At 39.7% G+C, this 1153433-nt stretch overlaps 6 protein-coding genes, 5 long non-coding RNA genes, 2 other non-coding genes and 2 pseudogenes across 22 annotated transcripts; 9 read left to right on the forward strand and 6 right to left on the reverse strand.

The window, feature by feature from the left end:
- Positions 1–9963: 9963 nt before the first annotated feature.
- LOC112580495 lies at positions 9964–10092 on the reverse strand. The gene has a single exon (XR_003104893.1). It is a non-coding gene; the product is annotated as a small nucleolar RNA SNORA11 (small nucleolar RNA).
- A 10483-nt stretch (positions 10093–20575) lies between these two features.
- LOC102394579 lies at positions 20576–24371 on the forward strand (annotated as a pseudogene).
- Positions 24372–42038: 17667 nt separating this feature from the next.
- On the reverse strand, positions 42039–49740 carry LOC123465137. Its single transcript, XR_006640245.1, has 2 exons — positions 49251–49740; positions 42039–45136 (listed from the first exon to the last, which is right to left on the reverse strand). It is a non-coding gene; the product is annotated as an uncharacterized LOC123465137 (long non-coding RNA).
- A 38509-nt stretch (positions 49741–88249) lies between these two features.
- On the forward strand, positions 88250–89610 carry LOC123330240. Its single transcript, XR_006545990.2, has 2 exons — positions 88250–89010; positions 89154–89610. It is a non-coding gene; the product is annotated as an uncharacterized LOC123330240 (long non-coding RNA).
- A 3074-nt stretch (positions 89611–92684) lies between these two features.
- On the forward strand, positions 92685–127424 carry GPT2 (glutamic--pyruvic transaminase 2). Its single transcript, XM_006062759.4, has 12 exons — positions 92685–92852; positions 93086–93349; positions 100457–100546; positions 102645–102753; positions 106830–106963; positions 109095–109338; positions 114010–114089; positions 115754–115890; positions 120923–121097; positions 122583–122738; positions 123739–123851; positions 125011–127424. The coding sequence occupies exons 2-12, from the start codon at positions 93107–93109 to the stop codon at positions 125099–125101; spliced, it is 1572 nt and encodes a 523-aa protein (XP_006062821.1). The 5' UTR covers positions 92685–92852; positions 93086–93106; the 3' UTR covers positions 125102–127424.
- Positions 127425–151856: 24432 nt separating this feature from the next.
- Positions 151857–164496, reverse strand: DNAJA2 (DnaJ heat shock protein family (Hsp40) member A2). The gene is made up of 9 exons (XM_006062758.4): positions 164306–164496; positions 162831–162890; positions 162313–162536; positions 159964–160044; positions 159586–159719; positions 157839–158035; positions 153279–153423; positions 153016–153143; positions 151857–152480 (listed from the first exon to the last, which is right to left on the reverse strand). Exons 1-9 carry the CDS (start codon positions 164381–164383, stop codon positions 152289–152291), a joined length of 1239 nt encoding a protein of 412 aa, XP_006062820.1. The 5' UTR covers positions 164384–164496; the 3' UTR covers positions 151857–152288.
- Positions 164497–213476: 48980 nt separating this feature from the next.
- On the forward strand, positions 213477–215646 carry LOC123330248. Its single transcript, XR_006546003.2, has 2 exons — positions 213477–214146; positions 215096–215646. It is a non-coding gene; the product is annotated as an uncharacterized LOC123330248 (long non-coding RNA).
- A 45732-nt stretch (positions 215647–261378) lies between these two features.
- On the reverse strand, positions 261379–328038 carry NETO2 (neuropilin and tolloid like 2). 3 transcript variants are annotated; one of them, XM_044931210.2, is made up of 9 exons: positions 327872–328038; positions 316425–316481; positions 313380–313520; positions 312482–312730; positions 307408–307452; positions 307193–307320; positions 286205–286433; positions 264707–264820; positions 261379–263426 (listed from the first exon to the last, which is right to left on the reverse strand). In XM_044931210.2, the coding sequence occupies exons 3-9, from the start codon at positions 313501–313503 to the stop codon at positions 262846–262848; spliced, it is 1470 nt and encodes a 489-aa protein (XP_044787145.1). In that variant the 5' UTR covers positions 313504–313520; positions 316425–316481; positions 327872–328038; the 3' UTR covers positions 261379–262845. The 3 variants fall into 3 exon arrangements, with proteins under 3 accessions (XP_044787145.1, XP_006062818.1, XP_006062819.1); XM_006062756.4 differs by lacking the exon at positions 327872–328038 and adding an exon at positions 326826–327226 and having other exon boundaries at positions 307429–307452; XM_006062757.4 differs by lacking the exon at positions 327872–328038 and adding an exon at positions 326826–327226.
- Positions 327353–407756, forward strand: LOC112580379. Its single transcript, XR_003104765.2, has 3 exons — positions 327353–327782; positions 373669–373821; positions 407524–407756. It is a non-coding gene; the product is annotated as an uncharacterized LOC112580379 (long non-coding RNA).
- ITFG1 (integrin alpha FG-GAP repeat containing 1) lies at positions 343408–656905 on the reverse strand. Its single transcript, XM_006062755.3, has 18 exons — positions 656542–656905; positions 654455–654527; positions 649680–649825; positions 648203–648260; positions 646933–647007; positions 626640–626734; positions 581158–581219; positions 568948–569029; positions 488600–488694; positions 484587–484759; positions 421380–421530; positions 418688–418796; positions 400645–400688; positions 393628–393706; positions 352681–352805; positions 352040–352122; positions 347230–347347; positions 343408–343802 (listed from the first exon to the last, which is right to left on the reverse strand). Exons 1-18 carry the CDS (start codon positions 656747–656749, stop codon positions 343743–343745), a joined length of 1836 nt encoding a protein of 611 aa, XP_006062817.3. The 5' UTR covers positions 656750–656905; the 3' UTR covers positions 343408–343742.
- Positions 564027–564133, forward strand: LOC112580511. Its single transcript, XR_003104906.2, has one exon. It is a non-coding gene; the product is annotated as a U6 spliceosomal RNA (small nuclear RNA).
- Positions 656906–656985: 80 nt separating the features above from the next.
- On the forward strand, positions 656986–893552 carry PHKB (phosphorylase kinase regulatory subunit beta). Of its 8 annotated transcripts, XM_025269798.3 has the most exons (34): positions 657010–657125; positions 658557–658623; positions 659310–659422; positions 679921–679989; positions 691235–691321; positions 697259–697397; positions 705422–705521; positions 713278–713385; positions 716222–716302; positions 737922–738037; positions 759434–759497; positions 774364–774459; positions 775608–775805; positions 777622–777679; positions 778480–778557; positions 780485–780643; positions 799289–799383; positions 834427–834482; positions 835007–835100; positions 840471–840554; positions 841019–841123; positions 842282–842364; positions 842567–842657; positions 847143–847204; positions 847290–847452; positions 848581–848662; positions 850624–850681; positions 852856–852946; positions 855787–855989; positions 880107–880241; positions 886277–886406; positions 889840–889947; positions 891912–892052; positions 892679–893552. In XM_025269798.3, exons 3-34 carry the CDS (start codon positions 659368–659370, stop codon positions 892814–892816), a joined length of 3327 nt encoding a protein of 1108 aa, XP_025125583.3. In that variant the 5' UTR covers positions 657010–657125; positions 658557–658623; positions 659310–659367; the 3' UTR covers positions 892817–893552. The 8 variants fall into 8 exon arrangements, with proteins under 8 accessions (XP_025125586.3, XP_025125585.3, XP_025125584.3 ...); XM_025269799.3 differs by lacking the exons at positions 658557–658623; positions 852856–852946 and adding an exon at positions 851821–851911 and having other exon boundaries at positions 657000–657125; XM_025269797.3 differs by lacking the exon at positions 658557–658623 and having other exon boundaries at positions 657000–657125.
- Positions 743732–744620, reverse strand: LOC123330242 (annotated as a pseudogene).
- Positions 893553–1016059: 122507 nt separating the features above from the next.
- On the forward strand, positions 1016060–1017141 carry LOC102400817 (non-POU domain-containing octamer-binding protein-like). Its single transcript, XM_044931120.2, has one exon. It carries the CDS (start codon positions 1016341–1016343, stop codon positions 1016605–1016607), a length of 267 nt encoding a protein of 88 aa, XP_044787055.2. The 5' UTR covers positions 1016060–1016340; the 3' UTR covers positions 1016608–1017141.
- Positions 1017142–1082465: 65324 nt separating this feature from the next.
- LOC123330263 lies at positions 1082466–1083254 on the forward strand. Its single transcript, XR_006546050.1, has 2 exons — positions 1082466–1082601; positions 1083045–1083254. It is a non-coding gene; the product is annotated as an uncharacterized LOC123330263 (long non-coding RNA).
- Positions 1083255–1153433: the final 70179 nt, after the last annotated feature.

Genomic DNA, 1153433 nt, shown 5'->3' on the forward strand with positions numbered 1-1153433 from the left:
TCTCAGCTGGTGTTTGGCATGCACTTCTGTGTCTGAAGGTGTATTCCTGATGTATCTGTGGAGAGAGATGTACTCCACGTCCACCTACTCTTCCGCCATCTTGTTCTCTCTGAAGACTTGATCTTCTTCCAGGAAAGAGTTTACAGTTCAAGATGAGAGTGCTGAACGATGAAGGAGGCAGTCCTGGGAGTCAGGCGAGCTCCCAGCTGCTCCACAGTCTTCCTGCCAGCCTCGATTTTTACACATTTTTTAAGTGAAAAAAAAAAAAAAAAAACAACAAACCAACCTATCACTTTAACAACTTCACTAAGGTATAACAAACATACAATAAAATACATACATTTAAAATGTACAGTTTGATATGTTTTGACATGTGTATATGTCCATGAAGCCATCACAATCAAGACAATGAATATATCTATCATCCCCAAAAGTTTCCTTGTGTCCCTTTGTAACCTCCCCTCTTGCCCTTCCCTTTTTTTAAAGTTTTTAAAATAACATTTCTTAAAAGTAACATGTGCATAATAGGAAATCAAAAAACATGAGAAACAAAAAACAAAGTCATTCATAATCACAAGCAGTTTACCATTTGACGTGTCCTTCCGGGTCTCATTGTGTATTTTCACAACTAAGCATCCATTTTTATGTAATTAAGATCCTATAGTTATGTATCATGCTGTTTCACACATCATGAATATTTATCATTTCAAAGTCCCAAAGCTATGAGTATTTCGATAACCAAGATTACACTACACCAAGTCAACCTGGAAGGAAAAAAATTGTAATCCTGCATTTCCTGCCTTCTGGTGACAAAAATTTCAGAAAAGACAAAAATGACAACAGGCCTCTAGATAAAGATATCGGCAGAATTGTTATTAATATACTGCATTCCCTGAACGTTCAGTTAAAAATGATACATAAAGCAACAGAGTACATAAACTAAATGCTTCTAAGATGCTTCATTATCCAATCTAAATTATTCAAGTATTAGCAAACAGGTGTTTCCACCGAATTACTTAAAAGTGCATTCCTACAGTACAGCCAAGAAATGCGCACACATTTCATTAAAATGAAAATTTTAATTTTCATTAAAATATAAACATGAACACATCCACATACATCTCTCCCTTTATACTTCCTTCTGCCCCTCTGCTGCCAAACTAAATGAACAAGTCCTGACATACATTTCTCAGACATGGTTTAACAATTCCATGTCCAAGATGCTGTTTTTTCAAATCAGTTATAACAAAGATATTTATAAATTGGTTAATTCACTAGCTCTACTTTTTATCATACATTGTCACCTCAGGACATCCCCAGGTAACTACTGACCAGCTTTCTGTCACTACATATTAGTTTGAATTTTCTAAAGTTATATTTAAGTGGAATCATAAGTATAGGCTCTTTTTTTTGTTTAGCCTCTTTCACTCAGCATAACTATTTTGAGATTTGTCCATACTGTTCCATGTAATAAGTTCATTGGTAAATACTATTCCATGTAAGGATATATCATCATTTGTTTATCCATCAACTTGCTGATGTACATATAGACTATTTCCAGTTTTTAGCTATTACAAATAAAGCTGCTATGAATACAGCAAATACATGTCCTTGTACAGACATACTTTCTTTCCTCTTGAATAAATGCCTAGTGGTTGGATTATATGTGTGCTCAGTCACTCAGTCGTGTCCAACTCTTTGCGACACCAGGGCTGTAGCCTGCCAGGCTCCTCTGTCCATGGAATTTTCCAGGCAAGGATACTGGAGCACACCTCCTCTGTCCATGGAATTTTCCAGTCAAGAATACTGGAATGGGTTGCCATTTCCTACTCCCGGATTATATAGTAGGTAAATATTTAACTTTCTAATAAAACTGCAGAACTACTTTCTAAAGTGTACCACTTTACATCACCACCAGCAGTGTATGAGAGTTCCAGTTCCTCAGCATCCTCAGCAACACTTGGTAGGTTCAGTTTTTAATTTCAGCTATTCTAGTAGGGTAGTGGGGTTTCATTATGGTAATATGCATATCCCACATGACTAATTATGTTGAACATTTTTTTCATGTGCTTATTGCCATCTATATGTCTACTTTGGTATAACATCTATTTAAACTTTTGCCCATGTTTTAATTAGATGTTCTTATTGAGCTTTGAGAGTCCTTTATTTTGGATACAAGTCCTCTATCAGTGTCTTTCAAAAAGCAGGAGTTTTAATTTTGATGAAGTCAAATTTATCATTTTATCAATTTTTCTTTTATGGATCATGCTTTTGGTGTGTAATTAACAAACGTTTGCCTAACTTATGTTCATAAACATTATTCTAGAAGCTTCATAGTTTAAAATTTAACTTAAAATGTACAGTTTTAATTAAAATGGTTAAGATGATAAATTTTATGTCATATGTATCTCACCACAACAAAAACAAGTGGGGAAAAATGTTTTTTTTTTTTTTTTTAGTTTTTGCTTGTTCTATCCACTACACCACCAGTTGTTGAAAAAAATCCTCTCTCTAGCACTGTGCTCACCCTACAGAGATGAAAGGACCTATTATCCAAAATTTGGTGCAGATGTTAACCCTGATGATACTGTCCAGTACCTGGAAGGTATGTAAAGGGTTTCATAATGTATCTTTTTGGGGAGAGCAGGGAAGTCTCCTAAGGAGGTCTAAAATGGTTTGAGAGAGCAAGGCAAAGAAATTGGTCCTGTTTTTACTGTAGTTAGGGAAAGGGACTGGGGTGAGGGTTTCTGTATGTGAGCAGCTGTGGCTTACATGGCTTGAACTTTCTGTTCATTAAAGAAGAAAGTATCTGAGCTTTCTCATCAACTTCCCTAGATATATGACAGAAATGGATAGAAGTGCTAGGGCTTCAAATGTGTTAGCGATCAAGTATCAAAACCAGAGTCAGGTGTTTTATTACAATTCACTCCTCATACTTAACTGGTGACATTTCACTTAATTGAATGTGAACTTCTTTAATTAAGCCATTTTGGCACTATAGGAGGTTGGCAGCTTGAGAGTAATAAAGATGAGAGTTTCACTGAATGCCACGTTCAGCAGCTCAGCATTGTATATTTTGAGAAGTGAAATGAGTGCCTTGGTCACTATGGATAATATCTGGAACTCCAAAAGAGATAAAGAATGTCTTGATGAGGCCTCTGTGGCTTTAGCATATGCACAGAATTGTTTGGTTAATACTGGGTGTCTTGTAAGGCAAGAGGTTCCCAGAATTCTTTTTACCTAAAGGATTAACCTTGGGTAAGGAGTTGTTGCTGTCACTGGCAGGACCAGACAACCAACTATTGGCCATGGCTCAAGAGTCAGAAAAAATGTGAAAGAGAATCGACTGTTGAGTAGAGCATATAGTGCTAAGATAACTGTGTGGAGTTTGGTCAGGAGTGCCAACCCTCGGATCCTGCCCTTGATCAGGAAACATCCTGCTTAAGGAATTAACAGCAACAGCTTTCCCATGGGCTCCATCAACTGTGATGCCATCCAAAACTGTACAAACTCCTTTTAACGTTCACTCAGTTGATCCTTGGGGCTCCCCAAGTATCTAAAAGGTCCAATAGAAGGGTGACATCCTCCAGCACTATGGCATCTAGCAAAAGACTGAGGACGAGGGAGATCAATCCCTCCTGTAGGTGGAATATGCCAGAGGCTCAGGTTTAACTATACTGTACTGCTTTTGTTTTGGGAAGGAGGCCTTGATGACATACTGAGTACTTCCATGACCTAAGGCATAATAGGCAGCTGAGGAGGAAGGGTCATGGTCTTAGGACCTATTAGATTTTCCAGGAAAATCAGTATGTAGCCAGCAATTACTACTAATGGTGTATAGCATGGGATCAAGGAGGGCAACTTCTTGCATCAAAAGTTTCCAGACAATTTATGGCCATAATGGGTAGCTGAGAGACTTTAGACAGCAAAGGAAGAAGTTGCTAAAGCCTCTACAGTGAAGAGGTCTTTGGGGGAACTAAGGTGTGGGGAAAGTATCTAGACAACATGGCATCAGTCAGGCTCTCCTGCCCCACTCCCTCACGCCCTCTTACCTGTGTTCTGTAAACAATATTGCTGACCTTGCATGGTTATGTAGCAGCTGGAGCACTGTGCCTGCGCACCCACTTGACCATGGGCTACTTTTGTTCTTAGTATATCAGTGCTATTTGAGGTCTCCTGGCTGCTGTTGCCCAGAGAGAATAAACATGTGTGCAGTCCCCACAGCTCCTTGAGTCTTCTTCCAGCTTCCCCAGTCACACCTTATCTACCTTGGGTTCAGTGACATGCAAGCACCAAGACATAAGGGGACTGCATGTTTTTTTCAACCTGGACAAAATTTCAGAGCATTTTGTTATAAGGTCTCCATTCAAGGTATCTGTAAGTAATAGCATAAATAGGCTTAAGTAAAATTTATAAATGAGAAATGTGTTGTCTTCAAAAGCTCAAAGAGCCAAAACGATATTATGCTTATTTGAACACTGCCAAGAGGGTCAATCCCCTTCATGGATTGCAGCCTTATCACGGCAAAGGGACTTGCATAATTCAATGAAGCTATGAGCCATGCTGTGCAGGGGACCCAAAATGGATGGGTCATAGTGAAGAGTTCTGACAAAACATGGTCCACTCAAGAAGGAAATTGCAATCCACTCCAGTATTCTTGCCTGGAGAACCCCAGAGACAGTATGAAAAGGCAAAAGGTATGACACTGGAAGATGAGCCCCACAGGTTGGAAGGTATCCAACAAGCTACTGAGGAAGAGCAGAGGGCAATTACTAACAGCTCAGAAAGAATGAAGTGGCTGGGCAAAAGCAGAAAAGACACTTAGCTATGGATGTGTCTGGTGGTGAAAGTAAATCTGATGCTGTAAAGAACAATATTGCATAGGAACCTGAAATGTTAGATCCATGAATCAAGGAAAATTGGATGTGATCAAGCAGGAGATGGCAAGATTGAACATTAACATCTTAGGACCTATCAGTGAACTAAAATGGATGGGAATGGGTGAATTTAGTTCAGATGACCATTATATCTACTACTGTGGGCAAGAATCCTATATAAGAAATGCAGTAGCCCTCATAAGCAACAAAAAAGAGTCCGGAATGTAGTACTTGGGTGCAGTCTCAAAAACAACAGAATGATCTGTTTGTTTCCAAGGCAAACCATTCAACATCACAGTAATTCAAGTCTATGCCCCAACCACTGATGCTGAAGAAGCTGAAGTTGACCAGTTCTGTGAAGACCTACAAGACCTTCTAGAACTAACACCAAAAAAAGATCTACTTTACACTATAGGATATTGGAGTGCAAAAGTAGGAAATCAAGAGACCTGGAGTAACAGCCAAGTTTGGCCTTGGAGTACAAAATGAAGCAGGGAAAAGGCTAACAGAGTTTTGCCAAGAGAACACACTAGTCATAGCAAACACCCTCTTCCAACAACCCAAGAGACAACTTTACACATGGAGCAAGTGTTTTTTACTTTCGTGGCTGCAGTCACCATCCACAGTGATTTTAGACCCCAAGAACATGGTCTCTGTCACTGTTTCCATTTTTCCCCCATCTATTTGCCATGAAGTGATGGGACTGGATACCATGATCTTAGTTTTTTGAATGTTGAGTTTTAAGCCAGCTTTTTCACTCTCCTCTTTCACCCTCAAGAGGCTCTTTAGTTCTTCCCTTTCTGCCATTAGAGTAGTATCACCTAAATATGAGGCTGTTCATATTTCTCCCTGTAATCGTGATTCCAGCTTGTGATTCATCCAGCTCAGCATTTTGCATGGTGTACTCTGCATGTAAGTTAAATAAAGCAGGGTGATAATATACAGCCTCATTGTATTCCTTTCCTAATTTTGAACCAGTCAGTTGTTCCATGTCCAGTTGCTTCTTGACCCACATACAGTTTCTCAGGACACAGGTTAGGTGATCTGGTACTCCCATCTCTAAGAATTTTCCACAGTTTGTTGAGATTCACATGGTCAAAGTTTTTAGCATAGTCAATGAAGCATAAGTAGATGTTTTTTTGGAACTCCCTTGCTTTCTCCATGACCTAACAAATGTTGGCAATTTGATCTCTGGTTTCTCTGCCTCTTTGAAGCCCAGCTTGTACATTTGGAAGTTCTCAGTTCATGTACTGCTGAAACCTAACTGGAAGGATTTTGAGCATAAGCTTGCTAGCATGTGAAATGAACACAATTGTATGGTAGTTTGAACATTTTTGGTATTGCCCTTCTTTGGGACTGGAATGAAAACTGATCTCTTCCAGTCCTGTGGCCACTGCTGAGTTTTCCAAATTTGCTGACATACTGAGTGAAGCGCTTTAACAGCATCATTTTTTAGATTTTAAATAGCTTAGCTGGAATTTTGTCTCGCTTTTTTCATAGTAATGTTTCCTAAGACTCCAGTACACATCTATTAGAATAGCCAGAATCGGGAACACTGACAACACCAAAGGCTGACAAGGACGTAAAGCAATGGGAACACTTATTCATTGTTGGTGTGAATGCAAAATGCTACAACCACGTTAGAAGACAGTTCGGCAATTTCTTACACATCTAAACACACTCTTATCTTACAGTCCAGAAATTATGCTTCCTGGTATTCAACTGAAACAGTTAAAAACTTATATCCAAAAAAAAAAAAAACAAACTTATATCCACACAGAAACCTGAACACAATGTTTAAAACAGCTTAATTCATAGTTGCCAAAACTTGGACACAATCAAGATGTCCCTCAGTAGGCAAATGGATAAACTGTGTAACTTCCAGAAAATGGAATATTAGTCTTTAAAAAAAAAAAAAAAAGAGCTATCCAGCCCTGAAAAGACATGGAGGAAGCTTAAAGAGATATTACTAAGTGAAAGAAGCCAATCTGAAAAGGTTACACCCAGTATGATTCCAACTATCTGACATTCTGGAAAAGGCAGAACTAAGGAGATGGTAAACACGTCAGTGGTTCCCAGGGATCACGGGGAAGGAGGGATGAACAGGCAAAGCACAGAGGATTTTTAGGACAGTGAAAATATTCAGTGATATTGTAATGCTTTTTCAGTTCAGTTCAGTTCAGTCGCTCAGTCGTGTCCGACTCTTTGCGACCCCATGAATCACAGCACGCCAGGCCTCCCTGTCCATCACCAACTCCTGGAGTCTACCCAAACCCATGTCCATCGAGTCGGTGATGCCATCCAGCCATCTCATCCTCTGTCGTCCCCTTCTCCTCCTGCCCCCAATCCCTCCCAGCATCAGAGTCTTTTCCAATGAGTCAACTCTTCGCATCAGGTGGCCAAAGGACTGGAGTTTCAGCTTCAGCATCAGTCCTTCCAATGAACACCCAGGACTGATCTCCTTTAGGATGGACTGGCTGGATCTCCTTGCAGTCCAAGGGACTCTCAAGAGTCTTCTCCAACACCACAGTTCAAAAGCATTAATTCTTCAGCGCTCAGCTTTCTTCACAGTCCAACTCTCACGTCCATACATTACCACTGGAAAAACCATAGCCTTGACTAGACGGACCTTTGTTGGCAAAGTAATGTCTCTGCTTTTTAATATGCTATTTAGGTTGGCCATAACTCTCCTTCCAAGGAGTAAGTGTCTTAATTTCATGGCTGCAATCACCATCTGCAGTGATTTTGGAGCCCAGAAAAAGTAAAGTCTGACACTGTTTCCACTGTTTCCCCATCTATTTCCCATGAAGTGATGGGACCGGATGCCATGATCTTCAGTTTTCTGAATGTTGAGCTTTAAGCCAACTTTTTCACTCTCCACTTTCACTTTCATCAAGAGGCTTTTTAGTTCCTCTTCACTTTCTGCCATAAGGGTGGTATCATCTGCATATCTGAGGTTATTGATATTTCTCCTGGAAATCTTGATTCCAGCTTGTGCTTCTTCCAGCCCAGCGTTTCTCATGATGTACTCTGCATATAAGTTAAATAATCAGGGTGACAATATACAGCCTTGACGTACTGCTTTTCCTATTTGAAACCAGTCTGTTGTTCCATGTCCAGTTCTGTTGCTTCCTGACCTGCATATAGGTTTCTCAAGAGGCAAATCAGGTGGTCTTGTATTCCCATCTCTTTCAGAATTTTCCACAGTAATGGTGGTACATGTCATTATATATTTATTCACACACAGAATGTACAACACCAAGAGTGAACCATAATGTAAACTATGGACTTCAGGTGGCAATGATGTGTCAATGTAGAGTCATCAATTTTAACAAATTTACCATCTAGTGGAAGATGTGATCATGAAGGAGGCTATGCATGTGGGAGGGCAAAGGATATATAAGAAATCTCTATACCGTCTTCTCAACTTGGTTGAACCTAACTGCTATAAATAAAGTCTTACTGTGTGTTCATTTAAAAATATATACAAATATCAAATCATTATATTATACACCTGAAACTAACCCAGTGCTATTACTAATACACATAACTAATATAACATTACATCAATTTAAAAAATATTTATTATAGTTGATTCATAATGTTAATTTCTGCTGTACAGCAAAGTAATTCAGTTAAACATATATATTATTTTTCATATTCTTTTCTATTATGGTTTATCAAAGGAAATTGAATATAGCTCCCTGTGCTACACAGGAAGACCTTGTTGTTTATCCATTATATATACACCAGTTTGCACCTGCTAATTCCAGACTCCCAGTCCTCCCGTACAATCCCTGTTGGCAACTATAAGTCTGTTCTCCATGTCTGTGAATCTGTTTCTGTTTCATAGATATGTTCATCTGTGTTGTATTTCAGATTCCACAAACAGTTGATATCATATGGTATTTGTATTTCTCTGACTTACTTCGCTTAGTATGATAATCCCTAGATCCATCCATGTTGCAGCAAATGTCATTATTTCATACTTTTTTAGAATGAGTACTATTCCATGGTATAGATACACCACATCTTCTTTAGCCATTCATCTGTTGATGGATACTTAGGTTGCTTCCATGTTTATAGTGCTACTATAAACATAGGGGTTCAGGTATCTTCTCAAATTATAGTTTTATCTGGCTATATGCCCAAGAGTGGGATTGCTGAATCATATGGTAATTCCGTTTTTAGTTTTTGAGGAACCTCTACACTGTTGTGCACAGTAGCTGCACCACTTTACATTCCAAACCATAGTGTTCCCTTTTCTCCACACCCTCTCTTACATTTATTACTCGTAGACTTTTTTTTTAGGTTAATTTGTGCTTTTATTTGCCAGTATAATTTAACTACAGTGGCCTAGAAATTTTTTGATGTTTAAAAAAAATAACAATCCAACAAACACATACACACATATAATATGCATATATTTATAAAAGTGAAACAAAAGTTTTGCCAAAAACTTCTATCCTGAATGTTAATTTTTTTGAGACTTTTTAAAAGAAGTTTTAGGTTTACAACAAAACTGACAGGAAGGTAAATTGCCCATATCACCCCTCTCCTCACATGCACAACCAATATCAACAGAGTAGTACCTTTAAAAAAAAAAAAAACAGGGATGAACTACATTGACACATAGCACCAAAGTCAAAGTCCACAATTCGCCTTTAGGTTTCCTTTTAATGAAACGAATAGTGTTCCACATTCTATGGATTTGGACAAAAGTTTGATGACATATAACCATCATTATAATGTCATTCAAAGTATTTTCACTGCTCATAGAAACTTCTGTATCTATGTATTCGTCTCCCCTTCACTCCCCTCAAACTCCTGGCACTGATCTTTTTATTGTCTCCATAGTTTTGTCTTTTCCAGAATAGCATATAGAACCTATTTTTTTTTCTTTCTTTTTCCTTAAACAGAGAGGTTCAAAGCTTTTATGTCTGTAAGATCGCTCATGGCATACCCATGTATGGACCAAATAGACTCTAGGTGGCAAACTCACCTACTAAATATTGTAGCTTTCCTTCAAATATTGAGCCCTGTCCCACTGGTCCTGCCCAGCAGCCACGTGGAGGTGCAGGGGGACATGTGTTGGATACTCATTCATAGAAGGCCACAAATTTTTTGCCTCTTGTTACAATGAACCCAGATTCCTGTTGGGTGTGTTGTGAACAAAGGAGCCATTTCTTTAGGTCCCCTACTCTGAGCACACCCCAGACTTTTAAATGATGGCCATTCTGACCAAAGTGAGGTGGTACCTATTTATAGTTTTGATTTGCATCTCTCTAATAATTAGTGATTATGAGCATCTTTTCATGTGCCTATTGGCCATCTGTATGTCTTTCTAGGGAAAATATCTACTTAGGTCTTCTCCCTATTTTTCATTGGGTTGCTTCTTTTTTTGTTCTTGAGTTGGATAAGCTGTTTATATATTCTGGAAATTAAGCCTTTGTCAGTCATATCATTTGCAATTATTTTCTCCAAAATTATATATTAAATTTATAATTATGTTTGTAATATATATGACTTCCTGGTGACTCAGTGGTAAAGAATCCGCCTGCCAATGCAGGAGACAGGGGTTTAATCCCTGAGTCAAGAAGATCACCTAGAGAAGGAAATGGCTACCCACTCCAATCTTTTTGCCTTGGAAATCCCATGAACAGAGGAGCCTGGCGGGGCTACAGTCCATAGGGTCACAAAAGAGTTGGACATGACCTAGCAACTAAACAACATGTAATCATAACTATGTATATTATACACTATTACACCTTAATTTCTAAAACTGAATTATAGTTGATGTACAATGTTATATGCTACATGTATATAATAAAATAGTGATACAAAATTTTTAAAAGTTATACTCCATTTACAGTAGTTATAAAATACTGTCTATATTCCATTATACAATATATCCTTTTACCTTATTTATACATGACAGCTTGTAGTTCTTAATCTCCTACAGCTATATTGCCCATCTCCCCTTAATTACACCTCAATTTTTAAAAAGTCTTTAAAAATTAATTCTAGACAAAGGAGACAAGAATATACAATGGAGAAAAGACAGTCTCTTCAGCAAGTAGGGTTGGGAAAGCGAGACAGTCACACGTAAATCAATGAAGTTAGAACACTCCCTCACAAACACAAACTCAAAATGGCTTAAAGACTTAAATATAAGACATGACACCATAAAATTCCTAGAAGAAAACATACACAAAATATTCTCTGACATTTCTTAGATCAGTCTTCCAAGGCAATAGAAATAAAAGCAAAAGTAAACAAATGGGACCTAATCAAATATACAAGCTTTTGCACAGAAAACTGTAAACAAAATGAAAAGAAAACCTATGGAACGGGAGAAAATATTTGCAAATAATGTGACTGACAAGGGCTTAATTTCCAGAATACATAAAAAGCTCCTACAGCTCAATATCAAAAAAACAAACAACTCAATTAATAAATGGGCTGCTGCTGCTAAGTCGCTTCAGTCGTGTCCAACTCTGTGCGACCCCATAGACGGCAGCCCACCAGGCTTCCCCATCCCTGGGATTCTCCAGGCAAGAACACTGGAGTGGGTTGCCATGTCCTTCTCCTATGCATGAAAGTGAAAAGTGAAAGTGAAGTCACTCAGTCATGTCCAACTCTTAGTGACCCCATGGACTGCAGCCTACCAGGCTCCTCCGTCCATGGGATTTTCCAGGCAAGAGTACTGGAGTGGGGTGCCATCACCTTCTCTGAATAAATGGGCAGAAGATCTAAATAGATATTTCTCCAAAGAAGATATACAGATGGCCAATACAGGCACCTGAAAAGATGCTCAGCATTGCTAAGTGTTAAGAGAAATGCAAATCAAAACTACAGTGAGGTAACACCTCACAGCAGTTAGAATGGCCATCATCAAAAAATCTACAAACAATAAATGCTGGAGAAGATGTGGATAAAAGTGAACCCTCTTAACAGTTTCAGTGGGAATGTAAACATAATGGAAAACAATGTGGAGGTTCCTCAAAATCTAGAGTTACCATATGATCCAGCAATCCCATTCCTGGGCATACATACCCAAACAACACTCTAATTCGAAAAGATACTTGTACCCCTATGTTAATAGCTGTGCTATTTACAATAGTGAATACATGGAAGCAACCTAAGCGTCCATTAATTGATGAATGGATAAAGATGTGGTAATACTCCTTCTAAAATAGAATTATCAGCAACATGGATAGACCTAAAAATTATCATATGAAGTAGAGTAAATCAGAGAAAGACAAATACTATATGATGCCACTTATACGTGGAATCTTAAAAAAATGATACAAAATGAACTTATTTACAAAACAGAAACAAACTCACAGGCGTAGAAAATAAACTGAAAGATACCAAAAAGGGAAGGGGGAAAAATTAGAAGTTTGTGATTAACAGATACACATAACTATATATAAAATAAAAAAAAAAGGACCTACTGTATAGCACAAGGACTATATTCAATATTTTGCAATAACCTATAATGGAAAAATCTGAAAAAAGATATATAAATATACACACACATACACCTGAATCACTTTGCTGTATACCTGAAACTAACACAACATTGAAAATCAAGTATATTTCAATTTTTTTAAACAGTCTTTAAAAGAATCCTGTGTATCAGTAAGAAAAGAAAAACTAACGAGTGTAATGCTGGCAATAAGAGCAGACATATAGATCAATGGAATAGAATTGAGAGTCCAGAAATAAACCCATTAATCTGTCAACTGACTTTCAACAATGGTGCCAAGGCCACACAATGAGGAAAAACTAGTCTCAACTAAAGGTGCTAGAACAGTGAAATGTGCACATATAACAGAATGAAGCTGAACTCTTACCTCACACCATATACAAAAATCAACTCAGAATGAATCAAGGACATATATATAACAACAAAAACTATAAAACTCTTAGATGAGAGAAAGGGTAAATCTTTATAACGTTGGGTCAGACAATAGTTTCTTAGTTCCGGCACCAAAAAGCACAAGCAATGAAAGAAAAAACAGACATATTGGACTACATCAAAATGAAAAACTTTTGTGCATCAAAGGGTACCATCAAGAGAGTAAAAAGACAACCCACATAATGGGTTTTTGCAAATATTTGTAAATCATATGTCTGATAAGGCACTCATTTCACACGCTGGCAAAGTAATGCTCAAAATTCTCCAAGTCAGGTTTCAACAGTACATGAACCAAGAACTTCCAGATGTTCAAGCTGAATTTAGAAAAGGCAGAGGAACCAGAGATCAAATTGCCAACACCAGTTGGATCATAGAAAAAGCAAGAGAATTCAGAAAAACATCTACTTCTACACTAAAGACTTTGACTGTGTGGATCACAACAAACTGTGGAAAATTCTTAAAGAGATGGAATACCAGATCACCTTACCTGCTTCCTGAGAAATCTTTATGCAGGTCAAGAAGCAACAGTTAGAACCAGACATGGAAAAGACTGGTTCCAAATTATGAAAGGAGTACGGTAAGGCTCTTTATTGGCACTCTGCTTATTTAGCTTATATGCAGAGTACATTATACAAAATGCTGGGCTGGATGAAGCACAGGCTGGAATCAAGATTGCTGGGAGAAATATCAATAACCTCAGATATGCAGATGACACCACCTTTATGGCAGAAAGCGAAGAAGAACTAAAGAGCCTCTTGATGAAAGTGAGAGAGGAGAGTAAAAAAGTTGGCTTAAAACTCAACAATCAAAAACTGAAGATCATGGCATCGGGTCCTATCATGGCAAATAGATGTGGAAACAATGGAAACAGTGACAGACTTTATTTTCTTGGGCTCTAAATTCACAGCAGATGGTGACTGCAACCATGAAATTCAAAGACACTTTTTCCTTGAAAGAAAAGCTATGACCAACCTAGACAGCATATTAAAAAGCAGAGACATTACTTTGCTGACAAAGATCTGTCTAGTTAAAGCTATGGTTTTTCTAGTAGTCATGTATGGATGTGAGAGTTGGACCATAAAGAAAGCTGAGCGCCAAAGAACTAATGCTTTTGAACTGTGCTGTTGGAGAAGACTCTTGAGAGTCCCTTGGACTGCAAGGAGATCCAACCAGTCCATCCTAAAGGAAATCAGTCCTGAGTGTTCATTGGAGGACTGGTCTTCAAGCTGAAACTCCAATACTTTGGCCACCTGATGCGAAGAACTGACTCTTTGGAAAAGACCCTGATCCTGAGAAAGATAGAAGGCGGGAGGAGAAGGGGACAACAGAGGATGAGATGGTTGGATGGCATCATTGACTCGATGGATGTGAGTTTGAGCAAGCTCCAGGAGTTGGTGGTGGACAGGGAAGCCTGACGTACTACAGTCCATGGGGTTGCAAAGAGTCAGACATGACTGAGCAACTGAACTGAACTGAGCTGAAGGATCTAGTATCCAAGATATACAAAACCACTTAGAACTCAAATAAAACAACCCAAATGACAAGTCAATTAAAAATTGGCAATGAAGGCTTCCCTGGTGGCTCAGTGGTAAAGAATCTGCCTGCCAATGCAGGAGACACAAGTTGGACCCCTGATCCAGAAAGATCCCACATGCTGCAAAGCAACTAAGCCTGTGTGCCACTACTATTGAGCCTGTGCTCCAGAGCCTGGGAATCACGACTACTGAACCCACATACTACAACTACTGAAGCCCACACACCCTAGAGCCTGTGCCCCACAAGAAGCCACCTCAAGAGAAACCTGAGCACCACTACTGAAGAGTAGTCCCTGTTTGCTGCAACTAGAAAAAAGCCTGTGCAGCCAAAAATAAATAATTTTTTTAAATGGGCAATGAACCTGAATTTCTCCAAGGAACAAATATAAATGACCAAGAAACACATGAAAAGATGTTCAATGTCTTTAATTATTAGGGAAATGCAAATCAAAACCACAATGACATCCCAGTTCACATGTACTAGGATGACTATTCTAATCCCACCTCCCCAAGGAGAAAGGACTATTTGTCTCTTTTATTCACTGTTTTATTTCCTGAACTAGAACAGTCTCTGACACAAAGCAAGTATGTAATAAATATTTGTTAAATTAATAACAAGCTCTAGGAAATTACATTTCAGAGGAACCTCCAGAACTAGAAAAATATCATAGTATCCATTTTTCTCCATTGTTGGATTTGGTTATGGTTGTAAAGAGCCAACACTGCAGCTTAAAGCTTTTTGAACATGACAATTTTCTCTCTCTTTTTTTTTTTTTTTTGGTGTCAAACTACACTAATTCTTTTAAAAAATGAAAAATAACGAATATGAGTGAGGATGTGGGAAAATTAGAACTTTCATATGATGTTGGTAGGAATATAAAATGCAACAACTCCTGTGAATGACAGTTCCTCAATAAGTTAAATGCAGAATTACAGTATGATCATGCTGCTTCATTCATGGGAATATAATAAATGAAATCAGATGTTAAAACAAAACTTGTGGGAGTTCCCTGGTAGTCTACTGGTTAGGATTCAGCACTTTCACTGCCATGGTCCAGGTTCAATCCCTGTTGGGAAATTGAGATCCTATAAGCTGGTTGGTTTCATTCTTTATCTTCCCTGGTGGCTCAGAGGTTAAAGCGTCTGCCTCCAATGAGGGAGACCCGGGTTCAGTCCCTGGGTTGGGAAGATCCCCTGGAGAAGGAAATGGTAACCCACTCCAGTATTCTTGCCTGGAGAATCCCATGGACAGAGAAGCCTGGTAGGCTACAGTCCACGGGATCGTAAGGAGTCGGACACGACTGAGTGACTTCACTCAAGCAACGTGGTGCAGCCAAAATACAAAAATTCAATAGTAATGTCCTAAAAAGAATATATTCAACACACACACAATTGGACATGAATATTAACAGCAGCATTAATCACATTTAGCAAAAGGTGGAAACCACCAAAATGTCCATCAACTGTCAAATGGATTAACAAAATGTGATATATCCATATAATGGAATGTCATTTGGCCATAAAAAAGAACAAAGTACTGATATATAGAACAATATGGATAAACTAAGTGAAAGAAGTCAGATATCAAAGGACACATTGCATGACTCCATTTATATGAAATATCAATAATAGGCTAATCTACAGAAACAGAAAGCAAATTCGTAGTTACTAGGGACTAGAAGGAGCATGAGTCAGGAAGTGAGTGCTTAATTGAAAACAGGGTCTCATTTTGAAGTGATGAAAATATTCTAGAACTAGATGGTGGTGATGGTTATACCATATTGTGACTATATTATGCCACTGAAGTATACTTTAAAATGGTTTATATGGTGAATTTTATATTTTTCAATAAAAAATAAATTTTATTTCTATTATAATTAATGAACATTGATAAAATGAAAATTTTAAAACAATTCCACTTATAGTAGCATCCAAAAAATTAAATTCACAACGATAAACAACAAATAGGTACAAAATCTATACATTGAAAACAATTAAGCACTGCTAAGAGAAAGTAGAAGCAGTAAATTTCTCTTGCTCAGAGAGAAAGTAAAAAAAGAATTAATTAATTTTAAAAGAAACATATATTAAGGTCTGCATTTTGGCATAAAAGATGTCTTACAAATGGTTTTAATTGAGAGAGCTTGAAATGAATTACTTTTTCTAGTTAAGAATAATCAAATTTTATACATATAAGAGTCAGTAAAAAATTTTTTTTCCATTAGGTTATGTATGACACATTAGTCAGGGGTAAACAAAACTGATCATGAGAAAAAATACCTTTGGTTACCTTTCTATCACTCTAACCCTGTCAATCCAATAAAGATGGAATGGCAGCAGTGTTACTAAGCAATCTGCTTAAAGTAAAACAGACCCTTTGTTGGCATCTGGACTGGAAGGCTCCTGGTGAGAAGCCACAGCTTTGGGCTTCCTCTTCAAAACCATCAATTCTTCGGCGCTCAGCCTTTTTCACTCTCACATCCATACATGACCACTGGAAAAACCATAGCCTTGACTAGACGGACCTTTGTTGGCAAAGTAATGTCTCTGCTTTTGAATACGCTATCTAGGTTGGACATAACTTTCCTTCCAAGGAGTAAGCGTCTTTTAATTTCACGGCTGCAGTCACCATCTGCAGTGATTTTGGAGCCCAAAAAAATAAAGTCTGACAGTGTTTCCACTGTTTCCCCATCTATTTCCCATGAAGTGATGGGACCGGATGCCATGATCTTCGTTTTCTGAATGTTGAGCTTTAAGCCAACTTTTTCACTCTCCACTTTCACTTTCATCAAGAGGCTTTTGAGTTCCTCTTCACTTTCTGCCATAAGGGTGGTGTCATCTGCATATCTGAGGTTATTGATATTTCTCCCGGCAATCTTGATTCCAGCTTGTGCTTCCTCCAGCCTAGCGTTTCTCATGATGTACTCTGCAGATAAGTTAAATGAGCAGGGTGACAATATACAGCCTTGACGTACTTCTTTTCCTATTTGGAACCATCCTGTTGTTCCATGTCCAGTTCTAACTGTTGCTTCCTGACCTGCATACAAATTTCTCAAGAGGCAGGTCAGGTGGTCTGGTATTCCCATCTCTTTCAGAATTTCCCACAGTTTATTGTGATCCACACAGTCAAAGGCTTTGGCATAGTCAAGAAAGCAGAAATAGATGTTTTTCCGGAACTCTCTTGCTTTTTCCATGATCCAGCGGATGTTGGCAATTTGATCTCTGGTTCCTCTGCCTTTTCTAAAACCAGCTTGAACATCAGGAAGTTCACGATTCACATATTGCTGAAGCCTGGCTTGGAGAATTTTGAGCATGACTTTACTAGCGTGTGAGATGAGTGCAATTGTGCGGTAGTTCAAGCATTCTTTGGCATTGCCTTTCTTTAGGATCGGAATGAAAACTGACCTTTTCCAGTCCTATGGCCACTGCTGAGTTTTCCAAATTTGCTGAGAGTCCCTGGGACTGCAAGGAGATCCAACCAGTCCATTCTGAAGGAGATCAGCCCTGGGATTTCTTTGGAAGGAATGATGCTAAAGCTGAAACTCCAGTACTTTGGCCACCTCATGCGAAGAGTTGACTCATTGGAAGAGACTCTGATGCTGGGAAGGATTGGGGGCAGGAGGAGAAGGGGACGACAAAGGATGAGATGGCTGGATTGCATCACTGACTCAATGGACGTTGAGTCTGAGTGAACTCCGGGAGTTGGTGATGGACAGGGAGGCCTGGCGTGCTGTGATTCATGGGGTCGCAAAGAGTCGGACACGACAGAGACTGAACTGAACTGAAATGCAGTATAATCATTCCATTCTCTGGAAAACCTTGGAAGTTAAGGCCTTGCTCATGGGCTGCTGCTGCTGCTGCTAAGTCACTTCAGTCATGTCCGACTCTGTGCAACCCCATAGACGGCAGCCCACCAGGCTCCCCCGTCCCTGAGATTCTCCAGGCAAGAACACTGGAGTGGGTTGCCATTTTCTTCTCCAATGCAGGAAAGTGAAAAGTGAAAGTGAAGTCACTCAGTCGTGTCAGACCCTCAGCGACCCGATGGACTGCAGCCTACCATGCTCCACCGTCCATGGGATTTTCCAGGCAAGAGTACTGGAGTGGGGTGCCATTGCCTTCTCCATGCTCATGGGCTAAGAAACATGAAAATTACCAAGCCATGATAACTTGCAACCACTGGCATGAGCTTTTTTTTTCTTCTTTTTTACACCTGGACTGTCATTTAGGGAAGCAGAGAAAGCCTCAGGAATGGTGTGAGGATCCTTACTGACCACGATTCTGATCCTGTTCTCACCACATGCAGTGTTTACTGTCATAGCTGAGAGCTTTTAAGTTTAAATGTCAATCTGAACCCCAGATCAACAGCAGTCATAAAGCCACTGCATGACCTAATAAATTTAGTTTAGAAAGCAGATATTGAAAGTTCAAGAAACCACATAAGGCAAATTCACCTCTTAAAAAGTTATTAGAATATGCAACATTATAAGAGGAGAGAATTCAGAAAAATAGGACTTTAATGGGGACTTACTATTTTATTCTACTAAAAACTAGACCAAATTAATGACTATTGTTATTATGCAAATTATTTAAAAGCATATAGATCACCAATTACTTAAGTCTAAGAGGAAAGCATCATTACACTGCAGGCCTTATTGTCACATTTAAGCATCGGCCCAGGTGGCGGGGGAGGGGGGGGGTGGGCAGTTTGGGCGGTCCACCGTACACATCTGAAATGGGAACAAAGCAACCCTGAGTGGCAGGAGGGGGATTTGGGAGCCAGGAGCCCTGACTTGGGAGTTTGTACATCAGGCACTCTCGTCCGGGCAGGAGGGGGCTGAGGGACCGTTCTCGTCCACTTGGGCCGCTGCCCCACACTCCTGCCGCTGTCACCGGAGCCGGCTAGGCGACTCGAGGAGGCTCCGGACAGGTCGCCCTGTCTGCTCAGGATAAACTCACACCCCCTCTCACGCAGCCCAGTCACAGGGCACGACACTCGCCCCGTCTGACCGCCGCCAGGTAGGCACCGGCCGGGCCGCGGCTCCGGGCGCTTCCCCGGCAACCCCTCGGCTCGGCCGGGCCGGTTCGGGGCTTCCGTGGCCACAGAGCCCGAGGGCCGGCCCACTCGCTCGGCCGCCGGGACCCCGGGGAGGCGGCCTCTCCACAGCCAACGGCCACAGGCAGCAGCCGCCTGCCTGCGCGCACCCGCTCCGCTGGCCCACGTGCCCGGCCCCCGACCCACTTGTTGGTCGCACTCGGGGCATAATTTGGTGGCGACCTTCACTTTCTTGGCTCGAGTTTCAGACAAGCTTTTCTCTTAAGAGGCTCGGGCTCCGCCCCTCGTACCTCAAGCGGCCCAGCCTCAGCCCGCCAGGTCCAGGCTAGCCGGACCCAGGCTTTGACGGGTGAGAGCAGGAGCGTCCTCAAGCTCACTAAGAGCTTGCGGGCCGAATGGGCGAGGCGCGACGTGCGCCGGCTCTGAGGGTCTGCGGAACAGCTCCTATTCACCGGGATCGGCTTCTCACAAGACTATTTGGCCTGGATCTTCCTGGCGGAACAATGGGCACCCCACCTCTAGGCCGGCATAGAGGCGTGGCTTGGCCGCGACTCCGCAGTGAAGGGCGTCGGGCTCGACCAACGAATGGGTTATGGTATTGAGCACAACAGATAGCGACTTCACTTTCACTTTTCACTTTCATGCATCGGAGAAGGAAATGGCAACCTACTCCAGTGTTCTTGCCTGGAGAATCCCAGGGATGGGGGAGCCTGGTGGGCTGCCATCTATGGGGTCGCACAGAGTCGGACACGACTGAAGAGACTTAGCAGCAGGAGCTGCAGGATCATGGTGCTGTGCACGTCCCGTCTCTGAGAGGAAGAAGAGAGAGTGAAAAGCAGGTAGAGAGTGAGGTGCTTGGCACAGATCCTGATGTTTGATAAACTTCAGTTTCTCAAGTCTAATCATTGAGGAATTGGAGTAGAGATGTCATTAACGCCCTGGACCCAGGGTTGGAGATTAAAAATTCATTCGTTTAACGAATAATTGCCTAAGGCCCACTATGGGGCAAATTTTAATAATATGCAATTTGTCTGCCCTCAAACACCATCTAGCTGTTTAGATCTGTTACTACTTAAGAGCCCACAATGAAAGACCAATTTGTTTTAAATTCCTCATGTATTTTTAGGAAAAAAAAAAATTACTTGTAAAATGAAGTGAAAAAAATATATAAAAAATACAAGTTCATTTTTTAAATGTGGAATTCGACAGCCATAAAATTACACTTAAAAAATTACATTTCAACAATTGGAGCAAACATAACAAAGAAAATAATTTAAGAAAGTAAACTTCATTCTGACAAAATTTGCCAATGAGCTTTTATTACAATGGGTATTGCACTGATATCTGTTCTACAATTTTAAGGAAAGCAAAGGCATTAGTGAAATTCCTATTCTACATGTTAATGCCTGTAAGCACACTTTGAACGAAGACAATGTATATAAATATTTAAAGTTTTCAGTGTGACAAATAAGGTTGTTTCTTGTTTACTCATTTACCTAAATGAGTTTGGATTGATAAAAGCACCACTTTAGAGAAAAATTTACGTCGAAACTGTCTCTGGGTTCTCGTGGCAGGAAAACTATCTTAAGCCATTAAACTATGTTAATGGTGATGCAAGAATAGATTTTAAAGCAATTTTAGTACATTCATGATTCATTCTTACCCCTTCTCCAAAATGAACTGATGATGTAGTTTCATAATTCTTATTCGAAGGAGGAGGGGCCCCCTCAGAAAGGAGCACGAGGCTTTAGAGGGGATGAAGGGAGAGAGATTTGGACCCCAAATTTTCTCTCTGTTCTTTGGCTTCTGTGTGGTCCCAGACGATATGCCTCATCCAGCTTCAAGGCTGCTGACAGGCAGCTGGAAATGACACAGGAGCTTCAAAAGAAGCCTGACCCCAGCCAGCCCCTGCTGTTCGGGAAGGTGTTCACCGATCACATGCTGATAGTGGGACGGAACAGGGAGAAGGGCTGGGTTCAGCCCCAAATCCAGCCCTTCCAAAACCTCACTCTGCTCTCGGCCCGCTAGGCTCTCCATTACTCCCTGCAGCTCTTCGAAGACCTGAAGGCGTTCAAAGGCGGGGGACCAGCGCTTGCGCCTCTTTCGACCTTGGCTCAACATGGAACTCATGCTGTGTTCAGCTCTGTGCCTCTGCCTGCAGTTTTGACAAAGCTGAGTTGTTGGAGTGCATCCGCCGGCTGGTGAAAGAAGACAAGGACTGGGTTCCTGAGGGCGTAGGCTCCAGCCTCTATGTGCGGCCAGTGGTAATCCGGAAGGAGCCCTCACTACGTGTCTGCAATCTTCCCCTGGATATGCCTTGAGCCCTGGCTCCCTCCTGGAGGATCCATCCTTCATTTGAGCCTGGGTAGGTGGCGTCGGCGACTGCAAGATGAGGGAAAATTAAGCGCCCACTGTATTCGTGCAGCAGGAAGCACAAAAGAAGGGCTGAGAACAGGTCCTCTGGCTATACGGGCCTGACCTCCAATTCATCGAAGTGGGCACCATGAACATCTTGGTCTTCTGGATCCACGACTATGGGGCGCTGGAACTGGTGATCCCACCACTGGACCGTGTCATCCTGCCTTGATTAGTCCGACAGAGTCTGCTGGACCTGGCTTGGACCTGGGGTGAGTTCCGGACTGTGGAGTTTAAGATCACCATGAATGTGTTCCTGTAGGCGCTGGAGGACTGTCAGGTTTGAGGAGTCTGTGGTTCAGGAACTGCTTGTCAGGTCTGCCATGTGCATCGAATCCTGTACCAAGGCAAGCATTTCCACATTCCCACTAAGGAAAATGGGCTGAGCTTATCCTCCACTTCCACAAGGAGCTGAAGGCGATCCAGTACGGATCAAAAGCCCACAAAAGGATGTTCCCGGTGCAATGCTGCAGGCTATGCCGAACCACTCACTCCAGGGACCACCGACCTGTAGCATCCAGCCCAGTTGGACCTTTACCTCCATACCAATGACTCACCTGAAGTGATATGAAATAAAAGATGGAGGAACCTGGGACTCTGGTGCCCCCACATTACACTCCCAAACTCATAAGGGCCTGACTCAGGCATCTTGGCCTCTATCCCTGCCACTCAGGCCTTGGGGACCTGTACTGCTCTCCGCTCTGTATTGTGTGGTCAAGGATTGTGGAGTCAAGATGTTTAGGAAACACCTTGACCCCAAATCTGCATCTCTGTTTTCAGGCTGGATCTCCCCAGGGCTGCCATTGATTTTTTTCCTTTAGCTGCAATTTCGGAAAAAAAAAAAAAAAAAAAAAGCCAAGGAACAAGAAAAGAAATTCATAGTCAATCCTAATGAGTAGCTAGATCTGATAATTTATCCAAGAGAGTAATGGTTAGAATTTAAAATGTTTTTCAGTAAAATAAATTGATTTCAGATCCATGATTTTCCTGTATGGGGATCTTCTTTTGAGGTAAAGTGCAATTCAAACTGTTCTATAACATTTGTATAATATTTAATTATAATTTTTCACATATGTGCAATGTCAAGTTCATAGTCTCTTTCACTGATAATTATTGTTAGAATATGAAATAACAATACATGTTCTTCCAACTTTCTAACTTAAATTTTTGTTCTTCAGTCTTAACTGCTGTACTTGCATTCCTCCCTTCCACTGATACATTAAAATCCAAAAAGCTTCCCTGGTGGCTCAGATAGTTAAGAATCTGAGACCTGGGTTTGATCCCTGGGTCAGGTAGATCCCCTGGAGAAGGGAATGACTACCCACTCCAGTACTCTTGCCTGGAGGATTCCATGGACGAGGAGCCTGGTGGGTTACAGTCCATGGGGTCACAAAGAGCTGGACACAACTAAGCTACTAACACTTGTACTTCACTCCTTTCATCCTTCACAAAATAGTAGCAAACCAAATTTAGCAACATATTGAAAGGTTTATATGTCATGACCCAAATGAGATTTATTCTCAGAATTCAGGGAAATTCAATATACAAAAAACATTCAATGAAATAAACCACAGGGATAACAGCAACAAAATGGTGGAAGAGGAGTTTTCTACTATCCTCCCTTCAAAGAACACTAGTTTTAACAACACGCACAAGTGAGAGTATCTTTGTGGAAGTCCAGGAGTCCAGTGAAGAAGTTCTAGCACATCCTTGGAGCAAAAAGCAAATCCAAGACTGGACCCAGTAAAGACCAAAAAAGCAGTTTTACATTATTTGTGCCATTCCCCCCTCAGTGTAGCACGTCTCAGAGGCAAAAGAGACCTCCTAGGGCTGGAATTTCTTTCACAGCAGCAAGTGAGAGCATGTGAGTGAGTGCCCAGTTTCTCCCCCAGCTGTGCAGGACACTCCCAAAGAGGCCCACTTCTTTCTGGCCCTATCCAGAGTATGAGGTAAGTTACACAGCTAAGAGTGGGGAGAGGCTGGGAACACAGTAGGCAGTGCTTGGAATGCATCAAAGAGATGTGAATTCTTCTGTTTTGTAGACTCCGTTAGAGGATCACCCACAAACCTCTGAAGAGGCCTTACCAGCAGATCCCCCCAACTGGCCCAAAGGCATTCCCAACACTCTCCACACCTCACCCACACAGTCTTCTGCCTTGCAACCAGCATCCTGTGTGTGCCCCTGCGGTGGCAAGTACAAGCATTGGCATAAAGCTTGTGAGTACATGCAGAAAGCTGGCCCACCTCTGCAGGACTGTGAGAAAGCAAACAAACTTCAACATTCCCCGATAGCTTAGCTGGTAAAGAATCCACCTGCAATGCAGGAGATGCTGGTTCGATTCCTGGGTTGGGAAGATCCCCTGGAGAATGGAAAGGCTACACACTCCAGTATTCTGGCCTAGAGAATTCCATGGACTGTATAGTCCATGGGGTCGCAAACAGTCATGAGCAACTGAGTGACTTTCACTTTCTTAGGAAAAGTAAAATTGATTCTGTCAGTTCAAGGTCTAGACTGAATCATGAAGAAATTAAACATTTGAACAAACCAGTAACAAGCACGAAGGTTGAATTAGTATTTTTAAAACTTCTCAAATAGAAAAACTTACGATGAGATGGTTTCATTAGTGAATTCTACCAAACATTTAAAGAATTAATTCCAGTCATTCTCAAATTCTTGCAAAAAATTGAAGGCAAAGGAATACTTCTGAACTTATTTTAGAAGGCCAACATTACCCTGACATCAAAACAAGAAAGGAAAACTAGAAAATAACAGTACAATATCCCTGAAAAACATAGATGTAAAAATCCTCAGCAAAATATTAGGAATATGAATTCAACAGCATAGTAAAAGGATTATATGGTGATGAGCAAGTGGAATTTAACCCTGAGATTCAACATATACAAATCAATAATGCTGATACACCACCTTAACAGATTCAAGAAGGAAAATCATATGATCATCTCAGATGCAGAAAAGGCATTTGCCAAAACTCATCATCCTTTCATGATAAACTCTCAACAAATTAGGTATAATAATAATAAGGCCACATATGATAAGCCCATAGCTAATAACTTTGTTGCTGTTATTGTTCAACCACTCAGTTGTGTCTCTTTGTGACCCCATAGACCGCAGCACCCCAGGCTTCCCTGTCCTTCCTTAGCTCCCGAAGTTTACTCAAGCTCATGTCCATTAAGTCAATGATGCCATCCAACCATCACATCCTCTGTTGTCCCCTTCTCCTGCCTTCGATCTTTCCCAGCATCAGGATCTTTTCCAGTGAGTCAGCTTTTCGTATCAGATGGCCAAAGTATTGGAGTTTCAGCTATAGCATCCGTCTTTCCAATGAATATTCAGGGTTGATTTCCTTTAAGGATTGACTGGTTTGATCTCCTTGTTGTCCAAGGGACTCTCAAGAGTCTTCTCCAGCACCACAGCTTGAAAGCATCTATTTTTCTGTGCTCAGCCATCTTTATGGTCCAGCTCTCACATTCATACATGACTACTGGAAAAATTATAGCTTAACTGTATGGACTTTTGTCATTCCTCTTTCCCCTGGGTCCTGGTGCACACAAGGTTTTGTTTGTATCCTCCAAAAGTCTCTGTTTTCCCCAATCCTGTGGAAGTTCTGTAACCAAATCCCACTGACCTTCAAAACGGGATTCCCAGTCCCTTTGCCCTAGTTTGGGAAGTCTAAGGTGGGGCCTAGAACCTTCACAACCATGTGAGAACTTCTTGGGTATAATTGTTCTCTCAGTGACTCTATGGTAAAGCTAATGATGACCTCTTCCAAGAGGACTTATGCCACCACTTCACGCATCCCAAGACTACTGCTGCCAGTGCCCATCCCTGCAGCAGGCCACTGCTGACCCATGCCTCTGTGGGAAACCCTCAAACATTCACAGGCAGGTCTGGTTCAGTCTCTTATGGGGGTCACTGATGAGCATACTTGGGTTGACATACTAGGTACTGGTGAGCCTTGACATACTCCTGGGTACTGGTGAGTACCCTGGGTACTGGTGAGCACAAGTTTTTATCTGTCCCCTCCGAGAGTCTCTGGCAGGTATGGGGTTTGATTTTAATGTAATTGAAGCCCTCCTACCATCTTGTTGTGGCTTCTCCTTTGTCCTTAGACATGTATCTTTTTTTGGTTGGTTCCAACACAATCCTCTCCATGCTTGTTCACCAGCTAGTTGCAATTTTGTTGTTTTCACAGGAGAAGATGAGAGCACATTCTTCTAATCTGCCATCTGCATCAAAACTAGCTAATATCATACTCAACAGTGAAAAGCTAAAAGCTTTTCCCATAAGACCAGGCCAAGACAAGGGTGCCCACTCTTACCACTTCTATTCAACATGGTACTGGAAGTCCTAACCAGAGCAATTAAGTGAGAAAAAGATATATAGCCTATATAAATAGAAATTATTTTTGGAAAATTCTTAAAGAGATGGGAATAACAGACCACCTAACCTGCCTCCTGAGAAACCTGTAGGCAGGTCAAAAACAGCAGCTGGAACTGGACAAAGAACAACAGACTGGTTCAAAATTGAGAAAGGTGTACGTCAAGGCTCTATATTGCATCCTGCTTATTTAACTTATATGAGGAGTTATATAAGTTAACATATATAATATAAACTTAAATAAGTTATGTAACATCATGTGAAATGCCAGGCTGAATGAAGCACAAACTGGAATCATGATTGCCAGGAGAAATGTCAACAACCTCCGATATGCAGATGACACTACCCTAATGGCAGAAAGCAAAGAGGAACTAAAGAGCCTCTTGATGAAGGTGAAAGAGGAGAGTGAAAAGGCTGGCTGAAAATGCAACATTCAAAAAATGAAGATCATGGCATCAGGTCCCATCACTTCATGGCAAATAGATGGGGAAACAATGAAAACAGTGACAGACTTTATTTTCTTGGGCTCTAAAATCACTTCGAACAGTGACTTCAGCCATGAAATTAAAAGACACTTGTTTCTTGAAAGAAAAGCTATGACAAACCTAGACAGCTCATTAAAAAGCAGAGGCATCACTTTGCCAACAAATGTCCATATAGTCAAAGCTGTGGTTTTTCCAGTAGTCATGTAAGGACGTGAGAGTTGGACCACAAAGAAAGCTGAGCACCAAAGAATTGATGCTTTTGAACTGTGGTGTTGGAGAAGACTCTTAAGAGTCCCTTGGACTGCAAGGAGATCAGTCTGTCCTAAAGGAAATCAACCCTGAATATTCATTGGGAAGACTGGTGCTGAAGCTGAAACTCCAATACTTAGGCCACCTGATGCAAAGAACTGACTCATTGGAAAAGACCCTGATGCTAGGAAAGGTTGAAGGCAGGAGGAGAAGGGGATGACAGAGGATAAGATGGTTGGATAGCATCACCAATTCAATGGACATGAGTTTGAGCTAACTCCAGGAGACAGTGAAGGACAGGGAAGCCTGACGTGCTACAGTCCATGGGGTCACAAAGAGTTGGACACAACTGAGAGACTGAACAACAAAAATAAATAGTAAAGGAAGAAGAAAATCTGTCTCTGTTTGCAGATGACATGATCTTTTGTAGCTAAAACTACAACAACAAAAGCCATTAGAATTAGTAAATTAATTCAATAAAGTTGCAGGACGAAAAATTCAATAAATAAAAAATCAATTGCAGGGGACTTCCCTGGTCATCCAGTGGCTCTGTGCTCCCAATGCAGGGGCCCCAGTTTCTATCTCTAACCAGGAAACTAAATCCAACATGCTACCACAAATATTGAAGATCCCACGTACTGCAACTAAGACCCTGCATAACCAAATTAATTAATTAAATAAATATTTTAAAAAATCAGTTGTATTTTTAAACACAAACAATGAACTGCAAGAAAGATAAGTTAAGAAAGCAGCCCCATTGATAATAGCATCAAAAGTAATAAAATATTTAGGAATAATTTTACCCAAGGAGGTGAAATATCTCTACATTAAAAATTATAAGTGAAAGTGTTAGTTGCTTAGTTGTGTCTGACTCTTTGTGACACCGCAGAGTGTAGCCCACCAGACTCCTCTGTCCATGGAATTCTCCAGGTAAGAATAGGATGGGTAGCCATTCTCTTCTCCAGGGGATCTTCCCAACCCAAGGATCAAACCCAGGTCTCCTGTATTGCAAGCAGATATTTTACCACTTGATATAAAAATTATAGGACTTCCCTGGTGGTACAGTGGATAAGAATCTGCTTGCCAAAAATTCACATGCAATCACAAAAGATGTTGAATGGCCAGATGAACCCTGAAAAAGAACAAAGCTGGTGACACTGGGGAAAGAGGAGAGGCAGATGAAGATGAGAGACGGCATTGGTGGGTGACTCTGTTGACCCCTTTCCCAGGGAGGGAATGCAGGGCCAGGAGATGGTGGTGGTATGTGCATACCACCATATTAATCCGTGCCTGGTCCTCTACCATCACTGGTGCAAGTGTGGCCCAGAGGGCCTGGTCAGTCATTGGCCCTTGCTCTCTTCCTTTCCACAGTGCAGGGAAACCAGCAGTCCTGGCAGGCTTGGGCTGAATGTCCCAGCAGACTGGCTAAATGGTTACAAAACAAGACACATATATATGCTATCTATAAGAGACCCACATCAGATCTAGAGACACATACAGTCTGAAATCAAGGTAATGGAAAAGAAGTATTCCATGCATATGGAAATCAAAAGAAAGCTAGAGTAGCAGTACTCATTTAAGACAAAATAGACTTTTTCAAATAAAGACTATTACAAGAGACAAAGAAGGACATTACACAATCAATAATCAAGGGATCAATCCAAGAAGAATATATAACAATTGTAAATACATATGTATTCAACATAGGAGAACCTCAATATATAAGTCAAATACTAAGAGCTTAAAGGGAGAAATGGACAGTAACACAATAATAGTGGAGAACTTTAGCACCCTACTTCATGAATGAACAGATCATCCAGACATAAAACCAATAAGTAAACAAAGGCAAGAAATGACAAATTAAATCAGGTGGGCTTAATGGATATTTACAGAGCATTCCATCCAAAAGCAGCAGAATACATATTCTTCTCAAGTACACATGGAACATTCTCCAGAATTGACCATATCCTGGGCTAAAAAGTGAGCCTCAGTGAACCTAAGAAAACTGAAATCAAATCAAGTATCTTTTCTAACCACAACTCTTATGAGATTAGAAATCAACTATAAGGACTTCCCTGATGATGCATTGGATAAGAGTCTGCCTGCCAATGCAAGGGACATGGGTTCAATCCCTGGTCTGGGAAGATTTCACATGCTGCAGAGCAACTAACCCTGTGCATCACAACTATTGAGCCTGAACTCCAGTCTGTGAGTTGCAACTACTGAGTCTTCCTAAGGCCCACTTGACTTTGCATTCTAAAATATCTGGGTCTAGGCTGGTGATCACACCCTTGTGATTATCTGGGTCATGAAGATCTTTTTTGTATAGTTCTCCTGTGTATTCTTGCCACCTCTTCTTAATATCTTCTGCTTCTGTTAGGTTCCTTCAATTTCTGTCCTTTATTGTGCCCATATTTGCATTAAATGTTCCCTTGGTATCTCTAACTTTCTTGACGAGATCTCTAGACTTTCCCATTCTATTGTTTTTCTCTATACACAGAAGAACTGTAGAAACTATACAAAAAAGATCTTCATGACCCAGATAATCATGAGGGTGTGATCACCAACCTAGAGACAGACATTTTAGAATGCAAAGTCAAGTGGGCCTTAGGAAGCATCACTACGAACAAAGCTAGTGGAGGTGATGGAATTTCAATTGAGCTATTTCAAATCCTAAAAGATAATGCTGTGAAAGTGCTGCACTCAATATGCCAGAAAATTTGGAAAACTCAGCAGTGGCCACAGGACTGGAAAAGGTCAGTTTTCATTTCCAATCCCAAAGAAAGGCAATGCCGAAGAATGCTCCATCTACTGCACAATAGCACGATCTCACACTCTAGTAATGTTCAAAATTCTCCAAGCCAGGCTTTAATCATACACGAACCATGAATTTCCAGATGTTCAAGCTGGATTTAGAAAAGGCAGAGGAACCAGAGACCAAATTGCCAACATCTGCTGGATCACTGAAAAAGCAAGAGAGTTCCAGAAAAACATCTACTTCTGCTTTATTGACTATACCAAAGCCTTTGACTGTGTGGACCACAACAAACTCTGGAAAATTCTTAAAGAGATGGGAGTACCAGACCACCTGACCTGCCTGTTGAGAAATTTGTATGCAGGTCAGGAAGCAACAGTTAGCACTGGACATGGAACAACAGACTAGTTCCAAATAGGGAAAGGAGTACATCAAGGCTATATATTATCATCCTGCTTATTTAACTTATATGCAGAGTACATCATGAGAAACGTTGGGCTGGATGAAGAACAAGCTGGAACCAAGATTGCCAGGAGAAATATCAATAACCTCAGCTATGCAGATGACACCACACTTATGGCAGAAAGCGAAGAAGAACCAAGGAGCCTCTTGATGAAAGTGAAAGAGGAGAGTGAAAAAGTTGGCTTAAAGCTCAACATTCAGAAAACTAAGATCATGGCATCTGGTCCCATCACTTCATGGGAAATAGATGGGGAAACAGTGGAAACAGTGACAGACTTTATTTTATTGGGCTCCAAGATCACTGCAGATGATGACTGCAGCCATGAAATTAAAAGATGCTTGCTCCTTGGAAGAAGAGCTATGACCAACCTAGACAGCATACTAAAAAGTAGAGACATTACTTTGCCAACAAAGGTGTGTCTAGTCAAAGCTATGGTTTTTCGAGTAGTCGTGTATGGATGTGAGAATTGGGCTATAAATAAAGCTGAGTGCAGAAGAGTTGATGCTTTTGAACTGTGGTATTGGAGAAGACTCTTGAGAGTCCCTTGGACTGCAAAGAGATCCAACCAGTCCATCCTAAAGGAAATCAGTCCTGAATATTTATTGGAAGGACTGATGCTGAAGCTGAAACTCCAATACTTTGGCCACGTGATGCGAAGAACTGACTCATTGGAAAAGACCCTGATGCTGGGAAAGATAGAAGGCGGGAGGAGAAGGGGACGACAGAAGATGAAATGGTTGGATGGCATCACCAACTCAATGGACATGGGGTCACAAAGAGTCGGACATGACTGAAGGACTGAACTGAACTGAACTGAACACCATGATCAAGTGGGATTTATCCCAGGGATGCAAGGACTTTTCAGTATCTACAAATCAATCAATGTGATACATCACATCAACAAATTGAAGAATAAAAACCATATGATCATCTTAATATAGAAAAGGCTTTTGATAAAATTCAGTACCCATTTATAATAAAACTTCTCCAGAAAGTGGGTATAAAGGGAACCTATCTCAACATAATAAAGGCTATATATGACAAACCCACAGCAAACATTGTTCTCAATGGTGAAAAACTGAAAACATTTCCTCTAAGACCAGGAACAAGGCAAGGATGTCCTCTCTCACCACTATTATTCAACATAGTTTTGGAAGTCCTAGCCAAAGCAATCAGAGAAGAGAAAGAAAGAAATGGAATCTAAATTGGAGAAACAGTAGTAAAACTGTAACTGTTTGCAGATGGCATGATACTATACACAGAAAATCACTAGAGCTCATCAATGAATTTGGTAAAGTGGCAGGATACAAAATTAATACACAGAAGTCTGTTGCATGTCTATGCGCTAACAATGAAAGATCAGAAAGAGAAATGAAACAGTCCCCTTTACAACTACATCAAAAGCAACAAAAACCCTAGGAATATACCTACCTAAGGATGCAAAAGACCTATACTTGGAAAAATTTGAGATACTGATGAAAGAAATCAAAGATGACATGGACAGATGGAGAGATAGTCTATGTTCTTGAACTGGAAGAATCAATATTGTGAAAATGGCTAAACTACCAAAGGTTATCTATAGATTCAGTACAATTTGAGTTAAATTACCAATGCCATTTCTCACAGAACTAGAACAAAAAAAATTTTTTTTAATTTGTATGGAGACATGAAAGACCCCGAATAGCCAAAGCAATCTTGAGAAAGAAAAACAGAGCTGGAGGAATCAGGCTCCCTGACTTCAGACTACACTACAAAGCTACAGTCATCAAAGCAGTATGGTACTATCACAAAAACAGATATATAGATCAAGGTAACAGAATAAAAAAGCCAGAAATAAATCCATGCACCTATAGCCAATTAATCTCTGACAATGGAGGCAAGACTATGAAATGGAGGAAAGGCAGTCTCTTCAATAAATAGATCTGGGGAAACTGGACAGCTACATGTAAAAAAAAATGAAATTAGAACATTCTTTTACACAATACACAAAAACAAACTCAAAGTGGATTAAACACCTACACGTAAGACCGGATTCTATAAAACTCTTAGAGGAAAGCAAAGACAGAACATTGTTTGACATAATGTTGACACTATATTTTTGATCTTTCTCACAGAGTAATGGAAATAAGAACAAAAATAAACAAGTGGGACCTAATTAAATTCAAAAGCTTTTGCACAGCAAAGGAAACCATAAACAAAATGAAAGGACAACCCACAAAATGGGAGAAAACATTTGCAATCAATGTGACCAATAAAGGATGAGTCTCCAAAATTTACAAACAGCTCATGTAGCTCAATATCAAAAAATAAATTTTTAAAAAAGTTCAAAAATTGGCAAAAAACCTAAAGAGACATTTCTCCAAAGAAGGCATACAGATGGACAAGACACACATAAAATGATGCTCAACTTTTAGAGAGCATTGCTAGTTTTTAGAGAAATGCAAATCAAAACTACAATGAGATATCACCTCACACCAGACGGAAAGGCCATCATCAAAAAAGCTGCAAATAGTAAATGCTAGAAAGGATGTGGCAAATAGGGAACCCTCCTACACTGTTGGTGGGAATGTAAATTGGTACAGCTACTATGGAGAACAGTATGGAGATTCCTTAAAAGACTAAAAACAGGTCTACAATATCATCCTGAAATCTCACAATTGAGCATATATCTAGAGAAAAACATGGCTTGAAAGGATACATTTACCACAATGCTTATTGCAGCACTGATTACAATGGCCAAGACATGGAAGCAACCTAAATGTGTATCAGCTGCTGAGTGGATAAAGAAGATGTGATGCATGTATATGATGGAATATTACTCAGCCATTAAAAAGAATGAAATCATGCCATTTGCAGCCACATGGATGGACCTAGGGAGAGTCATACTGTGTGAAGTAAGTCAGACAGAGAAGGAGAAATATCATATAACATCCCTTATATATGAAATCTAAAAAAAAAAAATGATACAAATGAACTTATTTACAGAACAGAAAGAGACTCACAGACTTAGAAAGCGAGCTTATGGTTGCCAGGGGGAAGGGATAGTTAGGGAGCAGGGGATGGGTATGTACACACTGCTATATTCAAAATGGATAACCAACAAGGACCTATCGTACAGTACATGGAACTCTACACAATGTTATGTGACATTCTGGATGGAGTGAGGTTTCGAGGAGAATGGATACATGTATATGTACGGATGAGTCTCTTCACTATTCACCTAAAACTACCACAGCACTGTTAATTGGATATACCCCAATAAAAATTTTTAAAAATTAAAGTTTAAAAATAATAATGAAATAATGCCATTTGCAGAAACATGAATAGACCTGGAGATTATCTTACTAAGGGAAGTAAGTCAGACAAAGAAGTATCATGTGATATCACTTATATGTGGAATCTTTTTAAAAATGATACAAATGGACTTATTTACAGAACAGAAAGAGACTCACAGACTTAGAGAATGAACTTATAGTTACCAAGGGGAAGGGTGGACAGACTGGAGTTTGAGATTGATGTGTGCAATCTGTGATATTTAAAATAAAATGCCTTTCCCATGACAAAATTTTTAATAAACTGTATTATAAGGATACAGTAATCAAAACAACGTGGTTCAGGAGTTCCCTGGTCACCTAGTGGTTTTCCAAGCTTTCACTACTGTGGCCCAGGTTCAGTTCCTGGTTGGGGAACTGAGATCCTACAAGCCATGCGCATGGCCAAAAATAAAACAAAACAAACAAACAAAAACAGTATGGTATAGCCATAAAATTAGGCACATAGATCAATGGAACAAAACAGAGTGCCCAGGACTTTCCTGGTGGTACAGTGGATAAAAATCTGCCTACCAATGCAGGGGACATGGGTTCAATCCTTGGTCCAAGAAGATTCCACATGTCCATGTCACAGAGCAATGAAGCCACAACTTACACAACAACCACAACTACTGAAACCTGAACACTCGAGGGCCCACGAGCCACAACTACTGAGCTTGTGTGCTGCAGCTGAAACCTCTGCACCAAAGCCCGTTCTCCGTGACAAGAGAGGCCACTGCAGAGACACGCCTGTGCACCACAACTTGAGAGTGGCCGCCTCTCTCCCCAACTAGAGAAAGGCTGCACACAGCAATGAAGACCCAGTGCAACCACAAATAAAATAAATAAATTATTTTTAAAAAAATAGAGTGCCCCCAAATAAAGCAACATATATACAGTCATCCGATATTTGACAAGGGCACCGTGGAACACACAACTGAGAAAGGATCATCTCCTCAGTAAATGGTGTTGGGAAACTGGATATTAACATGCAAAAGAATGAAACTAGACCCCCAAACTATGCCAAACATCTTGATTTTAAACTATACTACAAAATTATCTTGAGATGGATTAAACACTTAAGTGTAAGACCTGAGACTGTAAAACTCCTAGAAGAAAACATAGAGGGAGTTCTCCTTGACATTGATGTTGGCAGTGATGTTTGGGGCATCACACCAAAAGCAAAGCAACAAAATAAAAAATAAATGAAAATACATCAAATTTTAAAACATCTGCTGCACAACAAAGGAAACAGTCAACAAAACAAAAAGGCAACTGCAAAATGGGGGAAAAAAAATTTGCAAGCTATATATCTGTTCAGTTCAGTTCAGTCGCTCAGTCGTGTCCAACTCTTTGCGACCCCATGGACTGCAGCACACCAGGCCTCCCTGTCCATCACCAACTTCCAGAGCTTGCTCAAACTCATGTCCATCAATTCAGTGATGCCATCCAACCATCTCATCCTCTCGACCGGTTCTCCTCCTGCCTTCAATCTTTCCCAGCATCAGGGTCTTTTCTAATGAGTCAGTTCTTCACATCAGGTGACCAAAGTATTGGAGTTTCAGCTTCAGCATCAGTCCTTCCAATGAATATTCAGGACTGATTTCCTTTAGGATGGACTGGTTGAATCGCCTTGCTGTCCAAGAGACTCTCAAGAGTCTTCTCCAACACCACAGTTCAAAAGCATCAATTCTTCGGTGCTCAGCTTTCTTTATGGTCCAACTCTCACATCCATATATGACTACTAGAAAAACCATAGCTTTGACTAAACAGACTTTTGTTGGTATATCTGTTAAGGGTTTAATATCCAAAATATTTAAAGAATTTACACAACTCAAGAGCAATAAAAAATAATAATCCAGTTTAAAAATGAGCAAAGACACAGATGAGGAAAATAAACTTTATAGTTACCAGAGTGAAAGGGGGAAGGATAAATTGGTATATTGGGAGTGATATGGACACAACTACTGTATGTAAAATAGATAACTAAGGACCTACTATATAGCACAAGGAACTCTTCTCAATACTCTATATTGCCCTATATGGGAACAGAATCTAAAAAAGAGTGGATGTTTGTATATGCATACCTAATTCACTTTGCTGTACAGCAGAAACTAACACAACATTTTAAATCAACTACACTCCAATAAAAAAAAATTTAGAGAAAATATACATATTCCTAGGGTTCTGTATAGAAAAACCATAGCTTTGACTAGCTATGGTTTGCATAGCTTTGCCTTTGTTGGCAAAGTAATGTCTCTGCTTTTTAATATGCTGTCTAGGTTGGTCTTATATAACTTTTCTTCCAATGAGCAAGCGTCTTTTAATTTTGTGGCTACAGTCACCATCTGCAGTGATTTTGGAGTCCAAAAAAATAAAGTCTGCCACTGTTTCCATTGCTCACCCATGTATCTGCCACGAAGTGACGGGACCAGATGCTATAAGCTTAGTTGTTTGAATGTTGAGTTTTAAGCCAACTTTTTCACTCTCCTCTTTCATCCTCATCAAGAGGTTTTTTAGTTCCTCTTCACTTTCTGCCATAAGGGTGGTGTCATCTGCATATCTGAGGTTATTGATATTTCTCCCAGGAATCTTGATTCCAGCTTGAGCTTCATTCAGCCTGGCATTTTACATGATGTACTCTGCATATAAGTTTAATAAGCAGGATGACAATATACAGCCTTGTTGTACTCCTTTCCCAATTTTGAACCAGTCTGTTCTTCCATACCCAGTTCTAGCTGTTGCTTCTTGACTTGAATACACGTTTCTCAGGAGGCAGGTAAAGTGGTCTGGTAGTCCCATCTTTTAAGAAGTTTCCAATCATGGAGTACTAAAGTCCCCTATTATTATTTAAGGGGATTCCCCTCAATTATTATTATATCACTGTATATTTCTTCTTTTAGTTTTGTTAGTATTTGCTTTACATATTTAGGTTCTCTAATATTGGGTACATAAAAAATTAAAATTTTGATATCTTATTGATGGATTGATTCCTTTGTTGTTATTGAAAAATTCAGTCTTAAATTGAAAAAAAAAAATAGGGAAAACTACTAGGCCATTTAGGTATGACCTAAGTCAAGTCCCTTAAGATTATACAGTGGAGGTGATGAAAAGATCCAAGGGATTAGATCTAGTAGATAGAGTGCCTAAAGAACTATGGACAGAGGTTAATAATAGTAGGTAGTGACCAAAGCCATCTCCAATAAAAAGAAATGCAAGAAGGAAAAATGGTTGTCTGAGGAAGCTTTACAAATAGCTGAGGAAAGAAGAGATGCTAAAAGCAAGGGAGAAAGGGAAAGATATACTCAACTGAATGCAGAGTTTCAGAGAATAGCAAGGAGAGACAAGAAGGCCTTCTCAATGAACAGTGCAAAGAAGTAGAGGAAAACAATAGAATAGGAAAGACTAGAGATTTCTTCAAGAAAATTGGAGAAATCAAGGGAACATTTCATGCAAGGACGGGTGCAGTAAAAGACCTAACAGAGGCAGGAGAGATGAAGAAGAGATGGCAAAAATACACAGAAGAACTATACAAAAAAGGTCTTAATGACCAGAATAACCATGAAGGTGTGTGTGGTCACTCACCTAGAGCCAGACACCCTGAAGTGTGAAGTCAAGTGGGCCTTAGGAAGCATTGCTACAAGCAAAACCAGTGGAGGTGATGGAATTCCATCTGAGCTAATTAAAATCCTAAAAGATGATGCTGTTAAAGTTCTTCACTTAACATGGCAGCAAATTTGGAAAACTCAGCAGTGGCCACAGGACTGGAAAAGATAACTTTTCATTCTAATTCCAAAGAAGGGCAGTGTCAAAGAATGTTCAAACTACTGTACAATTGCACTCATTTCACATGCTAGTAAGGTTATGCTCAAAATCCTTCAAGTTAGGCTCCAGCAGTATGAACTTCAAGATGTACAAGCTGGGTTTAGAAATGACAGAGTAACCAGGGATCAAATTGCCAACATTCTTTGGATTGTAGAGAAAGCAAAGGAATTTCAGAAAAACATCTTATGCTTCATTGACTATGTGAAAGCGTTTGTGTGGATCACAACAAATTGTCAAAAATTCTTAAAGAGATGGGAATACCAGACCACATTATCTGCCTCCTGAAAAATCTGTATGCAGGTCAGGAAGCAGCAGTTAGCACTTTACATGGACTAACTGACTGGTTCAAAATTGGGAAAGGAGTACGACAGGCTGTATATGGTCACCCTGCTTATTTAACTTACATGCAGAGTACATCATGTGAAATGCTGGGCTGGATGAAGCACAAGCTGGAATCAAGATTCCTGGGAGAAATATCAATAACCTCAGATATGCAGATGATACCATGCTAATGGCAGAAAACAAAGAAGAAGTAAAGAGCCTCCTGATGAGGATGAAAGAGGAGAGTGAAAAAGTTGGCTTAAAACTCAACATTCAAAAAACTTAGATCATAGCATCTAGTTCCTTCACTTCATGGCAAGTAGAAGGGTGAAAAGTAGAAGCAGTGACAGATTTTATTTTCTTCCGTTCCAAAATCACCGTGGATGGTGACTGCAGCCATGAAATTAGAAGATACTTTCTCCTTGGAAGGAAAGGTATGGCAAACATAGAGAGTGTACTAAAAAGTAGAGACATCACTTTGCTGACAAAGGTCTGTATAGTCAAAGCTATGGTTTTTCCAGTAGTCATGTACGGATATCAGATAGGGACCATGAAGAATTCTAAGCACCAAAGAATTGATGCTTTCAAAGTGTAGTGATAGAGAAGACTGCTGACATTTCCTAGAACAGCAAGGAGAACAAACCAATCAATCCTAAAGGAAATCAACCCTGAATATTCATTGCAAGGACTGATGCTGAAGCTGAAGCTCCATGATGAGCTGACTCATTGGAAAACACCTGGATGTTGGAAAAGACTGAGGGCAAAAGAAGAGACCACCAGAGGATGACACAGTTAGATAGCATCGTCGACTCAATGGACATGAATTTGAGCAAACTCCGGGAGCTAGTGAAAGACAGGGAAGCCTGGCATGCTGCAATCCTTGGGATCGCAAGGAATTGGACATGACATAGCAACCAAAAATGACCTTTTGTATCTTTAGATCATTTTTAGCGTAAAGTCTGTTTTGTCTCATAAGAACAGCTACCAAATGGAAGGCTAATGGGAACCTGCAGTATAGCACAGGAAATGCAGCTTGGTGTTCTGTGGTGCCCTATACGCGTGAGATGGAGGGGGATGAGAGGGAGGTCCAAAAGGAAAGGATATACGTATACATATAGCTGATTCACTTCATTGTATACCAGAAACTAACACAACATTGTAAAGCAACTATACTCCAATTAAAAGATAAAAATAAAAAAGAGGCCTCTCCTTTGGGGTAGGCCCGTCCTCACACCTCGAGGGTATACTATTCTTTGTTTGCCAAATAAAACGCTGAGCTGTAACCAAGCTGTAACATAGGTAGTGAAGTCACTCAGTCATGTCCCACTCTTTGCGACCCCGTGGACTGTAGCCTACCAGGCTGCTCCGTCCATGGGATTCTCCAGGCAAGAATACTGGAGTGGGTTGCCATTTCCTTCTCCAGGGGATCTTCCCGACCCAGGGATTGAACCCGGGTCTCCCGCATTGCTGGCAGACATTTTAACCTCTGAGCCACCAGGGAGCTGTAACATAGTCTGCTGTAAAAAATAAGTAAATAAACAAAAATAAAAAAGAACAGTTACCCCTGATTCCTTTTGGTTACTGTTTGCTTGAAATATTTTTTTCTATCTCTTCATTCTCAGTCTATCTACATGTATCTTTAAAAACTAAACTAGATGTGTTATAGACAATATTTCATTGGGTCATCTTTGGATTGGATAATTTAATCCATTTATGTTTCAAACAATGATTGGTAGGTAAGGATTTCAGTTCAGTTCAGTCGCGCTCAGTCCTGTCTGACTCTTTGCAACCCCATGGACTGCAGCATGCCAGGCTTCCCTGTCCATCTCCAACTCCTGGAGCTTGCTCAAACTCATGTCCATCAAGTTGGTAATGCCATCCAACCATCTTATCCTCTGTTGTCCCATTCTCTTCCTGCTTTCAATCTTGCCCAGCATCAGGGTCTTTTCCAGTGAGTCCATTCTTTGCTTCAGGTGACCAAAGTATTGGAATTTCAGCATCAGTCCTTCCAATGAATACTCAGAAATAATTTCCTTTAGGATTGACTGATTGGATCTCCTTGCAGTCCAAGGGATTCTCAAGAGTCCTCCAACACCACAGTTCAAAAGCATCAATTCTTCGGCACTCAGCTTTCCTTATAGTCCAACTAGCACATCCATACACGACCACTGGAAAAACGATAGCTTTGACTAGACAGACCTTTGCCAGCAAAGTAATGTCTCTGTTTTTTAATATGCTGTCTAGGTTTGTCAAAGATTTTCTTCCAAGGAGCAAGCATCTTTTAATTTCACGGCTGCAGTCACCATCTGTCATGATTTTGGAGCCCCCAAAAATAAAGTCTGCCACTGTCTCCATTGTTTCCCCATCTATTTGCATCTATTTGGCACCAGATGCCACGATCTTCATTTTCTGAATGTTAAGTTTTAAGCCAACTTTTTCACGCTCCTCTTTCACTTTTATCAAGAGGCTCTTTAGTTCTTCACTTTCTGCCATAAGAGTGGTGTCATCTGCATATCTGAGGTTATTGATATTTCTCCTGGAAATCTTGATTCCAGCTTGGGCTTCATCCAGCCTGGCATTTCACATGATGTAGTCTGCATATAAGTTTAATAAGTAGGGTGACAATATACAGCCTTGACATACTCCTTTAATAATTTGGAATCATTCTGTTGTTCCATATCCAGTTCTAACTGTTGCTTCTTGACCTGCATACAGATTTCTCAGGAGGCAGATAAGGTGGCCTGGTATTCCCATAATATTGCCATTTTGTTAATTGTTTACTGCTTTTTGGATCCATTATTCCTTGATTCTTATCTTGCTGTCTTTTATGATCTGATATTTTTATGTAGCAGTATGCTTTGACTCTGTTACCATAATCTTCTTGTTATTATGATAGTTTCCTTTGTGGTTACCATGCTGCTGCTAAGTCGCTTAGTCGTGTCCGACTCTTAGCGACCCCATGGACTGCAGCCTACTAGGCTCCTCCGTCCATGGGATTTTCCAGGCAAGAGTACTGGGGTAGGGTGCCATTGCCTTCTCCGGTGGTTACCATGAGGCTTATATAAAATATCTTACATTTATAACATTCTATTTTAAACTGAAGACAGCCTAACTTTGATAGCATTCCCAAACTTGACATTTTTACTTTACACATGGGCTTCCCTGGGAGCTCAGCTGGTAAAGAATCTGCCTGCAATGCAGGAGACTCTGGTTCAATTCCTGGGTCAGGAAGATCCCCTAGAGAAGGGCTAGGCTACCCACTCCAGTATTTTTGGGCTTCCCTGGTTGTTCAGCTGGTAAAGAATCCAGGGCCCCTGGGTTTGATCCCTGGGTTGGGAACATCCCCTGGCGAAGGGATCAGTTACCCACTCCAGTATTCTGGCCTGGAGATTTCCATGGACTGTATAGTTCATGGGGTCTCAAAGAGTCGGACATGACTGAGCGACTTTCACTTTCATCTAAAATTTTAGGTTTTTGATTTTACAGTTTACATTTTTATAGTGTGTATTCAAAAGCAAATTATTTTAGTTATGGTTATTTTTAATATGTTTGTTTTTAACTTTTTTTCACACCATGCTGTGCAGCATGTGGGATCTTGGTTCCTTGACCAGGGCTCGAAACTTTGCCCCCTGCATTGGGAGTATGGAGTCTTAATCACTGGACTACCAGGGAAGTTGCTGTTTTTTAAGTTTTAAACTAGAGTTGTAAGTGAATTACACACCACCGTCACAATATTAGAAAATCTGACTTTGACCTCATATTTACTGTTCACAATGAGTTTTACACAACTGCCTTCATATATTTTTATGTTAGTGTCCTTTTATTTCCACTTGAAAAACTTTCTTGAGCATTTCTTGTAAGGAAGGAGTAATGGCGAGGAACTCCCTCAGCTCTTGCTTACTTTAGAAAGTCTTTTATCACTACTTCATTTCTTACAGGCAGCTTTTCCAGGTGTAGTATTCTTGGCTGATGTGTTTTTTTTTTTTTTTTTTCTTTCAATATTTTGAATATACCATCCCATTCTTTCTTGGCTTAAAATGCTTTTGTAGAGAAATCTTCCAACAGTTCTATGGGATTCCCTTATATGTTTGTGACTTGTCGCTTTTCCCTTGTTGCTTTCAAAATTCTCTCTCTTTTTTTTTTAAGGTAAGAAGTAGATTTATTTAGAGAGAACACACTCCACAGAAAAGAGTGCAGGCCATTGCTGAGGGTGGGTACAGCCCCAAATTCTCTGACTTCAAATAATTTAAATCTAGTGAGTCTCTGTGTGGTCCTTTTCCATTCAGTTTTGGGGTATTCTTTGGGCCTCTTTTGGATGTCAATTTCTCTTCCCATGTTAAAGAAGCTCTGAGCCATTACTGACTTAAATATATTTTTGGTCTCTTTGGCCTCTCCTAAGATTCCCATAATGTGAATGTAGTTTGTCTTGATAGTGTCTTTGATAAGTCCCATAGGCTTTCTTCTTTTTTTTTCATGTTAACCCGATTCTTCAAGATCCTTGACTCCTTTTAGTTGGTATAAGCCCATTTGTATAAACTGTCTCCTCTTTCAGACTTCACAGATTCATTTTGGCAGAGTCAGTTCTTCACCAGTCAGCTTAGCTTGGGGTTCCAGATGGGTTAGTGTCCAAACACCAGACTTGGTATTGTCCTTGAGCAGATTGGGCATGCAAAGCTTTTATGGGCTCAGAAAGTAATGGGGAAATTACTTCCACAGTATTCTGCTGGTAACACAGGGCTGGGCCATACTCACTATGAAAGGAAACTACACAAGGACATATCATCAGTTGTCATTATTTGTAGTATTTAAATTCTCCAAGTTTTCTAAATTAACTTAATTAACTAAAAATAAATTTAAATAAATAGATGAATTCAACAAAGTCACCATGAACACTGAATTAGTGAATACTGAACCATTGCTTCTAGAGGAAATATAAGGTTGGGTTCCTGCAAGCCTCTGGTCACAACACTTTGGCCAACTGATTAATCCGTAACTTATTTTTATGCTTGTTTCCTTTTTAAAGACACCTTATTTACTATATATTGTTGATCCTTCTGCATTAATCTAATAGCCAATGGCACTCTAACTCATACCAGAACAAAGCTTTTCTAATACACTTATTTCCTCCATAAGACAACCGCAGACTTCTTGAGCTCCAGCACTCAAACACCAGACAGCACTTCAACACTCTTCTTGAGGACTACCAGACTAATAAAGGCCATCACTAATCTCCTTTTAGTCTCTATGAACTTAGACCTTTTCTGATGACTTTGTATAAATGAAATCATATAGCCTGTAGTGTTTTCCAACACCCCTTCTGGCACCAAGTATGAGGGGAGTTTTTCCCCCACATTAACCAATTCCCTTGCTCACTAGACACTAACTGCGTGTCCTATAATTATACATTTATTCTTTTTGGCCACTCTGCACAGCTTGCAGGGTCTTAGTTCCCCAACCAGGGTTTGAACCCAGGCCCTTGGCAGTTAAAGTGCAGATTCCTAACCACTGGACTACCAGGGAAGTGGATAGGACAATACATTTCTAACACTAATATTTCTGATGCTAACTGGAGTTAGCACAGAACCCACATTTTAAGAATTTAGTCCCGTAAGACTAACCCAGCTTTAGATACCAGTTGCAAGTTCCTGTGCTTCTGACCAATCCACTATAAATCCAGAGTCCCCATGATCCCCTCCAGAGTTTTATTTTCTAGAAAAGCTCACAGGACTCAGAAAAACATACCACTTACTATTACCAGTTTGTTAGAAGAGGATACACCTCAGTAACAGTTAAATGTAAGAGATACATAGGACAAGGTATGGGGCTATGGGCACAGGGCTTCCATTCCCTCTCTGGGCACACCACCCTCCTGGCACCTCAATGGGAAAGCTTTCCAAACCTTATCATTTAGCGGATTTATAGTGGTTCCATTACATAAGCAGACTGATTAATTCATTGGCCATTGGTGATTGAACTCAGTGTTCAACCCTCTTCCTTCCCAAGAGGTCCAGAGATGAACTGAAAGTTCCAACCCTCTGATTCATATGCTAGGTTGCATTAGCAACCAGTCTCCATTCTGAAGCTCTCTAGAGCGTCACCAAGAGATATCTTACTAGCATAAAGCTTGATATAGTCAAAAGGGGCTTATGAATAACAAAAGCTGCTCCTGTCGCCCTTATCACTCAGGAAATTCCAAGGGTTTTTGAAGCTCTGTAACAGGAACTGGGGAGAAGATCTTATTGTATCACATAGAGCGTGTTGTCTTTTATGACTAGCTTCTTTTATGTAACATAATGTTTTCAAAGTTTTTCTCTATTGTAGAAAGTACCCCTGTTTTGTTTCTTTTTATAGCTGTATTACATTCCCTTGTATGGGTATTCCACATTTTGTTTATCCATTCACAGTTGATGGACATCTTTTGTGATGAAAGGGTTGTTTCCACTTTTTAGTTATTATAAACAATGTTGCTATAAACATTCAAAAGCTCTTATGTAGACATGTTTTCTTTTCTCATAAGTATATACCTAGGTTTGGAATTACAAGATAATATAGTAACTTTATCTGGAGGAGGGCATGGCAACCCACTCCAGCGTTTTTGCCTGGCGAATCCCCATGGACAGAGGAGCCTGGCAGGCAGAGTCCATGGGGTCACAAAGAGTCAGACAAGACTGAGGGACCAAGCATACACGGTAACTTTACATTTAACTTTTTTGAGGAACTGCCAACCTGTTTTTCAAAGCAGTTCAGCTATTTTTCTGTTGCCTCCTTAATTCAGTAATCTTTCTTTTGAAAGGTTATTTTGACAAGAAAGGAAGATTTTGTAACTATGTATGGTATTGGATGTTAACTAGACTTATTGTGGTGATCATAAGCTATCTAGAGCCTCACCTAGTATCTAATAATTTAATGATTTGATATTTAGTAGTATTTACAAAATATCAAATCATTGTGTTGTATACCTGAAACAATTTGTTAATTGTACTTCAATTTAGAAAAGATTATTTTTAATTTATTTATTTGTGTTTTGTTTGTATATGCTATTTAAGTTTTGACAGTTTCATTGTTTCATTGGTCAGTATACTTCCACAAATAATACACCGCAGTCTTAGCTCTTAACTGTTAAGTTTGGCATGTATATTGACAAAAATAACCCAGAAATAATAAAGTTTGTTTTGACACATTAGGAGTGAAAATAAATAAATTTTCCTTCTCTAATTTAGCCAATGGTATCAATATTAAATTAGATATATAGTTTTAAGACTTAATTAAAAACTTAAATTATTATAAACTTGGGAGCAGCTTAACCACGTGGTTCTGGCACAGAATCTCTCATAAGGAGGTGGCAATCAAGCTGTCAACAAGGCTACAGCCATCTGACTTGACTAGAGCTGGAGGATATGCTTCCAAGGTGACTCACATGTGGCTGTTGGCAGGAGGCCCCGGTTCCTCACCTCGTGGTCTTATCCAAAGGGATATTTGAGTATCCTCATGACATGTCAGCAGATTCCCTCCAGATCAAGTGATCTAAAAGAGAGCTGGGGTAAAGTTGCCATTTCGCTCATGACCAAGTCTCAGAAGTCACAAACCATCCTGTCTTCTATATTCTATTTATTAGAAGCGAGTTGGGACTTCCTTGGTGGTCCAGTGGTTAAGACTCTGTGCTTCCACTGATGGGAGCAGAGTTTCAATTCCTGGTCGGGAAACTTAAGATCCCTCATGCCGCAAGGCACGGCCAAAATAAGAGTTGTAATTCTTACCTTCATTAAACTACTGTGGTGAATAAAAATTCCATTCCCATTAGTTCAGGATACCAAAAAAAAAAAAAGCTCAAAATGAGCAAAGATAGTATGACAATGTAAATAATTATTTTAAAAAGAAGTGAGTTAACAAGTCCAGTCCATACTCAAGAAGGGAATTAAGCTCTACCTCTTAAGAGAGATGTATAAAAGAAATGGTGGACATCTCTTAAAACCACCACACTGGCTAATGGCAAGAAGCCTCAGTTCTTGAAAAGCCATGTGGACTTCTCCATTGGGTGCTTGAGTGTCCTTATGACATGGCAGCTGGTCTTTCAGTGTGGACGAAGGTGGAAGAACAATAAGGAATCCACAGTACCTTTTATGGCCTAACTTCAGAAGCTACACTCTGTCATTTCTGCAGTTTCCTATTGGTTATACAGGTCAGCTTTATCCAACGAGGCAAGAAAGTAAATGAGGGCGTGTATCCCAGGAACATGACTGAGAGCCATCCTGGGTGCTGGCAACCACAGGTATCCAGGAAGTAATAACTAATTCTGCCAGGGCATTCTGGGGTGGGCTTCATAAAGAAATGATATACAGGTGGGCTTTTGGGGTCTCCAGATACTGAGAAAAATGAGAAGGGTCGGTAAAATGTTATTTGGTTTATCCCTGACTTCAAGACAGAAAGTAAGAAAGAACCAGGACAGATAGCAGAGAAGTCCACTTTCCACTGGCTTTTGATGCTATTTCTAACTTTGTTCAAGATCTTTCACGTGTGCTGCTAAAATACCTGTAGTTGCTCTAGTCTCACAATATGCAATTAGACCAGTCAGAAGCTTCTTTAATAATAGGTATTAAGTACTTGGTGAACCAAAATGGCTATGCAAAGCCACTTTTTGTTCACTCCTGTAATTAGGACATGCGCTTCCTTGGGGAGATTGGGAGAATTTAGATGTAACAGCACCTTCCCTCCCCAACTCCTGTCATTGTTTTAACATTCAGAACACAAAATCTCTACTGGGGAGTCAAAGTTGTTATAATTTTGGCAGGAGAGGAGAAGAAGAACAGTGGGAAGCTCAGCAGATCTTTAAAATATAAAGTTTCTTATTCCTCTTGGAAAACTAAAAATAACTCCTGAGTTATAAATTATAGGTCTTTGCTCTTTCTTGGTTTTTCCCCCTAAAGTGTTGACATCATCACAACACTGCAAAGGTAGTCATTTCATATTTATTCTTTTAATTTTGCTATAAACTTCACATATTTCCACAAAGGAATAGTCTACAAACAATAATAGTAACAAAAATAAATACAGAGAAGTGTCCATATAAAGAAAAAGAGAGTGAGAAGACTCTCTCATCTTGTCCTGAAAGAGAGCTTTTCTTTTCTTCCTATAAGGCCAGTAACACACTGGATTAGGGAGCATTCGCTGCAGGAAAGTCACAGGCTCAAAGCAACTTAAGAGGCCAGCCCTGTTTTATAGCTGAGTATCTCTGGAAAGTTCAAGACAGGTACCAGCCTTTGCTGAGCACCGAACTCAGCCCACTGGCCGGCCCTGGACACAGAGGGCCCTCCAGAGGTGTCCCTTGCCTTGCTTTGCCTCCTTTTCCTTTTTCTCTGATAGTATTAAATACTATCTGGGGACATCTACTCTGCGCCTGTGCTTTATATTAGTTGTCCTTCTTCCTTCTCAAACCCCAAGTCACATTTCACAGTTAAGGAAAGTAAAGCTCAGAGAGCGTATTAATCAGGAAGATTACTTTTGCTGAAAAAGAAAACCCAATTGGGTTTTCGAGAAAACTCGAATTGGCTTACGCAGAAAGACTGTTGACTGGTTCACATAGCCAAAAAAGCCAAGCATGCGACTGGGCTTCAGGTGTAGCTGCATCTATGTACTCAAGTGAGCCACCAAGACAACACTTCTCTCTGGGCCTATTGTTTCTTGTCTTTTAATATTTATTTATTTCATCTATGTGGCTGCACTGGGTCTTAGTTGCAGGGCATGGGATCTTTTTTGTGATGTTTGGGCTTTGGTTGCAGCATGTAGACTCAGTCTTAATTCCCTAACCAGGGGTCGAACCCACATCGTTTGCCTTGGAAGGCAGATTCTTAACCGGTGGACCACCAGGGAGGTCCCTCAGCCTTTCGTTTCTCTACTCCGTGCAGGAAGCTCTTCTTTCCTGGTGTTGGGGAGGTGGCTGAGACAACAGAAACACTGCATTTGATTAAGTGTGGCAGCTGAGGGAGTGCTCCATTTGGACCTCCCTTGTAAAAGAACTTTCCATTCAGCCACAAGGAGCACCTTTAGCCAAGAGCCTCCAGCTGTACCATCTTCAGGATCTGTGCCCTTCCTGGTCTGCTACCAATCAATTCCTGGGCATGCAAGGGGTACGAGGGCCTGGTCACTTCTGCCCACTGCATAACTCCTCTAATGGACAATCTTTGTTTTAGAGTTTCTGTGGGACTGGCTGAGAATGTCAGCTCAGATTGTGTTGAGGCCCCCCTGTATCAGACATTACCCTCTCCCCTAAATAAACCTCTGGTACTCCAAATCCATCTCAGTGTCTTCCTCCTTCAGGAATTAACTGAACCATCATGTCTCACTGGCTTAATCCCCAGTAGAAACAGATGCTCTTGCTTCACACAGATCCCTTTGGATGACTTTGTAGTGATTTTCAGTGTGTTCTTCTAACACCCAGAACCTTCAGCTGTGCCCAGGTAATGCTCGCAGAGCGCCAGAGTTAGATCTTCACCCTAACTGAATATTTAGAATGTCCAGGTCCTGGGTAATCCCCTGCTTCCTCTCATCCATATCCACCTGACCAATGACTGGCAAGTTAAGAGTCTCAGTGCCAAGCCTCTTTGCCTCCAGGTAGACCTTCTGAGAAACAACCTACCTCTCAAAGTTCCTCTGAGGGGTCAGGCTAACACTGCCTTCCACAGAACTCTGCCTGAGATAACATCTTGCTGATCTCTCCTCCTCTGCCCTGCTTCTGCACCCCCACCCCTTTGCATCTGTCCAAGGATTCCTTATTACACTGCTTTCACATGAATCCTCCTCTAAGGGTGTGCTTCCCAACCAAGAACCACAGCTGAGGCCACAGCATCTGCCAAGTGGCTCTCTCCTGTGGAACGGTCCTTCTGGATCCTCTTCTGCTTTTTGCTCCATCTGGCCTGTGAGTGCTAGCTGCTTCCGACTGTCACTAACTCTACAGTGCTTTCCTGGTCTTGATTGTTTCCCTGAGTCCCTTCCCATCCTTTCTGAGTAGCCCTTTCATTAAACTCTCCCCAGCCACACCTTTGAAGCATGCTACCCGTTTCCTACAAGACTCCTGAATCATAAATGTGACCATTCCAGGATTTCTTTATAAAAAAGATGATCTAGCATCTACGAAATTCATAGTAACCTAGAGGTTTGAAATGAGACACAAATTTTATATTGTGGAATGATTGCCCTTTTATTCCATCCAATCAGTTTGATTCTGGACTGTATCTATAATAAGATAAATTAGAGATAATATCAAAAGCCTGATTTTATCATCTTCCTGATGATAGAGGTAATGACCTCCTACTTCCATTTGGCTCCCCAAATGCCCTTCAGCTGGAAACACCAAGTAAACAACTTGCAGGAGGTGGCATCTGGCACTAGATGGCAGCCATACCCACCAGTGCTGCTGCTCACAGAAGCCTGCAGGTTCGAGTCACACAGTCCAGCAAAAGCCAATTCACCTGCCAGGTTTCCACTCTTAAATCAGGGTTATTCCACATTCCTCTAACATAGAAGCAGCTTGTGGTTTTTCAGAACCTTGGGCCAGGGCCTGGGAAGATTCCTATTTGTATCTCCTTCTATCGGCCCTCCCTCAATACATCTATTGCTAGACGCTTGTCTTGTTGTATCTCACCGTTCGCTGAACCCACGGTAGTCAAGGCGAGAGCGGAGAAGCTGGAAGAAAACTCAAGGAGCTGTAGGAACGGCAAACGTGTTTATTTTCTCCTGACTAACACAGCAGCTGTAGCAGCAGACACGCCGTATTCTCTCACAGTTGACCCAGCAGACCCAGACACAATGCAGTCACAAGGGCTTTTCAGGTGGAGCTTATGTAGGCAAACAGAACAAAAGCGGCCTGTGGCCAAGTGAGTACATTGTGACGCGCATATGCAGTGCTATAAGTGATCTCAACTGTTACATAACCATGTATTTACAAAACGTGGGGCGAGAGGCTGTGGGGTGAGAAAGCCTGACCACCACCGCTATCTTGGCTAATTGGCTGTTTGCTTAAAACACTCAGGGGCTTCCCTGGTGGCTCAGCTGGTAAAGAATCCACCTGCAGTGCAGGAGACCTGGGTTTGATCCTTGGGTTGGGAAGATCCCCTGGAGCAGGGAAAGGCTGCCCACTCCAGTATTCTGGCCTGGAGAATTCCACGGACTGTACAGTCAATGTCGACGTTCACTCTTGCCATCTTCTGTTTGACCACTTCCAATTTGCCTTGATTCATGGACCTAACATTTCAGGTTCCTATGCAAAATTGCTCTTTACAGCATCGGACCCTGCTTCTATCACCAGTCACATCCATAGCTAGGTATTGTTTTTGCTTTGGCTCCATCCCTTCATTCTTTCTGGAGTTATTTCTCCACTGATCTCCAGTAGCATATTGGGCACCTACTGACCTGGGGAGTTCATCTTTCAGTGTCCTATCTTTTTGCCTTTTCATACTGTTCATGGGGTTCTCAAGGCAAGAATACTGAAGTGGTTTACCATTCCCTTCTCCAATGGACCACATTCTATCAAACCTCTCCACCATGACCCGTCCATCTTGGGTGACCCCACGGGCATGGCTTAGTTTCATTGAGTTAGACAAGGTTGTGATCCATGTGATAAGATTGGCCAGTTGTCTCTGATTGTGGTTTCAGTGTGTCTGCCCTCTGATGCCATCTCGCAACAGGTACCATCTTACTTGGGTTTCTCTTACCTTGGACGTGGGGTATCTCTTCATGGCTGCTCCAGAAAAGCGCAGCCACACCTCCTTACCTTGGACAGTGGTATCTGACAAGATGGCAAGAGTGAACGTTGACATTCTAGGAATCAGTGAACTAAAATGGACTGGAATGGGGGAATTTAACTCAGATGACCATTATATCTACTACTGTGGGCAGGAATCCCTTAGAAGAAATGGAGTAGCCATCATAGTCAATGAAAGAGTCCAAAATGCAGTACTTGGATGCAATCTCAAAAACGACAGAATGATCTCTGCTCATTTCCAAGGCAAACCATTCAACAGCATGGTAATCCAAGTCTATGCCCCAACCAATAATGCTGAAGAAGCTGAAGTTGAACAGTTCTGTGAAGACCTACAAGACCTTTTAGAACTAACACCCCAAAAAGATGCCCTTTTCATTATAAGGGACTGGAATGCAAAAGTAGGAAGTCAAGAAACATCTGGGGTAACAGGCAAATTTGGCCTTGGAATACAGAATGAAGCAGGGCAAAGGCTAATAGAGTTTTGCCAAGAGAACTCACTGGTCATAGCAAATACCCTCTTCCAACAACACAAGAGAAGACTCTACACATGGACATCACCAGATGGTCAACAATGAAATCAGATTGATTATATTATTTGCAGCCAAAGATGGAGAAGCTCTATACAGTCAGCAAAAACAAGACTGGGAGCTGACTGTGGCTCAGATAATGAACTCCTCAATGCCAAATTCAGACTTAAATTGAAGAAAGAGGGGAAAACCACTAGACCATTCAAATATGACCTAAATCAAATCCCTTATGATTATACAGTGGAAGTGAGAAATAGATTTAAGGGACTAGATCTGATAGACAGAGTGCCTGATGACAGAGGTTCATGACATTGTACAGGAGACAGGGATCAAGATCATCTCCAAGAAAAAGAAATGCAAAATAGCAAAATGGCTGTCTGAGGAGGCCTTACAAATACCTGTGAAAAGAAGGGAAGTGAAAAGCAAAGGAGAAAAGGAAAGATATAAGCATCTGAATGCAGAGTTCCAAAGAATAGCAAAGAGAGATAAGAAAGCCTTCCTCAGTGATCAATGCAAGGAAACAGAGGAAAACAATAGAATGGGAAAGACTAGAGATCTCTTCAAGAAAATTAGAGATACAAAGGGAACATTTCATGCAAAGATGGGTTCAATAAAGGACAGAAATGGACCTAACAGAAGCAGAAGATATTAAGAAGAGGTGGCAAGAATACACAGAAGAACTGTACCCAAAAAATCTTCACAACCCAGATAATCATAATGGTGTGCTCACTCACCTAGAGTCAGACATCCTGGAATGTGAAGTCAAGTGGGCCTTTGGAAGCATCACTAAGAACAAAGCTAGTGGAGGTGTTGGAATTCCAGTTGAGCTATTTCAAACCCTAAAAGATGATGCTGTGAAAGTGCTGCACTCAGTATGCCAGCAAATTTGGAAAACTCAGCAGTGGCCACAGGACTGGAAAAGGTCAGTTTTCATTCCAGTTCCAAGAAAGGCAATGCCAAAGGATGCTCAAACTACCACACAATTGCACTCATCTCACATGCTAGTAAAGGAATGCTCAAAATTCTCCAAGCCAGGCTTCAGCAATACGTGAACCATGAACTTCCAGATGTTCAAGCTGGTTTTAAAAAAGGCAGAGGAACCAGATCAAATTGCCAACATCTTCTGGATCAAGGAAAAAGCAAGAGAGTTCCAGAAAAACACCGATTTCTGCTTTATTGAGTATGCCAAAGCCTTTGACTGTGTGGATCACAAAAACCTGTGGAGAATTCTGAAAGAGATGGGAATACCAGACCACCTGACCTGCCTCTTGAGAAACCTATATGCAGATCAGGAAGCAACAGTTAGAACTGGACATGGAACAACAGACTGGTTCCAAATAGGAAAAGGAGTACGTCAAGGCTGTATACTGTCACCCTGCTTATTTAACTTCTATGCAGAGTACATCATGATAAACGCTGGGCTGGAAGAAGCACAAGCTGGAATCAAGATTGCCAGGAGAAATACCAATAACCTCAGCTATGCAGATGACACCACCCTTATGGCAGAAAGTGAAGAGGAACTAAAAAACCTCTTGATGAAAGTGAAAGAGGAGAGCAGAAATGTTGGCTTAAAGCTCAACATTCAGAAAACTAAGATCATGGCATCCAGTCCCATCACTTCATGGCAAATAGATGGGGAAACGGTTGAAACAGTGGTTGACTTTATTTTGGGGGGCTCCAAAATCACTGCAGATGGTGACTGCAGCCATGAAATTAAAAGACGCTTCCTTGTAGCTCAGCTGGTAAAGAATCTGCCTGCAATGCGGGAGACCCGGTTCAATCCCTGAGTTGCGAAGATCCCTGGAGAAGGGAAAGGCTACTCACTCCAGTATTCTGGCCTGGAGAATTTCGTGGACTAGTCCACGGGTCACAAAGAGTTGGACCCAACTGAGTGACTTTCACTATTTTACTCCTTGGAAGGAAAGTTATGACCAAACTAGACAGCATATTAAAAAGCAGGGACATTACTTTGTCCACAAAGGTCCATCTAGTCAAGGCTATGGTTTTTCCAGTAGTAATGTATGGATGTGAGAGTTGGACTATAAAGAAAGCTGAGCATCGAAGAATTGATGCTTTTGAACTGTGGTGTTGGAGAAGAGAGTCCCTTGGACTGCAAGGAGATCCAACCAATCCATCCTAAAGGAGATCTGTCCTGGGTGTTCATTGGAAGGACTGATGCTGAAGCTGAAACTCCAGTACTTTGGCCATCTGATGTGAAGAGCTGACTCATTGGAAAAGACCCTGATGCTAGGAAAGATTGAGGGCAGGAGGAGAAGGGGACGATAGAGGATGAGATGGTTGGATGGCATCTCCAACTGACTCAATGGACATGGGTTTGGGTGGACTCTGGGAGTTGGTGATGGACAGGGAGGCCTGACGTGCTGTGGTTCATGGGGTCACGAAGAGTTGGACACAACTGATTGGCTTTCACATCTATAACACCCAAACACTGATGCAGACCCAAGGGTCTGGGTCTATGGGAAAGAGACTCTAGAACATAGAACCTGAGGAGGAATCCCTCCTGGTGTAGGAAATATTGGTGTGTTTGGGTTATGCTCTTCCTGGCTCAATGACCTCCTCAATTGCTTTAGCAGGCCTCCCCTACTACCTTTGGATATAGCAGACAAGTGATATTAGTTAAAATCATTGTATTAAAAGAGACACTTTAGGAAATTCCCTGACAGTTCAGTAGTTAGGACTCTGCACTTTCACTGCTGAGGGCCCGGGGTTCAATACCTGGTCAGGGAACTAAGATCTCTGCGAGGTATGTGGTATAGCCAAAATAAAAAAAAAAAACGAGAGGCACTTTAAGTTGCCAGTAACTGAAGCCCTATGAAAATGAGCTTAAGCCAAATAGAATTGTTTAGTCAATAGACTTAAGAGCCATACATTTGTGAATTTAGTCACAGCTGTATCTACATGAAGAGTTGCAGGCATGTCTAGATTCAGGTGCTAAAGAAAAGAATTATCAGTAATCTGTTTGTCTCGATCCATTTTTTCTCTTCTCTCTTGAGCACAAACTCCCAAGTGCTCAAAGAAAGAAATGTATTTCTCCATAGTTCTGGCAAGATCCTTAGAGTAATCACATGGGAGAGGGTCTGAGAGATGACATAGCCAATTTGTTTAGGTCAAGCACCCATTGCTAGAAAGAGGCATAGGTCAGGATGAAAATGAAAGAGGCTTGGATTTCCAAGAAAAAAATTGAAGTACTCTCACCTGAGCAAGGTACATAGGACAAGCCAAGTCAGCAGAAGCCCATGATGACCAGGCAGCTATGAAGTTCCCTTTCCTCTTCACTCCCTCACTTATCTATGGACTCATCCAGTACACCTGCTAACTTTCCCTCTCCATTCTTGCCAAGCTGAAAGTCCTGAGTATTCAAGGACTCCTACCACACAGTCTTCTAACATCATGTTCTTTTCCTTCAAAGCACTGATCAGTTCAAGATTATGTAGTGACATGTATGATTATTAATCTAGTATGTATCTTTCCTTTAGATTTTGGTACCCCTAGATCCTTGCACAGTGACTGACACATAATAGGTACTCAGTAAACATGTGCTCATTCATTGATTTTATATTTCCTATTGCTGCTGCTGCTAAGTTGCTTCAGTCGTGTCTGACTCTGTGCAACCCCATAGACGGCAGCCCACCAGGCTCCCCCGTCCCTGGGATTCTCCAGGCAAGAGTGGGTTGCCATTTCCTTCTCCAATGCATGAAAATGAAAAATGAAAATGAAGTCGCTCAGTCGTGTCCAATTCTTCGCGACCCCATGGACTGCAGCCTACCAGGCTCCTCCATCCATGGGATTTTCCAGGCAAGAGTACTGGAGTGGGGTGCCATTGCCTTTCCTATTAGGGGATAGCAAGTCCAACCAGACATGGCCCCCACCTGGCTTCTATCCTAATGATGGAGTCAGACAAGTAAAGCAGTATTCACAGGTCAACTGCGATGATTTCTGCAAGAGTGGTGGACTCAAGGGAGCCTGGGAGAGAAATGTCTACATCAGAGTAGTCCAGGAAATTTCCCTGAAGAGTCATCGTGTTGCGTGAACTTTGGAAAAATAAGAAGGCATATGCAGCAAGATGAAGATGCCCTCAGAAGCACGTTGGAAGACGAGAAAGTGTGACACAGTCTGATGTAGTCTCAGTCTCAGAGCACTGACCCTTCAGGACAGGGGGTAACCGTATCAGAATTATCTCTTTTAGCTAAACCAACCCCTTTTTAAAAAGAAAGAAAATAAAAGGGGATGGCATCAAAAGCAGAATTTTTTGGACAAAAAACTAGCTTAAAAGAATATGGAGAAGCCCTCTGATTATAATAGCACCTGGCAGGGCAACTGCCAGTAGTAGGCCCTTGATAAATATGTGACTACCTGGATGAAAGTCCTTGGAATTGGTATATTTCACTTGAAACAGAAAACAAAACCAACCTAGGATATGGCCTGTTAAGAATCCAAGAAAACTGCTGAATGAAACAAATGAAATAAAAGGCAAAAATAAATACTGTAAAACGAGATTTATATAACCCTATCTGAGGAATAAAAATGTGCCCAGTTTCACATGCCGTTCGTTTGCTGCCAGGATCGGAGATTGTTGCTGAGAAAGGGGTGGGAGGAGGCTGTTGGGGGAAATCACATGCCAGGCCAAGAAACAGGGACAGAGAATTCAACGTTTAAGGGTTTGAAGAGAAGGCTTGGAACACAAGCCTCTTTTGTTCCTCAGGCTTCTCTTAATTGCCATGTTTGAGATCTGGGATTTATGATGGAAGAGCTATTCAAAGTGACACTTTTCACTCATTATAAAGAAAGTTCAGTCACAGTCCCCAGACTTGCCTCAAGTTGTGTTAGCCTAAAACCAGTGGGTGTCCAGCCAAAAGACACAACAAAGCCAAAGACTGGGAGAAGGAAGGATTTATTATTGCTTGCAGCAAGTAGGGAGAACTCCAGGGCTCTTTCCCAAAGCAGTGTCTCCCTTAACAGCAAAATTGGGGAAGTTTTAAGCTAAGCATACATGCATATTCATGAAGGGGCTTGGGAAATAAGCAGAGTCCAAGTTTCAGTTGAATGAAGTCACAAGGGTTAGAAAAGGTCAACATCATCATCCCTCAGGTTCCAGTTTGGTGGTTGAGCACTTCAGGCTAATCTTTACTATTGAAACAGAATTGGGATTCTTTGCGACTGATATCTTTGCTATTGCCAAAATTCTCTTGCCAGACAACAGTTGTTTGTTTCTGCATTCTTTTGTTCCTTTAAGATCATTAATTAGAGATCTGTTCAAGGACAAGCATTGTGGCCAGAATTAGATCACAAAATGTGTGTGTGTGTGTGTGTGTGTTCAATCACGTCCTACTCTTTGCAAGCCTGTGGACTGTAGCCCACCAGGATCCTCTGTCCATGGGGTTTTCCAGGCAAGAATACTGGAGTGGGTAGAATGGATTGCTGTTTCCTGCTCCAGGGCATCTTTCTGACCTAGGGATCGAACCCGTGTCTCTTACATCTCCTGCATTGGCGGTTGGATTCTTTACCACTGCGCCACATGGGAAGCGCATAACAAAACGACTTAGGCCAAAAATGGTTTCCCTTGTGTCAAAAAAGCCATGCCTGATTCTCTTTCTCCAGGGAACCCCCCATCAGCTTATAGTTGCAACCTGAATCATTTGTGGAATGGCTGTGTTAAGAGGAAAGGAGAATTATAAATAAAATCAGTTTGTTTTGTCACAAACTGAAGCAGTTGCTGCTCCCCAGGCTGGCAGCAAAATCATGAATCAGTCTACTCATTGTGAATCTTACAATGAATCGTTCCCCCTGGCATTCAGCAGTGAGGCCCTTACCTCCAGATCTCTGAGAACCACCCCCAAGTATCCAAATTCACTGAACCTGGAAGCTCGTCATTCCAAACTAAGCTTTTGAAAGGGACCTCTTCCAGTTACTGCATCACAGCCTTAGGCCAAGGAACCCTACCCTCTTTGTTCAGTACTTGCTATACAGAGAATTTTCCTTACTCTCCCTCCAGATCATTAAATCTCTCTCAGAAAGAGCAAAGGCTTCTCTGGATCTTATCCCAAGCCAGTCACTCTTCTAAGTGTTGCTGTTGTTTTGTTTTAAGTTAGTTGCTCAGTCGTGCCCAACTCTTTGCAGGGATCAAACCCAGGTGTCCTGCATTGCAGGCAGGTTCTTTACCATCTGAGCTACCAGGGAAGCCTCTAAGTGCTGTATGCATAGTTAATTAATTTGATGTCACAACAATCTTGTGGGAGATGTGCTATCATCCCCTACTTTTCAGATGAGAAAGCTGAGGCCAGAGGTTTGTTAACTTGCCCAAGGTCATACAGCCCTTAAATGGCAAAGCCAATATTAGAACCAAAGTCATCTGGCTCCATAGCCCACATTCTCAACCACTATGATGCCTCATAAGAAGGGGTGCAAAATAAGCAGAGCTGAGCTAGCCTTGTTATAACCCACTCTGTTAACCACGCCTGATTCCCTCCTCCTTTCCTCTTCATTCAAGGGGTTCTGCACAAGATGCTGACCTTGACCAGGCAGAGCCAATCACCCACCTTCCTGCCTCAGTGACTGGCTCAGGGCTGGTCCTGTGACCGGATCAGTCAGTGAGTCTTGACCAGACTTTCCTGAGGCCTGGAAGGGAGGCCTTTAAGGGGGAGTCAACAAACAGAGAAAACAGAACAAAGAGAGGGACCCAAAGCACAGGACTCCAGGGGCACTGCCAAAAGTACACAGTGTTGGACTCATGCCACACAATATAATGAGGCCCTCCAGAGTTGGCAAAGCATATTGCCAAGACCTGATTTGAGCCCTGAATCCAGTGACTCCTGAAGTGCCAAGTATCTCTACAATTTCTAGTTCCATGAGTCAATATATCCCTTTTTTAAAAAGCCAATGTAACGGACTTTCCTCATGGAAAGTGAAAGTCGCTCAGTCTTGTCCAACTTTTTGCGACACCATGGACTGTATAGTCCATGGAATTCCCCAGGCCAGAATACTGGAGTGGGTAGCCTTTCCCTTCTCCAGGGAACAAACCCAGGTCTCCCTCATTGCAGGCGGATTCTTTACCAGCTGAGCCACAAGGGAAGCCCAGGAATACTGGAGTGGGTAGCCTATCCCTTCTCCAGAGGATCTTCCCAACTCAGGAATCGAACTAGGGTCTCCTGCATTGCAGGCAGACTCTTTACCAACTGAGTTATCAGGGAAGCCCTTCCTGGTGGTCCAGTGGTTAAGAATCTGCTTTCCAATGCAAAGGACATGGGTTTGATCCCTGGTCTGGGAACATAGCACAAGTCACTGGGCTACTAAGCCCATGTGCCACTACTACTGAGACCGCACGTTAGAGCCCGAGGGCCACAACTCCTGAAGTCTGTGCACCCTAGAGCTGACGCTTTGCCCCAGTGAGAAGCCCCAGCACTTCAATGAAGAGTAGCCCCGCCCCACTCGCCACAACTAGAGAAAGCCTGCTTGCAGCAACAAAGACTCAGGGAAACAAAAAATAATAAATAAATAATAGACACACGAATTTTTTTAATTAAAAAAATAAAAGTCAATGTGGGACTTCCCTGGTGATCCAGTGGTTAAGAATCTGCCTGCCAATGCTTGGAACATGGGTTCAATTCCTGGCCGGGGAAGATTCCATATGCCACGGGGCATCTAAGCCCATGGGCCACAACTACTGAGCCTATGCACCACAACAAAAGAAGCCACCACAATGAAAAACCTGAGCACTGCAACTAGAGTAGACCCCACTCACAGCTAAAGAAAGCCTGCACACAGCAACAAAGGTCTAGCATAGCCATAAATAAATAAACATTTTTTAAATAAAGAAAAAGTCAATGTGAGCACGATTTTCTGCAACTTGAATCAGAATGCACCCTAATTAAAACAATCTCAATAAACCTTGTGATGGCTAGGTCAAAACGTCCATTAGTTACCAATGCTATGATGAAACAGTAGTCTTGCTGATCAGAGATGAATCATGCCTCAAGGTGCCCACCCCGCTAGACAACAGAGAAAAGGCTAAATTCCTAACATTCCCAACCGGTCTCAAGTTTTACATTTTTGTACAAATGGAGGACAAGAGCAGCTCAAATAATTCTCCAAAATAGTTGTTAATGGATTCACTTTTCTAACTACATTGAACTCTGGTTAATGTTAAAATGACTTCAGCAAGGCAGAGAGTCATGGATCAGAAGTCTGTTGAAGAAGGGGCAAAGTCAACCAGGCATCAAGAAGAAAAAGCCAGGAGACTTGTGTTGGTGAGGAGTGTCCAAACAGGACTTTAACCTTATGTATGTGTGGATCTCTTGTAAAGGAATGCATTTGTAAATTATTTGTTCATAAATAAAAATTAACTTTAAAACAGGTAGGGCTAGGGACTTCCCTGACAGCTCAGTAGTTAAGATTCCACACTTCCACTGCAGGGGGCACAGGTTTGTTCTCTGGTTGAGGAAAGAAGATCCTGCATGCTGTGTGCTGTGTGGCCAAAAAAATTTTTTTCATTAAAAATTAAAAAAAACAATAAATAGGTTTAAAGGACAAGTCATGTAATTGCATGATCTTAGATGAGTCCATTCTGAAGGAGATCAGCCCTGGGTGTTCTTTGGAAGGAATGATGCTAAAGCTGAAACTCCAGTACTTTGGCTACCTCATGCAAAGAGTTAACTCATTGGAAAAGACTCTGATGCTGGGAGGGATTGGGGGCAGGAGGAGAAGGGGACGACAGAGGATGAGATGGCTGGATGGCATCACTGACTCAATGGACGTGAGTCTGAGTGAACTCCAGGAGTTGGTGATGGACAGGGAAGCCTGGTGTGCTGTGATTCATGGGGTGGCAAAGAGTCGGATACGATTGAGCGACTGAACTAAACTGAACTGAACTGAGTGTTTAGGTTCGTTTTTTTTTTAAATAATGGAAGTCATCAAATGAAATATTACATGGAACACTGTAGTGAGCATCTGTTGGGTTTCTCTTTCTTTGGTATAGAATTTTAAAAACGTGGTAGCTTCCTTCTGGGAAACACCTTCTCCTCTTCACACCTAAATGTGAGTCAGGTACTTGGTACTTGGTCCTGGTCTGGCCATGGAAGCAAATATAATATTTTCTTCCTGAACTCTCCTGGCTTTTTTCCTCCCTAACAATACTGGAAAGACAAAGCAGCAGTGTTGCAGGAAGGGGGATCCCTTCCAGGGCCCAAAAATGGGCTCTTGTCTAACACTGGAAATGAGGTGTCTGAGGAGACACATCTGCTGACAAAGCAACAGACTTTATTGGGAAGGCATGCCCATGCTGAGAGCAGTAGGATGAGGGAACCCAGAAGAACTGTTTTGCCATATGGTTCACAGTCTTGGGCTTTATGGTGGTGGGATTAGTTTCCAGGTTGTCTTTGGCCAATCATTCTGACTTAGGGTCCTTCCTGGTGGTGCACATATTGCTCAGCCAAGATGAACACCGGCAAGGATCCTGGGAGGTGGTAGGACATGTGGCCTCTCCTTTTGACCTTTCCTGAATTCTTCCGGTAGGTGGTCGCTTATTATTTCCATGGCTTTTTAACGGAGATCACACACCTGGCCTCAGGACTTAAAGAAGCTCAGGTGCTTGACGTCTCATTTCAGAAAGTAAGAGACAAACTGATAGGTAAGAGGTGGACTTATTTAGAGAGAAACACATTCCACAGAGTGCGGGCCATCTCCCAAGGTGAGAGAGTGCCAAAATATGGCATGATTAGTTTTGCACGGGCTGGGTAATCTCATAGGCTAACGAGTGGGGGTATTATACCAACAGTTTGGGGGAAGGAGGCAGAGAGATTTCCAGAAATTGGGCCACCACACACTTTTTGGTCTTTTATGGTTATCCTTGGAACTGTCATGGCACTGGTGGGTGTGTTGTTTAGCATAGGCTAATGTTTTACAGCGAGCTTACAATGAGGATCAACAAGGTCCATGGAAGTCCAATCTTCCACCATCTTGGACCTAGTTGGTTCTAATCAGGTTTTGTCATGTCCTATGTCTATGTCATTCTTTTAAAAGTTATGACCTATCCCTTTCCCTCCTGTTTCGCCAGCACTACAAGATCTGTGGGATATTTACATTTATGCAGAAGAAAGCACAGGGAAGAAACAGGGCATCTGATGGGCCAGCAAAAGGGTATTCATATGAAGGCAGAATGGGCTGATTTGAGCAAAGCAGTTGAAGAAACAGGCCTTTTGCCGGCTCCAATATTGAATGAGTCCAAAGGTCTTGATTCAAAAGATACAAGATATCAAAAGTTAACATAAGAACTAGACAATTATAGCAGTTAAGCAATAAATCTCAGGAAAAATTAAGAATAAAAGTTGTCTCAGGAATGAAACTGCATAAAAAATAAAAAAGAGTGAATACATATCATAGATATTGCCTTATGAGAAGTAGAAAGTGAAAAAAGTTTTTAAATTAAAAGACTAAAGGAAGAAAAAGGATTCAAGAGAAATTGACAAATAGTGAAGCCATGTAAATGAGATCCAACATATTATAACAGGGCTTCCCTGGTGGCTCAGTTGGTAAAGAATCCTCCTGCAATGTGGGAGACCTGGATTCGATCCCTGAATTGGGAAGATGCCCTGGAGGAGGGCATGGCAACCCACTCCACTATTCTTGCCTGGAGGACCCCCATGGACAGAGGAGCCTGGAGGGCTACAGTCTATGGGGTAGCAAAAAGTCAGACACGACTGTGTGACTAAGCACAACTCTGAAAGAAGTGAAATAAGGGAACAATATGACAAGTACTAAAAACTGTAATTCAAGAAAATTGTCTTGAAATAAGATTTGAAACTACATATTGAAGAGGCACACCTTTGACCCAGAATAACCAACACCAAGAAATATTCTAGACCTTAAAGGAAAAGAATTGCGCGCCCCCCCTTTTTTTTTGCACCAAGGCAAGAGGGCCAAGTGAACTTTGATGAAAAGAAAAGTAGATTTTCATTAAACTTTCAACAATAGTGCTTTATGCCAAAAGAAAATGATAAGTCATATATATAAGATAATCAAGGAAAGAAAACATAAGTCAAAGGCTTTGTATCCGACTGAACTGAGTATCCAACTGGGTAAAGGGGCAAAAAAAAAAATGAACAACATGTTATTAACATGCAAAAACTCAGGGAATCTTGCTTAGATTTCTGGTCTCTTTGAAGAAGTGGTGTCTGTGATTGAGATGAGTCATACAGATGGAGGCCAGCAAAGATTCATCTCTTTTCCTGAGTGGTGGCTATAAGAGTATTCACTTTACAATAATCACTAATGAAGGACTGATGCTGAGGCTGAAACTCCAATACTTTGGCCAGCTCATGCGAAGAGTTGACTCATTGGAAAAGACCCTGATGCTGGGAGGGATTGGGGGAAGGAGCCTAGGGGGACAACAGAGGATGAGATGGCTGGATGGCATCACCGACTCAATGCACATGAGTTTGGGTAAACTCCAGGAGTTGGTGATGGACAGGGAGGCCTGGCGTGCTGCAATTCATGGGGTTGCAAGGAGTCGGACATGACTGAGTGACTGAACTGAACTGAACTGATATGTATGTTTGGTATAGCTTTCCGTAAATGTGTTTTAGTTGCTCAGTTTTGTCCTACTCTTTGCAACACTACGGACTATAGCTCACCAGCTCCTCAGTTCAAGTAATTCTCCAGGCAAGAATAATGGAGTGGGTTGACATTCCCTTCTCCAGGGGATCTTCCCAGCCCAGGGGTCCAACCTGAGTCTCCTGCATTGCAGGCAGATTCTTTACTGTCTGAGATACCAGGAAAGCCCATACTTTTCACTTTTCAAATGTGTTTTATTTTATAAAAAGTTTAAAAGCAAAGAAAATAAAATAATTACTGTTCGAGAGATTTGAATATGGGCTAAGGAGAAGGCAATGGCAACCCATTCCAGTGTTCTTGCCTGGAGAATCCCAGGGACGGGGTAGCCTGGTGGGCTGCTGTCTATGGGGTCGCACAGAGTTGGACACAACTGAAGCGACTTAGCAGCAGCAGCAGCAGCAAGGAACTATTGTTAAATTTTAGGTATGCTACAATAGTACTGTAGTTATGTAGTAGAATGTTCTTATTTTTTGGAGATGCATGCTAAAAAATTTACTGTAATGTTCTAGTAAAACAAAACTGATTATATGCAATTTATAACTTTAATTTTTAATTGAGGTATAAAATATATTATATATTACATAAAGACCTTAAGTGTTACAGTTACATGAGTTTTGACAAATGCCATTACTCTATCAAAATACAGAATATTTTCCCCAGGAAATTTTCTCCTGGCTCTTCCCAATGAATCCCCTCTCCTGCCCCCATTGAGGGAACCACTGTTCTGATGATCTCTTTCACCATAGATTAGTTTTACTTGATCTAGACCATCAGATAATGGAATCATGCAATACATACTCTTTAGACACACTTTTTTTTTTACATTTTTAATATCCTGAAATTGGAATGTATCTTAGAAATTGGTAGTGTTTTAACAATTAAATGGCAGTGTTTTCTTCTTTTTTTTTTAAATAAAATAATAGAGTGTCTTATAGTCAATGTCACCTTTAATTTGATGAAGTGTATTATATACAGAGGATTACGTCAAGGCTGTATATTGTCACCCTGCTTATTTAACTTCTATGCAGAGTACATCATGAGAAACGCTGGGCTGGAAGAAGCACAAGCTGGAATCAAGATTGCCAGGAGAAATATCAATAACCTCAGATATGCAGATGACACCACCCTTATGGCAAAAAGTGAAGAGGAACTAAAAAGCCTCTTGATGAAAGTGAACGTGGAGAGTGAAAAAGTTGGCTTAAAGCTCAACATTCAGAAAACGTAGATCATGGCATCCGGTCCCATCACTTCATGAGAAATAGATGGGGAAACAGTGGAAACAGTGTCAGACTTTATTTTTCTGGGCTCCAAAATCACTGCAGATGATGACTGCAGCCATGAAATTAAAAGACACTTACTCCTTGGAAGAAAAGTTATGACCAACCTAGATAGCATATTCAAAAGCAGAGACATTACTTTGCCAACAAAGGTCCGTCTAGTCAAGGCTATGGTTCTTCCAGTGGTCATGTATGCATGTGAGAGTTGGACTGTGAAGAAAGCTGAGCGCCGAAGAGTTGATGCTTTTGAACTGTGGTGTTGGAGAAGACTCTTGAGAGTCCCTTGGACTGCAAGGAGATCCAACCAGTCCATTCTGAAGATCAGCCCTGGGATTTCTTTGGAAGGAATGATGCTAAAGCTGAAACTCCAGTACTTTGGCCACCTCATGCGAAGAGTTGACTCATTGGAAAAGACCCTGATGCTGGGAGGGATTGGAGGCAGGAGGAGAAGGGGATGACAGAGGATGAGATGGTTGAATGGCATCACCGACTCGATGGACGTGAGTTTGAGTGAACTCTGGGAGATGGTGATGGACAGGGAGGCCTGGCGTGCTGCAATTTACGGGGTTGCAAAGAATTGGACACAACTGAACGACTGAACTGAACTGAACTGAACTGAAGCAAATATGGCAAAAATATTAACAGTTGTTGAAGCTTGTTGGTGGTATATATGGGTGTCTTTTTCTGTGAGTCTGAAAATTTTTATATAAAAGAGTTTACTGAATATATAAGCAAATGATACCACAATTGTGATATCTTGTTTTGACCTTTTTTCCCCCTTAGGTAAAGTGACCCTTAGCTAATGGAATTGGCTGGAGTCTTCCTTCTCCTCTGCAAGGCCCTGATTATAGCAGGGACCTGGACACTCAAGATAAAGTAACAGGTGATTATCAGGTCTTTGTAAGATTTGCCTTTTTCTCACATGTATTATTTTTCTTCCCTCTATTTTCCCAAACTTTTCAAAAGCCCAGAGTTTCTATCCTCTGTGTCCTAAGGCAGTGAGAAAGTGAAGCTCTGTACTTGTTACCAGAGGGTCTAATCAAGCATTTAACCCGGCAAGTGGAATGCCTGAGCCTGTGGCAAGAGAAGAAAGTTGGGGGCCCAGAATCAGAGCCTTGAAGCTGGAAGGCCCAGGTGCTGGTCTTCTAAGTAAAAAAACACTTTCAGTTGCTCCTTGTGAGTGGTACCTCTGGCTTGAGAGCTGACACTTTTCTTTGCACTTACTGGGACAAAGCCTGTGACCATCAGACCCTGCCCTCATCACGTAGGACTTGCATCCCTGCTGTATCATCCATCAGAAATGACCCTGAAGATCAGAACTCCTTTCTTGTCCTGGAATCTGGCTTTCCCAGTTCTGTCTCCTTTAGGAAGAAGCCACAGGCTCTTTGTCCATGGAGGAAGAGAAGGTGACTCCACACTGCATATATCACTTTAGCCACTGGCAGAATTACAGCTATGGTCACATATTATTAAAATATCTTTAGAGTTGAAACCATTTGGTGTCATTTCAGGGCTCTGAAGAGCCCCAGTACCATAGTCCTTTATGTCTCAGTACAGAAAAGAATTCAGCAAGGGGAAACCTACAGAAATAGGTTTTCAAAGGGAAGTTCTGACTCTGTCATTAGATAAACTATGTGGCCCAGAAGAAATCTGCAGCTCTTCCACTCCCAGTTGCCTTATCTGTACGACAGGTTAATAGCACCCATCTCTCAGGGTGGTTGAATATTGAGCAAGAAAACAAAAGGGAAAGTGTTTAGCAGACTGTAAAATTACTTTCAATGTGAGCAGTTAACTTTTTCCTGAGAAGGGAGAGAAAAACACTTGTTGACTGAAAAATAAAAACACAGTCTAGAAGTTAAGAATAATGTTTTATTTGGCAGACAAGACTGAGGACTTAAGCCTGGAAAACAGCCTCTCAGATAGCTCTGAGGGACTGCTCTGAAGAGGTAAGGGAGGAACCAGGATATATAGGAGTTTCTGCAATAAAAAGCAGGTAGTTGGAACTGTCCATGGGATTTTCCAGGCAAGAATACTGGAGTGGGTAGCCATTTCCTTCTCCAGGGGATCTTCCGAACACAGGGATTGAACCCAGGTACCCTGCACTGAAGGAGAATTTTTTACCGTCTGCGCCACCAGGGAAGCCCATTAAAAGATTCAGTTCAGTTCAGTCGCTCAGTCGTGTCCAACTCTTTGTGACCCCATGAATCGCAGCACGCCAGGCCTCCCTGTCCATCACCGACTCCCGGAGTTTACCCAAACTCATGTCCATCGAGTTGGTGATGCCATCCAGCCATCTCATCCTCTGTCATCCCCTTCTCCTGCCCCCAATCCCTCCCAGCATCAGAGTCTTTTCCAATGAGTCAACTCTTCACATGAGGTGGCCAAAGTATTAGAGTTTCAGCTTCAGCATCAGTCCTTCCAATGAACACCCAGGACTGATCTCCTTTAGGATGGACTGGTTGGATCTCCTTGCAGTCCAAGAGACTCTCAAGAGTCTTCTCCAACACCACAGTCAAAGCATCAATTCTTCGGTGCTCAGCTTTCTTCACAGTCCAACTCTCTCATCCATACATGACCACTGGAAAAACCATAGCCTTGACTAGAAGATAACTGTTAACTAAAGAAAACAAGACATCTCAAGTTAGTGAATTTAGCGGTTTTCTATGTTTAGGAGGATGCAAGAATCTGGGCTCATTGAAATCCTTCCTTTCACGTGCATCTTAGCTATCCAGTGCCAGTGTCCTGCTTTCTCCGTTCTGAATTCCCTCAGGGCACACAGTGGGAGGTGGCTGCAATGGTTACTAGTTTGATGGATGAAGCATGCTTTGCTTACTGATCTGGCAGATGACATTTTTCATTCACACACTTCATCTCAGATCTCAATTGGTTCAGGGTATGGGGGGGCAGTGATAACCCTCATTGGCCCCTATCTTCATGGGGGTGAGGACTGGATAACCGCAGGCCCTTTTGGTTCTGACATTCTGGCCTTCTCTCAGTATGGAGGAAATATAGACACCAGCTTCGCCGTGTTTTTACCAGAGCCCTGGTTTGTCCCACTTCACCTGTTATCTACCTGGTGATGACCACAGGGAATTTGCTATGGTCACATAATACTAAAAGACCTTTTGAGTTGAAACCATTTGGTGTCATTTCACGGCTCCACAGAGCTCCAGTACCATAGTCCTTTATGTCTCAGCACAGAAAATAATTCAGCAAGAGGCAAAGTGATAGATAATATTTGATTTATTAGAATAGGATGCTTGTGAGGCTAACAAGCAGGAGGGCAAGAGGATGCTGTGCCCAGGAACTCACTGTGCTACAGTTTTATGATCAAAGGAAAAGTTGGGGGCAGAAAAATCTTTGTCTCTCTTGAGTAGACATCATGCTTCCACCATCAGCTCCTCCTCCTGGTTGGGCAGAGGAGTTTTCTTGTCCCTACATGGTCAAGCTAGGTCCACAAATTATTGTTTTTTATATGTGCAAAGAGCATGCCCTAGGGATCATTAACTTACTGAGCTCACTGGGCAGGATGTGGGTCTCATGCCACCATTGTTTTGTTTGGGAGCATGTTTCATGCTTCTGTTGCATGGTTTTATACCTAAGCAAGCCTGCTTGGTTTCATGGTTAAGCAAACCTGTTGTCTTTAGTAATCATTAACTTACAGGGGTGTCCCATATTTTTTTTACTTACAATCCTCTAGTGGGATTAACTATTTAATTACCTGTTTTTATCCATTTACTCTTTCTGTCAGACTGACATCAGCAAGACGGTGGATTAGTAGGCTCTAGGCCCTCATTTCCCCCATGTAAACATCAAATCAACAATCAGAGATTAGGTAAACTAGCTTAATAAGAGCTCTACAAATCAGTCAAAAAAGCCACATGCAAAGTAGAAGATGTTTTATGGTGTTTTTACTTGTCCCTGCCCCACCCTTTCCTCATCATGGCAGATAGTGGTTTAGGGGAGTAGATACCCACTCCCCAGTTTTCTTCTATGAACTAGAGAAGGAAGAGTAAACCTAATTTTCAACATTTTAACCAGTGTGGGAGCTGTCTGCTTGGTCCCTGTGTTGCCTAACTTGGAGCTCAGATGGCCAAATATGGCACAGCTCAGATCTCAGGTTGGGAAAAGCTGTGGGAAGTAGTGGACGTAGCTCATGAAAGCCACAGGGGGACTACAGACCCATATACTCCTGGAGCAGAAGATTACTGATTGAGAAATTCAAGAGACCACGTAGATCCCCTTAGGGCTTCCCTCACAGCTCAGAGGCTAAAGAATCTGCCTGCAGTGCAGGAAACCAGGGTTCAGTTCCTAGGTCAGAAAGATCCCCTGGCAAAGGGAATGGCAACCCACTCCAGTATTCTTGCCTGGAGAATTCCATGGACAGAGGATCATGGCAGGCTACGCTCCATGGGGACACAAGGGCTGGACACAACTGAGTAACTAACATTCACTCAGTTCAGTTCAGTTCAGTTCAGTCTCTCAGTCATGTCCGACTCTTTGTGACCCCATGAATTGCAGCACGCCAGGTCTCCCTGTCCATCACCAACTCCCGGAGTTCACCCAGAGCCACGTCCATCGAGTCAGTGATGCCATCCAGCCATCTCATCCTCTGTTGTCCCCTTCTCCTCCTGCCCCCAATCCCTCCCAGCATCAGAGTCTTTTCCAATGAGTCAACTCTTCGCATGAGGCGGCCAAAGTACTGGAGTTTCAGCTTTAGCATCATTCCTTCCAAAGAAATCCCAGGGCTGATCTCCTTCAGAATGAACTGGTTAGATCTTGCAGTCCAAGGGACTCTCAAGAGTCTTCTCCAACACCACAGTTCAAAAGCATCAATTCTTTGGCGCTCAGCCTTCTTCACAGTCCAACTCTCACATGCATACATGACTACTGGGAAAACCATAGCCTTGACTAGACGGACCTTTGTTGGCAAAGTAATGTCTCTGCTTTTGAATATGCTATCTAGGTTGGTCATAACTTTCCTTCCAAGGAGTAAGAGTCTTTTGATTTCATGGCTGCAGTCACCATCTGCGGTGATTTTGGAGCCCAAAAAAATAAAGTCTGACACTGTTTCCACTGTTTCCCCATCTATTTCCCATGAAGTGATGGGACCGGATGCCATGATCTTCGTTTTCTGAATGTTGAGCTTTAAGCCAACTTTACACTCACTAGAACCCTTAAAAAGCAGAGTGAGACACTTGGGGAAATTAAAACATTTTAAAGCTACCGTATATACGGGAGAATTGGGAATCAGCATTTTCTGGTGAGAAGGTGGCTCAACATGAGCCATTAGATAGTTTCAAGAGAGGAGCTAGCCAGCCACACACTTGATTAGAAATTTCAGCCCCACCTCCCAAACTTCAGAGAGATGAGTGAGTCTAGAGATTGAGTTCAATCACCAGTGGTCAATGATGTAATTAATCGTGCCTACATTACATTGACTGATGTAATCAACAATCAAAAGTTCAAAACTTTTGAACAAGGAGCCTTGGGGAACTTATGAGTTGGTGAACATGAAACCAAGTCCCCCCATTACTGAGTTTATGATTAATCTGTCTATCCAAAACTTTTTCTTTTCTTATCCCCTCTGACCTCAATTCTGTGCTAATGGAACACTAATCAAACAGCCAGATGACTAAAATTGCTGTTGTCAATAATATCATTAAGCTGTGCTGTGCTCAGTTGTGTCTGACTCTTTGCAACCTCATGGACTGTAGCCTGCCAGGCTACTGGAGTGGGTTGCCATTTCCTCCTCCAAGGGATCGTCTCAACTCAGGGATCGAAACTGAGTGTCCGGCATCTCTTGCATTTCAAGCAGATTCCTCACTGCTGAGCCAACGTGGTGGCCCCCAACATCATTAAGATAACATCGTCAGTGTAGTAACATCGCTATTACAGGTATAATCATTAATGTACAAATTCAGATTGTTTCTCCAGGGTAAGATGAGCCCTCCTATCTGTTGGATCTCCTGGCCAGAGAATTGTAAACCAGAGACATCCCCACCCCCCAAACTCTGATTACAAAATGTCACAGAAATGTCAGAAGATGATGATTAATCCCAGCCTCTTCATTCTTCCTCTTTAAAAAAAAAAGAAAAAAACCCCAGAGACTTACCTGGCAGTCCAGAGGTTAAGACTGTGCTTCCAATGCAGGGGCCACTGATTTGATCCCTGGTCAGAGAACTAAGATTCCCACATGCAGCATGGCATGGACAAAAAAACAAAAATAAAATAACAATAATACAAAATCAGAAAAGAATATTTGTGTATAAGTTAAAATAATTTTTTTTTTAAACCCAAACTTCAAAGATCAAGTTGGAATGGTTCTGTGGCTTTTCCCTCCACTCCTTGGCTTTGGTGCCCTATAATAAATGCTACACTTTCCTCCACCACAACCTGGTATCCGTAGATTGGCTTTGCTGTGTATCCGCAGGTGGATCCTGATTAGTTAGCAAACACACCCATTTGCTAGCAGGATGGTGTGCCCTCTTCTACGTCTCGTGCTGCTCCTCCCCTCCCCACACCCACCCTATGCATCTCTCCCATTTGGCTGCTGCTGAGATATATCCTTTATAATAAAATTATAATAAGTATAGAACCTTCCTGAGTTCCGTGAGTCATCTGAGAGAATTACTGAATCTGAGTGAAGAGTTGCAACAGGTATCTAAAGTGGGGGCAGTCTTGTGGGACTGAGCCTTTAACCTTTGAGATCTGAAGTTCAGGTCTTAGCTCTGCCACTTATTAGCTATGTGATCTTGAAAAGTAGCCCAATCTCTCTGAATATCAATTTTCCTATCTGTGTAATAGGGATCATAGTAGTAAATATGTCATAAGGTTGTTCTGAGGGTTGTTTGATATGATGCAGTAAAGTGCTTAGCACAGTATCTGACACATTAAAAATGCTTAATAAAAATGTTAGCTATAATTGAAACCATTTGGTGTCATTTTGGAGGCTCTGAAGAGCTCTGGTGTCATAGTCCTTTATGTCTCAGCACAGAAAGAATTCAGCAAGAGGCAAAGTGATAGATAAGAAATAACTTACTAGAACAGGATACTTGTGAGGCTTACAAGTGAGCAGGTGAGAGGATGCCATGCCCGAGAACTTGTGGGCCAGTTTTATAATCAAAATAAAAGTGGAGGCAGAAAAATCTCTGTCTTTCTTGAGTAGACATCATGCTTCCACCATCAGCTCCTCCTCCAGGTTGGGCAGAGGAGTTTTCTTGTCCTGGCATGGTCAAGCTAGGTCTACAAATTATTATTTTTATGTGTGCAAAGAGCATGCCCTAGGGATCATTAACTTATTGAGCTCACTGGGCAGGATGTGGGTCTCATGCCACCGTTATTATATTGTTTTGGAGCATTTCTCACACTTCTGTTGTAAGATTTTGTTTCTAAACAACCTGTTTTGTGGTTAAGCAAACCTACTTTTTTGAGTAATCATTGACTTACAGGGATATCCTGTATTTTTTATACTTACAATCCCCTAGTAGAATTTAATCACCCACTTTGTCCCTTTACTCTGTCCCTATCATAGTAATATTATTGCTAATGAAGACAGCTTTTTCCCAGGTCACTCTGCTGCTAAACCCAAATCACAGATAATTTATGCTTGTTTCTCCAGGCATAAAATAGGAAACAGATTCCCTTTCTTGTTTTTTTTTTATTGTTTTGTTGGCGTATAATTGCTTTACAATGTTGTGTTAGTTTCTGCTATACAACAAAATGAATCAGCTATAAGTGTACATATTTCCCCTCCCTCTTGAGCCTCCTTCCCACTTCCCCCAGCCCACCTCTCTAGGTCCAGATTCCCTAGTGCAGGGTTTTAGAACACTAGTCACCCACCCTCCTTGTACTGGTGCCTTTACAGTAAATGCTGCATTTTCCTTCACCGAACATACACATGCAGAATTAGAATCCAAACCCCCCAGAACTAAAGGAGTAAATGAGAACAACAAATGACAACAGCTTATGATATTGCATAAATATTTTTTCTCCTAACTTCTGAGATCGCAAAACTATTTTGCAAGCTTCTCTAGGTGAAAGATTCTGTGGCTTCATGAAGAAAATATCTGGGATACTGAATGAGTAAACCAGTTGAAAGTATTGATTTGAGCCATTGCTTACTTAATATTGTGCCTATTTGGGGGCACTGAATAGCTGAAGTCATTGAGCTTCCTGCTAAGAATTCTCTTTATATTAATCCCTAGGGCTATTTCTGAAATTTTTCCCAAATGCCCTCCATGGAAAAAGTAAAATCCAGGGAGCAGGAAATCAAAGGATGTGGAACAATAAATACCCCCTGATTGACAGGGGTTATGTTTGCTCCTGAATGTTATACAATTACTCTCTTCCACTCCTCTACCCTGCCCTACCCCTGTTCTCTGATACCTGGTTTTGTTGCGTCAGCTGCTAAGACCACAACACGTCTGCCTCCGTTTTGAAATGTTATCAGTGCAATACTGAACTGCAAATATGGCTTTTGTGAAATGTCTCTATTCAGTCCCAATCTCCACGAATTCCACTGTGTCAAATGTACCAGTTGCCTGTGTCCAGCTTGGCTGCGTATCACAAGTTTATCTTTAACCTACTTTGCACGTCATTTTGAAAGCTTACTAGTACATGTGTCCTGGCTATCAGCTCACCTCAACTAATATTTACTTGTTAGAGAGGAAATTAGTTGTTCCAAAGACACTCAGAGCAAGTGGGATCTCAAAGAAACCCTCCCCCTAAATTTCCACTAAAAACTGAAGCTCGACTTTTCAAAAATAAGGTTCTTATTTAGAAAGGAAAGTACAAGGACCAAGGATGGGAGCTGACTGGTATGTGGCAGAAAGAAAGAGGGGGTGGGGAGGAAAAGGGAGAAACGTACACAAATGCCTCCAGAAGCAGCTCCATAGCCGTGTCTGAAACCATCAGCATTTATATTGTTTCCTTCTTTAAATGTTCTTGCATGGCATAGGAAATCCTTGTTCATTAGTTTTTGTGGTAAAATATACATAACATAAAATTTACCATTCCAAACATTTGTAAGTGTCCAGTTTAAGTACATTTCCATTGTTGTACAACCATAACCACCATCCGTCTCTAGCACTTTCTCATCCTCCCAAGCGGAGACTGGGCCCCTCTTAAAAAGTAACTCCCCATTCCACTTTCCATCCAGCCCTTGCTAATCTATTCTAATTTTTGTCTCTATAATCTGCTTATTATAGTTGCTTCTTTTAAACACAAAGTAATACAATAATTGTCCTTTTGTGTCTGTATAATGTGCCTATATTCTTTTCACTTAACATAATGTCTTTAAATTTCATCTATGTAATAGGGTATGTCAAAATTTCCTTCCTTTTAAGGGTTGAGTAATATTCCATTTTATTTTTATTATCCACATTTTGTATATCCATTCATCTGAGCTTTGGGTTGTTTCCACCTTTTGACTATTGTGAATAATGCTGTTTTGAACACTGGTGCACAAATATCTGTTCAAGTCCCTGCTTGCCTTTGACTCTTTTGTGTATATACCCAGAAGAGGAATTGCTGGATTATATGGTAATTCCATGTTTATATTTTTTAATTTAGTTTTATTTTTAACATTCCTTTTTAAATTTATCATTTATTAAAATATTGATAACACATTAAGCAAAAAGAAAGCTTAATCACCAATAATCCCACCACTCAAAGATAAGCATCTTTAACAATAGAGTGTATATCCTTTCAGACTTTCTAATCTACCCAAATATCCACAAGGAAAATAAATTTTTAAAATGTCATTTTAATCCTCTCAGTAATTCTCTGAGGCAGATAACGTTGTCACCTCGCTGACAGGTAAGGAAACCAAAGTGAACAGAGGCTGCAGCTGTGATTGGGGGAGTCAGTTGCAATGGAGGGGGAAGCCTGACTGTCTTTAAGCTCTCAGAAGAGCCAGTAACTTAGAAATCACATACAAATGCAAGTAGTTCTGCAGATGAAGAGTTTAAGGCTCAAGAAGAGATAGTATTGGTTCAAGGTCATACATCTGATTAGTGACAAATTTGGAACCAGAATCCAGACTTTCCTGATCTGGACTTTTCCCACCATGATAGTGCCCTGCCTTGCCCTGCACCCGTGGTTCTCAAGTTTTAGTGCACATCAGAATCCTGATTAAAGGAAAATCTCTGGGTAAAACTATCCCTGGAGTTTCAGAACCAGCAAGTCTGTACGAAGGCTCTGGAATTTACATTCTAAGCCAAAACTCTGGGAACCACTTTAGAATCACTGGCCTAGACTATTGTTGCTCAGTTGCTAAGTCATGTCTGGCTGTTTGCAACCCCTCCATAGATTACAACATGCCAGGCTCCTCTGTCTTTCACTATCTCTCCGAGTTTGCTCTGATTTATGCCCACTGAGTTGGTGATGCTATCTAACCATCTCATCCTCTGCTTCCCCCTTCTCCTTTTGTCTTCAGTCTTTCCCAGAATCAGGGTCTTTTCCAGTGAGTCAGCTCTTCACATCAGGTGGCCAAAGTGTTGGAGCTTCAGCTTCAGCATCAGTCCTGCCAGTGAATAGTCAGGGTTTATTTCCTTTAGGTATGACTGGTTTGATCTTGCAGTCCAAGGGACTCAAAAGAGTCTTCTCCAACACCACAATTCAAAAGCATCAATTCTTTGATGCTCAGCCTTCTTTATGGTCCACTTCTCACAACTATATGACTACAGTGAGAAACCAAAGCTTTGACTATCTGGAACTTTGTTGGCAAAGTGACGTCTCTGCATTTTAATACACTGTCTAGGTTTATCATAGCCTTCCTTCCAAGGGGCAAGTCAAGGTATTTGATTGTTGAGAGTGCTAACTTCTACAAGCTTCCTAAGAGTCCTTGGGAGCAAAGGACTCAGAGCTACCCTTCAGTTACCTAAGCACTCAGCCCAAGCATGATCTGACATTCTTCTGAGAGGTCATCTACCTCTCCCTACAACACTACAGTGCCCATCTGCTCTTCTGGGAAGAACCTCTCACCTTCTGTTCTGTTCTGTGGTTACTTATGAATGTCTCTCATCATCCTCACTGAGTGGAATGGCCCTCATTTACTCCAAGAACTGGCTGTACCACACTCTTAGGAGCTGCCTTTTCCATACTTACCATGAACTGCCCAACTCCTACTGGACTGCAAGTACTTTGAGAGCCTTGTAGAATCAACTTCCACATTCATTTAATGAAAATTTATTGAAAACCTCTATGTGCCAGGTATTATACCAGGTCCTCAGGATGCCCGTCCATTTCCCATCACCCACACTCTAGTCCAGGCCAACCCTGGACCTTATTGTGCCATAGGTAATCCTCCTGCACCCTCCGTTGCCCTCCTCCAATTCATCTTCCAATCACCAGAATTTTAAATATAAATATGATCATGTAATTCTCTTATTATTTTAAGTCTTCCAGGGGCTTCTAATAGTTCTTAAAATGAAACTAAAATTATTACAATTAGAACCTGGCCTACCTGGCCTACCACAGCTCATTTCTGACCCTTGTCTTCCAGTCCTGCCCCTCCCTCACATCTGAACTGCAATCACCCTAGACTTCCTGAAGCTCTTCAGACATCTCAGCCTCCAGCAATCCCTGGCTTGTGATGCTGTCTACGTCCCAACAATGCTAAGATGGAATGTGAGGTGCAAGATGAACATTAAGAATCCACTGCTGTAAGATGAAGTAGGAGGAAGCATGATCAGGCAGAGAAAGAAAACCCATAAGGCAGGCCTGCCAAAGCTTCAGCCAACATCCTGGGGAAGCCCTGGAACAAATACTGCTCCAGCACCTCCCATGGGCTTCTGCAGTTAGGGTGTGGCAGTGACCTCAGGCAAGGCAGTTCTGTGCAAATGCTATGCAAGGCTGTCTGCTGACTGCACCCCTTGGTTGAAGGCAAGTTCTCTCTTGACAGGTTAGGGCACATCTCTGTGTCTACCTCACCTGCCAGGACTGCTATCCCTCATCATCTGCCAGGCAGCTCCAGCTGGCAGGTCACTTCCTTTGGGAAACCTTTGCTCAGACCTTTGGGCTATAAGTGCTCATCAGTTCAGTTCAGTTCAGTCGCTCAATCGTGTCCGACTCTTTGCGACCCAATGAATCACAGCACGCCAGGCCTCCCTGTCCATCACCAAATCCCAGAGTTCACTCAGACTCACATCCATCGAGTCAGTGATGCCATCCAGCCATCTCATCCTTTGTCATCCCCTTCTCCTCCTGGCCCCAATCCCTCCCAGCATCAGTCTTTTCCAATGAGTCAACTCTTCGCATGAGGTGGCCAAAGTACTGGAGTTTCAGCTTTAGCATCATTCCTTCCAAAGAAATCCCAGGGCTGATCTCCTTCAGAATGGACTGGTTGGATCTCCTTGCAGTCCAAGGGACTCTCAAGAGTCTTCTCCAACACCACAGTTCAAAAGCATCAATTCTTCGGCGTTCAGCTTTCTTCACAGTCCAACTCTCACATGCATACATGACCACTGGAAAAACCATAGCCTTGACTAGACGGACCTTTGTTGGCAAAGTAATGTCTCTGCTTTTCAATATGCTGTCTAGGTTGGTCATAACTTTTCTTCCAAGGAGTAAGTGTCTTTTAATTTCATGGCTTCAGTCACCATCTGCAGTGATTTGGCAGCCCAGAAAAATAAAGTCTGACACTGTTTCCACTGTTTCCCCATCTATTTCCCATGAAGTGATGCGACCAGATGCCATGACCTTCGTTTTCTGAATGTTGAGTTTTAAGTCAACGTTTTCACTCTCCTCTTTCACCTTCATCAAGAGGCTTTTTAGTTTCTCTTCACTTTCTGCCATAAGGGTGGTGTCATCTGTATATCTGAGGTTATTGATATTTCTTCTGGCAATCTTGATTCCAGCTTGTGCTTCTTCCAGCCCAGTGTTTCTCATGATGTACTCTGCATATAAGTTAAATAAGCAGGGTGATAATATACAGCCTTGACGAACTCCTTTTCCTATTTGGAACCAGTCTGTTGTTCCATGTCCAGTTCTAACTGTTGTTTCCTGACCTGCATACAAATTTCTCAAGAGGCAGGTCAGGTGGTCTGGTATTCCCATCTCTTTCAGAATTTCCCACAGTTTATTGTGATCCACACAGTCAAAGGCTTTGGCATAGTCAATAAAGCAGAAATAGATGTTCTTCTGGAACTCTGTTGCTTTTTCCATGATCCAGTGGATGTTGGCAATTTGGTCTCTGGTTCCTCTGCCTTTTCTAAATCCAGCTTGAACATCTGGAAGTTCATGGTTCACATATTGTTGAAGCCTGGCTTGGAGAATTTTGAGCATTACTTTACTAGTGTGTGAGATGAGTGCAATTGTGCGGTAGTTTGAGCATTCTTTGGCATTGCCTTTCTTTGGGATTGGAATGAAAACTGACCTTTTCCAGTCCTGTGGCCACTGCTGAGTTTTCCAAATTTGCTGGCATATTGAGTGCAGCACTTTCACAGCATCATCTTTCAGGATTTGAAATAGCTCAACTGGAATTCCTCCACTAGCTTTGTTCGTAGTGATGCTTTCTAAGGCCCACTTGACTTCACATTCCAGGATGTCTGGCTCTAGGTGAGTGATCACACCATCGTGATTATCTGGGTCGTGAAGATCTTTTTTGTACAGTTCTTCTGTGTATTCTTGCCACCTCTGCTTAATATCTTCTGCTTCTGTTAGGTCCGTACCATTTCTGTCCTTTATCAAGCCCATTTTTGCATGAAATGTTCCCTTGGTATCTCTAATTTTCTTGAAGAGGTCTCTAGTCTTTCCCATTCTGTTGTTTTCCTCTATTTCTTTGCACTGATCGCTGAGGAAGGCTTTCTTATCTCTTCTTGCTATTCTTTGGAACTCTGCATTCAGATGCTTATATCTTTCCTTTTCTCCTTTGCTTTTCGCTTTCCTTCTTTTCACAGCTATTTGTAAGGCCTCCCCAGAAAGCCATTTTGCTTTTTTGCATTTCTTTTCCATGGATTGGTCTTGATCCCTGTCTCCTGTACAATGTCACGAACCTCAGTCCATAGTTCATCAGGCACTCTGTCTATCAGATCTAGTCCCTTAAATCTATTTCTCACTTCCACTGTATAATCATAAGGGATTTGATTTATGTCATACCTGAATGGTCTAGTGGTTTTCCCTACTTTCTTCAATTTAAGTCTGAATTTCGCAATAAGGAATTCATGATCTGAGCCACAGTCAGCTCCTGGTCTTGTTTTCATTGACTGTATAGAGCTTCTCCATCTTTGGCTGCAAAGAATATAATCAATCTGATTTTGGTGTTGACCATCTGGTGATGTCCATGTGTAGAGTCTTCTCTTGTGTTGTTGGAAGAGGGTGTTTGCTATGACCAGTGCATTTTCTTGGCAAAACTCTATTAGCCTTTGCCCTGCTTCATTCCGTATTCCAAGGCCAAATTTGCCTGTTACTCCAGGTGTTTCTTGACTTCCTACTTTTGCATTCCAGTCCCCTATAATGAAAAGGACATCTTTTTTGGGTGTTAGTTCTAAAAGGTCTTGTAGGTCATTATAGAACCGTTCAACTTCAGCTTCTTCAGCGTTACTGGTTGAGGCATAGACTTGGATTACTATGATATTGAATGGTTTGCCTGGAAACAAACAGAGATCATTCTGTTGTTTTTGAGATTGCATCCAAGTACTGCATTTCAAACTCTTTTGTTGACCATGATGGCTACTCCATTTCTTCTGAGGGATTCCTGCCCACAGTAGTAGATATAATGGTCATCTGAGTTAAATTCACCCATTCCAGTCCATTTTAGTTCACTGATTCCTAGCATGTCGATGTTCACTCTTGCCATCTCTTGTTTGACCACTTCCAATTTGCCTTGATTCATGGACCTGACATTTCAGGTTCCTATGCAATATTGCTCTTTACAGCATCGGACCTTGCTTCTATCACCAGTCACATCCACAACTGGGTATTGTTTTTGCTTTGGCTCTATCCCTTCATTCTTTCTGGAGCTATTTCTCCACTGATCTCCAGTAGCATATTGGGCACCAGTACTGACCTGGGGAGTTCCTCTTTCAGTATCCTATCATTTTGCCTTTTCATACTGTTCATGGTGTTCTCAAGGCAAGAATACTGAAGTGGTTTACCATTCCCTTCTCCAGTGGACCACATTCTGTCAGACCTCTCCACCATGACCTGCCTGTCCTGGGTGGCCCCACGGGCATGGCTTAGTTTCATTGAGTTAGACAAGGCTGTGTTCCTAGTGTGATTAGATTGACTAGTTTTCTGTGATTATGGTTTCAGTGTGTCTGCCCTCTGATGCCCTCTTGCAACACCTACCATCTTACTTGGGTTTCTCTTACCTTAGACATGGGTTATCTCTTCATGGCTGCTCCAGCAAAGCGCAGCTGCTTCTCCTTACCTTGGACGAGGGGTATCTCCTCACTGCCGCCCCTTCTGATCTTGAACGTGGAATAGCTCCTCTAGGCCCTCCTGCGCCCACGAAGCCACCGCTCCTTGGAGGTGGGGTTGCTCCTCCCGGCTGCAGCCCCTGGCCTCGGGCGTGAGGTAGCTCCTCTTGGCCGCTGCCCCTGACCTCGAACGTGGTGCTCTGAGGTCACCATGGAGATTTATAAGTGCTCATAAATTTTAGCAGTTATCACAGTTTGTAATCATGGTTGTGTGTACAATTATCTAATCAACATCTGCTTCCCCTAAGAAACTATACGTTCTGTATAGGCAGGGATGGTCTGTGAGACTACAGACCCAGAGTTCAGCCAGTACCTGGCACCTTGTAGGTGCCCAGTAGAAACCTGTCCAGGAAAGGATTAAAGACTGGTTCCATGTCTTGCACAGTATGATTCTCTTAACTGTGTGTCATCAAGAGCTCGCTGTGTATTTGGAGCTCTCCGCTCACAGGGAGGGCATTTATGACCATTTCAATCGGGTTTTATTTTTAATATCTAGGAGCCTGTCTCCTGTTCCACCCTGACCTGGTCTAGAAGGCAAAATAAAGGCAGAATTCACACTATTACCACCACCATCATCACAACTATCACCCAAAAGATTTAAGGGCTCAGTGCATTGCAATGGATAACTCAAATTTCCAAACCCAGAGACCTACGTAAGCCCGGTTCCCGCATGAATAGGCTGTAGCACTGTGTTAGGAATCCCACTTCCTGCTGCACTCTTAACTGTGCCACCTGAAGTCACTTAATCTCTCGGAACCTCATCTGTAAAATGGGGATAATGCTTGTCGTTTTTCTTTCATTGAGGTCAGGTTAAAATGCAGTGATAGACAAGAAAGTGCTTTGCAAATTATAGTGTTGTTTACAGGAATGCAAGGGAACTTTCTTCTCATGCCATCTTGGCAGGTTGGCAAAAGGCATTTTTGGAACACTATTTTGTTTTCTACAGTGATGACATGGGAGCCCACGTAGATGGACTGTGCCCTGGAAGTTTGCTTTTCTCAGTTGCACAAATGGATTTATGTTCACCTAAACTCACCCTGCCTCCCAGCCCACTGTCCTTCTGATTAGGGTGAAGACAGCAGGAAGGGACTGTGTTTACAGTCTATGCAGGTCAAGGTTAAGTGTGTTTTGGAGATGGAGAGGAATGCATGGGTGTGCTATCTCCCCAACTGAGCAGAGCAGGTAAGAATATGACATTGAAGGCAGTGGCATCCTTAGAGAAGCAAAGTTCCCTGGGGGAGAATCTTCTACCTGGAGACTGAACACCTATCCATTGAGACAGAGGCTGGGAAGGAGCTAGCGTAGACACAGGTGCTGAGGGTGGAACCAGTGATGAAAAGCCCTCCACGGCCAACTCAGTTTGCTAATACTCAGCGCCACCTTTGGTTTCTATTGCTCTCCCCATCCTCCTTTCCCCTCCACTGGTAATCAATTTATTTAATCAAAGTATATGGCATTCTCTTGACAAAGAGGAATAAGAGTGATCCACAGCACCAGGTTCCAAACTCTTGACTTTTAGTTAACTCACTGAACTTTCCCAAAGTCCCATGAGATAGGTGTGTTATCTCATTTCACAGATGGGGAAACTAGGCTTACAAAGGCTAAGTAACATGCTCAGTCAGCCAAGTGATAAGTGGCTATATGTACCTATATTCAAACACATAGTTTCTAGTACCTTCTCCCCGGTACTGCTGTGTTTAAGTGCCCCTGCCCCCCACCCTTCACAAAGCTAATGTGAGTGGGTGTTTGTTGGGGTGAGGGAGCTCTGGACTGTTCATCTGCCTGAAAACACCTACAACACAACTTCCAAGCCCCTGAGGGACCGTAGAAGTCAGTTAATCCAACTTTTTTTTGTAGATAGAGACTCTGAGGCCCTGAGAGGGAAGTGACTTCTCCCACATCCTTTCTGTCGACGTTGGCGTCTCAGCACACGTGTCTTCCATTCCTGCTCTTGCCATGCACTTACTGGGAAGCCAGGATGCCTTTGCCTGCAGTGTCAACTACAAGTTGGCACTTACCAAGAGCATTGCCAGTGACTGAACAACCAGGCATTTGCCATCTGCCTCTACGGAGATTGAACCCCATGCTGCTCTAGCTGTTGACCTTCAACAACCCCTGAGGGAGTTCAGGGTGGAGCGAGACACTCTGTGCTCCAGGGAGTCTGGTGGGACAGGTCTTCGGATAGTTGGATGTTTTAGGAACAGATTTTAAGATCTCAATCCTTGCATCTCCTCATATCTAGAGAAACACTAAATCCCTTCATGGTGACATCAGACCCTCATGACTAACAAAAAACCCTTTGTAAATTGAATGCTTCATGGTATTGAACGTCCCCTTCACCAAAACCTTATATATTGACTTTCCCCCACTGCCACTTTGGAGCGGTCTCTCAGAGCCATCTGAGAGGCTGCCTCCCAGGCTACAGTCCTCCTTTTGGACCAAATAAAACTTAGAGCTCTCAAGTTGTACATCTTTTTTTAGTTGACACTTATGGTGACCACGAAGGGACCCAAAGTGGACTTCCTTCCTTCGACTGGACTCCAAGAGGAACCAGAGCTTTGGTACCAGCAGCGGCCCCATGCGTCTGTCTCCTCGGGGAGTGCAGAAAAATTTGGGGTCTCTTTTGGTTCTTGAATCTCCCGTATTGGTTGAGATTCTGAGATTTATTTGGCGGCGGAGCAGGTTACCTGCCCCCTCCTAGTAGGAAAGATACTGGGGGGCTCTGGTGAAACATCCGGGGCATATCCACTCATGGTCTAGACACTGAGTGGGGCTCGGTTGAAAGATCCTGAGAAATTCCCACCTAGTCAAAAGATCCTTGGTGGGGGGCTGGCTGAAAGATGCCAGGAGAATTGCCCACCCAGTGGAAAGGTACTGGGTAGGGAGGGCTCAACTGGAAAAAATCGAGGAATACCCGGGGCTCAGCTGAAAGATGCTGAGGTCACTCCATTGTAGGGGACTGAATGGTCTTGGCTGAGTGGTTAAGTAAGAGGCTGATCTGACACTTTTTTTCAATTTAACTGCCATTATAGAATTTTTCAGGATAAAAGTGAGGGAAATACATGAAAGCTTTGCTCTGAAGAAAAGGGACAAGACTCCTCTTGGCCAGTTTCGGTTTTCTCAGGTGACTGAGAAATTTACAGGAGTGATGGAGGCCTAGTCCTCATATCGTGCGGTGGTCCCATAGGGAAACCCACTCATTAATTAAAATACTTGCTCGTCCAGGGGTCACACTGGCCATTCAGCTACCTGAGCAGCCACGGTGGTCTTAGATTGCCGGACGCAGACTCCAAGACATGTAAGATGAGCTGAAATAACTCTAGGGTGACTCCTGCTGCTGCTGCTGCTGCATCGCTTCAGTCGTGTCCAACTCTGTGCGACCCCATAGACGGCAGCCAACCCGGCATCCCGTTCCTGGGATTCTCCAGGCAAGAACACTGGAGTGGGTTGCCATTTCCTTCTCCAATGCATGAAAGTGAAAAGTGAAAGTGAAGTTGCTCAGTCGTGTCTGACTCTTAGCGACCCCATGGACTGCAGCCTACCAGGCTCCTCCGTCCATGGGATTTTCTAGGCAAAAGTACTGGAGTGGGGAGCCATTGCCTTCTCCGAGGGTGACTCCTAGGGGAGTTAAACTCACAAGCAGCACATGGGCCCACTACACAAGTTCACTAGTGACTTTTATCCCTGACAAATTCAGCTTAAAATGGGAAACAATCTCTCAACAGAAACAAAGGGGTGTCAGAAAGCCAGCCTCTGACTAACACTCGAGCCAGATTCATGTACAATACATACAGAGCTCACACTTGCAAGTACTTAGTTAATTGGAGAAATTATACTGAAAGAGATCTCAATCTAAAATGGCCAGATTTGGGTTCTTTTGATATTCTAAAATTGATATTTTTTGCATGCACAATTAGACAAGGCCAGCCATGCTTTGACTGGTATCTAGAAGCTTCTAAAACAGGAAATGATACTGTTGTAGCCGCGCGTTCCAGGAAACAAACTCACTCAGGACAATGCAGATAGTGGAGTGCAGTTTATTACACCGGCGGGCCCAAGGCAGAGTCTCCTCTTAGCCAAGGACCCCGACCAGTTTTTGTGAAAACCTTATATACCCTAAGGGTACTTGTTCAAACGCACCTCCCCAAATTCCTTGAAACTAGTCTGGACTAGGTAAAAGAGAGATACAATCAAAGTTAACCCATGATTCATGTGTCACAAGACTAGATAAACAGTGGATATTTATCAAGAGGCCTGTGGTCATATCCCAATAAACATAATGGAATTTACCACTTTGTTCTGTTACAGAGATAATTAGCACATTCTTTTAGGCAACAGAGAGTCCAAGTACAAGTCCTGAGGCTCTTTCATCCGGGGGTCTGGTTTTCCATTGGTATGCCATTTCAATAGACACCGGGCCCAAAGTTCAGAGTCCACTGGGAGGGTGACCATGCGTGTAGCCTAATGTTCGCAAGCTGGCCTAAGATGGAGTCCAGCTCTGTCTGTTTCTCCCTTCAATAGATTAACGTCACAGAAAATCGGCAAGGAATTGCTTGAAACTATATCAAAACTGAAAAAAGGCTGCTAGCACTAACTTTGCCAGGTCGTAGTTCTAACTGAACTGGGAAGTCATGTTTGGCATTTATGCGATTTGGCTTTTGATTTTAGGGCATCACTTTACTGCCGGGGTCCAGCCCCAGCTGATCCAGGGTATTCGAAGGGGAGACGGCATAGGCGACCTATTTATTTATTTATTTATTCAGAGATATAAAGAGTAATAGAATGAGGATAGCTCAGTAGGAAAATTCAGTGGAGAAAAGAAGCTGAGTAGCTTGGTTTACGCAGAAAATCAATATAACCCGTGACACCAGGTTAGCTGTGACCACGGAGGCCGCAGGCACCCTCTCGAATAGCGGAAGTTGTCCCACCTTAGACACCTTCTTGAGTGGGTCTTAGAAGCCCAGGCAAATAAATGGTCGCAGAGGATATCCGCGCTCCAGATGGACACTCAGCTGAAAATTGAGGAGAAAAATGACATGGGGAGACCAAGCTTTGGTGAGCAAGGCCCGTAGCTTTATTTTTAACAGGGGCTTATATATCCTAAGTTACACATATAGGATAATAGGGGATGCAAAGTCAGCAGTCTTTGATGCTTATCAAAAACCAGGGTTTCTTTCCTGCAAATTTATCGTATACAAATGATTTAGGTGATTTACATCATCTTCTGGCCAGAAGGCCTATTAACATTTTATGACTCCTGATAAGGACTTATCAACAAAGACTTATTTTCTCTAAGGGTAATTATTTTAAGGTTTGGCGCCATCTTCCGAAGATAAAATTACATTCCTATAGGGCGGATGTGTAATGGGTTTACAACAAAAGAAAGAATTTATTACCTTAAGGGTCTAAAGTTACTAACACCAAGGCCACTACTTTTTTTCTACGTACCAACTATTAATTAATACACATTCAAGGATACAATTCAGGGGATGTGGAAACTTGGCAGCAAACATTGGCTAATTAATGAAATCTTTTACTAGTTTTATTCTGACAGTTTCTAACTTTCTGAGAGGCTCTAAGCTATTTGAATATCTTAAGCTTCCCGTGCCTCTCGAGGCTGGGAGACTGTAAACAATCGTATGCATAGCTGTAGGTGTCCGGGTAAACTTGTCAGGCGAGTTAGAGAGCCATCTGAGGGGTTTGGATTTAAACACTCCTAATTGCCCAGGAACTTTATTAATTGGAGCTGTAAGTTAACTCTTTGACAGAGAGAGTGAGATGGTGGTGGGGGACAGCCCCCAGTAAAGTCAGAGGTGAGAGCACAAAGCAATAAAGTAGGCAGACTCTGGTTTTTGGGGTAGATGCTCGAGAATATCCGGGGGGACTCCCGAGGCTCGATCCCGCCTTTGCGTATGCCGAGCCTCCTTCCTCATGACCTTTGTCACGAGTGGAATGTCTCTCGCCGGCTCCCGGCACTTTACCATCTTTATGGGGCACCCTTGCTACTTGGCTTTTGATTTGGGGGCATCTCTTTGCCTTTTGTTTCATTTGGAGTGTGACTCCTGGCTGGTGAAGTTCTGATTCAGTTTGGTTTGTTGGTTTGGTTTGAGTGCACAGACATCTGGTACAAACTGTTCGAGCTAATATGTGAATTGCTCACTCTAAGTTTCCACACCCCCCGCCCCCGGGAACCCCTTGGGAAAAATTTTTAAACGGTCATCTATTGCTATTATCCAATGACAAGAAAAATGGCCTACAAATATTAGATCTTTATTAACATAGGATAGGAAAATCAACTTAAGTTCCCTTATATCCAGGACTTCCTCCTGTAATCAACAGCCTGGGGCTGATCAAACTAAGACCCCCTACTTCCCCAGAGGGACAATCCCTGCTGGGACCAATCTGCCCTTGTTATCAGGGCCAAGTTGAGCACTATCTGGTCTAAATTTTGGCTATAAAACACTATGGTCACACGCACACACAAAAAACCAAACACAATTTTTTACAATGTGGTCACAATATTCTTTAGACTCCAGAGGAAGCTTGAAGAAAAAAATTACCTCTTTAAGGATTCTTGCCCTGAGCAAACAACTCTTCCTATACCTTTAGACCAGAGCTCTCTGGATCACTTATCTAGACCATATCTAATTCCTGAAATCAAAAGGAACAAAAAAACCAAAAGGGGAACAAACCCTTTTAAAATCTTACTCCAACCATTTTTTATTCATAACTAAGTTTGGAAAACAAAGCTATAGGATCTCTTGTGTCTATTTGGATGTATGTATGTCTCAGGGTGTGTCTTTTGTTTTTTGGATAATATTGCTGATTGCTGAGATCAGTTTGTAAATAAGCTCTAATCTAATTGGCCTTAAAAAAAAAGTGCTTACAAATCAAATAATTCTAAATACAAGAGAAATTAACCTAAATGAATTTCAGTTCATGTAAACTGGGAAATATTCAGTGTTAAATACCTAATATTAATATTTATTTGTTGATCTAAATAATGTAGACATGTCTAAGAGTAATTAACATTAAGCAGAATATTTTCCTTGTACCTAAGTTAAATATTACTATATCTGTTACAAGTTGGTCAGCAAGGAAATTATCTTGCTGAGTGAAGAAACTTCTAAAAAAATGTAAATGAGATATGAGCCTTTAGATAAACTCTATTAAGAATAATTATGCTTTAGGAATGTCTGTCTAAAATAGTCTATCCAGATTGGGGTAACTAGAACTTCTAAGGGTTGTGCTAAGCTAAGTGTTGGAAGTCTATTGAATAGCTAAGTCATTTCCAAATAAAGTAAGATTTTGAAACATTTACTGCTGCTAATGCCAAGTCACTTCAGTCGGGTCCGACTCTGTGCGACCCCATAGATGGCAGCCCACCAGGCTTCCCCGTCCCTGGGATTCTCCAGGCAAGAACACTGGAGTGGGTTGCCATTTCCTTCTCCAATGCAGAAAAGTGAAAGTGAAGTCTCTCAGTCGTGTCCGACTCTTAGCGACCCCATGGACTGCAGCCCACCAGGCTCCTCCATCCATGGGATTTTCCAGGCAAGAGTACTGGAGTGGGATGCCATTGCCTTCTCCAGAAACATTTACTACTAAACACTAATTACCTCTTACAGAGAAACTAAAGAGATTTGGGATTGAAAAGAAATGATGTTTGGTGCCATCCTAAAATGTTCTAAGAAAACAAAGGTTTTAGAAATTATCACTGATATTTATGCTCATCAATCTATAAAATGCTAATATAAAAGTCAGTTCTTGGTTGCTTAAGGGAGGTAGGAAATGTGTTTTCAGTAAAGAAGGTGTGAGGAATGGAATTGCATTTTGTGAAGGGAAAAGGAAGTAAGCCTGCCTTACAGGTGGCTTTTTAGGGTGGAAGAACACAGTAATGGGTACAGAAAGTGATAAGGTTTGTGAAAAGTGAACCACGAGGAAAGAGTTTTGTATATGGTTAGGACAAAGTTTAAAATAAAGTTAATTAAGTTTACCTTTTAAGTAAAGTACTGACTGGTGGTTCAGATGGTAAAGCGTCTGTCTACAATGCAAGAGACCTGGGTTCAATCCCTGGGTTGCGAAAATCCCCTGGAGAAGGAAATGTCAATCCATTCCAGTACTATTGCTTGGAAAATCCCATGGACAGAGGAGCCTGGTAGGCTACAGTCCATAGGGTCGCAAAGAATTGGACACGACTGAGCGACTTCACTTTCTTTCTAAGCTGGTGCAAAAACTTGAATTTAGCTTTTCTCTCTGTTAAGAGGACACCTTTTCTTCAGATATTGAACTGCCTTTGATAATAGATTTAAGTTTCTTTATCTCTTAAATGATCTGCTCTGAAATCCCTTGCTGTTACTTTGGCTAAATGAATAGGTATTGTTTCACAATGACCTAAGATCCTATCTGACTGAGTGTTCTAAACCTTTTTGATATTTGTTAACAAAGCTTCCTAAATCATTCTATCTTATTCACATAAGATTTCTAGCTAACTTTGGGATGCTTCAGAGGGCCCCTGAAACATGCCAAGGAGAGATATTACACTGTTGCTGCTGCTGCTGCTAAGTCGCTTCCGTCGTGTCCGACTTTGTGCGACCCCATAGACGGCAGCCCACCGGGCTCCCCCGTCCCTGGGATTCTCCAGGCAAGAACGCTGGAGTGGGTATTACACTAATTAGGTTCATTTTGTATGCAGAATTACATGAGGGGTATTGCCAAGTGAGTAATAATCTTGGGTTATACTGTATAGTAAATGTCACTAATATAGATATCCTAGAAACTGTATGGAGTTCCTAGAATTTTGATATGTTTGGGTAAAATATTACCAGGCATAATTCTAGTTACTATCTCGATATTGTCATAGCACTAACCAAGTTTCACCTCTTCAAGTAGATTTATAAAAAGGACTTTTGGATAAATACCAGTTTCTGAACTGAGTGAGGATTCTAATAGAAAACCTGATGATTTCACAAAGGTTAACAAAAGGACTGAATGAACTGGTGAATATGCTTATAACTTTTATGGTTTCTATATGAAAATTACTGTTTTGAATCTATGTTTTCCAGGTGTAAGGAAAAAAAAACCTTCCTCTCAAACTAATTATGACAGTAATTTGGTAAAATTACATTTTATAAACAAGCTGAAACATTTATCTTTTCTCTCTATCTGAACCTTCCAGAGATTGGAAGCTTAGTTTCCAGTAATTTTATCAGATAAGTTAGGAAGGTTACTCAGTAACAGGTATAGAAATCTAAAGGAATTTTGGAAACCTTGAGAAGGAATGAATTTACTTAGATCTGTTAGGCAAAATCTGTGATAAGCCTTTGGCATGACTTTCCCAGCCCCAAAAGGTTTTATTTTAAAAGTTCAGTCTGAGCAAAGCAAGTCTCAGCAAAGCAAAAAAGTCTATGATCAATTATGATTAATGTAAATCATCAGGCCAAGTTTCTTGAGACCAGACCTATATTACAAACAGGTCTTAATTAGGTTAAATTTGGTAAAGATGATGGTGATTTTAGAAAGAGATGTTTCGATGAATGTTAAATCCTAGTTTGTTAATGGAGGTCTGTATCTACTAAGACTTATTTCCAGGATAGTTCTTTGCTGTTAGGTATATTAATGTAAAATTTAATTGAATTATTAAAGGACACTCTAAGGTTGCTTCTGAAGCTTATCGCAGAAATCTCTCTTTGGATGAAGATCAGATGCCTCACACATGATCTTCAATCAAGACTGGAAGAAGACATAATTTAAGGAACTGTCTCCAACCTGGATGGAAGGACCTTTCTATCAGGTACTCTTAACTAGCTCATGCCCAGTGAAATTGAAGGGAAATTGACTCTTCAGTTAACTCCCACTTCCAAAGGCCCCTAAGCTGGACTGGTCCATAGAGAGGCCTGCTTACCTCAAACTCACCTTAAAACGATGCTCAAACAGGAAACTACACTACACTAGGAGGAGAAGATGATGACATCAGAAGCAGACAGCTTGCCCAAGATGCTGATCCGACTTGTATGATCATTTATAATGTTTTCTTGATTCCTTGGACCTATGCCTATCAATCCCATGTTTTCTATCATGGACATGATTCTATGCTAGTTTAAAACTCAATCCAATTGTTGGGTTGTGGCCAATTACCTGTGCCTATTCTGGGTTACCTTGGTGCATTTCTGTTCTTTAGGGCTCTGATTGGATACCCCCTGGGAAATTTGTTTTATATGAGTGTTCAGTCCTGTTCTGTCTATTCATAATAGTTCTAGATGGGATCCGCTCACCTGGCCAATTAAAAATACCTGCTCTGAGGCTGGCCATAGATTTAAGTTTTCTCTTAGGGTCATTTAAACTCAATCGGAGTGCTGAGCTAAGTCTCAATAAAAAATTAACTTCTCACCTATTAAAAGGAAAACTCCTACAATTGGGGAGGATCTACATGGTTAACACAGGCTATGGTCATTTAAGTTTAAAGGCTCCTCTAGGTTGGGAATGGTTAAATCATACTAAAAATGATCAACCTGGTAATTATGAGACAAGGCTGGGTGCTTTATGAACTATGCCTGTTATTACCCTTAGAGAGAGTGATTGGTATGGAACTCAGTGGATTTGTGGCACTAATTTATGGCCTTGATATCTACACGGATGATAGGAAGGTGTAGCCTGGGATTCCCATGAATTTAAGGTCATACATGTTAACAAATTACAGGTAACCCCAACCAATCTACCATTGGTATGATCTCAATGGGTCAAAGATCTGTATTCTACTGGTATGACCATTTAGCAGCTTGTGTGTGTGTGTGTGTGTGTGTGTGTGTGTGTGTGTCTTCAATGGGGTTGGAGGATGTAATTGACCATATCTAAGCCTCGACAACTTTCATAAACTTTAAATGATAGTAACTGGGCTATTAGCCTATTGAATTCTGAGATCTCTATGATGAGAAAGGCAGTGTTACACTACTGCAAGACCCTTGACACCTTACAGCATCTCTGGGAGATATCCGTGCTATAATTCAAACTGAATGCTGTATTTTTGTACCTGATAAATCCTTTAATGTAACACATTTGAACCACATGAAAAATCAGATTTCTGCTCTAAGTGACCCATTCCCTAGTCTTAACAATCTTTAAAAAAAACTGGTATGGGAGGCTCATGGCTAAAATATTTACTTTTAATTCCACTAATATTATTAACTATACCATTTGTATTTTGCTTGTTTCACAAGATTATTATTTCTTGCATTACCAAGTATATGACTGAGCCTTCAACGGAAATGAAGACTAGACTTGAAGCAGTTGATCAAATGTATAGTTCGATATATGATCAATGATTGTAATAGTGTAACTCTAGAAGGCAATGGCAACCCACTCCAGTACTCTTGCCTGGAAAAATCCCATGGATGGAGGAACCTGGTAGGCTGCAGTCCATGGGATCCCGAAGAGTTGGACACGACTGAGCGACTTCATTTTCACTTTCACGCATTGGAGAAGGAAATGACAACCCACTCCAGTGTTCTTGCCTGGAGAATCCCAGGGACAGGTGAGCCTCATGGGCTTCCATCTATGGGGTCGCACATAGTCAGTCGGACATGACTGAAGCGACTTAGCAGCAGCAGGTATGAAAAGATGCAATGAGAGGGAATACTTTCCTGGACCATAACTAGAAGACAGGTGTCCAGAGATCTTTGACTATTAAGACCTAGTCCAGTAATAGCACATTGAGTGTCTTATCAACAAAAACCTTCTTCAGGGAACCTTCTTCAGGGATGATGCTGGGGATGAGCCTTCCCAGCAACGCGGGACAAAGTGGTTATGAAAAGACCCCAAAGTATGGTAAGATTTATGACCATGAGGGGGCCGTGTCAACTACAAATTGGCACTTACCAAGAGCATTGCCAGTGACTGAGCAAGGCATTTGCCATCTGCCTCTACAGAGACTGAACCCCATGCTGCCATAGCTGTTGATCTTCAGCAACCCCTGAGGGAGTTCAGGGTGGAGTGAGGCACTCTGTGCTCCAGGGAATCTGGTGGGACAGGTCTTCAGATACTAGGATGTTTTTAGGAACAGATTTTATGATCTCAACCCTTCAGTTCAGTTCAGTCACTCAGTTGTGTCCAACTTTTTGCGACCCCATGAATCGCACGCAGCATGCCAGGCCTCCCTGTCCATCACCATCTCCAGGAGTTCACTCAGACTCACTTCCATCGAGTCGATGATGCCATCCAGCCATCTCATCCTCTGCCGTCCCCTTCTCCTCCTGCCCCCAATCCCTCCCAGCATCAGAGTCTTTTCCAATGAGTCAACTCTTTGCATGAGGTGGCCAAAGTACTGGAGTTTCAGCTTTAGCATCATTCCTTCCAAAGAACACCCAGGGCTGATCTCTCAACCCTTGCATCTCCTCACATCTAGAGAAGCACTAAATCCCTTCATGGTGACATCAGACCCTCATGACTAACAAAAAACCTTTTGTAAAATGAGCGCTTCATGGTATTGAACTCCCCCTTCACCAAAACCTTATATGTTGACTTTCCCCCACTGCCGCTTTGGAGCAGTCTCTCAGAGCTATCTGAGATGCTGCCTCCCGGGCTGCAGTCCTCATTTTGCCTCAAATAAAACTTAACTCACAACTCTCAAGTTGTACATCTTTTTTTAGTCAACAGCAGGTACCTTTACCAAAAAAAAAAAAAAAAAAAGCTACAAAGAGCTGAGCATCCATTCTCAACAAACGTTTACTGAGTTCTTACTATGTGCTGCTAACACTCAGACGTTGTGTAAATACGTTGTGAATACAATGAACAAGAAAAACGCTGCTCCTGTCTTCTGGAGCTTACATGGTTAATGGGGGAACCAGTAAAAAGTATCTAAATTTCTGATGCTAGAAAAGAAATTAAAAGAGGTAGTGGAGGTGGGGTAGCGTTTCAAATGGAGCTGTCAGAAAGCCTGACCACCTGGTATATACCAGCTGTTGGTCCTTTAATTTTCACGACAATCCTTAAAGGCTGAGAGCTGATCTCCCTTTTGACAAGGAAACTGACGTTGAGAAGGGTAAAAGTGGCAGTCAAGTCGCAAACTCCTAACCCCCACCCCACCCCTGCTTCCTACCAGCCCCTGTTGAGCGGCCACTGAACACTGGATGATGAAACTTGGGGCGAAGACTGCACCATCTCTCCGCCAGTGTCCTTGCAGATGTTGGGGAAAGGGTTGTGTGGGGGAATGCGCGACGCGCCTCCAGGGAGAAGCACCAAATAGCTCTAAATTCGCAGAAAGCCACGAGGAGAGCCCCCGCCAGACCCCCTCCGGAATCCCAGACTCTTCAGCCAGACAAAGAGCCCGCCCAGCCCAAGGCAGAGCCAGACCCTCGCTCCCGCCTCCAGCCCGGCCCCCAGATCAGGCCAGCGCGGGGCACTATGGGACTTGTAGTTAAACCAGCTCGCCACACCTGTTCTGAAAAACGACAAGGGAACTACAAGACCCAGGAGCCAGCGGGCAGGCCCGGGCGGACTCGCGGGCTGTGGGTGTGTGAGCGCTGGGGGCCCGGTGCTGCGTGCGGGAGCTGGGATGCGGCTGCCGGCGCCTGAGCCGAGGAGCTGCTCTAGGCGAGCTTTCTAGCCGGACTCGACGAAGGGGTGACCAGGCGGCGACAGGCACGTTGCATGCATGCATTGGGCTCAGCCTTTGCAAAACCCGGTTGTGCAGCGCCTTGGTTCTGCAGCGGCGAGGTGCAGGGTCCGAGTCGCCGGGGGATGGGCACCCGTCCCCGAAGCCAGGCTGGCACCTCTCGCTGAAGGAGCCCTTGGCTGAGCTTGGGGGCGGGTGCCCGCGTGCTTGCCTTGGGCTGTGCGCGACGTGTTTGTTCTCTTTCCCTATTTGTCCCAAGGTTTCTCTCGGCGGCCGCGCGATGCAGCGGGCGGCGGCGCTGGTCCGGCGGGGCTGCTGCCCCCGGACCCTCGGCCCCTGGGGCCGTAGTCAGAGCAGCGCGGCCGCCGAGGCCTCGGCGGTGCTCAAAGTGCGGCCCGAGCGGAGCCGGCGCGAGCGCATCCTTACGCTCGAGTCCATGAACCCGCAGGTGAAGGCGGTGGAGTACGCGGTGCGGGGACCTATCGTGCTCAAGGCCGGTGAGATCGAGCTCGAGCTGCAGCGGGTGAGCGCGGGCGCCCGGGCCCGCGTGGGGCGGGAGGGCCCCGGGAGGCCAGGAGGCACGGGTGGGGGCGAGGGGGGAGGAGTAGCAGCTGTCGCCTCCTGGGGTCCAACTGCTGTACTTCCTCCAGCCGCGTGGCCAAGCTCCTTCATTCGGCCAGTCTTGACTGAAATGAAAGAATGCCCTCCCCCCAACCCTTCCCTCACTAGTCCCCGGCACCTGGCACAAAGTAAGGCCCTCAGATATGGTTCACTTGTTGAACTGAATTCATCAATTATAATCGAGTGGCCTTTAGTGCCAGGCACTGCCTGCTATGTGGCTGTCCTACTTGAGTGGAACCAAGATCCACTGGGGCGTGAGGGTGAGGACAACGACAGGCAGGAAAGACATAAAGGAGAATTTCAGACATCACCTTAGGTACCAGAGGTGCCATGAAGGCTCTGAAGAGACCTGGGTGTTCTCCCGAAGCTTTTTCTCTCTCTGAGACCTTCTGTGTCATTCTTCCAGTAATGATTCCCTGACAAAAGTGGTCCGGCACAATTCCTTCCCCTAGATCCCCTTTGGAACCTTGACTGACAGCCCTATTTTGTTCTCTGAGGATACAGTCGCCCACAGTGGGTAGCAGAGGCTTGGGCCTTTGGGGCCTTGGCAGGGTGGCCCTGGGACTTTCTTCCCCCTGGCCGCCGGCAGACTGGAATCTTGAGTTCACAGCTGTGTGTAAAGTGACCACACACCAGGTAGTGATTCCTGTCCCCCTACAACGAGGTGGCTCGGGTGGGTGAAAGAAATACCTCTGTAGTTTACCAGAGTTCTAACACTGGTGGAATTCAGGAGGCAGGGTCCAGAAGGGTAATGTAAAAAATGTATATATTCCTAAGATTTATACGAGCAGATGAAGTAGTCACCCAGCTGCTTGCTCAAGGTAGTCCTAACCCAGAAGGGGGGAGGGTTCTTTGATCTTACTCTCATAGGCACCAGAACTGAACGTCCTGGGGGTGAGTTGGTCACTTAATGGTCCTTAAATGCTTGGGAAGAAGCCATGATGGGACCATGACTGTAACATGGGCACTTTGGGGCATTTGATGAGCTCACGGCTTGCTGAGACTTCATTGGGACACCCAGTTCTGCTGACTCAAAACAGTGAGTTGAGTAAGTCAAGTCCAGTGTCTCCCTCTGACTCCTTGCAAGGCTAAGTTTAAAGCTTGGTCCTCGAAAGGCTGGCTTGGTTTCTGTGCCTCCCTGTCCCAAAAGTGGACCACAGGCAGAAAAAAGGTTTCTGCTCCTTGTTGATATCTGGCAGACTGGAGCTGGCCCTCCTTGAGACAACAGTCTCCCTGTTAAACCTGAGATTAAATTGTTCCCGGTTTAGCACTTTACAACTGATTTCTCTGGTTCCAGAGCTGGTAGGGGTTCTAGGGATTATCTCTACCTTTTGTTAAGTAGCATGGACTCCATGAAGTATGAGGATGGTTAGAATAGAAGGGAGACACTGTCTTTGCCTTCACGGAACTGATTGCCATGTTGTTCTCTGGGCCTGAACTTCTCTTCCTCCAGTTCTTTAAGGATTGGTGGTTATTATTATTATTATTATTTTTAGCAGGTAGAGAAAATGTGAGAGCATTCTAGGTGGAAGGAGGGCTGGGAGCAAAAACAAGATTGCGAAGTTCTGGGCAAATAGGGGAGGGGATTGGTGCTGGTTGGAGAGCACTGTCTGGCAAGGGATATGCTAAATGAATGAGATGGAAATGAGGGACTGGAGTCCGGTGTGCTGGGCTTTGTATTTGTATAATGCAAAGTTTGGTGTGCAGTGGGCAACTAAGAAGATGTTCCAACAGGGTATGGCTCCATCATTGAACTAGAGAAATTTCTTGGTCATTTGGGCTGGAAACATGCTGTGATTTCTAGGACAGATGGCTCCACTGCCATGTCCTACCCCTGAATAACTTGAGACATTCTTTCTGTCCATCTACATTCTCCAGTACTTTCATTCAAATTCATCCCTTCTTGTTCTCTCCTCACTTTGTCGAGTCTCAGTTGCCTGACTCTTGGTGCTGGAGATAATAGCCCTAGCCAAGCCAGCATAGCCTCGCTTAAAATCTTTCATTCTTGAAAGACAGCCTCTCCATTTTGCTAGCTTAAGCAGGTCCTCTTCTGAGAGAGCCATGTTTTCTCAGGGTTTCTCAGTCTTTTTTTTTTTTTGGCTTAGCTTTGCACAGCTTCAGGTTTTGACTTCTGTTTTGAACTCTAATGATCGAAACTAGACTGATGTTATTTTAAAGGGTTTGACTTGGTTAGAGATGGGCTATGTAGGGAGGTGAGTGACTTGGGGGTAAATCTCTTGTCCTCTCTGGGCTTTGGTTTCCCTAGTCTGTAAAAGAAGAGTAGTGGTCTGGGGGGCCCAGGGTTTCCCCAGGCCCTGACTTCTGTGCCTCTTTCTCCATTTGAAGGCCTTGTACTGCGTTATGGAATCACTTCACCAGGTGCTATGCTAACGGTACTGGCTGTTTGGCTAGACACGTGGCTCTGGATTTTGCCTGAGGAGTGGCATGCCAGACAAGTCCCGTCCATCTTGCTTTGTGGTAGGAGTGGGGGAAAATGCTCAGGAGAGTCCGAGGAGGAGGGGCACTTGGCTAAGAGCGTGTGAAAGGGGCCATTCTCCTCCAGCCTGGTCTGTGTGCTCTGAGGGAGGCCCTGTTTCTCCCTGACAGCAGCTCCAAGGGGGAGTACCTATCAGCTTTTCAGATCCTGGTGTTCCCTGGGAGCAGCACTTAAAAATAAACTGCCATTAGTAGGAGTTTTGAAAAGATCTGTCAGTTCCTCCTCAACCTACTTCCTTTTCCCTCGTTTTATTGGAGGAGGAAAGGAGGTTGACATAAGTGGAGACAGGAATGGCTTTTGTTTGTAAAAAGTACACAGAGTCAGGGCAAAACATTCATGAAGGGAAACACTGAATATGTTAAAATCACTGAGTGCTGCACCGAGAAACAGATGAAAATGGAGAATGCTGGAGCACCTGCTAAGAGCTAAGAGTGGAAACTCTGGAAGTGTGAGGCACAAGCAAATTTCATAGGCTATATTCTTTAGAGCTTAGACGCTATTTTAAAATAAAAGAAATTTGTAACATAGGCTTCCGTTTGGATGAACCCTCCATCCATCCGCCCTGCCCAAGTCACCAGGGACCTGCATCCTGGGCTTTGCCTTTATGTGCTGCGGGCCTCGCATCGTTCAGAATACCTTGGCCTCAATTATTCTTCTGTAAAATAGGGCCAATTTATTTCCACTGAAGACAAGTTGGTGATGGTTAGTGATGATGGTTTGAATAGCTAGAACCCTATCAGGATTCTGGCTTTCTGGGGAGAGATAACTGCACCAGAGACTTTTCCTGTTTTAGGTCAAAAGGTTATGTGAGTTTATATTAATATAAGCAGTTTTTCTAAAAAAAAAAACTTTATGAGAAAGCAAAGGCTAGTTTTGCTCTCGTTTTGTTTTTTTTTTTTTTTGGCTTTTTTTTTTGGCCTGTGCTGCGTGGTTTGCAGGATCTTAGTTCCCAATCAGGGACTGAACTCATGCCCTCAGCAGTGAATGTGTGGAGTCCCAGCCACTGCACCACCAGGGAATTTCCCAATCAGGACTCTTGAGGGTCTTGTTTTCAAGCTAACGAGAGTTGCCTGGAGGAGAGGTGCGGAGGGTCCCTCTTTCCTTGCCTTCCTTCTGAGTCTCTGGGTCGAGGAATGCGCTCTGTGGGGTGGCTCCCTCCTGCCTGCAGCTTAGGCTTGCTGCCTTGAATTATCCTGTTTGGAGCTCATTCACCTTTCATCCCTGCTCTGCCCTGCAAATCTCTGCTTCTACGGTTGACCCTCTCACAGACTCCCACAGTTCAGGAGCCTTTCGTCCAGCCTTCCCCGCTTCCGTCGTTAGAAAATTCAGCCCTTGGAGTTCCCACCTTCTCTTAATCTCAGGCCTGTGTAGGTTTGGCTCAGTTTCTTCCAGTTTTGTTTGTCACGATGGTTGGGGCCAGACCCTGTGCTGAGTCTCGTTTCTTCTGCTATGCAGCGCAGCTGTTTTCAAGGACCCTGGAGGCTAGTCGGGTTTGTCTCTGAGACTTCCTTCTGGAGCCCTCTGGGAGACTTCATGTCTGCCCCAGTGCTGCTCACTGGTCCTGAGGTCTTTTCACATGGCCTTTCTGGCCTGGGGCCAGCTGTGCCCTCTCTCCCTTCTCTGAGCCTGCTTCTTCATCAGCCAGCGCTCTGAAGGTGGTGGCCTCTCCGGTGTTGCCCACTCCTGTCACAGAGCATGATTCATAAGTGTTCATGAATGCAAGGGAGGTTCTCTGGGGAGTAACCATCCTACCAAGCCTCCCCACTAGCATGTCACATGAAATGACAGGAGCCACCCCTACCTTGAGGAAAATGCCTGTGCCTGTTGGGATTGTCCATTGTTCGAATGCTGCACCTATGAACTGGGAAGGACAGTCATAACAATGATAAAGGAGTTATCATTGTCCTTCCTTTTTCCTTCCCAATAACACCTTCTGAAATATGCCATCTCCAGAGCCTGGGGGCCTGCTCCCTGAGCCTTCCTTGACCTGAATGGTGGGAAGGGAGCCCCCCTGCGATGGATCTCATCTCAGTGCCCCCCGGTGAGGCAGCTCTGGGCAGGATGTGTGTGGGTGAGTTAGACATGTGGGCTCTAGGATGCTAGGAATTGGAACTAAGAAGCTACGTGCTGACCTGGCTGGCTCCTGGGGGCAGGGCTGAGGTGAGGTCTCCATTGGGTGTGCTTGCCAGACTTGGATGAGTCACTGTGGGCAGAAGTCTGCCCCTGGCTCCTTGGTATTTCCCAACCCACGTAGAACTCAAGTACATAGATACAGGAGTCTCCTTTGTATGGTGGCCCTTGACTGGGCAGCCCGGTCCCCAGTCCATTCAGAGAAGGCAGTTTCCCACCCACTAGCTCATCCATCATAGCAAAGTATCTGGAGCCTGTGGGTACCCAGACCCAAGAAAGGAGATGCTCCATACTCCCAGGCTGCTTGAGTTGATTGAGCAGTGCAGGGTGGAGGGGACACAGGAAAGGAACATCCAGGGATCTGATTATTTTCTCCCTCCATGGGGCTGGCCCAGGGCCCACAGCTGTGTGGCATATGTCCTGCCCTCGACCGTGACAGATTTACTCCCAACCAAAGAGTGGACTGTACCCACACCGTGGAAATCACCTGAGTTCAGCTGGCCAGGCCTAGGGGCCCATGGCGATGGAGTCAGACTAACAGAGGGTCCCATGCCAGGAGCTCAGGCCAGTGTGGGTGGGGGAGTCCTACCCTTTGCACACAGTGGCCTGGGTTGCTCAGCCTGTGGGATGAGCCCTGGGGCCACACGCCCTGCGGCCTGTCTCCAGGGTGTCTGACTTCACCCCTGGCCCAGTCCTGGGCAGTAGGCAGTGTTACCCCCTTCCTTGCCACCCGCCACCCCCTACCCCGAGATGTCTTTCCATATTTGCCAGCCCTGAAGAACTTGGTAAAAAGGGCAGAAGGGAATTCTACCCCCTTCAACCCAAACAGAGCTTTTTGACTCATTAGGCCTGGTTTATGGAAGTCCAGGGCTGCCTCCAGGCTTCCCTGGTGGCTCAGATGGTAAAGAATCTGCCTGCAGTGCAGGAGATGTGGGTTCAGTCCCTGGATTGGGAAGATCCCCTGGAGGGAGGCATGGCAACCCACTTCAGTATTCTTGCCTCAAGAATCCGCATGAACATAGGAGCCTGGCGGGCTACAGTCCAGAGGGTTGCAAAGGGTTGGACGTGACTGAGCACAGCACAGGGCTGTTTCTGGGGTGCCCTCCTCATCCCCTGTGCCTCCTGGCTCCTAAAGCAGCTGGAGAATTCCATATGGGAGGGCTTAGGGGTGGCAAATGAGAGTCAGGAAAGCTCGTTTGGCAGCTGCGTTCATTCCTTAAGCCCACTGGTCGTTACTTCAGGTGTGTATTACTGAGTTAAAAAGGGGAAAGTTTTCTAAAGTTGCTTTTATTCACACGTGTGAAACGGAGAAGACAAGTATCAGAATCATAGAATTGTACCCTTAAAATCTGTATTTAGAATGCCTTTGGGAACAGAGCAGCTGGAGATGGGAAGGTGGCCATTCCGCACAGGCCACCCCTTGCCGCACCGCCTTCTTCCCCCACGGTGACCCTTGCAGTCTTGCTCCTGGTCCAGCTTTGTAACATGATATTTGTACTCTGCCAAGTGCTTTCATACTGTTTGTCTCAGATAATCCTTTCAGCTGCTCTGGGAGGTTCTTGAACCTGCTGTTGATTCTCTTATAGTGGCTAATTCTGGATTTATCAGGGAACTGTGTGGAGCTCCCATATTTCCAGATCCCCACAGTTCTCCATCCGAACCACATTTTCTCCTTTGCAGCAGCCAGGGTGTCCCGTAGTCACTTCCCAGCGATGTTGTTGCTACGGTTTCCGAGTTCCTTCTCTCTCTGCCATCTCTGCTCTGTGTAAACACATTGCTCAGGCAGTGGCCTCACTTTTGCTCTTCAACCAGACATCTTTATCCCTGATGCTTTTTTTTTCTTTTCAGTATGAAGCTCAGTCCACATTCTTCATTTTGCAAAGACAGGATTGCAAGAGAACGACCCCCGAGAGGTCCCTGCAGATCAGTGTCTTCTGGCAGGAAGGCTGGCTGCAGAGTCCCATCAATCACTTAGGGGTGGAGGTGGAGCTGGCAGCTGTGGGACCCTCTCCTGATGCTTTCTGCTGCTGACCCCCCTCCCTCCTTCCCACCACATTTGCCCCAGGGTCAGCATGGACCTACAGCTGCCTCAGGGTTCTCTGGCAGCCCAGGGAAGTTCTTCTAGCCTTCTCAGAAAGTGGATAACCTTTTGAAGCCTTAATTTCCCAAACTATAAAATGGGATTAACACAAGCCCTTCCTCATAGGCGTGGTTGTGAAGGTTAAATGGGACCAAGCATATCAAGCGCTTGGCACTATGCCCAACACCTGGCAAGACTCAGAATAGGGCTGCTTACTAATGTCCTGTTGACCATTGCTCGGCTTCTGAAATCTAGGGTCTGAGAATCCCTAAGTAACCACCTATTGCATTCTCTCTACTCAGGGTATCAAAAAACCGTTCACTGAGGTCATCCGTGCCAACATCGGGGACGCCCAGGCCATGGGCCAGCAGCCAATCACCTTCCTGCGACAGGTGAGCTGGCCCTCAGGAACCGAGGCCCCTGGGGTAGCATAGCAGGGAGGCAACCTGACAGCCAAACCTATTAAATTGTCTCTTCCTCCTTGCCTGTCCAGCCCCTCAAGACCCAGCAGGCGCTGGAATCCCACAGGGAGATGCCACTGAAGCAGCAACCCCCTCCAGCGCCTGACGGCTCCTCTGGTTCTCTCCAGCAGGCTCCTCCCCTTCCTTCCAAGGCTGTCTAAAATCCCTAAGCCCATTCTGAGGTCACTGTAGTGTACAAGACTCCCAGGTGAATGGTCCTGGGTGCTGAGTTCAGACCTGGGTTTCTGAGGGCATCAGAGAGTAGATGAAGGCTGGGAGGTGGTGCGTGGGGGTCTAGATATGGTTTCCGAAGTGAGAATCCCCAGGTTTGAGTGTTGGCTCTGTTGCTCATCAGCTGGGTGGCTTTGGGCAAGAGGAACTCACCAGAGCACGGCCACAGAGGACTTCTGGGGGCCTCCATGAGATGATGAACATGACGGCCTTCAAGAGGCACACTTCCATGTTTCAGTTTGAGTGCCAACTGCAAGGATGCTGCATGGGCCCAACTTGTGAGATTGGTGGGCTTGGGGGAAGAGAAGAGGTGGGAGAGCGCCACAGCATCTGGTAGATAGAGGCTGGAGACCAGCTGTGGGGAAGGCGTTTTCCTAGAGAGGAAATGGGGCCAATACTGGAGCAAAATTTGGTCTTTGTGTGGTTAAGGTTCGTAGGCTGAGGCCAGCAGGAAAGCTGAGTGCTGAACACCCCTGGTCTTCCTTTCCTGCCGGTATTTCCTGCTGCAGGGGCTGGCACACAGGAGCGGCAAACTTTGCCCTGCTCTCTGGATGGCAGGTGTTGGGGGCCCCAGGGCCTCAGCCTGCAGCTCCTCAGGGAATTCACACAGGGTATGGGGAGAAGAACTGAGGCTGGTGATGACCTCAGGAACGTCCACTGAATGGACTCCCGTGGCATTGCTGCTGACTCAGGAGTGTGCCAGCTGCCTGTGAGTGTCAGAGGCCTCAAGCTGGGCCCATGATGAGGAAGTGGATCAGACCAGACAGAGTGGCTCTGCCCGGGAGGTGGAGGTGGGAGGAGATTAAAGCATCCTGCTTGTTCTGAAAGCTTGTCCTGGAAGCACGTAGCTTAGGAGAGGAGAGGTCCAAAGTGGCCTCGCTCTGCAGAGGTTTCCCACACGTGCCTGGGGCTCTGGGTGTGAACAGGCTCCTGTTGCCTCAGCCTTTTTTGACTGGCTGGCACACTCCCAGATCCAGCCCTGCTGCTGGCCACAGCGGACCCAGCCTCTGCCACCTGGTGCTGGCTTCCTCCAGCCTTCATAAGTGCCCCAGAGCGGGAGGGCAAGCCAGGTCACCGCCCGTTGCACAAATTTATTTGAGGCAAAGCTGGGCTCCAAGAAGCCTGAGCCTGCCTGAAGCCCCCAGCTGGTGTCAGAGCCATGAGCCCCACCTCATCTCGTTGCTCCTGGCACTGCTCCTAAGCTTCCAGCTTAGACTTGCCTGCTGAGCGGGGGTTTACTGACACTTTTGCAAACATTTCCTTGCGTAATCCTCTTAATTTGTGAGGTTAGGGTGATTTTCTCTGTTACAGAGGTGAAAAAGCTGACTCGGTTTTCACTTCTGGCCAGGAAAGGGGGTGATGGTGAGGAGGGGTGGGGGCGGGGCATGGGGGTTGCTCAGGCTGTAAGGAGGGGGTCTCTGCAGTCTTGTCAGCTGGGGTGTACCTGCCTGCTCAGTCCCAGCTCCCTGCTCTGGAACCCCTGGTTCTATGGCCTTGGCTATGTGAGCCACTGGCCTTTATGGAGGAGCTGGGCCGAGTAGCAGCCTCATTTTGTTCCCTGGCTCCTCTGGTGGCCCACCCTTGGCCCGAGCCCAGGTCATCAGGGACCCTGCCCCTCACCATCTCCCTTCCGCTGCAGAGCATCCACTGTCCTCCTCCCCACCCGTCCCCAGACCCTCCCCGTGGGCGGGGGCCCTCGTGGAGAGTCCTGCGGTGACACTGTCCCTCAGAGACATCCTTTGTGCCCCTCTGGGGTGGGAGGTTGTGGAGAGCCCAGCCCATGCCTCTGTTCCCCCAGGTGATGGCATTGTGCACCTACCCGAACCTGTTGGACAGCCCCAGCTTCCCAGAAGATGCTAAGAAACGAGCCCGGCGCATCCTACAGGCTTGCGGCGGGAACAGCCTGGGTGAGGCCCCGACTTGCCAGGTCCCAGCGGGCGTGAAAAGAACGTGTGTTCCCAGCATGGGCCTGGCCCGGGCCCCTCACGGCGGGTTATGCGTCGAGCGAGTGTGTGAATGTGTGTGGGGTGGCCGACAGGCCGAGTCAGGGAAAAATACCCTCCTTGTCCGTGCTCTGTGAGCCTCCTGTTTGCCGAGCTGATGGGGTCAGTGCTGTCTCTTGGTGGACTGGGGGCACTTCAGGCTCGAGAGTCTGCATTTGGCAGGATTTGGGGTTTCCAGGGGGAGCTGGCTGTGACGCTGAGCCCACCGCACCCTCAGGGCAGAAGGTTGAGCTTGAGCCGGGAGGCCAGAAGGAGGTACATTGCCCAGCTGGTCCGGCTTCTCACTCTGCTGTGGCCCCCTTTGGTGGCTTCCTCGCTGTGAAGGTGCCCCCCCCTTACCCACCACGTGTGTGTTGTGTTCCTGACACCGGCCTGTGCCCCTTTGTGCCCGGAGCCCACGCCCGGCCCCAGGGGTCTCTGAGTGGGGAGGCCCTGTGGATGTGAAGGCATCTTCTCTCTCTTCCCTGCTGAGGTGGATTTCCAGCCCCTGGACCACTGGCTCTTTGTTCTCATCTCATGTTCTCTTTCTTGTTTATTTTTGCCTCATTCCTTTGCCCAGTGGAATACATAGGGAATCCGGCTCCCCTTGTCCTGAGGAGAAGTCGTTGTCCATAGGGCTTTTTAGGAAGCTTGCCTGAATGTTCCAAAACCTGGGACAGGGATTCTTGTGGCTCGTTCAGCAGGGTATCAGCTGCCCTCGGCCTCTTGGTCACCTCCCTGCCTTTCCCCTCCCCTTTCTGCTCTGTCCCTTTATGGACATCACTAGGCTTAGCCTTCCTGGCTGTGATCACCCCACCAGCCCTCTGTCCAAGCCTGTGTCCTTCGTGTGTCCCTCTCAGGAAGGGGCCCGCCGCCCTTTGCCTCCCTGCCAGCCAGCCTGGGTGGGGTGTGGGCCAGCACCTTGTGGGGCAAGGCCTAAACCACAAGCTGGCAGAGGGCAGCGCCACAGCTCAGAGGCCCGGCCTCCAGGCTCTTTCCCTCTGCACCCTCTGCCCAGCCCAGAGGACAAAGGCGCTTCTCAGAGATCCGTGGCCTTCGGCCTGAGGCTCCAGGAAGCGCAACCCAGAGGTGGGGGGAGGGGGGTTGCTGTCTGCGCGAATGTCTGGGGAACTGGGAAGGGATCTTGTTCCAGGGAAAAGCCTCATCAATAAGTTTTTTCTGTGTCAGCCAGGCAGGGCTGGGGGAATGATGTTGGGAGGCCATGTCCATGTGAGTCAGGCCTGTCTGCGTTCTGTGTGAGGAGCTCAGCAGGATGGGTGAGGGAAGTGCTCTGAGCCTCTTTCCTCATCCTTGAACTAGGAGATACTTTGTACCCACCTCCTGGACTTGCAGGCAAGTTGCTGTTTGTGCTGCTTGTCACGTGTGGAGAAGCCCCACCCTGGAGGTCACTACGTGTTTCTGCCCATTGTGGGAGGAAGGGCAATGTTCTGGCAGAGAGTGGAACAATGAGGGTGGCGCTCTGTCAACGAAGGCTTGGGTAACCTGAGCACTGCCCACAAAAATGAAGGAAATGGAAGCTACGCCCAGGGCCACCCTGACCCAAGGAAGGATTATAAAGGGGCTCACCTGGATGTGTTTTTATCATGCCCTTTAAGGTTATTTTTTATTGGGGCTTCATTTATTTTTTGTTTGAGTAATCCAGTTCTCAGGTTGCATCCTGAATCTTAAGTGGGGTTGAGGTGAAACCTAGACACATCTGGGGGTGGCGGGAGATGGGAGAGAACGCCCTCCTCCAGCCCCTCTTGGAGCCCGGGCTGTGGACCAGGCGCTGCTCTAGGCCCTGAGGGACACTTGGGAAGGCAGGTGGAGTTTCTGTGCTCATGACTCGCTGTCATATTTGGGAGAAACAAACATGGAAAAGAATTAAGACAAAAACATAATTCCCAGTTTTCATGAGTTCCTGGTGAACGAGCAGACAGTTGTGGGGTTTGAACGAGGGATTCTAATGGAGAAGGAGGGTTTAAGGAGAAAGTGTTTCAAGTCCATGTAGAGGATGAGTAAGAGTATCTGCTAATGAATCCCAGACAGAGAAAATGGTGTGTGCGAAGGCCCTGAGGCTTAGGAGCTGAGTGTGACTGAGTGAAGGGGTTTGGATGCGATGATGCTGGGTGATTTGGCAGGTGTCGCCGGTCTGTGGACTGTGGGGGGCAGGTTGCCATCAGGTTCAGGGCAGAGTGTCCTACACAGGAGTGTGGTGGGGCGGGCCTAGCTGGGGGTAGGTGCTGCAGAGATGCACAGAAGAAATAGGTGATGGTTCCTGCCCGCAAGTCAACATGGGGAGGCAAGGATTCATCTGTGCAAGGTAACCGGAGAAATCAGAAAGGCTGGGGTGAGGCCATTTCTCAGACTTCTTGAGAAAGTCTAGATCTGAGCTCTGAAGAATCAGGGTACTTCAGAACAAAACAGAAGATGGAAAGCCTGTGGCCGGCAGGAACAGAGAGCTTGCTAGTGGGGAAAGGCCTGGGAATGCAGGGAAGCAGATGAACTAGAGGCAGGAAGAAGAGGAGGCTTAGCTGGCGTGGAAGTGGCCAGGCCCCATGGAGTGGAGCAGAGGGCAGTGAAAGAAGGCAGAGGGAAATAGCACGGGAAGCTTTCTGGGCACGGGAGCCCAGGAAATATCAAGACACCCAGTGGAAGGAGGATTCTCTAACAGTGGCGTCTGCAGATGCCCTCGAGTACCCCCAAAGAACGTGACAGGACTCTACTCTCCACCCAGATTTGGTGCGTGTTAATGTTTGCCACCTGAACTTTTAGAGGAGTGGTGCCGCTTCCCCCGCCCTAGTTTACGATTATCCAAGGGGATAGGCCAGCCCAGTGCGACACAGGCCCTTAACCCGGGCGCCTCCTGGTGGTGGTGCTGCAGTCCTTAGGAGGGAATTGGCTGGTTTTCTTTAAATGTGGTATAAAACTCAAATGGGATAAAAGAATATAGAGCGCAGGATCTGCCTCCCACTTCTGAGCCCAAGCCTCCTGGTCCACGTCCCCAGAGAATGCGCCTCGCCAGTTTGAATCTCCTGGAAAGATGGTGTGCATGTGCAGGCACCTGTTTTCAGTTACTTTTCAAAAATGTAAGTAGTGGCCTGACATCCTGAAAACATTTGTATGCCTACAGTAAATGCACAGATATTAATGTACAGCACCTGTGTGTGCACACCTGTGTAACCCGTGCCCAGATCATGACAACGAACGCTCTCAGCGCCACAAAAGGCCCCTGTGTGCCCCTTTGCAGAAAATACTCCCAAGCCCAAAGTGGTCACCGCTGTTTTTGAACTTCACTTTAACTGGTGGTTTGGATTTGGCTCCTAACCGGCAGCCTGAGCACGCTGTTGCCATAGGGCGAGGGTAGGTGTGTCATGCCCAGCAGCCCCAAAGAACCTGTGGTTAGTGCCTATCAGGGCTCTAGATTCCTGGGATGGCAGGTGGTGCCATTTTGGGGTGACCGTTCTCTCAAGTTCTTTGGAACCATGTGTAGGCAGCAGTGATAAAACCATAGCAGTCCCAGCTGTAATGGTTCGTGCTGTCGCGGAAGGCGTGTAAAGCCCAGCAGGGTGGGTAGAGCAGGTATGAGCACCATTTAACTGGTTAGAAGTCAGGGCCTGGAATAATGCTTGAAGTATAAGTAGGTTCTCAGTAAATACTGGATGGATGAGTGGGTGGGTGGGTAGATGAACAGTCGGGCAGATGGGTGGGTGGGCAGGTGAGTGGATGTGTGGATGAATGGATGGGTAGCAGATGAGCGAATGGTTGGATGAGTGGGCAGATGCTTGGGTAGGTGGAGGGATGACAGGATGGGTGGATGAAGCCCAGACAGGTGGTTAAGCAGCTTGCCACAATTCCAGAACCTAGAGTGGTGGGAATAGGGCACCACTGAGACTCCTTGACCTCCCCCAGCCGCCCACCCCCAGTTAATTATATGGATATCTCAGACTGCATGGAGCCAGATCTTTCCTCTAGTCATTGTCTTGCTTGCTGTCTTACAGGCTCTTACAGTGCTAGCCAGGGCGTCAACTGTATCCGTGAAGATGTAGCTGCCTACATCACCAGGAGAGATGGCGGTGTACCTGCAGACCCGGATAACATTTACCTGACCACTGGAGCTAGTGACGGCATTTCTGTACGTGTCAGAGCGGCTCATTGTTGCTCACCGTTCACGCACATGAACAGCCTTGCGCGTTAGGGCTGATGCGTGAGCCTGTGGGCTGTTAAAGGGGGGACAGGCCTGGGCAGAGAGGTTGGCCACCCTCTGCTCCCTGCTATCTGCCCCACCTGAACTTTTAGAGAAGTGGTGCAGCTTTTAGAGAAGTGGTAGCCTGCTGTCCTTACTGTGTTCAGTCTTTGTGAACCTGGACACTCCTGCAGCCTCGGTTTCCCTCCTCCAGCTGGGAGGAGTCACGGGGCACTTGAGAGTGATCTTCCTGGCATCAGCCTCTCTCTTACTCAGCATATATGCTGTCTCTCCTCTGCCAGGCACTGTGCCAGGTGCGGGGAAGTCGTGGGGAACCAAACACATTTGGTCTCTGCTTAGACATCAGTACCGGATCCGACTAACACTAAGAGCACATAAATACATGTCCGATCGCAAGCTTTCAGTTTCTCTTCTGGATGAGGACAAAGTGTTAACAGAAGGGAGCAGCAGGAACTCTGACCTGGGGCTGGTGAGGGCAGGAAGGTTTCTCCAAGGAAGGCTGAGGAGATAGAGATCTGGAGACTGCGTAGAGGTGAACTCAGGAAGGCAGGGAGGGACAGATTCAGGGCAGAAGGTCAACATATGCCGAGGCCTTGGGCTGGAAGGAGGCTGCATGTTTGGAAATGGAGCATTGTGGGGCAAGCACACGTGGGGAGGGGCAGTTACCAGCAACGTGCTGGGAGGCAGGTGGAGCCTGAGTCTTAAGGTATTGTTGTCCTAAGAGCCGTGGGAGCCACTGAAGGATCTGAAGCAGAGAGGGTCATAATTAGATTTAGGTTCTTAAGCTTCAACTGTGGCAGGAGGGAGCATAGTAGATGTGAGAGTGTTTAGGAGACAAGAGAAGAGGTGGCTTGGGCTGGGCATCAGCCGTGGATGAGGTGAAGAGGGGCTGGTATCAAGGGGTCCATAGGAGAAGGGGCTGAACCTGTGGTCTGAGGTTCACCTGCAGCCTGTTCCCTTCCAGCACCCTCCCCCCACGCCCAGTCAGTGCTGGGGGCCATCCGCTCAGTTGTCCTCCCTTCTTTTAATAAGTTATGTTTGTCTGTGTCTCTTGACCTCCAAGGCTCTTGTTTCGGATGTTTATTAAATGATTTCATCCTTTGCTGAAGCCTCTCAAGTGCATTAAACTCTTCCTTGAGCCCGGGAGGAAACTGAGGCCCAGAAACCTTAGGTGGTCTGCCTGCTGTTAAGAGCCTCTCGAGGCATTGGAGATTCTAATGTTGGACTCAGGCCCCCAGCCACGGCATCTTCCACTCTGTGCTGCCATCACGGCGCCTCTCTATTCCCAGAGAAGCCCAGGTATGGTAGAGGTTCCAGAGGCAGGCGTGAGGAAGAGTCTTCAAGATTTAGTGAAAAGAATCAAGCCGTTACACTGGCATTGTAGCAAGGAACTGAGCTTGAGAAAGGCGCTAAGTCTTCATGTAAGACTTAGAAAAGGAAAACTCACCCAGAAGAGTTTGGGCTTATTAATTCAGTGAATTATTGCCACCTCCACTAACGCCCCACAGGACTCCCCAGGCCTGATTTCTCAGGAATCCTATAAACCTAGGGCTCATTCCATTTTGGAAACAGCCAGGTTGAAGCGCCACCTGGTGGCAGAAGCTAGGTATTTTATCCCATTTTCACACTCCTTTGTTCACTGGTCTTTCCAAGTCTTGGGCTCTGATAAGTTAGTGATCAGACAGATTCCGGGCTGCACCCCAGACATATATAATGAGTTTCAGGGGTGAGGTCAGAATAATTCTGAGCAGGTCTAGTTTTTGGGCTACTTCTTTAAAAGATTTCTTTTAAAAATACTAACAGGTATTAAGTCTTTAGGTACCATGCATTGTGCTAAAAGCTTTAAAACATTTTGCTTAGTCCTCGTAGCAGACCTCATTTTACAGAGGAGGAGAGGTAGACTCAGGGGAGTTCAGAAACCTACATGCGGCTGTGCTGGAGGCAGGCACTGGGTGACTGGTGAAAGGCAGGGTTTGGGGTCTTCTGGCTTCTGCCGCTGTTCAGCCCATGGGAGTGGAAAGTGGCAGTGGCCCTGTACGACATGACTTCTCTGTTGCAGACAATCCTGAAGATCCTGGTCTCCGGGGGTGGCAAGTCACGGACAGGCGTGATGATCCCCATCCCGCAGTACCCACTCTACTCAGCGGTCATCTCCGAACTCGATGCCATCCAGGTGAACTATTACCTGGATGAGGACAACTGCTGGGCCCTGAATGTGAACGAGCTCCGGCGGGCCGTGCAGCAGGCCAAAGAGCACTGTAACCCCAAGGTGCTGTGCATCATCAACCCCGGGAACCCCACAGGTCTGTGCTTTACTTCCTCGCCAGTTTCTTGGGGAGTAGGGTGGCTGGTGTATTGGATGTCTGGACACTAAAGAGCTAAGAAATAATGAAGTCTTATTTGCTCCCAGGTTCCCAATCCAACTCCAGATTTGCTAACATAAGATCATAAAGTTGGCTGCCAGCCATCTTAGGAGGTGAACAAATACAGGCCTTTTCCTGGGCAGGGTTGTATTGTAATTAAGACCAGTTCTTTTTCCTGTTCGTCCATGTACAAAGAACCTACTCTTTGAGGTCACACACAAATCATCACCGTTAATTATAGGCCTAATTTTACCCTTACTCCTACTTGTTTTTCTAAACCAGTTTTTAGATTTGCTGGTGTGTGCGTTTTTGTTTTTCTTTGACACAGCATTACTGTGTACTTTGAGGCCTGAAAAGGAAATGCCATATTAAAAACAAAAGCAAACAAACCAAAAAAACCTGTTTCCAGAAGTTGGAAAGTTCTCCTAATTTTGCATATTTTTCTTCACAAAAAAAAATGCACAGTTCTGGCTGTTTTGATCTTTCCAGGCTGCTGGCTTCATGTGCCCCAGATGCTATTTGGATGCCGAGAACAAGGGCTCCTCTCTCCTCCTTTGTTGAGATAAACTGGGTCAGGGCCAAAGCGTGGTGGAGTTGATTGTGGAATCTGCTCCTTGGGAACATCAAATGATGCTTCAATCAGCTGAAAGCTCCACTGGAATTCCTGGGTGCAGAAAATGGGTGCAGCTGCTCGCCTGGTTTATTTACACCGACTGCTTGGGGGAAGGGATGAGGGACCTAACCAGGGTACTGTAGGAAAATGACAGAGCTGAGTTCTCAATCCTGGCTGCACATTAGAATCAAAAGGGGAGCTTTTAAAAATGCCAGAGGCCAGGCCACACCCCAGAATCTCTGGAGAAGGGGCTCAGGCATCGATATTCTGTGTAACTGAGGATGAGAAACACTGCCCTTGGATGATGCTTCTAAAACTTCAGCTTGTTAAAAACAAAACTGCTGGGCCCTACATCTAGATATTCTGATATAATCAGGCTGGAGTGGGACTTGACAATTTGCATTTCTAACAAGCTCCTGGGTGATGCTGATGCTACTGGCCCCAAACTTGGAGTAGTAGATCCTGTATCTTAGGAAATACTCTGTATACCTAGTTTATATCGTAGGCTTCGTAACTTCTTGACCAGAAGCTTACATATATCTTCTTCTGGCTCTCTGGGGAGAAGTAACTGCACCAGAGACTTTCCTATTTGGGGTCAAAGTGGGGGTCATGTGAGTGTGATATTAATATAAGCAGTTTTTCAGTAGTCATGTTCGAATGTGAGAGCCGGACCATAAAGAAGGTTGAGCACTGAAGAATTGGTGTTTTTGAACTGTGGTGCTGGAGAAGACTCTTGAGAGTCCCTTGGACTGTAAGGAGATCAAATAAGTCAATGCTAAAGGAAATCAACCCTGAATATTCATTGGAAGCTGGTGCTGAACCTCCAGTACTCTGGCCACCTGATGTGAAGAGCTGACTCATTGGAAAAGACCCTGATGCTGGGAAAGATTGAAGGCGGGAGGAGAAGGGGGCAACAGAGAATGAGAGAATGAGATGGTTGGATGGCATCACTGAATCAATGGGCATGAGTTTGAGCAAACTCTGGGAGGTAGTGAAGAACAGGGAAGCGTGGTATGTTGCAGTCCATGGGGTTGCAGGAGTCGGACAAGACTAGTGACTGAACTACAACAAGAAGCAGTTTTTCTAAAAAATAAGTTACAAGCAGGCTCAGGCTAGTTTTGCTCTCTGAGGTTTTTTTTTTAAGTTTCTGGTTGTGATACGCAGCTGTAGGATCTTAGTTCTCTGACCACGGATTGAACTTGGACCCCAGCAGTGAAAGCATCAAGTCTTAACCATTGGACCACCAGGCAGTTCCCCTCTGGGGTCTTAATGTGTGAAAAGCAGCTATTGGAAGATGGAGGATGGAAAATGGAGACCTACCTGTGATGACCATGTATCTCGTCTGGACCACACACGGTGACCGCTTTGTCTGAAAGGTGTCGACATGGAGTGGAATATTAGTGGCTAACAGGGCTCTTTGGGATTCGAGACAGAAACTCACCTTGAGGCTTGAAGGGAGTGGACCTGTGAAGTCCAGGGTAAAGCAGCACGCTTGAATCAACGTCGTCGTCATGGGAACCTCAGGCCATGACCCAGCTCTGCTCTGGGCTGGAATCCTCAGGAAGCACCTGTCCTGGAAGTGGCCTTCCGCAGGTCCAGTCAGTGCCCAGCAGCTGAGCGTCCTCCACAGGGAGCCTCACCCCTGGTTTCAACTGAAGCCCCAGGCCAGACTCTGTTGGCCCACACTGGGACACCTGCCCGTGCCTGACCTAGTTAAATCACTGAGGCCAATTGGCTGGGTCTCTGTACCTGGTGGAGTTTAAAGAGAGGGAGTTCCCCTAGGACAGCTGCGTGCTGTTGCTCAGAGAAGGGCAGGACTCTAGGCTGGTGCAAGCAACAGGTATCCCCATTAGTGTGTGGGACATTCCCTTGGCTTGCCCTCTGACAAGGGGCACTTGGAAGACCCCTCCACAGCCTTTGGGGCCTTTAGCAAGGCTGCATCTTCTCTGTGGTGTGCGCATGTCTCCCCCTGCTGGGCACAGGCACGCCCTGCCCTCTGGAGATTATGCAGCTCCTCCTGCTCCACAGGCCTGTTCTGAGTGACTGCTTCGTCCCAGGCACTGGAGAGAAATAAGCTCTGTCCTTGTCCCACAGTTTGCATTGATCACATGGGGGATTATTTGTGCACAGCAGGTCTCGTTTCCTCTCCTGGGCTGCGGGCTTCCTGAGGCCCGGCCCTTGCACTCCCCCTGGCATATGGAGAAGACTCTTGAGAGTTCCATGGACTGCAAGGAGATCAAACCAGTTGATCCTAAAGGAAATCAGTCCTGAATATTCATTGGAAGGACTGATGCTGAAGCTGAAACTCCAATACTTTGGCCACCTGATGCGAAGAGCATCTCTTTGGAAGAGAAGACTCTTTGGAAAAGACCCTAATGCTGGGAAAAATTGAAGGCGGGAGGAGAAGGGGATGACAGAGGATGAGATGGTTGGATGGCATCACCGACTTGATGGACATGAGTTTGAGCAAGCTCTGGGAGTTGGTGATAGACAGGGAGGCCTGGTGTGCTGCAGGCTGTGGAGTTGCAACGAGTCGGACACAACTGAGTGACTGAACTGAACTGACATTATGTACCCCGCTCACACCTTGATACTCTGGGTGCTCACACCTTTGCTTGCATTCTAACAGGGTACACTTTGTGGCATTGCAGCCCTGGGAGAGAAGACCAGGAGCATGTGGTAGGCAGGACAGGCTGCCAGGATGGACAGCCCCTGTCTGTCTATGGGAACAGCAGCTGGTTACTTGTAGCATCCAGGGGTGCTGCCCTTCCTAATTCCCAGAGCGTGAGCTTGCTTCATAGGAAGCCTGCTTGGCCTTTGTTTGGTAGAGACAGGTTGGTCCCTTAGTAAAGGAACCGGTTTGTGGCTTAGATTAAGTCTGAAATCCTGGCTGAATCATACCATGCTCTTATAAGATACATCAATATATTATTCTAAGACTTAGTCTTGTTATTCTTACATGGACAAGAATATGGTTATTTTTATTTTTAACAAAAAGGTAATATACTCTCCATACTGCTTTGCATGAAGATGTAGATACATGTCAATAATACATGTGCACATACATACATACATAGATAATATACATACATGTAACACATGTATGCACATTTATGTCCTTTGTGAGCATCAGCAGGCCTGCCTAGTACTTTTCCAGAAGCTGTGTGAGCAAGTCCACCACCCCAGGGCCACATCATCATGGGCCCCGGGAAGTCTGGGAAAGGGTTCCTTTCTACCTTGAGGCATTTGTTCCTTTCCCCACTGAAACCCGCAGTGTTTCCTGTGAGCTGACGGGTGAATATTTTGCTGCCGGCACTCATTTCTCTAAGGTGGATGGAGTGATGAGTCCAGCCCTGAAGGGAGACCCTGGCAGGGACACCGTGGGTGCCTGTCAGCGTCCTCAGCAGGCACGGCTCCCACATGGTCACTGGAGAAGCCAGAGCTGGTAGGCAGGCTCATTCATTCATTTAGAACTTCTTCCCCTGTGCTTACCAGGGAGGGCCCTGCTGGGTGCCGGCTTTGAGGGTCGGTGCTGGGCCAGAGACACTGTCCCTGCCTCACGGAGCTTGTGTGGGGAGAAGGTGTGGCCAGTGCCCTTTTCATGGTGTGGCTGCTGTGGAGTAAGGAGGGGAGCAGGGCTGAATGATTTAACTCCTTCAGTTTTATTTTCCTGCTGTTTATGGTATGTCCATGTTTTCTTGTCCTCTAGCACAGAATAATACACATATATCCTCCTTCCCCCTCCATACACATACCTCTGAGAAGAATAACAAAGTTGGGTGTGAAACACCACTCCCTACACATACCTGGCTTAAGTGAGTCAGAGGGACAGAGCTGACCCTAGGGGCTCCCTGGAGGCTCACAACAGCTAGGGAGGGTGGTCCTGTAAGATCATGAGGGAACACAGACATCTGAGTGATTCTGGTTGGAATTCTCACCTAGGGACAAATGAAACACCCTGACAACCTACCTTCTGCTTTTTGTTTGGGACTTTTTAGGTCAGGTGCAGAGCAGAAAGTGCATAGAAGATGTGATTCACTTTGCCTGGGAGGAGAAGCTCTTTCTCCTGGCTGATGAGGTAAGAGCAGCCTGGGCTCTCAGAGGTGAGGGTGTGCTTTCTCTTCTGGGGGAGGCAGCCAGGTCTGTTGTTCTATAGAACTTTCTAGATATCAGAGGAGAGATTCTAACAAGGTTGAGGATGTTCAGTGTTAAACAACCTGTGAGACTGTGACCGAAATCATCCCATATTGGTTTGGAATCTTGGTTATAAGTTTCAAAAATCTAGCCCAAACTACTTTAAACTTAACGCGGTGGTGGGGTCTCAGGAGTGGGGCTGGATCCAGAGACTTGAATCGTATCTTCCAGCTCCTCTTGTTCCATCCTGCTGCCTTGGCCTCAAACACGGGCCTGCTTTCTTCCCAGCCTAGAAACAGAGCTTATCTTCCTGGTTATTTCAACGAAGCTCAGAACTGAGCTTCACTCGTGCAGTTTAGGTCAAACACCCATCACTGAACTGATTATTCTGGCCCAGTGGTTGCAATATGCAGACTGACCAGGCCCTAGGCAAGGGTTGGGGGCTCTCCGCTATGCCCCCAAACCTGCAGATAGAGAGCTGGGGAGGATGTTCCTTGAAGCAAATCAAGGGCCCCTTTCTTAAGAAGGGAGAGTGGGTGCTGGGTGGGCTGAATGCCGTGTCCTATGAGGAGGGGAATCTTATCAACCCCAGAATTGCTGCTTCCTGAACCCTAGATCTGGAGACAAACCTGCCCATTCTTTTCCTGCTTTGCAAGAAGAAATTAAAGACCTGTCAAATCCTATTTTCACTTCTTCATTTCTGCGTGATTTCTGGTTAGTCATAGCTTCTAGCACGTGAGCTTCATTTCTGTGCTCCTTAGCAGCCCCCCACCACAGAGGTTATCCACCAAATCACTCCTGTGATCAATAGCAGATAGACTTAAATCTTCATTTCTAAAGGAAAGAAGGAGCAGTAGAGTGACCTGGTGCACGAACCTCTTCCCTCAGGGTCTGGGAAGTGAGGGGGGTAAATGGGGAAGGGAGAGGCCATGGAGGAGCTGGGGAGGGGAGGGAGCTCTGCCTGGCTTGTTGAAGGTTGAGCTGGCCTGACCCTCCTGCTGACCCACAGTGCCTCAGACAGCCTCGGTTTCCCTGATCTCCAAACTGGGCATGGGAAGTTCATCTCCAGGGGCAGATGGAGCGCGTGCCTGCTAGACTGTATAGACGGGGAGGGACAAGAGGTGTAGGTGCTGCTCAGTCCAGGGAGGAGAGAATGACGGTGATGGTGGATGGAAAGCTGGGTGAGTGCCGTGAAGCACTGAGGAGCACGGTTAGCTCTTCGGATGGGGAGGTCAGAGGACGGGTCCATGAACTGCTTTCAGCACTCATCTTATTGACAGGGTGAGCGTCACGCTCTGGGAGGAAAGCCTGCTCGGGCCAGCCGGGTGTCACTGGCACATGAGGCATAAAGAGATCAGGAGACTGCGTGGGGCTAATGTGGGAGAATCCAGAGGGCATCCAGCCCATGCCCTCCCCCCAGCCCTTGCTTGTTCTGGAAGGTTCCCTTGGGCACATCTGGCTTAGATGTGACATCTAAGGCCAGCTTCACAGCAGGCAGCCCTGGCTGCAGGTTGTCCCAGAGCCCCTGTGCCCTCGCTCGGCCACAGCCCGGGTGGCTCAGCTTCTGGGGCACGTGGCTGACTGTCCCTGTCCTGTCCCCTCCTGCAGGTGTACCAGGACAACGTGTACTCCCCGGACTGCAAATTCCACTCCTTTAAGAAGGTGCTTTATGAGATGGGGCCTGAGTACTCCAGCAACGTGGAGCTCGCTTCCTTCCATTCCACCTCCAAGGGCTACATGGGCGAGTATGTGGGCCCCCGCTTCCCTCCCGCTGTTCCTGGGCCTGCCTGGTCCCACTGCTTCTCCACCCTGCCCCGCCTCAACCTACTGGACAGAGGTGGCTACTCTCGTCTACAGCCACTGCCGATCTAAGAAGCAGGAGGAGGCAGGCCATGTCTCCCAGGGCGGGGTGCACTGGTGTGAGGGCATCCCCTGTACAAGGGCTCGTGTAAAATAAGGCTGTGACGAAAATGAATACAGGACCTACAGCGGCTTCCAACCCTAGTGTTTTCTGCCAGCTTTGTTACCATTGCTCTGACATGTGACTGAACTCTGAGGGGCAGGGATGGCAGGTTGAATGAACAAATGCTGTCAGGCCAGTGGCCAAGCTGTGTATGCAAGAGATCTGTATGCACCCTGCCTGAGCACCCTGTGACCTGTGGGGCCAGAGTGTTAGCTTCAACCCTTTCTTCATTCAGCCAGTATTTACTGAGCATCTGCTATGAGTTCAGAAGTTCAGCAGTGAGGTTACACCAGTGAGCAAACCACACCCATTCTGCCCTCAGAGTCATGCTCTAGTGAGGTCAGAGGCAATAGACAAATGAACACGAAGTGTCAAGGACAGAAAGAATCAGAGAAGAGGTAGGAATGCAGAGAGGCGGCGTCTGGTCACTAAAGAGTTGGACCCAGGGAGGGGAGGTGGGGAGCTATGCAGACGTCTAAGGAAACCGCTTCTGCAAAGGCCCTGAGTGGAAGGAGCAGCTGTTCGAGGAGCAGCAAGGAGACTAGAAAAGGGTGAGAGGGAAAGTGGCAGCAGTTGAGACCAAAAAGTCACAGGAGGCCAGATCACCTGGGCTACTTAGCTTATCTTTTACTCAGAATGAGATGGGAGCCCTTAGAGGGTTTGCACAGAGGTGTGACTTCTCCTGGTTGCTGCGTGATGAGGGCAGGAAAGAAGCGAGCACTCAAGTCAGGAGGCTGTTAGAGTCCAGGGGAGATACTGGGGGCCAGGGTAAACGTGGGGAGATGTTGGATCCTGGGTGTGTTTGAAGGTGAAGTTGACGGGTGTTGCTTGATGAAAAGGAGGGTGTGAGAGACAGAAGTCAAGGATGACTCCCAAGTTTTTTGTTCAAACAGCATGAAGCATAGAGTTGCCCTCAATAGATGAGGATGTCTGTGGGTGAAGCAGGTTTGGGGGTGGAATTTGGAAGTTGGTTTTAGATGTGTAAAATTTGCAGATGCCTGTTGGATGTCCAGATGGAGGTGGATATGTGAGTCTGTAGCTCAGGGCTGATAACCAGCTGGAGATTCAAGTTTACGAGATGTCAGTGTTTGAGTTGTTAGTTAGATCTCTGAGCCTAGACATCACATTGGGAGGAGTATAGATAGAGAAGAGGTCCAGGGACTGGGCCCGGCCGTCACTGCTCAAGAAGTTAGGGGCGGAGAGGAGGAACCTGCAAAATAGACTGAGATGGACAGGCCCGTGCATTTACAGCCAAGGACATTCATTCCCCAGCGTGTGGGAGTTCTTGTGCCAGGTGTCAGGGTGTCAGGGGAGGGGAGAGGGTCTGGAGGCCAGTGTAACTATGAAGCTCCAAGAAATATATTGACCAGGTCAAGGGCGCTTCCCAGGTAGCGCTAGTGGTAAAGAACCCACCTGCCAACGCAGGAGACATAAGAGACACGGGTTCGATCCCTGGGTCAGGAAGATCCCCAGGAGGAGGAAATGGGAACCCACTCCAGTATTCTTGCCTGAAGAATCCCATGGACGGAGGAGCCTGCTGGGCTACAGTCCATAGGGTTGCAAAGAGTCGGACATGACTGAAGTGACTTAGCACGCGCACACACACACACACACACACACACACGCAAGGGAGCTGTCCCCTGGGATGCTTGCCCAGCTGTTCTTGGCTGTATTTGTTGTGTGCAGGAGTTGGTTTATGCTGTTCTCTCTGGTTTACCCTGGTAGCTGTGGTGCCTCCTTGCTAAACTTTCAGGTGCTGTATATTGCTTTTCTTAAACAAATATGTTCTCTATTAACTCATTTTTCAAACTCAAGTGTGTTTATTACATACCTACCCATCTCTTCATCTGTGTTATTGATTACTCTGGATATTGGTAACCCGAGTTGGTATCCTGTTGCCTTTAGATCCTGATTTCCTAGGATTAGACTGATTTACCCAATTTGATTTTCTGCTTATCAGCAGAGGGTAAAGCAGAAAGATTCTTCTTTCAACTTTTGTTACGAAAAACCCTTTCAAGAGGCCAGAATTTATCTTCCTGCCTTGGAAAGGCCAGGTGATGGATCAGATGGGGATCAGTCTTTGCCAGTTCTTTCTACAGCCTGATCCCAAAAGTGTTTTGCTGAGTTCTCATCATATCAGGTGGTCTGAGGTTGGGTGGGTGTGGTGCATATACAGAAGAAGGTAGCTGATACCATTATTTCTGTGGTCATTAGTCTGAATGTTATCAGTCACAGTCCAGAGAAGGAAGCATGGCTAATGGAGCTGATTTGGTTCTGAAAGTTGTTTTTTTTTTGTTGTTTTTTAAAAATGATTTCAGCTTATTTTCATGAGATTTGACTCTGTATCAGTCAGGATCCTTTTGGCAATAAGTAACAGAAGCTCAACATGAAAGAGGGTTTAAAAAAAACACATATAAAGTGAAGTCGGTCAGAAAGAGAAAAACAGATATTATTACTCACACGTGTATATGAAATCTAGAAAGATGGTACTGATGAACCTTTTTGCAGAGCAGCAACAGAGACACAGACATTGAGAACAGACTTACGGACACAGCTCAGGGTCGGGGGGAGAAAGAAGAGGTGGGATGTATGGAGAGAGTAACATGGAAACACACATTACCGTATGTAAAGTAGATAACCAATGGGAATTTGCTGTATGACTCAAGGAACTCAAGCTGGGGCTCGGTGACAACCTAGAGGGGTGGGATGGGGGTGGAGGTGGGAGAGATGCTCCAGTGGAAGGGGACATGGGTAGACCTATGGCTGATTCATGTTGATGTTTGGTAGAAACCAACACAATACTATAAAGCAATTATCCTTCAATTAAAAATAAATGAATTTTTAAAAAATCTTTATCAGTAAAAAGTCAAGGAGTATAGTTGAATCAGGGGGCTTAAAAATGTCAGTGGGTCTCTCTCTCTAGTCCTGGCTTTGTCCTGTTTTCTTTCTCAGCTCTGCTTTCCTACCCCCTCTCCCTTTTTTTCCTCTTTTTTCTTTTTCCCTTTTTTTGACCACACCATGCAGCCTATGGGATCTTGTTCCCTGTCCAAGAATTGAATGTGAGCCCTTGGCAGTCAAAGCACAGAGTCCTAACCACTGAACTGCCAGGGAATTCCCTGCTCTGCTTTCCTTTGGATTGGCTTTGTCAGGCATCAGAAAGTTGAAGCAAAATTCTCAGGTTGCTGCTCACATGCCCACTTCTTGAACCTGTGCAAGGGGTGCCTGGCCTGAATCATATGCCCCTTTCGAGCAGAGCTAGTATAATACTAGTTAGCAGTCAGGCTAAGCTGCTATAACCAAAAGGCCCCAAAGTACAGTGGCTCACGATAGAAGACTTATAGACCCTAAGTATAATGACATCACTTTGCCAACAAAGGTCCGTCTAGTCAAGGTGATGGTTTTTCCAGTGGTCATGTATGCATGTGAGAGTTGGACTATGAAGAAAGCTGAGTGCTTAAGAACTGATGCTTTTGAACTGTGGTGTTGGAGAAGACTCTTGAGAGTCTCTTGGACTGCAAGGAGATCCAACCAGTCCATTCTGAAGATCAGCCCTGGGTATTCATTGGAAGGACTGATGCTAAAGCTGAAACTCCAGTACTTTGGCCACCTCATGCGGAGAGTTGACTCATTGGAAAAGACCGATGCTGAGAGGGATTGGGGGCAGGAGGAGAAGGGGACGACAGAAGATGAGATGGCTGGATGGCATCACTGACTCGATGGACGTGAGTCTGAGTGAACTCCGGGAGTTGGTGATGGACAGGGAGGCCTGGCGTGCTGCGATTCATGGGGTCGCAAAGAGTCGGACACAGCTGAGTGACTGAACTGAACTGATAATGGCTTATTACAAAAAACTAGGAATAAAACCACCGTATGACCCAGCAATCCCACTCCTAGGCATATACCCTGAGGAAACCAAAATTGAAAAAGACACATGTACCCCAGTGTTCATTGCAGCACTATTTACAATAGCTAGAGCATGGAAGCAGCCTAGATGTCCATCAACCGATGAATGGATAAAGAAGCTGTGGTACATACATACAATATTAGTGAGCCATAAAAAGGGATGCATTTGAGTCAGTTTAATGAGGTGAGCAAACCTAGAGCCTATTATGCAGAGCAAAGTAAGTCAGAAAGAGAAATGTGAATATTGCATACTGACGCGTGTATATGGAACCCAGAAAGATGGTACTGATGAGTTTATTTTCAGTGTGGCTATGGAGAAACGGACACAGAGAACAGACCTATGGACACGGAGGGGAGGGGAGGAAGGAGAGGGTGAGAGAGAGTATGGAGAGAGTAACATGGAAACTTACATTATCATATGTAAAATAGATAGCCAGTGGGAATTTGTTGTATGACTCAAGCAGGGGCTCTGTGACAATCTAGAAGGGTGGAAGAAAATGACAGGAAAAAAAAAACCTACAGTGGCTCAAACAAGGTGGAAGTGTGTCTCTGTGATAACAGTTCAGAGGGAGGGGGAGTCCGGGACTGGCTTTGCCCCACGAAGTCATTCAAAGATAGGCTGCTGGGCTGGCTCTGTCTTCTCAACACGTGGCATCATCTCTAGCACTGAGGCTTCTTGCTCTGGTGTCTGCCTTTCTTAGGAAGTGGGAGAAAGGAACGAGAGAGCATGCTTTTAAGGAAGTGATGTGGGATTGGCACATGTCACTTCTATTCACTTTCCATTGGCAAGAACTTGGCCATACCTCAGTGTTGGGCATGGGGCTGGTTACCGGAGATTCTGGCTGGCTGGGTGCACTTAGTAGAGGTCTCTCTGTGACTGGTGGGTCCTCTCTCCCGCTTCAACATTCTAGGTGTGGCTACAGAGGAGGCTACATGGAGGTGATCAACCTGCACCCTGAAATCAAGGGCCAGCTGGTGAAGCTGCTCTCGGTGCGTCTGTGCCCGCCAGTGTCTGGGCAGGCTGCCATGGATATCGTTGTGAACCCCCCGGTGCCAGGAGAGGAATCCTTTGAGCAGTTCAGCAGGGTGAGTCAGCTGCGTCCCATGGCCTGTCCGTATCACTGCTGTGGCTGGCATTCACCATGTATAGTCTCCGTGGCCAGCCTCTCACCAGATGACCTCCAGGGCACGCTTATGGTTCCACATGGTGCCTGACCCACCCCAGTAAGGTTAAGTCTCAGGGTGTAGCTGGGCTGTATTTGAAGTGGGAGGACTGTGCGCAGTGTGGGTGTGGGCACCTCTTCCCCCTCCTCACCTGTGAGCACCACAGAGGGGCAGGCGCTCAGAGGGAATGGCCTCGTGTCCTGAGAACACGGGGGGCAGGGAAGGGGGTGATGATTCTGTTACTAAAGTAAAAGGGGGAATGGATGAGCATGCCATTGATTCTAGACCACAGACCTGCCTGTGGCTTAACCAGATGTCCTTGCAGCTTGAAGTGATGCAGACAGACCCTTTCAACTGCAGGTGACAAAAACCCAACTCGAACGAGTTTAAACAAAAATGGAACTTGTTGAAGAAGTCAGGTCCTAGCTGTTTTAGATTCACAATCTTTCTTTTTAAATTGTGGTAAATTACACAGAACATAAAATTTGTCACTCGATCTTTTTCAACTGAACAGTTTAGTGAATAAAGTACATTCACATTGCGCAACCATTACCAGCATCCATCTCCAGAACCCTTTCCCAAACTGAAACTGTACCCATTAAACAAGAATTCCTCATTTCCCCCTTCCCCAGCCCCTGGTAACCTCTAATCTACTTTCTGTCTCTGAGGATATGACTGCTTTAGGTAGCTCGTGTATAGCATTTATCTTGTGGCTGGTTTATTTCAATCGGCACTGTGTCTTCAAGGTTTGTCCCTGCCATGGCGTGTGTCCGAATGTGCTTCCTTTTGAAGGCAGGGCAACGTTCCACTGCGTGTACGTGCTGTGTTCTGTGATTCGTTCATCCACAGGGCACACCGCTTCACCCCCCCAGTCCAGCAGTGTTTGCACAAGTGTTGGGCTGCCCGCTCCAGCTTTGGCCACGTGCCAGGCTCCCAGCCTGTCCCCGATGTGCTTTGCCTGCACTATGGGCCCTAGCATGTCACATGGATTGGGGGAAGGGTAGCTCCCCAGAATTAGATGGTGGGGCTGTCTCCTGGAAGCATGTTCTAGGATGTTCCATCCAGGTCCAAGTTCGTTCAGGCTGATGGGGAGGGACTGGTTTTTCTTGTTTTGGGGAATGACGTCTTGGTACGAGAGTAGAACCCATGACACAAGCTACCTAGGACCTACTTGTGACTCATGTGCCCCTGCCCAGGGCCCATGGCCACCCCGTGGGCTGAGTGTCTGTGGAGGACATTCTGCAGAGGGACACGTGTCTCGCCCGCCTCCCTGGTTTGCTGCTCAAGCACACATCAGCTTGCCTTTCACCAGTCTGCCCGGACGCCCTAGTTTGAAGGGATGGTTTTCAGTGTCTGGAGCCATGGTGTCTGGAGATGCTGACTCCTGTGCTTTCCCTGTCTCCTTAGGAGAAAGAGTCCGTCTTGGGTAATCTGGCCAAAAAAGCTAAACTGACAGAAGACATGTTTAACCAAGTCCCAGGAATTCACTGCAACCCCTTGATGGGGGCCATGTATGCCTTTCCTCGAATCTTCATCCCTGCGAAAGCCATGGAGGCAGCTCAGGTCAGAGGTGCCGGGTCGGGCTGGCTCTCTCAGCAGGTTCACTTGGAACTCTTTTTTGCCTTGAGGAGCACAAGTGCCGGCCCTTGAGGCTCTGAACTTGGTGTATCCATTGGTCAGATGGTACTTAACGTGTAAGGATGAAGGGCTCCCGGAGACCCAGCCCTGCAGCCGCTGTGGTGATGGGGTGGGCGTGAGGTCAGACCCAGGTGTGATGTGATGCATTTAAAACTGAATAGAAACTGGAGAAGCATCAAGAGCTGTCTCCTCTGCCTGGCCACCGTACCCTACAGTAGCGCTTCTCAAACTCGAAAGTGTTCACGGATCACCCGAGGCCCTGTGAAAAATGGCAGTTCTGGTTCAGGAAGTCTGTGGAGGGGCCCAAGGTTCTGCATTTCCAATAAGTTCTCAGGTGGTGCCACTGACCCTGGTTTGAGGATCAAGGGCCAGAGCCGTATCTCTGAAAGTGTCCTCACACCCCCTAACCTACCTTGTTAAACATTCAAAATTGGGCCCCATCCCTCAGCCTGTTGAATCAGAATCCCTGGTGTTGGAGCCCGAGAATCTATTTAAGAGGTGGCCTGGTTGTGCAAACTGAAGTGTGAGAAGCACCATCAGCAGGGCCCCGAGAGGCTTTTTCCTTAAGGTTCCCCTGGGCACAGACCGCAGGGCCCTGGCTTGGTGTGTAGGAGGCCAAGGCCAATGCTTGAGGAGCTACTCTGTGGGGGTGCAGCACACAGGACTCAGGCTGGCACTCCCTAGGGGACAGCAGGAGCCCCACAGCCCACAGCTGTCCCAAAGCGGCCTTTGGGCTCTTTGCTCCCGGCCCCAGCTGCCTGCGTACCCAGGGTCCTGCCTTGTTTCTCGCAGGAAGAGAGGGCGGAGGGGCCCTGCCCTGGGAAAGAACCCGCCATGTCAAGCATATTGGGCTTTGAGATTGTAATGGTGTGTCTGTGCAGTGCGAAATCGGGAATGACTCCTAAGTTCTGCCCCGTCCCCGCAGGCCCATAAGATGGCCCCTGACATGTTCTACTGCATGAAGCTCCTGGAGGAGACGGGCATCTGTGTCGTGCCTGGCAGCGGCTTCGGGCAGAGGGAAGGCACCTACCACTTCAGGTACCACTGCCTCTGCGCCGGTGGGTGGGTCCTGGTTTGTCTTGGGAAACTTGGGCTTCTTAACAGCAAGGCAACTTCAGAGACTGAGATGTGTGAAGCCCCTGTGCGCTCATCCCACTCCCATTCTGTCCTGCTGTAGAGATAGCCGAGACCCTGCACAGGGATTAAGGAAGACTATGGGTGGACTCCACGGTCATCTCCTTGACCGCTGTCTCCCCCTCCACTGCCTCCATCTATCACATGCTTTCTGCAGTGTTCCCAGTGCTGTGTTTTCTTTTCTTCCCTTGTCCCTTTTCAACTCCATGATGTATCAGTCTGCATCCAGGAGCTCAGTAGCTTGTCCACTGAGCCAAAAACCTGCTGAGATGTTGCCTCTGAGATACGGTGAAATTGCTGTGCCGCCTTTCACAGGCACGGGACTCTACCAGGCCAGCTGAACAGCTCAGCCAGGGCTTCCCACCAAGGCCAGGTCTGTTTCTGAAAAGCCTCTCCAATGTTTCCTGCAGCAGATGTCAAAAAAAAGAAATGTCTTGGGCTTAGCACCTGGGGCCGAGTTTTGAGTCAGTGAAGGGGCAGTGCCCTTCAATGGACAAATGTGTGTGGATAGCCTTTCCACCCTAGTTGGATTCATCTTGGCAATTTGTGGCTCACTCCAGAAGTGGTTACTTCTTGAGAGCTGCCCTTAGGGTTGGAAAGCAGGTTTACAGCATTGGAGGGAGGAGTTAGTTACCATGGCAACTTGGGGACTCGTTTGGAGGGAAGTTGTGACTGAAGGTTCTCACTATGAGACTTGATAGTGGAGATGGGAAAGGCTTGTCTAGCTGGAGTAGGGGCGGCTCCAGAGAAAAGTTCTGTGCACCTGTCAGAGTGTTGGGTGGGCCTCCTGTGATTATGGGTGGATGGGTTAAGTAAGCTGAGATGCCGCCACCAGCTTACTGCATTTGTTCACATGTATGAGTTAGCTAAAAAAATATGTGAATGATGAAGGAAAGTGGTTCAACAAGTGCCAGGTGCTGTCCAGGGCCTGTCCCTCCCCAGGAAGCTTGCCTGCACTGTGTGGTTTACACATCTGCAGGTAGAGGAGGGACCTGCCAGATTCACCCCTGTCCCCTTCTCCAGAGCAATTCGTGTCCGACTATGCTGTTCTCCTTCCTGACAGAATGACCATTCTTCCTCCGGTGGAGAAACTAAAGACGGTTCTACAGAAGGTGAAGGACTTTCACATAAAGTTCCTGGAGGAGTATGCGTGAGGACTCCTCGGGCCCCAGAGGGAGACCGGGCCCTTGGCCTGCCTCCTGATATGCCCGCCCAGCCCAGCCCAGACTCGCCTCCCGCAGCGACTCCGCCTCAGGCCTTACGAAGGTCACTGGTCGCTTTCATCGTCATTTTGCCCCAGGACACTTCTTTCTTTGTGCCTTGATGTTGGGAGCACCTCTCTTCTGAGCAAATGTGAATCGGGGATGCCTCAGAAGCCCTGTTTTTTTGATGCAGCCAAAGTAGAGGGGACTCACTCAGCATATGTGAGTCTGTTGTTGTTGCTTGTGGAAAATTCATTTGGGGTTTAAAACAGCCTGGGTGTGTTGGGTGAGCTGCTTCAGGTTTGCAGAAACAAGGCATCAGGAAATGTATAACTTAACCACGATGAAGACTGGAAATCCCAAACTCACCGCTGTGATCTGTGAAATAAAACCCTTAGCGGTGTGAAAATCTATTCCTTCAAACAGGAGAGCCTGGAGTCCACTGGAGGCCCAGAGAGGGCCATCCTTCTGACCTGGAGGCAGGCATCCTGCTCTCAGACAAGAATGGTGAGGGTAGCAGCACAAGATGCCAGGCTAGGGGGTGGTGGGTGTGGGGATTATGGCCAAGGCCAGAAGGTCCTGCAGGGGAGGCATGGGTGTGAGCCAGGCTCCAAGTTGAACCAGGCCTCCATCCGGGAGCACACAGCAGGTAGTGAGGACTCTGCCCACAGGGGAGCTGCAGGTGAAGGGTTCTCTTGAGCTTTCTTAGGCTGGGACACCCATCTTGAGGTCTCCCTGAGCTCCAGGAGCACGGGGTTCATCAGCCCAGCAATATCTCAGTCGGGGATTCTGCCTGATGGTGTGTGGATCTATCCCACTGTTACCCAACAGCCAGCCTCACCCAAGGGCTTCAGGGAGCTTTTAGGCAATAGTAGAACAAGGAAACTCTGAAAATGTCCTAGTGAAGGAGGGTACCCTTAGAGACATGAAGACAGTTAAGCCACATGCCCTTCCTGTAGTGTTTATTCTTTGGACCAAGCAGAATTTTGTCCCTATCCTAGCTCTTAATTGGTCCAAGTGCCTGGTAGCATGGCTGCTCTGAACATGTGATCCCATTCAAAGTTTATAAAAGTGTTCTATAAGTAAAGTGTTTTGCCTCCACATCTGTTGCTGGCTCCCCTCCCAGGCTCTGTAGACTGTCCCTTAGCATCAGTCATCTTTTGGGGGTAGGGGTGGGGGATCATCCCCCAAGCCTGCAGCTTCCCTGCCATGAGCAAACCTGGGTGGGGAGCCTGACCCACACTCCCCAGAAGTAGGCACCTCAGGCCGCAGCAGGCTTATGCCCTCTTCTCTGGGCCGTCCCTGGTGGGCTTCCCTGAGAAGCCAAGCCCAGCTCAGGAGTCAGGGGATCCAGCAAGTCCTAAAGTGGAATTGAAGGGACCGAAGAGAGAAATCTGAAGAGGCTAAAGGAGTGAACTTTGAAAGCAGCCTCCTGTCCTGTAATCTCCACACCAGGTCCACGCACAGGATGCAATAGGAAACTTCAGACTGCCCCTGTCCACTAGCATGAAGAAAGTAGCCACAATCTCAAATAACAAAGGGAATGTTTTAGAACTTTTTCTTCCTTAAAACTTCGAGAAAGTTGCACTTGTGCTTGTTGATGGTATATAAGCCAGGATGTATCCCAGAGTTTGAGATTTCTGGTGAAAAGGTTAAATAGTAGAAGCTAGTATATTTTCTATATTTTTGTAACAATTGCTTTTTTCATGGGGGGGAGTTGGGGTTAGTATTTGTAGTTTTAACAAGTCCAGTAGTTTTTTTAAATGAATCTCTTCAGATTATAAGTAACCCCTAAAAACTTTGCAACGTTTACATGATTTTTTAAAAAAGATGCCATATACATTTGGTTTGCTTTTAAAAACAAGTAAATACTTAATAAGGTCAGCTAGCTGGTTTAGGAGATTACCTTGATTCAGGTAGGAACTCTGATCATGATAGATTTGATTTTCTGCAGATGGTGGTGTCTCGTTTGGGCACCACCAGAGTAAGTTGTTTGTCGTTTGAAGTTGCACTTTAAATCTATACCTGTAAAGTTTTCTGCCATTCATCTAGGTCTGCACGGGAGTTGGGGGGATGCTGGGCTATACTGTGGTGGTCCATGACCTTGCACCTTGTGGCCAGACCGGTTGTCCCCGTGTTTGTGAATTTGCAGGAAGAGCTGACAGGCCTACATGTCCGTTTTCCAGTCTGGATTCTCATAGGCATCTCCTGACAAAGGTACTTCATGATAGCTCTGATGGAAATTTCTAAACAATAAAATATATGTCCAAAATGGTGACTGTGTTTAACTTTCTTTGTATTTTGAATACCAAACGGATGTCACTGATTGTACACCTTCAGTCTTATGTTGCTAAGTCACAGCCCTTCGGTTTCCATTTCTTCTTAGGCATCAACCCTAAGGACCCTGGGCTGCTTTCTATTGCTTATGTATTCTTTTAAAATAGAATGCTGTTCAAATGAAAACAGACCTTGATTTTCTCATGGGAGTGAAACGAACTAGAATTAGCAGCAGCTTCGCAGGGGAGCCCAGGCAGGCAGGGGGAGCTGGAGAAACAGCCCTGAGGCCGGGAGGTAAGGAGCAGCTGCCCAGACAAGGGGTTTCATTCATTGCCCCAGGCTTTCCCAGACCCATATCAATTTTAATGTGTGGTTCTGGAATTCAAAACTTTATTTTTCACTTAAAACTGAAACTTCTTTTTTAAAGACAGTCTGGAAATATATATAATTTTAAAAAGTAAGATTCTTTTGGGTGGAAGGCTTGGAAACTTACTGAAAGTAGCTTAAGCAGAAGAGAATTTATTGGGTCATGTAAAAGGAATTTATTGAAATCCTGGAGGGATGCTGACTTTAGTTTTGATGTACATTGTTAAGTGCAAAGCCTGCCTGCCTGTCTGGCTATATTGAAAAATCTCATAGAAGGGCTCTGCCTTGGTCCACATGCCCTTCCCTGAACAGTAACTGTGGCCTTTGAGAATAGAGTGTTTTGGCTGGCCCTGTGTATGAGCAGAGGTAGAGAAGGGCCTAGAATTGCCAGCCCCATGAGGGCCTTGGAGGAGAAGCTGCTCCCCATAGGATGAGGGGTGGAGGTGATGCTGCACCCACAAACCTCATTTACCACAGGTGGCTCTTTAGAGGGAAGCTGGGGGAGGTGTGTTCAAGGCAGGTTGAAAGTCATTACTAGTTGATAACACAGGGGACTGAGATGCTCTGCACACACACACTGTACTTGCGCACATACCCCAGGAAGTGTACATCTTGTCTGGTGAGGAAACTGTGTAGTGCATTATGCAAAGGGTTTATTAAATAGACAAAGATTGGGAGATACAGTTATTCTAGATCAGTAGTTCCCTTGTCACTAGGGACTGGTTTTGTGAAAGACACTTTTTCCACGGATGTGTGGTAGGGGAGGGAAAGTTCTAGCGGTAATGCAAGAGATGGTGGGGATGGATGGTTCCGGTGATAATACAAGCTGTGGGGAGTGGCAGATGAAACTTCCATCCCTCACCCACCACTCACCTGCTGTGTGACCGAGTTCCTAACAGGTCGGGGGGCTGGGGACCCCTGCTCTAAATTATTTTGGTATAGTGTTTGCTCTAACCACATCTAGAAAGCTTTTGAATGTTTGATAAGGACCTAGCATAAGCCCACAGACTGCTAGGGAATGGGGAATCAGAAGCTAATAAGAGGTGGTCACTGTCCTTAAAAAACCTATGGATGGAATGACCACTGAATGGTTCATTGCTCAAATCCCATCCACCTAGTGGTGCTGGGCTTAATAGAAGCATATGGGTGATGCATAGGAGGGAGAGGCTGATTCTGTCCTCTCCCGAGTTGGGGTGCCTCTACCCACCTCTACTTTTTCCACAGTGCCTTCTGAGGTCTTGCTTTTAGCCTTCATCCTGCCACCGAGCCAGGAGACTCTTCAAGGAAATGGAAAAGATGAAACTTACTGCTAGTTACCCATCCAGTTCTTTTCCTTAAGAGGAACAGGTCAGCCAGAGTTGCCTATTGAGATTTCATTCTCTTACTGAAAAAAAATAAGAGACACCCACATACCTATGGTCAATTAATCTCTGACAAAAGGGCAAGAATGTACAGTGAAGAAAAGATGGTTACTTCAATAAGTGATGCAGGAGAAAATGTAAAACAGCAAGATTAGAACATTTCCTCCCCACCATATTCAAAAATGAACTCAAATGAATTAAAAACCTAAATGGAAAACCGAAGCCATAAAACTCCTAGAAGACAACGTAGGCAGTACATTCTTTGACATAAATTATAGCAATTTTTTTTGGATCTGTCTCCCAAAGGAAAAGAAATAGGCCTTAATTAATAAACTTCAAAGATTTTGCACAGCAAAGGAAGCCTTTGACAAAATGAAAAGACAACCTACTGAATGGGAGAAAATATTTGCAAATCACTTGACCAACATGGGGTTAATATCCAAAATCTATAAACAGCTCATGCAGTTCAATGTAAAAAAAAAAATTCAAAAATAGGCAAAAACCCTGAATAGACATTTTTCCAAAGAAGATATACAGATGGCCAACAGGTACATGAAAAGATGCTCTCTATGTTGCTGAAAGCAAGCAAGCAAAAAAAAAAAAATCTCACGCTGGTCAGAATGGCTATCATCAAAAAGTCTACAAATGCCAAATGCTAGCGAGGATGTGGAGAAAAGAGAGCACTTGCGCATTGTTGGTGGGAATGGAGATGGTGCAGCCACAATGGCAAACAGTGCCAGGGGTCCTCAAAGCTGAAAGTGGGAATTCCCTGGTGACCTAGTGGTTGGGACTCCGTGCTTTCACTGCTATAGGTCCAATCTTGCAAGACGTGTGGCGTAGCCAAAAGAAAAACTAAACTGAAAATAGAACTTCCGTATGATCCAACAATCCCACTCCTAGATATATTTGTAAAAAAAGGAAAACATTCAAAAATATCCATGCACCCCAATGTTCATTACAGCACTGTTCACAATAGCCAAGACGTGGAAACAGCCCAAATGCCCATAATAAGATGATTGATTTAAGAAGATATGGTATATATACATATAAATGTGTGAATGTGTATAGCAAAATAGAAAACAAATGACTGGTTACCAGCTGGGAGAGGGTGGGGGAAAGGACTTGATAGGAGTTTGGGATTAAGAGATACAAACTACAACATAGAAAATAGATAAGCAACAAGGATATACTGTACTTCAGAGAGAACTATAGCCATTATTTTGTAATAATTTTTAATGGAGTATAATCTATAAAAATACTGAACCTCTATGCTATACACCTGAAACTAATATTGTAAGTTAACTACAATTTTTAAAAATCGATCAGTAAAAAGATTAGAAGATATAGAGTCATCCCTTGGTATCCAAGGGGGGATTGGTTGCAGAATCTCCTGCTGCTGCTGCTAAGTCACTTCAGTCGTGTCCGACTCTGTGCGACCCCATAGATGGCAGCCCACCGGGCTCCCCCATCCCTGGGATTTTCCTAGGATACCAAAATCTGGGGATGCTCAAGTCTCTTATATAAAATGGTACAGTATTTGAATATAACTTACATGTATTCTCCCATATACTTTAAAGCATTTCTACATTACTCATAATACTTAATATAATGTAAATGCTATGTGAATAATTGTAAATACAGTGTAAATAGTTGCTGGTGTGTGGCAAATTCAACTTTTGCTTTTTGGAATTTTCTAGAAAAAAAAATATTTTTATCTGGGGTTGGTTCAATTTGTAAATATGATGGGTTGGCTCTCATGATTTCTTTTGTCTCGTCCCCAGTTTTGTCTGTCTTTGCTCTGAGTGCATAACCTTGAAGTCCTTTGGACGATATTCAATTTCAAAACTGTAAAAACATCCAGAATCCTAGTGATGCTTAGGTCAGTGCACAGAAGTATACATTAAATAAGTCTAAAACAAAAAATATTCTGATTATCAAAGTAAAGATATTCATGTGGAAAAACTAGAAAATAAAATCATGGAAGAAATTTTTTAAAACCCCTATAATCCTCCAGAATTAATCAAGCCTGACATTCATTTTTGTTGGCTGTGCTGCATGGCTTTTGGGATCCTAGTTCTGGGACCAGGATCAAACCTGGGCCTTCAGCAATGATAGAGTGGAGTCCCAACCACTGGACTGCCAGGGAATTCCCCTAACATTCCTTACTGTCCTCTTCCTGAAAGTATTTTTATATGGCTGTGTGTTTGGATCCTAATTTTTCCCCTTCAACATTAGAACATGATTAAAGTGCCTGATGCGCAGTTTGGATGGCTACTTCATCAGTTCTATGGATAAACAGCCGTATTAACTACTGGTTAGCTACACACTTAAACATTTAGATTACATACAGTTCTTGGTTTTTAAAAATAATGCCACATAATACATCTGTGCATAGAGAGGGTATTGCCCTCCCTGGCTCTTGTGTCATGGCTTATTGTGGAACATGCTCAGGAGTAGGTGTTTTCCATGAACCTCCAGGGACTTTGTCCCTGAGGCAGAGTTCAGAGCTCAGCAGATCATGGTACACACCTTGACCTTGGCTCTAGCACTTACCAGCTGTGAGATCACTCATCCTCAATGTTGCCGTCTGCAAAAGAGGGCTCACAGTACCCATAGTACCCATTTGTGGAGTAACGGGATGACTGTGAGCACCGAACAGGAAACTGTGGGTGTTTTGCATGTGTGTGTGTGTGTGTGTGTGTGTGTAACTTAGTGTAGCTCAAGGCAAGTAGTTTATTTATTGATTACTTTCTATGATAGTCTGATTAATTTTTAGAGCAGTGCTGATATGATACATGTTCAATACATGTTTAAATCAAGGGGAAAAATTACACTCTTGGCATGCTAGATACAGTATGAAAATGACATGTAGAGGAAGTGAGGACTCTTTCCCAGCACTGCTGAACATATTCTGCTAGAAAAGGTACACAGGTTAGTTATTTGGTTACTTTTTTGGCCAGTGGTAACCTTTTTATTTTTTCAGTCACACATTTTCTGAAATAAAAATGTACTGGGTCCAGTTACACTGGATTCTTCATGAGGTTCAGTTCAGTTCAGTTTAGTCGCTCAGTTGTGTCTGACTCCTTGCGACCCCATGACCTGTAGCACGTCAGGCCTCCCTGTCCAACACCAACTCCTGGAGTCTACTCAAGCTCATGTCCATCGAGTCGGTGATGCCATCCAGCCATCTCATCCTCTGTCATCCCCTTCTCCTCCTGCACCAATCCCTCCCAGCATCAGAGTCTTTTCCAATGAGTCAACTCTTTGCATGAGGTGGCCAAAGTACTGGAGTTTCAGCTTTAGCATCAGTCCTTCCAATGAATACCCAGGACTGATCTCCTTTAGAATGGACTGGTTGGATCTCCTTGAAATCCAAAGGGACTGTCAAGAGTCTTCTCCAACACCACAGTTCAAAAGCATCAATTCTTCGGCGCTCAGCTTTCTTCACAGTCCAACTCTCACATCCATACATGACCACTGGAAAAAACATAGCCTTGACTAGATGGACCTTTGTTGGCAAAGTAATGTCTCTGCTTTTGAATATGCTATCTAGGTTGGTCATAACTTTCCTTCCAAGGAGTAAGTGTCTTTTAATTTCATGGCTGCAATCACCTTCTGCAGTGATTTTGGAGCCCAAAAGAATAAAGTCTGACACTGCTTCCACTGTTTCCCCATCAACTTCTCATGAAGTGATGGGACCAGATGCCATGATCTTAGTTTTCTGAATGTAGAGCTTTAAGCCAACCTTTTCACTCTCCTCTTTCACTTTCATCAAGAGGCTCTTTAGCTCCTCTTCACTTTCTGCCATAAGGGTGGTGTCATCTGCATATCTGAGGTTATTGATATTTCTCCCGGCAATCTTGATTCCAGCTTGTGCTTCTTCCAGCCCAGCGTTTCTCATGATGTACTCTGCATATAAGTTAAATAAGCAGGGTGACAATATACAGCCTTGATGAACTCCTTTTCCTATTCGGAACCAGTCTGTTGTTCCATGTCCAGTTCTAACTATTGCTTCCTGACCTGCATATAGGTTTCTCAAGAGGCAGGTCAGGTGGTCTGGTATTCCCATCTCTTTCAGAATTTTCTACAGTTTATTGTGATCCACACAGTCGAAGGCTTTGGCATAGTCAATAAAGCAGAAATAGATGTTTTTCTGGAACTCTCTTGCTTTTTGCATGATCCAGCGGATGTTGGCAATTTGATCTCTGGTTCCTCTGCCTTTTTTAAAACCAGCTTGAACATCTGGAAGTTCACAGTTCATGTATTGCTGAACCCTGGCTTGGAGAATTTTGAACATTACTTTACTAGCGTGTGAGATGAGTGCAATTGTGCAGTAGTTTGAGCATTCTTTGGCATTGCCTTTCTTTGGGATTGAAATGAAAACTGACCTTTTCCAGTCCCATGGCCACTGTTGAGTTTTCCAAATTTGCTGGCATATTGAGTACACCACTTTCACAGCATCAGCTTTCAGGATTTGAAATAGCTCAACTGGAATTCCATCACCTCCACTAGCTTTGTTAGTAGTGATGCTTTCTAAGGCCCACTTGACTTCACATTCCAGGATGTCTGGCTCTAGGTGAGTGATCACATCATCGTGATTATCATGGTCGTGAAGATCTTTTTTGTACAGTTCTTCTGTGTATTCTTGCCACCTCTTGTTAATATCTTCTGCTTCTGTTAGGTCCATACCATTTCTGTCCTTTATTGAGCCCATTTTTGTATGAAATATTCCCTTGGTATCTCTAATTTTCTTGAAGAGATCTTTAGTCTTTCCCATTCTGTTGTTTTCCTCTATTTCTTTGCATTGATTGCTGAGGAAGGCTTTCTTATCTCTTCTTGCTATTCTTTGGAACTCTGCATTCAGATGCTTATATCTTTCCTTTTCTCCTTTGCTTTTCGCTTCTCTTCTTTTCACAGCTATTTGTAAGGCCTCCCCAGACAGCCATTTTGCTTTTTTGCATTTCTTTTCCATGGGGATGGTCTTGATCCCTGTCTCCTGTACAATGTCATGAACCTCATTCCATAGTTCATCAGGCACTCTATCTATAAGATCTAGTCCCTTAAATCTATTTCTCACTTCCACTGTATAATCATAAGGGATTTGATTTAGGTCATACCTGAATGGTCTAGTGGTTTTCCCTACTTTCTTCAATTTAAGTCTGAATTTGGCAATAAGGAGTTCATGATCTGAGCCACAGTCAGCTCCTGGTCTTGTTTTTGCTGACTGTATAGAGCTCCCCCATCTTTGGCTGCAAAGAATATAATCAATCTGATTTCGGTGTTGACCATCTGGTGATGTCCATGTGTAGAGTCTTCTCTTGTGTTGTTGGAAGAGGGTGTTTGCTATGACCAGTGCGTTCTCTTGGCAAAATACTATTCGCTTTTGCCCTGCTTCATTCTGTACTCCAAGGCCAAATTTGCCTGTTACTCCAGTTGTTTCTTGACTTCCTACTTTTGCATTCCAGTCCCCTATAATGAAAAGGACATCTTTTTTGGGTGTTAGTTCTAAAAGGTCTTGTAGGTCTTCATAGAGCTGTTCAACTTCAGCTTCTTCAGCATTACTGGTCGGGGCATAGACTTGGATTACTGTGATATTGAATGGTTTGCCTTGGAAGCGAACCGAGATTATCCTGTCGTTTTTGGGATTGCATCCAAGTGCTGCATTTCGAACTCTTTTGTTGACCATGATGGCTGCTCCATTTCTTCTAAGAGATTCCTGCCCACAGTAGTAGATATAATGGTCATCTGAGTTAAATTACCCGTTGCAGTCCATTTTAGTTCGCTGATTCCTAGAATGTCGACGTTCACTCTTGCCATCTCTTGTTTGACCACTTCCAATTTGCCTTGATTCATGGACCTAACATTCCAAGTTCCTATGCAATATTGCTCTTTACAGCATCAGATCTTGCTTCTATCAGCAGTCACATCCACAACTAGGTATTGTTTTTGCTTTGGCTCCATCCCTTCATTCTTTCTGGAGTTATTTCTCAACTGATTTCCTGTTGCATATTGGGCACCTACTGACCCGGGGAGTTCCTCTTTCAGTATCCTATCATTTTGCCTTTTCACACTGTTCATTGGGTTCTCAAGGCAAGAATACTGAAGTGGGTTGCTGTTCCCTTCTCCAGTGGACCACATTCTGTCTGACCTGTCCACCATGACCCGCCCGTCTTGGGTGGCCCCAGACAGCATGGCTTAGTTTCATTGAGTGAGACAAGGGTGTGGTCTGTGTGATCAGATTGACTAGTTTTCTGTGATTATGGTTTCAGTGTGTCTGCCCTCTGATGTCCTCTCGCAATAGGTACCATCTTACTTGGGTTTCTCTTACCTTGGACAAGGGGTATCTCCTCACGGCCGCCCCTCCTGACCTTGAACATGGAGTAGCTCCTCTCGGCATTCCTGTGCCCGCACAGCCGCCGCTCCTTGGACGTGGGGTTGCTCCTCTAGACTGCCGTACCTGACCTCGGGCATGTGATAGCTCCTCTTGGCTGCTGCCCCTGACCTCGGACGTGGGGTTGTTCCTCCAGGTTCTGAGTAAATCTAGTGCCTGTTAATCCATCATAGCCTGGAGAAAAGTTTCCTGTTTCCTGTCTCTACAGGGCTGTGGGTTACATTTGTCCAAGCTTATACAGCTGTCCACTTACAATCTGTGTATTTCACTGCAAATAAATTATAACTCAACAAAAACTTATTAGCGAGAAATACATGCATCCCTTGATCCAGAAATCTCACCTCTAGGAATTTATCCTTGGACATTTTCCCACATGTGAAAGATGTGTATATATATATGAAGTAAAATTTCTATTTTAAGGCAGGACAAGAAAAATTAAACACAATTCTCTCTGTGTTTTTTGGACCTCCTCCTCCCTCCCTGATGTGCAGTGCGTATCTCACTGAACATTAACTAGAGCTCCTCAAAGATGGGAGAGCAGGCTCAACTGGAAAGATCTTTTCTCTCCCCTGCCTTCTGACACTAGCGGTGTAACTTCTTAAAAGGATCATGTTCTTTTCCAGCTCTGCAGGGGGTCAGTAAGGGGTCACCATGACTTGCTGCTCACTTTGTATAAGGGCTCTGTATCCTTGGTGAACTTTATGTAAAATAACATGTCATTTTCAAAGTTCCCAGGTACATCCTCACAGTTCTTTTGTATCAAAAATGTATATAACTGCACCTTCAACTTCTAGCAGGTACACAGTTTCTCAGAGCTTTCTGAGAATCTGCTTTCCAAGTTATAATCCTCAGTTTGGCTTGAATAAAATTCCCTCTTTTTTCTTCTTAACTTGACTTTTCTATGACTGTGTTCAAGAATGTTCATGCCAGCATTGTTAGCAGAGCAAAAGAGGGGAGAAACTTACACACTCACTAATGAAGGATATGTGTATCCCTCCAAGAGAATGTCATGCAACTGTTAATCCAGATTAGTACATCTGTAGCTGCTGCTAAGTCACTTCAGTCATGTCTGACTCTGTGGGACCTCATAGACGGCAGCCCACCAGGCTCCCCCGTCCCTGGGATTCTCCAGGCAACAACACTGGAGTGGGTTGCCATTTCCTTCTCCAATGCATGAAAGTGAAAAGTTAAAGTGAAGTCGCTCAGTCGTGTCCTGACTCTTAGCGACCCCACGGAGTGCAGCCCACCAGGCTCCTCCATCCATGGGATTTTCCAGGCAAGAGTACTGGAGTGGGGTACCATTGCCTTCTCCAACTACTGCCCTGAAAAGTCCTCTAAGATCCACTTTTAAATTGAAGTAGAATTGCAATCGTCATACAGAGGGCAGTAGTGGACATCTTGGTATTGTCTGATCAGACTCACCCTGTCCTGGGAATACTATCCCCCCACATCAGAGGATTCCCTCACTCTAAAGTGAGTCTGCACCTTCTAAGGTGATTCCGCAACCCCTAGACTGCAGGTGGGTAAATCCATTCACAGGATTGTCCAATTTGAAACCCAGAGTCTAATTCTTGAAAGGCTAAATTATTTTTATAAAAGAAAACTCAAGCCCCAAAGGTAAACATGGATCTTGTCTCATAGAGGAAAGTGCTCATTAACGAGACAACAAAACTGACATTCAGAGAGAATCAGGGATGAGAATTCACAGTCCAAAGGCCTTCATGGGTTTTGCCCTTTTGCTTCAGTTGCTTTCATTGTCCCCAGCTACATCCCCACTGCTCCCATGGCTTGGTTATCTAATTTATTGGATCCTGCTGCTGCTGAGTCGCTTCAGTTGTGTCCGACTCTGCGTGACCCCATAGATGGCAGCCCACCAGGCTCCCCCGTCCCTGGGATTCTCTAGGCAAGAACAATGGAGTGGGTTGCCATTTCCTTCTCCAGTGCATGAAAGTGAAAAGTGAAAGTGAAGTTGCTCAGTCATGTCCGACTCAGCGACCCCATGGACTGCAGCCTACCAGGCTCCTCTGTCCATGGGATTTTCCAGGCAAGAGTACTGGAGTGGATCGCCATGCTATTGGATCCTAAGAGCCAATAAAGTCTCCCTTTTGGCCAAGTTAGCTGGAGTTAAGTTCCTATTGCTGCAGGCAAAGCATATATTAGTGTACACATAAGGAAAGACTAGGGGGAAAGAGTTTCATGTGTATATATACACATGTATGGGCTACAGATGCTCACTCAGCTTACTTTTTAGTAAAGGGAACTTGGAGGAGGAAATGGTGCAACCACAGCTATCCACAACTGCTGCCTGTTTCATCAGAGCAGTACGTGAGGCTGGGGCTAGTTTTGCTTAAAGGTAGGAATGTGATTTTTGAGTGAGGAGTAGGAGTCTCCTGGCTAACCTTGAGATAGTGATGTACCTGACTAGTATTTGATTATGGAAATCAATCTCTCTCATTTGCTCTGTGTCTGATTTTCAGTCTCCATGTCTCTGTCTCTCTCTTAAAGATGAAGGATTTTCCATCATAATGTTTTTCTGCCCTAAAATACTTAAGCTGGCAAATTCTTAAGAAGAATTCTTAAGAAATCATCAAGCTGCCAAGAAGTTGCAAACCCTTATTTGTCTTTAGAGCTTTGCTGGATTCATCAGAGTTCACATTTAGTCGCTGAATGCAATCTATGTTCCTGAGAAAAAGTGTGTAAATCAAAGGATTTCTAATTTTTTTAATGGTTGCTTTTTAATAAGCGTTGTTACATTGATTTGTAAAAAAAATTAGAAAACACAGGTAAGAAAAAGGAAAAGAAAATCACTCATGGAAATGAGAACATAATACAAATAATACAAAAATTGAAGGGTTTATTGTTAATTTGTTAGATGTGATAACAGCATTGCAAACACATAAGAAATGTCCCCCTCTCCCTTTTTTCGTCTGTGCGCAGGCTTCGTCTTATGGGCTTCTCTAGTTGTGGAGCACAGGCTCTAGAGCGTGCTGGCTCAGTTTTGGCGGTGCACAGGCTCTGTAGTTATGACCTGGGAGCTTAGTTGCCTCGGGGCATGTGGGATCTTAGTTCCCCATCCAGTGATCAAACCCACATCCGCTGCATTGGAAAACAGATTCTTAACCTCTGGACCACCAGGAAAGTCCCAGAAATGTCAAGATGCATGTTGAAGTATATAGGGATAACATTCAGTGGTGTCTGACATTTGCTTTAAAATACTTTAGAAAAGAGAGGCCAGTGAAAAAAAACAGGTGTGAAAATATTACTATTCAACAAAGTAGTATAAGTTTTAAGACTAAATGTATTTCTTTATTGGAAAAAAAAAGTGCAGCAAGTGTGGCCAAATATTGATGATAATTAATGATTTGGATTAATGATAATTAATAGTAGATGTAGAGACGTTCATTTTATTATTTGACTTTTCTGTATATTTTCATAATAAATTTTTTTAAACACCTGCAACCTTCAAATGCAGAGAAAAATAATTATTTTCAGTTTCGTGTACATCCTATCAGAACAGTTATGCAGGCATATATTTTAAAAACATCTTAGTGAATGCATTTTCTATTATATAATTAACATAGCCATAAAACATTCTTTACAACATTGTTTTTTAGCAACTACATGCTATGCATTGAATGGATGCATCAAAATTTAATGGAGGAACGTTCAGGTTATTTTCAATTCCTTACAATCATAATCTTTCAATGAATATTCTTATATTGACTCTTGCACAGTCATAATTTTCCCAAGATAGAGGCCCAGAAAGGGATTTCCGGATGCAAAAATGTTTAAGCACCAGGGGGAGCTGGTCACCTATCCACTACCCAGAGCCTCTGTGTGTGTGTGTGTGTGTGTGTGTGTGTGTGTTGGAAAGCAACCCTCGTCCTTGAACTTAGCAGCTGAGCCCATCTCTTGTTTCATATTTCAGCTTTCTGCGATGAAAGTACAAAACAGCTGGGCACACAGCCCCATTATTTAATGCCTGACACCCAGGAACACTTAACTGAGCCTGTAATCTTTGAAACCCTCTTACCAAGACAGACCACGATGGATTAAATAGAAGTTATAGACGTGTGCCAGTGATAACTGTGTCAATCTAGAGGTTCTGTGCAGTGGGAGGGTGGGCTGGGTGCTGGGCAGAGGGATGGGCATGCACACCAGACTCTAGTCAGGGGAAAACTTGTTTCCTTATGACTCACTGGCAGGTTTTAGCCTACAGGTGATTCTTTCTGCTACATTGTTATTTTGTAGGCTGTCTTGTAGTTATTTTGACCCTTTGACTAGTTTTGAAAGCTGGATCAGATTCTCACCAGATTGCAGGGAAGGAGACCAAGACATTTAACCATTGACTTGCCTCGGAGGTTGTCAAGATCCTAATGCGGGTGCTGCCCCACAGGCTGTATCCCTGACAGACACACATCTCTTTGCCAGGAAGGGTCCTCTAGGGTTGACCTCCCAGCATTTCAGCTGGTCACAGATGACAACGGACAGAAGCACAATAACCAGAAGTGGAGGCAGCACACTCCCTCCCGGCCTCTCCCTGCCCTTCCCCCCAAAATGTGGACAATTGATGTTTCTCAATCACACAAACACTATCACCTTCCAGTCCTGAACCCTTCAGTGTGAAAATATGCCACTGCCACAGGCCAGGTTATGTCATTTAGGTAAGAATGGTCCCACCTCAGGCTCACAGATGAGCATGGGACCCAGGTTGGTGCCCCTAACCCCAGTGATTGGTTCAAGGATGGCACATGACTAACACCAGCTCAGTGGGTGCCCCACCCAGGACTTACAGTCGGGGGTGGAGAGGGAGCTGCTGCTTTTACAGGCTTGCTGACTTGGTTGTAGAGCATCATATTGAAGAACCTGGGTGTTGGAGTTTGGACTTGAATTGGAATCCTATCTTCATTATTGGCCATGTGACCTTTCTGAAATTTCTTAATATCTCTAAGAATTGGCTTCCTTGGGGCTTCCCTGTCGCTCAGATGGTAAAGAATCTGCCTGCAATGCAGGAGACCCAGGTTCAATCCCTGGGTCGGGAAGATTCCCTGGCAAAGGGAATGGCAACCCACGACAGTATTCTTGCCTGGAGAATCCCAAGGACAGAGGAACCTGGCGGGCTACAGTTCATAGGGTCGCAAAGAATAAGACATGACTGAGTGCTCATTGGTTGGTTGGTTCACTCGTAAACTGGGGCAATAATAATTTCCACCTTACAGAGTTATTGTAGGGTTCTTGTGATGTAACACATGCAAAACACGAAGCCCTAAGCCTGGCACATATCAGTCATTCCAAGCTCTTGGTTGGCAGTTAGGATATCATCCATACCCTGAGATGTAGAGAGAGACAGCAAGCTTCCATCCTGCTAAGCCTGTTCATCCACAGCACTATCTCCCTCTCATCAAACATATACACACATATATGGAATATATAGAACTGTCAACATGTATATAAAATGAGGCATCATCAGATGATGACCATGCATCTGGGATTTTCTGGGAACTCCCAATTTCAAATATATGACCCTGTTGACAGAAAACGAATTGCAGCTTCTGGTCAGAAGAACATACTTCCTGTTCTTCTCTGAAGGGGATGAACTAGAGCCGTTGCTCTGGGTGTGTGATCTAGGCCATTCCAGGAGCAGAGTGATTCTAGAACTGGGCCACCTTTGTGTCAGGTAGGACTCAGTTGGTTTGCCAAGTGAAAAAAAAAAAACTCACCTTTAGCTCTAATTCACAAGAACTGAGGGTGAAGAAGGTACTGGCCCCTTGGAGTAGAAGTAAGGAAATTTTACATATAAAGGGGAAGATAGTATATACTTTAGGATTTACAGACCACATGGTCTCTGTTGTAACCGCTCAACCCTGCTATTGTAGCACAAAAGCAATATGGAAAATATGGAAAAGAAGAGCATGGCTGTGTTCCAATAAAATTTTATTTACAAAAACAGGTGGTCGATGACTTGACCCATGGGCTATAGTTTGCTGACCCTTGGCTTTAGAGGAAAACCAGTGTATAAATACCCAGAGAGAGAAGATTGAAAGAAGGTAGCCAAACTACCTAAAAATCCTTTTATAAGTCCCTAACACTCCTGATCGGAGGAAGCAATGGTAACCCACTCCAGTACTCTTGCCTGGAAAATCCCATGGATGGAGGAGCCTGGTAGGCTGCAGTCCATGGGGTCACTACGAGCCAGACACGACTGAGCGACTTCACTTTCACTTTTCACTTTCACGCATTGGAGAAGGAAATGGCAACCCACTCCAGTGTTCTTGCCTGGAGAATCCCAGGGATGGGGAAGCCTGGTGGGCTGCTGTCTATGGGGTCGCACAGAGTTGGACATGACTGAAGTGACTTAGCAGCAGCAGGAACAGCAGCCTGGAATCCAGTCTACATGGACAGAACAGGAAAAATTCTTTCTCTACTATATCAAGAGTTCAAATTCAAGAGCTTAAAAAAGTATAAAGATCACACTGGGAAGCTTGTGTGCTGAAGTTTTTCTTCTTTATAAGCATTGATTTCTTTGTGTCAACTCTTAACAGGCAGACCCCTGGACCCATGATTGTTCACAGATCAAGACTCTTGGACCTTCAACAATACAATATATTATATATTATGGACTCTCCCTCCTTCAGATGTTCCTCACTGCTTCTTACAATTGTATTTTTTTGTTCATTGCAACCACAAGGTGTCTTAGATGCAAATGTGTACTAATCAGTGTAAGCAGAAAGTTAATCAACTTGTTCTGAAATGTCTTGGTCAGACAAAAATGTATACCATTGGCAAAGGCATTCTAAAGATTATACATGGACCAAACGTTAAATAATTTAAGGACTCTTGTGTTGAAAAAGTGTAGTCAATAGTCCTCTGTGAATAAATACAAAGAAGAACAAGGAAGCTCTGTGAACAAACTTTTTGAGGCCAAAGCCATTCTCAAAATGAGGAGTCAGAGGGCTTCTAAAGGAGTGATGGCCAGTGGAGCGCTGCTTCTTCATACTTGATCCTCGAACTTTCCCCATAGCAATCAGCTAAGACAAGCGCCTAACTAATAGTTGAATCTTTTTTTTTTTTTATAACAAGAAATGAAGTATTCAAAGCAGGTCATTATAGTGGATATCTCTAGACTGTTGGGATATACAGGGACTATCCAACACTGCCTGTCTTTCCTAGGATGACCATTCTGGGTACTTAGCCACGGACTGATGTCTAGGATCAAGTGAGAGAGGACTTAGAACCTAAGGAGCTTTACATAAGACATTCCTGGATTGATAGGGTGAGAAGGTGAATGGACCGGGGTGTCACCATGTTGCCCTGTTCAGCCACAGCCATCCGTATTGATAGGCTTGTCTGCAGAGCCTGGTCATTAAGAGCACTGAGGACAGAGATCAGCTTTTGAGGACAAGAGATGTGCCTTTGAAGAAATAGCTCAACCCTCTTGGTGAGCTCTGTAGAATCCACCTTTCAGATGCCTGAGCAAGGCCAGAACCTTAGAGACTTGAATCCAGCTGAAACCAGTTACCCACATGGGAAGTCCAGTTCCCAACGGCACTGGGATTAGTACCTGAGGCTAAAGACATACTGGACGGTCTTTAGTGGAATGTTTCCTTGAAGGAGTACCTGTCGTGCCTCAGCAGGTGGTCTATGAAGGCTCTCTCCTTAACTATATCTTGTGTCCTCTCAAGTAGACATTTTTAAATATGTATTCATATTTTATAGATTTGGTTTTACTGTGAGTTACATTATAACCTTCAAGATGGAAAATTGCACCTTAATAAAGTAAAAATGTAGGTCATCATGACTAATTTGGCAAGCAAAATAGTATTTCAGCATAAGGTCCTTGGTGGTGAAGCATTTGAGAAATTGATAGTGTGTAACACTGTACGACTAACACACACACACACACACACACACACAGAGAAGTCGCTCAGTCGTGTCCGACTCTTTGAGACCCCATGGATTGTAGCCCACCAGGCCCACCAGGCTCCCCAGTCCATGGGATTTTCCAGGCATGAATACTTGAGTGGATTGCCGTTTCCTTCTCCAGGGGATCTTCCTGACCCAGGGATCGAACCCGGGTCTCCCACATTGTAGGTAGATGCTTTACCGTCTGAGCTACTAGGGAAGCCCATCAAAAACACAGAAGAGTAGTAGTAAGTTTCAAAAGGATGTCAGTTGAGATATTTTATAGATGAAATCTACTTCCTACAAGGATATATTATTTTTTGGAGTTCCTATTCAGGGATTTAGGTCATTATTTTAGATCCTTCAGATCTTATGGTTCAGAAGATCCAGAGGCACACCTCTCATTCAGTAAGTATTTATTTAGGTTCTACTGTGTGCCAGTGTTCTTTGCATTAGAAGCTTAACTTTATAATCTGTGCATTGTGTACAAATGCACAAAGTCATATTTATGAAGATCCTATGCATATCATTGTAATAAATAATTGGAAACAATCTCATTATCTATCAGTAGGAAAATGAATAAAGGTTCAAACAATAGAACTTTCAGATCATTAAAAAGAAAACATAAATCTTTATGTATTACATGCAAATGTAGCAAAGGAGGAATAAGACCAAAGGAAAGTTGTAAAATAAGTTATATCCGATTTCTATATAAACACATGAGAAAATGGTAAAAAGTGGTTGCATCTGGGAGGAGGATTAAAGATGGGAGATTTGGTTCTATGAAAAAAGTGAAAGTGGAAGTTGCTCAGTCGTGTCCAACCCTTTGCAACCCCATGGACTGTATAGCCCACGGAATTCTTCAGTCCAGAATACTGGAGTAGTGGGTTGCTGTTCCCTTCTCCAGGGGATCTTCCCACCTCAGGGATCAGAACCCAGGTCTTCCGCATTGAAGGTGGATTCTCTACCAGCTGAGCTACCAGGGAATTACAATTGGTTCTATATGCATTTTTAAAAATCTTGAAGAATAAAGACAACTCCATTTGTATTCGTAGTCTCATGAACACGGGATTGGATGGAAGCACTGCATTACTTATTTTCCTAAGTCACATAGTTTTGTAAGGTCTGATTTTTTTAATGGTTATGTACTGCATTCCTAACAGAAAAGACAATAATCTGTGGATCACAAGAAGGAATTAGCTGTTCACACACAGACTAAAGTACATCATTGATGGAAGGTTAACCTACCCTGGCTAAAGAGCTTTCTCAGGCACTTTCCTTCCTATAGCTGAGAAGTCAAGTCTTCTAGCATCTTTAGCTTGACCTAATTGTCCCACTTTGATAGAGATTTAACTGAACTTTCAGAAATTATAGACAAGAATTATGCTAATAATATTCTCTAAAAGCCTGCATCAGATTATGTGGGCTTCAGAATTTATTAAAATCCCTTTGCAACTGGAGATGAATTAATCACAAGACTTCAGGAGTTTTTACTGTTATTATTATTTTGGCCGAGTTGCTCAGCTTATGGGATCTTAGTTCCCTGACCAGGGATCGAACCCAGACCCTGGCAGTGAAGGTGCCTAGTGCTAGCCACTAGCTCATCGGGGAATTCCAGGAAGTGTTTATTATTAGAAAACATGCATCTTTTTGTAATCAAACTCCAGCTATTTATATTAATATAAACTCTGTTTACTTAACAATAAAAGACTGTAAAAACTTCTGAGCTAGTAAGCCAAAAAAGGAAGATTAGGTTTATGGATAACTTACTATGTGTGGCATAAGTAAAGAAAAGCAGAAAAATGAATAAGTTTACTAGCCACTGTGGAAAACAGTATGAAGAGTTCTTAAAAAAATAAACATACAACTACCATATGCATGATCCAGCAATTAATTTTCCCAAAGAAAACAAAAACACTAAATTGAAAAGATATATGTACCCCTATGTTAATTTAACATTTTAAAAATAATAGCTAAGCTATGGAAGCAACCCAAGTGCCTATCTATTGATGAATAGATAAAGATGTGGTATATATATATTCATATTCTATAGAATATATATTAATGAATAAAGATATGGTATATATATAATATATATGTATATAGGTATTAAAATATACAAATATTACTCAGCCACAAAAAGGGATGAAATCTTGCCATTTGCAACAACATGGATGGACCTAGAGAGCATTATGCTAAGGGAAATAAGCCAGACAGAAAAAGACATAATGTATGATTCCATGTGGAATCATACACTATGTGCAAAGATTGAAGGCGGGAGGAGAAGGGGACGACAGAGGATGAGATGGTTGGATGGCATCACTGACTCAGTGCACGAGTCTGAGCAAGCTCCAGGAGATGGTGGAGGACAAGGAAGCCTGGTGAGCTGCCGTTCATGGGGTCGCAAAGAGTCGGACACAACTGAGCAACTGAACAACAGCAACCACTTGTATGTGAAATCTAAGAAACAAATGAACAAACATAACTAAACAGATACAGAATCATAGATACAGAGAACAAACAGCTGGTTGCCAAGGGGAAGGGGTTGGGAGATGAAAGAGATACATGAAGGAGATGAAGGTAATGAACTTTCAGTTACAAAATAAATGAATACAGATGTGAAATGTACAGTGAAGGGAATACACTATGTGGGGAATAGACGGTAATGTGGTAACACCTTTGTATGGTGACACATGACAACTAGATTTACCATGGTGATCATTTTGAAATGTATGGAAACATCTTACTATGTTGTATACCAGGGACTAACATAGTGTTACAAGTCAATTATACTTCAAAACCAAACAAACTCATAGACAAAGATATCAGATTTGTGGTTGCCAGACGCAGAGGTGTGGGCAGAAAGGATTGGATGAAGACAGTCAGAAGGTACACACTTCCAGTTATAAGTAGTAGGGTTGTAATGTACTAGGGATGTAATGTCATTAGCACAGCTACACATTACATAAAAGTTTAGAGAGTAAATTCTAAGAGTTCTCATCACAAGAAAAAATTATTTTGTCCATTTCTTTACTGTTTTTATTTATATGAGATGATGGGTGGTCACTAAAATTATTGTAATAATCATTCCATAACATATGAAAGTCAAATCATTATGTTGTCATACCTTATATTTATACAGTACTGTATGTCAATTATATTTCAATAAAACTAGAAGAAAAACAAAGAAAATGAGTGGGTATAATCAGTACTTGGGGCAAAATACTCAAGACCTAATTGATGTAACTGTTGAACAGTACCTTCATGTGGATTCCCAAATAAATTATCAATTACCAAATAAGATCTACAATGTCTTACATACACCCAGCCAGAGCCAGATGACTGCTGTATGTAAAAAAGAAGCTACTGTTTCACAACGAAGATGACCTTTGGTAAGGTCATCTCCAGTGTTAAACACAGTTTTAACACACTTTGGTTGAAAATTTTATGTAAGTAACAAAAGAAAAAATTAACTGGAGTTAATGAAAAATTTAAAACTTTGTGTTAAATTCAAAAGACACTATCAAGAAAGTGAAGACAACCACGGAATGGGAAAAATATTTGCAAATCATATATCTGATAATGAATAAATAAACTGATACATCCATACAATCCATACAATGAAACCTTTTTCAGCAATAGTAAGAATAAAACAAACTGAGAAAGTAGCATTGACATATATACACCATTATGTGTAAAACAGACAACTAGCAGGAAGCTGCTGTGTAACAGGGAGCCCAGCCTGGCACCCTGTGACGACCTAAAGGGTGGATTAGGGGAGAGGAGGAAGGCTCATGAGGGACGGGAGATACATGTATATATATGTAATTATCACTGATTCGTATTGATGTAGGCAGAGACCACCACAATATTGCAAAGCAATCATCCTCCAACAAAAAAATAATATGAGCTATCAGGTCACAAAAAGATATGAACACATGTTAAGAGCATATTGTTAAGTGAAAGACTGAAAAGCTTACATACTATATGACTAATTTTATAAAATTTTGGCAAAGGCAAAGCAGTAGGTGTTTGTCATGGGTTCAGGAGTGGGGAGAGTCGAATAGGTGAAGTCCAGAGGATTTTTTAATTCAGTATAGCGTAACAGTAAATCCATGACACTATGTATTTGTCAAAACATACTGAACTGCACAGCACAAAGAGTGACCTTTAATGTATGCAGGTTTTAACACTTTTTGACTTTGTTGGGTCTTTGCTGCACTACGTGGGCTCTCCGTTGCAGGGCACAGGCTTTCTATAGTTGCAGCACACGCGCTTTTGTTGTGGCACATGCGCTCTAGAGGCTTAGTGGTGGCATACAAGCTCTCTAGTTGCAGCATGTGGAACCATAGTTCCCTGACCAGGGATCAAACCCATGTCCCCCACTTTGGAAGGTGGATTCTAAACCACTGCACCACCAGGGAAGAACCCAGAATTTATTTATTTTTGACTATGCAATGCAGCTTGCAGGATCCTAGTTCCCCAACTAAGAAATGAACTCATGTCTTCAGTGTGAAAGTGAAGTCCTAAAAACCACTGGACAACCAGGGTATCCCTGTATGGAGGTTTTTAAAAATCATTTAGGAGGTGGTGGTGGGGTGGCACCTAGGATAGAATGTAGAATGTTCGTGGAAGGCAAGCACATAATTTAACGGTATCACAAACATACGAAACAGTTCTCAAAGGTGTTGGCCTAAATAACTTTGAAAATAGAGTCTGTAAAATTAAAGGCAAAAGAAACGATGCTTAGCACTCTACTCTAGTTGATATAGTTTTTTTCCCATGTGGGTATGGGTTAACAATGGATATTACCATTCATTTATACTAGAATCGAACAACTCAGCAGAAAGTTGGCAGATGATAGAAGCAAGGTTTCTACCAAAGTAATACCACACGGATTCATTCATGCACAACTATTAGAAATAACTTTTACACATGTGCCTTGATAGAGTTTATAATACGCAGCTTTTGTGTTTCACAAAATAACACTGTGATATTGTGATAGAATAAGAAAAATGTATTTGGTTTTCATCCCTGGTTCCTGGCAGAGCTCCCTAAACCCTTGTTTTCCAATAGGAGTTAGTGGAGCATCTTTTTATTACAAGCCTTTTTCAATCACTCCTGAGTTTATGTTAATGATGGGGTTGCTTACCAGAGGGAACCAACAATATGGTAAGAAGTTTGGACCTTTCCATCTCGCCCCTAGACCTCTGGGAAAGGGAGAAGGGCTGAGACAGTTCAGTTGTCAATGGACAGATTATGTCCTGTTCCATTGGGCTGTTCCTGAGTTGTTATCACTTGTAATAAGCCGCTAATCTGGTAGGTGCTCCTGAGTTCTATGAGCCATTCTAGCAAATTATTGAACTGAGGAGAGGGTTCTGGGTACCCTTGATTTATAACCGCTTGGTCAGTACAAATGACAACCTGGAACTGTGATTAGTGTCTGAAGACCAGGCAGTCTTGTGGGACCTGAGCCCTTAACCTGTGGAGTCTAACTCCAGGTACTGTCAGAGTGTTTTGAGTATAAGAAACAGGTTTTTCTTTTAGGCATTCCACTGATTCATTCCTGCAACTCGTACTGTTAGAATCAACTTTTACATATGTAATACTAATATTACATTGTTCATTCTATAAAATACTCGATTCCTCAAGATTTTCTAAGTCATCAATCAAAAATAAAGAAACTCTGAGAACTGTTACAGCCAAGCAGAGCCTATGCAGATATGACTAAATGTAATATGGGGTCCTGGAACAGAAAAATGTTAGAAAATAAGAAAACATATTGAATAAAGTATGGGAAAAGGATTTGAATAGACATTTCTCCCAAAACACAAATGGTCCGTAAGCACATGAAATGATGTTTAAAATATAACATCATGAGGCAAATGCAAATCATACCCACTAGGACAGCTATACTAAAATATAGCAAATGTTGGTCATTACATGGAAAAACTGAAGTCTTCAAATATTGTTGTATTGTAAACTGGTGCATACTTTTTGGAAGTTTGACAGATCTTCAAAAGATTAAACCATGTGAACCACTAATTACACTCCTAGATTTATGCAAAAGAACTTAAAAACATGCCCCCACAAAAATCTGTATGTTAATGTTCATAGAAGCATTATTCCAAATGGAAAAAATTCAAACATTCACCAACTGATGGATGGGTAAACAAACATGGTATTTTATACAATGGAGTATTATTTTGCTATAAAAATGAAATATGGATACATGCTATGAAGGTGATCAACTGGTAACATGCTAAATGAACATGTTACAAATGGCTGCATACTACTTATTCCCTTTTGGAGACAATGTCTGAAACAGGCAAATACTTAGAAACTAGAGATTGCACCAAAGGGACAGGGAATGGAACGAGGAGCAAATACTAACAGACTTAAGATTTCTTTCCTGGGGTAATGAAAATGGTCTGGAATCAGTGGTGATGGTTGCAAATCTCTGTGAATACACTAAAAACCACTGAATTGCACACCTTTTATTTGGCCATGTGGCTTGAGGGATCTGTTTCCAGTCCACGTATTGAAGCCAAGACCCCAACACTCGAAGTATGGAGTCCTAACCACTGAACAGCCAGGGAATTCCCTGCACTTTTTTTAAAAAAGTAGATTTAAAGGTGTATGAATTGTATTTCAATAAAGCTGTTGTAAAAGGTTCTTTGTACTGATGATACATGCTTATTCTTTAGACAGATGCTCTATAACAGAGCCAGTAGCTTCAGCGAAATAACCTTAACAAGATTTTATTCCCCTTCTACATGGTTCACTTCTCTCGTAGCTCAGCTGGTAAAGAATCCACATGTGATACAGGAAACCCTGGTTCGATTGCTAGGTCAGGAAGATTCGCTGGAGAAGGGACAGGATACCCCCTTGAGTATTCTCGGGCTTCCCTAGTGGCTCAGCTGGTAAAAAATCTACCTGCAATGCGGGAGACCTGGGTCCTGTCCCTGGGTTGGGAAGATCCCCTGGTGAAGGCAACTACCCATTGCAGTCTTCTGGCCTGGAGAATTCTGTGGACTGTATAGTCCATGGGGTCACAAAAGAGTAGGACACAACTGTAGCGGCTTTCACATAGTTCACTACTGCAATTCAAAAATCTGGGTAGAACTGAAAGAAAGACTACACTGTACAACTGTTTTACAAACCTTTATTGGAAAGGCTACAAACTTTGTATTGCCACTGCATTTCTTTTGCTTAAAGTGTTGCGGGGGGAAGTAACCTTGGATACAAAACTACTACGCTGTTGCATCTTGCCCAGGCTGGTTGTGAAAGTTTTTGTACAATGGAGGTAGAGTGGATAGGGCAATAATTTAAACCTCACAGGCCTTGATTAATGTAAGGACCTTTTTTTTTCCCCAGGTTCTAGAAGACCTACAAATAGACTACAAGTACTACAAATAGGCTCAGGGATGGCATAATATATTTAAAATTTTTAATTTTCAGTTTTCTCCCATTTGTCTTTTACAAACGTATCTACAACTGATCTATTTTTTCCCTAAAATAAGTGTGTTCTAAAAATATCTACTCTGGGAATGAAAAGAAGATAACAGAAAATGAAAAAGCAGTATATCCTTTTCATAGCAGTTTTACCTGATTTTTCTCATACCAGCCTAAGAGTCTTACCTTTCTGTAAAAGAATAGTAGTAATCAATGCTTCCCCCAGTCTCAAATATTCAACTTAATGGAGACAAGAGAATCTTTAACTTAACATTTAATGAAAACAGAGCATTTTAACAGGTTCTATGCAGACATGGTTCTAAATACTGATTTGCTGTTACCTTATTTTTTTAAACAGAGTTGGGTGTGGAAATACAGAGGCCAGGTTAACTTGGCCCCAGTACTCAGGATCATGAGTTACATAACTTAGATGTCCTTGACTCTACAAAGCATTAATTGAAGCCAATAAAGCCCGTTTCTACCAATATATCAAACTTTCTCTTGTCTTTTGAAACTATAAAATGGGCATGAGCCTGAGGCTTAAGCTTCAGGCCAATGGGTTTTTAAATACTGTTTAAGAACCAGAACTAGGATACATTCTCCAGTTTAAGGATAGATTTTACAGTTCAAATTATGTCCTTAAGGAAAGATTTTACAGTTCAAAATATGTTCTTCTTTCTAAAAATGTGAGACAAAGAGTAATTTACACCAACTGCTTTTTATTATTCAGTTCCAGAAACCTTTCACAAGATGGTAAAAAAAAAAAAACAAAAAACCCAAAAAAAAAAAAACAGGTGGGGGCAGGGGAGAAAGAAAGAAAGAAAAAGAAACACCCCCTGACCCCACCCAAAACTTTACAACCACAGCTCAGCTAATGATATTTTTTCCATTGTTCCCAGTCAGCTCCAAACCCATTGTGTGCAAAGCCCATTTTCCCATGCATCTAAGTGATAGACACAGGCTATGAGATTCTTTATTCTATTTGTAGCAGCTTATGCAGGTGCAGCCAAACACAAAGCTTCAGGACAAACTGTACACAAACTTTACAATGTGGGAATTGAATTTAAAATATGAAACATAAAATCTACACAAAACTGATAAAAATCAAGCACAGATATCAGGACTGAAACTTATAACCCATGTGTGAAAGGGAGTCTTGTTTCCTTTCAAGTGCTTTATTCTGCTATAGAACAGTCGAAATGAAGATGTAAAGCTTTGTGGTTAGTTTAAATTATACACTCTGTAGATACTATACCAATTTTAAAAGTTACACATAGACCAACAGATGTCCATCAGTTCATCTGGGCTGACCAGACCCTCCAGCTGGATTGCAGAAAACAAACCAGGCCAATGTGGAAAGAAAAGCCACCTGTGCAATCTGTGCAGTTTACTGATGGGCACACTGCACTCCTGGTCCATGATGGCTGCTGCTTTCTTCATCAGAGCTATCATTATAGGCTTCACGCCTCTGGCCGCCTCCTGAGCCCCGAGTGCTATCAAATTCTTGAAGCTCTACCTCCTCAGTGTCTCCAATAATATTTGGAACTTCTGGTCTAGATGGCAGAAGATCTTCTAATTCCTTCATTAAAATGAACAAAAATAAGATTAGCTTGAAGATTATTATCTACTATCAATTTCCCTTTTGATACAATCCAAGGTGTATGTTTGACAGTTAAAATCTTTGCCCTTCAAGCCAGAGATCACAAATGGATGACCCACAGACCAAATCTAGACATCTTTTGTGCAACCCATCTATTGATTAGAAAACAATAAACAGATTTAATCGCTAACATTTAAACACTGGAAAACTTCACATTAGACATGTCTTCCTGCATGAACGACCAGGAGATGCTAAGCTGGGGTAAGAGACCTGCTCTCCAGAGTCCCATTCCTCCTACCCCCACCTCATACCGGCTGCTTATGCCTTCACTATTCCCGACTTGGCCCCATAAACTTTCACATCAGCTATTTCCACTTTAAAAAGCAATGAGGCCAGACCATCAATCACTCAAATTAATAAACTATGTGATCTAATCTTAGCACCCAAAACAAATGGTAAGTGACAAAGAAACAACTATCATTAAACTTTAAGTCATCTGTTGCCTAATACTTACAGAAAGTTTATCCGGGTTGATCCAGTTGTTTTCAGGAAACTGCACATCAAACTTTATGTAAAGATCACCTTTTTCAAAGGGATTACGATATTGTGGCATTCCTTCACCTCGAACTACACGAACACATCCTATTATTTGAGTAAATAAAGGGGAAGATATTAAGAATTTTACCCAAGAAAGTGCTCAATAATAAATGTTTTTTGAGAGTCACCCACTGTAGAAGATTACAGAGAATCTTAGATCAGACAAAAATCAAGATTTACCTGGCTCAATTACTTTGCCAGGGGGGTATTTCACCACAATCTGACGTCCATCAAGGTGCTTAAATGTGAACTGAAACCCACAAAGAGCTTCAACAAGTCCTATCTTATATGTCATGTGCAAATCATTCCCATCTCTCTGGAACACCTACAAATGAAGCAAACAAGAAATAGCGGAACTATGGAGGCGTGCTCTGTTGTGCTGTGTTACTTGAATCAATTCAAAACCTTAATTCTACCATTTACTGCAAAAGTCAAATTGCCACCATCCCTAAGTTCCCTAAATGTATCAATATATATAAGGAAATCTAGCTATTCAGAAGTAATATGCTAGAAACTTCGATCACGAAAGAATTAGAATTGGGAATACAATGGCTCATAAGGCACAGCTGAAGCTTAAAAAACAGAACCAAGTATATTTTACAATTATGGCCCATTTCTGAACCATGAGGGAAAAGGTGTACAAGGCCCAGTGGGATTCTGTAGAACAGGTTCACCTGGAATTTCCTCCAGACATGATTCTAAGAGGGGAAGGGGAAGGCCCAAGCTCAACTAAAACAGCTCAACCAGTAAAAGGGCTCAAATCCCACACTTCATTTAAGTATGAACAAGTTTTACCTAACCTAAGATACAAAACTTGCTTAGGTGAATGCAAACCAAATGCTAACGGAAGTTGGCTTATTTAATGCACTATAAGCCTATGGACTATGTAATGCAAAGATTATTCAACAAGCATTTTAAAAAATGTTTCTGAGCATTCAACATGCAGGAAAAAATACATCCAATTTCACACATGCCCAACTTACAACTTCTGCTTCTTAGAATTTTCAAATTTCTATACTAACTTTTGAAATTTAACTTGAAATAAAATTAACTGCAGTGAACAGTCACCTAGATTTTTTTCAATAGCCTCTCTTCCAAAGAATAAAGCTGGCTGGTTAATTCAGAGGAAAGGAAATCTGAAAGATAGACTCTTTCCCTAAATTATCCTCCTAAACTTACCTACGAGTAAAGTTAATCTCAAACCATTATCTTGACAATTGGTCCTGGACCAGGAGCTTCAGCAGCACCAGGAAACTGGTTAGGAATGAACATTCTTGGGCACCATCCAATACCCACTGCATCAGAAACTATGAAGGTGAGGCCCAGCAATCTGTCATTTTAATAAGCCCTCCAGGGGATTAGAGCATATACTAAAACTTAAGAACCACTGAATTTATATTACCTACATTGAGTTTACTGAGGTCTTTCTTACAATCATAGGAAAAGTTAATTTAAGTAAGGTTTCTTTAATGCAGGACTTTTTAATGCTTTTGCAAATTTGTAAAATGAAAGTGTTTCTGAACATCTCATTATATTATTGTTCCAAGAACCATCCTTAACCAAGTATCATTTTGTTGAAGCAATATTAGAAGGAGCAAGAAGACATATTATGTTCTTGGATAGAGGAACTCAAACTAATTTAAAAAAATGGTATTAGGGTTGATTCTTGTGAGGTAGGGGGCCAGCAGCAAGGGTGGTTAGATTAGACAATTAGATGCTAAAATTCAAACAGAAAATAAACGGGCAAGCATGGCCAGGAAATTTTTGAAAAACAAGACTAATGAGATTACCAAGAACCAGACAATAAAACACTTAAAAGCTGAAATAATTTCTGAAAAATAGAGAGACTAGTTATCACCCAATGTTACCCACCACTGTGGTTCTTTGCTGTACAACTTCATTATGACAGCAAAATCACTGAAAACAAACACACACCTATACTGAAAGATGATACACATGCATACACATTACTCTCAAAATTGCACTATTTTTTTATCAGAAGATTTACATTCTGTTTCAAGCTACAGAACCCACCCTGATCTCATGGCCTCACAATTCCTACAAGTGTTGAGAATTTTTAAACAAAAAGCCCCAAGCAAAATACAAGCTTGTTCATGAACTAGTTCAAACTAGTCAATTGTTCTTAAGAGGGTTAAGAATATTCTCAGTGGTATAAATTAAACAAGATGCTTAAATCTCATTTTGGGCTCAAATTTACGTTACCAGTCAGTCAATAAAACCCAGAAGGAAAAATCTTTGACCTCTTACTAGATGAACTTCCATTCTAGCCTTTATCATCGTCTATTTTCTACTTTAGACAACCAGTAGCATCTGCTATCACCCCACTCCAGTACTCTTGCCTGGAAAATCCCATGGACGGAGGAGCCTGGTGGGCTGCAGTCCATGGGGTCGCAAAGAGTCGGACACGACTGAGCGACTTCACTTTCACTTTTCACTTTCATGCACTGGAGAAGAAAATGGCAACCCACTCCAATATTCTTGCCTGGAGAATCCCAGGGACGGGGGAGCCTGGTGGGCTGCCGTCTATGGGGTCGCACAGAGTCGGACACGACTGAAGCGACTTAGCAGCAGCATCTGCTATTTGTTAGAAATTCCATGCAATTCCACTGTAGCCAATAATTTTAGAGGTTGATTTAGTTCCAAATGCCTCCTCACAGTTCCCAGAAAGAAGAGCAGGTTATTCTTTATCTCATTTGATTCTACACTATCTTTCTGAGGGATGAGTTTTGTTTTTAAGTATGCAAAGCCAAGTCCAGGGAAACCAAAACTAGTAGTACATGGGAGCCAGAACTTAAGTCTCTTGTCTCTAAGAACAGTGATTTCTATTTTGTAAAACCCAATATACTTACAGAATATTTCAACCCATAAGATGGAATTCTAGAAATTATTCCTTAAAAAAAACCCAAAGCAATCTAGGGACCCTTGTCATTGGTAGGTTTGGCAATACTCACAAAAGGACAAGATATATTGCAATTTATAGATTTTCACTTTCACAGATTTGCTGAGGCAATAAATTTGACTACCATTCCTTGAGAAAGGCTAGTGCACTAGTAAGCCAGTCTAGTGAAGGAATGAATCGAATCAAATTCCCAGAATCTGCATCTCAATACGGCTTTATTCTCTATTGGATTCTTAGTAATTTTAAAAATTTATTTGTAGAAATCACCATTATATGGGAGAAAATTTTATTGTGAACTAAAAAAGGTGGCTGACTTGTGATCTAGACTTCCAAAGGAACTCAAAATAGCAATGCAATCAAATACAAAGCCAGGATTCTGTCAAATGCTTCTATATTGAAGAACTAAGTGAAGTAAAGTGAAGTTGCTCAGTTGTGTCTGACTCTTTGTGACCCCATGGACTGTAGCCTGCCAGGCTCCTCCGTCCATGGGATTTTCCAGGCAAGAGTGCTGGAGTGGACTGCCATTTCCTTCTCCAGGGGATCTTCCTGACCCAGGAATCGAACCCGGGTCTCCCACATTGCAGGCAGACGCTTTACCGTCTGAGCCATCGGGGAAGCCATTCAAGAATTAAGTGGGCACCAAAGCTCCACGCATGTTCTTCATGAATGAAAAGGTCTATAATATACTCCACTGCACATGTAAAACATACAGATGCAATGGTATAATCAAAATAACATACTCCAGGCCACAGTGTTAGCTCAGTTCATTTTCCCATGTACATTAACACAGCAGTCCCCAAACTTCTGGGCACCAGTTTTGTGAGTTCTTCCTGGACTGTGGGGTGGAGGTGGTCTAACAATGTTCAGGCAGTAATGCAAGCATGGGGAATGAGAGGGAGCAGCATATAAAGCTCCACTCAAGGTCCAGGGGTTGAAGACCCTTCATTAACAGATACAATACTGAGTCAGTCAGAAATTTAAAAACAGGGAGTTCCCTGGCAGTCATGTGGTTAGGATTCAGCACTTCCACTGCTGTGGGCACAGGTTCAACTCCTGGTCAAGGAACTAAGCTCCCACAAGCCACAAGACGCCCCTGCCCTCCCCTACCCCCAAAAAGAGAACGAGAAATTTAAAATGCAATGTTTTTAAAACTGAAGAACTTTTTTTTCAAGAAAAGCTCACATGGATACCCAGTATGTAAAACAAATCAACAAAGCAGTACTGAAGACTGACACCATCACCAACTCACCAACCATCGAAGGAGCTCACAGGGAAAACTAAGCTGCCTACATTATCTGGTCCAATGCCTTATCTTCATAAACAAGGAAACGGGGGAACAGACACAGCAGGATTACTTAAGGTTACAGTGCCAGTCAACGGCAGAGCTGGGACCAAGGTCAGCTCCTACCATGCTTCTGACAGCACCTGTCTTGCTGGTCTACTAAACAAGTCAGTTCTTATGAACTCAGCCAAACCATGTAACAACTTCATCTATATTCAATCCTTCTTCAGGGAACTCAAACTGATCTAACCTGTATCTTGGGCTTCCTTCATAGCTCAGTAGGTAAAGAATCTGCCCGCAATGCAGGTGATCCGGGTTGGATTCCTGGGTTGGGAAGATCCCCTGGGGAAGAAAATGGCAATCCACTCCAGTATTCTTGCCTGGAGAATCCCATGGACAGAAAGGCCTGGGGGGCTACAGTCCACATGGTCGCAAGAGTCGGACATGATTTAGCAACAAAACCATCACCAACCTGTATCATGCATACAAGACCCATATCTGATCTTCTGAGGCAAAAAGAAAACAAAAAGGAAATTACCTCATGTTCTTTTTCTTGTAGCAAAAGAACAATGTCTCCTGGTTCCACTCCTGGGGCCTGGTCTGCTTCCCCAGTAAATGTAATTCTCTGTCCATGTTTCATGCCTTTGTCTACATGGACTTCAAGAATCTTGACTTCTTTAATCACTTTCTTCCCTTCACATTTTTTACAGCGGTCCTTTTCATTAATTACCTCTCCTGGAAAAAGAGGTCATTCAAACTTTCAGCAAGGGTACTATATTGCACTCTTAAGTAAGACAGGTCCTGATAACACCTTTATTCGCTAAATAAATTTCCTGTACTTCTTTAACTGCTACCTGAAGTTTTCATGAACATTCTTAGGAACAAAACTCACATCTTACTGCAGATTACCTAAAGGACCCAGCTACTCTATTCCAGAGTATAAAATATCTTAAATAACATTATCTTACCTCCTGATATTACTTCCTAAAGTTAAAACAAAGCCTGAGGATCAAGCAAACAAAATGGGTGGTCAGACACTAGAACTTCTACAAATGCTTCATTTTTTGTTTTAGTTTCATTTAAATTTAACAATGGAGCGACAACCCAAATAAAAATTTAAACATCCTTTATGACTCCAACAGTTTTTTCTTCCATGTATTCTGAAATATTTGATCAGTGGTATAAGAAAATAAAACTGAAGTCATACAATAGTATTATCATGAAAAAAATACCATCAATTTCTAATGTCTGATTATTGGCACACTTAAATGCTTAGGTGACATATAAATGACTTTAGGAACACTGCTTCTGCAAGGTATGTTCTGCAAAGCACCAGTTCCTTAAAATGGTAATGGCACATGGGAAAAGATTTTAGTCAACTCCAATTTCTTGACTGGGAAATGTCAGCAACTTTAATAGGGTAAAATGCACTAAGACTCTTCAGGAGGGAACTATGATATGTGGCTTCTCAAAATTATCTTGTCACTTTCAGAAGCAATTTGGAAAAGGGTGTTCTAGAACTGTCCAATATAGCAGCCATTAGCCACCTGAGGTTATTTAAGTTTAAAATAATTAAAAGCTCAGCTCCTCAGCCACACCCTGGTGGCTAGTGGCGACTACAGTAGCCATTACACACACAGAACCTTCCAGCACAGAGAAATCCTTTTGGACAGCACCGCTCTAGAACAGGGCTGGCAAACTAAGGCTCACAGGCCAAACTGGGCACGCCTCTGTTTGTGTAAATACTGTTTATCCAGAAGACAGTCATGCCCACTTATTTACATATTATCTGTGGCTATAAAAGTGCTAAAAGGGTAGAAGAGTAGTAGTTTCAAAAACCATTAACCTACAAAACCCTAAAATATTTACTTCTGTAAAATAAGCTTCAATTATAACGATCTATCCTCAAAAGCTAACTAAAGTTTACAGTAAAATCCTCTACTTATCAGAATGAGAACTAAACAATTTGCTATCTCCCTTTTACCTTTTAATACATAAAGGATAAGTAAACAACAACAAAAAAATACAAAAGGACAAAAAACTTTGCCCATCTTTTTGGAAAAAGACTAACATTCCACTCAACATAATATAAATTTACTGTTTATCAGTGTTCACTGGGCCTATGCAAAAGGAAATAATATTTTTGCATTTTTAAAAATAACTCTCTACCTTTTACAATACTATGAATATAAAAACACGTTGAAAAAGAAAATCTGTAAGCCTCTCCAATTTCTGCATCCCCAATCCATTCCAACAGAAAGGCAGAGAAGCACCGGCATGCGTACCTTCTCCATTACAGTCGGAACACACAGACTGCATCTGCTGCACCATCCCTGGAGCCAGCTGTCTGATCATGATGCGGACACCTCGACCCCGACAAGCACTACACTTCTGAACAGCTCCAGACTTCCCACCTTGGCTAAAGCAAGCAAAAGTATAAATTAGACTTTTCCCCCGCTAGGTCATGAAAAATGGGAATTGTGCTTTTTACCTCCATCTTCAACCCCCAAAGACTGGAATTTTAACCAACTTTCAGAGGTATCAGAAACTGTTCTGGGTTGGGTAGTCAGTTTGAAATCATGAATAATTTTTATTTGATATAGACTCAACACATGACTCAAACAACAGATGAAATTTATTTCATAACCAGGAAACACACTCACCCACTGCATGCACTACAGAGTACATTCTTGCTAAGCTGTAGTTTGGTTGTCTTGCCATTATACAGGTCTTCTAAAGATACTCTGTGAAGAAAAGAATTAGATCCAAATTTTGCCAAGTTGTCTTAAATACAAGAAAGGATTAGCTGCTACAGCTAATTTCACTGTAACCTTTTAAACAAAGAATTCAAGAACATCTTACATTAAGTCAACTGAGTGAGATTTTATTTTGTAGCTCAAATTGTTTATGGCTATAAATACTTAAAGCCAGAATGTAAAGGATCAAGCCAATAATTGATTGTGCTGTATTTTCTGATAAAGCTGATAACTACATAAATTCAAAACATCACACCTTCTTCTAGCCTTAGACAAAACCTTCACCTAATCCAACCCTTTGAATGAAGCAAAATTATTATCCTCATTTTAGAGGACAAAACTGAGGCACAGAGAGGTTAGGTAACTTGGCCCCAGATCACACAGGCAGTCTAGCTCCGGAGTCCATGCTGTACTGTAAGCCTCTGTCTCCTTCAAGGACAATTCAGAAAGGCTACAAAGTTATATTACAATTTCTGGGAGACGCTCAGATTGGGTATCTCTTAAAAAAAAAAAAAAAAAAATTGGCTTTATTATACTGTAATAGAGAATAGGTTTCCAAATAGAAAGCCTATAAGCTTTCAATGTCTGAAAAACCCAGAGAATTATAAGCAAAATTTGAGCAACTTTTACAAAAATTCCAAAGGGGTCCATGACCCCCAAATGGTCCAGATAAAAAGCCTATTACAAATCCCAACTGATAAACCCCAACTTGCTTTTATTTACACAACATATTTGAACTGCAGGACCATTCATTTTCAAATAAACCTCAAAAAAAAAAAAATCTATTTATATCAAAGTCTCAAAAATATTCATTTATAACTTGGAAACAGCTTGCATTTAACTTGGTTTTACCCTTCTCATAGTGTTTTAAAATCTTCTTTAGTAGTAAAGTGAAAGTGAAGTCGCTCAATTTACTTTAAAACAAAGGAACAAAAATATTTTTTAAAAAATTAAATAAAGGAACAAAAAAGTTAAAACTACCTGGCAAAGCACCTACATTATTTTGCAGCATTCGAAGCTAAAATTTTTGTACATTCTAAATAGTGTAAGAATAAAGCACTTAAGGTCAAAACATTACCAACACTTCTAAACTACAGCATATCTAGACCTTAGACCAAAGTACTTGGTTCCATCAGCCTTTTATCTTCCTCCTCCTAAGAACCTTTAACCATTTACATGATAGGCAGGTCTTCTTTGCCTTACATATTAAATCACAGTTAGTATGCAACACTACTACATAAGAGGTCAGCAAGAAAAATCGTTATTTCAATAAACATGGCAAAGAAAGGAAAATGCGGGTAATGGTCTAGTGAAGCTGGCACTCTCCACCAGTGGGGCTAAACTGACACATCCTCTAAAGACAATATAGTTGTATTATTTATCAGCCTCAAAACACTGACACCTCAGGAATCCCCACCAATGAGAGACAAAGCTGTATATAAAGATACAGCAGCACTATTCATTACAGGGAAAAAACTGGTTAACATCCTATAGAAAGGGAATGAATAAATAAATCACAGAATGCAATATTATAAAGACATCCAAAATGAAACACTGTAATGAAAAATTTAACAAATCATGCTTTACGGTCCCCTTATCTACTCAAATGTATAAACTAGATAATATGAAACATTTTAAATACACACTTGAACTTCAGTGTCATGCATTTGTTAGTAAAACCATTACTGGTTCATGAAAAATTAACAGATAAAAAGATTTCACAGAATGTGCAAAGTAAAATAGCTATTTTTATCTTGGATTCACAGTCTAAGGTAAGATACCATTCATATGTTGGCAGGTTAATGTCAGGCTTGAAGCCAGCAAGCTCCATGAAAATCAATTCAGGAGAGCTCACACTGAGGATCAAGTAATACGTGACTGTAACATGTCAACCAACCAGTCGGATGGTCACTCCCTTTGTAAGTTTTTAAATTAAAACTAACTCAGAAGGTTTAAATACTTCAGAGAAAAGAATCTTAATTGAAATTTTAAAAACAAGAAGCCTCAGAAGCATATACCAAAACCACCTTCCCACTCTGTAAAAACACCAACCATCCTTTAAGATCTGTCACCAAATACCAACACCCAGGTTATTAAATTCAACTTAGTCAGCCTATGAGGACAGTATGGCAAATGGAAGATTTTTTTTTCTGATTAAAGACAAAATATTTTTTGATACTTTTCCTCTCCTGTACTGAATACTTCTACTTGGAAAGAAAGTGCTTAGTATTTTTAAAGAAAAAAAGAGATATTCACTTGAGTGGATGCATCATGTCTTCTCCTCTTCTTCTGCCATTTCGACTTCTGCTCTGATTACCCATGAAGCTAAATAATCCTCCACCAAAGATGTGAGAGAAAATATCATCCATGCCACCACCTCCACCGCTACCTTCCCGAAGACCTTGTTCTCCATATCTGTCATATAGTTCGCGCTTCTCAGGATTTGATAGTACTTCATATGCAAAACTTATTTCTTTGAACTATGAACAAAAAGGAAAAAAGGAAAACAGTTGGATTTTCAAATAAAGGACTAGGGAAAGGCTACAGGAATCTAGAATTCATTTAATTCTAAGAAAAGTTACAGGTGGTCCTATTTACCAACTACCACTACCCAGAATGTTAGTATCCCTATTATAAAGTCCAAAATATTAACATAAAAATGTGGCTCTATGGGCATAAGTGGACTTTCCTTACAACATTCCCTTTTTGTCCAAAAAGGGCAATTTAAGTTTAAAACAAAAATCTCAGGGGGAAAAAAGTCTCAAATAACTTACTTTGTCACCAGCATTTGGATTCTTATCAGGATGGTATTCTTTGGCTAACTTTCTGTATGCCTTCAATAAAAGATTAAAAAAAATAAGGTTACATATAAAGACCAGTTTAAAGACCTGCTGAGTACTAACTTTAACATCCAAATTTATGAGAAGCAATACTTCCATTGGCACCATTTACTCAATAATAACAAAGTAAACAGTAGTTACATTAGAAAATACATTATACTGAAGACAGACGCAAACAATAAAACAAAACCACAGAGAAAAACAAAACACTGAAACACCCCATATTTTTACTATTGTCAAACGTCTTTGATGGCCAGTAACCACACCAAGAAGACTCCAACAAACTCTAAAAAATTAAGCTAAGGTAAGAATCCAGGCTCATGATGGCTCCTCTAATTGTAGTATCAGGAAAAAGTCAAGACAATCTCCTATGTCATGTTTATTTTCATACGCTGAAATGACTGTGGTCTCAATTGGAGTGACTTCAGTCTTCGCGAAGCTGCATACATTTGGGTGACTGAGCTATAAACCATTTAAGCGTTCATTCACAGATAGATGAATTATGTAATAGAGAACAGCATTTCCGGTAAGGTAACAGGAAGTCCTTTTACTCTGAACTGTATCCGTCCCACTGCCTAAGAAGCATTCTCATTTTTCTAAGCTTACAAATCCGGATACTCTTAAGCCCCGTGAAGATGCTATGGGACTTAAATGTCTCAAATGCTTTGAAATCCTACGAGGAAAGAGTCGCAGCACAGCAAAGAGCGATAATGAGGCCTTCTATTTATTTTTAGTCAGTGTACACTCAGGTGTTTGGCTGGGACCCATGGCTTCTTCCTGAAGCGGGTAGAGAACATCTGGGTTACCTGCCTACAGAACAATGCACCCAAACACAGACCCACGCCACCTCCGGGTCGACAGGCGAGGGAGGAAGCCGGGAGAAGCTCCCCAGCCGCGGCTCCCAGGAAACATCCCTAAGCTTCCCCAAGCAGCCAGCGGGGGCGGCCTCGACCCCTCCACCAGGCCCCAAATCAGTCCCGATGCAGCTCGGGCGCCGACGTCCGCGGCGTGGTCAACTCCTCTCCTGGGGCTAGGATGCGCTGGGCGCCTTGGTCCAACCTGTTTTTCCAGGGTGGTGACCTCCGCATGAGCAAGGCCAGGCAGGCAGCTGCCTCCCGGGAGCGCCCGGCCTCCAGCGCTCGCCGGGGGAGGGAGGAAGGAAGCGTTTTCGTAGTGTTTGCGCAGAGGTGGGTTTTATTTGCTGCATCTGCGGGCGGGCGGGCGGGGACGGCGGCCCAAGGTCAGCCGAGGCCGGAGTGCGCGGCACGACGCGGGCCGATCTCGCCGCCGGCCCCCAGCCTGGGCCGGCCGCCGCCGGCTCGCGGGCTGCTCCGCAGCGCGGCCTGGCCGTCCCAGTCGCGCAGGCCCGCGCCCCTCACACCTTGCCCAGCCGGCCCGCGCCCCAATACCTTCTTCAGCTCGTTCTCGCTGGCGCCAGGCGGGACGCCCAGGATGTCGTACAGTTTCGTGTCGGCCACGTTCGCCATGGCGGCCGGCCGGGCAGCGCTCAGGAAAGAAGGCGGAGAAGGAGGAGGAGCGGAGCCGGGCCCCAAGCAGAGGCAGAGGTGGCGGCAGCGCAGGCGGAGACAGTAAGGAAGCGGAGGTGGGGCTAAACTTTGACCTGACGCACGGCGCTCCGTGACGTCGCTGCGCAGAGCCCGCCGCGAGCGCAGGGGACCGTTGGGGTCGTGGGTGGTGAGGAAGCATGCTGGGTACTCTTCTAGATTGAGGCTATGGGCTGCCAGATGAGGTCCAGAGTAGAAACCCGGAGAACTAACTCTTCATGGGGCTCTCAGGGACATTAACTCTCTCCAGAGGCATTTATTGGGGGGTACTGAAAGGATGAAGAAGCCGATGCGGCCCACGCCCGCCCCTTCGGTCCACTTCCAGCCCCGCCGTAGAGAAAGTCTGTTACGGGCTCGCGGAGGTCGTCCTCAGAGTTAAAAGATGCCGCCCGCGGACCCTGTGGGTCTGGTTCCCTCCGGGCTTAAGATGAAAAACATGTTGTAGGACTTGAATGGTGTTTTCTATTAGGGCATTTTCAAGCATTCACCAAAAGTAGTGTATTAAACTGTTCAACGGTTAGCTGCATTTTGCCGATTTTGTTTAATGTATTCCCCCATACTCCCTACTTACAGTGTCTTAAGGGAAATCATTCGTTTATAAATACTGTGTGTGTGTATACCTATAATTTTTTAAGGCATGGTCACATCCCCACATGTAATGAAATGAATTCATCTAATTCCTAATCTGCATTTGAGCCTAGTGGCTCAGTCATGTCGGACTCGGCGACCCTAGGGACTGGAGCCTGCCAGGCTCCTCTGTCTATGGGATTCTCCAGGCAAGAATACTGGAATGGGCAGCCATTCCCTTTTCCTTGGGATCTTCCCTACCCAGGGATGGAACCTGGGTTTACTGCATTGCAGGCAAATTTTTTAGGGACTGTTTAGACTTTCACCATTGTCCCATGTCCTTTCACATTTGGTTCGTAGCATCGAGATGCACAAGTTCCACCCCTTGCATCTGGATCAAGTGCCTAAGTCTCTAACTTGGTATATAATAACTTTAAAATTAGTCAGAGATCTAGATGGTATCAGCAGCCTGGTTGGGCGCATAGTCATCTGATGATTGTTGCCCATGATTTAGGTTCAGAAAATGTTTGCCATGCATCTAGCCACGGACTACCTTGTGGCTCAGCTGGTAAAGAATCCGCCCGCAATGCAGGAGACCAGGGTTCGATCCCTGAGTTGGGAAGATCTCCTGAAGAAGAAGGAAAGGCTACCCACTCCAGTATTCTGGCCTGTAGAATTCCATGGACTGTATAGTCCATGGGGTCGCAAAGAGTCGGACACGACTGAGCGACTTTCAGTGTTTACCACGTGCTAAGATGTATGGTCTCCTGTTCTGGTGGAGGGGAGTGTTACAGAATAATAAGTCATAATGCCTAGCTTTTAAACTCACTAATGATTTATGAAGATAGAAAAAACAACATCTTTCGATCCTTTGGAACCTGATCTAGTATGGTAATAAAGACTCCAGCATAGGCATCTCATTTAGGATAACCATTTCTCCCTGGCATTCCTCCAGACCTAGTTTGGAGGGCTTTGAGTGCCAAGCCAACGAGTTGAAATTTATCCTGAAAACCCTGGGGAGTAATTGAAGTCATGATTCTCTTTTCACCTAACTCGTCTGTTTTTCTCAAATCCTGACCAAAATGCTGCTCTTTGAGTGAAGTCCTTCTTGACTCCATAACCAGTTGAACATTGCTTTCTTATTTGAATTCCCACTACCCTTGGCTTGTGGAACTTGAATGGTATTTTGCTGTGAGTCTGAGCTCCATTAGTAGGTTCCTTAGGGGAAATGCACTCTTCTGTTTTTGAATGCAGATGGTCTAGTTTTGAATGCAGTAAAGGCCCCGATAATTTCAATTCCTCCACTTCCTTTTCACATTTTGAGTGGTTCATAAGAGGCAATATAAAGTTGTGGCGGAGTTAAAACGCGTAGGCTGGTAGCCTGGCTCTGCCATTTATTAACAACATGACCTTGAGCAAGTTACTTAACTTTTCTGAGGCTGTTGCCTCACATGTAAAATGGGGTTTAATAGTTTTTATATCATATCAATAGTTTTATATCATATATATATCATATATATTAATAGTTTTATATAATCTGATGATTAAAAGAGTTGATATACAGTACTGAAAACAGGAGCTAAAACCAAGTGAGTATTAGCAACTTTTTTTGCCCATTTGCCTATAAACTGTCACCACATCTCTATTCATTGTCTTTATCTAAATTCTTGGCTTTCCAAGTGGGATTTCCCAACTTCATTGCCTATGTGGAATAGTCCTCAGTCCTTCTTGGTGATCTCAGCTATCCCGTTCTCCCTGCTTGCTGATTACCGGATTCTCTCCTTCCTCCATCCATTCCTGTTCCACATGAGATTATGAACTAAAAACTTTGTCTGAATTGCAGCTTTGTATAGTTGAACTATTGTATAGTTCATTATTTTATTTTCATCTTATTTTCTTTCTGTCCATAAAGAGTCAAACTTCTATTTGTTCCAGTTTTACTTAATTTTTTTTTTTTTGCAAAGATTTTCCCTTGGTTAGATTTTAGTTTCTGTTTTCTAGTGAAGAATAGCTGGGTAAGTCCCACCACCACCACCACTCCCACCCAGGTCAGATTTACTTTACTACCTGACTGAAATCAGTTGTCACAGCTCATATTTTTATTTTCATTTACTTACAATAATTCCTCCATTTCTGAGCATTAATTGTAGTCAGCATTGTTATTTGCTAATGTTTTAGGTCAACAAGTTATTTCAGAAGAGTTCTGTGTGCTTCAGCTGACACATGCTCTCCTCCCTGTCATCACATACTGAGTCAAACCTGGGTCAGGGTGAGCACTGTAACATTTTCAGCCACTGACTTTGTATTTTTAAGATAGCTCATTTATTTTAGCTCCATATTTAGCTAGTGCCGTGAAGGGAACAAGATCTTTATCTCATTTCATGTTTCAGGCATCATAAAATGCTGAGTCACAGTGCATCTGAGGGCTGCTCTCACTAGGCAAGTGATTTAAAGTTTGAAGTTGGAGTGATTTCAGATTTCTGCCAGGTTTATATTGTTGTTCAATTTCTTTTTCTTTTTTAAATTGACTGTGCTTGTGTAATGTTGTGGGATTGGGAGTAGGGTGGAGGTGGATAAGGACTAGGGAGAGACTGTATGAACCAGAAAGGCCCTTCATATTGTTCACAGCTAACTGAATACAGTACCATGAGGTCCATGCTTTTAAATAGTCTTAAATATACTGAAGCGACTTAGCAGCAGAAGCAGCAGCAACAGCAGTAAATATGTAGTTCAGGCAGTTCAGACAGTAGTTTTGCTTTCTGCCTTTTATCTAACTAGTGTGTGTGTGTGTGTGTGTGTATGCATGTGTGTGTGCACTTGAATGTTTATTCTGCTATTGTGTGGAATGTTCTGTAAATCTAACTAGTTTTGAATGTACAGAGCAGATGATGCCAGTTGAAATATTTGTCAGGGTATACAGAAGACATACCCTTGTCATGAGGATGTTAGTACAATTAGAATTGATGATTGTTGGTACTCTGAGAAAAAAAATTGTGGAGTTTGGATCGGCTGGATAATCTGCATTCCTTGCAGTTCCTAAACTAGATTGTTTAGTAATAGTACAGCGTGGTTATATAGGATATATATGTATATGTGTGTGTATATATTGTACATACACAATACAGTGTTTCTATGAACTGCCTTTTAGTGTCATTTTGTGCATGTTCTTAGTTGCTTCCATAGGATACATTTCTAGGATACTGTTAATATTTTCATTTTGTCAATTTGCATGTGAAGAGCACATGCTTTTGTTCTGGCATATAATCTTAAAATATTCTGAAGTTGTGGGTTTGCTTAATAAAATTTCCATACCTTAAGTGTTAGAACAATTGTTAATAAACAATTGACAATATAGATTAGGAAAATCGTCCAAAATCTATACTGACATTTAAGTATCAAATATATCTATATATAAATATGTATGTGTGTGTATGTACACATATACACACACATATATACATTTATATACATATGGTGTACATCATTGTATAGCTCCCCAGCTAACCTGTTAAACCCTGTCACATCAAACCTTTCTTGTCAATTAGCACATTTAACTTTTCAGTTTGCTTATATCATTGCAATGGTATAGTAAGCAGACAAACTGGAAAGTTAAACCATTTGTTTAGGGACAAATAATGGGGAAAATATGTCTATATATTTATCCACTCATTCAACAAATATGTATTATGGACCCATTATGTGCTGGGCATTTTTTAGGGTAAGGGATACAATGATAAACAAAACAAAATCCTTTCCTTTACAGAACTTACATTCTAGTGGTGAAGACAGGAGGTAAACTAACAAGTAAATACATGGTATAACAGATGAAAAAGAAGAAAGATAAGGAAGTATTGGGGTTGGACAGTATTTTTATTTTCAATATTTGGGGAAGACTTCATTGATAAGGTGACATTTGAACTTTAAAGAAAGTGATGGAGTTAGCCACAGGAATATTTGAGAAAACTTTCCAGGCAGTGGGCAAGCAAAGGCCCTAAGGCAGGACATGCCTGCTATAAAGCATGTTCTTTATAGAGGATGGAGGCCAGTATGGCTGGGTGACAGCAAGTGAAGGAGATAGTACAAGGAGCTAAAGTCAGAGATGTTGTCAAAGACCCAGTTAGGTCCATTGTAAAGACTTTGGCTTTTACTCTGAGTGTGATGGGAAGCCTTTAACAAGATTGACCAGAAGAGAAACAGAAACTAAGTGACATTTTAAATGGGGTGTGGGACCTCCCTGGCAGTCCAGTGGCTAAGACTGTGAGCTTTCAATGCAGGGGGCCTGGCTTCTGGTCAAGAAACTAGATCCCACATGCTGAAAGAAAGATCAAAAGTCCTGCGTGTTGCAGCTAAGACCCAGTGCAGCCAAATAAATAAATATTAAACAAATAAATGCATCCAGTAACTGTGTTGAGAATCTATTGTAATAAAACCCAAGGGAGGAATGACTTGGGCCCAGGTTGAAGAGGTGGAAGTTGCTGAGGAATGGTCAGATTCTGGATATATTTTTAATTTGGAACCGATAGAGTTAAATCTGGGGTGGAAATGGTAAAAATAAGCATTCATGTTAAATTAGAGATGCTTATTATACATTCAAGGAGCAATATTGAGTAAGCAGTGGGTTTATAAGAATGGAGTTGGAAGGGCTGCAGTTTAGATGTAAATTGAGGACTCCCTCAACACATTGATGGTATATAACTTAAGACTTGCTAATCTCACCTATGATAGTTTACTCAGGAACTACACATTAGAACCCCTGGAGGAACTTTTTAAAGATTCCAATGTCCTCCCAGAGGTCCTGACTGAACTGATCAGAAATAGAGTAAGGCATTACATTTTTTAAAATAGTCTATTTTTGAATACTTAGATTGTTATAGTTTTTTTTCAACATAGTAAATGTTTTTTTACATTACAATTTTTTTTAACATTGTAAACAATGCTTCTATGAACTGCCTTATAGTCTAATTTTTGTGCATATTCTTAGTTGCTTTCATAGGATACATTTCTAGAATATTGTTAATATTTTCATTTTGTCAATTTACTCCTGAAGAACACATGCTTTTGTTCTGGCATATAATCTTAAAATATTCTGGGCTTCCCTTGTGGCTCAGCTGGTAAAGAATCTGCCGGCAATGCGGGAGAGCAGGGTTCGATCCCTGGGTTGGGAAGATCCCCTGGAGAAAGGAAAGGCTACCCACTCCAGTATTCTGACCTGGAGAATTACATGGGCTGTATAGTCCATGGAGTTGCAGAGTCAGACATGACTGAGCAACTTTCACTTTCACTTCACTGCTGAGATGGGAAAAGGACATGGAATGATTGGCTAATATTCAGCAGGAGGGCAGAAAAATTGTCAAAGGGCTTGGCAATAGCCTTTAAAATATTCTATAAGTGTGGGTTTTTTAAAAAAATTTCCATACCTTAGTTCATTTAGTTTAGTTCAGTCACTCAGTAGTGTCCGACTCTTTGCGACCCCATGAATCGCAGCATGCCAGGCCTCCCTGTCCATCACAAACTCCTGGAATTCACTCAGACTCACGTCCATCAAGTCAGTGATGCCATCCAGCCACCTCATCCTCTGTCATCCCCTTCTCCTCCTGCCCCCAATCCCTCCCATCATCAGAGTCTTTTCCAATGAGTCAACTCTTCGCATGAGGTGGCCAAAGTACTGGACTTTCAGCTTTAGCATCATTCCTTCCAAAGAAATTCCAGGGCTGATCTCCTTCAGAATGGAGTGGTTGGATCTCCTTGCAGTCCAAGGGACTCTCAAGAGTCTTCTCCAACACCACAGTTCAAAAGCATCAATTTGTTATTAAACAGTTGATAATATAAATTAGGAAAATCACCCAAAATCTATAGTGACATTGAAGTGTCAAATCTTTTTCCTAGACATAGTGCTTAAAGGTCTTAACATTGTTTAATCAGAAGAAATTGTTGCTAAGAATTTCTTCTGATTAAACAATGTAAATGAACAGAATCCAGAAAGTTCATTCAATTCTGACTTAGTCATTAAGGTAGTCACAATCTGGAAGTCAGCTTAATTTTCTTATCAGATACCTTTTTTCTCAGTACATTTCATCAGGTTAAAACAAATCACAGTATCAAAGACACACAGTATAAAATGTCAGTACACAAGGATCAGGGCTACCCTGTTAGGTATGGAATTAGGAAGCTCAATTGCAGGAATTCAGGCAGCATGGACCAGGATGGCAACAGTAAAAATGGAGAGGCGTGAATGAATTTGGTATCAGTTCAGTCGCTCAGTCGTGTCCGACTCTTTGCGACCCCATGGACTGCAGCATGCCAGGCCTCCCTGTCCATCACCAACTCCCAGAGTTTACTCAAATTCATTTCCATTGAGTCAGTGATGCCATCCAACCATCTCATCCTCTGTCATCCCCTTCTCCTCCCGCCTTCAATCTTTCCCAGATAATATGGATGAATCTCATTGCTATTTCCAGGTATTTCTCCCTCCCATATCCTGAAAACATAAAGCCTTTAGTTTTTAGTCACCAGATAACATCATTTACTACCTGATTGTCAGTTTATTGACCCTTATTATTCCTCTTATTTCTCTTGTAGCTCTTGGTTTGTTTACTCTCCAGCTTCACTTCTGTCTTAATTTTTAGCTTGAAACATGTATAAATGATCCTTCTAACACCCTGGCCTCTCACTTACTTGAACTCACATTCAATGGTCTTGTCCTCCATTGCCATGGAGCTACTTACTCTGGTGGTTTTATAACTTTGTCATTGCCAAACTCTCATTAATCTCATTCACTGATTACCACTTATCTTTCCACTCCCTCTAATACTCCGAACCCAACAATCTTTCAACCACACCAGGACTGGATTTAGCAAAGTGGAGACCATTATGAGAATGGAACAAGGACTTTTAAAGTGTATAGTGGAGAGATGATAATGTTTGATGGTGGATGTCAGAATGTAGTACTATCAATGGGTTATAGGGTCCTGGTCCTATAGGGGGATGGATTTGATATAGTAATAGATGTTTGAAAGATGAGAAAAATTGAAATGATTTCATATTTTTATTTGAGGCACTAAAGTGGTGGTAAAATCATTTACAGAGATGAAAAAGGCTAAGAAAGGAGCAGATTTGGTGGTTATATGAATCAAGACTATTAAATATTTTGGCAGAGTTAAATTTGAAATTCCAGTATCTAACTAGAAATGTAGACTAAGGAATCAAATCTAGTTAATCACTTAGAGCTCAAGGAAGAGGTCAAGGCTGGGATAGAAATTTTGCAACAGTTATCCTAGGTGGCTTTCAAAGTCTGGGGAGTGGTTGAAGTCACCTTCTAGGCCCAGGGGAAAGGAGGAAAAACAGTCACAGTTTAAGAGGGCTGCACTTTCAATCTGAATAAGAAGGCAAAGTTCATAGGAGTTGAGGCTATGGGAATTTTGATGGGCAGTGAATTCCAGAGGGCAGAGAGGAAGAATTTCAGACTTAATTATTTTAGACCCAATCGACAGGAATTTAAATTTTTACTTCAAATTTTTTCCAATTCAAATCTGGTGTGATCTGGCTATGAAAACTCTTGAATGGTTTATTGTTGTTGTTCAGTCACTCGGTCATGTCTGACTCTGCAGTCCCATGGACTGCAGCACACCAGGCTTCCCTGTCCTTCACCATCTCCCGGAGTTTGTTCAAACTCATGTCCATCAAGTTGGTGATGCCATTCAACCACCTCATCCTCTGTTATCCCCTTCCCCTCCTGCCTTCAATCTTTCCCAGCATCAGGGTCTTTTCCAATGAGTCAGCTCTTCACACCAGGTGGCCAAAGTATTGGGAGTTTCAGCTTCAGCATCTGTCCTTTCAATGAATATTCAGGACTAATTTCCTTTAGAATAGACTGGTTGGATCTCCTTGCAGTCCAAGGGACTCTCAAGAGTCTTCTCCAACACCACAATTCAAAAACATCAATTCTTTAGCACTCAATCTTCTTTATGGTTCAGCTCTCACATCCATACATGACTACTGGAAAAAACCATAGCTCTGGTTTTTCCAGAATGGAAAATGGTTTTCTAGGATGGTTTATTGCAGAACTTTAATTAAATCAAAAGATGTTGGCTATTTTTCCAATTCTAGCGTAATCAAGAGTCCTAACACTTTCTCTCAAAATATCTGGGTCTGAAGGATTTATCAGTTTCTTAAAGGAAAAAGAAAGAAAGAAAAAGAACTTGATTCAGCCTACCTTAGAGTAGGCTGAATGAGTAGACTTAAATGATTATAATCATTTAATCATTTCATTAAATGATTTTCAAATCACCTATTCTTCAGTTTCATCTATCTCAACTTGAATGTTTCTTATACCTATGAATTTATGAATGTAGACATCTTGGTGACAATAAAGTTATTTTAAAATTTATTTTAATTAATATATTTATGTCATTCAAAATTATACAAAGAGAAATCTTGCTTCCATCCCTGTCCTCTTCACCCCTGTTTACCTCATACCAATTGCCTGTATTTCTTTTCTTTCCATCATTTTTTTATACAAGTCAAGCAATTTAAATTTATATTCTTATCTCCACTTCTTTTTAATATAAAAGTATAATGCTATAAATATATGCTCTGCTCTGCACTGTATTTGAACTAAAATCCTCAAAATCCTTCCACATCAGTACATAGAGATTTTCCTCATTCTTTTTTTCTCATAATAGTAAAAGATGTTTATCAGTTTTCACAATCAATAACTAGACAAAAAATAAAAGATAATTACAATTGCAAGCCATAATGGGAACATGATTAACTTAACAATATAAAATAATTACATACTATTTGGCAGGGGGTGTCAAGCAGAGTGATGTGGTAAGTGGAAGTGCATACATGCGCTTCATTCACCCAGCCAGTCTATATCTTTTTCGGTTGTTGCATTTAATCCATTTACATTTAAGGTAGTTATCAATATGTATGGGCTTCCCTCATAGCTCAGTCGGTAAAGAATCTGCCTGCAATGCAGGAGACCTGGGTTCGATTCCTGAGTTGGGAAGATTCCCCTGGAGAAGGTAATGGACATCCACCGCAGTATTCTTGCCTGGAAAATCCCATGGACAGAGCAGCCTGGCGGGGTACAGTCCATGGGTTCGCAAGAGTTGGACACGACTTAGCGACTAAACCACCAAACCACCATCAATATGTATGATCCTATTACTGTTTTCTTAATTGTTTTGGGTTTATTTTCTGTAGGGCTTTTCCTTTCCTTGTGTTTCCTTCCTAGTGAAGTTCCTTTAGCAATTTGTTGTAAAGCTGGTTTGGTGGTGCTGAATTCTTTTAACTTTTGCTTGTCTGGAAATATTTTGATTTCTCCAACAAATCTGAAGGAGAGTCTTGCTGGGTAGAGTATTCTTGGTTGTAAGTTCTTCCCTTTCATCACTTTAAATATATCATGCCATTCCCTTCTGGCTTGTAGAGTTTCTATTGAGAAATCAGCTGGTAGCCTAATGGGAGTTCCCTTGTATGTTATTTTTCATTTTTCCCTTGTTGCTTTTAATATTTTATCTCTGTCTTTAATTTTTGTCAGTTTGATTACTATATGTCTCAGTGTGTTCCTCCTTGGGTTTATCCTTCCTGGGACTCTGTGCTTCCTGGACTTCGTTGACTATTTCCTGTCCCATATTCAGGAAGTTTTCAGCAATTATCTCTTCAAATATTTTCCTAGAAAACAAAAATATTTCTCAGAACCTTTCTCTTTCTCTTCTCCTTCTGGGACCCCTCTAATGAGAATGTTTGTGCATTTGATGTTGTCCCAGAGGTCTCTTAGGCTGTCTTCATTTCTTTTCATTCTTTTTTCTATATTCTGTTCTCTGGCAGTGATTTCCACCATTCTGATGGGAGGGACTGGTGGTAGGAAAAACTGGGTCTTGCTCTGGTAGGCAGGGCCTTGCTCAGTAAAGCTTTAACCCAATGATAGATGGGGTTGCACTCCCTCTCTGGTAGTTGTTTGGCCTGAGGTGACCCAGCGCTGGGGCCTAGGGCTGTGTGGTAGGGTTAATGGTGAACTCCAAGGCGATTTATGCCAAGAGGGACCTGCCAGTGCCCCCATCCCTATGGTGAGCCCCTGCCAACCCAGGCCCTGCAACACTAGCAGGGAGTTTTGGTTTAGTCTCCTGTGATCACTGCTCCTCTCCTCTGGGTTTAGGAGCATGCAAAATTTTGTTTGTGCCCTCTAAGACTGAGCTCTCTGTTTCCCTCAGTCCTCTGGAAGGCCTATAATCAAATCCCACTGGCCCTGCAGACCAGATTCCCTGGGATTCCCAGTCCCTTTGTCGGATCCCCAGGCTGGGAAGTCTGACAGGGGGTTCAGAACTTTCACAATAGTGCGAGAACTTCTTTGTTATTATTATTCTCCAGTCTGTGGTTCACCCACCTGGCAGGTATGGGATTTGATTTTATCAATATTGTGCTCCTCCTACCTTCTCACTGCAGCTTCTTCTTTGACTTTGGATGTGGGGTATCTTTTTTTGGTGGGTTCCAGTGTCCCCCTGCTGATGGTTGTTCAATAGCTAGTTGCAATTTTGGAGCTCTCGCAGGCGGAGATGAGCACACATCCTTCTACTCAACCATCTTGAACTGGACTCTTCATTCTTTTTTGTAGCAACATACATTGTGAGAACGTACCATGATTTATTTAATTAGCTCTTTTTGATGGACAATTGGCCTGTTATCTAGTAACTAAGATATGTATCTATCCCAGAGATGAAAATACCTTAGAAGTTATTCTTTATTTACCAATTTCAGGAAATAGGATCAAATTCTTCAGCGATATTCTACAAGGGTGAAAAAAGTCTTGAGTTTATTTTTGATAGCTTAATTTTTAAAGGAAATTGCTTTAATCAAAAGAAAAATTCCAATTTTCTTAAGAACAGAAGGTATTGTTTTCAGATATCCTAGAATTCTAGGTCAACATAATGGAGACATTTCTTTAGCTGTGGTTTAGCTGTGAACTTGGCTAGCAGATTTATTCTTCTAAAGAAACAAACTACTCAGGTCCAACTGGAAAAATACACAGAAGAAATCCAGAAGATTCTTGGCCTTGACGATGGAAGCCCTCTTTTTGCTCTCAAAGAAATCACAATAGAATACTCTTTAGGGGGATCTCCATGAGCAGTAAAACTCACTGAAATGATTATTGTTCAAGTCTGTGTCTCCTTGGAAAGAAGATTCCATTCTGAAATTTTCTTTCAGCAAATCTAACTATTTAATTTTTTTTCCCAGCCAGATTAGGGGGCTTGCAGACTAATAAGGTTTATGAATGAATAGCTCTTGTTATCTAAAAAGCCAATGGTGACTTGAAGTGAAGTGCCTCACCTCAACTCCTGCAAGAATTTCTTGTAAGAGTTCTTTTATCTCTTTTCTTAGCAGGATTAATTAAGTTTTAAAAGTTAGTTGTTAGTCATCTAAAAATTGCTCCACAACTTCGAAAAGTCCACAAGTTGTGGCTGTTCTCCTTTGCTGAAGTGGTCCTCAGTAACAGCAACTAACATTCTAACATTTATTGAGTGCTCACTCCTACCAGGTACCATAGAATGGGCATGGCCTCTTTCCTCAAAGAAACCATCATGAAGATAGCTTCAACACTGCTGTGTTTTCCAGCAGTTGGATTCCACAACTGGAGGAACATTGAGATGTGAATGTGGTTTATCACTAATAAAAAGATTTCAATTGCTCTTTGGAGATGGGAGATGCATACTATAACTATAATTGTATAGATACTGTAATTGTAGGTTCCAGGATGCTCTATTAGGCTAAAGGAAATGCCCATCTGTAGACTGTGCAAAGACCAAAGTCATGGTTCTCATGTCCTGTTGTGCAGTAGGTTTTCTGAGGGTGAAAGTAATTTAAAGATCACTTCCTACTTTTCTGTAAGTTTCATGGGAGCAGAAATTATATCTCTCTTGCTTGTTTTATTTCCTCTACTTTAAAAAGTGCTTTGTACATAGTGGTAAAGTATTAAAATGACAGTTAGCCACAGTTAGGAAAACCTTATGGGGGGAAGGGATGGGAGAGCAATGTAGTAATTGGTATTGTACCACTGGGTGGAATTTGCAGTGAGAGAGAAAGATGGGACATAGCAACTCTTAACATAGCATGGACAGGTGAGAATTTATAGTCAAGGAGCAAAGTGGGGATCAGTGGGTAGAAAATTACTAGGAAACAACATCAGAGGTAACGGGAGATTCTGCTAAACTGACCTAACAGGCTTCTTGGTAAAGGCAGCCTAGGGTGATCAGACATCATCTGAGAGACCATAGTGGTTGAGGAAGCTGTTAAGATATAGAGGGTGATGAGGTGTGCAGGATGGAAGATTCTGGCTAAACTGATTTATCAGGATTCTTGTTTAAATTGGACAATGCAGTAGATGAACACAGAAGTCTGGAAGTCAGGTTGAGTTGAAAAAAAGTTCAGGGGAATGTGAATAAAGTTTGGTCAATGAGAGAATATTTTTCAAAAGAAAGCAGTCAATTATCTGTGGAATGGATAATGAATAACAATAAATTCCTTGTATAAAATATTCATGTATTCACCCATTTGTTCCTTTCACAAATACCTAAGTGAAATATTTATATAGACACTGTTCTAGGCACTTGGGAAAAAAAAGTCAGTGAACAACACCCAGATTCAATTTCTATCCTCATGGAACTTATATTCTAGTTGTAAACAAGATAAGTAAGTAAAATATATATTAAGTTTGATAGAGACCAGTGCTTCAGAGAAGAAGAAGCAGAGAAAGAGAATAAGAAATGTTGGGAGAAGGATATAGTATTGAAATTGTAGATATGATGTCCGGAGAAGACCTCCCTAGATGGTGACATTTAGGTAAAGCCAAGATATAAATGAAGAAGGAAGGATCTGCCAGATATCTGGGGAAAGAACATTCCAGTTCAAGCAGAAGGAACAGCACGTGTACAAATCCTGTGACAGGAGTGTGCCAAGGAGTGTGCCAAAGTTAGAAAGGTAAAGCAAGACAGGACATACAGAGCCTATGTTCCTTGGGTAGACTTTGGCCTTTACATAGCATTAGATGGGAAGACATTGAAAGATTTTGAGCAGGGAAGCAAGGTGCTGGGATGGACATTTTCAAAGGGTACTTTCAGTTCAGTTCAGTCGCTCAGTCATGTCCAACTCTTTGCGACCCCATGAATCGCAGCACGCCAGGCCTCCCTGTCCATCACCAAATCCCGGAGTTCACTCAAACTCATGTCCATCGAGTCAATGATGCCATCCAGCCATCTCATCCTCTGTCGTCCCCTTCTCCTCCTGCCCCCAATCCCTCCCAGCATCAGAGTCTTTTCCAATGAGTCAACTCTTTGCATGAGGTGGCCAAAGTACTGGAGTTTCAGCTTTAGCATCATTCCTTCCAAAGAAATCCCAGGGCTGATCTCCTTTAGAATGGACTGGTTGAATCTCCTTGCAGTCCAAGGGACTCTCAAGAGTCTTCTCCAACACCACAGTTCAAAAACATCAATTTTTGCATTGCAAATGGATTGAAGAGCAATAAGGGCAGAAGTTAAGAGGTTATTACAACAATCCAGGCAAGATAAGAAAGGTTTCCTCAGTGATCATTGCAAAGAAATAGAGGACAACAATAGAATGGGAAAGACTGGAGATCTCTTCAAGAAAATTAGAGATACCAAGGGAATTTTTCATGCAAAGATGGGCTCGATAAAGGCCAGAAATGGTATGGACCTAACAAAAGCAGAACATATTAAGAAGAGGTGGCAAGAATACACAGAAGAACTAAAAAAACAACAACAACAACAACAAAAAAACAACCATCTTCATGACCCAGCTAACCATGATGGTGTGATCACCTACCTAGAGCCAAACATCCTGGAATGTGAAGTCAAGATGGCCTTAGGAAGCATCACTACCAACAGAGCTAGTGGAGGTGATGGAATTCCAGTTGAGCTATTTCAAATCCTAAAAGATGATGCTGTGAAAGTGCTGTACTCAATATGCTAGCAAATCTGGAAAACTCAGCAGTGGCCACAGGACTGGAAAAGGTCAGTTTTCATTCCAATTCCAAAGAAAGGCAATGCCAAAGAATGTTCCAACTCCACACAATTGCACTCATCTCATACACTAGCAAAGTAATGCTCATATTCTCCAAGTAAGGCTTCAACAGTTCATGAACCATGAACTTCCAGATGTTCAAGCTGGATTTAGAAAAGGAAAAGGAACCACAGATCAAATTGCCATCATCTGTTGGATCATGGAAAGAGCAACAGAGTTCTAGAAAAACATCTATTCCTGCTTTATTGACTATGCCAAAGCCTTTGACTGTGTGGATCACAACAAACTGTGGAAAATTCTTCAAGAGATGGGAATACCAGACCACCTTACCTGCCTCCTGAGAAATCTGTATGCAGGTCAAGAAGCAACAGTTAGAACCGGACATGAAACAAAAGACTGGTTCCAAATTGGGAAAGGAGTATGTCAGGCTGTATATTGTCACCCTGCTTATTTAACTTCTATGCAGAGTACATCATGTGAAATTCTGGGCTGGATGAAGCCCAAGCTGGAATTAATACTGCTGGGAGAAATATCAGTTACCTCAGATATGCAGATGACACCACCCTTATGACAGAAAGTGAAGAGGATAAAGAGCCTCTTGATGAAAGTGAAAGAGGAGACTGAAAAAGTTGGCTTAAAACTCAGCAATCAAAAAAATGAAGATCATGGCATCCAGTTCCATCACTTCATGGCAAATAGATGGAGAAACAATGGAAACAGTGAGAGAGTTTATTTTCGGAGGGTCCAAAGTCACTGCAGATGGTGACTGCAGCCATGAAATTAAAAGATGCTTGCTTCTTGGAAGAAAAGCTATGACCAACCTAGACAGAATATTAAAAAGCAGAGACATTACTTTGCCAACAAAGGTCCGTCTAGTCAAAGCTATGGTTTTTCTAGTAGTCATGTATGGATGGAGAAGGCAATGGCAACCCACTCCAGAATTCTTGCCTGGATAATCCCATGGATGGAGGAGGCTGGTGGGCTGCCATCTATGGGGTCGCACAGAGTCAGACACAACTGATGCAACTTAGCAGCAGCAGCATGTATGGATGTGAGAGTTGGACTATAAGGAAAGCTGAGCACTGAAGAATTGATACTTTTGAACTGTGTTGTTGGAGAAGACTCTTGAGAGTCCCTTGGACTGCAAGGAGATCAAACCAGTCCATCCTAAAGGAAATCAGTCCTGAATATTCACTGGAAGGACTGATGCTTAAGATGAAACTCCAATACTTTGGCCACCTGATGCAAAGAACTGACTCCTTGGAAAAGACCCCGATGCTGGGAAAGACTGAAGACAGAAGGAGAAGGGGACGACAGTGGATGAGGTGGTTGGGGATGGCATCACCGACTTGATGGACATGAGTCTGAGCAAGCTCTGGGAGTTGATATTGGACAGGGAAGCCTGGCATGCTGCAGTCCATGGGATTGCAAAGAGTCGGACATGACTGAACGACTGAGCTGAACTGAGGCAAGAGATGTCCAGGGTGTTATTGGTGCCAGATATTTATCAGTGGCTGAATTCTAGATTGACTTTTGAAGACAACAAAGAAAGTAATAGCTTACAGATCTGTTGTGAGGTGTGAAAAAAAGGGAAGGGTGAGAACCATGGGCAAATGCTTACAGTTGGTGCTGAGTTGTGTCTTTGATCACAGTATATTACACTGAAACATTATTCACATGTGTAAAGCAAAAATATAATGCTCCATAAAAACAGGTAGTGGAAAATAGCATGCCCCACCAATTTCTTGACTTGTGCATCTGCTTAGCATTTACCACACTAGAGTATGTTTAACTTGAATGTTAAACCCCATAGAGTTTAGGCTCTTAATGGGTAAGGTTTGTGACTTATGTTTTTATTTCTCTATTTCCTAGCAAAGTACCTGGCATAGTGTAGACACTAAATATACATTTAGTAAGTGAATAGATTTCACATTTAGTAAGTGAATAGATTTCTAAATATGTTATATTCCCATATTAATTAATTTTAAACTCTTTGGGGGGACTTCCCTGGTGATCCAGTGGTGAAGAATCTGTCTGCCAATGCAGGGAACATGGGTTCAGTCTCCTCGTCCAGGAATATCCCATATGCTGCAGAGCAATTAAGCCCATGTGCCATAAATACTAAGCCCACATGTCTCAACTAGAGAAAGCCCACATGCCACATTGAAGACCCAGCACAACCAAAAAAATAAAAGAAGGGAAAAAGGTTACTTTAAAATTAAATTAAAATGATATATTCATGAATAAAATATTAATTTTCCTTCGCTCCAGACTCTCGGAGCCTTTCCTTAGAAGGCTATTTCTGTTAATAACACTCTCTTATGCATAATCTCAGACATTTTCTATGTACATGTAACCATATATACATTTTATTCACAAATAATTGCATAGAATGCAGTTTTCTTTTTCTACCAAATTTTAATAAAAATGGTGCCTAGGAACAGATTGGTTTACTAATTTACCTTCTCTGGTCAAAGCAATTCATGTTAGAAAAAAATTCAATAAAACAGTTTCTACTTTTTCTGTAGTCTTTTTCATTCATTAGTTATTCACTGCTTTTTAATTTTCCATACCAGATCACCCCTTCGGGGGCGTATTAAGGGATTTAAAATTTGGATCATAAAATAAATCACTCATTCCCAATAAGCAATGCAACACCACACATTATTCAGTTCAGCTACATCGACCATGGTTGTGTGTTGCTACAAATGTTTTATGATTTCAGCTTCACAGTGCTATCATTTTTGGCCAAGACCAGAGCAGTTTACATTTTGCAGTGGGCAAGAAACAGAGCTTTTTCTATTGCTCTATAACTCAATCTCTAAGACCTCTGTTTGACCAAGGTTGTGGAAACAGGCAGCTCCTCCTTTTCCTGTGGTTACGTCTAAGCTCTAGGGGCTTTTGTCGTACCATAAAGTTGGGGTGCCCTCTTTGTTGCCTACTAGGTGTCCATGAAACCATGCTTCCCCCATCTGCTGGTCCCTTCAGGTCATGTACCCAAGTTCAGCCTGTAGAGAATGGCAGCATTGCTGCTGCGTTCATTGTTGTGCTTGGGCTTTGGGCAGGAATTGTGCCTCTCTGAAGCCACATACGCCCAGACTCCTTTGCACTCATTTCCTCTCTGGGGCTTTGCAACTTTCTCCACATAAGGGGATGCAAGTGGATTTGTTCTCAGACTCTGAGGTTTTAGCATGTTTCTTTCTGCATTGTTCATCGGACAGCATTCAGCCCTGTTCCCTCGGTTTTCACTGTGTCTAAACCTTCATCGGTTTCTCTCCATTTCTCTTGTCTCCCCAACAAGCTACCAGTCTTCAATCAGGGTGTCTTTTGTTTTAGTCTGGAATAGATGTAGATGGGGAGGGGATAAAGAGCCAAGAGGTAAAAGGGGTCATTATTCTGCGATGGTAAAATCTCTTAGCATTTCCTTTAGGTTTTTGTTCTGGGACATTACTCAGCTGGCCCTCCCTCCATCTACATCTGGCCCCCTCCCTTCCAGCCCCAGCATATCAGTCTCCTCCTATTACATCATATAAAGGAAAATCCATTAGAAGTGCTCTACCTGGTCAGCATTTAACTTTCCAGAGGATTCTATTTATTAAAATTAGGTCTTCCTTTTTGTATCTGAATTCATAGGGTTAAAAGGGGCAGAGTATTTGGCAAACCTGAACCAGAGGACAGTAAAATCTGTTCTTTGTCTGCTCCTGGAGGGTAATGCCCTAAGCGAACATCTGAGAAGGCCCAGAGAGTGAGCTGGATCAAGTCTTGGTCCCAGGAGATGAACAATTTTGGGTATGGGCAGCGCAACCACCTATCCCAGCTCATTATTGGTCCTATCTACCTTTGGGACAACTAGGCTTTGTGGTTTCCTTCTTTCAAGCCTTTCCAGATACATCTCTACCAACTCCTGCTTTAGAGAGAAGTCCAATACATAGTATGTATGACTCTTGATTCAGGGCTCCAAGATGTGGCAGAATTATTTAGAAATGCTTAAGACAAAATTAATTTCATTGCACTAAACAAGAAACAGTATATACATTCTATTGGGCTGAAAAATTCAGTTTCTTTCCTTTTTCCATTTGTGGAAAAGGAGTACGTCAAGGCTGTATATTGTCACCCTGTTTATTTAACTTATATGCAGAGTACATCTTGAGAAATGCTGGACTGGAAGAAACACAAGCTGGAATCAAGATTGCTGGAAGAAATATCAATAACCTCAGATACGCAGATGACCCCACCCTTATGGCAGAAAGTGAAGAGGAACTAAAAGGCCTCTTGGTGAAGGTGAAAGTGGAGAGTGAAAAAGTTGGCTTAAAGCTCAACATTCAGAAAACGAAGATCATGGCATCCGGTCCCATCACTTCATGGGAGATAGATGGGGAAACAGTGGAAACAGTGTCAGACTTTATTTTTTTGGGCTCCAAAATCACTGCGGATAGTGACTGCAGCCATGAAATTAAAAGACTCTTACTCCTTGGAAGGAAAGTTATGACCAACCTAGACAGCATATTAAAAAGCAGAGACATTACTTTGTCAACAAAGGTCTGTCTAGTCAAGGCTATGGTTTTTCCAGTGGTCATGTATGGATGTGAGAGTTGGACTGTGAAGAAGGCTGAGTGCCGAAGAATTGATGCTTTTGAACTGTGGTGTTGGAGAAGACTCTTGAGAGTCCCTTGGATTGCAAGGAGATCCAACCAGTCCATTCTAAAGGAGATCAGCCCTGGGATTTCTTTGGAAGGAATGATGCTAAAGCTGAAACTCCAGTACTTTGGCCACCTCATGCGAAGAGTTGACTCATTGGACAAGACTGATGCTGGGAGGGATTGGGGGCAGGAGGAGAAGGGGACGACCGAGGATGAGATGGCTGGATAGCATCACTGACTCGATGGACATGAGTCTGAGTGAACTCTGGGAGTTGGTGATGGACAGGGAGGCCTGGCGTGCTGCGATTCATGGTGTCGCAAAGAGTCGGACACAACTGAGCGACTGATCTGATCTGATCTGATGTAGTATTATCACGTATGTGTGTGCGCGTGTGTGTGCTCAGTCGTGTCTGACTCTTTGTGACCTTTTGAACTGTAGTCCACCAGGCTCCTCTGTCCACAGGATTTTTTAGGCAAGAATACTGGAGTGGGTTGCCCTTTCCTTCTCCAGGGATCAAACCCATGTCACCTGTGTCTCCTACACTGCAGGTGGATTCTTTACTGCAGATCCATTGGGGAAGCCCATAATATCAGCAAAGATTACGCCTTTAGGAAAGAAGTGAAAATGTGTAAAGTTTTGTTCGTGACATAGACATTAAAAAGCCAGTGTTCAACATGGTCTGAGACACTGGGTTGGCAGCACGCATCTCGGCCTTGTTTGTGCTGCTCCGCCCGAGCAGGCTTTGTCTCTAAGTGTGCTGTCACTGTGGTGAAGGCTGCGGAAAATTCATTCATCTCTTTCCCTCTTTCAACACCACTGACCTTACTTCATCATCAGTGAACTGATGTTTTCCAGTCACAATTATACTTCAAATTTAGAAAAACACTCAGCATGTAATTTAAAGTCTTAGGACTGCGTTGAATCCCACAGCAAGTGCAAAGGTGGATCCTGGGAACTGACTTTGTTTCTTGCCCCAAACTTTGGTTGGCAGCTTCAATAGTACTATCCCTAAATTAGTACATTTATAATAAGTTGCTAATTTCTTTATTACTTTATTCTACAAATGTGTAAACTGATTATTTTAACCTGGTTTTATAGGGTTTGCACAGGGTTCATTTTGCTTCATATGTTTAACTAAATATTTTCTCTTTCTCTTTATGATACTTCAAAGAAAATCATTTAGACAAGAAGACATTTGGTATTCTAGGTCAGGACTTGGTAATTTAATCAGCTGCAGAGAGGCGCAAATGGGGTAAACTCTTCAGTTCAGTTCAGCTGTTCAGTTGTGTCCGACACTTTGCGACCCCATGGACTGCAGCACGCCAGGCTTCCCTGTCCATCACCAACTCCCGAAGTTTGCTCAAACTCATGTCCATGAAGTCAGTGATGCCATACAACCATCTCATTCTCTGGCATCCCCTTCTCCTGCCTTCAGTCTTTCCCAACATCAGGGCCTTTTCCAGTGAGTCAGTTCTTTGCATCAGGTGGCCAAAGTGTTGGAGTTTCAGCTTCAGCATCAGTCCTTCCAATGAATATCAGGACTTTCTTTAGGATGGACTGGTTGGATCTCCATGCAGTCCAAGGGACTCTCAGGAGTCTTCTCCAACACCACAGTTCAAAAGCATCAATTCTTCTGTGCCTAGATTTCTTTGTAGTACAAGTCTCACGTCCATACATGACTACTGGAAAAACCACAGCTTTGGCTAGACTGATCTTTGTTGGCAAAGTAATGTCTCTGCTTTTTAATATGCTGTCTAGTTTGGTCATAGCTTTTCTTCCAAGGAGGGTCCTACAATTTGGATAGATGAGGATTGTGGCATTCTGAAGGACTTGAAAAGTGAAAGTGAAAGTTAGTCACTCAGTCGTGTCTGACTCTTTGTGACTCCATGGACTGTAGCCCACCAGGCTCCTCCATGGAATTCTCCAGGCAAGAATTCTGGAATGGGAAGGACTTAAATATCAACAAAATGAAGAAGCCCTTTTTCAGGTCCAGCTAGCTGTAACCAGATAGAAATGAGAGTCCTGGGACTTCCTTGGTGGTCCAATGGTTAAGATGCCACACTTCCACCATAGGGGACATGAGTTCAATCCCTGGTTGGGCAACTAAGATCACACATGTCACATGGCCAAAAACAAAAAAAAAGAAAAATATGAGTCTTATGTTGACAGAATTACTATTTCAAGACAATGTGAAATTCCAAATTTTCATGAGAAATTAATTTTTTTTAAAATTACGTGGGACCTACCAAAACAAACCTTCATGCCAGATTTGGCTTATGGGTCACTTGGTTGAAACGTCTATTCTCAACATTATGGTTTATAATACTTCTGTTATTAAAATTAAACTATGAGACTCCATAAGGAAGATCTTGGCTGATTTTTGCCAAATCAATACAGACATTAGAGAACATATTTTTAATCCAGGAAAGAGAGTGAGAAATTAAAACTCCCTCCAAATAGTGGCAATTTTGACACCTTTCTTCAGAGAATAAGAATAGAGCAAAAAAAATTTCACTAAAAGAATTTGAACATGGGGGAAAATGTCTTTTAGAAAAGGATGTGACAGGCATCACCAAATGGCAGAGTAGAAAGGGCCTGTACTCACCTCCTCCCACAGGCACACCAAAATTACAACTATTTATGGAGACTTCCTCTATGAGAACTACCTGAAGACTAGAAGAAAAGATTTCCAAACTAAAAATATGAAGAAGGAAATGTGAGACAGGTAGAAGGAACAGAGACGCACCATAGTCAAGACACAAGCCCCCAGGTAGGGGACCCACAAATAAGATAATCACAAATGCAAAGGTGTCCCCAAGGAGTAAGGGGCCCAAGTCTCATATTGGGCTCCCCTGCCCAGGGATCTTGCACCAGGAAGACAAGCCCCCAGGACTTCTATCATTGTAGGCCAGCAGGAGAGTGTGGGAGAGCAGGAGGGCTGCAGGAAACACACTGCGCTGAAAGGACACTCCCCAAAGCTCACACCCTCTGAGTGCTGGCAGAGGCAGTGCTTTGGAAGAGGCCTGGGTCAGACCTACTTGCTCATCTTGGAGAGGCTCCTGCAGAGATAGGAGGTTACTGGGATTCACGCTGGGGACACAGATGCTGGCAGCAACCATTCTGGGGGGATTTGTTCTCCCATGACAGCACTGTGCTAACAAGTGCCATTTTGGAGTCTTCCCTCTAGCCTATTATCTCTAGGGCCTTACATACCTTCCAGTGGGTCTTCATGAGCCCAGGACCCAGTCCTTCTGCCAATGGGCCAGCAGCAGTCCTGGGACCCAACCTCATTCACGAGTGGACCCCATAAGCAGTTACCCCAAGACCGAGCCCCCCCACTCCAACTAGTGAGTTAGTACCATCCCTGGACCCCAGGTGCCACAGCCAGCCATCCTGACACCTGGCCCTGCCCACTAATGGGATGGCACTAGCACCAAGATTCCCTTGGCCCCTACAGCCAGTTGCTCCATAGCCCTGCCTATCAGTGAACTGGCACCAGCCCTGGGACCTCATGGGTTGCTTAGTCATCTAGCTTGAAACCTGGCCTCACCTGCCGGTAGGCCAGCATCAGGCCCAAGACACTGAGTTATATAGTCAGCTGTGGTGGAACCTGGTCTTTCCCATTCATGGGTCAGAAGCCATCACAAAAGGCAGGGCCTGGCAGCCAACCAGGTCAGTGGCCAGTCCTGTCTACCAGGACACTTACGGCAGGCAGCCCCATCATAACAGAAGAAGGGCCCACCCAGACCACACAGAGGGCCCTCCTGGGGCATATAGCTCTGCTGACTAGAGGGAAGAGTGCTCTAGGGCCCCATAGGGTGTCTGCTACTAAGGCTACTTCTCCAAGGTCAGGAAATGGAACTGAACTACCTAATTCATGGAAGGAAGCATAGAGAACCAGGCCAGATGAGGCAACAGAGGAATATTTTTCAAATGAAGGAACAAGACAAAATCCTGGAAGAACTAAATGAAGTGGAGATTAAAAATCTACCTTATAAAGAGTTCAAGGTAGTGACCATAAAAATGATTAATGAACTAAGAGACACATAGATGAACACAGTGAGAAGTTAAAGATTTAGAAAATATAAAGAATAACTAAACAGAGATAAAGAGTACAATAGCTGAAGTAAAAATACACTAGAAAGACTAGGTAATACAGAGGAACAGATGAGCTAACTGAAAGAGTAGTGGAAACTACCCAAGCTGAACAGAAAAAAAAAGAATTAAAAAATATGAAGATAGTTTATGAGACCTCTGAGACAATGTCAGAATACTAACATTCACATTATAAGGGTCCCAGAAGAAGAAAAAAGAAAGAAAGGGGCAGATAACTTATTTGAAGAAATTACAGCTGAAAACTTCCTATCCAGGAAAGTAAACAGATATCTACTCCAGGAAGTACAGAGAGTCCCAAACAAAATGAACTCAAAGAGGTCAACACCAAGACATATTAAAATTAAAGTGGAAAAAATTAAAGATAATGAATCTTTAAAGCAGGAGAGAAAAGCAACTAGTTATTTAAAAGAGAACTCCCAAATACTCTCTGTTGACTTTTCCATAGAAATTTTATAGAACAGAAGGAAGTGGCATGATATATTCAAAGTGATGAAAGGAGAAAGCCTAAAACTGAGAATACTCTACCCAGAAAAGCTGTCATTCAGGTTTGAAGGAGAGACAAACAGTTTTACAGACAAGAAAAAGCTGAAAGATTTCAGCACCATTAAGTTGGTTTTACAAGAAATACTAAAGGGATTTCTCTAAGCAGTAAAGACCAACAACAGAAATATGAAAATTAAGAAAAGATAATTGGATGCAATCTCAAAAACAACAGAATGATCTCTGTTAGTTTTCAAGGCAAACCATTCAGTATCACAGTAATCCAAGTCTGTGGCCTGACCAAAAAGGCTAAAGAAGCTGAAGTTGAACAGTTCTATGAAGACTTACAAGACCTTCTAGAACTAACACCCAAAAAAAGGTGTCCTTTTCATTATAGGGGACTGGAATGCAAAAGTAGGAAGTCAAGCAATACCTGGAGTAACAGGCAAATTTGGCCTTGGAGTACAGAATGAAGCAGGGCAATGGCTAACAGAGTTTTGCTAAGAGAACACACTGGTCATAGCAAACACCCTCTTCCAACAACACAAGAGAAGACTCTACACATGGACATCACCAGATGGTCAACACCAAAATCAGATCGATTATATTATTTGCGGCCAAAGGTGAAGAAGCTCTATATGGTCAGCAAAAACAAGATTGGGAGCTGACTGTGGCTCAAATCATGAACTCCTTATTGCAAAATTCAGACTTAAATTGAAGAAAGCAGGGAAAACTACTAGACCATTCAGGTATGACCTAAATCAAATCTCTTATGACTATACAGTGGAAGTGAGAAATAGATTCAAGGGATTAGATCTGATAGACAGAATGCATGATGAACTATGGACGGAGGTTTGTGACATTGTACAGGAGGCAGGGATCAAGACCACCCCCAAGAAAAAGAAATGCAAAAAGGCAAAATGGTTGCCTGAGGAGGCTTTACAAAAAGCAGAGAAAAGAAGGGAAGCAAAAGGCAAAGGATAAAAAGAAAGATATACCCATTTGAATGCAGAGTTCCAAAGAATAGCAAGGAGTGATAAGAAAGACTTCCTCAGTGATCAATGCAAAGAAATGGAGGAAAGCAATAGAATGGGAAAGACTAGAGATGTCTTCAAGAAAATTAGAGATACCAAGGGAACATTTCGTGCAAAGATGGGCACAATAAAGGACAGAAATATATGGACCTAACAGAAGCAGAAGATATTAAGAACAGGTGGCAAGAATACATAGAAGAACTATATGAAAACATCTTCATGACCCAGATAATCATGATGGTGTAATCACCCACCTAGAGCCAGACAGCCTGGAGTGTGAAGTCAAGTGGGCCTTAGGAAGCATCACTACCAACAAAACTAGTGGAAGGGATGGAATTCCTGTTGAGCTATTTCAAATCCTAAAAGATGATGCTGTGAAAGTGCTGCATTCAATATACCAGCAAATTTGGAAAACTCAGCAGTGGCCATAGGACTGGAAAAGGTCAGTTTTCATTCCAATCCCAAAGAAAGGCAATGCCAAAGAATGTTCCAACTACCGCACAATTGTACTCATCTCACACGCTAGCAAAGTAATGCTCAAAATTCTCCAAGCCAGGCTTCAACAGTACGTGAACTAAGAACTTCCAGATGTTCAAGCTGGATTTAGAAAAGGCAGAGGAACCACAGATCAAATTGCCAGCATCTGATCATCAAAAAAGCAAGAGAGTTCCAGAAAAACATCTATTCTCCTTTATTGGCTATGCAAAAGCCTTTGTGTGGATCACAACAAACTGTGGAAAATTCTTCAAGAGATGGGAATACCAGACCACCTTACCTGCCTCCTGAGAAATCTGTATGCAGGTCAAGAAGCAACAGTTAGAACCGGACAAGGAACAAAAGACTGGTTCCAAATTGGGAAAGGAGTATGTCAAGGCTGTATATTGTCACCCCGCTTATTTGACTTATATGTAGAGTACATCATGTAAAATGCCAGGATGGATGAAGCACAAGCTGGAATCAAGATTGCCAGGAGAAATATCAGTTACCACAGATACACAGATGACACCACTCTTATGGCAGAAAGGGAAGAAGTAAAGAGCCTCTTGATGAAAGAGAAAGAGGAGAGTGAAAAAGCAGGCTTAAAAGTCAACTTTCAAAAAGCTGAGATCACGGCATCCCATTCAATCACTTCTTGGCAAATAAATGAGGAAACAATGTAAACAGTGAGAGACTTTATTTTGGGGGCTTCAAAGTCACTGCAGAAGGTGACTGCAGCTGTGAAATTAGAAGACATTTGCTCCTTGGAAGAAAAGCTATGAAAATCTTAGACAGCATATTAAAAAGCAGAGACATTACTTTTCCAACAAAGGTCCATCTAGTCAAGGCTATGTTTTTTCCAGTAGTCATGTATGGATGTGAGAGTTGGACTATAAAGAAAGGTAAGTATCAAAGAATAGATGCTTTTGAACTGTGGTGTTGGAGAAGACTTTTGAGAGTCCCTTGGACTTCAAGGAGTTCAAACCAGTCAATCCTAAAGAAATCAGTCCTGAATGTTCATTGGAAGGACCGATGCTGAAGCTGAGGCTGAAGCTCCAATACTTTGGCCACCTGATGGGAAGAGATGACTCATTTGAAAAGACCCTGACACTGGGAAGGATTGAAGGTGAGAGGAGAAGGGGACGACAGAGGATGAGATGGTTGGATGGCATCACACACTCAGTGAACATGAGTTTGAGTAAGCTCCAGGAGTTGGTGACGGACAGACAAGCCTGGCGTGCTGTAGTCCATGGGGTTGCAAAGAGTCAGACACTGCTGAGCGACTGAACTGAATTGAACTGGAAAATGACTTAAAGGGCAAAAATGTTGAGAAATAAGGATACTCAGGGTTGATCTACCCATACATCCAAAAAGGAGCAGACTCTGCCTAGTCTCTAACTGATCAGAGATCCAGAAGAAAGCATATATTGGCCATCCTTTTTAGAGGGGAAGATGGGCTTCATAAACTAAGAAGAGTTTTAGATTTACGGAACAGTTACAGAGATACTACAGAGGGTTCCCACAAACCCATCACCTCATCTCTCCTATTCTTAGTATCCTACATTGCCGTGGTAAATCTATCACAACCCTAAGATCTAACTTGGTAGAACTACAAGGTATAGTTGATTTATAATGTTGCATTAGCTTCAAATATACAACATAATGACTCAATATTATTATCAGTTATACTGCATTTAATGTTATTAGAATATATTGGTCATATTCCCTGTGCTGTACATTACATCCTGTGTCTTATTTATTTTATACCTAGTGGTTTGTTCCTTAAGATCCTTTTTCTCTGTGTTGTCTCTTTTCAGAAACCTTCTCAACACTGGTAACCACTAATTTATTCTAAGAGTCTGCTTCTGCTCTATTATATTTATATTTTAATTTTTCATATGTTAAAAATATGTGAACATATACAGCATTTGTCTCTCCTTGACTGAGCATAATCTCTTGTAGGTCCATACATTGTTTTTTCTGGCCGTATTGTGTGGCATGTGGGATGGTGGATCTTAGTTCCCCAACCAGGGTTTGAACCTGCATCCCCTGCATTTCAAGGCTGATTCTTGACCATTAGACCACCAGCGAAGTCCCAAGATTTCATTCCTTTTTGTGGCTGAGTTATTGTATGTATATATGTATGAACATTGAGGCGCATATATCTTTTCAAATTAGTGGGGTTTTTTTGGATATATACCCAGGGTTGGAATTGCTGGATCATCTTGTAGTCTATTTTTAGTTTTTTGAGGAAGCTGTATACTATTTTCCATTATGTGGCACCAATTTACATTCCCATCAATAGTGAACCAGGGTTCTCTTTTCTTCACATCCTCACCAATATTTGTTATTTGTAGACTTTTTGATGATAGTCATTCTGAGGGGTGAAGTAATACGTCATTGTTATTTCAATTTGCATTTCTTTAATAATTAGTGATGTTGGGCATTTCTTCATATGTCTGTTAGCCATCTGTATATCTTCTTTGGAGAAAATGTCTATTCAGATCAACTGCCCATTTTCTGATTGGGTTGTTTGGTTTTTTTGTGAAAAATACCATTGATATTTTATTAGAGGTTGCATTGACTCTGTAGATTGCCATGGGTAGTATGGTCATTTAAAAATATTAACTAATCCAATTAATGAATACCGTATACCTTTCCATCTGTTCATGTCATCTTCATTTTATTTCATCAGTGTCTTAATGTTTTCTCAGTACAGGTCTTTTATCTCCTCAGGTAGACTTATTCCTAGATACTTTATTCTCTTTGATACCTTGTAAATGGGATTGTTTCCTTAATTTCTCTTTCAGATAGTTTGTTATTAATGTTTAGAAATGCAGCAGATTTCTGTATATTAATTTAGTATTCTACAACTTTTCTGGCTTTATTGATGAGCACTAGTGGGGTTTTTTTGTGACATATTTAGGATTTTCTATGTAGAGTATCATGCATGTGTGCATGCCAAGACACTTCAGTAGCTTCTGATTCTTTTCAACCCTATTGACTGTAGCCCTCCAGGTTCCTCTGTCCATGGGATTCTCCAGGGAAGAGTACTGGAGTGCCCCCCTCCCGGGGATCTTCCCAAGCCAGGGATTGAACCTGTCTCCTGAGACTCCTGCATTGCAGATGGATTCTTTACTACTGAGCCACTGGGGATGGCCTCATATAGTATCATATCATCTGCAAATAGTGGCAGTTTTACTTCTTCCATTACAATGTGGAGATCTTCTATTTCTTTTCCTTTTCTGATTGCTATGGCTAGAGCTTCCAATACTTTGTTCCTCCCCCCCCAAAAAAAACTTTGTTGAATAAAAGTGGCAATAGTGGACACCCTTGTTTTATTCATTATCTTAGAGGAAAAACTTTGAGCTTTTCACCACTGAGTTTGATGTTAACTATAGGCTTGTCTTTTACATAGCTTTTATCATGTGGAGGTATATTTTCTCTATACCTACTTGTTCAGAGATTTTATCATAAATGAATGCTAGATTTTCTCAAAAGATTTTCCTGTATCTATTGAAATGATTGTATAATTTTAATCCTTCATTTTGATAATGTGGTGTATAACAACGATTTACAAATGTTAAACCGTCTTTGCATTTCACAAACAAATCTCGTGTGATTATGGTATCAGTTCAGTTCAGTCTCTCAGTTGTGTCCGACTCTTTGCAACCCCACGAACAGCAGCATGCCAGGCCTCCCTGTCCATCACCAACTCCCGGAGTCCACCCAAATTCATGTTCATTGAGTCGGTGATGCCATCCAACCATCTCATCCTCTGTCATCCCCTTCTCCTCCTGCCCTCAATCTTTCCCAGCATCAGGGTCTTTTCAAATGAATCAGCTCTTCACATCAGGTGGCCAAAGTATTGGAGTTTCAGCTTCAACATCAGTCCTTCCAATGAACACCCAGGACTAATCTGCTTTAGGATGGACTGGTTGGATTTCCTTGCAGTCCAAGGGACTCTCAAGAATCTTCTCCAACACCACAGTTCAAAAGCATCAATTCTTCAGTGCTCAGCTTTCTTCACAGTCCAACTCTCACATCCATACATGACCACTGGAAAAACCATAGCCTTGACTAGACAGACCTTTGTTGACAAAGTAATGTCTCTGCTTTTTAATATGCTGTCTAGGTTGGTCATAACTTTCCTTCCAAGGAGTAAGCGTCTTTTAATTTCATGGCTGCAATCACCATCCTCAGTGATTTTGGAGCCCCCCAAAATAAAGTCAGCCACTGTTTCCACTGTTTCCCCATCTATTTCCCACTAAGTGATGGGACCGGGTGCCATGATCTTAGTTTTCTGAATGTTGAGCTTTAAGCCAGCTTTTTCACTCTCCTCTTTCACTTTCATCAAGAGGCTCTATAGTTCTTCCTTGCTTCCTGCCAGAAGGATGGTGTCATCTGCATATCTGAGGTTATTGATATTTCTCCCGGCAATCTTGATTCCAGCTTGTGCTTCCTCCAGCCCAGCATTTCTCATGATGTACACTGCATATAAGGTTAATAAGCAGGGTGACAATATACAGCCTTGACGTACTCCTTTTCCTCTTTGGAACCAGTCTGTTGTTCCATGTCCAGTTCTAACTATTGCTTCCTGATGTGCATATAGGTTTCTCAAGAGGCAGGTCAGGTGGTCTGGTATTCCCATCTCTTTCAGAATTTTCCACAGTTTATTGTGATCCACACAGTCAAAGGATTTGGCATAGTCAGTAAAGCAGAAATAGTTGTTTTTCTGGAACTCTCTTGCTTTTTTGATGATCCAGCAGACGTTGGCAATTTGATCTCTGGTTCCTCTGTTTTTTCTAAAAACCAGCTTGAACATCTGGAAGTTCACGGTTCATATATTGCTGAATCCTGGCTTGGAGAATTTTAAGCATTACTTTGCTAGTGTGTGCTGCTGCTACTGCTGCTAAGTTGCTTCAGTTGTGTCCGACTCTGTGTGACCCCATAGACGGTAGCCCACCAGGCTCCCCTGTTCCTGGGATTCTCCAGGCAAGAACACTGGAGTGGGTTGCCATTTCCTTCTCCAATGCATAAAAGTAAGAAGTGAAAGTGAAGTTGCTCAGTCATGTCCGACTCTTAGCGACCCCATGGACTGCAGCCTACCAGGCTCCTCCATCCAAGGGATTTTCCAGGCAAGAGGACTGGAGTGGGGTGCCATTGCTAGCGTGTGAGATGAGTGCAATTGTGCGGTAGTTTGAGCTTTCTTTGGCATTGCCTTTCTTTGGGACTGGAATGAAAACTGACCTTTTCCAGTCCCATGGCCACTGCTGAGTTTTCCAAGTTTGCTGACATATTGAGTGCAGTGCTTTCACAGCACCATCTTTTAGGATTTGAAATAGCTCAACTGGAATTCCATCACCTCCACTAGTGTTCACAGTGATGCTTCCTAAGGCCCACTTGACTTTACATTTCATGATGTCTGGCTCTAGGTGAGTGTGAGTGATCACACCATCATGATTATCTGGGTTGTGAAGATCGTTTTTGTACAGTTCTTCTGTGTATTGTTACCACCTCTTCTCAATATCTTCTGCTTCTGTCATATGATCCTTTTAACGTATTGTTGAATTCAGTTTGATAATATTTTGCTAAAGATTTTTGGATCTATGTTCATGAAGGATATTGGACTTTAATTTTTTTCTTGTGATGTACTGGTTTTGAGATCAGAGTAATGGTGGCCTTGAGAAATGAGTTTGGAAGTACTCCCTCCTCTTCCATTTTTTGGAAGAATTTGAGAGGGATTGGTATTAATTCTTTCAGTGTTTGGTAGAATTCATCAGTGAAGCTGTCTGGCCCTCTGTAATTGTTTGTTGAACTATTTTACCTTTAACATATTAATTCTAGTTTGGATTTCAGTATATAGTATGATGAACTAATGTGGAGTCCCCCCTCTTGCTTTAACTTGTGCCTAACTCTTTGTGACCCCATGGACTATACAGTCCATGGAATTCTCCAGGCCAGAATAGTGGAGTGGGTAGACTTTCCCTTCTCCAGGGGATCTTCCCAACCCAGGGATCGAACCCAGGTCTCCTGCATTGCAGGCGAATTCTTTCCCAGCTGAGCCACAAGGGAAGCCCACTTTAAATAGTAAGGTAAAATATTTTTTGAAAAGTTCAAATTCAAGGGCAAGCACAAAATAAACAGATTTACCTGGGTGCCAGCAATGAAGAGGAGTTCACACGAGATTGCTGCTCATGAAAGTCAGTGCCATGATGGCCCAGGGACAGTGGACCTTGATGCTGACTGAAACAGTTCATTGGTCACAGTCAGACAGGGACATGGCCTTCAACCACAAGTGGTGGGGACCTGGAATTGACACCTGTGTAAACTTGGGTTTGAAATGGCAGCATCTCTGTGATTAGGGAACCTGCTATGGTTTTTCCTGTGGTCATGTATGGATGTGAGAGTTGGACTGTGAAGAAGGCTGAGTGCCGAAGAATTGATGCTTTTGAACTGTGGTGTTGGAGAAGACTCTTGGGAGTCCCTTGGACTGCAAGGACATCCAACCAGTCCATTCTGAAGGAGATCAGCCCTGGGATTTCTTTGGAAGGAATGATGCTAAAGCTGAAACTCCAGTACTTTGGCCACCTCATGCAAAGAGTTGACTCATTGGAAAAGACCCTGATGCTGGGAGGGATTGGGGGCAGGAGGAGAAGGGGATGACAGAGGATGAGATGGCTGGATGACATCACTGACTTGATGAACATGAGTCTCAGTGAACTCCGGGAGTTGGTGATGGACAGGGAGGCCTGGCGTACTGCGATTCATGGGGTCGCAAAAAGTCGGACACGACTGAGCGACTGATCTGATCTGATCTGAAACATTACACACATGCCCTGGCATGGGAGTTTATCTTGTCAAGACTCTGGATGGGAAAAAGGGAGCTTCTTGAGAAATTGAAACCCCAAACCTTCTCCATGCAAGGATGTGGAATCCAAATTTACTCTTCCTGCTTGTTTTAGCAATATAGAGCCAATAAATTGAGAGAAACTAACCACAGACAGGTGAATACTTGGGTGTCCAGCAAAGAAGAACTTAGACTTGCTCTGTTTGGCCATTTTCACATAGCACAGTCCATAGAACATGTGTGAGGGCATACACACAGACGTTTGCAAAGAGTCAGACATGACTGAGCATGCACATGAGGGTATAACACATGAGAAAATGCGTGTGTGTGTGTACGTGCACGTGCGTGTGTGTGCGCACGTGCGTGCACGTGCACACACACACACGTAACTCCCCCAGGAAAGATGAGCTCACATGTGAAATTCATAGACCATTAGAGAATATCAGCAGACACAATCACAAAAAAATTAGTACCCCTGAGAATCTGAGATAGCTAAGCAACAAGAGAAATGACCCTACAGAAAAAGAATAGTCAGACTTGATGAAATACAAGAATCTCAGATTGAAGAAGCAGCCTGAATGTAGAGTCAAACATATGTGCCTTTGAGGTATTTGTTTTGTCAGTTCAGGTTTTCATAAATTGAGTGTTCTTAAAATGGAGCCCATCACACACCAGGAGTACCATTTGGAAATGGTTTTGGAGCCTTGACTAAAGAGATCACCACTTTTCAGATGCCTGGACCAAGACTCAGCCCAGAGTCCTAAGACCTTGGTGGCCCACTGGATGTCTTTTCTCCCGAGTCTGCACAGGACACTGGTTGTAGGTAGACTTAAGAAAGATTCGAGTAGCTGAAAATGAGTACTGGGCGGGGGGACACAGTCAAGCTGACAAGAGAGCTGCCTGCATGGTCCTGCCCTGCCTGTGGGCTGATTGTGCTAATGGACAATCAGAAGGAGAACGGGAGGGAAGTGCTCCCTGTCACCACAGCCACGGACGTGCTGCCCGAGCCGGCCCACTGGGTGAGCAAAGGGAATCACGGAGACTGAGGATTAGAAAGTTGAGGATGTGTGCCAGCAGAAATCTCCTGCCAGTAACATTGTCCTTCAGAGGAGAGGACTTTCGCAAGGAGAGAGAATTCATCTGCACTGGCTTTGCAGCGTGAAATTGTTGCGCTGGCTGTGCCGCAGTTGGCTGGCTATTCAGTCTCCGAGATGTGATCAGCCAGTTGGTCTAGTCATCCTTCAAGGTGTGGCTGCAAAGTCCCCTCTCGGTGAAACGCCTCCACCTCTCCCCATCCTTAGCTCAGTCATGTCCCTTCCTCAATGTGCCTTTGGTTTATGTCCATATAGTGGCAGTCTAGTGACCCTAGTGAAAAGGTCACAGTGGCTAAAACCTGGGGCTAGTACTTAGCGTGTTGCTGGTCCCCAAGTCCGAGTGATATGATGTCCAGACAAGCAAGGCCAACCACACTCCACACATTATTCGTCTCCACCATACATGCAGTTGTACTTGTTTAGTTGCTAAGTCATGTCTGACTCTTTTGTGACCCCATGGACTGTAGCCCACCATGCTCCTTGAGATTTCCTAAGCAAGAATACTGGAGTATTCCCAGTACCATTTCTTTTTCCAGGGGGTCTTACTGACCCAGGGATTGAACCTGTATCTCCTGTATTGGCAGGCAGGTTCTTTACCACTGAGCCACCAGGAACATCCCCATACATGCAGGAACTAAGTTAACTTGCACTGACGGAGGTGGTAAACATACAGTCTTGATTAGGCAAACCGAATTAGCTTAGTAAGAAGCAACACAAATCACTGGGAAAAGATCAAACACATTTCCTGGCATAGAACAGACAGGAGTTAATTGACTAAGTTTTGCTCTTCATTAAAAAGTTTTATCATCATTTATACTGTCAGAATCATGTGTCTGCCTTTCCTAGTGAGTTTTTTTTAACTCTGTGGGGGCATTTTAAACATATTTTCTGGCCAACTCTGAAGGAAAGAGACTCATCAGGAGAGCCAATAATTCATTTTTAAAGTTTAAGTTTAGCAACATTATTATTTTTAATACAGAAAATTTAAACATTTATTTTAGCTATTAAGTTAGTGATTGCTCCTTGAGGCTTTCTGTAGATGGTAGTGGAACAAGAGGGTTATAGTGTTTGAATAGAGAGGAATACAGTCTGCATGAAATATGTCATTCTTTAGATAAATTCCTTGACTTATTAAAAGTGGTTCTTATTGTAAACATAATTTTTGAATTGGGAAAGGCATTAGAAGCATAATCTAGCACGCTCCAGTCCTGAAATCAGAGGTGGGACAAGAAGTTCATTTAAAAAATCCATTTATAAACTCAGCAAGTCCCTATTCATAAGCAGCAACTTCTCTCCTGAATTGGTTCATACTCGCAACTCTGACTGCAGACATGGTTCTGTTCTAGAAAGCTCCTACATGATTCCAGTCTATTAATGCCTTTGAGGGCATAAAACTGTATCTTTAAAGCTGCTCTTGCTCTAACTTCCATGCCAGAAAGGAGCCTATAGAACTCCAGGAACTAATCTTGGAGGATGACAAGGCAGACATCTCTTCCTATCAAGCCATGTGTCCTGGGCTGAGGCATGTATTATGTGTCTTTCTGTACAGATGAGATGAAAGATGCTCAATTTCTGTTTCTCGGCAGCTACAGCTGAGAGAGGGCACAGCACCAGAGGGGTCTGCAGTGCATGTAGGCACAGAACAAATGCTGTCTTATGACAGAGATTTGGTCAATAAATAAAGGGCTTTTTCTGTTTAGATGTCACAAGACTTGATTTGAAATAAGACAGGCATGATGTAAAATAAAATACAATGGCTAACTAATTGTTTACGGTGAATGATGAACTTGGGCCCAGCTCACGAACAGCCTCATGGGGCCATTTTGTTTGGATTTGGGGGAATACAGTGGCCCCCACAAATGGTCCTCAAACTTAGATGATCTTCAGAGTCACACAGGGGACTTTAAAAATACAAATTCCCAAGCCTGGGAATTTATACAAATTCCTAATTTACTGAATTAGCAGTGGGCGTAGGGAGCCTAGGAATATTGAGTTTGAGAATTGCTGAACCCTGGAGAAAGAATTTAGGCTTAGGGCCAGATAGATCTGGTTTTGAATCTTGCTAGTGGGACCTGGAGCAAGTTTCCAGACTCTTCTGAACCTTAGAACCCCTAAGAATAGTAACTTTGGGATGATCAGTAAGGTATCTCAAAAAGTTTGTACAGAAACTAGACATTATTAGGCACTTGGTAATTGTCTCAGTCCATTCAGGCTGCTCGCTATAACAATACACTAGCTGGCTTAGACAATAAACATTTATTTCACACCTTTTTGAAGGCTGAGAAGATCAAGATGAAAGTAAATTTGGTGTCTGGTGAGGATTTGCTTCTTTGGTTCATAGACAGCTGTCCTGTAACTGCACATGGCCAAACAGACAAGGGAGTTCTCTGGGGTCTTTTTAATAAGGGTATCAATCTCATTCAGGGCTTCCCTCATAGCTCAGTTGGTAAAGAATCTGCCTGCAATGCAGGAGACACCAGTTCGATGCCTGGGTTGGGAAGATCTTCTGGAGAAGGGATAGGCTACCCACTCCAATATTCTTGGGCTTCTCTTGTGGCTCAGCTGGTAAAGAATCTGCCCACAATGCAGGAGACCTGGGTTCAGTCCCTGGGTTGGGAAGATCCCCTGGAGAAAGGAAAGGCTACCCACTCCAGTATTCTTGCCTGGAGAATTCCATGGACTGTATAGTCCATGGGATCACAAAGAGTCGGACACGACTGAGTGACTTTCACTTCACTTCACTTCAATCTCATTCATGAGGTCTCCATCCTAATGACCTAATCACCTCCCAAATACCCTCATGTTGGGAGTTTGGATGTTAACATATGAATTTTGTTTGGACACAAACATTCAGTCTGCTGCAGGCACCATGGGCTGCTCTCTCCTTCCTAACTCCAGCACCTCATGCCCTTTGGGATTCCTATGGGTGTGATGATACTCAATTTAACCATAATCAGAGAGCCACGTAGAAGGTCAAGAAGCTGGCTGAATCAGACAGGAAGTGTTTGACATCTGGTTAATTCTGATAACCTCAGGTTGAACTTGATTGGGAGTGTGGCTGCCCTATCAAAGGCCAACAGCAGCTAGAAGAAACCAGTTAAGCAGGCTGGCAGAACCTTGGGGCTTCTGATTCACTGAGTGATATAACTCCTCTTGGGTCCCTCAAGCATGCTATGATCATGCCTCATGCATGTAGGCCCTCGATATCTCTAAAGTTAACTTGATTCTCACCGTAATGAGTGGGAGGCAGACAGCAGCTGGCAGGCCTAGGATCTTCTTGAGGTGTAGACACTGAGGGAACTCAGAATAAACATGACCAGGCTTCCTGGATCATCAGTGTTACTCAGATCCCGGAGGAAGCAGCAGCATTTTTACAGTATTACTAGCTGGTGGTTTTTTGTTTTGTTTTTTGAGTGTTTTCTTTGTTCCAGGCACTTTTATCCTAATAATACTCCTATGAGAAAATCCTGTGCTGTAAAAACTAGTATCATTCTTGTTTTACATATGAGGAAAATCTGAGAAATAGAGAGGCCGGGTAAGTGTTGGGAGTACAGATTATGAGAGAAGGCCTTCCTGGCAGAGGCCTTGGGGCCGAAAAGAACACAGTACATGTGAGGGGAAAGGCCAGGACAGCTATTGTACAGACTGCAAAAAAACAAGGGCCGTCAGCCCATCAGGCCTCATAGGGCACAGTGATTTTGTCTATTCTCATAATAGCATTGAGAAGTGATTGAGACTTTATTTTTCATTTAACTTTTATTATAGAGTTTTAAAAATATATGCAGAAGTAGAAAGAAAAAGATCACAGATTCCTATATATTAAGGTTGGTGCAAAAGTAATTGTTGTTTTTGAACTTTGCCATTTGATATTTGAATACATTCTTAAAGATATGTGGTTATGTTATTCATCATTTTGATGTACATTTCTTGCTTTATGTTTTTTTACTAATGAAATATTACTTGCTGTTTATGTATTTTAGACTATGGAAATGATAGTAGACAAAAAGGAAATCGGAACGGTTTTCTTATTTGAGTTCAAAATGGATCACAAAGCAGCAGAGACAACTTGCAACATCAACAACACATTTGGCCCAGGAACTGCTAGTGAATGTACAGGGCAGCAGTGGCTTGAGAAGTTTTGCAAAGGAGATGAGAGTCTGGGAGGTGAGGAGCATAGTGGCTGGTCATTGGAAGTTGACAGTGACCAATTGAGAGCCATTATCAAAGCTGATCCTCTTACAACTACATGAGAAGTTGCCCGAGAACTCAATGCCGACCATTCTGTGGTTGTTTGGGATTTGAAGCTAATTGGAAAGGTGAAAAAGCTCAATAAGTGGAAGCCTCATGAGCTGACCACAAATTTAAAAAAAAATCCTTTTCCAGAGTCGTCTTCTCATATTCTATGCAACAACAATAAACCATTCCACACGATGAAAAGTAGATTTTATATGACAGCTGTTGATGACCAGCTCAGTGGACCAAAAGAAGCTCCAAACCACATCTCAAAGCCAAACTTGTACCAAAACAAAGGTCATGGTTTGGTGGTCTGCTACCTGTCTGACCCTCTACAGCTTTCTGAATCCCAGAGAAACCATTACATCTGAGAAGTATGCTCAGCAAATCGATGCACTGATAAATGTAACAACGGCAGCTGGTATTGGTCAACAGAAAGTGCCCAGTTCTTCTCCAAGACCACACCCGACCGCACGATGCACAACCAACGCTTTGAAAGTTGAATGAATTGGGCTATGAAGTTTTGCCTCATCTGCCATAGTCACCTGACCTCTCACCAACTGACTACCACTTCTTCAAGCGTCTGGACAACTTTTTGCAGGGAAAATGCTTCCACAGCCAGCAGGAGGCAGAAAATGCTTTCTAAGAGTTCATCAAATCCTGAAACAGATTTTTATGCTACAGAAATAAACTTATCTCTCATTGGCAAAAATGTGATGGTTGTAATGGTTCCTATTTTGATTAATTAAATGTGTTGAGCCTAGTTATAATGATTTAAATTCAGGGTATGAAACCTTCATTACTTTCATGGTACCTAATACCATCACCCAGCTTCAGCAATTAACCCTTAAAATGTTTCAAGCAGGAAAGTGATATGATTAACTTTATATTCAAACCCACCAACCACCAGGCCCTCTGGCTACTGTGAAGGAGTTGGAGGGAATGAAGTGGACATGGAGAGACCAGTTGGGAGGCCACTGCCGTAGTCCAGGAGGGACAGTGCCATGGTGAGGTGAGGATAAACCAGGGGCAGTGGACAGATTCTGGAGAAATGAATATGTCAGTGTCAGCTTCCCCCCAGAAGCAGACCCTGAGACAAGGACTTCATGTCAAGTAGTTTATTTGGGCTCAGGAAATACAAACAGGTGAATGGGGAAGAGAGACATGGAAGGAAGGAAGGAAGGCAGCCAGTGTCTTCTCAAGCCAGCTGCCTTTTTAGCAGGACCAGTTGTGCAATTTGCAGGGCTGGTGCAAATGAAAATGTGAGGCCTTGTAATCATAAATTATTGAGAAATTCAGAATGAAAGCAGCAGAGTGTTGAGCCAAACGCAGGGCCCTTTAAACAATGGAGTCCCATGCACATTGAAAGTCGGTGAAGCCCATCCTGCCTTTGGGCAACTGGAGCTTAATCCTGCAGGAAGCTCGGTGAAATGAGATAAAACACACAGCTCCGAAGAATCAGAGTGCCATCAGTCAATGGCCAAAGGCTGCTCCTGGAGTGTTCTTCCTGGCGTTTCCATCCTGCCCTGCCTAGAAGAATGGATTCCCCTGGTTTCTCCATGTAGATCCTGGAGGTTGGAAGTATGCCAGCGTCATTACAACATGATCTGTTCTTAGGGACACAGGTTGGACAAGGATAATTTCAAAAGGACACAGGTGACTTTCAGGTTTCTGGGACTTTCAGTTCCCCGGGACAGGGAGCACTGGAATGGGAGTAGGTGGGGGAAGCACTGGAGTTTGGTTTGCACGTGTTGAGCTTGACTCATCCACGTGGAGATGTCAAGAAGGCAGTAGGAATTTTGGCTCTTAGGCTCAGAGGAAATGTCTGGCTGTGGGTGGAGATGGAAGTACCAGGGAGAGAGAGCAGCGGGCTCTAGGAAGCCAGGCATCCACTGTCCACAGCTGGGGTGAGGACAGTGGTCAGCACTGAGGGTGTGCAGTTAACTAAAGCCTTGGTCCCTGCTCCTCGGACCCTGGCTTCCGGACCAGGGCACTCAGGTGGACACCTGCCTGCAGGTTTGTGCCATCTCTCTGGAGGGAGGCTGAAGCCATCACCCTCCCCAGGCTCAGGTAAATGGCTTCCCGTCCCAGCCTTGGAAGAAACAGGGAGCAGATGACCTGAAACCATCAATATCTGCTGGCCCCAGAAGCACTCCCCCAGCCCAGGCAGAGGCAGAAAGAGAGGGAAATGCTACAGTTACCCACGCAAACACTAAAGTAGTTTTCCCATCCTTATCTCCAGTTTCTGTTTCATAGGTTTTCTCTGTGAAATGAAACCTTAAGTTTACTGTGAATATTAAAACAATGAATTTCACCCAGCAAATGGAGACAGCGAAATGGCTGAAGTTGTACAGAATCCAATTACCGAGAGCAGTTAAAGTGTCCAAAACTCGGTCCGGGGGTGTTCATATGACATAGATACTCTTGCATATTTCAATGTCTATTTAAAGAAAGGGTGCCCAGGCTCCATTAGTGTGGAGAGAGGCTGCTGGAAGCCACTTTATTTCTCATCATTAAAGTCAGTCTGAGTTTTCCAACAAAAAGGAGGATAAATGAATCGGACCTGCCAGGCCCAGGCAGCTAGCTCCTCAGCCCCGTAATCGCTCCCTTATTGTTCTTTCCCATTAAAATGATGGTAAAACAAACCATATGGCACTTGCTGTTCTTGCTTTTAGAAAGAGACATTTCCCCATGGGGCCCTGGAGAGAGCGGAGAGGCCCTTGCGCCCTTCCAGGGGCAGTCACAATAACGGCAGTGGCTGTGGGTCAGTCTTGCACTTTCATGGCCTTACTTCAATTCTTCCTGGGCAGAATCTACTTTTTTCCTGTGTTTATAAAAATGTACACATATGAAACCATCTCTTAGGTGTTGGTGTGGGCAGGTTGCAGTGATCTGAAAAAAAGCCCGAGTATATTTACACAGAAACATCTAGATGAAATACATTCTATTTGTCATTGTGGAATATTAAACATCTGGCCTGTTGATTAATTTTTTCCTTTTCAAACCAGCATTTTTGGCATGGTATAGTCACAGCTTGAGAGATTCTTCACAGCCAGTTCCATGGCCATTCTGCTTGAGTGATATTCAAATACTGAGCATCAGGTTTGGCATGAGTGCCAGCCCCAAATAGCTGGCATTGATGTGTACCAACCGGTGGCAGTCCTGGCTACCCTTTCACTCTGTGAGTGGAGGGAAGAGGAGCGGACACTGAAGTGAGACTTTAGATGGCATTTCCATCTATCCTAGGGCCTTGCTGCTCACGGGAGGTGGAATGATGCTGGTGAAAATGCCGAGTGTTAGGTGACCCAGCATCCCCTGGGAACTCAGCTCCCAGGGCTGGTGCTGGCCTGTCTGCTCACTCCCGGGCCAGGCCTGCAGCCGCTGGCTGTCCTCCCGATACCAGAGCAGGAGAGCACAGGTACCAAGGACTTGGAATCCGAAGATGGATAATTTGCAATATCAAAAATGACACTCTCAATTGGTTCCAAATACAAGGATGTTTCGTGATGGTGCTGGCGCTGATTCTCTCACACAGCTTCACGCTTCAAATGTTTTTCAGCCAAATAAAGAGGCCTAATGGCCATCAAACTCCTGTCCAATGTAATTACTGTAAATCATTATAAATGAGCTCTAATACTGCTAGAAACATAGATGCACAGCCATGGTCACGGGGAAATGAGGCCAGGAGATTGTTTCTCTGAGGGAATGTGAGATCACACTGTGTTCTCAAGACTCACCTTGTTCAGAAAGCAAAGGAAATCTCCCCAAAAATGTCATGTGAAAGGGTGCCATCAAAGGTGGGAAAACAGTGGAATGCAATATCATTCCAGGAGAAAAATCAGTGGCTATGCCCCTAAGGAATCAGTGTTTTAACAGCTGTCATGGAAGAAAGCGCTGAGGTTTACAAAGCACTGACTGGGTTGCCAGGTATCATTCTAGGGACTTGACACCAATTACCTACCTTACAAGGTAGGCCTGGAGGTAGCCCTCCCAGGTGACAACTTTTCCTCTTGACATCCATTCGTTTCACACCAATTATTGATGATACCCTCTAGGTGCTTTTGGTTGTGGTATGTGCTGGTGTGCCCTGCAGACACAAGTTTGAAGATGTTGAAGGGAGGGCCACTGGTGGGAGGGGACAGGAACGAGGGGAAACTTCAGGAAGAGAGAGGAATGGTAAAAGTAGTGAAGGAATGGTAGGGCTGGACAGGGAGGGCTGGCGTGCTGTGATTCATGGGTTCACAAAGAGTCTGACACAACTGAGGGACTGAACTGAACTGATGCTTTTACATTGCATAACTTTTTTTCAGTCCTCAAGTTCCACATGGGTCAAGTCTATCTGTATTTGGCTGGTAACAATGTTGCCAATGGATGTGTGATTACAGTCCCAGGGAAGCAGGGCAGTTGCAAAGGTCAGCATTTGAGCAGAACCTTGAGAACAGACAAGGCTCTCCTTGTTTTCACCCACACCTCACCACCATGATGTGGGTATAAATTCCATGTAAAAATATGAAGTTTGCATTACTGTTCTCTTTGGTCCCAAGCAGGATTTGGACTCAGACCACTGTCTCCCCGCACCCCACACCTGACCTGCCCCAGGCTCCTCTGGGGACCTGCCTGCCCAGCCTCCCTCCAGTTCACCCCCACCTTGTCCAGATGGGCTCCATATGGCCATTACACTCAGTAGGGTCGCCAGATTTAGCAAATAAATTACAGGACATCACTTAAATTCAAATTTCAAACGAACAACAAAAACATTTTTTAGCTTAAGTATGTGTGCACCCTACAGTATTTGGGACTTAAACCAAAGGGGGAAAAATGTTTTTTTATTTATGTTTATCTGAAATTAAAATTTAACTGGGATGTCCTGTGTTTTATCTGACAACCTAATACCCAGCCTCTGAGAGACTTCCCTCAGCTCCAGCAAGCCCTGGCCCAGGTCCTCCCAGTGATGCCTGGTTCCTGGTTTATCTGGAATTCATTGATCTGGGCTTCAGAAATGGCCCAAGCATCCCCCATCCCCGACCCCTAGCCCAACCGCTGTGAACAGAGCCCCGTGCCAGACTCTCTGGGGGGTGAGACGACCTGGCAGGGTCTGCCTGGGTGAACCCCTGGTTCCAGTTCCGTGGGAGCGCAACACTGTTACAACGTGGGAAGCTCCAAGTACGAGTGCCGCCTTTGACTCCCGAATTGAGGTGGGCTGGGGCGGAAGGCTCCAGGAGGAGGTGGCACCTAGGGACCAGGAGAGCGGGGGCGCGGAGCGAGGGCGAAGCGATGCCGCGGGAAGCCCAGCCTCCTGAGCTCGTCGGGGTAACGCAACCACGGCCGGGCCCCGACTCTGGCCACCAGAGGGCGCGCTGGCTTGTGAAATGATTCTCCGCCACCGGGAGGAAAACGCCCTGCGTCTCATTCAGGTTAGATGTTCTCTTTTTTTGCTCTGAAACTAAACGAGGAGAGAAAACCGAGGGTACATCCCCTCCTCTGTGGCAGCGAGGGGTCTTCCTGAAAGCCCCATGAGAGCAAGGGGCTCAGAGGTGCACTTAGGCGGTGGGCAGGGAGTACGGGACTGGATGGAGGGATGGAGGGAGGGATGGAGAAAGGAAAGAGAGAAGAAAGGAGGGAGGAAGGAAAGAAGAAGGAAAGGCAAGGCGGAAGGGAAGAAGGGTAAAGGAGAGAGGACAGGCCGCTGTTCTCGCTGCGTCAGGACCCACGTGGTGATCTCAGCGGTCCAGCCCAGGGCTTGACACACGAAAGACGCTTGATGAAACACGGGTTGAAAGAGAACGAATGGCCCCCCAGGAAGGGAAGCACTGAGAACCAAGCATTCGGGGTGCCGATGGTGGTCTAGAGGGAAGCCTGGGAAGGAGAAGGGGTAGGAGGGCACAGGAGGGAAGGGGAACGTTTCAGAAAGAGAGAGGCATAGTGAAAGTGGTGTAGGAATCATACCATGGCTTTCACACTTAGACAGTATAACTTCTTTTTCAGACCTCAATTTCCACATCATGGATGTACTTGGCACTTGTCGCCTGTTAACAGTGTTGCTCATGGATGCATCCTTCCTCTCCTACTGAGGTTCTCCAGGGCTGACCCTGCCAGGTCATCTCACCCCAGAGTCTGGCACAGGGCTCTCTTCACAGCCATTGGGCAGGTGGGGGATGCTTGGGCCATTTCTGAAGCCTGGGTCAATGTCAGTTCAGTTGCTCAATCGTGTCCGACTCTTTGCGACCTCATGGACTGCAGCACATCAGGCTTCCCTGTTCATCACCAACTCCCAGAGCTTGCTCAAGCTCATGTCCATCAAGTCAGTGAGGCCATCCAACCATCTCATCCTCAGTCGTCCCCTTCTACTCCTGCCTTCAATCTTTCCCAGCATCAGAGTCTTTTCTAATGAGTCTGTTCTTCGCATCAGGTGGCCAAAGTATTGGAGTTTTAGCTTCAGCATCAGTCCTTCCAATGAATATTCAGGGTCAATGAACTCCAGATGAACCAGAAAGGGGCGTTTATCTCACTGGGAAGCCCTGGGTCGGGCCTGTGGGAGCTGAGGGGAGGTCTCCTAGAGGCTGGGTGTTGGGTTGTCAGACAAAACACTGGATGGCCTAGTTAAATTTGAATCTCAGTGGTCAAAAGAGAAAGCATATGACCATGTGACAGTGCTTTGTAAACCACAAAATGTGTGCAATAATGAGGAGCTGTCGGCTAGTGTCATTGTTAATCTCTTCTTCCCCTAAAAGTCAGGACAGTGTGTTGAATAAAAGGAGGAAAGGAGGGAGGGAAGGAGGAAAGAGTGAAGGGAGAGGAGAGAAGGCAGGAGACACACTCTAGGTGTGATCAACATTTCCTCTTCCCTCCTGTCCGTTTGCTAAATATTCTAGGGACCCAGGGCTTTAATTTTCTTATTTCAGGTGAGCAGGTTTCTTCGTTATGCAGCTAGCGTTTACTGAGTCCATGTTTCTATCCTCACAAGAGGGAACCTTCTAGTGGGGCATGGCCTGTACCCCACACAATTCCCCCCTAGGTCCACAAGACCTCAGTTTACAGAGCACTTCTATAGGAAGTTTCTTCTGTCATCTAGGCAGCTGAGGGATGGGATTGATTTCTCCATTTCTGCATTTTAGAGACAGGAGGCAAGGTTCAGGGACCCCAAGTGCTGCCCGAGGTGACCACAGAGAGTGGTCAGACTAACAGCCTTTTTCAGACTAACACTCCAAATGGAGTGATCTGATAAGTGCATCAGGAGGAAAGTGATCTTGTTTGTGGAATAAATGAGAACACTGTGGAAAACTGGAAACAAGCGGAGTGAAGAGGCTGCATGCCTCCAGCCGCTCCTCCCCTCGCTTGTCTGTTTCTGGGGTAACTGTCATGGTTCCCACAGTCGTGCACCCTTTGTGTTCTGCCAAGCCTCCCACACAGAGGATCACTTAATCCCCACAGCACCACGGGCAGGCCCTCAGGTTGAGTGACCTCTCCAGGGCCGCACAGCTGGAAGGTAGGGACTGTGAGCATAGGCCTCTCTGAGTCTTGCTCAGGCTGTGAACAGTGCCCAGGACACGCAGATGTGGAAAGACTGATAGTTCTTACCTGCCAGATCTTGACGGGGTTCTCTCTCTGAGCAGCCCTCTCGACTGCGAAGTAGCTCTGTGTGTGCTGACCTGGCAAAATGCCTCCGAAGCTTTGATGAGTGAGTGAAAGGGAAGTTGTGGAACTCTGCAGGCCAGTGCACTGGGAACAAAATGTCCGTGGGCTCATATTTTTGTTTCTGTGAGGGATAACTCTGAGAGTGTATTAACCGCTGTCTCTGGTGGTCACCTTCACGGGGAGTGGAATTGAAGAAGGGGAGGGTAGGGAGAACGTCCAACATTCTGTGATACTGCTGTTGTCTGAGTTTCTTGTGACAATCCTTATCCTTCAGGAACGTTGGAAATGGAATGTTTGTAACAGGGAAAATGTAGAGACACAAAGGCCCCAGGCCAACCCTGGAGGTCTCCCTGGTCTGTCTAGTCAGGCTGCCCTTCCAGCCCAGCCTGCGATTGGGTTGAAAGTGAGACACATCTAAGGGTGGGAATCAGTCCAGAGTTGAGTCAAAGAAAAGAGAATTGTGCGGCCGTGGCAGGGACCCCAGTGGCTGCTGTGTGAGCATGTGCACACACGCACCAGACCTGTTACCTTCCTGCCCCCAACACACGCCTCTGATCTGGCCTCTGCTCGGGGTTGAGGGCTCACATGTGGTTCTCTGCCCCAGGCCAGTCCTGGGACCCCCCCACTGCCACTTTGCCCCTGGCCTCACCCTGCTGACAGGAATGGGCTGGGAGAGGGGGCTTAGGATTGTCTGGGCCCTGGAAGTTCAACGCTCTGGGCAGCCTGCAGTGGTCCTGGATTCCTTCTCATTCTTTTTCTCAAGGGGAAGAAAGTCTTCCTTCAGCTCCTTCCATAAGCTTCCCCTTCTCTGGAGTAGCCAGGAAGTGTGAGCTCTGTCTACTTAGGGTCCCAATTTGGTAGGAAGTGTGTTGATAGGTGCGGACATGTGTGTGTATAAAACTCTGGAGTTGGTGTTCACGGTGGTTATCTCTGGGTGGGGGATTGTGGGTGAGCCTCACTTGCTTGCTTCCTCACATTTGTGGTTCCTGTTTGTTTAATTTGTTTTTTAAAGTTTGTCCTTTAAAGTCTCACAGTCCCTGAGATAAAATCATCCAGAGAGAAAGCACGAGAAGGAAAGTAAGAGAGATACATGAAAGGCAAGAAGGAGGGAAGGAGAAGCAGCAATGAAAAGATGGTAAAGTACAGGGAGAAAGAGAGGGTCAGGGGAGCAGAGATGAAGGAGGGGGAGGCAAAGGGCAGAGGAGAGACGGGGAGAGCCCTGCAGGGCCTGGGCTGAGGCCTTGGTGTGCCCCCCGCCCCCAAGCGTGGCAGCAGCTGGTGTCCTTCAGATGGCACTGCAACCCCTCCAGGCCAGCTCCCAGGCATTCCAGCTGTGTTACACCCCAAGCACCTCTGCTGGGGATGGAGGCAGCAGATGCTGCAGGTGGCCAGAGCCCAGCCTCCAGGCCGAGGAGCTGGGTGTTAGAGATAATCCTCTAGGGTCTCTTGCACTTTGCACATTTCGTGAGCACAGGCACTGATTGCGTTCTTTCCAGATGGTCATTTCTAGGATGCTTGAATAGCAAACAACCTTAGAAGAGAGTGGTAGTGTTTCCTTTTGGAGTGAAGAGCAGACATGCCCACTGCACGTTATAGAATGTTTTGTTCCCCTAAGTTCTGGATTCCTCTTTTGGAGGTTTACATTGCAATCTACACACAGCTTTCTGTCGTATACTAGAGTCTTTGTTCTCAGAAACATGGGAGGGCAGTGTGGCCTATTGGTTAGGAGGTCAGCCTCTGAGCATAGACTCCAATCCCAGCACTGCTGTTTAGGGTATGACCTGCAGAATGTGGTCTGAGAGCAGATGCTCAGAAAAGAAGGTGGGAAGAAAAATACTTGGCAACTTTTATTTAAAATGAACACAAGGGTACCAGTGAGTCAACAGTTTTACTTCTAGGTATATACCCAACAGAAATACGTCCATATGTGTGCTGAAAAACAACTAGAATGTCCAAAGCAGTGGGAACTACCCCAGTGTTCATCAGCAGTAGACACTGCGCAGGAGAGAGTTCTGTGCAGCAACGGGGACCTGCAGGAATATTCGTGAATCTCACAGACATGTAGGGAAGGAGCCAGACGCAGTATCGTGTACAAGGTAAGACTCCGTGCACGTAAAGGTCAGAAGCAGGCAGAGCTGAGGGAGCTGGTAGCAGTCAGGATGGCTGGCGGGCTCCCTTTGGGGTCAGATGGAAGGAAACACAGGGACGCTTCTGGGACTGGGTCATTGTCTGTGTCTTGAGCGCAGGGCTGGTGGTGCAGGTGTGAAAGTTGATGACATGACTTTCTCTATGTAAATTATTTTCCAGTAAGAAGTTTAAAAATTGGGAAGGGGTGGTTAGAGATAGATTTGTTTAGTTTCAGGGGACTGAGTTCCTTTTGAGCCCGAAAAGGATTCTTTCAGAAAAATCCTTACCATCTTACTCATGACCAACAATGGGAAGAGATGGATGTCAGTAACATGAGCCAAGAGAAACTTAGGTACCTCCGAGGAAGCTTTGCCCACAAAATGGGTACTTGTAGAAACAGGTAAATGACCCTTCATCTGTGGGCTGTGCTTTGGGGTTTTCAAAGCGTTTTCACATTTATACACTCTTCATGCATTGAATATGAAACAATTATTTTGATGACTGGCACTGCAAAAGGAGGAGACCAACTTTAGGAAAGCCCTTGATGAAACAGTTCAGAGGTGGAAGGTGATATCCTGGTTTAGAAGGTGACAGTGAAGCAAAGAGGCATCCTACCGCTCTACGTAAGAAATGCAAGGAGACTTCAGGTGGGACTGGGACAGAGGAGAGGAAAGGAGGTGGGGTGGGCAGTGCCAGGCAAGAAGGCAGGAGGCTGATTCTTCACAAGAGTCTGTAACCCTTATACGACTTACTGTGTCCTGGGCGCATCATAAGTGGTGCACGTGCATGCACACACACACACACACACACACACACACACATCATGAAGTTTCTAATCCTCACTCTGTAGGGAAGTGATATGAGGTCACTTGTTCCAGGCCACATGCCCAGTAAGTGGCAATGCTTGGATCTGAGCCTCCACGGGCCCCCTCCCAGTGCCTGAGCTATTAACCACTAGGCTACATTGCCTCTCTGTGTCTTTGAAAACAGTCTAATATGCTATATGTGGTTGTTTGTGATTGACAGAGTAAACCTCCTCTTCCCCGGCCCCCATTTTCAGTAAAGTCTCACACGTAAATGTCTCCTGGGAGCCTTTAGGGAGGTGCTGAGTTGCACGTGGGGATCAGCGCTGAGCAGACTCCACAACAGCCACGGGAGTGAGATACGAATGAGCAGGAGAGGCCAGCAGGGGCAGGAGGTGGCCCTGAGTGCAGCCATCCCAGGGAGTCACAGAAATCTTGGGGGAAAATATTGGATTTCCTGTTCACAAGGGATTGAAGTCCTAGCCAATTTAATTTAAATTTCAAAGAACAGTGTCTAACTGCAGCTGGCATCTGGGTTATACACACAGCAACTGTGAGAGATAGGGAGAAAGGCTCTGTGAGCCCCATTTCACAGAATAAATTAGCCCCAGACAGATTCAGAAACCCAGCCAAGGTCACACACAGGGTTGGCACTGAGGGATTTGAACCACTTCAGCTAAGAACAACTGGGGAGTATCTCAGTTCAGTTTAGTTCAGTCACTCAGTCGTGTCTGACTCTTTGCGACCCCATGGACTGCAGCACGCTAGGCCTCCCTGTCCATCACCAACTCCCAGAATTTACTCAAACATATGTCCATTGAGTCGGTGATGCTATCCAATCATCTCATCCTCTGTTGTCCCCTTGTCCTCCTGCCTTCGATCTTTCCCAGCATCAGGGTCTTTTCCAGTGAGTCAGTTCTTCGCATGAGGCAGCCAAAGTATTGGAGTTTCAGCTTCGGCATCAGTCCTTCCAATGAATATTCAGGACTGATTTCCTTTAGGATGGACTGGTTGGATTTCCTTGGGGAAGAACTGCGCCTTGAAAACACAATTCCTGTCACCTGGGTCCCCAGGCTGCCCCGCTCCTGCCCTTTCCAAGGCTGGGAAAGGCCATCAGGCTTTTCTCTTCATCTGTGAACTGCCTGCATCCTTCTGATAAACTACCTTCTTTGGCCCAAGTAAGCCAAGCGTTTTTCCTTAGCTTGCCATGACTTACCAGGTGGATATGAGGCCTGTGCCTGCCTTACCTGGCCCTGGGCATGCAGCCCCACCCCTCTCCTGGAGGAGCTCCTTGTCAGGAGGGGAGCCTCAGCTGAGCCCCTCAATGACCATCATCCTCACAAGCTGGGATGGGAGCAGTGGAGGCTGAGGGAGAATGAAAAGGTCCTTCATTTGCAGTGATGGGACTCAGATCTATAAATAGTCATCAGAAATAAAGCAGAGAAAGAGAGAAGTCATTTGTGGGCTCGCATTTAATTCAAAGGTGTTCTTTTTCTTCCTCTGAAATAAGCTATGTGATTCTTTTCAAACGGAAGAAACCGAAAACCATCTTGAATTACCAAAGAAGCTCTTCAGCCCCCTCGAGGCCTCTCGGGTAGGGAGTCACATCTTAAGAGGCCCTCATCCAGGGGGCGTGTGCAGGCTGCCTGGGTGTGGAAGAGGGAGCTGAGCACTGGGCCCCTTCCCTGCCTCTCCCTCCAACAAGGCACCCCAAATTAATCAGCACTGGCAGCCAGAGGGGAGAAATTCATTAGCAGATCTGGTTTTGCATAATTTAGTGGCTGGCATTAGCAAATTAAGTCTGCTTGGCTTCCCTCGTTGTAATGGCCTTTAGAGGAAACGTGGGGAAAATACCCGCTCATAATCCCAGCAGTTTTCTGGAGCTGATAATTAATAACCACAATAAAGTGTTAGTAACACGTTGCAGTTTCCCCTTCGCAGGTTTTCATGCTTGCTGCTCGCAACTGTAGCAAAGGAAAACAAGTCTGGATTGTTGTCCGTTTGATGACCAAGACACTGAGATGGGGGTGGGGTGGGGTTCAGCTGGGGAGGGAGCCCTCCTCTCTGCTGCCTGGGGCGTGTTAACGGGCCACTGAGTGACGTCAAGAGTACTGGGGTTCAGGCAGGACCGACAGCTGAGGCCCTGCTCCACCCACAACCTTCTCAGTGGGAACCTTATTCCTCACTTAGCTACCGCAAATCCTATTAACATCAACAATAATAAAGCCAACATTTGTGGATTACTTCTAGGCACCAAACTATTTACTTCACTACCTTATCATTAAACCACAACCACCCATGAAGTGGTCACTGACATCAGCATCAATTCACTGGTGAGGAAATGAAATCTCACAGAGGTGTAACTGATACAAACAACTGAATTGACTTCCTGGCCCTCAGTGAGTCTCCTTCTCCAGTTTCCTTCTCTAGCCAATGGCTTTGCCCATGTCATGTTGTCCTGCCCTCTCGGCAACCTGATTGGGCTAGGAATGGGCTACTGACACGAGCTTGGCCAATCAAAGCCCCTTTCTTGGATTTGACAGGCTGGAAGTAAGGCAAGAGAGCAGTCCCCCTCTGGTGATGGCTGGAGCTGTGGCAGCCTTGTATTTCCTGAGGCTGGAGGTTGTTGGGCCTCCTCCTCACCCCAGAGGAGCAATTGGAGATTTGTTCCCTATGGATTAATACTTCGAGATGAGAATAGCAGAAAAATCGGGAGAGGAGTCTGGGCCCTGCTCTGATAGAAGATAAGAGACCACGTACTTCTCATTCTCAAAGTCAGAAGACCTCCCTGACTACACATGTGGAGAAATGAATGTTCCCTGATGGTCAAAAGGCAAGTGATGATGACTACCCATAGGCCTCTTCAGAAGAATCCATGTTGCCTAAGAGATGCACGTACACACACGGGAAGATCCTGAGATATTCCAAATATGGACTCTGAACCAGGCAAATCAAAATAATTGGCCAAAGGAAACCCCAAAGAAAGTGATTTAAACCTCCATGAGGGCCCAGCTCTCTCTGAGTCTGCCTGTATGTCTATCCAGAGGTGCTGTACTCTTTTTTATCCTAATAAATACTTTGTTTCACTCCTTTTTGTCTTTGTGGGAATTCTTTTCCTCAAAGTCAAAGAGCCAAGGCCTGATCACTGACCACTGGTCTAGAACCAGCATATAATGCTCTCACCACTGTGGCCTGGACTCAGCCTCTGGCCAGGAATCGAAACCCTGCTTCAGGCCGCTGCTGGCGTAGGCCATCTGAGGTCACTCCCGTGTGGAGGAAGTCGGGAAGACAGATGTAGCAACAGGGCAGGGCCGGGTGGGCCGCACCCTGTAGTATTTGAGTCTTTTATTCTAGTTGTCCCTGAGGCGCATGAGTGGTGAGAAGCCCCAGTAGCTTCCAATAAACCCCCTTCATCTGGAGCTTGTTGGATCCAGGTTTCTCTCTCTTGAAACCACAGTCCTCAGCGTGGTTTCCCCAGGAAGTGTGTATGTGACAGGGACTGGAGTCTCTTTCCATCTGCACCAGTGTCCAGGGCCTCCTGGGTCTCTCCCTTCGAGACATGTCTGGGGGGAATGGGGACAGCCCTGATGGGCCACTAGTTCTTGCTGTCACCCCCCCTCCTTGGCAGCAGGGCCCGTAGGTCCCCCTGCCTGCAAAAGAGCCCCAGGGAAGGACAAGTGAGCGGAGGCTGAGTCCTCAGCTGAAGCCCAAGACCACTGCACTACCGGGAAATGCTCAGGTGACTGGTGGGGCTGGCCCTGTTGAAACTGTTCACCTCAGATTAGGACTTGGATCTCGCCAAAACCTAAGCCAAAGCCTCAGTCTTCCAAATGAGATCACATAGCTGGTTTCAGGACCTAATGATGCTCAGGTTTTTGATATCTTGTTGTAGAAAGAATTCAATGAGAGACAAAGTGATAGGTAAGAAGTGGATTTATTTAGAGAGAAACACTCCACAGACAGAGTGTGGGCCACCTTTTAAGGTGAAAGGCCCTTAGTTTTCATGGGCTGAGTAATTTCATAGGCTAATGAGTGGAAGGGTTATTCCAACTATTTTGAGGAAGAGACAGAGATGTCCAGGAATTGGGGCACTGTCCACTTTTGGGTTTTGATGGTTGGCCTTGGAACTGTCATGTCATCTGTGGGTGTGTCACTTAGCTTGCTGTTGTGTCACGGTGAGAGTATACTGAGGCTTAAGGTCTAGTGGAAGTCAACTCATCTACCATCTTGGATGTATTTAAAGATTGTACCCTGCCCCATTCCCTCCTGTTTCACTTTGGGGCTTTGAGATTTTGAGAGGAAGGAGGCCACAGCCATCTTGGGGTGAGGGGTGGGGGAGGTGAAGATGTCTATGAACCAGCCTCTGGCCATTGCTCCAGGCCCAAGGCTGTGTTGTCTGTGAAAGCCCCTGGGGGCTCTCACTCCACAGCTTGAAGGGTCCCCAGCCTTCCTTGTCTACTCCTGGGCCTCCCTGAATGGTATGAAGCTGGCAAGTGCTTTCCAGGCTTGCTCTCTCTCCTCATCCCCCAAGTCCCTTGTGAAAAGAGGACCTGGGGCTCCTGCTGGACTGAAGAATTCCCCTTTTGGCCTCCTGAGTCGGCAAGCCAGAACACGGGGGTTGTGCTTAGATTGCTCAAACCGTAGCTCTGCCACCCACTGGTCTTGTGCCCTATAGGGATGCCCTTTGACCTCTCCATGCCTCAGGTTGTAAAATTTATAACAACATGGAGGACAAGGACAAAGTGAGTACCTGCCTTAAGGAATGAGTATTAGGACTCAAAGATACTATAAATAAAGTGTTGTTTAGCCCCTAAGTCATGTCCAACTCTTTTGAGACCCCATAAACTGTAGCCTGCCAGGCTTCTCTGTCCATGGAATTCTCTAGGCAAGAATATTGAATGGAATGGGTTGCCATTTCCTTCTCCAGGGGATCTTCTCAATCCAGGAATCAAACCCGGGTGTCCTGCATTTCAGGAAGAGTCTATACCTCTGAGCCACTGATGGGGGTTTAGTTGCTAAGTTGTGTCTGACTCTCTTGCAACCCCATGGACTGTAGTCCACTGAGTTCCTTTGTCCATGGGATTTCCCAGGCAAGAATACTGGAGTGGGTTGCCATTTTCTTCGCTAGGGGATCTTCCTGATCCAACCCATGTCTCCTGCATCACAGGAAGATTCTTTACTGATTGAGCCACTGGGAAGTTCCCAAATAAACTGTATTTACAAGTAAAACAGTGAATTCAATCAATGTTGATTAGTAAAGATGGGGAAACTGAGGTAAAGAAAGGGAAAGCATTTCTCTTTTTTTTTTCTAAGTAAATTTATTTATTTATTTTACTTTCACTTTTCTTCTTTCTTTTTTTTTGTTATAAATTTTTATTTATTTTTTTATTTTATTTTTTAACTTTACAATATTGTATTGGTTTTACCATATATCAAAATGAATCCACCACAGGAATACATGTGTTCCCCATCCTGAACCCTCCTCCCTCCTCCCTCCCTATACCATCCCTCTGGGTCGTCCCAGTGCACCAGCCCTAAGCATCCAGTATCGTTCATTGAACCTGGACTGGCAACTCGTTTCATATATGATATTATACATGTTTCAATGCCATTCTCCCAGGGAAAGCATTTCATTCAAGGTTTCATTGCAGCCAGGACAGACTGGGACCAGAATCAGGCACATCTGGCCAGTGGTTATATCCTAGAAAGACCTAGAGAGAGTACACTCACCCTTCATGCCCACTCCCATGGCCAGAGGTCTGCAGATGTGATGCCTCTGAGAAATGGAATATTTCCTGACATATCAGTAAACAAAGGATGTCACAGTCATCAGCAACTTCAGCCACCACCAACAGTGAGCTGGTAGGTCAAAGGGAACTTAGGAAGGAAGCAAATACCTGACATCTAGCAGCCACCAGGCTGTAGCCACTCCCTATGGTGATCTCTGAGGAAATTCGGGATGTGAAGTCATAGGATACTGGACCCAGATAGCTGAGGTGCATAGCAAAGGAATGATTTCAGTAAGCCCAGATTTTGCATCTTTCCATATGTAGAAAATTGTTAAATTCCTTGAGATACCTAGTTTTCTTAAATTAACTTTAATTAGATATCTCAGTTCAGTTCAGTCACTCAGTCGTGTCGGACTCTTTGCAACCCCATGAATCACAGCACGCCAGGCCTCCCTGTCCATCACCAACTCCCGGAGTTCACTCAGACTCACGTCCATCGAGTCAGTGATGCCATCTAGCCATCTCATCCTCTGTCGTCCCCTTCTCCTCTTGCCCCCAATCCCTCCCAGCATCAGTCTTTTCCAATGAGTCAACTCTTCACATGAGGTGGCCAAAGTACTGGAGTTTCAGCTTCAGCATCATTCCTTCCAAAGAGATCCCAGGGCTGATCTCCTTCAGAATGGACTGGTTGGATCTCCTTGCAGTCCAAGGGACTCTCAAGAGTCTTCTCCAACACCACAGTTCAAAAGCATCAATTCTTTGGCACTCAGCTTTCTTCACAATCCAACTCTCACATCCATACATGACCACTGGAAAAACCATAGCCTTGACTAGACGGACCTTTGTTGGCAAAGTAATGTCTCTGCTTTTGAATATGCTATCTAGGTTGGTCATAACTTTCCTTTCAAGGAGTAAGCGTCTTTTAATTTCATGGCTGCAGTCACCATCTGCAGTGATTTTGGAGCCCAAAAAAATAAAGTCTGACACTGTTTCCACTGTTTCCCCATCTATTTCCCATGAAGTGATGGGACCAGATGCCATGATCTTTGTTTTCTGAATGTTGAGCTTTAAGCCACCTTTTCACTCTCCACTTTCACCTTCATCAAGGGGCTTTTTAGTTCCTCTTCACTTTCTGCCATAAGGGTGGTGTCATCTGCATATCTGAGGTTATTGATATTTCTCCCAGCAATCTTGATTCCAACTTGTGCTTCTTCCAATCCAGCGTTTCTCATGATGTACTCTGCATATAAGTTAAATAAGCAGGGTGACAATATACAGCCTTGATGTACTCCTTTTCCTATTTGGAACCAGTCTGTTGTTCCATGTCCAGTTCTAACTGTTGCTTCCTGACCTGCAGAATTTCTCAAGAGGCAGGTCAGGTGGTCTGGTATTCCCATCTTTTTCAGAATTTTCCACAGTTGATTGTGATCCACACAGTCAAAGGCTTTGGCGTAGTCAATAAAGCAGAAATAGATGTTTTTCTGGAACTCTCTTGCTTTTTCAATGACCCAGTGGATGTTGGAAATTTGATCTCTGGTTCCTCTGCCTTTTCTAAAACCAGCTTGAACATCAGGTAGTTCACGGTTCACGTATTGCTGAATCCTGGCTTGGAGAATTTTGAGCATTACTAGCGTGTGAGATGAGTGCAAATGTGCGATAGTTTGAGCATTATTTGGCATTGCCTTTCTTTGGGATTGGAATGAAAACTGACCTTTTCCAGTCCTGTGGCCACTGCTGAGTTTTCCAAATTTGCTGGCATATTGAGTGCAGAACTTTCACAGCATCATCTTTCAGGATTTTAAATAGCTCCACTGGAATTCCATCACCTCCACTAGCTTTGTTCCTAGTGATGCTTTCCAAGGCCCACTTGACTTCACATTCCAGGATGTCTGGCTCTAGGTGAGTGATCACAGCATCATGATTATCTGGGTCGTGAAGATCTTTTTTGTACAGTTCTTCTGGGTATTCTTGCCACCTCTTAATATCTTCTGTTTCTGTTAAGTCCGTACCATTTTTGTCCTTTATCGAGCCCATCTTTGTGTGAAATGTTCCCTTGGTATCTCTAATTTTCTTGAAGAGATCTCTAGTCTTTCCCATTCTGTTGTTTTCCTCTATTTCTTTGCATTGATCGTTGAGGAAGGCTTTCTTATCTGTTCTTGCTATTTTTTGGAACTAGTTAGCTTTAATTAATTAATCTTTTGTTTCTACTACTTGCCTTTTGTTGCAAAACTTCTTTATAACCTGGCTGCACAACTAGCCTTCTCAGAGCAGTTCTCTCAGGGTTTCTTGAGATCCTGCTTCCTGGGCTTGAAGTCCTAGAAACTTCCACTGAATAAAATATAACTCTCAACTTTTAGGTTGTGCATATATTTTTATAATTGACACCACCAACCAGAGGTCTTATGTTTGTCAACTGCCATGGGAAGATAAAGACACTGGATAGCGGGTGATGAGCTTCTGAGGATTAGAGTTTATAAAGTGACGGAATCTATCCTAGTGAACCAGGCAGAGACTGGTGATTTATTGGCATTTCAGAAAAAGCTGTCAACCACCCCAGTCAGCAACTCCCTTGCAGGCACAGTGCCAGGAGCCCCCTCTCCTACTTCCCCTGCAGTGCTGGGGTATGGGCAGCAGCACCAGGCACCCAGCAGATGCTGGTCACCTTGCTGCCCAGAGATGAGCATGGGGGCTCAGACTTCTGTGCTGAGGCGCTAGTGGTGTATATGCCTTCCATCCCCACAAACATCTGGTGAGGTTGCCTGTGCAAGCCAATTTCCCTGAGTAGGGCAGGGTGGGGCCCTTGCAAGCAGACTGTCTTATGCCCTGGGCTGTATGGAGAGAACAAGGAGTTAGCTGGGATGCTAAGCTACTGATACAGGGGAGGCTTGAGAAGCTTGAAAAAGGAAAACCTCTCCTTTTTATCTTCTATCTCAGACAGCTGTTTGCATTATTTTTTTGGAAAAGGTCAGTTTTCATTCCAATCCCAAAGAAAGGCAATGCCAAAGAATGCTCAAACTACCGCACAATTGCACTCATCTCACACGCTAGTAAAGTAATGCTCAAAATTCTCCAAGCCAGGATTCAGCAATACGTGAACCGTGAACTACCTGATGTTCAAGCTGGTTTTAGAAAAGGCAGAGGAACCAGAGATCAAATTGCCAACATCTGCTGGGTCATTGAAAAAGCAAGAGAGTTCCAGAAAAACATCTATTTCTGCTTTATTGACTACGCCAAAGTCTTTGACTGTGTGGATCACAATCAACTGTGGAAATTCTTCAAGAGATGGAAATACCAGACCACCTGACCTGCCTCTTGAGAAATCTGTATGCAGGTCAGGAAGCAACAGTTAGAACTGGACATGGAACAACAGACTGGTTCCAAATAGGAAAAGGAGTACAAGGCTGTATATTGTCACCCTGCTTATTTAACTTATATGCAGAGTACATCATGAGCAACACTGGGCTGGAAGAAGCACAAGCTGGAATCAAGATTGCTGGGAGAAATATCAATAACCTCAGATATGCAGATGACACCACCCTTATGGCAGAAAGTGAAGAGGAACTAAAAAGCCTCTTGAGGAAGGTGAAAGAAGAGAGTGAAAACGTTGGCTTATAGCTCAACATTCAGAAAACAAAGATCATGGCATCTGGTCCCATCACTTCACGGGAAATAGATGGGGAAACAGTGGAAACAGTGTCAGACTTCATTTTTTGGGGCTCCAAAATCACTGCAGATGGTGACTGCAGCCATGAAATTAAAAGATGCTTACTCCTTGGAAGAAAACTTATGACCAACCTAGATAGCATATTCAAAAGCAGAGATATTACTTTGCCAACAAAGGTCCGTCTAGTCAAGGCTATGGTTTTTCCAGTGGTCATGTATGGCTATGAGAGTTGGACTGTGAAGAAAGCTGAGCACCGAAGAACTGATGCTTTTGAACTGTGGTGTTGAAGACTCTTGAGAGTCCCTTGGACTGCAAGGAGATCCAACCAGTCCATTCTGAAGGAGATCAACCCTGGGATTTCTTTGGAAGGAATGATGCTAAAGCTGAAACTCCAGTACTTTGGCCACCTCATGCAAAGAGTTGACTCATTGGAAAAGACTCTGAGTTGGGAGGGACTGGGGGCAGGAGGAGAAGGGGACGACAGAGGATGAGATGGCTGGATGGCATCACTGACTTGATGGACGTGAGTCTGAGTGAACTCCGGGAGTTGGTGATGGACAGGGAGGCCTGGCGTGCTGCGATTCATGGGGTCGCAAGGAGTTGAACACGACTGAGTGACTGAACTGAACTGAACTGAACTGAAGCTATTGATACAGGGAGGGGCTTGAGAAGCTTGGAAAAGGAAAACCTCTCCTTTTCATCTTCTATCTCAGAGAGCTGTTTGCATTTTTTTTTTAACCAGGACATTTGATTACTTTTATAATAATTAAGAAAATAAGAATCAATTAAGAAAATGTAACAGTAAACTGAGAAGATGTCTTGAAGGAGAAAAAAAAGGATAGGGGTGTGAGCAGATACAACAGGGGCAGGGTCCCAGAGCCCTGACAGGTCCCCGGAGGGGAGCTGGACCAGGGTCCAGGCACACTAGGAGGCCAGGGTGGGGTCATAGGATAGCGCTGGAGGAGGGCCTGCCCAAGTGGGCCAGCATCCTCATGATTCACAAAACACTGAGGTCCCACGTGTCACTGACCTACACCTGCCAAGTGGGCAGAACAAGTATTGTTGCAGGGAAGAGCCAATTCTGACTCCATCTTGGAACTGTTTCTTGCTTTTGAAAATATATTTATACATAATGGCCTGCCTCAGAGAACCCGCATGACTGTTAACAAAAGTTAACAGTCACTCACCTTTCTTCAGCTCCCAGGGAGATAATATGACCCCGTCCATTAGTGCTGCAGGAAAGGAGTTTGTAAACTTGGGATCAAGGAAAAGGAAGCTGAGAAAGTTGTTCCTTGATCTCTCAGCAAGTCAGGATCCTGAAGAAGAGAATCCCCTTCCAACAACACAAGAGAAGACTCTACATATGGACATCACCATAGTCAATATTGAAGTCAGATTGATTATATCTGCAGCCAAAGATGGAGAAGCTCTATACAGTCAGCCAAAACAAGATCAGGAGCTGACTGTAGCTCAGATCATTAAATTGAATAAAGTAGGGAAAACCGCTAGACCATTCAGGTATGACCTAAATCAAATCCCTTATGACTATACAGTGGAAACGACAAATAGATTCAAGGGATTAGGTCTGATAGAGTGCCTGAAGAACTATGGACAGAGGTTCATGATATTGTACAGGAGGCAGTGATCAAGACCATCCCCAAGAAATGCAAAAAGGCAAAATTGTTGTCGGAGGAGAGCTTACAAATAGCTGTGAAAAGAAGAGAAGAGAAAGGCAAAGGAGAAAAGGAAAGATATACCCATTTGAATGCAGAGTTCCAAAGAATAGCAAGGAGAGATGAGAAAGCCTTTCTCAGTGATCACTGCAAAGAAATAGAGGAAAACAATAGAATGGGAAAGACTAGAGATCTCTTCAAGAAAATTAGAGATACCAAGGGAAGTTTTCATGCAAAGAAGGGCACAATAAAGGACTGAAATGGTATGGACCTAACAGAAGCAGAAGATATTAAGAAGAGGTGGTAACAATACACAGAAGAACTATACAAAAAAGATCTTCATGACTTAGATAATCACAATGATGTGATCACTCACCTAGAGCCAGACATCCTGGAATGTGAAGTCAAATGAGTCTTAGGAAGCACCACTACGAACAAAGCTAGTTGAGGTGATGGAATTCCACTTGAGCTATTTCAAATCCTGAAAGCTGATGCTGTGAAAGTGCTGCAACCAATATGCCAGCACATTTGGAAAACTCAGCAGTGGCCACAGGACTGGAAAAGGTCAGTTTTCATTCCAATCCCAAAGAAAGGCAATGCCAAAGAATGTTCAAACTACTGCACAATTGCCCTCATCTCACATGCTAGCAAAGTATAGCTCAAAGTTTTCCAAGCCAGGCTTCAACAGTATCTGAACTGTGAACTTCCAGATGTTCAAGCTAGATGTAGACAAGGCAGAGGAACCAGAGATCAAATTGCCAACATCTGCTGGATCATGGAAAAAGCAAGAGAGTTCCAGAAAAACATCTATTTCTGCTTTATTGACTATGCCAAAGCCTTTGACTGTGTGGATCACAATCAACTGTGGAAATTCTTCAAGAGATGGGAATACCAGACCACCCGACCTGCCTCCTGAGAAATCTGTATGCAGGTCAAGAAGCAACAGTTAGAACTGGACGTGGAACAACAGACCAGTTCCAAATTGGTAAAGGAATATGTCAAGGCTGTATTTAACTTATATACAAAGTTCAGTTCAGTCAGTTCAGTTCAGTCGCTCAGTCGTGTCCAACTCTTTGCAACCCCATAAACCACAGCACGCTAGGCTTCCCTGTCCATCATCAACTCCTGGAGTCCACCCAAACTCATGTCCATTGAGTCTGTGATGCCATCTAACCATCTCATCCTCTGTTGTCCCCTTCTCCTCCTGCCTTCAATCTTTCCCAACATCAGGGTCTTTTCAAATGAGTCAGCTCTTTGCATCAGGTGACCAAAATATTGGAGTTTCAGCTTTAGCATCAGTCCTTCCAATGAACACCCAGGACTGATCTCCTTTACAATGGACTGGTTCAATCTCCTTGCAGTCCAAGGGACTCTCAAGAGTCTTCTCCAACACCACAGTTCAAAAGCATCAATTCTTTGGTGCTCAGCTTTCTTTATAGTCCAACTCTCACATCCATACATGACCACTGGAAAAACCACAGCCTTGACTATATGTACCTTTGTTAACAAAGTAATGTCTCTGCTTTTTAATATGCTGTCTAGGTTGGTCATAACTTTCCTTCCAAGGAGTAAGCGTCTTTTAATTTCATGGCTGCACTCACCATGTGCAGTGATTTTGGAGCCCCCAAAAATAAAGTCAGCCACTGTTTCCCCATCTATTTGCCATGAAGTGATGGGACTGGATGCCATGATCTTTGTTTTCTGAATGTTGAGCTTTAAGCCAACTTTTTCACTCTCCTCTTTCACTTTCATCAAGAGGTTCTTTAGTTCCTCTTCACTTTCTGCCATAAGGGTGGTGTCATCTGCATATCTGAGGTTATTGATATTTCTTCCGGTAATCTTGATTCCAGCTTGTGCTTCCTTCAGCTCAGCGTTTCTCATGATGTACTCTGCATATAAGTTAAATAAACAGGGTGACAGTATACAGCCTTGACGGACTCCTTTACCTATTTGGAAACAGTCTGTTGTTCCATGTCCAGTTCTAACTGTTGCTTCCTGACCTGCATACAGATTTCTCAAGAGGCAGGTCAGGTGGTCTGGTATTCCCATCTCTTGAAGAATTTTCCACAGTTAATTGTGATCCACACAGTCAAAGGCTTTGGCATAGTCAATAAAGCAGAAACAGATGTTTTTCTGGAACTCTCTTGCTTTTTCCATGATCCAGCAAATGTTCGTAATTTGATCTCTGGTTCCTCTGCCTTTTCTAAAACCAGCTTGAACATCTGGAAGTTCATGGTTCACGTATTGCTGAAGCCTGCCTTGGAGAATTTTGAGCATTACTTTACTAGCATGTGAGATGAGTGCAAATGTGCGGTAGTTTGAGCATTCTTTGGCATTGCCTTTCTTTGGGGTTGGAATGAAAACTGACCTTTTCCAGTCCTGTGGCCACTGCTGAGTTTTCCAAATTTGCTGGCATATTGAGTGCAGCATTTTCATAGCATCATCTTTTAGGATTTGAAATAGCTCAAGTGGAATTCCATCACCTCAACTAGCTTTGTTCGTAGTGATGCTTTCTAAGGCCCACTTGACTTCACATTCCAGGATGTCTGGCTCTAGGTGAGTGATCACACCATCATAATTATCTGGGTCATGAAGATCTTTTTTGTATAGTTCTTCTGTGTATTGTTACCACCTCTTCTTAATCTCTTCTGCTTCTGTTAGGTCCATATCATTTCTGTCCTTTATCGAGCCCATCTTTGCATGAAATGTTCCCTTGGTATCTCCGATTTTCTTGAAGAGATCTCTAATCTTTCCCATTCTATTGTTTTCCTCTATTTCTTTGCATTGATCACTGAGGAAGGCTTTCTTATCTCTTCTTACTATTCTTTGGAACTCTGCATTCAAATGGGTATATTTTTCCTTTTCTCTTTTGCTTTCTGCTTCTCTTCTTTTCACAGGTATTTGTAAGGCCTCCTCAGACAGCCATTTTGCTTTTCTGCATTTCTTTATATAGAGTACATCATGTGAAATTCTGGGCTGGATGGAGCACAAGATGGAATCAAGATTGCCAGGAGAAATATCTATTACCTCAGATACACAGATGACACCACCCTTATAGCAGAAAGAAAACAGGAACTAAACAGCCTCTTGATGAAAGTGAAAGAGAAGAGTGAAAAAGCTGGCTTAAAACTCAACATTCAAAAAACTAAGATCATGGCATCTGGTCCCATCACTTCATGGCAAATAGATGGGGAAACAGTGGAAACAGTGTCAGACTTTATTTTGGGGGGCTCCAAAATCACTGCAGAAGGTGACTGCAGCCATGAAATTAAAAGACACTTACTCCTTGAAAGAAAAGCTATGACCAACCTAGGCATCATATTAAAAAGCAGAGGCATTACTCTGCCGACAAAAGTCCATATAGTCAAAGCTATGTTTTTTCTGGTAGTCATGTGAGAGTTGGACTATAACGAAAGATGAGCACTGAAGAATTCATGCTTTTTAACTGTGGTGTTGGAGAAGACTCTTGAGAGTTCCTTGGACTGCAAGGAGATCCAACCAGTCCATTCTGAAGGAGATCAGCCCTGAATATTCATTGGAAGGACTGATGCTAAAGCTGAAACTCCAATACTTTGGCCCCCTGATGCAAAGAACTGACTCATTGGAAAAGACCCTGATACTGGGAAAGATTGAAGGCAGGAGGAGAAGGGGACGACAGAGGATGAGATGGTTGGATGGCATCACTGACTCGACGGACATGAGTTTGAGCAAGCTACAGGAGTTGGTGATGGACAGGGAATCCTGGCGTTCTGTGGTCCACAGGGTTGCAAAGAGTCAGACACGACTGAGTGACTGAACTGAACTGAACAAGAAAGAAGAGATTAACACATTCCTTCCATGGACTGGCCATTCCTGGAAGTGGTTTTCAAGATTGATAGCCCTTTCTAACTTACTTCCTCACCACCTCTTCCTCTAGTCTGCCCTTTTATTTCCCAACTTCCCTTCGTCTCTCTTCTGTGAAAGAATCTGGCATCCAGACCCTGATAATATGGTTATTTTGAGACATTAGTCTGCCATCTTCTTGGTCTGCTGGCTTTCCCAATAAAGTCATACTCCTTGCCTTAACACTTTGTCTCTAGGATTTATTGACCTGTTGTGCAGCAAGCAAAGTGAATTTGGAGTTGGTCAGGGTATCAACATTACCCCCAATTTACAGGTGAGAAAGCTAAGACCTGGAGAAGATGCCATGGCTTTCCTAAACCCTCACAGCTGAGTAATGGGAGGGCCTTGACCCCTACCAGCCCATATGGCACTGAAGCTGAATCCACTTCTATGCCCTAAGCCCAAATTAATTCTCAGAGACAGAGTTTTGGTTGAGGCAGAAAAGAATAGCTTTATTGTTTTGCCAGGCAAAGGGAGGTATAGCAGCTCATACCTTCAGAACCCTGTGTCCTAACCTGGAGTGTGTAGTGAGAGGTTTTATATCAATAGTAATGGTTCAAAGAGGGCATGCTCAGCTTGAGGACATTCTTCTGATTGGATGGTGGTGAGGTAAGTGGGAAGAAAGTACCCAGAACTGGTCTTGTGGGCAGCATTTTGTTAATTTCTCCCATCTGGTGGAGATGGGAATACCAGACCACCTGATCTGCTTCTTGAGAAACCTATATGCAGGTCAGGAAGCAGCAGTTAGAACTGGACATGGAACAACAGACTAGTTCCAAATAGGAAAAGGAGTACATCAAGGCTGTATATTGTCACCCTGCTTATTTAACTTATATGCAGAGTACATCATAAGAAATGCTGGGCTGGAATTGCCAGGAGAAATATCAATAATCTCAGATATGCAGATGACACCACCCTTATGGCAGAAAGTGAAGAGGAACTAAAAAGCCTCTTGATGAAGGTGAAAGAATAGAGTGAAAAAGTTGGCTTAAAACTCAACATTCAGAAAACAAAGATCATGGCATCCGGTCCCATCACTTCATGGCAAATAGATGGGGAAACAGTGGAAACAGTGTCAGACTTTATTTTTTTGGGGCTCCAAAATCACTGCAGATGGTGACTGCAGCCATGAAATTAAAAGACACTTACTTCTTGGAAGAAAACTTATGACCAACCTAGATAGCGTATTGAAAAGCAGAGACATTACTTTGCCAACAAAGGTCCATCTAGTCAAGGCTATGGTTTTTCCAGTGGTCATGTATGGCTATGAGAGTTGGACTGTGAAGAAAGAAGAATTGATGCTTTTGAACTGTGGTGTTGGAGAAGACTCTTGAGAGTCCCTTGGACTGCAAGGAGATCCAACCAGTCCGTTCTGAAGATCAGCCCTGGGATTTCTTTGGAAGGAATGATGCTAAAGCTGAAACTCCAGTACTTTGGCCACCTCATGCGAAGAGTTGACTCATTGGAAAAGACCTTGATGTTGGGAGGGATTGGGGGCAGGAGGAGAAGGGGACGACAGAGGATGAGATGGCTGGATGGCATCACTGACTCGATGGACGTGAGTCTCAGTGAACTCCGGGAGTGGACAGGGAGGCCTGGCGTGCTGCGATTCGTAGGGTCGCAAAGAGTTGGACATAACTGAGTGACTGAACTGAACTGAACTGGTGGGGGTTTCAGTATCTTCCAAGCAACTCAAAGATATTCATATGTGTATCCTTTGATGGGGAGTCAGAACCCTGCCCCAAAGCTGCACTATTATCTCTTTTGACTGTTCCTTATCTCTACATTCCTTCCCTTCCCTGATTAGCAACAGTTTGAACCTGCTCCTTGGAACTCATGGAAGGTCGTAGAGGCTGAATGACGCATATTTCCTGTAATCAAGAAATGGGGGTCAAAGGGTCCTGCTTGGTATCAGTACCTTTGGATGAACTCAGTCCTATAGACACACAGCTGGCAGCAGAAGTCGATCTGCCAGTTATTTGGGGGTACAAGGCATACAAATATACCCAGAAGTCCTGACTGGACTGGAACCATGGTCTCTGAACTCCAAATTCCCAGTTCCTTCCACCCCTAAAACAGTCCAGAAAAAAAATGGGGCAGAGGGAAGGGTGGGGAACACCATGGTAATCATGAAAGTGAACACGGTTTGAGAAGTTTGATTCTCTATCCTCTGGTCCTGGGGTGCCTGGTTCTGCTCTGGGTAAGGTGTTGTCGGGTACAGACTGAGAACTGCCTTGGGCAGAACCTGAAACCATTTCCCTCAGTTTGGGATTTGAATCCATGTGGCCTCTACTCCAAGCTAGCCCAAACCCACAGTCTTCTAACTGAGATCATAGACCTGGTTTTAGGACCTAGCCTCAGGTTCTTGATGTCTCATTGGGGAAAGAATTCAGTGAAAGACAAAGTGATAGGTAAGAAGTGGATTTATTTAGAGAGAAACACTCTGCTGACAGAGTTGGGCCATCTCAGAGGGCAAGTGCAGCCTTGGAAGCACACTCCACAGAGAAGAGTGTGGGCCATTACAGAGAGCAAATGAGGCCTCAGCAGGTGGTGTGGTTAGTTTTTAATGGGCCAGGTAATTTCATAGGCTAATGAGTGAGAAGCTTATTCCAACTATTTTGGAGAAGTGGTTGTCGACTAAAAAAAGATGTACAGCCTGAGAGTTGTGAGTTAAGTTTTATTTGGGGCAAAATGAGGACTGCAGCCCGGGAGGCAGCATCTCAGATGGCTCTGAGAGACTGCTGCAAAGCAGCAGTTTGGAAAGGTGAATATATAAGGTTTTGGTGAAGGGGGAGTTCAATACCATGAAGCACTCAATTTACAAAAGGTTTTTTGTTAGTCATGAGGGTCTGATGTCACCATGAAGGGATTTAGTGCTTCTCTAGATATGAGGAGATGCAAGGATTGAGATCATAAAATCTGTTCCTAAAACATCCAACTGTCTGAAGACCTATCCCACCAGATTCCCTGGAGCACAGAGTGCCTCACTCCACCCTGAACTCCCTCAGGGGTTGTTGAAGGTCAACAGCTATGGCAGCATGGGGTTCAATCTCCCTAGAGGCAGGGGGCAAATGCCTTTGTTGTTCAGTCATGGGCAGTGCTTTTGGTAAGTGCCAATTTGTAGTTGACAGGGTGGAGATTTCCAGGAATTGGGACCAATTTCCACCCCCAATTTTTGGTCTTTGATGGTCAGCTTTGGAACTGTCACAGAGCCTCTCGGTGTGTCTTTTAGCTTGCTGATGTGTTACAATGAGCATATACTCAGGATCAAGGTCTAGTGGAAGTTGACTTGTCTGCCATCTCGGACCCATTTGATTCTAATCAGTTTATGTTTTGTCCTTGAGCTATGTTCATCTTTTCAAAGGTTGTGCCCTGCCCTCTTCCCTCCTGTTTCAGAACCATCTGCCATATGTCCATGCTGACTGCCTGGACAATGTCCAGAGCTTGATGGAGACTTCTTCATGCTGTATACCAAAACAAACAAATTCTAAAAAACTCCTATCTCTTGTGTTATTAGCCACAGACGGTCCCAGAAGATGGCTGCTCATGAAATGTGGCTCTCAGGATGAATCAGGAGGGAAGGGGGCAGGGCACAACTTTAAAAGAATGACATAGCCAGAGGACACGACAAAACTGGTTAAAACCAACTAGGTTCAAAAAAGCAGAAGAGTTGACTTCCAGTGGACCTTGATCCTCATTATTTGCTCATTGTAATGTATTCGCATCTAAATAACACACCCACCAGAGTTTTGACAGTTTGGAGGCTAACCATAAAAGGCCAAAAAGTAGGTGGTGGCCCAATTCCTGGAAATCCCTCCTTCCCCAGAATAGTTGGAATAATCCTCCCACCCATTAGCCTATTTGAGGCTTCCCTGGTGACTCAGATGGTAAAGAATCTGCCTGCAATGCACAGACACCTGGGTTCAGTCCCTGGGTCAGGAAGATCCCCTGGAGAAGGGAATGGCCCTCGCTCCAGTATTCTTGCCTGGAAAATTCCATGGACAGAGGAGCTTGTACTCAGTCCCTAGAAACTAACTACCCCATGTCTCAGGGCCTCTCGCCTTCTGAGATGGTCTACACTCTGTCTGTGGAGTGTGTTTCTCTCTAAATGAATCCATTTCTTAGCTATCACTTTGTCTCTCACTGAATTCTTTCTGTAATAAGACAGCAAGAACATGAGCTTTACTAAGTCCTGAGACCAGGTGTGTGATCTCAGTTAAAAGTCTGTGGGTTCAAGTCCCAATCTGAGTTGCATGGTTTCAAGCAGGGCACTGTCCTGAGGAATGGGTTTCCTATCCCACCCACTCCTCCTTTCTAGAGCTGGACGGGGGTGACCTCCAGTGAGGAGGACAGTCTCCTCTCCCGACTCTGTGAAGTTCAGTGGCCCCAACCCTGCTGCTGGATTCCAGATCAAATGGGCTGGGCACACTGGGGAGAGGAAAGAACAAAGATACAGCCAAGGAGCTGTCCCACATGGTGAGGAAGTCTCAGCTCTTGAGGCCAGGAGATTAGTTAATCTTGCAGTAACTTTTATGTTCACCTGTGTGTCCATCTGTCTCTCATCCATCCTACACCAAGCACCCACTTTGGGTAGAGAACGTGCCTGCAGACACTGGGGGAGAGGCTGAATCTATAGGGTAGTTCTTCCTTTGGTGGACTTACCATAGCCCCTAGTCCAACACCCTCAGAGCTCAGAATCTGTATCTGGTCAGCGTCTTCAAGCCCACAGGACTCAGGGAAGCTGACCCACACCTCCAAAGCCACAGAAGAGGGAGGCAGAATCATACACATCCACTGGTTAGTCACTGGTGAGAATTATAACTGCCTGGCAGAGGTTTATGCGGCCTGAACCAGAGCCTTTCCTTCTGTTGGCCTGTCATGTGGCAGGCCTGGTTATCAGAAGGGGTCATAGTGGGCACACAGCGATGACTTGTGCGCATTGGGAGGTCAATGGTGGTCTGAGTCAGCCAGCATTCCCAATGTGGCCCGACCTTCCTCCAGAACCTCTCAAGCATTTCTTTCTTTCACTTTTTTTTTCGTGTGATGACTTTTTATTTCCAAAAAATTTATTGAAGTATAGTTGATTTACAATATTGTGTTAATTTTTGCTATACAGCAAAGTCATTCAGTTATACATGCATTCTTTACATCTTCTTTTCCATTAGGATTTATCACAGGATATTGAATACAGTTCCCTGTGCTATATTGTGCCTTATTGTTTATCTATCCTACATATAATAGTTTGCTTCTGCTAATCCCAAATTCCCCACCCTACTCCCCCCCTTTTTTTTGAGGGCTTCCCTGATGGCTCAGTTGGTAAAGAATCCGCCTGCAATGCGGGAAACCTGGGTTCAGTCCTTGGGTTGGGAAGATCCTCCGGATAAGGGAAAGGCTACCCACTCCAGTAGCAACCACAGATCTGTTCTCTATATCGGGGGGCCTGTTTCTGTTTCATAAATAAGTTTATTTGTGTCATTTCTTAGATTCCATGTATAAGTGATATCATATGCTGTCTTTCTCTTTTTGACTTAGTTACCATTTCTATTTTTGATCAGCTGAAATGGAGCCACCATTTCCCTTGGACACCGCTCAGGAGAGGCTGGTCTGTCTGTTGGTGACTCCCTTTTCCTGTGCTTTCAGAGCTGGCCACCCTGCTGTGACAGAGACAGTCTGTCTTTAGACATGTTATTAGTACTCAGGGTTGGTCTTGTGGACTGAGGGTGCGTCTCCCTAGGGTGACAATGCATGGTTCTGTTTTACTCTGAGCTCATTTCGTAGTTTGTCTCCAAAAGCGACCGTCCTCCTCGCTTTCCCCAACAGCGCACCACGCCCCCCTCCATGCCGCACTGTGCCGGGGCCCCTACCCAATCCTTGGCTGCAGAAACAAACAGCGGTCCCTGCCTTCCTGCAGTTGGGAGGCACGGAGCTCACAGACAGGGTCTCTCCCCGCACCCTCCCTGCTCCCGGCAGGCATACTGCTTGCAGAGATGCAGGTGGCCAGTGGAAGCTGTGATGGGCCTAGCGGGGAGACTCCTGCCGCATCACTGGGACATTGGTGGGGCCACAGCTGTGGCATCCCGGGGTGTGGGGGCCTTTGGCTCGCCTTCCCTTTGGGAGCCCTGCAGCCCTCCCTGGTGTACCCCAGGGTACAGACTGCTCTTCTTAGGCCATGTGAAGCCCCAAGACCACATGGTGTCTCTGCTTTTGTGCTCCAACTCAGCCCTACACTCAGTCTGGAGGTCTTCAGCACTGAAAATGGGGTTACTTGTTTGTAATTTAGTAAGATATTTTTGACGAGTTTGGTCTTAAAGAATGGGGCTTTATAATGCTGCAATTTCAAACAAAACAACATGGTTAGGCCCTTTTTAGAGTTTCCAAAGTCTCCACAGAAAGTAGACCTTCCCTCTACTTCTCACCAGTAGGACCTGCGGCAAATAATTTATCCCATCTGAGTCTCAGTTCCTTTGTTTGTAAAATAGAGAATGGAAAATACCAGAACCAACCCACAGGGTGGTTGTGAAGGTTACACGAGATAATATGGCTACAGGGCTTTGAACAGGACCTGGGGGCTGTAAGGCAAGTGCTTGAGAAATGTCAGCTCTTCTTAGTCTGATTACATGGCCTCTCCTCTGAGCTGAGTTTTTAAGGACCATCTCTCTCTGCCTTGTCTTTCTGTCCTTCTGTCTGTCTCTTTTATTCTCTCCTCCCCTTAACCCTGGTGATGGGAGCACAGCTCTCCCTTCCTTCCAGAAAGGAAGTATCTGCAAAGGGCTCTGGGAATCACACAGTTTGTGGGGCACTGGTTTGGCTTGGTGGTGATGCCCTGGCCCGGAGAAGACCCCACTTTATTCTTTTAATTAACTGACATCTCTGCCTCCTGATGAGTTCTTATCAAGAGACCTGCTCTCAATCATTTATAGCTATTTCCCTTTCCAAGGAGTCTTGAATTCCCAGAATGCTGTCCTAGTTGTACTGTGGTTGCTGAAGAGTGATGATGGCAGGGCTGGAGTGCATATGTGCATGTGTGTGCATGCGTGTTGCATGCATGTGTGTGCACACATGTTTGATGACTAGGGTCCCGGGACTGGGAGTGGTAAACTCTCAGTGACTCCTTCTAAGCTGGGCAAAGGGCAGCGGCGAGTCCTTCCTGCACCGTCACTCCCCCCTTGGCTGCGCTGGGTCTGAAGCAGTGCCTGAGAGACCTGGCTGCCCTCCCAAACCAACCCCCTGACCTGAAACAGGCTGGGGAACAAGTCCGGGAGAGAGGACACCAGGTGTGGCTGGCAGTGAGCCACAGGGGTCCTGGACTGGAAGAGGAAGCCTTGTTTTCAGCAACCCTGGGAGGGGCAGGTGCCTGGAGGAGATGGCGAGGACCCGCTGTCCGGAAGGAGCACAGTGTCCCACTGATTTACAAGCAGCAATTTCCTCTCTTGTCTCTGGCCTTTACATGGTCCTCACAGGGCCAACCCCTGGGGCCTCATCTGCAGCAATGTCTGGAAAACTTGTATTTATGAAGTACCTATATTTTTATACTGAATTACATTGTAGCTTCCGAAACAAAATAGTTCATGTTATGTTTCACCTAAAATCACCTCATGTCCTGCCAATGGTAGCTGCCAGTCTTTGAAAAACCTTGGCTTGAATTTTGGGTGAAGGAGAAAGGGCAGAGTGCAGGCCACACGCACAAGCTAACACTCCTCTTGCCAGGCTGGGAACTAGCTGAGGACAGAGGCTGTGTCTCGCTCTGTGTCCAGCACACGGTAGGTGCTCAGGGTGGCATGGTATGGGGAGAGGAAGGAGCACAGCTTCTGTAGATCAGAGTTCAAAACTGGCTGTGTTTTTACTGTCTGTGCAATTCAGGGGAAGCGAATTTGTCTTGGTTTTCCACTTTGTACAGTGCGATAACATCTATCTTACAGTGTCAGGGAAGCTAACTGGGATGGTATACCCAGTACCTGGCACAGAGCAAACTCTTAATAGATGCAGTGTCCTTCCTTTTTTTCTCCTGATAGTTGATGAACCAATTTATACCACACTGTTAGGAAATAGGTCTCCTCCATTCTTGAGGGAATCAGCACTTAACCTCAAGGATGAATCTCCAGGAATGAGACCACAGGTGGTGCAGACAGCTGAGGGCACTCAGGCTGCAGTCCTGAGCAGCAGTCCCCTTCTGGGGGCCGGAGTCTCCATTCTCAGCCTGGGGCCAGCACCTGCTGCCTGGAGGACATGTTAAAATGAGCAGTGCCTGCCTCCAGGACTACAATCTCAGTTCCTCCAGGGACTGGGCAGGGAGTGAAATTGAGCACAGGACTGAACTGAGACAATAGAGAGTGGTGGTTTGTGGCCCATGGAGAGGAGGTACCTGGCACTAATGCTCCCACGGAAGCAGCAACCCGCTATTGGCTAAACGAACAGAGCTGACCAGGCCACAGGGCCTCTGGTCGGCAAACCTGCAAAGGGCTGTTCCACCAGGGAAAATATTCACACCCTTTAACCACGGGAATCCCGGTTATGAGACTTCAGTAGCTTCCCATTTCAAGTCTCCCCACCCCCTAAAACTCTGGGGAGAGAGGAATGGACTTCCCCTGGGCCCCAGAGTTCGACACTGCAGCTTCCTCTCAGTCATTTCACACCTGGTCTGTGTGGGATTCTTGGGTTGTGCAGGTTGCTTCCTCTGAACTTTGAGGGGCCTCTTCTAATCTAAGGTGTCCTGGCCTGACCGCAAGTCAGTCTGCCGGTGGCAGGTTCCAGCTGAGGCTCCTGGAGCTCAGCCTTGGGGGTCTGAAGCCTTTTTTCTGTTCCTGCCGTTTGAGCTCAGGCCTGCCAGTCACTGAAGGGAGGGCGAGCTGGGCAGGGGTGGCAGGAGCAGGCTGGTGTGTGACCTTCTCTGAAAGTTGGCTTAATCTGGGCAACGAGTATTTGTGTGTTCCATGAGAGGAGAGGTCAGGGGTGTTACCTGAGTCACACACAACGGTGAGGACAGACTCAGGGTGGGAACACGCCTGCCCTCCTCCCTGACGCCTGCTCTGCTGCTCCCTACTGGGAGCTTGGGTGTGACTGGGCACATCAGCGTCTGTAAATACTGAAGGAGGACAGGGAGCTGTAAAAACAGGAGAGGGGACGGTGAGCACTGGCAGCTTGGTGAGAGACCCCCGCTTCAAGATTCAGAGTGCACGTTGATCAGGTATTAATAATATGTATTTCACAAAGTCCACATCACCACCTATGACAGACAGCCCAACAGGTTGATCACTGGAAGTCAGCGGGTAGAGCACCCACACGGAAGCAGTCAGACAGCTCAGAGGACGGGGTCTGCAGGCCATGCAGTCTGGTCTCTCCTCGAGGTTTACTCACATGAAAAGACTACTGTGCTAGATGGAAAGAGACCTAAGGACCGTTACTACCAGATGCAGTTTGTGGTCCAGGATTGGATACCGGTTGGATGAAGCGGCTGATCAGTTTGGCTGTTACACGACATGAAATTTATTAAAATGAAAAGGAGACTGCTGGCTGAACAAAGGAGGTTGGGAAACTGTAGCAGGCAAATCCAAATTGAAGGACATTCTACAACACAACTGACTGGGCCATTCCGAGTGTTAATATCCTAAAGGACAAAAAAAAGTGGAGGAAGTGTTACAGTGAAGGACACAAGAGACGTGACAACTTAGTGCAACAAGTGGCCTTTGATTGGATCCAGACTTTAAAGGGAACCACAGGTCCATCTCTAGGAGATCAGGAGGTGTGCCCCCCAACCACAGAGAGTGGCCAGCAGCTGGCACCTTGGAGCTGCTCCATCGAAAGAGCTTCCTCCCCCCAGGCCAGGCCCTTCCCGGGGCAGCCCCATGGAGTGACTGGCTCCATACAAGACACCCTGATGGGCAGTTCTCCTTCTAGAGTTTCCCCGTAGAGTAGAAAGAGGCTTTGCCAGGACTGTGAAGTTCAACTTCTTCCTCTGCCTGATCCTGCTTCCGCCTGCTCCCTTTCACAGGTGTAAGATGCCTGATAAGCATCTTGTGCCCCAAACTCCATCTCGATAGGTATGGTTTCTGAAGAACTCAACCTGTGACTAACTATAAAGGTCAGTATTGGGTGATTAGGGAACTATGGGCTATATATGAGTTAATAGTATTATATTAGTGTTAAATTTTGTGAGTGTGGTAATTGTATGGCAGTGGTGTAGGTGACTATCCTTGTTCTTAGGAGAAATGCTAAGGTATTTAGGGGGGAAAGGTTGTGCTGTGTGCAACTTACTCCATATGGTTAACATGTATTTATATATCTGCATTGCTATATTTATCGATATAGATCTCACTAACTAGGTATCTGTATATAGAGGCATACATTATCTACATCTGGATATCGATATGGGAGACAGAGACAAAACAAATGTAGCAAAATGGTGCCAACTTATGACTCTAGATGAAATTCTTACAGATCCTTGTTTTATTAGTTCTTCAAGTTACTGAAGGTTTGAAAATTTTTCAAAACAAAAGTTGAGAGAAAGAATCAACGTGAAATGTGACTTCATTTTGGTGAAAACAATTCATGTACAAATCTGCTGTTGTTTTTGTTCAGTTGCTCAGTCGTGTCCGACTCTTTGCGACCCCATGGACTGTGGCATGCCAGGCTTCCCTGTCCTTCACCATCTCCCGGAGCCTACTCAAACTCATGTCCATTGAATGGGTGATGCCATCTAATGATCTTGTCTTGTCGTCCCCTTCTCCGCCCACCTTCAATCTTTCCCAGCGTTAGGGTCTTTTCTAGTCAGTCAGCTCTTCGCATTAGGTGGTCAAAGGATTGGAACTTCAGCTTCAGCATCAGTTCTTCCAATAGATATTCAGGGTTGATTTCCTTTAGGATGGACTGGTTTGATCTTCTTGCAGTACAAGGAACTCTCCAGAGTCTTCTCCAACACCACAGTTCAAAAGCATCAATCCTTCGGTGCTCAGGCTTCTTTATGGTTCAACTCTCACATCCATACATGACTACTGAAAAAACCATAGTTTTGACTAGACAGACCTTTGTCGGCAAAGTAATGTCTCCGCTTTTTAATATGTTGCTAGGTTTGTTGTAGTTTTTCCGTACATGGAAAAAAATCTGGAAGGCTACACACTAAAGAGCTAGAGTGGTAATCTCAGAGTGGTTGGACATGTGTAGTTTTCACTTTTGCTTGTCAACATTTTCATTTGCTAAAACTCACATGTTTTGCTTATGTAATGAATGATTATTAAGATAATTCATAAAGGCCTATGGTAGAGATAAAGGTGAGCCTCCCCCTGGTCCAAGAGGGCAGTGCCTTGGAGAAGGGGGCCAACTCCTCCTTACTCCCAGTGAGTGAGATTAAAATCTCAATAGTGTCCCTTCCTCCACTGGCTGTTTCAGCTTCAGACTGAAATGATATTGGCTTAAAAAAATGGGATCATTTGATGGGAGATGACCACTGGGCACCAGATGGGGCTGACCTGCTGGTGGATGTGCTGGGCTGGCTGTTGGTTCAGGGCACCCAGAGTCTGTTTATGGCCACCAGCCACGTGACATTTTCACTTTCCAGCGCTGGGCTGGCATGGAGGGAAACGTGTGAGTATTACTTTGAGTTACATCTAAAATTGAATTTTCCACCCCTCTTGAGTGTCATTGTGCAACTATCAGTTCTGATATTTTTGTAACCTTTGTTTTTAAAAAAAGCTTTTTCCATTTGGTCACATTGCTTTCAGTCTGAACCAGTTTTCTCAATAAGACACGTTTAAAGGGAAGATTACACTTAAATGTTCCCTGTGGAAGACTAATGACTTCCTCAGAACTCCCCTCTTTGTGGCCCAAGGCCCACCTGGCGGGCTCAGGTGAGCTGGCACCACCCTTAAGGGAAGGACTCGGGGAGGACCTAGGGCTTGGTCTCTCTGCCAAGGAGTCAGGAGGAGGCAGGATCAGCATCCGCATAAGGAGAAAAGTTTGAGGGAAGAGAGGTGGAAATGGGAGACAAATTGGCTAATGGAGGTTAAAATCAGGCCAGAGGAAGGGGTGGAGGTGGACGTCTAAATTGAGTTCCAGTGCCGGGGCGGCCTCTCAAGCTCGAGTTCCACCCTCTCAGTCTGGGCATCTCACCCCTTTCTTTGGCCCAGGGCTGCTTGGAGACTGGCCGGCTCAGGTGAGGAGAAATTTCTGTTTTTGTGGCCCAGCCCCGGGAGCAATCATCAATCAATTGGCAAACTTTTCCCACCTCCATCTTGTTTGCTAGGTGCTGGGATGAAGCGTTCTTCAAGACTCAGCTGAACTTCTCTAACACCTTGAGGCACCGCCCCAGGAAGTGTCTCGTCTGCAGGGCCCACAGTCGTATCTCCAGCTGTCTTGGGACATCCTGAGTGAAAGCATAGGCCCCTTTAAGGAGGAGGGGAACATGTTCGCTCATGCTTTCCTTTAAACCTTGTGCAACAATGTATTTTGTCCAAGAACTGGCCTTTCTTTAGGACCCAGAACTAATAATCACACAGCACAATGTCTTACTTATGGAAATGCTTTTCTTGGGCTCTGTGTTAATGATTATAATTGCAACAGATCTTGACTGGGAACCTGTTTCTCAAGCCTTAGATCCATAATTACACAGCAACAGTATATCTAGCCGAGGGACTTTGCCCGGAACTGTTCTCCCTGGCTAATCTTGTGCCAAAGTTATCTCAGGACATACGCCTTGGGAAAGGGTCTGCTGGAACTCTTACAACCTTGAGGTATTCTTTTTATCTATTCTCAGCAGCCAGTTGAGAAGTATACAGGCCCCGCTTAAACTAGGGAGCGGAGAAGGCAATGGCACCCCACTCCAGTACTCTTGCCTGGAAAATCCCATGGACGGAGGAGCCTGGTGGCTATATAGTCCATGAGGTTGCTGAGTCAGACACGACTGAGCGACTTCCCTTTCACTCTCATGCACTGGAGAAGGAAATGGCAACCCACTCCAGTGTTCTTGCCTGGAGAATCCCAGGGACGGGCGAGCCTGGTAGGAGGCCATCTATGGGGTCGCAGAGAGTCGGACACGACTGAAGCGACTTAGCAGCAGCAGCAGCAGCAAACTAGTGAGGCAGGTGCTCACCTGTCCCCTTCTGATATCTATGTCGGAGCTTTTTCTCTCATTTTCACTTTAAATAAAAATCTACACAGAGCTCTGAGTGACTAAAACTGTCTTTGGTCCTGGAGTTACATCTTCAGCGACCACGAATCCGGCAGCGCCATTCACCGTAAGCTGCCACTAACTGATGCCCGAAGGTGGCTGTTTCACATTCAAGGGAACATCATGAGGACACACGAGGTGCTGTGGGATCCTGGGCACTGGCTTGGGCCTCAGTAGAAGGGTGTTTGGGCTTCCCAGGTGGTGCTAGTGGTAAAGAACTTGCCTGCCAATGCAGGAGACTTAAGAGATGTGGGTTCAATCCCTGGTAGGGAAGATCCCCTGGAGGAGGGCATGGTAACCCACTCGTATTCTTGCCTGGAGAATCCCATGGACGGGGAGCCTGACGGGCTACAGTGCATAGGGTCTCAAAGAGTCAGACAAGACTGAAGCGACGGCACGTGTGGCAGTGCTCAGCACAGATCTTGGCACTCAGTGGGACTCACTAAGTGATTATTGATTTGTCAGAGCAAAATTATATTATTCAAACAGAGTTGTATCTATTAGGGTTCTTTGGTTACAAGCAAGAGAGACTGACTTTGGCGAACTTAAGCAAACACTTAACTGAGGGAAAAGTGGAAGAAGCCATCTGTGGGTCAGATGGGAACGAGCACAGCTCTGGGACTGTGACATCAGAAACAGTGACGTGTCCCCATGAGCAAGCATGCGCTTCATCTGTCCTCAGTCCTTCTAACACTCTGCTCAGGAGGGACAGGCCCTGTTGACTCTGTGTGCACTGGGAAAGGGGTAGTTCCCCAGAGGAAAGGGTGCAGATGGAGGCAGGGCAGTGTCCATGATGCTCACACTCTCCGCCTCAGCTTGGTTGAGTGGGAGCCTCTCCTGCGCCAGCCAGGCTGTCTCATCTGGTCTCTGTCAGCCCTTCCTTCACCCCAGGTGGTTGTCCTTGTCCCATGCCTTGGACTCTGTGCCTGGAACTTTTTGGCTTCCTGGACCATCTGATCTGGTTCCTTTCTGTTTTGGATTCTGCATCCATGGATCCAATCTTCTCACCTAACTTAGTTCCAGAAATTGGTCCCCTTGCTTGCCTGGGAAGTGTTAGTTTCTCAGCTGTACCTGACTCTTTGCAACCCCATGGACTGTAGCCCACCATGCTTTTCAGTCCATGGGATTCTCCAGGCAAGAATACTGGAGTAGGTTGCCCTTTCCTTCACCAGGGACTCTTCCCGACCCAGGGATCAAACCTGAGTCTCCTGAATTGCAGGCAGATTCTTTACCACCTGAGCCACCAGGGAAGCCTGGGAGTGGAGGTCACACAAAGATCCCAGGAAATCTGAGCTGTCAGCAGCCACAGATATGATCTAGGACTGAGGCCCAGAGCTGGGGAAAGAAAGTTTGTCAGGGTTTGGAAGTGAGTTCAGAGCAGATTCACAGCCATAGCCCCAGTGCCACTGTTTTCTGCACAAGGTGCTTTTAATTATGGAAGTAATATACTTCATGAAAAGAAATCTAGAGAACATATGAAAGTAAAAAGTAAAAAGCACCCACTCCAATAACCCACCCATTCATTGCTTAACCTCCAGTCTTTTTGACATCTAGTTCACCTGAGAGGCAATGTGGAAAACTGATTGAGAGAATGGCTCTGGAACTCCTTACACAGTCACGTAGGAGCTGTGTGGCCTCTGAATGTTGATTAACCTCTTTAAGCTTCAGTTATATCACCTGTGAAATAGAGGTGTGAAGAAAAGGCAGAGTAAAGTTTATAAAGAGTAAGCACTTAATAAATCTTAGTAAGTGCTCAATAAATATTGAAGTTTGCCCTGATCTTACGCTTTTTCCATGCCTCTCTCTCAACCCTTTCCCTGAATTTCCTTAGGCAACTTCTCATCTCAATTCTGGGCTTCTGGGTTACCATCCATTTGTCTTGGGAATAATTTTTTTTACCAATCGCATACCCTAAGTAGTAAATGAAGCATCCAGGACATTATTTAATGCCATTTGTGTGGGAAGTGTGGGGAAGATAAAAGACAAAAAGCACCTAAGAGCAGATAGAGCATCATGTTGTACCACAGCCACTCAGCATGTCTGCTCTCCTCTCCCAGTAAAAGCACCCACACACCCTTTTCCTTTAGGAAAGTCTCCTCCTACTCCAGGTGAGGGTGTCCACGCACACCACGAGGCATGCAAGTGACCAAGACCTAGCCCATTAGAATATGCTGACCCACTGGCTTCAGGAAGTGGTACAATAATCAGCCCATGACATTCCTTCCTGGGACATTTTTACCTTTGAAACAAAGGTGCTGAGAGAATGTAAGCATGTACTTGCCATATGCAGGAGGTCTGCTTACAGGAAGAGAGAATGAGATTAACACTGGGAAGCAGATGTGTGTAGAGATGGAAGTGTCAGGTCCCAGGTTGCTGCCTCTGAAGCCCTGGTTCCTGCAGAACTTCTGTATTATGCAAGTTTTTCTATATTCTTCCCATCTATGTGAGTCATATAAATTTCCATTTTTTACTTAACTGATTTATATCAGGCTGTGTTATATCCAAGTCAGAGTCCTGACTAATACAATTGCTTTCTTTGTAAAGGTGTGAAGGTGGTTGTGTGATCAATTGTAAAACTTTGTCCATTCTGTTGGTTGAGAAGGAACAGTCTCCCCAGTGGGGTAGCACTCCCAACATAATGACCAAGATCAAAGAAGCCCCAACTTTGAGGGGCTAGGGCTCATTGTTTTCCTATTCAAAGCTCTCTGGAGATACTCTCTGTCTTATTGATTGCTGATGTGATCTGCGGCATTCACTCCATCAAGCAGAATTTGAGTCTCTCAAGTCTTTGGAGTTATTTGAAGAAACGAATCCTTTCATCTCTTCTGGCTTCCTTGGCACTTGTTCTATTCCCTTTCATCTTCAGCTCAGCACTATGAAAAGGTGTGATGGTGTGAGATCCTAGATTCTGGATGTGTATGAAAGTACATAAGCATATTCTGAGCAATCAGAATTAATAATGTGGCACCCACATTCTACTCCCTTTATCATCACAGAATTTTTTAAAAAACATGCCTGGGTGAGTGAGACCTTCCAAGGAGGCTTGTGCAGTCCTTCCTGCCTGGAGGAACTACAAGAAGAGGGCTGCTCACAGTTACTCAAACACACAGCAGGCTCCTAGTTCATTGCCAGCTTCAGGAATCCCTCTGTGATCCAAGTCTTCCTATTGTTTGGAAAGTCTGCCCACCTTCTGATCAGGTTGTCCTTCTCCTCCTCCTTCTAAAAACTGCCCAGAGCACTACAAGAAGCTTCTGGCTTAATTCCTTTCAGTGCTGATAAATCTGGGATTTGTTATTTCTTACATGTGCCCTTTTATTTGAGTTCTCAGTACAGTACTAGTAGAAAAGAACAGTGTGTCCTATGAACATCACAGAAAAAACAAGGAGTAAGGGGCTCAAGGGCAGTTTAATAGATTTGGGGTTTGTCTAGTATTTCATCATCAAGTTGAGCAAACAGAACTGCAAAGAATATACTTGTGGTGTGAATTTTCTACGACAGAAAAGCTGAGAGAGGGTGACCAATTTAAGGTTTTTAGTTTCACAAAATTTGTTAAGAAGAAATAAAAGATTTTTTCCTACCCTCTATTTCATTTACCTTTGCTCTCATCTTTATTATTATTTTCTCTCTGCTACCTTTGGGTTTAGTTTGTTCTTCTTTTTCTAGCTTCTTGAGGTGTAAAGTTAGGTAGCTGATCTGAGATCCTTTTCAATGTAAGCTTTTATGGCTATAAACTTCCCTCTTAGCACTGCTTCTGTTGCATCTCATACGTTTTGGTAGGTTGTACTCTCATTTTTGTTTGTCTCAAGACATTTTATAACTTCTCTTGTGATTTCTTCTTTGACCCTTTGGTTGTTTAACAGTGTGTTGTTTAATCTGTACATTTCTGTAGATTTTCCAGCTATTGATTTTTAGTTTCATTGTATTGTGGTTAGAAAAGATTGTTTGCATGATTTCAAGCCTCTTTAATTGGTTAAGAATTGTTTTGTGGCCTAGTAAGTGGTCTATCCTGGAAAAAGTTCTGTGTATACTTGAGAAGATGTGTATTTGCTATTATTAATGACAGAGGTTCCCTCCTCGACTAAATTTTATTCAGTCTCCTCTAAGATCTCTAGGCCCCAACTTGGCATCTGTCCCTGTCAGGTCTGCATCACCTACTTGTCTCAAGAATCATTCTAAGCTAGTTTAGAGAAAACCCTTCCATCCTTGATATCTGATCACTCTCAATCTCTGATCAAAGCTCACATCTGCACTATTTTCCAGATGATGTCTCATCACCTTACCCTGCCCTCACAAAGAATCCTGTTTAAGTCTGTTTAACTAGGCCTTCTCCTTGATGTTTTAGTAATTTCTCATCCACTGAGCCTCAACCTGCTCCATAGTTATAAATAACCACTATATCATGCTGTATTTGGAGTTGAGCCCAGTTCTACACTGAAGTCTCTTTTCCTCTATTGTAATAGTTCCTAATAAAAATGTGTGTTTACTACTTTAACAACTGTCAGATTCTGTGTTTCTTTAATATAGGGCAGTCGGTTTTTTGAATATTCACACAGATAAACAATAATGTGCAAGTGCCCAGCCTTTTGGCTTGATTTATTGGCATTTGCAAATATAAATGATACTGTGATAAGTTTACTACAGACCAAGTCAGTTAGTCATATTTAAACACAAAAGTAACCAAGACTTCCAACCGATGCTTTGCTGGGCCTCTCTAGAGATCCACAGGGTCAGCAGAGGTTGTGGACTCCACCAGAATGCAATGATAAAGTGAAAAGTAGGAAAATCTTAAAAGTAGTCAGAAACAAAGAGGCTCATTATATACAGAAATATTGAATGACCACAGACTTCCTGTCAGAAACAATACAAGCCAGAAGACAATAATAATCCATCTTTAAAATGCTAAAAGACAAGGAGAATCAGTCAACTTAGAATTATTACATAGCCAACAAACTTATTTTCCAAAATGCTGATTTTTAGACAAACAAATGCTATGAGACATAGTATGAATGGCATAGGAAATTCTTCAGGCAGATGAAAAATGATATTAGACAGACATTTGGATCTTTAAAAAGGAAGAAAGAGTGTAGGAGATAGCAAATATGTGGGTAAATACAAGCGATTTCCCTTTCTGAAAAAAATTTTAAAAACATGATTGACTAAGCTGAAGTAATAATAATGTATTGTGGGCCTTATTGAGATAAAATGTATAATAATAAGAGTAGACAAGATGAAATGGGGAAATAAATGCTTCAGGTGTCAGGTTGACGTTAGGTCTGAAATGAAATAAAATTATTTGAAGATAGACTGTATAAATTAACAATGTATACTGTAAACCTTAGAGCAAACCATTAAAAAATAGCAAAGCTGTAATAGCTAATAAGGTATTGTATGTGTGTTAAGTCACTTTGGTTGCGTCCGACTCTTTGCGACCTTATGGCTGTAGCCCACCAGGCTCTTCTGTCTATGGGATTCTCTAGGCAAAAATACTGGAGTGGGTTGCATGTCCTCCTCCAGGGGATCTTCCCTACCCAGGGATCGAACCTGCATCTTTTACATCTCTTGTATTGGCAGGCAGGGTCAAGATAAAAAAGGAATAATGGTGGGGAAAAACCTAAAACAAAAGAAATAAGTTCACCTCAGTCACTCAGTCGTGTCTGACTCTTTGCGACCCCATGAACTGCAGCATGCCAGGCCTCCCTGTCCATCACCAACTCCCGGAGTCCACCCAAACCCATGTTCATTGAATCGGTGATGCCATCCAACCATCTCATCATCTGTCGTCCCCTTCTCCTGCCTTCAATCCCTCCCAGCATCAGGGTCTTTTCAAATGAGTCGGCTCTTCGCATCAGGTGGCCAAAGTATTGGAGTTTTGGCTTTAGCATCATTCCTTCCAGTGAACACCCAGGACTGATTTCCTTGCAGTCCAATTGACTCCCAAGAGTCTTCTCCAACACCACAGTTCAAAAGCATCAATTGTTTGGCGCTCAGCTTTCTTTCGGAGAAGGCAATGGCACCCCACTCCAGTACTCTTGCCTGGAAAATCCCATGGATGGAGGAGCCTGGTGGGCTGCAGTCCATGGGGTCGCTAAGAGTTGGACACGAGTGAGCGACTTCACTTTCACTTTTCACTTTCATGCACTGGAGAAGGAAATGGCAACCCACTCCAGGGTTCTTGCCTGGAGAATCCCAGGGATGGGGGAGTCTGGTGGGCTGCCGTCTATGGAGTCACACAGAGTTGGACACGACTGAAGCGACTTAGCAGCAACAGCAGCAGCTTTCTTTATAGTCCAACTTTCACATCCATACATGACCACTGGAAAAACCATAGCCTTGTCTAGACGGACCTTTGTTGACAAAGTAATGGCTCTGCTTTTTAATATGCTGTCTAGGTTAGTCATAACCTTCCTTCCAAGGAGTAAGTGTCTTTTAAGTTCATGGCTGCAATCACCATCTGTAGTGATTTTGGGGCCTAAAAAAATAAAGTCTGACACTGTTTCCACTGTTTACCCATCTATTTGCCATGAAGTGATGGGACCAGATGCCATGATTTTAGTTTTCTCAATGTTGAGCTTTAAGCCAACTTTTTCACTCTCCTCTTTCACCTTCATCAAGAGGCTTTTTAGTTCCTCTTCACTTTCTGCCATAAGGGTGGTGTCATCTGCATATCTGAGGTTATTGGTATTTCTGGAAATCTTGATTCCAGCTTGTGCTTCTTCCAACCCAGCGTTTCTCATGATGTACTCTGCATATAAGTTAAATAAGCAGGGTGACAATATACAGCCTTGACGTACTCCTTTTTCCTATTTGGAACCAGTCTGTTGTTCCATGTCCAATTCTAACTGTTGCTTCTGGAGCTGCATACAGGTTTCTCAAGAGGCAGGTCAGGTGGTCTGGTATTCCCATCTCTTGAAGAATTTTCCACAGTTTATTGTGATCCACACAGTCAAAGGCTTTGGCATAGTCAATAAAGCAGAAATAGATGTTTTTCTGGAACTCTCTTGCTTTTTCCATGATCCAGCAGATGTTGGCAATTTGATCTCTGGTTCCTCTGCCTTTTTTAAAACCAGCTTGAACATCTGGAAATTCATGGTTCACGTATTGCTGAAGCCTGGCTTGGAGAATTTTGAGCATTACTTTACTAGCATGTGAGATGAGTGCAATTGTATGGGAGTTTGAGCATTCTTTCGCATTGCCTTTCTTTGGAGTGGAATGAAAACTGACCTTTTCCAGTTCTGTGGTCACTGCTGAGTTTTCCAAATTTGCTGGCATATTGAGTGTAGCACTTTCATGGCATCATCTTTTAGGGTTTGTTTTTTTTTTTTTTTCAAAAAATCTTTATTGAATTTGTTACAATATTGCTTCTGTTTTATATTTTGCTTTTTTGTTCATAAGGCATGTGGGATCTTAGTTCCCTGATGAGGGTTCGAACCTGCACCCCCTGCATTGGAAGGCAAAGTCTTAACCACTGGACTGCCAGGGAAGTCCCTCTTTTAGGGTTTGAAATAGCTCAACTGGAATTCCATCACCTCCACTAGCTTTGTTCGTAGTGATGCTTTCTAAGGCCCACTTGACTTCATATTCCAGGACATCTGGCTCTAGGTCAGTGATCACACTTGAGATCAAATGAAGATCTTTTTTGTACAGTTCTTCTGTGTATTCTTGCCACCTCTTCTCAATATCTTCTGCTTCTGTTAGGTCCATACCATTTCTGTCCTCACTGAGCCCATCTTTGCATGAAATGTTCCCTTGGTATCTCTAGTTTTCTTGAAGAGATCTCTAGTCATCCCCATTCTATTGTTTTCCTCTATTTCTTTGCACTGATCACTGAGGAAGGCTTTTTTTTATCTCTTCTTGCTATTCTTTGGAACTCTGCATTCAAATGGGTATATCTTTCCTTTTCTCCTTGCTTTTTGCTTCTCTTTTCACAGCTATTTGTAAGGCCTCCTCAGACAGCTGTTTTGCTTTTTTGCATTTCTTTTTCTTGGGGATGGTCTTGATCCCTGTCTTCTGTAGAATGTCATGAACCTCCGTCGATAGTTCATCAGGCACTCTGTCTATCAGATCTAGTCCCTTAAATCTATTTCTGACTTCCACTGAAATCAGAAAAAGAGAAAAATAATAAAGAGGAAATGGGACAGATGGGCCACACAGGAAATTAGCAAGATGGTAAATTAAAACTTAACCACAAAAAATTACATTATATGTAAATGGTCTACACTGCCAGGGTTACAGAGGACGACAGTGGTTATGCTGTCAGGCACAAAGTGGATAGCTGTATAATAATTCAACAAGAAGACAATCTTAAATGAGTATACTTACAAGAGAACTTCAAAATACATGAAGAAAAACCAGAGAGAAGTGAATGGGGCAATAGGTAAGTCTTAGGTTACAATCTGAGATTTCAAAACACCTATCTTAATAATTGAAAAGCGATAGATATGATGTAATGAAGATTATAACCATCTAATTATTTGTTTAGACCATTACACATATGTGTATATATAATCAGCCTCTTTTTCTGATTGCTTTTAAGATTTAGAATATACCCACAACTACAGAACATATATCCTTTTAAATTTCACATGAAATGTTTACCAAGAGAGACCTATGCTAGGCCATAAAGTGAGTTTTTTAAAATTAAAATGACAGAGATTATACGAGATGTGTTTTTTAACTACAGAAGAATTAAATTGGAAATCAGTAGTAGAAACATCACTAATAATAGAACAGTCTAAAATCAATGATCTAATCTTCCACCTTAAGAAACTAGAGAGATAACAAAATAATGTCAAATAGAAAGAAGAAAACAAGAGTACAGAAATAGAAATCAATGAAATTAAAAAATAGACAAATAATAGAGAAAATAAAATAAACCAAAGGCTGGGCCTTGGTAAACATGAAGAAATTTGTAAACCTTTAACTGGACTGATTAAAACAAAGGAGAAAAGATGCAAATTACTACTATCAAGAAGGAAGGAAGAGACATCACAGCAGATTCTACAGATATTTAAAGAATAAGAAAATGTTATGCCAAAAAATCAACAACCTAAATAAAGTACCTAAATTCCTTGAATTCTAGAGCTGACTCAAGAAGAAACAGGAAATTAAATAAGCTTATCTCAATTAAAAAAAATAAATTTCCCATTAAAAATCTTTAAACAAATAAAACATCAGGCAGGCTTAGATGGCTCCACTGGTGAATTCTATGAAACATTTAAGGATGAAATAACGCTAATTCTATGCAAAATTAGAACATGCAGAAGAAAGTAAATTACTTCTCAACTCATATCATGAGGCTTAAAACAAACATTCCTCATAAATACAGATGCAAAAACTTAACAAGTATTAGAAATTAAATCTAGCTGTATGTACAAAGTATAATATATTGTAACCAAGTAAACATGTCCCAGGAATGCAAAGTTGGTTTAACATTTGAAAAATCAAGCAATGTCATTTATCATATAAAAAGAGGAGAAACATGATCATCTCAATAGATGCTGAGAAAGTACTTAATAAAATTCAACACCTATACATATGAAATCTCATAGCAAACTAGGTATAAAAGGAATTTCCTCAACTTGATAAAAGGCATCTATGAAAAATGTGTATCTAAATAAAATTAAATGCTGAAAGACTGAATGCTTTCTTCCTAAGATTAAAACCATTAACAGGATATCCACTCTCACCATTTCTATTTCAATCTTACTGATGGTCCTAGCCAGTGTAATAAGGCAGGAAAAAGAAAGAAAATGACACGATCTAGAACTGCTTTTACTCACAGATGTTATGTTTGTATACATAAAAAATCAAGAGGAATCTATAAAATACCACTAGGATGAGTTTTACAAGATTGTTATAAAGTTAGTATGCAAAAATCAACTGCATTTCTATTGAGCAGCAGCAATCAACTGAAAGTTTAGATAATGGGATACATGAACACAGAATATGAACTGTTCTGTTTAAAATACTTATAGAAAAAAAGAATAAAACCCAGAAAATTATATAATACATGCATCTGACTTAGGACTTATATTTGGGATATATGTATGTTTGTGTGTATACATATATATTACATATAATAAAACTATCTAACTAAAATATTGGCAAAATATTTATATAAAGGCTGACTAAAGAAGATATGCAAGTGTTTGTAAAGATGCAAACATCAATTGTCATTAGGGAGATACAAATTAAAACAGTGTGATGTCATTCCCATTAGCATGGTTAAAATTAAAATGGCTAATCATTATAAGTGTTCATGTGCATGATTAGCAGATGGAACACTCATATATTGTTGGTGAGGTTGTAAAATGGTGCAGCAATTTTGGGGAAACAGTTTGCCAATTTCTTTAAATGTTCAATGTGAACTTACATATGATCTAGCAATCCTATCCTTTGATACTGTATTTAAGTTTCTTCAGTCATGTCCGACTCTTTGCAACTCTATGGACAGTAACCTGCCAGGCTGCTCTGTCCATGGGATTCTCTAGGCAAGACTACTGGAGGGGGTTGCCATTTCCTCCTTCAGGGGACCTTCCTGACCCAGGGATCGAACCCATCTCTTACACCTCTTGCATTGGCAGGCAGGTTTTTTTGTTTTTTATTTTTTTTACCACTAGTATCATCCTGGAAACTCCCTTTGACACTGACCGAGATAGAAACATATACACCCACAGAAAGATTTGTGCATGAATGTATACAGAGGCATTCTTCATAATGGCCAAAAATGGAAATCAATACATTCATCAAAAAAGGAATACATGAATTGGGGGCACAGTCAACTCTGGACTACTACTAAGTAATAAAAAGTATGCACTAAGATATATACAACAACATAGATGAATGGGAATAACATTATTTTGAATTAAAAAAATTCACACACAAAAGAGTACTTAACACATAATTCTATTTATATGAAACTCTAGGAAATATGAACCAACACTATGGTGACAGAAAGTAAATCAGTGTTAGTAGGGGTTAGGAGACAGGGCTAAAGGGAGCCTTTTGGGATGAGAACAAAGGTTTTATTTATTTATTTTTGCCACACTGAGTGGCTTGTGGGATCTTAGTTCCCCAACCACGGATCAAACTGAAGCCCTTGGCAGTGAAAGCCCACATCTTAACCAGTGGTCCACCAGCAAATTTCTAATAAAAAGGTTTTATATATTGATTGGAATGGTGGCTATATTGGTGCATATATTTATGAAAACTCATCCAACTAGACACAAATTGTATGCTTTTTACTGAATGTAAATTATATTTTAATAAAAAAGAATTTTATAATTTTTTTGAAAATCCAAATATGCAAAATTAATCTAAATTTATCCTGGTTGAAAGTACTCTGGGAGTATCTCAGAGAAGCAAAATGCAAATCTTTTTTGGAGGAAATATACCTCACACCAGCCTTCATCAAATGCCTAGAGATACAATGCCTTTTCACAGATGCACTGACAATAAAAAGAAAATTAACAATCACCCAAGCAAACCAACTACTATTTGCATTAGTCAACAGAGGCAACAAGAACCCTCAAGAAATTTAGGTAGTGGAACTGTGGAATACAGAATATAAAATATGTATAAAATTGTTAAAAAGAGAAAAGAGAATAAAAACAAAGGAAAAGAAAAAGATACCATAAAAGGAGGTCTATTTAGAAAAGAACTAAATAGAATTTCTAGAAATAAGCAATATAATCATTCAAGTTAAGGACTCATTGGAACCCAAGAAAACCAACTACCATGAGTTAAACAGAAGATAGATATGGCTAAATAGAATACATAGCATATGGAAAATATGAAGAGCTGGAAATACTAAGAGATTAAGAGACAAAGAATTTTCTATAAATGATAAAAATATATGTGTTCAGATTCAAGAAGCCCACATATTATAAAAATAATACAAAAATGAATCCATATGTAGACATAATGCATCACAGTGAAATGGCAAAATAGTAGAGAATATTATAAAATCAGTTAAGAGAGAAAGGGCTTCTCTTCTGGTTCAGCTGGTAAAGAATCCACCTGCAATGTGGGAGACCTGGGTTTGATCCCTGGGTTGGGAAGATCCCCTGGAGAAGGGAAAGGCCACCACTCCAGTATTCTGTATAGTCCATGGGGTTGCAAAGAGTCAGACATGACTGAGTGACTTTCACTTTACTTCATGTAAGAGGAAAAAGACAGGTTATATTGATAGATAAATGAATTTAGATTTAGAAAGGAAGCCAGATACTCACAAAATAAACACAGAGAGAAAATTACTGTCAATATCAACTTTATACCTGGATAAATTATACAAATCTTGAGGAAGAAGTAGATTTTTTTTAAGAAAAGTAAAAATCAGACAGATTACTAGGCAGAGTGTCAGTAAATAACTTCCAAAGGAAAGCAGAAGGGAAGTGGTTCCAGTAGTAAGGTCTGGGATGCAAGAAGATATGAAGAGCAAATGAATCAGCAGACATGGAGAGAAGTCTATTCACTATAAAAAATGGTCACTATGGACCATTTTTTTGAGATATAAAAAACAACACAGAAATAAAATAACATGCAATATGGAAAAGGAGTGATGCAGATAAGGCAGATTCTTGTTCTTTTCAGAAAGACAGTAGAAATATAATTTTAGACTTATATACACATGAGAAAGTGTGAATGTTAACCACAAAAGTGAGAAATAGAATATGTAACTTCTTTTTTAAGAAAAGTTTTTAATTAGATTCTTCACAAGACGATGAAGAACTGAAGAAGTGAGCAGAGCAGGAAGCTTTTATTTATTATTAAATATTTACCTAGCTATTTATTTCACCACTTTCTCTGGGGGCTCAGATGGTAAAGAACTTGCCTGCATTGCAAAGAGACCCAGGTTTAATCCCTGGGTTGGGAAGATTCCCATGGAAAGGGAAATGGCTACTCATTCCAGTATTCTTGCCTGGAGAATCCCATAAACAGAAGAGCCTGGAGAATCCCACAAACAGAGGAGCCTGGTGGGCTACTGTCCACGGGATCACAAAGAGTCAGACATGACTGAGCAACTAGCTTCCTCTATTTTTCTTTGGCTGTGCTGCATTGTGCAGCATGTGGGATCTTAGTTCCCAACCAGGGATCAAACCCGCAGCCCCTGCATTGGCAGTGTGGAGTCCTAACCACAGGACCACCAGGGAAGTCCCCTGAGTATGCAACTTCTAACTAATATATACATAGTATATGTATAATACATACACAGTATGCATAAACACCCAGTTCAGGACCTCTGGGGGATGAGGTAGGAAGGAAGGAAATGAAACCGGGAGGGCGTTAAGCAGTGTTCTGGGCATGTAGGTGCTCACTATTCTTTACCTCTTTTCTTAAGTCTGAAACATTTCTTTTTCTTAATCAAAACATAGTTGATTTACAATATTATATTACTTTCACGTGTACAACAAAGTGATTCAAAGTTTTAAATTTTGTACTCCACTTAAAGTTATTATAAAATGTTGGCTATATTCCCTGTACTGTACAACATATCCTTGTAGCTTACTTTATACATAGTAGTTTGTACCTCTTTATCCCTTACCCATCATGCCCCTTCTCTATCCCTCTCTCCACTGGAAACCGCTAGTTTGTTCTCTGTATCTGGGAGCGTGTTTCTGTTTTGTTATATTGAGTTTTATTTTTTAGCCTCCACATATAGGTGATAACATAGAGTACTTGTCTTTCTCTGGCTTATTTCACTAAGCATCATACCTTCCATACCAATGTTGAGTTTGATAGGTTCATCCACATCATTGCAAATGGCAAAATTTAATTCTTTTTTATGACTGAGTAGGTGAAGTAATTCTTCAACATAGAATTCAACAGCTTTTAGTTATTTTTTTTAAAGCCCTTCAGTCTCTTTATAGCAGTGGTTCTTACCGGTGTTGATTTTGACTCCTCTTTCCAGGGGACACTTGGCCATACCTGGAGACACTTTTGATTGTCACAAATGGGGGTGGCGTTATTGGAACCTAGGTCAGGGACACCGGTAAACATCCTATAACACACGGAGTGGTTCCCCTATCATGAAGGATCATGTGGCCCAAAATGTATTGAGTTTGAGAAATCCCATTCTTCAGGATAAGAAAGGTCATTTTTTCAAAATTAGATTTTATCACTCTTCTTTCTAGTTAAAAGGAAATGGAACTCCATTTTGAACATCATGAGAACCAGAAATGTGATCACATGGTGATGTCATTCACAATACTTCTGACATCTATATTTTCAGAAGGTAAAATTGCTTGATAACTTCTTCAGGAAAAAACTTCATAAGCAGGCAGTATAATTAATGTTTTAACGTGTCAAAAATGAACTTACCTTTGGTTGATTGATAAAGTTCCATGAACATAGCAACAATGACCACAGTTTGCTTTTGACTGGAGTTTCTTTATGAGATGAAGTTTCCATGAAATAGTTAATTGCTTTCAGTTGCTCCATACCAAGAAAGAGAAAAAAGGTAACTTGAGAAAGAAGCTTTTTTCTCTACTTGTTTTCTTTCTACTGTTACATTAGTATTCGACAGTAGTATTGTACAAAATTCTGGGGCTGCTACTGAAACGTTGTCATTAAATTCCAACTTTACACATCTGGCATGCTGCCAAATGCAGTTCAGTGTGTAGATTACAGTCCAACAAATCAATACTCTAGAATTGTAGGTTTATGTACACCTGTAATTAAAAAGTATGCAATCGTTTTCTTTGCCTATCTGATGAGAGGGAGAGAAACGAGCTGTTTTTCTAGGGTGGAGAGGTGAAAGTGTCAGCCTGAAACAGAAGTACTGTGATGTTACTGGTGGTCCAGTGGTTGGGACTCTGTGCTTCCAATGTAGGAGGTGTGGGTTCAACTGGTCGGGGAACTAGGACCCCACATGTTGCGTGACATGGCTGACACATGATACATGTTGCATGACAAACTATATATATATTTACACATATATAAATATATGTAAATATTAAAATATATATTTATATATTTGTAAAATATTAAACAGAAGCATTCCCTGGCATATCCTTTAAGACATGGCTTTTGATAAAGGCAGTCGCTCTGTACACCTCTCAGCCTAGCACTGATCTGTACCAATCAGAGAAGTTCCCTCATTTTCATGGACAAACTTGGGGAGTTTCTTCAGAGAACCTGGTTTGGTGTTGTAGTATTTCCTCAAAAAATCTGTGAGTGTGGGTAATGGGAAGATGAAACTAAACCCTGTATCCTCATGAAAGGAGGGAGCTATAGCAGGAGACGGGAGTTTTTGGACAGTGTGTGTGTGGTAGCTTACTTTAAACCACAGGCTCCTAGAAGAAAGGCAGGCCCTTTTCCCAATCCTGCAGAAAAAGCCATAAAACTTTAAGCAGCAGTCACTGTCTGCCATCTAGCAATTTAGAATGGCAGATGGGAAGACTAGAGTCATTTGGTGCCTCTCTTACACAGATTAGGGTAAAACGTCAAGCTTCCAAAGCAACAGGTACTACCCTATTTCTGGAGGCTAAGGTCTGACGCATTCATATTAGAAAAGGATTTAGGACATAATTCTATCCACTGGGCAAAACAAAATCAGCAATAGCAGCTTCCAACTCAAAGGAAATATTTATACACAGATACAATAAAAGATACAATTTTATCTTTGTAGCAGGTAGCTGTGGCTGGCTGTCAGCCAGATGTGAAAACAATTTCAGAAAGAAAAAACTTTGTGGAGTTGGTCTGGTCTTTCCATCATTTTGACCAGAGTGCAAAAAAAAAAAAGAGAGAGAGTATTCTCTTCCAGGAAATCAGTTTATTTTTCAACACAACAGAAAAATCTCTGTATAGAAATGTTTTGGTTATATTTCTCAATTTAGGTGTAGGGTGGCTCTGGACATGAAAGATTTGTTATTTCTTAGTGCAGCCCCCTCAAACTTTTTTCCAAAGGTGGGGCTCCACTGTTTTTCTTAGTCAGTTTTCCCAAGGATCACATTTGCAAGAGGGCTAATGATACTAACTCTGCAGTCTAGGAAACTGAGTGTGAATATGATTGGAAATATGAAAGACTTTGATTAAATTATGGGACTACTATATAGACGTTGAATAGAATTTTATCCTTTATTCATTTTAAGATAGATTCACCTTACTCAAAGGAGACTTGATGAGTGATTTAAAAGGGACACTATTCAAGAGTTAGGGTTAAATGTAATTTTATTTACATTTCAAATGCAGAATCAAATTGCAGTATCTTGTGCCATACTTGAGAGGGAATGGATCTAAGTGTTTTTACTGGTGGTTGGGAGGCTAAAATGGCTGACTTGTACTCATGCAAGAGGAAGACCAGCTCTCCTCAGTCCATGATGCCAGGTTTAAGATGTGCCCACCGCACTGACAGTTCTTCCACAACCATAAAACATGTTAGATTTCATCAATACTTTTACCCCAGGAGTGAAAACTGGGAACTGCCATTCTTTTCCAGCTTCATATTATCTATGGCTGCATAACACATTACCTCTAAGTTAGGCAGCTTAATACAAGACTTATTTATCTCGGGTTTCTGAGTAATTTGGGTGTGGATCAAGGTCCCACACATGCTATAATCAAAGTGTTGTCTGTGGTCATCTCAAGGCTCTAGTGAGGGGAGGATCCCCTTCCTGACCCATCATGTTGCTGGCAGGATTCAGTTCTTTGCATGTGGTTAGACTGGGGGACTCTGCTGTTGCCAGGAAACCCCGGTTTCCTGTCACATGGACCTCTCCACAGAGCATCTCAGAACATGGCGACTGGCTTCCATCAGAGCAGGAAAGCATGACAGAAATAGCGGGCAAGCAAGACAGAAGACGAAGTCTTTCTGTCACCTAATCTCGGAAGAGACATGTCACTTTTGCCATATTCTATTCATTAGAAGCAGGTCACTAGCTCCAGCTCCCGTTCAAGGATAGGGGATGATACAGGATTGTGAATACTGGGAAGCAAGGATCGATGGGAGCCACCTTAGAAGGTTTTTTTCTCCTATCACAAGGTTTCTTTTTAATATTAAAAACTGATTGAGAATGCAAGGTTGCTTTCAGACAATGAATGTGAAAGGCTGAGGCCATATATTTGAGTTAGTTGCAGCAAGTACTTGTGCACATTTTTGGAGCTAAATTGTCTTTTGAGCCATTACAGGTAACAGACTGACAAAACTATTTTTGGGTTCAAAATCTGTGAATGCTTCTCCAAAACACGGCTTAATACAAAACTTAATACAAATCCTAGATGAAGTCATCAATGGAAGTATTGAACAAGATTTGAAAAGCATGGTTCAATACCTAGATTTTTGATGGAAATTCCTTCTAGCAAACAGCAGATACTCCAAATATTTCAAGAAGGAATGTACCAGCTCAGTGATCTGCAGGCACCAGATGTTACAGAGTATGACAAAGCTTGGAGGGTGAGACAACTTTTAGATAAAAGCAGTTTCCTGATCCTAAATAACACTAAGATTGCTCTGTGACTATTTGCAGTGATAACTACCCTTCTTTTCTTCTTCTTTGGCTCCTTGATCTGTGTGACTGCACAACTCAAGAGGTTTTGCCTTCCTTTGCTTTCTCCTGAGGGTGCACCTTTCATGAGACCCACACCCCCATCCTCACTAAGCTGTGGCCACGACCGACACATCCTGCACCTCAACAGACAGCGTGTTCTGACAGCCCACTGCACTACGAAAGGCCTCACGGTCACTGCAGTGACTGGAGGCGGCAGCCTGGATCCTGCAGGCAAGCTAAGACTCAGTGTGTCTGTTTTAGTTCTTCCCTTGAAGATTCACTTGAAAACGTAATGATTTTATTTTCTATCATAACTATGATTAGTCTGGACGTGACTGGATAGGAAATGCCAACTTTTCCTGGGAAGGAAATTAGGATTCTTTGCCACTTTTAGAGATTTTGGAAATTGAGGCAAGTATGGAATCAAAGAATGAGTTTTATTTCCAGTTTAAGGACCAAATTCTTTACTGTGAAGTATCAAATCCAGTAATAAGTTAATACTATATTAATCCATATAAGAAGTCTTATACGGTCTGGAAGTTCACCTCTTAAAGAAAAATCATTGCCTCAGAAGAATATACTCAAGACAGCATATACTAAACATGCACTTCAGTCATTAGTTTCTGGGGCTTTTGTAGTCATTAAGTCAATCACAGAAATATAAGGAAAAGCTGCTTTAAAAAAAGCACATTCAGAATTTTGAGTTTGTTATTAGTAGAGGTATATAAAACATGGACAACTGGTTTTGCAGAAAGCTAAAAAAAGATATCCAAGATCAACCTGTCATATTATTATTTAGCTCACAGCTCAAATCATTCTCCAAACTCAACAAAGAGCACACACACACGTGTTTTAATTTCTAGATTATACACTGTTTCCTTTAGATTCAGAAAAGATCACAAAAGCAAACCAGTGAAAGCTCTTTCTGTCTAGTGTCAAGGCTATAAATAGTTAACAAACATTGTTTATTAAGAATTAAGAGTAATTGTTTTCCAGAATTTGCAGGTGCCAAGGAATCATGGCAACAAAATTGAAGAATAACAAAGTATTACAGGAAAAAAAAAAGTAAAATATAATGCTTTGGAAAAAAATGTAGAATAAATTACATTTTAAACCAGAATAACTGACAAGCTTACAAGAAACATCTGGGCTGCTGTTTGGAGCGGCTTTTAAAACGTACAGCAAGCAAAAGCAGGGAGACAGCAGAGAGCAAGGGAAGGGTGCTGATTGAGCTCTGAGATGTGGGGAACTACCTTCTTTTCTCTGGGCTTCAGTATTCTCATCAATAACACTGGGGCAGATAATCTTTCTTGAATCTTAAAAAAACCCAAATCTCAAGATTCCTTCTGATCATGAACACCATTTTCAAGAAAGCATACTCTCCTTGGATTGAGAATTATTCCTATGATCACAACTAGGCTTTTCCTATCCTGTTCATCAGCTGACACACTCCTGAAACAAGGAAGCATCCTCACCAGACAACAGCACCGCTATAAAAATGTTCAGGCATTTAGGAGGTTGTTTTAATGCCTAATAATCACGTGAAACGTGACAGAGACACTGACACAAGCTGTTAACAAGTCCAAGTCAAAGAAGTGTTTCTGATCTCTTTTGTGATTGGAAACGTGGACAAATCCTTTGCTTTTTGTCAAACGTTTCCCCTCACAAAAGGTACATGGCACTTTATTCCTCCATACTTTAGATGCTGGGATTAGTAGGGTTCCTGCAATCTGAGGGCACTTGGGGGTTGACACCCTGCGGTAAATCTGGGATCAACAGCCTAACAGATGTGCTCCTGAGCTGCACACACTCTTCCAGATTCACCTTTTTTGTTCTGTGTTTAACACTGGGCACCATATTCTCTGTGAAGGGTGTAATAACTTCCACAAGACGGCTAAATTTTTTCTTAAATTACTAAAATTTATGGCTTTCACATTAGTAAACAATCTGCAGTTTTTTCACTGATGTCAAAGATGAAAGATTATATATACAGCAATGAGCATTATTCTGGTAATAATGCCTAAAATTTATTAGTTCCATTCTCTTCATATTGTATACTGCCAAATGTTTGATTAAGAAATAAATGCGATCTGATACCACCCACAGCTCAAAGACTAACATATGGCAGTCTCAGGCTGGTGTGGTTACTGATGCTCTGGTTCTTTACTTCTGTCCCTGCAGGTAAACTGATGAGAAACCAGTGTCCCTAGGCCACACTGAGATGTACCTTCACTGGGTTAGTATTTACCATTAAGGCCTCTCTGTGTATTTTTCATTTTCTTTAAATTACAAGGAAATGTCATTCAATATTAAGACCCTCCTTTCTTTAGTTTAAGAGAAAACTAGCCTCTTGCAGGTAAGTTTGAATTTTCTACTATGAAAAACAAAAATTGCTTTAGAAGCAGGAAAATTTAGAAACAATTTTTTTGTCCAAGCTTTACTTTCTTAGTGGTCTGAAACCACTGTGCTGTTTTAATGTTAAATGTCTTCCTTGACGGCTTTGTATTTTGTAGGCCCCTTCATGCCCTTTTAAGAGAGTAGGACACAAATTTCAAAAATAAAAATACAAGTGCTACTTAAGCATACTGTATTATTTACTACTATAGATGTTCAAGATGTATTTGTTTTCTTAATGAATATAGTTTTACATAGGAAATATGATAATTTCCCTTTCACTAAGAATGAGATCACAGTTATTATTATATTAAGGATTTACTAAATGTTGTCTGGCATGTTATCTACTAAAATGCCTATTCAACATAACTACTGAAAGAATTTAGCTATCTAATCTGGCTCTGGTTCATTAGTTCACTGAATACTACATTCATTAAGTCTTTTTACCTTCCCAAGTTGTATTTTTAAAATTGGAAATTATACTGAGTTTTAAAAAAACTTAAGACAATACTATGTGTAAGTTTTCCTATCTTCTGGATAGTATATACTTATTAAAAAATGTGATATAATAAGCATTTTGAAGGAGTATTTTATATATATATATCACATTTAAGGTCACAGTTTTCATTAATCTGAGAAAATGTAAAGATGTGATATTTTTAACAAGTCATTGAAATCCAGTGAAACTTTAATTTCTCATTTCATGGAAAATTTAACTACAAAAAATATCAAACATGAAAATTTATCTTTTAAATGTCATGCCTGTATTAGTCATAATTCAATAAATGGATTCCTTTCCACATATATCTTAAGATCCTAAATCTCAGTGCTATAAATAATATGATTGAAGAATCTTGTAACAATGTATATTTTAATTATCAGATTTGTGTAGTGATTTAGATCCACAGATACCAGTGAAAAATTTATCATAAACTAAGTGCAATAACAAGAGGAAACAAAAGCTTATGTACACATTACCAAGATTTTTACAATAAATTATAGTGTGCAGTTCCATCACAGCATATTTGTATACAAAGCCGCTACTGTGAACACTGAAAAGAAATCTGTCGTGGAGGTCTTTAACCTTGATTTAATAAAGTTTGTACAGTATCAAATAATATCAAAAGTCTAAAAAAACACAATGATTTTTGTATATCATGTTTATAAATTATTGTTTATATACCATAAGAAAAATAAGGTCAAAAGTGCAGTTTAAAAAAAAGTGGAAACTGTTATTCTTGGTAAGAACTAGAAAAATGTATTGTCCCAAGTAAGAAGCAATCTAAAGGCTTAAACAGTTTCTTAGGCATTTTCCTTTAACTCTCATACAACCTTGGTTACCATATGCTATAGGACAAACCAATACAAAGGGAGTGAAATAACCTTTTTATAAAAATAGGAAACACAGATCTAGTAATGAGTTAACACTGGAAATAAATATGATAGGCCGCCCCCAAAATGAATTAAATGACTTTCACTCACAGGAAAAAATGGGCTATCACTGAATATGATAAAACCTGGGAAATTTCAAAAAATTTTAATTAAGTTTTTAGTCGTAACTGGCAATGGTGCATATATCCCAGGATTATGAAACTTTCTAGTATAATATAACCAAAACAAAATATGACTTAAAGGTGCTAAACCGTATCACAGAAAATAAAGGTTAAGGATCTAGTAATTAAAAGGCAGCAGTACGGAAATTACTCAAGAAACAGATGGATGAAACATAATTCTGTGTCTTAACTGGCACTTACAACAGTAACTAGTTATATTTTGACAAATTCTAGAACAAATGCCTATACTGAAATACATGTGAAACATTAACCATTTATATAAGAAACTAAAACGGCAACATTACTGGCTTCTAAAACAAATTAAATTTAGAGAAAAGAAAAAGTAAAAGGAATGTGAAGAAAAATCTTATGTTTAAACTCATTGTGGGATCAAAATTTTGACAGAGCTATATCAATCAGGAACCCTCTTCCTGCTGCTAACACCAGCAGGTCGCTGAGCCTGGCGCAGCACCACCGCTCCCCTCTCCAGATGCTACTATGTAACTGGAGCTTTGTTGCAGGACACTGAGCAAGAGATGCTTATTTTTTGTTTTTTACTGCATGGACTAAGTTTCTTGGTTGGGTTAACATTTAGACTGCCTGAGATAATAAAAACTTCACCATTACATTACTGCAAAATGAAGGTCTTTCTAGTTCTGACAGGAGAAAAGGGTTGGCTGTTGAAAACAACATGGATGCTCTGTAGGCTGCATACGTACATACTTAATAATTAACGTCACCTTCAGTAGAAGATTAAAAATCGATGGATATGGATGCTTGTGCAGAATCTTCTCGCCCCCTGACATAGATTTCACAGGGAATCTCCTCCATTACTCTGTCTTCTAGGGCCTGTTCAGGGCACTCATGTGCCTGCTTGAAAGTGTAGCTACTCTTTTTGAAGGTGCTATTAAACGTTTTCATTGGCTGTGGTTGTGCAAAATCGTTTCGGAAAGGAAGTTCCATGGAACTGAGGTTGGTCCTGCTTTGTTTGACGCTGGGTGCCTGTGACCCGCAGTGATGGTCGTGGATGCACCGTGAGGCCGTCGAGGAGCGCCGCGTCTTCTGGTAGCTGTCCAGTTCCTCCGACAGGTCGGCCAGGTCGGCGGACATCTCTTTGTCTCTCAGTGAAAACAGTTCATAATGAGGAGGATCAAATACTTCTTGAAACCCAGTTTTATTAAAAGCAGTTTTGCATGCCATGACCTTTTTTCGAGGCTGTTTCACTTGTACTAAAATAGAAATAATGAGAAGGACCAAGACAATCCCCGACGTAATGCCAATAATTGTTCCGTGAGTTTTAGTGATTTGTTCAAACAGTCCTGCTTTTTTCTTTTCTGCAGAAAGAGAAAGAAAAACATTGAGACTTTGAAAATTCATTCATGATTCCTGTCACAAATTGGCAAAATATTTTAAGGTAAAGCAGAACACCTGGGTCAAATACAACACAGAAAATGCAATTTAAGATTAGGTTTTTAAACAAAATAAAACTAGTATGACTTCTGGTTAAACTAACCAATCATAAGGCAGCCAGACAGACTACAAAAAAAGGAAAGGACTTGGTTCTTTACTCAGAAGGTATGTGAGTACATGGGCTTCCCTGCAGGCTCAGTGGCACACAATCCGCCTGCCAGTGCAGGAGACGCAGGTTTGATCCCTGGGTCAGGAAGATCCCCTGGAGAAGGAGATGGCAACCCACTCCAGTATTCTTGCCTGGAGAATCCCATGGACAGAGGAGCCTGGTGGGCTACAGTCCATGGGGTCACAAAGAGTCAGACACAACTAAACAACAATAACACGTAAGCACATACAGTTTGCAAATCAGAGTAATACATGAACATAGAAAATGTCAAAACAAAATACTGTTGTTTTATCAAGTTTAGCTTTCTGCTCTATGGCAGATTTGAGTTAACCCAGAGTATTCCTACTGATGGCCATAAGCAAGGAGAACAAAAATGATTCCACTGACCCACTCAGATATGTTTACAACCATGGTCCACTGTTTTTGAATGGTTACCTGAAGATACTTCCTCTCAAGTATTTACGATAGCAATATCATACATTAACTTTCCATAGTTACTTATTGAACTCTTGGGAGAATAGAGGGGAGATAAACTGTAGTACTGAAACAGTGATAACCAGCATTACCCCAAGGCATATTTCTCTTTCAGGGAATATATACTGAAATACAGCATAGGAAATTCATGGAATAAAAAATGCAGTCCTTATAAGGAGTCTGTTTTACACTGTAAGACTGAATCTATCAGTTGAATTTTACTAAATAGTATTTCCATTTAATTTTAAAAAATAAGAATACTGTAGGTTACAATCTACATTATTATGACAATAAGGTATCTTTACAATATAAATGACCATGATTAACTTATGGACAACTTTTAGGTAAAAAATATAGTCTATAAAAATTGCTTTTATTGAGAATAATATTCAGTTTTACCACATGCCAGGGGTCTGTGATTCATTAAGGAGAACATTGATTTTACATGTCTTCATTCTGCCAAAGCAGTTATGCCAAGTACAGTTGTAGAAAAAGAGATTTTCTTCTTAGTGAAAGGCTATGGCCACACCTCTAAGGGCTATCCTTCACCAGCAGACTCACCTTTACAATGATTTTCATCCCAAGGGTATGCACAGTTTTGAATCCCATTACAGACTAAAGAATTATTGATGCACATGTTGCTATGGCAAAAGAAAGTGCTGCCCGTACAGGGAGCTGGAGAAAAAAAGAAAACTTTGTTGCTAAGAAGAGAAAGCATGCAGATGATAACATCCTGATTTATTTTACATTTGCTCTTATAAAGTCAATATCCTATCTCAAAGGCTTTTCTGTGAATATACTCTGTACTACACAAACAATAAGACAAAGGCCCCTATTCTCTAACACTGACTCATGTAAACTTTTACCAAGGTCGGGCACCAAAAGACTGCTTTTAGTGTAATAACAATATGAATATACGGTCAGCCCTCGGTATCTGTGGGGCGTTGGCTCCAGGGCCCGTGGCCAACACCAACATGTGCAGATGCTCAAGGCCCAGGGCGGCCCCTCGGAATCAGTTACGGAGCGTCACTACCGCAGCATTCACTACTGAAAACGTCATGGTCATTGGACCTGACCTGCGTGGTTCAAACTCCTGTTACTCCGGGGTCAACCGCACTTGATACAGGTCTTATGAAACTAGTACACAGAACATTTTTTTCAAAATGTAAAAGAAAATATTAGTGAAGACATGGAGACACTGAACCCTTGTGCTTTGCTGGTAGGAATGTAAAATGGTGCAGCTGCTGCGGTAAATAGTATGGCAAATGGTAAATAGTTCTCAAAAATTTATATAGATTACTATAAGCTCCAGCATTTCCACTTCTAGGTATATAGTCTTAAGAACTGAAGGCAGAGACTCAGATACTTGCTGTTCACTGCAGCAATATAATGCAGAGGAGCCAAAAGGTGAAAGCAACCCAAGAGTCTGTTGAAGGATGAATGGATGACCACAGACAAAATAAAAAAGCACTCTTTGGAATTAAAAAAAAAAGTTTTTAAACAGTAGACATATAGAATATATGCCATTGAATTTCGTATTTGGTATAATTCTTTAAAAATCCTTAACGGTCTCAAAGCTTATCACAAGGACAATAAGTATTAGATACAGAAATAAGCTGTTAGATGGACAGAAAAGCCAATGAAGATGTATCGTGGTATTTTAGTCAATTACAAAATTAGCAGGTGTATCCACTTCTGTTGTGACATAGATGTCATAAAACTGTATCACACAAATGTGTGTACTTTAAAATATAACAGATGTCCTAAAGAATATATAGTATTTTTACATTCCTCATTTCTAAAAACTGGAGTTTTCTGTTGTTTAATTATCATACCACAATTCTATTATATACTAGATCATATTACACATTGAGCTCTTATTTTACCTATTTTATCCAGTTCACAAGTGGGAATACAAGGAAGCTGTTTTCAAGACAAAGTGAGTAAAGTTATAAACAGCATTGTACTCTGATTTTCTGAGTCAAACTATTATTTGTTCTTATAGTTTATCAACAAAACATTATGTGACAGTACCTTGATGGCTCTTCACAGCTTCAAAAGTGGCAAAAAGCCAGGTTTCCTGCTCAGTGTTTCTTACTGATTGAATAGTGAGTGGAAAGTACCCTTTTTTTCCCCTTTAATCATAGAGTTCTTTATAACTGCTCTCCACATTATTTAAAGCAATTAGAAAGCAGTGCAAGCAATGATATTGTCAGCTTTTGTTTTGTAGAAATGCGAGTTATATTTAAAATCACAAATGTATTAAGCTTTATGGATTTTCAGTGGACAAGCATAACTGTTCATGATGAGAATGCAACTATCAGTTATTGACATGGGTTGCTAATGACATGCTTCAATTCTAAACTATATAAAACGGCTGAATTACATAAATAAAGGACAAAGAGAATAGCGAAAACACTGCCAGTTATGAACTGCTCTCTGCTTGCAGCCTGAGGACTTTCTCCTTTCCCCTGTACTCACTGCTAGGTCATGTGCAGGAGAGGGGAGGGGGCTGCCATTCTAGCTTCCCTCTACTTCTGATGAGATGTGGCAATGATGCTGAGAGATGGTTCTGTCCTTCAACTAAGCCTGCAGGGGACCTAGGGCAATATGTCACTGAAAATCACATTATGGATTTATTCTAACAAAAATATCTTCTGCTGCTTTCACAGTTTTAGTCCTGGAAATTACATTCCTAAAGCCATTCCCTTTCTTAAAGAATAAGGTATATATTAGAACTCAGTGCTTGGGAAGAAGTCAAACAAATCCTGGTTGCTATTCTGTATTATGCATTTTGGCCAGGTTGTACTATTTTAGTCACATCTGCAGTCTACAGTCAATGAATAGATAGGAAGTGAACCTCTTATGCAGAATTAATGCATTTATATAAATCTCCTGGGAAATATTTTCATGGATGGATTCATAGTAATTACAAACCATTAACAGTTTAGAGTTAATACAAGGAAATCAAACCTCAGGGAAATCAAACCAGTCAATTCTAAAAGAAATCAATCCTGAATATTCATTGAAAGGACTGATGCTGAAGCTCCAATACTTTGGCCATCTGATGCGAAGAGCTGATTCATTGGAAAAGACCCTTGATGCTGGGAAGGATGGAGGGCAGGAGGAAAAGCAGGCAACAGAGGATGAGATGGTTGGGTGGCATCACTGACTCAATGGACAAGAGTTTGAGCAAACTCCAGGAGATGGTGAAGGACAGGGAAGCCTGGTGTGCTGCAGTCCATGGGGTGGCAAAAGCTCAGATACAACTTAGCAACTAAACAACAGTTTGGAGAATAACAAAAGAGAGTTAACAATGTGAATTAATGACAAGTATGTGAAAAGAATACTGAAGCTCTCAAATGTGCTTATCAAGTGGACATTTTAAAATGGAAACTTTTGTTTTATCAGCGTTCACAAAATTCTTTTCTTTTGATCACACACATTTTTTTTGGAGGGGTGTTTTCTTTTTGTTCTTGGGTAGTAAAGCTACCCTTGGGATATGGAGTTAAGCCCACTGTAGCCTTCAATTAGTCTGAACTTTAATGATTAGTATAAACATAGCACTTGAAGGAGGTTTGTCACCTCTTTACTTAAAAAAAAAAAAAAAGAGAAATCATTAGTTTTACAGAGAAAATAACTAAAACACATTAGATGAGAACTTTACATATAAGATTCAGACCACTGCTACCCAAAATAAATATAATGTGAGTCAAGAATGAGAGCAAGTAGCCATATTAGTCTTTAAAAAGAAACAGGTGGAATTAATTCTACTGACTGTTGTTTAGTCTTTAAGTCCTATCTGATTCTTTTGTGATCCCATGGACTATAGCCAGCCAGGCTCCTCTGTCCAGGTGATATCCTGGGCAAGAACACTGGAGTGGGTTGCCATTTCCTTCTCCAGGGAAATCTTCCTGGGCCAGGGATGCAACCTGTGGCTCCTGCATTAGCAGGTGTATTCTTTACCTCTGAGTCATCAGGGAAGCCACTGATAGTTTATTTAACCTAATGTATTTGTGCAGAAAGTTAATACAGCAGGACCAAGGCTGCTACCTTTAGAAGGGTCTGTGTGAAAGGCTGGCCCTTAGCTGGCATCGGGAAACGGCTTTCCTCCATTCCCTGACTGACAAGGGTAGTTCGTGGTGCCTAGTTTGTGTTAATATCATTTATGCCAAATATTAACAACTGCTTTCCTTCTGTGAGTCTAGAATTTTGGTATATTCAAGGCAGAGAGTGCCTATGTGAACAGTCCCCAGTAAAAACCCTGGGTGCTGAATCTCTAAAGTTGGCTTTTCTGGGCAGAAATATTGAACAGGTTACTATATTTTTTGGTTGTTGGAGAAATGAACATGTTCAGTGTGCCCCTCCTAGGAGGGGTGAGCATAATCCCTGTGAAAGGATTTCTCCAAACTCAAAGGCAGTCTTTTCCCTTTCACTGTAATAGTCTTAGCTGTTAAAATGAATATATGCTGGTCCTAGAAATCACCTCACATATGGGTGGTGCTGTGGAAACCTGAAACAATATCCAAAATGCTATCATTTTAACATGTAATCAATATAAAACATTATTAAGAACATATTTTACATTCTTATTTCACACCAAGTCTTTGAAATCTGGTATATATTTCTGTAACTGTAGCCCATTTCGGTGTAGGCTGGCTGCACCAGTGCTCACCGGCCACACACGGCTGCTGGACCCTGTCCTGGGCAGCGTGGCTACAGATGCTGGGAGTACAGGCACTGAGGAGAAAGTAAGAGGGCTAAAAGGTTTTCCTGCTAACTACGCCCTTGTGTCAAGTGCTGACTTGCAGTTACTTGAAACAATGAAACAACCTTTGTTGGGTTGCTTTTTATTTTTCAAGCTTGAAAGTTTTCAAAATAAAACACTTTTTAGAAACAAACTGAGGTCGTATCTATAGGTCAAAAGGAAGCAACAGCGCAGTCCACTTGTGGCAAACACCACACTGAACTCTTGACTCCCCACTGCCTGAAGAATTCACTACACTCAAAGTAACTCACCATTCCCTCCTTTTATCTGTTCAATTTTCCTTTTCCAAGTCAGTGAGGCCCCAGGTTTTAAGTACCTCTGAGTCACTCTCTTGTGACTTTGCGTCCTTGTGGAGTGTGTCTCCACAACTCTTCTTTCAACTCATTGTTACTGCTTTGATTCAGAACTTCCTGGTTTCCCACCTCAACCATGGAAGTAACCTCCTAAATAGCCTCCATGCCCCAATAAAAACATAGCTCTTTTTTTAGAATAACATCCTTCAAAAGTCCCCAATGCCTTTAACATGAAGTCTAACTTCAGCCTTTAGCTTAAAGGTCTTCAAGCTCTAGCTTTAATCTACCATTCCTGGTTCATTTCTCTGTTCTCTCCCACTACTTCCTGTGGCCCAAATTAGCTCTGGTTCTATACCTTTTCCATTACAGCAACTCTGTTTGAAAATAACAACCTCACTTAATATTTCTACCTTGTAAAAAATCAACCTACCCTCAAGGATAAACTTAAAGGACCTTTCTGCAAGGACTACTTGCCCATATACAATATTGCAGAAGTAACCTGGATATTTAATAAGAAAGCACTTTGTTTTCTGTCTTCAATGGTCTTTGTTGTAGTCAATTCTATATTTATTTTATTTGCATATATGTCACTTCACTTAAGTGACTGTAAGATCCTTTAGGACAGTGATTGTATCATCCATTTTTGTATCTTCATAGTGAACACTCCATATGGTAAAAGTTAAATGAATGAAGGCAGGTAGGAAGGCTGGTTGGCTAAATTAACTTCATAATCCAACTGACCATCTGGCAATTCAAAAAGATCTTAGAAGAGCTCAGCTATAATAAAGCCTGTATATGGTCACATACAACATGATTTTAACACAGAATCCAGGGAGTACTAATATAATACCTTGAAATTATAACTAAAGGGTAAAATTATCAATTCCCACATTTCTCAAGAAAAATAACTGATAATATCTTACTAGTGTACTGAAATATGTATTAACTTTGAAGTTGCAGAAATCATATAGGTTACCATTATACCATATTCATCAGTCAGGATACAAAATATCTTTGTCGCATAAGGACAACAGATAAAATATGCCACTTATTTTAAAAAATATATATAATGTGAACATATACATGTAATTATATCCAGGAAGTTTGGGTGAATTTTCATATGCCAACTTTCTTCATTCAGGAGATGACTGTGAGGAAAGCAACCTGTTAAACAGGCTAATCAGTCCTGCCTAAATGTACATTAAAGTTAAGGGCCATTCAAAACCAAGTCAAAACCAAGTCACACGACGGTGTGAAAGCAGTTTTTTGTCAAAGCTAATGCAATATGATCTGTACTTATAAGCAAAGTCAACAAAATAATTATTAGGAACTACTGATAAGTCACTTATACTTTTATAGGAGATCCCCAAACGGAACCATTTTGCCTTGTGAGGATTAATTCATCTGAATTAACAAGTTTCCCTGGAGTCTACCTGCAGTCTAGGAGACCCGGCTTGGATTCCCGGGTCAGGAAGATCCCTTGGAGAAGGGAATGGCAACCCACTCCAGTATTCTTGCCTGGTGAATTCCATGGATAGAGGAGCCTTGTGGGTTACAGCCCATGGGGTCACAAAGAGTTGGACATGACTGAGCAACTAAAACACACACACACATATCAAGTTTTTAAGGGAAGAATTCTAAAATCTGTTCTCAAAGTTTCTCCACTTATAAGCTGGGTCTATGTATCTACACATGAACTACAACATCCTTTAATGTGAAAAAGCTCCCACATGCTCATAAAATAATAAAGACAGCTTTAAAGACTTTAGCAATCAGAAAAAAGATAAAATCTCCTTTGTAATCAGAAGGAAGATGTCTAAAGAATATATTGTAATCACAAGGAAGATGTCTGAAGAATATATACACAGAAGGAAATGCAAATGAGTCACTACAAAAATCAACTAAGCACAAAAGACTGTAATGATGGAAATGAGGGATAACAAAGCTGTAAGGCATACAGAAATCAATAGCAAAATTGTAGAAGTCTTTCCTTAGTAGCTACTTTAAATGTAAATGGATTAAACGTTCCATTCAAAAGGCAGAGATTAGCAGAAAAGGAAAAAAACAACCAAGATCCAATTATATGATGTTCTGTAAGAGATTCACTTTAGATCCAGAGACATAATTAGGTTGAAAGTAAAAGAACAGAGAAAGATATTCCATGCAAATAGACACCAAAGAGAACTGGGATGGTGATATAAATACAGGTGCGTATCAGAGATATTGCTGGTTTGGCCTCAGACTACCACAATGAAGCAATTATTCAAGGACTCACATGAATTTTTTGGTTTCCCAGTGCATATAAAAGTTACATTTATATTTTACTGTAGACTATTAAGTGCACAAGTAGTATCACATCTAAAAAACTCAATGTACATACCTTAATTTAAAAACATCTTACTGCTAAAAAATGCTAACCATCATCTAAGCAAGTCTTTTACAACAGTAACATCAACAATCACTGATGACCATAAACAATAATAGTGAAAATGTTCAAAGTACTGTGAGAATTATCAAAGTGTGACAGAGAGACATGAAGTGAGCAACTGTTAGAAAAATGCTGCCAGTAGATTTTTCAGCACAAGGCTGCCATAGGGTTTACCCAGCGGCTCAGCAGGAACGAATCTGCCTGCAATGCCAGAGATGTGGGAGACACAGGTTTGATTTCTGGTCAGGAAGATCCCTTGAGGAGTAAATGGAAACCCATTCCAGTACTCTTGCCAGGAAAACACCATGGATAGAGGAGCCTGGTGGGCTATAGTCCAGGTTGCAAAGAGTCAGACGTGACTGAGTAACTGAACACATACAGGGTTGCCACAAACCTTCAATTTGTAAAAAATGCAGTATCTGTTAAGATATGCCTGTATCAGACAAAAACAGACTTTAAGTCAAAACTGTTACAAATGACAAAGAAGGACACTGGACCTTGATAAAAGGCTCAATTCACCAAGAAGATATAATAATTATAAACATATATGGACCAAAAATCAGAGCCCTAAAATATAAGAAGTAAACATTGTTAGAATTTAAGGGAGAATTAAGACAGTTCTATGATAACAGTTGGAGACATCAATACTCTACTTTCAATAATGAATAAAACCATACAGAAGATGAATAAGGAGGAAATTCCCTGGTGGTCTAGTGGTTAGGACTCTGCACTCTGCACTGCCAAGGGCCCAGGTTCAGTCTCTCATTAGGGAACTAAGATCCCACAAGCTGTGAGGGCCACACCCTCAAAAGACCAATAAGGAAATGAAGGACTTGAACAGTACTATAAACCAGTTGAACCTAACAGACATAAAAACCCCACCTGACAACAGAAGATATTTTTCTTAAGTGCACATGGAACATTCTCTAGGACAGACCATATGTTAGGCCACACAAAGTCTTAATTTTAAAAGATTGATATCATACAAAGTATCTTTTCCAATCACAGTGAAATGAAACTAGAAATCAGTAATAGAAGGAAAACTGGAAAATTTACAAATATGTGGAAATTACACTACACACTCTTAACCAACATCTCAAAGAAGATATCACAAGGGAAATTAGAAAATACCTTGAGACAAATGAAAATACAACATATGAAACTTATAGAAAGCAGTGAAAGCAGTGATAAGAAGGAAATTTAAAGCCATAATGCCTACATTTAAAAAAGGAGACAATAAAGGAGAAAGACTTCAAATCATAGAGAACCAGAAGAAGTAGAGCAAACTAGGTGCTCCTCATTTCCCAAGTCATTCCTGGAATCAAGGCTGCAATAGCTAATGTATGTGCTGGAGATGGAACCACAGCCACTGATGGGGAAAATACCAGCAATATGTCGTACTTAGAAGCTCAGAACAAAATCAAGGGCTGCACAGACAACATGACTCTCACAGTAGCAACAGAACAGAAATATGGTCTCCTCTGGTGACATAGGAAGGGAACATCACTCATACAAGATGAATTAGCCTCTGAACCCCAAGAGATCCTACACACAGGAAGCGCCCCAAACCAGAGTTCTGCCCTTTACCACCTCACCTTCCTCCAGCTCTTCCCCAGGGTCATCACAAACCACTGCAACAACCCAGTTAGCTTCTACTCTGAAAATATCTAAAACTTTAACAACACCTTGGAGTCAGAGAGCAGCCAGCAGGCAGATGCACGCAGAGCTTTATACCATTCTCAGCTTCCAAGCAGACTTGTCTTTGGCAAAGAATCTGAAGTTTACAAGATGCTTCTGGAGAAACAGGAGTTAAATGAGCCTCTGAGACAGCCCACTTCATTCCTGGTTTTGCAGGAAATCCTGGAGTCCGAGGAGACAGGGGATCCCAACAAGCCCCCAGGACTCAGAAGTGTTAAGGCTCCAGTCACCAAAGTGGCTACATTGACTAGAAATGCCCAGAAGCCGCTCATGTATGACAAACATGGCACCGGCATAGTCAGTGTGTTTGTGAAGCTGCGGGACCGCCACCGCCACCCTGAGTGTTACGTGTGCACCAACTACGGCACCAATCTGAAACAGAAGGGTCATTTCTTTGTGGAGGATCAGATCTACTGTGGAAAGCACGCCCAGGAGCGAGCCACTCCACCAGAGGGCTACGCTGTGATCACCGTGCTCCCCGAATGAGCCAGCGGTTCTGTGCTCAGTGCTGTTTTCCACACGGCCTCTGCTGCATCTTGTCCTCTGAAAGCTGTGGCCTCTCTCTTCCAAATTCTCCCTTATGTTGGTTTTATCACTGTTAAATTTCACGTCCCCCTCCGTGCTACGTGACTCATGCTGGCTGTGTGACGCCTGCTTTTACAATTAAAGGAAGACAGCCTTGTTCAGTGTCCCCTTGCCAGCATCACTGTCCTCTCGTCCCCTCCATTCATCTCTGCTGCAAATGGACATCAGCCAAATTTGAACCAAATTTAATGTCTGACAATGATTTTGACTTTACTCAATAAATTAACAGACTCCCCAAACTCAAAAGTTCCATGTCTTTGTCAGAAGGATTAAAATATAAAGATTAGAGATAAATAAAAGAGAGGGGGAAAAAACTGGAGAAAATAAAAAACACCAATCTTGGCCCTTTGAAAAGATCAACAAACTAGGCAGACTTTTAGATACAATGACTAAGGAAAAGATTAAAGACTCAAATTACTAAAATTAGAAATGCAAGTTGGGACATCAGTATAAATTTTACATATATAAAAAGGATTAGAAAAGAATACTAAAAACAGTTTGTATACCAAAAAAAGGCTAACTTAGATGAAACAGACAAATTCCTAGAAACACACAATCTACCAAAACGGACAAAAAGGAAAAAAGACCTCAAGAGATTTCTAAACAGCAAGGAGACTGAATCAGTAATCATACATGTTTCAACGAAGTAAAGCCCTAGATGAGATGCCTTCTTTATCAAACACATAAGAAAAATTAACAACAATCCTCAAAGTCTTCCAAAAAGTTGAAGAGGAAAGATCAATTCTTACTCATTTATTGGCCAGCATTACTTTGATATCAAAGCCGGACAAAGAAACAACAAGAAAACAAAACTACAGACCAATATCCCAACATCCCTTATGAATATCAATGCAAAAATCCTCAATAAAATACTAGCACTGAATTAAGCAACATTTTAATGTGAGGATCAAGTGGGATATAAGGATAGTTTAACATATAAAAATCAATTAATGTAATACACCTCAATAATAGAATGAAGGAGGAAAAACTCACATGATCAACTCATGTGAATCAGAAAAAGCATTTGACAAAATTCAACACCATTTCATGATTGAAAAAAACCTCAATAAAGCAGGAATACAAGACCATTTTTTCAATATGATAAAGGCTATCTATGAAAACCCCAGTTAGCATCATACTCAATGGTAAAGGTAGAAAGTTTTCCCCCTAAAATCAGGAACAAGACAAGAATGTCTGTTTTCATTTCTGTTTAATATAGTGTACTAGCCAGAGCAATTAGGTAGGAAAAGGAAACAAAAGCACTCAAATTGGAAGGGAAACTGTAAAGTTATCTCTGTTGGCAGATGACATGATCTTACAAATAGCAACCTTAAAAGGACCACAACACAGACATACATTCAGAGCAAATAAACTAATTCAGCAAAACTGTAGGATACAAAAATTAGTTACATATCTATACACTAGTAAGGAACAAATGATGATGCAATCCACAGGTTCATTGTGATTCCTATCAAAATTCCACAAGTATTTTTTGCAGAACAGAAAAACTTATTGTAAGATTCATGGAATCTCAAGGGACCCTGAATAGTTAAAGTTGAAAAAGAACAGAGTTGGAAGATTCTTCTTAAGTTCAAAACTTACTACAAAGCTACAGTAATCAAAGTAACTGGCATTAGGATAGACAAATAGATCAATGGAATAAAGAGCCTCTAAATAAACTGTCACATGTATTAACATATGGTCAACTGATTTTTTGACAAGGGTTATAAGATGATTAAAAGGGGAAAGGACAGTCTTTTTAAGAAATGGTTCTGGAAAGCTGTATATTCACATGCAAAAGAATGAAGGTGAAGAAATTAATTTGAAATGAATCAAAGACCTAAATTTAAGAGTGAAAACTATAAAATTTTTAAAAGAAAACATGGAGACAGTCAGTTTAATGATGGTTCAAGTGCTCCCTCTGTCTCTTCCTTCAGTCTACAACCAGTAAAACATCCATAACTCAACTCTGCCCAACAGACCAGGATGTTGGAGAATTGCGCATGTCTATACCTAAAGGTGGGTGCAATGGAACACCGACAGGAGGTGGAATCCAGGCCGTGGCAGAATCACTGCCTGCACCACTTTGCTGCTACCGCGGAGCCAGCAATCCCAGAGAAGCTGGTGGCAGCAGGGGAGGTGGTCCTCGTACCACCAGCCTTTTGGCTGCAGTGGCACTCAGAGCCACAGGGCACCAAGGGCACGGGGGTCTGCTACCCCATTCCTCTCGCCTGCAGTGGTGTTGCCTGGAAACTAGACAATCCTGGTCACGGCAGAGATACCTGCACTCCAGCTCCCCTTCGCCCCTCCCCGTACTTCCACAGTAACAAAGCCTGCAACTCGGTAGATCCCAAACGTGGTGAAGTGCCTGTGATCCTTGTGCCCCAAGCGTCAATGCCAGCAGCATCAAGGCACCAAAGACCATCGAGGCACAATGACAACAAAGAAAATGACAAGGAAAGTGCCAACACTCAAATACAACCAGAGGCAGTGCAGGTAAGAGAAACCAAAATTTGTGCTATAGCGCCACCTACTGAAAAACCAGAGAAAGGCCTCTGATTCTAACCTTAGAATCAAGTAGGGTGGGCTGGGGGAAGCTTTACTAAAGAAGATGTTTGGTACTTCAAATGTGCCAGAAGGGGAACAACTCATCAAGCACAATGAAGAACCATGGTAACATGGTATCACAAAAAGAAAATGAAAGTTCTCCAGAAACCAAACTCTGTCTCAGAACAATGAGATTTGATAGACTGTTCAAATGAACCGTCAGACAGAAACTCAACCAGCTACAAGAAAACTCAGAAAGGCAGTTCAATGTGTTCAGGAATAAACTTAATGAACAGAAGTAATACTTTATAAAAGTGACTGAAACTCTAGAAAAGAAATTCTGGAGCTGAAGAACTTAACAAATGAGATGAAGAAAGTACTGGAAAGACAGCAGGCCATATGGAAGCTTGAAGATAGAAATCTAGAAATGATACAGGTAGAAAAGGAGGGAACTAAGACCAAAAAAATGAGGAAATTCTATGAGAACTATCTAAGTCTACTAGGAAGGGCAACATTAGGATAATGGGTATACCAGAAGGAGAACAGAGGAAGAAAAGAACAGACAGTTTATTTTAAGAAATAATAGCTGAGAACTTCCCCAAACTGGGGAAGGAACTGGATATATAATTTCATGAAACTAAGAGAACATTTAATCACCTCATGCAGAAAGACCTTTTCCAAGACACATTATATTAAAATTGTTGAAACTCAGTGGCAGAGAAAGAATTTTACAGGGAGCTAGCCGTGGCGGGGGGTGGGGGGTGAAGGGGGGTGGGGGAAAAGATGTACTTACAAAGTAAGCTATCAGCAGGTTTCTCAGAATAAACTCTACAGGTCAGGAGGGAGTGGCATATCCTACACATGATACTGAAAGATAAAAACTGCCAGTCAAAAATATTCTTTTCAGCAAAGTTATCACTCAAATATGAAGAAGAAATAAAGGCTTTCCCCCAGACAAACCACACCTGAGAGAGTTCATCAACACTATAACTGCCTTACAAAAAAACGCAGAAATGACCTCTTCTACCTGAAATGAGAAGGAAAAAGTATACAAAACTTTGAGTAGGGTGACAGAGAAAACTGAAACTCTAATATCAGAATATTAAACTTATCATAGAAAAAAGGTTAAAGAGAAAAATTTATAAAAATAATTTATAGCTACTTCAATTTGGTAACAAACTCGTAACAAGAAATAATTGAGGAATTTGGACATCTAAAACATAAAAGGGGAGAAGGAAAAGGTCAGAACGCATATAGGCAAGTAAAAACAAGATGCTGTCAACAGAAAAAAGGATATTTTAACTATGAGACATTTTATACAAACTTTACAGTAACAACAAAACATAAAAAGATGAAACTGAAAAAATATCCCAGAAAAGCTCCAAACAGAAACATAAGGAAAAAACCACAATGGGCATACAGAGCAACCAGAAAACAAAAAATGAAAATGAAACGGCAGTACTATATTTTCATTTATCAATATTCATGCTAAATGTAAATGGACTGAATTCACCAATCAAAAGTCACAGAGTGGCTGGGTGAATTAAAATGCAAGACCCAACTATATGCTGCCTCCAGGAGACTCACTTCGGCTCTGCAGACAAGTAGGCTTAAAGTGAAGGGATGGAAGATGATGCTCCATGCAAATGGTAGCCATCAAAAGCAGTAGCCAAACTCACATCAGAAAAAACAGGCTTCAATCCAAAAAAGGTAACAAGAGACAAAGATGGACATTATATAATGATAAAGGGGACAATTCATCAAGAAGACATAATAAGAGTTATTCATATATATGCACTTAACATAGATGCATTAAACCAGAAGGACTGGATAGATTTGTACAGAACATTCTATCCAAACGGAGAATACACTTTCATCTCAAGTGCACATGAGGTATTGTCAAGAACAGACCATATGCTGGGACACAAAACAAACGTCAATAAAGTTAAGAATGGAATGATATCAAGTATCTTTTCTGAGCACAAAAGTGTGAAATTAGATATCAACTACAAGAAGAAAGCTGAGAAAATCTACAAATATGTGAAGGCTAAACAAATGCTACAGTGTAAGAATTAGATCACCAAAATATGTGAAGACAAATGAAAATATGACATACCAAATCTATGGGGATGCAGCAACAGCAATACTGAGAGGGAAAGTTACAGTTATACAGGCCTACCCTGAGAAACACGAAAAATCTCACATCTAACCTTACGTCTAAAGGAACTGTAAAAAGAAGAGTGAATGAAGTCCAAAGTCAGTAGAAGCCAAGAAGCAATAAAAACCAAAGCAGAAATATGTGAAATAGAGACTAAAAAGACAACAGGAAAGACAGATGAAATTAAGAGATGCGCCTTTGAAAAGAGAAACAAAACTGACAAAACTTTTGCTAGTCTAAGAAAAAAAGAGAGAAGGATCTGATAAATCAAAGAGGAGAAATAACAAGGATACCACAGAAATATAAAGGGTGACAAGAGAATATTATGAACAACTATATGACTACAAATCGGACAACCCAGAATGGACAAATTCTTAGACTCATCCAACCTTCCAAGACTGAACCATGAAGAAACAGAAAATTTTAACAGACTGATCACTAGTAAAGAGGTCAAAATAGTAAAAAATTCCCCCACAAAACAAAATTCCAGGACCAGATGGCTTTATACGTGAATTCTACCAATCATTCAAGATTTAATACCTATCTTTCTCAATCTCTTCCAGCAAACTGAAGAAGAGAGAACACCTCCTACTCATTCCATTAGGCCACCATTACACTGACAGCAAAAGCAGGGAAGACGCTTCAAAGAAAATTATAGGCCAGTATCTCTGACGAACACAGATGCAAAAGTTTTCGATAAAATGTTAGCAAACCATACAACAACACATTAAAAGGATCATACAACATGATCAAGTGGGATTGACCCTAGGGATGCAAGGGTGTTTAAACATCCATGAACTCATCAATAAGATACACCCCATGAACAAAATGAAGGATAAAAACCATGATTGTCTCAATAGATGAAGAAGCATCTGACAAGATTTAATATTCATTTATGATAAAAAAACTCTCAATAAACTTGGTATAGGAGGAATGTGCCAAAAATATAATAAAGGCCATATATGGCAAACCCATATCTAATGCAATACTCAGTGATGAAAACTTTAAGCTATTCCTTTAAGATCAGGAACAAGACAAGAATGCCCAATCTTGCCACTCTTATTCAACACAGTATTGGGAGTCCTAACCAGAGAAATAATGCAAGAAAAAGAAATAAAAGGTACCTGAATTGGAAAACAAGAGGTAAAACTGTAACTACTTGTGGATGATGAGATTTTATACATAGAATACTCGAAAAAATTCACCAAAAAACTTTTGGAAATAATAAAAAGAATATAGTAGTTGCAGGGTATAAGATCAATATAAAAAATATGGTGCATTTCTATATACTAACAATGAACTAACAAAAAAGCAGTTAAGAGAATCCCATTTACAATCACAACAGAAAGAATACAACACTTAAGTATAAACTTACCCAGGAGGTATGAGACCCGTACACTGAAAACTGTAAGATTATTGTTGAAAGAAACTGAAGACAGAAATTAATGGAAATATACTTTGTGCTCATGGACTGAAGAATTAACATTATTAAAATGTCCAAATTACCTAAAGCAAACTATAGATTCAATGCAATTCCTATCATAATTCCAAGGACATTTTCTCAGAAACAGAACAAAAAACTAAAATTTATATAGAAACATAAAAAACCCCAAATAGTCAAAGCAATCCTGAGAAAAATGGACAAAACTGGAGGTATCACACTCCCTGATTTCAAATTATATTACTAAGCTACGGTATTCAAAATAGCATGTTATTGGCAGAAAACAGACACAGAGACTAATAGAAAAGAACTGAGAGCCCAGAAATAAACCCACACGTATATGAACAACTAATTTAAAACAAAGAAGCAAGAACATATAATGGAGACAGAATAGTCTTTTCAATAACTGGCACAAGGAAAACTGGACAGCCACGTGAGAAAGAATGAAACTGGATCACTACCGTGTACTACACACAAAAGTCAGCTCCAAATACATGAGATACTTGAATGTAAGGCCTGAAACCCGAAAACTCCTTGATGAAAACAAGCAGTACACTCTTTGCTCTTGGGCTTTGCAAATGTTTTTCTGAATATGTCTCCTCAGGCAAAGGAATTAAAAGCAAAAATAAAACGTGAGACTACATCAAACTAAGAAGCTTTTGTACAGGAAAGGAAGCCATCAACAAATGAAAATGCAACCTACTGAATAGGAGAAAATATTTGCAAATCATATATCCAATACAGGGTTAATATATAAAATGATAGAAATAACACATACAACTCAACAACCAAAAAGTAAAGAACTAGATTTAAAAAATGGGCAGAGGTATTCAATAGACATTGTTCCAAAGAAGACATACAAATGGCCAACAGGCACATGAAAAAATGCTTAACACGTCACTAATTATTAGGGAAATGCAAATCCAAACAATCACGAGATACTACCTCACACCAGTCAGAATGGCTATTATCAAAAAGATAAGAGATAACAAGTGCTAGACAGGATGTGAAGAAAAGGAACCTTTGTACAGTTTTGGTGGAAACGTAAGTTGTTGCAGACATAATGGAAAGCAGTATGGAGACTCTTCAAAAAATTAAGGACCAGAACTTCCACATGATCCAGCTATTCCACTTCTGGGTATTTATCCAAAGAATAAGAAAATACTAATTTAAAAAGATTTATGCCCCTGTGCTCATCTCAGCATTATTTACAATAGCCAAGATATCCAAAGAACCAAAGCCCCACTGGTGGATGAATGGATAAACATGTGGTATATCTGTATATATAAAATGCACTAGTCCTCAATTGTAAGAAAAGATGAAATCTTGTCATTTGCAACAACATGGATAGACCCAAAGGGTATTACACTAAATGACATAAATCAGATGGAAAAAGACAAACACCACAGGATTTCACTCATATGTGGATTATTTAAAAAAAAACAAAGAACAGACCAAAGCAAACATACAGTTACAGAAAGCAGAGCAGTGGTTATGGTGGGTGGGGAGGACAAATGGGTAAAAGAGGCCGACTGTACAGTGACAGGTGGAAAATACACTTTTGGTGGTGACGATGCTGCAGTGTATACAAAAATAAAAATATAACACTGTGTACACAAGACATATAATACTAGAAATTAATAAAAACTTGCTATCGAATATTTTTAAAAATAGAGGAAAAGCTTCATAATGCTGTCTTTGGCAATGATTTCTTGATTATGACACCAAAAGCATAGACAAAAAGGAAAAAATAGACAAACTGGATAACATCAAATTTTTGTTTTCTCAAAGTACACTATCAGGACAGTGAAAAGATAATGCACAGAATGGGAAAAAAATGCTTGCTAATCATATACCTGATGAGCGATTAATATCCAGGATATATAAAGAACTTCCACAACTTAACAAAAAACCAAGAACCTACCTGGTGGCTCAAATGGTTAAGAAACTGCCTGCAATACAGGAAACTTGGGTTTTTTCCCTGGGTTGGGAAGATCTCCTGGAGAAGGGAATAGCTACCCACTCCAGTACTCTTGCCTGGAGAATTCCATGAACAGAGGAGCCTGGTGGGCTACAGTCCATGGGGTCACAAAGAGTCAGGCATGAACTGAGTGGGTAACACTTTCACTTTCAAGTTAGAAAATGAGTAAAGGACTAAATACAAGCATGCCACACTTGCAGACCACTGCAATAAAGCAAGTATGCAGCAAACCGAGTCATACAAAGTTTCTGGTTTCCCATTGCATATAAAAGGTATGCTTACACTATGCTGTAATGCATTAAGTACATAATACTATTATGTCTAAGAGAATAATGCGTATACCTTAATAACAAAATATTTTATTGCTAAAAAATGCTAACTGCTATCTGAGCTTTCAGGAAGTCATAATTTTTTTGCGATAATAACATCAAAGATCACTGATCACAGATCACCATAATACATACAATAATGAAAAAGTTTGTAATGTTGTGAGAATTACTAAAATGTAACACAGAAACATGAAGTGAGCAAATGTTGAAAAACTGGTGCTGACCAACTTGCTCAAGGCAGAGGAGCCACAAGACTTCAACGTGCAGAAACAAATGCAGTGTCTGTGAAGTGCAATAAAATGAGGTATGCACCGAAGAAGGTATACAAATGGCCAAGAAGCATGAAAAGATACTCAACATCAGTCATCATTAGGGAAAATACAAACTGGAATCACAAATGAAAAAAATCACACTTCATATAGCCATTAGGATGGCTACTGTTAAAAAAAAAAAAAGGTTTTGGTGAATAGGGGGACTAACGCTATTGCATTGCTGGAGGGAATGTAAAATGGAACAGTTGCTGTGAAAACAGCTGGTGGTCCTCAAAAATTTAAATAGATTTTAAATTTTAATATTCTGATGTTAAATTTTAATATTCTATATAGAATATCCATATTTAGTTAGGGAGTTTGGAATCAACATGTACACAATGCTATATTTAGAGGATAACCAACAAGGACCTACTGTCCAGCACAAGGAACTCTGCTCCAGGTTACGTGGCAGTCTAGATGGGAGGGAAGTTTGGGGGAGAATGGAAACATGTACATGTATGGCTGAATTCTTTTGCTGTCCACCTGAAACTATTACAACATTGTTAACTGGCTATACTCCAGTGAAAAATAAAAAACTTAAAAATAAACAATATTTATATGATCCAGCAGTTCCACTTCTAGGTACAGTATATACCTAGAAGCAAAAACTGAATACCTATATGCAAAAACTGAAATCCGAGATTCAAAGAGATAACTCTATGCCAGTATCCACAGTGGCTTTATTCATAACAGCCAAAAGCAGAAACAACTCAAGTGTTCATCAATAGATGAAACGATAAACAAAAATGTATATGTAAGATGGAAAATTATTCAGCCTTAAAAAGGACTGAAATTCTTAAAAACATACTAAGTATAATAAATCAGACACAAAAGGACAAATATTCCATTTATAAGAGGTATCTAGAATAGGGAAATTCATGGAGACAGAAAGTAAGATAGAGGTTACCTGGGGTTGGGGGAATAGGGAATGGAAGTTATTATTTAATGGGTACAGAGTTTTAATTTGGGATGTTACGTAAGTTCTCCAAGTGGATAGTGGTGATGGTTGTATGATGTTGTGAATGTGCTTAATGCCACTGAACTGTACACTTAAAAACGGCTTAGGGTATATTTTACCATAATTTAAAAATGTATAGAACCATTCTAGAAGGGTATTTGGCAAAACCCAACAGTGGCCACAGGACTGGAAAAGGTCAGTTTTCATTCCAATTCCAAAGAAGGGCAGGGCTAAAGAATGTTCAGACTACCTGACAATTGTACTCACTTCCCATGCTGTTAAGTTTATGCTCAAAATCCTTCAAGCTAGGCTTCACTAGTACTTGAATCGAGAACCTCCAGATGTACAAGCTGGATTTAGAAAAGGCAGAGGAACCAGAGATCAAATTGTCAACATCCACTGCATCATAGAGAAAGCAAGGGAATTCTAGAAAAGCATCTACTTCTATTTCATTGACTATGCGAAAGGCTTTGCCAGTGTGGATCACAAACAAACTGTGGAAAATTCTTCAAGAGATAGGGATACCAGACCATCTATCCAGTCTCCTGAGAAACCTGTATGAGGGTCAGGAAGCAACAGTTAGAACTGGACATGGAACAACAGACTGGTTCCAAATTGGGAAAAGAGTATGTCAAGGCTGTATATTGTCACCCTGTTTAACTTATATGCAGAGTACATCATGCAAAATGCCAGGCTGGATGAGTAGCAAGCTAGAATCAAGACTGCTGGGAGAAATATCAACAACTTCAGATTAGCATCACTCAAATGGCAGAAAGCAAAGAGAAATTAAAGAGCCTCTTGATGAAGGTGGAGGAGAGTGAAAAATCTGGCTGAAAACTCAACATTAAAAAACTAAGGTCATGGCATCCGGTCCCATTACTTCATGGCAAATAGAAGGGAAAAAGTGGAAGCAGGGACAGATTTTCTGTTCTTGGGCTCCACAATCACTGCAGATGGTCACTGCAGTCATGAAATTAGAAGACGCTTGCTTCTTGGCTAGAACAAACCTAGACAGCGTATTGAAAGGCAAAGATACCACTTTGCTGACAAAGCCAACAAGCCACGGTCCTTCCAGTACTCATGTATAGATGTGAGAGCTGGACCATAAAGTAGGCTGAGTACTGAAGAATTGATGCTGAATCTCCTGCATTGCAGGCAAATTCTTTATTGTCTGAGCCACCAGGGAAGCCCAACATATATTCTAGAATTGAACAAATAAATATACTGTAGATAATCAGAGTCAGATTTCTCACTGGAAGAGAAGAAAAGAGTGTTTTGGAAACATGGTTGGTTCTAAGGCTCAAAAGAGAAAAGCCTGGTTCATTCTTACTTTCTGTATCAGAAAAGGAAGCGATTAAAAAATAACAGGCTTACCCAAAGAGTACAGGATGCAACCTGAAGGAGCTCCCAATAGTCACAGCTGGGATGTTTAGCACCAAAGTAAATGCTATTATAGAATTATATATAATAGAGTAAAATAAATATCCATGAGCTCATCGTGACACAAATACAATAAATGCAGGGGAAATAGCTCTTCCTCACAAAATTGTAATTAACAAATGTAGAAAGAATGATGCAAACAGAAAACCACCTTGAAGAAAATACTATAGTAATAGTTATTACAGGCAGAAACCATTAATGGATGCTAATATTAGTGAGCAAAAGGATATTTGCATACTCTCAGAGTTATTAATTTGAAAAGAAAAATTGTTAAGTTTATAGTGTAGAAATGTGGCAGACAGTACCTTAAGAAAGTGATCGAAGTTAGTGTGAGGCAAACCCACATTATGTACTGAGAAAGGTGGAATGTAATTTCTATTGTATTCTTGGCAGACACGCATAACCTCAGTTCACGAGAGAGAGAACATCAGAGAAACCTAAACCGATGGACATTCTATCTACTAAGTAGCTAGCCAGTGCTCTTCAAATGCATCCAGGTCATTAGACACTGAGAAAGTGCCACAAACAGAGCAAACCAAAGGAGACATGACAAAGCAATTTGCAATTCTGGATCAGAAAAGGACATTAATGAGAAAATTAGAGGGTTTTGAGTAAGGTTTATATACTGGTTAATAATACAGCATCAGTGTTAACATTCAGCTTTACTATGGTATTGTAAGATGTTAACATTAGGGGAATCTGAGTGAAGGGCACAGGAGAACTCTACTATTTTACAACTTTTTATAAGCTTAAAAATACTTAAAAAATTTAAAAAAGAAAACAGTCTTATCTAAATCTTTGGGGAGCATGGTTTGGTGGATTCACAATTATATAACAAGATGAATTCATACTACTGATAATTATTTTTAATTTTGAAAATCCTGAGAGAAGTCTCTACTTTTTGCAGTCCCTACTACATATCTTTATAACTGGTAGTGTTGCGATTTATGCATTACTATGCTTTTTTTCACCCATGACAGTCAATTCTTTAAGAATACATACTAAGACCTACTTCTACATTCTGTGACTAGCAGTCTTTGTCAAAAGGAAATGCTCAATAATTGTATTTTGAGTAAATGATTATATAAAAACATTTCACTGCTATAGAAATTATTTACTTACGCTCCACAAAGGAAGTAAAGAGCATTCTGAACCTGCTTAGCCGACTACCTTCATCTGCCCACATGCGTATCACCCCAACTCCTGTCTTAAGCATTACATCATTGGCCACAGTGCTGCAAAATTTGGCCTTCAGGTTTTCAATAGAACTGCTTCCATCGTAGACTGCAACGAAGTTTCTCTTGCATTCATTTGAGTGCTCCATTTGATAATCTAGGAACCTCAAATAAATCTGTAACATTAAACAAAGAAAAACAGTGCTTTTAAAAAGACATTAATTTTAATTTTCTAGTTCTATTATCCAATCAATATGTAACACGGACTGAACTGAATTATAACAGCTGACAGAAAAAACAATAGATAAAAGGCTGACGCCTAAGAAGGTAAAAGAACTAAGACTAATGTTCTGTTTCTTTGGTTGTCTTAACAATGGAACCAAGCATTAAGGAACCTAAAGCTTGCGTTTTGTCTGTAAAGAGAAATTTTTTGCTTACGAGGCATGACTATCGTACATATTTTCCTTGTTATAAAAACAATCTTGTGGTACTGACAAACTGGGAAAATAAAAGAAACATTCATAATTCTTTGACTCTGATAATTACTATGATTAACTTTTTTCAGTTTTTCACATTTTTAAAATCTGAGCTTAATTTTAAGATACACACTCTGCTTTTGCTGTAACACATCAGAACTTACCTATCGCTTCATAATTGTAATCATTCCTATGATGTCATTTATTTACCCACTATCCTACTGTTGCACATGTAAGTGGTTTTATGATTTTACTCCATAGATTAACAATTTCTAACTTTTTAGTCACAAAGATTTAAACTGGAGTTTCAAAATAAGCACTAGCATTCTATTGCTTAGTATCCCCTTTCCTCAAATTTCATAGGCAGTCTGCTACCCAGCACTCAAGTCTTCTTAAAATGTGCATTCTTATTTGAAGAGTTCCATTAGACTTTAGGCTTAGAAACACCTTGAGCAAAATCTCCAAAAGAACCGAGTGAAACAGGTACTGTTCTTTACAGGCTGGGAGGAAAGTAAGGCTCACGGGGACTAAGGAACTTGCCCAAGGTTACTTAGGGCGAGGATGTGAACCTAAGCTGGTCTGAATCTTATTAAGACGTATGGTCTTCAGATTCCCTGGGATGCCTTTCATGTGTGTGCATGCACGCATGCACACATACACACACTCTTCACATACATGGTTCATTTTTGGATATAGTGCTCATAAGGAACCTAAAGCTTGTTCATATGTGACTCTACAATTAAAGTAAAACTTTAATGAATGAAGAATAAAGATTTCTTTGGTTGCCACTGGAGATGTCTAGTGGGTATTCACCTTGCTGATTGCTATCTCTGAGGTAGCAGTATGATGCCACACCCACCCTGTAATTTAAAGGGCTTCATAAAACCAAACCATATTCCCTCCCCTCCACAAATACCTTGATGACATAAAACTAAGAACAAAAACTCAAAAATATATCTCAGAGTTAAATTTTGACCAGTAACTCTGGCTTATTTGAAATGACCAATTTGCCAGTTTCATGAGCAAAATTACTGGTAATGCACTTCCATTTCAAAACTTCACAAAACCTCATAAATGTATTTTAACACAGAAGTAATATGTTTGTTTAAAATATACAATCTGTTTTCGTTCCTGTCTCCATCATTTATATATAACCAGGACATTCTGCCCATGGTTGTCTGGTGGTGAGTATCACTAATATTCATTAGTGTTTGTCTTCTCCATTGGACTGTATGGTCTTCCAATGAGAGTGTCAATGTGCTATCCAATATAATTCTTGCTTAGGAAGAGCAACCAATGAAAAAGTGAACAGGTTTGTAAAACCTAGTTTTGATAGAGCTGAATATCAGGAAGACCATCAAGAAGTCTGAAGTATTTACTCTCTATTGTTTTTTTTTAAATCCAAAGAAACACCATACTTGTGTAAGGCCATAGTAAATGCACTTTAAATATGTAACTTTTAAAAATCAAAGTTTTAAGGTAAGTCATATGACAAAAATAACATTCTTTCCTACTGTGAATACAGTTAAATATTGACATTCTTAGTTTAATTCAACTAATCTTCAGAAAATATTTCTAACATTATGAGGCTAACAAATTGAAATGGGTGGATCGGGGCACAAATTACTCTTCTCTCATCCAGACTGCAGAAGATCTTTAATTAAACATAAACACTCTTGGCCTCTTACCTACTCCTACACCCTCCCAGGGAAGTGGAGAGAGTTCCCTGGATCAGGGATGGTTATTTGGTCACTTTTCCTTTCCTCCTTCCCTGGATCAGTGAATGAGAATAACAGTAACCTGGGTAAGCGGGTCTCTTCTGTAGATGCACTTTCCTCGGATGGGATGTTCCAGCCTAGGCTTAGGTAGGAGGTGGACCTGGTGGGTAGGGAATTAGCAGGTCTCACTATAAACTGCTTCCTAGCCTTTATTATAATAAAAGGGCTATTCTGAAGCTCCACTGTCTCAACTGGTTCATAACTCCAATGGGGAAAAGGACGCTTTTTATTAGAGGCCCCAAAGACTGCAAAAGAAATGCAATGAGATCCTCAGCTGTTATTTTTATGGAAAGGCCACTGATAAAACAAACTAAAACACTACTTTAATGCAAATACCGACTTTTATATGTAAGTGAATTTTTCTTGAATATCACCTGTAAACTAGTTTACCCCATTTTGAGTATTCAAGGGTTATTGTGGTCTTTAACATTTTCTCTTTTAAACTCCTCAAATGAAATCATCTGTTTACTCTTTTAGCTGAACCCAATTAAAAAATTTTGATCCAATTTCCATGTCAAGTGTTTTTTATGTTAACTTTAAAAAATTAATTTACTTTTATATATTAAAAGTAACCTTCTTCAATATTTAACATTCTAGGTTACATTCCTAAAAAACATATGCATATAAAATCATTTCTTCATGAGCTATTTTATAAAAGAGCCACATTGAAAGTATTAATTTCACTTAAGCATTAATTATTTTGATTATTAATGTGTAATATTTTAATATGTAATAATTATTACATATTAAAAAAACCCAAACCCCACAAACTCCACCTCACCTCTGCACAGGCATCCCTCAGGAGCAATGGGTAACTGGTTCTAGGAAGGTCCTGCTCTGGATACCAAAATCTGCAGGTGCTCAAGGCCTACAGTGCAACCTTTGTATTTGTGGTTCTGTGTCTACAGACACACCCAACTGCAGATTCTATAGCACTATAATATTTACCGAATAAAACCTATATATGTGGACTTGTACAGTTCAGTTCTGGGTACAGTTGAGCCTTGAACATGGGTTTCAAATATGCAGGTCCATTTAAGTGGTATTCAATAATCACAGACTATAGTATTACACTATGCTTCCCTGGTGGCTCAGATGGTAAAGAATCTGCATGAAATGTGGGAGACCTGCGTTCGATCCCTGGTTTGGGAAGATTCCCTGGAGAAGGGAATGGCAACCCACTCTAGTATGCTTGTCTGGAGATTTCCATGGACAGAGGAGACTGGCGGGCTACAGACCATTGGGTTGCAAAGAGCTGAACATGACTGAGTGACTAACACTTTCACTTTCTTTCACAGTACTATACAGTCTGTAGCTGGTTGAATCTGAGGATGTGGAACCTCAGATACCGAGGGTTGACTATAAAGTTATACTCAGAATTTCAACTGCGAGTGGTCAGTGACCCTAGCCTCTATGTTGTTCAAGGGTCAATTGTACAACTAAAGCCATCTATGTTCCTACTATCTTTCCTACATTCCCTGTTTTGAGTATAATTTTTATAATTACTATGTACATTTTTAGACTTTTAAATTTGCTGCTGTTACTGCTAAGTCGCTTCAGTCGTGTCTGACCCTGTGTGACCCCATAGATGGCAGCCCACCAGGCTCCCCCGTCCCTGGGATTCTCCAGGCAAGAACACTGGAGTGGGCTGCCATTTCCTTCTCCAATGCATGAAAGTGAAAAGTGAAAGTGAAGTCGCTCAGTCGTGCCCGACTCTTCACGACCCCATGGACTACAGCCTACCAGGCTCCTCCATCCATGGGATTTTCCAGGCAAGAGTACTGGAGTGGGTTGCCATTGCCGTCTCCATTTAAATTTATGTATCTATAAAAACATATAGTATTTGTGTATATTTTTGTGTATTTTAAAATCTTGTATCAATTGTAGAAATAAGTTGCTACTTATCCATTTTCCTTTTGGACATTTAGCTTGCATTTTTTAAAATATTAAATATTGCGGTAAACATTCTTGCATTCTGATTGCGCTCTCACACAATGAGCACCTGGGTACACATCTAGAAGTGTGGTTGCTGTGTCATAAGACATGACCATTTTCATCTTTACCAGGGTATGCCCAATGGCTTTCCAAAGTGGTTGCAGCAACTTATTCTCCCAAAGCAAGTTGAGAGCATCTCCATTCTTCAATCCTTGTTGATACTTGGTCACATCAAGACATTCAATCACATGTCAAGTAATAAAAAATAAAAGTCTCTGACAAATGCACAGGGTCAAGTGGCAGACACCATAATCAAGAACAGTTCCGTCACCCTCCCACTGCGAAAATCCTTTCCAGCTCCTCAGCACTCCAAATCCATCTTCAACTTTAATTCCTGGCAACCAGTCTTTTGCTGTCCTGTATTTCCACCTTTCCCATAAATGTTATAATTTCATATAAATAAAATCATAGTATATTCTGAGTCAGGATTCTTTCAGTTAGCACAATGCATGTGAGATTCTCCTACGCACCTGCATTCCCAATAGTTTGTATCTCATTACTCCTGAATAGATTTCACTACACAGATGTACCACAGTTTATTAACAACTGAAGAGTATTTGGATTGTTTCCAGTTTTTGTCTATTATGGATAAAGCTACTGTAAACATTTACATTCAAGTTTTTTTTGTGTGTAAACATGTTTTTCTTTCTCCTGGTTACCCTGCCAGGAGACTGCTCACTCACATGGTAACTTTATAGGAAATCACCAAGCTGTTTTCCAAAATGGCTATATCATTCTGTATTCCTACCAGGAGTCTTCGAACATTCCCAACTGCTCTATATAGCTCCCAGCGCCTGGTACTGTCTGTTTTAAAATATTAGTGCTGTAATAGAGGTAGAGAGCTATTCCATTGTGGTTTTAGTTTAGTTTTGAAATGCTGAAATATTCTCTGGTGCCTGTTCAAAATCTCCTACTCATTTTTAAATTAGGTACTTTTCTTATAGTTGAGTTTTGAGTTCTGGATTAAAGAAATCTTTTGACAAGTGATTTACAAATATTTTCTCTTAGTGGCTTTTCTTTTCATTCAACAGTGAAAAGGAAAAGCTTTAATTTTAATGAAGTTCAATTTATAGTTTTTTTAAAATAGATTCTTCTTTGATGTCTTATCTAAGAACTCTTTCCCTAACCCAAAGTTTTCACCTATGTTTTCTTCTAAAAGTTTTACAGTATTTACTTGTGTTTATAATCCAGTTTAGGTTAATTTTTAATATAAGGTATAAATACAGGTATAGGTTAAAATTCTTTTTTTTTTTTTTTAAATATGGTTATCTGGTTGTTCTTAGTACCATTTGTCGAAGACAAGACTATCCACTGAACTGACATTGTATTTCTAAAGAAAAAAATAAATCATATTTGTGTGAATCCTTTTCTGAGTTCTATTCTGTTCCACTGAGCTCTGTGTCTGTCATCTGTCAGTACCACACTGTTCTGGTCACTGAAGATCTGAAATCAGGTAGTGAGTATTTGTATTTTTTGAACATTGTTTTGGCTCTTATAATTCCTCGCATTTTCATTATACTCTAAAAACAGTTTGTCTACATTTACAAAAACATAGCAGGGGTTTTAATTTGAACTGTGCTTGTTTACACAGATCTATTTCAGAAGAACTTCTGTTAACACTACTGAGTCTACCTCAATAGGTATGCACAGTATTGCTGTTTGGTTGCTAAGTTGTGTTCGACTCTGCAACCCCATGAGCTGCAGCAGACCAGACTTCCCTGTCCTTCCCTATCTCCCAGAGTTTGCTCAAACTCATGTCCATTTAGTCAGTGATGTCATCCAACCATCTTATCCTCTGTTTCCCCATTCTCCTCCTACCCTCAATCGTTCCCAGCCTCAGTCTTTTCCAACGAGTCAGCTCTTCACATCAGGTGGCCAAAGTACTGAAGCTTCAGCATCAGTCCTTCCAGTAGATATTCAAGGATGATTTCCTTTAGGATTTACTTGATATCCTTGCTGTTCAAGGGACTTTCAAGAGTGTTCTCCAGCACCACAGTTCAAAACCATCAATTCTTCAGCATTCAGCCTTCTTTATGGTTCAACTTTCACATCTGTACATGACTACTGGAAAAACCATACCTTTGACTATGCAGACCTGTGTCAGCAAAGTGACGTCTCTGCTTTTTAATATGCTGTTTAGGTTTGTCATACTTTTCTTTCAAAGAGCAAGTTGTCTTTTAATTTCGTGGCTTCAGTCACCATCCACAGTGATTCTGGAGTCCAAGAAAATAAAATGTCAGTGTTTCCACTTCTTCCCCATCTATTTACCATGAAGTGATGGGACCGGATGCCATGATCTTAGTTTTTTGAATGTTGAATTTTAAACCAGCGTTTCCACTCTCCTCACCCTCATCAAGAGGCTCTTTAGTTCCCCTTCACTTTCGACCACTACAGTAGTATCATTTGCATATCTGAGGTTGTTGATAATTCTCCCAGCAATCTTAATTTCAGCTTATAACTCATCCAGTCCAGGATTTTGCATGATGTACTCTCCATAGGAGTTAAACAGACAGGGTGACAATATACAGCCTTGAAGTACTCCTTTTCCAATTTGGAACGTCTGTTATTCCACATTTGGTTCTAAGTGCTGCTTCTTGTCCTGCAATCAGGTTTCTCAGGAGTCAGGTAAGGGGGTCTGGTATTCCCATCACTTGAAGAATTTTCCAGTTTGTTGTGATCCACACAAAGTCTTTAGTGTAGTCAATGAAGCAGATGTTTTGTTAGAATTCCCTTGCTTTTTCTATGATCCAACGGATGTTGGCAATTTGATCTCTGGTTCCTCTGCCTTTTCTAAATCCAGCTTGTACATATGGAAGTTTCCAGTTCATGTACTGCTGAAGCCTAGCTTGAAGGATTTTGAGCATCACCTTGCTAGCATGAGAAATGAGTGTAATTGTATGGTAGTATGAACATTCTTTGGGATTGCCTTTGGGATTGGAATGAAAACACATATTTATTCAGGTCTTTGAACTTTTTATCAGGGTTCTGAAGTTTATAGAGGCTGTGTTTTTTTTTTTTTTTTTTTGGGTGGGGGAGGCAAGGGCTACTTTAAATGGTATTGCTGCTTTCTTAATTTTGAACTCCAATTGCTCATTCTTCAAATATTGAATCAGACAATACAAGTGACCCTTGATCAACATGGGACGTAGAGGCGCGGACCCTCCTTGCAGTCAAAAATCCATGTATAACTTCACAGTCATCCCACAGTTCTACATTTGTGGATTCAACCAACCATTGATGGTGTAGTAGTAGGTATTTATCCTTAAAAAAAAAGTCTCTGTGCAAATGGATCAGTGCAGTTCAAACACATCTTATTCAAGTATCAACTACATATAAAACAATACAACTGATATTTATCTATCGGCCTTTTATCCAACCTTGCTACACTGACTTCTTTATTCCAGTTTTTTGAGGGTATATTTCATGTTAATTTTTTACATAGATAATTATGTCATCTGGAAAAATAGTTTTTTTTGCCACGTTTCACTGTCTACAACTTCCAGTATGGTGTTCAGTGGCAGTTATCTTGTTGCTAATTTTGAGGGGAAAAAGCATTCAGTAAGGTGTCAGCTGTACATTTTGGTAGACATCCTTTATCAGGTTATAGAAGTTCCACTCTTTTTAATTTTCTGATATTTTCATCATGAATGGGTGTTGATTCTTTTAACAAACTGAGATAATCATGTAGCATTCTTTCTTTACATATTGAATCATACTGATTTTTCAAATGTGAATCAGCCTTGCATTCCTGGGATTAACCACACTTGGTTGTAGTTTTTCAACATATTATACTTTTTAATATATTGCTGATTTAGACTGGCCAATACTTTGTTAGGGATTTTTGTATCTATTCTCTGGAGTAACAATTACGATGCCAATTCCAACATGTGGGTCTTCCCTCTGCATACCCCCACTACAATTGCTGCTGCTGCTAAGTCACTTCAGTCATGTCCGACTGTGTGACCCCATGGACGGCAGCCCACTGGGGTTACCCCCGTCCCTGGGATTCTCCAGGCAACAACACTGGAGTGGGTTGCCATTTCCTTCTCCAATGCATGGAAGTGAAAAGTGAAAGTGAAGTCGCTCAGTTGTGTCCGACTCTTAGTGACCCCATGGACTGCAGCCTACCAGGCTCCTCCGTCCATGGGATTTTCCAGGCAAGAGTACTGGAGTGGGTTGCCAACAGCAATCCTCAAATATCAGTTAGGTGTCCTACAATTCAATCCAGTGATGACTCCACCTATCCAGAGACAGCATCAGATTCCAAAGGTTAAAGGCTTACTCCCAGGGGAATGGCCTCCACTTCAGAGGCCAAACACAAGGTCAGGCTGTCACGTGATTCTGACTCACTGCAAGTCTGAGTTTCCTAAGGTCTCATTCTTGTTGTTCAGTTGCTCAGTTGTGTCTGACTCTTTGTGACCCCATGGACTGCAGCACGCCAGGCTTCCCTGTCCTTCACCATCTCCTGGAGCTTGCTCAAACTCTCATCCACTGAGTCAGTGATGCCATTCAACCATCTTGTCCTCTGTTGTCCCCTTCTCTTCCTGCCTTCAATCTTTCCCAGCATCAGGGTCTTTTCTAATGAATTGGCTCTTCGTATCAGGTGGCCAGAGTATTGGAGCTTCAGCTTCAGCATAAGCCTTTCTAAAAGAAATATTCAGGATTGATTTTCTCTAGGGTTGACTGGTTTGATCTTCTTGCAGTCCAAGGGACTCTCAAGAGTCTTCTCCAACATCACTGTTCAAAAGCATTAATTTTTGTATTCCTTTAATTTAGTTTAATCGAGTGTTTAATAGTTTAAATTTAAGTTTAATTTAATTTAATCAAGTGGCTTACAGGACTTAGAACATCAGTTTATTTACAAGATTACCGGCTACCTGGTAATGAGCTTCCATATTCAATGGATTTCCAGAAGTCACCTCGTTAACATAAACTCACTTGTGGTTGAAAGGAGCTTGTTATTAATAACAACACACCCACTTCAGGTTTATAAAGGCTCTGAAACATTTTCAGAAACTGAGAACAAGAGACTAAATATCGTTAACATAAGATGCTCTCATTGCTCTTACCATTCAGGAAATTTCAAGGGTTTTGTGAGCTCTGTGCCAGAAATGGGGATGAACACCAAATATATGTATTTCCTATTATCAAGCAAAACATCATAGGGGGAATACTGGTCAGTAGTTTTCATATAATGTCTTTGGTGGTTTCAGTGTGATGCTTAAGAGTTTAGAAGTGTTCCTCTTTTTTTACTTCCTGGAAGAGACTAAGAAGAATCAGCATCATTTCTTCTTTAAATATCTGATATAATTTGTGTATCCATTTAGGAGATTTCTTTGTAAGAAGGTTTTAAACTGTGAATTCATTACAAATATATAGTCATACAGATTACATATTTCTTCTTAGATGTGTTTGGGCAGCTTGAGGCTTTTAAGGAATTTGTCATTTCATTTGAGACATTTGATTTGGGCACAGAAAGGTCCACTGTTTTAATGGAGGGTCTATAATGATATCCTTTCTTTTGTTCCTGGTATTGGTAAAATGGTTTATATCAGATTATTTACCATTTCTGTACACCATATTTTTACATTTACCATAATTATTTACCATATTCCCCACTTTCATTCATGATATTTGAAGATTCATTCTAGTGCCATTTCTCTTTTATCTAAAGAACTTCCTTTAGCATTTCTTTTATAGCATGTCTGCTATGGGGTCGCAAAGAGTCGGACACAACTGAAGGGACTTCACAGCAACAGCAAGAGCAGGCAATGAATTCTTTGTCTTTGCCGTGGCTCTGTCTTCGTTTGCCCTCATTTCTGAAAAGATATTTCTGCTGGATATAAAATTCTGAATTTTATAGTTCTTTATTTCAGCATTTAAAGGTTTTGATACACAGTCTTTGGGTTTGATAATTTCTGCAGAGAAATCCATAGTCTGAATATTCAAATTGTCATTCCCTTATATAATGCATAATTTCTCTCAGATCTCAAAGCTTTCAACCTTTGGTTTCAAGAAATTTGATTTGAGTAGGCTTTGTATTTTGTTTTTATCCTGTTTAGTGTTTGCTATGCTTCTCGAATCTATAAATTGATGTCCTTCACCAAATTTTTTGCAATTATTTCTTCAAATGTTTTTTCTGTAACATCTTTTCCTCTTCTTCAGGTACTTAAGTTACATGAATTTTACATCTTTTGAAATTGTCCCCACAGGTTCCTAAAGCTTTTGCATAATTTATTTTCAATCTTTTTTCTCAATTCTTCAGATTAGGTAGTTTCTACTGAATCTTCTTGAAGTCTACTGCCTTTCCTTCATTCTTATATTGGCCCACACACTGAATAATTTCTTCAAAAATTTAAGATGTATTTCTTCAGTTCTAAAATTTTCACTTGGTTCTTTTTTATAGTTTCTATTTCTCTGCTAAGTTCTATCTTTTCACTCATTTCAGGAATGTTTGCCTTTATCTCATGGAACATGGTTACATTATTGATGTAAAATCTTTGATAATTATCATCTGACTACTGTTAGGGTTGGGATCTCCTGTATTCCCCTTTCAGAAATAATCACATTTCCCTGGTTCTTTATATTGTAATTAAAAAAATTATATCCTTGACATTTTGAATATAATATTGAGACTCTGGGTCCTTAAAAATCTGTGGAAAATGTTGAGTTCTGTTGCTTTTCAGGACGCCTACTCAGTGCGGTTCAGGCTGCATGTACTGCCTCTTTGTCTGGGTGTGAGTTCCATGTGCTGGTTCAGTTGTCAAGGCCTTTGCTATGCCACGCAGACTTGCCCAAAGCATACCCTGCTCAGGCACCTGGGCAGTGTTTATAATGCACTGTGGTCCTCAATACCTTTGCCGTGTTTCTGCGGGCCTGTTGTGTGCATATGTAGCTCAGGGCTAAGCCAGAATTAGTACCTTCCTTTCTCTAGCTCCCTGCTCTCCAAGGTTTCCTTCTCATTCTCTGGAAAACCTGGTTCCCTCTTCCCAGTTCCTCTGCTGGCTAGAAAGATAAAATTTCCTCAGTTTTTAGTCTCCTGATTTGCTGTGAGTTCTGAGTGACTAAGCACAAAGAGGAAAAAAACCAAAAACAATGGGAATTTCCTCCATACATCACCATATCTTCTCCTAAATTCTGCACCAGTTAGGACAAGGGGTTTCTCTTGGGGTTTTAGTTGCTACTATAGCTGCTGTGACTGGTGCTAACCTTGGGCAGAGTTAGTAAGGGGAAAAACAAATCAACCAGGGAAGCCCCATGCAGTTTGTAGGGGCCCCTCTCTCACTGTTCTGGCTAGCAAACTTTCTGTGTCTATGCCTGCTGTCAGTTCTACAGAGAGAAAGAATAAACCCACAACAAACTACTACAGTAGTTTGTTGTTTGGGTTAGTTGAATACTAACCCCAAAAGGGGGTGTTAGTATTCAAGTTTTGAATACTTCCCTTCCAACCCACTTTCTAATGGTTACTTTTCAGAATCCTCATGCAATTGCTTTCTGTACTCTATCTAGTTTTTAGTTATAATAAGAGCCATAAGCTACAGTAGGATTATAATATCTTGGCTGGTTCTAGAAGTCACTTATTTTAAGGGAATAAAACTGATAAATTTTACCTTTATGGCTTGTACTTTGTGTCTTCTGTTTTTAATAAATTGTTTCCCAGCCAAAGGTTACAGAACTATACTCCTGTATTTTCTTCTAAAAGTTTTAGTTATAACATTTATGCCAAGTGCAAAACAGGTTATCTCACATCAATAGTCAATTGTTGTAACATCAATTATTGTTTCCTTTTGATCTAGCATGCTATAATATTATATACTAAGCTTCCATACATATGAGGTCCTATGTTTTGATACTTTATTCAGTTTTATCAGTTTGCATACCCCAGTGATAAATGCATTCCATTCAACCACCACAGTATCATCTCAAAGGGTAAGTACTCTCACTTTTTATTCAAAATTGTCATGGTTCTTCTGGACCCTGTCCTCTTTATGTGAATGTCAGAATTAGCTTGCTAAGTTCCCCCAGAAAGCCCTATGGGGATTTGGCTTGTAATTTTAAATTGATTAATTTGGGAATAAACATTTCCATCTTCTCATACATGAAAATGGTGTATGTCTCTCTGATTTCCCCCATTTCTGTAGGTCTTCTTTTCTGTATTTCAGTATAATTTGAAAAATTACTTCCTGGTATGATTTTGTGTTTTATTTTCAAATTACTTTTGGAAAGCAATTTATTTTTATAATTGATGAACTTTTTTTCTCTTGTCACATTGTTGTTCAGTCGCTAAGTCATGTCCGACTCTTCGTGATCCCATGGCCTATAGCACACCAGGCTCCGCTGTCCTTCACTATCTCAGAGTTTGCTCAAAATCACGTCCATTGAGTCTGTGATGCATCTCACCCTCTGCTGCCCCTTCTCCTTTTGGCTTCAATCTTCCCCAGCATCTGAAGCTTTTCCAAAGAGCTGGCTCTTCATATCAGGTGGCCAAAGTATTGGAGCTTCAGCATCAGTCCGTCCAATGAATATTCAAGGTTGACTTTCTTTAGGATTGACTGGTATCATCTCCCTGCAGTCCAAGGGATTCTCAAGTCTTTTCCAGCACCACAATTTGAAAGCATCAATTCTTTGTCCTCAGCCTTCTTTATGGTTCAACTCTCACATCTGTACATGACTAGTGGAAAAATCATAGCTTTGACTATATGGACCTTTGTTGGCAGAGTGGTGTCTCTGCTTTTTTAGCTGTGTTATAGCTTTCCTTCCAAGGAGCAAGCATGTTTTAATTTCATGGCTGCAGTCAGCATCCACAGTGCTTTTGGAGGACAAGAAAATAAAATCCGTCACTGCATTCATTTGTTGCACTGACCACCACCAAATAAAGTACTGGCAATAGACATAAGCTTAAAGAAAATGATTTTAAGGTTTCACCATTATGATGTTTGCTATAGGATTTTAGAAGATATTTTTCATCATGCTGAAGATATATCCTATGTTGGAATTACTGATTTTCATTTATCAATAGATTTTAAGTTTTATTGATTTTTTGCATCTATTGATATATGTGGATTTATCTCCTTTAATGTGTCAATATGGTAAACCATATCATTTGAATTTCTATTTTCTCACAGTAAGCTGTCCACAAATGTCAAAGATAAGCCCATCTTTGGTCAAGTTTTCTAAAAAAATACTTGTTAGGTTTATTTTGTTGCTACTTAGTCTTTTGGGTCTTTTTCTTTCTCCTTCATTTTACAAATAAGTCTCTGTTTTAAAATTCTCTCATGCTATCTATCTAGTTTTGATAAAACAGGCTGGGGAAAGTTCTTCTTCAGTTTTCTAAAACAGTTTATATAACATGTTCCTTAAATATTTGGTAAAATCTAATTTGGCCAGTTTTTCTGTTATCATATTTTAAGTATTCAGATCAGATCAGATCAGTCACCCAGTTGTGTCCGACTCTTTGCGACCCCATGAATCGCAGCACGCCAGGCCTCCCTGTCCATCACCAACTCCCGGAGTTCACTCAGACTCACGTCCATCGAGTCAGTGATGCCATCCAGCCATCTCATCCTCTGTGGTCCCCTTCTCCTCCTGTCCCCAATCCCGCCCAGCATCAGAGTCTTTTCCAATGAGTCAACTCTTCGCATGAGGTGGCCAGAGTACTGGAGTTTCAGCTTTAGCATCATTGCTTCCAAAGAAATCCCAGGGCTGATCTCCTTCAGAATGGACTGGTTTTAAGTGTTAGCTTGGTACAAAAGTAATTGCATTTTTGGAATGTGAATTTTAAATCATTATAACTAGATTTAAACATATTTTTGTTAGACAAAATAGGAACCATTACAATCAACACATTTTTGCCAACAAGATACAAGTTTGTTTATTTCTGTAGCATAAAAATCCATGCTGCAGGATTCAACAAACTCTAAGAAAGCATTTTCTGCATGCTGCTGGTTATGGAAGTGTTTTCCCTGCAAAAAGTTGTCAAGATGCTTGAAAAAGTGGCAGTCCATTGGCTAGAGGTCAGGTGAATATGCTGGATGAGGCAAAACCTCTGATTCATTCTACTTCTGAAGCACGTGTGCAACATGTAGTCAGAATCAGATATTATGGAGAAAAATGAGGCTCATTTTTATAAAATTTTTATGTTTTTACATTATGAAAGTATGATAACACATTTACAGTAGACTTGGAAAATAAAGAATAAGATTACATGTAGTTCCACTATATATTAGAATTGACCCATTCTGTTGACCAAGGCCAGCTGCAGGCGTTGAAGTTTTCGGTGCATCTCATTGCCTTGCTGAGCATACTTCTCAGATGGATTGCTTTTGCCAGGATTCAGAAAGCTGTGTGGATCAGACTGGCAGCAGACCACCAAACAGTGACCATGACCTTTTTTGGGTGCAAGTTTAACTTTGGGAAGTACTTTGGAGCTTCTTCTTGGTCCAATCACTGAGCTGGTCCTTGCTGGTTGTCATATACAATCCAACTGAGAAATGGCTGCTGTTGTTGAGTACAAGAAGAGAAAACAACAATTCTTTTGATTTGTGGTTAGTGGCACCCTACTCCAGTACTCTTGCCTGGAAAATCCCATGGACGGAGGAGCCTGGTAGGCTGCAGTCCATGGGGTCGCGAAGAGTCGGACACGACTGAGCGACTTCACTTTCACTTTTCACTTTCATGCATTGGAGAAGGAAATGGCGACCCACTCCAGTGTTCTTGCCTGGAGAATCCCAGGGACGGGGGAGCCTGGTGGGCTGCCGTCTATGGGGTCGCACAGAGTCAGACACGACTGAAGCGACTTAGCAGCAGCAGCAGCAGCTGCGTGAGCTATCAACTTATCAAGCTTTTCCACCTTTCTAATTTGCTTCAAATGCCAAATGACCAGAGAATGGTTGATGCTGAGTTCTTGGGCAACTTCTTGTGTAGTTCTAAGAGGATCAGCTTCGATGATGGCTCTCAACTGGTCATTATCAACTTCTGATGGCCAGCCACTACGGTCATCTTCAAGGCTCTCATCTCCTTTGTGAAACTTCCTGAACCACCACTGCACTGTACACTCATCAGTAGTTCCTGGGCCAGATGCACTGCTGATGTTGAGAATTGTCTCTGCTGCTTTTTTGACCCATTTTGAACTCAAATAAGAAAATCGCTCAAAAATGCTTTTTGTCTAATATCATTTCTATAGTCTAAAATAAACAGCAAGTAATAAAGTCATTAGCAAAAAATAAAGTGAGAAATGCATATTAAAATGATTATAATACAACATTTATTTAAGAATGTACTCCAATATCAAATGGCAAAGTTCAACAATGCAAAGCCACAATTACTTTTGTACCAATCTAATACAAAATGAGTTTTGTCAATTTGTTAAGAGTTTATTTAGGTTTTCTATTTCTTTGACTTTGATAAATTATACGTATGTAAACATGTACATATACACATACATTATATATTTAGTAAATTGTTCACTTAGACTGTTCACAAATGTATTAGCAAAGAACAATCTAAAGTATTTCGATTATGGAAAATTTCAAACATACAAAAGCAGACAAAATAGTATCATAAACTCATTTTACCCATTCCCTAACTTTAGCTTTATCTTCCCTGATAGCTCAGTTGGTAAAGAATCTGCCTGCAATGCGGGGGACCTGGGTTCGATACCTGAGTTGGGAAGATCCCCTGGAGAAGGGAAAGGTTACCCACTCCAGTATTCTGGCCTGGAGAATTCCATGGACTGTATAATCCATGGGGTCACACAGTCGGACGTGAGTAAGCAACTTTCACATTCACACCCTTCATACTTTCACTTCTGCCTCTCACATATTATTCTGAGACAAATTCTAGAGATATCATTTAATGTGTAATTAGTTTCATATGTAAGGTTAAAGATGTTAAAAAATAACTTCATACTATTATTAACCAAACAAATGAATAATTTCTTAGTATCAAATTCTAGTGTTCAGACTTCTAATTGTCTCTTAATGTTCCTTGCCTTTTGTAGTTTGTTTGAATCCAAACTCATTTGACTTGTACTTTTTTAATCTGTACGCTCCCCTGCTGGTTTTCTTTTTCCCTTTGTAATTTATTGAGGAAATGCTATTCTTTTTTGTTGTTGTTCAGCAAGTATTCTTCATAGTTTGTCTTACAATGCTTTTTTTAAAAATCTCAGCTGTAGTTGAGTGAATGACCTTTCCCACTTCTAATATTGTCTTTTTTTACATTACTCTTGCCAGAAGTATGCTTGTTGCTATTATTTTTTAAACTATTTTTTAAACAAAAGGCCAGCTTTTGGTTTTGTTGAGTCTTCCTTTCTGTAAATTTTGAAATTCATTTATCTCTGCTCTTCTATTATTATCCTTTCTTTGGATTCTTCAGTTATTCTTTTAGCTTCTTTAGCTGAATTTCAGCTCATTAAATTTAAATCTTTTTCTTCTTCTAAAATTAGTATTTATGATCACAAATTCCCTAAAGTACACTTAGGGATATCCTGCAAGTTACAATATGTAGTATTTTCACTATTGCTACATTTTTTTTAATGAATGTGTTCAAATTTTCATTCTAATTTCTTCTGTGACATATCAATTACTAGATGATATATTATTTCTAAACATTTTTTAAAAATTGAAGTTTAGTTGACTTACAGTGTTAATTTCTGCTGTACCATTCAGTTATACACATATATAGGCATGTGTGTATATGTAGATATACACATTTTAAAGATACTGCTTTCCATTATGGTTTAACTCAACTATATCTATTGAATATAGTTCCTTGTGTTATATAATAGGACTTTGTTGTTTATCCATTCTACATGTAATAGTTTGCATGTGTTGACCCCGAACTCCCATCCCATCTCTGCCCCACTGTCCCTCCTCCTAGGCAATCAAACGTTTGTTCTCCACATCTGTAAGTCTGTTTCTGTTTTGCAGGCAGGTTCGTTTGTGTATTATTTTATATTCCACATGTTAAGTATATCCTATGGTATTTATCTTTCTTTTTCTGATTTACTTCACTTAGTAAGATAATAGCTAGTTCCATTCATGTTGCTGCAAATGGCATTATTTTGTTCTTTTTTATGGCCAAGTAGTATTCTATTGCATACATGTAACACACATCTTTATCCTTTCAGCTGTTGATGGATATTTACATTGTTTCCATGTTTTGGCTAAGGTAAATAGTGCTGCTAGGAGGGAGAAGGCAATGGCACGCCACTCCAGTACTCTTGCCTGGAAAATCCCATGGACGGAGGAGCCTGGTGGGCTGCAGTCCATGGAGTCACTAAGAGTCAGACACGACTGAGTGACTTCACTTTCACTTTTCCCTTTCATGCACTGGAGAAGGAAATGGCAACCCACTCCAGTGTTCTTGCCTGGAGAATCTCAGGGACAGGGGAGCCTGGTGGGCTGCCATCTGTGGGGTCGCACAGAGTCAGACACGACTGAAGTGACTTAGCAGCAGCAGCAGGAACACAGGAACCCACTACGGTTTTATCTAGATATATGCCCAGGAGTGGGGCTGCTGGATCACATGGTAGTTCTATTTTTAATTTTTTGAGGAAACTCTTCCGTAGTGGTTACACCAACTTACATTCCCACCAACAGTGTAGGAGGGTTCCCTTTTTTCCACACCCTTATTAGTATATGTTATTTGTAGACTTTTAAATGATGGCCATTCTGACCAGTGTGAGGTGGTGCCTCATTGTAGTTTTTATCTGCATTTCTCTAGTAATTAGCAATGTTGAGCACTTTTCCACATGCCTACAGGCCATCTATATTTTTTCTTTGGAGAAATGTCTATACAGGTTTTCCACCCATTTTTCGCTTGGGTTGTTTCTTTGTTGAGTTGTATGAGCTGTTCGAATATTTTGGAAATTAAGCCCTTGTTAGTGCATTATTTGCAAATATTTTCTCCCATTCTGTAGCTTGTCTTTTCATTTTGTTTATGGTTTCCTTGGCTGTGCAAAAGGTTGTAAGTTTGATTAGGTCCCATTTGCTTAATTATATTGCCTTGGGAGACTGACCTAAGAAAACATTGGTACAATTTATGTCAGAGAATGCTTGTCTATGTTCTCTTCTAGGAGTTTCAAAGTTTGTTTTGTCTCTAAGCCATTTTGAGTTTATTTTTGTGTATGTATGGTATGAAGATGTGTTCTAACTTCACTGATCTACAAGCAACTATCCAACTTTACTAGTACCATATGGGGTTTTAAAGTTATCTTTTGGTTTCTGGTTGCTAATTTAATTGTACTTTTGTCCGAGAATGCTCTGTATGATACCAAGCACTGGTGTGTATGTCAGACTTCCTTTTTCCATCCAGTGTATGGATCAGTTTCCATAAATGTTTCATGCATGCCTGTAAAGAATGTAAAATCTCTGAATGTTGGGAGTTAGGACACCATGTTCCATTAGGCACACTGTGATGTTTAAACCTAAGCCTTGACAATTTTTTTTGCATGCTTGATTAAATTGAGAGGTTAAAAAAATTACACATTATAATTGTGGATTTGTCATAATTTTCCCTTGACAACTGTCAATTCATGTTTTGTATATTTTGAGGCTATATTAACACATAAAATTTAAAATATATCTTCCTTATGAATTAGCGACCATCTTGATTTCAATTTTAATAGTTATACTAGCTCTTTTAGTATCTATTTCTCTGCTGTTTTTGTATTTTAAAAATTTTCTGTAGTTAACCTAAAACACATACATTTGGATTTTAACTGTAGCACTTGGTTTGAGTATTTTTGCCCCCAGATACCTTAATTTTGCCCTCATTCTTGCATGACAGTTTAGTTGGACATGGAATGTTTGAATTTCAGATTGCTGGTTAATATTTTCCCTTAGCACTTTGAAGATGTTATTCTATTGCTTTCTGGCTTCTATTTTGCTATTGGTTATTCCTTTGTTATTCTTTCTAGGCAGTCTCTTCTCTCTCTAGATGTTGTGGAGATACTCGTGTTGTCTGTGATGCCGATTGTAACTCAGGGTCAATTAACACTTTTTTCCCTTGCTTTGAGAATTACTGTATGTCAATGCCTTTTGTTATTTCTTACAATTTTCTTAATAAATTACCACTGTCTCCCATCGTCAAGCTACTTTCTGGGTCATTTTCTCAAATCTATCTCTCAATACTATACTTTTTACTTGAGGAAGATCTGTTTGGTTATTTTTAAAGTTTACTTGGTATTTTTCTTTCTCATATTTTGATACCTACTTGTTGGCTATTTAAAACACTTCAGATCTTGGGGATCTAAGAAACTTCCTGCTGTTATGTCTGCTAACTCAACTTGCGGTGAGTTGTTCACCTACACGCTGTCTAATTCGGGGGTCTATTGTTTTATCTATGGCAATCTTGTGGCCTACACGGCTATTCGTATTTATCTGTGCCAGATGAGTCAAAAGGTGTAAAAAGCCCAAGACCATTTTGTTCATTTTGGGGCTAAGTGATTCCTGGGCTGAGCATGGAACATAAATTTGCACCCCAAACTAATAAAGGTAGGTTTCTAGGTATCAACTGTCAGGGGAGACCTCAGCCTCACCCCCATCCTGAGACCGAGCCCCAAAAGATAAGCTTCTTTTGTTACAACTTGTGCTCATGGAAGACTTTTTTTTTTACCATTTCATGGTGATCATCTCCCTTTGTGGGTTCCAGCTTTATGTGGTGAACCTCGCAAAGGCCACATGAACCCTACGCCTTTTATTTGTCTCCGTGTGGGTAATATCAGGCTCCTGGCACGTTCACCCGAGTAGTCACAGGTTACTGAAATCAGCAAGGGGCATTTGGCATTTGTACCATCAATTGCAGTTTTCAGCTTATTGCTCTGGTTTATAGTTCTTGCACTTCTAGTTAATAAGAATTATCTTCTTTTGGGGGGCTTATCTATGCTTTAAAAAGGATGTCTATTATATATTATTTAATGTTTCTTGGTGTTTTGTAACAGGTAGGTTTTCAGGTTATCTAATCCATCACATTACCAGCAACTTTAAATTTGATTTTTGTTAATTCTTTAAAGGTTTGTTCTCTTACCCTCACTCTTTTTTTCCCTCTTTTTACATTATACATACAATAAATACAATTTTAACTGTTACTATTCCCAGAAGTACAAATTAAAAGCAAAAAGCAGTAGTAGTTAGGAACCTGTCTCAATCTGTCAGTTATATAAAAGCATCCTTCCCTGTGGTACTTTCCAATAAAAATTCTACATGATTAGCAGAGGACAGCATGATAAGAACACAGAACTAAGACAATGTTCTAAGTTCTAATGTTCAATGTTCTAAGAACTAAGACAGTTTGTGTTTTGGTTTTGACACTGTTATAACCAACACTGAGATCTCTGACAAGACACTTCAACCTCTTATGGCCTGTTTTACCTCCTCATAAAGATGTTTATGAATCTATGATTACACTGATCAATAACTGTATTGTCTGGTTAGGAATACACAGATTTTAAGAATCTTAAAATAAGAATATTAATGTATGTGTAATATTCCTAAAGTTTATACTGTCATTTATTTAACTACAACAATGCCGATGTTAGGTGTTCAATAATGTGACTGAAATAAAATTCAAAAAAAGTTGCAACATCAGTTTAACTAACCAGTAGGTATCTGCATGAACCAAATAACACAATGTACAAATCACATCTTATTATATCATTCTCAGAAGTGACTGCGTACTTAATACTACCTTAGCTTTTGGAGTAGCTTTAATCGTCCATATGCAATCAACTGCTTGGCCGGGTTTTGTTTTTTCCTCTTGTTCTACCTGACTAGAACGCACTATTCCATCAGCTCCTGATAGCTCAAACTGGCAATCTAGAAAGAACAGATGAATGATGTTCAAAGGAAAATAAGACTAATCAAAGATGCCACGAGAAAAAAAAAAGAGGTAATATACTAAACCTGGGATGGGATTTAAAATACCTCCTAGGTAAGTAAAGTCTGGATCTGTAACAGAGAAAAGAAGAAAGTGATTGGCACCAAGATATTTTAGAGTTAATTTAAGGCTTAATGTCTTATGTTATATCTAATGCTGCATTTAACAACAAAGCAAGAGAAAGCTTTCATTGGTGTATACTACAAAGCACTGCTCACTTATAGGACTGATGTTTTTAAAAATGATAATGCTTAAATTTTTGATCACATTATGAATTAATAACTTATTTATGCTACCTGAAACTCACAACTCTTTCTCAACTGCAGTAGCTAGTAGAAAGATACAGACTACAATGAAATATTATCCAGTCTTAAAAAGGAATGAAATTCTGACACATGCTGTATAACACGGATGAGTCTTGAAACGTTATGCTAAGTAGAATAAGCCAGACAGTTAAGGACAGTGTAAGATTCCATTTATTGAGGTCCCTAGATTAGTCAAATTAATAGAGATCGTTTTCACGGGGCTGTAGGGATAGGGTAATGGGAGTTAAGTATTTAATCGGGACAGAATTTCAGCTTGGGATGACAAAACAGTTTTGGAAATGGACAGTGGCTATGGTTGCACAACACTGTATATGTACTCAATGCCACTGACTTGTACACTTAACAGGGTTAAAACAGTGAATTTTATGTTACACATAATTTACTCCTCCTCACCATAGTAGTAGCTGTGTGTGTGTTTGTGCTCAGTTATGTCCAACTCTTTGTGACCCCATAGGCTGTAGCCCAGGCTTCCCTGGTAACTCAGGGAATCAGGTAGGCCTGATACCTACTCTAGGATTCTTGGGTTTCCGTGGTGGCTCAGACGGTAAAGAATCAGCCTGCAATGCAGGAGACCTGGGCTCAATCCCTGGTTTGGGAAGATCCCCTGTAGAAGGGCAAGGCAGCTTGCCCAACCCATTATTCTTGCCTGGAAAATCCCCATGGAGAGAGGAGCCTGGTGGGCTACAGTCCATGGGGTCATAGAGTTGGACAAGACTGAGTGACTAAGCTATAGGCTGTAGCTCACCAGGTTCCCTTGTCTTGCCTGGAATTTTCCAGGCAAGAATATTGGAGTGAGTTGCCATTTCCTTCTCCAGGGGATCTTCCTGACCCAGGGATCAAACCCATGTCTCTTGCGTCTCTTGCATTGGCAGGTGGATTCTTAACCACTGAGCCACCTGGGAAGCCCACTGTAATAGCTTAATGAGCTGTATTTTCACAATGGCAGTAAAAAAAAAGAAGACTAAATGATATACAGTATATTCTTCCCTGTGAAATAGTTCACAGAAAGTTGACAATCAATAGTTTATATTAAAATAACTGATTTAATTAAATTGGTCAGGTATTTGATTTTTAATAACTAAATCAATTAACTGAATTGATACTTCAGCACCAAAAATACATTATATAAAAAAGTCTTACATAGAGTCAGGTTTTTGCAAATATGTTTAGACTACCTGAAAGAAAAAAAAGGTATCTTAATCATTTGAACAATGCTTTTAAAAATATTAAAAAACAAAGCCAGGCAACTTTATATGTAAAGATTCTTGGAAGAAAAGCAGCTCTTTTTCTTCTATTATATGTATCATGAGAGCAACTTCATATGGTTTATGGTTAAAATATAGACACATTAAAATAAAAAGAAAATGTTTAAGATTTCTAATTACCTTACATTTGCATTTTATAGTACTTCAGAGTTTCTACATACCTTATGTTTAATATTATGCTAATAACAATAACATCAAGATCATGTAATATTCTATTTTATAGATGAGGAAACTGAATCAGAGCGAGATGATGACTATTTTGGATAATATAATGGCAAAATCAGGACTAGCTCTAATTCTCTAGACAATTTTTCTTTCTCTATTGTGTTACTTTTATAACATGGGTGAGGATGCCACAATCTTACTACTAAAGAAAAAAAAAGGTCAAAATAAATAGGTAATTCATAAATAGCTAAATCATGGCTGTCTAGTTATTTAAGCCATATTTATAAAATAAATTTTGTCCAGGGATTTGTGAATGTGGATGAAACCTACTAACGATGAGAAACTAGTATCTTTTAAATACATGAAATTCTCTGAGCTACTGGTGATATTTGTTGAGGCAGAGGCTCGTTCCTACTTCCTGGAAGTAACTGGAATAACTCTGAAAATTTTAGTGCAATGACAATATCCCTAGAATTCTTGCCTACGTGTGAAGTTCTGATTCACTTGCCAGATAGTTGCTATGATTTTTTTACTCTAATGCTGGTTAAGATTTAGATTTATCTTTGACACATCTCTGCAAAACTGGTGAAGTGTTGTTACTTTCTTTTACTTAGGGAGGTTGGGTTTAGTTAAAAAAGAATAGTCTCTGTGATGTATTCTAAATTTAAGCTAAAATTTTTCCTACTTTTTTCAACATGTACTTTGATAATCATGCTGAAAGTCAATGGTTAAGATTTAGTGCAGATTAAGATTCCACTGCAGAGGGCATGGGTTCAATCCCTGGTCAGGAAGATTTCACATGCCATGCAGCATGGCAAAAAAAAAAAAAAAAAAAGAAATTAACAAGAATTAAGCAATCAGTTACATATAAAAACTGTCAATTAAAATAGGTTTAAATAGGCTAATTAGTCTAAGATATTTTAGACTAGCAATTTTTTCATTCTGACAAGTTTATATACATGTCTACCTGAATTTTCAAATTAAGTTTTTTTAGACACCTGTTTGTAATTTTAAAATTTATTTTTATTGTAGTAAAATATAATATTTACCCTTTCATCCATTTTTAAGTGTACAGTTCAGTGGCATTATGTATATTCACAATGCTATGCAAACATCACTACTCTCTATTTAAGGAAAAATTTAAGACAAATTTTAATACGATGTAACAATTGCGCTCCACGGTACTTAGCCAAATGAGTTAAAAACTTGTCCACACAAATGGCTGCATATAGACGTCTATAGCAGGTTTATCTGTAGTTGCTAAAACCTGAAAGCAGCCAAGATACCCTTCTACACAATAAACAAACTGTGGTACATTCATACAATGAAATATTATTCAGCACTAAAAAAAAGAAAAGCTACCGAGCCATGAAAAATACAGAGGAACCTTAAACAAATATTACTAAGTGAAAGAAGCCAATCTGAAAAGGCTACACATTGTAGGATACCAACTGCATGATATTCTGGAAAGGGCAAAACTAGAGAGATGGTAAAAAGATCACTGGTTGCCAGGGCTGGAGTGGGAGGGATGACTACGTGGAGCACACAGGATTCTTAGGGCAGCTGGAATACTCCATATGACCATGTATTGGTAGATACGTCATTACACCACTACATCTGTCCAAACTCACAGAATGTACGACATCAAGAGTGACCGCTAATGTAAACTGCACACTTCAGGTGATGATGTGTGTCAATGCAGGTTCCTGAGTTGTAACAAATGTACCCTGGGTGCTGGATGTTCATCTCAGGTTTTAGCACTGCCTGTGTGTGTGCAGGGGTGGTTAGAAGGCATGCCCTAACTCTGTACTCTCTACTCAGTTTGCTATAAGCCTAAAATTTCTTAAAAAAAAAAAAAAAGTATAAATTTCACTTTCTGAAAATGTTAATCATTTTGACATTGAGAACTTAAATCTGAAGTGACACTTAACACAGGGAAAAAAAGCTGAATATATTGTTCAGGAGAAAAAAAAGACTGGTAACCCAGTTGAAAGAATAGCATGATCTCTGTTATATAAAATGAACAAAATAAAAAGATAAAAACATCTGAAGTGATACATACCATATTGCTTATATTGGTTTTTTATTTATAGGATGATATGGCTATATTTTCATTTGGCTGTTCTAATTAAAAATTTTTTTTTAAGTTAGTAAATTTCTTGCATGAAAACATAAAAAGATTATATGATTCTTACATTAAGTTACTTTTTCATCTTGTTAAGTCTGTGAGTTCTCTGAAAACAGGAGTAATAACCAGTGTATCTTTGGGCTTCTGCATTAGGGATATGTATACTTTTACAGTGGACAGGCTCTGAGGACTACAAAGTGTTTCCACGTAACTCCGCGGTAGGCAAGATGGGTAGAGTGCACTGAATGGAGACCCTCTCCCACCACCCAAACATATGTCCACATCACAACTGTCACAACCTATGACTGTTGCCTTGTAAGGTTAAAAGGTTACCTTACTACCTTATAAGGTTAAGAAAAAGCGAATATTACATTCTAAGGCAAAGGATGTGATTAAGCTAAGCATTCTGAGAAGATCGCGGGGGGTGGGGGGGGGGTGCGGATGTGAAGATGGAGGCGGAGATTAGAGTGATGAGGCCACAAGTGCAGGAGTGCTGGGAGCCGCCAGGGGAAGAAGAGGCTAGGAAAGGGCTCTCCCCTCGAGTTCCTAGAGGGAAGTGACCCTGCTGGATGCTGGCCTCCAGAACTCTGAGAGAATCAATTACCACTGTTTTCAGCTGCCAAGTTTCACTTATGGCAGCCTCACGAAGATATTCCTGTCTTATCAACAGCAATGCTCAGGCACAAGTCCAAGCTTAATACTAAATTTTATAGCTAGCTGGTGGCACAGAAAGGATTCAAACCCAGATCTTTTGCCTCCAAGTACAGAGCACTATTCTTTCTACTGTTCAGTATTTTCTAGGGACTGTTGATTCAAATAAGTGTTTAATTCAACCATTCCAAAGGAAAAAAACCTACCAAAATAATTTTTGTTACAGATCATGAAAAGACAAATTTGTTGAATTACTTTTAAAATATATTTATTATGATGTCTTTGGCCTTGATATATGCTATAAAACTTAAATCTAAGAAATAATGTAATACCATATATGATATGCCTCAAAATTCAAGTGATACAGCTCTATTTCTAATTTTTATTAAATATTTATTCATGGGCTGATTTCCCTTTGATGATGGTAATTTTTTAAAAACCTTTATTTGATAAACTTGACTGGATTTTCTGTTTTCTAGTCTTTTTTTGTGTGTGTGTGTGTTTTCTAGTCTTAAGATTCTAAAACAAGAGTGAGATCTTGCTACTGAAACAATAAGTTATTTACCTGGGATAAATGAATATTTTGCTCGAAATCCCAGTCCTTCAAGTTCTTCATCAGAACTGAACTTAATCCACATGAATCTCCCTGTTGATCTAATTAATGGAGGGCTTTTCACACCACAGTAACGATCTATAAGTGGAGAGAAACCAAATGGCCCATCTCGAATTTCCAAGTGATCAAACCGACATTCAAATGATGGTTCTATATAATAGTGTTCATCAAAGGTCAACTCTATTCTTTGACGTGGAGCAGCTAGAAAGAAAGAGTAAGTAAATCAGGGCAATGTGAACAAGAAAAAGTAAAAATGTCCTGACACAGTGAGAAAAGCACAACTGCTCTGTTACTGTTTTATAGATGAGGACCATACTGAGTTATTATATATAAATTTCATAATAAATGTTATATTGTATGTTAATGCTATCTATAGAATTATAGTAATCTTTCCCTTTGGCATATGCTATATATTAAATTAGTTAAACATAGCGGAATGCTCAAAATTAAGAGTTGAGAAGCTAATGCTTGATTCATGAGATACAATGTACCATGATGGAACAGAAAAACAGAAGAAATGAAAGAAACATAAAATATAACCATGGACATAAATTTCATAAAGCCTAATAAGAGATGTCAGTAAGTGTAAGTTTCTTATCAGAGAAGTTTCTCATATATACTGATGCATCTAGTTAAATATTATTTTAGGAGATTAAAAATTCTTATAAAACTTCAACCATTATTTTGTTAATATTGGCAGTATTAAGAAATATTTATAATGACTAGGATTTATTTAAAATACATGTTTAAATTTTGTTCAAATTGGTTTAAAAAGAGCATTTAACCAATTATTTAGTTTTACAAAAAAAGTTAACATTCATCCAATGATAGATAGAAATTGGTGAAATACCTTCCAAAATGTAGATACATTCCTTGTTTGGTGGGTATGAATCAGGATAATTTGGTGAAGCAAAATGACCTCCATTGCTGGTTCGGACCCAAATGCCACACTGGGTTGCAGGAACGTGCTTCATTCCAATGTTCTGTCCATCTTACGGAAAATTTGAAACATTAGTTAGTTTCCCCTACAACTTCCCCAAACAACTGCCAACTGAGTTACACACACACACACAATTTTTAAGAACTATTGTCAAATTTAGCATAACAGATTGAATACAGCAGAAGCATTTGCTCTAGAGGACAAGTCTGCCATGTAAAACAACAGGGAAATAAAATGCTTAGATTTTACAAAGGCAAAACCATGTGGGAGAATCTGATAAATTAGTAAAACTCTATAAAATTCAATTCTGACACAAAATAAAAGAATTCCAGGAGTTTATCTCAGGTATGGTACCTCTATATTTAGTTTAACTCAAAGTGAAATAAGATTCAAAGATTGCAAAGGGATTTTTAGTTAAAGCTTGTAGATTGAACACATGCATTTAGCTCTGCTCCTTCTTCAAAGCCCACTTAAGCAACAGTAAATAATTTTTTAAAGGGCATAAACCCATAAGTACAAATAGGTAGCTGCAATAATAACTTCTGGCAGTGGTAGTATCTCTAGAAGTGGGGGTGGAAGTGGTGAAGCTGGGTATTTTTAAAAACATGAGGCTTGGTTAAAAGTCTGCAATCAGTTTGACTCCTAATACCCCCTCCCACTCCACAAACCAGGTAGATGCTGCTCTATCACCGCATCAGAAAATAATACTATTTCTTTGGAGAAAGTAAACAGGGTTGCTGGACCAGGGAACATCAGGCACAGCAGAGGGTGAAAATACCAACAAGAAAACAGGGAGATGAGGTGAATGTTAACATGCTGAACCACACTCCCCTTCTCCTCCCCTACTCAACTCCCCAAAGGCCTCTTGGTCAGATATAGAGCCTCTAAGCAGGAAATGGAATCTTAACCTTTTCTGGGGAAACTAATGAGTCCAAAGAAAAAGATTCATAGGTGGATTCAATCATTCACCAGGAAAGGCAGCAGTAAAGAAGCCCTGTCTACACTTGCAGATGGCTAACAAGCAGATCTGCGTGCTCCTCTCATAACTATGAGAGACACTCAAGGAGCACCAGACATGAGAGGGAAGCCTCCAATACGAAAAACAGATTAAGAACAAATAAAAAAGCGACTCTGAGAAGCAGAGATTATAGAATACTTAAAAAAAAAAAAAAGCACTAAACAGAACTACCATTTAATCTTCTCAGAAAACAAGGGAGTAGCTGGCCTTTGAACCACGTGGATGCAGTATAATCGTATGGTGCTCGTCTGTGGTTGGCTGAATGTGAGGATGCAGAACCTCAAACACAGAGGGCCGCCAGCAGCTACAGGCAGGTTTCTGACTAACCCTCAACTCTAACCCTAGCCTCTGCATTGTTCAAGGGTCAAATGCATATCTATAACACAAGAACACAGCATACTCTGAAACAAAGAGATTATTTAGAAAACGAAAGTTTCTAAAAATAGAATTAAAAAAAAAAAAGTTTAGAGCAGAAGTGGCTCAGACTGTAAAGAATCTGCCTGTGATGCAGGAAACCCAGGTTTGATCCCTGGGTTGGGAAGATTCTCTGGAGAATGGACTGGCTACCCATTCTAGTATTCTTGCCTGGAGAACTCCATGGTGGACTACATACAGTCCGTGGGGTTGCAAAGGGTCAGACACCACTGAGCGACTAACATTTTCACTTTCCATGAACTATGGCCTTGGACCAAATCTGGTCTGCTGCCTGTTACTGTAAAATCAAATGTAGTGGAATAAATACATGCCTATTCACGCTTTCACCTGCAGCTGCAGAGCTGAGTAGGTGCTCCTGGGACTATAATGGCCTGCAAAGCCTTAAACAATTACTATCTGGCCCTTTATAGAAAAAGTTTTCCAATTCTTGGTTTAGAAGTCTCAATGAAGACTACTGAGAAGAAAACAGTTAAATGAGAACTGGAAAAATAGAAAAGATTTTTTAAAAAAAAATAACCAAATAATAAGAATTCCTTAAAGACAGGAGAGAAAATGGAGAAAAGAGAATTTTAAAAATTAAACAAGAAAAAAGGGAAAGAAAAATTTCCTACAACCTACAACCAAAGATAAAATTTTTATATTGAAAAAGCCCAGTGGTGACTTGAACAGATGTAACCAGAATTGTAAAAATACTGACATGGGTACTGCAGGTGCAAAGTTAAAAAGAACATTTATATGTAGTTAGGTGCAAAAGTTAGGTGAAGAGTAGGTGCAAAAAAGAGCTAAATTCTTATCTTCCATGGTGGGAAAATTATCTACTACTTCAAACTGAAATAACTGAGAATAACCATATACTTTGTTATTCAGAAATATGCAGGAAAATACCAAAAGAATCAGCCAGAAGAGCAGTTTGGTAGGCTGGTAGACTACCATGGAGAAGTGGGGTCTGGGAGGCTGGTAGACTGATTTTTACTAATTAACTTTTTAGAATGCTTTAATTTTTGTCAGGTGTATGTATAACTGATGAAAATAAAAATAAGTCAGGTAGGAAATCCACTAAACTCTGAAATAAAAATCTGGCTCAAACATCATACTAGCTAATCCTCTTTCATAAACAATAACTGGAACATGTCCTCAGGGGTTTGAATAAGATATTTGATGGAAATGTTTCATTTGTCTACACTGGAAAAAAGGGATTTTTATTTTTGCTTGGTGATAAAGCATGAATCTTATTTAATTTTGGGGCATAATCCATAGTGTTCTAGGAGTCACTAGTTATGCCAATTTTTAAAATTTATCAGTGTAAGATTTTATGTTAACAATTTACTCTAGTTAACTGCAGCTGAACCTGGCTGAATTAAAGCTGATAGATTGACAGAAAGCCTTAGGTCACTGAAACACCCCAGAGGGATTATGGAAATAGTACTCAAAAGTTGTAATCCTTCCAAAAAGCCATCCTACTGCTCTGAACATGTAGTAAATTAGCATTGTAAATTCTTTACCTTGGGTCTTTTGGGCCACAGCAATTCCTTCCACTACAAGTACTGTTACTAACAACACTAGAGAAATAAGAGAAGATAAGTTAAAAAGTTGAATCTATATTAGATTTTACCAAGTTTATGAGAAAAATCAGATGACAAAAAAAAAAAAAAACTAAACCCCCCTATTTCTTACTAACATTCACACTCAGTACTATTAATTCTTATGTTCTGAGTTACTATTTGACAAGACAACCCAAGAAAAAACACAATTGATATCACACTCATTTATACAAGCACTAATAAGTACATTTTCAATTTATGATGGATGCAAAAATACATACCTTTTTTTTCTTGTACAACGAACCAGGCTGATCCCAATTATTTTATATTTACTGCACTCTACCTCCTCAGACCTTTCATGCATTATGGCTAGCTTTGCAATATATTATGCCAGTAAAAGTTCAATTAGATTATTTGACTTGTGAGAACATTCTTAATAAAAATAGAAGTAAGGGGGCAGCAGTCTCCTAGAAATCAATTCAAGACATTCTATAGCTGTGTCCTTCATTACAAAAGCTAGCACTATTTAGAAAATGGAGCTTCTCCCCTCCCCCCAAGTTTAACATTTCTGATCCCCAATGAATAATATATTGTTTTGTATGTTTGTGTTTTGATGATAACACGTTCTTTTTAAGAATGGTGCTCTGGTATCTTTCACTCTTTCAATGAAAACCACATTATCAGCCTCCTGTGTGAACTGGAGTTTTTATTTTTCATTCAATCAGTCAGGAAGCACGTCAGAGTACCTACTGGATAGCAGGCACAGAGGATGCACAGATTAAGGCAGGAGATAAAGCAAAGATAAAGCAAAAGATAAAGTAGGAGATAAAGCAAAACAGTTATAAGAGAATGGACTTCAGGAGTTAGGTGGACCTAGGTTTGGGGTTCAAGTTTTGATTTCTACCAGTTGTGAGACCTTTTCAGCTCAGTTTACTTATTTGTAAAATGGGGATGTTGTACTAATAACACCAACCACACAGGCTGTTGTGAAAATGAAATGAGATGATGATGCACACTGCACAGAGCCCTTTATATGTGCTAGGCATTCTGCTAAACCATGGATATTAGGACAAACTTTCATCCTTAAGGAGTCAACGTATTGTCAAAGACAATCTACAAGGTGAAAAAGAATTTAGCAGGGGTTACACAGAAAACACAATGGAAGCAGAAAAGGGAACCATTTGTTCATTCTGCTGGGGGTTAAGAGGAACAGAGTGAGGAAAACTTCAGGGAAAAAAGGTCTATTCTAGTGAAACCTAACAGAACTTCTACCCAGGAGAGGGAGAAAGAAACAGCTTAGACAATGAAAACTTACCTAGGAAGTGTTAGTGAATTCTGAGTAGGATAGTACAGATAGCATGTGGAGGGGAAAAGGGATACATCAGGTTAGAAATAGGATGAGGGTGTTCCCTGGTGGCGCAGTGGATAAGAATCTGCCTGCCAGTGCAAGAGACATGGGTTTGATTCCTGGCCAGGGAAGACTCCACACACAAGGCAACTAAGCCCGTGAGCCACAACTACTGAGCCTGCCTTCTGCAGCTACTGAAGCCCGCATGCCTAGAGCCTGTGCTCCACAACAAGAAACCACGGCAATGAGAAGCCTGTGCACTGACATGAAGAGTGGCCGCAGCCTGCTGCAACCAGAGAAAGTCCAAGCAAAGCAACAAAGACTCAGTGAAGGCAAAAAAAAAAAAAAAAAAAAAAAGTAGGATGAGATCTGATTGTAAAAAGCCTTGAATGCCAAGCTAAAGAGTTTAAACCTTTGACTACAAGGAGAAATAACTGAGTTTCCTTTTTTTAAATTAGACAGTGAAATTATCACATTTGTGTTTCAGATCACTAATCTTGATGATGGTGTGGAATCTAAATTTTTAAAAAGAGAGGTCATTTAGGAAGCAAAGATGCTAAGGTCTTGAAGCAGAGCAGTGGCAGTGTAAATGGGAAGGAGGAGAGATTTATGACATGATTACGACTCAGATGTAGTGTTAACTGCATTTGGTAACTTAAAGGATGTTTAGGGGTGATGGAGATGGAGGCACAGAAGAGATGGCTAGTGAAGGGACTGGCAGATGGCTAAGCCATTCTTCACTCAGTACCATGCACTAGGCATCTACCACCCAAAGTCACCAATGTACAGAGTTCTTGGGATCTTGTGCTGTTTACATCTTATAATCTAAGCATACATCTTCATCTTAGCTGTATCCTCGTTGACCTCTGTCTCCTCTGTCAACTTGCAACAACTCTAATTACCCCTCCTTCTCTCTGGTTGTTAGTTGTATTGAAGATCTCACACTATGTAGGAACAATCCTTCCTCCAGACTCTTCACATCTTTGTACTGGATCAGAGTTAGGAGAATGGAGTTTTGAAACACTATTTAAAAAAACAAAAACAAAACACAGAAGATTCCTGATCAAAAAGAAAAATTAGGGAATCCTCTAGTGGTCCAGTGGCTAGAATCCTGAGCCTTCTCCTCTGAGGGCCTGGGTTCAATCCCTGGTCTGGGAACTAAGATCCTGTAAGCTGTAAGATACGGCCAAAAAAAGAAAAACAAACTAGAATAATAACAGATATTTGACAATTCAGCAAATACCACAACTGTATCAATGTATCTTGATAGAGGACACTGTTTCCCAAGGTATATCATCCCATTCAGATGGTATACAACTGGTCAAAATTTTGTGCTCATTGTACCTTTCCTCCTGATTCACAGGCACAACAATTTACCAGTTCTCACATTTGTAATTCACAGTATGTAAGTAATACAAAGTCAGGCAGAAAGGGAAAGTAAGAAATCAATAAATCGAAACCAGAAGAACAGTAAAACTATGGCAAAAAGATGAATTGTGCCTGGAAAATTACACTATATAACGACTTAAAAAAGCATGTCTTTTTAAAACATGATTTAGGTAATTTGCACACAATATACAACTGAGGTAGAAAAATCATATTAAAAATAAATTAGACCAAATAACCTTTTATTCCTTCTACTTTATATAGGGTGTTGCTCATAATCCCCCTCCCCAAATGTTACTACTCACAACCAAATGAACTATGCCACTGAATGAATAAGGCAAGTTTGAACAACTGGGGATAGAAATATATAGTGATGGCTGTGCTGATACAGTTCTAACGATTACTCATTCTAAATTCTCTATCATAATGAACACAGTTTCTCCCAGTTGTACAATAGGATCTTTGCAAATTGCTTGCTATAATCAGGCTGAGATATTAAAACAAACTCCACTGATGCCAAACACTGGCGGTACCCAGTACATGAAGCAGTGCTGCTGCGCTCCGCTCTGTCCTTAGTCTGGATCTATGTGTCACTTGTTCCCGTCTGTATCTTACCAAAGGGTCAATAATTTCTCAAATCCACAAAGATTTCACACTTTGAATTCAAAAACAACGTACCCAGGAAGGCACTGATTCTTTAAAGCAGAAATCCATGCCAAGAAAAAAAAAAGAAAAGAAATCCATGTCAAAATAAAGATTCTAAACTCCACAACCCCAAAGTATAGTTACGCAGAGAATTGCTTGTGATCTCATGTTTGAAAAATGTCGTACCCACCATGTACGTTCTCACCTCTGACTCTGGAGTTTAGCGTAGGGTACTATACAGATCTGACTTAAAAATGAAGGCCTAAATGATAAAGACAGGTGCTATTCAAGGTATTAAACACAAATCCTCCAAGCTACTCCTTTTAACCCTGAATCATTGTTATTAGCATTCTACCTGCAATCTTGTCTCCAGACCTTCCAGTTTAAGGCTGTACTTTTCAATTAAGTAAAAATCAAGGTCAGGTCTATTCTCTTCACTGTTACTTAATAGTGGCAACTCTGGCCAATGCAATAAATACTGGAAAGGAGGCAAAACTATTATTTATAGACAATGTTATTTTAAAACCCACAAGTCCCAAGAGAATTACCAGGAAATTATTACACCTATTAAGGGAAGAGCATAAGACTAAAATAAATTAAACAAGTAAGTAAATAAATGTAATACAATAGAGAACTAATACATTTTGGATAATGAAACAATGTAAAGGTAACAATTCTTCCCAGTAAGTCAGATAATATTTAATGATGTTTTAATAAAAATCTTAGCTTTTCTCTAGATACTTAAAATGCTTCTGATGGTCATCTTAAAGACTTTTCCATATTTGCCAAGGAAAATATTTAAAAATTCATAAAAATAATATGCTTACTATAAAGCTACAAGAATTATAAAATGTAGCAATGGTAGAGGAAGAAACTGATATCTGTCAACAAACATTACTAGCATTCACTGTATTACAGATAGTTGACTCAGTCCCTGGAACTACAATGAAACAAAAAGACATGGTCCTTATTCTCAATGGGCTTTTAGGTTAGAAAATGGAAGAAAAGAAAAAAGCCCCAAAACAGACATATATATCCCAGAATTTATTATGATTTATATAATATTTGAAATACTTGGTGAGAGGGCAGTTTTAATAAATGGTTCTGGGATAACTTGTTAATTATTTGGAAAAAAGTAGATCCCCTTTTCAAGCTAAATAGAAAAATTAATAGCAGAATGAAAAGAAAGGTGAATTCATACTTTTGGGTAGGGAACAACTTCACTCACAAAAGACCAAAACATAAATAAAAACTACAAATAAATGGGAAAAAAGATTATGCCACTAAAGTGCCAAGAAAAAAACAATGGAGAAATTCAGCCTTACTAATATAAAAATACAGATTCTAGTATTGCTCAGGATATAGGAAACTGACTTATGTTGTCACTGGACTGTAAACTGTCCTGGCTTTGATGAGGTTGATCTGATAATATATATCAAGGATTAAAAATGTACACATCCTACTCAGCAGTTGTTCCATGTTTGAGAAATAAATCACTAGGACAGTACTGCTCAAACTTTAGTGTGGATCATATTCACCTGGAAGGTTTATTAAAACACAGACTTGTGTGTGTGGGAGGGTGGCATTACTTCCAGAGATTTTGATCCAGGAATTCTGGGGTGGGGCATGAAAACCTGCATTATAACAAATTCCCTAGTGATGCTAAAGCTGTTGGCCCTGGAACCACACTTTAAAGACAACTTCAACAAGAGAGTGATAGTCTACTGAAAGAAACAAGGAGGCTAAACTTCTTCTATCTTACTGTTCAGTTGTATATGACTTCATTCCCAAGGTCATCTGATGGGCCAGTATAGATGCTGGAGTGCCAGGTACTATATCTTTACAGCTACCATGCCTGCATTACACTTAGCAAGAATGAAGAAATGACACAGGGCATTCCTCCTTCCTTTAAAAACATTTGCTTAGAATCTACCATGATGTCAAAATAAAAATTCTGAGTGACAAAAACACCACCACTCCCCCAAAGTTGAACACACACGTAACTGTCAGACTTAGTCACATGGCCACACCTAATCCCAAGGAAAACTGGAAAATCTAGTATTTATTTTGGGTGATTGTGTGGTTAAAGTTCAGAGATCCACTGAAAGGTAAAATGGATATTGGAAGAAAACTGGCTACTTCTGCCATAGTCCCTTATAATCTACTCTGTATCCACCAGTCAGTGATCCTTTCAAAACATAGATCAGATCACATCATAGCCTTTCATAAAATCTTCCAACAGAGTCCCATTCCATTTACAATAAATCCATACTTCTTACTCTGACTTCAGAAGTCCTATGTCCTGATCATCCCGCTGACCTTCCGACTGCTATCTACAGCTACACAGGCCTTCTTTCCACAACACACCAAGCTAATTCTTGCCTTAGGGACTAGTTATTCCTTTTGCCTAGACTCACTCTGCATGGCTGGTTCCTTCCTGTTATTTGAGTCTTGTGAGGGCTCTCTGACTGCTAAAGAAGCTCCATATTTTCTTCTTCATCTTGTTTTATACATAAATACATAAATAATACATAATAAATGCATAAATAGCATTTCAATTACTACTTATATTATCTACTATTTTCTTATTATCTGTCTCTTCCTACTAGAAAGAGGGACTTGTCTGATTCACTTATGCATCTTTAGTGACTAGAATACTGGCTGGCCCACAACAGCACTCAAAATTAGATGAATATATGAAGTGACTAAGCATAATCCTGGTTATATCTCCTTTGTAACGACAACATACAGCACAGAGAGCCACACTAACAAATTAACAAACACAAACCTTGGTTAAGAATAGTTACACAAATGACCCAGCTTCTTTTTTTTGAGCATAAGTCAGGGGAAAGAAAAATAATAGATTTCTTTCTTTTTCAGATATGCTACTTCTCTTACTTTTATCAAGCTAACTCACTTTACCTTTGTTAGTAATTAAACATATCTCTTTCTAAGTTTTCCTGTTTTCAGCATCTAAGTGGTAAAGGTAAGGTTTGGTAAACTTATCATGAGATCCCATAATGTAACAACTGCCTACCTGGTCTCCCTGCATCTGTTTTCTGAAGCAGAATGGAGTTCAATTGGAGTCCATATACTTGAGGTAGTAGTAACTTTTTGTTCCAAAGAATAAAAAAATACCTTAATTTAATCAAACTCAATTTTACTTTTTAGTTAAGAAGGAAGATGGAGCTTGAAGAACCCTGGGATCACTCCAACCTCTTCATGCTAATCACACTGCCAATCACTTCAAAGAAAGCATAACTGCAGAAATGCTTTTTCTGGCCTGCAGAATGTGACAACCTTCTTGTTAGTCAAAACGCTCTGGAGGTGGCAGTATATTTGTATGCTCTAATCATACTGGAGTCTTCCTCAGACATCCACAGCAGCTACCATTGGATTTTAACATGACCAGGTCACATTTTGATGAGTATTTTTGATGTCTTCTCACCCACTAACACTGTAATTTCCAATATATTACTCTGGTAATGCTTAAACCAATATATTTTAATCTCATTTTGACGAGGACAAATTGAACCTTCAGATTAGTACACCCTGTAATTTTATGAACAAATATGCTAATAAGTGTCAGTTAATCTGGGTCACTCTGATGAGCTACTGAGAGGGTGAGGCCCCACAGCAATCAAAGCAACCCTGTTCATTTGTGTTGAGTTTTGAGACCTACCTCTCCTCCCTCCACCAAGAGTTCCTTTGAGGGAGTTCCGTTAAGGAGAGTTTGGAAACCTTTTAGGATTCCCCTTTGCAACTTAAAGATCACACTAAGTGGGATCTCAAAGTGCCCCAGGGACACATTAAAAAAAATAATAAATTATTCTGAAGAATCATAAATTTTAAAATGACAGGGGATTGTGCTGAATGGGTAGTAACCAAGAGCAGAACTTGAATTATTCTTTAGAATTTTAGATAATGAACTTTACTTATATAATCTTTTTTCTATCTTATTCCTAAATGGGCTTTGAAAAATGGCTTTGATTTGAACTTGTAATGTGCATGTGTGTGTATTACAGCACTGTATGTTTTTCCTAAAAGGTCAGTTTGGTTTCAAAACAGATAATTGGATTCAAGTAATCAAACTATCAAATTATAATAAAACCATCATTTAGTCAGATTTCTCAACTGTACTAATAAAACATTTTCTCTAACTCCTGGTGGGGGGGGGGAGGGGAATAAAGTTAGCTTTTATCAAGGCTATCTATCTTTAAAAACTTCCCTCTTTAAAGGATAACTTTTCATTATGGTACTTTTCTGTATTGTTTAATTTCTTGAAAAAGAAGAATGCAGGACACGAGTTATTATTTGTCACAGTCTCAAATAAGATTTTTAAAATTCAGTGCCAGTTACGCACTGTAACACCATAAATTTAACCACAGTTTATACACATTTAAATATAACTGAGTATAGGATTTTCCTGACACAAGTCGGCAGAATGAATATGAACAGTGAAAAATGGGTTTATAAGCCTAATATTTTCATGTGACCATGATACTTAATTTTGATAAAAGACAAGTCAAATTTTATTAGCCTTGGAGTGATCATAAACCGTTAAAAGTGAATTATTCAGTTTTAACAATATATGAAAGGTTTAAAAGCCTAGCAGAGTTATCCTTTTGTTCTTACTGCTGAAAGTAAAACCAAGAATCAATGGCATCTTAAAGAAAATTACCTTCTCCTTAAAATTCCACACACCCATTATGGCTGATTTGTTTTAGTAGAAACTGACCATAATATTCCAAACAAGGCTTTTGGTAGGTAATATCTGTAATTATGCAGATATTAAATAACTGCTTCTGATAAGAACCTCTTCAAAGTTGAAACAATTTACACCTTAAGAGCTACTTTTTCATGCACTGGTGCACACAATGAATGGAAGCACCAGAAAAAGCCAGTATTTTTTAAAATGTAATTTTTTAAGATTAAAAACACCAATGTTTGTATAGGTAACACATGCATTTGGTTTAAAAAAAAAGTGATACAAATGGGTGGGCAGTGAAACAGAAGTCTTCCTTTTACTCTTATTTCTCAGTCTCTTAGATCTTTTTCTCAGAATCAACTTTTGTTAATTTCTTGAATCTTTCCAGAGGGATTCCTATGTACAAGCACATATCCATGAACTTTAGAAGACTTAAAAATAGCTTGCTTTCTCTCTAGTAAGCCTAGCAACAAGTTAGTCTGAGCTTTAAAAATACCCCAGCATGTAAAAATAGTAGGCTACATAACATGAAGAAAAGAAAAGCCAGGTATTACTGAAATTCATTGTTTCCACTGTAGCTCTGCCATCAACCACAGAATCCTTTCCTGACAGATGCAAACACTAAATGCTTCACGCTGGTGGCCAGAGAGGGCAGTGTGTACCAACGACAAACGCAAAGGCAGAAAAGCTGCAAAACCCTTCACCATTCCAGGAGTATCAGAGATTCCGTCCTATCCAGCTCAGTTTCATCTAGTTCTGCAGGTAAAGCTGTATAACAGATCTACGTGATTTCTCCCCAGAGGGGGCTACTCAGATAGAATGTGCTTATTAATACAATTATGTAAAGTTTAAAAAAATAAAATAAAATTAAAAAAAAAAAAAGAATGTGCTTATTATACTGAACTTCCTAAGGGAATGAGGACAACGAAGCAAATTCAGATAAGGAGCACTATCACAAACCCTACTGTGCGAATGATTTATTTTGAAAAAGTAAAACAAAATCTTAATTTCCAAGGAATGGCGATGTAAATTGGTAATTACAGACAGGAAAGACTACAGAAATTAATTTCAGAGTTTTAACATTTCAATATAATGAGGAAATCATTAATGATTTATGGAGTGACTGAGAAACAAAGTCCTAGGTTACCTTTGTACAAATTATACATATACAGTGGATAGCTAAATTGCTGATATCTCAATTATAAATTTAGAAATATATGGAGTAATTTTTGCAATTAAAATTTAATGGAAATTAAACTGAATTTTCCAGTAAAACAAAATTCAAAAGTGTTAATGGGTGGGAAAAACCCAACATTTTTCACTGTACAAATATTAAGACACAATGAAAAGCGATATATGGTACCGCTAGTCAATGCCTTAACGCCTTACCCTATATTTTGAAAAAGAGAACATTTCGTAACATTACAAATACACAGCTATTCAGTTTTCAATCTAAGTCAGTAGCAGAAAAGAGAAGCCCTTTATTGGTAGTGATGTTTTCCTCCGAGGGCCGAAAAAAAGGATTTATTCAGTTCGATTTTCAGAAACAACTTTGAATCACAATCTTAATTACCCATGTACATAAATTTTAATCTAATATTACACCTCCTGGAAAATGCAAAGCAGCTGTAGTATGTTTTGGAGCTTTGTGTACTTGGCAAGCCGACTGTTTTATTTCCCGGTACAACAAATCAGAAAGAATCAGACAGCGGCGGCAGGGTATCTGAGGTCCTGGGAAACGCCGGGGCGCAGCCCCGAGCAGCGTCTACGGCCCGGGCCGGGTCGCGGCGCCCGCAGTGGTGCCGCAGCCTCCGTGGCCGCAGCAGGTGGGACCCGGCCGGCGGGCAAGGCCGTTTCGCCGCCCGCCACCGCGGGGTTTTCGAAAACCGCTCCGCGACGCCCCAGCTGGGCTTTTTATTGTTCGCTGGGACTGACTTTCTGTTACTAATGCTGAAAAGAGCGGCCTTCGCTCCACTCACACGAACCCTACAACTTTGCAAAGCGATGTACCAAATTCCGAGGAAGATGCGCGAGGGCACGGCTCGCAGGGCCGGCCGGGCCGCCAAGTCCCGATGCGCTTCCCGGGTCCCCCGCCAAGGCACACGCAGAGGGCTGGGAAGAAGCGCTCGGGGAACAAGTGGATCCCGGCGGGAGCGGGGATCCGCGGTCCGCTCGTGCCAGACAAAGGGGCGCGTCGGGCGCCCGGCGCCGGGCAGGGACGCGAAGAGGCCGGTCTCACCCCCAGGGGGCGCCGTCCGCGGCCCCGGGCGCTTACCTTTGAGGACCGAGCAGAGCTGCTCCAAGGCCATGATCCCAAGAGGCCCGGCGCTTCGCGAGGGGCCGAGGCGGCGATGAGGCGGCGGCGGCTGCGGCGGCGGAAGCGGGGCGCTCACGGCTTGGCGCGGCTGCAGCCCCGCTCCGTCCCCATCGCCCGCCACCAGGTTGCTCCCCGCGGGGCAGGGCTCAGGTCCTGCGGCCCGCCATGCCCGAGCCCCCCGGCGGGCTCTCGCGCTGACCCAGCCCCCCGACGGCCGCCGCCTCCTGCTCCACGGCGCTAGGTCCCATCGACCGCCTGGGAGCCCAAGAGCGCGGACGCGAGGGCCAGCACGGGCACCGGCCGCGCCGCCTGCGACCGCAGCGCGGACCCGGGTGAAGTGCGGGGCGCTGGGATCCCAGGCTCATTTAAGCTGGGAGCGCGAGCGCCGCGTGCCGGCCGCGCTGCTTGCGCGCATGTGCCCGCCCCCCGCCCCCGCCCGTGTGCCCCTCGCACCCCTCCCGGCCAATCGCCGGGCGAGCCCGCTCGCGGCCTCGCACCCTGGGTGGGCGGTGCGCCCCGCGGGCCGCCGTTGGGCTGGGGGCGGGGCCAGGAGGTCTGGGGCGCCGGCGCCTCGCCCGCGCTCTGAGAGGCGGGCGCGGAGGGAGAACCCGGCCCTTCCCCTGCCCCCGTGGGGAGGGGGGTGAGCAGATCCGAGTCCTCGAGGCCTTGCGCCTGAGGGAGGGACGGGGTTCTGCCGCCCACTGGACTCGGCAGCCCTGGCCCGCCTGCCCACCTCCGTCTGCTCTCGCAGACGGAGAGGGGGCCCTGACCCCTCAACCTCCTAGGACCTCAATTCAAGGTCAGAACTCCGCCCTCCTCAGCCCTGCTCCACTACCTGTCTCGGCGGGCGGGCGCGCACCTGGGCGAGGCTCGGGACCGAGCGAGCCTGAGGTTCTCACCTGCCTTTAGCATCAGGTGAGTTAACGTGACCAACGGTAATGTTTACTAACAGTTACCGACCCGCTTCCCGAGTTGCCAGGCACAGCACCAAACTCTTCACGTACCAACTTTGTAATCCTCGAATCACCTCATGCGGGATGGGAAAGAGGAGGCGGGGGAGGTTAAAGTCTTTGTTCAGAGCCACACACGGAGGGAGGCAGGGTGGTGAGCCCAACACATCTGACTACAGAGATACCTTCTTTACCACCAAGCCATGCGGATAGTGTCACTTGACTCTGCTGATAACGAAATCTCCACATTTGTAAACAGCTGCATAGTATGTGGTATTAATTCCGTTTTATTTTCTCCGTAGTGATTATCATGCTCTGAAATTACCTTGCCCATCTACTACTAATTTGTTCATCACCTGAGTCTCATTTGCCACACTATTTAAACAAGTTGCTTGTGATAGGTGCTGGGGAAACACCCATGATTAAGGCCCTAGAGTAAAAGAATATTTATACCTGTATCTGACACATAGTAGGAACTCCATAAATATTTGTGTAACAAGTTAAAGTTAAGGACAAATTGTGGCAACTGAAACTCTTTCCTTCTATCCCTCAGAAAGTATTAACAAGGTCTACAAGTGAAAGCATATTTAACATCAGTTAATATTAAGGTAGCCCTTCACCATGTGCCATGAAAGATACATTATATTTGGCTTCCTAAGGACAAATTACCAACAGTTAAATTGACATTTGCACACAAGAACCAACTAGTAAATAAAGCATTTTAGGAGCCTTTTCCACTGATAGAATAAAGTGACTCGTTGAGAGACTAGGACAGTATTAAGATTATTAAACCTAAGTCACAGACAGTGGTGGACAAAAAGAATTAGGAGGAAGGAGCCCTCTCAGCTTCTGGAATAATGGTTCTTTTTTTTTTTTTAAATGCACTTTTTATTTTTCTTTGGCTTTGCTGGGTCTTCCTTGCGTTGCAAGGGCTCGGTAGTTGTGGCTAGCAGCCTTCCGTTAACCCTCTTCATGTGGGATCTTAGTTCCCCGATTCCCTGACTGGGAGTCAAAAACCCGGGGCCCCTGCCAATAAAGGCAGATTCTTAACCACAAGACCATGAGGGAAGTCTTTGGAATAATGGTTCTGAATGCATAATTATTGGCTGACGAAAGAATCCATGTGTGTATGATGTCATCAGAGAATGTTTCGTGAAGGAGGTAACACACAAAGAATGAAAAGGCTGTGTATGCCAAGCGGAGAGGAGAGAGGGAAGAAGAGCTTTCACATCAGGCAAGGAGCAGCAGCAAGCATCTTTCTGGGGGCAAATGTGGTGATTGGTAGTGAAGATAAAGTTGAATATGGTGGGTTTTGTCTATGGAGATTTTGCTTATTTGCTAGGTGAAGGAGTTTATACCTGACTCAGGAGGCCAGAGGGGCAATTTTTAATAGTGGAGCAGTGGAATTCTGGAAAGATTAATCTGGCAGTTGAGTTGAAGATAAAAGGGGACAGATTAAAACAACTGTAGTTAAAACAAAGTATATACATAGTACTGTTTCATTTAGTCTAGTATCTCTTACTGGTAGTAACATTTTGGTGAAACCTAAGAAGTCCTTCGGAGAAGGCAATGGCACCCCACTCCAGTACTCTTGCCTGGAACATCCCATGGATGAAGGAGCCTGGTGCGCTGCAATCCATGGGGTTGCTAAGAGTTGGACACGACTAAGCGACTTCATTTTCACTTTTCCCTTTCATGCACTGGAGAAGGAAATGGCAACCCACTCCTGTGTTCTTGCCTGGAGAATCCCAGGGACAGGGGAGCCTGGTGGGCTGCCATCTATGGGGTCGCACAGAGTCGGACACGACTGAAGCGACTTAGCAGCAGCAGCAGCAGCAAGAAGTCTTTTCTGTAGTATGTTGGCTGGGGAGTAGATTCCCAAGGAGTGGTTTGGGAATGTTCATTTTGTGGCTACCTATTAAGACACCTATTTTTTGGATGTAATTGTCTACAGTAGATTTTCCACAGAATGTGGTAAAGCACAGATCATAGCTGAGATTACTGTGTGACCATATGTTGACTAAATTAAAAGGAAAGCAGTTTGCATCTCTCTCAGCTGGGGAGTTCTGTTTTTGAAATATTATTTCCCCGGAAGACCACCCAGTAGCACCCAATCTGTTCCCAGATTACCTCCAGTGCCCAGGTGATTGAGAACTGTGCTTTCATTGCACCTTGCCTGATCTTTCAGGCATAGATCTAGCCTCTGAAACTCCTCAAGATCATTCCTGTAATTTACATTTTGTTTTCTCTGACCAAGTCTTCTGTAGCACTTGAATGGTGTTGTGGAGCATTGACTTACTTTAAAAATGCTGCATTTTATCTCCATGTTTATGTACCAAGCAGATTTTTATTGTCTCTCTCTTTTGCTGGAGTTTGGGAGCTCTACATTTTATTAAATGATAGCCTAGAAAGGCAGGTTATGTTTAGAGATGGTTATGAACTGAATGTTTCCCTCAAAATACATGTGCTGTGGTTTGAACAGTGTGCCTGTATTGGAGATGAGGCCTCTAAGGTTAAATGAAGTCATAAGGGTGAGACTCTGACCCGATGGGATTAGTGTCTTATAAGAAGAAACAGCAGAGAGCACAGGCATGGAGGAAGTGCCAGGTGAAGACCTGATGAGAAGGCAGCAGCCTGCAAGCCCTCTTACCAGAAACCAAATTGGCTAGAGCCTTAATCAGGGATTCCAGCCTCCAGAACTGTGAGAAGATAAATGTTGCTTCAGTCACTTAATCTATAACATTTTGTTATGGCAGCCTGAGCAGACTAATACAAAGATATACCATAACTAACGAAGATATAGGAATTGACACATAACCAAACTGATACATAGAAAATCTATTTGTAGTAAAAAAAAAAAAGGGGGGGGTTTGTCTTATACTGTTTTTTTTTGTATGTGCACATACAGTGTGCACATATGACTACAATGATGAAATTTAGTGACAAGCAAAATCATATAGAATCTCATTGTATGAAGAGTTCAGTATATGAAGATTTCGGTGGGGTTTTTAAAGGAAGGAAAAGAGGAAGATATTTTTTTAGTTTATTGAATTAGTTGGCTTGGGTTCTCATAACTACATGTTATAGACTAGGTGACCTACACAATAGAAATTTATTTTCTCACAGTTCTGAAGGCTAGAAGTCCAATATTAGGGTGCCAGTAGGGTTGGTTTCTGGTGAGACCTCTCTTCCTGGCTTGCAGACTGCAGAGTTCTTGCTATGTTTTCACATAGCCACAAACTCATGTCTTTTCCTCTTCTTATAAGAATATCAGTCAGATTGTATTAAGATCCTACTCTTATAACCTCATTTAACCTTAATTACATTCTTAAAGGCCCCATCTCCAAATATAATAACATTTTGGGTTAGAGCTTCAACATAAGGGTTTGGGTGAGGGGAAAGGCAGTTCAGTCCATACAGTCATAGACCAAAATTATCCCTGTGCCAGTGATATTGAAGAAGGCTTATCTCCAGGGAGTCAAAACCGGGTCATGTGGTAATGATGTCACCTAAACTGTGAACTTCCAGATGTTCAAGCTGGTTTTAGAAAAGGCAGAGGAACCAGAGATCAAATTGCCAACATCTCCTGGATCGTGGAAAAAGCAAGAGAGTTCCAGAAAAACATCTATTTCTGCTTTATTGACTATGCCAAAGCCTTTGTGTGGATCACAATAAACTGTGGAAAATTCTTCAAGAGATGGGAATACCAGACCACCTGATCTACCTCTTGAGAAACCTGTATGCAGGTCAGGAAGCAACAGTTAGAGCTGGACATGGAACAACAGACTGGTTCCAATTAGGAAAAGGAGTCCGTCAAGGCTGTATATTGTCACCCTGCTTATTTAACTTCTATGCAGAGTACATCATGAAAAACGCTGGGCTGTAAGAAGCATAAGCTGGAATCAAAATTTCTGGGAGAAATATCAATAACCTCAGATATGCAGATGACACCACCGTTATGGCAGAAAGTGAAGAAGAACTAAAGAGCCTCTTGATGACAGTGAAAGAGGAGAGTGAAGAAGTTGGCCGAAAGCTCAACATTCAGAAAACGAAGATCATGGCATCTGGTCCCATCACTTCATGGCAGATAGATGGGGAAACAGTGTTAGGCTTTATTTTTGGGGGCTCCAAAGTCACTGCAGATGGTGACTGCAGCCATGAAATTAAAAGAAGCTTACTCCTTGGAAGGAAAGTTATGATCAACCTAGATAGTGTATTCAAAAGCAGAGACATTACTTTGCCAACAAAGGTCCGTCTAGTCAAGGCTATGGTTTTTCCTGTGGTCATGTATGGATGTGAGAGTTGGACTGTGAAGAAAGCTGAGCGCCAAAGAATTGATGCTTTTGAACTGTGGTGTTGGAGAAGACTCTTGAGAGTCCCTTGGACTGCCAGGAGATCCAACCAGTCCATCCTAAAGGAAATCAGTCCTGAACATTCATTGGAAGGACTGATGCTGAAGCTGAAACTCCAGTACTTTGGCCACCTTATGCGAAGAGTTGACTCATTGGAAAAGACCCTGATGCTGGGAGGGATTGGGGGCAGGAGGAGAAGGGGACGACAGAGGATGAGATGGCTGGATGGCATCACCAACTCAATGGACATGAGTTTGAGTGAACTCCAGGAGTTGGTGATGGACAGGGAGGCCTGGCGTGCTGTGATTCATGGGGTTGCAAAGAGTCGGACACGACTGAGCGACTGAACTGAACTGAACTGAAACTTGTTTTCAAATTTCTGCTTAGTATAATTGCAAAGCAAGAAAAATTTTAAGAAATGTTATCTTCTACCAGTGCTTAAGTATTTCAACTTCATCAGGAAGATTTCTGGTCATCCATTTACTTGAGAAACTTAGTCTGTAATTATATATTTTAGAAGAATATTGTTAACATATATGTATCTTTTTCTTAAAAGCCAGAATATCATTTTGAAAGATGTTTACTTTATGTTTAATCCTGTTTACTAAAACTGAAACAAATGCAAGTCTCTTGGTACAGTAATAGGCATGTAGTGGTATCTTTCCATGGTCTTAATATTCATTTCCCTAATAGCAAATGATGTTGAGTGTCTTTTCATGAGCTTAGTTGCTATTCATATATCTTTTTTGGGGGCAGTGTCCAAATTCTTTCTCACTTTTAAACTGGGTTATTTAGTTTTGAGAGTTCTTTTACATTTTATACATTCTGGATATGTCTGTTATTGAATATATGATTTGCAAATATTTCCGTTGCATATGTAGCTTGTCTATTCATTCACTTGAAAGTGTTTTTGGCAAAGAAAATGATTTTAAATTTAGACTGTTTTCTTTTATGGATCATACTATTGGTCTTATTTCTAAGAACTCTTTGCTTACTGCAGTTCATGAATGTATTGTTGTATGTTTTCTTCTAAAAGTTTGATAGTTTTATGTTTTGCATTTAAGGTTATAATCCATTTTGAGTTAATTATTTTATGAGGTGTGAGGTTTAGGTCAAGGTTCTTTTTTTTCTTTGCATATGGATGACCAAATATTCTTTTTTTGTTTGTTTGTTTTACATGCTGTTATATTTGTTTATTTTTTTCTTATATGATATTATACATGTTTTAATGCCATTCTCCTGGATCATCCCCCACCCCCGCCACAGAGTCCAAAAGACTGTTCTATACATCTGTGTCTTTTTTGCTATCTTGCATACAGGGTGGTCATTACCATCTTTCTAAATTCCATATATATGCGTTAGTATACTGTATTGGTGTTTTTCTTTCTGCCTTACTTCACTCTGTATAATCGGCTCCAGTTTCATCCACCTCATTAGAACTGATTCAAATGTATTCTTTTTAATGGCTGAGTAATACTCCATTGTGTATATGTACCACAGCTTTCTTATCCATTCATCTGCTGATGGACATCTAGGTTGCTTCCATGTCCTGGCTATTATAAACAGTGCTGTGATGAACATTGGGGTACATGTGTCTCTTTCAATTCTGGTTTCCTTGGTGTGTATGCCTAGCCAGAAACTATAAAAATCTTAGAGGAGAACATAGGCAAAACACTCTCTGACATACATCACAGCAGGATCCTCTATGACCCACCTCCCAGAATATTGGAAATAAAAGCAAAAATAAACAAATGGGATCTAATTAAAATTAAAAGCTTCTGCACAACAAAAGAAACTATAATCAATATGAAAAGACAGCCTTCAGAATGGGAGAAAATAGTAGCAAATGAAGCAACTGACAAACAACTAATCTCAAAATATACAAGCAACTCCTGCAGCTCAATTCCAGAAAAATAAACGACCCAATCAAAAAATGGACCAAAGAACTAAATAGACATTTCTCCAAAGAAGACATACAGATGGCTAACAAACACATGAAAAGATGCTCAGCATCACTCATAATCAGAGAAATGCAAATCAAAACCACAATGAGGTTAGGGTTAGGGCCATTTCATGCCAGTCAGAATGGCTGTGATCCAAAAGTCTGCAAGCAATAAATGCTGGAGAGGATGTGGAGAAAAGGGAACCCTCTTACACTGTTGGTGGGAATGCAAACTAGCACAGCCACTATGGAGAACAGTGTGGAGATTCCTTAAAAAACTGGAAATAGAACTGCCATACGACCAAATATTCTAACAGTAATGTTTATTTCAAAGACCACGTTCCACTGAACTACTTTTAAACTTTTGTCAAAGATCAAACAGCTGTATTTGTGTGGGATTATTTTTGGACTTTCTTTTTTGTTCCATTGATCTATGTGTCTGTCTTTTTGCAAGTGCCACATTATCCTGATTATTATAGCTTCATAATAAGTCTTAAAATCAGGAGTGTGACCTTCAACTTTGCCATCTTTTCCAAAATTATTTGAAACTGTTCTAGCTCCTCTACTCTTTCATATAAAGTTTATAATCATCTTATCTATGTCCAAAAAATACTGTTGGAATTTTGATAGGGATGTTGTTAAATCTATAGGTCACTTTGGGGAGTGTTGACATCTTTACTAGGTTGGATCTTCCAGTCTATGAACGCAGTGTCTTTACTTTTATGTCTTCCTTTATTTCTTCCATCGCTCTTTCATAGATTTCAGCATACAGATCCTATGCATGCTTTGTTATATTTATACGTAAGAATTTAATTTTGGGGATCTATTTTAAGTGATATTTAAAAGAATTTCAATTTCCAATTGCTCATGGCATTTATATAGGAATATAATTGATTTTTTGTGTTGACCTCGTATCCTGCTGAACTTGCTGAATTCACTTAGTTCTAGGAGCTTGTGTGTGTGTGTATAGATTTTCTAGACTACTGTGTCATCTGCTAATAGGGACTGTTTTATTTCTTCCTTTCCAGTCTGTATGCCTTTTCTTTTCTTTTCTTGGCTTATTACTTTAATTAAGGTTTCTAGCACAATATGGTAAATCAACTATATTTCAATTAAAAAAATTTAAAAAGAAGATCTTATATTAAAACAGATATAAAAAAAAGATTTCCTGTATTATGGTAAAAATTATCAGTGGGAGAGGACATCCTTACCTTGTTCCTAATCTTAGAGGGAAAGCATTCAGTCTCCCACCATTAAGTATGTGTTAGCTGTAGTTTTTTTTTTTCTTTTTTAAGTAATTCCCTTTAATAGGTTCAGGAGGTTCTATTCATAGTTTACTTAGTTTAAAAAAAAATTGACAGTGGATGTTAGATTTTGTCAAATTATCTTTCTGTGCCTATTGAGAGGATAAAATGTTTTTTCTGACTTAATAGTATGGTAAATTATATTGCTTTCTTCCCCTTCAAACAGTGAACTAGTTTTGCATTCTGGGAGGAAAAACACTTGGTAATGATATATTATCTATTTTATATATTTGTGCACAAAATTTGCTACTGTTTTGTTGAGGATTTTTATATCTGTGTTATGAGGGATATTGGCCTGTAGTTTTATTTTCTTATAATGTCTTTGTCTGGTTTTAGCATTAGGGAAATATTGACCTTTAGAAAGAGTTATGAAATATTCCTTCCTCTTCTTTTTCTTCAAGATACTGGATAGAATAGGTATTATTTCTTAGATGTTTGTAAAATTTGCCAGTGAAACCATCTGCTCCATTGAGTTTTCTTTGGTGGAAAGTTTGTTTTTAATATGAAAATTGAACTTTAAAAAATAGATATAGTGTTTATTGATTTCTGCTTATGTGTGTTTTGGTAGTTTGTATCAATGGCAGAAAGTGAAGAAGAACTAAAAAGCCTCCTGATGAGGGTAAAAGAGGAGAGTGAAAAAACTGGCTTGAAACTCAACATTCAGAAAACTAAGATCATGGCATCCAGTCCCATCACCTCATGGCAAATAGAAGGGGAAAAATTGGAAGCAGTGAAGGATTTTCTTTTCTTGGGCTCCAAAATCACTGTGGATGGTGACTGCAGCCATGAAATTAAAAGATGCTGACTCAGGGAAAGCTATGACAAACCTAGACAGTATATTAAACTCAGACACATCACTTTGTGAACAAAGGTCCATATAGTCAAAGCTATGATTTTTCCAATAGTTATGTATGGATGTGAGAATTGGACCATAAAAAAGGCTGAGCATTGAAGAATTGCTGCTTTCCAATTGTGGTGTTGGAGAAGACTCTTGAGAGTCCCTTGGACTTTAAGGAGATCAAGCCAGTCAGTCCTCAAGGAAATCAGTCCTGAATATGCATTGGAAGGACTGTTGCTGAAGGTGAAGCTTCAGTACTTTGGCCACTTGATGCAAAGAGCTGATTCACTGGAAAAGAGCCTGATACTGGGAAGGATTGAAGGCAAAAGGAGAAAGGTGCGGCAGAGAAGTGATGGCTAGATAGCATCACCAACATTCTGGACATGAATTTAAGCAAAGTCTGGGAGGTAGTAGAGGACAGAGGAGCCTGGCATGCTACAATCTGTTGGGGTCACAATGAGTCAGTCGGTCATGACTTGTGACTGAACAACAACAAATCTTTTAAGGAATTGGTCCATTTAATTTAATTTATTGAATTCATGGGCATAGATAATTCCTCATATTTTTAAAAAAGTATGCTTTTAATGTCAGTGTAATCAGTAGTGATGTCTTCCGTTTCGTTCATTATATTAGTTATTTGTGTCTATTCCTTTTTTCCCCTGGTTTGAGGTATATCAATATTGTTGATCATTTCAAAGAACCATCTTTTTATTGATTTCTGCTTTAATAATTTTCTTCTATCTTCTGTTTGCTTTAATCTTTTTTTTTTTAATCTAGTTAAGGTGGAAGCTTAGGTTACTGATTTTAGATCTTTTTTCTTTGTTAATATATGCATTTAATGCTATACATTTCCCTTTAAGCTCTGCCTTTTCTGTCTCCTACAAATTTTATGTTGTATTTTTATTTCTTTAAAAACTTTAAAAAATTTCCTTTGCAACTTCTTCATTAATCCCATGGTTATTTTAAAGTGCATTAATTTCTAATGTTTGAGTGTTTTCCAGGTATCTCTTTAATGTAGTTCAGTTTTAGTCTGAGGATCTTTGTATCATTTCTGTTCTTTTAAATTTGGGGAGGTTTCTTTTATAGCCCAGATTAGTATCTCTTTTAGTGAATGTTCCTTGTGCATGTACGGCAACTCTGTATTTTGCTCTTGTTGAAGTGTTTTCTACTTCATTAGGTTAACTTGATTGGTAATGCTTTTCAGGTCATCTCTAAATTTTCTGAGTTTCTGCCTACATTTTCTATTACTCACTATAGAAGGTAATTGACATTTCCACCCTAAACTGGGGTGTGTCTCTTTCTCCTTACATGTCTGTTTTGCTTTATATATTTATTTTATACACATTTAGGATTTTTGTGTCAAGAAGAGAGGCGTGATCTTAGTTGAGTCTACTCTCTTTAGCTAATGCAGTGCCCCAAAGGGGCTGACAGCCATCTGTTGAAGGCACTCTCAGAAATTAGAATAATAAATCCTTTATTTTTGAAGGAGGATCTGGACATCATAGCACCTACCAGAGAAGTAATCAGGTTTTCTGTTTGAATCTGTTTTAGTGATGTTTTCATAGGAATTGGTCTGTTTTGTTAAGTTTCAAATTCATTGGTGTAAAATTGTTCTTAGCCTCTTCTGATTTTTAATATATACTTTATAGTTACATCTTCTTTATCATTTCTGGTGTTTGTTATTTCTGCCTGCTTTGTTTTCCTTGACAGAGGCTCTTGGGACAGCCTATAGCCAATAACTGATGAATGTGGGGGGTATAAAGGCCCAGCCTTCTTACCCTAACTTAGGACAGGTTAGGAAGCAGAGGTGGGCATCCTATCTCAATACTCACTGTAGCACTGTATGAGGCATTTCACTGAGAATGCATCACAACTTGATTTCTACCTCTGCCCAGTCTTGCTTCCTTCCTTTCTTCAGTACAAGTGTTGACCAAGAGCACTCCTAATCTATTATGTTATCTATTATGTTTTATTAGTTTTTTAAAATAACTGGCTAGGTGATGCAAATAGGCTGCAAGTCGTCACAAGGGCTGGTTAACTTTAATTCACTATTTTTGACTGTGGTAGGTCTTTTGTCTTTTTTAATTATTTTAATTGGAGGCTAATTACTTTGCAATATTGTATTGGTTTTGCCATACATCGACATGAATCTGCCACAGGTGTATATGTGTTCCCCATCCTGAACCCCCTTCCCACCTCCCTCCCCATACCATCCCTCTGGGTCATCCCAATTTACTATTTTTGACTGTGCTACGTCTTCATTGCTGCGCTGTCTTTTCTGTAGTTGCAGTGCTTAGGCTTCTCATTGGGAAGCACGGCCCTAGAGCATGTTGGTATCAGTAATTGTGGCTCCTGGGCTGTAGCGCACAGGCCCAATAGTTGTGGCCCACAGGCTTAGCTGCTCTGTTGCATGTGGGATCTTCCCCAACCAGGGACTGAACACATATCCCCTGCATAGGCAGGCAGATTCTCTACCATTGGCCTGCCAGGGAACCTCATTAGTTCACTGTTATACTAAGGAGTTACCCCTAAGTATCCTAGCTTATTTAAAATCCCATTTAAAACCCTAAAAGATGATCCTCTTAAAGTACTACACTCAATATGTCAGCATATTTGGAAAAATCAACAATGGCCATAGGACTGGAAAAGGTCAGTTTTTATTCCAATCCCAAAGAAGGGCAATGCTGAAGAATGTTCAAACTAGTGTACAGTTGCTCTCATTTCACATGCTCAAAATCCTTCAATCTAGGCTTCAGCAGTTCATGAACCGAGATAACTTCCAGGTGTGCAAACTGGTTTTTAAGAGGCAGAGGCGCAGAGATCAAATTGCTAAGCAAGGGAATTCTAGAAAAACATCTACTTCATTGATCATGTGAAAGTCTTTGGCTATGTGGATCACAACAAACTGTGGAAAATTCTTTAAGAGATGGGAATACCAGACCACCTTACCTGTCTCCTGAGAAGTCTGTATGAGTCAAGAATCAACAGTTAGAACCGGACATGGAACAACTGACTGGTTCAAAATTGGAAAAGGAGTACTGTATATTGTCACCCTGCTTATTTAACTTTTATGCAGAGTATATTATGCAAAATGCTAGGCTGGATGAATCATAAACTGGAATCAAAACTTCTGGGAGGTAACAACCTCAGATATGCAGATGATACCACTCTAATGGCAGAAAGTGAAGAGGAACTAAAGAGCCTCTTGATGAGGGTGAGAGAGGAGAGAGTGAAAAAGCTGGCTTAAAACTCAACATTCAAAAAACTAAGATCATGGCATCCAGTCCTATCACTTCATGGCAAATAGATGGGGAAAAAAGTGGAAATAGTGATAGATTTGATCTTCCTAGGCTGCAGAAAAACTGCAGATGGTGATGATAGCCATGAAATTAGAAGGCACTTGCTCCTTAGAAGGAAAGCTGTGACAAACCTAGACTGTGTATTAACAAGCAGAGACATCACTTTGCTCACAGTCTGTAGAGTCAAACCTATGGTTTTTCCAGTAGTCATATATGGATGTGAGAGTTGGACCATAAAGAAGGCTGAGCACCAAAGAATTGATGTTTTGCAATTGTGGTACTGGAGAAGTCTCTTGAGAATCCCTTGAACTGCAAGGAGATCAAACCAGTGAATCCTAAAGGAAGTTAACCCTGAATATTCATTGGAAGGACTGATGCTAAAGCTCCAATATTTTGGCCACCAATGTGAAGAGCCAACTCAGAAAAAACCCTGCTGCTGGGAAAGATTGAAGGCAAAAGGAGAAGGGGGTGGCAGAGGATGAGATGGTTAGGTAGCATCATTGACTCAATGCACATGAATTTGAGCAATCTCCAGGAGATAGTAGGGGACAGGGGAGCCTGGCATGCTGCAGTCCATGAGGTCACAAAGAGTCGGACAGGACTTAGCAGCTGAACAAAAATCATAACTTAAGCCTCAGTAATCAGGGTCTCTTGGACACATTTCAAGTTATTGAGTTTTGAGTAGTCAGTTCTAGCTATTTGTAAAAATTAATATTTCCTTTTATTCTTCGAGATTTTCTAAAGAACAAAAGGAAAAAAAATTGAAACATGGAATAAAACTCATTTTTTTTTGCAATTACTATATGAATTCACTGGACCTTTGTATAAATGTCTTAATTTACCTTGGTGATCTTATTTTTAGTGATATGTAAAATTATTTTTAGTTTTTCTAAAATAACTTAATCTAGTATCCTTAGTGATTTTATTTTTCTTCTACATTGAAACATTTTGCTATAGGATTTCTCTGCTTGAAAAGGCTGTATCTTTGATGCCAGTTCATTTTTACCTTTGCTGGTTTAGTAACCATTGTCTTTAGTAGAGATGCATGTCACAGATTTATGGATATTTAATCTGAGGGTGAATCTCTAGGTATATCTAGTTGTAATAGCTTCCCACCATATCAAGAGTAGGGAGAGTATAAAAAGTATGTTCATAAGTTATTACCTTTAATCCTGAGGCTTTCTTGGAGAAACTATTTGAGAATTAAGTTTCTGAAAATAAATAGTTTTTTTGGCTGGTAGATGGAGAAATATAAACGGTTAGTCCAAATAAATGCTGTGTTAACAACAATGTATTTATTGTATTTGCAAGTATAGATATGTCTTGGAGATATTATGGGTTTGGTTCCAGACCACCCCAATGAAGAGAATATCATGGTAAAGTAAGTCTCATGAACTTTTTTGGTTTCTCATTGTTTACACTATATTGCAGTCTATACAGTATAGCATTATGTAATAGCATTATGTCTTTTTAAAGACACTGTACATCCTAGGGACTTCCCTTTGGTTAAGACTGTGGTTAAGACTCCATGTTTCCAATGCAGGGGATGAAGGTTGGACCCCTGGTCAGGGAACTAAGACCCCACATACCCCATGGTGTGGCAAAAAATAAATTAAAAAAAAAAAAGCAAAAAAGAAAAATAAAGACAATGTACATACCTTAAGAATACAAAAAAACAAACCCCAGTTATAATAGTAATGTAAAAAAAAATCACTGATCACAAGTCACTATAATGATAATTTAAAAATTTGCAATATTGCAAGAATTACCAAAATGTGACACAGAGACATCAAGTGAGCGAATGCTGTTGGAAAATGGCACCAATAGGCTTACTTAATGCAGGGTTGCCACAAATATTCAGTTTTTAAAACAACAAAATATTTGTGAAATGCAGTAAACTGAAGCACAGTAAAAAAAAAAGTTTGCATGTGATTGTTATCTTCAAAGGGTTATTAAGTCTTGATTACTCCTAGTTCCCCAGAGGAGGAGGATTATGTAAGTATAGGTCAGTGGAAGAGAGTCAAAATGTTAAGTTATTGTTTGTCTCTGCAATAGGAAGTGGGAGAGAAGAAAAGAACCAGCACTTTTCAAGTATCTTCTGTGCACATATTGCTACTTAAAACTCAAATTTTTTTAGGGTAGGTACCACTCAGTATCCTTCTTCCTCTATAGAGGAAGAAACCAGAGCTCAAAGAGGTAAAGTGACTGACTAAAAGTCACAAAATGGGAGTTAGGCTCTGAATCCTGATTAGTTTGACCTCAAAGTCTTGTGCTCTTTCCACTACACTCTTGAACAGTGTGTGTGCTGACCTACACAAATATCCAAGTGTAACTTTCTTGTTGGATTTCTGTATCTGAGGTTCTGCATCTGCAGATTCAACCAACTGTGTACTACTGCAGTACCTAAGTACTGCAAAAGCCACTTTTAAGAGGACTTGTGCAGTTCAAACCCATTTTGCTCAAGGGTCAGCTGTATTTGATTCTGAACATTGTGACACATTTACTTGCTGTCCCTTAATGAGTGGCACTGATGTTGCATTGAAGGTTGGTATCAAGATTCAGAAACATAAAGTCACTGATTGTATTTTTGTCATTAATATTTCATTTGCCTGTAACACTATTCCTCATAGACTCTGACTACAATGAGTTTTAAAACTCATGCTGTATCAAATAATAGATACTAAACATACCTGTCTTTAAGGACAGTGTAAAACAGAGCCTGGCACAGTGTTGTAGGCTGATGAAGGTTTAATGAATTTAACTGGGTATTATAGTTGGGAGATGCCTGTCTAGCCCTGTTAGGCACGTGGACCTCATAACCTCTAAGGCTTATCATGGGCCAAAGTAATTATTTACACATTCCCCAAACTACTTTGTTTCAATACAGAATATTTATTAGAAGATTTAGGTACACAAAGCCATGCTTAGGTACATAAAGTAAACCACTTATACACAGGCCATTCTCAGTGAACTGTAAGGAAAAAAAATAACACGAAGAACAAAATTGTTTTCAAGTTTTTATATTTTATATCCATCATATGTTCGTTTGCATGTTAGGAAGTTATTAGCACTGACATATAAACTTAGATGTAACTTTTTGATGAAGTTCACAAAAATTTGCATTGAAGTCTGAACGTAAATTACAGACTCTTACAAGCGTTTGAGAATAGAAATGTGATTGAAGATTTGCATTCCCAGATGTTTCAAGAAATCAAATGCTTTTCACTACCATGTGATAAGGATCTATGTTCAAATGAAAATTACTGGGGCACATTAATTCTTGAAGGGTATTATAATTTTCAGTTAATATAAGAAAGTAATAAACCTTTATATAGGGTGTCAACCATGAAGAATTTAGGCTTTCCTAAGACTATGATTTCCACATACCTGAAAAGAAAATCCTATGAAGTCTGTATATTTTGATAATTAGTTGCAGAAGTCTGTAAAAAACGATTTAAGAATAATTGTAACAACAACTACCATGTATTGAAACCTTACTCTGTGCTAGGCACCAAGCTATGTACTTTGTATACATTATCCTATTTAATGTATATTATAACTCAACTGTGTAATAGTATTAGCTCTGTTTATAAACAAGAAAACAGGCTTAAGCAGTTAGCCAAGTTCAGCAAACAGCTTGTAAATGGTGTGACCAAGAGTTTAAAGCGAGCCTGACTGTGGTTCCAAAGCCAGAGTACCCAACCACTATATTGTATGACATCAGTGAAAGACCCCTCACCTGCTGTCGTGAGGGTGAACGGTTAAGAACTTACCTATGATACAGTCACAGAAGTATAATTTGCATTGTTAGACTAAGAAGCAAGATTGATTCAAGTGGAACACAAAAAACCTTGCTCATTTAAATAATTTTTATTTACACGTCTTTTCCCATCATTATTCTAATAAGATTATAAATACATAAACACCTGAGTACATGCAACACATTCCACAAAGGGAAAAAAATGTACAGCACAAGTGAAAAAAGAACCAAACTATTGTAAACAAAGTACTTTAAAAAAAGACCTTGTAACACATTCAGGCCATATTTATTTGAACATTTTCCAATAATTACCAAGGGATTTATCATTTATAAGTAATAGTCAAAATCTCCTATTTTATTCTATAAGCCAAGTTTAGCATTTCAGTTAATCAAGTGAATAGCTGTTCCATTATGCAGTAGTAAAGGCAAGTCACATAGCATCAAAATGAAATCGATGAGCTTCTTGTCGTTTTTCTCTATCGTCTGCTTTCTGAAAAAGAATTTTAGACTGGTTGATAAATGATAAGAAAATGTCAAAGACTTTCTGAAATATGAAATGGTTAGTTAAAAAAGCCCTCAGCAATTAGTAGGTAAAAGTGTGATTTTATTATGCGATAATCTTATGAAATATTTTTATAGTTTACAGTAGCTATTCTATAATTAATGATCTTTTAAATTGAATTTAAAAAACCAACAAGCATTGTTCCTTAAAAGCTTAGTTTGTTATATATTATTTATTTGAAAGTAGGAGTAAACATTAGATTTTGTAAGAATGGAATCAACTATTACATTTTTCCTGTTCTTAATACTGCTGAATCTAATTAAAGCACATTAGTTATTTTGGGGTTAACCTATTGATTTTGCATTGGGATATTGGTTCCTTGACCAGGAATGGAACCTGTGCCCCCTGCAGTGGAAGACTGGATTCTTAATTACTCGACCACTAGGTTAAGTCCCATGTGCTTGGAATTTTGAGGGATTAGAAAACTCCTCAGTTTTGTATCTTGCTCTCATGGAACTTATTAAAGCCTAGAATGAAAAACATACTAAAAACGTACTAAATAACTCTATTTCAGGATAAAAATTGAAAAATGTTACTAAAACATAAGCAAAGCATACTAAATAACTCTATTTCAGGATAAAAGCTGAAAAATGTTACCAAAATTCTGAGAGATTACTTTTGGTTGGCATGATGAAAGGGAAAGCTTTGAAAGACAGCATTTATGGAAATTAAGAGGGACATTCACTATAAGATGGGGGAAGAGCAGGAAAATCCTGGGAAGTCTGGGAGGAGCATGGGATATATGGAAGCAACTAGTAATAGAAAGGTTGGAAAAGTGTATGGTGGAGTCACAAGAAGACTGTACCATGAAGGCTAGGCTAATGGGGTTACACATTTTAGGCAGGGGGTAGGCACCAAAGGTTTTTGAGCAGAGGAGTGACATGATTAAGACTAAAAGATGAGTAATCTGGCAGCAATGTGATAAATGCAGTGGAGGGGAGAGAATGGAATTTGGGAGGACAGGGAGGATATAACAAGGAGTTGAACTCAACTAAATTAAAGTACTGATGTAAGGAATTCAGAAGTGGAGTCGGCTTCAGAGATTGTATGAAGGCACATACAGGAGGGCAACTGGTAAATCCTGTAGTGAATAAGAAAGAAACTAGTTTTAAGTTGTTTGTAATTGATCTGGGTAGAAGTGTCATGGTGACAGTTGGAAGGAGGGAGCTTTAGAGAGAGATGAAGGCTGGGAAAGAATGAGGGCAGGAGGAGAAGGGGACGATAGAGGATGAGATGGTTGGATGGCATCACCGACTCAATGGACACGGGTTTGGGTGAACTCTGGGAGTTGGTGATGGACAGGGAAGCCTGGCATGCTGCGGTTCATGGGGTCACAAAGAGTCGGACACGACTGAGCGACTGAACTGAAGGCTGGGCATATCTGAGGTGATAGCTCATGCCATGATTTTAGATAAAACTAAAGTGGCAGGTGATTGCAGCCATGAAATTAAAAGACGCTTACTCCTTGGAAGGAAAGTTATGACCAACCTAGACAGCATATTCAAAAGCAGAGACATTACTTTGTCAACAAAGGTCCGTCTAGTCAAGGCTGTGGTTTTTCCAGTGGTCATGTATGGATTTGAGAGTTGGACTATAAAGAAGCTGAGCACCGAAGAATTGATGCTTTTGAACTGTGGTGTTGAAGACTCTTGAGAGTCCCTTAGACTGCAAGGAGATCCAACCAGTCCATCCTAAAGGAGATCAGTCCTGGGTGTTCATTGGAAGGACTGATGTTGAAACTGAAACTCCAGTAGTTTGGCCACCTGATGCAAAGAACTGAGTCATTGGAAAAGATCCTGATGCTAGGAAAGATTGAGGGCAGGAGGAGAAGGGGACGACAGAGGATGAGATGGTTGGATGGCATCACTGACTCAATGGACATGGGTTCGGGTGGACTCTGGGAGTTGGTGATGGACAGGGAAGCCTGGCATGCTGGGGTTCATGGGGCTGCAAAGAGTCAGACAAGACTGAGCAACTGAACTGAGCTGAAAGTGGCAAGGGAATGTGTATAAAGAAGAGGGCCTAGGGCAGACACTGTGGCAGAAAGAACAGCCAATAGGTGAAAGAGAAGTGATCCAAGGGAAAGAAGAACCACAGTACCACAGGAAGAGGCAGTTTACAAATATGTATTTCGATCCATTCTTGTATTTAAAACTTCAGTTTTTAGCCACTGTATCATCACTGTGAGTCTGTTTATACTGTAATCAGACCTATTGTAAAATTAATTAATTTCTTTTCCTTCATAGGTCTAGAGCTATATAATATTTCATACTATGTTCTGAAACTTCAGATGAAAGTAAATAGGGTCACCTCTGATCTTACCTCTTCTTTTTTAAACATTTATTTTTAATTGGAGGATAACTGCTTTACAGTGTTGTGTTGGTTTCTGCCATGATCTATCTTAAGTCGCAATTTTAAAAGCAACTGAATATGTAACTTTGTTATCATTTTTTATATGGAAGGAGTGATTTTTTGGACAGACAAACCTATGAACATTTATTAGAACAATAATATATTCTCTTTCATAGTTAAAACTGGTAACATAAAACAGATGGTAATTTTAATTAAAAAATGATCATTATAAGCATAACAGTCTAAAGGGAATAGGTGCAAAAAAGGAAGACACTTTTGTGACAAAGAAGCCCTTTTTGGAGAACATTTTTGGAACCTCCTAGTTGTGTAATGAATTCATACACAAATAGAAATTAACTTTTTCCCTTTATATCTAAACTACTAATAAATTTATATGAAAGCCTTTTGTTTCTCCTCATTAATATTATATAAAATTATACTTTTGGAGTTTTGTTTTTAATTATTATTTATGGTGTTATACTGTAGAACAGAAATCAGTCTTGTTTAATGCAAAGAATACCTGCTATTAATAGATGGAAAGGATGTTTATCACTTTGTTACTTCCCACCTAAACTCTCTCTGCTCTAATTTTTTATAAAGAGATAGCTACTATTCCCTGGAAGAAAAGTCCATGGCTTTATTATTAATAGTAAATAATGACCACAGGTTCATTTAAGAAATGATTATTATTTTTAAGGCCATTATGAAATTACTTCTAATTAAGCATTTTGATATACCTGTTGATTTGAGGGTATTCACTTTATTACTTTTGTGTAGTATCAAAATTTTAAAATACATAGTTTTCTTTGATTTGTAGGAATCACTGAGACATTAGTAACTTGAGATGAAAGAAATTATCATCAATAATATGGACAGAACTTGAAAAATCAGAAAATCTTAGTCATGTGAAAAAGTTGAAGATATAGTTTTTTAATTTAAAAAATGTTAAAAAAGCAACATATTACTATTATAAATAATCAAAGTTTCATTTAAGTGAACAAACCTTTTCCTGCCAATGCAAAATGCCAATTATCGCCAAGATGAAAACACAGACACCAATGAGAGCGATAGCAGTAAGTAGAACAATGTTGCTTGGTGTAAGATACAGTTTGGCACTCCAGCTGTAGATGAAAAGAGAAGAATTAAAATTACACATTTAACTTAAAAATAACAAAATTCTATTGTGACCAAAAAGCAAAAGTTCTTATTAATAATCAGTTCAGTCATTCATTAATTCTTCCACCTATATCCAATTCATTACAAGTAAAACAAAAGCAATTAAAATTATATAGGGTTAAGAATATTGACAAACCAGCAGAGTTCAGATTTTACTTAAAGAAATGAAACTTGTGGTGGATTCATTTTGATATTTGGCAAAACTAATACAATTATGTAAAGTTTAAAAAAAAAAAAAAGAAATGAAACAGAAAAGAATTTTTGATTGAGATGCTTTGATACTTTTCCTTGCTCCTGTGAGAATTATTCTTGAGCAAACTCCAGGAGATAGTGAAGGACAGGGAAGCCTGGAGTGCTGCATACAGTTCATGAAGTTGCAGAGACAGACACGACTTAGTGACTGAACAACCACCAGCACCACTATGACAAACTTATTAAGGGTACTTTGGGCAATTTTAGACATTGTTTTTATGTCTTGTTTGACTTGCTGAATTTGAAACCTTGAACTTTAAGGTTAAATTGTCACATGATTTTGATAAGATTTCTGTATCTTAGTTTTTGACCCCTATTCACATGTTTACTATGACTAAGTAAAATAACCCTATGTCCCCCAGGTGTAGATAAGTACTTGTACAAAGTGTCATATTGGAAGGTTTGCAATATTACAATGGCACTGTGAGACTTCTTACAAAATGATTTTAGTCCTTCAATGGCAATATACAAGCATTAGCATAAATAATATAAGTAGCTCTTTCTTCTAAAACAGTCCACATAAAACCCTCAAAACCCTTGAAAACCATGAAAAACCTAAAACTGAAGTCTGTATCACCAACACTGCAGGTGGTTATATGTAAAGAACTTTTTGTTTTCTCTGAAAATAGATAATGGATATACTTTCATTTTAAATTTTAATAAAGGTAAGAATTATTCTGATAAATTGCAAGCAGTGACTGACTTATTTGGGGATAATTAAAATTTACTGATCCGTAAGTTAGCCTCTAGTCAATAAATCTCAAAGTATACCTCAAACTAAAATCAATTTGGTTTTTATTATGTACATAAATTTGAAAGGAACATTTGTTTTTCAGAAAGAGCAAGAGAAACATGAAGAATGTTGAGCTTATGGAAGAAAGGCTATAACAGAATTTCCCAGAAACTCAGAGGAAGAAAACCTTAAATACTGTTAATTAGTTGAGGTTAATTATTCTCAGTACCTTACTTCATACTTAAGAAAAAGTCTTTTCATGAGATGTTTTGCGTGGTTTTAATTTAAAAATAAATTAAAAATGAATAAAGGAATTTTGGTAATAAAAAATACTAAACAAAAGGCCAATACTCAGTGTCTTACTCAGAAGCAGTCATTCTTCTCAGTTTCTTATCTATGTATCTATATATATATAAATGTATATGCATAGTTATCTTCTAAAATCACAAATCATTGCTTATTATACATATTCTAAGTGCATTTTCCCTTTATTGTCTTTTATTTTACCACTCTTTTTAAGAGATTGTTCTATGTCATGATATTACATGATCTAGAAGTACTATAATTCATATAGTTTTTTTGTGTACATTCATTTTGTTATATATTTCAAAATTTTAATAGATTCATTAAAAAGATCTGAACTCAAGACTGTAACTGGCATTATTGATGTTATCTTATTTCAAACATAATGCTGTAATAGAGTTGTTTTCTTAAGTAGTTTGGTTCCACTTCTGGGTATTTATCCAAAGAAAATGAAAACATTAATTAGAAAAAATACATGCAACCCTATGTTCACTGCGGCATTATATATAATAGTCAAGATAGTGAAAGCAACCTAAGTACCCATCAATAGATGAAGGGATAAAGAAGAACGTGAGTCCTCACTCTCTTTCCACATACACACATTTATACATATACACATACACACAATGGAATATTTCTTAGCCATAAAATAGAATGAAATCTTGCCATTTGTGACAACATGGATGGACCTATAGGGTATTACGCTAAGTGAAAAAAGAGAAAGACAAATACTGTATGATTTCATTTATATGGAATTAAAAAAATATAAGACAAATGAACAAACATAACAAAACAGGGTTACAGAGAATAAATAAGTGTTTGCCAGAGGGGAGAGGGAGGGGAAAGGGAAGGTGAGAAATGAGTGGTGTTGACTGAGAGGCACACACTTCCAGCTGCGATGTAAATGAGTCATGGATATGAAATGTACAATGTGGGGAATATAGTCAATGATTATGTAATGTCTTTGATGACAGACTGTAATCAGACTTGACTGTGGTGATCATTTTGAAATGTACAGAAACATCAAATCACTGTATTCTGTATTCTGAGTGTGGAAGAATTGATGCTTTCAAACTGTGCTGCTGGAGAAGCTTCTTCAGGGTCCCTTGGACAGCAAGGAGATCAAACCAGTCAATCCTAAGGGAAGTAAACCCTGAACATTCATTGGAAGGATTGATGCTGAAGCTGAAGCTCCAATACTTTGGCCACCTGATACAAAGAACTGACTCACTGGAAAAGACTCTGATGCTGGCAAAGACTGAAGGCAGGAGGAGAAGGGGACGACAGAGGATGAGATGGTTGGATGGATGGCATCACTGACTCAATGGACATGAGTCTGAGCAAACTCCGGGAGATGGTAAAAGACAGAGAAGCCTGACATGCTGCAGTCCATGGGGCACAAAGAGTCGGACATGACTTAGTGACTAAACAACAACATACTGTGTAACAGGAACTAACATAGTGTTGTAGGTCAGTTATATTATTTTTTTAAAATCATAGAAAAAGCTCAGACTTGTGGTTACCAGGGATGGGAGGTATGAGGGGAGGGAATTAGATGAAGGCAGTCAAAAGTTACAAAATTCCAGTTATAAGATAAATAAATACTAGGAATGTAATGTACAACACAATAAACAGAATTAACTCTGCCACATGTTATATATGAAATTTGTTAAAAGAGTAAATCCTAGGAGTTCTTATCACAAGAAAAATATTTTTTCTGTTTAACTTTGTACCTATGTGAGATAATGGATGTTCATTAAACTTACTGTGATAATCATTTCATGATGTAACTAAGTCAAATCATAATGCCATATACCTTAAACTTACATAGTGCTGTATGTCAATTGTATCTCAATAAAACTGGAAGAAGAAAACAGTGTAGCGTGTATTTTGAGAAGAAATATAATAAGCCACTAGTCACATACTCATAGGTTATTTTTTTCATATTGACATCAGAATGGCCTTAATAACAGGTTCTATTTTTCCCAATAAAATTTAAGTGTTAATGAATACCTTCATCACCTACTTTTTGAAATAATGGAATCAACCTAATAAGTTAAAGAAAAATGAACAGATAAAGATTTAGAATTAAATGCAACATTATAAAAGGAACATGTTTTGCTGCTGCTGCTGCTGCTAAGTCGCTTCAGTCGTGTCTGACTCTGTGCGACCCCATAGACGGCAGCCCTCCAGGCTCCCCCTCCCCTGGGATTCTCCAGGCAAGAACACTGGAGCAGGTTGCCATTTCCTTCTCCAACGCATGAAAGTGAAAAGTGAAAGTGAAGTCACTCAGTCGTGTCCGACCCTCAGCGACCCCATGGACTGCAGCCTTCCAGGCTCCTCCGTCCATGGGATTTTCTAGGCAAGAGTACTGGAGTGGGGTGCCATTGCCTTCTGCTAGTAAGGCTAAAAATACCTATCATTCACTGAAAACAGTATATGTTGGGTACTGTGTTAAGCACATTTCATCCTCATCCTTGTAAGGCAGGTATTTTACCTCCCATTCTACAGTGCAGAAGGGCTTCCCTCGTGGCTCAGCTCGTAAAGAATCTGCCTGCCAGTGGACCTGGGTTCAATCCCTGGGTTGGAAAGATTCCCTGGAGAAGGAAAGGCTACCCACTCCAGTATCCTGGACTGGAGAATTCCATGGACTGTACAGTCCTTCAGAGACAACAAGGACTAGCTTCCTGTTTTAGTCAGCTAGCAGTGGATTTGAGTTTCTTGCCTGGGTGTGTTGAACTTCAAAATTTCTGCCTAACCACTGTGGGACATAAACCACTTCTCAAAGCATTTGCTAAAAAGATCATTGCTTGTGAAGTTCAGCAGCCTGAAATTGTAGAATTTATGGCCAGTAAGCTGAGTTCTGTTCAGTTCAATTGCTCAGTCGTGTCCGACTCTTTGCGACCCCATGGACTGTAGCATGCCAGGCCTCCCTGTCCATCACCAACTCCCGGAGTTTGCCCATTGAGTTGGTGATGCCATCCAACCATCTCATCCTCTGTCATCCCCTTCTCCCACCTTCAATCTTTCCCAGCATCAGGGTCTTTTCAAATGAGTCAGCTCTTCGCATCAGACCAGCTTATTTAATAACTGAAGACCAGCTTATTTAATCAGAACATGTATAAATCTCTAGTTAAGCTGCTGTTTTTCTAATAAGGTCTAATTTGTTCTTAGTGGAAAATGTCAGGGATCTTATGTATAGGTATGTTTAGCCGTTTAAAGTTTGCTGTAAGCAAACTTAAGTGATGACACTCACAGGAACACAACAGAAACAGAGCTTTAAAAAGATGTATCTGTGATTCAGAGTTGACAGTATTTTTACCAAATTCAATTCAAGCAAGGACATTACCTTCGAGGAACGTTGGGAGGATATGGAATGACAATTAGCTGAGAATTTGGAATGATTGCAGTCCATTCTTGTTTTCGTACAGACTACAAAAAGAATAAGAACATTTAACATTCAGTACACTTTAAAAACATGATTATTCTAAATAAGGAAAAAGCTTAAGTATTCTTTGATAAATTGAAATCCTAGGTATGGATTAAGCTAAATTTATATATATAAGGTTCCAAATAGGGCTCCTATTTGCAAAAATTTCTTCATCTTTTCAGGGAAGGGTTATATTTCTGTCTTATGGATACATTAATTCAACTAGTATTTATAGAACACTCTTGTAGTAGGCACTGTTTAAAGTGTTAAGTACAAATGCTGCTTTGGAACTAAAATTCAAGTTGAAGTGGAGTCTGACAGTAATAAAAATAAAAATATTTGGTATGTTAGATGGTGAAAATGATGAGAAAAAGCAGGGAAGAAGAGGGGTAGGAAGTCTTAAGGTATATTTTCAAATTATAATGTTCTGTATGTAAGATAAGCTTAGATCAGTCACTACCAGTGAATTTTTAAAATTCTTTAAAGGAAATGAAAATATTTAGATTCAATATTTGAACAGTAAATATTAAAAAACAGATTACTTGTCAATTTTTACTCACCTTCTCTCCAGAGGGACGTGGAATACCAACATAAAGATGATCAAGAAAATTGGCACTTCGACCTAAGCCAAGTACATTATATGGCAGTTGGAGAGCTAAATGTGCTGACTGGCTAAGCTGTCCAGCTAAATTTATTTAAAAAAAAGAAAAAAGAACAATACATCTTTGAAGACACTGTTCTTATCAAATATTAAAATTATAAAATGTTAAAAATTTAGGTTTCTATAACTTACCTTTATAAGGATAAAAATGTAAAATGAAATGCCTGGTTCATAATAAATAGTAATAATTCACTTTTTAAAGATAACAGCTAATTGAGAAATAATTCACACTTCATAAAATCACCCATTTCAAGTATAAGTTGAGTGATTCTGAGTATCTTCAATCAAATTTTATAACAGTTTCATCATCCCCAAAAATGCCATACCCATTAGCAATTATTCCTATTTCTAACCCCTGCCCTTCCAGATGCAGGTAACCATTAATCTACTTTTTTATATCAATAGATTTGCCTATCCTGGAGATTCATATAAATGCAATCATGTAGTGTGTGCTCTTGATGAAGGATGCTGCTGTGAACATTCACATACAAGCTTTTGTGCCAACTTCTGTTTTCCAAAATGGCTGTATCATTCCACAGTTGTAAGAATAATATATGAGTGTTCCAGTTTTCCCATATTCTTATCAACATTTTCTCTGTCTTTTGATCACAGCCATTCTAGTGGTTATGAAGTGGTATATCATCATGGCCTTCATTTGCATTTACCTAATAACTAATGTTGTTTTCTTTTCATGTGCTTATTGGCAATTTTTGTAGCTTCCTTTTTAGGTCTCAAAGTTTATAGTTGTCTTTCATTCTTGATTTTAGTAATTTGAGTCTTCTCTTTTTCTTGAACAGTCTAGCTAAAGGTATGTCTATTTTGTTACTCTTAAAAAACCCAACTTTTGGTTCAGCTGGGTTTTCTCTGATTTTCTATCCCCTACATATTTCTCTCATTATATCTTGTCTTCTGTTTCCTTTGGGCTTAATTTGCTGTTCTTTTTATAGTTTCTTGAAATAGATGGTTAGGTTATTGATTTCAGACTGTTCTAGGTATAACAAATTTCCCTCTAAGAACTGCTTTAGCTGCATCCCATTTATTTTGGTATGCTGGTTTTTTTTTTTTTTTTCATTCATCTATTTTCTAGTATCTATTGTGATTTCTTCTTTGACCCACTGGGTTTTTAGGAGTGTTGTTTCATTTCCAGATATATATTTTAAATGGGTCTTTGCTGTGCATGGGCTTTCTCTAGTTTCAGTGAGAGGGGGCAAGTCTGCAACTAGAGAAACTCAACTCTTTTGGTTACTCTTTGCATGGTACAATTTATCCCATTTTTTAAAACTTTCAACTTTTTATATCTTTAGATATAAAGTGTTTCTCTTGCAGGTAGCATCTAGTTGAGTCATATTTTAATATCCATTCTGCTGATCTCTGCCTTTTGATACGAGTATTTATTCCATTTACATGCAATGTAATTACTGATAAGGTAGGACTTTTGCCTGCTATTTGCTATTGGTTTTCTGTATGTCTTTTTAATTTTTCTATTTCTCCATTGCTGCTTTCTTTTAATTGTTTTCTATTACAGCATTTTAATTCTGTAGTTTCTTTTATTATATATTTTCTGAGCTGTTTTCTTAGTGGTTACCCTGGGAACTGCAACTAGCATATTAACTTAACAAAATACCTCAATACCTAGCACATAACAACTACTTTGCTCCAAAGTTCCCACCCTTTTGTGTTATTGTTATTATACAAATTTATGTTTTTATATATTCAGCCCATCAACACAAATCTATAATTACTTTATGCAGTTGTTTTGTAAATCACTTAGGAAATCTCCCTTTAGTATTTTTGAAGAGTGGTCTGTTAGTGATGAATTCTCTTTTTATCTCAGTTCAGTTCATTTCAGTTGCTCAGTTGTGTCCGACTCTTTGCAACCCCATGAATCGCAGCACTCCAGGCCTCCCTGTCCATCACCAACTCCCGGAGTCCACCCAAACTCATGTCCATAGAACCAGTGATGCCATCCAGCCATCTGATCCTCTGTCGTCCCCCTCTCCTGCCCCCAATCCCTCCCAGCATCAGAATCTTTTCCAATGAGTCAACTCTTCGCATGAGGTGGCCAAAGTATTGGAGTTTCAGCTTTAGCATCAGTCCTTCCAAAGAACACCCAGGACTGATCTCCTTTAGAATGGACTGGTTGGATCTCCTTGCAGTCCAAGGGACTCTCAAGAGTCTTCACCAACACCACAGTTCAAAAGCATCGATTCTTCAGCACTCAGCTTTCTTCACAGTCCAATTTTCACATCCATACATGACCACTGGAAAAACCATAGCCTTGACTAGACGGACCTTTGTTGACAAAGTAATGTCTCTGCTTTTCAATATGCTATCTAGGTTGGTCATAACTTTCCTTTGAAGGATAGCTTTGGCTTATATATGGGGTTGGTCAAAAAGTTCATTTGGGTTTCTCTGCTTTTATGGAAAAACCCAAATGAACTTTTTGGCCAATCCAACAGAATTCTTGATTGACAGTCCCCCCCCCCCCCCCCCACCTTTCAGCACTTTGAATGTGTCATCCCCTTCTGCCTTCTGTGGTTTCTGATGAGAAGTCAGCTGTTAATCTTGTTGAGGCTCCTTCACATGTAACTAACTGCATCCTTCTTGCTGCTATGAAGTCTCTTTTTGTCTCTATTTTTCATAGTTTACATGTCTCAGTGGTGACTCTTTGAGTTACTTTAAGTTTGTTGAGTTTCTCATATGTGCAGATTAGTGTTTTTCATCATATTTGGATGGTTTCAGCCATTACTTCTTCAGATATTTATTCTGCCCCTTTCTCTATTTTGGGCTTCCGTGGTGGCTCAGATGGTAAAGAATCTGCCTGCAATGCAGGAGACCTGGGTTTGATCCCTGGGGAGGGAAGATCCCCTGGAGAAGGGCATGGCAACCCACTCCAGTATTCTTGCCTGGGAAATCCCACGGACAGAGGAGCCTGGCGAGCTACAGCTCATGGGGTTGCAAAGAGTTGGACACATCTGAATGACTACCACTTTCACCTTTCTCTCCCTTTAAGACTTGCTTTTGCATACATTGGTATGTTTGATGGTGGTTTCACAGGTTCTGAGGGTTTTTTTTTCTTTCTGTAAACTTGCAATTAACCTATATTCAGGATTGCTAAAAAGATGTTTGCTTCTTAGAAGGAAAGCTATGACAAACCTAACTAGCATATTAAAAAGCAGAGACATCACTTTGCATATAGTGATGCATATAGACAAAGGTGCCTATAGTCAAAGCTATGATTTTTCTAGTAGTCTTGTACAGATATGAGAATTGGACCATAAATACGGCTGAATGCTGAAGAATTGATGCTTTTGAATTGTGGTGCTGGAGAAGACTCTTGAGAGTCCTTGGACTGCAAGGAGATGAAACCAGTGAACTGAACATTCACTGGAAGGACTGTTGCTGAAGCTCAAGTTCCAATACTTTGGTCACTTGATGCAAAGAGCTGATTCATTGGAAAAGACCCTGATGCTGGGAAAGATTGAGGGCCGGAGGAGAAGGGGGTGATGACAAAGGATAAGATGGTTGGATGGCATCACCAACTCAATGGACTTGAGTTTGAGCAAACTCTGGGAGGTAGTGAAGGATAGGTAAGCCTGGTGTGTTGCAGTCCACGAGGTCACAAACAGCTGGACACAACTTAGTGACTGAACAACAATTCTTTTTCCAGCTCAAATCTGTTGTTGAATACTCTACAGAAATTTTTGATTCAGTTATTGTACTTTTCAACTCTAGAGTTTCTATTTGATTTTTAAAAATGATCTTTACTTCTTATTTGTATCTTCTTTTAGTGAGACACAGTTGTCATGCTTACTTTAGGTTTTTTAATCCTAGTTTCCTTTAGGTCTTTGAGCATGTTTCTAATAGCCAATTCACAGGTTCTTTTAACTAAGTCTAACATCACTATGCACATTTTCTGTTGTCTGCATTTTTTTTTTTAAATGTGTATGTGTTTTTATAAGATAGCTTTCACTTTCATTTCTTGCTCGAGCAGTGCCTCAAGGTAGCATAATCAAGCTATGTATTTAAATGAGGTAGTTTCCCTTCTAGGCATGTTTTTAGATGTCCAAGAAGATGTTCCAGCATTTCAAAGTTGCTTATAGTTGCCTATGGTTGTCGAGTGCCTTGGGACTTCCTTTTATGTTTTGGCCAGGCTTTTGTTTACTACATCTGGGATTTTGCCAGCACACTATTGTTTTTGGTAATGTTTTGGAGGGATTGAGCCTTTATTTTCCCCTGCTAGGTTGAACTCTGAGTCAAATCAGATAGCCCCAACATTCTGAGAATGGAGATTTCCTAAGGAGTTGCTAGTTTAGACAAATATTGATAGTGTTATAGGGATGAGAATTTTAATGGGGCTCCAAAGGTCAGTCTTGTCCACTGACTGTGAGGCTACTAGCTATTTATGGCTGCTGCACCATTTACTAGACAGGGGAGGTGGGATGGAAACAGTTCAAGTTAAAATGCCCCAGACCCTGCCGTCTCAAGTGTCAGGAGTTCCACCTGGATAGACAATGCTCGGAACATTCTGTGGCTTTGGTTAATTTCCAGAGTTCTGAAATAGTTAATATTATTTAGCCAGCATTTTTTTTTGTTTGCTTATTGGTGGGGGGAGGGGACAGCAGGTTCATGAAGTCCTTACATTGGCATTCCAAAAATCAATCTCTCCTATTATAACTCACTTTTAAAGACTGTTATTGACTTGCTAGGTATTTTCAACATAATTAAACAAACTATTTAAATGACAGGGTTACTTAATATCTAAATACTATAATCTGCTATGGAGTCTGCTAAACATCTACTAATGTTACCCAGAAATATGAAATCATTGCAAAGTATATATATCTAATTTTTTATATAATTCTTACGTTAGTAAGAGAAAGGTATAATGAAAAGGAACAGTGAATTTAGGGATAACTGTTAGTAAAGTTTATGTATGTAAAACTATAAAGCAATATAGTTAATTGCAAGGGGTATGGGATTACTTTGCCTTGTAGACTTAGCTGATTGAATGAAAATGCTTAAAAGAGTGCCTCAAATATAGTAAACACTGTTAAAGTAAATGTTAAATATATACATATTTCATTATACTTAGCAAAGACTGACTTAACAGACATCAAACTAGACTTATAAACTGTTTCTCTATAACTACCTCACTGAAAAGAACCAAATAAAAACATTTATCAATACTCTGTTAAGAAGATAATAGAACATAAATTCCAAATAAAACTGTATATTTCCTAAGAAAACTTAAAAACTATTAAAAAGAATAATGAAAATAAATTATCAAAAAAATCTCAAAATGAAGACATAGTTACATTTTAGCATACTTTAAAAAAATTTTAGCATACTTTTAATCATGTAGTTTTCTGCCTAGGCATGTGCATGAACAAGTAAACACATTAACACACTTTAGTATTACTGCTCTTCACTCAATGTTATTTCATAAATATTCTCATGTTATTAAAATTTTTTAAAAATAGATATGTGGAGAGAAAGATTATTGGAACACTGAAATCCATTAAAAGAAAACCAAAGATAACAGTTAAAAGACAGACATTACACAAGCCTTTAAAAATTATTTTTATAAAAGTGTATCTATACAGATGTTATAAGAAACACAACTTCATTGTTTACATAGTATCCTCTTATTCCATAATTTAAAATTAACATTTTACTGTTAGATATTAAGGATTTCTCCTAATATTCATTATTATAAACAATGCTTTAGTGAACATCTCTGCATCCCAATATTTGTCTGCCTCCAAATTATTTTCTTAACATTCCTATACACGGAATACTAGAGGATGGAGCATTTATTGGGTAAATCATTTCAACAAATGGTGTTGGGACATGTGGATGAATACATGCAAGGGAAAACCTGATTTCTAAAAATAGATTGTACTACTTTACACAAACACTAGCTTTTAATGAAAGCACCCTTTTCCTTCTTTTCTTTGTTTTTTTGAGGTGAAATTCATATATTACACACTTAACCATTTTAAAGTATAAAATCAGGTGGCCTTTATTTAGTGTATTCACAATATTGTATAACCACAGCTCTCATTAATCTCCATACTCATGTAAGTAATAACTCCTTATTTCCTCTCCCCTGGTATTCTCAAATCTGCTTTCAGTCTCTATGGATTTGTCTCTTCCACATGTGTCATATAAGACATGATCATTTGTGTCTGCCTTTTTTCACTTATAATAATGTTTTCAAGGGTCATATAAACTATAGCAAGTATCAGTGCTTTGTTCCTTTGTATGGTTGAATAATATTCCTTATGTGTGTGTGCACGTGCAAAGTTGGCTTCAGTCGTGTCCAAGTCTTTGCAAACCTATGGACTGTATGTAGCCCACCAGGCTCCTCTGTCCATGGGATTCTCCAGGCAAGAACACTGGAGTCGCTTGCCATGTTCTCCTCCAGGGGATCTTCCCCTCCAGGGGATCTTCCCAACCCAGGGATCAAACCTTCATCTCTTATGTATCCTGAATTGGCAGGCAGGTTCTTTTCCACTAGCACCACCTGGGAAGCCTCATATTCCTTGTATATTAAAATACTTTGCTTATCCATTTATCCATATATAGACATTTGGCTTCACTCCACTTTTTGGCTGAGTAATGCTGCTATGAGAATGGATGTACAGATACCACTTTGAGATCCTGATTTCAATTTCCTTTGGGTATTTATTAAACTATCAATGAAACTGCTGAATCATATGGTAATTCTGTTTAATTTTTTAAGAAATTGCCATTTTACATGTTCCTATATTTTCATCCTCATTGACACTTGTTCTTTTTTCATTAAAGCCATCCTAATGATTGTAAAGTGGTAATTCTGTAGTTTGATTTGCACTTCCTTCATGACCAATGATGTTGAATGTCTTTGCTTGTTTGTCATTTGTATTCTTCTTTGGTTTTAGTTCACTGATTCCTAAGATGTTGATGTTCACTCTTGCCATGTCCTGCTTGATTGACCACACCCAATTTACCTTGACTTGTAGACCTAACATTCCAGGTTCCAATGCAATATTGTTCCTTACAGCATTATACTTTACTTTCACCACCAGATATATCCACAACTGAGTGTCATTTCTGCTTTGGCTCAGCCTCTTCATTCTTCCTGGAGCTATTTCTCCACTCTTCTCCAGTATTATACTGGACAGCTACCAACTAGAGGAGGGGGTCTCAACTTCCTGTGTCACGCCTTTCTGCCTTTTCATATTGTTCATGAGGGTTCTTCAGGTAAGAACACTGGAGTGGTTTGACATTTCCCTATCCAGCAGACCATGTTTTGTCAGAACTCTCCACCATGACTCTCCATCTTGAGTGGCCCTGCATGACATGGCCCATAGCTTCATTGAGTGCACACGTCTGATCCATGTGATCATTTTGGTTGGTTTTCTGTGATTGTGGTTTTCATTCTGGAGGCTGTGGGACTGTAGTTCTTGCTTCTTCTGTCTGCCTTCTGATGGATGAGGATAAGAGGAATGTGCAAGCTTCCTGATGGGAAGTGGGGAAAACTGGGTCTTGCTCTGGTGGACCAACTCATTTGAAAAGACCCTGATGCTGGGAAAGATTGAAGGCAGGAGGAGAAGGGGATGACAGATGATGAGATGGTTGGATGGCATCACCAACTCAACAGACATGAGTTTGAGTAAACTCTGGGAGTTAGTGATGGACAGGGAGGCCTGGCATGCTGCAGTCCATGGGGTCGCAAAGAGCTGGACACAACTGAGCAACTGAACTGAACTGGTGGACAAGGCCATGCTCAGTAAATCTTTAATCCATTTGGCTGCTGATGGATGGGGCTGTGCTCCCTCCTTGTTAGTTGTTTGGCGAGAGAAGACCCACTCCTGGAGTCTACAGGCTCTGTTGTAGGGCTAATGGCGACCTCCAAGAGGACTTATGCCAACATGTGCCTCCCAGGACTGCTGTTGCCAGTGCCCCTGTCCCAGTGGCAAATTACTGGCAGCACATGCCTCTGCAAAGGACCCTCAAACACGCACAAACAGGTCTGTCTCATTCTCCTGTGGGGTCACTGCTCCTTTCTCTTGGGTATTGGTGCACACAAAGTTTGGTTTGTGCCCTCCAAGAGTCTCTCTTTCTCCCAGTCCTATGTAAGTTCTATAAGTAAATCCTGCTGGCCTTCAAAGTCAGATTTCCTGGGGATTCCCAGTCTATTTGCCAGATCCCTAGGTTGGGAAGTCTGATGTGGGGCCTAGAACCATTGCAACAGTGTGAGAACCTCTTTGGTATTATTGTTCTCCAGTTTGTGGGTCACCCACCCGGTGGGTATGGGATTTGACTTTAAATGTGAATGTACCCCCTCCTTCCGTCTTGTTGTAGCTTCTCCTTTGTTCTTGGATGTGGGGTATATTTTATGGTGGGTTCCAACGTCCTCCTGTTGATGGCTGTTGAACAGCTACTTGTGATTTTGTTCTTAAAGGGGAAGATAAGCACATATCCTTCTACTTCACCATTTTGGGCTTTCCCAAGCATTGAGTAGGCTGTATCTTTCCCTTTCTCCCTTGCCTTTCACGTTTCTTCTTTCCTCAGCTATCTGTAAATACTCCTCAGACAACCACTTGGCCCTCTTGCATTTCTTTTTCTTTGGGGTCGTTTTGGTCAGTGCCTCCTGTACAGTGTACATACCTCCATCCATAGTTCTTCAGTCACTCTGTCTGCCAGATCTAATCCCATGAATCTATTCAACACTTCCACTGAAAAATCATAAGAGATTTGATTTAGGTCATACCTGAAGGCTGAGTGGTTTTCCCTGCTTTCTTCAATTTAAGCCTGAATTTTGAAATAAGGAGCTCATGATCTGAGCCACTGTCAGCTCCAGGTCTTGTTTTTGCTGACTGTATAGAGTTTTTCCATCTTCGGCTGCAAGGAATATAATCAATCTGATTTCTGTACTGCCCATCTGGTAATGTCCACGTGTAGAATCATCTCTTGAGTTGTTGGAGGAAAAGGGTGTTTGTTATGACCAGTGTGTTCTTCTGGGAAAACTGTTAGCCTTTGCCCTACTTAATTTTGTACTCCAAGGCCAAACTTGCCTGTTACTCCAGGTATCTGACTTCCTACTTTTACATTTCAGTCCCCTATGATGAAAAGGACATCTTATTTTAGTGTTTGTTCTAGAAGGTGTTGTAGGTCTTTATAGAACCAGTCAGTGTCGGTTTCTTTGGCATCAGTGGTTGGGGAATAGACCTGGATTACTGTGATGATGAATGGCAAACTGAGACCATTCTGACATTTTGAGATTGCATCATATACATTTAATGGTGCCCTGGCTTCAGTTCAGTTCAGTTGCTCAGTCATGTCTGACTCTTTGCGACCCCATAAACCGCACCATGCCAGGCCTCCCTGTCCATCACCAACTCCCAGAGTTTACCCAAACTCATGTCCATTGTTCGGTCATGCCATCCAAACACCTCATCCTCTGTTGTCCCCTTCTCCTCCTGCCCTCAATCTCTCCCAGCATCAGGGTCTTTTCAAATGAGTCAGCTCTTCGCATCAGGTGGCCAAAGTACTGGAGTTTCAGCTTCAACATCAGTCCTTCCAATGAACACCCAGGACTGATCTCCTTTAGGATGGACTGGTTGGATCTCCTTGCAATCCAAGGCACTCTCAAGAGTCTTCTCCAACACTACAGTTCAGAAGCATCAATTCTTTGGAGCTCAGCTTTCTTTGTAGTCCAACTCTCACATCCATACATGACCACTGGAAAAACCATAGCCTTGACTAGACAGACCTTTGTTGACAAAGTAATGTCTCTGTTTTTTAATATGCTGTCTAGGTTGGTCATAACTTTCCATCCAAGGAATAAGCATCTTTTAATTTCATGGCTGCAATCACCATCTGCAGTGTTTTTGGAGTCCCCCCTCCAAAAAATCAGCCACTGTTTTCCCATCTATTTGCCATGAAGTGATGGAACTGGATGCCATGATCTCAGTTTTCTGAATGTTGAGCTTTAAGCCAACTTTTTCACTCGCCTCTTTCACTTTCATCAAGAGGCTCTTTAGTTCTTCTTCACTTTCTGCGATAAGGGTGGTGTCATCTGCATATCTGAGGTTATTAGTATTTCTTCTGGCAATCTTGATTCCAGCTTGTGGTTCTTCCAGCCCAGCGTTTCTCATGATGTACTCTGCATATGAGTTAAATAAGCAGGCTAACAATATATAGCCCTGATGTATGCCTTTTCCTATTGGAACCAGTCTGTTGTTCCATGTCCAGTTTTAACTGTTGCTTCCTGACCTGCATACAGGTTTCTCAAGAGGCAGATCAGGTGGTCTGGTATTCCCATCTCTTTCAGGATTTTCCAGTTTATTGTGATCCACACAGTCAAAGGCTTTGGCATAGTCAATAAAGCAATACTAGATGTTTTTCTGGAACTTTCTTGATTTTTCCATGATCCAGCAGATGTTGGCAATTTGATCTCTGGTTCCTCTGCCTTTTCTAAAACCAGCTTGAACCATCTGGAAGTTCATGGTTCATGTACTGCTGAAGCCTGGCTTGGAGAATTTTGAGCATTGCTTTACTAGCGTATGAGATGAGTGCAATTGTGCGGTAGTTTGAGCATTCTTTGGCATTGCCTTTCTTTGGGATTGGAATGAAAACTGACCTTTTCCAGTCTTATGGCCACTGCTGAGTTTCCCAAATTTGCTGGCATATTGAGGGCAGCACTTTCACAGCATCATCTTTCAGGATTTGAAATAGCTCAACTGGAATTCCATCACCTCCACTAACTTTGTTCATAGTGATGCTTCCTAAGGCCCACTTGACTTCACATTCCAGGATGTCTGGCTCTAGGTGAGTGATCACACCATCGTGATTATATGGGTGGTGAAGATCTTTTTTGTACAGTTCTTCTGTGTATTCTTGCCACCTCTTCTTAATATCTTTTGCTTCTGTTAGGTCCATACCATTTCTGTCCTTTATTGAGCCCATCTTTGCATGAAATGTTCCCTGGTATCTCTAATATTCTTGAGGAGTTCTCTAGTCTTTCCCATTCTATTTTCCTCTATTTCTTTGCACTGATTGCTGAGGAAGGCTTTCTTATCTTTCCTTACTATTCTTTGGAACTCTGCATTCAAATGGGTATCTTTCCTTTTCTCCTTTGCTTTTCACTTCTCTTCTCTTCATAGCTATTTGTGAGGCTCCTCAGACAGCCATTTTGCTTTTTTCCATTTCTTTTTCTTGGGGATGGTCTTGATCCCTGTCTTCTGTAGTATGTCATGAACCTCCGTCCATAGTTCATCAGGCACTCTAGGAATTTGATTTAGGTCAACCTGAATGGCCTACTGGTTTTCCCTACTTTCTTCAATTTAAGTCTGAATTTGGCTGTAAGGAGTTCATGAGCCACAGTCAGCTCCTGGTATTGTTTTTGCGGACTGTATACAGCTTCTCCATCTTTAGCTGCAAAGAATATAATCAATCTGATTTTGGTTTTGACCATCTGGTGATGTCCATGTGTACAGTCTTCTCTTGTGTTGTTGGAAGAGGATGTTTGCTATATCCGGTGCATTCTCTTGGCAAAACTCTATTAGCCTTTGTCCTGCTTCACTCTGTACTCCAAGGCCAAATCTGCCTTTACTCCAGGTGTTTTTTGACTTCCTACTTTGCATTCCAGTCCCCTATAATGAAAAGGACATCTTTTTTGGGTGTTAGATCTAGACGGTCTTGTAGGTCTTCATAGAACCATTCAACTTCTGCTTCTTCAGCATTACTGGTCGGGGGATAGACTTGGATTACCGTGATGTTGAATGGTTTGCCTTGGAAACAGAGATCATCCTGTCGTTTTTGAGATTGCATCCAAGTACTGCATTTCAGACTCTTGTTGACCATGATGGCTACTCCGTTTCTTCTAAGGGATTCCTGCCCACAGTAGTAGATATAATGGTCATCTGAGTTAAATTCACCCATTCCAGTCCATCTTAGTTCGCTGATTCCTAGAATGTTGATGTTCACTCTTGCCATTTCCTGTTTGCCCACTTCCAATTTGCCTTGATTCATGAACCTAACATTCCAGGTTCCTATGCAATATTGCTCTTTACAGCATTGGACCTTGCTTCTATCACCAGTCATACCCACAACTGGGTGTTGTTTTTGCTTAGACTCCATCCCTTCATTCTTTCTGGAGTTATTTCTCCATTGATCTCCAGTAGCATATTGGGCACCTACCGACCTGGGGAGTTCCTCTTTCAGTGTCCTATCTTTTTGCCTTTTCATACTGTTCATGGGGTTCTCAAGGCAAGAATACTGAAGTGGTTTGCCATTCCCTTCTCCAGTGGACCACATTCTGTCAGATCTCTCCACCATGACCTGTCTGTCTTGGGTGGCCCCACGCAGCATGGCTTAGTTTCACTGAGCTAGACAAGGCTGTGGTCTGTGATTGTGGTTTAAGTCTGTCTGCCCTCTGATTCCCCCTCTCAGTTCCTACTGTCTTACCTGGGTTTTTACCTGCCTTGGCATCATATCCATTTAATGGTGCCTTGACACCATTGTTGTCAAAGTTAATTGTCCAGAGATGTTTGGGTTTATTTTTGGATTCTCAATTGTATTCCAGTGGTCTGTATGTCTACCTTTACGCCAGTACCACACAGTTGATTAAGTAAGTTTTAAACTTGGGGAGTATAGCTCCTCCCCTTTGTTTTTCTTTCTCAATATTGTTTTGACTTTTCAAGGCCCTTTGCTATTCTTTATGAGTTTGAACTTTGCCTTTTACATTTCTGCAAAAATGAGCACTGGAATTTTGATAAGGATAGCACTGGATATATAGAGCACTTTGGTGAATACAGCTATCTTAACATTATTAAGTCTTTTAGTTCATGAACATGGGATGTCTTTCCATTTATTAGGTCTTATTTAATTTCTTTCAGCAATGTTTTATAGCTTTCAGTGTATAAGTCTTTCACTTCCTTGGTTAAATTTATCCCTAGGTATTTTATTCTTCTGGAGTTGCTGTAGATTGAACAATTTAAAAAGATTTCCGTTTTGAATTACTGATGTACAGAATCACAGCTAATTTAGCGATGTTGACCTTTTACCCCACAACTTTGCAGAATACATTTATTAGCTCTGGAGGTTTTTCTTGTGTGTGCATTCTAAGAGGTTTTCTATACAGAATCATAGTATCTGCAAAAAGTGAAACAAGTTTCACTTTTTGTTGTCTAATTTGGATGGTTTTAATTTCTTTTTCTCACCTAATTTCTCTATCCAGGAATTCCAGTCAAAGTTGAATAGCAGTAGTAAAGGTGGCCATCCTTGTCTTGTTCTTAATCTTAGGGGGAATACTTTCTGTTTTTTACCAAGGAGGATGATGTCAGCTGTGGGTTTTTCATAAATGACCTTTATATTTATGAAAGATAAGAAAGTTCTCATCTATTCCAAGTTTTTTTTTTTTCTTAGATCAAGAAAGGGTACTGAATTTTGTTAAATGGTTTTCCTATGAAAACACATGAGAGGATCATTTGTTCTTTTCCCTCAGTTCTATAACTGGGATGGATTAACTGATTTTTCTTATGTGAACAAGCTTTGCATTCCTGGGACCAACTGATCAGTTTATTATAATGTCCTGTTAGACTTGGCTTGTAAGCATTTTGCTGAAGATTTTTACATCAATATTCATGTGCAATACTGGTCTGTAGTTTTTGTTTTATTGTGGCATCTTTATTTGGCTTGATATGTATGTAATATAAGCCTCATAGAATGTGTTAGGAAACGTTCCCTCCTTTTCTAGTTCTTAGAAGAGTGTGGGTGGGATTCATGCTAACTTTTAATGGTTTGACGAATTCACCAGTAAGCCATCTGATCCTTGATTTTTCTGTTTGGAGGCTTTTGATTACTGATTCAATTTATTTACTGGTTTTAGGTCTGTTGAGATTTTCTATTTCTTTCTGAGTCAATATAGGCATCAGTTCAGTTCAGTTGCTCAGTTGTGTCTGACTCTTTGCAACTCCATGTACTGCAGCACTCCAGGCCTCCCTGTCCATCACTAGCTCCTGGAGCTTACTCAAACTATGTCCATCCATTGTGTCGGTGATACCATCCAACCATTTCATTCTCTGTCCTCTCCTTCTCCTCCTGCCTTCAATCTTTCCCAGCATCAGGGTCTTTTCAAATGAGCCAGTTCTTCACATCAGGTGGCCAAAGTATTGGAGTTTCAGCTTCAGCATCAGTCCTTCCAATGAGTGTCTGTTAAATTTTTTTCCCAATTTATCTATATTAGTTTGTTGATGTATTAATTTGTTCACGGTTTCACTTATAACCCTTTCATTTTTTGCAAGGTTGGTAGTAATGTCCCCTTGTTCATTTGTGTCTTTTTTTCTTCTTATTCAGCCTAGCTATAGGACTGTCAACTTTGTTGGTTTTCCAAAAAACGAACTTTTGATTTCTGTGATTCTCTCTACTGTTTTGCACTTTATTTCATTTGTTTCTGCTTGAATCTTTATTGTTTCCTTCCTTTTACTGGCTCTAGGTTTAGTTTGCTCTTCTTTTTCAAGTTCCTTAAAGTCTGAAGTTAGGTTGTTGACATGGTGTTCTTCCTTGTTTTTAACATAGTTCTACAGCCATAAAATTCTGAGTACTTACTGCTTTTGCAGCATCCCGTAAGTTTTGGTATGCTACATTTGTTTTCATTCTTCTCCAAAAATTTTCTAATTTCACTAATATGTAGTCTCATCTGCCATGAGCAAACCATTCATCCAAAGTAATGTAAAAGATTATAGTAACAATTTTGTGTCCACTTGGCAATGAATCTATATTTAACATCTTTATTTGCACAAAATTGGTTTGAGATTTTCTTTCATGTAAGGAAAGTTGCTGCTAATCATTGGTGACAATGAATTCCTTGACTAAACTTACCTCAAAAGGAACCTAAGAGTTTGTGTGGCCAACTTAACTTAGGTCAGTCCCTAATACTCCCAAATTTATAACTCCAGCTTAGAATTACAATCCTTGAACTCTAAGTTCTTATATCCAACCTATTATTCCATGTTTTAAGCTCAGTGTCTCTTATTTCCGTGTTTTAAAAACATTGTGTGTGCGTGATCAGTCGTGCCAGATTCTTCGGGGCCCTATGGACTGTAGCTCTCCATGCTTCTCTGTCTTTGGGATTCTCCAGGCAGGAATACTGGAATGGGTTGCCAAGTCCTCCTCCAGGAGATCTTCCTGACCTTAGGGATAGAACCGGAGTCTCCCGCAGCTCCTGCATTGCAGGCAGATTCTTTACCACTGATCCATACACAATCCCCAAACATCCACAATCCAAACACTTATTTCTACCTCCATGGCTATTACCTTGGTCAAAGGCACCATCATTTCTAACCAGAATTATTTTAATAGTTTTCTGATCAGTTTCCCTGTGTTAGCTGTTGTTCTTCCTATACTCTGTTTCACTTTACATTCCCTCATTTAACTCAGATTTTATCTTCTACTCCTTAAATCCTCTTCTTTCATTCTACTGCAAGACATGGATCTCTTCACTCACTGTTCCTTGGAGATTCCAGGAATACCTTAGGGCTTCTGCTCTGGCTTTCTCCTCTACCTGGAATATTCTTTAAAATAACCATGTGTGATTCCCTTATAGTCTTCAAATCTTTGTTCAAATGACATTTTCTCAAAGAAGCCCATTCTGACCACCATACATAAATCTGATGACTCCTCTATCCTTCTTACCCTGCTTTATTCCCCCCAGAGTAGATATCACCTCTTAACTATTACATAGTATTAAATAACTTATCATAACTATTTATTTATATGATTTATTGCTTATCACCTACTAGAATGTAATCTCTATGAGGGTCAAGAAATTGGTCTGTTTTATTAACCTACCTAAAGAGTCTAGAATTGGTCTAACATATATTAGGCACTCAGTACATATTTGTTTAATGAAGGAAGGAATCAATGAAAGAACTTTTACCCTCCAAATGTGTCAGACCTGAGATACTGTATCAATTTATACCACATAGATACCAGTACAGAAAGATAGTCTACTTAAAGGTAAAGTATCAGTTATAAATAAGAATTTTGAGCAATTTATAATAATACATTAAAAGCATTTACAGTATCAATTATCTTTATTGTGAGGAAATCAAGAGGTCAAATGTTTTGATCAAAACTACATAGTTACTAAATGGTGGAGCTGGAATTTTCACTTTGGCAGCTTAATTCCAAATTCCACACTCTTTTTCATTACCTGTGATCCTTTTATTCAGCTGGAAGAAAAGCACTGATTTTGCCTTATTGCTCTATAAAATGCTCTATATAATGACAAAATAGCACCCCCTCCACCACCAATGCCCATTGTTCATTTCTTTTACTGTTTGGATCTCTATATTTGTGGGGTCCTAGGATATGATCTGGAAATCTGTAACATTTTTTACGTAGTCATTCCAGTCAACATGGCATTTGCAAATGTTAATCAAATCAGATATCCTAGCCAGAAAAAGTCTAGCAATGAAATTATTTATAATCTACTATGATAATATAATCTTTTTTCTGATATTTTAATTTTAAAAGTTTCAAACAACTTATATGTGAACTTCACAGAAAAAGAATCTCTATGTCAGATGTTACATATATATATATTCTAATTATGTGAAATTAATTACAAAATCTGAGGTGACCTTTGTGGCTTAAAAAAATATTTGAGTTGATCTGAGACCCCACTGCTCCAAATTTCTGGAAAATTTAAAATACCATAGCTGTTATAATAGGATGATTTCCAGTAATATACAGGTGACCACTTTTTAAATAATAAATTATCAACAAAGAATAGCAGTCAAAGAAAACTGATAAAATGTATTAAAACAGTGACAACTTTGAATATTTAAATTCATTGCTGAAGTGTTTAGTCAGTTTTAGGGAGACAGCTAATTCCTATATATAGAACAGTCATAAGAAAGGCTACTTATTGTCAACAGGCTAAACTTACCTGTGCTTCTTAACATCATATTCTAATGTGACACCAGAATTCAGTGGGGAAAAAATTGGACAGCATAGATTTGGAAAGAGAAGCCAAAAAAATTTTGACTGAGAATAATAAAAATATTGGTGTTTAATTTTAAAATTTGGCTACAGACACTTGACATTTAAAACATTCACTAAATCATAGCTTGTCTTATTTCTGTCTTAAAATTCATTGATTTAAATTAAATGTATGGCAACTCACAAAGAAAATATAAATGAAGCAGTTTTCTGCTTGATGGTAAAATCTTCTACTGGTTTATATGACTAAGACAAATTTTTTTTTTTTTTTACTTTTAGAAAACCTAGTTTAGAGTGTAAATGGATTCTCACTAATCACTTACTTATTAAAGCCTGTGATTAATTAATTAGCTTGTTTGTTCTATAGATATTAAGCACCTGCTATATATCAGGTACTCGGTTGACTGGAGAATCAGCTTAATCAATTTGTGATCAAATTATAAATCTAAGACACATGTTAATTTAATGTAACTGTATAAATACTCTTTGGTTTTTAATAGTCCTACTTAGTAATCATTTTAAAAATAAGAAATAGGATGTCTTCATAAAAAGGCATAATCCATGTATAGAAAGTAGTTAAGATCTTTAAAAAGTATGTGGTGTTACCAGGCGCTCTTGAACGTAGATCCAGAAGAAAGAGCCTGTATTTTCAGTAAGTAAACACTGCATCGAGAATTCATGAAGCTACATGCCTAAATGCTGAATTCCTGGGCTTCAGAAGTCAGTATTGTAGCAATTTATGGAAAATTTCTTAAAATAATGGTTGGCTTCTTTTCCTTGTAGTCAATGGGGGGCTTTTAATGGAGAGTAGAGGAATCCATTGACTATCCTTTGGAGTATTCTGACTTATTTCTGAACCCAGCTTCTAGATAACTGACAAAGATAAAGTGATGAAACACGTAGAAGAATCTCTTACTAGACTGAAAATAGCTCCATAAGAACAGGTACTTGGGTCTTTATCAATCACAGTAGAAAAGCTTTTGTATACACACATATACATAAATAGTATGTATAATATATTTTAGAAAACTTAATGAATTTTTGCCTAACTTAAAAACTTTATGACATTTAGAATTCCACTTGTTTGACTTAGAATGAATAGAATACTAGATTTCTAAATTATATTCACTCAAAACTTTGATATAGTTCCATGTATTTTGGCATCTAATATCCCTGCTGAAAGCCTAGAAAGTTTATTTTAGTGGTTAAAAAAAATTTTTTTTTGAATGAGGCTTGAAACTTCTAGTCCAATTCTGAGAATATGGAGAAATACTATGTTGTAAAAAAAAAAAAAGTAAATTAACGTGATACAGTATTATTAAAGTATAGATTTTATTCAAATTTCACAAACTTTTATGCTAGAGTCCATTATTTGTTTTCATACCTTATGCAAGATTCCAAATGGTATTTAATTGCATTGAGCAGCTTCAGCTGCATGCAACAAATTCTGGTAAACTCTCTTTTTATTTTTATTCTGTTACAAATATTTTCTAATTTTCCTTGTTCTGGCTTCTTAGATAAACCCATCATTTAAAAGTGGACATTTAATTTCCAAATACCTGGGTTTTAAAAAAGTATCTTTGATATTAATTTCACATTTTGATAGAATGCTTTCTTCTCTGCAATCACCTTCTGTGTTTTTTTCAGTCTTCTGACTTATTGAGGCTTTCAATGGCTAAGTCAAAGATCTCTCTTGGTAAATGTCACATTGTACTTGAAAATATGTAGGTTATTTTCAAATGTCTTTTGATACTGATTTCTAACATAATTCCACAATGATAACTGGACAGACTCTGTATGATTTCAGCCTTTAGACCATCAAATGTGGTACCTTGTTTTATGTCCCTGGATACATTCCAGTGTCCCCTGGTTTATAGTCTATGGGGACTTGAATAGAATTTGCATCCTACTGTTGTGTGAAAGCTGTACAAGTCTTAATTATGTTGAATTGGTTCACAGTGCTTTTCAGGCCTACTATATTTTTCTACTTTTCTGTATATTTCTTCTATTAATTTTTGAGAGTTTTATATTGAAACGCCAACTAAAAACCTTCATTTATCTACCTAAAACATAATTGTAATATATAGTGAAACTATATGTAACTGTGTTCTGTATTTTCCAAATCTCCTGAAAATGTATTATCATACTTTTATTATTTAAAAAATAACATAATAAGAAAATCCCATTAGGAAGCAGCAGTGCTCTCAGGCCAACACACACTTGTAGGCCAGCCACTCTGGAGCACCCTTTGTTCCTACCTGCTCACACACCTTGGCACCATTGTCTGAGATTGCTACAGCCATTCTTGTGTTGGTTACTATGGGACGTCTCTCCTTAAGCTTTAGGAAAACCTTCACTTATTTTTCCTTGAATAACAGGTCTCTGGTCTGTCATGGGAACAGTTCTGCCAATTCAAATGTGACTATGGTATAAACAGTAAAATGATTTAAAAATGAAAAAAAAAAAGAATAAAAAGAACAGGTGCTTAGGAGTTTCCAATCTAGTGACTTCTTCATTTGTATGCCCCATCCCACAGAGCAGAGTAAAAAAGCTGGCTTAAAACTCAACATTCAAAAAACTAAGTTCATGGCATCTGGTCCCATCACTTCATGGCAAATAGATGGGGAAACAATGGAAATAGTGACAGACTTTATTTTCTTGGGCTTCCAAATCACTGCAGATGGTGACTGCAGCCATGAAATGAAAAGATACTTGCTCCTTGGAAGAAAAGCTATGACGAACCTAGACAGCATATTAAAAGGCAGAGACATTTCTTTGCTGGAGGTTTTTCAAGTAGTCATGTATGGATGTGAGAATTGGACCATAAAGAAAGCTGAGCATTGAAAAATTGATGCTTTTGAACTGTGGTATTGGAGAAGACTCTTGAGAGTCCCTTGGACTGTGAGGAGATCAAAACAGTCAATCTTAAAGGAAATCAGTCCTGAATATTCATTGGAAGGACTAATGCTGAAGCTGAAGCTCCAATACCTTGGCCACCTGATGCGAAGAACTGACTCATTTGAAAAGATTCTGATGCTGTGAAGGGTTGAAGGCAGGAGGAAAAGGGAATGACAGAGGATGAGATGGTTGGATGGCAGCACCAACTTGATGGACATGAGTTTGAGCAAGCTTCAGGAGTTGGTGATGGACAGGGAAGCCTGGTATGCTGAGTCCATGGGGTCACAAAGAGTTGGACATGACTGAGCAACTGCACTGAACTGAATGCCCCATTACCAGGGCTCACATAGTGGCTGACACATATCAGGCATCTGGTAAATGTCTGCTTTACTGACCTGAAGGTTTGATAGTAAATAACAAAATATAATGTGTACAACTGTTTAGTTTTTCTTGAGGTTTACTAATATGCCATATTGATTGCTGTTGAAGACCTCCATTTTGGCTTTGAATTAAAATAACTTTGATACTAGTTTAAGGTGGGAACTTGAACAAATATTTTCCTTAACAGAGGAGACCTGTGATGTGATATGATGGAAAGCACACAGGATTTGAATGCCAAAGACAGTAGTGGACCCTGCTTTGTTTGATCTTTAGAAAGTTCCTTGCCTTCTCTAAGCCTTAATTTACCTGTTTATTCATTCACCTTAACATTTGTTGAATGTACATTGTAGGCCTTTAACAGAGATGAAAAAGGCAAATCTTGACTTGGGGGTGCTTAAAGATATAGCAACAGAAAAATGTAACTTGAATGTTTCCTCATCTATAAAATTAGAATTACAATACCACTTACTGAACAGGTTTTATGAGGTAATTACAACAACAGAACTGATTTTTAATGTATATAAAAGTGCTTTAAAAACTGCAAAGCACTATACTAATGTTACTTGTTATTTTGATTATTCATTCCTCATATTTTCCGTTTTTTTCTTAGGCTGAATTTCAACTTGATATTAGTTCCTGAAAAACACCATAACACCGGTTTTGCATAGAAGTTTTTGATTTCTCATTTGGAATAAATGAGGAAGGCTAAAATCCCGATTCAAGCTTTACCTGTCAACCTGCTTTCCAATTATGAATTTAGAATGTGAGTATATTTTCGTTCCTTTTCTTTTGTTAAACTGATATATAGTTCACATGTACTTTAAGGCCCACCAGCTTCCGGTACACCGTTCAGTGGTCTTTGCTCCACAAGGCTACAGCTGTTACCACTCATCCCGGAACGTTTTTATCACCCCAGAAAGGAATCCTGTGCCCATTAGCAGTCACTTCCCATTTCTTCTCCAGCCCCGTTCTTGGTACCCCACACTGCCAGTTTCTTTCTATTTCTACAGATTTGCCTTTTCTAGACGTTTAATATAAACAGAACCATGTAATATGAAGCCTTTTGTATCTGGTTTCTTTCACTTAAGTTCTTTCACTTAGATTAATGTTTTACAAGGTTCATCCAGGTTATAGCATGTTTCATGTTTTTAATGGAATAATTTTCCATTGTACTGATATGCCACATTTTGTTTATTCATTTATTAGTTCATGGACATTTGGTTTGTTTATTAGACTTTTTGGCTATTATGAATACGAATATAATGCTATGAATATCCATGTAGAAATTTTTGTGTGACATATATTTTAGACTCTCTTGGGAATATATGAAAGAGTGGAATTAACGGTTCTTTAGCTTCTTAAGTAACTGAGTAGTTTGATTTTGATAACTGCTTTTCTAGGACCTAATGCACATAAGCATCTAATGAAGGAATGATAAAAGCCATTGTCAATGCATGAAAAAAGAATGCAAAGGGAAAAAATAAAACATATCCACAGCTCTCATAAAGCTGAACTGCATTGGGTGTTATTGCCTGTGGAGGTCTAATTTAATGGTCTGCTCTCCTTTACAGAGTTGTATAAAGGAGGTAAACCTTCCTGAGATTATGTGCTATTATATTTCAGCTGTCATTCTCTGGATTAAAAAGATAAAACTCTGATTTCCAAAGTGGACAATGTGGTATAAATGAGCTAATGGGAATAGCTTGACTTGTGCTTTAGTGCATTTTATTTTTCAAGTTGGAGATCTATACCCCTTTGAGAGGCAAACCAACAGGCCACAGAGTTTTGCTATAGGGATTAAAGACACATGACTACTTTATAAACCAAAGGTGAGAGGCAGCCATTTTTTAGTTTCGAATTGCAAGATAGGTTATTATTTAATGAAATGTGATTTAAAAGTAAATGTTTATTAGAGTAGGTAGATGTCACATGTTAGTCACCTTGCAGAGAGGTAGATGCAATTCTTGGCTATCAATAGACACAAAGCCCCAAAATACCTTATAAATTTTCCTTTACTAAAGTCACTTTTTTCACATGTACCTTTTCCCTAGAGGATGTGATTAAAATTGTGAATATCAGTAAGCATGTTCTCTTAAACTCTTAAGTTTTCATTTTCTCCTTCTCCATACTTCTTTCCTTTTACTGTCTATTCAAATGTACTAGTATTTACTGTACTTCCCAAACATACCTTTTTAATAATGTTGATAGGTCCATTTCTGTAAATTCTTTCATATTTGGCTCTTAAGCAAACAGAATACATTATTTTTAGTGATTATTTATTACTGTATAACAAGCCAACTCAAAGTTTAGTGGCTTACAACCCTAACCATTTTATTTCTCTTGATTCTGTGGATTGGCTGGACTTACATGGTTGCATTCAGCTGGTAGGTCAGTTGGAATGCCTGAGTAGGCTTCTCTCTTTACAATCTTTCACTGTTAAGCTGACTAGACTGGGCAGACTTCAGGGCAGCATTCTAAAAAGGTAGGTCTCAAAGTCTAAGAGTTTATCAAGGCTCTGTTTGTATCATGTTTGCTGATGTCCCCTTGGTTAAGCAGAGTGAATGTGGAACAAGACTATTATGAGTCATTGTGGCCATTAGTGTAGAAATTCATACCTGAATATTCATTAAGACGTACTATATTTTGTATTCCTTTTTCACTTTCCTTTTTTGGGGAAGTTTGTATTCACATTGTGAGCTCACTGATTCTATTCTTGACCATGTCCAAGCTGCTGCTGAGCCAATCAAAGGCATTCTTCATTTCTGTTAATCGTGTTTTTGCTTTCTAGCATGTCAATTTTTTTTCCACTGGAGCCCTTAGGATATTAATCATATTATCTTAAATTCCTAGCCTTATAATTACAAAATCTGTCATAACTGAGTCTGGGTCTAATGTTTTGTCTATTCAAAGTACAGTTTTTCTTTTTTTGCCTTTTAGCACGTCCTGTAACTTTCTGTTGAAGGCTGGAGCTGATGTTGGCCTTCAGTTGTTATGCTTACCTGCCTATGGACTGGACTATTGACTGGCTGCTGTAACTGTAGGTGTCAGAGGCTAACACTTCCTCTCCTGTCCTTGTTATTGTCTCTTCTGTTATTTTTGGGTTTCCTTTACCTTGCTCAGCTGTAATCCCCTGTTGTTATACAGGAACCTGATTGATGTGGTGGTAAGATGTAAAGGGAGGGTAAGTGTTCTCCAGTCCTGAGATTAGGTCTCAGTTTTTTGTGAGTCTATGGCCCTGGGCTGTGACTTTCCTAGTGCTTCTCTACCTCCAATCCATCCTCATAGGTGAGGCAGGAAGACTGGAGAGGGCTCGAGCTGGATATTTCATTTCCATCAAGTCAGTCAGGCTCTGGGAAAAACAAAGTTGCCTACATTTTGGTAAAATAATTACCCTCGAGGGCAGGCCCTTGTTTAAGAGAACAGTAGCTCTGGGAGTATTTGAAGATGTTTATTTTTCCCCTTATTCAGGTTTAAATTGAAGACAACAGGGAAAACCACTAGACCACTCAGGTATGCACGTGAAAATGAAGCCACTTAGTCGTGTCCAACTCTTTGTGACCCTATGGACTGTAGCCCACCAGGCTCTTCTGTCCATGGGATTTTCCAGGCTAGAGTACCTGAGTGGGTTGCCATTTCCTTTTCCAGTGGATCTTCCTGACCCAGGGATGGAACTCAGGTCTCTCGCATAGCAGGCAGATTCTTTACCATCTGAGCCACCAGGGAATCTCAGAGCATTCAGGTATGACATAAATCAAATCCCTTATGATTACACAGTAGAGGTGACAAATAGATTCAATGGATTAGATCTGGTAGACAGAGTGCCTGAAGAACTATGGATGGAGATTTATAACATAGTACAGGAGATGGTGACCAAAACCATCCAAAGAAAAAGAAATACAAGAAGGCAAACTGGTTGTCTGAGGAGGCCTTACAAATAGCTGAGAAAATAAGAGAAGTGAAAGGCAAAGGAGAAAGGGAAAGATATACCCAACTGAATGCAGAGTTCCAGAGAATAGCAAGGAGAGTTAAGAAAGCCTTCTTAAATGAACAATGCAAAGAAATAAAGGAAAACAAAAGAATGGGAAAGACTAGAGATCTCTTCAAGAAAATTGGAGATACGAAGGGAACATTTCATGCAAAGACAATAAAGGACAGAAATGGCAAGGACTTAACAGAAGCAAAAGCTATTAAGAAGAGATGGTAAGAATACACAGCTGCTGCTGCTAAGTCACTTCAGTAGTGTCCGACTCTGTGTGACCCCATAGACGGCAGCCCACCAGGCTCCCCCGACCCTGGGATTCTCCAGGCAAGAACACTGCAGTGGGTTGCCACTTCCTTCTCCAATGCATGAAAGTGAAGAGTGAAAGTGAAGTCGCTCAGTCGTGTCCGACTCTTCACGACCCCATGGACTACAGCCCACCAGGCTCCTCCGTCCATGGGATTTTCCAGGCAAGAGTACTGGAGTGGGGTGCCATTGCCTTCTCTAAGAATACACAGCAGAACTATACAAAAAAGATCTTCATGATCCAGATAACCATGATGGTGCGGTCACTCACCTAGAGCAAGACATCCTAGAGAGTGAAGTCAAGTTGGCCTTAGGAAGCATTACTATGAACAAAGCTAGTAGAAGTGATGGAATTACAGCTGAGCTATTTCAAATCCTAAATGATGATGCTGTTTAAGCATGGCACTCAATATGCCAGCAAATTTGGAAAACTCATCAGTGGGCACGGGACTGGAAATGGTTAGTTTTTATTCCAGTCCCAAAAAAGGCAATGCCAAAGAATGTTCAAACTACCGTACAGTTGCACTCATTTCACATGCTAACAAGGTAAAGCTCAAAATCCTTCAAGCTAGGCTTCAACAGTACATGAACTAAGAACTTCCAGATGTACAAGCTGGATTTAGAAAAGGCAGAAGAACCAGAAATCAAATTTCCAACTTAAGCAAGGTAATTCCAAAAACATATCTGCATCTGCTTCATTGATTACGTTAAAACCTTTGACTGTGTGGATCACAACAAACTGTGGAAATTCTTCAAGAGATGGGAATACCAGACCATCTTACCTGCCTCCTGAGAAACCTGTGGATCAAGAAGTAACAGATAGAACCGGACATGGAACAAAAGACTGGTTCCAAATTGGGAAAGGAGTAGTATGTCAGGCTGTATATTGTCACCTTGTTTACTTAACTTATATTCAGAGTACATCATGCAAAATCCTGGGCTGGATGAAGTACAAGCTGGAATTTAGACTTGAGGGAGAAATATCAACAACCTCAGATATGCAGATAATACCACCCTAATGGCAGAAAGTGAAGAAGAACTAAAGAGCGTCTTAATGAAGGTGAAAGAGGAGAGTGAAAAACCTGGCTTAAAATTCAACATTCAGAAAACCAAGATCATGGCATCCAGTTACATCCCTTTATGGCAAACAGATGGGGAATAAATGGAAACAGCAACAGACTTAATTTTTGGATTCCAAAATCACTGTGGATGGTGACTACAGCCATGACATTAAAAGCAGCTTGCTCCTAGGGAAAAAAGCTATGATAAATCTAGACAGTGTATTAAAAAGCAGAGACATCACTTTGCTGACAAAGGTCCATAGTGTCAAAAGTATGGTTTTTCCAGTAGTCATATACAGATGTGAGAGTTTGACCATAAACATGCTGAGTGCCGAGAAGTGATGCTTTTCAACTGTGATGCTAAAGTAGATTCCTGAGAGTCCCGCGGGCAGCAACGAGAACAAACCAATTAATCCTAAAGGAAATCAACCACGAATATTCACTGGAAGGACTGATGCAAAAGCTGAAGCTCCAGTACTTTGGCCACCTGATGTGAAGAGTCGATTCACTGGAAAAGACGCTGATGCTGGAAAAGGTTGAGGACAGGATGAGAAGGGGGTGACAGAGGATGAGATGGTTGGATGGCATCACCGAGTCAATGGGCATGAGTTTGAGCAAACTCCAGGGGACAGTGAAGAACAGGGAAGCTTGGCATGCTGAAGCCCATGGGGTCGCAAAGAGTCAGACACGACTTAATGACTGTACAACAACAACAACAACAACAACAATTTTCTCTCTTTCTGACAGAAACACAAGGGAATTTTTCTTAGATATTGACCCTGAGAACTTTGTGTGGCTCACTGAGGTAAGAATCATGAAAGTCTGGGTCCCCAAGGGCAGGATTTTTTAACCTCTCAAACCGAGTCTCCAGAATTACACTTTAAGTGTTCCTGCCTGTAGCTGGTCCTAGCTGTGGCTTCTGCTCTGGTAAGCTCTCATTCTCTGCATTTGTCTGTCTTTCTAGTGTTGGGGCAGGGTTTGCCCCATGTCTTCAATTCTCTAATGGATCTAACACGAATTATTGATTTTCATTTTGGTCATCTTTTGGCAGGTGGGAGTGGGGTGAGGTGGAAGGGGAGGATGGGAGTATGATTTCTAAGCTCTTTACATGCTGGGCCAGAAACCAGAAGTTTCCAATACTGTACTTGTTAAATGGAGATTTTTCATTCACTTTTTTCTTTCTCTTTCATTTTAAAATATATTTTAGCAAATGGGCAATCAGGTCTATTTTACATTGTTCATTGATTTTTAAAACAACATAAAATCTTGAAATAAGTTGCATTCATATTCTAAATTGATACTTTTAATGCTGCTGCTGCTGCTAAGTCACTTCAGTCGTGTCCGACTCTGTGCGACCCCATAGACGGCAGCCCACCAGGCTCCGCTGTCCCTGGGATTCTCCAGGTAAGAACACTGGAGTGGGTTGCCATTTCCTTCTCTAATGCAGTAAAGTGAAAAGTGAAAGGGAAGTCGCTCAGTCGTGTCCGACTCTTCGCGACCCCATGGACTGCAGCCCACCAGGCTTCTCTGTCCATGGGATTTTCCAGGCAAGAGTACTGGAGTGGGGTGCCATTGCCTTCTCCAGATACTTTTTATAAACATACACAATTAAGTAAAATGTATCATAATGGCTAGTAAACTGCTCACTGAATTAAATTTTAAAATAATAAATATTTTGTGTAAAGACCAATGACTGAACTAAGTTCCAGGCCATTTGCCAAGTGACACAAAAACACTGAAGCAACTAAATAAAACCAGAGGGAACATCTGTCTAGGCTACTAGAGTTTTCCTCAACGCACTTATGAAAATAAAAAGGAAATATTCAAAGATACTATAGCTTTTGTGTGTAAAAAACAGATTTTAACAAATAGAATAAGATTTTCTTGACTGACTGACAAATCCTTTTTGAGTCACTCCTAATAAAGAATCCGCCTGCAATGCAGGAGACCCCGGTTCGATCCCTGGGTCCGGAAGATCCGCTGGAGAAGGGATAGGCTACCCACTCCAGTATTCTTGTGCTTCCCTGGTGGCTCAGCTAGGAAAGACTACCTGCCATGTGGGAGACCTGGGTTCAATCCCTGGGTTGGAAAGATCCCCTGGAGAAGGGAAGTTACCCACTCCAGTATTCTGGCCTGGAGAATTCCATGGACTGTATATAGTCCATGGGGTTATGAAGAGTCGAACAAGACTGAGCAACTTTCACTTTCACTAATAAAGTTACATTTTTCACGTTTTGACTTTTCTAGTGTTATCCATATCATACATCAATTCTTCAAATGATTTCCCTCACAAAAATGTCACCTGTAAATCAGTCTACAATGGCCTCTTCCTTCTTTGAGTTCCTGTTACACTTATTGTTGCCAATAATTTGATGCTTATTGCTTTGTAATTCCTATTTAAGATATTTTAAAATATATGTCTAGTTCTTAAAATATGAAGTTCCTGATATTTGAAATATAAAGTAACCATGTCTTAATATTTTTGCACATTAATAGCACTTGGCAAAGTATCATCTTAAGTTATTCAGGCAAAGAAGAAGAAGAATATCAGATTTCTAGTTAGTTTTGTAGGTAATGATATGGAGTTGTAGTCCTTTCTCATTATTGCACTCTAGACACCTAAGTCTCATAGAAGACGTCTGTGAATACTGAAGTCAGTCATCTTCCAGAAAGTTATTAGTCTTCTAAAAATATTTCATCTTTCATTAGTACTTTATCATCTTATTTTTTCTTGATTTTACTCCCCAAATAAACGGTAGACTTTTTGAGGATAATGACTATATGTATAATTTCAATGTGAACTGTGAATCTTTTTACTTATTTTTGGCTGTGCTGGGTCTTCGCTGCTGCACATGCTTTTCTCTAGTTGTGGTGAGTGGGAGCTACTTTCCAGTTGTGGGCTTCTCACTGTAGTGGCTTCTCTTGCTGAGGAGCTCAGGGTGCACAGGCTTTAGTGGCTTTGGCAGGACGGCCCCATAATTGCAGCTCCTAGGCCCTACAGCACAGGCGCAGTGGCTGTGGCACACGGGCTGAGTTGCTCCATTGCATGTGGGGTGTTCCCAGACCAGGGATGGGAAGCCCCTGACTGTATTTCATACTTTTTAAAAGTATCTAGGATTATAAGCTATACTTGTATGTTCAGTAAATATTTTTTGAATAACAATAAAAAATCTTACAGCAAACCACTATCACTGTGCAATTTGCTGTATGCATAGCCCCCATTCTCAGACAATATACATAATTATAATTACAATTTCCAAAAATATTTATTTGGCTGGATTGGGTCTTAGTTGTGGCATGCAAGATCTTCGTTGTGTCATGCAGGATCTTCATGGTGCACAGACTCTCTAGTTGTGGCATGTGGGCTCCAGTAGTAATGGTGTGGGGGCTTGTTGCTCTGTGGCACGTGGATCTTAGTTCCCTGACTAGGATCGAAGTCATGTGCCCTGCATTTATCCCTGGACCGGTAAATCGGTACCAAGGAAGCACCAATAAAAGTATGCTGAGCTGTGCTTAGTTGCTCAATTGTGTCTGACTCTTTGTGACCCCATGGCCTGTAGCCCGCCAGGCTCTTCTGTCCATGGAATTCTCCAGACAAGAATACTGGAAGGATTGCCATGGACTCCTCCAGGAGATCTTCCCAACCCAGGGATCAAACCCAGGTCTCCCACACTGCAGGCAGATTCTTTACCATTTGAATTACCAGGGAGGCTGTGATAAATATATGTGGTAAACAAATAAATGTGGTAAATTTAAATATAACGATAAAGTATATTTAAGTTTTATAACCTACTGTTGTTTCTCTGAAAGAGGTTATTATGCAAATCTGTTGGTGAGGATCTCCTGATTGTCATTTAACTAAATGGAAAGGACTAATTTAAGTAAATATCAGAGTCTCCCCGATCCCCTCTCCCATCTCTCCGACGCCGCTGCCATTCGTATCACTTACCCACGCGCTGTCATCGCCCGGTGCACTGTTACTGCCATTAAACAATCTAAAAGTTAGTTTTTACATCAATGAAGAAATAAAAGGGCTTCTTTTATCACCATTTATTTCTTCTTGGAGTATATTTATTCCTTCCTTATGTAGATATGAGTTTCTGACCTGTCATAGTCCTCCCTGAAGAACCTCTTTAACTATTTTTAGGTAGCAAATGTACTGAGGATGCTTCCCTCAGTTTTTGTTGGTCTGATAAAGTCTATTTTCCTTCATGTTGAAAAGATAATTTTGCTATACATAGAATTCGAGGTTGATAGCTTTTTCTCTCAACAATTCAAATATTTCATTCCCTTCTTGCTTGCATTGGTTTCTGACAAAAAGTTGGCTGTAATTTGTACCTTTATTCTGCTAGATGTAAGGTATTTTTTTCCTCTGGCTTATTCTTAAGAGTTTCTCTTTGTCTTTGGTTTTTTGCAGTTTGATTATAATATGCATTGGTGTAGATTTGACATTTAACCCATATGATGTTCTCTGAGTTTCCTAGGACTGTGGTGTAAGTCATTAATTTTGGAAAATTTTTGGACATTATTTCTTCAAATATTTTTTATGCTCTGTCCTTTCTTCTCCTTTTATATTCCAATTATATATATATATATATTTCACTTTGAATTTGTTATTGGATGTTCTGTTGTATTTTTCCTCCCCTATTCTTTTTTTGGTTTGTTTGTTTTTCCATTTCAGGTTGGGGAATTACTATCGACATGTCTTCAGGTCACTGATTTTTTTCCTTGTGCATGTCTACTCTACTGATGAGCCCATCAAAGAAAGGCATTCTTTGTTACCACTATTTTGATTTTTAGCATTTCCTTTCAATTCTTTCTTAGAATTTTCATCTCTCTGCCTACATTATCCATCTGTTTTTACATGTTGTCCACTTTTTCTATTGGAGCCCTTATATGTTAATCATAATTATTGTATCCTTTCCATCTGATAATTCCAAAATCTGTGACTTATCTGAGTCTGGTTCTGATTTTTGCTTTATTTCTTCAGCCTATGTGTAGTGGTACGGTGGTATGGTGCAGGGAGGAATTCAGCAACATCCCAGAAAGCAAGGAATGTACCTATTACCCAAGTGCTGTTTCTGAAATCATTATGAAAAGTAAAAGATCATGAAGTACAAAAATCATAAGCCTATAGCAATAAAAAAGAAACAGACACATCATAAAACAAAGTTGTGTTTGTTAAATTGTAGCCACCATTTCACTTTACACAGTTACCATAGTTTAAATAGAAATGAAACAAAGTGTTAGGGATGATTTCCTTTTTTAGAATATGCTAAGCTTTTGACAAGATGACATTTAAAAATACTGGAGTACTGTTAAGAATGTGTGGGTTTGTAGTTAGTCTTGAGTAATCTAGCTTTACTAGTTAACAGCTGAATGACACAGCTAAATTACTTTAGTTCTCAGAGTCTCAGCTGTAGAATGAGGACTGCCTAGTAAGGCTCCTGTGAAGTCCAATGAGATGACATGTAGTGGGTCTGAATAGTGTCCAGCACAAGGCAGGGGCTTTATAATAAACATCCACAGCTCTAGTAATCTTAATTCAGTTTTTATGAAGTAATCCCACTACTTTATGTTAGATTTTTAAAAATTTGTTTGTAATCGGTTAAGAACTGTCACTATGATCGATTTTGGTAAAGTTTTCTGCCTTAAATTTTATTTTAAAGAAATGGAAGTCTTAGTACTGATTTTATGTAATCATTCATTCAACAACTATTTGGATGTCCTAGAATGGGCAACACACATAAATACAAAATACACTCCTCAGTGCACCTACAGTATATGGGAGATAAGACAAAACTAATGATACAAGGTAGAGTGTGGTAGGTGTTGTAAGGAGAAGTACAAGATAATATTCTACTGACATTTGGTGGAAAGAGAGTTTATTTCCAGTTTTGAGAGCCAATGGGATGGTGCTGATATTGTCACATTTGAAGTTCTGAGATATAAGAATGGGGAAGAGTTAGAGATTGAAAACATGAACAAAGGCCTTTATTTTGGAAGGTCTTTGAAGCTGGATAAATGGGAAACCAAGCTGGATATGTACCAGATGCATAAAGGGAAAAGATAAGGCTGGTAGGTAATTAAGGGTTCAATTATGAAAACCCTTGATTCTTAGGCAGTAGGAAGCCACTTTGGGATATAAAAGCAAGAAACTAGATTTCTAAGAGATCTCAGCATTCTAGAAACTAATCTCTACGTTACTGAGTACAACTGTTTAGGCAATTGCTATCTAAATTTACAGAGAGCAATGTCAAGAGATTATGGGAAGATAAGAAAATATTGATCCATGATTTAGGTCTTTGTGGGAGTAGTGTGGGGACCTATGAGGCATTATGTTGAGTATGCACATTATCATTATGGGTCTGTAACATACATTTGTTTTTTTGTGGTCTAGAAAGTCCAGATCAATAATGGAAAAAACATATGAGAGGATAAAAATTTAGAATTTGTTTTAGGGTAGAGCTAGTTTAAAAAGGGAAATACTTATGAGGAAGCTGTTAAAAATATAATTTGTGATTAAATTAGTACTTTCTTTAAATTTACTTATTTGACTTTACCTTCTACTGTATTTCTAATGAATTTAAGATAGGGAGTGGTGAAAAATTGATTAAGGAGATGCAAAATCTAGTTTTTTCCCCCAAATACCTTCTTTTTTTTCCCCCCCTTTTACCAAATGCCATTCTATTTCATCTCCAGAATTTTATTTCATTCTTGCATTTGTTCAGGATATACTGAGTGGTTCTTATGTAACAGGCATTGTATACATAATATATTTGTGAATTTAAATCTTTATTGTAGCACTTAGCAGCTTTTTATGGTTCCTGTTGTGCATAACCTGAAGTTAGAGGAAAACATGGCTAATGACAATAGCCCCTAAGTAAGACTTAGGAATGAGAAGGAATAGTATTACTGAGTAATGAGTGAGATTTTAATTAAATTCCTTTACCAAATATACTTACATGCAGACAGAGTTTGCTGAGTAATTTACACATTGTAGGATGACAAAATATTTGCTAGCAGAAACAACAGAATAGACAAATTATCTTCTTTCCCCCACTTTCTGTTCTCAAAGCTGTTATGTGGTAGTTTTCCCTTCAGTATTAGTATTACAGTCTAGTATCTATAATACTAGAACTCAGTTCATAAATAGAATTTCATGAACCAAATTTTTTGGTTTCATTGACACTGTAATTTCTTATTTTCTTTCTTTTGGTTTCCCAGAATATGACTTTGACTCACTTGTACTGTGCAGATGGGATTTTTAACTGCTCAACAGCTGAATAATTTGTAAACTTCCCTTGCAGTTTCTCAGACTTTCTGCATTTCTTATAATTAATTAATTTATAAATTCAACTTACAATTAAATGAAGAGGATATACAGTACTGTTTATGAGCTATTTCATATTTCCCTCCCTCCCTCCCTCTCTTTCATTCCACTGAAAAAAAATCATTATTAGCCATGCTCTCATCTTAATCTCTGTGGACTTGACAATCCCTATCAGATCTTTAGTTGGTATAAGATTAAGGAAAGGGAATGATTCTTCTTGTAAGAAGAATTCATTCTTTAAGATAAAAAGAGTGTCATGGATAACCCAGCAGGGCATAACAACTCCATTCTCTTTTGTTATGAATTATAGTTTTTGACACAAAAATAGGCCTGATTAAGTACTCAAGCTAAAATTTCTGGGTATGACAATTTAAAATATAATGAGTGATTAAAATAAAATGACCTAGGACTAAAAAATTCTTTTATGGATAATTACATGTGGATAAATGGAACATGACTATACTCTGGAGATAATTTCAGAAAATATGTAGGTGAGAAATTGACATACGAATAATACATTTTTTTGGACACTGGAAGATGTAATTAATTGACAGCTATTTATTAAAATGGAGAAACCTGAAAGGTTAAAATTTTAGAAAGACAATGTGCTTATTATGTGTTACAACAAATCATTTTTTCTCAGTGCTTCTTTTACATCAGTCTGCTATATATTTTAACTGCTCTTATATTTGAGGCTTATGATGAAGGGTGTATAGTAGGTAAAGGTTACTAATGCTTTTCTCAGATATGTTAACAAATAGTAACTTTAGAGGACTAATGAGAAATAATTTTATAACAGCAGGGCTAAATAAGCAATTTAAGAGGTAGAAAAATACTTGTTGGTCTAATAATGTTACTATTTACAAATGACCAACAACTCACTAATGCACACAATCTGGCCTACATGCTCCTGTCTACTAAGTTCTTCTTTAATATTATTTAGGAAATTTGGGTCCTTATTGTAGATTTCTAGCTGATTTATAAAAGTAGTAAACAGTTATTTAGAAAATTAATGTCTCCTCTGTAATATAACTGTTTAATAACATTTAGCTATTGGCTTTGCTAGGAAGTGGAGTAGGACCACAGAGTACTTGGTAATAATGATAAAATCTGTCTATAAGCAAAAAGGATAATTAGGCCAGGCCTTTTCTGAAAAACACTAAGGCAAGTTATTGTCTCTGACAGTGGCTTTCAAACATTTTTGACCACAGTCCACAATAAAAACTAAGTTTCATGTCATCACCCACTTATGAACACAAACATACTAAAACTTCCATGAAACAACACTAATGTGGGATACTTTTGATAGTTTTTACCTTTTATTCTATTAAATATAAAGTCCTTATCAGAAGTCATTAAAATCATTTCATGACCCACTAATGAGTAGTGACCTTAGCTGCTCTATAAGAAAACCAGGGCTATTTATGTGGTCATTCTCTTCCTAGAGTAGAAAGTACTCTACAAGTGGGGCAGGATGGGTTGGAAGGTATGGCTTAACCAATTTCTTTAGATTCCAACATGCCTGAAAAGTGAAAGTGAAAGTTGCTCAGTCGTGTCTGACTCTGTGACCCCATGGACCGTAGCCTGTCAGGTTCCTCTGTCTATGGAATTCTCCAGGCCAGAATACTGGAGAGGGTTACCATTCCCTTCTTCAGGTGGTCTTCCCAACCCAGGGATCGAAACCAGGTCTCTCGCACTGCAGGCAGATTCTTTACCATCTGAGCCATCAGAGAAGCCCATCAACATGCTTAATTAACATTTAAAGTAGAAATTTCATCCTTTAAAATTTGGCATAGGTTTTCACAATAGTACTTCCTTAATTAACTGCTACTTCCCTGTTTAGAATGTCTATTTATGCATGAAATATAGCATATGGTTAAAATATTTATGATTATTTATTAACATATTTCTCAAATTAAATATATTTCTCATAGCAACATATGATCAGTGTACTAAACTAAAATGCAAAAACTATATAAAGAGAATCCCACAACCAAAAGATAATCCTAGTAACATTTCTATATGTCATTTTATTTTTATATTTTCCCTACACATGGGTATACTAAAAACATCTACACTCATACAATTTAGATTATGCACACAGATATGCCTCCTTCCCAAATGTTAGACCCTAAACATCTGTTCATTTCATCAAAAATTATTCTAAAATATTTCATAGGCTGGAAACTATAATAAAATGTCATAATTTATTATTTCTCTATTTTTGGACATTTAGATTTTCCCAGTTTGCTACAGCCTTTTATTTTTGGCCATGAAAACATATGCATTTATTTGACTTATTCATTCAGTTGCATTTATTTTTCTATAGATATTTTCTCCTTTGTTTTTATGCTTACAGATTCCTTCCCAGTCTAGGGAAGAAGTAAATATTTAATGGAGTGAGAATAAACCCAAAGTTCCATTTTTGTTTTGGGCAATCACATTAGGAAATACTGTTCCATTCACTTAAAAAAACAGCAAGGGGTAGTAAATATCATTGAATGGGTTTTTAACATCTAATTAGATATATTACTAGGTATCAATGCCTGGCTTGTAGTAGAAGTTCAATAAATATATATTGTGAACAACAATCCCTATTAAAAATTTTTTTCTGTATCTAATTTTTTAAGAGTATTTTGGTAGGTTTAAATTTGCATAAAATTTACCTTTAAAAAAAAAAAAAGCACTAAAAGTAGTAGTTATGAAAATCTAACAAATAGGACGTGAATCTCTTGAAATCTTGCTCTCCCAAGATAAATGTTAACAATTTGATGAGTATTTTTCTAGATTTTTTCCTATGAAGTATTATTCATTTAAGCACACAAAAATATATCAAATATATCTTTACTGTTATCTTTACAGTTGGGAAAAAAGGAGCAAATTATCCAGTTACTGTATCCATAAGTAAAACAATTTCACAGGAAACTAGAACTAAAAAGAATGAAATTTTGCCATTTGCAACAACAAGGATGAACTTTGAGGGTATTATGCTTATTGAAATAAGTCACAGAAAGACAAATACTGTGTTTTTACTTATATGGAGTCTAAAAAATAGAACAAACAAATACAACAAAAGAGAAACAGACTTATAGATACAGAGTACAAACTAGTGGTTACCAGAGGGACATGGAGAAGGAAAGGCAACCCATTCCAGTATTCTTGCCTGGAGAATCCCATGGACAGAGGAGCCTGGTGGGCTACAGTTCATGGGGTCACAAGAGTCAGACACAACTTAGCAACTAAACCACTATCACCACCAGAGGGAAGAGCAGTGAGGTGATGGGCAATAGAGGGGATGGGAATTAAGAGTTAAGAACAACTAGGTATAAAACAAATAAGATACATGGATATAATGTTCAGCACAGGAAATATAACCAATATTTTATAACAACTTTAAATGAAATATAATATATAAAAATACTGAATAACTATATTGTACTCCTGAAATTAATATAACACTAAGTCAACTATACCTCAATTTAAAAAATTAGGACTAGCTATATGGACTTGAAAAGATTTAAATAATATACTATTATATGAAAAAAAAGAAGACAGGTCTTTAAAAAACTGATCTACCGTGATGAAAATAAAGAGATTTTCCCCATTTTAAACCATCAGTGCATTCCTATGATAATCACCTGATTGATGGTCTTAAGAAATAGAGGGATGGTATGGGGAGGGAGGAGGGAGGAGGGTTCAGGATGGGGAACACATGTATACCTGTGGCAGATTCATTTTGATATTTGGCAAAACCAATACAATATTGTAAAAAAAAAATAAATAAAATAAATATAATTAAAAAAAAAGAAATTCTTTCAAAATGTAATTAAATGAATAGTATTTTTGATAGCATTTTTGATTGATAGTTTGCAAGTGGGCTAAATTTTGGGTTTTAGATATGCTGACTTTGTATTGTTGTTGTTGCTCAGTCTCTAAGTCGTGTCTGAGTCCTTGTGACCCCATGGTCTGCAGAACACCAGGCTCCTCTGCCCTCCACTGTCTCTTGGAGTTTGTTCAAATTCATGCTCACTGAGTTGTTGTTGCTATCTAACCACCTCTTCCTCTGTTGCCGCCTTCTCCTTTTGCCTTCAATCTTTCCCAGCATCACAGTCTTTTCCAATGACTTGGCTCTTCACATCAGGTGGCCAGAGTATTGGAGTTTCAGCTTCAGCATCAGTCCTTCCAATGAATATTCAGGGTTGATTTCCTTTATGATTGACTGGTTTGAGCTTCTTCCATTCCAAGAACTCTCAAGAGTCTTCTCCAGCACCACAAATGGGAAGCATTACTTCTTCAGTGTTCAGCCTTCAGTGCTCTTCTGCTTTTGTTAGGTCCTTGCTGTTTCTGTCCTTTATTGTGCCCATCTTTGCATGAACTGTTCCCTTGGTATCTCCAATTTTCTTGAAGAGATCTCTAGTCTTCCCCATTCTATTGTTTTCCTCTATTTCTTTGCATTGTTCATTTAAGGAGGCCTGTTTATTTCTCCTTGCTATTCTCTGGAACTCTGCAGTCAGCTGGGTGTATCTTCCTTCTTCCTTGCTTTTGGCTTCTTTCTTGAGCTATTGGTAAAGCCTCCTCAAACAACCACTTTGCCTTCTTGCATTTCTTTTTCTTTGGGATGGCTTTGCTCAGTGCCTCCTGTATAATGTTACATAGCTCCATACATAGTTCTTCAGGCACTCTGTCTACCAGATCTAATCCCCTGAATCTATTCGTCACCTCCACTATATAAACGAAAGGGATTTAATTTAGGTCATACCTGAATGGCTTAGTGCTCTTCACCGCTTTCTTCAATTTAATGCCGAATTTTGTAATAAAAGAGCTCATGATCTGAGCCCCAATCAGCTCCAGGTCTTGATTTTGCTGACTTTATATAAAGCTTCTCCATCTTCAGCTGCAAATAACATAATCAGTCTGATTTCTGTATTGCCCACCTGGTGATATCCATGTGTAGAGTCATCTTTTGGCTTATACGAAATGTATATTTGCTATGATCAGCATGTTCTCTTGACAAAACTCTATTATTCTTTGCCCTGCTTCATTTTGTGCTCCATGGCCAAACTTGCTTGTTATTCTGGGTATCTCTTGACTTACTACTTTTGCATTCCAATCCCCTATGATGAAAAGGACACCAAAGGACACTTAGTGTTAGTTCTAGAAACTGATGTAGGTCTTCAGAGAACTGGTCAACTTCAGTTTCTTCGGCATTAATGGCTGGGGCACAGACTTGTCATGCTGACTGTGATGCTGAATGGTTCGCCTTGGAAATGGACTGAGATCATTCTGTTGTTTTTGAGACTGCACCCAAATACTGTGTTTAGGACTCTTTTGTTGACTCTGAGGCCTACTCCATTTCTTCTAAGGGATTCTTGCCCACAGTAGTAGATACAATGGTCCCCTGAATTAAATTCGTCCATTTTCATCCATTTTAGTTTCACTGATTTTAAGATGTTGATGTTCCCTCTTGCCATCTCCTGCGTGACCACATCCCATTTACCTTGTTTAATGGACCTAATGTTCCAGGTTCCTATGCAGTATTGTCTTTACAGCATTGGACTGTATTTTCACCACCATCATTTTCACATCCACAACTGACATTCTTTGTGCTTTGGCCCAGTCGTTTCATTCTTTCTGGAACTATTAGTAATTGCCCTATGCTCTTCCCTAGAAGCATACTGTATACCTTGTGACCTGGGGGCCTCATCTTCTGGTGTCGTACCTTTTTGCTTTTTGATATTGTTCATGGGGTTCTCACGGCAAGACTACTGGAGTGGATTGCCATCTCCTCCTCCAGTGAAGCATGTTTTGTCGGAACTCTTCACTGTGACCCATCCGTCTTGGGTGGCCCTGCACAGCATGGGTCATAGTTTCATTGAGTTATGGCAGCCCCTTTGCCATGACAAGGCTGTGATCCATACAGGAGTGGCTTTGTAAACTAGCTATAAACTTATATCAGCTTTATGAAGTTATATTAGCTTCATAACATGAATGAATAACTTCATCTTTTTCTACATTCTGAAACATCTAATCTAGAACTGAAATTATCAGCATCTTGAAAGTCTAAAAGAGGGACTTCCCTGGTGGTGCAGTGGTTGAGAATCTGCCTTCTGGTGCAGGGGACATGGGTTCACTCGCTCATCATGGAACCAGGACCCCGCCTGCTGTGGGGCAGCTGTGACACAATCACGGAGCCCATGCTCTCTGGAGCATGTGCACCACGCTGTGCCACAGCCAAGGCCCAGTGCAGGCAGAAGTAAAATAAATATTTTTTAAAAAAGAAAGTCTAAAAGAGTTCACTGATAAAAAATAAAACCAGTTTGTCTTGGAATCTATTGTACAGTTTAATATATGTATGTTTTGAAGTGTAAATAAGTAATTTATTCAAATCATCTATATCCAGATTGTGTCTTTGACTGACGGTGGTGTATCAACATATTTGACTATACAATTGACTCTTGAATAACACAAGCTTGAACTGCTCAGGTCTGCTCATATGCAGATTTTTCTCAATAGTAAATACTACAGTACTACAGAATTCACACTTGGCTGAACTGAAGGATATGGAGGAATTAGGCCCAACTATAGATTATAGGCAGATTTTCAACTGCACAGAGGGTCGGCGCACCTAACCTCCTGTGTTGTTCAAGGGTAAACTGTAATTGAGTTTGTCAGTTTCTCCTTGAATTTTTCAGTTGTTGTTTTATGGAATGTTTCTGTGCTGATGAAGCAGCATGATGACAGTGTTAAATGTGTACAATTAGCTTAAAAGGAAGTACATGCTGGCATATTTAATAAAATTATATAAAATGAAAATTGCCATATAATGAGTTCTTTTTAAATTTAGTTCATTTAAAAATGGAGGAGTAACAATAACTCTGTTTACATGTACTTCTTCATGGTTAGGACTTTAGCAGTCTCAAAGAAGCATATGTGTATGTTAGGATTCCTTTTCCTTAGAGAATTGAAATGTTTGGACCTTATCTCAGTCAGCTAAGCCATCTGTTAAGATCAGACATCCTCTGCTTTGTATTATTTCCCATTTGCTTTGATTGCATTTCCCTTTATTCAAATGTAAAACAAGATTTTTCTTTATAGTCACATATCAAAACAATTTACATATTATATAGATTTGTATAATATTCCAGTTTCTATTTGACATATGAAAAAAACTAGGGTCTGTGGGAGAGGGAGAGGATGGGAAGATTTGGGAGAATGGCATTGAAACATGTATAATATCATGTATGAAACGAGTTGCCAGTCCAGGTTCAATGCACGATACTGGATGCTTGAGGCTAGTGCACTGGGACGACCCAGAGGGATGGTATGGGGAGGGAGGAGGGAGGAGGGTTCAGGATAGGGAACACATGTATACCTGTGGCAGATTCATTTTGATATTTGGCAAAACTAATACAATTTTGTAAAGTTTAAAAATAAAAAAGAAAAGAAAAGAAAAGAAAAAACCTAGGATTAATCTAGTAGATTGAATTCCTAATTTGTACTTCTTTTAAGATGAGCTCTGTTAACAAATTCACCACTTTGATCAAGATGTCTCAAGTAATCATTCCTAATCTCTGTTACTTCAACTGAAAAATAAGGACAATGACTTGGCTCCATACAATAGGCATATATAAAGAACTTACTTTTAATATATTTGTCATGAGGACTTTTTGTAATCTACTGATGTAAGTATACAGAAAGACAAAGTATAATGTAAAAAGTGAAGATTTTATAAAGAGTGTGACAACACAATGATAATTTCTGCCATTCAGTTTACTTTGTTAATATGTGGTTGGCCAAAAAGTTTGTTTGGGTTTTTCTGGAAGATGTTACAAAATTTTTGGCCAACCCAATATATTGATTAAATGTACTGTTATGCGTATCTAGTCTTACCTGAACCATTTTTGAGATAGCCATTTGCATCTACAGTTGTATACATGATGTAAGGTCCAGGTTGATTTACTCCAAAGGGCTACAATAAAAAAGAAATAGTTAAGTCTTGGAAAGTAAGTGCATCATCGGGTTTCAGGCAAATCTATTACAAAAAGTAAATACTTCTATATAAAATTCTTACATATTAGATAGCAGTTAGAGAACATGTTCATAAATAGATAACAAGTGTTATCTATTTAAAAACCTTGTATTAGTAGAAAATGCTTAACTTTAAATGATTTGATAATTTTATTTATATAGTTCATTAATTTTATTGGATAGTTCTAAAATCTAATAATGTCTCTTCCTTATCACATAAAGATGAATATTTTAGGAAGAATTTTCTTTACTACTTTTGGTCTCACCTTAAGTAGTTTTATTATGACATTTCTGTTGACCATAGCATTGCTTTTCCCTTTGGGAATGAACTGGAATAGTTTATATTTTCCCAGTAAATATAAATAAAATCCATCCATTGTAATACTAATAGAATAAAAAATACTGACGAGTTGTTCTAAAACATTTTATATTCTGCACTAGACTTAGAGAATACATTCTTTTCCAGTTAAGGAAGATGTGAGTTTTATCATATATATAAATGTTAAAATATATTTGGTTATGCCTCTTTTAAATTTCTATGTAAATGGAACCATACTTTATGTATCCTTCTGTGACTGTTTAAAAAGTACATTAATGTGAGACTCATCCATGATTAAGCATGTACTATAGTTCAAGGTTGTATGCTACTGCATGATTATAGCATAACTATTTTTCATTCTTTTGCTGATCAACACTTGTTTCCATTTTCTTTGGCCATGAGAAACATGGCATTCTTATGTATGTCACCTGATGCACAGGTGGGGAGTACTCCACTGCATGATTATAGCATAAATATTTTTCATTCTTTTGTTGATCAACACTTATTTCCATTTTTTTTGCCACGATAAACATGGCATTCTTATGTATGTCACCCAATGCATAAATGCAAACATTTATCACTTCTACTAGCTGTAAATTACTTCACATGCTTAGTAACAAACATCACTAATGTGATATATACTTAATGCAAAATATTTCATCTCTTATGGGTTTGTTTCTTTGGAATGGTGAATGCCCTTTAATATTTTAAACCTGTCTCATTGCAGTGAGGCTTGGAGATAATACTTATGAGACTATATTTATCACAGCGTTGTAACCTCAGATTCATTTTATTACCCATGGTCTACTTTCTGTACTGGAAGACTGGTATCTTAGGCTCTAAGTACTGTATTTTGTGAACCTTCCCAATTAAATTCCTGAATATTTTTTTCTAATCCATATTTGGAAAATTTCATACTCTTATCTATAATATCTTATTTTACAGATTTTATAAGTTTTTTCTTTTTTCCTACAGTCAATTAAAAAAAATCATATAAGCAAGTCTCTGTTATGAGGCCTAAAGCTGAAATTAACTTCCCACCATGCACCAGTCACTCTGACATTGAAAAACAAGAATCCAGAAATCCAGACATGATTCTTCCATATAACAGTTCTCAAAGTGTGGTACAAGGACCTCTGGAGTCCAAAAATCCCATTGGTAAAAAGTGTGGGTAATCAGTAGCAACACTAAGGAACAAAATAGCAAAATGGCAGACATAAACCTCCCTTACTAGTAATTATATTAAATATAAATAGATTAAACACTGCTATCAAAAGGCAGAGATGATCAGGATAGAACAACATCTTCCAAGTATATGCTGTCTATAAAAGACACACTTTAAAAACAAATGTTTTTACAACAAATAGGTTGAAAGTTAAGTTTTCCATGGAAAAGATATACCATGGAAACAGTAACCAAATAAGAGCTGGAGTAGCCATATTAATATCAGACAAAACAGACTTTAACATAAAAATGTTATTGGAGACAGAAAATGGGAGTTTATAACGACTAAAGAGTCAATGCATCAAGAAGACAAAATTATAAACATAAATGTGCCTAACTGAGTTCTCAAATATATAAGGTATTGATGGTTGAAATAGATAACAATAGGGGATACTCTTAGAATTACTAATAATACACTAGTGTCATTAATGGATAGACCGATGAAGCAAAGACTTGGCCAACACTAGAATAGATTTTGTAGACTAGAACACTCCTCAACTTTAGCAGAATACATACTCTTCTCAAACATACAAGGAACATTCTCTAAGGGGAAACATGTACTAGACCATAAAACAAGTTCCAATCAATGTAAAAGTACTGAAATTTTTACAAAGTTTGTTCTCTCACCACAACAGAATTAAACTTGAAATCAGTAATAGAGCCCACACACAACAATGAGGAGCTTTTGCACTGCAATGAAGATGCAGTGTGGCCAAACAAAACAAAACAAAACAAAAACAACCACAGAAAGAAACATGAGAAATTAATAAATGAGTGGAAATTAAACAACAGACTTCTAAATAACCAGTAACTTATGTGACAGAGTTGGAAAAATTCACTGATACAGCTTCAAATTCCACATTACAACTAACTTAAGTAACTGCCACTGGTGAATTTCAGGAAATTATTATTTAATAAAACAGAGGTTAACATGTAATGGTTTTATTGTTTTAAAATGATTTAATAGAAATATTTAAAATTGTTCCAGTTTTAATTTCAAATAGAAATACTGATAAACAAAACTCACATAAGAACAACTATTTGGAGTCTTCAGAATAAGAAGTTTTGAGAACTGCTGCTCTGTACTATGTACAGGAGTAATTCAGTCTTTACTCTGCATTACCATTGGATATGATATGACTGATACCTGAGCCTATGTGTTTGGTTTCTTACCCCTTGGGAGGCATGCATGCTCGGCTGCTCAGTTGTGTCTGACTCTTTGCCATCCCATGGACTGCAGCCCACCAGGCTCCTCTGTCCATGGGATTTTCCTGGCATGAATACTGGAGTTGGTTGCCATTTCCTCCTCCAGGGGATCTTCCTGACCCAGGGACTGAACCTGCATCTCCTGCATTGGCAGGAGGATTCTTTACCACTGAGTCACTGGGAAAGCCCTCTTACCCCTTATATTATAGCATTTAACATGTTTTAGGAATCACAGCTTATTGGGAGCAGAAGCCCAGAAGCAGAAGACTGAAATCAGAGCCAGTACTGGGAGGAACACTTAAACTGTGATTGAAACATTGCTGGAGAATCAGTGTGAACTAGTTTTGAGAGTTCCTATTTAACCTGTAGAGGAGGGCAAGCTGAGAAGCACTTGTGCAAGTCACAGCTTAGGGACACAGGCTCACTAAAGTCTGAGATTTAATCAGAGGATTATAGGATGCTTTTCCTACCATAGTTCTATACTTCACCACCATATCAATTAGGTTCCTACTAATGAGATTACAGTTAAAAGATGTGAAGACCTCTGATCCCTTTAAGAGAAGTCTGCAGGATGACACAAAGACAGTAGAGACAAAAACAAAGATGCTAGAGGAAACTTCTGTCTCTTGACAGCATAGCTACTGCAAACAGTAACACAGTCTTAACTCCTAGCAGATAAACATAAAGCCTCACCATGAAGGCTTATCTACCACAGTTCCTTTCACCCAATACCTCATGTCTGGCTTTCAACAAAAATTTCAAAGCATGCTAAAAGGCAGAAAACAAAGTGTGAGTAGACAAAGCAAGCATCAGAACCAGACTCAGATATGGCAGGGATGCTGGAATTATCAGACCAGAAATTAAAATAACTGATTAATATGATAACACCTCTAATGGAAAAAAGTAGACAATATGCAATAAAAGATTGTTAATATAGGCAGAGAGATGGAAATGCCAAGAAAGAATCTAAAGGAAATGGTAGAAATAAAAAATACTGCAATAGAAATGAAAAATGCGTTTGATGAGCTCATCAGTAGACTGGATACAGATGAGGAAAGGTTCAGCAAGCCTGAAGATGTATCAATAGAAACTTCCAAAACTGAATTGCAAAGAGAAAAACTAATGAAATTTGGAACAGACTATCTAAGAACTGTGGGACAATTATCAAAGGTATAACATATGTATTGTGGGACTACCAAAAGGAAAAGGGAAAAAAGAACAAGAAATATTTGAGGAAATAAGAATTTTTCAAAATTAGTGACAGACACCAAACCACAGATCCAGGAAGTTTAGAGAATACCAAACAGGAAAAATACCTAAAAACCTATATCTATACATATCACACTCAAATCAGTAGAAAATCAAAGACAGAGCAAATCCTGAAAGTACCCTAAGAAAAGGTGTCCAGAAATCCATGTAACACTATGATACAATTAGAAATACTCATTTGAGGTTCACGACAATGAGTCAGTGGTGGTGACAACATTCAGGGCTGTATATTTTTCTTTAGAAATGCCTAATAGCCTAGAGCTGGGAGTGAACAAGACAGACAGTTGGATTAACCCAGGGGTGTAACTTTGCCAGGCAGGTAGAGTAAAAGCATAGTACTTTATGGGAGTTAAACATAGTGGCACTGAGATTTCAAAAGTAAAACATTTCTGGTAGATAAGGTTTATCATTACAGCGGTAAAGAATCCACCTGCAAGTCAGGAGAAGCAGGTAGCCATGGGTTTGATCTTGGGTTGGGAAGATCCCCTAGAGGAGGAAATGGCAACCCACTCCAGTATTCTTGCTGGGAAAATCCCATGGACAGAGGAGCCAGGTGGGCCACAGTGCACAGAGTTGCAAAGAGTTAGACATGAATGAGCGATTGGACACAAAGCAAACAAAGCACAAGGTTAGACATGGGAGTGAGCAGCTAAAGTTGAATGAAAATGAAGGAATCTGGAAATAAAGAAATTTGGGTGAGACTAATTGCTGACTTAAATATTCTTTCCTCTCTCCATGTATCAGACAGGTTGCCTGTAGCAGGTGGGAATATATAGGCAACAGAACAGTATTTATTCAATTCATGATTTAACTCAAGTGGTAAGAATATCATATGGTATGCACCTTTTCCTCTTAGTCTCATACTGAGTCATATCTAACATAACATTTTCTACTATGATCAAGTGGATCTGATATCAAAGCAATATGAAGAAGGCCCACTTTATCATGAAATAAATAATTTCACAAGTGGGCATACGTTTGATATATGGAAAACTGGGGTAGAATAGTGTGTATTTGTTTCTTTTAGTTTGCCACAAAATTGTGATCTATGATATCAGTGGGGAAGGAAAATGATAGATGTGAAGGGCAGTTCAATAGGATCTGAACTTTAAATAAAGTAATGAGTGAGTGAGTGGGAGGCAGGTGTATCACCTGCAGAAAAGCCCAAAGGTGCTGGACTGCCAAGATAACCACTGTAAGAGCAGCTCTGCATGCTGCACTTTACTTATGTGACTTTCTCAATGACTCTACTCCTAAATTTAAGATATGGAGAATGGGAGCACTAGTGATCTCAGAAATATAACCTACCTTAAGCAAACAGCCTTTTCTACCAATTTTTCTGCTAAAACTTTGCTTGACTAGGGTAATGAAAGAGCCACATGATGGGAATATCAATCAGAGAAAAGAGGAACAAAGGGTCTGAATGTTTCACAAACTGGGTAGACAATTCTTGAACAGCCAAGTTAATCTTTGGCCTCCAGTTAGTCAGACTTGCACTTAATTAAAAAAAAACAGACATTATTTTTATTAGCAGTTTCAGATTCACAGCAAAATTAAGTGGAAAGTACAAAGAATTCCCATGTACTCTCTGCATCTCTCCTCCTCAGACCTCCCCTTCGCTATGTCCACATTTTTGATATGGAAGCAGATATGTCTGACCAGGCACTCATGTGGTACTCATAGTGGCTGTGGTGACAGACGTCCCCTTTAGGAGTGCGACAGTACTCCTGAGCTGCTCCAAGTAGTGGTTGAGGATAGCTCACAGCTGAGTTCTTAACCTAAAAACTGTTCTCAGCCAAAGGGAGCTGGCTTGTACAAATTATAACCCCTTCCTGGGGACTGCCTGCATGCAATGTCTGATTGATGCAGAATACAAAGGCATGGCCCTTTTGCTTCAATCTGGGCCATCTTTGCTTCACAGCTCACACACCAACTTCTTCTGACAGTCTTCATTACTCCAGAGGTCTTGCTCTCAAGAAGAGTCTAGATTAAATCCTTGCATGCAAATCTCTGGGTCAGGGATTCCAAATGTGTTAAATATAGGACGTTTCCCAACCATACATAGGATGTTGATGATGAAGCAATGCTTTAAAGGTGTGTTAAAAATATGAGGCTATAATCAGAATACCTAGTTCTGTGTTTTAGTTACACTATTTAATGGCTCTATGACTTTGGATAGTTTATTTCTCTGAGCCTCAAGTTTTCTCATCTTTAAATTCAGGATAATTCCTTATGTAACAAAGGTTACTACAAGGACTCAAAACAAGAATATACCAACACACACACACATACACACACATATGAATGCGCTCATGCTTTTAAATAAAATTTAGTATTCTCATTACAATTTAAGTGAATTGACAGTTTCTTATTATTTTCACATTTTGTTATTTCATGGAAACATTCCACTAGACAGCAAGTCAATATTAAGATTATACCAAAAATTCATTACTTATCTACTATATGCTTGACCCTGTGCTATGAGTGAGGTATTCAAAGATGGCATGGTTCTTGACCTCAAGGGATTACAGTCTGGGGAAATGCATTAAATATGAACAGATAAAGTGTGACCAAGTATTACACATGTGAAACGGCAGCAGGATGCCCAGAAATGATGGGAGCTGTGGTCATTTTTCCAAGTGTATCAGTGAAGATTCATTAAGGAAATAAACCTTGAGGTGAGAAAGTTTTTAGGAAAGGAACTTTATTCCTAGTAAACTTTACTTGAGCAATGAAGGACATTTTAATCACTTTTAAAAGTAACATCAATTTGATTTAGCCTATAACAACTATTTTGTGTGTATCTATCATGCAGAGAACTTTAACAGAAATATTTACAAGTAAGAATTAAGGTTACTTACTGTTATCTTACGAGGACAGTCATTAGAACAGAGACCACTAAGAACTGTGGAAAAATTTAAAAAAGCCTGTTATTACTGTTATAATGTAAGCTTTTATTTAAAGTGAGCTCTAATTTCCCCCTAAAATCTATTAATATGCCCTGTTGATTCATGATCACAAGTAAAAATCAACCCAGTTTCTTTAGATCTGGGTAAGTTAAATTTCTGTGTTCACTTTATGCCAGTTATTTCAAAAGCGTTCATTAAGCAGTTAAGCTGATGCCATTTTTTGAAATATATAGGTGATATAATTAATTATGGATATATAATATACCTGTTGGCCCTACTTCCCAGCTGGTTAGCTACATTCCAAGGATGATTTAGAATCTCACAGAGAAGTACAAACCAATTAAAACTTAATTTGAAAAAAACCAAATAGAACATTTAATATTTCATATCTCAAACTAGATTGTTAGCATTTATTCAAATTTTCTGGGTCAAAGAATTTAGGCACCCTTGATAACTTTTATGGAAAACATAACTATATATGCCAGCAAATTTGGAAGACTCACCAGTGGCCACAGGACTGGAAAAGGTCAGTTTTTATTCCAATCCCAAAGAAGGGCAATGCCAAAGAATGTTCAAACTACCACACAATTGTGCTAATTTCACATGCTAGCATGGTAATAATGCTCAAAATCCTTCAAGACTGGCTTCAACAGCATGTGAACTGAGAACTTACAGATGTACAAGACAAACTAGATTCAGAAAAGGCATAGGAACCAGAGATCAAATTGCCAACATCCACTGGATCATAGAAAGAGCAAAGGAATTGCAGAACAACATCTGCTTCACTGACTACACTAAAGCCTTTGACTGTGTGGATCACAACAAACTGTGGAAAATTCTTCAAGAGATGGGAATACCAGACCACCTTACCTGCCTCCTGAGAAACCTGTACTCAGGTCAAGAAGCAACAGTTAGAAACAGACATGAAACAATGGACTGGTTCAAAATTGGGAAAGGAGCATGTCAAGGCTGTATATATTGTCAACTTGCTTATTTCCATGGGGTCACAAAGAGTCGGACACAGCTGAGTGACTGAACAACCACCACAAAGGATATCTGAATATTCTTTTTATAACTAATGTAAGCTTTGAAACATATAACTATACTACTAGCACCTCATGCAAACTAATTTCTTTGTAAGAGGGCACACTTTATGTGCTAGTAAATATTCTATATGTTATAAATTAAAGGAAAATAACTGATAATACTGCTCAGTAATGAACTGTATGAATAATAATTGTGATTACTGGCTAGTTTAAATATATCCATAGGAAAATGGTTCTATATGTTTATTTATATTCCACAAATGTGAAATGATAATCATTCTAACAGAAATCTTATACTTGGGAAGGGTATATAAAATGCAAAGGCATTAAAAAATGAACGACATATTTCATCACAAAGGAAAATACCTGTTTATTTACTATAGAGCGTTTATATTAAATATGACCTGAGGAACCAGTGAAAAAAATATTTTATACCTCTAAATCAGTTTTTAATGTTTAAGTTCCTTACCCCAGCACAGTGCCTAGTTCTCACTCTCTTATTCTCCAATACTCTATGACCTTAATTCTCCCTCTCCTTTTTTAAAATTAATTTATGTATTTTAATTGGAGGCTAATTACTTTATAATACTGTAGTGGTTTTTGCCATACATCGACATGAATCAGCCATGGGTTCAACTCTAGGCAGACATTAGTACTTATTTTTCACTTGTCCTAAAATGATTTTCCTAAACCTTCATTAAAACATTATCTTGCTAAACAGTACACTCTTTACTCACAAGTCTGTCTTTGTACCAGAATGAAAGTTCTGCATAATTTTTATCATGTTTTTAGGGCCTAGCCAAATGTATTTGCTCAATAAATGCTTGTTAGAAAAGGTAAAAGATGGATTATTCAATACATGGTACTGGATAGTTGGCTACCTGGAGGAAAATAAAGTTAGACTTTGATTCATAACATGAAAATTACACTGGGCAAAGACATAACTAATACAGAACTCTTATGCTTCAGTTGGCTTCCCTGGTGGCTCAGAGGATAAAGCATCTGCCTGCAATGCAGGAGACCCGGGTTCAATCCCTGGGTTGGGAAGATCCCCTGGAGAAGGAAATGGCAATCCACTCCTGTATTCTTGCCTGGAGAATCCCACGGAGAGAGGAGCCTGGCGGGCTACAGTCCACGGGGTTGCAAAGAGTCGGACACGACTGAGTGACTTCACACATGTGCTTCAGTAATAAAAAGCCAACCCAGTTAAAAAATGGGCGAAGGATCTGAATAGGAATTTCTCCAAAGATACAGATAGAGATACAGAAAGCTCATGAAAAGAGGCTCAGCATCATTAGTGATCAGGGAAATGTATAGCAAAATCACAATGAAATGTACACAATTCACAATATCCATGAGGTGGAAATGACCCAAATGAATGTCCATTAGCAGATAAGTGAATCTGAGCACTATCTGGGAGATAGTGAAGGATAGGGAAGCCTGACATGCTGCAGTCCATGGGGTTGCAAAAAGTCAGACACAACTGAGAGACTGAACAATAACAAGAGCGGCAGATGAATGAACAAACAAAGCTTGGTATACACTCAGAAGGAATATTATTCACTTTAAAAAGGGAAGAAATCCTGTCACATGTTATAACATGGATGAACTTTGAGGACATTATGCTAAGCAAGCCAGTCATCAAAAGACAAATACTGTATGATACCACTTACATGAGGTATCTAAGTGTCAAATTCAGAGAAACAAAGTAGAATGGTGGTTACCAGGGTTTAGGGGGAGGGAGAGGGGACAGCTGTTAAATGGGTGCAGAGTTTCAAATTTACAAGATGAAAAGTTCTGGAATCTGGTTCACAACAATATGAATATACTTAACACTACTGAACACTTAAAAATGGTTAAGACAGAAAATTTTATGTTTTTTTTTTAACCGCACACACTAAAAGGTTAAGATTGTAAACAAACAAACCCATAATGAGATACTGGCTTCCCTGGTGTCTCAGTGGTAAAGAATTCTCCTGCCAATGCAGAAGACCTGGGTTTGATCCCTGGGTAGATACCCTGGAGAAGGAAATGGCAACCCATTCCAGTATTCTTGCTTGGGAAACCTCATGGACAGAGGAGCTTAGCGGGCTACAGTCTTATGGGGTCGCAAAGAGTTGGACAAGACTTAGCAAGTAAACAACAAATGAGATACCGTTTCTCACCCACTTTGTTGTTGTTCAGTTGCCAAGTTGTGTCTGACTCTTTGCGACCCCATGGACTGCAGCACACCAGGCTTCATACCCATTAGAATGGGTATGATTAAAAAGTCAGATTACAAATTTGGGTGAAGATGTGGAGAAAATGGATACTCATACATTTCTATGGGAATGCAAAATGGTTCAGCTGCTTTGGAAATGGCAATTCCTTAAAAAGGTGAACAAAGAATCCCATATAACCCAGCCATTCCATTCTTAGGTATATATCAAGAGGAATTAAAATATATGTCCACACAAAAACTTGTACATGAATGTTCACAACAGTATTATTCACGATAGCCAAAAAGTAGAAATCATCCAAATGTCTATCAACTGATGGATAAACAAAATGTGGAATATTCATACTGATATTTGAAAATTCATGTGGATATTTGACAATTAAAAGGAATAAAGTGCTGATGAATGCTACATCAAAGATGGATCTTAAAAACATTACGGCAAGTGAAAGAAGTCAGTCACAAAAGACCGCATATTATATGATCCCATTTATATGACATATCCAGGACAGATAAATCTATGAATACGGAAAGTAGTAGTTGCCAAGGGCTGGGGCTGGGGGATTGATGGTGGCAGCTAAAGGGTACAGGGTTTCAGGATCATATGGTAGCTCTATTTTTAGTTTTTGCTATACTGAGAGAAGTCAGAGAAAGAAACATGATATTGCTTATATGCAGAATCAAAAAAGAACTGGTACAAATGAACTTCTTTACAAAACAGAAACAGACTCACAGACTTAGAGAACGAACCAGGAGAGTGGGGGGAGGGGCAGAGGGGGAAAGGGATAGAAAGTTTGGAATTAAGATGTACATACTGCTATACTAGGACCTACTGTCTAAGACCAGGAACTCTGCTCAATATTGTATAACAACCTAAATGGGAAAATGATTTGAAAAAGAATAGATACATGTATAACTAAATCAGTTTGCAGTACACATGAAACTATCACAACACTGTTAATCAACTATACTCTAGTATAAAATTAAAAAAATTTTTAAAAGGGTATAGGCTTCTTCTGTGGTGATGAAAATGTTTGTGGTGATATTGGTAAAATTCTGTAAATATGCAAAAAGCCACTGAATTGTATACTTGAAATGGGCAAATGGTATGGTATGTAAATTACATCTCAATAAAGCTGTTACAAAATAAAAGATACCATAAAATTAAAAAAATGACAAGGGGCTATGAACTTTTAAAAAAAATACAAAGATATACTTGCTAACATACAAAGAGCTTCTAGATATGGATGACGAGATGATAATCTAATAAAAACAAAGGATATAGAGAAGCAATATCCAGAAGAGAAAGTACAAATAATAAAAAAAATCAGGAAGAAAGATACTCAGCCTCACCAGTCAGGAAAAAAAAAATCAATTTTATACCCTAACAGAAAGGAAAAAATGAAAGACCAATAAAAATGTCTATAGGAAAAACAAAACCAAAAGATAAATGATAAACTATGAAGAATATTTACAAAATATATCACAAAAGATTAATATATACTGTGGTATAAATCATTAAGGAAATGAAAAAGGACAGAACCATTTATAGAAATAAAAGTACAAATGGCTCTTGAACATATGAAAAGATGCAGAACTATATTCAGTATAAGAAGAATGCAAAATAAGACAACACTTTTCACTTTACAGTTTGCAAAACTCAAAAAGTTTAATAATCTTTTGGGTCGGTGAGGGTGTTAGGAAATGTGGATTCTCCTGTATAGAAGTAGCAGTGTCAACATCAAATTTTCATGAAGGGACATCTGTTAAAATAAAAAATACTTACAAATTCCAAACCAGGCAGAATTAATCTAAGGTGTTAGAAATTAAATTACTGGTTACCTTCAGGTGAACTGGGCTTAGCGGAAAGGGTGGGCATGAGGAAGCTTCTGGTTGCTGGTATCATGTTTTTCTTGATCTGGGTGTATTTACATGTGTATATTTACTTTGTCAAAACGTGTAGACCTCTGTACTTATGTACACTTTTCTACATGTATAGTTCAACAGAGTTTATTTTAAAAGTGTACATATATTATTTTTTAGTAGTTCCATTTTTAGGAATTTATTCTACAGGTATTAATTATAATAACAAGAGAATGAAAATAAACTGGTATCAATAAGAACTGATTAAATTTTGTTGTATTCATAGTGTTGTTGTTGTTCAGTTGCTAAGTCATGTCCGACTCTTTGCAACCCCATGGACGGCAGCACGCCAGGCTTCTCTGTCCTTCGCCATCAAATTCACGTCTACTGAGTTGGTGATGCTATCTAACTGTCTCATCCTTTGCTGCCCTCTTCTCCATTTTTTGAGAACCCATGAACATGAACAGCTCTAGACTATATTGTTAAGGCATAATCTCTAAGATACATTGTTAAATGGAGAAAGCAAAGTCTAGAACTACCATTTACGTAAAATAAAAGCATATAAACATACGTGCTTGTTTAAGTGCATAATATATCTTGGACAGACACAAAGAAGAGGTTGCTTTGGCGGGAAGAATTGGACCACTGGGAAACACTGGTGCAAAAGAGACTTACTTTTCACTATTATAGACTCCTGTATTTTTTTTACCATTTGCATGGTGAAAAACAAATTTTAAAAAACCAAATTTCTTAGTGAAATAAAAATTTAGAGTGCTCAGATGATATGTGGTAAACTGGACAGTGTTATGCTGGTCGGATAATAAATGTCTGTGATTTTTGGGAAAGGTAACTTAGTATTGTCTATTAACACTAAAAACACAGCCTCTCAACTCATCAAATTCATGTATATGAAATATTAGAAACTACCTATGTGTCCACTAAGAGTGAAAATACTAAATAAATTATGGAACATCTATAGTTTTATGGAATGACATGGAGCTATTACAGCATGAGAGACCTATAAGTGTTGACATGAAAGAGGGTTTATACCCTCTTGCTAAAGTAAAAAAAAAAAGACAAAGGCAAATATGTTCAGTAAGATTACATTTACAAATGTATATGTTGGCCGAATTTCAGAGATACAGTATTAAAAGAAGTCAGACACAAAGAGTATATACTATATGATTACATTTATATGACAACTAGAAAAGGAAAAACTGTGGTGACAGAGATCAGAACAGTGGTTATACTTCTGCAGGGAATATAAGGAAGGGACCCTTCTTGGGTATGGAAATATTTTATTTTGATTGGAGTGTGGCTATAAGGGAAGGTACCTGTGTAAAATCTTATCAAGCTATACACCTGAACACCCATTGCTACAACTGTATTTCCACTGTCTTGTCAGCTCACACCTAGATGTCTGTACTCCTAGGTGGTTACTCTTGTCAAAGCCCTCAGGTCAGAACATTAATTTTTTTAATGAACATCTATTTTTTTCTTCTGAACATTGCTGTAAAATTCATCTTCTTTATCAGCACACTTGATCACAGACTTTTTTGATGGAGAATTTAAATAGTAAGTGTGACAGATAATTTTATGTGCCAACTAGGTGTGTCTGTGAGGGTGTTTTCAGATAAGATTAACATTTAATCAGTAAACTGGGTAAAGCGGATTGTTTTTCATAATGTGTGGGCCTCATCCACCCAGGTGAATAGAGCAAAAGACTGACGTCTCCTGAGGAAGAAGCCTCCTGCCTGATGGGTCTTCAAACTAGAACATCACCTTTTCCTGCCCGATGAACTGGACACCATTCTTCCTGGTTCTACAGCTGCCTGCTGGCCTTGTGACTCAAAATGGGCATTGGCTCTGCAGATTTTGGATGTGCCAGCTTCCATAACTTTATTAATTAATTCCCTACAATAAATCTTTCTCTTTTTCTGTATTCTACTGATGTTGTTTTTCTGGAGAATCTTGATTAATTCAGTAAGTCTCTGTAGTTATTGGGTCACTGACAAAATCTTTTCTTTGCCATAGGTGCCCATTTATCAATGATACTATCAATATTCTCTCTTATTAATCTTCAACACAGTACATGGAGGTGAGTTAGTTTCTACTTCTTTCTATCTGCTCATTCTTTATTACTATGATCACGGCCTCTCCTTCCTAGAATGTTATACCACTACTCATTTTGGTTTTTCCAAACCTTAACCATCTGTCAAGGATCTAGGTTCTCAACTATCATCTTCACAGAAGACTTCTTTGATCTTAATAATCTTATATACATATAGTTCCATTCAACATTTGAGTATAAAGTTCTTTTCACTGTTCTTTAGCTATTTTTACATGCGTACATCTTCCTCTTCCAAGTTGACAGCAATAGATGATTGCTACATAAGATAGATCCTCACTGAGAAAAACTAAGTAGCAGTCAAAGTGAAGACAATAATGTGCAAATGTGGGAGAAGATGCTGGATATAGTGACTGTAAGTGCTAATAAACAGATCTACAGTATTTCCAAAACTCCCTTCATACATTCATTTTTGTAGCAACTTTACTGAGATATAATTCACACACCGGAGCATTCACCCGTTCAAAGGGTCCTATTCAGTGGTTTTTAGTAAATTCCTAGAATTGTGCAATCATCAACACAATCAGTTTTCATCACAATAAAGAAACCCTGTACCTTTCAGCTGTCATGCCCCATTCCCACCCCTGGCCCAAAGCTACCACTAATCTACCATTCACTTACTATATATATTTGTGAATACTTTTCTATAATAACATATGTTATTTGAGAAAAAATTTAAAAATATAGAGAAGGAAAAAGGAGAAAATAAAAATCACTTTAACCGAACTATCCAGATACTGTTACCAACTTATTATAATCCATTGTCATGGACTGAATGTTTGTACCACCCCGCCCCCAAAGTTCATATGCTGAAGTTTCATATATGCTCTACCTTAATCCTCACAGCAAGGCTGTGAAGTAAGTCTAATTACCCTCCTCCTCCCACCCTTTTTTCTTCAAGAGCAGAAACTGAAGCTTGGGCCAGTACATTACTCAAGGTCAGAAAGGGAATGACACTCTTTTGAAAGACCAGGTGGTCACTAGACACTAACTCATTTAAAAAACACATTATCCTATATTTATATAAGATGGGAAATCAATGAACCACTGAATTATTTTATTTTCTGTACAAGATAAAATGTCTGTGTTTTGTTTAGCATAGTTGAGAGTATTTATTCGAAATTACATGAGTCTCTTTCATTTTATATATAGCAAGATAAAAATTGAGTTCCTGTATCTATTTTTGTTTTTAACAAGACTTCCTCTATTAAATTTGAAGTTTCACACTGTAATAGTGTGAAATAGGATCATAATGAGAAGATTTAAATGTATCATAGATATACATATCATACATATGTCATATATATTATATAGGTATATCTTGGTTTACTGAGATTTGCATTATTACACTTCTCAGATATTGTTTTTTTTTATAAAATAAATTGAAGATCTGTGGCAACCTTGTGTCAAGCAAATCTGTCAGGGCCGTTGTTCTATCAGCATTTGCTCACTTTGTGTCTCTGTGTCACATTTTGGTACAATGTTTCAAGCTTTATCATTTATTACAATGATCTGTGGTATTTGATGTTATTACTATGACTTGCTGAAAGTTCAGATGATGCTTAGCAAAATTTAACAATAAAATATTTTTTAAGTACAGTTATAATTTTTTAAGACATAATGATGTTGAACAGTTAATAAAGCATAATATAAACATAATTTTCACAGGCACTGGGAAACCAAAAAGCTTGTTAACCCACATTATTGTGATACTCACTTATTGCAGTCATCTGTAAGCAAGTACCTGAGTATCTCTGAGGTGTGTCTGCACACATGTATGTCTTATAAAAAGTTGTCTACATAATACAGATAGAATATGCATTTTCTTGGGTTTTGCAACTAAAGACACAAGAAGGAATAATACTTATTCCTTCAGATATTGTGTTAATTAACACAATTAATTAATGTTATTGTTAATAATTAATTAACGTTATTGTTTAATTAAGAATGTTTATTGTTTAATATTGTTGATAATATTGATAACTGTTTAATTAGGAATGCAGAACTCCCAAACAAAGGTTAACTTGTTCTTAGCCTGAAATTATTATTTCACTATGAAACAACCTGACTTTTTTTCCAGGGACATCTATATGGGTACTGCAGCAGGAAAGGCATATTTAGACTGTATCATTTCTGGGCTGCATTCACTATGCACGTTTGACGTAAGGCAGAAAAAAAAATGTCTTTGGCTATTTTCAGCCATTATACTGCTTTTGTTAAGGAACACTGAAATTTTACTTAGCTTTGGCTTTATCTCTAAATCCCTCTGTGACCCTCCTTTAGTTTTACCATTAGAAAAAAAGGAACACACCTACTCACATACATACATCTTACTGTCTTTCTCCCTTGAACTAATACAATTTTAAAAAAGTCTGAAAAGCATTAGGTTTCTTCAAATAATAGGCTATAAAAGGAAAATTTTTATTTTCATTTCTCTTCTCATCTTAGTCAGTATATTAATGTGACAGGTTCACAGTATGGTTTAAACATAGCTTTAATGTTTAAACATATTATAATTAGATGTAATTTCTTCAAAAACAAAGAAAGAACTGAATCAAATGTTGCTGAGAAACACAATATAGCATACATTTTATATGTGTTAGTAGTTCATTTTCTGTTATTAACAGGATTTTTGTTGTTGTCAGTTTCAGTACATATCAGATTAATCATACTAAAATCTATACAGGTCATTAGTACTCACCAAGAACAAATCCCAAAGTAACTACCTGATACTAACACTGGCTAAAAACCTGAAGTTCAGCTCTTTTTAGGCTTTCTAATCATGCAGTATAGGATATTTCATTAAGTGTGAGCCAATGCAAATCACTTCACCTTTCCTTGTTTTAAAACAATTTATAAGGTTTACAAAAGCTTCCAAATCCTATCATTCCAAATGGGATCTATCTTGCTTCGGGTGCTTAATACTCTGACCTGGCACAGAGGGAAATAGTCTGGTTTTAAAGGGTTCTTGTGGCTCAGACAGTAAAGTGTCTGCCTGCAGTGCGGGAGACCCGCGTTCGATCCCTGGGTTGGGAAGATCCCCTGGAGAAGGAAATGGCAACCCACTCCAGTACTCTTGCCTGGAAAATTCCATGGACTGAGGAGCCTGGTAGGCTACAGTCCACGGGGTCATAAAGAGTCGGACATGATACAGCAACTTCACTTTCACTTTGTATAAGTCTGCTCACATACAAGAAAATTATCTAGAAAAGTGGGAGCCTTGAACAGGCAGAGTCTGAATGAATGAGGCTGGATCATGGATGACACATGCTCTCTAAAGTCAGAAATGAAGAAAAGAACCAGAAGTATAACTTGTTGTTTTGTAAGCTAAATTTTGTACTTTCTCTTTCTCCTTATAGAATATGTAAGATTATAATATTTTGAAAAGTTATACTTCACATATATTGTCATTAAAAATTATCATGTATAGGTATTATTATATGAGATAACACACACAAAATACACAGAGGACCTGGCACATGATAAACAATAAATATTAGCTACTCTTGTTTGTCTTTTAAAATAAATTATAGATTCTATCATTATGGATTCCAGGATTTAAAAGCATCAGCTTTCATTGCTGCATGTACTTTTGAAACTTTAGGAACTAGCAGAATGCTCAGTGTTCAGAATAGTTGTATCTAATAAGTGGTAAAAAGATCACAGCTTTTAAAAAATATTAATACTTTTCCAGACTTTCCAAATGTTTTCACAATAGGCTGCCCTTATTTTTATAATGAAAAAGCAAAATAAATACCAAATTAAAAATTTACAAATAAAAAAGAATAATGCCTTAAAAGTCTCTTACATAATCAAAAGGAAATGTTTTTATAAATGTCACTCTGAAATTACTATTTTAAGACTCCAAATGTCAAGCTGAGGAACAAGTAAAAAGTACCAATAGTGAATTAAATCAGTGCAAGAATGTAATTTCCTCAGTGACATCAAAATAAAAATTCCATCCTTTGTGCTTTAGTTAGAAAACAAAACAAAACAAACAACTCCTAAATGTTCCAAGGTAGAAGTTATTATTATAGAGTAAAAGCTCAATTCCTACAAGTGGAACAGTTAAATTTTTTGTTTAAAACATGTGGCTATAAGTATAATAAAGTCCTTCCCAGGTGGCACCAGTGGTAAAGAATTTGTCTGCCACTGCAGGAGATGTTAAGAGTTGCAGTTTTGATCCTGGTGTCAGGAAGATCCCCTGGAGGAGGAAATGTTGGGTTAGGAAGATCCCCTGGAGGAGAAAATTGCCCCCAACTCCAGTATTTTTGCCAGGAGAATCCCACAGGCAAAGGAACCTGGGGGCTGATCATTTCAGTTCAGTTCAGTTCAGTTGCTCAGTCGTGTCCGACTTTTTACGACCCCATGGACTACAGCACACTAGGCCTCCCTGTCCATCACCAACTCCCGGAGTTTACTCAAACTCATGTCCATTAAGTCGGTGATGCCATCCAACTATCTCATCTTCTGTCGTCCCCTTCTCCTCCCGCCTTCAATCTTCCCCAGCATCAGGGTCTTTTCAAATGAGTCAGTTCTTCACATCAGGTATGGGGTCGCAAAGAGTCTTGACAGTGCTGAGTGAATGTCTGAGCACACATAAGTACAGTAAAACATTTTTCATAAGCAACTATAACAAAAACTGGGAACAGCTAAAACACATAAAAGGGCCCATTATGGGAAAGGGAAATTTAACAGCATAGCTTTTGTTGTTGTTGTTGTTTACTTAATGAAAAGACCCTGATGCTGGGAAAGACTGAAGGCAAGAGAAGGGGACGATAGAGGACGAGATGGTTGGAATGCATCACTGACATGAGTTTGAGCAAGCTCTTGGGAGATGGTGAGAGACAAGGAAGCCTGGCGTGCTGCAATCCATGGGATTGCAGAGTCGGACATGACTTAGCAACTGAACAACAAAACAGTATGGATACAACATAATTTAATCGATTCTTACTGATAGATAGTTTATTTGACTGAGCAACTGAACAAGTTGGTAAGTTGTGTTCTGACTCTTTTGCGACCCCATGGACTGAAGCCCTCCAGGCTTCTCTGTCCATAGGATTTCCCAGGCAAGAATACTGGAGTGGGTTGCCATTTCCTTCTCCAGGGAATCTTCCTGACCCAGGGATCAAACACATGTTTCTTGTATTGGCAAGCAGATTCTTCACCACTGAGCCAACTTGGAAGCCCCAACAGGACAGATACTGGTATATAATTTCAGCCTCCTACTATTTGTGTGTTTTTTTTTTTTGGCCACTGTGAGCTTCTTGATATCAAGAACTCTTTTTTAACTCTTTAGTTTTGAAGTATCTCATTTTTTTCTTTTCTTAAAATTTATTTATTTTTTAATTGAAGGATAATTGCTTTATAGAATTTTGTTGTTTCCTGTCAAATCTCAACATAATGTTTTTCATTTTAAGTTGCAAATAAATGTTTTTCCTACTAACTAGGTGACCTTGGTTGATCCAGGTCTAGTTTAAGGATTTTTAACAACTTCATCAACTTTTATAATTTATTAGTATTTATAACCACATCATAAAGGTCTAAAGAGATTTATTATAGCATTTTATAATACCCCTTTAAATAAACTGTTCTAAAAAGTAATTTCTAATACCCCTAGACTTTAAAAACCAAAGGTGTTTAAAAACGATTAATGAAATTTAAGAAGACAGCCTAGTCACAGTTAAATGAAAAACTGCAATTAAAATGTTTAATGAGCTGTGTGCATTATTGGTTATTAAATTAGCTTAAAACATGACCAATGGGATGTAAAATCTGTAAGTTTTCCTTAAAATGACAATGCTCAGGACCTTAACATTTCATGCTAAACCACACTTAAAGATATTTCAAGTATAAAACTTTCACTTCTGGTTTTGTGATTCAGTTTACATTAGCTACTTTACACAAATGCCAAAACTCAAAGAAAACTGCAGTAATTGTGCATAAATACTGTCACACTAAATAAATGTACAGGTTGGGAGAAGAATGATAGAAAGTCAAAACTAAAGGTCAATACTGTATAATGGTTTTAGTAACATTTGAAATGAAAAATCCTTGCCTGGATTATGGGTGGCTATTCACATTCATTTCTCTGAAAATGTCTTTAGTTTTTGTTTCTTTAAAACACATGAATACAAAGCAAATGTCATAATCAAATGACACATGTGAAATAAAGACTCCCATTTCAGTCATTCTTGTCATTTAGACATTATTTTAGACTGTATATAGAAAACTTTTTATCTGTTATTGATTACCTATCTTTCATTCATTTTTTAAATTAAGTTAAAAATTAATTTAAATTAAAATTTTTAAATTAAAAAATTCTATGCTTAATAAAAGATATTTTAAAACATACTAGTACTCCAAAAATATATTAACCTATGTATACCTTTCTGAAAATCTCTTGAAGAAACACTCCAGAATTTGAATGAAGAAAGGTAATGGCACCCCACTCCAGTACTCTTGCCTGGAAAATCCCATGGATGGAGGAGCCTGGTGGGCTGCAGTCCATGGGGTCGCGAGGAGTCAGACACAACTGAGTGTCTTCACTTTCACTTTCATGCATTGGAGAAGGAAATGGCAACCCACTCCAGTGTTCTTGCCTGGAGAATCCCAGGGACGGGGGAGCCTGGTGGGCTGCCATCTATGGGGTCGCACAGAGTCGGACACGACTGAAGCGACTTAGCAGCAGCAGCAAACGTGGTATATAAGTATATGGTGACAGTAAAGCTAGTAACTTGTTAAGTTTGAACGATCATTGCTAACACGGCTATAAATTGTTAAAGATTTAGAAAATAGAAGGTACAAAAGGTAAAACCATATGAGTTGTGAAATATTTTGTTCTAGTTCTATGAAAAATGCCATTGGTAATTTGACTGGGATAGCATTGAGGCAATTGCATTTGGCAGTATAGTCATTTTCACAATACTGATTCTTCCTAACCAGGAACATGGACTATCTATCTGTTTATGTTGTCTTTGATTTCTTTCATCAGTGTCTTATAATTTTCTATATACATTCTTTTGTCTTCTTAGGTACGTTTATCCTAGATATTTTATTCTTTCTGTTGCGAATGGGATTAAGTCCTTAATTTCTCTTTCTGCTTTTTCATTGTTAGTATATAGGAATGCAAGTGATTTCTGTGTATTGATTCTGTATCCTGTGACTTTGTTAAATTCACTGATTAGCTCTAGTAATTTTCTGATACTATCTTTAGGGTTTTCTATGTATAGTATCATGTCATCTGCAAACAGTGAGAGCTTTACTTCTCCTTTTCCAATCTGGATTCCTTTCCTTTTTTTTTCTTCTCTAATTGCTGTAGCCAGGACTTCCAAAACTTGTTGAATAACAGTGGTGAGAGTGGACACCCTTGTCTTGTTCCTGATGTTAGCGGGAATGCTTTCAGTTTTTTACCACTGAGAATAATGTTTCCTGTGGGCTTATCATATATGGCCTTTACTATGTTGAGGTAGGTTCCTTCTATGCCCATTTTTTGAAGAGTTTTAATCATAAATGGGTGCTGAATTTTGTCAAACAGATGGCTAACAAACATATGAAAAGATGCTCAACATTGCTCATTATTAGAGAAATGCAAATCAAAACTACAATGAGGTATCACCTCACACCAATTAGAATGGCCATCATCAAAAAGCCTACAAACAATAAATGTTGGAGAGGGTGTGGAGAAAAGGGAACACTCTTGTACTGTTGGTGGGGATGTAAATTGATACTGCCACTATGGAAGACGGTATGGAAATTCCTTAAAAAACTAGGAATAAAACCACCATATGACCCAGCAATCCGACTCCCAGGCATATACCCTGAGGAAACCAAAGTTGATAAAGACACATGTACCTCAATATTCATTGCAGCATTATTTACAATAGCTAGAACATGGAAGCAATCTACATGTCCACTGACAGATGAATGGATAAAGAAGTTGTGGTACATATACACAATGGAATATTACTCAGCCTTAAAAAGGAACACATTTGAGTCAGTTCTAATGAGGTGGATGAACCCAGAGCCTATTATACAGAGTGAAGTAAGTCAGAAAGAGAAAGATAAATATTGCATACTAATGTATATATATATGGAATCTAGAAAGATGGTACTGATGAATTTATTTGCAAGGCAGCAGTGGAGAAAGAGACATAGAGAAAGACTATGGACATGGGGAGAGGGGAGGAGAGGGTGAGATGTACGGAGAGAATAACATGGAAACTTACATTACCATATGTTAAATAGACAGTCAATGGGAATTTGCTGTTAAGTCTCAGGGAACTCAAATAGGGGCTCTGTATCAACCTAGAGGGGTGGGATGGGGAGTGAGATGGGAGGGAGGTTCAAGAGGGAGGGCACATATGTACACCTATGGCTGATTCATGTTGATATTTGACAGAAAACAACAAAATTCTGTAAAGCAATTATCCTTCAAAAAAAAAAAAAAAGGTAAAACTAAGTCAATCATTCAGAAATAAATTTCCACATTATTTCAACAAAATCTGGAAGGAGGCAGGGGACAAAAGCTTTTGAAAGGTCTCATCTTATTTGGGAAGTGAAAGGTGAAAATACTGTTAAAATTTTAACAATCCAAGGAAATACAGGTTCACATATGTTTGTTAGAAATTTGTGCTAAGTATTAGTAGAATCAGAATGAGAAGCTCTAAAAGCTGACAGGAATAAGAGGAAAAAAATTAGAGCTAGGAGCTAGTTCTGATTCAGGGGAGCTAGGGAACCCCTCCAATTCTGTAGCACAGAAAGTCTCCTGTCTGAAGAGCATTCTATGGATCTGTGCTGTTGTGGGAATCAGTAAGGGCACAGATAGAAGGATAATTTTATATCCTTCTGCCTGTGCAGAAGCCCTAAATAGACATTTCTCCAAACAAGACATATAGATGGCCAAGAGGCACATGAGAAGATATTCAACATCTCTGATTATTAGATAAATGCAAATCAAAACTAAAATGAGATATCACCTCACACCTACCAGAATGGCTATCATCAAAAAACCCAAAAACAATAAATGGTGGAGAGGGTATGGAGAGAAGGGAACCCTCCTATGCTGTTGGTGGGACTGTAAATTGGTTCAGCTACTATGGAGAACAGTATGGAAGTTCCTTAAAAAACTAAAAACCGAGTTACTATATGACCCTGCAATCCCACTCCTGGGCGTATATCTGAAGAAAAACATGATCTGAAAAGATATATATACCCCAGTGTTCACTGCAACACTGTTTACAGTAACCAAGGCATGGAAACAACCTAAATGTCCACTGACAGAAGAATGGATAAAGAAGATGTGGTAGATATATACAATGGAGTATTACTTGGCCATTAAAAAGAACGAAGTAATGCCATTTGCAGCAACACTGATGGACCTAGAGATTGTCATGCTAAGTGAAGTAAGGCAGACAGAGAAGGAGAAATATCATATGACATTCCTTATATGTGGACTCTAAAAATAAAGGATACAAATGAGCTTACTTACAAAACAGAGACTCACAGACTTAAGATAATGAACTTATGGTTGCCAGAGGGAAGGATGTGGGGGAAGGGTCAGGGAGTTTGGGATGGACATGTACACACTGCTATATTCAAAGTGGATAACCAACAAGGGCCTATTGTATAGTATAGGGAACTCTGTTCAATGTTCTATGGCAACCTGGATAGGAGGGGAGTTTGGAGGAGAATGGATACTTGTGTATGTATGGCTGAGTCCCATGGCTGTTCACTTGAAACTATCACAACATTGTTAATCAGCTATACCCCATACAAAATAAAAAGTTTAGAAAAAAATAAAGTTACACAGAATAAAAATTAAAAAAATCGCCCTGGAACTAATAAGTGAGTTGAGCAAGGTTGCAGTGTATAAGATCAACACACAAAAGTCAACTGTGTTTCTATACACTAAAAAGAAGTATGTGGAAACTAAACTTAAAAACACAGTGGCATTTATAATCATGTCAAAGAAAATAAAATACCTAGACACACACTTAACACAACATGTTCAGGATCTCTATGATGAACGTAAGTGTTAGGTGGAGGAGATGGCAGATGTAGAGTAGAATGCCAACTGAAAAATGCAGGAGCCCTGGAAACAGAGAACTACTCGTTGACAACAGTCACATAGAAGGCTGATTTAAGCAGGAGTTGTCAGTGGATTCTAAAACTGGTAAAAACCTGATATGCAGAAAGTACATTAAGTATCAGAATACCTGTCCACAAAACACTAATTATCAAGGGGAAAAGTTAATTTAAGGTGGAAAAACTAGCAGTCATCAAGATGACCAGAGGATCAAGGGTATCATCATGGTGGTGGGGCAGGGCAACATCATGCATTTCTTGACATGATGCATCGAAAGGCCACAGCATAGGTTCCACCAAATTCTATGTCGTGATGTTTCTGCAAAGAATGTGTATCTTGAACTGGGTAAGGAAGATAAAGGATTACACTACAGAATGCAGGCCTGTATTCTTTACAACTGCTAAGGGCATGAAAAGGAACTGTTCCAGACTGGAGCAGATGTGACAGTAGTATTCCTGAACAGCCTCCGCATCAGAAAGGAAAAAGCCACTGGTGGAACAGATGGCAAATTTGAACGGGTGGTTGCGTTGTACTGAAGGTGATCTGTCTGCTTTGGAGAGTTGTTACACAGAAGCATGTTTTACTCTTTGGAAAATGTGCATTGACAGAATACAAAATCAGATGTTAATAATAAAGCATATAAAACAAATACTCACCGATGACTTTAACAAAATAAGCATCTGCTTCAAAGTTATTTTTTAGGGTATGGATGGCAAAATCACTCTTTGTATACCCTTTGCTTAGTACTACAATGTCCAAGATTCCCTGGAAAAAACATAAAAATGGTAAGAAACTACTGGACTGACTGAAAAAAATGATGAAAATGTATGACATGTTTATCATGTAAATACAGACCTTACTTATTCAACTTGATATTTAAAATAAAGATACTATTAAAAATATAAAACCTAGAATATTAAAGATAAATAAAAATTTAAAAAAACTGTAATTTAAATCTCTGAAGATAAATGTTACTCTTCTGTATTTCCTTCCAGGCATATCTGCATGAATTAAAAAAAAATAAAACTTATTTATCTCTTATTCATGGTGCTGGGTCTCTGTTGCTGTGTGGGCTTTTCTCTCATTGCAGACAGCCTGCACACCACAGCTACTCTCCAGTCGCGGGCGGTGTACAGGCTTCTTATTGTGGTAGCTTCTCTTGTGGTGGAGCACAAGTTCTAGGTTGTGAGGGTTTCAGCAGTTGTGGCTCCCAGGCTCTAGAGCACGGGATCCGTAGTTGTGGCACTTGAGATTAGTTGCGCCACAGCATGTTGGATCTTCCCAGATCAGGGATCAAACCCATGTCTCCTGCATTGGCAAGAGGATTCTTTACCATTGATCTACTATGGAAGCCCCATGCATTAATTTTTAAAGGCCTTTGACATGAACTACTGAAGTGTTTCCAATCAACAGAGAAAGAAGGTAACTTTTTATTTGTGCTGCTTCTTATGTTTTTTCCTAAAGAAGTGGAAAGCTTTGCTAATTTTATTGGGGGTAAAAAAGGTGCTCATTTAAACTTTCATTCTGCTAACTCTTAATGAGGTCAATCATTTATCATATCTTTTCACATGTTAGTTAGTTAGTATTAGTTACCCAGTCGTGTCTGACTCTTTGCGACCCCACGAACTATAGCCCGCCAAGCTCCTCTATTCATGGGATTCTCCAGGCAAAAATACTGGAGTGGATTGCCATTTTTTTCTCCAGGGGATCTTCCCAACCCAGGGATCGAACCTAGGGCTCCTGAATTGTAATTGTTAAGGATTTAAAAAATAGAATCTATTTTCTAAATAGAATTCTTTAGAAGCGGATTCTTTACCGTCTGAGCTACAGGGAGGATCCATATTTCATGTTAGCTTTTTTTTACTCTCATCTTTTTTTTTCTTCTGTAAATTGACTTAATCATGTTGTTTTTCCAGTGGGAGTTTCTGGTGACTTGTATCAGTTTGAATAAACCCTTTTTACGTTATGGATGTGGGCTTCCCTGGTGGCTCAGATGATAAAGAATCCACCTACAATGCTGGAGACCTGGGTTTGATCCCTGAGTTGGGAAGATACCCTGGAGGAGGACATGGCAACCCACTCTAGTCTTCTTGCCTGAAGACTCCCTAAGGACACAAGAGCCTGGCTGAGACTATGGTCCATGGGCTTGCAAAGGGTCAGACACGACTGAGTGACAAAGCGCAGCACAGCCTGTTATGAATGTGAGCTTCCCAGGTGGTGCTAGTGGTAAAGAATCTGTCTGCCATTGAAGGAGATATAAGAGACATGGGTTTGATCCCTGGGTTGGGACGATCCCCTGGAGGCAGCCATGGCCACCCACTCCAGTATTCTTGTCTGGAGAATCCAATGGACAGAGGAACCTGGCAGGCTACATTCCATAGGGTTACAAAGAGTTGGACCTGATTGAAGCCACTTAGCACGCACACACGCATGTTAAGAATGTTAATTATTTAACTCTTTCATAGCTAATTTATCTCCTAGATTTAGATGCAATTTTAAATTTCATCTATGGTTTTTTTTTTATGTACAGAAATTAAAAGCTGATTTACAGTTAATTCTATTGATTTTTCCTCGTTATATTTTTACCCAATTACTTTTATGCTTGGAAATTGCTTATAAAAAGTGAAACAATACAAGAGCTGGTAGCAGAGACACAGAGGAAAACAAGCACCTGGAAGATACTTGTAATTGAAGATCAGCCTCCTACAAAAAGCCAAACAAAACCAACTGGGTTAGTGTTGGACATAATTGTCCTGATGGAGATTTAACTTTTTAAAATAATCAAGTTATTTTACAAAGATATATTGTGACATATTAACTCTGGAATTTAACGCATTTTTATCAGAATTTACTTTTTCCCCCAAAACTGGCTTTTGACGTTAGAAAGAAGAAAACCAGGACCCTGTGTGCCTTTCCCAGGCCACCTGGAACTGAGGACAGTCACAAGAATCTGGGGCAATAGATGCCACCTCTAGCTCACTGGTTAAGAGAGACTACACACCGAACTCATTCTTCTGTGATCCTGCTAAGGTTTAAGGGTCTGTCATCTGTCGGCTGTTGTTTTCTCTATTTGAGCACATGCACAACTGCCATGAGCATAATTCTCTAGTGGTTTCACCTAAACAGGCATAAAATGAGATAAAGACGCTTTCATATTTCACTGTTCTGATCAGCCAGTGGTATCAATTAATTTGTTCTTTCTGTCATTTAACATTAAAAGGGGTTTTCTTTAATTAACTCGTTTGCTTTCATTATCTCATCTATTGTCTGGTTAAATAGGGTGAAGTGAAAGTGAGACAAGGTAGAAGGCAATTAGATTCTGAACACACAGAAGAGCTCTGAACTCACATCTTCGTAAATGTCAAAGAAGGTGGCAACCACCGCATCTCTGATTTGGTTTAGGTCCATCAGCTCCCAGTAGACTTTAAACATACGATGCGCCCCCTCACAGCTTGCGTTAGTACAAGGGACATTCTCCAGTAAAAAGGCCTGCTGATTGCTGTGAGACAAAGCAGAGGTATTTAGTTAATAATAAAACATATCAATGCTGACTAGTATCAGCTGTGCTGTATTTCCTAGAATCAAAGAGATGGTAAATGGTCTATACTGAAGAAATAGGAAACAAATCTCAATGTCTTAATAATTGCTGTCCCGAGCCATAAAAAGCTTAAATTGTTGGCTATCCTTTTTCAGCCTTTGGCAAAAATCCTCAGGTTAGTTAGTCGTTGGCCTCTCTCTCTCCTTGTTTGGTTTCCAAGTCTATCTCTCTGCTCTCCTTTGCTGCTCCACAGCCAGTGAACCCATGTTTCATTACTGAGTTCCTGGACACTGTCATAATCCCATTAGATGTGTATAATTCCTCAGGTGAATACTTGCATTTTAACTGGAGATTTCTGACATCCTGAAGTCTTACAAACCCAAAGCAGTAAGTCTACAATGATAGAATTTTAGCTTCCCAGATGGATAGTAGGCTGAGCACCTCTCAGATAAAAGATAGGAAAAAAAAAAAGCATTGTATTTTGCATAGCTATGAAGTCCTCCCTTTTGAAAATCTTACTCTATAGGCAATGTGCTTATGAATTTAGATTTTAGAATCAGACTACCTGGATTCAAATTATGTTTCTGTCATTTAGCAGTTATGTGACCTCAAAAAAGTTATTTCACCTCTTGAAGACTCAGATCCTTATTTGTAAGCTGAGTAATAAGTACTTATAGAATTGTTATAAAAAATAAATGAAATACTGACTGCAAAGCACTTAGAACAATTCCTGCCATCCAGTTCAGTCTTAGTAAAAGTGTTTATACTATCATCACTCTTATTTATGTAGTGTAACACCATGCCATGTAAAAATATTTTCTTTAAATACAGAAGTAACTTCAGTAAATAGTGAGATTATACTCCTGTATTAGGCATTTTCTAATACTTACATTCCTTCATGTCCCTTTATGTTACATGGATAACACAGCTGTGGTACATATACACAATGGAATATTACTCAGCCATTAAAAAGAATACATTTGAATCAGTTCTAATGAGGTGGATGAAAATGGAGCCTATTATACAGAGTGAAGTAAGCCAGAAAGAAAAACACCAATACAGGATACTAACGCATATATATGGAATTTAGAAAGATGGTAACGATAACCCTGTATGTGAGACAGCAAAAGAGACAAAGATGTATAGAACAGTCTTTTGGACTCTGTGTGTGTGTGGGATGATTTGGGAAGAATGGCATTGCAACATGTATAATATCATATAAGAAACGAATCACCAATCCAGGTTTGATGCAGGATACAGGATGCTTGGGGCTGGTGCATTGGGATGACCCAGGGGGATAGTATGGGGAGGGAGGTGGGGGGGTGGTTCAGGATTGGGAACACGTGTACACCCGTGGCGGATTCATGTTGATGTATGGCAAAACCAATACAATATTGTAAAGTAATTAGCCTCTAATCAAATAAATTTAAAAAAATTAAAAAAAAATAAGCTAAAATGTTTAAATTTTATTACTGTTCAATTTTCTCTAATAATTATTTTAAATAAAACTATCAAGACAGATTTCTTTTTTCATGTGAAAATATTATTTTGGGTTTGGGCATTTTAGAAAAGAAAGTTCTATTGTAAGAAAGGTAAATTTTTTAGTGTTCAAGAGAGTAATGAACACAAACAAAATATTCATTTGATGTACTTAATATATGATTGGCTTCACATTATATTCCTAGTTAAAAAATTTTAATGCAAATAGTTTAAACTTATAGATTATAACATTTACATGGAAAATTTTGAGTTGGCTTTGATCAAGACCTAACATATAATAATGTTCTTCCACTAGAAGGAAAAATAATTTCTACTTTGTCTCCTGTCTAATAACTGATTTTAAAATTCTATTTTGTAATGTTAGGTTGGTGCAAACGTAATAGTAGTTTTGGACTCTGGATTTTAAATCATTATAATTAGGCTCAAACATATCTTTATTAATAAAAACAGGAGCCATTTCAATCAAAACATTTGTGCCAACAAGAAATACGTTTGCTTATTCCTGTAGTATAAAAATCTGTGCTTTGGGAATTGACAAATCCTTGGAAAGCCTTTTCCGCCTCCTGCTGCTTGTGGAAGCATTTTCCCCTGCAAAAGGTTGTCGAGATGCTTGAAGAAGTGGTAGTCGATTGGCGAGAGGTCAAGAGAATATGGCAGATGAGGCAAAACTTCATATTAGTTCAACTTTTGAAGTGTTGGTTGTGTGACGTGTGGTCAGTCATTGTCGTGGAGAATTGAGCCCTTTCTGTTGACCAATGCTGGCCGCAGTGCTGCATTTTCTGGTGCATCTCATCAATTTGCTGAGCATACTTCTCAGGTGTAATGGTTTCGCTGAAATTCAGAAAGCTGTAGTGGATCAGATTGGCAGCAGACCACCAAACAGTGACCATGACCCTTTTTTCAGTGCAAGTTTGGCTTTGAGAAGTGCTTTGGAGCTTCTTCTCAGTCTAGCTATTGAGCTGGTGGACACTGGTTGGTGTATTAAAATCTGTTTTTCATCACACTTCATAATCTGATCGAGAAATAGTTTGTTGCTGTTGCCTAGAATAAGAGAAGACGACACTTCTAAACAACAATTTTTTGGTTTGTGGCCAGCTCATGAGGCACCCACTTATTAAGCTTTTTCACCTTTTCAATTTGCTTCAAATGCCAAACGATCATAGAATGGTCAATGTTGAGTCCTTCAGCAACGTCTTGTGTAGTTGAAAGAGGATCAGCTTTGATGCTTCTCTCAGTTGGTCACTGTCAACTTCCAATGGCCAGGCACTGCGCTCGTCTCCTTTGCAAAACTTCTTGAGCCATCACTGCATTGTATGTTCATTAGCAGTTCCTGGGCCAAATGCACTGTTGATGTTGCGAGTTGTCTCTGCTGCTTTATGACCCATTTTGAACTTGAATAAGAAAATCGCTCCAATTTGCTTTTTGTCTAACATCATTTCCCTAGCCTAAAATACATATAAAATAAACAGCAATATTTCATTAGCAAAATACATAAAGCAAGAAATGCACATTAGAATGATGTATAACATAATCACATTTATTTAAGAATATATTCCACTATCAAATGGCAAAGTTCAACAATTTAACACTGCAATTACTTTTGCACCAGCCTAATACCTTTTAACAGGTATTTACCCATCCTACCTTTCTAGCTAAACAATTTTACTACATATTTCACAGAAATGAAGACTACTCTATTTTGTTATTAAATACTATTAAAACATGAGAACCAGTGATCAAGGTGACTTTTCTCTTTTTGGATACGCCATGCAGCTTGTGGGATCTTGGATTTCTGAGCAGGGATTGAACCTGGGCCCACGGCAGTGAAGGCGCTGAGTCTTAACCCCTGGGAGCCAGTGCAGCCTTTCTACAATCTTCTGTGACCAATGCATCACACTGGCAGCACTCTGAGTGAGCACTTGCCTCTGGTTTCCCTTTGCAAAATGGGATGCAAGGATTTCATTATTGTATTACAACTCTAGCCATAGTTTCAAATACACAATGTAACCTGCAACAAAAACTCTAATTGCAGTTGAATAATTTAATATGTCATTTTAACTTCGGATATGAATTTGCAAAGATTACAAATGCTACATATCACAGTTCTTGGCTACATGCTCACTAAACAGGTTTGTCTTGTATTCAGCAACATGCGGTCTGAAAAATTTCAGTTCTTTTAAGCTCTACTGAGCCCTATAGGTAGAGCCCCACATCTATAAAAATAAAATTCCATTTAAGCCCAAGAAGACACAATACTGATTCATTAGGTTTGGAAATCCTTGGGGGGAAATGGTCTTGCTTCTTTGAGTCAATTGCTCTATGTTTTCTGGCAATTACACAATTACAGCCAATATAACTTAAAAAAAAATTATTTCAAAAGTTATTATAAAATTTAAGCAATAGAGGCATTAAAAAAGTTTAGATCTTTTCTTTACACGGATAATCACTGTTGACAATATAGTGAGCATCTTTCCAAACCTTCTTCTGGGAACATAGAAAATTTAAGTACATATATCCTTCAAAAACAACAACAACAACAAAAACCAACCCCAATTGAGTTCTACTATATGTATGATTCTGCAGTATTTTTCTTTCTACTCAATAATATAGCATACGCATGGGGAAAAGGGATACAATCTGAATGAGGACTTTTGATGTCTATTTTGAACATTCCCCCCAGACAAGTTGTACCAATTTATATTCCTCAGCAGCAGAACATCAAGCTGCCTGTTTCCCCACATGCATGTCCTTTTCAATGCTTACTCCATTATATACCTAAGTCATCATTCGGTTTTAACACCCTGATACTGATAATCAGGTTGTCTTCAACTGTTCCCCATTAGACACACACACACACACACACACACACATTATTTTTCATTGAGAATCTGTATAAGGGTTTCCAAATAAAGTCATCTAGTCAAAGGATATGCATATTTTAAATATCAACGGGGAAAGCTAAATGGTCTTCTAAAAAATGTACCAATTTATACGTCTAGTAGTATACAAGTAATCTTTCTTATCCTGCCAATATTAGTAACACTGCTTATTTTTGCCAATTGGGTAAATGAAAAAGTATCTCACTTTCCTGATTATGAGAGATGCTGAGTATTACCTTTATGTTTATTATCTATTCATATTTCTTTTAAGAACTGGCACTTTAATTTTTTTAATTATTGGTATTTAGATCTCTGATTGTTAAGAGCATTAGCCCCTACCTGGGATTCTCATATTTTTACTTGTAAAATGAGGGTAAAAACAGTACATTACCTAAAATGGCTGTTGTAAGGATTAAACGAGAAAATAAATGATAAATGGTTTATGGTTTAATATAGTGCCCAGAACATAGCAAAGAACATTTTCAATATCTGCTGTTATTATTATATGTGATGTTATTATTCTGATATGTTCCAAACATGTCACCCCAGCCTTTTATTTTGCTTTTTAATGTATGGTTTCTTTAACTAAATGATTAATAATACATGAAAGTGAAAGTGTTAGTCACTTAGTCGTACCTGACTCTTTGTGACACTATGGACTGTAGCCTAACAGGCTCCTCTGTCCGTGGAATTCTTTAGGCAAGACTACTGGAGTGGATCATATTCTCCAGGGGATCTTCCCAACTCAGGGATCAAAACGGGGTCTCCTGCATTGCAGGCAAATTCGTTACCATCTAAGCTACCAGGGAAGCCCTATAATAATACATATATACTCATTTATGCCAATATTTTTCTTATGTACTATAATAAATGTTAAAGACAATCTATCAGGCAGATAGAAAAAAACACCAGAGGAGTATGTGCACTTACAAAAATAAATGATGAGCAGTGAAAATGTGAAATACGCAGGCAAATAGAAAAATTTTCCGTTATTTAAGTCTCTTTAAAGATAACTGATAATTAAACAACACAGTGTAGTGTTAAAGACATTGTTGTTTAGTCGCTAAGTCATATCTGACTCTTTGCAACCCCATGGACTGTAGCCTGCCAGGCTCCACTACCATGGAATTTCCCAGGCAAGAATATTGGAGTGAGTGATCATTTCCTTGTCCAGGGGATCTTTACAACCCAGGGAACGAACCCCCAACTCCTGTGTCTCCTGTACTGGTAGATGGATTCTTTACCAGTGAGCCACCTTGAAGGCCTGTTAATGATATTTTGTTGTTCAGTTGCTCAGTTGTGTCCTATTCTTTTCAACCTCATGGTCTGCAGCACGCCAGGCTTCCCTGTCCTTCACCATCTCCCAGAGCTTGCTCAAACTCATGTCCATTGAGTTGGTGGTGCCATGCAACGATTCTGTCCTGTCATCCTCTTCTCCTCCTGCCTTCAATCTTTCCCAGCATCAGGGTCTCTTTTAATGGTCAGGTCTTTGCATCAGGTGCCCAAACTATTGGAGCTTCAGCTTCAGCATCAGTCCCTCCAATGAATATTCAGGATTGACTTCCTTTAGGATTGATTGGTTTGATCTCCTTGAAGTCCAAGGGACTCTCAAGAGTCTTCTCCAACTCCACAGTTCAAAAGCATCAGTTCTTCAGCACTCAGCCTTCCTTATGGTCCAACTCTCACATCCATACATGACTATTGGAAAAACAGTCATGTCCATAGCTTTGACTATATTGGACCTTTGTTGGCAAAGCAATGTCTCTGCTTTTCAATATGCTGGTAATGAATAAGCAGATGTAAAATACAAAGCTTCCTCAAAAAACTAAAAACTGAACTACCATATAGCAATCCCACTTCTGGATATATATTGAAAATAATTGAAATCAAGAACTCAAAGAGAGTTAAACTCACATGTTTGTTGTAGCAAAAACAGTCAAGATATGAAAACAATCTAAGTGTCCATTAATGGAGGAATGAATAAAGAAAATGTGGTATACACATATACTGGAATATTAAGCCTTAAAGAACAGAAGAAAATTCTGCCATTGTGACAACATGGATGAACCTAGAGGACATTATGCTAAGTGAAATAAATCAGATGCAGAAAGACAAACACTGTATGATATTGCTTATATGTGGTATGAACTTACAGAAACAGAGAGTGGGATGGTGGTTGCCAGTGGCTGAAGGGCGGGGGAAATGGGGAGATGTTGGTCAAAGGGCACCAACTTTCAGTTATAAGATGATTAAGTTCAGGGGATCCAACGTATGGCATGGTGACTACAGTTAATAATACTATGTGCTGTGCTGAGTTGCTCAGTCATGTCCAACTCTTTGAGACCCCATGGACTGTAGCCTGCCAGGCTCCTCTGTCCATGGGGATTCTCCAGGCAAGAATACTGGCGTGGATTGCCATACCCTCCTCCAGGGGATCTTCCCAACCTGGGATCAAACCCAGATCTCCTGCATTGCAGATGGATTTTTTACTATCTGAGCCATCAAGAAAGCTGCTATGCGTTAACGTTTTAACCATATTAAGAAGAAAATGGCAATTATGTGAGATAATATATTATTGCAAATTCAGACTTAAATTGAAGAAAGTAGGGAAAATCACTAGATCATTCAGGTTTGACCTAAATCAAATCCCTTACGATTATACAGTGGAAGTGACAAGTAGATTAAGGGATTAGATCTGACAGCCTGAAGAACTACAGATGGAAGTTTGTGATATTGTACAGGAAGGTGTGATCAAAACCATTCCCAAGAAAAAGAAATGCAAAAAGGCAAAATGGTTGTTTGAGGAGGCCTTACAAATAGCTATGAAAAGAAGAAAAGTGGAAGGCAAAGGAGAAAAGGAAAGATATACCCATTTGGATGCAGAATTCCAAAGAATAGCAAGGAGAGATAAGAAAGATTTCTGAAGTGATCAATGCAAAGAAATAGAGGAAAACAACAGAATGGGAAAGACTAGAGATCTCTTCAAGAAAATTAGATACCAAGGGAACATTTCATGCAAAGATGGGCACAATAATGGACAGAAATGGTATGCACCTAACAGAAGCAGAAGATATTAGAGGTGGCAAGAATACACAGAAGAACTATACAAAAAAGATCTTCATGACTCAGATAATCACAGTGGTGTGATCACTCACCTAGGGCCAGACATCCTTCAATGCCAAGTCAAACAGGGCTTAGGAAGCACCACTACAAACAAAGTTAGTGGAGGTGAAGGAATTCCAGCTGAAGTATTTCAAATCCTAAAAGATGATCCTGTGAAAGTGCTGCACTCGATATGCCAGCATATTTGGAAATTTGGAAAACTCAGCAGTGGCCACAGGACTGGAAATGGTTAGTTTTCATTCCAAGCCCAAAGAAAGGCAATACCAAAGAATGTTCCAACTACCGTACAATTGCATTCATCTCTCACTAGAAAAGTAATGCTCAAAATTCTCCAAGCCAGGCTTCAATAGTATGTGAACTTAAAAATGTCAAGCTGGATTTAGAAAAGGCAGAGGAACCAGAGATCAAATTGCCAACATCCTTTGGATCATCAAAAAAGAGAGTTCCAGAAAAATATGTACTATTGCTTTATTGCCTATGCCATAGCCTTTGTGTGGGTCACAACAAACTGTGGAAAATCCTTCAAGACATGGGAACACCAGACCACCTTCCCTGCCTCCTGAGAAATCTGTATGCAGGTCAAGAAGAAACAGTTAGAACTGGACATGGAACAACAGACTGGTTCCAAATCGGAAAAAGAGTATATCAAGGCTGTATATTGTCACCCTGCTTATTTAACTTACATGCAGAGTACATCATGTGAAATGCCAGGCTGGATGAAGCACAAGCTGGAATCAAGATTTCTGGGAGAAATATCAATAACCTCAGATATACAGATGACACCACCCTTATGGCACAAAGTGAAGAACTAACGAGCTTCTTGATGAAAGTGAAAGAGGAGAGTGAAAAAGTTGGCTTGAAATTCAACATTCAGAAAACTAAGATCATGGCATCTGGTCCCATCACTTCATGGCGAATAGATGGAGAAACAATGGAAACAGAATATTTTTTTGGGTTCCAAAATCACTGCAAATTGTGATCGCAGCCATGAAAAATTAAAAGACGCTTACTCCTTGGAAGGAGAGTTATGACCAACCTAGACAGCATATTAAAAAGCAGAGACATTACTTTGTCCATAAAGTTCCATCTAGTCAAAGCCTTGGTTTTTCCAGTACTCATGTATGGATGTGAGAGTTGTACTATAAAGAAAGCTGAGCACTGAAGAACCGATGCTTTTGAACTGTGGTTGGAGAAGACTCTTGAGAGTCTCTTGGACTGCAAGGAGATCAAACCAGTCCATCCTCAAGGAAATCAGTCCTGAATATTCACTGGAAGGACTGATGTTGAAGCTGAAACTCCAGTACTTTGGCCACCTGATGTGAAGAACTGATTCACTGGAAAAAACCCTGATGCTTTGAAAGATTGATGGAGGGAGGAGAAGGGGAGAACAGAGGATGAGATGGTTGGATGGCATCACTGACTTGATGGACATGAGTTTGATTAAGCTCCGGGAGTTGGTGATGGACAAGGAAGCCTGGCGTGCTGCAGTCCATGGAGTTGCATAGTTGGACATGACTGAGTGACTGAACTGAACTACCTCAATGTAGTAAACATTTTCCAACATATACATTTATCAAATAATACCATAAACCTTAAACTTACATAATGTCAGTATATGTCAGTTATGTCTCATAAAACTGGAAGAGTAGAAAAAAAAGAAATCAATAAAAGATATCTGGAAAATCTCCAAATATTTGGAAATTTAACACGACTAAATAAATATGAGCAAAAGAAGAAAGCAGAAGAGAAATCACAAAGTACTTTGAAGTGAATGAAAATAAAGACAGCACAGCAAGATCTGCAGTATGTCACTAAACCAGTGTTAAGGGGAAATTTATAGCACTAAACACTTTATTAGAAAAGAAGAAAGATTTCAAATCAATGATCCTAAGAAACTCGACATTTAAAAGCAAATAAAATTTAAAATAAGTAGAAGAAAGGAAACAGTAACAAAGAGGAAAGCAGTGAAGTGAAGAACAGAAAAACAGTAAAAATCAATAAAACCAAAAGTCAGTTTCTTTGGGAAGAACAGTTTTAAAACTAATAAACTTCCAATTAGAATGGTTATTTTTTTAAAAAAGAGAGAAGACAGAAATTACAAATAACAAAAATGAGACAGGTAACATCACAACAGATTTTACTGATATTAAAGGAATAATAAAGGAATGTTATGAAAATTTCATGCCAATATAATAGATAAGTTAGATGAAATGAACAAATTCCTTGGAAGCCACAAGCAACCAATGCTAATTCAGAAGATAAGGAAATCTGAATTGTAATTTTAAGCCTTCTAAAAAACCCTGAAAAACTTCAGGTAAAAATGGTTTGAATGATGAATTCTACCAAAAATTTAAAGAAATAATAACAGTTCTACACAAACTCTTGAGAAAATAGTCCATGAAGCCACATTATATACATCAGATTAGACCAAGATATTATGAAGAGAACTATAGACCAATATTCTTCATGAACACAGATATAAAAAATCTTAACAAAATTCTAGAAAATCAAATTCAACAGTAGATTCAGATTATGCTTTGCCCGATACCGAGTTCACTCAAATTCATGCATTTTGAAATCATGTCTCTGCTTCATGATATCCAAGGAACCATGAAAAGATACGACATGATTCTGACATGGACATGTTTCAGTGAACTAAGTATCTCTCAAAGTGAGGACTACAGATAGAGTAAAAAGATAAAAAAATCATGATCAAGTAGGATATATTGCAGGAATGCAAAGTTGCTTTAATATTTTAAAATAAATCAGTTTAATTCAGCAGATTAATAAAAAAAGGAAAACCACATGATCATCTCAATAAAAGTAGAAAAATATTTAACAAAATCCAATATCCATTCCCGATGCAAACTAGGAACAGAAGGAAGTTTCTCAATGTGATAAAAGGCATCCACAGAAAAAGTACAATGAGCATCATACTAACAGTTCAAGACTGAATGCTGTTCTCCTAGTAGCATGGTTCCTCCAAGACAAAGATATCTACCCTCACCACATCCATTCAACATTGTATTGCATTCTAGCTATTGCAAATGGTGAGAAAAATGAATAAAAGGCTAACAAGACTGGAAAGAAAGAAAAAAAAAACTGTGTTCATAAATTTTCTCACCACCTATTTAGAAAATCCTATTAATATCTACAAAAAACTACTAGAAATAATAAGCACATAGGGCTAACTAGGTGGTAGAATACAAGATCAATATACAAAGGTCAACTGTATTCTATACACTAGCAAACAACAATCATCAGTTTCAGTACAAATATATGAATGAGAAAGCAATAAAAAATACAATACTTAGGAAAGTGATATAAGATGCACAAGACCTGTAAACTGAAAACTATAATATACTGCTGAGAAAATTAAAGACCTAAATTAAAAAAAAAGGACACATACACACACATAGCAGTTATGGGCAGAAGACTTGATATTGGGCAGAAAATTTGATATTAAGATGTTAATTATCCCCATATTGATTTACAGATTCAATGTAATGTCAATCAAAATCCCAGGAGACTTTTCCCTGAGAAATTGAAAAACTGATCCTGAAAATTTACAGATAATGTTAAGGACCTAGAATGGCCAAAATGATGTTGGTAAAGAAGAATAAAGTTTGAGGATTTATACTACACTAATTCACTATTCATTATAAACCAACAGTTATTAAAACATGTAGTACTGCCACAAAGGTGGGAAACAGATCATTGGAACAGAACAGACAGAGAAGAAGTATACTCACCAACACACATATTGTTGGGAATGATTATAACTCAACAATAAAAAGACAAGTAACTCAATTTAAAAATGGGTAAAGGATCAAAGTGGATAAATATCCAAGCAAGATACACAAATGGCCAGTAAGCACACAAAAAGAAGCTCAACCTCATCACGTGTCAGGAAACTGTAAACCACAGTGTGCTAACACTTCACACCTATTAGGATAGCGACAATAGAAAGGACAGGTAATAACAAATACTGGTGAGTTTATGGAAAGGCTGGAATTCATACATAGCTGATGGGAATGTAAAATAGTACAAATGCTTTAGAAAACAGTCTGGTTGTTCCTCAAATGGTTCAACAAAGAGTTCTATTTCTAAGTATATTCCATTTCTAGGTATATTTTAATAGGACAAAAATATGTCCACACAAAAACTTGTATATGAATGTTCACAGCATTGTTATTCAAAATAGCCCCAAAGTAGAAATAACTTGAAAACATACCAACTGATGACTAAATGAAATGTGGTGTATCCATACAATGAAATATTATTCAACAACAAATGAAGTACTGATAGATTCTACCATATACTTGAACCCTGAAAACACAAGCCAAGTCAAACAAGCCAGTCATAGACTACTATGTAATAATATTATATGACTGCATTTATATGAAATGCTAAGAATAGGCAAATGTGAGATAAAATGAGTCATTTCTTAGGGCTAGTGAGATTGGAGAGTTGTGGCTAAGGCAGGTTGCTTCTTTTTAGGACAAAGAAAATATTCTAAAATTGTGGTGATGCATGCACAACTCTGTGAGTGCACTAAAAGCCACTGAATTGGACATAGTAAGTGAATTACTGCCTAGTAAAGCTGTTAATAAAAAATAAGGTGTTTTTTGGCAGTCCAGTAGTTAGGACTTTGTGCTTCCATTGCAGGGAGCAATGGTCAGAAATTAAGATCTTGCATGCTGCGCGGCATGGCAAAAACCAAATCACCCCGCCCCCCCCCCGCCCCCCGCCAAAAAAAAAGTACAAATTCAATGGTTTTGACACTTGTCTTCTCCATTTCACACAATGTGTGCAGAAAATTTTAAACCACAAAAAATATCCATAGGAAATGTTTAAGTGACATAATATGCAAAACGCACAGTATCAGAGGCCTCTTCTCTGAACAGGCCAATATTTACACTTTCAGTGTGCAGCCTTGAGGTTGGTTTTAATGTCTCTTCATGGCTATAAAACTGGCTACCATTTGAAAAACTGGGTTATTTTAAGCTGTTACTGTTAATATGTTGTGTGCATCTGTCTTATTTCTCATTAAGAAAGGTAGCTGATGGACCATTTAACCTTTAAGCTTGATTTTCTTCCTGGCTGCTCTAAGAGCTTGTGGGTCTACTTTAGTCATTTCTATACCCAGTGAATTCTGTGTTTCTAGATGGTCCATAACTCTCTTTCTCTTAATTCTCCAATTTCATTATCAGCCTAGGCTCACAAGGAAGGAAAGGAGCTTCAATTTGGGGATATGTCTGTCTTTCTGTGTAAATCTTAAGAAAGGCAGTTCTACACACAGAAAAAAAAAAAAAAAAACAAATTAAGAAGAGATACAAATAAGTCAATTAAGAATTCTCTAAAAAGAATAAAATATTTCTTTTTATGAGTTGTTGCTCTGAAATCCATGCTGCCCAGCTATTGCTAAATGCTAAGGTAAATGCTAAATGCTAAGGTAAATGCTAAATGCTAAATCTTAAGCTAAGGTAATATGTATAGGTGTATGTGTATATATATATATGAAAAGAGATGATAATGTCCAGAGTAAAGTTCACTTGAGCTCTGGGCAAAGCAACACTTTTATTCCCCTAATAGCAGCTAAGCTCTGAGAGTCAGTGGGCAAAAAGTAAACATTTCTTGAATGAAAAGAGGAAGCAAGCATCTTCAGCAGAGCAAGGCCAACTGAAAAGGCCAAACTTAATGCGATGAAAGACTGACTGGTAAGTTCCTGCCAAATAAGTGGCTAGAAAAGATCCTGTCATGTTTTACTTTATCTTTAGTCAAAGGCATTCCTTACATGAGCTAATTTGGTGGCCACTGCAACATTTTTTTTTCTATGTATTATATTTGTGTTTTAAATTATGTAAAGTGAAATATAATGGTCCTTTTGTTTGTTAGTTGGGTAATGATACAAACAGAATATTGAGACTTTCAGTGTAAGGAATTCATGGACACACCACAACTTATGAGGTATACACACAGAGGAACAAAGACTGGCTAGGAAATTACACTAGTTCTTGTTTAGTTGTGAATACTGTACAATGCAGTGATGAGCTGGATGAGGGGAAAGGGAAGGATGAAATGAAAGGGAAATGAAAAATGGCTGCCAATATTTCTGATCTGAATGACTGGGTGAATGATGGTAAAACCATCTGAGATAAACAGAAAACTAAGAACAGTTTTAGGGAAGAGGAGATAGTTTCAGGTTTGCGGTGCGATTGGTAGAGCACCCAGGGGAAGATGCACCAGGCAGTTATACACACAAGTGTGAGCCCCAGATCCCAGGATTTAGAAGTGCTCAGCTTCTAAATGGTAACTGAAGTAGCCAAAGTAGGTGAAGAATATGCAGAGTGAGAACAAGGGCTGAGCATGGAACCCTAAGAAATATCAGCATTTAAAGTGGCCAAGATGAAGAAGAGTTCTCAGAAGAGATGGTATAGGAATAGTTAGAATATAGAGACCCAGAAAAGTTTTAGGAGTAAGTTATCAACAGCAAACGTGGACAAAAACTTGGTGACACAAACACTGTTAAGTATCTACTGGATTTATCAAGTAGAGGGACCGAATGAGAGGTTTAGTAGAGTACGATGGCCTGAAGCCAGACTGTGGCAGATTAAGGGTAAATTACAGGTAATAAGGTAGAGACAGCTGTCCAGAGTCACAAAAACATCTTTAAGTTTAGGGAGACTTGTACATATTTAAATAAAGATTGGAGGGAAAAGAGGGTAGTATGAGAAGATTCTGAAGACAAAGGGGGGATAATTGATGGAGCAAGATCCAGAGGATACAGGCAGAATTGAAAGGAAGCAGTTACCAAATTAAAAAAAAAAATCAAGAAGGAAACTGTTAAAATAATAATTCAGGCTAAGCAGAAAGTGTCTTGAACTAGGGAGGTGGCAGTGTTGATGGAAAAGATGCCTGAAAATTACATTATGAAAGAAGACTGTACCTGCTTCGTGGAGTCAAAGGTAATTGAACTTTTCTAAGCTAAAATGATCGGGGCCATAATGATATCTTTGTAATAAATAGCGAAATTGTGAGGAAGAGTTGGCTTTGAAGAGTCAAGCAGGTATGATTAAGTTTGGTTTCTGACAAGATTGGGGGGATGGTCAGACAGCCATGTGGCAGAGATGACAAGGTTTGAGATAAAGATCTAGGGGTTTATCAACTAGAATTTAAGAAACCTGTGCTGTAAATATGAATGCAATAGCTGAGGAAAGAAATACAGGGGAAAAAAGTCAACAGCTGAAGATTCTGCCTTGTGCTATGTACCCAGGGGGTAGATAGAAGATTAAAAAAAAAACATCCAGGACTCCACTGGTGGTCCAGGGGTTAAGTCTCTGCACTTCTGGTTGAGTATCAGATTCAATCCCTGGTCGGGGAACTACAGATCCTACATGCCTTGCAATGCAGTCAAAACGACAATAAAACAAACAAAACCCAAACAAACCCCAAACAACAAACCAAACCAGAAAAATGAAAAGTATGCATCTTAGCAGCGATGGAGAGAAACTTGTATCATTCAACATTATAAATGAATAATATTTTTAATTATGTGCGCATCAGCTAAATACGACATCCTTTCATGTGATTTTTTGAGTTATGAAATACACTCCCAGCATCCAATAACTGAAAACTGATTAAATTAACCAAATAGAATATTTTATAATTGTTAAAACAGCATTATAAAAGTAGTATTACTGACATGCAAAATAGTTCATAATATGTTAAATGAAAAAAGCAGTATGATTTTGTTTTACAATATATACAAAACGTCACATACATCTTTATACATACTCCTGAGCACACAGAGCAGGGTTTGGAAGGATATGCAGCCGAGGCTAACAGTGGTTATCTCTTGGTGGGCAGGGTTTTAAGTAGTTTGATTTGTATGTAGATTTTTGTAGTAGGCAGGAAACAACATTTTCTTGTAGTTACCAGTCACTCTACATCACCTACTTCAAATAACTATGCAGATTTAGCAATACTTTATTTTTTTATTTATGATTTGCTTGTTGACTGTCTACTCATTCTAAATTTATCTCTCTCATTCACTCTTGTATCCTCAGCACTCAGAATCTGCTTCAGTAGAATGGGCCCTCAATAAATATTTTTAAAGTAAAAGATAATAGGTAATGTTTTTTAACAATAAAATAAACACTAAAAGCTTAATTTATTGTTAAGCATGGTCATCTTTCTCCTCAGGTCCTCTATTTTTGAAGTAATCAAATGTGTTAGAAGCACAGGAAAATGCAGATGCAGTCTACTGGCACCCTTGTGAAGAATCTGACTCTGAGGAGGGCCAAATACTTTTCTGGGCTGCCTCATGAGATACCTCACGAGGCCCAGAGTAGCCTGGGATTGCTGCACAAGAAAAACTGAATGTAATTAGTTACTACCACTGATTTTTATAAAAGAATAATCCCACAGCACTCACAAATCTTGTGTCCTCCAAGCAAGCTCCTCGTGACGCTCTATACTTACTTCAATGTCATTGTTGAGGACAGTTTTGGGATCCTCTTTGAGGACACCTTCAGAAGATGTTGAATCTTCTGACATTCCCAGTGATGGTGAGTCTTCAGTGTGAGCAGTAAGTGTAAACTTTAAGTGTTACAGTTGTGTGCTTTGTGTACTCAGATGCTCAGTTTTGTCCGATTCTTGGCAATCCTATAAACTGTAGCCCACCATGCTCCTTTATCCATGAGAGTCTCCAGGCAAGAATACTGGAGTGGGTTGCCATTTCCTCCTCCAGGGGATCTTCCTGACCCAGGGATCAAACCCATGACTCTTATGTCTCCTGCACTGGAGGCGGATTCTTTACCACTAGTGCCACCTGGGAAGCCCTAGTATTATGGTTAAGGTCAGTAAATATGTTGGTTAGTGAGATATTTGATCTCGTTTGATCTGGTTTGATTGAGGAGAAAAAACCAGTCAATCCTAAAGAAAATCAGTCCTGAATATTCATTGGAAGGATTGATGTTGAAGCTGAAACTCCAATACTTGGCCACCTGACGCAAAGAATCAATGTGACTCATTTGAAAAGACCCTGATGCTGGGAAAGGTTGAAGGCAGGAGGAGAAGGGGACGACAGAGGATGAGATGGTTGGATGGCATCACTGACTCTATGGACAAGAGTTTGAGCAAGCTCCAGGAGTTGGTGATGGACAGGGGAGCCTAGTGTGCTGCAGTCCATGGGGCTGCAAAGAGTTGGACACGACTGAGTGACTGAACTTAGTGAAATATTTATACAAAATCAAAGTATATATAAAACAGTGAGACTTTTGTGAGTCCGGTTCTTTAATTGACTTATTTTTAACTGAGACAATTTACCAAAAAATTCATCATTTTAAAGTGTTCAATTTAGCAGTCTTTGGTACATTCACAAAGCCGTACAATCATCAACCCTACTAAATTCCAATCATCCTCATAAAGAATCCCATCCCCATTAGCAACCACTCTCCATATAGCCAATTCCTACAGAAGAACTTCTCAAGTGCTTTAAACATTATTAAAGAAATGTTTCTCCATACCCTTTCCAGCATTTACTGTTTGTAGACTTGTTGATGAGGGCCATTCTGACTGGTGTGAGGTGTTATCTCATTGTAGTTTTGGTTTGCATTTCTCTAATAATGAGCGATGTTGAGCATCTTTTCACGGAGAAAAGGGAAGATTCTTGCACTGTTGGTGGGAATGTAAATTGATACAGACACTATGGAAGACAGTATGGAGATTCCTTTAAAAACTAGGACTAAAACCACCATATGACCCAGCAATCCCACTCCTAGGCATATACCCTGAGGAAACCAAAATTGAAAGAGACACATGTATCCCACTGTTCACTGCAGCAATATGTACAATAGCTAGAACATGGAAGTGACCTAGATGTCCCCTGACAAATGAATGGATAAACAAGTTGTGGTATATATACAGAATGGAATATTTTTCAGCCATAAAAAGGAACATATTTGAGTCAGTTCTAATGAGGTGGATGAACCTAGAACCTATTACAAAGTGAAGTGAGTCAGAAAGAGAAAGATAAATACCGTATTCTAACACACATATACAGAATCTAGAAAAATGGTACTGAAGAATTTATCTACAGGGCAACAATGGAGAAACAGACATAGAGAACAGACTTATGAACATGGGGAGAGGGGAGTAGAGGGTGAAATGTATGGAAAGAGTAACATGGAAACTTACATTACCATATGCAAAATAAATAGCCAACGCGAATTTGCTGTATGGCTCAGGAAACTCAAACAGGGGCTCCGTATCAACCTAGGGGGTGGGGTGGGGAGGGAGATGGGAGGCATGTTCAAAAGGGAGGGGATATATGTATCCCTGTGGCTGATTCATGGTGCAGTCTGACAGAAAACAGCAAAATTCTGTAAAGCAACTATCCTTCAATAAAAAAAAAAAAAAAGAAATGTTTCTTCTAACAAGGTGACTCCTTTGGACAAGTTGAGTCATCAGTATTTTAGATAAATATCAGTCAGATTCATTTAGAATTGGGGATACTAATAAAATTCAATCAAGGAAAACAAATCGTCCTGTCACCAGCTATATTTCATGTTTATACCATATTCTAAAATCTATGAAATATTCATTGGTTCCTGAAAGGTAAGAAATCCTCTGTACTTGAATACCTGTGAGATAGAAGAACCAACTACATTTTCCTTTTTAGGAAAAGCCTGACAACATGCTGTGTTAAGGTAATTACATACCTTAAAAAAAGGGAATTATCCCATCAGTGAAAATAATTAAAATAAGATTAAACCAGGAATGTATACATAATCACCTATTAAACCTTTTATTAAGCAGAGGACAAAAATTACTCTGAAAGAAAAAGCAGATGTAAAACAGTTAGTGCTTCTATAAAGCTAAAACCTTTTCTCATGTCAGGTCTTTCTTGGCCTTGAGTGACCTGAAATGACCCAATTTAAGATTTAAGCTTATTACTCAAATTTACTTTACCATTACTGGAATGTGAGACAAAATTTTCTTTTGGGGATAATGATGGATTTAAAACATCAGTGTAATAGCATACCTATGATAATGAAAATTTATAGAAAATATCACTAATAAATGGTGATTCTCATGTTAGGATACTCATGCTAACAAACAATAAGTTGCTGAAGATGTGGAGAGACTGTATCTACTGTGGGAAAGGCCATGAGTTCAGCTTATGTACTGTAGGAAAAAAAACCTGAGTAAGTCTGTTTAAATACCCTAACTATAATGGCTATATACAAAAGGAATTTGAATTCAGGCAATCCATGATTCTCTTTCACTCTTTAGAACCATATCAAACTCCACAGTATATGAAAAATGATCATTATGTATCACTCTCATTTGGTATTTTACTTGGTTTCTGAGGTTCACTTATGTGGAAAGGAGGAAGGAGTTTCTAAGACCTATGAACGACAGCATTTTAAAAGCTTGGCTGACATAGATTTTATATATCATATTTGTTTCCCTTGATTAGATTCATGTTCAAAAAATTTTTGCTAAATTTCCCACATGAAGTTGAACATGTATCAATTTATTATTCTACTGTTTAGCTGACATTGGTTGTCCATCTTCTGAAAAGATTTAGAATAGACAATATATTTTCTTGGAACATGAGAATCCTAGGTCTCTCCCTTGCTATTATATTTATTTAATTTTTGTTATTACCAAGTATACCATTTTTGAAATGTTAAATATGGATATAAACAAAAATGCTATTAAGTGAATATACAGTAATAGGTATTTATAAAATATAGTACATTTTATATGAAGGAGTTGAGTCTTACAGAAGCACAGGTGCTCAAGTCAGTAAATCATGTAAATCCTGCAATTGATCCATATACATTTAACATCCTGAGTTCAACTATATGTATAATGCTTGGTGCATTGTGAGAGAATGCTATATAATCTGTTGTTCAGTAACAACAATAAAAGTATAGAAAACAGGCTAAAGAATTATATTTTCATATGTATTCTTCTGTATTTCATTTCACAGTATAAATGTACAGAGAGAACTGCCCAGATCCATTTACTTCTCTCTATAGCTCTTATGGGCTTCCGTGGTAGCTCGGCTGGTAAAGAATCTTCTCGCAATAAAGGAGACCCCGGTTCCATTCCTGGGTCAGGAAGATTCCCTGGAGAAGGGATAGGCTACCCACTCTAGTATTCTTGGGCTTCCCTTATGGCTAAGCTGGTAAACAATCTGCCTGCAATGCGGGAGACCTGGGTTCGATCCCTGGGTTGGGAAAATCCCCTGGAGAAGGGAAAGGCTACCCACTCCAGTGGGTAGAGAATTCCACGGACTGTATAGTCCATGTGGTTGCAAAGAGTCGGACACGAATGAGCAACTTTCACATAGCTCTTCTAACTTCCATATGATTTGAGGGATTTTCAGAATAATTTTGCCATTTTCAGGATGCAGATGGTGATCATCTCTGGGAAAAGTGATTATGGATATTTAAAACATTTTTATTTTTGAAATATCTATAATTTGTGTTTATTAGAAAAACATACATTCTACTAAATCAGAGAATGCCTTATTAGCCTTCCAGTAAATCATGCCAGCTTCTGTTACATATTATAAAATAAATTTCTCTTCTGGATAAAACATGATGTTTGATCATGAACAAATCAATGACTCCAGATGACACCACTAGTACTCAGCACTATAATGCAAGTTGGCCAATGCAATAAGACCAGAAAAAGAAGAGAAAAACAGGTGTATACTAAGAGCCTTGACTATCTTCATTTTCAAATGAAAGGAAAATATACATGGGAAGCCCAAGATAATATACAAATTATTAAAATAAGAGAATAAAATAAGATTGGTGAATACAAGATCCATGTAGCAAATTCAGCAGTTTGCTCACATACCAATAATGATTAGAAAATCAACAGAAGTAAAACTGTCACTAATTGCAGCTAACATTTTATGTAGAAAATCCTAAAGATGCTACAAGAAAACTATTAGAGCTCATGAACGAATCTGATAAAGTTAAAAGTATGTTAAAATTAATGCATAGAAATCCATTGCATTTCCATACACTAACAATGAAAGATCAGAAAGAGAAATTAAGGAAACAATCCCACTAAGGAAGCAAAAGACTTGTACTCCAAAAACTGTAAGATGGTGATGAAATAAATCAACGATAACATAGATGGAAAGATATATCATGTTTTTGGATTGGAAGAATCAATACTGTCAAAAGACTATACACAAAGTTAAAAAAAAAAAAGAAAAAACAGACTATACTACTTGAGGTAATCTCCTGACTCAAAGCAATATCAGTCAAATTACCAATGGCATCATTTGCAGATATAGAACAAAAAAATCCTTAAGATGTGTATGGAAACACAAAACCCCCAAATAGCCAAAACAATCTTAAGAAAAATGGAGCTGGAAGAATCAGATTCCTTGACCTGAGACAATACTATAAAGCTACAATAATCAAATCAGTATTATACTGGCATAAAGACAGACTTATAGATCAACGGGTCAGGAAAGAAAGCCCAGAAATTAACTATGCACCTATAGTCAATCAATATAGAACAAAGGAGGCAAGCATATACAACGGACAAAAGACAGTCTTTTCAATTTGTAGCTGGGTGAACTGGACAGCTACATGTACAAGAATGAAATCAAAACATTCTCTAATACCATATACAGAAATAAACTCAAAATGAATTAAAAGACCTAAATGTAAACATAAGACCAAATACTCTAAAACTCTTAGAGGAAAACATAGGCAGAATGCAGCAATATCTTTTTTAATCCACCTCCTAGAATAGTGAAAATAAAAACAAAAATAAAATGGGAACCAATTAAATTTAAATATTTTTGTACAGCAAAGAAAACCATAGAGGAAATGAAAAGACAACCCACAGAATGGGAGAAAATATTTGCAAATGAAGTGACTGACAAAGGATTAATCTCCAAAATATACAGACAGCTCATGCAGCTCAATCAAAAAAAAAAAAAAAAAAAATCACCTAATCAAAAAATGGGTAAGAGATCTAAGTAGACATTTCTCCAAAGACATACACATGGCCAAAAAGCACATGAAAAGGTGCTTAACATGGCTAAGCGTTGTGTTAGTCACTTAGTTGTGTCCAACTTTTTGCAGTGCCATGGACTGTAGCCCATCAGGCTTCTTTGTCCATGGGATTTCCTAGGCAAGAATACTGGAGTGGTTGCCATTTCCTCCTCCAGGGGATTTTCCCAATCCAGGGATCAAACCCACGTCTCTTGCACCTCCTGCATTGTCAGGTGGATTCTTTACCACTAGCACCACCTGGGAAGTCCAGGTGGCTAAGCATTGGTCACCTGGCTAAGCATTGCTATTGCTAAGTCACTTCAGTCGTGTCCAACTCTGTGCGACCCCATAGACGGCAGCCTACCAGGCTCCCCCGTCCCTGGGGTTCTCCAGGCAAGAACACTGGAGGGGGTTGCCATTTCCTTCTCCAATGCATGAAAGTGAAAAGTGAAAGTGAAGTCGCTCAGTCGTGTCCGACCCTCAGCGACCCCATGGACTGCAGCCTTCCAGGCTCCTCCATCCATGGGATTTTCCAGGCAAGAGTACTGGAGTGGGGTGCCATTGCCTTCTCCGGCTAAGCATTAGGGAGATACAAATAAAAACTACAATGAGGTATTTCCTCATACCAGTCAGAATGGCCATCCTCACAAAAAGGCTACTAATGATAAATGCTGGAAAGAATGTGGAGAAAAGGTGACTCTCCTACTCTGCCAGTGAGAATGGAAATTGGTACAGTCATTAAGGAAAACAGCACGGAGGTTTCTTAAAAGAGTAGAAATAGAGCTATCATATGATCCAAATCCCTGAGCATATATCAGGAGAAAACCATACTTCAAAAAGATAATGTTCCCCAATGTTCACCACAGCACTATTAACAACAGCCAAAATGTGGAAACAACAAAAATGTCCACTGACAGATGAATGGATAAAGAAGACACGGTACACGTATATAAGGGAATATTGGCCATGGAAACAATGAAATAATGGCATCTGCAGGAACATGGATGGATCCAGAGATCATCATACTACATGAAGTCAGTCAGAGAAAGACACATATAATATGATATCATTTTATGTGGAATCTAAAAAAATGATACAAAAGAACTTATCTACAAAACAGAAACAGACTTACAGACTTAGAAAACAAACTTAGGTTACCAAAGGGGAAAGGTAGCGGGGTAAATTAGGAGACTGGGATTAACATATACACAGTACTACATATGAAATAGATAATCTGGGGCTTTCCTGGTGATCCAGTGATTAAGAATCTGTCTTCCAATGCAGGGGACGTGGGTTTGATCCCTTGTTGAGCGACTATGATCCCATATGCTGAAGGGCAACTAAACTAGCTTGCCATAACTACTGAATCCATGCACAACTAGAGGGAAGCCTGTGCAACACAACTAGAGAAGCTGAGCGCTACAACCTAGAGCCCACGTACTGCAATGAAAGATGCCACATGCAGTGATGAAGATCCCATGTGCCTAAGACCCTACACAGCCAAATTATTAAAAAAAGAAAAAAAAAGATAATCAACAAGGACCTTCTGTTAAGCACAGGAAAATATTCTGTGATAACCTCTATGGGAAAAGGATCGGAAAAAGAATGGATATCTGTACATGTATGGTTAAATCACTTTATGGTACTTTATAGTACAACTGAGACTAATACAACACAGTAAACCAATTATAATACAAAAAAAATAATAGGCCTAGAAAAAGAACATCTATAGAAAAAAATCTACTTCAGGGACTTCTCTGGCAGTCCATTGGTTAAGCCTCTAGGCTTCCACTGCAAGGGGCATGGGTTCCATCCCTGGTCAGGTACTAAGATTCTGCATGCTACATGGCATGTCCAAAAAACAAATAAAAAGGAAAAAAATTCATTCATAGTAACAATGTAACCTCTAAGTTATCAAGGATTAATCCAATAAAAGATGTGTAGGAGTTCTAGGAAGATAATGAAAAAACATTACTAAACAATTTTTAAAGAAAATATGGATAAACTAGAAGAATCAACATCACAAATATGCTAGCTTTTCACAAGTTAATCTTTAAGTACAATGAAATCAAATCCATCAGAGGCCTAATAGAGGTTTTTACGGTCAAATAAGAAAAATTAATTCTAAAATTTATGTGGATAAAAAATGGAGCAAGAATAGCCAAGACAATTTAGATAAAAAATTACATGGAAAGATTTTCTCTATCAGATATCAAACTTGTTTTAGGGCTATAATAATTAAAACAATGTAAAATGAGTATAGAGACTGACAGGTATGGCACTAGAATAGAAGGCAAGGAAACAGAACCATGTACACAGAGAAACTTGGTAGATGACAAACGGGGTGTCACAATCAGCGGTGGACAATTCTTTTACCCAAGAATAAGAGAATATAATTAGAAAATAACTAGGCATATTAAGAGGAGAGGGCAATGGCACCCCAGTCCAGCACTCTTGCCTGGAAAATCCCATGGACAGAGGAGCCTGGTGGGCTGCAGTCCATGGGGTCGCTAAGAGTCGGACAAGACTGAGCGACTTCACTTTCACTTTTCACTTTCATGCATTGGAGAAGGAAATGGCAACCCACTCCAGTGTTCTTGCCTGGAGAATCCCAGGGACGGGGGAGCCTGGTGGGCTGCGGGCTATGGGGTCGCACAGAGTCGGACACGACTGAAGTGACTTAGCAGCAGCAGCAGGCATATTAAGAGCCTGAATGTGAAGGAAAAAACTTTTAAACTTTTATGATAAAATATAGGAAAATATCTTTAGGACCACAGTATATTATTAGTATTACCAAAATAAAATGAAGAAAACTTAGACTGCATATAACATAATGTACACTGGTTCTATGTATGCACTTCTAATATTAAAATGGATAGAATTATTATTATTTGGAATCTTTTGTCACACAATAAGAGTCTACTGAATGCCGGTGGTTATCACTAATACTGTCGTAGCTTACACTCAGTGATACATAAAAACATTCTACAGTATATTCAACTGAGCTACATAGGTTGTAATGGATATAAAACTGTGCTAAATCTAGTTTGCTAATTTTATCAGAAACATAATCCATGTATTTTTATTTCCCAATTGCAAAATTTAAATATTACAAAAATATATTTATAATGAACATAATACCTAGAAATTTAAAGAGAAAATTTTAGATATGACCAGTTTAATATACATTTTTAAATGGTAATAAAATAATTGGATTTATAACTAAAAACTTGAATTTTTAAGCTGCAAAAAATGTGATGACTTGTGCTATTTAATATAGTAGCCATTAGGCTCCACATGGCTACTGAGCAAATGAAATGTGGCTAGATCATATTCAAATGTGTATAATGTAAAATACATGGTGAGTTTTGAAGAATTAGCACACATGCATAAAACACAGACTACAATAACAAAACAGTGTTTTGAAGAATGTTACTTACATTTCCTATGCTGTAAAGAGATGGCTCTGTGTGATATGTAGTATATTTATTCTAGCCCTTAGATTTAGGAGAGAGATTATGTTTCCAGTTCAAGCTAAGAATTGTTATAATCAGAAAGAATATCTTAGGCAAATAGATCACCTTTAAAGTGTATCACAAAATTAGAAATTTGTTTCAACTTTATAACAAGTGTTTATTCAAATTATCTTCTCCTTGCTTCCTGATACTCCTATTGTCTAGAAGGGAGCTACAGTTTAAATCTGTTCATCTGTGGGTCCTGAGTACTGTTTCCAGTCTTTGTTTAAAGCAAACAAACCTATTTAAGAGAAATTACAAATGGAGATTCTATGTATAGAAGTGTTAGTACATACTACATGTCAGTAAGAGACACAAAGATGAGACAGTAGAACCCAGTATTCGGAGGTCTCAGCTGGATCTAAATGATGTGAAGCAAAAATGACAAAAAGTTTGGATTTCTTTGAGTGGTAGAAATTTGCCAATTGAATGGAAGAAGTCCTTTACAAATATTCCTTTCCAGACATCATGACTAGGATTAGTATGGTTCAGAATCAGACCAGGAACTTACTGCTGCTCTGCTCCATATTTCAGATGGCAGACACTGTGCCCAGAGCCGAAATGGGAGAGGGGCTAAGAGGAGTATGCATGAGGCAAGCGCACTTGTTCTTTCTATTCCTGCCTGGAAAGCAATTTGACTGCTTTTCTGTGACACTCAGGCTTAGATAAAAAAATGTTATTTCTGTATAGAAAATACTTGTGAAACTCATTTCAGAATCTTTAATGATGCGATTGCAGGGAAAAAACCAGTAGTGGCAATGGAAGGGAGATACCTACCATATGTGAGGAGAAAATAACCCAGCAACTAGAGTAGAAACAGTGATTATTATCAGCTAATAGGAATTAACGTCACACTAAATATTACTGACAACACGGCTATGTCCAATTCATAATAAGAGAGTAACTTCAGAAATGGTGAATACTTATGAACGTCTTAAATCATAACTTGTTTATTCTCAGTTTAAACCTCATAAAAACTTAGGCATCAGGCTACATTCTCAATTTTGTTTTTGTACTGTTTAGAGTTCTTTATACATTATGAATACAAACTGTTTCTGAATATAGGATTTGAAAATATTTTTTCCAAGTCTGTGGCTTGTTTTTTTTTTTAAATTGCATAAGCAAAAGATCTGAATTTTTGATAAAAGATTAATCACCATTCTTTCCTTTTATTGCATATGTGATGTCATATCTAACAGCTCCTCAATTAACAAAGATTTTCCATGTTTTCTTTCAAAAGCTTTACATCATTTTATATTGATGTTTGTAATCCATTTTGAGTTAATTTTTGTGTAAGGTGTGACATTTAGGTTAAGGTTTTTTTTTTTTTGCTTATGGACATCCAATTGTTCCAGCACTGTTACAGGAAGAGGGACCCCTTCCAGGGCCTGAAAGTGGGCTCCTAACATTCGGCAATGAATTGTTCAAGGAGACGCATCTTGCTTTGCTGACAAAGCAAGACATTTTAATGGGAAGGGGCACCTGGGCAGAGAGCAGGAGGGTAAGGGAACCCAGGAGAACTGCTCTGCCACATGGCTAGGGTTTCATGGTGATGGGATTAGTTTTCGGGATGTCTTTGGCTAATCATTCTGACTCAGTCCTTTCTGGTGGTGCCTGTTCAGCCAAGATGGATGCTGATGCCAGTGAGAAGGATTCTGGGAAGTGTCCCTTTTTGATCTTTCCTGAACTCTCCTAGTTGGTGGTGGATTATTAGTTCCATGTTCCTTACCAGGACCTCCTGTTCTAAAACAACTCACGCAAATGGTCACTATGCTGCCTGGCCGGGGGGGCGGTTGGTCAGTGTGCCTCCCCTAACACCACCATTTACTGAAAAGACTGAAAAGCTACTGCTTTTCTTGTCAAGAATCAGTTACATGTACTTGTATAACACTAGTCTGTTCCACTGATCTGAGTGTTTTATCTCTTCAGTTTTCTATGATTTCTTTCATTAGCATTTGGAGTCATTGGCATATACTTTACAAAATTAATTTGTACTTAAGTACTTCATTTTTCTAGTTTAAATTGTATTGTGCTATTAATTTCTTTCCATCCAATCACTGCTAATATATAAGATTAGTTTTGTGTATTGATCTTTCACTCTACAACCTTACAAAACTCACTTAAATTTTATTTTCTAAAATTTCTGTAATTTCTACACACTCCTGTCACCTGCAACAGGGAATTTTTTCTTCCTTTCCAGTGTCTATGATTTTTATTTTCTTCTCTTGCCTTACTGCACTGGGTAAGACTTTTGGTACTATGTTTAATGACAACAGAGTATACATATTTGTCTTGTTTTCAATCTTAAAAACAAAGGGTTGTCATAGGGGAGAATCTGTTTCTTTTACTTTAACCTTTGGCTCCCTTCGCTTTTGTTCAGTAAACAGATACTATCTATACATAATATCCTGCTTTGGGGAACCCTGCTTCTCTGGCTGAATGTTAAAACAAAGCGCCCTTGTTCAGGGAGACATCCTGATCCTGTCCACCTGTGAATGGCTGCAAGAAAGAAGAAATTAACACAGTCCCTCCCTGAGGCTGACCATTTCAGGACATATTTGCAAGATTAATGGCCTTTTTACTTTACTTCCTCACCTCCCCCCCAAACCCATGTTCTATGAAAGAAACTCATTATTTTGTGACATTAGTCTGCCATCTTCTCAGTCTTCTGGCTTTCTGAATGAAGTCATAATTCCTTGCCTCAACACCTCATCTCCCGACTTACTGGCCCATCATGTGGTGAGCAGAGTGAGCCTGGACACAGTAACTGAATGAGTCTGCCTTCTACCATTAAGTATAAAGTTAGCTATAGATATTTTTATAGTTCTTCACCAAGTTGATGAAGTTTCCTGTATTTTCATGTTTCTAGGTATTTATTTTAATCATGAATTTTGTCAAATAACTTTTTTATGTTAATTGATACTATTTCCCCCTCATTTAGAGAATTAAATGGGACAGAAGAATTTTTAAAATATTAAACTAACCTCACTTTGCTGACAAAGGTCTGTCTAGTCAAAGCTATGGTTTTTCCAGTAGTCACATACAGATGTAACACTTGGACCATAAAGCAGGCTGAGTGCCAAAGAATTAACGCTTTTCAATTGTGATGCTGGAAAAGACTCTTGAGAGTCCCTTAGACTGCAAGGAGATCAAACCTGTCAATCCTAAAGGAAACCAATCCTAAATATGCACTGGAAGGACTGATGCTGAAGCTCCAATACTTTGGTCACCTGATGTGAAGAGCCGACTCACTGTAAAAGACCCTGATGCTGGAAAAGATTGAAAGCACAAGGAGAAGACGGCAGTAGAGGATAAGAAGGCTAGATAGCACCACCAACTCAATGGACATGAATCTGAGCAAACTCTGAGAGACAGTGAAGGAGGGGGAAGCCTGGCATGCTGCAGTCCATGGGGTCACAAAGAGTTAGACATGACTTAGTGACTGAACAACAACAAACAATGAATTCACAGAATAAACTCTACTTGGTCATGATGTTATTATTCTTTTGCTACACTGATGGAATTCTTTGTTGTAATAGGAAATATATATCTGGCCTTTGAACCCAGTTCTTGGCACAGAGCTCCTCAAACCTTTGGACTGCGTGACAGGAATGCCATTTGGTATTTAAACAAACCCCTTTCAGCCATATCTGAGTTAACGCTAATCAGATGACTGGTGGGTGGTGGTGGTGGTGGTGAGGCTCAATAGCTTCAGGATGGTGACTAGTTTCGAGAAAGAACAAGCCTTGGAACTTCAGGGAAGGGTAGAAGGACAGGCGCTCATCCACCAATGGCTAGTGATTTAATCAATCATGCCTAAAAAATCGAAACCTCCATAAAAACCTTGAACAACTGAATTCACGGGGCTTCCAAGTTGCTGAACACATCTGGGTGCTTTCAAGGCGGCGTACCACAATTCCACAGGGGCAGAGGGTCCAATGCTTAGGACCCTTTGGGACTCTATGTGCCTTTTTATCTGGTCATTCATTTGTATCTTTTATAATAACCTGTAACGGTGAAAATAAAATTTTAACGAGTTCTATGCTTAGTTTCTTGGAGAAGGCAATGGCAACCCACTCCAGTACTCTTGCCTGGAAAATCCCATGGACAGAGGAGCCTGGTGGGCTGCAGTCCATGGGGTTGCAAAGAGTCGGACATGACTGAGTGACTTCACTTTCACTTTTCCCATTCATGAATTGGAGAAGGAAATGGCAACCCACTCCAGTGTTCTTGCCTGGAGAATCCCAGGAATGGGGGAGCCTGGTGGGCTGCCATCTATGGGGTTGCACAGAGTCTGACACGACTGAAGCGACTTAGCAGCAACAGCAGCAGCATGCTTAGTTTCTACAAAATTATCAAACATGAAAGGTGAGGATGTTGTGGAAACTCAAATTCATAACCAAGTCAGAGAGAATGCCAGGCAGCCTGGACATCTGGGACTAGATACTGACCTGAGAGAAACCGTAAATATGTATTGTGCTATACTAACTACCTGGAACAGTATTGTCAGAAAAGGATTGAATTGTTGGATACCTATTTGGTGTCATAGAGCATCAGATTCAACTGGCTAATACTTTGGCAATTTTGCCTTTTTGTTAATGAAGAATATCACTCTGTAGTTTTCTTTGTTTGTGTGTATGTGTGTGTGTGTGTGTGTGTGTGTACAGTCTCTGTGTTGTTTGGTATCATGAAAGTATTAGCCTCCTAAAATGAATTTAGTTGAGAAGTGTTCCTTACCTTCTGTTTTCTGGAAGAGATTGTGTAGAGTTATTTATTCTTAAAAAGGGTTGATAGAGTCTGCCAGTGAAATTATCTGGATCTGGAGATTTCTTTTTTCTTACATTTTATTTTTAATTGGAGGATAATAACGTTACCATATTGTGATGTTTTACATATGGTAATGCATATGTTTCAGTACTACTCTCTTAAGCCATCCCGCCTTTTCCTTCCCCACTGTCCACAAGCCTGTTCTTTATGTCTGTGGCTCCCTTGCTGCCCTGCAAATAGGTTTATCAGCTATCATCTTTCTAGATTCCATATATATGTGTTACTATACAATATCTGTGTTTCTCTTTCTGACCTACTTCACTCTGAATAACAGATGCTAGGTTCATCCACCTCATTAGAACTGTTTCAAATGTGTCCCTTTTATAGCTGAGTAAGAGTTGACTCATTGGAAAAGACCTTGATGCTGGGAGGGATTGGGGGGAGGAGGAGAAGGGGACGACAGAGGATGAGATGGCTGGATGGCATCATTGACTCGATGCACATGAGTTTGGGTGAACTCCGGGAGTTGGTGATGGACCGGGAAGCTTGGTGTGCTGCGATTCATGAGGTCGCAAAGAGTTGGACATGACTGAGCGACTGAAGTGAACTGAATATTCCATTATGTATATAATAAAGGCCATATATGATGAACCCACAGCAAACATTATTTTCCATGGTGAAAAACTGAAACCATTTTCTCTAAGATCAGGAACTTACTCTTGGCAAGGGTGCCCACTCTTGCCACTATTATTCAACATAATTTTGGAAGTCCTAGTCACAGTAGTCAAAGAAGAAAAAGAAAGAAAAGGAATCCAGCTTCAAAAAGAAAAATTAAAACTCTCATTGTTTGTAGGGGACATAATAGTATACGGTAGAAAATCCCAAAGATGCCACTAGAAAGTTACTATAGCTAATCAATGAATACAGTAAAGTCCCAGGGTAGAAAATTAATAAATAGAAATCCCTTGCATATCTATAAACTAACAATGAAAAATCAGAGAGAGACATTAAGGAAACAATCCCATTCACCACTGCAACAAAAATAAATACTAGGAATAAACCTACCTAAAGAGATAAAAGACCTGTATGCAGAAAACTATAAGACATTGATGAAAGAAATCAAAGATGACACAAATAAATGTAGAGATATATTACGTTCTTGATTGGGAGAATCCATATTTTGAAAATGATTATACTACCCAAAGCAATCTACAGATTCAGTACAATTCACACAAAACTACCTATTTTTTTTAAATAGAACTAGAATAAATAAATTCACAATTTGTATGGAAACACAAAAGACTGTGAATAGGAATAGCTAGCTGTGAAAAGAAGAGAAGCGAAAAGCAAAGGAGAAAAGGAAAGATATAAGCATCTGAATGCAGAGTTCCAAAGAATAGCAAGAAGAGATAAGAAAGCCTTCCTCAGCAATCGATGCAAAGAAATAGAAGAAAACAACAGAATGGGAAAGACTAGAGATCTCGTCAAGAAAATTAGAGATACCAAGGGAACATTTCATGCAAAGATGGGCTCGATAAAGGACAGAAATGGTATGGACCTAACAGAAGCAGAAGATATTAAGAAGAGATGGCAAGAATACACAGAACTATACAAAAAAGATCTTCATGACCCAGATAATCACAATGGTGTGATCACTCACCTAGAGCCAGATATCGTGGAATGTGAAGTCAAGTGGGCCTTAGAAAGCATCACTGCGAACAAAGCTAGTGGAGGTGATGGTATTCCAGTTGAGCTATTTCAAATCCTGAAAGATGATGCTGTGAAAGTGCTGCACTCAATATGCCAGCAAATTTGGAAAACTCAGCAGTGGCCACAGGACTGGAAAACGTCAGTTTTTATTCCAATCCCAAAGAAAGGCAATGCCAAAGAATGCTCAAACTACTGCACAATTGCACTCATCTTACACGCTAGTAAAGTAATGCTCAAAATTCTCCAAGCCAGGCTTCAGTAATACATGAACTGTGAACTTCCAGATGTTCAAGCTGGTTTTAGAAAAGGCAGAGGAACCAGAGATCAAATTGCCAACATCCGCTGGATCATCAAAAAAGCAAGAGAGTTACAGAAAAATATCTATTTCTGCTTTATTGACTATGCCAAAGCCTTTGAATGTGTGGATCACAATAAACTGTGGAAAATTCTGAAAGAGATGGGAATACCAGAACACCTGACCTAACTCTTGAGAAATTTGTATGCAGGTCAGGAAGCAACAGTTAGAACTGGACATGGAACAACAGACTGGTTCCAAATAGGAAAAGGAGTACGTCAAGGCTGTATATTGTCACCTTATTTAACTTATATGCAGAGTACATCATAAGAAATGCTGGGCTGGAAGAAGCACAAGATGGAATCAAGATTTCCAGGAGAAATATCAATAACCTCAGATATGCAGATGACACCACCCTTATGGCAGAAAGTGAAGAGGAACTAAAAAGCCTCTTGATGAAGGTGAAAGAGGAGAGTGAAAAAGTTGGCTTAAAACTGAACATTCAGAAAACGAAGATCATGGCATCTGGTCCCATCACTTCATGGCAAATAGATGGGGAAACAGTGGAAACAGTGTCAGACTTGACTTTTTTGGGCTCCAAAATCACTGCAGATGGTGACTGCAGCCATGAAATTAAAAGATGCTTACTCCTTGGAAGGAAAGTTATGACCAACCTAGATAGCATATTCAAAAGCAGAGACATTACTTTGCCAACAAACGTCCGTCTAGTCAAGGCCATGGTTTTTCCAGTGGTCATGTATGGCTGTGAGAGTTGGACTGTGAAGAAAGCTGAGCACCAAAGAATTGATGCTTTTGAAGTGTGGTGTTGGAGAAGACTCTTGAGAGTCCCTTGGACTGCAAGGAGATCCAACCAGTCCATTCTGAAGGAGATCAGCCCTGGGATTTCTTTGGAAGGAATGATGCTGAAGCTGAAACTCCAATACTTTGGCCACCTCATGCGAAGAGTTGACTCATTGGAAAAGACTCTGATGCTGGGAGGGATTGGGGGCAGGAGGAGAAGTGGACAACAGAGGATGAGATGGCTGGATGGCATCACTGACTCAATGGACGTGAATCTGAGTGAACTCCGGGAGTTGGTGATGGACAGGGAGGCCTGGCGTGCTGCAATTCATGGGGTTGCAAAGAGTCGGACACGACTGAGCGACTGAACTGAACTGAAAGCAATCTTGAGAAAGAAAAATGGGAGTTGGAGCAATCAACCTTCCAGACTTCAGACTATACAACAAAGCTACAGTCATCAAGACAGTATGGTGCTGTCACAAAAACAGAAATATAGGCCAATGGAACAAGATAGAAAGCCCAGAGATAAACTCATGCACCTGTGAGCATCTTATCTTTGACAAAGGAAGAAAAAATATACCATGAAGAAAAGAGAGCTCTTTAATAAGTGGTGCTGGGAAAACTGGACAGCTACGTGAATGAAGAATGAAACTAGAACACCTTCCTAACACCATACACAAAAATAAACTCAAAATGGATTAAAGACTTAAATGTAAGGCCTGAAACTATAAAACACTTAGAGGATGACATAGGCTGGATGGTTCTTGAGATAAATCATAGCAAGATCCTCTATGACCTGGAAATCAAAACAAAAATACACCATGCGACCTAATTAAACTTAAAAGCTTTTGCAAAGCAAACTATAAATAAGCTGAAAAGACAATCCTCAGAATGGGAAAAAACAATAACAAATGAAGCAACTGACAAAGGATTAATCTCCAAAATATACAAGCAGCTCATGCAGCTCAACAGCAGAAAAAGAATCCAATCAAAAAGTTGTAACTTCATTTTCATTTGGTTCAACATGTATTAAAAATTTCCTGAGTCTTTTTATTTGGCTCACTTATTATTTAGAAGTGTGGTTAATTTCCAAGTGTTTAGAGATATTCTTGTTACCACTAATTGATTTTTAGTTTTGATTTCACTATGGTCATATGCTGTACAAGTAAATATGGTAAGGTTTGTTTTGTGCTGGTAAGTGTCCCATGTGTTTGCATGAAAAGAATATGTATTCTGAGGGGAGCTGCCAACATGGCAGAGTAGGAAGATGAAGAGCTCAACTCCTCCCAGAGGCACAGCAAAAATGAGAAGTATTTACAGAGCAAGTATAAATGACAATGAGCTGAAGACTAGCAAAAATGGTTTTCCACAATTAAAGATATAAAGAAAGAAAAACTAGACTAGGGGGAAGGCAGAGAAGTGGTACAGTAGAGACTTATGCAGTAGGCAGATGACCCACAAATTTAAAGATAAAATTGCAGAGGTTCTCCACAAGGAGGGAAGGGCCCAAGCTCCAGGTGGGCTCCCCAGACTGAAACTGCACTGAGAAGATAACCTACAACTGCAGTCCCCAAGTTTTTTGGCACCAAGGGACTAATTTTGTGGAAGACAATTTTTCCATAAACTTGGTGGGGGGCAGTTTTGGGATGATTCACACACATTACATTTATTGTATATTTTCTTTCTATTATTATTACACAAGTTCCACCTCAGATCATCAGGCATTAGATCCCAGAGGTTGGGGACCCCTGCTCTAGAATATCTGGCACTGAAGGTTAGTAGTATTTCCATACTAGAGAGCTGGAGAGCTCAGGAAAAGAGAGATTCCACTCTTGGGTGCAAGAAAAATCTCTCATGTTCCAAGACCCAGCACAGAGGCAGTAATTTGAAAAGAGCTTGGGTTATACATACTTGCTGATCCTAGAGAGCCTCCTGGACAAGTAGGCACCAATGGGACTGGTCCTGGGGATACAGATGCTGGTAGCAGTCATTCCTGGAAGCTAGTGCTACGATAGCATGGTGCTGACAAGCATCATTTGTTTACTCCAACTAATGTATTAGTGCTCGGGGTTTACATACATACCAGCCAGTGAGCACCAGTGTCAAGAATGCACAGATCAAGTAGCCAGCCATGCGGAGACATAGCCTCATGCCCTAGCAGGCTGGCACAACTTGAGGTCTCTCCAAGTCCCAACAAGCCAGCCATCCCAGAAACAAGTGTCATCCACCAGCAGGCCAGTAGCAGCCACAGGACACCCCAGACCCTGAAGACAGCCACCCATGGACTTAGCTACAGCCACCAGCAGGTAACTCCAGTCCCAGAACAGCTGCCATGAGACCTGGTTCTGCTTACGAGCAGGCTGGCCCTAGATCTGAGAACAGCAGGCCCTTCAGCCAGCCCACTGGTGCCAACCATGGGAATGTGAATCCTGAAGCCGGCCACCCAGGGATTGGGACCCACAAATAACAGATTGGAACTAGCCACAGGACTCTCCAGGCTGTACAGCCAGCAGTTCCAAAATCTGGACCTGCACACCAGTGGAAGGCAGCCTCCCGTGGAGGCAGGGTCTGACAGCGAACTGGTCTAGGGGACAGCTCTGTCCACAAGCATGCCCGTAACAGTCAGCCTGCCACAAGAGAAGGGCCTGTGAAGTCCATAAATGGGGTACCCCTAGAGCATATACCTAAGACACATAGAGGGATGTATGCTGCTAGAACTCCTATACAAGGTCACTTCTGGGACAACATAAAGTATATTAAAATTTATATTATAGGGGTTGCAGAAAAAGAAAGGGGCAGAGAAATTACTCGAAGAAATAACAGCTGAAAACTTTTCTAACCTGGTAAGTGAATATCAGGTCTAGGAAGCACAGAAAGTACCATATAAAATTAACCCAAAGAGATCTATACCTAGGCACACTATAATTAAAATGCAAAAATTAGAGATCAAGAATGTTAAAAGCAGCAAGGGACTGTTTTTAATCAGTTAAAACATACAAAGGATGTTTGACCTACTAGTTACATACAAAGTATATGTAATTTTGGACTAGTTACATATGAAGTGTTAGTCGATCAGTTGTGTCTGACTCTTTATGACCCCATGGACTATAGCCTGCCAGGCTTCTCTGCCCATGGAATTCTCCAGGCAAGAATACTGGAGTGGGTAGCCATTCCCTTCTCCAGGAGATCTTCTGGAACCAGGTTTTAAACCTGAGTCTCCTGTACTGCAGGCAGATTCTTTACCATCTGAGTTACCAGGGAAGCCCCAGTTGCATATGAGGCTTCAAGGAATATCAGCTGATTTTTCAGCAGAAACTTTGAAGGCCAGTGGGAATGGCATGATATATTCAAAGTAAGTACGAAAAAACCCTTAAAACCAAGAATATTCTATATGGCAAGGCTATCAGTGACTTGAAGGTGAGATAAAGTTTTACAGACAAGCCAAAGCGAGTTCAGCACCACTAAACTGATCTCACATGAAATGTTAAAGGGATTTTACTAATTGGAAATAAAAGACCACAACTAGTATGAAAACTACGAAAGGAAAAGTCTTCTTGGGAAAGGCAAATGTACAGTAAAGGTAGTAGTATATCAATGTACAAAGATAGAGGAAGTTTAAAAGACAAAAGGAGTAAATTCATCTATCTCTATAATAAGTAGTTAAGGGATAAACACACAAGAAGATGTAATATATGATGTGAAAAACAGTCAATGTGGGAAAGGGCAATGAAAATGTAGGATTGTTAAAATGTGTTTGAACTTAAAGAGATCAGCAACATAAAATAATAAAATAATCACTAACATAAAAAGCAGTCATCAAATTGCAAGAGAAGGGAACAAATAAAGACAGAAACAAAGAGAACTACAACAACCCTCTTCCACCTCCCTCAAAACAATGAATAAATACCAGTAAGTACATCATTATCAATAATTACTTGAAATGTAAATGGACTAAGTGCTGCAATCAAAAGACACAGAGTGGCTAAATGCATAAAAAAACACAACATCTGCATATATGCTGCCTATAAGAGACTTACTTTGGATCTAAAGACACACACAGACTGAAATTGAGAGGGTGCAAAAAGTATTCTATAGAAATGTAAATGAAATGAAAGCTGTGTAGCAGAAATTGTATCAGACAGAAAAGACTTTTTAAACCAACAATGTATCAAGAGATAAAGAGGGAATTACATGATAATCAACAGATCAGTCCAACAAGAATATATAACTATATATGCACCTAATATAGGAACAACTAAATACATAAAGCAAATACTAACAAACACAAAGGAAGAAACAATAATAGAGTAACAATAATATTGGGGGACATTAATATCCCACTTACATCTGATGACAAATTGAAATTATAATGAAATAATCATAGTTCAGGCATATAAAAATGGAGTCATTTGTTCATTGAGGATCTGAAACATATCCCTGTGTCACTAATAACTTAAATTTTCTTTGAAATGTATCAAAACCAAGGACACCACCAGATGTATTTGGAACCACCACAAGTAGCAACTTTATTGTTTCAAGGTTCCTCCTTGTAACTATGCAACAATTTCAGACCCCACAAATCCTTGCTTAACAAGCACACTTCTTGCCAGCTCACTGTGGCCTTGCAATTTCTGTCTTCATAAGTTTCTTCTTCAAAGTTTTAGCCAGATTCATGAGAAAAAGAAGGCCCACACACACACATAAAAAATCAGAAATGAAAGGGAAGAAGTTACAACTGACACTTCAGAAATACAAAGGATCAGATTACTATAAACATTATATAGGAATAAAATGGACAAGGTACAAGAAATGAGCCACTTCCTACAATCATGCAATCTATCAAACCTGAACTGAAAGAAATAGAAAATATGAACAGACTAATCACCAGTAATTATATCGAATCAGTGATTAAAAAATTTTTCAACAAACAAAAGTCCAGGATCAGAAGGCTTCACAGGTGAATTTTACCAAACATTTAAGAAGAGTTAATACCTATCTTTCTCATATTATTTTGAAAAACTGAAGAGGAAGGAACATGTATACTCATTCTGTGAGGCCAGCATTACACTACTATGAAAATCAGACAAATAAAATTAGAGGTCAGTGTCACTGATGATCAGATGCAAAAAACCTGAACAGAATATTAACAAACTGAATTTAACAATAACTAAAAGGGAGGGACTGGGGGCAGGAGGAAAAGGGGACGACAGAGGATGAGATGGCTGGATGGATTCACTGACTTGATGGATGTGAGTTTGAGTGAACTCTGGGAGATGGTGATGGACAGGGAGGCCTGGCGTGCTGCGATTCATGGGGTTGCAAAGAGTCAGACATGACTGAGCGACTGAACTGAAGTGAACTGAACAGGATCATACACTATGATTAAGTGGGATTTATCCCAGGGATGAAAAGGATGGAGTTTATCCCAGGGATGAAAACTCCTGGAGTTTATTCAAACTCATGTCCATTGAGTCAGTGATGCTCAAATCAGTCAATGTGATAATGCCACATTAACAAATTGAAGAATAAACATCAAATGAACATTCAATAGGTGCAGAAAAAGCTTTTCACAAATTTTAGAACCCATTTATACTAATAAAAAATCAAAATAGTAGGTACTGAAGGAACATACCTCAAAATAATAAAGGTTGTAAATGAGAAGTCCTCAGCTAATATAATACTCAGTTGCAAAAAGCTAAAGGCATCTCCTCTAAGATTGGGACCAAGGATGTCAACTCTTGCCCCTTGTTTTCAACAGAGGATTGGAAGTCCTAGCCACAGTAATTTGAAAAGAAAAAGAAATAGAAGGCAGCTAAATTGGACAGGAAGAGGAAAAACTCACTGTTTGCAGATCACATAATACTACATATAGAAAATCCTAAAAATGGCATAAAATTATTAGAACTAACGAATTTAGTAAGATGCAGGACATAAAATTACAAAAATATAGTGTTTCTAAACATTAACAACAATCTATCAGAAAGACAAATTAAGAAAATAATCTCATTTCTATTTCTTTTAACAATGTTTTTCACAGCAGGTATGCTGCCTTTGAATTTTCAGACTTTTGTCCACTGAGAATATATTTATTTCACCTTGATCCCTGATGAATATTTTTGCTAAGCATAGAATTATAGGTTTACTATTCTTTTCTTCAGCTCTTCAAAAATGTTGTGCCAATTCCTCCTAGTCTCCATGCCTCCTGATAAGAAATATATCAGTTCAGTTCAGTTCAGTCTCTCAGTCGTGTCTGACTCTTTGTGAACTCATGGACTGCAGCAAGCCAGACCTCCCTGTCCATCACCAACTCCCGGAGTTTACTCAAACTCATGTCCATTGAGTCAGTAATGTTCAACCATCTCATCCTCTGTTGTCCCCTTGTCCTCCCGTCTTCAATCTTACCAAGCATCAGGGTCTTCTCAAATGAGTCAGTTCTTCATATCAGGTGGCCAAAGTATTGGAGCTTCAGCTTCAGCATCAGTCCTTCTGATGAATATTCAGGACTGACTTCCTTGAGAATCGACTGGTTGGATCTCCTTGCAGTCCAAGGGACTCTCAAGAGTCTTCTACCACAGTTCATAAACATCAATTCTTTGGCATTCAGCTTTCTCTATAGTCCAACTCTCACATCCATACATGACTAATGGAAAAACCGTAGCTTTGACTAGACCGACCTTTGTTGGCAAAGTAATGTCTCTGCTTTTTAATATGCTGTCTAGGTTGGTCATAACTTTTCTTCCAAGGAGCAAGCATCTTTTAATTTCATGGTCACAGTCACCATCTGCAGTGATTTTGGAGCCCCCAAAAAGAAACTCTCTCACTGTTTCCATTACTTCCACATCTATTTGCCATGAAGTGATAGGACCAGATGCCATGATCTTAGTTTTCTGAATGTTGAGTTTTAAGCCAACTTTTTCACTCTCCTCTTTCACTTTATTAAGAGGCTCTTTAGTTCTTCTTCACTTTCTGCCATAAGGGTAGTGTCATCTGCATATCTAAGGTTATTGACATTTCTCCCGGCAATCTTGATTCCAGCTTGTCCTTCATCCAGCCCAGAGTTTCTCATGATGTACTCCGCATATAAGTTAAAAAAGCAGGGTGACAATACTTGACGTACTCCTTTCCCGATCTGGAATCAGTCTGTAGTTCCATGTCCAGTTCTAACATATTTCTCAGGAGGCAGGTCCGGTGGTCTGGTATTCCCTTCTTTTTATAGTCAATTGAATTACTGTTCCTTTAAAGGTAATGATTCCTTTTACTCTGATCATTTACATGATTTTTTTCTTCATCTTTAGTTTTCAAAAATTTAAATATGATATGTGGACTTCTTTGGGTGTAAGCTGTTTATGAGGGGCTTTCCAGGTGGCGCCAGTGATGAAGAACCTGCCTGCCAATGCAGGAAACATGGGAGATGTGCGTTTGATCCCTGGGTAGGGAAGATCCCCTGGAGAGGGGCATGACAACCCACTCCAGTATTCTTGCCTGGAGAATCCCACGGACAGAGGAGCTTGGTAGGCTAGTCCACAGGGTCACACAGAGTTGGACACAAATGAAGCGACTTAGCATGCACGCAATGTGTTTGAAGTCTGCTCACTTTCTTCAGTCTGTAGGTCTGTATCTTTCACTACACTTTGGTTGTTTTCAGCCATTATTTCTTCAAATATTTTTCAGCCCTGAATCCTTTTCTGTTGTTTTCTGGATCTCCAATGACATGAAAGCTATATATTTTATTACTATCACACAGAACTGTAAGGCTCTGTTCATCTTGTCTTCAATCCATATTTTCTGTAATCAGGCTAGATAATGTCTACTAATAATTATTTATGTTGTAATACCCATTCTGCTATTGAAGCATTCAGTGAGTTTTAAATTTCAGTGAATGTAATTTTGAATTCTAAAATTCCCATTTTGGTCTACCTTACCACTTCCTTTCTTTGCTTTTTTTCTATTTAGTTCAACAGGGTTTGTAATTGCTTGATGAAGCATTTTTAAGGCAATTGGTAAAACATTTTAGATAATTCCCATATCTGTGTTATCTTCTTGTTGGCAGCTATCAATTGTCTTTTTGAGATTTTCCTTGTTCAACAGTATCAGATAAGATTAGATCAGTCGATCAGTCGTGTCTCTTTGCGACCCCATGAATCGCAGCTCGCCAGGCCTCCCTGTCAATCACCAACTCACAAACCTTTGTTGGCAAAGTAATGTCTCTGCTTTTCAATATGCTATCTAGGTTGGTCATAACTTTCCTTCCAAGGAGTAAGCGTCTTTTAATTTCATGGCTAATGATGAGCAACTGTGGACCGTGCCTTTGACATTGTTTATAGGACTCTAGTTTCTATTTAAATCGTTCTTATAGAAGTCAATCAGAATGAATGTCTCAATTCACTTTTGTGAAATTTTATGTCAATGTCAACTTAGATTCTGAAACTACTGCATTGTTCTACTGCTCTGTGTTGTTTGCTACCAGGGGCCATTTTGAACCTAGGCAGTATTGCACATCGTAGTTCAAGTATCAAGTTACCCTGTGTTGACCCTTGTCATTTTCACACATGGCTACCTACAGGCATACCCATGACTTCAAATGCAGATTTAAAGAATCTCTCCAGCTCTCTCCTCTCCTTAATCCTTTCTCCATTCTGTTGTTAGTAGGTGACAGGGCACTGTCTCTTTGATGACATTTGTTATAGTTGGGTCAGAATGGTCAATAACGCTCCATTCTTAAGTTGCTAATGCACTCGAGAGAGTGGTACACCACTTTATTTAGGGAGGGTGAGAACGCTCTACAGGGTTTGCCTCAATCTGTTTACCAAATGAGTAGAAGCAGAGGAATGCCTCTCATAATGCACATTCGACATATTCCAGAAAGCTCCACTCTCCAGTTTCCATGGCACCCAGTGAGGAGGGTGGTGGCTCTGTCATGGTGCTCATTTGGAGTAGAGCAGGTGTTTTAGCCTGAATCATGTCCCCCTCACCCCTGAAATTCATGTTGAAGACCTAAGACAAAATGCAACTGAATTTAGAGACAGACCCTTTGGGATGATTAAGGTAAAATGATGTCTTATGGTCTCTACTCTAACCCTATAGGAGACTGGTATCCTTATAAAAGGAGGAAGAGTCACTAGAAAAAGAGAAAAGTTCATGTGAGTGCAGCAGCAAGGTGGCTGCTTGTAAGTAATGGAGAGAAGTCTCACCAGAAACCAACCCAGACTGCACCTGGATGTTAGGCTTCTAGCCTCCTGACCTGTGAGAAATAACATATTTGGGAATTTCTATTGTCCAGGTCCTCCATGTTCCCAGTCCTCTGGTTTGACAGTCTTAGGGCTTTTTGTTCTGCCTTTGCTCAATGGCATTTCTGAACTTCAGGTTACTCTGGTGTCAGGCAGGCCACGATATATTTATGAAATAAAAAAACAAGTGAAAAACCAACCCAAACTCCCAACTAACTACAAATAGGTCCTAGCCAGTTTATCTCCTTTAGTCTTTCAGAGTCTTATAATAACTGTTTTTAATAGTTTATATATTTTTAGGTTTAATTTTTGGGAGATAAAAGATGCACTTTGATTATCCTATCTTATCTGAAATTGGAAACATTCATTTACTTTTGAATCCACTACCACTGGACTTTAATACTTTAAAAACAATCTCATCCAAATTACTAAGAGCTTTGTGTTGGAGAAGGCAATGGCACCCCACTCCAGTACTCTTGCCTGGAAAATCTCATGGACGGAGGAGCCTGGTAGGCTGCAGTCAATGGGGTCGCTAAGAGTCGGACACGACTGAATGACTTCCCTTTCACTTTTCACTTTCATGCATTGGAGAAAGAAATGGCACCCCACTCCAGTACTCTTGCCTGGAGAATCCCAGGGACGGGGGAGCCTGGTAGGAGGCCGTCTATGGGGTCGCACAGAGTCGGACACGACTGAAGTGACTTAGCAGTAGCAGTTGTGTTGCTAAATCTAAGGGTGAATTCTCAAGCTTCGTTTATATCCAGACTCTGAGCAACTTTTAATAGTAGATCAGTTACTACCCCTTGACATACTTTCATTTGAAAGCCACACTGTGACGGTTTTCCTCACTGGCCTGATCTCCTGTCTCCTTTGCTGGCTAATTTTTGTTCCTTTCTTATAAATGTGGGAGGGCCTGATAGTTCAGCTATCAGTCTGCCTCTCTATCTATACAAATTATCTAAAATATCTAATTCAGCCTTAAGGTTTTTAATACTATATATAAGCAGACTGTTCCTCACTTTTTTTTTTCACTTCATCACTCCTGAACTACATATTTAACTACCTATGCAACAACTCCTCTGGGATGAGTAACGGACATTGCAACCTAAACACATTCTAAGAAGATTATACACATTCTTTTTTCAGTGTCCGAACTGCTTCTCCTCTACTGCTTTCTGCTTCAGGAAATGGTACTCCTGCTCACTCAGTCAGGGGAAGAACCAAGGAGTCACCCTTGACTCCTTTCATTCTCTTGGACTCTACATCTAATTCATAAGGAAAGCCTGTTGGATCTACCTTTAAGTATACAGCAAAACTTACCACTTTCCCACAACTTCAGTGATAACATCTGAATCCACCATTATCTCTTGCCTAGAATTCTGTAGCAGCTTCCTAACTGGTTTCCCTTTTTCAAATCTTCAGCAAATTCACCTCAAATGCATTCTCCAAACAGCAACAAGAATAATTAGATATGATTTTTAAAAATTCAAATCCTGCTTCTGTCCAAACCTTCTAGTGTTTGCCAATGATACTTCAAGTAAAATCCAAAGCCTTTTACCATGGCCCATAAACTGTAAATGGTCTGTCCCAAGGCTACTTCTCTGGACTCATTTCCTACTATTTTCTGGATCACTGACTCCAGCCAGTCACTTCCCTGAACACTTGAACATGATCTTTCAGGACCTTTTCCCTCTACTTAGAATGTTCTTAGATATTCCCAAGGCTTCCTGACCACTGCATTCAGTGAGCAGCTAAACATCATGGCCATAGAAAAGTCTCATCTGATTTCTATTATCCCGAATTATCTACCACCTCTTAGCTGTCCTCCACTCCTATCTGGTTACACAACTGCTTGCTTAATTTTGTTTTCATGGCACTTATTTCTTATAGCTTATATCTACATGTATTTGTCTGTAGTATTTTTTTCCATTATAGTATCAGCTCTAGGCTGATATTATTTCCAGACTGGGCCATGAACATGTTATACCCCTAATAAAATTTGTTCTATGAGTAAATTAATGACCAAGTTTTACGATGCTGTCAGTAGTTCTTATGTGGCTATCTCCTTCTTATCATCTTAGCTTAATCTCAAATGTTATTACTTTGGCAATGCCTTATTTGACAAACATGTTAAGTAGACATCTTGGCCTCAGTGCTAAACACTGAATATAAAGGTCAATGAGAGCAAGGGCTTTATCTTTTCTTGCTTCTCTTGTATCTCTAGCATCTGAAAAAAATGTCCAGTACTAGTTCCGAGTGAATGAACACATGAATAAGTATAACTTGCTTAAAAGAAAAAAAAAATATTTGACAAACTGATATAAAAGGAAGATCAGGATATAAGAAAATGAAAACAAAAAGTTTAGTTGCTTCAAAGAATATTTTAGGTATTTCAAGGTTATTATGGGAAGAAACCACCACATGGTATGACGGTTTTTTTTTATTCTTGCACAACATTTTATTGCCTCCACTTTTGCAGATGAAGAAAACCCTCTTAACTTTCGATGATGTTTTTTAACTGTGGAAAATATACCTAATTTACCTTTTAACAACTTAAAAGCGTACAGTCCAGTGGCATTATGCATATTGTTGTACAATCATCACCACTCTCTAGTTCCAGAAAACTTATCATCTTCAGAAACTAAAACTCTGTACTCATTAAACACTATTTTCTCCTTTCCCTCTTCCTCCCAACCCGATGATCACTGTTCTAGTTTTCATCTTTATGAATTTGACTACTCTAGGTGCTTCATATAAGTGGAATCATATAGTACTTTTCCATTTGTGACTGGCTTATTTTCCTTAGAATAATATTTTCAAGGTTCACTCATATTGTAACATGTGTCAACATTTCCTTCCAAAGGTTGAATAATATTCCAACATATGTATAAATCATATTTTAAAATCCATTCATCTGCTGATGAGCACATGGGCTGCTTCCATCTTGGCTATTGTGCATAAAGCTTCTATGAACATGGTGAACAAAGTCCATGCTTTCAAATTTTTGGTTATACATTCAGAAGGGGAATTGTCAGATCATATGGCAACTCTATTTTTAACTGAGTAACCACCATATTTTCTGTAGCAGTTGCACCATTTTACATTTTCACTAGAAACACACAATAGTTTCAATGTCTTTCCATCTTTACCTAAAGTTGTTAATTTTATTTATTTTTTTGTTAATTTATTTTATTAAAAAATAGTTATTCTAACTGATGAGAAGAGGTATCTTACTATGGTTTTGATTTGCATTTCCCTACCACACTGTTTCATGTGCTTATTGACCATCTGTATATCTTTTTTGGAGGAATATGGATCCAAGTCCTAGTTTTTAATTTTCTTTTGTGGGGAGGGTGGTGGTGGTGGTTTGTAGCTGACTTGTAGGAATTCTTTATATATTGTGATATTAACCCCTTAACAGATATATGACTTGCAAATTTTTCTCTCATTCTGTTGATAGTATCCCTTAAAGCACAAGAAATTTTCATCCTGATGTAGTTCCATTTGTCTATTTTTGCTTTTGGTGTCATAAGCAAGAAATCACTGCCAAATACCTAGCTGTGAAGATATCCCAGATTTTCTTCTAAGTGTTTTTATAGTTTTAGCACTTACATTTAAGTCTTTGATAGACTTTGAGTTAATTTTTATATATATTGTAAAGGGTCAGTTTCTCTTTTTTGTATATAGATATTCAGTTTTGCCAACACCATTTATTGAAAAAAGTGTCCTTTTCCTATCGAATAGTCTGGCATCTCAGTCAAAAATCATGTGACCATATATGTGAGGGTTTATTTCTAAGTTTTTTATTCTATTGTATTGTCTGTCTTTATACCAGTTTCAAGCTGTTTTGATTACTATAGTTTAGTGAAATTTGAAATCAGGAAGTCTGAGACTGCCAAGATTACTTTTTCAAGATTGTTTTGGCTATTCTACTAGGTTTTGAAAATATAGCATTTAAAGAACATCTGTCATCTCTAATATGTCATCTTGTGTGTTTAGTTCATTCTAGAGTAATGTTCAGTTCATCTGCAAAATGGCATAGTAGTAGTAACAGTTTACCGGGATAGTAGTGAGGATCAAATATGAAATATCATATTTAAAACTGAGAAAAATACCAGAATACATTAGCAATGCTCAGTAAGCATTAGCAATTATCCTGAGAAAAATGTACCAATACAACCTGTGGCAGAACAGCGGCCACCCAAGGATGCTCAGATCCTAATCCCTAGGACTTCTGAATATCTTAGCTTACATAGCTAAAGGAATTTTTCTGAAGGGGTCAAATTAAGGATCTTGAAGTATGGAGATGATCCTGTGTTTTATATGATTATCTAGGTGGGTCCAATGTAATCACAAAGGTCTTTACGAGTGAGAGGAAGAAGGCAAAGATAGTCAGAGGTGATGTGATGGCAGAAGCAGAGGGGAAAAAAGGTGATGTGTGTGGCACCAAAAGAATAGCTGATGTGGGTCTCTGCAGAACAAGAATAGCTTCTAGAAGCTGAAAGTAGTAACCCTACTAACAGTTCGGTTTTAGTTTTACAAGATTTATACAGAAATTCTGACCTCTAGCTCTGCTGCAAAATTTGCATTGTTAAACCATTATATTTGTGATAGTCTGTTACAATAGCAATAGGAAACTAATACATATTTTGGTGCAGGAAGTGGTGTAGTGCTGTAACAAATGTCTAAGAATATGAAGTGACTCTGAAATTAGGTAACCAGTGGAGGCTGGAACAATTTTGAGGAATACAATAGAAAAAGCCTAAACTGCTTTGAGGAGATTGCGGTTTGTACAAATATGGATGTTAAAGACTGATGGTGAAGGGTAAGAATAAAAAAATAAAAAAAACACTACACCTTAACAGAGTACACCTAAATCATCATAAATGGATTGTTGGTAGAAAAAGATATTAAAAGTTCTGTTGATAAGGGCTCAAAAAGAGGAGGCACTTACTGTTGGACAGTGGAGGAAAGATGATGCTTGTTATAAAGAAACAGAAAGCTTTAGCTGACTTGCGTCCAACAATTATATGGGAAGCAGAACTGTAAGTGATGAATGTAGACACTTAAGTGAAAAGATTTTGAAGAAAACTTTTGAAGGAAAAACTTGGTCTCACTGTTTGTAAAAAAAAATGTGACAGGTAGGAAAAACACTGAGGGGAGGACTGTTAATCACAAAGAAACCAGAACTTGATGATTTGGGAAATTGTCAGCCTATGTAGGTTGAAAAGATATAAAAATTAGGAAATTCAGTCAGGAAAACATGTTCAGGAGAAAGTGTCAAGGACCTATATGGATAAAATTTTGTTAATGTCTTGGAAGGATCAAAAAATCAAGGAACTCAATTACAAATAGTGCTTTCTGAAGAGATTAGGTTTATAATTCATGGATCCATCAGCCATCTCAGAAGCCAAAAATGGAGACAGGTTTATGTAAGACAGATTTGGAGAGAAGGCTCTTGTCTGATGGAGAGAATTGCTTAGACCCATGCAGAAGACTCACCAAGATTTTTAGAATGCTATACTACCAGAAATACTGCCAGCTTGCACAGAAAGGAACAGAGAGAGAATGAAATGAAAGAAGGTTGTTAAGAGTCTACAAATTCTACAGGCAGGAAAGAGGCTGATCAATTACTCAGTTGAAAACATGAACTACCCTTTAGGAAAAGAAAATGAGCCATAGGCCCTTGGTTGGAGTTGAGTGCCATAGAGGATTAGACTCAGCCCTTAAAACCAAAAGCAGTATGTGTGGCTGGATTCTGTAATTGCTTGAGACCATTAACTCCTTTGTTCCTTAGTTTTCTCCCATTTTGAATGGCAATACCTATAATTATTACTTGTCTCATCACTGTATTTGGGAAGCAAATAACTTGTTTACTAGTTTCAAAGATCCATAAATGAAGAGTAATTCTGCCATAATATTAATTACCCCAGTAGCCTTGTTGCTGTTGTTTTGTTGCTGTTGTTTAGTTGCTAAGTCACATCCAACTCCTTGTGACCCCATGAACTACAGCACACCAGGCTTCCCTGTCCTTTACCATCTCCTGGAGTTTGCTCAAACTCATGTCCTTTGATTGAGTGGGTGATGCCATTCAACCATTCATCCTGTCCCCCGCTTCTCCTACAACCCTCAATCTTTCTCAGCATCAGGATCTTTTCCAATGAGTCAGCTCTTAGACTCCTGGACCTCCTCCCAGGCTCCTCTGCCAGGCTCCTCCGTCCATGGGATTTTTTAGGTAAGAATAGTGGAGTGGGTTGCCATTTCCTGTGCCTAATTTAGATAATTTACATGATGAGAACTGCGACTTTTGAGCTGATAAGCTTAAAAGACATTCTGGACTTGAGTTGATATACTAATGGATTGAGACTTTGGGGGATGATGAGATGGTGTGTATTTTGCATGCAGTATGAGACTTAATCTTTAGGGAGTCAGAGGGTCTCAGATCATGGTATGTGCATGCTCAGTTGCTTTGGTCATGCCCGACTTTTTGTAACCCCATGAACTCTAAGCCCACCAGGCTCCTCTGTCCATGGGATTTTCCAGATGAGAATACTGGAGTGGGTTGTCATGCCCTCCTCCAGGGGATATTTTTGACCCAGGGATCGAACCCTTGTTTCTTATGTCTCTTGTGTTGGCAAGCAGTTTCTTTACCACTGGGCCCACCTGAGAAGCCATGTTATTCACTCTACAGAGACCACAATGTTTCTTATAAAAGGGAGGAGAAGAATGGAAGCAGAGCTAAGAAAAGGGAAAAGATTTTGATGGTTAATTTTATATATCAACTTCACCGGGCCATGCTCAGATATTTAGTTAAACATTATTCTGGGCATGTCTTTAAGGGTGTTTCTGGGTAAGACTAACATACAGATTGATAGGCTTCCTAAAACAGATCACCTTCTCTAATGTAGGTGGGTCTGATCCCATCAATTAAAGACATGACTAGAACAAAAAAGCTGAGTAAGAGTGAAACTCTTCGTGCCATTGTTGAGTTAGAACATTGGTTTATTTTTGGCTTTTTGGGACTCAGACTGAAAAACTGACTTTTTTTGGGTTTTGAGCCTGCTGGAATTTGGACTGGAACTTAAACTATCAACTTTCCTGGTTTAGATATCAACTGGAACTGCATCTTGGCTCTCCTGGGTCTTCAGCCAGCTAACTGCCAATCATAGAATTTCTTAGTCTCCATAATCATGTGAGCCAATTTCTTAAAAAAAAAAAAAAAAAACCCTCAATCTCTCCTCTTCCCTCCCCCAATTTCTATCTATTTCCTGTTGATTTTGTTTCTCTGGAGAATTCTGAATAATACAGTGATGCTACATAGTTGGCTTTGACAATGGAGACAAAGGAAAGGGCCATGAGTCAAGGGAAGCTGGCAGCCTTAAGAAGTTAGAAAAGACAAAGGAAGAAATTTAGTTACAGCAGAACCAGAACTCCCAGTACTCTGACTGTAGTCTGTGAAACTGATTTCAGACTTCTGACCTCCAGAATTGTGACAGAGTGAATTTGTGTTTTTATGTGATGCTATGTCTATGGTAATACACTAATATACAATCCACTGTTATTCTCGATACTCTTCTACAATACTGTTTCAGTCATCAGTTGAAGCTTGAGTAAATAAAATGTGGTACATCCATACCTGGAAAGAGGTATTTATACAACCTGCAAAAAAGGTAAACTTTGAAAACACTATAATAAGTGAAAGAAGTCAGTGAAGACCAAAATACACGAATCCATTTATCTATAAAAAGATAGGTCTTGTTATACCAGAGACCTATTATGTTTTTTGTTTAATTCATGTGTAACAACACTGAAAATTGTAGCATTTAATCTCTCAGCTTTAGGGACAAAGGCTGCAAAATGAGTATCAGAAAAGACTTGGGCTATTTTAAGTTATTTCCTAAAATCAACACAAGAAAACTTTTTGCTGATATCTTTTAAGTTTCCTTTGAAAGCTGCTGTGGTATAAAATTAACAGGAATAAAATATCCATCAGTCCTTTCTCTGACAATCTGTGTTCTCTTAGTGGTAAGAAGTCACTTAGCTGTCATAGATCTTTTGGAATTAAAGTTGATATTCATGTTGTTGACATTCTAATTTAAATATGTTCTTAATAAGGTAAGCTTTGAAGGGAAGAGGAAGGAATAGTATTTCATTTAATCACACAAGAAACTTGGAGGTAGGTATATTAATTCTTATTTTATAGATGTACAGATATACACAGGCTAAATACATTGCTGAAGGAAACAGAGCTCCTAAGCACTGGCATTTAAATGAAGATTAAAGGCCATGCTCTTTTTTTTATCCCCATGCTAAGCTGCACTTAGAAATAAACTTTTCTTTTAACCTCATGTGATATGTAAGAAACGTATTTTGTAATCCACCCTAACTCAAATTCCGTTTGGGATAAATGCTGTCAAAAATTGGAAAAAAAGGATATCAGCATTATGATGGATTGAAATGCTCCCTTATTTCTACCCTTCAACCAAAAACCAATAAAACATCCACAATTCAACAAAGGTGCCTCTGCCCAACACACCAGGACTCTAGAGAATTTCACACATCTGTAGATGTAAAGGTGGGTGAACTAGAACGCATAGAGGAAGTGAATAAGGGCGAAAAATGAAGTGGCGACCACAGCACCAGGGAACCCAGCAGCAGCAGGGGAAGTGGCACGTATGACTCTGGCTTCCTGGCTGCTGTGGTGGTCTGGGCGGCAGTGGCAAAAGGCCTAGAATCCCACCCCTTTAGTTGTGGAGGCACCCAAGACTCTAGCCCATCTCCTTGCGCAAGGGTGGTGCCCAGGAACCAGAAAACAAGGGACAAAGAACGGATGCCCACGACCTTGGCTCCCTTAAGCCCTTCCTTCTCTGTGGTGATGAAGCTTGTGACTCAGGAGATCACAGACATGGGAAAGGCACAAAAGCACCCACCATATATGGAATATACAAACAAACAAAAGACGGAGATAAGTGGTCAAACCAAATCAAACAAAAATGTAGCTACAAAGAATAGAGTAGTGGTTACAAAAGGGGAAGGAGCAAGGAGGGCAGAAGGTAACATGGCTAAAGGATATCAATTCTATGGTGGATAACAAATGGAAACTAAATTTTTGGTGGTGAGTATACTGTAGTGTGGAGAAGGCAATGGCACCCCACTCCAGTGCTCTTGCCTGGAAAATCCCACGGACGGAGGAGCCTGGTGGGCTGCAGTCCATGAGGTTGCTAAGAGTTGGACACGACTGAGCGACTTCATTTTCACTTTTCACTTTCATGCACTGGAGAAGGAAATGGCAACCCACTTCAGTGTTCTTGGCCTGGAGAATCCCAGGGACGGGGAGCCTGGTGGGCTGCCATCTATGCGGTCGCACAGAGTTGGACACGACTGAAGCGACTTAGCAGCAGCAGCAGCATACTATAGTGTACACAGAAACAGAAATATAATTTTGTACTCAAGAACTCTGTACAATGTTATAAACCAATGGTACCTCAATAAAAATTTTTTTTAAAAGGAAAATTCATTTGTGTTTTATTTCTCTTTTAATTAATATACCTGACTGCAAGTATATAATGTAACAGAGAGGTCTGAATTAAAGTTTTATCCTTTTTATGAAGAGGCATTTTTGATTCTGTCAGGTTGGGAAATTGATTCCATACTATCAGTTTCTACCACCATTAGTCTAATTTATACAGCTGGTAAGAATTACAAACATAGAAGTTCAAAATCTTCCATGATCTTGTAAAAGAACTCTGTTATTGCTACTGAGAGGTGATAAAACTTTGTGGGTGTTATTCTAGGAAGGAAGCTGATTAAAATGTCATAGAGTGGAAGTACATATTCCAGAATGCTTTTTCTTTTTCTAGTATCTCCCCCAAAATTATAAGAGGTACCTGTATATGTTGATGATTTAAAAGTTAAGAAGCTTACTCTGCTTTATAAAAGTATCAGTTCATTTTAGCCGCTCAATTGTGTCTGACGCTTTGCGACCCCATGGACTTACACAGCATGACAGACTTCCCTGTCCATCACCAGCTTGGAGCTTGTTCAAACTCATGTCCATCAAGTTGGTGATGCCATACAACCATCTTGCCCTCTATAATCCCTTTCTCCTGCCTTCAATCATTCCCAGCATCAGGGTCTTTTCCAGTGAGTCAGTTCTTCCCATTGGCCAGTTGGCCAAAGTACTGGAGTTTGAGATTGAGCTTCAGCATCAGTCCTTCCAATGAATATTCAGGGTTGATTTCCTTTAGGATGGACTGGTTTGATCTCCTTGAAGTCCAAGGGACTCGCAAGAGTCTTCTCCAACACCACAGTTCAAAAGCATCAATTCTTGAGTGCTCAGCTTTCTTTTTGGTCCAACTCTCACATTCATACATGACTACTGGAAAAACCATACCTTTGACTAGAAGGACCTTTGTTGGCAAAGTAATGTCTGCTTTTTAATATGCTGTCTAGGTTGGTCATAGCTTTTTTCCCAAGGAGCAAGTGTCTTAATTTCATGTCTGCAGTCACCATCTGAAGTGATTTTGGAGCCCAAGGAAATAAGTCTGTCACTGTTTCCATTGTTCCCCTATCTGTTTGCCATAAAGTGATGGGGCCGGATGCCATGATCTTTGTTTTTTGAACATTTTTTTGCTGTCCTTTCACTTTCATCAAGAGGCTCTTCAGTTCGTCTTTGCTTTATGCCATTAGTGTGGTGTCATCTGCATATCTGAGGTTATTGATATTTCTCCCTGCAATCTTGAATCTAGCTGTGTTTCATCCAGCCCAGCATTCTGCATGCTGTGCTCTGCATAGAAGTAAAACAAACATGGTGACAGTAAACAGCCTTGACACACTCCTTTCCCAATTTGGAACCAGTGCTGTTCCATGTCTAGTTCTAACTGTTGCTTCTTGATCTGCATACAGATTTCTCAGGAGGCAGGTAAGGCGGTCTGGTATTCCCCTCTCTTTCAGAATTTTCCACAGTTTATTGTGATCCACACAGTCAAAGGCTTTAGTGTAATCAATAAAGCAAAAGTAGATGTTTTTCTGGAATTCTCTTGCTTTTTTGATGATCCAGCGAATGTTGGCAATTTGATCTCTGGTTCCTCTGCCTTTTCGAATTCCAGCTTGAACATCTTGAAGTTCATGGTTCATACACTGTTGAAGTCTGGCTTGGAGAATTTTGAGCATTACTTGGCTAGCATGTGAGGTGAGTGCAATTGTGCGGTAGTTGGAACATTCTTTGGCATTGCCTTTCTTTGGGATTGGAATGAAAACTTGACCTTTTCCAGTCCTGTGGCTATTGCTGAGTTTTCTAAATCTGCTGCCATACTGAGTATAGCACTTTAACAGCATCATCTTTTAGGATCTGAAATAGCTCAGCTGGAATTCCATCACCACTAGCTTTGTTTGTAGTGATGCTTCCTAAGGCCCACCTGACTTTGCATTCTAGGATGTCTGGCTCTAGGTGAATGATCACACCATCATGGTTTTCTGTGTCATAAAGATCATTTTCGTATAGTTCTTTTGTATATGGTTGCCACATCTTCTTAATATCTTCTGCTTCTGTTAGGTCTATACTGTTTCTGTTCTTAATTATGCCAATCTTTGCATGAAATGTTCCCTTGGTATCTCTAATTTTCCTGGAGAGAACTCTAGTCTTTCTCATTCTATTGCTTTCCTGTATTTCTTTGCATTGCTCACTTAGGAAGGCTTTCTTATCTCTCTTTGCTATTCTTTGGAACTCTGCATTAAGATTGATATATCTTTCCTTTTAGCCTTTGCCTTTTGCTTCTCTTCTTTTTCAGCTATTTGTAAGGCCTCCTCAGACAGCCATTTTGCCTTTTGCATTTCTTCTTCTTGAGGCAGTTTGGATCATTGCCTTCTGTACAATGTGATGAACCTCATCCATAGTTCTTCAGGTACTCTACCTATCAGATCTAATCCCTTGAATCTTTTATCACTTCCACTGTATAATCATAAGGGGTTAGATTTAGGACATAATGGAATGGTCTAGTGGTATTCCCTATTCTCCTCAATTTAAAATCTGAATTTTGCAATAAGGAGTTCATGATCTGAGCCATAGTCAGCTCCTGGTCTTGTTTTTGCTGACTGTATAGAACTGCTCCATCTTTGGCTGCAAAGAATATAATCAATCTGATTTCAGTATTGACCATCTAGTGATGTCCATGTGTAGAGTTGTCCCTTGTATTGTTGGAAGAGGGTGTTTGCTACGACCAGTGTGTTCTCTTGGCAAAACTCTGTTAGCCTCTGCCCTGATTCATTTTGTACTCCAAGGCCAAACCTGCCTGTTATTCCAGGTATCTCTTGACTTCCTACTTTTCCATTCCAGTCCCCTATGATGAAAAAGATATCTTTTTTTTTGATGTTGGTTCTAGAAGGTCTTATAGGTCTCATATCATACTTCTAGGTCTCAACCTCACACTTATAATAGTATAATTTTATATAAAATCAAAGTTAGCAACATACTCATCAATTATATAGGAAATGCTTATTGGAATTTATCTTGGTAGCAACAGTGTAATGAAAGTAATGAAATTTATCAACATAGCGTACACTCAAAAAAATTAGAATCCTATACTCTTCAGATTAGCAGGCAGGCTGGAGGAAAATAAAGAAATGTTCACATCTGCAAGGTCTCAGAAAAATCTACAAACTCTCCTTGATAAAATTACTTGCCAACATACCCAGAAAAATAACAGATGAATCAAAGAAAGAATGGAAGATGGATGTGTCCAATGGTGATCAAAGAAACCAGTAAACTTTGTAGCCAATTGTAAATAATGGCAACAATAAAATGTGAAAATAAACACACATATAAATAGATGAGTCCTAAATGATATCAACATGGTGATGACATCACTGAATGAGAGAAGGGGTAGGCGAAAGAGAACTGAATGTATGCTAAAAATCTTATCTTAAGGACAGTCTGTCTCTAATAGTTTGTTAAAAAATGTAACAACTATAATAGAAATAAGATTTATAATATTCAAATCATCTTAGGAACTAGAAAAGGAACAGAAATTTGAATGATCCAAAAGAAGGCAGAAAAATAAGGAAAATGATGAATACAATGATAAAATGGCAAGGATAAATCAAGGCATATATGACCACATAATAATATACTAATAACTAAAATAATAGCAGACATTACATAGAACTCATGCTATGCTATGCCATGTGTGATGCAAGTTCTCATTTAATTCTCACAATAACCTCATGAGGTAGGTATTATTGTTTTTCTCATTAAAAGATATTAAAACTGAGATAGGTTATTTGCCATGATCACACAGGTAATAACAGAGACAGAATTTGAATCTAGGCTCCACAGTACATGCTTTTTATCCACTAAGACAGAGATTCATACATTCAGTTTTTTAAAATTCCCATCATATAGTCCTTTTTTCACTCAACCTATGGTTTTGAAGATTCATCCATGCTGCTAACTATCCTTCTTCAGTAATTTATTATTATCTTATTGCCAAGCATTATTAAATTGTATAAACATACCATGATTTATTTATTCTCTTGATATGGACCTTTGTTTTGCTTCCCATTTGGTGCTACTGTGCATAAAGATACTGTGAACATTCTTTCAGAATCTTTTTGTGAACTCAAGTTTTAATTTATTTCACAAAAGAACCTAGAAATGAAATTGCTGGATCGCAGGAAAGGTACATGTTTAACCTCATAAGAAACTGCAAATTTTCCAAAATGATTGTGCAATTTTACATTCTTAATAAAAAATGTGTAAGAGTTCCAGTTGTTCTACATCCTTACCAACATTTGTGTTATTGCCTTATTTAACTGCACCCATTCTAGGGGGTATTATCAAGTGTATCATATGGGTTTAACTGCATTTCCTTATCAGTGATATTGGATATCTTTTCATATGTTTACTGGCCATCTGTATACCTTTTCCACTGAACTGCCTTAGTGCCTATGCAAAAAAAAAAGAATCAGTTGATCATAATATGTACAGCTGTATTTCTGGACTCAGACATTGCTCTCTATATGTATTCTTACATAAATACCACAGTGTCTTCATTACTGCAGTTTCACAGGAAGTCTTAAAAGTCAGGCAGAAATGATTCCTCCACCTTGTTGTTTCTTCAAGCATTCTGACTAACCCAGGTTTTAATTGAGCTAATGGACTGCCCTGGTGGCTCAGTGGTAAAGAACTTGCCTGCCAAGTAGGAGATGCAGGTTTGGTCCCTGGGTCGGGAAGATCCCCAGGAGAAGGAAATGACAACCCAATCCAGTATTATTGCCTGGGAAATCCCACGGACAGAGCAGTCTGGTGGGCTATAGTCCACGAGGTCATGAAAGAATTGGACATGACCTGGCGACTGAACAACAAAATCGAGGTAATCTAGTTTTTCACATATAAATATCAGAATGAAAATATAAATTTCTTCTGAAGTGAATGGGGAATATGATTGAAATTGTGTTCAATTTATAGATCCGATAAATAAAATATAAATATACAGATCAAGCTGAAAGATCAAGAAAGTCTGTTCTCTACAGAGAATATTGAGTATTCTGATGTGTAAATATGGTATCTCTCTTTTTTGAGGGGGCCTGTTTAAATTACTCTCAGTAATGTTCTGGGATTCAAAAACAGGTACAACTGAATTTTGTTGATAGAAATCAAAAACACTGGGTATGACGAGGCTGGGTATTAACTAGGGTCATAGAAACGTTTTACATTTTGACTGGAGTACTGGGTACACAGGTGTAAACATTAGCAAAACTCATCAAATTGTATATTGAACATTTTTGCATTTTATTGAATGCAAAATTTTCCAGAATAAAATGCCATATAAAAGCTAAAATGGGTAGAACTGTATGCAGAGTAAATGCTAAGAAAAAGAAACAGGATAGAGATTATGTGCTGTGCTATGGTTAGTTGCTCAGTCATGTCCGACTCTTTGCAACCCCATGGACCCAGGTCTGTTGCATAGCAACCTGGATTTGATCCCTGGGTAGGGAAGATCCCCTGGAGAAGGGAACGGCAACCCACTCCAGTATTCTTTCCTGGAGAATTCCAAGGATAGAAGAGCCTGAGAGGCTACAGTCCATGGGTCACAAAGAGTTAGACATGACTGAGTGACTTTCACTCACATACTCTCCTGCATTGCAGCTGGATTTTTTTTTACCATCTGAGCCATGAGGGAAGCCCAAGAATACTGAAATGGGTAGCCTATCCCTTGTGCAGGCTATCTTCCAGACCCAGGAATTGAACAGGGTCTCCTGCATTGCAGGTGGATTATCTACCAGCTGAGCTACCAGGGAAGCCCAGAGATTACAGTATGACAAAAACACACACACACACACACACACAAAGAATAATTCAAAGCAAGCGTTAAAGAAAAAGAAAAAAGGAAAGAAAAAAATAGATAGTTTACAATTAACAAAAGAAGTCAGAGGACACACCCTTATGCACCTAGTAATCAAGGTTGCAAGTCCATAAATTAAAAATTGATAAAGAAGCTGACAACCGTATACTTCCATAGCAGAGGATTAATATACTTTTAAAAATAGATAAAAATATATAAGGGTGTATAGAAGACTTAAATAACACAACTAACACAAATGATATTTCAAATAACCATGCATTCAGTTATCTATCAAACTACCAGAAAACTCTCAAGAAGTTTTGAAAAGTATTGCACAAGACAGTTCAATTTTTGCAATGCAATAACCTTCATGAACAATAAAAAAATAAACTCAAACAGGAAGAAAACAACAAAAAACAACTCCCCAAACATATTTACATGAACATTTGAAAAACCTTCCAGAATAATGTGTAGGTTAAGAGAAATTTCAAATAAATACAAAAGAAGAGAACATAAAAACACTAATTATCAAAATATGTGGTTTGAGGCCAAGGACATAGACAATAGTCTTAAAGTCATTTATTAAAAAATAAGAAAATGGGAGAAACTCTATTAAGTATTCAATTAAATAAACTAAAAGAAAAACAAAAAGAAATCTAAAGAAAGCAAAAAAGGGAAGGAATTAAATATAGAACCAGAAATAAAATATTTAGGAAAAAACCCATGTTATCATTGAAAATAGGAGTAATTTTAAAAGCAATTATAATAACAACAAAAACACAGATATTAATGAAATAATAAAATAGAATAGCCTTAATTCTGATGAATAAAGTGTAACAGGTAAATAAAATTACAAACACGAAGGGCCTACACCTATAGATTCAAAGGAAATGTAAAAATTATAGAAGCATGCAACATCATGACAATAAACTCAATATGCAGGAGTAATTATTGAAAGAGTGATTAAAACTGATTGCCAATAAATAATATTTAATATATATTCTTTTAGGAATTAACAGAGACTGCCAGTGCTTTATCATCTACATAATTTTTTCCCTAATAATTAATTAGTAAATCCTATTTCATTTTAATATGGGATGAAAAATTGTAATATGATATTCACTAGGGCAGAAGAATAGGCAACCTTATCGTAGAAAAATTTTATCTTTACAAATTTCAACTACTGAAGCTAAAATTGGTTTGTGAGTAAATATAGTATGAGTTCTTCAGTGATTAAATAGTGTGAGTTCTTCAGTGATGAGGTATCCAGGGTACGATTTCAAACACACTGTAAATTTCTTATTCTGCCATATAATTTTGGGCTAATTTAGTATTCTCCTTCATTTGAGGTATAGAAGTTACTGAATAAGACAGTGCAATCAGAAATAGTATAAAAATGAAAGTAAATTTAAGCCTGATAAGATATTCTATATTGTAAAAACTGATTTAAAAAAAATCACATATTGAATGTTTCTGGAGGCTTTATAATAATTTGCTTAGGAGGAAGTAATATATTTTATTAAGTCCAAAGTATGTGAATATGATTCTTGTATTCAGTATCTTTATTAATTTTGAAAAAGAAACATTTTAAAAAAACAACCTTGCTCTACCCCTATGTATAATTCTATAAAACACCCTAAGCAAATTTATTAAAATATTCTTGTCTTCAATAAGCTGTGAATGCAGATAACTTCCCTACCCAGTGTTATTATTCATTAACTAAGGGTTAGTTACTGATTTAGATCCTAAGATTTAGTAATCTAGGTTGTAATGTTAGAAACAGGCTGTCCTCCCATTTGAAGTAATCATTTGAAGAGATGGAAATTATGTGACTTAGCCTATCAAGATTTATTCTGTGAAAGTTTTTTCTTTTATTGTAAATTAGGAAGTCTGTTACATCTTCACATTCATGGAAAAGACTGTGATTAACTTCATTTAAAAAAGATTATGGTGAAGCATTTGAAGTGTAAAACATAAAATTAGTAACATATTGGATTTAATTAAAAAGCATGATAAATCCTGTTACATTTCATAATAAAAATGAAAAATAACAGTGGCTAGAAATGGAGAAGTGGATAAGGGATTTGTACCATCAATCTCCTTACCTACTAAAGTAGAACATCTGAAACAAAATAGAGCCTTTTTTGGTGACTCAGGGTATCAATATGAACTTAAATTATTCTAAAAACCTGAGGGTCAAGATGAAAATGCAGATTATACTGAATGGGTAATTAGCTAATATCTGCAAAAGTGCCCAGTAATTCTTTTTGACAGAGTTCCAGATCCCAACCTGTTTCTGGTTATCTTTCAGTCTCTCATAAGGGTAGCTTGAATGTATACCACCAACACACCCAAATTATACCTCTGGTTTTCGAATTAACAAAACACAAATTAACTAACAAAAAAGAACACATGCTTGTACATAATCAATCTCCTCTAACCGCTACTGTTTAGTTGCTAAGTCGTGTCCAACTCTTACGATCCCATGGAGTGCAGCCTGCCAGGCTCTCCTGTCCATGGGATTTCCCAGGCAAGAATACTAGACTGGGTTGCTGTTTCCTTCACCAAGGAATCTTCCCAAACCGGGTATTGAACCCATGTCTCCTTCATTGTTAGGCTGGTTCTTTACCCCTGAGCCACCTGGGAAGCCCTTCTGACAGTGACTCTCAGAAAGCTTATGCGTTTTATTTATTTGACCTTAGCTTGCTCCTTCTTTCTCTTGTCAGAGTGACCTTTACTGTCTGCCCAAATCATCGTCTCCAACCTCTGCTAAAAATGTATTATTTTGGTTATCTACTACTTCCTTCTAAATTTTTTTCTTACAGGGAAAGGAAAACGATTTAGATTCTATAAGCTTAGAGTCCTGACTGCAAATGTGTGATCTTGGACAAGCAATCTGACTTATGTGAGACTGTTTCCATATTTGAGCTTCCCTGGTGGCTCATCTGGGAAAGAATCTGCCTTCAATGTGGGAGACCTGGGTTTGATCCCTGGGTTGGGAAGATTCCCTGGAGAAGGGAACAGCTACCCACTCCAGTATTTACCAAATGCAGATTATACCATCCTATAAAAATTATTGTGAACTAATATGCATGAAAAACACTTTATAAACTAAAGCCCTTTTTTTTTTTATTCCTGGCATTAACTGACAAGGAATATATTGCATTTATTGATTTACCTTATACACAAAATTAAAAACTTATAAAAACAGAATTATTATTAGCTTAACAGCATAGTATGGAATAATCTCATTCTAACTTTGCTCTTTTTCTCTCAAAAAAAAAAAAAAAAAAGAAGAAAATTCAGACAAGTAAGATAAGATGACTACACACAGAGGACTACAGTAAACACAGGGCAACTGAGCGGCAGTAGGTCCCAGGGAAGAACCACGGTTTTCAGTCAGTGCTGTCACAGATGTACAATGGCTGATCTCAGACCACGCTGTTTTGTTTAGAGTCACTTGCTGCCTCTATAAATGTCCTTAATAGAGATTTTTCATGTAATATGATTTTAAAGGTTAACGTTAAACAATTAAGACCTTTAATAAAAAATAAAAAACAAACATAGGCCCAAACAGCAACTCTCCTCTGAAAACAAAAAAATACAAGTTTACAAGCCACAGTTTTAGAACTTCTTTTCATGAAACACATATTGTGGATTTTTAGTCTCATCCGTGTAGTTAATCTCTACCTAATTTTCAAAATCTGCATAAAAAAAGAAGAATTCTTCAGGTAGCAGCCCTTACAAATATAAACTGCAACCCTGTACGACTTCTTAGCAATACAGCAGTCCTGAAATCAGTTAAAAGTTATAAAATGCTTTTTCAACAAAATTTGAATAGTAGAAAAGGATTATAATGCACACTATGTCTTATTTTCCTTCTTTTATGTTTCAAAGAATGTATTATGCTGAATTTTCCTAGACACGCATCTCTCAAGTATAGGACTCTTTCTCATCTAGTGATTTAATGAACACTGAGATGCACTGAAATCTATCCTTCAATTCTCATCTATCCCAAAAGAATAAAAAAGAAAACCCAGGCTTTAAACAGCTGCTTTTATAAAAGCTCTAAGAATCTATGACTGCCTTTTACTCAATGTTTCCTATACAGCCATAGTGTGCACTACTGAATTAGCTGCTGATATCATCATTATTATTTATGGGCTTCCCTGGTGGCTCATTGGCAAAGACTCCACCTGCCAATGCAGGAGACACATGAGATGTGGGTTTGATCCCTGGGTCAGATCTCTGGAGAAGGAAATGATAACCCACTCCAGTATTCTTGCCTGGGAATACCATGGAGAGAGGAGGCCAGTGGGCTACAGTCCATGGGGGTCCCAAAGAGCTGGACACAACGCATGCAAATTCAATTCACTGTCATTATTACTGAATGGTAAAGGTAAGTTAAATATTTGATGGCTTGAAGGAGAAAATGTTGATAAAAAAAACTTTTATGACAAAATATAAATTGCTTGCATGTTTTTCTAAGAATAAGTAATCACGGACTTAAATGAATTTGAGATGTAATTTCTTATTCTTTTGAATAGGGTAAATGTTCAAATTAAAGCAATTTTTACATTTCTTTGCTTTTATAGGGCACTATATATTTAAAAGGAAGAAAAATCACATTCAACTCAGAGATTTCTTTTGGTTCTATCAGATGTGCTTCACACATAGGTGATGAGTGGTATATACTACTCTGCATTACAGAGCACGATGCTCATATCTGTGGAAAATTCTGTAAATACAGCTCAGAGTGACTATAATTCAAATCAAGGTCCTCAGAAAAGTTAAAGTACAATTCTTCATAATTTTTTATAAATATTTAGGGATAATCACTAATAATGTATGGTTTCCTAAAAATCACATTTCTAGATAACATTGTTTTATGTTGAAATTAACAATAGTCTAGTTTCTTTCCCCAGGACAGTTGTATTACATTATGAGCCTGGTAGTAAATGTGAGCTGAATCATCACAAATTCCAGAGTCAAAAAATGAATTAATGCTCAGAAGGAAAACTATGGATAGATATGATTTAAGAGGCAAGAAAGAATAAGGAGTAAGAAACACAACTAACTGTAATATGAAAAATACAATAAAGCATTAAAATTTCAGAAGAGTCATATTAATAGAATCTGCCAAGAACAGACTGTGAATTTAACTACATTGGTTTAGCTACTGGTACTTCTATTTAAGGTGAAAAAGTAGCAACAATATTCAAAATTAGTGATAGTGCAATAAATGTACTAAGCGATTTTGTATTTACAAATATTATCAACAGACATGTGTAAATTCTTCATACCATTACAAACAAGTAACAGTAAGGCAACATTCACTGATAGTACAAGTCGGCATATGATGAGTATCTTGTTAATTGCTTCATTTATTTTTAACTCACCTTTTCCCACCACAACTCCATGACAGAGGTGCAATTATTACTCTCAATGAGGGGGTTAGGTAAGCTGCCCAAGTTGCACAGGTGCTAAATGGCTGGACTGAGTTAAGCCTAGGCTGAACTCTTGACATTCATAGTCTTTAGACTCAAAATGTAACTGAGTCATTTGCTTATAAAAATTTTGACCTTTTAAAGACCAAGCTTGTTGAGTGAAAATATGCCTTTCACTGGTCTATAAAATAGAACAAGAACAGGTATTCTAAGCAGTTGGGAGAAGTTCAGGGACCATGTAAAAAACAGAAACTGAACTCTTTGTGTTCCTTATTTAAGGGACTGTACCTTAATTAGGTGCTATTCAGGTATAATGTGTCATAGTGAAGATATTTTACACATATTTTTCCTTTTGACTTAATTTCCATACCTTCCAGATGTATTCTTCAGTATGGCAAGAGCATCTGGATAGCCATCCATGTTGTAATCTCCAATATGAAGGGTAATTGGAATTGGTATTTCAGTTGGTTGCTGTTCATGTACAAATGGCACAAAGCCCCAGAGTGTACCCTTACTGCTAAAATCCTGTAGGACAGGAATCCACTGTGGATTAAGAGAAAAAAATTAGATATTATAGTCATTTTAGAAAAAAAAAATCACCATTTGTAAAACAAATGATCCACAAAAAATCCTCAAGATACGTATCATCTTTCTTAAGTTGTATCTCTGCAAAATGGCAGAGTATTATAATTTACTTTGATAAATAGGTAACTGACACTCTAAAAAAAATAAGTCTACCTTAAAATTTATCAGTAGTCATCTTTCCTTGAACTAGCATATAGAACCTTAAAAAGTTTTTCACAGAATATGGAATCTTAGGATTGAACTGATATTATCAAACATTTAGTTGAACTGTCCATTTAAAAACATGTGTTGGGGACTTCCCTGGTGGTCCAGTGGTTAATAATCCACCCTGCAATGCAGGGACATTGGTTTAATCCCTGGTCTGGAAAGATCCCACATGCCGCAGGGCAACTAAGCCTGTGAGCCACAACTACTGAGCCTGTATGCTCTAGAACTTGTGCTCTGCAGCAAGAGAAGCTAACACAATGAGAAGCCCATGCACCACAACTAGAGAAGTAGGCCCCGTTTTCTGCAAATAGAGAAAGACCGTGTGTAGCAATGGAGACCCAATGCAGCTCAGAAAAAAATAAAATTAAACAAATGAATAAACAGAATATGTGATGAGTGAAAGTATAAACATAAATGAGTATTTAAAAAATTGTAATATCTAATACTGATGTCCTTTGGAAGGACCAGTTTAGGAAGAAAATTAGAACATGACAGAGTCTCCCTTGTTCTGCTCTGCCTCTTATACATGATGATGAGTTTAGTCACCATACTCAGAAACAAGCAGCTCTGAGGCTTTCCACTAGCCCTGACAAGCCGTCCCAGCCCAGGAGAATGAGCTTTGTTGCCAAAACAGCTGGAAGCTACATTTTACATAAATTCTTTATTTCTCTACTGATTATAATGAAGAAAACACAGAGAATAGGTTCATTTCAAAATGAGCTTTGGTAAAGCCTGTTCTCTTCTGAATGCCCAAATCTTTACTTTTAATAACCTAACTGAACTAAAAATCTGAAGACTGGAAATCAATACATGAAAATTAGAGATGTGTCCACAACTAGCAATAGTTACTATTGCTAGATACTGGCACATAACCTAAAGATGTCTAAACAGAAGCAGGTGCAGCTGGCTTCAAATGACAGGAGGTCAAACATGCCCACAGATATTTTTTTCTTTGTAAGCAGGTGGCTCATATACGTGGCTCCAAGCCAAACTACATAAAAAGTGAATTCTTGAAAAGTGTTTAGTATATAGAACATCCCAAACATTTTCTATGTATTCAAAGAAAGCACAGTCTGCCAAGGAAAAAGGAAAAATATGGCTTAACTATAAAGGCAAATGTATAGAAAACAAGCAGCTTAAAAAACTGATATGCATCTAATGAAATTTTCAATCTTTCTTAAAGCAAAAGTATTGTATATCATCAAAATGTTTTAACATTTCACATGACTGAAAAAAATCGCTGCTTTTACTTTGGAAGAGGATGAGAAATTTCACAAAATGTCGAGTTATCTCAAATTTCTGAAGAGGATGACAGCTTATTAATGAAGATAAAGTACTTCTGTTAAGGTAAATGTATTAAGGTCTAAGAAGTAAAAAGATTTTTCATTAATGTGACATTCTTAACAGTCAACAAAGAACTGTGACATTTATCTTCCCATAGAGAGATGACTGCATAATTTGAAAATACAGTAGTCTGTCACTTGAAGACAGGCTGCAATTACTAGGTATACTTACAGCTATGAACCAATGATGAGGAGTTTCTTGACCTAATATTTTCAGCGATATAAAACTTTCAAAAAGTTCAAGATAATACAGATTATGGGTTAAGAGTTAAATGTTTTTAGAATGTTGACTATAGGAAGATTTGAAGATTTGTTTTCTCTAGTGTCTTAGTATGCAAGGTGATACTTCCTACCCATAAGGGCTATAAAAATCAAGATGTCATTCTATCATTTTTTTACCCCCAAAAAGAAAATATAATTAATTCTACTACTGTATTACTGGTTTCCTTTCAGGTGTTATCAATATTGAAAAATTCTCAATGTCATAAACTATCATTCCCACATTAAAATTTTTTTTTTTATCATTCTCACATTAATTCTCTGCTGGGACTATCAGATTCTGAATTGCTTCTCAACAAGCTACAGGAATAGTTGACATAAAAGAACAAAATAGATCTAGACATCACAAATAAAAACAAGATTAGCCTTGAAACTAGATACGGTGTTCTTCTACATAATTCTTTATTATAGTTATCGTGTGTCTTACCATATTCCCAGCATATAAAAGGCTAACAGATTATATAACTGCAGGATCAATAATGGGTTTCTTGGGACTTTCCTAGTGGTCCAGTGATTAAGAATCTGCCTTGCAATGCAGGGGACGTGGGTTCAATCCCTGGTTGAGGAAGTAAAATCCCACATGCCACAGAGCAAGTAAGCCCACATTTCACAACTAGAGAGTTTGTGCGCTGCAACAAAAGATCCCACATGCCGCAACTAAGACCACACACAGTCAAATAAATAAATAAATATTAAAAAAAGGAATGGGTTTTCTTTATGAGAAATCATTGCAATACATTCCAATTGCAGTACTTTTTCTCTCAGTAAACCAACAAAAATAGATTTAAATGCATTTTATTACGTTAAAATGGAGGCAGAGTGTTGGTTGTCATACAGAAAGTAAGGTGCCACGTCTGAGCCTGAGAATTACACTCAAAGACAGACTAATGGGAGAAAAGCTGATATGAACACAAGAGTCCTCCTAAGGAGAATGAAGACCTTACTTGGGTTCAAAATGAGGAAAGAGGTATGTCAAGGCTATATATTGTCACCCTGCTTATTTAATTATACACAGAGTACATTATGTGAAATGCTGGGCTAGATGACTCACAAGCTGGATTGTTGAGAGAAATATCAACAACATCACATATGCAGATGATACCACTCTAATGGCAGAAAGCAAAGAGGAACTAAAGAGCCTCTTGATGCAGGTGGAAGAGGGGAGTGAAAAAGTTGGTTTAAAGCTTAATATTCAAAAAACAAAGATCAAGGCATCTGGTCCCATCACTTCATGGCAAATAGAAGGGTAAAAGTGGAAACAGTGACAGATTTTATTTTCTTGGGCTCCAAAATCACTGTGGATGGTGACTTTAGCCATGAAATTAAAAGAGACTTGTTCCTTGGAAGAAAAGCTATGACAAACCTATACAGGATATTACAAAGTAGAGACATCACTTTGCCAACGAGGGCAGTATACTCAAAGGTATGGTTTTTCCAGTAGTCATGTACGATAAGAGTTGGACCACAAAGGTGGCTGCGTGCCAAAGAAATGATGCTTTCAAACTGTGGTGCTAGAGAAGACTCTTGACAGTCCCTTGGACTGCAAGGAAATCCAACCAGTCAATCCTAAAGGAAATCAGTTCTGAATATTCGTTGGAAGGAATGATGCTGAAACTGCGATACTTTGGCTACTAAGAGCCAACTCATTGGAAAAGACCCTGATACTGGGAAAGACTGAGGGCAGGAGAAGTGGGCAGGAGAGAATTGACGTGGTTGGATGGCATCACTGACTCAATGGACATGAGTGTGAACAAACTTAGGAGACAGTGAAGGACAGGAAAGCCCATCATGTTGCAGTCCATGGAATCGCCGAGTCAGTCATGACTTAGTGACTGAACAACAAGTTAAAATGAGGAAGTAAACTTATTTTGTTTTTTTCTCTTTTCTGATTCTTCAAATACCTTTCTAACCTCTGAAATTGTTTTCCAAGATTGTAACCTTACTTACATTAAAAAACAAGTAGATATACCTGCTTTGCTCCAGATCTTGCCAAGTAAATGACACTTTTCTGGCAGTTTTTGTCTTCACAACCTGGCAGTAAGTGATCCATGTTTCCATCTCCATCTGCCAAAAGAAACATAAAAAGTTCATTAATGGCCACAAAATGGTGCTCTTATATAACAGATTAAATTTCCTATCTGTTCAAAGTCTGCATCACTCTAGATAAACTGAGGAATCTGATTGATGCATGGTTTTGTAGTTTATGTGATTCAATTAAAGAATTACTCTGGCCCTTGCTATCTGTTACCTGGACATGACTAGTTTTAAACTGCTCACTTTTCTTTGGTTAAATATTTATCCAATGTTGGAAAAACACCTTGTTTCAGGGCTTTAATGTTAAAATCATCACTTAAAAAAATGTAGCTTGTGACTCAGACAATTATCATTGCTGCCATGGGAGGAAACTAAGCATGTCAATAGTAACCCATTATTATGTCTTATTTTGGATGTCTTTACATATACTTTTAAGTGTCTTTTATACAGCATAAATTTCAAGAGTTATAAAGCTTTCTGCAATCTAGATTCTAAAAAGAACCAGTATATTTTTATCAATAAAAAAGCAAATGTTCATTGCAGCATTGTTTATAATAGCCAGGACATGGAAGCAACCTAGATGTTGCATCAGCAGATGAATGGATAAGAAAGCTGTGGTACATATACACAATGGAGTATTACTCAGCCATTAAAAAGAATACATTTGAATCAGTTCTAATGAGGTGGATGAAACTGGAACCTATTATACAGAGTGAAGTAAGCCAGAAAGAAAAACACCAGAACAGTATACTAACGCATATATGTAGAATTTAGAAAGATGGTAAAGATAACCCAGTATGTGAGACAGCAAGAGACACAGATGTATAGAACATTCTTTTGGACTCTGTGGGAGAGGGAGAGGGTGGGATGATTTGGGATAATGGCATTGAAACATGTATAATATCATATAAGAAACAAACTGCCAGTCCAGGTTCGATGCGGGATACAGGATGCTTGGGGTTGGTGCACTGGGATGACCCAGAGGGATGGTACGGGGAGGGAGGCAGTATGGGGGTTCAGGATGGGGAACACGTGTACACCCATGGTAGATTCATGTTGATATATGGCAAAACCAAATTAGCCTCCAATTAAAATAAATAAATTTAAATTTAAAAAAATATTAAAACCACACACACGCACACATACACACAAAAAAAAAGCAAATGAAGGGAATACACACATCATTTCCAACTGGCTGATTTTTAAACAGCTGCACAATGGTCTGCAAAGACCTCCAGAGATGATGTTACTGAGGAACTTGGAGTCATTTCCTGTAGTGCTCCCTCCTATCTACCGCCCCTACCTGACGGAAGCTTACAAATTTTGATGTCATAGAGTTAAATCTCTACAGGGACATTCACACAATGAAGTAATCATGTAGCTTTTAAATTTAGGGCCTTATTTTGTTTTCTTTGGAATAAATATGGATTTATGTGCAATGGTTTAATGTATCATTTAATGTGTGCCAAGGTAGTTAGTTCCTTCACTTGGATGGCTATATAAGGGTTAACAATTAAAGAAGTCCTTCTTTGTGTAGGTTTAAGTATCAATATTAAGAGATATATATAACTAAAACAAGTCTATCAAGTATCCAATAATGTATTCAATAGGAAAAAAAAATTTAGGTTGTGTGAGATGAAAAGCTAGCCAATGGAAGCTGACCTCAGCAAGGAAAAGGCATAGTGAAAAATGAGTTTCTTTGATTTAATTTCATGGTTTAATTACTTATGATTCTCATAGGTAATGCTCTGTGTGATAACAAACCCTTACTTATAGGAGAATAACACTAAATAAAACTGTTGAATTAATAACGGAAGTACGGAAAATATCTGTGATATGGCAGTAGTACATCTGAACTATTGTGAAAGCAGCTGAGAGAGAGATGCAACTCTAGGCAGGCATACTTGGAAAGGAGAAGGCTTTCCAAGGACATAAACATATATCATAGTTAGAAAAAAAAAAACAAAACAAGAGCTCACCAAGTAAGAATTAAATGCAAAATGTGATTTATAAACTGGGTCTTCCTATCATAGGCTTCATTAAAAGCCAAATCATTTATTGTGATTATTCTGGGACTAATCAGAAGAAGACAGTTAACAAGTCTCTGTCTTTCATTTTTACCCCAAAGGCAAAAATACTTAGATTAGATCCTGATTTACACTTTTCTTTTCTCCTAGTTTCTCTTTCTTCCAAGTAGTTTCCTATTTCCCCCAAGTATTTTGGCCATGACTTGGCTGAAATTTAATACTGGCAAATAACCTCTGTTAAACATATAACTAACTCATATCATAACATCATAAACATGCCTTTTTGTAAGAATTATCAGTAATATTTTATAGATATGGCCATAGAAATCTAGAACTCTATCAAAGAAGGTGCTCCTTATGTTGACTCTTTAAGTGCTATTTTTTGACACTTATCACTTCCTCAGTGATAGAAAAGATTTCTGAGATTCCAACTTCATGTCCTAAGGAAATTTTCTCTCTCTTAAAGGCAACAAACTTTTAAATTCCACGTTTCACTTTTCTAAATTTTTAAAAAACATTTTTATTTGTAAATTATTTAAACTTAAACTTGAATAATAAAAGTAGTACAAGAAGTCCTGAACACATTTTAACCAGATTGACCTGTTAACATTTTATGCCATTTATTTAATCATTTGTGTGCTCTGTGAAATCATTGTTTTTTCTGAACCATAATTATATACATTATAGCCTCTCACCCATAAATACTTTAGTGTGCATTTCCTATGAATAGGGATATTCTCTTAAACAACCATAGTACAACTATTAATTCACACAATATCTATTGTACTATATCTATATCCCAGTTTCATTCATTGACCTAATAATGTCATTTGTAGCATTTTTGACCCTCTAACATAGGATCCAGAGTCTAGGAGTAGAATTGCATTTAGTTGTTATTTTTGCTGTGTTTTTCAGTTGCTAAGTCATTTCCAACTCTTTGTGATCCCATGGATTGCAGCATGCCAGGCTCCTCTGTCCTCCACTATCTCCCAGAGTTTGCTCATATTGATGTCCATGGACTGACTCAGTGATGCTAACCATTTCATCCTCTGCTGCCCTCTTCTCCTTTCACCTTCCAGCATCAGGGTTTTTTCCATGGAGTTGGCTCTTCGCACCAGGTGGCCAAAGGATTGGAGCTTCAGCTTCATCATCAGTTGTTCCAATGAGTATTCAGTCCTTCCAGTATACTGGTTGGATCTCCTTCCAGTTATTTTTAGTCTCCTTTAATCTAGAATATTTTCACAGCCTGTGTCTTTTATAATCTATATATCTTTTTTGTTTTTAAACCTCAGACGACAGGAATTTTTTACTTTTTAATAAGCCTGAGGAAGAAAGTAGTTTCAGGAAAATGATTCATATGAGTCAGAGGCACAAGGCTAAGAACTAGTAATATGCAAATTCTCTGAAAAATAATGTGACTATGAGGAAAGTCATTTTGATAGAGGTACCACTCTGTGAACTTAGCATGCATTTCTTAAAGAAGTCCCAGGAATTATTAACTTCAGACTGTCTTCTTAGGATTTCAGCATGTTACATATCTCAAGTTTCTTTGAGAGATAAATTACTTCTCAAAGGTTCAAGTGAAATTGTAACAGAAGGAATCACATTTCTACTCACTCATTTTATAAAACGTGACATAAAATTTGGCCTTTTGAATGTAAGGACTGCTAGAGACTAAAGTTCACACTAACCACATGTTAATTTCCATCTGATGTTAACCTTAACCAAATTTCAAACGAAATTCTTCTCTAAAACAGATAATTTTAATGAGATAGATATGATTCAAACTGACTTTCCCCCAAATTTTAATTTTAAAAATCAAGAAAATACTAAAATAGTTTCCATCAAAATGGACTATAATGAATTTTGATGTAATAATTTTTCTGGTTTTAATTAAGCAGAGGACAAAGAAGACAGATATGAGCAAGGGTCACACTTATGTTTCCTCTTAAACATTCATAACATTTTCAGTATCTTGAAATTAACTGACCTGTGGTATCATCTAATCATTTAATCAAATTACAACTCATTGTTCTGGCCCCAGATTACCCATTAACACTGTAAACCACAGGTTCTTTAATGCAGTATTCCCAAAATATGGCTCCCAGTCCCACAGACTCAACATCACCTAGGAACTTACTAGAAATGTTACGCCCCGTCCAGAACTAATGAATAAGAACCTCTGCTGCTCCTACTGCTAAGTCGCTTCAGTCGTGTCCAACTGTGTGACCCCATAGACGGCAGCCCACCAGGCTCCCCCATCCCTGGGATTCTCCAGGCAAGAACACTGGAGTGGGTTGCCATTTCCTTCTCCAATGCATGAAAGTGAAAAGTGAAAGTGAAGTCGCTCAGTCATGTCTGACTCTTCGGGACCCCATGGACTGTAGCCTACCAGGCTCCTCCGTCCAAGGGATTTTCCAGGCAAGAGTACTGGAGTGGGTTGCCATTGCCTTCTCTGTAAGAACCTCTGAGGGTGGGGCAAAGCTTATGCCCTCTGACTGAACCATTGGTCTCAGGTACTTCTGCTAGTCCTCACTAATACCTGAGGTTGCTACACATAGCCTATGTCTGTCTTGATCATGTTCTCCGTTAATAACAAACTACTTTTGCTAATCATAGTCCACTATTCATTTAGGACTCAGTCTGTGTCTTGCTTCAAGCTCTTGAGATTGAATCAAAGTTGTCTTTTGCCCATTTGTGTATCGCTTGAAGTGAAGTGACCGGTACACGTATCATAAACTCCTTATTGCCAAATTCAGACTTAAATTGAAGAAAGTAGGGAAAACCACTAGACCAATCAGGTATGACCTAAATCAAATCCTTATGATTATACAGGGGAAGTGACAAATAGATTCAAGGGAAAAGATCTGATAGAGTGCCTGAAGAACTATGGACGGAGGTTCATGACATTGTACAGGAGGCAGTAATCAAGACCATCCCCAAGAAAAAGAAATGCAAAAAGGCAAAATGATTGTCTGAGGAGGCATTAAAAATAGCTACCAAAAAAAGAGAAGTGAAAGGCAAAGGAGAAAAGGAAACATATATCCATTTGAATGCAGAGTTCCAAAGAATAGCAAGGAAAGATAAGAAAGCCTCTCTCAGTAATCACTGCAAAGAAATAGAGGAAAACAATAGAATGGGAAAGACTAGAGATCTCTTCAAGAAAATTAGAGATATCAAGGGAACTTTTCATGCAAAGATGGGCACAATAAAGGACAAAAATGGTACAGACCTAACAGAAGCAAAAGACATTAAGAAGAGGTGGCAAGAACACACAGAAGAACTATACAAAAAAAGATCTTCATGACCCAGATAATCACAATGGTGGGATCAGTCATCTAGAGCCAGATATCCTAGAATGTGAAGTCAAGTGGGCCTTACGAAGCATCACTATGAACAAAGCGAGTGGAAGTGATGAAATTCTAGTTGAGCTATTTCAAATCCTAAAAGATGATGCTGTGAAAGTGCTGCACTCAATATGCCAGCAAATTTGGAAAACTCAGCAGTGGCCAAGGACTGGAAAAGGTCAGTTTTTATTCCAATCCCAAAGAAAGGCAATGCCAAAGAATGCTCAAACTACCACACAATTGCACTCATCTCACACGCTAGCAAAGTAATACTCAAATTCTCTAAGTCAGGCTTTAATAGTACATGAACCATGAAATTCCAGATATTCAAACTGGTTTCAGAAAAGGCAGAGGAACCAGAGATCAAATTGCACATTTGTTGGATCATCAAAAAAGCAAGAGAGTTCCAGAAAAACATCTATTTCTGCTTTATTGACTATGCCAAAGCCTTTGACTATGTGGAACACAAAAAACTGTGGAAAATTCTTCAAGAGATGAGAATATCAGACTACCTGACCTGCTTCCTGAGAAATCTGTATGCAGGTCAAGAAGCAACAGTTAGAACTGGACATGGAACAACAGACTGGTCCAAATCAGGAAAGGAGTACGTCAAGGCTGTATATTGTCACCCTGCTTATTTATTTGCAGAGTACATCATGAGAAATGCTGGGCTGGATGAAGCACAAGATGCAATCAAGATTGCTGGGAGAAATATCAATAACCTCAGATATGCAGATGACACCACCCTTATGGCAGAAAGTGAAGAACTAAAGAGCCTCTTGATGAAAGTGAAAGAGGGGAGTGAAAAAGTTGACTTCAAACTCAACATTCAGAAAACTAATATCATGGCATCCGGTCCCATTACTTCATGGGAAATAGATGGGAAACAGTGACAGACTTTATTTTTGGGGCTCCAAAATTACTGCATATTTTGACGCAGCCATGAAATTGAAAGACACTTGCTCCTTGGAAGAAATGTTATGACCAACCTAGACAGCATATTAAAAAGCAGAGACATTACTTTGCCAACTAAGGTCTGTCTAGTCAAGCTATGGTTTTTTCAGTAGTTATGTATGGATGTGAGATCTGGATTATAAAGAAAGCTGAGCGCTGAAGAATTGATGCTTTTGAACTGTGTGGTGTTGGAGAAGACTACTGAGAATCCTGTGGACAGCAAAGAGATTCAACCAGTCTGTCCTAAAAGAAATCAGTCCTGAATATTCATTGCAAAGACTGATGCTGAAGCTGAAATTCCAATACTCTGGTCACCTGATATGAAGAACTGACTCATTTGAAAAGACCCTGATGCTAGGAAAGATTGAAGGCAGGAGAAGGGGATGACAGAGGATGAAATGGTTACATGGCATCATCGACTCAATGAGGTTGAGTAAACTTCAGGAGTTGGTGATGGACAGGGAGACCTGATGTTATGCAGTCCATGAGATCGCAAAGAGTAGGACATGAATGAATGACTGAACTGAACTGACTGAAGTGAAGTGAAGTGAAAGTCTCTCAGTTGTGTTCGACTCTTTGCAACCCAATGGACTGCACCCTGCCAGGCTACTCTGTCCTTTGAAATCTCCAGGTAAGAATACTGGAGTAGGTAGCCATTCCCTTCTCCACAGGATCTTCCCAATCCAGGGATTGAACCCATGTCTCCTGCACTGCACGTGGATTCTTTACTGTCTGAGCTCCCAGGGAAGCTGTGTATCTCTTGGGCAGGTCAAATCATGACTGCAGTGAAACAACTACTCCTATACATAAAATAATTGTTTTTGGTGAATGTCTTGGCACTTTGTGAGAGTATATGGAGATTTTAATGTAATGGCAAAAAGGGAGAACTAAGATCAGTTAGATTTAGATTTTAAATCTGGCTTAACTCCAAAATAGTAATTAGACATATACTTTTAGGGAAAAAAACTGAAAAATATTTTAAAATATTAGGATTGATGGGGAATAGGTACAGCTATTTCTGTATATTTTTTAGGATTGTGACACGCAGTCAGGTTTTCAGAAATTCTCCTTCCATCTCTTGTCCCCAGCATCCCTCTACAATGGCAATCACCAAAGCAGTTTATCTTGTGTATTCTTTACCACATAGGCTGTGCATATTCATATGCCATTAATATAAATAATTTTGTACAAACAGTAGTATACACTACATACTTTCTGGTACCTTGAATTTTAAAAATATTTATTTATTTTGACTGCACTGGGTCTTTGTTGCCATGTGTGAGTTTTCTCTAGCTGCAGTGAGTTTTGGCTACTCTGTAGCTGCACTGAGCAAGCTTCTCATCGCTGTGACTTCTCTTGTTAAGGAGCACAGGCTCTAGGGTGCACGGGGTCAACAGTTGTGGCATATGGGCTTAGTTGCCCAACAGCATGTGGAATCTTTTCAGACCAGGGATCGAATCTGTGTCCCTAGCATTCGTAAGTAGAGTCTCTACCACTGGATCAGCAGGGAAGTCCTGAATTTTTTATTTAATATATCTTTGAGAACATTACACACTGATACATTTATATCTGCCTCATATATAATATAGTATTACATTTTATGCATGTATCTCAGTATAGCTAATTCTCTTGTTGTTGTGGGTTCAGTTGCTAAGTCATGTTGGACTCCTTGCAACCCCATGGACTGCAGCATGGCAGGCTTCCCTATCCTTCAGGAGTTCACTCAAATTCATGTCCATCGAGTCAGTGGTGCTACTGATGTGTTTTCAATCTTTTGGTAATCAAAATAATCCAACAATGAATAACTTTGCACATATAATGTCTCATCTTTAAGAGGTTATAAATTCCTAAAATGGAAATTACTGATTCATAGATTATATATGATTAAAGTTTTTATTTTAATCTCCATAGAGGAGTAGTTCTCAAACTAGTTAAAGAACCCTTTATATTCTTAAAGAGTGGGTAACCCCAAGAAGCTTTGTTAACATGGGTTATATGTATGAGTATTTCTATGAGGATATTTGACACTAAGACTAAAAAATAATTAAATATTTAAGTAAAAATACAAACCATAAATATATTAAATGTAAAGATAACTAATATTTTCAGGAAAAAAATAACTTTTCTGAAATAAAAACATTTTGCAATAAGAATGTCACTATCTGGCCTGGTATATAGAAAAGCTTGATTTCCATACTACTTTTATATTCAATCTCTTGTTTTGGTTGACAAGTATGAAAATATGTAGGGGGGACTTTCAAGATGTTGGAGGAACAGAACATGGAGAACACCTTCTTCCCCACAAATAAAAAAATCACTTGCGTGGAGAACAAGTCCACACAAGACATCTTCTAAACATCTTCAGACTTCTAGAAAGGCAAACTAATCTCATTGGAGTGAGGTAGAGCAACAGATAGAGACTAAAAGGGAGACAAAGGATTTCAGGATAGAGACCTGCACCCTGAGGAAGGGAGTTGTGAAGCAGGCGGGGTGGGGGTGGGGGGGTTGGTTTCTGCACACTAGGAAACTCCCTCACAGGTGGGATCAGTGGGGAGCTTCGGAACCTCAGAGGGGAGTGCAGAATAGTGAGACAGGTGCTCTGAAGGCAAAACAGAGAAAATTCACCACAGAGTTTGTGCAAGTGGCACTTCCCTGATGAGAAGTGGCTCACATGCTCGTGTCTGCCTGCAGTGAGTGGCGGATTGCTGCAGAGGCCCTAGGCTTCAGTGGTGGGGCCTCAGGGAGAGGGCCGGGGCTGACTGCCATGAAGATACTCTGAGGGGGCTGGAGCAGCACAGCAAAGGCAGGCCAGGAAAACTCTGGGTCTGGCAGAGAAACAAAGGATCATTCCTGCAGGAAGGTTCAAATGCTGTACTTTGATTCGATGTGCTCACGGACAAGGGACCATGCCCAAGCAGATGCCAAAGGGGGACAAGCCAGCTGCAGTCTAAAGCCCCAGAAGCAGAGAAGGAGGTGCGGGAAGGCAGGGGCCCACTATGATCTCAGTCCCAGAGACTACAACTACCACCAAACTGTGAGTGGATGTGGGTCACCAGACACATCTTCCTGGGAGCCCAAGCAGCTTGGCTTTGCCAGGGGCCCCACAACTTGAGACCAGCTCCCCTGGGAAAGTGCACGACCCACCCCAGACTGTGGTGACACCCCATGTGGCCCAGTTGCACCAAGCACTCCCCACACACTCTAGTGGTGTCTGCTGAACCCCTCCCTCACCCAGCACAACTGAGCAATTGAGCCCAAATAAGTGGCTGCTTTTGCCCAGTCATGGTTAGGCAGTGAACAGACGTGGGAGACAGACTTAAAATCAAAGGTAGGCCTAAACCCAAAGTGGAACACCAAGGGCTGTGTGAGCAAAGGAACAAAGGGAAAAACAAGCCCAGAAGTTACAGCTGTAGCAGTTAAAATCTTAGCATTTAGACTGAGACTGTGCTTTAGGGGCAACTGTAGACTCTGAGAGCAAGTACAAGTTGGAGGAAGATAAGAGCTGAGTCTGAGCAGACCACCACACTGACTACAACAGGGCCAGAGACCTTCCTAAATAAACTGGAGGACTTTCTGAGTAGGCAAATCTACTAGAGCAGGAAAACAGACAAATTACTTGGACATTCCTCTCAGTACCACTTTTTATATATTTCCCCTCTTTTTGCCCCCATTTTATTTTTTATCATACTGTCCTGAAGTGGTTCTTTATTATTCCTTTAAGTTTTATATTTTATAACCTACTTTTTCCTCTTTTAAAAAGGACAGAAACCTTATTTTTAAAATAAATTCCATGGCTTTGATTTGTTTTTGATTTTTGTTTTAGATGTTTTATTTTTGAGCTTGTATTTTCAAGAGTCTAAATTATTTCTTTAAAGTTTTTGATTTTTTTAATCTTTTGTCTTTGAATTTTTGAGAGTCTATTAAATTTTAGTATAAATTTTCATTTAGGGGTTCAATTATTGGCTTAATTTCTCTCTTCTCTCTTCTTTTTATCATTATTTTGTTTGGTTGTTTTTCTCTTTTACCCCTCTTTCAATCTCTTTACAAATGTGTGAATCTCTCTGGGTGATCTTGGCTGTTGAGTTATTTTACCATGAGTCTAAGGGTTTTGCCTTCTGTGTTATGTGGCCTGTGAAATATTGGTGCTAAAGTAAGGGGCTGGGCCTGAACCCCAGGGGTGGGAGACTTGACTCCAGCACTTTGGACCTCTAGAGAACTCCCAAACCCACAGAACATTAATATGTGAGAGCCCTCCCAAAGGCCTCCATCTCAAAACTAAGATCAAATTCCACTCAAAAGCCAGCAAGCTCCAGTGCTTAATGCACCATGCCAATCCTTCAGCAAAATAGGAGCACAACCCTTCAAATTAGCAGACAGGGTGCCAAAAGCATAGTGAAGCCACAGACATCTGAAAACACACTACTGGATAAGGCACTGCCCTTCAAAGAGACAAGATTTAGCTCCATCCACCAGAACAAAGGCACAAACCCCACGAGCCAGGAAACCTTCACAAGATATTGGTCTAACCTCACCAAGGGGAGGGAGATTCCACAATTAAGAGAAATTACAACCTTCCAGCCTGACTTCACTTTCACTTTTCACTTTCATGCATTGGAGAAGGAAATGGCAACCCACTCCAGTGTTCTTGCCTGGAGAATCCCAGGGACGGGGGAGCCTGGTGGGCTGCCGTCTATGGGGTCGCACAGAGTCAGTTACGACTGAAGCGACTTAGCAGCAGCAGCAGCAGCAGCCTGTAGAAAGGAGACCCCAAACACAGTAAACTAAACAAAATGGAAAGAGAGAGGAACATCCAGCAGATAAAGCAACATGGTAAAAACCTACAAGACTAAACAAATGAAGATGAAATAGGCAATTTACCTGGAAAAGAATTCAGAGTAATGATAGTAAAGATGATTCAAAATCTTGAAAATAAAATGGAGGCATGGATAAATAGACCAGAGGCATGGATCAAGAAGATGCAAGAAATGTTTAACAAGGACTTTGAAGAATTAAAGAACAATCAACAATGGACAATGCCATAACTGAGATTAAAAATACACTGGAGGGAATCAACAGTAGAGTAACTGAGGCAGAAGAATGGATAAGTGAGCTGGAAGACAGAATGGTGAAATAACTGATATAGAACACAATGAAGGAAAAAAGAACACAAAGTAATGAGGACAATCTCAGAGACCTATGGGACAACATTAAACACAACAACATTTGAATCATAGGGGTCTTAGAAGAAGACAAAAGGAGAAGGCTTGAAAAGTTTTTGAGGAGATTATAGTTGAAAACTTCCCTAACATGGGAAAGAAAAAACAAACCTAAGTCGAGGAATCCTAGAGTCCCATACAAGATAAACATGCCAAGACATATACTAATCAAGCTAAGAAAAATTAAACACAAAGGACATATATTAAAAGCAGTGAGAGAAAAATAACACAGAATATACAAGGGGATCCCCATAAGACTAACAGTTGAACTTTCAACAGAAACTCTGCTGGCCAGAAAGAAATGGTAGGACATATTTAAAGTGATGAATGGAAAAAACTTACAACCAAGACTACTCTATCCAGCAAGGATCTCATTCAGATTCGAAAGGAAAATCAAGAGCTTTACAGACAAGGAAAAGTTAAAGACTATCTAGCACCACCAAATAAGCTCTTCAACAAATCCTAAAGGAACTTCTCTAGACAAGAAACACAAAAAGAAGAGGTCTACAAAAATAAACCCCAAATAATAAACTAGAACAAGATCATACATACAAATAATAATCTTAAATGTAAATGGGATTAATGCTCCAATGAAAAGACACAGATTGGCTGAATGGAAACAAAAACAAGACCCCTATATATTCTGTCTACAAGAAACCTACCTCAGATCTCGAGACGCATAAACAGCTGAAAGTGAAGGGGTGGAAAAAGATAGTCCATACAAATGGAAATCAAAAGAAAGCAGGAGTAGCAATACTCATATCAGATAAAATGGACTTTAAAAACAAAGACCATTAAAAGAGATAAAGAAGGACACTACATAATGATCAAGGGATCAATCCAAGAAGAAGATATAACAATTATAAATATATAAGCACCTAACACAGGAGTACTGCAACACACAAGGCAAGTGCTCACATCTAACACAGGGGAAATTGACAGTAACATGATAATAGTGGGAGGCTTTAATACCGCACTGACAGGTCATCCAAACTGAAAGTTAAAAGGACACATAAGCTTTAAATGATACACGGACTGGTTGGACCTAGTTGATATCTACAGGGCACTTCATTCAAAAACAACAAACTTCACTTTTTTCTCAAGTGACATGGAACATTCTCCAGGATAGATCACATCTTTGGCCACAATTCAAGCCTTGGTAAATTAAAAACAAACACACACACACACACAATTGAAATTGTTTCCAACATCTTCTCTGGTCATAATGTGGTAATATTACACATCAACCACAGGGGGAAGAAAAAGAACGATAAGAAACACAAACACATGGAGACTAAACAACACATTTCTGAATAAGTAACAGATCATTGAAGAAATCAAAATGGAAATCAAAATATGCTTAGAAATAAGATGATAATAAAAATACAACCACTCAAAACCTATGCTATGCTATGCTAAGTCACTTCAGTCGTGTCTGACTCTGTGTGACCCCATAGACGGCAGCCACCATGCTCCCCCGTCCCTGGGATTCTCCAGGCAAGAACACTGGAGTGGGTTGCCATTTCCTTCTCCAATGCATGAAAGTGAAAAGTGAAAATGAAGTCGCTCAGTTGTGTCCGACTCTTAGCGACCCCGTGGACTGCAGCCTACCAGGCTCTTCCGTCCATGGGATTTTCCAGGCAAGAGTACTGGAGTGGGGTGCCATTGCCTTCTCTGCTCAAAACCTATGGGATGCAATAAAAGGAATGCCAATAGAGAAGTTTATAGCAATACAAGCCTATCTATAGAAACAAGAAAGACATCAAATAAACAACCTAACCTTACACCTAAAGCCGCTAGAAAAAGAACAAAAACCCCCAAAGTTTAGTAGAAAAAAGAAATCATAAAGTTCAGAGAAGAAATGAATGAAAAAGAAATGAAGGAGACAATAACAAAGACCAATAAAACTACAAGGTGGTTCTTGGAGAAGATAAACAAAATTGAGAAACTGTTACCGAGATCCATCATGAAAAAAAAAGGGAGAAGACTCAAATCAATAAAACCAGAAATGAAAAAGGAGAATTTCCAACAGACAACACAGAAATACGAAGGCTCATAAGAGATGACTATGAGCAACTATATGCCATTAAAATGGACAACCTGGAAGAAATGGACAAATTCTTAGAAAAGTATAGCCTCCAAAACTGAACCAGGAAGAAAGAGAAAATAAGAACAGACCAATCAGAAGCATGGAAATAGAAACTGTAATAAAAAATCTTCCAACAAAAACCCAGGGCAAATTCTATCAAAAGTTTAGAGGAGAGCTAATATCTAAACTGCTCAATCTCTTCCAGTAAATTGCAAAGGAAGGAAAACTCCCAAACTCATTCTACAAAGCCACCATTATCCTGGTATCAAAACCAGACTAAGAAACCATAAAAATAAAAGAAAATTACAGGCAAATATGACTGATGAATATAGATACAAAAATTCTCAACAAATTTCTAGCAAACAGACTCATTAAAAGGACCATATAAAATAAGCAAATGGGCTTTATTTCAGGGATGCAAGGATTCTTCAATATATACAAATCACAATGTGATAAACCATATTAACAAATAGATAAAAATCATGTGATCATCTCAACAGATGCAGAGAAAGCTTTTGACAAAATTCAGCACCCATTTTATGATAAAAACTCTCCAGAAAGCAGGCATAGAAGAAACATACCTCAACACAATAAAGGCATGTATGACAAACCCACAGTAAACATTATTCTCCCTGGTGAAAAATTGAAAGCATTTCCTCTAAAATCAGGAACAAGACAAGGATGCCCACTCTCATCACTATTATTCAACATCATTTTGGAAGTCCCAGCCCCAGAAATCAGAAAAGAAAAAGAAATAAAAGGAATCCAGATTGCAAAAGAAAAAGTAAAACTCTCAATGTTCACAGATGATATGATTCTTTTCATATAAAACCATAAAGATGCCACCAGAAAATTACTAGCACTAATCAATTAATATAGTAAAGTCACAGGATATAAAATTAATTCACAGAAATCCCTTGCATTCCTGTACATTAATAATAAAAAATAAGAAAGAGAAGTTAAGGAAATAATTCCATTTGCCACTGCAACAAAAAGAATAAAATACTTAGGAATAAACTTACCTAGAGAGACAAAGACCTTTATGCAGAAACTATAAGACACTGGTGAAAAAAATTAAAGAGACAGAAACGGATGAAGAGATATACCATTTTCTCGGAGTGGAAGAATCAATATTGTAAAAATGACTATACTTCCCAAAACAATCTATAGATTCAATGCAGTTCCTATTAAACTACCAATGGTATTTTTCACAGAACTAGAACAAATAATTTCACAATTTGTATGGAAACACAAAAGACCCTGAATAGCAAAAGTCTTAAGAAAGAAGTACGGACCTGGATGAATCAATTTTTCCGACTTCAGCCATTACTACAATGCTACAGTCATTGAGACAGTATAGTACTGTCACAAGAAAAAAGAAATATAGACCAACGGAACAAGATAGAAAGCCTGGAGACAAATCCATGCACCTATGCGCATTTTATCCTTGAGAAAGGAGACAAACATATACAATGAAGAAAAGACAGCCTCTTGATTAATTGGTGCTGGAAAAACTGGGCAGCTACACGTAAGAGAATGAAACTGGAACACTTCCTAATACCATACATAAAAATAAACTCAAAATGGATTAAAGACCTAAATGTAAGACCAGAAAGTATAAAATTCTTAGAGGAAAACATAGGCAGAATACTCTCTGACATATATCACAGCAAGATCTTCTATGAACCACCTTCAAAAGTAATGGAAATAAATGAAAATAAACAAATGGGAACTAATTAAAAGGTTTTGTACAGCAAAGGAAACTAAAAACAAGGTAAAAGAAAACCCTCAGAATGGTAGAACATAATAGCAAATGAAACAACTGACAAAGAATTAATCTCTGAAATGTGCCAGCATCTCACGTAGCTAAATATCAAAAAAACCAAAGACCCCAGTCAGAAAGCGGCCAGAAGGCTTAAACAGTCGTTTCTCCAAAGAAGAGGTACAGATGGCTAATAAACACATGAAAAGATGGTCAACATCACTCATTATTATAGAAATGAAGATCAAAAGTTCAATGAGGAATCATCTCACATAGGTCAGAATGGCCTTCATCAAAAAGTCTACAAATGGGGTGCGGTTCCAAGATGACAGAGGAATAGCATGGGGAGACCATTTTCTCTCCCACTAATACATCTCCTCCACAAAGATCATCTGCATGTGGAGTAACTCCCAGAGAACAACTTGTGAATGCTGGCGGAGGACTCCAGATGTCCAGAGAGGGAAGCCAATCTCCTTGGAATGAGGTAGGGCAAAGGATAAAGACAAAAAGGATGACAAAGGTTTTCAGGAAATAGACCTGTTTTGTGAAGGGAGTTGTGAAAGATAAGTTTCCACATAATAGGAAACTGTCTCACAGTAAGTTTAGGAACCTCAGAAGGAAGCAACATCAAGAAAATGCACCACAGAAATCACACCAAATGGCAATTTCCAGATGAGAAGTGCCTCACATGCTTGAGTGTGCCCAAAACAAGTAGGGGTTGGGTGTGGAGGCGAGGGCTGTGTTGTTTTGGGGAGTGCCATGAGTAGTACACTCTGAGGGGGAATGTCATATCACAGATAGAACAGGGAAAACCATGGGATTCTCACAGAAATAAAAGACCATTCCTGCAGAAAGGCTCTAATGCTGCACGCTGACTCCTGGTGTGCTAACTGAACAAAGGATCACACTCTATCAAATACCAAAGTGGGGTAAGTCAGCTGACCTTTACAGACCTGGAGGCAGAGAGGTAAAAGGCAAGGGACCGCTGCAATCTTGGCCCCAGAAACTGCATCTGCCACCAAGTGTGAGCTGAATGCCAGTCACTACTCACATCTTTGTGGGATCCTGAATGGCTTGAATCTGGTGGGAGTGTCACAGCCTGAGACCAGCTCCCCTGAGGAGACACATGGCTCACCTGGAACCGTGCCCTCATGGCGTACCTGGGAGCCTGAGCAGCTTGGCCCTGGGAGGTGCACGCCGGCCTTGGGCTATGGCAACTCCCACCTGGTCCAGCCACTGCAGGTGCTCCCCATATGCACCAGCAGTTTACAGTGTCCCTCCCTTTCCACAGCACAACAGAGCAAGAGAGCATGAATAAGTGGCCACTTCTGCCCCCTTGGGTTAGGGCAGAGATAGACCCTGGAGACTTCCAAGCAGAGGAGCCCAAGGTGAGCAAAGAAAAGAAGGTGGGAGGGATCTGTCCTGGAAGTGGCAGGTGCAACAGATTAAAATCCTGCAGTTAAACTGAGTCTGTGCACTTTAGGGGCAACAGTAGGCTTTGAGAACAAGTACAAGTCTGAACAAGGGTATATGTGAGACTGAACTGACTCCCCACTGCCCAGAACAGCTCCAGAGACCTTCCTAAATATACTGGAGGACCTTCTGAGTAGGCAACTCAACTGGGGCAAAAAAATGGAGGAATCACATGAACATTCATCTCACTACCACTGTAAATATACTCCCTGCCTCCTATAAAATTTTTCATTATTATTTTTAAGATTAAAAATTTTTTTATTCTTATTTTTCCACCCTTTCTTCCCTCCCTTTTTTGCTTTTACCCTCCTATTGTCCTAATATGGTCCTTTATTACTTTAACTTTTACTTTTATAGCCTACTTTTACCTTTCTAAAAAAAAATAACCCTTATTTTTGAAATAAATTTCATATACTTTAATTTTTGTGTTTGATCTTTCTTTTTTCATATTGCACTTTTGAGAGTCTAATTTTTATTCTGGGTTTTTAATTTTTTCTTTTTGATCTTTTGTTATTAATTTTTTTTATCTTTAATAGTCTAATTTTTAGTATCCATTTTCACTTAGGGATTTGATTATTGTCTTGATTGCTCCCTTCCCTTTTGACTCTCCCTTTTCTCCTTGACACTTCATTCTTCTACCTCCCTCTTCTCTTCTCTATACTCTGTGAATCTCTATGATGTTGTTGGCTGTGGAGAGTTGTTTCACCATTAACCTAGAGGTTTTTTCTTCTGTGCTGTGTGGACTAAGAAGTCTTGATGAGGCTGGGACTGAAAGCCAGAGGCAGGAGGCTAAACTCCAGGACTGTGGACCATCAAAGAACTCCTGACTCTAGGGAACATTAATAGATGAGAGCCTGCCCAAAAGCCTCCATACCTATACTGACACCAAACTCCACCCAAGAGCCAGCAAGCTCCAGTGAAAGATAACCCATGCTAATTCTCTAGCAAAACAGGAACACAAACTTGAACATTAAAAGATAGGCTGCCCAAAGCCATACCAAACCCACACATACCCCCAAACTCACTACTGGACATTGCACTGCTCGCCAGAGAGACAAGGTCCAGCCCCATCCACCAGAACAGACACAAGTTCTCCAAAACAGGAAACCTTCACAAGGCACTGACCCAACATCACCCATAGGGAGCAGACTCCACAATTAAGAGGAGATACGATCCTTCAGCCTGCAGAAAGTAGACCTCAAACACAGAAAACTAAACAGAATGAAAAGGCAGAGAAATATTCAGCAGGTGAAGGAGCATGATAAAACTCACCAAACCAAAGAGGAGATAGGAAGCCTACCTGAAAAAGAATTCAGAATAATGATAGTAAAGATGATCTAAAATCTTGAAAACAAAATGGAGATCTACATAAACAGACTAGAGACACGGATTGAGAAGATGCAAGAAATGTTTAAGAAGGACCTAGAAAATATAAAGAATAGTCAATCAGCAATGAATAATGCAACAAGTAAGATTAAAAACACTGTAGAGGAAACCAAGAATAGAGTAGCTAAAGCAGAAAAACAGATAAGTGAGCTGGAATATAGAATGGTGGAAATAAATAAAGCAGAGCCAAAGAAAGAAAAAAAAAAAAAAGAAAAGAAAAGAAATTAGGATAGCCTTAGAGCTCTCTCAGATAATGTTAAGCACATCAGCATTCGAATCATGGGCGTCCCAGAAGAAGAAGACAAAAGGAAAGGGAATGAGAAATGAGAAAGGAAATAGCCACTCAAGTCCAATAAGCTCAGAGTCCCATATGAGATAAACCCAAGGAGAAACATGCCAAGACACATTAATCAAAGCAACAAAAATTAAACACAAAGAACAGTAAAAGAAGCAAGGGAAAGGCAACAAACAACATACAAGTGGATCCCCATAAGACTAACAGTTGATCTCTCAACAGAAACTCTACAGGCCAGAAAGCGATGGCAGGATATACTTAAAGTCATGAATGGGAAAAACCTACATTCAAGATTACTTTATCAAGCAAGGATCTCATTCAGATGCAAAGGAGAAATCAAAAGCTTTACAAACAAGCAAAAGCTAAGAGAATTCAGCATCACCAAACCAGTTCTTCAACAATGGTAAAGGATCTTTACACAGGAAACACAGAAAAGGCCTATAAAAAGCAAATCCAAAACAACAAAGTAAATGGTAACAGGATCATACTTAGTAATAATTACCTTAAATGTAAATGGGTTAAATGCTCCAACCAAAAGACACAGACTGACTGAATGGATACAAAAACAAGACCCCTATATATTTTGTCTACAAGAGACCCACCTCAAACCTAGGGACACATACAAACAGAAACTGAGGGTCTAGAAAAAGTTATTTCATGGAAATAGACCAAAAGAAACTGGGAGTAGCAATACTCATATCAAGTAAAATAGACTTTAAAATAGAGACAAACAAGGACATTACATAATGATCAAGGGATCAATCCAAGAAGAAAACATAACAATTATTAATATATATGCACCCAACAAAGGAGCACCTTAATACATAAGGCAAATGCTGCTGCTGCTGCTAAGTTGCTTCAGTCGTGTCCGACTGTGTGACCCCATAGACAGCAGCCCACCAGGCTCCGCCGTCCCTGGGATTCTCCAGGCAAGAATACTGGAGTGGGTTGCCATTGCCTTCTCCGAAGGCAAATGCTAACAACTATTAAAAGGGAAAATGACAGTAACACAATCACAGTGAGGGACTTGACTATACCACTCACACCAATGCACAGATCATCCAGACAGAAAATAAACAAGGAAATACAGGCTTTAAATGATACATTGGACCAGTTGGACCTAATTGATATCTACAGAGCATTTCACCCCAAAGCAATGGATTTTATGTTTTTCTCAAGTGCACATGGAACATTCTGAAGGATAGATCACATCCTGGGTCACAAATTAAGTGTGGGTAAATTTTAAAAAATGGAAATAATTTCAAGTATCTTTTCTGATCACAATGTTGTAAGATTAGATATCAACCACAGGAAAAAAAGAACCATTAAAAAACACAAACACAGGGAGGCTAACAACAAGATTCTGAATAACCAACAGATCACTGAAGAAATAAAAAAAGGAAATAAAAATATCCATAGAAACAAATGTTAATGAAAACACAAAACCCCCACACCTGTGGGATTCAGTAAAAACACTGCTCAAGGGAAGTTTAGAGCAATATAAACCTACCTCAAGAAACAAGAGAAACATCAAATAAACAACCTAACTGTACACCTAAAGCAATTAGAAAAAGAGAAGAAGAACAACAACAAAAAACCCAAAGTTAGTATAAGCAAAGAAATTATAAAAACCAGAACAGAAATAAATGAAAAAACAATGAGGGAGACTGTAGCCAAGATCAATAAAACTAAAAGCTAGCTTTTTGAGAAGATAAAAAAAATAGACAAACTGCTAGCCAGACATCAAGGAAAAATGGGAGAACACTCAAATCAATAAAATTAGAAATGAAAAAGGAGAAGTTACAACAGACAACACAGAAATATAAAGAATTATAAGAGACTACTATGAGGAATAGTAGAATTTGTTTGTGGAACACTCACAAATTCATCCTATGAAGCCACCATTAACATGACGCCGAAACGAAAGATACTCCAATAGAAAATTATAGGCCAGCATCTCTGATGAATACAGATGCAAAAATCCTCAACAAAATATTAACAAATAAAATTCAACAATATATACAAATAATCACATACTATGATCAAGAGGTATTTATTCTAGGTATGCAAAGATAGTTTAATATTCACAAATCAATCAGTGTAATACACATTAGAAAAGTGTAAAAATCACACAATCATCTCAATTGATACAGAAAAAGCATTTGACAAAATTCAATATCCACTCATGATAAAAACTCTCATCAAAGTAGCATAGAGGAAACATGTTTCAACATAATAAAAGTCATTTATGACAAGCACAAAGCTAACATCATACTCATAAAATCATGAACAAGACAAAGATGCCCACTCTTGCCTACTTCTATTTAACACAGTACAGGAAGTCTGAGCCACAGCAATCAGGTAAGTAAAAGAAATTTGCTGTTGCTGCGTCGCTTCAGTTGTGTCTGACTCTGTGCGACCCCATGGACTGCGGCCTACCAGGCTTCTCAGTCCATGGGATTCTCCAGGCAAGAACAAAGTGGGTTGCCATTTCCTTCTCCAATGCATGAAAGTGGAAAGTGAAAGGGAAGTCACTCAGTCGTGTCTGACTCTTTAGCGACCCCATGGACTGCAGCCTACCAGGCTCTTCCGTCCACGGGATTTTCCAGGCAAGAGTACTGGAGTGGGTTGCCATTGCCTTCTCCCAAGTAAAAGAAATAAAGGCATCCAAATTGGAAGAGAATAAGTAAAACTGACATTATTCACAGAGGACATGATACCATGTATAGAAAACATTAAAGTCTCCTCCAAAAGACTATTAGAAATAAGAAATGAATTCAGTAAAGCTGCAAAATACAAGATTAATATACAGAAATCAATCAATTTTCAATATACTAATAATGAACTATCAGAAAGAGAACTTAAGGAAACATTGCATTTATAATCATGTCACAAAGAATAAAACTCCTAGGAAGAAACGTAACCAAGGAGGTAAAAGACATGTATTCTAAAAACTATAAAACGTTGGATGAAGGAATTTGAAAATGATGCAAAGAAATGGAAAGATACTTCATGTACTTGGATTGGAAGAATATTAAGATATCCATAATACTCAAAGCAATCTACAGATTTAATGTAATCTCTATCAAAATACCTGTAATATTTTTCATAGAATAATCCTAATATTTATATGAAACCACAAAAAACAAAGATGGTCAAAGCAATCTTGAGAAAAAAAAGAAGATAGGAGGAGGTGTCATGCTCCCTAACTTCAAATTATACCATAAAGCTACGGTCATCAAAACAGCATAACAGTGCATAAAAAAAGACACAGATCAATGGCAAAGAAGAAAGAATCCAGAAATAAACCCCCTATATACAGTCAATTAATCTAAGACAAAGGATATGAAAATATACAATGCAGAAAAGAGAGTCTCTTTAATAAGTGGTACTGGGAAAATTGGACAGGTACATATAAAAGAACAAGATTAGAATATTTCCTCACTTCATTTATAAAAACAAACTCAAAATGGATTAAAGGCCTACACATAAGATTTGAAACCAAAAAACTCCTGGAAGAGAACACAGACGAACACTCTTTGTTGGTATTTTTTTTTTCCTGCTGCCAATTTGTATGAATCCTTTTAATGTAAAGAACATTATTATTTTGTCTACTTCTTCATTGACTATGCTAAAGCCTTTGACTGTGTAGATCACAATAGACTGTGGAAAATGCTTAAAAAGATGGGAATACCAGAACACCTTACCTGTCTCCTGAGAAACTGGTATGCAGGTCAAGAAGCAAGTTAGAACCAGACATGGAATAAAGGACTGGTTAAAAACTGGGATAGATGTATGACAAAGCTTTATAATGTCACCCTGCTTATTTAACTTAAATGCAAAGTACATCATGCAAAATGCCAGGCTGGATGACTCACAAGTTGGAATCAAGACTGTCAGGAGAAATATCAATAACCTTGGAAATGCAGATAGAATGAAAAAGTTGGCTTAAAACTCAACATTCAAAAAACTAAGAACATGGCATCCAGTCCAATCACTTCACAGCAAAAAGAAGGGCAAAAAGTGGAAACAGTGACAGATTTTACTTTCTTGGGCTCTAAAATCACTGCAAATGGTGACTGCAGTCATGAAATTAAAAGACACTTTCTCCTTAAAAGAAAGCTATGACAAACCTAGACAATGTATTAAAAAGCAGAGACATCACTCTGTCAACAAAGGTCTGGATGGTCAAAGCTATGATTTTTCCTGTAGTCATGTAGGGATGTGAGCGTTGGACCATGAAGACAGTCGAGTGCCAAAGAACTCATGTTTTTGAATTGTGTTACTGGAGAAGACTCTTGAGAATCCCTTGGAGAGCAAAGAGATCAAATCAGTCATTCCTGAAGGAAATCAACGTTGAATATTCACTGGAAGGACTGAAGTTGAAGCTCCAATACTATGGATATCTGATGGAAAGAGCCAACTCTTTGGAAGAGATTCTGATGCAGGGAAAGACTGAGGACAGTAGGAGTAGGGGGTGACAGAAGATGAGATGGTTGGATGGCATCATCAACTCAATGGACATGAGTTTGAGCAAATTCTGAGAGACAGTGAAGGACAGGAAAGCCTGGAGTGCTGCAGTCCATGGGGTCTGTCCACCAAAGAGTTGGATAGGACGTAGTGCCTAAACAACAATGATCCTACAGTACTTTATTTTTTCTTTTTTACAAATGGTTATATCCAGCTGTCTCACAAAACTTAGTGAATGATCCATCATTTTCAGAAAAGAATCTCAATGTCTCTTGTTTTATTTATGTTTATCTGTAAAATGATCAAAAGGAACATAGAAAGGGGTCATTGTGAGAATTAAATGTTGGGGAAATAACTTGGGAAAAATGACAGAGCAGTAAACAATCCTAAACGAGTACACTTTTTATATATACCCCTTCTATCACTGTGGTACGCTGTATGTACTTAGGACAGTGGTATATTTTGTGTAGCAGATAGGCAAGAGAGTAAAACATGCGTAACTACCAGAAGAACAGAGTGCTTTATCGTCAGAGTTTTCACTTCCAAGACTCACTCACTGCTTCTAGTAGGAAACTGAAACATCTGATCATGAAAAACGAAAGCAGTAATTTAGGATCTGATGAATAATACTCTATAGATGGGAAAAAAAAAAAAACAAAAACGGTAAGTAGATTACTAAATATTTTGATTGATACCCTGGAACTCTGAGTTCAGTAATAAAAATAAATTAGTGATTTCTGAATTACACAGTAGAACACGTCATGACAGCTCAAGTGGGGAGTAAGTCAAAATGACTCCTTCCATCATCTGGAAAATTTACTCATGGATGGCTACAGCATACTCAAGATATAAACATTGTAAGTCACACAACTAATTAATGGCAGAAGAGTCTAAACAGAATTCAAGGTTTTCCTTAACTTTTAACATGTGGGACCCAATGCTGAACTCCTATACAAAATTTCTAAAACTGCATTTCCTGCTAAATTAGACCCAGAATATAGGTAAAAGTAGCACCATTTCCATCACATTTGTCAAAAAACATGTGAGACATATGTCAGATAATGTACTCATGTTCATATATTTTCGTTGTTATCAACATAAAGCTGGAAATAAACATGCTAAAATAAAAAAAAACATTTCCTTATCACTTCCATTATAGTACATACATTTCAATACAATTCCATACATCTATAAACCTTTAAGTTGTGAATTTCCAAAGATGCAACTCTCCATTCCAACAATGTCAGGCATGTGTGAAACAACAGTATGTCCTCTGTCTCCGATTACTGATGATCCTTCAGTTCTACTATTTTCCACCCACCTCATTCCTCTCCTCCAGTCAGTAATTCTTATTGTGTGTTCACTGGAAGCCAGTCCCTGTATGCAGGCTATTGTACTCTATTACTTTTCATAGTACTATACTGTAAAAATGTGTGTTTTTTTTAATTTTTGTGTTTGTTTTTCATGTATTATTTGAAAAGTATTATAAACCTATTACAGTACAGTATTATATAACCAATTGTGTAAGTTGGGTATCCAGGCTAACTTTGTCGAACTTAATGAACAAATCAGACTTATGAACATGCTCTTGGAATGGTACTCATTTCCATGTGGGGGACTTACTGTATGTGAAGTATACCACTTTATATTTTTCAGAAGAACACATCATTAATGTAAGAGACATTATGGCACAGAAATAAACTGAGTATGATACAAAATGATTATAATATAATAGCAAGATTACATTTTTTACAGAAAGAAAATTCAGAATTTTAAAATGAATGCATAGTATAAAAAATAGGTGGCATGCATGGAAATATTTGATTTCTTTTTTTTTTTAAATGCTCATGAACCAAACTGTGATAAGAAGACACAGGTGCTATAAAACATACCCATACACACATAGGAAAAAAAGAACAAGTCACATTATCACGTGGAAAGTATACACTTACTTTCTTCAAAATACTCATTTTCAAATAACATAAACTGCAAATTTATGAGTATATATATAACTTTACATATTTTTCCTCAGATGTTAAATAGCATCCAGGTTGATTTTCAAGTTATGCTCCTATAAATATGCATTAAAATACTTAGGTGATTAAAGATGAGCCTACAAAGTACCAGGGCCTTAACAGAATTTCAGTGATAAGAAACATATATTGTGAAAGAATATGAACATGATCAGAACTGAAAAACTATAATTATTTAATAAGATACTGGTGGTTCCTAACAGATAGGGTAATGCTGGAGATTCCAAGATAGGGTCAAGGATATAGAAAGCTAACTAAATTTGCTTTAACATAGATTTAGGCTTTGTGAGTAGCAGGTCAGGTTATAGGTTATAAACTTTCATGATGACTTATTTTTCTTTTGCCAATTCTAATAATTTTCTTTTAGAAATGATAAATTATTTTTCCTTGTCATTTCAGTGCTTAAATATCCATCAAGTTTCAATAATGTCTCCAGGACATTTATCTACTGATGATTTTCTGCTTTGCTGAATATACTGATTCTTTGATTACTATGTGCTTTTTAAAAAAAATTTTATCACTGGAATATAACTGCTTTACAATGTTGTGTTAGTTTCAGTTGTATAACAAAGTGAATCAGCTTTATGTATACATATATCCCCTCATGCTTGAGCCTCCTTTCCAATTCCCACCCCACCATCTCACCCCCGTGTGTCATTACAGAGCACCGAGCTGAGCTCCTTGTGTTATAGAGCAGCTTCCCATTAGCTATTTATTTTACATATGGTACTATATATATGGGCTTCCATGGTGGCTCAGGTGGTAAAGAATCTGCCTGCAATGTAGGAGATCTATGTTCGATCTGTGGGTCGGAAAGATCCCTTGAGAAGGGATTGGCAACTCACTCTAGTATTCTTGCCTAGAGAATTTCAAGGACAGAGGAGCCTGGTGGGTTATTGTCCACAAGGCTGCAAAGTCGGACACGACTAAGTGATTAACACTCTGACTGATTGTATTTGTGTCAATGCTACTTTCCCAATTTGTCCCACCCTCTCCTTTCCTTCCTGTGTCTACATGGCCATTCTCTATCTGCATTTCTACTCCTATGCTGCAAATAGGACCATCTGTACCATTTTTTTCTAGATTCCACATATATGTGTTAATATATGATATCTGTTTTTCCCTTTCTAACTTCACTCTGTATTGATAGACTGTAGGTTTATCCACATTACTACAAATGGATCAATTTTGTTCCTAACTTTTATAGTTGAGTAATATTCTACTGTAGTGGGCTTCCCTGGTAGTTCAGTGGTAAAGAATTCACCTGCTAATGCAGGAGATGCAGGTTCAATCCCTGGGTCAAAAAGATCCCCTGGAAAAGGAAATGGCAAACCACTCTAGTATCCTTGACTGGGAAATCCCATGGACAGAGGCACCTGGTGGGGTATGGCCATGGGGTCATAATGAGTCACACACGACTTAGTGACTAAATAACAAAGATATTTCATTGTATACATGTACCACATCTTCTTTATCCGTTCACTGGTTGATGGGCATTTACACTGCATCCATCTCTTGGCTATTGTAAATAGTGCTGCAACGAACATTCGGGTACACGGCATTTTGAATTATGATTTTCTCAGGGTACATGCCTAGGAGTGGCATTGCTAGGTCATATGGTAGCTCTGTTTTTAGGTTTTTAAAGAACCTACATACTATTTTCCATAGTGTCTGTATAAATTTACATTCCCACCAACATTTTATATTCCCAATTCACATTCCCAAGAGGATTCTCTTTTCTCCACATCCTCTCCAGCATTTATTGTTTCCAGATTTTTTCATGAAGGCCATTCTGACAGGTGTGAGGTGATACTTCATTATAGTTTTGATATGCATTTCTCTAACAATTAGTGATGTTGAACAGCTTGATTATTATTTTTAATAATTTTTCCCTAGTTAAGGATATAAAACAAAATAATGACCTATTTATTAAATTTCCTATTCTGAAATCTCCCTTTGTATTATGCAAATAAGAGGTAAATGCCAACTGTTTTGGTGAGTGGGGAGATAAGAATAAAGAGGGTCCAAATTAGCCCACTCATTACCCTCACCAGAGGGTACACGATGATAGAAATGTTTCTAAAACATTCTACAAGGCAATGTTTTGTTTATTGTACTTTGGGAGCTGTATTCTTAAGACAGAATTTAAAGTCTATGAATCAACTGTGCTCTAAAATTAATTCTTTTAGCTTTCCTAATTATAAATTTATTGATCCCCTTTTTTTTTCTGAATTATAGTTAATTTACAATGCTGTCTTAGTTTCTGGAATATAGCAAAGTGATTCAGATCACTTGTTCAGATTTTTCCATTGTAGGCTATAGTAAGATATTAAATATAGTTACCTGTGATACTGTAGCACTTATTTGTTTATTTATTTGATATGAAGTGTATATCTGTCAATCCTAAGGTGCTAATTATCCTAAGGTGTTAATCCTAAGGTGCTAATCCTAAAATGTAAAAAAACATCTACTTCTGCTTTACTGACTATGCCAAAACCTTTGTGTGGATCACAACAAATTGTGGAAAATTCTTAAAGAGATGAAAATATTTGAATGAGAAATTTGTATGCAGGTCAAGAAGCAACAGTTAGAACTGAACATGGAACAACAGACTGGTTCCAAATTCAAAAGGACTATGTCAAGGCTGTATATCGTCACCCTGCTTATTTAACTTATATGCAGACTACATCACGTGAAATGCCAGGCTGGATGAAGCACAAACTGGAATCAAGATTTCAGGCAGATATATCAATAACCTCAGATTCACAGATGATACCACCCTTAAAGCAGAAAGCAAAGAAGAACTGAAGAACCTCTTGATGAAAATGAAAGACGACAGTGAAAAAGCTGGCTTAAAACTCAACATTCAAAAAACAAAGATCACGGGATCTGGTCCCATCACTTCATGGCAAATAGATGGGGAAACAATGGAAACAGTGACAGACTTTTGTTTTTGGGCTCCAAAATCACTGCAGATGGTGACTGCAGCCATTAAATTAAAAGACGCTTGCTCCTTGGAAGAAAAGCTATGACCTAGACAGTATATTAAAAAGTAGAGACATTATAGCCAACAAAGGTCCATCTAGTCAAGGCTGTGGTTTTTCCAGTAATCATGTATGGATGTAAGAGTTGGACCATAAGAAAGCTGAGTGCCAAAGAACTGATGCTTTTGAACTGTGGTGTTGGAGAAGACTCTTGAGAGTCCCTTGGACTGCAAGGAGATCCAACCAGTCCATCCTAAAGGAAATCAGTTATGAATATTCACTGGAAGGACTAATGTTGAAACTGAAACTCCAAGACTTTGGCCACCTGATGCAAAGAACTGACTCACTGGAAAAGACCTTGATGCTGGGAAAGATTGAAGGCAGGATGAAAAAGGGTGACAGAGGATGAGATGGTTGGATGGCACCACCAACTTGATGGACATGAGTTTGAGTAAGCTCCAGGAGTTGGTGATGGACAAGGAAGCCTGGTGTGCTGCAGTCTATGGGGTCGCAAAGAGTCAGACAAGACTGAGTGACTGAACTGACTGAAGGTGCTGATTTATCCCATCCCCCAACCCCACTCTCTGATAAACATAAATTTCTTCTCTATGTCTGTGAGTCTGACAAACACTGTATGGTTATTTAACTATATATGGATACAGTATAATTTTTCTATAATGTTCCTGAATATTAAATGAATATTCATATTAATAATGCTTTAAAAAATTAGAATATATCTTTAAAAATTAAACTGTATTTTATTTAACACCATGTTGGTAAAATGCAGAAAAAGACAAAATAACCTATTAAGATAAATTTCCCAGTAAGTCAAAACTATAATTTGAAATTCAAAAACAAATAAGAATTCAAAAAAAAATCCTATTTTTTTGAATTATACAATTACTAACATCCACTCCATACATTAGGGAAAGGGGGGTGCTAGCCTCTTTCCATAAGTAAAATCCTGCATCTGAAATAAGGCCTTAACATCAAAAGAATAGAAATGTATTTAAACATGAAAATCGACACTTAAGCAAAAAGTGCAGCCAAATGGCTCAAACTCTTGTTTTGGTAAGAATAAGGAAACATAAAATGATAGTACAAATAAAATCAGTTTCATTAATCAAGAAAAAGTCTTTATACTCAGAAGTTTTATGTAGTGCAAATATTCAGCATTTTAAATTTGGGCATATATCACAATCAAAATGTATATGATGAAATCTGTTCTAAAGAATTCTCAGAATAGGAAGATATCAGTGAAAAAAAGTATTGCCTGCCATATAGGTAAACAAATGATGCTACAATTATGGAGCCATCACAATACTGTCACCCTGGAGGTGAGGCCTGAGGGAATTCAGGATAGAAACCAGAAGCCCACCATCTAGCAGTCAGAAGCTGCAGCCTCCCCCAAGGGTGTACCCTGAGAGATACAAGATGAGAAAAGCACAGGATACTGGCCCCAGATAGCTGTGGTTCCTAACAAAGGAATGGTTTTAGTGAGCCCAGCTTTTTGCATCTTCCCATATATAGAAAAAGTGCTAAACTGTTGAACTTGTGATACCTGGTTTTCTTTAATTAACAGTGATCTTTTGAAGATATTGACTATCTGGAATTTGCAGAAACTCATATATCCTGGCTCCTCCATTCCCTCTTTGGACCAGTCTCTCAAGGCTATCTGATATTCTATGTCCCAGGCTCAAGTCTTTAGTTTTGTCTGCCAAATAAAACATAATTCTCAACAACTGGGTTGTGTATTTTTTTTCAGTCAACATAGATATGTCTGAAGGCAGTAGAAAGGACAGTAAATTATGAATGGGAAAGATTTGGCTTTGTAAGACTGTTCAGTTACCAAGGTGCTTGGCTAATTCAGTTTTTCCATCCATGAAATGAAAAGGCTAGATTCCACATATGCCATTCTAAAAGGCTAACAAGAGACTACTTCGGTAAGGACAGAGTATAGTTTTCAAGAGCATGGGCTTAGGTGTTAGAAGGACTTTGGTTCAAATTTCACCTATTACTTGTTAACAGTGTGACTATAGGCAAGTTACCATTTCTCAGTCTCTCAGTTTCTTTATCTATAAAATGTACACATTAGGAGGGAGGAGCCAAGATGGCGGAGGAGTAGGACGGGGAGAACACTTTCTCCCCCACAAATTCATCAAAAGAGCATTTAAACGTCGAGTAAATTCCACAAAACAACTTCTGAATGCCGGCAGAGGACATCAGGCACCCAGAAAAGCAGCCCAACTCTTCGAAAGGAGGTAGGAAAAAATATAAAAGACAAAAAAAGAGACAAAAGAGGGAGGGACGGAGTTCCGTCCCGGAAAGGGAGTCTTAAAAAGAGAGAAGTTTCCAAACACCAGGAAACCCTCTCACTGCCGAATCTGTGCCGAGCTTTGGAAGCACAGAGGGCAACATAAAAGGGAGGGGAAAAAAAATAAACAATTAAAAATCGCGGATTGTGAGCCCTACGGTAACTCCCCCAGCGGAGAAGCAGCGCAGACGCCTGCACACGCCATTAGCAAGCGGGGGCTGGGCAGGGAAGTGCGGCGCGGGCTGTGTCCCTTAGAGTAAGAATCGGGCCGAATGTCCTGAGCGCTATCTGAGCGAAATAATTTGGGCTAGCAAACCAGACTGTGGGATATCTACCACGCGAAAAGCCAGCCCTAACCTAAGACACCGCCAGGCCCGCACACAGAACAAAGGACTGAACAGAGATAGCCGGCTGCAGACCTTCCCCCTCCGGTGACAGGCAGCCAGAGCCGGAAGGGGGACATCGCAGCCCCAGAGAGACACTATCTATAAAACTGTAAGCAGGCTTCTTTGCTAACTAAAACTTCTTGGGGGTCTGGACGGTCAACATCTGCCAGAGAAGGTGCGCCGGTTTTACACCCAGATAACCGAGTGGCGGGGAGGCGATAAGTCGCAGCATTGGCGCCCGCCAAACACCTCATCACCTGAGCTGCTCGGATCTGGGAAGAACACAAAACGCAGGCCCAACCGAGTCTGCGCCTCTGAGGACTACCCGAGTGCCTGAACCTGAGCGGCTTGGACCTGGGAGCTCAGCCCAGGGCCGGCCTCTGATTGTTCCCGGCAGAACAACCTAGAGCCCAAGCAGTGTGGGCAGGGAGGCTACACGCGCCGTGAGTGGGGGGCAGACCCAGTGTGGCTGAGGCACTGCGAGCGCACGCCAGTGATATCTGTTTGCAGCATCCCTCCCTCCCTCCCTCCCCACAGCGCGGCTGAACAAGTGAGCCTAAATTAAAAAAAAAAAAAAAAAAAAGTGTCCTCAACCATCCCCTTTGTGTCAGGGCGGGAACCAGACACTGAAGAGACCAGCAAACAGAAGAAGCTGTAACAGAGGGAAACGCCTTGGAAGCTACAGGCCATAGATTAAAACCCTGTGGTTACTACGGATTACATAGGAAGGGGCCTATAGATCTTGAGAAATATAAGTCGGACCAAGGAACCGCCAAAAATGAACTGAACCCATAATACTCACAACAAAACCAGAGAAAGACCTAGATATATTTTTACTATTTTTACGATCAATCTTTCTTTCTTTTTTTTTTTTAATTAAAAAAAAAATTTTTTTTTAAGTCCTCTATTGTCCTTTAATTTTCACTTTTATAACTATTACTTTGCCAAAAAAAAAAAAAAAGACCCTATTTTTTATTTCTTCTTCAGCAAACTTCATATATATATTTTATAACTTTTTGACCGTGTTTTTTTTTTTCTTTTTTCTTTTTCTTCTTTTCTTTAACATTGTATTTTTGAAATTCCAAACTCTACTCTAGATTTTTAATTTTAGCCTTTTGATATATGTTATCAATTTTGTACCTATAGTTTTTTTCATAATTTCTGTGACTTTTTTTTCCCCTCTGTTTCTTTCTCTTCTTCTTTTATATAACATCGTATATCTGCAATTCCAAACTCTACTCAAGATTTTTAATTTATGCTTTTTGGTATTTGATATCATTTTGTACCTGTATTTTCTTTATAATTTTTGCGACATTGTTTTTGTTGGTTTGTTTGTTTTCTCTCTTTATTTTTCTTCTTCTTCTTTTTTTTTTTTTAACGTTGTATTTTTGAAATTCCAAACTCTACTCTAGATTTTTAATTTTTGCTTTTTGGTATTAGTTATCAATTTTGTACCTGTAGTTTCTTTATTACTTTCACGACCTTGTTTGTTTTTCTTTGTTCGTTTTTTCTCTTTCTTTTCCTTCTTCTTTTCATTAACATCGCATTTTTGAAATTCCAAACTCTACTCTAGATTTCTAATTTTTGTTTTTATGTATTTGTTACCAATTTTATACCTTTAAGAACCCAATCTTCAGGACCCATTTTTCACTAGTGTACGAGATTACTGGCTTGACTGCTCTCTCTCCCTTTGGACTCTCCATTTTCTCCACCAGGTCACCTGTATCTCCTCCCTAACCCCTCTCTACTCTACCCAACTCTGTGAATTTCTGTGTGTTCCAGACGGTGGAGAACACTTAAGGAACTGATTACTGGCTGGATCTGTCTCCCTCCTTTTCATTTCCCCCTTTTATCCTTCTGGCCACCTCTGTCTCCTGCCTCCTTCTTCTCTTCCCTGTATAACTCCGTGAACATCTCTGAGCGGTCCAGTTGTGGAGTGCACATAAGGAAGTGACTACTGGCTAGCCCACTCTCTCCACTGTTGATTCCACCTCATCTCATTTGGGTCACCTCTAACTCCCTCCTCCCTCTTCTCTTCTCCATGTAACGCTGTGAACCTCTCTGAGTGACCCTCACAGTACAGAAACTTTTCATCTTTAACGTAGATGTTTTATCAGTGGTGCTGTATAGAAGGAGAAGTTTTGAAACTACTGTAAAATTAAGACCGATAACTGGAAGTAGGAGGCTTAAGTCCAAACCCTGACTCCAGGGAACTCCTGACTCCAAGGAACATTAATTGACAGGAGCTCATCAAACGCCTCCATACCGACACTGAAACCAAGCACCACACAAGGGCCAACAAGTTCCAGGGAAAGACATAACAAGCAAATTCTCCAGCAACAAAGGAACACAGCCCGGAGCTTCAAGATACAGGCTGCCCAAAGTCACCCCAAAACCATAGACATCTCATAACTCATTACTGGACATTTCATTACACTCCAGAGAGAAGAAATACAGCTCCATCCACCAGAACATCGACACAAGCTTCCCTAACCAGGAAACCTTGACAAGCCACCTGTACAAACCCACACACAGCGAGGAAACGCCACAATAAAGAGAACTCCACAAACTGCCAGAATACAGAAAGGACACCCCAAACTCAGCAATTTAAACAAGATGAAGAGACAGAGGAATACCCAGCAGATAAAGGAACAGGATAAATGCCCACCAAACCAAACAAAAGAGGAAGAGATAGGGAATCTACCTGATAAAGAATTCCAAATAATGATAGTGAAATTGATCCAAAATCTTGAAATTAAAATGGAATCACAGATAAATAGCCTGGAGGCAAGGATTGAGAAGATGCAAGAAAGGTTTAACAAGGACTTAGAAGACATAAAAAAGAGTCAATATATAATGAATAATGCAATAAGTGAAATTAAAAACACTCTGGAGGCAACAAATAGTAGAATAACAGAGGCAGAAGATAGGATTAGTGAATTAGAAGATAGAATGGTAGAAATAAATGAATCAGAGAGGATAAAAGAAAAACGAATTAAAAGAAATGAGGACAATCTCAGAGACCTCCAGGACAATATTAAACGCTACAACATTCGAATCATAGGGATCCCAGAAGAAGAAGACAAAAAGAAAGACCATGAGAAAATACTTGAGGAGATAATAGTTGAAAACTTCCCTAAAATGGGGAAGGAAATAATCACCCAAGTCCAAGAAACCCAGAGAGTCCCAAACAGGATAAACCCAAGGCGAAACACCCCAAGACACATGGTAATCAAATTAACAAAGATCAAACTCAAAGAACAAATATTAAAAGCAGCAAGGGAAAAACAACAAATAACACACAAGGGAATTCCCATAAGGATAACAGCTGATCTTTCAATAGAAACTCTTCAAGCCAGGAGGGAATGGCAAGACATACTTAAAATGATGAAAGAAAATAACCTACAGCCCAGATTATTGTACCCAGCAAGGATCTCATTCAAGTATGAAGGAGAAATCAAAAGCTTTTCAGACAAGCAAAAGCTGAGAGAATTCTGCACCACCAAACCAGCTCTTCAACAAATACTAAAGGATATTCTCTAGACAGGAAACACAAAAATTGTGTATAAATTTGAACCCAAAACAATAAAGGAAATGGCAACGGGGTCATACTTATCAGTAATTACCTTAAACGTAAATGGGTTGAATGCCCCAACCAAAAGACAAAGACTGGCTGAATGGATACAAAAACAAGACCCCTGCATATGTTGTCTACAAGAGACCCACCTCAAAACAGGGGACACATACAGACTGAAAGTGAAGGGCTGGAAAAAGATTTTCCATGCGAATAGGGACCAAAAGAAAGCAGGAGTAGCAATACTCATATCAGATAAAATAGACTTTAAAACAAAGACTGTGAAAAGAGACAAAGATGGTCACTACATAATGATCAAAGGATCAATCCAAGAAGAAGATATAACAATTATAAATATATATGCACCCAACACGGGAGCACCGCAGTATGTAAGACAAATGCTAACAAGTATGAAAGGAGAAATTAACAATAACACAATAATAGTGGGAGACTTTAATACCCCACTCACACCTATGGATAGATCAACTAAACAGAAAATTAACAAGGAAACACAAACTTTAAACGATACAATAGACCAGTTAGACCTAATTGATATCTATAGGACATTTCATCCCAAAACAATGAATTTCACCTTTTTCTCAAGCCCACATGGAACCTTCTCCAGGATAGATCACATCCTGGGCCATAAAGCTAGCCTTGGTAAATTCAAAAAAATAGAAATCATTCCAAGCATCTTTTCTGACCACAATGCAGTAAGATTAGATCTCAATTACAGGAGAAAAACTATTAAAAAATCCAACATATGGAGGCTGAACAACACGCTGCTGAATAACCAACAAATCACAGAAGAAATCAAAAAAGAAATCAAAATTTGCATAGAAACGAATGAAAATGAAAACACAACAACCCAAAACCTGTGGGACACGGTAAAAGCAGTCCTAAGGGGAAAGTTCATAGCAATACAGGCACACCTCAAGAAACAAGAAAAAAGTCAAATAAATAACCTAACTCTACACCTAAAGCAACTAGAAAAGGAAGAAATGAAGAACCCCAGGGTTAGTAGAAGGAAAGAAATCTTAAAAATTAGAGCAGAAATAAATGCAAAAGAAACAAAAGAGACCATAGCAAAAATCAACAAAACCAAAAGCTGGTTCTTTGAAAGGATAAATAAAATTGACAAACCATTAGCCAGACTCATCAAGAAACAAAGGGAGAAAAATCAAATCAATAAAATTAGAAATGAAAATGGAGAGATCACAACAGACAACACAGAAATACAAAGGATCATAAGAGACTACTATCAACAATTATATGCCAATAAAATGGACAACGAGGAAGAAATGGACAAATTCTTAGAAAAGTACAACTTTCCAAAACTCGATCAGGAAGAAATAGAAAATCTTAACAGACCCATCACAAGCACGGAAATTGAAACTGTAATAAAAAATCTTCCAGCAAACAAAAGCCCAGGTCCAGATGGCTTCACAGCTGAATTCTACCAAAAATTTAGAGAAGAGCTAACACCTATCCTGCTCAAACTCTTCCAGAAAATTGCAGAGGATGGTAAACTTCCCAACTCATTCTATGAGGCCACCATCACCCTAATACCAAAACCTGACAAAGATGCCATAAAAAAAGAAAACTACAGGCCAATATCACTGATGAACATAGATGCAAAAATCCTTAACAAAATTCTAGCAATCAGAATCCAACAACACATTAAAAAGATCATACACCATGACCAAGTGGGCTTTATCCCAGGGATGCAAGGATTCTTCAATATCCGCAAATCAATCAATGTAATACACCACATTAACAAATTGAAAAATAAAAACCATATGATTATCTCAATAGATGCAGAGAAAGCCTTTGACAAAATTCAACATCCATTTATGATAAAAACTCTCCAGAAAGCAGGAATAGAAGGAACATACCTCAACATAATCAAAGCTATATATGACAAACCCACAGCAAACATTATCCTCAATGGTGAAAAATTGAAAGCATTTCCTCTAAAGTCAGGAACAAGACAAGGGTGCCCACTTTCACCATTACTATTCAACATAGTTTTGGAAGTTTTGGCCACAGCAATCAGAACAGAAAAAGAAATAAAAGGAATCCAAATTGGAAAAGAAGAAGTAAAGCTCTCACTGTTTGCAGATGACATGATCCTCTACATAGAAAACCCTAAAGACTCCACCAGAAAATTACTAGAACTAATCAATGACTATAGTAAAGTTGCAGGATATAAAATCAACACACAGAAATCCCTTGCATTCCTATACACTAATAATGAGAAAACAGAAAGAGAAATTAAGGAAACAATTCCATTCACCATTGCAACGGAAAGAATAAAATACTTAGGAATATATCTACCTAAAGAATCTAAAGACCTATATATAGAAAACTATAAAACACTGGTGAAAGAAATCAAAGAGGACACTAACAGATGGAGAAATATACCATGTTCATGGATTGGAAGAATCAATGTAGTGAAAATGAGTATATTACCCAAAGCAATCTATAGATTCAATGCAATCCCTATCAAGCTACCAACAGCATTCTTCACAGAGCTAGAACAAATAATTTCACAATTTGTATGGAAAAACAAAAAACCTCGAATAGCCAAAGTGATCTTGAGAAAGAAGAATGGAACTGGAGGAATCAACCTACCTGACTTCAGGCTCTACTACAAAGCCACAGTTATCAAGACAGTATGGTACTGGCACAAAGACAGAAATATAGATCAATGGAACAAAATAGAAAGCCCAGAGATAAATCCACGCACATATGGACACCTTATCTTTGACAAAGGAGGCAAGAATATACAATGGATTAAAGACAATCTCTTTAACAAGTGGTGCTGGGAACTCTGGTCAACCACTTGTAAAAGAATGAAACTAGAACACTTTCTAACACCATACACAAAAATAAACTCAAAATGGATTAAAGATCAAAACGTAAGACCAGAAACTATAAAACTCCTAGAGGAGAACATAGGCAAAACACTCTCTGACATACATCACAGCAGGATCCTCTATGACCCACCTCCCAGAATATTGGAAATAAAAGCAAAAATAAACAAATGGGACCTAATTAACCTTAAAAGCTTCTGCACATCAAAGGAAACTATTAGCAAGGTGAAAAGGCAGCCTTCAGAATGGGAGAAGATAATAGCAAATGAAGCAACTGACAAACAACTAATCTCGAGAATATACAAGCAACTCCTACAGCTCAACTCCAGAAAAAGAAATGACCCAATCAAAAAATGGGCCAAAGAACTACATAGACATTTCTCCAAAGAAGACATACAGATGGCTAACAAACACATGAAAAGATGCTCAACATCACTCATTATCAGAGAAATGCAAATCAAAACCACTATGAGGTACCATTTCACACCAGTCAGAATGGCTGCGATCCAAAAGTCTACAAGTAATAAATGCTGGAGAGGGTGTGGAGAAAAGGGAACCCTCTGTCACTGTTGGTGGGAATGCAAACTAGTACAGCCACTATGGAGAACAGTGTGGAGATTCCTTAAAAAACTGGAAATAGAACTGCCTTATGATCCAGCAATCCCACTGCTGGGCATACACACTGAGGAAACCAGAAGGGAAAGAGACATGAGTACCCCAATGTTCATCGCAGCACTGTTTATAATAGCCAGGACATGGAAGCAACCTAGATGTCCATCAGCAGATGAATGGATAAGAAAGCTGTGGTACATATACACAATGGAGTATTATTCAGCCATTAAAAAGAATACATTTGAATCAGTTCTAATGAGGTGGATGAAACTGGAGCCTATTATACAGAGTGAAGTAAGCCAGAAAGAAAAACACCAATACAGTATACTAACGCATATATATGGAATTTAGAAAGATGGTAACAATAACCCTGTGTACGAGACAGCAAAAGAGACACTGATGTATAGAACAGTCTTATGGACTCTGTGAGAGAGGGAGAGGGTGGGAAGATTTGGGAGAATGGCATTGAAACATGTAAAATATCATGTATGAAATGAGTTGCCAGTCCAGGTTCGATGCACGATACTGGATGCTTCTTGGGGCTGGTGCACTGGGACGACCCAGAGGGATGGAATGGGGAGGGAGGAGGGAGGAGGGTTCAGGATGGGGAACACATGTATACCTGTGGCGGATTCATTTTGATATTTGGCAAATCTAATACAATTATGTTAAGTTTAAAAATAAAATAAAATTAAAAAAAAATGTACACATTAACCCAACATTTTCTTGTAAATATTAAATTTTGATGATAATGATATTACTAAGAACTGAGTGTTTATTATGTTTAAAACACATTAAAAAAACTAAGATCATGGCATCTGGCCCCATCACTTCATGGCAAATAGAAGGGGAAAAAAGTGGGAATAGTGACAGATACTATTTTCCTGAGCTCCAAAATCATTACGGACGGTGACAGTAGCCATGAAATGAAAAGACGCTTGCTCCTTGGAAGGAAAGCTATGACAAACCTAGACAGCATATTCAAAAGCAGAAACATCACTTTGCGGACAAAAGTTTGTATAGTCAAAACTATGGTTTTTCCAGTATTCAGGAAATCAATCCTGAATATTCACTGCAAGGACTGATGTTGAAGCTGAAGCTCCAATACTTTGGCTACCTGATGCGAAGGGCCGACTCACCAGAAAAGACCCTGATGCTGGGAAAGATAGAGGGCAAAAGCAGAAGCGGGCAGCAGAAGAAGAGATGGTTAGACGCATCACCGAGTCAATGGACATGAATCTGAGCAAACTCTGGGAGACAGTGAAGGGCAGGGAAGCCTGGTGTGCTGCTGCCCATGGGGTTGCAAAGAGTTGGACACAACTTAGCAGCTGAACAACAACATGAGTTATGCTTGTATTATTTCCTTTAAACGTCATAAAACCCCTATTGTGTCACTATGCTATACTGTTTCCCCCACCCCCCATTTAACAGAAGAAACAGGTACCAAGAGGTTAAGTAATCTGACCGTAATCATTGAGTTAGTGAGAGGCAGAACCAGACTACAACCCAGGCAGCCTGACTCCAGAGACTATATTTTTTAGCTTTTGTATCAATAAATGGCAATTTTTTAAGGATGGTAAATACTCAAAGGAGTTTAATATTGATGCTACAATGTCAAAGACAGAAGCTTTTACATAAACCAAGACACATCACTCCTGAAAGCAGGGAAGGCTAATGGTCAACTGGATTCTTTGGGAGTGTATGAATGAATGTGTTACTTCCAAAGAAGATGAAAAACAGTTCCAATTAAAATGGACATTGATAATACCACTAATAAGGGTATCCTTCAACTTCTGTCTGTACTCACCTTTCATTGAAATATGTATTTTTGAGAGACTCATTTTAAGATTATTTCATAACTTGTAATATTTTAAATATTAATAAACAGGTGAGCTTAAAATCATTAAAAAGGACAAATTTCAGAAATATATAGACTAATTTGAAATATCCTTTTGAAAAATAAACACTCTAGACATGATTACTTTGAAATTTCCATGGAAAAAAGTATCTCAAATTTTAGTCATTTAGCTGTACAATTAATGAGCTAATTAGCATTTTTTTTCTCCGAAGATAAACATCTTTAATCTCCTTCACAACTGTAAAGCAGTTTTAATTGCCATTGAGGGTCACGATTTATTTCTATGCTATGTTAAGTTGGTTTCAATTCAAGTTATAATGTTACAACCTTAGATTCCTAAATGTAATCCCCATGGTAACACAAACACACAAAATCTATAGAACACATGCAGAAGAAAATGAGAAGGGAAGCAAAATAGTTTAGTACAAGTCAACTAAACAAATAAGAAAAAAATGAGGACATTTCTTCATCAATTAAACTTTCTAATCAAAAGGATTTGCAGAATGGATTAAAAAAAAGAGGTCTAACCGTACAGCTGTTTACAAGAGACACAATGTGTTTCTAAAGCCACAAATCAGCTGAATGGGAAAGAACTGCAAAAGACATTCCATACAAATACTAACCGAAGTGAGCTGGGGAGCTATGTTAGTATCAGAGGAAATAGACTTTAAGTAAAACAATAAAAATAAAAAAATTCTGTTGCAAGACACAAAAGAGGACATTATATATTGACAAAAGGGTCAATTCATCAAGAAGATGCAACAAATGTAATCACGTTACCCCCAAAACAGAGTGTCAATGCAGGAGAAACAATTTTTCAAAGAATTGAAAGAAACAGAGCTCTGCAATAATACTTGGAGATTTCAATACTCCACTGTCTAATGCAGAACATCTAAACAGAAGATAAAAAACAAAACAGAGTACTTAAACAACAATAAAAACCAACTAGACCTAACTGACATGTATAAAACACTCTGAATCACAACGGCAGGAAGTATGACTTTTTTTTTAAAGAGTTTTAGGTTCACAGAAAAATTGAGTGGCAGATACACGCATTTCCCATATAGTTCCTGCCCTCACATGTTCACTGCCTTCCCATTATTAACATCACCCTTTTCAGTGGTACGTTTGTCAAAGTTGATGATCCTGCACTGACACAGAATTACCCAAAGCCTGTAGTTTATATTAAGGTTCACTCTTGGTGTATATTCTATGAGTTTAGACAAAGGTATCATGACATATAGCCATCATTATGATATCAGAGTATTTTCACTGCTCTAATAATCCTTGGTGCTCTATCAGTTCAAGCCTCCAACTCCCAATGCTGGCAATCAAGGATCTATAACAAGAGAAGACTCTACAGATGGAGATCACCAGATGGTCCATACAAAAATCAGATTAAATATATTATTTGCAGCCAAAGATGGAGAAGTTCTTTACAGTCAGCAAAAACAAGACCAGGAGGTGACTGTGGTTCAGATCATGAACTCCTTATTGCCAAATTCAGACTTAAATTGAACAAAGTAGGGAAATCAACTAGACCATTCAGGTATGACCTAAATCAAGTCCCTTATGATTATACAATCAGATCAGATCAGATCTGATCAGTTGCTCAGTCGTGTCCGACTCTTTGCGACCCCAAGAATCACAGCACGCCAGGCCTCCCGTTCCATCATCAACTCCTGGAGTTCAATGAGACTCACGTCCATCGAGTCAGCGATGCCATCCAACCATCTCAACCTCTGTCGTCCCCTTCTCCTCCTGACCCCAATCCCTCCCAGCATCAGAGTCTTTTCCAATGAGTCAACTCTTCGCATGAGGTGGCCAAAGTACTGGAGTTTCAGCTTTAGCATCATTGCTTCCAAAGAAATCCCAGGGCTGATCTCCTTCAGAATGGACTGGTTGGATCTCCTTGCAGCCCAAGGGACTCTCAAGAGTCTTCTCCAACACCACAGTTCAAAAGCATCAATTCTTCGGTGCTCAGCCTTCTTCACAGTCCAACTCTCACGTCCATACATGACCACAGGAAAAACCATAGCCTTGACTAGACGAACCTTTGTTGGCAAAGTAATGTCTCTGCTTTTGAATATGCTATCTAGGTTGGTCATAACTTTCCTTCCAAGGAGTAAGCGATAGAAGTGACAAATAGATTCAAGGGATTAGATGTGATAGACAGAGTGCCTGAGTAACTATGGATGGATGTTCATGACACTGCACAGGAGGCAGTGAGAGGAACATACCCAAGCAAAAGAAATGCAAAAGGCAAAATGGTTGTCTGATGAGGCCTTACAAATAGCTGAGAAAATAAGAGAAGCGAAAAGCAAAGGAGAAAAGTAAAGATATACCCATTTGAATGCAGAGTTCCAAAGGATAGCAAGGAAAGCCTTCCTCAGTGATCAATGCAAAGAAATAGAGGAAAACAATAGAATGGAAAATACTAGAGATCTCTTCAAGAAAATCAGGGATACCAAGGCAACATTTCAAGCAAAGATGGGCACAATAAAGGACAGAAACGATATGAACCTAATAGAAGCAGAAGATATTAAGAAGAGATGGCAAGAATACACGGAACTATACAAAAAAGATCTTCATGACCCAGATAACCACGATATGTGATCACTGACTGAGAGCCAGACATCCTGGAATGTAAAGTCAAGTGGGCTGTAGGTATTCCAGTTGAGCTATTTCACATCCTAAAAGATGATGCTGTGAAAGTGCTGCACTCAATATGCCAGCAAATTTGGAAAACTCAGCAGTGGCCACAAGACTGGTAAAGGTCAGTTTTGATTCCAATCTCCAAGAAAGGCAATGCCAAAGAATGTTCCAACTACTGCACAATTGCACTCATCTCACACACTAGCAAAGTAACACTCAAAATTCTTCGAGTCAGGCTTCAACAATATGTGACCCGTGAACCTGCAGATGTTCAAGCCTTATTTAGAAAAGGAAGAGGAATCAGAGATTAAATTGCCAACATCCATTGGATCATTGAAAAAGCAAGAGAGTTCCAGAAAAACATCTACTTCTGCTTTACTGACTAGGCCAAAGCCTTTGACTGTGTGGATGACAACGCATTGTGGGAAATTCTTAAAGAGATGGGAATACCAACCATCTGACTTGCCTCCTAAGAAATCTGTTTGCAGGTCAAGAAGCAACAGTTAAAACTGGACATAGAACAGACTGGTTCCAAATACGGAAAGGAGTACATCAAGGGTGTGTATTGTCACCCTGCTTTTTTAATTACTGACATGCAGAATCTATCAAGCAAAATGCTGGGCTGGATGAAGCTGAAATCAAGATTGCCAGGAAAAATATTAAAAACCTCAGATACACAGATGACACCACCCTTATGGCAGAAAGTGAAGAAGAACAAAAGAGCCTCTTGACGAAAGTGAAAAAGGAGAGTGAAAAAGTTGGCTTGAAACTCAACATTCAGAAAACTAACATCATGGCATCTGGTCCCATCACTTCATGGCAAATAGATGGGGGAACAATGGAAACAGTGACAGAATTTATCTTTTGGGGCTCCAAAATCACTGCAGATGGTGACTGCAGCTAGAAAATTAAAAGATGCTTGCTCCTTAGAAGCACAGCTATACCAACCTAGACAGCATATTAAAAAGCAGAGACATTACTTTGCCGACAAAGGTCTGTCTAGTCAAAGCTATTGTTTTTCCAGTAATCATGTATGGATGTGACAGTTGGACTATAAAGAAAGCTGAGCACTGAAGAATTGATGCTTTTGGAGTGTGGTGTTGAAGAAGATGCTTGAAAGTCTCTTGGACTGCAAGGAGATCCAACCAGTCCATCCTAAAGGAAATCAGTCGTGAAAATTCATTGAAGGACTCATGCTGAAGCTGAAACTCCAATACTTTGGTCACCTGATGCAAAGAACTGAGTCACTGGAAAAGACTCTGATGCTAGGAAAGTTTGAAGGCAAGAGGAGAAGGGGATGACAGAGGATGAGATGGCTGGATGGCATCACTGACTTGGTGAACATGAGTTTGAATAAGTTCTGGGAGGTGGTGATGGATAGGGAGTCCTGGTGTGCTGCAGTCCATGGGTTTGCAAAGAGTAGGACATGACTGAACGACTGAAAAGAACTGATCTGCTAGTTTTGCCTTTTGTAGGATGCCATATAACTGGAATTGTACAACATGTAGCCCTTTGTGATGGGCTTTTTTCACTCGGCAATATGGATGTAACGTTCCCCCATGGCTTTTTATGGCTTGTATATATAAATGCAAGCATGCAAGTTGTCTCTGACTCTTTGCAGCCCCATGGACTGTAGTTCACCAAGCCTCTGTCCATGAGATTTTCCAAGCAAGAATACTGGAGTGGTTTCCATTTCCTTCTCCAGGGGATCTTCTAGACCCAGGGATCAAGTCCGTGTCTCCTGTATTGCAGGCAGATTCGTTACCACTGAGTCACCTGTGAAGCTCTTTTTGGCTTGATATAGCTGTAAATTTAATCCCTACATTAAAAAGTAAGTAAGATCTCAAATCGATGATTTTAATATATACCTTGAGGAATTAGGTAAAAAACTAAATCTGAAGTAACAAAAAGAAAGAAAATAGTAACGAACACGGAGACTAGACAAGAGAATCAATGAAACTAAAGGTTGCTTTTCTGAAAACAGGAAAACAGTTGACAAACCTGCAGCTAAACTGATAAAAGGAAAATGAGTGGATATAAGTCACTAACATCAGGAATCAAAGTAGTTACATTATTGCTGCCTTTAGAGAAATAGTTTAAACAACTGTCATGCCAACTAATCAGATGACCTAGATGAAATTGACAAATTCCTGGAAACACACAAATTACCAAACTCACTGAAGAAGAAATAGAAAATCTCAACAGATCTATAACAAGTAAAACTGCTGAATTATCAATCAAAAATTTCTCAACTAAGAAATCCAAGCAGATGGCTTCTTTGGATTTAAATAAGTATTTAAAGGAGAATAACCACCAAATTCTCAAAATCTTCCAAAAAACAGAAGAGAAAACTTTCAGATGTTCAAGCTGGTTTTAGAAAAGGCAGAGGAACCAGAGATCAAATTGCCAACAGTTTCTGGATCATCGAAAAAGCAAGAGAGTTCCAGAAAAACATCTATTTCTGCTTTATTGACTATGTCAAAGCCTTTGACTGTGTGGATCATAATAAACTGGAAAATTCTTCAAGAGATGGGAATACCAAACCACCTGACTTGCTGCTTGAGAAACCTATATGCAGGTCAGGAAGCAACAGTTAGAACTGGACATGGAATAATGCTCGGAGGGTAAAGCGTCTGCCTGCAATGCAGGAGACCTGGGTTCGATCCCTGAGTCAGGAAGATCCCCTGGAAAATGAAATGGCAACCCACTCCAGTATACTTGCCCAGAAAATCCCATGGACAGAGAAGCCTGGTAGACTACAGTCCATGGGATCGCAAAAAGTAGGACACGACTGAGTGACATAACTTTCACTTTCACTTTCCAAACAGGAAAAGGAGTACATCAAGGCTGTATATTGTCACCCTGCTTATTTAACTTATATGCAGAGTACATCATGAGAAATGCTGGGCTGGAGGAAGCACAAGCTGGAATCAAGATTGCCAGGAGAAATATCAATAACCTCAGATATGCAGATGACACCACCCTTATGGCAGAAAGTGAAGAGGAACTAAAGAACCTCTTTAGGATGGGGAACACATGTATACCTGTGGAGGATTCATTTTGATATTTGGCAAAACTAATACAATTATGTAAAATTTAAAAATTAAAAAAAAAAAAAAAACCTCTTGATGAAAGTGAAAGAGGAGAGTGAAAAAGTTGGCTTAAAGCTCAACATTCAGAAAATGAAGATCATGGCATCCGGTCCCATCACTTCATGGGAAATAGATGGGGAAACAGTGGAAACAGTGTCAGACTTTATTTTTGGGGGCTCCAAAATCACTGCAGATGGTGACTGCAGCCATGAAATTAAAAGACGCTTACTCCTTGGAAGGAAAGTTATGACCAACCTAGATAGCATATTGAAAAGCAGAGACATTACTTTGCCAACAAAGGTCTGTCTAGTCAAAGCTGTTTTTCCAGTGGTCATGTATGGCTGTGAGAGTTGAACTGTGAAGAAAGCTGAGTGCTGAAGAATTGATGCTTTTGAACTGTGGTGTTGGAGAAGACTCTTGAGAGTCCCTTGGACTGCAAGGAGATCCAACCAGTCCATTCTGAAGGAGATCAGCCCTGGGTGTTCTTTGGAAGGAATGATGCTAAAGCTGAAACTCCAGTACTTTGGCCACCTCATGCGAAGAGTTGACTCATTGGAAAAGACTCTGATGCTGGGAGGGATTGGGGGCAGGAGGAGAAGGGGACGACAGAGGATGAGATGGCTGGATGGCATCACCGACTCGATGGATGTGAGTTTGAGTGAACTCTGGGAGATGGTGATGGACAGGGAGGCCTGGTGTGCTGTGATTCATGGGGTCGCAGAGAGTCGGACATGACTGAGCGACTGAAGTGAACTGAACTGAAAGGCTTTTACCTTTCTGCTGAGTCCAGCTTTAAGCTCATTGTGATTCTACTTAATTTGATCCTGCATCCATACATTGAAAAATTTCTGCATCTCCTCAGTCAGTTTTTCAAGGTTCTTTTGACATTATTGATTATACCACAGACCACGGGCATAACAAACTTCACATGTTCCATGATCTTGTCCTTGTTTTTTAGAATTGTACCAATGGTTGAACAATTCATGTTTTAAGAATGAGTCAGTCAGTTCAGTCGCTCAGTCGTGTCCAACTCTTTGCGACCCCATGAATCGTAAACTTTGAAAGTTCACAACTTGAAGGATCACTATGGAGGGGACTTACTGTATATACAATAAAATGTTTTTCAGCTATTAAAAAAATGAAATATCTGCCATTTTTGACAACATGGATGGACCTAAAGGGCATTATGCTGAGTGTAATAAGCCAGACAGAGAGAGACAAATATCATATGATTTCACTGACATGTGGAATCTAAAAGAAGGCTGAACTCAGAGATACAGAGAACAGACTGGTGGTTGCAAGGGTAGGGGATATACAAAATGGGTGAAGGTGTTCAACAGATAAAAAGTTTCAGTTACAAATAAGTCCTGGGAATGTAATGTGCAGTATGGTGAATATAGCCAATTTGACATTTGTGTATATATATATATTTGACATATAGTATATTTGACATTTGTTTAGAGAATAGATCTTAACACTTCTCAACACAGGAAAATATAACTATGTGTGGTGATAAATGTTAACTAAAGTTATTGTTGTAATTATTTTGCAATGTGTGTGTGTTGTGTGTGTATGAAATTATTATGTTGTATACATAAAAGTAATATAATGTTATATGTCAAGTATATCTCAATTAAAACAAAAAACACTGCAGTGTGGTACTGGCATAAGGACAGACATACAGGCCAACAAAACAGAATTGAGAATATAGAAATAAACACATATCCAAGGACAACTGAACAAGCATTTTAAGTCCATTTGATGGGGAATAAGAGTTTTGAACAGATGATGCTGGGGCTACTAGATTTCTACATGCAAAGAAATCTAGTGGATCTCTAACTCATATCATGTGCGAAAATTGACTAAAAATGAACTGATCTAAATACAGGAGCTAAGGAGTGGCCTCAAGGTGGTAGAGTAGAAGGATGTGAATCTCTTACAAAAACAACAAAATCACAAAATCACTGCTGCAAAACAGACTACAGAAAAAAGAGTGAAAAGAAATGAAGACAGGCTAAGAGATCTCTGAAAGTGAAAGTCACTCAGTTGTGTCTGATTCTTTGAGACCCCATAGACTATGCAGTCCACGGAATTCTCCAGGTCAGAACACTGGAGTGGGTAGCCTTTCCCTTCTCTGGGGGATCTTCCCAAGCCAGGGATCGAACCCAGGTCTTCCACATTGCAGGCGGATTTTTTACAAGTTGAGCCACAAGGGAAGCCCAAGAATACTGGTGTGGGTAGCCTATCCCTTCTCCAGCAGATCTTCCAGACCCAGGAATTGAACCGGGCTGTCCTGCATTGCAGGTGGATTCTTTACCAACTGAGCTATGAGGGAAGCCCACAAGAGACCTCTGGGAAAACATTAAATGCACCGATATTCACATTATGGGGATTCCAGAGGGAAAACAGAGCAAGAAAAGACCTGCGAAAATATTTGAAGAGAAAATAGCTGAAAACTGTCCTAACACAGGAAAGAAATAGTTACCGTAGTACAGGAAGCAGAGAGAGTGCCTAGCAAGATAAACCCAAGGAGGAACACACTGAGACACAGAGTAATCAAACTGACAAATACTAAAGAGAAAAAAAAATTTTTTTACAGTAACAAGGCAAAAGCAACAGACAACTTACAGGGGAACTCCCATAAGGATCAGTTGACTTCTCAGCAGAAACTGCTGGCCAGAAGGCAACTGCACGAAATATTTAAAGTAATGAAAGGGAAAAACCTACAAGCAAGAATATTCTACACTGAAAGGCCTTCATTCAGACTCGATGGAGAAATCAAAAGCTTTACAGACAAGCAAAAGCTAAGAGAATTCAGCACTACCTGACCAACTTTGCATGAAATACTGAAGGAAATTTTATAAGTGGAAAAGAAGAGACCATTACTAGAAACAAGAAAATTATGAATGGAAAAGTTTATCAGTAAAGGCAAACATAAAGTAAAGGTAGGAAATCATCTCCATACAAATATAATATCAAAACTAGCAACTGTGAGAAGAGGGCAGCACAGATAAAGGATACTGGAAATGCATTTGACATTAAAGGCCAGCAAATTAAAACCATTATTTATATACAGACTGCTGTATCAAATCTCATGGTAATATAAAAATCTACAAAAGATACCTACACACAAAAAGAATCCAAACATAAAACTAATGTTAGTCATCTAATCAAAAGAAAAGAGAATAAAAGAGGAAGGTGAAAAACAGACCTACAAAAACAAAGCCAAGACAATTAACAAAATGGCAAGAGGAACATATATATTGAATAATTAACTTAGATGAAACGGATTAAATGCTCCAACAAAAAGACGCAAATTGGTGGAATGGATATAAAAGCAAGATCCATACATTTTCTGTGTACAAGAAACCCACTTTAGATCTAGGGACACACACAGTCTGAAAGTAAGAGGATGGAAAAAGGTATTCCATTCAAGTGGAAATGAAAGGAAAGTGGGAGTAGCAATACTCATATATTAGACAAAATGAACTTTCAAATAAAAGACTGTTATAAGAGACAAAGGACACTACATAATGATTATGAGATCAATCCAATAAGATATAACAATTTTAAGTATATATGTACCAAACATGGAGTACATGTGCATAAGGCAAATGCTAACAGTTGTAAAAGGAGAAATTGACAGTAACACAATAATACTGAGGGAATTTAACATCTCACAGTCATCAATGGATAGATAATCCAGACAGAAAATTAATAAGGAAAAACAGGCCTTAAACAACCCATTAAGTTGGACTTAACCGACATTTACAGAGAAGCAGAATGCACATTCTTCTCAAGTACACATGGAACATTCTCCAGGATTGATCACATGCTGGGCCACAATGTGAGATTCATTAAATTTAACTCATTATTGACTGGGTGATTTCTGCAGAAACTAATGCCTGTGGCTGATGATTTTTATATTGGCCAGCCCAGAATTAATTCTGTTATTTCACTAACACTTGTGGGTTAATCCATTCAGTATTAACCTAAATAGATTCAGTATTAACCTAAAACACCTGTAAAGTCTTCTCCAGACTGAGTTTTATTTTCACTTTTCATATTAGAATCAGTCACAAAGGTTTTTTGTCCTTTTGTTGGTCTAATATTCATATCGTCTGTATCAGAACTACATTTTGAAGAACCATCTACTTCTGAGACACTACTATATATCAGTTCAGTTCAGTTCAGTTCAGTCGCTCAGTCATGTCCGACTCTTTGGGACCCCATGAACCGCAGCACGCCAGGCCTCCCTGTCCATCACCAACTCCCAGAGTCCACCCAAACCCATGTTCATCGAGTCGGTGATGCCTTCCAACCATTTCATCCTCTGTTGTCCCCTTCTTCTCCTGCCCTCAATCTTTCTCAGCATCAGGGTCTTTTCAAATGAGTCAGTTCTTCACATCAGGTGGCCAAAGTATTGGAGTTTCAGCTTCAACATCAGTCCCTCCAATGAACACCCAGGACTGATCTCCTTTAGGATGGACTGGTTGGACCTCCTTGCAGCCCAAGGGACTCTCAAGAGTCTTCTCCAACACCACAGTTCAAAAGCATCAATTCTTCGGTGCTCAGCCTTCTTCACAGTCCAAATCTCACATCCATACATGACCACTGGAAAAACCATAGCCTTGACTAGACGGACCTTTGTTGGCAAAGTAATGTCTCTGCTTTTTAATATACTGTCTAGGTTGGTCATAACTTTCCTTCCAAGGAGTAAGCATCTTTTAATTTCATGGCTGCAATCACCATCTGCAGTGATTTTGGAGCCCAGAAAAATAAAGTCTAGTATGTCTAGTATATATGTTGACTGGATAATCTGTGAAAGCATCTGCATAAAATTCACTCAAAAATTGTTTTTCACAAAAAATTTCACAATGTGTCAGTTTTTGAAAATTTTATGGTAATAAATTTGCATTTATTGCAAAAATGTATTTATTGCACTCAAGGTTGAAACAGAAATCTAATGGAGCAAACTGTGAATGATAACGAAAATTCTAAGTTGTATAATGAACCTTCAAGATTTTAAGCTCTAACAACTTTGCATGGTGATATTAATTGTATCACTCTCTAAATATGTATTGATATGTCTCTGGTCAATAATGTTTGAATAACAAAAGATGTATTAATACATCTCCAGTCAATAATCTGTTACAAAAACTGAAATCATATCAAGTATCTTCTTTTTACAGTAACACTCTGAGACTGGAAATCAACTATTAGTTAAAAAAAAAAAAAAGAAAAGAAAAGTAAAAAACACAAACACATGGAGGTTACACATTATGCTACTAAACAACCAATGGATCATTAAGAAATCAAAGAGGCAATAAAAAAATACCTAGAGAGAAATGAAAACAAAAACACAATGATCCAAAAATTGTGGGATGCATCAAAAGTAGTTCTAAGAATAAATACAATTTTACCTCAGGAAATAAGAAAAATCACAAAACCCCCCTAAAGCAACTAGAAAAAGAACAAAAACAAAACTCAAAGTTAGCAGAAGCCAAGAAAGCATAAAGATCAGAGCAGAAATAAATGGCATGGAGACCAAGAAAACAATAGAAAAGATCAATAAAACTAAAAGCTGGTTTTTTGAGAAGATAAACAGAATCAATACACCTTCAGATAGACTTATCAAGAAAAAACAGGGAGAGGGCTCAAATCAACAAAATCAGAAAGAAAAAGGGGAAGTTATAATGGACACAAAATGTATACAAAGATCATAACAGACTACAGCAAGCAACTATATGCCAATAAAACAAACAACCTTGAAGAAATGGACAAATTCTTAGAAAGGTACAATCTCTCAAGACTGAACCAGGAAGAAGTAGAAAATATCAACAGATGAACCACAAGTACTGAAACTGAAACTGTGGTTAAAAAGCTCCCAACATACAAAAGTCCAGGAGCAGACTGCTTGACAGGCAAATTCCATCAAAGATCTAGAGAAAAGCTGACACCTATCCTTCTTAAACTCTTCCAAAAATTGCAGAGGAAGAAACAATCCCAAACCCATTCTAAGAGGCCAACATCAGCCTGATGGCAGAACCAAAGATACCACAGAAAAGGAAAATTACAGGTCAGTATCACTGATGATCACAAATGCAAAAATCCTCAACAAATACTAGCAATCCAAATCTAACACTACTTTGAAAGGATTCATACACCACGATCAGGTGAGATTTATCCCAAGGATTCCTTAATATATGCAAGTTATACACTACATTAGCAAACCAAAGAACAAAAGCATATGATCACCCAATAGATGCAGAAAATGCTTTCAACAAAAGTCAACACCTAGGTATGATAATAACTCTCCAAAAAGTAGGCACAGAAGAAACCTACTTCAACATAATAAAGACCACTAATGGCTAATCTACAGACAACATCGTGCTTAATGGTGAAAAGCTGAAAAACATTTCCCTTAAGATCAGGAACAAGACAATCAAAGGTATTCTCTTTTGTCACTTTATACAACATAGATTTGGAAAGCTTACAATCATGGCAATCAGAGAAGAAAAGAAAGACAAAGAATTATGCATCAAAAGTCCTAAAGATGCAACCAGCAAACTCCTAGAGCTCATCAATGAATTCGTTAAGGTTGCAGGATACAAAATTAATACACTGAAATCTACTGCATTTCTATATAGTGACAACAAAAGGTCAGAAGAGAAATTAAAGAAACAATCCCATTTACCATCGTATCACAAACAATAAAACATCTAAGAATAAACCCACCTAAGGAGGCAAAAAACCCACACTCAGAAAACTGTAAGGTGCTGATAAAGAAATTGAGGATGACACATAGATGAAAAGATATACCATGTTCTTAGACTGGAAGAATCAACACTGTGAAAATGACTATACTACCCAAGGCAGTCTACAGATTCACTGCAATTACTATCAAATTACCAATGGCATTTTTCATACAACAAATAAATCTTAAAACTTGTATGGAGACACAAAAGATATCAAATAGAGAAAGCAATCTTGAGAAAGAAAAATGGAGCTGGAAGAATTAGGCTCCCTGAATTTGGAGTATACTACAAAGCTACAGATATCAAAACAGTACAACGCTGGCACGAAAAAAGGAAATGCAGATCAGTACAATAGGATAGAAAGTCCAGAAATAAACTCACACACTTATGGTCAATTAATCTACAACAAAGGATGCAAGAGCATACAATGAAGAAAAGGCAGTCTCTCCAACAAACGGTTCTGGGAAAACTGGAAAGCTACATGTAGAAGAAGGAAATTAGGAAACTCCCTTATAATATACACAAAAATAAGCTCAAAATGGATTGAAGACCTAAGTGTAAGACTGGATCCTATTAAACTCTTGGAGGAAAACATAAGCAGAATATTCTTTCACAGAAATCACAGCAGTATCTTTTTTTGATCTGTTATATCAGGTAATGGAAATAAAAACAAAAATAAAAAATTGGACCTGGTTAAACTGAAAGCTTTTGCACAGCAAAGGAAACCATAGATAGGATGAACCCCAGAATTAAAGTAAATATTTGCAAATAATGTGACTGCCAAGGGATTAATCTCCAAAATTTCCAAATAGCTCATGTGGCTCAGTATAAAAAAAGACCAAAAAATGGGCAGAAGACCTAAATAAACATCAAAGAAGACATGCAGACAGCCAAGAGGCATGCGAAAAGATGCTGAACATCGCTATTACTGAAATGCAAATAAAAAACTACAATAAGATATTGTCTCATACCAGTTAGAATGTCTGTCATAAAAAAAAATCTACAATAAATGCTGAAGAGGGTATGAAGAAAAGGGAACCCTCCTACACTGTAGGCGGGAATGTAAATTGGTATAGCCACTATGGAGAACAGAACAGAGGTTTCTTAAAAAACCAAAAATAGCACTACCGACTGGAATGCAAAAGTAGGAAGTCAAGAAACACCTGGAGTAACAGGCAAATTTGGCCTTGGAATACGGAATGAAGCAGGGCAAAGACTAATTGAGTTTTGCCAAGAAAATGCACTGGTCATAACAAACACCCTCTTCCAACAACACAAGAGAAGACTCTATACATGGACATCACCAGATGGTCAACACCAAAATCAGACTGATTATATTCTTTGCAGCCAAAGATGGAGAAGCTCTATACAGTTGGCAAAAATAAGACCAGCAGCTGACTGTGGCTCAGACCATGAACTCCTTATTGCCAAATTCAGACTTAAATTGAAGAAAGTAGGGAAAACCACTAGATCATTCAGGTATGACCTAAAGCAAATCCCTTATGATTATACAGTGGAAGTGAGAAATAGATTTAAGGGCCTAGATCTGATAGATAGAGTGTCTGATGAACTATGGAATGAGCTTCGTGACATTGTACAGGAGACAGGGATCAAGACCATCCCCATGGAAAAGAAATGCAAACAAGCAAAATGGCTGTCTGGGGAGGCCTTACAAATAGCTATGAAAAGAAGAGAAGCGAAAAGCAAAGGAGAAAAGGAAAGTTATAAACATCTGAATGCAGAGTTCCAAAGAATAGCAAGAAGAGATAAGAAAGCCTTCTTCAGCAATCAATGCAAAGAAATAGAGGAAAACAACAGAATGGGAAAGACTAGGGATCTCTTCAAGAAAATCAGAGATACCAAAGGAACATTTCATGCAAAGATGGGCTCGATAAAGGACAGAAATGGTATGGACCTAACAGAAGCAGAAGATATTAAGAAGAGATGGCAAGAATTCACAGAAGAACTATACAAAAAAGATCTTCACGACCAAGATAATCACGATGGTGTGATCACTGACCTAGAGCCAGACATCCTGGAATGTGAAGTCAAGTGGGCCTTAGAAAGCATCACTACGAACAAAGCTAGTGTAGGTGATGGAATTCCAGTTGAGCTATTCCAAATCCTGAAAGATGATGCTGTGAAAGGGCTGCACTCAATATGCCAGCAAATTTGGAAAAGTCAGCAGTGGCCACAGGACTGGAAAAGGTCAGTTTTCATTCCAATCCCAAAGAAAGGCAATGCCAAAGAATGCTCAAACTACTACACAATTGCACTCATCTCACAGGCTAGTAAAGTAATGCTCAAAATTCTCCAAGCCAGGCTTCAGCAATATGTGAATCGTGAACTTCCTGATGTTCAAGCTGGATTTAGAAAAGGCAGAGGAACCAGAGATCAAATTGCCAACATCCGCTGGATCATGGAAAAAGCAAGAGAGTTCCAGAAAAACATCTATTTCTTATTTATTGACTATGCAAAAGCCTTTGACTGTGTGGATCACAATAAACTGTGGAAAATTCTGAAAGAGATGGGAATACCAGAACACCTGACCTAACTCTTGAGAAATTTGTATGCAGGTCAGGAAGCAACAGTTAGAACTGGACATGGAACAACAGACTGGTTCCAAATAGGAAAAGGAGTTCATCAAGGCTGTATATTGTCACCCTGTTTATTTAACTTATATGCAGAGTACATCATGAGAAACGCTGGACTGGAAGAAACACAAGCTGGAATCAAGATTTCCAGGAGAAATATCAATAACCTCAGATATGCAGATGACACCACCCTTATGGCAGAAAGTGAAGAGGAACTCAAAAGCCTCTTGATGAAAGTGAAAGAGGAGAGTGAAAAAGTTGGCTTAAAGCTCAACATTCAGAAAATGAAGATCATGGCATCCGGTCCCATCACTTCATGGGAAATAGATGGGGAAGCAGTGGAAACAGAGTCAGACTTTATTTTTCTGGGCTCCAAAATCACTACAGATGGTGACTGTAGCCATGAAATTAAAAGACGCTTACTCTTTGGAAGGAAAGTTATGTCCAACCTAGATAGCATATTGAAAAGCAGAGACATTACTTTGCCAACAGAGGTTTGTTTAGTCAAGGCTATGGTTTTTCCAGTGGTCATGTATGGATGTGAGAGTTGGACTGTGAAGAAGGCTGAGCGCCGAAGAATTGATGCTTTTGAACTGTGGTGTTGGAGAAGACTCTTGAGAGTCCCTTGGGCTGCAAGGAGATCCAACCAGTCCATTCTGAAGGAGATCAGCCCTGGGATTTCTTTGGAAGCAATGATGCTAAAGCTGAAACTCCAGTACTTTGGCCACCTCATGTGAAGAGTTGACTCATTGGAAAAGACTCTGATGCTGGGAGGGATTGGGGGCAAGAAGAGAAGGGGACGACAGAGGATGAGATGGCTGGATGGCATCACTGACTTGATGGATGTGAGTCTCGGTGAACTCTGGGAGTTGGTGATGGACAGGGAGGCCTGGCGTGCTGCGATTCAGGGGGTCGCAAAGAGCGACTGAGCGACTGATCTGATCTGATAATCCAGTAGACCCACTTCTTGGCATATATCCAGAGAAAAACATGGTTTGAAAACATACATGCACAACATTATTAACTGCAGCACTGTTTCTAATAACCAAGGCATGCAAACAATCTAAATGCCCACAGAAAGATGCATGGATAAAGAAGATGTGGTCCATACACACAATGGAATATTACTCGGCCATGAACAAAAAAAAATGCCATTTGCAGCAACATGGATGGACCTGGAGATTATCATACTAAGTTAGAAAGAAAAAGATGAATATAATATAACTATGCAGAATCTAAAAAACATAATACAAATTAATTGATTTATAAAATAGAGGCAGACTCACAGACTGATAAATGAATTTATGGCTACTGGGGGGAAGTGTTGTGGGGGTGGGATGGGTTGAAAATTGGTATTGACATGGGACACACTGCTATATTTAAAACAGATAACCAATAAGAACCTATTCTATAGCACAGGGAACTCTGCTCAATATTCTGTAATTACTTAAATGGGAAAAGAATTTGAAAAGGAACAGATACATAAGAAACTAACACATGATTAATCAACTATAACATAAAATAAAAATTAAAGTTAGACTAATAATAGCTATAAAGTAGAGGAAAAATCTATGATTGACAGAATTGGTGGTAAATAGGATATGATAACCTAAAGTTTTTTACTACTTTTGCTTCAAACATAACTTATGTGATTTCAAGTTATGAAACTTAGTATCTAATTTTATTAAACTTGTATCTGAAAATTTAGCAATCAGCTCTGAGAGACTGAGACAGGCTGGCTGTAAAACAACATTGTACCTACTGCTTAAGAATTGAATAAAATAATGTATGAGGCCCATGCCATACAGGGCCACCCAAAATGGATGGGTCAAAGTGAAGAGTTCTGACAAAATGTGGTCCACTGGAAGAGGGAATGGCAAACCACCCAGTATTCCTGTCACGAGAACCCCACGAACAATATAATGGGGCAAAAAGATATGATATTGGAAGATATGCCTCCCAGGTCAGAAGGATCCAATATGTTATCGAGGAAGGGTGAAGGGCAATTACTAACAGCTCCAGAAACAATGAAGCTGCTGGGCTGAAGTGAAAATGATGCTCAGTTGTGGATGTGTCTGGTGGTGAAGGTGAAGTCCAATGTGATAAAGAACAATATTGCACAGGAACCTGGAATATAAGGTCCATGAATCAAGGTAAATTAGATGTGGTCAAGCAGGAGATGGCAAGAGTGAACACTGACATCTTAGGAATCAGTGAACTAAAATGAACAAGAATGGGCAAATTTAATTCAGATGACCATCTACTACTGTGGGGGCAAGAATCCCTTAGAATAAATGGAGTAGCCCTCATAGTCAAGCAGAGAGTCCGAAATGCAGCACCTGGGTGCAATCTCAAAAATGACAGAATGATCTCTGTTGCTTTCCAAGGCAAACCATTCAACATCACAGTAGTCCAAGTCCTTTACTCAACTAGATCAAACAAGTCAATCCTAAAGGAAATCAACCTTGAATATTCATTGGAAGGACTGATGCTGAAGCTGAAGCTATACTTTGGCTACTTAATGTGAAAAGCCAAGTCATTTGACAAGACACTGACGCTGGGAAACACTGAAGGAAAAAACAGAAGGATGTGGCAGAGGATGAGACAGTAAGATAGTATCATCAACTCAATGGACATGAATTTGAGGACATGCCTGGAGAAGGCAATGGCAACCCACTCCAGTACTCTTGCCTGGAAAATCCCATGGATGGAGGAGCCTGGTAGGCTGCAGTCGATGGGGTTGCTAGGAGTCGGACACGACTGAGCAACTTCACTTCACTTTAATGTAGAACAGGAGAGTCTGACTTTCTACAGTCCATGGGGATGCAAAGAGTCAGACACAACTTAGGGACTGAACAACAACAATGTGTGAGGGAGAGCCTGCATTTCTCAGAAGTCTATATGTACAAATATGAAGGATCAGTATTACTTTGACATGTTTCAGAGAGAGTAAAATAGCAAAAATTACAGTTACTGAGTTATTTGTGATGGGATTTACAACATAATCCCAAACAGAAAATAAGTTAATGAACAGTGAATTAAAGATTCAAGTCCCCTTGTGGTATAGAGAAAAGGATTTCTGATCATAAAAATGGACGACAATGTCAACCTTTTTTTCACTCAAGGCCTAAAATGTTTGTCAATTGAGTCCTTCTGGTTTGTTACTTTACTGTTTAACCATACTTTTCTCTATAGATAGAAGGATCAACTATAAAGTTTCTAAAAGATTCCTTTAAGTTATGAGTCAATTTTTTTTCACCTGTAATATTGGGTAGCACTGAATGATAAGACTCCTTTCTATTTGGTATTAAGAGATGCGTGTATGCTAAGTTGCTTAAGTTGTGTTCAACTCTGCGACCCTATGAACTGTAGCCTGCCAGGCTTCTCAAGTCCATGGGATTCTCTAGCCAAGAATACTGGAGTGCATTGCCACACACTACTCCAGGGGATCTTCCTAACTCAGGGATTGAAGCCCGGTCTCCCACATTGCAGGCAGATTCTTTACCATTTGGGCCACCAGGGATTCCCAATAAAAGATATGGTGAAATAATTAACTATTAACACTTCAAAAAGTGACATATTTTTCACAGTGCAGAGAAGGTACCTCATGTTGTTGAACTCTATATGTTAGTTTGTGCTTCATATATTGTACCAAAGTGGAAAAATGAATATAAACTAGATGATTATTAAAACAAACATGAGCTAAAGTTATAAAACTCTTAGTAGAGGGGAAAATCTTTGTGACTTGGATTTGGTAACAGATTTTTGAAGTGAAATCAAAGTCTGTCAGTCATGGCCGACTCTTTGCGACCTTTTGGACTATACAGTCCATGGAATTCTCCAGGCCAGAATATTGGAGTGGGTAGCCTTTCCCTTCTCCAGGAGATCTTCCAAACCCAGGGATCAAACCCAGGTCTCCTGTATTGCAAGTGGATTTTTTTACCAGTTGAGCCACAAGGGAAGCCCAAGAATATTGGAGTGGGTAGCCTATCCCTTCTCCAGCTGATCTTTCTGACCCAGGAATCAAAGTCAGGTCTCCTCATTGTGGATTCTTTACCAACTGAGCTATCAGGGATGCCAACATTTCAAAACCTTAGGTTATCTCCATTTTCACTTGTGATCCCTAACCCCTTTCAGTGTTTTTCAGATGGCTATCACTGTTTCAAATTCAAACTGAAAATATCCAGGCACTTATCCAATAGAATAATATTGGATAATATCCAATAATATCCAATAGGATAATAATCCAATAGAACTTTCTGCAATGATGGAAATACTCTATCTGCACTGTCCCATACAGCAGCCACTACCCCTGGCAAACACCGAGTGCTTGACATGTAACTAGTGTGACTGAGGAACTGAATTTTAAATTTCACTTTATTTTAATTAATCATACACACTTAAACATGCATATTAAAATTAATTTTAAATAGCCACCTGTGCCTCATCGTTATCATATTAGAGAGTGGATGTCTAGTGAAAGAAGAGAAACCTTGAGTGTCAGATTTTCCAAGGTGTCTCTTTGGTCAAAAGCTGGTCACATGCCTACTCCTAAATCAAATACTGGCAAGGAAAACCATTTTCACAGGAAGCTTAAATAATCAGGATTCAGTGTGGGTGCAGTGGCCCTGATCCTGGCAGTGCCCAGGTGTGGAGGGGCTCAGAGGAACTGAGCCGGCAGGCAGTGGGCAAGGGGCCCAGCTGGAGCCAGAGCCGTGGTGATGAAGCTGCAGGGTCCTTCATGATGAAAGATCTGAGTATACTTCTCGCTCCTTTGTGTATTTGATAGTTTGGGTGGTAAAGAGATGATTGAGAATGTCAAAATCTTTCTGCAGGACCTTGCCAGGGGAATCAAAGACTTAATCTGGGGAATTTGTACCATCTCAAAGTTAAATGCTCGAATTCAGCAGAAGAGACAGGAGCAGCATTGAAGAAAGGCAAGTGGAGTCATGGCTCAGAGAGCCTAGAGCATAGAGAAGAAGCAGGAGAGTGAACCACATGTTGTTAGTAGAATTTTTCAGTTGGAATGGTTTAGTTTTCTGGTTCAGTCTCCTCTTGTTTATCGAGTGTTTATTCCTAATCTTCATTCAGTAACTGCCCAGATTATTGGTGATTTTTACATATGAAAATAAAAACAGAAGGAAGAAAAGAAAATACAGGGAAACTGTACTTAATCAAAATTAAAACATTTTACGCACTGAAAGACATTATTATGAAGTGAAAAGTTAATTCCCAGGGCGAAAATATTTGCAAATCATACACACTTAAACATGCATATTAAAATATTCATACAAAGGGTTTAACGTCCAGAATACATAATAAATTCCAACAATTCAACAAAAAGACAATTCAATTAAAAATTGAGCAAAGCACTTGAACAGACATTTCTCCAAAGAAGTTACACAAATACTCTAAAATTACATGAGAAGATGCTTAAGGGACTTCACTAGTGGTCCACTGGCAGAGTTTGAACTCCCAACGCAGGGTGCCCAAGTTCGATTCCTGTTCAGGAAACTAGATCCCATGCGTGGCAACTAAGAGTTCACATGCTGCAAGTAAAGATTCTACAGAGGGCAACTAAAGGTGCCACATGCTGCAAGTAAAGATCTTGCATGAAAAGGAAAAAAAAAAAGATGCTTAACATCATTAGACATAAGAGAAATGCAAATTAAAAAAACAATGACATACTACTTCACATAATTTAAGAAGGAAGTAATGGTAGAATAATATGCCAATCTCCAGTTTAGCATTATTCATGACAGCTAAAAGGAGAAAAGAACTCAAGTTTATCAACAGATGAATGGATAATCAAAAAGGAAATTAATTTATTTTGATAACTGCTACAACCTAGATGAACCTTGAAAACACTATGCTAAGTGAAATAAATGAGACACAAAAGGACAAATATTGTAGGACTCCACTTACATGAAGTATCAAGAGTACTCAAATTCATTGACACAGAAAGTAGATTAGAAGTTATTAAGGGCTGGCGGAAGGGAGCAATGACTGCTTAATAAGCATAGAGTTTCTGTTTGCAGTGATGATAAAGTGTTGCAAATAGCACATATAGACAGCTGCACAACAGTGTGAATATAAGTTATGCCATTGAACTGTGTATTTAAAATGGTTAATGTAGCAAATTGCATGTTTATATAGATTTTATTAATACCACAATTTAAAAAAAGGCATATTGGTAGTTGTCTGGGGCTGGATTGTCTAGGAGAATATGGGCATAAGAAACTCTTTGGATTAATGAGAGTGTTTTAAAATTGGGATCGTGGTCATGGTTACACAGTTTTATCACAGTCTATTAAAGCTTACACTCTACACTTAAAATGGGAGATGTTCACGGTGTGCAAGTTATACTGTGGTAAAACTGCTAAAAATTTAAAAGTATTTAAGCAGACTCCTTTTGAAGGAATTATTCATTAAACATTTATTAAGCATTTACTAATGTGCCAACCAATATTCCAGACATTCAAATAAGAATGTGGAAAACCATGTTCTCTGTCTCCAAAGAAATCAAGTTATGGGTGAAAATAAAAGTAAAACAAAAAAACATATATATACTCGCAACAGAATATGGAAAGTACTAAAACAGAGTACATGCAACAGGAGCAAAAATGTATTAGTGACTTGAATTTGAAACTGCATCTGATATAATTATTTAATCAAACAAAGAGGCTGTTTTTAAACCCATCTAACAAACACTTTCAGAGAGCCTGCTATGTGCCAGGCACTGTGGTTAGTGTTTAGAAAAATAACAATTAAAACCTGAAAGATGATTAGGGATTAGGAGTCTGGAGGGAAAAGGGAATCGCACATACTAAGGCCTGGAAGTAAAATAGAAAAAGGAATATGATATATTTCAAGAAATGTACTGTCTCTGCAAAATCTTGTTGAGATCAGTTAAGTTGCTCATGCTCCATCGTGTGTCCAACTCTGCAACTCCATGGACTGTAGCACGCCAGGCTTACCTGTCTATCACCAACTCCTGGAGCTTACTCAAACTCATGTCTATCAAGTTGGTGATGCCATCCAACCATCTCATCCTCTGTTGTCCTGTTCTTCTCCCCTGCCTTTAATCTTTCCCAGCATCATGGTCTTTTCCAGGGAGTCAGTTCTTCACCTCAAGTGGCCAAAAAACTGGAGCTTGAGCTTTGGCATCAGTCCATCCAATGAGTATTCAGGACTGACTTCCTTTACGATTGACTGGTTTGATCTCCTTGAAGCCCAAGGGACTCTCAAGAGTCTTCTTTAATACCACAGCTCAAAAGCATCAACTCTTCGCTGCTCAGCTTTCTTTATGGTCCAACTCTGACATCCATACGTGACTACTGGAAAAACCATAGCTTTGACTACATGGACCTTTGTCAGCAAAGTAATGTCTCTGCTTTTTAATATGCTATCTAGGTTTGCAATATCTTTTCTTCCAAGGAGCAAGCATCTTTTAAATTCATGGCTGCAGTCACCATCTGCAGTGATTTTGGAGCACAACAAAATAAAGTCTCTCACTGTTTCCATCGTTTTCTCATCTATTTCCCATGAAGTGATGGGTCCAGATGCCATGATCTTCATTTTTTGAATGCTGATTTTTAAGCCAGCTTTTTCATACTTCTCTTTCATTTTCATCTAGAGGCTCTTTAGTTCTTCTTCATTTTCTGCCTTAACAGTGGTATCATCTGCATATCAGAGGTTATTGATATTTCTCCTGGCAATCTTGATTCCAGCTTGTACTTCATCCTGCCCAGCATTTTGCATGATGCACAGAAATTGACAAACAGGGTGAGAATATACAGCCTTGACGTACTCTTTTCCCAATTTGGAACCAGTTCGTTGTTCTATGTCCAGTTCTAACTGTTGTTTCTTGACCTGCATACAGATTTCTCAGGAAGCAAGTAAGGCGGACTGGTATTCCCATCTCTTCAAAAATTTTCCACATTTGTTGTGATCCACAGAGTCAAAGGCTTTAGCACAATGAAGCAGAAATATGTTTTACTGGAATTCTCTTGCTTTTTCTATGATCCAATGGATGTTGGCAATTTGATCTCTGGCTCCTCTGCCTATTCGAAATCCAGTTTGAACATATGGAAGCTCTCAGTTCATGTACTGTTGAAGCCTCACTTGGAGAATTTGAGCATTACTTTACTAGTGTGTGAGATGAGTACAATTGTGTGGTAGATTACACATTCTTTGGCATTGCCTTTGGGATTGGAATGAAAACTGACCTTTTCCAGTCCTGTGGCCACTGTTGAGTTTTCCAAATTTGCTGACATAGTGAGTGCAACACTTTCACAGCATCATCTTTTAGGTTATGAAAAAGCTCAGCTGGAATTCCATCACCTCCACTAGTTTTGTTCATAGTGATGCTTCCTAAGGCCTACTTGACTTCACACTCCAGGATGTCTGGCTCTAGGTGACTGATCACACCATCATGGTTATCTGGGTCATTAAGATCTTTTTTGTATAGTTCTTCTGTGTGTTCTTGCCACCTCTTCTTAATATCTTTTGCATCTGTTAGGTCCATACCATTTCTGTCCTTTATCGTGCCCATCTTTGCATGAATGTTCCCTTGGTATCTCTAATTCTCTTGAAGAGATCTCTAGTCTTTCCCATTCAATTGTTTTCCCATATTTCTTTGTATTGACCACTTAAGAAGGCTTTCTTATCTCTCCTTGCTGACTTTCTTATCTCTCCTTGCTATTCTTTGGAACTCTGCATTCAGATGGGTATATCTTTCCTTTGCTCATTTGCCTTTTGCTTCTCTTCTTTTCTCAGCTATTTGTAAGGCCTCCTCAGACAACCATTTTGCCTTTTGGCATTCCATCTTCTTAGGGATGGTCTTGATCACTGCCTCCTAAACAATGTCATGTGCCACTCTTCATAGTTCTTTAGGCACTCTATCAGACCTAATCCCTGAATTCATTTATCACTTCTAAGGCATAATCATAAGGGATTTGATTTAGATCATTCCTGAATGGTCTAGTGGTTTTCCCTACTTTCTTCAATTTAAGGTGAATTTTCCAATAAGGAGTTCATGATCTGAGCCATAGTCAGCTCTTGGTCTCGTTTTTGTTGACTGTATAGAGCTTCTCCATCTTCGGCTGCAAAGGATACAATCAAGCAAAGAATACAATCAATCTGATTCTGGTATTGACCATCTGGTGCTGTCCATGTGTAGAGCTGTCTCTTGTGTTGCTGGAAGAGAGTGTTTACTATGAACAGTGTGTTCTCTTGGCAAACTCTGTTAGCCTATGCCCTGCTTCATTTTGTACTCCAAGACCAAACTTTCCTGTTAGTCCTGGTATCTCCTTTCTACTTTTGCATTCCAGTCCCCTATGATGAAACAGACATCTTTTTTTGTTGTTAGTTCTAGAAGGTCTTGTAGGTCATCATATAACTGTTCAACTTCAACTTCTTTGGCATTAGTGGTTGGGGCACAGACTTGGATTACTGGGATATGGAAAGGTTTGCCTTGGAAATGAACAGAGATCACTCTGTCATTTTTGAGATGGCAGCCAAGTATTGCATTTCATACTGTTTTGTTGACTATGAGGGCTATTCCATTTCTTCTAAGGGATTCTTGCCCACAGTAGTAGATATAATGGTCATCTGAATTAATTTGCCCATTCAAGTTCATTTTAGTTCAGTGAGTCCTAAATTTTTGATGTTCACTTTTGCCATCTCCTGTTTTACTTCTTTCAATTTACCTTGATTCATGGACCTAACATTCCTGGTTCCTAGGCAATATTGTTCTTTACAGCATCAGACTTTACTTCCATCACCAGTCACATCCACAACCGGGTGTTGTTTTCACTTTGGCTCTGTGTTTTTATTCTTTCTGGAGTTACTTCTCCACTCTTCTCCAGAGCATACTGGGCACCTACCAACCTGGGGAGTTCATCTTTCAGTATCATATCTTTTTGTCTTTTCATACTGTTCATGGAGTTCTCAAGGCAAAAATACTGAATTCTCAAAGGAAGAATACTGAAGAACACAGAAAACTAACTAAACTGCTCACATGAACCATAGCCTTATTTAACTCAATGAAACTATGAGCCATGCTGCATAGGGCCACCTAAGATGGACCAGTCATTGTGGAAAGTTCTGAGAAAACACGGTCCACTGTAGAAGGGAATGGCAAACCACTTCAGTATTCTTGCCTTGAGAACCCCGTGAACAGTATGAAAAGGCAAAAAGATATGACACTGAAAGATGAACTCCCCAGGTTGGCAGGTGCCCAGTATGCTACTGGAGAAGAGTGGAGAAATAACTCCAGAAATAATGAAATCTTGTTAGAGATAAGTAACAAGAAGCCAGATCAAAAATGGCCTATGTACCATAGCAAAGACTGGACCTTATCATAATGATACAGGGAGCTATTAAAGGCTTTTAGTATTTCAGATTCATTTTGTGTAGAAGCAGCACTACAGAGTGAAGAATGGTTTCGAGAGGTACAAGAATGGAGTTAGGTCAGTAATCTCACAGTAAGGTAGGAGAGAGATGAGTTAAAGAAATAATCATGGGGTAAGACAGTTTTAAGAGATATGAAGGAGGTTAAAACTCCATGAGTTTTAGTGGTCTGAGAAGTATAAGGCAGTGCAGAGGAAGAAGTTTAGATAGATGTACTGGAAGTGGCAGAGTGGAAAGAAGAAAGGCTCTACAGGAAGATTGTGAATTACTCTTTCATCTTTTAAAGAATATATTGAATAAAGAAGATATTAAACTATAAGTAAATGGTCTAAAACATTATTATTGTTGGAGCTCACATTTATTCAGCATGTAATGCCAAGGTACTAAAGCACCTACAATACCATTTTATGTTTACCACAACCTAGTGATAACCTTACAGTATATAAGGAAATAGTTGGTTAAAGAGTTTGAATGACTTACCCAAAACTGAAATTTGAATCTAGATCTATGTGGATCTAAAGCCTATGACAAATCTTCAGTAGGAAAACACTACTAATTGCTATAAACATTGCAATAGATTTAAAGTAAAAAATATACTTACTCTATAAGCCCTCAACCACTTTTACTGGTGGTTGATTCCAAACAGTGAGGTTCTTTTTAAACCATCTATTACATTTCTTTCTCTGCTGCCTTAACTTTTCATCATGATAAATGCCACTTTTAAAACTAGCAGCTTATTTTAAGAAGATTATAAGAAGTATGAGACACAGGAGACTTAACTGACATCTTTAACACATCCCAGATATAAGCAGATCTTTCAAATAAAGACTGCTACTTCAAACAAAGGAGAATAGAAAAAGAAATCTGTATGAGGCCAAAAAAAATCTTGATTTAAAAAATATGAACTAGGATATGACATAAAGAATGTTTATACCTGTATTACTGAATGTTTAAGAAAGAATTTGTTCACATAAATTTAGAGAGATCCTGGTTTCAAATGATGAGTCACAATTTGGAAGTGAGCCAGAGTTCTAAAAACTGTCTGAAAATACAAATATGTGGCTGCAAAACTGCAAACATCTAGGGTAGGGAGAAAAATCAAAATCAAAGAGAAATCAAGGAGCTTATTTCTAGGAAATGATCTCCCACATGTTCTCAGAACTCAACAGCAGAATGACTTCATCTGAATAAAAACTATAAGTTTATTTGGTTGATAAAGAAATATTCTGAAGAGTTGTCTTAATACAAGAGATATTTTTACATAGTGAATTCTATATCAAAATTACCAATGCCTGGTTTTGATATTTTCTGGAATCCACAATATTATATATTTTATAATTATTGATATATATATGCACATACATATATATACACACACACACATATAAAACCAAATTTTTGGGATGGATAATCATAAAATGTCAGACAGTATAAAAATTCTGAAAGTAATAAGGGAAAAGCCATCTTGCAGGGAGCAGAAGGAAAAGATTCACTATCAACATGATACATGGTTTTAAAAAACCAAAACAGGGCTTACCAAGAGGTCACTGTTGGAGAACATCAACAAAGGATGCTCACACATTTTAAGAACTAAGGCAGAAGGAGTGCCTCACCGTTTGTGAGACAGAGCCAAAGATCACGTTCTAGCTCTACTACTTCTTAGTTTTGTCCCCTTAGGCAAGTTTCTTAACATCTGAACCACTGTTACCACATCTGTATATCAAGGATAAATAATTTGCTCACCTCAGCGAGTTTTGGGAAGATTAACTGAGATGAAGGTAAAACACACAATGTGTAAAAGAGTTCCTGCCAAATAATAAGAAACTGTTAAGTATTATGAAAAAGAAATAAACAAATATTTGAAAAGTACTAACTACTAAATCCTTAATGTCCTTGATTAACAAAACTTTGAAACTTTTCTATTGATTAAATTAACTAAGAATACATTAGTTATTTGGGGTATTATTATAGGCAGGGGCAAGTTAGGTATAGATAATGTCCATTTGTCTATTAGTACAACAGAAATAAAAGGGTACTGACTTGCTATCATGGAACAGAATAGAAAAACTGATTACTTTGTGAGACTCATTAAGGGAATGGATTGCTCCAGACAAGGATTAAGTAGCAAACGGTGCTTTTATCCATCTATCCACCACATATTGATCCATCCAACCCATCACTCAATTCTTTAGAGGGTGAAGGTTAAGCACAGAGAGCTGTATATGTACCTATATCCAAGATGTGCATCTCTGCTTTTGCTTATCTATGGATGGGGTATTTACACGGAATGAAAATGCAGAGATATAAAGAAAATAAGGTTGAAATGGAAGCCTGGGTTACTTGAAAATATCGTAGGACATTTAGAAAGGGGATCTTCACAATTTATTCTCAGGCTCTGATAGTATATTACTCTATACTGCTCTAATTGGGGGAATTCCCCTCAGTGTAAGATATCAGAGAGGAATAAATTTCACTATTAGTCTTTCCCAGGCTGTATGTAACTGGAAGGTCTAAGAATCAGAAAGATCCTGCAGGAACCATTTCCCCAATACTGTGGCAATCAACCAACAAAGAGATAAATGCATGATGAAGTTCATAGATTAGTTACATGGACTGCTCCAGTTATCAGAGATTCATTCTATTAATTAGGGCAGGCTTAGAGAGACAAGCGTCCCAATTAGCTTAAATTAAAAAAAAAAACAAAACCCTGCTAAATTACAGAACAGTAATGTGATAATGTAAAATATAACACTATCTTACGGACTCTTTAAGTGCTTTAAATTTAATTTTCAAAGAAATAATTATATACTCATAATACCATGCACCTTTGAAAAATTAAAAGAACAGTATAACTTTGAGAATTTAGTAAGTCAGAAAGATAGCTGTACCAAAAAAAAAACCCCAAACCCCCTTACCTAGAAAGGCAAGAATCTATCATATAAAATTTAAACAAAAAAAACTTCATGGACTCAGGGTCCTAGTTTTTCCTCATATTTGTAATCTTAAATAAAAGGAGTACAGCTTAGTCTGCTTTGAATACTGAGTATGTACAAAATCAAGACTCAGAAGTAGCAATTTTATAATTTGTATATAAATTACCATTTCCAATCAAAAAGCATTCAAAATATTTATCAAAATCACATCTGGCATCTGTGACTCACAATGATAGATGTCTTATAGTCTTTGCCACAAATAAAACTCAGGGACTAATCAATTTTGCTATGGCAACCATTGCAAGGCAATAGCCACAGTGACATGGAATGAAAAGGAAATACTAATGAACTAGATGCACATTAGAAGAGTATTCTAAGAATGCCTATTTACTTCCCATGTCATATGGCAATGTGTGCATAGAAAATATTTCAGATTTATCAAAAATTTACAATAGTATTGTCTCTCTTTGGTGAAATAGGGGTAGGTCATGCTGCCAGGTTAGAGAGAACTACTTAAATTGGTTGCTTTTACTCTGATCATGTCAGAACAAATTGACACTATGAAGATTCAGAAACCGTGCATATACAATGTTCTCTTTAAATGTTAAATAATATAAACAGTACGGGTAATGTATGTTGTCAGCATTCAGGAATTAGAAAAATGGAAATACAAAGACTGATAATTAAAATTTACAAGGACCTAGGAAGTCTCCTACTGAAATCAACATCCATCTATTTTAGGGATTTAGAACAATTTTTAATTCAATCACTTAACTTTAGTCAGAATGAGCAAAAGTAATGTTAGCTCTGTCCTCATCATGCGAATGACACTAAGAAGTCCGGGCTTAGGATTATGGCTGAAGATATTTAAGACATGCCTTAAATTTGGGATCAATTATTAAAAACCAAATGGTGAAATAAATTAAGATATTTTAAAAATTAAGTTACATGTTCAAAATTATTCATTGAGTGTTTACAATGTGACTAGAACTGTTCCAAGGCAAGAGATATAACAGTGAACAAAACACACCAATGGAGTACATAAATAAAAGCAGATGTGATGTCAGATCCGTGATATGTCAGATAGTGATAAATGCAATGGAAAAAGTAAAGGGAGAAAGGGGTCAGGAGTGTCAGGGCAGGGGTTACAAATTAAATAGAGTGGTCAGGGAAGGTCTGGAGAAGGTGACATTTAAGTGGGACTAGAAGGTGGTAAGGGAGTTGAACCTTGAGGAATATCCAGAGAAAGAGCATTCTATGCAAAGGAAAAAGCCCTTAGGGGGAAACTGTGCCTGGCCTGTTTGAGGAACATCAAAGAAGCCACTCAGCCACTGTGGCTGGAATAAGTAACAATTTTAGTTTTAGGAAGAAAGGTGGGATACTCTGGGAAGGTACTTCTTTATCCATTAACCACCTTCTAAAAGGTATTTAAACAAGGACATACTGATATCCAACTCTGTGTCTCTTCAGAGCGTCTATCTCCCATATGAATAACATTCTAGAGTCTAACAGACATCACAAACTTATGTCCAAAATACTGCTTGATTAATTACATGTCCTATTAAGTTCCCTTGAAGCTCCCAATTATATCTAGAATAAAACCCAAATTTCTTACCTTGTTTCTCAATTCCCTAAGACTTGGCCAAGTGCCTTTCTTCTTTTTGTACCTTGAACATACATTTAGGTGTTTCCTCTGTAACATTCTTCCAAGATCTCCTGTGACTTGAGTCAACTTGAAGGTCAAATATGACCTCCAATCAGGTATAGAAAATAGGCCTTCTCAGTTTCTCTTACACTACTTTTATCTGTTCAAAACTCTTTTAACACTTTATAAAAATACTAATTTCTTATTGTTTTTCCTTCTCCAACAGAATTTAAACTTCATGAAAGCAAGGTTTTTATATGCTTCATTCATGGCTACAGGCCAAGCATCTAGAATATTCTAAAGAGTAAGCACTCAAAAAAAAGGTATTTTTGAATTGGTTAACATCTTGTACATTTTCCAGCACAAAACAGGAAAAAAGCTGAATGGAAGAAAAACTGATCCCTACACAGTTTTAAAGAATAGAATCAACTATTTGACTGAGTTGATATGTCTGTACCATAGAAGTCAAGATATTTTATGAATTATATTTCAAATTCCTTGAATCCAGCACTTACATCTAGTTAACCATATTTCATATATTGAAGTATATCGTATTTACATCTACTTGATAATTTCTGACTGGTTCTGAAGGTGCTATAGTACATTTAAGAGGGAAAATCTGAAACTTCTTTTATTGATAAATATCAGCTGGAATTCAGGGTCCCTTTTAGTGAAAAAATAAGGCTACTTCACAAAAGAGCAGCCAATTTTCAACTATAGAAAACAAAAAAACAAAAGTTCATTATTAAGTCTTTGGAATGAAAAGTAGTCTTAAATAACTAAAAAAATGAAACCAAGCCCAGAAAGCACAATACCTATAACTTTACCCTATTCAACCTCTTTTGTAATAAAGTCATCCGTTTCTTTGAAGGCATTTGATTTTTAAAATACCTGTGTAAAATAGATTATGAGTGGGGCACTGTAACACCTGCTTATACCAATGGACAGACAGAAAATTAATAAGGAAACACAAGCCTTAAATGACACATTAGACCAGATAGACTTGATAATTATAGGACATTCTATCCAAAAGCAGCAAAATACACTTCCCTCTCAAGTGTACACAAAACATTCTCCAGGATAGATCAGATCTTGGGTCACTAATGAAGTCACAGTAAATTTAAGAAAACTGAAATCATATCAAGCATCCCTTATGACAACAGCACGACTGGATTAGAAATCAATTACTGGTGGTCTCATAGAATGAGTTAGGGTTAAAAGACATACAGATGGCTAACAAACACATGAAAAGATGCTCAACATCACTCATTATCAGAGAAATGCAAATCAAAACCACTATGAGGTACCATTTCACCTCAGTCAGAACGGCTGCGATCCAAAAGTCTACAAGTAACAAATGCTGGAGAGGGTGTGGAGAAAAGGGAACCCTCTTACACTGTTGGTGGGAATGCAAACTAGTACAGCCACTATGGAGAACAGTGTGGAGATTCCTTAAAAAACTGGAAACAGAACTGCCATATGACCCAGCAATCCCACTGCTGGGCATACACACGAGGAAACCAGAATTGAAAGAGACATGTGTACCCCAATGTTCATCGCAGCACTGTTTACAATAGCCAGGACATGGAAGCAACCTAGATGTCTATCAGCAGATGAATGGATAAGAAAGCTATGGTACATATACACAATGGAGTATTACTCAGCCATTAAAAAGAATACATTTGAATCAGTTCTAATGAGGTGGATGAAACTGGAGCCTATTATACAGAGTGAAGCAAGTCAGAAAGAAAAACACCAATACAGTATAATGATGCATATATATGGAATTTAGAAAGATGGTAACGATAACCCTGTATGTGAGACAGCAAAAGAGACACAGATGTATACAACAGTCTTTTGGACTCTGTGGGAGAGGGTAAGGGTGGGACGATTTGGGAGAATGGCATTGAAACATGTATATTATCACATGTGAAACGAACTGCCAGTCCAGGTTCGATGCATGATACAGGATGCTCGGGGCTGGTGCACTGGGATGACCCAGACGGATGGGATAGGGAGGGAGTTGGGAGGGGGGTTCAGGATGGGGAACACATGTACACCGGTGGCGGATTCATGTCAATGTATGGCAAAACCAATACAATATTGTAAAGTTAAAAAAAAAATAGAAATCAATTACTGGAAAAAAACTGTAAAAAAGAAGAAACACAAGGAGGCTAAACAGTAAGTTACTAAACAAACAATGTATCACTGAATAAATCAAATAGGAAATTAAAAAATACCTAGAGACACATGATAACAAAAACACAATGATCTAGAACCTATGGGATGCATCAAAAGCAATTTTCTAAAGGGAAGTTTATGTAAATACAATCTTACACCAAGAAAAATCTCAAATAAAGAACCTAATCTTACACCTAAAGCAACTAGAGAGAGAAAAAACAAAACCCAGTGTTAGTAGCTAGAAAGCAATAAATATCAGAGCAGAAATTAAAGACAGGCACAAAGACCAAGAAAACAACAGAAAAGATCAATGAAACTAAAAGCTGGCTCTTTGAGAGGATAAAATTGATAGACCTTTAGCCAGACTCATCAAGAGAAACAGGGAGAGGGCTCAAATAAATAAACTCAGAAAGAAAAAGAAGTTAACATGGACAACAAAAAATATGCAAAGGATCATAAGAGACTACTATAAGCAACTATATGCCAATAAAACGGACAACCTGGAAGAAATGGACAAATTCTTAGAAGGGTACAATCTCTCAAGATTTAACCAGGAAATAATAGAAAATATGAACAGAACAATCACAAGCACTGAAACTGAAACTATGATTATAAAACTCCCAACAAGCAAAAGTCCAGAAGCAGAAGGCTTCACAGGTGAATTCTATCAAAGATTTTGAGAAAAATTAACACCTATCCTTCTCCAACTATTTCCAAAAAATTAGCGAGGAAGGAACACTCCCAAACTCATTCTATGAGATTAACATCAGCCTGATACAAAAACCAGACAAAGATACTACAAAAAAGGGAAATTTCAGGCCAGTATCACTGATGACATAGATGCAAAAATTCTCAACAGAATACCAGTGATCTGAATCTAATAATACATTAAAAATATCATATACCATGATTAAGTGAGATGCCAGGGATACAAGGGATCTTTAATATCTGCAAACCAATGTTATACATCATATTAACAAATGAAGAATAAAAACTATGATTATCTCAACAGATGCAGAAAAAGCTTTCAACAAAATTCAACACCTATTTATGATAAAAACTCTCCAGAAAGTGGGCATAGAGGGAACCTACCTCAACATAATAAAGGCCATACACAACAAACCCAGCAAACATTACACTCAATGGTGAAAAACAGAAAGTACTTCCTCTCAGATCAGAAACAAGGCAAGAATGTTCACACTCATTACTATTATTCAACGTAGATTCGGAAGGCATGGCAAATCCATGGTCATCAGAGAAAGAAACCAAAGGATTCCAAGTTGGAAAAGAAGAAGTAAAACTTTCAGTATGCAGATGACATGCATAGAAAATACATAGAAAATCCTAAAAATCCTAAAGATGCTACCAGAAAACTATTAGAGCTCACCAAAGAATTAGGTAAAGTTGCTGAATACAAAATTAATATATTGAAATCTTTTGCATTTCTATACATAAACAACAAAAAAGAGAAATTAAATAAACAATCTCATTTACCATCACATCAAAAATAATAAAATACCTAGGCTTCCCTGGTGGCTCAGACCATAAAGAATGTGCCCACAGTGTGGGAGAACTGGGTTCAATCCCTAGGTTGGGAAGATCTCCTGGAGATGGGAATGGCTACCCACTCCATATACTTGCCTGGAGAATACCATGGACAGAGGAGCCTGGCGGGCCACAGCCCATGGGTTCAGAGTTGGACACGAATAAGCGACTAACACCTTATGGTTAATTTGCAGTTAAAACTCTGAATTTTTATCAAGCAGCATAAAAACTTCATAAAATAATCTGATTGTGGGGTTTTGCTCCCTTTCTCCTTTACTTTAGTATATGTTGTTCATTATTTACTGTATTAGGCAACTGGGATACTCAGTTGAATAAGATTTGGTTTCAATCATACATGACACAATTTAAGGGGTTCAATACTTTCCAATATGTTCGTTACTTTCATAGATGACAAAGTTTTCTGTTTTCATTAACGTCTTTATTATTTTTAGGTTTATTTAGGCCTGACTGATAATTCCCAGGCTTTGTCAACGTGCCAGTATTCTTCCCTCACTTGAAGAATAAAGTGTGATCCCTTTATGATAAGCCAGTACACAAGAGTTAGATTTGGATATATAAATCCATGTATATTGCAAAATTTAAAATATGATTCAATCTATAGGAAATTCTGACATTCTGTTAAAGTTTCTGTTCCCCCTTCAGTTTTATAGCTTTTCATTGATTTCTATTACATTTGGCACTGCATACAAAATTAATGTTTTCTCTAAATCTGGTTGTATGTAATATTTTGATAGAAAAAAATAACCCTTACTTTTCTTGACTTTTTTGTCCTATGTATTTAATAAAGAACTATTACCTTATCTGTTGAAATTCTAGACTTTGATATTCTGAGTGTACCTAGAAAAACATTTAACTTTAACACACAGTTTAAAAGGGTGATATAATAGTTTGACACAAAACATGTTTTCTAGAAGATGACCGATTAACTATTAGTAGAGGCATTTATGGATTGCAGATATCCCAAGCGTGAGGCCAGGGCCCAGCTAGTAACCACCAGCAGCAATTATTTATTGGCTGATTTTTATGACTCAAGAACTGCTAAAGAGCTCTATAAATGCCACCTTTTGGGCATCACATTTTAAATATCATTAAAACTTTTTGACCACCTTTTAGTGATCCTTTTACTTCCTCCTTATTCTTGTAAAACTCTATTCATACTCTCTTTCTTGGAGGGCTCATTCTAACCACACAACAGAAAATTTGGAAAACAGGTAATAAGATAACCTATTATCCTACTTCTAACACAACCATTATTATTATTTTGATATATTCCATACTATTCTGATTATTTAAAAAATATATTTATGATTTATTTGGCTGCACAGGGTCTTAATTGCGGAATGCAGGATCTTTTATTGTGGCATGTGGGATCTAGTTCCCAAACCAGGGATCAAACCCAGGCCCCTTGCGTTGGGAGCCCAGAGTCTTAGCCACTGGACCACCAGGGAAGTCCTTAGTTTGATTTTTTTAAGATAATCATATTGCACAACATACTTTTCTGCTCTTCCCTCCTAAAAGAATTTGATAATTATTTTTATTGCCTGTGTAAAGTTTCATAGTTTTATTTAATTTCTGGGAAAGTATTTTCTGTCTTACAAAAGGGAAAAGATAATGTTATCATAAGTATGAGTAACTATTTCCTTGTTTTATTTGAAAAAATTCCTGATTTGTTTGATTTCAAACCACCCTCTCTCCCTCCCTTTTACTATACCAGTACAGCCTAAATTTAGAGTAGGTTTTTTGATATCTTTTAAAAAGTATTTTATATTGGAAGCTAAAAACTTCACCATAGGTTAAAAAAAATACCCAAAAAACTTCTGTTCCTAGACAACTTAAGGGAGCTGGGAGCCATTTAAAAACTCCTTTCAGGTGCTTGCTTCGGCAGCACATATACTAAAATAGGAATGATACAGAGAAGATTAGCACGGCCCCTGAGCAAGGATGACACGCAAATTCGTGAAGCGTTCCATACTTTTAAGACAGCCTTCAGAATGGGAGAAAATAATAGCAAATGAAGCAACTGACAAACAACTAATCTCGAGAATATACAAGCAACTCCTACAGCTCAATTCCAGAAAAATAAATGACCCAATCAAAAAATGGGCCAAAGAACTAAATAGACAATTCTCCAAAGAAGACATACAGATGGCTAACAAACACATGAAAAGATGCTCAAAATCACTCATTATCAGAGAAATGCAAATCAAAACCACAATGAGGTACCATTTCACGCCAGTCAAAATGGCTGCGACCCAAAAGTCTACAAGCAATAAATGCTGGAGAGGGTGTGGAGAAAAGGGAATCCTCTTACACTGTTGGTGGGAATGCAAACTAGTACAGCTATTATCAAGAACAGTGTGGAGATTCCTTAAAAAACTGGAAATAGAACTGCCACTGCTGGGCATACACACAAGGAAACCAGAATTGAAAGAGACACGTGTACCCCAGTGTTCATCGCAGCACTGTTTATAATAGCCAGGACATGGAAGCAACCTAGATGTCCATCAGCAGATGAACGGATAAGAAAGCTATGGTACATATATGCAATGGAGTATTACTCAGCCATTAAAAAGAATACATTTGAATCAGTTCTAATGAGGTGGATGAAACTGGAGCCTATTATACAGAGTGAAGCAAGCCAGAAAGAAAAACACCAATACAGTATACTAACGCATATATACGGAATTTAGAAAGATGGTAACAATAACCCTGTATACGAGACAGCAAAAGAGACACGGATGTATAGAACAGTCTTTTGGACTCTGTGGGAGAGGGAGAGGGTGGGATGATTTGGGAGAATGGCATTGAAACATGTATAATATCATATATGAAATGAGTTGCCAGTCCAGGTTTGATGCACGATACTGGATGCTTGGGGCTGGTGCACTGGGACGACCCAGAGGGATGGTATGGGGAGGGAGGAGGGAGGAGGGTTCAGGATGGGGAACACATGTATACCTGTGGTGGAATCATTTTGATATATGGCAAAACCAATACAATATTGTAAAGTTAAAAAATAAAATAAAAAATAAAATAAAATCAACATTAAAAAAAAAAAAAAAACTTTCAGCATAGGATTCTTCTTGTGAGCTATATCATTTATTAAAGCATGTGCTTTTCTTTTTTCCCTATGAAATGGCAAATTTCTGATATCTTGCTGCCTTTTTGGCTGTCAATAATTTTCCTTGCACCTTGGTTCAAAAGGAGTGGGAGGGGTGGGGGATGGAGGGCAGGATGCAAATCACAGACACTCAAATGTACAGGAAAGTGCCTATGTTTATATATTAATGTCCATAACCTCATTCAATGCCATCTGTTTGGAGTCAAAAGTAGTCTTGTTTTTGATAATACCCAGCTAAAGATATTTCAAGATTTAAAAAGACAGTGTAGGCTCTTTATTTAAAATTTACTGATATATTTAAAAGTTTACTGATATACTACATAAAGTTAAGAAAAACAGGGGAGAAAGTTATATTTAGTTAACTATATCCTATATTCTGCACATTGAAACACTACAAACAGGTAAATGTCTATGTTCATCATTAGTACAATTTAAAAAAATCTTTAAAGTTACTTAAAACTTTGTTACAGGCAAAGCACTTTATCATATAAAACACAGAGTCAGAAAATAAATATCTGTGATTTGGAAGATCCTAACTGCAGGTTAAGGGAGGTCTATTAGTCTTCTGAGAATTACATAGTGCATATAAACTTTTTCCCCTAGAGAGACCTGTCATTAATCCATCTAATCAAGTCCACCAGCAAATTAAAAGAAAAATGCATATATCCTATGACCTATTTGCATTAAAGATAATAAATCAGGCCCCAGAAATCTGCTCAAAAGCAAAGTAATGTTCAATGTAATAATAAAATACAGTACAACAGAAAGATTCATGTTGAAATTTTCATCAAGGAACACTATCAAACCTCCTGCTTTCATTGCCATGGGACACATCTCTATGACACCAAACAATGAGTTGATTTAGTCAGCTGAGCAAAAAGCAGCAAAAACAATAAGACCAAACATGTCCAACAAAAAGACTCAGATTATACAATAATTTTTTGTGTATTTACTGTGGGCCTGACACTGTGCTTTACTCACATTATGTTATTCACAGTAGCCTCGTGAGGTGGTTACAATCATTTTCATTTTATAAATAAAGAAACTGAAGCCTTTCTAGGTAGGAATGTGTCACTTGCATTTTGAGGAACAGGCTGACGTGTTTGTTTGTAGAATGAAGGAAAAGCAGGATGGGAGTGAGCTGTGGATTCTTAGCAGTGGCTATCTAGACCATTTTTTCATCTAACACTAAAATCCTTTTGATAATAACCCTGACAAATTATGAAAGAGCCACATATGTTTTGGAAGTTCTAAACCTGATGTATTGTGTAGACTCTTATGGAATATAGAGATTTATAACAAGTATTACTCTTCTTTGGAATTCAGATGTAAATCACAAATGTTTTTTAATATTCAAGTAGTTTCAAGAGGTCAGGTTAAGTTTTCAATTTTTTTTTCATTGTTTCATAATGTGGATCTACATAAAAATGTTATGGTAATTACTAGTTGAGAACGTTCAGTAGATATTCTTGTTTTGCAGGTTACTCCTGCAAAGAGGAGTCCCTTAAATTCAAACTGTAATTTAAACATACATCATAAATTGTTCTTTATTGTATTGGGTTGGCCAAAATAGTCCTTCAGCTTTTTCCATTAAGATGGCTCTAGTAGTTCTTAGTTATCATTAACTTCATTTGAAACAATTTTGTTATATTGTACTGTGACAGTAGTCACATCAGTGTGCATTTTAAAAAACATCAGAATTGGTGAATTTTTGTGTGCTGCTGCTGCTGCGTCACTTTAGTCATGTCCGACTCTGTGTGACCCCAGAGACGGCAGCCCACCAGGCTCCTCTGTCCCTGGGATTCTCCAGGCAAGAACACTGGAGTGGGTTGCCATTTCCTTCTCCAATGCAGGAAAGTGAAAAGTGAAAGTGAAGTCGCTCAGTCGTGTCCGACTCTTAGCGACCCCATGGACTGCAGCCTACCAGGCTCCTCCGCCCATGGGATTTTCCAGGCAAGAGTACTGGAGTGGGGTGCCACTGCCTTCTCCGAATTTTTGTGTAGCTACTTTAATATTAAAGATGGAAGAAAACAAGCAACATTTTTGGTATATCATGCTTTTATTATTTCAAGAAAGGTAAAAACAAGCTGAAAAGAAAAAAAAAAATATTGTGCAGTGTATCGAGGTGTTGTGACTGACTGAACATGTCAAAAGTGGTTTGCAAATTTCATGCTAGAGATTTCTCATTGGACAATGAGCCATGGTCTAGTAGACCTGTTGACACTGACAGCAATCAAATAGAGACATTAACTGAGAACAATCAATGTAATACCTCACGGGAGATAACTGACATACTCAAAATACCCAAATCAAGACTTCCTTGGAGGTCCAGTGTTAAGACTCCATACTACAAAGCAGGGGAGCATGAGTTTGATCCCTGGGTGGGAATCCAGGATCCTGAATGCTCCACAAGGTGGTCAAAAAAAAAAAAAAAATAATAATAATAATCATCCAAATCAAGCACTGGAAATCATTTGCACCAGCTTGGTTGTGGTTACTGCTTTCATGTTTGAGTTCCATCTACATCAAAACAAAACAAAACAAAACAAAACACTGACCATATTTCTGCATGCAGTTCTCTACTTAAATATAACAAAAACGTTTTGTTTTTAAAACAAACTGTTGATGGGCAATGAAAAGTGAATAATAATAACCCTGACAAATAGTGTACAATAACAGGGAACAGAATAGATCATGAGGCAAGTGAAAGGAAATACCACCAACCACACAAAAGGCTGGTCTTCATCCAAAGAAGGTGATGCTGTGTATGTGGTGGGATTGGAAGGGAGTCTTCTATTACGAGTTCCTTCTGGAAAACCAAACAATTAATTCCAACAAGTACTGCTCCCCATTAGACCAACTGACAGCAGCACTTGAAGAAAAGCATCCAGATTAGTCAACAGAAAACACACATTCCATCAGGATAATGCAAGACCACATGTTTCTTTGAAGACCCAGCAAAAAATGTTTCAGCTTGGCTGGGAAGTTCTGATTTATTTGCTGTATCCACCAGATATTGTACCCTTGGATTTTCATTTATTTCAGTCTTTACAAAATTCTCTTAAAGGTAAAAATTTCAATTCCCTGGAAGACTGTAAAAGGCACCTACAAGAGTTCTTTGTTCAAAAAAAAAGTTTTGGGAAAGTGGAATTATGAAGTTGCTTGAAAAGTGGCAGAAGGTAGTGGAACAAAAAGGTGAATATGCTGTTCACTAAGTTCTTGGTAAAAACAGAAATGTGTTTTTACTTAAAAACTGAAGGAACTTGGCCAGCCCAATAGGAAAGACCTGAAAATATGTCACTTATAATACTACAATGCGTGTATGTGTGTGCTCAGTTGCTAAGTTGTGTCGGACTCTTTGCTACCTCATGGACTGTAGCCTGCCAGGCTCCTTTGTCTAAGGGATTTTCCAGGCAAGAATATTGGAGTGGGTTGCCATTTCCTACTCCAGGAGATCTTCTCGACTCCGGGATTGAACCTGAATCTCCTGTGTCTCCTGAATTAGAAAGTAGATTATCACTGTGCCACCTGGGAAGCCCCAATCCTACGATAGGCATCTTTTTATATCTGTAATTGATCTGAAGATACTAAAGTTATTTTCAGATATAGAGAATTAAAAGGACTAGGTCAGAGAGACGGGGAGACTTTCAAAGACAAAAACAATCTTACCAAAGTCGGCAAATGCTGACTGTCCCACCACCATCATATTTTGAGGTTTTTCAAGAACAGTACTGAGAGAGAAATTTCCATCCTGTTAGAGGCAGAAAGTTATGGATTAGATCATTTTTCAAGTGTGAAACAAAGCATTTTAAAATTTTACTACTGTATTTTACTATTATTTTTTAAACTTTTTATTTTGTATTGGAGTATAGCTGATTGACAAGGTTGTGACAGCTTCAGGTGGACAGCAAAAGGACGCTGCCATTGATACACGTCCACTCTCTCCCAAACTCCCCTCCCATCCAGGCTGCCATATAACACTGAGCAGTTCCCTAAGCTATACAGTAGGTCCTCCGAAACAAAGTATTTTAATGAAAGCAGGGAAATAAACAACTTAAGACTTTTTTGTACTCCAAATAAACAACTTTTTTGTACTCCAAAAAATTATCCCACTTCTCTGTTCCATTTTTATCATAAGATGAAAGAAACTGCTGTGAGTTGAAGATGCACATCTGGAGATGTGCTTTCCGTGCTGTCAGTTCAGGTATGATCTCTCTCTCTCTCTCTTTACTCTCTGTCACTAAGTCAGGTCTGACTCTTTGCGACCTTATAGACTGTAACCCACCAGGCCCCTTTGTCCATGGGATTTCCCAGGCAAGCATACTGGAGTGGGTTGCCTTTTCATTCTCTGGGGGACATTCCTGACCCAAGGATTGAACCCGCATCTCCTACTTGGCATGTGAATTCTTTACCAATGAGCCTCTGTGAAACCGTCAGGTATGATGTGTGTGTGCTGTGTGCTAAGTAACTTTAGTTGTGTCCGACTCTTTGAGACCCAGAGCCCGCTAAGCTCCTCTGTCCATAGGATTTTCCAGGCAAGGATACTGGAGTGGGTTGCCATTTCCTTCTCCAGGGGATATTCCTGACCCAGAGACTGAAAGGCGTCTCTTATGTTTCCTGAATTGGAAGGTAGGTTCTTTACCACTAGCACCACTTGGGAAGCACTCTTTCCTAAATCATCATCATAATTTCAGACAGAATGAGTGTCTTCTACTTTCAAGTACCATGGAAGGTTTTGGGAATATAAGTAAAAGCTGCTCAGTCATGTCTGACTCTTTGCAAACCCATGGACTATTCAGTCCATGAAATTCTCCAGGCCAGAATACTGGCGTGGGTAGCCTTTCCCTTCTCCAGGGTATCTTCCTAACCCAGGGATCAAACCCTAGTCTCCTGGATTGCAGGTGGATTCTCTACCAGCTGAGCCACAAGGGAAGTCCAAAGAAGTATATAAAATAGTTTATACCCGAATGAGCTAACAGTCCATTTGGAAGATAAGATATAAGTCAGACTTCCAAGTGGTATGAGTAAGTAGGAAAGATACTGTATTTTACAGATTTCAAGAAAGAAGATTTTGTTGGGGGTTAATTAGGTAAAGATATTCAAATGAGATGAGAATTACATTCATCTTTAATGGTACATTCATTACCAACACTATCAGAAAGGGAGCAAAGGAGTACAATAGCTGACGTGTCCAAACCAGAGGTGGCTAAGCTAAACAGAAAAGGAGAACTCATCAGAGATCTTTTGCTTCAGTTCCTCTTACCAAAACAGAACGTCTGGCTTACAAAAATAATATGCATTTCTTTAAATTATTGTCTTTCCTTTCTATAATTTTATATTAGAACATAAGAAAAATAAACCAAAACACTGCATCTGGGTTTTGAGCTCTTAGTTTTAAAGCTCTTCTCCCACCACTGATTTCTCTTTTAACTCTTTGATGTGTTAACCTTGATTCTTACATGCTTCATATAGAAAACTATGGATTTTAAAATATTTAAAAAATTTTTCTCCTTTGTTCCTCTAAAGATACTGCAGATCTGTAAGTTATTTCTGAAGAAATCATCTCCAACATTTTCAGAGACAGGCAATGCTACCCAGAAAGCAGTAAGACTAAATGCCTGAGGAACATGAGTAAGTAACATTTGTCTTGTGACAGGCAGTTTACCAGCCATTTTAACTCTTTATCATCCACATGCAGAAACATGTTTCTCCTACCATTACTAAAGTATCTGATACATTTTTGAAAGGTTTTTCTATGGAAATCTTATTTATGTAAGTGTCTTAAAACTTAGGATACCCCTCTAGTCTTGCCGAGTACCTGATGTTATACTAAAGATGCATCAAAGTTGCCAAATTTGTGAATGAAGTGTCACATGAATTTGCATTCTAGAAAGATTACAGCATCAGGTACAAAGAGGACGCAATTCTTCTTGAATGAATGGAAAAACCACTCTAAAAATACATCAGCCGCATATTACATAAAGCTGAATATCAACCTATTCTACTGGCTCAAGTGAATAAATTACTCCTGTGAAGTTCTGTTAAACGTAATAAAATATATTTAGAAATGTTTCCAGATGCAGGTATATTTTGGAAATATAGGCAAATTCTGGTTAAGATCACTGCAATAAGCTAAGTATTGTAATAAACCAAGGCACAGGAATATTCTGGTTTCCCAGTGGACGTAAAAGTTATACTACACTGTACTCTATTAAGTGTGCAATAGCATTATGCCTAAAAAATGTACATATTTTGATTAAAAAATACTTTACTGTTAAAAAAAAATACTAACCATCATCGCAAGCCTTTAGCAAGTTGTAATCTTTTTGTAATAGCAACATCAAAGAACAATAGTACAAATTAAATACTATGGGAAAAGTCTGAAATATTGTGAGAATTACCAAAATGTGACATAGAAGACATGAAGTGACCAAATGCTATCAGAAAAAACGGTGCTGATATAATTGACACAGGGCTGCCAGATTTCCAATTTATGGAAAACAAAAAAAGTATTATCTGTGAAGTGTAATAAAGTGAAACACAATAAAATAAGGTATGCTTGCACACATGGTAGATTTGGTGGACAGACTGCCTGAAGAACTATGGACATAAGTTTATACAAACTCCTGTAAGTTTGTACAGGAGGCAGTGACCGAAACCACCCCCCACAAAAAGAAACGCAAGAAGCCAAAGTGGTTGCCTGATGAAGTTTTACAAATAGCTAAGCAAAGAAAAGAAGTGAAAGGCAAGAGAGACAGAAAGATATACCCAACTGAATGCAGAAGTCCAGAGAATAACAAGGAGAGATAAGAGAGCCTTCTTAAGTGAACAATGCAAAGAAATAGAGGAAAACAACAGAATGGGAAAGACTAGCAATCTCTTCAAGAAAATTGGAAACATCAAGGGAACATTTCAGGCAAGGATGAGCATGATAAGGGACTGAAATGGCAAGGACCTAATGGAAGCAGAAGAGTCTAAGGAAAGGTGACAAGAATACACAGAAGAATAATACAAAACAGGTCTTAATGACCTGGATAACTACAATGATGTGGTCACTCACCTAGAGCTGGATATTCTGGAGGGTGAAGTCAATGCTTAGCAAGCATTACTATGAACAAAGCTAGTGGAGGTGATAGAATTCCAGCCATTTAAACCCAAATAGATGATGTTGTTAAAGTGCTGCACTCAAATATGTCAGCAAACTTGGAAAACTCAGCAGTGGTCAAAGGATGGAAAAAGTCAATTTTCATTCCAATCCCAAAGAAGAGTAATGTCAAAGGATGCTCAAACTATTGTACAACTGCACCTATTTCATGTGATAGCAAAGTTATGCTCAAAATTCTTCAAGCTAAGATTCAAGGGTAGGTGAATGGAGAGCTTCTAGATGTACAAGCTGGGTTTCAAAGAGGAAAGGAACCAGAGATCGAATTACGAACATTACTTGAATCATAGAAAAAGCAAGGGAATTCCAGAAAAACATCTATTTCTGCTTCACTGACTACTTGAAAACCTTTGACTGTGTGCATCACAACAAACTGTGGAAAATTCTTAAAAGACTAGAGTACCAGACCACCTTACCTGTCTCCCGAGAAACCTGTATGCAGATGAACTAGTAATAGGCAGAATCAGATATGGAACAATGGACTGGTTCAAAATTCAGAAAATAGTAAGACAGGTTGTATATTGTCACCTTGTTTATTTAACTTCTATGGAGGTATTATTATAATGTCAGTGCTGTGCTTCTGAGCTGCAAATACATTTTCATGGGCTGCCATTTGAGACTCATCTACTACACTGTGTCCTGTTCTGTACTGTGCTGTTCTTACTGGCCTTCACTGTAGTCCTTCAATCCAAAACTGGGCCAACTCACCGCCACAATTATGTCCTTTACCTATTCTTTTACCTAATTGGATTCTGGAATGTCTGTGCAATGATTTAAAGGGCCAAGTTTTAGAAACAACACTTCCTAGTTCAAAGTCTAGCTCCACTGTTTCTAGTTTTGAGGTCTGAGCAAGCTAGTTCTAATGTAAGCATCTGTTTCAGTTCAGTTCAGTCGCTCAGTCGTGTGCGACTCTTTGAGACCCCATGAATCACAGCACGCCAGGCCTCCCTGTCCATCACCAACTCCCAGAGTTTACCCAAACTCATGTCCATCGAGTCAGTGATGCCATGCAGCCATCTCATCCTCTGTTGTCCCCTTCTCCTCCTGCCCCCAACCCCTCCCAGCATCAGAGTCTTTTCCAATGAGTCAACTCTTTGCATGAGGTGGCCAAAATACTGGAGTTTCAGCTTTAGCATCATTTCTTCCAAAGAACACCCAGGGCTGATCTCCTTCAGAATGGGCTGGTTGGATCTCCTTGCAGTCCAAGGGACTCTCAAGAGTCTTCTCCAACACCACAGTTCAAAAGCATCAATGATTCGGCGCTCAGTCTTCTTCACAGTCCAACTTTCACATCCATACATGACCACTGGAAAAACCACAGCCTTGACTAGAAGGACCTTTGTTGGCAAAGTAATGTCTCTGCTTTTGAATATGCTATCTAGGTTTTTAATTTCATGGCTGCAAATACCATCTGCAGTGATTTTGGAGCCCCCAAAAATAAAGTCTGACACTGTTTCCACTGTTTCCCCATCTATTTCCCATGAAGTGATGGGACCAAATGCTATGATCTTATTTTTCTGAATGTTGAGCTTTAAGGCAACTTTTTCACTCTCCTCTTGAGGCTTTTGAGTTCCTCTTCCCTTTCTGCCATAAGGGTGGTGTCATCTGCATATCTGAGGTTATTGATATTTACTTCTGGCAATCTTGATTCCAGCTTGTGCTTCTTCCAGCCCAGCGTTTCTCATGATGTACTCTGCATATAAGTTAAATAAGCAGGGTGACAATATACAGCCTAGACGTACTTGTTTTCCTATTTGGAACCAGTCTGTTGTTTATGTCGAGTTCTAACTGTTGCTTCCTGACCTGCATATAGGTTTCTGAAGAGGCAGTTCAGGTGGTCTGGTATTCCCATCTCTTAAAGAATTTTCCACAGTTTATTGTGATCCACACAGTCAAAGGCTTTGCATAGTCAATAAAGCAGAAATAGATGTTTTTCTGGAACTCTCTTGCTTTTTCCATGATCCAGTGGATGTTGGCAATTTGATCTCTGGTTCCTCTGCCTTTCCTAAAACCAGCTTAAACATCTGGAAGTTCACGGTTCATGTATTGCTGAAGCCTGGCTTGGAGAATTTTGAGCATTACTTTACTAGTGCGTGAGGTGAGTGCAATTGTGCGGTAGTTTGAGCATTCTTTGGCATTGCCTTTCTTTGGAATTGGAATGAAAACTGACCTTTTCCAGTCCTGTGGCCACTGCTGAGTTTCCCAAATTTGCTGGCATATTGAGTGCAGCACTTTCACAGCATCATCTTCCAGGATTTGAAATAGCTCAACTGGAATTCCATCACCTCCACTAGCTTTGTTTGTAGTGATGCTTTCTAAGGCCCACTTGACTTCATATTCCAGGATGTCTGGCTCTAAGTGAGTGATCACATCATCGTAATTATCTGGGTCGTGAAGATCTTTTTTGTACAGTTCTTCTGTGTATTCTTGCCACTTTTTAATATCTTCTGCTTCTGTTAGGTCCATACCACTTCTGTCATTTATCAAGCCCATCTTTGAATGAAATGTTCCCTTGGTATCTCTAATTTTCTTGAAGAGATCTTTAGTCTTTCCCATTCTGTTGTTTTCCTTTATTTCTTTGCATTGATCGCTGAGGAAGGCTTTCTTATCTCTCCTTGCTATTCTTTGGAACTCTGCATTCAGATGCTTATATCTTTCCTTTTCTCCTTTGCTTTTTGCTTCTCTTCTTTTCACAGCTATTTGTAAGGCTTCCCCAGACAGCCATTTTGCTTTTTTGCATTTCTTTTCCATGGGGATGGTCTTGATCCCTGTCTCCTGTACAATGTCGCAAACCTCCGTCCATAGTTCATCAGGCACTCTATCAGAGTTAGTCCCTTAAATCTATTTCTCACTTCCACTGTATAATCATAAGGAATTTGATTTAGGTCATACTTGAATGGTCTAGTGGTTTTCCCTACTTTCTTCAATTTAAGTCTGAATTTGGCAATAAGGAGTTCATAATCTGAGCCACAGTCAGCTCCCAGTCTTGTTTTTGCTGACTGTATAGAGCTTCTCCATCTTTCCTGCAAAGAATATAATCAATCTGATTTTGGTGTTGACCATCTGGTGATGTCCATGTGTAGAGTCTTCTCTTGTGTTGTTGGAAGAGGGTGTTTGCTATGACCAGTGTGTTCTCTTGGCAAAATTCTATTAGCCTTTGCCCTGCTTCATTCCGTATTCCAAGGCCAAATTTTCCTGTTACCCCAAGTGTTTCTTGACTTCCTACTTTTGCATTCCTGTCCCCTATAATGAAAAGGACATCTTTTTTGGGTGTTCTAAAAGGTCTTGTAGGTCTTCATAGAACCGTTCAACTTCAGCTTCTTCAGTGTTACTGGCTGAGGCATAGACTTGGGATTACTGTGATATTCAATGGTTTGCCCATGTCCAAGGTAAGAATAACCCAGATAAGAAGGTAGGTATTGCAAGAGGCATCAGAGGGCAGACACACAAACCATAATCACATAAAACTAGTCAATCTAATCACACTAGGACCACAGCCTTGTCTAACTCAGTGAAACTAAGCCATGCCGTGTCGGGCCACCCAAGATGGGCAGGTCATGGTGGAGAAGTCTGACAGAATGTGGTCCACTGGAGAAGGGAATGGCAAACCACTTCAGTATTCTTGCCTTGAGAACCCCATGAACAGTATGAAAAGGCAAAATGATAGGATATTGAAAGAGGAACTCCCCAGTTTGGTAGATGCCCAATATGCTACTGGAGATCAGTGGAGAAAAAACTCCAGAAAGAATGAAGGGATGGAGCCAAAGCAAAAACAATACCCAGTTGTGGATGTGACTGGTGATAGAAGCAAGGTCCAATGCTGTAAAGAGCAATATTGCATAGGAACCTGGAATGTTAGGTCCATGAATCAAGGCAAACTGGAAGTGGTCAAACATGAAATGGCAAGAGTGAATGTCAACATTCTAGGAATCAGTGAACTAAGATGGACTGGAATGGGTGAATTTAACTCAGATGACCATTGTATCTACTACTGTGGGCAGGGATCCCTTAGAACAAATGGAGTAGCCATCATGGTCAACAAAAGAGTCTGAAATGCAGTACTTGGATGCAATCTCAAAAATGACAGAATGATCTCTGTTCGTTTCCAAGCATCTGTTTACTTTTATATAAAATGAACTTTTACAAAGTTTTTGTGGAGATTAGTAAAATAATGCATATAAAGTGTTTACTAGTTCAGCATATGCACAAATATGTACTTAGTCAACATTAACAATTACTGACTAGGAATGTTAGTAGTAATACTATTATATCTGCTATCCATCACTGAAGCAGCTAAACACACTGCCATTGACAGGAGAGTTGACATTTTCTGCTTGAATTCCAATCAAAGGTGCTATGTTGTAATAAGTATCCTTTCATGGATGACCACCTATGCTTTGGCCTGCAGGTTTTAATATTTAGTATTTAGACTGCCATATTTATAATGTTAAAAATGATCATGAAGCAACATATGATGACTATCATTGTATCTACGTCTTTATTCATAAAGCAATGGTTCTTGACTTGAGGTGTATTTATTTTCCAGAGGACATTGGGCAATGTATGGAGATAATGTGACTGTTTCAAGTGGGAGGTGGCTTCTAGAATCTAAGTGAACAGAGGCCAGGGATACTGCTAAACAAGTTAAAGGATAGATCTCCACAATAAAGAATCATCTGGCCTATAGCCAGTAGATGCTCAACATCATTAATTATTAGAGAAATACAAATCAAAACTATGATGAGGGACCACCTCACACCAATCAGAATGGCCATAATTAAAGTCTACAATAAAATTCTGGAGAGGGTGTGGAGAAAAGGGAACCCATCTACACTGCTGGTGGGATGTAAATTGGTACAGCCACTGGAAAACAGTATGGAAGTTCCTCAGAAAACACAGCTCCATATGATCCAGCAATCCCACTCTTGGGCATATACCCAGACAAAACTATAAATTAAAAAAGATACAGGCATTCCTATGTTCATAACAATTCTCATAACAATAAAATGATTGTTGTAAGTTTTGTAAGAATTGTCGTAAGTGTAAGTTTTGCAAAATGGGAGGATCATTTTTAATTAGTGACTGGACAACTTGCAGTAACATTAATTGACTTAAAAGCCCTAAAAACATATAAAACGGTATTAGCTAGTAGAGGAATATGAGCTGGAGCAAATTTTTTTAGTCAGCTGTGCTGTGCACAACCCCATAGTAGATGCTCTGGGAGATCAGAAACTAACTGAAGATGAGGAGGAGGGTGAAGATCTGAGTGTAGGCAACTCTGACTAATGTGATGAGATGTACTAACTCCATGTTACAAGGAGTTAAAAAACAGAGCAGTTGCTTCCATTTGGTCCACTCAGGATCATCAGGGAAGGCTTTAAGATGATGTGGTATTTGAAATGGCTAATGCAGATGAGCAGGATTTTAGTGGCTGAAAGAAAAGGAAGAGTAGGGAAAGGATATGCACAGGAAATAGAGGACACAGAGTAAAAAGTGGCTGATTTGGGCCAGAATATGGATTAGAAAAATAGCTTTACACAAGATCAGCAAAGGCCTTGACTCCTAAACTAAGTAGTTTGATCTTTTAAAAATTTATTGAGAAGCTTAAGTCCTAAAGGTTTTAGGACTGAGAGTGAGATAAATAGAGCTTTCATTGTTGCAATTACTCTGGATATTGTATATCAGATGGAAAATCTGGAGGTGGGGAAATAAGTAGAATTTACTATATCCTGGGAAACAGATGGATGATTAAAGGAGTGGAATGCTGGGGACAGATAAGGGATAGATATGAGAATACAGAATGCCTACCAACGCAAAGATAATAGAAAATACAAAGGAAGGTCTAATTGGGAGCAGGAAAAGAAATTATTTTAGATAAGAGATATATCAAGGAAATGATTAGAAATGTAGGACTAGAAATCAAGGAAGAGAACAGAGAAGTATCATGAACGGAAAGAGTTAAGGGAAGAATGGCAAATCAAGATCCATGAATAAACACCCATCGCCCTTTACATTAGAAATTTTCAGTCTTGGCCCTTTTAGGCCGGATGATTTTTCTTTTTCCTTCCTTTTTTTTTTTTTTTTTTAAATTAAAGTACAGTTGATATACAGTATTGTGCCAATCTCTGCTGTATAGCAAAGTGACTCCATTATATACAGATATACATTCTTTTTTAAATATTCTTTACATTTTGGTTTATCCCAGGAGATTAGATAGAGTTTCCTGTGCTATATACAGTAGGACTTTGTTGTTTATCCACTCTGAATGTAATAGTTTGCATTTAACAACTCCAAATTTCCAGTCCTCCCCTTTAGCAACCACACTCTGTCAGATCTCTATGTCAGATCTCTAAGTCTGTGAGTCTATTTCTGATTTATAGGTAAGTTCATTTGTGCCACATTTTAGATTCCACATATAAGTGGTATCATATATGTCTATCAGACTTATTTCACTTAGTATGAGAATCTCTAGTTGCTGCAAATAGCATTATTTCGTTCTTTTTTATGTCTGAGTAAGATTCCATTATACACACACACACACACACACACACACACACACACCCCCATCTTCTTTAACCATTCATCTGTCAATGGACATTTAGGTTTTTCCCATGTTTTGGCAATTGTGAGTTATGTATGAACTTTGTTATGGTTCATAGCTAGAAGAATTATTATGGTTATTGCTACCAAATGACTGCTATGTTATTGCTACCAAATGGAAGCAACTGCTCTGTTTCTTAACTCCTTGTAACATGGGGTTAGTATATCTCATCACATCAGTCAGAGTTGCCTACACTCAGATCTTCGCCCTCGTCCTCGTCTTCTGTTAGTTTCTGATCTCCCAGAGCATCTACCGTGGCTGTGCATACCACAACTGACTAAAAAGATTTGCTGCAGCTCATATTCCTCTACTAGCTAATATGGCTTTATATGTATTGAAGGCTTTTTGGTCAATGAATGTGTTACTGCAACTTGTCCAGTCACTAATGAAAAAATGATTCTCCCATTTTACAAAACTTAATCTGAACTAGTTAATTTTGAGTCTACATTCTCCTTAATTTGTACTAATGAATTTTATGTTACTGATAACACAAATACCGTGTGGATCCAGCTATTTTACCACAAGAAGAATCCTTAGTCTCTACTGGCAAATAGACAATTAATTAATTTTGTTTAAAGAAAATAACAAAGGGAAAAAAGATCCCCTCTCCAAAATCTAGTCTCTTCATGATTTTTCTCCTGTGAAAGTTGCTTCATTTTATTACCTTTAAATCAGCCTAGGCTGAGAGGAAATAAAATACTTAAAAGTAGTCCCTGATTATATAAATATATATTTATTAATAATGAGGCTTTTCTCTCCCAGATGGATATTAATAATCAATCAAAATGACTGATTTTCTCACTTTCTAAAACCTCAAAATTCACTTGATTTCAAGGTCACCTAAAAATGAATATCCCCTACTAGTGGAAGATTTCATATACAGTAACCATTAAGAATATAACAACCATATTTCTATCATCAGAAAAACAAATACAACTACATTTTTAAAAGATGTATATTAAACAAAGATAAATCTTTCCAGTGTAGAAGTCTTTCTTCTTTCTCCTTGCCTCATTAAAAGAGAAAGAAAGATCAGATTGCTTAGTTGGGGTGTAGTTAGTAATATTCAAAAGCCCTAATTTTATCTAAACAAAGCTCTTCCCCTCTTCCTAGTTTCCTCCTATGAAGAAATCTGGGTTATGACTCTGCTATAAGAGATGGCAAATAATGAATCTTCTTCCATGGGCTTGTGCTTTACATTTTTTAAGATCTATTTATTGTTCATAAGTACTTTAACAAAAATCTCTTAAAATGCAATGGATTTAATCTGGATTGAATAAGAGACAATCTAGAGTAAATAGCTGGGAAATCAAGTGATCTCAAACTAAAATTCGCTAAGTGTTTACTGTGTGTCAGGTACTTTACAAACACTGTTTCATTTTTATCTTCACAGTCTATGAAGCAGACATTCTTACTTCTGTTTCCCATATGAGAAAAGTGAGGTTTAATACTTGACCATTATTTCATGAATATCACTCAGTAGGCCAATTTGGCCTGTACTCAAATCCTATCCTCCATTATGTACCTATAATTGAATTTTAAAACTTGGGGTAGTCTATTCTGCATTAATTCATCTTTCATATAATCTACCTCAAGCTAAAAATAAAATAAAACCATGACACCAGTTTGGGAATATTCTACTTGCAATTCAAAAAATTACTGGGGAAGGTTCGTTAATCCTGGTCAACTTGGAAATAAATTTAGTGACTGTTGTTCTTATTTTTTTTAATAGAAGCCTGAAGGCTAAGAGGAAAAATAAGTTTTTTAAAAGGGGTTTCTTCAACAAACCATCATGCTGACAAATTAAATGACAGGCACCTCTCTTACCAGCTGACAGCCTAGCAGGGTCCCTGTTAACATGGGCATTAGGGCAGACTGATTGGTTTAATTGGCAGTCATGCTTAAAAACCTGCAGAGGAATTGATGCTGAATGAATCATTTCATTCAGCAATATTCAGCAGTTTGAATGCAGCAATGCAACCAAAAGCTCTTAAAACTGTTCTATTTATTGTTGAAATCAATCGACCAAGTGATTACTTTCATTTTATTTTCTAAAACTGTGTGCTTTTCATTGAAAGCCATCATTTAAAAATGCTTAAAAGAAAAGATTTCTTACCAAATTTTCCCATATCTCAAACTGGAAGGTACTAGAAGCAGACAATGTCGTGAGGAATAAATCTAGGAGGAAAATAACAGAATTGTAAGCTTTGTTACTGATGTGTACATTTAAGCAGGAAGAAATACAATACATAAAAACAGTTATAATACAGTTGAATTTAAACATATTTTAAATTTTATATATATACATATATTTATGTACATCAAATGATGCTTATTGACAGTTTATAAGATCTAGGTCTAAGCAACATCAATGATGGGTGATGTGACTCCTTGCAAGTTCAACAAGGAATGCTATCAGTATATATATATATATATTTTTTTTTTTTTTGCCTAAGCACATGGCATGTAGGATCTCATTTCCCTGGCCAGGGATGGAATCTGTGCCCCTTGCAGTGGAATTGTGGAGTCTTAACTGCTGGACACCAGGAAAGTCTGTAAACTTTATTTTAACATGCTTGATCCATCAAAGAAAATAAAGCAGATGACCCTGTATTAATACAATTAAAGAAAATGCATTTAAAGGGAGCATTTAGTATTAGTCATTCAAAGGCGTTCTTTACTTTTTTTTTTCTTTCATAATTCTAGTTCATTTTATTCAGCAACATTTTTAAAAGTACCATTAAAATCTCAGATAGGTCTCTTAAGCTAAAAAACTATTTTTCTATAATCATAATTGATAGTTCCACAGCTAGTCCCACTTTTCCTAATGGATATGTCATCCTAAGCAAAGAAAACAAGACAATTAAAGACCACCTGCATATTCTTTCTGGTAGACTGAAAGTGGTAACAATCATAGAATGAAACAACAAAAATATGTTTTAGGGACCAGTGCTACCCTACGCCGGAGAAGGCAATGGCACCCCACTCCAGTACTCTTGCCTGGAAAATCCATGGACAGAGGAGCCTGGTAGGCTGCAGTCCATGGCGTCGCTATGAGTCGGGAACGACTGAGTGACTTCACTTTCACTTTTCACTTTCATGCACTGGAGAAGGAAATGGCAGCAGCAGCAGCTACCCTACACAATGATGCAATTAAATGCATCTTTTTAAACATTTTATATTTTTTAATTAATTTATCTTTCTGAAGGATAATTGCTTTACAGAATTTCACTGTTTACTGTCAAATCTCAACATGAATCAGCCATAGGTATACATATATCCCCTCTCTTTTGAACCTCCTTCTTATCTCCCTCCCCATCCCACTCCTCTAGATAGATACAGACCCGAAGTTTCCTGAGCCATACAGTAAATTCTCGCTGCTATCTGCTTTACATATGGTAACGCAAGTTTCCATGTTACCCTTGCCATACATCTCAGCCTCTCCTCCCATGTCCATAAGTCTATTCTCTGTTTCTCCACTGTTGCCCTGTAAATAAATTCTTCAGTATTATTTTTCTAGATTCCATATGTATGTGTTAGAATACGATATTTATCCTTCTCTTTTTGACCTACTACACTCTGTATAATAGGTTCTAGGTTCATCCACCTCATTAGAACTGACTCAAATGGTGTTCCTTTTTATGGCCGAGTAATATTCCATTGTACCACTACTTTATCCATTCATCTGTCAAAGGACATCTAGGCTGCTTCGATGTTCTAGGTATTGTAAATAGTGCTGCAATGAACAATGGGATACATGAGTCTCTTTCAATTTCAATTTCCTCAAGGTATAATGCCTAGGAGTGGGATTGCTGGGTCATATGGTGGTTTTATTCCTAGTTTTTAAAGGAATCTTCATACCATCTTCCATAGTGGCTGTATCAATTTACATTCCCACCAAAAGTGCAAGAGCATTCCCTTTTCTCCATAACGTCTCCAACTTTTACTGTATATAGACTTTTTGATGATGGCCATTCTGACTGGTGTGAGGTTTGATTTGCATTTCTCTAATGAGTGATGTTGAGCATCTTTTCATGTGCTTGTTAGCCATCTGTATGTCTTCTTTGGAGAAATGTCTGTTTAGGTCTTTTTCCCACTTTTTCATTGGGCTGTTTGTTTTTCTGGTGTTGAGTTGTATGAACTGCTTGTATATTTTGGAAATTAATCCTTTGTCAGTTGTTTCATTTGCTATTATTTCTTCCCATTCTGAGGGTTGTCTTTTCACCTTGCTGTGCAAAAGCTTTTAAGTTTGATAAGGTCCCACTTGTTTCCTTTTGGTTTTTATTTCTGTTACTCTAGGAGGTGGGTCATAGAGGATCTTGCTGAGATTTATGTCATTGAGTGTTCTGCCTATGTTTTCCTCTAAAAACTTTATAGTTTCTGGTCATACATTTAGGTCTTTAATCCATTTTGAGTTTATCTTTGTGTATAGTGTTAGGAAGTGTTCCAGTTTCATTCCTTTACATGTAGCTGTCCAGGTTTCCCAGCACCATTTACTGAAGAGGCTGAATTTGCCCCATTGTATACTCTTGACTCCTTTGTCTAAATAAGGTACCCATAGGCACATGAGTTTATTTCAGGGATTTCTATCTTAAAAGAGTTCCACTGGTCAATATTTCTGTTTTTGTGCCAGTACCATACTGTCTTGATGACTGTAGCTTTGTAGTATAATCTGAACTCAGGAAGGTTGATTCTTCAAGCTCCATTTTTCTTTCTCAAGACTGCTTTGGCCATTCAGGGTCTTTTGTGTTTCAATATGAATTGTGAAAGTTTTGGTTCTAGTTCTGTGACAAATGTGATTGGTAATTTGATAGGGACCACATTACTTTGCCAACAAAGGTCCGTCTAGTCAAGGCTATGGTTTTTCCAGTGGACATGTATGGATGTGAGAGTTGGACTGTGAAGAAAGCTGAGTGCCGAAGAGTTGATGCTTTTGAGCTGTGGTGTTGGAAGAGACTCTTGAGAGTCCCTTGGACTGCAAGGAGATCCAACCAGTCCATTCTGAAGGAGATCAGCCCTGGGATTTCTTTGGAAGGAATGATGCTAAAGCTGAAACTCTAGTACTTTGGCCACCTCATGCGAAGAGTTGATTCTTGGAAAAGACTCTGATGCTGGGAGGGATTGGGGGCAAGAGGAGAAGAGGATGACAGAGGATGAGATGGCTGGATGGCATCATTGACTCGATGGACGTGAGTCTGAGTGAACTCTGGGAGTTGGTGATGGACAGGGAGGCCTGGCGTGCTGTGATTCATGGGGTCACAAAGAGTCAGACATGACTGAGCGACTGAACTGAACACTGAATCTGTAGATTGCATTTGATAGTATAGTCATTTTCACAATATTGATTCTTCCTACCCAGGAACATGGAATATCTCTCCAACTATTTATGTTTTCTTTTTTTTGTTTCCTTCAGTTCAGTTCAGTCACTCAGTCGTGTCCCACTCTTTGCAACCCATAAATAGCAGCGTGCCAGGTCTTCCTGTCCATCTCCAACTGCCGGAGTTCACCGAAACTCATGTGCATCGAGTCGGTGATGCCATCCAGCCATCTCATCCTCTGTCGTCCTCTTTTCTTCCTGCCCCCCATCCCTCTCAGCATCAGGGTCTTTTCCAATGAGTCAACTCTTTGCATCAGGTGGCCAAAGTACTGGAGTTTCAGCCTCAGCATCAGTCCTTCCAATGAACACCCAGGACTGGTCCCCTTTAGAATGGACTGGTTGGATCTCCTTGCATTCCAAGGGACTTGCAAGAGTCTTGTACAGTACCACAGTTCAAAAGCATCAATTCTTCCGTGCTCAGCCTTCTTCACAGTCCAACTCTCACATCCATACATGACCACTGGAAAAACCATAGCCTTGACTAGACGGACCTTTGTTGGCAAAGTAATGTCTCTGCTTTTCAATATGCTATCCAGGTTGGTCATAACTTTTCTTCCAACGAGTAAGTGTCTTTTAATTTAATGGCTGCAATCACCATCTGCAGTGATTTTGGAGCCCAAGAAAATAAAGTCTGATACTGTTTCCACTGTTTCCCCATCTATTTCCCATGAAGTGATGGGACCGGATGCCATGATCTTTGTTTTCTGAATGTTGAGCTTTAAGCCAACTTTTTCATTCTCCTCTTTCACTTTCATCAAGAGGCTTTTTAGTTCCTCTTCACTTTCTGCCATAAGGGTGGTGTCATCTGCATATCTGAGGTTATTGATATTTCTTCCCACAATCTTGATTCCAGCTTGTGCTTCTTCCAGCCCAGCGTTTCTCATGATGTACTCTGCATAGAAGTTAAATAAGCAGGGTGTCAATACACAGCCTTGACATACTCCTTTCCCTATTTGGAACCAGTCTGTTGTCCCACGTCCAGTTCTAACTGTTGCTTCCTGACCTGCATATAGGTTTCTCAAGAGGCAGGTCAGGTGGTCTGGTATTCCTATCTCTTTCAGAATTTTCCACAGTTTATTGTGATCCACACAGTCAAAGGCTTGGCATAGTCAATAAAGCAGACATAGATGTTTTTCTGGAACTCTCTTGCTTTTTTGATGATCCAGCATAGCTCTTCTCTAAATATCTGAAAGAATTCTCCTGTGAAGTCATGTGGTCCTGGGCTTTTGTTTTTTGGGAGATTTTGGATCACACCTTCAATTTCAGTGCTTGTAATTGGGTTGTTCATAATTTCTATTTCTTCCTGGTTCAGGCTTGGAAGATTGAACTTTTCTAAGAATCTGTCCATTTCTTCCAAGTTATCTATTTCATTGCCGTATAGTTGTTCATAATAGTCTCTTATAATCCTTTGTATTTCTGAATTATCTGTTGTAATCTCTTTTTTATTTCTAATTTTGATTTGATTTTTGTCTTTTTTTTTCTTAGTAAGTCTGGCTAAAAGTTTGTCAATTTTGTTTATCTTCTCAAAGAACCAGCTTTTAGTTTTATTAATCTTTACTAATGTTTCTTCCATTCCTTTTGCATTTATTTCTGCTCGGATCTTTATGATTTCTTTCCTTCGACTAATTTTGGGGCTTTTCTGTTCTTCTTTATCCAGTTGTTTTAGCCGTAAATTTAGGTTGTCTATTCGATGTTTTTCTTGTTTCTTGAGGTAGGATTGTATTGCTATCTTTCCTCTCAGGAATGCTTTTGCTCCATCCCATAGGTTTTGAGTTGTCGTATTTCTATTGTCATTTCTTTCTAGAGAGTTTTTGACTTTCCTTTTGATTTCTTCAGTAACCTGTTGGTTATTTAGAAATGTGTTGTTTAATCTTCATGTGTTTGTGTTTCTTAGTTTTTTTCTTGTAATTGATATCTAGTCTCAGCACTGTGGTCAGAGATGATTGAAATGACTTCAACTTTCTTAAATTTAGTGAGGTTTAATTTGTGACCCAAGATTTGGTCTATCCTGGAGAATGTTCCATGTGCATTTGAGAAGAAGGTGTATTCTTCTGCATTTGGATGGAATGTCCTGAATATATCAATGAGGTCCAGCTCATCTAATGTATCATTTAAGACTTGTGTTTACATATTAATTTTCTGTTTTGATGATCTGTCCATTGGTGAGATTAGGGTGTTGAAGTCTCCTACTATTATTGCAGTACTGTCAATTTCCCCTTTTAGGTCTGTTAGCGTCTGTCTTATGTATTGAGATGCTCCTATGTTGGGTGTATAGACATTTACAATTGTTCTGTCTCCCTCTTGGATTGATCCCTTGATCATTATGTAGTGTCCTTCCTTATCTCTTGTAATCTTCTTTATTTTAAGGTCTATTTCGTCTGATATGAGGATTGCTACTCCAGCTTTCCTTTGCTTCCCATTTGCATGGAGTATATTTTTCCATCCTCTCACTTTCAGTCTATATGTGTCTTGAGGTCTGAGGTGGGTTTCTTGTAAACAGCATATAAATGGGTCTTGTTTTTGTATCCATTCAGCAAGTCTGTGTCTTTCGGTTGAAGCATTTAATCCATTTACATTTAAAGTAATTACTGATATATATATATATATAATATATATATTATATATATATTCTTATTGTGATTTTCTTAATTGTTTGGGGTTGCTTTTGTAGATCTTTTTTCTTCTGTTGTATTTCTTGACTATATAAGTCCCTTTAACATTTGTCATAAAGCTGGTTTGGTTGTACTGAATTCTCTTAACTTTTGCTTGTCTGAAAAGCTTTTTATTTCTCCATCAATTCTGAATGAGATTCTTGCTGTGTACATTCATCTTGGTTGTAGATTTTTCCCTTTCAGTATTTTAAATATATCCTGCCATTCCCTTCTGGCCTGCAGAGTTTCTGTTGAAAGATCAGCTGTTAAGTGTATGGGATTTCCCTTGTATGTTATTTGTTGCTTCTCCATTGCTGCTTTTAATATTCTTACTTTGTGTTTAGTCTTTGTTAGTTTGATCAGTATGTGTCTGGGTATGTTTCTCCTTGGGGTTATACTATATGGGACTCTTTGTGCCTCTTGGTCTTGCTTGACTATTTCCTTTTCCATGTTGGGGAAATTTCCAACTATAATCTCTTCAAAAATTTTCTCATACCCTTTCTTTTTCTCTTTTTCTTCTGGGACCCCTATAATTTCAATGTTGGTGCATCTGATATTGCTCCAGAAGTCTCTGAGACTGTTCTCAGCTCTTTTCATTCGTTTTACTTTATTTTGCTCTTTAGAAGTTCTCACTGATTCATTCTTCTGGTTCAGATAGTCTGCTGTTGATTCCTTCTAGAGTATTTTTAATTTTAGTAATTGTGTTGTCTCTGCATGTTTATTCTTTAATTCTTCTAGGTCTTTGTTAATTGATTCTTGCATTTTTTCCATTTTGCTTTCAAGGTTTTTGATCATCTTTACTATCATTATTCTGAATTCTTTTTTGCCTATTTGCTCTTCATTTATTTGGACTTCTGTGTTTCTAGTTTGTTCCTTCATGTGGGTAGTATTTCTCTGCTATTTTTTATATATATTTTAAGCTTATTGTGTTTGAGGTCTCATTTTCCAGGCTTCAAGGTTGAATTCTTTCTTCCTTTTGGTTTCTGCCTGCTAAGGCTGGTGCAGTGGTTTGTGTAAGCTTCCTACAGGGTGAAATTTGTGCTGAGTTTTTGTTTGTTTGTTTTTCCTCTGATGGGCAAGGCTGAGTGATGTGGTAATCCTGTCTGCTGATATTGGATTTGTATTTTTGTTTGTTGTTCAGATGAGGTGCTACTGCACAGGGTGCTAGTGGTGGGTGGGTGATGCTGGTTCTTGTATTCACGTGGTTTCCTTTGTGTGAGTTCACACTATTTGATACTCCCTAGGATTAGTTCTCTGGTAGTCTAGGGTCTTGTAGTCAGTGCTACCATTCCAAAGGCTCAGTGCTTGATCTCTGGTTGGGAACAAAGATTTCACAAGTGGTTTGTTATGGCATTAAGTGAGATTAAAACAAATATCCAAAAACGAGAAACCAAAGATGAACCACAGACAAATGGCAGTTAGAAAATCAGGCAAATTAGAATTAAAATAATGGAATATACACATATACGCCCAAGAGCAAAGTCAAAACAGTCCAACAAAAATATAGTAGGTTGACCCAGTGAACAAAGGAAATAAAAAATTATATTTACCAGTTAAAAACAAAACTAACTAAAGCACAAACTGGAAAACAAAACTAAAGCAAGGTGCCAAGTGGGGAATAAAGCAGTGAAAACAAAACTAACAAATATGTTGAGAGGAAAGGAAAGAATAGATACGCAAAGTTAAATAGACGTAGATGAAGATTTATATACATAAAGATTAACCACAAGGGGAAAAGAACAGTAGGAAAAGCAAGCAAAGGAATAAATGTAGAAAAAATAATAATGGGTTTAAAAAATTAAAAATTTAAAAAGAGACCAAAACAAACAAACAAACAAACAAACAAACAAAAAGAGGAAAACTGCAGAGACCTGCAAAAGTCCAACACAGAGGCAGAGGTTTATGAATACAATAAAAGAGTGACTGAGGAAAAAGAAAAAAAAAATAAAAGCTCAAAAGTTTAACTGGATTTATTAGTGCTAATAAAAATCGACAACTACAACAGAAGGGGAAAAAAGGGAAAAAAAATACAAAAGAATCTACAGAACAAGTTAAAAAAAAAAAAGGAATAATAAATGTTTTTGTTCAGTCACTGCTGTCAGAGTTCTTTCCCTTGCTGGGAGTCACAGTCCACCTTAGGATGACCTCCAACACTGTGCTGGTCCCTGGACCTGCTGTGGATGCAGCTCAGATTCTAATCTGGTCTTACTCCTGTGTGTTCTTGGCCTCCAATGTCCACAGCTATCAGAAATAGTATGTTTTATTTTGTAGGAGCTCTCAATGGCCTTTTATATATTCCATGGACAGAGAGTCTGCCTAGTTGATTGTGTGGATTTAATGTGCAGCTTGAACCTAGACAGCATATTAAAAAGCAGATATTACTTTGCCAACAAAGGTCCGTCTAGTAAAGGCTATAGTTTTTCCAGCTGTCAAGTACGGATGTGAGAGTTGGACTATGAAGAAAGCTGAGTGCTGAAGAACTGATGCTTTTGAACCATGGTGTTGGAGAAGACTCTTGAGAGTCCCTTGGACAGCAAGGAGATCCAATCAGTCCATTCTAAAAGAAAGCAGTCCTGAATATTCATTGGAAGGACTGATGCTGAAGCTGAAACTGCAATACTTTGGCCACCGATATGAAGAACTGACTCATTTGAAAAGACCCTGATGCTGGGAAAGATTGAAGGCGGGAGGAGAAGAGGATGACAGAGGATGAGATGGTTGGATGGCATCACCGACTCAATGGACATGAGTTTGAGTAAGCTCCGAGAGCTGGTGATGGACAGGGAGGCCTGGTGTGTTGCAGTCCATGGGGTTGCAAAGAGTCGGACATGACTGAGTGACTGAACTGAACTGAACTGCACAGCTGATGGGAACGTTTTGGGTCGTCTTCCTTAGCCACACTGCCCCTGAGTTTCAACTGTGGTTTTATTTCCACCTCTACATGTGGGTCGTCCACAGCAGTTTCCTCCTAAGGCTGCCCCAGAGGACTTGGGTTTAACCTGTGACAGCCAGGTGTGAATGTGCTACAGTTGCTTGGGTTGCAGGGGTCTGGCAGCACCAGGTATTCACGGGGTTTGGCAGCTAGGGCAGTAGGAAATATAGTGCTCTAGAAGGGTATGGCAACCACTATTGGCCAATATGCTCCAGTATTCTTTCTTGGAGAAGCCCCCTCCATGACAGAGAAGCCTGGCAAGCCACAGTCTACAGGGTAGCAAAGAGTTGGATGCGGCCAAAGCTACCCTGCGTGCATAGAGGCAAGACTTTTTTGCCTGTGGCAGCTCTGCCTCAGTGAGAGTTGAGCATGAAGGTGGTGCAGCTGCTTGGCTCATGGGGACTCTGGCCGCACCAACTGTGCAGGGACAAGGACTGCCTCCGCCACAGGAGTTAGGGCCCTATGGTCGTTTTCCAAGCCTCTTGTAGCTGGTGATCAGAAGGTTTCTTTGGCCAAACTTTCTCTGTAGCTCTGCCTGTATAGGCCCTTAGAGGGCTCCTTTGCCTAGGGTCCTTCTCTGTAGTTTCGCGAGTCAGGCACATAGAGGGGGCCCTCCTGGCTGGGGTCCTACTCTGTAGACTGGCGCTTCAGGCACTTAAAAGGGCACTCTGGGTGGGGCCCTACTCTGTAGTTCGGTGCATCAGTCACTTAGAGGAGCACCCTGGGTGGGGTCCTACTCTGTACTCAAATGCATCAGGCATTTAATAGGCCAGCCTCTCTCTTGTTCAGCTGCCAATGCTGGCATGTGGGGAGAGAGAGGCTATGGTGATGGCTTCACTCCCTATGCGTGACTCAGCAGTACTGCCTTGCTTCCATGACTGCCTGGCTTTCCTCCACGAACTCCTACTTCACATCCCCTCAATTTGTCTCTCTGCAGTCAACAGCAGCCCTCGCCCTGGGGTTGATCCACAATCCCTAAACTCCAGCTCCCAGCTGCTGCGCCTTCCAGGGAACCAGCATTTTTGTCCGGGGTATGTATGGCTGCAGCAAGTACTCTGATTCTCATTCCATTTAGGCTTCCACAGATCAGCTTTTTCACTCTTAGCCTTAAATGTTTCTCCTCTGACTCAGACAATTGCCCCGATGTGGGGATCGGCCTGCTGCTTCAGTTCCCCCACCCACTGAGGGCAGTCCAGTCCTACTAACACTCCCTTTTCCCCCTAGTTCCTTTGTCCTACCAAGTTTTGCGTGGTTCTATATATTCTTTTCCACTGATCAGGTACTCCTGTCCACTCTCAGCTGGTGTTCTACATGCACTTCTGTGTCTGAAGGTGTACTCCTGATGTATCCGTGGAGAGAAATGTACTCCACGTCCACCTGCTGCTCCGCCATCTTGTTCCTCCTCTGTTCTTTACTTTTAAAAACAATTATGTGTACTACTTTTATATCTTACACATTTTAAGACAGGCTATTTTTTTTTAAAAGATAGTCTAATCATAATCACATTTTTGCTTTCTCACTCTAAAAGCAACACTTTACTATTTATCATAGTCAGATTTCAGTATTATTAATTTATTTTTAAAAATTATTATTTTTAATTGGAGAGTAACTGTTTTACAGCACTGTATTGGTTTATCCCATACATTAACATTAATCAGCCATAGGTATACATATCTGCCCTCCCTCTTGAACCTCCCTCCCACCTCCTACCCCATCGCACCCCCTCTAGGTTGTCATGGAGCACTGGGTTTGAGCTCCCTGTGTCATACAGAAAATTCCGACTGGCAATCTATTTCACATATGGTAATGTATATGTTTCAATGCTACTCTCTCAAAGCATCCCACCCTGTTCTTCCTCTACTTTGTCCACAAGTCTGGTCTCTATGTCTGCGTCTCCACTGAATTTCAGCATTATTTTAAATAACAGTATTACAGCACCTACAATCATTAGCACACGTTAAGTGAGCAATAAATTGTATTTCAAATTTTAAGTAGTACAATTATTTCCATATATTTCAACTAAAAAGTTTTATTAAAAAGTGCAAGAATTTAAAAAAGATGGTTTGAAAAATATTATGTTGACATTCAAATCAAACAACCTATTAATGCAAAGGCCAGAATAGAATGCAAGTCTATTCTAGCAGCATCATTTATTACCTTTGTGTAATGCCAATTTTATTTAATGAATATGGAAGTTTTAGAATGATGAGCTGACTCAAAGGAATATTAAAATGACACCCTTCCACACTTTTAAAAGATGAAAGTGGTATAAAGATCATGACTATCTCAAAGAAAAGGTTTTCTCTTTCATCCCATTAAATACGTTTAGCAAACTATCATTCATATGTTTTCTGTAAAGGCTTCAAATGAATTTAATGAAGCTGATTTATGTAATAATCATAATGATAAAGATTTTCATAGAACCCTCTGAAGGCTAAGTAACTTGTTAACTTTATTACTGTGTGTGCTGCTTGTGTGCCTGAGTGCTAAAGTTGCTTCAGTCACATCCGACTTTGCAACCCTTGGACTGTAGCCAGCCAGGTTAGTCTGTCCATAGGGATTCTCCAGACTGGAGATGGGTTGCTATGTCCTCCTTCAGGGGATCTTCCCAACCCAGGGATGGAACCTGCATCTTTTCAGTCTCCTGAATTGGTAGGTGAGTTCTTTACCACTAGCACCACCTGGGAAGCCCAGCTGAACCCAAAACTAACTCTGAGAAAGTGGAACAATTGTCTATGTCAATGTATCAAATATCTCTACATTTATTTTCACCACACTAAAGATGCTTTGCCTATGAATACAAATATGTAGGTTGTTTTTTTTTTTAATCTTTGGTTAATTTGGACTTTTTATTTATTTCTGGTTGCACTGGGTCTTTGTTGCTGCAAGTGGGGCAAGTTGAGGCTACTCTTCTTTGTGTTGCACGAGCTTCTCTTGTTGCAAAGAACAGGATCTAGAGCGTATGGTCTCAGTAGTTGCAGCTTTCGGACTCTAGAGCAACAGTTCAGTAGCTGTGGCACATAGACCTGGTTGCTCTGGAACATGTGGAATATTCCCAGGTAAGGGATCAAACCCATGTCCCCTACATCAGCAGGTGCATTCTTATCCACTATACCATAAGGAAAGTCTGAAATATAGTCTTTTGTAATGGTAATTTCTTTAATCTGTTTAATCATATACTTCTAATGAAGTGTTTATTTCCATACTCCACTAGGAAAACTCCCAAACAGTATCTGTGATTTGCAAGATGACATACCTACAATCAATCTTCTCTCCTTCACCCATGGATCCTTCACACTGTCATCAGCATGATTAAAATAGAAAAGTACAAATTTGATCCCATTCCTTCTCTTCCAGGATATAGGGTAAATCTCATCTGTCAGGTGAAAGCCTACCTACCTACATTTCTAGGCTCATTTCTTGCTACTCCCACGATGTTTGTTGATTCTATTTTCACAGCTTCACTAGTTATTTAATAAGACTTTGAAAAATAGTAAAGTAAGATGAGGGACTGGAAGTACCTTATAAATCAGATATTTTAAAAAATTCATTTCATCATTCAGTTATATAAAGGAGTTACAAAAAAATAATTCATTTTGCAAAGAAATAAAAATTGAGACAATTATTTAATAACAACTCAATATGCAGAATAATGCCTCAGAGTTTGACTGAACGAGAATAACAGCTTGAAAAAAATTTTGGTCAACAAAGCAATAAAGTTCTTACCATCTTATATGGTTAAGAGTATTGTACATGATAAAATTAAAGGAAATGTACTCAATAAAACTAACGGATGCTATGACATGTCACTGAGACTCCTCAAAACTGTATATTGTCATCCTGCTTAATTTAACTTACATGCAGAGTACATCATATGAAATGCTGGGCTGGATGAATCACAAGCTGGTATCAAGATTGCTGGGAGAAATATCAATAACCTCAGGTATGCAGATGATACTTCCCTAATGGCAGAAAGTGAAGAGGAATAAGAGAGCCTATTGATGAGGGGGAAAGGGGATCATAAAAAAGCTGGCTTGAAACTCAACATTCAAAAAACTAATATCACGGCAACTAGTCCCATCACTTCATGGTAAACAGAAGAGGAAAAAGTGGAAGCAGTGACATATTTCATTTTCTTAGACTCCAAAATCATTGTGGATGGGGACTGTAGCCATGAAATTAAAAAATACTTGCTCCTTGGAAGAAAAGCAATGACAAAGCTAGATAGTGTATTAAAAAGAGACATCACATTGTATACAAAAATCCATTTGATCAAAGCTATAGGTTTTCCATTAGTCATGTGTAGATGTGAGAGTTGGACCATAAAGAAAGCTGAGTGCTGAAGAGTTGATGCTTTCGAATTGTGGTGCTGGAGAAGACTCTTGAGAGTCCCTTGGGCTATAAGGAGATCAGTCAATCCTAAAGGAAATCAACCCCAAATACTCATTGGAAGGACTGATGCTAAAACTGAAGCTCTATTACTTTGGCCACCTGATGCCAACTCACTGGAAAGACTGTGATGCTGGGAAAGATTGAAGGCCAAAGGAGAAAGGGGTGGCAGAGGGTGAGATGGTTAGATAGGATCACCGACACAACGGTCATGAATTTGAGCAAACTCCAGGAGATAGTGAAGGACAGGCGAGCCTGGCATGCTGTAGTCCATGGGGCTGCAAAGATTTGGACACAATTTAAAGACTGCACAACAACAAATAAAGACAGTAGAATTAGATGGCTTTTGCAAAGCTCAACTCAGGAAACACAGGAAAGATACAAAGCCTGAGCATAAGTAATAAATATTAAAAGCTAAGTGTGAAAGCCTCTTGGGGAGCAAAACAAGAGGTTTTTACCTCCATCCTGAAGGGCAAGGAAAGCTGACAAATAAGACCAGAAGTTAATGGTCTTAATGGTAAGAGCAGAAGAACTCTGAGTGAGGGCCTAGAAGAGCTCTGAAGGTTAAATCCAAGTACTAATCAAGATTAGTATTAAGATTAGCTTAATAATTAAGATTAGTGTCAAGGCTAGCTAATCTTCCAAGATGGGGTGTGTTTGCGGTGGTACAGCTATAGACAAGAAGGTTAAATTCTCAACTTAAGCAGGTCTGCTATGTTAAGGTTAGAGCCTTAGACAGTAAAAAATGATACTAGACCCATGGGATAGGAACACCTAGTTGATAATATGAAAATCCTGAATCCCCAGATTCACTTGAATGGATTTTCAGAGCCTTCAGAAGTGGACTGTTAAAGGCTGACATTCTCTCATTTGAAGATGACGGAGAAATTACCCCTCAAGGCTAGGTCTCTTGCTGAAAAAATTTTCTACCCCATTATGCAACATTGCTCTCACTTCCTGCAGTCTGTCCCATCTTCTCTGCTGTCATTAAGCCAAAAATGGGTTCAGTACAAGATAACTTGACTAGGAATGTGATGGTCATTTGAGGGAGAAAAGGACTATAGCCTGAATTAAGTGCAGTACCTAGCTAACAAGCACTGACAGGAACCAGGACAGCAAGTATGAGACTATACTGTGAGGGTAGGGGTTGAGGAGCGGGTAGAAAAGATGGGGTGCAGAATGAGAAACAATAAGGAGTTGGGGATATGGTGATTACACTGGATCTCATCTACTGTAGAAGTGGCAACAACTCATTTTACAGGAGTAAAGCTATATATTCTAGATAGGGGTTTGCCTTTCTCATTTTGAAAACTAATTTTAAAATGCTAACAGAAATATTATGATGATAGCTGACATCACTGGCATTCATTTGAAGAAATCAGCCGTATCAAAAGACGGCATTATGAGTTAGTGAAAAATTCAAGATATAAGTCCCAAAGTCAACTGAATCCTTGCTCATTAGATTCTTTTAACAAGTAAAATAGTGAAAATAGTCAATGTACATGCACTTTCTTCTCCTCAAAATACACAGTCAAGTGTGTGCAAAAACATTAAATGGTTTATGCTTCAATTATCTCCACTCATAGTTTGAAAGGACCAAGCTTTACTGCATTTGAATCGTTGCCAAGTGCAGCACAGTCTTCCTTTCAAATGAAGAACCCTTTGATTAATGCTGGCATCAAAAGGAAGCCTTGGGAATTTAGAAACTTGAATTGTAAGTTTAACTATGTGAACTAAACCATGTTAGGAAAAATCAAAACAAAGATTAATCATTAATAATGGGCACCTAAAATCCTTTTGATATACTATGGTATGAAGGAAGAGATTAAAAATTGTGATTTCTGGCATTGTATTCTTTCAGTACATTTTGATCTTTTAAGAAAAATATTACAGTGGAAATTTTTAAAAAGAAATATTCATAATGTCATTTAGAGTTCCTACATGAAGAAGTTCTCCTTTAATGTTGAGAGTCACTGTATTTCCAAAGAAGTTCATGGTTCATTTGGGAAAAAACACAGGTAATAAAATACTGGTATTTTCTGGAACCATCAGACATTTTCACAAAGAATGTCTGAACCAGGAGAATTCGCCAAGTTCATGTTTACATCTGTTCTGTAGTACTGTCTTGTTTTTCTTAGTTCCAGTTACACTAGTGAAAGGGCAGCATAAGAGTATAGAATAAAATTATCTTTCATCTGCTTCTACTTGTTCATAAAACAGTGTACCAAAGGACATATGACTGCTGAAAAGTGAAAATCACTCAGTTGTGTCTGACTCTTTGCGACCCCATGGACTATACAGTCCATGGAATTCTCCAGGCCAGAATACTGGAGTGGGTAGCTGTTCCCTTCTCCAGGGGATCTTCCTGACCCAGGGATCGAACAAGGTCTCTGCATCGCAGGCAGATTCTTTACCATCTGAGCCATCAGATTGCTGAAGTCACTAAGATAAACCAGCTAATGCCAACAACTCTTCCCTTTCATAGCAGGAGTTTAATTGCATTCAGAAGCTGAGAGGTCATCAACTCAAATGCTATGAGGCATGAGGATCTAACTTAAGAGGTTCTGCTACAACTGAGATCATCAAATAGTAAAAAGGCACAGGGCATACAAACTGTCTACAGCTATCTGGGTGGGAGAAAGAGTAGGAGGAAGGGAACTGAGAGGCACTAGTACTTTGGCCACCTCATGTGAAGAGTTGACTCATTGGAAGACACCCTGATGCTGGGAGGGATTGGGGGCAGGAGGAGAAGGGGACAACAGAGGATGAGATGGCTGGATGGCATCACCAACTCGATGGACGCGAGTCTGGGTGAACTCCGGGAGTTGGTGATGGACAGGGAGGCCTGGAGTGCTGAGATTCATGGGCTCGCAGAGTCGGACACAACTGAGCGACTGAACTGAACTGAACTGAAAAACAGGCCATTACTGACCAAAGAGGACGGCAACTAGTTAGCTCCAGCCAACTGTTGTTGCTACAGAAATGTAATTTTTAAATATGGAAAATCACACTTGAAAAATATTGAAAAACAATTCAAAATATTTTAAGCAGCATGGGGAAAAAATTTAAAACGTGTCTGCAGAGTTAATTTGAGGTACTAGATTAAAACCTCTGAGAAATTATTACTTTGGTTACATATTTGTTCACAAAGAACCAACCCTATTTCCTAGATTCCCTATATCAAACAATGCTGCCAGGTAATATTCTGTACAAATGCACTAATTTAGTAGATGATATGAGGAATGTATGTGAATGGGTCCTCATTCACAAGATACTATCCTAAAGAAGAAGCCTAAATTTCCAGAAATCATTTTAAAATTTCACTTTTTAAGTTTATAAACTTTTATCTAGACTTCCTTTCCCTTTCTTTCTCTTTCCTATCCTGAAACATTGGTCCCTACATGAAGATTCTCCATGTTTAGCAGAGCTCTGACTAGAGACTTAGACACCACACTCTGGAACACACACACACATTATTATTAATATGTGACTGAAGGACCTTAATGTTGGGTAAACAAACCTACTCCCACCCTGCTTCCCTTATCAGTCAAATCATTATCAGAAGAACTTTTGTTGTAAGATAAAAAAAAAGTTAGATTGATGGGAGCCTGTTAAGCGTCCTGAAATTGAGTTTAAGGGGGTTATAATTTTCATTTGATGAAGATTAGCAAGAGAGAACATGATATGTTATTATTTTTAAACTGGGATATAGTTGCCTTACAATGTTGTGTTAATTTCTGCTGTACAATGAAGTGAATCAGCCATATGTATACATATGTCCCCGTTCTTCTTGGACCTCGATCCCACCCAGCCCCCACATTCCCACCCACTAGGTCACCACAGAGCAACGAGCTGAGCTCCTAAACTGTACAGCAGTTTTTTCCCACTAGCTATTTCACACATGGTAGTGTACATGTCAATCTCAGTCTCCCAGTTCAGCTCACTCCCCTAACCCCCACTCCATGTCCACATCTGTTCTCTACATCTGTACCTTCATTCCTACATAGGTTCTTCTGTACCGTTTTTTTCTAGATGTCACATACATGTGTTAATATGGTATTTGTTTTTCTATTTCTGACTTACTTCACTCTGTATGACAGACTCAAGGTTCATCCATGTATCTACAAATGACCCAACTTCATTCCTTTTTATGGCTGAGTAATATTCCATTGTATATATGTACCACACCTTCTTTATTCATTTGTTTGTAAACTAGACATATAGGTTGCTTCCATGTCCTGGCTATTGTAAACAGTGCTACAATGAAGACTGGGGTGTGTGTCTTTTTGAATTATGGTTTTTTCAAGGTAGTAATAAATAATTCACTTGCCAATGCAAGAGACGCAGGTTTGATCCCTGGGTCAGAAGATTCCCTGGAGTAGGAAACGGCAACCCACTCTGTATTCTTGCCTGGAAAATTCCACGGACAGAGGAGCGTGGCGGGCTACATTCATGGGGTCACAAAGAGTTGGACATGACTGAGCAATTAAGTACACACACACAAAAACACACATACACAGACACAGGGTATATACCAAGTAGTGGATTTGCTGGGTCAGATTACTATTATAAGGCATTTATTATTATAGGGCATTTATTTTTTATAACTTAAATGTTAAATTTTTAAGAGAAATATAGTGAAGATAATTATGGTTAAGTTAGTGATCTTCTGTTATATGAATATCTCAGTTGAAGACACATATTTCCTCTACTCCTATGAGATCAGGGTCTTAAGGAATCTGGGGGAGTTTGCAGTTTTAATTTTTCTAATCTTGCAGTATTTCTATGGGTTAACACACATTAATTTAAAATTCCAATATGAGAACACACTCCACCTTCCAGAAGAATCCTCTAGATTCCAGAAGGTAAAGATTTCATTAGAGATGATAATACTTAATAATGGAAAAAAACTGGAGTGCAGGAGCTTGGCATTAATCATCACTAAGATTTTCAGATTTTTCCATTAACTCTTATTAAAGTTAATTTTCTTGAACGAAGGCTTTATAATACAAATTTTAGAACTACATTTGGCCTGACGATTTTTCTTAGAGCAATGAAGTTAACCTGCATACATTCGGTTTATACAATAAAGCTATTTACTTCCATTAGTCCGTTTCCCAAATCCTGAGTCTTTCTAATCTTAAGAAAGGATCATGTCTACTTTCCTATCATGTCTACTCATTCAAAAACAAATGTTAGGTAAAGTTTATATTATTAATATAATACACACACTAAGTGTATATTACAAACTTATAAAGATGTCATACTTGCTAACTGTTTAGAAGCTGCCTTCACAATCACTATTATCCAAAACCAGTTCTTCTGGCAAGTGAAACATGGCATCTAGTATTTCTGAATATCTATACTGATGCTAAAGGACCTTCCCACCAAATGTATCTTTTCTGGAATTCTAATTAGTTGTTTCATTTTTAACAGAATTCTTAGTTTTCATCACATGATGGGCTCATATTCAAGGGCCTGGGTTAGAGAAGAAACCCCAATCTTGCTCACAAAAATAGTGGCTAGACATTTAAAATCAAATTCAACCTGAAAGTAATTTATTTCTTAAGTGGTACAATTCAATTATGGTGATGAATAATCTAAAATTTATGAGTAGAAGCTGTTAGTCTGTCTGATAACTGCTATGTCAGACTGAACTGCAAAACAATATATACGGTCAGCAGAGTTTAGCAGACTATTCCTCTTAAAAGTCCAAGAGCAGAACAGTTAAACATAAAAATTAGTTATTTAAAATTATTTAAACTCATAGCTACTCAAAAGCAAACAGTAGGCAGTATTCCCCATCTAGGCTAGAAACTCTTGATTTCTGTATTCTCTTCTATTCTTAACTTGTTTTTCTAAGCACCAGTCAGGAACTTTCTGCAGACTAGGATAAAAGTGGACTTAATGAGATAATCTATATATATGGTATCTATGCATCATTTTCGAGACATACTGGAAGAGAATATTTTTGCTGAATCTAGAGCAGTGTAGTGATAAAATGCTTGAAGTGTAATAATTCCAATAAATTGGAAAAAGTAAAGCAAAATATGAACCTCCCCAGGCTTCATTTCCTTGCCTTTATAATGGTATGATAAGACTAAATGATCTTTAAAATTTCTTTCATGTCTATCTACCTACTCATTCAAAACCTTTTAAGCCTCCCCTATGTGCTTGGCATTCAATTAGGTATTGGATAAACACAAATGAGGCGAGCTCCTTGTCTCTGAGAACTTTTTGTCACTACCAACCCATGTTATTTTATAGTATATAAAGCTCTTTTTATATAGAGTAAGTTAAAACCAAACAATCAAGTCACTAAGAAATTTTAGGTTAAAGCAACTTCTTAATATAATGAGACATATTCAAGGCCTCTATCTCATTCAAAAATAAATGTTAAGTAAAGCATATTAATGTAATACATAAACTACAACTGACAGTTACAAAAACCGTTCATATACCCATTCTAGCCATATGAAATTTGAAGTAACTAATTTCTGAGAGGGAAGTAAATTTCCTCAAGATTACAGAATTAAAGGAGTCTCTAAACTTCACATGTGAAATTATAAATATATTTTTCTTAAAGTAGAAATCAGTAATGATTAAACATGAAAAGTACATACTAAATGCATTAAAATTTCCTTTCAAATAGCTCCACAACTCTCTGTTTGCCTTTGTCTTTTGAAAGTTTTGATTATAATGTCTTGGTATGAGTCTCTTTGAATTTATCTTTTTGGAAATTTACTGAGCTTGTTGGATGTTTATGTTCATATCTTTCATTAGATTTGGCAAGTTTTTGCCATTTGGTCTTTTAAATATTCTCTCAGCCCCTTTCTCTCTTCTTCCTCTGAGACTCCTATAATGTCTCATGGGTCTCTTATGCTCTGTTCACTTTTCTTCAGTCCTTTTTTTTCTGTTCTTCAGATTCAATAATATTCATTGCCCTATCTTCAAGTTACCTGTTTTTTCCTCTGTTGCTTAGATCAGCCTTCAAATTCCTCTAGTGAATTTCATTTCAGTAATTGTACTTTTTAGCTCCAAAATTTCTTTGTGGCTACTTCTTAGGTTTTTTTTTGTATTTTATTGATATTTCATAACTGTTCGAAATACACCATTCCATTCATACACTGTTTTAATGAGTGTGCACAAACGGAAATTTGCCATATGACTTGGGGAACTCAAATTGGGGCTCTATAACAATCTAGAAGGGTGGGAAACAGTGGGAGGTGGAAGGGAGATTCAAGAGGGAGGGAGCATTGGTTAATTCATGTTGATGTATGGTAGAAATGAACCCAATACTGTAAAGCAGTAGAAATGAACCCAATATTGTAAAGCAAATTACCCTTCAAATAAAAATAATATTTAAAAAAAAAGATGTAGTAAAGCAAATAGATAGGAAACTCCTAAAACTCAACAACACAGACAACCTGATTGAAAAATGCACAAAGGACAGCCCAGGGGGGCACAAGAGTTGGACACGACTTAGCAACTAAAAGATAGCTATGGAAAAAAGCAGAAAATAACAAATACTGACAGGCATGTGGAGAAACTGGAACCCTATGCATTGTTAGTGGGAATAAAACATGATAAAGCTGCTGTGATGGTGGCTCCTCAAAACATTAAAAACAGAATTATCATTTTGTCGTTGTTCAGTCGCCAAGTCACATCTGATTCCTTGCAACTCCATGAACTATATCGTGCCAGGCTTCCCTGTCCTTCACCAACTCCTAGAATTTGCTCAAGTTCATGTCCATTGGGTCAGTGATGCTATCTAATCATCTCATCCTCTGCCAGCCCCTTTTCCTTTTGCTTTCAATTTTTCCCAGCATCAAGGTCTGTTCCAATGAATCTTCTCCAATGAATGGTGCTTGCCAAGGGCTTGGAGGAAGAGGAGACAGGGAAGTTACTGTTTAATATGTATAGAGTTTCAATTTTATAAGATGGTTAAGAGTTAAGGCCATGGTGATGGTTGGACAACATTATGATTGCATTTAATACAACTGAACTGTACACTTAAAAATGGTTAGGTGGTATATTTTACGTTATGTATAGAAATGAAAAATGAATAAATAAAACTTTAAAAATCTTTGTTAAGAAAAAGTAACTTTATGTTACTATAAATGGAAAGTTAGTCATTAAATGTAAGATAATGACAAACCAAAAATCTGGCTGTTTTCTGTTTTGGGAATTCATAAAGCTAGAGGTAACTATAACATCATTAACAGGTCAGTGTCATTTAAAATATATAGCTTTTAAGTTTCTTAAACTGACTCCAAGGTAAATTATAAGCTTGCTTATGAAAATGGATTAGGATTCATACTTTGAGACATTAAACATTTTACATACTTTGGTATATAAAATGCTTTGTTTTATAATATCCTGACTCAGTGACATAGACTAATTTCACTTTAGTTTATCTCAGAAATGAAACTGTATTTCACTTCAGGTAAAGGCTACAGGGGTGGGGGGAAGCCCCACATTTTCTTCTGGAATTCTGACAGGATTTCATGTCCCTGGCACTGTGTGTTTTCTTAGAGTGGAATGGCAAAAGTCTCATTACTTGCCAGAAGCACTGTTATGAAAGCTCTTCCAAAAATCAAATGGGAAATGGAAAAGTAAAAGATGATCTCTTAACTTGTAAAAAGTCATCTTATGTGCCTTTAGCTCATTTTACTTCTCATTTTAATTACTTTGTATTTCTCAACATGGATACTAAAAGCACTCTAAATAACTCTCAAAGCACCTGACCCCTATGAAAGATATCTGAGATCCCAGGTGCTATAAGAGTAAAATTAGATCTCCAGTTATTAAAAATTTTTTCTTCTTTCTCCATGATTTCAGCCAGACTTCCAAAATGGAAAAAAAAAAAAAAAAAAAAAGATTAATGGAAACTTAGTTCTCTTGGTTTTAGGGGAAGAGGTAGGAACAGTGCAACTGACCATTTCCTTTCAGACCTTTTTGTTTTGCATGGTAACATACAGTAAGAAGTAACAGTCTTATGATCACAGACAATCTCAACTAAGAGAAACGTAAGCATCCTGAAGATTTTTAAATGATACAAGTGGAATATCAATTTTATATTCTTCTTAAATTGAACCAATGTAATAGTTTCAAGGTTCAGAACATTTGTTAACAGACTTTAGTTCATAATAAATGAACTATAATTGATAGTAACTGACTTAGTTCATCTTGAATGTGACTAGATAGTAATTCAGACAAACCATTTCTACATCAACTGCACTGGATACTAAAAATATGAATAGCTAACCACAATCATTTAAGCTTATCGGGATAATGTGTGTGCTGCCTAAGGATGTCATAAACTGTCACTCACATTAAAAGACATAGGAGGTCACACACATTCTAAATCAGGTGAAGTGCCCTAGCAAACAAGCTTGATTTAAAAGTCTACATTATAATCTAAACCCATGAAAAAGTAACTAGTAACAGTTAAATTGTCATTATAATTCTGTCAATTATTAACAAAGACTGAAAGCTGTTTTTTACGTGATTAAAAATTACTATTTGAGGTTTATTAGTATAGTAAAGCACTCTAACAGAAGCAAAATACGTAATTCTATTTTCATTATTACACAGTCAGTAAGAGCTGAGTATCTAATGGCACTGACTATTGTTTAAAATGAAATTCTAGAGTTCTATTAGGAGAAGGCAATGGCAACCCACTCCAGTACTCTTGCCTGGAAAATCCCATGGACGGAGGAGCCTGGAAGGGTGCAGTCCATGGGGTCGCGAAGAGTCAGACATGACTGAGCGACTTCACTTTTACTTTTCACTTTCATGCACTGGAGAAGGAAATGGCAACTCACTCCAGTGTTCTTGCCTGGAGAATCCCAGGGACGGCAGAGCCTGGTGGGCTGCCATCTATGGGGTCGCACAGAGTCAGACACGACTGAAGTGACTTAGCAGAGTTCTATTAATGAAAATATTCTATTTCAAAATGTTGTCAGAAAAGCTGAGCTTCAAAAACTTTTTTCCATTTTTGCAGAAAATATTACACATTATTGTACTGTGTTTATCATTAGTAGTATCCAACCCTGGATATCAAATTAAGAACATACTATATTCAGAAAGCAGGTGTGATGAAACATCAAACCATGCAACATAATCTGTTACTAATGTATCAGTCTCCTGGTAAATGCCTTAAGTTTAAGATATTTACTGACTCCATTTATTTGGTTTTCCTAATGATATTTCATTAGTTCATGTGATAGTATTAGAAAACACTCAGCTGTCCCTTAAAGAAAGCTGAGCGCTGAAGAATTGATGCTTTTGAATTGTCGTGTTGGAGAAGACTCTTAAGAGTCCCTTGGACTGCAAGGAGATCAAACCAGTCAATCCTAAAGGAAACCAATCCTGAATATTCACTGGAAGGACTGATGCTGAAGCTCCAATACTTTGGCCACCTGATACAAAGAACTGACTCAACGGAAAAGACCCTGATGCTGGGAAAGACTGAAGGCAGGAGGAGAAGGGGACGACAGAGGACGAGATGGTTGGATGGATGGCATCACCGACTTGATGAACTTGAGTTTGAGCAAGCTCCGGGTCTGGTGATCAACAGGGAAGTCTGGTGTGCTGCAGTCTATGAGGCTGCAGAGAGTTGGACATGACTGAGCGATTGAACTAACTGTCCCTTTTTATTTTCTTAAATATGTGGGGGCAGGGGTGAAAAGAGTGGGCTAGATTTGCATCTGGAGGAAGTACACTGCTAAATGCCAAAATGGGCACAGGTAAAAACTGTCAGTGGTTCTTAAAATGTGTGTGCTGCTTTCGGCTCCAAGGGTAGCAGGATGGAGGGAAGAATGAGAGAAGAAAGGGAGACAGAGAGACCACTGACATGTATCAAGATGAGAAAGGAGACTTCAATTTCAAAGCGTGACAATGCGAAAAGAAAGTTCAGCAACTATGAAACAGAGTAAAATGAGGGTTTGACTTTAGAATGCTGAAAGTGAGATCAGGGACAATCTCTTAACTCAGTGATTATAATGTGTTGTTCTTGGAGAAAGACTGTAGATGATTGAGTTTACTTAGGATTAGGGTTTGAGCCAGAGAAGGCAGTGGCACCCCACTCCAGTACTCCTGCCTGGAAAATCCCACGGATGGAGGAGCCTGGTAGGCTCCAGTCCATGGGGTCGCTAAGAGTTGGGCACGACTGAGCGACTTCACTTTCACTTTTCACTTTCATGCATTGGAGAAGGAAATGGCAACCCACTCCAGTATGCTTGCCTGGAGAATCCCGGGGACAGAGGAGCCTAGTGGGCTGCCATCTATGGGGTCGCACAGAGTCGGACACAACTGAAGTGACTTAGCAGCAGCAGGGTTTGAGCATCACAGCGTAAGAGAAGTTAAGTGTTGTTTGCTAGAGATGTTTGTAGTGATGTGGCATGGAGAGAGAGGGAAGCCCAAGCTGGAAAGGGGATGGGTGGACATAAATTAGACGGGTCAGTTAGTGGCTAGGAGTCTCAGCAAGGTCCAAGAACTGTTGGGTAGGCATCCTAGAAGGATATGAAGTGGGGTAGGGGAATGGGATATCTGCTTAGTGATTTGAGGGACAGTTTATTTTCTGGTACTTATAAGGCACAGGGAATGAACTGAGGTGGCTGAGGTGAGGAGGTCATTATGTTGGGCTAGGTCATCTCTGTTGACAATGAAATCAGCTCAAATGATGGCAGGAGCTAGACAACTGCTTGGGAGGAATTATGTCTCTAAGAAATCAGAAACCTGGTATGTGTCAGTAATCAAAACTGCAAGACGGTGGGTGTAGCTAAGTGGTAAACACCTCAAAAGAGTAGGAGACTACAGAAACACAGGGCAGAAATAATTCACAGGGGAAATTTGCCCCCCAGGGGACATCTGGATTTTTGGTTATCACTACTATTTAGATGGTGACAGCTCCCCAAAACAAAGAATCAACCAGCTCAAAATGTCAGTAATGCCATGACTGAGAAACTCTTAGGTAGAGGAAATAGCATAGCAAAGCCATGGTAGTGAGGAAAATGAAAGCCCATTCAGGACAAAGATGACTTTAGTTCAGCTGAAGGGTGGATATCAGCAGAGGTCGTCAGAAGATAAAGTTGGAAAGGAGGCTAAGATCACACTGTACTCAGCTTAAGAAACTATCAACTAATTTAGAGGATAAAAGGAAAACACTGAAGATCTCTGAGCAAAGAACTGAAACATCATTGAGGTGGGAGGCTTTACATAAGATTGCAGTCTTATCAATGACTTGTCTTTTCAGTTTAGAAGCACTTTTAAGTAAAAGTTTCATCACTCTTTAATGCTTCATTGATGTCTTATCTTCTTAAGTCCCTTCTTACTTATCTTGGTAAGTCCCTAGATAAGAGACAGCAGATCCCATAGTTAACAAAGCATACACAGTTAGCTAGCCTGAAATTCAGACTTTTGCTATGCTGCTCTTAACAGCATTGCCACACACCCCCCTTCAATTACTAAAAATAAAGAAAACATGAAAAACTTTAATTTCCTCTCTCCTCATTCCCAGTGTATGTTTAGAAATGCTGAGGAACAAAGAAATGGTAGAAAGCATGAGGCAAGAAAAGAAAAAAAGATCTGAATTAATAATATAAAGTGAAAGTGAAAGTTGCTCAGTTGTGTTTGACTCTTTGCCGACACCATGGATTACACAGTCCATAGAATTCTCCAGGCTAGAATATTGGAGAGAGTACAAATTGTACAGTTTAATTCTGGAAATACATGAAAGCAAAACATAGGTCACTAAACTTCTTCAATCATTTTAAGTCTTCCTCTTTAAGAAGGAAATCATTAATAACTCAAGCTTACAAATTTGTACCATTTTTCTTAGCTGTTACATAAATTTGCTCATTTCAGTTAACAGTTACTTTCTATAATGATAATTTATAAAAGCCTGAATATAACCAAATCAATATATTTCTAAGAAGAAAATACTAAATTGATTCAGTTTGCCTTTCCTGTTCCTCTCCCTGAAAACAAATTAGATACCAACAAGGTAACCAAGGCAAAAATGCCCTCAAATAGATCAGATTCTTCCTGACAGGTAAAGAATTTAATCTGCAGGCAGGCATTCTGTTCAGAATGATAACCATAATGCCAAAGTCCCACTTATTCCTTCTCCAGTGTATCAAATGGAGCCCTAGTGACATTAAAGAGCTAATATGATTTCATTGGTGCTCTTTCTATACTCATGGAAAGCTTATGCACCAAGGTTTCAGTGAACATTCATGAAAGAGAAGCTCAATTCTCCAAACCACATGCATGGGTCAGGCTAGATAAAACCCACAATGGGAAAATTTTTTAACATCAAGAAGGAAAGAGCTTCTCTCCCTGCACTTTCAATCACTCAGCTAAGTGTTTCCCTTGCTTCACAGATCAGATTTTCAGAGCTAGGCCTATTCTGACAGATTGCAGAGTATAAGAAATGTTACCAAGGTGCAAGCAAACTAATTGGTATTGTCTATTAATAGATAATAGATTTAGTAAAAATGAGACAAAGGGTAAATGGAGCAATACTATTAAGTGAATTTTAATAGAGCACCACGTTTTCCTTCTTTAAGAAAAAACACTTCAAGACATACATCAGTAGACATTAGTTTCCATCAGAACAAGTTCAGAGACCTCACATTCTTTCAGTCTGTTACCAGCTATAATAAAGTCTCTTTCCATTTCATGCAGCATACACTTAAAAACTACATTTTTAATACACTGTACTTAGGCTCACAGTTCTATAAAAAGTTCAGATTTTGTTTTATCTCATATGACAGTTGTATTTTTATCCAACTGGTACACCAGTTACTTTTTCTAATATTTTCAGGGGTTGAAGGCCACATATAATAGTATGCCTTGTATCTCTCGATATTAAGCAATCTGTCAGTGGGTCATGTAGCTATGTATGTATGCGTGCTTTTATTGTCAAAAACAATACAGTGATAAGCAGACAGCTTTTTAGTTTTACGTGTTCATATATTAAAATGGAATGAAATAACAGTTAGCTTTATTGTGTTATGGGCTCCCCATGTGGCACCAGTTGTAAAGAATTTGCCTGACAAGGGAGAAGATGCAAGAGATACAGGTTCGAGTCCACGTCTGGGTTGAGAAGATCCACTGTAGTAGGAAATGGCAATCCACTCTAGTATTCTTGCTTGGAAAATTTCATGGGCAGAGCAGCTGGGTAGGCTATAGTCCATGGAACCACAGAGTTGGACAGGACTGAGAGACAGAGCACATTACCATATTATACTATAGGCCTTGTTCTGGATACTCTGCGTGTGTTCTCTAATTTTATTCCTTACAAGGTAGGAACTATTAATATTTACATTCTCATTTTTACAGATGAGTCTGAAACTTAGGCAAAAGAATTTGTTTAGCTGGGTAGTAGAAGAGCCAGACTGGAGTCCAGATTTACTGGATCCAAACCCCCCATTCTTAACCAAAATAGTACACTGTCTTCCTTAGCAACTGGCTTGCTTTCATTTTCATTCCCTCCTTAGTCATTCAAATAGGTATCACTAGACACCAGGATTGTGTCAGAAGCAGGGACTAAAACGGAGAAGAGAGGAGTCACTCTCCTTAAGAGCTGATGCTTTTAAAGAAGAAATACACAAGTGATCAAACAATTATTATAGAGTAGTAGCTATTACACTGGGGTTCAGAGAAAGCTTCCCAGAAAAAAGAGAGGTCTCAGTTGAGAGCCAAAGGGTATGTAAAAGTCAGCTAGATGAAAGGAGGGCAAGGGGAATTCAGAGCATTTTGGGCATGATGCATAAAGAGATGGGGGTTAGTGAGAACTAAGAATGGAGTACTGGGCAGAAACCAGACCAAGAAGATCCTTTTGTGCCATAATGAGGAGCATGGAATTCTTCCTGTTAGTAATAAAATGTCACTAATGCTTACATCAATAAGCACTGGGGTTTTTTTGTTCTATCATGTTGTTATGATGATTTAAATAAGTGAATACACATAGACTGCTTAGACTAGGGTCAAGTTCATTCTAAGTACTAAATAAGTGGTAGCGCTTATTTTTATTATTAATTCTTGACTTTCAGATAAAAACTATTAATAAAATTACAGCAGATTTGATACTCTGATAGACTTTTGCAGGGAGGGATGAGGAAGGGATGGTGTGATGTGTTAGTCGCTCAGTTGTGTCCAACTCTGTGCGACCCCATGGACTACAGCCCACCAGACTCCTCTGTCCATGGAATTCTCCAGGCAAGAATACTGGAGTGGGTTGCCATTCCCTTCTCCAGGAGGTTGTCCCGATGCAGGGATTGAAACCGGGTCTCTTGAATGGCAGGCAGTTTCTTTACCACCTGAGCTACCAGGACATCCCTGGATTAGGACCAGGTACAAATAATAGGTACTAATAGTTATAAGATAAGCGAGTGCAATATTGTTACAAAAGACAAATATCTCTGAAAAGTTTCTCTCAGAAATATTCAGGTATAAATGTGTGAAAGCATCAGAGAAGTTACAGGAGGCTTACAAAAAAGACATTTCTTAATACTATATCTCTGTTGTGCTCTCAATCCTTATCAGATAGTATCAAAGACAACTTCAGTTTTTAGTAAACAGGTCTCTTCATCTTTGCTGATAAAGATCAACCATGATTTAGAACAGATCTGAATTAGTTCTAACTTGATACATTAAGAAGCAATTTATAAAATAACCTTATGTTATCTCAAGGGTTCAAACAGTTTAATTTGTGTTTTTAGAAAAATGGACAAAACTCTTGAGAAATGTATTCATTATTTTCTACATCTGCTTAGATAAAATTCCCAGAGCCAAAGTGCTTAAGTTTTGTATATAGTTCTGAGAAATCCTTTGTGGTGTTTAAAAAATAAAAACAAAAAACCCATTTAATCATACACGGTTGAACTTTTGGAAACAAACACAATTTTTATCAAGAGCTTCCTTTGTAGGCTAATAAATCTTTAGTTGAATGAGGTCTACTAACTAGGGATAGTATGAGCAGCTAAAAACATGCTATCTGTCTTCAGATTCTGCTGCCCAAATTGTTACTATTCAACAGACATCCATCAAACCCCTATGAGGTGCCAGGTACTGTTCCAGGCACTGAAGAGACAACAGTGAACAGAACAACAAAAGAATCCCTGCCCTCATGGTACTTATGATACGGTATGAGAAGACACAGCAAAGATAAGTGGATAGTATTTCAGCAGTTGAAAGTGCTTTTGAGAAAAAAGAAAGCAAAGAAAAGAGCAAAGGGGAGTGCTTGAAAGTTGTAATTTCAGATACAGCAGGCCTTACTGGCAAACAAAATGACAGGTGAGTGAAGATGTGACGGCACTAAAGTCAATCTGGAGAAAAAAGCTGAAAGAGGTGATATGGATATCCAGAGGAGTAATATGCCAGGTAGAGAAAATAGCCACACATCCCAAGCTTGTTTGCAGTGTTTAAGAAACAGCAAGGAGTTTACATGTTCAGTGCAAGGCATCAAGTGGGAAAATAAAATAGAAAGTCAGAAAGGTCATTGTGGGCCAAAGTATGTGGGGCCTAGTAGGCCATTTTGTGGACTTTGGCTAGTTCTCTAAATGTAAAAACAACAACAATAACAACAACAACAAAAAAACACTGGAAAACTTTAGAAGAGTGATATGACCTGATTTTCATTTTTAAAGGATCATAGCAGTTCACATGTTGAAAACAGGGTGTAGGAGGACAAGGGTGGAAGCACGGGAACAGTAACTAGAATAATTCAGGTGAGAAATGACATTTTCTTGGACCAAGATGGTTATAGTAGAGGTGGTGAAAGTGGTCAGGTTGTGGATTTATTCTGAAAGTAGAATGAAGAATAATATTGCAAGACAGACTTGATGTTGGGTGTGAAAGAAAGAGGTGGTGTGGATGATTCTAGCATTTTGACAGAGGAACTGGAAAGACAGGGTTGCCACTGAGGGAGATGGGAAGATTATTGGTTGAGGAGGTAGAAGTCTGGGAAACAGGGTCTGAAATGTCTTATGAGACACAGATGTAGTTATGGCTGGTAGATATTTGGATATGTGATTTTGGAATTTGTAGGGAGGTACCACCTGGAGATATAAATCTGGGAGTCATCAGAATGCAGATGATTTTTGGAGTGATGAGACTAGCATGGGTGTGCAAGGAAAGAAATATAGGAATCTTGTACAGCACCATAAATGTACTACAAATGAATGATGCTCTCAAGTATTAAAGTGTATCTGGGTCTGAAATTCTTTTGAATTTTAAAACATTTAAGACAGAAATTAATGTACTTAAAAATCAAGTTTAAACTTCTAAATACAGCATGAATGCAATGATATCTTGCTATAACAACATCCTTGAGATCCATGCACTGTAGCTCTTAAGTCTGGAGATCTTGTTTTTTATCTTTGAACCCATGGTTTCTGGTATAATGCCTCACAGAGCAGTGGCTCAGTAAATAATTATTGAAACTGATGAATTAGTGAAAAAGTATTTGTGATATTAAAGAAATTTTCAGGAAACACTGAAATGCAAATCAAAATTACAGTGAGATATCACCTCATACCTGTTAGAACGGCTAGCATCAAAGACAGATTAACAAATGCTAGTGGGGATGTGAAGAAAAAGGAACCTTTGGGCACTCCCGGTAAGACTATAAACTGGTATAGCCACTATGGAAAATAACACAGAGGTTCCTCAAAAATTCAAAACAGGACTACCATATGACTCAGCAATTCTACTTCTGAGAATCCATCTGAAGGAAGTGAACACCTCACCAACAGATCAGCCTCTGAATTCCTCCACTTGGATGCATGTCAGACGCTAGAACCCTAATAATTATTCGGCAGGAATAAGAAGGAGGGGTGGGGAATGCTTAGAGGGATTGTTATGATCTATCTCACTTGTCACAACCAAGATCTTATCTTTGTTTGATAAATGTATGTATGTATGAAGGATATTACATTACTCTTTCTCATTACTTTGCACAGTGACCCCAGTCAGCTAGAAGCATCCGTTTGCTTAGGGCAGCAGTTTTCAAGCTTTCTGGTGGCAGGATCTCTCCACACTCTTAAAAATTATTGAGGACCCCAAAGATGTTTTGTTAATTTATACAATGTTGACATGATTTACTATATTAAACCTTAATACTGAAACATTTTTAAAACATAAGAGTACATAAACACACACATGCTGTCAGAATGATAAAATCATTATATTTTAAAATTTCTGAAAAATTCTATTGCGCACTTGGGAGAGAATGAGATCACATTTAGAGAACTGCTGGCCTTGGCAAAGATTAGGGTTATCAAATAGGATGGCAAAAAAAAAAAAAAAAAAAAAAAAGAGCCAATATTCAGCTTATTTTTGAGTCATTATCCAGCAAGAATTTAAAGTCCCTGCTTCCTATTGGAATTCAGGGAGGAGCCTGTCTTTTTGAGATGACAGGGGTATGTATAATGGTTATTCTCACAGAACAGAAACAAATTATAGAGGGTCTAACCTAGTACTCTCAAACTTCCCTTGATTTTCATGTGTAGCAAAGGGACTTGAGACCACCTGTGGTGAATACAGACCATAATCAAGTTGAGGGCCAGTGGATCTTTCATGGGCCACTATGGTGCAAAGTAAATGAATTCAATAGTAAAGGAAGAACAATGGACAATTCAAGTGAGAAGGCTGAATGGAAGAGGTGGAGCTTCAGAGGGATCTATTAAATCAAGATTAGATTCAAGGCGATCAAGTCAGCCAGGGAAGACTAAGAAGCTCTGACTGAGCCAGAAGAGATCAGGAGGTCCCCAGCTGCCAAATACCAGCAAGGCACCTAATATATAAGGGCCATCAACATGGTGGTGTAGAAACCTCAGAGAAGACACAAAGAAAGACCTTTCCTTCCAAATCCTTCAGGACATACAAGCTTATCCTTAGGCTGCCCCAGTTGCCACTTCTGCTAGAAGAGAAATGCATTAATATCCAGAAAAACTGAATATTTAACTAATAAATTAAAACCCTCAAGAGACTAAGATATAAACTTTTGACTGAGAAGTTTAAATTCTGTTTCTCCAATACCTGCCCAAGGCATAGAGTTTTGATTCTAGAAAACAAAGGTTATGTTTCCTATGTTGTAATTTGTTAAAATTTTAATGCCACTATTTATGATATTTCTTTTAAAGAAAGTCTACTTTTAACTATAATAAATATATCTTGTTTAAATGACCAATGATTCAGACAGTTCCTTTTATTTACGCAAACCTGTAAAAAGGATTTGATGGCACGCATGCTCTGTAGGGCAGGACACAAGTAAATAAGTGCAGAAATTAATTCCTCAATAACAAGGCAGAAATTAGAAAGAGGTCTGTGCTACTGAATAAAGAACCTTCTGGCTCAGTGCATGTTTAGTCATGTCTGACTCTTTGTGACACCATGACTATAGCTCCCTGCAGCTCTTCTGTTCCATGGATTTTACAGGCAAGAATACTGTAGTGGGTTGCCATTTCCTCCTCCAAGGATCTTCCTGACCCAGGGATTGAACCCGTGTCTCCCACCTTGCCAGGTAGACTTTTTACCACTATCAATTCAGAAAGACGTGCATCGAAAGATATAACAAAAATAACAAGAAAATTCCACTGGATCAAAGATTTAAGTGCAAAAACATAAAAGCACCAAAAATATTTTAATGGCATTTTCTAAGATAAGTGAAATAAGTCAGACAGATAAAGACAAATACCCGTATGATTTCTTATATGTGGAATGTAAAACAACCAACCAGAACAAAACAACCTCAGCTCATCTTGCGTGTAATCAAACAACTGACCAGAAAGGCAGGACAGGCCCAGTCCACAGGACATTTAGAAGATACAACAGAAGTTCAGAAAGCATCTGATAAATAATGAGGAACCAGGGAAGGTTTCTGATAGGAGAGTGGCCGGGGCCTCAGAAGAATGTACAGGATGAATCCAAAGAAGCAAGAGAAGAGGACAAAGACCCACTTAGGAGGGCTTTTAAATATCTGGGCTCATCCTGTCTACTCTGGTTCTATGTGGGACCATGTAGCACTGTAGTCATCTAGGAGGTCTGATTTAAGTGGCAGAGGAGAAAACCGCCCACCACAAAATGTCTTCCCACTGACTCTGACAAAGTGGTAATTATTTTTATATTACTCAATGTTCATGGGACTTAAGGCCTCTTTTGAAATTCATGTGCTGTGTGGCCAGGGAAAATCTGCAGCAGCAAATTTTTATCTTGTTTTCACTGGTTTACCACTCAGGCTATGCAGATACCCAGCAAAAGATTTTTTTGGGATAAATAGTAAGAGAAAAGTTTACTGCAAAGGATGAAATCAATGTTGTGAAAAATTCAGGGCAATTGGGGGTCAGATTAAGAGCATCAGCTGACTGAAAGAAAGAGAATAATGTCACCAGAGCCCCTAAGGGTCAAAGAGGCCAAGAATAGTATGGATGAAGGAACCTCGGGAAAGGTTTCACCTTTTTTTACAGCTGTACTTAAGCCCAGCAGCTCTATCCATAGTCCCTTTCATTCCTCATTCTTGGATATTGATTGCAGGATGGGAGAATAAAGCAGAACTAAAAATGTCTTGGTGTTATTTCTTTGAAGAATACATCTTGAAATCACATATCTGTGTTCACATTACCAGTGCAGTCACAGCTTTTTTGAATAAATTAGTGAAGTTCACCAGTAGTTCAGTAAGTAAAAATATGCTTTACAGAAATTATATGCATTTACTTTTGGATATTCAAATTGCTGTAATGAAATAAATTGTAATCACATCATTTTAAAATAAAACAAAAACCTATTGAGATATCTTATCTATTCAGATATATTTTCCAACATCTGACAATAACCATAATTACTCTTTAATAAAAAAAAAAAATTATTGGGCTTCCATGGTTGAGAATCTGCCTTACAATGAACTGAATATTGGTTCAATTCCTGGTTCAGGAAGATACCATATGCGACAAGGCAACTAAGATCCATGTGCCACAGCCACTGAGCCAGCACTCTAAAGCCCATGAGGCACAACTGCTGAAGCCTGTATGCTCTAGAATACATTCTCCACAATAAGAGAAGCCACAGTGATGAGGAGCCCACTCACCACAACGAGAGAAAGTCCAAGTGCAGCAAAGAAGGCAAACACAGCTGAAAATAACTAATAAATAATTTAAAAAATTAATTACAGGCAGAGTCAGTATGTTGAGGGAAGTCTAATATTAAATGGAAGGAGATAAGAGAACATGAGCCTATAACTACAGAATATCCTTATATTGAAAAAACAAGCTTTTAAGACAATTTCCAGGACAATGTATAAAATCCCTTATTTTTGTGTTTTCACATGATTCAGCATACTTATATGCCACAATAAAAGTAACCTCTTTTTTTTAAAGTCTCCTCTTTCCAAACTGAGCTCCTGTTCAGGAACCTAAACTCTTAGAACCATGAAAAACTTACAGAGCAAAAGGCTTAATCTGTGACCTAATATGTTTTAAAAAGTGAAATCCAAAGTAAATTCAAACACTAAAATTTTCTTAACTTTGCAAACTATATCTTAATAATGAAAACGCTCTAATAAAATTTATAGTCATCCAGGACAAGAAGTTTCAATTATAAATTATTATTAGCTTATTTGCTTTTCAAATAAATTTTAGGAGTTTAATGATGAAATACTTATGAAGGAAGGAAATTTTATTACTTTTAGGAACCACCAGGCATGCCTCACTCATTTGCAATTAGTATACTGTATAAAAATAAAATTGTAAAAGCAGATTAGAACTGTTTGAAAACTGGCTAAAACAAATTGGAAGAATAAGAAATAAGAGAAAAAGAAACAAAAGGTGTCCAAGTTAGAAAGAGAAAAGCAAAACTATCTCTCTTCATAGATGATATGAACTTATATGCAGAAAACCCTAAAAATTCTACCAAAAAAAAAACCAACCCATTTGGACTAATAAATGAATTCAGAGAAGTAGCAGGACACAAAATTAACATGCAAAAATCAGTTGCATTTCTATACACTTAAAACATAAAATCCAAAAAGGAAATTAAGAAAATATTTCATTTACAATAGGTCAAAATGAATAAAATACTTAAGAATTAACCAAGGAGGTGAAAGACTTGTAGAATAAAAACTACAAAACAATGTTAAATCATTAAGAAGACAAATAAATGAGAACACACTGCATATTAATGAACTGAAAAACAATGTTGTTAAGATAGCAATATTACCCAAAGTGACATATAGATTCAGAATGATCCTTATCACAACTCCAATGGCACTTCTTATACATATGAAAAAAAAAAAAACCTGTCCTAAAATTCATGTAGAATCTCAAGGGACCACCTCAAAGAGTCAAAACAATGTGGAAAAAGAATGAAGCTGGAAGACTCACATTTTCTGATTATTAAATATATTACAAGGCTTTGGTAAATAAAACAGTGTGGTACTAGCATAAAGACAAGGCACCATACAGATCAGTGAAATAACACAGATCCCAAAAATAAACCCTTGAGTATATGGTAAAATGAGTTTTGACAAGAGTAGTTAAGACTATTCAATGTGGAAATGACAAGTCTTTTTTAAATAAATGTTACAAGGAAAACTCCACTGAGTTTTGCCAAGAGAACGCACTGGTCATAGCAAACGCCCTCTTCCAACAACACAAGATGGTCAACATCGAAATGAGACTGATTATATTCTTTGCAGCCAAAGATGGAGAAGCTCTATACAGTCAGCAAAAACAAGACCGGGAGCTGACTGTGGCTTACATCATGAACTCCTTATAGCCAAATTCAGACTTAAATTGAAGAAAGTAGGGAAAACCACTAGACCATTCAGGTATGACCTAAATCAAATCCTTTACGTTTAATAGTGGAAGTGAGAAACAGATTTAAGGGACTAGATCTGATAGACAGAGTACCTGATGAACTATGGACGGAGGTTTATGACATTGTACAGGAGACAGGGATCAAGACCATCCCCATGGAAAAGAAATGCAAAAAAGAAAAATGGCTGTCTGGGAAGGCCTTACAAATAGCTGTGAAAAGAAGAGAAACAAAAAGCAAAGGAGAAAAGGAAAGATATAAGCATCTGAATGAAGAGTTCCAAAGAATAGCAAGGAGAGATAACAAAGCCTTCCTCAGCGATCAATGCAAAGAAATAGAGGAAAACAAAAGAATGGGGAAGACTAGAGATCTCTTCAAGAAAATCAGAGATACCAAGGGAACATTTCAAGCAAAGATGGGCACAATAAAGGACAGAAATGGTATGGACCTAATGGAAGCAGAAGAGATTAAGAAGATGTGGCAAGAATACACAGAAGAACTGTACAAAACAGATCTTCATGACCCAGATAATCACAATGGCGTGATCACTCACCTAGAGCCAGACATCCTGGAATGTGAAGTCAAGTGGGCCTCGGAAACCATCACTATGAACAAAGCTAGTGGAGGTGATGGAATTCCAGTGGAGCTATTCCAAATCCTGAAAGATGATGTGGTGAAAGTGCTGCACTCAATATGCCAGCACATTTGGAAAACTCAGCAGTGGCCACAGGACTGGAAAAGGTCAGTTTTCATTCCAATCTCAAAGAAAGGCAATGCCAAAGAATGCTCAAACTACTGCACAATTGTACTCATCTCACATGCTAGTAAAGTAATGCTCAAAATCCTCCAAGCCAGGCTTCAGCAATAGGTGAACTGTGAACTTCCAGATGTTCAAGCTGGTTTTAGAAAAGGCAGAGGAACCAGAGATCAAATTGCCAACATCTGCTGGATCATCAAAAAAGCAAGAGAGTTCCAGAAAAACATCTATTTCTGCTTTATTGACTATGCAAAAGCCTTTGACTGTATGGATCACAATAAACTGTGGAAAATTCTGAAAGAGATGGGAATACCAAACCACCTGACCTGCCTCTTAAAAAACCTGTATGCAGGTCAGGAAGCAACCGTTAGAACTGGACATGGAACAACAGACTGGTTCCAAATAGGAAAAGGAGTACATCAAGGCTGTATATTGTCACCCTGCTTATTTAACTTATATGCAGAGTACATCATGAGAAATGCTGGGCTGGATGAAGCACAAGCTGGAATCAAGATTGCTGGGAGAAATATCAATAACCTCAGATATGCAGATGACACCATCCTTATGGCAGAAAGTGAAGAGGAACTAAAAAGCTTCTTGATGAAAGTGAAAGAGGAGAGTGAAAAAGTTGGCTTAAAGCTCAACATTCAGAAAACGAAGATCATGGCATCTTGTCCCATTACTTCATAGCAAATAGATGGGGAAACAGTGGAAACAGTGTCAGACTTTATTTTTCTGGGCTCCATAATCACTGCAGATGGTGACTGCAGCCATGAAATTAAAAGACACTTACTCCTTGGAAGGAAAGTTATGACCAACCTAGATGGCATATTCAAAAGCAGAGAGATTACTTTGCCAATAAAGGTCCATCTAGTCAAGGCTATGGTTTTTCCAGTGGTCATGTATGCATGTGCGAGTTGGATTGTGAAGAAAGCTGAGCGCCAAAAAATAGATGCTTTTGAACTGTGGTGTTGGAGAAGACTCTTGAGAGTCCCTTGGACTGCAAGGAGATCCAACCAGTCCATTCTAAAGGAGATCAATCCTGGGTGTTCTTTGGAAGGACTGATGCGAAAGCTGAAACTCCAATACTTTGGCCACCTGATGCGAAGAGTTGACTCACTGGAAAAGACTCTGATGCTGGGAGAGATAGGGGGCAGGAGCAGTAGGGGACAACAGAGGATGAGATGGCTGGACGGCATCATTGACTCAATGGACATGAGTTGAGTGAACTCTGGGAGTTGGTGATGGACAGGGAGGCCTGGGGCGCTGCAATCCATGGGGTTGCAAAGAGTCGAACATGATTGAGCAACTGAACTGAAATGAACAAGGAAAACTGGGTATCCATGCAAACATATGAAGTTGGAACCTTATTTAACAACATATACATAAATTAAGTCAAAATGGATGAAAGCTCTAAATGTAAGAGATAAAACTGTAAAACTCCTAAAGAAAATATAGGGCAAAAGCTTCATAACAGTGAAACTGGGAATAATTTCTTGAGTAGGACAACAAAGGCACAGCCAACAAAGAAACAACAGAAAAGCTGGACTTCATGTAATTAGTATTTTTTTTTCCATCCAAAGACAGTATCAATGGAGTAAAAAGGTATCCCACAGAATGAGAGGAAATATTTGTAAATCTGATGAGGAAGCAAAACTCTAAATAGAGAATAACTGAAACTCAATAACAGCAAAGAAACAACAAAATTACGAAATGGGCACAGGACTTAAATACACATTTCTCAAAAAGAGATCTGCAAAGAGCCAATAAGCACATGAAAAGGTGCTCAACATCACCAGTCATTAGGAAAATGCAAATCAAAACTACCAGGAGGGAATTCCTTGGCAGTCCAGTGATTAGAACTTGGCACTTTCACTGCTGCGGCCAGGTTCAATCTCTCAGTTCCTCTTAGGGAACTAAGGCCGCAAGCCATGTGGAATGGTGAAACAAACAAAAACCAAAAAAAACACACTACAATGTGATACCACATTAAACGTATTAGAATGCCAGGTATATATAAAAAAAAACAAACCAGAAAACAACAAATATTGGCAAGTATGTGGAAAAACTGGAAACTGTACACTGTTGGTGAGAATGTAAAATGATAAAGCTGCTGTGATGGTCGTTCCTCACAAAAGTATCATACGGTCCAACAATTTCACGTCTGGGTATATACCCGAAAAGAACTGACAGCAAGATCTCTAAATGATGTTTGTACATCAACAATCATAGCAGCATTATTTACAATAGTTAAATATGGAAGTTGAGCAAAATGTGGTTATACAAAATTCAGCTTTGAAAAGGAAGAAAATTCTGACATATGCTACAACAAGGATAAATCTCAAGGATATCATGCTAAGTGAAATAAACCAGTTACAAAATAACACACACTGTATGATTTCACTTATTTGAATTAATTGTAATAGTCAAAAAACAAAGTAGAACAGTGGTTACCACAGGCTGGGGAAAGAGATAAATGAGGAATTATTAATCAAAGGTATAAAATTTCAGTTTTACAAGATGAAAAGAGTGGGATGGTAGGTAAATACCATGACTGTATTTAATATTACTAAAACATACACTTAAAAATGGTCACTATGGTAAATTTTATGTTATGTGTATTTTACCAAATTAAAAAAAAAAAAACTGGGAAAATTAAAAAAAAGAGACAGAAGAAAATTCATGCATTTAACCTACCTGTCCAAAATGTATTTTGAGTGAATAAAAAGATAATGAAAGAAGTTCCTTATTTTTTTTAATAGAAAATTTCAGCTAATAATATATGCTGAGGAGTGACATATTTAGGGCGCTATAATTTTATAATTCCTTTTGAAAAAATAAGACTTGACAATGATTATCAATAGCTGCTCAAACCATTACAAGAGCAATATAATGAATGGTCCACGCTGAAGAAAACTGAAGTTACTGATGACTCTTAATCACACAAAAGAGAGAACCTAATCATGTGTTTCCTAATGAACTGAAACAAAAAGCAACACCTGGGAAGTATTCTCAACTAAAAAGAGACTGATTCTGATCAAGACTCCAAATCTAATCACTGGCTTATAGGAAATAACAGATGACATTATCATATTAGCATATTAACACCATGAGAACAGAGTTGGCATAATCCAACTTTGAAACTGAATTTTCAAAATTCAACTTTGAAAAATTCTGTTTCTTCTTTGTATGTATGAACCTGATGCAAATAAATGACTCACTGGAAAAGACCCTGATGCTGGGAAAGATTGAAGGCAGGAGGAGAAGGGAATGACAAAGAATGAGATGGTTGGATGGCATCACAGAAGCAACAGACATGAGTTTGAGTAGGCTCTGGGAGTTGGTGATGGACAGGGAAGCCTGGCGTGCTGCAATCCATGGGGTTGCAAAGAGTTGGACACGACTGAGCGATTGAATTGACTGACTGATGTACCTTGTTTACCTAATTTGATAAACAACATTTAGGAGAGCATTAGGGCATTTTGAATAGTGATTACGTATTTGATATTAACAGAATTAAGTTTGGCCTTGGGAGTACAAAATGAAGCATGGTAAAGGCTAACAGAGTTTTGCCAAGAGAATGCACTGGTCATAGCAAACACTCTTCTCCAACAACCCAAGAGACAACTCTACACATGAACATCACCAGATGGACAATACTGAAATCAGACTGATTACACTCTTTGCAGCCAAAGATGGAGAAGCTATACACAGTCAGCAGAAACAAGACCTGGAGCTGACTGTGGCTCAGATCATGAAGTCTTAATTGCAAAATTCAGGTTTAAATTGAAGAAAGTAGGGAAAACCACTAGGTCTTTCAGGTATAAACTAAATCAAATCCCTTATGATTATACTGCGGAGGTCATGAACAGATTCAAGAGATGAGAACTGGCAGAAAGAGTGCTTAAGCAACTATGGAAGTTCATAACATTGCAAAGGAAAAAGTCACGTTTCATTCCAATCTCAAAGAAAAGCAATATTAAAGAATGTTCAAACTACTGTACAATTGTACTCATTTCACATGGAGCAAGGTTATGCTCAAAATCCTTCAAGGTAAGATTTAACAGTAAATGAACCGAGGACATACAGATGTAAAAGCTGGGTTTAGAAAAGGCAAAGGAACCAGATGTCAAATTGCTAACATTCACTAGATCATGGAAAAAGCAAGAGAATTCCAGAAAACATTTACTTCTGCTTTATTGACTATGCCAAAGCCTTTGACTGTGTGGATCATAACAAACTGTGGAAAATTCTTCAAGAGATGGGAATTCCAGATCTCCTTGCCTGTCTTCTGAGAAACCTGTATTCAGGTCAAGAAGCAAGAGTTAGAACCAGACATGAAACAACACCGGGAAAGGATTATGACAAGGCTGTACATTGCCACCTTGCTTATTTAACTTCTCTGAATGCAGTAGCCACCACAGTCAAATAAAGAGTCCAAAATGCAGCACTTGGATGAAATCTCAAAAAGATAGAATGCTCTCCGTTTGTTTCCAAGGCAAACCATTCAATATCATGGTAATCCAAGTCTATGCCCTGACCAATAACGCTGAAGAAGCTGAAGTTGAACAGTTCTATGAAGATGTACAAGACCTTCTAGAACTAACCCAAAAAATGTCCTTTTCATTGTATGGGACTGGAATGCAAAAGTAGGAAGTCAAGAAACACCTGGAGTAACAGGTAAATTTGGCCTTGGGGTACAGAATGAAGCAGGGCAAAGGCTAATAGAGTTTTTCTAAGAGAACACACTGGTCATAGAAGACATCCTCTTCCAACAACACAAGTGAAGACTCTACACATGGATATCACCAGATGGTCAACACTGAAATCAGATTGATTATATTCTTTGCAGCCAAAGATGGAGAAGCTCTATACAGTCAGCAAAAACAAGACAGGGAGCTGACTGTGGCTCAGATCATGAACTCCTTATAGCCAAATTCAGACTGAAATTGAAGAAAGTGGAGAAAACTACTATACCATTCAGGTATGACCTAAATCAAATCCCTTTTGACTATACAGTAGAAGTGAGAAATAGATTTAAGGGACTAGATCTGGTAGACAGAGTGCCTGATGAACTATGGACGGAGGTTCATGACATTGTACAGGAGACAAGAATCAAGACCATCCCCAAGAAAAAGAAATGCCAAAAAGGAAAATGGCTGTCCGAGGAGGCCTTACAAATAGCTGTGAAAAGAAGGGAAGTGAAAAGCAAAGGAAAAAAAGAAAGATATACCCATCTGAATGCAGAGTTCTAAAGAATACCAAGGAGAGATAAAAAAGCCTTCCACAGCAATCAATGCAAAGATATAGAGGAAAACAACAGAATGGGAAAGACTAGAGATCTCTTCAAGAAAATTAGAGATATCAAGGGAACATTTCATGCAAAGATGGGCTCAATAAAGGACAGAAATGGTAGAGACCTAACAGAAGCAGAAGATATTAAGAAGTGGCAAGAATACACAGAAGAACTGTACAAAAAAGATCTTCACGACCCAGATAATCACAATGGTGTGATCGCTCACCTAGAGCTAAACATCCTGGAATATGAAGTCAAGTGGGCCTTAGGAAGAATCACTATAAACAAAGCTAGTGGAGGTGATGGAATTCCAGTGGAGCTATTTCAAATCCTGAAAGATGATGCTGTGAAGTGCTGCACTCAATATGCCAGCAAATTTGGAAAACTCAGCAGTGGCCACAGGACTGGAAAAGGTCAGTTTTCATTCCAATCCCAAAGAAAGGCAATGCCAAAGAATGCTCAAACTATCACACAATTGCACTCATCTCACATGCTAGTAAAGTCATGCTCAAAATCCTCCAAGCCAGGCTTCAGCCACATCTGAACCATGAACTTCCAGATGTTCAAGCTGGTTTTAGAAAAGGCAGAGGAACCAGAGATCAAATTGCCAACATCTGCTGGATCATCGAAAAAGCAAGAGAGTTCCAGAAAAACATCTATTTCTGCTTTATTGACTATGCCAAAGCCTTTGACTGTGTGGATCACAATAAACTGTGGGAAATTCTGAAAGAGATGGAAATACCAGACCACCTGACCTGCCTCTTGAGAAATCTGTATGCAGGTTAGGAAGCAACAGTTAGAACTGGACATGGAACAACAGACTGGTTCCAAATAGGAAAAGGAGTACATCAAGGCTGTATATTGTCACTCTGGTTATTTAACCTACATGCAGATTACATCATGAGAAACACTGGGCTGGAGGAAGCACAAGCTGGAATCAAGATTGCCGGGAGAAATATCAATAACCTTAGATATGCAGATGACACAACCCTTATAGCAGAAAGTGATGAAGAACTAAAGAGTCTCTTGATGAAAGTGAAAGAAGAGAGTGAAAAAGTTGGCTTAAAGCTCAACATTCAGAAAATGAAGATCATGGCCTCTGGTCCCATTACTTCATGGCAAATAGATGGTAAAACAAGTCAGCAAATAGTGGCTGACTTGATATTCCTGTGCTCCAAAATCACTGCAGATGATGATTGTAGCCATGAAACTAAAAGACGCTTACTCCTTGGAAGGAAAGTTATGACCAACCTAGATAGCATATTCAAAAGCAGAGACATTACTTTGCCAACAAAGGTCCATCTAGTCAAGGCTATGGTTTTTCCAGTGGTCATGTATGGATGGGAGACTTGGATGGTGAAGAAAGCTGAGCACCAAAGAATTGATGCTTTTGAACTGTGGTGTTGGAGAAGATTCTTGAAAGGCCCCTGGACTTCAAGGAGATCCAACCAGTCCATCCTAAAGGAGATCAGTCCTGGATGTTCACTGAAAGGACTGATGCTGAAGCTGAAACTCCAATACCTGGCCACCTGATGCAAAGAGTTGACTCATTGGAAAAGATCCTGATGCTGGGAGGGACTGGGGGCAGGAGGGAAGGGGACCACAGAGGATAAGATGGCTGGATGGCATCACTGACTCGATGGACATGAGTTGAGTGAACTCCGGGAGTTGGTGATGGACAAGGAGGCCTGGCGTGCTGCGGTTCATGGGGTCGCAAAGAGTCGGACACGACTGAGGGACTAAACTGAACTGATGAAGAGTGCGTCATGTGAAATGTCGGGCTGGATGACTCACAAGCTGCAATCAAGATTGACAGGAGAAATATCAACAACCTCAGATATGCAGATATCACTCTAATAGCAAAATCCTAGAGGAACTAGAGTCTCTTGATGAGAGTGAAAAAGGAGAGCTAAACAGCTGGCTTAAAATTCAACATTCAAAAAACTAAGATCATCACATCCAGTCCTACCACTTCATGGCAAATAGAAATGCAAAAAGTGGAAGCAGTAAAGGTTTTCTTTTCTTGGGCTCAAAATCAGGGCAGATGGTGAATGCAACCACAAAATTAAAAGACTCTTGCTCCTTGGAGAGAAAGATATGACAAATCTAGACAGCATATTAAAAAACAGAGACATCACTTTGCTGACAAACATCTGCATAGTCAAAGCTATGGTTTTCCCAGTAGTCCTGTACGGATGTGCGAGTTGGACCATAAAGAAGGCTGAATGCTAAAGAACTGATGCTGTTGAACTGTGGTTCTGGTGAAGACTGTTGAGAGTCCCTTGGACTATAAGGAGATCAAATCAGTTAATCCTAAAGGAAATCAACCTTCAACATTCATTGGAAGGAATGATGCTAAAGCTAAAGCTCCAATACTTTGGCCACCTGATGCAAAGAGCTGATTCACTGGAAAAGACCCTGGTGCTGGAAAAGATTGAGGGCAGGAATAGGAGGGGGTGATACAGAATGAAATGGCTGAATGGCATTATCGACTCCATGGACATGAATCTGACCAAACCCTGGGAGACAGTGGAGTACAGAAGAGCCTGCCCTGCTGCAGTGTAAGGAGTCTCAAGGCATAGCGACTTAGAACTTAGTGACTGAACAACAAAAATTAAGAGAATTTTGTTCATTTTTTTTTTTAAGTTCGAAAATGATCTTGTGGTTGTTAAAAATTAACAACCTGTCTTAGTGGCTCAGACAGGAAAGAGTCTGTCTGCAATGCAGGAGATACAGGTTTGATCCCTGTGTCAAGAAGATCCTCTGTAGAAGAGAATGGCTACCCACTCCAGTATTCTTACCTGGAGAATTCCATGGACAGAGGAGCCTGGTGGCTACAGCCCACATCGTTGCAAAGAGTTGGACATGACTACAGATTGAAATATTTATAAATGAAATGATAAAATGTTTGAGATGATAAATTTATTTAGGCGGGAGGGGCTCATGGGTGATTATACAAATGAAACAGGATTAGCCATATGCTGATTATTGTTGAAGCTAGGTGATGATTAAATATGTGTGTATCATACTATTCTGCCTACTTTTCTGTGTTCAACATTTTTCATAATAAAAATGAAAAACAATCTTTGCAATTTTTAATATATAAGCTATATATTTTTCTCATACTTAAATATACAGCATTTATTAGTCAAAAATTCAAATTTTTATATGATTAACAAACAGCAAAAAATAACTACAGGTATATTTTATTACATCCAGTACTTTTTACATTTTCCTGGTATCACTGACTTCCTTGTACCCTTTTCATATTTTGGTTTCAATGTTCAATTCAACAGAAAATGTTTACTAGGAACACAGCAAACATCTCACCATTTTTTGGCATCCAAAAAGACATTTTTACATTTATGTGCAACTCACCTGCTGTAAAATCTTCAGTCAGATCAATGAATGCATGAGAATGTGGAATTCGCATTTTGTTTCTAGTGGTCAATGCAGGATGCCATGATAAATTTCTAAAAAAAAAGAAAAAAAATTTTTTTTCCTTAGGCTAAACAGCAAATGAGTACTGCTTTAAAACAAAAATTTCTGCAAGCGAGATATTTTAAAAATGTATTTATTCTTAGTTTCTTTATATACTCTAAACTTTACTCCTTTGAAGTGCACAATTTAGTGGTTTTAGAGTATGTTCACCATGTGTAGTATGTGTAGCCATCACCACAATCTAATTTCAAAACATTTTTTTGTTACTGTGTTTAACTGTTGATCGGCATCTGACTTGTTTCCTCTCTGGGCTAGTAAAAGTAAATGTTGTTATGAATATTCATGTACAAGTTTTTCTGTGGACATACACATATATTTTTGATTTTTCTGAGTATACCTAAGAGTAGAATTCCTGAGTCACATGGCAATTCCATACTTTCTGAAGAACTGTCAAACCATTTTCCAAAGTGGCTTCATCACCCAGCATTCTCACTAGCCATGTATGGGTGTTGCAAGATCTCCATTCCACCGTAAACACTTATTACTGTCCCTTCCTCTTATTATAGGTATCCTGAAAGATTCTTATGGTTTTGATTTCTATTTTCCTGATGTTAGTGATGTTCACCATGTTTTCATGTGCTTAATGGCCATTTGTACATCTTTGGAGAAATGTCTAATCAAATTCTTTGCCTATTTTTGAGCATGTTTTCATGTGCTTACTGGACAGCTGTATCTCTCTGGAGAAATGTCTAATCAAATTCTGTGCCTATTTTTAAATTGAGTAACTTATTGCTTAGAGCTATAAGAATTCTTTATGTAGACTAGATCCTAGATCTTTATCTGGTGCATGATTTGACAATATTTTCTCCCAATCTGTACACTGTCTTTTCAGTCTCTTGACAGTGTCCTATGCTGTATAAAATCTTTTTATTTTGATATATCCAATTCATCCAATTTAACTTGTGTAGCTTTTTACTTTTACTACCAGGTATAAGAATCCATTTCCAAATGCTTTTTCCTGAGGGTTTTATAGTTTCAGCTCTTACATTTATTACTATCTTTAATTCTTGAAGTGTAAGAAAAGTAACTTGATATTTTCATGAGTGATACTTTCCCAAGACTGTGGAGAATGATAATTATCTTTTAAAAATATTAATTCCAAAGTTTTGAGCCACAGAAAAGAATGAGTTTAGATCTCCTACCTCATACCATATTCTAAAAATTAACTCAAATGAGTCAAAATGCTAAAAGAAATAGGAACTCTTAAACATTGGTAGTGGAACTACAAAATGGTCTTTAGTCAATGGAAAAAAGTTTGGCAGTTCTTCAAAAGGTCAGACACTGAATTGCCATTTGACTCTGCATTTCTATATCTAGGTATCTACCCATAGGAATTGAAAAAGAGGTATTCAAACCAATACTGATACATGAATGATCTCAGTAGCACCGAATATCCACCAATGGATGAATGGATAAACAAACTGTCATAGCCATACAATGAAAATAATATCTAGTCATAAAAACAACCAGAGTGTTGATAAATGGTACAATATGGATGGACTTTTAAAACATGCTATGTGATAGAAACTAAACTCAAAAGGTCATATCTTTTATGATTTTGTTTATATGAAATGCCCGTAATAAATACAAATTCTGGAGACAGAAAGCAGATTAGTGGTTACTAAGTGTGGGCGTAAAGGGGAAAGGGAGCGTGAGTGCTCAGTGGATACAGGGTTTTCTTTTGGAGAGATGAAAAGCCATGGAAACCAGGTGATGGTTGCACAACATTGTAAATGTTCTAAACATCACTAAACTGTACACAATAATGGTTACCTTTAATAATGTGATGTGAATTTTACCTCACTAAAAAACCAACAGTGCAAAATTTACATATACCCTTCTTTACATTTCTCCAATGTTAACATCTAATATAACCTTAGTACATTTGTCAAAATCAGGAAGGTCACACTTGTAGACTATTGGGAACTATAAAAAGAAGAGCAAGTTTAAACAAAATCATGCCCCCATAATTCCCCATCAATGAAGAATATTCCAATGTCAAAGGCATTCCCATTGGTCAAGGCTCTAAATAAATCAGCTTCCTCCAAAAGGTCTTTACTCTTCTGTTTCATTATTATATGTTTCTCCACTAACAGTACTTTGGTTTGGATCAAAGTTATAGAGAAACTCTCTGAGAGTGTATCCAAGGTATCCTGATTTCATGGTTTGAATTGATGCCTAACCAGGACCCGGCTCCCAAACACTCGTTGAACTGAACTGTAGTCTCAAGTGGCATGTCCTATTCTTCTCTACTTCTAGTGAGAAGTTGCTCTTTTTTCACAGTACTATGTTCCAGTCCAACACAGACGCACAGACAAGCTGCCTCTGAAGAGCAATTAAAAGGTATTTAAGTCCACCTTAATTGTCAACCCAATATCCGATTAAGGAGACAGCAAACAAGGTTCACCTGTGAATTTAGTTTTGCCATGTTTGGAAAATGGAAATAATTGGACAATTTCTTATTTGCAGGTGGAATCAGGAGGAAAGTATAAGCATTCAACAGGAGAATATTTTCTCTATGCAAAGAGTCTGTGTTGGACAAACAGTAACTTCTTCCCAATAAACTTCTTCTACATTCTTTTTAAGTACATACTCATGGTTTGTTCACTTCAGTCGCTCAGTCATGTCAGACTCTTTGCGACCCCATGAATCGCAGCACGCCAGGCATCCCCGTCCATCACTAACTCCCGGAGTTTACCCAAACTCATGTCCATCGAGTCAGTGATGCCATTCAGCCACCTCATCCTCTGTTGTCCCCTTCTCCTCCTGCCCCCAATCCTTCCCAGCATCAGGGTCTTTTCCAATGAGTCAACTCTTCGCATGAGGTGGCCTAAGTATTGGAGTTTCAGCTTCAGCATCAGTCCTTCCAATGAACACCCAGGACTGATCTCCTTTAGGATGGATTGGTTGGATCTCCTTGCAGTTCAAGGGACTCTCAAGAGTCTTCTCCAACACCACAGTTTAAAAGCATCAATTCTTTGCCATCAGCTTTCTTCACAGCACAACTCTCACATCCATACATGACCACAGGAAAAACCAAAGCCTTGACTAGACGGACCTTTGTTGGCAAAGTAATGTCTCTGCCTTTTAAATGCTGTCTAGGTTGGTCACAACCTTCCTTCCAAGGAGTAAGCATCTTTTAATTTCATGGCTGCAATCACCAACTGCAGTGATTTTGGAGCTCCAAAAAATAAGTCTGATACTGTTTCCCCATCTATTTCCCATGAAGTGATGGGACCAGATGCCATGATCTTCGTTTTCTGAATGTTGAGCTTTAAGCCAACTTTTTCACTCTCCTCTTTCACTTTCACCAAAAGGCTTTTTAATTCCTCTTCACTTTCTGCCATAAGGGTGGTGTCATCTGCATATCTGAGGTTATTGATATTTCTCCTGGCAATCTTGATCCAGCTTGTGCTTCATCCAGCCCAGCATTTCTCATGATGTACTCTGCATATAAGTTAAATAAGCAAGGTGACAATATACAGCCTTGACATACTCCTTTTCTTTTCCTATTTGGAACCAGTCTGTTGTTCCATGTTCAGTTCTAACTGTTGCTTCCTGACCTGCATAGCGATTTCTCAAGAGGCAGGTGAAGTGGTCTGGTATTCCCATTTCTTTAAGAATTTTCCAGAGTTTCGGTGGTCCACACAATCAAAGGCTTTGGCACAGTCAATAAAGCAGTACTAGATGTTTTTCTGGAACTCTCTTGCTTTTGATGATTCAATGGATGTTGGCAATTTGATCTCTGGCTCCTCTGCCTTCTAAATACAACTTGAATACCTGGAAGTTTACGATTTACATACTGCTGAAGCTTGGCTTGGAGAATTTTGAGCATTACTTTACTGGCGTGTGAGATGAGTGCAACTGTGCGGTAGTTTTAGCATTCTTTGGCATTGCCTTTGGGATTGGAATGAAAACTGATCTTTTCCAGTCCTGTGGCCACTGCTGAGTTTTTCAAATTTGCTGGCATATTGAGTGCAGCACTTTCACAGCATCATCTTTCAGGATTTGAAAAAGCTCAACTGAAATTTCATCATGTCCATTAGCTTTGTTCTTAGTGATGCTTCCAAAGGCCCACTTGACTTTGCATTCTAGGGTGGCCAGCTCTAGGTGAGTGATCACACCGTTGTGAATATCTGGGTCATGAAGATCTCTTTTGTATAGTTCTTCTGTGTATTCTTGCCACTTCTTCTTAGTATCTTCTGATTCTGTTAGGTCCATACCATTTCTGTCCTTTATTGAGCCCATCTTTGCATGAAATGTTCCATTGGTATCTCTAGTTTTATTGAAGAGATCTCTAGACTTTTCCATTCTACTGTTTTCCTCTGTTTCTTTGCACTGATTGCTGAGGAAGGCTTTCTTATCTCTCCTTGCTATTTTTTGGAACTCTGCATTCAAATGGGTGTATCTTTCCTTTTCTCCTCTGCTTTTCTCTTCTCTTTTATTCACCGCTATTTGTAAGGCTTTCTTAGACAACAATTTTGCCTTTTTGAATTTCTTTTCCTTGGGGATGGTCTTGATCCCTGTCTCCTGTACAATGTCACAAACCTCATTCCATAGTTCATCAGGCACTCTATCTATCAGATCTAGGCCCTTAAATCTATCTCTCACTGCCACTGTATAATCATAAGGGATTTGATCTAGGTCATACCTGAATGGTCTAGTGGTTTTCCCTACTTTCTTCAATGTCAGTCTGAATTTGGCAATAAGGAGTTCATGGTCTGAGCCACAGTCAGCTCCTGGTCTTGTTTTTGCTGACTGTATAGAGCTTCTCCATCTTTGGCTGCAAAGAATATAATCAGTCTGATTTCAGTGTTGACCATCTGGTGATTTCCATGTGTAGAGACTTCTCTTGTGTTGTTGGAAGAGGGTGTTTGTTATGACCAGTGCATTTTCTTGGCAAAACTCTATTAGTCTTTGCCCTGCTTCATTCCATATTCCAAGGCCAAATTTGGCTGTTACTCCAGGTGTTTCTTGACTTCCTCCTTTTGCATTCCAGTCCCCTATAATGAAAAGGACATCTTTTTTGGGTGTTAGTTCTAAAAGGTCTTGTAGGTCTTCATAGAACCGTTCAACTTCAGCTTCTTCAGCGTTACTGGTTGGGGCACAGACTTCGATTACTGTGATACTGAATGGTTTGCCTTGGAAACGAACAGAGATCATTCTGTCGTTTTTGAGATTGCATCCAAGTACTGCATTTCGGACTCTTCTGTTGACTATGATGGCTACTGCATTTCTTCTAAGGATTCTTGCCCACAGTAGTCGATATAATGGTTATTGAGTTAAATTCACCTATTCTAGTCCATCCTAGTGCGCTGATTCCTAAAATGTCAATGTTCACTCTTGCCATCTCCTGTTTGACCACTTCCAATTTGCCTTGATTCATTTCACTTTCATGCATTGGAGAAGGAAATGGCAACCCACTCCAGTGTTCTTGCCTGGAGAATCCCAGGGACAGGGGAGCCTGGTGGGCTGCCATCTATGGGGTTGCACAGAGTTGGACACGACTGAAGTGACTTAGCAGCAGCAGCAGCATGGACGTAACAACATTCCAGGTTCCTATGCAATATTGCTCTTTATAGCATAGGACTTTACTTCCATCACCGATCACATCCACATCTGAGTGTTGTTTTTCCTTTGTCTCTGCATTCTTTCTAGAGTTATTTCTTCACTTATCTGCAGCAGCATACTGGGCACCTATCGACCTGGGGAGTTCATCTTTCAGTGTCATCTCTTTTTGTCTTTTTATACTGTTCTAATTACATTAAAAAATATCAGACTCAGGCTACACAGTCTATGAAAAATTTAACATAAAGTCATTTCAGAAGAGTTTTCTCAGGTTCCCAACAAGCTTGTAAATATAGGCCAAAAGGGAATTAAGAAAACACAACTTTTACATAGATGAGCTCTATGAGGCTAATCATGTGGCTGTTTCTAATTAAAACACAAACAGCTATTGATTTAATTTATCACAGAATTTTTCATAGGTTTGCTTTGAAATAAGTTATACCTAGAATTTTGGAAAACCTCAATTACTAATTTTTGACATTTTGTCCTAGGAGCTATTTAACAAAACATACATTTCAAATGAAGAATCTAGAGTAACGATACAGCAAACAGTATAAAATGGCAGACTATGGGCCAATGCAGATTAAAGATATATTTTATTTGACCTACACATTATTTTAATAAGTTTGAATTCAGAAGTATAACAAATTAAAAATCACATTTCAAATAAAAATTAAGATTTCCAGCTTCTTTTGAAATATAAAGTCTGGCAACCAACTGGTCCTTTTCAGACATAGCGAGTGCCTGGGGGCAGGTCAAGGTTCAGCCTTTCCAAACTGTTCACTCACTTTGGTTTCCTTCTGGGTCCCATCAGACATTTGAGTTTGCAACCCCTACTGAAACATCAACTGTAATATTGCTATCTTGAACATTTCAAATCAATATTAAAGTTCCTGACGGTATTTTAAATTTTATACTTTTTACATTAATATCTCTTAAAAGGCAGTTAGCAGGTCCTTATAGTTTATTTTATCTATAAGTGTCTATTTTACAAATAGTGTCTATTTACCATTCTGATGACTTATCAAACCTAAGTGGGAGAGAGAGAAAGAGCTTCTGTTTCTTTTGTGGTACATTTTAAGATTACTGAAAACTGTATCTGCAGTTGTTTAACAGAATTAAATGTTTTAAAAATTTAAGTAGCTGAAAATAAAATTCATTTCTCCTCTTGCCTTTAATGCTGCTTTTTGTATACAACATAGTTTTTCACTAAGAGACAGATAATAGGAAACTTCCCGGGTGGCTCAGTGGAAAAGAATCCACCTGCTAAAGCAGGAAACACAGGTTCAACACTTTGTCTGGGAAGATTCCACATGCTGCTTGAGCCTGTGTCTAGAGCCCAGGAACCACAACTACTGAGCCCACATGCCACAACTTTCAAAGCCCATGTGCCCTAGAGCCCAGGCTCCACAAAAAGCCAAGCTGCCACAATAAGAAGCCCATGTACTGCACCTAGAGAATAGCCCCTGCTGGCAGCAACTAGAAAAAACCTGCACAGCAACAGAAACCCAGCACAGTAAAAACAAAACAACAACAACAAAAAAGCAGACACCATATTTTTAAAGCAACTATACCCATATAAACTATAATTTCCTCAACTCCATTTGAAGGGCAAGGTCACAGATGCAAACTGCTCTGATGACAAAGGAAAAAAACAGCAGAGATGAAAAAGTGGGCAGTTCTGAGGGCCAAGATGAATCTATCTGTTAAGATGTCTCAACCTGTGTAGAAAATTTCAGTTATTTGTCCCCCACCCTCCTCCCTGCCATCGCCACACAGGAAACATAATTATGTCAAAGTGTTCATTTCTGGGCATCATCACCCTCAATTTCAAAGAATAGCATTTGTCAAAGAATGAATTTAAATGTAATTAATGTCAACTGTAGCTTTTAGTTGCCTATAGTAACAGCTCTTAGAAATGACTGCTAATCCACCCACTTTTCAACGATCAGGTTATACTGAATTGTTTTATGATACTCGGGTAAAAGCAGTTACTAGGGGATGGCTCTACTGTCAGTATGGGTCTAGTACACTTCTCTAAGCTGCCTAGTCCAGCCGTTTTAAAACATTTTTGCTCAAACAGATTCTAAGAGAATTTGGAAAAACCTGACGGCTCAGCAGGTAAAGAGTCTGCCTGCAATGCAAGAGACACAGGAGATGGAGCTTCGATCCCTCGGTCGGGAAGGTCCCCTGGAGGAGGAAATGGCAAGCTGCTCCAAGATTCTTGCCTGGAAAATTTCATGGACAGAGGAGCCTGGCAGTCTACCATCCAAAGGGTCGCAAAGACTCGTACAGGAACGACTGAGCAACTAAACACAAATATATCCCTTAATACATTTAAGCTCATTTCTAAGAAAGCAATGTAAATATTTTCATTGTCTTAAATATATTCCCAGGTCAAGAGACATAAGAGACGTGGGTTTGATCCCTGGTTTGGGACGATTCCCTGGAGGAGGAAATGGCACTCTATTTCAGTATTCTTGCTAAGAGAATCCCATGTTTAGAGAACCCTGGCAAACTATAATACAAGGAGTTGCAAAGAATCAGACAAAACTGAATATCTGAGCCACAAATAGCTACAAAATATGTAAATACTTGAATCTGTTAGAATTATTGATATTTTTAAAATAAAATGATTATCAGTTCAGTTCAGTCGCTCAGTCGTATCCAACTCTTCGCAACCCCATGAATCGCAGCACGCCAGGCCTCCCTGTCCATCATGAAACTCCGGGAGTTCACTCAGACTCACGTCCATCGAGTCAGTGATGCCATCCAGCCATCTCATCCTTTGCCGTCCCCTTCTCCTCCTGCTTCCAATCCCTCCCAGCATCAGTCTTTTCCAATGAGTCAACTCTTTGCATGAGGTGGCCAAAGTACTGGAGTTTCAGCTTCAGAATCATTCCCTCCAAAGAAATCCCAGGGCTGATCTCCTTCAGAATGGACTAGTTGGATCTCCTTGCAGTCCAAGGGACTCTCAAGAGTCTTCTCCAACACCACAGTTCAAAAGCATCAATTCTTTGGCGCTCAGCTTTCTTCACAGTCCAACTCTCACATCAATACATGACCACAGGAAAAACCATAGCCTTGACTAGACGGACCTTTGTTGGCAAAGTAATGTCTCTGCTTTTCAATATGCTATTTAGGTTGGTCATAACTTTCCTTCCAAGGAGTAAGAGTCTTTTAATTTCATGGCTGCAGTCACCATCTGCAGTGATTTTGGACCCCCCAAAATAAAGTCTGACACTGTTTCCACTGTTTCCCCATCGATTTCCCATGAAGTGATGGGACCGGATGCCATGATCTTCGTTTTCTGAATGTTGAGCTTTAAGCCAACTTTTTCATTCTCCTCTTTCACTTTCATCAAGAGGCGTTTGAGTTCCTCTTCACTTTCTGCCATAAGGGTGGTGTCACCTGCATATCTGAGGTTTTTGATATTTCTCTTGGCAATCTTGATTCCAGCTTGTGTTTCTTCCAGTCCAGCATTTCTCATGAGTTAAATAAGCAGGGTGATAATATACAGCCTTAACGTACTCCCTTTCCTATTTGGAACCAGTCTGTTGTTCCATGTCCAGTTCTAACTGTTGCTTCCTGACCTGCATACAGATTTCTCAAGAGGCAGGTCAGGTGGTCTGGTATTCCCATCTCTTTCAGAATTTTCCACAGTTTATTATGATCCACATAGTCAAAGGCTTTGGCATAGTCAATTATGCAGAAACAGATGTTTTTCTGGAACTCTCTTGCTTTTTCCATGATCCAGCGGATGTTGGCAATTTGATTTCTGGTTCCTCTGCCTTTTCTAAAACCATATCTTGTGGAACAAAACAGCCCCGAAATAAACCTACATACTGACAGTCAATTAATCAAAGACAAAAGAAAAAGTAAAAGTCTCTCTGTCATGTCTGACTCTGAGATAGATGTACTGAATAGACATTTTTCCAAAGAGAAAATGCAGATGGACAAAAGGCACATGAAAAGATGCTCAAAATTGCTAATTATCAGAGAAATGTAAATCAAAACTATAATGAGACATCACCTCACGCCTGTCAGAATAGTTATCATCAACAAGAAAAGAAATAACAAATGTGGGTGAGGATGTGCAGAAAAGGGAAGCCTAGCACACTGCTGGTAGAAATGTAAATTGGTATAGCCACTGTGAAAAACAGTATGGAGGTTTCTCAAATATTAAAAACAGAGTTGGGCCTCCCTGGTGGCTCAGTGGTGAAAAACCTGCCTGCCAATGCAGAACACATGGGTTTGATTCCTGATCTGCAAAGATTCCACGTGTCATGGAGCAGCTGGGCCTCTGTGCCCCAGCTACTGAGCCTGTGCTCTAGAGCCCAAGAGCCACAACTACTGAAGTTCGAGCACCTAGAGCCTGTGCTCCACAACAAGAGAGACCGCGGCAGGGAAGCCCACACACCACAACTAGAGAGTAGCCCCGTTCACTACACCTAGAGAAAAGCCTGCACAGCCAAAAATAAATAAACACATACATAAAATTTATTAACTTGTATATTATCATATATAAATAGAGCACCAGTCCAGATTTGATGCATGACACAGGGTGCTCAGGGCTGGTGCACTGGGATGACCCAGAGGGATGGGGATCAGGATGGGGAACACATGTAAACCCATGGCTGATTCATATCAATGTATGGCAAAAACCACTACAATATTGTGAAATAATTAGCCTCCAACTAAAATAAACAAAATAAATTTAAAAAATTATAAAGAAATAAAAATAGAGCTACCATATAATCCAGCAATTCCACCCCTAGATATATATATCTTAAAAAAATAAAAACACTAATTCAAAAAGATACATGTTCATAACAGCATTACTTACAAAAGCCAAGACATGCAATCAACCCAAGTGTCTAACAGATGAACAGATAAAGATATGATCTATGTTATGTGTGCTTGTGTGTGTGATAGAGGTATACACACATAACCACATATACTCACAATGGAATACTTACTTATCTATAAAAGGCAAAACTTAAGAGAACATTATGCTAAGTAAAATGTGTTAGAAAAGATAAACACTGTAAGATATCACTAGTATATGGAACTTAAAAAATACAAGAAACTAGTGAATATAATAAAAAACAAGGAGGTTGGCTCACAAATATAACAGAGAACAAACTAGTGGTTACCAGTGGGGAGTGGAAAGGAGGAGGGACAATACAGTGGCAAGGGAGTAAGAGATAGAAACTATTAAGTATAAAGTGAAGATATATTATACAACACAGGGAATAGAGCCAATACTTTATAATAACAATAAATGGCATATAACACTTAAAATTGTGAATCACTATATTGTACATGTGTAACCTATACTGTATAGCAATTAAACTTCAATAAAAAAAATAAAAATGATTATCCTTAAAAATGCATTCCATGGAATATGGAATATAGATACCATACTGACTGCTACCCACCATCATCCACACATACCCATAAATCACATAAAAAAACTCCTCTTCCCTTTATCCTTGAGCTTGTACTTTAAATTTTCTTACAAAATTTTACGATGATGTAAAATGTTTTTATATCTGGTGTTCTCAGTGATCACTCTATCATGTCTCTCCAAGAAATGTACATCTTCAAATTGGTATTTAAATTGGCTTCATGTATCCAGGTGTTTTAAAAAAATTCTCCTTGAGGTTATTTTAAGTACTACTGTAAAACTGATGAAAATGCACATGCTTTGATAGTTTCTTAAAGGTAAAACTTTACTGGAAATCCATTTTTTGAAGAGATGAATGGAGTTTTAAAATATTAGTTTCAGTTCACTTCAGTTGCTCAGTCCTGTCTGACTCTTTGTGACTCCATGAACCGCAGCACGCCAGGCCTCTCTGTCCATCACTAACTCCCGGAGTTCACCCAAACTCATGTGCATCGAGTCAGTGATGCCATGCAGCCATCTCATCCTCTGTCGTCCCCTTCTCCTCCTGCCCCCAGTCCCTCCCAGCATCAGGGTCTTTTCCAATGAGTCAGCTCTTCGCATCAGGTGGCCAAAGTCTCCTTTAGGATGGTCTCCTTTAGGATGGACCGGTTGGATCTCCTTGCAGTCCAAGGGACTCTCAAGAGTCTTTTCCAACACCACAGTTCAAAAGCATCAATTCTTCAGCACTCAGCTTTCTTCACAGTCCAACTCTCACATCCATACATGACCACTAGAAAAACCATAGCCTTGACTAGACGGACCTTTGTTGGCAAAGTAAAATCTCTGCTTTTTAATATGCTGTCTAGGTTGGTCATAACTTTCCTTCCAAGGAGTAAGCGTCTTTTAATTTCATGGCTGCAATCACCAACTGCAGTGATTTTGGAGCTCCAAAAAATCAAGTCTGACACTATTTCCCCATCTATTTCCCATGAAGTGATGGGACCAGATGCCATGATCTTTGTTTTCTGAATGTTGAGCTTTACGCCAACTTTTTCACTCTTCACTTTCACTTTCATCAAAAGGCTTTTTAGTTCCTCTTCACTTTCTGCCATAAGGGTGGTGTCATCTGCATATCTGAGGTTATTGATATTTCTCCCGGCAATCTTGATTCCAGCTTGTGCTTCATGCAGCCCAGCGTTTTTCATGATGTACTCTGCATGTAAATTAAATAAGCAGGGTGACAATATACAGCCTAGACATACTTGTTTTCCTATTTGGAACCAGTCTGTTGTTCCATGTCCAGTTCTAACTGTTGCTTCCTGACCTGCATATAGGTTTCTCAAGAGGCAGGTCAGGTGGTCTGGTAGTCCCATCTCTTTCAGAATTTTACTTATCTTTAAATAGCATGACATTGCTAAAATGAGACAGTATAAAGTCTATATTTTATAGACAGTATAAAGTCTATAAAGACTATAAAGTCTATATTCAGCATAAAGTCTATATTTTTTTCATCTTTATTGGATACAGATATTAAGAAATCTTGTTCATCTGTGTTCATTACAACCTCCCTGGAAATTTAATATTAAACTTAATTTTTTTAGGTATGATAAATACATTGTGATTATGTATTTTTTAAACATCTTTATTTTTTAGGGGTATACACATAAATATTTATAGATTAAAAAATGTCAGGGGAGGGAGTGAGAGAGGGGAATGAAGGAAAAGTTATGAAGGAAATAAGACTGGGCAATAGTTGCTGAGTTTAGTTGGTATATTACTTGCAAATTCACTGTCCATATGCTCCACCTTTCAATATGTTTAAATTTTTCCATAAGAAAAGTAAAAAAAAAAAAATTAGAGCTGCTGATTTACCTTATTCAACTTATGGAAAATGTTTGCCGTAAGATACAACTAACAAATCCAGTCCTCACTGTCAAAACAATCTCCAAATGAAGGTTATTTTGTGTTAAGAGTTTGATCTCTTTTTTTCAATTAAAATAAATGTGTTAACACGTGTTTTAAGGAATAATGTAAAAACTGCTGAGAAAAGTACACATATATTATAGGAAAGATTACTAAAAGCAGTCAAGATGAAAACAAGGTAATTTTGATAAAATTGATTTAACAACTTTCATAACAGGTTATAAGACAGTAAAGTAACATGTTGTTTATCTTTAATGAACTTAAAGCAATGCAATGTGAAGTACAGCTAAAATAATTTATAATATAGTAGTATGATAAAAATGTATTAGTTGATTAAATGTATGTGAATACTGAACTCTGGAATCTGGCTTTTGGAGTAATTAAATAAAAGTAATCCGTCCATTCTAAAGGAGATCAGGCCTGGGTGTTCTTTGGAAGGAATGATGCTAAAGTTGAAACTCCAGTACTTTGGCCACCTCATGCAAAGAGGTGACTCATTGGAAAAGACCCTGATGCTGGGAGGGACTAGGGGCAGGAGGAAAAAGGGACGACAGAGGATGAGATGGCTGGGTGGAATCACCAACTCAATGGACATGAGTTTGAGTGAACTCCGGGAGCTGGTGATGGACAGGGAGTCCTGGTGTGCTGTGATTCATGGGGTTGCAAAGAGTCATACATGACTGAACAACTGAACTGAATCATAAAAATGAGAAATAATACCATTTATTTCTTATTTCTTTAGACATACCACATTTCCCCCTATGAGTTTAATAAGGGAAAAAGGTATACACTACAAAAAATTATTTCACTCATGAAACCAACATGTAAGCTTATTTTCTATCAATACAAGAAAGAAAAGAATAAACGTTTCATAAGACAAAATAAGATATCTGACTTTAAATGGAATTTTCTTGATATGATTTGATAAAATAGATTTTAGCTACTGTTACAACAAATGGGTACCAAAAATGAAATAAATTATATAAAAGTTTTATCCATAGGTTTAGTGGCCCTTGAGAACATTCCAGTCACACCTGAAACAATCATTGTCATGATCCAAAACTACATTGGCATGAAAAGTACCTTCTTTCCATTTAATTATGTGTTTTAGAGACAAAGTACTAAGAATAGCTAAAAGGTTGGCTTTGCTGAAATTGGCGTTTCTTATGGATACTCTCGGAGAAGGCAATGGCACCCCACTCCAGTACTCTTGCCTGGAAAATCCCATGGACTGAGGAGCCTGGTAGGCTGCAGTCCATAGGGTTGCTAAGAGTCGGACACGACTGAGCGATTTCACTTTCACTTTTCACTTTCATGCACTGGAGAAGGAAATGGCAACCCACTCCAGTGTTCTTGCCTGGAGAATCCCAGGGACGGGGAGCCTGGTGGGCTGCCGTCTATTGGGGTCACACAGAGTCGGACACAACTGAAGTGACTTAGCAGCAGCAGCAGCATGGATACTCTTTGCTATGCTTCCCAGGACCCTCTCTCAGTAATTATTAGATTCTTTGACAGTAGTAAGGGAATGGAGGAGGCCAAGTTATTTAACAAAAGCTGTCATACTCCCACAACCCTTCTCTAGCAGCCTGAGTTCAGAACATCTTAAATGTGGATCAAAGTGCTCTTTTTGCTACCAAGCTTCATCTGAAGGTATTATGAAAGAGGAAAATCTGGAGATTCTATTAGTTTACTGTATCTGTATTTGGTGCTCTATAGGTTTTTACTCCCCTGGAAATGTACCATTTGTGAGATTTAGGAAGGGTAAGGAATACGGTGTGCTAAGTCATTTCAGTTGTGTCTGACTCTTTGTGACCCTATGGACCGTAGTCAGCCAGGCTCCTCTTACCATGGGATTCTCCAGGCAAGAATATTGGAGTGGGTTGCCATGCCCTCCTCCATGGGATCTTCCCAACCCAGAGATCAAACCCATGTCTCCTGAGGTTTCTGCACTGTAGGTGGTTTCTCTACTGCTGAGCCACCAGGGAAGCCTCAAGGAATATGGCATTCTTATATGAAAGAGAAGAAAGTTATTGTGATAATGGGTACATACTCAGGCTCATCAATTTTAGGTAGGAGTGCCTATGAAACCTGAGGATCTAACTGTTTAAATGATCTGTGTTTGCAAGTTCCTTTGCAAGTCTTCACTTATCATAAAAGTAAATAAACACAGCCCACTATACTGTGTTTCCAAAGATGGCCACAGTATTTCCTATCCCACATACTCTTGTACATTTCAATTAAGACGTGCTCACATCAAAAGGTAGAGTCCATAATCCTCAAATTCCCTAGAATATTAGCTAGTTCTTTGATTAGAATGCAGCAGTGATGCTGTTTTACTGCTAGGATTGGGCCTTAAAGAGATCTCCAGCTTCTGTCTATACCGCTTGTATTGCTCCTTCTTGGAAAACAACCACTATGCTATGAGGAATTCTAAGCTAACCATGCTGGAGCACCACCAAGGCCCCCCTGTAATGAGAACAATGGTAATGGCTGTACATAACTGAAGGCAAGAATACAAACTTGGAAGACCAAGAGCACAATCTTGGAAGACCAAGATTCAAATGCCAAATCTGCCATTTATTTATATATTGCGATGGTCACTCATCCTTTGAATTATCTGGCTCCTTGAGCTACATAGCTATCTGTTGTGAGAAAAACATGAGACAGTTCATGCAAACTGCCAACTCCAGAGTTACTAAGTAGTTATTTAAAAATACAAATAGGCTTGTTTGAGATTTTCTTTCTTCTCATTGCTCCCCATGCAACCCCAAGCCTTACAGAGCACAATAAGTTGTACAACCTGAAGTATGCCTCCTCAGGAGGGGCATGGTGCGCAGTCAGATACATGAGAGAAGAGTGGGAAAAGAAGCATCTCTGGAGAACAGAATTACTCTGGTAAATAATTGATGGGTTATTCATTCACTCTTGGACCTCTATGAGAATCAAAGGTGTGGGACGGACCAGATAAATCTTAAGGACCTCTAAGAAACAGCATCTTACATTCGTAAAAGAGAACGTGGAGATTTCTTTGAGCCATATCCTTACTTTATCCAAAAGTTCCTACCTCCATAGGGTAATATTATACCTGACAGAAATCCTAGGTCAGGGAAACGGAAGAGTTGGAAGTCTGAGGAGAACCACAGGCTCCCATCTCTACTCAGGACTACTACGGAACTCAGGGAACTGCATGAAGCTCAGAGCCTAGGCCTCCAGACTGTTAAAAACCAAGTACCTATAGGGCATTATCAACAGCATATGCATACTTAAATCATGCAACAGGATGCTAATGAAAGAGGACTTAACCTGCAGTTTCAGGAATTACAAATTATTTTGATTCATTTTAACCTAAATTTGAAATGATAATATATACCAAGCTTACTCAAAATTTGCTCTATACATAAGCTGCTCTAACTGTGCTCGTTACATATGCAAAAAGTAATAAGTAAAAGAAAATGCTTTCATCTCAAAGAAGGAAACACATTTTTTGATATATGCTAATAGAAATATGTTGAATTCAAAACATTTTTAAATTCATCAATATTCATGAACTATTATTGTTGAATTTACTCGCACAGGAACTCAAAAGAAGCTCTTTTTCTGAAAGATTACTACAAAGGAAACACATCTAAAAAATGTAACATTTAACTAAAAACAGTGAGTAAATTTTAAGACTAACATCTTAAATTCACTTAGAAGAAATCAAAAGTTCACTTAACACACAACACTGCCAACCAGAACATAAAACAAAGCAGTATGATCAATCACCAGGGAATCAGGGGTCATTTAACTGACTCCCCAAAGCTTCTGATAGGACTCCAGGAAATAAAATTATGGACCCTTCAGTAACATGCCACTGGAAATAATGACAGCATGTACAATTCTAAGGCATCAGGCTAAAGCTCTTCACTATTTCTGTGGCTTAGTTTTGAGAGGAAAAAAAAAAAAAGGTCTAGAAGAGAAAAGAGAGAATTAGTGAATTCATCTCCAATAGCAAAGTTTCTTTAGGAAAAGAGAAAAGTTAGAAAACCGATGCTCTGTTTCTATGCAAATACCAATAAAAAACTTATTTCTCAAGTCCTAATAGATTCCTTTAAACAACAATGTTCAAAATACAAACGGTGTATAAGGTGAGAAAGAGAGGGGGCTTGTAGGGGAATTCTAAGAAAATATGAATCATATCAGAGCTAGCTTTTCTGTTAGGATTATGAGTATTGATGCTGATAATAAAGTTAAAAGCTCTCTTGAGAGCTTTTACTTGGTTTCCTTTTGCGTTATAAATCTCTTAATTTTCGTATTTTTTTCTAAATAATAGGTTTACATGAAAAATATATTATTTCATTAAGATAAATATTGGCAGTATTTTCTGTAATGCTCCAGCAAGGAAATAAAATCAGCAGTAAAAATGAATGGTGATTTAATAAATCAGTCATTGATTATAATGTGAGAAGATTACACGGTTACATACAAAAAAGGGATTTCTGAATTGAGATTAAATACCTATATTTAAATAGAAGATAGTTCTTTCTGCTAATGGAGGAAAAATATCCACCCACATAACTAAGTTAGAAATAGCTGCTTCCAGTGCCATTAATATTTCATTCAAAATATTCAAGCAGATGCTTGTGAAGTAAAGAGTATGGCAAAAGTTTGTCACATACCTACATTATATTCCCAGGTGTGCACCTTGGGCCTGACCCAGTTATGTGTTTGAATTTTGTATATGAATCATAGAAAATCTGAACAGACCAACATTACATTTGGCTTTGATTAAAATCACAGGTACAAGTGTTTTCACGTCAGTACTAAAAACAACATTCTGAACGCTTATGCAACATCAGTTTCAAATACCCTTTTACAGAAAATGCTCAATAACGATAACCTCACATCATTGTAAAAGCTGCTCTAACACTTAATAGCTAGGTGTTATTTCTAAATAATGTGGCACATTATTTCAAGTCATTATGAAGTGAGGTGGAGGTGCAAACTGAAGCCTCACCTTTGCACATTTAACACAGGAGATTTAGCACCATTTCTGTCCCTATCACTGTACCAAGTAAAAGGGATTCTTCTACCTATCTCTGTTGCTGGCTTAAGACTGACCACCTGTACGCTTACTCCAGATCATGTTAGTTTTATCCGTGGGCAGTCTCCTTTTTCCGTGTTCCATGCCTATACTGGGCCACTTACAGCTATGGGCGTTTCAGCACAATCCCATGGGAATACTTAGCACTCTATTCAAATATCATTGCAAAATTTTCCAGGAAGTTTAGGTTCGAGTCAAATTTGATTAAGATAATCTTGGGGTCAGGCATAAATAAGCACAATATTTAAGCTGCAAAAGGTAGATTAGGTTTCTTGATAGATAGGAGTGCACTGCCAAACTGAAGTCACACAAATAGTCCAAAATGCTAATACCAATGGCTTTTTAACTCATGCACCTAATCATATGTCTATAAATTATAAAAAGGATATGACTAAATACATGTATCTTATTTTAGTAACATATTAATGCTTGCCCCAATAGAGAAATCTTCAGCTTTCTTTTGTCTAAATCATGATAATGCTAGCTATAGTCATCCTAACAATGCTCTTGACAGAAATTCTTTGCTGCCAATTTACTTAACTTCATTTTAAAAGGTCGTATCAGGACAAATCTTGGATACAAACTTGTTACCTATAATAGGGTTAGCTACTATTGTTTAATCTGTAACTGAAGTTTAAATGATAAGTATCTTGAAACAGCAGAGTACTACTCCAGTATACTGTAGTATATCAGAGTATAATGTGTAAAAGAGTAAAAGTGAATATATCTTCAGGCAGAATAAGTTTTTAAAGAAGCATCAGAGGACAAAAACACTATGTAGAATTCAGAACAAATAAATAATTTCTGACATTATCACATAACATCCAGGTAGTTATTTTTTTCTAGGCAGTTGTTATTTTTCAATTATCTACAATAACTGTTTCATAAGTTTAAATTTCATAAGGTCAAGCCATATCATATTAAAGATATTCCAAGTATTTCTGTCACTAAAATGGAGACTGTCATAAAATAACAGATTGCCATAAAATAAACCAGACCAGAAATCACCACCACATTCTCAATCACACGTCTACCCAAGGTAAACAGGCAGGGAGAGCCTGTGGTTCCCACACCACACGCACACTCAGCGCCTCTCAGGCGCGGCTGCAGAGGCAAAGCAAGAGCCACATCCAGCTGCTCTCTCAAGCAGTGTGCTCTTCCAGACAGTTTTCAAAGTTTGAGGAGAAAAACGGGTTTCTCATTAAAGAGTCATAGTAAGTCTTTAATAGGTCACTATGACTAGCATAAAAACACTCATATTTATTCTTTACTGAGAACTTTAAAAGAAAAAGGACAGAAAATGTGATAGTTTCGCCTCAGAATAGCTCAAATTTCCACAATTTACTCATCTTTGTGCCTGTGAATCTCATTTTGAAAACTAATCATAAAAATACATTACTTCTCCAAAACACAGAAGGAAAATTCATGAGATTTATAGTACCTGGGAAGACAAATTGATAAAGATGGTTCCCTGCACTTGCTGGAAAGTGAAAAAAAAAAAAAGTATTCTGTACTCTTAAAATGTGTACTTCATCAAATATAGAAAACATTAACCAAGTTGAAGGTATCTCATGAAAAGTATCTTGCTATCATCAATTCTTGTGTTAGGAGGACAGTTCTATTCAAATCTAGAGAACTATAATGGAAATCCCCAAATCACAAGATAACAGGCAGTCTTCCCTAAGAGTGGCATTCTTGGATATACACAAGCACACATACTGGTCAAGGATAGAGTATACATGGAAAAGTTTCCAGAGCTTAGAGAGAAATATTTACATTTTCAGGCAATTATTAATTGTTCTTTGAACACAGAAGGAATAAGGCTTATCAGTAAACATATGGGAGTTAACATGAGTAAGGTGGAAAATCAATCAAGATGGCAGCTATCCATAGTATTCAGATTAAATCTTTCCATTTCTAAGAACATCTAATGAACCAATATTTAAATGGGGACTTGCAAAGTTTGTATCTCTAATTTCCAGAGGGATAAAATGATTAAACTGGCTCTACACAGAAACCAGTGACAGATCAAATCCATACTGTTTGAGGAAATTTATATGTTGACCAAATGTCCTTTTAAAAATTAAGGTCTCCAATAAGATGGGGTTTCCCTCTCAGTGGTAAAAGCAATCAGTTCATACACACACACAGCCCCTCTATCACCAACATGTACAATTAATTACATGGTTATAATCATATTTACTCACTTTCCTAATAGTATCTGTGGCTGGCTGGATTCATTTGTGATACCAAATATATCAGGAATTAAGTCACCATTGAAGCTGAAAAGAAAACATTAAAAACATTAAGCAGCTATTCTATTAAATTCTCACTTCCAATTTAATTAGAAAAAAAACTTTGCGTAGGTGTGGTAAACATACAACAGTATCTGTTGCCTAGTCAATTGAATGTCAGAAGTGACAAGTTTAACTTTTGTTATTGGACCCTCTAGCCACCTCGGCACTAAGAATGTGTTTCAGATGGCCCAGCTCCACAGACGATAGGGCCTGTAAGACACTCCTGAGCGCTAGCAAAAGAGCACAGACTATCAGTGACACACAATGGGCATGCAGAATGAGCAAGAAATAAACTACTGTTGTGAGATTTTGGTGTTGTCTATAGCCTCTGCATAGTCTAGCCTATCTCTGAGTAACAAGGAGACTAATTTCAGAATCATGACCCTCCTCCTTATTTAGTCAGATGGGCTTAGGGGAAATAACCTACAAAAGTAATCCCTAAGATGGTGTAAAAATTTATACTAGCCATTGAATATTTTAACAACAATGAAAAAAACACCTAATTATAAAATAAATCAAGCTGAGAACCTTTCAAAGATTAATCCATGGATTAAAGTTCAGACTTCTAATAGTCACTGACCTATTGATGTACAACTATGATTTTAAAACCTGTACAAAAGGCAGCACTGGAAGCAAGAATGTGGCTGTACATTCTTTAGTCCCCAAGACAGTATCTATATCATTATCAGAATCCTAACAGCTATTTGAATTAACCTTATGTTGGTACAGGAGTCTACTTCGAGGAGATAAATGATAATACTAAGCAAGAGCTGTAAAAAAGGACAAAGTTTTTCCTTAATATAGAAATAGTTTTAAGTCACTAGAGGAAATCCTCTACCCTTCATATCTGCCAATCGACCACTAACAGTTTTATTCAAAAACAGTTATCTTAGTTCTCTGAATAATGACATGGCTAGGATCAATAAATATCCATCATGGACACATTCAAAGCTATTACCAAAAAAACAAATCTCTTTCTTTTTCCAAAACAATGAATTTCATTTTTCTCTTTCTTCCATCATGGCAAGTAAATATCATATAATTAAGAGGGCAGGCCCCTATCAGCTTTAAAGGGAGAATGAACACAGAGCCAATACAAATGAGCAAAGTAATTTCCTACGTGAAAGATTTTATGTTTCTAACCTTAAAATCACCTAAAGGGAAGCAAGCACATACTTACTCCATAATTAGTGGTTCATCTTGGAAAGTCCTATTGAGTATGGTCATATTGCTAGGATCTGTAAAAGAAAAGAAAATACATAAATGAACAGGCATTTTATATTATTTTTTATATCTGCACTCAGGGACGAGAATAATCTTTTACTTTTCCCAAGATTCATCTCTAACTAATTCCAACTTTCACCATTAATCACTAATGAGACACTATAACTTAAGTGGACATCAAGTTTTTAAAGATAAACTATTGGGAAAGTCTATGGGCTTCCCTGATGGCTTAGATAGTAAAGAATCTGTCCGCAATATGGGAGACATAAGTTCAATCCCTGGGCTGGGAAGATCCCCTGGAGAAAGGAATGGCAACCCACTCCAGTATTCTTGCCTGGAGAATTCCATGGACAGAGGAGCCTGGCAGGCTACAGTCCACAGGGTCGCAGCGTTGGACACGATGGAGAGACTACCACTTTCACTTTCATACTACAGTGAAGATATCAGCATTATAATAACTTCCTTTTGAGTCTTCACTCTGAAAATCTTACATGAGTCTTCTTTATTTACGGTTTACCACTAGAGCAGCTGTCAATTAAGACTTTGCTGTAAAGAACCCAATATGTGCAAAACTACTTGATTCTAAAATGTCCAGGCTCTCCTCTCCTCAGTCCTTGAAATCTGGTTCTATGAAAAAAACTGCCCATTCAGGTGTAATTAACTGGTTTTTCAGATAAGATTTGAAGATTCATGGGAAGATAGGGTAGACTGTCTTGCCTGGAGAATCACATGGACAACAAGCCTGGGAGCTATAGTCCACAGGGTTGCAAAGAGTTGGACATGACTGAAGCGACTTAGCATGCACACATGGTGGACAGACTCTCAACCTTTAACCTTTTTGTGCTTTCCTGTACTGGGGAGACCAGAAACCAAAAACAGCATTTCTCAGACATCCTTGCATCTAAGATTCTGAATAAAATGTAAGCCCTGCTAATTAGATACACTATGGGTTTGCAAGGCAGGAATGGCGTGAAGGCTGTGTTCCTGCCATTTATGTCTTAAACGTCTGATCACTGAATTGTAAGTACTGAGGGAGCACTTCTTGTGCAACTGACTGCTTTCTGAGGGTAAAAGGGCAGTAGCTTCTTCAAAGGCTTTGAGAATTGTTCCTGAAAGTTCAACTTAGTGTGTGTTCTTCAGCCAACCCAATAACTCTGTAAAGCATAAAAACCTTTTAATAAATCTCTCTTCCTTAAGCTAACAAGAATGGATTTTGCTCCCTGGAGTTGACTGCAGATCCCTTCTAGGTTGAAAAAGGAGAATCAGAAAACAGACTTTTAAGAAGATTTTTAGAGACAATTACTGACACACAAGAACTGTATTTTTGAACTAATTTTTGAACATTATTTTTGTTACATTTACCTAAGAATACCAGGCATGTTTTTCCTTTAATATCCAGTGACAAATATTAAAGACACTTAAAACAAATTCACCTAATGTTTGATTCTGTCCCCAGAAGATAACAGCTCCTAATTCACCATTGGCATGATTTTTGGGAAGATACGTCAGAAGGACATCCATTTGTGAATCTCCATCATAATCCCCTGGGACTACACTGGTTATCAATGCACTGTAATTACTAAACAAACAAACAAACATGTTAATAGACAAACATTCCAGTAGGGCTATAATAGAAAAGGACACTTTTATATTTATACTATGCAAAAATATTTTCAATGCAAAATACAAAAATTTACAGAACTGATTAATTTCATTGTCTTCTTTAATAGCTTATCATCCTTCACGTATGTAGGTTTCCTTGGACTATGAAAGAATTCAGGATGAATGCAGGGAGTCTTAAGAAATGAGAAAAAGCTGAAATATTTATTAAGAGGAAGTGCAGTTCTATGTGTAAGCGTTGACTTAGTCCTTTCACCTAGTTCTTCTGTCAGAGATACCAGGACCCATGAATGGTGTTTATACAAACAGACGCTGATTATCAACTGTTAAAGCACCAATGAGTAGCACTGTCATTTTATACAAGATATTATTTAAAAATTACTTAATTTTGGATTTCAATGCAGATTTAAATAATCATTTTATTTCTGAAAGGTTTTCAAGATTCATAATGAAAAATATGTTCCTTTTGACCAAACCTGGGAATAAACTATCAAGACATACGTACCTAGTTCTACATCTTTAATAATAAAATATTCTAGAATGGCTTATATTAACTTGAAAAATTTAAAAAAGACATTCTGGAGTGTGGTCATAATGTTGTTTGAGTGACCCAACCAAAAATTAGGCCTTAAATTCAATTTAGATTTAATTCTACTTAAGAACAAATAGCAAGACAGTTTCCAAATAGTCTATGAATAATTATTTTCTAAATGACATCATGAATATAAAAAATTTGTAACAGGTTTTACTTAGAGTGAAATGAGGAAAATACTGATAATTATAAGATTTAGAAAAAATATATAATAATAGCTTTATTTTAATGCAGCTACTTACTATGTCTCAGATATTATATCAAGTGCTTAACAGCTACTATTATTATCTGATCATCTCCATTACCTGAAATAGGTCTTGTTCTTCTTATTGAATAGACCAAGAAACTGAGGTTTGGAGCAATTAAGTTGCTTTCTGAGTTAAAGAGCTACTTAAATGGAATAGCTGGAATTCAAAATTCAGTTGTGTTGTCCTCTAAAATGGATTCTCATTATGATAAAATACTTTTTGTAATGCCAGTTTTCTAAAAGTATTCTGAAAATACTTTAACCTTTCCCTGAAAAATAGCTGGTCTTTAAACTGATGACACTGTAACTGCACATGCTACTATGTTGCAAGCTGTATGTAAGGGCACACCCCTGTTGTGCACCTGTGTGTGTATGATGTGCAGTCATGCATATGCTGCACATACTTGACAGGAATACTTGTTCAAATAAATCCATGATTTGCAGTCAAAAGCTACCCTGAAATAGACAGGAATACATTACAAAGGACTAGATGGGAACTTATCCTAACCAGTTTTATTCCTAAAATTGCCTTGCTTCTTTATGGCTCTAAAAATAGGAATTTGAACTTTAAAAAATAACAGATTGTGATATGCATTGATCTCTTTTTTCAAAGAACCTACTAAAATGATATGGAATGAAATTTGTTTTTTTTAAGCATAACCCTCAAAGACAAAGAGATCATGAAATTTCACAGCAGATGGAGAGATGCTAATTGACTTAACAGGGGGCAAGGAAACAAGAGCTGACCCTTGAAGAATACATGGGGTTAAGGACACTGGCCAGCTGCAGTTGAAAATTCACAGATAACTTTGCAATTGGTCCTCCACACCCTCGGTTCCGTGCTCACAGATTCAACCAACTGTGGACAGCATAGTATTGCAGTATGGATTTAGTGGAAAAAGTATATATATAAGTGGATCTATGTGTTTCAGACCCATATCATTCAATGGTCAACTGTATAGCTTACATACACTTTAGTTTGTAGTGCTTAGAGAAAAGGCTCAAGAAGCTTTTTGTCTTGAAGAACCTTTGATAAGCTTAGAATGTGGAGTCATCAGAAATACCAGATGACAAAAATAAAGCACAAGGCTGAAAAGAGATTTAACTGAAGGTCTGTGATGGTTCCTTTTCCCTCTTTTTCAGCAAGGCATCAACTAGTTTATTTCTGGGAAGTTTCAGATGTCAGAGATTTAAGTTGCAGGAGATGGTAAGATATTGGTCTAAGGCTAAAAACAGGGAGTTAATGGAAAGTCAACAAAAGGAATAGATGGGCCTTTGATCCCAGCTCTGCCAAATCCCTAGGATGCCCGTCAGCCAGGAACATATCCACAGGGCAAGAGATAAATCCCACCATGCAGAGTTTCCAATGAGTTCTTTAGTACTTTATTCTTAATAAAGTTTAATAAAGAGCTACCTGCCTTTTAAAGAAAACTGAATATTAAAGACAGCCAAACAAACAGCAATAAAGAATCTGAAAAAAACAAACAGATAATAGTGAACAAAACAAAGCTTCAAAACTATACTTAAGGACATAAGAGAAGAAAATATATCCATTTAAAAAAAAAAAAAGAACAGCATGCTAAGACAAAAGAATAATAAGAGAGCAAAGAAAACTTCTTGGAGATTAAAAAATATAACAGACGGCCTTTCCTGGATCCGAGACAGCCCACAGTCTGCCTATGGATTGTGTTTCCCCCCTGAATAAACCCTCTTTCACTTCAAGTCACAGCTAACATAAAAATATCCAATAAAAGGCCCAAGATAAAATTAAGAATTCCTGGGTGGGGGGAAACCCACAAAATGACAGACACAAATGATATAAAGAAATAAAGGATGGAGTTAGGCAATCCAGTAACCAACTAGAAAGGATTTTTTAAAGAGAAAACAAAAATATAATCAGAGAAATAAGAACATTTCAAAAATTTCCCAGGTATAGAAGACTTGAAGGAGCCCACCTACTGCCCAGAATAATAAAAGAAAAACAGTCTATACCAATACATACTATGAAATTTCAGAAAAAAGGGATAAAGAAGACACCCTAATAGCTTCTAAAATTAAAAATAAAACAAGCTATATTTGAATGATTAGGAAAAAGAACAGCAATGGATTTATAGGTCAATTGAAGAGTGAATATAAAAAGGTTTTGGAAATGGAAGGACATACGCATTTTCAAACTTCTAGAAGGATACACTCCAGTGAAGTAAATGAAGAAGCAAAGAACAAAATGGTACACGATCTAAGAAATAGGGATCAAACAAAGAATAACAAAGGGAAAAATCTCCAAACAGTGACTTTGAAGAAGGCATAGGGCATAAGAGTTCTGACTGGGAAGGAGTGCAACAATGCAAATTCTTTACTTTCTGAGCCACTAGGAAAGCCCCAAAACATGGAAATAAACACCAAAACAGCTCAAAGTTTTAAATGTGGTTGTATTTGAGAGAGGAACAGAGGAGTAGAGGAAAAAACAGTGAAGGACAGTTATTTTTTGAAAAGTATACTAAATAAATACAAGAATTTCTAAATTTTTAAGTATATAAAATGACATTAATCAAAGAAAAAGAAATTAATTGGGATTAAAAAAAAAAAAAAACAACACTCTGTGGAACCCAAGTCTTTAACAGCCCATAAATTGCCTTAATTTCTAATCTTCCATGTTTGAATTTAAGTTAAATATTAAAGAATTTCAGGACTCATTAGGCCATATGGGAACTTCTTAAATTTTTGGAACAGTTTCTGAAGTAATATCTGATCTTTCTACATACCAATTCATCCTGCACATGACATAAGTAAATCAGACAACTTAATATACCGTTTTCATCACTTCTCCTTCAAACAAGAACCTGTAATGATTTTCCATTTTTCATGGGATTGAGGTCAATTCTGATATTTATGAAGGTTTAGTCTGACTTGATCTCATCTTCCTAGTCCATCTCTCTCCAAAGTGTACACTCTACTTCTGTCAGGCAAATCTTTTCATCTTCTTTTCACAACATACTGTTTTTTACTGCCATCTCTTGTTAATGTTGTATCCTGAAAACTGAAAGCCCTCAGCTAAATTTTACCTATTTTAAGGTCAAGCTCAAGTTCCATAACTTTCTAGAAGCTGCCACTTTAGCCTGCACTGACTCATCTCTTCTTCCAGACAGCGATTCAATCCTTGCTTCTTGTAATTTCAAAACTGTTGGCTCACTTTGAATGAGTCACTGTGTTTCATGCAAAGCCAGTCATATATGTATATATATATATAAAACAGGGCTATTATTTGAACACTTAAAAAATTCAGTTTGATTGGAATTTCCTCAAAAGTAACCAGTTAGTCCCCTAGCAGTCACCACCTACCAGTCAATAAAGGTAAAAATTAAAACAGAAGTCACTGACCCCACAGCAAACTCCTCTTTCTGACCGCAAAGTTGACCTGAAGAGCCTGTGAGCAGGCTATTCCCACAGGCACACTCAGGATGAGGGACAATCCCTAAGACATTTAAGAAAGCATATCAGGTCACAAGGGTCTGAAAGGTGCTTATGTAGAACAGACCTGGATCCACTCAGAATTATTTATTTTTTAACTTTAAATTTTTGTACGTTAACTAATTTTCCTAACAAGTTACTTGCTTCATACCTCATAACTACTGGTTTTCTATCACGACATCGTATTAGAGTAAAACTGATTTCAAAAACAATGCAATTGGTTACTGCATGTTATTAAAACAATGACAATTTTACAGAAACACACACACATCTGTACTTACTTCAATGATACATTTACTTTGGGTTTAAAATAGGGTGCATTCTGGTCTGCCAAAAAGACGATTAAGTCATTTCCTAAAAGAGGCAAATATGTAACATTAGAGACACAGATGTATAGAACAGTCTTTTGGACTCTGTGGGAGAGGGAGGGGGGGATGATTTGGGAGAATGGCATTGAAACATGTATAATATCATTTAAGAAACGAATCGCCAGTCCAGGTTCGATGCAGGATACAGGATGCTTGGGGCTGGTGCACTGGGATGACCCAGAGGGATGGTATGGGAGGGAGGTGGGAGGGGGGGTTCAGGATTGGGAACACGTGTACACCCGTGGCAGATTCATGTTGATGTATGGCAAAACCAACACAATATTGTAAAGTAATTAGCCTCTAATTAAAATAAATAAATTTAAATAAAAAAAAAAAAAGAAAAATGCTTCCCATTAAGACATCCAATCAGTGGTTACAAGAAGCTTTCTGGGCCTTGTTTTCAACAAGAAAACTTTTATTTTACTCCAGTTTGTCTGCCCTACCGAGGATGGTCCTATCAGACTAACGGAATGGTGATTCCTAATAGTATACAACAAATTCAATATTCAAAGCAGCAGAGAAACTAGAAAGATGAACATGGAAAATATACTTGGTCCTGCCTCCTCCTAGGAGTCAGATCAACTGACTTAAATTAGGAAACATATAAAGAATATGCCTGTGTTAAGTCATACCCTACCCAAACATAACAACTCAACCTCATATAAAGCTGTTTAGTTCATTGCACAGATGCGTCACACCAAGAACACAGTAACTTCTTACTGTAGGCATTTGACTAGTAACAAGGGTGTGATTTCATATTTAAGCAGAAAAAAAATTGAATCCTCCAAGACCAGTCCCTTCTGGCTCCTATAGATCCACCCCCCACCCCGCAGCCAAGCATTTCTGGAGTTGAGTGAGCACTCATTGGAACAGACTTTTCAAACTGTTTAGCCAAACACACGTCATCTTTAAAGTTAAAGAGAGAGTCTCTCTCCACTTGGGATGGAGTAGCTATGGGTTAGGCAGTCTGCCCCCTTCCTGCAGTAAATGAAGTCATATAAAAACAGGGGAAATACCCAAAGTCCAAGGTCCACCAGAAGCTCTGGGGTCCCAGAAAGGACTCCAAGAGATCTGGGCCAAGATCCTGTCAAGCTTTGGATAAGTGCTTCACTTTCTTCTTTCACAGCCTTGACCTTAAATAGAACCTGTTTTCTGGGTACTCAAGAATACTGAGACCCTCTACTGCCCACTGTCAGCATCAAGATTTACCAAAAAATAGTTTAGTGATGGTTAAAGCAAAGACCTCCCAAGAACCTTAAGCTGGAAAATAAAGCAGAGATTTGGAAGAGGAGGGTGGTGGCCAAAGCAAGGAGGTCTTCCGCACACAAGACTAGGCAGCTCAGAAAGGAGAAAAAGCTGCAGTCTTGAGAATCCTCTTCTAAAGAGACACTGGGTTTATTTATTAGTGGTGCCTGCAAAATACTTGAGTTAATTGTGGAGTGTTTAGTTCTTGGGAAGGAATAGTAATTTCAAAGAAAGCTGGGACCCCGACAAAGGGAGTGGAGGGTGAATTAGATTAATTAGGAGGTAGGGAGAAGTTCTTTACCAGAGGAAATTATCAAGTTGCACCTTTTCCAGTTCATCAAAAAGGAAGGGAGACTGGAGGAAGTAAGGCAGATAGGAATGAAGGGGCCTTGAGAAGGAACGTACAGAAAGCTAGAAAGACTCCTGGGGATCAGGAAGGACTTTGGAAGGCAGGTGATTCTATGAAGGGGGCGGGGTGCCTGAGTGAAGGCTGCGGTCTTCTCAACAAAACAAAAAAATTGGGGTGTTTCTAGTGCGGTCAAGCTGTGGAGTGGTGAAGCCAAGACCCGGGTTTGGAAAAGAGTTTAAAAAAACGGGGTGGGGGGGGCGGTTGTCAAGGAAATTGGAGATAAAGGGAGAAAGACAGGGCTGCCACAGAAGGGCCGGGAAAAGCAGAAGAACCGGCCCCCCAGGCAAGGGGCGTGGGGAACACCGGGAGGGGCACGCGGACAGAGAGGGGCCAGGCAAGCACTGACTTTCCCGCAGCACGAAGAGGTCCGTCTGCTTGTCAGAGTTGAGGTCTCCGAAGGCTGCCAGGGTGCCCCAGGCCTCGGCCCCAAAGAGCTCGGCCGTGACGTTGTGCAGCGCCCGCGCCGGGACCGGCCCGACTCCCAGCAGCGCGAGCCTCCCAAGCAGCAGGGCCAGCAGCACCCAAGAGTCCGGCAGCCGGCTCGCCGCCGCCATGGCAGCCCCTCCGCCCCAGCCCGCCGGCCCACTGCCGCGCTTAACGGCAGCCGGAAAGCACCGTGCCGCCGGCAGAGAGAGAAAGAGCGCAGCTCCGACGCCCGTACGACCGCGGCCGGTTCTTCTCTTACTCTGCCCTAGGGCTGCCCCTCTGACGCTTGGGAGGCCGCGGAGCTAGGTTGAAGCGGGCCCTCAGCTCACTTCCGGCCGGTGCGCCTCCCGACAGTGTCGCGCGGGGGGGGCGGGGCCGGCCGGGCGGAGCTGACAGGCGGCCCCGGGGGTGGTGGCCAAGGCGGCGGCCCGAGCGCGATGGCGGGGCTCATGGCCGAAGTAAGCTGGAAGGTCTTGGAGCGAAGAGCCCGGACCAAGCGCTCAGGTTTGGCTGGCTGGGACGCCACTCCTTCCCTTTTACTACAGGAGTGCTCCCCCTCTAGCGCTTTGGGCGGGAGGCAGATAGGGGGTCCTAAAATGAACCTGTGCCCGCGAGTTTCTCCTTAGAAAGCAGACGGTGGTCCCTGACTTCCTCTTGATGTCTTCCCCCGTTAGGTGGTGGCCCCACCTTTACTCCGTTTTGCTTCCCCAGCTATATTTCGCGTGTGCTCCCCCTCGAAAAATAGGTGGTGGTGCCGACTTAGTCTGGAGTCTTCTTACTTAGAAATCAGACGGCGACCACATTCGACAGCCTGCTGTTCGTGCCTGTAATCCTCCCAGAAGAAAGTCAGAGCGTTTCATTCTTATGACTAGGGTCTGGTCCTAGAAAACCGGCGGTTGCTTGTTGCCTTATATTGTATCTCCTTTTTACATCACAAGTTCTGAGCTCTAGCCAGTTACCTTCGTGGCAGAAATTGAGGGGGACGGGGCCTCAGGCAATGAAGGATGTCACGCTGAGCATAGAAGGAAGTGGGCCCCTTCCCCTGGGCAAGTGGCCCCAGGACACCTAGTTCTCAGTTGTGGCTCCCAAACCCGATGCCACCTAGATCAGAAGACGCTGCGCAGGCAGTTATAACAGTTCGAGTGTCCTGAACTGACTTGTTCAAATTGCAAAGTCACGACTTTGAAGTTAGCACTTGTGGCTGGTCACTCATCTGAGAGCCAGGATTGAAACTTCTTATTCCTGGCTGGCTGGATGTAATCTCGAGCTAAAAAGTGCCCCTGTATACAGGAAAGACGGTGGAATGACCAAGTCTTCAACTAAGAATCTTCCCTTTGAAGGATTGTTGTTACTGTTTGTTAGTTATTGTTGTTACTATATAAATTAGTTAGCTAAGGTCAAAGTTGATAATCTAATAACAGTAAAACACAGCTCTAGCAAAGCTAACTTTGCATTTGCATTGGTATTCAGGAGTTTGCTGTTATTTTTTACAGCTAATACCACCCCATTATGTTTTGGCTTTCCCCATTTACGAAGTTCTTAGTTGTCTGTTGTGCAAACAACAGAGTGCTTAGCTTTTTTTTTTTTTTTTTTGAAGTAAGTGTCTAATAAATCATACAGGAGAAATTCAATGTTTCTTGCTTATTTCATTCTGTTTTAAACCTTAAAAATAGTTCTGCACATATTTACTTAGGGTTATAGCAAAACTACCACTGAAGTATGAGAGAATTTTTCAAAAACTAATCCTTAGTACATTTTAGAATCAATACAGTTACTTACAGTAGTTACATATGTTTTGTTTCACACTGTTCTCAAATTTTTTGTGTCGTATTGAATTATTTAGTTGACCACTAGCAATGAGTCTGTCTGGGCTATAAAAAGTTTTATTGGGTTGATAATATCCCGTCAAAGAGAGTAACTGAAGTTTTTTTACAGGAAACTGAGCCCTACCTTCATCGTATATTTTTACAGCGTTTCTCTTTTCCTCTAATACACGTATAAGGTTTATTTTCTTCTCCAGTTTTAATTTCCTCTGAACTGCATGTCTTAACAGTCAGCTTTGAAAACCTACCTTCTCTGTCTTTACTTAGAAAAAAAAATTCAAATTTAACTATTATTGAATGTGGTCACTTAAATCCACTTTCATGTACAAAGTAGTTGAATACATTGTATAAATGTTGGATGTTCCTATATGTTTACATCATAGCAGTAAAAGATACCATTGGAGATCCCTCCAAATTAGTTGAGTTTTCAGAGTCTTCTATAACTGTGTAGACTGTAAAGTTTCTTAAGTGAATCATTGAGTTCTCCCTGATTCTGTTTGTTACTTTTAGAGGAGTATATAAACTGAGTTTTGTTTGAAGCTTGGACTAACCTGACTCAGATATACACACCACTGCAAAGTTCTGAGCCATTGTTACATAGTAGCATAATCACTTCACTGCTCAAGAGAGGATGCTGCTCTTATGTAATGTTTAATAAGTGGCCATTATATATTTCCTGCCTCATCCATATAAGCAAATGTAATTTATCAAAGCAAAGAAAATCAAATTTTCTAGTCGTAAAAGAGAAAATAAAATTATAATGAACCTCAATTATTGCCTTTGTTGCACACTGCATCATGTTAATAACTGCTCACACTGCTTTCAATTAATCTAACGCTGATTGCTTCTAACCTTCACTAAACAGTTTTGAAAATTGCTATAGTTTAGCCTGCGACGCTTATGATTAGAGTCAACAGTTTGAAATGGCCAGCTCACCTGATCCAGTCGTCCCTTCTCCATCAGCTTTCTTAAGGTCTGGTAAGTGTGTAGACCCCGAAAGGGTCACTTAGTAATTTTAAATATATTTGTTTCTGAAGGTTGCTATCACCATATGATATCATTTTGGTTTTTATTTTCTCTTTGGAGGGCCCAAGCCTGAGCACCATTTCTGTTATTGTTGAGCTCAAGTTTGCACTGTGTGTTGAATGTGGTCTGTGGTGTAAGAGGCCTGAGAAATGCAGAGTGGAGCCCCTGCCTTAACACTGTTTGATCAGGGGCAATTCCTCAGTATCTGGGAGCCTTAACTGTCACCTTTGTAGATAAAATGCTTCTTCAGTAATTTTTGTCTTCTTGCATAACAAAATAAATTTTATAAATTAGAAATTTTTGATCAACGTTCCAATTATTTTCTCTTCATTAACTCCCTGTGAAGTAGGTATTTTTATGTGCATTTTCATAGGAAAGAGAAGCCCACAGAATTGAAGCAGTTGTCCCAGGTCCTGAAACTATTACCTTTCAAGGCCTTGTGGTTTGTCTTCTATCCCATGGTTTGCCTTCTATCCCATGGCTTCCTTAGCTTGGAGGGAGTGTTGGTGCACAGGCTCTTAGAGACCATTTTCAAGTTGGATTAAAGCTGGGGAATTGTTTCCCAGGTGAATGTTCTGGGTTTTGAAAAATAATCTGGAAGAGGTCTACGCATTCAGAAAATACTACATATGGATTCCCATTAGGAACCCAGGCCTTTGAATGTATCCTAAATAGGACTTTGTTAAGTGGCCATGGAGTTGAAATGAAGACTGAACCACCTTGGGCCATTTGAAACCTGTTCTGTGCTTGAACACTGGGTAAAGCCCATTGGCTAGAGACAGCTTTGTCTTTAGTGTGCCTTAAGCAGAATATTCAAGCCTCAGGACTTAAGAACAGGTAGGTAGATGTGAGATGAGCCAGTTAGCAGTGAAAAATTATTTTTTACTTACTATAACCATTTAGAAGTGGTTCCTCCCTCCTCTCCTCCCCACCCCCACCCCCCCTCCCCACCACACACACACTTATTTAGATTTGTATTTCAAATCCTGTTTTGGCAAGATGAAGGGGAAAATTCTTGAAGAACAGATAGAAAATACTTTAGAGAAGAATCACAAATAGAAGAAAACAAAGCTTATACTTTAAGGAAGGAAAATGATCCATGTCTTTAGTTGTCATCTGCTAAATGACAAAATAGTATATGTAACATTACCAATTGATTTCTGATTTGATCTTTGAACTAGGAGAACATCAGGACATCTATCTTTGAACTGCACCTTCTTTTAAGCACCAGGCTCTGTTTTTCATCTTGGCTTTCCTAATAAGAGCTGGTGGATTTTCAGCACTGGCAGAGTCATTCAATAGTTATGGGGAAATAGAATGCTAAAGGTATACTTTTATGTATCAGTATACCTGAAAATTTCAAAACCTAAGAACTATGCAACTTACACAGTGTTTAAAGCCATATACAACAAGTTTTTCTAGTACCATATTATTAAATTGAAATAGAATGCACCAAGAAACAAAATAGAAAAATACCCAACTTAATCATTATAAACCATTTTAGAAGATGGATTCCATAAACATTACTTTCAATAGTGACACTTGGGGTTTCTCTAACCAAAACTTAGTGATGACTGTAAAAAATACTTAAAACTTTTATCTGTTAAATAGAGTGGTTTGCATAGTTTATTTACTAATTTGGAAATACTGCATACATTTTGGAAATGATTTGTTTTTTGCTATTGTAGTTCATTGGACGTTATCATTGTGGGAGAGTGTTTAATGGTGTCATTTCATTTAACAATCATTTTAAAGCATGTCTTGGGTTTATAGCTGAGCTTTTCCTTAGAACCTTTGGCTAGAAACTATTCATTGTTACCAAAAGTGAAAGCTAGTATCTTTATTTTGGAAAATTAGTTTCAAATATACCTAGATTATTTTATGCATTCCAACCCTCTTTATTCCTGCTGGATTTGTTTCTGCTATGTTTCTTTTTATTTCTACTCTTTATTGAATTTAGTGTGTCCTTCATTTCTGTGTGTGCATGCTTGAGTTGTGCTGTGACTGCTAATGTGTCAGTATGTGCTGTGCTTGAAGATGCTTTCTTTATTTTGACTGCTAAAATCCAAAACGGGATCTTGATGTCCAGGTTTTTCTTTAAAGAACCTCTGGGCAAAGCATACAGGTCAATGAATTTATAGGCAAATTCCACAACCAAAGTGAATTAACTAATTGCTAGGTAAAGAGTGTAGCATCCAGTAACTTAGACTGCTTGCATTTCTCATTTGACTACTGCAGTTCTATATTAGGTTAGCAGAGTTGGTCAGCTAGAGCAATCACTGTAATTGACATTACAGTTCAGGTATTTGTAGTAATTGTTACGGCATTTTGTGATGAGGTAAGAAATGTCTCAGCATTTTTACTTTTATTCTTAGATGATAATTTAAAAAATCATACCCTACAATGAATCATTGGTTTATCTCTATCTTGGCTCTGTATTTTTATCAGCATCTAAAGGAGTTTATCAGCATGTGACTTGAGTTTTTTTCATTACTTACTTCTTTCTGGGCTCTTTGATTAATTTCATTTCATTTTGAAGGGCATATCAATACCTGGTCAAATTTTATTGTATATTCTGGGCAGAACTCAACTTTTTATTATGTGTGTCTGACACTGTCTTCTTTTTGGTCACTTATATAGCAGGCTTATTTTCAGCCTAATATAATAGTCAACTACTTAATGAGGGTTTCTTTTTGTTGTTGTTTTGTTTTTTTGTTTTTGTTTGGCCTTAGGTTCCTGAACTGTTACGTGTTGTGGCACCTTCTAAGAGCCTAAGGAAAGCATACACATTTTGTGTTCAATTATTCCTGAATCTAATCCTGGCTTTGTTTACTATTTGTTTGATCTTGAGCAAGTTACTTTACATCTTTGAGACTTGGTTTCCTTCTCTGTAAATATAAGGGTCATAAAACTTACCTGAAGGGATTATTGTGAGGATTAAATGCATGAAGCAGGGCACTCAAAGCTGGTGCTCTGGGACAACCCAGAGGGTTGGGGTGGGGAGAGAAGAGGGTTCAAGATGGGGTGGAAACATGTACACCCGTGGCTGATTCATTTTGATGTATGGCAAAAAGCACCACAATATTGTAAAGTATTTCACTTCAGTTCAGTCGCTCAGTCATGTCTGACTCTTTGCGACCCCATGAACTGCAGCACACCAGGCCTCCCTGTCCATCACCAACTCCCAGAGTCCACCCAAACCCATGTCCATCGAGTTGATGATGCCATCCAACCATCTCATCCTCTGTCATCCCCTCCTCCTCCTGCCCTCAATCTTTCCCACCATCAGGGTCTTTTCCAATGAATCAGCTCTTCACATGAGGTGGCCAAAGTATTGGAGTTTCAGCTCCAACATCAGTCCCTCCAGTGAACACCCAGGACTGATCTCCTTTAGGATGGACTGGTTGGATCTCTTTGCAGTCCAAGGGACTCCCAAGAGTCTTCTCCAACACCACAGTTCAAAAGCATCATTTCTTCAGCGCTTAGCCTTCTTTATAGTCCAACTCTCACATCCATACACGACCACTGGAAAAACCATAACCTCGACTAGACGGACCTTTGTTGGCAAAGTAATGTCTCTGGTTTTTAATATGCTGTCTAGGTTGGTCATAATTTTCCTTCCAAGGAGCAAGCGTCTTTTAATTTCATGGCTGCAGTCACCATCTGCAGTGATTTTGGAGCCCAGAAAAATAAAGTCAGCCACTGTTTCCACCGTTTCCCCATCTATTTGGCATGAAGTGATGGGACCGGATGCCATGATCTTAGTTTTCTGAATGTCAAGCTTTAAGCTAAGTAAAGTAATTAGCTTCCAATTAAAATAAATTAATTAAAGAAAACACTTGATATTTAGTAGCTGCCCAATAAATTCTATTTTTTATCTTTCCTAAAAATGTGTGTTTAACAATATTGCTGGTTTGGTATTTTAGACTGATTTTACAAAAGCAAACATGGTTGCTTATCATTTTCCCTTATTTTGACATAAACTCATGGAAGTTATTTGATTAAGAAGGCTAGTCATGATAAAATACAATTGGATGGAATCAGATTAAAACAGAATCTACCACTTGTTTTAATCTAAGTCTGTTCATTTTTGTCAGTAATCATTGCAGCTCTAAAGAAATTGTTTCTGAGTTTTTCTATAGAAACTCTTATCAGACAACAAGGAGCACCATCATTATATACAATTAGAAGAGATATTTGGTTTATATTGGGTATGTTATGGGTTCCCTTCATGTAGGATCGAATTTTGAGGAGCACTTGTAAATTGTTTCCTGCCTGAGCTCTGATTTCTTACTATGTCCTGCCCTGACATCTTATAAGATTTAGGAAATAGAAGCCATATGATATCATTTAACTATCTTGGCATGAATCTCATTGACCTTAAAGCTTATTCTCTTTCTCTGTCATTTGTTGTTCAGTTGTTCAGTGGTGTCCGACTGCGACCCTATGGACTGCAGCATGCCAGGCTTCCCTGTCCTTCACAATCTCCTGGAATTTGTTCAAACTCATGTTCATTGAGTCGATGGTGCCATCCAACCATCTCATCCTCTTTTGTGCCCTTCTCCTCCTGCCTTCAGTCTTTCCCAGCATCAAGGTCTTTTCCAATGAGTTGGCTCTTTGGAACTACAGCTTCAGCATCAGTCCTTCTAATGGAATATTCAGGGTTGATTTCCTTTAGAATTGACTGGTTTGATCTCCTTGCTTTCCAAGGGACTCTCAAGAGTCTACTTCAGCACCACATTTTGAAAGCATCAATTCTTCAGTGCTCAGCCTTCTTTATGGTCCAGTTCTCACATCCATACATTACTCCTGGAAAAACCATAGCTTTGACTATATGGACCTTTGTTGGCAAAGTGATGTCTCTGCTTTTGAATATGCTCTCTAGGTCATAGCTTTTCTTCCAAGGCAGGCATCTTTTAGTACCATGGCTGCGGTCACTGTCTGCAGTGATTTTGGAGCCCAAGAAAATAAATTCTATCAGTTTCCATTTTTTCCCCATCTATTTGCCATGAAGTGGTGGGACCAGATGCCATGATCTTTGAATGTTGAGTTTTAAGCCAGCTTTTTCACCTTCATCAGGAGCCTCTTTAGTTCCTCTTTGCTTCCTGCCATTAGGGTGGTAGAATGATTATTGCTTGCATCTTGGAAATGTTCACTGCTCTTCTCTCACTCACTCATGTCAAATTCACTAATGTTTAGTGGACCTCTCTGATTGTTGTGGAAATTCTGTAATACAGTTGGCCCTCTGTTGGCTCTACAATCTGAGAAAGCAGAAGGCTGACACAGCCATGCTGTTTTATTTAAGGGGCTTGAGCAGCCACGGTTTTTGGTGTCATTGGCAGGGGTGATGTGGTCCTGGATCCAATCACTGGTGGATACCAAAGGACAGTCTTAATTCTAGTCTTAGAGATACTGATAAATGATAAAGGTCTTAAAGAGGAGCTTATAACCTGATGGAACTTTTTGCAAAGTTAAAGGTGACTTCAGTGCTTTTGCATGCCTATAGTCTCTAACAAGTAGTTGTTTCCTACTTAACTTTGCTACCTATAGCCATCACCTCCCATTGTACCACCTCTCTACTTAGTCTGTTCTACAAGCTTTTATTTTTCTAAAATAAAGAACTGATCCTGTTATTCCTCTGACTGGATGACAAACATCACTTGTCAGCTCTGTGTTTTCTGCAGGATTAGCATGGGGCTTCAGAGAAGGCATCTCTGAAAGTGACATTTCAGCTGAAGGAGGATATAGGAGTCAAATGAGAAGTTGGGGTAAAGAGTGTCCTAGTATAGGATCTTGGGGGTAGATAGAGCTGGATATTTGAGAACAATACCCTTAAAGGACAAAACATTATGAATGACAATAATAGGAAAGAGAGGATGACTGTGAGGGGGAGGGTGCTGGGAGGCTTGAAAATACCTGAATTTTACTGTAATCGGAAGGGAAAGCTATGGAAAATTTGAAATAACAGAGTGATAAGACTTGAGTAATATTTTATGAAGATCCTCTGGCTATTATGCAAATAAATTGGAAAGTGGTAAGAAGGCAGGGAGCAGCCTCATGGTGGAAGCCATATGCTCTCTGTTCCTATCTCTACATTTAGCAATTAAGAGTAGCAGTGCTAGGCATATGGGACACTCAGTCCTTCTTTGATAATAAATGACAGTGAAAGCACAAATACTGACTGTCATCAGAACAGATTCAGTCTAGATTCAGAAACTGTGGCCACCTTGATCATCTACCATTTTTGTATGTATCTTTGACTCAGCAGAGTAACTTTTAGAATGTGGCCAAATTTAATACAGGAAAATTTTCTGTGTCTATGTCTAGCAAATAGATTTACATCTTATTTTTACATTATTTGTGCATATTTTAAAGTGGAGGTTAACCATTCTGTTTCTGAGAACCATACCAAGAGCTGCCATATCTTTCTCAGTTTAGGCTGAAAGAGATATAAACATTTGATTCACCTGTTAGAAGATATTGGGTTTGTAGGAGATGTAAATATTCCTTTGTTTTTACTGGTAAAACTTACAAAATTAAGATATCATTAAGATATGTCTTTTTTTTTTTTTTGAGTCTTAAAGATAGACCCAAAGAGATTTAAAAGTAATCCTAGACTAGAAAACACATAAAAGGAAACTAACTCACATGTTATATACTTGGTCTTGAAAATTCAATAAATGCTTTTTGATTGTTCGTTGTAATTTTCTGTGATATGTTTTTAATAAATTTGCACTTGTTCTTATTTTTGTCACAATTGGCCTTGGCTGCCTTGATTCGCAGTTGTTTTAAAAAGGTAAAAACATTGTTGCTGGTTTTTGTTTTAGTTTTTTTTTTTTTTTCTATAGATTTGATTTGTTTCTTTTTACCAACAATGATGTGACTTTATCTTAGTCATTTGAAAACAACTAGTTTATTTTTAATTTCGTGATTCTCTTTCAGTTCATATTTCACAAATTTCTTGAGGATGTTGCTTTTTATTGATGAACAGATACGATATAGGGACTTCCAGAATCAGTGAGAATCTTTTTATGTATATAATTGAATTTGGCTATTTTTATGGGTTCTGATATATGTGTTGTCATCTTTCAAACTTTACATAATTAGTTTTGTCTTTCAAAATATACATCAATTAGTTTTTGTTATAAAATTTTTTAAAGCTTATTGTTTTAATTGTTGCACTTCATTATCAATAACCTCATACCATTTCCATGGCCTTCCTTTTCAACCATTTAAGATTCAAGTCTTATAGGACTTGAATTTTTTCAAATATTTAAGCCCTGGTTTTAGGATGAACTGTCGTGTTATTATTGGCGTGATAGATTTAGTCTGTGGTTAAAGCTGTGAATGTAGACTGGCAAGAACAGGCCCAGAGTTTGGGACTGGGCAGTTGAGCTTTGGATAGTCCTTCATATATGTGTTCTTTCTCTTTCTTGTGTGTTTTGAAAACATACTCTTCTCAGGTGCATGACTTGTATTCATAATTGCATTTCTATCCTCTTCCAGCAGTTGAGCCACTGAAGAAATTTCTATATATTTAAATTGTATTTTTTTCAATGTGGTTACATTAGCTTTTGAATTTTGATCATAGATAGCTGATGGTTGATTATAGTTATAAATCACTAGTATGCTGAAAAGATGACTTTGGCTGCTTCAGTCAGTGGACTGTTTTTTCTGTGGAGTTTTTAGTCTGTATGTAACAGAGCACAGTGAGCTCAGCCCTTAGTACAGCAGCCATTGCTATGCCTCATTACTCTGCACCCTGTCACCAGGCAGTGGGTCCTGCTCAGCCATTGGTTGAGCCTCAGTGCGTCCTGCCCACTAGCAGCCACTGTCAGTGAGCGACTGTTAGTGGTCCTGCTCAGCTGTTGGACAGCACAGCTGTGGGCCCCACCTACAAGCAGCCAACTGTTCAGGAGTGAGTTAGTGAGGGGAATTAGACAACAATGGAGTGGTGGTTGTGAGGTGGAGAGTGAGGTAAGAGGCGGATCCTGGTCTTCTCTGGGAAGCTCTCCAGCTTACCCAGACTTGGGCCAGTGGGTGAGCTGGGGGGCCCAGAGAACAAGCTTAGGGCTGTGTTCTGTAGGGCTTCAGAGCCCTCACCTAGGCCATCCACTGGGCTTGGCCCAGGCCTTGAGACAGTGGTAAACCTCTCCCCTATCCCTATCTCTGCTGCCTAATAGCAGTGGCAGTCTGGCTGGGTCACAGTCTGTGGGACCTGGTCCCCACTATACAGGTGGCCTGAGGAGCGTAGGGCCAGTTGTGTTGGGCACCTGGCTCCCTCAGAGATGCCTGCTGGGCAGAGTCTGGGGATCTGGCCCTGAGGGAGCTCCCAGCTGAGCTCCGCCTCCTCTTAACCACTGCTAGGACCTTGGAAGGTGAAAGCTGTGCCTTGGAACTTGGCCCTTTCTTGTTAGGACAGAGAGTAACATTCTTTGGTAGAGGTTTACAGAAACATTGTTACCTGACCATGACCTAACTTCAAGAACAAATATGACACCAAGAAGTTTGCAAAACAACTAATCATGCCCTTCTCACCTTTTTATTTTTAAAGGGCTCTTTGATGAAAGCTTTCAGTAAGTTTGAGGTTCTTAGGGCGTGAGCCACCCATCTCTTTGCATGACCCAGTAATAAACCTTTCTCTCTTCCAGACTCCAGTGTTTTAGTATTATTTGGCCTTACTGTGTGTCAGGCACACGGACTTGTGTTGTTCAGTAACATATAGGGCAGATTATTCTTTTTGATTATTAATTTTAATAATTTATCTCTAAGCTTTTTAACAGCTTCTAGTTTATGCTGATTTCTGTTTCATATGTTCTTTTTTTGTGTATTCTGAATATGTTTCTGTCATGAATTTTTATCTGTGTAAACAAATGACAGTTGTGCAAATCAGGTTAAAAATTAAGGTCAGTGAACTGTACTGATAAACTTACTGTGATGTTTGATTTTAAACATTTTGATAGAAGCATTTATTGTTATATTTATTTCAAGGATGGAAATTTGGCTCAGGTATCAAGCAGCCTGTGTGCAGGGGTGTGTGTGGTGTTTGTGTGTATATGATTTGACCGTAGACCATGTTATCTTAATGTAGGTGGCCTTACTATATATTCTCTCTCTTTAAGCAAAAACAATATATAAGGTAAGTTTTGAACAACAAAGCAACACGTGGCTGATTGATTCCAAACTGGGCAACACTGTTAGGTTTTGACCATTTTGGAGCTATGGGTTTGTTAAGTGACTTCACCTAGAAATTTGTAGTAGGAAACCTGGAGCTCTAGAGAAAATGCACTGTTCATCATTAATCGTTTGTTAGGCTTTGCTTATGACATAGTGTAATATTTATGTCCCACTGCATGACATCTCCAACTTTCATACTTCTAAGGACACTTTAAAAACATATCTTATTTAAAAATAACTTTTAAAGATTTTACTTTTTAAACATAATGTCATTTGGTATTATGCTAGGCATTAGTAGAAAACATTGATCATTTCTATTGATACATATATTTTTTGCTTTGAAAGGATTTATTCCATTCAGATTGAGCCTTTTAAATATGGCTCATATAAGCAAGTTGATTTTAGACCTTTACCTTTTTTTCTGTTAAACATCTTCTAAATGGTCTCCTGATAACAATGAATTGTCTATGTTAAATATCTGTAATAAAGAGGTATTCAAAATACTTGCTTATTTTCTTAATTTACATAGTTCTGACAGTAATTGTCTTTGCTTTGTGGAATCCTTTTATGAGTTTTCATCTGTTTTTCTATCAGTTCTGAGATCCTCATGTTTGGTATATTATCTTGTTTTCATGAAAATACTCAATAAAGCACAATTAACTTGTTAATACTCACCTAATCCCAGTTCTCAATAGGCTTGTAGCTTTGATAATAAGCATTTGCTCAATGACTGCAAGGATTAAAAAAAAAATCCTAGCAGGATGTAAGGTTAATTATTATTATTTAAAGGAATAAAAAACTAAGAATAAGAAATTTATCACTAGATTCTCCTCCTATATTACTCTATATGATCTTGATATTTGTGCCTAAGATGTGTACCAAATATAAGCCTTTCCTCAGTCAAATTTTTCTACCTTTTAAATATTTATTGAATATTCATTCTTTTCTGCATCCCTGCTGTCACTATCTTAATTCAAGGCTCTAGGATGAATGTTTTAACCAAAAGTGGACTCTTGACCACTTTTCTGCAATCTTTCATACTGCCAACAGTTATCTTTCTAAAGTTTGGATCATCTCACAGGAAGCCGTTACATCAACCTCCCCAGTGGTTCTCCATTATCCAAAGGATAAAATTCAAACCCGGATTCTACTGTTAAGCATATTTCACTGTTGGATACTTTTCCACCTTCTTCTCTGATGTACAACTCTGCTTCAGTGTTTTATTTTCCATTTATTTTTGAATAGAACATATTTTCACACCAAACATATTTACCCCACTGATCAAGTCCAGAAAGGTACAAAGTTCAAATTCAAAAAAGTAGTATGATAAATGAAGGAAGATAGTGAACCTAATGTTAATAAGTTTAGGACTTGATTAGGGCATTCTTGATTGGTCTTTGACTTTGGACAGCATATCCCGGGCCAAACTGCATTGTCTCTAACTTCCTTTTGCCCCTTGCTTAAATATCTTGAGCAGTTTCTGTGTACTGATATTTGCTTCCCTTGAGTGGAAAATGGAAGAAATGACATAGATTATTTATATTTTCATAAAAATAGAAGTTATCAGTTCAGTTCAGTAGCTCAGTCGTGTCCAACTCTTTGCGATACCATGGACTGCAGCATGCTGGGCTTCCCTGTCCATCACCAACTCCTGCAGCTTACTCAAACTCAACGTCCATTGAGTTGGTGATGCCATCCAACCATTTCGTCCTCAGTGGTCCCCTTCTCCTCCTGCCTTCAGTCTTTCCCAGCATCAGGATCTTTTCAAATGACTCAGTTCTTTGCATCTGGAGAAGGCAATGGCAACCCACTCCAGTACTCTTGCCTGGAAAATCCCATGGACGGAGGAGCCTGGTAGGTAGGCTGCAGTCCATGGGGTCGCTAATAGTTGGACTGAGTAACTTAACTTTCAGTTTTCACTTTCATGCATTGGAGAAGGAAATGGCAACCCACTCCAGTATTCTTGACTGCAGAATCCCAGGGACGGGGGAGCCTGGTAGGCTACCATCTATGGGGTCGCGCAGAGTCGGACACGACTGAAGCGACATAGCAGCAGCAGCAGCAGTTCTTTGCAACAGGTAGCCAAAGTATTGGAGTTTCTGCTTCAGCATCAGTCCTTCCAATGAATATTCAGGACTGACTTCCTTTAGGATAGACCTGGCTGGCAGTCCAAGGGACTCTCAAGAGTCCTCTCCAACACCACATTTCAAAAGCATCAATTCTTTGGTGCTCAGCTTTCTTTATAGTCTAACTCTCATGTTCATACACGATTACTGGAAAAACCATAGCTGTGACCAGATGGGCCTTAGTTGGCAAAGTAATGTCTCTGCTTTTAAATATGCTGTCTAAGTTGGACATAACTTTCCTCCCAAGGAGCAAGCGTCTTTTAATTTCATAGCTTCAGTCACCTTTCACAGTGATTTTGGAACCCCAAAAAATAAAGTCTGTCACTGTTTCCATTGTTTCTCCATTTATTTGCCATGAAGTGATGGTACTGTATGCCATGATCTAAGTTTTCTGAATGTTGAGTTTTAAACCAACTTCTTCACTCTCCTCTTTCACTTTCATCAAGAGGCTTTTTAGTGCTTCTTTACTTTCTGTCATAGGAGTGGTATCATCTGCATATCTGAGGTTATTGACATTTCTCCCAGCAATCTTGATTCCAGCTTGTGCTTCATCCAGCCCAGAGTTTCTCATGATGTACTCTGCATAGAAGTTAAATAAGCAGGGTGACAATATACAGCCTTGACGTACTCCTTTCCCGATTTGGAACCAGTTTGTTGTTCCATGTCCAATTCTAACTGTTGCTTCCTGACCTGCATACAGATTTCTCAAGAGGCAGGTCAGGTGCTCTGGTATTCCCATCTCTTGAAGAATTTTCCACATTTTATTGTGATCCACATAATCAAAGGTTTTGGCGTAGTCAATAAATCAGAAGTAGATGTTTTTCTGGAACTCTCTTGCTTTTTTGATGATCCAGTAGATGATCCAATGGACTGAAATGGGTGAATTTAACTCAGATAACCATTATATCTACTACTGTGAGGAAGAATCCCTTAGAAGAAATAGAGTAGCCTTCATAGTCAACAAAAGAGTCTGAAATGCAGTACTTATATGCGATCTCAAAAAAGACAGAATGATCTCTGTTCATTTCTAAGGCAAACCATTCAATATCACAGTAATCCAAGTCTATGCCTCAACCAATAATGCTGAAGCAGCTCAATTTGAACAGTTCTGTGAAGACCCAGAAGACCTCCTAGAACTAACACCCCAAAAAGATGTCCTTTTCATTATAGGGGACAGGAATGCAAAAGATACCTGGAGTAACAGGCAAATTTGGCCTTGGAGTACAAAATGAAGAAGGTCAAAGGCTAACAGAGCTTTGCCAAGAGAACACAGTGGTCCTAGCAAACACCCTCTTGCAACAGCACAAGAGACACATGGACATAACCAGATGGTCAATACCAAAATCAGATTGATTATATTATTTGCAGCCAAAGTTGGAGAAGTTGTATACAGGCGGCAAAAACAAGATGGGGAGCTGACTATGGCTCAGATCATGAACTCCTTATTGCCAAATGCAGACGTAAATTGAAGAAAGTAGGGAAAACCACTAGACCATTCAGGTATGATCTAAATCAAATCCCTTATGATTATACAGTAGAGGTGATGAATAGATTCAAGGGATTAGATCTGATAGAGTGCCTGAAGAACTATGGACAGAGGTTTGTGATTTTGCACAGGAGGCAGTGAAAAGAATAACCCAAGGAAAAGAGATGCAAAACGGCAAAATGGTTGTCTGAGGAGGCCTTACAAATAGATGAGAAAAGAAAAGACATGAAAGGCAAAAGAGAAAAGGAAAGATAAACGCATTTGAATGCAGAGTTCCAAAGAATAGAAAGGCGAGATAGGAAAGCCTTCCTCAGTGATCAAGGCAGAGAAATATAGGAAAATAATAGAATGTGAAAGACTAGATATCTCTTCAAGAAAATTAGTGATAACAAGGGAACATTTCATGCAAAGATGGGCTCAATAAAGGACAGAAATGGTATGGTCTAACAGAAGCAGCAGAAGATACTAAGAGGTGGCATGTATACACAGAAGAACTATACAAAAAAGATCTTCATGACCCAGATAACCACAATGGTGTGATCACTCACCTAGAGACAGACATCTTGGAATGTGAAAACAAGTGGGCCTTAGGAAGCATCACTACAAACAAAGCTAGTGGAGGTGATGGAATTCCAGTGGAGCTATTTCAAATCCTAAAGGATGATGCTGTGAAAGTGTTGCACTCAATATGACAGTAAATTTGGAAAACTCCGCAGTGGCCACAGGACTGGAAAAGGTCAGTTTTCATTCCAATCCCAAAGAAAGGCAATGCCAAAGAATATTCAAACTACTGCACAATTGCACTCATCTGATACACTAGCAAAGTAATGCTCAAAATTCTCCAAGTCACGCTTCAACGGTACATGAACCGAGAACTTCCAGATGTTCAATCTGGATTTAGAAAAGCCAGAGGAATCATAGATCAAATTGCCAACATCCGTTGGATCATATAAAAAATGAGAGAGTTCCAGAAAAGCATCTGCTAGTGCTTTATTGACTACGCGAAAGCCTTTGATTGTGTGTATCACAACAAAATGTGGAAAATTCTTCAAGAGATGGGAATACCAGAGCACCTGACCTGCCTCTTGAGAAATCTGTATGCAGGTCAGGAAGCAACAGTTAGAACTGGACATGGAACAACAAACTGGTTCCAAATCGGGAAAGGAGTACGTCAAGCTATATATTGTCACCCTGCTTATTTAACTTATATTCAGAGTACATCATGAGAAATTCTGGGGTGGATGAAGCACAAGCTGGAATCAAGATTGCTGGGAGAAATGTCAATAACCTCAGATATGCAGATGACACAACTCTCAATGACAGAAAGTGAAGAAGCACTAAAGAGCCTCTTGATGAAAGTGAAAGAGGAGAGTGAAGAAGTTGGTTTAAAACTCAGCATTCAGAAAACTTAGATCATGGCATCCAGTACCATCACTTCATGGCAAATAGAGGGGGAAACAGTGGAAACAATGGCTGACTTGATTTTCCTGGGCTCCAAAATCACTGCAGATGGTGATTGAAACAATGGAAACAGTGACAGACTTTATTTTGGGGGTTCCAAAATCACTGCGAATGGTGACTGAAGCTATGAAATTACAAGATGCTTGCTCCTTGGAAGAAAAGTTGTGACCAACCTAGACAGCATATTTAAAAGCGAGACATTACTTTGCCAACTAAGGTCCATCTGGTCGCAGCTATCGTTTTTCTAGTAATCATGTATGAATGTGAGAGATAAACTATAAAGAAAGCTGAGCACCAAAGAATTGATGCTTTTGAACTGTGGTGTTGGAGAAGATTCTTGAGAGTCCCTTGGACTGCCAGGAGATCCAACCAGTCCATCCTAAAGGAAGTCAGTCCTGAATATTCATTGGAAGGACTGATGCTGAAGCAGAAACTCCAATACTTTGGCTACCTGATGCAAAGAACTGAGTCATTTGAAAAGACCCTGATGCTGGGAAAGATTGAAGGCGGGAGGAGAAGGGGACCACCGAGGATGAGATGGTTGGATCCATCACGCACTTGATGGATATGAGTTTGAGTAAGCTCTGGGATGCTGATGGACTAGGAGGCCTGGCATGCTGCAGTCCATGGTGTTGCAAAGAGTCGGACACGACTGAGCAACTGAGCTCCACTGAAGCTATTTTAGTTGGTTTGCATCCTTATAGTCTAGGGTGTGTGGAGTTGGATTTTCCTAAGACATTAAAGTTGCTATTTGATCCCGTTTTCTTCTCTTTTTTCCCCCTCACCTTTCTTGATTTTTACAAGATGAAATAACTACCTCTTAGAGCCTAGGATCTCCTTAAAATGTAGATTCTGGTATAGCAGGTCTGGCATGTTGCCTGAGAGTCAATAGTTCTAGCAACCTCCCAGGGAGGCCCTTCTGCTAGTGTGCTAGTGGATGGACTGCACTTTGGGGGGAAATGTCTCTCCATAGCACCATACTTGTTGAGCAGCAGTCCTCATATGTTCTCTGTGTTATATTTCAGGCTCTGAATCTTGAGTGCTGAATTAGGTCTGTCATGTTCCCAATCTTAAACATCATCTTTGGATAAATTTGTTATCATTGGCGTCACTGATTCCTGTTTGGCATGACCCTGCAGTTCCTATGTGTGACTGTGACTGTTTCTACAGCCTCCTTTTGCTAGTGAAAGTGAAAGTTGCTCAGTCATTTTGACTCTTTGCGACCCCTTGGACACTACAGTCCATGGAATTCTCCAGGCCAGAATACTGGAATGGGTAGCCTTTCCCTTCTCCAGGGGATCTTCCCAACCCACGGATCGAACCCAGGTATCCCACATTTCTGGAGGATTCTTTTCCAGCTGAGCCACAATGGAAGCCCAAGAATACTGGAGTAGGTAGCCTATCCCTTCTCCAGAGGATCTTCCCAACCCAGGAATTAAACCGGGGTCCCTGCATTGCAGGCGGATTCTTTACCAACTGAGCTATGAGGGAAGCCCTCCTTTTGCTTGTATGGATCTCTTTTACCAGTTTGTTGGTAGTCTCCAGATTCTGACTTCTGACCTGATTTTACCTGGACCAAATCCTTTTTACTCAGCTGCACAGGGCATTTGGGTTGCTAGTTTGGGACTCTTGTTTGAGCCTGTTGTTATACATTAACAAAAGTTAAATTTTACAGCAAATGTTATTGGAGGTGGGTGGATCTTATTTATATTTCTGTCTAGTGTCATTACCATACATTATTTCTTTAATTTAATTTATTTATTGGCTATGCTGAGTCATTATTATGCTCTGGTTTTCTCTAGTTGCCGCAGCAGGAATGGAGGTTACCCTTCCTTGCGAAGTTCAGGCTTCTCATTGCGGTGGCTTCTCTTGTTGTGTAAGGCAGGCTCAGTAGTTTTGGTGCATGGGCTTAGTTCCTCCACAGCATGTAGAATCTTCCTGGATCAGTGATCAAATCCATGTCCCCTGCATTGGCAGGCAGATTCTTAACTACTGGACCACCAGGGCAGTCCTACTTATTTCTTTAATTATATTTGTTGATATTGTCTGTCCAGGGAATCTTATAGTCTTCATTTCAGTGGCCAGCTCTGTTTTAGGATGTAATCACTGCTTCTGTTTTTAGGGAATTGCCTAGCCAACTGAATGAAAATAAGAGGCATATTTAGTTAGCCATAGAAGTTAAATTTATTTTCTTCAGTCCAGTTTATTTTCCACAGCTATTTCTTTGAGAAACTGAAGTGCTGATTACTTGAAGATTTTCACGTAGGCCCCTGTCTGATGGTTGTGGGAGTGGTGATGTGTCTAGGATCTGGCCTCTTTCATATCTCATGTAGTTTATCATTTCAAGCAGAATAATACCAGTAGACAGGGAATTTATAATACCTTTAGAAAAGTATTTTTTCCTCTAGGCATCCTTGTAAGATAAGATTCATAGGATTCATTCTTACAGAATGAACAAAAAATTGAGGGTAGGTGCTCTAAGTAATAGATATAATTGTTTGAAAAGGAGAGGAAACAGCAAATGGTCTTCAAATTAACTACAAAAAACTAGCAAATTCAAAGCTGATTTTTACTGTGGTTTCATGTTGCAGTATAGTTTAGTTCCATTTGTAATAGTGTAAGCTGAATATCTTATACTGAATACCTAAATATCCATTGTCATGACTCCAGTTTTCATTTCCATTTTTTTACTATAAAATTCTTACAACTAAATTATAATGCAAATTAAAGTTCAGCAAAATTTTAATAGGCTTAATATTCACCCAGAGTTACATTCTTTCAGTTTTGTATTCCATAAAAAACTAATAGCCCATAAAAAATATCGCACAGCTAAGCTACACTTAGAATAGACATGAAACATTTAAGCCAAACTAGATAGTTTGAATAGTGTATTTCTTGATGAAAACATTTAGTATTTAAAGGATGCCTATTATAGTATTCCAGGTCTATAATTTTAAATATATGTATTAGAAAGTTGGTTATTTTGTGTTTTAATATCTTCATTGTAACATGAGTTCAGTAGCCTAATATGCATCCTATGCTTTTTTTTTTTAACCAAATCACATTTAATTTGTTTGAGAAGTCTTTTTTTTTTAAATTTTCTAAAACATATATATTATACATACTATTTAAGTATTTATATATACAGAAGCTTGATAAAGGCTTGAAAAAAACAACCAAAAAAGAGATAGAGAAATTGGAAAACAAACTAAATGAAATGGAGCACTTCCCATTTGAAAGAAACTAGATAAAAGTAAAATATCATCATATAAATAATCCAGTTGTTTTTAAGCATGGTTGCTCATTAGGAACACATCTGGAGCTTTGGAGAAAAAGAAGCAATACCTAAGCACTTATATTTTTCAGAAAATCCCAAGATAATTCTGATATTCTGGATTTTAAATGTGATTACAGATTTTTCTATTAAATGGTAGCTTTAGTGATATAGAATCCTGTTATTTTCTGTTGCCCAATCATAATACAGTGGTATTAAGCAAATAATAGTTACATAGTCACAATAAAAGGTGTTTGTCAGTTTTCACAATCAATATTCAGAGAAAAAATATACAATAATTGCAGTTGCAAGCCATAATGGAAGCGTGATTAACCTAACAATATAAAAATAATTACATACAATTTGAGGGTTACAAAAAATGATGTGGTAAGTGGAACTGAATACATGCACATGTTTTCATCCATCCATCCAGTAAATGTCTTTTGGTTGATGCATTTAATCTATTTATATTTAAGGTAATTATCAAAATGTATGATCCTATTACCATTTCCTTAATTGTTTTGGGTTTATTTTGTGTAGTTCTTTTCCTTCTCTTAATGTTTTCTGCCTAGAGAAGTTCCTTTAGCATTTGTTATAAAACTGATTTGGTGGTGCTGAAATTCCCTTAACTTTTGCTTGTCTGAGAGCTTTTGATTTCTCTGTCAAATCTGGATGAGAGTCTTGCTGATTAGCGTATTCTTGGTTGTAGGTTCTTCCTTTTCATCACTTTAAATGTATCATGCCATTCTGTTTTGTCTTATAGAGTTTCTAATGAGAAATCGGCTGGTGACCTCATAAGAGTTCCCTTGTATATTGTCATTTTTCCCTTGTTGCTTTTAATATTTTATCCTTGTCTTTAATCTTCATCAGTTTGATTACTGTGTTTCTTGGTATGTTCCTCCTTGGGTTTACCCTGCCTGGGACTCTGCACTCCCTGGATTTGGTTGACTCTTTCCTTTCCGATGTTAGGGAAGTTTTCAGCTATTATCTTGTCACACATTGTCTTGGGTCCTTCTCTTCTCCTTCTGAGACCCCTATAATGTGAATATTGGTGCATTTAATGTTGTCCCAGAGGTCTCTTATGCTGTCTTCAGTTTTTATCATTCTTTTTTCTATACTCTGTTCTGTGGCAGTGATTTCTACCATTCTGTCTTTCAGGTCACTTATCTCTCCTTCTGCCTCAGTTATTCTCTTATTGATTCCTTCTAGTATATTGTTCATTTCTGTTCTTTAGTTTTTCTAGGTCTTTGGTAAACATTTCTTACATCTTCTCCATTCTTTTCCTAGATCTTGGATCATCTTCACTATCATTTTTCTGAATTCTTTTCTGGAAGGTTGCCTATCTCTACTTTATTTAGTTGTTTTTTGGGGGTTTTATGTTGTCCCTTCATCTGCTTCATATCCCTCTGCTTTTTTAATCCTGATTAACTTTCTGTGGTTTTTCTTTCTGGCAGCTTTGGGGTTGTGGTTCTTCTTTATTCTTCTATCTACCCACTGGTGGATGAGACTAAGATGCTTATGTAAGCTTCCTAATGGGAAAAACTGGGTCTTGCTCTGGGCAGGGCCTTGAAATCCAGTAAAACTTGAATCCAGTTACCTGCTGATGGGTGGGACTGTGCTCCCTCCCAGTGGTTTGTTTGGCCTGAGGCAACCCAGCCCTGGGGCCTGCGGTCTGTATGGTAGTGTTAATGGCAGCCTTTAGAGGGCCTTGCCAAGCGGCACCTTCCAGGAGTGCTGCTGCCAGTACCCCTGTCCCCATGGCAAGCCATTGCTGACCAACACCTCCACAAGAGACCCTCCAACATGAGCAGGCAGGCAGGCAGGTCTGGTTCAGTCTTCTATGGGATCACTGCTCCTTTCCCCTGGGTCTTGGTGCACACAAAATTTTGTTTTTGCCCTCCAAGAGTGGGGTCTCTGTTTCCTCATTCCCAACTGGGAAGCCTAACTTACGGCTTAGAACCTTCACCACAGTGGGAGAACTTCTTTGATACTTTGTTCTCCAGTTTGTGGGTTGCCCACATGGCAGGTATGGGGTTTGATTTTATCATAATTGTGCCTCTCCTCCTATATCATTGCTGCTTCTTACTTGTCTGTGGATGTAGAGTGTCTTTTTTGGATGGGTTCTAGCATCCTTCTGTGGATGGTTGTTCAACAGCTAGTTGTGATTTTGGTGCTCTTGCAGGAGGCAATGAGTGCACATCCTTCTATTCTGCCATCTTGAGCCAGCCCCACATCTTAATGACAGATTTGATTCTGCTCCCAAGGGTCTTGAATTTGTTTTGTCTACCTATATAAATGGCTTGTTTTGGGGGGATGTTTGACAGTTGGCCATGGAGGTTATTAGTGAAATTAAAGTTAATACTGAATAATCATGCTTCAGAAATAATTACTGGTTTTGGTTATGAAATTTTATTGAAGACCTGTTAGCATCACTCCTGTGTAGTACAGGGTCATACTTTAGGGGAGCTTTTGCTCTTCCACTCTCAGCTATGCTCTTTCCTCCAGCATTGTTAGAGAAAGTGTTAATCTTGGTTTCCTATGGCTTCTGCACATAGACATTAAATTATGTACAGCAATCCAAGGGTACTTTAATATCACATGAGCTCAAATTTCACTCAGCTTTTCGCCATTTCTTAATTACTGATTTTTAAGTTGAAAATTTAAAATCACTCTGTGGGGCATCCATCCTTGCATTGATCAAGAGGATTCTAATATTAACCTGACAAAGCCATCTAATTAAAATTCTTTGATTTCTAATTTTGTGGTTAATACTATGCTAAGTGCTGGAGGAGATTCAAAAGTTTAAAAGTGGAGAAGGGAAAACAATAAGTGGTTAATATATACTATGCCAGTGCTATACCTCACATATTTCATTTATTCTCACAACAATCTAATGAGGTTAAGTAATTTTCCCCCCACTTTACAGATGAGAAGAACTGGCTCAGAGAGTGCCCAAGTGTAGAAAGCTGTGGACATAGCTGTGACTGTAGCCAAGGTCTGTCTGTTTTCATAGCCCATGTTCTTTCCACAACCTCCTAGGTATTATGACAGTCTCTTTCCGGGAGCTTCCTTACACTCTGGGGGGAAGAGAAGGAAGGGCAATGGAGAGCTGGGAAACCTCATTTTTTACTTGATTGAATCTCAGGATCATATATCACTTGATAAAAGTTGGCTTCTAAAAAGTGTGATTGAATTCCATGCAAAAACCTTTCATCAGTTATGTTTTTATTATATGTGAGTGTTCACAGAAGACAGTTTATTGACACAGACTCTCAAGACAGCTTTAGATCAAATCACCAAAGTCTGATAGTATAGTATAGAAAATGTTAAAAATATCTCTGCCTTTTTTTACTTAGCCAGTGATCTAAACTTGACTGCATTTTGATGAGAAGAAAATTAAGAAGAAAATTAACTAGCATTCATTGTTGACAAACTCTATGCTGTCAGAAGTATTTCTAATTTTGTATTTCTGGTTAGAATATTTTTATTATTATGGTTAGCTTACTTTGCTAATTTATAGTTTATTGTAATTTTTTCACTTAACATTCAAGACTTCCTCTGTTCAAACTTACCCTGTGAAGTATTATCAGGGCAATTTATAATTAGTAGTAGCAACATTAATATTAAATGCATTGCTCATATCTGCCAAGACAAAAAATGCAGATCAGGATTCACCAAAGTGGAAATAATAAAGGAAAATGGTTCATTTCCATCTTTCCAAATTCTGAATAGTTTGAAATTACTATTTCTGTTAAGACTTGCTTTGAATAACATATGACACATCAAAATGCCTAATGACATATATTTTTATTGCTATAATAACAGAAGACTTAATAAAATTAAATATTGTGGAGTTTGGGAATGGTATATAGTGAAGTTCTTTATCCCCTCCCTATAATTCAATTCATATGTATCTAAGATGCTATCACTTAAGACTTAGAGGCTTGGAATTGAAAAATTTTACTTGTAATATAAGCATGAAATAATGACGATGTCTCTTGAGAAATCTTATATGTTCAGTTTAACTATTATACTTTATAAAGTGACTCACTTGTAAGCTGTATACATTTGTTCAGTTTTAAATCATATCCTTTTATGTTTTCGTTGAGATCCTTCTTTATGAGCAATAAAATCGTAGAACAGAATAAATTAAAATAGAAGAATAGAACAAATTGAATTACTGTATGGTCACAGCTTAGGTTATTGACCAGTGAGTTTTACTTAACTTCATCTGTTGTAATGAATCACCTTATTCATTGCAACTGATTCCTAGTAACTCGGCAAATTTTAGATATCGAAGGATATTAATTCCGTTTGTTCAGTAAATGTTTATTGAGTGCTCATTGTGTCCTGGCACTGTTGTCACTGGGGTTATAACAGTGAATGAGACAACTACTGTTGAAAAATTTTAATAACTGTGCCTTTTCTGAATGCATTTTTTTCATAAAAGGAATTCCAGAAACTTTTCAGAAACATTAGAACTGTTGGAATACAGATTTGACCTCACAGAAATCATACACATTCATGGTATATTATGGTGAGGTACTCTACTAGACTATAAATAAGTAAGGAAAATGAAATAGCTAATTGAGAGATTGGTATTCATAAGGTCAACACCTGAAACATCAACCAGATTTAATATCCTTAAATAGATTTTATAGGCTGTGCTCCTTCCTTAAAGGTCACTGGAAGAACTTAATACCTTTTTATTAAAAATAAAGTGGGAACAGTGGAATGGCCTTTTCACATCTTACTTGGATATGTTGAAGAGGCAAATTTTACTTTATTTTTATGGAGTTGTGTTATTTTACATTTGCCATTTACTATTTTACCTTTAAAATATGTTACTTACCCAACTTTCCATGCAGAAACATAGACTTAAAAAGTTGAGGTTTCAGATGAACTGTGATAATTTGGGGTTATGTAAGTTAAAGTATACATGTATGTGTATATACATGTGCATCTAATTTTGGAATAATCTGTTGTTTAAAGCAGAAAATGAAAACACCGATTAAGAGCTCTTAACTCTTCTTAGCCAAGCGTTTTTATGAAGTTTCATGGTAAAGGACAAAGAGCACACAAAAAGTTTCTCTTTAGAGAACCCTGTATTCAGATTTGGACTGCATTTTACTAACTGCTTTGTGCTTCAATTTAATGCCAACCTCATTCCTTTGTGAGAATAATGAAATGGGACAATGTATATAAAGTATCTTTCACAATGCAGAGTATCAATAGTGTGCATTCAAAATGTCCCTTTCTTATCATAAATTGTACAAGTGATAAATAAATATATTCTTAAGAAGTAGAGTAAAAGTCACTGTCCTCTCCCTAGTACTAATCATTTTTAACATTTTGGTGCATATTCTTAAAGGTTTTAAAAAATTCTTTAAAATATTTAAAAAATATATATGCATGTACATTTGTAAACATCACACATGCAAGTTTCTTTTTGCAACAGGGAATATATTGTACCGTCTAGTTCTATGACATTAGTTTTTCATACCATGTTTTTTTGGTCTTTAGTGATATTATAAACAGATCAAGCTCTTTCAAGGTTCTTCACTGAAGGGAGGTGTGATAATATATTCATTCCTCTGCTGGGGACACATTGAAATTTCTATGCATGCTGGAACTGAACAATAAAGAAAATAATTTGTTTCTTTGTTTTGCAAGGTGATGTTGGTGATCTTGAAGATGCTCAAAATACTGAGTTATGTATAATGTATTCCAAGTTGGATGGAGTAGTTCCAAGAAATAGTGTAGCCCGTGAGAATAATGTAAACTAGTCATCAAAAGTTCTCTGAAAACAAATTTTTCAGGAAAATTATTTTGGTCATCTTCTCTTCCTGTTTTCCCTCCTTCTTATCAAACTCTCACTGCCATTTACTATGTACTCAGTGTTCTTGCCTGGAGAATCCCAGGGACGGGGGAGCCTGGTGGGCTGCTGTCTATGGGGTCGCACAGAGTAGGACACGACTGAAGCAACTTAGCAGCAGTAGCAGCAGCAGATATGGCCCCTGTTTCTTATTTGGCTTCCAGTGTAGTATAACATAGTAATCTAATAGTGAAAATAAAATGTCATAAGCAAGAACTGTACTTAAGGTATTTACAGGTACTGTAAGAATGCCTCTAGAATTCAAGAAGGCCTTCCCCTAATCATGTGGGTCACTTAGTTCAATTCTATAAATATTTGGATTGAAAACTTACTAGTACTGACATTAGGTATACAAAGGTGAGAATGTTATTAGAATAACCTGCCCTTTGTATAGTAGCACCTTCTAGTTTTTATCAGTGGAGGAGTAAAAGGAAATGGTAAGATGAAAAATTATCATCTCAAGTTAATGATTTAATTTAAATTTCAAAGTTGCTTGAAAATATTTCATATCATATATAAATGATTCTCAGTCAGTCATGCATTTTCAGTCATTTTAACTTTCTGTCAGTATGCAGTATTGAGTGCTACATACATTACTTTTTAAAAAAATCAATATGTTATTTCAAGTAATGGAGAGTTTTAGAGACATTAATGTAACTGCACATGAAGCTGATTATTGCTAAGCTGCTTTTAAATATCGTATGTCCATGATGGGTTTGAAATCTTGCATGTAAGTAGGCCAAATGCTACATTATTAGATAATAGAGTTTCTTTGTAGCTTTTGAAAATTAAGTTGTATTATTTCAAGAGGAAATGGTCTATTTAAATCCCATAATTTGAAATGTTCTCTGTTTATAATTTAGGACAAATGGCTTTTTCTATCAAATATTTTGAAACCTAAAAAAAAAAAAATTGGACCAATTTGATCTTTTTAAAAATAATAGAATTTACTACTTTATTTATTTGGGGGGGGGGTGTGCCACATATAATCTTTTTTTTTTTTAATTGGAGGATATTTCCCTTACAGTGGTTGTGTTGGTTTCTGCCGTACAACAACGTGTATGTATTCCCTCCCTCTTGAGCCTGCCTCTCACCCCCCACCCACCCTTCTAGGTCATCACAGCACATGGAGCTGGGCTCCCTGTGTATTATAGCAGCTTCCCATTAACTGTATCGGACTTCCCTGATGGCTCAGTGGTAAAGAATCCTCCTGCCAATGCAGGAGACACTGGTTCAATCCCTGGGTCAGGAAGAGCCCCTGGAGAAGGACATAGTGGAACCCCTGGGAAATCCCACTGACAGGAGGAGCCTGGCAGGCTGCGGTCCATGGGGTTGCAAAAGAGTCGGACACAACTTAGTAACTAAACAACGGCTACAACTAGCTTTGTATTTTTACACATGGTAGTGTATACTGTCAGTGCTACTTTCTCAATTCTTCCCGCCCTCTTGCCCTCTTCTTCCCCGTCTCTGTGTTCACAATTCCATTCTCTATGTCTGCATCTTTGTTATTTGTTCTGGATGTTGTTGTTCAGTTGCTAAGTCATGTCTAACTCTTCGCCACCCCATGGACTGGAATGTGCTAGGCTCTTCTGTCTTCCAGTTTCTCCCAGAGTTTGGTCAAATTCATGTCCACTGAGTCACTGATTCTATGGAACCATCTCATTCTCTGCTGCCCCTTTCTCCTTTTGCGTTCAGTCTTTTCCCAGCATCAGGGTCTTTTCAAGTGAGTCAGCTCTTCATATCGGGTGGCCACAGTATTGGAGCTTCAGCTTCAGCAACAGTCCTTCCAATGAATATTCAAGGTTGATTTCCTTTAGGATGGACTGGTTTGATCTCCTTGCAGTCCAAGGGACTCTCAAGAGTCTTCTCCAGCACCACAATTTAAAAGTATCAATTCTTCAGTGCTCAGCTTCTTTATGGTCCAAATCTCACATCTGTACATGACTACTGGGAAAACTGTCACTTTGACTATTAAGGACCTTTGTTGCCTGCAAAGATTCATCAGTGCCATTTTTCTAGATTACATACATTAATTATGCATTAACATATGGTATTTATTTTTCTGACTTACTTCACTCTGTGAACAGGCTCTAAGTTCATCCACCTCAGTTCAGCTGACTCACATTTGCTTCCATTGTGTATATGTACCACAACTTCTTTATCTGTTTATCTGTTGATGGACATCTAGGTTGCTTCCATGTCCTGACTGTTGTAAGTAGTGCTGCTGTGAACTACTGCTCACTTTAGAAGTAGTTCAGAAACCAACTCATCAATGGATAAAGTAGTTAAGTGGGAAAATTTATTTTTTTCAACATTATAAAAACCTTAAGAAAAACTTGGTAGAAAATTTCAGTGACTATATTTGTCACCTCAGGATTAGCAGAAAGCTTTTTAAAAGAAAAGAAAACTAGAACCAAATGAGGAAAGAGATAGATTGACTGTTATATATATACGTGTGTGTGTGTGTGTGTGTGTATACACCTTTGAATCTTGATATTGGTGTACTAATGATTGATCAGGGGAAAATATATGAAATGAAAATGTAAAATAGTACACAAAGTATACAAAGAGCTTTCAGAAATTGACCACAACACTGATAAAGCAATAACAAATGGCTACAGGATGTTGGCAGTTCACAGAAGAGCAAATCCAAATGGCCAATTTGTAAAGATTCTCAAGCTCACTAACAGTCTGGGCAATGAAAATTAAGTAAAAGTTGGCTACTTCTTTACTTCTATCCAATTGGAAAAGCTTTTAATAGAATAGAGTACTTATATTTCTGGTACAAATGTGAATTATTTTAGCACTTTTAAAAGATGCAATTTGTCATTTATTGTAAAAAGTTTATTAATCTTTTAATTCAGTACTATTTTCTATGTGACATCACTAAATGCAGAGTTCGGAAGAGATATATTGTAATTAACATGCTACTACATAGTATTTCCAGTGTACAGTTATATAGGTATAAATAACCTCAAAAGCACATATGTAGTAAATAGGAAGTGATGAGGTTTAATTATCACTATGGTTTTTAATAATTTTAATTTTATATAATTTAATATGTAGTTATAGCTATGTTTCACAACTACTCCCAAAATCCCTATAAAATTTAACTCTCCAGCCAATTCTAACTATTCTATCATATTCCTGGCTATATCTTTGTATATCTGTGTTTTGCATTATTGTTGTTATGGTAAAAATAGGAAACAAATTATATACCCACTGATGAGAAGTTAGTGGAATAAGTTGTAGTATATCAACGCCTTGGAATATATAGCATCCATGAGAAAGAGCCATCACCTTTAGCGATTTCCCTGTGTGTTGTTAAATGAAAGGAGCTAGATGCAAGGATAGACTTTGTCAAGATCCCATTTTTATAAAACAAGCAAGGACAAATTTCTTTTTTGCCTACATGTTGAGACATAGGAAAATGTATGGTTTTGAGGACAGAAGAGGGCAAGCGGGATGAGGTAGGGGAAAAAAGGACATATTTCCATGAGAAATACACTATGGTATCCTTTATTTGTTAAATATTATGTGTATATGTGATATATACACATTAAAAATATATACACCTTAAAAAATGCACACCTTAAAATTTTTGTTGTAGTTGTTTAGTCACTAGGTTGTACCCAACTGTGTGACCCCTTGGACTGTAGCCCATCAGGCTTCTCTGCCCATGGGATTTCCCAGGCAAGAATACTACAGTGGGTTGCCATTTCCTTCTGCAGGGGATCTTCCCAACACATTGAACTGTGTCTCCTGCTTGGCAGGCGGACCTTTACCACTGAGCCACTCTGGAAGCCTCTGGAGCTTTTTTTTTTTTGTAATTATTTGTAATGGCTAGTTATTTTTATCAGCTGCAGTGCAGAAGTTCTCTGTTCTTTGAGGCCCACAGGGGACTTGAATTTTCCTGTCCTTTGTCTTTTAAGGAACTTACCACTCTGCCTTGTTATTCATATATATGTATAGTATATCTTATATACATATGTGTCTTACACACATATATATATCTTATTCAAAACATTATTTTACCTTTCTTCCTAATCTGTAGGCTTTGTAGCCTGCTAGATGTATGCCCCAGAGTCTTATGTATTCACTGTATATGTTAACTGAATGAATAAATAATGGTATCTATCTTAGTCTACCATCTTACATGGAAAAATGATAAAGCTATTTTAGGGATCATCAAAGTCTTGATTAATAATATTTTATATATCTTATAGTGCTTTGAATAATAGAAAAGTAAGATGCTCAATTAATACACTTTTGATGTTGTCTTGGTTTGCGGCTCAGTTTTCCACCTTGATTTCCTCTTAGTCATCTTTTTTATTCTTTTAAGAGTTTGTTTTTGAACTACCAGTTTTATTTTGTGATTTTGAAAACTTCTCAGTTAACACTCAGAAACCTTCTGAGTTTATAGTTCAAAATTCAAAAAGCTTATACCTTTGTTAAGTTTATACTCTTTCTATAATACTATACATTTCTCACAGAAATGTCTTAGGCAACTCATTCTTTAATCTTGTTAGTATATAGTCCTTTCTTCTTTCATCAGAAAGCTGTAATAGGTCCCTTCAAATAACAATTTCTGCTTCATCTTCTTTGTTATCTTTTGTCTCTTTGACATAATGTCTTATGAAATGAAGAGGTAGATTGTATTTTTCTAATACAAAGGCAGCCAACAGGTAAAAAATCAGGTTGACATGTTTAAACGCATTTTACATACTTGATAACTGATAAGTTTTGTCTTCCTCTGTGGTGTTGGATTTAGGCAAAATTAAAATAAGAAAAATTAGGAAAAGAAATATTTATATTTTAAAAATTCACTTCATTTTGAACTCTAAGCATTTATTAGAATTTTTTCTGTTATTTTGCATCTGTTTTCATTGGCTTTGGGAATTGGTGCTCCACTGTTGATTGCTTTCTCCTTCATATTTTTATTGGTATTGATGCTTTCCAGATGTCTAATTCTTGTTTAAAATGTTTCCATTCATGACTTCTCCTTTGACTTCAGATTTGTGGTACTGGACACCATAAATTTTGTGGAACATCCTTACTTAATTTTATGCAGTTACTTCAGAAACATTACAGTGGTGATCGCTAAAGTGTTGACATTTATCTAACTTAGCTATTTTTAATTCACTGTGGGCTTTCTTTGAAGATATAGAAAGGAACTATAGAAGACTATATAGATTCTCAGTGAATTAGGTGATTTTTATTTTTACACTTTTCTGCTTTGCTTTGAACATCTCTTTCAGTCTTACAGAATGGGTATTTATTTTCTTAGAAAGTTTGATTTCCCAGACGTAATACTTAATGTATACTTGTTTATACATTAAGTATATACAATGTTGTATACTTAATGTTGCTTGTAAGAATCTCCATGGATGATTTTACTGAGAAACATTAGATGATAGAATCATTTTAGTCTTTGGGGGGAGGTAAGTTGGCTTAAAGCTCAACATTCAGAAAATGAAGATCATGGCATCTGGTCCCATCACTTCATGGGAAATACATTGGGAAACAGTGAAAACAGTGTCAGACTTTATTTTGGGGGGCTTCAAAATCACTGCAGATGGTGATTGCAGCCATGAAATTAAAAGACGCTTACTCTTTGGAAGGAAAGTTATGACCAACCTAGCTAACATATTCAAAAGCAGAGACATTACTTTGCCAACAAAGGTCTGTCTAGTCAAGGCTGTGGTTTTTCCAGTGGTCATGTATGGATGTGAGAGTTGGACTGTGAAGAAAGCTGAGCGCCAAAAAATAGATGCTTTTGAACTGTGGTGTTGCAGAAGACTCTTGCGAGTCCCTTGGACTGCATGGAGACCCAACCAGTCCATTCTAAAGGGGACCTGTCCTGGGTGTTCATTGGAAGGACTGATGCTAAAGCTGAAACTCCAATACTTTGGCCACCTGTTGCGAAGAGTTGACTCATTGGAAAAGACTCTGATGCTGGGAGGGATTGGGGGCAGGAGGAGAAGGGGACGACAGAGGATGAGATGGCTGGATGGCATCACTGACTCAATGGACGTGAGTTTGAGTGAACTCCGGGAGTGGACAGGGATGGTGATGGACAGGGAGGCCTGGCGTGCTGCGATTCATGGGGTCACAAAGAGTTGGACACGACTAAGCTACTGAACTGAACTGAACTGAACTGAAGGGGCTTTTAAGGGAAATTTTTTTCTTTCACTCTAAAAACCATGAATACAATGTCATTAAAATAATCTTTTAAAATAAATTCATCTACTGTTATAATGCAGATTTCAGTTTTGCATATTCTGTTTCAGTCCTTATCCTTATGCACATGTATTATTTACCTAATTGTAATGAAAATATATATGCATCTTCTGGTGATTATTTTTCTTATATAAAGCACAACATTAGCTATATAATAGTGCTTTAAATAAAAGCAAATCATTTCACCACAAAATAAATAGAAATAAATCTAAGTAAAAACAAATCATTCCACTGTCATTAGTGTTAGTTGCTCAGTCATGTCCAGTTCTTTGCAATCCCATGAACTGTAGCCCACCAGTCTCCCTGTACCAAGTGCATGGAACTCTCCAGGCAAGAATACTGGAGTGAGTAGCCATTACCTTCTCCAGGGGATCTTCCCAACCCAGGGACTGAACCTGGGTCTCCTGCATTGCAGATGGTTCCTTTACCATCTGAGCCAACATCATCCTGGTAGCAAATGTGTTCCCTTTAGTCTTTGTATATTCATATGCAAAAGTTTAAATGTGATGATTTGGACCTGATTTTAGTTTATTAATTATGGATGAATTTCATGGATAATATGTAGACCTCCCCTGCCCGCAGAGCTTATCACCTACCAGGCCAGCATTCCTCCCTAGCTGCCAGGCTGCCCATTACTGCCAGTGTACTTAAACCTACCTAGAGCTAAGCGACTTAGCAGCAGCAGCAGAGCTAATTGAATGTGGGGAGGCAGAGAGCATGTCTGGACCCTTGCCTCCTTTGCAGTCCTGATGCTTTCCTGTCTGTGTTAGTAGTTCTTTCCATATTTCACTATGGGACCATTCTGGTTGGTGTCATTATGAATACTATTTTAGAAAAATATCTTCATGCAAGTCATTTCATATTCCCTGTTTTCATCCACATCTCTATTTTTAACGAAAGGTAACGGGGCTGTTGCCTGAATGTGTAGTTCTTTACTTTGAAAAAGTAAGTGTTAGTTACTGAGGTGTGTCCAACTCTTTGCAACCCTGTCGTCTGTAGCCTACCAGGCTTTTCTCTCCATGGAATTCTCCAGGCAAGAATACTGAAGAGGATATCCCCAGAGGATTTTCCTGACCCAGGGATTGAACCTGGGTCCCCGCATTGCAGGCAGATTCTTTACCATCTGAGCCACCAGAGAACCCTTACCTGCCCTAAACAAAACTTAAACCTCCCTTAAACATAACTTGGCTTTAAACTAGCATACTGGACATAGCAATTTTGCAAACATAAATGCTTTAATTTTCTTCAAAAACTGACAACATGACCCCCTCCCCTGCCCCAATAAATTATAGGTTCAGTCTTCTAGTATTTTGTTAGACTATATGACATGCATTACCTGCATCCCAAGGTGGATTAACTGTGACCTTGAGATGTTTATAATTTCTGAGTGCTTATAACAAGAATGAGACACTGCTTATTCTGATGGCTGAAGGGTCAAATGTCTGCCTTTCAGTCATCAGTTGAGAAAGTGCCCTTGTCAAGTGAACAATTTTCTGTATCCATTTTATGACAGGTTATCATGATTAATGGGTATTCTGTAGCTTTTGAACAGTGTGCTCTGTTATCACCTTGCTGTAGTTCCCATGGCTGAGAAGTAGAAATGGTTTCTGCTTACAATCTAGATAATAAGGCAGATATTATCTACCTAGGAGAAAGTGGAAGTTTCAGGCTTTCAGTATGAACAATATTTGAATACTCATGAAGTGGATGATTTGGGGGTTCAGGAATATTATCCTGGGACAGAAAACTTCCTGGTAAAGCATGAGCATAAGGAGTAAGGTTTGCATTTCAGGGCATGTAAGTAGATATATTTCTCAGAAGGAACTGGAGTTATTGTGCTACTATACTTCCATAGGAGTACTGGTTATATTTGAGCTGCTAGGACCAGTATGCACATGAGTTAGCTGGGAGTGAGGGTGGGGATATCCCCTAGCATTTAGGAAAACTACACGTATTTTCTTCTTTCTCCTTTCCTCATCCAAAATTTGACAACAGTGAAATATGATAATTCACTATAAAAACGAAGATTAGATTGTTAAATAATGCCTCTTCGTTTGTTTAGAAGTTTTTTCATTTACCTGGGTGAGAATAACTGGACTTGATGGGTTTTTCATTTTTCCTTCAGGCTCAGTTTATGAACCTCTGAAAAGCATTAATCTTCCGAGACCTGATGAAACTCTGTGGGATAAACTGGATCACTATTACAGAATTGGTAAGCTAAACCTGGGGAAAGCAAGTCTTTAGGTAGCTATGATTAACATCTATTCTGCCTTAGTTAAATTACATACATTATGTGGATGATGATCTCTCATTTGAGTGTTGGGGTAGTTTCAGTGCGTAGACAGCTGTATATTCCAATTGCATATTGATATGGAGACTATAAATGGAATCTGGCAAGTCAGATCTGTCCCTTGAATAATTTTGAAACTGCCGCTAGTGTCTTCTGTGTCCTTTTAGCCTTCTGAAACATTAACAGATTTGAGAACTAGAGGCTGTTTCTTGAATAATTCTTACACAAAGATTTTGTAGAAGTATTCCTTGCTCATTTACCTATACAAAGTTACAATGTAGTCCTGAATCTTTCGTATCCATTTCTAATTCATTGAGATGCAAAAAGCAGTCTCAATACTGTTACTGGTATAAGGTCCCTGTTTGTTTGTTTTGCTTGCTCTTTTGTTTTTGTCAGGATCAGCCTGGCAAGTTTTGTTTTTTAATATGAGTAAGCAGCTTAGAGATACATATATATAGGGCTCTTTTTTGTTCATCAGATGGTAAGGTGGGGATGCTTTTTTTTTGTTAGTTTGCTTCTTATGCCATTTATGTGGCCTAGTATGTCAAATATAAAATTTGATTTCTCTCACCGAGGAGAAGAATTTTTTTGTTTCAGTCTGCATCATGTGAAACATTATTTCAGAGACTTCCCTGGTGGTCCAATGGTTGAGACTTTGCCTTCCAATGCGCAGGGTGTGGCTTTGATTCCTGGTTGTGGAGCTATTGTTCCTATTGCATAGGAACCTGGAATGTTAGGTCCATGAATCAAGGTAAACTGGAAGTGGTCAAACAGGATAGCAAGAGTGATCATTGACATTTTAGGAATCAGTGAACTAAAATGGATGGGAATTGGCAAATTTAATTCAGATGACCATTATATCTACTAGTGTGGGCAAGAATCCCTTAGAAGAAATGAAGTAGCTCTCATAGTCAATGAAAGAGTCCAAAATGCACTACTTGGATGCAATCTCATAAATGAAAGAATGACCTCTGTTCGTTTCGAGGCAAACCATTCAGTATCATAGTAATCCAAGTCTATGCCTCAACCGCTAATGCTGAAGAAGCTGAAGTCGAATGGTTCTTTGAAGACCTTTAAGACTTTCTAGAACTAGCATCAAAAAGATGTCCTTTTCATCACAGGGGACTGGAATGCAAAAGTAAGAAGTCCAGAGGTACACGGGCAAGTTTCACTTTGGATTACAAAATGAAACACGGCAAAGGCTAACAGAGTTTTGCCAAGAGAACACACTGATCATAGCACACACACTCTTCCAACAATACCAGAGAAAACTCTACACATGTACATCAACCAGATGGTCAGTACTGAAATCAGATTGGTACTCTGTGCAGCCGAAGATGGAGAAAAGTTCACACAGTCTACAAAAACAAGACCGGGAGCTAACTGTGTCTCAGATCATGAATTCCTTATTGCAAAATTCAGACTTAAAGAAAGTAGGGAAAACCATTAGGCCATTCAGTTATAATCGAAATCAAATCCCTTACGATTATACAGTGGAAGTGACAAATAGATTCAAGGGATTAAATGTGGTAGAGTGCCAGAAGAACTATGGATGGAGGTTTGTAACACTGTACAAGAGATGGTGATCAAAACCATCCCCAAGAGAAAGAAATGCAAAAAGGCAAAATGGTTGTCTGAGGAGGCCTTACAAATAGATGAGAAAAGAAGAGAAGTGAAAGGCAAAAGAGAAAAGGAAAAAACCAGTCTGAATGCAGAGTTCCAAAGAATAGCAAGGAGAGATAAGAAAGCCTTCTTAAGTGAACAGTGCAAAGAAATAGAGGCAATAGAATGGGAAAGACTAGAGATCTCTTCAAGAATATTAGAGATATCAAAGAAACATTTCATACAACGATGGACACAATAAAGGATAGAAATGGTATGGACCTAACAGAAGCAAAGATATTAAGAAGAGGTGGCAAGAATACACAGAAGAACTATACAAAAAACCCTTAATGACCCGGACAGCCACAGTGGTGTGATCACTCACCTAGAGCCAGACATCCTGGAGTGTGAAGTCAAGTGAGCCTTAGGAAGCATCACTACGAACAAAGATAGTGGAGGTGATGGTATTCCAGCTGAGCTATTTCAAATCCTAAATGATGATGCTGTGAAATAGCTGCACTCAATATACCTCAAATTTGGAAAACTAAACAGTGGCCACAGGATTGGAAAAGGTCAATTTTCATCCCAATCCCAAAGAAAGGCAATGCCAAAGAATGTTCACACTACTGCAAAATTGTGCTAATTTTGTGCTAATTTGCTAAAATTAGGTAAAGCTCAAAATGATTCAAGCTAGGCTTCAACAGTACATGAACTCATAATTTGCAGATGTTCAAGCTGGATTTAGAAAAGGCAGAGGAACGAGAGACCAAATTGCCAACATCCGCTGGTGCCAAGGTCCAGCCCCGGCTGATCCAGGGTATTCGAAGGAGAGACGGCTAGGCGACCTATTCAAATGTTAATTAGAGATATAAAGAGTAATAAAAAGAGGATAGCTCAGTAGGAAAATTCAGTGGAGAAAAGAAGCTGAGTAGCTTGGTTTACGTGGAAAATCAATATAACCCGTGACACCAGGTTAGCTCTGACTACGGAGGCCGCAGGCGCCCTCTCAAATAGCGGAAGGTGCCCCACTTTAGACACCTTCTCTAGTGGGTCTTAGAAGCCCAGGCAAATAAATGGTCGCAGAGGATATCCGCGCTCCAGATGGACACTCAGCTGGAAGTTAAAGGGAAGAATGACATGGGGAGACCAAGCATTGGTGAGCAAGGCCCATAGCTTTATTTTCAACAGAGGCTTTTATACCCTAAGTTACACGTAGAGGATAATAGGGGATGCAAAGTCAGCAGTCTTTGATGCTTATCAAAAACCAGGGTTTCTTTCCTGCAAATTTATCGTATACAAATGGTTTAGGTGATTTACATCATCTTCTGGCCAGAAGGCCTATTAACATTTTATGACTCTTGACAAGAACTTATCAACAAAGACTTATTTTCTCTGAGAGTAATTATTTTAAGGTTTGACGCCATCTTTCGAAGATAAAATTACATTCCTATAGGGCGGATGTGTAATGGGTTTACAAAGGAAAGAATTTATTACCTTAAGGGTCTAAAGTTACTAACACCAAGGCCACTACTTATTTTTTCTACATAGCAACTATATTAATTAATACACATTCAAGGATACAATTCAGGGGATGTGGAAACTTGGCAACAAACATTGGCTCATCAATGAAATCTTTTACTAGTTTTATTCTGACAGTTTCTAACGCTCTGAGAGGCTCTAAGCCATTTGAATATCTTAAGCTTCCCGTGCCTCTCAAGCCTGGGAGACTGTAAACAATCGTATGCATAGCTGTAGGTGTCCGGGTAAACTTGTCAGGCGAGTTAGAGAGCCATCTGAGGGGTTTGGATTTAAACACTCCTAATTGCCCAGGAACTTTATTAATTGGAGCTGTAAGTTAACTCTTTGACAGAGAGAGCGAGATGGTGGTGGGGGACAGCCCCCAGTAAAGTCAGAGGTGAGAGCACAAAGCAATAAAGTAGGCAGACTCTGGTTTTTGGGGGTAGATGCTCGAGAATATCCGGGGGCACTCCCGAGGCTCGATCCCGCCTTTGCGTATGCCGAGCCTCCTTCCTCATGACCTTTGTCACGAGTGGAATGTCTCTCACTGGCTTCCGGCACACTGGATCATAGAAAAAGCAAGGGAATTTCAGGAAGATATCTACTGCTTCATTGACACAGAAGCCTTTGGATCACAACAAACTGTGGAAAATTCTTAAGGAGAGGAGAATACCAGACCACCTTACCTGCCTCCTGAGAAACCTATATATAGGTCAAGAAGCAACAGTTGGAACCAGATGTGGAACAACAGACTGGTTCCAAATTGGGAGAGGAGTAAAACAAGATTGTATATTGTCACCCTGCTTATTTAATTTCTATGCAGAGTACATCATGCAAAATGCTGGGCTGGATGAAGCTCAAGGAGGAATCAAGATTCTGGGAGAAATGTCAATAACCTCAGATTTACAGATGACATCACCCTAGTGGCAGAAAGCAAAGAGGAACTAAGCAGCCTGTTGATGAAGGTGAAAGAGTAGAGTGAAAAAGATGGCTTAAAAGTTGATATTCAAAAAATTAAGATCATGGCATCTGGTCCCTTCACTTCATGGCAAATAGATAGGGAAAGTAGAGACATCACTTTGCCCACAAAGGTCTGTATAGTCAAATCTGTGGTTTTTCCAGTAGTCATGTACAGAAGTGAGAGCTGGACCAGAAAGAAGGCTGAGCACTGAAGAATTTATGCTTTCAAAATGTGATGCCGGAGAAGGCTCTTGAGAGCCCCTTAGAGAGCAAGGAGATGGTTAGATAGCATCACTGAGCCAATGGACATTAATTTGACCAAACTTCGGAAGATAGTGAAGGACAGGGAAGCCTGGTGTGCTGCAGGTCGTGGCGTCACAAAGAGTTGGACACGCTGAACGACTGGACTGAACTGAATTTAATTTGTCACAGATAGCTAGTGGACAACTGTGGAGCTAAGATTCTACATTATTTGTGGCCAAAAACCTAAAACATAAAACAGATGCAATACTGTACAAATCAATAAAGACTTTGAAAATGGTCCGCATTAAAAAAAAAATCTTAAAAGAAAAACGTTAGTTCAGCTTATTGTGTTCAAGATTCTTACCCACTTATCTCTGTAGCCATAACTAACTAAAGAAATTAAACTGCCTTTTAAAAGAAGTGTCAGCTGTTTACTTTGCAGTGTTAGGACCAGTTTTTTTACTCTGGGAAAAATAATAAATACCTAGGTATTCTGAAAGACATGATAATGATTATGTCAGTTTAGTCTGAGAAAAAGAAAAAGAAATTTAATTCTTTAATCTCTGATGGAACAGAGTACTTTAACCTTTGAAAAACTGTTCTAAATTGGTTGACATATGCCAGTCTAGATTAGAGTAACAATTTATTTTAGGGAAAAATATTGCTCATCCATTTATAGTTAGACAGGAATAAAATAGCTTTTAGGAAATGTCATTTTAGTGTGACTTTTTCTATTTTAGGACTCTTTTATAAAGAATAATACAGTCTGCTTTCTGTATCTGCAGATGCGGAACCTGCAGATATGGAGGGCCTACTGTACCAGCCATTTTAGATAAGGGACTTGAGGATTTGAGAACTTTGGCATGCATGGCAGGCCCTGGAAATATCCCTGTGCAGATTGAGCAATGACTAGAAAACATTGATTCCAGACTTCTTTAACTTAAGTGGAATGTTCATAAAATAATTACTTGTTTACTATTTTCATGTCATATTAGGATGCAATTCAATTTTGAAATGTTAAACATATCTTTGATCTGTACCATATATAAGAGGAATACATTGCTCTGAAGGCCAGGCACAAATTAGTCATCTGTGAAAACCAGGATTCTGGCCTCTTTAGAATTGAGTTATCTTTGGATTTAGCAAATGTATGCAACTCTTTGTTATATATTTGCTTTATTTTTCCCTATTGAACTGATTTTTGAGAGTATACCTAGTTTTTTGGCTAATTTTTTTTTTTTTCTGTATCTGATATTGCCTTATAACACTTACTGACATTAACAGGGATGTGCTAAAGACTTTTTATGTGCCAATTAGCTGAATTGTCTACTCGAAAATACCCCTTCATGCCAGGTGGATCCCTACCTAGGCTGGAATTATTTACTCAGAGTTGTTTCTACGTTTTCAAAAGTTTTATGCTGCAGCTAAGTTTAGAAAGAACAAAATTGTAGGATAAAGAAACTAAAAAAGTTCAGGAGTTTCAGCTCAAGGGAAATAGATTTTTTTTTTCATTCTTTTTCTTGTCTTCAATTGCAGTCAAGTCAACATTGCTGCTGTATCAAAGTCCAACCACAGGTCTCTTTCCCACTAAAACATGTGGTAATGATCAGAAGGCCAAGGTTCATGACAGTCTGTACTGTGCTGCTGGTGCCTGGGCTTTGGCTCTTGCATACAGGTAAGCTGGTGTGTCTTCTTGTAACCCCAAGTCTGGGTAATAGCGTTTTGTAGGCCCAAGACAAACTGGACAGCTATCTTTTGGCTCTGCTTCTGAGTCACTGTGTAACCTGCAGCTGTTCACATCTCCTTTTCAACCTCTAAACCTTTCAGTTTTCCTGAGCGTTTACATTAGGTAAATTGTAACATTTTATGACTTTGTGACTAACATTTCTCATCTCTAGGTTTGTAAATCAGCTTTAGTCTTTAATAGAATGAATTGCCCATTCTCACTGATTTGTTTTGACCATAGAGGAAACTGATAGTGATTGATGATGAAACTAGAGCCTAGAGTAGTTAATAGAGTAGTCCCAAATGACACACCTAGTTAATGATAGAGCCAGGACCAAAAGTCCTCTCCTTCCTTCCCCCAGTTTAGTGTTTTTCTAACTGCACTTCATTGGGATATCACTAAGTCAGAAAATTCTTATAAAGTAAAAGAAAAATAAACCTTTTCACAATACAGAAGTTCTCTTTTTTCATTATTAATATCTATTTATTTTATTTCATTATTTATTTATAATAATATATAATATATATAATATATAATTACAATATATTATAATATATAATAATATATATGGATAGCATCCAATGTGGGTCTTGACTTGTAGTCAGTAGTGATACATTTTAACTGTTATAAACTTGGATTTCTGAATATTAATTCTCCGAAGGTAGTAAATGCATGTGCCTCTGATTTGAAGATTGTATCCTTAACATGAATATGATTACTCTGTCTTAAATCATTGATGTGTTTCACTGATGTTAGATAGGTGCTTCCTGATATGACACATCACCCATATCTACTTCTTATCAAAATGTGTAGGTGGCTCTACCGTAAGTAAAGTCAGACAAAGCCAGATTGTGGCTACTTATAAGACAACTTGCCTGGTCTCTTAAAAATGTAATCATAGAAGATTAGAAAATAGGTATGAAGATGGCTAGATTATGAGAATCAAATGCAATGTGTGAACCTTGATTGAATCATGCACTAAAAAAAGCCTAAAGTATATTTTGGGGATAATTGGATTGTATTTGATATTCAGTATATATTAGACACTATGTCCATGCTATTAGCTCCTTGGTGTGATAATGATATTATGGTCATATAGGCAAATGTCCTTGTTTTTAGGGGATACTTCTGAAATATGTACGGTGTTAGTGCAGAGAATAAATTATAGATAAAGAATTCAAGCTAATTTTATCAGCTCTTGAATCCATGTGAAGAGCAGAGTTTTATTCATTGTAGCAGTTGTGTAGCTTTTGTATAGATTTGAAATTTTTCTGAATAAAGTGTTCAGGGAAAATTGCTTAAAAAAATACGAGAGTACAGGCCCTTTCCCAGAAGCCTTCAAAAATCTCGTAGAGAATTTAAAGTCCGTTCTTTGCTGGGGACACTATCTATTTACTAACTCCCTGGATAATTTATCTTATATAGTTAAAGTAACAACTTTTTGTTTTACTAGCAAACAACATGTCTTCTGTTTGGAGAAACACAAGGGTACATACCACAGAATTAGGATGAAGCCGTTTTTACCCACAGTATTAAGCTGTGATGATTTGTTTAGATAATCCCCATGTTGTAAAATTAGAAGAATTCTGTTTCCAATTCTGCTTATAAATGCTGATGAAATCATATAGATAACATTAGGAAAAATTTGTCAAAAATTAAGCTAGGATTTATATCTATCTCTTATTGGTAATGAATGCATAATATGAAGTCATTAATTTTTTAAAATGAAAGTAATTTGATTTTTCTAATTGCATTAGTTTTCAATCAGTCATGTAAACAATCTCTTGAAACCTCAGTTCTGTTTGAATGTGTGTGTATGTACATGTGTACTGAGGACTTAAAATAATTATTTTATGCACATTTATATTTCATTTACATTAGGAGTATGGTTTGATTTAATTAAATAATTGGATAAAAGCAAGAGGCAGTGAAATAGCTTATTTGTAAAATACATTTTGACATAGTTTGTTTTTCTTAAAGGCAATATTATAGTTTCACTTTGTAATTTTGTTTTATGTTAGAGGAGGAAAGAAATGCTTACTAATATGTTTTACTTTTTAAGATGTCTTTTACACATATCAAGTTGTAGTACTGAATATACCTTTGTTTAAAATTATATTGCATTATTTCTAATTATAATTATATCTATTTATATTACTTTATAATTATATCTATGTTGCATTATAATTATGAATATAATTATAATTAATATAATTAAAATTTATACTTAGTTATATAATTATAACTATTATAATTATTTTATTTTATAAATAATTATATTGCTTTACATGATTTAGGTTAAAATTGTTTCTAAAACTAGTCAATTGTCCAAAACTTTATTTATTTATTTAATTTAATTTAATTTAATTTAATTTTTTACTTTACAATATTGTATTGGTTTTGCCATATATCAACATGCATCCGCCACAGGTATACACGTGTTTCCCATCCTGAACCCTCCTCCCTCCTCCCTCCTCCCTCCTCGTACCCTCCCTCTGGGTCATCCCAGTGCACCAGCCCCAAGCATCCAGTATTGTGCATCGAACCTGGACTGGCAACTTGTTTCATATATGATATTATACATCTTTCAATGCCATTCTCCCAAATCATCCCACCCTCTCCCTCTCCCACAGAGTCCAAAAGACTGTTCTATACATCAGTGTCTCTTTTGCTGTCTCGTATACAAGGTTAGTGTTACCATCTTTCTAAATTCCATATATATGTGCTCAGATCAGATCAGTCGCTCAGTTGTGTCCGACTCTTTGCGACCCCATGAATCACAGCACGCCAGGCCTCCCTGTCCATCAACAACTCCCGGAGTTCACTGAGACTCATGTCCATCGAGTCAGTGATGCCATCCAGCCATCTCATCCTCTGTCGTCCCCTTCTCCTCTTGCCCCCAGTCTCTCCCAGCATCAGAGTCTTTGCCAATGAGTCAACTCTTCGCATGAGGTGGCCAAAGTACTGGAGTTTCAGCTTTAGCATCATTCCTTCCAAAGAAATCCCAGGGCTGATCTCCTTCAGAATGGACTGGGTGGATCTCCTTGCAGTCCAAGGGACTCTCAAGAGTCTTCTCCAACACCACACTTCAAAAGCATCAATTCTTCGGCACTCAGCCTTCTTCATAGTCCAACTCTCACATCCATACATGACCACAGGAAAAACCATAGCCTTGACTAGAAGATCCTTTGTTGGCAAAGTAATGTCTCTGCTTTTGAATATGCTATCTAGGTTGGTCATAACTTTCCTTCCAAGGAGTAAGCCTCTTTTAATTTCATGGCTGCAGTCACCATCTGCAGTGATTTGGGAGCCCAGAAAAATAAAGTCTGACACGGTTTCCACTGTTTCCACATCTATTTCCCATGAAGTGATGGGACCGGATGCCATGATCTTCATTTTCTGAATGTTGAGCTTTAAGCCAACTTTTTCACTCTCCACTTTCACTTTGATCAAGAGGCTTTTGAGTTCCTCTTCACTTTCTGCCATAAGGGTGGTGTCATCTGCATAGCTGAGGTTATTGATATTTCTCCCAGCAATCTTGACTCCAGCTTGTGTTTCTTCCAGTCCAGTGTTTCTCATGATGTACTCTGCATATAAGTTAAAAAAACAGGGTGACAATAGACAGCCTTGACGAACTCCTTTTCCTATTTGGAACCAGTCTGTTGTTCCATGTCCAGTTCTAACTGTTGCTTCCTGACCTGCATACAGGTTTCTCAAGAGGCAGATCAGGTGGTCTGGTGTTCCCATCTCTTGAAGAATTTTCCACAGTTTATTGTGATCCACACAGTCAAAGGCTTTGGCATAGTCAATAAAGCAGAAATAGATGCTTTTCTGGAACTCTCTTGCTTTTTCCATGATCCAGCAGATGTTGGCAATTTGATCTCTGGTTCCTCTGCCTTTTCTAAAACCAGCTTGAACATCTGGAAGTTCACGGTTCACGTATTGCTGAAGCCTGGCTTGGAGAATTTACGCTTTACTAGCGTGTGAGATGAGTGCAATTGTGTAGTAGTTTGAGCATTCTTTGGCATTGCCTTTCTTTGGGATTGGAATGAAAACTGACCTTTTCCAGTCCTGTGGCCACTGCTGACTTTTCCAAATTTGCTGGCACATTGAGTGCAGCACTTTCACAGCATCATCTTTCAGGATTTGGAATAGCTCAACTGGAATTCCATCACCTCCACTAGCTTTGTTTGTAGTGATGCTTTCTAAGGCCCACTTGACTTCACATTCCAGGATGTCTGGCTCTAGGTCAGTGATCACACCATCATGATTATCTGGGTCATGAAGATCTTTTTACAGTTCTTCTGTGTATTCTTGCCATCTCTTCTTAATCTCTTCTGCTTCTGTTAGGTCCATACCATTCTGTCCTTTATCGAGCCCATCTTTGCATGAAATGTTCCTTTGGTATCTCTGATTTTCTTGAAGAGATCCCTAGTCTTTCCCATTCTGTTGTTTTCCTCTATTTCTTTGCATTGATTGCTGAAGAAGGCTTTCTTATCTCTTCTTGCTATTCTTTGGAACTCTGCATCCAGATGCTTACATCTTTCCTTTTCTCCTTTGCTTTTCGCTTCTCTTCTTTTCACAGCTATTTGTAAGGCCTCCCCAGACAGCCATTTTGCTTGTTTGCATTTCTTTTCCATGGGGATGGTCTTGATCCCTGTCTCCTGTACAATGTCACGAACCTCAGTCCATAGTTCATCAGGCACTCTATCAGATCTAGTCCCTTAAATCTATTTCTCACTTCCACTGTATAATCATAAGGGATTTGATTTAGGTCATACCTGAATGGTCTAGTGGTTTTCCCTACTTTCTTCAATTTAAGTCTGAATTTGGCAATAAGGAGTTCATGGTCTGAGCCACAGTCAGCTCCTGGTCTTGTTTTTTGCTGACTGTATAGAGCTTCTCCATCTTTGGCTGCAAAGAATATAATCAATCTGATTTCGGTGTTGACCATCTGGTGATTTCCATGTATAGAGTCTTCTCTTGTGTTGTTGGAAGAGGGTGTTTGTTATGACCAGTGCATTTTCTTGGTAAAACTCTTATTAGTCTTTGCCCTGCTTCATTCCATATTCCAAGGCCAAATTTGGCTGTTACTCCAGATGTTTCTTGACTTCCTTCTTTTGCATTCCAGTCCCCTATAATGAAAAGGACACCTTTTTTGGGTGTTAGTTCTAAAAGGTCTTGTAGGTCTTCATAGAACCGTTCAACTTCAGCTTCTTCAGCATTACTTGTTGGGGCATAGACTTGGATTACTGTGATATTGAATGGTTAGCCTTGGAAACGAACAGAGATCCTTCTGTCATTTTTGAGATTGCATCCAAGTACTGCATTTCGGACTCTCTTGTTGACCATGATGGCCACTCCATTTCTTCTGAGGGATTCCTGCCCACAGTAGTAGATATAATGGTCATCTGAGTTAAATTCACCCATTCCAGTCCATTTGAGTTCGCTGATTCCTAGAATGTCAACATTCACCCTTGCCATCTCTTGTTTGACCACTTCCAATTTGCCTTGATTCATGGACCTATGTGTTAGTATACTGTATTGGTGTTTTTCTTTCTGGCTTACTTCACTCTGTAGAATAGGCTCCAGTTTCATCCAATTTGAACCTATACTTTGCATGTGTGCTCAGTTGCTGAGTCATGTCCGACCCTCTTATGACCCCATGAACTCTAGCCCACCAGGCTTCTTTGTCCATAGGAGTATTCTGAGAAGAATACTGGAATGAGTTGCCATTTGCTCGTCCATGGGAACTTCCCGACCCAAGGATTAAAGCTTTGTCTCCTGCGGCTCCTACATGGGCAAGTGGATTCTTTACCACTGAGCCACCTGGGAAGCCCCAAACCTGTACTTTATGCTATACTAAAAAGTATTATATAGAGTTTTTGCATTTTTTGTTCTTACTTCTAGAGAAAAAGCATGACTTTAATTTAGGGTTTAAATAAGGAATTTAGTTTTCTTTACTTTTTATGTTTGAGAAAAGTAGCTTTTTTTTTTTTAAAGAGTATTGATTTGAAAAAGCACTTTAGACTGTTTAAATGTGCATATGTTAGAAAATCTCAAGGAGAGATATTGGTAAGATACTTTGCAGTACTCTCTGAGAGAGAGAGAGGGGAATACTTCATGCAAGATGTTGGCCTGTTCCCTCTCAGTGTCAGATTTATTGCTATTTTAGGAGTTAAATATAACAGGTGGCCCTAGCTTAGTCCTTGTAAACAGTCAAGTCACATGACCAAACAGTATTCTGATTTTGTTTTCCTTGAAACTTGGCTGTGGGGAAACAATGCACCAGTGATAGGATTTAAGTGTTTAGTTTTTCACTAGTTATGTATTTTTAAGTTTTGATTTAAATATAAACTTAAGACTTAATATTATAGAAATATTCAGTCAACATCTCCACATGGCTTGTGATCAGTTAAAGTTACATATCTGTTTTTTTTTAATTAAACATTTTATTGAGATCATATTAAAACTTGAATGTACATCAGTAAAGCTTGCTAGTTCTTGGTGGAAAATAGAGGAATTATTTTGGATGAAAAGGTTCATTTTAAATCTTAGGAGAGGAAATAGATATATACTAGTTGCCTAAATGTTTTTACTCAAATACAACTGTTCTTTCATTTTCTAAGTCAGAAAAGAAATATTCTTCTGGTTACCACTATTATTTGCTAAGGAAAGGAGAAATAAAAACGTCATTAAAATAGAAGAATTCTTTATTGTGGCTAAATTATTGTGGGATATTTTAGTCTTGGTCTAATGCTTGTGGAAATTAGGGGCAGAGAAATTGCAGTCAAGGTAATTTTAGAAAAATTGGATTTTGTTTCTTTTTGAATTACTTCTTTGTTTTTTATGAAGTGGGAATTATATGCAGAACATTTCACTGAGTTCATTTTACTCCAAATGTGCTGTTTCCTTCATTTATCAGTGCCAAGTCCAATGTTATCCACTCCATAATTTGCCTGTTAACACTTAGTTCTGACATCATGGGAAAAAAGATCACAGAGCAGAATCATACTAGTTATACTTTAATGCCTGCATGTGAAAAGAAGAATGATGTTCTAGTGACAAATAGACATTTTTACTGACATTCACCATACTGTATTAAAATGATCATTGTTCTTTCCACTGCTGGTATATGAGATCTGTAACTGAAAGAGGAAGTAATGATAGTTTACTTTTTATGGGGAACAGGTAGTGTTTTTTGTCAAGTGAGGATGATAGTTATTTACTTATGATTTAGTAAAATAATGATTAAGCTACTTTTATTTTTTCAAGAGTGGATAACATCTTTTTTGAAGGCCACTGATCAATAATAAAAAAGGAACTTAAAGATTGAAAAACAGCTTAACCTAATTTAATATTTAAGTGTCAGCTGTTTTTTGTTTTTTAAAAGCAGGAGTTGTGAACTGTGGTCAATTGATTTTAAACTAAGACCTGAGAATATAAAACTTTATGCCCAAATACATCAGTATTGTCCTGGATGCATTTTTGATTGAAGGCACTGCTGACTGAAGTGCCCATTCTGGCATTGTTAAACACAGCAGAGAAAGGAGACATGGGCCTACGTTAATCTACACTTCTTTGGATCCAAGTGATCATTGCATAACCTAAAGGGATTGGTATTTAAAATTGCCTGTGCTCTGTAAATGGTGAATTTAAAAAATCCATTGGTAGATTTTTCTAGTATAGAAATATCCTTTAAAGTTTCAGCCAAGTCAGTGTTGAAAATATTATACACTATTTTAACACAGTTGACTTACTTCCTTAAGACAAGGGGAAATTTGCACAATTTCATCATGAGATTTTTTTTTAAACATTTCTACATCTGCTGGGAAAATGAAGTTTCACTGTTACAGAATTAGTAGTTGTTACCAGAACATAGGATTAGCCAGATAAATACTTAATTATCAAAAGCTCTGCTTCCTTTTCAAATGCATTTCCAATTTGTTTCATGAGTTATCTCTCTCACCCAGGCGCATTGATGATGACAAGGGAAGGACCCATGAGCTGGAGCACTCGGCTATAAAATGTATGAGAGGAATTCTCTACTGCTACATGCGTCAGGCCGATAAGGTAAAACACTGTAGTATGGACTGAAATTCTCACATCGTCCTGAGGGATTAATTTAACCAGTATAGCAATAGCATCTTCTGAAGAAGGATGTACTTTCAAAAGGTAAAGCCACATCCTGGGGGCAGTCTAGATAGATTAAAACAGTTCTGCCTTCCCAGCCCAGGGTTTTGAAATACTGAAATTGAAGAAATAGCTTAAGCAAGATTGATTGGCAACTGTTATTTGGGCTTGAATTTGTATTTTGCATCTGGTGTTTGCTCAAATAAATAGTTTCTCAAGAACCTCATGATATGCATAATTCTAACCAGTATTGTATTAAATAAGAAAATCCTTATCAAAATTCCTTTTGTACATGTCATTACTCTAATTGAACTTTAGTTTAGAAATATAATAATTCAGTCACATATATAAAGAGGGCAGGAATTAAAGGCTTAGAAAACAGCAGACTTCACAGGATTATTTTAGAAATTAAACAATGTACATAATAAAACTTTTTAAACTATAAAGCTCTATACAAATATAATGTGATATTCCCCCTACTTACCTACATCTCTGTGTTTCCAGGTCCTAATATATTGTAGTACGTTAATAAATTTACATCATGGTTCCTCAACGACCACTCCCAGGTTTGATGATTTATTAGTAAAGATGCACTTCAGTAGTTAATACAGGCAATTTTGATCACTTAATATTTTGTATATCTCTATCATATGGATATTATATTAAGTTTTTGTGATAGCACATTTTTTAAGACCTGACCTGAAGTCAAAAATGCAAAAAAAAAAAAAACCCTATATATTCTGTCACCAAAATATGGCAACAAAAAAAATTAGTTTGCAGAAAGTAAATTTATTCACAAGTTGATAATAGAGATATATGAAAAACATATAATTTGTCTACTGAGATTTGACTTTGCAAATCATTATTATAAAGGTTTTTCAATGCTTGAAATAAAGTAATATGTCATATTGACATTTAATATTTGAATTAAATTTGTATAACATATTGAAGTAATTTTAATTAAAGATTTTTTTCCTAAGTGTGAGAAGTTTACTATTTGTTTCACATTTATCATTTCATGAATGTTTAATGTGTATGAATTCACCTTTTCTCTCGAGAAAACATTGTGTGAACCATGAATTTCATGTGCTTGCTAACCCGGTTGACATACTTAAGTTATAATTGCTTATCAAAAGGAAGAAAATGATGTACTATAAATTTTTTTCTTTGTGACTTGTTTAATCTTGTTAATGTCCTTTTCTAAATATTATTCAACTTTACTAACAAGTATTCATAGTGTGGTATTCTTTTGAATACAACTTGAATGTAACTTAAGCTGTCTTTGAATTCCTTAAATTACAAAGGATTATCTTTTTTTGACTTACGTGAGTTGTAAGAAGGTACAGAATACATTAGGATCACATTTGTTATTTCTGCATACTACATTATGTAGAATTTTACAAATTTTAAAACACTGTTATTGGTATAATCTTTCTTGAACCCCATAACCTTATAGTAGGAATAGAAGATATTGCTACAATGCACATATGACTCAGTAAGACTAAACCATGCACGCAACTAATTACCTCCCACCATACCCACTCCAGTACTCTTGCCTGGCAAATCCCATGGACGGAGGAGCCTGGTAGGCTGCAGTCCATGGGGTTGCTAGGAGTCGGACACGACTGAGCGACTTCACTTTCACTTTTCACTTTTATGCACTGGAGAAGGAACTGGCAACCCACTCCAGTGTTCTTGCCTGGAGAATCCCAGGGACAGCGGAGCCTGGTGGGCTACCATCTATGGAGTCGCACAGAGTCGGACACGACTGAAGCGACTTAGCAGCAGCAGCAGCAGCATACCTTCACCTCAGTGCTCACTATTTCCTTCATGATTTCATAGCAGTAGACATTGTTACCATACTTTTAAATGTGTACTTTTATCTTTTGGCCCTCCCTTAAAACTAAAGTAAAGCATATTTGTAATGTTCATGTGCTGTTTGACCTTAAAGCTCATCTTCTGACATAAAATCATGACTTAGTGAAAATTTTTTGCTTCTCATTATAAAGCATGCTTCCTGATATATTTTCTAATAACACTACCTAAATGGGATGTTTTAATTTATTTGAGTGAATAGTTTTCCTTGATTTGAAGAATATAGAGCAATCTAATTTCTATTATTTCCTTTCTGCTTGTATTAATTTCTACTATTAACATTAGTTATTTTTTACCTCTAGGTGTTCATATACCTATTTTTATTAATACTTCTTAAAGAGGAGCATTCAGATTTCAAAATGGATTCAATTTACAGTTCATAGTTCAGAAAATAAGGATCTGCTTTACAGTGTGCTATGAATGTTGCTGTCCCTAATTGTCTGCATAAAAAATTTATTTCCTGAAAATGCTACCTAAGTACTTTCTAATTCATGAGAAATCATTAAATTTTTATAAAATTTATTCTTCCTGGATTCCCTTATGAGATGATTTTCCTACCTCAGTGTATATTTTAAGTCTATAAATTAACGATGTTTTTAAGAGTATTCTGTCATCACAAAATACTCAGTACCTTTTCCTGAATGATAAACTTGCTTATTCACAGTGATTAAAATTTTGAGGAAAAGTCTAAATAAAATGCAAGAAGGAAAAAACATTATTCTAGATTTCTTTTAATCTAGAAATTCTTACTTCAATAAATAATTCTTTATTTTTACTTGCCATATGCCAGATATCATACAATACTAATTAATATCCTCCGGATTTTGGCTGCTCTCAAGAGTACTTTTTGTCTATATTTTGTATACAATATGCTTCATTAATTTTCAAAGCTTATTGAATTTGGGTCTTTTTTTTCCCTGAAATTTTAAGTTGTCTTTTTACAGCTTTAAGACTCAAAGCATAATTATATAATTCACTGTTTGATCATCTTTGATCATTTAATAGTTAGCTTTCCTCGGGCACAATCATTGATTATAAATTCTCATGCTGGGTACTTGGGTGTCTTGAAGACAAATGACAAACACTGCTTTGTCACCTGCAGCAATCACTTTATTAAACTAATAAAACCTTATCCATTTAGATACTTATCAAGTGGGCAAAATATATTCTGTTTTAATTTAACGACATTTTTGTCTTAAGAGCCCAGAAAAATGTTCAGTGCTTTGAGAATAGTCATGGTACTATGAAAGTAATGACCACATTGATTTCTATATTTGTGTACCCTGAGACTGTTACCAGCAGTTTCAGACACTCAGATGGGGTAGCCATCTCACCTTTTCTGAGTTAACACAGAATAGCTTGGTCACTACATAGATGGAGTGTGTACATCCATACCTTTACCCTCATTCTCTCATTTCTGATTATCTGCTGATAGTTCCTGGCTTTAATTTTGTTGATTTCAACCTTAGGGAGGGCTTGTGGATAGCTCAGTGGTAAAAGTAAACACCTGCCAATGCAGGAGCTGCAGGAGATGTGGGTTGAATCAGGAAGGTCCCCTGGAGGAGAAAATGGCAACACAATTCAGTATTCTTACCTGGAAAATCGCACAGACACAGGAGCCTGGTGGGCTGCAGTGCATAGGGTCCAACAGAATTGGCCACACCTGAAGATGCATGCATAACATAACATATGTGTTTATGTAGGGCTCTTGGAGGGGTGGAAAGGTGTGTTAGCCCTCTATAACAGTACTGTCAAATTTTTTTGTGATGATCTAAATGTTCTCTGTTACTGTATTGAACAACAGAGAAACCACATGTGGCTTTTGAGCACTTGATATGGGGCCATTGTGACTGAAAACTTGAATTTCTAAATTTTATATAATTGTCTGTATTGTCAAAGCTATGGTTTTTCCAGTATTCATGTATGGATGTGAGATTTGAACCATAAAGAAAGCTGAGTGCTGAAGAACTGATGCTTTTGAACTATGGCATTGGAAAAGACTCCTGTGTTCCTTTGACAGCAAGCAGATCAAACCAATCAATCCTAAAGAAAATCAGTCCTGGTTATTCATTGGAAGGACTGATGCTGAAGCTGAAACTCCCAATACTTTGGCCACCTGATGTGAAAAACTGACTCCTTGGAAAAGACACTGATGCTGGGAAAGATTGAAGGTGGGAGGAGAAGGGGATGACAGAGGATGAGATGTTTGGATGGCATCACCAACTTGATGGACATGAGTTTGAACAAGCTCTAGGAGTTGGTGCAGGACAGGGATGCCTGGCGTGCTGTAGTCCATGGGGTCTCAAAGAGTTGGACATGACTGAGCAACTGAACTGAACTGACTTCAGTTTGTCACAGATAGCTAGTGCCTGCCATATTGGAGAGTATAACTTCTTGAAGCTTGAAAGATAGTGGGAGATACAGAAAACAAATAAAAATGAAACACTGGAGAAATAAATAAAGGATAAGCACCCTGGTATGGGAGTCCAGAGGAAGGAATTTTAGTTTTGGTTCAGAAGGGACTTTATTAAAGAAGATCTTATTAAGACAATACTTTAAGGATGAAAAAAAATTTGAAGATGGAAAAGAGAGTATGATTCTATGCGCTTCCTTAGCCAAGTAAAACAAGTCAAGATCATGAATACTCAGATACTATCATCATTTATATCTTTCAAAGAGAGAAGAAAGTCATTGCTTTTATTTGTCCTTGGCATATGGAATGAAGCAGGGCAAAGGCTAATAAGAGTTTTGCCAGGAGAACGCACTGGTCATAGCAAACACCCTCTTCCACCAACACAAGAGAAGTCTACACATGGACATCACCAAAGTGTCAACACCGAAATCAGATTGATTATATTCTTTGCAGCCAAAGATGGAGAAGCTCTATACAGTCAGCAAAAACAAGACCGGGAGCTGACTGTGGCTCAGATCATGAATGCCAAATTCAGACTTAAATTGAAGAAAGTAGGGAAAACCACTAGACCATTCAGGTATGACCTAAATCAAATCCCTTATGATTATACAGTGGAAGTGAGAAATAGATTTAAGGGACTAGATCTGATAGAGTGCCTGATGAACTATGGACTGAGGTTCGTGACATTGTACAGGAGACAGGGATCAAGACCATCCCCATGGAAAAGAAATGCAAACAAGCAAAATGGCTGTCTGGGGAGGCCTTACAAATAGCTGTGAAAAGAAGAGAAGCGAAAAGCAAAGGAGAAAAGGAAAGATGTAAGCATCTGGATGCAGAGTTCCAAAGAATAGCAAGGAGAGATAAGAAAGCCTTCCTCAGAGATCAATGCAAAGAAATAGAGGAAAACAACAGAATGGGAAAGACTAGGGATCTCTTCAAGAAAATTAGAGATACCAAGGGAACATTTCATGCAAAGATGGGCTCGATAAAGGACAGAAATGGTATGGACCTAACAGAAGCAGAAGAGATTAAGAAGAGGTGGCAAGAATACACAGAAGAACTGTACAAAAAGGATCTTCATGACCCAGATAATCATGATGGTGTGATCACTGACCTAGAGCCAGACATCCTGGAATGTGAAGTCAAGTGGGCCTTAGAAAGCATCACTACAAACAAAGCTAGTGGAGGTGATGGAATTCCAGTTGAGCTATTCCAAATCCTGAAAGATGATGCTGTGAAAGTGCTGCACTCAATGTGCCAGCAAATTTGGAAAAGTCAGCAGTGGCCACAGGACTGGAAAAGGTCAGTTTTCATTCCAATCCCAAAGAAAGGCAATGCCAAAGAATGCTCAAACTACCACACAATTGCACTCATCTCACACGCTAGTAAAGCAATGCTCAAAATTCTCCAAGCCAGGCTTCAGCAATACGTGAACCGTGAACTTCCAGATGTTCAAGCTGGTTTTAGAAAAGGCAGAGGAACCAGAGATCAAATTGCCAACATCTGCTGGATCATGGAAAAAGCAAGAGAGTTCCAGAAAAACATCTATTTCTGCTTTATTGACTATGCCAAAGCCTTTGACTGTGTGGACCACAATAAACTGTGGGAAATTCTGGAAGAGATGGGAATACCAGACCACCTGACCTGCCTCTTGAGAAACCTGTATGCAGGTCAGGAAGCAACAGTTAGAACTGGACATGGAACAACAGACTGGTTCCAAATAGGAAAAGGAGTATGTCGAGGCTGTGTATTGTCACCCTGCTTATTTAACTTCTATGCAGAGTACATCATGAGAAACACTGGGCTGGAAGAAGCACAAGCTGGAATCAAGATTGCTGAGAGAAATATCAATAACATCAGCTATGCAGATGACACCACCCTTATGGCAGAAAGTGAAGAGGAACTAAAGAGCCTCTTGATGAAAGTGAAAGAGGAGAGTGAAAAAGTTGGCTTAAAGCTCAACGTTCAGAAAATGAAGATCATGGCATCTGGTCCCATCACTTCATGGGAAATAGATGGGGAAACAGTGACAGATTTTATTTTTTTGGGCTCCAAAATCACTGCAGATGGTGATTGCAGCCATGAAATTGAAAGACGCTTACTCCTTGGAAGGAAAGTTATGACCAACCTAGACAGCATATTGAAAAGCAGAGACATTACTTTGCCAACAAAGGTCCGTCTAGTCAAAGCTATGGTTTTTCCAGTGGTCACATATGGATGTGAGAGTTGGACTGTGAAGAAAGCTGAGCACCGAAGAATTGATGCTTTTGAAGTGTGGTGTTGGAGAAGACTCTTGCGAGTCCCTTGGACTGCCAGGAGATCCAACCAGTCCATTCTGAAGGAGATCAGCCCTGGGATTTCTTTGGAAGGAATGATGCTAAAGCTGAAACTCCAATAATTTGGCCACCTCATGCAAAGAGTGACTCATTGGAGAAGACTCTGATGCTGGAAGTGATTGGGGGCTGGAGGAGAAGGGGACGATAGAGGATGAGATGGCTGGATGGAATCACCGACTCGATGGACGTGAGTTTGAGTGAACTCCGGGAGTTGTTGATGGACAGGGAGGCCTGGCGTGCTGCGATTCATGGGGTCGCAAAAAGTCGGACACGACTGAGCTACTGAAATGAACTGAACCGATGTGTCATTCTGTTCATTCTTTGTTCCTATTCATCTTATATTTCCAGGGAACTAGTAGTAGATATACTTGGCATATAACTTTATTAGCAGATTTTTGCAAAATTGAATTAATATCTGCTTGTCCTTGGAGTTTGTCTCCTTTTCTCATTTAATACTTAGTTAATGAGTATTTTAAAATGATTAAATTTTATATTGAGTTAATAAGTAAAAATATGGCCTATATTCTCTTGGAATTGGTGCCTTAGTAATGACGGTATGTGTGGTGAAAGAAATGAAAACATGTTGACAGGAGCATGGTAACAATTTGTAAATCTTGGAGAAAGAAAAAGCATTTGGTGTTTTGAAAACTTATTGAATTAGAATGTGGCCTGAAGCGCTCTTTCATTGAGTGTCATGGAAGCATTTCCAAAGCGCAGTACAGTGGGATACAGTCTCTGAAATCCAGTCCCATAGAGGAAACCATTATTTGACTCTAAAATAAGATGGAAAACATTACAAAGTCAATGCTAATACATTAACAAGCTTCCTATTATACTTCAGTTGTTTGTGAAGTATCAGTTAAGTATTTAACAGTCATGTTAACTGTATTACATTAATAATCATGAATTTTATCTATTTTGTTTCTTTAGAAAACGTAACATTCTGCTTTGTTGTATCCTCTGTCTATAAGCTGTAGCTTTCTGCATTAAAAAGTCTCTTGAAAAATATATAATCTCTGATTTTGGATTAGAATGTGAATTAGCATCATTTAAATTTTATATTTTATTCCAGGTCCAGCAATTTAAGCAGGATCCACGCCCAACAACATGTCTTCACTCCATTTTCAATGTACATACAGGAGATGAGATCCTCTCCTATGAGGAATATGGTCATCTTCAGGTAAAAAGAGAAGACTACACATTTTCTTCTGCATTTTTACTCTATATCATAGAATGTTTGAGGCTATTTACATTTTTTAAAAATTAGATTTACATTTTTTAAAACTTAAATTGTTCAAAATGGAAATAGGGAATCAGCCATGAAATGAAGAAATCCCAGTGTAACTGAATTAGTTATTGTGATTGCGCAGTAAATATTATTGCATTCTTGGTCCAAAAGCAAAAAGGGCAGCTGGAGGGATTATAATACTACTATCTAGAAGAAAGGATCCTACAGCTCTTTCAGTGACAAAAGCTTGTGCTTATTATCAAATTTAGAGGAATTTCAATATTTAGGAACCAGAGAATAAAAGACAACTGACAGTAATATAACAACAAATCAGAAGTTTTTGTTATGTGACAGTCCATTTCTAATAAATCAGCCTTCAATGATGCTAAAAACGTACCACAATTCCAAAAGACATTTTATATATATATATAAATTTTATATGCTAAGAATACACTGTAAAGGTTCATATTTTGTTTTCATTTTTTCTCTCACATCTGTGTACCCCTTTGCCTTATTTCTAGTATACAAGTGTTATATATGCTATTTATCTTTAATGGATTTTCTTCCCCTTCAGCATTTGGTTCTGTTGTCTTTAGAATAGAATACTTACTATTCATATATTACTTACTAAAATACGAGTATCTCCTTTTTATAGTTCCTTTCTCTCTAGAGATCTGAAATGTCTTACTTTAGAATGACTCCTCCAAACACAGAAAGTTCAGTGTCCCCATTTCTACACAGCAGAAACTCTTAATGGTTATTTGTAACCAGTTCTATGGAGATTTAATGTTACATAAATATGTAGTTGCTCAGCTGTCTCATAATTTTTCATATAATTAGGTTTTCTGTACCTTTTGCTTTCACAGATATGTTTGCTGTTTGACATAGGGTTTTTAGAAGATAACAATTCATTTATTTTTGTATTTCAGAATTTAAACTTAGTGCCTAGCACATAGTAGGTTTCAAATAAATGCTGGTCAACCTGTTATTTGGAAATCCCGTACATTTTGCCACTTACTGATACTTTCTCACAGAAGCCTCCTAAAAATTATAGCAGAGTTCTTTGAGATATTGCTGTAGTTGGCTGTCAATAGAAATGAAATTTCTTCTTTTTTTTTTTAATTTTATTTTATTTAACTTTACAATATTGTATTGGTTTTGCCATATATCAAAATGAATCTGCCACAGGTATACATGTGTTCCCCATCCTGAACCCTCCTTCCTCCTCCCTCTCCATGGAAATGAAATTTCTTTGAGATCATTTCTGACAGGCCAGTGTCAGTGCTCTATGAGAATATTTGGGTGACCCAATGGGATCAAGCTCTTGCTTACTATGTTCTGAGAAAAGTCACTTAAGAGTTAATGTTGGTCTATTATAAAACGCCTTAAACTAGAATCTTACATTTTCTTATGTGACCCACTTGGACCTTGACAAGACCCTGAGACCAACTGGACTTTGAGTGCTGGGAAGTCAAGAGACATTCAGGATAGTCCTGATTCCTGAGAGAGTTACCCCCACTGGCAGGCCCCGGTGGCACACAGCTGCTTTGTCCAAGGAATCTAGGGCACAAATAATTTTCTGCCCCAACTTTCTGTCCGTTTTTCACAAAGGATTGGAGGAGAGTCAGCAAAGGCACAAGGCAGCAAGGCTGTTAGTGGATAATAATCTTCTGGGTTAGAATTATATGATAAGAAAATTATGTCTTACCTCCTCTTTGTTTTTACCTCAAGTTAACTGTTTCCTGGCTAAATGAAAAATTTTCACTGCTTCTCATTTATTTGTTTATTGGATAACTTTATTGAGATATAATTCACATAATATACAATTTGCCTTTGTAAAGTGTACAACTTTTTAATATATTCACAAAGTTGTTCAAACAACATTGCAGAACATCTGCATCACCCCAGAGCGAAATCCAGTGCCTGTTAGCAGTCACTCCTTATCTCCTTCAAAGACCCCCACTGTAGGCAATTACCAGTCTACTTTCTGTCTGTATGAACAAGCCTAGTTTGTACATTTCATGTAAATGGAATCATATACCATGTGGTCTAACGTGACTGATTCCTTTCTTTTAGTGTAATGTTTTCAAGGTTTGTCCATGTTGTGCTATTTATCTTTCACTGCTTATTTCCTCAAGAAAATGTATATAGCCCATTCAGAATTCTATGAGAGTCTTTATTTTTGATTAAAGGGGACATTATTGTCTTCTTTTGTTTGTTTTGTTTAGAGCATATAATGTTTATCTTTAATAGACTAATAAAAGAAAAAGCCTCATTTTTAGAATTCTTTTTTCATAAATATATTTTAAATGTTTGATTAATATATTCCTACAGTTGCTGATGTAAGTTCTGTGTTCTCTGAATACAGGATGTGCTACCTGTTGTTTATGGTGGCATAGTCCTAATGTCTTACTGCCCAATAAGTTTTTCATTTACCCAGACTTAAATTGGATTCACGTTACATTTGCCCAAGGGACAAAACTTTTTCAAAGTAGAAGTACTTAAATCTACAGTTTCAATATAAATCTTAGAAAGCAAATGTCATAAAAATACCCCTGATCAGCTTAACCATCACAGTGAATTTGAGGATTTTAGAGTTTTATATACAAAGCTGAGATTTTTATTATGAACTAAATCCACAGCTCCTTTAGTTTTTCATAGGAAAGAAAACAGTTAGATATGCTACTACAAGAGCAAATGACTTGTAATTTTAGCTTTTACATTTAATTTTGTAACATAGTATTTTTTTGGTTTTCTCTAACCTATTGTAGTGTTTGTTGGTTTTCAGATAAATGCAGTGTCCCTCTATCTCCTTTACCTTGTCGAAATGATTTCCTCAGGACTCCAGATTATCTACAACACTGATGAGGTATGATTTTCCCAAATTTTGTAGTACTAAATTTCATCTCTGAGAATACCTTTTTTCTTTTACTTTTTAAAACTTATTTTTAACTGTGTAAATTGGGTTATTCTTAAATTCATATAGTCAGATAAGGGATTTTGAATGCTCAGCTGAAAAGTCTTTATATTATCAATGCAAAGCACTTTTAAAAATAAACAAAATATGTAACAGTTGTAAAACTCTACTGTGAAGGCTCTATTTCAGGTATTCTGAAATAAAACCTTGTAACTTTCAGAAATTTTAGTAGCTATAAAAATAAAAGCCTTTCCAGATTTTCTCAGAATTATTGTCTTCTCTTCTTTTGTTGCTTTTTGTAATCCATCCTTTTAATAGTAAAAATTCATTTATCATGTTTTGTTATTTTTGTTTGACTTCAGTAGAGTTCTTAATTTTTTTCAAAAGATAAATATCATGTTATTATTCTTATTAGGAAATTTGAAAATAACTCTATCACAAAGTTGAGAAATTTTTCATAGGCCCTAATGCTTGAAAAAACATACAGACAGACCCATATGCTAACATATTTTGAATTGTGTCACAGTTGAATTAAAAAGCTATTATTATTGAGATGGTATATACATTGAGAAGGGCATCCCTGGTGGCCCAGCAGTAAACAGTCTGCCTGCAATGCAGGAGAGGTGGATTTGATCTCTGGGTCAGGAAGATCCTCTGGAGAAAGAAATAGCAACCCACTCCAATATTCTTGCATGGGAAATCCCATGGACAAAGGAGTCTGGCAGACCACAGTCCATGGGGTCGCAAAGAATTGGACACCACTTAGTGACTAAACCACCAGCATATACAATGAGAATTCTATCAAAGAGTAGATGTATTATATAGTTATATATTAGTTATTATTTTTTCCTATGAAGAACAATTTATCATACTAAACAGTAAAGTCATCACTGGACTGCACTCGGGGTGCTATGAAATTGGTACATGTAGCCCTGCCCTCCAGTAGTTCATAATCTTATACATCCACTGTGCCTTTTTAATACACATAAGTAAAACCTAATTAGAAATATAGCTAAATAATAAAGAAGCAATAATAATAATAAATAACAGTAACTACTTATGGTTTCTTCTGTTTTATTTATCAAAGAACTACATGTTTTTATTTCATCCAACTAGTTCTCAGTTTTTATAGTGTTGTGAAATAGTGGTGCTCAAATATTTTGGGGAAGGGGAGGGGTTGGGAATCAGATCGATCTTATATAGCTATTAACTAAATACAAAGTTCACCTAAGTCAGTCCTTCTGTTTATTAATAGAGAGAACTCATTTATATCTGTTGGAGGGGGCAAAGTAATGAACTACCACATGGTATTCCATGTTACATTCTATGACATACTCCATAAATAACCTAAAAGTCGATTAAAAGAAGCAAGAACTGTATCATTTGGAATGGCTCCCGAGAAACTTACTTTATTTAACATTAAAGAACCTCACATACCCCCATCAGTTCAGTTCAGTTCAGTCACTCAGTTGTGTCCCACTGTTTGTGACTCTTTGGGCTGCAGCATGCCAGACTTCCCTGTCCATCACCAACTCCCTGAGCTTACTCAAATTCATGTCCATCGAGTCAGTGATGCCATCCAACCATCTCATCCTCTGTCGTCCCCTTCTCCTCCTGCCTTCAATCTTTCCCAGCATCAGGGTCTTTTCCAATGAGTCAGTTCTTCACATCAGGTGGCCACAGTACTGGAGTTTCAGCTTCAGCATCAGTCCTTCCAATGAATATTCAGGACTGATTTCCTTTAGGATTGACTGGTTTGATCTCCTTGCAGTCCAAGGACTCTCAAGAGTCTTCTCCAACACCACAGTTCAAAAGCATCAATTCTTTGGCCCTCAGCTTTCTTTATAGTCTTTTTCACATCCATATATGACTACTGGAAAAATATGAGATTTTATTTTGTGTTTAATTTTTCCTTCCTTTTTGTGGAAAGGCTTCATTATATGAAAAGATTCATAATTCTTTAATAAAATAAGGGACCTTTTAGACTTTGATGTCCCCAAAACTATTAAGTCTTAAAGAACACTTGGAAAGTAAAGATTTACAAAGGGTGAAATTTTGTCTTTCCTATTACATTTTGGATTTGCTCTTATTTTTTATTAAACTATTAAAAATGTTAATTGTATGTTGTGTGTTAGATTATATCTGCTAAATCATAAATGGAGATGGGAAAATGCCTGTATGTTTTTAATGTCTCTTTTCTAGTATTATGCTATTATATGACTCTATGGCAGAAAGTGAAGAGGAACTAAAAAGCCTCTTGATGAAAGTGAAAGAGGAGAGTGAAAAAGTTGGCTTAAAGCTCAACATTCAGAAAATGAAGATCATGGCATCTGGTCCCATCACTTCATGGCAAATAGATGGGGAAACAGTGGAAACAGTGTCAGACTTGATTTTCTTGGGCTCCCAAATCACTGCAGATGGTGACTGCAGCCATGAAATTAAAAGACGCTTACTCCTTGGAAGGAAAGTTATGACCAACCTAGATAGCATATTCAAAAGCAGAGACATTACTTTGCCAACAAAGGTTCGTCTAGTCAAGGCTATGGTTTTTCCAGTGGTCATGTATGGCTGTGAGAGTTGGACTGTGAAGAAAGCTGAGCGCCAAAGAATTGATGCTTTTGAACTGTGGTGTTGGAGAAGACTCTTGAGAGTCCCTTGGACTGCAAGGAGATCCAACCAGTCCATTTTGAAGGAGATCAGTCCTGGGATTTCTTTGGAAGGAATGATGCTAAAGCTGAAACTCCAATACTTTGGCCACCTCATGCGAAGAGTTGACTCATTGGAAAAGACTCTGATGCTGGGAGGGATTGGGGGCAGGAGGAGAAGGGGCGATAGAGGATGAGATGGCTGGATGGCATCACTGACTCGATGGACGTGAGTCTGAGTGAACTCCGGGAGTTGGTGATGGACAGGGAGGCCTGGCGTGCTGCGATTCATGGGGTCGCAAAGAGTTGGACACGACTGAGCGACTGAACTGAACTGAACTGAGCTGAATGATTGATCACAAGTCACAGTATCATGTCAGTTTTGAAAACAGTAACCTCAAACATTTTTCTACAAGCTTAGAATTTAAGTGGAAATAGGGGATAACACTAACTGGGGATAACTAATAGGGCATAACTAACTAACTGGGGATAACATTTGGAGTGGTCATAGAACCAGTTGTACTGATGGAAATTTGTCAAATGATCCTGCGAACTCCAGTTCCTTTAGATAAATATGTTTGAAGCCTTGTTTTTTCAAGAATGGTCAGATGATTATTTCTTTAGCTCTTTGGTAGAAGTGTGTAGGTTGTAAGCCTTCTACATAAAAATACTATACAAATCTGTAGGTGTCTGTTTAACATGAAACCTGGAAAAGTCTTTTTTGCCAACTGTGTATCATGTGCCATTTCCTTTTTATTTTGCAAAGATGCCTTTACCATCAAAACCCAGAAGATCTTTTCAAATGCTTTTAGATTGGATGACATGTGGAATTAATTTCTTAGTATATAAACTACCTATTTCTGAGTAACAAATTGCCTCAGAGCTTAGTGGCTTAAAAGAGCAAACATTTATTATCTCATAGTTTCAGTGAGTCAGGAATTCAGGAGAAACTAATCAGGGTGTTGCTGACATGGAGTCTCTCGTAAGTTGGATTCAAATAATCTGCCAGATTTACAGTTAACTGAAGGCTTTACTGAGCCTGGAAGGCCCTAGGATGGTTCGCTCACATGGTTGTGGGCAAGAGGCCTCTCCATAGAGTTGTCTGAGTGCCTTTTCTATATGTCAGGTGGCTTTTTTCAGAGAAAGTGATTCCAAAGAGCAAGATGGAAGTACAGTGCTTTTTTTACGACCTAGTCTCAGAAGTCACCCTCCATCATTTTACAGTATCCTCTATTACATTGGTCAGTCTTAAATCAGCGTGAGAGGGGACTGCACAGGGCATAAATAGCAGGCATTGGGTCTGATTCGGAGTCAGCATACTAAGCAATGGTTTCTAGGTGACCTTTGTTAGATACTTTAAGATATGGTTTTTTCTCTTATATATTGAGACTTTAATTTTAAAGATAGGTTTTTAACTTATTATTTAGTGAGTTTTGACTTTTGCTTTGTTTGCATGTTTTCTCCTTAAAATGCTGCAGACCTTTTTTTTTTTTTTCTTTTTTTTTTTTTTTTTTTTTGCTTCTGTTTATTGTGTGGGTACTTTTGTGTTACAGACTATCTTTTGATGTGAAATGGTTTTCAAGCTGAACTTGAGGGGTTTCTGTCTTTTAATAGAATAAATCTCTATAATTATTAAGGTGTTACAAGGTATTCTTAGTTCCTGCTTTTCAACAATGTACACACAAAAATGAATAGGTTACTCAAAACTATTTATAGATATTTTCCTCTAAGAATAAAAAGGTATTATTATTCTTGTTTCTCTAGTTTATAGAAAGCAATAACAATGTTAATAGTAGTAGTTAACTCTTAACATAACATAACACTTACATAATAGCATTTATTACTTGCTATCATTGTTCAAAGTTCTTTGCACATATAAACAATTTTAATCTTCACAAAACTATCAACTTGGTATAGTTATTATCTTCATTTTACAAATGATGAAAATAATGGAGAGTCAAGAAGTAACTTGTCCAGGATCACACAAATAGTCATTGACAGCTCTGGGATTTAAACTGTGTGGTCTGGCGCCAGAGTCCATTCATTCTATTGATAGTGTTCTATCTCCACTTATTCTGTACAGATTTGAGTGATACATGTCATGTGACATCTTCATGTTCAAGTATTGAGGGCAACCAGGCTGACTCAGAGTTTGCCTATTTATTCATGTTTTGCACGTTCACTCAGTCATGCATTCTTGCATGAACCATGCTTATTTGGCAAATATTTATTGAGTTTCTAAAATAGACCAAATAGAATATAGCAGTGAAAAAAGATATTAGTCTATAATGCCATGAAATTTGATTTATAATAAGGAAAACAGAATTAATAAATATTTAAATATAGGCTATAATGTCCAGAAGTGATACTTAATTTTTTTTAAGTACATAAGGGGGAAAATAGAAAATAAAACTATAAAACTGTTTTAAGTAGAGTTATCAGGACAGGCTTTTCTGGAAAAGAGCTTTGGAGCAAATACCTGGATGAAATAAGGAAACAGGTTATGCAAGCGATGGTAGTTATTGGTTAATATGCCATAGAAACATGGCAAAAATGCCATTAGGTTTAAATTGCTTTATACATTTCTTAGGTAAACTGCGTTAGTTATGCTCATCTCATCTTTTATATGTTGTACGTTTTTTGTCTGATATGTTCATTAAGTTTGCAAATGTGATTCTGAATTTATTTTTCTCCATTTAGTTCTGTAATTTTCTGATTTATTAGTATGTATGTATGTGTGTGTACTTGTACATGAGTATGTATGTGTGTATCTATATGTATGTATAAATATATACACACATATGTATGTGTATTTGTTTTTATAAAATTACAGGCATGTGATTTGAGATTATTGTACTTTTTAGTTGGAAATATCCCATTTTAACTCCTATTAAATTTCTTTGTTAAAATTTATCTTGAGAGACCAGTTTCTTTTCATTAGTGTTTGTATGGCATTTCTAAAACTTTCATTTATTTTAAAACTGTGTTCTTATTTGTATCTGGTATCTTTTGTAAGCATCATATAGTTATTATTTTTTAAATCTAGTCTGGCAATCTTTTTCTTTTAATTGGAGTACTTAGTTCATATACATTTAATGTAAATATTGATATATCTTGGTTTAAGTCTTTTATCTTTCTGTTTGTTATTGGCCTTATCTATTTTTTGTACCCTTTTTTCCTTCTTACATTTTTTTTTTGATATATTAAATTTGTTGTTATACCAGTTCTTATATTATTTTCTAGTGGCTACTTTAGAAAGGTCAGCAACTTCAGAGTCTACTCAAATTTATACTTTCACTGCTTTCAATTCAGTTCAGTTGCTCAGTCGTGTCCAGCTCTTTGCAACCCCATGGACTGCAGCACGCCAGGCTTCCCTGTCCATCACCAACTCCTGGATCTTACTCAAACTTGTCTGTAGAGTCCGTGATGCCATCCAACCTTCTCATCCTCTCTTGTCCCCTTCTCCTTGTGCCTTCAGTCTTTCCCAGCATCAGGGTCTTTTCCAAGGAGTCAGTTCTTTGCATCAGGTGGCCAAAGTATTGGAGTTTCAGCTTAACCCTCAGTCCTCCCAGTGAATATTCAGGACTGATTTCCTTTCAGATGGACTGGTTTGATCTCTTTGCGACCCAAGGGACTGTCAAGAGTCTTCTCCAACACCACAGTTCAAAAGCATCAATTCTTTGGCACTCAATTTTCTTTATAGTCCAACTCTCACATCCATTCATGATTACTGGAAAAACTATAACTTTGACTAGATGGACATTTGTTGGCAAAGCAATGTCTCTGCTTTTTAATACACTGTTAAGTTTGTCATAGCTTTTCTTCCAAGGAGGCAAGCGTCTTTTAATTTCATGGCTGCAGTCACCATCTGCAGTGATTTTGGAGCCCCCAAAAAGAAAGTCTCTCACTGTTTCTATTGTTTCCCCATCTATTTGCCATGAAGTGATGGGACCAGATGCCATGATCTTAGTTTTCTGAATACTGAGTTTTAAGCCAACTTTTTTCACTCTCCACTTTCAGTTTCATCAAGAGGCTCTTTAGTTCTTCTTAGCTTTCTGCTTTACAGATGATTTAAGAACCTTACCACATTTTAGCTCTACATACCTACTTATTACCTACTATTGTGGTTTTGTTTGCATTTATTTTAACACTACATGTATTTTTAAACTGAACAGAATCTCAATATTATTGATGTTTACATCAATATTGAACTGTATATTCATTCATATACATATACCTGTGTGTTAGTCATTCAATTGTGTCCGACTCTTTGTGACCCCCATGGTCTGTTAGCCTATCAGACTCCTCTGTCCATGGGATTCTCCAGGCAAGAATACTGGGGTGGGTTGCCAATTCCTTCTCCAGGGGATATTCCTAACCCAGGGATTGAACCCAGGTCTCCCGCATTGCAGACAGACCCTTTACAACTGTACATATACCTACCCAGGTACCATTATGACAATCACCTTTCTTTCCTGGGATATTCTGTCTGGGATCATTGTCCATTCCTTATTTTATTTTTAATATCTTTGTTTCCATTTTAATTTTGAAATATATTTTAGGTTGACAGTTATTTTCTTTCAACACTTTAAATATGTCGTTGTTAGGCTTCCATTGTTTTTGTTAATAAATCAGCTTGAATTCCATTGTTTCTATGAAAATATTGTCTACTCGGGCTGCTTTAAAATTTGTATTTGATTTTTATTAGTTTCACTAATATGTGCTAGCTGTGCTCTTCTTTGTATTTATCCTCCATGGGGCATGTGGAAGTTTTCAAATATTCTAGTTTAATATCTTTGATAAGATTTGGGAAGTTCTCACCTAGGGTCTACTGAAATATTGTTTGTGCTGCATTTTTTTTTTCTTTTACCAAGCTACTTGTATATTCAACCTTTACACTTTGTCCGAAATCTTTTTATCTCTTTTTTTCTGTCCTTTTCCTTATCCCTTTTACTATTTTTATAAATATGTTCAAACCAAAGAATGTTCAAACTACCACACAATTGCACTCTTCTCATACACTAGCAAAGTAATGCTCAAAATTCTCGAAGTGAGGCTTCAATAGTACGTGAATTGAGAACTTCCAGATATTCAAGCTGGATTTAGAAAAGGCAGAGGAACCATAGATCAAATTGCCCACATCCGTTGGATTACAGAAGAAGCAAGAGAGTTCCAGAAAAACATCTACTTCTGGTTTATTGACTACACCAAAGCCTTTGACTGTGTGGATCACAACAAACTGTGGAAAATTCTTAAAGACATGGGAGTACCAGACCACCTTACCTGTCTTCTGAAAAATCTGTATTCTGGTCAAGAAGCAACAGTTGGAACCGGACATGAAACAACAGACTGGTTCCAAATTGGGAAAGGAGTATGTCAAGACTGTATTTTGTCACACTGCTTTTTTAATTTATACACAGAGTACATCATGCGAAATTCCGAGCTGGATGAAGCACGAGCTGGAATCAAGATTGCCGGGAGAAATACCAATAAACTCAGATACACAGATGACACCACCCTTATGGCAGAAAGTGAAGAAGAACCAAAGAACCTCTTGCTGAAAGTGAAAGAGGAAAGTGAAAAAGCTGGCTTAAAACTCAACATTCAAAAAACTACGATCATGGCATCTGGTCCCATCACTTCATGGGAAATAGATAGGGAAACAGTGGAAACAGTGAGAGACTTTGTTTTCTTGGGCTCTAAAATCACTGCAGATGGTGGCTGCAGCCATGAAATTAAAAGACGCTTGCTCCTTGGGAGAAAAGCTATGACAAATCTAGACAGTGTATTAAAAAGCAGAGACTTTGCTTTGCCAATAAAGGTCTGTCTAGTCCAAGCTGTGGTTTTTCCAGTAGTCATGTATGGATGTGAGAGTTGGACTATAAAGAAAGCTGAATTATGAAGAATTGATGCTTTTGAACTGTGGTGTTGGAAAAGACTTTTGCGAGTCCTTTGGAGTGCAAGGAGATCAAACCAGTCAATCCTAAAGGAAATCAGTCCTGAATATTCACTGGAAGGACTGATGGTGAAGCTGAAACTCCAATACTTTGGCCACCTGATGCAAAGAACTGACTCCTTGGAAAAGACTCTGATGCTGGGAAAGATTGAAGGCAGAAGAAGGGGATGGCAGAGGCTGAGATGGCTGGATGGCATCACTGACTCAATGGACATAAGTTTGAGCAAACTCCAGGAGTTGGTGATGGACAGGGAGGCCTGGCGTCCATGGGGTTGCAAAGAGTTGGATACGACTGAGTGACTGAACTGAACTTTGATTTGGAATTTTTTTGCTTTTTTATCTTCACATTCATCATTTATATGTTCTTATTGACTGTAATCCAAATTCTCTTATTTTAAATCAACCTAAAATATGTGGTGGGTAAATATTGCTTTGTCATGTAAGATAATTTTTTTATATTGCTTCATTCCATTTTCTAGTTTTTGTTGGGGATTTTCACATCAGTGCTCTTAATGGATATTGGTGTATATTTTGTTGTTTTTGTTTCTTTGTATAACATCTTTGACTTTGGTATTAGTTTAATAAAGTCCTCATTCAATTGGTTAGGAAGCATTTCTTCCTCTTTCTTAGAAGATTTTGTGAAGGATTTGTATTCTTGTTTAAACATTTGGTAGAATTCATTGATGAAGTTGGCTATTGTTGTTTAGTCACTAATTTGTGTCTGACTCTTTTGCAACCTCCTGGACTGTAGCCTCTGAGGTTCCTCTGCCAGTGTTATTTCCCAGGTAAGAATATTGTAGTCGATTGTCATTTCCTCCTCCAAGGGATCTTCCTGAGCTAGGGATCAAACCCAGGTCTCATGCATTGCAGGCAGATTCTTTACCATCTGAGCCACCGTGAAGCCTGAAGTTGACTGGGTTTGGGTTTCCTTGCTGTGAGGATTTTTGATTATTGTTTCAGTGTCTATTCAGATTTTTTTTTTTTTTTTTTGAGTCAGTGTTGGTAGTTTGCGTCTTTCCAGGACTTTGTCCATTTCATCTAGGTTATGAATCCTTTTTTTCCCTCCAAAGTTGGCTTTAATATCTCCTCTTTCATTCCTTAGTTTAGTAATTTAAATCATAGCTCCTCTTTTACTTGGTCAGTTTGGTTAAAGATTTATCAGTTTTATTGATGTTTTCTAAGAATCAACTTTTGGTTTTACTGATTTACTGTTTTTCTATTTTCTATTTTATTTATTTCCTCTGTGGTCCTTATTATTTCCTTTCTTCTGGTTTGAAGGTGTTTATTTTGCTTTTATTTTTCTAGCTTCTTAAGGTAGAAGATTAGGTTATTGATTTGAGATCATTCTGCTTTTCAGATACAGACATTTGTGGTTATAAATTTCCCTCTTCAGCCTGCTCAGCTGCATCCCATTATTTTTGTTATATTACAGTTTTATGTTCATTCATCTCAATATATTTTCTAATTTCCCTTGTGATGTCTTCTTTGACCTCTTGGTTGTTTAGCAGGCTATTGTTTCATTTTCATATATTGGTGAATTTTCCAAATTTTCTTCTGTTATTGATTTGTAATTTCATTCCATGGTAACTCAAGAATAATTTGGAGTGATTTTAGTATAATTATTGAATTCAATAATTTGATATAATTATTGAATACAATTCTTATTAACCTTTTCAACTCATTTTTTTAAATTTTGGTTCCTTACTGTAATTTGTACATCTTTACTGATTCTCCCTATTAGTGAGATGTTGTTCTCACCAAATCATCTTTAGTTCTTTGTAGATGTATGTAACTCTCCTTTAACCTTTGCTTCCTACTTTTGCAAAGCTTTAAATTAAGATGGAGGTGTGAGATTATGTCTCAGGTCTTTTCTAATTCTAAGCACAACTGTGTGCTGTGCTTAGTCGCTCATTCATGTCCGACTCTTTGTTGACCCCATGGACTGTAGCCCACCAGGCTCCTCTCTGTCCATTGAATTCTCCAGGCAAGAATACTGGAGTGGAATGCCATGCCTTCCTCCAGGGGATCTTCCTGACCCAGGAGTTGGACTGGGGTCTCCTGCATTGCAGGTAGATTCTTTACCAGATAAGCTGCCAGGGAAGCACAGCTGTACACACGTGCATATCCTTATGGCTTCCCGGAATATACTGGAGATTTACACAGCCCACTATGGACTTCTCATGGCCCATCTTTTAAAAAGAAAATTTTTAGATAGTTTAAATATTAAATAGTTGCACTCATTATGCCTAGGCAGCTATGTAATATATGCCTAGGGGAAAGGCTGTATGCATTGTACAAGCTCCAGGTCAGATCATTTAAAGAAAACCTCTCTGAGTGAATGTATCCAGGAAGCTGTCAGACTCTTCAAATAGTGACAGTTTACCAAGGCAGTGATTTGGGTGAGTTCCAAACCTTTTTTGTTCCTTCTGGTGGCTTTAGTCTGCTAATTTTCATAACTACTATGAGGCTACAATAAAGCATGGGAGAGGGAACAGAAAATAGAGCAATTCAATACATTCCTATGCTTAGTCTACTTACATGAGACTTCAGTCATTTTTCTTTGTTTAATGCTCCTTGCATTGTTACAAGCTCTTGTTTAAGTTTCAGAGTTCTGGAAAAGTTGATTTGTATCATTTTTGTCAGTATTCCTATTGCTTTTATGGATGACTAGTTTTTCTGAGATCTTTGCTTTTCTCTGAATTGAATTCCCATTTGTGATTATTTTTAATGTAACTTTCTATTCATACCTCATCACCCCCAACAGCTTTTTATCCTGCAGTTTACTCTTTCTATAAACTCAGTTAACCCTAATGTATTTTTTTAACTGCAATAAAAAATAACTTAATTGTATATCTATAATATCATTGCATCAATTATACCTCAGTTTTTTAAAAAAGAAGCTTAAATATTCTGCAAACATTTTATCACATTTAAACATCTGTAAACAGCACATTTAGTGGCCGTCTGAGATTCTGTACCATGTATCAGAAATGTGTGACTAAATGCCTACTGTTCACTCATTCTCAAATATTGAGTGAACACCTATTGTAAGCCAGGACTTTGCTTAGGCATTGTGTCTTTTATAACAGTAGTATTGGTATATAGTTTGTTTTGCTGAATATTTATACTCATTTTTAATGGTATATTTGAGAAGTTCTTAGAATTAAGCTATTACCTTGATATTGCTTGTCACTTCACTGATTTCACAATCAATGAATTTTTGGTTATGTCCAAATTAGTGTCTTTGACTTTTTAAAAAAACTAACACAAAACTATGAAGTGATTACATAGAAATGCTCTTTTAATTTTTTTGGCTATATGGCTGTTATTGAATAAATTTAAGGTTGTCATATTTAATGAAGCTTGTCATACAAATATCTGAAATTTTTCTTTCATCTTGGCCCTTCTAATATCATAGTTCATTATAAAATAGTAGACTGTTTCATCCTATGTCTGTTGGGGATTACAGTGGCTTAAATGAAAGGTGCTTGTTTTTCTCATATGATGCAGTGTTGGAAATGGTTAGCTCCTTGGTCCATTAGTTTCTCTTCTCTTCATCATCTCAGAATGACTCCTCTAACTACTGGCATCATGGCAGAAAGCAGGGGGGAAGGTTGATAAAATTGATGTATTAGCTACTTTTAATCAGAAGTAGCCATTTTTGTCAGAAACATCAAAAGCCTTCCAAAAGTCCCCAAGAGACATCAACTTACGCCTGTTGGTCAGAGCTATTGTAAGGCCACCTCCAGCTGAGCAGGCAGATGGGGAAAGCATTTATTTCTTTTTCCAGTCTGTATAGTTGTGCTCTCCAATCGAAACAGAATGTGAGCCACATATGTAATTAAATATTTTTAGTAGCTAAAATCAAAGTAACAGATGAAATTTGTTTCAATAATATATTTAATGCAATATATCTATGATATCATTATTTTAATGTGTAATAAATAGAAAAGATTAATGATATATTTTATATATTCTTTATGTTGTGGTAGATCTTCAAAATTTTTACCCTAAAAGTTCGTCTCAATTGGAACTAGTTGATGGCAGTCAGCCACCTGTGGCTAACGGCCACCTTATTTATTGTACATGGTAGTTTGCTTTCTTTGCTTGTCCATTTACAGTGTGTTGAGTTTTCACAGTGTAAGCGTATAAGAATCAGGAAATTACTTTGCTTGAGATACTCTCTTACCCTTTTCTCTCACCCCAAAACTCAGTTTTTCTTGATTAAAGAAAGTCTGTTTTACCTCATTTTGTTTTGTTGTGGTAGTGGTCATGTCTTAAAGAGATTTAATGCCTCCTAAGCCAATGATAGCTTTGACAAACCTAGACAGTATATTAAAAAGCAAAAATAACACTTTGCTGACAAAAGTCTGTATATTCAAAGCTATAGTTTATCCAGTAGTCATGTACAGATGTGAAAGTTGAACCATAAAAAAGACTGAGCACAGATGAATTGATGCTTTTGAGCTGCTGTGCTGGAAAAGACTCAGAAGAGTCCCTTGTATAGCAGGAAGATCAACCTAGTCACTCCTAAAGGAAATCAACTAAATCTCCTAACTATTCATTGGCAGGAATGATGCTAAAGGTGAAGCTCCAATACTTTGGCCACCGGATGCAAAGAGCTGACTCATTGGGAAAGACCCTGATGGTGGGAAGGATTGAGGGCAAAAGGAGAAGAGGGCAGCAGAGGATGAGTTGGTTAGATAGCATCACTGACTCAATGGACATGAACTTGATCAAACTCCGGGAGATAGTAGAGGATAGGGAAGCCTGGTGTGCTACAGCCCATGGGGTCGCAAAGAGTTGGACACAACTTAGTGACTGAACAACAAGCCAACCATATACACACCAACATATAGATTGATCAGTCAGTCAGTTCAGTTTAGTCACTTAGTCACTGATAAATACAGATATTTTAAAATAGACAAAATGTTGACCTGTTGATGGAAGATTGTCCTCTAGAAGACTAGTCCAGTCAAATTCACTGTCTTAACTCAAACTCAGTGCTACCATTCAGTGTGCCACATATCACTCCCATCCCATGCTCTCTTTCTCTCTCAAAACTTTCACATTATTCATACCTCAAATGATAATCCATCTCTCTCTTGGTGATTCTTATGTATATATAATTTAGACTGTATTAAAGTGTTATTTTAGAGGTATCTGTTATGATCTTTTATTATGATTTATTATTGTTACTTGTTATTTAATATGCAATTTATTACTCACAGATGGGTAAACCTTTTTTGAAGTACTGTACCTAGTTTGGGTTGCTGTGATCTAAGTTGAATTTACAGGCATTGGAGAGGATTCAGATATTTTTATTTAGTATTTGGAAAAGAGGGCCTTGCAGATCTTTTATTAATATAAATGATTTCCGATAATTGCTAAAAATGGACATACCCAAAAAGACATATTTGGTATAGATGATCTCTTGATCTCTTTTCTAAGCCACTCTCTGAATTGTTAAAAATAACAGTTTATTGATCAAATAAAAAATGTTTCCCACACATAAAAATTTGTTTCTGGTTCATATTTATCTTCTGAAATTTTTAAAATTGAATTTTGTTTGCTAGTTTTGGTTTTTAAGTGTTTTCCATTAAGTTAATTAATTAATAAATTTTTGTTTTTAAACTTTCTTTTTGGCTGTGCTGGGTCTTCGTTGTTGCGCGTGGGTTTTCTTTGGTTGCAGCAGGCTACTCTTCACTGTGGTCCATGGGCTTCTCATTGCAGTGACTTCTCTGGTTGGGGAACACAGGCTCTCGGTGTGGACACAGTAGCTGTGACACACGGATTCTGGGGCACATGGGCTTCAGTAGTTGTGAAGCATAGGTTTAATATCCCCAGGACACATGGCATCCTTCTAGACCAGGGATAGAGCCTGTGGCTCCTGCACTGGCAGGTGGATTCCTAACCACTGGACCACCAGAGAAGTCCCGCTTGTGTGGTTTTGATAGGATATAGAAGAGATGGGATATTTAAATGGTAGTCATAGGACTAAAATGGATTTTTAATTGTTATTGTGATAGCCTCTCAATTCAAGATAGTATATCTTGAATATATATATTATTCATATAGTATATATGATAGTATATATATATTATATTGGTGACTATAGTATATTGTTGTATACTATATACAATATACTATACTATAGTATATTGGTGTAGATTTCTTACCCAAATGAAAAATAGAGTCACCGTCAGACATGCTCACAAATGCTAATTGTTACTGTAGTAAAGCTGATAAAGTTTTTCAAATGACAGTTTTATGAGACATAGTAAGCAGGACTCTGGAAGATGGTGAAGGACAGGGGAGCATGGTGCGCTCCAGCTCATGGGGTCACAAAGAATTGGACATGACTTAGCAAATCAACAACAACAACAAGCTGGAATGGCCTCTTTACTTATTACTGGAAAATACAAGTTATCTAAAATTCAGAAAATGGTCATTGCTTAATATGAATTTACTTCTTTATTTGAAGTGTTATAAGAAAGGAATATAATATCAATAATTTTTATAATAATATATTTAATCTGTTAAACAGTATTACAATTACTTTAGAATTACATATAAGGAATGTCTTGCTTCCTTGGAAAGTATCCATTTTAGAAAAGATTTCTTTTGAACAGTAAAATGACTTCTTGTGAAGTAGAATTTATTCATATTGGTGAAATGAAAAAAAATATATTGTTGTGTTTTGCTGTAAAGCACATTTTGAGTGATCATTTTTGAATTATAGCATAAAATTTAACTTTCATAATTAGTCCAAATTACTGTAATAATCTGAAATAAGAAGGGCAATGCCAAAGAATGGCCATGCCAAAGAATATTCAAATTACTGCACAATTGCAATGATTTCACATGCTAGCAAAGTAATGCTCAAAATCCTCCAAGCTAAGCTTCAAGAGTACATGAACCAAGAACTTCCAGATGTACAAGCTGGATTTAGAAAAGGCAGAGGAACAAGATATCAAATTGTAAACATCTGTTGGATCATAGAAAAAGCAAGAGAATTCCAGAAAAGCATCTACTTTTGCTTCGTTGACTACGGCAAAACCTTTGACTGTGTGCATCACAACAAACTGGAAAATTCTTAAAGGGATGAGAATAACAGACCACCTTACCTGTATCCTGAGAAACCTGTATGTAGGTCAAGAAACAACAGTTAGAACCGCACATGGAACAGTGGACTGGTTCCAAATTGGGAAAGAAGTACATCAAGGCTGTATATTGTCACTCTGCTTATTTAACTTATATGCAGAGTACATCGTGCAAAATGCTGGGCTGGATGAAGCACAAGCTAGAATCAAGGTTTCCAGGAGAAATATCAGTAACCTCAGATATGAAGATGATAACCATCCTTATGACAGAAAGCAAAGAGAAATTAAAGAACCTCTTGATGAAGGTGAAAGAAGAGAGTGAGGAAGCTGGCTTAAAACTCAACATTCAAAAAACTAAGACCATGCCTTCCAGTCACATCAGTTTATGGCAAATAGAAGAGGAAAAAGTGGAAGCAGTGACAGACTTTATTTTCTTGGGCTCCAAAATCACTGGTGACTGCAAAATGGACGGTGACTGCAGCCTTGAAATTAAAAGATACTTGGTCCTTGGAAGAAAAGCTATGACAGACCTAGACAGTGTGTTAAAAAGCAGAGACATCATTTTGCTCACAAAGGTCTGTATAGTCAAAGCTGTGGTTTTTCCAGTAGTCATGTATAGATGTGAGAGTTGGACCATAAAGAAAGCTGAGTGCTGAAGAATTGATGCTTTTAAACTGTGGTGTTGGAAAAGACTCTTGAGAGTCCCTTCACTATAAGGAGATCAAAGGATGGACATCAATCCTGAATATTGACTGGAAGGACTGATGCTGACTGAAGCTCCAATTCTTTGGCTATCTGATGTGAAGAGCCAGTTCACTGGAAAAGACTCTAATCCTGGGAAAGATTGAAAGCAGGAGGAGAAGGGGATGACAGAGGCTGAGATGGTTGGATGGCATCACAGACTCAGTAAACATGAGTTTGAGCAAGCTCCAGGAGATGGTGAAGGACAGGGAGGCCTGTGTGCTGCAGTCTATGGAGTCACAAAGAGACACGACTATGCAACCGAACGACAGCAACACTGTAAGCAGAAAGCAAGAACTTCTGAAAGTATAAATTTTTTTCCTTTATTTTCTTCTTTTAAAAAAATATTTATTTTTTAATTGAAGGATAATTGCTTTACAGAATTTTGTTTTCTGTCAGAATAAATCAGCCACAGGTATACATATATCCCCTCCCTCTTGAACCTCCCTCCCATCTCCTTCCCCATGCCACCTCTTTAGATTGATATAGAGCCTCTGTTTGAGTTTCCTGAGACATATATCAATTTCCCGTTAGCTATCTATTTTACATATGGTAACGTAAGTTTCCATGAGAAAGTAACTAAAATTTTGAACAGTTCCTTTTCCATGTAATTAACTGCTACTTAAGATACATAAGGATCTTCCCTGGGTCAGGAAGATCCCCTGGAGAAGGAAATGGCAACCCACTTCACTATTCTTGCCTGGAAAATCCCATGGATGGAGGAGCTTGGCGGGCTACGGTTCATTTGTTTGCAAGATGCTGGACATGACTTAGTGACTTTACTTTCACTTTAGGATATATAATCTTCCTATATTTCTCATTAAGAGTTAAACAGAAAAGTGCCATTAATATTCCACAGTGTGACAGAATAACCTTTGCAGTAACCTGTTATCTCTTTTGTTCCTTAATCATAGTTCTACAACGTTAGTATGTTTTGATTCTGTTACTATTAGCCACAGATTCTCAATTACGGTGGGAATGAAGTCGCTAATGATGAGGTGCTAAATTTTGCATTCAGGTATTTGATTTGTGAGTAACATTCTTTGAGGATATTGGTTTCCAGTTCTGAAATACCTTTATTTTTATTCAGTGTCTCCACATTGCCTGCCTGGGTTATCTTAAGAGTTGAGTATTTTTCTGCTTAGTGTATCATGAGAATTCTACTTTGCTCACTTAAAAATTAGTAAAGGCCTTTATGGGTATTTTAAATCAAGTTGTATTATTTGGTTTATAACAGTATTGTAAAATGGCTATTATTTTTCAGTTGGTTGCAGTATTCTGGACTGGCATAGATTATGTAATTTATTTCAGTATATTTGCTAAAAGTGAAGGTGTTAATTGCTCAGTCATGTCCAACTCTTTGTGACCCCATGGACTGTAGCCCACCAGGCTCCTCTGTCCATGGAATTGTCCATGTAAGAATGATGGAGTGGGTAGTCTTCTCCCTTCTCCAGGGGATCTTCCCAACCCAGGGATTGAACCCAGGTCTCCTGCATTGCAGACAGATTCTTTACCATCTGAGCCAAGCAGCCTGCTAGTATATTTACTGCTGCTGCTGCTGCTAAGTTGCTTCAGTCGTGTCTGACTCTGTGCGACCCCATAGACGGAAGCCCACCAGGCTCCGCTGTCCCTGGGATTCTCCAGGCAAGAACACTGGAGTGGGTTGCCATTTCCTTCTCCAATGCATGAAAGTGAAAAGTGAAAGTGAAGTCGCTCAGTCGTGTCCGACTCTTAGCGACCCCATGGACTGCAGCCTACCAGGCTCCTCCGTCCATGGGACTTTCCAGGCAAGGGTACTGGAGTGGGGTGCCATTGCCTTCTCCGAGTATATTTACTAGGATGACGTAAATAATCTTTTCTTTGAAATCTCTGGATGAAAGGTCTTTAGAACTGGATGTGCCTGCAGTTATAACTTGTAATAGTATAACATCATTACAAGAATAACTCATCAGTGGCTTTTCTGTCAGTGTTTACAGATGTGTAAATTATATGCCAATTTTGTTAAAATATTTCATGAAGAACCTCTATGTATAAGAAACAATGATAGATGCTAGGGTAAAATGATGAATAAGATAGACATTTCATCCAGACTTAGGGAATCAAGGAGGTTTTTTTCTTCCAGGAAATATCCTCATTGAGATTGATATTTAAATATAGTATGAATTAGCTGGGTGAAGTGCTGGAATAAAAAATATACTAGGGAGAAATAGTATTTTTAGAAATGATAAATATGAGCAACTAAAACATTAATGAACATATTAAAGAGTAGATTGGACATTGTTGAAGAAAAGATTTATGTACTGGAAAATAATTCTTGGGAAATTATCCAGAATGTCAAAAGATAGCAAATATGAAAGAAAGTTTGAGAATAATTGATAGAATGAGGTCCAAGGATGAAAAGGATAGAGAGAATTGAGGAAAGGCAGTATTTGAAGAAATTTTGACTGATAACGTGAATTGAGGAAAACATGAATTGGTGTGGATAGTAGATAAAAGTAAATTTTCTTTTGCCTGCTCCTTCCCTCATCCTCAGAAAACCCCCAGAGAATTATAGAGTAAATGGTGGAAGAAACCTTGGTCCATAAATGCCACTGTGGAACTAACTGCCCCACTATCCTGTGGTTTATAAGGTTTAAAATTTTTTGGTGGCCATAAGCAACACAGTCATGCTCACATAGATGAAATGCGTAATCAATTTGAGACCATCTTAATTGCTAATTTGTTACTTTTTTTTACTGCATATACCTTAAGTTTTATGAAGTCCATTCAGAATTTTCTGTTAACACATCATTACACCAGTTCACTATCTCCCAAATGTAATTACATTTCAGTGACATTTAGATCTGTTTTGAAACTATTTCAGATATTTGATTTATTATTTTATACATAAACTAAACACATTCAGAAAATACCACAGAAAACATGTGTTTCAGATTAGAAATCTTTCTCTACAGTTTTTTTTCCCCAAAAGTATCCAAAAGATATATGCCTTCAAAGCAAGGTAGCACAAATTAGAAATTGGTGTGAAGACAGAGCAAAGGACTAGCAACATTAGGTACATAAACTAGAGTCAGAATTGAAATTAGTACATAAAATACCCTCACTTGGAAATGGTTGTGATCTTTATTTTCATGTTCTAGCCATTGCTTATTTCCTCTAAGTATCCAGTCTTTACTAAAGCACAGTATTACATGTGTGTGAAGTACAAGAAATATTTATTTCTGAGTTCATAAAAGTTATGCTGGTCCATAATTCCTTATCTGAAGAAAGGTTTAAGACCAAATAAGTTTTAGATATCAATTTTTGTGTGTTTTGAAAAGGTTATAGGGTACCTTATTTATGTAATAACCCCAGGAGGGTTCATAGCCCAGCAGGTCTGGCTTTGGTTAACAGGTTTCCCCTGAGCAAAGACTGTCTTAAGAAAAACAGAATGTTTTGGTGTATTTCAGAATTGTTCCTTATCCTCTCTCCTTGCTGCAAACCAGAGGGGATTTTTCTAGGATATTTTCTATGGGAACTTGATTGAGCTCTTGGAGGTAAACCTCACAGTATTGTGGGGACCCCCCCTTAAAACTGGATCCCCTGGGCGTTTTTTAACTTTCACGAGTTTTTAAGTGAGCTTCTAGCAATTCATCGATTACAGTACAGGTTTTAATACCCCAGCACTAACTCCTTAGCAGTTTCTGCTCTTGAGTCTCTGCTCTAGGAAACCATGATTACCTGTTTTTGCTTCTGGGTCTCTCCAGTCTTGGTGCTGACATCCTCCTAAGATGGGGAAGAAGCAGGTATATGGACTATATACTTGAGAAATTTGTCATCAGAGGAAGGAGGATTTAGATGGTTTCAAAGCTTTTAACCTGGGGACCTGACAAGTATAAAGTATTTCCTATAAGTTTTATAGAATCTGAATAACTCTAAAGACCAGGGAAAAACTGAAGACACCTGGTTTTAGGAAAGTACACCAAGTTTTTTATTACCTCAGGGAAATAGGTAAGGTAACAAGAAACTGGGAAAGCTGGGAAGACCCTCCCCAATATTTGAAGTAAGAAAAAGTTTACTGGAGGCGTGTAATGCTCCATTCTTTGATAGAGAAGTGATGGGATAGATGTGTGTTTTCTGAAACCTAGATGGCTCTGTTATGTTTCTGTGAGGCCCCAACACCCTCGTTGCTTTCTCCTTCACTGAAACGTGTGAGCCGTTCTAGGCTCTGAGGGCAGATACCTCTATGTTGGGATTGAGAATGAAAAGGTCATGGATTCAGCTGCCTCAGCCATTCACTTGTGAGAGGATCTAGGTTAGACTGCTTCCTAATCTACTCTTGATCAATGTATTTGTTGACTCTGGGCTTAGAGACTTAGAGACAGGGGAGAATCATTTTAAGAGGCTATGTTTTCTTTCCTCTGCTCTGATTTCTCAATCAGTTCTTTCCTACTGCTTTCTCTCTTCCTATAATTTGTCATTTTTAGTCTGCTGATGGAACCTTACCTTGGTTTTTAGTGTTATTATCGTGTCATTCTTAAAAGTACATACATGTTATTTATTAGGTGTGTAGGGTGGAGGTGGAGGAATATGTATTGCCACTTAAAAGGGATAATGAGATAAAGGGTAGGCAGGTGCACATATTCATTTTTCTCTATTGAATCAAACATGATGACTAAATTAAAAACCCTGTAATTAGGACTAGTAGCCCACATAAGATAGTGTTTTTATTAACATGAATAAACTTTTATTAAGTAAGAACTGATTATAATCTTTGCTTTCCATAGTTACTATTGAAAATATAAATTTAATCAGATGTCTGAAATCTTTACATAAAAGCTGTGACTCCCAGCTTATTGGTTGGGCCCCTCTCTAACTGTAAGCTTTGCAGTGTGTGAAAATGAGTATTTATAGCTATATAGGAAAGGCAGGAGGAAGATTAGATTCTAGGAGTAATAGACTCAAGACTCTAGGTTGATCTAACATGAGATTGACTCATTTTAGAACTGATAAATACCTTTTTATCTCAAAAGTTTTAGACTTATTTAACATCTGACATTTTAGATTCCAAGTATTATTATCTAAATATCAGTATCTAAAGGTCCTGTTATTTCACATGTCCTTGTGTTTCATTTTTTTTCTTTTAGGTCTCTTTTATTCAGAACCTTGTATTTTGTGTAGAAAGAGTTTACCGGGTGCCTGACTTCGGTGTCTGGGAAAGAGGAAGCAAATATAATAATGGCAGCACAGAGCTGCATTCAAGGTAATTTGCAGATTTCTGAGTGTTTTGTTTTCTATTTTTAATTTGAATGTGTGGAATGTGAATAAAAATCAAAGAACTAGGTTGGAACTCTGGTTTCTGAGTAGTTTTCATCTCTCTATTTTTCTACATATTAATATAATTCAAGTGAAATTCACTTAAAATTAAAGGAAGAGTCTCCTCTCAGTACCCATTAACAGATGCAGGAAAAGAGCATATCAGTGTCTTTGCCAGCTTCACAACGTGTCAGGACATGCATATCAGTATTCAGTCTAAGACTTGACCTTTCTGTTCAACCAAGTCATTTTCTTTTTCCTCTTTTAAATGACACTGTTTAAAAGGTCAAGTACATTAAAATTGCCAAACAGCATTTGTAAATGCATCACATCTAAAATTCCTTTTTGTGTTATAGAGCTGATTTTTATCCCAACAAGACATATTCACACCCTTTATATTTTGTTTAACTAAAAAGTGTAGCTCAGTTAGTCCTATCCATTTCACACTAAAAAGTTTAATAATCTAAAGGTTATCAGCTGTAGGTCAGTTTAGATCATCGAGACTTAAATGAAGTAGAGAAACAGTTTAGGAAACACTGGTTAAGAGGAATCTGCAGCTCAATACTTTTTTGAATAGAAGGACTGCTGCTGCTGCTAAGTCGCTTCAGTCATGTCCAACTCAGTGCGACCCCATAGACAGCAGCCCACCAGGCTCCCCGGTCCCTGGGATTCTCCAGGCAAGAACACTGGAGTGGGTTGCCATTTCCTTCTCCAATGTATGAAAGTGAAAAGTGAAAGTGAAGTCGCTTAGTTGTGTCCGACTCCTAGCGACCCCATGGACTGCAGCCTACCAGGCTCCTCTGTCCATGGGATTTTCCAGAAGAGTACTGGAGTGGGGTGCCATTGCCTTCTCCAGAATAGAAGGACTAATCACACACAAAAAGGTTAAGTTGATTTAAGATATTTAGAAAACTAAAATCTGCTCCAGATTACTTGCTGTATAACGTCTCTGCCTCAGTTTTCCTCATGTATAAAATGAAGATGATAATGCATTCTACTTGATGAAGTTGTAATGATTGATATTTATAAAGCATTTGAACAATGCATAAGTAAACACTGAAATGAAAGTACACTCACACATTTAAGAATAATAACAAAGATTGAAATAAAAAGGATTTTTCATCTAACTGTGGTCAACTAACATACAACTTTCTATAAGTTTTATGATTCATATGAGGCATGTTTATACAGAGTAGAATAGTAACAATGTGTAAGGAAGACAATAAAGGAGAGAAATAATTCAGACATTAAATTCAGGCAGATACTAAATACAGCAAGAAAATATATTTCAGCTGTAAGTTCTCAGCATTTCAAATTATCAGTCAAATTCAAGACAGAAAGTTTATAAGATAGGAAAAGGTAATTTTTTTAAAATTTACCTTTTCAGTAGTTATTTATCAGGTCCCTTTCTGCTTTTTAATAACTATTTAATATATGCCAGTGTGATCCCACTGACATTTTCGGTATAAAATATTTAGAGTACGGTTTTTTTTTGTTTATAAAAGCTGTTAAACTCAGAAAGACTCTTGGGTAAAAGTTACCATTAATCTTAGAAAGTGAGGGTATTGGGAAGTCCCTTGGCAGGCTACTGTCCATGGGATCACAAAAGAGTCAGACAGGACTAACCAAACGGCAACAGTGAAAAAAGAGAGACTCCAACTTGTTCTCCTGTAACTGAGGTTCCAGTCTTTAAATTGAATCATTAAGGATTTTATTTCAAGTCTTGGAAAATCATTAAGTGTTCTTTGCTACCTTTTGCATGCAAAATTAACCTTAATTGTAGCAGGCCAATTTTATTCAAACGGATGGGAAATGAAGTTTGCTATTTAGCTTTGGATGGTGCATTTTATATATTTAACATTCATCTTCTAATTTTCCATGGTATAATGCTGTAAATAACTTAAATTTTTTTTTTTCACAATGCTTCTTAGCTCAGATACTCACAGGCCTGTTTCAGATCTGTCACCTCTGCTGACACAGTATCTAGTTTGAAACTGCAGGAGACCTGAGCCCTATGGCTCTCATGGAATGTAGTGTTGGCAGTGGTGGTGGGAGGCCAGTATCTTTCTGTGCTTATGCCCAGGAGTTGAATGTAGAGCTGCTACCAGCAGGGATTAAGTCCCAACTCTTAGTCTATTGCTGTAAGACTTCCTAGAACTATCCAATCCTAGTTAATTATCTGATCCTAGTGCTTAGTTGGGTCTGATCCAAGGACTGCTTAATGCGATATCCTTGTTATATTCTTAAGTTATTCTCATAATTTTGAAAAGCCTGAAATGGTATATAGTAATTCTTGCTAAAAGTACTCATATGGCCCTTTGCCTTCTAACTTTCTTTGCCAATCTCTGTCTCTGTGCCGTGCAGTTCTCCTTAGCTGGACTCAGAGCACAATCTGTTGCCTTGATCACTAGGATCTTGTGCTCACTGACTTGGTAAATGTCCCTTTCCTCCTTTGCCACACACAGTGTGCATCCCTTCTAAACTGCATCTTGGTCAAAAATGATCACTGCCCCTAGGTCCCTAAAACCCATGCACATAGTGTTCTAAGCATAGAGGCTTCTCCTTCAGCATCCATGCCCAGTGGTTCTGTAGTGATTTTAAACCCTGGCACTACAGTTACAGGGTAAGTTTTATTTAGTCCAGGCAGGAAGCATTACTGCCTTTTTACACAGGAGGAAATTAAAGTTTAGAAGACTTTGTGATTTTTTTCCCCCCTCCATTCCTTAAGTGATACAAATCAAAAGGTAATTGAGCCAGAACTGGATTCCGAGTGGACGGCTTCAAAATCCAAAGTTATTTTTACTGTTCATTCAGTTCAGTCGCTCAGTCGTGTCCAACTCTTTGCGACCCCATGAATCGCAGCACGCCAGGGCTCCCTGTCCATCACCAACTCCCCGAGTTCACTCAGACTCACATCATTGAGTCAGTGATGCCATCCAGCCATCTCATCCTCTGTCGTCCCCTTCTCCTCCTGCCCCCAATCCCTCCCAGTATCAGAGTCAACTCTTTGCATGAGGTGGCCAAAGTACTGGAGTTTCAGCTTTAGCATCATTCCTTCCAAAGAAATCCCAGGGCTGATCTCCTTCAGAATGGACTGGTTGGATCTCCTTGCAGTCTAAGGGACTCTCAAGAGTCTTCTCCAACACCACAGTTCAAAAGCATCAATTCTTCACCACTCAGCTTTCTTCACAGTCCAACTCTCACAGCCATACATGACCACTGGAAAAACCATAGCCTTGACTAGACGGACCTTTGTTGGCAAAGTAATGACTCTGCTTTTGAATATGCTATCTAGGTTGGTCATAACTTTTCTTCCAAGGAGTAAGCGTCTTTTAATTTCATGGCTGCAGTCACCATCTGCAATGATTTTGGAGCCCCCAAAAATAAAGTCTGATGCTGTTTCCACTGTTTCCCCATCTATTTCCCATGAAGTGATGGGACCCGATGCCATGATCTTCTTTTTCTGAATGTTGAGCTTTAAGCCAACTTTTCACTCTCCTCTTTCACTTTCATCAAGAGGCTCTTTAGTTCCTCTTCACTTTCTGCCATAAGGGTGGTGTCATCTGCATATCTGAGGTTATTGATATTTCTCCCTGGCAATCTTGATTCCAGCTTGTGCTTCTTCCAGCCCAGCGTTTCTCATGATGTACTCTGCATAGAAGTTAAATAAGCAGGGTGACAATATACAGCCTTGACATACTCCTTTTCCTATTTGGAACCAGTCTGTTGTTCCATGTCCAGTTCTAACTGTTGCTTCCTGACCTGCATATAGGTTTCTCAAGAGGCAGGTCAGGTGGTCTGCTATTCCCATCTCTTTCAGAATTTTCCACAGTTTATGGTGATCCACACAGTCAAAGGCTTTGGCATACTCAATAAAGCAGAAATAGATGTTTTTCTGGAACTCTCTTGCTTTTTCGATGATCCAGCAGATGTTGGCAATTTGATCTCTGGTTCCTCTGCCTTTTCTAAAACCAGCTTGAACATCTGGAAGTTCATAGTTCATGTATTGCTGAAGTCTGGCTTGGAGAATTTTGAGCCTTACTTTCCTAGTGTGTGATATGAGTGCAATTGTATGGTAGTTTGAGCATTCTTTGGCACTGCCTTTCTTTGAGATTGGAATGAAAACTGACCTTTTCCAGTCTTGTGGCCACTGCTGAGTTTTCCAAATTTGCTGGCATATTGAGTGCAGCACTTTCACAGCATCATCTTTCAGGGTTTGAAATAGCTCCACTGGAATTCCATCAGCTCCACTAGCTTTGTTCGTAGTGATGCTTGCTTAGGCTCACTTGACTTCCCATTCCAGGATGTCTGGCTCTAGGTAATTTTTACTGTATCATGTTGTAGTTTAATGTCTTAAAAAGTTTTCCTAAAGTTTGAAAGAACAGCAAGGTGTCACCACCTTGGTGACATTTTGCTAAGTTTCAAGGATATCTTTGCTTAGCAATCAGTAAAGCTTGATTTAGCCTAATGCCTTTGTCATTCGCTTCCTAATCTGCCCTTTTCAGCCCCAGGTTTGCCTGTATCTGTTTTAGTCCAAATTCTTGAATTATTTAGCCTTTCTTAGATAAGCTTCAGAACTTTTTTCTAAAAAGTGATCTCATTACATTTAACCATTTAACCCATTTCTTGCAGCATCCTCGTCCTCTTTAAGATTTGGTAAAAGAATCCATTGCTCGAAGCTCAGTGTAACTGAATGTTTCCTGAGCAACCATTCCCTGCTCTCCTGATTTTTCTGTTGATCTGACTTTTCCTTGAACAACATACTTCTTTTAGTTTCTCCTAGGGTGTCTAGCACTAAATTCTCCTTTTTTCTTCTGTTTTTTCTGTAAGTCTTATAATAAATTTACTTACATTTCAGAATCTTATATTAATATTATTTGATTTAATTTCCTTTTCCTTCATGTATTAGTTACCTATTTATTATAACACAAATTCTTTTTTTGAAGATATTAAATTTTGTATTGATTATACCTGATAATGGGTGATACACAAGCTTCATTCCCATCTATAACTTTATTTGGTACCATAATTCAATGTAGATATATTGCATAGGATGTGCCAACAGTCATTAATAACCAAAAAACTCCATGACTTTGCATGGGTGACTCTTTTAAAGGTGAACTCCAGGTCACAACACAGTAACTGTCAGTTCAACTACAACAAGGTTCTGAAGACAAAAGCTTCTCTACCAAAGCAGGTTGTAAATAAATTTGAGTGCAACCCGGCATCACCCTGAAAGAATTCTGACTTTACACTGTTGGGATACTTTACCAAAATGGCTTCAGAGTAGATTAACTTTTCACAGCACATTTTTAAAAAACGTATTTATTCAGCATCATGATTAGACTATTACATTTAGCAATCAACAGCAAAAAAAAAAAAAAAAAAAAACTACATTAAAACCCTTTATTGGAATACTTTACACTTTCCATAAAACAGAAACTAAAATAACCTGTTACACAATTAATCACAAATACAGTCCTCAAGGTTTTTGCTCATATACATGAGTGTTGTCTAAAACATGTCTTCTATGTAGCAGCTAGGCCCTGCCACCACTGTGCTTGGCTGAGTTCACAAATCTGTTGTAACCTATCACTTCTCTGGCTCTCCTTTCCTGTTAAGCTCTGTTTCCTGGCAGTAATTAAAACCTTCTCCCACTGTCATAGGTACTGCTGCTACTGGAACCGCCATAGCCACCTTGGTTTCCTGGTTTGGCAAAGTATTGGCCTCCACCACCATAGGAGCCAGAACTTCTGCCTCCAAAGTTTCCTCCTTTCATGAATCCAAAATTTGAAGATAGATTGTTGTAATTGCCAAAATCATTGTAGCTTCCCCCACCTCCAAAATTGCTTCTATCATTACCAAACCTGTTATAGCCACCCTGCGGCCACCAATATCCACCACCACCATGGCTGCCGTCAAAGTTTCCAGACCACTTTGGCCTCTTTGGTTGGATGAAGCACTAGCATCTCTTGCTTAGGCAAGCCTTGATAGAGCTTTTCTCACTTCACAGTTGTGGCCATTAACAATGTGGTATTTCTGAATGACAGTATTGTCTATGGAATCATGGTCATCAAAGGTTACAAAAGCAAAGCCTCTCTTTCTGCCACTGCCTCGGTCAGTCATGATTTCAGTCACTTCAGTTTTCCTCTACTATTGTGAATAATTTCTCAGATGATGTTCTTCAGTGTCTTTAATGCCACCAACAAAAATATTTTTCACGGTTAAGTGGACACCAGCTCTTTGAGAATCTTCTCTTGAGATGATCTCTTAGGTTCCACAACTCTTCCATCCACCTTGTGTGGCCTTGCATTCATGGCTGTGTCCACCTCCTCTACAGAGGCATGTGTGACAAACCCGCAGCCTCTGGAGCACTTGGTGTTTGGATTCCTTATTACCACACAGTCTGTGAGTGTTCCCCATTGCTCAGAATGGCTCCTCAGACTCTCATCATTTGTTTCAAAGCTCAGTCCTCTGATGAAGAGCTTCCACAGCTGTTCAGGCTCTTTGGGAGACTTTGACTTAGACATGGTGGCAGTGGAGGGGGAAGACGTCAACGATGCTTACTCAGTGGTATCCACAGGCAAAAAGTATAACACTAATTCTTTATCCCCAGAGTTACATATCCAGGTGGTCTTTTTAGCTGTTCCACGTTAAATTCAGTATTTTAATTTAAAAATTTCCTTTCCTCATTTAAGTAAGGCTGTTTTTACTCCTTGGGGCTACTTTAAACACTTTAAGCCAAAACTGTTTTGGAGAAGAAAATGAGCTGCGCTTAGTCACTGAGTCATGTCTGACTCTTTGCAACCCTATGGACTGTAGCCCTCCAGGCTCCTCTGTCCATGGGGATTCTCCAGGCAAGAATACTGGAGTTAGTCCCTATGCCCTCCTCCAGGGGATCTTCCCAAGCCAGGGATCAAACCCAGGTCTCCCTCATTGCAGGCCAATTCTTTACTGTCTGAGCCACCAAGGAAGCCCATGTATACTGGAGTGGGTAGCTTGTCCCTTCTCCAGGGGATCTTCCTGACCCAGGAATCAAACTGGGGTCTCCTGCATTACAGGTGGAGAAGAGATGAGTCCTCTATAAAATATGAATTGAATCTCAAACCTAACTTTAAATTTTTTGGCTATTGGAAAGCAAAAAGGAAAGTTGTAATAACATAGTAATGTAGATATATAATCAACCCTGAATATTCATTGGAAGGACTGATGCTGAAGCTGAAGCTCCAGTTCTTTGGCCACCTGATGCGAATAGCCGACTTGTTGGAAAAGACCCTGATGCTGGGAAAGATTGAGGGCAGGAGGAGAAGGGAATGACAGAGTATGAGATGGTTGGATGGCATCACTGACTCAGTGGACATGATTTGAGCAAACTCTGGGAAATACTGAAGAACAGGGAAAACCTGGTGTACTGTATAGTCCATGAGGTTGCACAGTCAGACATGACTTAGCAGCTGAACCACGATTTAGCAGCTGAACAACAATGCCCAAATGGAAAGATTATTATACGTATGAAAGTGAAAGTTGCTGAGTCGTGTCTGACTCCTAGCAACCCCATGGACTATACAGTCCATGGAATTCTCCAAGTCAGAATACTGGAGTGGATAACCATTCCTTTCTCCAGGGGATCTTCCCAACCCAGGGTTCAAACCCGGGTCTCTCACCTTCCAGGCAGATTCTTTACCAGCTGAGCCACAAGGGAAGCCCAGGAATACTGTAGTGGGTAGCCTATCTTTCCCAACCCAGAAATCGAACTGGAGTCTCCTGCAGTCCAAGTGGATTCTTTACCAACTGAGCTATCAGGGAAGCCCATAATAGATATATATCCAGAAGGAAAGATTATTGGGGTTTTGTAGGGGGGAATACAATTTTATATTCTATTCTCTAGGCTTTTCCAATAAAGAAGGCTATCACTAAAATATCTGATAAGTAACCATCATAGCACCACTTTACTCAGTTTAAGATACTTTTGGTGACCATTTTATTTCATACAGTACTTGTTATTTAAAGTAACTACTTACTCTTCTTAAGTCATTTCTGATGTTCTAGTCATTGAGCTATAATACAGGCAGTTATCCACCCATTCTGCTTCATTTTATGTATTTTTCCTGTACTGAACAATTCATGAACATCCATTAAAACCATAGTACTGTAAAGTCTTTTTTTTTCAGGAAGTATGATTGGGCACCTCAGGGAGTTAAAGCATAATGTTAATGAATATGAGATTGTGAATTTAATTTCCATGCTTGCCAGTTAATCTTTTGGATTCCATGGTGGGTTTTAAATCACCTAGTCCAAACCCATTATCTTTTCTAGAGAAGCTTTCATTTATGCAATAAATCACTTTATTAAAAACTATCTTCCAGGTAAACACTTTCTTTTAGTTCCTATAAGTAAATGTAAGGTAACACTTTTAAAGAACCAAATTGGTGAATGCTCTGTTGGTAATAGTCACATAAATAGCTTGCTGTTGCCAAAGATTTAAATAACCAGTCAATAATAAATTAAGATATTTGTGAATTTCAATTAAGTCCGATTATTCAACCAATTGCATTGGTAAAGAAAACTGAAATGGTAAGAACTTGACCTTTACTATAATCCAGATACAATGTTTCTTTCTTTTGTAGTGCTTTATTTAGAGGACAGTTTCCAAATTCATCCCTCGGCTGTCTTTCTGCACCATTTTAAAACTTAGAACCTTATGCACTGGGGACTAACGGAGAACTCCCGGGGCATTGACAACACATCCTTAAGCAATAAAATAAATTGGCAGCGAATGTTTTTGCGTGCATTGTCAGAGTATATGATTCCTATGGCTCTTCTAACCCTTAGGTTCTAAGATTTTAGAATTCTTATGCAGGTACTGTTTGGTTTCCATTTGGACTATTCAAGGCTAGGTATGATTGTGCTGGGTGCATGTACGGTTAGAAACCTGCCTTAGGTTCTTCTCTTGCTACCTACTGTTTCAAGTAACGCATCCCAAACTTAGAAGCATAAAACAGCAAGACAACAATCTTTTACTATTGTTAACTCTCATGGTTCAGGGGGTTGACTAGGCTAACTACGGTGGTTCATACTTAGGGTCTCATGTTCATGCCATCAGTTGTGGCTGGGGCTAGAGTCAACTTTGAAGACTTCCTCACTTGGGTATCAGAGTGTTGACTGGGACTTCAGCAGGAAGACCTATATGAAGTTTTTCCATACAGATTCTGCACATTGTGGTAGCTAGGTTCCAAGGTTCAGTGTCCCAAAACCCACAGGCCAGGTGGAAGCTGTATCTTTTTATGACTTAGCCTTGGAAATCATGCAGCATAACTTTCACTACATCCTATCTGTTAGAGTCAATAAGATAAGTGAGGGGAATTAGACTCCACCTTTTGATAGAAGGCAAAGATTTGGCAGACATATTTTAAACTAGCATATACTCTTCATTTGGACTTTGTTTCTCCAGGTTGTAGGCCTTGTCATTTCTCTAAAGTGACTTTGGCTATGAAAAGAGACCATGCCCCTTCTCTAAAGTATACTAGCGAGTATCATGTGGATTGTTTTGAAATTTGTTCAACCTGTGGAAGTGTGAGGTACTTCTTCACCGAAAGTGAAATGCTGGACTGCAGATTTGAGTCAGCAGTGTGTGCATGCTAAGTTGCTTCAGTCTTGTCCGACTCTTTGTGACTCTTTGGGCTATAGCCCTCCAGGCTTCTCTGTCCATGGGTTTCTTTAGGCAAAAAATGCTGGAATGGGTTGCCATGCTCTCCTCCCAGGGATATTCCAGACCCAGGGATAAAACCCACATCTCTTACATCTCCTCCATTGGCAGGTGAGTTCTTCATCACTAGGGTCACCTGGGAAGCAATGCCAGATTATTCACTTAGTTGTTCTTGAGAACCAGGGTAAAATGGTCTGCATATATTGTAGTAGGGAACAGAGTTTTCACCAAAGAGAAAATAAGGATGCATTTGAAAGTTACTTACATTCAATCTCTCAGAACTTAAGTTTCCTCACTTTAAAAGTAGAGGGGATTAACAAAAGAAATGCAAGACTTGTACATCAAAAACAATAAAATCTTGTTGAAAAAAATTAAAGAACACATACAAGAATGGAAAGATATCCTGTGTTCAGTGTGTGCTCAGTCACATCTGACTCTCTGCCACCCCATGGACTATATAGCACCAGGCTCCTCTGTCCATGGAATTTCCCAGGCAAGAATATTGAAATGGGTTGCCATTTCCTACTCCAGGGGTGTTCAGTGTAATCCATCTCAAAAATCTTTTTCTTTTTTTTTAGAATTTGGCAAACTAATCCTAAAATTTTCATGGAGATGCAGGGGACTCAGAATAGCTAAAACAACGCTTGATAAAGAACAAAGTTGGAGGATCCACACTTTGCACCTTCAAAATTTACTACAGTAATGAGCTTCCTATAGTTACAGTAATCTGCTACAATAATTAAATAGTGTGGTACAAGTATAACAAGAGATACAGATATTAGTGCAGTAGAATTGATGATCTAGAAAGAAATCCATACATGTATGGTCAGTTGATTTTGACAAAGTTGCAAGGATAATTGATAGAGAAGAATATAGTCTTTTTAGCAAATGGTGCTGGGACAACTGGATACAAAAGAATGAATTTGGGTCCCTACTTTGTGCAGTATATAATACAAAAATTAACTGGAAAAGGATCAATGACCTATAGTAAGAACTAAAACTATAAAACTCTTAGAAGAAAACATAGTTGTAAATGACTATGACCTTATCTGGGATGAATGTCCAGTAGTTCAGTTGGTGGGTAGTTACATGTTTAGATTTTAAAGAAACTGCAAGACTATTTTTGAGAGTCCCATATTGCTTTACATTCCTACTAGCAATGTATGATGTCATTCTCTGAATCTTTGCCAGCATTTGGTGTTATCACTATTTTTTACTTTATTTACTCTGTTTGTAGTGGTAGCTTCAATTTGGTTCAGTCGCTCAGTCGTGTCTGACTCTTTGTGACCCCATGAATCACAGCACGCCAGGCCTCCCTGTCCATCACCAACTCCCGGAGTTCACTCAGACTCACGTCCATCGAGTCAGTGATGCCATCCAGCCATCTCACCCTCTGTCGTCCCCTTCTCCTCCTGCCCCCAATCCCTCCCAGCATCAGGGTCTTTTTCAGTGAGTCAAGTCTTCGCATGAGATGGCCAAAGTACTGGAGTTTCAGAGTAATGCTAGCTTCAATTAAATGAACTCTGAAGTGATTTTTCCCCCCTCTATTTTCTGGAAGAGATTGTGTAGAATTGGTGTTAATTTTTCTTTAAATGTTTGCTAGATTTCTTCAATGAAATCATATAGGTATGGAGAGGGTTTTTCTTGACCATTTGAAAATTATGGATTCAACTTCTTAACAGTAATGAGGCTATTCAAATTATTTCATATTGAGTGAGTAGTGATAGTTTGTGCTTTTCCAGGAATTGATTCATTCCTTTTAATCTATGTATGTTGAATTGTTCAGAGTATTTGCTCATTATCCTTTTGATACCTACAATGTCTGTAGTGTTATCTCCTGTTTTTTGCCTAATATTGGTCATTTGTGTCTTATATCTTTGTCAGGCTTTTGTCAATATTCTTTAGCCCTTTAAAGATCAGTTGTTTGTTTCACTGATTTTTTTCTGGTTTTTTTTTTTTTTTTGGTGGGTGTGGGTGTATTGATTGTCATTGTTTTCTGTTATCTGTGTTATTTCCTTCTGTTTGCTTCAGGTTTATTTTGCTCTTTTTCTAGCTTCAATTACATTGGGATTAGATAATTGATTTGAGGCTTTTCTCTTTGCTAATATATACATTTAGTTCTGTAAATTTCCTTTAGTACTACTTTAGTTATACTACACAAATTTTGATGTTATATTTTCATTTTCATTCTAGTCATTGTATTTTTTATGTCACTTGAGATTCTTCTTTCATTCATGTGGATTATGTAGACAGGTATATATTGTTTTCTTTACAAGTGTTGGCAGATGTACCTGTTGTTGTTCTACTATTGATTCTAGTTTGATGCCATTGTGATTAAAGAGTACAATAGGATTTCAGTGCTTTTATAGTCTTGAGATTTTGTTTATGGCCAAGATAGGATCTCTTGATGTTGATGTGAGTACTTGAAAAAAAAAAATGTATACTCCTGTTATATAGACTTGTATTCATTGATTTGTCCTGCTAAAAAAAAGTACCATAGACTGGGTAGCTTAAACAACAGGAATTTATATATTCTGGAGTCTAAAGTGTCCAAGATCAAGTTGCCAGACATCTCTGTTCTCTGGTGAGGACTTTTTTCTGATTTACAGATCGTCACCTTCTTGCCATGTCCTTTCATGACAGAGAGGGAGACAAAGCAAGCTCTGTGGTCTCTCTTCTTAAAGAAATACTAATCCTGGGACTTCCCTGGGGGTCCAGGGATTAAGACTCCATGCTTTCACTGCAGAGGGCATGGTTCCATCCTTAGTCAGGGAACTAAGATCCCACATGCTATGTGACTCAGGCATACTAATTCCATCATTCATAGGGGCTCCACATTCATGACCTAGTTCATTACCTAATCTAAGTCTAATTACCTTCCAAAGCCCCATCTCCAAATACTATCTCTTTGGGTTGGGACTTGAAAATATGCTTTCATTTGAGATCGATAGTTACATGATACTTCTTTCTTAAATCCTTTTACTTTCAACCTGTCTATATTATTATATTCAAAAAGAGTTTCTTGTATACAGTTGGGTCATGTTTTTAGATCAACTCTGCCAATCTTTAATTGCCATGTTTAGACTTTTACGTTGAATGTAATTATTGATATGTTTTGGTTTACATTTGCCATTTTATTTTTGTATTTATTCTCTCTTTTTTTTTTTTTTTTCATTTCTCTGTTTTCTTTTTCCTACCTTCCTGTTCTAAAACATTTTTTAGAATTCCGTTTTGATTATCTATACTGGTTTTGAATGATCTTTTTTATGGCTTTTCAGTGGTTGCTCTAGGTATTATTATATACACATATGTACTCAGTGTATTAATGTCATCATTTTATCAGGTAGAGGGATTATAGAAACTTTACCTTCATATGTGTTTTGTTAGCCTCCCCCATTTATAATCTAATTTTATTAAATATTTCCTCCATATACATTTAGAACCACAGTGTTATAACTTTTGCTGTAACTATCAAACATAATTTATAAAACTCATGTTGATGTATGGCAAAACCAATATAATATTGTAAAGTAATTAGCCTCTAATTAAAATAAATTTAAATTAAAAAAATAAAGTAAAAAATAAATAAATAAATAAATAAAACTCAACAGGAGAAAAGCCTATTGTATTTGCCATTTGTTTACCATTTTCTAACTATCTAGCATTTCCTTTCTGTTTTGAGAACATACTTCCATATTTTTAGGGTAAATCTGCTTATGACAGACCTCTTACTTTTCCTTCATCTGGGAATGCCTTGCTTAAATAAATAAATATACAGAATATATTTACTGGTATAAGATTCTGGGTTGACAGTTCTTTTAATGCTTAAAATCTCTTATGTCACATTCTTTTAGCTTTGTGGTTTTTTGGGTTTTGTTTTTTTATAAGCAGTTCACTGTTATTTAATTGCTTTTCCCCTGTAGACATGTTTTCTTTGGATACTGTAAAGATTTTTCTTTTTCTTTAGTTTTCAGAAGTTATGATGTGTCCTGAAAGGGTATTTTTATTTTATTTTGTTTGAGTTTCACTTAGCTTTTTGTCACTTGCTAACTGGGAAATTTTCTGCCATTGTTTCAGATGCTTTTTTTTTTTTAAAGCTCTGTCCTTTTTTTCCCCTCTTGTTCAGGAAGTCCAGTGACATGAATGATAAACCTTTGTTAAACTTCCACAGGTCTCTGAGATTCTCTTTATTTGTTTTGTTAAGTCTATTTTCTCTCTTTTGTTCAGACTAGATAATTTCTATTGTTTTATCTTTCAGGTTAGCTATTCTTTCTTCTGTCTCCTTCATCCTGTTCTCTGAGCTTTTTGTTTTGATTATTGTATTTTTCAGTTCTAAAGACTTTGTTGAGATTTCCTATTTCATAGCTGAGCCTTTTTCTTTTCATTTGTTTCACTCATACTCATAATTGTTCACTGAAGCCTTTTCATCACAGCTGCTTTAAAGTCTTTGTTAATTTTCACATCTCTCTTGTCTCAGTATAAGTATGTATTGATACAGATAGATAGATTTTATTCATTTTGAATAGTTCTGGTTCTAGATATGATGAGTGATTTTTTTTAATTAGTCCCATCACTTCATGGCAAATAGATGGGGAAATAGTGGAAACAGTGGCTGACTTTATTTTCTGGGGCTCCAAAATCACTGCAGACGGTGAGTGCAGCCATGAAATTAAAAGACGCTTATTGCTTGGAAGGAAAGTTATGACCAACCTAGAAAGCATATTAAAAAGCAGAGACATTACTTTGTCAACAAAGGATTATCTAGTCAAGGCTATGGTTTTTCCAGTGGTCATGTATGGATGTGAGAGTTGGACCATGAAGAGAGCTGAGCACTGAAGAATTGATGCTTTTGAAGTGTGATGTTGGAGAAGACTTAAAGAGTCCCTTGGACTGCAAGGAGATTCAACCAGTCCATCCTAAAAGAGATCAGTCCTGGATGTTCACTGGAAGGACTGATGTTGCAGCTGAAACTTTGGCCACCTCATGCGAAGAACTGACTTATTGGAAAAGACCCTGATGCTGGGAAAGACTGAGGGCAGGAGGAGAAGGGGACAACAGAGGATGAGATGGTTAGATGGCATCACTGACTCAATGGGCATGAGTCTGGGTAAACTCCGGGAGTTGGTGAAGGACAGGGAGGCCTGGTGTGCTGTGGTTCATGGGGTCACAAAGAATCGGACACGACTGAGTGACTGAACTGAACTGATGAACGTTTAAGATATTATAAGACTGTGGGTTTTATTTTTATTTTAGTTGTATTTTTTTGACACTACTCTGGCAGGGGAAGAGGGTAAACACATCACCACATTACTGCCAGTTTTTTGTGTGTTGTTGACACCCAAGATAGAGATTCTACATTACTACTGGATCTGGGTTATCAGGTCTGGCTCCCCAGTAGGCTTCAATTAATACCTCCCTGTCTGGGAGGTAGAAGTATTATTACCTCAGTACTAATTTCCAGATGACCTCCACTTACATGACAAGGAAAAAGGTGTGGCCTCTTTATAGTTGGGCATTCATGTGAGTTTTAATTGTCCACTGGATTTCCTCTGGTGCCATCCCCAGAGGAAGGGGCAATTCACCTGTTTACTGGTGGGTAGAAATGAAAGTCTAGGCTCTCCATGTGATATCCACTGACACTGAGATGTGAGAATGGAGACTTTTTACCATCCTTTGGGAATGCAAGTCTTGATTTCGTCCTTGGGTTTTTCTGACACCACCACAATTGAGATGGTTGGATGTTGGGTGCAGTTCCTCATTATAGTCTCAGGAACATAGAAATCTAAATTCCCCACTCAGTGTATACCGGAGTGGGTGGGGATAGAGTCACAGTTTTTTTGACTGGTTATGGTCTAAAAGTTTTCCATTTTGCTAGGCTGCTCTTTTCCTGGTCCATTGGCTTTTGCTGGGTGTTTTTCTGTATGTATCTACCTGTATTTCCTAGTTGTTGGTTTATTCAGCTCTAAGTCTGGTATATATATGAGGCAAAAAAAAAAAATGCAAAAGGGAAACTCAGAAGACTCCTTATACTGCTGTTCCTGGAATCCTGAGGTTCCTAGGCAGGCTGCCTTCTCACTATCTTTCTGAGCCTTTTTATATTTGTTTATGTTATGTCTGGTAGTAGTAGTAGCAGTTGTTCAGTCGTATGTGACTGTTTGCAACCCCATGGATTGTAGCCCACCAGATTCCTTTGTCCATGGGATTCTCCAGGCAAGAATACTGGAGTGGGTTGCCATTCCCTTCTCCAGAGAATCTTCCTGACCCAGGGATCGAACCTGAGTCTCCTGCATTGCAGGCAGATTCTTTATTGTCTGAGCTACAGGCAAGTCTCTTATTTTATGTCTGGGGTTCATAATTGTACTTAGAGGAATAGGGAAAATTATGTCTACTCCACCTTCCCTTTCATATATTTTATTTATTTTTTTCAGTTCTTTGTTCCTTTTTATTGTCAAATAGTATCCCATTATACAGATAAACCACACTTTGGTTTATTTTCTGTTGATGAGCATTTGGTTTGTTGACAGTTTGGGCTATTAAAATAAAGCTGTTGTGAACATTTCAATACAGCTCTTTTTGTTAATATATATTTTTATTTTTCTTGGAAAAATACATAAGAGTAGAATTCCTGAGTTGTATAATAAGTGTTTTAACATTTTAAGAAACTGCCAAACTGTTTTTTGAAAGGAATTTACCATTTTTCATTCCTACCATTTCATTCCTACCATTCATACCTGCCATCAAATGGCAGAAACTGCAGTTGCTCCACATCTTTATCTATACTTGGTATTGTTAGTATTTTTTAAATTATTCTTATGAGTATGTGGTAATTTTAATTTGTATTTTTCTGTTGACTAATTTTATTAAACATCTTTTCATGTACCATTTACTTTCATATATCTGCATTTTGAAGTGTCTGTTAAAATCTTTTTCTCATTTTTAAATTGGGTTGTTTGTATTCTTCCTGAGTTGTAACAGTTCTTTATATATTTTAGATTCTTTTGTGAGATATGGGTTTTTTATTTTTTTACAAATTTTTTTTACAGAATTCAACTTGGCTTTTAATTTCACTAATGGCATGTTTATTATGGCATGTAATAAATGGCATGCCATTTATTAATGGCATGTTTTGAAGATCAGATATTAATTCTGATGAAGTCTAATTTATCAAAATTTTTATGATTAGTTATTGTGTCTTAGAAATTTTTTCCACTTCAGGATTGTGAAGAGTTTTTTCTTAGGTTTTGTTCTAAAAGATTTATAGTTTTAGCTTTTACATTTAAGTCTATGATCTATTTCAGATTACTTTTGTGTAGTATGAAGCAATGATTGAGATTTTTTTCCCCATATAGATACTTTACTATTCCAGCACCATTAAAGGCTATTCTTTCCGCATTGACTTACCTAGCTGTTTGATCATGTATATGGGTCTGTTTCTAGACTGTCTTATTGATTTACATGTCTGCCCTGATCTGTACTATATTGCACTGGTAATTGTTGCTTTATGCTAAGTCATGAAATCAAGTTGTCCTTCAACATGTTTTTTTAAGGAATAACTTGCTTTTTTTAAGTCCAAGAAAAACTATCTGCCCTACACAGTTTCTTTGTATCTTTTCAGAAATGTCTTCTTTTACCAGCATTATCGTAGAGCTCTTTTACCTCTGAAGTGGTCCTTCAGATTTGCTCTCCTTTAAAGAAAACCTTTCTACTGTTCCAGGACATTTTCACATTTATTTTAGAATTAGCTAGTCAGTTTTTAACAAAAAATGCCTGTTGATACTTGATTGTGATTGCATTGAATCAATAGATCATTTTGAAGATAACTGATACTTTAATGATCTTCAATTTTCCAATTCATGAATGTGGGATGTCTCTTTGTTTAGGTCTTTTTAATTTTTTCAGAAATGTTTTTCAGTGTTCAGGACTTGCACATATTTTCTTAAATTTATGCTAAAATATTTTGAGTTATTTCATGTTATAGTGATACTTATTTTTAACATTAAAATTCCAAGTGTCTATGGCTAGTATGTAGAAATAAAATTAATTTTGATAGTGAATTTGTCTCTTGGGACTTTGTTGTTGCTTAGTCTCCAAGTCATGTCCGACTCTTCATGACCCCAGGGACTGCAGCATGCCAGACTTCCTGTCCCTCATCATCTCCTGGAGTTTACCTAAGTTCATGTCCATTGAATTGGTGATGCCATCCAACCATCTCATCCTCTGTTGCTGTTTTCTCTTTCTGCCTTCAACCTTTCCCAGCATCAGGGTCTTTCCAATGAACTGACCATTTGCATCAGATGACCAAAGTACTGGAGCTTCAGTATCAGTCCTTCTAATGAGTATTCATTGTTGATTTCATTTAAGACTAAGTGGTGTGATCTCCTTGCTGTCCAGGGGACTTTCAAGAGTCTTCTCCAGCACCACACTTCAATTCTTTGGCACTCAGACTTCTTTCTGGTCCAGCTCTCATATCTGTACCTGACTACCGGAAAGACCATAGCCTTGACTATATGGACATTTTTGCTTCTAACACAGTCTAGTTTTGTCATAGCTTTCTTGCCAAAAAGTAATTATCTTCTAATTTCATGGCTGCAGTCACCATACACAGTGATTTTAGAGCCCAAGAAGAGGAAATCTGTCACTTCTTCTACCTTTCTCCCTTCTATTTGCCATGAAGTGATGAGACTGGAGGCCATGAACTTAGTTTTTTTAATACTGAGTTTTAAGCTGGCTTTTTCACTGTCCTCCTTCACCCTCATCAAGAGTTTCTTTAGTTCCTCTTTGCTTTCTGCCATTAGAGTGGTATCATCGACATAGTATATTTTTGTTGATTCTTAAGGACTGTGGAAAGTTCTTCAAGAGAGGGAATACCAGACCACCTGACCTGCCTCCTGAGAAATCTGTATGCACATCAAGAAGCAACAGTTAGAACTGGACATGGAACAACAGACTGGTTCCAAATCAGGAAAGGAGTACGTCAAGGCTATGTATTGTCACCTGGCTTATTTAACTTATATGCAAAGTATATCATGAGAAACGCTGGGCTGAAAGAAGCACAAGCTGGAATCAAGATTGCTGGGAGAAATATCACTAACCTCAGATATGCAGATGACACCACCCTTATGGCAGAAAGTGAAGAAAAACTAAAAGAGCCTCTTGATGAAAGTGAAAAAGTTGGCTTAAAACTCAACATTCAAAAAACTAAGATCATGGCATCTAGTCCCATCACTTCATGGCAGATAGATGGGGAAACAATGAAACAGTGAAAGACTTTATTTTGGGGGCTCCCAAATCACTGTAGATTTTGACTGCAGCCATGAAATTAAAAGATGCTTGCTCCTTGGAAGAAAAGTTATGACCAAACTAGACAGCATATTACAAAGCAGAGTCTTTACATTGCCAACAAAAGTTTGTCTAGTCAAAGCTATGGTTTTTCTAGTAGTCATGTATGGATGTGAGAGTTGGACTATAAAGAAAGCTGCTGCTGCTGCTGCTGCTAAGTCGTGTCAGTCGTGTCCAACTCTGTGACCCCATAGATGGCAGCCCATCAGGCTCCGCCGTCCCTGGGATTCTCCAGGCAAGAATGCTGGGGTGGGTTGCCATTTCCTTCTCCAATGCATGAAAGTGAAAAGTGAAAGTGAAGTTGCTCAGTCATGTCTGATTCTTCATGACTCCATGGACTGTAGCCTACCAGGCTCCTCCGTCCATGGGATTTTCCAGGCAAGAGTACTGGAGTGGGTTGCCATTGAGCACCAGAGAATTGATGCTTTTGAACTGTGGTGTTGGAGAAGACTCTTGAGAGTCCCTTGGACTGCCAGGAGATCCAACCAGTCCATCCTAAAGGAAATCAGTCCTGAATATTCATTGGAAGGACTGATGTTGAAGTTGAAACTCCAATACTTTGGCCATCTGATGCAGAGAACTGACTCATTTGGGAAGACCCTGATGCTGGGAAAGTTTGAAGGTGGGAGGAGAAGGGGACGACAGAGGATGAAATGGTTGGATGGCATCACAGACTCAGTGGACATGAGTTTGAGTAAGCTCCATGAGTTGGTGATGGACAGGGAAGCCTGGTGTGCTACAGTCCATGGGGTTGCCAAGAGTCAGACACAACTCAGTGACTGAACTGAACTGAAGGATTTTCTATATCTGTGATTATATCACCCGTGGATAAAATCCTGTAGTCTGAGTCACTTACCTTTGTACTTTTAACTTATGTAATAAAAAAAAAAATCTTTTCTTTCTCTTAGCTCATCTTTGAGTTTCTGGATTTCACTTTATTGCTATAAACTGCATTGTTTTATCAATTCCAAGATGTTTTAATACTTAAAATAGGCCCCTGAGAGTTAATGTGTCAAAATTTTCTTAGGTGTGTCAATTAGGTAGGACATTGAAATACAATTTTTTTATTTTCCTCACTGTACCTTCCACCTGATCACTATCTCCATACATTAATTATCCTTTATAAAAATTGAAGTATAGTTTGTGTACAATATTATGTAAGTGTTAGGTATGCAACACAGTGATTCACAATTTTTAAAGGCTCTGTTTCATTTAAAGTTATAAAACATTGGCTATATTCCTTCCCATTCATGTATTTTAAAACGTTTCCCAAATAGTTACTATTCTGTAGTAAAATTAATGCTTACTTGAGAACATTTCATGTAAACAGCCCATAGAAAATGTAGATCGTGATAACACGAATAGCTCAGGATAGTGGTTCTCAGATTTAAAGTGCATTCAAGCACCTGGAGGGCTTGTTACATCCCATTCCCAGAAAGCAGTGAGAATTGGCAAGCTTCCAGGTAATGCTACTGCTCTGGGAACCACACTTTAATAATCACTGCTTTAGAGAAATGATGACAGATCATTAATTTTAAATGATTAATGGAATATGCAGTTGCTTTGAGAAGAAGACAAAAAATTGCAATAAGTAAACTAGATATTAGATCTAAAATATTTAAAGGTTGATATTTATAAGATGACAGTTTCATATTTTTAATGAAATTTGGGTCTTCCCATTTTTCAGCACTATTAGATATCTAAGAGGCCAAAGAAGTATACATTTTATTACAAACAGAAGAATATAGCAAAAAATCAGAGGTATGATGATCCTTTGATCTGTGAGCATAAAATAATGCCATTTCATTGGACCTTAATCAAAGAGCATTCGAATGGGTATATTAAACCATACTCTGTGGCTAGTGTGTGATATGCAAAATCTTTTCTAGGGCTCAGAATTGACATGACAAAAGCTCTATTCATTGATCTGAATGATGATGCCCAGCCTGATATTACCATGCAAATATCATCATACTACACTTTCTTCTAAACATAATCATTTTTTTCCCTTGAGTTACTGAATATAAGTGATACTGGAATTAAGACTACTCCCATCAATAGTATGACCATTTGTGTAGATCATGGTGAACTTAGAAATATTTTTCCTTGGAGATCACTAACTATAAGGAAGAAAAATTAACATAATGAAATGTCAGACTGAAGTGTATTAGACATTATTCTTGGGAAGTTGTTACAAGTGTTAATAAAAATACCTGCTTGTGAATATTCATCATATAACAGTTATTCTTTTATAGACAAATACATCAGAGTTATAAAGTATTCCCTTTTCTCTTCTAGCTCTGTTGGCTTAGCAAAAGCAGCTCTAGAAGCAATTAATGGATTCAACCTCTTTGGCAACCAGGTAAAAAAACAGCAGTAGCAACAACAAACTTCATTTTTTTGATTTGCATGTTTAATTAACTTGGCCATTTATTAACCAATTCATTCGTCATGATCAGAGAATGTCTGAAATTTATGTAGCAGCCCAGGGTTGAACAACCTTTCCTTTGAATATGATTTGCTTCTTAAATTTTAGTTTTCTAACAAAAAAGATTGCTTAATTTAACAATAAAACTCTTGATAAAGAATTTTCATTTTCCAAGTTCAGTAGCTTCTCTCTCTAGTCTTTTGTTCAACTTTCAACATTTTTATATATTCCTTGCATTAGGTACTAAATATTTTACTTGTCAATTCCCTTGTTGGTTTCAATTTAATGTATATAGATGTATATTTCATGCAGAGGGGAAATTTGCTTCACATGTGCAGCCAAGGAATTGGAAATTGGGATACTAGCTTAACCCTCAACTGACTGTATTCATTTGTCTAAATCTCATTTTCTCTGAGATAAAAGGGAAACCCTGAGGATTGCCTTAAATTTTTAACTGATTTCTGTACCTAATCAAGTGATCATGGACTGAGTTGTCAATGGAAAGAATAATATGCAATAATACTGGTTATTTCTCTGGATCAAGAAGTAGACTAATTTTCTTTAGCAATTTTTGTAAAGATACCCATACAGGATAAATGCAAGGTGAAACACACCAAGACACATACTAATCAAACTAACAAAGATTAAACATGAAGAAAGAACATTAAAAGCAGCAAGGGAAAAGCAACAAGTAACATAGAGGGGAAATCCCATACTGTTGACAGCTGATCTGTCAGCAGAAACTCTGCAGGCCAGAAGGGAATGACAGGATACATTTAAAGTACCAAAAGGGAAAAATCTACAACCAAGATTACTCTACCTGGCAAGGATCTCATTCAAAATTGATAGAGAAATCAAAAGCTTTACAGATAAGCAAAAATTAAGAGAATTTAGCACCACCAAACCAGCTTTACAGCAAATGCTAAAGGGATTTCTATAGGTAGGAAACACAAGACAAGGAAAAAACCTACAAAAACAAACCGAAAACAATTAAGAAAATGTCAGTTGCTCAACTGTTTCATTCGTATTCAACTCTTTGCGACCCTATGGACTGTAGCCCTCCAAACCCCTCTCACCATGGGATTCTCCAGGCAAGAATACTGTAATGGGTTGGCATGCCCTTCTCCAGGGGGTCTTCGCAATCCAATGATTAAACCTACATCTCTTACATCTCTAGCATTGGCAGGCAAGTTCTTTACAACTGGTGTCATCTGGTAAGCCCCATATCAACAATTACTTTAAATGCAAATGGTTTAAATGCTTCACCCAAAAGACACAGACTGACTGAATGGATACAAAAACACCCATACATATGCTATCTACAAGAAACCAACTTCAGATCTAGAGACACATACAGACTTAAAGTGAGAGGGTAGAAAAAGATATTCCATACAAATGGAAATCAAAAATAAGCCAGAGTAACAATTCTCATGGGCTTCTCTGGTGGCTCAAATGGTAAAAAATCTGCCTGCAATGCAGGAGACCTGGGTTCAATCCCTGGGTTGGGAAGATCCCCTGGAGGAAAGCATAGCATCCCACTTCAGTATTCTTGCCTGGAAATTTCCCATGGGCAGAGGAGCCTGGCGGGTTACAGTCCATGGGGTTGCAAAGATTCAGACACAACTGAACAACAAAACACAGCACAGCAATTCTCATATCAGACAAAACAGACCTTAAACTAAAGAATCTTAAAAGAGACAAAGAAAGACATTACATAAAGATCAAGGTATCAATCCAAGAAGAACACATAACAATTTAAAATATTTATGCACACAACATAGGCGTAAGCACCTCAGTATGTAAGGCAAACACTAACAGATATAAAAGGGGAAATTTACTGTAACATAATAATAGTAGGGGGCTTTTAACACCCCACTTAACACCAGTGGACAGATCATCAAAACAAAATTAATAAGGAAACACAAGCCTTAAATTACACATTAGATTAGATAAACCTAATTGATATCTTCAGGACATTCCATCCAAATGCAGAAGAATACATTTTCTTCTCAGGTGCACATGGAACATTCTCTAGGATAGACCACATCTTGGGTCACAAGTCAAGCCTCAGTATATTTAAGAAAATTGAAATTGTGTCAAGCATCTTTTCTGACCACAATGCTATGAAACTACATATCAGTTACAGGGAAAAAACTGTAACAAACACAAGCACATGAAGATTAAACAACACAAATACATGGAGATTCAGCAATATGTTTATGAATAACCAACAGGTTACTGAAGAAATAAGGGAAATAAACAATTCTTAGAAACAAATGACAATGAAAACACAATGATGGAAAACCTATGAAATGCAGCAAAAACAGTTCTAAGATGAAAGTATAGCAATGCAAAAAAAACAAGAAAAACATCACATAGACAACATAACTTTACAGCTAAAACAACCGGAAAAAGAAGAACAAAAAGACCCCAAAGTTAGTAGAAGGAAAGAAATCATAAAGATCAGAGCAGAAATAAAAAAGAAATGAAGTAAACAATAATAAAGATTAATAAAACTAAAAGCTGGTTCTTTGAGAAGATAATCAAAATGGACAAATCATTAGTGAGATTGGTTAAGAAAAAAGGGAGAAGAATCAAATCAACAAAATTAGAAATGAAAAAGGAGAGGTTACAGCAGACAACACAGAAATACAAAGGATCATAAGAGACTATTATGAGCAACTATATGCCAACAAAATGGACAACCTTGAAGACAAGAACAGATTCTTAGAAAAGTTCAAACTTCCAAGACTAAACTAGGAAGAAATAAATATTATCATCAAACCAATGACAAGCACTGAAATTGAAACTGTGATTTAAAAATTTCCCCAAAACTAAAGCCCCAGGGCCAACTGACTTCACAGGTGAATTTTATTCAACATTTAGAGAAGAGCTAATGCCTGTCCTTTTCAAACTGCTCCAAAAAATTGCAGAGGAAGGAACACTGCCAAACTCATTCTATGAGGTCACCATCACCCTGATATCAAAACCAGACAACGACATCACAAAAAAAAGAAAATTACAGGCCAGTATCACTGATGAACATAAATGCAAAAATCCTCAACAAAATTCTAGCAGGCAGAAACCAACAATGCATTAAACAGGTAGTACGCTGTAATCAAGTTCTGTTTTTCCCAGGGATGCAAGGATTCTTCATTATATGCAAATCAATCAATGTGATATACTGTATTAACAGATTGCAAGATAAAAACTATATGATAATCTCAATAAATGCAGAAAAAGCTTTTGACAAAATTCAGCACTCATTTATGGCAAAAACTCTTCAAAAAATGGGCATAGAAGGAACCTACCTGAACATAATCAAGGCCATATATGATAAACCAATAGCAAACATTATTCTCAGTGGTGAAAATCTGAAAGTATTTCCTCCGAGATCAGGAACAAGACAAGGGTGCCCATTCTTGCCAATGTTATTCAACATAATTTTAGAAGTCCTAGCCACAGCAGTCAGAGAAGAAAAAGAAATATAAAGAATCCAGATTAGAAAAGAAGTAAAACTCTCAGTTTGCATATGACATGATACTATATACATAGAAAACCCTAAAAATATCAGAAAATTACTAGAGCTAATTAGTGAATTTAGTAAAATTGCAGGATACAAAATCAATACACATAAATCACTTACATCCCTATATACTAACAATGAAAAATCATAAAGAGAAATTAAGAAAAATACCATTCACCATTGCAACAAAAAGAATCAAATGCCTTGGAATAATCTTACCAAAGAAGCAAGATTTGTGTACAGAAAACTATAAAACCCTGATGAAAGAAATCAAGGATGACATAAAAGATGGAGAGATATTGCATTTTCATGGGTACAAGGAATCAATATTGTGAAAATGACTTTATTACCAGAAACAATCTGCAAGTTCAGTACAATCTCTATCAAATTACCAATGGCATTTTTCACAAAACTAGAACAAAAAAATTCACAATTTGTATGGAAACACAAGAGGCCCTAAATAGCCAAAACAAACTTGAGAAAAAAGAATGGCATTGAAGGAACCAACCTTCTTTACTTCAGACTATACTACAAAGCTGCAATCATCAAGACAGTATGATACTGTCAAGAAAAAAAAAGCAAAAATATAGACCAATGGAACAAGATAGAAAGCCCAGAGATAAACCTATGCACCTACAGACACTTTATATTAGACAGAGGAGGCAAGAAAATGCAATGAAGCAAAGATACTCTCTTCAATAAGTGGTGCCAGGAAAACTGGACAGGTGCATGTAAAAGAATGAAATTAGAACACTCCCTAAAACCATACACAAAGATAAACTCATAATGGATTAAAGGGCTAAATGTAAGACCAGAAACTATAAAACTCTTAGAGGAAAACATAGGCAGAACACTCCATGACATAAATCTCAGCAAGATCCTCTATGACCCACCACCTACAGTTATGGAAATAAAAATAAACCATGGGACCTAATTAAACTTAAAAGCTTTTGCATAGTAAAGGAAGCATATAAACAAAGTGAAGAGACAATGCTCAGGAAGGGAGAAAATAATTGCAAATTAAACAACTGACAAAGCATTTCCAAAATATAAAAGCAGCTCTTACAACTCAATACCAGAAAAACAAACCGCCCAATCAAAAGTTGGGCAAATGGCCTAAACAGACATTTCTCCAAAGAAGGAAAGGAGAAGACCAATAAATACATAAAAATATGCTCAATATCACTCATTATTAGAGAAATGCAAGTCAAAACTGCAGTGAGATATTACCTCACACCTCAGAATGGCCGTCATCAAAAAATTTATCAACAATGGATGCTGGAGAGGGTGTGGAGCAAAGTGAACCTTCTTGCACTGTTCATGGAAATGTAAATTGATACAGTAACTGTGGAGAACAATATGGAGAGTCCTTAAAAAACTAGGGATAAAGCTACCATATGACACAACAGTCCTGCTACTGGACATATACCCTGAGAAAACCATACTGAAAATGACACGTGTACCCCAGTGTTCACTGCAACAATATTTACAATAGCCAGAAACAACCTAGATGTCAATTGACAGATGGATGGATAAAAAAGCTGTGGTACATATATACAATGGAGTATTACTCAACCGTAAAAAGGAACACATTTGAGTCCATTCTAATGAGGTGGATGAACCTGGAACCTATTATACAAAGTGAAGTAAATCAGAATCAGAAAAACTAATACCGTATATTAACACATATATATGGAATCTAGAAAGATGGTACTGATGAACCTATTTGTGGGGCAGTAGTGGAGATGCAGATATGGAGAACAGACTTGTGAAGGAGAGGGTGAGACAAATGGAGAGAGGAGCATGGAAGTATATAAACTACCATACGTAAAATAGATCAGTAACCTCAGATGTGCAGATGATTCCGGCCTAATGGCAGAAAGCAGAAAGGAACTAAAGAACCTCTTGATGAAGGTGAAAGGGGACAGTGAAAAATCTGGCTTAAAACTCAACATTCTAAAAAAACAAAAAAACAACAACATTCTCAAAACTAAGATCATGGCGTCTGGTCCCATCACTTCATGGGAAATAGACGGAGAAACAATAGAAACAGTGTCAGACTTTATTTTTTGGGGCTCCAAAATCACTGCAGATGGTGACTGCAGCCCTGAAATTAGAAGATGCTTGCTCCTTGGAAGAAAAGCTATGACCAACCTAGACAGCATATTAAAAAGCAGAGACATCACTTTGCTGACATAGGTCCATATAGTCAGAGCTATAGTTTTTCCAGTAGTCATGTATGGATGTGAGAGTTGGACCATAAAGAAGGCTGAGCACTGAAGAACTGATGCTTTTGAACTGTGATGCTAGAGAAGACTCTTGAGAGTCCCTTGGACCACATGGAGATCAAACCTGTCAATCCCAAAGGAAATTAACCCTGAATATTCATTGGAAGGACTGATGCTAGAGATGAAGCTCTAATATTTGGCCACCTGATGTGAAGAGCTAGCTTATTGAAACAGATTCTGATGCTGGGAAAGATTGAAGGCAGGAGGAGAAGGTGATGACAGGATGAGATGATTGGATGGCATCACTGATTCAATAGATGTGAGTTTGAGCAAACTCCCAGAGATAGTGAAGGACAGGGAAGCCTGACGTGCTGCAGTCCATGCAGTCGCAAAGAATCAGACACTACTGAGCTACTGAACAATAAATAGATAGCCAGTGGGAATTTCTTGTATGACTTAGGGAGCTCAAACTGGTGCTCTGTGACAACCTAGAGGTGTCTTATGTGGTGGAGGTGGGAGGGAGTCTCAAGAGGGAGAGGACATATGCATGCCTGTGGCTGATGTTAGTGTATGGCAGAAACCAACACAATATTGTAAAGCAATTATCCTTCAATTAGAAATAAATTTTTTTTAAATGGGAGGGCAGAGGAAGTGTCCAACTAATATCATAATTAACCTTAAACTGTTCAGTTGAGTTCAGTTCAGTCGCTTAGTCGTCTCTGACTCTTTGCGACCCCATGAATTGTACCACACCAGACCTCCATGTCCATCACCAACTCCCAGAGTTCACTCAAACTCACGTCCATCAAGTTGGTGATGCCATCCAGCCATCTCATCCTCTGTCGCCCCCTTCTCCTCTTGCCCCCAATCCCTTCCAGCATCAGAGTCTTTTCCAATGAGTCAACTCTTCGCATGAGGTGGCCAAAGTACTGGAGTTTCAGCTTCAGCATCATTCCTTCCAAAGAAATCCCAGGACTGATCTCCTTTAGAATGGACTGGTTGGATCTCCTTGCAGTCCAAGGGACTCTCAAGAGTCTTCTCCAACACCACAGTTCAAAAGCATCAGTTCTTCGGCACTCAGCTTTCTTCATAGTCCAACTCTCACATCCATACATGACCACTGGAAAAACCATAGCCTTGACTACATGGACCTTTGTTGGCAAAGTAATGTCTCTGCTTTTGAATATGGCATCTAGGTTGGTCATAACTTTCCTTCCAAGGAGTAAGCGTCTTTTAATTTCATGGCTGCAGTCACCATCTGCAGTGATTTTGGAGCCCCAAAAAATAAAGTCTGCCACTGTTTCCACCGTTTCCCCATCTGTTTGCCATGAAGTGATGGGACCAGATGCCATAATCTTTGTTTTCTGAATGTTGAGCTTTAAGCCAACATTTTCACTCTCCTCTTTCATTTTCACCAAGAGCCTTTTTAGTTCCTCTTCACTTTCTGCCATAAGGGTGGTGTTATCTGCATATCTGAGGTTATTGATATTTCTCCCAGCAATCTTGATTCCAGCTTGTGCTTCTTCCAGCCCAGCATTTCTCATGATGTACTCTGCATATAAGTTAAATAAGCAGGGTGACAATATACAGCCTTGACGTACTCCTTTCCCTATTTGGAACTAGTCTGTTGTTCCATGTCCAGTTCTAACTGTTGCTTTCCTGACCTGCATACAGATTTCTCAAGAGGCAGGTCAGGTGGTCTGGTATTCCCATCTCTTTCAGAATTTTCCACAGTTTATTGTGATCCACACAGTTAAAGGATTTGGCATATTTAATGAAGCATAAGTAGATGTTTATCTGGAATTCTCTTGCTTTTTCTATGATCCAGCAGATGTTAACAATTTGATCCCTAGTTCCTTTGCCTTTTCTAAATCCAGTTTGTATATCTTAAAGTTCTCAGTTCATGTACTGTTGAGGCCTAGCTTGGAGAATTTTCAGACTTTGAGCATTACTTTGCTAGCGTGTGAGATGAGTGCAGTTGTGCAGTAGTTTGAACTTTCTTTGGGATTGGAATGAAAACTGACCTTTTCCAGTCCTGTGGCTTCTGCTGAGTTTTCCAAATATGCTGGCATATTGAGTGCAGGACTTCCATAGCATCATCCTTTAGGATTTGAAATAGCTCAGCTGGAATCTCATCACCTGCACTAGCTTTGTTCATAGTGATGCTTCCTAAAACCCTGTTGATTTTGAACTCCAGAATGTCTGGCTCTAGGTGAGTGATCACACCATCCTGGTTATCTGGGTCATTAAGATCTTTTTCTTATAGTTCTTCTGTGTGTTCTTTCCAGCTCTCCTTAAAATCTTTTGCTTTTGTTAGGTCCATACCATTTCTGTCTTTTATTGTCCCCATATTGGCATGAAATGTTCCCTTGGTATCTCTAATTTTCTTGATGAAATCTCTGCTCTTTCCCATTCTGGTGTTTTCCTCTATTTCTTTGCATTGATCACTTTGGAAGGCTTTCATATCTCTCCTTGGTATTCTTTGGAACTCTGCATTCAGATGGGTATATCTTTCCTTTTCTCATTTGCCCTTCACTTTTCTTCTTTCCTCAGCTATTTGTAAGGCCTCCTCAACAACCATTTTGCCTTTTTGCATTTCTTTTTCTTGTGGATGGTTTGATCTCCGCCTCCTGTACAATGTTAGGAACCTCCATCCATAGTTCTTCAGGTACTCTATTAGATCTAATCCCTAAAAACTGTTTGTCATTTCCATTGTGTAATCGTAAGGGATTTCATTTCGGTCATACCTGAATGGCCTAGTGGTTTTCCCCACTTTCTTCAATTTAAGCCTGAATTTTGCAATAAGGAGTTTGTGATCTGAGCCACAGTCAGCACCCAGTCTTATTTTTGCTGACTGTATAGAGCATCTCCATCTTTGACTACAAAGAATATAGAAAGAAAGAAAGTGAAGTTGCTTAGTCATATCCGACTCTTTGTGACTCCATGGACTGTAGCCCACCAGGCTCCTCTGTTGATGGGATTCTCCAGGCAAGAATACTGGAGTGGGTTGCCATTGCCTTCTCCAGGGGATCTTCCCAACCCAGGGATCGAACCTGGATCACCTGCATTGCAGGTAGACACTTTATCCTCTGAGCCACCAGGGAAGCCCATAAAGAATATAGTCAATCTGATTTTGCTATTCACCATGTAGTGATGTCCAGGTATAGAGTCGCCTCTTGTGATGTTGGAAGAGGGTTTCTGGTATGACCAGTGCTTTCTCTTGGCTAAACTCTGTTAGCCTTCACCCTGCTTCATTTTGTACTCCAAAGCCAAACTTCCTTGTTACTCCACTTATCTGTTGACCTCCTACTTTTGCATTCCAATTCCCTGTGATGAAAAGAACATATTTTTTGGTGTTAATTCTAGAAGGTCTTTAGGTCATCACAGAACCATTCAACTTCAGCTTCTTAGGCATTAGTGGCTGGGGCATAGACTTGGATTACTGTGATACTGAATGGTTTGCCTTGGAAACAGAGATCATTCTGTCGTTTTTGAGATTGCACTCAAGTACTGCAATCAGGTCCCTTTTGTTAACTGTTAGGGCTACTCCTTTTTTTCTAAGGGATTCTTGCCCAGAGTAGTTAGATATAATGGTCATCTGAATTCAGTTTGCCCATTCCAGTCCATTTAGTTCACATTACATCCCTAGGATTTATTTATTTTATAAATGGAAACTTCTACCTTTTTACCACACCATTTTCTTGTTAATTATTGATCTTCTGAAGGAGGTATCTACTTCATGAATTCTTGCCCTTTGTGTGCTTTGGTGTTTGAGTGAAGACAAAAATTAATTTTTATTTTTGGGAATTGTTGGGTGGAATATGCCTTTAACTTTCGTTATTATGTGTTTCTACACTTCCTTCCTTCTTTTCATAGAGACAGTAACATGGAAACTTACATTGGTCTATGTTAAATAGATAGCCAATGGGAATTTGCTGTATGACTCAGGGAACTCAAACAGCAGCTCTGTATCAGCATAGAGGTATGGGATGGCGAGGGAGATGGGATGGAGGTTCAAGAGGGAGGGGACATATGTATACCTGTAGCTGATTCCTGTTGATGTTTGACAGAAAACAACAAAATTCAGTAAGGCAATTACCCTTCAATTAAAAAATAATTAAAAAAAAATTTTCAGATTTGCCTTAGTTTAAAGAAAAAGGACTCATCATTTAAATCTTTACTCTGAAACTATTTTCAAAACATATTTTTGTTTGGGAGACAATAAAATTTGATCAATTTAATTTTTCTAGTAAGTTTATAACAGAGGCCTCTTGCTGAAAGTGGAAAAGGAGAGTGAAAAAGTTGGCTTACAACTGAGCACTCAAAAAACTAAGATCATGGCATCTAGTCCCATCACTTCATGGCAAATAGATGGGGAAACAGTGGAAACAGTGACAGACTTTATTTTGGGGGCTCAAAAATCACTGCAGATTGTGACTGCAGCCATGAAATTAAGGACGCTTGCTCCTTGGAAGAAAAGCTATAACCAACCTAGACAGCATATTGAAAAGCAGAGACATCACTTTGCCAACAAAAGTCTGTCTAGTCAAAGCTATGGTTTTTCCAGTAGTCATGTATGGATGTGAGAGTTGGACCATAAAAATAGCTGAGCACCGAAGAATTGATGCTTTTGAACTGTGGTGTTGGAGAAGACTCTTGAGAGTCCCTTGGACTGCAAGGAGATCAAACCAGTCAACCCTAAAGGAAATCAGTCCTGAATATGCATTGGAAGGACTGATGTTGAAGCTGAAACTCTAATACATTGGCTACCTGATGCGAAGAACTGACTCATTTGTAAAGACCCTGATGTTGGGAAAGATTGAAGGCAGGATGAGAAGGGGATGACATAAGATGAGATGGTTGGATGGCATCACCAACTTGATGGACATGAGTTTGAGCAGTCTCTGAGAGTTGGTGATGAACAGGGAAACCTGGCATGCTGCAGGCCACAGGGTTGCAAAAAGTTGGACACACTGATCAACTGAACTGAACTAAACATTTAGAAATTTATTCGTATTTGACCATATATGTAGTGATATATAAATGGATATAGTGATATATAGATATTTGACAGTACTTAAATAAATCATAATTTATACTTAGCGGATGTCACAGACATCAGCAACATTTTTGTGATTCTTGAGTCTGAGTCTCAGCTCTGTTCTTCTAAAACCCTAAGAATTAACACTCAGGTTCATCTCCCTCTATAGCCTGAAAATTCCTTTAAGAATATGTGAGTAGGATTTCCTCCGGTGAGAGGGGCTGCTGGAATCTATTGTTTGGCCAGTAAGTAAAAGTTGACTATTTACAGGCCCACTTCCACCACAGCCATAGTAGAGAGGGGCAGTTTCCATCAGTAAAAGTCATTTCTGCAGAATATGTCTCTAGGCTGTGCCAAAGAGCTATAGGACAGCCTATAATGCTGAACTAGATAAGAAAGTTTCCTGATCATGGTGATGTGGTTTTATTTCCAGGAGAATAGAAAAGGTCATGTATGGTACATATACTGATCAGTTTCATCTTGGTTTATCTTTGAGGATAGTATGCACATTAAGTCAGGTTCAGAGAAATGGTTAATGATGGGAAAAAAGGCCTGGGCAGTACTTTAAATCATTTCACTTTCAATTGAAAATAAAGGGATCATCTTATGGTCATGTTACCTGCCAGGTTTCTTGGCCTTCTTAATCAATAGGAATTGATCATAAACCAGACAAGAAATTCAGGCAAGGCTTTTTTGGGTTCCCTACTGCAGCAGGGAGGAGCAAGAACAAGTAACATGTTCCCTTGCTCACTCGCTGTGTCAAACTGGTTCTTTATATGTGGTTACATTAGAGGTGTGTCCAGGGATCAGGCCTGAGGGGTGACTTTAGGTGGTTTACCCACCCTTTTGGTGGTGGTGTCTGCAGGGAGCATGCATTCAGTGCCCTAATCTTGCTCCAGGCTCTTCAGAAGTAGCAGTTGGGTTCCTTGGTTTCTTTGTATCTTTTGTCCAGAATTTACCCCAGTTGTTTGTGCACAGTTATTTTTAGTCTCTTACAGTTTTTTTGTATTTTGTTGCTTGAGGAGATTTTTGTCCAGGTGCCATGACTGCAGCATAGGTCCCAGGTCCCAGCCTGTTTTAGTTTAGATGCCACCTTGATCATAGGTACCATCTCAGAAGTGTTTGTTGTGGTCATGGAGACCTGAATAGATGGTTTAGTACACTGGAACCACTGCAACTCAAGTCAGGTTGAATCATTGTGTAATGTGTATAGTAGAAAACAATTAGAGAAACTCAGTTTTGAAGTAAAGTTTAAACTGTCAGTCTTAAACTATGGTCTTTAAATAGAGTCAGGATATTACAGCAGAGTTTTAATTTCAGGAAGTGAAAGATGAAAATAAAATATTCCAAGTTAATCAGATACTCTGGAGTTTTTATATATATAAGCATCCTTTCATATTCCTGTGTTTAACTGGAAAGATCAAGAGACTGACAAATTGAGCTGAGGTCAGAATCTCAGAGGTGATGATTAAAAAGGCTGCTCATATTATGTGGAGTGTTCAAAGCAATACCGACATACCTAGCTTCCTTTGAAATTTGTAGGCCTAAAATTAATGTGTCTGATAATTTAAAGTAGGTGATAATTGATTCCATATGTAGACCTCCTTGGTGAGTTTTTTAAAAATTTGTTTCTGAATAGAAATAGATGCTCGTGGTTTTTTAGGTGAATTTTATTCTTCTGTAAATCCAGGCCATATACCTAAAAGCTGTGGTGCAGTTTTTAAGATGACAATCAAATAATATCGTTTAATAGCCTTTGATCTTAGTGTAAAAATATGGTTGCATTATGGATTATTCTTCCTTTTGCACACATTTCTTAGAGGCTGGCAGATGAAGAGATCTGAACAAGTACTTTGGTGAATCTAGATAAACGATTTATTCCTGACTAGAAAATAGAACCCTGGAAAAGGAAATGGCAACCCACTCCAGTATTGTTGCCTGGAGAATTCCATGGACAGAGGAGCCTGGCAGGCTACAATCCATGGGGTTGCAAGAGTCAGACACAACTTAGCAACTAAAGAGAGAGAGAATAGAAATTGGCTGTTTATATGAATCAAATGACAAGAATTGCCAAATTTGCCATTTCACTTCCTTACTTATAAATTATCCTACTTAGATTGCATCTTTAAAAAAGTTCAATTCAAGGTAGACTGATTTGACATGGAATTAACTTTAATTATCAGCCTAAGGATAAATAAATCCCATTCTTTTGTATATTCATTTGACTCCCAACGTCTCATACACATTTATTTCTCTACACTTTTGTTCTAACTGCTCTACTTGCTCCCTCTGGCCCCCAAATTCAGATCCTGGTTCTGGTCCTCACCTTTTGCATAAAGTACCCCAAGCTTGCTATGTTGTTTTCTGCTGTAAACTTTAGCGTTTGTTCACTCACCTGGTACTTAGTCATGTATTGCCATGTGCAGCACTGTTTTGTTTGATATTCATCTGATTTACGGCTGTATGTCACCTGGGTCAGCTCCTTGGTATCAGAGGTCACGTTCTGTCTCGTGCCCTCAAAGCAGAGGGCACATTACTCTGGCAGTGGCAGCTACTTCATGAAGGTTTGCTGGACTCAATTTTGACAGTAGGGATGAAAAGTAGGGACTTGCAAATAATAGAAAGACAGTTTAGCATTGATCTGGTTGAGAGACAGCCTCATTGATTCCTTGTTCATTTATTGTCAGAGTTAAGAGAAATTTAAGAAATAATATTAGGATCGAGAAATCGTTTTGGTTTGTGAGCTAATACTGTGTACATTTTTCCTGTTAACCCATATTCATACACAGAGTGAGTGTGATATTTGGTTCTAGGGGCTAGTACTACTAGATTTTTATTTCAGTCAGTGTATTTTATCTTCACGGCAAATGCATCTTTGAAATTGGTGAGCAAGGTAATGAAGCAACATAAAATTTGTGATAGTGTTCTTCCTCTTCTCATGTTTTTTTCTGAGTATTCTCTTATAATGGAAGCAGTCTCTGTGTTCCAATTTCATTCTCTGTGTTTTCAAAATATCTAGGTTCTTAATAAAATGACAAAGCCATGTTTATTTAACCGCTGTACTATTGAAGATGGAAAGCACTAATGGCTAAAGAGTAAATTTTTTTCAACTTGGTTAGGAGACCAGTTACTATATTTGTTTACACTTGGTTTTTTTAATTAAAGCTTTGGTTCTTATGTTCACTTGGTTTTTTTTATTCAAGTTTTTGGTTCTTACTTGAAAGATAATTTTTAGTGTGGGAAATTACCTAACGTAGAACTTAAGATGAAGCCTTCTGTGTCAGAGACTTAATTTTGAACCCTTGTTTCTGTTATACTAAGATTTAGCATAATTTTCAGTAAAATGGGGACACTAATGTCCACATAAGGAGATTAAACGAGATAATCCATGTGAAACACAAAACACATTGCCTTACACATAGTGAATAACGGCAAGTATTATGTCCATTATTATTTGAGATTCTTCTGTCTTCATATTTTAATCAAGTAGTTTTTATATCAGAAATTCTAGATATCTAAATTCATTTAGTTTGATCATTCTTTATTAGGTCTGTACAATTCAGATTTTGTGAACCCAAATTAGTTCTTAATTCCTTGTTAGAAGTGTTAGCTAAACTATTTTTTATTTTTATTAAAATAAATATCCTTTATTAATTATCTGGTGATAAATAGATTTTGGTTTATAAGAAAACTGACAGGATGGGGAAAATATAAAAATAACATTTATTTTTTATAATTATAAAAGTAGTATATTATTGCAAGAAATCTGAGAAATACTTGACGGTATTTAAAAAATTAATCTTCTGTAATGCCACTCTCAAATGCAACCAGTGTTAATATTTTTGTAAACTTTTCTTTGCTTGTCTTTGTATTTTTAATTTTATTATTTTTGTAAATTAAGGTAACATTGATTTATAAATATGAAATTTAGTTCAGTCAGATTGCCCAGTTGTCTACAAGTTCTTTTATGTTAATATAGGAAAATTTTTTTCTCTCTCATTCCAGGGCTGTTCTTGGTCAGTTATATTTGTGGATCTCGATGCCCACAATCGCAACAGGCAAACTTTGTGCTCGTTGTTACCCAGAGAATCAAGATCTCATGTGAGATATTTTTATAATAATATGAACCGTTGTTTATGATTGTTGTGTAGTTTTTTTCTTTATCCAAGAAAGTGCTCCAAAGTGTTAGAGGTTGGTAGAAGAGCCAAGAAGAGAGAGTGTTACCACTCACTCCTCTGGCTTGTGGAGGTCATGTTCAGGAAGTGAGCAGAGCTGAGGAGAAAGCTGCTTTGTTCCTTCAGTTTTTGTAGAGCTGTAGAGAACTATATATGTATTTTTTCTTTTTGAGAAAGTAGTAACATTATGCCAAAATGAATTTTTTTTTGGTCATGGTTATTATATATTAGAAATGTAAAAAGATATTTTTCATAAGTTAAATTTCTTTTGAATAGAATTGCTTTCCTTATTTCTTTTCTCTCATTCTACTCACCTTTTTCTTTATCTGATAAACTCTTATATGCCTATATAGTACCTGATTGCCAATTTTTGTAGGGATTATTCATGGCTCTATTCTTGAAAACACCCCAAATGGAATAATTTAGTTATTTTAAGATAACTATTTTATAGAAGTAATACAAGATTATGATAGACAAATAGAGTTTACAAACAAGCAAATAATAAGAATATATCCATTCATTTTCCACTGTTCAATTATAATTTTAGGGTGATACATTTGGGTTTGTATGTATTTTTATATACACATATAATACTTTTATTTTACAAAACTGGAGGAATATTGTTCATAATGCTTGATAACCTGTTTCTTTGAATGGACAAGTTTCTGTGTCAGTAACCATTTCTATAATATAAATTTTATTGGCTGCTACTTTACTCAGCCAATTATTGGACATTTAGATTGTTTTCTGGTTTTCACTATTATGAACAAATTGTTATGACAAACTAGTTGTAATGATTAATTATTGGTGAACATTTTTATACAGTGATGTAACATACTAAAATTTGAGTCCAGTGTTGAACGTTGAAAATACTTCTTATAACTGCATGAAGTTTTATCTCCTTTGTAAGGTTCACTAAACCATGCCGTATAAACACCTGTCTGTCCCTTGAAGCACAGCAGTCTCACTGTCAGTTAGATAACCTTAGTGGCTTTTCATCTCTGTGGTTCTTGGTCTGTGCTGATCATATCACTATAGGCACTTATATTCCCTTCTTTTTCTTCTTACCCCTAGAACACAGATGCTGCCCTGCTCCCCTGCATCAGTTATCCTGCGTTTGCCTTGGATGATGAAGTTCTCTTTAGCCAGACGCTTGATAAAGTGATTAGAAAATTAAAAGGAAAATATGGATTTAAGCGTTTCTTGAGAGATGGATATAGAACATCATTGGAAGATCCCAATAGACGCTACTACAAACCAGCTGAAATTAAGGTATCAAAAATATTCCATATCAGATAGCATAACAGAATGATCAAAAAACACTGTTTCAGGAGATAGACTTCTTGGCTTTGAATTATGGCTCTGCCACTCAGTAGCTGTCTGACCTTGGGCAAGTTAATTAACCTCTCTGAATATAATATTGTTCATTGGTAAAAATAATGTTAGTACCTATATTATTGAGATTTTGTAAGAATTAAATCAATGAATGTATATAAAAGTATTTAGAACTGTGCTTGGCACGTAGTAAACTCTTGATAAACATTAGTGTGAAGGCCCATTTGCTCATACTGGGCCATGCTGATTCATTGAGTGAGTAATTTTTCTTTTGCTCTTTCAAATTTTGCCTGCCTACTATACCATTTGTCTACGATAATAGAAAATATCTATTTGTGATCTAATTTTCAATCTGTTAAGCAAATGCTCTCCTTCTATTTGGCTTATGCACTTCCCTCTAAAATACACTCCTCTAAACATTTAGTTTTAAAGATTTTATATTTCAAATACATATACAGTAGTCACTGCCTGCTACTTCAGTAAAAGACCCTTGGGGAGTCCGTTCTTAAATACTTGTCAAAATGTCCTCTGATCCCTCGTCCATCATTTTCCATTGAGAACATGGAAAAGTTCTCGAAGAATGAAGATATTTCAAGACGGGAGATTCTATTGCATGAGTGTAGCCTCAAGTCTCAAATATCTCAGAGTAAATCACTTTCCTTTTTTTCCTCCACCCCCACCAAAGTGAGGCTTCCCCAATGATAAAGAATCCGTCTGCAATGCAGGAGACACGGGAGATGCAGGTTTGATCCCTGGGTTGGAAAGATCCCCAGGAGAAGGAAATGGCAACCCACTCCAGCATTCTTGTTTGGGAAATCCCAGGACAGGGGAACCTGTCGGGCTACAGTCCATGGGGTAGCAAAGAGTCAGACACGACTGACATGACTGAGCATGCATACATACCCTACATCTGCATTTATTCTAGCTGTTTTTAAGCTTCCCAGAAGATTATAAAACCTCCCAGAAAAGTAAGCATCCATTCACATTGCTGAAGACTATGCTTTCATGGGGTGGGTTGAAAATCATTAAAAAGAAAAAAAAAAACTCCAAACCCCTCCCTACCTGCCTCCTGTTGCCTCTGTCTTTGTTGTCACTTCTAAAGAGCGTGGTGTGTTCTAGTTGTGGACTAGTTGAGCTAGTCCTAGTTGGACTTCAGCTTTCATTACTTTTTCTTTGTTTGTTCCAGGAATACAGAATTGCTGTTAGTTTCTTTAACAAACATTGTCCTTTAATGCATCTCTAGCTTGTACTGCTCTTTTTTCTTTGTGGAGTTCCTGTAGCTCATCTCCCCAGAGAAACTCATCAAGCATTAACTGAAGCATTTCCTTTCCTATAAACCCTTTCCTGACACCCTGGGCAGGCTCAGATGCTTCATGCTCTTGACTCTTGATATATACCGTACATAGACATTTTGTAATGTGCTGCACTTGTTTTATTTACATGCTTATTTCTCCACGAGGGCAGATTTTCTATCTTTTTATATCCATAGCCCTCTGTTTAGTGATGCCTGGCATTACTAAGTACTAAGTAAATATTACTGAATGAATGACTACTGTGTGATGGATTAATAAATGAATGAGTTTTTGAATAATAAGAATTCTGAGAAATTTTTTTTTTAAAGAAGTAAGTACTTATAAAATCAGTCCAGTTTTTTTATTACAAGAAACTTTCCTATGATGCAAGTGTTCTAATTAATATCATTGTTCTAATATAATTGTTCATGAAATTTTTAATGTTTTATTTTCTGTTTTAGCTGTTTGATGGCATTGAATGTGAATTTCCCATATTTTTCCTTTACATGATGATTGATGGTGAGTTTTTCTCCTGAAATTTAAACTGTAGGATATAAATAGTTTAAAGAAGAGCAGAAATAAAGTATGACTCCTTTCAGCTAGCAAAATAGACTGCACTTAGTGATGTTAACTACTTTATATTTTTATATGCTATTCTTTTGCTTTCTGAGTTAATGTTAAATTATTTAGGGCTTCCCTAGCGGCTCAGATGGTAAAGACTCTGCCTGCAATGCAGGAAACCCTGGTTCGATCCCTGGATTGGGAAGATCCCCTGGAGAACAAAATGGCAATCTACTCCAATATTCTTGCCTGGAAAATCCCATGAACAGAGGAGCCTGGAGGGCTATACAGTCCATGGGGTCTCAAAGAGTCAGACACGATTGAGTGACTGACACTTTAACTTTCACTTACCCTTCTGCTTTCTGAGTTAATGTTAAATCGTTTAAGGAATTTTAAAAATATTTGAAGTATTTTAAAAATGATATAAATATATATTCATCTTTACAAATAATTTTTATGCATAGGAATTATGAACAGTGCAGTTTATGACATTGTGAATGTCTGTCTATAATATTTACACTGAAGAACAGAGAAATTGCAATTAAAATTCAATTTTTAGTTCTAAATGCTAACATGATCTTCTAAAATCAGTGTCCCAGAAAACTATCATATATATTTATTTGCTTTACCTTTTCCCATTTTATTATTTACATATAAAATTACCAAAATAATTCCAATTGGGGTAATTTTTCTAAGGCAAAATTTCTGTGGTGCTTATTGAGCTCAAATGCTATTGGATTTTATATTTTACATTTTAGGTGTTTTTAGAGGCAATCCCAAGCAAGTAAAAGAGTATCAGGATCTTCTGACTCCAGTACTTCATCACACCACAGAAGGTATAGTTGGGATGCTTTTTCAAGACATTCTTTCTACCAGTGTTTCCTTAATGTTCCTTTGAAGTGTATAAATGATTGCCTTTTAAACAGAACAGTTTATATTCAATTGAAAAAATGAATGGGACTGCAAATGGATTAGAATGAATAATCTTTTAACTTGTTATAATAAACTTGTTTTTTTTATAAAAGGAGCTCATTAGACAAAAGATGGAGATGGAAATGAATTTTACGAGGTCATGGCTATAGTTATTACCCAATGGTTTGCCAGGTGCGCAGGGGTTCTTCATCTGTTACCTACTGTGAAACTCCTTCACTGTATGTAATATGATGATAATAAAAAGTGACTAATTTTTATCCATGTCACCAGAAATGCTTTGTTCACGAATGCTGCCCTGTTTAGAAGGCCACTTAGGGAGGCTCCGCTCTGGCCTAACAGTCCTACCACTGCCAAGAGTATTTTGGCCTCTTCTTTGGAGATGTTTTCAGGGCTTTTTACACATTATTTTGAAATAAATGTCTGCCATAGTTCTAAAGTGTCATTCTTTGATGATGGATTTACTATTTTAGAAATGGTCAGAAGGTCCAGGCTTATGAGTAATATATTGGTTTCAGTTAAGCACCAGCAGGGACCATAAAGGAACACAAATGATTTTTCTGTATGACTCAAAAACTAATTCTCAAAAAAATTCCAAAGGAGAAGTTCCAGATATCTTTGGTGTTTGGATGGATTGGTAAAATAACAACATCTGGAACTTCAAAATTGTGGTGTGTTGATTAAAAAAATGGATGGTCTTGCAGACATGATGCACAAACCAGCAATTACAGCGGTAGGCCCCCATTCCTGTCTTACATGAAGTTTATGATATTCTTCAGGGTTTTCCACAAATATCTTAGAGTCATTATATTATGTGCTCACCCTTTAAGATATTTATAATGTTAAGGTAGTAAAATGACTATGGAAAACATTGAATTTCAAATAAATATTAATGTTTAAAACAAGTTATTTTTGTCTTTATGCTCCAAATAACCATTAGTCCAATGTGAGACATAATGTAATGAATGTTGTAATGAATATATTTAAAATCCCTGAATCAGGCCTTTTAGTATTCAGTGAAAAATCATTGATGCATTGAGGTAATAGTTTGTGTATCACACTTAGGCTTCATCCTATTGAAAGGGTGATGTTGAAATTATTCTCTGTGTTTCTTAGACCTTTTTTACTGGTTTTAGACAGAGGTATCACTGTTGATTGGTTCATGAATAGAGAAGCAAATTTTACAGAAATCTGTGCAGTATTATTAGAAAAATTAAGTTCACTGTGGGCTGATGATACAAGAAGTCTTCTGTAGCACTATTAGAAAGTTGGTTTTCCCCCTATTGATATCATCCACAGAGATTCTAGTCTTAAATAATTTTTAGTTTGTACCAAAAAATGTTTTTAAATGGGTTGGTCATGGGAGGAAGATGGATTTTTTTTCTCTTCAATGATACTGAATGGTAAATAATGGGCTTAATGTTTAAAATGGGGATTTCTTTGCTCTCAGCAATTGCTCGGGGTTATAATTCTTCACTTAAGATTATATAGTATCTCATTTGTAAAGCTTCCACAGACTAATCCTATTACAAATAGCTTCTTCTGTAGCTCTAAATATTTGCATACTTTTATATTTATTGATTCACTTAAAGGTGTTAAATGTTGTTAGAAGAGATTATGTACAACTTATGTTATAAGTTGGCTAACTTATAACATATGCTGTTCAAATTAGTTTTAAAGTAAAGAAACTTTTCCCACATTATTGACTGGGAATTTCTGAAAAGAGTCAAATTTTCCTATATTCTATTGGACAACCTTTCTGTCTTTGAAGGGAAAATTCGGGGAGGACACTGATTTGTTATACTTTAAATACTTATTTTTTAAATTCCATAGGTTATCCTGTCATACCAAAGTACTATTATGTGCCAGCTGATTTTGTAGAGTATGAAAAAAGAAACCCTGGTAGTCAGAAGCGATTCCCTAGCAACTGTGGCCGTGATGGAAAACTGTTTCTTTGGGGACAAGCCCTTTATGTCATTGCAAAACTCCTGGGTAAGTGAAGAAGACTGAGAATTTTATTTTCTTTCCTTACTATCAAGATTTTAGAAATAAGTATGTCTTTGTTGGCATTTCTTTTGGATTTGGGTGGTATTTCATGCTGTTGTGGACTTCCCTGGTGGCTCAGATGGTAAAGCATCTGCCTACAATGCAGGAGACCCAAGTTCGATCCCTGGGTTGGGAAGATCCTCTGGAGAAGGAAATGGCAACCCACTCCAGTACTCTTGTCTGGATAATCCCATGGACGGAGGAGCATTGTAGGCTACAGTCCATGGGGTCACAAAGAGTCGGACACGACTGAGAGACTTCACTTCTTCACTTTACTTCATGCTGTTAAGAGGCCTTGAGGGAGTTTTTTTTTTTTTTTTAATTGGTGGAAAATTGCTTTACAATGTTGTGTTGGTTTCTGCTGTACAGCACAAATCAGTCATAATTATATGTGATGGCGCTAGTGGTAGAGAACCTACCTGCCAGTGCAGGAGACATAACATGCAGATTGGATCCCTGGGTGGGGAAGATCCCCTGGAGGAAGGTGTGGCCAGTATTCTTGCCTGGAGAATTCCATGGACAGAGGAGTCTGGGGGTTTACAGTCCATGGGGTCACATAGAGTCAGACACAAGTGAAGCAGCTTAGCACACACACACCCCTGTCTCTTGAGCCTCCCTCCCCTCCCCCATCTCACCCCTTTAGGTCAGCATAGAGGACCAAGCTGGGCTCCCTGTGTGGTATAGCAACTTCCCAGTGTTTTACTCATGCTAGTGTATCTGTGTCAGTGCTTCTTTCTCAGTTTGTCACACTCTCACCTTCCTCTGCTGTGTCCACAAGTCCATTCTCTACTAGGTTCATCAGTACCATTTTTCTAGATTTCATATATACACATTAATATACTTGTTTTTCTCTTTCTGACTGACTTCAGTCTGTATCAGAGGTTCTAGGTTCATCCATCTCACTACAACTGACTCAAATTTGTTCTTTTAAATGGCTGAGTAATATATTCCATCGTATACATGTACCACATCTTCTTTATCCATTCATCTGTCGATGGACATCTAGGTTGCTTCCATGTCCTGGCTAATGTAAATATTGCTGCACTAAAGAGTGGGGCACATGGGTCTTTTAGAATTGTGGTTTTCTCAGGGTATATGCCCAGTACTGGGATTGCTGGGTCATATGGTAGATTTACTCCTAGTTTTTTAAGGAATTTTCCTACTGCTTTCCATAATGGCTATGTCAGTTTACATTCCCACCAACAGTGCAGGAAGTTCCCTTTTCTTCACATCCTCTACAGCATTTATTCTCTGTGGGGTTTTTTTTGATGTTGGCCATTCTGACTGGTGTGAGGTATTACCTCATTGTAATTTTGATTTGCATTTCTCTAATAATGGGTGATGTTGACCATCTTTTCATGTGTTTATTGGCCATCTGTATGTCTTCTTTGAAGAAATGTCTGTTTATGTCTTCTGTCCATTTTTGATTGGATTATTTGTTTTTCTGATATTCAGCTGTATGAGCTACTTATATATTTTTGAGATCTTTGTCACTTGCTTCATTTGCAATTATTTGCTCGAATTCTGAGGGTTGTCTTTTCATCTTGTGTATAGTTTCCTTTGCTATGCAAAAGCTTTTAAGTTTAATTAAGTCCCATTTGTTTATTTTTGTTTTTATTTCCATTAATCTAGGAGGTGGGTCAGAGAGAATCTTCTTGCCTATGTTTTCCTCTAAAAATAAAAGTGAAAGTCACTCAGTCATGTCCAGCTCTTTGCAACCCCATGAACTGTACAGTCCATGGAATTCTCCAGGCCAGAATACTGGAGTTGGAAGCCTTTCCCTTCTCCAGGGTATCTTCCCAACCCAGTGATTGAACCCAGGTCTCCTGCATTGCAGGCAGGTTCTTTACCAGTTGAGCCACAAGGGAAGCCCAAGAATACTGGAGTGGGTAGCCTATCCCTTCTCCAGCAGATCTTCCTGACCCAGAAATTGAACCCAGGTCTCCTGCATTGCAGGCAGATTCTTTACCAACTGAACTATCAGGGAAGAACTATATAGTTTCTGGCCTTGCATTTAAATCTTTAATCTATTTTGAGTTTATTTTTGTGTATGGTGTTAGAAAGTGTTCTGATTTCAGTCTATTACATGTAGCTGTCCAGTTCTTCCAGCACCACTTATTGAAGAGGATGTCTTCTTTCCATTGTAAACTCTTGACTCATTTGTCAAAAATAAGATAGTCATAGGTGCATCAGTTTATCTCTATGCTTTCTATCTTGTTTCATCGGTCTGTATTTCTGTATTTGTGCCAATACCATACTGTCTTGATGACTATAGCTTTGTAGTATAGCTTGAAGTTAGAAAGGTTGATTCTTCCAGCTCTCTTTTTCTCCTTCAAGATTGCTTTGGCTATTCAGTCTTTTATGTTTCCATACAAATTGTGAATTTTTTTGTTCTTGTTCCATGAAAAATACCATTGGTAGTTTGATGGGGATTACATTGAATTTGTAGATTGTTTTGAGCAGCATAGTCATTTTGACAATATCCATTCTTCCAGTTCAAGAATATAGTGTATCTCTCCATCTATTTGTGTTGTCCTTGATTTCTTTCATTATTGTCTTATAGTGTCCTATATGCAGCTTTTTTGTCTCCCTTGGTAGGTTTATTGTAGGCATTTGATTCTTTTTGTTGCAGTGGTGAATGGGATTATTTCCTGAATTTCTCTTTCTGACTTTTCATTGTTAATGTATAGGAATGCAAGGGATTTCCGTGTATTAATTGTATATCCTGAAACTTTACTAAATTCATTGATTAGCTCTAGTAGTTTTTTTGGTGACATTTTTTAGGGTTTTTCTATGTATAGAAAAACATCTATACATGTATAAAAAATATATTAAAAAATCTGTGTATAGATGTTTGTCATCTGCATCCAGTGAGAGTTTTACTTCTTCTTTTCCACTCTGGGCTCCTTTTATATCTTTTTCTTTGCTCAGTGCCTTGGCTAGGACTTCCAAAACTATATTGAATAATAGTGGTAAGAGTGGGCACCCTGTCTTGTTCCTGATCTTAGAGATTAACCCTTTCACTTTTTCACCAGGGAGAATAATGTTTGCTGTGGATTTGTTGTATATAGCCTTTATTAAGTTGAGGTAGGTTCCTTCTATGCCAATTTTCTGGAGAGTTTTTATTGTATATGGATCTTCAATTTTGTTGAAAGGTTTCTCTGCATCTATTGAGATGATCATATGGTTTTTATCTTTTAATTTGTTAATGTGGTTTATCACATTGATTGAGTTGCATATATTGAAGAATCCTTATATCCCTGGAGTCAACCCCACTTGATCATGGTGTACGAATCTTTTAATGTGTTGTTGGATTCTGTTTGCTAGAACTTTGTTGAGGATTTTTGTATGTATGTTCATCAGTGATATTGGCATGTAATTTTCTTTTTTTGTGTGAAATCTTTGTCTGGTTTTGGTATCAAGGTGACTGTGACCTTATAGAATGAGTTTGGGAGTTTTCATCTTGGAGTTTCTTACCATGTAAAAGTATATTAATATGTCTATTGCACTGAATGATGATGGACAGTTTCTGGGAAGAAAATCAAATAGGTGTGTGGGTACCACTATGATCATTTAGGCGCTGCATTTAGCTTACTATATAAGTTCCTAGCAGAAGGCTATGGAAACTTTTAGTCTCTTTTGTAAATGTGAAACAATTCTGACTTAGTATAACAACCATGCTTGGTCATAGCTTTATCATCCACTTTGCAAAAGAAATCAGGTATATCAAAGTTCTCTTCTTTCCAATAAATACATGTTGGCAGTTAACTCAGTAAGGGGGAGGCATAATGGGGCCATTATTCATAATCTTTTGAAGAATTATTTTTCAGCTTATCCTAAAACTTCAGCCTAAGCATCTTTGGACACATTGAAATGAAGGTTAATTTAATGAACACAAAAAAGCTTTATGCATCTTCATGTGCCATTCCTTGATAAAATTTTTAACATTATTAGTGTTTCCATTAAAAAGGTTATCATATTAGTCAGAATTATTTCATGGCAAACAGTCTGTGAAGCAGATTGATTGTAAATACTGTACCTGCACTAAAAGAAATGCTTACTGTGTGAAACACTTGTCTTTGCTGTTCTTAGCATTACTGCCTAAAACCTGAATTTCTTGGTGCTGTAAGAGTAATCATCTTGGTTTCTTTTTTTATATTCCACTAGGGGAAAGTATTTCAAAGTGCAGATTCCCGATTTAAGCTTTACACAAATTATATATTGAAGAAGAAAATGGGAACCCACTCCTGTATTCTTGCCTTAGAAATCCCACAGGCAGGGAAGCCTGGTTGACTACTGTCCATGGGATTACAAAGAGTCAGACATGACTTAGTGACTGAACATGCATGCAAAAAATGATATATAGGAGCAAACAGAAGCTAACCAAAGAAGAGAAAATTAAGTTATTGCTGTTTTCAGTTTGCTCATTTCCTAACTGTATTTTCTGGGTCTCCATATTTACTTAATGCTAATTTAAGAGTCTGTTGAAAACTGTTCTTCTCTAAAGGGACAGTTCTTGGATAAGGAATTGATATTATTTATACAGATTTTGCTATGAGTTTCTGAAAGAAAAAAAAATCTACACATGAAAAAAAAATCTATACATGAAGTAGTTTTCTTAGAATCAAGTCAAGTTGCTAAGGTTGTCTCTAGTTAGAATTTTATTGCCATCTTATTATCATGAATACAAAGAAGCCTTGTTGATATTAAGCTAAATAAAACATATTTTGGAAGAGGAATAGTAAACCTAAGACAAGAATTTTAACATCAGAATCATGTTTCTGTATATTATACTTGGAAATTACAAGTGAGGATGATGAAATTTTCCTGTGAGTATGAGACTGAAAACTGATACCTGGCTATAATTTGAGATCTACACTGCCTTCATCCTGCTTTTTGCTATATATCCAGCCTGGGATTGATACAGCTAGAAAGATTGCTGTTTGAGCAGAGTCTCAGGATAAAAGTAAGAAGGCTTATTAATTGGGAATATAGAATTGACCATACTCTTCATAAGCAGATTGAGCTTTTAAAATAAAGAGGATTGAAAATATCAATCAGTAAAAAAAATTGGACTTTCGTTACTCAAAAATAAATGTATTAAATATAGACAGGTTTTGAATGAAGATAGCATTTTCTTCTCTTAAGATCAGAGTGAACAGAAATAGTCCAGGTCATGCCTTCATCTCTGTTTCATGACCATTTTGAAAAAGAAAATCTTTAAAGAAATAGTCAATTTCTCTTTTTCCTGCTGTACTTCTAAAAAGGCAGTAGAGAACCTGCAAAAGGTGTGTTGCAAACTACGAAACCACATTCTTATCTCCTGCTAAAAAAAAAGAGATGCTGCATATTAATTAGCACTCTGACCTAGCTCTGTGTCATCTGGTTAACAACTCCCTGGTTAAAATGAATAAGATCTTGGAAGATTGAATCATGTAGTTGCTCTTGACTGTTGTATTCTTGCCCCTCCCTGTGCCCTCACTAAGAACCATCCAGTTTCTATGGATGTTAAGATCCCAGCCACCACATTGATGAACAGTCTTATTTATTCATTAAAGGACCCTCAGTTGGATATCTGCTTAACAATATTTTGTGGGCAATTAATAGGAATTATATGGAAATAATAGAACATAAACCTTTAAAAATATTCTATAATATATGGCTTTCACTAATTCGGGTGAAATTTAATATTTTGCTCTATGTATACCTTAATGATGGAGAAGGAAAAGGCAACCCACTCTAGTACTCTTGCCTGGAAAATTCCATGAATGGAGGAGTCTGGTAGGCTACAGTCCATGCGTTCGCAAAGAGTCAGACACGACTGAGTGACTTTCTTTCTTTCTGTAGTTCCTTTTGGAGAGGGAAATGGCAACCCACTCCAGTGTTCTTGCCTGGAGAATCCCATGGACAGAGGGGCCTGGTGGGCTACAGTCCATGGGGTTGCAGAGAGTTGGACACGACTAAGCAACTAACACACACATACCGTAATGAATAATATACAACAAAGCTACGTGACTTTTATTTCACTGTTAGAGCAGAAAGACTCAGTATGCTATTTCCTGGCCCAAGATCTGAACTACCCACTGTGTTCTTAGAAAATAGTTAATTATTACAGTAATTTTTTTATCTTTAGAAAATTTAGACTTTTAGAAAATCAATGTTTGCTGTGAAATAGATAAATAAACCACAAACATGTTAAACCAAATAAAATGTTATTTCAGATATAACATTTGACTTGTCTTAGAATAAAATAATCATTAGTTATACCTTTAATTTTTGCTTACATTTGAAAGTTTAGAAAATGTTCAAGTGAGTCTGTAGAAAGCCATGTACTTTTTTGAGTTTTTTGCATAAATAACCTTAAATATATCTATCACATAAAAGTCATTTGAAAATCATGATCTTTAGATTGAAAATTTTTTGAGGTTAAACTAGAGTAATGTAAGATAACATACAGTTAATGATAACTTTAAAACTTCCCCAAAACCATTATTTAACTGTAATATATTTTCTTATTCAATATTTTTTTAAAGAGAAACTAACATATCAGTTGTTTAGCTTTGACAAAAAAGCCTGACCTCCAGACTTGAGCTTGTGTTTTTAATAAATAATAGACCCCCTCCCCTTATCCACGAGTATGCATTCTATGACCCACCCCTCTGTGGATACCTGAAACCATGGATAGTACCAAATGCTCTATGTACTATGTTTTTTCTTATGTATACATAGCTATGATAAAGTCTAATGTATAAATTAAGCATAGTAAGAGGTTAGCAACAATAGCTAATGATAAAAAAAGAATAATTTTATAATTTAATAATTTATAATAGTATACTGCAATAAAAGTTATGGAATGTGGTCTCCCTCAAAGAAAAAAAATCCTTATTGTACTGTACTTACACCTCTTCTTGTGATGATGTGAGATGATAAAATGCCTACATGATGAAATGAGGTGAGGTGAATGATGTAGGCCATGTGACATAGCATTCGTTTTCTCTTGACCTTCTGAGGAGATGTCAGAAGTAGGATCATCTGCTTCTGGGAATCCTGGATCATGGAGCCTTGACAATGTTGATGGCCCAATGTCAGGAGCAGACCATGTCCATAATTAGAGATCTTGGGGCTACCAGGTAGGAGAAGGACTGCCCTGGGTTTTATCGTGCTACTCAGGACACGGGCACAGGATTTCAACACCGTCTGTGCACATGCATGCTGAGTTGTTTCAGTCGTGTCCAGCCGCTGTGTGCGACCCTTTGGACCACAGCCCACCAGGCTCCTGTCTGTGGATTCTCCGGGGAGTGGGTTGCCATGCCCTCCACCAGGGGATTTGCCAACCCAGAGATGGAACCCACATCTCTTACCTCTCCTGCCTTGGCAGACGGGTTCTTTACCACTAGTGTCACCTGGGAAGGGAAGCCCTATGAAGTGTTTATGTCTGGAATTTTGCATTTATTATTTTTGGACTGTGATTGACCACAGGTAACTGAAACTGCAGAAAGTGAAACTGTAGGTGTTCTTGCCTGGAGAATCCCGGCGACGGGGGAGCCTGGTGGGCTGCCGTCTATGGGGTCGCACAGAGTCGGACACAACTGAAGCAACTTAGCAGCAGCAGCAGCATATATGCAACTGACTTTTTTTACCCTTTACATCAGGCACTCATAGTGATGACCTCACTTAGGTACTACTGTAAGGTCCCAAATCATAAAGATTAGAGCGGTTACATACTTTATAAATTAAGATAGGTGAACAGAAGAATTTTTTAGGATAGATGCTTTGAAAACATTAATAAAAATCAAGAGTTAAAACAGGCATGTTCTTTGATTATAATTGAATTACTGAGCTTTTTAATTAACTATTGTTTTTTCTGCAGTGCATGCAAAGTCCTATATGTTCAGTTGAGTAAAATTTTTTTTTTGAATTTCACAAAGGATTCTTTTCTTTTGAGGATGGGTGTTAATTTCCTGTAAGTGTCAACAAGAGACTTTTAAGATGATGATATAGACAAAGCAGTATTTTAAAATATCTAAAATGTCATATGCATATGCAGTTCCCAAATTTTAATTCTTGGGTTCCTAAAGTTCTTTAGTAAGTCATTTTTTGGAACTCAATTCATTTTCCAGTAGAAACTATACTTTAAATGATTTGTAACACCCACCAAACTTTTAACCATGTGATACTGATTATTTCTCTGACATTACTTTGTTTTTCATCCACTTCTTCCTCCCTCTAGTTTCACTTCCTTCTTTCCTTTTCTTTATGTTTTTCTTGGACTGCAGTGGAAAGATCGAGTTTGGGGGCCGTGAACTTAGGAAATCGACAGTTTATGATTTGGAAAGAAGTTCTACCACTTACTGCTTAAGTGTCTTGAATTTTCTCATCTTCTTGATCATCAGTTTCTTTATTTTGTTTTAAGGATTGACGAGAAAATATACTGAAGCATTTACTGCGGGACAAATACATACTTAAATGATTCTTCTACTTCGTGCCCTTCTTTCTACCCTCCTTCCTCCTTTCAGCCACCATTTGGAAAATAGTACTTGTGAAAACATGTTTCATAGTTCTTGTTAAACAGGCAACTAAGGATGCATATGGGCTCTCTTTATAGGTACTCTGATAGTCACAGAACATCACAAGAAGAAAATGCATCCCTAGATGCTTCTTAACCATTCATCTACTCAGTGAACCAGCTGATATTTATAGAGGCCTTCTCCCTGCTAGTCATTGTGATTGATACACAGTAGCTTTACAAGAATCAAATGTGACAACCTAGGAAATATTTCTTTCTGAGGGCAGGTTAGTTATTCTAATACGCTGCTTATTCTAATCCCAATGTCTGTAACTAAGACAAGTCCATTTGTATTTGATTTTATGCATGATATTTCTTGACCAAGTGACCTCAAATATAAAAACCACTGATTGAGCCTGGAAATCTGTTTCAAGTTAGTGATCAAGTGCCCCTAGTGTGCATGTGGACATAAGAAACTGAGGTCTTGATTTTCATTGGTCTGCTGAAATTCAAATACAGTTGACACCTTGCTCAGTGTAACCCACAGTTTTGTTAGTGATAAAGAGATAAAAATATACAGGTTTATTTCTACATTGTGGTTGCTAAGAGCTTTCCCAGCTATCACCCTCCAGGAAACTTCAAGTAGAAAGACATCAATTTCTTAACACTTTTATTATCTTTTTCATTGTATCCAAGAGATTGCTAGTGACCTAAAGTAGGATTTCTGTGCAGTAGGCATCACTAACATCTTGAAAGTACATGTAGTAGAGTTTTGCTTTAAAAGTTGCACCTTGAAAGATTTTTCTTCCATGACTTTCTTAAAACTAAAATTTTTACTTGAATTGCCACTGGAGCTAGAAAAATTGTATACAAGTTTTTGATCCTACCCTTGAATATATTAGTAAAATTAAACATGATGCCAGTGATGCCTCAAGCCTGAGACGACTCTATGTATATATTATCAGACTGTTGCCCTGAGATAATACTGCCTTAAAATCTGTCATAGTCTGTGCTCTTCCCTTTACAAATATTATCCTAAGTAATCCTCATCTTCTCTATGAGATGGGTATAATATGCTGTAACCGAAGCTCAGAAGAATTTAGCAGCTCACCCACGGTTATGCAGCCATGACTGATAAACTGCTGATTTATGCAGAAGTCTCCATGGTCATGTGTCACATACAACCTTTGTGGCAGTAAGTGTACTCATTAAAAGCAAAAATTTTACTAGCATATTAAGATACTGATTTGTATCCTGTTTTTATTTGCATGCTGATGGTTAAAGACATATTTCTCAGTCATTTCTGTGTCCTCTGAGTTACCTAGTTATTTACTTTGCTCACTTAACCTTGGTTTTATAGTTTTTATCATCAGTCTGTGTGAGTATTTTATATATTAGGTATACTTAACCTCTCAGTATTTTCCTAGTTTGCCCTTAAACTTTGCTTGTGCTGCTGTTGTTGTGGTTTTAATAAATACTTATTTATTTATCTGGCTGCCCTGGGCCCTAGTTGCAGCGTTTGAGATCGAGTTCCCTGTGCTGTGCTTAGTCTCTCAGTCGTGTCTGACTCTCTGCAACCCCATGGACTGTAGCCCGCCAGGCTCCTCTGTCCACAGCCAGAGATCAAATCCAACTCCCTGCATTGGAGGCTTGGAGTCTTAGCCACTGGACCATCAGGGAAGTCCCCAACTTGTGCTATTTTTTGATGAAGTAAATTTAAAATCTTTATGTATTAGATCCCTGTTAATTAAGTTAAGAACATTATATAAATTTGGGATTTTTTGCATATAATGTATAAGATTGAGGATCTACATTTTCCTTTTTTTTTCATAGCTCATTTCTTAATATATGAATTGCTAATATGTATCACTGTATCTAAGGATTTTTTCTTTTTACCCTCAACAATTATTGTTTGAGATAAACCAAAGGTATATTTCATAAACCTTTTCTGTGTATAAAAATGTAGATATTAATGAACCTAATCTGTCTTCTAAAGATTTAAAAACAGCTGTCCCTATTTATATTAATAGAAATACTTGATTCTGTGAGATTTGGTACTGTATTGTCAACTGTAAAAGGCATTGCTCTTTTATCCTTGATTCTTTTTTTAAAATGTTCTGTGGTTGGGCGGGTATGAGTTCTTTCAGGGATCTTACCAGAAAACCAGTGCCATAGTCGGAGCAACGAGCTCTGTTTTTGCCTCCTGAATGATAAAAAATCAATGCAGTAGGGTTGTTGCAGGAAGGAGGACCCCTTCCAGGGCCCGAAACTGAGCTCTTGTCTAACACTCGGAAATGAATTGTCCGAGGAGACACATGTGCTGACAAAGCAAGAGATTTTATTGGGAAAGGGCACCCGGGCAGAGAGCAGTAGGGTAAGGGAATGCAGGAGAACTGCTCTGCCGCATAGTTTCCGGGTGGTCTTTGGCCAGTCATTCTAATTCAGAGTCTTTCCTGGTGGTGCTCGCATTGCTCAGTCAAGATGGATGCTAGCGAGAGGGATTCTGGGAAGTGGACGGACACACAGTGTCTCCTTTTGACCTTTCCCAAACTCTTCCGGTTGGTGATGGCTTATTGTATTCCTTACCAGGATCTCCTGTCATGAAACAACTCATGCGAATGGTTACTAAAGGGCCTGGCAGGGTGGGCGGTTTCAGTCAGCGTGCTTCCCCTAACAGGGTGGGGAGGAATGTCTTTTAACTTGATCTTTTAAGGTATTTATCACTTTTACCATATGGAAATTAATGATTATGGCAATTAATGTATCCAGATTTGTTAACCCACCAATTTATTATTTTGTTTAATAAGTCTCTTGAGCGCCTACCAGATGCCAGTGCTATGCTACGTAGTGTGGTATAGACATGAATAAGAATCATACAGCCTGTGGGTTATAGATGAACAGGTGGTATAAATTGGTACATGAAGCTAGATATACAGGTATAGTACAAAAAGAGAAATGAAAAGGAAATGCAAAGAAATAAGCTTTTTCAAGATTTGGTTGTCTATTTGATTCATATCACTGTTAATAAATTAGCACTTATGCTTTCCAAGGATATAAGATTTCTTAATTTATCTGTCATCATTTATAAATAACAAAATAATAAAGATACAATTCATTTCTATAGAATGACAGTGAAACATTAATTATGTAAAATGCTTGTTGGTAATGAAAATTTTTTCACATCTCAGTGATCAGACAAATAAGAAGGGGAAATAATATGCTACTATTTAGAATATCACTGTATTAATCAACCCTGCAGCATAAACTAAACTAATATTAATAAATTGAAATTACATGCCGATATTTGCATAATCAAGCCCATGTTGACTTGGTTTAAATTGCAAAAGTATATTTTTTTCAGAGAGAGAGAATATCCTATAATACACTCCCTGATTGGGGTAGGAAAAGGATGACATACCAAGGCCTAAATTGTTTATTGTTTCCACCTCTTGGTTATCTTTTCCATCGTATAGAATATCAGTGTTCTTAAAGGGCAAGATTAATATGTGGTCAGGAGACTCTGAAGAGACTATTATGTTTGAATCGAAATTCTGTTATTTTCTAGCCATGTGCCAGTTGCTTAACCACTCGATGCCTGTGTTTTGCCATCTGTAAGATAAGGGCGTACTGAGGATTAATGTATGTGAGATGCTTAAACAATGCCAAGAATGGAGTAAGCGCAAAATGATGCTGTGGCTGCTGCCGCAGAGGCAGCAGTGGCTGTGGTGGCCTCTGTGGCTGTCCTGCTGCTGCTTCTCCTCCATTTTCTTACTATTCTGTTATTTTCATTTTTATCACTATGGAAACTATCTTCCAAGAGTTTCTAAGGACACCTTTGTTTTTTGTCTATTAGATAACATTGTACATGTGCCCTGAAATTGCCCCAGGATAGAAATACAGTGGGAAACAGTCCCAAAGCTGTAAAGAATTTACTATCATTTTTGTGGTTGACTCCCTCCTCTGTTTTTCAGAATTATTCACTGCCTAAAAACAGTACCTAAAAAGCTATGGTAGATGGGCTGTAATTTTTTTTTAATATTATGCTTGGATAAATATGTATAAAACTCAGCCTGTTTTTATTTTATTTTATCTTTTTACTTTTTATTGGGGTATAGCTGATTAACAATGTTGTGATAGTTTCAGGTGAACAGCAAAGGGACTCAGCCGTACATAGACGTGTATCCATTCGCCCCCAATCCCCCCTGCCATCCAGGCTACCATTTAACAACCTGTTTTTATATAATCAGCATAGAACTGAAGATCAAAATGAAATGAGCATTTTCATAGTTTAATTGCAGTAAAAATAAACACCTACTGACTCATTTTAGGAGAAGTTGGATTCTTTTTTTTGATTTATTATTCAGTTAACTTTCACATGTCTGAGCGTAACAGAAACTTTAAGATATGCTAATTGCTGGGTCAGAGAGTATACTTGCTTTAAATTTGCATACATACTGCCAACTTGCACACCAAAGAGGTTATTCAGAATTAAATTTGAGGATCCTCCCCCCTACACTGCTCCTTCCCAGCATAGTCACCTCCAGGCCCTCAGAGAATCCATGCTACAGAGAGCCTCAGGTGTCACTGGGTCTCTCTGAGGTACATTAGAGCGGAAAACAGCAGAGAACACTGACTTAGTACCTTCTTCCCACCCACCCCTCCCAAACACACTAAATTGTCTTCCTTGTATCTTTGTATTTTATCCAGAGTTACCACAAGGAACCAAAACATGAAAAAAGCTTCCATATTATAGTATAACAGCAGTCAAAGACATTGCCCTTATGCTGGCCAGTGCCCCCTAAAAAATGCTCCATCTCAGAAACATCTTTTAGAATTTAGTGTTAGGAAACACTGTCTTCCCTCAAGGATCCAGTTTTCTTCCTGAGACTGCAAGCGCATGATTTTTAGAACAACTTGGCTGAGTTAAAATTACAAACATTTCACCTATTTAAAGTTTGCATTTCAGTTGTGTTTAGCATATCCACAGGCTTGTGCAACCATGCATGCTAAGTCGCTTCAGTCACGTTCGATTCTTTAAGACCCCATGGACTGTAGCCCGCTATCTGCTGGAGAAGGGAAGGGCTACCCACTCCAGTATTTTGGTGCTTCTCTTGTGGCTCATCTGGTAAAAAATCCACCTGCAATGTGGGAGACCTGGGTTCTATCCCGGGGTTGGGAAGATCCCCTGGAGAAGTGAAAGGCTACCCACTCCAGTATTCTGGCCTGGAGAATTCCATGGACTGTATAGTCCATGGGTCGAAAAGAGTCGGACATGACTGAACGACTTTCACTTTCACTTTCAGGCTCCTCTGTTCCTGGGATTCCCCAGACAAAAATACTGGAGTGGGTTGCCATTTCCTCTTCCAAGGGATCTTCCCAACCCAGAGATCGAACCCAAGTCACTTATGTCTCCTGCACTGGCAGGCAGGTTCTTTACCATTAGAGCTAGCTGGGGCAGGAGAAGGGGTGCAACCATAACCACAATCAATTTTAGAATATTTTCATCACCCCTTGCAAAAAAACCTATACTCTTTTATCAATCATTCCCCACATTACCATTAATCACTTCATCCTTCCACCAGCATTAGACAGTCATTAGTCTACTTTATAGATTTGCCTATCCTGGACATTTTATATATACCTCAAATCATATAATAAACTAACCAAACTGAATCACATGGATCACAGCCTTGTCTAACTGATTGAACTATAAGCCATGCAGTGTTGGGCCACCCAAGTTGGACAAGTCATGGTGAAGAGTTCTGACAAAACATGATCCAGTGGAGAAGGGAATGGCAGACCACTTCAGCATTCTTGCCTTGAGAACCCAATGAACGGTATGAAAAGGCAAAAAGATATGACACTCAAAGATGCACTCCCCAGGTCAGTAAGTGGCCAATATGCTACTGGAGAAGAGTGGAGAAATAACTCCAGAAGGAATGAAGAGGCTGAGCCAAAGTGGAAACAGTGCACAGTTGTGGATGTGTCTGGTTGTGAAAGTAAAGTCTCATGCCATGTGACGTGAAGTGAAATTCACTCAGTCATGTCCATCTCTTTGCGACCCTATGGACTATATAGTCCATGGAATTCTCCAGGCCAGAATACTGAAGTGGCTAGCCATTCCCTTCTCTAGGGGATCTTCCAAACTCAGGGATCAAACCCAGGTCTCCTGCATTGCAGGCAGATTCTTTACCAGCTGAGCCACCAGGGAAACCCAAGAATACCGGAGTGGGTAGCCTATCCCTTCTCCAGGGGCTCTTCCAAACCCAGGGATCAAACCCAGGTCTCCTGCATTGCAGGCAGATTCTTTACCAGCTGAGCCACCAGGGAAGCCCAAGAATACTGGAGTGGGTAGCCTATCCCTTCTCCAGCAGATCTTCCTGACCCAGGAATCAAACTGGGGACTCCTGCATTGCAGGCAGATTCTTTACCTGTTGAGCTACTAGGGAAGTAAAGTCGGGTGCCATAAAGAACAATATTGCATACAAACCTGGAATGTTACGTCCGTGAATCAAGGCAAATTCAGATCAGATCAGATTAGATCAGTCGCTCAGTCGTGTCCGACTCTTTGCGACCCCATGAATCGCAGCACGCCATCCTATTTCAAATCCTTTTCATCATAGGGGACTGGATTGCAAAAGTAGGAGGTCAAGAGATACCTGGAATAACAGGCAAGTTTGGTCTTGTAGTACAAAATGAAGCAGAGCAAAAGCTAACAGTTTTGCCAAGAGACCACAATGGTCATAGCAAACACCCTCTTTTAACAACACAAGAGACGACTCTACACATGGACATCACTACCTGGTCAATTGCAAAATCAGAGTGATTATATTCTTCGCAGCCAAAGGTGGAGAAGCTCTATACAGTCAGCAAAAACAAGACTAGGGGCTGACTGTGGCTCAGATAATGAACTCCTTATTGCAAAATTCAGACTTAAATTGAAGAAAGTAGGGAAAACCCCTAGGCCATTCAGGTATGACCCAAATCAAGTCCCTTACAGTTAAACAGTGGAAGTGACAAGTAGATTTAAGGGATTAGACCTGATGGAGTGCCTGAAGAACTATGGATAGAGGTTCCTAACATTGTACAGGAGGTGTTGGATCAAAACCATCCCCAAGAAAAAGAAATGCAAAAAGGCAAAATGGTTGTCTGAGGAGGCCTTACATATAGCTGAGAAAAGAAGAGAAGCGAAAGGCAAAGGAGAAAGGAAAGATATACCCATCTGAATGCAGAGTTCCAAAAAATAGCAAGGAGAGATGAGAAAGCCTTGCTGAGTGAACAATGCAAAGCAATAGAGGAAAACAATAGAGGGAAAGAGTAGAGATCTCTTCAAGAAAATTAGAGATACTAAGGGAATGTTTATGCAAAGAGGGCACAATAAAGGACCGTAGCAGTATGGACCTAACAAAAGCAGAAGAGATTAAGAAGAGCTGATAAGAACACACAGAAGAACTATACAAAAAAGATCTTCATGACCCAGATAACCATGATGGTGGGATCACTCACCTAAAGTCAGACATCTTGGAGTGCGAAGTCAACTCCTAACTTCTTGAAGTTAGGAAGCATCACTATGAACAAAGCTAGTGGAGTTGTTGGAATTCCAGCTGAGCTATTTCAAATCCTAAAAGATGATGCTATGAAAGTGCTGTACTCAATATGCTAGCAAATGGAAAATTCAGCAGTGGCCACGGGACTGGAAAAGGTCAGTTTTCACACCAGTCCCAAAGAAAGGCAATGCTAAAGAATGCTCAAACTACTGCACAATTGCACTCATCTCACATGCTAGCAAAGTAATGCTCAAAATTCTCCAAGCGAGGCTTCAACAGTAAGTGAACTGAGAGCTTCCAGATGTTCAAGCTGGTTTTAGAAAAGGCAGAGGAACCATAGATCAAATTGCCAATATCCGTTGGATCATAGAAAAAGCAAGGGAATTCCAGAAAAACATTTACTACTGATTCATTGTGTATGCTAAAGCCTTTGTGTGGATCACAGCAGACTGTGGAAAATTTTACAAAAGATGGGAATACCAGACCACCTTACCTGCATCCTGAGAAACCTGTACGTGGGTCAAGTAGCAACAATTAGAATCGGACGTGGAACAACAGACTGACTCCAAATTAGGGAAGGAGTATGTCAAGGCTCCATATTGTCACCATGATTATTTAATTTATATGCAGAGTACATCATGTGAAATGCCGAGCTGGATGAAGCACAAGCTGGAATCAAGATTGCCAGGAGAAATGTCAATAACCTCAGATATGCAGATAATATCACCCTTATGGCAGAAAGCACAAAGGATCTAAAGAACCTCCTGATGAAAGTGAAAGAGGAGAGTGAAAACAATGGCTTAAAATTCAACATTCAAAAAACAAAGATATTGGCATCATTCTTTTGCTTTTGTATATTCCCTTTCCTAGTACTTTGTGTGGGGGAGAAAACTGTTCTTTCCCTACTGAATTGTTTTGGCCCCCTTGTCAAAAATCAGTTGACTGTAATGGAAGGGTTTATTTCTGGACTCTGTCTATTCCACTGATCTCTTATCTTTATGGTAGTACCACATTGTTTTAATTACTGTAGCTTCTACCTTTCATTCTGGATGCCTTTTGTTACTTTTTCTTGCCTTATTTCTGTGACTAGAACTTCCAGTATAAAGTTGAATAGAAGTGGCAAGAGCAAACATCATTGCCTTGATTCCTGATCTTTGGGGCAAAGCATTCTGTTACCATTGAGTATGACATTAGTGATTGGATTTTTCATAGATGCCTTTTTATCAGGTTGAAGAAGTTCCTGTCTGTCCCTAGTTTGCTGAATGCTTTTTACCATGACAAAAGGATGTTGAATTTTGTCAAATGTTTTCTGTGTCTGCTGAGATTGTCATGTAGTTTTTATCCTTTTTTCAGTTGATATGGGGAGTTGCAATAACTGATTTAGGGATGTTAAGCCATTCTTGCATTTATAGGATAAGTCCCATTTGGTCATGATATGTAATAATTTTTTGTATGTTACTGGGTTTGGTTTGCTAGTGATTTTATTGAGTAGTTTTGTGTCTATATTCAGAAGAGATTTTGATTTGTGATTTTCTTTCCTTGTGGTGTCTTTGATTTCTGTTTTAGGGTAATAATGGCCTCTTAGAATGAGTTGGAAGGTGTCCCTCTACTGGTTTTTGTAAAATTTTATGGGAGACTGGCTTTAATTCTTCTTTAACTGTTTAATAGAATTCATCAGTGAAGCCACATGATCCTGGACATTTTTTCTGTGAAAAGTTTCAGTCACTAGTTGTTAAACATCTGTTCATATTTTCTTTTCCTCCTTGAATCAGTTTTGGTAGTATGTATTTCTAGGAATTTGCTCATGTTATCTAGGTTATCTAAATTGTTGGCATACATTTTTTGAGAATATTCTCTTGGAATTCTTAAAATCAGTAGTAATGCTCCTAGTTTCACTCCTGAGTAAGTAATTTAAGTCTTTTTTTTTTTCTTGGTTAGTCTATCTAAAGGTTTGTCAACTTTTGAGTTTTTCAAGAGTCTATTTGGTTTCATTTATACTGTACTCCTCTTGCATGCTTTTGATTAATTAGCACTTTTTCATCTGTTGTCTTAATATGAAATATAACTTATTGATTTGAGAGTCTTCTGTTTTAATATATACATTTACAGCTATGAATTCCCCTTTGAGCATTGCTTTACCTAAATCCCCTACAGTTTGGTATGTTGTGTGTTCTTTTTCAATCATCATCAGAAAGTATATTAGAAAGTATTTCCGAATTTCTCTTTTCCAACCCATTGGTTATTTAGGAATGAGTTATTTAATTTTAGTTTGTGAACTTCTGAGACTTCTTTCTGTTATTGATTTCTAATTTCATTCTATTGTGGTTGAAGTATATACTTTGTATGATTTAAATCCTGTATATTTACTGAAGCTTATTTTATGGTCTGGTATGTGAAGGATGTTGCTTGCATATTGAGAAGGATATATATTTTGCTCTTGTTTAATGGAGTGTTCTATAAACACCTGTTAGGTCTAGTTGGTTTATAGTGTTGTATAGATACATTGTTGATCTAGTAATTTCCCTTCTTTTTTTTCAGCTGATGAATTAATTAGTCCTAAAGACATTGATCCTGTTCAGCGTTTTGTCCCTCTACAGAATCAACGAAATGTGAGCATGAGGTTTTCCAATCAGGTAAAGAGATTTTATTTTATGATTTAGACTCATCCAGACAGTTAAAGCTTAATTAATTAAAGCATAAATTTTATTCTAAATGGGTTTTTATTGTTCCTTGTGAGAGCAAGGCATTTCTCTGTTCTGGTTAGTTAAGATTTACTTGTGGTAAAGGTTATTTGTTAATGAGAAGGTATGAGTCGGATGTTTCCAACAAGATGTCTCACAGGTAAACATTTTCACCTTCACAGTGGTTGACTTTACAGTAGCAAATGTCTTTGAGAAGATTTATGTGTGAGTAGCACTGGGACAGATGAGATGGCACCGTTACATGAACGCCCGCCCCCCACCCCATGCTTGATGTCTATCTAGTGATGTGTCTCTGTGATAGGCCTAAGTGATGGACAGAGCTGATCTTAGTACTTGGTGACATGTCAGGGAAAGGAATAGTTAAATTTTTTTTTACATTTAGTAGCTATAGATTCAGACTGTGTTGTGTCAACAAAATAAGTGTTTGCAGGATCAGCAAGATTGATGTTGACTTGAGCATACCCTCAAGTATTAAATGATACCAGTAATGACGACTGTTAAAATGAAAATGTTGTGTGGATTGTTGAAGCTGCCTGAGGAGAGAGGGAATGAACCTGAGTATGTGCCTGGGATTCCAAGCAGTTAAAATGTATTTAATAAAAATAGCATCATCAGTAACAGAAAATATGCTTACAAATAAGCATTATAAAATGCTCCTTTTACTTTATATGTATAATACACAAACACACACACATAAATGCTTCTTTTAATGAGAGAAAGGGTAAGCCACCCAGCCTCATTAGTAGGTTCTTTCACACTATTTCTCTGCTTCTTTTGCTGGTCCTCAACAAAGCATCTAGTTACTATGAGTGGTTTATAGATGAAAAACTTAGGGGGAGACTTTTAAGTAAATGTTAAGATTTTCTCAGGAACATAAAAATGCCTGTGTTAATATGTGGTAGAGATTTTATGCTGGTCTATTAGTTCCCATATAAGGAAGAGGTTTGGCCTTTGTCCTTATTTACCACTTGTCTCACTGCAGTACAAGCGTACATTCTGGACGTATTTGAGACATGCAGTTTTACCTGAAGAAATGGGAAAGTGGGAATGTATTTTACTTCATATTGCCTAGTGCTGTGACTCTGAGCCATTTTAAGACTGGTATGTTTCATTTACATAGCGTGTGTGACCCACTTCTAGGGTGATGAAATCTCAAGGCCTTTTTTAGAATATAAAGTGACCTGTTGGTCACAGATTTGATGTATAGGGGCAGGAACCAGATTACATCAAAGCACACAGCTAACATAATGAATAGTTAAAACATTTACTTCATGCTTGCCACATATGATGAGGGCCGCGGGTTATGTATAATTTTTTACATACAATACACTTGCAACGCTCTTGCCCACTCAAAAAATCAGGGTACATGTGAGTGAGAGTGAATTTTATAAAGCATTTACTCTAGGTGTACTTATTATATGGAAATCATTTATGCCTCCCATGTGGAGCTACATTGCCGGGGTCCAGCCCCAGCTGATCCAGGGTATTCGAAGCGGGGACGGCGTCGGCGACCTATTTAATTATTTATTCATCAAAGATATAAAGAGTAATAGAATGAGGATAGCTCAGTGAGGAAATTCAGTGGAGAAAAGCAGCTGAAATAAGGATAGCTCAGTAAGAAATTCAGTGGAGAAAAGAGGCTGAGTAGCTTGGTTTACGCGGGAGACCAATAAAACTTCAAGACAAGAAGTTTGCACCACTTACGTAGGCCGCAGGCGTCCTTCCGTTCTCCCGAAGGAGAGGAGACACTGAGGCCTCCCCGGTCGGATCTTAGAAGCCCAGGCATAATTAGCAAGCATGGTGGGTTCCGCGCTCCAGATGGAGACTCAGCTGGAATTTGGGAGAGAGAGTGACATGGGGAGACCAAGTTTCGGTGAACAAGGCCCGCACTTTATTTTCCAAAGTAGTTTTTATACCTTAAGGTATGCATAGAGGATAATGGGGGAAGGGGTGGAGTCATGCAAGGACAGCAGTTCCTGGTTCTAATCTAAGCCAGGCTTTCAAACTTATCATATGCAAAAGTCCAGGTGATTGACATCATCTTCTGGCCCGGAGGCCTGTTAACATTTTAAGAAACTTATTTTTCTCTAAAGGTGATTATTCCAAAGTCAGGCACCAGCCTTCCAAAAAGCATTGGACAAAGCTGCATTTTACATTTCTATACACCCATTATATCAATCAATACACTGCCAAGGACACAGTAGGTAAGGAGTATGGAGACTTAGCAGCAAACATTGGCCCAACAAGTGAAAAACCCTTCACCAATACAATTTCTAATCAATCTTTTAACTACTCAAAGGAATCTGTGTTTAGGCAGTTTAGAACATCTCCTGCCTCTCACAGTTGGGAGGCTCTGAACAATCACATGTGGCCGGAAAAACCTATTCAGGCAGGCTAGAGGATTTCCAAAGGAGTTTGTAGGTTAAACACTGTCACACCCAGGAATTATTAACTGGAGCTGTAAGCTAACTCTTTTTTCAGAGAGAGGTAGTGGGGGACAGCCCCCCGTAAAGTCAGAGGTGTAGGTGAAAGCACAAAGCAGAAAGTAGGCAGGCTCTGGTTTGGGGGGTAGATGCTCGAGAATTTCCAGGGGGACTCCTGAGGCTCGATCCCGCCTTTGCGTATGCCGAGCCTCCTTCCTCATGACCTTTGTCATGGGCGGAATTCCTCACGCTGGCTCCCGGCAGTGATAGAATTCCAGTTGAGCTATTCCAGATCCTGAAAGATGATGCTGTGGAAAGTGCTGCACTCAATATGCAATATGCAATACGCACTCAATATGCAATATGCCGGCTCCCGGCACTACATCCTATCTAAGAGCCTTTTTCTAGGGCCAGGACAGAGGCTTCTGTCTTGCAGCCAAGTGGGGATTATATCCGTGCAGTGTTGTATAGTTTCTGACAGGGAGATCATAGGAAGGGCTGGCAGCAGAAAATTGGTGGGAGGTGTCATTGCTCTACCCTACTGGGAGCTTGGTTGTGGTAGTATATAAAATAGTGAGGTGCCTTTGCCAGTTTCTCAGCTGTTTAAGCAGTAACCAAGACATAGCATGCTCGTAGACATTGTTGGGACTAGCTGGCTTGGCTTGATGAAATATGAAAGTCAGACATGGCTCTCTACTTGAAATGCTGGTGTCAGTGGCCTTTCAATCATGATTAACTAAGTCAGATCTTGGAATTAACTGATCTGTGGGAATTGATCCTGCCAAATGTCAGAAAAATATGTAGAGTAGCAAAGTTCAGACCTTTCTCAGAAATAAGAGACATCTCCTGGCAACCCACTCCAGTATTCTTGCCTAGGAAATCCCATGGACAGAGGAGTCTGGTGGGCTACAGTCCATGGGATCACAAAAGAGTCAGAGTCAGACATGACTTAGTGACTGACAACCCAAATGGTTAAACAACAGGTAAATGGTTAAGAAATATTGTATATCCATACAACAAAATACTAATCAGAAACAAAAATTGTGAACTGTTGATTTAAGTAATATGGTTAAATCATCTCCTAGACACAAGAGTACCTACTGCATGATTACATTTATGGGAAGTACTAGAACAAGCAACACTACACTTAGATATTAAAAGTCAGAACAGTGGTTATCTTGCAGTGGGGCAGGGGAGTGGCTGACTGAAAAGGAGTATAACGAACCTTTCTAGGGTGGTGGAAATACTCTAACCATTGATCTCTGGGTGGTGATTATAGAGGTGTATATATTTGTCAAAACTTACCCAACAATACACTTAACATTTATGCCTTTACTATATGTAAGTTATATATCAATAAAAAGTCTGCTTAATTCTTTATATTAAATATCTGTTAATAAAGTAGATGTATTACGAGGGCTTAAAATGCCTCTTCTCCAGAGTGTCCAAGAAGTATTCCACCTCATGAGAAGCAGAGATATAAAAAAAGCTAGAGTTTCTCCTGTACAGCTTTGAAGCCAGTGTTTTGATTACATTTTAAATGATTAAATCTTATGTAGTTAAATTTCCCTTAAAGAGCCACCGAGAGATCATTCTCCATTTTTTGGTTTAAAAAATTAAATCTTGGGAAGTCTTATTAAAAAAAGAGAGAGAGACAGCTCGGACTTCAAAGGAAGCTGTGTTAGGGGTCCTCATGAGCACTCTTTGCCCCAGTGATTCACTGGGACTCAGGACTCAGAAGCTGTTACACTTACAGTTTATTATTAGGTTGGTGAAAAAGTGATTGCAGTTTTGGACTGTGAATTTTAAATCATTACACCTGGGCTCAAACGCATCTTTATTAATCAAAATAGGAACCATTATAATCAACACATTGTTGCCACTGAGAGATAGTTTGTTTATTCTTGTAGCATAAAAATCTGTGCTTCAGGATTCAACAAACTCTTTCCAAGAGTTCTACTTGCAAAACATTGTTGAGATGCTTGAAGAAGTGGTCGTCAGTTGATGAAAGGTCAGGTCAATGTGGTGGATACGACAAAACTTCTTAGCCGAATTCATTCAAGTTTTGCAGCATTGGTTGTGCAATATGTGGTCAGGCATTGTCGTGGAGAAGAATTGGGCCCCTTCTGTTCACCAGTACTGGCTGCAGGCTTTGCAGTTTTTGTGCATCTCATCAATTTGCTGAGCATACGTCTCAGAAGTTATGGTTTCACTGGGATTCAGAAAGCTATAGTGGATCAGATGGGCAGCAGACCACCAGACAGTGACCATGACCTTCTTTTGGTGCAAGTTTGGCTTTGGGAAGTGCTTTGGAGCTTTATCTCAGTCCAATCATTGAGCTTGGAGAAGGCAATGGCACCCCACTCCAGTACTCTTGCCTGGAAAATCCCATGGACAGAGGAGCCTGGTAGGCTGCAGTCCATGGGGTCGTGAAGAGTGGGACACGACTGAGCGACTTCCCTTTCACTTTTCACTTTCATGCATAGGAGAAGGAAACGTAACCCACTCCAGTGTTCTTGCCTGGAGAATCCGAGGGACGGGGGAGCCTGGTGGGCTTCCATCTATGGGGTCACATAGAGTTGGACACGACTGCAGTCAGTGACTTAGCAGCAGCAGTCATTGAGCTGGTTTTTGCCGGTTGTCATATAAAATCCGCTTTTCATTGCACATCACAAACTGATCAAAAAATGGTTCATTATTGTTGCATAGAATAAGGGAGGGCCACACTTCAACAGTTTTTTTGATTTGATGTCAGCTCATGAGGCACCCCCACTTATTGAGCTTTTTACCTTTCCAGTTTGCTTCAAATGCCAAATGACTGTAGGATGGCCAATGCTGGTCAACTTCTCCTGTAGTTATAAGAGGATCAGCTTCCATGATCCTCTCAATCTGTCATTGTGAACTTCTGATGGCTGGCCACTGTGTTCATCATCTTCAAGGTTCTCATCACCTTTGCAAAACTTCTTGAACATCCACTGCGCTGTACATTTGTTAGCAGTTGCTGTGAGTTGTGTCCACTGGTTTACAACCCCTTTTGAACTTGAATGAGAAAATCACTTGAGTTTGCTTTTTGTCTAACATTATTTCCCTAGTCTAAAATAAATATAAAATAAGCTGAAAGTAATTTCATTAACAAAAAAAAGCAAGAAATGCACATTAAAATGATGTATAACATAACCACATTTATTTTAGAATGTATTCCAATATCAAATGGCAGATTTCAACAATGAAAAACCACAATTACTGATAGCTTACTATGAACGATGTTGATGTTGGATTCTTGATCTCCAAAGAAGAGGATTTAGCTTCAGGTCTGACATAGACATCAGAAGGGGGACAGAGAGTGCCCCTCACTAGTCTTAGCAAGGGAGCTATATACTTTTTCAATTGGTTATTAAGAATAAATCAAAAAAATGTCTCAAGGTTGTAAAAGTCTTACCATACCCACTCCCACAATAAAGATTTTAAGATAACAGGATTGGTCAGAAGGTTCTTAAGAGGGAGAAACATGTCCTTAAGCAGGATACATTGTTGTTATATAATCATTGGTACAGAATTTAAGGAAAAACATACCTTTGAGCAAGATGAGTTGTTTTGTTGTGTAATCATTAGCTCTGGGCTTAAAGAACAAAATGTTTTATGTGACTAAGACAAAGAATGTAGAAAAAAAGAAGTTTGTCCTTTTCTCCTCCTAGAGGGCCCTGTACCTGTTCCTCCTCTTCCTTGGGGACCTCGGATTCCTTATCAACCTACCTGAGAATTAACTCTTCCATTACTTTTGCACCAATCTAATACAAAAAAAAGGATAGAATGGATAAAATTAGTGAAGATACACAAGTCAAATCTGAGAAAACCAGGCACAAGCTTCCAAATGGTCTCTCCCAGTGGAATCATGTGAGACATAATTACCCAGGAAGGATGTGTGACAACATATGCAAAGATTTCCTGGAAATCTTTGCTGAGACTTGAGTGTCCAGGGTTTTTATTTTAGGGGTCAGTCATATAAACGTGTAGCAGGAAATCTTGCTGAGGAAATCTTGCTGAGACTTGAGTGTCCAGGGTTTTTATTTTACAGGTCAGTCATATAAACGTGTAGCACCTGTATGATTGCCCTCTGTTACTTAAGCTCTCGTTACCCCTCAGAGAAGCAGCAGATGTTCTCTGTAAATCACATTATTGACATAAACTATCTAGATACACTGGTACAGTATGGCCCAAGGCCTTTGGCATGCGGAAGCACTCTTATCTGACAGAACCTTACAGGAAGCCAGAACACTCATCCTGAAAGCATGCCTTTCTTGGGAATTTTCAGGATTTAGACAACCCAGGCCTTCTGCACCAGCTTATTCCTTCACAGCCGGTTATGGCAGAAGGAAATTTTCCAGAATCCAGAGAGCAGGGAGTGTGTTAGAACTTTAGAAAGGTCCCTCCTTCAAGTATGCATGGGGCTATTGGCACATTATGAATCCAAAACATTGAGGACTGAATTGAGAGCTGTTGATTTTATTAACATTACTCTTAGCAAATTAATTTTAGGAAAAGGGAATTGCTTTTGTAGCTGGGATTAAAATTGAGGTTGGGAAACTGTGGTATCATTTGGGATGAACCTCCTCACTGCTCTCCCACTAGTCAGAAATCACTGTTTTCTCTTGATGTTACTTGAAGAATAAAATACCATTATATAAATAAGGTGTTTTTTTGTTGTTCAACTGTCAAGTCATGTCCGACTCTTTGCGACCCCATGGAATGCAACCTGTCAGCCTTTCCTGTCCCTCACCATCTCCTGGAATTTGTTCAAATTCATGTCCATTCAATCAGTGATGCCATCTAACCATCTTATCCTCTATTGCCCTCTTCTCCTCCTGCCTTCAATCTTTCCCAGCATCAGCATCTTTTCAGCGAGTTGGCTCTTCACATCTGGTGGCCAAAGAACTGGAGCTTCAGCTGCAGCATCAGTCCTTCCAATGAATCTTCAGGGTTGATTTCCTTAGGATTGACTGGTTTCATCTTCTTGCTGTCCAAGGGACTCTTAAGAGTCTTCTCCAGCACCACAGTTCGAATGCATCAATTCTTCAGTGCTCTACTTTCTTTATGGTCCAGCTCTCACATCTGTACATGACTACTGGAAAGACCATAGCCTTGACTGTATGGACCTTTGTCAGCAAAGTGGTGTCTTTGCTTTTTAATATGCTGTCTAGGTTTGTCATATCTTTCCTGCCAAGAAGCAATCACGTTTTAATTTCATGGCTTCAGTCACCATCTGCAGTGATTTTAGAACCCAAGAAGAGGAATTCTGTCACTGCTTCCACCTTTTTCTCTTCTATTTGCCATGAAGTAATGGGTCTGGGTGCGATGATCTTAGTTTTTCTTTGAGTTTTAAGCCAGCTTTTTCACTCTCCTCTTTCACCCTCACCAAGAGGCTCTTTAGTTCCTCTTCATTTTCTGCCATTAAAGTGGTATCATTAGCATATCTGAGATTGTTGATATTTCTTCCAGCAATCTTAGTTCCAGCTTTAGAGGAGTAGAAAGAAAAGTAGAAAGAAATGCCGGTTTAGTGGAGCAGAAAGAAAAGCATTGTGAGCAGTAGCAGATATACTTAATAGTATTGTGAGATTTTGACCAAAAGAAAACAAAACAAGAAAATCTTTGCAGACTTTATAATATAAGTTCCTAGAGATCAGAGACCATGTTTTATTCATTTCCGTAGCTTCAGGACCTGTCATAGTGCCCTAACCCCTGTTATATAGGAGGTTCTCAGTGTTGAACTTGAGTGTTTGTGTGTGCTTAAAGGTGTATGTGGGAGGAAGGTATGTCATGGGAAATAGTGGACTTATGCAAATATCTAAATCTATTTCTTTAATTGTGACCTCTTTCCTGCTGTCTAAACTTTAAGTTTTACCTACCTGGTGATCGTACTCCACAGATCTAGTAGCAAAACTCAGCGTTTCTGGGTGTATGCTTAACTCCGACTCATTGAGTTATATATTATATCTCAGTAAAGTAGTTAAAAAAAAAAAAAAGAAACCCAACATTTATGATGCCAAATTTATCTTCTGTGTATTCATAGCCTCTGTCTTGGGTAAGGACTGTCCTCTTGTGCCAGTAGCTCTTATTTTCAGGTGGTTACCCCTTCTTGTGCCAATAGCTCTTATATTCAGGTGGTTATCACATTGGCTTTGCCTTCACAGAAGCATCTCCATTTGTTTCTTCATAATTATTTCCACTGCCACATATCATTCAGGCTTCATTACTACTCAATGGCATGGTTTTAATAATCTCTGTCTTTAATCGCCCCTCCTGTTTACTCTCTGTGCTTGAGAACACAGGATCTTATAAAGTATGAGTTCATTTATCTCATTTCCTGAAAACCTTCCATGACACACTGTTGCCTACAGGGTAGGGTCTAAATTCCATATCCTCACATAGTCACTTCATTTCCTTGTTTTTCACTTACATCTTGCAGTTTCTGCAAATGTCTCCCAACCATCCCTGTACTACAGTCTCAGCGGACTTGCTGATCTACTATTCACTCACTCCCAGGCCTCCACTCGTAGTACAACCTTCATCCTGAAACCCTGGCCTCTCACATAGAGTCCTTTAAAATCCAGGCCTGATACAGTCTCTTCCTTTGCCCACATGTGAAAGTTACATAGATGCATTGTGTAAAAAGTGAAATAATACAGAAGATATCACAATGCAGTTGTGTTACGTTTGGGAGTATTAACCAGTTCGCAGTTTCCCCATTTCCAGAAAAGTCTTTTTTTAAAACAAAACCAGATCGATTTTCACCTCTGACTCTAAATATCTGAATAATGTAAATGTAACCCTTAGAGAAAGTCATGTGCTTATCTCAACTTCTACTGTTTCATTGTTCTTTCCTTTCTGAATGTCCCTGCCCTCTTCTGTAATTCTCTTTCTGTTTGCACAGCTTTCTATAGACATTATTTATGAGTAGGTCTTTTAGCAAATCCCTTAGTTTTCCTTTGTCTGATAACGTCTATTTCCCTTTCATTTCTGAAGGATAATTTCATTAAATGCAGGATTCCTGATTGACGGTTGTTTTCTTTAATTCAGTAAGAATTATTGTGTACTTCCTCTGGCCTCCATAGTTTCAGTTGAGAAGTGAAGTGAAGTTAAAATTGCTCAGTCATGTCTGACTCTTTGCGACCTCATGGACTAGTCCATGAAATTCTCCAGGCCAGAATACTAGAGTGGGTTGCCTTTCCCTTCTCCAGGGAATCTTCCCAACCCAGAGATCAAACTCAAGTCTTCTACATTGCAGGAGAATTCTTTACCAGCTGAGCCACGAGGGAAGCTGTTGAGAAATCCCTTGCCAATTCAAATTTGTGTTCTTCTACAGATAATATTCCATTTCTCTTGGACTAAGTCTACTTATGCCCCTGGGTGGAAGGCCAGGAGATAACTAACTCAGCTGATGCAGTTATCATCAGCTCAGATGTATCAGCTCACTTGCTGGTTTCTAGGTGTGGATCAGGGGTTGGGTAGTCTTGTCACTGCTGTGAAGCTGCTTCTCTAGGCTGAAAACTCCATGCTGGTGTACTGGCTCTGGAGTGAGGGTTGGGATGGTCCTTGGAGCTTTACTGCTGCTATCATGGATGAATTGGACTGCCCACTAAAACCTGATTTGTGGAGTAGGGGTCATGACAATTCCCTGGGCTTCTTTGCTGATGCTGCAGTTGTACTGACCCGTCAAGCGCGCTGGTTGTAAAGCAGAGGTTAGGTGGGCCCACCAGGGCTCTGATGCTCCTGGTGAAGGCAGAATGGCCAACTGATAACCCTCAAGTAGAGGAGCCAGAGTTGGATCTTTCCACTTGGTCACTGTTGTGGTTCTTGTTTCCCAGTCCTTTAGACAGGGAGAAGAGACTTTTGTGTTTATGTTTTTGGTCTATGCTTGTTGGTTATTTCAGGCTGCAGGCCTGTCCAGTGCTCAGCCCAGTGTGTATTGGATCTTAGAAATCTCACCACATTGCTATCCTTCAGGTCCTGAGGTTGGGTTAGCCAGCCAAGTCCACTGCCTTCTTTTCAGCCCTCAGAGTTCTTGACTCATTATCCATTGGATTATGTTCAGGGTAAATAATTAAAAGTTATATGAGTCTTGTTCCTTCTTGCCCCCTTTTTCATGGATAATTAATCTTCATAAGTCTTTCTGTGAATAAAAATTAGAGTTAAGATTTGTTCTGTTCCTTAGTCTTTTTCTGTAGAATAATTTTTTTTTTAATATTTGCTATTTAATTCAATAAATGATTGTTGTTCAGTCATTTATTGAACAACAATTGAACATTTATTTTTTAATTATTTTATTTATTTATTTTTATTTTTGGCTGCACTGAGTCTTCGTTGCTATGCACAGGCTTTCTCTCATTGCAGCCAGTTGGCACTCCTCTTCATTGCAATTCACTGGCCTCTCATTGCAGAGGCTTCTGTTGTTGTGGAGCACAGGCTCTAGGGCGTGAGGGCTCAGTATTTGTGAATTGCAGGACCTAGAGCACAGGCTCCAGAGAAGGCAATGGCACCCCACTCCAGTACTCTTGCCTGGAAAATCCCATGGATGGAGGAGCCTGGAAGGCTGCAGTCCATGGGGTCGCTGAGGGTCGGATACGACTGAGCATCTTCACTTTCACTTTTCACTTGCATGCATTGGAGAAGGAAATGGCAACCCACTCCAGTGTTCTTGCCTGGAGAATCCCAGGGACGGGGGAGCCTGGTGGGCTGCCGTCCATGGGGTCACACAGAGTCGGATATGACTGAAGTGACTTAGCAGCAGCAGCAGCGGAGCACAGGCTCAGTAGCTGTGACACACAGGCTTAATTCCTCCACAGTGTGTGGGATCTTCCAGAGCCAGGGATCGAGCACATGTCCCTTACAATGGCAATGTCCCTTCCATTGGCAGGCTGATTCATTACCACTGAACCACCAAGGATGTCCTGTACATTTATTTTTAGTAAAAGCTTTATTGAGATAAAATTTATATTCTATATAGTTCACTAATTTAAAGTGTACAATTCAATGGATTTTAGTATATTCATCACAATAAATTTTAGAATATTTTCATGACCCAGTCACTCTCCACTTTCTTCAACCTGTCTCTCTCTCTCCCTATCCCAACCCTAGGCAACTGCGAATCTACTTTCTGTCTATATGGATTTTCCTATTCTGGGTATATCATATAAATGATTTCATATAATGTGTGGTATTTTATGACTGGCTTTTTTCACTCCACACAGTGTTTTCTAAGTTCATAGAAAACATTGTTAGAGCATACATCAGTATTTCAGTCCTTTCTGTCGCCAAATAACATTTTATTGTGTGTATTTACCACCCTTTATTTATCCATTCATCTGGTGATGGACATTTGGGTTTTTCCCACTTTCTGACTACTGTAACTAATGCTGCCATGAAATTTGGTACACAAAGTTGTGTGTGACTTGTTTTCATTTTTCTTGGTTATAATGGAATTGCTGAGTTATTTGATAATTTTATGCTTAACATTTTGAGAACTGCAAGCTGTTTTTCAAAGTGATTGCACCATTTTGACCTTCTACTGGCAGTGTATGAGGGCTCCAATTTCTCTACATTCTCGTCACTACTTATTGTTATCTTTTTGATTATAGTCTTCTAGTGTGTAAAATGTGGTTTTGATTTGCATCTCCCTAGTTACTCTAGTTACTAAAGCCATTGAGCATCTTTCTATGTGTTTTGGGAGGAATATGTATATGTATCTGTTTGGGCAGGTGTCTCAAGATATTGTGGTCATTTAAAAATTGGGTTCTTTGTCTTTTTATTATTGTTTTGTAATATTTCTTTATGTGTTCTGCATATGAGTTCCTTCTATTATTTGCAAATATTTCCTCCCATTTGGTGAACTACTCTTCCAGTTTCTTGATGGTGTCATTTGAAGCACAGACAATTTCCACTCTGATAGTCTGATTTATTAGTTTTTTCTTTTTTGGTTGCTGTGCTTTTGGTGTCATATCTAAGAAACCATTGTCTAATCCAGGGTCACAAGGACTTATGCCTGTGTTGTCTTCCAAGAATTCTATAGGTTTAGTTTTTATATTTACACCTCTGATTCATTTTGAGTTAATGGTAGGCATTCAACTCCATTCTTTGTATGCGGATATCCAGTTGTAAGAGCACCATTTGTTGAATTTCCTGACTGATCTTTTTCTTTGCTATTATTGTGGTAAAATATGCATTGCATGATATTTATCAGTTTAACCATTCATAAGTGTGCAATTCAGTGGCATTAAATTTGCAATGTTGCATAACCATCACTGCTATCTATACCCAAAACTTTTTCATCATCTCCAACAAAAACTCTGTACCCTGTAAACAATGACTCTCTCTACTCCCCTCCCTCCAGCTCCTGGTAACCTCTATTCTACTTTCTGTCTTTATGAATCTGTCTATTCAATCTACCTCATATAAGTAGAACCATACAATATTTGTCTTTCTGTGTCTAGCGAATTTGTAGACATAATACCCAAGGTAATTTTTGTGTTTTATTGATGTAGTGTTTTACTTTCTTCCTATTGGCTATTTTTCACATACCTGGTGATCCTCCTTTGTTCAGTGATATATTAGGTAATAGATGGCCTGATTATTCTCAGTGTATTAAGTGGTACCCCCCACCCCCCAGTCCCAACAGGAGGTGAGAAAGAGTTTTGTCTCTTGGGGATCTTGGTGGGGAACAAACATGCCCTTCATCACCCTTGCCAAATGGGGCCAAGACTAGAAGCATTAACTCACCCCAGCCAGTTTGTTCAGTATATTAAAAGAACAAGTATTTGAGAGTCCACTGCCAGTGCAGGGGACACAGGTTTGATCCTTGGTCCAGGAAGATCCCACATGCTGCAGAGCAGCTAAGCCTGTGCATTGCAACTGCTGAGCCTGCCATGCCTCAACTACTAAAGCTCACATGTCTAGAGCCCATGCTTCCCAACAAGGGAGGCCCATTGCCATGAGAAACCTTCACACTACAATAAAGAGTAGCCTCCGCTCACCACAACTGGAGAAAGCCCATGTGCAGCAATGAAGCTCCAATGCAGCCAAAAATAAATATAAAAGATAATGTAAAATATTTAAAAAGAGAGAGAAGAACTTTGTTTTATTGCTGATGGTGGTTCTTGTGTGGGGCCTCAGGCTAGCCACTGTGGCCTTTAATCAGTTCTCTGTTATGCCCCACTTCTCCCATCAGCCCTGCATTATATCTGCAAACCAGGTGCCGCTCCGGAACCCCTGTATTTGGTGGATCAGCTCCCATACCTCTGGCAGCATTATGGTGATGCTCTGAGTGGTATAGTTTGGCGATATAGGCTTCCTTTGCTCTGCTTTCTTCATTAATGCACTTGTATTTGCCATCTTTTAACACTAGAAATGTGCTGAAATGTCTTATTTTTTTGCCCCTTTTTCCCTTTATTGCTATGGCTTTAGTCTTTTTTGTTTATTTTTAGCATCTATATGGTCATTTCTGTGGGGTCTGCAGAGGAATAAGAATTCAGTGTAAGTGCTCACACCACTGTCTAGAACTAGAAGCCTCACTTCCCATGCTAGTTTCTCATTGTTTCTCTTAAGTATCTTTTTCTCCAGCCACACTTTGTGCTTCTTCAGATCTTGGCTGATGAACCTAACACTGGGTTTTGAGCAGAGTAGATATTCACTGAACAGTTGTGATAGCCCCAAGTAGATGCAAACCAAGTAGATGGAAACCAAGTAAATTAAATACCAAAATTTTCCAACTTGGTAAAGAAACGTGTGAAAGAGATAATTTACACCAAACTGTTAATCTGTTCTTTGTTTCTTGTAGATAGAGTAACAGTGCCTGCTCTACTTACCCCTACTTTCCTATGTCACGTTTGATTTGGAAAAGATAAATTATGCAAAAGATCATATTATCTAATCATCCTGTAAATTACTCCCTGAAAATAATTCAACTCTTTTGTGACCGTATGGACTGCCAGTCTCCTCTGCCCATGAGATTTCCCAGGCAAGAATACTGGAGTGGGTTGCCATTTCTTTCTCCATGTTTTAACGTTTGTCATGTCATTGTAGTTGGTTTACACGCCTGCCTATCTGGCAGGGGTCCTCAGAGTAGGGAATGTGTCTTATTCTTCTTTGTCTTCTATTAGACTAGTTTGGTATTTGACAGGGCTAGAGAAAGGAAATGAGAGAAATAGAAAACCACTATTGATTTTTGCCATCTAATGATTATAGGCATTGTACAAACTGTTTTATACGTATTATGTCAGAGTTTAATGCTTTTCTGAAATAAATATTATTTTACTTTTTTTATAGATTATAGTGTAAGTCTCAGAAAGGTTTGGTGATTTTTCCAAGGTCGTACAGTTGTCAGGTGGCAGAACCAATACAAAGTTGTAAACTGAAGAAGGAAAAGTGAAAGGGATGTCAAGCATGGAAGCAGTGGTTTTTGTAATGGTATGAAGGAGTTAACAGAGGAGATATTTTGCTTCCTGAACAACCTAGCTTAATACCATATCACAGAAAACTCATTTCACCTGTGCTATAGGACACTGAGAGGCTTTTGGAAATGATCTGAAAAATTAAGTGGAAAGATGTTATATCTGTGCAAAATGTATGTTGAGATTCATAATATATATCATTTATCATGTTTAAAAGGTGTAATTGTCACTTTCTTCTTCTCTGTTAGTACTGGGGTGAGACCAAGTCCACAAGTCTAACAGTAATTTATCAGGGAGTTCCTTCTTCCATATCCAAAGGAAAATAATATTTAGAGGTTATAAGCTGCTTTATTTAAGAATTTGCCCTCCCTTCTTTCACCCTAACTTGTTCCTATTAGGGGGGCCCATCATTTTCTGTTGCCTAGGTAATTCTGGTGCCAGCTATCTGCTGATTAGCTGTGAATGAGACTTAGACTGTTCACACTACAGAGACTCTAACCGTGTTAACATGAGAAAAGTTGCTTGGAGACTGTGTTTGTTTCAAACCTTTGCTACTCATTCATATTTGGAAGAAACGGTAAGCAGCTGACTGTGTACATTTCACATATTCATTGTATTCTGCATTATGGTTTTCCACTGGGGATAAGGTAACGCTAAAAGGACATCCTTTTATAACAGCTGGGGGCTTTCTGGAGTTCTGTAGCAAATGAGCTTTATTCTGAAGTATGTGTTATACTAATCAACATACAGAAGATTCCTGGTTCAATAGGAAAGCAAACTTAATATCTTTCTAAATGTTTGCAGGATTCAATCTGAAACTAACATGTTTAACAGGCAATAGAATAAGACCAGCCAGGAATTGGTTTTCTTTTCTTCATTTTTAAAGCAATTTGCAAAAAACTGAACTTGTTTCTTGAAATAGATACCGAGTACAGTAGAAATTTTACATAAATAAGCCATTCTACTATCAAAGGAAGAGTCACAGAAAAAAACACTGTGATCTGAAAATACTGTTTTAATATTCAAGAATATAAATAGTAGAGATTTCATAGAAACAAGGTAGTTGAGATACCCAGCAGTTAATGAAAAGTTACAAGGTTGTGTTGCTCTTGCACATGGCTCATGATAGGAACTGAAACTATGAGAGCAGTCAATTTTGGAAAGTCAGGGTATGAGTAATGCAGATGGCTGAGTAAAGGAATGTTCAAGGAAGGGCCCCATAGGATCTAACAAGAAGGTAAAACAGTGTCACTGGATTGAAAGTGTAAAGGATCTTAACTCTGAGACAGTGGTTCAAGAAAGCTGACTGCCTAGTTGGCTGGGGAGAACAGCACAGCATTGGCAGAAATTCAAGTGCTGGTGTTTAGACCTTGCATGATTCACCTTAGTGTAATCTGGAGAAGGTCTCCTAGGATTTATGAAGGGCAGTTCTCTAATCTGTGAAATTATTTGGCTGAATCTTATTCATGAATCTCTGCCTAGCACTTTTGTTGCTGGCTTCCCTGATCTAGGTTACTGGTAACTTTTGAGTGATTTTAGTAAATAGTGTGCTCAGAAGCCAGATTGTAGGGAGTTAAAGAGTGATTAAACGGTGGGAGACCATCTGTTCAGGAAGTAAGTGTGCTGCAGTCCAAGACAGGTTATAAGCCTATCCTAATTTAGTAGATATGTATATAGCACTCCTAAATATGGATTTATACCTGCTTCCCTTTTTAACATTCTTGTTTCAGATATGTTCACAGTTTTTAAAGGTTTATTAATCTTTAAAGGTGATTTAGGGAAATTTTGTATGAAGCTCAGTTTTATTTGTTCATTCTAATGCTCTGAAATAGTTTAACTAGTTTGAGACATAATTTGTACTTAAAGGATTAAAAAAAAAACTCTACTTCATTAGCTTGGCAAAGAAAGAAAGTGCTTGTGTGGGACCAAAAACCCAAAATTATCTACAAGCATGGGAATGAATTTGAGTGCTGAACAGAAGTTCGTATGATTATCATAATGAAACAGCATAAAATAGTCAAGGCATCAGAAATGCTTCTGAAAGCCTAGTCTGCATGAGTTCTCTTCAGGAATACTATCTTCAGTCTTTAAGGGAAATAAAAGGCTCCTATTAACTAGTATTTATACCAGAGCCAATGAAAATTAAATGCTTTGTCAAAGGCATCCAGACCTGAGAAAAGTTAAATTTGAAGTTAAAAAAAGAAAAGATTAAATATAATAACATCATTCTAATTAACCCACTGAACTTGTTAAAATTAAAAGTTCCAATAATAGGCATGAAATATTTCATCTACAAGATGAAAACTTCTTATAGTCATGGCTGAAATGTAAAAGAAGTAAAATAGTCCAAAGCAAGAAAACAAGGTTTATTATCCAGAATAAAGATGTGCAGGATCCTGTTTGATCTAGTACTTATGTTTGATCTAATACTTATGATCTAGTATTGTTTTAATGAATCTACTACAAGTATCAATTTGTACCCTCTTATGATTCAATACACTGAGCCTACTTATATTCCTGGCATTTTACTCTGAGAATAGAATCCTGTTTATTCATAAACATAAATAAACTTATGAATTTACCTGGGACTTTCCTACTTCCCTTTTTTCTTATTTTTGAATCTTCAAGAAGTTTTAAAGGTCTTTTTGATCTTTGAAGAAAAGTATTTCTTTGTATCTATTCTAACCCTCTCTTTTTTAATGATTCATATTACAAGGAGCCTCCTTGGGAGCCTCCTTCCTGAGGAGTAGTGTGCTCTTACAAGGTCCTTAGAGAGTTACAGGTATTTTTGCCATTGTACTGAATAAAATATGAGTATTTTTGGTCAGCCTCTTGAAGCAATATTTTACATTTATGGCATATCATCCTGATAGAGCAGATCATGTGTGTTGAAGCACCCTTGAGAGAATTCAGGTTCACATTTATCATTTTCAGTGACACCCAAGCTTTGAATCTGAGAAGTTAACTAGCACATTTAATATACCAGTTAAAATGGATTGATCTACTTTGGCAGTCTTTGGAGAAAAGACCAATATGAAAGAAATGTTTTTTAGTGTAAGAGCTTAAAGCTTCTAAATTTAGAAAGAAAGTCAGTACTTATTTACTAAACCATGTACATATTTATACAGATCTGAGCTAAAAACATATACACTTGATCTCTCATTTTTCAAATTAATGAAGAAAAAAGGGTTTCATACTTTGTTTTCTGAAAATACAGGTGTATAAAATTTTGCATGAATTATTTTCTTGAAGATTAAAGAATACTACATATGTATGTAATAGATTTTATTTTTAAGGAGGTGGTATAGTATAGTGGCTTTGCATCATACAGGCCTAACTCTAAAACTGATTTCTTCTGCTTACTAACTCTGTGACCTTGGAAGGTTTAATTAATCTCTCTAAGCCTTACTTTCTTCCTCTATTAAATAGAGATAATACTTCATAACTCATGTGGTTGTATGTAATTAAATGGTAATAGTGTATGTAAAGCTCTTAACAAAATGTCTGACATTATAAGACCTAAATAAATATTATTGCTAATTTTATTTTGTTCCAGTAACTTATTTTATAAAAAATATTACTTTCTCATTAGTGAGAATGAGAAAAATTCTAAAAAGTCTGGAGAAAAACATATTCTCAATGTATTGGCTGTTAATATGCATAGGCTTTCTTATCATATGTAGCCTCACTGGATATTCAGTTTTGCATTTGCTAATACTTACTTACACCATCATAGTTATTTTTCATATTATTTCTATAAAATGTTCTTTTAAATGCCTACATGATGTTTCTTTGGCTATATCAAGTTTCCTGTCTCTTTAATGTAATAATTTCTATTCTGGAAGTATATTGGGATTCCCTGATAGCTCAGCTGGTAAAGAACTGAGCTCCTGCAATGCAGGAGACAAGAATCCTCCTGCAATGCAGGAGACCCCCATTCGATCCCTGGGTTGGAAAGATCCACTGGAGAAGGGATAGGCTACCCACTCCAGTATTCCTGGGCTTCCCTGGTGGCTCAGCTGGTAAAGAATCCACCTGCAGTGCAGGAGACCTGGGTTTGATCCTGGGTTGGGAAAATCCCCTGGAGAAGGGAACAGCTACCCACTCCAGTATTCTGGCCTGGAGAATTCCACAGACTCTATAGTCCATAGGGTCACAAAGAGTCAGACACAACGGAACGACTTTCATTTCATCCTAATAAGGGCCGTTTAAGATTTAATGTTTTATAAATTAATTTATTTATTTTAATTGGAGGCTAAACTTTACAATATTGTGGTGGTTTTTGCCATACATTGACATGAATTACATTTTTAAGAAACTGCTGATATGACTAAATTGCTTTCCATCTAAAGGTCTCTACCTACTTTTCTGTTCCTAAATTAAATATTTTATATTCTGTAGCATTCATTAGCTAATAAAAATAAGGCAAGAGATTATAAGATAAAACCATTTTTCATACCTACATAAAAATCATAAAAATGAAAATCACTTTCTAGAAACTTTCCTAACACACCCTTGATCTGAATGTATTGTTATAGACCTTAGCCTAGATTGGGGAATGTTTTATTTTTTTATTCAAATGTATCTATATAAACTGTAAAACCATTTTGTTTATTGACTGTATTCCACATACATGATAGAATATTAAAAGTATATTAAGAGAATAATAAGATTATCAAGAGCATCTTGTTTTATTCCCTCAAAATAGGTCAGGAGACTGAGATTCAGAAAGTGAGAGTCCGAGGTCACACAGGTATATATGCAAGGATGGAACCCAGGTGTCCTGCAGTGTGGGCTGGTGAGCCATGTATACCATGGTCAAAGTGCACATTTACTGCATGGTATTAAAGAAAATGGGCTTCCCTGATGGCTCAGCGATTAAAGAACCTGACTGCCAATTCAGGAGACGTGGGTTTGATCCCTGGGTCTGGAAGATCTCCTGGAAAAGGAAATGGCAACCCACTCTGGTATTCTTGCCTGGGAAATCCCATGGTCGGAGGAGCTGGGCAGGCTACAGTGCATGGGGTCGCAAAGAGTAGAACACAACTTAGCAACTAAACAACAGCAACAAAATTAGAGAAAATACTATTCAGTGACACTTAATAAAAATGATAGGCAGACTATTCAGGACCATCACAATAGGTATAGAGACCACTGCTGTATGATTTTACAGTGGGGACAGAGATTAGATTCAATTCAAAATACAGCATGGGCTAAAGGGAATTTATTGCCAAGGAGCAGGGTTGGGGTCAGTGGATGGAAAATGACTCAGAGGAAATATCACGGGTAAGGGGGATTCTGTCTAAACCAACGCAGCAGCCAACAAGATTCTTTGTTTAAGACAGTCCAGGGTGATCAGATATCACTTGGGGGATGGAAACAGATGAGAAATATAAACAGATACAGAAGGTAAACAAATAGATATAGATGGTGAGGGTTCTAGTTAAACTGACTTAGGATTCGTGCTGAAACTGAGTTTTATAAGGAAGCACACTGAGGAGCCTACGAGGAGGTTCAGGAGCTTGACTAAAGTTTGTTTAAGTGAAGAATCATCATCAGTGAGACTTACTAATGTTGTTTTCCTATGTCTTCATTGTCCCTAATTATGACTAAGAGAGATAGTCTTAAGTAGGCATGTCTTTTACTAGTGCATCTTCCACACAATAACTAGCATAGTGCTTCTATAGCTAGGCCAACAGATAGTCATTTATCAACCCGTCACCAGCTGGAATATGAAACCACGTTTACTTTCTGTCATACCTTTGTTTTCTCCTATGTTAGAAAGTTTTTTCACTTATTTTTTTTTTTAGTACTCGGAGTTTGACCTTATTAATGCTCATTATATATTAAAATACTTCTTATATGAACTTTTATAATGTCTGTGGATTAAACATTATTGTTGGGCTGTTTTGCAGAAGTTAAGATTTGAATTTGTGAAGAGTTGGAAAGAATGTAAAGGAAGGATTAGCTTCATTAAGTAAGGAGCCACTTGAATATATGTTTTAGATTATATCCAATTTAAAAAAAAATTAAATTTTGAGTATTTGACCTGTTAAATTCCTTTTATCTCTTTGTATGTCTTTGATTAAGACTGTCCCTATACACATGCAAGTCAGTGTTTTAATTTGGACAAGTGCTTTTTAAAAAATATGTAAGATAGTTCCACTTTAAAAATTAGCCCTGTATTGATGGTTTTGATTTGGCATAGATAAAACTTAAGTGCCTGTTGCATTTTCTCAGATTACATTATCCTGTTGCCTCCCATACTTCTTAAGACTATTAAATTAGAGATGTCAGAATATACTGCCTAGGAAATATCTCTTTTGAAAGTCACTTTCATTGGCTTACAAGATCTTAGGCAATATTCATATAAAGCATATAAATTTCATATAATTTGATAAATTTTATGAATTTTCATGAAAAAACCTTCAGATTTTGTTGTTCTTAATTATTTTTGTGAGCATTTTATTATTTCCTCAGTCTTATTTAAAACATCTTTCATCGTGGGAGCCTGTGATTTGGAGAGCTAAAGGAACACTGTGGCAAGGCCAGACAACTGAACACTGATTATGACTCCTCTATCATTAATCAGAAACTGAAGAAACTAATCAAGTTAGCCTAAGTATATGAGTTAAAGGTGGCAATGAAGAAATAATTATGTGTAGCCAAACATGAGCCCTTCCTTGCAACTGCATAAAAATTGTTAAAAGTAGGAGATAGACTTAAGTTCTCAGGAGTGTCTGTGATAATAAAGATTAAAACTAGGCTAACAGAGATAGGGCATTAAGAGATACAAATTACTATGTATAAAACAAATAACTATAAGGATATATTGTACTTCACAGGGAATATAGCCAATATTTTATAACTTTAAATGCAGTATAATCTATAAAAATTTTGAATCACTGTGTTGTAAACTTGAAACTAATATAATATTGTAATTCAGCTATACTTGAACAAGAAAAAACTAGACTGATGTATTCTAGTAATGTTGAGATGCCTCTAGTAATGAATAGATCTTTTCTTTTGAATTGCAGGCATTAACTCACCCAACTATAGAGATGTTTAATTATCCCTGACCTCAAAAAAAAAAAAAATCCTCAATTGTGCCCCTCTGTCATGTTCTCTTCTTCCTTTCTTTCAAACATCTTAGAAAAATATTTGTATGCTCTCCATTTCTTCAGCTTCCAATCACTACCTATATGCAGTCTGACTGCTTATACCACTGATCTACTAAAATCACAATCTTCTAATAGAAATATCCATAGATCTCTTTTCAGATTTTAGTCTCATTGTCCTCAGACATTCAACACCATTGAACACTCCCTTCTTTGAACTTTGTGAAAACTTAGAAGTAATTTTTGATTGCTCTGTACCTATCTATGTCACTACTTCTCCCCCTCCCAGTCCAGTCCTGTAAATTCAATGTCCTAAATATTCCTGAAATCTTTTCACTTGCTCCTTCTTCATTCCACCACTCTGATCTTTCAACTGCAGCCCTCCATGAATATCCTTGTGCCCACTCTCCCTTCTGCAAACCATGTCTATATAGTAGCCATTATAATATATGTTAATATAGATAAAATGCTTGGGCAGAAGGTGACCTACAGTAGGCACTATATATGTATTTATTACTGTTGTTCTAAAAATGTAAATTACATTGAGTCTTTTCATTGTTTGAAACTCTTTTAGTGGCTTTTCATTCCACTTAGATGAAAGCCAAATCCCTTGTTGCCTTAGAAGTCCCTTTTGGGCCTTAACTCCACCCTTATTCCTTTTTCTTTTGCTTGCCTGTTATGCTCCAAATACACTAGTTTCCTCTTAGTTCCTCAAACACTTCAAGTCTTTTCTTCTCAGGGCCTTTGCTGTTCATTCTGCCTGAGTGTTTGTTACTAGATCTTGTTCCTTTTTGCTGTTGAATCCAGTCTCAGATTTAATGACATCTTCCAGGAGAATTATTTTCTGACCATCTATCTAAAGTAGGCCTATCTCCAGTTACTATATTGTATCACCCTTTACATTTATCCATTTTATTCTTACAACTCAGATACCTTTTTCTATAAAGTTCTCCATTCTCTGAGACTAAATTAGCTACTCCCTCCCTTGCCTTCAAAGCACTGGTTAATAGCATTGTATTTACTATTCTACTAAACTCCATATATGGTTTGCCTTCTCTATTATATGGTGAGCTCCTAAAGAATAGGAATAACATTGCATCCCTGGTGCCTATCATGATACCTGGATGAATGAACAGGTAAATAAACCATCTAAGGCAGGAGAATTTGTAGTACACAGACTTGCTGAGTTGTGATCTCATCAATATGGAAGACATTTAGGTTTACTCTGCTGAGAGCAATGGTAGCATGTGTCCTCTGCAGTCAGGTCCTCAGTTGAGAATCCACTCTAGAAATAACCTGGCCTCAGCCAGTGAAGGCGGCTCTATACAATTAAAAGCTCATGGGATTCTAGAGCTTGCTAGATTCCTCTATGTAACTGTTTGATCTCTAACCCAGCAGCTATAAAACTTATCACAGGTTCTCCTTTCTCTGTTTAATTAGCCCAGTCTTTTTGTCCTTGGGAAGAGCATCTAGTGCTGAAAGAGAAGGTAACACAGGTTTTTATACTTCAAAGCCTCTCTTCTTAGGTGGCTTTCACATTGTACTGAAGGTCCATGTGGCCTGTCTGTTCATTTCCACTCATGCTTGGAGCTGTGCATTGGCTGTTCTCTAGTATGTGAACACCACGAGTCAGTGTTTCTCCACCTGGGCCCATGTAGTCATTTTAGCTTTATTTCGAGAAAATAGACAAGACCTTTATCCTGGTCATTTCTTTAAGATAAAAATGCAGAAGCATCTAGTTACAGCATGTGCTTATTAGACAGGAGTGAAAACAGTTTTACAAATCAATTTGTTGTGACAAAGTGATGATTAGTATTCTCTTCCAAGATAATTGCAGTCACTGAAAGGACTGCTTTCCAAAAACATTGCCTGATTTATTCATTCAGACATTTGAAACTATATGTCTGAGGTTTGGAAATACTTTTTAATATTCATGTGTTTTCCTCTTAAAAGCTAGTATAATCACTAATTCAGTGTATAAATACAGGGGTCCTAAAGGGCCATTTTTATCCCTGGCCAGCTTCACTCTTAAGCCAGGTTTAGCTTTTTAACTATGCTTATTGTGTCATTTGTCAGGTATTTCCACTTGCCTTTCCTCTGCTTCCCTGTTAATTTTCTCCATGTAGCTACTTTGGCTTGGTTGAAAATGTCAGAACAAGATGCCAGGGCGTTGGAGTCAGGGTGCGCCTTGTGTTGAAACCGCTGTAGCCTGTTACTTGGCTCTTGTGGAAACTACTGCGACTGTGGTGTCTGCAGTTGAGATGAGATGTATTATGTAAAGCGTCTGCCTGCTTTCTTCAGCTAATGAGGTTTTGCTGAAAAATGAGTGTAATGAAACAATGCTGGGTGTTGGCAGGACCTACTGATGAAGGCGAATGAGCATAAATAAGTTTCTGTAAGGCCCCAGCAGCAGAGGCAGAGAATGTTTCAAATGCACTGCCCTTGAGGCAAGACCAGCTTGTGTGGGGTGTGACCTGTTTATTTGTTGGCTTCTTTTATTCTTTTCTTCTCTCCCTCCTCCTATGCTCTTCTTTCAGTAAAAGATCCATTCAAGCCAGCCACAGATTGTTTTATGCAGCATAGAGCATGTTAGAAATAAAGCTGCTTAGACCAGGGCTTAATACAATGTTGCAAAAATAAGAATTATGTTTTTTACATACTGTATACATTATTTAATAGAAGAAACTTAATTGCCAAGAATTTAAGAAATAAATTCTATCAAAAAGGAGATAAGAAAATAGGTGTTTTGTACACACCACTTGGAGTTTAGTTTTCTTCGAACCTGATTTCAAGAGAATGTAGAGTGACTCTTGGTAGAACACAAAGGCTTTTGCTCACACCTCTGCTCCCTGTTCATAGTAATGCTTCCTAAGGCCCACTTGACTTCACACTCCAGGATGTCTGGTTCTAAGTGAGTGATCACAACATCATGGTTATCCAGATCATTAAGATATTTTTTGTATAGTTCTTCTGTGTATTCTTGCTACATCTTCTGAATCTCTTCTGCTTCTGTTAGGTCCATGCCATTTCTGTGTTTCATTGTGCCCATCTTTGCATGATATGTTCCCTTGGTATCTCTAATTTACTTGAAGAGATCTATAGTCTTTCCCATTCTATTGTTTTCCTTTATGTCTTTGCATTGTTCACTTAGGAAGGCTTTCTTATCCCTCCTTGTTATTCTTTGGAACTCTGCATTCAAATGGGTATGTCTTTCCTTTTCTCCTTTGCCTTTCACTTTTCTTCTTTTCTCAGCCATTTGTAGGGCCTCCTCAGACAACCATTTTGTCTTATTGCTTTTCTCTTTCTTGGGGATGGTTTTTATCACTGCCTCCTGTACAAGGTTACAAACCTCCATCCATAGTTCATCAGGCAGTCTTGTCTATGAGATCTAATCCCTTCCAGCAGAGCTATTTCAAATCCTAAAAAAATGATGCTGTTAAAGTGCTGCACTCAATATTCCAGCAAAGTTGGAAAACTCAGCAATGGCCACAGGACTGGAAAAGGTCAGTTTCCATTCCAATCCCATAGAAGGGCAATGCCAAAGAATGCTCAAACTACCGCACAATTGCCCTCACTTCACATGATAGCAAAGTCATCCAGGCTAGGCTTCAACACTATGTGAACTAAGAACTTCCAGATGTACAGTTGGATTTAGAAAAGGCAGAAGAACAAGAGATCAAATTGCCAATATCCCTTGGATCATAGGAAAAGCAAGGGAATTCAAAAAAAAACTTCTGCTTCATTGACTATGCTAAAGCCTTTGACTGTGTGGATTGCAACAGACTGGAAAATTCTTGCTGCTACTGCTGCTAAGTCGTTTCAGTTGTGTCCGACTCTATGTGACCTCATAGACAGCAGCCCATCAAACTCCCCCATCCCTGGGACTCTCCAGGCAAGAACACTGGAGTGGGTTGCCATTTCCTTCTCCAATGCATGAAAGTGAAATTGAAGTTGCTCAGTCGTGTCCGACTCTTAGCGATCCCATGGACCGCAGCCTACCAGGCTGCTCCGTCCATGGAATTTTCCAGGCAAGAGTACTGCAGTGGGGCACCATTGCCTTCTCTAAAAAGACACGGGAATACAAGACCACCATACCTGCCTCCTGAGAAACCTGTATACAGGTCAAGAAACAAGTTAGAACTGGATATGGAACAACAGACTGTTTCCAAACTGGGTAAGGAGTAGTCAAGGCTGTATATTGTCACTCTGCTTATTCAACTTATATGCAGAGTACATCATGCGAAATGCTGGGCTGGATGAAACACAAGCTGCGAACAAGATTGCCAGGAGAAATATCAATAACCTCAGATGTGCAAATGGCACCACCCTTATAGCAGAAAGCAGAGAGGAACTAAAGAGCCTCTTGATGAAAGAGGAGAGTGAAAAAGCTGGCTTAAAACTCAACATTCAGAAAACGAAGATCATGGCATCTGGTCCCATCACTTCATGGCAAATAGATGGGGCAACAATGGAAAAAGTGACAGGCTCTATCTTCTTGGGCTCCATAATCATTGTGGACAGTGACTGCAGCCATGGAATTAAAAGACACTTGCTCCTTAAAAGAAAAGCCATGACCAACCTAGACAGTATATTAGAAAGCAGAGTCTTACTTTGCTCACAAAGGTCCATATAGTCAAAGCTATGATTTGTCCAATAGTCATGTATAGGTGTTAGAGTTGGACCATAAAAGAAAGTTGAGTGCTGTAGAATTGATGCTTTTGAACTGTGGTGTTGGAAAAGACTCTTGAGAGTCCCTTGGACTTCAAGGAGATCAAACCGGTCAATCCTGAAAGAAATCAGCCTTGAATATTCATTGAAAGGACTGATGCTGAAGCTCCAATACGTTAGCCACCTGATGCAAAAAGCTGACTTATTGAAAAAGACTCTGATGCTGGGAAAGATTGAAGGCAGGAGGAGAAGGGGATGACATTGGATGAGATGGTTGTATGGCATCACCATCTGGACATGAGTGATCGACATGAGTGGACATGAGTTTGAACAACCTCCGGGAGATGGTGAAGAACAGGGAAGCCTGGTATGCTGCAGTCCACTGGGTCGCAAAGCATTGGACAGGACTGAGCGACTGAAAAACAACAATTGCTCCTCGTGATTGTAAGACATTCATGTGATGGAGAATCTTATGTATTGCCCTGGCTAAGACATGAAGTGCTCACATATTTGGTCAAACATTCTGGGTAAGAGTTAAGGTGTTTCTGGATGAGATTAACATTTAGATCAGTAGAGAGAGCAGGTCATATTGCATTCCATAATGTGGGTGGGCCTCATCCCTGAAGGCCTGAAGAGAAACGAGTCTCTTACCTTGCCCCAAGTATGAGTGGATTCTCCCTGTCTCATGGCCTTCAAACTGAAATATTGGCTTTTTTCCTGCCTTTAGATTAGAATGGGATATTTAAGCCTCCTGGCCTTTAGAACTACACCATCGCTTTCATGGATCTCCAGTTTGTCCACTCACCTGGCAGATCGAGGGACTTGTCAGACTCCTCAATTGCCTGAGCCAATTCTTTACAGTATATCTCTTTCTTCTCTTTACACACACACACACACACAACATGTTTGCCTGAGCCAGTTCTTTACGTTAAATCCCTGCTCTTTGCACACACAGTCACACCACATGCATGCAGCCTGTTGGCTGTTTCCCTGGAGAACCCTGACTAATACAAACCACAGCTGCAAGCAGCACATAATTCATGAAATACGTACCTGACAGGCACCACATTGACTTTAGATTTAGACATATCTGCACTCAGGTTTAAGCTCTACCTGACTAGATGTATAACCTTTGACATATTATTTCACCTGTCTTCACCTTAGTTTCCTCATCTTTAAAAATTGGAGTTTTTGTGACAGTACATACAGCAGACTCTTGAGATATAATTCCTTGACTTTCTAAACTGGACTACAAAACAAATGTAATCAACAAAATAATGTAATTCTTGTTAATAGGCTGTCATGCTATTTCCATGAATAAGATGTAAATAGAATCTATTCATATTTCAGTGCCATTATCCGAGAAAAGAGTCACATTCTTCCCACTGCCTGCTCCTAAAATCCAATCCTACTGATCTTTGCTAACAGTCTTCTCTTGCTCTACTTGATCCAGTGGCAGTAAAGCTTCTGAATGACTTTGGTTGAGTTGTTCTACTTCTATAAGCAAAAGTAAAACCTGATTTTTATGGTCCACTCTTTAACTATAGGAGCTTCCCTGGTGGCTCAGAGGTTAAAGCGTCTGCCTGCAACGCGGGAGACCAGGGTTTGATCCCTGGGTAGGGAAGATTCCCCTGGAGAAGGAAATGGCAACCCACTCCAGTATTCTTGCCTGGAGAATCCCATGGATGGAGGAGCCTGGTGGGCTACAGTCCACGGGGTCGCAACGAGTCGGACACAACTGAGTGACTTCACTTCACTTCACTTCACTTCACCATCCACAATGATTTTGTAGACCAAGAAAATAAAGCCTGTCACTCTTTCCATTGTTGCCCCATCTGTTTGCCATGAAGTGATGTGACCGGCAAGAGAGTTTTAGAAAAACATGTATTTCTGCTTTACTGACTATGCCAAAGCCTTTGACTGTGTGGATCATAATAAACTGTGGAAAATTCTGAAAGTGATGGGAATACCAGACCACCTGACCCACCTTTGAGAAACCTGTATGCAGGTCAGGAAGCAACAGTTAGAACTGGACATGGAACAACAGACTTGTTCCAAATAGGATAAGGAGTACGTCAAGGCTGTATATTGTCACCCTGCTTATTTAACTTCTATGCAGAGTACATCATGAGAAATGCTGGGCTGGAGGAAGCACAAGCTGGAATCAAGATTGCCGGGAGAAATATCAATAACCTCAGATATGCAGATGACACCACCCTTATGGCAGAAAGTGAAGAAGAACTAAAGAGCCTCTTGATAAAAGTGAAAGAGTAGAGTCAAAAAGCTGGCTTAATGCTCAACATTCAGAAAACTAAGATCATGGCATCCGGTCCCATCTCTTCATGGCAAATAGATGGGGAAACAGTGGAAACACTGGCTGACTATTTGGGGGGGCTCCAAAATCACTGCAGATGGTGACTGCAGCCATGAAATTAAAAGACGCTTACTCCTTGGAAGGAAAGTTATGTCCAACCTAGATAGCATATTCAAAAGCAGAGACATTACTTTGTCAACAAAGGTCCATCTAGTCAAGGCCATGGTTTTTCCAGTGGTCATGTATGGATATGAGAGTTGGACTGAAAAGAAGGCTGAGCACTGAAGAATTGATGCTTTTGAACTGCAGTGTTGGAGAAGACTCTTGAGAGTCCCTTGGACTGCCAGGAGATCCAACCAGTCCATCCTAAAGGAGATCAGTCCTGGGTGTTCATTGGAAGGACTGATGTTGAAGCTGAAACTCCAATACTCTGGCCACCTGATGCGAAGAGCTGACTCATTGGAAAAGACTGATGCTGGGAAAGATTGAGGGCAGGAGGAGAAGGGGACGACAGAGGATGAGATGGTTGGATGGCATCACTGACTCAATGGATATGAGTTTGGGTAAACTCTGGGAATTGGTGATGGACAGGGAGGCCTAGCGTGCTGCGGTTCATGGGGTCACAAAGAATTGGACACAACTGAGCGACTGAACTGAATTGAACTGATGGGACTGGATGCGATCTTCATTTTTTGAATGTTGAGTTTTAAACCAACTTTTTCACTCCCCTCTTTTACTTTCTGCAAGAAGCTCTTTAGTTCTTCTTTGCTTTCTGCCATAAGGGTGGTGTCATCTGCATATCTGAGGTTATTGGTATTTCTCCTGGCAATCTTAATTCCAGCTTGTGCTTCATCCAGGCAGCATCTTGCATGATGTATTCTGCATATAAGTTAAATAAGCTGGGTGACAATATACAACCTTGACATACTCCTTTCCCAGTTTGGAACCAGTCATTGTTCCATGTCCGGTTCTAACTGTTGCTTCTTGACCTGCATACAGGTTTCTCAGGAGACAGATAAGGTGGTCTGGTATTCCCATGTCTTTAAGAATTTTCCACAGTTTTTTGTGATCCACATGGTCAAAGGCTTTAGTATAGTCAATGAAGCAGAAGTAGATGTTTTTCTGGAATTCTCTTGCTTTTTCTATGATCCAAATAATTGAATTATATTAACTAATTATTAAAATTAAATTTGAAAAAGAAGAGGGGAAGGGAAACCATTAGGGTACATTCACATTTAAGTTTCTCTATATACCCTTTGAAAGTTGTATTTTACTATTTTACTTATAACTCCTAGCTGAAAATCTAGCCTTGTTACTTTGATCTGATTTGGGTAATTTGAAAACTAGAATCTAGACAGATGTATGTGCAGTGTTTTAATTACCATAGTTTAAAATTTTGAGCAAGATGGGTTGCAGTATTAATATAGGTAGTGCCCAGCTCATGGGCAAGGTATGCTATAAAAGTTTCTCTTCTACTGTATACTTAAAACTGATAAAGATAGTAAATTTTATGTTATGTGGGCAAGAATACTGGAGTGGGTTGCCATTTCCTCTTCCAGGGAGATCTTCCCTACCCAGGGATCGAATCCACATCTCCGGCATTGGTAGGCAGATTCTTTACCACTCAGCCACCAGGAAAGCCCATACATTCCTTAATTGCTTATTAAAAATATGTGTGCATTTAGTTAGGATTCTTTCCCTTAGTTAGAAATATCCTGTTTAAATTTGCAAGTATTTATTTTTATACTGAGGGGAAGATTTTTGTATTGCTAATAAAAATGTAACAATATTTATTTTAAAAATATTCTTCCAGATTACCAAATAGGTGCCAACTGCCATCTTTAGGTGTAAGGTGCTGAGTACATGCTAAGTGAGAAAAGAGCATGAGAGGGTCCTCAAAGGTGCACTCTCTAGTGATACAGACCACTCATAAGCTTGCAGAAAGCCCTGGCAGAGAGAAGACAGGTGACTCCTACAGACATCATCTGCTATTGGTGATAGAGACTGTAGTCTTAGCACCCTGATGTTTGTGGGACTCTGTGGAGCAGACCAGGCTGAAAAGAGTGAGTCAGAAACTGGATAAGCAGAAAGGAACTGTCCAAAGATAGGACGGTGCACAGAAACTTGAGATGAACATGATGTTTGTTTAATGGTGTGTTCTAAAGCAAACAGAGGGGACACAAGCAGGGCACTTCAGGGAGCAGTGAAGTTGTGAAGATCATCAGGAAGTTGGGGCTTTATTTGGGAAATACTGGTTTTGAAGTATAAAGTGATATCCTAAACATGACATAAAAATCTGTTACTCACCCACCCTTCCTTCCTTCCCTTTTCTTCATTCATTCAACAAATATTTTTTGACCACTTCCTTTGTGAAAATCACTGATAAAAGAAAATTAACCTGACCATAAAGTACAAAAGATAGGCAGAAGCAAATGTGAAGCAGAAAGTCCAGAAAGCCTGTAACAGTGATCCAAGATTGTGGTCATGTTACTGGATTGATAAAAGGGCTAATGTTTTTTAAACACTTAAGAGTATATGCCAAATATTTTATAATAACTATAAATGGAATATAACCATTAAAAATTGTGAATCACTATATTGTATACCTATAATTTAAATAATATTATGCATTATTTAAATTGTTATGGACTTCAATAAAAAATAAAGTATGTATATTATATTGAGAAAAAAGAGCATGTCAGATGCAGTTAAGTGCTTATGTATGTTATGTGTTATCCTCAAAACCGTGTAAAGTAGATACTTTTATTATCCCAATTTACCAGTGAGGAAACTGAGGCTTAGCGAGGTTAATTGATATAGTCAGACAGCAAATAATAGTATGAATATCATTTGTTTAGCAGATCAAGGTTCGTAAATATTTCTATTGGCCCTCTTTTGTTTGATCCTCTGCCTTTGTGTTAGGCCTCCTATACCATTATTCTCATTTTTTATTTTACATAAACATAGAAGAACATAGAGAAACTTGCCTGGGCAGTCATTTATCAGATAGGAAGCACCTACTGTGTGGCAGGCATTTTTTCTTGGCATTGGGGCCATAGCGATAGACAGGATAGATCAAGTTGCCTGTCGTCAGGGAGTTGTTTTCTGGTAGGGATGAATAACAGTGAATATATAAGTAAATAAAATCAAGTAATTTCTAGAAATGACAAGTACTGTAAAGCAGACAAATAAGGCAATGTAATAGAGGAGGGCTGCCATGGTAGAACATGAGGGCCTTTCTAAGGAAGGGATGATAGTTGAGACCTGCATGCAACAATCTAAAGGAAAAACATTCCAAGCAAGAGTGCAACAAGAGCAGAGGCCCTGTGATAGGAACATAGTTGGCATGTTCAAGGGACAGAGAGACCCCAGTGTGGCCAAAATGTGGTGAAGAAGAGAACAGAATGAGAAAATAGTAGGCTGGAGCTAGACTATGTAAGGACTTGTAGGCTGTTGTAAGCAGCTTGGTTCTTATTCTGTGAACAATGGGAATTCAGTGGAGAGTTTTAAACAGGGTGTCTGTGTGTATGCATGTGGGGGTGGGGGTGGAAGAGGGTGGGATCGTCTAATTTGCACCAGTTTTGTCACCAAAATCCTGTAACCCTTTCCTTATACCTTAATTGATAAAGTAATTGATAAAATACCTTAATCTTCTTCTCTTTTCATTTTTTAAATAATTATTTTAAATTTTTTTGGCTGCATCAGGTCTTAGTTCCTCAGGCTCACTAACTGGCTTGCTTGGGCTTAGTTGCTCTGTACCATGTAGGATCTTATTAATAGATCCTAACCAGGGATCAAACCCGCATCTCCTGCGTTGGAAGGCAGATTCTCAACCACTGGACCACTAGGAAGTAGTCCCATCTCTTTTCATTTCTATAGCAACATTCAGGATTGAAAAGAAACAATGGCAACAGTAAGCATCACTTTAGGACATTGTATACTCCATATGAGAGGAGTCACTGAGTATGTATGCGTGCATGCTGAGTTGCACAGTCGTGTTGCACAGCTGTGTCTGACTCTTTGCGACACCATGGACTGTAGCCCTTCAGATTCTCCTGTGCATAGAATTGTCCAGGCAGGAATACTGGAATGGGTTGCTATTTCCTACTCTGTGGCAGATAGATTCTTTACCTCTGTGCCACCTTGGAGTCCTTCGAATATTTGTGTGTGTGTGTGTATGTGTATTCTTACATACTTTGTGAACCTAAAAGCAGGAAGTATTATAATATTATGAAGAATAATACCATTCAGAAATAGAATCTGTTAATTACTATTAGGAGGTTTTCAGAGAGACTTCATTGGTTTAGACAACAATTTTGGTGATTTGAAGAAAATTATGAAAATACAGAGAAAAGTAGTTCCAACTTTGTCACATGGAAGAGAATTGTTGTGGTGGGACTGATTATGCAAAATTTTTTCTGTGAAAAGAAATGGGGTGAAGGGTCCTACTTGGGCTAGGGTTAAAACCCTAAGCTCATTATGGTAGACGGTTTGTGAATTGGAAGTTTCTGAAATGTTGTTTTCACAATAGAAGTGTTCTTCAACCATCAAATAGTTCCCTAACCAGATGCTTACTCTGATTCAACATTTTGTAGTAGGCATTTTAGATCTGAGTGCTCTGTCATGCAAATAGAAACAACATTGTCCTAAACGGGCCTGTGATTCAAAAAGAAGATACCGAATCGCCAAATAGGATCTACAAATTACCTTTTTTATATTTGGAATAATGTCTGTATTCTAATAGACGTATTCACTTGCTTTTTATTTAAAAACTCTAATTGTCCTCAAGATAATGGCACACCATAAGTTTACTTCTCCTTTTGATGAATAAATTTCATCCAAGAAAAATAAATTTTAATGTTTTCATTTGTTAGAAATCTTGAGACTCTGATTACTTTTTCTCATCTTTTTGAGTAACATCAACTTTTAACATTTTTATCAAATAAAAATAGAATTTATAGCATTTTTAATGTGTATTTGTTTTTGTGGGGTTGTTCCATCATATTTTCTCTCATCTGTTCTTTTAAATCACATTGAGGACTGCCTGAAATGGCATTTTCATGATGACTCTGAGAACCATCCTTCTACTGTATGTTATTTACTGCTGATATATGTATTCTGGTGTTTCTTGTGTTCTGTCATACATAAATTCTAGTGGCATATTGAATACCATAGAGAGGAGCTGACTGATGGTAAATCAAACATTTTACAGCATGCTATTGGGAATGTTGGATTCATTACTATAAAGAAATTATGTTTGATCAGTATTTTCAGAGCCTCCTAATACTGTAGTTTATTGGTGCTTCTTAATGTCAGTTATATACAAGTTTAAAATTGGGTTCATTTTAACAATGCATAATATATGCTACAGTGAATCTTTTCCACACAAAAAAGAATAGTAAATGTCCAACACTATGTTTGATTAGAACTATTAAGCCCAACAGCTTGTATTTAACAAACACAGTGTTAATTATATAGTCAACTGGGTAGTTCATTCTCTACTGTAGAAGCTGTATATTAGAATAAAGCTATTTTGATGTATAAGGTGCCCAAGGAAAATTGGCTAACAAAAAAGGGGAAAGCTTATTGTGGTGAAGATGTCGAATGAACAATTTTAACTCAGTCACTTTTTTTAGAGAATATGTAAGTTGGGTTTTTATTTTTAGTTCCTACTCTTCCCTTCATAGTTAAATGATGGAAAATGACTCTCAGTCCCTAAACTACTCTTATGCATCATTCAAAATAGCCCTGAAAGTCTAGCCCTTCTGGCCCTCTGGCAGTGGTGAGATTTATGGCTTTCCATTCCTTGGTATTCCATTACTCTGTCTATACCATCAGATTGATTAGTAGGCAAATGGAGAGGAAGGAAGGAGAGGAGACTGCTTAGAGCCAGCTGGTGTCCGTCATTTTAATGAACTGCTTAGAGGTGGTTAATGTTGTCCTTGGTTCTCCTTATTGTCAGTGATGATCAGATCTTTTAAAATGTTCCCCTCTCTTATTCTGTATTACAGGGTCCACTGGAAAATGATTTGGTTGTTTATGTAGCACTCATAGCAGAAAGCCAACGGTATGAAATCCAGATGGGTGATATGTTCTTTTGACAGCGAGGGAAGGGGGTTGATTGCTTTAGGCTTATAATATTGTGTATGGTGGTAGAAATTAGTTTCATAGACCCCTTGACAGGGTTTCCAGGATGTCACTAATGTCACTTTAAGTGTCAGAACAACATTTTCATGTTTAAAAACAATTTTGTTTTAGATGGTGCAAATATTAAAGTCTGTGACCTGTGCCAGTGTTGCCCAGCAAATAGTTTTGAGAAATGAATGCAAACAGATTATGGGGATCACCCCCCAAGTTAGTACTTACCTCACTGCCAGCCACCAGAGCTCACATCTAATGTTCTGTGACGAAACCTCCCCCCCCAACCCCGCCCCCACAAAGATAGCCTGTGGATTTCAGTGCAGATGACATATTGCTGATATTTAACAAATGATAATACATTCCCAGCTAGCACAGTCTCTCACCTTTTCTCCTCCTCCTTCATCATTGTTTTTAATAAATGCGGTATCTTTTTTTCCTTTTGTTTTCTAGCCTTCAAGTTTTCCTCAACACATATGGTATTCAGACTCAAACTCCTCAACAGGTGGAACCCATTCAGATCTGGGCCCAGCAGGAGCTGGTGAAAGTAAGTGATGCTGTTTCTTTACTATCTCCTTTGTAGAGGTACTAGAGCATGATGATTACTTAGTTTATAGTTAGGAAGCATAGCTAAAATCCAATTCTAAAATAAGGTCATTGATGCAAAAGTCTTTGATTAAGCTGAGAGACCCACTTTATCAAACATTGTTACTAAAAAGCAACTGCATTTTGTGTGTGCATTATATTCATGCTGCTGCTGCTGCTTAGTCGCTTCAGTCATGTCCGACTCTGTGCAACCCCATAGACGGCAGCCCACAGGCTCCCCCATCCCTGGGATTCTCCAGGCAAGAACACTGGAGTGGGTTGCCATTTCCTTCTCCAGTGCATGAAAGTGAAAAGTGAAAGTGAAGTCGCTCAGTCGTGTCCGACTCTTAGCGACCCCATGGACTGCAGCCTACCAGGCTCCTCTGTCCATGGGATTCTCCAGGCAAGAGTAGGTCTTGTTAATTCCACTCCTTGCTAAAGTGTTGTTACTAACTTGGACTGACCAATTAAATAACAAATTAGCCTTAATATTAGTAGTGGTGTATCAAATTAACCTTTACATTTGATTGATTTTCCCTTTAACTATTAAAGAAATGTTCTCACCTAAATATTATTGGTAATAACTACTGCCCTTTTTCTCTTGCCTTACTCTTGGAAGTGATTCCTATCTTCTTTGGTTTGCTGGTTCTCAATATAATTGTAAAGTGACAACTGAATTTATCTTTGATACAGTTACATACCTATTGGATTGAATTAAAAGCGGTGACTTTTGAGGCCTTTTGCATGCACTGCTCTACAGATGTATCCAGGAGTGCCTGAGTTTAGAAATATTCCTGCTCATTGGGGACAGGAAATTGTTGATCTCCACTAATTATTTAATAAACCACTGTTTTTATTTGGTAATTGTTAAAAACAATACAGGAAAATTTCCACAGTGTTTGGTGGAAGTGTTTGGTTTGTTCAAGTGATCAAAGTGAAGTCAATAAGTTGATATAAATGTTTTTGATTAAAGCCTTGACTTTACAAAAAGAATAAAAGTTTCAAGAAGTGAGGTGCACATTGCAGGGAAAATGCAAGGCCCCAGTGTTGTTGCTAATCAGACTGGACCTTACCCATTGGCCACAAAACCAGAGGTAACCCAGAGCACCAGCCCTTCAAAAGTCCTTAACAAATTTAGAATTTTTCTGCCCTAATTAAAGAGATAATGGCTGAAAATGCTAGGAACCCTAGAATAGGTTAACACTTTAAAATCACACTAAGAAGTAAATGGTGGAAAGCTGGGTTTCGTGGTAGAAGAGGCTAAATGAGTCCAAGAGGAAAGTAAGGATCCCTTAGGTAAGGAGAGGAGGCAGCATGGAAGGTCTGAAAATCCAAGGCTGTTAGACTGTGCATTTATCATTCAGGTACAGGCTGTATTTGCTGATACACTTTTAAGGTCTCTCACCGAAAGCTCCAGAGAATGGTAACAAAAGTTATTATTCTTTGATAAACATGCCTTCAAAGCAAATTAACCTGAATCTGTTTTTTCAGGCCTAATTTATATCAACAACTCTTTCTGTTGGAGTCTATACTCTACCAGACGACGTGCAGTCAAGATTTAAAAGACCAACATGGCTCTAGATAACATGATTGTGGCATTTTATTCCTTCATCAGCAACACCTGCTCTATGCAGAGCACTATGTGGGGCACGTAGACAAAATGACCCTGCCTGTGTTCTCAGTCAGTGACTTCTGAATCTCGTGAGATGACAGAAGAAAAATTGTTAATGACAATCCACTTTGATTGTACTATGATAAATGTTAGTCCAAGGTGCTGAGGAATCACAGATGTGGTAGCAAGCATTCTGTTACAAAGTGAAGACTTATTGGGTTGGCCAAAAAGTTCCTTTGAATTTTTAAGTAAAAACAGAAGAAACATTTTTTCATTTTCGCCAAGAACTTGATTGAACAGCGTAGTCACCATTTTGTTCTACTACCCTCTGCCATTTTTCAGGCAACTTCGTAATTCTGTCTTCCCAAAGCTTTTTATCTTTTTGAGCAAAGAACTTTGCCAGGTACCTTTCACAGTCTTCCAGGGAATTTAAATTATTTCCATTAACAGAATTTTTAAAGACAAAAATAAATGGAAATCTGAAGGTGCAGTGTCACAAATACAGCAAGTCATAACTTCACAGCCAAGTTGTAGCAATTTTTACCTGGTCATCAAAAAAGCATGCAGTCTTCCATTATCCTATGAGAGATTATGCATTTTCTGTTGACTACTTCTGGACGCTTTTTGTTAAGTGCTGCTTTCAGTTTGTCTTACTGGGATCAGTATTTGTTGAAATTAATCATTTTGTTTTCCTGAAGGAGCTCATATAGAGGACTCCCTTCCATTCCAACCACATACACAGCATAACCTTCTTTGGATGAAGGCTGGCCTTTGGTGTGGTTGGTGGTGGTTTTATTTTGCTTGCCCCACAGTCTCTTCCCTTCCACATTATTGTACAGTTATATCCACTTTTCATTGCCTGTCACAATTTGTTTTAAAAACAGAACATTTTTGTTACATTTAAGTAAAGAATCACATGTGGAAATACGATCAAGAAGATTTTTCTTTTGCTTAACTTACATGAAACCCAAATGTCAAAATGATTAACATAACCAAGCTGGTGCTAATGATTTTCAGCATTTGATTTAGATATTTTGAGTATGTTGGCTCTCTCTTGTGTGGTATAACACTGTTTTCAGTTGATGTCTCAGTTTGATTGCTATCAACTTCAACTGGTCTACCCAACCGTGGAGTATCAGCCAGTGAAAATCTCTACCATGAAACTTCAGAAACCACTTTTGACACGTTCAATCAATCACAGCACCTTCTCTATACACTGCACAAACATTTTCTTGCATTTCGGTTGTGTTTTTACTTTTCCTGCAATAATAAAGCATAATGGCTGAAAACGTTGCTTTTTTTTCCCTTATGTCCTCAGTATTAAAATGGCTACCCCAAAATTGACCAATTTGCTGAGTTTTATTTTATGCACACTGATAGGACAGCTGTCGCAATACAATCCAACAATTGTTTTGAATGAAGTTAGACAACTAAGTGCTACTAGAGTCAACTTACAGAAAAATTGAACAAAAGTTTTGGCCAACCCAAGAGAATGAAGTGTTTCTGGGTTTCTGGGTGGTTTTGTCCCTACTGTATGTTTCAGTGCATTAAATGGTGTGAATGTATATAACATAGGAACAGTATTATCTGCATCCTGTAATACAGAGAGCATTCTGCATCTGCTTACCTAATTGTCATAGACCTTCTGTGGCTCAGGAAGTTAAGCTTTTAATGTAATTGAGTAATATTTAAAGATTTCCTTTCTACCTAGGTAAATACAAAGGAAGGGTGTCTCCATCTAGTGCTGTACATTGCAGTTTCAGTGCAGCCTGTACAATAAAATGCTTTATAGAGAACTTTTTCTGTCTAGTTGGCTTTGTCTAAAACCACTACTATTCCAGAATTAATATGCACAGTACATGTGGCTCCAGAGGACATTAACTTGCTCTCTCATTCATCCACCAAGTATTTCCTGATCACCAGTTGTATGCCAGGCACAGTGCCAACTCAGGGGGTGCTATTCTCTAGGAATAGTCAGTGCAGAAGGAGAGAGACAGACCTAATTCTGACATACATGTGTGCTTCATGACAAAATGAACAGAGAGCTCTAGTAATGGCGGTAATTTTGTGTATGTTGAGATTGATACTTGAAATCAGTTCAAATCATAGTCAGTAGATTGTGTAAACAGTTGGTTTTATTTTACATTTAAGAAAATTTAGGTTAGATTTCTGCCTCTCTTCAGGTACAAAAATAAATTCCAGACAGATTAAAGATTTAAATATTTTTAATGATTAAATATAAAATTACTAAAAGAAAAATTAGAACCTTTTACAACTGTTGGAAGGCAAAGTCCAATCTTAGAGTAACACCAGTGCCAAAAAGCCATTAAGGAAGTGATTGACACATTTAAATAAATTTAGTTGTAGGTGGTATAAACAACCAGCACATCAAAGGTGCTTGTGAAATTTCCTAGCAGAAAATTGTTTAGATTGAAATACCACATGCTGCAATGCTGTTTGAATTAATATGCTGTCGTTCTCACATTTCATAACAACATTGAAGATGAGCAAATTGAGTAAAATATTTGATAAAAGGAAAAAATGTATAGAATATACAAATAGCTATTTAATATATAGGAAAATGGTCAACCACAAAATATTTGAATACAGTTATTTAAAACTAAAATGAAATATCGTTGTGACCCAAGAGAGTGACAAAAGTGGCCTGTGCACTGTTAATGTGGATGTAATTGGTCCATTATTTCTGGAGGGTGACCAACCTGGCATTATGTTTGAAAGAGAATATATATTCTCTCTGACTCTGTCAAGTCTGGGAAATTGTCCTGCAGAAGTAATACTACACTGACAAAAGGGGGTTACTGAATTGGTTTTGAAATAACAAAAAATTGGGAGCTACCTTCATCGGGTGAATCCATGTTAATTTTAAATCCGGTAAGGAGACCTCTTAATTGGATTAAGCACTCATCCTCTGGCACTGATTAACATCTAGTTCATTCCAGGTCTGTTTTTACTTTGTAGAAAAGAACAATACTAATTTGAAAAAACTGGAATACCAGATTATATACTATATGAACCCATTTATATACATATATGCACGTGTGTATGTGTGTGTATGATATGGGTATATATTTATCTATGTACTGTTAAAATTTTGTAACCATATTTTATACTTCCAGTGTTTCTTAGGGATCAAACAATAAATTACACTCCTTTTAACACATACCAAAGTGAAAGAGTTGTTGCCTAAGGGATTGGGAGAGTAACAGGACCATTGCCTTGTAGGATATGGATTAAATTTTTCATAAAATTCATATAATCAGAAAAAGCAAAAAAGATATTTTCTTGTTGGTAGGAAATAATGAAGGTGGAAATCTAGTAGAAGTTATGTGGCCCTGATTTTTCAAACTTTAAATAGTGAAAAGTTTTATCACATAGGAAGCATCTGTCTCTCTGTGTTCTTGTGTGAATCAGGTAGAGCCATGCAAGTTGTAAATTTTTGACATGATAATATAAGAACAGTGCTGAATTTTAGAATATTGCTAAATGGATCTCAAAAGTTTCGCTCTCAAATCTCCCAGTGCCCCAGAATCTAAGTTGATGTCATTGGCTGTCTTGTTTTCCTGCAAGTCCGTTGAATAAAGTTTTCCCTGGCCTCTTTGGAAAAATCAGAAATTAGCAGGGCAGTAATCAAGGTGGGGCAAAAAAAACGAAAAGCATTCATTTTTGTCTGGCTCTGATTTATATATTTGTGTCTTCCAGGCTTATTTCCATCTGGGTATCAATGAAAAATTAGGACTCTGCGGAAGGCCAGATAGACCTATTGGCTGCCTTGGTACATCAAAGGTGCTCATGAAATTTCCTTATAGAGCAGTCTTCAGATTGTAATACCACAGACTAGAATGATGTTTGACCTGTTGTGCATCCATTTGCACGTTTCATCATACTTGTGCTAATTATCTCAATTATTATTTTCTACAAGTAAATAATTAGTTTTGTATGCTATCATGAACTCTTCTAAAAATAAATACACATCTCACTGTTACTTCTAAGCATAGTAAGATATCTGATTGTAGTAGTATTTACTCAGATTTTTTCCATTACAGTAGAGGTGAACTACTTTATCAGTATACTGATTCAATTAAGAAACTAAAACTTCTTGATATTATATAGATTTTATAAGATTATTTGCTTATTCAGAATAAACATCAGTTTTAATTTTTAAGACTGTAGTATTGTACCTTTGCCTTTCGTCTGTTTCGTATATATGTGTGCATGGATATATGACTTTTTTTTACTATTGCTTACAGATTTATCGCATTCTAGGAAAGACTGTGGTTTGTTACCCTATCATCTTTGACCTTAGTGATTTCTACATGTCCCAAGATGTTTTGCTGCTGATAGATGACATAAAGGTAGCCTTTTAATTGAAGGGGATGATCTTGTTTCTTCTGATTCTGTCGTATGTTAAATGAAGTGCTCCTGGACTTCTGCTACTGGATTAACACAGTATCAAATATGAAAGTTAAACAACATCTGCATAGTTTTTGGAAGTTAAACTACTTGCAGCCTTAGAATAATAGATGTATTCTGTTTTATATAAAGTTGTATGACTTTATTTGCTCTACCTTCTACAAATGGAATAAAAGGATTATATATATATTGTAAAAGCAGAGAGGGAACTGTTTTGGAAACCAGGTTCATATAACAGTAAATTTATCTCTTTTTGAACAAAATTGAGTTTGCAAAATGATTTTATTTATGAAGAATTTCAAATAAAACCTCACCTAACTCATAACACCCAGTCAGTTAAAATCTCCTTCATTCCCTTTTCCATTTGCAGAGTAGAGAAGCTTAGAGTCATGGCCTAGAGCATGAAGTCTGGAGCCAGATTTACTTGTTAAAATCTTGACTCCACTGTTTACCAGCTGTGTGATCTTGGGCAAATTAGTTAACTTCTCTGTGTTCCTGTTTTCTCATCTGTGTAACTGAATAGGACTGTCCTAAGGATTAGGAGTTAATATATGCAGAGCCCTCAGAATAGTGCCTGGTACATAGTGAAAAGTATGTGTTTGATGTGATAATGATGCTAATAGAAATAGAATCAAATAAAGAACTCTCCATGTTTCTGATGGTATATATAGATTCAGCCCAATCTCTTCTACCTACTGTAATATAAATTCTGGAGTGGGAATTAATCTTCTGAATGATAACCTTGGGTTGATTTTCCTTCCCTGAGACCACTCTTGAAGTGTATTTCTTTTTTTTTTTTTTTTGAACTGTATTTCTTAGGCCTCAAAAAAAAAAAAAGCAAACAAGGCAACCTTAAGACATGTGTGATCTGGTAATCTGATTATTTTTAAGAACAAAGGTTAAAGTCAAAATGATTTCTAGCTTAACCTGAGTGTTATTAGAACGTTTCTACCTCTAAGTAGTCTGTCTTATCCAGAGTTTGATTGTGAAATTATCTGGATATGTAAGAGTTTTGTTGGCTCTTTGCCACTACCGGTTAAGCATCCTGATCAACTTAGATACTGTGCCATTACATCCTACTTCATTCTTTGTTTTAACAGAATGCACTCCAGTTTATTAAGCAATACTGGAAAATGCATGGACGTCCACTTTTCCTTGTTCTCATCCGGGAAGACAATATAAGGTAGGTTGATGAAAGAAGTGAGGTGCATACATCTCGCTGCCATTGTTACTGTGAACCCTTTGGAAGCAGGGCCTCCTTACACTTTTATATCCATCTCAGCATGTAACAGAGTGGTTTGCATATATAAAGGGCACTTAGTACTAGATTATTAATTTCTCATTCTGTTGTTAATATGCACATTTTATCTGTTTATATTTTTCAGAGGTAGCCGATTCAATCCCATATTAGATATGCTGGCAGCATTTAAGAAAGGAATGGTTGGAGGAGTCAAAGTTCATGTTGATCGTCTACAGGTAGTCTTCTGAATTTCAGTGTTTCTTTTTCCAGCACAATTAATCCATAGAATCAACTATTTTTCTTAATTATATTCTTTGTAAGGTTTTTGTCTGAATGTTTTATTCTCTGTCTACCTTCCTATTCCCGTTGTCACCACCCTGTTTATCTGATCCTTCCAATCTGATGCTTGAGCAATTGCACTGGTTTCGCATCAGAATTTTAGACTTTAAAAGGTCATCTCTTACCTCACTTTTGCATCTGAGGAAGCTGGAGGCCAGAGTGGTGAAGTCACCTGTATAATCTCAGGTTCTTTGACTCCATGGTCCAGTGCTCCTTTCCCTACCCCACAGTGACATCCAACCTGGAGATAATGCTTGTTCCATTCAGATTTTACAGCTTTATTTTCACAGCTCCTAAATAACAGAATCCCTTTGTGGTTCGCTATTAGTCATAGCAGCCTCTCTGCCTACAATTATCTCCTGCTAAACATTCTTTCTGCTTCAGCCAATACAGCTTAATTACTGTGTTCTCAGCTTTTTGAGGTTCTGCCCCTTTCTGCTCACTCCATTTCCTCTGCCTGGAGTAGCCTCCTTTCTTTCAACATCACTGGGCTTTGAAGTCTTACCGAACATTAAAGGCGAGTTCTGCAGAATCACTCAGACCAGAGAGGATGCTTTTCTTTTTTAATATCCTTTTATGACCATTAACATAACTATCCAAATTGTAGTTCATTATGGGCTTAAATTTCTTATTTCCATTAAAAAGTTGTGATCATTTCATAGTCTTTTATGTGGTAGGTGCACAGTATTGAGTAAGAAAGAGGAAAGTTTATAAAGAGGGACCTATGTAAGTAACCTGGTAAATGGCATGTTTACATTCTCATTCACCATTGCTTGTGTTTTGTATACTCAATTGATTTTTATCTAAGTTTTTATCTTTTCCTCTTATTTTTTGTTTTGTCTTTTTGTATGTAATGCTTTCTGGGGCAATTTCCTTGATATTTAGCATGTAGCTCCTCTGCTGATGTTTGTGTTTTAGCTATCTTGTTTTTAATTTTCTCTTTTATAGTATGTTGTCCTTTTTTCCTGAATATTATATTTTGTCTTATCCTTCTAAGAATATTAACAGGATAGCTTTGGAAATCTTTCTTTTGTACATTATCTCTTTCAGGTTTCTTTTCTCTGTTTTCAGGGGGTCAGTCTTTCATGTTGGAGTCATTTGTCAGCTATCCCTTTATTTTTAAGAGTGAGAGAATAAAAAGTTTATTGGAAGCTGTGTATTTGGGAACAAGGATCATTGTCATGGTGAATTTACTTATAAGGTGGGCTAGTGGCAAGGACCAGTTTTGCTGGGGAAAACCCCAGGTGCCAATATCTGGGTGTTTTTTTCTTCTGGGTTTTTCAGGTTCCCAGAAAATAAACATCTAGGCTTCTGTTTGAAGGATGTACATTTTGCTTCTGTGTCCTGAGAGCAGGGTTGGGTTAAGGAGCCAGGGTGTTGCACTGTTCTGTATAGTATCAGAAACATCTCTCAGTTGTTGCTTTCTACCAATGCAGATTCAGAAGACAATGAAATGGTACATTATCAGATTGTATAGGATACTTACAACAGTACAGATTATTTTCACATAGGCAACACAAGTAGCTCAATCCTAACAGCATAGATGCTAGACCATGAGTTCGTGCAACACTGCACTTTGAAAGTCAGAGCAATGGATAACAGCTTCTCATCACTAAGCAGTGAAGCCTTTGTTTGTATCTACATCTTGGACATAAAGGACAGCTTTCCAATTTTTAATCAATTCATTTATGAGTCTTTCACTTAAACTATTATTTAATCTTTATATCTTCTGCTCTCTGCTGTGCACTAAACCATTGAGTACAGTCTTAACCAGAGAATAAGGCTCTTTTCACTTTGTAAAACCGAAACACTATACCCATTAAACAACCCCTCACACCCTCGAACCAGCCTTTGTCTTCTCTTTAGTATAGGAAATGGAAATGGCACCTGTGTACTTCTCTGGGCCTTTATTTAAGGCTCTTTCAAATGTCTTCAGCCCATGGTCTATAGACTCTCTCATCACTGGGCCTCAGCATCACTTCCTAGCTTCATCACCCAGGACATGTCTTCATGCAGCTAATTCTCAGTCCTGCTTTCCACTCCAAGAGTACTGAGTACTTTCCAAATCTTTAATGTGATTTATTTTTTTCCCTGTTCATGCTATTACTCTATTCTAGAACTGCTTTTTTTCTTTTTTCCTTCTAAGTCATACACTTTAATTTTATAACTTAATCTCACCTCTTCAGTGAAGTCTCCAAGTCTGGAATTAATTTCTCCTTCCAGTGTGTTTCTGTGGCATTTTCCTTGAGCTTTGCTATAGCTCTTATTTTAGGTAGAACTAGTTTCTTGTGCCTGCTTCCCTGTGTGGATTGAAAACTCTTATTAGCCCAGGCTTTACTCATCTCTGCATTCCCAGAGTATTCTGCTCACTACTGTTCTCTCTGTAAGAAATACGTAAATATTGGTTCCTTGATTCAACAAATACTTACTGAGTGCCCTCTCTAGGCAGTTGAGATATAATGGTGAAAAAAAATATACAGAGTTCCTGATCTCATGAGACTTATTTTAGTAGGAGAGCAAAACCAAAGATAGGGCAAGATAGGGATTCAGAATAATGGGATGGAGAACAGTCTTTGGTGGTATGTTCAGTTGGAGAGGGCCTTGGGGGATATAATTGAATATCACTGACAGGATACCTTTTTGAATACTGTATTGCATTTGACACATATATTTGTCAATATTAATTTATTTAATTACCATCAGAACTAAAGTATTAATGCCTAGCAAAATAATTGCAATAGTTTTTTTTATAAAACTAGCCAAGATTTTATAATACCTACACATGGAGTATAACCTTTAAAAATTATGAATCACTGCATTGTACACCTATAACATATAATATTTTACAAATGTAATTCAATTTTAAAAATAATTTAGGAGCCTCTGCAACCAACTAAATTTTTTAAATCAAAAACTCTGTAGATTATTAATGAAATCTACAACTTATCTGTTAATTCAGAGTAGCATTTACTTTATGGGCTGAATTAATGTGTATTATGTGCATTTTGTTCATGCTATATCCTTAATACCTGGCATAGTGCTTGGCATATATGTGTTCAGTAAATATTTGTCTAACAAATTAGTTAACTGTAGAGCAAGATGTTTAGGGGTAAGTCTGCATCTTAGGAAATACCACTCTGTAGACTTCAGTTTTGCTTGGCACTGCCCTCTGCCCAGGCACAGACTCTCCTCTCAGACCCTAACTGTGGCTGGGCCACATAAAAATGTGCAAATTAGTTGCATATTGGCCTGTCTCATTCAGACTCTGCAAGGAGGCTTTAGTATGATTGGTAACATGTTCCTTCTGCTATTTGTAGTGGATATTTGTTGATCATCTACTTTATGAATTTTCACTAGAAGAGAAGGCAGCACAACTCTGGTGGTTAACCAACAAGAGTAACATTCCCTAAATCCTGTGGCTTCACATTTGAAATGAACAGGAGAAAATAGAGAAAGTAATATATGTAACACAGTTTTGATGAAAGAATTACCTTATTTTTAAAGTAACAATTTATGGCTTGTTTCCTTGTCAGTATATTTCTCACTTTTATCTGACAATTCATCAGATATTTAGAAGTGACACTTAGTGGTAAAAATCATTGTGGGTTATCATTCATTTATATATGAACCACTGACAAGCAACTATTTTGTTCAAGTTTGGCCTCATTTAGTTTGCTCAAGGGGTTCTCTGGTAGCTCAAACGGTAAAGAATCTGTCTACAATGCAGGGGGCCTGGGTTCGATCCCTGGGTCGGGAAGATCCCCTGGAGGAGGACATGGCAACCCACTCCAGTATTCTTGCCTGGAGAATCCCATGGACAGAGAAGCCTGGCGGGCTATAGTTCATGGGGTCGTAAAGAGTCGGACATGACTGAGCAACTAACACACACACAATGGGATATAAAATGACCAAATATTGCTTGCCAGAATACAGAGAAGCACTGGCCTAGATAATCAATAACTTCATGATCCTGAAAAATGGAGATTTGGCAGTATCTTATCATTGGATAGCCTTGAAATATATTATGGTAGCCAAATCTAAAGAGTAATTTCACATTATATTTTCTGAATACAGTTTTAATATATCATGTTTTTTTTAAGCATCAAATTTTTGTCTTTTAGCACTTTAATAAGTTCTGAGTTTTTAATTGAACTTATAAATAAGAGGATAGAAAGAAAAAACAGTTCATCTGATTCTGCTATTTATTATAACTCATGAACTTGTAGCTGGATGTTTATGTTCTGTTTCAAGGGGGGTTGTTGTATGTGAAAATCTGTCTGATTTTAAAGTATTGTATACTTACAGAATAGTATGTGCATAAATCATAACATTATTGCTTGATAAATTTAAGAGTTGTGAATCTTTTCTCAATTGCATTTCAGACACTAATATCTGGAGCTGTGGTTGAACAACTTGACTTCTTACGAATCAGTGAAATAGAAGAGTAAGTTCCTTTAGGTTATTTATTGTGTTTCTTGAGATTTCATTAGGAATGCAGGAAATATGAAACTTTTCCTTTTAAATTCTAGGCTTCCAGAATTTAAGAGTTTTGAGGAATTAGAAGTTCCCAAACATTCAAAAGTCAAACGACAAAGCAGCACCTCCAATGCTCCCGAACAGGAACAGAAGCCAGATGTTACCGTGACTGAATGGAGAAACAAACCCACCCATGAAATTCTTCAAAAACTGAATGTGAGGAAGATGCAATTCCCACATGACCCTGAGTGAGGTTGACAGAGCAGGAACTGCCAGGGGCAAACCATATTGCTTTATGTCCTCCCAGAGAAGGTAGCAACTAGCCTGGAAGTAGATGGCCTATCTATAACTGAGGCAGTAATGAGAAGTAGTTCTCATGATCTAATATTAGCATGAATGTCTTTAAGATGCTTAAAATGGGTTGTCTTGTGTATGAAAGTATTAAATAGCCCATTAAAGAAGCATAGTTGCTTTGGAGATCTCTAGGTTTCTCTTTCAGTGCCCTTTCTCTTCTTTTCCCAGTCTGGGCCTTCTCTCCTGTCTTAGTGTTTAGGTCATGTTTGCTTTGAGTCTCTCCAGTCACTGAAGAAAGCAATGCTTTAACTACATCCATATGAATATTAGGTTAGCAACCTAGTATTATCCCTTCCCTGAGGTTATTTGCATTTTGGAGGAGGACAGGTGAGGATGTAGAGTATAGTACCTATCAAAGGAAATATAATTCTGATGGTAGAGCTATTAGCACAGTGACATTTTATTGGACCATCCAAATTTGAGTAGGCTAAATATATAGCCTGCCAGATATCAGTTCTTGTGATTGATCGTTACTACCTATAAATCTATATAAGCATGAACATGATATAATAGGCATAAAACATAACACATATAATACGCAGCCTACACATGTCCCCTTCTTTCATCCTCCTCTCCACAATGGGTCGGTAACAACGTGGTCTCCCATTTATGAACAAGTAAAGTCAAAAAAGGAGCAGATAAATGACTTGGCCAAATCTTTCAGAGGGTGACAGCATCAGTGTCACCTGCCTTAGCTTATAGACAACATATTTTCTATTCATTACTTATCTTATTTCCTGGAAAATTTGATTTTTAAATTCTACTACCCCAGGAAGCCTGCTTGTCTACCCACTGTTTCCAAGGTAGCTAAAATAAATAGTTGTATAATGTCATCTTATGCCTGGTAATATATCAATGACATTTTATCTTTTCTCAATTGCATAGCAGAATATTTCCTCTTTGCATCATGAGGTTTCATGATTAGTTACTCCCTGTGGTAATTTTTGTACCCATTTCATTCCAGTTACTCATAGTGATTTATATTTTCAGGACTGTAGTTGTCTGGCTAGCCAAGCCATCCTACTGGGTATACTGCTCAAAAGAGAAGGCCCCAACTTCATCACAAAGGACGGTAAGAGTATCTAACTAAGAGAACATTTTAAATAAAAAGACTTCTCTATTTTTGAACATATATCAGAAATGCATAATGAACATGCACTAAACTGTTACAAGTTATTTTCTTCTCTAGTATACTTTCTTTTTTAATTTTTAAAAGTTAAAAGTTTTTTAAAAGGAAAATGTTCATTCATACCCCTAGAATGGAATAGACTGTTTGGTGTATGAACTCCTGAATTGCTTTCATGCAGTAATGCTTGTTTGTTTGTCTGATTATCTTAATGGTGTTGGAGCCTGGATTCTGCCTGTAACTGTTAGCCTCTGATGACTCCATAGTTGTTTATTGACAGTTTCTATTTCCACTTTTATTTTCTGTATGTTTTTAAGAACAATACTGAATCATTATAGCCATAAGAATTAGCTCCTTCATGGTCTGCAGCAGCCATTTGGAATGGAACATGGCATTTAATAGAACGCACTGTCAAGATTGTTTACGAAAATAAGTCATTTTTAATTGTGTTTGTGTCCACTGTGCATTAAGGCTGAAACCCAGTTATCCCTGAAATCTACAACTAAGGAATCTTTGAATTCTACATCATGGTCTACTTCTGGCATTTTATAATACAGAATAATGTAGGATACATTTCAAGTATTTAATATCTTAACTATCCAAAATTTTTGGCTCATCTGAAAGTCCTCTGTCCAGTGAGGCATATTGATTTGGTTAGAATTAGAAATTGAGTTGATATTCTAAACAGCAATGTAATTAATAAGATTTATAGTTCTGGTAGTGAACTGAACATAATTGTTTATTCAGATAAAGAAACTAAGGTCTACTTAGTTTTTACATTAGTGTAGCTAAGAGACAACTTTCTTGAGTATTATACAGTCTTAATTTTTTAATTTAATAAAGACAGAAGAAGAACTCTAAGCAGATTTCAAACAGAATCTTTCCTGTTCCTAATTAATCTTGAAACTCAAAGTGTGAAAAGGATCCCAGTTATATTGAGGACATTTATCAGAATTTATACTTTAAAACAATGGGATCATTAAAAAGCAAACATTTCATTAGGAACTTAGAATTCAGAATGGTTATTTTAGTAGTAGGCTTCCCAGGTGACAGTCATGGTAAAAGAACCCGCTTGCCAATGCAGGAGACATAAGAGATGCCAGTTCAATTCTTGGGCCGGGAAGATCCCCTAGAGGAGGGCATGGCCACCTACTCCTGTATTCTTGCCTGCAGAATCCCATGGACAGAGGAGCCTGCTGGGCTACAGTCTATAGGGTTGCAAAGAGTCGGACATGACTGAAGGGTAAACTTAGCATGTACACGTGTATTTTAGTAGTGCTTTAAAATAAAACAATTTATATAAAATAGTTTATAATGAAAATGTCAAGAGAATTATTTTTCAAACCATTTTTTAAGCTTGGTAATAATATTCATCTGTTACTTAGATATTTAAAAGACTTTACATGTTTTAAATCTGTGAAACTTTATATATTAAAAATCATAAGCATCTGCAGAATCTGAATATAATTTTATCCCACTTGCTATAAAGCTGTAAAAATAAGTTCAGGGTAAAAAGATAAAGATTCTGTTCTTTACCCTTGTTTGGTTTCTGATCATATACAGAATCATCACATTTTTTTGAACAAATAAATGAAGAGTTATATATATTCAGAGTCTACAGTATTTTGTTCAATTTGCCATCTTCTGTTTTTTTATTTTCTGTAGTAAATTAAAATAATATTTTTATTTGTTAAACATATTGATTGTATATTAAGAAAACAATAAATTTCAAGAAATAAAGTATTTATCAAAATCATATACTCAAACTATGTTGTAACAAGGGCTGGGGACATTCACACTATATATTTGGGTTACATATTTAATTATTTCAGGTTTTTTAAGGAGAATAAATGTTATGCATTTAATTAAAGCTTTTTTCAACAAAGACTCTATTATCCGATGTCTAGGTACTGTTTCTGATCACATTGAGAGAGTCTATAGAAGAGCTGGCAGCAAAAAACTTTGGTTCGTATTAGCGTCCTTGTCATTATGTTTTTTTACTTGTGTTATATTCAGTATCCTAAAGATAATGGACCAGTGTTAAAGGTGGCTAGTCATTCTAATTTTCCCTTTTAAGTTCCAAGGTTGCAGCACTGTGAATGCCTACTTTCTAAGGATCTGCCTACATTGCATTTTATCTTGGCTCTCCCAAGATATTAAAAGCATGTCTGGGAGTAAAGACATCTGTAGGAATAGAACCTGGAAAGGATGCACTGGCATGATGTTCTAATGACTTTTTCCTATCCTGCACCTCCTCTGTCCCAGCAAGGTGCTTTAGGTTCTAATTTGTATTTTGAAAACTCGTTCTGTTATAGAGGGTCATGAAGAGACCAGTGTTTCGTTTAAACACAAGCAAAGTATAATATACTTAGAAGATAGTTCTCTCATGGCTTAAGTTTAATGAATCCTAATGATTGTAGTTACTGCATAAAAAGTAACTGATATGTTCTGCAGAGGTAGTCTCTTCCCAGAGACTGAGGAAAACTTAGGTAAGTTGAGCTAAGATGGTTTACATTCACAGTGGGGTAGGTATGCCTAAATGCATGCCCTCTGCATTTTTGAAGCAATTCTAACAGTTTTACTAGCAGAATCTAACATTTTGGAAATTAATAGTATATAAATATACATATATGTATATTTTAATAACCCATTATTATCTAATTTTGTAAAAAGAAATCTCAAAGTGTCATGTAATAAGAAACTCCCTTAACTTCAATGAACCTCAGTTTTCTAATCTGTAAAATAAAAGGATTAGACAAAACATCTCTTAGCAGTATTTCAACTCTAATTTATAGTAAATATACTATTCCAGTCAAGAAGAAATTATGTAATAACCCTGTGGTTAAATCTCAGATTTTTGCTGTAAATTCTCAGCACAGTAAGGCATGCAAACAAATAGATGTTGCTTTTTAGTCAGTAAATTTCAAATCTGGTCTATAATCTTCGGTTAAGCAAACCTACTTTTACTTTATGTTTAATACTTGTATTTTAGATAAATCATTAGCAAACATTTAGAGTCCTGACTGTTATGTTTAAAAGAACAAACTCCTGGAAGTTTTATTTACTGTATTTTCCCTTTTATGGCTTTCCACTGACACACCCAGGTTGGCGGTACGCTACGGGGCTGCATTTACGCAGAAATTTTCTTCCTCTATAGCCCCACACATTACTACTTTTCTGGTACATGGGAAACAGGTAACATGCACAAATTGTCGAAACTCCAGCTGCTTGAAACGTGTGGGCTTATTTGCGTTCTCAGGGTTAAATATGTCTTTTGGTCTGATAGTGTGTGGGTGAAAGCTTCTCTAAAAGTAGGAAGTGTTTGTTTCACTAACTTTATCAGATATGACTGAATTTTCTACTAGTTCATCTATGTTGAGATTAAGCAACGTGTTTTTTATAGGTCAACTTCCATGGATATCCTGAAATACAAGGAAACACCTTTAAACCTACATTTTTATTTTATTTTCTCCATCTGAAAGTTCCACATGGATTTTTACTTTTGATGGGGGGAAATGTTTTATGTATTGCATGTGCTGTGCTTAAAAATCTGTTCTCCTTACAGTCTAAGACGTTTTCAGAAATGTTAAAATAGTAGTGTGAATTAACTTCCTTCAACATTCTGGCAAGGAAAAAAAAAAAAAAAAAAAAAAAAACCGCTGGTATCTCATTGTATCACTTCCTAAAATTGAGTACTAAGTGAATTCCCTAATCCAGGGATTTGGTTACTAGGCACCAAAGGAAACTTGATTTACAGCGGTTATAGGAATAGTGTCATGTACCCGTGACAGTCTTAATAATAAATTTTTTAATACAAAATCAGAATAATCAATTCCTCCTCCTATACCACTCCCTGACAAAGGGATAGTTAGGCTTCCTTTTCTTTCTTTTTAAGTTGTTAATGGCAGGAATAATGCTGGTGGCAGAGGTGAGGGTGAAGCTCTCCCTCCCTAATTCTGGATAGTCCTACAGTCTGGAAGATTTCAGCTGTTAGGTCCAGTGTCTTGGGGTCAGCGTTTCATCCATATTATTAAGTGAGGACCTAATTGTACAGATTTTTTAATTCCCCCCATTCAGGGCCCCATTCATTCATCATTTAGATTTGTCAACCTCTGGCGTGCTCTCTTCTTTGCCCCCAGGTCGGTGGTGCGCCATGCAGCAAGTCTTTTAAGTAAACTAGTGGACAGCCTGGCCCCATCCATTACTAATGTTTTAGTGCAGGGCAAACAGGTAAGTAGCTGATTTTCAGACTCTCGGTCACAGTCACAAAGATTTCTGGGTAGGACCCTGGCTTTTAAATCTGGCAAGTCTCAGCATCGCAGGCCTCTCACAACCACATTTACAGGGCTCAGGCATTTCCACAGAAGGCTCCTTCCCCAAGCAAAATCTAGTCTTAAAGAAGCACAGATATAGGATATCTGTGCTGCACCTTAGAGATTTAATTTTAAGCTCCTGTGTTAACTCGAGATCAGTGAAAATACTGACAAAGAAAATGGTATGACGCCTACTAAAGCAGTGCAGACAGGCTTGGGATAGGTGGGGCAATGACAGGGAGTAGTAAAGGGCACATTCTCCTTTTACTTCACCAGGACTCTTCTCCCCATTAGAAATGCACTGGCTCCCCACATTCTTAACCCTCTGGGCCCCCTCTCCTTCCAGGCTCTCCCCTCCCACCAGGGCCAACTCTTGTCAGCTCTTGCTCACAGAAAACCATTAGCACTCCCTTTCTCCTCTGGGTTCTCAAAATAGGCCTGTTACACTTTTCACAATCTGCCCTGGATCCCGGTTCATTTGAATGTGTGTCTCTCACAGGGTAGACCATGAAGCCCTGGAAGTCAGGGCCTATGTCTTGTCCAGCACCGTCCCTTTGTGCCCACCATGGCCTTGTAGAGGCACTTGGTGAATGTGGATTGAATTGAGCCTGTGCATGTGGGTATGTGGAGTGGGATATGGCTGCTCATTTTTTGTTTTTCTGTAAGCTCTGATTACTTGGCTGAATCATCATTTGATTGGAATGAAAAGCTGTATGCTTTCTATCTCTTCTTTGGGAATATGTGTGCTTTATCATGTCTTCCTGACAATTAACCTAGGGATGTAATAAGCTTTAATAATGCAAAAAACTTTAACCCTCTTTGATGGAATCAACCCATTGTTCATATCTCAGGGCTCTTAGTTCATTAAAATTGAAATTATTTCATCTTGACATCAAAGTTTTAAATGTTGAAAGAATAAATGATCCTATTCTGTAATATTTAATAGCTAAAAATTATTGTACTAAAAAAATTCCTGAGAAAAAATTTAAATCTCTTTATAGATGTTATTTTCTGTTTTTTCCAAATTACTAAAAGAATTTTCATCCTTCTTTATCAGCTATATAGACCAAGGCACAGGTAGTAACTTATTGGATGCCTTTTCTCATTGCAATCCTCAGATCCAGCCTCAGAGTTCTGTATTTTTGCCTTGGACTGAGCCACCTCTTAAAGAAACTAAACAGGCTTTGGGAAGCTGTTTTTTTCCTTGGATTTTAGGCCCCTGTAGTATATTTGAAAATATAGTTAATTCTGTGACATATGAATGAATGAGAAGGTTTTGGAGATCTCTGAGGTCACTGGCATCTGGCAGTTGAAGAGGGGTTAGGTGGTTATGGTTGGTCATGTCCATTCTGTGCAGTATCTAGAGGGCGATTGCTGCCTATGATCCTGAGACTCTATTCCCCAGATCAAAAGCCTAGCGCCTTGGAACCTATCCTGAGGCTGTGACTGGACTATTGTCCACCAGACCTGCACATCTCCCAGGGAAATAGTCAGTTACAGAGTTGGGTACCTGGAAGGCTGACAGCCCTGTTTCAAGTGTATGGAGTCTATTCACTGACTGCATCTTACCCTTTTAAAAGAGGAAATGAAAATGGAGCATTCCAAGTTTGCATTTGCTCATTTATGAAATGCCACCCTGAGAACTGAAGTAATCCTGCTTCTACACTTCTACTTCTGCACTTTCAGATGACCTCAAGCTCTCTGGAATGAAATAGTGGTTTAGTCATCATTGCTTCCAGAGGCAGTGATGTACTTAGCTTCTGTTTGTTTTTTTTCTTTACAAGCTGACATTTTAATAAAAGTAATCACACTTGGACTAACTGGTTGGTACCACTTGTGTTGCAAACTAGCAATTCTCAGTTTTTAGTCCATCACAAAATTTGGGCAGAAGACCTCTATTCTGCTTTCTCCTCTCATGTCAGAAAACACAAGGACTCTTTGATATCCTCTTCTTCTTCCTGCGTCTTATAATTGTGCCCTGTACAAGGAAGAGAGAGGAAATGAGGAAGGAGGGGATGCAGACTCTTCTGCATGCAGACTCTTCTGGGTGGCAGAGTACTAAGACAAGAGGAGAGGGGGAGCAGAGTATTTATTCCTCTTGCCCAGCCTCAGCAGCACTTTTAGCTTTGAATTTTCTTTGCCATTTCCTCTGTGCTTTCCCATTTCACTGGCTTGTGGGCAGCCTTATTTATTCCCCTCCACAGGCCAGAGATACATCCAAAAGTATTTCAGCACTCACTGGGTACCTGACTATGTGCCAGGAAAAGTGGGTCTTCACTACAACTATGTCCTTGTACCTACCTTTGAAAAATTTACAGTATTGTTAAAGAGCAAAAACTTCCACATGAGAAACTGTAAAAGAAGTGAAGAACATACTCTCAAATACTAAATTGTATAGACTTTGCACTAAAGTAAAACTGTTCTCTCTGAGGAGTTTCTGGTCCTAAAGTCATTCAGAATAATTTTATCATAATAGTTATTTATATTCCTTCCCTGCTTTTATCCACTCACCTTCATTCCCGTAGCTGGGACCCTAACCTGCCCTTGTATTTTAGACGAGACTGAACCATCATGAACTCCAATGGGAGTCATGCTTTGAAGGCCATTTTAATAAATAGCAGGAGCAGTTATTCTACCTAATTCCCTAGCTTGCATAGAGTAATTTCAGCCTGCCAGTCATCCTGAGCCTTGAATTTTTTTTTTTTTTAATCTATTAGTAGCTAGGAAATTTTTACAATAAAATTCTGCCACCTGTAGGTAACTCTGGGTGCCTTTGGGCATGAAGAAGAAGTTATCTCTAATCCTTTGTCTCCGGGAGTGATTAAGAACATCATCTATTACAAGTGTAATACCCATGATGAGAGGGAGGCAGTAATTCAGCAAGAACTGGTCATCCACATTGGCTGGATCATCTCCAATAACCCAGAATTATTCAGTGGCATGCTGAAAATACGAATTGGGTGAGTAAATACTTTCCATTTGCACAAAGAGAATTGTTCAGGTTGTCCTCAGTCTATCTGAGTGAAGTGCTGCCTCAGATCTGGTTGGTATTTAGGAAAGTGTTTCTTCCCCTAAGTCGTAGAGAAAACATCTGGTGATATGAAGAAATAAATACTAGTGGCCTGAAACAAGTCCATTGTTTATTTGACTCCCACATGAGAAGTAGTGAAGTAACTCTGTTCTCTGATAAAATCAAACACAAGGAAGTTTAAACAGTTGTATCATGTTAAAAAACAGAAAATAAAACTCCCCACTATGCACAATACTTGTAAAAATTCCTATAAAGTGAATAAGCCTTAAGAGTAAAATGATTTTTTAGTAAAGCTAGATGTCAAAAAGACAGACTTAGATAAAAATTTGGTCCTTTTAAGAATATTCTTCTGCATCTGTTTCCCACCAAAATCTGAATTTTAGTCCTTAAAATCATAAGTGTTCTCTTCGGAGAAGTTGAAAGTAAGGCTCTGGTAATCTTGAATGTTCTTCATCAAGCATTGTGTGAGGCAGCACAGTAAGGTATGTGACCAGGCTCTGGCATCTGGCAGAACTGAGTGCAAGTCCTGACCTGTGCTCATCATCTCAGTAGTCTGGGGTCAGTTGGCTGAACCTCCCTCCAACTTTCACTGTTTTATGTGAGATCAAACAAGGTAATATGTTTAAAACACCTACCACAACTGCATATAAGTGCTTCTTTTCATTTCTTAAAACATATTTTTGTACAAATATCACATAAATATGTTCTAATTGTAAAAAATCAAGTGTGTGAGCATATAGAGTAACCTAGTATATGGCCAATTTGGAGGTTGTTCCTCAAATATTTGAATATGTATCCTAGCCACAGCAATCAGACAAGAAAAAGAAATAAAAGGTATCCAAATTGGAAGAAAAGAGGTAAAATTGTCACTCTATGCAGACATGTTACTATATATAGAAAACCCTAACTCAAAGGGCTTCCCTTGTGGCTCAGATGGTAAAGAATCCACTTGCAATGTGGAAAACCCAGGTTCAATCCCAGGGTCAACAAAATCTCCTGGAGAAGGGAATGGCTACCCACTCCGATATTCTTGACTGGAGAATTTCATGGACAGAGGAGCCTGTGAGCTACGATCCTCGGGGTCACAAAGAGTCAGACACGACTGAGTCACTAACATGTACACAAGGACTCCACAAAAATTACTAGGTCTAATAAATGAATTCAGCCAAGTAGCAGGATACAAGATTAACATTTAGGAATCGATTGCATTCATTTATACTAACAATGAAATATCAGCAAAAATAAAAAAAAAAAGAAAGCAACCTTTTAAAATTGCACCTCCCCAAAAAGTAAATAAATAAAATACCTAGGAATAAACCTGACCAAGGAGATGAAAGTTTTATACACTGAGAACTACAAAACATTAATAAAGGTGATAAAAGAGGACTCAAAGAAATGGAAGGATATCCCATGCTCTTGGGTTAGAAGAACTAATATTGTTAAAATGGCAATACTGCCCAAAGCAATCTACAGATTTAATGCTATTCCTTATCTAATTATCCATGACATTTTTCATAGAACTAGAACAAATGATACAAAAATTTATATGGAACTATAAAAAAATGCAGAATTTCTAGAGCGATCCTTAGGGATAAAAAACACATACCTCCTTCAGACTTCAGACAATACTACAAAGCTACAACAATCAAAACAATATCATATTAATACAAAAACAGGCAAGCCGATCAATGGAATAGAGAACCCAGAAATAAACCCATACACCTACAGTCAATTCATCTTCAAAAAAGAGGCAAGAATATAAATAGGGAAAAGACAGTCGCTTCAGCAAGTCGTGCTGGGAAAGTTGGACACCTGTGTGTAAATCAGTGAAGTTAGAACACACCCTCACACCATGCACAAAAGTAAATTCAAAGTGGCTTAAAGAGTTAAACATGACATGGCACCACAAAACTCCTAGAAGAGAACATAGGGAAAAACATTCTCTGACATAAATTGTACCAATGTTTTCTAAAGTCAATCTCCCAAGACAATAGAAATAAAAACAAAAATAAATGGGACCTAATCAAACTTCCTTTGTACAACAAAAGAAGCCATTAAAGAAAAAAAAAAAAAAGACAGCCTATGTAACGGGAGAAAATATTTGCAAATGATGTGACAAACTAGGGCTTAATCTCCAAAATGTACAAACAGTTCATACAATAAAAAAACCTAATCGAAAAATAAAAAGACCATAATAGACATTTCTCCAAAGAAGACATACAGATGACCAGTGGGCGCATGAAAAGATGCTCAACATCACAAATCATTAGAGAAATCAAAGCAACAATGAGGTACCACCTCACATTGGTCAGAATGGCCATCATTAAAAAGTCTTACAAATGACAAATGGTGGAGAGGGGGTGGGGAAAAGGAACCTTCCTACACTGTTGGTGGGAATGTAAGTTGGTATAGCCACTATGGATAGCAGTTTAGAGGTTCCTGTGAAAATTGAAAATAGAATTATTAATACCATATGGTCTAGCAATCCCACCCCTGGGCATATACCCAGACAAAGGTATAATTCAAAAAGATACATGCACTTCTATGTTCATAGGCTCTTTGAAAAGAACAATAGTGAGTCTCTGTCAGGCACAAATACATGTGATTGTGTGTGAGTGTGAATAAGTGGGAATACAGGGTGCTAATTTTGTGATTAAATCAATATCTTTACTATTTCTGTCCTACTTGACCTTCAATTGCTAACAAATTATAAGATGTTCTCCTGATTATGAATTTGTCAATTTCCCCTTGCATTTTTATCAGTTTTGCTTTCTATATTTTAATGCTTTGTTTTTGTTCATGTTACCTTGTAGTTTTAATGATACAATTTTGCTTGTGTCATTTATTTTCTAATTGAATTATTTTTTTAAAGTTATTTTTAATTTCAAACATCTACAAAAGCATAGAAAATGGTGTAATAAAGCCCATACTATTACTGAGCTTCAATAATATCATCATATAGCCGATTTTATTTCACTCATACCTCCCTAGTATTCATCTCATCCATAGTCTCCTTTGATTCCATCATATTATTTAATCTGTAAATACTTCAGTATGTATCTCTAAGACATAGAGACTTTTAAAAAGCATAACCATGATCCCATTACAATGTATAAAATATGACAAATGAATTCCTTTTGTTTAATGTTCCTACCATTACTTTTTAATATTACTGTTTTCTTTTTCATTGTTATTAACTTGGTATAGCTTTCCATTTGTTTACCTTCAGTGTTCTTTTTTCATTTTGATTAGGTATGTCTTTTATACTTAACATCTATGCTCTATTTGCTTTTAATCTAATCAGAGATTATCTTGTAATAGAAATATATATGTCATATTTTTGCCATTTCATTTCTATTTTGACTTATTCCTGCCATTTTATTTTGTTTTCTAGTTACCATGCTTTTTTGTTCTTACTTTTTTTCTTTCTCCTTTATTGCTAGATTGATACCCTTTCATTTCTTAGTTTTAATTTTGGATGTGAGTTTGAAGCACTTTATGTAAAATGATCACCCATTTTTTTCCTTCAAAAAATTTCATTAAAAACTAGTTGCTTTTTGGGAATTATCTGCAAGCCTCTTTGATCAATAATTCTCATTTTTGAAATTTAGACATACTTAAGAGCAGTCTTCATTTCAGCCTTGTTTGAAATAGTCAAACACTGAGAATAACACTGAGATATCCATAAGTAAGAAATAGTTCAAATAAGTTGTTAGCCATATAATAAAATGTTTTGCCACCATTACAAGTAACAAGATAAGGTTAATACACTGGCATTTATAAATTTTTGTTACTGTTCAATCACTAAGTCGTGTCTGACTCTTTGTGATCCCGTGCCTGGACTGCAGCATGCCAGACTTCCCTGTCCTCTATCTTCCAGAGTTTGCTCAAGTTCATGTTCATTTGAGTCAGTGATGCCAAGTAACCATCTTATCCTCTGACACCCCCTTCTTTTGCCTTCAGTATTTCCCAACAGCAGGGTCTTTTCAAATGAGTTGGCTCTTCACATCTGGTAGCCAAAGTATTGAAGCTTCAGCATCAGTCCTTCCAGTGAATATTCATGGTTGATTTATTTTAGGATTGACTTGTTTGATCTCCTTGCAGTCCAAGGGACTCTCAAGAGTCTTCTCCAGCACCCACAATTCAAAAGCATCAATTCTTCAGTTCTCAGCCTTCTTTATGGTCCAGCTCTCACATCCATACATGACTACTGGATAAACCGTAGCTCGGACTATATGGACCTTTGTTGGCAAAGTGATGTCTTTTGATTTTTAACACACTGTCTAGGTTTCTCATAGCTTTCCTTCCAAGAAGCAAGCATCTTCTAATTTCATGGCTGTAGTCATCATCCACAGTGATCTTGGAACCCAAAAAAAAAATCTGTTACTGCCTCTACTTTTTCCCCTTCTGTTTGCCATGAAGTGATGGCATTTATAAGTATCCAAGATAAATTAAGTGAAAAAAGTTGCTAATTTTTTCCATTTTTTATCAAATTATTGTGTATATATATGTGTGTGTATGTGTGTATGTCTATATGGAAAAATATACATAAAATCACTGTCAGTTACTCTCTGTGAGAGATTTCTACTTTGTAAGTTGTGTTCAGTTTTATTTAAATTATTTTAGTTGAGGTTATTAGTTTTCAAACTATTTGCCTAATTTCAGTTAGAGTATATTTCAGATGAGCTTCCTATTCTTTATCTCCTTTTTATTTCGATTGAGAATTGAACTCATTGAACTCATTCTGCATAGAATTTGACCTGCCTTTTTACCCCTTAAAATAGTTCCTTTCAAATATTATTAATAGGATGTATTCCAAATCAGTTATAAGAACTGTGAATTATATCCTGATTGTTCAGTCTCTATTAGCTCTAAAATTTTCCACTTCAACTTTTGACTACATGGGGGGATGCAGAAATGGGTCTTCTTGTGAGTTGTCTCTAGTTGAAATGTGATTCTTCATATCCATACAATCATTAAAAGTACTCTGTTATCACAGATTAAGGCATTTCTCTGAGGCTGATTTAGGAGTATAGGTTATAACTCTTCCAAAACACATTCTTTGTAATAAGTGTTCTATTCAGGAGACTCTTAAAGCAGTAGTCATCCTTGCTGTGACTTAAGCAAAGGTTTCGAGTGAAAGTAACTGTTCCCCAGTATCTTACAATGTTGTATTTTTCAGCCTCTAGTAGTGTTCCCTTTACTGTGTATTCAGCATTTTAGGCTGATTTATGTTCTCTCAAAAATCCAACATAATTTTCTTTCTTGAATTCAAATCTGACCTTCATTCTCTGCATGGAAATGAAGTATGTTTCCATTCAGTCAGTCAGTCGCTCAGTCATGTCCAACTCTTTGCGACCCCATGAATCGCAGCACACCAGGCCTCCCTGTCCATCACCATCTCCCAGAGTTCACTCACTCAAGTCCATCAAGTCGGTGATGCCATCCAGCCATCTCATCCTGTGTCGTCCCCTTCTCCTTCCTGCCCCCAATCCCTCCCAGCATCAGTCTTTTCCAATGAGTCAACTCTTTGCATGAGGTGGCCAAAGTACTGGAGTTTCAGCTTTAGCATCAATCCTTCCAAAGAACTCCCAGGGCTGATCTCCTTTAGAATGAACTGGTTGGATCTCCTTGCAGTCCAAGGGACTCTCAAGAGTCTTCTCCAACACCACAGTTCAAAAGCATCAATTCTTTGGCACTCAGCTTTCTTCAGAGTCCAACTCTCGCATCCATACATGACCACTGGAAAAACCATAGCCTTGACTAGATGGACCTTTGTTGGCAAAGTAATGTCTCTGCTTTTCAATATGCTATCTAGGTTGGTCATAACTTTCCTTCCAAGGAGTAAGCATCTTTTAATTTCATGGCTGCAGTCACCATCTGCAATGATTTTGGAGCCCAAAAAATAAAGTCTGACACTGTTTCCACTGTTTCCCCATCTATTTCCTATGTAGTGGTGGGACCAGATACCATGATCTTCGTTTTCTGAATGTTGAGCTTTAAGCCAACCTTTTCACTCTCCTCTTTCACTTTCATCAAGAGGCTCTTTAATTCCTCTTCACTTTCTGCAGTTTCTTCTAAAAATAGTTTTCTTCCTATTTTTGTATCTTCTGTTCTATATGTTCAGTGTCTTCTGTGAGAAATATTCTTTTTTCCTTAAACTTTCTCCCAAAATAAAAATGTCAGAACAAAGCATGTGACTTAGTATCTCATGATAGAAAAAAGCTTCATGAAGAAATTTGGTAGACAGCTTTATTCACTGTCCTGAAACTCGTCCTGGGATCAGTTGTGGCATTATATTTCCATTGTGGGTATTAAGAGTATTCCTTTGTGGGGATTAAGTATTTTGGGTTCCTGCCCAAAATACTGTGTGTGTTTCCCCCATGTGGTGGACTCACAGGGTCAGCTCTAAAAACTGGGAGATTGTCAGTTTGGGGTAAGTCTAATTTTTTTTTTTAATAAGGAGTAATTTATTTTCAAATCAGTAAGTGAAAGAACTGGGACTTACACCCATACTGCCTGACTTCAAAGTTCTTGTTCTTCATTCTTAAGTATTGTGCATGTTTTCACTTGCATATACTATTGCTCTTGGAAACAGGCCTTACTGTGTTGTTGGGTTTTTTTTCTAAAACCTCGACCATATAGTCCCTTCTACTTGATTTCAACCTATGACCTGTTTTATATTCAAGTATTCATGATGGTTTTTGTCATTAGTCAGCCTAGGATCAGTACTGTTCAGCATTGTACACTACAAGGGACACTAAGGCGGCCAAACAGTTCCAAGTTAACAACCATAAAAAATAAGATTTTGCCTCCTTTATTCATGAGACCAAGAAAATGGGGATGATTTGAAACTGATTCTAAGTTATCTCCTTGTGCAGTGCAAGAGATATATTAAGATGCTATAAAAATTCAACAAAGTAACTTGCCCTTGGTTGCAAGACCAAAAACCAGAATTTGAACCTAGGGTGGATGACTCCAGAGTTCATGCTTCCCTATCCCTCTTCCAGCTCTCATGTCTATAAACTAGGGAGGCTGTCCCTGCTTTGGCTTCCTCATTAGATTATGGGGGTTCTAGGCAAGGAATGTGAAGGTCTTTTGTAAAAGATAAAACTTAGACAGTATTGGTCTGACATTTGGTAATCTGAGATCCTCTTGTGGCATTTGGAGAACAAGTATCTTTGGGGATTTCTTTTTGCATGCCACAAATCCCAAGGAGGAGGATCCCATGCCACACCCACACCCACCAACAAACACACATACTCATCTTCCAGTTCTAGGTTTTCAAAGACCTGCTCCCACAAGAAACATCCACCCTAGAAGTATCCCTTTCCACCATAGTTGATCTCATTCAAGGCCCAATGGAATGATCCCCAAGCATTTCATATAGAAACCATGATGCAGAATTCCTTTTGGATTCTTGACTGCCATCTGAGATGGTCTTGCCCCTCCATCACCTGGTAGGACTTCATGAAACACATGGTAGACACTCACAAATCCTCCTGTGCCTACCCACATTGCTCCACCATATTAATGGAAAGGTTTTGGAACCCTGTCTGTACTCAAGGGATATCTTAACAACCTCAGAGAATTGCAGGTATCCTGTCTGTGGAGCTTGTGATAGTGCCTCTCTAAAAAGAAATAAAAGATATTTTTGTATCTTTTTAGTATATTTTTATTGCTCTTTATTCTTTTTTTTTGTTTTAAACTTTACATAATTGTATTAGTTTTGCCAAATATCAAAATGAATCCGCCACAGGTATACATGTGTTCCCCATCCTGAACCCTCCTCCCTCCTCCCTCCCCATTCCATCCCTCTGGGTCGTCCCAGTGCACCAGCCCCAAGCATCCAGTATCGTGCATCGAACCTGGACTGGCAACTCGTTTCATACATGATATTTTACATGTTTCAATGCCATTCTCCCAAATCTTCCCACCCTCTCCCTCTCTCTCAGAGTCCATAAGACTGTTCTAAACATCAGTGTCTCTTTTGCTGTCTTGTACACAGGGTTATTGTTACCATCTTTCTAAATTCCATATACATGCGTTAGTATACTGTATTGGTGTTTTTCTTTCTGGCTTACTTCACTCTGTATAATAGGCTCCAGTTTCATCCACCTCATTAGAACTGATTCAAATGTATTCTTTTTAATGGCTGAGTAATACTCCATTGTGTATATGTACCACAGCTTTCTTATCCATTCATCTGCTGATGGACATCTAGGTTGCTTCCATGTCCTGGCTATTATAAACAGTGCTGCGATGAACATTGGGGTACACGTGTCTCTTTCCCTTCTGGTTTCCTCAGTGTGTATGCCCAGCAGTGGGATTGCTGGGTCATAAGGCAGTTCTATTTCCAGTTTTTTAAGGAATCTCCACACTGTTCTCCATAGTGGCTGTACTAGTTTGCATTCCCACCAACAGTGTAAGAGGGTTCCCTTTTCTCCACACCCTCTCCAGCATTTATTACTTGTAGACTTTTGGATCACAGCCATTCTGACTGGTGTGAAATGGTACCTCATAGTGGTTTTAATTTGCATTTCTCTGATAATGAGTGATGTTGAGCATCTTTTCATGTGTTTGTTAGCCATCTGTATGTCTTCTTTGGAGAAATGTCTATTTAGTTCTTTGGCACATTTTTTGATTGGGTCATTTATTTTTCTGGAGTTGAGCTGTAGGAGTTGCTTGTATATTCTCGAGATTAGTTGTTTGTCAGTTGCTTCATTTGCTATTATCTTCTCCCATTCTGAAGGCTGTCTTTTCACCTTGCTAATAGTTTCCTTTGATGTGCAGAAGCTTTTAAGGTTAATTAGGTCCCATTTGTTTATTTTTGCTTTTATTTCCAATATTCTGGGAGGTGGGTCATAGAGGATCCTGCTGTGATGTATGTCAGAGAGTGTTTTGCCTATGTTCTCCTCTAGGAGTTTTATAGTTTCTGGTCTTATGTTTAGATCTTTAATCCATTTTGAGTTTATTTTTGTGTATGGTGTTAGAAAGTGTTCTAGTTTCATTCTTTTACAAGTGGCTGACCAGTTTTCCCAGCACCACTTGTTAAAGAGATTGTCTTTAATCCATTGTATATTCTTGCCTCCTTTGTCAAAGATAAGGTGTCCATATGTGCGTGGATTAATCTCTGGGCTTTCTATTTTGTTTCATTGATCTATATTTCTGTCTTTGTGCCAGTACCATACTATCTTGATAACTGTGGCTTTGTAGTAGAGCCTGAAGTCAGGTAGGTTGATTCCTCCAGTTCCATTCTTCTTTCTCAAGATCACTTTGGCTATTCGAGGTTTTTTGTATTTCCATACAAATTGTGAAATTATTTGTTCTAGCTCTGTGAAGAATACTGTTGGTAGCTTGATAGGGATTGCATTGAATCTATAGATTGCTTTGGGTAGTATACTCATTTTCACTATATTGATTCTTCCAATCCATGAACATGGTATATTTCTCCATCTGTTAGTGTCCTCTTTGATTTCTTTCACCAGTGTTTTATAGTTTTCTATATATAGGTCTTTAGTTTCTTTAGGTAGATATATTCCTAAGTATTTTATTCTTTCCGTTGCAATGGTGAATGGAATTGTTTCCTTAATTTCTCTTTCTGTTTTCTCATTATTAGTGTATAGGAATGCAAGTGATTTCTGTGTGTTGATTTTATATCCTGCAACTTTACTATAGTCATTGATTAGTTCTAGTAATTTTCTGGTGGAGTCTTTAGGGTTTTCTATGTAGAGGATCATGTCATCTGCAGTGAGAGCTTTACTTCTTCTTTTCCAATTTGGATTCTTTTTATTTCTTTTTCTGCTCTGATTGCTGTGGCCAAAACTTCCAAAACTATGTTGAATAGTAATGGTGAGAGTGGGCACCCTTGTCTTGTTCCTGACTTTAGAGGAAATGCTTTCAATTTTTCACCATTGAGGATAATGTTTGCTGTGGGTTTGTCATATATAGCTTTTATTATGTTGAGGTATGTTCCTTCTATTCCTGCTTTCTGGAGAGTTTTTATCATAAATGGATGTTGAATTTTGTCAAAGGCTTTCTCTGCATCTATTGAGATAATCATATGGTTTTTATTTTTCAATTTGTTAATGTGGTGTATTACATTGATTGATTTGCGGATATTGAAGAATCCTTGCATCCCTGGGATAAAGCCCACTTGGTCATGGTGTATGATCTTTTTAATGTGTTGTTGGATTCTGATTGCTAGAATTTTGTTAAGGATTTTTGCATCTATGTTCATCAGTGATATTGGCCTGTAGTTTTCTTTTTTTGTGGGATCTTTGTCAGGTTTTGGTATTAGGGTGATGGTGGCCTCATAGAATGAGTTTGGAAGTTTACCATCCTCTGCAATTTTCTGGAAGAGTTTGAGCAGGATAGATGTTAGCTCTTCTCTAAATTTTTGGTAGAATTCAGCTGTGAAACCATCTGGACCCGGGCTTTTGTTTGCTGGAAGATATTTGATTACAGTTTCAATTTCCGTGCTTGTGATGGGTCTGTTAAGATTTTCTATTTCTTCCTGATCGAGTTTTGGAAAGTTGTACTTTTCTAAGAATTTGTCCATTTCTTCCACGTTGTCCATTTTATTGGCATATAATTGTTGATAGTACTCTCTTATGATCCTTTGTATTTCTGTGTTGTCTGTTGTGATCTCTCCATTTTCATTTCTAATTTTATTGATTTGATTTTTCTCCCTTTGTTTCTTGATGAGTCTGGCTAATGGTTTGTCAATTTTATTTATCCTTTCAAAGAACCAGCTTTTGGTTTTGTTGATTTTTGCTATGATCTCTTTTGTTTCTTTTGCATTTATTTCTGCTCTAAGTTTTAAGATTTCTTTCCTTCTACTAACCCTGGGGTTCTTCATTTCTTCCTTTTCTAGTTGCTTTAGGTGTAGAGTTAGGTTATTTATTTGACTTTTTTCTTGTTTCTTGAGGTGTGCCTGTATTGCTATGAACTTTCCCCTTAGGACTGCTTTTACCGTGTCCCACAGGTTTTGGGTTGTTGTGTTTTCATTTTCATTCGTTTCTATGCAAATTTTGATTTCTTTTTTGATTTCTTCTGTGATTTGTTGGTTATTCAGCAGCGTGTTGTTCAGCCTCCATATGTTGGAATTTTTAATAGTTTTTCTCCTGTAATTGAGATCTAATCTTACTGCATTGTGGTCAGAAAAGATGCTTGGAATGATTTCTATTTTTTTGAATTTACCAAGGCTAGCTTTATGGCCCAGGATGTGATCTATCCTGGAGAAGGTTCCATGTGGGCTTGAGAAGAAGGTGAAATTCATTGTTTTGGGATGAAATGTCCTATAGATATCAATTAGGTCTAACTGGTCTATTGTATCGTTTAAAGTTTGTGTTTCCTTGTTAATTTTCTGTTTAGTTGATCTATCCATAGGTGTGAGTGGGGTATTAAAGTCTCCCACTATTATTGTGTTATTGTTAATTTGTCCTTTCATACTTGTTAGCATTTGTCTTACATACTGCGGTGCTCCTGTGTTGGGTGCATATATATTTATAATTGTTATATCTTCTTCTTGGATTGATCCTTTGATCATTATGTAGTGACCATCTTTGTCTCTTTTCACAGTCTTTGTTTTAAAGTCTATTTTATCTGATATGAGTATTGCTACTCCTGCTTTCTTTTGGTCCCTATTTGCATGGAAAATCTTTTTCCAGCCCTTCACTTTCAGTCTGTATGTGTCCCCTGTTTTGAGGTGGGTCTCTTGTAGACAACATATGTAGGGGTCTTGTTTTTGTATCCATTCAGCCAGTCTTTGTCTTTTGATTGGGGCATTCAGCCCATTTACGTTTAAGGTAATTACTGATAAGTATGACCCCGTTGCCATTTCCTTTATTGTTTTGGGTTCAAATTTATACACCGTTTTTGTGTTTCCTGTCTAGAGAATATCCTTTAGTATTTGTTGGAGAGCTGGTTTGGTGGTGCAGAATTCTCTCAGCTTTTGCTTGTCTGAAAAGCTTTTGATTTCTCCTTCATACTTGAATGAGATCCTTGCTGGGTACAATAATCTGGGCTGTAGGTTATTTTCTTTCATCATTTTAAGTATGTCTTGCCATTCCCTCCTGGCTTGAAGAGTTTCTATTGAAAGATCAGCTGTTATCCTTATGGGTATTCCCTTGTGTGTTATTTGTTGTTTTTCCCTTGCTGCTTTTAATATTTGTTCTTTGAGTTTGATCTTTGTTAATTTGATTACCATGTGTCTTGGGGTGTTTCGCCTTGGGTTTATCCTGTTTGGGACTCTCTGGGTTTCTTGGACTTGGGTGATTATTTCCTTCCCCATTTTAGGGAAGTTTTCAACTATTATCTCCTCAAGTATTTTCTCATGGTCTTTCTTTTTGTCTTCTTCTTCTGGGACCCCTATGATTCGAATGTTGTAGCGTTTAATATTGTCCTGGAGGTCTCTGAGATTGTCCTCATTTCTTTTAATTCGTTTTTCTTTTATCCTCTCTGATTCATTTATTTCTACCATTCTATCTTCTAATTCACTAATCCTATCTTCTGCCTCTGTTATTCTACTATTTGTTGCCTCCAGAGTGTTTTTAATTTCACTTATTGCATTATTCATTATATATTGACTCTTTTTTATGTCTTCTAAGTCCTTGTTAAACCTTTCTTGCATCTTCTCAATCCTTGCCTCCAGGCTATTTATCTGTGATTCCATTTTAATTTCAAGATTTTGGATCAATTTCACTATCATTATTCGGAATTCTTTATCAGGTAGATTCCCTATCTCTTCCTCTTTTGTTTGGTTTGGTGGGCATTTATCCAGTTCCTTTATCTGCTGGGTATTCCTCTGTCTCTTCATCTTGTTTAAATTGCTGAGTTTGGGGTGTCCTTTCTGTATTCTGGCAGTTTGTGGAGTTCTCTTTATTGTGGCGTTTCGTCACTGTGTGTGGGTTTGTACAGGTGGCTTGTCAAGGTTTCCTGGTTAGGGAAGCTTGTGTCGATGTTCTGGTGGATGGAGCTGTATTTCTTCTCTCTGGAGTGTAATGAAATGTCCAGTAATGAGTTATGAGATGTCTATGGTTTTGGGGTGACTTTGGGCAGCCTGTATCTTGAAGCTCAGGGCTGTGTTCCTTTGTTGCTGGAGAATTTGCTTGGTATGTCTTGCCCTGGAACTTGTTGGCCCTTGTGTGGTGCTTGGTTTCAGTGTCGGTATGGAGGCATTTGATGAGCTCCTGTCAATTAATGTTCCTTGGAGTCAGGAGTTCCCTGGAGTCAGGGTTTGGACTTAAGCCTCCTACTTCCAGTTATCGGTCTTATTTTTACAGTAGTTTCAAAACTTCTCCTTCTATACAGCACCATTGATAAAACATCTACGTTAAAGATGAAAAGTTTCTCTACTGTGAGGGTCACTCAGAGAGGTTCACAGCGTTACATGGAGAAGAGAAGTGGGAGGAGGGAGTTAGAGTTGACCCAAATGAGATGAGGTGGAATCAATAGTGGAGAGAGTGGGCTAGCCAGTAGTCACTTCCTTATGTGCACTCCACAACTGGACTGCTCAGAGATGTTCACGGAGTTATACAGAGAAGAGAAGAAGGAGGCAGGAGACAGAGGTGGCCAGAAGGATAAAAGGGGGAAATGAAAAGGAGGGAGACAGATCCAGCCAGTAATCAGTTCCCTAAGTGTTCTCCACCGTCTGGAACACACAGAAATTCACAGAGTTGGGTAGAATAGAGAGGGGTTAGGGAGGAGATACAGGCGACCTGGTGGAGAAAACGGAGAGTCCAAAGGGAGAGAGAGCAGTCAAGCCAGTAATCTCGTTCTCTAGTGAAAAATGGGTCCTGAAGATTGGGTTCTTAAAGGTACAAAATTGGTAACAAATACATAAAAGCAAAAATTAAAAATCTAGAGTAGAGTTTGGAATTTCAAAAATGCGATGTTAAAAAAAAAAGAAGAAAAATAAAGAGAGAAAACAAACAAACCAACAAAAACAATGTCACAAAAATTATAAAGAAAATACAGGTACAAAATTGATATCAAATACCAAAAAACATAAATTGAAAATCTTGAGTAGAGTTTGGAATTGCAGATATACGATGTTATATAAAAGAAGAAGAGAAAGAAACAGAGGGGGAAAAAGAAAAAAAAAAGTCACAGAAATTATAAAAAAAAAACTATATGTACAAAATTGATAACATATATCAAAAGGCTAAAATTAAAAATCTAGAGTAGAGTTCGGAATTTCAAAAATGCGATGTTAAAGAAAAGAAGAAGGAAAAGAAAGAGAAAAAACGAACAAAGAAAAACAAACAAGGTCGCGAAAATTATAAAGAAACTACAGGTACAAAATTGATAACTAATACCAAAAAGCAAAAGTTGAAAATCTAGAGTAGAGTTTGGAATTTCAAAAATACAATGTTAAAAAAGAGAAGAAGAAAAATAAAGAGAGAAAACCAACAAACCAACAAAAACAATCTCGCAAAAATTATAAAGAAAATACAGGTACAAAATTGATATCAAATACCAAAAAGCATAAATTAAAAATCTTGAGTAGAGTTTGGAATTGCAGATATACGATGTTATACAAAAGAAGAAGAGAAAGAAACAAAGGGGAAAAAAAAGTCACAGAAATTATGAAAAAAACTATAGGTACAAAATTGATAACATATACCAAAAGGCTAAAATTAAAAATCTAGAGTAGAGTTTGGAATTTCAAAAATACAATGTTAAAGAAAAGAAGAAAAAGAAAAAACAAAACAAAACACGGTCAAAAAATTATAAAATATATATATGAAGTTTGCTGAAGAAGAAAAAAAAATAGGGTCTTTTTTTTTTTTTTTGCAAAGTAATAGTTATAAAAGTGAAAATTAAAGGACAATAGAGGACTTAAATTTTTTTTAAATAAAAAAAAGAAAGAAAGATTGATTGTAAAAATAGTAAAAATATATCTAGGTCTTTCTCTGGTTTTGTTGTGAGTATTGTGGGTTCAGTTCATTTTTGGCTAGTTCCTTGGTCTGACTTATATTTCTCAAGATCCTATGTAGTCCGTAGTAACCACAGGGTTTTAATCTATGGCCTGTAGCTTCCAAGGCATTTCCCTCTGTTATAGCTTCTTCTGTTTGCTGGTCTCTTCAGTGTCTGGTTCCCGCCCTGACACAAAGGGGACGGTGGAGGACACTTTTTTTTAATTTTATTTAGGCTCACTTGTTCAGCCGCGCTGTGGGGAGGGAGGGAGGGATGCTGCAAACAGATAACACTGGCGTGCGCTCGCAGTGCCTCAGCCACACTGGGTCTGCCCCCGCTCACGGCGCTTGTAGCCTCCCTGCCCACACTGCTCGGGCTCTAGGTTGTTCCACCGGGAACAATCAGAGGCTGGCCCTGGGCTGAGCTCCCAGGTCCAAGCCGCTCAGGTTCAGGCACTCGGGTAGTCCTCAGAGGCGCAGACTCGGTTGGGCCTGCGTTTTGTGCTCTTCCCAGATCCGAGCAGCTCAGGTGATGTGTTTGGCGGGCGCCAATGCTGCGACTTATCGCCTCCCCGCCACTCAGTTATCTGGGTGTAAAACCGGCGCACCTTCTCAGGCAGATGTTGACCGTCCAGACCCCCAAGAAGTTTTAGTTAGCAAAGAAGCCTGCTTACAGTTTTATAGATAGTGTCTCTCTTGGGCTGCGATTGCCCCCTTACGGCTCTGGCTGCCTGTCACCGGAGGGGGAAGGTCTGCAACCGGCTATCTCTGTTCAGTCCTTTGTTCTGTGCGTGGGCCTGGCGGTGTCTTAGGTTAGGGCTGGCTTTTCGCGTGGTAGATATCCCACAGTCTGGTTTGCTAGCCCAAATTATTTCGCTCAGATAGCGCTCAGGACATTCGGGCAGATTCTTACTCTAAGGGACACAGCCCGCGCAGCGCTTCCCTGCCCAGCCCCCGCTTGCTAATGCCGTGTGTAGGCGTCTGCGCTGCTTCTCCACTGGGGGAGTTACTGTAGGGCTCACAATCTGCGATTTTTAATTGTTTATTTATTTTTTTTCACTCTCACCACTACTGTTCAACATAGTTTTGGAAGTTTTGGCCACAGCAATCAGAGCAGAAAAAGAAAAGGAATCCAGATTGGAAAAGAAGAAGTAAAACTCTCACTGTTTACAGATGACATGATCCTCTACATAGAAAACCCTAAAGACTCTACCAGAAAATTACTAGAGCTAATCAATGAATATAGTAAAGTTGCAGGATATAAAATTAGCACACAGAAATCCCTTGCATTCCTATACACTAACAATGAGAAAACAGAAATTAAGGAAATAATTCCATTCACCATTGCAACGAAAAGAACAGAACACTTAGGAATAAATCAACTTAAAGAAACAAAGGACCTATATATAGAAAACTATAAAACACTGATGAAAGAAATTAAAAATGACACAAATAGATGGAGAAATATACCATGTTCATGGATCGGAAGAATCAACATAGTGAAAATGAGTATAACTACCCAAAGCAATCTATAGATTCAATGCAATTCCTATCAAACTACCAACAATATTTTTCAGAGAACTAGAACAAATATTTTCACAATTTGTATGGAAATACAAAAAACCTCGAATAGCGAAAGCAATCTTGAGAAAGAAGAATGGAACTGGAGGAATCAACCTGCCTGACTTCAGGCTATACTACAAAGCAACAGTCATCAAGATAGTATAGTACTGGCACAAAGTCAGAAACATAGATCAATGGAACAAAATAGAAAGCCCAGAGATATAATCCACACACCTATGAACACCTTATCTTTGACAAAGGAGGCAAGAACATACAATGGAGAAAAGACAATCTCTTTAACAAGTGGTGCTGGGAAAACTGGTCAGCCACTTGTAAAAGAATGAAACTAGAACACTTTCTAACACCATACACAAAAATAAACTCAAAATCGATTAAAGAGCTAAACATAAGACCAGAAACTTTAAAACTCCTAGAAGAAAACATAGGCAAAACACTCTCTGACGTAAATCATAGCAGGATCCTCTGTGACCCACCTCCCAGAGTAATGGAAATAAAAGCAAAAATAAACAAATGGGACCTAATTAAACGTAAAAGCTTTTGCACAACAAAGGAAACTATAAGCAAGGTGAAAAGACAGCCTTCAGAATGGGAGAAAATAACAGCAAATGAAGCAACTGACAAAGAATTAATCTCAAAAATATACGAGCAACTCCTGCAGCTCAATTCCAGAAAAATAAGTAACCCAATCAAAAAATGGGCCAAAGAACCGAACAGACATTTCTCCAAAAAAGACATACAGATGGCTAACAAACACATGAAAAGATGCTCAACATCACTATCAGAGAAATGCAAATCAAAACCACAATGAGGTACCATCTCACGCCAGTCAAAATGGCTGCTATCAAAAAGTCTACAAACAATAAATGCTGGAGAGGGTGCAGAGAAAAAGGAACCCTCTTACACTGTTGTGGGAATGCAAACTAGTACAGCTACTCTGGAGAACAGTGTGGAGATTCCTTAAAAAACTGGAAATAGAACTGCCATACGTCCCAGCAATCCCACTGCTGGGCATACACACCGAGGAAACCAGAATTGAAAGATACACATGTACCCCAGTGTTCATCACAACACTGTTTACAATAGCCAGGACATGGAAGCAACCTAGATGTCCATCTGCAGATGAATGGATAAGAAAGCTGTGGTACATATACACAATGGAGTATTACTCAGCTGTTAAAAAGAATACATTTGAATCAGTTCTAATGAGGTGGATGAAACTGGAGCCTATTATACAGAGCAAAGTAAGTCAGAAAGAAAAACACCAATACAGTATATTGATGCATATTTATGGAATTTAGAAAGATGGTAATGATGACCCTATATGCGAAACAGCAGCAGAGACACAGATGTAAAGAACAGACTTTTGGACTCTGTGGGAGAAGGTGAGGGTGGGATGATTTGAGAGAATAGCATTGAAACGTATATTATCATATGTGAAATAGATCACCAGTCCAGGTTCAATGCATGAGACAGGGTGCTCAGGGCTGGTGGACTGGGATGACCCTGAGGGGTGGGATGGGAAGGGAGGTGGTAGGGAGGATCAGGAGGGGGAACACTTATACACCCATAGCTGATTCATGTGAATGTATGGCAAAAACCACCATGATATTGTAAAGTAATTAGCCTCCAATTAAAATAAGTTTTTTAAAAAAAGAATATTTGTCTTGCTCATGGTATGTGTTACCCATAACTCTCCTGCCCTATATATGCTTATATCTCTCTGTTTTAACCCCTCTCTCTCTCAGGTTTTTTCGGTTTTTAATTTTATTTATTTACATCACCCACTGCATCAATTTCTAAACCAATACCACCATGTTTCTTTTCTCTTTTTCCCAAGGTTAATCCTGCCAGTGCAGTTTCTTTGACATTACTGCTATCAGGCACTCCAGTGAAGAAAATTAACCTGCTCACAGGATTGGTATTCTAGTCTGATAATGATTTGATTTGCTGTCTTGTTATTGATTTGTGCTCCAGCTTTCAGGTTGAAATAGATCAAGTTCCTGACAGGCCCATTACCATAAAGACCTCCAATCAACTGTTTTCTGCTCTAGGTCTGTCATTCAGGAGATAACCCCTGAGGATATATGTTATCAACTCTTTTTCATCACTGCTTTTCATACTGCCAGGTCATCCTCTGTAAGCAACTTTGATCATTGCATGTCTTCTATTGCCCACAGGAGCATCTGTGGATCACCTATCCAATGCTTAGAGAAGTCCATTGTTGTCATAGGTACCAGGCCTATGGAGATAGGGAAAAGGAGATAATTGCAGCTCTGAGTACATTAGTATAGTTTGATTCTCATTCACAGGACTTTGCTTTTGACGTTTGATACGAGGTAAGAAAGTGAGATGATAGAGTTCTACCTCTATTTTGTTGTGATTAGATCGCAGGTAGGGTAGGTGAATGATTGTTCTCCAGTTACCAGACAGGAATCTCACTTTGGCTCATTAAATTGTCACCCTCTCTGTATTAATAGGAATCAAACAAAATATCCCTTCTTGCAACTTTCTTATTTCCTATCATATAGCTTAGTAAAATGCTTGCATAGACAGTTATTCATTCACTTGTTTAGCAGTAAACTTGGCAAATACGTCTCAGTATCTTGAAATAAACTCAAAATAATTACTTTAAATGTTGTTTCTTGCTATGGATCAGTGCTATTGTTTATTGCATTTTTTTTTTTCCAGAAAATGTCAGCTGTTTCTGATTTGTCAATGATGTCAGATTTCCATGAACTTTATTTTCTATTTCACTCCTTAATTGGGGCAGGTTGGAAAGAAAAATGCCAGTACATATACAATATGCTAACCAACCTCACATCCCACAGAGTTTTTAGAAGGACAAGCTAATTCCCAGGACTATATAGGAATACTAGTCTGCCTCTTCACATTTTTCTAGCAGTGTGGAGGAATTCATTGTCAAGTCAGACCATGATACGTTTGAAGGTTGATCTGGTCAGTCATGTGTATCTACCTCTTTCTCATTTGCTTATTGGCAAGTAGAGCATGTCCCTGGTTCTTTAGACAGAGTGAATTTATAAGGATCTTGTCCAAGGATAACCTTCATTCTTTTGACCTTTCACAGTTGCTTGCTTGCTTGCTTTCCCCATTTTGCATTAACTGCTTTTACACTGGAATTGTCAAATCAGGTTTGGTGACTTTGTCAGCAGCAATGAGGGTAAGAAACCAGATTTTCCCATGCAAAGGAATAATGCCCTTTTGTATTAGTAATTCTAAAAATCGATTAAAATGTCTTTGATTTTACTCTCTTGGTTTTTTACTTTCTCGAAGTCTCTGATGGTTCATATCTAAAGCTGTTTTGATATGAACTCTGTTTTAGTCTTTTGAACAATTCCAAGCTAAACAGATTAATTTAACCAGTATTTTTTAGTGAATAATGTATTTTTTTAAACAGTCTGACAAATAAGATTAATTTGTGCTCAAATCAGTGAAAAACAGTCACCTTTCTTTGGTGGCTGCTGAGTACTGTTTTCTGTAATTTGCTCACAGAACTGCTGGGACTTTGTAAATAGAAGTCTTGGGAAAATTTTTAGATCTCCAGCTATCTTTGTTTATGGCATTGAAGGTTTTAAAAGGTAAATGTGATAGATATTGTTTAGTTTTAATAGCTCAAGTTTTGGGAAGACCTTAAAAAGTGTTTTAAAATGTTTTTAATTACTTATTTTAAAAGAGGATATATACCTCCTAAAGTTAAATTGATGTGGCACTTCTTCCAGCCTGAGTCTGAGAGTCAAGTAAAAGGAGTTTGCTAACATAATCTGAACATAACATCTGAACATAAAAATTGAACTCTATGATTTCAAAAGCCTTTTAACAATTTTTAACATAACATTCTTATTTTTTCTTCAAAATACTTTCATAAAATGAGCTAAACAAGTAATAGTAATATAGTATTCCCATTTGAAAAAGAACTTGCAAATGGAGCTCAGTTGGTTAGTGACAGAATTGGTATTCAGGTCTGTCTTTATTGTTTTTGCTTTTCATCCTGACAAAATTTAACAATGTGTAATAGTAGAACAATTTGGTAAATTCTTATATACTCATTATTTAAATGAGTAAAAGCAATTGTTAGTAATTTGCATTTACCATATTTGCTTCTTTTTTTGCTGTAGATTATAAAGCAAATCCAAGACATTTTGACTTTTACCCCTCATAATTTTAGGAAGTATGTATCTAAAGTAAGGAAGGGGCTTGCCTGGTGGCTCAGTGGTAAAGAATCTGCCTGCCAGTGCAGGAGATGTGGATTTGATCCCTGGATCAGGAAGATCCTCTAGAGAAGGAAATGGTTTCTCCCACTCCAGTATTCTTGCCTGGAGAATCCCCCTGGACAGAGAAGCCTGGCGGGCTACAGTCCATGGGGTCACAAAAGAGTCAGACACAACTTAGCAACTAAACAACAACAAAAGTAAGGAAAAGGAAATTTTCTTAATAACCACAATACCATTATCACACCCAACACAATTAGCAATGATTCTGTAATATTACAGTATTTTTATTCATGTTTTTCTGGTTGTTCCCAGAATGACTTTGTTTTAAAAATAATCATGGTTGCAAAGAAGGTCCCCACAAGGCACTAGTTGTTACATCGCTTAAGTCACGGTTAATCTAAAACAATACCCCTCACCCCATTTTTCTTTTCATGATGTTAACTTGCTTGGGGAGACTAAAAGGCTGGTCTTTAAATCTTAAATTTGATGTTGCTTCTATTATACTAAGCTGCCTGAAATGTAAATTTTAAATGTTAATAAAGAAATACAATAATAAATAGAAAACAACTCTGTCTAATCTTAAAATTAAAAGTAGAATTTTTTTATTTTAAAGAGTTCACAGAACAGTTTACAGTAAGTGAAACGTTGTAAGAATTAATTTCATAAGCAACTTTAAAATCAAAATAAAATCCAAAGTAGTAACTGTATCCTTGTGACTTTTATGTCTGTATTAGCATTTTGACTAAATGTAGTTCGTAATAGTGAAGATGAACAAGTAAATTCTGGTGGTTTGGTGTTTTAGTCGCTAAGTCATGTCCAACTCTTGCAATCCCATGAACTGTAGCCCACCAGGCTCCTCTGTCCTTGGGATTCTCCAGGTGAGAATACTGTAATGGGTTGCCATTTCCTTCTCCAGAGGATCTTCCTGACCCAGGGATCGAACCCTGCTCTCCTGCATCGCAGGCAGATTCTCTACCAACTGAGCTATGAGGAAGTCCTAATAAATTCTAGTGTTTGGCAGTAATATAAGTTTAGTCCAATTTTTCTTTTCAGCTGATTAGAGAAGTGCAAATTGTACATCTTAACTCTGTCACAAGTGTTGCACGTATCAGAAAACTTACAAACATGTATTTTGTTGTTTGTAAATACCTTGTCATCTTTACTATTCTTACCAAAGAGCAAGTATTAAATATTTGTCATGTACTATCAGTGGTAATAGTATGTATTTTACATTATTATGTCCTATTCTTGAGTATTTCTTCATGGCTATATAATCTATCTCAGTATCCAACTGGCCTGCTAGTTAAATGCCTAACTTCCAGAAATGGCAACAATGAAGAATAGTGAAGAGGATAGGAAAAAGAGGTGAGAGTTGCCTTATCAGAAGGATTGGAGCAGTCACAGAGCAGGGACACACTGCTTTGTCTCCTGTGGCCTGGCTAAGTGGGCAGGGCGATACGCTTGGTTGATATTACTTACTGTTCAACCCGGAAACTGTTACATTTTTCCTACCATTTTCTTCCACTGAGAGACATTAAAGTCACTCCATAAGGATGCAGCAGTATTGTTTTGCAAGCCAGCCTTGGCAGAAAGACAAAGACTTTAATTTTTGGTTATTTCCGTCTAACTTCTTCATCTCTATACCTGTGATAAGCCTTGTAGGCAGTCTTTCAAAAGAGTGCATCAAGAGAAAGATACTGAAATATTCGGGTGCAGTAGCTTCCCTGTGTTAAATCTTCATTGCTGTAACTATTATATGTTTCTGCCTGTGCACTGGCTGTACAGCCCCTCTTTTGAGACAAAACCTGAGTAAATAGAGACACATTCTTTCCAGATGCTGAGCTTTCCTGTCCCTGTCTGTTATTCAGTTTTCACCGGAGGATTTAAGGATAAAGTATAGGATTCTGCTGTGTAAAACTAATTCCCTAGCTTTTCCTAATGGTGTGTAGAGTTCTGATTCCCTAAGGCACAGTGTTATTTCCAGAGTTTTCTTCAATTTGCATAACTGGTTTATCTGACTTCTTTCCTCAGAATAACAGAAATGAAGTGAGATGACACTATAAAAATACTAAAAGCTTCTCAAATTAAAGAGTAAAATTATTTACACATAAAATGATGAAATATTTTGGGCATATCCAGGCATATAACTACCAGGCACACAAACAGTACTCAATAAATACTTTCCTAAATAATCATAATAAAGCTGTTTCTGTAATAAAAACATACTTTATGAACAGCATTTAAATATCTATTAAAGAATAGATTCTTCTGAAATCTGTTGAATAAAGTGTGTTCTCTAATATACTAGTTATCAGTTCAGTCGCTCAGTCGTGTCCGACTCTTTGTGACCCCATGAATCGCAGCACGCCAGGCCACCCTGTCCATCACCAACTCCCGGAGTTCACTCAGACTCACGTCCATCGAGTCGGTGATGCCATCCAGCCATCTCATCCTCTGTCGCCCCCTTCTCCTCTTGCCCCCAATCCCTCCCAGCATCAGAGTCTTTTCCAATGAGTCAACTCTTCACATGAGGTGGCCAAAGTACTGGAGTTTCAGCTTTAGCATCATTCCTTCCAAAGAAATCCCAGGGCTGATCTCCTTCAGAATGGACTGGTTGGATCTCCTTGCATTCCAAGGAACTCTCAAGAGTCTTCTCCAGCACCACAGTTCAAAAGCATCAATTCTTCAGCGCTCAGCTTTCTTCACAGTCCAACTCTCACATCCATACGTGACCACTGGAAAAACCATAGCCTTGACTAGACGGACCTTTGTTGGCAAAGCAATGTCTCTGCTTTTCAATATGCTAATAAGTTATAACTATCTAACACATTTATATGTGTCTCTGTATTTAAAAGGCAGGTACTTCTCTATCCCTTCTAATTACAAGGAAATGACTACAAAATAAATGTAATAGGTAAGAAATACTTGTCCTTCCTGGGAAAGGAGCATTTATATAATAGTATATCACAGCTCATTTCTTAAAATGAATTTTTATCCTTTTTTTTAATCTATCTATTATTAAGAAAATAGTAATGTGACAGCTGCTGCTCATCAATCTTATTTGGTAAGAACCTAAGTTTATTTTCATGTTTTACGACCTTACCACATATGCAAGAACAGGCCTCATTTTTAACAGTCTAACCATGTCACATAATCTTGATGGAAGTAATTCTATCAGAAGTTCAGGAAATTTAAATAGCCTTTTTCATTCTTCTTTGGATGGGTCAGTGCCGTTAAGGGCATTGCGATGAGAAGCACAAGGTGATTTTATTTTAAGAGTTACTGATTCGTGCTTCCCTTGTTTTGTTTCAGGTGGATCATCCATGCTATGGAGTATGAACTACAGATCCGTGGTGGAAACAAGCCAGCCAGAGACTTATATCAGCTGTCACCCAGTGAAGTAAAACAGCTTCTATTGGATATTCTCCAGCCTCAACAGAATGGAAGGTAATGACAGTCCTTTGTTACCTACAGGACACTCTGGATTTACAATAACATTTTATACATGTGTGTGTATGAAATTAGTAAGATGTTAATAAGAAATAAAATGTAGCAATGTGTCAATACTAGATGGGCAGCATACATAGAGATACTAATTAAAATGTCTATCTTCAGTTGTAATTTTGTATTGATTTGAATTTTATACTTTTTCCAGGTATAGTTTGTAATAATTTTTATTATTTTGTGTAGAATGTAGTACTTCATTCTACTTTGGTCAATTCCCTTTCTAATCTTTGGTAGCACTCACCATCTCCTCCCAACATTTTGGCACACAAGTTTGAGTTTGATAATGTTAATTAAATTCTTGCTTGTGACTGTGTCTCTTTAAGTAGACTGTAATCTTCTTCAGAGTAAACTGTCTTAGACGTAACTTGTACCAACCTTAGAATATAAGTAAAGCAAATACTTTGGATTGCTTTGAATTGAAGAGTTATTTGTATTACAAAAACAGTTTTAATATAATTATTTAGGCAAACAGTTTTGAGCGCTATTTGTGTGCCTGGTACTTTCCAAAATGATATAGTTTTATGCCTAGAAATATCTAGGAAAGAAGTCTTCTGCAAAAGTAGACATGAACAAACAGAAAAGCATCCTTTTTCTTAAACAGGAAGACTTTAAAGATGTCTAACAATTCCAATAAAATTCCAACAAGCTGTTTTATGGAGTTAGACCAGTAAATACTAAAATTCCTATGCAAAAGCAGACATGCAAGAATAACCAGAAAAACATAAAGACTTGCCCTAAGAGAGACAGTTAAAGTATTTAATAGCCTTTATAATTAAAATAATGTGATGCTGGTACATGAACAGAAAAATAGAACTAGTGAACAGAAAAGAAAGTCCAGAAATAGACTCCCAATCACATCTGGAAATTTTGTGTGTGATAGAGGTGACATCTCAAATCACTGGGTCAAAGATAGACTTTTTAAATAACTAGTGATGTGACAACTGGATAACGACTTGGAAAAGATAAAATAAAATCCATACTTTATACTGTACTTAAGAATAAACTCCAAACAGATTAGTGATTAAACATTTAAAAAAATGAAACTGTGCTGGTGCTAAAGGCGTCCCAGGTGGCTCAAGTGGTAAAGAATCCACCTGCCAATGCCTGTGCCAGTGCCAATGCCAATCCACCTGCCTGTGGAGATGCAGGCAGGAGACATGGGTCCAATTCCTGGGTCGGGAAGACCCCCGGAGGAGAAAATGGTAACCCATTCCAGTATTCTTGCCTGGGAAATCCCACAGACAAAGGAGCCTGGTGGGCTATAGTCCATGGGATCACAAAGAAACTGGACATGACTTAGCTCTTGAGAGTCCCTTGGACTGCAAGGAGATCCAACCAGTCCATTCTGAAGGAGATCAGCCCTGGGATTTCTTTGGAAGGAATGATGCTAAAGCTGAAACTCCAGTACTTTGGCCACCTCATGCGAAGAGTTGACTCATTGGAAAAGACTCTGATGCTGGGAGGGAGTGGGGGCAGGAGATGAAGGGGACGACAGAGGATGAGATGGCTGGATGGCATCACTGACTCGATGGACGTGAGTCTGAGTGAACTCCGGGAGTTGGTGATGGACAGGGTGGCCTGGCGTGCTGCGATTCATGGGGTCGCAAAGAGTTGGACACGACTGAGCGACTAAATGAACTGAACTGAACTAGCTCGAAGAAGACATGGGTAAATTCCTCTGTAACCTTGGTATGAGAAAGACTTTCTAACTATGACTCAAACCTAGGGGCAATAAAAGATAAATAAAACTATATAAAAATTAAAACCCACATTTTTCATAGAAAAAAATAGGCAATGCCAAAAGACAACTGAGAAGCTGGAGCAAAACATATGTTCAAAGAGTTAATGCTAATTCTTAAAATTTGAGAAAAATGGGGGAAGATACAATTGATCAATTCATTTAAAATGTTAAAAATGGACCTTAAATATTTGGAGAGATGTTCAAACTAACTCATAATTAGAGAAATATAAATTAAAACACATTGAGATACCATTTCTCATTATAAGACTGGCAAAGTTAAAGAGTATGGGGAACATTTGCTGAGGCTGTGGAGAAAACAGATAGTCCCATATACAGCTGATGAGTACAACCCTTCTATATGAGAATTTGATAATATCTTAAAAAAAGTCTACATGTGCACTTATCCTTTGACCCAGCAGTCTTAGTCTTATTTTTAAGGACCCACCCTGGAGATTTGCCTCCAACAATGTGAGTATATATGCACAAGGTTATTCATTGCATCATCATCTATAATTGCAAATTTTGGAATGCCCATGACCTAAGTCCTCATACATGGGGAATTATTTGAATAAACTGTGGTAAATGTCCACACAATGGAGATTATGAAGTTGTGAAAAAGAACAAGTGTGGTCTCTATGAACTGATAGGGAATAATCTCTAGGCTGTATTGATACCTGAGAATAGCAAAGCACAAAAGAGTATAGTACTCTACTCTTCATGTAAGAAAGAAGAGGATATCTGCTCATTTTTGCAGAAGAAATATAGGAAGGCTAAATCAGAAACTAGTGAAATTGGTTACCTTCAGAGAGTGGGTGGGAACAGGGTGGAAAGAATGAAAAAAATAGATCCACAGCAGTAGGGTTGAGGGGAGAGCAATACTTCAAATTCAGACCATTTGAATAGCTCTGACTCTCCAACTTCTGTGATATTTCTAAAACATAAATAATTATTCCCCAAACAAATCATTAATGAAAATTAATCCAGATGTGGAAGGTACCAAAAATAGAATACATACAGTAACAATTGACCCTAACCATATTACAAATGAATAATATTACCACACTGAAAGGGGAGGGGAAGACAAGAATTAACCAAAGTACCTTTGGAAAACATTGACTAGACACTGTAAAGCTAAACAAAAAGAGAACTACACACAAATCCTGGACTCTGTATAGTAATTTTTTTTTCTCACAGAGGTAGGAATTAGCAATTCTGGAATTTATACACACATGCATAGTATTATATATTGGGTTGGCTGAAAAGTTCGTTTGAGTTTTTCCATGACATCTTACAGAGAAACCCATACGAACTTTTTGGTCAACCCAATATATGGTGCATATACATATACACACACTGAGATTAAATAAATAATTCAATATATTGGAGCTAATTTGAGCCAGATTTTTTTTCACTATTGAAATATATAGTTACAAATAAGGAAAGGAGAATGGCTAGAATATTCCCTGTGGTGTTTGATAGGAATTGGAAGTATCACTGTGAATTCATAGTTTTTACAAAGATGGATAGATACAGAAATAAATGAGAATGTGTATATGTATATGGGAGCATACATCCTTATCTTTCCTAACTGTCCACTAAGAAAACCTAGAAGCAATGAAACCCCAATAGCAGTGAGCAAACCTGGTACCCAGATGCTGATTTCCAAATAACACTTTCTAATGGAAAGAACCAGGATTCCTTGGAGAAGTAGTTGATTGCAGGGCTGGGGCAGGAAAAACACAAGATAAACCTGAAGCATCTTGTTGTACAGAAAGTAAGAAAATGCTCCAAAAACTATAGAGGTGTGTTAGAAGGATGCCAGAGGCTCAATGACCAAAGCTGGGACAATTTGAGCAACAAAATGAATAATGATACTATTGGATTACATCCAGTAGAATAAAGATCCATAAGTCCATGCTGATATAAATTGATAAATGGGAGAGAAGGGACTCTTTTTACAATAGAATTCCAATTAATAAGTGTAGGTGGAATGATGATAATGTTGGTGGAATAATGATCACCATTAGGCAAGTACAACAGTAACCATTACAGGCAAGAACCCCTAAATTTAGTGGGTGGAAGTATGATGAGAAATGGGAATTTGTATAATTTCAGAGTATTTCCACTCAAGATACTTTTTAATTGTAAAAGGAAAAATTGTAACTTTACAGTGAAACCCAGCAGACTCCACCTTAACCAAATGATCAAGTTAACATCATCAGTAGTAAGATACGTCAGCATTACATACCCCCCTGGTACGATGTGCTGAGAAAGGGTACAGCCATTTCTGGGTATTGCAAAACAGTGCATAACCGAGTTTAATCATGAGAAAACATCTGACAAACCTAAATTGAGATACATTCTACAAAATAACTGACTTTTCTAAAATGTCAAAGTTGTGAAAGATAAAGATTGAGGAACTGTCACGGATTAAAAGAGCCTAAGGAGACCTGAACACTAATGCAGTGTGGGGTCCTGGGTGGGACACAGGACCAAAACAAGGAAATTTGCAGTGAAATTGGCAAAATTTGAGTACGGTCTGTAAGATTAGTAGTATTCTACCAATGTTTATTTCCTGGTTTCGATAGTTGTACTATTGATTATGTAAGATGACAGAAAGTAGAAGAGGCTGAGTAGAGGAACATTTTTTTTTTTTTTTTTTTTTTTTTGCTTTTCTGTAAACCTAAATTTTTTCTAAGCAAAAAGATAAAAATAAGAGAATTCTTCTAAAATAATTCCTGCTCTGTGAATATTAACACATTTTTACCTTTTATGTTGTTCTAAGCAAACATCTTCCTTTTATAGTCTTTTTTTTTTTTTTCTTTTTTTTGCACCTTTTATAGTCTTAACCATGACTTCACAGAACTCTGAAAACATCTTTTTTGTTGTTGCCAAACAAAGGAAGAAAGGGGAAGAATCACATGGAAAATATTCAGTTTGCATACCCATTATCCAAATTAAAACATCACAAAGGAACCTTTTTGGCTTTTTTCTTGAGCATAGCACTGAACCCAGCCACACAAATCTGGGCCTACCAAGAGAAGCTATACATCCGAAAGAGATACCTCCTCACTTGTGTAGTGATGTAACTTCTCGATCCTCTTTCACCAGAACAACAATGTCTTTTTCTGATCACTGTATCCTGCATAAGGAGTTTCACACCTAGAAATATTGTTGATCATTATTTGTGGTTGATGACGCATTTTACTCTGCTGCCTGTTTTAATACCAAGTATAAAAAAATTATATTTGTTCCTATCTTCAGCTTTTATAATAATATACTACTATGTCATTTGTTTATTCTTTTCAGATTGTGCAAATTCTGTATCTTTAGCAGTTTGTGATTGAAGTAACTATTATATTTTTAAGATTTAAAACTTAAATTCATTAAAATAATGGATCTAGAATTTTGACTCTGTATTAATTATTATGACATGTAAGATTTGGTAGCTGATATTTTAGCACTGGTACTTTGGCTGTATTTAAGTAGAAAACTAAATATAAGGTTTAAAATAAGGTAATTTCATTAGATGGGCTTCCCTGGTGGCTCAGTGGTAAAGAATCAACTTGCCAATGCAGACTTGGGTTTGATCCCTGGGTCCTAAAGATCCCTGGAGAAGGAAATAGCAACCCACTCCAGTATTCTTACCTGAGAAATCCCATGGACAGAGGAGCCTGACAGGCTAGAGTCCCTGGGGTCCCAAAAGAGTCAGATATAACTTAGTGACTAAACAACAACAGTTTTATTAGATACATTATGCTTTTTTGAGCACTCACCCACTTATCAGGTGGTTATTAAGCACCTTTCTTGGAGAGGTATATAGGAGTAATCAAACTATATATACAATGCCCATGTCTTCACGGAACTTACATTTTATTGCACGTGAGGACCAGGTAAACTTATTTTGAAATTGACTGTTCCTCTGTTTTTAAATTGAACTGTGTTGCATGTTAGAAACTCATTTGATCACATAGTGAATTGTAAGAAACTTACTAGAGAATAACATTTTGCCTGTTAAATTTTTTTAAATCTTAGGGATTTTCTCCTTTCCTGCAAGTTCTCTTTTCACTATGAAATATTTAATAACCTCTGTAACACATGGTAGATATGCATCATTGATGGATTTTGGCTTTTATTGCTCACTCTGTTGGAACAATTAATCCATATAAAAGCACTGCTTTTTGCCAGAACAAACTTGTTTTTCAACACTGAGGCATTTTCTTTTGGTCTACAGATGTTGGCTGAACAGGCGGCAGATCGATGGCTCTTTGAATAGAACCCCCCCTGGGTTCTATGACAGAGTATGGCAGATCCTGGAACGCACACCCAATGGAATCATTGTAGCCGGGAGGCATTTGCCCCAGGTACAGCCCCACTGTGTCTGTGTCAGTAAAAGGGACTTCTAAAGAGACCTAAAGAGAAAAGAAGACAGCAGAGGATAAGATGGTTAGATAGCATCACAGACTCAATGGACATGAATCTGAGCAAACTCCAGGAGATGGTGAAGGACCCGGAAGCCTGGGGTGCTACTCTCCATGGGGTCGCAAAGAGTCAGACAGGACTTAGTGACTGAGCAACTACAAAGGAGCAGGGAGTTCTTCCCTTCTCTGCTTTGCAAATGACCTTTCTACTTATTTCATTTTCTAAGAATATTTAGATCCTTGAAAGGAGAAACATAAGAAGCCTGCTCAAGTGGATTAGAAATAATAGCAATGATGGTAGAAATACCACCAAGTGCAATAGGCCAGTGGCAGGGAACCTCACAAACAGGAAAACATACGTTCAAAAACCAAATCAGTCTTAAGAAACAAGGTGGTTTAGTAATGCTGTGGCTAGAAATTACTAATTAAAAATTGGATTGAACGTGAAAAGTACAGTAACTTTTAGATCATTAGACAATCACTTATTAACTGAGAGGTAACTGACGTTTGATCTGAATGAATTAGTATTCCCTTCTTCAAATGGTTTTCCAGGTTTTATCAACTGGCCAGCCTCTTTAATTCTTTAATTTAATTCTGACACTTAAATCATTCTGCTTGTGCACAAACGTGAATAATTAGGCCTTCTAGAAATGGAGTACTATATCTGTTTATAGTGTTGAAACATCAGCCAAATTCTTTGTGATAAAGGTCTTTATCAACGTATTCTTTTTTTATTGAAGTATAGTTGATATATAATGTGAGTTTCAGGTATACAGCCTAGTGATTCAATATTCCTATAGATTATATTCCATTTAAAGTTATTATAAAATATCGGCTATATTCCCTGTACTGTAGCATATTTATTTATTTTATGCATAGTTTGTGCCTCTTAGTCTCCCACACCTATCTTGCCCTCTACTCTTCCCTCACCCCACTGGTAACTACTAGTTTGATCTTTATATCTGTGAAAATAAAATACTCTTAAAACACACACCTATACTCATTTTGTTTATATGTACATAGGGTATTTCTGAAAGAACCCACAAGAAATCGATAGCATTCTTTTCTTTGCCTTTGGGGAAGGGGACTGTGGTCTATGGTACAGCTTGGGCTTTTCACTGATAATCCTTTTTAACCTTTCAGATTTTTGAACTTTGTGAATCTATTATTCTTTTCTAAAAATGAATAAGAACTTTTTAAAAGTATTTTTTATGCTGTTCATGGACTGTTGATTGGTTTTGTTGGTTGTCAGTATAGGTGCTCCAGTCCTTCCCAAGGTGCTCTCTGTGACCATTGTATGGAGCGCCTCTGTCTCCTGTGGGCAGGGAACCCATTTCAACTGTTCGTGTCCTGCTGCTTCTACTAGGCCTGTGTCTGAGCACAGTGGACTGTTGCAACCTTCTGTTGCTTCTTTCCCAGCCTCTGCTAATGCCTACCAGACTTTCTTTTAATTATCTGATCGCCTGGGCATATTCTCTCCTTGCTGACAACGTGTTAAGTATTTCTAAGTGCCAGGCTCTTTTCTAAGTGCTCGTTTAATCCTTACAACTGTCTTTTGTGGTAGGTACTGTATAACTACTATTTGACAGATGAGGAGACTAAAACACAGCTCAGTGGTTTTCCCAAAGTCATACATCTAGGAAGCACCTGACCTAGTGTGACCCCCTTCCCAGCAGTTTGGCTTCTGAGCCTTTTCTCTTAACTTCTCTGCTACACTTTCCACTTGTTTCAGAGACTGGAAAATAAGGTAGCCTGATAGCTCTTCTCTAGATTTAATTATCATATTGCATACTAGCTATGCTGACTTTTCAAATGAGATATATTAAAAGGACATTGATGTGAACCCATGAAAAGATCTTCCTTTCCTTCTGTTAACCCCATTAATCTCATTGCTAGACATCTAAACAGTTATAATTGCAGGCATATCTCAAATAGTGCAAGTTTGATTCCAGATGATCACAGTAAAGCAAATTACATAATTTTTTCTGGTTATTCAGTGCATATTAAAGTTATGTATACACTATACTGTAGTCTGATAGGCATGCAATAGCATTATATCTAAGAAAACAATGTACATACCTTAATTTAAAAGTACTTATTGCTAGAAATTGGTAACTATCATCTAAAAACACAGGGCTGCCAGAAACTTTCAATTTGTAAAATCAACAACAACAACAAAAATCTGCAAAGTGCAGTGAAGTGAAGCACAATAAAACAAGGTATGCCTGCACCAGCTTCATTTTTCCCTGAATTAGGTACTACCTGTAATCACTGACAGTATGTTGGATTGTACTGAATACAAAATACAATAGATGGACCATGTTGCATATAGGACTGAAGCATTATTACACCAAGCAAAATAATATTGCTCTCACTTAATTGAAAGGAGACAATGGGCTTAGTCCCATTTTAAATAGTAAGTAGATACACATGTTCTAGGGTATGAGGAAATTAACTGTAGATCGTGCTCTGAGGTAAAGGCAAATAAGTATGACTCATCATCTCTCCATCTCTGGTAATAATTCTGGTGACTCCATCTGCTCTCCGTCATTCAAGCCTAACATTTAGAGCCTTTCCTTCCATCCTTTGAAGATTATCCAGCATGCCAAGATTTTTTCTTTGTTTGAGTTTATTTTCTGCTTTCATTTGGTTTGCAGAAAGTATATGGAAGATTTTTACAATGCTCTTGTTTTAAACGAAATATAAAGAGGAGATTAGAGAAAATTTTTTTTGTTTTGCTTTTTCCTGTGTTTGCTTACCATTTCTGCACATGATATTGTTTCACTTATTTGTGTGCATTTTTATGCTGCCAGCTCAGAAGGACTGCCACAGAAACGATGTTAATTCAGTAGCAAGTGACTTAGATGCTGAAGTCTGATGGCAAGCATAACTTGTTGTGTTAATTCTGAAAGCAATATGTATTCTTATGTGTTGTTCAATTTTTGGCCATTCCTTTTGTGTATTCCTAGAGAAGGAAATGGCAACCCACTCCAGTACTCTTGTCTGGAAAATTCCATGGACAGAGGAGCCTTGTAGGCTACAATCCATGGGGTCGCAAAGAGTCAGACACGACTGAGCGGCTTCACTTCACTTCACTTCACTTTTGTGTATTGAAGTAGTTTCCTAATACAGTCCGCTTTTCCCTAAATACATTAATATAGGAAAGATAACTACTAAAAACAGGAGGTTTAATTTATCACAAGAGTCAGCTGGTTAGCTTAAGTAGTTTGACATATATAAAATCCAGTCATAAAGCTAAAAATGCTCCCTAAGGTTTTGTAGAAGCTGAAAAAGAAACTAGCGAATGAAATTTTCCTGTTAAACGGGAACCAGAGTGTAACAATGCAGCATTTTAATGTTGAGTTATTTTTTTCAGCAACCAACCCTGTCAGATATGACCATGTATGAGATGAATTTCTCTCTCCTTGTTGAAGACATGTTGGGAAATATTGACCAGCCAAAATACAGACAGATTGTCGTGGAGGTTTGTATTTAAAAATGTAGATTGCTGAAGAAGTGCTTTCTATCTGCTCCCTGAAAACCAGTATAAAACAAACTGCTTACGAGGCCAGGAATTCACTCCTCACCTAACCCAGATCTCCAGTTGAGTCCTGGAGGAGATGGCCATCCTTGACCCTTGAGTCAAGGCACACGAACAATTCAAACATCTTAAATCCATCAGGGTAGAGAGACTGACTGACCAACTTGCCCAGCTACACACTCATCCCCACAGTAAGTGCGTCAACAGTACCCTAAAAGAGAGGATGTGACCTTTTTCTGTTTATCTTATTTTCATTTTTTCCTGTTTACAGAAATAACTCATGACTATTGTAGAAAAGTTCAATAGTTGGGAAAATTATAGAAAAGAAAACCAAATATATCTCTATATCCACTAGCAATAGATCATCACTATTATTTTGAGGGACACCTTTCCAGACATCTCTGTGGACAGAGAAAGCCTGTAATTTTGTATATCATCACTGCTGCATATAAAGTTAAATGCTAAAACACACACACCTGTGCATGCACACGTACACATACTTTTTTGCCATTTTAAAGTATTATATCAAATACATAAAGACTCCCTTGAATGGATATAATGTATAGCTCATCCTCACTTTGTTTCTCTGGGAATATCTCCATCAGACTCTGTGTTTCTTGAGGGTGGGTAATATGTCCTGTTGATACAGAAGCTCTCAGTGAGTGCTGGACTGGATGTAGCACCTCCTAAATCCAGCATGTCTGGAGCTACAGTCAGCTGAGTGAGATTTAGCCTCATCTATGATAGGCCAGAATTTGGGTAAGAGTATCAACCAATCAGTTTCATAGCTTGTGGGAGTAAGACAGAGACTAGGATGAAGAAAAGATGGGAATTTTAGAAGCGTGATTGCCTTCTTTGTACAGTTAACCTTTTGGTATCTCATGCCTATAGATGCCCCTAAAAAGTGGTCATTCTCTTTGCAGAAGAAATTTACCTTTAGAACTTGAGCAAAACTTCAAATTCTTTTGGCTAAAGCTCTGCCCCAAGGTCTCCCACATTGTGACTCCTGGATTTTTTCTTAGTGTTTCCTTTGGTTCTTTCAGGTACTAATTGGGAAACATTTCAATAAAGTATATCAGAAAGATTCCCAAGTTGGAAATTATGTCTTTATCCTGTTTCATGTACAAACTAGGAACCATAATCATCATCAGAAAGTCTTTACCAAGCATTGTATACTCAGATACAATTTTGCATATTGCAGTTTGTCATATAAAATGAACATTAGTACTTAGGATAAATGTATACGGTAGCCAAGCAATAGGATGATGCCTTAAACTAAGATAGCTTATACAAACCAAATAGTGCTCATGTCATAAAGAATCACAGTTAAGTATATTGTTTAAAACATAACTGTCCCCTGAGAAATACTGTGATGTCAGAGAATTATACTCATTTTGGCATGCTAGACTTAAGTCATTTAATTGTGAGTGTAGATCCAAAATCTCCACTGTACTCATCTGCCTTGCTTTCTGAGGCAGCCTCTGCACCACTGGACCCTGTTTTGGTCCACCAAACAGTGGCTTGCTTGCCACCAAACATGAAGGTGTAAAGACTAGAGAGAGTTCAGACACTTTGGATACTATAGGGTACTATGTACTGTGAACGGATTAGAAAAGTCATTTTTCTAAGTTATCGATTTTATTTAAGTGACTGAAAAACATTTCCATATAGCTACAGGGATACAGACAATGAAAAAAAAAAAAGTGAGATTTCCAAACAGAACTCATGTTATTAACTTGTATAGGTAGGAAGATTCCATCCATAGATGATCCTAACACCTATCATTGTACAGAACAGGCTGTGGAGTACAAGGGCCATCCATCAGTCTAAGGAAAGAATGAAAACACATGCAGACTATGGCGCTTTTATGGTTCATATAATTGGCTTTCGATGTCTGTCTCTTCTAGTTACTAATGGTCGTATCCATTGTACTGGAAAGAAACCCTGAGCTAGAATTTCAAGACAAAGTAGATCTTGACAAACTGGTGAAAGAAGCATTTCATGAATTTCAAAAAGATGAGAGTCGACTAAAGGAAATTGAAAAACAAGTAAGTAGAGAAAATAGCTTTTTGTAGAATTTTTTTTCTCAATTCTTCAAAGTATCCGTAAATCCCTTATCATTTAACTTACAAAACAGATATGCAGAGTACAAAACGGGAGGAAGTCTGACTTATTTGAGGAATTGATGTTACTTTTTACTCAATATTAGTCAATTCAGCTAAGAAGTTCTGACTAGAAAGATATCTAAGAAGAGAGAAATTTCCTTTATGTAGTTAGCAGTTAAAATGTGTTTTACCAGAAAGAAGCCATGATTCCAGAAGACTATAAAGTTAAATTCTGGGAGGACGGGATGAGGAACAGGCTACACTGGTGCTGTGTGCTACCTAATATAGCTCCTTCCAGGCTGTCTGTTTAATATTTTATTCTCATCCATAAAAAGGTTCCCTAAGTAAATAAAAATTGTCGGCAAAAAGGAGAATACTGAAAATGCTGTCTTTGTTTTATATGCTGAGAAGATGCTTCAGGAAAATAAAAGAAAAACTCAAGAAGCTCACATTTTCCACAAGGAAATCTTCCTGTGAATTTATTTTTCCCTCTCAGCTGACACAGATTTTACCTGTCAACTCTTTACAAACAAAAACTCAGATGACTCACTTACTATTTTCCTTTGTAGGATGACATGACTTCCTTTTACAACACTCCCCCTCTGGGAAAAAGAGGAACATGCAGCTATTTGACAAAGGTCGTGATGAATCTGCTGCTGGAAGGAGAAGTCAAGCCAAGCAATGATGACCCGTGTCTGGTTAGCTAGTGAGGAACGTGGTAGAGACTTTGTTAAGACAGGTTTTCCAGCAGTGTGTTGTTTGTGTTGAAGCTTAATCAAGGCAGCCATTAATGAGTGGGCTGACCATGCTGGTGAAGTGGTCACCACACCCTTGGTGGAATTATTGGACTTCTTGCATGCCATAACCAATCTAATGGTAAGAAATGCTTGTAATCAAGTGAAAATAAGTTCTCATGATTATGCCAACTACAGTAATAATCTTTACTGAGCAGTAGTAATAGTTTATTAATTGAAAGTTTACCACTGCATGTTTTCTGACTACATAACTCTTCAAATTGAGCCTTTGCTCATTTTGGATTAAATTCCCACCTTACTGCCAATTAAATGAATTTTCCAACGAATAATGCATACCGGGAATGAAAGTATATTGAAAAAATGGTGAATTCTTTTTAAGTAACATGCTTCTAGAACAAAATATTCATATGCACCATAAAAGCAAAATCAACAAGCTGGTATTTTTATTCTAAAACTGCATTATTGGTAATATTTTAGAATACAGAGCTATTGTACAATTTTTACCTTGTAAACATTATTATGGTTTTGTATTTGTGCTAACTGTAGGGGTTGGACTAAAGTAATAAATCAATACCTTATCAAATATTTTCTTTGCGCCCTTAGTAAAAATAAGTATGAACTGTTAACCTAGTTTGTACTCATAAAAACAAAATTAAAAATCATTAAATTTTATTTCTGAATTAATGAATATATCTGAATACATCCTTTGTTCTCATTTTTCTCAATACTGAATTTATTACTCCTGAATATTTTCATTTAATTGATCGGGAGATGAAAGAGAATCTATGGTACCTACCATTACACATATTTTGTTACCAAATTTACTTAAGCTAATGTTAATAAACATATAAAGTAGGTTAAACATTTAAATTTCATCAGTTATTTCCTTACTGAATGTTACAGTGAAGCCCATTAATTTGAGCCCTGACCCCAAAGGGAGTCATTTTTCTCACTAGTCTTATGGGAGTTTCACCTGAAAAGTCAAACTTGTCACAAAAAATGCAGCCCATTTATAAAGTCTTGAAAGGATCTAAGACAGAAAGGACAAGTAGCTTAAGTGACAAATCGGGCTGATATCAAATAAATGGATGCAGGAGCACGTGAAAAAATCTGGAGTCGGGCACATTCCTCATAACTTTGAGGTACACTTGCAAAGAGTGTGCTGGTTGGCAAAACTGAGAAAAATGAGGTAAAATCTTACCTTATAGAACTTTTTTGTTTTAAGAAATCAGGGAGAAAAATATTTTCAGAATCTGTTATGTATTAAGTAATTCATATGAATTCTACTATCAAATTTGTATACTGATCATATGAAACGGAAATTGTTATCCTAGTCTTATAGTTAAGAATACTAAGGTCCAAGGACTTCCCTGGTGGTACAGTGGTTAAGAATCCGCCTTGCAATGCAGAGGACAGGGTTTGATCCCTGGCTGGGAAACTAAGATCCCTGCGCACCACAACTACAGAGCCCACCTGCCACAACCAGAGAGCCCACATGCTGCCACCGCTGAGCCCACAGGCCACAAGTAGAGAGTCCGTGTGCCGTAGCAGAAGATCCCGCATGATGCAAAGGAGAGCTTGTGTGCCACAACTAAGATCCCGTGCAGCTAAATAAATGAATATTAAGAAATAAATTATACTGTCCAGATTATGTAATAAATTCCTCCACTTTTATGGTATGAAAAGAATTGAGATTTGTGTCTATAGTACAGAATCTATGTACTTTTAACTAATATTATAGAATCTATGTATATTTCATTAATCTACCACAGACTCTGATTTTTCTTCTCTCTAATGGGACTGTAGTGTTAGAATGCCACATTTCCAGGTAAAATCCACAAGGGAGAAGCCAGCAACAGTTGATTCAGACTATGGGAAATGACCCAGTTTAGGAGGAGTTCGCCTAGGTTCAGCAAGAATTCTTGCTTTAGGCTATCTTTTCTGATTGTACTGTCTCTGATTCCAAACCAATCACTGGTTTCTGTCCAGAACCATCATCTTACTGGATTACAAACCACTTTTGCAAGCTGTAAATGCTGTGAGTGCTTATTGCTCAAAGAGAATTCCTCACTAGTCATTCGAATTGTTTTTAATTTGATTCAGAGAAATTGATGAAATAAAGAACATAAATCTGGCTTTTAAGAAAATTCCGCTAGTAACATAATAGGAAATAAAAGTGGTATCATTGAAATAAGTGTTTTATCTCCAACGGTCAATAATTAGAACAACTTACATTTGGCAGTGTGGATGTTTTTGAATACTAAAGTCAGACTGTACAGTCACCCCACAGTGTCCACAGCAGATTGGTTCCATGACCCTCATGGACCCCAAATCCATGGATACTCAAGTTCCTTATAAAACAGCACGACCTGCACACACCCTCCTCTAAATCATCTTTAGATTATTTCTAATTCCTGATACAATGTAAATGCTGTGTAAATTGTTGCCAATATGCTGCAAATTCAAGTTTTGCTTTTTGGAACTCTGGAATCTTTTTTCTGACTATTTTCCACCCATAGTTAGTTGAAACTATGCATATGGAACACAGAGAGCTAACTGTATATACATGCACACACATGCAAGAGCTGTATCACATTATATTTTTTGTGAACTCTGTATGTTTGCTGTATCTTTTTTGAGTGACCAAGAAACCTTGTTCTATTATTATATATTTGATTCTCTTTTTCCTTAACATAAAAAATGGAGCTAATGGTACTTTTATTTACCTTGAAGAAGTACTAAAGATTAATTAGATTTGCATCAAATAATCTGAACTCCTTGAAAAAACATCAATAAAAATATTTCATTGGGGAAAATTAACATGCATATAACATACATATATTAAATATATATAGATTCCTTTCCTTTTTATATGTGTATGTATATTGAATTTATATTTATAAATATGTATTTAATTTTTTTTAAAAAAACACATGCATATATAGATTTGCCCTTTTTCGTTTGCTTATTTACTGTAGTGAAAATACTTCAGGGAACTCCTTTGTGAGTTTTGAGAAAATATCCAGTTAAAATGTCTGGAATGTATGTTAAGAAAAAGAAATGACTTGACATTTTCTTGAGAAGAAAAAATAATTTCACCATACACAAAATGGCTTAGAGTAATATAGATGTATTTTTTACTGTATTCTTTTCTTTTCTCCTTACCCCCACCCCCTTCCCATACAAATGCAGGGAACAGGTAACATGTGAGCATGGGCATTACTTAAAATATGACTTATATTTCAATGTAAGTTTTCTTGTAATATTATGGTTAAATAGGAAAGTGACTTGAACTGAAATTGATAATTTACTTACATCCTGCTTTTAGGTTTGTGCATCCATAAAAAGCCATATACTGCTTCTTTTTTCTTCTTTTTTTTGGTTGTTGTTGTTCAGTCAGTAATGTATCATATTTATTTTTTTCTTTTTACCTTTTGGCCCCTTTTACCACCCCCAGCCCCCACCTTTGGCAGCCATCAATCTGTTCTCTGTAGTTATGAGCTTGCTTTTTCTTTTTTTTTTTCTGATTCCACATATAAGAGATCATACAGTATTTGTGTTTCTCTGTCTCTGACTGACTTCACTTAGCATGATGTTCTTGAGGTTCATCCATGTTGAAGTAAATGGCAAGATGTTTTTCTTTTATGGCCGAATAATATGCAGTAGGGCTTCCCCTCATAGCTCAGTCAGTAGAGAATCTGCCTGCAGTGCAGGAGACCTGGGTTTGATTCCTGGGTCAGGAAGATTCTTTGGAGAAGGAAATGGCAACCCACTGCAGTATTCTTGTCTGGAGAATCCCATGAACAGAGGAGCCTGGCAGGCTACAGTCCACTGGGTCACAAGAGTCAGACACAACTTAGCAACTAAACCACCACCAATATGCAATAGAATATTACTTTATCTATTCATCCATCAATGAACACCTAGGATATTCCATATCTTGGCTATTGTACATAATGCTGCAATGAACATGAGCGTGCAGGTATCTTTTTGATATTAGCATTTTCATTTTCCTTGGGTGAATACCTGGAAGTGGAATTGCTGAATTGTATGATGGTTCTCTAGTCAAAGCTATGGTTTTTCCAGTAGTCATGTGTGGATGTGAGAGTTGGACTATAAAGAAAGCTGAGTGCCGAAGAATTGATGCTTTTGAATGGTGGTGTTGGAGAAGATTCTTGAGAGTCCCTTGGACTGCAAGGAGATCCAACTAGTCCATCCTAAAGGAAATCATTCCTGAATATTCATTGGAGGGACTGATGGGAAAGCTGAAACCCCAGTACTTTGGCCACCTGATGCAAAGAACTGACTCATTAGAAAAGACCCTGGTGCTGGGAAAGATTGAAGGCGGGAGGAGAAGGGGACAACAGAAGATGAGATGGTTGGATGACATCACCAACTCAATGGACATGAGTTTGAGTAAACTCTGGGAATTGGCGATGGACAGGGAGGCCTGGCGTGCTGCAGTCCATGGAGTCACAAAGAGTCGAACACGACTGAGTGACTGAACTGAACTGAACTGAACTGAATGATGGTTCTATTTTTAATTTTTTGAGGAACTTCCATACTGTTTTCCATAGTGACTGCTGCACCAATTTATATTACCACCAACAGTGCATTATGATCCACTTTTCTTCACACTCTCACCTACAATTTGAGTGTATACAAATTCAATATACATATACAATATGTATGTTATAAATTTGTAATTTGTATACATATTGTATACAAATTCAATATACATAAGCATATAGATAGGAGTAGACTCTATGAGTTGGAGAAGGCAGTGGCACCCCACTCCAGTACTCTTGCCTGGAAAATCACATGGACTCAGGAGCCTGGTGGGCTGCAGTCCATGGGGTCGCTAGGAGTCGGGCACGACTGAGCGATTTCACTTTCATGCATTGGAGAAGGAAATGGCAACCCACTCCAGTGTTCTTGCCTGGAGAATCCCAGGGATGGGGGAGCCTGGTGGGCTGCTGTCTATGGGGTTGCACAGAATCGGACATGACTGAAGCGACTTAGCAGCAGCAGCAGCAGACTCTATGAGTATATTTAATACATGCATATTATATGCATGCTAATTTTCCCCACTGAAATATTGTTATTGCTGTTTTCTTCAATGAGTTCAGATTACTCCATGCCAATCTAATTAATCTTTAGTACTTCTTCAGAATAAATAATAAAGCACCATTAGCTCCATTTTTTATGTTAAGGAAAAAGAATCAAAATTTTATTTCTTTTTTCTTATAATAATCATTCTGACAAATGTGAGACTTCTCATGGTGGTTTTGATTTGCATTTTCCTGATGAATAGTGATGTTGAGCATCTTTTTATGTACCTGTTGGCTATCTATAGGTCTTTAGGAAAATGTCTAGTCAGATCTTATGCTCATTTTTTACTTAGACTTTTTTTGTTTTGCTATTGAGTTGTATGAGTTCTTTATTTTGGATGTAAGTCCCTTATTAGAGATATGATTTGCAAATATTTTCTCCCATTCAGTAGGTTATCTTTTTATTTTGTCGATGGTCAAGAGCATGTTAAGGAGAGGAATATGGCAAAGAACACTTGATATATGAAGAGAGTTTATGAAAAGATAACCAGTTAGTTTATAAAACAAGCATGAAAAAAAAGCATCAACTTAAAGTTGAAACCCATGGAAAGAATTGGAGACTAACACTTAATAGCTAGGGCAACTGGAAATAAAAAAAACTTGAAATGTTTAATATTTGCTGAAATATAGGGGGAATGAACTATGTTGTATTTTTGAGAATTAAAAATTTTGATTAGCTGAGCAAAGTTGATGGAATCTGTCACTGTCTTAGCTGAAAGCAAACACCATTTGCAAATCCACATAGGAGTTTTAACTTGCTGCTTACGTGTTACATATACAGAATTCTGAAGTTTTCTAGTACTGAAGGCATTCAGAATCTGTGATGTAAGTATAGTCTTCGTGTTTTGACGAAATTCAAAATCTATTGTTCTGAAAGATATGTTTGGATCAATAAATCTTGATGTTCCCTCTACAGAAGCCATTGTTTTCTAATTAGAAGAGCAAAAAATAATAAGAATTAGAACACAGAACTCATGAATTTTAGAAGTCTCATTTGGCTTACAGAGCCAAAATGTTTTAACAGCTGTACTAGAGACTGACTGAAAATATTAGCACATTTATCCAGGCATGACAAGATTTAAATCTAATTTAAAGCTTCCTCTATCACAATGGCAGATTTATTGTGTAAGTTTATTGTACAAACAGTGTCTGTTGGAAACTCCTCACTGAATATCAAATTCAGCTACATTTCCAGAACATCATTTTGAGAAACATGATGTTTTCCAGATTTCCTTCCATTTAAGTCTGAAAAGATCATATTTCAGTTTTAAAAAATCAGAGTGTGGAATCACCTTGATATCATCTCCAATATGATAAGCTTGCAGTGCCTAATGGATAACAAACAACATTTATAGACTACCTAAGTAAACTTTTTTACCAGAACTCTACAGAATAGGATCAGATAAAAGTTCTTCATGAGCATGCATATTAAATAGATGCATATACAAGTAGGAGAGTCAACACAATGTGAAAACAGGTGTAACAGCACAAAGACCACATTTAAATCAAGAAGAGCCCAGAAGTATTGTAGTATGCAGCCAGCTTCATCTACTACAGTATGTCCAGGCTCTTCTTGATTTAAATGTGGTCTCTCTGTGCTGTTACAACTGTTTTTGTTATAGCTAAACGCTCTAGGAAACAAACTCACTCAGAAGGACAGTGTGGATCGTGGAGTGCAGTTTATTACACCCGCGGGTCCAAGGCAGAGTTTCCTGTTTAGCCAGGGACCCCAGCCAACTTTTGTAAAAACCTTATATACCTTAAGTGTACGTGCTCAAGCCCACATCCCCAAATTCCTTAAACCTAGCCTGGAAAGTGTTAAAGGGAGATACAATCGGGTTACAGCCATGATTCATAATCAGAAGGGTCAGCTGGTTATACGTTGTAGCCTACACCAATGGGTCGGAGAAGGCGATGGCACCCACTCCAGTACTCTTGCCTGGAAAATCCCATGGATGGAGGAGCCTGGTAGGCTGCAGTCCATGGGGTTGCAAAGAGTCAGACATGACTGAAGCGACTTAGCAGCAGCAGCAGCAGCAGCAGCACACCAGTGGGTGCCATAAAGATTACAAAGGTGATTGACTACATGGGGGATTATTACATTCTTTTTGGCATCGGGAAATTTTGGAATGGAATCTGGTGTTTATCATTCCGGGAGGCCAGTTCAGTAGTAGGTAGTTATCCCCGTGGGCACTAGGCACATAGTCCAAAGCTCACTGAAAGTGCAAGCAGGCGTATAGTCCAGAGTTCACTGGGAAGGTAAAAGGGAGTTCCCTTCTTTTTCAAAGTGGAGTCAGCTCAGCCTGTTGCTTTCCTCCTTCATTTCCCCTCCTGATGCTCTCAACTTCCAGTGCGAGCATCACTGATTGAGATGTACTGGATTTTAGGCTTCCTGGTATATATTTGGGTAAATGAATTCATCCTCTACAATACAAAGTTGACAACACATTGGAGAATACAAGGTCCACATAACAGAACCAACAGAACAAGTATAACAATGGTTAATATAGTTTTCCACCAATCACCCTTTACCTATGATAGAACAGAAGTCCAAAAAGAAGATTATCATCAGACATAGCTTTTACTTGATCCTTCATGTCATCTAGAGCAACTGATATATTGCCAGACAAATCAGGAGTATATACACAACATTCAGCTTTGATTATAGCACAGGTCCCTCCTTGAGTGGCTGTAAGTATGTCTAAAGCCATTCTGTTTTGAAACACCACTTTTCTCATTTGTATTTGTTCAGTATTTAGTGCTTGAATAGCTCTTAGGCTGTCATTTAGGGCTCTTTGGGTGAAATTAGTTAGAGCTTCAACTCTAATCATTATGTCCGTAGTGCCCAATGAGAGAACAAATAAAGCAGCCAAATAATCATATCAATGGAAAACTGATCAAGACCATCTGGCCCTTAAGGAGGGTAAATTTAAAGGCTCTTGTATTGTTGACATGATGTTTCCATGGGCAAAGGCCAGACCTAAAGTACACCTCCCTATCCATCCTGGGGGCAACCAAGGCCATAAGTTAGTCCCACATAACTAGTGGGTGCCATTAGAAGCAATCCACCTGATTCTGGGGTTGAATCCCCAGTCTGTCCCAGGCCATTGGGTGGATTGACTGGGATCATACGTAACTTTATAGGTCTTATAGCACTGTTCTGTCCATAGAAAGGCCATTGGTTTTAAATTCTTTTTAGCTATCATTTGGTTTTTACATCCAATAGTGTGTACATCTTGTTCCCAGCAAATTTTAGCTATCCTAACAAGTGGTCCCTTTTCCCTTTTCATGGTAATCCACATGTATTCATCCCATATCTAGTAAAATGGGTCAAAATATCAGTTAATTTCTGATCGTTTGGATTTAATGCCTGTCATGTAATACTGATAAGCATTTCCTGAGCTAAGAATATAATTAAAATGTATCCCATGGCCATTCATCAGATCATTGGCCTTTTTATCATACCAGTGGGTAGCAGCTGCTGTGATTACAGTTTCTATACTCAATTTTTGTTGTTTTGCCTGATGCAAAGAATCACATAAGCTGGGCATATAACCCCTCTGTAGTGATACCCACCATGGGAGTCCATCCATGACAGACATGGGCATGGCTCCACATACCCAGCAGTTAGATTTTTTATGGAAGTCAACATAGCAATGTGCCCATGAAATGAAAACGTTGTCTTGTGCTGAAACTATAGGTAGTCTCAAGAGAATACTGGCAAGTCCTTGAAGCAGTAGTTGATTGTAGAGCTTCACCTCTTCTTCTTTAAGATGACCTTGGCTTCACGGGGCTCAGTGGGGTCCCTTGTGTCCACTCGTGTCCTCCGGGTCTGCGTGGTATGCTGTCTTCACGCTCATGTGGTGGATCCAGGGAGTGACATCTGCAACCCTAACTGCCGTAGGCGTGGGTAAACAGTACATGGACCTTCCAGTGGGGGGCCAAGCAGTCGTGTTTCCCGTCCTTGACCCACACCTGATCACTGGGCACAAAATCATGAATCTGTTCCCCAAGGGGGACCGGCACCCTTTCTTGTACAAACTTAGTTACCTGATTCATTACCTGACCCAGTTGTTCCATCTGCTGTGAAATCCCATCCACCCTTACCTGTGGAAGATTTGCCTAAACCTGTCTTACTTCTGGGAGGGGGCCTCCCGTAGACAATTTCATAAGGAGAATAACCATGGGAATGCAGGGTTACCCTTAATTTGAGTAAGGCTGCCGGAAGCAAGTCTATCTATCCATGAACAGTTAGTCTCTGTGATTCATTTTGAAAGTGTCTCCTTAAGAGTTTGGTTGGTTCTTTCACCACTCTGGAACTCTGGGGACTGTATGCCATATGTAATTTCCACTTGATATTTAGACCTTTATATACCTGTTGAATTAAGTCGGTTACCAAAGGCAGGGCCATTGTCTGATCCTATACTGGTTGGGAACCCAAACCTGGGGATTATTTCTCAGAGCAGACAGCAAGCCACTTCATTTGCTTCTTCAGTTCGGGTGGGGAAGGCCTCTACCCATCCTGAGAAGGTACGTACCATGACCCGTAAATAGTGATAGTGTCAGCATGGTTTCATCTCAGTAAAGTCCACTTCTAAATGTTCAAAGGGTAGAGTGCCTTTTAACTGTATTCCTGCAGGTTTTTGTTTATGTCCAGGGGCAGCATTGACATCTGAGCAAGCAGAACAGTCTACATAAGGAGGAAAGTCATGGAATTAAGAAATATTTTCGAATTAATTCTTCCATTTTTTCATGTCCCAAGTGGGTTGCCTGGTGAACCTGAGACACCAGTGTTGGGGGCTAATGCCTCGGGTACCAGTAACCTGCCATCTAGCAGTTCCCACCAACCTTTTTCATTCGTGGTGGCCCTTTCTGCTTCAGCCAGCTGATCTTGGGCCAGGGTATACTGTGGGAGAGTCAGCGTTAACTCAGGCATTTTTGAGAGCACAAAGTTTCTGATAGGCCTCCCACCAGCAGCCCCAAATTTCTCAGCCGCATGTTTTGCGGCTTTATCTGCTGGTCAGTTTCCCTGTGTTTGTGGGTGTCTTCCTTTTGGTGACCCCAGCAATGTATCACTGCTACCTTTTCAGGTTCCCATACAGCGTCTAATAGAGTCAAGATTTCTTCCTTGTTTTCAATGTCCTTTCCATTGGCTGTCAGAAGACCTCTCTCTTTATATAAAGCCCCACATACACACAGAGTAGCAAAAGCATCCCTGGAGTCCGTGTAAATGTTTGTCTTCTTACCTTTTGACAGCTAGAGGGCCCAGATTAGAGCATATAGTTTGGCCTGTTGAGCAGACCAGTGATGGCAGAGAGCTAGCCTCAACGATGGTTTCTTCTGTGACTACTGCATATCCTGACAGTCATTGTCCTTGTTTCATCAGGCTGGTGCCATTGGTGTACAGGACCCAGTGTGGGTCCAGGATTGACAGGTCTCTCAAGTCAGGTCTGCTGACATAAACTTCCAGGATTTCCTTGCAATCATGTGAGGGCCCACCTTCTCCCACAGGAAGGAGAGTGGCTGGGTTCAGGGCCTGACAAGGCTCAATAGCAACATGGGGGTTCTCACATAACAGTCCCTGGTATTGAGTAATCTGGGATGTTGATAGCCATTTATGGGAGTCCCCCACAGGAGAGTGTTGACCTCATGGGGGACTTTTATGATCAAATCTTGGCCCAAAGTCAGCTTGGTTGCCTCCCGGACCAGTAAGGCAACCACAGCAACTGCCCGTAAGCATCCCAGCCACCCAGTGGCAACATTGTCCAGCCGTTTCGAGAGATAAGCCATGGGTCTGTCCCATGTCCCCATAGTCTGGGACAGCACTCCCATAGCCACCTTGTCCTTTTCAGTCACATAAACAGTAAACAGCTTAGCAGGGTCTGGCAGGCCCAAGGCAGGTGCTGATGTGATTGCCAGCTTTAATTCTTCAAAGGGCTGTTGCTGTCTCTCAGTCCAATTTAGTGAATCTCCTTTTGATCCAGTTAGGAGTTCATATAACATCTGGGCCATCTTGGAATAGCCCAGAATCCAAATCCTACAAAACCCAGTGGCTCCCAAGAACTCTCGGACCTGTCATCTGGTTCTTGGTGGTGGGATTCTCAAAATGACCTATTTTCTGAACTAGTCTAACAGCCTTGTCCCTCCTCTCAGAACAAACCCCAAATATCTTACCTCCTCTTTGCAGATCTGTGCCTTCTTTTTTGAGATTCAGTAGCCAGACTCCATCAACCGCTCTAGTAAAGCCCTGGTCCCTTCCCAGCAGTCTTCGCCGTTCTTGGCAGCCAACAGCAAGTCGTCCACATATTGTAGCAACCAGCATCTGAACTTCTCTGGCTGGAATGAGTCCAGGTTGGAAGCCAAGGCTTCCCCAAAGATGGTGGGGGGAATTCTTAAATCCTTGTGGGAGGTGAGTCCAGATGAGCTGTTGTTTGGTGCCCCCTGCTGGGTCTTCCCATTCAAAAGCAAAAATGGGTTGAGACACTGGGGCAAGGCATATACAGAAGAAGGCATCCTTGAGCTCTAAACAAGGATAGATATTAGTATTCGGTGGAAGGAAGCTAAGTAAAGTATAGGGGTTAGGAACGGTGGGATGTAGAGTCACGGTGGCCTGGTTGACCATTCTGAGGTCCTGCACAGGTCTGTAGTCCTGTCCCCCTTCTTTCTTGACTGGTAGGATTGGTGTGTTCCAGGCCAACTGGCATTCAATTGGGATGCTTGCCTGTTTCAGTCTGCTTATGTGTGGCAAAATGCCAACTCGAGCCTCTAGTAGCAGCGGGTACTGATGTTTTCTGACTGGGATGCACCGGGTTTGAGTTCTATTACCACTGGAGCTTGATGTACGGCAAGCCCAGGGTGGGGGTTGGGAGTTAATTTTCTGCCCAAACCTCAAGGAATCATCGGATTAGTTCCCTCCCTCGGCTGTCTAGTCCATCCAGATTTCCTTCAGGAGGGTCATGTAACCTCAATTCATCTTGAAGGGTTGCCGAGAGGAAGAGTAAATAGGTAGTTTAAATAATAAATACCCACACCCGGAGAGTGGGTCTTTCTTGTGGGGGAAAGGTCACTTGTGCCCCCAATTTAGATGACAAGTCTCTTCCCAAAAGAGGTACTGGGCATTCAGGAATATATAGGAATTCATGAGTCACTTGATGCCCCCCATTTGGCATTTCCGGGGTAAACACAATGGTCTGATAATCTTTTCTCTGGTTACTCCTTCTATGCCAGTGGCCTTTATTGAGAGGGGTGCTACCGGCTCAGTCACCACTGACATTTCTGCCCCGGTGTCCACCATAAAGTCAATAATTTGGTCCCCTACATTTAGTTTCACTATGGGCTCTCGGGGACCTTGTGTCTTTGAGCCCTGGCACCCCATTCAGCCTCTAGTCCAGCCAGCCCTATAACAGCTGATGCCGATTCTTTTTCCCCGTTATTTTGAGGGCATTCATTTTTCCAATGACTGAAGTCCCGGCATTGGGCGCATTGGTTTTGTTGCAGGGTGGCTGTGGGCCTTCTTGTAGAGGGCTTGCTGGGATATTGGCCCCCACTCAGAGAGGATGTGGGCTTTGGGGAAGGCTCACGAAGAGGCCTTACCAAAGCCGTGGCCAGTACCACGATCCTCTGGTCTGCCCTCTTATTATCTTCTTTCTGTCTTTTCTCAGCTTCCCTCTTAGCCTCCATGTCTCTTATTTCTGAATACCTTGTCAGCGATCTCAGTGATTTGTGAGCTAGTCATGGCCAATACCCCGTCCAACTTTTAAAGTTTATGTCTGATATCAGGGTAGGCTTGAGACACAAAGGCTGCATTTATCACCATCTGAGACCCAGAGGTCTCTGGATCTCTTGGTGTATAAAGTCTGTAGGCCTCGCACAGTCTTTCATAGAACTCAGAGGGTGATTCAGTTTCCCTTGAATCACTTTGGAGGGTTTTGCCATATTCATAGGTTTTCGGGCCCCCCTTGAGGCCTTGTAAAATAGCCTCCTGATATCTCTCCAGGCGGCCCCTCCCTTCCTCTGTGTTATAGTCCCGGTTGGGCCTCTATCAGGGGTGGCTAGTTCTGCCCACCTCTGCAGTACCCTCAGGTGCCATCTTAATCATTTCTTAATCATTTTCTGGCCTCAGTTAGGATTCTGTGTCTTTCCTCAATGCTGAAAGGACCCAGTCATCCCATGTAGGGCACTGGGTTCGAAAAATAGTCTCCATTAACCTAATCATGACTTGTGGCTCCCCCGAGTGCGGTGGAGTGTGTCTCTGCCAGTTTAATATATCTGTAGAGGAAAATGGCTGGTAATAATAGGCTACAGGGGGCTGATGGTAGTGCCCGCCTGTGTCCTGAACCGGAGGCTGCTGTAGCTCTCTGAGAGGCATCTGTAGTGGGGTTCTTTCCCCTTGTTCCTTGGTGGAGTGCTGCTGCTGCTGCTGCTTCTGCTGCTAAGTCACTTTAGTCATGTCCAACTCTGTGCTACCCCATAGACGGCAGCCCATCAGGCTCCCCCGTCCCTGGGATTCTCCAGGCAAGAACACTGGAGTGGGTTGCCATTCCCTTCTCCAATGCATGAAAGTGAAAAGTGAAAGTGAAGTCGCTCAGTCATGTCCGACTCTTAGCGACCCCATGGACTGCAGCCCACCAGGCTCCCCCATCCATGGGATTTTCCAGGCAAGAGTACTGGAGTGGGGTGCCATTGCCTTCTCCATTGGTGGAGTGCAGCCTCTGTCTAATTCCTGTGTTTTCTTTCCCCTTCCCATCAGTACTCACCAGGAGAGGTGGATACAATCTAGGAGGTCCAGCTGAGCTGGAATCCTGGGGGCGTTGACCAGAGGTTTCCATTGCCGAGATCGGAGCCTGCTGAAACAGTGGCTCTATGATCTCCAGGACAGTCGGTGTAGGAGCAGCAGCTACTGCAGGAACTTCACCTGGCCTTGGATTGGGCATTAAGGTGGCCTCCAGTCCTGGTGGAGCATTGGATGGCAGGCACGTCATCATCCAGGGGAAGGGGGCAAGTTGTCCCGGTCCAAATCCTGCAGAATTTCTTTTTTATTGTTAGTCAATTTTTGTGCCATTAATATTGTTCCTTTCCCTTTCTTGATATAGAATCTCATCCAAGGAGGGGGTTCTTGAGCTAACCCTAGCCATAAGCCAATAAGTGGAAATTGTTCTGGATGTCCTGGCTCTCCTGTGACTATTGTATAGATTGCTTCCACTATTTTTAAGTTCATGGTGCCTTCTGGTGGCCACCCTACTCCCATAAAGGGCCATTTGACCTGACAGAGTATGTGGAAGCCGTTAGGCGTCATCTTCACCCCATGCTGCTGCTGCTGCTTCTGCTAAGTCGCTTCAGCCGTGTCCAACTCTGTGTGACCCCATAGACAGCAGCCCACCAGGCTCCCCCATCCCTGGGATTCTCCAGGCAAGAATACTGGAGTGGGTTGCCAATTTCCTTCTCCAATGCATGAAACTGAAAAGTGAAAGTGAAGTAGCTCAGTGGTGCCAGACTCTTAGAGACCTCATGGACTGCAGCCTACCAGGCTCCTCCATCCATGGGATTTTCCAGGCAAGAGTACTCTTAAAATTTTTAATCATGCACTCCAGTACAATTGCCTTAGATTCACTTCCCCCCATCTTGCTTACCTTCTCGGACCTTCTTCTACCTTTCCTTTTCATTCTGTGTACGAAGTTCTCGGTACCCTATGTACTTCTGATATTTCAACTCAATGAAACATTTAAATTGCCATTCTGCCTCCTTCCTAATTGGGGTGAGAAGAGCCTTACCTGCCAGATCCCAGAGGGAGAAGGGGGATCGGCGTGCCTTCACCTGCCTGTCAGCACAGCCAAACCAGAACACCACGTGGTCTAAGACTGTTTCTCCCTTGACTTTTAAAGTCCATTTTGCCTTGGTGGGGTTGATCAGGTGTAGATGAAAACACAGATGGGTTAAATATCCCACATCCCAGGCCATCTCTGGAAAAGCCAATTCCTACTCACTTATGTATCCCCCTCCTTCTAGCCTGACAATTCTGAGGGGATTAAGAATTCCACAGCAGATGGGATACCTCCTAGGGGAGAGTAGAATACGAGCACACAACAAAGACTGAGTTTCTTCCCCACAAAGCCCTCTCACAATGATCTGGCAATAATTTGTCCCAAGACGGCATGACATCCATTTTTCTTCAAAAAGCCTTCTAGTGACTGCCTGACAAATTTAACTCAAGACTGTGTGGACACTACCTCCACTGTCTCCTTTGATGTTTACGGTCTGTGCATTCCCTACTCTCTCTCAGGGGTTGATCAGGCCCCCTCTTCCACCCCGCAGGGTGGGAACTTTCCTTAGCTGAGAGCTCAATTCCCCTGCTATCATCTACTGCCCACTTAACTTGGAAGGTCCAGGCGTCAAGAAACAGAATCTTTCCAGAAGGGCCAGGCACCTTCCCCCCTCTAGAAGATCTGAGCCGCAAGGCCTCGGTGTGCCCCCAAACAGGACTCATCTCCTCAAAGTGAGGAGTTTCCCAGCAAATGCACCAAATGTTATCGCCAAACCCTTTAGGAAACAAATTCACTCAGGACAGCGTGGATAGTGGAGTGTCGTTTATTACACCAGCAGATCTGGGACCCCAGACCAGGGACCCCAGGGTCCCCAGCTGACTTTTATGAAAGCCTTATATACCTTAAGTGTACATGCTCAAGCCCACACCCCCAAATTCCTTAAACCTAGCCTGGAAAATGTTAAAGGGAGATAGAATCGGGTTACAACCATGATTCATAATTAGAAGGGTCAGCTGGTTATACGTTGTAGCCTACACCAATGGGTGCCATAAAGATTACAAAGGTGATTGACTACACAGGGGATTATTACATTCTTTTTGGCGATGGGAAATCTTGGTGGAATCTGGTGTTTATCAGACCAGGAGGCCAATTCGGCCATAGGTATGTTATCCCCATGGCTACTAGGCACATAGTCCAAAGTTCACTGAAAGTGTAAGCAGGTGTATAGTCCAAAGTTCACTGGGAAGGTTAGATGGAGTTTCCTTCTTTTTCAAGATGGAGTCAGCTTGGCCTGTTCCTTTCCTCCTTCAATTTCATATTTGTAGTATGCAGCCAAATTCATAGGACTTCCCTGTAGCTCAAATAGTAAAGAATCTGCCTGCGATGCAGGAGATCAGGGTTCAATCCCTGATTTGGGAAGTTCCTCTGGAGAAGAGAGTGGCAATCCACTCCAGTATTCTTGCCTGGAGAATTCCATGGACAGAGAAGCCTGGTGGAGTCCATGGGGTTGCAAAGAGTAAGGCACGACTGAGTGACTAACACACACAGCCAGATTCATAAAAGTACTCTATCTTGGAAACTAAAAACGTGAATGAAAAATGAGAGGGAAAGAATTGGCAAAACAACATAGCAGCATTCAGACTAAGGAAGCAATACAACCTCATACCATAAACTCCGAAAAGCAGCAAAAAAACAAAAGACTCATTGAAATTTGTATTTGGCTCCTATCCTAAGGTCAGTAGATAAATTATGAAAAACCTAGTGCACTTGAAGGGAATCATGAGAGCTGAGTCAGTATGTAGGGGGAAAAAGACAGGAAATGTCTTTCCAGGGTGGAATTTCTCCCACCACACATACCACTGTCCCATATTATTTTCCAGAGGGCTATGGCCAGCCCAGGTGACAGCTGTGTGAATTAGAGAAAGGAAGCCCTTCTGAGACATTCGGCCCCAAAGGTTCAGTACCTTTGTGCAAAGAAAATCCTTCCTCTAAGGAGATGTACCTATGCCAGTCTAGGACAAGTGGCTCAGAGAACCTAGCATAAACTGCATTTCGGCACTCTGTTGCCCTCTCAGGGAGGCACCACTGTGCAGTGTGCAAACCACATGACTGCCACAGTCAGGCTCCTTAAGGAAGGAAGTAGACACTCGGATTGGGCATTTTGATTTTTTTCATCTAGGAGATTGGCAGATCAGAGAGATTACCACAGTGAATGTGAAAGTTGGTGGCTGTGAGCCATGTGTTATGCCGGGATTCATGACCTCTGGAGGAGAGGATTTTGATCTGGGGCCAGAGATAAGACTTGATTACTCAGAGCTTTTTGTGTAGCAAAGTTTTATTAAAGTATAATAGAGATTGGGAAAGCTTCTGACATAGACATCAGAAGGGGACAGAAAGAGTGCCCATTTGCTATGTCTGTTAAGTGAAAGTGAAGTTGCTCAGTCGTGTCCGACTCTTTGCGACCCCATGGACTGTAGCTATGTCTGTTGCTGCTGCTGCTGCTGCTGCTAAGTCGCTTCAGTTGTGTCCGACTATGTGCGACCCCATAGACAGCAGCCCACCAGGCTCCCCCGTCCCTGAGATTCTCCAGGCAAGAACACTGGAGTGGGTTGCCATTTCCTTCTCCAATGCATGAAAGTGAAAACTGAAAGTGACGTCGCTCAGTCGTGTCCGACTCTTCGGGACCCCATGGACTGCAGCCTTCCAGGCTCCTCCATCCATGGGGTTTTCTAGGCAAGAGTACTGGAGTGGGGTGCCATTGCCTTCTCCAAGCTATGTCTGTTAGTGAGCTACCAATCAGATAAGAGAGACACCTCGAGGCTGAGGGAGTCTCACTGGGCTTCTCTCCCACAATATGCATTTTTAAGATAGAATGGCACATTGTGTTATCCCCAGCCAAAAGACAATTGACATGAATACAGGTTTGTTGAGCCATTGTCAGCCCAAGATTTGAGAAAAGGAAAAAAAAAAAAAAAAAAAAGATTAGTTTTAGGCAGAGCTGATTTGAAGAAAGGCAGATTCCAAAGCAAATACATAGTTTCATTAATATAGCTTAAGAAAAACATTCGCATAAGAAAAATGAGTTGGTTAGCTCAAAGTTTGAGAAAAATAAGTTCAGGCAGAACCAGGTGTCATCAACAGAGAAGGGAAAAAGTCTGCCACTTGCAGTTTATTTCCTCCTGCCACCTGGGGACTTCTGGCCTCCCTTACTGAGGCTGTTAACACTCGCAAATGCAAATAGAATAGAGATGGGGTGGTGTGGGGGGACAAGTTTGATCCAACATAAACAGAATTGATATCCATAGGTAGAGAGGGCTATGATTGATACAGGAAAAAAGAAAATTCAAAGCTATCATAAATAAGGAAGAATTAAAAGACAAAGATGACACACCATGTTTCAGAAAAAAAATGATACAAGATGAGCAATGCTGAAACATCTTGGAGAAGTTCAGACCAAAAAAATCCATCATCTTCTAGGGCTCAATTTCTCTATACTAGTTCAATGTTACACAAAAAAGGCAACGTAAATTTTTTTCCAGGTCAGTTATAAAGGCAAATGAAGATTTCTCAAATATACAATAACTCAGGAGTTGTAGCAACTATGAAACTTTCTTGAAAATAATATTTTACTAAATCCAGTCAACCAAGGGGGCATCAATATGAAGAGTAGAGTACAAAACTTGATACATAAAAGCAATTAATTAAAATATAAAATTAAAGCAATATGCATTTACAGAGCAGAATGTAAAGATGAAAGAAAAACTTCACAATTTAAGATAATATAACTAACCATGGTAGTGGTGGTGGTTTAATTGCTAAGTCACGTCTGACTCTTTTGACCCCATGGACTGTAGCCCTTCAGGCTCCTCTGTCCTCTGTCCTCTGTCCGTGGGATTTCTCAGGCAAGAATACTAGAGTGGGTAGCCCTTTCCTCCTCCAGGGGATCTTCCCCAACCAGGGATCAAACCCAGGTCTCTTGCATTGCAGATGGATTCTCTAGTGACTGAGCCACCAGGGAAGGCCCTGACTAATGGACTGGGACAAAAATTCTAGATCTTGCTAATAAAACTCAGTGGGACTAAGGAGGAAGCTTGAATGAGTGAATTTCCTCATCTTTCACAGCAAAATGTCAATCATATTCACTTCATTTTTTAAAGTTAATAAATCAAGAAATAAAAAATTTTAAAGTTTACCATTTGAAATACAAAAGTAATTTTAAATTACCAGAAGGTGGGGCATGTTCAGAAAATTGACCAGATAGAAAGTAAAAGAAAAATGGCAGTCTCTAGATCCATTATAACTAACTGTAACTGTCTTCTTTACTACTAGACAACAATGAATTAAAAGCAAAAAAAGCATTAAGTTTGAAGCTAGAATACAAGTGGCCTGATTCAATGTACCAAAAAATCCCATCGTGGTAGAAACCGCTAGCTGTCTATCACAACATCTATTCTTCACTTCCATGGTAACAATTATAGCTGGGCATATGGCTGCTCAGATATACCATACATTCTATCTCTCTCACGGAGGGTGGCCTTGTGACATTCCCGGAATGTTCCCCAGTGGGTTATAAGCAGAACTAGTGAGTGCCACTTACAGACCTGGCCCATAAACCTCCCTTCTTGCCCCTCTGTGTTCTTCCTGTGGACTGGGATGACAAGGACTAAGGCAAATATACTAGCCAAAGAGCTTCAGTCTTGTTCTAACTGTGGGGCTGTCTCTGACCATCCCCCAACACACATACTCCGCTTACTAGAACACCCATCATTGACTACTGAGTCAGTATTCTGTCAAAAGATAGAAACTATCCCAGGTATTTGGACAGAAAGAATGTAACACAAAAAACAGTTTAGCCAATATAAGTAACAAGATACATACATAAACCAAGTGTCTGAAAATGCAAAGAGAAACAAAAATATAGACAAGTGAAATCTACAAGCAAATAATGATATCATGGGAATAGTATAGTGACTAATATATAAATATTTAATTCTTATTCATATATTAGTCACTATACTATTCCCATGATATCATTACCTTCTGGTTCCCCTGAATATTTTGAAGCTGACCAAATTTGGAGTGCCAAAGAAAGCCTCCAGGCATTTCAAAATTAGAAATAATAATGACTGCATTCATTTATGTAAAGTAAAGGGAAAAAACTCTAATTTCATAACCAAAATAGAAAGGATAAAAGCCTCTTGGAAATTTTGAAATTCTTCTAAATTTGAAACCAAAATTGAAATTTCATAATCTCTATGCTATAATCAAACTGCTACATATAAGAAGGCTAAAACCATATTTAAACAAGAATTCATATTTTTAAACATACTACTAAATAAGAGAGAATGGAAATAAATGAATTAAATACTCATTGCAAGAAAAATTTTAAATTAAACATAAATAAAGCACAAGAAAAGAAAATGACAAAGTGAAACAGAAATTAATTCAATACCAGAACAAATCTAAGAGGTGGTTTTTTGAAGAAAGTGTTAGATAACTAGATGATTAATTAGTTAATGGAGTAATAAAGGGTTCTAATGATAGCTTGTATTTACTGAGGATTTAACTTCCCAGGCACTAGGCTTGGTGCTTTAAGTATTTTAGCTCTATATTATGAAGTGGGTACTATTAGTGGCCTCATTTTACATATAAGGAAACTGAGGAACAGAGTTTAGGCATCTTATCCAAGGCCCCACAAATAGTGTCTGAACAATCAGATTCCAGATCACAATATTATCACTCAGAAGATGAAATAATTATTTCACAGAGGCAGATGAAATTTAAATTTTTTATACATATGAATATTAGAAAATTCTCAACCTTGTTACTTGAGTGGTTCAAAAACGCTTCTTGAAGAAACAAGCTCATCTGTTTTTTAAGATTTGAGAAATCTGAGGTAGGGCTGGGGACTCTTGCTGTCCTGCAACCATATGGCGGTTTCACAAAAGCGTGGGTTCCTCTGTGATGCACCCTATAAACAACATGGTGTGGACCCAAGGGAGCTCCCTAAATGAGGGAGCTGGCACCCCTGTTGCTCCGAGAGAAACATTTACTCTGGAACCTGGCTAATCCTCCTCCTTGCTTCAGAAAGATTACTTGAGAGCATTTTCATCTGACAGAAAAAGCAGGTCCCAGTTGCCTCTTGTAGAATGCACTGAAGGGTACCAAATAAGCAGGAAAGTTCACAGTGTGAGTGTGTTTTACTCTTCTTTCAAGCCTATGATAAAATGAGAATGAAAAAAGTTGATAACATCAGTCACTCACCATCAAGCGTCCACCCAGGCATATTCCTGTGTTTGGTAGAGAAATACAGTGCGAGGTGGATAATTAACCCTCCCCTCTTGTGCTCTCAGAAGAAGGCAACGGCACCCCACTCCAGTACTCTTGCCTGGAAAATCCCAGGGGCGGAGGAGCCTGGTAGGCTGCAGTCCATTGGGTTGCGAAGAGTCGGACACAACTGAGCAACTTCACTCTCACTCTTCACTTTCATGCATGGGAGAAGGAAATGGCAACCCACTCCAGTGTTCTTGCCTGGAGAATCCCAGGGGCAGGGGAGCCTGGTGGGCTGCCGTCTATGGGGTCGCAAAGAGTCGGACACGACTGAGCGACTTCACTTTCACTTTTCACTTTTCACTCCCACATTGCAGGTGGATTCTTTACCAGCTGAGCCACCAGGGAACCCACAGGGGCGGCTTAAGTGGCAATTTTGGCTCCAATGCTGGCTGGGCCACCACCAGTAGAGATGACTGCTTCAGCAGGGGTTGGATCATTTAGAGAACTGCTTGTTTTCTGAGACTGAAAGTGGGGGCTATAATCAGAAATCCTTCATGCAACATGCATTACTAGCTCTTCAGATTCAATTTTTTTTTTTAATGGAGATGTTGCAAGTTGTCACAGCTTATGACCCAGAAGTTTGTCAGTGCAAATCAAGTTTTCCTTCTCGTCAACTTCATGCGTGATTCAGGACTGACAAGAAGCATGATGAATTCAAGGAAAAAAGAAATGGCTTGAACCCAATTTTTTTCTGCCACTTCCTTATCCTGAATAAAGTAGGGAAATGATTCTCCAGCCCTGGAAATCATTAATCAGCCCCCAGATAACAAGATTCCATTTCATTTTAAGATATTTTTCTGGTTTTGCTTTTTGTTGCTTTGTTTTTTCTCATTTTGTCAAAGGACAAAGGACACTCACTTTTTTAGTATTCATAATTCCTTGACTCATAAGTTGATTTTATCCCAGTTTAGAACTTCATGCTTACCAATTTCATTCTAGTGGTATTAATCAGCATTCACCTTGCTCATAGCCATTTCCTGGTCTCTTGCCTAGAACTGTGGGAATGGACAAAAACTGGGAGTCCGAGAACTTAGGCCTGTGACCTCCCATTTTCTGAATGATATGGACCATGCAATGAATCACCAGTGTTCTCTGAACCTCAGTTTCTTTATCCTTTAAGTGACTGACTGAGTCGGGCTACATATTTGTGAATGTCCCTACAAATCTGCCATTGTACCAATCCACCTTCCATCTGTTACTGAGTCCATCAGTCCCTTTGCTTTAAACTTTCACTTTCTGTGTTGCTAAGTGCTGTCTTTCAAAGAGTGCCTCTACTCTCCTGCCTTAACTATCACCTTTATCCTCGTAACTCATACATATGTGTGTGTATATACATATACACTCTTATTTGTCCACTAGAAATTTATACTCATCCGTTCTACCATCTTTTGTCAAAACCTTTCTTGTCCAAATTATGTAGAACTTGTTTTCCCTCCCCACTCTAGACACGTCCCAGTTCTGGATTTAAGCTCTCTTCTCTAGGGCCTCAGCAATCTTCCCAAATCTGTGGTAATATTTAACTGTCCTTAGCATTGATTGCCAAGTCCCATTGTCTTCTTACTTCTGTCTTCAGAATCTGACATCTTCCTGTTCCCACCGCCACAACCCTGACAATCTTGTTTCTCTGTAACTGTCCACTTGAGGTCTGGCTTGAACCAGGAGGAAGATCCTCAGCAGGGAGTGGAACTGCTTGCCTGCCTGTCTCACTGTCTGTAGTCACAAAATCATAAATGGAACAAAGAGAGAAAATGGTTTAAGACTCAGATCTCAGCCCAGAAGAAGGATGTCTGCCACACCAGGAGATGACTGAAAATCTGGGGAGCCATGTACCCAGAGCCTGCCTACGGATTTACCTGGGACACGCCCCACAATGTCCATCAGTAGCTTTGGTTACACCTCTGCTAAGCTCATGGTATGATTTATCGCATTTAACCCTAACATTAATTCTATGGGGAAGGCTTTATTATTACTCCCATTTCACAGCTGAGAAAACTGAGAGGTTAAACAGTTGTGCAAACTCAGTGGCAGAGCTGGGGTCAGATCAAAAATCTGCATACTGTCAGATCTGGGCTTGCTGCTACTTTGCTCATCTTTTTAAAAACTTATTTGGGTTTATTTTATTTTTTATCTGCCTATATGGCAACCCACTCCAGTGTTCTTGCCTGGAGAATCCCAGGGATGGAGGAGCCTGGTAGGCTGCCATCAGTGGGGTTGCACAGAGTCAGACATGACTGAAGTGACTTAGCAGCAGCAGCAACATCTATCATCTATCTTTTTGAATGACAATAATGGCTAAGAAAAGTCTGAAATAGTATCCCCAGTGGGGGAAGAATCTTTTTTTACTGTAAATAGGAAAGAATGGAAATTTTCTTCCATTTCTGCTGCTTTGGCTTCTGCTGCATTGCAGCTTCTCTTCCCCCTGAAATGGAGTCCCCCAGTCCAACTAAGGGTCTTCTGCTTAGAACCCAGGACATTCATCAAGGGCTCAATAAATTGAGTGTCTCTACCCACTACCCACTACAGCACTAAACTTGTAGCTGAAGTTGAATAAATGCTTCTTGATTGACAGAAAAGAGAGTGGATAATAAATGTTTAAAATGAACAGAGATTTTCCTAAGGGGAGAGGTAATTGTCTGATTGTCTGAAAAATAGGAAAGGGACTAAGGGCTCTTTTGGTAATTTTATGTATTACTGTGCAGTGAGAATTAGAGTAAACCCATACATGTTTATCCTATCTAGAAAATGAAAGGTAAAAAAAATTGTAAGCTTGATGTTTACGAGAACCATTGATGAATGACTATAGTTATTTGAAAGCAAAAATCTGAGAATTTAACTTTGCTTTGTAAAAATAGCTTTAGAGTCACATTCTGTAGCTAGAGGTTTTACACAAATTAATAATACAAGTGATTTTTCAACTTCTATCAAACAGGGAAGTAAATAACAAAAACTGGCAGAGTCAGCAGTTAGTTAAGTGGTTTTCTCAAAGGTATGCAGGGCAGTGCCATTAATTTTCTCTGTTATGGAGGTGGAGGGTGATCCTAACACAATTCCTTCTACTTTTGGCCCAGTGCCCCATATCCTTGACAGGAGTTTAGTTGGCAACTGTTTGCTTAAAATACATTATGCCAATGAAATGTTCCTTTTATTCTTTAAGAGACCCAAGGCAACAAGGCAGAGTATTAACTAAGGAAACATGTACTGATCTGTAGGTCTCTCCTTGCTCCCTCTTATCCTTCCTATTAGCATTGCCTTTTGCTTACATCTCCTATGTTAAATCTTCCTTCTTTGCCCCACCTGACCCTTCATCCACACTATCCTTCTCCTTCCATTCAAGCCAGATATCTCAAAACTTTCTGCACATGTTCCTTTTTCTTCACCCCTCCCCCTGTCCATCACCGAAATGACTCTCACTAAGGTCAAGTCCGTTGGACTGCAAGGAGATCCGACCAGTCCATTCTGAAGGAGATCAGCCCTGGGATTTCTTTGGAAGGAATGATGCTAAAGCTGAAACTCCAGTACTTTGGCCACCTCATGCGAAGAGTTGACTCATTGGAAAAGACTCTGATGCTGGGAGGGATTGGGTGCAGGAGGAGAAGGGGACGACAGAGGATGAGATGGCTGGATGGCATCACTGACTCGATGGGCGTGAGTCTGAGTAACTCTGGGAGTTGGTGATGGACAGGGAGGCCTGGTGTGCTGCGATTCATGGGGTCACAAAGAGTCGAACACGACTGAGCAACTGAACTGAACTTAAGGTCACTAAAAATTTTCTTTAGGCCTCATCTCTCAGCAGTGTTTAAACAAATAGCCTCTCCCACCTCAAAGCACCATTTTCCCTTGGTCACCGCACTCTCCTAGTTTACCTTCTCTTCCCTGCAAGCTCTTTCTCACCCTCTTTTACCAGCTCATCCGCCTCTACCCACCATTAAAATGTTGGCATTTCCCCCTCCTACACTATTAGTGAGAACGTAAATTAGTGAAACCACTATGGAAAATAGCATGGGGGTTCCTTAAAAATAAGTGTTACCATGATCCAGCAATCTCACTCCTGGGTGTATAACTGGACAAAACTATAATTCGCAAAGACACATGCACCTCAGTGTTCACTGCAGTACTATTTACAATAGCCAAGACATGGAAGCAACCTAAATGCACATCAACAGATGAATGGATAAAGATGTGGTATATACACACAATAGAATATTACTCAGCCAGAAAAAGAAGGAAATAATGCCATTGGCAGCAACAGGGATGGACCTAGTGATTATCATACTGAGAGAAATAAGTCAGACAGAGAAAGACAAATATCATATGATATCACAGGTGTGGAATCTTTAATGATACAAATGAACTTATTTACAAAACAGACTCACAGACATAGAAAACAAACTTAAGTTTACCAAAGGGGAAAGAGGGGGAGTGGTAAATTAGGAGTTTGCAATTAGCAGGTACAACCTACTCTATATAAAATAGATAAATAAGAAGGTCCTACTGGGGCTTCCCAGGTGGCTCTAGTGATAGAGAACCTACCAGCCAATGCAGCAGATGCAGGTCCAATTCTTGGGTCAGGAAGATCCTCTGGAGGAGGGCATGGCAACCATTCTAGTATTCTTGCCTGGAAAATCCCATGGACAGAGGAGCCTGGTGGGCTACAGCCCATAAGATTGCAAAGAGTTAGACATGACGGAAGTGACTTAGCACACATGAAATCAGATTCATATTCAAATATTTGACAGCTCAGTCTATGGACACTTCATTGTCAATCTATCCAATATCAAACCTGTAATGATCTCTCTCCTAACTCCTAAAATCCTTTTTCTTCTAGTTTTCATTCCATGACCATATTCCTAGATGTACCAGCTTACTTGGGATTCATCACTCCCATAGTCAAGCAATTATCGAGGTCTTTCAATTCAGGTCCTAAAAAGTCTCACATCCATGGCCAACACCCTAATTTGGGCCATCATCATCTTGTGTCTGGACTTCTGTGCTGGTTCCTAACTGCCTTCCTGCTTTCACACTTGTCTCTCTCGAATCCATTCTCCAGCCATCAGTAAGAGATTTATCAATAGTTTTAAAATGAAAATCTGACCATGGTGGGAAAGGGAGTGGGAGAAGGGAGAGCAGAGAGACTAAAAAGTCTTTAAAATTAGAAAACAAATTTTTCTAAGATGAAATTCAAAATTCTTATCTCAGTTCCTCAGATTCACCATGAAACCTCTTACTTTGTCCCTTCATTTCCCTCCTTTTGCCTGGCTATCTCCTACTCATCCATCAGTTCACAATTTAAGGGTCACTTTGTTGGGAGCTGCCATGGCATCCTGAGACCAGAGAGCTCCTCCTGTTACTCAGTTCGTTTTCCCAAAGAAGGAGAAGCAATGACCCCAGTTGCAGCTCATAACTGACTAAGAGATTAACTCCTTTAAAACCTACATTACCTTTTAAAGTAATGAAAATGCTCTAGAATAGATTGTGGTGACAGTTGAATAACTCCATGAATATATAAAAAGCCATTAAATTATACACCCAAATTAGTGAATTGTATGTTATGTGAATTATATCTAAATAAAGCTGCATTAAAAAAGAAAAAGACAAACTTAGGCTAGAACAAAAGCTCTAGAGGAGGCAGGAAACTTGTTTATCTTGTTTATCATTGAGTCCGTAGCACCCAACAGAATGTCCTGAATGTGGCATGTGCTTAAGTATTAGTTGAATGGTGGTGAAGAGGATTAAAACAGGGCTCCCCTTCTGAGCAGGTCTGGCCTTCTAGATGGTTTTTACTTAGATTTAGGGGAAAAAAAGGTCAGCCACCAGGCTTAGTTTAATACTTTTTATGTAAATGCCCTTAAGCCTCTGTCATACTGCAGTGGGAAGCAACGACACTGAATTCGGAGGTTCCAAGCCCCTCAGTCCTTGAGTTTTCTAGTTTCCCTGTGGAAGTCCTTCTCTGGCAGCCCCAGCCTAGATCTATAGCTGCAGAAACAGCCAAATTCCATCAAGGGTCTCAGTCCCCACACTAGGGTCTGTGTGCAGCTCTGTCCTTCAGTGTGATTCCCAGGAAAATACAGCTGAATCATTACTTTTGTCATCGCTATTATTGTGCATCTCCTGAACAGTTTCCTTGTTGTTTGCTACAGAGGTACCACACACATCCATGTCACCCTTGAGGAAATTCTGTAACCAACAGAAATCAGTTACTCAGGGAGGGAGCCATAGGAGAGAATTCAGACTGACCACACACCCTTATTTCTAGAGACCATTACCTTTTTTTTAATTTTAGAATTGTAATTTTAGAATTAGGCTTCTCAGGTGGCTTAGTGGTGAAGAACCCGCCTGCCAATGCAGGAGACGTGGGTTCGATCCCTGGGTTGGGGAGATCCCCTGGAGAAGGAAATGGCAATGAACTCCAGCATTCTTGCTTGGGAAATCCCATGGTGGGCTACAGTCCACAGAGTCCCGAAGAGTCAGACACTACTTAGCAACTAATACAATGACGATGACAATTTTAGAATTACTCTAAAGGGAAGCAAGCACAGTAGATGAGTTTGGCTCCATTTAGTTCATCTCTTTCTACTTTCCTTTCTGGATCACCGACTCAAGATGAAACAAAATACGCTCCAGTGAACACACTCACAATTTGCATCCTAACTGGACAAATCACCTTCTTTGTGTTCCTTGGGTGTACACGGCACCCTAGACAACATCTAAATAGAAGTGTAAGAAGAACAGGTAGATAAGTGGACTGCAGAAGGAGAGGCCAGTTCCAGTTTCTCTTTTCCATCCCAGGCTGCTCTTTCCCAAGCAGTGGTGTCCCTCTGACTTTGAAATTATTGTCTGTGCTCAGGCTGCTTGAAATATTATTTAAAAGATTTTCCGACTGATACCTCTTGTGGCTTGTTTATGTAAGATATTAATGGGACTGACTGCAGGATGCATCTCTGGGTGAAAAGAACCAATGAAAGTAAGTGGTTCTGGGCAGTGAAAATTAGAACCTGTTTTTTGCTGTTAAGTGACTTCCTACAAATGACTTCTCTTTTCTGTCAGGTGCCAGCCTGAGCAGAGGGGAGGCTGGAGCTGCAGTAATGGAACACAGAATTCCCTGGGAAGATTGCCAGACATGCATTTCCACATGTGGTCACATGATTGTGGAGCTTTTTAAAGAATTATTTCTAGATTTTTCATTATTGTGAGTGTCCTAAGAGATTTATTCATTTGTTTAAGCATAGCAACTGAACACTGTTATAGGTGCTAGACATCTAGTGGTGAATGAGACAAATGAGGTCTCTGTTCTCCAGGGCCTTATATGTTAATGTGGAGAAACAGAAAAATAAACAAACACAGTAATGTCAGAGTTTGATGAATAAAAAAGGCCAAAACAGGATATTGATTAGATAGTCACGGAGGGACTGCATATATAGGGAATGTCAGAAAGGCTTCCAAGAACGGGTAACATGTGGACCAAAGGACGGGAACCAGCCATGCAAAGATTTGAGGGAAGAGAGTCCAGGAGGAGGGAGCTGCCAGTACAAAGGCCCTGAGGCAGGAAAGGAGCAAGTTAGTTGTATTCACAGAGCAGAACGAAGTCCAGCGTTGCTGGAATGGGGTGAACAGAGCGGGGCAGGAAGATGTGAGTGGGGAGGGTGGAGTTGAAGCTAAACCAGCTGGGAGCCCTGCAGGCCTTGGCTGGGATTTGCCTTTCAGTCTAAGTGCCGTGGGAAGACATTGGAGGGTTTTAGGCAGGGGGCTGACACGAATGCCTTGGAATCAGGAAGAATCTGGGGGACTCATTGCAGGATTGGAATCAAAGAGGGACAGACCCAGGTAAGGCCAAGGTCATTGAGGGTTTGTGCAGCATCTGAACTGAGTGCCAGAGTCCCTAGCTCTCACTGTCAACCACTGCCCTTGGCCCCTCTGGTTAGCCACTTGGCCTTTAATTTGAGACCAGCTTGAGGACAAGGCAACTAAAATTCATACATGTCTTTAGCTGCATATTTAGCCAGTGCACTCCATCATTTTCAATTCATTGTAGAACTTATATTGGATTTCTGAACTCAAGTACTATTTCTTTTTAATGAAGAGGCTCTGGCCTTAATTAAGATGGCTTGGCTACATTTGCAGAGTTCACTTTCCACTTTTAAAACTGCTATGACTGAAATGCTGGGTGCCTGAAGCCAACTAGCCAGTTCCAAAAGCTGCCCTCCTCCATGTCTCCATCAGGGGAAGCCTAAGGGCTTCCCAGGGACCTCTTGAAGTGCTGGCCAAGGCTCTTCTGTGACATTTATCACAGTTCTTAGAGGCAGAGAATTGCCAATTATCCATATCTTCTGCTTTTGGAGTCTGATCCAAACATCATTTCCTCAAAGTGAGCTAAATTATAATTTTTTCTGCTGATTGTAGATAAAAGATCAGAACATTTCTAAATACACTGCTCTTTTCCAGGAGAGGAATGTACATCCCAACACTTTAAAAATAGCATCAACCACCATAATAAGGGCAAATGTTTATGTTCTTTACAAATAAGGGTTCTTGTCTGGGTCAGAGAGGAGTGTGGGAGGCGAAAATGACTTCGTGATGAATTTTGGTTCTACTTTATTCTGTCTACTTGTGATTTCAACTCCCACTAGCGTTTTCTTGTGAGCTAATGCTGAATTATGGCATTCCTTCCTTTAGCAAGGTCTCCTGACAGCTAGAACCAAGGTAGTAATTGGGTATGGGAGGAAGAAACATATCTCTAACCAGCTTTTCTGTTTGTGATCAGTGAAGAAAGTAGGGCATGGGATTAGCCCTGAGTGAAGCCCAGGGATTGTCTGGGTAACAGGACTGACAATTTTAAAATCTATTCTTGCACTTAAAAAATGTTACTCATCAAAGAGCTTTCATAATAGTCCCTTCAAATTAAGATCTGACTCTGCCTATTTTTCAGGAAACTAGCAAGGCAGACCTAAGTGGTTCAACCCCACCACTGGATTAGAATCTGGGCATGAGTGGAGGAATGGACTCAGATAATGAAATAGCAAAGCACACCTCTCTATTCATTCCCCACTCTTTGGCTGATGTGACTGGAAGAAGTACTCCTGGTGATGGGCCTTTCTTGGCTAAGGGAATCAGTAGACACTTTTCCAGGGCTTGAGAGCCTCCAGCACCTCCCTTCCCAGGAAGATTTCCTCACTAGCTGCCCACTGGGGTACAGAGTCCAGCTCCAGCAGCCCTTTAGCTCAAATCCATTATTTCTAGGAGATTCTAGGCTAATGGAACCATATTATAGAACCACATTCATGGGGATTAATCATGCAGGCTGTCCAAAGGTAGGGTCCTAAGGTAATTCCATTCATTTTCTCTTTCCACTTTTATCACCTCTAATCTTGATGCTCCAACTACCTCTTCCCACCAGATTTTCAAACCTGAGTTTTATCCTTTTGGACTACCTCCACTGTAAGCATCATGTCTAATCCAGCTCCTCTTCTTCCAAGAAACACATTTTTGACTCCCCACTGTTTACAGAGTAGAATCCAGACTTCTTAAACTGTCTCTTGGGAAAGTTTCCAAATCTATACTCTGCAAATGACCAGCTCTCTGCTTAACGAGGGAGTCCAGCAGCCCCTTTGGTCCAGAAGGAGAGCAAGGAGCTGTCAAGATCACACCCATCCCTGTGCTAGGCAATGTGTGCAAACACCAGAGAATGTTTATTTCCTTTTCCCAACCTTTAGTTTGTTGAAATGTCAGCTTCATGAGCACACCTGAGTTTCTCTATATATTTATCCTTTTCCGGCTAAATTGTGGGGAGGCAGATGAAGAGTATACACAGACACATTACACTGACTCCTTCTCTGCCACCGATGAAGGCTCCTCTCTGTAAAACAGGGGGGGCAATACACAGCTGGCTTGCTGTGATGTAATGTACATGAAAGTGACACTCCATGTGATCTGGTGCCAACATTGTAGCATCACTCCCCTCCACGCCCCTTCTTACCTTTGTGTGAGCTAAGCAGGCCTAGAAGGGTGCCTTGCATACTGAAAGTCTTATTTCTCTGCTCTAGGGAACCCCAGCTGCTGTCCTCTGAGAATTTGCCCAGCCACCTCACAGTCATCCAGCTGCATCTGCTGCCCCGAGTCCACAGCGTTCTGCAAACCCTGCTGGCTTTGACACTCAGTTTCTCCATTGTCTTGTTTTCTGGGGGTTGGTAGACTCTCAGATATGGGAAGGACTTTGATTCTTGCGAGCTGTCACAACTGTAAAAAAATCATCCTGATTTTCATGCCTTCAATAAAGGAGATGCCCATTAATTCACACGCACTTCAGTATTGAACTTGTTAACAAGGAAGGGGTTTATTCCTCTAAAGCTGCATAGTTTCTAGCCCCAGGTCCACCTCTGAACAGGGTGTGTGACTTTATAGAACTCAGTCAGCTTTCCTGAGGCCATCGCAGTCTCACTTGTAAAATGTTGGAGGAAGGGGGAGAGGCGGTCCCCAATCTCCATTTCCCAAGTCTGGGTGTATGTACTCTCTCGTTCGTGTCTCCCTGGAGAGGAACAGGATACTGTCAGCACCTTTGCTGTCAAAGCCCTGAATGAATCCACCTCGGAACACTTCAGAGGCAGAACAAGCAGCAGCACCCCTAGCTGGTAGGTGAAAATAAATCTCCTAAGTTCCAGCGGTGGTTAACAGCAGGGCTAGGGCCGCAAGCGTCAGCAGGTGCTAACACGGGGAGAACTGGTTGGGGAGAGGGCCAGTAATAAGCACATGCCCCCTTTGGACGGTTTTCCCTGTGCATTTTGTGGTCTTGCTTCCACACTTATGCCCTCTGATGTCTCTCTTCTATGTCAACATAGAGTGTGAAAAAAACTGCTGGAAGAGCACCTCCTTTGTAGATCACCCACCATCTCTTGCCACCCCCACCGTCCGCCTCCCCAGTGCTTCTGGGAAGGACTACAACCAAGGGCCCCTTGCTCCTGCTCCAGCTGCGCCTCCTGTCTCTACGAAGGCTTTCACCTCCATGCTGTGGGCGAACTGCGTTTTGGCCGTGATCTCATGAGGAAGTCTTTTTTTCTTATTTCCGGCTGCTCCTTTCTTTTCAAAATTGTCCTTGTTCCTCTGGTCTGGGAAACTGATAGAGATGTCACCATACTAACATGGTTCTGATTTCTTTTACCAGCGTTGCTATGGGATGTTGTCTCTCCCTGAGGTCCCTCCATGAAAAAAACATAAAATGCATCTCTCCCGGTTTTGCTGTCCCGCTTTTCTCTGCTCCATTAACACGGAATGGACTGTCCTCTAAGTGGCCACAGCCAGCCAGCCTACCATCCTTCACCGGGTTTCTTAGGGAGTAGGGAAGTGATGCCGCAGCAATGTAATTTTATCTCTGCTCCCCAATCAGATGTGGCAGATGGCTGCTTCTGGGAGCCAGCAGATCAAAATTGGGTCTCTCGGACCACAGCCTGTGTTCAATGTTCCTCTCATTGAAGGATGTGGTGCAAAGAATGGAGTCTTAATCAAAGTGAAAGCCATAGGTGTTGAGGCTCCCATTTCCTCTCAACCCCACACTCTTTGCCTCCAGCTCCAGCATCACTACAAGCACAGTTCTTCCTCTGATAAAAAACGGATAGACCAGATTTCCTACCTGATCCCTCCTGCCCAGTTGAATTTATGTGGTAATTCCTGTTTAATTACTGCCTTATCATCATCACACCACGTGATCTCCTTTAGCTTCTCACTTCCATCTGCTGGAAGTTGTTTTAGGTAAAGCTCTCAAGCTACACCTGTAAGGGACTGAAAGGAGAATAAATAAAGGGAAATAGTATGATAAATAATAATAACCAGCATTGGCGCAATACTCTTCATGCATCATATCCTGTGCTGGAAACTTGGCATGAATTATGACTTCATCTAGCAGATAAAAGGGAGTATCTCTACCTCAGTAGAAACCAAGACTCAGAGTAGGGGGCAGTTTAAGAGCTTTACCAAGATCCAAAGGTGGTAAAATTAGAACTCAGACTCCAATTGGTCTGCTTCCAGTGTCCATGCTCTCAGTCATGTCACCCTGTCCTCTGGAAAGAACTGGAAGCTGAGCTTGTTTTATCAAATTGTCCAGCATCATTTCTTACTCTGTGTTGCCTCTCCTGTCTGTCCATAAGCAAAGGACAGACCCATCTGAACGTCAAGGTCCCACTAGAGAGGTTGAGAGTGAATTTAACACTGGCACCCAGCGCTTTATGTTGTGTCAGCCTGAGGGCAGGAATCCAAAAAGTGCTAGTTATGTTTCTCCAGAGGAGTCTTTTCATGGACACTTGGTTTTTATTCATAAGGAGACATTAGGATGTATGCTTTCTGCAAAAGATCTATTTTGCAGGTCACTTTATCAAATGTAAAGAACAGTCTTGCTAGTTAATGATGCAGTCAGTGAAGTGAGCTGCTTCCTCTCGATTTATGTGTTAGTAACCAAGGTGAAAGCACCCTGCTTGGTCAGCCTAGAGGGAAAGGAAGAAGGAAAGGCCAGAGGAGGCTTTCCCACATGGCACATTTACCTTCTGCTGCTGAGCTGTGTCCCTGCCCGGGAAAGACTGGGCAGAAAATAAAGAACCTTGTTTCCCTTCCACCCCTTATTCACCGATAAACAAATTAAAGCCTTTGTGGTTAAAGCCTATTGAAATCCTGGGGCTTCCTTCAATTTGATTTTCCTCCTGGTTTTCTAGGGGCTTGTTTCAAGAGAGGCTTGAGAAATCATGCCGTGTAATTGGATGATTGGTGTACTCTAATCAAGGCAGCAACATGCAACGTGCTGCACATATCAGGTTGATTGTAGTGGGGTGAGGCATTGTCTGCTGGATAAAGCTCCAAGGACAGGTTTGTTTTAATGACCCACAAGGTGAAATTGCCATCTGGAGGCTGGTCTGTGCTGTTAAGACCATGGTGTCTCATGTGTATGTAAAAACTAGTGAGGTCTCTGAATGATCACTCCTTAATCTAGCTCCATGTGGGTTGTGTCTTAATGAATAATGATGACCAGTTCCCTGGCAGTGCAGGAAATGCTCATTGCATGGAATTAAATGATCTCTTGATAAATTTTAAATCAGCCTGGTTTCCTTCCAGCTCTCACAGCTATCCTCTCTAATCATGCAGCTTGTGCCTAGTTGAATATTTAACTAATTTTACTACTAGATTAGTCAGAGCACAATTTGGGAAGTAAGAAGGAAAATATCCTAAAAATCCGGCATATCCCTAGCTCACATGTAAATTACTTTTAGATTACTTGGCATTTTAGAAAGTGTGCTACAATTGTATTGAAAACCAAATATGAAATGATAAAGTTTCCCTTAATTTTTAAAATAAAAACTCAGAAAACTTGGGAGTATAGATAATTATAAGACATGTGCACGGCGAGAGTGGAGGCCAGTGCCGTTTCATCCTGGTGATAGTTATGCGTCCAGATGGCATCCCATAGAAAGCTTTCTAAGAATTGCTAGTCACAGGAACTTATTGAAAATGATTTTCATTGCATGTTCCTGATCACATATCTGGGCTGCTCTCAGCTCACTGTTAACATTTGGAACCACTTCTTTCTCTGGGAGGTCGTCTATCCTGGATGGTGTCCAGTTCAAAATGATGTGAAGAAATGTCAACAGTGACCTATTACATAGTAGGCCTGTATAGTCTCTCTATTCAGAGAGCTATATAGTCTCTCTCCTGAGACTCTCAGGAGATGGGGATGATTTTGATAAGACAGTTATAGAATTGTCACTTTGTGTGTGTGTGTGTGTGTGTGTGTGAACAAAGAGACAGATATCCAGGACATAGTTCTGTTGTTGTTGTTTAGTCCCTAAGTCATGTCCAATTCTTTGCAACTTGTGGACGGTAGCCCACCAGGTTTCTCTGTACATAGGATTTCCCAGGCAAGAATACTGGAGTGGGCTCCCATTTCCTTCTCCAGGGAATCCTCCTGATTTGGAGATCGAACCCATGTCTCCTGCACTAGCAGGTGGATTCTTTACCACTGAGCCACCAGGGAAGCCCAGAACATGTGTCTCAAGGAGTATTTAATAAGCAAGATCCTCCATGCAAATGGCCAACCAATACATAAAAAGATGCTCAGCGTCACTAATCATCAGGGAAATGCAAACCACAATAAGATATCACCTCACACCTGTTAGGATGCCTACTATCAAAAAGACAAAAGATAAGTTTTGGTGAGCATGTGGAGAAGGGAACTCTTGTGCACTCCTGGTTGACAAGGATAGAGAAATCATCTCCCATGTAGTTCACTTTGTCACCCTCCTTAGTCTTTTCTAGTTTAGCTTAGCTGCTTTCTAGTTGTTTCTTTGGGATTTTAATGTCTAGTTGAAATTCTCTAGGGTGGGTATGTCACTTGGCTATTTCTGTGTAACGAAGCACTCCAAAACAAATCAAGCTTTTATATGATTCATGACTCTGTGGGATGGATGGATTAATTTATTGCTCTTAGCTAGGCTTACTCAGGGCTTCCTTTGTGGCTCAGTGGTAGAGAATCCGCCTGCAATACTGGAGCTGCAGGAGACACAGGTTTGATCCCTGGGTTGGAAAGACTCCCTGCAGGAGGACATGGCAGTCCACTCCAATATTCTTGCCTGGACAATCCCATGGACAGACAAGCCTGGGGATACAGTCCATAGGGTCACAAAGAGTCAGACACGACTGAAGCGACTTATCATGCACACACACAAGCTTGCTAATGAGTCTTTGTCAGTGGTGGGGCAGGTAGATGACTCTGCTGATGTCAGTTGGTCTTTCTCAAATGTTGAGAGTCAGCTGGCTGTGAGCTGGTTTAGGAAGACCTTGGGTCTTCTCTGAATTCAGCTAATTCAGCTTGCTCACATTCCAGAAGCAGGGGCCTAAAAGAGAGAAGCAATGAACAAAGCCTCTTGATGCTTAGGTTCAGGAATGGACAACATCACTTCTGCCTATTCTAATGGCCAAAGAAACTTACCAGCAAGTCCAGAATCAAAGAGTGGCAATAGATCCTCCCTTTTAAGGGGAGAAACCACATCCCATTGCAAAGAGCATGGGCACAGGGAGGATAAATAACTGTGGGCTTGTTTTCTTGTTTGTAGTTGGTTGCGCTGGGAGAACTTTATACACACACACTCAGAACAAACAGAAAAGCTTGTTTTAGTTGCTAGAATGTGGGAGCTATGATCAGGGTGCATGATTAGGTCTCAAAATGGAAAAGAATACATATTTCCTTTACTCTAATTTTAGGTGTTCATTTTCTCAGTGTTCAACCTTGGTTGTTTTGCTATTGTTGCTCATTTGACTACATTTTCAAAGGACTGGAATTTTCAGATGACTGAGATCATTTAAGGTGCAGGTCTTGGCTTAGCTTTGTATATTTAGAATCTTTATAGTGTGTAATTGAGTGCTTTTGGCCATAATAGTTTAGTTTTCTAAGATGTTCATACTTGATGTTTCTTGTTAGCACTTAGGAAAGTACTGTCTTCTAATTTAGGCCCATCAGATTGAATTTTTTTTGAAACATTGTTCTTGACCAAAAAAAAAAAGAGTTTTTCTGTATTCTGGCAATATTTGTGGACCTTTGATTTGCAACTCTTGTCAAGTCATAAGACTCCAGTCAGGGTCATCAACTCACAGGCCAAAGCAGGTAAGGTTTGAGTCCACTGCTGGGTGTGTTATCTGAGAGGTGAGAGGAAGTAGGGGGTCTGTGGTACAGCAGCAGTCCTTGACATTTGCTTCATGTTAAAATCAACTTGGGAGCTTAGGAAAATGTCCAGGCTGCATCATGAACTAATTAGAATCTCTGGAGTAGGACCCAGAGACATCAGTACTTTTTTAAGCTCCTCAGATGATTTCAAAATGCAGCCCAGTTATGAACAAGTGAATTAAGCCAAGATTTCTTGGTGTTTCATGTGCAAACAAACTACCTAGGGAACTTGTTAAGAAGCAGATTTTGATTCACCAGGTCTGGGTGGGCCTGGGATTCTGTATTCTGAGTGAGTTCCTGGGTGATGCCAGTGCTGCTGGTTTTCACACCACACTCTGAGTAGCAAGGTTCTGCAAGCTACTGAGTAGCTACAGTAGAGATCTCAAGCAGCCCACAGACTTTTGCAAGGTGCTTTTTGGTTGGTCTATTGCATATTTAAACACAAATTGAGTCAACATTTCAAAACCAAGAGATTTCTCATAAAATTCATATTTCTTATTTATTATGAAAAACATGAAAGATTCTTTGACACCAGTCTGCACTTCCACGTAGATTGGTGCTGATGAGTGACTGCATCTGATAAGGGGGTGCAGGTGGCTCACCAAGTAGAAACCACACATCTCACATGGAATGAAACCACACACTGAGATGAGATTTGAATCCAACCAAACTCAGATTGGGACTTGAACATACAGGCTGGGTCTCAAACCCACTGTCTTTTAATTGAGATTGCATACCTGGTCTAAGAACTTAATGAAGCTCAGGTTCTTTATGTCTCAGAACAGAAGGAATTCCGTGAGAAGCAAAGTGATAGGTAAGAAGTAGATTTATTTAGAGAGATATACCTTAGACAGAATGTAGTCCATTTCAAAAGGCAAGAGTAGCCCTGGGAGAAACACATTTCACAGATGGAATGTGGGCCATTTCAGAAGGTGAAAGGCCCAGAAATGTGAGATGGTTAGATTTTATGGGCTGGGTAATTTCATAGGCTAATGAGTGGGAGGCCAATGAGGATATTTCATAGGCTAATGAGGCTAAATAATTCCAACTATTTGGGGGAGAGGGCAGGGATTTCCAAGAACTGGGCCACCACACACTTTTTGGCCTTTTATGATCAGTCTTGGAACTGTCATGGTGCTCATAGATGTGTCATTTAGCGTATGCTAATGCATTACAATGAGCAGATAATGAGGTTCAAGGTCTACTGAAAGTCAAATCTTCCACCATCTTGAACCTAATAGATTCCAATCAGTTTTGTCATATCCTCAATGGCTATGTCATTCTTTTAAAGGTTGTGCCCTGCCCCTATCCCTCCTGTTTCAAAGGGAGGTTCTGAAATGCCTTTTCCTGCACTTATTCATGAATAGGGTAAATATGTCTTTTGTCTATAATGATACAGATCCATATACAACACACAAATGTACAAGTACTTTCTCAGCAAAACCATGAAGGCAAAAGCCAGCAATTACATGGGAAAAGGTAAAAGGAGGAGAGAAGAATTCATTAAAACTTAAATATATCTATTAGTGGGCTTCCCTGGGGCCTCAAATGGTAAAGAATCTGCCTGCAATGCAGGAAACATGGGTCTGATCCCTGGACTCGGAAGATCCCCTGGAGAAGAGAATGGCTACCCACTCCAGTATTCTTGCCTGGAGAATTCCATGGACAGAGGAGCCTAGTGGGCCACAGTCTCTGGGGTCACAGAGTCAGACATGACTGAGTGACATACACACACATGTTTATTAGTAAGGACCTAACTGGTTGGATCAGAAACCTATTGGAGCTATTCAAGGAGAAAAAGCAAATAAGAGGAATTGGTTATAAGGTTATCAGGGTAGCTCATGGATCCATGATGCAGCTGGGTTTCAGAAAAGAATGGAACCAAAGGCATAGATGGTGGAGTAGAAGGACGTGCACTCATCTTCTCCTGAGAGAACTATTCATGGCAAGATGATGCGGTAAAAGGACATGCGCTCATCTGCTCCTATGAGAACTCCAAAATTACAACTAGCTGCTGAACAACCATTGACAGGAGAAAGTTGGATCCCACCAAAAAAAAGATATGTGAACCATGAACTTCCAGATATTCAAGCTGATTTTAGAAAAGACAGAGGAACTAGAGATCAAATTGCCAACATCCACTGGATCATGGAAAAAGCAAGAGAGTTCCAGAAAAACATCTATTTCTGTTTTATTGACATGCCAAAGCCTTTGACTGTGTGGATCACAATAAACTGTGGGAAATTCTGAAGAGATGGGAATACCAGACCACCTGATCTGCCTCTTGAGAAACCTGTATGCAGGTCAGGAAGCAACAGTTAGAACTGGACATGGAACAACAGACTGGTTCCAAATAGTTAAAGGAGTATGTCAAAGCTGTATATTGTCACCCTGCTTATTTAACTTATATGCAGAGTACATCATGAGAAACACTGGGCTGGAGAAAGCACAAGCTGGAATCAAGATGGCCAGGAGAAATATCAATAACCTCAGCTATGCAGATGACACCACCCTTATGGCAGAAAATGAAGAACTAAAGAGCCTTTTGATGAAAGTGAAAGAGGAGAGTGAAAAAGTTGGCTTAAAGCTTAACATTCAGAAAAGTAAGATCACGATCTCATCACTTCATGGCAAATAGATGGGGAAACAGTGGAAACAGTGGCTGACTTTATTTTTCTGGGCTCCAAAATCACTGCAGATGGTGATTGCAGCCATGAAATTAAAAGATGCTTACTCTTATTTTTGGGGGCTCCAAAATCACTGCAGATGGTGATTGCAGACATGAAATTAAATGATGCTTACTCCTTGGAAAGAAAGTTATGACCAACCTAGACAGCATGTTAAAAAGCAGAGACATTACTTTGCCAACAAAGGTCCGTCTAGTTAAGGCTATGGTTTTTCCAGTGGTCATGTATGGACGTGAGAGTTGGACTGTGAAGAAAGCTGAGCACTGAAGAATTGATGCTCTTGAACTTGGTGTTGGAGAAGACTCTTGAGAGTCCCTTGGACTGCAAGGAGATCCAATCAGTCCATCCTAAAAAAGATGAGTCCTGGGTGTTCTTTGGAAGGACTGATGTTGAAGCTGAAACTCCAATACTTTGGCCACCTGAAGCGGAGAGCTGACTCATTTGAAAAGACCCTGATGCTGGGAAAGATTGAGGGCAGGAGGAGAAGGGGATGACAGAGGATGAGATGGTTGGATGGCATCACTGACACAGTGGACATGGGTTTGGGTGGGCTCCGGGAGTTGGTGATGGACAGGGAGGCCTGGCATGCTGTGGTTCATGGGGTCGCAAGGAGTCAGACATGACTGAGTAACTGAACTGAACTGAACTGAACTGAAAAAAAGATACTGCACATCCAAAGGCAAAGGAGAAGCCCCAGTAAGATGGTAGGAAGGGTGAAACTGCATTTAGAATTAAACCCCATACCTGCTCAGAGGACTCAAACAAAACTGTGTGCACACCAGGACCCAGAGAACCTACTGAGATTGAGCCAGACCTGTGTTTGAGTCTTCTGTGGAGGTACGAGTCAGCAGTGGCCTGCTGCAGGGGCAGAGGCTCTGGGCACAGGTACCTGGTCACACAGCTTGTGGCATAAATCCTCTTGGAGGAGGTCGCCATTAACCCCACCATAGAGCTGCTGAGCAGACAACCCACAAATTGCAGAACAATGATCCCAAAGAAATTCTCCCACAGTTAAGAAAGTTCTAAGACCCACAACAGATTTCCCAGCCTGGGGATCTGGCAAAGGGACTGAGAACTCCCAGAGAATTTGACTTTGGAGGCCAGTGGGATTTGAATACAGAACTTACACAGGACTGGGAAAACAGACTCTTGGAGAGCACAAACTAAAGCTTGTGAGCACCAGGACTCAGGAGAGAGGATCAGTGATTCTGCAAGAGACTGACCCAGACTTGCCTGTGCGGGGTGTCCAGGAGTCTCTAGTGGAGGCATGGGTCAGAAGTGGCCTGCTGCAGGGTCAGGGGTACTGAGCACAGCAGTGTGTGCACAGGACCTTTTGAAGGAGGTCATCATTATCTTCATTACCTCCACCATAGTTTGGTCTCAGGTCAAACAACAGGGAGGGAACAGAGCCCCGCCCATCAACAGAAAATTGGATTAAAGATTTACTGACCCTGCAGCAGGCCACTGCTGACCCATGCCCCCACCATCAGAACAAGACCCAGTTATCCCACGGTCAGTCTCTCCCATCAGGAAGCTCTGTAAGTCTCTTATCCTCATCCATCAGATGGTGGACAGAATGAAAACCACAATCACAGAAAACTAATCAAACTGATCACATGGAACACAGCCTTGTCTAAGTCAATGAAACTATGAGCCATGTAGTGTAGGGCCACCTAAGATGGATGGGTCATGGTGGAGAGTTCTGACAAAATGTGGTCCACTGGAGAAGGGAATCGCAAACCACTTCAGTATTCCTGCCTTGAGAAGCCCATGAACAGAATGAAAAGGAAAAAAGATATGACACTGAAAGATGAACTCCCCAGATTGGTAGGTGCCCAATATGTTACTGGAGAAGAGTGAGGAAATTACTCAAGAAAGAATGAAGAGATGGAGACAAAGCAAAAACAACGCCCAGTTGTGAATGTGACGGGTGATAAAAGTAAAGTCCAATGCTGTAAAGAGCAATATTGCATAGGAATGTTAGGCCCGTGAATCAAGGTAAATTGGAAGTGATCAAACAGGAGATGACAGGAGTGAACATCGACATTTTAGGAATCAGTGAACTAAAATGGACTGGAATGGGCAAATTTAATTCAGATGACCATTATATCTGCTACTGTGGCCAAGAATCCCTCAGAATAAATGGAGTAGCCCTCAGAGTCAACAAAAGAGTCAGAAATGCAGTACTTGGGTGCAGTCAAAAACAACGGAATGATCTCTGTTAGTTTTCAAGGCAAACTATTCAACATCACAGTAATCCAAATCTATGCCCCAACCAGTAACGCTGAAGATACTGAAGTTGAACGGTTCTATGATGACCTACAAGACCTTCTAGAACTAACACCAAAAAAAGATGTCCTTTTCATCATAGGGGACTGGAATGTAAAGGTAGGAAGTCAAGAGATACCTGGAGTAATAGGCAAATTTGGCCCTGGAGTACAAAATGAAGCAGGGCAAAGGCTAACAGAGTTTTGCCAAGAGGACACAATGGTCATGGCAAACACCCTCTTCCAACAAAAGACTCTATACATGGACATCACCAGATGGTCAATACTGAAATAAAATTGATTATATTCTTTGCAGCCAAAGATAGAGAAGTTCTATACAGTCAGCAAAAACAAGACCGTTGAGCTGACTGTGGTTCAGATCATGAACTCCTTATTGCAAAATTCAGGCTTAAATTGAAGCAGGTAGGGAAAACCACTAGAGCATTCAGGTTTGACCTAAATCAAATCCCTTATGATTATAGTAGAAGTGACAAATAGATTCAAGGGATTAGATCTGATAGACCAGAGTGTCTGAAGAACTATGGACAGAGGTTCATGACATTATACAGGAGACAGTGAACAAAAACATCCCCAAGAAAAAGAATGCAAAAATGCAAAATGGTTGTCTGAGGAGGCCTTACATATAGCTGAGAAAAGAAGAGAAGCAAAAGGCAAAGGAGAAAAGGAAAGATATACCCATTTGAATGCAGAGTTCCAAAGAATAGCAAGGAGAGATAGGAAAGCCTTCCTTAGCGATCAATGGAAAAAAATAGAGGACAACAATAGAATGGGAAAGACTGGAGATCTCTTCAAGAAAATTAGAGATACCAAGGGAACATTTCATGCAAAGATGGGTGCAATAAATGACAGAAACAGTATGGACCTAACAAAAGCAGAAGATATTAAGAGGAGAGGTGGCAAGAATACAAGGAACTATACAGAAAAGATCTTAATGACCCAGATAACCATGATTGTGTGATCACTCACCTAGAGCCAGACATCCTGGAATGTGAAGTCAAGTGGGCCTTAGGAAGCGTCACTATGAACAAAGCAAGTGGAGGTATTGGAATTTCAGCTGAGCTATTTCAAATCCTAAAAGATGATTCTGTGAAAGTGTTGCTCTCAATATGCCAACAAATTTGGAAAACTCAGCAGTGGCTATAAGAATTGCAAAGGTCAGTTTTCATTCCAATCCCAAAGAAAGGCAATGCCAGAGAATGTTCAAATAGCTGCACAATTGCACTCATCTCACATGCTAGCAAAGTAATCCTCAGAATTATCCAAGCCAGGCTTCAACAGTAAGTGAACTGTGAACTTCCATTTGTTCAATGTGGATTTAGAAAAGGCAGAGGAACCAGAAATCAAATTGCCAACATATGTTGGATCATAGAAAAAGCAAGAGAATTCCAGAAAAACATCTACTTCTCCTTTATTGACTATGCCAAAGCTTTTGACTTTGTGCATCACAACAAACTGTGGAAAGTTCTTCAAGAGATGGGGATACCAGACCACCTTACCTGCCTCCTGAGAAATCAGTATGTAGGTCAAGAAGCAGCAGTTACAATTAACATGGAAGAACAATCTGGTTCCAAATTGGGAAAGGAGTATGTCAAGGCTGTATATTGTCACCCTGCTTGTTTAACTCATGTGCAGAGTACATCATGTGAAATGCCAGGCTGGATGAACCACAAGCTGGAATCAAGATTGTTGGAAGAAATATCAATAACCTCAGATATGCAGATGATATCACCCTTATGGCAGAAAGTGAAGAGGAACTAAAGAGCCTCTTGTGAGTGAATAAGTTTGCTTAAAACTCAACATTCAAAAAACAAAGAGCATGGCATCCATCCCATCACTGCATGGCAAATAAACAGAGAAACAATGGAAACAGTGAGAGACTTTATTTTTCTGGGCTCCAAAATCACTGCAGATGGTGACTGCAGCCATGAAATTAAAAGATACTTGTTCCTTGGAAGAAAAGCTATGACCAACCTAGACAGCATATTAAAAAGCAGACATTACTTTGCTGACAAAGGTATGTTTAGTCAAAGCTATGTTTTTTACTATTCATGTATGGGTATGAGAGTTGAACTATAAAGAGAGCTGAGTGACAAAGAATTGATGCCTTTGAACTGTGGTGTTGGAGAAGACTCTTGAGAGTCCCTTGGACTGCAAGGAGATCCAACCAGTCAATCCTAAAAGAAATCAGTCCTGAATATTCATTGGAAGGACTGATTCTGAAACTCCAATACTTTGGCCACCTGATGCAAAGAACTGACTCATTGGAAAAGACCCTGATTCTGGGAAAGATTGAAGGCAGTAGGAGAAGGGGATGCCAGAGGATGAGATGGTTGGATGGCATCACCGACTCGATGGACATGAGTTTGAGCAAGCTCCGGAGGTTGGTAATGGATAGGAAAGCATGGTGTGCTGCAGGCCATGGGGTTGCAGAGTCAGACAGGACTGAGCGACTGAACTGAGCTAAAAGGCATAGCTGTCACCAAGAAGGATCCTCTCTTTGCCTCCACTGTGGCTCCTCTCTGTACATCTCCCTCATTCCAGGTCCTTCCTTCTTCTGTTCTCCAGGTCACCTTGAGAAGACAGAGCCCACAGTAATGCATTATTTTTCAAGCTCAGGGTCTTTCAGTGCAGTCCCAATCCATATTCTTAAGTAAGGAATTAGAATTGGCCCATCCTGGAACCCAGAATTTGACCTGCGAGGTTTCTGCTACACTAAAGAAACTTACTGAACTGAGCATGAAGTTGAAGCCACCCACAAAGAGAGCGAGAACTAATGTTCTGAATCTAGAATGATCTCAGTCCATCCTGTAGGCGGGGGGATAGATGGGAAGTGCTATGGAATCCTGCACTCATGAGGTATCATTACCTTTTCAAGGAGGAGAATCTGTCTAATTGCAGACTCAACATTCTCAGTAGTAAAATAATACCTGAAGGTGAAGTAAGGGCAAAAATGCCTAGCTTTATTGATTTCTTCCCTCTCCAAAACACAATGCAAAGTTTGAAAATTACATAAAGACATCAACTCCTGACAGCCCATCATAGGAAAAGTTTTGTGTTTTTAGTGATACTACATGAGTAGGTGACATTAAATAAATAGCCACAGAAATTATTTCTGGACGCAAAGTCAGGAGAACATAGCCAAGGGTACACAAGACAGAGATGCTTAGATGAATTTCAAAAGGTGAGGAAACTAGAGGAAATGTGACAATGGGAAAAGAGAAGAGGGAAATGTTAATGAGTTAGGTTATTGAGGAATCTGAAAAGTGTTCTTAAGAGTGAACATTTACTCCCCTTTAATGAGACCTGGGATTATCTGTAAAAACATTTAGCTCTGATTGTTTTAAAAAGAAGAGATAAAATGTTTAATATGTGGCACCCTGGAGTGAGCCTTTTCCCCTTATTTTAAATGATAATCCTTATGAAACACCTATAATGTGTAAGAGATCAAGTCATATAGCTTCCCATCAGAGAATGCAATTGAGAACAATGGCACAGATGCTGTATATTCAAATGATGTGAGAGCACATTTGAGGATAAGAAGAAATGAAGTGCCTCATGTAAGACTATATGAATACTCCCAACTGGTCCTAGGACTCACCCGCATGACTTTGCCCAAGATGTTTCATATACATAGTCAAATACTTATATTTTACTTACTTACCTTATAATTAAAAATACACACTCAAGGGCTCTTCCTTGAGATCTGAAAAAAATGTAATTACATGAGGCATTGGGCTCAGATCAGTGGTCCTAGAATGTTGTCTCAAAGGGCCGAGAGAATGCACATCAATATGTAGAGAGGATATATGGAAATAAGTCACCCCCTTTGTCCGGGGGCAAAATCTTCAGTTAAGTTTGTCAGGGGGCCTAAAGCTTATCTATTTTATCTTTCTCTGGCTGTATTAAATCTGTAGGTACTGGTGATTCTCTCTGGAAAACTGAAAGTGGAACCTTCTCCAAATGATCTCAGGTTAGATGTGATTCCTACAGAGAAATTCTTACAGTGGATTCACATGGAGACAGACATGAAAACTTCTCCCTGGCTCCTTTTTCTCCCTTTTCCTTCCTTCTCCTCCTTTACTTGGAATCAAGCCCTTGGAATAATACATTTATTTATCAAAATAAATCTGACTGGTACCAGAAAACAATTTATTTTTATTGAGGCATGGCTTCTTTCTACAAAGAAGGCTATCTGGAAAACTAAATCTTGCTTGGTGAGATCTCTTCAATCACCCGGACAGGCTTGACTGGCTCTCTTTCCCTAGTGAGTGCAGGTGGAGACTCCACTCTATTTGTCTTAAACACTCCCTCTCCAGCTGCCCTTTCAATTGTACTGATTGCTCTAATATTTGCATCACTTTCTGGCTGCTCCGGGCGGGTAAGTTCCAGCAATGTCCAATTTCAGCCTTCACACAGGTTGACTTCTAAGTCTTTCATGGAAGAGAAAAGTCTGTGCCTTTCACGGAAAAGAAATAGGTCTTCCTACCCTTCTGCAGAAACCAAGGGCTAGAGAGCCAGTTTGAATCATTATCTCTCTCCACTAATAACTTCTTAAATTGTTCATAAACCTCAAGATTCCTGTGGCTTCTGAAGTACTGAATACTTTTAAATGGATCTAAAAATATTTCTTTATATGCAAGAAGTTGGAGTATATCACCCATATGCTCCAGCTAAGAATATACTAACGAAATGATTGGCCACAAAAAAGAGAAAAGAATAGAAAAATTCAGCTGGGGGAAACAAAAAAATGAGGTGAACAACAGAATATCTGCAAATGGATATGGATAGACTGACATTGTTATATAAAATAGGAAAAAAGCAAAGATTCTTCAAACAGAATGGGTATAGTAGGGGGAATTCTAATACTCAGCAAATTTATGAGCTGGGAGGTGGAAGAGGATGATGCAAAAAGGATGCATGTGAAGTTTTAAAGCAGTGGTGATTATGAAACAGGCTATGAAGAAAGAGTATAGGTGATAAGTAAAAGTACAGGGGATAAATAAAAGTATATCAAAGATCCCACTTTACTGTGGTCATGTAGAAACCACATGTGCTTGGACCCACTAAAATGGTCCTGTTGAAATTAAAGTGGGATTGAAGGGTGAAAGCACGAAGCAGGATAAATAAGGAGTATTATGCCATGATAAATCTGTATGTGCACCAAGAATATTAGCAACTAAATACATAAAGTAAGGGAGAATCAATAAAAATGTAATTAAAGTGAGCACCTCAATCACCTGTCTCAGAGTTGTACAGATTTTTAAAATAATTGTGGAGGAGATCACGATGGTAGAGTAGGAGGATGTAGAGCTCACCTGTCTCCACAAACATATCAAAAATATATCTACATGTGGAACAATTCTCACAGGAAACCAACTGAAAATTGGCAGAAGATCTCTTATTCAACCAAAGCTTCAAGAAACATTCCCACATAACTGGGTATGAGGTAAGAAAAAAAGGCATAAGAAAGGGACTGACATCCCTGGGAAGGAGCTGTGAAAGAGGAAAAGTCCACATGAGTGGCCCCTTGTTCTGGAATCCTCCTTGCCTTCTATAAGGTCTGCTGGGAGGGATAAAAGGACTAGAAGGACCTGAACTCTGCTTATGAGAAATGTGTGCCTGCTGGCTTGCTAGCAATCGGGACAGAGGTTAACATGGTCTGACAGCTGCCACCTCCCATCCTTTAATGGGGCTGCTAGGACCAACAGCAGCTAGTCATGGAAACCTGGACTTGAACAGATGGGCCCTGGGAGAGAATTCAGTCTAACTGTGTGGGACAGCCTGGAGGGCCTAGCGTGTAATCTGGGCCTAACTATTGTTAGCATGTGTAGGGCTGGGCATGGTTCCACCATGGGAGCTCCATTCAGTGTATTCACAGTGACCTGTGGTTCTAGCAGCAGTGGGCTTTGTGAGCTGCACGTTGTGGGGGTGGGGCTGACATTGGAGTCCCCCATTTTCAGTGCCCCATAATGGGAGTGGATCTAGGGGTGGGTCTGGTTGCAGAGGAGTTTGTTAGTGCATATACCAGGTGGTGGGCAGCATCACAGAAGCTCGTGTCTCCAGTGGATAGCTCCTGGGTAAGAATATGCAGTATTTCTTTCCCGGTGGGAGTGCTCCATCCACTCACACTGCAGATTGAAACTTGATCTGGAGCCAACAGGCCCTGGGTAAGACTAACCATAGAGGCAACATAGGTTCCCGGCTAAAGCACAACCACTTCAACTCTTGCAGCCACAATGCCCTGGTCTCCAGTGACAACTTAGCACTAGACAAACACAAGGAAGATATGGGACAAACACAAGGAAGAAAACAATGCAAACTTTAGCTGTTTCTGTGCAGAACCGCAGATTCCTGCATAGGTGACACATAGTTTTGCTGTGACTAAATAGGCCTCACTTGCTGCTGCTAGGTCACTTCAGTCATGTCCGACTCTGTGCAACCCCATAGATGGCAGCCCACCAGGCTCCCCTGTCCCTGGGATTCTCCAGGCAAGAACACTGGAGTGGGTTGCCATTTCCTTCTCCAATGCATGAAAGTGAAAAGTGAAAGGGAAGTCGCTCAGTCGCATCCAACTCTCAGTGACCCCATGGACTGCAGCCTACCAGGCTTCTCCATCCATGGATTGTCCAGGCAAGAGTACTGGAGTGGGGTGCCACTGCCTTCTCCAAGGAAAGAAGAGGTGAGCCAAAGCAGAAATGATGCCCAGTTGTGGGTATGTCTGTGAAAATAAAGTCCAATGCTGTAAAGAAAAATATTGCATAGGAACCTGGGATGTTAGGTCCATGAATCAAGGTAAATTGGAAGTGGTCAAACAGGAGATGGCAAGAGTGAACATCAACGTTTTTGGGATCAGTGAACTAAAATGGACCAGAATGGGTGAATTTAATTTAGATGGACTATTATATCTACTACAGTGGGTAAGAATCCCTTAGAAGAAATTGAGTAGCTCTTATAGTCAATGAGAGAGTGTGAAATGCAGTAGTTGGGTGCAATCTCAAAAATGACAGAATGATCTTGATTCGTTTCCAAGCAAACCATTCAATATATCAGTAATCTGAGTCTATACCCCAACCACTAATGCTGAAGAAGTTCAAGTTGAATGGTTCTATGAAGACCTACAAGACCTTCTAGAATTAACACACACACACACACATACACAAAAGATGTCCTTTTCATCACAGGGGACTGAATGCAAAAGTAGGAAGTCAGGAGACACTTGGAGTAACAGGCAAGTTTGACCTATGAGTACAAAATGAAGCAGGGCAAAGTCCAAGAGTTTTGCCAAGAGAACGCACTGGTCATAGCATAACAACACAAGAGATGACTCTACACATGGATACCACCAGATGGTCAATACTAAAAACAGATTGATTTCATTCTTTGTAGCTGAAGATGAAAAAGCTCTATACAGTCAGGAAAAACAAGACTGGGAGCTGACTGTGGATCAAATCATGAACTCCTTACTGCAAAATTCAGGTTTAAATTGAAGAAAGAAGGGAATTAAAACCATTAGGCCATTTATGACTTTAAGCAAATCCCTTATGATTATGCAGTGGAAGTGACAAATAGATTCAAGGGATTAGATCTGATAGAGTGTCTGAAGAACTATGGAAAGAGGTTCACAACATTCTACAGGAGGTAGTGATCAAAACCATCACCAAGAAAGAGAAATGCAAAAAGGCAAAATGGTTGTCTGAGGAGGCCTTACAAGTAGCTGAGAAGAGAAGAGAAGAGAAGCTAAAGGCAAAGGAGAAAAGGAAAGATATATCCATCCTAATGCAGAGTTCCAAAGAATAGCAAGGAGAGATAAGAAAGCCTTCCTCAGTGATCAATGCAAAGAAATAGAGGAAAACAATAGAATGGGAAAGACTAGAGATCTCTTCAAGAAAATTAGAGATACCAAGGGAACAGTTCATGCAAAGATAAGACACAACAAAGGACAGAAATGGTATGGACCTAAGAGAAGCAGAAGATATTAAGAAGAGGTGGCAAGAATACAAAGAAGAACTATATGAAAAGATTCTAATGACCCAGATAGCTATGATTGTGTGATCACTCACCTAGATCCAGACATCTTGGTGTGTGAAGTCACGTGGGCCTCAGGAAGCATCACTATAAACAAAGTTGGTGGAGGTGATGAATTCCAGTGAGCTATTTCAAATCCTAAAAGAATTTTGTTTAAGTGGTACACTCAATATGCCAACAAATTTGGAAAACTCAGCAGTGGCCACAGGATTGGAAAATGTCAGTTTTCATTCCAATCCAGAGAAAGGCAAGGCAGCTGCACAATTGCACTCATCTTACATGCTAGCATAGTAATGCTCAAAATTCTCCAAGCCAGGCTTAAACAGTATGTGAACTGTGAAATTCCAGTGGTTCAAGGTGGATTTAGAAAAGACAGAGGAACCAGAGATCAAATCTCCAACATATGTTGGATCATAGAAAAAGCAAGAGAATTCCAGAAAACATCTACTTTTGCTTTATTGATTACACCAAAGTCTTTGACTGTGGGGAACACAACAAACGGGAAAATTCTTAAAGAGACGGGAATACCAGATCATCTTACCTGCCTCCTGAGAAATCTGTATGCAGGTCAAGAAGCAACAGTTAGAATAGGACATGGAACAACAGACTGATTCCAAATTGGGAAAGGAGTATGTCAAGGCTGTATATTGTCACCCTGCTTATTTAACTCATGTGCAGAGCACATCATGTGAAATGCCAGGCTGGATGAAGCACAAGCTGGAATCAAGATTGCCAGGAGAACTATCAATAACCTCAGGTACACAGATGACAGCAACCTCACAGCAGAAAGTGAAAAGGAAATAAACAGTATCTTGGTGAAAGTGAAAGAGGAAGTGAAAAAGCTAGCTTAAAACTCAACAGCCGAAAAATGAAGATCATAGCATACAAGTCCCATCACTTCATGGCAAATAGATGGGGAAACAATGACAGACTTTATTTTCAGGGGCTCCAAAATGACTGAAGATGGTGACTGCAGCCATGAAATTAAAAGATGCTTGCTCCTTGGAAGAAAAGCTATGACCAACTTAGACAGCATATTAAAAAGCAGAGACATTACTTTGCTGACAAAAGTCCATCTAGTCAAAGCTGTGGTTTTCCCAATAGTCATGTGTGAATGTGAGAGTTGGACTATAAGGAAAGCTGAGTGCCAAAGGATTGATGCTTTTGAACTGTGGTGTTGGAGAAGACTCTTGACAGTCCCTTGGACTACAAGGAGATCAAACCAGTCAATCCTAAAGGAAATCAGTCCTGAATATATCGAAAAGACCCTGATGCTGGGAAAGATTGAAGGCAGGAAGAGAAGGGGAAGACAGAGGATGAGCTGGTTGGATGGCATCACCGACTTGATGGACAGGAGTTTGAGCAAGCTTTGCGAATTGGTGATGGACAGGGAAGCCTGGCATGCTGCAGTCCATGGGGTCACAAAGAGTCAGACATGACTGAGTGACTGAACTAGACTGATACTTTATCCATATTTCCTTAATTTTTATATAATGTCCTTTCCTCTTCTAGGATCCCATCCAGGGTCCCGTATTATATTGTCATCATATGTCCTAGCTATGACAGTGGTTTATTATATCTTTGGTGACAGCTTTACTGAGATATAATTCACTTACCTATAGTTCACCCATTTGAAGTAATATAATTCAATATTTTGAATGTATCCAAAATATTCTGTAACCATCATCACAATTAATTTAAAAACTTTAAATCAGAGTGGGGAAAAGCAGATACAAACAAACAAAGGAAAAAAAAAGTCATTGATATTTAACTATGTAGTTAACTTTACTGGTCATCTAATTTCTTCATGAAATTCAAATTTTTTGTTCTTTCATTTCAGCCTGAAGGATTTCCTTCAGTATTTCTTGTAGAGCACAATTTTTAGTGAGGAACCCTCTCAGTTCTTTGGTTTATCTGAAGATGCCTAAAATTCCCCTTTATTTTTGAAGGATAATTTTGCTGGATATAGAATTCTTAGTTACCAGGGTGTTTTTTTTGTTGTTGTTTGCTTGTTTTTTTTTTAACTTTTAGCATTTTCAGTAGCCATCCAATTGCCTTTTGGCCTCCAGGATTTCTGACAAGAAATCAGCTATTAGTCTTACAAGGATCCCTTGCTAATGTTAAACGAAGAGTCACTTCTCTCTTGCTATTTTAAATATTCTCTCTTTGTCTTTAGCTTTTGATTGGTTATAATATCTAGATACGGATCTCTTTGAGTTTAACTTAAAGCTTGTTGAGCTTCTTGGTTATGTAGATTCATTTATCAAAGTTTGGAAGTTGTCACTCATTATTTCTTCAAATATTCTTTCTTCCCTTTTTCTTTCTCTTTAGCTTCCCATCAGGCTTGTGGGACTCCAATTAGGTGTGTGTTGTCTGCTTAATGGTGTCACAACATCCTTACAAGTCTTTGAGATTCTGTTTATTTTTCTTCATTCCTTTTTCTTCTTATTTCTCTGACTGAAAAATTTCAATTGATCTGAATTATTTCAATTAATCTGAATTGAATGTTCAGGTTCACTAATTCTTGTTCTGCTTGCTTACATCTGCATTATATCTTATGTTGAGTCCATACAGTAAATTATTCATTTCAGTTAGATACTTTTAACTCCAGATTTTCTGTTTTATTTCTTTTTATAAATTCTATCTTTTAACTTTTTTTACTCTATATTTGATGACACATTATTTGCCTGATTCCTTTTGTTCTTTAGACATAGTTTCCTTTGCCTCTGTGGACATACTTGACTAGTTGATTTAAAGTTTTAGTTTAGTAAGTTCAATGTTTACTTACATAAGGGACAATTTTCTCTGGATTCCTGTGTATGGATTTTTTTGCATATATTGTGTCTTTTTGTTGTTGAAACTAGACATTTCAAATATTATGTAAGGTAACTCTGAAAATTCGATTTTCTACATTACTCAGGTTTTGTTATTGCTTTTTGTTGTAGTTTTCATTATTTGTTTAGTGACCTTTCTAAAAGTCTCTAAACTCTACATATTTGTCATGTGTGAACACTGAAGTCTCTTAGTGATCAGCTAATAATTGGACAGAAATAGCCTTAAATGCCTGGAACCCATAAGTCTATGAGTATTTGCCAAGGGGCTCTGTGTGCATTTTGGGAATATCTTCAATACTCAGGTGATTTACAGCTCTGCTGCCATCTTAACTTGCTGCTTACACGCTTCAAAGCCAACCAGAGGTGAGAACTTAGGACTTTCTTCAAGTTTTAGATTTTTGTTTAATATATATGCATCCCTATGCATATGCATTACCTTTTAGCCCCTCAGTTTAGTTCAGTTCAGTCCCTCAGTTGTGTCCGACTGTTTGCGACCCCATGAATCGCAGCACGCCAGGCCTCCCTGTCCATCACCAACTCCCGGAATTCACCCAGACTCACATCCATTGAGTCAGTGATGCCATCCAGCCATCTCATCCTCTGTCGTCCCCTTCTCCTCCTGCCCCCAATCCCTCCCAGCATCAGAGTCTTTTCCAATGAGTCAACTCTTCGCATGAGGTAGCCAAAGTATTGGAGTTTCAGCTTTAGCATCATTCCTTCCAAAGAAATCCCAGGGCCCATCTCCTTCAGAATGGACTGGTTAGATCTCCTTGCAGTCCAAGGGACTCTCAAGAGTCTTCTCCAACACCACAGTTCAAAAGCATCAATTCTTTGGTGCTCAGCTTTCTTCACAGTTCAACTCTCACATCCATACATGACCACAGGAAAAACCATAGCCTTGACTAAACGAACCTTTGTTGGCAAAGTAATGTCTCTGCTTTTCAATATGCTATCTAGGTTAGTCACAACTTTCCTTCCAAGGAGTAAGCGTCTTTTAATTTCATGGCTGCAGTCACCATCTGCAGTGATTTTGGAGCCCAGAAAAATAAAGTCTGACACTGTTTCCACTGTTTCCCCATCTATTTCCCATGAAGTGATGGGACCAGAAGCCATGATCTTCATTTGCTGAATGTTGAGCCTTAAGCCAACTTTTTCACTCCCCATTTTCACTTTCATCAAGAGGCTTTTTAATTCCTCTTCACTTTCTGCCATAAGGGTGGTGTCATCTGCATATCTGAGGTTATTGATATTTCTCCTGGCAATCTTGATTCCAGCTTGTGTTTCTTCCAGCCCAGCATTTCTCATGATGTACTCTGCATATAAGTTAAATAAGCAGGGTGATAATATACAGCCTTGATGTACTCCTTTTCCTATTTGGAACCAGTCTGTTGTTCCATGTCCAGTTCTAACTGTTGCTTCCTGACCTGCATACAAATTTCTCAAGAGGCAGATCAGGTGGTCTGGTATGCCCATCTCTTTCAGAATTTTCCAGTTTATGGTGATCCACACAGTCAAAGGCTTTGGCATAGTCAATAAAGCAGAAATAGATGTTTTTCTGGAACTCTCTTGCTTTTTCCATGATCCAGTGCATGTTGGCAATTTGATCTCTGGTTCCTCTGCCTTTTCTAAAACCAGCTTGAACATCAGGAAGTTCACGGTTCACATATTGCTGAAGCCTGGCTTGGAGAATTTTGAGCATTACTTCAGTAGCGTGTGAGATGAGTGCAATTGTGTGGTAGTTTGAGCATTCTTTGGCATTGCCTTTCTTTGGGATTGGAATGAAAACTGACCTTTTCCAGTCCTGTGGCCACTGCTGAGTTTTCCAAATTTGCTAGCATATTGAGTGCAGCACTTTCACAGCATCCTCTTTCAGGATTTGAAATAGCTCCACTGGAATTCCATCACCTCCACTAGCTTTGTTCGTAGTGATGCTTCCTAAGGCCCACTTAACTTCACATTCCAGGATGCCTGGCTCTAGGTGAGTGATCACACCATCGCCCCCATAGATACCTTATCCCTCCGTTTTTTATTTCAAGCTTTTTGGCTAGTCTGTTGTTTGTTATTCCATCTGTTATTCACTGCCTCAGACAACTAAGATTTTAAAACAGTTGACAAATGCTTTCCAAAGAGAAGCTCTAAGCACAGGACTAATTTGTTTGAAGCTGAATAAAACTTTTTGAGTGAAGTCTTCTAGGGAGCCATCATATTATTCATATAATGGCTCCTTTTTGATGATGAGGCTTTGAGAGAGAGTTCTAACCTCATTCTGTTCCCTTTTGAATTAGGAATACAGGCTATTATTTTTCAAGTCCTCCACAGTGCTGAGGAGTGGGGAATGTTAAATTATAATGCCACAAATTAATGAGATTTAATTTTTTGACCATTTTTCTAGGTATTTTTTCTTTGCTTTTATGGAGGGAGGGCTTTGGCAGGTCCTTATTCTGCTATTTCTGTTGACATCTCAACCTTGATAGCTTTGAATACTAGTCAAATATTTTGTGGGGTGTCACCCAAGTGGGATTTTGCTTGATTTTTTTCTCATGAGTAGATTGGAGCTATGCTTTCCTGGGGAGAAATACCACAGAGGTAAAATGTCAATCCCATTGCATCATATGAAGGGGACATAGTATGAAAGTGACTTTTCATGTAAATGTTAACCTTGATCACTGGATAAAGTAGTGTTTGTCATATTTCTCCACTGTAAGGTTACTTTCTTCCTTCTCTTTCCATACTGAACTTTGTGAAAGGAAGTCATTATGCACAACCCACACTTAAGAAGTGGGAACTCTGTTCCATGTCCTTCAAAGTAAGATTTGCCACATAAATTATTTGGAATTGTGCATAGGAAAACTATCTTCAGTTCAGTCACTCAGTCGTGTCTGACTCTTTGTGACCCCATGGACTACAGCACACCAGGCCTCCCTGTCCATCACCAATTCCCAGAATTTACCCAAACTCATGTCCATTGAGTTGGTGATGCCATCCAACCATCTCATCCTCTGTTGACCCTTCTCCTCCTGCCCTCAATCTTTTCCAGCATCAGGGTCTTTTCAAATGAATCAGCTCTTAGCATCAGGTGGCCAAAGTTTTGGAGTTTTAGCTTCAGCATCAGTAAAGCTATCTATTTTCTCCCAATTACTTTTTAAAAAAATTTACTGATAGGCTTTTTTTAACTTTTATTTTATATTGGAATATTGTTGATTAACAGTGTTGGGCTGGATTCATGTATACAGCAAAATGATTCAGTTGTGCATATACATATATTTATTCTTTTTCAAATTCTTCTCCCAGTTAGGTTGTTACATAATATTGAGCACAGTTCTCTATGCTATACACTAGGCCCTTGATGGTTATCCATTTTGAACACACTGCTATATTTAAAATGGATAGCCAAATATTTATTTATTCAATCACTTCTTTATATCAGAATGGACTCATAGAAATTTATTTTGTATTTTAGGTTACACCCCCATCCTATTTTACTTATCTTGTTGCTCAGTTTTCTAGTTTTGGTCATTGGGTGCTGTTTCAGTTGGCTTCAGTTTCCCTTGAAGAAAGATTTTTTTTTTTTAAGTAGAATTAGATTACACTCAAACTTGATTTGATAACTATATATAGAACTTTTACATCCTTCAGATACAAAACAGGGTTTTTCTATGTTTACATACATGTTTAAAAATTAGACTTGACCACGAAAAGCAACAACAGCAACAAATATTTCTGACTTACCCTTCAATTATAATCCAATAAAATTGAAGGTAAATAGTGAAATGATTTAAAAAAAAAAAAACCTTAATCACTTGGAAATTAACAAACATATCTTTAGAAAATTGGCTTCTTTTGTGAGTCAATAGTAAAGAATGTGTCTGTAATGCATGAGATGCAGGTTCAATCTCTGGATCAGGAAGACCCCTGGAGAAGAAAATGGCAACCCACTTCAGTATTCCTGCTAGAATAATCTCATGGACAGAGGAGGGTGGTGGGCTACAGACCATGAGGTTGCAGTCAGATGTAACTTAGTGAGAAAGACACTTGAATTAGAGAAGAAATGTAAAAGAAATCACAATTTTTAAATCCGATCAGATCATATCAGTCACTCAGTCGTGTCCAACTCTTTGTGACCCCATGAATCGCAGCACGCCAGGCCTCCCTGTCCATCACCAACTCCCGGAATTCACCCAGACTCACGTCCATCGAGTCAGTGATGCCATCCAGCCATCTCATCCTCTGTCGCCCCCTTCTCCTCTTGCCCCCAATCCCTCCCAGCATCAGAGTCTTTTCCAATGAGTCAACTCTTCGCATGAGGTGGCCAAAGTACTGGAGTTTCAGCTTTAGCATCATTCCTTCCAAAGAAATCCCAGGGCCCATCTCCTTCAGAATGGACTGGTTGGATCTCCTTGCAGTCCAAGGGACTCTCAAGAGTCTTCTCCAACACCACAGTTCAAAAGCATCAATTCTTCGGTGCTCAGCCTTCTTCACAGTCCAACTCTCACATCCATACATGACCACAGGAAAAACCATAGCCTTGACTAGACAAACCTTTGTTGGCAAAGTAATGTCTCTGCTTTGCTATCTAGGTTGGTCATAACTTCCCTTCCAAGGAGTAAGCGTCTTTTAATTTCATGGCTGCAATCACCATCTGCAGTGATTTTGGAGCCCAGAAAAATAAAGTCTGACACTGTTTCCCCTGTTTCCCCATCTATTTCCCATGAAGTGATGGGACTGGATGCCATGATCTTCGTTTTCTGAATATTGAGCCTTAAGCCAACCTTTTCACTCTCCACTTTCACTTTCATCAAGAGGCTTTTGAGTTCCTCTTCACTTTCTGTCATAAGGGTGGTGTCATCTGCATAGCTGAGGTCATTGATATTTCTCCCGGCAATCTTGATTCCAGCTTGTGTTTCTTCCAGCCCAGCGTTTCTCATGATGTACTCTGCATATACGTTAAATAAGCAGGGTGACGATATACAGCCTTGATGTACTCCTTTTCCTATTTGGAACCAGTCTGTTGTTCCATGTCCAGTTCTAACTGTTGCTTCTGGACCTGCATACAAATTTCTCAAGAGGCAGATCAGGTGGTCTGGTATGCCCATCTCTTTCAGAATTTTCCACAGTTTATGGTGATCCACACAGTCAAAGGCTTTGGCATAGTCAATAAAGCAGAAATAGATGTTTTTCTGGAACTCTCTTGCTTTTCCCACGATCCAGCGGATGTTGGCAATTTGATTTCTGGTTCCTCTGCCTTTTCTAAAACCAGCTTGAACATCAGGAAGTTCACGGTTCACATATGCTGAAGCCTGGCTTGGAGAATTTTGAGCATTACTTTACTAGCGTGTGAGATGAGTGCAATTGTGTGGTAGTTTGAGCATTCTTTGGCATTGCCTTTCTTTGGGATTGGAATGAAAACTGACCTTTTCCAGTCCTGTGGCCGCTGCTGAGTTTTCCAAATTTGCTGGCATAAATGGTATGGACCTAACAGAGGCAGAAGATATTAAGAAGAGGTGGCAAGAATACACAGGAGAACTGTACAAAAAAGATCTTCACAACCCAGATAATCACGATGGTGTGATCACTGACCTAGAGCCAGACATCCTGGAATGTGAAGTCAAGTGGGCCTTAGAAAGCATCACTATGAACAAAGCTAGTGGAGGTGATAGAATTCTAATTGAGCTATTCCAAATCCTGAAAGATGATGCTGTGAAAGTGCTGCACTCAATATGCCAGCAAATTTGGAAAACTCAGCAGTGGCCACAGGACTGGAATAGGTCAGTTTTTAAATAAGAAAGAGATAAAACTATTAAAAGAATGAAACATTAATCATGTAAAGTTAGAATGAGAGTCACTCAGTTATGTCTGATTCTGTTTGACCCAATGGACTATAGCCCACCAGGCTCCTCTGTTCATATGATTATTGAGGCAAGAATTCTGGAGTGGGTTTTCCTTTCCTTCTCTTCCTTTTCCCAACTCAGGGATCGAACCTGGGTCGTCTGCAATGCTGGCAGATTCTTTACTCTCTGAGCTACCAGGGAAACCCTTAAAGTTAGAAAAAGTAACCAAATAAACTGAGTGACTAAGAAAAGGAAATTAATAGAAATAAAGGTTGAAATAATAAAACAAAAGAGAAAGATAAATAAATCCAGAAATGTGTTTCTTTGGGAAAAAAAAAAAAAACAAACCAACAAAGCAGAAACATTTGCAAGCTTAATGAAGATGCTGCTGCTGCTGCTGCTAAGTCACTTCAGTCGTGGCCGACTCTGTGCGACCCCATAGACGGCAGCCCACCAGGCTCCCCTGTCCCTGGGATTCTCCAGGCAAGAACACTGGAGTGGGTTGCCATTTCCTTCTCCAATGCATGAAAGTGAAAAGTGAAAGTGAAGTCGCTCAGTTGTGTCTGACTCTTAGCAACCCCATGGACTGCAGCCTTCCAGGCTCCTCCATCCATGAGATTTTCCAGGCAAGAGTACTGGAGTGGGGTGCCATCACCTTCTCCATAATTAAGATGAGAGAGAGCAAAAACAGACAAGATTTGAAATGAGCAAGGAGATATAGTTTAAAAATTACAGAACAACATTGCTTGAAAGCCTATGACATCTAGATTTAAGACCTAAAGAAAATATATTATTCCTAGAAAAATAGATATCATTAAATTTCACTCAGGAATTGTAAAACTTGAATAGGCTAATGATTGTGGGAAAAACCAGAAATTTATTTGAGTTCTATCATTAAGAGCTTCATTATCAAGATGAGTTTAACCTTTAGAGAACAGATAATTCCAATGTACTTTGATATTTCAGGCCATGGAAAGTGCAAACCTCCCACGTTACTTTATGAAACCAGCATAATCTTAACACCTAATGGTGATAATTTTCTTGAAATATACTATCAACCAATGTTGCTTATGAATATAGAAGCATTGTTGAGCTCTTTTTGCTAAATTTTGGAGCCATTTTATTAAATATTTATTTTTAAATTGAAGTATAACAGATTTACAATATTCTATTAAATTCTGCCATTCAGCAAAGTGATTTATTTATACATACATATGTGAGTATGTGTGTGTATTCATTCTTTTTTAAAATATTATTTTCCATTATGGTTTATCATATTACATTGAATACAATTCTCTGTGCTATACAGTAGGATCTTGAGGTTTATCCATTCTATATATAATAGTTAACATCTGCTAACTCCAAACTCCCACTCCATCCTTCCTTCAAGTCTGTTCTCTATGTCCGTTAATCTGTTTCTATTTTGTAGAGAAGTTCGTTTGTATCACAGTTTTTCATATTTGTCTTTCTGACTTACTTCCTTTAGTATAATAATCTCTAATTGCATCCATGTCGCTGCAAATGACATTATCTTGTTCTTTTATATGGTTGAGTAGTATTCCATTGTATATATGTACCATATCTTTATTATCCATTCATCTGTAAGTGGACATATAGGTTGCTTCCATGTCTTGGCTACTGTGAATAGTGCTGCTATGAACAATGGGGTTGCCTGTATCTTTTTGAATTAGAGTTTTGTCTGGATATTTGCCCAAGGTTGGGACTGCTGGATCATATAGTAATTATATTTTTAGTTTTCTAAGGAACTTCCATACTGTTTTCCATAGCAGCTGTATCAACTTACATTTGAGGGACATTTTAAAATCAAGACAATGATAACTCTGACTAAATATGATTGATTCTAGGTCAATACTCTATCAATATAATGCATTATAATAATGCAGTAAAGGAGATAGCCATATTCTAGCAACAGATACAGAAAAGGGATTTGATAAAATTCAGTAGCTATCAAAATTGCAAATAAAATAGCAACAAAAGGAAACAAAATCATCATTCAATAATAACAGCCACAAAAATGAGCTAAAGAGCAAATAAACTGATTTCATATGATCTGACAATAGGGGATATCAACTATGGCTAGTATTTAGTATTGAGTTTCTAAAACTGCAACAGTATGAAGCATGAAATAAAACTGGCATAAACAATGGGGGAAAGCAACAATGCTTTTTCTAATGGCATCTATAAATATAAAAAATCAAAAGGTTGTGTTTTGTGGACTTTTAAAATTTGCTTTTTAGAAGGTATCAGAATTGGTGAGGTGGTTAAATATAAATATTATAATAATGAATTAGAAATCAATACATAGAAATGTTGGTTGTAAATGATATTGTTATATAACATTGGTTATAAATGAGAATTTATACAGTATTCAGAGTTTAAAAGAAAGACATGGGACCTATTTGAAGATAATTATAAAATGTCACTGATAAAAGAAAGATGTCCCCAAGAAACTTGTTCTTCAATAAGGAGACTTATGGTTCACAGAAGTTCTCCCCAGATGAATGTACATACATCATGCAATTCCAATTAGATATACAAATACTTTTTAAAAGCTAAATGAATAATCTTAGAATATATATTAAAGACTAAATGCCTAGGAATAACATAGAAAGCCGTAAGGAATAATCAAGGTGAAGAATTTGCTTTTCAAGGTTATGCCACAGTCACTGCATTTAAATCAGCTCGATAGTTGCATGGGAATAGACAGATCAGGAATATAGAAAAGAAGCTACAAAAAAGTAGCAATATTTGAGAATTTTATATATGAAAAAAAATGATTATTTCTATAGGAAAAACGGGTTATTTAAATGCACTGGAACAATTAGCCATCCAGCATAACTGACTCTATTTGACACCATATCCAAAGGTAAGTCCTTCCTGGACTCTCCCAGAGTTCCAGTTATGACGAAGTAATGCCACACTGCACAACCTGCCTGCCCCTGCCCCTCACTGAAGAAAACAATGATGAAACCTGGACACGACACAAAAAGTGATTATCTGAAAGTTTGGGAGAGTAAAGAAAAGCAGACAGACGCAAACTAAAAGTGGGAGGTGCACACTCACTTGGAGAAGGGGGACAAGAAGCTCAGCAAGTTCCTCCGTGAGTCCACATGGCAGTGCCCACAGCACCTGTAGGGGAAACAGAAAATCGAAGCTGAAATCCTGTGAACACTGGACAGAGTTGAAGGGGGAGTGTGAACCCACATTTTGACTCTTAAACTATGCATATGCAGAAGACTCAGAGCAGCTCAACACTTAATCTGATACAAAACGTCTGACCTGAGGCTACAGCTGCTGCTCAAAGACAAGAGTTTGAAGTTTAAGCCAGGTAAGAATGTTCTCTGCTAAAAATGCTCATAAGAGAAAAATAACAGAATCCAAAATGCTCAGAACTTAACGTTCATAACATCCAGAATATAATCCCAAATTATCTAATATACAAAGAACTAAGAAAATCGGACATATTGTCAAAAGGAGAGAAGTCAATCAAGTATGACTGCCCCTCCTCCCCGAAAGGTGAATCAACTGCCGCAACTAATAGACAAGGTTGTTTAAATGACGATTACAAAATCCTCAATGAAGTAAAACAAAATATATTCTCAATTAATGAAAATATTTCAGCTTAGAAAGGAAAATCTCTGCAGAGGAAACAAAAACAGTATATATATAAAAAGGAAGCAAATAGAAAATCTACAAATAAAAAATACAATTTCTAAACTTAAAAATTCATCAGAAGGACATAAAATCCAAACAGATATGAAAGTAGAAAATGTAAGTGAATATGAAGATAGAATGATAAATATTATCCAAAGTGAAAACTAGAAAGAGGATAGAACAAAGGAAAATCAGTTTGATTTTTGTTTTTCTAAAATATCTCTCATGCCCATGCTTATCATGCTCAATCTTCCTCCAGCATGAACATATGGAAAGAAATCATAATGAATATTCTAATATGTCTGTCTCCTAACTCTATCATCTATGTCATTTCTGGGTCAGTTTGATTGATCAACTTTCCCCCTCATTTTAGCTTGCATTTTTCTTTTTCTGCTTCTTTGCATGCTTCTTAATTTTTGAATGTATCCTACGCCTTGTGAAATTTTCCTTGTGTACATAATTCTTTAATGTATACTTGTTTGAATATATTTGATCTTCATTTTGGGATGCAGTTAAGTTACTTGGAAACAATTTGGGTCTTATCTTAAGATTTGTTAGCAGGGAACAGAGTAGTGTTTAGGGTCAAAATTTCCCCACTACTGAGGCAAACTTTCTTTAGCATTCTACCAATTCCTATAATTATAGGATTTTGGAGTTTTCACTTCAGATGGTGTGAACCAGGCACTACGCTGGCTCTTTATACTTCTCGAGGACTTTCTCTTCTAATCCTTTGTAGATTTCTCACACACGTGTTGAAGAGTATTGGAACTCTCATAGATCTTTGGAGCTCTTTTTCCTTGCAGTCTGCTCTCTCCTCTTCAATGCTCTGCTCTGCTAATTCTAGCTAAAGTGCCCCTCTGGACCCCAGGCCCTCTCTTCAATTTAGGGAGACTGTTGTGCTCCACCCAGGTCACCCTGCCCTGTGCTGCTGCCTGAGAATTCTCTCTAGGCCATAGTTAGGGTAATTGCAGGGTTCACTTTATTTGTTCTTCATCTCTCACAGACCACTGCCTTTCTATAGTTAATAGTCAGTGTCTTGAGAAACTTTAACGTACTTTGTCTGATGTATTAGTTGTTTCGGGCAAGAAAGCAAATCTGTTAGGGAGCAAATTAGAGAACAGATTAGGGCCCTTCAGTATCCACAACCCCTCAATCTGTGATGCTCCAGGGTCTGAGAAGATGAAAACCAGTAGGTTTTTTCCGAAGAAATGTAACAAGCAAATTGAAAAATCTATATAGAAAGGCAATAGACTTAGAATACCTAAAACAATTTTGAAAAAGTAAATCAATTTATAAGACTTAACACTATCTGATTTCAAAGCTTACTATAAACTGTAGCAATCTAAATTGGCATAAGCATAGACATAGAGACCAATGGAATAGCAACAACAAAAAAGCCATGTTCTCAAATGTTTATAGCAGGGCTATCTACAGTGGACAAAAACTGGTGAGTGAATAAGCAAATTGTGGCTTATCTATACTATGAAATTCTATACTGCAATGAGAAAGGATTAGTGCACTCTATCATGGATTAACCTCGGAAACATTAAGCTAAGTGAAAGAAGTCAAACACAGAAAGGGATTGGGGGCAGGAGGAGAAGGGGACGACAGAGGATGAGATGGCTGGATGGCATCACTGACTCGATGGACGTGAGTCTGAGTGAACTCCGGAAGTTGGTGATGGACAGGGAGGCCTGGTGTGCTGCGATTCATGGGGTCGCAAAGAGTCGGACACGACTGAGCGACTGAACTGAACTGAACTGATAGTGGATGATTCATTTATAAAAAAATTCTAGAAAAAGACCAAACTATAGTAACAGAAAGCAGATCAGTGGTTGCCTAGAGCTGGGGATAGGGGACATATGGGGGTATAAGAAGACATTTTATGATGATGAAATTGTTCTATATCTTGACTATGATTACTTTGTCATATACAATTGTTACAGTTTATCAAACTGCACATTTTGAATGTGTATTTTTTATACATATTATTTTAGCTTTTAAAAATCAAAGAAAAAAATTAAAATAGATTCCTCATGACTTAAATGCTCAATATAAAACAAAGCAACCCCCCCACCCCCAAAAAAACAATTTCACAGTACTCCTGTGAAAAAAATCTTGCAACTTAAGAGTCAAGGAGAACTTCTCAACTAAAAGCAGACATTTACATGTTATAAAATAAATTATAATAATCTTTGTATGGCTATCAATTTAATTCAGTTCAGCCACTCAGTCGTGTCCAAGTTTTTGCAGCCCCATGGACTGCAGCGTGCCAGGCTTCCCTGTCCATCACCAACTCCCAGAGCTTACTCAAACTTCTGTCCATCGAGTCAGTGATGCCATCCAACCATCTCATCCTCTGTCATCCCCTTCTCCTCCTGCCTTCAATCTTTCCTAGCATCAGGGTCTTTTCCAACAAGTCAGTTCTTTGCATTAGGTGGCCAAAGTATTGGAGCTTCAGCTTAAGCATCAGTCCTTCCAATGAATATCAGTCCTTTATGATTGACTGGCTTGATCTCCTTGAAGTCCAAGTGACTCTCAAGAGTCTTCTCCAACACCACAGTTCAAAAGCATCAATTCTTTGGCGCTCAGCTTTCTTTATTGTCCAACTCTCACATCTATACATGACTACTGGAAAAACCATAGTAGATTTGACTGGACAAACCCTAGATGGCAAAGTAATGTCTCTGTTTTTTTATATGCTGCTTTTTAATATGCTGTCTAGGTTGGTCAAGAAGCAATCTGTATGCAGGTCAAGAAGCAACAGTTAGAACTGGACATGGAACAACAGACTGGTTCCAAACTGGGAAAGGAGTACATCAAGGCTGTATATTGTCATCCTGCTTATTTAACTTATATGCAGAGTACATCATGCGAAATGCTAGGCTGGAAGAAACACAAGCTGGAATCAAGATTTCCAGGAGAAATATCAATAACCTCAGATGACACCAACCTTATGGCAGAAAGTGAAGAAGAACTAAAAAGCCTCTTAATGAAAGTGAAAGAGGAATGAAAAAGTTGGCTTAAAACTAAACATTCAAAAAACGAACATCATGACATCTGGTCCCATCACTTCATGACAAATAGATGGGGAGACAATGGAAACAATGAAGACTTTATTTTTGGGCTCCAGAATCACTGCAGATGGTGACTGCAGCCATGAAATGAAAAGACACTTGATCCTTGGAAGAAAAGCTATGATCAACCTATACAGCATATTAAAAACCAGAGACATTATTTTGCCAACAAAGGTCCATCTAGTCAAAGCTATGGTTTTTCTAGTAGTCATGTATGGATGTGAAAATTGGATCATAAAGAAAACTGAGCACCGAAGAGTTGATGCTTTTGAACCATGATGTTGGAGGAGACTCTTGAGAGCCCCTTGGACGGCAAGGAGATCCAACCAGTCAATCCTAAGGGAAATCAGTCCTGAATATTCATTGGAAAGACTGATGCTGAAGCTGAAACTCCAATACTTTGGCCACTTGATGGGAAGAACTTACTAATTGGAAAATAATCTGATGCTGGGAAAGATTGAAGGCAGGAGAAGCGGATGACAGAGGATGAGATGGTTGGATGGCATCACTGACTCAATGGACAGGAGTTTAAGTTCTGGGAGTTGGTGATGGACAGGGAAGCCTGGCATGCTACAGTCCATTGGGGTCACTACAGACACGACTGAGTGACTGAACTGAACTGAACTGAGGTTGGTCATAACTTTTCTTCCAAGGAGCAAGCGTCTTTTAATTTCATGGCTTCAGTCACCATCTGCAGTGATTTTGAAGTCCAAGAAAATAAAGTCTGTCACTGTTACCGTTGTTTCCCCATCAATTTGACATGAGGTGATGGGACCGGATGCCTGTATGGCTATAGAAGTGATTAAATCAGTGGGTGAAATAGATTGTGGAAAATAGTGTAATACAAATGACAGGAAAAGGGTAGGTTTTCTGTATTATTCAAAATACTTTTTTAAACGAATAAGAAAAATATAACTTAAATAATCAACTAAGGAAAGATCTTAGAGGAGCAAATTAAGTACATGAAAAGATGCTAAAATTCACTGATAGCCAGGAAAATGCAAATTTAAAGAGCTATAGGTTTACATTCTTTAGAAAGAGCTACACATCTAATACGTGTGGGGATTTTGCTCTCGTAGTCCTAGTGAAAATGTGCAGTGTTATAGCCTTTGGCAAAAGTAACATAGCAGTATTTTAAAAATAAAAAGACATAAATTATTTAACTTTATCAGGCTTCTCCCAAGAATGCCAATAGAAATAAAAGCAGATGTATAAGTGGATATAGGCATTAAGGTGTTATTGCAACCTTGTTTCTTACAGCACCACACTGAATCGAAGTGGATGTCGGTCAAGAGGGGACTAGTTGAGTACATTTTACTGCATTCATACTCCATTCTGTTGAGCGATTGATGAAATGAGTGAATCAGAGTTATAGTAGGGGACTTTATCCAGCGCTTATAATTGAATAAGAAATGCAAGGTGCAAAAGGAGCAGATAATAGTCGACTTTCTTTTTTGCAAAACAAAGAGTAAAATCCCACTTTACATACATTCTTACATGTGTGTTTGTATATGTGTATATTTGCTATAGTATTCTGAGCATAAAGGAAAAATACAGAAGAATTCATAACAGATTTTTAAATTCTTCTTCCAATGTAACCCTTGTTGTGTGCATTGATACATATGTAGGTATGGGCGGAGCCAAGCAACAAACCCTGCGTTTGGACAGCATGTATATAATTAGATGTGTATTGTGTTAGTCAGATAAGTTAGGCTATTCTTCAGTAGTAACAATTTAACTCAGTGCATCAATATAGAAAACATTTATTTCTTGCTCACACAAACTCGGAGGGTCTTGAACACTCTTTAGAGATTCAGGCCATTTAGATCATGGACTCTTCCTATCAACCTGTGTTTTCGTGACTGATGCAGTAGTGGAAGGAAGTTAATGGAGAATTGTGCAACAGCATTTAAAGGTTTTCTCCTGGACTTGATGCATGTCCTTGTCCCCTTTTTTTTGGTCCAATTCAAGGCACATAGTTATATACAAGTTCACTTAATTTGGGAAATCTGTTCCTCTGCCTGTGTTCCTCTAAAAGGGGAGAAGTAATGGAAATACTGGTGAAAAGGAATAGGTAAAGAATCAGCCTGCAATGCGGAAGACCTGTGTTTGATCCCTGGGTTGGGAAGATCCCCGGAGAAGGGAATGGCAACCCACTCTAGTATTCTTGCCTGGAGAATCCGCATAGACAGAGGACCCTGACTGGCTACAGTCCAAGGGGTTGCAAAGAGTCGGACATGACTGCTTCTATATATGCTGCTGCTAAGTCACTTCAGTTGTGTCCGACTCTGCGACCCCATAGACGGCAGCCCACCAGGCTCCTGTCCCTGGGATTCTCCAGGCAAGAAGACTGGAGTGGGTTGCCATTTCCTGCTCCATCTTCTATATATAAGATTATATAAAGAAACTAAGCTTTAAAATGACTTTGAAATGATTTATACTTTATGAACAAGCAATTTACAAAATATAAGCAACAGTTAATGAAATTGAAATTATGTATATCTTAGCAGATTGGCTAAGGTTATAAAGGTTGATAAGGCCAAAGACGATGAAAGTGTGAAAAATGGAGAAATTCTCATATAATCCTTGTTTGAGAATAACAATACATTTCTGAAATACAATACGGCTGATGCTATCAAAATGGAATTTTGAGTTACCTTTTGGATTAGTAATATGACTTACAAACATTCACCCTTGAAAATAATGATAGGTACATATGTAAATATTCACTGCAGCATAATGTATGATAACAGAAGGAAAAACAATCTAAAAGTACATCTATTAGGGATGAGTTAAAGTATGATAAATGCATGTAATATGGATACTGACCAGGGGTCTTGACTTTCCCCAGTCAATAGAAATTGACTTGAGGCCAGACAAGAAATTCAGGCAAGGCTTTATTGATGCCCCTGCTGTAGCAGAGGGGAGCGAGAACAAACCATGGGTTCCTTCACTTGCTTGTTCCCTGAGGACAGCAGGCAAGATGGTTCTTTATATGGGGAGAGGGTAGAGGTATGTCCAGGGTCAGGTGAGAGGCACAGTTTAGGTGGTTTGCCCGCCTCTTAGGTGGTGCTGTGTGCAGGGGGCATGTTCAGCACCCTAATTTTGCTCCAGATTCTTCAGCAGTGGCTGTTGGGTTTTTTGGTCTCTTTGTATCTTTTGTCCGGAATTTGCCCTAACTGAACAAGTGTGCAGTTATTTTTAGTCCTGTTCAGTTTCTTTGTGTTTTGTTGCTTGAGAAGTGAGTCCAGGTGCAAGCCCTGCAGTACCTCAGCAAAGGGTCCCAGGTTCCAGCTTGTCTTAATATGAGAACCACTAAAAGAGATGATGTGGATTTAATTTATTTTAGCAAAAAATATTTGAAGAATATGCTTTGGTCACCTGTTGCTATGCTACAACCAAGTCCAGAACTTTGGAGTTTAACCATTTTAATTTAGGCAGTTCTCTCTGGCTGCTATATAGAAAATGGACTGAAAGGGATCATGCCTGGTTGAGGGGGCCCATTTAAGTGATTGTTGCAGTGTAGCTGAGACAAGCAAAGGCTGGCTAACATTCTGTATTTATAGTTTTGTACTTAACTTTTTTTCACTTAGTATTCCATGATTAATATTTTCCCATTTCATTAAAAAAATTTCTGGGTAATCATTTTAAAAAGCAGAATTCCACTGTGCTTCTGATTTTGTAGATCAGGAATCAAAATAGACTCAGCTGGCTGGTTTGTCCTTGACACCCCCAGGTGTATCAGCTGGGTCAGCTGGGATGGAAGGATCTACATCCAAGATGGCTTATTCATTTGCAAGTCTGGTGCCTTGGTGAACTTTGGTTTCTTCACTTCTCAACACAGAATCTCATCTTCCAGCCTTCTTGGGCTTCCTTACGAGCATGATTATATCAGGAAAGTCCTACTACTTGCCTGGTGGCCAGCTTCCAAGAAGTAGGAAGTGGGAGTTGCCAGGCCATTTAAGGGCTCTGCACAGAACTAGTATAACCTTAAGGCAGTCATATTCTCTTGATTGAAGTCGTTCAAAATTCCAGTCGCTCAGATTCCAGGGGTGGAGAAATAACCTTTTTTCATGAAAGAATGGATTGAAGGGGCAAGGACACTTGCAGAAGTGCATGCAGGGTGCGGATATTGCTGTGATTCTCTTGGGAAAATGCAGTCTGCTACAGTACTGTATGATTCAATTTTCATAGTTGTTATTTCAGAAATATTGACATTTCTTTATATTCAAAAATCTATAAAAATATGGAGATAAAACTTTGTGTGGAACATATCAATTTTGAGTAGACACTGCTTTTTACTTTAGATTTTTCAGTGTTTGGTTTTTTACAGTAAATGAATTACTTTTACAATCAAAATTTAAAATAACTAGTTTTGATATTTAAAAAAAGATAGGTGGCTTAAAGCTGTTTGCTCAAGGAATTTGCAGTGCTCAAAGTGTGCATTTAAAAGGATGACATTTTTCTATGGAAAATTTCAGGAGGAACCTCTACATTTAAGTTTCCATATTTGTAGATGGAGTAGGAGTGACAACTTCTTGGCAAAACTGAATTTAAATAATGGATTTAAATAATAGAAGCCATTATTCAGGATGAGCTTAATGCAATCCCCACCCAGATGAAAGATTTAGGCAATGAGATGTAGCACATAAAAGCCTTACAGTTGCCTCATACAAATTATTACATTATATACTTACATTATAAATAATTATAAATTATTACATGCAAAAAATGAAAAATGAAGCAGACCAAAAACTTCAAGGAAGAAGGGCTGAGGGGTTAAGTGGTCTTTTCAACAGTCAGAAAAGTGATGTCATCCTTAGTGGATGTCTGTCTGGTTCCTCCTCTCTATTTTCAGGATCATCATTCCTGTGACTGTGAGTTATCAGAATAACAACAAATGTGTATGTTCGAGGATTTTTCATTGCCTTCACCCATCTTCTCAAACATGCCCAGAAGTCATAATGCTGGAATTACACTGACATATCATCCCCATGGAAACAGAGCTTGGTGTCATAAACATGGCATTATGACTTCTCAGCAGGAGGAGGCAGATGGGATTTTGGCACTGAATCTGTAAGATTTATTTAAAAACACAAATGTCTAAGAGAATAGCACCAAGGCAAAAAAGAAAAAAAAAAAAGAAGAAGAAGAAAGGGTATAGAGCTGTCCCTATAATATACTTGGCTTATTTTTTGCTTTTTATGTTTTTCAAGGATTTGGTTACCTATGGCAGGACTTGATTTTGCCTCTTCTTCTTTGTTGTGTTTGGCAAGGCATGTTCTCAACTTGGGCTTCCTGATAGCTCAGCTGGTAAAGATCCACCTGCAATGCAGGAGACCCTGGTTCTATTCCTGGGTCAGGAAGATCCCCTGGAGAATGGATAGGCTACCCACTCCAGTATTCTTAGGCTTCCCTGGTGGTTCAGATGGTAAAGAATCTGCCTGCAATGTGGGAAACCTGGGTTCAGTCCCTCAGTTAGGAAGATCCCCTGGAGAAGGACATGGCAACCCACTCCAGTGTACTTCCCTGGATAATCCCATGGACAGAGAAGTCTGGCAGGCTATAGTCCATGGGGTCACAAAGAGTGGGATGTGACGTAGTGACTCAACAATTACAAAGCATGTATCAAGATTGTAACAGAGACCTTCCAATTTAGTAGCTATAATAAAAAATAAATGTATTTCTTTTTTCACCTGACAGTCTAAGATGGTGAAACTTTGCTCTATGCATATATTCAAGGATTCAGGTTCATGATAATGCTTCTGTTTTAAACAGATGGCCTCTAAGGTCCCTCTGCTCACTGCCATTCCAGTCATCAGAAAGGGAAAAAGAAGAGTTCAAGGTTGAGGATTTTTTTCTTAATATGTGAGGCATGAATCCTGCTCATTCTGTTTATGAGAACTTAATCACTTGGCACCATGGAGCCTGCGAAATATGGTTCCTAGCTGGGTTGTACTTTCCATTTTCAACTTCATTACTGTGGAAGTTGGTCACATGGATATTAGTGAGCAGCTAGTGGTTCCTTCTGCAGGGTAGCACAGTTGGAATGACTGAGTGCCAACAGTTTCTTTCTTTCATCCAAGTATCTTTCCAGTAAAAGATGACAGGGAGGGAGAAAAAGAGAAAGAGAGAAGGGGAGAGATTTTGATTAGTTAGGCTTAGGCCATGCACACACCCATTGGGGGCTGTTGGGGAGGAAGGATCATAGAATTTCTTTGTGTGCCTGGATTTACGTTCCTGTAGCGGAGAAGGAAATGGCATCCCACTCCAGTATTCTTGCCTGGAGAATCCCAGGGACAGAGGAGCTTGGTACTGCCCTGTATGGGGTCACACAGAGTTGGACACGACTGAAGTGACTTAGCAGCAGCAGCAGCAGCAGTGGAGTATTGATCAGAGGATTCCTTCAAGATCCCTTGGTTTTAGAAATATTCCATATTATTCCTGTTGTGTAGCAGCCCTTTTATTTCCTTTTGCCAATTAGGATCAATCACCCTAACTAACACAGCTGCTTTTGAGGGATGTATCCAGTGATGTGAAGAATTCAAACTAATAGTGTAATTTTCAACTTTTATTTCAATGTAAACATCGTTGCAACTGCCACGTTCTAAAACATCTAAATTGGGCTCCCCTGGTTGCTCAGACAGTAAAGAATACACTTGCAATGTGGGAGACCTGGGATCGATCCCTGGGTTGGGAAGATCCCCTGGAGAAGGGAATGGCTACCCACTCCAGTATCCTGGCCTGGAGAATTTCATGGACAGAGGAGCCTGGTGGGCTACAGTCCATAGGGTTGCAAAGAGTTGGACATGACTGAGTGCCTTTCACTTCTGAATTAACAAAATCCAAATGTAGAGAGATGGGGAAAAATGATATAAGTCTGCACTCTGATCAGTGGACCACAGTATATTCTGGGTCTGCAAGATTTAGTACTCTCTTGGGCTGGAAGAAGCACAAGCTGGAATCAAGATTGCCGGGAGAAATATCAATAACCTCAGATATGCAGATGACACCACCCTTATGGCAGAAAGTGAAGAGGAACTAAAAAGCCTCTTGATGAAAGTGAAAGAGGAGAGTGAAAATGTTGGCTTAAAGCTCAACATTCAGAAAACTAAGATCATGGCATACGGTTCCATCACTTCATGGGAAATATATGGGGAAACAGTGGAAACAGTGTCAGACTTTATTTTTGGGGGCTCCAAAATCACTGCAGATGGTGATTGCAGCCATGAAATTAAAAGACGCTTACTCCTTGGAAGGAAAGTTATGACCAACCTAGACAGCATATTGAAAAGCAGAGACATTACTTTGCCAACAAAGGTCCGTCTAGTCAAGGCTATTGTTTTTCCTGTGGTCATGTATGGATGTGAGAGTTGGACTGTGAAGAAAGCTGAGTGCCGAAGAATTGATGCTTTTGAACTGTGGTGTTGGAGAAGACTCTTGAGAGTCCCTTGGACTGCAAGCAGATCCAACCAGTCCATTCTAAAGGAGATCAGCCCTGGGATTTCTTTGGAAGGAATGATGCTAAAGCTGAAACTCCAGTACTTTGGCCACCTCCTGCGAAGAGTTGACTCATTGGAAAAGACTCTGATGCTGGGAGGGATTGGGAGCAGGAAGAGAAGGGGATGACAGAGGATGAGATGGCTGGATGGCATCACCGACTCAATGAACGTGAGTCTGAGTGAGCTCCGGGAGTTGGTGATGGACAGGAAGGCCTGGCGTGCTGCGATTCATGGGGTCGCAAAGAGTCAGACACAACTGAGTGACTTAACTAAACTGCAGCTTATGCTGCTGCTGCTAAGTCACTTCAGTTGTGTCCGACTCTGTGTGACTCCATAGACGGCAGACCAACCCAGTAATTTCTGAATGGTCCTGGTATTTTCATTTCCTTAAAGATCAGTTACACTGGCCTCTAGTCCCACTGGCCATGGCAAGGAAGGAGATTTCCAGCATACATTTGTGTTACTTCAGTATTCATACTCAGTGTTTCCTAGTTTCCGCTTTATTCCAGAGGCTCCGGGTCTATGAATTGATTCAGGTCCAGGAATTGAGGAATGGGCTGTGATTCTTTCCATGGTGACTCAAGTAATTTTTTTTTTTTTTTTGCAAGAAGCATAGCATGATTAATCTTACAGAGCAAGTAGGGCCTTAGAGTTGTTCATCTGTTTTGGTCCTAGAGACTCCAATGATCAATTGACTTTCATCTAACATTATTTCACATATTTCTAATCACTACCTGAACTCTGCTGCCTATTACAGAAATGATGCTCAATTACACAGTAGTTGTTTAAGTGCTGCTGGTTCTCTTCTGTCACTCTTGGATAGCATTATCCTAAATGAAAAAAGACAATTTCATTTGAAGGGTAGCTTTTCCCATCTAATCTCCTTCCTGCAAAGATGGTTTCTATATCATTTTCAAAAATCAATACATTCTTATGCCAGAAATGCAAACATTTGAAAATAAAAAATGTATGATTTATTAACAAAGTAAGAAAAAATATAATAATTTTGAGAAATGTATAAAAATCATTTGACAGAATCCATCATTTAGTTATGGTTTCAAAAACCTCTCAGCAAAACAGTAACAGCAGAAATTTCTCAATATGATAAAGGACAGCTATAAAAACACCCCATATAATTAATATCATGCTTAATAGTAATAGACTGAATTCTTTCTTCCCCAAATAAGGAATTAAACAGGATGTTCTCTCTCATCATTTCTATCAAACACTTTGTTGGAGGTCTTAGCCAGCATAAGAAGGCAAGAAAAAAGAAATAAAAGGAATCCACATTGAAAAAGAAGTAAACCATTGTTATTGGCAAATGGCATGATCATCTATGTAGGTTATCCTAAGGAATCTACCAAAAAACTATTACAGCAAATAAATGAATTTAGCAAAGTTGCAGGGCACAAGATCACTATGGAAAAATCTGTATTTTCATATATTTATAATAAATAATCAAAATTAAATTTCAAAATGATACCATTTACAATATTAAAATATATTTTAAAAAATTTAAGGGCAAAATTGGCTAAGGGTATACAAAACCTCTGTACTAAAAACTATAAAGCATTGCTGACAGAAATAAATAGAATTATATACCATGCTCATGCACCAAAAGCCTCAATATTATGAGGACATCAGTTCTTCCCAATTGTTCTATAGATTCAGTGTAATCACAATCAAAACTCACAGGCATGCATTATTTGTGGAAATAGATAAACTGATTAATAGATGAGTGATGATGGCTCTATAACATTATAATGTAATCAGTGACATTGAATTATACACTGAAAAATGGTTAAATAGCAAATTTTGTGTTACATATATCTTACTAAAATGAAAGCATTTTTAGGAGTAAAAACAGCTTATCTCAAAATGCAAAGGACCTAAAATAACTAAAACTATTTTGAAGAAGAAAACAAAGAGAAAAGACTTCTGTGTCTGACTTCCAGACTTATTATAAAGCTTTCGGACTCAAAATGGTATGGTACTGACCTAAAAACAGATACAAACAGTAGTGAAACAGAACAGAGTCTGGATAGACCCACATATCTATGACCATTTAATTTCTCACAAAAGGTGCTGGAAGAATTGGATAGCCACAATATATAAAACATATTAAAATGGATCATAACCCCAAACAGATTATAGACTAAAATGTAAAGCCTACAATGATAAAACTTCTGGAAGAAAATCTAAAATGAACTCTTAGTTACCTTGGAAAATGTTCTTAAATATGTTACAAAAAAACTCTAAAATCTATATATTGAACTTCATCACAACTAAAACCATTCACTCTTCAAAAGATACCCTTAAGAAAACTAGAAGGTAAACTGGAGAATGAAAGAAAAAAATTGCAACCAAAAAGTATGAAAAAAGGACACATTCAGAAAATATAAAGAACTCTCACAACTCATTAATAAGAGAAACCCAAAGTTTAAAAATGGGCCAAATTGGTTCTTCCACTTCTGGGAAGATCAAGTAGATGTACTTACCTATATTCTCCTTTCAAAGTACAACTAATCCCTGAACAATATATATAAAACAAAAAATAAGAAGACTCAGAAACATGAAGTGAAGAAGACAAACTGGTTAGGAAACTTTGGACCTAAAGAAAAACATGATGATGAGTTTTCTGAGTTTTCCTTTGGCCTCGTATATCCCAAACTTAGAGGTGAAGAATCTGGCAACCTGTAAATAATAATAGGTGCATACCAAAAAAAGCCCCAACAAATGTCCCAGACAAAAGCAGCCAAGCAAGACAGGAGGAATTCAGGCAGTAACTGCTCTACTCCAGCCAAAGCCATGGAAAAAATTATGACCCTTTCCCCACTGATGTGATCAAAGGCTTTGGGCGCCTAGTGGGGAACCTAGCCTTCCACCACCATGAAGCTGTAAAGAGGTATTCCAACATTACCCACAAAGACGTGGTGTCAGGGAAAGCCAAGTAGGGATGTGGGACCTATAACTGCTACCAGATAATGAGGCCTAATCCGTGTGGTATCAGTGGAGACCATGTGGGAAGCATGGTCCTGCATGCCACTCAGTTAAAGGCTCCCCTTCTCTTCTCATTGGGAGGTGTCAAGGCAGGAATAGTGGAAAGTCAGGACTTTCACTATAGCCTAGTGGTAAAGAAGCCATCCCTACTGCAGTGCCAAAGCAGACTGCATGGAAAACGGGAACTCTCATCCTGACTCAGCAGTAATGAAGAGCCCTCAATGCACAGATATCAGTAGAGACCGAGAGAGAAATCGAGACTTCTCTTCCTATCTGGTTATAAAAACGCACTGTCCCTACTCCTCCTGCCAGAGCAGTATCATAAAATCCAACTAAAAAATCTTTAAAATAATATCATTTATAATTTTTAATTAGACATTACTCATCATACCAAGAAGAATCAGAAAAAGCTCAAACTGAATGAAAATATAGTTAACATAAGTCAACACCAAAAAGATAGAAATTTTAGAATTACCTGAGAAATACTTTAAAGCAACCAGAAAAAATGCTTCGAAGAGCAATTATGAATTTATTATGAATTATTTAATAAGAAAAAAAGAAGGCATCAGCAAAGTAATAGGAAATAAAAAGATAGCTAAATGCACATTTTAGAACTAAAAAATGCAAAAATCTGTGTAAGGTATCAATGGCAGTATGAAAGAACAGAGAATATGTGAAAACAATAGAAAATGCTGAATCTAACAATTGATTGAAAGAAAATAAAGCAAATATAATTGCACAGAGACTCAGGGATCTGTGAGACTATAAAAAAGATTTAACATTTGTGTCATCAGAGTTTCCAAAGCAGGGAGAAAAAGAGTATGGTTCAAAAAGGAACTGAAGAAATAATAACTAAAAATTTCCCAAATTTGGCAAGAGATGTAAGTTCACAGACTAAAGAAGTTAAACAAACCCCCTAAAGAATAAACCCAACAAAATCCATGTTAAGACACACCAGAATTAAACTTCTGAAAATTAAGGACAAAAACTCTTAAAAGTCAGAGGAAAAAAATGACACCTTATTCAAAATGAAAAATTAGAATGACAGAAGATTTCTAAAAGAAATAATGCAGGTCAGAAAGAAGTGGCACGATATTTTTCAAGTGCTGAAAGAAAAGAAAACTCTATCTGGAATTCCATCTCCAGAGAGAATATTTTTCAGGCTAGCAGAGGAGATAAAGTTACATAAAATGGTCAATTACAACCACAAAAGGCAGAAAAAGTGGAAGACAAAAAAGAAACAAAAAGTAAGTGTAACAAGTAGAAAAGTTATACATTTTGTAGACATTAATCAAACTATTTCAATAATCACTTTAAATGTGAATAGTCTAAATAAACCAATTAAGCAACAGAGATATCAGAATGGATAAAAAACCACTACTCAACTATATGTAGTCTACAAAAAAGTTATTTTAAATATAAAAACACAAATAGAAAAAAATTAAGGAATGTACTTTGTATAAAACAGCTAGCATCATATTCAGTAGTGAAAGACGGAACGTTTTCCTTTAAGATCAGGAATAAGACAATGGTGTTCACCCTTACCACTTGTATTCAACATAGTACTGGAGTCCTGGTCAGAGCAATTAGTCAAGAAAAAGAAAAAGGCATCCAATTTGGAAACAAAAAAGTAAAATTATCTCTGTTCACAGATGACAATGATCTTCTACGTAGAAAATTCTAAAGATGCCACAAAAAAACTGTAAGAACTAATAAATTCAGCAAAGTTGCAGAATACAAAATCAGCACATAAACATCAGTTGTGTTTCTATACACTAATAATGAAAAATCAGAAAAGGAAATTAAGACATCAGTTCTATTTATGATAGTATGAAAATAATGAAATACTCAGAAGTAATCAACAGATAAACAAAATGTGGCATAAACACACAATGGAATATTATTCAGGAATACACAATGGAATATTAAAAAAGAAATTCTTGTCACATGCTACAATCTAGATGAACCCTAAGGACATAATGCTAATTGAAATAAACTAGTCACAAAAAGACAAATACTTTATGATTCCACTTACATAAGGTATTTAAAAGAGTCAAACTCATAGAAACAGAAAGCAGAATGATAGTTATCAATGAAAATGCACACCTCAGACAAGACTTGAACCCACAGGTGGGAATCAAACCCACTATCCTTTCACTGAAATCACAAACCTGGTCTCAGGAATTACTAAAGCTCAGGTTCTTTATGTCTCATCACAGAAAGAATTTAGTGAGAGACAAACTGATAGGTAAGAAGTAGATTAATTGAGAGAGATAGACATTTCATAGAGAGAGTATGGGCCATCTCAGAAGGCGAGAGTATCCAAAATATGGGATAGTTAATTTTTATGGGCTGGGAAATTTCATAAAGTGAGTTTAAGGATTATAACAACTATTTTGGAGAAGGGGCAGAGATTTCCAGGAATTGGGCCACCATCCAATTTTGGCCTTTTATGGTTGGCCTTGGAACTATCACTTGTGGCTCAGATGGTAAAGAATCTGCCTGCAATGTGGGAGACCTGGGTTTGGTCCCTGGGCTGGGAAGATCCCCTGGAGAAGGGAAAGGCTACCCACTCCAGTATTCTGGCCTAGAGAATTTCATGGACTATACAGTCCATGTAGGCTTCCCTGGTGGCTCAGAGGTTAAAGTGTCTGCCTGCAATGCGGAAGACCTGGGTTCAATTCCTGGGTCGGGAAGATCCCCTGGAGAAGGAAATGGCAACCCACTCCAGTATTCTTGCCTGGAGAATCCCATGGACAGAGGAGCTTGGTGGGCTCCAGTCCACGGGGTCGCAGAGAGTCGGACAAAACTGAGCGACTCTACTTTCATTTTCACTTTCTTTCATACAGTCCAAGGGTTGCAAAGAATCAGATAGGACTGAGCAGCTTTCACTTTGAAACAATCATGGTATCTGTGGGTGTGTCATTTAGCATGCTAATGCATTACAATGATCATGTGACGAGGCTCAAGGACTGCTGGAAGTTAATTCTTCTGCCATCTTTGGCCTACTTGATTCTAACCAGTTATGTCTAATCCTCAGGGGCTATGTCATTTTCTTAAAGGTTGTGCTCTGCTCCTTTTTCTCCTGTTTCACCAGGACTGGGAAATTGCTGTTTAGGAGGTTAATGCTGACAACTCAGCCTCTGTGCACTAGTGCGGAATTGAATCTTGAAGACAGAGTTTTGGGTAAAATAGAAAAAAAAAACTTTATTGCTTTGCCAGGCAAAGGGGGACACTGGGGCCTTCTGTCTCTCAAAACTATGTATCCCAACTGTGGGAGGACTTAATGAGGAGTTTTATAGCAATGGCTAAAGGGAGGAGGGTTTCTGGTGAGATTAAATTGTGTGCAGGTGGTCTTTTAAAAAAACTTTTCTTTGGCTTCTTGTGTAATGTTAGGTACCCAACCAGGGATTGAACCCTGGTCCTTAGCAAGGAAAGCACAAAGTCTAAACCACTGGACCACCAGGGAATTCCACCAGGTGGTCTTCTCTAGTATGGAAAATGCTGACATCATCCATTTGTTGGGTTTTCATTGTATACAAGATTAAAGACGTTGGTATGTGTATCTCTTGAAGTGGAACCGGAACCCTGCGTCAAGGCTCTACTCTTGTTTCTTGGCTGTACCTTCTTTGACTTCCTGGATTAGCAACTGTCCAACCCACTTCAGTACTCGTGCCTGGAAAATCCCGTGGATGGAGGAGCCTGGTAGGCTACAGTCCATGGGGTCCCAAAGAGTTGGACACGACTGAGCGACTTCACTTTCACTTAAATCTGCTCTTTGGAACTCACTGAAGGTCATGGGGGCTCGAGTCTGTTCTCTAGAGGGGAACGCAGGAAGGCTTCCTTGCCTAGGATCCCCAGGGGATCTTGCTCTGTTTAGTTTCAGTTTTGAAAATGAAAAAGTCCTGGAGATCTATTGCACAACATTGTAAATATATTTAACACTCCTGAACTGTATACTTAAGAATAATTCAGATGGTAAATTTTACGTTGTGATTTTTCACCACAAGCAAATAGAAAGAGAAAAAGTAAAGGAATAGAGAAAGATATACCTAACACTCCATTCAAAAGAAAGCTGGGGGAGTTATACTAATTACAGAGAAAGCAGACTTCAGAACAGTGGAAACTATTGAGTATAAATATTGTATTATATTATAGTATTATATATATTATATCATATTATATAATAATAGGGGGGAAATTCTCCAAGAAGATATAACAATCCTTGATGTGTCTGATGAGCCTAACAAAAAAACATCAAAGCACATGAGGCAAAACTGATAACTGCAAGGAGAAATAAATGCATTCTAGTGGGGCAGTCAAGTAATAAACACATTAGGACATACAGTATGCAAGTTAGTAAGATGCATTTCAGAAGAAAGTGAAATATCAAAGGGGAATTTGGAGTACTGGGGGAGGGTCACAATTTAAATAAGGAGGACAGATGAGACTTCACTACTCACGTGACATTTGAGAAAAGAAACTTTTGGTCAAAGGAAACAACAACTGTGCAGAAGTTTGTAGTGGGAACCTGTCTGGCATATCTGAGGCCTTTGTGGATGAAAGGAAATTAAATGACGGACGGTGGGGCCAGAATATATTGTTATATGGGATGTTTTGGGAAATTTGGCTTTTATTCTGAAAGAAATGAAGATTTTGAATAGAGTTGTGCATGATACAGCTCTAGTAAAAAATATATTTGGTCTTTTTCTTGACCTACAGAAAATAAACCCCTAACAATTAAGAAAACAGTAATAGGATCATCAGTTCAGTTCAGTTTACTCACTCAGTCGTGTCCGACTCTTTGCGACCCCATGAATTGCAGCATGCCAGGCCTCCCTGTCCATCACCAACTCCTGGAGTTCACTCAGACTCACATCCCTCGAGTCAGTGATGCCATCCAGCCATCTCATCCTCTGTCGTCCCCTTCTCCTTGATGAATAGGATCATACATATTGATAATTACCTTAAATGGAAATGGATTAAATGCACCAACCAAAAGATATAGACTGACTGGGTGGACGAAAACATGTGCCTGTATGCACTTCCACTTACCACATCACTCTGCTTGACCCCCCCCCCCCTCAAATTATATGTAATTATTTTATATAGTTAATCATGTTCCCATTATGGCTTGCAATTATAATTATCTTTTATTCTTTTGTCTGGCTTTTGATTGTGAAAACTGATAAACATCTTTTACTGTGATTATATGACTATTGCTCACTTAATACCATTGTATTATGATTGGTCAACAGAAAAATAATAGAACTTTATATTACCAACATTAGGATCTAATAGAAAAACCTATAATCACTTTTTAAAATTCAGATGCACATCAAAATTATCTTGGAAGTTTTTGAAAAATACAAATGTTCAGGTATTGCTATTTTTCTTCAGAGCTCCAGATGTTTCTAATGAGCAGTCGTGTTTAAAAACAACTAAACTATATGATGCTCTTTTGAAAAGAAAGAAAAGTGAAAGTGAAAGTTGCATCCAACTCTAGACTCTAGAAGGCAATGGCATCCCACTCCAGTACTCTTGCCTGGAAAATCCCATGGACGGAGGAGCCTGGTGGGCTGCAGTCCATGGGGTCGCTAGGAGTCAGACACGACTGAGCAACTTCACGTTCACTTTTCACTTTCATGCATTGGAGAAGGAAATGGCAGCCCACTCCAGTGTTCTTGCCTGGAGAATCCCAGGGACAGGGGAGCCTGGTGGGCTGCCGTCTATGGGGTTGCACAGAGTCGGACACGACTGAAGTGACTTAGCAGTAGCAGCAGGCTCTAGTCTATGGACTTCTCTAGGCCAGAATACTGGAGTGGGTAGCCTTTCTCTTCTCCAGGGGATCTTCCCAACCCAAGGATCAAACCCAGGTCTCCCTTTTTGCAGGCAGATTCTTTACCAACTGAGCTATTAGGGAAGCCTGATGACCCTTCACTTTTATCTAATTTGTTTCATTTTTTCTGTTTCATATTCAGTGCTCCCATTTCATTTAGCTTATGTTCTCCAATTTCTCCATCTCTTCTTTTCTTTTTTAATGTTTTTTCTCAAGCCTTTATCAAGTGTAGTAGAAAAGCTTTTGCATATTTATATATAAATATGTATAATATATATATTTTAGAAAATTAATGAATTCTTGCCTAACTAAAAAGAATTATGACATTTTGATTCCACTTGTCTGATTTAGGATGAATGGAATACTAGATTTCTAAAAAATAGATATGTAACAAGCAACAAAGATTTACTGTATAGCACAGGGAAATACAGTCAATATCTTATAATAACCCATGATGGAAAATACTTTGAAAAATAATATATGTGCATTTGTATAACTGAATCACTGTGCTGTGCACCTGAAACACTGTAAGTCAACTATACTTAAATCAAAAAATATATATATTAAAAACCAAATATATACACAATATATCTGTGTGTGTGTGTGTATGTATATATATATATATGTATACATATACATATATATGTATATTTGGTCTTTTTCTCTTAAAACTCTTGGAATTTCCCAAGTGATAGGAGTGTCTTTTGTATGCTAATGAGATGACTCAAGGAAAGGTGGGAGTGAGGGAGAGATGGCTACATACCTTCAGGATAGGAGCTGCTCACACCCACATGACTAGATGGTTAGAAATTCTAGCCTCAGTTTCCTATTCCCTCCACCTCTGGAGAGCAGTGTGAGGCTGGAGATTGAGTTTATTCACCAATGGCCATTAATCAATCATGCCCTCATAGGGAAACCTTTATTAAAACTCTGACACATTTTGGCTATGGGAGCTTCCAGGTTGGTGATCACATTGATGTGCCTAGAAGATGGAGTGCCTGGACAGAGCACAGAATCTCCATGCCACTCCACCTCCTGCCTCCCCCTATATCTTACTCTATACGTCTCTTCCATTTGTATCCTTTATAATGAAACTGTTTGAGTTTTTGGGTGACATCAAAAAGAATAGCTTTATTGCTTTGCCAGGCAAAGGGCAACACCGTGGGCTCATGCTCCTCACAAACTTTGTGTCCCCACTTGGGAGGATTGGTGAGGAGTTTTATAGCAATGGTTCAAGGGTGGGACTGCTGTTAAGATTAGGGTGTGTGCAGGGCCTACAGTCCTGTAATCTGGTCTCAGGTGGTTTTTCTGGATTGAAAAGTGCTGACATTTCCATTTGTTGGGGATTTTAGTTCTGTAAAAAGTTCAAAGATATTGTTAAGTATGTCCCTTGAGGCAGAACCAGGACCCTACTCCACGGCTGCACAATTGTTTCTTGGCTGCTCCTCCCTTGTCTCTGTATCCCCCACCCTTCCCTGATTAGCAACTATTTGATTCTGCTGTTTGGAACTCAGGGAAAGTCATGGAGCTGGAGTCTGTTCCCCACACAAGAAATGGGGGATATGAAAAGGCTTTCATGCCCAGGAACCCCAGGTTCAGCTTTCCTGAGTTCTGTGAGTCATTCTAGCCAGTTATCAAACCTGAGGGGGTGGGTGGGTCATGGAAACCCTTGAATGTGTAGTTGGCCAGGTAGATGGGCAGGTGGCCTGGGACCCCATTTATAGATGGTTTCTGAAGTGGAAATAGTCTTGTGGAACTGAAGCCTTATCTTGTCAGGTCTTTGTTGACTCTGGATAGTTAGTGTCAGAATTGAATAGAATTGTAGGACATCTAGTTGGTGTCAGAGAATTGGAGAATTAGTTATTAATGGAAAAAAGACACAGCAGAGGATCACTCTGTTGTTTGGAGGACAGCATGAAGGGGACCAATAACAGAAGAAACAGGGAACCCAATCAGAAGCCTAGTGCAGTAATCGAGGGGAGACATAGCAGTAGGTATGGTGACATGTTTGTACTATGGACGTATTATGAAGGCAAAGCCAACATTATTTGCTGATGAGTCAAATGTGGGATGGGAGAGAAAGGGGAGCTGAGCTTGATTCAAAGTTTTGTCACGAGGAACTACAGTATATTTCTCAATGCCTTATTGAAGGAAGTGTCCTCTGTGCCATCTTGAAAAATATAATAAAGGTTTGGGTGAGCAGGTCATACATGGTAAATATATTCCAACACTCTCATCTTTCTCTAAAATAGATTTATTCTTTTGTATTGTACCAAGAAAGTTCTGGCATTTACACTACATTCAGTGCAGATCACCATTTAGTCCAGTTTCACTCAATCAAACAGGCAAACATTTAGAACCACAGTTAGCTGTAACGTGCACAGAATGCAGTCTCTGGTGAGCACATCCACATGATGGATGCAGCCTGAACTAAATCTTCTTCTGCCTTTTCTTCCTAGTACCTTCATAATGCATTCAATACATTTTCTCCAGGATTTTGCTGATGAATTTCCACAGTCTGTAGTTATTTTTAGAATTTTACCCTTTTCCTGGATTTGACTTTGAGTTTGAGCTGACTCTAGATTGACCTGGAGTTCAGCCTAAATGCAATGGGAGATGTTAGATATGGGATGTGAGGAGAATACTGTCCTCTTGCAACGTAACCACCTCAGGTGAGGTCATTCTGACCTCAGATGAGATCATTCTTTACCTGAGGCATCACAACCTTCAGATAGAGTAGAAATGACACATTTCTACCACACACAGGGTATCAGTGGGATTTGGGGGTTTACAATAATCACAGTCAACTAGCTCCTCCCAAATATTGCCAATCCAGTTTTCATGGTGGCATTCAATGTCCTAATTTTCATATAAAGGACTAGAAATGAGTATGAATTCCATAGCCCACAGGGCCAGACTTTGTTGCTCATTTTTGCTTATGTCTACCTTGCAGATACAAAAAAATAAGGTTCTTTTGTAGCAGTTATAAATTTCCCATTATGCCTTGCAATAAAAATTCATAACTCAGAGCCTATATATTTTTTTTCCTTTAAGTTTTCTAATCCAGTGAGAAATACCTTGCATTCTTCTTGAGCCCATCAGTCATTCTGTCCATTAAGGTTTTGATTTCAGTAGGCCTTTGATTCCAAGCGACCACACCACTTTTACCTTTGGAGCCAAGGACCACTAGGTACAGTCTTCTAATAGTCATTAGATCTCCAGGGTCTTCAAATCCACCGCATGAGTTAATCACATCCATATTCTCATTCCCTTGAAGACTTTTGGTCTTAAAGCAACCACTTTTGTGGTTTACTCTACCAATTGAAATTCTTAGCTATTGTAAGCTAGTTTAAGGAAAAGACACTTATTATGTTTTGTTCAGTCACACAGTTGTGCCCAACTCTCCATGGACTGCAGCACACCAGGCCTCCCTGTCCCTCACCATCTCCTGGAGTTTGCCCAAGTTCATGTTCATTGCATCGGTGATGCCATCCAGCCATCTCATCCTCTGACGCCCTCTTCTCCTTCTGCCCTCAATCTTTGCCAGCATCAGGGACTTTTCCAATGAGTCATCTGTTCACATCAGATGAAATATTTTTCCTTTCTCTCTGCCTATTCCCTCCAGAAATTAGAGACTCTTGGGTCCTAAGCAGTCTTATCAGGTGTGTGGTAAAGATTATCTCCTGACATATGCAGGAATCTTAATATTTTGGGCACTTTTAGAAAAGAGAAATCCACCAAGGTAGAATCTGATGGTAAGCTTGTGGTATGGCTTTCTTATCCTTGAGAAGCCTTTTAAAATTTTAGTCTGAGATTCCTTCTGCGTCAATAGGGAGGAGCCTATGTGCTCAATGGACCAGACTTCTTTTGGAAAAAAAAAAAAAAAGCCTTGGTTTGGCTGTGTTTGATGGAGATAAGGGTAATTTTAGAGAAAAAGATTATGTCCTGTAGATATGAAATTCTAGTTCTGTTAAGTGAAGCCTGTATTTATGAAAGGTACTGTGTTAACCACAATTTTACCCTCATGTTCACAATGAAAGAAAATTACCTAGTAAAGTTATCAGAGTGAAATTGCTTGGGATGTATCACTGTTTGCTTGAGGTCTCCTGCTAAAAGCACATGTACAATGCTTGTGTGGCAATTGGGTAAAATTTAAAAAATGTATGGCCTATATAGCATTTCCTCATTAACATACTTCTGAACATGTTCGCGATAACTGATCAGTTTTTCTCCAACATGGCTTAACTAAGTGCATATAAAGGAGGCCTCACGCTGAGGGACATAATCTATACCCAGAACAAACAGCTGAATCACCTCAACATTGAAGGACAGATATTTGATCGTCAATATTTTCTATTGAAAAACTTACAATCAAAAGGGAAAGAATGAGAAAAAGAACCTGCATATATTGAGATATGGGGAAGTCACAGTGTCTTATACATGGTTTAACTTAAAGTTTACTAACCAAAGTAGCCTGTTTTGTGGACTTTCAGACATGCATTGTATATCTACCTTGGCCATTGAGAAGTGGAATACACTTGAAAGTCAAAAAGGAGTAACTATGGTGCAGATCTCCAAGGTAAACCTAGGTGACCATTGTGGAAGTGATTTCAGATGCATTCCTGTAGTTTTGAAAACTTGTATTTTCTGAGCTATGTCAGACTTGGGAGGCCACTAGCCATTCCCAAAGCAGTGTCTGCTGGAACCTGGTAGCTGCAACCTTAAGTTTTCAAAGTCTTCTCTTGTAACTATTGACTTTTTAGACCATGCAAATTGCCTTAGATCAGATATTAACAGAAAGAGGAGATATATATGTAGATGTCAATAGCTCCTGTTATGTGTATGTTAATGCTATAAATATAAAAGTTAAAATCTACTTAGGTAAGATTAGACAACTGGTTAAAAATCTCCCCGAAGTGCCCATTTCAGATTGGATTTCAGGCTTATTCTTCTGAATTCATCAGGGAATGAGATCTATTTTGTCTATTAAAGTTTCAGTTGCCACTCCTATTTCTTAATGCTGCACCAAAATGGCAGACCAAGGGTTTGCGATCTTAAGCATACAAGACTCAGATCCAAAACTTGGAATTCCAGTATTTCTAATTCAGTATCCATTTCCCCCGGAGAAGGCAACGGCACCCCACTCCAGTACTCTTGCCTGGAAAATCCCATGGATGGAGGAATCTGGTAGGCTACAGTCCATGGGGTTGCTAAGAGTCGGACACCACTGAGTGACATCACTTTCACTTTTCACTTTCATGCATTGGAGAAGGAAATGGCAACCCACTCCAGTGTTCTTGCCTGGAGAATCTCAAAGACGGGAGAACCTGGTGGGCTGCCGTCTATGGGGTTGCACAGAGTCGGACACGACTGAAGTGACTTAGCAGCAGCAGCAGCAGCATCCATTTCCCCACAATTGAGACAGGATTATACCCCATTTCAGCAGGATATAGCCAGAGAGGTCATTGGCCCATTCCCTGAAAGACTTGGGGAAAGAGGAAATAGATGTGGGGATTAAAACTGAGTCCCCCTAAAACTAAGTTCCTCTGCTGAGTTTATATAATTAATATCACTATACTCAATGATTTTTCACTTTCTTGGCCAACACCTGTTCTTCTCAAAATTGAGAAGTATTAAACCAAAAGGGTGAGTGAAACCAAGCAGGACCCTGTGGGGCTTCTTGGTATGGAAGACTTTCTATGCCCCTTGTTTCTTGTTTGCAGGATAGAGGCTTCAGCCTCCACAACCTTCCCTGAGTTCCAAAGGGCAGTTTCAAACAGTTGCTAATCAAGGAAGGGAGGGGATGCAGAAACAAGGGAGGAGCACCAAGAAACTGGTTCTGCTTCAAGGGATATACATAACCAATCTTTGAGCTCTTTACAGAACTAAAACCCTATCAATGGAAGATGTTTGCATTCTTCATTCCAGATTAAAGAAACTAGGGCTCTTTGAGTGAACTCCGGGAGTTGGTGATGGACAGGGAGGCCTGGCATGCTGCAATTCATGGGGTCGCAAAGAGTCGGACACGACTGAGTGACTGAACTGAACTGAACTGAACTGAGGGCTCTTCAACAGACCACCTGAGGCCAGATTAAAGGAACCATAGAAACTCATCAGACCACCTCAGTCAGTTCAGTCACTCAATCATGTCTGACTTTTTGCGACCCCATGGACTCCAGCATAACAGGCTTCCCTGTCATCACCAACTCCCAGAGCTTGCTTAAACTCATGTCTATTGAGTTGATGATGTCATCCAACCAGGTTGTCCAATGTTGTCCCCTTCCCCTTCTCTTCCTGCCTTCAATCTTTCCCAGCATCAAGGTTTTTCCAATGAGTCAGTTCTTCGCATCAGGTAGCCAGAGTACTGGAGTTTTGGCTTCAGCATCAGTCCTTCCAATGCATATTCAGGACTGATTTCCTTTAGGATTGCCTGGTTGGATCTCCTTGCAGTCCAAGGACTCTCAAGAGTCTTCAACACCACAGTTCAAAAGCATCAATTCTTCAGCACTCAGCTTTCTTTATGGTCCAACCCTATGGACCCTTTATGGTCCGTGGGGTTGCAAAGAATTGGACATGACTGAGCAACTGAACTGAACACAGAAGCCGAGTTTTTGGCCTCATGTTCTTCACTGTGAGTGTGCTTTTCAATTCACTGCATCCCTCCTAAGCCCTTCCTTTTCCACTTGACTTGTTTCATGCATTCACTCATCCTTTGTGGTCTTTTTGTGGCCTCTAACTCCTTGTTCATTTGTTTTAATATTTTGAGGGCTGTGGATCTTTTTGAAGATCAGTGGAAACTCTAAAATGACTCACATATCACACATAAGATAAAATCTTATATGTGATTTCAGGATACTTAGAACTGCCCTGGATCCATTCAGGGATGAGCCCCCTCCCTGAGATGCATGGACCCCTTTTCCTCCGTTATATTGAAGATATTTTGGCACACTGGAGTTGGAGGATTCTTTGCAATCTTCTGCTTCTCTGGGGTGGAGAAATCTCTGTCAGAGCTATCCACATATAACTGCGCGCATATTTGTCATATACAAGGTCAAGTGCCCATATCCTCAAAACAAAGGGTTGTCCTAGCACACATAGAACATGATTAAGGGGAGTTGGCATGACTATCTGAGGGAGTATCCCTAAGGTCTTTGACAGTTTTCCACAGGAATCTGAAAGGAGATTGTCTTTGGCCAGATTCTGGATAAACCCTAAACATAGGCATTGCTATTGAGCTGTTTCCTATCCTCATAGAAAAATACATTTACTGAGAGAAAAGCCTCTTCCTGAGAGAAAAGGGGAAGAGGGTTCTTCCAAGAGGCTTAAAAGTGACTTTGCTCAGCAAATGGCTATTTATCCTCTCAAGTGATTGACAATATGCATAAAAAATCACCTTTGTGATTAGAGAAGAAGTTCTCTTAGTGGCTCCCTCCCAGGGGAAGGGTGGGGAGCTGGCTTTTATCAGAGCTCATCTTCCCAGGGAGGGTAGAGAATGAGGAACCTGGAGGCAGGGAGAACAGTGAGCTTGGTCACCAAGAGAATTGAATTCTAGTCCCATGAGATCATGCTGTCAGCTAGACTGCTTATCACATGTAAATCTGCTGCAAGCCTATGAGTTAGATTCTATTATTCCTGTTTTACATATATGGACACTGAGGCACAGAAAGCTAAGGTGATTTACCGCAGGTCACAAAGCTTGGAGGCAATGGGTCAGGCCAACCTGACTCTGTCAAATACAGTCTTATCTACAATGCTGAGAGCTGCTTGGTGTGTGAGTGGGTGAGAGACTCAGGCTCCCCATATCAGCGTGAGTCATACTTGGTGGTGAAGGGAGGAGGAGGAGCGCAGGGCAAGATGCCAGCCAACTCCTGCAGCATCTCCTCCCTGAACACAGCACCACAGAGCAGCAACTTCTCCTGTGAGAGGAGCCATAGAAGTTGCTTAAGGGAGCCCAAAGGGGATTCTATTCAGAATAGGAAGCAGACAGCCAACCTAAACTATCTCCCTGAAGGTGTGAAAACTCTTGGCTCTGACTTAATAACTAGTTACGTCAACTTAGTACCTAAACTCTGCAAGGTCCCTTCTCTGGCATCATTTCATTTTCCTCTGAAATAACCTTGGGGCATTGCACATTTATTTCACTCACTTTTCTGCTTATACATTATCTTTCATAATAAAAAGGTAAAAGAATTCACATATACAACTCAAGTTGGGCAGCTGGTATTATTTATTTTTTACAGATGAGTAAACAGAGGCACATAAGTTATGTGCTTTGACCAAACAGAGCTTCTGTATACAGTTGTGCAGGATTTTTGCTGTATAATAAACTCAGCAGATAAGTGTGTAAAGCTGAAATACAGCATGTGCTAGATAGCCAAGCTGTCCATGGGTTGCATCTACTGGAGGAAAGATACTTTTTTCTCTTTTGCAAGAAGGTGCCATTTGAGTTAGGGGCAGCCCAGTGCCTGGCGTGGGGAGGTGAGCCAATAACATTGCTGGGAAGAGAGGCCAGGTCTCCAGACTACTGCTGCTCATCATACCCTTGAAACTGAGCCGGACCCTGTAGGGCTCCCGGGCATGGAAGCCCTTCTGTCCCTTGTCTCTTATTTGAAGAGTGTAGACTCCAGCCTCCAGGACCCTCCCTGAGTTCCAAAGGGTGGATTTGAACAGTTGCTAGTCAAGGGAAGAACAGTCAAGAAACCACCTGAAGCAAGATTAGAGAAACCAGAGAGGCTCACTGAGAAGATTGCCTGAGTCTAGATTAAAGGAATGCAGTCCTTGCACACAACCTGATCTTGTTCGCAATCCCCATCCTTGAGCTATTGCTGTGAGACTCCTCATCAAACACTCCCAGACTGGGACATACAGTTTTTTGGGACAGAAGCCTGCTGAGTCCCCCTTTGCCTTCAAAGCAATGAAGCTATTTTTTATACTTCACCTAAAATTCTGTCTCTGAGATTCGATTTGGTGCAGACACCAAGCTTTCAACATCACCGTCTGTCCATGCCTCTTGTCCCTATCTACCCCCAGCTGCCCTCAGTCTCTGCCTGCAGCCCTCAACCCTGCCTTCTACATCTAACAGCCTTGGAGAGAAAAGGACCAAAAAAAAAAAAAAAAAAAAAAAAAAATGCAAAGGGAGGTCAAGCAGAAATGAAAACAGAAACAATGAGCTGTAAAAAAGCCTCAGTGGCTTCCTCAGGCTGGGACAGAAAGGTATGCAACTAGAAGGAGAAGGAACTCTCTGCCTGAAGCTCTTTAAAAGAAGGGATCTGCTGTTTACTGATGCCTCTGGGTTCCTGGCACCCTACCAGGTGCAGGGAAAGGTTGCCCTCTAATTGGTAATTTGATGATTTCTTTTTATGTCCCTCTTTCCCTGGAGGGGGTTTATTCACTCCATCTTGGTGACTTGGAGTTTCCACATGCTGCTTCCTGCAGACTAAAGGCTCCCTGGCCTTTGCTTCCTTTCCCTCCATGCTTCCTGTTCCCCCAGACAGACAACAGTGCCCCTGCTTGGTGGGATTTCCTGTGGTCCCAGAGGCTCTGGGCACCTGGAATGAGGGGACAAGGGAGGACAGGGCCCTCCTTTCATGCAGACTCACCCAGCTCAGGCTCATTCCCATTTGCACCAGAGTGTGTCTTCTCCCTATAGACCATTGAGAATTAGTCACCTGCCCAGTGGTACTCAGATTCCTTCCAGGAGTTTCCTCCCTCCCAGCCTTTGCCACATTAGAGACAGGTTTATTCCAGGCCCTGCTTCCCACTACAGAAACCTAGGGGGAGAGAACCTTTCTTTTTCTCCCCATGCCTTGGTTTGCTGGAGACTGGCCAATGGAATAGGAATTCTTGGGAGTCAGAATAGGGGACACATGAACAGAGGGGATGGCTGGTGTTCCACTCAGACTGCTCAGGTGTGAAAAGGGTTCCCAGTGCCCATTTTCTGATGTTCATGCCCTCGTGTTTCCCGCCCTTTCCCACACCCACTGCTCCACCGATTCCACCAGAGCCTTGACATCCTCAACAGATCCCCTTTGTTTTTGTTGCTTGCAGCCAAGAACCCTGTCTTAGTCAGCTCAGGCTGCCATAGCAGAACACCACAGACTAGGTGGCTTAAACATCAGACATTTATTTCTCACAACTCTGGAGGTGAAAATTCTGGTCTAAGACTAAGTTGCCTGCAGACTCTGTCCTTGGCGAGGGCCCTCGACCCCGCTTGCAGACAGCTATCCCCTCACTGTGTGTTCACCTGACCTCCTCTTAGTGTGTATGTGGAGATAGAGCTTGCTTGTCTCTTCCTCTTCTTCTAAAGGTCTAATCTAATCATAAAGTTAGAGCCCTCATGACCTAAACCTAGCTACCTCCAAAGACCCGCTTTCTAATACCATTGCATGTGGCAGTTAAAGCTTCAACATATGGATTTTGAGGGGACATAAACATTCAGCCCCCCAAAACACCAGGATTGAACCAACCCTCAGTTTGCAGGCTTAGTATGTTGCAGCAGCCCAGTGATAAGCAGTGTTTCCTTGCCATTTTATTCTGGGGAAACAGGTGCTGTGGACACAGCTTCACCTGCTATTCCGGCTTTCTGATTCTCTCCCCAGGGCTTCCCTCGCCACCTTGCCTTTGCCTGGAGGCTTCCTGAAGGCAGCATCTCTTTAGCTCCCACCTTCCAGTTTCTTCAGACAGATACCCACACACTTTTATTTTTAGGAGGTAACAACAAAACTACGCTTGGGAAATCTATAAAAGGATTAAAACTCAAGTTCTCTTTGATCTTGTGGAATCAAACCCTTGCCAGGCAGTCTCCTAACTGTGTTGCTTTGGGCAAGTGACTGAGTCGTCCATGCCTCCAGGTTCTCATCTAAGCTGTGCAGTAATAATATCTCTGTCTTGGGAGTTTTGTGAAGAGCAAATGAGGTGACAAAGTAAGGTGCTTAGTATATTGCTTAATATGTATGTACATGTGTGTTAAGTTGCTCCAGTTGTGTCTGACTCTTTGTGACCCCATGGACTGTACAGCCCACCGGGCTCCTCTGTCCATGGGATTCTCTAGGCGAGAATATTGGAGTGGGTTGCCATTTCTTACTCCAAGTATCTTCCCAACCCAGGGATTAAACCTGTGTCTCTTATGTCTCCTGCATTGGCAGGCGAGTTCTTTACCACTAGCGCCACCTGGGAAGCCCCGCTTAACACATATTCACTTAACAAATATGAGCTGTTATGTGAGTGTTGTGTTATTAGAGGAGCGTTTGCGGCTATAGGGTCTTTTTATTGCCTCTTACCCATGATCTTTGATGATTCAGGAAGGTCTCTTTTCAGCCTCATTGCCCATCCTCTTCAAAGCTGTGGGGATGAAACACCTAAGTCTTTGCCCTTCCTTGGGAATAACGTTCCACCTTGGCACTGAGCGTCCCCTGTGTGCACCCAGCCTGGCCACAAAAGGACAGCTCCTGGGTGAGTCCAGGCACCTCTGGTGTCCTGTACTGGGTACAGGGCATGATGACCTCTAGAGCTGTAGTCTATCCTAGTCTCTTTATGCTCTGTGAACGAAGTCCTCTCCCTTTAGCCCCTGAGAGCTTTAGGATTTTCTGCAGCATCTCAGCTCCTTTTCATTCACCTTTGCTGAAAATTCTACAGCTGCCTGCTCCTGCAACCCACTTCCTCCAGGAAATGTTCTCTGAGTAGTTGATAGCACAGTGATGTTTCTCCTCAGAGATTCAGCCTACTCACAAGCCCACTGCTCATCTTCATGGGCTCAAGGAAGAAACTGCCTCTAAAGGCTAGAACTTCTGGGGCCTGCGGGGACAGGGCCAGCGAGGAGAGCGGGAAGAGTTTCCTAACCTCCTTCCTAGTGCAGTGTTCTACGGTCCTAATGCAAATTCTTAGAACTCAGAATTCCAAGAAAAATCAAACAGTCTCCTACCTTCACTGAAGACAGCCTCATACTGTTGTTGATATTATGTGACATCATAAGGTCACATGGCTGGAGCAGAAAGAGCAACCAGAGTTGGGTCTTCTTCCTCTTGGTCAGAAACATAGCTAGAGGAGCCATTCTCTCTCTAAGCAAGTCCATTCTCAAAAGTAGCATGGCTTTGATTCTCTTACTCTGTTTTTATCTGTCAGTCTGTCTCTTGCACTGTGAAAGCAAAGGCCAGTCTGTCCAAGATGCAAATAGAACATTAACAGGCCTATGGAGAGAACTATAGAGAAGGTGGTTGGGGAAGGGGGTTGGGATTTCCTGATTCCTCTCCTACAGTCCTGGTCCTGCTCAATGATTGCTGGAAACTGGCTTTGCCTCTTCTTGAAACGTGGTATGTTCCCTTCCCTGCACCCTAGAGCTTTTTGAGTTGGGTTAACCTCTCATCAGCATCACTGCTTTGATGATATTAACTGTCCTGAAGACTGTGAGGCTCAGATCCATCCATTCGATTTATTCTTGAGAGTCCTCATACTCTCAGGAGTTAAGTAATTGGTTTTAAGGGTACAAATTCACAGACTACAGATGCTCTTAGAAGTCAAGAGTTTCTTGTCCTCCTGAATGCAAGAATACTTATTCAGAACCAGGGTCAGTTCCTGCATTTTTCTTAGTGTTTATAAACAGTTGAAGACTTTTCAGATGTGTTGGATTTTCATCCTTTTGTGAATTAAAGCAAGATTTGGGGTCTCTGGTGTATAAGAGGGCCACATTTTAAAATGTTAAAAGGCTCTTTAATAAAAGATGAAAGAATAAGCAAGTGAAGCAGTGAAGAGGTTTTGCCTTTTTTTTTCCAGTTAAGAAACTTGGAATTCTGAACAGTTACACGTGAAATTCAGCTGCAGCATATCTGGATATAAATAATACATTGAAATTTTTATGTAGTTAAGCATTACAGGAGTCGGACAAGCTCTGCAAGGATTTGCATTTAATTCTGTTTTCTAAAAAATGTGCTAACTAAAAATAAAAGAATTTGGGGCATGTAAAGTTACTAAGACAGTAAGGAGAATTTGTAGCAGAAATGATCTGTTTAATTTAATGCCTCTCTCTCAAAGTATTCTTGGGTTTATTTATAGGAAAAGGTCACCTGGGGGTGGGAGAAGGAAGATGCTGCTTTGAATGATGAGGCAGGACGTTGTTTGGGCCTTCAGATTTGTCCCATCTTACTCTTCCCCTTGCTTTCTCCAGAACCAGCTCTCCTTTTGCTAAACAATGCTGGAGAAACATTCCTATAGCCAGCGAGGACACCAATGAGGGCCAAGCAGAGGGTAAGAGGACAGGAAGAGGTGAGGAAGGCTTGGAGACTCCAGTCCCTTTGCCCTCACCTTCACCTTGATCCATCATTTGGGGCTTCTTCTTTCTTGTGGGCCGGACAACTCTGAGTCTGTTGGTGATTGTATTAGTTTGCTATGACTGCCATAACAAATACCACAGGCTGAGTGGCTTAGACAACAGAAGTTGATCCTCCCAGTTTTGGAGGCTGGAAGTCCATGATCAGGATGTTGGCAGGATTCATTTCTCCTGAGGTCTCTCTCCTTGGCTTGCATTTGCTGCCTTCTTCCTGTGTCCTCATCTGGGTTTTTCTCTGTGCACACGTGTTGCTGGGTCACTTCCTTTTCTTTGTAAGATCCCAGTACTACTGGATCAGGGCTCCACCCTTGTGACCTCATCTAACCTTAATTCCTCTTTAAAGGCTCAACCTCCAAATACAGTTAACTGCGGTTAAAATTTTATTGCATTTGGGCCACACAAGTCAGTCCATAACATGGTCTTATAGGGGGTGAGCGGGGGTATTCTCAGAGAGTGTCTTGAATCCAGTCCTCTTTCCCTCTCCTTCATGTTGCCTAGTATATTATACAAACTTTAAGGTCTTGGTTTCCTCCTGAAATAAAAAGTGGAATTGCAAAGTGATATTTATGATCTGTCTCAGTGCTGGAGTTCCAGCTAATCCTCCAGATTCATACTCAACAGACATGTATGTTTTTGGGATTTAGACCAGCTCCATTTCCATCTGACTCTGAAACTTTGGGAAACTTTCAACTGGCCCGATACAGATATATATCTATATATTCTAAACTCTCTTCTGGGCACTGGTGACACACCCAGCTCTTTTCATAAGGAGACCCCAGGCAGGTAAAGCAAAGGCTGCTATGAATACAGGTGGTGGCTTAGAGGTGGGAAAGAGGCTTAAGGACCCAGCCCTGCCCTGGAGAGATGGGGTAACACTCACTCTTTGCATACATCCTCTATGCCAAGTGCCCAGACACCTTGATGCAGCTGACCAGCCACACTCTGTGCCTCATACATCATCTCCTTTAGCCACGTGATCTCACTGTGGCATAGGTGTGACTTTTTTTAAATTGAAGCAAATTTTACATAGCATAAAATTTGCTATTTTAAGCAAATTCAATTCAGCTTTCAGTATGTTCACAATGTTGCTTAACCATCACCAGTATCTAATTCCAAACATTTTTATCACCTCAAAAAGAAACTGTCACCTTCCCTTCCACTCCCACCACCCCTTGCTACTGGAAACCACGAATCTAAATTTTCTTTCTCTATGAATATGCCTGTTCTGGACATTTCATGTAAGTGGAATCATATAAGATGTGTCTGACTTCTTTCATGTAACGTGATGTTTTTAAGGGTCAGCCATATGATTGTGTGTATCTGTACTCCAGTCCTCTTTATGCCTGAGTAATATTCCATTGTATTGCTATACCACATTTGTTTATCAGGTCATCAATTGATGGACATTAGGTTGTTTCTATTTTAGATATTATGAATAGTATAGCTATGGACATTTATGTAACAGTTTTTGTCTAAAGGTTTGTTTTTACTTCTCTTGTTAGCACAAGTGTAGGAGTGGAATTTCTGGATCATGTGATAACTTTACATTTTGAGGGACTCCTACTTTTATTCTCACTTAACAGATGACCACGTTGCAGAGCTGGGACTCCAATCTGGGAACTCTCATTGTAGAACCCACGCACTGACTCTCTACCACACTACCTTAGAAGTGATTCTGAAGGACTAAATGTTATCCCAGTTGATGGTGGCAGGAAGGGCATTCTGGGCCGATGTGTTAAGTCCTAGAAGCATAAGAGAGTTTCTTTTCATTTGTAGCAAGTGGTAGTTGAGGGTGTCTAGAGCATGAATTTTTGTGGGAAGAGTTGCCAGGTTAGAGGTGGAAGAAGCCAGACCCCAAAGGCCTTCCATCCCCTGCTCAGAAGTTGAGTTCAGAAAGATGTGAAGCAGAAGAATAAGTATGAAAAATACTAAATTAAAAAAATGAAAGCCATTTCTGAAATGAAAAGGCAAATGCACCAACAAAAAATATTTGCCAGCCACATGACATTGGGTTAATAGTTTCCTTACATAAAGAACTCCTAAAACTGATTATGAAAACACTTAAAACCAAACTAGATAAATGGGCAAAGGACATGAACAGATGATTCACAAAATAAGAAATGCAAAGCAGTAAACAAACATATGGAAAAATGTGTAACTTCCAGTATAATCAAAGACATGCAAATTCAAACAACAGTGAGGGAACCATTCTTTGCCTATGAGATTAGTAAATGTGTGTCAAAATGAAAATGACTTACTCTGGCGAGAGTGAGCTATAAGAGGAATTCCTTCATATCTTCAGTATGTTCAAATCCCCAGTGCCAAATGCTCCTTTCCCTGTAACTCTGTAATTCCAGTTCTAGTCATCAACTCTCTAAGGAGCTACATCTGTATGTTGTTGACAATAAAGAAAAAAATTGAAACAAGATGGTACAACGTGCAGGTGACCAAAGTTCAAAATATCATTCCTGTGTGAACACCAGGAGAACTGTCCGGCCCCAGCTTCTTGTTAGAGGTCCAGAGCTATCCCAGGCCAAACTGTTCATTGCTTTCTCCAAATCTGCTTTGCCATATCCACTTTCATTTTCACTGGTGGTGTCACTGGCTAGATTGTAACCAAAGCTAAAACCATGGGAGTTGCCTTTTCCTCCTTTCTTCCTTCCTACCTTCTGAAAGTTTGTGTTCCTTCTCCCCAGACTGATCTGTTAAAATCGTATTTCCCATGGATGATGGTATTAAGAGGTGGGGACTTCGGGAGGTATTTAAATCGGGAAAGTGGAGCCCTTATGAATGGGATTAATGCCCTCATAGAAGAGACTTTACAAAGATCCCTTGCCCCTGCCACCATGTGAGGACACAGTGAGAAGTTTCCGTCTACGAACCAGAAAGTAGGCGCTCACTAAACACCGAATCTTCCATGATCCTGCACTTTCAACTTCCAGACTGTGAGAAATAAAAGTCTGTTGTTTATAAGTTGCCCAACTTGTGGTATTTTGTTATATCAACCTGAACAGACTAAGATAATCTTCCTCTCCTTTATTTAAGCTGTTTGCCCTAAATTTTGTCAGTTACACTTTAGGAGGCTTCTTGAATCCTCTCAGCTTTCTAATTGCCATTGCCTTAAAACACCCTTTATATTCTCACCCCTGAATTCTTTTCGTTGTCTCCTGTCACAGGCAGGTCACCTGGGGATGCCAAGTGAGAGGGAAGGGGTGTGTCCAGGAGAGAGATACAAGGCGGGGCTCCAGCAGTGTTTGTGAGTTTTTATTTCTTATTTTTCAGAAGATCTAAAGGAAATTTCCCCAAAAGTTTAATGCTTATTGAATCTATGTGATATGAACCAGATGTTCATTACATTCTATATAGTTGGACTATATAAAAACCAATACAATATTGTAAAGTAATTAGCCTCCAATTAAAATCAATAAATTTATATTTAAAAAAAATCTTTCAAGTCTCCTTCTGGCCTCCTTTCTGGAAGTCCCCCTTCATCCCATAATTCCTCCATAATTCCACTACATATTTTAATAAATTAATATTATTATTTAATATTATATTTAAGGTGATGGCACCTCACTCCAGTACTCTTGCCTGGAAAATCCCATGGACGGAGGAGCCTTGTGGGCTGTAGTCCATGGGGTCGCGAAGAGTCGGACGCGACTGAGCGACTTCCCTTTCACTTTTCACTTTCATGCATTGGAGAAGGAAATGGCAACCCACTCCAGTGTTCTTGCCTGGAGAATCCCAGGGACGGGGGAGCCTGGTGGGCTGCCGTCTATGGGGTCACACAGAGTCGGACACAACTGAAGTGACTTAGCAGCAGCAGCAGTATTAGATAATATTTGTTATTTAGTTCCCCATTTCTTACAAAATAAAATCCAAACTTGTTAGCTTGACATGAGACCATCCACATCCCACATCCAAGCCATGCTAAACCTAAATGTCTCTAACCTAACCTAACTTTAATGACTCCAGACTACTCACACCTCTGCATAAGGTCTCCCTCACATATCCATCTTCTGCCTCTCCATCCAGCAGGTCTCAATCCCTTTTCAAAGCCAAGATCAAACATCAGTCCTAGAGGACAGGTTTTTCTGATTTCCTCAAGCAGAGTTGGTCATTCCTTCTTTTAGATTTAAAAAAAAAAAAAAAGTTTATGACATTTATCACTGCTCTTACTATATACTCTTTGGAAATTTGTTTTCACTGTTTCTTCTAGGAGACTATGAGCTCCTCGAGGACAGGGCTGGGGTCCTCTTTGCAGTTCGCAGGCTGAGTGCAGTGTTGAGAATACCAAGAGCCCTGCAAGTGCTGTCTGAGTGGAGGAATGAGGTAAGGAGAGAACCAAACACACTGGATCATGAAGACTTTTCCTCTTTGAGGGAAACTTGAGAAAGGGGGGGGCAGAGGAACTGTTGTCAGTCTGGGTAATACACACAGTCAGTAACCAGAGACTAAGTTAAAATAGAGGATCTAATCCAAGGAAAGGAGGAGGGATGGAAATTTCAAATATTCAAAGGCATTGTATGAGGGTAGACTTCCAGCCTGGACTGCCCAGGCATGCCGCTGGCTTTCAGGGATGGTATGTTTGCTCTGGCTTGCAGCCCTGTTCTGCAACTGATTGAGGGCACTGGGGCACCCATTTCCCCAGTTTCTGGGGGTGAAGCAGTCAATGGCTCTCAGTTGAGTCACTCTCTGGAAATAGCCCTCAGCCAAAGAAAGCCCTCATCCAAGGTCATGCCCCCTCCTGAGGACATGTGTAAAGGTCCATCTTGCTTATCTCCAGACTGGACAACCCATTCCAGTAGCAGAGCTCCACATGAGTCAACTGAGGCCTTTTTTGTGTTTTCAACAAAGTTCAGCTCCTCCCCTTACCAGTTTCCACTTCCTTCACTCTCAGATAAGTACTGATTCCTAAGTCACTCTCTAATACATTTCCAGCCTGCAAATCTCCATCTCAGAATCCGTTTGCCAGAGAATAATCTAAGACAAATGATACTTCAAGGGCTTCTATTTCCACCCCAATGTTTTCACTAGATTGGAAAATATTTCTTAGAAACAGCTATGAAGATCAACTCCATAGATCTTTGACCATCCTTTTGCATTTTGGAATGTTGTTAGTGGCCCCAAGGCCAAATGGTTCCACTTTCTAACCTGAGACCTGAGTCATTGTTCTTTCATAGTGATTGATTTGAGTCGTATTATATTTTGTCATACAGAGGTGTGAAATTAAAATAGATTTAGCAGTGAACTATGAAGGAGCAGATTCCCTTGAAATTTTGGCCCCCATCTCTATTTTCTAACTTTTTAAGCAGAATTTGCACTTTTATGGAAAGCTCCAACTTTTGAAGAAAGATGAACTTTGATCAGACATGTTTTTGTTCCTAGTTAGTTGAACTAGAGTTTGTTTACCTTAGTGAGAATTGGCAAGGCTGTGGTTTAGGAAAGGTGGCTAAATTATGTTTGGGATTTTTAATTTATGGCTTGGGGTGCCAACATGTTTATTTGAGACAACAAAGGCAGAGATGTCAGACACACAACCACTGTGGTATTTGCTCCTGAATGTGCCTTCCCAACAATACTCTCCCCTCCTGGAGGGATGATAGCTGTCGTGATGCACTGAAAGGCAAATGGGATCTATGGGAGAGTTCTTGCGAAGTTGTTGTTAGAATGTCTTCTTCTCTTTAGAATTAACCTCAGTTCCTTTTTCTTTAATTCTTCCTGGAACTTGCTCCTCACTTTTGACCCTCAGCTCCAGCTGGGAGCCTCTCTCTAGCAGCCTCTATAGCTTCTGCCTCTTCATCCACATTCCTGTTCATGTTGTGGCAAATGTTCTCCAGGTTCCTTAGCTCGTTGTTTCATACAATTGCTTTTTTGATACTTGTGAATTCATTTGGCAGACAGGCATTGCAATTATGGATAAGATTGACTATTAGAAGAGATTTCTCCCCCTTCCTCCCCCCCATGGAGCAATTGAATAGCACACTACACATTAAATCAAATGAGCAAGCATTAGCATCAGTTGTAAACAATTTACACTGCAGAACTCCTGCCATTTTGCCAAATCCCCTAGAACTAGATGTGGATTCCAACTCACCTTGCTAATTAATTCAGAATAAGGAGATATCCCCCAAAGCAGTACTGCTTCATATTGGTGGAGTCACATAGACAATTACAGATGCTTCAATATCCATCCTATTATTAGGTTAAGAAGATTTCTTTGCCAAAAAATATCCATCCTGTTATTTTTAGCCTCAGATTTCTTTGCCAAAGACTGTTTCCAAAGTTTCATCACTTTCTGAGAAAAAATATGCATGAAAGCAGGTGGATATTATTGCTGTCTGATTCATCTTTGAAATCCCAGCACCTAGCATAGTTCTGGGCATATTGTATGATATTGAATTAAATCCTAATGTGCTTTTATAGTACAGTGGTTATATCAGAAATTCATAGAGATGACTGAGATTTTAAAATGTCTTAGTCATTTTGGGATGCCCTAACAAAAATACTACAGACTGGGTAGCCTGTAAACAACAAAATTTGACTTCTTACAATTATAGAGATTGAAAATCTGATATCAGGGTGCCAGCATAGTTAAATTCTTGTGAGAGCTCTTTTCTAGGTTTCAGGCTGCCAACTTTTTGTTAGATCCGCACATAGGGAGAACAGAGAGGGGAAGCAAGCTCTCCTGTGACTCTTACAAGGGTACAAATCCTACTCATGGGGCACTCCCTTCAGGACTTTATCTAATCCTAATTACCCCCCACAGGCCCCACCTTCTAATACCATCACATTGAGGGCTGGAATTTCAGCATATATTTTGGAAGGACATACACATTCAGTTCATAAAAGCAAATAATGCACATTTAATGAGCTTTAGTAACCAATTTTCTAAGAACAGAAACTGCCCAATATTAGCAAGTAAGAGAACAGAGGGATCAGATTTTAAATTTAGCCCTCTTTGATTCCAAACTTAACAATCTCTCTTTCTCGCCTCGCTGGAGGATCTTTCTTCAATGTCTGCCCTTGGCAATTTTTTTTTTTGTCTCAGGTGCTTGTGTGGTTTTGCTTTTTGAAGTACTTCTCCATGCATTCAGAGCCTCCTAGTCAGACACTATGTGCTTTCACCCTGCCTGGACTGCAATGAATGGAGAAAGGGGGTGTGATCAATAGATTTCAATTAAAATGCTGCCTCTGATGAGGATATTTGCATTTTACATTGAGGAATCTGGAAAACTGGACATTAAAGTCACTTAAATATGTTCACTCAACAGTCTGAGTGCCACTCCCTGTCTTAGAATCCTCCAATTGGTCTCCCATTATGTCTGTTCTGTTGTTCAGTAGTTCAGTCATGTCCGACTCTGCAGTCCCATGGACTGCAGCATTCCAGGCTTCCTGTTATCTCGTAGAGTTTGCTCAAATTCATGTCCATTGAGTCGATGATGCCATCCAACCATCTGATCCTCTGTCTCCCCTTCTCCTCCTGCCCTCAATCTTTCCCAGAATCACAGTCTTTTCCAATGAGTTGGCTCTTCATATCAGTTGGCCATAGTATTGGAACGTCATCTTCAGCATCAGTCCTTCCAATGAATATTCAGGGTTGATGTCCTTTAGAATTGACTGGTTTGATCTCCTTGCTGTCAAAAAGACTCTCAAGAGTCATCTCCAGCACCACAGTTCGAAAGCATCAGTTCTTCAGAGCTCAGCCTTCTTTATGGTCTAACTCTCACATTGATATATGACTGCAGGAAAAACCATAGCTTTGACTATACAGATCTTTGTAGGCAAAGTGATGTCTCTGCTTTTGGATACACTGTCTAGCTTTTCAGTTTGTCATGGCTTTTCTTCCAAAGAACAAGTGTCTTTTAATTTCATGGCTGCAGTCCCAGTCTGCAGTGATTTTGGAGCCCAAGAAAATAAAGTCAGTCATTGTTTTCATTGTTTCCCCATCTATTCGCCATGATCTTCGTTTTTTGAATGTTGAGTTTTAAGCCAGCTTCTTTCACTCTCCTCTTTCACCTTCATCAAGAAGCTTTTTAGTTCCTCTTCACTTTCTGTCATTAGGGTCGTGTCATCTGCATATCTGAGGCTGTTGATATTTCTTCTGGCAATCTTGATTCCAGCTTGTGATTCATTTTGCACAATATACTCTGCATATAAGTTAAATAAAGCAGGGTGACAATATATAGCCCTGACATACTCCTTTCCTAATTTTGAAACATTGCATGTAGAATACAATTTGTTCTATACTAGGCCTGTATAACTCTAGTAGTTATGTACAGATGAGAGAGTTGGACCATAAAAAAGGCTGAGTACCAAAGAACTAATACTTCTGAATTGTGGTGCTGAAGAAGACTCTTGAGAGTCCCTTGTACAGCAAGGGGATAAAACCAGTCAATCCTAAAGCAATTCAACCTTGAATATTCATTGGAAGGACTGATGCTGACACTGAAGCTCCATACGTGGGCCACCAAAGTGAAGAGCTGACTCATGGGAAAAGACTCTGATGCTGGGAAAGACTGAAGGCCAATGGAAAAGGGGACAACAGAGGATAAGATGGGGAGATAGCATCACTGACTCAATGGACATGAAGCTGAGCAAACTCTGGGAGATAGTGAAGGATAGGGGAACCTGGTATGCTGCAGTCCATAGGGTTGCAAAGAGTCGGACATGACAGCGATTGAACAACAACATATGGCTCTATGTGATCTGACTTCTGCACACCTCCCTGCTCCATCTTCCTGTACTCTCTCCCTGATTACTAAACTTCTTGTTTCCCTGAACATACCAAGCTCAGAACCCCTACACTCACTCTTTCCTTTCCTAATATTTTTCCCTCACCTATTTTCCATGGCTTCCTTCTTCTCATTTGTCAGGTCTCAGAGAAGTCTCCCTTTACCCCCTAATCCAAAATTGCCCCTCCCTCATTTCTAGTCCACTCCTTATTTCATGATTCATCCATTTTTTATGGTACTTATTATTATTTTTTTAATTTATTTATTTTAATTGGAAGCTAATTACTTTACAATATTGTATTGGTTTTACATCAACATAAATCTGCCACAGGTATACACATGTTCCCCATCCTGAACCCCCTTTCCACCTCCCTCCCCATACCATCCCTCTGGGTCATCCCAGTGCACCAGCCCCCAGCATCCTGTATCCTGCATTGAACCTGGACTGGCGATTCATTTCTTATATGTTATTATACATGTTTCAATGCCATTCTCCCAAACTATCCCACCCTCTCCCTCTCCCACAGAGTCCAAAAGACTGTTCTATACATCTGTGTCTCTTTTGCTGTCTCGCATACAGGGTTATCATTACCATCTTTCTAAATTCCATATATATGCGTTAGTATACTGTATTGGTGTTTTTCTTTCTGGCTTACTTCACTCTGTATAATAGGCTCCAGTTTCATCCACCTTATTAGAACTGATTCAAATGTATTCTTTTTAATGGCTGAGTAATACTCCATTGTTTATATGTATGGTACTTATTATTATCTTATTTGTTTCTATGTTGTCTGTCACTTCCACTAGGATGCCAACTCTCTAGTAGAAGAGACTTATTTTCCTTCTTGAACATCTGGAAGTTCACAGTTCACGTATTGCTGAAGCCTGGCTTTGAGAATTTTGAGCATTACTTTACTAGCATGTGAGATGAGTGCATTTGTGTGGTAGTTTGAGCATTCTTTGGCATTTCCTTTCTTTGGGATTGGAATGTAAACTGACCTTTTCCAGTCCTGTGGCCACTGCTGAGTTTTCCAAATTTGCTGGCATATTGAGTGCAGCACGTTCACAGCATCATCTTTCAGGATTTGAAATAGCTCCACTGGAATTCCATCACCTCCACTAGCTTTGTTCATAGTGATGCTTTCTAAGGCCCACTTGACTTCACATTCCAGGATGTCTGGCTCTAGGCCAGTGATCACACCATCGTGATTATCTGGGCCATGAAGATCTTTTTTGTACAGTTCTTCTGTGTATTCTTGCCATCTCTTCTTAATATCTTCTGCTTCTGTTAGGTCCATACCATTTCTGTCCTTTATTGAGCCCATCTTTGCATGAAATATTCCCCTGGTATCTCTAATTTTCTTGAAGAGATCTCTAGTCTTTCCTATTCTATTGTTTTCCTCTATTTCTTTGCATTGATCACTGAGGAAGGCTTTCTTATCTCTCCTTGCTGTTCTTTGGAACTCTGCATTCAGATGCTTATATCATTCCTTTTCTCCTCTGCTTTTTGCTTCTCTTCTTTTCACAGCTATTTGTAAGGCCTCCTCAGACAGCCATTTTGCTTTTTTGCATTTATTTTCCATGGTGATGGTCTTGACCCCTGTCTCCTGTACAGTGTCACGAACCTCCATCCATAGTTCATCAGGTACTCTGTCTATTAGATCTAGCCCCTTAAATCTATTTCTCACTTTCATATTTTGGGGGAGGCTCCAAAATCACTGCAGATGGTGACTGCAGCCACAAAATTACGCTTACTCCTTGGAAGGAAGGTTATGACCAACCTAGATAGCATTTTCAAAAGCAGAGATATTACTTTGCCAACAAAGGTCCATCTAGTCAAGGCTATGGTTTTTCCAGTGGTCATGTATGAATGTGAGAGTTGGACTGTGAAGAAAGCTGAGCACCAAAGAATTGATGCTTTTGAACTGTGGTGTTGGAGAAGACTCTTGTGAATCCCATGGACTGCAAGGCAGTCCAACCAGTCCATCCTAAAGGAGACCAGTCCTGGGTGTTCATTGGAAGGACTGATGCTGAGGCTGAAACTCCAATACTTTGGCCACCTGATGCAAAGAGTTGACTCATTGGAAAAGACCCTGATGCTGTGAGGGATTGGGGGCAGGAGGAGAAGGGGACGACAAAGGATGAGATGGCTGGATGGCATCACTGACTCGATGCACATGAGTTTGGGTAAACTCCCGGAGTTGGTGATGAACAGGGAGATCTGGTGTGCTGCGATTCATGGGGTTGCAAAGAGTCGGACACGACTGAGTGACTGAACTGAGCTGAACTGCTCTTCCTTCTTCATGGCTGGAATCCCACGTGACTTGAACACTACCTGGCATGTGGAAGTGCTCGTTGTGTGTGTGTATGTGTGCTCAGTGTCCAACTCTTTGTGACCCCATGGACTGTAGCCCCACTAGGTTCCTCTGTCCATGGGATATTCTGGGCAGGAATATTGGAATGGGTTGCCATATCCTACTCCAGGAAATCTTTCCTACTCAGGGATCAAGCCTGTGTCTCTTGTGTCTCCTGAATTGGCAGGTGGATTCTTTACCACTGTGCCACATGGGAAGCCCCATAGGTGCTCATTAAATATCTGTAAAATGGATAAATGTCTTAAAGGTAACATTTGGATCTTTATAGAAGCAGGAGAGGGGAGACGGTTGATTCAGAGGTCAGATAACATTCTGAAGACATCCCATCACCTCTCCTCTGTCTCTAGATACTCAGGCCTACTCTTGGCTCTGGTACCAGACCTCTTGCTGAACTGGAACTGTGATTGGAGTCTGAGAGTTGAAGTGTGTTTCTATTCCCTGCATGGTGCCTGTGACTGCTAAGTGAGTGATATTGTACAATATCAGTGGCTGGATTGTACTCTAGAATGAATGTGTGATCATGTAAGGAATGAATTAAATTTTGTTGAGAAGCTAAAGAAAATTTGAGAAGCAGGAAAGATGGTTGTTGCTGTTCTTTGTGAGCATTCTGTCCTCCCTATTATGTAGAACAAGCCATATATAATAGGATTACTTGGCCACCATCACCAATTCTCACCAGAGGTAGAAGGAGCAGATACTTACGAGGTGTTGTATTTCAGTTGACTGAATGAATTGACTAATAATTCTGCAGCCACTTTAATGAAATGATAAGTCCTTGCATTAATTGACACACTTCTGCACTTAAAAGTTGGTTAAAACTTTTTTCCTTTCATTTGCTTTGGTGGATAAAAAATGTCAAAATAATTGGGTGCCCTCGCTGTCCATGGTGCTGAAGCAAGTTTTCTTAACAGCAGATGACAAAGGCGAAGATAAGGTTTCTGCTGTCTTCCATTTTGATGCTACAGGGGGCTTTAGGGGTTTCAGAACTCTTCATGTATACCTCATGGTTTTTCCCTGAGAGTTTTGTAAACTTTGTATGGTAGGTGGTGCCCTCTTCCCACATTTTATAGACTGGGAATACTTGCCTCAAATCTAAAAAGTTCTATTCCTATTGAAATTTCTCTCATTTTGATAGATGCTTCAAAACATATTTTTTGCAAGGTTAAAGAATGCTAATTGTGAAAATTTTGGAAATATAGGTAAACAAAGAAGAAGAAAAAACTTTATAGTCCTGTGCCCACAGAGAACTACTATTAACATTTTGATAAATATTGCTTGATATAGATTAGATTGATGGAAAGAAGATATATAATCTAATACTGTGTACACTGTTTTACCATGATATTTTTTCACTTAGGAAACTATTAGGTACTTTTTCTATGTCAATAAGTATATTTTTACAGCTTTTCAAAATAGTATATAATAGTACATAATTGTGGGTTTTACCATAATTAATGACCATTTTAGCTGGACATTTAGATAATTTCTATCATTTTATGATTATAAACCATACTGTAAAAGAATTTTCATAAATAAGTGTTTGTGCATATTATTCTATATTTTTTCAAGAAAATGGCCGAAATTGGGATTGGAATTGCTGGATATTTTGATCTATATTGTTAGATAGTCCAAGCGGTACAACTATCAGCAGCTCATTTTCCTCTATGCTCATACACTCTGAATATTATTATTTAAAAGCATAGTTTAAAAATATTATAGGTGAAATTGGCATCTTTCTTTTCTAATTTCTTTTTTTAAAAAATTACTAATGAGATTGGATATGTTTTCAAGTAGTTTTGGCCATTTGAATCTTTATTACTTAAATTTCTTCTAATAATCTTTGTCTATATTCCTGCTTGATAGTTTGAAAACTGTCTTCTGATTCTAAATTAAAAGCTCTTTCTTTGAATGGCATGGCACAGCTTTAATGAAAATAAGTATGTGTCTAAGACTGGTCCTTAGATTGAAATGTAGTTCTTGGCTTTCAGGCCTTTCCTCCTCAGGCTCCCAGTGTTTCCAATTCTAGATGTAATGCCTCCACCAGTGTCTTTGTTACTTTGTACCTTATACATTATCCTACTCAATTCTTAAAGTGTTTGGAGAAGCAGATGGGGCAAACCATGGTATTGATATAACAGAGGGAACTGAGACACTTTGAGGCTAAAGCACTTATCCAAGATGATTAACTAGTACCTAGTTCAAGGTAAATATTGAACCAGGATCTCTTAGGAGTTTAGTGAGAGAGCAATCTGAGAAGCTAATCACAATGATGCTTAATGACTCTCATAATGTATTATCTTTTCCAGAGTTATTTGCATTTAAATAGAGGAACCTGAAATAATCACTACTTAATGTGCCCTGTCAAGCCAGGGGAAGAACTATTTTGGAGTCTGGGGCCTGCCTACCCCTTAAATCACACTGTGAGGATAACCACCTACTTAATCTATTCATGGTCCTGGCACTACTGACTTGACATGGACTTGAAAAAACAACTATGACAATCTGAATATATACAATATAATGCCCCAAACAGGCAGAAAATAGAAGCTGTTTCTCTTTCTCCTCCTCCTCCTCTTTCTTCTTCTTTTCCCTCTCTCTCTCTCTGCCCCCCTTGTTTTTAATTGTCTTCTACAGGCAAAAACATATTTTCCCATTTTCTTCACAAAATTACTCAGAGCTATTTTCCTTTTCTCTGCAGTTAGAAGTTACTAACTGCCTCTCAGGCATGTTCTCTTAGTCCCCAGAAGGAAAATAAACAGCTGGCTAGAAACTATCTGCACAGCAGAGACGGTTCCTCTCTGCTGACCCGATGAATTCAGTTTGTTACAGCTTCCTTGGCCCACTGACCATTTATGGTAGACCCGCCTTGGATCCTTAGTAGACAACACGTCTTATCAGAGCGGGCAGTGGTCTCTGAATGCCATCTCTCCAGTGCTCTTACTGTGTGGTGACATTTCATAGTGTACAAAATCCCAAAGACTTATCAAGACCCTTCTGGGGTATATTCTCCTTTACTCTGGATGCTGCCCTTCTATTGCCATCTCTGCCTTAGTTAGATTTCACCTTAATGACGTAAATATTTTATGAGAGGGGGTTTGAAGTTTTTTTGCAAAACTTTTGGGCAATATTTGGTGACATTCTTTTAATAATGATTGAGGAGAATTGCTTATTATTTCAGTGACTTAGTGCTTTGTCCATATTCTCTTCACTTTTCCCTGTATCATCTTTTGAATAACTATCTAAAACTCTTTGTTGATATTAATACTTTAAATTTTGTGGAATTAACATATCAGTGCTTGGAATTCTAAGGCTCAAATAACTGGTATAGTTGGTGATATAAATATAGTATAGTGGTATGAATTCTTTTTTTTTTTTTTTTTTTGCAAAGTCTTAAGGACTGACACACAGTTAACTCTGAGTGGGCTAATGATCACAGGAATAAGGGTGACACAGATGTATCTATATTTTGATTAATACAGCTAAGATTTTTATCCTACGGTGGATTAACCATGATCAAGATAAAGAAAGATGGGGAAAAGTCTCATAACTCCAGGGGAAAATAATCAGGTAGCAGATGATCACTATTGATTGACACTTCCCACTAGTATCTGTGTGTGTGTATGCGTATGTATGCATGTGTGTGTATACAGCATTTGGGAGGTCACTCTCTCTATATGAGTTAAGATCAGTTCAATTCAGTTGCTCAGTCGTGTCTGACTCTTTGTGACCCCATGAATCGCAGCACACCAGGCCTCCCTGTCCATAAACAACTCCTGGAGTTCCCCAAACTCCTGTCCATCGAGTCGGTGATGCCATCCAGCCATCTCATCCTCTGTCGTGCCCTTCTCCTCCTGCCCCCAATCCTTCCCAGCAGCAGAGTCTTTTCCAATGGGTCAACTCTTCACATGAGGTAGCCAAAGTATTGGAGTTTCAGCTTCAACATCAGACCTTCCAATGAACACACAGGACTGATCTCCTTTAGAATGGACTGGTTGGACTGCAAGGGACTCTCAAGAGTCTTCTCCAACACCACAGTTCAAAAGCATCAATTCTTCAGCACTCAGCTTTCTTTGCAGTCCAACTCTCACATCCATACATGACCACTGGAAAAACCATAGCCTTGACTAGATGGACCTTTGTTGGAAAAGTAATATCTCTGCTTTTGAATATCTAGGTTGGTCATAACTTTCCTCCCAAGGAGTAAGCGTCTTTTAATTTTGTGGCTGCAGTCACCATCTGCAGTGATTTTGGAGCCCCCAAAAATAAAGTCTGACACTGTTTCCACTGTTTCCCCATCTATTTCCCATGAAGTGATGGGACCGGATGCCATGATCTTCATTTTCTGAATGTTGAGCTTTAAGCCAACTTTTTCACTCTCCACTTTCACTTTCATCAAGAGGCTTTTTAGTTCCTCTTCACTTTCTGCCATAAGGGTGGTGTCATCTGCATAGCTGAGGTTATTGATATTTCTCCCGGTAATCTTGATTCCAACTTGTGTTTCTTCCAGTCCAGCATTTCTCATGATGTACTCTGCATAGAAGTTGAATAAGCAGGGTGACAATATACAGCCTTGATGTACTCCTTTTCCTATTTGGAACCAGTCTGTTGTTCCATGTCCCATTCTAGCTGTTGCTTCCTGACCTGGATATAGGTTTCTCAAGAGGCAGGTCAGGTGGTGTGGTATTCCCATCTCTTTCAGAATTTTCCACAGTTTATTGTGATCCACATAGTCAAAGGCTTTGGCATAGTCAATAAAGCAGAAATAGATGTGTTTCTGGAACTCTCTTGCTTTTTCAATGATCCAGCGGATGTTGGCAATTTGATCTCTGGTTCCTGTGCCTTTTCTAAAACCAGCTTGAACATCTGGAAGTTCATGGTTCACGTATTGCTGAAGCCTGGCTTGGAGAACCCCATGAACAGTATGAAAAGGAGGATACTGAAAGAGGAGCTCCCTGGGTCAGTAGGTGGTCAATATGCCACTGGAGATCAGTGGAGAAATAACTCCAGAAAGAATGAAGAGATGAAGCCAAAGCAAAAACAATACTCAGTTGTGGATTTGACTGGTGACAGAAGCAAGCGATGCTGTAAAGGGCAATATTGCATAGGAACCTGGAATGTTAGGTCCATGAATCAAGGCAAATTGGAAGTGGTCAAACAGAAGATGGCAAGAGTGATCATTGACATTCTAGGAATCAGCGAACTAAAATGGACTGGAATGGGTGAATTTAACTCAGATGACCATTATATCTACTACTGTGGGCAGGAATCTCTTAGAAGAAATGGAGTAGCCATCATGGTCAACAAAAGAGTCCGAAATGCAGTACTTGGATGCAATCTCAAAAATGACAGAATGATCTCTGTTTGTTTCCAAGGCAAACCATTCAATATCACGGTAATCCAAGCCTATGCCCCAACCAGTAATGCTGAAGCAGCTGAAGTTGAACGGTTCTATGAAGACCTACAAGATCTTTTAGAACTAGCACCCAAAAAAGATGTCCTTTTCATTATAGGGGACTGGAATGCAAAAATAGGAAGTCAAGAAACACCTGGAGTAACAGGCAAATTTGGCCTTGGAATGCAGAATGAAGCAGGGCAAAGGCTAATAGAGTTTTGCCATGAGAACGCACTGGTCATAGCAAACACCCTCTCCCAACAACACAAGAGAAAACTCTACACATGGACATCACCAGATGGTCAACACTGAAATCAGATTGATTATATTCTTTGCAGCCAAAGATGGAGAAGCTCTATACAGTCAGCAAAAACAAGACCAGGAGCTGACTGTGGCTCATATCAAGAACTCCTTATTGCCAAATTCAGATAAATTGAAGAAAGTAGCAAAAACCACTAGACCATTCAGGTATGACCTAAATCAAATCCCTTATGATTATACAGTGGAAGTGAGAAATAGATTTAAGGGACTAGGTCTGATAGACAGAGTGCCTGATGAACTATGGATGGAGGTTCGTGACATTGTACAGGAGACAGGGTTCAAGACCATCCCCATGGAAAAGAAATGCAAAAAGGCAAAATGGCTGTCTGAGGAGGCCTTACAAATAGTTGTGAAAAGAAGAGAAGCGGAAAGCAGAGGAGAAAAGGAAAGATATAAGCATCTGAATACAGAGTTCCAAAGAATAGCAAGGAGAGATAAGAAAGCCTTCCTCAGTGATCAATGCAAAGAAATAGAGGAAAACAACAGAAAGGGAAAGACTAGAGATCTCTTCAAGGAAATTAGAGTTAGGATCAGTCCTAGCTAATTCTGGACCTTTTCATGGTCCTGAGGTTTCTTTTCCATCAAATGATGACAGTCATCCCTGTCTTATAAACTTAATAGGGAAGAAGTCAAGGTTAAAATGGAAGGTCTTTGAAAAGACAATGCAATACAAATGCAAAAGATTTTGATTTCCTGTTGCTTATTGGAGTAAATGGACTCATCTAGGGTCCAGGGGCTTCCCTGGTGGCTCAGACCATAAAGAATCTGCCTGGAACACAGGAGACACGTATCTGGAAGATCCCCTGGAGAACGGAATAGCTACTCACTCCAGTATTCTTGCCTAGAAAATTCCATGAACAGAAGCGCCTGGTGGGCTACAGTCCACAGGGTCGCAAAGAGTGGGACAAGACTAAGCGACTAACACTTTGGCTTTCAGGGATTCTGAGTGCATGTTGGCAGGCCTGCCAGAGCTGGATAACTAAGACATCCGGGTTTGTAGCTGTGAGGCACTGTACTGAAGTGCCTATATCTTCAAAGAAAACGTTTCAGAAGCTAGAGTGACAGATGCTTGAGAATCGATTTTTTAAATGCAGCCTTTTTCAAGTATGAGAAGAATTCAAATAATACATCTCAGAGAAGACGTGCTAGCTGCAAGAGTCAGTGCTCAGAGTGTCTGGGGTGGTTTCACATCCATGCACATGGGTGGCAGAGCTGCCCAGATGAGCAGGAAGGGCACGGGCCTCATGGCAGGCAGCTGTTTGTGCTGGAGCTATATTTTTCAGACCTATACTTTCCTCTCGTTTTGTCAGAAGCAACGTGTTATTTTGGTAACTCTTCATTTTCCGCACTGCAGCTCTCCATGCAATTATTGAATGCAATTAGGTATTCCATGCTGCATAATTACTCAGCTATCTGTGCCTCTGAAAGATATGAAAATAAATGATCATGAAAGTCCATAGTGAAAATCCTCCATCCAAAGAATAAGCCTGGATTTTCTACCTACTTTACAATGTGTCTGAATCAGACAAAATAAAATTTAAACACTCTGGGTTTTTCTTCCATCTGCTGTACACATGCATGAATGAAATGTAACATTAGCATGGCAGAACAAACTGGCTTGGTTAACTTTTCTCTGTCATCTAAATCTATGGCTTCCTATTCTGGTTTGTGCAGGTATCCACATAAAACCTCTTTGTGGCATGGAAAAAAAGGAGTGATGGATCAAGGTCTAAAAATAATTCATAAATCCAGTTTAAACTAGTGCACAGGTAGCTGGAAGGTCCACACCAAGTTCATTCCTTTGTACAAAGGCAAAGAGAATAGCAAGGCATATTAAAATAGAGTAAGGGCTTTGGTTTTTATATACATCAATGTTGGCTGAGATTCTTTTGATTGCAAGTGACAGAAACCCCGTTGCAGACAGTTTAAGCAAAGAAGGGGATTTAGCAACAAGATACTGGGGCATCTCAGAGAATAAAAATGAGCTGCAGGAGTATCTGAAACTCAGAAACTGGACCTGGGGACTTGACTCTAAGACTTTGTCTCCCTCTATCCATCTCTTTGTTTATTCTATCTTGGCTTCATTCTTTTCTATGCCAGAAAACGTTTCTTTATTTAGCAGCATTCAACACTACTAGAAACTCTGGGATCACATCTCTGAAGCTTCTATCAAGGGCAAAGGAATCTTCCTTGTAAGTTCTGTTAAGGAAAAAACCAAAAACAAAACAGCCAAAACGTCTACTCAACCTGTATTGGACCAGATCCCCGGACAAATTCCTGGCTTGAGGGGTAGGTTAAGGCACTAGGAGCTAAGTTACTAAAAGGGGTAAATTAAGGTACTAACCTAAGGGGGAGGTTAAGGTCCTATACCCACACCTGTGCAGGGAATGAAGGTTTATAACAGAAGAAGATGGGAGTTATAACAGAAGAAGACAGAAGGTTTTATAATGAAGGTTTATAACAGAAGAAGACAGAAGACAGGAGAAGGCAGAAAGCAGGTCAGTTGACAATAACACGAAAGTACCCACATGTGACTGCAAACTTGGAGATTGTCCTCAGGGCTCCAGAGAATAACCTGATATATATATATTGACATGGATCATTTTGTATAGAATCTTTAGAATTCAGTTTTCTGTTCTTGGAACTTGTACTTTATTTATTTTATTTTTTTGTGACCAGGACCCTAGTGAGACCACATAGAAATGCATAAAGATTTTAGGAAGAATTATTTTCAGGACAAATCCAATATCAAAACTCTAGATACTGGGGCAGGGAACTGATGGTAAAGGCAAGCAAAGTCTCAGGGAGCCAGTTGTAGGAGTTGTCTTGTTGGGTTCAAGTTAAGCAAGGCAATCGTGAATAAAAAGAATGTTGGCTGCTTTCTTCCACTCAGAAGTTTCAGTGATGGGAAGGTTTATGTCTTATTGTTTTCTTGCCTCACTTAAAGATAATTTCTGAAGAAAATTTTATTTCTTTCTCTAGGTAGGTGGATACAAAGGAAGATAGGCAAAAATAATTGGCCAGAGATAGACACTCTGCTTTCTAAATACAGTCACAAATCAAGTGTAGAACTTGGGTGTTTCTACTGGACTATAAATTGCACATTGCCTAAAAATATTCCCAATGTCTTAGCTTAGTTTCCCCAAAAAAGCAAGGCCTGAGGCAAAGCTCATGTGCTATCTCTTTATTAGGGAATAAAATTCAAGGGAGCAGGAGTGAGTGACAGGAAAGTGAGCCATGGTGGGAAGGCCAATGTGGGGGTGCCTTGGTTAGCTGGCCGCCACTCAGTAAGTGTAACCAACCCCTCTAGAGCGTGGGGTCATCTTCTGCAAGGCCAAATAAAAACATGCTTCTTAGAAGAGTCCATTTGGTTCAAGAATGGAGAAGAGTTTCTGCCAGATTCCATCTCCCATTGGTCAAACACTTGACCTACAGGGCTTAAACACCCTCATCCTTTCAGACTGTGCAGCATGGACATTCATACTTCAGTGTCAAATGGGAGAAGTCCTAGGGCAAGAGGATAGAGGTCCTGCCCCAAGGCAGGCACTCTCAGGTTGTATTCGTGTGAGGCTAATGCTGAGTTAATCTGAGCTGGTCACTGCAGTGCTGGCCAAGGCTGGAACAAGCAGCCCTGAGTCAGATGAGGCTGGGAGGACTGAAGTGACATACGAGAGGGCCCTCTTTCCCCTAGAATCAGAATTTCAGACCTCAGAGAGAACTTACAAGTTCTTACAGATGGTAAGGGACTTGCTTAAAAAACCTCACAGCCAGTTTTTCCAGTTAGTGACAGAGCTTACAACACATCTATTTCCACCTCAGTCTATTCATTCATTTACCATGGTTCCCCAAACATCAGATGCTCATATGTGGCAAAATTTCCCAGACACCTTATGAGGTGAGAAGCACGTCAACACCTCCTAAATATTCATGAGCTGTTTAACGGTTCAATCTTGGTGGGTTGCAATATGTCTATCAGGATCTATTTATTCTCATTACTTCAGTGCTGTGCTGGAGCGATGCATTATAAACAATTTATGATGTGTTGACAGGACAGATGAACGCTAGGATAATAGGCTGAAGAGGAGAAAATCTCACCACAGCAAACAGAATGCAGAGGCGTGACTCCGTAAAGGTTGATGGGAATGATATTGATGGTTTGTGTGCTTAGCCATTTATGCGCCAGGCTGCAGCCCTGCTCATTTTGTGTCACAGCTGTGGCGTACCTGCCTGCCTTTGCTGGCATTGGGTGTCGTCATGGTAGAACCTGTAGAATTTCTGCTTCCCAAAAGGAGGGTAGCATGGCTGGGGAGGTGCAGTGATCAGCGGCCTGTGGGTACGGATATCTTTGAATTCCTAATACCTTAGTAACTTTTAGGTGGAGATATCACCTTACTTAGGCAATCTAAAAGTCATCTAGCTTAAGTTTGGGTTGAAGATTAAGTTTCCAAAAGTCAACGCTAATAGCCTAAGTAGTGTTATCATTTAGAGCTGCTGTTTTGAAATTTGTGTCTGAGACTAGAACCAGAGCATCTCTTAAATGCTGAATATTTATTCTTTTCTGCCATTCACAGTGAGATTCTTTGCTGACTCATTCACCCAGAGTGAGGACAGAACTCTGCTTTTCTCCCACTCTTGCATACCTCTCCTAGAAAAAGCTCCAAACAAGTAAGCAAAAATTGTGTTGAGCTTTTTCCTTCCCAGGATACACATTAGGGGAAAAAGAAATCTGAAGTACTCATTAAGTATTACTCCTGTTTTACAAAGGAGGAATAAGAGGTAAAAAGGGGTTAAGAAATTTGTTCAAGGAGACAGAGATGGAAATTGTTAGAATTGGAAACCTGAGTCCTGCTGGTTAGATCCGAGCACGTGCGCTGTGAACACTGTCATCTCCGAGTGGCCCTGAGGAATGTGTTTGTTTCCCGATGCCTCATATTTCTCATCTATGAGATGTGTGTTTAGATAAATTGCCTGTATACCTTAAAGGCAGGTTCTGAAGAGACAATAAATGAATACATCTGAAAGCACATCGAAAAAAGTGAAAAGATAAGGGGAAAACAAAGGAAGGACTTCCCCCTCTGTTGTCTGTTCTGTTCATTTCACTCAGTTCTTGAGTGTCATTTGGATGGTTTGTACACGTTATTCCTCATATCCACCGTGTAGGTGAACTCTGGTGCTCTGCAAAGTACATTTATGTATGCTCCCCCAATCTGATCTTCAGAATTTTGAGAGCTGGGGTGGTGAAAGGCAGGGGTGGTGCTCTTTGATTTCTGAGCAAACTGCGTCTACCATGGACGTATCTGCCCCAGACTGGTGTAAGACACTCCAACACTGCAATAAGCTAGCGGCAGAGCCCAGCACTTGGCTATGGGTTCTGTGTTCTTTCTCCACACACCATAGTCTAAACTAAGTTTCCATACTTGGAATTTCAAGAAATTCTTGAAATCAGGTCTGGCAGTGTGTGCTGGGCAGGCTTCTGGGCTTGAGGTGAGGGAGAGGGTACTGGAGATTTCCTCACTGGATTCTATTCTTACTTCACTCTGCAGCGCTTGCATGCCTTTCTGAAGCACCCTGTGCGCCTTCTCAGCTTTGACCTCTGTTGCCCTCTCTTTCCCTCCATACCAAGTCCAGAGTCACAATCCAAGAGGGAAGAAGAAATGACAGCAATTCCAGGCTGCTATCTAAACATTTGCTTGATGTAGTGGTTATGCCTCTGGTTGCAACTGTTTTTAGCTGGTGATATTTATGTGGTATAAATTATTGGATACCTTGTAAGAGGCACAAATGGAGACTTGAAACAATAAACCTCACCTGTTAGCAAATACCTCTCATAAATTGGTAACTGCTGAAGTTTAGTGATGGGTCTATGGGGGTTCACTAGATCAAAGGTCAGGACACTTTTTAAAGGGCCAGACAGCCGGTAATTTAGGTTTTCAGGCCATATGGTCTCTGTTGCAACCACCCAACTCTGCCTTTGCAGTGCGAAGGGAGCCATTGACAATATGTACATGAATGAACATTGCTGTGTTTCAATAAAACTTGGCAAAAACAAGTGGCAGGCCAAATTTGGCCTATGGAACACAATTTGCTGACCCACACATTATTCTGTATAGTTTAGTAGATGCTTTACATTTTCCAGAGTAAAATGTTAAAATATTAGTGCCTAAAGTTATGTGTGATAATTTCTTAAGGAGTGAGACCAAGTTATAGCATTCTTACTCTCTATTTCTGTGTGTAGAGCAAATGGTTACTTAACAATAATCACATTTTGATAAAATTAAGCCTTTTCCAAATAAATGAAGTAGAATGTTTGGCAATTATCTTGAAAATATTGAAGACTACAAGGTAGCTCTTTTGCAAAGTTTGGGTAAAAATAAAAATCTAATTTTGCCTGAATTATTTAGACTGGCGAAGCTTAGCTGAGGGGCTGGATGTCAGATCTGGCAGGGCCTTTGTTTTTCTTCCCAAAGTCAATAACCTACAAGCTCCAGCTGCGTATCTTTTGCCTTGAGCTGGGCAGGTGCGGTTTAGGAAGGGACAATTCTGATTTTAGGCAGCAATTGTTTCTGATGCTCACCAAAGCCAATTCTCACTCCACTGCTCTTATCATTTCTACTTCATGGAAATGGACACCAGCTCAGCTAAAACAAAGTAACTGAGGTTTAAAAACACTGATTATTGGGACTCTCATTTTCTATGGAAATTCCAGTTAGCAATAAAGATTATTGTTTTCATCTCTGAAATGGAATACCAGGCCTTGGGCAACAATCTTATCTGTAAAGTGGGGATAATAATGAGTGCCTGCCTCATAGGAACTCTCCAGCTAACTAAAGGCAAGTAGTAAATTATAGTATATTATGCAGCTATTAAAAATAATGCTATGGGGAGTGATGAATAGCAGGTAAAATACTCACATTAAAAGTTAAGTAAAAAAGCAAGATAAAAATTATCTACATACTATTATCTCAATAACTTTAAGATATGTATATAGAAAAATTGGAAGTAATATTGTAAATGGGATTCTCATTAGTGAACTTACAAATTATTTTTATCTTTGCAAAGTGGGTCTATGTTCAATTTTAACACAAACTTTTAGAATTATGAATTGTTTTCTGTGACTACATGTTGTGTGTTAGATTTTCATATGACTTGAAAGTTTCAAAAAATGTATTTCCTGGGAGCAAAAAGCTAGTGCTTTTTTTTTTTTTTTACATATACAATATAAAATGATATTTCGAGTTCAGTATTTTACTAACAGCATTTCTCAAGGATCTAAAATGTCTCATTGTAAAATGGTCTGCGTATGCTGTGTTTTTTAGACATGGATTAATTTTTCTGGGCAAGATTGGAGCTTCAGTTTCCTCCACATTCTTGCAGGATGGAGTGAGTGGACTAAATGCAGGTACTGCAGCCAATGACTTGTGTTGTCTTGCCTACAAATGACTGGGGTAGAGAAGGTTGTCCTCCTCATGGCCTCTGTCTCTTTCTCGTACACACACACACACACACACACTCTTTCTCTATAATGAAATATTTTAGACAAATTAAAGGACACACACACACACACACACACTCTTTCTCTATAATGAAATATTTTAGACAAATTAAAGGACTGTTCTATGAAATTTCTCCCTGAAAAACATAAACAAGAAATTAGAAAAAAAAATATTAAAAAAAGAAGTTAAAACACAAAATTTCCCTATATTTGTAAAATGCTTTGGTGTATTGCTAGTTGACAAATATGTCCCTTGACATGTTATTTTTCCTTCAAAGGAAAAACTGAAACTAACTCTTGATGAAAGTGAAAGAGGAGAGTGAAAAAGTTGGCTTAAAGCTCAACATTCAGAATACTAAGTTCATGGCATCTGGTCCCGTCAGTTCATGGGAAGTGGATGGGGAAACTGTGGAAACAGTGTCAGACTTTATTTTTTTGGGCTCCAAAATCCCTGCAGATGGTGATTGCAGCCATGAAATTAAAAGACGCTTACTCCTTGGAAGGAAAGTTATGACCAACCTAGATAGCATATTGAAAAGCAGAGACATTACTTTGCCAACAAAGGTTCGTCTAGTCAAGGCTATGGTTTTTCCTGTGGTCATGTATGGATGTGAGAGTTGGACTGTAAAGAAGGCTGAGCGCCAAAGAATTGATGCTTTTGAACTGTGGTGTTGGAGAAGACTGTTCAGAGTCCCTTGGACTGCAAGGAGATCCAACCAGTCCATTCTGAAGGAGATGGGCCCTGGGATTTCTTTGGAAGGAATGATGCTAAAGCTGAAACTCCAGTACTTTGGCCACCTCATGCGAAGAGTTGACTCATTGGAAAAGACTCTGATGCTGGGAGGGATTGGGGGCAGGAGGAGAAGGGGATGACAGAGGATGAGAAGGCTGGATGGCATCACTGACTCGATGGACGTGAGTTTGAGTGAACTCTGGGAGTTGGTGATGGAGAGGTAGGCCTGGTGTGCTGCGATTTATGGGGTCGCAAAGAGTCGGACACGACTGAGTGACTGAACTGAAATGAACTGAACTGAACTCCCATAAGGGGTGAATGATTTAGTAAATTATAAACATACTTATATGAACGGGCCTTTGTGCAACCATTTGAGATGTTCACAGAGGGATTTTTCAATGAAAAAATCACTATGACATGATTAGTAAGAAACAATCAAGATTTTAAATTTCAAATGTAGTCTACTCATATCTATGTAATAACATATAACATAAACATAAAACATACTAACATATAATATGGAAATAAATATTCCAATAAGAATCATACTTTTTAAAATTTAATTCTTAATTATAAGAAACACATGAATATATTTTTATGTAAAAAATTGAAATATTGCACTAAGGCTAAGTGTCTTTTGAGCACTGTGAAATAATCAGTTATAATAGTCTGAATATTATATAAAGTGTCTTCTTCTATGTCTCTCCTATTTTTTTATATTAGCATATGTTACTTTTATAGTACATATGTGCTTTTACAGTCAGAAAATAATTTACAAGAGAAATGCAAAATAAAACAATCATAAGACATCATTTCACATCCATCAGAATGGAAAATATTTTACAAATCTAATAACACTATTTACTTACAAGGATGTGGGGAAGGAATGAAGGAGTGTTAACTGACACAACTACTTTAGAGAGTATTTCATAATGTATAAGATATAATTTTTTTTCTCTATAATGACACTTCTAAGCATATATTCTAAAAAAAACTCTCACACACAGACATGAGGAAACATGTACAAGGGTATTCACTACAACAGTTTTATAGCAGTAAAAATTTAGAAACTAAATATTGATCAGTTGTAGGTTAGTAAGTACAGCACGTAATAACATGTATAAATAAGACCTGCATGATAGTATAAATTAAATGGAATAGTAAGCTAAGTGAATGAAATAGTCTGACATAATCTATATAGGATTTAGAAATATACAAAAACATTTCAAGTTTCAATTAAGAGGAAGTAAACACATTCCATCCTGTTTCTCCCACTGAATATAACTAAAAGCCCTGAACAGAATAGATGGAGCAGCTCTCTGAAGACTGTGAAAAGTAAATGGTATCAGGCTGATTGGGGAAAAAACTTGAACTTGATGTATGGTTGATATATTGGTGATTTTCCTGCCATTCTATCATATTCTGTGTTAGTTCAAAGGCACTAGAATTCTGGAACTGCTCACTGAACAGAAAGAAAAAAAAGAGCTCCAAGAGAAACCCTTCTTTTCTTGACAGAGGATTAGGAAGAGGAGCCCCTATTAGAGAATGGGGAAAATTTCCTATATTGTTTTCCTTCTCTCCTTAGTTTTGAAAGTGAAATCTGTCAGGGGGTGATGGTAGCAGCAGTGACCAGGCAGACATCTAAAATTCTGAGGAAGATGAATCCTTCTTTCTAAACATAACTGTTGTCTGAAAAGCGGGGGTATTCCCCACTGCTTTTCCTCTCTTTGTTCTCAAACTATTTGGCCCTTGAGGTGGACCCTGTTGTGAGAAGTGCAGAGCACATTAGAGAGATGAAAGCCCTGGGTTTCCAGCCAAAGGGCAGGAAAGGGAGTCCTGGCAGAGAGTGTGAAAACAGTGGAGAGGAGGAAGATTGAGGAAGGGATCCCGTGAAATTGCTGTGGATGAACATATGGGCTCAGTCTCTAAGCTGCACACGTGTGGATCTAATTCCAATAGCAAACCGACTACTTTGAGAACTGAACTTTGAGGGTAGTTGACCACCCAGGTCCCCAACTGGCCCCTGGGTGACACTCACATAGAATGTATCTGAATAACACTGCAAAAAGTTTGTAAACAGAACAGATATTGAAACCACAGACCACAAAAGGTAGGTCAAGAGAGATTGTTTCTAAACGGCAGAGTAGAAGGATGTGTGCTCATATCCTGCTGCAAGAGCACTGAAGTCACAACTAGCTGTTGAACAGCCATCAACAGGAAGATGCTGGGGCTGACCAAAAAAGATACCCCACACTCAAAGACAAAGCAGAAGCTGCAATGAGGTGGTAGGAGGGGTGCAATCATGCTAAAATCAAATCCCGTATCCGCCAAGTGGGTGAACACAAACTGGAGAACAACTATACCAAAGATGTAATCCTACTGTCGTGAAGGCTTCCCAGGTTGGTAATAGGAAAAAAGAATGAAAAAAAAAGAAGAAGAAGACAGCCTAAGAGACCACTGGGACAACGTCAGTCACACCAACATTCATATTAGAGGGTCCCAGAAGAAAGAGAGAGGAAGGACCCAAGAAAATATTTGAAGAGATAATTGTTGAAAATTTCCCTAACATGAGATGGGAAATAGTCAACCAAGTCCAGGAAGTGCAGAGAATCCCTGGCAGGAAAAACCCAAGGAGGAACACACTGAGACACATAGTAATCAAACTGACAAAATTAAAGACAAAGATAAAATATTAAAAGTAGCAAGGGAAAGATGACAAATAACATACAAGGGAACTCCCATAAGGTTGCCAGCAGATTTCTGAACAGAAACTTTACAAGCCAGAAGGGAATGGCATGGTATATTTAAAGTGATTAAACAAAAGAACCTACAAGCAAGAATATACTACCCAGCAAGACTCTCATTTAGATTTGATGAAGAAATCAAAAGCTTTCCAGACAAGCAAAAGTTAAGAGAATTCAGCACCACCAAACCAACATTATAACAAACGCTAAAGAAACTTCTCTAGACAGGAAACACAATAGAAGGAAAAGACCGACAAAAATGAACCCAAAACAAATAAGAAAATGGTAATAGGATCATACATATTGATAATTACTTTAAATATAAATGGATTAAATGCACCAACCAAAAGACATTGACTGGCTGGGTAGATGAAAACATGTGTATATATACACTTTTATTTACAACATCACCTATTCTGTGTTCGGCCAGGTGGAGAGGACTGTAGTCATTGTGGATGATCGAGGCAGGCCCTCAGGAAAAGGCAGTGTTGAATTCTCAGGGAAGCCAGCTGCTCGGAAAGCTCTGGACAGATGGAGTGAAGGCTCCTTCCTGCTAACCACATTTCCTCGACCTGTGACTGTGGAGCCCATGGACCAGTTAGATGATGAAGAGGGACTCCCAGAGAAGCTGGTTATAAAGAATCAGCAATTTCACAAAGAGTGAGAACAGCCACCCAGATTTGCACAGCCTGGCTCCTTTGAGTATGAGTATGCCATGCACTGGAAGGCACTTATTGAGATGGAAAAGCAGCAGCAGGACCAAGTGGACCGAAACATCAAGGAAGCTCCTGAGAAGCTGGAGATGGAGATGGAGGCTGCTCGCCATGAGCACCAGGTCATTCTAATGAGGCAGGATTTGATGAGGCGTCAAGAACTTCGGAGGATGGAAGAGCTGCAGAATCAAGAAGTGCAAAAACGAAAGCAGCTGGAGCTCAGGCAGGAGGAGGAGCGCAGGCGCTGTGAGGAAGAGATGCGGCGGTAACAAGAAGAAATGATGCGACGACAGCAGGAAGGATTCAAGGGAACCTTCCCTGATGTGAGAGAGCAAGAGATACAGATGGGTCAGATGGCTATGGGAGGTGCTATGGGCATAAACAACAGAGGCGCCATGCCCCCTGCTCTTGTGCCAGCTGGTACCCCAGCTCCTCCAGGACGAGTCACTATGATGCCAGATGGAACCTTGGGATTGACCCCACCAACAACTGAAGGCTTTGGGCAAGCTGCTACAATGTAAGGAATTGGGGAAATTGGTGGAACTCCTGCATTCAACTGTGCAGCTCCTGGAGCCGAATTTGCTCCAAACAAACATCACCGATACTAATAAAATTGCAATGTCTAGTTTCCCAAAACCCTTAAAAGAGGGACCCTTTTTGGACTTAGCCGAATTCTACTCTGGAAAAGTGTTAGGGATTCCTCCCAATAGTTTAGGTCTTCCCTGCCTGTAGTACTCTAGGGAGTATGTTGGAGGCAGAGGGTAAGGGAGGGGTGATATTTAACAAATCAGTTCTATGTGGTATACCCTTTCACTAATCAATTCTGTGTGGTGCATTCCTAAAATCTCATGTGACTGTTGAGAGCCTGCGAGGGCCAGGGAGCCATGGCAAAATGGATCCAGTTAGAGCCCCCATTAGTCTTAATCATTCCACTCTTTGTCCACCCTGTTCTATTTGCTTTCTTGTTCTTACACCCCCACCCCCCACCCCCTACCCCAGTCGGTAAAGAATCTGCCTGCAATGCAGGAGACCTGGGTTCGATTCCTGGGTCGGGAAGATCCCCGGAGAAGGAAATGGCAACCCACTCCAGTATTCTTGCCTGGGAGATCCCATGGACGGCAGAGCTTGGCAGGCTACAGTCCATGGGGTTGCAAGAATCCCACACGACTTAGTGCACTGTCTGTCTCTACTTAACCCCCCAAATTGTATGTAATTATTTTATATTGTTAGGTTAATCATTTTTCCATTTGGCTTGCAATTGTAACTATCTTTTATTTTTTTATTTGGCTATTGGCTGTGAAAACTGATAAACATTTTTTACTATGGTGAAAAAGATGATAGGTTCAAAATTTGTGAACTGGTCCTCATTGGGTCTACTGTCTGTCAAGGAATAATAAGCTAACAAATAAGCAAACAAATGAATAAATACTCTCTATGATTTAAATAGGAGTGAGAGTCTCTTGATATAACATTCAAAATGTTCAGGATACAATCTAAAATTATTTAACATACAAAGTAGCAGAAAAATTAAAACAACATACAAGGAGGAAGAAAATTAGCAAGCATTTTCTTCGAGATGATCCAGATGCTGAAATTATTAGAGAAACCTTTCTCCAAGAAGTAAGGGTGAATACTACTTTAAACAAATGAAAAGTTTCAACAAAGAAATAGATACTAAGAAAAGAACCAAAGTGGAAGTTTCAGAATGAAAAGCATGATAACCGAAATAAAATGTTTACTTAGCATCTTCAATACCAGGTAGAGATGACTAGAGGAAATAGCCAGTATGCTTGAAGACAGGTGAATAGAAAACACCCAAACTGAGAAATGGAGGGGGGAAGATTGTGAAATAAAATTACCTTGTAAGACATATCAAAAGGTCTAACACTGTGTCACTGGAGTTTCTGAAAGAGAGAATAGTGTGAGAAAAAATGTGTCTGAAGAAATAATGATAGACAGCTTCCTAAATTTGGTAAAAGATCTAAAGTTACAAACTCAAGAACCTCCACAAACATCAAACCAGATAAACTCAGAGAAATACACACATAGACACATATCATAATCAGAGTGCTAAAAACCAAGGTGAAGAAAAATATAGTGAACCAATCAGAAAAATGGACATCACTTGTAAAGGAGCAATAATTTGAATGACTACATATTTCTGTTCAGAAGCCATGGAGGCCAGAAGGCAATGGAATAACATTTTTAAGGTGCTCAAAGGCCCAGAGTTCTAGGTCTAGCAAAAATGATATTACACACTGAGGAAACCAGAATTGAAAGAGACACATGTACCCCAATGTTCATCACAGCACTGTTTATAATAGCCAGGACATGGAAGCAACCTAGATGTCCATCAGCAGATGAATGGATAAGAAAGCTGTGGTACATATACACAATGGAGTATTACTCAGCCATTAAAAAGAATACATTTGAATCAGTTCTAATGAGGTGGATGAAACTGGAGCCTATTCTACAGAGTGAAGTAAGCCAGAAAGAAAAACACCAATACAGTATACTAACGCATATATATGGAATTTAGAAAGATGGTAACAATAACCCTGTATATGAGACAGCAAAAGAGACACTGATGTATAGAGCAGTCTTATGGACTCTGTTGGAGAGGGAGAGGGTGGGAAGATTTGGGAGAATGGCATTGAAATACATATAATATCATATATGGAACGAGTCACCAGTCCAGGTTTGATGCACGATACTGGATGCTTGGGGCTGGTGCACTGGGACAACCCAGAGGGATGGTATGGGGAGGGAGGGGGGAGGAGGGTTCAGGATGGGTAACACATGTATACCTGTGGCAGATTCATTTTGATATTTGGCAAAACCAATACAATAGTGTAAAGTTTAAAAATAAAATAAAATTTAAAGAATTAAAAAAAAGAAGAAAAATGATATTAATAATTTTTTGGAATAAAGATGAAAAAGGGACATTCTCAGTTGGAGGAAAACTAAAATAATTAATTGCCAATATACCTGCACTAAAGTAAGTGCTAAAATAAATTTCACAGGTGGAAGAGAAATGATACCAAAGTAATTCAAAATTCAAGATAGAAGGAAGAGCAACAGACATGGTAAATATGTGGACAAATGTAATAAACTGGCTTTCCCCTTTAAATTTTTGATATGAGATGTGCATGACTGAAAAGAAAAACTGTAACATTGTCTAGTAGGATTTTCAGTGTATGTAGAGATGCTGCTCATGAAAATTATAGGATAAAGGAGGGAAGGTAAAGAACCTATATGGTGGCAAAGTTTCTGGATTCCAACTGAAGTGATAAATAGTAATTCCAAGTAGCCTGTGAAAAGTTAAACACAGTCGGTTATTGTTATTCATAGTGGTTGTGTTGGATAAACTCTCCATGAATACTGAATTCCCAGATACTGAATCATTGTTCTTAGTGTAAATACAGGATTAGGTTTCTGCAAGATTCTGGCCAAAACTTACATCAACTGATCAATAGATAACTTTGTTTGATGTGTGTTTCTTATTTAAAGATATGCTATTTAATCTATATGGTTGATTCAGTGACACTGAACTCACAACTGACAGCATTATAATTCATTTCTGAACACACACACATATATATTTTTCCTGTAAAGCACACCACAGCCCTTTTAACTTAGAGATAGTAGATAGCATTTCAAGACTATAATTTGGGACCATTTCAGACATTGAATTCACCAAAAAAGTATAAAATGTGAAAAATGTGTCATTAAATAGACCATGAAAAGGACGTTTGGTTACACCATGAAACTGAAATAAGAAGGGAGAGCATCACCTTATTCTAATGGAGTCAGGAATATACATATTGGATGAATCAAAATTTTCATCATTCTGTGCATGTCTGTGAATAACTGTGAAGGTGCCACAAGTATTGTGGTTACAAATGAATTTTAGTGAATAGGCAAATTCACAAATACGAAATCCATGAACAATAAGCATTAAACCCTGGTAGCTCAGTTGGTAAAGAATCCGCCTGCAATGCAGGAGACCCTGATTTGATTCTTGGGTTGGGAAGATGACCTGGAGAAGGGATAGGCTACCTACTCCAGTATTCTTGGGCTTCCCTGGTGACTCAGCTGGTATAAAATTTGCCTACAACACATGAGACATGAGTTCGATCCCTGGGTTGGGCAGATCCCTTGGAGAAGGGAACAGCTACCCACTCCAGTATTCTGACCTGGAAAATTCCATACGGAGGAGCCTGGCAGGTTACAGTCCATGGGGTTGCAAAGAGTCGGATACGGCTGAGTGATTTTCACTTCACTTCACTTCAAGTGTATATTTACTATGAACTCTAGGTTAGCCCAGTCAAAAAAGTATACAATTAGATAGTAAAAAACCCAACTAAAGATATAACTCAAAATGATAAGATTTTTGGATCACTAAAAAAAATCACAGTTCTAAATTTATATGCAATCAAAAACACAGTCTCAAAATGTATAGGGGAAAAATTACAGAGCTAGAACAAGAAATCTAAAATCATAGTGGGTAATTTTTAACATTTTTCCTTCTGTGAGTGCTTGGAAAAACAGGCAAATTATCATAAGAATATAAGATATTTGATTAATTCTTTTTAAAATGAAAATCAAAGTACGGTACTCCATAATTACAGAATACTTATAGTTTTAAACCACACAGGAAACATTTGTACTCATTCACTATTTACAATAAATCTCTTGCATTAATAGGTCTTCAAGCAAGTCTCAATAAAGTTTAAAGGATTTAAGTAATTCAGAGTATGTTTTCAGAATTAATGTACTTAAGCTGGAAATCAATTACAAAAATGTAACTTATATACATAAAAATTAAGATATACACTTCTATTTTACCCATGGGTTTATTGACTGTGGGTTAAAGGAGATAGCTCAGTTGAAATTAGAAATGTTTTGCTCATTAAAAAAAGAGATTTGTGGTTATCATAGGCAGGAAGTGGGGGGAGGGGTAATTGGAGGAAGGAGGTCAAAGGTAAAAACTTACAGTTACAAGATAAATAAGTTCTAGGGATATAATGTACAAGATGGTAACTGTAGTTACCACTGCTGTAGGACATATAGGAAAATTGTTCAGAGAGTAAATCCTAAGAGTTCTCATCACAAAAAAAGACAAAAATGAAAAAAAAAAACAAAAACAGAAAAGGTGAAAGGTCTGAAAGGTCTACAGATATATCTATCTTACTTCACAGTTTTGCCAAGGGCCTGCGGTACTTACTCTGTGGTTAAGTTTCTCACTAAAGTATTGATTTAATTATCAGAAAACATTGGTGCCCAAAAGCATTAAGAAAAAAATAGGCTGTAACATTTGGAGAAAAATGTTTTGAACTGACTGAAAATTAAAATTCTACATTCAAAACTTGCTCATGGTATATAGTTAAAGTTGTGCCTAGAGGGATTACTTCAACTTTAAATGCTTATAAAAAAGAAGAAAGACTGATATCAATGAACTAAGTATCTAACTGCATGAAGTGGAAAAAAAGTCAAACTCGAAGTAGAAGAAAGGAAATAAAAGGGTTAATTAAATGAGATTAAGTTAAGATTAATAATATTTGATACCCCTATGGAGGCTGAAAAATGAGAGAATGCACAAGTAACCAATGCCAGATGTGAAAGAAAGAGAGCATTAAATCCCATAGATACAAAAAAGTTAATATGTGGATCTAATGAACAACTTAATGCCAATAATACAACATAAGAATAAATAAATTTATAGAAAAATGCAACTTACTAAAATGAACACACACACACAAAATTAGAAAACCTGAATAGTGCAGTTTTCTGTATATGTGAAATGTATCACAATAAAAAAGGTTAAAAATTAAACATAAACTAAAGTTGAGAATCACAGAACTGGAGAGGCACCTACTAAGTCAGTTGCTTTATTATGTGCCTTTGAACAGGTTAATGCCTAGATTCAAATTTTATGAAACCTCAGATATGCAGCATTATTTAAGACGGTAGAGATTACTTTAATTTAAATTCAGAGAAGTAAAAAGCCAACTTAGAGTTCTTTGACATGATGTTTCTGCAAAAACTGGATAACTTGACGTTAGAACTTTACCAAACTCCTCAAAGGTTGATGGGCTTTCCTGGTAGCTCAGCTGGTAAAGAATCTGCCTGCAATGCAGGAGACCCCAGTTCCATCCCTGGGTCAGGAAGATCCCCTGGAGAAGACAGAATTCCACTGACAGAGCAGAGGAGCCTGGCCGGCTACAGTCTCTGGGTCACTTTGTGACCTTGGGGTCACAAAGAACCGGACATGACCGAGTGACTTTCACTTTCACTAAAAAGTTGATAACCAAGAGAAAGGCAGACTTGCCTATTGTGTTCTTCGCACAGTTTCTATTGATTCCATTCTTTTTTTATCTCCTTGACAGTCAAGCTATTTTTCCTGTGTTAATATCAGTACATTCTCTTCTTGTTTGTATTAAGAAAACAACTGGGCTATATCTGCCTCGTAACATCTCTGAAAGAGAAAAAGCTCTCAATTCCTCTCCTTTCCCCAAATGAATATTATACTTTTCACTTGTCCTGGGATGACCCACTGATAAACTGTGGATACATTTTTAGGTCTACCCTGTGTTTTTAAAGGAGCTTAACCACGTGGAATATATCTTTCAGAAGACAGTGCTTACTTTGGATACCAGCTACAGCTCGGGTGTTCGAAGGCTGAACTTCTGATTAATTGGCTATAAATTTGGGAGCTCCCATGACCCTCTCAGGTTTGATAATTCATTAGAATGACTCCCAGAACTCAGGAAAACACTATACTTACAATTATAATTTTACTAAAAAGAATACATGTAGGGAGGTCTGGGAGGGTCTTGAATGCAGAACTTCCATGCCCTCTTCCTGCGGAGTCAGGCTGTGTCACCGTCCTGGCATATCAACATGCTTACCAACTAGGAAGCTCTGCCGAGCTTTGGTGGCCAGGGCTTTATTGTGGTTTTATTACTTCGGCATGTTTGATTAAATCCTTGACCTTGTGCTTGAACCCAGTGCCTTCTCTTCTTTCTAGTGGTTGGTCTGGCCAGAGGTCACTGCCCTTTCATCACCTGGTTGGTCCTTCTGGTGACCAGCACCATTCTGAAGCTATTTGAGCTCCACCATTAGCCACCTTATTAGCATAACAAAGACACTCCTGTCACTCAAGAAATTTCAAGGTTTTTAGAATCTTCCTGCCAAAAACCTGGACAAAGATCAGACAAATTCTTTATTAAACTACAGCATCTAATAAGTGCTCTGATTAGGATGAACAATTCTATCTTTCCCAGAAGATGAAAGACACATTCCAAAGCCAGAACGTGTGCAAAAGATAGAAGGCAGACATATTTTAGAGCACATTGGACTCCTGAACTTTATTCAACTCAAGGTCACATAGTTAAGCAATTGAGTGAATGCTTTCTAAAATAAGAATTTACTAAGTAGAATTTTCTTTCAGTCCTCAAGTGTGATTTTTATAGGTGTCCGTGTGTATACTAGGAATTCTTTTCTATTAGCCAAAGATAACAGTATTGGGATCTTTTGCTTTGTAAAATGCTGTTCCCAAAGCATGTCCCCAGCTGAAATGATTGTTTGGGATGCTTTTCAATGTTATCATATTATTTTTCTGTAATGAGCTAAGAATTAAAAAAAGAGATGGCACTGAACCCTGGGGTTAGTCAAGTTCTCAAAGGTCTTCCAGTTCAATTCCTGTGTGTGATGCCTGGATTATTTCAGAGTATTTCCAGCAAATATGTATGCAGCTGAACTTTACCTGTAATGGGTGGTTCACTCCCCTAGAAGCAGTCTGTCTCATATTCAGATAGTCCTGTGAGAAAGTTCCACTGCCTTACTGAGTTGAAAACCTTTCTCCCCATATTTTTCAACTGGTGGTTCTACCCCTGGTTCTTGGACTAGTTTGGGATTGACAAAAGGATGAGGAACATTGTTCCAAAAGTGTGTGAAAACAGACATTCCTGCAGCAAGAGGACATCATATGTGTGTCTCAGGAAAGATGATGGTCAAGAGCCTGTCTTATGGCTCTCTTTAGCTGTTAATCTGGGAATTTTAGCACCAGAAACTTTACTAATAAGATGATAAAGTTGATGAAACAATAGGTAACATTTTTTTGAGTGCTACTATGTGCCAGGTATTGTGTGCTGGGAGCGTTCCTTGCATGTGTGCATGTTCATAGCCGCTCAGACATGTCTGACTCGTTGCAACCCCATGGACTATAGCCCACCAGGCTCCTCTGTCCATGGGATTCTCCAGGCAAGAATACTGGAGTGGGTTGTCATGCCCTCCTCCAGGGGATCTTACCAACCCAGGAATTGAACCAGGGTCTCCTGCACTGCAGGCAGATTCTTTACCAGCTGAGCTACTGCAAGATGTCTCTGTATGGTAGACATTGTTGCTGCCATCACTTTACAGATGAGCGTACCAAGGCTCAGAGAAGTCAGATAACTTTCTCAAGTTTCTTCAACTAAGGGAGCCAGTTTCAAACCATGAATCTTAACTCTCAAACATGTTTTTAGTGGTTGACACTCCACTGCGTTCCATTTTACTTTTAATGACACACATACACTGTTGATTGTTTTTTCCTGAAGCTAAGAGTGTTTGTCGTCAGATTTTCCTGTATGCCATTGACTCCTGAGAGTGTCACTATCACTGTGGACAGGACTGGGTAGTTTGGCTAGCAGCAGCTGGGGCATAAGTTGGTAGCAGCAGCTGGGGCATAAGTTGGTAGCAGCAGCTGGGGCATAAGTTGGTAGCAGCAGCTGGGGCATAAGTTGGTAGCAGCATCACAAGGGAATGAAACAAAATAAGAACCAATATGATGCCTAGCACCAGAATCTCTTTCTCTGACTAGTGTCTTCCGGGTCTATTTTTCTAACCTAGACAACTTTCCTGGGAATACCCCACTCCAGGGCATGTTACCAGCTGGATGTCATATCACAATGACTTTTACAGATGATTAGTGCCACCAAGAATGCTGGCCTGAAATCATTTTACCGATTAGTAACTGCCTGGGGTCACAGTAATTCAATATATGAAGGTTCTTCTGAACTGAGAATGAAAAATAGCCTCTACTGTGAAAGACCCAGGGTGGGGACAATGAAAGGGAGGTTTCAGGGAGTCTTCTCAAAGAATACACTCAGGGTCTTTCCCCATTTTCTCACCCTCAAAGCTTTCAGGAGATAATCTGATCGTGTTTTTTGAAGTGCTGCAGTTAGTAAAACATACACAGTTTTTGCCTGTGTGCATTTTCTCCCAGAAAATTTTCAAGAAATTTCTTTAAGAATTTTCTTCAAGAAACCCATCTAATCTAGGCATCATGGTACTACAGAGATAAGTCATCTATGATTTCTGTCTTGGAAATACAGAGATCAAAGGGAAAGGATGGATACACAAATCACAATAATACAAGGCAGGACATGTTATGAGTGGTCATCATTAGCAAAATGATAAGGTGTCTGTGGAGTGTTCACCTCCTCTTGTTGAGAATCAAAGAAGGCTTCAACAAAAAGGTGGAATTTTAATCTAGAGGTCACAAACTGGAGGCCACCATCTGCATTTAGTCCATAAATGCGTGGGAAGGTGAAAGATACAGTCGATATAAGGCAGCACATCAAACAAGAATGGAAACTGTATAGAAAATTTTTTAGTTCCAGATTTGTTGCAATAGAGACCAAACAGGAGAGCTGAGGGATTGAATTGGAAAGTCTCATAGTATTAGACTATGGAGAGCCTTGCCAAGGCTTTGGAAGATTCCTTCATATTGAGTATGTGCCCTAAGGGGGCCTCATGAGGTAGAATTGTCCTGTAACTCTTCAGCGCTTTTCTCCAGAGAACACTCAACAATGATGAAGGTGAAATTATCACCGGAGGTAAGTCATCACCTGCTTATTTGTTGACAGTATTCTGTGCCAGGAGGGGTTATTGTTATGGAGCTCTGAAAACCCCAAGAGGATTAGCAAATGCAGTGTTTTTGTGGTTAAACCAAGGAAAAGGAAGCACATCTTAAATTCTACATTATTGGTAATAAAATGTATGCTGTGCGAGCTTCACTTCTAATACAATTCACAAAGATCCTCGAAGGACCAGCTCTGAACCATGGCTCCCCGGAAACAAGTCACACCTGTCATCCTTCTTCCTGCTCTCCTCCAACCAGCCAGTCTGTTGCATTGTTCTGGGCATTTCAGGTTGGAAAAGCTCCACCTTTAGTCTCACTTTATTTTCATTTAATATGCCAATTACGGTCTTGATGATCTGCTCATGGGCAGTTTTCCAGAAGACCTGTCTCACTTTGTGTAGATTAAATTATATATGCTGATTCAATTCCACTGGCCACACATGTGGGACAATTATTACCCAAGTTCTCTACTTCTCATTCCTAATTTAGTTCTGCAGCTCCTTTCCGAAATTGCCTCTCTTCTTGCATCCCATCTCTGTCTGGACTCAGATTCAGGAGTTTCTCTCTCTGTGTCTGAGGAGTGCTGTGAATTTAGCATTGTCATTTCAGAATCAATATAAAATCATTTGAATGCAAAACTCCATTGGCTATGTCTTGGTGCCATGAAACCTTGGCTGGCTTTTCCATAATGTGATCGAGCCATTGAATCAGAGCTGGGAGACCTGGCTGCTAGCCTGGAGTTTGCCAGTAGCCCTCTGTTGTGGTCAGCTGTGGATTGCATCCATAACTTCCATTCTCCTATCCTCTTCACAATGGCTTCCACAATTTTTCAGCTACGAGGTTCCCGAGGACTGATCCTACACCAGCTCTAGGGTAAGGCTCTGCTTGCCTTAAGTTAGTCTCCATCTCCTTTTCCAGTACCACAATGATAAGTTCCGAGATGTACCACATACCAAGCTAGGTTAGTCAGGGCCAATAAAACCAACTTCTGGAGCTCCAGTTGGATTATTGGAGAGACAGAATCCAGTGAGGAAGTATATACTTCTGGGATGTTTGAGGACCCATTTTGATACCACAATACGAGAGTCAGAAAGAGACCGCACATTAACCCCAATTCTCATCATTAGAGTCCTAGATCAAGTCTCAGCTAAACCTTGGTATACCTCTGGACTGTTCAGTTACAGGCGCCAATAAGCTCTCTATTTGTGTAAGGTAGTTTGGGCTGAAATTTCTATTTTCTAAAGGCTTTCTATTGGCGTACAGTTGCTTCACAATGTTGTGTTAGTTTCTGCTGTATAGCAGAGTGAATCAGCTGTATGTATACATATGTCCCCTCTTTTTTGGATTTCCTTCCCATTTAGGTCACCACAGAACACTGAGCAGAGTCTCCTATGCTATACAGCAGGTTCTCATTAGTTATCTATTTTTTCGTAGTGTGTATATGTCAGTCCCAATCTTCCAGTTCACCCCACACTTCCCTCCCCCATCTTGGTGGTCATACATTTATTCTCTACGTCTGTGTCTGTATTTTTGCTTTGCAAGTAGGTTCATCTGTATTATTCTAGATTCCACATATATGCAATAATATACAATATTTGTTTTTCTCTTTCTGACTTACTTCACTTTGTATGACAGAATCTAAGGGAATATTACTCAGCTATAAAAAGGAAAAATTCTATTTCTCGCAGTCAAAGCATCTGAATGTGGTGTTGATAAATTACTTTCCCTGTCTGAGCCTTGTTTTCTTCTTGTGCCTTGCAAGGGGCTAGGCAGGCTAAGGTCCATTCCAGTTCTGAAATTCCGAGACTCTGATTTTTTTCTTCCAGTTCTTTATAATGTACCTGGCCATTTTTCCCCTGGTGAGAAAGAAAGGAGGCGTAATTGGAGACTCTCACTGTGCACTAGTTGATGTCAGGGGTGGATCAGGAGAGGCTGCTCTGAGGGAAACGTTTGTTTTCAGTTGAGGCCTGAAGAACGAGGGTTAGCGAGGGTGACAGAGTGTGGTGTGTGTTCTCCAGGCAGCAGGAGCAGCCAGGAGCGGATGGGAGGTTTGGGGATGGGCTGGCTTGATGTCTTTGAGTCACAATTATAAAATAAAGCACCTGTCCACTCTTGAGCTCCATGTGCCCACTCCTCTTACACATCTGCCCTCATAAGGAAGGTCCTCCTCTCCCTAACAGAAGCATCTTTCATTTTTACTGTGACTGAAATTCTTTGAGGATAGAAGTTGTGTCTTTATCAACTCAGTGCCTCCACATGCCCAACAAAGTGGACACAATGTGCCTCTGGACACAAGGAGTTGAATTTCAACTCATGAGATAAGTTAAGTCTCAAACATGGGAAAAGTCATGACAAGTTTGATAATGGAAAAGAGACAGGGGTGGCTGGAGTAGGGACTCAGGTAGGAGAGCAGAGGAAACCAGGCTACAAAATTACATTTGGAGAGAGTCTCAAATGCCAAGATAAGGTCTTGGGGCCATAAGCCAGGTTTGAAGGGAATAAGGTGATCAAAGGACACAATTGTGCCACCACAATGCATTCAGGCTCTTTCAATGTCCAGGCCATTGACAGATCATTTGGCAACAATAGATTTGCATGAGCTGAAAAGATACTAATGCTCTGGAGATAACTTGGGAAATTTCTGACTTATGCTTTCACTCTTGGCAACCTTCCAAGAGTAATCAGTTATATATTTAGCCTCATTCCCCACAGGTGTGGATAATCAGGGTGTTAGAGAAACGGGTAAATAATGGTTGGAATGCTGTGTATTCAGTTACTGAGGGTGAACCCAGGACAAGCCAAGCTTAACACTGCTTTACTTCCCACACCACACACACACACACCCAAACACACACACACACACACACACACACACACACACACACACACACACACACACACACTTATGTTTAGCATCTCTTATTATCCAAATCCTCACAAAGACCTGGATTTTGAATAGACTGTGAACTACTTTCAACTCAACATATCTAATATATCCAAAAAACAAACTATTCTTGTCCTCCTTCAGCCTTCTTCCTGATTTATACATTTCTACTTTTCTTTTTCTTATAAGGCACCAATACTTTCTCAGTCTTTGAGATCTGAAAATGGACAATCATCCTAGTCTTCACCTGCTATTGCTGCCCACCCCTCATCCACAACAGTCTCCAAGTCTTCCCAATTTCATCCTCATCCTCTTGTCCTCTCCCTGATAACTCCATGTTCATATTTTCACTGGGGCTCATTTGAACAACTGTTACAATCACTCAAGCAGCCTTCATTTTTGAAACAATCTTACAGAAAATTGTAAAAACATTTGAGAATAAGTTGCTAATATCATGCTCCATTACCCTTGAATACTTTGGTAACTACAAAAAACCATAATGCAGCCATCAAATGCAGGAAATTAAAACTGATACATTATTACAATCTAATCTACAGATTCCCTTCAAGTTTTCCCAGTTGGTCTAAAGTTCCTTTTAGTCAAAGTTTCTGGCTCAGGATTACATGTTCTATTTCTTTAGTCTTCAATCTGTAAGAGTGACCATCTTTTTTTGACTTTGACACTTTTGAAGATTATAGCCACTTGTTTTGTAAAATGTCCTTTACTTTGGGTTTCTTTGATGTTTCCTCATGATCAAACGAGGTACACATCTCTGGCAGGAATATCACAGACGTGATACAATATCTCATCTTATTGCATCTTATTTGATGACAAGTGAAAGTGAAATCAGATGGCACATAATTATGACTCATCCTATACTGGTAACTAGCCTTGGTCATTTGTCTATCAGGCTTTATAAAATTATTATTCTTTCCTTTGCAATTGACATTTTTTTTTTTGGAGAGTGAATATTTTGAAACTATGTAGAGATTCTATTTCTTCTCAGACTTTCAATTTAGTATGTCTATTGGTATGAATGTGAGAGTTGGACTGTGAAGAAAGCTGAGCGCTGAAGAATCGATGCTTTTGAACTGTGGTGTTGGAGAAGACTCTTGAGAGTCCCTTGGACTGCAAGGAGATCCAACCAGTTCATCCTAAAGGAGATCAGTCCTGGGTGTTCATTGGAGGGACTGATATTGAAGCTGAAACTCCAATACTTTGGCCACCTGATGCGGAGAGCTGACTCATTGGAAAAGACCCTGATGCTGGGAGGGATTGGGGGCAGGAGGAGAAGGGGACGATAGAGGATGAGATGGCTGGATGGCATCACTGACTTGATGGATGTGAGTCTGAGTGAACTCCGGGAGTTGGTGATGGACAGGGAGGCCTGGTGTGCTGCGATTCATGGGGTCGCAGAGTTGGACACGACTGAGAGACTGAACTGAACTGATTGGTATGGATTCATGAAGTCTTATTTCAGCCAATTGTCATAGTTTGTTACTATCATTCATTTTGATGCTCAAATTATCCAAGTGGGGTCCCTTCAAGCTGGTTTCTGTGCTCTTTTGACATGACTCCATCAATATTTGAGCACCTAGGCTTATCTTGTACCTGCCCTGCTCCAGGCCAGAAATCAATCATTTTTCCAAGGAGCTAGGATCCTGTTATAGAAAAATGATGCTCAGATTTGGTGTGCTTATTGATGCTAGGGTGTCACTGTGCTTAGACCTTCACAGTGAGGCACTGGGGAATTTATATTTACACTTTAACACATGTATTTATTTCCATATTTATTTATTCATTCTAACTTTTTTCCTTTTCCTATTTCTAACTTCCTTCTCTGACAATAAGAAATCTGCCTCCAAAGGCTTCCAGTTTTAGTTCACAAGTAAGGAGCTTGAAAATTGCCACTCTGCCCTAATAAGAAGCAAAAAGCTGAACAGGAAGGATAATCAACTCTTTTTGGATCAGCAGTTGGAATCAGGACAAACTGCTGCCCCCCAAATTGAGAGAGAAGCAATTAAAGGCAGTGTTAAGTCACAGCTTACTAGAGACTCGAAAATACGTGCCACTGAGGGAACAAGTGCCAGGGTTCAAAACTGACAACTGTAATTGACAATTGCTAGAAGCCCAGCGTCGGAGAAGGCAATGGCACCCCACTCCAGTGCTCCTGCCTGGAAAATCCCATGGACAGAGGAGCCTGGTAGGCTGCAGTCCATGGGGTCGCTAAGAGTCGGACACGACTGAGCGACTTCACTTTTCACTTTCATGCATTGGAGAAGGAAATGGCAACCCACTCCAGTGTTCTTGCCTGGAGAATCCCAGGGATGGGGGAGCCTGGTAGGCTGCCGTCTATGGGGTCACACAGAGTAGGACACAATTGAAGTGACTTAGCAGCAGCAGCAGAAGCCCAGTGTCGGAGAAGACAATAGCACCCCACTCCAGTACTCTTGCCTGGAAAATCCCATGGATGGAGGAGTCTGGTAGGCTGCGGTCCATGGGGTTGCTAAGAGTCGGACACGACTGAGCGACTTCACTTTCACTTTTCACTTTCATGCATTGGAGAAGGAAATGGCAACCCACTCCAATGTTCTTGCCTGGAGAATCCCAGCGGCGGGGGAGCCTGGTGGGCTGACGTCTATGGAGTCGCACAGAGTCGGGCACAACTGAAGTGACTTAGCAGCAGAAGCCCAGTGTGGACAACTCTGAGAGTTGAACTCCAGGGGAGGATTTATCTTTAGAAACTCGAAAGCTCCCAGAGTAAATACCAGAGAAAAATCCCTTTTTGCTTCTGGTGGTGGTGGTGGTTTAGTCACTAAGTTGTCTCTAACTCTTTGCAGCCCTGTAGAGTTAGCCCACCATGTTCCTCTGTCCATGGGATTTAAAAACTGGATTGGGTTGCCATTTCCTTCTCCAGGGGATCTCCCCAACTCAGGGATCAAACCCACGTCTCCTTCCTGGCAGGCAGATTCTTTTACCACTGAGCCACCTGGAAAGCTCCTTTTCTCCTTGTAGTGGGAGGGGGAAAGAAATCATTTTGCAATACACCAGAGCACTGTGTTCTTAACAAGCCCTGCCCTCAGGAAAAACTAGTTAACTAGACCCTATAACCTGCTGGGGTATTAGCAGGACCTAACTGACATGGGGAAGGGAGATACCCAACTCCAGTCCATTTTAGTCATCCTATCCTAATAAGGAGGAAGAAAAAACCAGAAACTCTTGTGTAGTTCACAGTCCAGAGACATAGATTCACTAAAAGGCTGAGACCTAGTCCCTGAACTATAGAGTGCTTACCCTCCCCCCACACCTCACCATCACAGTACCAAAGATCCATTTATAGCAGTTCTTATCACTCAGTAGGTCATATCTGGCTATCAAGAAAAAAATAACAAGGCATATCAAAAGGCAAAAAGTACAATTTCAAGAGACAGAGCAAGCATCAGAACCAGACATGGCAGGGATGTTGAAATTATCTGACCAGGAATCAACTAGGATTAATATAAGACTCGAAGCCAGGCTTCAGCAATATGTGAACCGTGAACTTCCAGATGTTCAAGCTGGTTTTAGAAAAGGCAGAGGAACCAGAGACCAAATTGCCAACATCCGCTGGATCATCGAAAAAGCAAGAGAGTTCCAGAAACACATCTATTTCTGCTTTATTGACTATGCCAAAGCCTTTGACTGTGTGGATCACAATAAACTGTGGAAAATTCTGAAAGAGATGGGAATACCAGACCACCTGAACTGCCTTTTAAGAAATTTGTATGCAGGTCAGGAAGCAACAGTTAGAACTGGACATGGAACAACAGACTGGTTCCAAATAGGAAAAGGAGTACATCAAGGCTGTATATTGTCACCCTACTTATTTAACTTATATGCAGAGTACATCATGAGAAACGCTGGACTGGAAGAAGAACAAGCTGGAATCAAGATTGCCAGGAGAAATATCAATAACCTCAGATATGCAGATGACACCACCCTTATGGCAGAAAGTGAAGAGGAACTAAAAAGCCTCTTGATGAAAGTGAAAGTGGAGAGTGAAAAAGTTGGCTTAAAGCTCAACATTCAGAAAACGAAGATCATGGCATCTGGTCCCATCACTTCATGGGAAATAGAAGAGGAAACAGTGGAAACAGTGTCAGACTTTATTTGGGGGGGCTCCAAAATCACTGCAGATGGTGACTGCAGCCATGAAATTAAAAGATGCTTAACTCCTTGGAAGGAAAGTTATGACCAACCTAGATAGCCTTTTCAAAAGCAGAGACATTACTTTGTTGACAAAGGTCCATCTAGTCAAGGCTATGGTTTTTCCAGTAGTCATGTATGGATGTGAGAGTTGGACTGTGAAGAAAGCTGAGCGCCGAAGAATTGATGCTTTTGAACTGTGGTGTTGGAGAAGACTCTTGAGAGTCCCTTGGACTGCAAGGAGATCCAACCAGTCCATTCTGAAGGAGATCAGCCCTGGGATTTCTTTGGAAGGAATGATGCTAAAGCTGAAACTCCAGTACTTTGGCCACCTCATGCGAAGAGTTGACTCATTGGGAAAGACTCTGATGCTGGGAGGGATTGGGGGCAGGAGGAGAAGGGGATGACAGAGGATGAGATGGCTGGATGGCATCACTGACTCGATGAATGTGGATCTGTGTGAACTCCAGGAGTTAGTGATGGACAGGGAGGCCTGGCGTGCTGTGATTCATGGGGTCGCAAAGAGTCAGACATGACTGAGCGACTGAACTGAACTGAACTGAACTAATGGGTAAAGTAGACAGCATGCAAGAAGAGATGGGCAGTGTGGCAGAGAGTTGGCAATCCTAAGATCCTTAATCTTTATCAAGGATCTTTTATCAAGCCTCCATGATCCTTATCATCCTAATTGACCAGTTCTTCTGTATGTGACCAGCCTCCCATTGCTGCTGCCCTTCCCTCCCATGTGGGCACCTCTTCACCCCATCCAGTCACTGTCACCCCACACTGGCCGCTGCCCTGTTGTCGCCAGGATTTCACACCTGGTGCTAGGCTGCCACCCCTGTGAAGGTGCATCCTGCCCTAACTCTAGCACTCCATGCCAGGTTGCCCTTCCCTCCAACCACATGGGAGCCTTCCTCATCCTTCACCATATTGGGCTGGGATGCCTCCTTTGTTCTTCCCAGCCTCCTGTCAGGCTCTATTAGTCTGTATTGGTCTGTCCTCCCAATATCTTCATCATACCTCTCAGGCTTCAGCATCTTACACATACCACCTGTTGTGGGAATGCTCTCAAGGCATCCACTTATGGCCAGTATCTTGCTGTGTGTAATAAAAAGCTCTGACCATGCCAGTACTCTGCTTAAAAAAACCTTCAGAAGAAAGATCTTATATTCAAAAACCTCTGGAAAAAACCCCATGTTCTTCTTGACTTTCAAGCCTTCCCTAATCTGAGACCATTTTTTATGCCTACAATTACTGATTTCCTATGCAATCCATAGTTTTCTTGAACCTGACAACTTAATTTCTCACATGCACTTCACACTACTTTTATTCTGAATCTGGAGTCCCGTAGCCTGTCTGCTCTAATGCTACTACCCCAAGTTCTTGCACACTCAACCTCTGTCTTCCTTATAGTCTCAGCTCAAATGCCACCTCATATATGAAGAATTTCTTGAGAGCCACCCACTCCAAACTCAGGTACAATTTGTTGAGTGTTTCCATGTACTTCACACTACTTGTAACACTTTTGTGAGGTAGATAAGCATACGGAAAAGTGGCTGATATTACTAGTCCTTAGGAAAATGCAGATTAAAGTCATAATGAAATATCACTACACACCTATTGGAATGGCTGGAGTGATTAAAATAATAATAATACCAAATGCTGGCAAGGATATGAAATAGATTTGTGCATGCATGCCCATAACACATGTTTGTGTATCCATATATATGGGCTTCCCTGGTGGCTCAGCAGTGAAGAATCCACCTGCAATGCACGAATTGCAGGATATGCAGGTTTGATCCCTGGGTCAGGAAGATCCCCTGGAGGAGGGCATGGCAACCCACCTCAGTATTCTTGCCTGGAGCATCCCACGAACAGAGGAGCTTGGTGGGCTACAGTCCATAGGATTGCAAAGAGTCGGACATGACTGAAGTGACTTAGCACGCACACATGCATATATATATATATATGTAATATATGCCTCAGGTTTACTAAGGCATAATTTACATATAGTGAAATTCACCCTTTTTAGTGTATAATCCTATGAGCTTTGAATAATGCATGCAATCACATAACCACTGCTATATTGCTTTGTAGGCAATTCTTCCCCAAACCCAGCCCCAGCAACCACAGACCTATTTTTGTCATGTAAATGGACTCATGCACCCAGAATCATATACCCTTTGAGTTTGGCTCTTCTCACCTAGAGTAATGCATTTCAGATGCATCCATGTTATGGAAAGCAATTGTCATTCTTTTTATTGCTGAATTATTGTATGGATGAATCATTCTTTAGTAACTATTCATCAGTTGAAGAATTCTTCTGTTGTTTCAACTTTTTGATGATTATGAACAAAATCATAAACATTCATGTACATGTTTTTGTGTAAACATGTTTTTTAATTTTAGTAGGGTAAATAATAATGGGTTACTGGGTCATATGGGAGGTAAAGGTTTAACTTTAAAGAAACTGTCCAACTATTTTCCAAATTGATCAAGCTATTTTGGATTCCCATCATCAATGTCTCAAAGTTACATTTGCTCCTCATCTTCCCCAGCACTTGACATTGTTTTTTTTAAATTCTATCCATTTTAATAGATGTACAGTAGTATCTCACTGAGGTTTTAATTTAATTCAATTTTAACCCAAAGGTTAATGATACTGAAAATCCTTTCATATGTTTGTCAACAATTTATCGTCTTTGGTGAAGTATATGTTCAAACATTTGGCCATAGATTTGGATTCTGTATTTTCTTTTCTATTGAGTATTGAGAGTTGTTTATATGTATTCTTTTTTTTTAATTTTATTTTATTTTTAAATTTTACAATATTGTATTAGTTTTGCCAAATATTGAAATGAATCCGCCACAGGTATACATGTGTTCCCCATCCTGAACCCTCCTCCCTCCTCCCTCCCCATACCATCCCTCTGGGTCGTCCCAGTGCACCAGCCCCTAGCATCCAGTATCATGCATCGAACCTGGACTGGCGACTCGTTTCATATATGATATTATACATGTTTCAATGCCATTCTCCCAAATCATCCCACCCTCTCCCTCTCCAACAGAGTCCATAAGACTGTTCTATACATCAGTGTCTCTTTTGCTGTCTCGTACACAGGGTTATTGTTACCATCTTTCTAAATTCCATATATATGCGTTAGTATACTGTATTGGTGTTTTTCTTTCTGACTTACTTCACTCTGTATAATAGGCTCCAGTTTCATCCACCTCATTAGAACTGATTCAAATGTATTCTTTTTAATGGCTGAGTAATACTCCATTGTGTATATGTACCACAGCTTTCTTATCCATTCATCTGCTGATGGACATCTAGGTTGCTTCCATGTCCTGGCTATTATAAACATGCTGCGATGAACACTGGGGTACACGTGTCTCTTTCTCTTCTGGTTTCCTCAGTGTGTATGCCCAGCAGTGGGATTGCTGGATCATAAGGCAGTTCTATTTCCAGTTTTTTAAGGAATCTCCACACAGTTCTCCATAGTGGCTGTACTAGTTTGCTTTCCCACCAACAGTGTAAGAGGGTTCCCTTTTCTCCACACCCTCTCCAGCATTTATTGCTTGTAGACTTTTGGATCGCAGACATTCTGACTGGTGTGAAATGGTACCTCATAGTGGTTTTGATTTGCATTTCTCTGATAATGAGTGATGTTGAGCATCTTTTCATGTGTTTGTTAGCCATCTGTATGTCTTCTTTGGAGAAATGTCTATTTAGTTCTTTGGCCCATATTTTGATTGGGTCATTTATTTTTTTGGAGTTGAGGTGCAGGAGTTGCTTGTATATTTTTGAGATTAGTTGTTTGTCAGTTGCCTCATTTGATATTATTTTCTCCCATTCTGAAGGCTGCCTTTTCACCTTGATAATAGTTTCCTTTGTTGTGCAGAAGCTTTTAAGTTTAATTAGGTCCCATTTGCTTATTTTTGCTTTTATTTCCAATATTCTGGGAGGTGGGTCATAGAGGATCCTGCTGTGATGTATGTCAGCAAGTGTTTTGCCTATGTTCTCCTCTAGGAGTTTTATAGTTTCTGGTCTTACGTTTAGATCTTTAATCCATTTTGAGTTTATTTTTGTGTATGGTGTTAGAAAGTGTTCTAGTTTCATTCTTTTACAAGTGGTTGACCAGATTTCCCAGCACCACTTGTTAAAGAGATTGTCTTTAATCCATTGTATATTCTTGCCTCCTTTGTCAAAGATAAGGTGTCCATATGTGCGTGGATTTATCTCTGGGCTTTCTATTTTGTTCCATTGATCAATATTTCTGTCTTTGTGCCAGTACCATACTGTCTTGATAACTGTGGCTTTGTAGTAGAGCCTGAAGTCAGGTAGGTTGATTCCTCCAGTTCCATTCTTCTTTCTCAAGATAGCTTTGGCTATTCGAGGTTTTTTGTATTTCCATACAGATTGTGAAATTATTTGTTCTAGCTCTGTGAAGAATACCATTGGTAGCTTGATAGGGATTGCATTGAATCTATAAATTGCTTTGGGTAGTATACTCATTTTCACTATATTGATTCTTCCAATCCATGAACATGGTATATTTCTCCATCTATTAGTGTCCTCTTTGATTTCTTTCACCAGTGTTTTTAGTTTTCTATATATAGGTCTTTAGTTTCTTTAGGCATATATATTCCTAAGTATTTTATTCTTTCCGTTGCAATGGTGAATGGAATTGTTTCCTTAATTTCTTTTTCTGTTTTCTCATTATTAGTGTATAGGAATGCAAGTGATTTCTGTGTGTTGATTTTATATCCTGCAACTTTACTATAATCATTGATTAGTTCTAGTAATTTTCTGGTGGAGTCTTTAGGGTTTTCTAAGTAGAGGATCATGTCATCTGCAAATAGTGAGAGTTTTACTTCTTCTTTTCCAATTTGGATTCCTTTTATTTCTTTTTCTGCTCTGATTGCTGTGGCCAAAACTTCCAAAACTATGTTGAATAGTAATGGTGAAAGTGGGCACCCTTGTCTTGTTCCTGACTTTAGAGGAAATGTTTATATGTATTCTACAAACAAATCTTCCATCAAATATTTGCCTTGCACATTTTTTTCTTCCAGTCCATAGCATGTCTTTTCATTTCTAATGTTTTATTGTAATAAAATATACATAACAAAATATATCATCTTAAATATATTTTATTTTCAACAGGATCTTTGAAGAGCTGAAGTTTTGAATTTTGATCATCGGATTTGTTAAAAGAAATTTTATGAATCACTCTTTTTGTATCATATCAAAAAATCTTTGTCTAACCTAAAGTCACAAAGATTTTCCCTTATGAATTCTAGATGTTTTATAGCTTTTGTTTTTACCATTTTGCCTATAACCCCATCTGCAAAATTGTGTATATGGTGTAAAGGATGGTAAAGATTCACTTGTTGCATATGTATATCCATTTATTCCAGACCATTTAATGAAAAGGCTATGATTTCTCAAATGAAATGCCTTTTTGCCTTTATCAAGAAACAATTGGTGACATCAGCAAGATGGTGGAATAGAAAGCTGCAGGTCCTCATTCACCCACATAGACATCAAATTAATAGAAGTATATTGACCAAAGTACAATTGTGAATATTCTAGAAATCAGCTGGAAAGCTGAAAACCCAGGGAATGTATAGCCAAGGAGGGCAGAAACCAAACCATTTGAAATGGTAGAAAAGTTTGTGGCATTATGCACTTTCTAGCCCTTTCTCCTGCCCAGATTTTTGCAGCCTGATTGGGAGAAAAACTCCCAAATCCTGGCTCCTCCCTTGGGAGAGAAAAAAGAATGGAACTTGTGTTCAATATTCTGGCTTGTCTGGTAGCTGCCTAAGGGACTGGTTTCTGTCTTATGACATTAAAACTAATGGCAATAGTGGCATAGTTTAGATATTAACTTTGAGACCATGCTGAAAACAGGCAAGCACTGCAGCATGTCAGAGCAGCAGGGAGTCTGAATTCTGGAGACAGGCATCAGAGGAATAAGAGATTATAGGCAGAGCAATGCAATAGAAGTAGAAACTGAAAGCTCCTGAAATGGAGCAGGGTGAGCTTCTTAGTGTGGAGAAGGCAATGGCACCCCACTCCAGTACCCTTGCCTGGAAAATCCCATTGGTGGAGGAGCCTAGTAGGCTGCAGTCCATGGGGTCGCTAAGAGTCAGACATGACTGAGCGACTTCACTTTCACTTTTCACTTTCATGCATTAGAGAAGGAAATGGCAACCCACTCCAGTGTTTTTGCCTGGAGAATCCCAGGGACGGGGGAGCCTGGTGGGCTGCCGTCTATGGGGTTGCACAGAGTCGGACATGACTGAAGTGACTTAGCAGCAGCAGCAGAGCTTCTTAGTGACATTAAGAATAGTTAAAAGCAGCTGTATGTACTGGAATAAAAGAAACGCACAAGTCCAGAGAATATGCATGCCAAGAAAAGTTTTGAGAGGTCCCAGAACCTCTAGGAAGGCTGATTAGAGAAGGTCTTTCCTTGTATGAAGTTAGTCTATAAAAACTGGGAGAAGTACTCTTCAGTCAAATGTACAAGTCTCAACAAAAGATCCCAAAGCATACAAAACAACAGGGACACTCAGACCAAGCAAAAGAATGAAACCAATCTCTAGAAACCGACCCTAAAAATACATGCGTCTCTGAATTTCCTGACAAAGTGTCAATTCACCAGGAAGACAGCACAACTATAAAGCTATATGCACTGGAGTTCCTAAATACATGAATCAAACTTGGCAAATTGGAGTGAGAAACAGACAGTTCTACAATAAGTGAAGAGAACTTCAGTACTTTTATTTTCAATAATGGTTAGAACAACCAGACAGAAGATCAATTAGGGGACAAAGGACTTGAACAACACAACAGATGAATTGGACCTAATAGACACATACAGAACACTACACCAAATCAGCAGAATCAACATTCTTTCCAAGTGCACACAGAACATTCTCCAGGATAGACCACTTGTTAGATCACAAAATAACTTTTAAAACTTTAATTAACATTTTAATATTATCTCAAATTCTCTGTTGTTGTTATTCAGTTGCTAAGATATGTCTGACTCTCTGCAACTCCATGGACTGCAGCATATCAGACTTCCTGTCCTTCACCATCTCCAGGAGTTTGCTCAAATTCATGTCCATAGATCGGTAATGCTATCTAACCATCTCATTCTTGGCCTCCCCCTGCTCCTTTTGCCTTTAAACTTTCCTAGCATCAGGGTCTTTTCTAATGAGTTGGCTCTTTGCATCAGGTGGCCAAAGTATTGAAGCTTCAGTTTCAGCATCAGTCCTTCCAAGGAATATTCAGAGTTGATTTCCTTAAGGATTGACTGGTTTGATCTCCCTGCAGTCCAAGCGACTCTCAAGCATCTTCAGCTTGAGAGTCTGAAGCATCTCCAGCACCACAGTTCAAAAGCATCAATTCTTTGGCACTCATCCTTCTTTATGGTCCAACTCTCATATCCATACATGACTACTGGAAAAACCATAGCTTTGACTGTACAGAGCTTTGATGTCTCTGCTTTTTAATATGCTGTCTAGGTTTGTCATAGCTTTTCTTGCAAGGAGCAAGCATCTATTAATTTCATGGCTGCAGTCATTGTCTACAGTGATTTTTGAGCCCAATAAAAGAAAATCTGTTGCTGTTTCCACTTTTTCCCCTTCCATTTGCCATAAAGTGATGGGACTGGATGCCATGATCTTCATTTTCTGAACCCACTCCAGTATTCTTGCCTGGAAAATCCCATGGATGGAGGAGCCTGGTAGGCTGCAGTCCATGGGGTCCCTAGGAGTCAGACACGACTGAGTGACTTCACTTTCACTTTTCCCTTTCATGCATTGGAGAAGGAAATGGCAACCCACTCCAGTGTTCTTGCCTGGAGAATCCCAGGGATGGTGGAGCCTGGTGGGCTGCCATCTAAGGGGTTACACAGAGTTGGACATGACTGAAGTGACTTAGCAGCAGCAGCAGTTTTAAACCAGCTTTTTCACTCTGCACTTTACCCTCATCAAGAGTCTCTTTAGTTCCTCTTTGCCATCTGTCATTAGAGAGGTGTTCCCTGAATATCCAAGGTTATTGATACTACTCCTGGCAATCTTGATTCTAGCTTGTGATTCATCCAGCCTAGCATTTCACATGACATACTCTGCATAGAGTTAAATAAGTAGGGTGACAGTGTACCACCTTGATGTACTCGTTTCCCAATTTTGAACCAGTCCATTGTTCCATGTCTGGTCCTAACTGTTGCTTCTTGACCTACATACAGTTTTCTCAGGAGGCAGGTAAAGTGGTCTGGTATTCCCATCTCTTTAAGAATTTCCCACAGTTTGTTGTGATCCACATGGTCAAAGGTTTTTGTGTAGTCAATGAAGCAGAAGTAAATGTTCTGGAATTCCCTTGCTTTCTCTATGATCCAGCAAATGTTGGCAGTTTGACCTCTGGTTCCTCTGCCTTTTCTAAATCCAGCTTGTACATCTGGAAGTTCTCAGTTCATGTACTTTTGAAGTATATCTTGAAGGATTTTGAGAATAACCTTGCCAGCATGTGAAATGAGCACAGTTGTGTAGTACTTTTCTTTGGCATTGCCTCTCTTTAGGATTGAAACAGAAACTGAACTTTTCCAGTTCTGTGGCCACTGCTGAGTTTTCCAAATTTGCTGGCATATTGAATACAGCACTTCAACAACATTATCTTTTAGATCTGAAATAGCTCAACTGGAATTCCATCACCTCCACTAGCTTTGTTCATAGAAATGCTTCCTAAGGCCCACTTGATTTCACATTCCAGGATGTCTGGCTCTAGGTGAGTGACCACACGATCATGCTTATCTGGCTCATTGAGACTTTTTGTATAGTTCTTCTGTGCATTCTTGTACCTCTTCTTAATCTCTTCTGCTTCTGTTAGGTCTTCACCATTTCTGTCCTTTCTCATGCCTATCCTTGCATGAAGTGTTCCCTTGATATCTCCAATTTTCTTGGAGAGATTTCTAGTGTTTCCCATTCTATTTTTTTCCCTCTACTTCTTGGCATTGTTCACTTAATAGGCTCTCTTATCACTCCTTTTGAAATCATGCCAAGTGTCTTTTCCAATCACAGTGGAATGAAATTAGAAATCAATAGTAGAAGGAACGCTGAAAAATCCACATGTGGAAATTTCAATATGTGGAAATTAAGCACCATACTCTTAAACAACCAATTAGTTGAAGAAGAAATGACAAGAAATTAAAAAATATCTCAAGATAAGTGAGAATGAAAGCAAAAGACATTAAAACTTATGGATGGCATGAAAGCAATGTTAAGAGGAGCATTTATAGCTATAAATGCTTTAAAACATGAAGAAAAGTGAACACTTCCAAATTCATTCTATGAATTTAGCATTACTCTGATACCAAAGCCAGAGAAAGATACACTAAGATAAGACAAACAAACTTCTCCTGTCAAAACCTCCATAAAACTTCCAAATCATAGAGAAAAATATATTTAATGACTAGAGATGCAAAAATCCTCAACAAAATTCTAGGAAGTCTAAATCAAAATTATCTTAAAAGGATTATAACCATGACCAACTGGGATTTATATCTTGAATGTAATGATGGGTCAACATACAAAAGTTAATCAATTTAATACACCACATTAATAGTAGGAAGGTAAAAAAAAAACGCATAATCATTTTCATTGATACAAAAAGAGCAGTGACAAAACTGAAGAACTTTTTATGCTAAAAACATTCTTGAAATTTTTTTTAAGGAATTAAGGTAAAAAACTTCAACATAAAAAAGGCTATATATGAAAAATCCACAGCTAATATCATACTCTGTGATGAAATACTGAAAGCTATTCTTCTATCATCAGGAATAAGTTGGTGCTCTCATCACTTCTTTCAACATAGTAGTAGAAGTCCTAGGCAGAGCAATTAGTCAAGAAAGACAAATAAAACACATCCAAATTGGAAAGGAAGAAATAAAATTATATGTTTGCAGACAACATGATCTTACTTGTAGAAAATTCTCAAGATTCTTCCCCAAAATTGTTAGAACTGATCAATGAATTCAGTCAAATTGCAGGATACAAAAGCAAACCATAAAATCAGTTGTGTTTCTATACACTAATAAAGAACAATCACAAAATGAAATTTAAAAAATCAATTCCATTTACAATAATCTGAAACAAATACTTAAACTTAACTAAGGAGATTAAAACTTATATGCTAGAAACTACAGAACAGTGCCTAAAGAAATGAAAGAAAACACAAATAAATGAAAGACACCTTTTGTTTATGGACTAGAAGCCTTTCTATTTTTAAATATTTCACTATCCCGCAAAGCAATCCACATATTTAATGCATTTCCTATCAAAATCTCAATGGCATGTTTTGTAGGAATAGAAAATCCATGCTAAAATTCATGTGACATCTCAGGAGAACCTGAATATCCAAAACAATCTTGAAAAATTAGAACAAAGTTAGAGATTTTACACTTCTTAAATTTCTAAACATATTACAAAGCTTCAGTTATCAGAATAGAGTGGCAGTCTTGTCTGGCATAAAGATAAGCATATAGAGCAAAGGAATAGAGAAACCAGAAACACACTTTTATATGTACAGTCAAAAGATTTGCAACAAGAGTACCAAAGCCACTCAGTATGGAAAGGACAAATGGTGTTAGGAAAACCTGATATCCACATACAATGAAAGAAAATTGTGCACTGTTGGTAAGATTGTAAATTGGTGCAGCCAGTATGGAAAACAGTATAGAGATGTGGACTTAAAAATATTCACGATGTAAAAGTTGAGAGTTACGTTTTGTTCAGTGGGAATTTTTAGAATTTCAAGCCTGGGAGATAGCAACTCAAGTAACCCTGAAAGAAATACTCCAAAGAGGAGGAGTTGGGGAGCCAGGTTATACAGAAGCTTTGCAATAAAGGGCAAGGTAGTCTGAACATCAAAAGATTATTATAAATGAAAGAAAACCAGATGTCTCAAGTTAAGGAATTTGGTACTTCTCTGTATGTGGGAAGACGAAATCATTCTTCAGCTTACTGAAACCAGTCTTCAACGTACTGGGGCCAGTGTCCTGTGTTTTCACATCCTGCGTTTCCTCAGGGCTCACCACAGAGAGTGGATGCAGTCTGATGACTGCTAGATGGCAGGTATTCTTTCCTTCCTGAGTTCCCTCCAGGCTCACCAGCCCACCATCCATGCAGGCTGCAATTGCTGGTGACTATGACATCCGTTGTTTACTGATATAGCAGGAAATATTCCATTTCTCAGAGGTGTCTCAAAAAAAATTTTTTTTTAAATAGAATTACCATATGATCCAGAAATTCCACTTTTGGTTAGTTATCCAAAAGAATTGAGAGCAGAATCTTGAAGAGATATTTGTACCTCAAATTCATAGCAGCACTATTCTCAATAGCCATAAGGTGGAAGCAACCCAAATGTCCATTGGCAAATAAATGGATAAATAACATGCATTTCATACATATCTATTAATTTTCAAGGACTGCTGTGGCAAAATACCATAAACTAGATGGTTTAAACAACAGCAAAAAATCTATTTTCTCACAGTTTTGAAGGCTGGAAGTCCAAGATCAATATGATAGCAGGGTTGCTTTGTACTGAATCTTCTCTCTTTGGTTTGCAGGAGGCCAGCAGCCATGTCCCCACAATGGTTTTTCTCTGCATCTTTGTCTCCCTGGTGTCTCTTCTTTTCTTTAAGGGCTTCAGTCCAATTGGATTAGAGTCCTGCCCTCATGAGCTCACTTAAACTTAACCACCTCTTTAAAGCCCTTTTCTCCAAATTCAGTCACATGGGGATTAGGGATTTAACATATGAATTTGGGGGAGGTCCAATTCAGTTCAAAACAACATACAATGGAATATTATTCAGGCTTAAAAAGGGAGGAAATGTACTGCAAAATGGATGAACCTTGAAGACATTATCACTTAATGTCCTACACAAAAATCTCTATAGTTTGATCTTAAAATGTGCCCCCTGTCCTGCCATGCAGAGCACTCAGCTCTCCAAACCCCATGCTGTCCTGCCGCATACCCTGATCTCTGCACATAGCTATTCTCTCTTCAGGAATGCCTCTCCTTCACTCCTTCTCCCATTGGGGGAATCTCATCCATCCTTTCAAGCCGAGCTACCACACTCTGTTGCCCTGAGGGAGAGTTCATTTCTCCTCTTCTGTGCTCCCCCAGATCTCTGTACAATGTACTGTGTTACAACTCTCTTTGATTTAGCCTGTCCCTCTGCCACTTGTAAGCTTCCAAAGATACAAAAGCTCTTCCTTTCTCATTACCCATACCAAGCACCACACCCATAGACAGTAGCTACTCAACAGTGTCTGTTGAATGAATGTAGACACAGATATGTAAACAGTGGTAAGAGAATTGAGACCACCATTACTCGGACTAGGAGAGGCCATCTAGTCTGATATGGGCAAAGTGTGGCTTGTATATCAGTAGTGACCCACAGGATGATTTTAGGTGGCACATGGGTGAGCTCATTTTTTAAAAATGATAAATTTATTTTAATGTATCCAAGAATATATAGCTACATCCCAACTTGCACTTTTCTAAATCTCATTGCCTCTCATGAGGCTAAGTAAAAAGTAGGGAGTCAACTTAACAAGAGCTATTGAGTAAATAATACTATAGGCAGTAGGTACATGGGAATAGTAAAACTCTTAGATGAGTAAAGATTGAGAAATGCTGGGTTATTACCTTTGGCAAAGTTATAGAATGATGTTCCCGATGACTCTTGGAGAATGGTATTTTCTATGATTCAATCTATTTTTCAGTCTTCACCACAGAGATGGGTTGGACTAGGGTGGGGAGATAAAGGTGTCCTCACTGCGTCTCTGCTGCCTTAGGTTTTGGGCTGAGCGAGAGATGAGCCATTCTCTCAGAGAATATCAGCCGGTTCCTTTCATAGCCAAGCTCATCAGCACTTCTGGTGATTGTGCATTGTGGTATCTGCAAACGAGCGATATATATTCCACGGGCCACCCTTTCAGGGTGTTTGTAAGATTCATGTTAAAAAAGATGGGCTTTGGTTTGCTTCCAAGTCACGAAAACGTTAAGTCCTCTTTTAAACATGTTATTTATGCCTAAAGCTGACCTTACAAATGGAGTGGGTGGGGGCAGGTGACCTCCAGGCGGGGAGGAGTGGAGGAGGAAGAGTGAGATGGAGGCAGATGATACTGGTGATTTTATATCACAAAAAGATTCTTTGCCTTACAAAAGGATTAATCACAGGGTTCCTTTTAAACTGAAAGTTTCATGCATTTTAAAAGAGGATTTGATTTACAAGAAACTTTTCAGGAACACAGCTGCTGGGCAAAGCAAGCTATTTACACCGACTTGAAATCCATTTTATGAGCCAGGAGTCTGGGGTGTCAGGGGGAGTGATAAAACTCCTTTTGTTTTTAATTGACGAGTGATATTGACTCACACAGTTAGGAGCCTGGGTATTGAGCCTGAGCCAGTGTGTTTCTGTAGTAAATATGTGTGAATGTGCTGAGTGTTTGAGTATTGATTCATTTATGTACCTGTTTGGCTTTTGCTGTGCAGGGCTTTGTATTTTGCAGCTTTAGAGCCAAGCTGGCTTTCACAGAAGCCAGTGTCAGAATGTACCAGATTGTACAGCGTGAATCATCTGGCTCAATGGCCTCTGGGGAGGGGGGCTGGCTTTGTACAGCACGGCAAGGAGTAGCCACAAAGACATAGGTGGAGGGGAAGAGCCCAGGGGGTGAGCGGGCTGCACAGGTAAGGTTCGGTCTGTGCCTTGGAAACAAACGTCATGGTTTCTTTTAAGCCCCTCCCCCTCCATGCTGCCGGCTATTAGTTCTCTCCCTCCCAATTGCCCCACTCCAATGAGTTTTTATTATCACGTCTGTCTTGCAGAAATTCCACACCAGCCCTGGGGTCCTTAAATGATTCCCTCTTTCCTGCTCCCTGCTGCCAGGGCACAATGACAGAGCGTTAGGCAGAGAGCTTCCAGAAAGAGAGGGTGTCCTACTGCTGAGCCTCAGATCGCAACTGGGCAAAGAAAACCATAGAAGGCCTTTTCCCACAGGTTCTAAGAACCACCTTGAATACCATCTGTGGGATTTCATCCTGGAGCAGGCTCAGGATAAGGCTATTGTACTTAAAATGAGTTACTGTTCTCAGAGGGTAAAGCTATTAAGAGATTCAGTTATCAATGACAAATATTTACTGAGTTTCAGAGAGGTGGAAGTTTCCTAGGCTTCGTATTTTGCATAATTAGGGCAAAGAAAACCCCATGGAAACTGACCTCAAGGAGCTTGCCGTCTAATAGAAGAGAAAGCCCAGGGTAGCTTGTGCATCACCTGCCTGAGGACAATGTCATGGCTCAACATACTCGCTTCTTCTTTGGCCAGGTGGCTCTTCTGCTTTAGCTGATGAAATAAGAAGGCGCCTCAGAGACATCTATGCTTTGCTGGACTGTCTTCTTTCCTTCAGGCAAGTATATTGGTTTGCTGTCAACTGAGCTCTAAGAACAGAAAAGATGACAATGTAGGTGGTGATGTCTGAGCAAAGCCCCCAGCTAATCTGTTGAGGGGGCCTTTGTCATCTTAAGCCCCGACATTTTAATGATATTTGCTACCTCAGCGTAAGCTAGCCCCTGACTCACCCTCTGGCTCAGTTCTGAGTAGCTGCAAAGGTTAATCTTAAGTGGTTTTCAGTTGGCTAATGTTAGTTTATCTTCTTATTATATTATAGTAAATATTTGATAAATGCTGAGGAAATCAATATATAAGCATTGAATTTGCGAGAACAAAAGGACCTTTGAGATTTGTCCAACACAGTGCTTTTCCCATCCAGCTATTTAGCATCTCTCTCCATCTACAGACCCTCTGCCCATCCATCAGTCCAATTAGGATTGATGCATTTCAGGTGAGCTTCTAGTTGTTGCTCAGTCACTCAGTCGTGTCTGACTCTTTGCGACCCCATGGACTGCAGCACACCAGGCGTCCCTGTCCTTCTCCGTCTCCTGGAGTTTGCTCAAACTCACATCCATTGAGTCGGCAATGCCATCCATCCATATCATCCTCTGTCGTCCCCTTCTTCTGCCTTCAATCTTTCCCAGCATCAGGGTCTTTTCTAATCAGTTGGCTCTTTGCATCAGGTAACCAAAATATTGGAGCTTCAGCTTCAGTATCAGTCCTTCCAAGGAATATTCAGAGTTGATTTCTTTCAGGATTGACTGGTTTGATCTCCTTGCCATCCAAGGGACTCTCAAGAGTCTTCTCCAGCACCACAGTTTGAAGGCATCAGTTCTTCAGCACTTAGCCTTTTTTATTGTCCAGCTCTCACATCTATACACAACTACTGGAAAACCCATAGCTTTGACTAGACGGACCTTTGTTGGCAAAGTAATGTCTCTGCTTTTTAATACGCTGTCTAGGTTGGTCATTGCTTTTCTTCCAAGGAGCAAGCATCTTTTAATTTCATGGCTGTGGTCACTGTCTGCAGTGATTTTGGAGCCCAATAAAATAGTCTGTCACTGTTTTCATTGTTTCCCTGTCTATTTGCCATGGAGTGATGGGACTGGATGTCATGATCTTCGTTTTTTTGAATGTTGAGTTTAAACCAGCTTTTTCAGTCTCCACTTTCACCTTCATCAAGAGGCTCTTTAATTCCACTTAGCCTTCTGCCATAATGGTGGTATAATCTGCATATCCGAGGTTACTGATATTTCTCCCCACAATCTTGATTCCAGCTTAAGCTTCATCCAGTCTGGCATTTCACATGATGTACTCTGCATAAAAGTTAAATAAGCAGGATAATAATTTATAGCCTTGACGTATTCCTTTCCCAATTTTGAACCAATCTGTTTCATGTCCCGTTCTAACTGTTGCTTCTTGACCTGCATACAGGTTTCACAGGAAGACAAGTAAGATGGTCTGGTATTCCCATCTCTTTAAGAATTTTCCAGTTTGTTGTGATCTACACAGTCAAAGGTTTTAGTGTAGTCAATGAAGCAGAAGTAGATGTTTTTCTGGAATTCTCTACTTTACTCCTACTGTAGTGCTTTTAAATGGTTATCATTTATGTTGCTCACTTTGACCTGGGTTGGACAACTGTTCTGTTGACTCCATGTAGTTATGAGGCTTAAATGAGGTAAAGAAGTAAAGTGAAGTGAAAATTGCTCTCTGTTGTGTCTGACTCTTTGTGACCCCGTGGACTGTAGCCCACCAGGCTCCTCTGTCCATGGAATTTTCCAGGCAGGAATACTGGAGTGGGTAGCTACTCTCCTCTCCAGGGGATCTTCCCGACCCAGGGATTGACCCCAGGTCTCTTGCATTGCAGGCACATTCTTTACCATCTGAGCCACCAAGGAAGCCCTAAATGAGGTAAGAAGTATTCAAAAAGTTAAAAGCAGCATTCAAATATATTTATCTAATAAATATTGATTGAGAATTTTGGCAAAAGCAGTTTCGTGTGTAGTCTCAGGGATCAATCACAGAGACAACGATCAATGACTGTCTCTTCAGTGGTGGAACTTAGGGGCTTCACTAAAGGGAACAAAGTGAAGCTTCATTGTACGGTGCTGATTTTTGAAATTTTAATAGAGTTTCAGGGTCACCAGTGACCATTTTTGTAATAGGCAAACATACAGACACTTGAACTGATTAATTTGCTTCTCTGTCCCCTTTCTTCAGACCAAGGTTAGCAGCATGGGTATGAAGATACATACTTTTTAAGTGCGCAATCATGCTCGCACATACCCTAACGTTAATGAAAATGCAGCTAGCTTTATGCACAAAGGAGTTTGAAAGAAATCAGTGATTGAAAAGAAGAAATGGAGCACAATGAGCTCTCCCAGCTCTGAGTCCTCAAATACCTTTTGTATTCTGAGGACTGGTTTTGGGGAGGTGGGGAGAAAAATCCTCTTTCCCAGCATGAGTCAGGACTGAAGAGCAAAGCAGTTTCAGAACTTAGGGGCAGAAGAAGCCTCACACTGGGCTGGTGGTATCCATGGCAACCCGGGTGCCTGGTGGAGTTAATAACCCTGTTTTTCAGATCTCGGCTGCTCTCCTTTGGTGGGGAGAGAAAGTCTGGGCTTCACTCCTTTTAAAATTTTTGTGAATTTCTCAGTTGGTGCATCACGTCTGAGGTGCCAGTCCCCTCCTGTTACATAATGCAGCAGGGCTGACTTAGTGGGGTGTGACAGGCCTGAGTGAGACCTGGAGGCTCTGAGGGCTTTGGACAGCCTTTGGGGTTACCCTTGGGGCACAGAGCAGTGTTTGTTGCATGGACAGAAAAATGGGTCCTTTGCTATACCCCAAAGCAAGTTTGCCTTGGGGCCGTGTCATCTCCTCAACCCACGTTTTCCTCCTGGGCTCTGGGTTCATGGCTGCTGAATGTCCTGGAGTAGTTCAGACTCGAGGTGGACAACCTATGTTCAAATCCGTGCTTGGCCATTCATAACTCCCTAAGCCTCCCCGTGCCTTGGTTTACCCATCTTTAAAGTCATAAGGATGTTGACTGAGTAGGGTTATCTGTGTCCAGTGTTTAGCCCAGTGGCTGGCATATGTTATAATGGCATTACTATTTGTACTGCTGGGGAAGCTCATTAAGGCTGAGGTACACCCGGGGAAAGGTGGGGCAGGGGTGTGGGTTGTAATTCTTGGTGACACAGTGAGGTGGGAGAGGCTGACAGAGGAAGATGAGTGGATGACACTGTGCCTGGAAGTAGTTCAAGCTTGTCAATTCCTCCCTACCTCCACCTCCATCCTGCAAATCTGCCCATTTTCTAGTCTTCCCAATCTTGGAAAATGACATATTTCCCCCATCTCATTACCAAAGCCAGCCTGGGGTCATCTGTAGCTCTTGTCTCTGCCTCCCCTTCGTAACCAATCCCCACATCCTATTAGCTCTTAGGTTAATTAATCCCTTCAGTACATATGGATTGGGCCTCTACTGTATGTTAGACAGCTTCTAGGTACTCAGCTGTATCAGTTAACAGAACAGCACAAACATCTCTACCTTCATGGAGCTAGAAGAGGCAGACAGGAAATAAACAGAACAAAGCAGGAATTTTTATACTGTTGTCCATGTCTTCCAGTCAGAGACCAGCAGGAACGCAAGAGTAGTTGAGCAAGATAAGTTTATTGCTCTTTGTACCAAACAAGATGGCCCATGGTTCCTGGTACCTGCAACAGTGATAAACTGAGGATGCGCCACTGTGGATGGATTCCTGATGGTCTGTGGACAGAGGGCACCGACAGTTTGTCAAAAGGCGGGCACTACAGAAAAAGCAAAGCAAAGCAAGGTATAAAAGCAGAGAGGTATTGAGGTCCTGGGAGGGGGGGTGTCTTTGGTATTATATGGGTGACCCTGGTAAGCTTTACTGGGAAGGTAAGATTTGAGCAAAGAGGTGAAGAGGAGATGGTGTTGAAGGTGAGGCAGCAGCCAAACAGAAAGCCCTAGGGGGAAGCTGGGGTGGCTGGAGCCGTGTGGCTGGTGGGTTGCCTAAAATGAGCAGGGAGGTAACTGCCCAAGTCTCCAGGGCTCACGAGGATTTCAACACAGAGGTAAAAGGGGAGCCGTTGGAGGGAATTGAGTAGAGGCATGGTGTGATCCGACTGACATTCAGCGGAATTGCTTAGCCTGCTAAATTGAGATAAATTGTAGGTGCCAAAGGACTCCTTGGAAGATTATTGTAGGGACTCCCCCATTTCTCTTTACTTTCTCACCCATCCTGCTTAAAACAACTCGCCATTACCCTTAGAAAGAAATACCACTCCTTTAGCACAAGTTATACAGTTCTCTAGGCCCAGGTTCCTCCCCGGTCTCCTGTCTTTCCTCTAAGGCACATTTTTACTCTAGTCAAACTGATTTTCTTTGTGTTATAACAACCCCCTGTTGAAATGGCACAACCTTCCTGAACCCCAATGAATCCAAGATTATCGCCACTGTGATGCAGTCAGCCTCCTGAGCGCACCTCAGTGGTCCTTCCCTTCCCCCACCCCTCCCCCCACACCCATGCATGCACACATACGTGCACACATGCACACCCTGCCTATAACTCCCTACAGGTAGGAACTGTGTCTGCTCGATGGTGTTGTCAATTCGTGCCCAGTACTGTGCCTGAGGTATAAGATAATCCCTAATTATCTTAAGCAAATGAATGCATACAAGGCTTAAGGCCAACACTTTATACACTATTTCTAAATTTCACAAAAAACCTGGGAGATTTGTAAATTACTCTCATTATACTGAAGATGAGATGGAAGCAGAGAGGCCATGTCCAGGGTCATAGTCATTAACTTCTCCAAGCTGCACTTTCCTCCTTTGTAAAGTTGGGATAATCTTACCAGCTCAGCTGGCCACATTGCCACTTGCTTCTGGGTGCTTCTTTCATCCCCCTCATTGGTCCCAATCCCCCTACCTGCCAATATAGAGCCCTGGGGACTGAATGAGGCTCAGCGGGTGGGGTGGGGGGAGGACTTCTTTCCTTCTGAGAGAAGGCTAGTGGTTGGACTGGGGTGTCTAGTCTTAGGGGTTCAGAAGCAGCCTGAGCAGCAGGGAAAGAAGCTGGAAGAAGCAGCAAAAGGCCCTGATCATATTCAAACATATATATATATATATACATACATATGTGTGTGTGTGTGTGTGTGTGTATAATTGAATCACTTTGCTGTATACCTGAATCATTGCAAATCAACTATACTTCAGTTTAAAAAATTTTTTAAAAAGAAACAACATTGATTGTGATATGTCCTGTCTCTTCATTATTGGCAACAAATCCAATGTAGGCCAAAATATCTTGTGAGACTGGTGAAATATGGTTGGGGTCAAACTAGTTTGTGACACTTTTTTCATTTTTTTTTTTACCTATGATGATGAGCAACTTGAGAGTGAGTTAGACAGGTAGAGAAAACGTTGAAAACTGTGACCTAGCCCTCTTGGGAAAAGCTCTACTCCCCGGGGGTATCTGAGGAGCCATGTCTCATCCTGGTACTCCCAGGTCGTCTTCAGGAGGGGCCCAGCTGGGGCTTTCTAAAGAAACTAGCGCCTGAAATACTCCCACGACCTTCCAGCCATAACAGGCATCTTAGCTCAGTGCCTGGTGCACAGTAGATGCCTAAAAAATGTTTATGGAATGTGTATTATATGGGCGTTCACTTATTCTGAAGCAGCAGGGAGACTGGTCCTCTAATATGGGGGATAGGAGATCTGGGCCAAGATTTTGATCCGTTTTGGGGATTTGAAGTTTGGCAAATTATTTAACATTTTTAATTATGTTTCATTGTCTGGAAAGAGATAATGTAGTTAAAGTTGGCACATAGTAGACAGTTAATAACAGCTATTCAAACAAGGGTTGTATGAGAACTTTACATGCCCCTAGTTGCAGTGTTTGGCTCATGGGCAAGTATGACTCAACCAGGGCCAGTCAGAGTCATGGCAGAATCCTTGTTGGGACTTTTGCTGGAAATGCTGGCAAAGACAGATTCTCCTTCCTGGGGAGACCAAACTGGTGAGATGTACACTTGAAAAGACTCAAATAGACTGAGCGACTGAACAACAACAACAAGGCTTTTAACTGGAGCTGCTGGAACCCATCCTTGAGGCACATGAAGAGAGAACACCTGGGAGAAGAGTGGGTATGGAAGAAAGCAGAGCATAAACAGAGAAACTCATGTCTGGCAATATTTTTTGGACATTTAGATGCAGCTGTGCATGGAACAACAGCCTGGTTCCAAATAGGAAAAGGAGTACGTCAAGGCTGTCTATAGTCACCCTGCTTATTTAACTTCTATGCAGAGTACATCATGAGAAATGCTGGGCTGGAAGAAGCACAAGCTGGAATCAAGATTGCTGGGAGAAATATCAATAACCTCAGATATGCAGATGACACCACCCTTATGGCAGAAAGTGAAGAGGAACTAAAAAGCCTCTTGATGAAAGTGAAAGAGGAGAGTGAAAAAGTTGGCTTAAAGCTCAACATTCAGAAAACTAAGATAATTGCATCTGGTCCCATCACTTCATGGCAAATAGAAGGGGAAACAGTGGAAACAGTGTCAGACTTTATTTTTCTGGGCTCCAAAATCACTGCAGATGGTGACTGCAGCCATGAAATTAAAAGATGCTTACTCATTGAAAGGAAAATTATGATCAACCTAGATAGCATATTCAAAAGCAGAGACATTACTTTGCCAACAAAGGTCTGTCTAGTCAAGGCTATGGTTTTTCCAGTGGTCATGTATGGATGTGAGAGTTGGACTGTGAAGAAACCTGAGTGCCAAAGAATAGATGCTTTTGAACTATGGTGTTGGAGAAGACTCTTGAGAGTCCCTTGGACTGCAAGGAGATCCAACCAGTCCATTCTAAAGGAGATCAGTCCTGGGTGTTCTTTGGAGGACTGATGCTAAAGTTGAAACTCCAGTACTTTGGCCACCTCCTGCGAAGAGTTGACTCATTGGAAAAGACTCTGATGCTGGGAGGGATTGGGAGCAGGAGGAGAAGGGGACGACAGAGGATGAGATGGCTGGATGGCATCACCGACTCGATGCACATGAGTTTGAGTGAACTCCGGGAGTTGATGATGGACACGGAAGCCTGGCGTGCTGTGATTCATGGGGTCGCAAAGAGTCGGACATGACTGAGCGACTGAACTGAGCTGAACTGTGCCTGAAGATGGACCACTACAGCTTCTCAGTCACAGGGTCCCCTGGGCCTCCAGTTTTTTGCTTATGCTAAGCTCAGCTGGGTTTCTGTCATCTGCCCTCAAGAGTCATGACCAATATAGTCCTCTCTAAGTGAGAAAGGAGACCAGAGGAAGACAATGAGTTATTTCTAAATGCATGTGCCTGGAGGGAAGTGATGTGGGAATGACTTCTGTGTCAATCAGAGGTCTACATTTTTACATCTGATAATATATAGGTGCAACACAGCGATTTCCAAAAGGGCTTTGTTTGTTCATGTGGAATGCTAACCTATGATAGCCCAGCCTTCCTGATCAGAACAGGGGGCAGATGTCCTGGAAATGGTGTGCTTGTGTGAGCCCGGGGCAAAATTGTTCACATAGATTCCTGACTCCTAGACCTTAGGAAGCAGGAGGGTCTCTGTTTTACAATATTCATATCAAAATCAGAAGTGACAAAGGAGTACAGTGATGCCTCAACAAGGCTTGGCAGCCGGCTGCTGCCCTGGCATCTCAGATGGCCTTGGAAGACTGGATCCAAGGTGGAGAGGCATCCTTGTCTGTCCTTAGCTGCACTGATTTCTGATCAACATGCAGGGTTTCAGAAGCTGTGACTCCGAGTCAGCTCTGAGGGCACAGCAGCCATAGCCCTGGCCTCCAGCGCCCTGGTGTAGTCTGGCAGCCCTCACATGCATTTTTGAACTGCATCCTCATGTGTCTCTACCCTCGAGTCTTCTCCACACAACTGTGCTCTGCCGAAGGGAGCTAAAATAAACCCTTGTTTTCCCAGGCCGCTGGAGCACGGCTGATACAGTGTGCTGCCAAGAAGAATTGGGTTGGGTGGGGGTGGGGATGGTGCAGGGAGAAAGGACTGCATGTGAAATCCCTGCCTCCCGAAGAGGATTTGGCAGAAAGCCTGTGTTTCAGGCTTATTTTGACAGTTCCAGGCCAGGAGTTGTAGGACTCTAGCTGGAGAAAGCTCAAGAAACACAATTTTTGTTATCCTATTAAAATATTCCAGGGAGCCAGGTTGTTGGGGCAAGTTCTGTGTCATTGCTGACATCAAAGGAGAAAGAGAAATAAGTGAGCTGGCTCAGGTACTGAAGTTCTCATCACAGGGAGGAAAATGAACGTTCACTAAGCCCAGTGAGAGCAGCAAAAAATATTTACTGAGTGCTTTGCATGTGTCAGGTTCTGCATTAAACACCAAATGGGCATGAACTCAGTGATTCCTCTGCTCATCCTCTGAGGCAGGCTACACTTGATAACCCATTTCACAGATGCAGAAGTGGAGGCTTAGAGGGGCCAGGCGATGTGCCCAAGCTTCATTGATATAAGTGGTGGAGGTGGGATCTGAACCAGATTGCCTGGCCCAAAGCCCATACTCTTACTCACAATGTTGAGATACTCTGACTGGAAGGAGCAAGGGTCCCTTCATCAACTCCCAGGCCTTTGCTGGGTGAGTTGCGCTCATTGTCTCATTTAAGCTTTACAACAACCCTGACGTTTAGAGTTTATCAACTGTGCTTTAGAGGTGAGGAAATTGAGGCCCAGGGAGTTCAAGTTCACATCATCCATAAACAGCAAGATCAAGATACACAGAAGAGTTTCCTAGCTCCAAAGCCAGAGATTTTTCTACTGGTTTCTATCAACAGAGAAGGTAGAAAGGGCCAACTGTTCTGTCAGAGCTGAATTCAATTACAGAGACAAGCAAAAAGTCTGTATCTTTTCTTTGCTTTTGATTCATTTTTTTCTTTTTTATGAAATGTAGTTGATTTTCAATATTGTGTTACTTTCAGGTATACAGCAAAGTGATTTGATTATACATGTATACATATATATTCTAAAAGAGAAAGTAACACTTTAACATTAGTTACTCAGTTGTGTCAGACTCTTTGCGACCCCATGGACTGTAACCCCCCAGGTTCCTCTGTCCATGGCATTCTCCAGGCAAGAATACTGGAGTGGGTAGCCATTCTGTTTTCCAGGGGATCTTCCTGGAAGATCCTGGGTCTCCTGCATCGAAGGCAGATTCTTTACCCTCTGAGCTATCAGAGAAGTCCCTAATTTCTTTTCCATTACAGTTTATTGCAAGATATTGAATATAGTTCCCTGTGGTATATAGTGAATCTTTGCTGTTTGATCCTTTCTTCAATGCAGAAAAATATAACAGGTTCTCCTTTCAGGCACTCTGCTCAGAGCAGGGCACTCTGTTGGTTAAGATGCTTTGCTTGCAAGCAAAGTAATAGACTTGGGCTAGACTAAATTAAAAGGGATTCACTAAAAGGATATTGTTATTCATCGAAAAACTATTTATTGAGCACCTAATATGTGCCAGGAAGTATTCTAGGTGTTGGGATACTTCATGGGAAAAATAAAGATGCTTGAGCTTATAGAATTAGTTTCTTGTTGGGGAAGGGTGGTGGGCAAACAGACAGTAAATATTAAATAAAAATAAGTTATAGCATACATGAGAAGTGATAGGTTATTATGTGGAGTGAATAAAAGTAGGGCAAGGTGAAGGGGTCAAGAGTGATGAGGTGACACTTTTGATAAGGTTGTCAGGGCAGGCTTCATTGAGAGAGGAGACATGAGGTAGTTGCAGGGTCAGCCGTGCCTGCCAGAGCTCCTGAAGGCAGACACATGCTGGGATGATTCAGGGCGGCAGGCAGCGCCAGGTGCTTACTGGAGCAGAGAGAGTTAGGAGGAGAGTAAAAAGGGTCCCCAGATCATGTAGGTTCTGGCTGGCCATGGCAGGGACTTTGGAATTAACTCTAAGTTCAGAGATGAGCCTGGAGGGTCTGAACAGAGGAGTGATAATCTCTGATTTTCATTTTAGAAGTTATACTCTGGCTGCTAGAGGAGGAGACTGTGGAAACAAGGAGGCTGAGTATGAGGCAGTTGCAGCATACGCTGCAAAAGGTGACCGTGGCCAGAAGGAGGTTGAGAAGTTGGATTCTGGGCGTACTTGAAAGGAGAGTCAGTAAGAGGTCCTCAGATGCTGCTTGAGGAATAGGAGAGATGGACAGGAATCAGAGATGACTCCAGGGCTTCCAGCCTGAGTAACTGGAAGAACGTGTCTAGAGCAGGGTTAGGGGAGGGTCAGGAGTTAGACTGGATTTTGGGGTGTCTGCTAAATATTTAAGAGGAGGAGACAAGTAGCAGTTGGGTTTGTGAGTGGAATCTGAGAGCAAAGTCTGGGCAGGAGATATAAATAGCTCACAGAATCCAAGGTAATTCTGAAAGAAAAACCTTTGGAAAAGCTAGGAACTATGATAAATTTTCAGTAGCAGGAATATCAGGGATTTTCCCTAAAGGACAATCCAGGTGATCTGGACATGTAAAGTGGAAATGAGAGAGGACACAAGGAAAAATTAGTGTCCACTGCAGGGACGTGTGTGGACATCTCCGGTATTTCTTTCCAAGCCTTCTTGCTCCTGCAAATGAAGGTAAGTGACATTGGTGCTAGTGGGCTTTCCCATCTGCTCAGAAAAATCTCCAAGTCTTGAGGAAGAGTGATGGGATGTTTAGTCTATCTTATTAAACACTGTTTATCTCCTAAAAGCAGTCAGCTGCATGTTTAATCAAAGTCAGAGCAGATGTGATCTGCAACCTCCAAAAGTTCACTTTTCACTCTACTTTCCCTCAGAGAAACAACCCATTACCCTCACCATGAGCAAAGCTTTGCACTAATAACAGGGGCATCTAACCCCTGGAAAGGACTAGATGTGTCCACCCTGCACCCATCCCTGACAACTCTACCTCTGCTCTCAGTATACCAGTTCTTTGGAAATGGAAGGGAAAGGGGCAACCAATGTCTATAGCTATTTTGTTCCTACTCTGATGGAAAGAGCACCATTCAAACCATAGAAGAATCAAACCACTGCTCTGCCCATCTTGGGATGTTCTGCTGGAGAGCATCCCACGTTGAATGGACAGGTATCACGTCCTTTTTCACTCTTGAAGATAAGCAGTCAATGGGTCTATGCCTGTGTGTCTTTCATTTCTGCCCACAAATATCCAAGGAAATAAACTCTACCCTGATGTAGTGGAATTGTGTCATATGTTGAAGTCATAACCCCCCAGTCCCCCAGAATGTGACCGTATTTGAGGATAGGGTCCATGAAGAGGTGATTAAATTAAAATAAGCTCATTAGGGTGAGTACTATATCAATATGACCTATGACCTTATAGGAAGGGGAAATTTGGACGCAGATACGAACAGAGAGAAGACACAGGGAAAAGAAAGCCATCTACAAGTCAAGGAGAGAGATCTCAGAGTAAACTATCCTGCCTACAACTTGACCTCAAAACTTTTAGAGCCCAGAACTGCGAGACAATGCATTTCGGTTGTTTAAGCCACTGGGGGTGTTGGTACTTTGTTATGGCAGCCTGAGCAAGCAAATATACCTGAATGAAAGGTTAAAGACTCTTTTAATCAAATTCTAAATTTAACTGTTTTACCTTTCTTGAGAGATGATCAAGAAGGCCAAATATTTCCATTGTAACCCTAAAATAAGAGACATCTCATATCCAGTTGTGTTGGGAAGGAGAGTAAGGAAGGGCAAGGAATTACTGGGAAACCTTTGTGACTTACTGTTTAGACAGTGTTTTTAAGATAATTTTGTCTTACTAGCCTAAGCAAGGGAAATATTTATAGATCCTCTCCAAGTGGGCAAACCCATGGGACATTTTCGGCAGGGTTTGGACATCTTTGCAGCTCCATGGTAATGTTCCATTTTCTTCATCTACTTTTCTTTAAGAAATATTTGCTGAGGGAGAAAAAAAAAAAAACCTTCCTTCTGGAACTAAATGATTTAGTGTTTGGGATGCAGGCCAATTAAATGTGACTCTAAGAATATATTTAACCTTGAAAATGCTTTAATTTCAAACAGAATGCAGCCCTAAGGCAAGAGGGTGACTTGCTGCCCCCAGAAATGCTATGCTGGTCTATACCCTGTTCACTCATTCAACAAAGTTTATTGAGTTTCTTAACATGTACCAGGCTCTTTGTCAGGTGAGAGGTATTCAGTGCCAGCTGATGGGGTATCTACAGGGAAAAGACAGATGAACAAGTGGACAATAATAACCCATTGTGATGATGCTACAAGGTGGCCCCAGGGTCTGCATGATTAGGGGAGAATTTTGGAGGAAGTGTTGTCTCAGCTGACCTTGAAGCCACGAAAGAATTAGCTGGTTGAGAGGGATTGGGAGAACTTGGCAGACAAGCAGGCTGGTTCAGAGAACTCCAGGTGGAGCCCTGTGGCTAAGTGTGCAGCGCTCAATAAGTCCCATTCCATTCGGGATGCCTGGTGGGGAGAATCTCTGTGTTTAAGGTCAAGTCTGACTGTCTAGTAAGAAACCTCAAGTATCTAAGGGAATGGCTGAGGCACTTATTTTCCTTTCTTCTAATTTATAAAAGTCTTTCTTCCCCCCAGTCATTTTCTGTGTTGAGCCCGATGTCCCACGTTGCTTTCACTGCACTTTCGTACTTTGAGTACAAATGATTTCAAGTCACGAAGCAGTATCAATAACCGAGTCTCTCTCGGAAAGAAATAATTTTCCAAGATGAATTTAAGCTTCATTTTATTGTCTCCTGTTCATCCTTCACCCTGTAAGATTCTTAAATAAGGATTTTCCTCACCAAGAAGCAGCCTGTGGTTAAGAATTCTCAGCGTTTTCCTTCTTCTTTTCTATGCCTGAGGCAGTTTCCTGTGAAAGTGTGTGCACAAAGAAAAGTGGACATTTTCCTTCCTGATTCAGAGGCTGTGGGTTTTATTACTAACATTCAAAAAGCGCCACGGAACAGCAGGGTTCCCAAGAGCCAGTCCACGCAGCTCCAAAAGCATCCAAGGGTAGAGGTGCCATGTGTTAATATTAATAGGCTGAGTTGGCTCTCCAGAGGAATTTTCAAAGGGCTCATTTTCCTGCCTCCTTTCTATTTCCTAGCCCTCATTGATTTTTTTTTTAAAGTTTGGATTGGTTAAATCAAATATGAAAAGAGCAAATTCCTCTCTGGGAGGATAGTTTGCTTTTCTCAAATTTTCAAGTCCTTCTGGATTGATGTTGCCACCAGGGCAAGTTTCAGCATTCCCTTTCTCTGCTTCTTCTCTGTGGAAAGAGTCTGTGTGTGAAAGGGTGTGCGGACCCAGAAAGTCAGACTGTGCCTTTTGAGAGAAGTCAGGGCATTTCCCCACGGCATCTATCTGCAGTGTGGCAGGAGAGGGCTACTTCTCACTCTTGGGGCTTCCCAGGTGGTGCTAGTGGTAAAGAATCTGCCTGCCAACGCAGGAAATGTGGGTTTCACCCCTAGGTCAGGAAGACCCCTTGGAGAAGAGAGTAGCAACCCACTGAGGTATTCTTGCCTGGAGAATCCCATGGGCAGAGGAGCCTGGCGGGTTATAGTCCATGATGTCGCAAGGAGCTGGACATGACTGAATGTCTGAACACTCTCACTCCTGATGCTTTGATTTGACATGGAAGGTCTTTCAGAAACAGGAGTGTGTTCACCATGGAGGCCCTACTATCTGTGAGAATGCTACTTGAATTCTTTACATTCTGACTTACCTAAATTATTTAAGATCAGAGCATAGCTTATGTAATGTGGTGAAATAAGTCATAGAGGAAGCAAAAATTTGTAGAGGAAAATACAGTGTATTCAGAAAAGCTGAGAGACTACGATAGGGCAAGGTTCCTGAAGGACTTTCAGATTGCATCAGATACTCTATATTTCCCGGAAAATAGATGCAGAAATTCAACAAATAGTCATTCAACAAATATTTTTTGAGCACTTATTTTGTGCACTAGTTTGTAGATGATTTAACTGCCCACCTAGAAAATTCAAGACAAGCCAAAAAGCTATTAATTCTTATGTGTTTAGTAATATGGTCAAATATAGAAATCACAAAATTGTTGATTATCCTGTATATCATTAATAATAAATTAGAAAACATAAAGGGGAAAGGAAGCCATTCACAATAGCAAGAACAATCCTACAAAGAAGCATATGGCCTATGTAAAAGGAACACTGAAATTCATGGGTGGACATAATTGTTATGTGTTGTCCTGTTTACTTGTCTTCCCACAAGATTCTTAATGCCTTCAGGGCAGGACTCTGGCCATTCTGCTCGTTACTGTCTCCCCAGTTCTGACCACAGTGTCTGCTTTGAACAGTTCCTGAGTAGACAGTTAGGGAAAGGGGCCCCGAGCCCAGCTGCAGGAGTGTTTCAGGAAAGCAGAGTGTGGTTAACACCCGAGAGACATCAAGATGGGTACGTTCTCTTTAGAGTGAGTAACTCGAAGCTCATGGCTGACTTTGTACAGTATAATGGTTCCAGGGCAGTGCTGGGCTTGGGGAGGCAGATGTCAGATTGCAGTGGGTGGTGAAGAAGTGTAGGTGGTGAGTGAAGAACACTTTTGACTCTTTGTAGGGAAAGGTTAACTGGTGAATAGAAGAGGATTTTTTAATGATAGGAGAGATTCAAACATGTTATTAATAATAGGCCAAAGGAAAAGGTCTAACAGAGAGGAAGAGGTAGAATATAATTGCAAGAGAGAGGTGATTGAGAGAGGAAGAAGCAGCAGAAGTGAGCAGTGGTGAGATGCGGAGCCTGGGCAGGGGTGTGTGTACATTTGTAAACATTTGTCATGTTCAGGGTGTTTCAGTTTCTACCCAATCCTCCTGGGCTGGGTGAAATCTCCATTGAGTGCAGTCTTGGAGGAGGAGGTGCCTAGCCTCTACGTGGAAGCTGAGGGCCGTGCTTTCCCTCTTCCCTCTGTCTGGCAGTCAGCACATGGTTTCGCCAGTGAGACCTTTGCAGCCAACTTTGAATCTTGGCAGAGAGACACACACCTGTGCGTTCCTTTAGGATTCTCATGGCAGCGATGGCTGGGTCCTGCCAGAAACTCTCGTGTGTCCCCTATTTGGTCTTCAGGTTCTGCCCTAATTAGAAGCGCCTCTTGGTTCTGTGAGGCCTCATTTCCCTTATAGTAAATTTGTCTTCTCTGTCTGTCTTCTGTTGCTCTTGTTGGTTATTTCTGTTTAAGTTAGTATCCGTTTCTGCCACCTGCACTCTAACTATTTTTAGCGGAAGAATGAGGAATGATGTGAGAAGCTGGGAAGGCTGATACCAGGCTCTAACTCCTGTTCACCCTGGTCGACCACTGTTGTGTGAAGCTGAACAGATTAATCATACCCATAAGAAAGTTTGGTAGTGTTTTCCAACCTTCAGTCCTCTGTCTACCACCTTCCCAGTATTTGCCAGGTCCACACACACCCAATATATAAGATGCATTATTATTATTATTATGTGCTACCATATAACAGTGTTAGTTACTCAGCTGTGTCTGACTCTTTGAGATCCCATGCACTGTAGCCCACCAGGCTCCTCTGTCCATGAATTCGCCAGACAAGAATTCTGGAGAGGGTAGCGATACCCTTCTCCAGGGAATCTTCCCGACCCAGGGAACAAACCCAGGTCTCCTGCATTGCAGGCAGATTCTTCATTGTCTGAGTCACCAGGAAAGCCCCTACCACATAATACTTGCTTTAAATTGATTAGATTTTTGTTTAAATACATTAATTTAAAAATCATAATTTTGAGACGTCCCTGGTCATCCAGTAGCTAAAACTCACCACTCTCAATGCAGCAGGCCCTGGTTCAATCCCTGGCCAGAGATTTCACATGTCACTACTAAGAGTTTCCATGCTGCAGCTGAAGATGCTGCATGCCAAAACTAAGACCTGGCACAGCCAAATAAATAGATAGACAAAAGAATAAAATAATAATCATGACTTCAAGTGAAAAGAACAAAATAGCTTGCTTCAAAAATAGATATAAGGAAAACAAAATAATACCACTAAATTCTAGATGCATAATGAGGCTTCTCATCCAGAAAACTCTTCCTTTGTTTAAAAAAAAAAATGGAGATTAGCAAATATCATAGTTGTTACAGACTTGTTAATACCAAAAGGAGACTTTATTTTGCCTTAACCAGATGCACTGAAGCAGAAGCAAGAAGGCAGAGACTTTCCCATTCTGTGGCTTAATGTAATTTCAGGTCGAGTCAGCCTACCCTTCGGTCATCTCACACATCATCAGTGGGGTGCAATAACTGCTCTGCGAAAGCAGGCTGCAGCAGTCTGGATAGGTGCATGCAGAATGCTTGGGAGGCACCGGGACATTTGGGAGGAGTGATCAGGGAAGCTTTGATGGAGGAGGCAAAGCCTAAATTCCGAGAGATGGACAGAGCAGTAGAGGTCATTTCTGGCAGGAAAACATAAAAATATCGGGGTGAAATTTGATGGTAGGGTTATAGGACAGTGATAGCCTGGTGGATGGCAGAGTTTGTGTCCACACAAGCTCACAAGAGGTTGATTTCCCCTCTTTCCCCCACGGTGCCTCCCTCACTTCACCCTTTATCGGCAGGATCTTTGATGTTGCTGTCTTTTACAGTGGCATGTCTTTAGCCTGTCCTTGCCCCTGGGATAGGAGGTGTGAATCTTTGTGTGTAGCCGCTGCTTCATGGAGACTTGGTCTATGACTCACTGGTCTCAGTGAACTGTGGGCCCTCCAAGGGCTTCATGCTGGTGCTGGGCTGACTCCACTGCCTGGGGCTGCACAGCAAGTCCCGAAATGCTGGGCATCAGACTGCATGCTTTTTGCCCTCTCTGTGCCCAACATGTACTGCTACTTAACAATGGCTCAGTAATGAAAGTGATAGGGATAGAAGAGGATACAGGTAGTTGTAGAAGTCCCAGTAGGGGACTATGGATAGAGAGTGAAACCCTAGGCCATTAGGTAAAAGAAAAATGTCACCACCCATCTACTGATTTGAGTAAGTGCTATGATAATCCTAGTTTAACCAAATAAGGTCAGACACTCTCCTGACAGATACGAAAAAGGAGCCAGTGATGTAAGCCTCCTGTCTACTTAAAGAAGGTGATCTTTTCCCTTCCTCCTTTCCTTTGGTGCCGGGGACCAGCCCCGGCTGATCCAGGGTATTCGAAGGAGAGACGGCTAGGCGAGGGTCAGGGAATAACTGCTTAATTACACTTTAATTAAGGATACAAAGAGTAATAGAATAAGGATAGCTCAGTGAGGAAATTCAGTGGAGAAAAGCGGCTGAAATAAGGATAGCTCAGTAGGAAAATTCAGTGGAGAAAAGAAGCTGAGTGGCTTGGTTTACGCGGAAAATCAATATAACCCGTGACACCAGGTTAGCTCTGACCACGGAGGCCGCAGGCGCCCTCTCGAATAGCGGAAGGTGCCCCACCTTAGACACCTTCTCGAGTGGGTCTTAGAAGCCCAGGCAAATAAATGGTCGCAGAGGACATCCGTGCTCCAGATGGACGCTCAGCTGGAATTTGGGAGAGATAGTGACATGGGGAGACCAAGTTTCAGTGAACAAGGCCCGCACTTTATTTTCCAAAGTAGTTTTTATACCTTAAGGTATGCATAGAGGATAATGGGGGAAGGGGTGGAGTCATGCAAGGACAGCAGTTCCTGGTTCTAATCTAAGCCAGGCTTTCAAACTTATCATATGCAAAAGTTCAGGTGATTGACATCATCTTCTGGCCCGGAGGCCTGTTAACATTTTAAGAAACTTATTTTTCTCTAAAGGTGATTATTCCAAAGTCAGGCACCAGCCTTCCAAAAAGCATTGGACAAAGCTGCATTTTACATTTCTATATACCCATTATATCAATCAATACACTGCCAAAGACACAGTAGGTAAGGAGTATGGAGACTTAGCAGCAAACATTGGCCCAACAAGTGAAAAACCCTTCACCAATACATTTTCTAATCAATCTTTTAACTACTCAAAGGAATCTGTGTTTAGGCAGTTTAGAACATCTCCTGCCTCTCACAGTTGGGAGGCTCTGAACAATCACATGTGGCCGGAAAAACCTATTCAGGCAGGCTAGAGGATTTCCAAAGGAGTTTGTAGGTTAAACACTGTCACACCCAGGAATTATTAACTGGAGCTGTAAGCTAACTCTTTTTCCAGAGAGAGGTAATGGGAGACAGCCCCCTGTAAAGTCAGAGGTGTAGGTGAAAGCACAAAGCAGAAAGTAGGCAGACTCTGGTTTTGGGGGTAGATGCTCGAGAATTTCCAGGGGGACTCCTGAGGCTCGATCCCGCCTTTGCGTATGCCGAGCCTCCTTCCTCATGACCTTTGTCATGGGCGGAGTGCCTCACGCTGGCTCCCAGCAGTGATAGAATTCCAGTTGAGCTATTCCAGATCCTGAAAGATGATGCTGTGGAAAGTGCTGCACTCAATATGCAATATGCACTCAATATGCAATATGCCGGCTCCCGGCACTTTGGGCTTCCCTGGTGGCTCAGATGGTAAAGAATCTGCCTGCAGTGCAGGAGACTCAGGTTCAACCCCTGGGTCAGGAAGATCCCTTGGAGAAGGAAAAGGCAACCCACTCCAGTATTCTTGTTGGAGAATTCCCTGGACAGAGGAGTCTGGAGGGCCACAGTCTGGTGGGGGGCAGTGGAGAGAGCAAAGAGTCAGACATGCCTGAGAGACTAATAGATTTCATCATTTTCCTTTGACTATGAAATTGTGGCCCACTTAATCCTCAGGGCAGAGCTCCCTCGTCTGCCCACTTGCACCTCTTACAAGTGTGCTCTATTCATAAATCTGTCTCTTGTCTCTCACTTTGCCTTTTGCTGAATTCCTTCTGTGCTGAGACACAAAGAACCTGAGCCTCAGAAAGTCCAGATACCAGGTGAGTGATTCTAATGAAAAGATTGTGGGTTAGAATCCCAAGCAGGGTTTTGGCTGGATTTGAGTCCTGGCACATGGGTTTAAGTACCAATCTAAGGTGAATGGTTTCAAAAACAGTTCACTTTGTAAAGGGATAAATAGGTTGACTTTTAAAAAGACATTTCCTATCATATATTCGTATTATTAATGCAAAAACAGCATCAGTTGCTATAAACATGAGATACCACTCGAAAATTAATGTATAACTGTTCAATGATTTTCTTTTTACCCAAGTACTATGTAAAATTTCTGGGAATACTTTTATCCCACTTCAGGAAAACTTCAAGTTAGACCCATTTTTGCTGAAAGGGGAGAATCTTAGACCCTCAGGGCCGGAAGGGGCCTTAGTGGTGTGCCAGCGTTCTTTGCCACCACTGATGCCCTTTTGTCTTCTTTTATTTTTTAAGCTGGAAGTGATACATAAACAGCAGAGAGCCGAGTTGCTTTGGCTGAACCCTTGCATGGAGTCTCCCTGGTTCCCTGGGGAAACTAAATCTCCCCAGAAACCCAATGTGGAAACCTCCCCTTCTTGCGCTGGTCTCCTGCCTGCCCTTTCCATACAGCAACGGTGGGAGTGCCCTACCCGCTCCCATCAGCAGCCTGGGGGAGGAAGCCTGTCACAGGCCGGGCAGTGGGCTGGGCTGCGGGCAGCCTCCTCTGCTGTGTGACACCAGTGCACCCCAACCTTGGCTAGCACCCCAGGCCTTCATCAGACATTGACTGCTGTGTGTAAGAAGCCAGCAAGAAACACCCCAGGAGCCGCCAGCATCTTTTCAGAGGCCCATCAGCTTGAGCCTCTGTTCTCTTTGATGCCAAGCACTGGGCAGACTTTAAAGAGCAGGATGCTGCCTTTCTTTGTGTGTACATTCAGGCTTCACTCCATCTTATCCTCCCCGTGGTCTCCCAGACACTCCTTTCCTGAATATCATTTCTTTCCCTTTATCCAGCAGACAAAAGCTCGATGCAGAGTTCATTCTGTGAGCCTGACCTTTTGCTTCCCCACTTGGGTGGCTCAAACACCACTTGCAAAAATGCAAATCTCATTTGGGCTGAGTACATTTTCTGCTGTCCCTTTCCAAACTCCTGCTTAGCTCTGAATCACCACCCAGCTCTGCCTGGAGGATTCAGAGCATACCAGGCCTTGGAGAATTCATTGCTTGGGCTGATACTCATCACTGGTTGGGTGGATATTCCTCACCTGGGTAAAGACTTTAGAGGCGAATCTGGTCTCTTCAAGAGGGAAGTAACACTCCAGTTCCAGTCCTGACACTTACAGTGAGACAATTTATAACCTCGAGTTGATCTCCATTATAATTTAGACAGAAACAATTGCTCTTGTCAAGCTCACAGGGTTGCAGTGAGGACCAAATGGCAAAGGAGACTTGTATACCTGAAGTGTTGTAACAGCAAGGACATTCTTTTTGTTAGGCATCTGGAACCTCTTCCCAAGGGGGTCTAGCAATTTCCCTAGAGAAAATGATTTGAAAATGGATTGATTTTTCCTCTCTCTCTAGACCTCCAAATGCCAGCAATTGTGGAGGTGGTAGGTAGAATCATTTTTATGCAAATTGCATCCTGATTAGATGCAAAAAAAAAAAAAAGAGTAATGGTTGCTGACTGCTTCTCGAGTGTTCATTTTCATCCGAGGGCTTTGTTTGCACATTAGGTGCACACAGTGTGATTTATATCATTGGCCTCACCCTGTCTTATTTGCCTTAATGTAATTGTCTGTTCAGATCCACTGATGGTGAAAATTGCATTTGTCCTTATCAGTGGAGATATTCTAAAAATGAGAGATTCAAAGGAGGCAGAGGCTTTAAGACGGAGAAAGTGGGTTTATTTTCTTGGCTCCTTTGAAATAGTCTGATCCCCTGGAATTGGATAATCTCTTTGCAGAACACCGAAATGGATGGCTCACAGTAACCCCTAATCAGGGAAGCTGCTAAAAAAAAAAGTGGCCTGATTCAGAGCCTCTCTATCAGTTCAGCAGTGTTCTGGGGTAACCTTGGAATATCTGAGAATGTTCTGAGAAATCCACAATGTGTGTCTTGCCTTGGATGCAAAGGTAACTCCAAACTCTTCCTTTATGAGGATGCTGGCAGTTGGGGGGACACATAGGAAGACATGGGGTTTAGATGAGGGGATGGAGTGAAACTGGGGAGCTGGGGTTTGAACCAGATGCGTGGCCTCTGTAGCAGTGGTCTTATGACGTCAAGCACATCAGTCTCACCCAGGGAAGCTTTTGAAATGTGGTGAAATAATGAGGACACGTCACTGGAGGTGGAACCCACGAATTTGTGTTCTAAGACAGTCAGGCTCAGCTGTGGGTAAGACCCATGCCCCAAGCCAGTTAGGCTGGTGTTGCACAAGCTGGCCTGGCTCCCAGAAGAACCTGTGGGGCATTTGTTGTCAATGCAGGTTCCCAGCCCCCACTTCAGAGCTCTGAAATCTGAATTGTGCCCCAGAGCACCTGGGAGGCTGATATTTAGAAGGCTCTTGTCCTGAGCACTTACCCAAGGACTGTGTGGAAAGGAGCTGGTAGTATAGAAGGTCATTTTGTGATGTGTTATGAAGAGTGCTTGGGCCTAAGTCCTGGTCCGGTCCTGCTCTGTCCTCACTTGCTGGCAAGTTCCGACAAGTCACTTCTTCTCGCCAAGACCTTGAATTTCTGATGTGAAGTGGAAAGTGGCCAGGATAACGCTTTCCAACTTTCACATTTTGAATAGCATTAGTATTCACTAAGCCCATTGTCATTTAAAAACAACCAAACACAAGGCTGTAGGCTTTAGTTAAGATCCCCCAATACTAATTTTTTTTTGGAGGGCCTCCCTCATAGCTCAGTCGGTAAAGAATCTGCCTGCAATGCAGGAAACCCGGGTTCGATTCCTGGGTCAGGAAGATCCCCTGGAGAAGGAAATGGCAACCCACTTCAGTATTCTTGCCTGGGAAATCCCAAGGACAGAGGAGCCTGGCGGGCTACAGTCCACGGGGTTGCAAGAGTTGGGCACGACTTAGCAATTAAACCACCACCACCAATAGGGTGAAATACCTTAATTTACTGTGAAACAATGAATCTTCGTGGATGGAAGTCTGTTTTCTTAAAAACTCTGAATACTGATAAAGCAGTCGCCCCACCAAGGTTCAACCTCTGGGCAAATACTGGAGATGTTACCCACCCACTTCTCCCTGTGCCATCTCAAGATGCAATTGTTCTTCTTCACCCAGGAGAGACAGGCCAGGCAAGTGATGGATGTGCCTTACCTTGAAGGCCCCAGTTTCCCAGTGCTTTCCACACCCTGGCCCCGTCTGACCTTGACACAAATGCATTGGTTGAGCAGGACAGAGAGTGTTATTACCCTCCTCTGGCCAAGGAGGTTGATGCCCTGCTGGAGCTGCTTTCTCAGCTTCTCCAGTCTGGATGGGGTTTTTCCTCAATAAGGTGTAGCTGCCATGAGAGAAAAGAGCTTGGCTGTCTTGTTGGCCTGGCACCCAGAGAGTGTCAGCACAGGGCGGGCACAGCCGTTATGTTTAGTTGGAGGGCATGAGTCGCACCCTCTCTTTCTGACCACGGCCTCCATAGAAGTTTGTGGGTGTTTGGAGAGTCATTTTTGCTACCACTGTCGTTATCTTTTTCCCCTGGGGACTGTTAAACCTTTCTTTTTAGAGTGCTGCTGAAAGGCGTGAGAGCAGTGTCCCAGCATGAGAGCTACTAAAAGAGAGGCACCGACCGATGGTGGCTACCCACCCTCGAGAAATTTCCCATCTCTGTATGGTGGGTGAAAAAAAGAGGGGGCACTTCATCCTTCCAGGAACTTTTGATCTAAGGCAACCAGCTGCAGGAGGTGGGAGGGTCACAAAACTATTGGTGGAGAGACAAGTGAAGCTGGCAGACTCCTGCATCAGCAAAGTCCTTCACCTTGAATTCTGCCTCTTGGGTGGGACAATTCAGAGGCATGCTCTAGGCAGGAAGCTCTCTCAGAAAATGGGTTCTTCCTCTGAATATGATAAAGGCCTCATGAGATGACAGAAGGAAAATCCCTTGGCAGGAAGGAGCAAGCATCCTTACCTATTTACCAGAAGTTATAAACTGTGACCGGCATCCTTACCTATTTACCAGAAGCTATAAATGGCAACCCACTCCAGTGTTTTTGCCTGGAGAATCCCAGGGGTGGGGGAGCCTGGTGGGCTGCCGTCTATGGGGTCGCACAGTCGGACACGACTGAAGTGACTTAGCAGCAGCAGCAGCATAAACTGTGACCTGCAGATGTTTTTATTTAGCCTGTAGTATTTTTAAATTTTTGAATTTGTTACCAACACATTTGAAAATGGGATATCAAATAAAATTTAGGTATGTATTTTCTCTTAAACACTAATTCTACCTTTTTGCATGGCCAATAATTGGCCAGAGCTAAACAGGCCTGCAGTTTCTCTCTGATACCAGGCTCTTGTATTTTCATAGTAGAGAGGTTTTCTGCCTGTGGGGCAGGCACTGTCGGTGCCCTGTCCACCTCCCCTGGGCCTGTGCAGTCCCCACAAACCCTAGCCGGATGGCTTCTGACCTCTCTGACCTATGCTTCTTCCCCTGGAGGTGTTCCTTGAGGACCTGAGCATTCTTAGCCCATCAGAGGGTGGAAATGTTAGGTAGCTGCTCCTGGGAGCAGCACTCAGAAAGTGATGGTGGGAGTTGGTGGATAAATACCTCCATGGAGGCACAGTCTAAGTGGTCCCTGAGGTTCTCAGTGGGACTGGACCCCAGTTACCCCCAGCAGAACCTGCTCACATACACACCTTCATTGAAATCCTTCCCTCCCCTTTCCTCCTGGATTCCTGGGATCGCCTCTCAAACAACTGACTTGCACTTAAATCATCATCTCAGGATTTACTTCTCAGGGATCCCAACCTAAGATAGTTTTCTTGATTCCATCTCAAAAGGGAAGTGAAATGAAGACCCTGTAGCTGAACTCGATTCCCCTGGTATTTCTGAATCCAGGGTCCTCCGAGATCATATTCTGGGGATGCTCAAGGAGGCAAGTGACAAACCATGCTTCCAGGGCGGAAGTGACCTTGGGCATCACTGAGCAGCATCAGGCTTGTCTCTGGGGTCTTTGTGCCCTTAGATGATACCCTGCTGCAATGCTCTGGACTCAGGAGACCATCACATCTGGACAGTGTCCCTTGAGTGCATTCTAATTATCTCTGTGCTGGTGGTGCAGAGAAAGGCTGATTCCAAACACACCCATGCCACGTGTAAGTGACAGCTGCTGGTGGATCTGTCACTTCTCCCAGCATCACCTCTTCTGGTCGAAGAGCCCAACTCTTCATTTTGAGGAGCCCATTTCTCACCTGACCTCACTCTCTGAGAGTTGAAGGTGGAATGTGAACCCAGCTAAAGCCACCCCCAAAGGGCCCTTAACACTACTTGGAGGGGTGGCTGACAATGCAGGTTCTGGAGTGAAGTCTGCCACAGGGCGACCCTTACAGTTGGGAGGCTTGGCAAGTCCTGGACACCTTTCTGAGCTCTCATTTCTCCATCCCTTTCATGCATTTGAGAATGTAAATGATATAATAATCAGAGAAGTGAAAGTGTTAGTTGCACAGTTGTGTCAGACTCTTTGCAACCCCATGGACTGTAGCCCATCAGGCTCCTCTGTCCGTGGAATTCTCAGGCAAGAATACTGTCGTGGGTTGCCACTCCCTTCTCCAGGGGATCTTCCCGACCCAGGGATCAAACCTGGATCTCCTGCACTGCAAACAGATTATTTACTGTCTGAGCCACCAGGGAAGCCTGAGCTATAGTTCTGGGCTCATGGAAAGTGCTCAGCCAATAATAACTATTAATATTTAAATTAGTAAGATTTTAGATGACTGAGAAAAATGACAGGAGCACAGACACGAAACCTCAGCTAGAACCTCTGAGCTGCCCTCTGGGCCGTAGTAGAGAGCTCAGACTAAGTGAGTTATTCCTTTCTATTCCTTACCCCATCCCCACTCATGGGTGCACACACACACACAGGTGTGTTTGTGTGTGTGTAGAACCACAATCCATTGAACATGTTTCCTGAAGCTCAGCTAAGTGAGCACCCTGCCAGGAACTTCCGTGTGGCCAACTAGGAAATGGCACATGAAATAATATTTAATTTCACTTCTATTTAAATATTATTGAATTCCATTCCCAGTAACTTTTCTTTTTGACTCGCTCTTTTTGAGGCAGTTCAAGTGGAAACAGAAATCGCTTAGATGCAAGTAAAAGAAGCTCATTCAATAAAAAAAGTCTTCAGCTAAATTCAAGAGACTGGGTGATTTTTTTGCTTTTTCACATATGTTATTTAGCATAATGATTATCCTACATGTCCTTTTTTATTTTAGGGACTGCTTTTTCTACCCCCCTTGGGAGAGAGTTTTTAGCTCCATGGAGCATGAATTTTTTCACTTATCTAGTGATTATTGGATATAAAAATCCCCTTTGGTAAGAGCTACACCTTTAATAGTCTCTTCAATGAGCAGTTTTCTGTAAATATTGCATGAGCTTTTTCAGGAAATGTAGTGCTCTTGTTTCTGGATCCTCTGTAACTCCACGCTGATGGCAGCACCTGCTGAGTCCCGGCCTGTGGGCCTACAGACCTGACCCGGATTCCTGTCCTGAGCACCTCTCTTCCTTGGGCTTCCATTTTTATTTATTGATTGATTTATTTTGCTTTAATGGAATTTCTGCATGACCTTGGAGCCAGACTCTGACATTAGTTTGAATATGCGACCTTGAATGAGTTATTTCTCTCTGTCTTATTTTCTTGATTTGTTACATGAAGGTAATATCAAGATCTAGTTCATTGGGTGGTGGTGAAAATTAAATGTATGAGCACTCAGAAGAGTGCCCAACACATCAGATCAGATCAGATCAGATCAGTCACTCAGTCGTGTCTGACTCTTTGTGACCCCATGAATTGCAGCACGCCAGGCCTCCCTGTCCATCACCAACTCCCGGAGTTCACTCAAACTCATGTCCATCGAGTCGGTGATGCCATGCAGCCATCTCATCCTCTGTTGTCCCCTTCTCCTCCTGCCCCCAATCCCTCCCAGCATCAGAGTCTTTTCCAATGAGTCAACTCTTCGCATGAGGTGGCCAAAGTACTGGAGTTTCAGCTTTAGCATCATTCCTTCCAAAGAAATCCCAAGGCTGATCTCCTTCAGAATGGACTGGTTGGATCTCCTTTTGGCCAAGGGACTCTCAAGAATCTTCTCCAACACTACAGTTCAAAAGCATCAATTCTTTGGTGCTCAGCCTTCTTCACAGTCCAACTCTCACATCCATACATGACCACAGGAAAAACCATAGCCTTGACTAGACGAACCTTTGTTGGCAAAGTAATGTAGTAAGTGCTTTAAATGCCAGTTTATCATCATCATCACTCAGCTCAAGTGGGTCTTTATTTTCAACATATACTGGCTGCCAAGGTGATAATCTGACATATAATTTTCCTCATCTGGAATCCCTGTATAGCAGCTGAAAGTGTGGCAGGCAGAGACTGCTAAGGTTAAGTTTGTTCACCTTAGTTTGCTTTGCACATAATAAGTATTCAAGAAATGCTACCTGTAAGTCTTACTAGAGCTCTTTCTTTCAGCTTAGGTCTTTGAAGAGTTTAAATAAGCAAGGGAAACCCCCAAAATTCATTCCTTAAACAAATATTACTGCCTTCTGTGTGCTAGGTACTGTTCTATCATCAAGCAAAGGTAAAGTATTAAATACCATGGACAAATGACAAGGTTCTTACCCTATCTACTATCATGGTGACTGGCAATGAACAAACTAGCATCTACATCATGTGGCAATAAGTGCAGGGTAAAACACAATGGAAGTGAGAAATAGATTTAAGGAACTAGATCTGATAGACAGAGTGCCTGATGAAATATGGACAGAGGTTCATGACATTTTACAGGAGACAGGGAGCAAGACCATCACCAAGAAAAAGAAATTCAGACAAGCAAAATGGCTGTGTGAGGAGGCCTTACAAATATCTGTGAAAAGAAGAGAAGCAAAAAGCAAAGGAGAAAAGGAAAGATTCAGTTCAGTTCAGTTCAGTTGCTCAGTCGTGTCCAACTCTTGTCAAGCCAATTAACCGCAGCATGCCAGGCCTCCCTGTCCATCGCCAACTCCCAGAGTTTACTCAAAATCATGTCCATTGAGCTGGTGATGCCATCCAACCATCTCATTCTCTGTGGTCCACTTCTCCTCCTGCCTTCAATCTTTCCCAGCATCAGCGTCTTTTCTAATGAGTCAGTTCTTTGCATCAGGTGGCCAAAATACTGGAGTTTCAGCTTCAATATCAGTCCTTCCAATGAACACCCAGGACTGATCTCCTTTAGGATGGACCCATTTGAATGCAGAGTGCCAAAGGATAGCAAGGAGAGATAAGAAAGCCTTTCTCAGTGATCAGAGCAAAGAAATAGAAGAATGGGAAAGATTAGAGATCTCTTCAAGAAAATTAGAGATAGCAAGGGAACATTTCATGCAAAGATGGGCTCGATAAAGGATAGAAATGGTATGAACCTAACAGAAGCAGACAATATTAAGAAGAGGTGGCAAGAATACACAGAACTGTTCAAAAAAGATCTTCACGACCCAGATAATCACAATGGTGTGATCACTCACCTAGAGCCAGACATCCTGGAATGTGAAGTCAAGTGGGCCATTGTTCATCACTATGAACAAAGCTAGTGGAGGTGATGGAATTCCAGTTGAGCTGTTCCAAATCCTGAAAGATGATGCTGTGAAAGTGCTGCACTCAATATGTCAGCAAATTTGGAAAACTCAGCAGTGGCCACAGGACTGGAAAGGGTCAGTTTTCATTCCAATCCCAAAGAAAGGCAATGCCAAAGAATGCTCAAACTACCGCACAATTGCACTCATCTCACATGCTAGTAAAATAATGCTTAAAATTCTCCAAGCCAGGCTTCAGCAATACATGAACCATGAACTTCCAGATGTTCAAGCTGGTTTTAGAAAAGGCAGAGGAACCAGAGATCAAATTGCCAACATCTGTTGGATCATGGGAAAAGCAAGAGAGTTCCAGAAAAACATCTATTTCTGCTTTATTGACTATGCCAAAGCCTTTGACTGTGTGGATCACCATAAACTGTGGAAAATTCTGAAAGAGATGGGAATACCAGAACACCTGATCTGCCTCTTGAGAAACCTGTATGCAGGTCAGGAAACAACAGTTAGAACTGGACATGGAACAACAAACTGGTTCCAAATAGGAAAAGGAATACATCAAGGCTGTATATTTTCACCCTGCTTATTTAACTTATATGGAGATTATATCATGAGAAATGCTGGGCTGGATGAAGCACAAAATGGAATCAAGATTGCTGGGAGAAATATCAGTAACCTCAGCTATGCAGATGACACCACCCTTATGGCAGAAAGTGAAGAAGATCTAAAGAGCCTCTTGATTAAAGTGAAAAAGGAGAGTGAAAAAGTTCGCTTAAAGCTCAACATTCAGAAAACAAAGATCATGGCATCTGGTCCCATCACTTCATGGGAAATAGATGGGGAAACAATGGAAACAGTGTCAGACTTTATTTTTCTGGGCTCCCAAATCACTGCAGATAGTGACTGGAGCCATGAAATTAAAAGACGCTTACTCCTTGGAAGGAAAGTTGTGACCAACCTAGATAGCATATTAAAAAGCAGAGACATTACCTTGCCAACAAAGGTCCGTCTCGTCAAGGCTATGGTTTTTCCAGTAGTCGTGTATGGATGTGAGAGTTGGACTGTAAAGAAAGCTGAGTGCCAAAGAATTGATGCTTTTGAACTGTGGTGTTGGAGAAGACTCTTGAGAGTCCCTTGGACTGCAAGGAGATCCAGCCAGTCCATCCTAAAGAAGATCAGTCCTGGGTATTCATTGGAAGGACTGATGTTGAAGCTGAAACTCCAATACTTTTGCCACCTGATGTGAAGAACTGACTCATTGGAAAAGACCCTGATGCTGGGAAAGATTGAAGGTGGGAGGAGAAGGGGACGACAGAGGATGAGATGGCTGGATGGCATCACTGACTCAATGGACATGAGTTTGAGTAAACTCCGGGAGTTGGTGATGGACAGGGAAGCCTGGCGAGCTGTAGTCCATGGGGTTGCAAAGAGTAGGACATGACTGAGTGACTGAACTGAACCGAACTGGTAAGAGGTAAGGAGTAAAGGAGGTCAGGTTAGGAGAAAGGGTGTGAAGATAGCTAGGATGAACTGCTGGGTGACATTTGAGCAGAAGCAAAGGGAAGTAAGAGAGGGAATGCTGAGCCTTCTAGATGGAAGAAAAATATATGCAAACGCGGGAGGTAGGCAGAATCTTCTTGCCTATAACATTCCTTCCTTTCTTTCCATTATTTTCTCAATTTTCTCTCCAGCCTTGGAGCTAGAATTTCCCAAAGGCATAGCACTTAGAGAACAGATGGACTTTAGGGAATTCAGGGGTCAACTTTTTTGGGTAGATCCGAAGTCATTAGCAAAACTCCACATGTCATTCACTGCCCAGGACCTGTAGAGACAGCTGCCACTTCCCAATCAAACGTCCTGTTTTTTGTTTGGTTTTTTTTTTGGTTTGTTGGTTTGGTTGGTTCAGACAGCAGAATCACAGTCTCTAAACTGCTGATATGACACATCAGCTAATTAAATTACTGCATGTTGCTGGTTGCAAGGCTAAAACTAGTGGAGTGGTGTGTTACTATCCTCTTGAAGAACAATCCGTGGGCAAAAATATAGATTTGATTTTTCTAAAAAGCTGGGAGTAGTTTAATTAAGGTTGTGTCAAAGCATGGCTCCATTTCCCCCTTTGGCTCTTCTCATTTCAAATATGAAAAATTTCCTCATGGAAAAAAATGTAAATAAATTGGTTTGTGTCCATTATTGCTAAAGTACAAATTTGATTTAATCAACCTATTCCCAAACCATATTGTAAACTTGCTATCAAGGCTCTTTTATGTAGGAAAAGCCTAATCAAATGAAACCATATTAGGTGTAGTTGGACTTCGTTTTATGCCAAAATCTCAAGGAGAGACCATAGTCTGGGTAGGGACTTTGGGTGTAACTCTTGATTATTTGTTCATCTCATTCATTCACTTTATATTCAGTTCAGTTCATTCACTCAGTCATGTCTAACTCTTTGCAACCCCATGGAGTGCAGCACGCCAGGCTTCCCTGTCCATCACCAACTTCCCAAGCTTGCTCAAACTCATGTCCGTTGAATTGGTGATGCCATCCAACCATCTCATCCTCTGATGTCCCCTTCTCCTCTTGCCTTCAATGTTTGCCAGCATCAGGGTCTTTTCCAATGAGTCAGTTCTTCGCATCAGGTGGTTGAAATATTGGAGCTTCAGCTACAGCATCAGTCCTTCCAATGACTATTTCAGGACTGATTTCCTTTAGGATGGACTGGCTTGATCTCCTTGCAGTCCAAGGGACTCTCAAGTGTCTTCTCCAACACCACAGTTCAAAAGCATCAGTTCTTCAGTGCTCAGCTTTCTTTATAGTAATTGATCCTAATTTGTGCAAGATACTGAGCTAGGGGTTGAGTGTCCAGTTAAAGAAAAGACAAAATTATAATTTCTCTCACTGAAAACCTGTGAAAGTAGAAAACTATAAGTAAAAGAAAAATGAATTGGTGTCACCTAATGTCATTTTTTACTCCCTAGAAATGGCCCCTCCTCCCAGCTTGTCCAAACCTAATGTGCCCTTTAAACACTTGCTCAGATCAGGTCTTTTCCTTTAGGCCTTCCTTGATACTCCATCTCTTACTTTGAGTACATTTTTTGTTTTTTTCCACATGAGTTTTCTCTGAACAATCTGTACCACGTAATTTTAAGCTTAATTATATACTGCCTTATTTCCAAGTTAGAGTGAAACCTTTTTGAAGGCTTAGACCATGTCTTCTACTTCTTTATCTCAAAATATCTACCACCTTTATGTCTTGCATAGAGAAGGCACTCATTTAATTGTAAATAGGCTAGCCTAATTTTCTTCAGATGATCTAATTTGACAACAGGAGTCTGCTTACTCCATCCATCCATCTATCTATCCATCTCCAACCACTTATCTATCTACCATCTACTCATCTACCCACCCATCATTGATCCCTCTTATCTATTCATCATCCATCCATCATTCATAAATCTTTCCATCCATTATCCATCCATCTAACTATCCATCCATTCTGCAGAGAAAAGTTTATTAAATGTTAGCTCAACTATGGCAGAATCTACGGTTTTAATATTCTTTTATCTTATGACTAATATTAACTGCTGTATCAAAAATTTCAAGAGAGACAATCAGCACAGAAAGTGGGGATCAGAAATGGGAGCACATGCAGCTGATTGGCCTTGATGTCATTTGCTATTTCCTCCTACTCAGATACTCTCTAGTTTTTAGAAGGCCTAGGGAGTCATCTTAGAAGCATTCAGGCAACAGAAATAGTGCAGCTGAGAATTGCTAGCCTACTTTCTAACGGCTTACTAGTCAAAGGACATCTATAATTTAAGTCATTTAACTTGCTTTCATGTGTTTTGTTTTAGAAGCAAACAATTTATGTTAATATAATTATTATATTAAAAATGGTACTAATTTAAGCTTTCTAAGACTACAAATGCACAGCTTAACTCTTCTGTTATCATTAGTCACACACAAGAGAACAAGACACAAAGTAGGTATTTTGTCTCTTGGAAACAAAAACAGCTTGAAAGAACAAAAGATTGCATATGAATTCCCTGAAGGAAAATGCCAGCCAAACGGAGTGTATCCTATAAAACACTGATGACACAGGAGGATGGGAGAGAAGGAGACAGAGACAAGAGGAAGTGGGGAAGTGAGAGAAAGGGGAGGAAGGCGTGAAATGAAAGCTTTTCTGAATGGCTAAGGAAACGAAAGAGCAAGAGAAAGAATGACTCTGCAGGAAGGAGAGTGAGCCATGATCTCATGAGAGGGTTGCTGAGCTGCTGGCCATGGGGAGGAAACCCACCGAGCCAAGTGGGCTCTGGCAAACCTGCCTTCTCCATGTCCCATTCTATTAACACCGAGGCCACGGGTTCTCTTTCAGTACCTTCCCCACAAAGTCATCTAATCTGCGCCCCACTCCCCAACCCTGTCTGAGACTCTTTCCTCACATCCAAGCTTGCAAACATCTGCTGGCTCACAGAACACAAGGCCAGCAGCATCCAAACACAATTAATTGACTTAATGCCCTCATCTACTGCCAGGCGGGTCTGGATAACAAAAGAGCCATAGAAAAAGCCATGCGGTTTTTAAGTACACAGAAAAGAGGACCATTGGCACCTACTGGTGGAAGCTGTTGGCTTGAACTGTATCAACAATCACTCCAGATCCTTCTTCTAAAATAAAGCAAGAAAAGAGTTCATTTGTGATTTGGAAAGAAAATGTTATTTATATATATATTTGAGAGGGAAAAGAAGATAGTGGTGATATAAGACCACAAGCCAAAAAGGAAAAGAAAATATTCTGTTTTATTCTTGAAGGATTTGAGTACCAGCCTTTATAACGGAGGAAAATGTTTCAGGAGACACTGATAATTTGCTGAGAGGACCATGGCATGAGCCTGAGAAGTGCTTTGCAGCTTTTCTAACAGAGAAAAGAAACAAAAAGAGAATGGTTTGTTATTTCAAGAAGTAAAAACATAAAAGAAGCCAGAGTTTGTTGAAAAAGAAGAGAATGTTTTGGCTTTTTGACTTGTGTAATTACTTCAAAATATTTCAAATGATTACTTGGATTCATCTTTTCTATATGAGCTTGAGAAAAACATGCAAAAGTACTACTACTCTCTCTTGCTCCCCAATTTGTATTTATTTTATTAAATATTACTGTTTTTAGGGAAAACCAAGATTCTTTTTGAAGTTGCAACCAGAGGCTTAATGCCTCTGCAATGGTATCAGGGGGAAAGAAAACAGCTTTGGTGATGGCCATACCAGCAGTGATGTCTGTCTTCTCTCTTCCTGCAGCATTTTATTCTCTTTCCAGAAAAAGTTTGCTCCGGTAAAGCTATCCAGCTATTTCTTCATCTTGTTCTCATGGGAATATTAGCTAGGCTCTTCCCAAATTTCCTTTCTCATCAGCCAAATGGATAGACAATTATGAAAAATAGTATCAAAGAGCACAGCTCTAGATTGAGGCTGGAATCCCAACTCTGATGTGCTGTGTGACCTTGGATAAGATAGCTAACCTCTCTGTGTTACAGTTTCCTCATGGCAAAACGGGGATAATAACCTTTATACTGCACAGGGCTCATTGAATGTTGATAAAAGCCACTTGTCTTCACACACACACACACCCACGTGTGTGTGCATACACATACACATAAACCCACAACAATACCTGGTACATAGTTGACACCTGATAAACACTGGTGACTGTTGCCTCCCAAAAAGCAGTCTCTCATCCCGAAATGCAATGCCTCTTCCAGTACACAGATTTTGTACTAAACTCTCTGTAAATTTCCTATTTCCAAAGTTGTTCATGTTTTTTCTTTATAATTCACATCACAATTTTTTTTTTTTTTTGCAGCCATTGCTTAAGTGCGAATCAATTTATTCTTGATAATCTTATTTGAGGTAATTCTTATCAGCAGTCCCTGACAAAATCAAATTTAAAAAGAAAGGCTTCAACACCTACAGCTGCCTTATGTTAAATTTACTTGCATTAGATCATTTTCTCTAACTTGGCATTTGGCACCTTTTGCTTAACTATTTTTCATCCCAAGAGATTGACATTTTTGCATCCTTCTATCAGGGTTTTGAATCTTGTTTTTCACATGGATGCCTACCCCCAAGTCAGCAATAAGTTATTGATTCTTCTTCTTGTCATTTAACATTCTCATGGAGACCCTGGCAGACCAATTTACAAATGATTGCAAAAGTGCTTTGGCAAATCTAGAGTGTTTTTGACTGAGGAAGAAAAATACAGACTATGAAAATTTCTCACTTTCCAATTGGGCTCACTTACTGCCGCCCAGGCTCTCTCCTAATGAGCATTTTCAATCACCACTAAAATTCTTGTTTTCCTCCTTCGATCCTGTGACTCACAGTGCTCCCTCACTGGGGGAGAATGTCTCATCTCTGCTCTTTGTGGGCTGGGGCTGCTTCTTTCATGCCCAGGAGGCCTTGCCTCCAGGCCCACTCCTCACTTAAAGGTTAGTCTTTCCCCAGGTAAGCACCACTATGGGGTTAATTTGTAGGTCCTCAACCCACCAGGCAGATACCACTTTTCTGACCCATCTGCCAGGCCCTGCAATTCATGGTCCTCCCTAGGGCAGAAGCCATGAGCCACAAAACAAAGCTGCAGTCAGATTGTATATTTCAGGGTTATTTATTAGTCCTTGGCTTGGAAATCTAGCCAGGAAGTTTCACTCAGGGTCTGTTTGCCTTACACAGTCTATCTCCAAAGTACAATTTGGAGATATAGAGACGTCAGGGTAATTTTCCATCCTCTGGTGACGGTGTTTTTATGGGAAAGGAAGGATGAAGGCTGCTTGCTGTGCTAATGACTGCTTCTCATTTCTTCCAGGAGCCCTAAGATGTAAACACGTAAACGACTATTGAAGGCCAGGTTCCCTGAGAGCCTCACCTGGAGTTCCTCTCCCTGGGGAAGTGATGATAATGACTTTTTCTTTGGCAAATCCCTCTCTACCCTTATCTCCTTGCAGGATTGTACAACCCTTCTGTCCAGTGGCCCTGGGAACTTCTAGGACTTCCTGAGCCTGTTTTTGCCTATTTATTGTGCTGTTTCCTCTGGAAGCTGCTTGGACACTTAATCTGGTGAATGCTGGGGGCAAAGGAGGTGCGTAGACTAGACACAGGCTCTGCATCTCTCCTCTAGTGCCCCACACTCTCTCTGAATCCTAGTCACACCAGCCATCTCCAGGCCCTCCAGGATCCTTTGCTTCTGGCCTCCTCATAAGGACAGAGTAAAGGGGCAAAGTAGGTGATTAAATAGTTAATCCCACTAGGGGATTGTAAGTAGAAAAAAATAATTTACAGGTTATTAAGTTACATTAATGGTTAGTAAGTTAATGGTTACTCAGGAAAGCAGGCTTGCTTAACTACAAAACCAGGCAGGCCTGCTTAGCAACAAAACCATACAACAGAAGCACGAGACATGACCCCAAACAATAAAGCAATGGTGGCTTAAGACCCACACCCTGCCCAGCGAGCTGAGTAAGTTAGGCCATGCTCTTTGCATACCCAAAGATAATAATTTGTGGACTTGTCTTAACCATGTAGATACAAGAAAACTGTCCTGCCCAACCTGGTGGAGGAACTGGTGATGGAAACGTGACATCTACTCAAGAAAGACAAAGAAAGTCTTCTCCACCTCCAGACTTTTCCTCTGACTATAGACTAGCCCAGTAAGTTCTCTGGGTGTGGCGCCCTCTTGCCTGCCGACTTGTAAGCCTCATAAGTATCCTTTTCTAATAAATCACTTCTTATCTATCACGTTGCCTCTCCCTGAATTCTTTCTGCACTGAGACAAAAATGACCTGAGCCCTTCAGGCCCCTACACAAAACCCAATGGTTTCACTCAGAGCCTGGGAAAGCTCCATGCCTACACTGCTCCTTCTGTCTCAACTTCATCTTCTTAATGCCTGCCCACCTTTTCATAGAACCCTCTGTGCCTCCACCCCAGATTAGATAAACCCTCTACTGGAAGCTCTTAGAAATGCTGGCTTGTTTCCTTCAGTGCTTTTCCACGTTTGCAACTTAATGTTTATGTGACAACATGCTTGGCCTTATCCCCAGGATAAGTCTGCAGGCTCCTGAAAGCAAGGGCAGCCTGACTTAGCTCACTACCACTCCAGCACCATGGAGAGTTCCTTACTCCAGAAGTTACTTTATTTATTAATGTTTATTGCATGAATGACCGACAGGGACTGTTATTCTTCAGTTGACTGAACATCACAGAGACTGAAATGTGGGATACTTCATTTATTAATCTTTTCTGCAGGTAAGAGTCAGTTCAGTTCAGTCTCTCAGTCATGTTCGACTCTTTGCAACCCCATGGACTGAACCATACCAGGTTTCCCTGTCCATCACCAACTCCCCAAGCTTGCTCAAACTCATGTCCATCAAGTCAGTGATGCCATCCAACCGTCTCATCCACTGTCATCCCCTTCTCCTCCCGACTTCAATCCTTCCCAGCATCACCATCTTTTCCAAAAAGTCAGTTCTTCACATCAGGTGGCCAAAGTATTGGAGTTTCAGCTTCAGCATCAGTTCTCCAATGAATATTCAGGACTGATTTCCTTTAGGATGGACTGGTTGGATCTCCTTGCAGTCCAAGGGGCTCTCAAGAGTCTTCTCCAACACCACAGTTCAAAAGCGTCAATTCTTTGGTGCTCAGTTTTCTTGATGGTCCAGTTCTCACATCCACACATGACTACTGGAAAAACCATAGCTTTGACTAGATAGACCTTTGTAGATAAAGTAATGTCTCTGATTTTTAATATGCTGTCTAGGTTGATCATAGCTTTTCTTTCAAGGAGCAAGCATCTTTTAATTTCATGGTTGCAGTCACCATCTGCAGTGATTTTGGAGCCGAAGAAAATAAAGCCTCTCACTGTTTCCATTTTTTCCCCATCTATTTGCCATAAAGTGATGGTGCCAGATGTTATGATCTTAGTTTTTTGAATGTTGAGTTTTAAGCCAGTTTTTTTTTCACTCTCCTCTTTCACCTTCATCAAGAGGCTCTTTAGTTATTCTTTGATTTCTGCTTTTAGGGTGGTGTCATCTGCATATCTGAGGTTATTGATATTTCTCCCAGCAATCTTGATTCCAGCTTGAGCTTCATCCAGCCCAGGATTTTGCATGATGTACTCTGCATAGAACTTAAATAAGCAGGGTGACAATATACATCCTTGAAGTACTCCTTTCCCAATTTGGAACCAGTCCATTGTTTCATGTCTGGATCTAACTGTTGCTCCTTGACCTGTATACAGGTTTTTCAGGAGGCAGGTAAGGTGGTCTGGTATTCCCATCTCTTTAAGAATTTTCCAGTTTGTTGTGATCCATGCAGTCAAAGGCTTTAGCATAGTCAATGAAGCAGAAGTTTTTCTGGAATTCTTTTGCTTTTTTTTTTTTTTTTTTAATGATCCAATGGATATTGGCACTTTGATCTCTGGTTTCTCTGCCTTTTCTAAATCCAGTTTGTGCATCTGGAAGTTCTTGGTTCATGTACTTTTGAAGCCTAATTTGAAGGATTTTGAGCATTACCTTGCTAGCAAGTGAAATGAGTGCAATTGTGCAGTAGTTTGAACATTCTTTGGCATTGCCCTTCTTTGGGATTGGATTGGGATATATCAGTGCAGGGTTCTGAGTCAGAGGTGGGGTGTATCATGTGTCCTCACCTGAAAATATCCTTTTCTCTTTCAGTTCACCTCTGGGAAAAGGGTTGGCTCCATGGTGGGTAATGCAGGTATGAGAAGGAGAAAGGGCACCAGATCCAAGTCATAGCTTTCTAGTCTTGACATGATCTCTGGGCATGAATATCCACCAGGAGTAAACTCAAAACTCAGCTAGATTTTAATGGGTGTCATTTCCAATAGAGCTTTGGCCTGAGTAGCAAGCAAGTTCATTTCAAAGTTGGTGTGTGTGTGTGTGTGTGTGTGTGTGTGTACAGAGCTATGTAGAAGATGGATTTTTAAATATCAAAATAGGCAAACACTGAAGCACTGGGGGAAAAATCATGTTTCTTGGTGAAAGGGTATTGCCTGAAATAGAGCACAGATCAAAACATCTTATTTTTTTATTCTCTTTTTTGATTATAAAGATCTCTTTATTCTTCGCATTTATCTCTTCAATAACCCAAACATCTAAGTGTCCCAGGGATTTAGCAGAAGGGTGAGTCTTAGCATTCATTTAGAAAATATTCACCAGGCAGGAACCACATGCTGGTTGCTGTGCCTGTGTTTGAGAATCATGCAGGACACAGGTCCTGTCCTCGGAGTGGGAGAGGGTGAAGAGCCTCATGTTGGGAGCCATGCTGTCCTGAGCTAGAACTGCAAGTCTAAAATTTGGGCAAGATATTTAATCTCCCCCACACCTAATTCCTACATCAATAAAGTGAGGTTAATCCTACTTCTTTCTTACACACTAGTAAAGTAATGCTTAAAATTCTCCAAGCCAGGCTTCAGCAATATGTGAACCGTGAACTTCCAGATATTCAAGCTGGTTTTAGAAAAGGCAGAGGAACCAGAGATCAAATTGCCAACATCTGTTGGATCATTGAAAAAGCAAAAGAGTTCCAGAAAAACATCTATTTCTGCTTTATTGACTATGCCAAAGCCTTTGACTGTGTGGATCACAATCAACTGTGGAAAATTCTGAAAGAGATGGGAATACCAGACCACCTGATATGCCTTTTGAGAAACCTGTATGCCGGTCAGGAAGCAACAGTTAGAACTGGACATGGAACAACAGACTGGTTCCAAATAGGAAAAGGAGTTCGTCAAGGCTGTATATTGTCACCCTGCTTATTTAACTTATATGCAGACTACATCATGAGAAACGCTGGGCTGGAGGAAGCACAAGCTGGAATCAAGATTGCCAGGAGAAATATCAATAACCTCAGCTATGCAGATGATACCACCCTTATGGCAGAAAGTGAAGATCTAAAGAGCCTCTTGATGAAAGTGAAAGAGGAGAGTGAAAAAGTTGGCTTAAAGCTCAACATTCAGAAAACTAAGATCATGGCATCTGGTCCCATCACTTCATGGGAAATAGATGGGGAAACAGTGGAAACAGTGGCTGACTTTATTTTTCTGGGCTCCAAAATCACTGCAGATGGCGATTGCAGCAATGAAATTAAAAGATGTTTACTCCTTATAAGGAAAGTTATGACCAACCTAGACAGCATATTGAAAAGCAGAGACATTACTTTGCCAACAAAGGTCCATCTAGTCAAGGCTATCATTTTTCCAGTGGTGATGTATGGATGTGAGAGTTGGACTATAAAGAAAGCTGAGCACTGAAGAATTGATGCTTTTGAACTTGGTGTTGCAGAAGACTCTTGAGAGTCCCTTGGACTGCCAAGACATCCAACCAGTCCATCCTAAAGGAGATCATTGGTCCTGGGTGTTCATTGGAAGGACTGATGTTGAGGCTGAACTCCAAAACTTTGGCCACCTCATGCGGAGAGCTGACTCATTGGAAAAGACCCTGATGCTGGGAAAGATAGAGGGCAGGAGGAGAAGGGGATGACAGAGGATGAGATGGTTGGATGGCATCATTGACTCAATGGACATGGGTTTGGGTGGACTCTGGGAGCTGGTGATGGACAGGGAGGCCTGGCGTGCTGCAGTTCATGGGGTCACAAAGAGTCGGACATGACTGAGTGACTGAACTGAACTTAACTGACACCCAATTCCTACATCAATAAAGTGAGGTTAATGCTACTTATCTCTGAAGATTATTTTGATGATTAAATGAGGCAGAACCATTTGAAAAGTAAATCAGCTGATGGAATGCTCTCACTCAAGACCCGCCAAAGGGTTGTTATGAAATTTGGAATAGAGTCCAAAGTCTTTAGTGTGGCGACACGATCGACCTCCCTGTCCCTATGTCTTGATCTTTATTGTCTCACTTCTTGTGCTCCCCACATGCTGGCCTCTCTACCTCTCCAGCAGCTCAAACACTTTCCCACCTCAGGATTTCTGTGCTGGCTGCTTCTTCTGACTGGAACACTCTTCTTTCCAATAGTCGCAAGCCTTGCGTTCATCTCATTCAGGTCTCTGTCCAGGGCCATGTCCTCAGAGAGTCCTTTCCTGATGCACAACTAAAAGGTTACCACCACTCCTATTTCTTTAACCTGCTTTATTTCTCTTCATACCTGTAATTCCTATCTGACAATATGTGATTTTATTTGCTTACTGTCTGTCCCCATTCACAGGATTGGAAGCTCTGAGGCATCAGGGACTTTCGCTCTTTCATTGTGGACTCCGCAGTTCCTAGAACAGTGCCCAGGACTCAAGTATTTGCTGAGTGAATAAATGATGGAAGTTGTCTCAGCCAGTGCTTGGCGTGTAGTAGGAACTCAATAAATATCAATTCTCTTTCTCCGCCCTTCTCAGCAAGAAGCTTATACTTTATGGCTGAAGATAAGACAGTAGGAGATGGATTTTTTCTGGATTTAGTTAAGCCACTTGGATCTTTTTATATCCCAATAACTACACAGCACAGAGACTAACAGAAAGTGAATCCTCGTTTTATGTTTTAATCAATTTGTTCCACATAAAGTATGTCTGGGGTGATAAGAGCAAGTGTTAGGGAAAAAAAAAATAAAGTACTAGAACAACTGACGAAATTGCTTATTAGTTCTTGTCCTCTCTAGCCCTGATTACCTTGAAAGGAGTGGCGGGCTGGAGACAAAGAGCCCCATTGATTTTGCCAGGGTGGAGGACATCACAATTAACAAAGTTCCCTTTAATGAATCCTAGTTGAACACTGAGTTGAAAGATAATGCCTCAGTGGAAGCTGTTTCTATCTGTTGCTTTATGAATGAATTGTGTGGAGGTGTTTCTTTAGGGAAGCAAAAAGCATCCCACATGGAACACATGCTCTGTGTTTCCTGCTCCCTCAGTGACTCATGTGTTTATGGAGTGCAGATTGCATGTGCTGTGTGGTGGGTGGGAATGGGACGATGGGGACGAAACACACTGGCAGGTGCTATGAGAATGTGTAACTGGGCCTGGATCCAGTGGTGGGGGGTGGATCTGAGAAGACTTGCCAAAGGAAGGGGCATTGGAGCTGAGATTTCAAGATTAATAGGCATTAACTAGGTGAGAGGGTGGTACAGGCAGGTGATGCAGAATGAAAGGCATTTGAGGCAGAGGGAAGGGCATTTGGGAAAACTGAGTTCTTAGCTCCATCACCACCATCTCTCCCATTTCCATGCCTCAGTTTCCCCAAATGTAATGCAAGAATTTGAATTAGTTGGTTTCTAAAGTTCTATCCAGAAAGGAGTTCTGTCTGCTGCTGTAGTGCCCTCTATTTCCCCCCTCCGACTCCTGTGCCCTTCTCCTACAAAGTGCATTTCCTTTTCCCTTTCTCCTTTGACCCACTCCCCATTTTTTCTTATTTGAAATGTTACCAAGGGCAACAGGGAACATGATTTAAAGTCTCTGAGAACATCTGGGGCAGAAGAAATAGCAAATTGCTGCTCTAGGCTTATCCTCAAAGTTTACAGACAAAAATATTAGGTGGGAACACTAAATCCCGTGGTGGTAAAAGGAAAAATTGAAATTCTGTAGTAGCGACATATGTTGACCACTAACGCTAGCTGGGCTTTTTCTATATCTCTATCTTACCCCACAGAATTCTCACAGCAGGTAGATATCAATTATTACCCCCAATTTATGGATGGAAAAACTGAGGCTCCATGAGGACACTCAGTTAACAAGTGGTAACAGCAGGCTTGGGTCTCTGGTAGCCCAATCCCAGAGATCACACACCTTTACCCCATATTGGCTGACCTGCCTCAAGCGGATCTTGTGACCCTGGCACAGTCACTTCCTCTTTGGGCTTCAACGATCTCTCTACAAAGCCTTCCAGCTCAAACTTTCTGATTTGGTCACAAATCCCTGTTCTTTCTCCGTGTTTAAAGTCACCATGAGACAGAGAAGGAAAAAACAGCAGGAGACTTGCTAGCTCTGTGGGAAATGCTCCGAACTATTTCAATGACTGGGAATGTATTTAACTCAAGGGTAAAGTGAAGAGCAGGTTGAGTTTTGGTACAGTGGGGGTAGATCGAGAATAAATTTAGAGCATATGACAATTTCAAGGACTGTGAAGAGACAATAAAAATCAGATTTTTCAGTGGGGAAAAGAAACCTCTCGATTCCATCTGGGCTAGATTTATACCCAGGGAGTAATTTTGGCAAGGGGAGAGCCTTGGTTTGTTAAATATTAAGTGAAAAATATTAATAATCTGGCTCATTCTTCATGTTTTCCTCTGGTGGTACTGCTGCTACTGCTGCTAAGTTGCTTCAGTTGTGTCCGACTCTGTGCGACCCCATAGACGGCAGCCAACCAGGCTCCCCCGTCCCTGGGATTCTCCAGGCAAGAACACTGGAGTGGGTTGCCATTCCTTCTCCAATGCATGAAAGTGAAAAGTGAAAGTCAAGTTGCTCAGTTGTGTCCAACTCTTCGCGACTCCATGGACTGCAGCCTACCAGACTCCTCCGCCCATGGGATTTTCCAGGCAAGAGTACTGGAGTGGGGTGCCATTGCCTTCTGGTGGTACAACAACCCCTAATTCACTTTTTCTCTTCATTCTCTCTTAGTCAAGCTGATATCTGATTCTAGGAGAATTTATCTGATAGCAACTGGTAAGCCTCCCAAAAGTTTGGCCAAAGGTAGACTCCTGAGCACTGTTCCTCATTTCCTTGAGGACACAGGAGCTGGGGATTGGAAGATACCAGAGACCCTTCAACATTTCTTGCCACAAGAGCAGAAACATCAGGCAGCTTTTCTCTCCCCACCTCGGTACTGGTCTTCCCCCGTGAAAAGGGATGTGCTCTCAGAAGGCATGAGGGGGACCAGATTCAAGAGTCTAGCTGCATATATCAAAACATAATGTTTTAAGGCTAGCTCTTCAGAGGAAGGAGAAATAGGCTCCATTACCTTCAAGTCCTACAGGATCAAAGTGATGGAGTGAAGGAGGTAATGGGAAGTGTCAGAATCTGCCTGGAGAAACAAAGGGATAAGAATGCTCACTAGGAGAACAGACATGAAAGTGAATGAAGTTTAGCTTGAATTATGGCACAAGAATGTGGCTAAAAGTTTCTGAAAGCCTGAGGATTAGGGCATTATAAATAATATGTAAAGATATTAGTGCCTGTCTTACTTATTTCCCATCCACATTTAAACTATATCCACCGCCTCCCTCGTTTGATGTAGCACAGTTTATAAAATGGATAGAGGACACACCCAGAGATCAGGGCCCCTCCAGATGTAATTTTATTGAATTAGCAGCCATGCTTTGTTTTTATTACATTTCTTATAAAAATGCTTGAAAAGTAGCCCTAAACAAAGAAATACTTGACTGATATTTTAAAACACAAACAACATGCCAAATAAAATAGCAGGATGTTAAGAGTTCTTTAATAAATGCATACACTTAAAAGGCCTAAATGTATGCACTCATTTCAAGTGCATTTTATAAAATAATTTACTCCCAGTCTGTTTTGAATAATTGTACAAAAATAGTTCATAAGCATAATAAATCTTTAACATACTCTCTTCTTGCATGCTGTTCCTGAAAAAGTCTCAATTTGAAGATTATACTTAATGGAATTGTCTGTCAATTTCAATCATTATCATCTGGGGCAGATGGCTCTTTGATTGTGCATTTATATGCAGAAAATTCCTGAGCTGCTGCTGCTTCTGAGTTAGCCTCCTGACGACTGACATCATGATGGGTCACTTTCCTTTTAGAGAAACGGCTCCCTGAAATAGGAGACTTCATATATCATTACAAATAAATACATTCAGATGCATTTTTTCATCTCCTTTAATTTGTTCACCTCACACATTAGCATTTGAAATAGCACTCACTGGGGTTTGTTACAAGATGCTTAATTAGAGAAGGATCTGTAAAGAGCTCCCACCAAAGCGAGAACTACGAAGGCAGCTGGATGGCTCCTGGGAGCAAGATTTGTCCAAAGCAGGGATGAAAGTGTAAGACTTGAGTTCAAGAAGAGAAACCTCATTTATCTCCCCTTGCTCCTGGGATACTGGGTTCTCTCTTGGAAGCTGGTGTCCCCAGTGGGTCAAAGGTTTGTTAAATACCTTTGGTTCAAGTGAATTGGTCTTTTCTCCGGAATTCTGCCTAGGTATGCCATTATTTTCTATTTTTTCCAGCATGCTTACAGGGTGAATGGAACATGAAGAACACGGGGTCAGCGTTCTCCCTTGCAAGGGTACTAGACCAGAGAGAAGAGTTCAATTGTGAAAATCATGGAACTGCCATTTTAATATGAGGATGAGATGGCTGGATGGCATCACTGACTCGATGGATGTGAGTCTGAGTGAACTCCGGGAGTTGGTGATGGACAGGGAGGCCTGGCATGCTGCGATTCACGGGGTTGCAAAGAGTCGGACACGACTGAGCGACTGAACTGAACTGAACTGAACATCTACTATTGCTCAAACAACTGTGTGTTTCAGTATAAACAGGTGTGGGGAAATTAACAACACTTTGCCAGTCAGGCTATCTCACCCCATGCTCTCACGTCCTCTTGTCCCATGTTCTGTAAACAATGACTTTGCAGGGGTATGTAACAGCTGAGATCCTGTGCGTGTGCGTCATGAAGGACTTGTTGGACATGGCTACTTTTGTTCTGTAAATATATATAAGCTTCACCTGAAAAGCCCTGGCTTCTGCTGCACTGGGGCTACATTGGAGAGGCATCATGGTTATGTTATGTTACGGCTATATTATGACTGTGCTGTGGCTGCATCAGCCAGGAGAGAGGATGTGTTATGGCTGCTGAGCCAATCAGTAGAGAGTAAATGTGTCTGCTGTTCCTATGGCTCCTCGTGTCTTCTTCCAGCCTCTTAGCTAGAGCCTTGCCTACTCTGGGTTCAGTGAACAGTGCAAGCTGTATGAACAGCAAGACAACTGGTGTCACAAACAGGATCAGCAATGCAACAGGTTTAAGCATATAATATTGCTTGTGAATCGATGTCACAGTGTGATATCATAGCAAAAACAGGTGTCTGGATCATAAGACTCAAGTTTGAATTTTAATATCTCTCCTTAGGAAGGAGTTAGATTTAAGGCAAGAAAGTGGCTCTGGGGACTTTGTGGCTCAACTTGATTCCCAGCTCCTTAGCTACTAACCATGCAAGTTTGCACTTGAATTTAACATCTCTACATCTGTTTCCTCATCTGTAAGTGGGGGATGAGGATAAAGTTACTGTGAGAATTAAATGAGATGAGACATAAAGCATGAAGAGGCATCTAAAACACTTAGGCAGTAATTATATATCAGGCATTATACAGTGCCTGGCATTTCATAACTGTTTAAGAAATATTCGGATGTACCTCCCTCATGGTCCAGCGCTGAAGCACCCACCTGCCAGTGGAGGGGACAGGGGTTTGGTCCCTGGTCTGGGAAGATACCACATGCCTTGGAGCTAAGCCTGTGCACCACAACTACTGAAGTCCATGCACTCGAGAGCCTGCGCTCCACAACAAGAGAAGCCACCCCAATGAGAAGCCCATACACCTCCAGCAAGAGTGGCCCCTACTCACCACAATTAGAGAAAGCCTGCATTCAGCAACGAAGACCAGTGTAGCCAAAAATAAATAATTTAAAAAATATTTGGTGAATGATTTCATGAGTATGAAAGATAAGGTAAACACACAAACCCCTTTAGTGCTTTATCGTGAACTGAAGTGAACCCATGTGCAGGTTGTATGTTAAACTCAGTTTGCTGTGTGACGCTGGGCAACCCACTTAACCCCTTGGCCTTTGGTTTCCCAGTTATACAAATGAAATCAATAAAGTATCTGCCTCATAGGACTATTGTCATGAGGTACTACTCACAAAACACTTAGCATGTTTGTGATTATAAATTGGACAATTATCTGCACACTGCTCAGAATGCTCATTTGCCCAAAGTCCCCTCTGTGCAACTCCTTGATGATCCCTCTCCTGTGGGCACATTTTTCCTTCTGGGCTGTCAGTACCTGGCAGTGAGAGGAGGTGGGCTGTGGGGGAACCTTCCGCCAAGGCCCTGCCTATTAGATACTATGATTCTTAATCATGTGAATCTGAGGGGAGCAATATTTGATTCACAAGAACTTCATTTGCATCCAACGTTTTGTTCTGCATGGAGCTGTCTGAGCACTCCCCACCCAGGCAGGGATGCCCGCTATGTGAACCACACATTATGCACAGATGCATCTTCATTAGAGGCCAGAGTGGTATTTGAAATGGACAAACTGGATCATTTAATATCATTGCTCTTACCTCCAGAAAAAATAAAAGAGGTATTTTTCCCCCATTACAGTTAATAAGATTTGAGAGACTAAATTTTTGTTAGGAAGGCAAAAGCATGCTTATAAATTCTGTCTCTGCGAAGAAGGGCTGAAGACAGAAAAGTGTGAGCCCTGGCAGCCATGGTCACCATCCTCCCAGGGTGAAACCCTGAGGTCACGGTGGCCTCCCCCTCTGCTCTATGCTTTAAGTCTCTGGGATTTGAAACCCTGTAGCTCAAAAGGGTTTTTATTTCCCGAGTTGTCCATCCACATTTCTTTCCTCAGAAATTAAGCTGAGAGCTCACTTCCTCCAGAAAGCCCTCTCAGCTTTTCTACTACAGCCTGGCCATGCTCTGTGCTAACATCTCCCCACCCCCACATGTGTACCACGTTCAAAGTTACTTCTGGACTCAGTGTCAGGTAATGCCCTCAGAGCAGAGCCTGAGATAAGGACTTGGGGGCAGGTGCCTCACTGGGGAGGTGATCCTGGGGAGCAGAGGTGAAGGGCAAGGCAGAAGATGAAGGAAAGTTGGTATAAGGATATGCTATTGCCTGGAGAATCCCAGGGACGGCGGAGCCTGGTGGGCTGCCGTCTATGGGGTCACACAGAGTCGGACACGACTGAAGCGACTTAGCAGCAGCAGCAGCAACCATATGCTTTGGGGCTGGATTCCACCAGGACCTCCTGAGACCCCTGAGCTCACTGTCTGGGCCGTGGGAGCAGAGAGCAGCGGTGGCTCCTACCTCCTGTGGCTATAGGTTGCCCCTGGAGCACTAACCTCACACTCAGGAGCCACACTTGAGTTCTGACTCGGTGGAACACCAAGGCATCCTCTCTAGGTGAGGGAAGGAAATCTGAGTGCTCGAGGTGAGAGCCAGTGAGGGGCAAGTCAGGGCTACCGCCGGACTGTGTGCCCAGCTGCGGCCGCCGTCAGAGGCGGCCTTAATCAGATGCTGTTCGGGCACTAACACTGGTTGAGTGCTTTTATATCATTCATGCACTTCTTCACTAAGAAACACTTATTGAGAGCCTATTATTTGTCAGATACTGGTCTGGCCTCTGAGGATACTACAGTGAATGGTACAAAATGAAAAAAGTGATACAGTTTCAAGGATATTCTTTTTAAAAAACATGTATATATTTCAGCTGCATCAAGTCTTACTTGCAGAACACTAGATCTCGGCTGCCTCATGCCAGATCTTTCATTGCAGGTTGAGGGTTGAGTTGCCCCATGCCAAGTGGGATTTACTTCCCTGGCCAGGGATTGAACACATGTCCTTTGTATTGAAGAGAGGATTCGTAACCACTGGACAACCGGGAAAGTCCCTATGTAAGCATATTCTATCAAAAAATATAAAGCAAGGTGAGGAGGTAGAGAGTCAGGAATTCTATGTTTTCATTTCACATGAAATGATCAGGAAAGGCACTATTAAAAAAAATTTGGGTAAAGTGAGGGTAGGGTGGGGGTAGTGACAGTAATTTGAAAGGAAGAACAGCCAACGAGGAAGTTCTGGGGTGGGAGGAAGTGCTCTTTATTTGAACAAGAAGGCCGGTGTGCATGGGGCTGAGTGAGCAAGAGGGAGAGGGGGAAACTGAGGCTAGAGAGAGGCACAGTGAACTGTGGTTGGATCTTGTTCCCAGGGTGAAGCTGCTGGAGTCAGTGATATGAGATGATCAAGTTTTCAATGATGATAAAAGTTTTAAAATTAAGCATGTACCAATTACTGTACAGGTTCTAATTTTTAGCCCTCCTAACGATCCCATGAGGTTTTCAAGAAGTGTGTGTGTGTGAGTGATCAGTCTCTCAGTTGTGTCTGACCCTTTGTGACCACATGGACCTTGTAGCCTCCCAGACTCCTCTGTCCATGGAATTTTCCAGGCAAGAATACTGGAGTGGGCTGCCATTTCCTCCTCCAGGGGATCTTCCCCACCCAGGGAGCAAATCTGCATATCCTGCGTCTCCTGCATTGGCAGGTGGGTTCTTTACCACTAGCGCCATCTGCGAGGCCCTCAGGATGGAGATCACACAATTATCATGCAAAGACAGAGTCCAAACCCAGAGAGTCTAGCCCCAAAGCCCTAGATCCTGTGCTGTTTTGCCTTCCATGTCTATACAGCATTTTCCTAGGACTGGATTCCCACCTGACCACACACTCTTGCAGATCAGATGTATTCTCTTATTTTCTTTCCACCACCTGGTGCTGCTCACACCTGCTGTGAGCAATGGGGCTGCAAGTGTGCATGGTTGGGGTCAGAGAGGCACAGGTGCTAGTGGAGGTGATCATGAGATTTTGTCCTGACTTAGTTGTTGCTCCCAGTCCTCTCCGGAACTGACATTTCTTCAGGCTTGTGACTTTTCTAGCTCACTATGGCCAGACCATGCCTGCTTGGTGGCTGAGGGCAGTTCATCTCGGAAGATTCTGAGGCACTAATGCATGGACACTTGATGGGTGAGTCAGAGACCGAGGCAGAGGGAGGAAGTAGAAGGCACTGACCTTCTGCAATTTTTCTATCTATAAAAATAAACTCAAATTCCTTCAATGATTTGATTTGAGCCAATTTTCTGACCTAGGAGTGGCCTCTTTCATCCAGTGTCTGAAAAGGAAGGTGTTAATTTTTCTTCTGCATTTGAAAGAAGTTCTTGGCTAAGCAAGGACATTGGGTCAGTTCACCCTTTAAAGGTGGCAACTCCAATTTAGAAGATTTAAGTTTGGGAAAATGTACTCTCTCCTAAAAGCCCAGGAGCAGAGTCATAAAAAACTCGCTCGCCAATCCCTCTGCAGTGGTTTATGTGAGGTCATTCTGGAAGCTTTTAGTGGGTGTAATAAAGGTGGGAGTGACTCTGCTATCCACTGACTGCAGGGTCGACTGGCTTCAGCATCAGTACGTAGCTAGCTTGCTATGACCCTGCTTTGAGGACAAACATCACCTGGTCAAAGAGGGGTCTTGCTTAAGGCACAGGACAGGCAGCAACTAAAGAGTACCAGAAAGCTTCTTAATTGTCTGCAACGTCTGGCCGGCCTCAGCTTGGCATCTTCAGGGGTCAGTGATAGGGGAGTTAGAGCCAATTAGAGATAAAGACCAGAGGCCTGATCAGCTTCCCTGTGATCCAAGTCCTAGCTTCATGAAGAGACAGGGCAGATCTTACTTACTGATTTTTAGAAGATGAACAGCAGTTGTCCTTGATCCATGCTTCAGACTTGGGAACAAAAGAAAAGGAAGACCAATTTCACCAGCATTATCACCCTAAGGAATGCAGTGCCCCAAGGAGGAGGTTCTGAGCAAAACTGTAAATGACCTCCAGGAAGATTGAAATAAGGGAACAGAGAGCAGCTTCTTTGTGACTTGGATTCCAGGAGGAGAATCATGACACTGGAATTTTCCTCTATAACTCCACCAGAAAGACAGCTCCTCAGCCAAAGGACTATGGAACTGACCCCAGAGAGATGTGCTGTTCTCTTTAATGTTTGGTGAAGTTGCTGTGGTTTTAGGTGTAGGTTGACTTATTAAATCTTTGGGTGTGGAAGTGAGTAAGCAAGCATGAGTTGAGGTCAAATTCTGGAGCCCCAAAGGTTCCCTGTGTAGCAGCTGAGTCACAGCAGGTACCGTACTCGTGACAGTCAGTATTTATCTATCTAGCATTGATGTGTCAGGCACTGTGCTGAGTGCTTTTCTTACTTTCTTGCATCTACTCTTCACAATAATTCTATAAAGTGGGTTTGAATCATTAGTCCTGTTTTATAGGTGAGGAAACAGAGGCACAAAGTAACTTGACTAGTTTCCCCCTAATAGCTGGGGGTGGAGCTGGGATTTGACTGCAGGAGTTTTGAAACCAAGTCCCCCTAAAACTGAGTTTCTCTCTTGAGTTTATGATTGACTTTTCTACCCCAAGCTTTATTCCTTTTCTTGTCCTGCCCCTGATCCCACCTAGGACTTAGGCATACTAAAGAAAAGAGGGGACTGAAACTGAGTAGGGCCCTGTGGAGCCCTCCCGGATACAAAATCTCTCTGCATTACCTATTTCTTATTTGTAGAAAAAGGCTTTAGTCTAGGCCTTTCTTGAGTCCCAAAGAGTAGACTTAAGCAGTTAGTAATTAGGGATGTGAGGGAATGCAAAAACAAAGGAAAAGCAAATCATTTCAGATATGTATATATAACAATCTGATGCACGTCTTTGAGTTGCAGGAACTAAAACTCCCTCTCAGAGGTGGAGTAACTAAACTCCAACCACAAGCACATAGACCCCAGACTGACTGGAACCAGAAGGTTGGTGATTAAGATTCTTGAAACTTCACCCTGTTACCTCACCCCAGCCAATCAGAAGAAAGTCCAGGATCTGCAACATTCTCCTCAAATGTTGCCTTAAAAAAACTCATCCCTGAAAGCCATGGGAGAGTTCAGGTCTTCTAAGCATGAGCTGCCCATTCTCCTTGGTTGGCACTCTATAAATAAATACTGTATTTTCCTTCACCACAACCTGGTGTCAATAGATTGGCTTTGCTCCTTTGCAGTAGACTCATGTTCAGTCCAATAACAGTTTAACTCCAGGACTGGTCTTTGAGCTGCCAGCCTGGACCCCCTCTCTCAGGTAGGCATGCTTGATTTAAAGGAATTTTGGAAAAGTACCAAGAGGCCTGGAAAATGCCTGTGTCCCCAGGCCAGAGCAGTTGGTGGCAATACCACACCCACAATCCTTGGTGGGGATCAGAAACGTGAGCAATCATAAGCTTTAGGTTGGCCAAAAACTCATTCCGATTTCCCCAGAAGATGGTACAGAAAAACCTGAATGAATGAATGAACTTTTTAGCTAACTCAATATTTGAACATGGACTTGAGTTATAGGAAGCACTGGGGCTAGTCTTTGAGTTACTGAATTCCTCTAAGCATTGTTTCACAATCTGTTCATCTGTCTTTGCTGTCTCTGCTCCTTGGACTTTCCTTGAGAGACTTTCTGTAGCCATTTCCCATTTGTTTGGGGGAAAATGCACTGGTTGTGGGCAGAGTGGGGGAGTGGGAAAGCTAGCATTCAGCCTAATAGTGAACTGAGCAACATCAAGACACATGAACTCTGAGGAAGATGACTCACTTCCTCTTCCCAAAATGCAAGTCAAAAGTTGATCCCAATCCTCTGAATGATCTGTCTTTCAAGCCTGTCAGAACTGTTTCGGGGAACAAAAGGGCCTGGCTAACTCTCTATCTTTGAGAAAAAAAAAATATATAACTTGATTAAGACATTTTACATGCCTGGTAGTGGTGGTTCATCTGTAGAAATGATTTCAGATCTGAGGAAAACAGCTACATTGAAAGAGTTTCTGAGCAGTCGAAAAGGACAATGTGAACAAAACTTAATTAGGAGTACAGGCTAATGGAATCGAGAGGGAGGCAGGATGAATTCATTACATTAATAATAACCTGAACTCAGAGAGGGGAAGCAGATGGAAAGAAAGGAACGCATAATGCATTATGTTGTGTTTCTTCTGAATAAAGTGTAGCGTGCTGAAATGTAACAAGATTATCCATCCCCTCCATCTGCTTTTGTCTAAATAAATTCAGGTTTTTCACAAATCTAATGAATTTTCAGCTTGCAATTTGCTGTCTCCAGTGTGCGCGGTGTTGGGAAGCCCGTTTACTAATGTGTGCCCCAGGCCTGGGACCTCTGTTGAGCACCAGGGCCTCACAGAACAGCAGCAAGGAGGTTCAAAGTCACCCTGCTCTCAGCATGGGTAGGATGTTCTATCACAGCCACACCTGGGGGCTTTGCATGGCACAGGTTGGTGGAGAAGGATAGTGGTCTGGATTTGAGGTGGGGGGTAGAGTGGCAGGAGGGGGTCTCTTCTTCTGCAGATTTTGAGATGAAAATTTGCTTCCTCTTCATTTATCACACATTTACTTCTACATCTTTATTCCTAAAGTTTCTCCACTAGGAATTCCACATCTTGTATACTTCTATTTTTCAAATCTATTACTTTTTAAAAACTCAGTTATTTTCAGTGTCTTCTTCAATTGCTTTAGAGCTCACAGATATATTTCTCTTCTCCCTGAACTTGGGTTTCTCTTTCACTTGGTGAATTCTACCCTTTTGTTGTTGCTCAGACACTCAGTCATGTCTGACTCTTTGCGACCCTGTAGACTGCAGCACACCAGGGTTCCCTGTCCTTCACCGTCTCCCATTTACTAATATGTATAAATGGGAGTTTGTTCCATCTCATGTTTGTTTGGAGTTTGTTTGTTTGTTTGTTCCAACTCATGTCCATTGAATCAATGACGCCATCCAACTGTCTCCTTCTCTGTCACCCCTTCTCCTCCTGCCCTCAGTCTTTCCCGGCATCAGGGTCTTTTCCAGTGAGTCAGCTCTTCACATCAGGTGGCCAAAGTATTGGAGCTTCAGCTTCAGCATCAGTCTTTCCAATGAATATTCAGGGTTGATTTCCTTTAGGATTGACTGGTTTGATCTCCTTGCCCTCCAAGGGACTCTCAAAAGTCTTCTCCAACACCACAGTTTGAAATCATCAATTCTTTGGTGCTCAGCTTTCTTTATGGTGCAACTGTTACATCTTTACATGACTAGTGGAAAAGCCGTAGATCTGACCATATGGATCTTTGTGGGCAAAATGATGCCTCTGCTTTTTAACACACTGTATAGGTTTGTCATAGTTTTTCTTCTAAGGAGCAAGCATCTTTTAATTTCATGGCTGCAGTCACCATCTGCGGTGATTTTGGAGCCCAGGAAAATTAAGTCTCTCATTGTTTCCCCATCTATTTGCCATGAAGTGATGGGGCCAGATGCCATGATCTTAGTTTTCTGAATGTTGAGTTTAAAGCCAGCTTTTTCACTGTCCTCTCCCTGCACTAAGTTATTTAACTCCTTGTATTGTTCCTCCTCTTCCCTGCCCTTAACAAATGTTTGCTGAATGCCTTCCCTTTGCTGGTTACTTCATAGGCATTGGGGATCCAGTGATGAGCAAGGCAGACATGGTCCTTGGCCTCACGAAGCTTGAGGGCTTCCTAGATGGTGCTAGTGACAAGAAATCCACCTGCCAATGCAGGAGCTGCAGGAGACATGGGTTTGATCCCTGGGTCAGGAATATCCCCTGGAGTAGGAAGTGGCAACCCACTCCAGTGTTCTTGCCTAGAGAATCCCAAGGACAGAGGAGCCTGGTGGGCTACATTCCATGGGGTTACAAAGAGTCAGACATGACTGAGGTGAGTTAGCAGCCCAGCAGCAGCAAGGAAGACGTGCTAAATTGTATTCACCCCCAATAAGGAGACAATTATTGTGATGGTTAACTTTCTGTATTAACTTGGCTGATCTAACGGGTGCCCAGATAACTGGTAAAACATTATTTCTGGGTGTATCTGTGAGGTTTTCCGGAAGAGATTAGTGTTTGAATTGGTGAACTGAGTACAGCAGATGGCCCTTCCCAACGTGAGTGTGCCTTACTCTATCTGATGAGGATCTGAATAGAACAAAAGGGTGAAGGAAGGGCAAATTCTCCTCTTTCTCTGCTTGAGCTAACATGTACATTCTCCTGTCCTCAGACTTCTGCACACTGCTTTCCAGACTTTCAGACTCAGATAGGGACTTAAACCATCTGCTTCCTGATTCTTGGGACTTGGGACTCTGACTGAATTATACCATGAGCTTTCCTGGGTCTCCAGCTTGCAGATGGCACATCATGGGACATCTCAGCCTCCATAACCACATGAGACAATTCCTAAATTAAATCTCCTTTTATATATCTCTCTTTATATACCTAATTTGTTCTGCTTCTCTGGAGAACCCTTGGCTAATACAATTACGAAATTTAATGTGTCAAATTTAAGTCAACATTATTGATAATAAAATTTACACATTTTAAGTGTACAGGTTGATGACTTTTGACAAATGTAAGTATCCCAATTAATTAAGATACAGAACATTGCCGTCTCTCCAAAAGTTTCCTCATACCTTTTCCCAAACTTCCTCTGCCCAAATGCTAACTGCCTGCCTACCAACCTTATCTGATTTCTATCCCTATAGGTTATTTTTTACCTTCTTTAGAATTTTGTAAAAATGGAATAATATAGTATATAATCTTTTGCATCTGGCTTTTTTCACTCAGCCTAGTATCTGTAAGATTCTTATCTATTGTATTTTGTTCAAAATTACCTTTCAACAGGTAATTTGTTCCTTTGTATTGCTGAATATATATGTGAGGATGTATAAATAGTTTATCCATTCTTTTGTTGATGGACACTTGGGCTGTTTATGGCTCTTGGCTCTCATAAATAAAGCTGCTATGAATATTTGTATTCAAGTCTTTCTGTGGCATATATTTTTATTATTCTTAAGTAAATACCTGGTAATGGGATTCCTAGGTTATATGGAAAGTATATATTTAATCATATAAGAAACTAGTAAGTGTTTTTTAAATAGATCATAGGCTTACACGTCAGAGCTAAAATCATAAAGTTTCTAGAAAAAAACAGGAGAAAGTTTACATGACCTTGGAACAGACAAAGATTTCTTGTTTTGATTTTACACAAAATATTTTTAAAAATCTCAGAAATGAGACATCATCAGAAGGAAAAATATTTGCTCTCCAAACCCCTACAAACAAAAAAGGAACCCCAATTCTTCTAAAACCCTTAGGAATTAAAAATGACAACTCACACATTGGGAGTAAACATATGTAATATACATTTGGCAAAGTGGTTGCATTTAGAACATGTGAGGAACTCTTACAACTCCATAATGAGATACATTTTTTTTTAAAAAAGGCAAAATATGTTATTGAACATTACATAAGAATGACCAAAGAGCACATGAAAATATGCTCAGTATCATTAGCCTTTGGAAAAATGCAAAAGTAAAACTACAGTTATATACCTATTCACACCCACTAGAAGGTGTGAAAAATGAAAATTCCCAGGGTTAGTGAGGAGCTAGAAGAATAGAGTAGTGCCAACACATTGTCAGCTGTTGGGCAATATTTTGTAAAGTTGAACATGTTCTTAGGATAATATGACCCAGTGATTCCACTCTCAGATAACTACTCAATAGAAATGAAAACCTAATTTTCCCTCAAAGGGTTATGTACAAATTCTCCTAGCAGCTTTATTTATAATAAGCCAAGCTGGAAACAATCCAAATGTTCATCATCCACTGAATGGATGAACAAATTGTGATACATCCACGTTATGGAGTAAAACCACTCAGCAATAAAAAGGAATAAACTTCATAGACATTACGCCTAGCGAAAAAGACAGATGCAAAAGAATAAGTGACATGGTTTCATTTATATGAAACTATAAAAAAGAGAAATCTAATTTATAGCAACAGAAACAGGTCCACGATTTCCTGGGGCTGTGGCTTACAGAGGGGTTAACTGCAAAGAAGTAGAAAGCAAATTTCTGAGGCGATGCTGATGTTCTATACTCTGGCTGTGTGGTTACGTGTCAGTTATTGACTTCAACATTTAAAGTGGATGCAGTCTTTTGAAAGTGCATTATATCTCAATAATGTTGATCAAACCAAACAAGCAGGCATGGACCTGCTAGTATGACTGTCTGTAGTGACTCTGCTCTTTCCCTCTGTCTTCCCAGGAAGAAAATGGACTCGGTAGATTCAGCACGTGTCCTTTTGGAGAGACTATTCATCCTGTGGGCGCGTGTGAGAGCTCTGCTGGGGTGCTGATGATTTAGTGCTACATCATGCTGCAGAAAAGGAAACAATAAGTGCATTCCGTGCGACACTTGCATTTATTAGTGGAGAAAGAACGGATCTGCTAAGAAGAGCGACACTGTTGTGTGGATGTCACTTCTGATTGTCAAATTGCAAAAAACATTCAGCTTAAGTCTTCAGCTTATTAAACTTGAAAGAGCTGTTTACAGGTCTTGTTATTTTCCTCGTGTGAACTATTAAGCATTCCATTTAATTTGCAAAGACAGAAGGAGTTTTTTTGATGGCTTGGCTCCTTTGGGATGAATGCTGAGAGCCACATTCAATGTTAGTACACTACCTATGGATGTGGGCCTCTTGATTAAGACAGTTGGAGTCTTAAACTGGGGGCCCCCAGAGGACCAGGAGCTATAGTACTCCTAAGTTACGGTGATATGTCTCCTCACAGAGGTTCACGGCAGGACTCTTGGACCTTCATCATAAGCAGTCATTTCTCCTCTGAAAGGGATCGCAAGAGAACTCAGCGTGCCATCCCATCTTTGTAGCAGATCCTTGACTGTGATCAAAGTCTGTTTCCATGACCACCCATGCCTACGCCAGGGTCAGCTGTTTGGACACATGGAGGAAAGGGGGAGGACTATAGCTGCTGTCAGCGAATGAAAGTTGTATAACATGGTTTGAGTAGAAAGAGAGGCGGCAGACTAATGCATTGAATGTCCTAAGTCTCTTGGAGTCCAGAAAATTTCACCTGATATTTAATTTTAATAAACATTACTTGTAGCTACAGAAGGGTCAACTCCTTGATTCTGGGAGGAGCCCAACCTGCTTAAAGAGGACTCAGTAGGCTCTGCATCCTAATTGGGGTTCAGATTCACTGTATGATATTGGACAAGCCACTTGGCTCTTCTGATGACGTTTCCTTACTTACGAATCAAGTTAAAACCCAATGACCCACCTCCCAGAGTAATGGAAATAAAAACAAAAGTAAATAAATGGGGCCGAATTAAACTTAAAAGCTTTTCCACAACGAAGGAAACTATAGGCAAGGTGAAAAGGCAATGTTCAGAATGGGAGAAAATAATAGCAAGCAAAACAACTGACAATGAATTAATCTCCAAAATATATAATCAGTTCATGCAGCTCAAGTCCAGAAAAATAAATGACCCAATCAAAATATGGGCCAAAGAACTAAAAAGACATTTCTCCAAAGAAGACATACAAATGACTAGCAAGCACATGAACAGATGCTCAACATCACTCATTATCAGAGACATGCAAATCAAAACCACAATGAGGTACCATCTCATGCTGGTCAGAATGGCTGCCTTCAAAAAGTCTACAAACAATAATGCAGGACAGGGTGTGGAGAAAAGGGAACACTTTTATACTGTTGGTAGAAATGCAAACTAGTACAGCCACTATGGAGAACAGCATGGAGATTCCTTAAAATACTAGAAATAGAACTGCCATATGACCCAGATATCCCACTGCTGGGCATACACACTGAGGAAACTAGAACTGAAAGAGACACATGTACCCCAATGTTCATCGCAGCACTGTTTACAATGGAATCATCCTAGATGTCCATTGGCAGACAAATGGATAAGGAAGTTGTGGTACATATACACAATGGAATACTCAGTTCAGTTCAGTCACTCAGTCGTATTCAACTCTTTGCGACCCCATGAATCGCAGAACGCCAGGCCTCCCTGTCCATCACCACTTCCGGAGTTCACTCAAACTCATGTCCATCAAGTCGGTGATGCCATCCAGCCATCTCATCCTCTGTCATCCCCTTCTCCTGCCCCCAATCCCTCCCAGCATCAGAATCTTTTCCAATGAGTCAACTCTTTGCATGAGGTGGCCAAAGTACTGGAGTTTCAGCTTCAGCATCATTCCTTCCAAAGAACACCCAGGACTGATCTCCTTTAGGATGGACTGGTTGGATCTCTTTGCAGTCCAAGGGACTCTCAAGAGTCTTCTCCAACACCACAGTTCAAAAGCATCAATTCTTCAGCGCTCAGCTTTCTTCACAGTCCAACTCTCACATCCATACATGACCACAGGAAAAACCATAGCCTTGACTAGATGGACCTTTGTTGGCAAAGTAATGTCTCTGCTTTTGAATATGCTATCTAGGTTGGTCATAACTTTCCTTCCAAGGAGTAATCATCTTTTAATTTCATGGCTGCAATCACCATCTGCAGTGATTTTGGAGCCCCAAAGAATCAAGTCTGGCACTGTTTCCACTGTTTCCCCATCTATTTCCCATGAAGTGATGAGACCAGATGCCATGATCTTCGTTTTCTGATTGTTGAGCTTTAAACCAACTTTTTCACTCTCCTCTTTCACTTTCATCAAGAGGATTTTTAGTTCCTCTTCTCTTTCTTCCATAAGGGTGGTATCATCTGCATATCCGAGGTTATTGATATTTCTCCCAGCAATCTTGATTCCAGCTTGTGCTTCTTCCAGCCCAGCGTTTCTCATGATGTAGTCTGCATATAAGTTAAATAAGCAGGGTGACAATATACAGCCTTGACATACTCCTTTTCCTATTTGGAACCAGGCTGTTGTTCCATGTCCAGTTCTAACTGTTGCTTCCTGACCTGCATATAGGTTTCTCAAGAGGCAGGTCAGGGGGTCTGGTATTCCCATCTCTTTCAGAATTTTCCACAGTTTATTGTGATCCACACAGTCAAAGGCTTTGGCCTAGTCAATAAAGCAGAAATAGATGTTTTCTGGAACTCTCTTGCTTTTTTGATGACCCAGCAGATGTTGGCAATTTGATCTCTTGTTCCTCTGCCTTTTCTAAAACCAGCTTGAACAATAGAATATTACTTAGCTATAAAAAAGAATGCATTTGAGTCAGTTCTAATGAGGTGGATGAAACTGGAGCCTGTTATACAGAGTGAAGCAAGCCGGAAAGAGAAGCACTAATGCAGTATATTAATGCATATATATGGACTTTAGAAAGACAGCAGTGATGACCCTAAATGCAAGACAGCAAAAGAGACACAGATGTAAAGAACAGACTTTTGGACAATGTGAGAGAAGGCAAGGGTGGGATGATATGAAAGAACAGCATTGAAACATGTATATTACCATATGTGAAACAGATGACCAGTGCAAATTTGATGCATGAAGAAGGACAACCCAGAGGGACGGGGTGGGGAGGGAGTTGGGTGGGAGAGGGGTTCAGGATGGGTGGACACATGTACACCTGTGGCTGATTCGTGTCGATGTATGGCAAAAACCACTACAATATTGTAAAGTAATTAGCCTCCAATTAAAATTAACAAATAAATTAATTTTTTAAAAAGCAATGCTGATACCAGTAGCAGCTATTTCTTCATCTTTCAGTTTACCCATTTTGAGATTTCTCATCTTTGCTGACTACCTAAGGAGAAATAAAACTGAAGTATCCCCAGAAAACTCACTCACATAAAGAGTATGAATGAACAGTGCCAGTTTCACTGATGATCTGGTAAGAAGGAGAAAGGGATATCATTGCACTTCCAGTGCCTTAGGAATATTTCAAAGGGATGGTGTGTGTTTGAATGAATATGTGTGTGCTTGTGTGTGTGTATTTAAAGATTCTTGCTCTTTCTTCAAGCAGTAGCCAAAATCCTCACTTCTCTTCCTCCTCCTGGTGTTCCTCTCAGAATTTCATACTTCCCTTTCCTCCAACAAATATAGCAGTTCTGCCTACACCTCAGCTTGTATACCCTGGCTTATTTAGGAGCTCAGCAAACCAAATAACCTGTAGAAGACTTTCTCCTCCAAGAATATGTAGTGGTGATCCTCTTTTGTAGTTGCACATATTTTGATATTTCTCTGCTTTCATGTCAAATAGCTTATGCAAATTTCTATATTTCGTCAACTCTAGGACCAATATTTTCTCCTATTTTAACATCTCTGAAATTGGAATGCTACTTACAATAGAAGACATGTTACAATTCAAAATAACAACATTTTTCTTTCTTAGGACTGTAGACGTGATGATAAAAAATGGCATTTCTTCCATCTGAACACAGGGCTATTTCTCTTCAAGAGCAATTATTATTATTGTAACCTTATTATGTAAAATTTTCTCCATCTCAAAACAAACAAATTCTCAAGTTCTATGGGGTTCCAAGTCCTGGTTAACAAACTGTGTGCACAGATACACCCATCCCTGCTCCTGGCTCATTCACTCTTACTTGCTGGAAATGATAGAGACAGACAGCTAGGAGTAAGGATAGGAAACTATCTATTTATCTATATTAAGTGAGATTCTATTTGGTAGGAGAAAGTCATCAGTGGAAATAGGACTTACCTAGTAAAGAGGTGATTCTCAAAGTGTGGTCTAAACATGAACCACAATAAAATCTCCTAGCAGGCTTATTAAAAAGTGTGACTTTTGTGACCACATTTCAGGTCACCCCAGTCACATCTCTGAGGATGATGCCCTACAATCTGTAATGCCAATAAGCTCTCCAGGGATAGTTTATTCAAAACTAGACTGCTTTCAGGGAAAGCTGCATACCTGTTACAGACCAGGAATTTTCAATTCACTATGATTTAAAATTCTCAAAGATATTTTTAAAAACTGCATTAGCACATTTAGCATTACCTACATGTTCAGGTCAGATCAGTCGCTCAGTCGTGTCCGACTCTTTGCGACCCCATGAATCGCAGCACGCCAGGCCTCCCTGTCCATCACCAACTCCCGGCGTTCACTCAGACTCACGTCCATCGAGTTGGTGATGCCATCCAGCCATCTCATCCTCTGTCGTCCCCTTCTCCTCCTGCCCCTAATCCCTCCCAGCATCAGAGTCTTTTCAGTGAGTCAACTCTTCGCATGAGGTAGCCAAAGTACTGGAGTTTCAGCTTTAGCATCATTCCTTCCAAAGAACACCCAGGACTGATCTCGTTCAGAATGGACAGGTTGGATCTCCTTGCAGTCCAAGGGACTCTCAAGGGTCTTATCCAACACCACAGTTCAAAAGCATCAGTTCTTTGGCGCTCAGCCTTCTTCACAGTCCAACTCTCACATCCATACATGACCACAGGAAAAACCATAGCCTTGACTAGATGAACCTTTGTTGGCAAAGTAATGTCTCTGCTTTTGAATATGCTATCTAGGTTGGTCATAACTTTCCTTCCAAGGAGTAATCGTCTTTTAATTTCATGGCTGCAATCACCATCTGCAGTGATTTTGGAGCCCAGAAAAATAAAGTCTGACACTGTTTCCACTGTTTCCCCATCTATTTCCCATGAAGTGATGGGACCGGATGTCATGATCTTCGTTTTCTGAACGTTGAGGTTTAAGCCAACTTTTTCACTCTCCTCTTTCACTTTCATCAAAAGGCTTTTTAGTTCCTCTTCACTTTCTGCCGTAAGGGTGGTGTCATCTGCATATCTGAGGTTATTGATATTTCTCTCGGCAATCTTGATTCCAGCTTGTGCTTCTTCCAGCAGTGGGTAAACAGTCACTACCCAGCACATGGTGGAATATGTTTGATTCCAGGGCTTTCTGAGACCCATCTTGTCTGCACTGAACACAAACAGAATTTATGCACCCTTTTTGGAACACAATTTGACAAAATCTATTAAATTTAACATGCCTATTCCCTTTACCCAGAAATTCCATTACAAGGATTTAGACTACAGAGATACTCAAGCATTCTCTCTCATACATACACACACACACACACACACACACACACACATGAATATTCACTGTAGCGTTACTTGTAATAGTAAAAAATAATCAGAAATCTTCTATAGGCCCACCGCTAGGGAGAAACTAAAATTATGATATTTCCTTTTTTTGAAATACTATGTATCAGTGAAAAAAGAATTCACTTCTACATATAATAGTATGGAAAGACCTGTGGGACATAAGATTAATATAAAAAATATTAATGTACAAAATGTTGAGGAGAATGCTGTTTCTGTAAAACTAGGAAGACCTTTGTATATTTATATTGCAAATGTGAAGACAAAGAAAAATGCCTTGAAAATGGCATGTTATGCTATGCTCTGCTAAGTCACTTCAGTCGTGTCCGACTCTGTGCGACCCCATAGACGGCAGCCCACCAGGCTCCCCCGTCCCTGGGATTCTCCAGGCAAGAACACTGGAGTGGGTTGCCATTTCCTTCTCCAATGCATGAAAGTGAAAAGTGAAAGTGAAGTCGCTCAGTCGTGTCCGACTCTGTGCGACCCCATGGACTGCAGCCCACCAGGCTCCCCCGTCCCTGGGATTTTTACTAAATGGCAAATCATGTTGACCTCTTAGGCAGCGAGTGGAGTTTAAACTGGACAGAAATGGGATGTAGGAGTGAAGTTCATTTTGAATATTTATTCTTATTTCTACTTTGTGTTAGTTCTTACCATAAGAATTCAGGTGCTAGGTAAAATTTTAAATGAAAAAAAAGGCAAAGTGTATCATAAACTGCTCGCACACTCCTTTTCAACCCTGAGGTTAGGTACAAAAGCGGCTGAGGCTGTAGGTTCTGCAGAATAGCTAATATAAAGGATCTTTGTTCTTTCTTGTTATGAACTATGTACTCCTCCTAATGGGTAGCTTGTTTGTTCTTAATCTCAAATCGGAACTGTGAAGTAGAAAAATATAACTCAGCAACATCTACAAGTGCAACCTGTGTTAGTGAACACTTCTATTAACAGTGATGTTGGGCTTGTTGGAAATTCATCATATTTCATTTTATGCATAGTTGCTCCCCAGTTTTAACAAAAAGCCCATTATATCTGCTATTTACCGAGGGAATTTTAAAAAGCTCATCAAAACGTATACAAAAGAACAAAGAGGAATTGCATGCGATGAACTGCCACATTCTTCTTGGTGGATTAATGAAAAATGACAATTTCACTGAAAACTGCTGTCCCTTGTGTTCTTTTTCTGTTTTGAAAAGCCCAAATTGGCTCATAGCAGAGTGTTTCAATACCTGTGCCATCAGTCTTTAAGAAGTCTTTAAAAGATGTCTATAATTGCAGGCTTTGTGCTATAAATCATTTAATTCTCAAAAAGAACAGGTTCACTGAGGAAATGTTATGGTAATGTGGCTTGATGTGTAGGCTGGGCAGTTTTTCAATACATATCCTGGGCTAGCAGACGAACCAGAAATTTTCCTTATTTTCAGCACTAATGGCTGATCTTGTCCTCCTCCCTGGGTTATCTCATTAGTTTTATTCCTTTACCGTCCTGTCCAGTTGGCTCAGCTCACCACAGAGCTGATGTAATATATTCATTAACAAGCTGTGTGACATTGGATAAGTCACTCATCTACTTTGAATCTCATTTCCACATTTGTAAAATGAGACAGTTGCCCAAGATAACATGCATGTCTTCATTCTAAAATGGAGAATTCAAAATTCTCCTATAAAAAGGTCAATAGTAAAGGTCTTTCCCCATTTCTCTTGGTCTGCCTGACCTTGAGTTTTGCTTTAACAAATAGGATGTGATGGAATTGATATTGTGCTAGTTGTAAGACCAAGTCTAAACAGATCTTGCATGCGTCCAGTTCCTTCTTTGAAATTCTGCTGTTTTCCATGAGAACAAGGCTAAACTAGTCTCCAGGAGCAGGAGAGATCACGTGGGGCAAAGGTGAATCTACCTGCAAGAGTGAGCTCACCAGGATAGAAGAACCACCCAGTCAAGTCCCTCTTAAATGGCCAATCTACAGAACTATGAGTTAAATAAGTGGTTGCTGTTTTCAGCCAGTAAGTTAGGGGTGGTTTATTACACAGAAAAAGCTAAGTAGTACAATGATGGATGTGAGACAAATAGAAATAGTGTGAAGACACTGTGTGAAGGTCATTATCTATGATGTTCAATGAGAAGAAAAGCAATTCCTAATATCATTGCAAATTGAAAAATGTCAGAAGGCAAAGAAGGCTCCCAAAAGACCAAAAAACTGATGAGAAGTATTTTTGATTAGAAGGTGATAAAATAGACACTCATAGAATTTTGTGGGGATTATCAATTGATTCAACATCTTGGGAAGATTATTTGGCAATATCCATCAATTCCAATGCACAGACCAATTTTCTCAGCAATAACTAGGAGTTTATCCTACAGATAAACTTGTCATATATAAGAAAACATGTTTATGAAGCAAAAAACTAGAAACAATGTAAATTTAAGAAGATTTGATTAAATACATCATGCACTATTTATATAGCAAAATAGTATTCAAATGTTGAAATAGACATATGCTAATATAAAATGATTAATCTGCATTATGGACTGAATATTTGAGTCTGCCTAGAATTCATGTGTTAAAGTCTAAAACCCATTGTGATGGTTTGCAGGTGAGGCCTTTGGGAGGCAATTAGGTCATGAAGGGGAGAGCTCATGCAATGGGATTAATGTCATCACAGGAAGAGATTCACAAGGGGTTGCTTCCTCTCACTGAATTCTGTCATGTGAGGATACAAGGAGAAGATTGCCATCTTCAAACCAGGAAGTGAGTTCTTACCAGAAGCTGAATTTTCTGGCAATTTGACCTTAAAATTCCCAACCTCCAGAACTGTGAGAAATTAATGTTGCTTGAATAACCTTGTGCTCAGTCGCTCAGTTGTGTCCAACTCTTTGCAACCCTATGGATTGTAGCCTGCCAGGCTCCTCTGTCCATGGGATTCTCCAGGAAGAATACTGGAGTGGGTTGCCATTTCCTTCTCCATAGGATCTTCCTGACCCAAGGATTGAACCTCGGTCTCCTGCACTGCAGGCAGATTCTGTACCATCTGAGCCACCAGGGAAGCCATTAAGCCACTTACTCTATGTTATAAGTCAGCAGACCAAACTGACTAAGTCAATCTGTAAGATACATCACCGGATAAAAAACAAGCTGAACATTGTAATTTGCTCTCAGGTAAGTCAACATCCATATATGCACATACAAGGGGTAGAATCTTAAAGCTAGAATTTCCTTTACTATCTAACTCAGCATCTGGTGCAGACACATTTTTAGGACTTTCTGTCATTCACCCTGGGCTTACAGGACATCTTATGATGAAGAGCTGCATACTTAGTATACCTCAAAAGAACTGTTCCAGAGTTCTCTCTCAAAACTTAGGAACTCGTGGCCCGGGTAAAATGTTGAGTTGTCTTCAGCTAAGGCTTGACATCTACCTAAGAGCAGGACCTGCAAGAGTGGGCTAACACTGGATACCTAAGAAGCACAGGTGTCCTGATACTGCTGATCTCTAGTCCTAGAAAAATAACATCCGAGTGCAGAGAGCATGGGTTTTAAAATCAGCAGATCAGTCACTCTAACAAGATTTTGTGCCCAGCATCACTTCTGCCTTTGATTTTAGCTGTAATCCTGGTGGACAGGTCAATACACATGGGTAACATTTCCCTGTGAGGTCTCTGGGTCCTGGGGCATGCAAGGTATGTTTGAGACCTCTGAGTGTCTCTGGCAGGTATGGGGTTTGATTCTAAACATGATTTCACCCCTCCTACCATTTTGCTGTGGCTTCTGCAGGGGCAGGGGCTCTTGGTGCAGTAGACCTGGGTATGGCATAAGCCCTCTTGGAGGAGGTTGCCATTAACCCCACCACAGAGCTGCCAGAACTTACACAGGACTGGGGAAACAGACTCTTGGAGGGCACAAGCAGAACCTTTTGTGCACCAGGACCCAGGAGAAAGGAGCAGTGACCCCACAAGAGACTGACCCAGACTTGCCTGTGAGTGTCCAGGAGTCTCTGGAGGAGGCGTGGGTTGGTGGTGGCCTGCTGCAGGGTTGGGGGCACTGAGTGTAGCAGTGCTTGCATTGGACCTTTTGAAGGAGGTCAACATTATCTTCATTACCTCCACCATAGTTTGGCCTCAGGTCAAATAACAGGGAGGAAACAAAGCCCCTCCCTTCAACAGAAAATTGGATTAAACATTTACTGAGCATGGCCCTGCCAATCAGAACATGACCCAGTTTCCCCCTCAGTCAGTCTCTCCTATCAGGAAGCTTCCATAAGTGTCTTATCCTTCTCTATCAGAGGGCAGACAGAATGAAAACCACAATCACAGAAAACTAACCAATCTGATCACATGGGCCACAGCCTTGTCTAACTCAATGAAACTATGAGCCATGCCATGTAGGAACACCCAAGACAGAGGGGTCATGGTGGAGAGTTCTGACAAAATGTGGTCCACTGGAGAAGGAAATGGCAAACCACTTCAGTATTCCTGCCTTTAGAACCCCATGAGCAGTATGAAAAGGTAAAAAGATAGGACACTGAAAGATGATCTTCCCAGGTCAGTAGGTGCCCAATAAGCTACTGGAGATCAGTGGAGAAATAACTCCAGAAAGAATGAAGAGACAGACCCAAAGCCAAAACAACAACCAGTTGCGGATGTGACTGGTGATGGAAGTAAAGTCCGATGCTATAAAGAGCAACATTGCATATGAACCTGGAATGTCAGGTCCATGAATCAAGGCAAATTGGAAATGGTCAAACAGGAGATGGCAAGAGTGAACATCGACATTTTAGGAATCAGTGAGCTAAAATGGACTGGAATGGGTGAATTTAACTCAGATGACCATTATATCTACTACTGTGGGCAAGAATCCCTTAGAAGAAATGAAGTAGCCATCATAGTCAAGAGACAAAAGAGTCCAAAATGCAGTACTTGGATGCAATCTCAAAAATGACAGAATGATCTCTGTTCATTTCCAAGGCAAACCATTCAATATCACAGTAATCCAAGCCTATGCCCCTACCAGTAATGCTGAAGAAGCTGAAGTTGAACGGTTCTATGAAGACCTATAAGACCTTCTAGAAACAGCACCCAAAAAAGATGTCCTTTTGATTATAGGGGACTGGAATGCAAAGGTAGCAAGGCAAGAAATACCTGGAGTAACAGGCAAATTTGGCCTTGGAGTACAAAATGAAGCAGAGCAAAAGCAAAGAAAGCAGGGAAAACCACTAGACCATTCAGGTATGACCTAAATCAAATGCCTTACGATTATATAGTGGAAATGACAAATAGAATCAAGGGATTAGATCTGACAGAGTGTCTGATGAACTATGAACAGAAGTTCGTGACATTGTACAGGAGACAGGGATCAAAACCATTTCCAAGAAAAAGAAATGCAAAAAGGCAAAATGGTTTTCTGAGGAGGCCTTACAAATAGCTGAGAAAAGAAGAGAAGCTAAAGGCAAAGGAGAAAAGGAAAGATATATCCACCTAAATGCAGAGTTCCAAAGAATAGCAAGGAGAGATAAAGTCTTCCTAAGTGAATAAGGCAAAGAAACAGAGGAAAATAATAGAATGGGAAAAACTAGAGATACCTTCAAGAAAATCAGAGATTGCAAGGGAACATTTCATGGAAAGATTGGCACAATAAAGGACAGAAACAGTATGGACCTAAAAGAAGCAGAAGAGATTAAGAAGAGGTAGCAAGAATACACAGAAGAACTATACAAAAAAGATCTTCATGACCCAGATAACCATGATGGTGAGATCACTGACCTAGAGCTAGACATCATGGGATGAGAAGTCAAGAGGGCCTTAGGAAGCATCACTATGAACAAAGCTAGTGGAGGTGATGGAATTACAGCTGAGTTATTTCAAATCCTAAAAGATGATGCTGTGAAAGTGCTGCACTCAATATGCCAGCAAATTTGGAAAACTCAGCAGTGGCCACAGGACTGGAAAAGGTCAGTTTTCATTTCAGTCCCAAAGAAAGGCAATGCCAAAGAATGCTCAAACTACCGCACAATTGCACTCATCTCACACGCTAGTAAAGTAATGCTCAAAATTCTCCAAGCCAGGCTTCAGCAATACATGAACCATGAACTTCCAGATGTTCAAGCTGGATTTGGAAAAGGCAGAGGAACCAGAGATCAAATGTCCAACATCTGCTGGATCATCAAAAAAGCAAGAAAGTTTCAGAAAAATATCTACTTCTGCTTTATTGACTATGCCAAAGCCTTTCCACAAACTGTGGGAAATTCTGAAAGAGATGGGAATACCAGACCTCCTGACCTGCCTCCTGAGAAATCTGTATGCAGGTCAAGAAGCAACAGTTAGAACTGGACATGGAACAACAGACTGGTTCCAAATAGGAAGAGGAATATGTCAAGGCTGTATATTGTCACCCTGCTTATTTAACTTATATGAGGAGTACATAATGAGCAATGCTGGGCTGGTTATGAAGCACAAGCTGGAATCAAGATTGCCAGGGGAAATATCAATGACCTCAGATATTCAGACGACACCACCCTTATGGCAGAAAGTGAAGAGGAACTAAAGAGCCTCTTGATGAAAGTGAAAGAGGAGAGTGAAAATGTTGGCTTAAAGCTCAACATTCAGAAAACTAAGATCATGGCAGCTGGTCCCATCACTTCATGGCAAATAGATAGGGAAAGTGGAAATAGTGGCAGACTTTATTTTTTGCAAATGGTGATTGCAGCCATGAAATTAAAAAACGCTCCTTGGAAGGAAAGTTATGACCAACCTAGACAGCATATTAAAGAAAGAAAAAGCAGAGACATTACTTTGTCAACAAACGTCTGTCTAGTCAAGGTTATGATTTTTCCAGTAGTCATGTATGAATGTGAGAGTTGGACTATAAAGAAAGCTGAGTGCTGAAGAATTGATGCTTTTGAACTGTGGTGTTGGAGAAGACCCTTGAGAGTCCCTTGGACTACAAGGAGATCCAACCAGTCCATTCTGAAGGAGATCAGCCCTGGGATTTCTTTGGAAGGAATGATGCTAAAGCTGAAACTCCAGTACTTTGGCCACCTCATGCAAAGAGTTGACTCATTGGAAAAGACTCTGATGCTAGGAGGGATTGGGGGCAGGAGGAAAAGGGAACGACAGAGGATGAGATGTCTGGATGGCATCACTGACTCGATGGACTTGAGTCTGAGTGAACTCCGGGAGTTGGTGATGGACAGGGAGGCCTGGCGTGCTGCGGTTCATGGGGTCGCAAAGATTCGGACATGACTGAGCAACTGATCTGATCTGATACACATTATTGTGTGAAATTAAACATCTATTTATCATCTGTCTATCTATCTTGCGCATTGTGAATGTTCAACAAATAGCACCTAGTTCCCAGCCAGGGAGTATCCTTCCCTCAATCTTGACCTGAATTCTTTAGCTCTTCCTGAATTTGTGAGTCACTGCTCTTTACTCCTGGAGTTTTGCCTCATTTAAGCAGAGGCACAGTGGAACATAGATATTTAGTTAGTAAAGCAAGTCTTAGCACTTGGAATTTATCACTTGACCTTCAGCCTTCTGTCTTCTGTGCTGTGCAAGTTTGATTTATGTGAAGAAGAGCATACTTTCCAAAGGATGCTTGGGGAACAGAGGCAATGTGCCCAGTTTCACCATGTTATCCTGACTTTCAGGGAAAAACCTGCTCAGCTCTTCAATTAGCAGCCCTGCTGGTAGCTCAGGCAATGTTTTTCACAAATCAACAGCAGGAAATTCAATGAGAAGTAACTGTTTTTGTAGCAGAATAAAGGATCCTAGTTGTTTTTCTATAAACAATGACCCTGGCAGGTATGGCTCAGGCAGTAAAGAATCTGCCTGCAATGCAGGAGACGCAGGTTTGATTCCTGGGTCAGAAATATCCCCTGGAGAAATGAATGACAACCCACTCCAGTTTTCTTGCCTGGGAAAGCCCATGGACAGAAGACCCTGGTGGGCTACAGTTCCTGGGGTTACAAAGAGTCAGAAACGACTGAATGACTAACACTTTCAAACACATGCTCTACTTAATTTAGAATATCTTTATTCCTTCTGAGTGGTCCATACACCTTAATATATTTCTTTTGAGAAAAAAAGTTAGATTTCTTTCAGTGGAACAGACATTTCCTAGGTTTTAATGTACTGTCAGAATAACTTGGTGTGGGTGGCAGGGTGGGGAGGGAGAGAGGAGAGAGAGGATTGGAGGGAGAGAAGAGAGAATGATTCATCAGCGACTTTTCACCTCTAGACACTTGGACCTATGGCCCTTCTGTCGGGGACCTTTCTGGCCATGGTTCCCAAATCATATTTTTCGAACTTTAATACATTTAAAATAATTTAAAATGACTTTGTATCAGAATTATTTGCAAAGTGAGATCTCAGTAGAGATGTCATTCTGATATTTATTTCCTTAACCCCAATGTCTGACTCGATTTGCCCAGGAAAAGAAGAAAAAAATGTCATTAAATTTTTTAAAAATTTATTGATTTTTTAATTTAATTAATTAAATTTTTATTGAAGGATAATTGCTTTACAGAATTTTTCTGTTTTATGTCTAATAAATTTATTTTTTAATTGAAGGATAATGGCTTTACAGAATTTTGTTGGAGGGAGGTTCAAGAGGGAGGGGACATATGTAAACCTATGGCTGATTCATATTGATGTTTGGCAGAAACCAACAAAAATGTTTTTTCTTTGTCTACTTTCTAAATGTGAGACTAGGTAAATTGTAATCCCCCTCTTGGATGGATATAGTGATAGGAGAGACACTTTCTTGCCCCAGTCCCTGCACAAAAATATGTCATGATGGAGATTTGCGACCAAATGAGGTCATAAGTCTTTGCTCATCTGAGTGGAAATAATTAATCCTGGAGTAGGAGTGAGATGTCTTGCTGATTCAAGGCATGATGTAGGTGTGTGGTTTAAAAATGGAGTGCCTCTGACTCTCTGATTTGATTCAAAGTAAGATTCAAATGTCAGGCTTTCCAGGTATGCGTGGATCGAAGCTTTCCCCTGACATCCCGATGATAGCATCATGATCAGATATATCTGCTTGTCACTTCTTATGGGCCAAACTTGGGTTTAGCAGGCAAGAAAGAAACATTATGCAAAATCAGTTCTAACCCTTTATTATCCAGAGTTGTGGCAATGATGCCCTAAGGGGGCTCAGTGTTGCCAGTATGGACACTTGAGTTCAAGTTCTCAGCACGTGGTATTGCTTCAGCAAACGTGTACATTTGTGCTTGGGCCAAGGAGTGCCAAGTCCTCTCCAGCTCTGCTGGTTTATGAATCTAAGGAGGAGGTCTATCTGTATGTCACCTATCTCTCTCCTGCTATGGGGTGGGGATTGCTATAGGAGAGATGGTTTGTTTCACTCATCAGCCTGTGTGGGGATGGCTCCAAGTAGGGTGCACGCTCTTTCCAGGGCAACATCAATTTTCCCATTTACACAGTGGATGATGCAGACTATGGATGTTTCAGGTATTATATTTCTCCTTGTTTCCTTTCTTGCTTAATATTTGAAGGATATTTTTGATCCAAGCACACACGGTGGCCTAATAGCAGAAACATGTGAGGAAAAAAAGCTGATTGTCTGCAAATTACATTTTCTGTGCAATTAACCTCTGTACTAATCTACTTAGTTAAAAATTTGCCAGTAGGAAAACCAGCCTTCTGGACAGAGAATCACACAATTATAGTCTGGGCCAGGAATGTCTCTTAAGAGATCTGCTAGCATGACCCCAGATATAAGGCAGAGAAGATGTATCCCTGTTTCACAGATGAAGAACTGATACTGCATTTTGAAGCCAAGAGTGTGGATAAAGTGGTTTTTCTTGAACTGCCTCAGTAAAGAAGATCTGTCTTGAGCACAAAAACCAATGGTTATGGAATGATGAGAAAGAAGGATGGGTAGAAGTTTGTGTTTTCCTGATTTATGCTACCCATTCCATACCCAGACTAACTTCCAAAGAGACCTGTAGGTTACAGTGTCTTACAGCTATAAAATGACTTTTTTTCTTTCAGCAAATAATTTTTGAGTGGATTTTATCAGGCACTGTGCTATCCAATTGAAGTAGAATGGTGAACAAAAAATAGTGTCTCTCTTTGCAGAATTATGGAGATAAATATTAAGTCAATACAGAAATCAATATATCATCATTGTGAATATGGCAAATGACATGGAAGAAGGAAAGCAGGGTATGTACAGTCACTTTGGAGGACAGTTGGGCTATTTCTTATAAAACTAAATGCACTCTTTCCATGCCATCCAGAAGCTTTGCTGCTTGGTGTTTATCATCAATACTTGAAAAATAATGTCCACACATAAATCTGCACATGGATGATTATTGAAGCTTTATTAATAATATATATTTCATGAAATAAATGAAATATGAAAATGTCATGAAATATGAAAATTTATTTCATGGCAAATAGATGGGGAAACAATGGAAACAGTGAGATACTATACTTTCTTGGGCTCCAAAATCACTGCAGATAGTGACTGCAGCCATGAACTTAGAAGATCTTGCTCCTTGGAAGAAAAATTATGACCAACCTAGACAGCATATTAAAAAGCAGAGACATTACTTTGCCAACAAAGGTCTGTCTAGTCAAAGCTATGGTTTTTCCAGTAGTCATGTATGGATGTGAGAGTTGGACTATAAAGAAAGCTAAGCACGGAAGAATTGATGCTTTTGAACTGTGGTGTTGGAGAAGACTCTTGAGAGTCCCTTGGACAGCAAGGAGATCCAACCAGTCCATTCTAAAGGAGATCAGTCCTGAATATTCATTGGAAGGACTTATGCTGAAACTGAAACTACAGTACTTCAGCCACCTGATGCAAAGAACTGACTCTTTGGAAAAGACCCTGATGCTGGGAAAGATTGAAGGCGGGAGGAGAAGGGGATGACAGAGGATGAGATGATTGGATGCCATCACCAACTCAATGGACATGAGTTTGAGTAAACTTTGGGAGTTGGTGGTGGACAGGGAGGCCTGGTGTGCTGCAGTCCATGGGGTCACAAAGAGTCAGACACTACTGAGTGACTGAACTGAACTAATTCATAATAACCTACACTTGAAATCAACCAAGAAGCCCTTCAGTGGAAGAGAGGATAAATGAACTGGTACATTCAGACAAATGAATATGATTCAATGTTAAAAAAAAAAAGTGAGCTGTCAAACCTGAAAAGACAAGGAGAAAACTTAAATGTGTACTACTAAGTGAAGGAAAAGCCAATCTGAAAAGGCTACATGGCATATGATTCTGACTATAAGACAATCTGAAGAGGCAAAACTATGGAGACAGTAGAATGATCAGTGCTGGGTGGGAGCAGGTGGTAATAGATAAATAGGAAGAACTCAGGATTTTTAAGGCAGTGAGAATACTCTGTATATCAAGATGACAGTATATGTTTGCTCATGCCCATACAATATACAACACCAGGAGTGAATTCTAAGGTGAATTGTGGACTTTGGGTGGTTATGATATGTTCATCTTTAATAAAAATTATATAGAATAAAATTTCTTTTTTAAAATTGGTTTTAAAATTTTAAACCATTCTATTTTTTAAGAATGGTTTTAGATTCAGGGCAAAATTTAGTGGAAGGTATTCCCTATACAGATTTCCCATACATAGTCTGCTCCCACATATGCACAGCCTCTCCCAATATTAAAATCCTACAAAAGAATGGTATATGTTACAACTGATTAACTGGCACTGACATATTATTATCCAAAGACCATAGTTTATATTAGGGTTCATTCTTGATGTTGTACATTCTATAAATTTGGTAAATATGTGTCATGTATCCACCATTATATTATCATCCAGAATGATTTCACTGCCCTAAAAATCCTCTGTGTTCTACCTATTCACCTCATCCATGCCCTCTAGTACTGATCTTTTTACTGTCTATGAAGACAGTTTTCCCTTTTTCAGTAGGTCATGTAGTTGGAATCATATAGTATGTAGCTTTTTAGCTTCTCTCACTTAATGATAATGCATTTAAGATTCCTCCATGTCTTTTGATGGCTTGATAGCCCATTTCTTTTTAGAATTGAATAATGTTCAATTGCTTGAATGTACCAGAGTTTCTTTTTCCACTCACCTACTGAAGAACATCTTAGTTGCTTCCAAGTCTTGGAAATTGTGAATAAAACTGCCATAAACATCCTTGTGCAAGGGGTTGTGTGGACATAAGTTTTATAGTCATTTGGGTAAAAGCTAAGGAGTTTGATTGCTGTATCATATGGTAAGAGAGTGTTTAGTGGAATGAGAAACTTTCAAATTGTCCACAAAAGTGGCTGTACAAAGTGGCCAGTAATGAATGAGAGTTCCTATTGCTTTACATTCTTATCACCATTTGTTGTTGTCAATGTTCTAGATTTTGGTTATTCTAATAGCTGTGTAGTGGAACTATTAGACTATTCCACTATAAAACAAAGTTTTATTATTTTAATTTACATTTTCCTAATGACATATGGTGTGGAGCATCTTTTCATGGTAAGATGCTTATTTACCATCTGTGTATTTTTTGTGGTGAAGTGTTTGTTCAAGTCTTTGGCACATTTTTATAATAAATTTATTAAAAAAATTTTTTTTTGGAGTAAAGTCTCTTGCCTGGAGAATCCCATGGACGGAGGAGCCTGGTGGGCTGCAGTCCATGGGGTCGCTAAGAGTCGGACACGACTGAGCGACTTCACTTTCACTTCTCACTTTCATGCACTGGAGAAGGAAATGGCAACCCACTCCAGTGTTCTTGCCTGGAGAATCCCAGGGACGGGGGAGCCTGGTGGGCCGCCGTCTATGGGGTCGAACAGCGTCGGACACGACTGAAGCGACTCAGCAGCAATTTAGCAGCAGCAGCAGTTGATTTACAACGTTGTGTTTGTTTCAGGTGTATGGCAAAGTAAGTTAGTTATTCTGATGCTGGGAGGGATTGGGGGCAGGAGGAGAAGGGGTCAACAGAGGATGAGATGGCTGGATGGCATCACTGACTCGATGGTGAGTCTCAGTGAACTCCGGGAGTTGGTGATGGACAGGGAGGCCTGGCGTGCTGCAATTCATGGGGTTGCAAAGAGTCGGACATGACTGAGCGACTAATCTGATCTGATCTGATCTTACATATATCTTCTCTTTTTTAAGATTCTTTTCCCATATAGACCCTTACAGAGTATTGAGTAGACTTTGCTATGCTATACAGAAGGCCCTTTTTAGTTATCTATTTTATATATAGTAGTGTATATATGTTAATTCCAGTATCCCAATTTATTTCACCCCCCCTGCCCACCATCTCATCTTCTCTCACCATCTTCTCCTCTTACTCTCAATCTTTCCAAGCATCAGGGTCTTTTCCAATGAGTCAGCTCTTTGCACCAAGTGGGCAAAATATTGGAACTTCAGCTTCAGTACCAGTCCTTCCAATGAGTATTCAGGGTTGATTTCCTTTGGGATTGACTGGTTTGATCCTCTTGCTGTCCAAGGGACTCCCAAGAGTCTTCTCTAGCACCACAGTTTGGAAGCATCAATCTTCACTCAGCCTTCTTTATGGTCCAGTTCTCATCCATACATAGCTACTGGAAGAGTATTCTTGGTTGTGGATTTTTCCCTTGCGTCACTTAAAATATATCATGGCCTGCAGAATTTTTGCTGAAAAATCAGCTGATAACCTTATAGGGATTCCCTAGCATGTTATTTTTTGCTTTTCCCTTGTTGCTTTTAATATTTTTTCTTTGTATTTAATTTTTGTTAGTTCTATTAATATGTATCTCAGTATGTGCCTCCTTGGGTTTATCCTGTATGGGTCTCTCTTTGCTTCCTGGACTTGGTGACGATTTTCTTTCCTGTGTTAGGGAAGTTTTCAACTATTATCTCTTCAAATATTTTCTCAGGCCCTTTTTCTTTTTCTTCTGAAACCCGTATAGTTCAAATGTTGGTGCATTTAATGGTATACCAGAGGTCTCTGAGAGTGTCCTCATTTCTTTTCATTATTTTTTCTTTATTCTGTTTCATGGCAGACATTTCCACCATTCTATATTCCAGGTCACTTATGTGTTCTTCTTCCTCAGTTCTTTTGCTATTAATTCTCTAGTGTATTTTTTATTTCAATGACTGCATTGTTCATTTCTGTTTATTTGTTCTCTAGTTCTTCTAGACCTTTGTTAACATGTCTTGTATCTTCTCAATCCATGCCTCCATTCTTATTGCAAGATCTTGAATCATCATTACTTTCATTACTCTGAATTCTTTTTCAGGTAGATTGCCTGTCTCCTCTTCATTTAGTTGTTCTTGTAGGCTTTTATCTTGCTCCTTCAGCAGCAACATATTTTTTTGTCATCTCATTTTGTCAGACTTACTGTGTTTGTGGTCTCCTCTCCATAGGCTGCTGGATTAGTTTCTCCTGCTTCTGGCCTCTGCCCCCTAGTAGGTGAGGTTGGTTCAGAGGCTTGTACCTTTATTCCCTTGATACGAGGCAGGAGATTGAAGTTGTGGTGATCAGAGCCTGCCCTGATTACTGAGCAGGGCCTCCCTTTTGCTCTGTGATTGTCACTGTCCTTTCAGGATGGGGTCTGCTCCCTAGTTGTTGGATTAGAGGCCCCCAGATATGTTTCTAGGCTGTGATTCTGATCTGTGGTGTGAGGTAAGCTGGATTGGAGCACTCCCACTGGGAAGAGGCCACTGAGTATTCTTCTTCTGCAGCTGTTCACCTGTGAATGTGCTCCGTTGTGTCCCCTTTCACCCTGTGTGGGCTCACAAAGTCCACTGCTGTTGGCACTGTTCTTGATGTCACCTTAACTTGGAGTATGCTGGAAACTGGCCCTGCTGCCTCTCAGGTGCTGTTTTCACCAGGCCACTGGCGCAGAGTCGCTGGGGTCAGGTCCCAGGACTGCAGTAATTGTGTACTTGAGCCCACTGTGGGAGCTATGGGGGCACCTCAGACTCTAGCCTGGCCCACCTCCCATGTGTACATGCCCACCAAGCCCACAGCTGCTAAAGCCAGACCTTTCTCACCTGCAGGAGCACTGTTTGCCCTTTGGAATATTTTGCAGGTGCTGAATTTGGGAAGCCAGCAGCAGAGGTGTAACTCCTCTCTGTGAGGAGAGATTTAAGCTCTTCTTCCTTAGTTTCATGGCCCCTGGGCTCAGCTGTGGTTTCAGCCTCACCTCTGTGAGGTGTGTGTCTGCTTCAGAGGTTGCCAGAACACACGAACCCGTCAGGCAGGAAGAAACCAAGGTGGTAAATGGGGCGTGCAGGCTGCCCAGGCACAAGGGTACTGTGGTGGGGATTGGAATGTAGCTGGTGATCAGGGTGAGCATGTCACCCAGGCTTGGTGGGGGAGAGGGCAGAAATGGAGGAGGCGATGACAGGGGTGTGGGAGCTGGCTCTGGTGGGATCCCTCCCTAATGCCGGTGGCGGCAGGGGCCAGGGTGTGAGGAGAGAAGCTGCAATGGTGGCCACACCCTTTGCAAGTCACTCAGCCATGGTGCTTCCCTTCTGCGGTGGTCCGTGCTTCCTCCACGAGCATTCCTGGTTGTGGAGCACCTTACTTTCATTCTCTCAGGTGTCTCTCCACAGACAAGATCAGTGCCCTCTCAGGGTCTGCTCTGCAAACTGCACATTCCAGCACCCAGTCCTTGTGTGACGGGCGTGCAGGTCTGTGGCACGGACCATCTGTGTAGGTCTCACTTTGTCCTGTCCGCCACAAACCAGCTGCTGGGCTTGCTTCTGAGTCCCTGAGGCTCCTCTTTTGTCATCCTCCTGCTGGAGAGGGGACTCACCTAGATGCAGGAACCTCTCCTCACCTTCAGCTCCCTGCCAGGGGTGCAGGTTCTATCCTGCTTCATCTCCTCTTCATTTTCCTTTCTTTTTTTTTTTTGTCCTATGTGGTTATATAGAGATCTTTCTTGTGCTTTTGGGTATCTGAGGTCCTCTGCTAGTTCTCAGCAGGTGGTCTGTGAGAATTATTCCATTTGTAGATGTCTTCTCGGTGCATTTATGTGGAGAGATGCTCTCCTATCCTCACGTCCTACTCCCTCGCCACCTTGGACAGTCTGCTATATTCAAGGCATTGTCCGTGACACTTGGGATCCAACAGTAATCCAAGCAGACAATGATGCTCACCCATGTGGACCTTGGGTGAAGGTCTGGGGGGAGGTTGGAGATCTCCACTAGCCTCTTGGCCTGTAAACCATGGCCCCCAACCTTCTCTTTGCTTTGCTTCCCTTGGAATTCAATTGGGTTGTTCATTTTCTTATTGTTGGGTTTGAAGAGTTCTTTACATTTGCATTTTACATTTAAATCTTTGATCCATTTTGAGTTAATTTTTGACCCCATAAGGTCTAGAAGGATGTAATATGTCTAGATTATTTTTTTTCATGTGGATATCCATATATTCCAGCACCATTTATTGAAAAGGGTATCTTTTTACCAGTGTATATATGCCTTTGTCAAAAATCAGTTGAATGTGGTTCTATTTCTGGGCTCTCCATTCTGTTCCATTGATCTTTTGTCCATTTCTTCATGAATACCACACTGTCTTGACTATGCAACTTTGTCGTAAGTCTTGAAGTTCCATGGTGTCAGTTATCTGACTTTATTCATAACTGTGTTGGTTATTCTGGTTCTTTTGCCTTCCCATATAAACTTCAGAATCAGTATATCTGTATTCACAAAGTCTGATGGAGTTTTGGTTGTGATTACATTTAGTCTATATATCAAGTTGGGAAGAACTGACATCTTGATAATATTGAGTGCTTCTATCCTATGAACATGGAATATCTCTCCATTTATTTATTCCTCCTTTGATTTCCTCTATCAGAATTTGTAGTTTTCCTTGTATAGATCTTGTACATATTTTGCTAGGTTATAATTCATTTGAATGTATTATTCATCTGAATAATTCATTTGGGGGAGAGTTAATGTCAGTGCAACGTGTCCTTAATTTCAAACTCCTCTTGGTCATTGCTAGTATATAAGTGACTTTTATACATTAACCTTGTGTCCTGTTACTTTGCTATAATTGCTTATTAGATTCAAGAGTTTTTTTTGTCAGTTACCTATTAAGCAATCATAGACAATCAAATCATCTGTGAACAAAATTTTATTTCACCTTCCCAATCAGCATGATTTTTATCTCCTTTTCTTGTCTTATTGCTAAGACTTACTTATTAAGCTAGGACTTACCTTGTTAAGCTAGGCTTATAAATCTAGCTTCTCTTGTCTTATAAAGCTAAGACTCCCAGTATGATGTTGAAAAGGAATGGTGAGAGAGGACATCCCTGGTTTTCATTTTAGTGGAAGAATTTCTAGTTTTTCACCATTAAGTATAATATTAGCTGTAAGTTTTTAGATGTTCTTTATCAAGTTGAATAAGCGCCTCTCTATAACTAGTTTGCTGAGAGTTTTCATTATGAATGGATATTGGATTTTGTCAAGTGCATTTGCTGCATCTACTGATAAAATTCTGCAGCTTTTCTTCTTTAGGCTTTTGGTTGCATGGGTTACATTAATTGATTTCCAGTGCTGGATCAGTCTTGCATATTAGGGGTAATTCCACTTGGTTGGGGTATATAATTCTTTTTATTTTTGTTGGATTGAATTTGCTAATATTTTGTTGAAGATTTTTGCATCTACGTTCCCAAGAGATACTGGTTTGTAGTTTTCTTTCTTTTATAAGAAAGTTTTCTTTGCCTGATTTTTGTACTAGGGTAATGCTGGTTCATAGAATGAGTTAAGAAATAGTTCTTCTACTTCTATCTTCAGGAGGAAATCATAGAAAATGGTATAACTTTTGCCTTAAAAATTTTGTGGAATCTACCAGTGAACTCATTTAGGCCTGGTGCATTTTGCATTGAGAGTTTATTAATTATTGATTTAACTTCTTTAATACATATAGATTTTTTCAGACCATTTTTTCTTGTGTGAGTTTTTACAACTTGTGCCTTTCAAGGAATCAGTCCATTTCATCTAGATTATCAAATTTAAGAGCATAGGATTGCTCATAATATTCCTTTATTACCCTTTATCAATAGGGCCTATAATAATGTCTTTTCTTTCATTTCTTTTCTAAATTAAAAAAAAATTAATCTGGCTCCCTTATTCAATATCACTTTTCATTTTATCTTACATACTTTATATTCCTATGTACAAAAATTACAGACATCATAAGAAACACTAAAACATCAGAAAGTGATTTTGAAACACACATATATATTTATAATTTTACATTATTATTTTCTACTAGAAGACTTCAAACATCTTAGATAACAAGTAAAAAAATAAATGTTAAAATGTAATAATAGTGATAACAGAAAAAAGGATAATTTGACTTTTAGTCTTACAGTGAAAATAAGAAAAATGGAGAGAGAGAAATGGAAATTTTAAGGAGAAGAAATTTTAAAGCAGAATTAGAGAAGATTAAAACTAAATTGTTTTAACAAATTGGAAAAAAGAAAGAAGGAAAGTTATTTTATATAAATAAATACTTAAATAAGTAAAATAAAGACAAACACTGCATGTTACCACCTATATGTGGAATCCCCAAAATAAAACAAATGAATATAACAAAACAGAAACGGATTCAAAGATCATAATTAGTGGTTACCAGTGGGGAGCTATTCTTTCATTTCTGATATTAGTAACTTGTGTGGGCTCTCTTTTTTTCAGTTAGCCTAGATACAGGCTTATCGATTTTATTGATCTTTTGGTTCTGTTGATTTTTCTCTATTGATTTCCTGTTAATTCCATTGGTTTCTGCTCAAAATTTTTTATTGTTTTTATTCCTCTTTTTTTAAAATTTAATTTGCTCTTTTTCTACTTTCTTAGATAAGAATCGTGGATTATTGATCATAGATTTTTATCTAATAAAAGATATATGTGTCATATATATGCATTAAATGTTGTAATTTTCTTTTCAGTACTTCTGCTATTGCACTTCCAACTTTTTATGGTTTATTTTCATTTTCATGTAGTTAAAACTATATTTAAACCCCTTTTGAGATTTTTTTTCCCTTGAGATGTGATATTTAGAAGTGTGTTATTTAATCTCCAAGTACTTTTAGATTTTGGAAAAAGTTGGCTTAAAACTCAACATTCAGAAAACTAAGATCATGACATCTGGTCCCATCACTTTATGGCAAATAGATAGGGAAACAGTGGAAACAGTGGGAGACTTTATTTTCTTGGGCTCCAAAATCACTGCAGTGGTGACTGCAGCCATGGAATTAAAAGACGCTTGCTCCTTGGAAGAAAAGCTATGACCAACCTAGACAACTTATTAAAAAGCAGACATTACTTTGCCAACAAAGGTCTGTCTAGTCAAGGCTATGGTTTTTCCAGTAGTCATGTATGAATGTGAGAGTTGGACTATAAAGAAAGCTGAGCACGGAAGAATTGATGCTTTTGAACTGTGGTGTTGGAGAAGACTCTTGAGGGTCCCTTGGACAGCAAGGAGATCCAACCAGTCCATCCTAAAGGAAATCAGTCCTGAATATTCATTAGAAGGACTAATGCTGAAACTGAAACTGCAATACTTTGGCCACCTGATGCAAAGAACTAACTCATTTGAAAAGACCCTGATGCTGGGAAAGATTGAAAGTGGGAGGAAAAGAGGATGACCAAGGATGAGATGGCTGGATGGCATCACCGACTCAATGGACATGAGTCTGAGTAAGCCCCGGGAGTTGGCGATGGACAGGGAAGCCTGGCGTGCTGCAGTCCGTGGGGTCGCTAAGAGTTGGACACGAATGAGAGACTGAACTGAACTGAACTGACTTTTAGATTTGCCAACTATCTTTCTGTTTTTGATTTCTAGTGTAAGTCTATTGAGGTCTGAAAACAGATATTATATAATTTTATTCTTTTTATTTGTTAAGCTCTGCTTTATGGCCAGAATATAGTCTATTTTTATAAATGTTCTGGGTGAACTAGAGAAGAATATGTATTCTGCTGTTATTTGATTAAATATTCTGTATATATCAATTATATCCAATTGTTTGATGATGTTGTTGAGTTCAACTATGTCCTTACTATTAATATTTTCTGTTTGCTGAATCTGTCCACTTTTGATAGAGGGATGTCAAAACCTCTATGTATAATAATGGATATGTCTAACTCTCCTTGCAGCTCTATCAATTTTTGCTTTGTGTATTTTGATGCTCTGTTGTTACATGCGTACACATTAAAGATTGTTGTCTTCCTGGAGAATTGACCCTTTATCATTATATAGTTCTCCTCTTTACATCTGATGAAGGGATGATTTAGTGGGAAATTCTCAGTCATTATGTTCTGAATGTTCTGTTTCTCTTCTTCTCCCTCTGGTATTCCCATGATTCACATATTACATCTGTTCTAGTTGTTCCATAGTTCTTGGATATTATAATCCATTTTCTTGTCTTTTTTTTCCCTTTGCTTTTCAAATTTGCAAGTTTCCACTGACTTATTCTCAAGCTCAGAGATTCTTTCCTCAGCCATGTCTAGTCTATTAATGTGCCCATCAAAGCATTTTTCATTTCTGTTACAATGCTTTTGATTTCTGGCATTTTAAAAATTCTTTCTTAGAACTTCCATCTCTGCTTATATTGCCTGTTTTTGTATGTCATCTACTTTTCCATTAGAGCCTTAACATATTAATTTTAGCTGTTTTTGATTCTTGGTCTGTAAATTCCAACATCCCTGATATTTACTGTGAAAATCTGGGCAAGTTTTGGAGGTAAAAGCCACAAAATTGGGGAGAACCTCTGTGACTGGGTTCCTCTGGAGTTTTTAACTTTCAGACTTGTCCACACTGAACTTCCAGCAATTTGTCAGTTACAGTTTAAATTTTTCTACCTAGGTGTTGGTTCAGGAAGAGGTTTCTTCTTCATTAGGCTGTGACTCCCTGTATTTGCTTCTCTCACTAATTTGTGGGGCCTTGGTTTACCCTTTGACCTCAGTTCTCTGAGAGATCTAAGAAGAGTTGTGTTTATAGTTTGTTCAGCTTTTTGTTTGTCGTTGGAAGGTAGCGACAACTTTGAAGTTCCTTACATGCTGGACAAGAAACTAGAACTCTAAAATTTCATTTAAATATATATATATTTGTTTTCATTTTAAAAGCAAGTCTGAATATAAGGGCAACATTACTTAAATAGTACAACTGATGTTATAATAGCTTGAGTTTGGAAAACACTTCTGTGGTCCCTGGCAGGTGGGGACAGGCACTGTTGCTTTGTTTATTTCAGCTCTTTGTCCTCATAACCACTCCAGGATGCATGCACGGTGCCCTAAGCACACAAAATCCACATGCATGCTCCAGCGGCCATCTGTCTCTGGAACAAAAAGCGTGCACAGCAGAGAACGCCTGCCCTGTCAGCTGTGATTTATGAGCTCCTGAGTTTGCAGGAGTGGCTAGTCCAGCCCATGCTGAATCAGCACCCCGAGGGCAGCCTGACCGGATGTTCTGGTCTCTCATGGGAGAACATGTGACTATATAGTCACTCTGCAGACCAGGAATCCCAGGAATGTTCTGCTTCTCACTCCTTGTCCACTTCACCTTCAGAATTTCCCCCTTGCCCTGGAGAAGACAGCCTCTCCTCCCTGCCCATCTCTTTTCTATCCCTTGTCAGCAGGGCTGGTCTGACCTGTCTTGGGTCTCCCTCTGTACAGTTGTGAGGCCCATCAGAGCACCCTGTCATTATTCATTTCCCATTTGATGCCTTTGCTCCTAACATCTCCCTCACTTTGAAGGCAGTTTGTCCTAGAAGGATGGGAGAAAAGGAAGACCCAGAGTCGAAAGACACAGGTTCAAGTTCTCATTTTCTACTAAAAGTGTGTGTGTGTGTGGGTGTGGGTGTGGGTGTGTGTGTGTCGGGGAGAAAGAGAACAGGCTTGTGTGTGTATGTGTGTGTAGGGGAGAAAAAGAACAGGCTTGAGCAAGCATAGAAATATCTCCGAATTCATTCCTGTGAGTGATCCCCTGGATGAGTAGGCTATCCTAAATCAAGTGTCCTTTACCTTATTAACACCCTGATCTCCATTTGGGAAATACCCTATTGTATGCTTTTGAAGAAGGGCAGTTTCTATGCCCACTTCTCGCCAAGGAAGCTGAGGGACTCGAATCCTTCCTCTACCTTCCATCTATCCCCCATCCCAGCCAGGGGACAGGTAGCTGATGTAAGCTCAGTCAGTTAGCTTCTCCCTCCTATGACCTTGCTGATTGTTAAAAGCTGAAGTGACCATCTGGAGGTGGGATCCTTGCCCAATCTGGTAGGGAGTGTGGGCCAGACAGATCCTTTGATATGACCTTGGTTCCTACTCACCCTTAAACCTGGCCCTCCAACCTCGCAGTGATTCTTAAACCCCCGATATGTTTCATCACATTCCTTTTTGTCAGACTTTTTTTTTTTTTTTAATGAACAGTCTGACTGGCACAGCCCCTGCCTGTAAAACAAGGGTAATAATGTCTACTCAATAGGGATTCTGTGATGATTAAGTGAGAGGATATGCCAACACTCCTAGCTTGGTGTCTGGAGGGTAAAAATTAAGTTTACAGAGTTTCATATGTGTCAAGCCCTGAGATGAACAATATACACCTTAGCTCATGGAATCCTCACAACTCCATCAAAGTATTATCCTCTGCCAATGCAGAAACTGAGGCACAAGGACATTATTGAAAATTTTTATTAAGGCTCCTGTTTCTTCATTCCTATGTCCTCCTGCCCAGCCCAGCTTTGAGGGCTATCAGTGTGAGTTTGGAAGTAAATCCAAAGGCAGGTGTAGGGACCATGAATCCAGGGCAGAGCCTTGAAGTTGCCATCCCATGGGTACCACCTCTACTAACCCTGAGGGTAGCATCTTTGATCTGCTGAGCAGAGCCCTGCCCTCCTTACTTGCCTGCCATGAAATCGCTCCTGAACTCTAGGCCATGAGCCTGGACAAAACCCACCCCAGCAGGCAGCTGGCATTTTGGAGGCTCACAGGCTTATGAGTCTCTTGAAAATGTGACTCAGGTGAGAGAACAAAGGTCAAAATCATTCACAATGAATCATTCAGAATGAACCAACTGGAGCAAGGTACTTGCAACAGTTCTGAGGGTTGATGGGTCATTTCCATGGGAAAGAGTTGGAGCAGAGGCGGGAATTGGTGGGGAGGGACCCAAAGAGGGCCTGGGCCATGTGGGGCCACAGCCTCTGCTCAGACCCCCATCAACCAGCCTCCCAGCTCAGCTCTCTTACCTGTGTCCTGCTGGACTCTGCCAGAATCTAAAAAAAGAGAGAAGCAAGGCAGAAGATCCATATAGGATTTTTCACTTTACTCTGGAAGCCTCTCCATGCTTAATAAGGATCAAGGCTCTCTCGGCTCTCTTTGTACCTTTTCTTCCTCAACCCCAGTGACTTGTGCATAGTAGATGCTCAGAAAAATGAATTTGATGGTAGAATATTGAGAGAAAAAAAGCAAAGAAAGGCAGTCCCTGCTGTCCAACCTCCAGTCCCTTCTAATCAGAGCAGGGTGGACATTCATGTCTCATTCTCTTGAATGAGATCTTCATTGCAGCCACTTCCCTGCCTGACCCATGTGGTTGCACATGATGAAATGGAGGGAGGCAGAAGGTAGGGGAGAGTGGGTCCTGAGGATCTAGAACAGAGGGGCCGTACAGTTCAGGGAGATGGTCAAGTCCAAGGCACTCCGCGCCCTCCCTGTGGGCCAGGCTCTGATTCTGGGGCTGACTGTGAGTGTTAATTGAACACAATTTAACTTTATGTGACTGCGTTAGTGCCACGTAATAATAATAATCCATGGTGCAGAATACGCATCAGAAGCAAGTTTATTGTGTAAAAACTGTATCTTAATCATATTAATTGAAGTTTCGGAGCAGATGGGCTTCCTTTTCAAGCCGCACTTTTTATTACATTTCATTAGCATCATGTCAATGGCAGCACAATAGCAGAAACCCTGGACATTAAAACAATTTTCTGATGGCTTAACTACATTTTCTGTGCTGTTAACTTGAATGTTAGCTTGGTTAGGCAGGATTTCTCTGCTGGTTGAAAAAAGGCTTCTCTCTTTGTGTCTGCAGAAATTCCTGAAGTAGCAGACAAACAAACCACGACTTTTAGACTGATGTTACCAAACTAACAGTTTTTCTGGCTTCCAAAGACTCTTGGTCTAGGGGCAGCACTGATCTTGGGCCCAGAATTGTGTGTGCCTCGTTGCTTTTCTCCTTTCCTTTTCTGACTATTCCAAAATGACTTTGAAGTGGCTTATACAATATATGGGGTTTGGCTCAGTAGTAAAGAATCTGCTGGCAATGTAGGAACTGAACGAGACAGTTCGATCCCTGGGTCGGGAAGATCCCCTGGAGTAGGAAATGGCAACCCACTCTACTATTCTTGCCTGGGAATTCCCACGGACAGAAGAACCTGGTGGGCTACAGTCCATGGCGTTGCAAAAGAGTCACACATGACTTAGCAACTAAACAATAATGTAAAATATATACAACAGGGTGAAAGTAAATAAGCTTGGTGTAAAAAAGGATGCTTGAATTTAAACCCTGACTCTATCACTTCCTAACACCTTGACCTAGGATGTGCCTTTCCCTCTAAGCTGCAGTTTCCTCATCTGTAAATTGATCTTAGGGTCCACTCTGGTAGGGCTGCTGTGAAGGTTAAGTTCAAGGTGCCTGGGTGGCCTGTGCAGCTGAGGAGAGAGGGTTAGAGAGGGAGCTCAGCTCTCGCAAGTCTGTGAGGTCCATGGTAGGACTCAGCTTTATCCTCGGTGAGGAGGAGGACCACTGAAGGGCTGTGAGCAGAATGGAGAGAGTGGGCCCTGGTCTGACTGACCCTGTGAGACATGCCTCTGGTTGTTGCATGGAGAGCAGAGGGGGAGGCAGGACCCGTGAAGAGGCTGTTGTAACAGATAGACTGGTCCATCTTGGACTAGTGAGGTGGTCATAGCTGGGATCTGTTTTGGAGGGGAAGCTAACAGGGTTTCCTGAGAGATGGGGATTTGAGAGAAAGGGAGAAGCCAGGGGTGAGATAAGGGGTGGGTGGGCATAAATAGGGCTCACCCTGCCAGGCCCCAAAATAGCCCTGAAACAAGCCTTTCTGCCCCTCTGGTCCAGTGCTCATCCTGTTTGCCCCACTGTCTGCTTTCTTACTGAGATGGATTCAACCTCACCTTCTGATGTGTGTGCTAAGTTGCTTCAGTTGTGTCCGACTCTTTGCAATCCTATGGGCTGTAGCCTGCTAGGCTTCTCTGTTCATGAGGCTCTCCAGGCAAAAATATTGGAGTGGGTTGCCATATCCTCCTCCAGGGGATCTTCCCAGTCCAGGGATTGAACCTGCATCTCTTATGTCTCCTGCATTGGCAGGCAGGTTCATTACCACTAGCGCCACCTAGTAGGTCCCAAATCACACCAGATGTGCAAGATAACAGACAGGATACTGCTGTGAAATCTCAAATGGACCGGAAGAATCCAGCTGACTAATATCTTGAGCTTGCATATTGTTTTTTCATATGCTTTAAAGTGCTTTCACACAGCTTACCATGCTTTTGTTCCCACATTAGAAAAAACATTATACTATCCTATTTAATCATGAGAAATGCTGGGCTGGAAAAAGCACAAGCTGGAATCAAGATTGCAGAGAGAAATATCAATAACTTCAGATATGCAGATGACACCACCCTTATGGCAGAAAGTGAAGAGGAACTAAAAAGCCTCTTGATGAAGGTGAAAGAGGAGAGTGAAAAAGTTGGCTTAAAACTCAACATTCAGAAAACGAAGATCGTGGCATCTGGTCCCATCACTTCATGGGAAATAGAAGAGGAAACAGTGGAAACAGTGTCAGACTTGATTTTTGGGGGCTCCAAAATCACTGCAGATGGTGATTGCAGCCATGAAATTAAAAGACGCCTACTGCTTGGAAGAAAAGTTATGACCAACCTAGATAGCATATTGAAAAGCAAAGATTACTTTGCCAACAAAGGTCCATCTGGTCAAGGCTATGGTTTTTCCAGTGGTCATGTATGGATGTGAGAGTTGGACTGTGAAGAAAGCTGAGCACCAAAGAACTGATGCTTTTGAACTGTGGTGTTGGAGAAGACTCTTGAGAGTCCCTTGGACTACAAGGAGATCCAACCAGTCCATTCTGAAGGAGATCAGCCTTGGGATTTCTTTGGAAGAAATGATGCTAAAGCTGAAACTCCAGTACTTTGGCCACCTCATGCGAAGAGTTGACTCATTGGAAAAGACTCTGATGCTGGGAGAGATTGGGGGCAGAAGGAGAAGGGGACGACAGAGGATGAGATGGCTGGATGGCATCACTGACTCGATGGACGTGAGTCTGAGTGAACTCCAGGAGATGGTGATGGACAGGGAGGCCTGGTGTGCTACGATTCATGGGGTCGCAAAGAGTTGGACATGACTGAGTGACTGAACTGAACTGATCCTATTTAACAGAGAAGCAGACTAAACTTTGGAGAAGTGGCACATCAGGGCTTCCCTGGTGGTCCAGTGGTTGGGAGTCTGCCTGTCAGTGCAGGGGACACTGACTGGATCCCTGGTCCAGGAAGACCCCACGTGCTGCAGAGCTGCTGGGTTGGTACACTGGAACTACTGAGCCTGAGCTCTAGAGCCTGGACTCTGCAACAAAAGAAGCCACCTCAGTAAGAAGCCTGTGCACTGCAACTAGAGAGTAACCCCAACTTGCTACAACTAGAGAAAGACCTGGTGTGTGAAAGTGTTAGTCACTCATGTCTGACTCTCTGCGACCCTAGGATGTGTAGCCCACCAGGCTCCTCTGCCCATGGAATTCTTCAGGCAAGAATACTGGAGTGGGTAGCCATCCCTTCTCCAGGGGATCTTCCTGACCCAGGGATTGAACCTGGGTCTCCCGCACAGCAGGTGGATTCTTCACTGTCTGAGCCACCAGGGACACCTTAGCTATCAGCAAAGACCCATCAGAGCCAACAAGAAATAAATAAATGAACATTTTAAAAAGTGACACATCCAAGGGCATATTATCATGTGAGGACCAGTGAAATCACCATATAAGAATTCTGGGTTCCTATTGAAGACAGGTGTCAGATAAATCCAAGACATTCTGATTTTTATGAAAAAATATTTTTGTAAACTCTAATAATAAAGTTTAAAATGTTTAAATTCAAAACATTTAAAGACTTCCCTGGCAGCCCAGTGGTTAAGACTCTATGCTTCCACTGAAGGAGGTATGGGTTCTGTCCCTGGTTGGGAACTAAGATCCCACAATGCCATTTGGTACAGCCCACCCCGCCTCCCACCAAAAAAAAAATTAAATTTAAATTGCAATAAATATAATTGTTCCCTCAGCATTTGTCCAATGATTTGGGAGTAAAATATGCTAGATCAGAAACAGAATGGAACCAGTGTTTGATATCCTCTTGTAAAACCCTCTATTACACAGATTTTCTCAGTTAATGGCAGTGAGGGCCCCCAAGACTAAGCATGATTAACCCCGTTTTGCTGTTATAGTCTTGGAATGGTTTGGGCCCTCAAATGGCTTATATTCTATATGCCTGAGTCTTGCACTCCGTGGAATAGTTGTCATAAAAAACAGCCGGGAAGCAGTTTGTGATATCCATTCCTAAGAATATCATGGCAAGGCTATTTCTCTAGGAGCCTTCCAATGTCAGCCCTAAATATGGATGTCAAAACACATTACCCTCCGGGGAGGCCACAGCCATCCCAAGATTGCATGTTTAAATGACTGAAACAGAAAAATACAGCTTTTGGATTGATGACAGAAAGCCAGAAGTTTTCATCTTGGGCAGAGCCATGTATCAGGCAATCGGCGGGGGTGGGAGGAGGTGGCTGGCGCTTCCCGGGGCCTCTGGGGACCCGGAAGGTAGTGGTGGGCCTAGCCTGAGGCTGGGAATCCATCCAGATTGTCAAAGCCCTGTCTTATCGTTTGTCAAGCAAACAGGCGATGTCACAGCAGATTATGCTGGTGTCAAAGAGAACATCCCCGGCTGAAAATACATCTGAGATTGAAAAATATTTCTCCTCAAAAAATGGAGTGGTTTGGGAAACAGATGTCCTAGAGAGGATTGGTAGGCGGTGTGGATGCAAATTTCCCTCCATTAGTGACACAGAGGCAGGCGGCCTTCAGTGGTCAGAAGACAGGGCTTCGGAAAAGACACCTCTGACGCTGCACTCACTGAACATTCTGGAAACCCCCAGTGAGGGAGGCAGTAGGCCAAGGACAAAATGTGTAAATTAGAGGTCGCAAACCAGCTGTTCCTGGATCAAATGTGGCCCACAGATGTGGCTTTTTTGGTTGACTATTAAAGAAAATTATTTATTTACATTCATGAATTAATTAAATTTTGGCTGTGTTTGGGTCTGCGTGTGGGCTTTCTTTAGATGCAGCCAGCAAGGCTACTCTTCATTGCGTTGCGCTGGCTTTTCATTGCGGTGGCTTCTCTTGTTTCTAAGCACGTGCTAGAGCGCGGGCTCTGTAGCTATGGTGCCAGGGCTTAGTTGCTTGGCGGCATGCGGGATCTTCTCAGACTAGGGATCAAACTCATGTCTCATGCATTAGCAAGCAGATTCTTACTTACTGGACCACTAGGGAAGTCCTTAAAAGAACTATTTAAATTGTGCATTAAAAGGAAATTGCAAACAAAAATCCAAAATGTTGGCTTTTCTGGAAAGATTGGAAGATCTGGTAATTCTGGGCCCATTTGCAACGCAGAAAGTTGGCAGAGCTGAGCAGCACCTGCCTCCTTGTAGATGGAAAATGGACTCTTCAGTTGTTCCTGTTCTTTCAAGTTTCTGTTTATTTAAATTACCTGCCTGACCCTGTTGGCATTCACGTTTGCAGTCCTGATTTAATGTGGGGTCCTGATCCCAAGTTCTTTAAAGGAGTCTGCAGTGCCCCCTTCCTTTGGCGGTTTCTTCCTTCCCACCCCGCTCTACCATCAAGGCAAATCCCTAGGGTCAACTTTTCATCTCAGCAAGAAAGATTCCTCTCCCCCCACCTCCCTCTACTGCCCATCCCCTGCCCACCTGGGCCTGTGGCTTTATAAATAAGAATAAAACATTTTAAAGGGTTCTTGTGAGTAGCTCAGAGATTTCCCATTTCTTTCCCTTCATAGCTGGTCCTGAGTGAGAAGGAACATTTTCAAAATTTAAAGAGAAGCCATCTCACATTTGTTTTGAAACTGCAGATGTGGAAGAAGATCCACCCCCCACCCAACTCCTGCCACTTCCCCCGGTTCTTTCTGCCTATTTTGTTCTTCTAATAGCAAGAAAGGATAGAATTTTAATAATATCTCCCTGGAATGACTTTCTTCATGCATGAATTATTTCTCATTTACAAAGGTTTGGGAGATGCTTTTTTTCCCCTTCATTTTTTTGCTGCGGAAAATGATGACTGTTTTCATTGCTAGACACATTAATGTCAGAACTCATGAAGCTGATGGTCAGGCCTGTTTTCCCACAGAGTCCCCCTCCAGCGGCCAGCTCAGCTTGTCGCTTCCCTGAAATAGCGGCTCTTGTCAAGGCGTGTATAGACATGTCACAGTCATGGTGGCTAATGGCAGGTGACTCCTGTGGTCACACGGCTGGCACAGAATCAAAGCAGATAAAAGGCGGTGGAGGGCCGGCTCTCTCTCATTTGATACTCACGAAAACCTTTTATGAAGAGTTATGATTATCATTTTTACAGATGAAGAAACAGAAGCTCAGAGAAGTTCAGCTACTTTCTCAAGGTCACTCCGCCGAGTAAATGACTGAACCAGTATTTAAATCTGGCTTTGCCAACCCCCAACACTTTGACCGTCTATCTGAGCTGCCATTCCTGTGTTCCCATGGGAAGATGTGACACAGGGGCGTGGCTCACATGAGGGATGGGGGATGATTTCTGAGTTGTGTGGGCTCGAGGTGGTGCCAGGGAGAAGCCAGCAGTGGCGATCTTTTGGGAGCCATGTGCACCCTTGAGTATCAGTGGGTTTGCACCCCTGCAGCACCCACAGTCTGCCTGGTCCTTCCTAAATGTCACCCCGGCTAAGCCTTAGGACACCCCTTTGAGAGGAATGTTGCTTGTGGCCACCTGGCAGATGCAAACATTATAATCACTATGCTGGGCGTTAGCACTCCAGAATGTTTAATCTTCCGGTTACAGGTTTGTGCCCTTCAACAAGAGCTTCCCAGGTCCCCCACTCTGGTAATCACCATGCTCTCTGTTCCCAGGAGTTTGGCTTTTTCAGATTCCACACATAAGTGAAGTCATACCTAGCTTGTCTTTCTCCGTCTTACCTTCTTAGAACTTTAGATACTCGGCACATAAAGGAAAGAGAGCGTGAGCAGGTAATGTGATAGAGGGGTTAGCTAACGCAGTGGTGGTGATCACATTGCAATATGTAGATGTACCAAGCCAACATGCTGTACACCTTAAACTTACACAGTGTTATATGTCAATTATATCTTAACTGAAATAATCATTGAAAAAAATAGTTTTTAAAAAAATGTAAGAATTGAAACTTATAGAGTTTTTGTGACTTGCCAAAGGATTGAATAGCCTAGGAAGGGAATTTGAACTCAGGCTTGCCTGGCTCCAAGAACCACTGTCCTTTGCTTTCTCTTTACTAAGAACTTCTGTAAGCAGCTGTCCCAAAGTGAGCATTCATGTCACTGGAGGTACATGAAAAGGTTTCAGGTATTCATGGACAAACATTTTTGATTTCAGGGTGTGCATTTATTATAATCTGTGCCAGAAAAAAAAATTTTATAAAGAAGCCAAACCTACAATTTTATGATTATTATTGCTTAAGCCAAGGTCAAAATTTACTTAAGTAAAATAAGTGAGTTGATTACGAAATTAAGTAGATAACAAGAGAAGTGGTACTCAGAGAGGGCCAGAATTGTCAAGATGGCTCACAGATACCTGAAACATGAAAACACAGGATAATCATCCCATGATATTAGAAAATGGGATTTTCTGTACAAATGCCTCCATGGTAAGGGGTGCCTCCATGCCTGGGTGTCTCCCAGCTCTCTTGTAATTACCCTGTCTCTGATAACTGTCCCCTCCTCACGTCAAGCATTTTACAATGAGAGAAGCCATGTTCCTAAAGCATGATGACAACCCACAGGCCAGAGCTGGTGGTTGGTCCACAGCGGCCAGTGCTAGCGGGGCCAGTAAATCGCTTCCCCACAAACGTGAGCTGGAACCAGAGATGGCTGGCTTAGTGGGAGTGCTCTGTTGAAAGAAGGACATATGAATTTGGAGCTGTTGGTAACCTCCATTATGCCTTGTAAACAAGAAAGCAGAGGTGGCCACTCTGTTGGATGAGAAAAGAGAGGCATAGGCATGAGGAGAGAGGCAGAGATGAGATGCAGAGAGGCCCCTTAGACCCTACTGGATTCCAGCTCCTGGCTCTGAGCCGTCCTCAAAACCCCGTGGGCTCTAGAAGGCACTTTTGTGTTCTTCCCATTATTTCTCCTTCTTGCCAATGTCAGCTCCAGTGAGGATCAGTAACTGCACCCAGAAGAGTTGGGACCTGCACAAGATGCCCCAAGATTTGTGTGTCTGCTAAGCACTTCCCTTTCTCAGTGCCCCTTCCTCACCTTCATGCCCTCCCTGGGTGCCAGGAAAGGCAGTGGGGCACACGCTCCATCTCCCAGTGTGAACCCTTCAAGATGAGACAGGTCCATCTTCTCAACATGGCAATTAGGGTCAGTCAGCACAGGCCCATCTGGAGGCCTGGAGATCTCCACATGCACCTGTCATGTGGTCAGGAGGTCTCTGCTCCTCTGGGTGTGAAGAAGGGCAGCCTCTGTAATGAGAGGAGGCAGGTCATTAAACTGCTCACAGAAGCTTTTATTTGCATAGAAAATGGTCCTGCCACTAAGCCCCTGATTGCTCAGGCTTGCTCTCTTGGATCCTCTTCCTCGGGAAAGCATTTCTAGCAGAGGTGCAGGATATGCCCCCAGGGAGCCAGAAACCTGATCTTACAGCATTTCTGCAGCATAGACTTTCTGTTGCCTAAAAGATGCTGTACATCATGCTGCTGGGCCTTAAGCTGGTCAACCTCAGTGATCCAATTCCATCCCCAATTCTTTCCACATAAGCCCTCCTTTCTGGTCCAGCTGATTTTGTTAGGATGCTCTGGAGTTGACACACTTGTGGAGTTCCTGGGCCTCCTTCTTTGGAATCTCCCATCACCCTGGGAGCAGATCCCTGCATCTTAGAAGCCCCCTTTTCCACACCACTGCTCATTGGATCTGGAACAGACCTGGGGAATCTCACAGAGGCTGTAGCTGGTTGCAGAGCTAGACTAGAGGGTCTTATGGACTTAGAGGGCTATAGAGAGAGTTGGGGTTTCCAGCCTGGACCGTGTCCAAGTGTAATAAATGAAGCTGGTCCCAGAGAAGTCAGACATGGAGAGAGCAACAGAGAAAATATGCCATTGGTGCAAGATTTTGCTAGCATTCTAGGTCCTGTTCCTATTCATCTTGACAGCCAGGCATGTTTGCTTAACTTGAATTTCAGGAAATAATCTTATAATAAGTCTACTGTTGATTAAGATAGAATTTATAAGTAGCAACTTGTTCATATGTTGAGTGGCTTGCTGTTGGTAGATACTTATTGGTACATGGCTATACATCTCCCCAAATGACCATTTCATTGCCCCATTTGTTCATGTTGCCTCCACTTTGGAGATGTCCTCCCTGCTTCCCTCTGCTTACTCGAGTCCTCCTCATTCTCCATGAAGCCTCCCTGACTCTTGTAGCCTGGAAAGGGCTCTTGTGCTTTGAGCCTGTCTTAGTATGTCTGGGCTGCTATAACAGAAACACCATAGACTATATGACTTGAACAAAAGAAACTTATTCCTCACAGTTCTGAAACTTAGAAAGACTGAGATACAGGTGCTGATCAATTTTATTCCTAGGAAGGATTCTCCTTCTGGTTTGTGGGTGGCTGCCTTCTTGCTGTGTTGTCACATGGCAGAGAGAGGTCATCTCTCTCGTGTCTCTTCTTATGAGGGCACTAATCCCGTTCATAGGGGCTTCACCTTTATGACCTAATTATGCCTCCAAGTCCTCACCTCCAAATGCCATAACATTGGGGATTTGGATGCAATATATGAATTTGGGGTGAGGGGCACACAAATATTCAGTTCATAGCAAGCCTTAGGACTTGAATCCACACTGAAGTAGTCCAGTTCACAGTCTTTTTTTTTTTTTTTTTTTTTTTTTACCATACTTGCAGCTTGTGGGTGGAGAAGGCAGTGGCAACCTACTCCAGTACTCTTGCCTGGAAAACCCCATGGGCAGAGGAGTCTGGTAGGCTGCAGTCCATGGGGTTGCTAAGAGTCAGACATGACTGAGCGACTTCACTTTCACTTTTCACTTTCATGCATTGGAGAAGGAAATGGCAACCCACTCCAGTGTTCTCGCCTGGAGAATTCCAGGGGAGCCTGGTGGGCTACTGTCTATGGGGTGGCACAGAATCAGACACAACTAAAGTGACTTAGCAGCAGGAGCAGCAGCAGCATGTGGGATCTTAGTTCATTGACCAGGGATTAAATCCATGCCCACTGCAGTGGAAGCAAGGAGTCTTAATCACTGGACCATTAGGGAAGTCCCTACAGTTAGCAGTCTTGATGTGAACTGCATCTCTGGGCCAGGCTTGTGCTGGGCACTAGGGACACAGAGACACAGCCTTCCCTCCAGGTGCTCACAGCAGAGGAGACAGACCATAAACAGCCATAATGCTATGTGACAAGCGCTAAAATGAGAAACTTTCCCTCTGTTTGGGGAGGCGAGGCATCCTCAGGGAAAGATGACAAGGTGACATTGAAATTGAAGAAGGAGTGAAGTTTTGTCAGATGCACAAAGGGAGGAGGGCCTTCCACAGTCTCAAACTGTAGTTAAGAAAAAATTATTCTGACACTTCTTAAAACAATAAGCACGACTTTACTTAAGACTGTTGCAACAGGGAGAGATCAGGGTTAACTCTGCTTACAGCAAAGTCAAGTGGGGACTTAGAACCAAGGAGCAGGGTGAGGGGGGCCAGCATATGGGAAATTGCTAAAAGAAGGCACCAAAAGTAGAGAGACTCATTCTAACTGCCCCAACCAAGTTCTTGATGAAACAGGGTCAAGACTTAGACATCAAAGATGGGAAATGAAGAATTTGATCAGGTATCAAGGGTAGAAGATGAGCTAGAAGAATCCTTTGTTTAGACTGGTCTAGGGAGGTCAAAGACAGGATGAGGGCTCAGAGGAGCCTGTCTCAAGTTTGGTCAAGAAGAGCCTTTGTTGTAGCCCACGTCCTGCAACATTATCTAATTATTATGTGTGAGACTGACTTCTCTTCTGACCTGCCACCATCAACGGTCTGGGTGAAGAAACATGGACTTTCTGATATGAGGACATGCTCTTCTCCTCACTCCCCTTCTGCATCCCCGACCCCTGACTTCACTATCTTCCTGGTCTCAACTACTTGCTTTTTAGTTTTCTTTCAGAGATCTAGAAATCTCAGCATCTGGAAATCTCTGTCTCTCTGTCTTTCTCTCACACACATACACACACGCTAGTAATGAAACCATCTTGGAAGTGTGCTGAGATGTAGAAAAGGAAGGGGGGTAACTCCACTTCCTACAGATTCCTAAAGGAGTTGGGAATTGAAGCTAACAGGCATGGAGGCAGCAGACACAGGCTGGTGAGTAAAGGAACCCGTATGTAGGAATGGCCCTGCTTTAGGGTCAAGGTGTTGAGACAAAGTCAGGCTTCTCTAACTCAGCAGAAAAGAGGAAGCAGGCCTCATTTGTTCCTTGAGGCACTGTAGACTGGGCTCCATCCCTAGCTCAGCCATCTCTGCGGCACCTCAGTGCTTTGCACAGACCAATGTCTCAGTCAGCATCTGTCAGATCAAGTGAAATGTAATTAGAAGCCACTGCTTAGTTACCCTAGTCACAAATGATGGCATGATTTACTGCCAGGGCCCAAAGTAAATTGAGTGATGGACCAAAAATACATTGTAAGTATTAAAAGGAATTCAGAGCAGCCTGCCCTTCTTTTTAAATATCTTTCCTCCTGTTCTTTTTTCTTGACAAGAGTTTTGAAATAATGAGTGCTAGTAGGTGATACATGAGTATCCTTTATTTCTTACAGCAATGAGAAATGTAAGGAGCTTGGCTGAAGGATCCCATTTACTGTCATCTACTCTTGGTGGATATGTGAATTGGTGCAGCCTTCAGGGAGGAGACCGAGAATATCTATCAAAATCGTATAGCACCTTTCCTTCCATCCAGCAGTTCTAAGTATTCTGTTCTGGTGGTTTGCACAGCAAACCACCTGAGAACTTAGTGACTTGAGACAACCGCTTATTATTACTGCTTATGCTTGTGCAATTTGACCAGGAGAAGTTCAGTTGCAGTTTCTCATGTGACTGCAGGCTCTCCTGGTTTCTCAGATGGTAAAGAATCTGCCTGCCATACAGGAGAGCTGGGTTCAGTCCTTAAGTCGGGAAGATTCCCTGGAGAAGGGAATGGCAACCCACTCCAGTAATCTTGCCTGGAGAATTCCATGGACATAGGAACCTGGCAGGCTACAGTCCATGGGGTCACAAAGAGTTGGACACAACTGAGCGACAAACACACACACATACATGTGATTGCAGCCAGATTGAGGCGGGGCTGCGCTCACCTGAAGGCTCAGCAGGACATCCAGAACAGTGTCACCGTGACTGGGAACTGAGTGTTCTATTGGGGCTGTTACCTGGATTACATCAAGGGGTCCCTTCATGTGAATTGGCTTTTCACAGCATGGTGCTTGGATCTCAAGAGGGAATGTGTCATGCGTAAGTGTTCCAAAAGGCAATGAATGGAAAAGTCCAAGCCAGTTGAGGGCAATGCCCAGAACTGGCCCAGAGTCATTTTTGCCAGAGTCTACTGATCACAGCAATTGCTGGGTCCACCCTCTCACCAAGGGCCCATACATCCCCCACTCCCTTAATGTATTCTTAGAAATGTTTTCCCATAATTCTCCTTGTTGTTTTATAAAATATTAGAACTCTTTTACATTCTAAGTTTATTGAGTTAGGGTTCTTGGACTCTGAGCAATAGAGACTGGGTGCAAGCAGTTGAGACCTCACTGGATGAAAAATGGCTAAGGAACCGGGTTTGGAGTGGGAAGGAAGGCTGAGTGATCTGACCTGGGTTCTGCTGCCAGAGAATGAACTCTGTGATTGATTCCACTCTTGATCTTCAGCTCAGGAGACAATATTCCAGGAGAGAGATGCTGGTTGGCCAAGCCTTCATCAGGAGCCAAACCCTGGTCTTTGCAGAATAGAGGAGGAGATTCTAGGAATCTGGAAGCTCTCAGCTTCCAGGTGGAGGGCAGGTGCTGAGATTTCGATTCCAGCATGATTTAACCCAGTGTGGGAGGCAATATCCTCAAAGGAACAATAGATGCTGGACTAGCAGGCAGTAATGGACCTCCTTCCACGGGGTTTACTTTTTAATGCCTCCTCCTGATGTTGCACACAACCAGATATGAATCTGGGCTGTAGTCCAAGGAGGGTGGACTTTGGAGCCAGACATGGACAATTACTTAATGTTTCCTGGACTTAGTTTCCTGATCTGTAAAATAGAGGTTGTTGTTCAGTCACTCAGTCATGTCTGACTCTAGGCGACCCCATGGACTGTAACCTGCCAGTCTCCTCTTTCCATGAGATTTTCCAGGCAAGAATACAGGAGCTGGTTGCCAGTTCCTTCTCCAGGGGATCTTCTTGACGCAGCTATCGAATCTGCATCTCTTGCATTGGCAGGTGGATTCTTTACCACTGAGCCACCAGGAAACCCAAAATGGAGGTACCAGGTGCCTAATTTTCAGGATAATTGTAAAGATTAGAGATGAGCCTGTATGAAGTGTTCTGTGGGGTCACTGGCCCACAGTAGACCCTTAAGTGGCAGCCATTGTGTCTTTCTTCAAGATGGAGCAGCCACAAATCTGCTCCTCTGCCTCCCACCAGCCCCATGGGAGCTCCATACTTCCTCCGTGACTGGGGATGAACTCACTAGCTATCCAGATGACTGTGTGAGCTGGCTGAGAACTGTGGGGACTCAGAGCACCCTGGGAAGGGAACACAATGACAGAGAGCCCCCTGCCCACCCCAGGAGAGTCGCGGTTGTCTGTACACATAGTTTTGGAAGGCATGGCTCAAGCCTCGCATCTGCATCACAGCCTGTTTGAGCACAGATGCTCTCTCTCGGCTGCAGCTCCTTCCTAGGAAGCCAGGCACACTGTGTGATATTTAAAGCTACGATTCCACGGGCAGTTACATCCCTCCTCTTTCATTTCTGGGCTTTTCTGTTCTTTAAACAGACCTTTGTTCGTCTTATTTTTCTGTCCCTCGAAGAGAAATGGGATGAGTTCATGACTTCAGTCACCCTCAGAATTGCCTGGCTTTGAGATTGTATTCAGAATCCTTTAATGGCGCTTTGATGTCAGGTGCAAAATGAAGCCTTTCCTGAGTCTTTGTAACATGCTTGAAGGGACAAAGTGGTCTTGTCATAGGCCGCAGTGACACTCTCAGAGCTTTGCCACATTTCATCTTGTAACAAACGGACTCTTCATCAGGTGTGCACATTGCATCCACCTGGGAATTCACTGTCTTAGGTTGAGAGCGAGATTTTATTTCAGCTGCAAATAATTACTCTGTTTCTTGTCTTGACCCTAACATAAAAGATTATCAACAAATTCAAATTCTTCTGTCTTCTTCTGCTGGATTAGAATGTGAGAAATAGGTTGGATGAAGCCAGCTTTCTTTCAAACAGCTTGGCTTGGATTCAAATGTCAAGACCAAGGTTATTAGTATTTGGCAGGGAGTGCAACAAGGGGCTTCTGGCATTCATATCCATGGAAATCACAAATGACAACAGATTCCAATTCTGTTGCTCCTGGCATCACTCCCTGCAAAGCTCAAGTGAGGACCCCATGACCTCCACATGAAGTCATCCTTAACATGCTCCCTTCCTATGCTGGTTTTTTTCCTCCCACTCTGACCATTATATCTGTCTGTTTTTTGTTTTGTTTTGTTTTGTTTTAATAGGTTTCTCTTGGCCGTTAAATGTTTGAGGGAACTCAGGTTTAGTCCAATTTCTTTTCTGTTCTCATTCTTTAATCTCTTCTTTGGATTTCATCTGTGCCCACATCTTCAATTCCTTCCTTTGTGCATGACTCCAGTTGGAAGAGCCTAAACCTAGCCTCTAAATCTCAAACCCCAAAACCCCACTGCCTTCCTGACATTTCCATGTGGATGTGTCAGAGGCTCCTCAAACTTGGCCTGTTAAAGTTAGAACTCAATATTTCCCCTCAGAGGCTTGTTTTCTTCTGAGATTTTCATCTCCACAGATAGTGGCCCCATCTATCAACCTTCAAATAAAAACCCAGGTGTCTTCCTCTCCATGTATTCCTCCTACTCTCTGCTATCACTTTGTCATTCATCACTGCAACCCTGTTTCTTGAATATCTCCGACTGCTCCACCCTTTGGCACCCTGCTACCCCGCAGCCTGGCCCACGTCATCTTTCTGGCTGAGATTACTGTGCACAGCCCCAGTCTGTTTCTCATGTAGTAAGGTTTCCAAAATATACATTGTACTGTGTACCCTCTGCCTAAAAACCTTCAGGGTTTTCCAATTGATTATAAGACCCCAAACCCTGATCATGTCAACAAGGCCATTCTTGTCTGACCCTCTCCAGACTTCCCTCCCTCCCTCCTGGCCTTCCCTCTGCCTGTGGCTGTCTTTGTGACAAAAACAGCAAGACTTCCTCACAGGCTCTTTTCGCTACATTCGGCACCCCTCTCCTGGATTTTAGACAATGTTTACTCTGGCTCAGATTTCTGCTCAATTATCAGTCCCTCAGGGAAGGCTTTCCCTTACCTCCAGACAGGTCAAGTCTTTCTCCTGAATGCTCTCGGAGCATCCCGTAACTCTCACTCACAGCACTTATGATAATGGATCTGTGGGATTCTCTGATTACTTGGCCCTATTCCATGACAGGGCTGTATCTGTACATCCCATTCCAGGGCTGTATCTCTTTTCACTCACCATTATGTTGCAGCCCCAAGTACAGTGGCCACACACATAGTAAGTGCTCACTAAATATTTTTTAATGAATAAATAACCAGTGAAATTCAGGTGAAATTCATGCCATTCAAGAATTAGACCAGATAAGCCTCCATGGGACCTCAGATACAGGACAGAAGAAGAAAAAGGACAACTTATTCTGAAAGTCTGGCTTGGGGCTGGGGGACGCTGTGGTCTCTGCTTTTATCATGAAATTCTTTGCTGTACCTCCAGGGTTAGGCTCTGCCTAGTGGCATTTCCTTAGCTGTACAAGCAGGGTTTGTGATGGGAAGGAATATTCTATCAGAATTCTGTTAGTTGCTTGATGTCTAGTTCTACTGTATCCTGTTCATGTGCTCACTGAATTTGAAGAACTCAGTCCAGCAGGAGGGCCAGGACAAATCAACATGAACTGTGAGTGTTGAAGTGCAGGGCAAGAGGCCAGGTTTGGAGTCAACTCTTCCAATTCCCAGGTGTGGGACCCCCAAAACATTTTTTTAACCCCTCTGAACCCAGGTGTTTTAATCTGTAAAGTGAGAATCACAAAATCAAGATGGGTTTGAGGATTCAAGGTGATAATATGAGTGGGGTGGATGCTGTGCAAGGTGAGCAAAGGTTTGCTGTGGTTACAAGGACTGACTGGGGCTGTGTGGATTCTGGGAAGAGGGGAAGGAGGTGGTAGGGGGATGGAATTGGATAGGAAGGGACCTGGCCTGGGCTTTGGAATACTGGGAGAGTCCCGAGTTTCGGCACACTAAGTATTTGGGGCTTCCTAGGTGGCTCAGTGATAAAGAATCCACCTGCCAATAAGGGAGACACAGATTCAATCCCTGAGTCAGGAAGATACCCTGGAAAAGGAAGTGGCAACCCACTCCAGTATTCTTGCCTGGGAAATCCCATGGACAGAGGAGCCTGGGAGGGTACAGTCCATGGGGTTGCAGAAAGTCGGCCATGACTGAGCACGCATACATGCTCGAGGACCGGGAAGAGAGTGACAAGAGGAAGAGAAGAGAGGTAGGATTTAGTGAGGAAAGGAATAGAGGCAGGAAGGGAGTTTGCTTTGACGGGGAGGGGAATAGCTTTGAGGTCTAGTGAACAGAGCCACTGGGGCTTAGGTTTCACATCGTGGTGAACCTGGCTGAGCTAGTTAGTAGAAGAGGAACTTAATGTTTCTTATGACATAATTCCTTTATTAAAAATCAAGGAATAAGTAAAACTTACCATATGGAGTTTGACACATTGGGTTTGTTAGATATTTTTATAATGCAAACAAAACTAAATTGCTTGGGCTCTGAGCTAAGTATTTCAGCCCTTGATTTTACAAGTAAAAGGGAAGAAAGCACACAAGCATTGGTGTCCAACTATGTCAAGATAACGTGATACCACTAACATCTCTCAGCCTCAGTTTTCATATCTTTAAAATGGAATTAAACTGCCACCTAGCAATGATAAATAGCTCCCATGTGTCAGGTGCTTAAGTGTATTAAGTAATTAAGATAGCACGCTAAGGGCATTACCTGAATCTGATACGGTGGCTCAGCAGTAAAGAATCCACCTGCAATGCAGGAGACATAAGAGACAGGGTTCAACCCCTGGGTTGAGAAGATCCCCTGGGAGAGGAAATGGCAACCCACTCCAGTATTCTTGCCTGGAGAATCGCATGGACAGAGGAGCCTGTCTGCAGTCGGCGGGTTGCAGAGTCAGACACCACTGAGTGAATGAGCACGATACTCATGACAACCCATTTAGGTAAGACTGTTACCATCCCCGTCTTCCCTGGGGGGACAGAGAGGTTCAGTAAATCAGCTAGTCAGGCTCCAGGGCACAGTCTCTGACCCAGAAAGCTGGATTGTCCTTATAACCACCTCACAGGGTTGCACCAGGAACGTGTGGGGTAGTGAATGGAAAATACCACTCAGGCCACTGCCTGGGCTGTAGTAAGCACTCAGCACATGGTTGTGCTCTCTCACATTTGATTATATTTAGCTCAGTAATTTATCTCACTTTTCCTTATTTGTTTCAGGTGTTTCTCTTTTCATCCAATAACAATAGGACTAAATTTCCTAAAGAAGGGCATTGCAATGCTTCTTTTGTAGCTCTCGCAGTACACCTAGGAGTTCTCAATAGAAATGCCTTAAAATGAACTGAATAAATGCCTACTGCTGCTGCTAAGTCGCTTCAGTCGTGTCCAACTCTGTGCGACCCCAGAGACGGCAGCCCACCAGGCTCTCCTGTCCCTGGGATTCTCCAGGCAAGAACACTGGAGTGGGTTGTCATTTCCTTCTCCAATGCATGAAAGGGAAAAGTGAAAGTGAAGTCGCTCAGTCGTTCCCGACTCTTAGCGACCCCATGGACTGCAGCCTACCAGGCTCCTCTGTCCATGGATTTTCCAGGCAAGAGTACTGGAGTGGGGTGCCATTGCCTTCTCCAGAATAAATGCCTACTGATTGAATAAATGAGGATTCAATTTTTTAAAAAGTAGATGTAGAGAATGACTGATTGGCATTTATGTTTTCTTTTTTTATCCTGTAAAATCCTAAAATAAAAGATTTGAGTTTGATTGTAAAAATATGAAAGCTTCAACATAATAAAAGAAAAAAGAGAAAATTGGAATGAGGGGAAATCAAATTAAACCAGGATGTTTATTTCTTCATCATTTTTGAATAGAAATTTGTCAGCAAATACCCAAGATGAAACTCAGAAAATTTTCCAAGAACCAAAGCTGATTCCTGTAGAATGTTCCATAGACTCAGATGAAACACAGTGCAAATCTCAAAGGGAGAGAGAGGTATAGTTAGAAAACTATGGAATCTGGAACTCTGGTCTGGCTCTGTTTTCCTGAGACCAGTACATTCAGATCTCTCTTTATAAAGAGAGTTTTCTCAAAGGTAGAATTGTGTCCCACTGGCTTGCTTACATCATCCCATCAAACCTCCCTCATTTCTTTTTTAAAATTTATTTTATTGAATGTTAACTCACAGTGTTTATTTTTGCTATATGGAAAAGTGATTTAGTTATATATATGTATCTATATTTATATATGCATGCTAAGTTGCTTAAGAAGTGTCTGACTCTTTGCAACGCTCTGGACTTTAGCCCTCCAGGCTCTTCTGTCCATGGGATTCTCCAGGCAGGAATACTGAAGTGAGTTACCATACCCTCCTCCAGGGGATCTTCCCAACCCAGGGATTGAATGTGTGTCTCCTGTGTCTCCTCATTGGTAGTTGGATTCTTTACCACTAGCACCACCAGGGAAGCCTGTGTGTGTGTGGGCGGGGCGGTGCAGGGTTTCCCTGATGGCTCAAACAGTAAATAAACTGCTTGCAATGCAGGAGACCTGGGTTTGATCTCTGGGTCCGGAAGATCTCCTGCAGAAGGGAATGGCAACCCGCTCCAGTATTCTTGCCTGGAGAATTCCAGGGACAGAGGAGCCTGGTGGGCTACAATTATGGAGTTGCAGAGTCAGACATGACTGAGCAATTAACACTTTTCACACACACACACACACACACATTTGTTTTTTTACCTTTATGGCTTATAAAAGGATATTGAATATATTTCCCTGTGCTATATAGTAGGATCTTGTTGTTAATCCATTCTGTATATAATAGTTTGCATTTGCTACTTGTACACTCCTAACCCATCCCTCCCTGCTCCCCATCCCACTTGGCAACCACAAATCTGTTCTCTATGTTTGCAAGTCTGTTTCTGTTTCATGGATAAGTTTATCTGGGTCATATTTTAGATTCCACATATACGTGATATCATATGGTATTTGTCTGGGTTTAGATAGTCATTTCGAATACTGGTGCTATAAGAAAATATTTAGGAAGGTATTCTGTATAATTGAGCCTCATCCTCAAATTACTCCAATGAGTGATACCTCCCAAGCAGCCAAGCATTTCTAGAAAATATCCAGATTTACGATGAAAAAATGATGTTTCTGCCCTCTTCTATTATTGTTGTTGTTCAGTCGATAAGTTGTTGTGACACCATGAGCTGCAGCACATCAGCCTTCCTGTCCTTCGCTATCTCCCAGAGTTGCTCAAACTCACATCCATTGAGTCAATGCTGCCATCCAATCATCTCATCCTCTGTCGCACCCTTCTCCTCCTGCCTTCAATCTTTCCCAACATCAGTGTCTTTTCCAAGGAATCAACTCTGCATATCAGGTGGCCAGAGCCCTGGAGCTTCAGCATCAATCCTTCCAATGAATATTCAGGTTTGATTTCCTTTAGGATTGAATGGTTTGATCTCCTTGCAGCCCAAGGGACTCTCAAGGGCCTTCTCTAGCACCACAATTAAAAACATCAGTTCTTTGGAACTCAGCCTTTTCTATGGTCCAACTGTCACTTCTGTACATGACTACTGGAAAAACCATAGCTTTGACTATATGGACCTTTGTCAGCAAAGTGATGTCTTTGCTTATTAATACACTGTCTAGGTTTGTCACAACTTTCCTTCCAAAAAGCAAGTGTCTTCTAATTTCATGGCTGTAGTCAAAATACACAGTGATTTTGGAGCCCCCCTCAAAAAAAGTCTGTCACTGCTTCTACATTTTCCCTTTCTATTTCCCATGAAATGATGGGGCCAGATGCCATAATCTTAGTTTTTTGAATGTTGAGTTTTAAACCAGCTTCTTCACTCTCCTATTTCACTCTCATCAAGAGGCCTGTTCACTTTCTGCCATTAGAGTGATGTCAGCTGCATATCTGAGGTTGTTGATATCTTCCAGAAATCTTGATTCCCGCTTGTGACTCATCCAGCCTGGCTTTTCTCATGATGTACTCTGCATAGACGTTAAATAAGCAGGGTGACAATATACAGCCTTGATGTACTCCATCCCCAATTTTGAACCACGTCCATTTATCCATGTCTGGTTCTAACTGTTTCTTCTAGACCCACATACAGGTTTCTCAGGAGACAGGTCAGGTGGTCTGGTATTCCCATCTCTAAGTATTTTCCACAGTTAGTTGCGATCCACACAGTAAAAAGGCTTTAGCATAGTCAATGAAGCAGAAGTATATATTTTTCTAAAACTCTCTTGTTTTTTCTATGATCCAGTGGATGCTGGCAATTTGCTCTCTGGTTTCTCTGCCCTTTCTAAATCTAGGTTGTACATCTGAAAGTTCTCAATTCACATACTGTTGGAGCCTGTTTTGAAGGATTTTG

The sequence above is a fragment of the Bubalus bubalis genome, chromosome 18 (assembly GCF_019923935.1).
Source record: "Bubalus bubalis isolate 160015118507 breed Murrah chromosome 18, NDDB_SH_1, whole genome shotgun sequence".
In the NCBI taxonomy this organism is placed as follows: Eukaryota; Metazoa; Chordata; class Mammalia; order Artiodactyla; family Bovidae; genus Bubalus; species Bubalus bubalis.

What these genes read in the sequence shown, in the direction of transcription:
- GPT2 (XM_006062759.4), top strand. Translation starts at nt 93,107, where the DNA reads ATGCAGCGGGCGGCGGCGCTGGTCCGGCGGGGCTGCTGCCCCCGGACC. An exon ending in TCCAAGGGCTACATGGGCGA is followed by an intron (nt 115,891 to 120,922) that starts GTATGTGGGCCC and finishes TCAACATTCTAG; the next exon opens with GTGTGGCTACAGAGGAGGCT. An exon ending in GAAGGCACCTACCACTTCAG is followed by an intron (nt 123,852 to 125,010) that starts GTACCACTGCCT and finishes CCTTCCTGACAG; the next exon opens with AATGACCATTCTTCCTCCGG.
- DNAJA2 (XM_006062758.4), bottom strand. Translation starts at nt 164,383, where the DNA reads ATGGCGAACGTGGCCGACACGAAACTGTACGACATCCTGGGCGTCCCG. An exon ending in ATCCAAATGCTGGTGACAAA is followed by an intron (nt 162,537 to 162,830) that starts GTAAGTTATTTG and finishes TTTTGTTCATAG; the next exon opens with TTCAAAGAAATAAGTTTTGC. An exon ending in GACATGATGCATCCACTCAA is followed by an intron (nt 160,045 to 162,312) that starts GTGAATATCTCT and finishes TTTTCTTCACAG; the next exon opens with AGTATCTTTAGAAGACCTGT.
- NETO2 (XM_006062757.4), bottom strand. Translation starts at nt 326,859, where the DNA reads ATGGCCTTGGAGCAGCTCTGCTCGGTCCTCAAAG. An exon ending in TATTTTAAATCCCATCCCAG is followed by an intron (nt 307,321 to 307,407) that starts GTTTAGTATATT and finishes TGTTCTTTCTAG; the next exon opens with ATTGCCAGTTTGAGCTATCA. An exon ending in GGATGAAAATCATTGTAAAG is followed by an intron (nt 263,427 to 264,706) that starts GTGAGTCTGCTG and finishes CTCTTTCTGCAG; the next exon opens with AAAAGAAAAAAGCAGGACTG.
- ITFG1 (XM_006062755.3), bottom strand. Translation starts at nt 656,749, where the DNA reads ATGGCGGCGGCGAGCCGGCTGCCGGACTCTTGGGTGCTGCTGGCCCTG. An exon ending in AAAGTAAATGTATCATTGAA is followed by an intron (nt 649,826 to 654,454) that starts GTAAGTACAGAT and finishes TTGTTTGTTTAG; the next exon opens with TAATTACAGTGCATTGATAA. An exon ending in GACTGAAGATTTTACAGCAG is followed by an intron (nt 581,220 to 626,639) that starts GTGAGTTGCACA and finishes TTTTCCTCCTAG; the next exon opens with ATTTATTCCTCACGACATTG.
- PHKB (XM_025269799.3), top strand. Translation starts at nt 659,368, where the DNA reads ATGGCCAGCTCACCTGATCCAGTCGTCCCTTCTCCATCAGCTTTCTTA. An exon ending in TTATCTACAACACTGATGAG is followed by an intron (nt 716,303 to 737,921) that starts GTATGATTTTCC and finishes TTTTTCTTTTAG; the next exon opens with GTCTCTTTTATTCAGAACCT. An exon ending in CCGGGAGGCATTTGCCCCAG is followed by an intron (nt 886,407 to 889,839) that starts GTACAGCCCCAC and finishes TATTTTTTTCAG; the next exon opens with CAACCAACCCTGTCAGATAT.
- LOC102400817 (XM_044931120.2), top strand. Translation starts at nt 1,016,341, where the DNA reads ATGCACTGGAAGGCACTTATTGAGATGGAAAAGCAGCAGCAGGACCAA.